The following is a 1,107,591-nucleotide window of genomic DNA, read 5'->3' as shown; positions in this document are numbered from 1 at the left end:
TCGTGTAAAGCCTAATATTTTATTGAGTATTTCAGTAATACGCAGCCGGAAGCTCACTGGCTGTCGGAACTGGAAGTCAAGACGGTATCGCTCTGACGGGAACTAAGTTTCAACTACACGATTAACGTGAAAATTGATTTATAGTTAGTTATTGAGCGAGTTACGACTTTGCTTTGTAAGCTCTTGTTATAAGGGTTAGCTTTGACGCCGAGCTTTTAAGGCTTATGCGATAAAGTTTGTGATTAAATTTGTAGGTAGAGTCTAAATTTTTTATTTTATAAGCTCACATATTCCAAAAACTTTGTATGCAAGCCTTCTATGTTAAATTCGTGGCTAGTGGATACAAAATTCTGAATTTAGAATTTTAAGCTGCGGCACTTTCTTAAACTACAGTATTAAATACGAGGTGGTCGCACCATGTTAATAACCCATATTAATTATTAATCATTGAATTATTGCTGTAGATAAATAACTACTGCAGTGCGGTCTCGGGTTCAATTCCTGGGTCGGGCAAAGTACTGTTGGTTCGGAGATTGGTAACGTGCCCGGTAAATAACGAAAGTTTCACCCCCTCTCATTACATGGAACTACCACTCTTAATATCAAAACATGGGTGTATTACACCTCTATTTACTCCTACAGGTATAACAAGCGATTTATCATATGAACGAAATAATAATGTAAATAGATACAAGAAACATCTTCACATTCGACCTATCCATTACTTTTTATTTACTTCCTCAAAAAACACGATACGAGAGCAACTCCATCAACAAAATTGAATCAAATACGAACCACGGTACACAGAAAAAAAGGCTTTATTAAAAAAAACACACTGATTGATAATGAAACCGGGTTTTCATTAGCAGAATCACATTACCTTCGGAAACGTACGGGCGAAAATAAAATAAAATAAAACTCGCGTGTGAGATGGTCTTATGCAATCAAGGTTCCGTAGTTACTTTGTAAGACTGCATATTTAAAGTATGTCAGTGATTAATTAATGATATCAATAAAAACCTGCATAGTATTATTGCACAGGCATCTAGTTTGTTCTTTGTCACATCGTCATGCTTAAAAACGTCTGTAATATTTCAGGCGTGGGTATTTTAAATACACCCACGTTTTGCGTTCTTTTAGTTTGTAATGTGAGTTTAGTGTTGTATACCGAGCGCGTAATCAAACTCCGAGATTTAAGTATGAATATTTCGACGTTTATACTTAGAATATTTTGTAAGGAATCTAAAAAATCTTCGTTGCACTTTATTCTTATCGATAATACAAAAAAAAAAAACATTTATTTGCCTAATGACAATTTGCCAACATTAGCATTTCACCAAAACATTTCACAGTTATCGTATCAAATGGCTAACCAAATAACAAACTAGACCGCAAAGGGGTTTCTTACTCACCATATTACTAGAGAACCCTAAAAAATGTTACAATGGAGTCAGGGCGCGTGTGGAAAACAAAGCTGGCACAATCAGGATCAAGCCTTATTTACCGAGTCCATCCTAATTGATACAGGTCGGGATGCGCCGGGAAAGATAGACGCGGCGGCCCGGAGGGAAGCGAGATTGATGATTTAATACTCTATGTATGTATGTATGTATGTATGTATGTATGTATGTTTGTATGTATGCTGCTGGTCCTTTGTTTACTATTGGTTAAAATAAAGGGTTGGAAAGGACAATGTTTTTGAAGAGTAGGTGAAAATATGTTTTATTTGACTGATTTTATGTCGGTTAGGTTTTCAGAAGATTTTTATTCATGTGTGGAAATGGGTGTGGGATTTTTATGACTATAAATAATTGATTAAGAAGTTTGACTCAATGCTTTTAACACTTTATCTATCTGTTAAGCTATTTGTTAATGCATAAAAGGCAAAAAATTCAAGATCGTTCAGAAAGTTCGCCTTTGATGTCTCTGGGATAGGTATGTAACATCCCCGTCTTCGTCACACTGCTGGGTAAGAGTCTCGTTCCGTAATGAAGGAGGGGTTAGGCCTTCTGTCCACCACATTGGACAAGTGCAGGTTGTGGGGACTTTGCATATCTTCAACAACTCTTATAATGAACCTTCAGGCATGCAATATGCAATCCAACGTTGTATGAAAAAAATAAAAATAAATGTTTTCGGCAAACGAGAAACTACACAAGTACTTGCTGCAAGCAATCAAGTAACACACAAGACAACAAAAGAACCTTGTTAGCTTCCTAAGTTTCCTAATAAAACCTAACCCAGTTTAAAAGATACAAAGTAAACGTTCCGATCGTTTTGAAACATTGCCAAATTCTAAAGCGTGCCCTTACGAGTGAAATGAAAATTTATCGCCATTTACGTGGCTCCACCCGCCATTACAGTTCGTTAGATCCTATCATATCTATATCACTGTTACCTACACGTTAGGCGTATTCGATCTGACAGTTGACTGTTGTTTGTGTGCTCACAAAGGAAGGAACCAACCAAACACACGAACAAAAAACAATCCTAACCACCAACAAATATGGTTCCCTTTCCTTTGCCCTCCCCAAAGAACTTTTTCCAGAAACGTGTGAGCGAATCGCTAGAAATTATTGCTGTGAATATTTCGCCATGAAATGAGACGTGTGATGCTGCAATAATATAGATTTTTCCAAGAATTTATGACTGATCTCCAAGGAGAATTTTTGTGCCAGATTTTCGTGTTTTTTATAAGGTTTCCTTTTGTTCTTTTTATGTTAGAATATCTTGCGTCGCTGGAAAAATATATCACATATTTCGTAGGTAATTTTAGGTTCGCCTAACCTCCTCTTCATATAAGTCAAAAGTATAAAGCAGTCACGACTGTAAGTTACTTCATTGACGAAAATATTTCAGTCGTAAAGTATAAGAATTGTTATATATTTCTAAACCAAAAAGCGTGAGAAAAATGCTGTAGGAACGTGACCTAATAATATGAATACTGAATAGTAAATGTAACTTGATTTTGTCGTTATACATTACTTTTGAGTTCTAGACGCAAGAATACTTTTCTTAGACGTTTTTTCTATGAATGCAACGCAGGGATGACTTCCGTGAGAAAAAACGCTCTACCATATACTTATATGTCCAATGTAACGCTTCCTTTCCTCCTGCGTCGAATCGGTTGCGTTCTTGGTCCGAGATAATCGTCGGATGCGTATTACAAATAAAAATTATCCCCACGTTAGCGTCTACACAGTGTCCCATTCGATATCAAGTAATAAACGTACGCTCGAATCAACTCCAGCGTAGGAAGAAATAAAGCCTAACTCACATGGTTTTTGAATTTGATGCATATTTGACATACGCGTGCTGTCGCATTCGTTTGGCGAGTTTACCTAGGACAAAAACATACTGCCTTGATGTAGATTTACAAAGTTCATACATGGATACTCATTATTCATCTCTCTCCCTTATCCACCTAATTCAGTATACAAAGTTGCGACCACAGTGAATACAACCACGTGGAAACGTGGAACAAATAGGACCTACAATGTTGCTTGCTTGATACAGAATAATATTACACTATGTACATGGTGGTATAAAACTGTAGTTTGTCGACTTAATAATGAACAGGGATTAGGCATTTCTATATGGTTACTAGATGCTAATAACTCGATTTTTCTTGCGCATTTGTGGCAAATATTCTGCTGCTCTTTTTATAGAGGTAAAAAAGTCTCATCAATATTTTTCCATCTTTAATATTATAAGTATTATATCTGAGGCACATAAATAAGCTAAAAAAAATCATATTTCTGATCAACTTCTTTTTATTATAAATCAATAGAATCACTATATTTCTTTATAAATCGTTGGAAAATTAAAATCATTCAGTAGAAAAAGTTGCCAATATATTCCGAGTTCGTTTTAAACCTTCTAATGCCTTTGGGACAGGCAGATAAAAAAGCCAATAAAGTAGGAAAAGAGCAAAGTTGCCAGATTACCGGTTTTTCCTCAAAATCTGGGGACCTTCGATCCGTTTGGGGATTCTATTGAAGCTCCGTGATCTTTGAAAAAAATGATGGATCTTGGCTCGTATTTTCGAACTCGTTATTTAGGGTGCTCAGCAACTGTGAAGTTGGAATCAATTTTTGTTTAACAATAAAGATTTTTTATCAGTGGCGAAACTAGGAAGGGTTAACAAAAATGTTTTATGTTGATAAGTTATTTTTTCGCCGACAAAAAATGTACAGTTGAGCTTTAAAAAACTTACATACATACTTAAAAAAATTTTTCACGTGGGAGTCAAGTTTTATTATGGTAATGTCTAGCAGTCTACAGTGTTTTAAAATGTTGTATTTCGACCTAAAAGAATGTATTTTTATCCAAAAAAGACTATTCTTATTACATTACAGTGTATCGTGATTTATCGCCCATTTGTTTACGCTACGTATTTTACGCGACAAAATAATGCATTTTCGTTCAAAAATAACAGCGGAAAAATTTCTAAGCCGACATTATTTACAAGAAAAGCTAACAATTTGCATACATCATAAACATTACGCTTATTTCCCCGAAGAACAGCAGAAGTGTTTCATTTCAAAACATACAAGAGTAAACATATTCTCAAGAATAATACTTATAACCCTGGAAATTTGAAATGTTCAGTTTTTATAGAAAGTACTACCACAATGATGTTTGTCTAAATTCCGCCGGTTATGCGACCTCGCGCGAATGTGGGGTAAAGTTTTCTTTATTAAATTTGCATAATTTTACATATGTATCTTTGGTGGTTTTTTTAATACACGAACTTCTATTGAAGCCTTGAATGTATGCTGCAGTAGGCGGAAATATTTTTGTGTTGAATGTATGAATGTGAATGAGGACTAAGTTAGTAGGAGGTTAAACTGAGTGCTTCTTTGTTAGTAACCTACATGCTGAATTGTAATAATATTATGTGTGTATAATCTATATTAAGTTATATGTCAAGAAATTAATGAAAATATATGGATGAGAATTTGATGTAGGGATCGTTGCAATTAACCTTAAAGTAATTTTACATATGTACATTTACTAGTCTTATTGTGTGTATATAATGCTTTGCAATATTAACTCTGGGTTTAATATTCTACACAAGTCAAAATCTATCGAGGAAACAGCCTAGAATTTCTTTCTAGTCACAAACTGAGTTTAATGCTTAAAAAACAAGAACCACTCACAATAACTGGACATAATAATAAAATAAAATCAATATATAAATCGAGTCACAAAGACGAAAACCCGTTTTCACACCTAGAAAACCCTTTCACTAAAACCTAAAACAATACCCACTAACAATTACCCCAATACATAGGAGTCTATGTCTGGCAACACTACGGGACAATAGCCAGAGCACGGCGTCACGTTCCATGTCCGATTTCATTACCGACGCTAACGAACTGGCATCCAGAACAAACTGTGATTGATTTTACAATACGTGTATAGATGTACGTCTTTTGAGGCATTGTGTGTAAGGTCTTTACTACATATACATAGTAGTACGCCTGTTATACCCTAAAGGTGTAGGCATAGATGTAATTATATAGCCATGTTTGCCATTGACAATTATGTTGGTCTCATGTTACCATGGCAGTCCCATGGGAGCAATCCTTAAAAAATATGTTCTTACCATTGGCAATACGTATAAAAAAATATTTAAGTATTATTTTTATTAATTATAAACAAACACATATTGTGACAGGTCTTAAACCTAATGCGATAATGCGCTACAAAATATATATCAAGTTTATTTCAAGTTTATATTTGTCTGTGAATACTACTTTTGTATTAAGAAACAGGTTGCATTCATTCTATTTCATCCACATACCAATTTGTCTATTGTATTGACTCCTGGTTTATATAAAGGTAAAATAGGATTTTACCACTTTAACTGCTGACAATATTTCAAAGTTGTTTTGGAAATATTATTTTAAATTTTAATTTGTATCAAAGTCATGAAAGAACCGTTGAAAGCCTACTGTAAAATTGCCGGGCAATTTCCTCGAACAATCACGGGACATCAACAACTCCCCACAAAGCCAGGTAAATAGTGAGGGGACGACAATCCCGCGATCCAGGATCACGGTCGCTAATTCAATTAGCGGGACGCGGGACGCACTATTACGGGATTGTTACGTCACCGGGATTTATTTGCTACGTTCTATGTGAAATGTTCTTTGGAGCCGAATTGCAGGTAAAGCTGTGTTGATTAGTGTTGGGCTCTTTGTCCGGGAAATGGTGCTGGGAATGTTTTTGGGAGTTTCCTAGAGAGGAAATGGGTGATCTTGAGTTAATGCTATCTTAACCTTTAGCAGCATACGGACTGTAGATTATTTATTCGTGATAGAAATATCTGTAGTATTTTTTTTCTCATCCCCGAAATTTTAATGAAGATTCGTAAGGAGGATATTTTTCTTTACATTCTTATTGCTTCAGATTAAATTTACGAACTGATGATATTTAATTGCGCATGTTCAAAAAATAACAATCATTCTTATATTTTCCTACAGTTACATTATAAATATTTGACTTTTCCCAATAATTACGGGAAGCAGCCAAAATTTCCATATTTGTCCGTGTAAGTAAATTGATTGAATAAGGTTTAAAATAATACAGTAATTAATACGAGGTATTTTATAATGAGCAATTTTGATGAAATAAAATTACTTATTAAGTTTTCCACGAAACATATTTACGTAATTAATGATTGCATGAGGTATTGGTTAATTCAACACTTTATGGAAACTATTTAAATTAAGTACTTACTGAAAGCCGAGTGGTATAAGTTAGTATGTATCTTTCACGTAAGTGGTTGTCAGTTCGAATCCAAGGCAACACACCAATGACTTTTCAAAGTTGTGTGTATTAGAAACATTTATCACTTGTTCCAACGGTGAAGGAAAACTTTGTGAATGCCATCGGGCATGCTTGAGAGTACCTACTTTAGAACAGATCTTGAAGGTATATAAAGTCCTCAACCCACACTTGATCGCCAGGTGGGTTTAAGGCAAAACCCCTATGGCTCGCCTCCTATGGCATGCTTACATTGTATGAGACGAAACGTGGGCATATTTCATACACCTCTACTTAAACCTTTGGGTAAAACATTATGTAAGTAAAAATGCACTTAAATCAAAACCAAATCATTGGTTTACGACGAAAGTTAAGAACACAAACCAGAAACTACCGCAGTACGAATTCGATAACTGTCTGCATAAAACCCGCTCACAAATGTTGTTCAGACAATAATAATTAACTGAATACATCATTAAAAATTCCAACCACACTCTCTGAATAAACAGCTCGGGGCGCAGGAGGCGAAAAAACAACATTTAATTACATCATTCTCTTCATTAAAATGCATGAAAGAAGTAACGGATCCATATTGGTATTTGGATGCATGTGGTTGTGCAGTTTTTGTTCAGAAGCCCGATTTTCTATAGTCGGTACTGTCGAGTATCGAGAGCTTGACATTTAAAATGTACTGCCAAAATAGTTTAAAATTGGTCGATATCTAGCCGGTTGTCGGTAGTCGATAGTAGTAAAGAATCAAGCTACTGCTTTCTGTATTTAGTATTCAGAATTTGTCACATACAATGTACCTACTTAAAATTAGTTCCCGCGTCACCCGCTAGAGGCGCTGATCAGACGTTAACATAAGTGTAACCCGGTGTCTATAGTTAGTAACTTATTAAATCAGCGTTGTTAAACTAGATAAAATAAAATACCGAATTTTACATTTTATAATTTTATTTCCTTCCTTTTTTTTACAGGGACAAGATTTGAGGAAAAATCTTCAGTAGTCCTGATCGTCGTAATAATCTCTATGTCTTGGAGCCGCAGTTCGGTCTGAAAACAGTAAGCAATGATATAATAGTCTTAGTCTTGGTCGGCATTGACGTCCTAGACCAGAATATAGTATTGTATATTACTTAGTAAAACGAAATATTACTCTAAGTGCTGTGAAAATTAGCAACGCAGCAATAGGGCCTTTTGAGAATCTTTTCCTTTACAATAAAATTAAACAAGATTTAAGATATTGGAAATTATCCCAAAATACCTTCAAACAAATCACCGCTCCGCAAGGCAGGTGGATTCCGCTTCTTAGCCGATTTCTTAATATTTTGTTTTATTCTGAAAAAAAAAACATGTTTTATTTTTTAAATAACCATTTATCGATTTTACTCAGTTTCACTCATTAATACGTATAAACGAGCTCTATCTTTGCCTCTATATTGACATAAAATCAAAAAAAATGTGACAGTGACTTGTGTAAGAAACAATAAATTGTTGTGCTATAGGACGTCAAACCTATCATTTTACGCCAATTTAGGTCCCCTACGATCTAATCTTTTCAAAAGATACTTACAACAGTTCCAAAAGGTTCCTCAAAAGCCGTTCTTGCTCAGACCTCAGTCTAGTTTCATCATTGTACTCCTTACTAGGCTTATTACTTTCAGCTAAGTTGCCAAGCAGTGTGTAAACGTAGGCTGTGTCACCAATTCTATTTCCTTCATCACCTTTCAGATTTTTCAGTTTGGAAATTAAATTTTTAGCAGCTCCCAATTTTTTCGACTTTTTTTTTGGACTGAGTAACTTTAAGAGTTTAGATTCAACATTTTGTTGGATTCTTGGGTTGGAATTGAGATCTCGGAGTTCTATACCATTGTTACCGTCTTCGCGGATTTCGAATATCTGTATTTTTGGGTCTACGTGAGCTTCGATTGAGACGAAGACCAGAAACACTGGAATGCCAAAGTGTTAGTTACCATAATCATTCGTTTAATTTGCGTAAAACAGGATGCGTGGCGGTTTTACTACTTGTAAAAAAAAACTTTTCAATCAATAAAATGACAACAAATGTAAGCAACCATCCAGTAGAAAAGGAACAGAATGTGACAGAAAGAATGAGAACAATTCAAACTGCCTAAGAATTTTAGCCATTAGATTGAGCTAAATTTATGATAGATAAATATAAAGAAAATATGTACAATACTAATCCGTCTGTACCTTAGATGTAATCTACTTTATGGACAAATGGCGTAAATATTCAAATAATATTAGCAACATTTACAACATAATACTTACCTAAACCGAATACGAATTTCATGTTACTTTCCTTCCAAAGCCCGGTTAAGAAAGGAACATTAGAAACAATAAAAGTTCAGTTTTTTATGTACATTTTATGTGCAAGCCGACATTTATCTATCTTATTGAATATCGTAAATTTAGAAATTTCATTTATTTTATCGTTTACCGATTGTGTGTTATTACTATGTCGGTTTTATTTCAATTTTATATGTTACTGTTTTGTATGGGTTTCTTTTCACGTGTATGTTTTTATATAGATATAACTATGTAGCTATGTAGTAGCAGCTATGTATATATTTGAGGAAATTGAGTCCTAAATGATTATATCCGCGATACCGTACAATATTTTATTTACCTACTTTTTATATCAACTTTCATTGTCAATATTTATCATATTTCTTAATACTATTTATTTTCAACGTGTTATTAAAATAAAAAAATAAAAAGAATTTATACTTAAGAACGTGTGAAAAAAAATTAAACAACATTTACGTAGCATTTAGCACCGGTTGCATGTTGCAAAAGATTTCAAATAGATAAACAACACGCATTAAAAATGTATTATCAATAACATCATCAATTCCTATTCGCGTCACGCAACACATTCACGACTACTAAAATCCTTATCACTCTCATAACAAATAAATATAATATCATAAATCTACAACCAACTGTATCTGTCGTGGCTCAGTGTTTACGGCTCTCGAGTACCTCCGGGACATAGAAACGCTTTTATCCCCCGATATCTGATATTTTCACTCTATTATATAAGTATTTAATTTATTCCCGGAATAGGGACTTTGACGGTTGAAATGTCTCTTAGAAGTATCGCGTTTCGTAAATGTGGGAGTACATTTGAATAAAGATGGTAATATAGTGTCATAATCTTTTACGTAGGCTTGTTTGAACTTGAATTATTAGCTTTGAAAGCAGCTATAAATAAATTGGCAAAAATAATAACGCAATCCTAGAAGAATCATCATCAGAATTTGCGCCATAGGTCCTATGCGCGGAAAATTGTAAAATTTGTGATACCTTGTTATTACCCGCCGTTTCGATTGAGTTACATTGATAGTGGTCACGACAGACAGACTGATGTAGGGTTGCAGTTCCATATATTAGTATTCCATATATGTACATAAGATTGGTTTCGGGTAGACTCTTGGTTTCCGCTTGATTGGGTTATAAATTGAGCCCCGCGGATGGACACAAACTCTTTTTTTTTATTTAAACTCTCGTAAATATACAACTAGAGTAATGACACTGTGTTTATTGTTACTGTCTGGCAGCAAAATAATGGCAGAACTATCTATACAGAATATTTTTATTAGTTGTAACAAGATTACTACCAATCTTTAGTTCTTGTGAAGGACTTAGGTCCTTTCATGTCGATCCTCTCTCTGTATAAGAGGTTCGAGGGTTTGCTAATGAACTCTTACTACTGGTAATGGTATAATGGCACAAGATATTGAAATGGATCGGCGATCAAAGTAAAAGTAAAGTTAACTTACTACAGTCTCACTGTAATTAGAAATAGGTACTTTTTGAGAAAGGTATGATTAGAACGCTCGGGAGTCGAATTTATATACGAATGATGAATATCTACGAATGAGGGCATGACATTTTTATAATTATCACAGTGTATATCGCGAGGATTTTTACGAACATATAAATTGTCAAGGGTTTTCTATTATACTTTATAGACATTTATCTCTATATTTAGCAAGACAGCTAACGCACTAGATGTAACTTTTGTATCGAAAGACAGACACAAAATACAACCAAACGCAAAAAGTCACATTTAAAAACATATATTGGGGACTGTCTATTTGTACAATACGGCCTTATTATTCGGCTCTTTGAAATTGTATTTCAAAATTAGTGGTGAAGAGTTGAACAACTAAGCTACTCATCTTAACCCATTTTATCATCGTCAGTGGTAATTCTAGGAGCTCGTTCGTATCAAGTGGCTTAACTTTTGCACCGCGGCGACAAAGAGATAATTATTAAACTTAGTCTAACTTGGAGACGGTTTCTACGAGTTAGCACTCTACTGGGATGCGTTTACCTGGAGTTATGTCTTGTAGAAAAATGGCTGCAAGGAAATTATAGTGGTTAAGGTATTTAATATAATTTTATGAAGAAAAGATACATAATAGTTCAATATTGTGTACATGTTGTGTATTATGGTGATAGCCATTACCGGACTCGGTACCAAACTCCGGGTTATTATTGAGAAACGTGCTTATATAAATATGAAAATATTAATAACCAACCTGAAAATCGAATCTGGTACACGAGATCACCACAGGGGCAGTATAGAACATAGAAAACTTTTTAAAATGTGGGTTTTTTAAGCAGAGATGTATTGAAATACACCTACTTTATGCCTTTAACGATGCGCATAATATGCCTCATAATCTATTTTTAACACGTCACAAAGAGCTTTTCCTACTTCGGATTTGAGTTATATCTGGACATATTTTCATTTACGAAATTTTGTTTTGTAGAACGAGAGTAAGTACTGCATTTAAACCAAGGCACCACTTTATCGGCTCGTCACCCTCTTTAGTTCATTTTTAATGAGTACAAATGTACTAGAGACTTGTAAGTTATAGATAAGGTACCCGGGTCAAATATGGGCAGCCGAAAAAATGGCAACAAACACGAAATATAAATGCTATAAACTGTATCCGAACGGCGAATCTTCCAACCCTTCCAGCGCCCTGCTAGTCGCTTAGTGTCGGTTAAAGTTAGACATGCAATAGGTTTAGAATAATGAATAATTTATTTATTTATGTATTATGGTATGTGGCCATATTTTTCGGCTCGCCATATTTGACTTACTGTAAAGTATAAGTACTGCATTTAAACCAAGTCCCCACTTTATCGGCTCGTCACCCTCGTTAGTTCATTTTTAATGAGTACAAATGTACTAGACTCCTTAGTTATAGATATGTATAAAGCAGGTGGATTGAAGGGGAAGTTTCGTATAATTTACATAATCCGATTAACGATCGGCGTATAATTTGTATTAGCATAATACTGGTAACCGCTGCGGGGTAAATGGAAAGTAAGGTTTTAATGAGGATGTATGTATATGTTATATTGTTATAGGTTAGAGAAAACGTGTTTGGAATACGATAACAACGAGTGTTTGACAGGTAAGTGATAGCTTATTGAATAAATGTCAAATATTCGATAACCACCCAACTAGCACACAAGCGCTATAACAAGCTGTACAATGGCCGGTTAAAGGATTTTTATAACGCCTTAGGCTCCTTAGTAAGAAGTATAGTGGTTCTATAAGCGTCTACAGATCTCTTGTAGCGTCAAATAGGCCCATACTGTCCAGCTTATAGCTCGACATTGGATCTACAGTGGTCGTAAATAGTAATTATAATAGTATGTAGTATAGTAGTAATACAGGAGCGCTAAAATAAGATGAAGGTGGTATAATCGCGCTACAAGAGCTTTTTCGCAGCTTCGTGGCGCTTACCAGCTGTTGTACAGAGGTGGTTAGCGCCACGAGCGTTCGAAAAAGCTCTTGCAGCGCGATTATACCACCTTTACCTTATTTTAGCGCTACTGTGTAGCGGTTATAAATGCTAACGCTCTAAATTAGTAATATAGTCGGTTTATTATGGTGTAAACTAAATATATTTTTTTAAAATGAATCATCAGTGACAAATGAGGAGACATTTTATTTTTACGGATTGGATTATTAAAATAACAAGTAGTCTATCGCTTTTATTTCTTTGTGTACGTGATATGAAAGTGCGAGTTCAAGTTTGCTGTCAATATATATGTATATTATCGTCAATATTTTCATGCGCCCTCAAAATATTCAGTTTTAAGTGCAAAAATTATATAGATATGTGGATTTGGAAATTGTATTTTGAACATAAATAAGACTTTGAGGGTTACAGATAATTTAATTAGGGTTATAGGTAATAAAAAATGATTTTAATTATGTTAACGTTACCAGGCTATAGATTTATATGATCTTCAAAAGATCGTAATAACCTCAAAAAATATGTTTACCAAATGCTATAAAATAAATATATAAATAGGAGTGCTTCAATATAACTGTTTTGGTCGCACACCAGCATTTTACTCGTACTTTTAGGGGTCAGTCGTTGAAAATCTTTTTTATTTTATTTTATTTTATTTTATTTTATTTTATTTTATTTTATTTTATTTTATTTTATTTTATTTTATTTTATTTTATTTTATTTTATTTTATTTTATTTTATTTTATTTTATTTTATTTTATTTTATTTTATTTTATTTTATTTTATTTTATTTTATTTTATTTTATTTTATTTTATTTTATTTTATTTTATTTTATTTTATTTTATTTTATTTTATTTTATTTTATTTTATTTTATTTTATTTTATTTTATTTTATTTTATTTTATTTTATTTTATTTTATTTTATTTTATTTTATTTTATTTTATTTTATTTTATTTTATTTTATTTTATTTTATTTTATTTTATTTTATTTTATTTTATTTTATTTTATTTTATTTTTTCTTTAAAAACAGTTGACAGACTGAACCACCACTGCACCTATGTAAATATATTACGATAATAATTTTAAGCTATAGTATAAAGGTATATTACTCGGTTATAGCGCTTTAGGTGCTTAACATAATTCTGTAATCCCCATGGCTGTAAAAATGATTCGAATGATACCTTATACATCTATTTGCCGTACAGAAGCCATATAAATATCTGATATAACGCTCAAGGCGCTATTAAAGACCTACGCAACTCTTTTATAGATGAGTAATACACTAGCCCTAAAAAAATCTGTTATAGAACCTAAGGCATTACAAAAAGCTTATTTACGCTCTTGAGCGCTATAAGCGCAACGCATAACTCCGTTTAAACTCCTTTATCTCCTAAAGTCCCCTTATACAGTTAACGGTGTTATAGAAGATTCCATTAACTCAGTTATACTTCCCTAGGCTGTCTAGCGATGCAATTACATGCTCATATATCACTATAAGTCATTAGTTTCCTACTAAACGGCTACTGTCCCGCCTAGCTGTTAAAGGGTTTTTTAAATAGCTAGTATACAACTTATAGAGAATTGTACAGCATTTGAACGACTCTTATGCAACTATCAGGCTGTATAACGACTGTATAAGCAGCTTGTGTGCTAGTTGGGCAATAGCAGAATATTTGACACGTCAATGGTACAATTGACTATATTAGACAATCAGCTAGGATATTTAGCACGTAGCAACGCCAACGTTTCAAAATTGAATCACTCATATAACATGAACCTCGCAAAATTACATTACAAAACCCAAAGAAAGATATTTTTGGTAAAAATCTCAAGATTGTTTTACATTTAATTGAATTAAGTGTGTGTAAATTTATATGACGTTTCAATTGGTCTCACTTACTCAATACTGAAGCACGAGAGTTAAAACCAACGCATTAGTCCATTCTCTGCCCCGGCTCAATAAATAAGGCAATATCTTTTGAAAGCTTTCCCCTGTACCAAGTATTGTCTGAAATGTTGACAAATGACAAACCACTGGAATAAGAACCATTTGATTCCACCCTCGAACTGGAATTTATTAAATCAAAGTAGTTTGACTTGGCTAATCTAGAGTTGAGTGTTTGTAGACGCGTTCAATCGCAATTGAACGGTTTATTACGATCTTAATCGATGTTTTGTAAAGAGACTTAATATGTAGCCTTCTAATAAGAACCCTAATTTTAAAGGGGTTTTATTTTCGTTTCTTTGTAAGTTTTGGCATGATTTTTGCTTGAAGTCTGAAATACTTTGAGATTTGTTTAGATTTCTTCAAAGTATATTTTCTATTGAGTTAATTACTTAAAGATTTCGAGTCTGAGGTACAAGTTCAAGACTGTAAACTAAATATTTTACAAATCAGGGTTTTTAATTTGTAATAGAAATATTTAAAGTAGGTTATGATTTGATGGTACTGTAAATTAAATATCAATATCTTGAAGTTATACAAAATCCTTAAGACGCATTTCGTAGCACGGTGAGCTTAAGCACTAATTAATTTTGGTTGAAGACCCGCGTTCAACGGGGGTGATAAATTTCATAAAAACTAAGTACATAAACTTAATCAGAACAGATTATAAACAAGCGATATTTAAAACAAAAGCACGTTCTATTATTTTAGCAAAGCCTTACCCGTAGCGTATATAACTTTGTCTACAAAACTTATGTCCAATGTTTGTTTAGGATCGGGGGATTAATTTGTATCAATGTTGAGACTGCACGTTCAACTTAGTTTTTAATTAAACCCATGGGCTGGAATATATTTGGTGATATAAGCTTGGATAATAGGTATTTATTTTAGTTATAAGCTTTGTTAGTTCAAGGAGAAACTTGGCTATATTTCCGGACTTGATAAGTTTCTATTTTAGATATTTGTTAGAGACAATGACTTTTCGAAGATATGTGTTGTTACAATTATCACTTGGATAAAGACCCTTGCCCAGCAGTGAGATAAGTATAAAAAAATTAGCTATTAGTACTATTATTATATTTTGCATACACTAAGATAAGTGTACAATAAGATAGTAATTTAGTAATGACGAGGTTTAGGGTCCCTACAGCCTTCGGTCGGACAAAATGCTAATAATCTTTTTAAAATTATTTTACAACAGTCCATTTGTAGGCCATAAGCTCGCTACTTGTTAAATGGGACTTACTATAACGGCGAAACGTGGAGATTATTTCACAAACCTCTGCCTACATCATTGATGGTTACAGGCGTGATGTCCCATATATTTTTATGTGCATAAGTTTTAAAAATACTAATAAACAGTATACAGATTGGCCTCATCTAAACAAATAGAATAAAACAAAACAAACCCTATCTATAACGGTTTCATGGAAATTGGATGGACCATGGATTTAGGGGGAAATTTGGTAGTGAGATTGATTGTTTTCCAGAGAAAAGCCTGAGCCATTTGTTTTATAACATTTCCACGAAGGCAGATCGCTTCACAAACTCTGATGCTCAATACAATGACGTTTAACGCGAAATAAGCATAGCAATATGTGTATGTAATCGCGTACTTTCTTAGTCAAATGATTTTAGAAAACTGATGAATGAAGTTTCACGGCGTATTATTATTGATTCATTTTATTATTAAAGTAGTAGCTAATGTATAGAAAAGCTAAGTGATTTTTATTAAGAAATGTTTAAACTGTCCATCATTATTGTTTAATTAGTTAATTTACATTTGTATTGGATCGGATATTATGGATGTAGTTAATTTGTGTTAAGTTAACTATAACTTCTTCTTCTAAATATATACAAGTATACGATCTAAATGATTTCAATAAAAATAAAACTGCTAAATACTTATTTAAAAAGCCAACAGATTAAAAACATTCAAATCAAAAAACAAATTGGATGATACAATTGTGATGCAAATTTTAATGAAGTTGAAACAAAAAAGACTTACTAATCCGAAAATTCGTATGTAACCGAGGCGAAATTAAACAAATATTCGAATGGTCCAAAACAAACGATGTTGGGTATAAGCCACCCGAATACCAAGCCTTTCGGATAAGCTTTTAAGCTAAGTACGTTTATAAACAGCGGCCATATTGGATTATAATTTATCGGACGTATACGAAAATATCGGTAATTTAATTTTTGATTCTGGATAGATAAAAATATTGTAAACTAAGTTTTTGCCCGCGACGCTGGTTTAGAGGTTTTCCAAGCCTTTGATAAGCCTGTAGGCCTTCCCGGTGCCTATGTCCCATGTATATTGTATGTGTGTATTTTATTTATTTTTTTCAAATTCAGTAGTTTAGAATGGCTAAACATACAGAATTCCTTTAGTTTTTTGAATATTACGATGAATCGGATTTTCGTCAGTTTAAAATCTCAACCGACATAATTTTGAACAGGTAGTGGTGAAACGTAGTACCTATACTCGAATTACTACACACGAATTTCTTAAAAGTATTTTATAAAAATCACTTCAGTTACTTATCAAGCGTTAAGCGAGTCTAAGATCGTTTCAAAAGAAAAATCAAGAAAATAGCTCAATATATTGACTGAGTTGTTTTTTCCGTCGTAACTTTTATGTTCACGAAATGTGTTTACTAGTGGAATAGCTGTCAATATGATTTAGTGATTCTTTGTACTACTTTAACTGTCTTCATGCCTTTGATTCCAGAAAGAAAATGGTGTTGAATACATATTTTTATAAAAATGTCTTACTATGGAATCATTGCTATGTCAGTTTGACCAATGTTTCTGGCAATTATCTGTATAGCATGTAGACTTTCGCGTTGCATGTTTATTTTATATAAAAATACTTGAATTAAACAATTTATACAAACATGTATTTTACGTTGTCATGTCTGACGTTTCGGTGCAGATTTCAATCGCCGTGGTAGCAGTAATATTAGTCGCAGACTTAGCGATGTCCCGTATAATAACTAACTACTATATAATAATTATAATTTGTTGTTTCTTCTTTTGACTTATATAAAACTTTTAAGTTATGTCATTATGTCAAACTGTTTTTAAATTTTACAGCTGAAAAGTCTCTAAACGGGTGTTTAAACGTGAATTTGGTTTAACGACAACACTTTGGCAGTGTATTTTAGGCTTCGATAAAGCTCGATGTCCCTAAAATTAGTTCCACGAACTTTTGCCTATAAAGTTATTAAACTCTTGGTTCTAGATTGTATAAAAGCCATTCTACCAGAGCCATTTTGCACTGTCGTGTTACGTACAGCCTCCGTAGTACCTATAGGCTAAATTAAAGCAACAAGGCTTGGTAGTTAATAAGTCACTTATTATGAAGCAATACTTCAAAATTTTGGCATAACATACGTGATTTAAATGTTTCAAATTGTAAATTATTACAGATACAAACGGAGTGTTTCTTTTTCCGTCTATTAAATATATTGGAAACAGTTAGAAAAGTATTTTTATTTTGTTTTACGTAATCAGAAAGACGGCAATACATGCAGTTGTAAAGTTACATAACGTCACAGCGTTGCTCATTTTACAGCAAGGCGATGACGTCATTAGCGTCTATTGTCTCACTTCCTAACGTCAATCCTTTATAACTAAGTATTTGATTCATTTATTTGAAAGAGAATAATACATTTTTTTTCCTATGATCTAACTGAAGGATCAATTTTACCCTTTGTTTTGTTACCTTACAATCATTCCTAGTCACGGAGTTGTCCATCTGAAATAGATTTAAAATCGAAGCAATACGTTCGCTCCACGTGGTCGTGTGCATACAATCGTCACCTCGATCTGAAAATGGAGTGCACGTGTAGTGCATTGTAAAAGTGCACGTGAGCTGCCTTACCTTGTACCAATGAAACGCCTGTTTGACGTCCAATAGAGACTGCACCGTGCACATATTTAAAATTCTGTAGTAACATGACTTTGTTTAGAACAAGTGGCCAAGTACGGGTTAGGGACTTTGCATGTCGTCAATATATGTATCAAACAAATTTTGGCGATGCAAGGTTTCATCACGATGATTTCCTTCACCGTTAGAGCAAGTGATAATTATTTCTAATTCACACTTAACTTTGTGTTGCATCGGGTTCGAACCGGCGACCACTTGCGTGGGAGGCGCCAACTTAAACCACTCGACTATCACTGCGTACATTACATTGAATACATAACGCTTGTTTTTCCTAATGGTGTATTGTAAATTGGTACAGTATTTCGACATTGATGACATGATTTATAATAATTTTGGTATAGTTTTTTTAGGCAAACATTCAAAGTACAAAGCAAATGTATTCTGCTCTTGCTAAGTAGTGTACACTACCTTATAGCGCGTAGGCAAACATTACTTGTCTTTAAAGAACTCACAAGTATGTAAGGATTTATCGCCATGTTTTTTTTACAAGCAACTTTGAAAAGTCATTTCTATGTTACTTTGAGCTAGAACCGTACTTGAATACTGCTAATAATGTCTTTATGTTAATACAAATATCAATAGTGAATCGATAAGGAGTCCCTTTATTGAGGATCAAAGTATCACATTTTCCTTGTTCATAAAGACAGCCTACTTTTAAGCGCCCTTATCTGCCGCATTTTACATCTAATGATGCCATCATCCACATACGCACACACACTCTTATAATACATGTGTATATTTATAGATTGTTTATGTAAGTGTGTGTGAAAAACCTTAAGCTATATTTACACTTGCGTGACATTTACTAACTTGTACGGAGAAAGGTGACATAAAAAAAATACAAGATGGTTTGACCGTCTCACCGCCGAATAGAGATCCTTGCAATCTAAATTAGATGTCAGTTCTGACCAGTTATTCTGAAATAGATATACTTAGCTAATCAACGAAACCTACGGCTACTGTCGCATTGTTTTATGTTCATAAAAAAACTGTTGTCTATTGGAAACATAAGACTTGCATACCTAAAACGTGGCTTCAACAAAAAAAACTTTTGTAACTTTAAACTTTTAATCGCTCTTATGACCCGTTACATTATAATAGAACATGAAATGACTAATTATTATTTAATAACGAGACAGAACATAATGTCTAAGCGTCTTTAGGTTCGTGGTGCTATAGTAAGGAACCTAAAAAAACGCCCGAGTGTGTGTCCCTAAATAACTTCAAAGTACGGTTCAATGTGTGCGAATAATTACGTACGACACAAAAATGTTCCAATCATGTCTTGTATGTGTGTATCGAAAGCCAATGGAGGGCCGATAACGAGCCGACATTAGGCCTGCACTTGACATGGTAATGCGCAATCAGGCTTGATCAGCGATAGGTACATGAGGATATCTTTGCTTATGTGGGGCAAGAGAAACGGATTTATGTCCGCTGTTTGTGATAACATTTATGATTAGAGAAACAGGTGAAGTGTTGGTTGTGTCAGTTGTGTGGCCACTACCTCAATACCTCACAGGCGATGAAAGCATTTTACTTGTAGGAGTCATTACCATACAGCGGTTTGTAAAGAGTATTTACAATGGAAAAGACGTAAAAATTATTTCAGCATTACAAGCTGTTAGTTAGTATTTTTGCAGTTAATTTGATATGCCAAACTTTTTGCTCTCAGTAATCGATTCTCTACTACAATCGACTAGTGACAACCGGCTAGCTATCGAGAAATTTTGTATGATAAAATATAATCAGCGACTCTAACGTCGCATCGTAGAAATTGTTTTGGCAGTACATTTTAACCGTTAAACTTTCGACACTCGACAGTACCGATTGAAGAGAATCGCGCTACAGTAGTGCCGGCTGTAACGGTCATCATATGATATCGTCTAAAAGCAAATTAGCTTCAACATTTTTGTTCAAATATACCTTATAATCATTCCTGTTTTCGCTTTCCAAGAAAACATACAACCACCTCTTCTCGCGATGCTAGGGGCCCACCAAAGCTGTCAATCACAGGCCAAACTCCGTAATCCTGTTATCTCGTACAAGATTGACGTACGGAGACGTGACGTGCCGTCGTTATCTTATCCGAATTAGCATCGTCAACGATACGTTTAGTTTACGACCAATCTTGGATTATTTCCGTACTTCATCTTATAGTCCGATGACTTAGTAGAGAGCTTTTACATGTACAATTCATCAAGATTATAATTAATAATAGTGTTGTTGACTACAAATCAGCTACTCTTTAAGAAATGAAAAAAACGTATTTTATTATAGAATTACGACATAGTGACGTCACTAGATCGTATTTTCGTTTGCATCAAATAAGTGCCTCATATAAGGTTTTAGACTGCAATTAATTTCGATGCAACATAAGGTAAATAAAGACATATCTGAACCATACGGCCTTTATACCACCAGCTGCATAGACTTATGGGTCAATGATGACGTATAAATTTTGAATAACGTATACCTCCGCCAATTGCGAACCTTGCACACAAGGCTCTCAACATAGTAATGTTGATGTGCTATAATACGAACCAAATTATACTGACCTGTATCTTTGATAAAAATCTATATAACACATCGGGGTCGATAATGTATTTTGATACACCAAAAAGTATAGATCTCTCATTTCTAGTATTTCGTGTGTAGGGAGAGGTCTGTCATTGTTGGGTATTGTGATACCGGTATTAATAAAGTTAGTCCGCTCAGTTTATCGTGACACGTCCTTTATTAGATAATCATGAAGATGGCTGTTGATTGGTTATTTACTTATTAGCTGATCTTTGTTGGGTTTGCTGGAATATTTCTATGTACGTAGAATAGTAATGTTAGCATTTCTGAAAGCGATTTTCTCTCTCTTTTAAAAGAGTATTTTGGATTTATTGTTGTACGTAAGCAAAAAAACATGCCGCATTTCGTATTTGAAACAAAATTTTTAAAATGCGATGTCGTTAAGTGTGTAATAGTTTATTAATTAAGTCAAATATGTTTAATTTTTTATCTAAATAAGGAATATAACCCATCAAAACAACGATACTAGGTATCAAAAAAATTTAATCGTCTATATAGAAATAAAGCAATTTTTTAAAATTACGTTAATAACTCTTAATTTTTCAAAAATCAATATTTATTTTGTAAAAAAATATAAATGAAATTACACCCTACAGTTAAAATACTGGCAAGAGATGATAATGTTAGGGTAGACTACAACGTGATTTTGATTGATCGTTCTCCCCAAAAACCGGGAACACAGGTGGACCATGAACCCCAACTCGATAATATTTGTGGGTAATATTAAATTTACATCGAGAAGGGTCCGTGCCGTTGCTATGGAATGTACGAACGTTGTAGTAAAGTAACCATTCTTAGATTGGTGGTCGCTTAAAAAGTTACACTCGTATTTATTTGCGATCCGGAGTGCATGTTAAACATAATTATTGTTCATAAATAATTAATTTCAGTATCCTTAACACTCTCAGCGCCATGATGTGGTCCGCCGGTCGCCCATATAATAGAAAATACATATATTATGTATACGCATGGCGCTGAGAGTGTTAAATATGATGAAATAAAAAATACTTAGGTATATATTTAGGGTAATCGAATCCTTTCATTTATAATGTCAAAGATAACAATGAAAGACCGTCAGTTTTTTTAGTGGAGTCAGTGAGAAGAATGAACAAGAAACTCTACCTTTAGTTACTTGTATTAAAATGTTGGCTTACTTCTCTTATACGAAAGCCTTGAATCGATTCTTGAAGCTGACATAGTAATGATTTGAGACTCTTGAATTTTGTTTTTTTTTACTTTATGACATGGTGCCAGTCGCTATCAACATTTTTCTATCAGGCATTTTATTCAAACACGTAGCCAGTAACCATGAACACTTTCTACAATATTTTACCTCTATTTTTAAAACCGAGTATACATTACACCGCACCGTCATCAACTTTTGCTCAAACTTCCACGTCTATGAAGGTATGTTTATTCTTCAGGGGTTCAGTGATGGATTGCTAGTGACGTAAGTTGTGGAACGTGCATGGGGACAGGTTGCCAGACAATTACCTCTATGTCCGACATAATCCATTTTTGATGGCGTTTTGTATGTAGATGTGTACATATGATGCAAAGGAAGTTTTGAATAGTTATGTTTTGGAAAAAATGTAAACGTAAAAATAAATGTATGGATGTTATAGGCAGGGGAAGTTTTAAAGTGAACGTGGCGTTCTTTGGTCTTTGCCTACCCCTATGGGAAAATGGCGTGATATTATGTATGTATGAATGTATCTATGTTAAGATAGACTATAGGTTTGCATAAATTATATACAGGTTTAATAATAGGTTGTGATGTAAAATTTTCATTTGGGTTTTATGCAATGAACTTAATCCGATAATAACTTCAGAACTTTTTTGCTATCTAAGTTAAAACTAAGTTAAGGTGATAGCATATTGATTTTTAATACCTAAAATTAAATATTTATCATAATAACAATAATTCATTTTAGAAAATATAAATAACTGGATTTAATATCAAAACCAATTTGCTACTCAGATTAAAAATCCCAAACTTTTTAAAAATGTTGCCATAAAAAGCTTCGATAAAAATAAATCGATGGCACGTTATTTAATGGGGGTTCGAGTCCCCGGTGTATCCCCCCGACATGTCAAAAGATACTGTCAACTTGTGAAATATATGCCCCTCTCTTTCTAAGTGCGCGCTCAGACTTAAGTGAAAAGTGCGAGTTTTAAATTGAACGCGTTTGAAGTAATGGCATTCGGAATGAATGGGAGAAAAAAGCATTTGTTGAATGTGGTACAATTATTTAAAGGTACTGTAGTTTTTATTTGAATTTGAGTTTTAAATGTAAGTATAGAATAGATGTTATTACAAACGTAATAAATAAAAAGAAACCATTTTCTTACTACTAGGCAATGGCTAGGACGTGAGATTAGTCGTCGAATGAAAAGCATGCAAGCAATTTATTTCAGATATTATAACTACACAGTAACGTTAGTTTAGCAAAGAAACGGTTGCTCTCTTGAGCCCACATAAAACAAAGTTTCTTGATATTTATATAACACTAGCTGACCCGCGCAACTTCGCTTGCGTCACATAAGATAGAATGAGTCAAAATTTACCCCGTTTTTGTAACATTTTTTATTGCTACTCTGCTCCTATTGGTTGTAGCGTGATGATATATAGCCTTTAACCTTCCTCTTTAAGGGGGCTAAAAGAATTTTTCAAATCGGACCTGTAGTTCCTGAGATTAGTGCGTTCAAACAAACAAACAAACAATCAAACAAACAAACTCTTAAGCTTTATAATATTAGTATAGATTCATCTGTAACTGTTTTTGATAATTATCTAAGGAGAATCTGAAGGCAAAGTATTTTTTACTGATATTATTATGCAGAAACTCTACTCTTATACTGAATACAATAATATCGGACTATATGCCAAAAGTAACCTATAACCTAAATAATATCTATCGTTTCAAAGGTATATATGTATAAATAACAATTCTGTACAAAATAAAATCGAACCAGCTGTTATTCTCACCTTTCAATAATACCTAGACAAATCAAATATCTTTCAAATACGTAGCTTCTTTTGTGACAATATATAAAGGCTACATTTTCAATAAATACAGGTCACTCGAGCTCAACAATCACCTTTGAAAGTCACCTCGAAAAAGGTATAACAAAAAGGTCTAACGTATCGTTATTTGCCTCAGAATATCCCGCCCTAGAACCCCTAATCTAGGCCGTACAGGTAATCCATTAATTTCAACGTGAAAACAAACTACGTATCCATCTTACTTTTTACTTAAAGATGAAGATTAATCGTTATTCCGTAGTCTGTACAAGCACACTCCGTTTTTCCTTCAAAATCCAAATTCTTTTCGACAAATAAATCAGTGACAGGTGTCTTTGACATTCGGGCCTCTCACTCTTTTATTCTCTGTCTCACTCTCTCGTTTAATTACAAGATTCAGGCCTTTAAATAGCCTGCGATTAATCTGGAATATTGAAAGGCAATGTAATTAATAGCTTCTATGGAAAAATAATTTATAAGGGTTTCTGTTAGTCTGGAAAGTAGCACTCGCTGTAATTGCCTTTTTAACGTTCAGCAAATTGGATTTTTCGAAGTTTTATACAAGTTTTAATTTCGTTTTCTTTTTATGGATTGCGTTTATTTGATTTCGGGATTAATTAAGTATTTGCGATGTGTAATATATTTTATTATAAAGGGTGCCTTTGCAAACAAGTTTAATAAAAATAGATAACATTTTCTAAGCAATAGCGTCGTTGAGCTAAATAGGTGCTTAAAAAATGCTAAAAACTCAATAATCTCTAAAACAAGCTTTAACAATAATTATTATTTTTAGATAAGTCAATAGAAGGTTTCAGTCCAAAATGGAAATCAAGAACAATCTTAATGCATTACTTACGTCTTATGTACTCATACAATAAAATAAATTCCAGATGATCGAAAGTACTTATCAACCGACTGCCTCCGTGGCGCAGTGGTTTAGGTCGCCACGCCGATACCACTGCAACGGGAGGTCGTGGGTTCGATTCCCACACGGAGCAATTATTTGTGCGATCCACAAATAATTGTTTCGGGTCTGGTTGTGCTTTGTGTCCGTTGTTTGTATGTTTGTAAAAGTCCCCGCGACACAAGAGCAATTCTTAGTGCGGGAGTTGTCTTTTTAAAAGAAAAAAAAAAAAAAAAAAAAAAAAACTGAACGTCAATCGAACAAAGTGAAATCAAAGCTAAGTGAAGAATTATAAACTCCACCGTTATTTCACCTACAGGGTGGTTTAAAATATTCAACAGTCTAAAAGCGTTCCTGTGTTGTTGTCGCGGCCAAAGTCCGAGTTTAGAACGTAATTGGTATCGCGAGTGACGGTCTGTCGTTTGATAATTAGGTTGTGTGGAGATTTGGTGAAAAGTTTGCGGCTGATTGTTTGCTTCTAAAGTTAAGTGTTGTAAAGTGCGAGACTAGCGATAGATAAATTAAAAAATAGATATTTGACAGTCTTTTGCTTGCAAATAATTGTAAATGAATGCTTTGCCTACTTCCTATTCCCATGTTTGTCTGTTATGCGACAGAAAAAATATAAGCTCAATGGGTTATGGGCTTTACTTAACCTATGAAGTATTCTTAAATGTCAATAAGTTAACATTAAGTTCAGTTATGAAAATGCTAACACGCTAGTTGTCTAGAGTAAAACCATCTAGCTTGCATAACCAAGCTAACTATTTGCCACAAACTATGTGCCTTATCCAAACATATTCACTTTATTTATGAGCCTTACTTGTAGTTTGAAATCTACTTTTAGAACTGAATAACATAGTTTCAGTACAAATGCTTGTATTGTCTTAGCAGCTGAAAGGAGTTTGAATAGAATTGTTATCGTACCGATTTATGAATGGAAAGTTTCATACAAAGTACTGGTTTTGGAAGTACGGTTTTAGGGGCTGCTTTAGTTTGTATATATTATGAATTAGTTTGTTTTAGAAGTTAATAGATAAAAGTCGTGCTGTATAGTTAAGTATTTATCGTTTAATAGTTTTAGTTTTATTTTGTCGAGTTATTGAAGAGTGTTTGTCGTGAAAGTGCGCGAAAATGGTAGTGAACCTTGGATTTTTGTAAAAACTGGCAAATATTTGCACTGGTATGTTTTCGAGTTTATTTTAATGCAAATGGTTTTCAGCAAATAAATTAACAACTAATATGTACGTCTGTCAACCTTTTTTATAACCAGATTTCAGAGAAAATACTCATAGGTATTACAATCCATTTTGAAACAAAAAAAGGAAAAAACGTTCACATTTATAACCTCAAAATTGTCGTAAAACTTTCTACAAAAACACAAATTTCAATTCCAAAGAAAAAAGTACACGAAACGAAAACTTGTAGTACATTTTGTTGCAGTCCCATTTGTCGAGTGGGTCATAATAACTGAGTTTTTCATTCGTCGGTGTTAGGGGAAATATCGCCTTTTCACTGCGGCCGCACAAAACTGAGAGTCACCTCCCGAGTAGTTAAGGGCAACTTTACTTTGAGATGGAGGTGCAGTGAGAGAAGAAATGTTGTGAATATGTTTATTATTTCTGTGTTGGTTTCAAAAATGTTCGTAACGTAACGTTTTCGTAGTTAAAAGTTGTTTGAAAATTAACAAAGATTGTTTATGTTCATTATAGTTTAAAGATTCATTGCAATTGTTGAAGTCATTGTCAATGTCATGTTTCCGGTTAAACGTTAAACAATTTTTACAACTAACCTTCGTTATCTATTTACTACTCACACACGATCATTTTATCATTCTAGGCAATAGTCCAACAACTTGACATGCTATTAATGGAGCCCATACTTGCCCATAATAATTGTGTATCCAAGTATAGTTGTTATATTTAATACTAATTTATTTTCATCCGAAATACAACAATTAACCGATTCGTTGCGGATGGCACGACAGGCGTGCCATTCAATTCTTTTATATATGGCGTATGACACGAGAGGCGTGTCTTTTTTAAATATCATATAACTCGCTCAAATTGAGTCATCAACTTCTTTGGCGGTTGGCCCGACAGGCGTATCACGAAATATTTGTTTGCCGCCACAGCTAGAAGTTTACGAAAACGCAAGTCGCAACGAATCGGTTAATTACAAACTAACCCCTGGTTCTGAGGAACTTTAGGCAGTAGTTTATCTATTCAATAGCGTTTAAACTCATATAAAAATAACTGTTTAAATAGATAAATAATAGTGTTTCTACGAATTTTTTCAAGATAATTGCCGCTATTTTGATATAAAGCTTACAAATATTTCTATCCCTCAGTGTGCCTCCAACCATGAGTCAGCGCAACTCTCACTGAAGTAGTGTAGGCGACACTCCGACTTACCAACTGAGAAACCGTCGCGTCACTCCACACGTCGATGTACTGTACACATTGCAATAACTTCTCTGTGGCCTCTTGAGACACGTTTCTATTCAAGTATTTTGAATTTGATTAAGTGTGATAGGTATTAATGATTGTTTATTGATAACTGTTTGATTTCTACCATGATTCGTTCCTTCAAGACTCAGTCGGACAGTCAGACAGTCCAACTCTCATGACTGTTTAACTATCAGAACCGACTTATTGTTTAGGTATAGAGGACACCTGGCTCAGTTCTGACAGTTGAATAAGAACTCAGCTAACGTTAAAGTTCTACTTTTAAATTTCAAAAAATATCTATACTAATATTATAAAGCTGAAGAGTTTGTTTGTTTGAACGCGCTAATCTCAGGGTCCGATTTGAAAAAATATTTCAGTTTTAGATAGCCCATTTAACGAGGAAGGCAATAGGCTATATATCATCACGCTACGACCAATAGGAGAAGAGTAACAGTATTAAATGTTACAAAACGGGGAAATTATGACCCATTCTCTCTATATGACGCAAGTGGAGTTGCGCGAGTCAGCTAGTTTGAAATAATGTAATTAGTTTGTCATTAACATTAACATACGTTGGTTTATGCGGTAGTTTGGAACTTACGAGGTCGATTTGACATAAGCTCAAATCCGACGTGATCGGATTTTAATGCGATTTCTAGAAGCGCGATTATCTATCACTTTTAGAAATTTTGATTGAAAATTTGATCAGTGAATCTAGCGGGCGACGTATTAATTATTTTTCAGTCAATTTTAAATGTCATACTCTCGATACTCGATAGTACTACAGAAAATCGCGTTACTGAATATGTCTTAAGAATTGGGTTAAGAAAAACTACATCTGTAGTTCTTTGTTTAATTTCTAGGTCAGTAGTGTACTGTAATATAAAACATCTTGTAACAATGAACGTTTGATGTTGACCTAATCAAAGTGCGTAGTGTTACAATGTCATAACAGGGATGTAACTGTTATTGTTAAACGTTATTACAATAGATAATAGCGCGTGTTATTCAGATGATAATACAAGGAATACTGTAATGCTTTGGAAAATTGGAAGTAACGAGTTCAACAAGTTTCAATTCAAATATGAGAAAAAAATTGAGCTCTTTCTAAAAGTCTAAAATAAATTCATTACGAATTTATACTTCTTTACTTTTTTAAGCATAATACTTGCAAATTTGCCTTGTAACTAGGCAATAGTGTATACGACCGCTGACTATTTCAAATACGGAGTTTACGAAATAAAGACATTTTTGAATTTGCAATTGAAATTTGATCATGCGGCCTCGGGTTCAATTTCCAGTCGGGCAAAGTATTATTGGTCTTTTCTAATTCTTAGTAGATTATTAACTGTCAATAGTAGTCCGGAGTTTGGCTCACCTACTGTTACCTTCATGGGACTAAAACTGTAAATAACGAAACATGTACTTTCGAATGTTTCTGCGTACAAGAATAGTCTTCGGTATACATGTTTACATTAAGTTCTCAACAATATAATGCAATCTCTCATAACTAAGTATTGTTAGACGTTTATTGTCTCGTCGTTATAAAATACATACACATAGTGCTTTAGTTTCTATGACGATAATATACGTGAAAAATGGAAATATTTTAAAAATTTATAAGTATCTCTTGGCATATAATTTGGCATTGAAAAAATTAGTTGTATTTACGATTATGTGAATGGTTTATTACGACCAGATACAAATATTTATGTTACAATTATCTGCATCGGTAAATAATGTACTTATACGATAAAATACTACGTAACGAGAAACAACAGTGGCCACAGTTTAGTTCATTACATAGAGCGAGTTCTTCTATTCCACCAAGCAGGAGATACATCAACAAATTACTATCTCTTCGTATTTTAATAGCCATGTTTACTATATTATTTTTCCTCAAAAGTGACGAATCTCACTTTAAAAATTACTCTTGAGTCGCAGACTTTTACAAACGTACAAACTATGAACGTAGTCTATTTTTAGAATCAACATAAGTATAGGAACATCTAAAAGACAAAGTATTTAGTTCTTATTTTCCTTTACCACACAGCTCTTATCTTAAAAATTGAGTCCAACACAAAAAGCAAAAGCGATCTATTTTTAAACCGCCGACATCCGTCCATCAAGGAAACTATTAGTATCATCAAACAACTCAATGAATCCCCCGAGAACGACTCAGGATCTCTCAGAAATCAGCGGTATATCTTACATTTCCTTATAACTTGTATGGGCAATATGGAGAGACATCAAAGTGTATGGCAGGATTGGACGTATCTGTTCGGAGAAGGAAAATAGTGTAGGAAAATGGATTATTACCGTAGCAAATTCGAGAAATACTCGCCTAGTCTGTGTTTTTCGTAGAAGTTCACAATTTTATTAAATTCTTATGTAATTTCGAAAAGGATACGGCATAAAACGATTTGTCCGTTTCAAAGTTGCAAAAGTATATTTTCAAAAACAATACTTAGAAAATTGATTTACTGAGGATTCTATGAAATTTGAATCTTTTTACCTTAGCACACTTTTTATGGCAAAACATCATTTTACGCGGTCAAACTAGGCGACAGAAGCTAATACTACACATAACTTCGAAAAGTCATTAGTGTAATAATTGTAGAACATTCTCGCGGTTAATAGAGCAATCTAGAAGAACTACTTCCTTATATTTATTTAAGTATTCACAATCAAATATCATTGTTCTCAGCCGTTTGTTTCGCGACGTTCATTTGAGAGGACGTGAAATGAGGCCTGCGATCGTACTGTGTCTCATAGTACTGTGTTCTGTGCATAAAACCCAAGGAAATTTGGCTGCATTTTTAACCAATCTCCCTTCAGAAGTTGGGGTGAGTTGTTTTCGAGATTTTGGGGGAGTTTCGTGTGAGTTTGAATTTTTTATACTCAGCTGTTGTTAATTAAAATGTCGTGGGAATTTTCGCATCGTTGGTAGTCGATTATTTAGTTTTTACTACAGTTACGTTTTTATATGCTTTGATTGTGTATTATTATTATTGCGTAAAAAAATATGATGTCTAAATTTCTAAATTTAAAAAAAAAATATCCGCGGAAATGTAATTGAAATGCATGCATCGTCTTTAAAAGATGGCAAACGGTGTTCTACTTTTGTTTTGTATTCTAAATATTTCATAAATAATTGTACATAGTTGGTTTTAAATTTTGTATTTAAATAGTAATTTTCTGAGTTGTCTTTTGTTATGGCCAGGAAATAAAACCGAGCGTTATACTGGGTAAGTCTAAATGAAACTTGCAATATGCTTCAATATCTTCTAACATTAGTCAGCAGTATTTTCATTACAGTAAGATCTAGTTAGTTAATACTTTGTATGGAGAAGTTATATAAAATTTTCAGAATTTAACTAGTATTTAGTACTAATAATTTTCTTCTCTTTTATTTATTACTAGCTGACCCGCGCAACTTCGCTTGCGTCACATAATTTTCCACGCTTTTGTAACATTTTTCGTTGCTACTCCACTCCTAATGGCCGTAGCGTAATGTTATATAGCCTATAACCTTCCTCGATAAATGGGCTATCTAACACTGAAAGAATTTTTCAAATCGGATCAGTAGATCCTGAGATTAGCGCGTTCAAACAAACAAACAAACAAACAAACTCTTCAGCTTTATAATATTAGTATAGATAGTATAGATTAACTGGCTTGATTATAACCTTACTATGTTTATTTTGTGTTAAAACCAAAATAATTATTTGAATTCACGGCACTTAATATAAACGGATGTTCTCTCGTAGAACTACATAAGTGGGTTTGTGGGACATAGTTTATGCGATTTTAGTCTGTATTGTAAGTTTTTTAATACACACAGCAATGTATACTAGACTACAAGTTACAAAATAGGCCTAATTTCATTGTATCACTGGGTTTCATAATACGATAACACTTGTTAACAAAACCTTTGTATTACAACATTGTTGATTGACACATACATTGTTTATTTTTAATGTTATACACAATAGAATGACATGGTTTTGTTTTGACTGATTATCCGTTGGCCGAAATAATGTAAAATAATAAGCCAATAACTTATGCAAAAATGACTTACTTAAAAAATATATTTTAGAGAAACAGGTAGGTAAAAAGGAAGTATGTATTTAGTTAATCTTACAAAAATGAAGGCCAGGAGTAATTTAATCAGTTCTATATAGAATCTTTCATAAGTTTATAGGTTAATTGAAATCGTTTGCAAATTTCTCATTCGACTAACTGATATAATTTTCCAATTAGACTTTTATTACATTAGTGTTTTATGTTATTAACGTGATCAAACCAACCAGCTCTTCAACTTTATTATATAACGTAGCGTAGCACGTAAATTTATCGTTCTAAATATAATATAAACTATTTTTAAATAAATACAAGACTATGTTATTTTCAGCATGCTTTCAGTACCGCTTGGCTCTCAGTGACGGATGCAATCAAACAACCAGTTAGACTCAAAAGACTTGGCCGGAGAGGAAGTAAGTACCTTATAGTTTTAAACCTAACTTACGGAGAATGGGTTGCAATACAGGACAATATTAATAACATGAACATTGTTAAATATCTAAAACATGTAAATCAAAAGAAGATACAAAAAAGTTTATAGTTAGTTGAGTCGGATAGCCGCGTAAAGAAAGCGTGAAAAGAAAGTTAGAAATTTGAAGTTGAAACATAAATAGAGAACTGTATAATGAACATGGTGTTAAGTTTTAAACAAAAAGACAAATCATTATGGTTAAAGTAGGTTTTATTCTCATCAAAATCAAATCACTTATCAATTATTTTTTCCTCAGAACGTAAATCAACGAGAGCAACATCAGCAGAAACAATGATAACATCCACGACCACGACAGAGGAAGTGTTGCGTGCGGAGACGCCACTGCCAGCTGGCAAGAAGCTGGAGCTGCCACTGTTACTAGCGCCGAGGTTCAGCAATATTGACAGCTGGAGACATATGCAGAAGCCACAGTTCGCTGTTAACAGACGTAAGAAATTCTTGTTAATTCAATTCTGTAGGCATATAAATCTAAAACGTTACTGCTATGTAAGGGTACCCTCCCAGAATGACGGAAAATAAATAAATAAATATTATTAGACAACTCACACACGGTCATTTGATTCCAAACTAAGGAGAGCTTGTACTATAACCAAATAACTGATAAACTTACTTATATACTTCTAAATACATACTTATATAGATACATTCGATTCGAACCCACTACACGCGGCAAAAGTCAGGGTTGAGTCTATCATGCTAACCCAGTGCGGGTTGTGGACTTAAACGTACTCGATATTTTACCAACAGCGATTCTTAAAGTAATTTGGATATTGACGAGCAATCGAAAATTTAACGACATCCAATCATTGTCATTGCAACGTCCCTGTCATCACATAAACGCATTTCATTCAGGCACAGGATGATCAATAGCAAACAATCTTGTGTTATTAATTTTACAGCATCATTTCCTCTTCATTAAATTTTGTTTATTTTCTCTCCAAGCTTACGTCTTAGTCACATCTTATAAGCAGGTCTTTTAAACACACTATTTTTACGATATTATTGGTACCTTTGACATGAAATCAGCTTCAGAAAATCCACAAATAAATGAAACGTTTGAAGTTCGATCATTAGCCGGATTTGTTTCCAAGATACCACTGAGGACTTAGTCGACCTTTCATCCCGGAAAAATATATGATACCCGAGGGAGCAAGAGGTCGTAAGTTACGCAACAAGATGACAAAGTACCTCCAACTAAGTTTGGCAACGTTCTATTTATATGGCTTCTTGTAGCTTGTGTTTCGTTTTGAAACAAAATGCAATAAATATTATTCACGTGAATTTTTTTCCGGAAATTAGTATGATTTAAAATTAGCTACATTGATGAGAAAGAAATTACGGCAGATTTAAGAAGTGATAAGAGATTATTAAGACATTTAATATTTTTTATCCAGCACCAAATCATTAGCGCGATTTTCTGCATCTATTGACTGACCACCATCTAGCTATCGAAAAACTTTATGTAAAAATATGTATGTATAACGCTTCTAGTGGGTGCCTGGAGGCACTAACTTATAAGAACATTTTAAATGTCTAACTTACGATATTCAATATTACTATCTGTATAAAATCGCGCTACTGGTTTTTTCTCCCATTTCACTACAGGAATGTACTTCTACAGTAAACGACGGAGATCAAAATATATTTTTCTTTCCAGTGTCAACAGAAGCACCTCAGTTAGAAGGTTCAACGACCTTACGCACTCATCTAGCCGACAGCAAGTTCTTCGGACCATTGCTGTTTGTATAAATATGACAGACTATGACACATACAGGAATTGACGCTTATAATACTGGATACGATTTTACATTGTTATTTTTATTTAATAAAATGGTTTGAATTTCAAGTTAAGTTTGTTGTATTTTTATATTAACTTTCATTTATTTTTTACTCCAAAGTTACAGATTTACGCCGGCTTAAAAAATTTAAGATTTCACATTATTGTTAAGTTGCTCATGTCCTTTTCTAGGATTTAGTTTGTCCTCCTGTCAAATTCCAAACAAATCGGCTGAGCTGATAACGGGATAGAGAGACAAAAAAAACAAAACACACTCACAAATTCATCTTTTGGGGCGAACTAAAATGTCGTTAAAAGTTTGTACGGAGGCATGGGAAATTTGGTCTTTGCCTACCCCTATAAGGACGAATAAAAAGGATGATTTTAGGTTTGTATTTATTTGTCAACTATTAATTTTGTAGAATTGTTCTTTGAATCGTAGAATAGTTAAAGGGCCTTTTGTTCAAAGTTTCTGGAACCAAGAAACTAAATATAGAACTACATATAATTACAAGTTTCCATACTATATACAGGGTACTCCTCACGAACTTAGTTAATGCTAGTTCTGTGGTCTGCTGTAGTGGGTTTAGTAGCACTACGTGAGGTTTGAACACGGAACTTACTTCGATGTGGTGGACGTATTTACGTGCTTACCTTAAGACAATTTTGTGGAACTAAAATTCAGTTACTAAAAAAGAAAATATCAATTTTTATTCAAGTGTAAAGTGTATGTTTTTATTTGGTTTTCGGCAATAATCATCAAACTAACAAAAATCTGACAATGTTTTCAAAATGGTCATAGGGTATTTACTGAATTTATTAACAATTAAATACTTTTGTAGATAAATTACTCATCATAAATGCTTCAGCTACGTAATTTTTTTTTTGTAATGTTCAAACTCAAACTCCAAACAAACTCCAAATTATTCTAACAAATTATCACTGAAGAAAACGCTGTACTTGTGACGTCATTATGACAGCATTTATATACTAAAAAAAACGTTTTTGAAAGTTTTGATTAGACTGGTACTTAGTTCAATACTGAATTAAGACATATTTAAAAATGTGCTTTGATAGCTGGCATTAGGTTAAATCTCCTCAACGCTTTGTTTCAAGTCTTCTATATTTCAAAGCAGCAACCAAAGACTTGCCTTTTTTGGGATGTTCTAGGCTTCTTTAAAAGCTTTGATGAGTTTTAATGAGGACAACTGATACTTCATCAAAACTTCCTAAGTGTGTAAAGTTTTGGCCACTGCTCTTTTTTTACTAGACATCTCATTTAATATCTAAAATACTCCGACATTATGCTTAAAAGTGAAAAGACGTAAGTCCTAACCGTTTTATAAAAGTAAAAGACTTTTGTTTATTTGGTCCATCAATAGTGAAGCTAAAGTTGGTACTACTCTATCGCGTTCCTATCGACAATTTGACATATAAAATGACTTAGCGAAAATTAGTTCTTTCAACACCCACTAGGGGCGCTGATTGAGTTTACATTATATTTTCGATAACTCTGACGATCATCCTCTGGGCCTCTTTTGTTACAATGAAGGTTATTATATTATCATTACCGTGGAGATCTCTGCATGTTTTTAAATCGCTCACGTTGTATTACAAATTAATTTTGTTTATAGTTAATTTCCTTTGTGAACACTTTCTCGGGTATAAGTATCTCCATTGAAGAGAGTCTTCTAAACAGATTGGTTGTGTCATGAGCAATGAATTTTTCAACTGATAGTTTGTATTTGATATTTTGCTGTAATATTTATTTAACTTGTGCTCGGAGTGATTTGGACTTGGATTATCCAGGTAAGCTGGAACATTTATTTTATAAAATATCTGTAGTACCTAGTGAAAGTATTTTTTGTGTGACGTTTCCTTCTATGTGTTGTAACCTCCGTTTTTTGGACATATTTTGTAGACTCCATTGTAGACTTTAGATTTCTTCTTCCTATTACGTCCTTCGTTTGCTTTATAACACGTCTGGTATGGCTTATTTTCATATGTGCCCATTCTGAAATGAGTATCAATGTTTTGAGTATAAGTACCGTTTGCCATCTTCTATTTTGTATAAGTAGTATGGGATATTGAAAAATATTTAGGGGAGATAGTTAAGGTGTTTTTTTAATGTCACTCGTATACAAAACTATTTATATAGGGAAATATTACTTACCCTATGTATTTAAAACATACTGTATGATTTTTAGGATGCCTTTGAGCAATCATGGCTAAATATCAAGTCGGCAATACTACTAGGATTGAACATTGTAGGGAACCGGCAGACGAAGAAATTAAAAAAGTACCCATTTAGTAAGTCTCCTGGTAACTCTTCTGCTAGGGTTTGTACTGTACTTTTACTTTATCAAATGTGCTACTAATATGCATGCAATCCTTCAATTTCTTCTTTAAGCACATTCTGTTACTCAAAAGTGAAATTAGTATTGCTTTGGTGCAAATCTGATAGAAGGTTAAAGGTACATTGTGTTTCATATTAGCTGCTCAAGGACGACGCGGCAAGATTGTACTGTTGTGCGATCTAATACTTTGTTTTAATCCAGTTTCTTGCTTTTGTACAATGTTTTGGGCATGTACCAAGTTAAACGCTGTCAACTTGACTCAAAAATATTTTAAAGTCTATCGTCACTAAGCAGCTCATATGAAAAAATACGCTTTATAAATTTTCGTATATTATTATGTCTCTTGTAGCATATTAGTGGCACATTATATTATTATGTTTTTTATTTATAAGAAAATGGACCGATGCAATATCCATCATTTATTTTCATTATCTCCTGAATACTTTTCATTTTTATAAATAATTTAAATCATTTTGAATAGGCAATGAATTAGAAAAATGTTGTGCATTTCTCAATTTTTTAGTTAAATAAGTCATTAAAAATAATTTATAACAATAAGAAGAATCCGAAATACTTTTTACAAATTCTACAGTTCAATGTATGTTTTTAGAATGGCTATCAGTAAAATTGACGACGCCGTACCAAAAATTGAGACCGATGATCATAACGATACCAGTGCTAGTTTCACCACGACCGCTTTATCAAGATATTTGGAGAATGGGACCACTTCTTACTGAAAAGACAGCTGAAAAAATATTACGGAAACCAGGTAAAGTTGATATGTTTTATAAAATTTTGGGGTGTGTGGTTTTCTTTTAAACAGCTTGACAGATTTGCATGATTCTTTTAGTAATGTAGTTGTTTTTATAGTTAACGGTTATATTTTTTGATACTGTTTTGAAATATTATCTCATCCTATAACTTTAATATTTTAATGATCTTAGGTCAACTAATTTTCTCTTTTTTTTTTGTAAGTTCTGTATTTATACATATGCTATTTCCGATGGTACCAGGATACAAATACCAATTACCTAGACACAATTACTATTGATTACCACCCATCAGTGGACTGACCGCGGTAAAGGTTCCTCACTTCAGTAGAAGCCAACTGGTAAGTACAAGTTTAAAGCGCTTATGGTAAAGCTCAATTCATATATAGACCAAGTCGGAGCGTCGCGTCACGGCTATGAATCAAATAGGCGTGCAAAACATTTGTCCAAATAAGATTTTCTTAAACCAAATCAACACGCACTTGGCCAGCGTGGTGGACTCAAAGTCCTTGCTTAGCATTGAGACAACCATGGGTTAGAAGAAGAAACCAAACCCGGCAATCAAACCAAAGTTGCATACACAACCGATGCCCATAAGCGGTTAGTAAAGTTGGCAACTGATTCTCGGTCGGGTAGTTTAGCCCCTAGTTTGTTTGTAATAATATTACGTATTAAAATAAAAACTTAGACGTGACGCTGAAATTCGACTTTCGCCTGATATGAAATGAGCCTTAGAAAATGTCAGACTAACCAAAAAATAATTGATCGTTGCGAACCCATGTTTTCTATAAAAGGTAAGTTAAGTTCATCAGTCCCCTGACACAGCACTTTCAAGTTTCCCCTGTCTTACAGGGAACTGTGTCAAGGCCTTCCAAATTTCCATTATGTTCATAACATTATTATGATGGAAACTAATAAATTGTATGTTCATGTTAGAACTTAATTATGTGAATAAATTGCTTTAGTAAAAAGTATAGATTATGAGATTTTGGCGGCTGATTGAGTTTTTTATTAAAGATTAAAACTACTATTAATAAGGTTTTGTGTTATGCTTTGTTCTTTGTTTTACCTGCTAACTTTATGGCTGTTTTTTTTTCTTTTGCTAAGCGTGGAAGCTAAATGTCCAAAGTTATTATATCATTCTAATAAAGAGTTCTTTCATGAAATCTTGTTTTGTGGTAGAACAATAACGTAAAAGTATTTTGTTATAGAAGTAAACTTTTATCTGACAATATACCGAAAAGGGTTTTTTATTGGTTGAAACCACCGTAGACACTCAATGATTCTGTGTAATATATTAGAATGTAGAAAAATTTAAAGTGACATCACCGGTGGCGCCGTGATTTAATGTTTCTCATTATTTCCCCCTAACAATTTTGTATTTTATAATTAGTCAGACATATAGTTATGCATCCTTGAATAATCTTTAGCAAAAAGTAACAATGAAAAAAATATTTTTCTCACAAACTTTAAACTGTGACATTTAAAACCGTCTTTATATTACAGTAACACCTCTCATAAAGCTACGTTCTTCGAAGACGGAGAAAAACAAGAATCAGACGCGAAACGTGCGTTTTCTACAATATGCTCCGAGCACATCCACAGCACGAAGTAAAAAGAAACGAAGCCCTCTTCACGAGTTCCATATCGATAAATTTGTTATAAGGCTTTTCTATCAATTAAATATATTTTAGAAAAAATGTATAAATTGAATACAATACATATAGTAGCTCAATTCTCTTCTTCTATCAACTACCGACAACCGACCTGTCATCGAGAAATTTTGTATGAAAATCTGATCAACGCCTCTGACGGGCGTCGAAGAAACTTTTTGGCAGTACATTCTAAATGTCAAAATATCGATAGCTAGCCGGTTGTCGCTAGGCGATAGTGGTGGAGAATCGAGGTACAGTATGTAGTATTTAGTCGCTTAATACAGGTTAAAAAGACATATTTAAAAAAAAAATCATTTGATTTATTTTGTAATTTTTCTTGTACACTCTATGTGAAAAAACATAAGGTGACAGGTTTTTTTACCTATTAACTGCAACTTTATCCATTCAATAAGTTATCCGGCACATATCTAGTAGCCATGAAACTGGCCCTGTATTCGCTAAAGCATACAAGCGTCAAAATAAATCATATTATGACAATAGAAAAAGAAACCTCATTAATATTACCTTGTTTCTACCAAAGCTTATTAGATTCTTGTAACACGCAAAGGTTAGTTGGCTTAACGAATCGTAATGCAATAAAGGCTTAAGTGGTGTTACGTTCATGTGTTTTATTACCTTTTACAATTAATGCAACATTTTCTTTAATACAGTGTTATACTTTCAATTATCAGTATGAAATGTTACTTTGGAGTGTTATGACCTTTTTCTATTAAAGATGAAACGTCTTCTTTGGTTCAGAATATATACTTCATCATTATGAGCTTATCTGTTTATTGTGTCTTATGTCTGTAGTCTAAATAATAAGTAATTAGTTTACAAATCAGGTAGAATAATGTGACATTACTTTTACAATATGTAATTGTGACATTATGTCTCTTATCATTTCATGAAAAAAATACGTATTTACCACAACCCACATTAAATCAAGGTAAAGTAAAAAGAAATCTTCTAATTAATAATAGATTAAACCATCATTTTACAGACTTGCATTTTATACTACATACATACTGCACACATGAAAAGACAAAATAGTATTAAACTACCCGTGAAACAAAACACAAAACAACAAACAAAAACATTACCCCTCGATTACATTTCCCAAGTACAGATGAAACCGTCCAAATAATCGCGAAACATTTTTTCTACCATCAAAGGGAAAATAAAAATAAACATGACATTTTGAGTTGACAAGGGTATAAAACTTTGGACATCTGTTTCACCTGAGATGTGTTTTGGTTTAACTTGTGTTCGGAGCGATCGATTGAGCGACGCAGGCAGCGATTGTGGTAATCGCGTACACAGAAATGTTTTACGTTTTTAAATTCGTAAACATTTGTGCCAGTTATTTTTTTAATTAGTTTTGGTTAGTTTATCGACAAGTTAGGTAGACGGTTTGTTTAATTTCTTTGCTGACATTTTACTTATAAAATGGGTTATCCTTCATTTAGCGATAAGTCGTGAACCCTTACCTCTTATTTTGTAGGCCCTAACGAGCAGGTTTTTGGTTCGATAATAAATATAAGCGAATTAATAAATAGAAGCGGTGATAGCCGAGTGGTATAAGTTGACACCTCCCACCCAAGTGGTCGCAGGTTCGAACCCGAGGCAACACACCAATGACTTTTCGAAGTTATGTGTGTATTAGAAATAATTATCACATGCTCCAACGGTGAAGGAAAATATCGTGAGGAAACCTTGCATGCCTAAAATTTGTTTCAAACATTTATTGAGGGCATGCAAAGTCCCCAACCCGCACTTGGCCAGCGTGGTGGACTCAAGGCCTAACCCCTCCCTCATTACGGGAGGAGACCCTTGCCCAGCAGTGGGACATTAATGGGTTACATTTATTTATTAATAAATATAACGAAAAAAAACCAAAGAGTTTATAATATACGAATGTCTGATTGTTCATTAATCCAATTCTGTAGTTTAATGCTAACTAGTTTATGAGGCATTAATGTCAGAAATATTGCAAAATTCGTTTTAATATTCTATAGTAAGGATAAGTAATTGCTGCTTGGGAGCTCGATAACTTACTAAAAAGTAAAATACTAGTCTGAGTTTCATAACATTTTACCAAAATTTCATTGAGTCTGCAAAAACACAATATCTCTTATACAAATCTAAATTGAGTTATGGATTTCATCTTTCTGTAAGTACTTGATCTAGAATTTTTTGTATAAAATAGTAGCAATAAAAAATATAGCTCTCCTTTTTAGCAATAACTTAGTAATAGATTTAAGATTCGTCCTAGACCTAGATATCGAATTTCACTATTATTCCTTTTAGGTACAGTCACGAGCGTAAACTTAGTTTAAACGTATGCTATACACGTTTAAAGTTAGGAGAACGAGATGTCTGGTTTTTTAAAAATATTCGTAAATGAAGATTTAAAATGTAAGATAACAAAAGTTCCTTCGAGACAATATTTAAATTTTTCAGCTGAAATCAAATGCCAATATTTACCTAGAACTCACTAATCCATTTTAAGCTCTAATATCCAAACCAGTAACCACCTTACCCGTGGTTTTTAAGGTACATTACAGGTACAGGTAGTTTATCTGTTCAATAGCATTTAAACTCATATAAAAACGCTATTGAATGAATAAATTACCGTTAAATGTACTCGAAAACCGGGCATCAGACTTAAATAATTTGATCTACTCATAAAAATTACGTGTGAACGTTTAGTCTCAGTGTCAACATTTTATGTCCACGGCTACACGTTATACTTGTGTGATATAACCACTGTCCACTTCAGAGTCCTTGGTATAAATTCACGGATTAAATTCCTGAATATTCCCTGTGGGTTGTCGTAAAACATGATTTTATGCGATTTCTGTAAATGCCCGACGATTTTTATTACAATTGGATGGTATTGGTGAATCCTAGAGTTTTTCAGCCGAATTGTAAATTGAGGTCACTTTTTTAGTTCTTTTGTAGATGATAGCACTATTACAATAATGATATCGCTTTTAAAATGAGTTGTGAATGTGATTTTAGTCGATGTAGAGAAATAACATTGGGGTTTTTTTAAAAGACATAAAATCCATGTTTGATACCTTTTTTTTGTGATAAGTTTTTTATGGGCTAATCAACGCGGCTCGTATACCATTGTATGATTGCATACCAACTTTTATCTTCACTTCAACCTGTCAAGGGCTCCTAAAATGCATTTTAGTTTTATATGGGCAAACCAATGCGACTTTTAGCCTCATCCGAACTTATTAAAAAAAGTATTTTTTTAATCTCTAGTCTTTAACTAAGTTTATGCTCAAAATATTATCAATATTGGTGTGGCGGTTTTGATGTGTAGATGTTGCAAAACATACAAAATTTTACATTTAAATAATGTACATATGCTTTGATCGCTTTGGATTCGAAAACCATAGTCTAATATGTTTATACATATTAGACTATGGTTATGTTATCATAATGCGTCATATTATGTGTATTGTGCTAATATACATGACCAAAGTTCCTAGCCGAGCGTAGTCGCTCGAGTCAGCTAATAAAACCTAAAAATTGAAAATATAATCTTGAAAATATTGAATATCAGTGAAGTATCTGAACCGATGCAAATGTCTGGATAGATTTAAATAATGCCAGTATTCTGGCAAGTAGCTTCGATACTGTATTGAATTTACATTCTGCCCACTTTGCTGGCAATCTGCCAAGCTGTGATGAGTTATGGCATTCATATATTTGTTCCAAGTGTTTTTTTGTACAAGATTTAGAAAGGTTAGGAGGGGAGAGAGGAGAAAATATTATTTGTTTGTAATCTATTGGGCTGTTGAATGCCAATACCTATTATTTGTGGTGTTTATTCGGATAGAGATTTTTTTATATTGAAGAAAGTTGGACTGTTAATTGACTGTGTCGAATTGCGTGACTTTATTTTATCTATAATATTTTCTAGCGATACATATGCTATGACTACAGTGAAAGGGTAAGGATTTATTTGGAATATTTGAAGTTATAATATTTCGAAAAAAAGTTTTTCTTAAGCATTCATTGATAAATATGTACAAATATATGCTCACTACAGCTGTACCCCAACAAAATATCATACAGACATTATAATATCGCGGCTTTTTTTCATTGGAGAAGACAGAGATCAAAGAACGCAACTTAGTACAATCCTTACAAACTTCCCTTGCCTTTCACATCCATACACAAAAAAAACATATTAAGTAATTTATCAACCCATTCTTTACCGTTTATATTATAACCAGTAAAACATAATCCTTTACGATTACACCACCATATAATATTTAACTCTCTCTCAAGGGATACTGATAACATTCAAAGTAATGTTCCCAAACATTAAAGATAATTTTATAGCGAACAGATTTGACAACACATGAAGGCTTTATCTGAAGCCCAATCTCGACTCAAAGCGATATTTCACAAATATTCCTTTTATCTACATTCCTTTCTACATCAAAGATAGGTCAAGATATATTTTGGGTTTGTTATCCACAGTACGCGATGCTTATGAAGTTTACTACTCAACTTAGCAATAAAGTAATCCTGATATTATTTAACATGATTAAAAATATACGTGAATATGACCTTTAAAACTATTTAGTCATAAGAAAAAAGTATTTTGTTATAAGGACGTTATCTGTAAGCGTTCAGAGGAAGAATATGTCATCTATATAGCACGGCTAAGCGTAAATAAAGAGTCGTAAGAAAATAACGCATTGCATTGAATGCAATTTTCACAAAGACAGGACCTAATACAGTCTTCGGTAAATGTACATATAATCTCTGCATGTTTTTTGCCTCATACATCCTTTTCCTCCGATGGTCATAAGCAACCCTTAAATTTTCAGTTTTATATAAGTTTATACGATCCAAAAAACTAAAACGTATACTCTAGTATATTTTCAACAGTGTGCAACAGCCTTAAAAGATTCAACTTATAATGTACCCTAGTTATTATGGGGAACGGATTTCCTTAGGCGAGCTCGGGTTTATTATATTTCTTTGATGTTTTTTTGCTAGTTTCTGAAGACTTTTTATGGGTCCTGATTTTGCGGAAGGAGGTATTTCGAGACGTTCTCTACTTTATGCTTAGATGATTTAGTTGGGATAGCTATGAGTTAGCAGTTTTTGAGGCAAATTAAATAAGTAGGTAGATCGAATTAGATAGATTTTTTTGACTTGATTTTTTTTTTATTATGTTGTAATGAGTTCATCTTTTAAACAATTCTTTAACTTTACCTTCATAGAGGCACTTCTTTATCTAGTCTAAATGTTGTTGAGTTACTACTCTTGCATGGACTAGAGTGTACCAACGACATCGAAATCACTTAAATATAGCTACAAGCCAATTTTGATACAAAGTAACATTTTTCTATTAGAGTATTAGCAATAATTAAATAATATTAAAGTTGTAGAAGTTTCAACCAAGAGTTTGTGGGTTCGAACCTCAAAAACTGAATAAAGCTAACATAGACTTACAGAAAGAATATTTTGCTTTAAACTTTAAGCCGTGGTAATTTAGCAAACTTGTAACTTAAAAAGTAGGTAGTCAATGTCATATGAATACAGCCTTTAGTCATATTGTCCAGCAATCATCGGCTTGCATTGTTTTAAACTATGAATAACTATAAACGTTTCAACCCATAAATTATCACATAAAAGATACTTTTAACAGCATAAAATTCGTATTAATATTCATGAGTATCGTAAATCAACACAATTTATGCACTTTACGAAAGCCAATATGACAAGAATAATCCACTACCATACGACGGTGTTAATACCACAGAATAAATAGATACAGATGCGTCCTTTTCACTCTCTTTTCATGCACAATCAAGCAAAGTCGAACAATGTGACTATCATTTAGAGCGAATTCAAGATTGTAATTACATTGTTATAAATAAATTCTTAGAATTTTTGAATCTTAAGTTAAGATAGTCCAGTGAAATCATCATCATACCTTTTTTAGCTTTTTTCATTTTCGTGTTTCATGAAGTCGTTGTATCAGCCTTTGTACTACAAAAGCAGTCAGATTCATGAATTGATTTACTGAGCGTATGGTAGATTACCAGAAAATATAAGCTATTGATATTTTCACAACATGATCTAAACTTAAAATTGTTGTTTAAATTCTCGGTGTATATAATATGTACCCGATTACTATATCGGGTACATATTATATACACCGAGATAATTCACGATCAAGCTCCTAATTGCCTATCTACAAGTGCACTATAAACGTCAGCATGTGTGCTTGTGTTAACACGCACACTAAAGCGTATTATAATTTGCGTTAACTTGCACCCTGAAAGTAATTACCATAGCTATTAAATTTCATTGGGGTATAAAAATTCAAAGTTAATTAAACTAGTTAAACGTGGAAACAAGCTCGTGCAATCTTGGCTCACGATCCGTGACCAATTTTTTAATTGAAATAACCTTATCGCACCTGTGCGGTGGCTATTCTAGTGATATTCGATATTTTATGCAGTTTATGTTGCGTAGTTTGGCTTTGTTGCTGTATTGTATGATGATATTCATAGCCAGTTGTGTTCACAGGCCGGTAAACGATCTGTGGGGTAAGCAAACGTTGGCGCGGTCATTCTATAGATGGGTGACCGCATAGTGGTATTTGAACTGAGCGTCTCCGTGCTTGCAACACACCAATGACTTTTCGAAGTTATGTGTGTATTAGAAATAATTATCACATGCTCCAACGGTGAAGGAAAACATCGTGAGGAAACCTTGCATGCCTAAAATTTGTTTCATAAATTTATTGAGGGCATGCAAAGTCCCCAACCCGCACTTGGCCAGCGTGGTGGACTTAAGGCCTAACCCCTCCCTCATTACGGGAGGAGACCCTTGCCCAGCAGTGGGACATTAATGGGTTAAATTTTATTTAAGCCATAAAAAAGGAAAGTATGTCTGTGTTTATTTTGTCAGCTTCCTATGCTTTATAATAATACTAGCTGACCCGCGCAGCTCCGCTCACGCTTTCTTCTATAGCTGACCCGACAGACTTCGTACCTACTGCCTCATCGATAAATAAAAGACCTAATCTTTTGTATAAAATGATTTTAAAACAAACAAATCGAATCTGTATTTAATAAAAAAGTATTTATTGAATAAAGCATGCAGTTTTATTATTATTTTCAATACATCATGTTGTTTACTTAGAAAACAGAGTTTTCCTGAAATACTGACTATTTATAAGGTTTAAATTTGATATTAACAGACACACACTGTTAAAAATACAGTCTGTTTACTAATTTAAAGCTTTCTCATAAACTATATTTCACAAACTTCTAACGACTGTCCTTGCGATTTATTTATGGTCATCGCAAAGGCCAGACGTACTGGAAAAAGTAAGCGTTTAAAATCGAATGGTAAGTCCGTTGGAATCATCGGTATCCGCGGGATCAAGACATCCTCTCCTTTGTATTTTCCTTTTATGATTGTCGCCTCAATGACGTTATTCATCAGTCTTTTCACAGCCAGTCTTGTTCTATTGCATAGTCGAGGTTGATTATTGTTACGCAGCATGATGACAACTGATCCTACTTTTAACTGCAAATTGTGAGGTGGTAATCCAGGCAATTCTAGTGAATTTAAGAACTCAGTGGGATAGTTGATTACGTCATCCTCGTTCATTGCGGTGTCGACTGATTTGAAGGAATCCAACTGTCCTGGAAGAAAATTCTGAATGGTTGCATTAAGATCCTCGACATCATTATTTTTCGCTGCTAATATTGCTCGTTCACCCAGCCAATTATGGTTATTGAACTTTTGCGCTATATCTGGGAAAACTCGCTGAATAAGCTCCACTTTTGAGTCTGTGATGTGACAGAAATCTGTAGGTAATGTGATTAATCCGGTCGAGGTGTCCACTGCAACTTTATTATTTCCAATGTCTAACAACTGCTTCGCAAACACATTTGCAGTTTCATCTTGTTGCAAAAATAGTCGCATGTTAGTTGTTAAGTGGAGTGTCTTTACGTACTGCCACAAATTTGATGATTTTAGGCATGCATTTAGTTCATCAGCAACAGTTGATCGGGGAATAACTGGAAGAGTCTGACGAAAATCACCTGACAACAGAATCATGGCCCCACCGAAAATATTTTGGTTGTCACGAAGATCTTTCAACGTTCTGTTCAGTGCCTCCAGTGACCTCTTATGGGCCATTGTGCATTCATCCCATACAATAAATTTGCATACCTGTAGGATCTTGGCCATTGCGCTATTTTTGGCGATGTTGCAAATTGGTGTTTCGGTGATTTGCATGTTTAGTGGTAATTCCAAGGCAGAATGTGCAGTTCGCCCGCCTTCTAGCAGAGTTGCAGCTATTCCAGGTGAAGCCAACGCTAGAGCAACATCATTTCGCGATCTGATCTTCGCCAAAAGCAATGAAATTAAAAACGTTTTTCCGGTTCCTCCGGGAGCATCAAGGAAATAAATTTCACCAGATCCACTGTTCACAGCTTCTCTCAAAGTGTCGTACGCAATTCTTTGTTGTTGATTTAATTGTGGAACATTTGTACGAACTGTTTTGGCCAACGCTTCAATGTCGTACTGATGTTCTCTTTGCAACTCGTGGTTTAATGCATCGTGCATAAGACGATTGGGTGCTGTCATTCCCAAACACGACAATACTTTATTTGCCATCAATAATTACATATCTTCTATCATGATCAATGTGTCATTGTAAATTTCTGCATTCATTTGTATTGTAGGATTCAAAGTTTGACGGCGCACACGATGCAAAACATCCTCAGATATATCATCTCTATACTTAACCCACAAATCTTTTGATTCGAGGGGAAACATGTCGATATGATAATCGCAAACAACGTACGAATTTGATGCGGCGACGAAGATAAATTTACGGAATCACATGATCAGTTGACATGCCTCACGGTAAGTCGCACACAGCTGTCCATCAACTGTTCTCAGTTGTTTAAACGATGTCGGACCACGAACATTCACCAACAACAACCGCAAATAATAACATTCATCGTTATTTGGATGTACTGTGTAGATGCGACCCAGAGCATCTGAAGCAAATACATTTGGATGTCCTTCAACTGGTGTTCCTTGTTTTCGACGCTGAAACGATTTCGATGATGCGTTCCATGTGTAAAAGCGTGGCATGTCAACATACAGCAAAGTGCGAGCAAAATCATCAGTTTGACAGACTGTGAAGAAACTTGTTAATGTTGTCGACGGTGGATGTGCCGCTCTGCCTGCCGCGTTAGATTCATTAAAATAAACTCGTTGACCATTTTCTAAATGGACTGCCAAATGGACTACTGTAGGTTGTCTTTCATGGATCGCAAATGGACGACCTAAGTCAGGTCGTCTTCTCCTCGGCATCGTAAATTGTAATTAATCAAATTGAGAAAATTTCCTGCTCATTTAGCAGTAAAGTGTCACTATCACAAAAAAGAGCACATTACTTGGAATGTCACTATCACAAAGGATCACCAAAGTAAAGAAAGTTCTAGCGCACGTAGCCACAAAGATAGATATAATATTGTAATAATTCTTAAAACTTCATGCTTTATTCAATAAATGCATTTTTATTAAATACAGATTGGATTTGACATATTAGTTGGTTGTTCTATTTTAAAAATATCTATATATTTGTGTTTTTTTTTTTCGTTTTTTATGTACTATGTATTTTGTGACTGAGTTTTAGCGAGACTAACGAACAGCAATTCATTTTTATATATATAGATAACGAAGTCGCGTTATGGCATATCCACCATTAAAACAGTTGCCATGACAACGGAATTTTGTTAATTCAATGTCATTATAAAATTGATTATTCGCGACTTCGTTCGCCACCTTTTTTTTCGGGAAATGCGTCATTTTCCCGGGGTAAAAAGTAGCCTATGTCCATTTCCTGGCTCTAAGCTACCACCCTACCAATTTTCAGCCAAATCTATTCTGCCGTTCTTGAGTTATAAGTGGTGTAACTAACACGACTTTCTTTTATATATATAGATTTAAATATTGTTTGACAAATACGATTCGATATAATTTTAATTAACCCAGAGGTAAGTAGGTATAGTAAGAAGTAACAATTAATCTAGATTTTCTTTACTTTACTATTTTCTTCAACTATAATTTTAAACTGGTACTGGTTGTATAGGTACATAATATTATAGTGCAACGATCCACACACTCACTCAGGTACGTGATTTCAAATAGTACGGCTACCCAGTCTATATATACCAAGAAGTGTGTATCACAGGGAGTAAGAATGCGGAAAAGGGAAAAGAGGTCTGTCTGTGTAGGGGCCGCATTCCAAAACGTTCTGTACTCCAAACTGCGAATTAGATACACCTAAATAAACACAAACCTATGTAATTTTGTGTTTTTTGCACAACTGAGTACTACAGCTAGTCCAAGAATCCATTTAATATGATTTTACCCATAAATATTCACAAATAGTTGTTAGGCACTAAAAACTACTTGTGAATCAAACGAATATGACTTTTATTTGAAAATAATAGTAAAAATAACATTAAGTTAACAATTATTCTTTATACAGTCTATCTAACACAAAGTCATAAATTATTATACTCTTGCGGAAAGCACAAAGCTTAAACGATTTTACTTCCAACGCCGTCTAAAAGGCAGTAAAATATTAATCAATTTTCGATCGTAAACGTGAAGCCAACTAACTTTACACACCACTCAAACTTTCATATTTCATTGACGTTAAATGCACTAGCACTCAAAGTGCAAAGTGCACACAAATTAGCTATCAACCTGTCTGTTTAAGAACCCAAAGCTGTAGCATATGACGACAACTAAAATTCAATATTGAACAATTATTGAACGCTAAAATTGCTTTGGTAATAGCACCCGTTTGAAACATAGGGCTGGCACAGTTTTTAAGTTTCTTATCTTAATTACTTCGAATGTCACTACAGGAAAATGGGTGCCGAAAATAAGGATTGTTTTCTTTTTCCTCGTTCAAATTGTTTAGCGAAAATGTAGGGTACAAAGTGTGTTTAATACGTACTTGATGGAACTAGACACTGTTGATAGGAAAGGTTTACTTTGTTTGATTAATTAGTACCAAAATACTTTAGTGCAGCATGAATGAAACTTTGTGAAAAAACAAGCCCGAAATGTTCGCCAATTTTTTTAAACTAAATAATATAATTTACTAAATTAAGAAAGAAAAACATACATATTTTTTTATAATTACACACAATCATTAACAACTGTGAATTTTGACTTGATATTAAATTTTATTATTGGTTACACTGGAATGCGCGGTCGATTCAAGGCCTAACTCCTCCTTTAATTCCAGAGGAGACCTTTGCCCAGGGACCCCCCTTTGGGACAGTAATGGGTAAAAAAAACTACTAGTACTAAAAACTACTGATACTAACGTTTTAATATTTTTTGTTGCGCTATAGTTCAATTAAATGTGCACGCGAGTGTATTCGCAAACAAAGCTCTGCAAAAACCAAAGCTAATATTGTTATCATAATATTTGAGTTACTATAACATTATGACATCATTAATAAGACAATATGATCATTAATAGAGCCATTCCTAATTAATATACGAGATCACAGTTCGTTAAACACGGCTACTGGATCGGAAAGGCGGTCATTGCAAACAATTACTGTTATTGGTGAACCTGTTCATTAGATTACATTATAGTTGTGATAATAATATGTTAGAAGTATGTTGAGACTAGATTAGGCTTTGTTTGCGCAAAAAATACTATAATTTTTAGTATAAGAGTCTCAAGGATGAAAATACAAATCTGATTTTATTATAATGAATGGTAGTGTACGGGACTGTATCAACATTTAAGTGTCTTTATGTTAACTATTTAGTGTGGAACTATTGCTTAGGGGATGATAAATTAAGAGATAAATTTTGCATAGAAAATTATTATCAACGTTTTATGTTTAGATTATAATAAATATACATTTTTTTCAACAAAAGTTACCTATTTGACTATTATTAACAATAGTAAAATACAGAAGTCCCTATTCTACACTTGGCCAGCTTGGTGGAGTAATAGGTTAAAATAAACAGTGGGACAGTAATAGGTTAAAATAAACTATAGAAAAGTACAGTAACAGATTTCCTTTTCTAAGCTTTATACCTCAAGCGCATGTTTAATAAATGTTCTAACGGTACAGCACAGCCCTGCCCTCGTAATAACAGTTCGTTAGCTGCGCTAATTGAATCAGCGGTCGCACAAGTAGTGGACCTTTGCATCCCGAGTTTTCGTGCATGCTAACCTCGAGGCGCCTCGGTTACTACTTCATTAACACTGTTTGACGTACATTTGGAATGCTGTACAGGTTTCTGCTCTAAATGAGCCGGACTGATGGTAATTAATGCGGGAGCTTTTTGTGGATTTCATTGTTTTATTGGGTTCTATGTAGGTATTGCATTTATTGTATTCGTTTAAAACCAACTCTCATACTCAGGACAGGTCTCATCGCAAATACAAGCAACTAAGGCAAAGTTTGGGTCAAGTGTAGATACAATCGTTTTTGAATCACAGCTTTAGTACATTGACCTTCGGACACAAAGGTCGTCATCACAGTGCGTTACATACGCTCAGAGTCCTTCGAAAACTGTAGTCAGACTTAGCAGAGGTCTTGGCTATCAGGATTTATGTGCATTATAATAATAATTCCATGTATTTCCAAAATAAAATATGTATCAAACATACCACCACATTCGATGATGATGTTCATGATCATTGATATTCTTAATTATGATTTTTGCACGTCTTCCCTGACTGGCTCTTTATCAAGTTGTTCGCCTATAACACTATATTTTAGAATACACTACAATGATTTCCAATAGAATATTTTACAAAAATACTGATACCTTTAATGATGTTGTCCTGTTATTAAAATAAACAAAACTTCTGAATATAAATAAAGACGAAAGCATAAATACTGTAGCGATGTATAAAAAAATGCTTTAACATATCGGCTTGCAGAAATCATTAAAATTACACGGGTGTACAGCTTGATCGCAAAATGTACAAATATTTGTATTTACCGCGCATAGCCCGAATAGTTTTGTGTCTGGATATTTGTATCCGTGAAAATGTATTTGTGGAAAACCGCAATTTACTACATAAACGGTTTTATTTTCTACCTGACATTATAATACCTGCTTGTTAAATTATGTGTTTATTTTTCGTATGTTACTTTATTTATTGTTAGAGTTGCAGGTTAATACAGAAGGCTTATTATTATTGGTCATTTATCTTTCCTGTATTATATTTTTCTGTCTGAAAAAAGACAGTTTAAAGTCAATCTGTATATCGGTTGTTAAGACGACATTAAAATGATGATTAGAGTAAAAAAGACATCAACGCCAGTTAAAATTCTTTGACCTAAAATATTCAGCGAATATTTTTTTTCCTCAGAAATAAACCCGAAAGCTCGAGACAAATAACCACACAGAGTAAACTACAATTTAACAAACTACAGATTCGGCTTTCACTGCTAATGCCCAGTTAACACATTTAGCGGTAGTTTATATATTCAATAGCATTTTTGTATGACTTTATACAGTATTGAATAGATAAACTACCGCTAAATGTACTTCAGAAACCGGCGGCCAGTCCTTTAACCACCTACAACATCACTACTTAGTAACCGATAACCTCAACAAAGTAACTCCTTACTAAAGTAGAGGGCACTCCAGCAAATTTCTAAGTAGTACGTCAATTCATCCATAACTTCGCAATACTTCAAACTACAAAGTTTCTGAAGGAAATATACGTACCTAACTTGCAAAGAGTATGACTTCTATGTAGGGATCAGCCATTAATCATTTCAGATTCATAAACGTGTATGTTATTATTTCGAAAAAAAGTGAAACGGTGCAGCGGTGTGTGGAATTGACTTTCTTGGCACTTGAAATCACCAACACGGGGATATGAACACGTGCATTATTAAAATTCCATGAAATAGATCTACTTTTTGTGTTTAACCGACTATAGTGATCAGCAGTCACAAACACTGTTTAAAACTATTTAGATAAATTTTAGAATATCATAAAATTCACGTCGTAATTTCTTCCGTAAATTCCGAAAGTAGAAGGGTAAAAAGATTACGTAATTAATGGACGCAGCAACTGCATAAAGACCTTTCAGACATCACGGCTGAGTTCTCGACAGGTACATATTTCTTTGAGTTGTGAAATTCTTCACGGTCAGGTGGTTGTGTGAGAGGTCACATTTTCCTTTCGATTTTGTAGTCAGTGGTCGTATAATGAAAGTTTAACTTCAAAGAGTTGAAATGGTTGGTTTTTGTGATCTGGGGGCACGGAAGTGCCCCCGCAAGTCGAGCAAAAAAAAGCGGCACGGCCGTAACATCCTTTTCTCGAAGCAATTCGGGCAATTTTTGACACCCCTATAATTTCGTTGTGGATAAAACAAGAAGCCTGGATTTTCAGCAACTAATCAGTCATTGTATAAACACGGTATATTTAAAATTTCAGCAAATTTGAACCAGTAGTTTAAGAATGACAACTTGTTAAAATTTTGAATTTTGTCACTCACTGATTCACTGACTCACTGACTCACTGACTCACCGATCATCAAAAGTCTAAGGTACTTCTAGCAGACTTAGAAGCTTAAAATTTAGAATACAAATAGGGTTTAGTGTCTTAAACATGGGAAAAATTTAATATTTTCTAATTTCGGTTCAGTTTTCTAAATACACCAACTGCAACAATAACTTTGTAATCCCATATAGATGTATAAGATTACAAGGTTACATTTGCAGTTAATGAATTATTATTACTGTAGAAAATAAAATAAATAGGTGTAAATAGGTACCTACTATATGAGGCATAACGGAAGGGGGTATAGGGTGGGTAAGGGTGTTTAGCCCATGAAACTGAACAACATTCCCATAGGAAAATATGTTGAATTATGAAAAAAAAACCTCTTTCCATACAAATTGGATTTATATTCGCTCTACAAAAAGAAGTGAGATGCCATCAAAAACATTCTGTAAAAACCTCAAGTCTCGCCGTAAAAAGTTGTGAGATCTATATAATACCAAGTCGATTAATCTATTTAGTCTCTACTTAAAGGACCTTCTGTCTTAAGTTATTACGTGTGTTATTATCATGCCAATTTTTAAAAAATACCTTTAAAACAAATAGATCGACTTGGTCATCGCAAGACAACACAAATTCGCCATTAACATTTCAGGAGCATTAACTTCTCGTCGTGCTGTGTAGTGTGATACATACTAATAATCAAATCATGCGATGGCCAGGTCGGTCTATTTGTTTTAAAGGTTTTTTTTTTAAATTGGCATGATAATAACACACGTAATAACTTAAGACAGAAGGTCCTTTAAGTAGAGACTAAATAGATTAATCGACTTTGTATTATATAGATCTCACAACTTTTTACGGCGAGACTTGAGGTTTTTACAGAATGTTTTTGATGGCATATTATTTTCTTATCTACAATAGAAAGGGTTTGCTTTCCCAGTTACTAAGTCTTTAAGTACGCACCTAGCTACGGCTATACTAGTATTATAAATGCGAAAATTTGGATGTTTGACACTTTAGTATGAAACATCCAATCACGCCAACGATACGTATTTTGATGCATAAACAGTAAGTTCATTTTAAATTGACAGCGTAAGTCGTTCACGTTCAAGAAATAACATTTTACATCTTAATTAAATAGTCAAAATTATATTAGAATAAATAAACAAGGCCAAAATAGGACCTGGAAAAACATAAACATGAAATTTCACAAACAAGCAAACGAAAAAAGTAGCTAATACACTAACTCCCGAACCACGAAGCAATTAATTATCGATGACAAATGATAAAAACACTCGACACAGTAATACGTGTGGCACATAAATCAGACGGATCTCCAATGATACGATTACCAAGGTTATATCGAGATATCGAGTATTCGATACCTTTCCTCAAAGTCCCTGATGGATTTTGATTTAGATAATGTTTGTTGATAGAGAGAGAAATGATTTTGCCGATGGGTCTAATAGTGGTTTTATATTGAATTATAGTTATTGAATACTGATGCTTAGTTGTGTAAGTTTCTGTAGGCTTAGAAACAGTAAATATAGTTAAGTACAAGCTCTGCTTATTTTGAAATTAGATGACCGTGTGAGTTGTCCAAAAATATTTTAAAACTTTAAAATAAAATATTTAGATAAGTTTTAACAAAATTAAATCCAAATCATTAATTTTCGTACATTTTTGACACTTATGATAGCAGTAACAAAAGCTGAAACTACCACTAAGTTGTAAAGAGAGAAGAACCTCATAAGAAAAGTGAGATTTAAACTCACTGCTACTCTTTCCAATTACCAAAAGATTTACAATGTGGTTAAAACAAGAATTTATCATGCGAGAAACAGCCAAGAATCAGCTATGTAGAGTATACGTCAAGTATATGATAAAGAAACTGAATATTGTTGTGTATTTCATTAGTCTGTGATCATTATCATCAAATCATAGTTTTGGACACTAGATCGCGCTAACATTAACGAGATGTTACGTTCAATAATGTTTGCAAAAGTTTTAATAAAGCTTTAAGCCAACTGTCAAAACTAATCTTGTTTTTTGAATAGTCTTTCAAGAAGATTACTGAAGAGATCTGTTAAATGTTACTAACAGTTTTTCATAAGCATGTAATAACGTTTATAAAAATCAGTGCAATGATTTTGAAAAAACAAGATTGATTTCTTGAATCTCTCGTCTATAAAGTGATATTAAGGTAAATAGACATAATATATTGTGTGATGGCAATCTATGGCAAAGATTCATTGAATATTTTTTTAAACAAAGCATTACCTGACTGCAGTTAATGCTTTGTTTAAAAGAATATTAAATGAATTATTCATTTAATATTCTTTTAAACTTAAAGTACTAACAAGAAACACATCAACTGTCTTCTTAAATAAACCATACCAATATCAACACAAAACGATCTCTCAACAAATCCCGGCCCAATGAAACAATGCGCAAAGTCCATAAAAGTGACGCAATACATCTTAAACATGGACATTATAGTTACAACACCACTTAAACAAGAAACCGCATCACAAATGACAACATAACAATAACGAAAGATGCGAACATGAAATTTTACGGACGCAGATAGCAAATAAAGTCGACGTTTGCCGAACATTTCTGTTGGAATGTCTTACATACTAGTGAAGGATGTAATAGAATTTGGGATTGAAATATCGATGTTCATATTTGATTTTTAAGTAATACTTGCAGTAGCTCGATTCTCTACCACTATCAACTACCGACAACCCGCTAGCTATCGAGAAATTTTGTATGAGAAACTGATTAGCGCCGCTAGCGGGTGTCGTAGAAACTATTTTGACAGCATAATATTTAAAATGTTTGACTTTCGATACTCGATAGTTCCAATTGTAGAGAATCGTGCTATACTAATCAATCAGTCAATTTTTCTTTACAACTACTGCACTGGATAAACTGAAAATTGAGCCTGAAAAGCAGTCTAAAAGCAACTATAGTTCTACTCCTATATTGTGAAACAAAAAAAATATCATCTGCATACTGCAACGTGCATCTAAATCAGCTCATCACTTTGACTTCGAAAACGGAGCAGGTAGTCTTTCAAATATCTATAGTTTTTGCTTTATAAATACCCATGAGAAAGTGTATACTAACAGTATTATTATGTATATATATACTAATAGTGTATACTAACAGTATGATTGCCTCCGTAGCGCAGTGGTTTAGGTCACCACGTCGCTACCATTGAGTCGGAGGTCGTGGGTTTTTTCCCACACGGGACAATTAATTATGCGATCCACAAATCATTGTTTTGGGTCTGGTTATACTTTGTGTCCGTTGTTTGTATGTTTGTAAAAGTCCCCGCGACACAAGAGCAATTCTAGGTGCGGGAGTTGTCTTTTATAAAAAATAAAAAGAAAAAAGTACCAAGTTTTAGCTTGAACCTTGCTATGTAATCTAGCCCACGGCTAGCTATGTCTCTGCAAAAATTCCTCGAATCCATCGATATATTCTCAGTACAGCTCTAATAAATGCGTAGTGTTTTCCATCAAGAATTATAACAGTGTAAAAATCACGAGCGATCGCGTTCCCTTGTCGAACGTTTGCTTGTATAATTTATAAATCCTCGAGGTTTATAACTTGTTTCAACGCCTAAGGGTATTCATAATATATTTTTATAGTGACGCTAACAAAAATAAGGTCAATGGACCACAGTTTAGCGGAAATTTTGTGACCGTGAATATGACTTCATTGGGTTCTTGGAATCATAAAAGTATGGGACAAAGTATGTTCTATAGAGTTTTGATAGCGTTGATTGACTGTATTATGTTGTTTTAATTATAATTATGCCCTAAATTATTTGCAAGTACCAGTTTGCTATTTTAATGGGTCTTAAGCTGCGATGAGAATTTTAAGGTCACAGTGGTCAGCTCGTGACCATGACTGGTGTAACTCTATAGAAACGTCGGGCAACAAATAAGGTATTGTACCTCAAATTATTAAATTTACACTATGTGGAAAAAAGCGCTTATAATTTGTTTTTAATCGTTTAAAAACTTAGATTCAATAAATTACGTAATAAATTAATATTATTTTCGTATTCAGTATATCGTTAAGACCGTATTTATTATCACTAAACTTTCAAGGCTGCTATCACAAGTTTTTTTCAGTTAATGATAAAGGAATAAGAAGAAGAAAAGTTAAAATAAGTATCGGTCATTTTCTTCTATGGATAAGACATAACAATTGATATTATTATAGATTTGGCATAATTTGTTAATCTGCATTCGTCACACACGTGTGTACCTCAGAACTAAAACGTCCTAACCAACACACTTACATAACAAGAATCGAAACTCCCATTCCGTAATTCCTACGTTTCTTTACAACCAGTTCAGTCAACCCGACTCAATGATTCTTCATAAAATTTTAGTGTTACCAAACGGAGGGCGGGTTGTATAAAAATTTCTTTATGCATCACGTACTAAAATAAGCGGAGGTACTTTGTGAGTCGAGGGTTAATGTGACGAGCTTTGAATCACAGATTTGGAGGTCAGGAAGTCAGGGATACTTTTATAGCAAGTTTACTTTCGATTTTTGGTTTCATGAGAGTGTAGGAAGAAATGTTTGTAAGGATCGTACCAAGTGGTGTTCTCTGGTCTCTGCCTACTCATATTATGGAGAAAACGTAATTTTACGATAAAGTATTTTTTTTTTACTTTTTTATTTGCTGGTAGTATAGAATTACTTTTAACATTTGAATCTACTTACATTCTTTTTAATCCTACCTTTTTTTACTATTATATAAATAAACTATACTAATCCTCTAATAGCGCCTAATACAGATAGCTAAATTTCCAATATATTGTATATTTCGAAAATAAAATTAAAACACGGAACATTGAAGTCCGATTGTAAATTGTGAAAACAATGAAACTGATATATCATATTTTATTTTCCGATTTCTCTTTGATTTAAAGTTATATTGAACATAAAATAAATATCTCAATTACAGATGGAAGCCGTAAACAATAAATCCTTTTTTTCTCGCATGATTTAACGCAAAAAACGATTCGAAAAAGCAGTTATTATTCTTGTTACTTTATATTAACATTGCAAAGGAAAATAACAGAAGAAATTGTATAAAATATCCTCGTTTCAACAAAAAATATTAATTATTATCAGAAGATCATCCGTTTAATATTTTTTTTAAATAGAATACAGATTATATAATATAAGGTCTTGTATGCAAGGTTCGCGGTTTCGCGATATTCGTGAAAATAGCTGCCCGTATTTTAGGGACCTTCCCAGTTGAGAGTGATATGATGAGTATTGCGACATTTAGCAACTGAATTTTCTCAAAATAGTATTATTTCTATATTTTAAATTTTATTTCATACAATTCTATTGTGAGCATTAATTTTATAATAAATAGGGTAAAGCTATCCTGGGTCATTTCCGTAATATAATTTTGACAACGTCCGTGGTCCTTGAGTAGGCACTTCACCGCTACGCGTGGGTGCCATGGTTTCGATTCCCACGCATTACAGTTATTAATGAGATCCGAAAATAGGCTTCCGCTAGATCTGCAGTTTTGGGTTTGTTGTTTGTATAATTTCGCGAGTCAAGATTCTATTTCATACCTCTATATGTTTTACTGACCGTGAACCGCAGCGCGATTCTCTACAACCGAAACCATCGAGTATCGAGAATTTGATATTTAAAATGTACTGCCAAAATAGTTCTTACGGAGCCCGATAGAGGTGCGTAACAGATTTTAGTATTACATTTCTCGATCCGTCAACCAGGTAACCAGTCAAAGAAAAGGAAATTTGGCACAAAACTTCGGTTTATTCTTAAAATGATTTAATTTCATACTTTAATTCGTGAATGAACAAAACCCGATACCGAACTCTATGTGTGCGACATATGATAGTTAATAAACATCGAAATTGTAACGACACTTCAAATTAAAGAGTGTTATAGTGTAGGAAGAATTCAAGCCTAAATCTTATCACAAAAAATCCTCCATACCCAAATTCATTTAAACCGGTGTTTATCCATGTTAATGTATCAGATACACAGACAATGTTTCTCATTTGTATTATTAGTATGGACTGACCAACAAAGCTATCTAGCAAGTGATAGGATTATCCCATTACATATTACCGTCTGCTAATGAAACAAGATTTTCCTTGTACATGACGATAACGAAACGGAACTTAATCAATCATGGATACTGATATCGTTTGGTTAGAATAGGCTTTCAATAAGAACGTTGAAAAATTCCAGTGGAGAACATACTGTCATATTTTAGATGATAGTTTGCGAGGATCACTTGACAGCTATATGCAATCAACTTTACTCAATTTTTTTGGTGTTTGGTTTTGCATTAACTTAGTCATACCAAACATGACCATAAACTTCCAGTCGTTTTCAACGTAACTTGAATAATAACTTTTAATCTCTCGCGTTGCATTATTATATACTATAACTAGATTAAATTATAAACCAAGATTCACCTTACAAATCACTGTATCTTTAAGTGTAAAACAGCGAGAAAATCCATCAAATAGTTTTTAACTCATCATCAATTTATGAAAACCCTGGGGGTTTCTTTTCATTGCTCTCATCTCCATACAACGAAATATTGTGACCAAAATATTGACTAGTAATAAATTTCTTGATGTGTTAAGTAAGCTTATGACTATCATCTTTGACTATCACATTTGTACAAAAAGCTTAAATAAAAAAATAGAAGTTATACACCACATAAAAAGTAAGAAACACAACACTCCCCTTCCCACGGTATTCAGAAAGCGAAAAGCTCAATAGAAACGCAAGTCATTTGCAACATTAAAGTGAGAGCGATACAAACAAACATTAATCTGTTGTACATTTACTAATGTAGGCTTTTGTGGCGAACACTCCGCCGTCACGGAGTGGCGACGAGAATCGATCTGTAAGGGCGAAAGTATAATATTATTTACTGTTTGACTATGATCAAGTTTAAAATTGTATGTAAGTGCATATTGCGTGAAAAGAAAAATATTAATAATCCATTTTTAATCTCGTATTAACTGGTTCGAAATATCAAAATGATGTCACAGTTAAGTTAAGCTTAGAATAAATGTATATGGCATAGGAAGATTTTCTTTTAAAAGAAATTTTTTTATATTAAAGAGCAAGCTATGTGAATTAGGAAATAACGCAATAATGGACACAAAGTATAATCAGACTCTTAAAAACTTGAATGTGGGAATCGAGCTAACGACCTTTCCGCGTAGTAGCGTCCATAGTCATATTTTTAAGTAAGCCAAAAAAATATATAATAAAGTATTTCCAGAACGTACGTCCAACGAGTGGATTTTCCAAATAGTCTAAAAATCTCTAAACCTTTGAAGAAATTTCAAGTCAGTTTAACATAGCCGACCAAAAAAAACCGGCACTCTTAAGTAACTTTACATGCATTCTACTTCAGTAATTTCCAAACACTAATCAAATGACGTCACAAGAACTCCATGGTAACTAATTTGAGTAGAGGGAAAGTGGTCTGGCATCTCCCGTATGAATATTTTAAATGTTAAGCCTGTATGAGTGGTACAGCTTGTCATTTATGCAAAGTGCCGCTTAAGCCGCAAGTTGTGACCTTCGCTGTAGGTATAGAAATAAGGTGAGTTATAGCTAAGAAGGGCTTAGGTCATGGATTCAAGTCCATTTTTTTTGTCTTTTTTTGATTGGATGAACGATGGATGTCGTTTTTTTCTGCTTGCTATACTTCCGATTCGATTGTACATTGTTTTATTGTATGTGATATGTGACCATCAAAGATGTCTTACCCCCGGTTTCTCAGTACATTTAACGGTAGTTTATCTATTCAATAGCGTTTTTTTATATGAGTTTTGACACTATTAACTACTACCGCTAAATGTACCCTAGAAACCGGGGGTTAGTCTTTATCAAATAAACTGTTAGATTCAGTCACGACTATCAAAACGACTATCAAAACTAAATGTTATGAATTAAATTTTGTTTATATTTCACTTGAATACTGTAGCTATATCATCCACTACTGAATACTCTTTTTCTGGAATAGTAAAAAAAACAGCTGCAGCAAAAAAGATATGGCAAGAAATTCAAACTCGCAGTCAAAATTTTAATATAATAATCATAATATAATACTGGTAAAAACAATACGACAGATAAAAATTGCAAGTATAATACACCCATACCCTCCCCTTTTGGGAGGGTAGATACATTTTATTCGATTACATTATAAACAACGAAGTGATACGGGTTGACATAATAGCATTACAAAACAAAAGATACCGTTGCCTTTGCATGGATGACATTAGACAAAAAGAAAAACAAAATAATGAGACGTATGTAAGCTCCTATTATATTAAACTTTGGTTATTAGAAAAAGTATTGTTGCATTAAAACATTCTCGTGTCATAGGATATTTTGCATATAATGTTATTATTATCAAGATGATGAAAGGAATAATGAACAGCAAATTTACAACCAGATATCGATTAAAGTAAAATACAAACAGTTATCTAATAAATAAATAAATTAATATTGTTGGACAACTCACACACGGTCATTTGATTCCAAACTAAGCAGAGCTTTTACTATGGTAACGAAATAACTGATAAACCTACTTATATACTTCTACATACATACTTATATAGATACATTAACATCCAGGCTCAGAACAAATACTTGTGCTCATCACACAAAGATTTGTCCCGGGTGGGATTCGAACCCACCACACACGGCGCTACGATTGTTGCGGCGAGGTGACCACTGCGCCAAACGTTCAGTTATCTATGTATAGTATGTTCTACTTTTCAATAAATTTTCAAACATACAAGACAACACAAATTCAATCATACAATTACTGTGCCCCATATGAGAATAGACTCCACGACTTCCCAGCGCAGACACCTCGATCTCCTAACACATTAGCGGCATAACAACCACTTGATTCGCTGCGCGCTGACGCTTTGTTTGACTTTGATGGTCAAGCATTAGTAGTGTGTTTCTCAAAATCGGTTCAGTAGTATTTGCGTGAAAGAGTAACAAACATCCATACATACATACATTCTCACAAACATTCGCATTTATAGTATTAGTAAGGAAGTAAGGATGGCTGTCATAGTTTGTCAAGATGAGTAATCCAGCGTTGCATCAGCGATACGCCAGTCTTTATAAAAGCAGGGTGCATCCACGTCGTCACGTGTATTCGTTCCTACACGCGCCAGCGACCCAGTTAATGTCAGCGTGCAAAACAGACTCGATAACCTTGAGGTCGACGCCACGGGGACGATGGCACTCCAACGTGATATATATGTTGCAGTTAAAACTCATAACCAGTCAAAACTAATTTTGACCAAACTGATCAGTCAAAAAAAAAATTAATGGTTTTGACTGCGACTTCTACATAATTTTACGTCTGCCATACTCAAATTATATAGTAAAGATTTAAAAGAAACTTTCTTAAATTAAAAGCATGTTTTGAAGTCTACATCAGTTTTGATTAAAATATTGGTTAGTTTTGATGTGCTTTTAAGATATAAAATAAAATCAAAACTATCCGAAAATCCTTTTAGATTTGAATGTTGACATTTACACAATCTTGATAGTCAAAAACAATTAGTTTCTGCCCGCGATTTTGCTGAAGTGTTATTACAGGGTTTAAACTTTTTGAGTGGCGAGTTTTATTAAAAATCTATTAAGTAGATGTTGCAGATAGTTAGATAAATAACAGAAGGGCAAAAAGAAATAAAAAACAATCAATAAAAAAATAAATTAATGTATTGAAACAAGCATACGTATCGGTTCAAAGACTGCGAAAATATTGCATTTTGCTAAAAACTAAAGCATATTTAACCCAAAACTATAAAGAAAATGCAGAACAGACTGAGCATAAAAATAAACTACACATCTTCAGAAATACCTCCCTCTATTTCAATTGAAATCACAAAAATTCTAACACGGGCGTTTTATTGAAGAATCCGCATACAAATGAGTGGAGGCGCAATATTTAATAAAGCCGTCCATAATATGATATTCTGGCCGTCCCTCGGTGCAATGTGAGCGATTTTAAAATGAAAAATTCCTAGCCTATGGATAGCACCGCTGGAATGTGCCGCTTTATACGGCATTGATTCTTTGATATTTTTTGACTAGTGACGTCACAGTCTAAGCAATTAATTTTGACTACAAAATTCCAGCTATGATCAAAATATTCTGCATTTAACCTGATACTGTCCCACTGATGGGTCAAATTATATTTATGTAATACATATAAGCAGTGATAGTGCTTTAAGTTGGTACCTCCCACGCAAGTGGTCGCAGGTTCGAATACGAGGCAACGCACCAATGAGTTTTCGAAGTCATGTGTGTCATAGTGTGTATTAGAAATAATTATCACTTGCTCTAACGGTGAAGGAAAACATCGTGAGGAAACCTTGCATGCCTAACAGTTTAATACATTAATTGAGCATGCCCCTCAATAAATGTATAATCCCCAAACCACACTTGGCCAGCGTGGTGGACTCAAGGCCTAACCCCTCCCCCTCTTTTGGGAGGAGGCCCTTGCCCTGCAGTGACAGTGTGACAGTAATGGGTTATAAAAAACATTAATGTCCCACTGGTGACCTTGGGTTTCCTAATATTCTAGAAAAAAGAAATCGATTCAATGACATTGTGTATTATTATAGTAATGTACAAACTACTATAAGTAAAGCGCTATAGCAAAAGAGACGGGAAACTTACTTTGTGTAAGATTCTTGCGTGGGAGTAAAAGAAACAACATCTGTTTATCAAGTTACTAAAATCTTTTAGTAAATAAAATGTTTTCGTGATAGAAAAACATCCAGTATTACATTTAAATAATAATAAACGTAAAAATAGAAATAATAACTAAACTGATTGCCTAAAGTCCTTTAGTCTTCAAAAAGTAAAAAAAAATATTTTGAACATGATTGATAATAAAATAGTTATCATATTATAAAAGTAATTTTATTATTACGATGATTGTACAAAATCATAAAAACATACAAGTCTCTCACAAACATTTCCACGTAAATGTTGAAGTAAATAAAATATTTGCCAAGTTTTTTTTAATTTAAAACTTTAATATCTTTTTATAAGGATCCGGCAAAACCCGTATTTTCATTTCACGCGGAAGTTTTTTTCGCAAAATGTCTGAACGGGCTTAATATTTTAACATGAAATGCGATTCACTGGGTGTTAATAAAAGGGAGGGTGGATAAAAAAATATTGCAGTTCAACAAAATTTACTCGTTACACCTGATTTTTTACTTCTAAGTAAAATAATAAACAAGCACAAAATACAAACATAAATCAAAGTTGATTAAAAATGAAAGCACGTAGCATATTAAATATATTAGTTAATTGAAAAGAATTTATAAATAGTATAATTTATTCATACATTTATTAGCATCGCACATAAATTGTCATACAAAATCCAACTTCAATATTTTTTAACAAAATCATCTAAAATGCAAAAACTCAAATACAAATAACAACACAATCTATAACATAACGCATTAAATCACCAAAAATAACATTTTAAAGAATCAATAACAGCCGACTCGTAAGCGTGGCCGTAGCGGGCCTCAGTTGTCTGGGCGCCGTAGCGCGGTGCACACGCCTCTACGCGTCCGCTACGACGTAACCGCGTAGCACGTGCCGACAACACGATACAAAAGTGCTCCCGGCTAAAATGTGATACAAAGTACACTTGTGCAAAAAATTGCTCAATTTATTTTTTCTTTTTACTTAAAGTGTTGTGACTAAAATGTGTTTCAAAATGGAGTGGACTTTGATGCTGTTGGTGTGTCTTTTCTACACGGCAGCCGGTAACCCTGCAAAAATGGGTCAGTACTAGTTAATAATTTAGTTTCTGCGCGGTTAGCTTATTGCATAGATTGGCAGTTTGACGGTTAGAACAAAGGAAGGAGTTGGGCGGCTTATAAATTATGGTTGTGATGTTTGTTGGCAATGTATTCTATGTTACAGTTGATTTTGTAATAAGATTAAGTACAAGTCGGAGTTGAATGGAGTTGTTTGTAACTGTGGTTCTTATTCATAAGTGTTTCCCATTTATGTAACAATATTATTTTGGTACGTGGTTTGAAATTACTAAACATTACTGTAGAGTATTTATAACACGATATTAACAGACTTCATTGGATCCTGTATTTTAGTGACATTTTTGAATCATAATTTTGCAAGATTGTGTTTATTTATATTTAAAACAGCAGGTATTAATTTGTCCTATATAACGATAGCATTATCAAGCAGCTATTATGGCCTTTGTTAGCAGTCAGTATTAATAAAAGTTATTCCATAATATGTTATTTAAATCCTGTCCTCCAGGACAATAATTTGTAACTTCGGTTATAGTTTGTGTCAGCAGTAATTCGACTCCCACGCTACTGGTCGAGGGTTCAGACCCAAACACAGCAATGACTTTTGAAAGTTAGATTACAAATAATTATTGCTTTATTCAACTTTGAAGGGAAACGTTATGAGGAAGCCTTGCATTAACAACAGTTTCTGAAGGAATGCAAAGTCCACACCACAATTGCATATTGAGGGAGAATCCAGGGTTACATCTGCTTTATTCGGGGAGGTCACCAATATTAAATAGCGGGTCTGTTATCAAAAAAACATTAGAATTAAGATCTGGAAATTTTTATTCATATAATATTTGATAACTTTGTGACAATAATTAGATCCATAATGTTATAAGTAACGAACGAAAGAATATAACAATATTTTTTTTCTTATCTAAATTGTTGTCAGAATTTTCTTCAAATCGTTCCTCTCTAAGTTCAGGTGAGCGTGTTAATCTTTTTACCTCCGTCTAGTTTCCAGCCTTCTCGGAAACCTCAGAAATAGTTGAGGTATGTCTGTGACTTGTCTCCTAAAAGATTAGTCTGGATTTATAAAGAATTGTAGGAATTTCATAAAAATAAGTGTCATCTTTGTAAAAGGAATACCTACGTAGAAATACGTAAATCCTTGCTAAAATCAAAAAGAAATCAACAGTAACTCTGTACGTATTTGAGTAATTTTGATCACATTATATGTGACATATTTTGTACAAAGATAGTTTGAGATCAGAAAATATGATAGTATTTATCTATATCTAGGAAATCCCAAGGGAACGAGAATTGTATAGATAATAATCCATGTAACTATAGGCTACGTAGACGGAGTTGCGGGTGAGAGCTAGTTACGTATTAAATTTACGGGTCATGATAATAAATCCATGTTGTTTTCCTCGATTATTAGCTTTTTAGTTACAAACTTCTTCTCAATTAGTTCAATAATTCAGTCGTATTTTTCTCACAGTCATTTTTCTTTTGTGTAGTATTAAGAGTTAAATTGCTGTAATTCAGAACATCCACAGTGAAATAGGATATTTCCATTTAAATATTAGACACTAAAATTACAAACTACACACAGAATTGACCACTTCTTCATACACTCTACACTTTATTTACACTACAAATGACACACACGTCTCACAAATTCTTTATACACTGCCCATACACTTTGTTGAGTTGTAAAGTCAATCGAGTTCGTGGCATTATCCACACGTGATCGGCTGTCGTGTCGCTAACCACTTATCAGTTAGCGCATTAACGATGTCATGTGGATGCCCGGTACTTGCAGAGTGTTCAGTTTATACGTGTATAACATTATGTTACTTTATAGCAATTTTTATGTTATTACATAAAAATTGCTATAAAGTAACATCATGTTATACACACAATTTATCTCAAGATTATTTGAGGTGTATTTTTGAAATAGTTGTGATTTTTATAATCACATTAACGCCGTGGGATTCTAGGTATTGTTCAGGCAGTCCTGTTAACCATACTAGCTATTATACTCAAAGTATAAATAAATCATAATGTATACATATAATTAGAATCCAAATCCTCTCACGAACACAAACCCTGTCTCATCCTCAAACTATTAAATTGCACAAAATAAGTGCAATTTAATTTATTAAGGACAAAAGAAATCACTCAAACCCTATTATTCTCCTGTAACAAACATTTCTCATACGATATTCATTTGATATTCGATTTTTCTAAAGAGGTCAACATGACATTGCATTTACAACCCAGGAACCTTTCAGACTTTATTCTAAAATTATCAAATCAATAAAAAAACGTAGAGAATACATTAATAGAATTAGCAACATTCATATTCTCATATGAGAGTAAACAGTCCACAGTGCGGCCGTCGCCCCCCTACCGTGTATTATTATTACATCCTGTGGCTCCCCCTAGCTCACATTTATAGTAATCACGACTGTGTTGTCCCATTTTCGATTAGTGAATTGAAAGGGAGGCGTGATTTACCGGTTTGATTTTTGATTTCAAAATCAATTAATATTTCATTTCTTAATGGTACCTTACTAGTTTTCCGCTCTCAATTTTGTCTGTGTGAAAATTCAACCACTGAGGAATTTTCAAAATCCTGTCTTAGTTCTCCTCAACACCTTCTAACGAATCTTCATACCAAATTACCATACTTTCTTTGCTCAGTAGTTTTGGCTGTGCATTGTCCAAAAGTCAGTCATTCAGTAACGGAAGAGTCTCTTAATTTATGGTCTGTGAGAGCAGTTTTATAACAACAACAATAATTTAAAGCGTCATTTTAATTTGAGTGCTGTTTCAGCATTCGGTCGTAAGTCTCAGCAGCAGTTAGTCAAGTAAATGAAATCAAAAATCCCCAGCGAAATGAAGGCGTAAAGTTATGTAGAAAAGAAATGCTCAAAAGAATTCATAAAAACAAGAGAGCAATGTCCTTCCAAAGCCTTCGTAATAAAGTTTTCTTTTTCTCAGAATTTATTAATTTCATAACCTTGAGTTATTTGCGGTGTTATTTATTTGGAAAATTGAAATGTTTCTCAGAAAACTATGTTCACGAAAATTAAATATGTAATTAATTAAAAGTCCTCGACTTAAATAAGTAGAAAAGTAATTATTCTCCACTAACTTAAATAAAACGTTTTATTCGCACCTATTTATTTAAACGGCGAAATATATTACAGAAACGATTTACTGCACCACTTTGTAGAAATAGCCGAATTCACCTCGCACACCCGCATGAATTACTGCAGCGTCGTTATCGCCGTACATAACATACGACATACACTGCGCTCCTATTTAGACCACCTCTAGAAGCACACAGAACATAAACTGCAATGTACAAGTATTTGTCAGTTATATCGTGCCATTTGCACTGTAGACAGTGCATCGTCTCGAGGGAGCCGTCGGATCTACGATGTCGTTCAAGCTTCGAATTTCGAGTTCAAATTGTGAATTGCTCACATTTATTGAATGTAGAACGTGATGTTTGAATTAGGAAGTTTTGTTCCACCATTTTTGTTTGTGTAAAATGTTTGTTCGAGTTTGTGTCAACTTGGTTTGACGATCAATAGGAATTTGAAACTGTTTTGTCTTTGTTTAGAGCACCTGTGAGCCTCAAGTACTTGTAACAGATGTAAAGTTACGTTTGTTGTTCTTTTCTAGATTTAGACGTTAATTATACATTTATTTTTTTTACTCTTAGTCTGATTCTCTATTGTACTCCGTTAAAATATTAATTTATACTCCATTGAAATATAAAAGTATTCTCTATGTTGTACTGCCGTTGACGTGATTTCTAAAAACAGTTTTTTTTAAGAAATGAATGAAATCTATAATCGGCACTGCGGGGTGCTAAAATCAAGGCTTTAGTTCCACTTCATTCAAAAGGCCTTACACCAACAGAAGCGCAGCATTTGGTTGCATTTATTAATTTATAATAAATGGAATTTACACAATCTCTGTTACCTACAAAACCATCAATTTTCAAGCTTTCTTTCAAATAATCTCTCCCTTTATCATTTCTCATAAGTGCCACAATTTTACAGCACCCTTACAAAGGAGTCCTGACTTTGAAAAACATTTTGGCATCCACCCAGAATCGAAGGCATGACATCTTGCCACTTTATCTGATATTGCACTAGATTCACATCGACGTTTCTCAGCGAACTTTAGCAAAAAGTGCAATGTACTAGACTGACGTAAATTTTCATACAGTTATAAGATATAAATTATATTACTATTGTACATAAAATAAGATTTGTGAAATAAGTTTGACTTTTCTCTTGAAATTTTATTAGTAGATTTGTAATAAAATGGATCTTAAGTTATATTTGTTTAGCTTCTTATTGGAAAGAAAGGCAGATGTTTTTTTTTAAAAAGTCTCCTACGTTGATCAAACTAACGTTTGAATATTTGCGTCCCTTCAAGAAATCTAAGGAATGCATAATTTCCTTACGATGTATTATTCCGTTTTCTAAAAAACTGATAATATACAATACATACATACGTACATAAAATTACTACATTTTCCATAGGGGCAGATGTCAAAGAACGCCAGTGAGTTTATCATTTTTACGAATTAAAAATGCCCTAGGTTTGAATCCTCGATGATATGGGACGCGATATATTAAGTACCACCCATTAGCACTATAAATAATAATATGTAGTCTTAGGTACACCATTACAAAAATATGTAACAAAAGAGTCCATATATTTCAGTGCAGTGTTATTTATTCTAGACTTTTCCACTCCTTTCACAAATGCAGAAACCTGAGTAAATAGCGAGTTATGAATAAGTGAAGGAAACATGTTACCTAGTTTGTACACAAAGATTAATGGTGCGACGTTTTGCGCTGTTTTAATCTTTTAACTCGTGTAGCCGGTGAATAACACTAGTAAGATTGAAATTATGACTAAGTGGAATGTATCTGTGTAGGGATTAAATAGTTTTTTAGTTCAGTAGTGAAACTTATAGTAAATTATATTATTATAGCACAATCGTTATGTATTTAGGTTTGGTGGAGTTTATTTGATTGTAGAAACAATACATTAAACGACTTCTAATAAATTGTACAAGTGTTTTCAATTCGTCATCGAGTCTATTACTGCTACCGTGGCGCAGTGGTTTAGATCACCACGCCGATACCATTGCGTCGGGAGGTCGTGAGTTTCATTCCCACACGGAGCAATTATTTGTGCGATCCACAAATAATTGTTTCGGGTCTGGTTGTGCTTTGTGTTCGTTGTTTGTATGTTTGTGAAAGTTCCCACGACACAAGAGGCATTCTTAATGAGGGAGATGTCTTTTTTTTAAAAAGAGTTTTAGTTCAAAATCATTTTTATTTTTTTTAAGCTCCAGCCTTATGTATAAGTAATGGTATATACCTTTGAAGAACCCAGAAAGTTGTTGAAGACGATATGTGGAAAATCAATGTCACTAGATCAATACATAACCAGGCTTACAAAATTATGCATGGTGTTGGTAAGCCAGCCAATAGAATACCGAAAGTCAGTTCATTAAACGCTCAAACAATACATAGAAATCATTTAAAAAAATCAAAGTTGTCCCAATATAATTTCAACTCTATCCCAATTTGCTACTAAAACAAATAAAATAAAAAACACAGTCGTTCTAGATTTCATAAAATTAGTTTGTAGATAACAATGAGCTAACAGATCTTTATCTTTTATCCATTCAACGTCTGAATGTTGAAGCCAACAATTGAGATTTTTTCTTTCAAACCTGAGACATTCCATTTACAGTTTTTCACTCGAGGGAATCAGTGTCAGGAACTAAAAAAGGTTTTTGTTCAACGTGTTATAAGATATCGTGGGTCTGTTTGGTAAAACTGTAGGATAGTATGTTTGGAGTTAGTTTATATTATAGTGTAGTATTTAATTTGGTATTTCTGTAGATAATGATGTTTGGTGAAACTAGTTTCTAATTAGTAAACTAGTTGCAAACTTATGTTAATTCTAGTATTTGTCGAAAAATTACAGCGATTTATTTAACAATGATGTGTTTTTTTGGAGATTAAGATTGTATGGTTATTACTTAATGCGTCAATTTGTTAATTCGTTTTATACTATTTTCTTTTGAACACAAAACAACCAACAACAACCAACCACAAAACCTAGTATTTTTCAGGTATAATTAACTAGAAGAAGAAAATACCGTACCGTACAGTCAAAATCAAATCAAATAACTTATTTGCTGAAATATGGTGTACATAGATGTCCGAAAATAAAAGAGCGTATATTCTGCCACATGTATATGCCACATACAAAATCTATTTAGATTGCAGTCCTATAAAAACTTCTTCAAAGCAACAGCAATATCCAAATACCAATAACGAAATCTTTCACAAAACAGGATTAGCCGAATCCCAACTAGAAACTAGAAACTATCTAGGTTTTTCAATAAACCCATCGGTTTCAATCAAACAGTTTTCAATTAAATTTCAACTAGTTGCGAGTCCAAACACGTGTTGTTTGTACAAATATTTTTCGATTTAGAATGTGTAGAACAAATTAATTCCCTAGAAAGATGTATTTGATTGGATTCTATTACAATACGGGTATTTTGTTTATGTTTCGATATTGGTTTTACTAACGAATTGTTTGATTGTGTTTTCTAACTTAAATAGTTTTCTAGACTTGTTTTATTATGAAATTGATCTTTGTGGCGACTTCGAAAGTAGGTCGTAAAATAGAATAGCTTTTTTGTATGAAATATAAACACATTAAAAGCCCCTGCTTTTAATGTGTTAAGTAACTTGCCTAGTATGTCCCTACATACTAGGCAAGTTACTTAAGTTTCAGTGTAGGTAAGGAGTAGTCAGATATTTGAATTTATTATTTTTTATTATAGGTCGGTACAAATAACTTTCACCGAACGTAAATAAATATTTTCTTGCAGACATTATTGCAGTGCTCAATTCGTATAACGGTGCAGGCTTAAAACATATTTTAACTATAATAGGACGTATATGGATCAAATCTAATTTTCAACATATCTTCAACAACTTATCTTAAAAACGTAACCCTTCATTTCAGCCAAATCTCTCAAACTTCAAACACCAATTTCATCAAACCTAACTCGTAATCCTAAACAGTAACAAACCCAGTGTTAACACATAACAGTACTGCAGCCTTTCACGCGACAAGCTAACAAATAAGTTAAAGGAACTAACGCTATAAATCTCTCACAACTACTCGGTAAGGACTGTGTTGTACCGCGAACTATAGAAAATGTACAAAATACAGCAGCAATTTATTGATTGTTTATTATATTTTGGATTACATTTTACTTTGGATTATTGATTGTTGTTTGTTAAAATTCTGAAAAAAGATGAGTCGCTTTATAATACATAGATCATGAAACAATATCTAGCATCGTTCGCGTAGACGTATTTTCAGAAATAAGAATGATTTAGAGCGTTAATTTTTGCTATTAACCATCTGTGTGCAAAATTTAATCTAAATCCATTCTTTATTTATTTCATGAATGCAAAAGTCAGCTAATTATAGCTACTTGCCAAGAGGCAATACAGGAAGAAATATTATAAACTTATTGTACTCTAGATAGATTTTGCGATAAACTGTAACGGACATCCATACATTGAGCAACAATCTTTCACGGATATAAAACTACTACGACAGCTAGTTCCATTATGTGTTCGTGGTTTGCATTTTGGCGTATAGGTTAAGAGCTTGCACCACTGCAGCCTTTAACACGTCAAGCTAACAAATAACTTAGAGGAATGTGCTATAAATCTCTCTGTAAGGTCTGTGTTGCACCGCACAAGATGTAAATCATCGCGTCGCAATTATAGCTGCACTCACTAATGGTTTACTCGTAAATCTAGGGTTAAGCTCTGCGTTTGTTCGTGTATTAAGTGTTATGATATATAGTTAGAAAGTTCATACTTATATTAATAAGAGGCTCTAAGGTTTGGCTTTGGTCCCACACACGCCTTCCAAAAGTCTATAATTACTAATGTTACTTTGATGATAATAATATTTGATGCAATATTATAACGTGTAATGTTAAAAACTACAATAATTTGAGATTATCTCTGTCAAATTAAATCTAAATACGAAAATATTTAATTATAAGTCCATTAAAAATATTCCTTTTTCATCTCAATTAGGTTAGTAGTAAATAAATATAAATAGTTTCAAATCAAAACAAAACCAGCATTATTACTTATAGTAAATTGTTCAACAAGAGTTATATACATAAAGACGACAAAGGGTTTAATAATACACATTATAAATAGCGGTAGGTACATCAGAAAGCAATAAACATCCTCTTTATATTAATACATCAGTCGCCAACCCACTATATCTACTACCTACTCCTACGCAGTGAAATAAATAATGTATTATCAAAAGAGTTATTTATGTACAAATCTGTATAAAAATATGATACAATAATGTGAAGATATATATTTATGTGCTTACATATATGTAATATCAAGCCTTTTTCCCATAGGGGTAGACAGAGACCAAAAAACGCCACTTGATACGGTCCTTACAAACTCCTTTTGCCTCACTCACATCCATACATCTTGTCGTACAGGACCGCCGGTTACGCACCTGACCTTTTTTGAAGACTAAATAATTAATTTTTCTTCACCAAATTATAAAGAATTTAGTGCAATTATCTAAAGCCTAAGTCTCGGTGCTCAATGTCACTATTAGCAAGTGAAAGGATCCTTCGAAATCATTACAAGCGCGAAATGTTGGAAACTATGACATGCTGCATCATTCTTATGGATGCCAAGGAGTCCGTTTGCATGCCAAGAGATAGACAAACAAACATATCATAATGCACGATTTTAAGGTCTCGCAATTTATACATTGGGTCGTCACCGCGATAAAAAACTTGAAGGTATCGATTCCTTATTTGCTATCTGCCCGCCTGCCCATGACCATAACCGGGGAAACTTGCTCAAAACAGCTTGTAAGAAATAGGGTATCGTAACCTTTAATTTGACAGTTAAACTCGTGTCAGACCACGAAATTGAAACCTCTAAACGCTACACAAGCATTTTGATCTTACGTTTCATTTTTGTCTCGACATTTCCTAGCCATAACAATATCATCACGTACTAACCGTGTTCCAAATACCGCATCATTTGCGAAGCTTCTAGAAATCCCCAGAAACATTCACATTGTACTCACCATTCGTGCACTATGATATAATAACAATAATTTTAGTAAAATGCTCGCGCTACACCGGCGACGGCCCCAAATCTTACATTAGTGCGATTGTATGGAGAAACATACGTGAATGTAGATGCTGCGGGCTCGTTTAGCTAAATAATATATAAAAGATTCCACTTGCACTGTTAAATCTGGAATAACTATATTTTTTATGATTGCGTGACCGACCTAAGGAAGTCATTCAGGCTGTCTTCAGAATACATATATGTTTTACAACTACGTCATAACATAGTGTATTAGAGATATACTATACGAGATAAATTGATCGAACCGAGCCAGAAATTAAGAGTAATACACAGTTATATTAGTCGTCCTATTTACTGTATAGTCTCATATTTTAAAGTAACACTTACACATTTTATTATAACTTGATCTTAAGCATATATTATCCCAAAAAACCAGCAAATTGATATCTTGGTCAACATTTAGCAAAAAATTTAACTCTATCTCGACGCTAAAACGTAAAATACAAAATTATACTTCTAAAGAAGAAAGAAAGAAAGAACTTCGTCCAAACAATAACATACGAATAGTTTCGTTTAGTACCGTTTTTGGTACAGCATTTAACACCAACCGAGACGTCCCGCCTCAATCTCAGTACCATACATTCCGCATGTTTGCCTTCTATTGTTTGACATCGTGAAATGTTCGCGTGTAATTTGGTATAATAACATTTGCCGACGCGGTTCTGCATAATTGAGTATGTACGTATATTATTAAAGCATTTATTTACATAATGCGTGTACATAAAGTTACTTGAGCTGGCGTGTAAGCCTGTAACATTACCTAGATAAAGATGCTGAAGATTGTCTCATATAAGACTGAGATGATATTCTAGATTTTTTGAGTCATTTGTAGTTAGTCTAAAAATTATAATAACTAGTGATATCAGTTCTCATATAGTAATGCTGTTTAGATACACTGTCTTTTCATAAAAAAATGATAATTTGCATACATAATTATGATGTCTATTACGGCAATAGAATCGCTGTTAAACCTCCAAAGAGCCAGAGAGTTTTAATTAAAGGTCTTGAAGTTTTGAAAAGTCCCAACTCGAACTTAGCAGGACTGATAGTTAAACACATTTTTTTGTGAAATTTGTCAATAATAAAATACAGAATAAAAAATCTTTTGTTGATTGCTTTTCAATAAATCGTCCATTTTCCTGTTCACTCAATGAACAATCGATGGACATAAACCAAAATTATATCCATTACACCAGAATCCTAAAATTTCTAAACATTTTGAACTGAATTACGGACCCTTTTAGCGAGAGCACTTTAAAACGAATTGGAGTGTGCATTAGCTATCCACCATTTTGTTTTATTAATGGCGCCAAAATCCTTTACAACATGACATCTTTGAAACAGATAAATTGAACAACTGTCATTGGAAATTCAATTGTTATTTGAAATGGAATCAATCTGGAACCTTCTGTCAAACGGATATAAGCTTGATCAATAACGTTTATTTTATTACGGGAGGTAGGAAAAATTGAGTTTGATATCAAATTATTTGTCTGGGTAATTTGTTTTAGAATGTCACCCCGTAAGCAGTTGAAATAGGGGATCAAGCTTTGTACGTGAATGCGTCCTTGTACAGTCCTAGTGCTAGGTAACAAAAAACTGCTCTATAGAGCTACATTTAAAACCTCTTTCCTAGGTAAACAGTTTTATAAATAGCAAATTAACGAAAATAAATTCAATGTTAACTTACAAAAATCAAATTAATAATTTCCTCTGAAAAAACAACTGATTACACAAAGAAGTAAACCCACTCCTTTTCATACTCTAATATAATACGAACCTTATCCTTCAGAAAATACGGTAGAATTTCTAAAAACTAATATTCCGAAACAATATTCAAAACAATCAGATTAGCTTATTTTTTCAAACTTTTTCTTTGTACAATTTAAGCAAATCGCGTTCTTTTTTCAAATCAGTTGACATATAACACACTCGTAGCTAGCTTCGTACACATTCTTTGAATCTCGGTAATGAGCCTGTGACTAACTTCATTCTACATTAATGATGCTATTATACGAAATGAGGGCAATTTTTACTTTTTTATTTCATTTATATGGCTCACATGTGGAAAGCCTTGGAGCTTTACAAGATTGTTTGGGACTGCTATTTGAAACAAATTACATAAATAACTGGCTGTATGTAAAGTTATTTGGGTATTGTGTACGTTGAAGAAATAACTTATTTAGAAACTATTTTCACAAAACCTTGATATTGTTGTTAGATTTATTGGATATTTATTTGAAAGTTGACAATAAAAGCGACGTAAACGGGGATCTTACGTATTTTTAAAGCGATTTCATTTTTGTTGTTGAATCTCGTGTTAGCGTGGTTCGAGTTGAAAACAGATTTATTGATTTAATATTGAAATCATTATGCTCTGTGAGTATTTTTTAAAATGAAAACTGCCAAGTAACCCAATGTAGTTATAGCCATTCTTTTTAATCGCCAATTTTTTACGTTTTACACACAATACAGATTTAAAATTAAATATTATTTAGGTACAGTTACTTAGCTATTAGAATGAAATACAAAACCTACAAAATATAAGCTCAACAATAAGACATGTTCATGCAAATATAGTCTCTAAAGCTACAATAAACAAGACTGTTAGAATGAAAATCGTATAACAAAATACATTTATGTTCATCCATTCCTTTCATCGCGGCACTTTTATTAAAATGCAAATAACACGATGTTTCAGTACATTGTATGTTTATTTACTTCTATAAAACGTTATACGATTACTTCTTTCGACATAGTAGTTTATGTTTTAAACTTTATGAATTTGACGGTGTAATGCAGTTTTCGGGGTGCTTACACATTTGGCTGTAATCTAACATGTAGCAAGCGTTCGGCGCTTTGTAGAGCTGTTCAGTCGGTGTTATCGACTACAGAAAGTTTGACATCTATAATGTACTGCAAAAATAGTTCCTGTAGCTCGCTAAAATGATTTTCGATTAGATTTTCACATTAGCTTGCCGGTTTTCTATAGTCAGTAGAGGTAGAGAATCATGCTACTAAACCAATTACCTTATGTAACAGGTAACCAATTTTTAAAGAATCGTTCCAATTGTAAAAAAAAAACGATTAGATTGCCGTAGAATAGATAATGTCAAGTGGTACGGTAAATCTGTCACCACCTCTTACCTTTTGGGGTAAAAATTACAAAATGTTGTGTCAATCACGTCATGTTATAAAAAGCCTTACGAGAATATCGAAATTATTTTATTTGCCTTTGTGTATATTTCGAAATCTGTCACCTAATATAATAAGAATAGCACTCGACGTTGGACCTGTCCAAGCGGTGCTCTATATTCTGTGACCAGTAAAAGCTCAGGTGTGTAGACACCTTTACGAACTTTATGGCAAAATGCATTCTGTTATATAGGTACTAGCTTTACGTTGTAAATTGGAAGCAAGTTTGTAGTCTTAAATTAATATTTTAACTTTATTCACAGCTTTTATGAAAACACGGAACGCAAAGAATTTGTTATTCGAAGTTGACGAATATGAAAAATATTTTTCTCTGCAATTTAACAATAGTGGTTGCGTTTTCTGATTATATTTTATATAATGACGATTTCAAGTAAAAAAAAAATATCTGGAAAAAGCATTTCTGTTATGTAAGAAGAATTAAAGTTTAATGACATGTTCGTTTTTATTAACAAGCCAAAACTTATTTAAAATCATATACTCTTCTCTTACAAATATCACCCACGTGATATTTACCAAATACGGAGTGTTTAAATAGCTGAAAAAAAATCACGCGACATTTTCCAAAAAAGCCTACTTATTTTAATAAAAGCAAAATTCTGCGAACACATCTGAAACATTTCCGTGAATATAAGGAAAACGTTTTCTATTTGATGTTATCAAGCATCAAAGCCTTGCTAACATCAATCTTGTTATTTGTCACAGTGGCAGCAGGAACAAATCAAGGGGACTGTTTATCTGTCAGGCGGTTATATTTTTCACGCGCCCTTTGCTCTGGTAGTGCGTGACCCGAGTAAGGAATTCGCGTAGATTAAGTCGGGTTCAAGAATTTTTGGGTTCGTAGGTAGAATAGTTTTTAAATATTTATAAAAATTTTCATCCAAAAGTATAGGAACTAAAATTGTGTTCGTATATTTTAATGCATTAATGGTGTTTCTAGCTTCCTCTAGGTCTTCCCATTTGTCTTTAATCAGTACCTCGGAATTTCCAAGTATACAAAGGGTGATAGTAGACTCAAACTACAATTATTTGAGTTTTGATAAAATAATTTTAATACGTAATACAACAAATAAAAAAACATAAAACTAAATTATATGACAGCTCCTCAAAAAAATCATTTCAGCAAGCATTTATATAATATTCGTTACATAAATACAATATTTTTGACAGTTACTTGTCTAACCTCAACAATTTCAGCTATTAGTATAAAAATAACAATTTTCAATACTCACATACGTTTTTAAATGTATTTGAAGGGTGTACAATTGAGCGTAAACACATAATAAAATTGGGTGTCAACAGCAAGGTGACGCGGTCAAGTGTGGTCAACGACTCTTTTGATCCTGAGCTATTCTTGCAGGGTCGACTTCCAGACGAATGACCAATTGCTATTGTATTTATAACGTGTACTCGAGGTCACTCGCGGATACTGTTGAATTAGGACCGCTTTTTATGTTTTGTTAGGATTTTTAAACGTACTTAAAGCCATTGTGGATTTTATGCTACATTTAAAAAGAAAAATAATACTTGATACTGTTTTTGAATATTGAAATTGAAGTTTTGTCACTGGGGGTCGAGACGAAAGATAGCTTTGCAATTTTTTTGTTGTTGCTCTATAACAATAGCCTGGCACTCTGCAATTGTTATGAATCGCTAACTAGAATATGAATAACTGAAAACTATGTATTTTGCGATACATCTTTTGATCTATTTTTTGTGGAGTTAGGCGCATTAAATTATGTAATTGCACAGAATTCGAACGACATAATAAATACAGTATTCTTAAAAGTTCGTGAAGATTCACGTGTGTATTTTTCTTACTTTCTCACCCCAAAACTGTTGAATGGATTTTTATGAAACTGGTCAGTGTTGTTGCTTATGCACCATTATCTGTCTGCGAGGACTTCATTTCTATAGCCTATGTGTTGGCTATAGAAATGAAGTCCTCGCGGACCAAGTCACGGCCAAAAGCTTGTGTTAAACGAAGTAAAACATTTTTCTCAAAGAAATGTCATATCTGTATTTAATCTTTGTGCCTTCCGTCAGCTAAAACCTTGTCACTCCACCGTCCGTTCCACACAGTTGTGTACTCGTCGTGAATGTTGATGTCTCCCTAATTTATTTAACTTCTCGCTATGTTTTGTACATAAGTCATTTTGACATGCACAGTGTGGTGAAAAAAGTTCGTTCGTGACGGACTTTTGTTTAATAAAATTATGACATCGCCCGTATTTCTCTTGGGATTGCAGATGTATCACACTTTGTTGAAATTGTGTCAGTTTTTGTTTTTTATAGATCTAATAAATGTCTGGTTATATTGTTGATAGTGTTTGAAATATACACTCATTTTTTGGATTACCCAAAAATACGAGAAAATTAAGAATTATTAATTATATTTAAGAGATTATGAAGTAGTCTTAGTATTTATTTTGCATAAACAAAGATAAACTATACTTCTAGATAGGATTTATATGATCTATATCCTATATCGAGCTCTTTTTTTAAATATTTTTGTTGCAATTTCCTATATGATTTGAAGCATTCAGTTAGTAATAACCAGTATTTAGAGAATTATAGTCCTTTTACAAAAAAAAAGAAACTGACAAGACTAACCTTTAATGTGAAAACAATAAACTTATCAGAAAAGGCGCACATGAAAAAATTACGCAAAAAAATACTTTGTCAATAACGAAAAATTACAATACTTCACGTAACTGCAATAACATCCCATGTCATTAACACACATAGCACTCCATTGGAGCAATCAACGAGAACACCTGGGACTGTTCGTGAGCGTATTCAATGATGATGTTAATCTAGCTAGCTTTAGCTCGCTTTCATTACGGAGCTGCAACGTAATGATATTTGCAGTCATTGGACGCGTTGATTTCCAATTACCGTTTGTGAAGCTAGACGAATTATTGAGTTTTATTTAGACTGGTGATTGTGTAACGAGGAATTCTGTGTGATACAATAAAAGTGTTTTTATAAGGTGTCAAATTAAATAACGATGAAGATAAATCACATATTAGTGATTAGCTAAGAGCTGTATATAAGAGTCTTTCTAATGAGTATTAAGGAAAATTTTAGTACATAGATCATTAAAATTATTTATTAATTATTGTCATTCCACAGAGTAGGGAATTACATGAATTTATTGCACTAATACGGAATATTTGGGTTTTGTTTTACTTCTGCAACAATCAAGTGATGATGAAAAATACCTTGGATTAAAAAATAATCATCATGCAAAGAAGTAATGTTAAATATTCAGTCTAGCCATTTGCAAAATTCGGTATAAGTAGGTAACACTTTTGCGTACAAATCAGCAGCTAGCCCTAAAAGGCACTATTCTCAAAATCAATAGAGACATTACCGCCACGTGATATATATTTATCGTGTACTCGGCACTCAGATCGAGGCGTTATTTACGACTAATAGGCCACGTCAACGATATCGCCACCAGTCTTGCGATATAACTGTATTATGTATCGACCGATATACAGACAGGATTTGGGAAAATTGGTATTTTGGTGATGATTTGTTGGCAAGGCAATTTGATTTAATACGTAGTTTGTGTCGTTTGCTCATATTTTTTTAACTTAGCTAACATACTCTGTGTATCTATCGATCTAAAATTAAGATTGTAGATTTAAGATCATTATTCTTCAGATGTACTCAGAAGAATTTGAAATCAAATAAAGCAATTTGAACAACAATCAAACCTACACCAGACAGATGTATTAATCGAAGCGTTCTCTGAACTTATTATTCACGTAGGTAGCATTAAAGTCAGTGTATACACAGAGATTTCAGTAGCTTTATAAAACCTGCTATGCTACGCAATGCTCTTTATACATCTGTTATAGGACGGAATAAATATAGGCACATAGACACTAGTTTAAGCATAACATATTGGTACATGCTTGTAGCATATTGTACATACATGAAACTGTAGCACGCGGAAGACCAAACAAAAACATATAGCACTATATTATTATGGAGGTACATATCTCGAGGCGCCCATAGCCAGTTGCGCTCACCGGTCTGTAAACGATCTGTGGGTTAAGCAACCGTTGGCGCGATCATTTCATAGATGGGTGACCGCATAGTGGTATTTGAACTAGGCGTCTCCGTGCTTCAGAGGGCACGTAAAAAGTCGGTCACGGCTGTTGCCTACTAAGGTAACAGTCGTTAAGCCACGTCAAAGGTGTTCGGGCGGCCTGAACCACTCTGACACTAGGTTGACCACTAACCATACAATAAGAAGAAGAAGTTCAAAAACGTTACAAAAATTCGTTAAAAGATTTATTCTGAACACTCTAGAGAAATACCAAGAAAATTATAATTCCGAGCATAAACAATCCTATATTTGAATGTCTGTAAATGTATCACGTTGTGTTCAATGCGAGTGTTGTGGCCGCCTCGGGAACAATAAACCGTTGGCGGAGCGACGCTAAAGGGTTCCTGCTTGATACGTTATGGAAATCATTGCGAGGGGTCATTTGAAGTATGGGATTGTATGCTGAGATGCTTGGACGGTGTTGTGGGGAATGATATGGTATAGATAGCCTTGTTATTGCGAGGGTATAGGGAGAAGCGATTTGAACAGTAAAATCAAAAATCGAACGTAATTTTCTTGATATTGTACTGAGTATTTGCTTAATTTTAATTAACTTTTCAATTTATTTGTTATAGGCGCTACTTTAGTAAGCCAAGAACTGTTTTGGCAAAATGAAAACATTATGAAAATACAAAAAAAATATCTAAACGTATTGTATTTTTATTCCGTAAATAGTGGACAACTTGTTTGTTTCTAAGCTAAAATACCACAAACTAAAGCAAACTTTGTTTATGTACGTCCATATTCTAGCTAGTTTTGTACCTGAATCGTTTCAAGTCATAAATTACTACTTACTTTTTCCTATTCTATTTTAAAACTGCTCCATTGCTCTACTTACAAACACTCCACTATTCTCAAAAACCAAAACAAAACACCCCTCGCAAAGACTGGGTAGTACCATATCGTAATTTATCACTGAGAAGACAACGTTGCAAGCCTTTTGGGACAAATAAAACTACTAGTGGAAATAGCCCCGGTATTCCGTGCAAAGTGATATCTTGGAGCAGTGATTCTCAAACTGTAGTCCGCAGGCCACCGGGAGTCCGCAAGTATGTGGCTAGGAGTCCACACCGTCTTACCTATGGACATTTGGATTAATCCATAAATGTCAGTAAGATGAAACCTTGGCATACCCAAAGTTTTTTCGCTTGCAAAGTCCCCAACCCACAATTGGCAAAGGTGGGATATGGTCATCGGTGGGACAGTACTGGGTCAACGTTTTATTATGTTTTTTTGGTGTTGGTCTTTCATATTATGCTCGATTTTCGAGGTCTGCGGACTAAAAAATGTTAAGAATCGCTGTCCCAGAGAATCGCTCTAAAACACTGATAAGGAAATGTTTTATGCCGATTCGAGGGGAAGATGTTTGAACATGTTTCAGCCTAAGGCTGTATTTGTATGTAAAATGAGATTGACACGATTGGTACACTTTATTTTTATTTCTACGTATTTGATCGGTACACACGTTTTTTTTGACAACGTTTTTTTATGTAAAGTGCAGTAGCCTAACTTTCTACTACTATCGACAACCGGCTAGCTATCATAACATTTTACATTAAAATCTGATCAGCGCCTCTAGCGGGCGACGTAAAAACTGTTTTGACAGTACATTTTAAATGTTAAAATGTTATACTCGACGGTTCCAATTGTAGAGAATCCCGAAAAGGTTAGTAAAATCTGATGACCTAGTGTTTCACATAAATATTTTTTTAGTAATGTAGATATTGAAATTTCATAATAATTTGTAAAATTTTTGCAAATCAGCATAAAAAATGTCAATTTCTAGCAGGTGACAGGTATAGAACACAATTTCATAGGGCCAAATTCGATCGATATTCTCCCACCCATTCACTTTTATTACTTAAGAATAATAAATAAAATAAAATCGTATATTACGCTTTTGACAAAAATATAACTGCCAAGAACGTCAAACAATATGTATCTCACGATAGAAACATCGGCCTCAAACCTAATCTAATTTCTAATACAAAACGTACCGCGTTATCAGCTAGAACATTTATCATAGAACAATGCCAATCATAATAATAGCGAGTGTACTGCGGCGTACTATTATTTATCGCGGGTGACAAGTTGGTCTCCAGGGAGCGATGTAAACGGTGAAGAAATCTACGCTATTTAACTATAAGTAGCGTGGTTTATGTACAACTATTGTTTGGAAGGGTTTTATATTGTTTGGAGGGATTTTTTTATTATAAAAGGGTTTTTATTTTAGTTTTTTAGAATTTAGCTTCAAAAATATGCGCTTCAGTAGGTTTCATTATGACTTTTGATTGATTTTCAAAGTTCAAATTACGTTGTAACGACATGGCTATAAAATGGCACACAATTTATCATTTTTAGACGTAATTTTATAACATGTTTAGTTAAACCAGGACCAAGGCAGTTCTGTAAAAGTACCGACCGGACTATTTTGTTTAAAATACAAAACTTCATTCCTTGATGCATGAAACATGCTTATTCATAATGAACGATGTAACAAGCCCTCCTTTACAATGCCTCTACTATCTTACTTAATACTCAAAACAAACACCCTTTATCACAAACGAGACAACATCATATCTCCATCTCACTCGCACACACCCACACACTAAAACATACGCACATATTATTATGTATACCTAGACCCCTATACACATACGCACATATACAACGACCCCAATGCACATACGCGTATAGATCCCCATACACATCTGACAGTAACACATACGTATATTACAACTGGACAACAATTAAAACGGGCAAGTAGCGCCGACGCAGCGTTGCAGACAATTTGTCACGACGACGTTCATGCCCTCGAGACAACTTAAGCCCATCGTCATTTATGTTGTGCATTCAACGTATATCTCGATGTATAGGGTGGATTATATCTATGAACAATGCTTTTAACTACATATAATGTTTGTAGTATTTCTTAACAAGGTATGAATTTAACATAATTAGTTCAGTAATTTCTTCAAAAAAACTCTTTTTATATTTTTTGTTTATATTTGAGCCGCCGCCTGCGCCTGTCTGATTTTGTAGTAAGACGGCAATAGATACAAGAATAAAAAAAAATTCTTGAAGTCGAATCAAAATCTACATTTAAGTCATATGAAGTTTAAATACTCTGTCAAAAATAGCGATTGATATTTTCTAATTAAATATGTAGGTAAATAACAATCTTCTGGCTGTGTCGACTTATTATGAGCATGACATACATACATATCACGCCTTCTTTCCATGCTTGTGAGCATGAACATCTTTAGTAAATCTCTTAAAATACATTATTTAGTTTAAGACTCCGGCCGTGATTTGAAACCTCATATAGTTCAATAAAACAGTCCAAAATTGACTACAGTTGCCGATATAGTGTTTTTTATAAACAATGTGGTTTGTGTATATTTGTGCTTCTGTATTTTTGTTTCGGTTGCGGAACTATGAAAACTATGTTTATTTTGAGGCAGAATTTTTTATTACCTTTTATTTTTCTTTTTCTGAATTTCGCTACTGTTATTGGTCTACGATGCACCAGATTTCATCTCTATAAGTTTGTTCATGATATGTGCTATGAGTAACTTAGTTTTGCGTCGCTGAAAAAACTTAAAAAAAACTGATAGGTAACCACTACGAATTATTGACGTTACAATCATGATCGTTTTATATAATTGTAAAAAAAAATTGCATACTATATTAATTTTGTAACAAAAATATAAATTTAGGAGACAGCAAAGATAAAGTAGCTAAAATACTAACTATTTTTTAGATGAATACCTAAACGTCATTTGAATCGTAATAAATACATTAACCTGTTACCATATCCTTTAACGAAACACAAACAATAATATTTTAACTCGCATTATCCCTTAAAATCGAGTAACTTCTTCGTTATTATTTGTTAAACATAAACACCTTCACCTGACAGTTTCCAACAATTTGGAAAGCCCTTAACAATTATACGTCCTGATGTAGCACATGTTATACGTAGCAAGTGCTACAAATAATTTATCACTTTCACTACAGACAAAGCGCTTGCGACAGTTTAAGCTCCCGACGTTATCCATTTAATACCTTATGTACGTTATTATGTAGTTCAGGTGTTATGTTAGTTGTTTCTTGAAATAACTAGCTTGTAGTTTTCTTTGTTTTACTCTTGTCAGAGTTAAGCATTGTTATAAAATGTGGCAATGCTGCCAGCATTCTGGGAAAGTTCCCGATAGACAGTGATGTAGAGGTGTACTACCACGCGTAACACGTTTATTTTTTTTAATTATATTTGTGAATTATAGATATTTTTGTTTAGTTTTGATAATTTTGTTATAAATATATGTAGACTCTAAATATTCTTTTAGTTGTTATAATATGGTTTTTAGTTAGGGTAAAAACTGATGGCGTGCGACTTGCGGTTCTAAGCGCAAGCAGTCATCCCGTCGCACGCCACATACGCGGAAACGGCAGGCACTCGTGGGGTTTTAGTGGTGTATGCCCGCCCTTCTGGTGGGAGAGTCCCACATAACCCTGCGCTCCACCCAGGGCGAAGGGTATGCGTAACGCATTTCCCCACGAAAAAAAAAAAAAAAAAAAAGGGTAAAAACTGATTCAAGACTCAAATGTTTCGTCATTCGGTGCAGCTTTTTTTTTGATCCAGATAAATGTCAAAGAAAATCAACTGGTTAAAAAAAATGTCATACAAGTCTTACACTATAATTACTTCAATATTTTTTCTAAAGTAGCAAATAAATGACGGGAATTAGAAAGATATAGTTTCCCTTTCAATTTTATGGTCTGATCAATATAATAATATGAAAGTCATAAAATTATTACCTTCAATGCATTACAACAAACAATTCACTAAACACAAAACATACCAAAACAAAACACAGAAACAAATCAAATCAAATCAAACTTTTGAAATGAACTCATTGTAAGAAGTCAGAAGTTGTGTCATTACGAGTGTCCATTTAGCTGACTTGTTATTATAAGAGACAGTGGCTTGGCGCCAGACGTCTCTTCCTTCACTCAATTACTTGGACGTGCGATTTTTTGCTGCTGTTTATGTATAAGGTTTTTTCAGATTTTTCTATGTGTGTTTTATATCACTCCTTAGGTGTTAGGTAATTCAAGTACCTAGATAATACTTAATAACGAGGTCTCAAATTTGATTTCCAATAACACAGTTCAGAGTTTTTCTGTGAGTATTTTATTGAAAAACAATGGTTGCTAACTGAAATGAAGGATAAGGTCAGCTTATTTTTTCTAATTATTTTTTTATAATTCTAATTTCAAATTGAAAACAAGAATTTTACCACCATTGGATTATACACTCAGGCTGCTCACAAAGTGGAATGTTTTTTTTTTTCAAATCATTTACTAATTAAGATCAAATACTATCATCATCATCATCACCTCAGCCGGGAATCGTCCACTGCTGGACAAAGGCCTCCCCCATCGAGCGCCAATAGAACCGGTCCTGGGCCGCCCTCATCCATCGGACTCCGGCAACCCTTACCAGGTCGTCGGTCCATCTTGTGGGGGGCCTGCCAACACTACGTTTCCCGGTTCGTGGTCGCCACTCCAAAACCTTTCTGCCCCAACGGCCGTCGGTTTGCAACCCTTAGGGCTATATCGGTTACTTTGGTTCTCCTGCGGGTCTCCTCATTTCAAATACTATAATTGTGCAAGAATATACGATCACGACATTGCGCCATTCACGAACTAGTCCTTCGGTAGACAACAACATGTAAGACGAATCTCAGCCCTCGTCCTTTTACTTCCTTGCACTTTAAAACACTGTTTATTTTAATAAAATATTCCACTAACAATCACCCACAAAATAACATACAAGCTTAGTTCATAGATTGTTATCACAATTACTGTAAAAAATCAATGAACTGCAACTTTACACCATAACTTTAACAAGTCACTAGCACGACATAACAAAACTATTTCATATTACATTATTAAAACGGTAACCCTTTCAGGTGGGTCGTTGACCTTTACCCTTGACTAAACCTTCAGTATAACATCACCTGTGGGTAAAAACTTTTTATATAACTAAGTAGAGATAGTACACCTTTTGGTCTTAAGTATACGAGCCGTAATACATATCTACTTGAAAACAGTTTCTTTCCTAATATAATGAGAGGACATAGATTTACTTACCCACATAGTATTAGATACACATAATTATATAATACGGGCATTAATTGCGGTCACACAGTTCTCTGCTCAATGTTTATGCGCAAATTACACAAGCCAATTGTGTATGTCATAGGTAGGGATAGAATAGGGAGTCCGTAAAATTTCAAAGTTACGTCATGTTGAGTACCATGATAATATTATGTTTTAGTTTATAAGAAATTGTAATATCCACCCCTCAAAAAGCATTTACGCTACTAAGCCTAACATGACAACATGTAGCTAGTCATTAGAGATTCTCAGTATAAGGTATACATATTTTATGTTCATGGAATAAGGCTTATAACTTAACAAGAACGTCAAACTTCACAAGTCACTAATGAACACTATCAACCATCAACACAGTTACCTAGAATCATACTTGTACAACCCATTACTCGTTCTCGTCCCAACTAATCATGATACCTCCAGCAAAGGCGGCAATGTACACAAGTTGTGGCTAAAAAACATTTTAATAATCAACATATTTAAGCAATCATCGCTCGTTCCCGCCCCAACCAATCAAGATACCACCAACAAAAGCGGCAATGTACACCGGTTGTCGCTAAATATCAACATTTGACATTTAAACTGGGTCGCTATATCAGCTCGAAGTTACCTAGAGTTACCAGACGCGCTGGAAACCCGCCAGGCCCGAATTAGGCCATGCACTTCGTTAAGTAAATTGATAAGGTACAGTTTCTATTTAGGGTTAAGTAACTATAACGCCATCTGCCGGGGAGAATTTAAATTAGTTGTGTGCATCGTATGCTAATGGGTTTTCGGGTTGTTTTCGTGTTAGTTTATCCTTTGTTATGAAGGATAAGATGCATTTACTGAAATAAATTTATATAATATAACGCATCATAAATTCAGCAGCACCATGGAAAGAAAATATTTCGATAGAGAGTTTCAACAATGTATTCCGTTGTTTTTTAATATCTCCTGTTGTTAGTACCTTTATAATGTGAGCTAAAGTTAAATATCCTTAAAAAAATTCTGCAGTTGCCTTAAATAAAATGTTAGGTTGTTATTTTCTTTTATACATCTACATTAATACAACTTAAGCATTACCATTACTATGTAAAACATAAATTAAACGAAGAAACCATATTTCATCTTTTTTTAAGTAAGTATTATCTGAAAGAACGACAATCTAGATTGGTACGCGATTCCAAGTGTCACAATTCTGCATCTCGAGGAGCGAATATTTAATTAACTTTAGAAACGAACTTTTCGAAGTTGATCTTAGCTTCGTTCCTTCCATTAAATGCGTTCTGTCGTTCAAGTCTCAGATAGTATAAGGGTGTTATTATAGAAATAATGATAAAAATGGATTTATTAGTAAAACTGTAGTACAGTTTAATCATGTACTACAGTTTCTTAGGTCTTATTTAGTTGGTTTTGTTTGTTTTGAATGATAATAAGTTAAATTATAATATTACAATTTAGTGGTATTTTGACCTTTATATCTCGAAGAGGATAGTCACTTCATTCCTTATTTCAGGATACTGCAACATTTTATGATCTTCCATTGATTTGTGTATTACATTGCGATTTTTTCTTTTTTCGAAAACATTTCGTACCCGATAACATACGTAGTAAGTTCTATGACTTCTTGGTCAACCTAAATCACAATAAAACAGTAACTAACAGTCCTAACTATCACATATTTCACGTACATACAAAAACTATATTGCAATTTTCTTTCAAACATAAATCTAGCAACTAAAACAAAACTTACCCACTAAAGTCAAGGTCTACATTGTCGTACACTTGTCTATAACTGACGTTTACGAGCTCGAACCTAAGTAGGTCAATGCAGTTTACATGTAGGCACCTTGTCGAACACCGAACAGGAAGTGAGGTTTTATAGTTATAATGTACTGGCTTGCTGGTATGGGTGTAGTGAAAATGTTGTAGAGGATTATAAATGGTTATTGCATTTGGTTAAAATTCAGGGAAATTGAAATGTGTTGGTAAAATGCTGCAGCGCTTTTCTTTTGTTTTCCGGAATTTTATAAAAAAATGCCGATAAAATATATTAAAAATAGTCCACAGAGTGTTTTTAAGTCCAATACTAAATCAAGAATGTAATTTTTTAGGAACAGAGTCCTCTTTGAAAGACGCTATAGAAGTCACTACACCGTGGCTGACGATATTATAGCGTAAAGAGCTGATTAAATATATAGTAATAATTCAATATTCAATAAGGAACCTAACGTTTTAAAGTGTATCTTGTTACAATCATCAAATACTTACCTTTCACTAAAATTTACCAAGATTCGTAATAAAGATGTCTGAAATAATATGCGTCGTAATAAAACGAATATCCATAATAATCATCTGTATCAGTATTAAGCACAAAGCAAACAGTTGACCCAATTGCAGTAAACAGCAATATAAAACTATAAAAAACACCAAATAAGTAACACACAGCAGCCTGTACATAGTAAGTAGTTAACCCAATTAAACTAATATTCTGTATCAAATAGCAGAATTGTTTATTCGCGTCTGATCGCAATAAACTCCCTCACGGGGCGGTTTTACCCTCGTGGGGACAACAAAAAAAAAACCCAATTAAACTAAACTACAATAGAACTATGAAATAAATAGTTGATAACAGCCTCAATAAATCAAACAATACAAAAACAAGGCATTTATAAGAGTGAATACGTCGTCATTATACCACCTCTTCATTCATCTCGAGGGAGGGACAATGAGAAAAATTGCATATTGTTATTATTTGATAAATGGTGGCCATTGTTCTGGACCGAGATAGGAAAGGACAAAAGCTTTTATAAAGAAATAATATGGGTAATTGTGAAATTGTAATGAATATCTCTCGTTTTATTGCCTTTGAAAGGTCGTTGAACTTTTGTTGGTTTTGTTTTGATGTTTTTGTTAACCATTTGGCACTTAAATTGTGGTGAAACAGTTAATATCGTGTTCCAGATAAGTCTTTTGAATTGTTGATTGTAGGAGACTTATGTGGTACTTATTGAAAAATATGTTTAAAAGAAGATTGTGTGACAGTGAATTTTTTCTTAATAATCTAGTCAACAAACACGTTTAGTTTAGAAGACCTGATTATACCACAGATTCTTTTTCTATAGATATATAGATAGATAGTTGACTATAGGAGAAAATCACTCAGTAGTTCAACTAATCATCAAGAAATTTTGTATAAAAAACTGATCAGCGCCTCTAACGGGCGTCGTAGGAACTATTTTGGCAGTGCATTTTAAATGTCAAACTCTCGATACTTAACAGTACCGACTGTAGAGAATCGTGCTACGGATTATTATTTTCTTTCGATAGCTAGACGGTTGTCAATAGTGGTAGTGTATCGTGCTACAGAACGATGCTATTAAAGCATGAAGTTTTAGAAATGAAAAGTATATGGGTAGTAGGTATTAGGTACCAAAATAAAAATAATCAAAAGTATGAACCTATGGCTAACCACTAATTATAGACCTGCCATCATAAATGCATAGCCATACAAGTGATCACCCCTCCCTACATTGTGAGCTAGATAGAAGCTATTCCCTCGTCTCAGTCTATTGATCCCGATGTATTTTTAATCGAGGCCACGTCCATAGCAGACTTCGCACGTAGTAACTGGCACTTGTTTATTATAGTATCGGTGGGTTTTGTGAGTCTAATCAATAATAATGGCCATTGATAGAGAATATGAGAGGCCGAAGCAAAAGTCGGAGGACAAATGTTGCACGTCGCATTTAAAAATTCTACGAACGTACAATAGTCTCTAACTCGAAAAGGAAAACTATTAGGTAATCCACCAAGTAAAAATATTTTAGACTAGTATTTAGCAATTAAAACGTCTCCATTCGGAGTTTATTTACCTGCAAAGATTCAAATACCCAGATTATTTCAAAGTGGAATACCTTTTCCGTATCGCATATAAACTTACCCAAAAAACGTAATGATAGGCAAAAATAAATAAACAATCTAATATTATTTTTTCGTCATTTATACAACTGAATCTATTCCGAAAACAAAAATCAGTACGACAGTGACTAACATTTTCCTCTACAAACTACATGCAACAACATCACCGCTATAACGAAATCAAAACTTCATTAACACAACGATTTGAAATTTCCATTCGAGAATTCCTATTACGTACATGTAGCGATATCTAAAGTCCATTGCATCGCTATCTCAAAGGTTTTATTGGAGCAGCGAGCCTTTTTCCTACAATTTGTGGACACATTGCCTCCACGCAAACGAACCGGCCTCTTTCTTGTGGTCCCATTTTTTCCCGGTATCGCTGGTTATTTCGACATTTTTGTTTTTAGCATGTTGTTTGTGCAAATGTGTGGGAATATGGGTTTTGAGTGGTTTTTGAGATTTTTTGCAAGATTTGGTGTACTGATTTTGATATTAGCTGATGTATTTTATGTAGATCATACTTGAGACCATGTTTTAAGACTGTTTTCGTAATTTTGGTAAGCTATTTTGTGTTTTGTTTTTATTTCAGTAAGTTTATTATCTCAATATATTCAAAAAGCAAAAAAAAATTCTACTAGACTATTGTACTACCTATTTAAAGTTTCTTCCAATTTTCAATGACATTTGAACCATAAAATTTCTTTTTTGTCGATTTACAAAAAGTTAACTACTTTAACATATCTATAAAAAGAAGTACCTTTTATTTTAAACAAAATTTTATTCTAATATTAAAGAGTAAAATCTATACTAATATTATAAAGCTGAAGAGTTTGTTTGTTTGATTGTTTGTTTGTTTGTTTGTTTGTTTGAACGCGCTAATCTCGGGAACTACTGGTCCGATTTGAAAAATTCTTTCAGTGTTAGATAGCCCATTTATCGAGGAAGGCTATAGGCTATATATCATCACGCAATGACCAGTAGGAGCAGAGTACCAGTGAAAAATGTTACAAAAACGGGGAAGATTATGATTTCCTTATGTGACGCAAGCGAAGTTGCGCGGGTCAGCTAGTCTAATATAACTTGGAAAAAACCACGGTTCAACCTTTTTCTAGAGGCCACGAAGGACAGGACAGCTCCCAGAGGACATTGTACTGTACCGGCCTAATACAATATGCGCTTAGTATAATGTTTCCTTACCGCTACACCACAGTTAAGTGGAACAATGTAATCATAAGTAAACTGATTATTTGGAAGTAGTTTGTAGTTGGACATGATATGATGACTAGGTTTGTATTGTTTGCTTTGTAGCGCGATTCTCTACAGATGGTACTTACGAGTATAATTTTACATTTTAAATGTACTGCAAAAGTTGTTTCTACGGCCCGCCAGAGGCGCTGATCAGATATTTATGCAACATTTCTTGATAGCTAGCCGATACTCAGTAGTAGGATACAATCGCGTTACTGAAGAGTCCCTATTTTGCTGAGACGAATCCTTATATAGGTTATTATGCCTTGTTTTTTTAAGCTCAGTGGCATTGTACGATAAATATACCTTTTTTTACCTTCTGTCTTAAACTATTTCAACACTAACTTTGGTTAGCGGTTAATTCATGGCAACATAGGCAGGATAAGTTTTGCATTTAAAATTTCGATTTGTGTGTTTAATTTCAAGTCTTGAACTTTCAATTAATAGGCAACAGCTGCTTTCAGTTCAAAAAACAAGAAAAATATTTACAGTTACAGATTCATCGGGAAAACAACAAAATAATAGAAAAACAAAATAAAGCACAACACAAAACAAAAAAACTCTTCAGGAATGTCTTTCTCGGAAGGTTGTATAACAATGCTGGGCAATTTGCGGGTCCCTACATTCTGTTTGCTCGAGTTATCGAGAGGTTTCGACCCACCCTACCTTATAAAAGCGATATATCACGAATCTCGTTACAGCTAAGCTTGCAAGGACAAATGATTTTACCTTCTGATATCGATATTAGAGATTTTGGATACTGCAGATTTTTTTAAAAGATATTTTGGACATTCGGTTCAAGAATTTAGTTTGTCTATACATAGAAATACGTGAAATAAATGCAGTCTTAATTCGTAATATTAAGTTCGCCTTAGTTTTACTGGGCGCGGTGCCGGTGCACCAGTCGTAGATGCAAGCTAAATAAGCGTTGCTAGGACATTTATTTCTTCTATTTAAGCGATCCGCTCATAGCTTCTAAGTAGAAGTAATATCAAAATAACTATAATCAGGATGATTAACTACTATAATCGCGGTTCGTGTGACGATCTGTTTGAATCTAAAGAAAAAACTATTAATAATATAAGATACCCATAATTCTAATCAGCTTCTTTATTAAACATGTTCTACTAATGTCTACTACATCTTAGGAATTAAATCATTTAACTTGATTTAAAGCCTTACTAAAATCAAAACACAATCAATAAACATTTTCATTACCGTAAATCAAATATTTTAATCTCGGTTTAGTTTGGTCGGAAATCGAGAAACGGGATTATTAATAGCCTATTTAAATTATACGACTTACTCAGTTACGTAAGGTATAAGTTTCGTTAGATATTGTAGTAGGCTTCTATAGCTAAGACAATATCTAAATGTTGGAGGCTTAGACCGTTTGGACTATAATGGCCGATCTCAATAACCTAACAACCGCAGAAGATACATACTACAGTTTAGTAGCCTCGATATACCATTATTGTTTATTAGAATAAATGTAATTGTAAATAGTTCACTTCATTTAATTGTCGTTCGGTCATATTTCATGAAAAACATTTACTACTAGTACTAGGCACGTTATTATATGAGTATCGGTTTTGTGTACCAAAAACATTCTAACTTTTTAACTTAGCTTAAATATAAACAAATATAACGTCCTTTGCGGAACTGGTTAATGAAAACCCGTAACGTATGTATGTACATATACTCACAGGAAAGACAGGCTTTAAAACGTACGTATAGTAGAACTTATTCACGTGAAAAAAATATATTTAAAACATAAAATACATAACAAGATAAAAATATACATTTGTATCTCGTCTTCAGTAATTGTAAAAATATAATAGTACTCAGAATTCAAATATGGCCGTCATATCTCATTTATTTAAATAACTCATACAAAAGTAAACAAGAGGATTTCAGCACGAAATATTTTATAAGCTTTATTGACATCATTCGATGTACAACGAAAGCTTTTAAACTACAGTATGCACCGTGGATAATATTTAATAGTTTTATTTCATCGATTTAAATGTATCTCTATAGTTTCATATTGTAAACTGTATTAAGTATAGCAAGTATTTAATACTAGGTGACCCGCGCAACTTCGCTTGCGTTACATAAGAGAGAATGGGTCAAAATTTTCCCCGTTTTTGTAACATTTGTCACTGTTACCTGTTCCTATTGGTAGTAGTGTGATGATATATAACCTATAACCTTCCTCGATAAATGGACTATCTAACACTGAAACAATTTTTCAAATCGGACCAGTAGTTTCTGAGATTAGCGCGTTCAAACAAACAAACAAACAAACAAACAAATCAAACAAACAAACAATCAAACAAACAAACAAACAAACAAACAAACAAACAAACAAACAAACTCTTCAACTTTATAATATTAGTATAGATTTATTTTATATCTTCTTTGCATTCTTAATTATGATTTGCGTTCATTTCAATATTCAATCATTCTCTGATATCCGTTTACATCTATGGATAGAGGTCATTTTATGTATGTATGTTCAATACTAATTACGTAACACCCCCAAAAAATCTCCTTTTTACATCCTTTAGCTACTATTTTTATTTACATTCTTATACACAAATTCATGTTCAATTTTTATAAAACGAATTATGGCAACACAACATTGATACATGATATAATTGCATTAAAAATAATTATTATTTGCCTGTAATTAAGCTACCAACTGTGTAATGATATAATTCGTAAACTAGTCAATGGTATTATGCCGATGATTTAATATCGCATTGTAATTACATTATTGTATTAAAACAATAACAACAGAACCACAACAATATAGCTTTATTTTCATCAAAAATAAATAATAGAGTTTCTCCATCGGAAAAATACCCACAACACACAAATACTTGCAAACCTGTACACAAAACAGACCTTTTTCTATCAATATGAAAACCCAATCATATCTGAAATACATATTATTTGGCAATTCTAAGCAAACAATGAGCCATCGTCATGAGTAATCCAGTACTCACTGGGGATCCATTATAGGAAACTGATGCCCCAATTACCGTCCCCTTATTGAATTGTAAAAACCGGCCAACTGTGAGCTGGACTCAAGCAAGATGGGTCTGTATCTATTTATCTTTTTTAAAGACAACTCCCGCCTTAAGAATTGCTCGAAACAATTATTTGTGGATAGCACACCCAACCCACGACCTCCCGACGCAATGGTAGCGGCGTGGTTACCTAAACCACTGAGCAACGGAGGAAATATTTTGTAAATATTTCGAGTTTCAACCTCTATTAATTGTCAAGATCGGGAAAACAATACAAAAATATTAAGGTTGTTGTATGGTAAATATCAATTTAATTTGGTAATTGGTATTTGTTGTTACATCGGCAAGAAAAAAACTCTTTCTATGATAATATCAACTACCTCTCACATTTCATGAGAGGAGGAAACAGACATATAGACGGACAGTGGAGTCTGAGTAATAGAGTCCCGTTTTTACCCTTAAGATACGGAACCCTAAAACCGACTGTATTGTAAGAACCGAATCATATTCTGATTTGTGGAGGATATTTTAATATACAGAAAGTATTGGAGGGTCCATTAAAATCGGACGGCCGGAAAAATAAATGTTTAAAAGCCAAAACAGCTTTGGAGATGTTTGCAACAAAAAATGGCTGAAAGGATTTTTTTGTTCGGTTTCGGTATTGAAATGTTTTTTTCTGGTATTTTTTGTTATGTTTAGTAATGCGGTTGAATATTTTAGCTTAAAAATATCTTTGTTTGCTATGTTTGCATGTGATAAGGTATTAAATATGCTCTGCCTATACGAATATGATAGAAATTGATGTACTGTTTACCTTGTAATAAGGGCAGTATGCATGTGAATGAAGTAAGTGAAGTTTTTAAGTATCTCTGGTCAGTAGCTATCTCTGGTCTCCGCCTACTATTATAACTAAATGTATGTATGTATCTTAATGTAATATTTGTGATGCTTATTTGTTAGCGGCGTTCAAATAACATCGACCATTACAACTATAAATGCCAAAACTATATAGGCCAAAATGCATAATTTAGTAACAATTCATTGTTATAAGTAACTACAAACAATAAAATAAACAAATAATTTGTAAAAAATATTAATAATAACTCGAAAAAACTACAAAATAATTTGTACATTTATAATGTGTGTGTATATTTGTAATAATTGTACATGTAACATTTATTTGTAACTTTAAATATCACCATGTCAATTATTAGTACACATATAACATGTAAGTACCAATTAGTACACACGTAAAATCTATCGAGTTGTTTTTATTTTAACGAGAATGCTAGTTTTATTCCTAGTTGTTTCATAGTTTTTATAAAACTGTGGTATTATTTTAAAGTTACCTACAAACTAAGTAGAAATTTGTTGTAAACTAGCTGACCTGCGCGGCTTTACTAATTATTGAGGTGTGGCTATTTTTTGAAAAAATAATTATATTCATATATTACAACGAAGCTATAAAGTAGCAGCAGTCGATCAAAAAACACAATTTAGTATCCACGACAGCTTATTCTAACAGCTTTCACGAAACCTGCGTTCCAGACAAGCAATCATCATTGATCACTCAAAAATCTCAACGAAATCCATATCAGAGTATGTTTTGGAATTGGGGCAGTTGGCATGAAGCCAGGTCATGTCAACCTGAGGAATAATGCATGAGAACTATAAGCGAGTGAGTTGTTACCGAGTTATGAATGAATGATAATATTATTCTAGGACTAGTTTTTGCGTTCCAGAGCGCTGTTTCGAAGGCTGTCTGCTTTTGTTTGACCATTGGAACAGAAAAGGTGAATTAATGATGCCCGGGAATTCTGCTTTGATTATGGATAGTCTTGGTAGTTCTTTGAGTGAAATGTGGTGCGGAAATTGCGATAAAAACTGTTTGAGAAGGTTATAATTGTGACTAGTTTTTCGTTTAGAGCAATAAGTTTTGCTAATAAAACAGCATTGTTCGCGTTTTCGAGGAGTGTCAACAATCAACTTAGTTTATTTACGTGATTTGTTAATACTTGGATGATTTTTTGGCGATAGGGCGATAGTTGAATACATCAGGGAATCGTTTAATTAATCTAAGTGATATATCGCGATAAATTTTATGATAAAACTTGGACGTACAAATTTTAAATAAAACATAAGAGTCAGGATGTGCCCCCACACTTCTATTCTCAAAAGGAAGTCGTCATCTCAACCTCGCAATCAGTATGACCCTTGAATCCTTCAAGCACTCTCCACATGACCCAACAAAAAATCTTCAAAGTCCCCAAACTTTGACCCCCGACTCAAAATCCAGAATTCCGTAACACATCATTAAGAAACACAAAACAATTCACGGCCATCAACCTTCAAAAGTTCCAAAGACCCTTTTATTTTAATGAACACTCCAAAACGAAAAACATAAAAGCTGAGGTGTCTCTCTCTTTCTTACGCTTGGAGATGAAAGGGACGGAAGGAAATGGGGCGAGCTAAGAATGGCTAAGATGAGACGTGTGTTGCGGATTTCAGTGTCGTCAAATATTGAAGGTTTTGACAGTGCTAGACAGCTGTTTGCGATGTTGTATAATGTGGTCCACGATTTTGAGATTCCTTAGTTTATTACGTGTTGTTATTAGTGACAAGTAGTTTCATTTCTGATTATTCTCTAGTACAAAATCATATGGTTTGTGATTGTCAAAGGCAAATTATAAATAGTCTCAAGTAACTATTGGATTCATATGAATCATTTGCCTTTTGTCAAGTCATACCTAAACCCATTAAACTATGTATGTTTCAGCGGGATAACCGGTTACTCGAAGAAGACACAATAAAAAAAAAACATTTGATATACACAGCCTAAACTTAGTTTACATAGCGATATAATTTCGCACAAAACAGTACAATACCACACAAACCCATTAATAACAAACAACCTCATTTCACGTTGGCAGCTCACGATTTACAGCCCAAAACGTCTAATTATGTTAAACGACAAAACCTATCTGCATTATGAAATCAGTTCATGAAACTAAAGAAATTATGGCTCTATTTCGTATTCCACGAATGACACCATTGTCATACAAATCTGTGTAATAAATGATAAAGAGTTGGTAAAAATGGAGCGGTATTTTTCGTTGTTACGTCATTTTGAATGTTCAGTTGACAGGCGTTTTATATTGGTTGTATTATGGCAGGGAAAGTATCATAGATTTTAAAAGGTATATTAAGCAGTGAGAACAGTTGTAGTCTATTCAACATTCAAACATAAAAATGTTACAAATATATTTCAATAAAATAAAAGAGGCAGGGTAGCCAGAGACCAGAGAACACCACTTAGTACGATCTTTACAAACTTCCTTTGCTTTATTCATGTCCATACATATTTTCATGCAGGACCGCCCGTTATGACTTCTACCATAAGTTCTTGTGTAGCACACGATATCTACTTAAGACTGAAACTGATTTTAAGTAAACAAACAGAATAAAGAAAACCCTATAATTGATAGTCAAAAAAAAAATACTAATACTTTCTTCATTGTAACATTTATCGTAAATTTACCAAAAAGCTCCTCAAAGGACAATTCTCATTAAACTAACGTAAAGACTATACAAAACACATTACCTGCTAGCTTTCATCACACTGCTAGCTATTCTCAATATTTATCCATCGTTGATCTAATATTGTGCTATCACAAACCACCCTTAAAACGAAACCGGGTAAGATTCCCCGCTATATATATCGCAGTATATAAATAGCGCAGTTATGAAGGGTGACGTCTGATTCAAGGGTTGATACTCCTAATGATAATTGTGATAGCATCTACTTCACGCTTTTTGCTGCGACAAACATCTCCAGGGACCTTTTAGTAAATATCGCTGTGTATCCCTTAAATTGCCTGAGGGTAGTTTTATTTTTTGCATTTTTGATTTGAATTTGGGTTTCAAATTGGATTGTGTAACAGCTAGGGCTGTGTTTCGGTTTGCATTTTATATGCTACCTTTAGTATTTAATTACGCCTTCTTCGCATATGTGTAGGCAGACCAAAGAACATCACTTGTTAGGATGCCTACCAATTTTCCTTGCATGAAACACAACCTACATCCTGTCATACAGGATCGCCGGTTACGAGTACAAAATTTTAACACTGTGTGATAACGGCGATATTGTATAAAATTAAATAGCATAATAAAAAGTGTACTCTTTTTGGATATAGTAATTTAATTTCCGTATGACTAATATTGATTTTTTTATTTTTTACAGGTAATTAATTAAACCTCTATATAACTTGGTAACGTATAAAAGGACCGCGGAGCAGAAGCCGTAGTTTTGTTAATTTTGATGATTATAACACACTACGTCATCTTCGAAAATCTTACAACGCTATTTTTTGCTAACAGTACCACACTATATGAAAATTGCATAATATACTAGATTACACAACTTACAAGTATAATTATTATAAATCAGCTCTCATTAATTTCCAAGTATACACTCAATAGTAAATATTTACCTATACAGAAATAGACACCAAAATGTTACCTAGATATTCTATTCCTATATACACGGTATATATTCCCCTATGAATAGGCCTAAATTGTTCCTCGATTTTGCGGTCCCCGATCCATTACAATAGCCTACCTTGCGGTTATTAATATCTCCCTACTACTAAATGTATAACATTGTCTAAAGGTTTAACAATTTAGGCCAGGAGCATTTCAATTGAAATCCCATCGATATCATGGGCAATAATTAATTTGTGCTGTTAACTTTGGGGTAACTTTATGGTGAATGTAGATGGTGGATGTTCTATGTCTTTACGATTTGGAATATTGAAGATATTTTCTTGATGTTTATGTTCCAAAGATTTTCGTGTTAAGACTAACGTTTATTATGTACATAAATTGTTACAAATGATTAGCCTAGATTCGAACAAAAGTGCCCTTCTTTGATGTCAACAATTTTATTCGCCGCAGTCTACATCAAAAACTAAATGATCTCCAAATCTGTATTTAAAATACTTATTTCTTGCAGTTTCTGTTAACCTGCAACAGAGCCAGTGCGGAAAAAATACGAATGCGACATTTGTATCTTACGAATAAATTCAGTCTATCTAGTAAGTTTTTGAGTCTAGTAGTATCCAAAACTTTTCATTGTTTTTGGTTGATTTAGTAGCAGATATCCAATAAAATACAATTTTAATGTGTGCAAATCTTCTAAGTCATATTAGCTTGATTGCATCGCAGATACCCGATACAATTACAATATGAACCAATACAGCACCAACTCACTCTCTTTCATTCTTACTTACGAATCATATATTTTAAACTAAAATCTCCTGCCACTTGTACCAGAGCTCAAAATCAAGGTATTCGATCACAGATAGCAGAGATACGTACACGTGAGATCCTTCATTCGCATGCCCTGTGCGAGGCGGGTAAACACCTGGCTAGGGTCAAGGGCAGTGCGCGCACCTTTGTGTACGGTGTAAGTTATGAACTGATGTTACCGGAAGGTAGTTCGTGTATTAAGCTTTGAAACTTCAATTTACAATACTGGACGTAAGAACAAACATTAGATTAAAGTGTTTGGCCCATAATATTGACGTCTGTATGATGTATAAAGATGTGATCTGAGTAGAAACATGAAGAATAGTTTGAGTTGGTTTAAAGATAGTCCGTGTCGGCGTTCTCCTGAATTAAAACCATTTTGAACTCTATTCAAGTAAATGTTACTAGACGATTTGTAATTCATACTTAGTTTCGTCAACATGTCAAAGGTTAACCTCATAAACGTTATATAAATGAAGATAAAAAATTGCATGAATGATTTAAAGTAATCACAACTTATGCATAACATTAAAATCATTATAAACCTAACCTTCAAATCGTACTCTAGACTTAAATTTAAACCAAAATCAATCTTCATTTTTATTTACCCAAGACCCGCTGCTACTTGTAACTTGCACGGTGTCGCACAAGGACCAGTGTTGGTGCCTTCATGTTTCATCTCATGAATATGTAACGATTTCACCCGGGCACGATTTTCGGCTCAGCTGGGATGAAATAACGCATATATATCCGTCCCCCTCTAATACATGGGAAATGTAGAGTACACACCGTGAAAAATAAGCCATAAACGGTTATATATAATGATGTTTGTGTTCAATTGACCTGGATGTATTGTCTACTCTTTATACGGGGAAATGGCTAACGGTTCCCGAGCTGACTGTAAAATATGTGCTTAATGTTCGCCAATTGGTGAAGTTTTCTGTTCGATACAAAATTATTGCTTCTGTGTATAGAAAACAGAACAATTTGTTAAGGATATAATCCTGCTTTTTCCGAGTTCTATACATACATAGAATCACGCTTTGTTCTCATAGGAATAGGTAGAGATCAACTTATTACTTCACTTTCTCTATTCATATCCCTAAATCGTGTCGTACTGGACCACTGGATCGAATACTGTGCACCTGATTTAGATTTTTGAAGGTTTTATTTTTTTCTAAGTTTTCCACTATACTTTAAACTTACAGCTTAGTTTATTAATAGTCATTTGATAATCACATAAAGTAAAAATTGTTGTTGTCTAAGATATAATTACCAAGTAACGATCATCCAATAGAAAAGAACAACGTCTTTTGAAAGAAAAATGTAATTATTTTATGAATGGACAAAAACTTCGAAACAGTTATAGTTTTTCTCATTCGGTTAAAATGATATAAAACAATACCGAAACACCGTTCTAAGTTCTAGGAAAAACGTCAAAAATTTTAATAACTTTTACCTTCGCAGAATGGTACGAACAAATTATGCTAGCGTCATATTTCCATGACATCAGCAAAACTTGCCGATAAAACCAATTCAACTAAAAATAAATGACATATTAGGGTGACTCGACCAAACGTCGGCCATACGATGCCAATTACAGGGTAAGAGGTCTCAAAAGGACTCTCCCGTAGGAGTTTATTATACGCTCCACTCGAAAGGGTGTATCGTTAAGCGATATTACAGAATCGAATTATAGTTTTTCGGTGTATGACTGGCCGACAACTGGGACATTTACCATTTAGGTTATGTAACTTGTGATCAAAGAGATTAAGTGAAGGATTATTGAAACTAAGTTAGGGATCTCGATTTAGTTGTGTTACAAGTATTTTCGAGGGTACGCCTTAATAGATATTAGGAAACTTATTAGGAGTGTCTGATTCTGTGTTAACAAGGCTTATTTTTTAGAATTACACTTTTGATATCATACTCTGTAAAATATATGTTTTTCTTACTACCTTTTATTCGTAATCGCAACTAAGCTGCTTCTTGTATTAAAAGGTTGATTAGTGCTTGAGACTGATGACTTTACATACAGAATATCAATATGTAAGTATCAACTTAACACCAAAATTTTTAAGGCCGGAAATAAATGAATCATATTTTGTTTTGGTATAACATTACAGTAAAAAGGGTTTCTACAATAATGTTCTTAAAATCTCCCAATAAATTTGCAAAGTGTTTTGACATGGTGAAGTAAAGGTAGGTTTTTACGGAAAACAAAAGCACTAGGTCAAATTTAAGGCACAACTACGCTTACCCATCGCGCTTAAACTGTTTAACTATCAAAGCTATGAAACCAAATGTTACGATTATAGGTGCTATTTGGGATCGCAACTATAATCTCAATCTACAAATAGATCGATCTAATCTTTAAATTAAATCTCAGGACGAAAAAATAGATAGTGCGATACTTATCGTAGCTTCTCGTATGGGAAAAGTTTTTTGTGTTTGAGTAGCTGTGTGCTTTTTCTTTTAACAGGATGATTTTCGTTTTGTATTGAGGGTGTAAAACGGTCCGTTGATAAAAGTTGAAATAGGCGTTGGTTAAGTAAAAAAAACAATATACAATTATGCACAATATTTCTGGATCACTGTAAAAATGTGATTATTGTAACAAATAATTTAACCCATACACATACAAATCAATTAAATGGAACGTGCAATTTTCTACGAGCATTAATTAATAATTCGATATTTGAAAACATAACACAATTTAATAAAAACAATCCCATTTCAAAAGTTTAGAAAAACAACACAATTTTCCTCAAAACTTTTTACAAAACATTATTTAAAGTTCATTACGACTACGTCAATACATAGTCCCGTTCGTCTCAGCCGATAATTACCGATGATGACCGATGTAAATAAATCACCCTCACATGAGTGCCGTGCAGGGATGAGTGGACAAATGGGACGAGGTTACAAGGGGCTGATGAAAGCGTCTTGTATGGAGGATCTCAATTTAGAACGGGCTGGGAAAGACAAAGCTCTTTTGCTTTAATAGGTCAAGTCCACAACTGTTCTCTTGTTATAGGTTCTAGATAATAAAATTAAATCTTTATAGCATTATAAATAATAAACTAGGTCAACCGTGTGTACAGTATTTAAAAGTAGCATATGCTTGATCCTAGATTTTAAAGTATCTCCACGCAATTTTTTTATAATATATTATCACCACAATTACTTAGTCTAAATTTAGCATCAAAAGATAAGCAGATAGACAGACATACTTTTCCAATTATAATACTATGGGTATCTCTGTATGCAATATTTCAAGAGGGGTTAAATCTAAGCCTTTGAATCACATAGGGGTGATATAAAACGTGACTATGAACAAATTGAAATCTTTGGATTACATAAATAATATCTGTAATCTCTGTTCCCTTCTGCACAGAAAGCCATCTACCCCTCTCACTTAACACAGTGAAGGTACAAAAATCGATAAAATTTAACAACTCTTATTCCATACCATTTGTTTAAAAGTGATTTACTTTGATTGAAAAAATACTTACCTTTCATCTGCCGTAAAGCAAATAGAGCAAGATAGTGTTATAACCAACTCTAGGTATATTAAACTCCCTTTCACACATAACCCCAACATCGCCTAAGGATAAAGCGAGCAATGGAGCAAATGACTGTTTATGTTCAAATACATATTCATACACAGTTAGTATAAATTCACCACATTTCACATATATACCTATATCTGTATCTATTCTACACCCAGCTTATCCCCCTTTCTCGTAGGATTTCACCTACGTAGTGCAAATGCTCATAATTGCTTTCACACGATCGTATGGGGTTGGAAATTGCCGATAATTATCAATGTCGACGATATAAATAAATTAACCAGGGGTTGAAGTTGGGGAGGGGTGGAATAAGGGTGTATTTGATAAGGGCTCATATGGCATTCGAATCCCTTGCTAAGTCTTAGCTCGCGTGTTAAAAGTTTTCGAGTAAATCATAGTTGTGTAGGAATTTAGGGGCTGTTTTAATGTTTGTGTTATTTTGAAACTGTATACAAACTACTAATATTATTATTATTATAGATATTGTGTGACTGACATTTGACGTTGCTAATGTTACGGCTTGGTTTACTTTTCTTTCAAAACAAAACCACGGCTAAAAGTCAAAATAATTACAGCAAGTTTTGCTGAGCTGCCAGGTGACACCTAATACTGTTTATATAGAAATATAGATATAACAATAAAAACGGGGCATTCTTTTTAACCTTTTATTTAATGTCAACCGGCAGCGTACAATATAAAAACAGGAAAAACCACAATTAATTTTCGCAGAACATTACTATAGTACTAGAGTTACTACAAATTGGAATGCTAAATGCTTTAAGATCTACAAAAGATATACATCAGTTACATATTACTTAGCTCAAGGGACGAGACTTACAAATGCCTTCTGTTAAGCAACCCTACTTAGTGATAATCCTAATTAATTTGGCCGAAGGTTGATAATCAATTGGCTGATCGTGACCCAGACATAACTATACAAGTATACCTGGTATTTCTATTTCCGATAGAAAATACTAGCTTATTTCCCCTGGTCTCACATGTACTTTTTTGTAACTTGGCGACTGTTACCTTCATTATATTTTAATATTGTCGCCTGCTTACTACCACGGCTAGCTAGACCTACGTCAAAACGTCAAGCTAACCAAACCAAAATGTATTATATTAAGGTTTATATTGAGTAGTATTTACCGGGACAAATGTAAAACACATAATCACCAATCTATGTAATATGTCGCAAATGCAGCAAATGTCGCTTAATGTGATCAGTTAAAGAACAGGAAGAACAGCTACCTAAGAGTTTAGCTTGAGATAAGATTAAAAAGATACGTAAATATTCCATTTTTGTCCAAAAAAGTACAACAAACTAAAGCTTCATCTAAAACAAGCGTCATTTCATTAATAACTAGCACAATACATTATGAAACTAGCGACAGTTACGCAGTAGCACTGATAAATTTGCCGCTAACAAAGTTGGATGACAAATTACAACTCTCAATTATAGGAATGTTGTAAATCATAATATTATTGCAGTTTTCGCGTGAATTTCCGACACGATTTATGGCGGGACTAATTATTAAAATGCTTGGGTTTGTTTTGTTTGTGGTGGTCGATACTCCAGTATACACCAACAAGAGAAAACAGCTTTATTAATAAATGAATAGACCAAAATCACTGCGTAGTTCTAAGACCAATTGTAACCAAATGTTTAAGGAACAAACTATCTAACTGCTTCTTTTATCGCATAATTGGAGGCTCATGTAGATGCAACGCCAATTTTATGAAACTCGGTCAATATATTGTTAGGAAACAGATTTTAAAGACTACTTCGCTGTTTAAAATGTAGACATGTACAAAAGTAATTATAACTCTCGGAAATCAAGCGTTTTAACCAAACTTGTGTAACATTTAATCAAATCACCTAAATCCATTTCAAAGGAGAATGCTCAAAAAAAACCCAGGCTGTACACAAAAGTTATGTAACTCAAAAAATTAGTTATACTGTGTAATTGAATTCCCAATGTTTACCTCTATCAAATTCGATGGCTGAACATACTATTTTGCTATAACTTTTCAGTAGGGGTTTTCAATATATTTTTATATTTTCTAATATAGGTATGTAACTGAGTAGTACAAAACTACTACTACTACTACTAAATAAGTTACCTATATAAATGTTTAATCTTTTTTGAGTCACACATTTTTAATATAGGTATGTAACTGAGTTACAAATTAAAAATATTAAAAAATATATTTTTGAAAAATGAGTCATCATCACCAGGTCATATATGTCCCCACCGAGGGGCACGAGCCTCCCCTCTTAACAAAGAGGGGGATCAGGCCTTAGTCCACCACACTGGTCTAATGCGGGTTGGCAGACAATTGGAGGGCTATTATAAGGTAGAAAAGTGTTGTCATGGTGGTAGATTGCTAGCCTATAGCCTATGAAGCACCAAACCCTTTTATCCCTCTACTGACTTTTGCAGTATGCACGGGAAGAAATGCAGCTGGCACCTTCTATGTTTTTTTTTCGCTCTCAATCCAGCATGGGAGCAATGGGAGAAATGAGTGATACTGTGTAATTAATTCCAGATATTTACCTCTATCAAATTCAATGGCTAAACATATTATATTGCTATTACTTTTCAGTAGGGGTTTTTAATGTATTTTCAATATTTTTTATCATGAATATAAAAAAGACATACCCGCCCACACTACTAGCTGGCGCCCGTAGTGCGGTTTCGATACAATTATATTATTCAAAAAATAATCATTGTGATGAATGTTTGAAAAATATTTATTTTTTAAATTCACCTTTTAAATAGCAAAAAATAGTATTTAGCCATCGAATTTGATAGAGGCGAATATCTGGAATTGAATCACTCAGTATCACTAAAATTCTGAGTTACACACCGTTTGTGTACGGCCTGGGTTTTTTTCCCATACATTTTGAGCATTCTCCTTTGAATTCGCAGCACCTTACAAACAGCACTTTCATATCCTCGCATTCAAGATAACAGAACACATGCTTTAAGACTTCTAACATAACAATAAAATCAACCATATCATTTCCAAACTGTCTTTATCTTCCTACAAATTACACATAGACGTCATCGCACTCGAATTCCGAAGTTATAATAGCATCCCTAACAACTGTTTGTTTTAGCCCTGCAAGCTCAATGTTGGTTAAACACCCTTTGTTATCTCACACCGGTATAGTCTAGATTGTGCCGCTTCAAACCAGTTCATACCAGTTACAACCGGCATTGTTCTATAACATGATGTTTGTTCGTGATTGTATGTTATTGTGATAAGCCCTGTAGTTTGAATTACGTATGATAATTTGGATTTGTGTTGTTAGGGCTGCTTTGTAAAATCTACATGTTATTATAGTCGTGTTGGTATTTGCTTAGGTTAGTTTGTAGAGCTCTAAATAAATAGCGGTAATCAAGCGTATCTGTTTTGGGTGTGTTTGGACAGTAAACTGGATAGTTTGGTTAGATAAATATTCTTATTTTCAGGTTAGTGGGTTAAACTGTGTAATTCCAAAAGTTTCTTTTTAATTGGATAGGTTTCACGTTGCCAGAGTTTACTATGAAAAAACAATTGTAGTGATTAATATTTGTGTGTATAAACGAAATATCTATCTCTATATTTTGTGCCCAGTCATTCGTTTACAAAATAAAATGTAAAGAGTAAAACACAAGCAACATTGCAAGTCACGAATTAATTAAAAAAGCCACAACACAATTTTGTAAACAACGAACCTTAAACATTAAACTCAATTTCAAACATCCAGGGTTATTTGTTAAAAGAAGATTACCAACTCATCCTCACAGAGAACACAGTATTATAACGCATTTACTCGTAAATAAAGTGAAAAAAAATGTTCAACATTTGTCTAAACACATTCATTCCCTTAAACAAATTAACTGGGGAAGCGAAAAAAGGTTTTTCTTCGGGAAAAACAATGTTCCAAGGTACACTAACGATGTTACCAAATGAACGAATGAATGAACAAATAGGCCGCAAATGAACGGTTAATGTCCGTTGACAGTGAATGATTCGTTCTGAAACGAAGGGTTCAAAAGGAATGACCGTTCAACCGAATGGTTTGCTGATATTCGAGTTTTAATTTAATGACTTGTTTTGTTGTTCGTCAAATGTTTGAACAACCTTTTGTTATTTACAACCACTGAGCCGTTTGGATGATCATCGGCTTTAATTCTGTGTCACAATGAGTGTGATATTTTAAATCGAAAACAAACAAAAGGTTGATTCGGATTTCATTTGTTATTTATAACACCCACAGTTGATTTTTACATGTCAACTTTACCCATTTCTGTCCCGATTCTCAGTCTTTTAACAGAATGGAGACGAGGTAAAGCCCAAAATTCACTCTGGACAAGTAAAGATGCAGTACTTTCCTTTCAAGATTTTTCATAAAATATTTCTTTTAAGTATCGTTATAAATACGTTATTATAATTTACTAAACCTAGCGGTTTTGCTTGGCAATCATAACTCTCAAATCTGGCACGCAATTTAAAAATATTCGCGTTGTAATGGCAAATATAAATCAGTTTAATCTGCTGAAAAAATATGCTTTATTGTTACTATATCAAGTGCTACGACTTTTAAAATAGCAGTTTTTGAGGTGTAAGCAATAAATATCGTTTTTTCTTTACAATTTACTTCGTGCGAGCTTGGGCATCATAAATCCGAGTTCTTAAGTGTATTATATTTATTTCACACGATCGTGTTAATAGTAGAAATATAAATGGTTCAATTATTTATAATTATACAATTATAATAATTACTTTTATACAAACGATTTGCATAATGATAACATTAATTTTAACTTTGTCATAGCGTGCGTGTGAAATAAACCGGGTTATTGTAAAATTTGAATTTATTTGTCAATTGGCATATAAATTATTTGTAATCCGGTCAGTAGATGGATCTAAATTGGTAGGTATAGGTTCATAGGCTTGGATACTGGCCAATTTTAAAATAAAAATCATCGGACATTATCTTATTTCTAATTGAATAATCATTATTATTATTAGCCGTAAATTTCTTACCGTTTAGTTATTGTGAGCTATCTTTAACTTGTTAACAATAATTTGACTTGCATGATTCAATTCTGATTTATTATTTGTTTGTATATTTATTGGTATGTCAGTATTTAAGTTGTATTTGCGTTTATTACTTACCTTACAGGCTTTATCTCTATACTCTCACAGCTACTACCCTAATATATATGTAGGTACTAGCTAATTTGAAAGCAGCTCTTTAAAGCAATTTTAAAGCGGCCTTTGCGAAAGAACACTAGTAAAATCTCTAAAGTAGTCTACTAAAACAAAGAACCAAATAATACTAAACATTACTTTGTGCCCCAATAAGTTTTTATAAGCTGTGTTCGATGCGAACTAAAAGAGATCATAGAATAAATTTACATAGGAAAAAAGCGAGGCGAAAAGTTCTAGCAATACAAATTCGGGAAGGTAACTTCTATTATTCAGTTGGTGTAGCCAAGACTCATGTTATTGGAGTACTAGACTCCAAAACACGAAGTACTTAGTTTTTACTACTTTCCTAGTACGGCAAAACTTTAAAATTATACAGCGAAAATTGAATTTTTTCACCGAAAATTTTTATTTGTTTGAACGAATTTTCACTGCATTGTTTTAGTTGTGCAGTGGTATTTCGGATATTGTTTTGTTTGTTTAGAATTATATTTTGGATAATTTGAGTTTTAATATAGTTTTGTTTGAATATACGACTGCTAGAATGCAATTAGATACCAGGTATAATCCACGCGCATGGCAGCGCATGGATGCCCGTCTAAAATTTGACTTAAAATTGGGATAACAATAGTAATGTTTCTATACTATCGTTTACAACAATTACATAGATATTGCACTTGATTCGTGACATAGCCACACTACATGCAATGCAATACAATGCACAATTTATGCACTACGTAATGCTGGCTAAGAATTTCTATGTCTTTACTTGTTTTTCTTACACTACATAGGCGCGTATGGTATAGTTTATTGCGTCTAATTAAAGCTTTGTCTGTCTCCTATTTGTCTTTAGAGGATCGTTTTATAGGTTTACTTGAGGTTTCAATTGAAACTTATTCCCAAAAGTGATCTTCATGTTTTATCGCATTTGTTAAATATCTCAACCGCCAATTCTCTGCAATGAAAGGGGAAGGGTGTCTTGAGTGTGTCATGTCAACGCTATATTGCAGGATATCTGACTTGAGACCATTCGTGAGGGGAGTCGTTGCCATGGCAACAATACACGTTAACGTGAATCCATGGTAAGGTATCTATTAGTAATCATTAGTTGTATGAGGTATTTACGGATCATATTTTCAAAAATAGAATATTGTATCTAAGAGCAGTACCTAATACGTTGAAGACGCTGACTGTCAGTTAAGCCAACAGCGGTGTATCCATGGGTACACCCGATTTCATATCCTCACATAAATATTCAATACATTAATGTGTTATATTGTTAATTTAAAGAATACTTTGCCAAGTGGGTTACTTATGAGCTAAAAAATATATGTTATTTTTTCAGTCTAGGGCCAAAGACTTTCCAAAGGGAAAAAATAATTCTAAATCAACCCTGACATAAACGTTTCAAGCGCCACAAAAAGCACACCTATAAAATGACCTGCGAATTACTTGTTAGAACCACGCGTACCACGTGCAATCTTTATAGCGTGTGACACGGCACCGTTGTCAACTTAAAAGCAAGTGACTTGTCGCATTACAGTCTGACGTTGGTTATTATAAATAATTCAACAGCCAACGTAGGAACTCGTAAAATTCTCGCCTGAATTGCGTCGGCAATATTGAGTGGTAAATAAGTGAGGTGCGACGCTGAAACTTAATATGAAAGTGGTTTGAATGAAGCGTTAGATAATGCTTTTGAGAATGATGGGAGTTTTAAGTTAGGTGATAGTGAAAATTGTGGTGGAGATAAAACTTCGGGAGAAGGTAAATTTGCTGCAGCGTTTTTAAAGAAATATAGAGTTAGGTTTAAAAGTAAAGCAAACGTGGGTCATTAATAATGATAGTAATAACAATATGTGGATTGCAATTATATCCGAGACATTAGCTAGCCACAGCCATAGTTAGCCCACAGATGATACACAAATAGATTCGAGAGAGTATGTATGGTTGAGAATTACGTAGTTTTGAATTTATTCGGACTTCATGCCTGTATTTCGTAAACTCGTAAAATCAAACTCGTAAAAGTTAAGCATATTAAAGCGCTGGTTTACGATATGAATAAAGTGTAAAACACTAACCAAGGAAATAATAAAAGGCACAAAATGCACGTGGCAACAACAATACAGTAAATGCAATAGCAAACTTAGAACATTTCTCTACGGACTTTGAAAAAGAAAAAACTTAAACTATGCCAGCTGTTTATCGCCGAGCGCAAATAGCTACCGTTGACTAAGGAAAACAATTTATTACAACGCTAGACCTAGCTTACCTAGTTCTGTGAATAGAAAAATAGATTTTATTTTACTTTGCATTTTGCTTTGAAACACGCATTATATTCATACAATTTCCATACTTTAGGAACTAAAGTTTGCATTTTATCATTAAAATGTGAAGGGTCTTTTAAAAACTTAATAGTTTTTCTTCAACTTCATCTGAATGTGATTTTCTTCTACTATCGGCTATTGACAACCGGTTAGCTGCTGACAATTTTGTTAGAAAACCTAATCAACAGATTCCAAAAGCCGCCATAGAAACAAATTTTCCTGTACATTTTAATTTAAAGTGCTCTATACTCAATACTACTGTAGAATATTGTAGTTCTGGAGCTATTCCCATTTCGGATATAAAAAAAGAAACACAACAAATAAGACGCTGTCTTTTATAGATGGAATGGACGCAGATAGTAGTCATGGATGTTGTCCGTCCAATGTCACAGAAAGCGAGTCTATTGGCAGTCCATTGGAGTATTGCCAATCTCCGAACTGCCTCTGAAAATGTCCAAGCAAAAAGCGCAATAATATTCTCAACTCTGAACTAGTAGCAGAGCCTAGTAGTCAGAAATTTTGCAATTTATCAAAGAAATATGTAATACGCAGCTTTTTAATTCTTAGTTCCAATTAACCCGTTTAAGTCTTTACGAGATATTTAAGATCTCTAAGACGATACCTAGAAGTCTATTTCAGAGTAATTTCTACAACATTCTCATAACTATAAACTTACAACTTTCTTAAATATTTAGTACATCTTTTGAAGCGTCTCAATGAATTTACTTGAAATTCTTAATTCCCATTTAAGGATTCTAAACTGTTAATAGCCATTAAACGTCTATAATAAAATTGGCCTCGGGCAAATTTCAAATTATTCCTTGCAAGTTATCTGTAAGACTCTCAGCGGTCGGTATCACCGTGAACTCGCAATCCAACTCCATCGATGCTGGAGATCTTACTACTTGAACTCATTCAGAAACTTTAAACTTGAAAAATTCTAGATTGGGATTTGAAGACAGAGATTAAAACACTCAAAAAGACTGACGTAGGGGGAATATTTTTACAAAGAAGAAATTAGAAATTAAATCACTAATATTTATTAAAACGTAGATGAACATTAATAATAGTAATACACAAAATATAACAACAATAAAGCACAAAACCACAGTAGAAATAACAACACATCAACGACTGAACAAACAATACAACACTATAAAAACAAAGACAGTTCATTCGATTTAGTCCTAAATAAAATCCAATATCCCAAAGATGTGAATTTAAGTTCGATCGAATAAGCCGTTTATGTGATCCAAGCATTTACCGTTAATAATGCATGACTAGTACGTAAAGTCGTCGCCAATTTTCCGGTGGCAAATCTTGTTTCGTTTGATTTGTCTCGGGCGCGACTCGTGTGGGATTTAAAGATTTAGTGTTGATTCACTTCTTTGGTAGCAAAAACGTTTTGTGTAACATTGTTAGAGCAATTTCGTTTTGTTTTTGCTTCTGATCGGTTAAATAAGTCGTTCTACCATAATATGCAATATAAAATTGTTTAAATCTTTTGCATTATATCTGTGTAAAATTACTGGGTGAAGACACTGATGCTGTAACACCGGTTTAACCTAGCGCAGGGTTTCCAAACAATGATGTAACATACTTTTATGCCAATAAAGATAATTTTGTTATGCTACCATTAGTTCTGCAGATGAGATAGAAAATATGATGAATTCTGTATAGAACAATTTGTATCATCTACAGACAGGTTTTTTGACTTTTTATCTTGCTGTGTCCAAGATTTTTATATTTACAAAGTCCCGCTGGTAAAGATAAACATTATTGCAGGATTTATTTCCTTTGCAGAAGTTTCACAAAGAAAAAAATCTGCCAATTTGTTTTATTTAATCGAGATGAGAATCCTTGGTAGTCGTACGACAGTGCTCCCAACTTCATAATTTCAACTTTGTTAAGACGCTACGAAGTTAATTTAACTAGTTTTTAATTATGCAATTTTTAGTTTTAAGCTGTATAAAGCGAGGAATTTGAGCGCTTTCTTGTTCGCTTTATTAACGGTATTAAGATTCTGAGGTTTTACAGGAATCACCACTTATTTCATTATTTATTTTATGAGTTCATTTTATGCTCCATCTGATTCTCCTTGATAGGCTTAGTAGCGTTTTTAAACGTTACATTTCTACCACGAATAACCTAATCATTTTGAAATAGGTTTAGTATTATCAATAATTATGCCGCATATAGTATAATTATTATTATACTTTACCTGAGAGTTCTTCATGTGAGGTCATATTTAACAGCATGGTAAATTGCTCATATTGGAATAAGGCTTGAGTCCAAAATATAACAAAGTGTTACTTTATAAAGACAAAGTAACAATTTGTAAAGTAAATGCAGTTAATCATAAAGATTAACTGCATTTACATATTCAACGCCCATTCCTAAATAAATTTTACAAAGGTTATCGACATTCAATCTATTTCTAACATTAAATTGTATTTGCAATACACTTTCAGCTATAAATAAGCCATAATATATTATTATCGCGAGCACGATGTTGGTTGGATATAGCTGCGGGCTTTTACCAAATTAAAATGTTAATAACATTTAGTATTATCCGTGCGAGCTTTACTGCTGTACGTTTATTTATGGGCATAACTACGTTTTATGAGATTACTTTGGTTATTGTCATGATTTTGTACCTATAAATTGTATAAACGGATCATTATTATTAGGTTATGTGCTTTTATACTACGATGATGTGATAATTCCTGTTTAGTAGCGGTTTATCTGGTAATGAGACGTCTTGTATATTATTAGTTTTCGACAAAAGAGTATCAGTATTGAGAATCACCAACCCTCGATATTAATTTCACCTAGTAATTGTTCAGTGTAATTATTGAGCGAAAATGTTGCCCATGTTCGTCACTAATTCAAGAACTCGCGGTGATTCTTAGAGCTATTCATTAAATAACAAACTCAACAAATTTAAAACATCCAAATGAATGTCTGCATTGAACAAAAAAACAAAACCACGTCTACTTTTTGGAGACAATGCTCTTACTCAAAAAAGTAAACAAACATTTCTTCACAAGCCTTCCTTCATTGTAGTCTACATACCGTAATACAAAAGTATGTCTGAAATAAGGAGTAACGTTATAGCTATACGATCAGGTAGGTGTGTGGCACTCGACTCCAGCTAGTCCTCAAGCAAACAATACCGACACACTACCAACGCGAAATTGCAGCCAAGTCGTCCGGGCCAAGTGAAAAGAGGACAAAATTATTTATACTCACATAAATTCACATTTGCATGTGAATTACGTATGTATGTATGATAATAGGAGTTTCGGCCAATGCTGTGTCGGCTAGAATTTTTTCATCGTGCTTTTGTTTTGATAGTGATAGTAGATTCTTTTACAAGGAAGAAGAAGTATTTAGAAGATTATCTTGATCATCTTGTATTAGAGTCATATGCATTCTACAGCTTCTGATCTAAGTCTTAATCATGTATAAAGTTTCTTACTTCTTTGATCGGGGCCATTACTGTAAATCTTGCTTTTTTCAAGGTGTTTACTGAATACTTAGTATGTTAAGTGAGTTATTTATAATTTATTTATTAAGGTTCTTTTATAACCCTATTTGTATGATCGTTGTTATTCAGGCTGCCATTGTTTGCAGTAATGGGAGGGTTATCAAAATATGTATCACTAATTATCTCATTAACATTACAGTTCAATATTTTAATAGCTAAATTTATTTTATTACCAATTAGAGCAACTTAATTTCCAATTAGTACATTAAAAACATTATTAGAACGAAGCAAAGATTAGACCACACCGCTATTATATACTCGTACAGTTCGCAAACAAGCGTAAATCAACTTAATTTGATATCCATCAAATGTGCTTTTAATTAGGTTTCGTAATTATATTGCCAATCACGTAATATTTACATAAACATACAAACAAAATTTATACGAGATAATGATAATTTGTTTGCTCATTAAGTCCACAGGGAGTGAACTTTAGACACGTAATTAATGTTAGTTTATAAATTATTATTTATGATATAAGTCTCGTTAAATTGCTTTGAACTTTTATTGATCATTTTTGTCTGGTAATGTTTAGGCATAGAGTAAATAAGTCTCATTTTATTAAACCTACGTGACGTCATGCGATTTTTCTACGAATATTCTATACTACGAGCATTTTATCCTTATTTGTAAGATAAAACGGAACAATTATTTGCTACGCGAATATTTTCTTTACTGAGACAAAAAGATCAAAGCGTGAAAACAATAAATAATTATACTCGCTCTCGCAGTAAACACCTACGTTCATAAAGGTACACGAATTTATATACGAACACTTCAGAAGAGGCTTTCAATGTTGACATCGCTTCATCCCTTCACTCATCCTACACTTAAGTAAGATAGCTAGATTGTTCGATAGAATGTACACAAAATTATGTAGGTACCTGCTACCTACCCCGGCCCGTTTCGTTGCTAGGATAAAGCAGGATTAAGTTTCTACAGTTTATTTTTTTTTCTTCTTTAATATCGTGAACTGTACGCCCGATATCATAATCTTTTAATGCACGCTTGAAAAATCGCTTTATTCCGCCCAAGAAAACAATAACGGGGCTTTGAATTTTTCATGACGCTTATTTAAGTTTTGTTTCAGGTAACAATAGAAATTTTGTTGGAAATTGAGAAATACTAAGATTTGTTTAAACGATTGAAGTGATTGTGGGGAATAAGTAAAATGAAACTCACGCAAACACTAAAACCAAATGTTTGTTGTAACTTGATTCTTTACTCAATGCGTAAGCTTTGTTTTACAGACAACAGCCAACCATATTTTCATTTTTTTATCATTCCTTATTCGTTCCCGGTTCTAAAATTCTTCGCACAACATAAATCACAAAGGATCAAGTGGAGTATATACTACATTTAACACACATTGGTAGACTTCTTAAAAGGGTACTTAATGTTCACAATTAAAACTACAGACGTTTTTTCTTTCAGTGACACACAATTTCACAAACTTCAAAATTACTGGTATTTCGGTCATAGAATTAATTGATAAACAGACTTTAACAGATATAATCAAACACAACAGATAATATCATTTCTAAATCATCAACAATACCCAGTAGTACTACAAAATGTTCCCGATAAAACCACAACGCCGTGCATTAGTCAATACAGTTTCATTATACTGGCTGTAATATATTTCAAATCATTATACCAACCTTTTATATTAAAAGCGCTATTAGTGGAATTAGAACACAAATGCACTGCCGCTACACTGTGTTGCGAACAATGCACGTTTTAGTTCAAATTAAGGTTTAATTTGATTTTATATCATTTGTTTGTGAGAAATATATTAATGGTCGAGTTTTGAATGTTCAAGTTGTATGATAATTTGGATTATGAGTCTGTTAATATTACTAAGACAGGTCTAAAATGCAATGTCTTTACCTTACCTTTTTCTCGATATGTCATTCAGTAGCGCGATTCTCTACAGTCGGTAATGTTGAGTATTAAAGGATTGATATTTAAAGTGTACTGCCAAACTAGTTCCTACGACGGCCGTTACAGGCGTTGAGTTTTCGAGGTCCAGATTCGAGGCAGATTTTCATGCAAATTTTCTTGATAGCCTCTAGCCAGTTGTCGCTAGTCAATAGTGGTAGAGAGTCTTGGTTTTGAGACGAGTAAAAGCTAATATTATAAAAGTATGTGATGTGACTAAATTTGATTTTTGGGAAAAGATTTTTGCAAACACCGCATAGTAACAAGCGAACATAACGCTCTTATTCATTTTGTATCCTTCTAAGTAATTACAATTCAGAGGTGAATTTCCCATCACAGCAATTTGTTTATAACTTCGGTTTAATATTAAAACATGGTCTAAATATAATCTGACCATTAATCAGAGTTTTCAATTTACTTTGGAAAGTTTTGAACGCGACTTATTAAGGACTATCTATCTCCATAAAATTAAGCTCCTTGACTGGTGATTGATCTGGTATTTACTTAAGTAATTGTCAATTAAGACTTCTTTTACTTCACCATTAATCATTGCTTAATTTGTCGGGAGTTTATTTAGATTTATGTTATAAATATTTTTGGTCAAATATTACTAGGCGGGTTTAATTTTCTTTTTTTTTTCAACCTCTCTCACTGATGAGTATTTAAAAAATAGGCAGTACTTTAGTGTGATTTCATACATTCAAGATAAATTGATTAGCGCCCCTGTCATATTTTGGTGAAATTATTTAGTAAGTTACCTAAAATGTTGAGCACTCGATGCAGAGGCAATACAATAATACTTACTGAAAACAAGCAATCATACTAAATATTATACTTTGGAACACATAAAGAAGGAGTTTGCAAGGCATATTAGTATATAACAGTTGGCATTCATAATTCAACCATCCCAATTCAACGAGACTAAAAAACGTTAGCATTTACTTAATTTTATTTTACAATCGTACAAAACTAATGCTCAACTCATATTTCTCCTAATAGTTGTTCAAACTCACGACACTAAATACAGCCGTGATAAATAACCACACAAACCAAAGCGTCAAACAATAAAATTTGATGTTCCATCATGAATTCTAACGCTATTCGTATTCCGTTGCACTGCGTCAGCTAACTGCGCAAATTCAGAGTCCAATCAGATTTCACGTTAGCAGTTCACACGGGGTGCCAATGAGTGACATCCGACAGTGCTGTCATTCGGATCATCTCATTTCCTTCATTGACAATTGGGTGCCTGTTTTCGCAAGAGAATTTTCGTGTATTGTTTTTGTTTGTTATGAATTTGGGTGTATACTATTGATGTGATATTGACTCTAGCAATTGGAGCATATCGCACTCCCGGTGCAAAACTGTCACTTTTGTAAAAAAAAAACAATTCAATAGATATGTTATAAAGTCATTGTTGTGTGAAGTGTCAACGTTTTAAATGCTTCTCCTGAAAAACTACATTTTTGCATAAGTGACAGTATTGCACCGGGGATGCGATATATTTAATACAACATTTATATTCAGACTCTTCTTAACGTTTAATCTTTCTTTTCGTTGTATGTTAATTATGTAAACACGGGAATTAGGTAACACGAAACGGCATTTTACCTTTCAATGCCTGACATTTTAGCACACATTACACTGGCCGTAGTCGCAGGGTGAGTTCTTAGACATTTCACGTTAGATCCAGTATTTTGTTTTCACACACAGATTATTTAGACAAGAAGTCACGTTTTAAACAGAGGAAACGCCCTATATGGCAAGATAAAATGTGTATAAGTATTTATTAAAAATGTTCTTCAACCCACCTTCAAAATTAACTCTCAAGCCAATTTCCAATAATACATAATATTTACTATCGAAAACAATAGACTCAACTGCTTTCCTTTAAATAGTTCCAATAGGGCTATAGGCACGAACTAGGCCACAAGCAGTCTCTTAGCACAAAAACAAACAGCTGCAGACGGTTCATAACAAACATACTGATACGCTGTTATTCTTCCATTTCATGTTTAACATGGTAATGAAGTTCGTATGCTGATTCAGAAATAACAAGGGCAAAAATTTCTGAGTAAATGCGACTCACGGAATAAAGGCGGTGCGGTAATAATAAGTTATATCCGACAGGATAGACGTCGTTATTTTGATCATTTCATTTCCTCTATTGGGCCTTTGGAAATTTGCTGCCATTTCATTTAGGCTGGAGTTGTCTATTAGGTCGTGTTTAGTCGTGTCGGGAAATCAAATAGAAGAAAATAATAATATTATTTGAAAATTGTGTATATTAATTTCCATAGCAGTTCATAAATTATAACGACTATCAATCATATCAACATTTGACCATATTGAAGAAGTTATTGGGTTAAATGGAGCCATTTTCTTTGATATTTTTCGGTTTATCGGTCAAAAAAACAATGATCGAATGATCAATATAACTACCACATATATTATTATTATATTAATAAAATCACACCTTTTTTCCTAAGAAAGCTACCCCTATAACTAGTTTTTATAATCATAATTATGACTGTAATTTTCTATCACAATGTTTCTAAAAGTTCTTTTAACAAAATAGTTTCAAACCAAACATTATCACAGTCCAAATCCTTACTCATTTGAAAAAGTAAATTGGTTGCCAATTTTGTAGCAGAATTTCGAGTTCCAAAAGTGCAACTTTTAATCAACTGTGCTAGGTTAATCTAGTTCGGGGAGATTCGGTAGCTAATCAAATCCGGGTAAAGAGACGGAAGGAAAAGCTTGATTACATTACCAGTGCAGTTCACATGTGTATGTAGAGATATTACAATTCTACGAACAAGATAGTATCATTTTACCATGTCGTTTTTTTTTATTCGTATATGGCTTTTGGAAAGTTCACCGCGTAGAAAAAATACTGATCCTACTTACCTTTGTGAGAATGTATGTATGGATGTTTGTTACTCTTTCACGCAAATGTGACTGAACCGATTACAATGAAATTTGGTATATAGGTAGCTGAAGACCTAGAATAACACATAGGCTACGTTTTAATCCCGAAGTTTACGAGGAATCGGGATTTACACGGGAAAGGTTTCCACGCGGACAAAGTCGCAGGCAGCCTCTAGTTTATAATAATATCCCTCCTCAAACTTGTATTCACTACTGTCGACATATTTTTTTTCAGATCATTTACTAGTTGTGTGTTGTTTTATTTTTGGTTTTTGAGTAATTTTGTATTTTAAGGCTCTGATATAAACTGAATTCTACGACTACCAGCAATAAATACCATCTAATAAATACCTAACTTAGAAATCGTACCTCATACACATAGACACGTTTATCACCAAATATTCCTCTCATATTACAACAATATCCAAAAATCAAGCCAAATAACCAGTATTAATTATTTAGTTTTCTACCAAACTACATACCTAATCACGGATAAAGTTGGTACCAAGTCTTTCACTATAAAAGCGTCACCAACATCGATAGCTCGGAATATTGTCGTGATAGCCATCGTGCATTGTTTAGCTAATTTAATGCCTTCGTTCCATTCGAACGATCCAATCGGAATGGAAATTACTTCATTACTGCAATGAGAATGCAATTGCTTAGTTAGACTGGTTTTCGAAGTTATATTGTAGCGAATTGATTGTTGTAAAGAAACGAATTTTGGTCGCGTGTAGACTTTACTGCAGTTATGTTACAAAGTAATATTACATTTTGTTTGCCTTTAGTTAAAGTAACACAATTTACATGAAGCAAGAGTCAATGATTTAGTGGTTACTTTGGTGGCCCCACTGCGACTACCACGAGTGAGGTGATTGGTTCAATGCACGTACAATTATTTGTTAATTGAGATTAGCCTTGTATTCGGTGTTAGCATGTATCCGAAAGACACTGAGATGTTTTTCTTTGTGCGGGAGTACATGAAAATAAATTCTCAATTTTATTTTATTCATGTTTGTCATGCCATACATGTACTTTGATACACAAATAAACTTTTCATATAATTTACTGTCTATGTACCTAATACGTAAAAGTCAAAACATGCTTTCAGTTTATACATTGTTTCCCGAACGTCCGCCAACCTAGTTTAGTGGCAAACTTCAAACAAAAATAGATTTGGTTACAGAGTAAGCACTCAATCTTCACTACCGCCCGTAAAGTTAGCTTTCAGATCAATCATTCCCCCTTTAAGTTAAGTCGAACTAGTTTCCCTTGATCAATACCAGCAAATAAAACGAATAAACCAAAGAAAGGACCGAAAACTGCTTTCTGAAAAATAACATTACCAAAGCGATAGACATTTTAGTATTACAAGTAATAAATTTATGAATATATGGCGGCTCTATAATATCATATCTCCGAATCAATTTATAAGTACACTATTATAGCCATTTGTTCGACGCAAAAATACCGACGAAATATTGGCAAGTCTGTTTATGACGTGACCATTGCTCACAATAAGAGACCACATAAATTAGGCACGAATAAACAGTACAGTTATTCCGAACGAGGCTCTGGCGACTTATTACCCCGGTTCGAAAGCTTCGAGCGAAAATCACCGTTATACTATAAATCATACGGGTTCATTTGGCCTGTGAGTAGGCCGGAGTAATCCCAATTGACTAATCTGGAAACACTCTGTCCGCCTTTCGCAGATGTCGATCGATTAATCTTACCATCGGAATTATTCGGGCTGTTGACTGGTTACCATGGCAACGGGCTGGGACTGGGGTCCTGGGTTACCCCGGATTTTCTAAGCATTATGATATTGTTTTGTTATATTGTTGGCTGAAAATGGTTTATTTCAAATAACAATTTGGCTCCCCAACATTTATTTATTTAAGAAACAAATGTTATATACGTCACATTGAATGAGACAGTAAAACATTTTTTGTTATTTTGTTTTGTTAAAAGACAACTCCCGCACTAAGAATTGCTCTTGTGTCGCGGGGACTTTTACAAACATACAAACAACGGACACAAAGCACAACCAGACCCGAAACAATTATTTGTGGATCGCACAAATAATTGCTCCGTGTGGGAATCGAACCCACGACCTCCCGATGCAGTGGTATCGGCGTGGTGACCTAAACCACTGCGCCACGGAGGCAGTCGCATGCCTTGAACAAAACGTTTACGTCTTTTTGTAATTCAGTAAAGACTATAAGCGTTCAGTCAGGAGTTAAGGACGGCCATAAAGCAAATCCAGAACTACCTATTTTGAAAGAAAACCAAATAAAACCCAGGAATCTGGTTTAATCTTATCCAAGAAATGTCCTAAACAACTCTTATATCCTTGTTAAAGCTACCCTAACATCCACCGATCCGAAAAGGATACCTACGTTCGCGCACATGCAAATTCCGTAAAATACTTCAGTGCCAACAAAAAACCTTGTCCCTTCGGATATCCGCATAAATCCGGCAATAAAATATCGGGTTGCCGGTTGTTTATACCGCAAGGTTGCCGAGTTATGACCGCAACGGTTGCTAAGTAACGACCACCAGCCCTGAACGAATAATATTTTATTTCGTAACTGTAATGCACTCAAGAAAATTGAGTCCGTATGAACTCGAGTGCCTGAATCAGCGTTTTATTTATTTGTGAAAATTTTACTTGATTCTGCTTGGTTTATAGTGAGCGTTGTAAACCTACGTCACTTGCTTTGGCTTACAGACTTCTGTAGCAAGTTTATTATTGTTAGAGTACTGTTTATTTTTATGGAAAGAAATATCTTGAAATATTTTCAAAAGTTTTCATTATCAGCAAAATAGAGTGACTCTTTTTGTTCACCTGTTTCTTGACTTAATTATAATAATTTAACTGCTACTTCGAAGCAATTAAGCACGTTAGTTCTTTTTTAATAAGCAGTTCTATAAGTAGTTGCAATATCAAACCGTAGATTGCTTTAGTAACTAACCCAGGGTTAATAACTGCATAGGGTTTGTATTCTATATTACAATTTGTACCTACTAACCAGATAACATCCTCAATCCAATAAGCAATCCTTAAATCTTTTAAATATTTCTTTCACGTAGCAACAGAATATACGTTAGTATTGCATTATGCAGAGGATGTATACGAGGGGTCGAGATAAAATGGCAACGATGCACATCGATCAATATGTAGTAGTGATATGTGGGTGGAAGTCGAAGCAGCGGTCTGACCAAGCACGGTTAGGTTACGATCTAAATAATTCAAATAAGATGCATACGATGTATTGGTTTGGGTTGTGGTTGTCGAACAAATTGAGGTATATTAAAATTAAAAAAATAGAAGTTATTTTAACTTGACCTGTTGAAATAAGCAAGCTACAAGCAAAAGACTACGCTTAACTATGGTGAATATTTTATTTTGAAAACCTAACGTTTTGGCGCAGGTTACACTCGCCGTGGTCGCATACTAACGTGAGGTAAAGTAAAATACGTGATCGCGTTAATTCCCGTATCCTGTTAAACATTAAACTTTCAAGGCAAAGGTTTTAAAGTCTTAATCATCATAATTTATTCTAAAAACAACATACCCTCAAACAATTTCAATCAAAACTTTCAAAATCACACTATCATGTCTCTTTATAAAAAAATGACCCTCACCTACATAAAGCAGAATTAAATCCAATATTCAAAAAGGTAAGAGACACAAAACAATTGGCTCCAGGTCCCCAAGCTCGTTACAACCAGTTCATTATCCACTAAACGGTTTTATATCCTGTGGGGCACATTCATCGTAGTTACGTGGACTCAATGTAGGGGCTACGACGTATGGAATTGAATCAGGCTTTTGAATCTATGTGGCATAGCTTTAAAATTGTTTATTGGCTCTTGAGGCCGTAATTTTGTATAAATTTTGTTAGCCAAATTCGATACTCTAAAGTAGGAGTATTTTATAGTCCAATAAATTATAGGAGCAAAATTTTGGATTTACAACATTAGTGACTCGCAGGTTTATCCAGCTGACGGTGGTCTGTTTAATACAGCTACTTTATTTTGGAAGTACACAAAATGACACACATGCCAAACCTCTCTACTAAGTTGTCGGACTATATTTAAATGTAAAAAAAAATATTTAGGTCAACTTTAGAGATAATATGATTGACTCAAAAATCGTCTTAGATCTTTTTTTATGCAATTCTATGCAATAAGACTTCTTCTCAAAATTCTTATTCGGGTTATCTTGTCGGGAATTAAATTATACTGCAAACATGTGCTGGAACTGATAAATAGCATAAACATAGGCAACCGTCGACTTTTACATTACACAACATTTTTTAACTCTAACTGGCCGCAAAGTAGACTTGTAAATTGCTCGACCTATGTTTCGTAGTCTCGACAATTGTCCTGTAATTGTTTGACCCAATGTCAACATTGTATTCGCTGTAGTTGTTGTCGCCACAAATGTTTGACCAAATGTTGGTTCAAATGTTTGTTTAAATGGTTATGCAAATGTTTGCCCAATTCTGGTTCAAATGTTTGACCAAATGTTTGTTCAGATGTTTGACCGAATGTACTCTTGTTATTTTCTTTGTAATGGTCTTTAATGAAAATTGTTGTAGGTTTAATTGTGTGTTGGTCTATTCGTAATGGTTTGATGGTCTGCTAATGAGGTTTAGTATAGTTATAGCGAAATAACTAGGTCTACTTAGAGCTTAGAATTTTGCTGTGTAGCGCTTGTACTGGTTTTATTCTGTTACACTACAAAACCCTTCGAAGTTATGGATTTTTTTATTCAGATTCTTGTTCATATACTTAGTTATTTTTTGCCTTAAATCACTTTTGATATTAACCTAAGATTATAATTTAGTAAACTTATTGTTACTTTGAATCAAGCGTTGATCAGTCGTAGTTTTAAGGATGGATTTACTACGGAGGCACGAACCCACAAAAACTCAATGTCTTTATAAGTAGTATAAATATCGGATACTTTCAATAGGTTTAATCAGTCAACACCTTCGAAAATGAGCACAAAACGGTAATTAAACTGTAATATCATGATAACAATTACTAAAGGCTCATATTCGAGACACAAATGGTTGTGAAAATTGTAAATGATTGAATTAAAAGGTTTAACACCAAATTGTGAAATATTGCCCCGGGCGGGTATGGCGAAAACAGTTTATAATGTGTAATATTCACTATAATTTTGCCAATTACTTTGAACTGAAATTATCGATGCGTTACGCGATGTGTATTTTATGGGTAAATGTTTACTTTGCAGCAGTAATATTTGTCTTACTTTAATAAATGAATGTATAATTTATCGACCAAGCCTTCGGTTTACAATGAAAACATCGTTAAAACGGTTATGTTATGACTGAATTGGGTTTGTCTGAGATATATTGATCTACATTTTATATAGTAATAAAAAATAACTATGGATATTTCGACTTTATGTAATACTTTTTATTCCCGAAGCCGTTGAAGTGCAGAAACGACCCTAGATACCAACTTTAATACAATACTTAGTCCATGATTTTTTGATACTATTATTTTTGACATAAAAACAGTCTTATAAAGCTTATATTAACTTCAAAAAGATCTTTAAAAGCGACAAAAAATACGTTGTTTCTTATCTCAAGGTCATCGGTATCACTAAAACACCACAACACAGCAACCCACGATGGTTAATGAAACCGCATTTCCATAACGACGCTTTCAAACCTATAATCAAATTTTTTTAACAATTTGTACACAAAAAGATACGGCGATTTCAACCTTATAACGTTGACATTAAGACTCATTTGCATATCAAATTAATTCATGGGTCTCTGTTGCGTTGCGAAGACGGTGCTTCCCGCAGTAATATAAAAGATTTAGTTGCCATAATATTCATACTAGGGGTAGCTCCATTAACCCCGCACTTGCTTTATTAGGGTTGCTTCTTAAAAGGGAAATCTTGCGTTTAGATCGTAAACTTGTGCAATAACGTTGGAACGGGAATTCATGATTATTTATCGGTAATATCAGTTGGGCAGTTGAGCAGTGATAGCCGAGTGGTTTAAGTTGGCACCTCCCACGCAAGTGGTCGCAGGTTCGAATCCGAGGCAACACACCAATGACTTTTCGAAGTTATGTGTGTATTAGAAATAATTATCACGTGCTCCAACGGTGAAGGAAAACATCGTGAGGAAACCTTGCATACCTAAAAATTTGTTTAATACATTTATTGAGGGCATGCAAAGTCCCCAACCCGCACTTGGCCAGCGTGGTGGACTCAAGGCCTAACCCCTCCCCCTCGTTTGGGAGGAGACCCTTGCCCTGCAGTGGGACAGATATGGGTTATTAAAAAAAAAAAAATATATATATCAGTTGGAAGTTTCGCTCGTGAGTCGTGTATGCCAAAGAGTATTTGGTCTAAGTTGTTGTGTAAGTTTTAGACGGTTCGTCAAACATGAAGTGCTGGAAAAGAACTCTGCCATTTGTCATGAATCTTGTTATTTATGACATTGATGTACAAATTTTTATTCGTTAATGAAACTGAGAAGCCTTTTCTTATTTGTATATTTACAAAAATAAGGGGATATGATCTTGCTTTTTCTTTTCTTATATCTCTCAAAAATGTATCGTTCCTATACGACATGATCTTCAGAAATATAATTAAAAGCTGTCTTGAAATAAATGCTTTACGTCTCCCTCGCCATTCGAGTGGTAGTACACGCTATACCTCAATAACAAGACGACCTCATCATGTCACCAAAAAGCCCAAATCAGCCGTAAAAAAGTTACAATCCCACCTTCCAGCCCTCAAACATTTACCGCGAACTTAAAACTGAAGAAATATCAAACTAAACGCGCCGACCCTAAACTCTAGCGGCCAAAATTGCTTTAATAAAACACGAAAATATATTTCCTTTTTCAAGACGGGGTTGATATTATAGGCCGACAACTTGGCAAAGAAATTGTTTCAAACGTGCGTGGGTCATATAAAATTTAGAATTTAGATCATTATGTAACCGCACTGATTCTGGGCCGTAGTGTAAACGACTACTGACATGAGGTCTTGGCTTCGATTCCTGGGTCGGTCAAAGTAATATATTAGTTGAATGGGTTTTCATTGCAATGGGTCCAACAATACTGGCGGATGTTTTTATTCACCTCTGCCTCAGGGGTGTATTTACCCTAGGGCTAGAAGGGCTATAGCCCGGGGCGGCAGGCCGCCAGGGGCGGCCCAGGGTCGGCCCAAGGGCGGCCCGCAGGCCGCCCCGACAGCTTTGGTTTGGACATTTAGAAAAGTAAAAAAAAAAATAAGACGTAAGGCTTGAACACGCCTGAGCCACCTTTCCCAAGTATGCAAGCCGCCCCTTGTTCTTTCCTGCACTGGTTGAACCGTGTATTTTTTATCCACCTCGGTTTTGTTATGTCTGAAGCAAGTCAGACGCTAAAAAAAAAAATTTTAGTATATTGCTTACGTCGCCCTGCGCAAAGTAATTTTTAGCAGTTCTAACATGTACTCGTCTATCTAGAAAAATAATAAAGTTATATAGACACCGGGACGGCGAGGCAGTGGAACAGAACAGAATTCATTGTGTGACGGCGCGAAGCTTCTGAAGTGAAGTCAGTCTTTCTTGGACTAGTAATTATCTTGGGTCTATATGTTTCGTAGGCCGGCTCGAGTTTGAGGTAGGCGCGTCGATTTTTCCCCTCGTGGGTCTGCAACTTATCGTGGTGAGGGGGTTAGTAACATTGAGAAGTTGGGAAAACAGCGATCGCGAGGAAGAAAAAATACTATGCGTGTCCCTCTTCTTGCAGAGGACACAGGTGCGGGACATGTGAGCCGTCAGTGGGAGGACGGGCTCGGTGGGCACTCAAGGTGCCCCGAACTGACGAGGAGCCAGGCCGCTGCCGCCCTCGTCAACCGTCCAATATCGTAAACCTACCCATCCTTGGTGGGCCGAACCGAATGAACCCAGGGCCTTGCTCTAACCGATCGCGAGTAGACCACCTCTATTAAAATCCCGAGTAACTCCGGCAGTGGCGCCACCTTTGGGGGCCCTGCGGGGTCAGAGTTCACTCGCTATGCGAGTGAATACCAGTCGCAAGCGGCCCCTGGGGCGCCTCTCGCCCTCCAGTGGTATAAGGGTCTCCGGAGTATGAAGCCTCTACCTCGGTAGAACGATACTTGCTACCACACTCGCGGGAACTGTATGGATAATATAAATTTTAAAACGAACCCAATTGATGTAAGTGGGAGGGACGAAAAGCCCCAATCTGAGGAGATCGGGGGCAATAAGAACAGCAATTTTCACTGCGTAGTTGCAGAGAGTCGGCGCACGCCCAGTTTCGTGTGTCTAGTGTCGATTCCGACACTGGCTCTGACATGAGCGTGGTTTAGGATGCAACTCATCTATGCGAGAGCGGCCGCCTTTGGCGATAGAGACGACCGCGCCCTGAGTCCGAGGAGTCGGATGGGGCGGGGAAGGAAAAGAAAGCGCCGCGAAGCGAGTGTCAGACAATGACCAAGGACAAATTCGCCATCCAGCTGGCGGATACCATCCTCACCAACCACGAGGCAATGGTGGGAGGTGGCTGATAAATCCGGTCACCTCAAAGGGAACTTTATATAATCCCTCAAAGACGCTGCCAGGAACATCAAGCTGGCAGTGTCGGAGTCGAGAAGCGGTATTACTATTCTATTCTATTCTGAGAATCTGGCGCCTCAGGCCAGAAATCGCTCGCTCGGAGCCTCGCATCCGTCTGCCCCTAGTGGCAGAAAAGAAGGCAGGGGCACTTCCCGTGCCCGCCACCAGACCGGTAAAGGCAACGGCACCAATCCCCGCGCTAGAAAAGCCAGGGGCAGCGTTCTCAGCTGCACCGGCTAACGCATCCGCCACGCCACCGCCACAGCACCGCAACTCACAGGTCCCCGGACCAAGGCGAAGCAGGGTCATCAGCCGCAGACTTCTTACAGTGCGGTTTCTTCCAAACCGCTGTCGACTAACACGACGGCAACCAATGAGTGGCAGTTCGTCGGGAAAAACAGCAAGGCAACCAAGGCGCCCAATGCTACGGAAGCCGACTAAAAGGGCAAGAAAAAGAAGGCGCCCAACCTTCGGGCTCCGAAATCGGCTGCAGTGATCATCACGCTGTAGCTGGAAGCGGCAAAAAGCGGTGCGACCGACGTTATTGGGGACGCGAAGGCCAAAATATACCTGGCCTACATTGGAGGAGTTGCGGCTACGGGAGCACGAATATTCGAGCTCCCAGGGGTAGCAGGGGTCGGAAAAGCCGACGCCATGGCCTCTAATTTGAGGGAAGTCATCAGGGAGGACACCGTCCGAGTGTCCAGGCACACGAAGGCCGCGGAACTGGGCATTAAAGGTCTAGACGACTTTGCCTCCCTTAGAGGAGGTGAAGGTCGATTAAAGCCGATTTAATAAATCAGACTGATAAGGACGATGTAAAAAACATTAACGAATTTGTTAAAAGTTAAAAATTTTTAGTTATCTTTCATTCCTTGATGGGGCGGAATGCTACAGGAGCCCGGGGCGCGCCATCTTAAAATACGCCTCTGCTCTGCCTATACCTTTGATTATGAAAGGCGTGATACTATGTAGTATGGTTTATGCAGCAGACGGTTGCTTGTTTGCTCCTACTACTTATATTTATGCACACAACCTCAATATTATTATACTTTAGATAAACCTCCTCAATGCTGACCAACTCTCTACAAAGTTGTATTACTATACCATCAGATACTCCATACATTTGTTGAGATAGTTGAGTTTTTGCTAACGTTTCCACGAAAACTGTACGAGTGTCATTTGCTTTCTGTTTGAGCGTTGCAATAAGCTTCAGTGGAGTAGCGGGCGTGCGTTTACTCTGTGGTATCAAAGTGACGATGCTTTCACGTTTTTATTTGGAACGTTTTACCATGTTTGTTACCGTGAGGAATGTTTTATTGATGTTTTTTGTAGTGTGCTGGTTATATTTTATAGTCCCTTAAAATCTAAGGGCAGTGCCATTCTCTAACACTATCAACTATCGACAAGAGCCGAGCCGACAAGAGAGATCGAGAAATATTGTATGAAAATCGAATCAGCGCTTCTAACTGGTGCCGTAAGAACTATTTTGCAGTACATTTTATGTGTCAAAATCTCGAGACTCGATATTGCCAAAATAAAAAAAATATATATATACTACATTCTTTTTACATATTTCAGTCGATATTAGTTTGATTACTTCATTAGAAAAGTCCAAAGCCTCTGTTCTGCACATTTAAGAATCATCTTGACGATTGTACTGAAAAAAATTCATTCATTACTTGCTTTAAACAATTAAACAGCTCGAATACGAATAAGAGTATCATTAAACAATACTTTTGCTACAAAAAACACAATGGACTTTATGCTACTCGTAATAAAACAGTAACCAATAAAAATGATTTATGTTAAACCCGGAAAATAGTATTAAGTAAAACTATAGCAGATAATCTTAGTTTACCGCCCATTCAGAAGAAATATAACCGACAAAATGAGAATCTGTTAAACAGGATTTGTTGATATTGAAATAGCTATAAAACTTTTACTATCCTTCTTTAGGTAAAGAAAATAGAGCCTTCTTATCAAAATGACGTACAAGACTTCCATTCGTAAATTAGTTCCTTGGGAACCCGTTAGGGGCGCTGATAGCGGTGCTTTTCAAACCACATTTTTCAATAGTCACTCGAAAGTGATTAAAATTATTCGCCTCTCTGAGAAACCATAACAATAATATCTGTTCTTTATGTAAACTGAAGCTACAAAAAATATTCCTTAAATTAAATCAGGTCTTATTAATTACACGACAGTTAATGAGAAAAGTCGTATGTGCACAATATATGTTTGCTTGTTACTTATGCAAAAACTGCTTACGGATGAATCCTGAACGGATTTTAATGAATTGGAATAAAAAGTAATGAATTCGAAAATGGGAGAAATTACAGCCAGAATATTGAAATTGTCGGTGAAAGGTTTATAATATAAAGCACTATCGTAGTTGTACATAGAATTTGATCCTAATAGCTTTTAGCAGGAACTCGAAAACATTATGAAATAGCATTATGGAATGCTCGTATGACATTTCCACGTATTCGTAATTTCAAACATAACTTTAGAATTTGTGATTATTTCAACGAATAATGTTTGTTACTCTTTGTTACTATGTGGTGCACTTGCGCATAATGTAGTCAACGTATAGTATAGTTATACATAGTATCTTTTGTAAGTAATGTTCTCGGTATTTTCGAGCAATAGTTTGAGGGAATAAGAAACTAAATTATTAAGTTATATTAATCCAACAAACACGAAGTTCATAAACTTTTAATCCCGCTATGAATTGGCCTGTGGACTTAGCGACCATTGGAGTGGATATTCTATAGAACGGTTGCAACTTAGTTGACAGTAAAGTACATCAATGGTCTCTAACAAGTTTGATACTACAGTCCAACAACTTAGTACAGAGGTTAGCAAGGTTCGAGGTTGACGCAGGTACGCAAAATTTAGGATTTCGAGCATCAGTGATTCACAGATCTGTGCAACTGACAGTGGCCTGCCTAATGCAACTATTTTATTTAGGAAGTAATTTTGTATACTTCCTTTCTTTATTATAATGTAGATACGTCACGCACGCCAAAGCTCAGTATTCAATTGTCGGACTATATAAGTATATGGACCAGCTGTTTGTAAGATAGAAAAAAACAACGTCTTTGGATTAAATGTCTTTTAAACAGACATAAAGCAACAACAACCAGAAACTTGAGAGACAAAATAATTTAGAAGCAAAAAACAAAACATGGAAATATTCCAGAAGCACCTTGCAGTTGGAAATGAACGGGTGTTTCAAACCGGATTCAATTCTTCGCTATTTTCAATTAACATCTCTCTCTAGAGACTTTTCTTTCGTAACTGAAGTCTTTGTGTCGCGTTGAATACAAGTTCGCTTTGTCTCCTCTGTGAAATGAGGGGAGGGAGTGTCTTTTAAAAATAACCACATGTTACCCCGTTATCGTTTCTTTCAATCTTTATTAGATTGTAGAATTACGTAGTTTTAGTTGGAAACTTTTTTCTTTTCGGAATTTAGCTATTGTCTTGAATTTAGACGTAATATTCTGATGTCGAAGTTATTAAACCCACTTGAATGGTTTTTATATGTATATCTTCAATTATCATAAGACTTAATTGTCATTTAAATTGGTAATATTTCTTGAATAATACGTGAACAACGTTGTAAGCTGCACATTTGTTTAAAATTAATTTTAATATTTTTTATTAAGAAAAAATTGTAACGGTTAATTTTCCCTAAATAAATAAGCGAACCACTGGGACCGACTTTAAGTTTTATATTGAAAACAATAAAACGATTTCATTTAAAGTATCCGTAGAGGCTTCTTGACTAAAACTAGCTTTGAGCACCTCCTTTATTATTATTGTGAATACATGTGTTCTATATTATAAAGACTTGAAAAAACCTTTCCAAATAATCTTCAGTAACATCATTATAATCCAAAACATGAAACTAATACCGACTAGACATAAACGTTCAAAGAGACGACTGGGAGCCATTTTAATCTCGTATAAAGAGAGCATTACGAGATTTGAAGCGAGTTCTAAGAAATTTTCAGTTTTCTTTGTAAAGTGTATAACACACTGCAAGCGGGGGCGTGTCAGCTTTTCAACGTGTGAGTTGCATGTAGCGAAACTGCTGACGCTACATTGTGTAGTCAGGCGCACGCCCGCGGTAGTCCGGCGCGGCATTCGTCTCCGCGCACTCACTTAGTTAGGACATATATTCAGTAATTAATATGTAGTAATGTATTGTTTAACCTGGTACCAGTAAATATATGTATATCGTATATCATGGAAGTAGTTTATTTATCGCCATCTCCCCGCAATCATCTATAAACCTCCACATTGCAATACTACTATTTCTTGTCTTCATACCCAACACGTTCGCGGTTTCAGTGCGTATGTACTAGCTGTGGCATGTGCTACTAATAGGCACTGCTGTTGAAACAGCGCGTGTATTGTGGCGGGCAACGTGTATAGCCTAGCGCATCTTACGAACCGCGCCCGACCCGCACTCGACCCGCAAGTGATTTGTGTGTGTCGTCGTCCATACCACTACTTATAATTACACTCACTGTACTCTCGTTTCGGTCCGCAATCGTCCCGCAACCGCGTCGTGTGTGTAATGCACTTAAGTGAAAAACCTTTTGATTATTGTCTAGCTTTATAAAAGGACTAAAAGAGAAATATAAAATAGAAGATATACTTTTTGAGGGATTAAGATTTTATAGAAAGGACCGAAATGATATAAAACTCGGAGTTTTAAAAGAAATAGTGTTTTTTTATTGAATTTTGAAAGCTTTACAGCCAGTGATCGTGGCGTGGATTGTAATAATTATTTTGTATCAAAGCGCCATAAAATTATAGGATTATTATTTTTTAAAGCACTGTGAAATATCGACTTTATCTGCATAAGTATAAAAATCTTAAGATCATACACTTCGAAAAATAACTAGCATCCACTCCAGTTCTGGCCGAGTTTGTCGAATTAACACAAATATGCTATAACTTACGTCAGCCACAGAAAAAGCACATTTTTCTTGACGATCATTTAAAGTAAGTAACTAACAACTAGTAAAAAATATATCAAATACTTTCAGTGGTTTCAAACAAACAATACATCACACACTCACAAAATCCCATTCTATAATTAACAGCCAACGTTGCAAATTATTCAATACATAAAAACTACGCATAAATTTCAATAGCTTCAGATAAGATGCAGTTATAAGTAGGTCACATATAGTTAACAACTGGACAGAAGTTCTTGTTAGAACTCTTGTGCCGACTATAAAACGAACTCACGGCCCTTCGATCGAAACGTAGAGTTAAGAAAGTAAAGTAAACACATCCTAAGATGTGTTGATATATTGTGCATGAAAAATAAAATAATGACTGGAAAAATTTGCAATGAGAAAGAAAGAGACAGAGCTATGTATAAATTGTAACGGATAATTGAACTCAGTGATTAAAACAAAACAAAAACTACTAATTAACGTACTTTACTTGTTATGCAGGTTAAACTATTTTTCTATCAGAAATATACTTATCTGTAAAAGTATCTATTGGATTTGTGATTGAAATTATTCCTTAACTGATCATGATGTTGAAATCTATAAAAAAATAGTAGTAGTGTACTGTCTAAAATCCACGAAACACGTGTAAATATTGGATACAAAAGTAGCCTAAACTCCTATCCAATTCAGATAACGAAGGAAACTTTATAATCTAATCTGATTCCAATTCCATTACGAAAACAAATGTTGAACCAGTCCATCCAGCACTTAGAAACAAACGACCGAAATAAAAACCTTTACAATCCTTTTTCTTAACACTTTAAGTAACAAATGCCACATCCATGGAAAATGTAGCGGCAATCAACTTTATGACATCCATGTATCTTCGAACTGCACAAATTGCGTTCTTACAGCGTATAAAAGTTGTTCGCAGCAATCAGCTGATTAAAGTGAACGAAACAATCGAATGTACACTCTAAAGTTGAGAAAATAGAGTTGAAATTGGTTTGAGAGGCACATATGTGAAGAAGGCTTTAGTACTATTCAGTAGTAAAGGAAATTAGATAAAATGAGTATTTTGTTAGTTAATCTTGTTATAGAAGTTTTCTTATAGTAATATTAGCTAATGCCGTTTTACTTGCTGTTGTACTTCAAGTTTTAAAATGTAGTTTGTACGGAACATCATTTATCATTCTGCCTAACTATTAAAAAAATAATAAACGCGACATAAAGACAAAATTTTTTATATGTATTACAAAGTAGCATAAGTCCACGGCTTCGCTCGCATTGATCTGTATGTTTCAAATAGAACCCAATGTCCTTAACCAGGTTATACCTAACATAAAACCTATTAACCTAATTACCAAACCAAAATCGATCCAGCAATTGTTGCATAAAAACGGAACAAACACAAATTTTCGATACTTATATACGAATAGTAGACGTTTCTAACTAAATATTGGGTAATTTTCCCAATTGACAGTAAGTTAGGTTAAGTTAAGGCTAATTGGGTACGTGAGTTGACATATTACTGTAAGTGGCGGTTCTTTAGCTACGTTATTTAATTTGGCTCGAATTTGGGACCTTAATAAGTTTTCTGGTTTACTGTTTATTTTCTCTTGCGTTTTCCTTTGGATATTGAATATAAATTTACATTCTTATTAGATTATAAATAGTAGATCGGAATGTTGCTATCTGTATTTAATATTTTACTCTATATACATAGATGTAGAAATGTACCTCTTTAAGTTGCAATTGTTGCTGAAAACAATAATTGTATTTATTTTGAAGCTTTGTGTCTACCAAACGTACTAACGATGTTTTGGTTTGTAGTATGATTACCTACCGCCTGATTGAAGTAGAAAACCCATCATGGCTTTTGATATTAGTTTTAAAAACTCATTAGTTTTACTCCAATTAGTGTTGTTTTAACAGTATAATACATAGCAAACAAGCATGTGTGTATTGAAAGCTCAAAATCATATTTATCATATTAGGTCGGGGAAAAAGTCTCTTCGCATAATAGTATGTATGAACTTGTAATAAAATCTATTCTCTACACAAAAAGATCGATATTTAGGTACCTCACGAGCTTACTGACAGAAACCTAATGAACTGTGTACTCATTTGTGATTCTTGAAGCCAAAGATAATTTATTACAAGTTCATACATTCTATAATGCAAGAAGACTTTTTCCCCGACCTAATATAATATTATTTACTACACCTCAGTAACAGTACTTTTCGAAACATCAAACCTCACACTCTTCCTTAGTAACCATTAAACATTCACGAAAAGGCATCCATAAAAGCTCTCCACACACTTATTCAATACGTTCCCTCTCAAGCGTCACTTTACAAAGTACTTTGTTCTCATTGGCGTTCACATTAACGACGCCATATTCTTTGAACATGTAAATGTCACATTATATTTCTTTCTTTGAAGTAAAGAACTTGTTAACAATGGAAATAGAAGTTTAAAATGCACGTGTCGAGTTCTTAAAGTTGTTTTATTTATGATGAAAGAGTGTTTATTCACTGGTATATACCTTTGTAATTTAATAATTAAGTATAATTCCTTAGATAAATGTTTGCCGAATAAACATATTTTTTATCATCGGTTGCTCAACACTTTTTGACGAAGACGGATCGTCAATAAACCCTAAAAATCTTCAAGGAGGGTAATAAATTCAACCCACAGAGATAGAATACCCAGATTCAAACTTGAAACAATGTGAATCAATCTAACGGGCTGAAATTATTGTGAAATCGTTATTACATAACAATTTTAGCCCACTTATGAGCCACATAGAATTTTTATTTACATGTACTGGCAATAGTTATGTGTCTGTACTACAAAAGTCTTTGTTTGCATCTAAAAATAAATTATCGATCGTAGCGTTTAAGTTTTATTGGAAAGTTACTAATGACGTACGACGAACTGTTTACTAATCAACGTAGAAGTATTTACTTCTAATTGGAGTTTGTCACTAAAAATAATTTTCTCTTACATAAGTAAAGTTACAACGTACTCGCCTGCCAACTCGTCCGATCAATGAATACTCATTTACTGGTGACGTCAACTTGAGTCTGATATTATACTATTTTTCGGTATAAATTTCTCTTAAATAATAACTGCCTCCTAACTTTGTAATCATCACTCAAAATATAAATTAACTAAGATGTTGATGATATCGGTAAATATGTAGGACGGCAATGGATGAGACAAGCGCAGGATCGTAAAAAACGGCGTACTGAGACCCCTCAGGCCTTTACACGACAGGGGTAGAAATTGGCTGAATAGATAGATAGATAGATGTTGATATTCATAGTAACATGAATTTTAACCATCAAGACTCTTCCAACATAAGATAAAATATCCATAAACTAAACAACAAACCATCAAACAAACCCTCCAAAAACTATACAAAGCGAAACCTATACGAAATCTAAACATCAATAAACAGCCCAACCGTTATACCGCGACACAAATTCTCAACAACCAGCCATACGTTCTCACCCCAAACTTACACAGTTACATCACAAATGTGTAAAGTGACACTGAAGTTCTACCACCTGCCCAACTTTCCAGAATACTTAAATGTTTTACTCGAGAACCGTATCTTTGAAGTTTCAAGTTAAGGCTTCAACTATCTTCAATGCGAGGTTAGTGAATGATACTGCGGTATTGAAAAGTTGTAATGTTTTAAGTAGTTAAAAGGAGTTTGATGTTTGGAATTATTTAACGTTGCGGTCTTCAAAGGCTGCTCGAAGTTGTGAAGAGAGGTCAGTGCTCTTCGATTATATGACAAAGGAATAGTAATTTCCAAGAATTGAGCTTCAAAAGAAACGAAAACACACTTTTGAACTAGCTAACTTCAGCCAATACAGTCACTGGAAAAAAACCCTATTTCAACGTGGCGTATGTCACCACACGGTAGAAATCGTCAAAATATGATTGGTAAATATGATTAATTATATTTCTAGAACTCAAGGCCTAACTCCTCCGTCATTACGGGAGGAGACCCTTGCCCAAGAGAGGGACATTAATGGGTTAAATTTATATTTATTTATATTTCTAGAATAAAATTATTCAAATACGTACATTCTTAAAAGAATATTTAGCAGATGGTTAGATAGATATCCAAGTAAAATGATAAAGATGTTAGAATTATATCTCCCAAGTAATTGATATTCTAAACTTGTAGGCAATAAATTAAATTTAGTCTAGACTCCATAAATCAGCCAATCGTGCAGAATCGACAAGATCATGATCTTTACACTTCGATCTGAGATAAATTCGTGAAAGACATTCCGCATTTCAATCGTTCAACCAAATCTCACCATGAAAGCATAAATTTTGAATAACCATCAAAGAGAATTCAAGTAGATCTTCTAAAATCAGTTGAAACAAATCTTTCTATTATAAGAGTCGACGATAAATTGTGGGAAAGCTTCGTTTATCTCATTTAAATATCTGTAGACCGCAGCGTTGCAGTCTCTCTTTTCATATTACCGTTCGGGTCTGATATAATTAGATGAATCTACTGCTTTGAAAGGTACAAGTTTTAAACTGAGACAGTTTTGTATAATTTTCATTTATTTAGTTCCAAGTATTTTTTATTAGACTTAATCTACAAGACGTTAATCTAGTGTACTGTAAATTTGCCATTTACTTTTTTAAGATACGTAAGATTAAAGTGAAGTGAAGTTTCCGGTTTACAGCGTAATTATTTCATTAATGTACTCGTAAATTATACACAAAATTTTAAATGTATTCGATCTCGAATTATAAAGTAAAAACCAATATCGTCTACAGCATCGAAAATTGCAAAATACTGCTCGAAAATAATTCCAATATCAAATTCTAGGAATCCTCGTATTCATAAAGCATAACAATCACGGGGATGAAAATAACTGAATTTTAAAGCAAAAATAATGACATCCGTCTTGCCATCCGCTATCATTTGTACCACAACCCCACAGGCCATTTCCCCAACAAATTCAATTCCTCGAGTATTCGTTAGCAACTCCAGCTTTATTATCAATGGACGCTTTTATACAGATACGCTGCAATTTGTATTGACTAGTGACAAAACGGCTAACGGCCGGAGTGCTCCAGGGCAGTTCATTGGAACCCGTCGACTGTTAAAGGCTTTTCTTAGGAAGCTTAAAGGCGGTAATCGGTGGTGGAATCTGAAATATAATAAGCATTCATAATGCACGTTTCTAGGAACTAGATTTTCATACACCGATTTTGAAATTACGCTGCTGGAAATTTTCGTTCCTCGAAACTTAAAATTCAGCAGTAAGGCAAGCTAACATATCCTTTCCCGTACTAGGTTAATGTCAAGTGGACATTTATAGGCCAATTTTATTTTGATATTACATTTTGAATAATTAGAACTAAAACTAAAATTTAGACATTTTATTTTGCCATAAAATTCTATGAGCATAACACATAACAACATTTAACTGAATGATTTTACTCTAAAATCCAACAAAAATCTAAATGTACTTCGGCATAATACACTAATCTGCAGCCGAAAACGAACTAAGTCCATATGCCGAATCAACAAAAGTGCGATCATACACAGGTATTCCCGACTGACGATTAAAGAGTATTAACGTGTACAAAGCTAAGCACCTGAATCGCTACCAATTTACTAGGATAATGCTGCATTGGGCTTGAATAGAGCATTTGATGGTTTAGCCCTCAAAGGGCATGGAATACCGGCTGACTGTGTATCGGTGACACTGTTTTGTGTTACGGAATAGCAAATATATTGACGGAATGCTACCTGCTTTGTGGAGTTTATGACCAATCCTTTGTGTCACTGTTAGTATTAACAGGCTTGGCCAAGGTAATTTATAGGCCCGAGAATGTTGCTTTAGTGCTCAATTGATGTTTAGGGGAGTATAATAACGTTGTATAAATTATTATTAAGTTCAGTTCTTTGTTTGAAACGAACTTTTCGCTCGGAAAACTTTTAGTTACACAGTTTTTCCCACAAAAAACTAGACGAGACCCCAAATCATTAGCAACATTATTACCAAATGATTATCTCAAAACTTTGTGACCGAACTCGACCATAAACCTCTGAAGTACGTCGAATACTTAATAACAAATTTACTTCAAAAGGATCTTAGTGGGAGATAAAACGAGGTCTCGTTGAAAACTTCATAAAAACCAAGTAAAAGTCCTTTGGCAGTGAGTGTCGTGGAAACTTGGGTTACTTCGCAACTTGGCCGTTTCACGGGCGTACTCCCACTTTTTCCCGATTATAGCGGGCCCCAGATGTTCTAAGATAAGTTTCTGCTGTGTTTGGTATGGTTTCTGTAAGTTGATTTACTTGTCAGTATTGTTGTTGCTTTCTGTCTTTCACGATCACGTACCGTCAGCCGTAGCATTTTTACAGGCGTAATTTCAATTATAGTACTTTTTTTTGCTTGTAAATTTATTTCTCTTAGCAGTTAATTATAGTCTAATTTATGCATTTTTTTATTCTGTTTTAATTTGTGACAAACCGATAATATCAAAGGCTGCAAAAAACAACATACAAATATTAAAGCTAGAAACGCGTTGTACACATTAAGAAAACACGTATAACGAAAATTCATAGAATTTCCACGTAACCAAAACATCGGAACATGTTCGGTATTAACGAAGCTCTCGCAAATCCACCCGTCAAATACCTTCCAGTCATCTCTGAGATTTCGACGTCTGGATATCTTCATATCCGAGACGTCGGTTATTCTGAAACCTGTCTTCGGAAATTTTCATATCCGATGCATTTCGTATCTACGTTTCCTTCTGTATCCAAAACTGTACCGTACATTTCAAATGTTCTGGAAAATACTTCTTTTATATAATTTTGAAGTCTTTTCTAGTATATGTTTAATTTTATCACAGTCTTGGGAACAAAATTTCTAGTCTATATGAAGTTTATTGTGTTACCTTTACACTAAGTATAACTAATGCTCTTTACTTTGAAACACATATTGTATCTGTGCTTTCAATGCATATTTACTTTGTAAACGTTGCAAGATTCCTTTTGTCACACCTTCTTTGTAATATTTTACTAAAATTCTAGTATCACGTTGTTTTTTTTTTGATACCTCTCTGTTATCAAATATTAAACCTGTGGGAATGTTTTACTGACCGGACCTATCGGGATAGGTAATGTCCTCCTAGCCGATATACGGCTACGGCGGTCAGTTTCATTGAAACTGGCCATCTGTGCAGGACTTTAGACGAGGCACGGAGGTCTTCGACCTCAACTTCCCAACTCCGGGCATCTCTAAGAAATTCTCAACAGAAAATCTCAGAAAAGACTTTTTTGGCCCGACCCAGGATTCGAACCCGAGACCTCTCGCACGGCAGCCGCATATACTACCGACCGCGCCACAGAGGCAGTCCGGACCATAGTAATATAATCATTACCTACCCTATTATTCATAAAAATATATGAAGTTATGAAAGGCTTATAAAGTGTTTTGTTTCTTTCAATCCTTAGCGAAATGAAAGAGAGAAAACATACTTTTGTAGTTGTTTAACTAAAATAGGTTTACAGTGTGTTTATATAAAGAGGGTTAGTGTTTAGTTAAAGGCTTAAGTTCAACATAATGCAATTACGAAGATTTACCTTTTGTCCTACTAAAGCATTGCACTCACGAGCTTACTCTTTCGACTTCACCAACACCAAAAAAAGCTAATATAATAAAAGCAGAAACAGCACAAACTATTATTACAATAATGAGGCTCAATAAATTTCCGAACAACCACAATAGATAGTGCCAAGGGTCATCGCACTAAACGAATGCGACCACAACAAAGTGGTCGGTTGCTATGAGCTATCAGTTGCACTCGGCACAAAGACTCCACCGCACTGCGACCGCATCATTTAAAATACGACCTTTATATTTATTGTGTGGCTATCACTGATACCGTTATAATATCGCTGGTTTTAAATTAATATTGTTTTTATTACGGAGCAAAAGATAAAAGAAGTTGAGGTATCTGAGAGGAGTAGGAATGACTGGTGATTTTATGAATAATTTAATTATTATTATCATTCCCTTTTGTAGTTGTGGTCTTAGACGGTCATCATTGGTAATTACATTAGTTTATAAGTAACTAGTGTGTTATAGTTGTTCTTCAGTTATTCCTTAATATTGGTTAATAAAGGACTTGACGTGATTTATACACAAATTAACAAACAACTTTGCTTTATACTTTAAGCGCATAACAATAACCTTTATGCAACATTTACACGAGCTATAAACTAAAAGACAATGCCGTCTTTCAAACTGAAGTTTGAAAGAGAAAAAATTCTTTACCACAACCATATCATGTCTCTCGTTTCCACAGGCTCGATATTGTTATCTTTGCAGAAAAATACATTTCATCTAATATTATTTTCTTCTAACAAAATTCTCACCTGTGAGCATCCCTAAAAAGCGAATGTAACTACCCTCAACGACGATGTATATCCCCACCCTAGGGGCTGAAACTTTGAGCCGGTTGAATCCCTACGGCTGAAACTAGTCGTCGGTAAACAAAAAAATACGCGGTTTTTGTCGTACGAGCGTTGAGACATACGGAGTTTGAGGTTAACCAGCCTGCTTTATAAATGACGAGATTCTTATTCGATTTACTTGTTTGCGTTTTCGAATAAATATTGTGAGGTTTTTGTGGGTTTTACTTGACTTCTGTTGTTTTCATTTCTTATACGGTAGTAAGTAGATACTAAGTAGGGAGTCTAGGCATGCCCGGTGCACCTAGCTTATGGGACTCTCTATCAAGTAGTTGGACTAAATTGGTAGCTTTTCATGATCACAACAACGTACCACCTTACAACAAAAGCATATCCAGCTGACATTGCGACCATGCTGATTTATCTCGAGCACGATAGAAATAAAAAGTATAATACTCATAGTATACGGGTTACTAAGCTTATAATAAAAATAGGTAGTCAGCCAAATTTCAAGCAAAGATACTCCAAACGTCACAATAAATAACAAAACCGATCAAAAGTACAATAAATACTGCGAAATTTCGTTCACCACAACTTAAAACTTCCATAACTCAACGCTAAGTTTCAGTCTAGCTTAAGTTACAGCACTTTGCACGCACCTGATACCTGAATAAGTGACATCTGGGATGAGAGTCCATTAAGTGTAAAGTTAGAAGTGCTTAAAAATTAATACGAGACGCATTGACTTAAGTGCTAAAAGGACTGAGGTATTTTTAGAGACAATTTGTGTTAGTTTTAGTATCTTTTTGATTGTTTGAAAGTAAAGTTGAAGGCTAAGGTTCTAATGAGCTAGAACTAGGTATGTATATGTGAAATTCTGTTCGGAGCATCATACAGAATTTCAAAGTTGTATTTTTTTTTTGGTAACGTTAAAAAGACATTTTTTATAAGATATTATATTATGTTATATTATATTCCTCAAAAGCCACCGGAGAATTATATTATTCAAAACAAACAACAAAATAAAGTAAGATCTATAGTTTTTCCAATTTATACTCAATCACTCAATGTCAGCATAGTAATTTCAACATTACTATTGAATATAAAATTAATTTGGGAATTCTAGGACTCTACATTCTATTCGGTACAGAAGTAAAGATGTTTAAAGTACAGTTAAAGGTTGAAACTAGTTAGAGATATCTTACAATAGCCCAGCCCCCGCCCTAGACGACGTAAACATCTGTCAGAACCAGCTACAGTCAGGTGTCAATCAGAGCCTCTCGATCATTCGAAACATCTCGGCTAAAGCTATATGAAATGTATTCCCGAGAAATACATTTCATATACAACCAAGTCTTCCTTATAGAATATTTCTGCATTTCTTATAGAACTTTTACTTAAAAGGCAGTACTGATATTGATCAACTTTGTTGAGTTATTGATAATATCCAAGAGAACGACATAGTCTTTTAAAAACATGCGCAAAGCGGCAACTAAAATTAGTCTTATTTTATTAAACAACAAGGTGTCCACTTTGTTCTTTCAAAACTGCGCCACAGCTGCAACAGAATTGAAGACCCCAATGCTCTAGAGACGAAAGAAAGAAAGAATCCTATTAACTTCTGGGCTTGACTTCTCAAAAGAAGGTCCGAACGAAATTCCGTCAATAGCTCATAAGACAACTTCTGTAATTCGATTATTGTTCGGTCCGGAGGGATCGTGATCAGATTATCCGGATGTTAATTGATGAGAGGGCACCATTTACCGGCTTTGGGAGGGCCAACAGAAACGATGATTGAATGACTAAAGACTTCTTTGGAAATATTTCATGATAAAATATTTTTTAGATATTTTATGCCAAATTAAACAAAAAAGAGAGTTTATTTTATATTTAAAACTTTTTGTGCCTTACTCAGAATTTTAGGGCTAGCCGATATTGCTATCCTGCATCTCCATCCTTCTCAATTTTTAACGCTCTATAGTTTGTGTCGATCCTTTGTAGCTCATACTACCATCGTTTTTGTGAATTGAAGTGGCACGACCTCGCCATTTTAAATTTAACTTAAATCTAGTAAGAAAGACATCAAATTCAAAGTAAATAGACTCATAGACTTTATAAAAAATGATTCTTAGCGTTCAAATATCAGAGCCAACATTTTACGTACCAATTAAACATTTGGTCCAACACAAGTACCAACAAGTTGGCCAACATTTCTCCCAATGTGTAAAGTTCAATAGTAAAGTTGAGAACTGCAGGGCTTACCACACATGCCATAAGCGTAGCCGAACAAAACTTTTTTTAGTATGTATTATAAGAAAAATAATGGAAAATGTTTGTGTTTTTTACTTACTTTTTTATAGTTCTAAATAAAAAGTTCGAGTCTTTTTGTATTTCGTTTAGCAATTGTTGTCAAGCTCCGTGGGGTAGTCATAAAGGTGGCAACTACGCGGCTCTATGTACTAAGATCTGGTATATTCCCGGTGTCCACCCCCTGCTTGTCCACCCCGGGTGGACAGAGACACAAATCTTTTAAAAAGTTCTCGGTGTCCACCCCTGGGGGACAGTGAGAATTAATTTTAAATTATTCCCGCTGGCCACCCCGGGTGGACAAAGACACGAGTTTCATATTACTACTCTCGATGTTCACCGCCGGTGGACAAAGCCACTGCTTAAATAAACATTCTCAATGTCCACGCTTGCTGGAATTGGGTGTAAATAATTATAACAAAATTAAATAAGTAGGTACATAGTTTAATCATATTATCATGATAATATACTTAATTAAACTATTACTACTACTACTACTAGCAAGCGTGGACATTGAAAATGTTTATTTAAGCAGTGGCTTTGTCCACCGGTGGTGAACATCGAGAGTAGTAATATGAAACTCGTGTCTTTGTCCACCCGGGGTGGCCAGCGGGAATAATTTAAAATTAATTCTCACTGTCCCCCAGGGGTGGACACCGAGAACTTTTTAAAAGATTTGTGTCTCTGTCCACCCGGGGTGGACAAGCAGGGGGTGGACACCGGGAATATACCCTAAGATCTAAGATCTTGGGTTCGATTCCCCCCCGAAACAAATATTTGTGCGTTCCACTGTTGTTTTGGGACTAACTGTATTTCGCGTCAATTTTTATTAAAATTACTAGAGTACATAATTATTTGCAATTATATTACTGTGCTCTTTATTAAAATAATATCAGTTGGCACAATGTTTAATAAACAAACCAGTTAAAACAACAAACTAAAATAGAAAACTTCAATTAAACAATACACTAAATTAATGAGCCATCAAAAATTGCTATTGATATTTCATTCAACAGCAAGTCAACAAATTAATTGTCAGACTAATTAATACGGAGAGAATAATAAAAGCATTATTTAATAAAATTCATAGTGGATTTAATTGTTCACTGAACAACAATCTCTATTTCAACATGATTAAACGTCAGTTAGTTTGTCTGTGTTCACTTCAAAACAGCAAATACGATTTTGATAAAATTTGGCTAGGTGATATTTTTTTTACAAGGAACGATGTAGGTAATTTCAATATGAAAACGTACGCCCTTGGCTAAGCTAGTAATATTTTAAAATGTTACTGTGAAAATGTGTTTTTAAAACAAATGGTAGTGAAGTGAAGATTGAACCTATTCTGATAAAATTTAAGAAACGGATAAATCATATTCCGGGTAAAATCAGCGGCCAAATACAAAACAAGTAAAGCCAGAATATTAAAGTAGTAAAATAGAAAATTCATAATAATCGTTTTAATTGTTTACTGAAAAACAATTTGAAGCGAACAAAATGATACACAATAAAGGGAACTTTATCGCTCTCATTAAACTGTCCGTCTGTCCGTTACTGACGTGGATAGTGCAAGCCAGACACATAATTGGAACCAACACTAATTAACGCCGAATTGTGCCGTAGCTATTTATGTGCTGTGGTAATTGTTTTTTTAAAATTGCATTGTTTAGTCAATATTTTAATAGAAAACTGTAATAATACAGCATTTTACGGCTAGTTTTACAGCCCATGGATCGATTCGCCTCTACTGATAATAGCAACATTATTTATTGGATAGTTTATATTTGTAAGTAATAAAAGTGGCAGCTACTTTTCTCAATTATTTTTGTGACTCAGGATGTCTATTAGTAAATATAGTGTTGAACAATGGATAAAATGTGCAATACTTCAATGTGCTCATTTTGTTTTGGGTTTATTTGACCCTAAATTTTACTCAAACCTATAATCCCGTAAGGTTGTTGCATAAAAATACTTTTCGATTTTAATAATATTTATTTTGCGGTTCACTCAAGTAACAAATGCCACGGAATGTTAAAACGTAGCGTACTAACGCTACTGCGCAAAAACGCAGTTGCACAATAACACAGAAGCGCAGTAGCGCAAAACATTGCAAAACTAGAGTTATTGCATCCAAAGCAATGAGCTACCACCGCCGTCAACTTGAAATACGGTCAGTTTTCTCCAACTTTAAAATTAAATCTATTTTGTTGGGTTAAAGGACTTCAAATATAAGTTTTAATGCAGTTATTTTACTTTGCCCTCCGCTAAGTTGGGAACTTAAATTTATTAAATTTTAATATTTATTGCTAGTCCTACGAATAATATTTTATAGGTATTACGCAAATGCGAATCTCGTACGACAGCTTTTAGGAGTAAAAGCATGGCTTGTAGGATTGATTCCTAAACGGAACACATATGTACATATTTACACTATCCGCAAATAGTTGTTAAAAGTATTTTTGTAAATGTCCCTCGGGCCCAAAACATATATACTAATAAGATTTCATTGTTGAGTATGACGAAGCTAGAGTAACTAAGCATCCGTTACAACCATCTTAGTTTTAAAATAATACATACAATTTTTTTTGCACTGTGGTCTAACTCATAAGGCGCTTATAACCATCGCACAATCTCATTTTGTTTCCAACAGTTTTTTGTCGTCTGCGATTCGTTTTTACCAATCTGCTATCGAACGCAGCAAAAATAGCAGATAGCGTGCTTCGGAACTTTTGTTGTTTTTCTTTAAGCTCTAAACCTTCGACGAGAACAAGGGGAACTTTTAAAACATTGCGCTTGTAAACTTATTTGGCGCGCTACCAAAAATTGTGTTCGTTTTAAAAGTTTAAAGAAAAATTAAGTCTTTTTTCTACTTAAGTCTTTATACCTTAGTATCGATTGGTAGTAAAGAATAATAGCAGTCGTGCCGATTACCAAAAATGTACGAAATATTGTTATTGTTGCTTACCACACTAAAAGTAGATGTGAAAGTGAAAAATTTATGTAAGTATGTACAATTTACAGAAATATTTATTACTTTACTCGCAAATAGGCGTACGATAATAAAATTTAAAACTAGATGCACAATGGGTTTTATGTGCAAAAAATATTTTAAGGTTTACCTTATTTACTGCTCTAAGTTTCGATCGAATTAGATCGATCGTGGTCACTGACTAAGGGTCAGTCCGTGACCACGGTGTGAATCTTAGTATTATGAATACAATCCGGAAAAGTAAAAAAAATATTCAATGAGTCAGTTTTGTCGATTTGACGTAAATTTTATGATCCATCTTCTACTTAGTTTTAAACACGCCTTAAATATTTCGTTTCGTGTTTCATTTTACGAGTACTTTATCCGACATTTTGGTTTAATAACATAATAATAGCCGCAGTAATAAAACGGCTTACAATAGGCTTACCTAAATCATAATGCTTTATGTCCATGTTTAGGTTTAACGGTTGAACGGACTATTTAGAATATGCTGACATTTAATAAATCTGATTACAAAATACGAGTTCTAAATAACGCTTTATGATAGACGTTTTAAAAATAAATATAGTATTTGAATCACCACGATAAATAAATAAATAAATATTATTGGACAACTCACACACGGTCATTTGATTCCAAACTAAGCAGAGCTTGTACTATGGTAACCAAATAACTGATAAACATACATATATACTTCTAAATACATACTTATATAGATAAATTGACAACCAGGCTCAGAACAAATACTCGTGCTCATCACACAAAGATTTGTCCCGGGTAGGATTCGAACCCACCACACGCGGCGCTACGGTTGTTGCGGCGAGGTGACCGCTTAAACCACTGCGCCAAACGTGCTCTAAATTACACTTTAGGTGTAACTATTGGAAATAACTATTTCGATTCATTTTGTTTCGAAAACTGATTTTAGTGATTATTATATTGAAATAATTTATTGACAAACTAGATCAAATGTTTTGTTTGACCCGGTCAGTCAGTAAATTACACACAAACTAATGACTTCAATATCAAAATTAATTTCGTCTGACTATTACGCTATCACAACCACATAACCGAGCTAGTTGAATACTGATTTAGCTAAATAATTCTGCTGACTTCTGAACCAAATATTGTTCTTAATAATTTGGCGTGTCACATTATTAAGTTTTACTTACCCCCGGTTTCTGAGTATCTTTAGCTGTAGTTTATCTATTCGATAGCGTTTTTTATGAGTTTAAGCGCTATTGAATAGATAAACTATCGCTTAATGTACCTCAGAAACCTGGGGTTAGTCTCACATGCTATCATTTATTAAAGCCACATCAATAACCTTGTGAAAATCATAAAAACCTGCAAAACGAGTTTGCAATAATCGTAACACAACAATTTACATTACAACAGAAACTAGATCAAACTAGTAACAATGTGTGTTGTTTCAGACTCGAAACGGGACCATTGTAACAAGACGGTGGAGATCTATGAGGACGTGTCGTCCCCGCCGGTCACCGCCGAGAACTTTGGACGACCCCTCACTTGCACATACAGGTTTGTAGTTTTACTTGCATTTTGTTCAAGTTTCGATTCGTAGATGTAAAGGTGGAAGAATAGTAAAGTTTGGGATTTTTCTTGTTTATTTTTCTGTAAACCTTTTATATGTATATAGTTTCGAATATTTTGTAAAAAGTAGTTTAAATACTTATACATGTAATTTACGTTCATTAAATGTTCATAGATAAGAAAAATTTAATTATTATTACATTTTATTGCAAGTTGCGTACATGTAAAGCAACTTATTCCGCACTTTTTTGAGTTAACTTCATAGGTATATAGCATTCTATTCGACGTAGACATAGTATTTTACACTACATTACAAGTTAGATGGTATTTCATCACGTAATTTTATAAGATTTAGACAATTATTTATTTTGTAGGTGGTATAGCATCATGATTTCCTTGACATAGATTGTGTATACCATTCTTATCATAAGTATATAAATACAATATATGAGGAAAAAAAGCATCTTTATACGAAAATCCGTTTAAAAGATTACTTATCTTATGAAAGCCTGTGTATATTACACGGCTGTTTTCCGGGTAGATTACACAAATGATGTTAGAAAGAAGTTGATCTTCTAAGCTTCACTATCTAAAGAATAAACGCACGTACTTCATACCAAAGCGGTTTGTACAAAGATAAGGAAATCTTGAACAATTTTTTTGGCTAAAGCACTGATGATAGATTGAAATCATTTATAAGAGAACGTATAAAAATATACTCAATTTATCCTGTAAGTTTTCCTTATGAGAAACGTCGGGAACGTAATAATTGCTATGTAAGCAAGATGGTGTAGAAAATATTATTTCGTTATAAAAATAGAGTGTTCGAACGTTGTTGAAGTAGTAGTTTTGTTTGTGACATTTCGAGATTGTAGTGGTATAAGAGATTTTGTAAGGTCATGTCAAGTCTTGTGCTTGCTTTGTTGACAGCCAAGCATCGCAACTGTGGAAATACTTGGCTAAATATATTAATCAATATTGTTTATATGACAAGCAATGTGCCTTTTGAAGTGAAAGTAGGTAATATTTTGATAGAAGGTCCAGTTCTCAAGACCTTGGTGGAATTGCGATCTTCAATGATTTCAATGAGTAAACATTGTTCGCAGATTTCGAGCGTTTCGAGGATCACCAAAAGACTGGATTCTAAGAATCAGATTTAAAAAGTTCAAAGTAGGAACGTTGATCAACGGCACGACGTGTCACAAGGGATACATGCAAGTAAGTCAAATTACCAACAAAAAATATAATTTAACTTGAACCAAGTCTCACGATACCCACAGGGATTAACTTGACGAGATTTCGTGGAAGTTATCATACAAGATTACAAAAAAACAAACAAACATTCTGTAATATTACCAACTTAAGTACTACAAAATTAAAATATTTAGATTTTATGATTTCATTACGTTCTACCCATTTTCATAATCAAGCAAAAAACATTATCGAATTTCCCAAGCCAGACATCTAAAGATAAAAGCGTGCTCTTATTATTTTTTTCTCATTAATAACGTCGGAAGGAAGCGATGAAAAGGGGGAAAAGGCAATCCGAAAAACAAAAAGTTTTCAGTCATAAAGTCGTGAAAATCGGCCGCCATCAGGAGTACTACTAATTGAGTCGGCGTACGCTTTTGCAATTCTGCTAATTAATTTTTGAACTCGCCTGACGGGTGAAAGAACTCAGAACTCCGGCGAGCCAATTTAGGCGCAATTATTGAATCGTTCTACGCTTATAGATTTGTGAGTTTGTAAACTCCAATTTTAGAATTCCAATGATTTTAATTGAAATGTTTTAATGACTGAATATATTAGAACCGTGAGAAAATTGTGAGAGGCACGCATATAAAATTTTATTCACAAATATTATTTTCAAATGTTAATACAGGATAATATTCGCCTTCGCACGCTATTACACTGATTTCATTATAATTAAACGCATTTTCGAAATTTGCCTTAAGGCTATATCAAACATAAATACTTTATATAATTTTAACATCATGTTTTTTAGTACATGTCATTTAACCAGAATAATTAACAAAATATTGAACAACCAACAGATAGTGGACGGCAACGCGAAGACAGATGTCTCGAACAGGAAGGAGCCAGGTCTCTTCTGCGGAGAAATAGAACAGCCACAGACATTCATATCGGAGACAAACTTCGTGAAGATTGTCTTCCACGCGGACAACTTCACTGATCAAACTTACTTCAGTTTTGATTCCAGGTCAGTGCTCGTGTTAAATGGGATATTTAATAAAGACGAATTCGGTAAAGGACCAGTGGAATACTTTACTGTGAATCATTGGAGATAGCGATGAGCTTGAAGGTGTTGAGTTATGTTTGAGTTTAGGGATGATTTATATTTCGTAACGTTACAATTGTTCTAATACTTCTTGTATTAGTGTTATGCTAAAACAAGGAAATATAAGTAATTGCTAAATCAATGCTCTAGATTTCAGACTAGAACTGCATATCAAATATGCATCTAGTAGGAGTCTTAACTGAACTACCTAACTGCTCATTTGAAGTACAGTAACCTCTATCCTAATTTGAATTATGGTCAGTAGTATTTATTTTATTCCTGTGAAGGACTTAACCGATTCGTGGATTTACTAGGAAACAGACGACTACAAGATTATATAAATTATTGCATAAAATCTTTCTTTACAGGGCTGAACAACAATTCGAAGTGTACCTACGTTATGGACAACATCCTGAACTGTATCCAAACAGAAGAGGCGAAGTTGTCGCTGGGTAAGTACTCAAGCAAAATGTACTTTACTTTACTGCGCGTATAAATAAAAATAACAACAGAAACACACAAGATAAAATGCTTAAATCGGCTCAAGCATTTAACATTGTCTACGCATCCAAAACGAAATTTTAAAATATCTCCGTTTGTATAAAATTACGCACCCTGCACACCCCTCACAAACTCAACATATTGAGCTTTAAAATTATTACATTTATGAAAATCAAACAAAGCAGGTAACACAAAACATAAGGGCTGCCACAAGGAGGTATTCTCGGTCCGACTTTATTTAAATTATTTGCCAAATTGCGATGCTGAGTTCAAAGCGAATTCAGATGTACGTGATGAACATTTTAAAGCAAATCGTTTGGAAAAGCTATTCGGTATTGTCTGCGCCGACTTTTGGGTGTGATCGATTCTATGTGTTGAGATCACAAAGGGTGTTTTGAACTGGAAATGGATCACGTATCGTTTATCGAAGAACTAGGTTCTAAATCTTATCTGAAAGAAATAAATGTACGAAATAAAACATGGTTTCAATTAAACTTATCCATTGTATGATACATATATGTTTTATTAATTAATTTTAATAGTCATATTAATATTTAATATCAACATGGATACGTATTGTAACAAAATTGGGGAGTATAATGATACAATTGGAATCAGAAATGAGTATTGAATATTCAGTATCATTAACGAAATATTCTCGAAAAATATGATAACGCCGGTTATAAAAATCGTTTAAAGCTTCGCCGTTAATTCGTGAACCGATACTTTGCTATGAATTCTATTTGAATTAAATTTTATTTTTATTAATTTTTCAACATTTATTTTGTTTATTTTTATATCAGCATAAATAAATATGATAGAGACGACAGTATTTTATTTATATTACTTAACAAATTAATTTAATAAATCAGTTGCTACCCGGCTTTAGCATTATTAAGCTGTATTTAAACTTACAACAATTAATCCTAAGCTGCTAATTATAGAGTTTAGTAGAACTAAATACTTAGAAACCATTAATCTATTACATTGAAATTCAACTAGCATTCAAAATTAACTTGTTACTACAGTAACTACTTTGACATTGTAATCTATATTACAATCGAGCACAGTTCGAAAGCTTAACTCAAATCCGTGACACCAATTTTCATAGCTATAAATCACTAATTCAATATCAAATCATCACTCGAATAAATCAAGTTTCAGTTGCCAATTACTTAAGAGGCTTATCCTGAATGTCGCAAGCGTTTCAGAATCATTCTGACTGGCTCCAAATGGCCACCACTTTGGTGGGTACGTGACCGAAATGGCTTATAAATCGTGTTGAATTGTCGGCTGGGCTCGCTGCCCACCTATTATTGCAGCCACATTGATTTATGCGTTGTAATCAAGTACTCGAATTAAAGTGAGTGAGGTGCGTAGCTGACTTTGGGGTTTCTTTTTAAATTTCGACCTTTTGGATTGCGGGAATAGGTGTTTTTAAGTGTGCTATCTATAAGGAAGTGAGGTTTTTGGTGTACCATAACGTCCGTTTTTTTTAGGGTCTGTTTGAAATATTATAAAAATCAGTGCTTTTTAAGTATTTTTTACTCATATATTTAAGAACATGAAAACATTTTTTGTATAGTTATACTATAAGTATACAAAAAATGTTGTTATCCAAAGATTAAATGCATAGTCTCAATAACATAACAAGATTAAATGACCCAAAAATTTCCAAAAAGAAAAAAATAAAACTTTTCAAAATTAAATCTCATCTTACATTCAATTACACAAAATCTCAAGTAACAATTTCAACTGCTTCAAGCGGCAGCAATTTTAAAGGCAACCTCGAAAAAAAGAATCTGAAGAGCGGCGAAGAATTTTAAAACAGAAATCTCTGCCTAAAAGTGTTGGGGATAATGATTTTCGTCGAGCTTTGTTAGCGAATTAAGTTAATGAACAGGAGCAATTTTTCTCAGGTCGTATTGCGAACGAGTGTTCCGGGATTGCCGGCTACAAACCTGTTATGTACAGTCTGCTGCCTACCCTGGAGTGTATCCAAGAAATCTTCATTGCCGGCAAGTGTATTAACGTATTTTAGTGCACAGCCGTTGGCTGCATCTTCGTTTGGTTTGAAATTGGTTCTAATGTGATTTATGTTTAGTGTAGTTCCAACGAGATTAAACTTGTGGGATACTAACAATGATAGAAGATTTTCACGTGGAAATCGTTAATTTGTATTTCCAATCGTAGGAAGATATCTACAGCTATACCTGTAAAAAAATATTTATTGGTTTAAAAGCTTGTGTAAATTCCAAATAAGTTTAAAGTCACTTTGTTATTTATAGAAAATTAAATGGCTCAAATTAATTTTCAAAGTGTAGGGACATATTAGCATAACTTGGTTTAGGTCTTAGAGGGAAATGAATTAGATCTCCGTAGTATCTTAGAAGGCGTGAGGTATAGCAGAAATTTTGATGAGGGTAGACTTGCCTTGGACAAATGTGTTTGTTTAGGCTCAGCGTTAAGTACTGTTTGTCAACCCTGTTTTCCCCCACAGTTTGAGACAAGTAGTAAGCACTTTGTAGTCTGCGTCAACACCCAACAGTTTCGTTTTTATTATAAAAGATAACATAGCACTCGTAGCGTCAGCCAAAGAGATAGTAAAAAAATAAACGTAACTTAGTTTAAGTGTTTTGATGTTTCGTTTTGATACTTGTGTACTTTGAGACTTTGTCAACATGACATTCGACTCACTCTGATGTTCGCAGCTACCTAACACTTTGTCTAAGAGAAAATAAATATCTTGTTTGGAATGTCCCTATTTTTTCTGAAAGCTAGTCACATTGACAATGTTGACGTACAAAAGCAGAAAATATCTACTTAAACATAAATACATAAGTCTAGAAAAGTTAAAACAAAAATACTAGAAGTAAAATAAAGTAATTATAAATCAGAGTTTCTGGAACAGACTGAATTATATCGTGAACATTATTCAATGTTTTGTTTCTCGTATTGTTTAAAACAAAAGTTTTAGTACCCACGTCAAAGTCTAAACAAGTGCTTATTTAATTATACACTTTCAGATATCACTTGAACACTCGATTACCATACATCAAGCTGTACATAGAGAATGAGGAATTTAATATAGACGGGCAGAGGTGTGAGAACATAATGACTTGTCCCATGAGGCCTATCACTTCTGGTAAGTAAACCGACAATTTATTGAAACCCCAATACGTTATCTACTTAAGAATTGTAGGTAAGATTTTTGTAAATGAAGACAAAAATGTACTACAACTTCAACCATTTATCATCAAGGATTTATCTCTACAGTGCTTCTAAAAGTTTACAAAAAGCCACAAGAAACTTGTAGTTTTACTTTCGCAAAAACTAAAAGAAAAATACTGGTCGGTAGCAAAAAGGAAAAACCTAAAATCCAAAAATAGAACGACCACTACAGAAAATACATCCGTTCGAAATGCCAGACCATACCTAAACTAGCGTTACAGCCAACTTGAATAGGGCACTTTACTAAACGTACAATCGATCGAAGGGGAATCACCAATTCGAACGGCCAATTCTACTAAAAAGGCTATCGAGTCCGGTTGAATGTGTCTATCAGAATAGGCCTGCATCAGCAAACAAGCTTGTCGAGTGGTTGGATAAAAATAAGATGCAATTTATCCGTCTGCTTTGAATTGTCTGGATTGTGAACATGGAAATGGGTTGGGTTATTCGATTTGAGTATTGTATATTCGAATTGGATATTATTCGCTATCATGTTTTGAGTGGAAAGCTCTTTGTTTTAAGCAAACCAAAATTTTGCTTTTGTTATTACAGATACCACTACGTACAATGTAAAACATTTATTTTATAATCATTTTTCCCATGAGGATTGGTATAGACCAAAGGACTTTATAATCCTAACCGAATTTCGCAAGTGTTAATAAGCAAAAATCTTTGCTAACAAGATTATTTTCGCGTCACATTTTTTCCACATTCAACATCAGTTCCACAAATTTATTTCTGTAATCACGTCAGGAACTCATAATATTTTGCACTGCGAATACAAAGACAGCTGCTGCCAAAACACATTGTACTAAATCTACCACCGCTCCCTCTACTCCAATTTTCCTTGCTCCAATATTTTTTACATACAACAGCAAGGTGTTATAAGTTATGATAGCAGTAAATAACAGCCATCCAATAACCAACATTAAATCTGTTCTGGCCTGCAACTTGGCTGATATTAAATTCTTAGATCGCCCGGGGAGTTTCCGATGTTGTAGGGAACTAATAACATATTGAAAAATAGTGTACTCTCTGATTTACCCAGCTTGGGTTTATGAATATAAGATGCGGGACTTGTTTTCTTTAATCTAGTTCAGTTTTATGATACCTGCTTTATAGTAAAACAATATAAAGTTCAAAGGTAATTTGGGCGGTTAATTTGGAATTCTAATCTGCTTGTTCTATCCTAATGGTATTAAAAAACTTTGATGGAAATTTTAAAGTCAATTCAAGTTTTAGGCCTGACAACGGGCGCTTAAATATTTGTACGTCATTAGGATTCTGAACTTTGGAAGCAAAACAATTTTCATTATTCACACTTACTAAATAAACCTTTTAAAATATACACAATAATTTATGGTGGTAGTTAATAATGGTAGTTACTATTCATAAATAAGATGATGAATAGTCAAAAAGTCTATTTACATTTTGAAATTAAAATTACTTTTTCTTTATCCAGGTTCAGAAAATTGTCCATACGACTACATCAAGATATACGACGGCAAAGATGAATCAGCGTCAGTGATCGGAACGTTCTGCGGTATGGGCAAGTTTCCATACTCCATCATAGGAACTTCTCAAGACCTGTTCGTGGAATTTGTCAGCTCTCCTGCAGGTAAAGTAATATTATTATGTTCCTCAATAAACACTTTTATATACTATGCATCCAAAATGATTGCTGATATTTTCGGCTTGCTTCTATGAAACCGGTAAAATTAAAAGGGTTACTTTAAAATGGATAAAACCTTAAATATATGTTCATTACGTGTTTAGGGTCAATGACACTATTTGAAATGTTAATTTCAAAACAATTTTATTCATAGCGATATTTAATAGCAAGAACCGGAAAACTGAACTTATCGCTAGGTTTTTATGCGAGCTATTTACTTATTTCTAACCAAATTTTCCTAAACTTAAAATGGGGTTACATTTTACGGCAGTAAACGATAGTTAAATGTTTAATATATTAAGAAATAAATATATCGATGCTTAACAGTTTTAGTAATGGTTTCTGAATTTACATAATAATATAGTCTTTGTTCTTTAGGAAGTTTTAATCAGTTTTTACCAAAAAGCCACAAAGTACCTGACGAAATAAATAATGATTACACAGCAGTAATTTCATCAAACACAATTTGAACAATATTTCATTGTAGTTGAATTAATTACAGGTACAATTTGAAATACGTACCTAAATTAAATTCTTACTGTTATGAATTATTGCGTACTTAGGTTACCTTTGGTTGTTAGACTTAATTAATGGATTCATTTATTTCAACTTTTGTAGTATTTTTATTACAATAGAATTTCTGACTGCCTCTATGGTCTGGACAATAGAGTAAACGAGTGCTGATCGGACTAAGCGCTATTGGTATCTTTTAATTAATATTCATCTGAATTAAATAGTAGCCTGGATTTTGGTAAAGTATATGGCAATAGGCTCGCCCCCTTTTACAATGATTGTTATTAACTTATTATTAACTTTTAGATGGCAAAAATTGTATATTTATTTCGGGCGTATCAAGCATGATGTTTTTGAACGTTATAATAAAGACAATTTAACAATTAAGAATTAGTACCTAATTAGAAAATATCAAAAGTTTTCAGAATTACATAACAATTTTTTTTTCATGTACAGGTCCTCTACTAAATACCGGCTTCCATTTCAACGTCGGCAACTGGCCTGGTCACGTGGAAGCCCCCGGTTCGAAGGTTGGCACTTGCGACTGGCTGCTCACAGCAGAAACCTTGAAGAAGTCAGGAGACTCTGAAGGCATATTCTTGTCGGTGGCTCACTGGTACCCTCCACATACATCGTGCACGTATCTAATGCAAGGATTCCCGGGCCAAGTTGTGAGACTGTATTTTCCAAGGTGAGACTTTAATATAATGTTGTTCACGTTGCTTTTTACTAGTTTTGGAGCAAGTGTCACTCACGGCTTTTGGATAAGTATCGAATAAACAATTCGCTAAATAAAGTATCGGTAAAGAAATAAAAGTAGTATATTTCATGTGATATCCTAATTAACACTTATTCAAAAGTTGTTAAACTATTACTCCAGTTTTCGTTCATTAAATCATTGTCATCAATATTTCTTCGTCTTTGCCAACAGTTTCCGAATCAACCGAATAGAATCTCCAATCCAACCCTGGACGGGCGACTGTGGAGAATCTCTTACACTGTACGATGCTCCAAGACCTGATGACGCTCGGATCATAAAGACTTTCTGTGATACATTCAGCAGACCGATGGAGAAGCACGACTTTGTGTCCACTGGCAATGCTATGTTTGTGAGATTTGAGAGCAAGACGGGCAGTTATAGTGGGTAAGTGATACATTTACTGTATGATAAAAAATATCACAAAAGGTGAAATTCAAATAATATATTCAAAATTGGGATAGAACCAATTATAACTCAGTTTAAAACATTTTAAGAATGTCGAGATTGAGTCATCCACAGTCTTCTATCATTCTCTTATATTTTCTGTTGATAATTAGCAAGCTACTGACAATATTTAAGTGTATAAAACTGACCGGCACCCCTTAAGGATGCCGTAGCAACTAATTATATTATTAAGTACATTTTAGACGTCAAACTTTTGATATTTGACAGGGCCGAGTGTAGAAAATTGCGCTACTGTTTTTATTACAGTATTATAAAAGAATAAATAGAAACTCTATTCTTAAACCATTTTAATCTAAACCATAAATACAAAACAGAGGTGTATTTTTCTATGAGACAGCATTAAACAGAAAATTTATTGCAACATAAAACGTTCCACGATAAAATTGTCATTAAAACATTAAACCTACATTTTTAAGTAATTAGGTTAAAACACAACTGTGAAAGTGTAAACAAATTTTAAAATAACACTGCAAAATTAAAACCGAAATGAAAACAAGGGAACAATGCGAAACATAATTTATATCTCGCTTTAACTTAATTTTGTGGAATTTTTATGGCTTGAGAGACATTAAGCAGTCCTAATGAGGTAGCTTGTAATAAACAACGTGAATTTCAACGTTTCGCAGAAGATTCTACTCTGCGTTTGTTTGCGTGAAATTTTCCTCAGCAAATAATACCATCAATTAAATCTAAACAAGAAGGGACGAAGCAAATGGACAAACATAGACAGGCGATAGTAAATAATCTTGTTGTTGTTGCCGAAAGACGCAGGATTAACGTAAATATAAGAGATTGGGATTAAGAAAACGCATAATACTTTGAGATTGTTTTGCAAGATAAGATTTAATGAGTGCTGTATCGTGTATATTAAGTGCTCAAAATGCATCAGAGATTGAAATTGATGAATTAGGTAATTCTTATGGAGTAAAAACCTTTTTTTTTCGTTTATAATTCCTGCTTAACGAGAAAAAATTGTGAACGTCATGTATGTTATAATTATGTTATACTAGCTTTTACCCGCGACTTCGTTCGCCACCTGAATTTTCCCATTATTCGTCATTTTCCCGGGGTAAAAGTAGCCTATGTCCTTTCTCGGGTATCAAAATACCTCCATAAAAAATTTCATGCAAATTAGTTCAGTAGTTTAGGCGTGATTGAGTAACAGACGGACAGACAAACAGGCAGAGTTACTTTCGCATTTATAATATTAGTATGTATTCTACTATGGACTATCCTACATATTTTTGAAGTATCTGGTATTGATCATACAGGATTTCAATAAGCATTACTTTACAGATCTTCGCTCTACTACTGGGCGCACTACGATTTCTTCAACAACACACGTTTCGGGGAACCAGTGCCTGGTACAGCATGTGACGAGATCATAGCCTCTTGGAAGCAAAGAGCTGGCAGACTCAGGTCTCCTCTAAACACTCTGGTCTACAAGCAGGCTTCACCGGGCGAAGATGTTCATTGTTTATACAGATTTGTGACAGACAAACGGATTTATGCAAGAGTCATATTGACGATCTTGAGTGTTAATTTTAAGGTAAGCATTTTTCTCATGGGTGTTGTGTTACAAACATTTTAGTGCTTACAGTTCTTTGGTAAACTATAAGTGGGTTAAGCAACGAGGACATTTTATGGATGGGCAGCCACATCTAGTTAATTTGCCAAAGCATTTCTGTGGTTCGGTTGGCACATTATGACTCCATTTCGATCAATTTCGATCGAAATATTAGTTGCCATAATTTTGATGTATAAAAATACCATTGCAAGTATCACATTGATCTTAGAATAAACCAACCATAGTATTCTGATTGTATCAATGATAAAATGATACTGAATTAAGATAAATAATTTTATAAATAAAAGTAGTATTAACATATGCAATACAAAGTAAAATTATCATGTGACAATGCATACATATATTTTGTTTCCACAACTTAACCACTACATTAACATAAGACCACACTAAAAGTAAATACGAAAACTTTCAAAGCGTCTGACATCTTAACCCTCAACGTTCAATAGTTTCGCTGAAAGCATCCGCGTGTAATGTAACAATGCAACGTACGATTGAGACATTACATTACAATACTATACTCGTTTGAGCAGCTCATTGAACAATTCCTAGACATACAAGTGTTGCGAATAGTATTCTCTTTATTTGCAATAGTACAAGCTCTTGAAAAACTTAATGTCTAAACTACAGTATTTTTCTTGTGTTTAAACAAATGTAAATTCTGTTATAAATTCTTACGACTTGTGCACATAATACTATAATGCAACGGGTTTGAAACGCGATTGAATATTAAAGGTTGTGTTTGATAGTGAGACCATGGTCGACGCAATTCGATCGAAACGTCGGATTCACAAATGAGGTATATTTAATTTTCAATCGCGTTTAAGACCCGTTGCATTATATGAGTTCATTAAGCAAGTTGATACCCATTCGTGTCAATGTTTTTTTTTTCTTTACAGTAAGGCATTTCTCAGTCATTTTGATACTAGCTGACCCGCGCAACTTCGCTTGCGTCACCTAAGAGAATGAGTCAAAATTTTCCCCGTTTTTGTAACATTTTTCGTTACTACTCCGCTCCTAATGACCTTAGCGTGATGTTATATAGCCTATAACCTTCCTCGATTAATAAGCTATCTAATACTGATTAATAAGCTATCTAATCGGACCAGAAGTTCCTGAGATTAGCGCGTTCAAACAAACAAACAAAGTCTTCAGCTTTATAATATTAGTATAGATTTTATTGCCTACAAATTTTGCTGTTGTTTAAACAATGTATCCTTAGTATTCACTGATATGATAATCAAATATTTTTTTTTTACAATTGATTGAAAGATTCTGCTATTGATGAGTAACAAATATAAAAACAGTGATTTGAAAACTGTCCAACATTGACATCTCCTTTTATTGACAGTAACTCGTTATTACTAAGTGCTTTGAGTATCTAAAACTTGTCATAACGTGCCAATTTTCTACATTTCTATAGCAGTAATAAACTTATTCTCTCATTCATTCCTTTCATCAATCCTTTAACTCCTGAATTTGTATCTTGACATAAAACATTTTTCGTATTCCGTAAATAAAGTTATCCAATTAGTGTTTGTCCATTTAAATTCTTAAAGTTAAGTATATTTTAATACTGAATAGATAAAGTTTGTTTTAATTTCGTAATTTAATTTTAAAGATAAACGGAACTAACAATATTCCAAGTTAAATTGTTTTCAGTTAGAATTTCGTTTGTAATTAGTTTAACGGAACAATTATTGCTTTTGTTGGTTCTTACGTCTGCGTGCCGTGTGTGTGAAATGTTTAGACATCTTGTTAAAATTACAAAGATTTGGCATTATTTTGAAGATGTTACCGATTTATATTTATTTAAACATAACTTGAATACCTTAAACACCTTTATAAATTGGTAATATTCTTGTATATAATAAAAAATATATTAGAGCATAAAAAATCTTGGATACCATGTTTAGTTTACCGTTAAGTATAAAATATCTTGAGACAATTTATAATCGATCATACGATTGCAAAGTCTAATCCAAACTATGAATAGTCATACGCAGTATCTTAGTTTAGAACTGAAGTTACGAGTATCATACAGACACACATGTTTGTTATACACACATAGATACATATTTTTTTATATCATTCCCTCGTATTGTTGCTTTCAGTCAAATACTACAGTCAGTTTCATACAAGTAAACCAGTCTATTACTAAAATATTAAATACGCTTTAAGAATTAACTTGCACTAAAAATATAAAGCAGCTATCATAGCTCATTTAAATATACGACAGTTACACCAGTCGTTAAGGAAAGATTAGCCATTTATTGTTCTAACACAATGAACCGGCTACAGTTAAGATAAAATTACCAACGATGTTTATAGCACTTGTCAACTTTACACCAGTGCCAAAATTGTCTAAATTCGTTTATAGAAAACTTAGAATTCTCGTACTCGAGCCAGTTGCCACAATCATAAATCGCTGATAGCAGTATATTTCTACCATATATATTCATACCATCTTAAGCGTCCACTGGCGTCAGCCGTATGCGACGAGTCCTTATAAAATATATGAAAACTACATCTAAGTATCTACCGATCCGTGGACATAACCAACGGACTCTTACAGTTGCAATATTTACTAACAATACAATTTCTTTTCTTTATCAAATATCTAACTTTATACTCTCTTACAGGAACACCCATACACACCAGTATCCTGCCAAAACTGTTACGAAGACCGAGCAGACAAGCTTATCATTTGGGAACCTTTCCCCGCTGGGAAGTCACCGAACGTTACATTACCAGGAGTGAGCACCACGCCCCTTCCTCTCCATCTAGCTGTTCAAAGATCACTTGGTTCATGTCTTTGCGCTAAACATGCAAACGCCGTATCGAGAGCAAGACCTTACAGAGTAGTATCTTCAGGAGAAAGTCTTAACCTTCAATTGATTGTGGATAACGCTCATGCTGCAGCGTCATACTTCAAAAATCCTTTGCCTCTTTTCGAAGCTAGATACGAGTTCGTCCACGGACCTTTATGTGGGCCTGCGGTTTTAGCTGCTGCATCAGACGGTGAAATAGTCTACCCACATTTAGAAGCGCTAGGGTACATGGAACCGCCTAAAAGAATACAATGTATTTGGGATTTAGAGATTGAGGAAAAGAGAGATATCTGGTTGCATTTTGAAAGTATCAAGTTTGCTTCAAGACATTGCGAAGATGGTAATATACAAATTTATCTTCCTGGACGATTAGATCCTTATTTATCTGTCTGCGGTGACAATGTTTCTGAGACTGAAAAGATGCCCATTCTGTCAGCTGGTGAGCTAGGATTTGAGGCTTTGGAAGACCCGTTAGTGATTGAGAAAGAAAAGACAAGGTCAATTCGTATAGTATTCATCGGCAGTGCGTCTCCCGCTAGAGCAGCTTTCAAAATTGCATGGACAGGTTTGTACCATCTACCGAAAAATTCTGATGGTACCCTTATGACGTCACGTTTGACTGATGGGGAAATGAAATCTTCTGATTCTGGTCAAGGGTGTGACTTTATATGCCCAGGAGAAGCGCTCTGTATTCCAGCCAGATTGATATGTAATGGAGTCGTCAACTGTCCAAACGTGACATCTGGTGAACGTAAATTCTGGACGGCTGATGAGAAACGAGCTAGAGAGGCGTATTCTGAAGACAGTTTACGCCGTTTAGGATATTTGGACTTGTTAGGGGGTTTGCCGTTGGGACAGTTGCATGATGAGGCTCCCGAGCTCTGTGCAAGAGCGAGGAGCGTTGGAGGAGGGGATTGGACAGCACCGGCTTTAGGAGCTGGGCTGGCTATTGCGATTGGTGTGTGCGCTCTCGGTGCCGCTTGGCGCCTGTGCTGCCGCAAGCGATCCCCGGACGAGGAATCCCTGGATTACTGACACGCGGCCCGCGGTGCGCCTCACGCACCGCCCTCCCTCAACTCTCGATCTACGTCCAGGGACCTCCCCATGGACTGGAGCCTCCATTGACAGACGCTATATTGAGCGCCGGAGCCCTCCTTTGTTGATTACTGAGAACCAAGTTCTTTACCTGTTATTGTTACCCGGTAATATGGTAATATCATAATACCTATTCACATTTCTGTCAATTTTTACTAAGAACTTTTGCTATAAATATCTGTGTATAACGAGGGTTTTGAGCAGTTTGCGTTGCGTGTCGCGGGTGATTTACGCAGTTTACAAAACTTTCAATGGAGCGTAGACTTGTCGTGTTAGTAATTTTATTAATAACGACGGTTGTAAAGAAGAAAATGTTTCCGCAACTGCTCGAAGCTGTCGTTTCATGACTACATTTCTTCAATTCTGAATGTACTTTATGGATGAAACTCGTGTATTTAATGGATTTTTATTTAGGAGGGTAGTTATTCCTGGCGCTCAAGTTGATGATATTGTTTTGTAATTACTGTATATACCCTTATATCTAAATTTAAACCTAACATTACTGATGCTTCAAACGAACGATCATAGGTTAGGGCAAGGTGATAGTAGCCAAACAGTTAAGTCATTATCAATCTAGGTAGTAACTAATAGTCGTAATGTTTTTATAACATGGCGTTATTATTATACATTCCTTGAACACAAACATTGTAAGAGTTCAAACATGTTTTTTTTGTGAATTATTATGAGTTAAAAGAAAAATATGATTATTTTTGAACTCAAAACTTAACGACAACGCCTCACCTCATTTTGTGCTTGTAAAAACGGCCAAGTTCAAATAAGATCCATCCTTTACATGATGCAAACAAAATCTTGCAGAAATAATGACATTTGTAGAAAAAGACACCTAATATTTTTTGTTGAACTTGGCTCTATTTTTACTTGCACTGCCGGCTTCAAAGCGATTTGACTGACTGCGAACATCATGTATCTGTACTCGTTGTAATGTAAATAAATTTGATTAGGTGGTAAGAACGTTACTAGAATAATCAATGGCAGATTTTATTGATTTCTTCGTAATGTTTGTGAAAATAAGGTTAATTGATTGCTCATTTGACTTGTGTAGAATTGAAAAACAGGCGTTTTAGGGAAAAAATCAGCTTTGTTTAAAATGTTGGAAGCATTGTAACCATAGAGAATTTGCAGCTTTGATACAATATATTGTAAATCATTGTGACATGATTTGGCAAAGATACTTTTGAATCGGATGAATGCCAAAACACTGGTTGGCGTAGTGGTCCGACAAAATCGACGAATTATTTCAACACTTGGCTCAATTTTGCAGTTACAATAATTATAATTTAATTTATAAAATCGGCTGATATTTCGACTACGTCAGTTATATATTTCTAGCCGACTTAAAAAAAGAGGAGGTTATCATTTGGACTGTTTTTTTTCTGAATGTCGTCGTAAGTGGCTAAGGAATCGGTGAAGTCTGCCTATAAGTTAAAAAAAAACAAAATGTACACGCACTGCGGTTAGCTATACCATTAGTTGTGTATACAATAATTTAACTATAATATTTATTTAATAAATACATATATTTTGCACTGTTAGCGAATAGGTTGTTTTCACTGCCTTTCATATAAAATGCTTTTGATAACCTTATGTACAATTTGATTATTGTTTAAGTAATGTAAGCGACATTCAAACAAATCGATAATTAATAAAAAAAAATTAAACAAATTGCAGCCAATCTATAATTTTAATCCATTTATGCATCCGTGTAAGGCAAGGTCCTTCTCCCGGTGTGAGCGATGGAAAAACCTTCAGCCCGCCACGCTGGGTAAGCGCGGCGGGTTAGGAAGTTTATATACAAGTAAACATCTGTTCAAGTTTACCCCAGAAACTGACCATTCTTATCTTTGTTCATTTCAAGACAGTCATTAAAAGATTTGTAATGGATGTCGCTTACGACTTTTATTTCGAGACACAGTAACAAATAAAATTAATTAGGTAAAAAAATTGTTTGCAATAATATTTTAAAATGCTTTATTTTGACAGGACATTAGATTTTGTTAGCATTTACCGGTGGGTAATGTTAAAGAAATAAAAATATATTTTGTACAAAACAATACTTTCATTTTCCCTATCATTAAACCTTATTCCTAGAAAGCAGATATTTATGTTTACAAAACTTTGTGCCGAACTTGGTTTAAATGAAGTAGATCAAAAATATCTACCTGATGAATCATTTTCTTTGTGTAAAATTACGTTCCGACGTATTACGCACTGTGAATTTCCTAACAACAGACAAAGAAAAAAAATGCAGTTAAGTTTAGAAACAAATATGGAATAGTAATAGAATACTGTCTCGGGTTCGAATCCCAGTACCTGTTATATGGCGCGCAGTGCTCGTAAAGCCCTTGGTCCTGCGCCAGACCTCTTACCGCCGGCTGATCCGATAACCCGTCCTCGCGTGCTAGGAAACTGACGGAATAGAGACTGTTCCTGTGTATTGTAAACACACTTGGGCACTATAATTTAACTTCGACTCAGAGAAATACCTCCTATAAAACCAGTCATTGTAGAATCATGGCTAAAAGCATTATTGAGTAGATTCGAAAGCAGTGTATAAAACTATTTATTATAGACAACTCACAAACGGTCATTTGAATCGAAACTAAGCAGAGTTTGTACTACTCCTGAACCTTAACCAAATAACTCATAATACTAATATATGTACTTCTAAATAAATACTTGTACAGATACATTAACATCCAGACTCATATATACTCGTGCTTATCCACACAAATATTTGTCACGGGTATAATTTGAACCCGCCACACGGCTGCTTCGGCAATTGCGGCGAGGTGACTACGTTAACCACTGCGCCAAACGTAAAGTCAAAACAATTAAGTTAAAGATTGAAAATATTTTCAATAGAAAATTAAAAACTTCTTAGCAAATTAATTACAACAGAATCTAGATTCTTGGTTAAATATAGTTAATTTTAGAAGGAATTTCATCTTGACTTGAGGAAGAGGGATATTACTGTAAGACAGAAATAGTTCGGTGGACATTCGAGCTGAATACTAAGCCAGTTCTTAATTAAGTCTAGTCGTACCTGGATACAATGAGCAGGAGCTTCCTGTACAAAGCCGCATCTTGCAGCGATAGTAATATGGCGCTTTCCTGTATACATTAGAATAGAATATCTTCTGATTGCACTAAGTATTGATAGTAAAACTAAGTAAATTTAACCCATTATTGTCCCACCGTAGGGCAGTGGTCTCCTTCCGTAATGAAGGGATTAGGCCTTGAGTCCAGCAAGCTGCCCAATTGCGGGTTAGGGACTTTGCATACGTTCAAGAACTGTTCTAAAGAACTCTCAGACATGCAAGGTTGCGTCACGATGTTTTCCTTCACCGTTGAAACAAGTGATAATTATTTCTAATACTCACATAACTTCGAAAAGTCATTGATGTGTTGCCTATATTAGTATTATAAGGTACAATCAATCCTAAGAATAGGAACTAACAGATAACTAAGTAGCTTAGTAATTTGAAACGTATCCTCTGAAAATGTTCTGAACGTAAGAAAGTAAGACGCCCTACGCAATATGCACCTGTGAATATGTTCTTTGTTTCAGATACTAAACGGATTGAAGCGATGACGCTGCCTACGAATAATATTAAAGTATTTCTCTATTATTTTTATACATTACACTATACAGTAAAACAAGGTTTATGTGATAAAATCAACATTTGTAAAAAAACTCATTCTTCTTCTTATCGTATGGTTAGTGGTCAACCTTGTGTCAAAGTTGTTCAAGCCGCCCGAGAGGCCTTTGACGTGGCTTAACGACTGTTATCTTAGTAGATAACAACCGGGACCAAAAAAAAACAACTAAAAACTCATTTATATCACATTTTTTACAAAATAAATCCTTTAAATCACGAACAATAAGCGGCAAAATGACATAGAATCGAGTACATAAAACATAGGTCGTATATTACAAAACGTCACGGTCCACATGCTACGACGATTATTCACAAAATATTATTTATAGCGAACAATATTTCATTGTATCTGTAACGTTCAGGAATACATAAATCGTGTGTACGACAAAGAGCACTTAAAATCTATAATACGATAGCATTTTTCATAGCAACGTTTTACCCCTACTAATGTGCGATTTGGTTTACGATTCGAGTAAACTCCAACATATTTTCTTCTCACTGTACCTCGATTCTGTAGCACTATCGACTACCAACAACCGGCTAGCTACCGAAATTTTGACCGAATTTTTAGAATGTACTGCCAAAATGTTCCTTACGACACCCGTCAGAGGTGCTGATCAGATTTTCATTAAAAATTTCTCGATGACAGATCGGTTGTTGGTAGTCGATAGTAGTAGAGAATCGAGCTTCTGATCCACTTATTGAAACTGCGACATTTCGGATTTCAGCTGTTACTATTATTCGTGCTCGTAGTTTTAAGTAAGTAGTAAAGGTTTTACACGTCGATTATGCAACAGAATTAGATTCAGAATTAGATTCAGAATTGAATATGTAAGGTAAATAGGTTGTTCTTGTTTATTCAAATAACATAAAATAAAACAATCACCAGTAGCGCAAAACTAAAACAATGATAACTAAACTTGCGTTTCTCTACAGTGGGAACTGTCGTAAAACGTGACTTTTACATTTGAAATGTAGTGCCAATTTCTTCCTATGGAGCCCGCTTAAAGCGATGTGTAATTTCTTGATAGCTAACCCGTTGTTCGTAGTCGATAGTGGTAGAGAATCGACCTACGACTCCTGTCGTATTTCGTTACAACTATTTTTTCGAGCTATTTTAAATGTCATATACTGTAGAAAATCAGACTACTGTTTTATTCTGCCTATTGCATACACCTTGAGGACAGTAGTAGGGGCAGTTATTCACATAACGTATCGCTGGACGATGTTGTTTGTAAATATCGGCCCACCTGCCACCGTACTATTTTATTTTACGTCAATTTTATCGCTCGTGTCCCTTCGTTTTTCGATGGCATTGTAATCAGATCGTGGTTCTTGTTTTGAGTTCCACTTTTTCTAGAACACTTTGGTTTGTTTTAACGTCAGAACTATATGTCACTATAAACTGGGAGATAAATAATTAACTATGTTAAGTTCTTGAATTGTATAAATAATATTTGAAATAAATTAAAATATTTATTATAGCTTAGAATTTTATCTTAGAATGCCTGACGTTTCTGTTACTCTGGCCGTAGTTATGATAAGGCCGTAATTATCAGACTTTGGACTTTGAACGTCACGGTAGTAAAAATATATGTAGGAAAATACCAATAGAGTAAGAATACTCTACAAATAACAACACAATGGCTTTACCGACATAAAACCTACAAAATATTTCCTTTATTAAAATTTAATACACTGCGTACTGCAAAGCACACACTGCAATGTACACAAATATTCAATCTCATAAAACAGGTGGCGTCATAAAAGAATCGAATCAAAGCCAGTTTTTGCAAAATACTGAGAGAAAATTGGAAAAATAAAACCGATATGTACCTATCCGAAACAATTTTGAATGGAAAAATAGTTTTGGACGCAAAACAAAGGTATAATCCATATCTGACGGGTTATAAATTGGCACGTAAATGGATTTCGGATTAATTTTGTGACGACCCATTTCCTACGCACAAGATTGAAAAGTAGACAAATTTTTGTCATTTTTGTAAACATACAATATACATGCATCAATCATGCCTTTATCCTATAGGGGTAAGCAAAGACCAAAGAACTTTGGTCGGCATTGTGCATTTAAACTAAACTTGTATCATAATATAAGCAAATTCTGTACGAAATATTAAATTTTGTTACTTGATCCCGCTAGAACTAGACGGTATGCAAAGTAATTCTGTACACACAATGGTTTATAATCCATTCTAAAACACACCACTTTTAGAGTTTGTGGCAGACAATTCTTTGTAAAAAGGTGTATGATTTTTCTTATATTTTTTTCAACGCAATGGTATCGGCGTGGTGACCTAAACTAATTCAATATCTTATTCAAAATCCCATTAAAACTATAACTAACAATCGTAGGGTCATTGTAGTATCTCAATAGACGGCAGATCTATTAAATTTTTCAGTTTTTAATCAACCTGAGTATCGATTTTTTATTTCAATATTTGTGGGCGTTTGCACCGATACAATTGTTGTATTTATTTACTGTCTGAGAGTGCTTTTAGATATTGAAAAGGAACATTTTATTTTTGAGTATTTGTTCAGACTTATTGTACAGAATATGAGAGTCGAAGTTTTGAAACTGACTGGACGATTGACGGGCTATAGTTGCAATATATAGTTTTTGCTTGATAATACAATTGTATAAGTTTTCGACCAGAATTCCTATTAGTTATAATTACTGTTCAGATAGGTCACAATAATATGGATTTTTTTATGGACAAACTTATGAAAAATCATTGTATGTTTTTAACAAAACCGGGATAAAGTTGACTTGAAAAATGTTGACACTAACGGACAACCACTGAAACGTTCCAAAACTTTCGGCAACTCGTAACTACCATGCTATCGTTATCTTCTACGTGTATCATAGGGACAAAAATAAGCATTACCTTCTCTGTTCAGAAACATATCAATACAATTAAAAGATATTAATCGTCTCATTTTGCATTTATCCTTAATACCTTTTCCGTAGCACTCATCCGTAAGTATTAAGCCTTCAATATGACCTCGAAAACTCATCACTCATTATCATCGTGAGTTAATCCTTAAGACTCAACTCAAACAAACGGTACTCATTTAATTAACTTTTCGACCCACGGACCGTTGGCCTTCTGAAAAACTTTTTATTAGTTTTTCTTCCTTTTATATAGATCTTTTAAGTTAATGGAAGAGGACGTGTTACCTGTTTTATGTGAGTGATTAGGGTTTTAGAGAAAATAGGACGGTTTTTTGTGATGTTTTTTTGGTTTTAACATGGAGTAAAGAGATATTTGAAGAATATGGCTCACGATTGCGACTAGTATCACCTTACCGCTATTTTATTTTGCTTCTTAATGGTCCTATCTCTTCCTACACGTTTTGTAGCTGCTGTGTAGTTTCAAGTGGATATGTATACAATTGCTGATCGCAAGTTCTCGATTTCGATACCCGAGTCGGGTAATGCTAGGCAGCTTTTACATTTTCTCAATGTTCTTAATAATAGCCCAGAGCTGAGGTATCCTGCATATAGTAATAGGCTAAGCTCACCAGGAACCGATAATAAGTACAACAGAATCCCGTAATAAATGTAAATTAAAAAAAACACAACTTTACTAGCTTTCAGAGTAATTTAACACAACTATTGCAAACTAAAGTAACAAAGAAATACTCGACAAAGTAGTAGTCTGACGTCACACATTCTCAAGATGGCGGACGAAAAAATATAAGAAACAATCAGCGAGAATTTACAGCGGCTTCAAGTTTAACGGTGCCGATCCGGCGTTGTTATAATGACTCAACGTACTTAGCGGTACAAGTTATAGGAGGTAGCGGAAGCGTGTTTTGCTAGATTTTTTTCCAATTCATACTTTCCCATTGTTAGGTAGAGGTGTCCGCTAAACTGCTCCATTGGTCAGGCTATGCCCCTTCTACTTTGACTACCTCCACTGCAATAAATTTAGGCAGTGCCGACTAACCCCCGGGTTCGGAGTAAATTTAGCGGTATTTTATCTATTCAACAGCTTTTTTTTATACGAGTTTTGACACTATTGAATAGAACTACCGCTAAATGTTCCTCAGAAACTGGGGGTAAGTAGTTTAAGCGTGCCCTTTGCATACAGCCAAGGGTTGCACCCCAAAAACAAAACATTTTTTAATAAAAGAGAAGAATAACATCAAGATGATACCTAGCATGACACAGAGCTTGTCGACGGTCTCCGACCCGCACTTGATCAGCGCGGTGGACTCAAGGCTACCGCGAGTATGACAGTAATGGGTAAAATTTGCTTATTTATGCAGTAATTTGGTAAATTTCGATTTTGTACACATTATACAATTATACAAATATACATGTTTCATTTTTTAAATGTAAAGTACACATAACACGGTTTCCTCATAGTTACTTATTAACTAATAACAGAATAACTTACATTGAAACATTTACAAGTTCACCTCAGTTGGTAAACAAATATGTTTGCGTAACGAGATTAAACGATCAGCGGGAATTTTATCCAAATTGAACTACGTATTAATTGGCGCGGATAACTTTTGGTATTTGATATCAAAGTAAGGTTTAATTACATCGTAATGGGAATATTTAGTGCTCGATTCGAGTGTGTGGTCGATCGTCGTTTCGAGTTCGGTATTCGGTCTTGTGTGTCAAATAAACCGGACTACATTGTGTAAATGTTTGAACATTTTGAAGTATCAACTACATAAGAGTTAGAACTTAAAAACGAATGAACATTTATATAATTGTAATATAAACTGAAGAATCAAAGACATTCATAATTAATTATTACTTTGTACGGTATAAGTTTTTTGTGGAATAAACAAGTACTGAAAAGAATAGACTTAAAATGATGTAACCGTATCGTCCATAGAGATAACTAAACCAAAATTATTTTTACTTTTTAGCCTTAATTTCTTTCAGTACTGACGTCAGCAACATCAGTCGAGAATACATGCCCAATGTTCTACTGGACAGTGCACAGCGATGCTGATGAATGCAGCAGATTCTGCATAGCAGTCAGAAAAGCGTTTTTACGAGTATGTTAAGATTACAAATAGCTTCTAAGTACTTTGATAGGCTAAAACTTAGTTAATAAAAATAAATCATATTGAAATGCACAGAGACAAAAAACTATTTTGTTACCGATATCCACTACAAAATTTCAAGTAAAAACTATCCAAAAAATCGCTCCCGCTACAGCTCATCACTCAAACCGATCTACTTAGCAATACAGGGAGCTCGTAAAAAACGCTCTAAACATCCAACTGGGCCGTAAACGAGAATAAACGCTGCGTTGTAAACGTCGAACAGTAAACCTTGGCCAGGTGTTTGCGATCCAGTGAATATTCACAAGTACAATAAATGTGTTATGTCTTATCGTTTATCTAATACTAATAAACGAACTTGGAACTGAATTTGCGAGTTTAGTGCCCGTTTTGTGAGTGATTTTCGTGATTTAGGACTGAGAAGAATTGCGTTTATGTGGAGTTTTGCTAATTTAAGTTTGCTTATCGTGAATAAATTATAATTGTAGCCAATTACTGCTTGACAAACATTGTCTTTAGAAATAAAAACTAGGTCTTAAATTTATAATGCTGGCCACATGCGGATTGGCTAACTACAGCCAATAAGTCTGTTAGTAACGCTGTCACCACTAAACCGCTTAATTGATGATGACGAAATTGATCATTGAAACACTAAAAAAATATTTTATTTTTTGGGACATCTTTATCTCCCATATATCCCCACTTGAATGCATATGGAATCGCGCAGGTCAGCCAATATTTCACTATGAACAATACCAATACCAACCAATCGAGCAAAAGGTGTGTGGAATAGTGGTCAGCTTTTCAGTAAGTGTCATACCCAAATATCAACACAGCAATAAAAGCTTTAAAACTCTTACAATAACACCTAACAACAATTACCTAAAAACATTCCTTATACACAAAAATATAAACGTAAATCCTTAAACTAAGCGTCCACGTTCTGTAGTAATTAAAACAAATTCGCCTTCTCGCTCTAATCCTACAGGGTGTTTGCTTATTCACATGGTGTTGTAGTTATTTTCAGCTTGTTCCGCTCGGATTAGAGTAAAGCCTCACTAATTGGAGCCGAGCAGATTCTGTGTTAGTGGAAACAGTTATAGCGAATGATAGAAACTATCGTTTTGGAATTAAATTGATATTTTTTGAGAAGTTATTTTTTTATGACTAGTAGCCGCCTGCAACTTTATCTCCGTGAAATTGTATTTCCCGTTTTAAAAAATAATGTTACTGCTCCTCTCCTACAAGTCGTAGTGTGATATACCTAAAACCTTTCCCCAATAAATGAACTATTTAAAATCTATGGATATATTTTACGTTTTCAAGGCTAAAAGGCTGTATAACTTTGATGTTATTTTTTTCAGAAATCAGCGCACACTGTCAAAACTGAGGGCTAAAGCTAGTCTACATAATTAATTAAGATAATAAAAGTATAAGTAAGAAAACTAAACTAAACTAACCTTAGTGTTATACACTAAGATTAGTTAAATAGTTTCATTTAACTACAGGTTTCTGTTCGTAATAAGTATTGAAAAGTGAATTCTACTCTAGTATTAAACCATAGAACAGAAAAAGATAAAATCTTAACGTCCCCTACAACTTAAAACAAGTGAGACAGAAGATTTATGTGCTAGAATTAAATTGACCTACTTTTAAATGGTATATATTCACGGCTCAGTGCTTTAATCGGCTTAAGAGATAATGCAAACACTGAACCTAGGGTTCTTTTGAAACTTACTTTATATAAAAACTTACGCCCGCAAGTTTCTCATGTGGAAAGGTTTAGAAGAATCCACAGCTAAGAGATATAATAACTATATTAATGTGTTTGTTTGTCTTTCTTTTTGAAACTATGCTACTAATTCGTGTGGAAGTTGCTGGATGGCGTCTGTGAAGGTTGAATTTTACTACAAAAATACACGAATTACAGCTTATAGATTCAGTTAAGTATTAGAGAAAAACATTAGCCCCCTTTACATACACACTCTATCGCGCATGAAACATCAATCGCGCGTGAAAGAGCGCGATTGCAAGCCCGCGAAGTAAATCGCGAGCGAAGACCGCGCTGCTTTCCCGCGCGTAATCCTGTACGCTCTCAAGAACGTGCGATAGAGTGTGTGTTATACCTGTAGGTTTAGACAGAGTTGTATAAAATATACTCTCATTTCGCTGTTAACAATGTTTGGCGTGCCTATTGCCATTTACGGCCAATTACCAAACAACTTTTTCTAGACCAGGAAATTGACCCCCAGACGTCATTATGAGCAGTCGGAGACACTACCGACTGCATTCAGCTCTTATTTTGATACTGAAAAATACAAATAAGCAGGAAAAAAATAAGACTTAAGACTATCCAATGCTTACCCGCTATGACTAAGACCATACCATAATCTCACCCCTGTAGTAAGCATTTAGCAGTGTTAATATAATTAAATCTCACGAATTACAAACATTCCCATTTAACATCGACATTACAAATCAATATGAAATTCAAAGCTTTTGTACTCCCATTAGTATGCATTTGTGTTTATAAATAACGCTATATTCCTATTACGAATATTAATAATGTTATAACATTATTGATGTTATTATTCACAATTGGCTTAAATATAAAGTGGATAAATAAAATATATTGATAATAATGACTATCCGAGAGCTTTCGTGTTATAATCCAGGTAACTGCATTGTGGAGGTCCGATGGACAGTCGTTTCATGTACAATACTGGTATTCAACTACATCCAGTAAGATTGAAAGCCTATTCCAACATAGTTAGAAGAAAGGACAGGCTGATGATGATGACAAAAATAATAATGACTATATTTATTGCGTTGACATATCCTATTTCTTTCGCGTGGGCTTTAGTTTGCAACTTCATTGCTAACAGTCATAGCGTAATAATTAATATAGACTATAGCCAACCTCAATGAATGGTCAATTCAATACAAAGGTATTTATTCAGTTGAAACCAGCAGTTGTTACAATTAGCATTTGATTGAACGCAATCAAACCGACTCTTGAGGTATTATATACCTATCATATAGTACATATATAATAGGTATATAACACCTCAAGAGTTGCTTTGATTAACATACAGGATAAATAGTTAGGTTAACTTAATAATAGGTCGTACACACTCGCGGACCCACAGGAATCTACAGACTCGAGTTTAAGAAACACCACAACAAATAAACATCCCCGGACAACTCGCACACCTTTCGATGCCAAACTAAGCAGAGAGCTTGTATTATGGTAACCACATAACTGATAAACATTATATCAAATCATTATCTATACTTAATATTATAAAGCTGAAGAGTTTGTTTGTTTGATTGTTTGTTTGTTTGTTTGTTGGGACGTGCTAATCACAGGAACTACTGGTCCGATTTGAAAAATTCATTATTAGATAGCACATTTATCGAGGGAGGTTATAGGCTATATATCATCACGCTACGACTAATAGGAGCAGAGTAGCAATAAAAAATGTTACAAAAACAGGGAAAATTGTGACCCATTCTCTTTTATGTGATGCAAGCGATGTTGCGCGGGTCAGCTAGTGCTAACAATTTCTTAAATACAATACGCCCTATAACTATCATCAGTTTTAAAATCCCGACCCCACCTCAATTTCCAAATAATCACCCATGAAAGTATCAAAGTTAAACACCAATAACAATAGTACGTTTCATTATCGTCATGCTATACCGTCGTCAGAAAGTCATCATAACACGCAGGTTTTGTACAACTACTGAATAAAAGATGGCAGTAAATCGCCTTTAAATTAGAGCTTTGGTTTTGTAAATATTGAAATGATGTTTTGTTTGTTGATTTTTGGTGATATAATGATTTAGTTTGTTAAGATTTTTTATAAGCAATTAGAACTAGACGTAAGTAACCTCTAAACGCTTTAATCATAATTTGAGGCAGTAGGTTTTAGGACAGTAGGTTATATTTATTTTAATATACCTGCTATAATGTACATAACATCTTTATAAGTAAGTATAAGACACAATAATAATATTAGCTTATAACCAGCGCGGCGTCTGTCCGCGGATCAGTAAAAAAAGGTCTTGTGTTTCAACTTTTAACTCTTTTTTCAAGTACTCACCCTATCCATAAAATATCTACAGCAACTTTTTAAGTATAACAATTTTATCTGCAACAGCTTATTCTTTCTTCAATTCAATTCTTTGCGTTTCTACGATAATAAGAATTTAGGTCAAAACTATGCATATTTTAAAAGTATTCCTCCAACTGTCATCAGTTTCCTCTAAAGTGAATCACATCGTAACAGCAATTCATTCCACATACTCCCACTATCAATATAAACAGATCAGTTACCATAAGCGTTGCAGTTAATTCCGGCAGCAACACGGCGCCATTGATCAAGGGATCGCCGACAGCCAGCCAGGTGCGTCATTAAGCGATATCTATACTAATATTATAAAGCTGAAGAGTTTGTTTGTTTGATTGTTTGTTTGTTTGTTTGAACGCGCTAATCTCGGGAACTACTGGTCCGATTTGAAAAATTCTTTCAGTGTCAGATAGTCCATTTATCGAGGAAGGCTATAGGCTATATAACATCACGCTACGGCCATTAGGAGCGGAGTAGCAACGAAAAATGTTACAAAAACGGGGAAAATTATGACCCATTCTCTTTTCGGTGACGCAAGCGAAGTTGCGCGGGTCAGCTATAAAGAATAATAATTCAGCGCCCGCCAGTGATGGATGTGAGAGCCCGTGACAAATCGCTTTTGGACCTTTTTGCGAAACCTCCCTTGTAGTACAGGTTTGTTTTTGTGATGTTTGGTTTCGCTGTTATCGGGAAACGTGTTACTGTTGAAACAGGAAAATGTGTAGCTTTGTATTATTAACTCGTTATTTAAGGATCTAAATCTACTTCACATAACGTAAAGTTCAGTGGCGCAGTGGTCAAGGGCATACAAAGGTTCGATTCCCACACGTATGTAATAATTATTTTTGCGATTCAGTCCACGCGACACAAGAGCAATTCATAAGTATCTTCAAAGAAAACTCGCGCACTGCTGTTTAAGTCCTCCAAAATAACAGCAAATGCATGAAAAATACCTGTCTATAAGTTAATAGATAAACAATACTTCACCAATTGATCCGACTAGTACGGGTTTTCTAATTTGCGAATTACATTCAGTTGAAACAAAAACTCTCCGTTACTTTAACCGACATTCATCTTTACATTATGAATCGACTAAAACGTAAACCGATACTCATCTCCAGATTATACGCTCGCTAAAATATGCTACAAATAATAAAATGCACCACTTAAAAAGCATAATAAATAATAATATAATCAGCGTCGGCTCACTCGTCGATCACTGATGTCATTACACAGCGCTGATCAAAGCTTGCATCCGATAAAAAACCTTCAGGGAATTCTTTTTAATTAATAATTCCCATTTTGTACTCTTTTTTAAACTAAAGGGGAGAACGGATATTGATAAATCAAAGAGAAATATAAAATTTGCAGCTGTTTATTCGTTAATTAACGCTCTAAATAAGATATAACTCTATTGGGAATCGTGATTTGTATTTTCTTTTTTAGTTGAGTATTTTGTAGAATATCATGTTGCGATTATTATTTTAGAGATCCAAGGGAGTATTGTAATTTTAAGTTTACTTTAATAGACATAGTTTCATACCAAAGATGTTAAGTAGAGTAGCTGTGTATAGAGCTATATTTATGTAGCAAATTACAAGCAGCTCTATTACTGAAAAGGTCAAGCTTTTATTCAGGAAAATATTAAAATAAATCTAATCAGTAACCTATTGCTTGGGTAACCAAAGCATTAGATTAATCAAGAAAAGTTAAGCTTAAGTGGATACATGTAGTTTATTAATGCCTCAGACATTTGCAATAGATGAATACAGGCCAATGGAGATTAATACGAAAGTTTATGTAGCTATATGTTTACTAAATATTTACCTACGGAATTTATTTTATCTGCTTACAAAAAAAAAACAGAAAAAGCAATACACTACAATACCGTCCGTATTTTCGTTAGAATCTCGACGGGGCGCTTCATAAATCGATTAAAATGAAAACTTTCTACTACGTTTATTAGATACTTATTATTTATGGAGCCATAAATCAGGCGAAGCTGGGAAACTCTCATAGTATAAGGGTGTTGATGCGTTCGCTCTTGTTTAACACTGTATAAGTATTTTGGTGAATAAACTTAAGGGTATATTTCTCACATAATTTATGGTAGTAATTTCGCCATGTGGCCATTTAACCAAGATAAAAAGGGAAAATTATGTGCAACCTATAGATTTTTTTATATAGTATAGCCACTTTAGGGAGGTAATCTATAATAAGTCTAAATTTTACCACAATCAGTGCAGTACTTTAAGCGCAAAAGTGAATTACATGATAGAATTGGATTACTTTTCGATTCGACAGTTTGGAGTCAGGACAGATATAGTATTTATACTTTACCAATACACCGTACCCAAAATTATATTTACAACATTTTGCAATAAAACAGTAAACAAAATAAAATATTCATCTCAATTAAAAATAATGACTTCCATCAATCAATGTAGGGCGAGTCGGATTGATCAAACGGATTCGTTTATTAGCTTTATAATTGAAATATGGAGGTGAAATAGTAATATGCTTAATTTACTTACCCTCGCTTTAACAAGGCAGGATAAAACACGCTTGAATAAAATAAAGCTGAACCTGTAGAGTGACTACGCTTAAAACAGAATTTTGGATATTTCTGAATGCCTATGATATTATGTTTCAAAGCATTTCCTAAAAATTACTAATGATGACCAAAGAAAACTGCATGCAAATATGAACAACAGTTTTTAATAAAACTGCTAAGGAGAAGTACAAGTCAAATACAGACATTTGTTTTACTTTTTTGACGACCTATTGACGATCTATTTGTAGTCCTACAGGGACGAAGCGTGTGAAAATGAAGAAGAAGAAAAGAATGAAGAAAAAACATTTAGACTAATAGTAAGTAAGATCTATAGCAAAACACGTTGTGTATATTTCTGGCATTAAGAAAAATCCAACGGTAAATGGTTTTGTTTTCCTAAAATTCTAGAAAACAAAGCACATAGCAATAAAAATCATGACAGAATCAAATAATATCAAAACTAAAATACCAAAGGTAAACCCATTTTCAGCTGAGGCTGGCGAGCCTCATTGTAGCCTTGAAATGACCAGTAAATGTGTGTAAGTATTCAACAGATGGCTTCATTAAGAGGACAATGGGAGGGTGTGTCATAACCATGAAACGTGTTCGGCAGGTGAATTCCCGATCATCTAGTTACTGCAAAATTACTTTGTTAATAGGTTCGTTCCTTTAAATAGGGACGCGTTAAATACGATATGATCATGCAAGTAATCAAAAAGGTAGCGAGAGAATATACGAGCTTTATCTAGAATTTTTTTATGACTGCTTGGTGCAGAGGACATGCAGTGATCGCGAATGCTACACAAACTAAAGTTGTTACCGACCATTTTATTATCCATTATATTTGAGTAAATGCCCGGAAAGAAAAATCACAGACGCGTCATTGTAGGTACCAAGGTGCTTGCTTATTATGAGTTTGATATAATGTGCAATTGTAATTTTCGGGGCAGGTAACAAAACCTGTTTGGACCCAATATTACTATTTTTCCCCGAAATACATACTTTTATAATATACTAGATACTTTCTTAGTTTCTCTACGTAAAATTACTGAAAATTGGAAATACATATTTGCTTGAAGGTCCCACTTAATTTTCGTACCAAGCTGGTCACCCTAAAGCTACCGAGTCGGAGCAAATAGACAAAAAAAGCAACAATAAACCTGGTGCCGGCACTGAATTGGTAAGAGTTTGCTTTGCACGGGAATCGAACCCGGTACACGTACCGGCGGAGAATACAAATTGGCTTTATTTGAGCTCAGTAATTACGTTTTTTGAGTATATCAAATAAAATGTTCTTTTAATTACGAGATCCGCTTATTAAGAGGTTTATGACCTTCTTGGAGCCATTATTTCTGTTAAATAGAGATGTTTTAAGGCTTCTTACTTAGTGAGGTTTTAGTGTGAAGTCAGGAGCCGAATAAACTTTATATTAGACTTTTGAGTCAGACTATCACAATAGGCCGTTGTCAATAGTCAATGGAAGTAGAGAATCGGGCTGGGCATGTCATTGTTTTGGCAGTTTTAAAAAGAGGAAATATATTATAATACTATACTAGAATACTGTGATTTTGTTTCATATTGTTAAAATTGTTTGTCGTATGATGTTTTTCAGCTATGAAATGAGAATTAAAAGTTATGATTTCATTTACTTTTATATCGAATCGCTGGCAATTGGCGGTTTATTTAGCTACAATACAGCCACATCACTACATATGTAAATGAAAAGTAATAACTAACTTCCTTTCTCCAGAGTTTATTTAAGATATTATTGAGTACTTTTTCCTATAAACAAACCTAGTTACAATTCAAATCACGAGTAAAAACAATTCTCAAACAAAAATATAAAAACTTTGGCAAATAAAAGTATAATAAAATTGGAAACATAAATATAAATTTATTACTAAACTTGTAACTTAGTTAGTTTAATAAAACCAAATTGTTGTGTATTGCTTTCGAAATCTAAACCAATGTTATATTGGGTGATAACTTTTTCAAATGTATTTTTTAGTCATATGGTTCAATTTGAAACTAACTGGAGCAATAAATAACGGTTTTTAAAATTGCAGAGATATGTTCATTGTACACACATTTTACAATCACGTCTTTTATGGGAATAGGCAGAAACTAGAGTAGATTTTCTACGATCCTTACCAACTTTTTTTGCTTCATTCATAGATGACACCGGGTTACGAGTACTATATAACTGATTTTTTTAAGGGCATCACTAATATGATCAGTGTATGTCTTATCAGTTTTATGGCTATAGGCTTCTCCGCTAATATAGGACTAATAAGCTAACTTGTAAATGGCAAAATATGATTATATTTCATACTATTCTGCCTACGCCTTTGGCTGTAACAGGCATCATTTCAAAAATGTATGAATCCCCCTTCTACCTCCAGTACATGAAACTTACCACATTTCAACCGCAAACAGTGCATAAATCACGAACACAGGCCCTCAATTTTATAATCCGCTTTTTTCCATTTTATCCCGAACAAAAAGTTTGTAAAGTCCTACAAACCGAGTGGTGGGAGGCAAGTAAAAACATTTAAGCTGTAACCACATAGCAGAACACAGGCCGGTTGGCATTCTGACAAAAACCGGTTGAAAACCAACCGTTTTTCATATAACCGTAGTTTGACCGGGTAAGGACAAAATGGCGCATTGTTGCTTGATGTTTCGTTGTGGTTCATTTCGAAATTATTTTATTTGTTTTATTTGACGGTGCAGATGCATGAGTGAATTGTTTTTGATATTTTGTTATTGTTTCTGGTGTTGTAATAGGGTCTATAAATGAAAATAATTAGACATTAATTGATTATCTATTGACTTGACTGCCTCTTTTGTGCAACGGTTATGAAAGTTATCGCTGAAAGGAAATTAAGAGTTCGATTTCTGGGTCAGGCTGAAAGCGGCTCTTGAGATTTACTATAGATATATGTCCCAGTGTAATGTAACATTGGTAGGTTTTATTGGTAGCTTCTACAAAAATAACACAATTTATTTATAAAGCGGCCTGTTAACCGTTCACTGATAAAAGCGCACTCTGATCCTATTACCTATATAATATTTTAAGTTTTCCAATAGTTGTAAATATTTCTATAGTATTTTTTTCATTGGAACCAGTTAATCTTTTACAATGGATTCCAGTAAAAACGGATAAACTGTTCTATATAAACTAAACAGACGAACGAAACATACTTCCAAATACTAACTGTTGTTTAAAAGTTCCACAAAACCAGGGCCGGGCCAACTTCACCCGACGTAAATAAATCCGCTTAATATTTTCGTAAAAGAACAGAAAAAAGCGATATTTTTTAAAACTCTCACTAACAATTTTTTAGTACGAAACACTCAAAAAACTCTGAAAGTACGCGTTTTGCATACAACAGCGGTAAATTCTCATATAAACTGGTTTGCATATCCGACTTGTACCAGCTTAATCTGGTAAAAACCGGTATTTACCGGTGCGGGCTAGTTGGCCGTGTTTTTGTTTCACTAACAGGTTAATGTACCTTTCGTTTGTGTTTCAGCTTTGCTAAATTATGTTTGCGTAAGCAAAAAGACTGAATTTGTGTGTTGTTACTACGTGATGCAGGTTATATGGAAAATTTTATGTAAAAAATGTACAGAAATTTTAAAAATAGCAGTGATACTTGTATTTTACCAAAATATTGTGTATGTAGAAATGAGTTGTATTTTGTTAACAGCGTTATTGCAAACTTAATATTACGGCCTGATACGATCTATTTTATTGTAGATTTTTAAAACAATCACGGAAGTTCATATATTTTAACACATAAACATTATTCATAACATCCTTTACTTCATTTTTTTTTTTGTAAGACTTAACATAATTTTCCAACCTATTTCCAATTGCTCATATGACTCCTATTACTAAATCAACAATGACTGTAGAATACTATAGATAGATTGAAACCCGCATGATAATTCAAAGCTGACATCTACTACACACTAGAACAGTACACTAGTGACCGAATACTGATATTCTAAATCTTTCACGCCCATCAAGACGATCGTCTGAAACGCTGTACATACCTCAAAACGCTCGAATAGAAACCCGAGTGTCCACATAAATCCCTTCAACCATTCCTTGATAGACTGGTCTAATTTCAAGCCACGGGATCACACGACAAACGCCGAACCAAGAACGTATTTCACGCAACCATAGTCAGTTTAAATTGCTTTATTTGGCCGTGCAAATTAAACCGTACTAATTAAGTACACACCAACCGCAATATAACCCTAGGCGATATTGCCACTACTGAATATAGCCGGGTTATATTTTGTTTAGTTATTTATGGGACCGTTTTGATTATGTGGTTAAAAATGTGATTAGTCAGAGGTAGAGGTATTTTGATAGTCGTTTTTGGGTTTTGTGTAATAGGGTAAGACCACAAGTTAGACATCTTTTACCAAGAGAGGTATGGGGAAAGTTTAAAGCCCGCGCTGATGTCTAAAGTCGGGTGAGTAAATAGTTTTTATTCTACTTTTTTATATTACTCTGCTAGACATTTTTATCTGGAATATAGTGAAAGATGCAGCTAAAAACATTAAGGTTAAGTTTGGCACCCGCTTTCAGAGTTTTCACACGTTAATATGATCTCAGCGGGATCCCAAAATATGGTATCATGCACTAAGATTGGCCGGCTCTTAATAACATGAAAATAAAAAAGTCGCTATGTGGGTGTTATTCACACACACCCCCTCCTGTGGCTGTAATAGGCGTGACGTCATAAAATATATAAAATAGAGTAGGCATTAAAACTACCAGGAAAAAGGAAATCCGCAAACAAAGAAACCATTTCTAGTGCAGTTCCCATCGAAGCCCTTGGGCTTAATGGGACCTCACACTCAATATCTTGGCATCATGGGAAGTTCTCTATCAATTATGGGGAACAAATAAAAAAGATCCCCGCAATAAAACCGAGAGGGGACATGAGAACGCTTTTATGGTGTGCTTTAAAGACGGTTGTGTATATAAAGCTATAGCTGCGAATTGTAGTAACTCCCTCTTGCGGAAGAAAAGCAAAACAGGTACGATATTATACGGTTAGGAAATAAATAGAATGATTACTAGTAGTATTTACGCTTACGCCTTTTCTGCCCACGATTTTGTCCTCTTGGAAATATATCCCGGTTTGGAATTACATCCAGTAATCAAAAGCATTACATTAAAACTCTTCTTTTGAACATCGCCTACTTGTAAAGTACCAATATGTAATTTTTTTTTAAATCTGCTCTGTCATTTTACGTTACAGTAACAAAATTTTGCAAAATAATCTAAACAACCATGTTTAAGATCTTGGAGGATCTATGCAAAGAGAACATTTTTCTAGCTATATAATGCTGGTGAATTTTTTTTTGCATGTTTTATATATCCTCGCTACAAAACTGAGCCATCATCCTTATACGGAAAGGAAACTGAAGTGGATCACAGTAGTCTATTAACATAATATCGACGTGTCCTTGAGCATTATTCCCCGATCATCGCTACCACTGATCGCGTACAGTCTATAAATTATGTCACAGTCAAATATTACGGGTTCTTTGCTTAGTAGCTGATTTATGAGGAACACTTGATTAACTGTGTGGTGATAGAATCGATAATTTGTGTAGTCTTTGATTTAACCATTTATTTGATGAGAGAATCTGCGTATAGGTAGTAAAAAAATCGACATTGTAATAAATGTGAAGAGCTATGTTTTGTTAGTCTTTCGTTTATGTTAAAAAAGAGTGACAGATTGTAGTAAATTTCGCTCCAAGTTTTGAAGCTAGCTGGTCGCAAATCAGTATCTATTTATGAAATAATTTAGGTACGACAGATATAGTACCTATTCTAAGTTCTCACGAGACGTTTTCTTTCATCGTTGGAATAGCGGATATTAATTTCTTAAAATCTGTTATTGTCGTGTTACGTTGTGTTCAAACCCTCGACTACTCGCATAAGTAGCACATACCACTCAGCTTTTACCGCCCAAACTAAAATAAAATACACCTTTTCATAGAACTCTTAAACCAAATCTAAACTATAAATCAAACTAAAATACCATAAGCAGTAACCCACTAATCACAAGAATCGATACATAATTATACCTCAACGAACCAATAACAACCATGCTTGTATAGCAACCGTATGAACATTGAACACTGTATTGAAATTAACGACCTCTGCCGACGGACTTTGCAATTAATTTTTCAAATGGCCCCGCACAGGCTTCAGTTGGATGTATAGAGGGGGCAATTAATATTTATAAAACTTTTCACTGTGGTTTTATTTTTAAATTAAATTAATGAGGCTTTGGTTTGTTTGTTATTTATGAATGTAACGCTTTCTATAAGAATCAGCATAATTACATATATTAACAACTCAAGTACGAAAGTTGCATTTATATAGTTCAGTGGTATTTTATACTTTTGCTCGTGTTTAATTTATTGACTTTTGGGGAGATAGTCTTCATTTTATTATTCATACAAACATATGTATATGTTTGCTATAATACTTTTACTGTTTTCGTTTTAGTAAATATGTGCACAATAAATTTATCATTTTAACCAGCCCTGACTGTTTTAAATAAATATTAAAATTATTTTCAATTCCAATTCTACTATACCTCTTTGATACAACTCTACCCTCACCTACCCATAAAACTGATCACCTATGTAATAAGAGTATTGATATATCAACGTCAAAACCATTCACCCCAAACTACAACCCCTACACCTAAATATACATTCTATGCCAACTGAATAAAGTGGAAATTCCCTTGCATTCTATTCCTGGAATCTTTTTATTAACTTCCACGTCGCCTCTATACATTTTCGCTACAATACCTTACAACTTCGACAATAGGCAATTAATACTACGAACAAAGTTTGCTGTTACATTGAAATTGAAAGAAAGATAAATTCACAAAGTTGGTAGTCGAATTGTTCCATTTCCCTTACAATTTCTTCAGCCAACAATGGCTTATGACTTTTGATTTATAATTATTAGGTTCTGTTGAGCTAACTCAATTTACAATCCAAATTAATCATGTTAACTTTTGTATTGCCCTGATTGTGTTGACGTTTCTTGAAAGATGATATTTTTAAAGTTTTTGTTATTAATAAGATTAAGAGATTTTTCTCTTAACATTATTAGAGGAATAATTTTAAATTTTAGACAGAAAATTTAAAGAAAAACATTTCATTGTGTGTTTTGACAAATTTTAGCATTGCGAAGAAGACCAGCCGAACCTTTAACAATTGTTTAATTTTTAAGGAGCGTTTTTCCATTGAAAGATAATTATGTCCAATAATAAACAATGTCATGTCATAGTTAGTTGAACGCAAGTGTACGATTCAGCTGTTTATATCCAACGAAATAAAACAATAAACCTTTCAGTATTATAAAAAAACATCTAATACTTTGTTACAAAAAGGCATTGATACTTTGACATCAATATCACAAACCTCGAAATCAAAAGATTTGAGATCGTTCACTGACTTTTTCGTTTGTTCCCGTAATCTCTACGTTCTCGCGAAATGCTTTCAGCAAAGTTTCAGAACGCCTGAAGTCTTAAAAGTATTTTACTTACATTTTTATCGCGAACTTTTTGGAAACTCGTCAAGAACATGTCAGTGGTGTGACCTTAAGACAAAAGTAGATCAAACTGGAAGAACAACACTTGATACTTTTGATCCTTAGAAAAAAAAAAGATTACACTATTTTTATTATCTTAAGAAATTATTATCCACGTTTTAAGATTGATAGATGAATAAATAATGTCTCAGACCGATTTTGACCTATTATTATTTTTTTGTGTGTAATTTTACGCTATAACAAAACTGTAGCACGTAAATATTATTATTTTTTTGTGCGAATTTTACGCTATAACAAAACTGTAGCATACGGAATAGGTTATATTAAAACAAATGAAATATCCTCCATCAAAAGGTTATTCATACTATATTGCACAAAACACTACCAATTTCGAAATATCAGTTACTATTGCTGTTGATCACACAAATAATTGATTATAGTGGAAATCCAACCAACGACTGTCATTACCACCGTTGCAGGCGTCTTAGGCACAGCATAAGTATATCCCTACGACCTTCATTTCATAAATAAAATACAGTAAATTGTACCAAAACAAGAAAACATCACAGGCCACATTAAAAGCAGTACCTAAAAAGAATTGTCTTATTCGGAACAAGGCATTAATACAGGTTCTAAGAAAGAAGCAAAACACGTGTGCAGTTTCTGCTGTTTTTAACATCAAAGATACTAGTGCCATCTGGCGTATAGAAATAGAACTAACAAAGGACAGAGATTAATTGAACCTCTAGCTCTGCTAAGCTTAGGTCCACTTTACGAATGATCATCATCACGCCGTTGAAAGCTTAGGCTTTAAGTCTACTTCGCTAACCACGAACAGATAGAACTTTCAGAAACGGTTTTGTAGACTCCCAGTATAACAAATTTGTAACAACAATTTCTTTATCGTTGATGAAGTACTTATTATTATTATTTTTGTTAACTCTTTTCTGTTCCACTGCTGGGCAAAGATCTCCTCCCGGGTCGAGGGAGGGGTTAGGCCTAATAAAAATAAATATTTACTAATGAAAAATAGCTAGAGGTTTTGAACAACAGCCAATAACAACCAAATAAATAACACATGCAAAAAACCTTATCAAACTTTGAATCAGCAAACATATAAAACCGTTATCCGTTACCGTTTAAAATACAACACTAATCCCGGCATCGTATTCCAATCAAACGTAAAACGAACAAACGAACACAATCCCTGTCACTGTAGGCTGTAACCGATAAATAACAGTTTATACAATATTGCGCAAATAAATATCGTTGCCGAGTGCACTGTCAAATGAAATTCTCACTCATTCACTTATTAATTCAGTGCAACGCGAGAAATTAATTACTGTAACTCGATTTTGTAAGGCTGGTTGCACGGAGTAACTAACGATAAATCGGAAACAAAAAAGCTCCGTAGCGTGAATATTTAAATCTATTGTATAGATTATTGTTGAATAGTATTGTATAGACAAATAATTACTTTGGCATCGTAGTTTAAAAAAATTGTTCCTATGCAACACAATAGGGGCGTTTCTCTCTCTCTCTCTCTCTCTCTCTCTCCTCCTCTCTCTCTCTCTCTTCCATGCTATGAATCCCATACGGTAGTGGGTCAGCCTTCCTGATCTTTCTCTTCCACTTCGCTCTGTCCTGGACATCGTCTTCGGAAACCTCACACTTAGTTATGTCTTTTTGCACTACAATTTCCTAATACTATACAATACAATTAGGGGTGTATAGTAAACTCAACTCACTCTTTGTCTACTAGATTGCTATTTATTTACAACTCCCAAGCCAAAAAAATCTTTAACAAAACAATAAATCAAATTGAATTTCTAAATCAGTAAGTGTAAAAGGCGTCGCTCTCGACAAATACAAGTGTTTCAATCATTTGATCTCATCTCGAGCCGAGAGGCTGTGAGCATTCAAAATATCAAGGGTACACTTGATTTGTTACTGCGAATTGTGAGATGAAATGTACGTTTGATTTCGTCGTATTACTGAAAGATCGAAAGAGAGGGAGATTCGTGGGTCGTGAGTTCGATTCCCGTTCGGAACAACTGTTTATGTGATACTATTGGCGCAGTGGTGAGTTTACAAAGTACAAGAGTTCCGTAGGTCTTGGATTTATACATTTATAGTAGTTTCATGTTCTAGTCGTAGTTTGGGTCCATTATATGTAGTGCTATGCATGTAAAAACTACCTAGCCTTTATCATTACAGAAAATGTTTCTAACAAATTACCCGATGACACCCTTGACCAATGACCTAATGTTCTACTGTTATGTAGGTAAGGAGGATTAGCTACAAAAGACTTATATTTGCAAGCATAACTGACTAAATTTCTACTAAGTCTACAGAGCAGCAATTGCTAAATAAATCATGCACTGCAATCTGCATAGTGTAATTTGCAATTTCACCGCTTTTGTATAAAAACCACACACATTCATACTACATTGAAGCCCCCTCAAATCGAAACAGGAGCCTATAAAACACACATATTGATTCGAAATTGAAATTTGAATCTCACCGTTGATTAGAATCGTAACGGGCGGCCGCCGTGACTCGAATACATAATCGATTCAGTATCGAATGATTTAATCGTGTATCGGAATATTGAATTTGTATGAAAATAACGGATTCCACTTGAATACCAAACGCATTTTTATAAGTTGATTCACTATGGTATACGGCTCGAATATTTCGACGAGTCAAAATATTCAAAATATTTTTGGAGCTGTAAATATTTTTTTGAAGTATAACAACTTTTAGACGTAAATTGAACCCACTGCTGGGCAATATTCTCTTCGCACAATGAGAAAAAGGTTAAGTCTTAAGTCATGATATATCGAATATATCGAATAAACAAGTGTGGGTCAGTGACCTCACGTTCTTTCATAAACTTATTTATACGTCTTTCGGGCATATAATCACTAAGTCTACCTCCCCCGTTAAAACCAGTGCTAATTATTTCCAATACACTCTCCAACACAAAGAGATAGTTAGCTATAAAGGCGTGTGTATATTGTACAACGGATACCCTGTATTTCCCAACTAGAGGCTTAATAACACTGGATTATGTATCATTACCGGAGGCTACTCGTTACGCTCTGTAGGGAGTTGTACGTACTGTGTGTACTCGGCTTGTCCATCAAATCATTATCGGTAGTTTGGAATATTATTCAGTATTAGGTATATAGACTCCAAATATATTCATAGTGTGAAGAGGTTAAAATTGGAGCGTCAATGGGTGTTTAATTCGAATTTATGGTTTTAGTCATTATGGTTATTAATCAATATAAATTATATTGCTTCATACCGAAATGTGTCTGAACTGAGTTGTAAGTATTTAGAATTGGGATACCCTTAATAACATTATGTCGGACTGGAAACCAAACCGATCTCAACGAATCACTTAGACGATAGAGGCCATCTTCAGACCATCTATAATAATTAATACTTTACGTGTTAAAAAATTGCACTCAAATGTGTGTGTATACGAATTACAACCTCACAATATATTCTTAAAGATTTCATGATATGAGATCAGCGCGAACGGGGCATTCATTCTTGATGCAGAAATGGGTGTGTCCGCTCAGCTATAATGTAATACTAATGTACCAATATTTAAATATTAAACCAAATCGCAGGTTCTGACATTTGCACAATATATCGAAATTCCAACACAGCAGTAAACTTAATATCTTTATTAAAATCATTATATTTCCCCATTTTATTTGCAGATGTAATTACAAATAATGATATTTAATTATAAATGTACTCGTCCCATGCAATTAACAGAGAAGCAGCAATAATTTCGTTTATTAACTCATTATGTTTTTACGAATCTTGTGAAACAAACCAAATTATGAATAATTCAGTCGACCATATAATTTTAATGCATACAAAATGAAGGCAGTGGTGTTTTTTATTATAACTGAAGCAATGAGTTCGTATTGATTTACTGAGGTTATAAATTTACCGCAGTGTCTGATGTTCTTTCTGATTGAGTATCGAGCTTTGAATCAAGAACTGGGAGTGAATTGAAATACATACATTACGCGCCTCCCCGCGGGAGTAACAGGTCAATGATTTCTTTCGGTACTTTATATGTTCACTCGCTGATACGCATGACTCCGCTTGCAGGAATAACAACATTATATTCTTATTTCATCAATCAGATGACGGAAATATATAGTTATTGCATATATATTTGGTTTTTCCAAACAAACGAAAGGGAGCTTAAAAATGGTTCTTAAAAAAGTAGGAACACATTAAGAGGCGGGGTGTTCATTATGTTGTTTCTTACTGTGGATATGCCACGCTGTGACGTCACGTAACTTTTCTACCTCATATTACCTATATATATCTTTTTGATCGCTTGAAAAAAGCTATTCAGTATATTTTATACTCTACCAGGCGGACCAATAAATAAGGAAACTTTTCCTTTTATCGTGTATTTCTAAGCAATCCTCAAACCAAGTATTTATTCAATTCTAATATATTTCCAAATAACCCATTAGAAATCGGCACGTGTATCACATTTGCACGAGGCAACCTATAATAATAAACTTAAAACGTTACTATAACGAACATGTGAAGGTCGTTCTTGAGAAAACAATCATTTAAATATAATAATATTGACTACTGATATATTATTGAAGGCGAAAATATCTCAGATTTGAAAAATCTGTAGGGGATTCAGACGAGTTACTCTTAAAACCATCGAGGCAGATAGTTACTGTAGCAGTATTTTTAAAGAATCTTATGCATTCATTAACGCGCAAGTGCGCCTTAGAAACTTGAAAATAATGTGAATGGAAAAAATTATATGAAATTAATTGAGCAAGTGCCCAGTATCACTGCCCAATCTACTTACGAAAAGAGACCTTTCCCCAGTAGTGGGAACGAAATAAAAAAATAAATACTTTTATATTATTATAGTAGTATTACTTCAGTCATTTTAATTCTGGTGCTATATAATCAAAGATCTTTATTGGACAAGCAGAGAACGGTCTTCATGCTAAAAATGTGATTAAATAGTCCCCACACAACTGCTATAGTGCACGGAGTAACAAGTTCGAATGCTGCAAAGGACATTTTGTTTCGGGTCTGGTACTTTGTGTCCTTTGTTGGTATTTTTGTATAATTCCACATGAATTATTTATTACGGCGGGAATTCTCCTTATTTTTTTATAGATTGGTGCTGTCTATAGTCTTTTCCAGCAGCAATCCAACATTTTTATTATAATATTCATAACTTACCAAGAATTTCTAGACTAGTATAAAAATCGTCTTCCCTCCGCCGAAAATATATTACAGTACCATTTACGTCACAGTAGGTTTCCATTTTTCATCTAAAATGAACTCCAGAACGGAGATTACGTAACATCTAGCGTAAAAACATACTGTTACATAAATAATTCATGATAAAAAGAACCTCCACTTAGCCTAAGTGCTGTATTATATTACAATATAATTATTTTTAATTCCACTGAGAATATTTATGCTAATAGTAATGTGTTCTTTTTAAAGAATTGTTTCAGAATTGCAATATTTGTGTGATTGCGTAATCCTTTCATATGCCAGTTTAGCAGTATACGTTATATCAAAAAGACTTAAACTAATATTTAAAAAAAAAGTAATAGTCATGTGTTAATGCTACAATGTCTACGTGCTACGACGTGTAGCTACGTAGACGTGCTATGCTGCTACAACCGCCATTGCTACGATGCTACAAAACTATAGATTTTGCAACAACACATTGTAGGTATGATTATTTTTACTGTCTTCTATAGAATGCTTTTTAAACTATTCTCATACAGAATATATTTTTGGTGATATATACATATATATATATATATTTTGTCAATTTAGATAATAGTAGAAACTTGGAAAAAAAAAATACCATAGGTTGTTCTTTCATTAAACCTATCTAACAAGATTGAACAATCTTAAACTCTACAGAACTCAATAACAATTTCATTAGTTGCAATAAGGCTACCTACACGAAATTACGTGACCACATCCGAATCCGCAAACGGAGGTGGAACATAGCAGGATTCAATTAATGTCCTAGTAATGAGCGTGCTGGCTCCCCGCCAGGACTTGACTCTTTAAGACCAGGGTTCTTTTACTCTTATCACTTGTAACACTGTAATCACTTCTTTGTTCTATCAAGCTGAATTTTCGGATGAAAGTGCGCGGAGAATTTTAAGCACTTTTTTGTGTCTGGATTGTGTTGTTAGCTTGATATTGTAATGTAACAGGTCTAAAATGTGTTCTTATTTTGCATCGACCGTATGCGCAGGATGGAATTCGATCTTAACGTCGGGTAAAGAAATAAAGTACCTAACCTTTAATTTATAATCGCGTTTAAGACCCGTTATATTACAATATGATATGTACAAGTCGCGAGAATTGTAAATCGTTCCTTGGTAGCTTGAGGTATTGTTGATTTTCTGTTTGACGCTTAAATTGAGTATGTTGTTATTATTGTTGTATTGTACAAGTAAAATTACAATGTTATATTTCCATAGGACGGTATTTAAAACTTGGTGAAATTGAAACATGATTAATACACCCAGATTTCCAAATACAAAGTTAGTAATAGTTAAAATAAGGTATGCCATCTGACATTCGTAAAGCATACTTTATCTCTATTTCTCATCATAAATTTGACGTCTTTCAGTATTCTTCATAAACTATGCTGTTTAAGTAACCAATCAAAAACAAGCCAAACGATTTTTCGAACCAAATATAGTCCAACCCAGATTAAACACAGCTGTTTCACCAATCTCATACATACATATACAAACACAACATAATATCAAAACCAACTACCATAATACACAAGCAATAATACCTAGATACATAACAGACTCGACCTAATTACATATAAAACAACGTCGCAGTACAAATCGGTGGCGGCTTAATGACACGATAAGCCGCTAATGACAATCCCCTTGTAGCTTGAATTAATCTTGCACCTCTCTTTCTTATGTACGTAGATAGAAAAGGATAGATAGTGTCGGCATTCTTTCGTCGTTTGCATGGAATTTGTAAGTATCGTGATTTATATTTAGTGTTGGATATACTAATGAGTTTTTTTAAACTTGCTTTGCGATGGTAATGTATGCGATTCCGTAGTAGAAAACCGAAGAATCCGGGTAGAAGTAATTTTTTGTAAAAAAATCTTTTGCATCTCTCCACTAACATCGAATATCTTAAATTTTTAGTCATAAATTAGTGAACAAGAAAATGTTTACAGACATCACATACTACCACATTCATTGTTACTTTTTTTTTTTACCAGGTCATTATTCCAAATGTTAGAAAGGCAGACCGTACGGTCAATAATAATAACTAACTATTTACTGTCCCCAACTTTTTATCAATGCAAATCGCAATATCTTATTTCATTAAATAGTTTTAGGTATAGCTTTAAGACATTACTCCACATACATACGAAATAAAGCGATGTTTCCGTTATTAAATCAAAAAAACAACGTTTGACAGCAACGTATCATCAAAATGCCTTGTCAGACCATAGACATAAACAGTAAAGCAATACAGAAAACTGTACAAACCAATAATAACACAATAAAAAGGCCATTGTTGTAAAGTTAAACGGTTCCCATATCGCAGAGCTAACATAATTACAGCACACGTCTACTCACAATAGCTTTCATCTAACTATTCCGAGCAATTACTGTGGTGTCTCCCGTTGCTTTCAAATGGTAGTTACACAGTGCTTGAGAAAGCGAGAATCTATTTTTTTTGTATTTTTTATATTAAAAATATGGTGGAGAGAAAATATATTTGTTTTACTTCCACTTTTCCACAAAAAGATTGTGATGAGGGTATTACACGTGAGGAATCGTTTTATATTTTTGCCTTATATACCTGAGGCAAAGGTGTGTCAAATTAAACCTACTATTTGAAGTAGGGAAAGAACCTATTGACACATACCCGACATAATATCTTTCGACAACTTTTCAATAAAAAATTGAAAATTTTGACTCGGGAATTGAACCCGGGACTTAGTTCACAAATTGAGCATTGAGCTACATAACAAATATTAAATAAAAATTAATATGATTCCTAAGACGAAAAATGTAAAAACATTTTTATCTCTTAGTAATCATCACTTTTGTAAATGCAATTGCATCAAAACAGAAAAACAAGACGTCATATATTTTTCAAATCGCTACTCTCATCACTAAAATCTACATTTTAACGCGACGCAGCTCCGCAGTGTAGCGCGATATGTCTCATTGTTACATCGCGAACAAGCAATGCATATCAAACTACTTGATTCCAACGTAAATACGTGTTACCTTCGAATATGTTCATCACTAACTACTATCATTATTTTAATTGCTATTCGTAATTTAGGTATTGTGTTCCAAATTGATGTATTGTTATGGCAGAATGTTCAGTTTTAATTGAAATTTAAATGTAAAGCTGTTGATTTCATTTTGTTTTTGGTTTTTGCCTATGGTGGTATTCTATTCAAAAATATTTATACAAATCGTTTTTTTTACTGAATTTAAATGTATGCATATATGTATGAAATCACGTCTTTATTATGAGGATAGACGTATTTAAAAGAAGATACATCTGTCAGTATCATTTTAATAACTCAGTTTAAAAATTGTAAACGCGCAAATATAATTAGCCCTAGGTTGGTGGACGCTCTCGTTCTTTAAATAGTTTAAAGACTAACATACGGCCATTATTTTATATTATTTCATTTAGCTGTAGTCATGGTGATACTGTAAATTTCAAAACACTATTTAGACATATTCTATCGAAACATCTTCTTTATCGGAGATTGATTTCTCATTAAATTAATCCAGGGTGTAACTTGAATGATAATACAACTAATTTTCAAGCATACCTAATATTTCTTATACACCAATTAACTGATAACGACACTCTCTAACCCAGTGAACTTAAACAATCCTAATTATTATTCATCTGTACACTTGACACCAAAAAAACATCCCTAAAGGTCGTGAAAACTTTAGAAAAACATGAAAAATATCATTGTTAATTCTAAAGTTCGTGTAATACGCACTTGGGAGCGATAGCATACAAAGTTGAGCTTTATCTTTCAACAGCCGTTAAATGTTACAAGTGATGTGATATAATTTGATGCGAGAGAAGTTTGGTGATAAGAAATTTGTTTTTAGTGCAGGTTTGGGCTTTTGTTATATTTAATGGAATACGTTATTCGATTTCATGTTGTGTTGTTTAGTCTCCTTATAGCACGTAAGTGAAGTCAAAGGAGGGGCCTTTGCTCAGCAGTGAGACACAGAAATAGGCTAATAAAAAATAGTAATAGTAAGTACAGTATTAGTGACCATGATGAACTCGATGCAATGCTATAGAAACGTGGAGTCGAACAGCAAATAAGGTATCGTAAGCCTTAACATTTTCATCCTGTCTCAGAACATTTAGCAATTATGTATTATATATTAGCTTCATCTCTTTATAGTCAACTGTAAATCGATACTCATGTTATGAGTTTGTAAGTATATCAGGCTTTAATAAGCAAAAAGGTATTTTATTAAAGTGAAAACAGGCATCGCGTTTTTACGATATTAGGTCAAACTAGGTATTAAATAGTTTAGTAACTTAATCTAATTGCTTCTATATTATATTATGTAAATTTATGCTGTCTACTTATGCTTATTTATATACTTATTTAAACCTATATAGGTTTATATACACATATAAACTGCTACAATGTATTATACTCATATAGCACATATATTACATAATATATAGGTAATAAGTGTTCAAATTAGCCCGTTCATAACGTTGATCGCTTTGTACCAGCTACTGGCAGAACTCAGGTATAAGTTGTGCAAGTTCTTAAGCACTTCGACGTGTTAGTTAATACGAGCTGGGAAGTTACTTACTATATAGCGAGGTATATAGTATATAAGTTAGTGTTCTTTGTGTTATAATGTGGATTGAATCTCTAAGGGCTAGTTTACGGGCTTATAGTTAAGTTTCTGATAACTTATACGATGGATATATGACAGCAAATGTATCAAAACAGCTGTCAAAATTCCGCTTTTAAAGCTATCTTAATAAAATATCTACTTGATGAAAAGTATGTGTGAGATCTGTCCCTAGCAATATTTTGATATTTGCAAATTGAAATACGACAAAAGACTTTGAAAACTCATGACAAATATTTCATTAACGGTAAATTCACTCTCTAAATCATTGACTATCATAAGTGTCAGCATTCGACCTAAATCTATACTAATATCATAAAGCTGAAGAGTTTGTTTGTTTGTTTGTTTGAACGCGCTAATCTCAGGAACTACTGGTCCGATTTGAAAAATTATTTTAGTGTTAGATAGCCCATTTATCCAGGAAGGCTATAGGCTATATATCATCACGCTACGACCAATAGGAGCAGAGCAGCAGTAAAAAATGTTACAATAACGGGGAAAATTTTGACCCATTCTCTCTTATATGACGCAAGCGAAGTTGCGCGGGTCAGCTAGTGAATAATATAATTAATGATTTGATTTTGATTTCGATTCAAGCAATAAACCGCTGCCCAGAAACAGATAGGTATAAATGGCGGAAAAAGAATTTATCAAATCTTTAAAACACTTCTTAAAGTACTGCAAAAGTTAGAATCCCGCACTAATCCCATTGTTTTGAGACGTGACCCAGCGGAACAATAAGTTTAACATTATAACTTTATTTTCGCATCATAAGACTTTAACCAAAATAAGCGCATGCACTTAACTATAATTCCATTTCCTTATCCACGTACAAAGAAAAATATGTTTCAGTTTAATTGAACAGTTTGGAGTGCGAGGGGCGCGGTAATAATAGAAATAATCAAGGCTTTACTGTCGAAATGTTCTCGCTCTGTATGCAAATAAGCAATCCGCCACGGGCAACAGAGCTCTGACTAATTCGCAGAAAACACCGCGCACTTGATGATGAGTAGGTTACAGATAATAGATGCGGGATTAGGTAGTATTTGACGTTAGGTAAAACAAGTGAAGATGCTTTTTAAAGACCGAGAAAACCAAATAACTGAGAATAATTTTGGCTACGTAAATTGACTTTTTTTTACTAACAATGCACTCGTTTTTACATTGAAGACATTACACAGTCTATTTGAATTCAGTCACAAACAAAATAAAATTTAAACTACAGTTCAAGAACTCAGTACAGAGCTTTGTATATGTATAAGGTTCGCGACCGATGGAAGTGTTTTTTAAATACTGAATTTATTTAAGCATTAGCGATCAGCTGCAGCTTTTGATCACCAAATATAATTTAGCAGATACGTCGGATTGTCGGAATACAGTCATGTTCTATTTTAACTGAATACCTACAAACCAATACAAATGTTATTATTTTGTTTAATAGGATTACAATATCATAAAAAAATTACAACTGACATCAGTATACCTCACAGAGTATAAGTCAACAAAGGCACAAAACTCCCACCTATTCCCTAACACTTTAAAAGAACTCACAATCTTTGTTATTCTCATCGCCTCCGCCGCAAGGTACCCTCCAACAAATAGCCTCGTAATAAAACAACAACTATCACTCGACGTGACACTAATAACAAGTTTGTTTTAAAACTCAAAGACTCTGACCCTTCTGTATTCCTACTCTACTAATTAAAGAATCCTTGGTTATTACTCTCCCGAGGAAAGAATCTTGATATGAATTTAAGTGGGTTTATTAAACGTTTTGTTCAGTTTTTTTGCTGAGTTGATATGGACCAAGATCCCAGAGCTGCCAGACCTACGTCATTTTAGCAAAGCTGAAATTTTGAGGATTGTTAGTATAAAGGGTCTGTTAAGAGGTTTGCATATCCACTACCTTGAAAGTGGGGCCGTTTCTGAGGTAGCGCGGAGTGAAGGTGCGTAAAAAACGACCCAACCTACGTTATAGTAGCAAAGTTGGTTTTCAGATATGTTATTAATGATATTATGTAGAATTAAAATTGACTATTGCCAGACCGTTTCCCGGGGCCATTACTTCTGCCAGACGCCTTAAATGTTATTAAAAAATGAGGTCAACTACGTCATAGTAGCAAGCCTAAATTTTATATATGTTATTAAAGGTACAATTTTAAGACCCCCTGTATGCGGACAGACCATTCCGCAGGGCCCTTCGTCCCCTAGACGCCATTAAACTTTCCCTATGAGTGCGAGAGTAAGAGCATTATTCATACGCATAAATGAAAAACTATTGAATTAAAAAATAAAAATTGAAAAATTATTGAATACTAGCTGACCCGCGCATCTTTGCTTGCGTCACTTAAGAGAGATAGGTCCAAATGTTACATAAACGGGTTATGTAACATTTTTCACTGGTACTCTGCTCCTATTGGTCGTAGCGTGATGATATATAGCTTATAGCTTTTCTCAATAAATAGGCTATCCAACAGTAAAATATTTTTTTATTCGCACCAGTAGTTCCTGAGATTAGCGCGTTCACACAAACAAACTTCTCAGCTTTATAAAATTAGTATAGATTAAAAGTACTTGGAATGTTTAGGAAGATAAGTAACATTATTTTTCCCGGATTAATTGATGTAGATGCTGCACGGCTACAACTTTTCATTAACACGTATACAGTCGGCGATGTGAATGAGAAATTCCACCGGCAAAATGTTAAAAAATTCGACGCAAGTAATTTACCTCCTTGTAAATCTGAATTGCTTCAACAATTTCGACGAGCAAATTATATTGCGGGTGTCTGGAGTAATGCTCATATAAAGCGTCCTAGCATTTTAAGCCCAGCAAATAAAGAGTGGGTTCTAAAGGATAACCATTATCATTTTAAGTGGTTTGATGGTGACCAATTGCCAAGTTTCGTAAGCGAATCACTTGAAAACGAATTAGGTATTTTATTTTAACTACAAATTATTTCAATATACCTACTTGTTACTGTTTTCAACATCATTACCTACATTTTTTTTACAGAGAATTCAAGTAACAATGAAGACGATGGTGGAGATGATTTAAATATTCAATTTGATGAGGGAAGTAAGAGCTCAGATAATGATGATGATGATGAATGACTACAATTTTTTTTTTCATAATTTTTTGAATAGTGTAAACCATATCTATTTTTAAAATAATTCCCAAAATAATGTTACTTATCTTCCTAAACATTCCAAGTACTTTTAATCTATACTAATTTTATAAAGCTGAGAAGTTTGTTTGTTTGTGTGAACGCGCTAATCTCAGGAACTACTGGTGCGAATAAAAAAATATTTTACTGTTGGATAGCCTATTTATTGAGAAAAGCTATAAGCTATATATCATCACGCTACGACCAATAGGAGCACTCTGCTCCTATTGGTCGTAGCGTGAAAAATGAAAAACCAGTGAAAAATGTTACATAACCCGTTTATGTAACATTTGGACCTATCTCTCTTAAGTGACGCAAGCAAAGATGGGCGGGTCAGCTAGTATTCAATAATTTTTCAATTTTTATTTTTTAATTCAATAGTTTTTCATTTATGCGTATGAATAATGCTCTTACTCTCGCACTCATAGGGAAAGTTTAATGGCGTCTAGGGGACGAAGGGCCCTGCGGAATGGTCTGTCCGCATACAGGGGGTCTTAAAATTGTACCTTTAATAACATATATAAAATTTAGGCTTGCTACTATGACGTAGTTGACCTCATTTTTTAATAACATTTAAGGCGTCTGGCAGAAGTAATGGCCCCGGGAAACGGTCTGGCAATAGTCAATTTTAATTCTACATAATATCATTAATAACATATCTGAAAACCAACTTTGCTACTATAACGTAGGTTGGGTCGTTTTTTACGCACCTTCACTCCGCGCTACCTCAGAAACGGCCCCACTTTCAAGGTAGTGGATGTGCAAACCTCTTAACAGACCCTTTATACTAACAATCCTCAAAATTTCAGCTTTGCTAAAATGACGTAGGTCTGGCAGCTCTGGGATCTTACTCTAATAGAAATGTTATTACAGTTTTTCCTATCTCCAAGGAGCGTGAACAGTTTATATTTAATCCCTAATAGTCTTACCGGCACAAAAACCAGCTCAAATAAAACTGCGCACACAAATTATTAATTGGTTATCCATCGGTAAACAGAGATTCCTTGACACCAATAAATTGAGTATGCTTTTTCTAACACAGGCACAACATACATTACAATTATAAGTATGCATTTCTTTCCAAAATCACACATTTTTAATATGTTTTTCAGTTTTAGCCTTTAGACATTTGCAATACTACTTAATGCCGTATACAAGAAATGCTTAATGCCCAATAATCAGCAATTGCAAGACTACTTCAGACGCAATTGCAGTCACCAGACAATACAGTAGCAAACAACGAAGCAAAAACACTAGCAAGTAACTCAGTTCACAAAAACTACCAACTATTTGTTATTAGAACGAGACAAAGGACTTTCTTTAAAAAACAAAAGGAAACAACGTGTTTCGAGAATGTTTTTTATTTATTTTTATTGTTCGAGATCCTTAGCAAGCTGTGAGTTGGGCTTGGACGTTTACTTTTTGTCTAAAGTAACTTTACGTGCTTTCGAATAGAGTGATTGAAGTAATCCGCGTACGTCAAGGTATCATCGTAGGGTATAGTAACTACCACAAAAACTGTCACTATTTCTCCTAGAGTTAGTAAACAGAATAAAAATTGTCTTTCGAGATTCATTGTAACTTGTTGTTGTAATTATCCGTCCTGTAGATATTTACATAAGAAATTGTTAGCAATTATACATTGGTTGTTAAATAAACTGTTATAATAAAACTGTTTCAGATTTTACTTTAAGCGAATAATAGTTTTTCGCATTAACAATCGCATTTCAAATCTAAATTTTAAACAATGAAACTACTAAGAACACGCTTGCAATTTCTTAGAGACCTGTTAAAACCTTCTAATGTATTTACACAGACAATAGTGATGCAAGGAAATCTGTGTTCCTTTGTACTCAAGCATATTCGGAGAATTTTCATAGAACGTAGTAAAATTGATTAACAAGGAGAGGTTCGGAAGTAAATTTTACACACTAAATAACCAAAGAACTGTTTTCATTACTCTTGCGAATGATAATACTAGTATCTTGAAATAACCCTCTAAAAGAAATCGAGTCTTCAAAACCTTTGTAAAGCTTAAAACTTTAGTATCAAATTAAACAAATAAAGAAAAGTTCCAATAAAAAGGCCCATCTAACTCGATCAAAACAAATGTAACAAAAGTGTTAACTAAATCTGTCAGGCCGTCGTGAACAACAAAACGAATCGCTAAAACACTAAAACTAGATAAACAGAGACTTTAAAAAGAGACAGCAATATATAAGAAGGGGATGAAAAACAAAAATGGTGCAAACAAAAGCCGAGGCCGTCTCACATTTACAATTCAAGGATGTTCAAAGTTCCCTAATTGATTGTTTCGGGGGTCCCCTAAGCCTGCTTTTAGTAAAAAACGCTGGAAAAAAATGGCAAAATGCGTAAGACGCGAGTCTAAGGTTCCGTGTTACGAATCAACGGGATGTTTTTCGGAATAGAAAGGGATATTGAGAATAAGACGATTCCTTTTATAAGAACAAGATTTTTTGTATTACGCTTTAAGTGAGGTTGTGAATAAATATGCATGTTCAAGATTAAATGATTCAATGCAGGGGATTGTATTTCGTATTTTTCTTTACTGTTTTCAAAAACCATCGGATTATAAACCATAATAATCAACTAGCATATTAATTCAATATAATGTAATATGTTAAGCGATTTACGCACATTAACATTAGATTAGCAAAAAAACATTATTACCCTGGATTGACACTTTGGCACAGGGTACCTGTCACTACTAATTACGTGGTACATGCCTTTACCATATAAATAAAAGATTCTGCAACTCCTAGGTTTTAGGTTATGACTATGATACATTACATTCAAAAGGCACTTAGCTAAGACTTAGTATTGGCATAGTGTAATACATTTTCTAGCCAAGAAATTCTAACTGGATCCTAGATATTATCTAACATACTTTGGCCAGTGAATCCATTACGGCCACTAGTCAAAAAAACACAGATTAAAATAAATTATTGTAACTACATATTGGGCGTGTACATTCTGTAGCGCTATTTTCCACAGACGGTAATATCGAGTATCAAGAGGTTGACATCTAAAATGTACTGCAAAATTAGTTCCAAAGGCGCCCAAAGAAGCAGTGATATTTTTTTTTACCGATACCTAACTGGTTGTCAATAGTTGATAGTTAAAGGACATCGCCCTTTTGAACTTTTCTCAGACGGTAATATCGAGTATCAATAGTTTGACATTTAAAATGCACTTCTAAAATAATTCCTACAGCGTCCGCTAGAGGCACTGATCAGATTTACATACAAAGATCGATAGCTAACTAGTTGTCAATAGTCAATAGTATTAGAAAATCGCCCCTATGAATAGGTTTCCTCAGACGGTAACATCGAGTATCAATAGTTTGACATCTAAAATGTACTGCAAAATTAGTTCCCACGGCGCCCGCTAGAGGCACTGGCCAAATTTTCATTATAAAAGTTGACAAATAGGCGCTTGTCAATAGTCGATAGTATTAGGAAATCGCTCTTCTGAATGCGTTTGGATTGAGAGTTATCTCCTGTGGTCAGAGTTGGACGGGCCTATGGAATACTGCCCAGTTTATGACGACATAATTAGAGCGTGCCAATTAGTACCGCACGCTATAATAACAGTTAGTTTACAACAGCCGCACGGATCGATCTCTGAGGTTAAGCTACGCTTGCCGAGGTTGTTCCGTGGATGGGTGACCATCTTATACATATCGAGTTCCTCCGTGTTTCGGAAGGCACGTTAAATTGTGGGTCCCGGCTGTCATTTTCGAAGATCTTTGACAGTCGTTAACAGTAGTCAGAAGCTTGAAAGTCTGACAACCAGTCTCACCGAAGGGTATCGTGTTAATACCCAAGTAACTGGGTTGTGGAGGTCAGATAGGCAGTCGCTCCATGTAAAACACTGGTATCCAGCTGCATCCGGTGAGACTGGAAGCCGACTCCAACATAGTTTGGAACAAAGGCTAAGCGAATATATATATATATATATATATATATATATAGTCTGTCCAAACATTAAGCAACATAGTGGGAAAACAAAATTATGTTATCGTGTTGAATAATTATCCATAATATTATAATTATCGGTTGTGTTTGAATTATGTGTAGAACAATAAAAGCCTACATCATTGATTTGGTGCCTCATTTTGTTAACCATACTGTTTTTAAATCGTGACGAACAAACAAGGTTTTGTACAACTTTCCTCAATAGGTCTAAAATGCTTCTTACAAAACCTACACAAAAATGATTGAAAAAGTAATATGCGGCCAATGTTATGATAAATAACCACTTTTAAACACGCAGCTTTCAAAATAAGGTATCTGGGTATTTAAAACACATGGAATTTATTAATTTGAGTTGGCTTTGCTTTCAGTCGATAAGACAAGGACAAACATAAAAACCCTTTTCACATCTGTCAATATGCTTTTTCTATTTCTCACATGTAGAAAGCCTTATTTCTTAAAACCATACCCAGTATATTACAGTTCAGAATTTCAACACCAAAAGCCTAGGCGAAAGCCAGGTAACAAAACACCGAGAGTATCCCAACACAACAAACATTTGCAGGAAAACGGAATTGGAAATGTGAAATGACGTCGGAATACCTGGCATTCTATTGTACCTGTACCTGTGCATTTACCTGTACTGAAAGTTCAAGACTGTATAACAAATAAGTTTGGAATAGATTTTGGAAAAATCTGTTAATTAATGTTTGTTTTGTTATAATATTAGCAAAAAACAGTAGAAATCAATAATTTCCATATGAATACCGAAAAGACAAAAATGCACTTATTAACGTATTTGCATATTATGTGCTGCACTTGCAACGGGTCTGGAGATATAAACAGAAATTTAGAAGTACGTTATTACTGCTTACTGTCTACTTGTATCGACAGCATCCAATAAAAGGTTGATGTCTATTCTTGCTTTATTATTGAGCCAATAAACTTTGACTGTACTCTTATGAACGCCAGTAAAACCGAGTTTATATTAAAATTAACTTACTTCAAAATATTATTAATTTAGATTTTCTGGTTAATTGACTATGGAAGAGAAAACCAATCAGCACTTTAACGAACCTCTACAAAAAATCTCAAAAACAAAAGAATTTCACGGTACCAATTAAGGCACAAAAAACCAAACTCACTATCATTCGCATCGGCAATTTGAAGCGGCTTTAGAAGCCGTTCAGTGCAGATCAAAAGCCACTTAGATCCATTGATCCCCTCCGTCAAATCGACGAACTTTTTCAATCAACCTCGCACTATGTCTTACGGCAATTCGTATTAAGTTAATTTGGAAGGTGATGCCATCGGCTTACTGGTAGCTCTATCCTTTGTTTACTTTACGCGTTTGTGAAGCCGAAGGGTAGATGGGAAAGTTTTTTTTTTCGTTTGGCTTGTGTACACAGTAAATAAAAGAATAGTGAACTAATGAATTTAATATCGGATTATAAAAAAACGACTTTACTCTCAACTAAATATTTGACATTAAGAAATGATCGACTTTTGATGGCATTGTTACAAAATTTTATGATTTTTTAAATACAAAATATTTTATATGTGTCTCTTAAAAGCCAAGAACTAGTAATTTAATTAGACTTGAAACGCTTATTATTGGATGATAAAAATATTTAAATGTGATAATTGAACCTTTTAATTACTGACTATGAGGTAATGATGTGACGATCACCTTTTAATACTGTGATAAACGATCACCTTTAATACGATCATTTCTTTCATACTTTTGTCACATAATCTTTTCATTACTGACTTAGTTATAATGATGTGGCGATCACCTTAACCACTGTAAAATGGCGGCTATAATAACTATTCCTATGTACTTATGTGATTTTAACTCACTGTCTACTCTATGTAAGTACTATTGTTGTACACAGACAATGTGGCATGTGTTATCTCGCAAAGGCTCAAAGGATAAGAACGTGTTGAATCAACCATTGTCGCACTCTTTCTTTCAATTCCAATCGATTTATATTCAGCTTTTCACCGAGTAAACACTGGATAGAAATCTTTACTAGCTTCTGTTTACTGTAGCATTCGCTTGTATATTTTACGTTATATATTATCATATTAACGTAGTGTTGGCAGGCCCCCCACAAGATGGACCGACGACCTGGTAAGGGTTGCCGGAGTCCGATGGATGAGGGCGGCCCAGGACTGGTCCTATTGACGCTCGTTGGGGGAGGCCTTTGTCCAGCAGTGGACGATTCCCGGCTGAGATGATGATGATGATGATGATTATCATATTGTGCTTCAAAATGTGCTAACAGATTATTAATCTAGGTCTAGTCGTGTTTGTAGAATCGTAGACTATGGTAAGTAAATTTTTAATCCTTATTGATGGGAAAGATTATACAAAGTTTCGTATCTCTCGATACGAAAACAAAAGTAACACCTGCCTGATTTGAAAGAATACAGGGTGGGACCACTGCCAATGAAGGACTCAGAAATCTTGGTTTTATAAAATTGGCATACTAACAAACAACATTAAAAATAAGGAACTAATTACTAGATACAAGCAGCCATATAGTTTCTATATTAACGCTATTAACTCACCTTCCTCCACAAGACCCTTTCAACCGTAGATACATACTGTATTCTCAAAACACCCTATCATCATTTCTCAGAAAGCAAAAAACTTCGTAAGAAAAATCAGCAGCTCATTAGTATGCCAAAACAAAGGTAACAATTCTTGTTAAAAAGAACCCCATAAACAAAGGAACAACAAACAAAAACGTCTCAAGATATTTTTATGCTGAATTATTCTGAATAAAATCGCTTTTGCATTTTGTATGTAGAGGATGCAAGATAAATTTGCAATTTGTTGAATATTCTTAGAGTCAAATAACAAGAGTCTATCACTAGCTTTATAAAGCAAAGATCAAAATATTTATCTTGGTTAAAATTCCTTTGCTTTTAAAGATGTTTAGCGTAAGTTACATTGCTAAAATAAAAGTATCTATTATTTGTAGTTTTATAATATTGATGGAAATTTAAAAAAACCTTCGCTTAAAGTTTGTACATTAATTTCATTTTCAAAAACTCAGCAGTACTGTGAATCTTTTACCTCCTAAAAGATGTTGAAAATTTTGTAATAAACTACTTTTGTTTTTAACTATGTAACCAGCCCTCTAACAGACTTTCCTAAAATTGGAAAAAATACTGACAAACGTATGCTCATCTTTTTCTCAATTAGATACCACCTACATTTCGGCTCGGTTTATCTACTATCTCATAAGTGCCAAGTAGTCAGATGGAATTTTTACAGTTGCTTCCATACTGTCACTATATCTAGCAAATAGGTAATCTGAGACATATTTATTAGCTGTGAATATGGATCTTATATTTATTTTTCAACTTACTGCATCCGTGGCCCAGTGATTAAAGTCGCCCCGCTGCAACCATTGCTTTGGGAAGTCGTGGGTTCGATTCCCACACGGGACAATTATATGTACGATTCTCAAATAATTGTTTCGAGTCTGGTTGTGCTTTGCGTCCGTTGTTTGTATGTTTGTAAAAGTCGCCGCAACATAAGCGCAACTCTTAGTGCGGGAGTAGTCTATAAAAAGAAAAAGAAAAGAAAACACACTTCTCGTTTAATCAACACGTCCCTAATACAAAAATATACAAATGAATCTTTTTGTTAAAAAACTCGACTCATGAATACACTATGAAAATGTTGTTCTTTGTCTAATCAAGGAAGAAACTAAAAGAAACAAATGGAATGGTTTTTTCTTCGTTCATTCACTTGGAGTTAATTAACGCTTTGAATGTACAATACGTGTTGAATATTTCTAAAATCGTTTTATGGGATGTATCATGGATAGTCTGTTAGGTTATATTATAATTGTACACAGATTGTGCCTTCGAAAAACTATAACTATACTATTGTGCCTCTGTTTATCAATATCTAAAATCTTGAGCGCCTAACCTCCTAGAGCCCCTCATTTATTCCAGGTCGAAACCTGCGCCTGGTAATGATTAAAATTAAATTATCAAATTTATCGTGATACTCTGAGGGGAGGATTCGTACGTCCTCACGTCTAATTTAAGGTCGATAAAGTGACATAATTTAAGGGCTCAAAAATAAATCACGACATACAACCATTATGGTCAATAGCGTTTACTTATTACACCGATAATAATTAAGGCGCGAGCGAAACCGCGGGTAGCCGTAATTTACAATATCTAGGTCATATTTTGTAAAGAATATTGCCATCAAACAAAATATTTAAAGGCGACTAACTTTTATAATATTCAATTAATGTCCAGACATTTCTAAACACGTATAATTAAACTACCCTCATCAAAGATCTCATTTAAAAACATGAGTAATTAAATAAAAATGTGCCTTTCATAACTTAAATTGCGTCGCAATTAACGGCCCGCCATTACTGTGAAACAAAATGGCGCCGGACAAGATGGCGGCCATTCATTTATACATTAGTTAATTGCTTTTAGAGCACTTTATTTACTTTGACGGTAAACAAAATGTTAGTAAAAAGTGAAGATTATGTTCAAACCCTGAATGTATTAGTTTTGTAAAATTTTAGAGGTTATTTTTCAAAGGTTTTCTTTTCAAAATTCGTAATGAGTTGATGTTTTATTCATAGAATTTACTCTTTATTAATTCATAGAGATAAAAAGGTTGATTTGAAAGGTGACGATTGTCAAATCAATTTACTTTTGAAAGCACAAGTTTGTGTAATATGCGTACCAGTAAAATGAACATAATATTTTGCTTGTTTTTAAAGGTTTTTATTCACTCTAAGTGTTAAGCGGCGACTAAGATAATAATTTACAGCATTATTTGTAAAAAAAAGCGTGATTAGGCATTCTTACACTACCATTACTATTCTTACTCACAAGACTAGTAAGAACTATCAATTACCAAGTTGTTTGTGTCAGAAACTCCAATGTCATAAAGGCACAATTAGCTCAAAATTGCACCAACTCAATCCTATATTCCATTTAGCCATAAACAAAGCAAGATATTATACGCTTGTTGGAACAACGTCCAGACATTGAGCAGGGTTTGTCGATACAATCATGTTCATATTGATCAAACGTAGCACATGTAGCTACGTAGCACACGTAGCACGCGTCTACGCGTCGTAGCTTCAAGGAACTTGCACAAACACGCTCAATGTGTACTTGTGTAGCGTATACTGTGTGTAGAGCTTACGATATCGGCTACGCAGACGTCTACGACGTAGACGATTGAGTGAATTGTTTGAACTAAGCGTTTATTTGACTGCGCAAATGACTGACCAATTTTGCTCAATAACATTTCTATTGCCCTAGGGTCTTTGACCCAATATTACAGCTATTAGTCAATTTGAAATGTTATTACCAGTTAGAGCATCATACATTTTGCACAAGCTCTGCATATATTATTATCAAAATCGTCGCATTAGGAAATACATACGATATTGTTCGCCATTCACGGAACGGTTACGACTGCAATTAAATTCTAATGTGTACATGTAATATTACAGTTACAATGGTAATTGCCTTTGATATACAACATTAATGTAACTTTCTGATTGATTTTGGTCACGTGCTTGAATTTTAGAGATATACGGCCTTCAGAGGTGCCTGAAAATATTAGTAAAATATACTAATAATCACCACTATACTTTCTAAACGTAGTGTCGTATACAATCGAACTAAAAGTCATTCCACACTAATCGACTGATCACCAATCGATGCGTCTAAATGACAATCGTGGGACAATATTTCAATGAGATTGACAATGCCTCAATCATATGTCAATTCATTGTTTATATAGTGTAACTATAAATTGACGTCTATTGACATCCCTTTTACCAGCCGTTGATCAATTCAACAGTCTTATGATACAAAATTACCTCAAAACTATAAGTCCCAGTACACAACACACCTTCTCCAAAAACAAAGCGTTCCATTAATTACCTCACAGAATACCTTCGTGTTCTACAATAGAGATAACTTGTCTCATATGATTAAACCAAATTAATTTGCGTACCATTTGAATGGCTTAACAAACAATTAAACCACGGTTTAATCTTAGTAACGGGGTAAGGCCGTGGCCATGTTGTGACGTCATCGGGTATTGTACGTGTGTGTTACAGACTGTAAAGCATGTAATTTAGGTTGTTTAGTTAATATAAAACGAATATAAATAAAAGATAACTTATTTCCGAATTATGTTTTGGCTTAGCTATGGATCTGCAGATCTATTAGTCTTTTCGCATTATAGTATGTATGAACTTGTCATAATTTTTTTTCTCTTCACAAAAAAGCTCGATATTTGGGTACCTCACGAGCTCACTGAAAGAATCCTAATGAACCGTGTATTCATTTGTGATTCTTGAAGCTAAAGAGATTTAGTTACAAGTTTATACATACTATAATGCGAAAAGACTTTTTACCCAACCTAATATATCTGTATAATGGTCTCGCCGTGGAAGTTCAACAAATAACATAGTTGTTTGACAATTTTATCGTAAACCCGTCGCAAATCCACTGCTGGACAAGTGTCTCTTCCCAAAATAGGGTTAGGCTGGGTGTAAGTTTTCCACCCTGGCTAAGTGCAGATTGGGAATTTATTTATTTATTTATAAAAAAAAATCTAAAGATATTGTTAGGATGTAATTTCTCGTATCAATGAAAAGGATTATGATTTTTGAATCCCAAAAACGTCATATTATAATCTTCATTTAATACAAATAATTAATTACAAAACAAAATTCTGGTAAACCATTAAACATTAAATAAGACTGAAGTATTTGTTAGTTTTATAACTAATTAGTATCCTTGTGTCTGTACCAGCATGTGTAAACCTTTACAATAATCTGAGAAACGTCGGTAGCCGTACGTCCGGACTATTAGTTCTCGGAATAGGCTCGTAACGTCTATGACGCACCGTGCCACTTACACTTAGTTTGATAGTTCTAATAATATACGCACGTATACTAGTATGTATGCCTTTAATTCGTTTTAGGCAATTAATATCGTTAACTTATTGATTATATTATTTATCGAGTCATTATTCGAAATAATCTGTAGCTCATAAAGTATATATAGCTGTAGTTTTATTGTTTGAAGAACTAATCAGCGCCCCTAGCGGATTTTGCAAGAACTAATATTAAAAGTAGTTTTAAATTTAATTGTTTGCAACTCGTTGGTGAAGTATAATACACCTTAGAGTGGATGTTTTAACTGAGATCAGAATATATTTTATACTAGTACTTTTGAGTTGTAATTTTAAATGGTAACTTAAGTAATGTTTATCTTTTTTGGCATTTTGAACTAGCGATAAATTATCTGTGAATAAATAATATTACGCGTCATTATTTAAGCAAGATAGATACAAGAATAATTAGAATTTGAATACCTTAACCTTAAGCTCTAGTCTATATTAATATTTTATTCAAAATAAAACATTCAAATACAAATAATAATTATCCTAACATTCATCATAAACTTGTATAAAATTATTTACTTATTTCATCCACATTGAATATCAAAGTGTTCTGAAAGTCATTCCTTACAGAATGTTAATTATTTTAAAATTAAAGTTTCATTTCACGTCAAAGAAATTGAAAATATTTTGTCTAGAGCCAACCAAGTATAATATTTCAATGCACAAAATTATATTTATATCATTATAAACACTAATATTTTTTGCTACCATTAGCATTGTAAAAAGGTTTAAGATTCTTTGGTTGTTAATTTGCCGAACTTAATCATATTGCGTTTTATAAAATAAGTCAAATAAAAAAGTAACGTGTAAATCTTTCTATTTTATTTACAATAGAAAAGAATGTCCTTTAAATGCCTTTGCTCTACCGATATAAAAATATCATTTTTGGGACCATTTACTACGTCGGAAATTAAAATTAAAAGATGCTGTCATCTAGGCATACGTATCCTTGCAAAATGAATTCATTAACAAAAGATTTAAAAATTACTTGAAATAATATTAGCGTAAGTAATGCAGAACTGTCATATATCAAGGAGTATGAAACAGGAAGTCTAGACGCATGTCGACTGCACCTCATAATTTGCATGGTTAGACCTCAATGAGTGCGACTCCGAGACGCTACCACTCACAGCACAGTGAGGTCCAAATTATAAGACATTCAGGTTTAAATATTTAAAATGAAACTTTTCTGCTTATACAGTTGACTATTATCTACTAGCTGACCCGCGCAACTTCGCTTGCGTCACATAAAAGAAAATGGGTCAAAACTTTCCCCGTTTTTGTAACATTTTATCATTACTTCTCTGCTCCTTATTGTAGCGTGATGATATATAGCCTATAGCCTTCCTCGATAAATGGACTATCTAACACTTAAAGATTTTTTCAAATCGGACCAGTAATTCCTGAGATTAGCGCGTTCAAACAAACAAACAAACAAACTCTTCAGCTTTATAATATTAGTATAGATCAGCTTAGCCTTTCTTCCAAGCTATGTTGGAGTCGGCTTCCAGTCTCACCGGATGCAGCTGAATATCAGTGTTTTACGTGGAGCGACTGCCTATCAGACCTCCGCAACCCAGTTACCTGGGATAACACGATACCCTTCGGTAAGACTGGTTGTCAGACTTTCAAGCTTCTGACTACTGTTAACGACTGTCAAAGATCTTCGAAAATGACAGCCAGGACCCACAATTTAACGTGCCTTCCGAAACACGAAGGAACTCGCTATGTAAAAGATGGTCACCCTATATATCTATCCGACCGATTTCGGCCATGGCGACCACTTCACCTCCTAATTAAGTCGGCGCTGATGCGCACGCAGATGGCTTATATAGCCAATTTTATTAGAAAATTCACGTGTGCAGTGCGGACACGTGAGTTTACCGCTAATATAATTGTAAGCAATGGCAGCAGGTGGGCGAGCCTTTAAATCGTCGCGTTTTGTGTCGAGGTCTTTTTTGCGCCTCTCTTCGAATTCGTGGATCTGTTGTTGTACCAACCCGCGCCATTCAGGCCGCTGTGCTGCCAAACCTTCCCATTGAGAAGGATCAATGTTGCATCTCTTCATATGGCGCTTCTGCACATCTTTATACCGCAGGAGTTGTCCGCCATGCTTGCGCTTACCCTCCACGAGTTCAGAATAAAAGATGCGCTTCGCCACTCTCTCCTCCTTCATTCGTGATACATGACCGCACCACCGAAGTTGTCGACGCATTAAGTAGGCCTCAATGCCTCCGACATTGGCTCGTCTCAATACTTCGGTATTACGCACTCGGTCACCCATCCACAAATCAACCTGGGCAAGCATGGCTTAACCTCAGATATCGATCCGCGCGGCTGTTGTTAACTAAGCCACGAGCTCCTCCGTATAGTAACGTAAATCAGGTTTTTGATAGATTAGTCAGAAAATGATCCTATATGACAAGATGTAATGATTTGCATAAGGCAAGGGAAGTTTGTAACGATCCTATCAAGTGGTGTTTATTAGTCTTGTACGAAGTCAGAGGATTGTTCAACTACCTCTAAATTGCGTGTGATTACTAACAAACGTTGAGACATTCATTGATGAATTATTTCATCATGTCCAAAAACTTATTACATTTCTCCACCTACTTCTATCTCAATAGGTATAATCACTTTGTCTTTACAATCATACAAACAACGAACATAAGATACAAGACCCTAAACAATTAGTTCACAACTTTATAGTCACGTGTTCTTCCCTACATCATTACTAGTACAATCAACACATACTCGCTATAATCTTACACCTCGGCCCTTCGTTGCATAACTCACAACACAAAGCCATCCTTTGTAGCGTAGTTCACGCACTTGTCACTGCGTTTCATTCACCTCGCATTATTTACCTGTCTAGTGATTCACAACCCGTGTTTTATTAATAGTTATGAGAAAGTTTAGCAAAATTATCTTTAAAACAATTTGATTTGAAACCCGTTCAACACTTTCTTTTTAAGTTCTTATTTGGTATGAAGACATAATGTAAAAGCATAATACAAGAATACGCCTATTACTGCCTTATCTTAAATACCATAAACAAGTTTTTTAACACATTACTGTCACACTGATTGGCAAGAGTCTCCTCCCAAATTGTAACCTTCTAAAAACTTCATTGACAGTTTTGAGCATAAAATTAAAAGCGCACTTAATTTTAATTTACACTGAGCAAGTAACTACATTTTCACCAGCTCTTTACACTGTTATCAAAACATCTCACAACGACGTTCTTAAAGTATATAACTTAGCTTTTGAAACTTCAAACCGATATATTATAATAGTAATACGAGGTCAAAGCAGTACTTACTTCCAATCCACTAACGGTCATAGTTAGAGAGCATACTAGCGTTTGATTTTTGAACCGTTATAACGCAATCATACCTACTATTGGCTGCCTAGAACTTTGTGAAATGGAACCTTAGTTCGATAGCACGGTTTAGTTCACTTTCAAGAGTTAGCTAGTTCTGCCCTTTGATTGGCTATCGATTGAGGTTAAGCACCCTTTGAAAGACTGCCTTTAGATGGTTGACCGTATGTTAATTAAGTCCCAATTTTGAAATTAGACCGTTCTATTATCTAAATAATAGATGGATAAGTAATTAATTCAACCTATTGTGGTATATACACATTAAAGTCAATTTCTCCATAAAAAAACTATCTTTAAGATCAAGAAAAAATAGATAGATAAGAAAAAAAAAAAGTCAATTTGTCTATAAAAAAGCTACCTCTAATATAAGTGCGTATAAATGAAATCTATATTTTATGTTTTGTTATTGTCAAATTGCAATAATTTGATACACCAAGATCTAATGTAATGATTTCTGTAACAATTGTAAGTAAGGTGGAATAAAATATTTTTATTTGTAGATAGCTTTCGAATCGGTTGCAACTTGAATCTTACTAAAAAGCTTCAAGAAGCTTTCATCAAGATAAAAGATGCTTAGTCTGGGGATTTTAAAAAACTAAGAAAGTTCTAGCATCAAACTAAGTCAGAACAAAAGTAGTGTGAAAACCTCTAGCCACTTCAACTGTTAAACAACTCAAAGAAACACTAGGAAAGGAAACTAAAACTTAGGAACAAACTTAAGAACATTCAAGACCACTAAGGGGCTTTCAAGTTAAAACGCTCTTAGCATTGATCCACCAGCTATCTAAACAATGTACCTAAAAATGCTTTAAAAGCGAATTTCTATAGAACATTCAGGAATTTTTAACGAGCACAAATATTGTAGCAACGTCGCTGTTCCCAGTGGAGCTTCCTTTATAATTTGCGTGGCTCTGAGTCGTTGATGTTGGAGGTTATGTGGTGTTAAGATGCGAGTGCAATTATGAGAAGTGATTGTGCAGTGTACAAGTCGAATATGACTTTGAAACCTTAGGATACGGAAATTAACGCTAACACGCATTTTGCCTTCAAATGTATGTTGTTATGTACGTTTGAGGTTAAAATGTGTAAAATGTACATGCACATCCAAAAGTCATTAAGTGTCATATCATTGCAGGTTTAAAATTGAGTATGTATGTATTTAATATGTAGTCTTCGAGCATGATTTTTCTACTGATCTTTATTCTTATATGGTGACATTTATATGTTTATAAAACTAGACAAAATAGTGTTCATATAATAGTGGTAAGTTTATAAAACACAAGAAAGAAAAGAATGTAAAATTTTGGTATCTATAATTTTTAACATTTTTCGCCAGAATGCGAGTGCTAAATTGCTTTTATTTGCGTCACTTTCGATTTATGGATAAACAGTGTTTTGTAATACGGCTATTAAACTTTAAATAAATTGTAAATGCTGAGATTTTAGTGCTATTCTAACGATAGATTGCTTACTTTTTCCGTAAATTATCGGTAAAGTCCATTTAAAGCGAATTTATTGAGTCATAAATTTAGTAGCAGTAGTAGGATCAAAGCGATTGCAAACTCATGTTATTTTGTTTTTTTTTACAATAAATATCACAGAAAGTCAACTCAATTTAACTAATAAAATGCCAATTTAGTTATTTTGGATAAACAACAATATTAGTTTACCAAAGGCCGCCTTTTTTTCATCGCAGGATAACTTTAATTAAGTAATTATAAACATAACTTTTTACAACACAATCTTATAAACTGCCGTCACAAAAAAACATTTCAACCCAACAGCACTTCATTAACACAAGCAGATGTACCTCATAGCACTCTCCAACATCAACGCCACTGCAGTGCTTGAAGAGAATGCCTCTTTTATATTTCAGACGTACCGTCAAGAAGCGAATATTCACCGAGTAATGTGGATCCCTTGAAAATGAGCCCAGGACATTTGCGTGACACACTGACGTAAGAGATGAAAAGCTTTGTGCTGGAAGGAGCACGTTCGTTAGCCTAGTTTTTCGGAAGATCAAAAAGGTGGGAATGGTGTCTTTTGTGTGTTTGCTTGCGTGTGTGTTTTAGCTTCGTTTTGTATGTGTGGTTGTTGTGTAAGATGTTATCAGTAGTTTAACTGTGTATGTGTAGGCTGTAGCTGCATGTAAAATGTGTTTTAGGTTTTGTATAGTAAATGGGTTATTCCAATAGTAATTAAATGGGAATTATTTTACTGGTATAAGATATTCTCACAATGCCACTAAATAAGAGTGATCGTGCTTAGACATTATTGAGATGCTTAATAGTAAGAAAAGGGTAATAAGTTTCATAGTAAAATCTTGAGCTAATTTGCAAAAAAAAATCTAAGTGAAGGCGTAAATATAAGTCTCAACTTAATCCTCATCTAAGTACTCTCTTATAAATTACGTTAAATAGACCAATATACGAAATATTATTTTAACTTTCAGTCTATTCATTATTATAATATCGGATAAAGCAAAACTAATTCGCTCGACAGCCCTCAATACACTATGTCCCACACAAAGAACTCCCTCAAGCACGGAGTTTACTTTAATATAATTAGCAGTTCGGCCAACTCGAGCACGTATAAATTATATATGCGTTCAATTATACTCATTCCACTGGGCATTTGTCGACCGTAATCTCTATTCTTTCTGCCTTTATACTAAGAAATGAAGGAATTAATTGAATGGACTTGTCCGTGTACATTTTTCTGGTTTAACACTGGAATGTGGATATAATATCTCGGCCTTTTGTACGTTTTTTGCTCGCTTATTTATGTTTTGTGCTGTTGAAGTATTAATGATTATAGGTAAGTGTTTCTATGTTTTAATTGAATGACTTACAGTTGGTGCTAATTAGTTATCACAAATACCAAAAAAGCAAAGTTTGTCAATAGTTTTGGTATTCATAGTTGAACAACTTTGTAGAGATTCTTATACGCTAGGTTTGCGGATAACGGAGATATACGAAAATTTTGAGCATCCTGTGTAGTGACCTGTAAGCTTATGCAGCTAATAGCGGCCTGTGTGATACTGCAGCTACTTAATTTTGGAAATTCACAGAATTATAAAATGTTGTATTCTATTTCTATTAAACTAGATATAACGTGCATGCTCTCTACTAAATTTTTAGTCAAAAAATCAACGTCTAACAATGGCCAAATAGTTATTACATACACATAGAATGTTACGTGATTAGTGAAATAGTGACAAATACAAATAATATCTTACTTTAGATCATACCACACTTGAAGCACTTCCATAAATTAATTATAATTCTTAAGTTTCCTGACAAGCATGTGGGTATACTTGCCTATTTCATGTAATTACATAATGAGTAAGCAGTTTCAGAAAAGCCTAGAAAACCTCATTATATATTATATTCCTTAGTACTACCAACATATTTATACAAACATGAGACGCAATTAGAGTTTTGACGTGAACTCATTTAATTTTTAATCTCACCCATATATTTTTTACTTGGCAGCGAGACGTCTATATTATGTAAGGTTTAAATTAGCTTTGTAGTTATTTTTCTTCTTATTACTGGAATATAATTTATTACGATTTAAAAGAAAGCCAAAACTACAATGGCAAGGACTAGTCTATAAAAAAACCAAATATTGCATTATAAACTGTCTGTTTCATTCTTTTCTTATAAAAGCGTTTTGAAAAAATATAAATCCTTAATGCAAAATAACTCTTTTAGGGCTTTGTGATACTCCATAAAAAAAAGATTTTGATTTGGTCATAATAATATAACACTGACACTTACCCTCTTATTCATAAAAATATATGGAGTTATGAAAGGCTTATAAAGTGTTTTGTTTCTTTCACTCCTTAGCGAAATGAAAAAGAAAAAACATATTATAGTAGCATTTTAATTAAAATAGGTTTATAGTGTGTTTATGAATGAGAGGGTTAGTGTCTAAGTCGACCTCGTTCTTAATATTGGCCACAACAATAATCGTTTCACCTCAATCCAAATACATAACAAAACATGCTTTAAACAATTCACTTCTATAATAACTTGTAGTACTACCATCTATCAATGCGAAAGTAAACTCATACACATGTAGCACACGTATGAGGTTACTTTCATGTGCGTATTTGTACGCACACAAAACAACTCCGTCTAGAATATTGCAGCCGTTCTTCACGAAGCAATCCCTTCAGGGAAGCCTCCCTTTGTACTTAACAACAATAAGAACACAACGTATCATATACCTTCACAATGCGCTATGAAAAGGGTGGCAGATAATAATTTTGACATGTCTCATATTACGGTATTGAGGCAGCGAAGAACAAGGGGCTGTCGACTTAGCAACTACTAAACTGATCGTTTTTAACGCAAAAAAATACATGATAGTTTTATCTTTAGAATGTTTGATTAAAATGGCGTTACGCTCCCAGAAAAATATTAATTCACATCACTGAAGGCTTTGGGCATTTCACAATGGCGCGCGAACTACTTAAACAACTTTCAGGCATGCTGTGATCATCGCTCGCTGTTTAAGCAAGTGATATTGTTTCTGAAGCACGAGTCTTCATAAAGTAAAGTATAACTTCAATATGTTTCGTGCATTTTAATAACTAAAAAAAATATAAAATATACAGTTTTGTGAAAACCCTGTTGCCTTTTTGTTCCTCACTACAGTCAACAAATATTTTTCCAATGATTGTCATTCTACGCAAACTAGATGGCAGCACAATCATCGTAAAGTTTGGTACATGTTTTATTTTATGGATTGTGTGAGGAGTTGAAGGGTTTTTGACGTTTTATACGTTTTGGATAGGCAACACTCATAAGAACCCATGTTATACTTATTGCTTCATTTGCTATTGTTTTATTCACCCTTCTTTTTAAGGATCGTTTACACAAAAATGACTGTTTATTAAGACAAAGAATTTACTGAGAATCATGCACTATACTCCTCGACTCTATGAAGCAATGTTTACGCCAAGTCGATTTATTACTATGGCCATTCGCTTTATATTAGGTACAACTCTTGCTAGGGTATACCCGCAGCGCTACCTACAGTGCTTTTCATCTTTATTTGACTGACGTAGCTTTCCATCTTTATTTGTTTGACTGGCTGTGGTCGCAATTAATTTATAGAAATTAACACAAATAGCTAAAGTACAAACCTGTTTTTGTCACACCACAATACGACTTAAGAATATTTAAAACATAAAACGTCTAAACTTCAAACCTAGTACCACACAAAGAATTTCTTAATCTCACGAACACATCACATAACAAAACCATATTTCATGCAAATAAACATAATATATTACTGAAAGACTTATTTGTATCCGCCATTTTGTTGCACAGAACATTTGTCGATGGTGTTCAATAGAAACGAACAGATATTGGCAAGCATCTGGACGAAAAACATTACAATGGATCTGGAGAATGTTTAAGTTTTTTTTCTTTTCTTTTTTCACGGAAAGTAGCCGTCAGCCCGCTGTATGCTTCAGTAGAAAACATTCAAAGATGCTGAGAATATTCGTGTTAGGTACGTGTTGCATCGTTGTGTAACGTGCTAGATCGAAAAGAATATCTGTGTTGGCCTTGTATTGTAAGATGTTACCTTTTAGAATTGAGAATTTATAGACGTGTTTGAATTAAAGCAAAGTTAAGACTGATTGATAAGTTATCCTATACTTTTTTTATTGAAATTTTGGCCAAGCCGTAGTACATTATCTAAAGTTTCAGGAGGCCTGACTCATATTAATTTTGTTCCGCCCTTCTTTTTGCTGGCTGAAAATGTCAGTGTCAATAGTAAATTTCTCTTAGCATTTCAGTGATAGTCAGAAATATACTAGTAAAATTAAGTTGTGTCAAGAAGAGCATTCAAAGCCATATGACCTGTATCGAACCAAATAACGCATATATGTATAAGGACATTTTATGCTATATATTTAACAAACTTTATAGAACTATGCTCGGTACCGAAGGCAGAAAAGGTGAGTGAACGTTACGCATCGGTGTGTTCGGACCCTGTCACGGCGCAGCACTTCGATGCAAAGTTGTATTGTAGAGCAGAATGGAATTGTTGGGCTTTGCGCTCCCCTCGCTATACATATTTTTCAATTTTATCATTCTCACTTGCAAAGGTTACAGTGAAATTCATTTTACTTTGTCGCTTCTAGTTCGTAGTGTTTTGAAAAAACTTTAATTTGTAATTTTACAAAGTCATTTTATGTTTATCTTTGTGATAGTTTTAATTATTTTGTAGTTGGAGAATAATTTTGTTTTCTTTATTTGGTACATTTTTTAGCTGTATCTATGGAGTTGGCGAAATTGTTAGTAACTTTTTAATTTTACATACCCAGTAATTTTGTTACTCTGGGTTGTCTTTAGTTTTGGCTCATAATTAATTCCTGCCTTAAAACCAATTATTGAAAATTCCAAAAAACTTCTCTACTTTTTAAATAACTGCTAGAAATAAACGGTTTTACCGATTTCATGATACGACGGCAGTGTTTGTCCCAAGTCGAGCCATCGGCAAAAGACATATTTTAAGGGACCAGAAGATCAAAATATTTAGAAAATAAAATATATTTCACAGTATATAAAATCATACCTTAATTATTTCGTATCTCATTTAAGTATATAATTTTACGCAGAGTTGAATATCTGGAGTAGGTATATTATTTTCAAAATATGAGAGCTACCTACTACATAAATATTTAGGTTGAGTAAACTTTGTGAAGAAAAGTAGAGCGTGCTTATTATGTACTGAATCAATTATAATACGTTTCTGTATATTTAATGTCTGATACTAACAAATTCCTTTAGCAATGAAGGAGTAGGTACTTATAACTTATACCTAGTCGGACTAAATACTCTTCATACTCATTTGAGAAATAAATGTTTTTCTCCGCTGCTTACTGCACGTGGTACTGGAAGAATCATCATTCCCATATAGCTTACCTATGTACAAGTCAGCAGCTTTGACGACGTTACTCTCCCATTAATAATATATTATTATGTGTATTAGGCACTATAGTACACTTTCCTTACCATGGAATTGAGTTTGAAATACAGAATTTATACCAAGTAATTTGGTCTAATTCCACTGAAATGCCAAATTCTATTAGCAGGTATTTTTTTTTTTTTTTTTTTTAATGACAACTCCCGCACTAAGAATTGCTCTTTTTTTTGTTTTTTTTTTATAATCTTTATTTATTGAGGGCTTTTAACTCTATGAGCTTATGTCAGCCCCATCACAACAAAAACAAAAAATCGACACAATTATTTTCTTAAAGCTACAAAATATAAATTTATAAACACATTTCACCTCACTGGCTGGATAAACTAAAAAAAATACTAAACATTCCTATGTCTAAACAATTCAAATTTAAATTATTATAAAACTTTTGCCTCTAAAGAATAACGTTTCAAAATCAACTAATTTAGGCCTCAAACTTTGAGAGTTTTACTGTGAAATATCTAACTTATCCATTAAAAAGATTAAACAACTGTCCACCGACATCTCCACTGTTAAACATACTCCTAAGAAAATATTTACATTCGTCACAAATAACTCTAAATGCCAACTGAATCTTTTCGTCTACAGTTTTTTCTGATATAAAAATATTCTTTAAATTCCAAATCAAATTCAGTAAGTCAAATTTTTTCTGTTTAGTACTACTAGGTTGTTCTCCAGTAATTTTCTCAAATTGTTCAGATTGTACAAAGCTGGGAATGGACTCAAACGAATCCACATTTTCACTCCGACTGCTTTTTGTCCTTGTGCTCTTTTCTTTTCGATTGACGCTGTATTTATGTGGTAATATCGGGGAAGAAGAATGAATGTCTTACTGGCCATCTGAAGAACTATGCACCACAACATTTGCTTGAACAACACTGCTGTATGTCCTATTTCCACTTGGCAGAACATTGCTCAAGTCAATAGGTTTCTTTTTAACTATACTCTGAGGTACTGACTTATCACCTTTATTTTTCAAATACATTTCGAAAGCTTTTTTATAATTGACGCTCTGGTCACTCATAATAAAACGAATCTTCTTCTCTTGCACAAATCGAGGGCAACATTTGTCGAGAGCCATGTGCGATCCCTTACAATTAGGACACTTGAACACAGCAATATCACAGTTAACGTGATCCAAGCCACATTTGGGGCAAACTGTTTTACTGGACGAGCAATATTTCTTTATATGCCCAAACTTCCAACACGCGGAGCACTGTGTAACTGGAAATACATATTTCTCGACGGTAAATTTACACCCGTATGCGTAAATATACACGGGAGGATGTATACTCTTGAAAGATAACCTCAAAGTTTCGCTGTCAACCCATACATGATCTCTGTTCAATCTCTTCAATCTTTTCACAGACAGAATGTCACATGACGCCAAAATATTTTCTAGTAATTCCTTCTCATCAATATCCAGATCAACTCCTCTAATGATACCATAAGACAAATTAATTTCATCAATAAACTGAGCTCGTATTTTCTTTTTAATTAATTTTTCACAGTTGGCGAGCTTTTCTGCTTGAATTTTATTACTGAATCGGACAAATACTTTATATGGGCTTTTATATTTAATTTTAATGATGTTCATAATACCTTGATCACGAATAAGTCGAGCTAAAGCCATCTGCTTTGGTAAAATTTGTACCGATGACAAGGATACTTCATACTCGCCTCCAACTCGCATACTCTCCTCAGCATCCACGAATGTTTCAGACGAATTTATATTATTTTCAGCTGAAAAACTTCTGAACAGCTTCTTCTGCTTTCTCCTACAAACCGTGATATAGCCATCCTCGCTGCTGTCTCCACTATCCCGGGCTCTCTTGTCGCCCTTTTTATTCTTGTTATCGTCATCACTGAGGTCGCCCTCCTCCATAACAAAGTCAATTGTATATTATTATGTATTTACTGCTTATTAAATCCAAAATATTGCGAAAATATAATTTTGGAAATAAAATTGAAAATTTTAGACAACGTTACGTCAACGGCCCATAGACCACAAGAATTGCTCTTGTGTCGCGGGGACTTTTACAAACATACAAACAACGGACACAAAGCACAACCAGACCCGAAACAATTATTTGTGGATCGCACAAATAATTGCTCCGTGTGGGAATCGAACCCACAACCTCCCGATGCAGTGGTATCGGCGTGGTGACCTAAACCACTGCGCCACGGAGGCAGTTTTCATTTAAATTACCCTATAAAGTAATGTAAATCACAATCATTATACATCAATTTCAGTAAACTAGGTATTTAGCTCTTGTCTTTCAAATATAAAACATAAAGACATAATTCTAAAACAGCAACAACATTCAACTTACATTTGACTTCTTCAATTCTCAATGACCTCTGAATCAATAATAATTTAATTTACTGCCTATATTTACTCCCTAAAGGCGAGAGCAGACACGTAAATTCGACGTCGAGACGCGGCGTCCGATCAATTTATCTAGACTATAACTCAAGACCTAGTTAGGTCTCCTAGGTGTACTTTAACTGTGTATGAACTAAACTTTAGAGTCTCGTGTAAGTGGATCATACATGTAAGACGCAGGTGTATTATGTGCCTTAGGACGTTCGTAGATGGTTTTAAGTTTGCTTCAAAGGCTGCTCGGTAAAGTTTTTAATAGTAATATGTACTTTTCTCTGGTGTCTTACTTTAATAATTTAGTTTTTCTAAAGTAGGTTGTCGTCAGGTGCAGTGGTATACATACTAATAGAAGATCAGTCATATACATACATAGCCTTTCACATTAATGACTGGTGTTAAAAGTCTGCGTGCTTCAAGTATTACCTCATAGTTAATTTTACTTCTTCACATTGTTTAATAAATTATATTCATATATCTAGTATAGGTTTTGCCCATAAACTATTCAAAAATTACTAGAACCTCTCACATTAAGCTCAAGTTTCACATAATACATCTCTCAAAATCTAATTTTACCGATAAAAAAATTTATATCATAGACGACTTACTCAATAAAGCGGGCACAATATTGATCCTTGTGGTACTCCAACAGGCAACCAACGTATCTAGCAATCGATGCAAACCATCTCAAAGGCTTAACTAAAATCCAAACACTAAATACATAAAAGCTTAGTTATTAAACGTATACAGCGATACGTACTAATGAAGTAAAACTAAGTACGAGTCACATTGTGAACAAGTTCGACAGATGTCTTGGACAACTGTGTACAACTTTGTACATAGACTGCCTCTGTTTTGGAATTGTATAAGAGCTAGAAATTTTGAAATTCAGTTTAAGAGAATGATAATTAAATTGGAGTGTTATTTTAGTATTTTGAACAAATGTCCCTGTGACCTTTGTGTTTATTCACAAATCTGTTAAGTTTCTTCATCTTAATTAATGACCGCCAAGAAAAACTTAAAGTCATTATAGCTAATAAAATAACAAGTATATTATCTCAGCCAATACACTCAAATATGCAATGATGCTTATTCTAAATCCATTTAAAAATTATGACGCAAATTATCACACAAATAAATAAAAACATATAATTAGTAAACATTTAAACGTCCATTTTTTATGAATTGGGAAAACTCGACCTTAATTATGTAGCATAAATTAATTTATTTTCTAAACTTAATCCAAATCAAAATTTAACTGTTATAATTAAATATTTACAATATATTACAATATAACATCAATTTTATATCACAATCTTATAGAAATAACCAAGTAAACGCATATTAAGAGTATAAACAAATATCAAACAGGTGACAGACCAAACAAATAGTTGCGTCAAGCTCTCGAGCTACCATCTCAAAACGCGAAAGTGCGACGGTCGCCGGCAGTCTTGTATTATGCACATGCCGTGTTCGGGGACCCCCCCTCCTCCAGCCCTCCCCTCACCCCTCCACCCCACCCCCTCTCACGCCCGAGGCGATAAACTGTTCAACACGTCCTACAGTACAAGTTTCGATTGGATATTGGTTTTAGTTTGAATTTCGTATTATTATATTGTAAGTGGCTACTTTAAATTATCTGGTGTTCAGTTATAATGTTGTACTGCGTTCCTGGAACTCTGAAAATTCTTGTTTCCGTGAATAGATGTTTCCACGCGCGAAACTGGTAAGATTTACGTGGAATTCTCAGAGTTGAATTAATCATAAACCTTAAAGTTGCTGTGTAGGATTTTTGCTAATTGTAGATTCGTGGAATGCTGAACAATTTTAGAGAAAGAAGCAAAGTAGGATAAGTAAAGGGGCTTATATTATTTTTCAGCATATTTTTTAACGACAAACAGTTTTTTAACAAATAAAATTGTCAAAAAACGTTTTAAAGTATTCTTAGTTCTATATTTTGTTTCGTAAATATAAGGTATTTTCAGAACACAAATGAAGAAACTATATTAGAACGAAGTATGTGTAGCTTGTTTTAAAATGAAAACTAGTAAAAATAGAGCACTTTTCTAAAGACTAACCTATTCAAAACATTGATAATAATAAGTGAAAAATGGTCTACACATAACACATCAGATTCTAAGTATCAAGAACAGTTTACCCCATCAACATTTACAGCCAATTCAAGCGACAAGCGTCGTAACAGAAGCTGATAAATAATTACAAAGTGTACTCGCTTCGTGCCTTTAATGATAATAATTAACGCCTCAATTACAATTCCTACACGTGTATGTTTGTCGTATCGGAATGTATTGATTTCTGTAACTTTGTGTTTAATACAAATACAAATTAAGCAGTAATATTCGAATGGAGTTTAATAAACGCCATAAAATTTAGGGACTTCAGATTCTGATAGCTCGCTATGTGAATTACCTGTAGCGCAATTCTGTATAATCTGTATTGTAGAGTATCGAGAGTTTGACATTTAGAATGAACTGCCAAAATAGTTTCTACGACGCCCGTCAGAGGCGCTGATCAGATTTTAACATAACATTTTTCGATAGCTAGCTGCGGCGGTTGCCGATACTCGATAGTAGTGAAGAATCGAGCTGCAGGGAGGCTGTCACGCATTTCAGTTGATAATTATTTAAAAGACACTATGTTGTACATTGTTTTATACCTTAGATTAGAATGTTTAACACGTTACATCAAGGCAGCAATGTACTGAAAAGTGACCATCAATCTGACACAAACTAGTTGTCAATTGAGATATATAAGCTAGCTGATAGCTATTGAGATATATAAGATAAGCTGGCTGGAAATTACAGAAACAGAGAACATGATAGTGGAAAAGGCCTAAGGAGAAGAATTAAGGTTGTGCATAGTGATAATAATAATTACGTGCCCGGTATTTTCCTTCATATGAGTGTTCATATAGAATCAAAATCGCCTGAAAATCTTGGCTGAACATTAAACTTATTTAAAATAATTCTGTCACTTTAATCCGTATCTTAACAGCAAAACTGTGATCTAACTTTGATTAACGATAGGTAACGATAGTAATTGATTTGTGGTATGTCTGCGTCTTAAGTTGCATACGTAATAGTTGCTCATTCTTTCGTAATCAGATGGGAACTCGCATAACATGTTATTTGTATCGACAAATCGTTTCAATTAAAACGTCATATCGTACTATCGGTAACTTTTACTTTATTTTTCAATCAATAAAATTGAAAACGTTGGAAAAACGGTCCTAATAGACAGCTATAGGGTAAATATGAAAGTTTCAGTACAGATCCAATATGTGTGTGAGTGAAACATGTTGGGCAAAAAGTTTCATCCATTGACAACTACACGCAACAATCAACAGTGACGGTATTGATGCAGGAGTGAGGTTCCGTAACTCTGTATTTTTTTGGGCAATTTGTTTATTACAAATACAAAAATATTTACTGCTTTATAAATGTACATCATCATCGCTTTTGTTTCGACACTACCATCTATATCTTGTATATAATGATTTTTGCTGTTATTGCTGATTGAACTGTGACTCCACTCGACCATCAAAAAATGTTGTGAATAAGTCAAATATTTAATAATAATAATAAAATTAAAATCTATTGCTAATAGTAAGTAATATTGTACAAAAGTAAGCAACGTCAACTGTCAAATAAAAGGAAAAGTAAAACTAAAAACGCTACAAAGCCTTTTAATTTCAAAAGGATCGTAAAGAATTCCCAGTTTACAGACGACTACTCAAAAAATATTTCCGGTTGACATCTGACGAAACTGAAAAATTGGTAGCCGAAAAACTATTCACATTTTCAGGAACACTCTGTGGAACTTCTCATCAAAAGCGACTCCAATTTTGGACCTTCTGTTCGTGAACACCAAAACTGAACGTGGACTGGAAAATTTTTCATTTCGCCAAATTTTCTAGTGACAAGCCGTTGGTACTCTTGGCGTGACAAATTCAATCAACGGGGTGACAACACGTTTCATATTTCGGGCCCGTCCCCCTGAGGCTTGTTTCATTATCTGACAATTTCATGCACACCGCGCGTAGATGAAATACGTTTTTTAGCCGCGTGTCGCGTGCATATTGAACCAGTGCAATTTTGGAGGATTGTAAAATGTAAATTGTTTGGGGTGCGTTCCATGTGTTACGCAGAGAGATTGAGATGGAAAATTGCGAGTTTGTTGTTTATTTGCCGCGGTGGTTGAACAATAGAAAATATTTTTTCTATGATATTTACTTTGTAGGTGCAACAAGCAATTTACAATACACGCGGTAGATCTAAAAAACTGTTATTTTATCATGAAAATGAGTCACGTAAATGGCGAACTAAAATACACGGAGGCCATACAATTCAGCAGACACTTTGAACCATTTCTTCCAGTAATAAACCGAGCTATTAATCATTCACCATCACAGTACAAACCCATCGCGCACAAAACAGTCTTCAACACTCAAACTTGTATAATCTCAAAAAGTCAAAGGCGTTACCTTTGACCATTACACTAAACCCTTAAAACTTCCATCCCTTAACAACTGAACAATAAACAAACGGCTCCTGGAACCCCATATCCTGTAGCCGTCTGAAGAAAAAAAGGCAACTTTTAACTACACAAGTTTGCGATCCTTTGTTTAAGTTGCGAACTGAACGGCTAACGATTCAAGTTGGTCCAGTTATAGATGTTAGTCGATGTTTGTCCTCCGATGTAGCGGACAAGTTTCGTCGATCACTTGAAGAAAACACGCAGACTTGCGACTGTTCTGTCGCTGGCTGATTAGAACTGAACTATGAGGTAGGTAATATTATTTAAATGTTATTGACTTGCTATATGACATTTCATACCAAATGTAGTAGTCTAGTACTATAATGCTGATAATCTAATGCTCAAGACTGTTTGTTTGTTACGGTTTCATGGCTTAAATAGTTTCGTTTTGAGACCTTTGTTTGAACCAAACCTACCGAAATAGGAATTAAAGACAAGTGTAGCTACGCGTGTGTGATTCTACATAAATCGCATAATCGCATTCAATAGAAGATAATTTGTTAAGTGGTTTTAGGAACATGCACAAGACAGACATTCTCATTCTAAATCATACAAGGCACGACTAAAAGTAGCACATTAGAAGAAAGCCTTAGGATCTTCTTGCGTTAGTTTTTGTTGGCAGTCTCGATTCAAGAGTATAACTTATACTCGTGTTAAGTTTTTTTATAAAACTCCATGCTTGAAATAACTCTGAAGTTACGCCAAGAACAGTTTTGTAAAAAAACTGAGTCGCGTATGACATCTACTTATAAACTCTGTACAAATAAGATAAATGTAAGAAGTGGTATAAGGAAATATCACAATTGAATAATAAGACTTCATATCGCATAGTGAGTCCTGTCATCGCTGAAAGTTGTGTACAACCAGGCGTCTGTAGGTCACTTATGTAAAATGGAGCAAATCACTTCAATTATTTACTTATAATAAAGGCTAACGAAATAAACTGACTAACTGATGAAAAAAATCTTGAATTATGAATTTTAAAGGATGAATGAATGTAATATCACCTCTTTTCAAAATAAAGAAATAAGAGAATAAATAATTTACTTCAGTAACATACATAGTATACTATATAATTAATATATTTTTTTGGGAAAATGGCCAAAAAAAGTTTTTTTTTTATTCACGCGATGTAAATTGTCCCATACATATTAACACTAGTGTGAACCACCCCATAGTTTTACAAAGCATCGTAATAAAACGCGTGGCGAGGACATTCCGTAATCATCACGCTTCGCAGACGATAAAAGGCAGGACCCCACGTTAATGACCCGTGAAAAGGCAATACTTGAACACGCTCCACAAATAGATGTTTAATGTTTTCTCAGTCATGGTTTCCCATGACCCAAAGAAAATATACGAGAGAGTTTTTTATTTGATGTCAATGGAAAAGAAACTCAGGAAAATAGGACAGTTTTTCATGTGCATTTGAAATACTGTAAAAATATAAGTGATCTGATAATTTTCGATCTAGTATTGATTCAATTACATTTTATTACTTTTAAGTAACATTTTGTATCCGCTTTTATTTACAATAACAGGAATACATAGAATTCTAACTTTGGTATGCAGTGTTTGTGATAATAGTAATTAATTAATTAAATCGTTTTATTGCTATAAAATACCATGAATAATATTATGTAATAATTAAAAGTATAAATGCTATATCAATTTGGACCATTTTCACTAAAATACTTCTACGAAATGGATTATTAAATAGACATTTTAGCTCATGACGTACTTAAACATGTTAGTAAATTCTTCCGCGAGAATATAGAACTATTCAAGCAAAATTGGCCTTTAAAACTACCTTCCACAAACCATCAAACGAAATATTTCCTTCTAATAACCAATCAAGCATGCACCATACAATTTCCACTGCAGTTATAACGGTGGGAGCGCAGGCACGTGACGGATGTTTTTCTTTAATACCCGGCGAAGAACAAAGTTCTATGAAATAGAACAAACACCTTCTTGATAAGATTTACCTGTGGTGTCTAAAGCTAGGTGATATTTTTGATGTACAAGAATGTTTTGCAAGAAAATGCAGGATGTTTACTTAGGGACTAGGAACATTTTGAGACATACAATTTTGTGTATTCATTACAACTTCATTTATGACGAATTTTGTTTTGAATATTAATTATATAAGAATATTGGGTATCCGTATGTGATCGATACTGTATTGCATAGAGATCAGTGATTACAAAACATATTGTGCTATATCTAACGCAATTTTAACTGTAATATTTTTTTATATATTAAAGAAACATAACGCAGAATTTAAACAACAAAATATTTTTGAAGATAATGATGACTCTTGTTGACTCTAGTTTACGATGTTTAATTTTCTATAGAACGAAATTACTTACTATACAGGAACTTCTTCAAAGAAAAATATGTATGTGTACAGTCTACAATCAATAACTTTAATGAGTACGTGTCTGAGTCGATTATACATTCATTACCGATCGATCACTGACAAACATTGTCCATTAAACAAAGAAACTTCTTTTATATATACGTAGTTAATGAGGTAATTAGTTTATGAAATGAGCTATGAGCTGACAACGTTATCGTTCATTATACTATCATTAAAATTGCATGGTTGGATATTGTTTCTATATCGTTGGATATTTTTTATGCTACAAGGACAAAAATTTCAATGTAGATTATAATATAATTGTATAATCGTAAGTATTCGTCTTTATCCCACCTTGAGTTAACTCTACTGTCAATATTCCGTCAACACAGATAGCTGCATGGAATACCATCGAAACACGAAGAAACTAGGTATGTATAATATGGTCATCAATCCACTGGCCAACCTCGGCAAGCGTAGCTTAACATGAAAGATCGATCCAAGGGGCTATTGTTATTTAACTGACAACACGCCACGAGCTCCTCTATAATAGCGCCAAAGTCTCAACAAAAAATAACCTAAAAAAACTGTAACATTTAATGCTATGCTGAATTTCATGGACAGCTCCCAACTCTTTTGACTAAAACAAGTTAGTTTTGAGATATTCAGCTGCACTTGAAAGTTGAGAATAACTAGAGCGCACTTAACTTTGATATTACACGACACTGCGTTTAATATAACTTGAAATATACTTCGCATTTATATCTTAATATAATTTTGAGTGCACTCTCAAATGAGAACTAAGATTATTAAGCCATTATTTATAAATGAGTAAGACTGCTGTTTGTGTCGCTTTGCAGGATAGTTTAAAGTTAAGTTTGAGATTTCGTTTCTATGTACAAACTGACACACTCAAAGCTTTTTGAAACTAGAAGTCTTAAAAAACTCTTAGACACTCTTTTTAACATATAAAATCAAAGCCTAACCTCTTCCTCGATTCGGAAGAAGAGGTCCAGCAGTGAGATATTAATGGTTTTGAAAAACAACAAGAATTCTACACTTTAAAAAATCCGAGAGTATTAAACTTGTGTGTTACGTAAATAGTTGTGTACTAATGACTTTTAAGTATACCTTAAAAAATTGCATTACGTATGCAGTCATCTCTAAGTCAAAAAGAGACATAATTTTAATTTCAAAATGAAATGATAAAATACAAAAATTTTCCTCATATGAAGCCAGAAATTTTCAGAAAATAAGTCCTAAAATTGTACAAGTACACATACCAAAACTCTCCAATTCGTAGCTATTACTTTTAATAAAATAATACGCTCCACAATTATCCCCCAAGCATAGTCAAAGTCGTTCTATCAAATCCAGAGCCCACATAGCAAGTTGTGCACAAGTTTTAATTAATTTATGCATTTAGTTTCGTGTGTGCTAATATTCCTATGTGACACCGTTTTGTGCAGTTTATCGTATAGTTTTGTTTGTTAGTTTGTGTGAAATAGTGTTCATTTTGTTATTTAATTGATATGTAGGTTGAACGTTGGTGTTGATTAGTTTTCGCGTCAATAAAGAAACTATATTATTAATCTATACTTACTAATATTATAAAACTGAAGAGTTTGTTTGTTTGTTAGTTTGTTTGAACGCGTTAATCTCAGGAACTACTGGTCCGATTTATCGAGGAAGGTTATAGGCTATATATATCATGACGCTACAACCAATAGGAGCAGAGTAGCAATAAAAAATGTTACAAAAACGGGGAAAATTTTGACCTGACTTATGTGACGCAAGCGAAGTTGCGCGGGTCAGCTAGTTAATTATATAATGATTTAAAAAGCATGGAAACGTATGGGGCGTCAAAAAAAATCATGATGCATTACAGTCGAATTTGTACTATTTTGAAAAGCCCAGTGCGTTAAATTAGTTGTAATTTAACATACCTACAACTAAAGCAGATTTTTTATGGAAATTCTTTTTGTAAACTTAAATAACAATTTGCAAGATGCGTAACCATTCCAGATGTTATTAAGAAATGCAGTAACAAAGAAAGCCACACAGAAGCGGCTTTAAGTTAACTTAATCTTTTGAATGAGAGCGTCTTAACACTGCATGCACTTACTTAATTAAATTTTAATACATTTGCATTCGCCTTCATTGCCAGTTTTTATTTTTTATACAAGGAGCGGCAAAGACTTTAAGCAAAGTAAACATTTTTACAAAAACAAATATCTATTTAAATAAGTATCTTTTCACATTAAAAGCACACATTCCCTCGATAATTATTCCGGCGACACATGTCCCATTATCCCATAATATTATAATTATTTATCGTCATTACGTACATTTACGGAAAGCGTAATGGCCGCCACGGATGCGTCCGATAGCCTCACAAATATTGCCTTTGCCTTTTTACTTTTTAAATTCGACCATGTAAATTGCTCGCGTTTAGGAACGGTTTCTTTTTTTGAAATTTTTTGATGACAGCCAGCAGTTGGTTTTTAATGGCGGGCTTTTAATTTTTATTACACATCATTTTAAATGTAATATTTATTTTGAAATTTTGATAGCTAATTTGGCTTTCTAATTTATGTTATTTTGACGGTTAGGATAAGAAAAAATACTAAAATAGTTATTAAATAAGCAAAATATTATTTATATGAAATACAAAATACATATTAACCAAAAATACTTTATTAATATCTGTACAAGGAAATAATAATATTTATTATGATAATATTTCCCTCTATAATATTAAAATATATTTCAATATCTGGTAAGCAATAATCTTTTCTGGGAACCCAGCGCGTGTGTTCCGATGATTTGACGGCGATGTCGTGGCGGCCGCCATTCACTGGCATAGTTCGTAATACGATGATACCTTGTGTCATATTTGAAGAAAATTCTATAAGGTTATTGAAACGTGGATTTGAACCAATGTAGTTCATGTCAGTGGAAGAGGCAGGTATGTATGAATATTTTTTAATAGAAATTGGGATTGATGGTTTCGTTTCATATTTTTACTTTTAGAGTGTTGATTTTCTAACAGTTTGGAACTAGTAACTGCGTAGCTATAGAGATAACATATATTGAAATATTAATTGATTTCAAGCGTATTTTAAAAGAACTCAAAGACAAGCAATAGCAATGTGTCGTCTATGTTTTCGTATAATTCAATTATTTCATACAACGCTTGTCTCCATGTATCAACGTACAAAAAATAATGTAGAGTGAGGTCACAACAATTTCATTTGGCCACGAAATTTCGTTACGAAGAAGTAGGCTTACAGGGGTGAACAACCTAAAAACTAGACGCGCCAACAGTAAGCAAGAAAGTGATAAATCTTGTAAATCAAAGTGGCGTCTCCTCTGGTCTCGTGTAAGGCTACCACTACACGTTCGACACAATGACGTAATCGTGTCGATTCTAAACGATTGCTCGCACTTTGGGAACGCACCATTTATTTATTTTATTTTTTTTTCCGGAATAGAGAGTGGAGCAGTAATTTCACACCGTGGTGTAAAAATGAATGGCAAAATAAAGGTTGCAGTCACCTGTATGTAAACAATAAGAGAGAACAAAATAATTTAAGTGTGGATTTCCTAACAGTCCCGACTATCGACAACCGAGGACCAAAAGTTGCTTCCGAGAAATGTATAAGTATCAAGCATATTACTAAAGTACTTTTCGCATATAATTTTAAATGACAAACGCTACAAAATAGCATCTAATGAAGGACATCGCGCTATAGTCAATATGTAATTTTAGTAATACAACAGAACCAAACAGTTTACGGCAATTAAGACAATCAAATACTATATTACTTTTAACAATATTCTTTTATAATTAAACACTTTCGTTAAAAGCAACTTATATAGGTAAAAGACTTGTCTCAGTAAAACAAAATGAAGCAGAACTTTAAACAAAAAGCAATTAAGTCTACTTTTGGCAGTACTCAACACAATTACATTATATCATACATTTCAAGTAATATTTACTACAAAGTACAAATAATGTACAGAATAAAACTACTGTTATCCAGCTGTGTTGTGTTGACACCCACGTAACGGCGCCAAATTGGATGTCTGCCCCGATTTACGCGTGACACGGGATTGAGATTGCCAACTTTTAATTCGAAGGCTCCCCGACTTACTATTGGAATGTCAAATCGCGTTTGTTTTGTTTTTATTGCTATTAAATTACCTATGTCAATACATAAACTCACGTCTTTTCACGAAAAACCAAACAAAATTTTGTGTTACGATCCTTACAAACTTTGCCTCATAAATTACTTATTCACTACTAATAATAGCACCTTGTTAAAAAAATACATTTATTAAGATTGAAAATAGTTTGGTCTCAATTTGAAAGATTTGGCGATATCTTTGATTTCGAATAAGTTTAAACCGACAAAAAACTATGACTCGGTTTCATGATCTTCTAACATAAAGGCAGATATTTTTTAAGGTTTCTGTGTTTTTTTTATTTGATTTTATGAGTGGGCGTTTATCAGTTTGCGACAAAACATGCCCCAAATAAACAGTTTGGCGCTTTAATTAGCTTCAAAATATTACATCCTTACAAAATACTTGGAAGTGAATAAAATTAAACATTCTTGTCGCCAAATTCTCTAACAGGCGTTGTTTGACAGAACCTTAATCACTACCCTACCTACTTAAACACGTAATTGGGTTCGACATCTTGTTTTCCACGAAACCAAACAACCATTAATTTAACGAAATTCGTTTCCAAATAACTCCAAAACAAACAAATCAACATTTTTTTCAACACCGACGTCCATGCTTGTTTTATTCCCGTTTTCCTCTTTCGAAATTAATTAACTAACAAAAAAATAAAAACAATTAAACATTATACGTTTTTACTCAACTTCCTGTTGCCATAGAATAAAAAAAATAAGACAAAGGGAAAATAAATTAAATTGTAATTTGAACGTTTCGAAAAAAGAATGTTTCTAACAAACGCCTAACGAGTTTATTCAATAAAAACTTGGACTCTATTACACCGTTGAGAAACATTATTTTTTACAGCCAAAAATTCTAAAATATTATGTATTTTAGACACCAATAGGTAATAAATATAAGCAAGCGAGACCATAATATGTAATTTCGATTATGCACACATTTTACACTATTGCATAATTGAATTAGTTTGTGGTAGTTAGTTATTAATGATCATGAACCACAAATTATTGTGGATTATTTCAATTACCTTTCCTAAAATGAATTTCTAATTTGAGAGATGCAATATGAGAATAAAATACCAAAAAACTGAGCTCTATTACGCAGCAGTGTAACAAAAGCCTTAAGAAAGTTGATCAAATAAAATTATTTTTTCAAAAAGATATAATACGCACAGGCATTCTGTTATAATGCCAGCGTCTAAGAGTGACACCGTATTTACTCCAGAGACAGTCGGATTAAATCAATTTCAATTTGTTTCGCTATATTTATTTTGTTTGGCAACTTTTGTGAGAAATAAAATGGATAACCTGGTCCAAGGTGTTTGATGGAAGGTAAAAATAGAATTCTATCGATATTTTGTTTCATTTTTATTATGTAATATTATGTTTGTATTATTTTTATGTAACTAGCACAGCTGTAGAAGCTGATAACTTTATTTTGGTCTGATATGCGCATTTTTTAATCAAGTGAAAATGACCAAACAGTGAACTACGAGAGGCCTAATAAACGAAAAAATATTGCACGTTAGTAATCAACAAAATGTAAGCCAACACAACCAAATAGTTTTCCAACCTTGTTTCAAAAGTGTCAAAGCAAGCCACTTAAAAAAACTCAGACGCCGTGCATTTGTAACAAAAGAAAAAAACATTCGAAATTCAAAACCAACAGTCATCCGTCATGCAGCGTTTCTCAATTGGCTGCGACATCTCTTTGAAGTCGCACGTATTGAATCAACGCGGCACGTCGCCATGATTTTTTTTCTCCGTGTTTCCCACAAAATTTGCTTGCGAACACGCTACGAGCCGTTTGTCTTACTCCACGGAGCCGTAAATCCGTGACTGAAATAACTTCGCGACAGTTTTCTTGAGGAAAATACCTTATTGAGTTCCGAAATGCCGTTGAGAATATGAACTGTCATACACAGTGGATCCTATCTACTGTTCGCGACTCAAGTGAAAGGATTTTACTTTAGTTTATCTTTATTGCGGGATTTTTGTTCAAAATGTAATGTACTTGATAATGATTGACGGGCTCTTACACAAGGCTTACCGCTTCGTGGAAACAGTAAGGAGATTTTCAAGTAAATTTTACCTCTTTTATCTTGAAACATAATAATAACACTTAATTATCTGTATTTAACGAGCATTTTTAGTACATATCATATTTATAACAACATTTTATTTCAAACACGATTAAAAATGAATTTAACTAAGATGATTGCTGTATAAATAACGCTTTATTTGCTTCTGTAATAGTCTACAATTACTAAACCAATATAAATTATTAGTTTGTCGTTCGTAGAAACGTATCTCGTATTGTCGTAGATAAACAAAATCCGCTTCACAGTAAAAGTATTTATCTAACAAACAAAAGTATTTACACAACAACAATCCTCGTCCTCATTTTCAAAAGCGATTCTTTCGCACACATTTCAACACGACAACATTTTCTTTACATTTCCGTCTGAAAAGAAATAGCGCGCACTCCATAGAACAATGCCGGCAATGAATCTCTACCACAATTGAAAATTCAAACTAAAAAAATTCAATTGTCATGGCCGACATGCGAGGTTTGGAACGTTTCTTTGCACAACGTAAAAAATCTTGCGCCCCTATCTCCTTTTTTCCCCTTTTCCCATTCTCCCGTTTTGAAGGGGAGACAAAAGAAATAGCGCGTGACATGAATAGCCCGACACGGATTGATGTCCGCGGCCTAAGCAGGTTTTTAATAAAAAAATGGCGATAAATAAGGATCTTAGATTTTATAGACTCCGGCCAATGTTTGTTAATAGGCTGCAAAGATGTTTTATAAGCCAATAAGTTTTTTACAAGGTTGTAAATTGGGAAGTATTCATATTTCTTCGCAGTTCATTTTGTACGCACTTTTTTAGTGCGCTCCAATATTTTTTGGAGAAATTTTCTTTATAGTGTACCAATACATGGAAGAGTATTTTTATGTCATTTTTAGCTTCTTTATTCTTTTCTTTGCAGTGTTCAATTTTACGTAATAATATTCTGATTTATGTGTTGGGGACGTCGGACTACTTGACTGGTAGTGAAATCACTTTTTTACCCTATCGTAGGTACTAAGTAACTATTATAACAACATCACAAAACAATGTTATATTTTTTTCCAAAGATGTTTTTGTAGACTCACATATGAACTGTTTATGGCACTACGAGAGTATTTACTAAGGTTTTTCCAACAATATGGTATATACGGTTAGCCTCTATGCCAAGATTTTTCCTGTTTAGAATAACCACATATATTTCATCCCTCGGGTCTCGTGCGCTGTGACTGGTGGAAATTTCTAAAGGACACCTATTTGTGTGCAGATTTTAAACTTCACTTTGAATAATATATCCAAAGGGAATATGAGTAGATAGTAATTTAATTTAAAAATAAATATATGCTATGTCAAAGTTCCCGTAATTTTTATATTCAATCATTGCTCTGGTACTTCAAACAGCTTTTCACTAAAAGATCCATATTTCTATCTTACGACGCTCCTAAATTTGTAAAGAAGCTAATTTATTGTACTTTCTTCGCAGCAAGTCGGAATTCCTGCACTAAATTTTATCAGATCGTCTTCGCATAATATATTAGGTCGGGGAAAAAGTCTTTTCGCATTATAGTATGTATGAACTTGTAATAGAATCTTTTCTCTACACAATAAAACTCGATATTTGGGTACCTCGCGAGCTCACTGAAAGAAACCTTATGAATTGTGTACTCATTTGTGATTCTTGAAGCCAAAGAGATTTTATTACAAGTTCATACATACTATAATGCGAAAATACTTTTTCCCCGACCTAATATTTTGACTAACTGACTAATAAAACTCGTTGTCATAAATTAGTTCTTTGGATACACGCTAGGGGCGCTTATAAATATTTAACGGTTAATGGTAGAAAAATCACACCTCAAGTTAATTAATTTTACTTTCTTTTCGTATTCCTTACCATGAAACAGTCATATTTCTATACCATCACATACTTACGTAATAAACCTATATATTCATACACAGCTCGATCACTGGATTATTAAACACAGCAGCAAACATCCGAAGCACTATTTGAAATTTAATTCGGCGTAAATAAGCCCGGCTTTCAATTATAAACGTACTACGTTGATATTTATTCCGCGTCAAATATTCTCACGATGTTGCCAATTTTCAACGACAAATATGAATAAAATGTTTCAAATATGACTCTGTGGTAACGTTACATTATTTACTGTGGTATTTTATGTAAGGATGCCTGTGTTGTTCGGTAGTCAAGCGACTGCTGTAAAGTCTTGAGTTCAAATTTAAGGCAGTCAAAAAGTTCATTTTTCTTTTTTTTGCCTAGCTATATGTTGTGAGGTTTGGGCATAAATTTAAAACATCTATATTAACTAGTACTGCATTGTAATTTGAAACTTAATGTCAAAATTAATTTATGAATAAATAATATTACTTTACCACTTATTAAAATAAACCAAACTACTCGGAAATCTCCCATTATTTCGTACACACCAAACAGAATTTTTCAACACCTTAACTTTTAAAACCGCTATCATATCGGCGGTATACACACTATAAATCCGTCCAAAAACGCCCTAATTATTTAAGTTTCAAAGATAAACAATACTGCAGTGTGCAGTGTGACCAACGCTTTATACGGTCGCCGCAAACTATTAATTCAATTAAGACTGGGTACCAATGGGACACTGCAGCAAAATTTATCTTTTTAGCTCAACGTATTGTGAATATACTGTGTTATTAAAATAATTAATATATTGGGTACCTCTGGGTCATTAATATAAACTAGCTGACTCGCGCTACTCCGCTTGCGTAAAAAAGGTTTCTGTATCTCAACCGCTTGGGAGTATTGATAGCCACATGTTATAAGCATACACCTCACATTTAATAAATACATTTAACCCGTTCATTTTCCACTGCTGGGTTTCTTCCGGAAGGAGGATGGGATAAAGCCTCGAATCTACCACTTCCAAGTGCAGGGGACTTTGCATGTCTTCAAAAACTGTCTAAGGCATAATTTCGGAGAGCCTTTCCAGTCCGAGGTCGCCTGGGAAACCAAGCATAATTTCAAGGACCCCTGAATTACTTAAAAAAAGGTGATTTCTTACTCAATAAGTCAGCGTTTAAATTTAATTCTTACTTCAAGTGTCCATAGTTAGACAATCTTATGTTAACTGAAATAAAAAATGACCGCTGGCTTAGAAAAACTGATATAAAGGCTAAGAATTTAGGAGATTTTCAGTCATCCATGTTGCATCACGTTTTTTTCCATTACCTTCAAATTAAGCTCTAATTATTTCTTCTAATATACTCAAAACTAAAAACCAATTGATATGCCGCCTCGGGCTTAAACCTTCAATTACTTGTGTGGGAGACTTGATGTTTACACTGTCAATACTCGTATGAACATAATATTTGTAACAAAACCTAATTATCCATTGTAACAATTGTTTAAATAAATAAAACACAAGGCTCTAACATAATATTAATAGCCATCATTAATTTGTTGAGTTAAACAATAATTTAACTAATGAGTTATTGTTTGTCCATCAGGCCAATGTTCTGCACAAGTCATAATATTTAGATAATTATGCAATACAAACAAATTCCCCGTGTTTACTGAACATAGTGGTAATTGTGTCTGTATCGTGTGTAGTCGGTGCCTTTGTTTTTCGTCTCTTTCCATCATTACTCGTTTCAGTTGAGTTAGAAAGAGATATATTTTGTAAAATATGTGACCACGGTTTATCCTACTAATATTATAAATAGCGAAAGTTTGTGAGTATGTATGGATGTTTGTTACTCTTTCACGCAAATACTACTGAACCGATTACGATGAAATTTGGTATGTGGGCAGACTAGGTAGCTGAAGACCTAGATTAACACATGGTACTACTCCATAAAAATGATAGTTGAACAATAGATTCAAGGCTAGACTTATTCCAAAAGGAGACCCTTGCGAGGGTAATAAGTTAAATTTAAAATAGTTGAAGAATATACTTGATACTTATTTAACTTTTGGCTTCTAAGCTTAATACACTTATACCAAAACATTTACCTCCTCATACTCAATTTCCTAACAGAATATTACCACTGCCTCCCGTTTAAAAAGGTCGTAAGTGCACTTAACATAAACTCAGTACTAGACCTAATACACTTTAGTATCTATACCGTACAGCGTTTTGGAATACGCCCAATAAAAATAAGGATTCCCAATAAAAATTCACTTAAACACGAAATTTAAAATTTTCACGTTACGATGTTGTCTGTTTGGGAGCGAAAAGATCACAAGTGGAAACTAACACAGATCGAATTTGAATCTTAAGAAGAAAATAATAGAGTAGATTTTTGTGTGAGTGTTAATAGTATGTATATCTAATGGTGTTGTGTTGTTAGAAATTGGAAGTCACTGTCGGCAAGTAATGGGCGAGCGTGACGCGAATAGCATTTGAATTTCCCGATAGATACACTTTATGTACTGTAGTACGCCGAAAAATTTAACACGGTCCCCCCTTAATTTTCTTTTGTGGGAAAGAAAAACGTGATCGCAATACTTTCACAGTGTTTGCCTTAGGGATTCGCTATTTTTGTACGTTTTTTTTATTTAATTTCGTGAATTGATGACGCTTTTTAGACAGGCTATTCGTGTTAAAACAAGCCCCTAACTTTTATATGGCCGTTAAATTTTATGAGGTTTCGATGTAAAATGTACAAATAAAATTTGAATTGTTTGTAATGAGTGATTGCAGTTAGCTGTTTGATTGGTTGTAAGTTTTAATGTTGTGTTTTTATTGACTTGGTGAATGTTTTGTGAGTGTGTTTTTTCTTTGATGTTTATTTATTAACGTAATTGAGATGATATTAGTAATCATTCATTTGGCGACTTATTATGATCAATGACTTGAATTCCACTACGTCAAAGTCAAAAGCGTCTTCGATTCAAAACATGCCAAATCAAAGCAAAGTTAATACGCCAATTGAATCAAAACACCGCTGTGACTTAATGCAATTTTCAGTCTCCCCTCATTAACTTTTTCGTGCGCTAAAATAAATTCCAATACAGATTATAAACGGATCCGAATTCACAAACAAATGACATCATAAAATAATTCTCTAACGGCAACACACGCACCTTTTTTAATTTTCCCGCCTCGGCTTACGGCTACCAAAAGGCCGCCATATTGAGTTTTTTAGAGGGAAAAAAATCGAATAAAGGACAATAGGAAGGCCGGTCCATGTCATAATCATATTTTTCTCGCACAAAGGAGTTCTTACGTTAATGTGGACTGGTAATAAATGAAAGTCAGGACCATATAAAGCGCGTTTTTTTTTTATTTTCGTCCCCTCGCACTCGGAAGAGATTTTGCGCGGGAATTTTCGCCGCCATTTTTCGACAGCGCGATAAAGGAAACAAATTACATGATAGATTATTTTGTTTGAGGCGTGTTGACCGATGCATTTTAATGGCCATCAATTTTAAATTTCCTTCCAATCTTTTTGTATGAAGAGATTTATTTTTGGTTTTATAGAGGTTCGGAAATATCGTTAAATTTCAGTGCGAGGGTCGTATATTAATTATGGACAAGACATTGATTAATTGCGAAGTAAAATTACATGAAAAATAAAGATAACCGGAGAACTTTTTACGCATTCATTTATAGAGTATACTATTCCTGAGTCTTTTCCCTTTAATCTTTATATATCTAAGCATATGCGTGTACTAAAAATATACTAACCAAGAAGTATCGAAATGAGAAGCAGAGACTTTTATCCGCACATTATTAGATTCTGTCAGATATAACTGAGCCTACGCTACGTAATGGCAACGATTATGGCAAGTACAGACAGTTACCATATAGCGTTATAGCTAAGAATATTACACGGAAAATTAAAACTAGATACAACTGCTTACAAAGCTTATAGGTTTTATTTCAATCACACGACTGAATAAGAATTTATTAATTTTTACCCTACAGTGTAAGCTTGGCCCAAGGTCTTACCCCTTTTTAGTTCGGGAGTAGACCCTTGTCCATCAGTGGTACCTTCATGGGATAAACATTAATGTACACTTAATTACAAAACTAAAATAATGCCATGTTAATATAATTGTCATTACGAAGATGTTATTTATCATAGCAAATTTTAACATCAGAATTCACTGCTTTTAGATAAGCCAGTATAAGTTACCTTTACGAGAAGAATTTCGTAATCTTGATCTGCATTTTGCTATCATCTTATCTTACAAATAGACTATTCACTTGTAAAAATCTGGCTTAATTCTTAACCAATTTGCTAAAATTAACCCTCAATACTGCAACGTTCTATCAGTATTTCACTCAACCAAATGAAATTTACATTTAAAACCTGTGACCTTTTCCCTTCCTTAAATATTTATTACGCCCATCGGATTTGACAGTCGCATTGATTGAATCCAATCACAATATTAGGTATACTCATACACCCTCTAGGCAATGCTCGCGAGATTGCTCCCCCCTTCGACGTCCGATCTAAATTTGAATAAAATTACTTTTTAAGGTTCCTTATTCAATGGGTTAAAACGAGACCCCATTACTAGGACTCAACTTGTTTCGGGTCTGGTGGTACTTCGTGTCCGTTGTTTGTATGTTAGTAAAAGTCCCCGCGACACAAGAACAATTCTTAGTGCGGGAGTTGTATTTTTAACTGTCTTTCTACCTGTGTATCATCAGGCTTTTTATAACTCATAAATCTGTTATTAATCCGTCTAGTTCACTTTTTACGAGTTATTTCTGTTTCCACTATAACAATATGTTTCAATAAAAACAGAATATTAAAGATAGTGCAAAAAACTTGTTATTTAGTCATTTTTGACCAATATGGGTATGGAACCCTCCGTTATTGAGTCAGGCTCGCACTGACAGGTTTTTATATTCCATTTTTTCCGTAGCGCGTCATGTTGCCATGTGTGAGACCTAATGCCGTTTTGAAATGTTTTTTTTACTCTGAAATGTCGGTGCAGGGTTAAGTCGTTTGAAAATGAATTATGAGGTAAAGGGTTGTGTTTTATTTATTTATTCAGACTGCTAGCTAATAGAAATATCGTAAGGAGTCAGAATTCAAAATATATAAGCTTTTATGAGAATCTTTGGTAATGTGACTAACCTATATTTAAAATCAAAGTGGTTTAAGTGTAAGTAAAGATTTTTGTAAATCTTTTACCCAATAACTACAGACTAAGCTTGGCACAAACATAGTTGATGATCAATATACTTAACACGTCAAAATTTGCTGCCTTAACTTTCTGCTAAAGAAATTCTTTTAACGCAGACGAAGTCGCAAGTAGAATTTAGCACAAACAAAAAAATACTGTTTTAAAAAACAAAAAAAAACGGCCTATCCTAACTAGTGAAGGTTGATCAAAGTTTAGATAATGATCGTCAACAGTGAAAGGGTTGACTTCCGTTGCTTTCAACAAAAGAACAATGGTCTCGTACCCAATTAGAGGCCCAATTAATAACATAATTTAGATACCTTTATATTAAATACTACCATATATTTTTATATAGTTTCATTCTTTTCAATTTAATTAACATTTGTTATGAGACTCGTAATTTTAAACATTCAAATAAAATTAATCGTTTTGTGCTAAGTTTTGTTGTTAAAAAGAAGTGAAGTCCACAACCCGAAACTCGCTAGCGTGGTGGATTCGAGGCTTAACCCCTACTCCGGCTTCTTCAGTCCAGAAGGAGGCTCTTGATCGGTGAAGACAAAAATAAGTTAAACGTATTGGGCTTAGGTTTTCTTTACTTCAAACCGTTTTTAAGCAAATATATAAGATTTTAAAACCTACCGTACATTTTCGATATTCGTAAGTCCACCTCCAAAAACAATTTCTTATAAAAACGATTACTCGAATTGTAGCAAAAAAAACAAGCTTTTTTTTCTCTTCTACAGGGCACAACAGTCGTCATTTGGCAGTCACGTCAAGTGCCTTCGTACAGACGGCGCGGGTAGTGCAATCACAAAACAATGTTGCACTAATGATAAAGATCCTAGTTGCTAAGCTCTTACTGTAAAGAACGCTGTACACTGTACACTGAAGATAATGTTTTCATTGCTATTCTAATCTTACGTTCTTATTTCTTAGAAAAAAATATTAACATGTTATATATTCTAAGTACTCATGAAAATTTGTTTCTTCGCTTACGGTAAACAATTTTTCATTTTCTTTTGATTTATAAATAATACTGAAAATTACAGTTAGACCTTCTTAGTAAGTACTTACTTACTAATTAGAAGCTACTTCCTAAGTACTCCTACTTAAGAAGGATACTGCTACTGCTAGGCTTTATTACTTGGTATGTAAAGGTCCAATTTTATTTATTTTACTCCCAAAAGAATATCGTAACCCACACCTTCTTAAGGCCTAACCCCTTCCCTCGTTTGGGAGGAGACCCTTGCTTCGCAGTGAGACAGTGATGAGTTAGAAAAAAAATTTATCATATTTTTGCGTATCGATATTATTACAAATCTCACTTTCTTGAAATCGAACACACACGCTCTTGAATGTGCATTACTATACTGAATGTTTGCAACCGCATCACGACTTATCTCATAAACAAACATCTTCCATAATCCATATCTCAAGTGCACCAGATTCCAATGTTCTGATACAAGCGCAATACCGTATAAATATTACGAATATTTCTTCAGATAACTTTTGAATTTAAACCATTCTATTATTATGGTAAGTTAAAACATACAATCGTATCGTTTCTTTACGATATTGTACTCGTTATATTACAATAACTCTATGATAAATTCATTGTTAGAGTATGTTTATCTTATAACTTCTTTGCTGTGGTGGGATTCTACAGCCGGTACTGAGTACTAATGTGTGAGTGTCGAAAATATTACAGTAAATTGTACTGAGCAATAAGTTCTCACGGCACCCGCTAAGGGCGCTGATCAGGTTTTCATTTCCTCGTTAACTAGGTAAAAAAATTAAATGTAAAGCGTAATAATATTATTATACATAATGCTATATTAGTGCGATTTTCTACAGTCGGTATTATCGGGTATCGAGAGTTTGACATTAAAAATGTACCAACAAATAAGTTTCTACAACATCCGCTAGAGGATCTTATCAGATTTTCATACGAGATTTGTCTTCATTCAGCGGGTCGATAGACGGTAGTTGTAATCACCTCTAGGACTTAAAAATGATATAATGAAACCGCAAGGCATTGTATTTCTTTTTGTAGTGATAATTTTTCACCTACAAATAGCTGTAGGTATATCAGAAACACAAACGGCGTTTGTATAAGAATTATATTGAAAATAGACTAAAATAAAATTGCTCCCATTTTAAACCGATTTTCATTACGATAATGAATACCTACTTAGTAATATGGGTTGTAAGAGTCACAAGCAATTTATCCAAGTTGACCTTTAACAAGGATCAAACCTTTTATCCTAAAAGTAATTTATTTCACTTTTCTCTCATCCCATGTATACTTACAAGCGAAAATATTTAAACACTCACCTTTCTAAAGTTATTATAAAACAGCCATGTATTTTAATATTTTTTTTATTAATTTTCATGTCAAGATTTTACATCTGGGTATGGTATTTCGTACCTTTTCCGTCGAACCTAAAGCGCTAGAAGCGCCCAAATCTTCCTACCATAGCTTTCTTAAGCTAAAGTCTAATTCGCGCTTCTGTAGGAAAAAACGCCGCTAGAAGCGCCAATAACTTTGAACAAAAAACTATATAAACTATTATGATGACAATGATCTATCTAACTGACTTCGGCAACCATTAACAAGTTGCTTACTATACCTAATAATATATTTCCACATAAGAGTACTAAGTTTGAATGTAAAGATATTTTTTCTCGTGACTGTAGGTGTACCTTTACGAAGATTAAAGCGAGCGTTTAAAATGAATACGTAGTTCTCCATTTCTAGTTGGCACCACATTCAGGCTCAGAGGTACACTCGAGTATAAAGTGTTGGGCGTTAATCCTTACATTGTACGTCCTTGTACTGTACCTACGTTTTATTTCAACGCTTAATGGATTTTCAGCATAATTTCATGTAATGTAGTGACGATGTTTTTTGTTCTTTAGTTCGTGAACCTTTTTATTTCTATACAGTGTTGTAATCTTTTTATTATGTTTTTGTGAATAATATATTGCTGTTAGCTTAAAGTTTTATAATTTTTTACTATTTTCAATTGAGTGCTTTTAGCATACTTTAAGTTTTTTTAGACTAATTTAGTTTGTCATGGTCAATTTCGGATATAAATGCTTTGAAACATCTTTATCTGATTTACGGTCTATAATAGTATTTTCTAGCAATTATAACCTTACCTACATCAAATATACATATAATCAAGTAGCTTCTTATCATAGCACCCTAAATTCCTCAGAAATGTATTTCTTGTAATTTGGTGTCATTGTCAAAGGTTTTCTTTAACCCATTAATGTCCCACTAAAGGACAATGGACTCCTCCCATACGAGAGGGACAGGTTAGGCCTTAAGTCCACCACGCTGGCCAAGTGCGAAGTGTCAAAGGTTAGATGAAATAAAAGCACAGCATTGTTCTTAAAATTGTATTAACTAATCTATAATTACTGTTTTTTCTCGGAGTCTTCCTTGAGTAGCTGGAAGATGTATGAGAAGTCCTTCTGTCCGTAGCCGCGGGACTGTACGATGCGGTAGATCTGCGTGCACACGGCGCCCAGCGGGATGGGGGAGCGGATCGCTAGGGCAAGACCACTGGCGAGTTCCAAGTCCTGTGAAGAAGAAAAAATATACATAAGGTATTATATTTTCTCAGTCTTTCGGTTCGAATAGATTGAGAATTTGTAGAATTTTGCAATAGCAGATCATCAAACTCCTGAGTGCAAGAAGAAGGTTAGTACTTTATTTATCAGTATTTTGGGATGAATGATAGTTATAAATGTTTGCAATAGGCGATTAACGGTAACGATTTCGAATCCCGTGTTGAGCATAATACCAATATGTTTTTCATATAACTTTGTTCGAATATTGTCGAAAATAGCCCAGAATTATTTGCCGAGCATAGCATAAACATAATCGCGCCCAATATGAACTCTACCACACACGCGTAACACCCCCAGGTAAAACGAGCGTAGTTTTGTAAATGAAGATAACAATTGATAACAAACGATGCCTTATAACAATTTCTAATAATAAATTGTTCCCTACACAATGTAAATAGCATCATTTCATAAGTAGCAGGTAAATATTGACGTACCTTAACAATAAGTTCATTCTTGAATCCATTCTCGTAGTTTCTGCTGGAAGGCGCGGTTGGGACCAGGCCGGGGACGGGGCAGTACACCTCGGTGGACCATGAGCGTGCTGATGAGTTGTTCAACACGTCCAGGAGCACCTTGGGGTCCAGACCAGCCCTGGAAAAGAAGAGGAGAACGTTAGGTGAGTCTAATACAGTAGTTCGTACATTTTGTATAGAAATCTAATCAGCGCAGCGCCTCTAACGCATGTCTTTGGAACTATTTTGGCAGTAAATTTTAAATACGACCGTATCAAGTGTAGAGAATCGAGGTACAGGGGTGAGTTTTTTAATACCATTTTTGAAGAAATGCGCGTACTCTACTGGTTGGAATGAAGGCCCGGAGGATCAGACATTTTTCACATGAAAATTTATTAACGTGAACGTAATTGCAGACAAAAGTTCATATATTATAATCGAAAACAACATCAAACGTAACCATATTATAAGTACTCGTGTAAGAAAACTATAAACACTGTAAGTTAAAAAAACAATGTTTTCAGTAATAGTTTTACAAACAACAAACACATATTACGCAACTAACATTACTGTTTTTATCTCAAAAGATAAAATATTTGAAAAACAGCAGTACATTAGTTTATTTATCAAAGATTATGTTGTTGACTACATTACCGATTACGTACGAACGTGACACATCACTATGTAGCTGTAAATGTTTATCAGTTAATATACTTTAATTATGTATGACTTAAGACATTAGTATTCTTTTAATTAACTGTTTGAGTAATTTAACTTATTACAAGGCGTTAACATTTCTTAAGAAAAATCCATACAGTTTTCTAAATATTGTGATGTTTGTTAACCTACAATTTACACGTTTTTGACATGAAATAGATCAGCGGGCTTATCACGTATCTCAGTTGACAGCTAGTGTACGTCAAATTGATGGTCACTATTCAGTACATTGCTGCTTTGACGTAGCGTGTTAATCACTCTATTCTAAGAGAGAAAACAATGTACAGCATAGTGGCTTTCAAGTAAATGTCAGTTGAGATACGTGATAGCCCCCCAGACTGTATTTAATTTATTTTGCACCTTCGTTACACATCTTTATCTTATATGCATAATGCAAACCGGTGTACGTGCGCCTTTTAACACCAAAACGGCTAAACCAATTTGGACAGATAATATTGCAGAATAGTCTCGAAAGAAGTAGCCAAAGTCCAAATATTGCCTTTCTTTCAATAAAACATTCTAGTTACGGCAAGAAAAAGGGTCCGTTTCCACGAAAGCGGACCTCGGCACAGCGAGGTAGCGTACCAGGAATTGACCAATCAGTGCTCGAAATCTCCACTCCGAATCAGTGAAAACAAGTTCGTCAATCGATTCGCAATCCACTACACCTCGCTGTAACGAGCTCAGCAAGACAAAAATGCACCCTAAGATAGTCTTATTTAAAATACTAGCTAGCTTAATTTTCCCGAGGTAAAAAGTAGCCTATGTCCTTTCTCGGGTATCAAAATATCTCCATACCAAATTTCATGCAAATTGGTTCAGTAGTTTAGGCGTGATTGAGTAACAGACAGACAGAGTTACTTTCCCATTGATAATATTAGTATGGATGTGGATTATATGTTATAATACATATTATGTACTTACTTAATACCCATATTCATACACTCAGCGGTGGCCATGCCGGTGATGCCCATCAACATGTTGTTAGCCAGCTTGGCGACCTGACCGGAGCCGATGTCTCCGCAGTGGAACTGTTTGGCTCCCATCGCCTTGAGCAGAGGGAGGGACCTGTCGAAGTCCTCCTTGCGACCGCCTGCCATGAAGGCCAGAGTGGCGTTCTGTGCGCCCATTACACCTAGAACACAATACACAATACAATGAAATGTTTGATTTAGTTCGCAATTTACCACATTTTTTGTTTATAAAACGGTGTTTGTGCCTTCTTAATGATAAGCACTAGTTTCTGGTTTCAATAAAAACCCTAACGTAAAAACGGCTTTGGGAGTGGGTTAAGTTGGTGCTTTCGTGGAACCACAACTACGTAATTGATAATTGGGCTACGTTCAATTCAAATGTTATAGATTATTATTACGGACTTTTAGTCTAATCACATTTTTTTTTTATTTTCTTTATAAGCTAGAAATAGTTTAAATGAATCAAAGATGGGCTATACGCATTTTCAATTTAATATTGCATGTATCGCAACATCTCAGAACAGTCTAAAAGTGTATAAAAAGACCTGCATTGTGTTTACACAACTTAATATCCTTCATTGAATTTTCATATTTCAAAACTAATCATTAATTTTCTTTAAACGTGTGCAAAAACAAAATCAGCTGACTTATTTACTAGTTATATCACGATCGTTAATAACGGTGTTATCTTCTGATAACCTTCCCAGGGGTGCCACTATCAAGATGTTCACGTTGCTAGGTATCCATTGTTATCTAATCTTACGTCTTGTATCGTAAATCGTTTTAAAATGTCACCTAAAATAAATATTATGTCAGTTTTAAATGTGCTCTTTTATGATATTTTTTTTTTCAGTTTATCATAATGACTTTTAGATGTGATCATTGCCATTAAATTAAAGTGCTACTATTAAAATACCACGTTTTACACGGGTAGATGGGATGGGCTACAGTTAGGTTTAGGGTACATTGCAATCTCCTATTCGTGTAATATCTTGCTGTTTAGACAAATAAATTAAATATGTTAATGGCCATTACAAGCTCATAAATAATTGTGAATGTGTGAATTGCGAATCAAACAAAGACTGGCTTCGAAGTTCTTTAAAAGTGAACCAGGTTTTTGAAAACTAAAAATTATTAACTGTATTTTAGTTTAAAACAATGAAAAATGTTTTCAAAATAATGCTACAACCACGAAACGCATAATACAATTTTGCTATTGACAGTGACCATGCAACATGACCTTTTACAAATCACAGAACAAGGAATAAACAGTAAACTGCATGAACCGAACCATAGGTTTCAATAACATTGAGATAAACATTTATTATGATGCAACAATATTCGATTAATATAATAAAATCACGTATATCGATAACAGTAAGTAATATTAATTTATCGAATGATTATGAGGTATAATGTGGGTGTTCACGTGAATGATAACCTAGATTTAAAATTATAGGTAATGTAGATTAAGGCTTGGCTTCACACCTAACTACCACAGATTATCACCAGGGATTTTAACAGTTCTTTTTATACATTTATTGTCACTTTATCTTTATCTGGTATTTGAACTGAGCGTCTCCGTGCTTCGGAGGGCACGTTAAAAGTCAGTCCCGGTTGTTGTCTACTAAGATAACAGTCGTTAAGCCACGTCAAAGGCCTCTCGGGCGGCTTGAACAACTTTGACACTAGGTTGACCACTAACCATACGACAAACAAACAAACAAACTTTATCTTGCAATTAGGTTAACAGACACTTACTAATAAAATGTCAAACTGACCATAGCTCTTCAGTGTTTTATCTTACTAATGAACGTTTAGTAATATAATTAAATTTTTATTTTTATTTTTTTATTTTTATTTATATCTGATTAGTTGTACATTATTTTGTCACTTTTACTTAGTTTTGAAACTTTATATGAGTGAGAATGACAAACACTAACTAATAGGAGATTTAGCACGTTTCTCTACATTCTGTACTATTGGATGTCAAAAATTTGACACTTAAAATGTAGCTACACCTGCTAGAGGCGCCGATCAGATTTTCATATTTTTTTTCGATACCTCCCTCTTACATTACGTTTTTAGTAAGACAAATAAATTATTAAACTTAAATTAAAAATTATTAAATCACCGGATGATTTGCACTTTTAATACATTATGTCACAATTTTTTTCATAATTTGACGTCGTGGAGTTCAATCTTTATCTCCGGAATAACTCTATAGGTCACTTATACAATAATTCACTGAATCATCGCGATAGAGCCGATACAAAGTAAGTGGGATCGTCAGCTGGACGTAACAATCGGGAATACGTCACAACAAAAATCTTAAAATCTAAACCTTTGCTTACTGAAAATCTGATGGATGAAGAAAGGCATGTTAAATTGTGGGTTCCGAGTATCATTTTCAAAGATTCAGATTCTTTGGCAGTCGTTACGAGAAGTCAGAAGCCTGAAATTCTGACAACCAGTCATACCCGCAGGTATCGTGTTACTACCCAGGTAACTGGGTTGTGGAGGACAACATAGTTGGAAGAAAGGCTAGGCTGATTAATTTGGTGCTTAAATTCTAAATCAGTTTTCTTGTGTAGTAGTTTTGTTTCAAAATATATGAATTATAACGATAATGTTTACCTCCAGAGACAGGTGCGTCAGCGAAGCCCTTGCCGCTTTCCAGGGCGACGGGCAGAATCTGTCGTGGCACATTGGGGTCCACTGTACTGGAGTCAATAAGCAGAGCTCCTTTGCGGGACTAGAAAGCAAAAAAATTACATACATATCGCATGCGTAAAGTGTGTATGTGGTAGTGAATATTGCTAGTCTCGGGGTCTTTAGTTTAACTCTCGGATCGGATTGAGTGCTATACGACTTTTCTAATTAATTTGAATCTTTTCAATAGTAACCTGAAGTTGGTAACGTGCAATTAGCTCGCCCACTATTACATGAGACTAACACTGTAAATGGCAAAACACGGATGTATCTGCTTATACCTTTGGGCATAACAGGCGTGATGTTATGAGTTTTCATCATTACTTCAAAAGCCTTAATTGCAGCTTATTATAACTGAAGTCTAAACCTTAACAAGTATTTTCTTTATACCAAGTAAAATCTTTCTCGATATTTTTCAGACAGTACGTAATACGCAGAGAATAGAACAAAGGCTAACTTGTTGGTATTCTCATCACGTCTTGATGTATGCACTGTGCATCGCTACTCTCTCACGATGAAGTTATTCGACCTCTGATACTTTTGTACTTCTTTTATGTACTGAACTAGAGGCTAACAATGGGTTTTACGATTACCTATACAAATAGGTTTCATATTCGTATATTATTATAACCGCGTTTGTCTGCATGATATTGCATTATTGTATTAAGTATATTGTGTTCACGTAATTTCATATTCAGTTTTGCAATTATGAAATGCTGCAATTTTGCAAACGAGTTGGTAGAGAAATGTACTAAAGGGCGAAGGTGTTGCCCTAATATTTTGTAAAAAAATCTATTCATAATAATACTAGAACCAACAAAGGCCCATATCAATTTACGACAAAATTTAATTTCTTCTGTCAATACGAAATAGAAAGAAACTAATGACAATTACTTAACTCCATTGAAAAAGGCGTATGTATGCATATTGCATAATGTACTTACATGAGCAACAACACCATCCTTGCCAAGGTAAGCATCAAGAACGACTTTGTTGCTTGGCAGGATGGAGACGACCACGTCGGCGCCGTCGACGGCCTCAGCGATAGACTTGGTGGAGGTGACGCCATTCTTGGCGGCCTCGTTCAGCGCCTCCGTGGAAGGATCGTAGCCACGGACTGTGAAACCCTGGAATAAAGGTAAGCATTGTTGAGCTTCAATATAACGGTAGTTACCACACGCATTGGTTTGTAGTGAATACTTAGGTGCAGCGCAGACGACAGACTATCCGTAACGCACTTTTTAGTCTGTGAAAATAGAACCTATGCAATTTTATGCAGTAACGCACACAACGCGCAAAAAGTCCGGCGCGTAACTCATAAGGAACATTTTACCGTAGGATATCTTTCGAAACTAGCAGAATCTAGTTTTTCATATCGACACAGCCGCTTCTACATATATTACGTACGCTACCGACTGAATTTTTCAGCAATAATTCAAATATTGATCTTTAAGATAGCCGAGGAAAAATCTGTATTTATATAAGAATTATCTTCGTATTCACGTTTTGCGACGGAACAGATTTGTGGTAGTAAAACCTCAATTTCTCTATATTGGCGTAGATAAATAGTAAATCAAAGCAAGTAATTGCTAGTAAATAAAACTATCAAGCCTTATTTACATATGGTTTCAGATTGAAACGTAACACTCCATTAGTCTAAAGCCAGTGAAAATTTTCCTAGAATTAATAAATACACGCTCAAATCATATTGGAATATTTACTGGGTTTCCAATTCTTGGTATTTACATTCACAATAAAGGTAAACACTGTGTGTGAAATATAATTTATTATACATATTGAGGAATATGTACATAGTTAAATGCTCCGAGGATATTCAAAGAACACGTGTATTTTGTATGTATATCTTAGTTGACAACAAGGGTACGACAAATTGATGGTTACTATTCAGTACATTGCTGCTTTGACGTAGCGTGGTAATCACTATAATCAAAGGGAGAAAACAATCTACAGCATAGTAGCTTTAAAATGGTTGCCAACTGAGGTACGTGCTGACCCCCCGAGTATCTCGGTTGACAACTAGTGTACGTCAATTTGAAAACCACTGTGCATTACATTCCAGCTTTTACTCGACATTGTTCACCATCCTTTAAGAAAAGAAACAATGCACAGAATAGTGGCCACGAAACGTTTTCTACTGAGATACACAATAGCCTAAAATTACGTCTAGAAAACTTTCTTGCATTTACAAAAATGTAAAACGAATACTAGTTGCGTTTAAGAATTTTAAACAAATATTGCGGGCACTAATGAAAACCCTTGTAATTTAAAATATCCAATATAAAACTCAATAAGTAATATACTCAGGTCAATAACCTCTGCGACTCAAAGGGAACTTGTTGTAATTATAAGGACCAGTTATCAAAATATAAAGGGCATTGACTCTGTATCGGTTTTTTTTTCTATTTTGAGAGTCCCGTGAAGTATTTAGCCAACTCTGAAATTGAAATACTCATTTCTAATGAAATGCAACGTAAGGAGTTAGTAGAGAGAAAGAGAGAAAGTTCGTTATTTTACCGTCCATACAACACTTGAAAATCATAGTAAAATGTATCTTTTCCTTATTCTATTAGGTACTTGCTATTTAAAACGACGTGAATGAAACAAACAGAAACGCAGTAAATCCTTAAAAACAAACGAGTGATCAGTTGTAATCGGATTACAACCGGTCTCGTACAATCTGACACGAAATTCAGGTGAACGAGAACAGGCTAACACGATTTGTGATAAAAAATAAAAGACCAATCGAGGTCCTAAATCCCTTTCAGAATTAACTGGGCGTGACCTTAAATCGAAGTTGTTGAGAACCCCTCACCCTTAAAATGTTTTACGTAAAAAGCTTCCATCTGCATAACTTAACATAATCTCTGAATCAACTGAAAGGATTTTAATTTTAAATTACTGTAATGTACCATTAACCGCTGGCTGGTGCTGTGAAATTTCGTATCTTTTTTATTTCTACACTTACTTATTGGAAATTCGCTTTATGAGCGTTCGTTTTATTAAGAATTTCAGCAATTTGCTTAATGCGCGCAGGCGGTGTCTCGCGTTCAGATCATTTTATTCTGTCTGTGATTGGAAGGCATGAAATAACGCTCTGATTTGCTCATTACATGAAGTATCTACAAGAAAACGTAAAAAGCTTTTATACCTCGTTATTATTTTTATGCTATAGCTAAGAGTTTGTTCTTAGCAATACTGCTAGGTTAGCGTTTAGACGTAAATTACTGACGTAAAGTTTTCGCATTCGATTCAAAATATTAAAGCGATGCTTTAACCATGTATTGGTAGTTATTTTTATGTTGAACAGTAACTGATTATTTCAACAATAACTTATTACAGAAGTAGTTAAAAGATCAATAATAACGTAACATTTGTACAAAATTAATAAAATGCCACGTGAATGTAAAACAAATGCCACACCAATAGCAAGGCCGTGTGATCTTTTGCGCGTTGGTCCGCTAGCAACTTGTCAAGCAATCGGTCAAGTTCAATGTCAAATTGACTAGAACAAATATTTATCGTTGTCTTTAGCTAGTGTGGGCAAGATAACAATATTAAAGTTTTACTGCACGTGTCATTATCACGTTAATTAATCAATTTTATCTTAAGTAATTAATGTTACGTAATGAAGGTGTGCCTGAAGTAAAAGTGAAATTAACTAACTTAAAATGAAATGATAAATAAGGTTTGGTATTACCAAACCTTATTTATCATTTCATTTTAAAAATAACAACTCCCGCACTAAGAATTGCTCTTGTGTCGCGGGGACTTTTACAAACAACGGACACAATGCACAATCAGGCCCGAAACAATTATTAGTGGATCGCTCCAAACTCACTCAACACTCCAAACAATAGCTCCGTGTGGGAATCGAACCCACGACTTCCCGACACAGTGGTATCGGCGTGGCGACCTAATCCACTGCGCCACGGAGGCAGCCTATTTTGATTAAAATTGGTCAGAATAGGTTTCTTCTACATTTTTGTCAAGTCGTTATTAGTATCTTATAAGTCAGTCAGATGCTATAATATATCATACCAAAATCAATTTTTGCACTTAGAATATAATTTCTGAGTGCAAAAATTTTTTGAATTTAAGATTTGTTCAATACACTTTCAAAAAACGATACAATTTCTCTATTCATATTTGACGCGAAGTGCATAATTATTAAATTAAAAGTAATCATGACTGATTCTTGTTGTCAAGTTAATGTTAACTTTTGTCAAATCATTTAACATAAGCCCCGGTCAATATAATTATGATTAAAACTAATTTACATTCTGAAGCATAATGATGAATAGCAGGTGTGAACGGTAATACCTCGGCCACATAAATTCACATAATATTATTTATTTTAGTATTATGTATTATACATACTAAACACCAATTTAAAAGTAAAAGTAAGTTCAAGGTTACTAAGAATCATGACACCAGTCTCTTCATAATTTTGAATGATACGAGGTGGACCTTTATTGTAAAGTTGTATTAGCCCATTTATTTTTAGCAATAGTTTATCGTATCAAATTTATTCTCCTTAGTTTTACCTGCTTAGACACAAAAGAAAATACTCACGTAATTTTCTAAGATCTTTGAACGATAACTGTCGTTAATATTTTACTCAATTTCAGTCAATGCATTATTTAATTTCGCTGCGGTCTTGGACAATCAGTCGACAATAAATACATGGTAATGAACAATTGCGTAATTGATCACGTTTTTAATACACACCTCCGAAAAATACCACGTTTCTACGATGATTGTTATAAATTGAAATAATTATATTTAATTTTATTTCGTTAAATGATTGAAGAGATTAAAGCCAATTAGTATTAACTAGTAAAGCAATATTCTTCTGTCAAGTAGGTAGTGATTTGAATATGACCCATTTGCAAAATTATTTTATAAATAACTATTATATACCTAAGTAGCTGATACTGAAAACTTAATAATATCGAATAACGTACGTAGGTATAATATAAAAGTGTAATTATCATATTTGTCAAATATTTACATATTCAAAGCAATTTATTTTTATTCATTCTAATTAAATTTATTCTTACAATATTCAACTTTTAACTGTGACAAATCCAAAGGTCGCAAAAAGTAGCTTTTAGATTTCTAAAGGGACTTATAGCCTTATAGGACATCAAAACCTACCTTACTCTCTAACGAAACCTACCTTTTTAGCTAAGTTAGCGGCCATAAACCCGCCCATATTCCCAAGACCGAGGAAGGCGACATTTTTATCAGCACTGGAGCTGTACTTCCTCGCAACTGTCAAAAAGCACTGAGTACCACGAGACGCCATTTTGTGTTTGTGTGCACGTTTGTCCCCTGCGCTAGCGCAACGCAACTGAAACGGGCGTGGGTCGCCGTTGACAGTGGTCCCTTATCAGTACTCTTATCGACATATGGAAATAATGATAATGTAATTATGAACATATGATTGTGGGGCTGTGACGTCATACTTGTTGCTTTTTAATTTTGTTGAGATCGATGGATGTTCTTGTTGTTTTTGGGACACTTGCTCAAACTGAACTTGCTTGCTGTAAGATATGCACTAAATAATATCACAATACAAATTGTCGATGACGTAGTTGCTATGATGATCACTGCGCGTGAGTGTTGTGGGTTTAATTCCCACGTAGGTCATAATATATTTGTTTGTTCCAAAAATTGGCCTAGTCTCATTGTATGTTTCTATCCTTTGATTCTATGTTTATCATATTTCCCGCGACACAAGACTAGTATTTTATGCCTGTGATGCTTTTAGTCAGTATAAAGTTTAATAAAAGTATAATAAAGTTTATCTCACTTGTCCCATTACCACTGAAGTATTATTGGAAATTGTTCCCATGGGACAAGTGACACAATTTTTTTTTACTATTACCACTTGGGGACTATCGAGACTATAATTAAAATCCAGGGTAGAGTTAAATACTGAGCAACCGGAGAAATATACCACGTGGAAAACCCAAACAAAACTGGAACTTTAAACGTAACTGTAACAAAATCTCATAACTTTCTCCTAAGCGGATGTCAAACCCAACAAGAAATATTTTATTACCAATTTATTTTCCATACAAAACATACATAATAATATGTTAAGATAATCGTTCTCGTATCGTACGATTTGATAACACCATTGAGCGTCGCTCGCTGAACGCCGGCCGGCGAACTAAAAATATTTACTCCAATATAATATTTGAAGCAAGGTCAAACTAAAACAGGGATGACACTATCCCGAAAATTGTATCATTCGCCCATGATGACGTCATTATCCTGATCCCGGGTATCATAATAATATGTATTTGCGACTATGGATGAACAAAACTTACGGAAATTGTAGTAGTAATGATTTAAGAGTTCAAAAAGTACTTTTAAATGTATTGTTCCTTACACGTTTGCAGTGTTGATTATTACATGCTTACAATGAAGAAGAATGAAGGTGAAGAATGAGGTTACTAAGTTGCCACTACCCTAATATAAGATCCTTTTGTATATTACTTAGTAAGCAATAAATGATTTGAATTTGAATTTGAAATGTTAACTTTGAGACTTAATTAAAAACGAGTTTCAAGCTTATGAATAAGTTTCAGATAACTTATCAGCTAGATAAAGTGACATCAAATTTATATAAACTACTATCAAAATTATAGAAAAACTGGTGTGTTTATATGTTGCTTGACTCTAGGTGAGTGTCATCGGTCGAATAAACAACAATTTTGAATATCACATTTGGCTTCAAAAGTTATTACTTATTACGACTAAAACTAAAACAGAATTAACTAACATACCAAACTTTATCGCAATATAATATAAATTAATAGTATAGTATTCGGACAAACGAAATACGTAATAGTTACAATCCAAATACTGGGAAACAGGTATTAATTCGATGCAATCCGATTTCAATATGCGAACTATTATTGCTTACAGTGGATGTAATTAGAACATGTCACTCACACACTCATAATACGATTTAATCCTTTTAGAATATTGTGATCATAGCTCTATGCTATTATTTAACACTAAATACGTATATTTTGTTTGTATTATCGCAATAAACTTACTTCTTCGATAGACTGATGCTTTTATTCCACGAAGAGTCCTTAGCCCAAGAGTATCCCACCCGTGTTAAGATCTTCTAGGTAAAAGTAAAGTACCCAGGTAAGAGGTTAAATTATATTTATTTATTGTTTAAAGAAACACGGTGATTTTAAATCCTGAATAGAATAACACTTAACCGTAACAATGTGATATTGCTTTCTCAATTGGTGTGCGGTAGCCCTTAAAATAATTATGTTATGCACTCCGGCGCACACGGAAATTCTTGTATCTCACACTTTCTCTAGAACTCTATTTGTTGTTCTACAAATCTACATGATTATAGATATAGTATCTGTAATGTTATATTTCTAGATACGTACTCGTATTAAATAATTTAGGTCGGATTATAACTGCATGCAAAAAAAAAGTATGTATTATACGTAGGTACATAATAATATAACAATATGCTCAACGTCTTTCTTGGGGCCATTGATGACTACATTTCTTCTTATCCTTTACTATATTTTCAAATTTTATCGAATCCTAAATTTAATAGGTATCTACTTAGTACGGTACTCATACCTATTTAAGTAATTTTTATAAAAAAAATATAAAATGGATACAAGCAACCACATCTGTAGCCGCGTACAACAGCTTGTTAAATGCTAATATCGAAAAAACAAGAGTTATTTATAGTCAAGACACACCTCTCGACGACTGCTGACGTCATAGTTGAGCGAAAAATTATAATTCTCGTATCAAAACAGTTGGACGTTTTAAACTACTGTCGCCAAGCAAACGTTTTTATAATTAGAAAAAGGAGAGATCTGCAAAATCCTTAGATTCCTTTAAATATGCGAATGGTGCGAACCAGTATATACTATAATATAATTTAATATCAATAGCTCAGTAGGAAAATACATAAAAAAAAAACCGATCCTTAGACAATAAAACTACTAATACTTATACAGAAAAATAGTTAATTAGTCCTGATTTCTGATAATCAAGATCGTGTTAAAATTTGTAAATATTATTGAATGTTTTACAACTCTCTAATATACTTTTATTTAAGCTTCAATTGTTCTCAATTTAGACCATTTTATTTTTTTATTTGACAATAGATATCCACACAATCAATTGAGTTAAATCGATTCACATAACGTGATGTTTGGAAGGCGACAACGCTCTCTGATTGGTGTACGAGAGACACACCCGAAATGCGAACGCGCAAACATTCAAGTCGACCGGTTGAACAACATTTCGTTGCTTCATATAAGTGATTATAAGTTAAAGAGACATTATAAGAACCTGTATGCAGTTTTCAACAGGCTTGTCTTATAAGTACGTTGCTTTTGGCGGAGTTAATTAGGTTATTTTGGACACCGTACTCATTGAAAAGTGTAGAAAATTAGTCTGATAAAATAAAATTATTCCGACGTTTGTAATTTAGTGGTTAAAAACTCCATAATTGACTGAAAAGACTGTGTAATACGTGTAAAACAATGTAATTCTTAACAATTTTCCTCATCAAAACCAAACAGTACACGCACTTTAAATACAAAATACTGTTCCCATTAGCATACCTCAAAACAAAGTCTACAATTTACCTTTTTGACGAGATTTGCCGACATATAGCCGCCCATATTCCCAAGGCCGAGGAAGGCGACATTTTTATCAGCACTGGAGCTGTATTTCCTTGCAATATTTAGAAAACACTGTGAGCTTCTGGTAGCCATTTTGTATCTTTATTTAGACGTACGTTCGACACCGGCGCGCGCGCAGTACTGCTGAGCCGGCGTTGACGCCACGTGGGATTATACTCAGTATCATTATGTAATAATGGTAACTCTATTATGGTGGTTGTTACGACATTTTGATAATTTGATGTTTGTTTCATTCTGTACTTAGAGTTCATTGGTAGAGGTCAGTTGACGGGACTAGTGTTATTTGATGTTACAGGTGATCGGGAAACAGGTTTGGATTTATATTTATAAGTACAAAGGTTTTTAATATAAATAACTAATTACAAAGTAAAATGTGACCTGTGTCATATTGTTATGTAGAGTCGAAGAATATACCTACATAATATAAGTCTACCCATTACACAATTTATTTGATTCATGATTGCGTTTGTCTCATGTAAACAGGTTTTTATTCGCAAATATATTTTTGGAATCATTGTCACCCTATAATCTCATACTTTTAGCAATTATCAGCTTAGCGTATAACTGACCATTAAATAATCCCAAAATTATCTCTTTCTGATAAGCCAAAAACCACATCTACCAAAAATGTGCCCCCTAGAAATAAATATACCTATGTCAAAGCATCTTTTATGATTAGAACTTTAAGCCTTGGTAAGGACCAAGGCATGGAATTCATTTAATATGTAACCTTAAAACCAACTGCGGCACTAGCAATACGAAAGTGGAAGCATTCCATAACATTTAACAATCAACTCGCTATCGTTGATAAAGATATTTATTCAAAGATTCGCGACTCAAGGCCAGTGTCGCTTGAAAAACACATTTATATTTATATCTACACACTGCTACGATTGGAATATTTTAACATCGCTACTCATTAAAGAAATAGAGACTTAATAATCGGGTTTTGTTTCTATGTGAATAGGACAAATAAATGAAATGTGCAATATTTTCACATATAAAACTAGCTTCTGATCGCGTAACGACTGATTTCCCGGGGTAAAAAATGTCCTATGTCCCAATCCAGGTTATCGTTTCGTAGTTTTACGTGAAAGAATAACAGACACACACAGGTACATGGTTACATACATTGATCCTCACAAAAACTTTCGAATTAATAATGCTAGGGGGATATAAAATAAAAAGTTCACCCTAAACCATTTATATGGATTAAGTACCTATTTTACAAACATACTTTAGCCACTTTCTTAATAGTCCATATTTCATCATCTGCTATTTAGTTTAATATCAATTGGACCATAGAGATCTTTTCTGCAGTACTAATATTATTAATTGATAAAAGAAATGTAATTTTACGGGTCACTGTTTATCACTAAACATTCGGCATGACTGTGCTTTTTATAATCTTTCGTATTATGTAAGAACATACATTTATAAGGTGTACAAGTTATGTTTTGTCTGGAACATGTTTGAAATATATGTTATGACTTGCATACAGTATAACATATTTAAATAGTAGATATATGTTAAAGTGTATTTTGTTGAAGTTTCTAAACAATTTACTATTTTATAGAAACTGCAACCTATAATTTGATTTATGTTCCCGTATTTTATTGTTTGTTACGAAACTCGTTTACTTAGGGAACCTTTCTCTATTTGTTTTTATTTCAGTCAGTCGCTGTAAAATATACAAAAAACAAAATCCTTGGACTTTGACTCTGAATCTAAGTGTTACAGCTCCTGAAAAACTATTTTGTAAACAACTTTACGCGCCTACAAAAAAATAATAGCAAGCACTAGCAGACGTCAAACTGCATTTGATATTTAAGGCGCCTAATAGAATTCCTTTATCACACTTTAATTGCAATTGCACATTTTTAAATCATTATTGTAACGCATTTTTCATTATTATAATGATAAAATTTCACAGAAAAATATTGTATCGGTACGAGTTCCAAGTAGACAACCATAAAAAACTTAATTTCGACCGAAAACTATCGCAGTATGAAAATGTTATTACATACAACTGGTAAGTACGCCATTTCTGTCACCACAACACAATATAATTTGCATGAAACTACTTTATTAACATTTGTTTTAGGTATTACAGAGCCAGCCAAATGTGAAGAATGTGCCAAATTGACGATATTTGTATATGTACTGCTAGATTTATTGGCTTTATGTTATTTACTTCTACAAAAGAATTATGGTAAAACACTTGCTACTCTCTAATAAATTAAAAGCAATTATCGACTAGACTAACTTACCGACTAGTTATTATAAGTGAAACTTAGTAAAAAGTCCGTCAGTTTGCCGCAGAATGTAAATCACTAGACTTTAGGCACTAAACAAGTACATATCAGGGCGATCCAGCCTTCGTACTTTACTTTATAACTCTTTTCTCTCCCAATAAATTTCAAGGATAAACTTTCAAACCAACTACCTTTGTGGCGCAGTGGTTTAGGTCGCCATGCCGCTACTATTGCGTCAGGAGGTCGAGCGTTCGATTCTCACACGGAACAATTATTTGTGCGATTCACAAATAACTGCCTCGGGTCTGGTTGTACTTTGTGTCCGCTGTTTGTATGTTTGTTAAAGTCCCCGCGACACAAGAGCAATTCCTAGTGCGGGAGTTGTCTTCTTTAAGCAACAAAAATATAATTAAAAGTACGGAATTTAAACATTTAAATCTGTCACCGTTTGGTCAAAAGGGATAGTACCTCGACCAAACTACAATCATTCTGCTTCAATACGCACATGATTTAGATCTTTTAAACAAAGGTATTAGGATCCTTTTCATCACATTTATTGGTCAAAAGCCCACCCTTCGCGCTCGAGCCATTTATACCCTGATTAATGTTATGATTAACATCGAGGTTTTATTATACCGTCGTACGCAGGCATTGTTTGCGTCGATAAATTAACCGGAAGAGCAAGAACAGCATCTGTTTAGTGCATTATTTTGTACAAAATTATGAATTCTGTAGCCAGTTGTGTTGTTTGTTTTATTATTAACGTGATGAGGTTTTTGCGAAATTGTTATTTAACTAGAATAATCTAGGCCCTTACATATAGTAAGAGAACTTTTTCTCATGTCATAAAGTAGAAATGGAATTGTTGATTGCCTTACTGTTTAAACACACCCACTATTTTTAACATTGAGAACCGACATGTGCTATTTAAACACTGACAACAACAAGTTACTTAGTGATATTAATGGTCAGAATTATCGCTTAACTATACGATTTTGATAGCGCCATTCAAGCAGCAAGATGTCTACAATACAGCATATATAAGCATCCACTTTAATTACCTCAATAAATTAGACAGTTCATTACCCAAATCCTCGTTAAATTCTAAATCGTGCACTCCAGAAATAACTATTACTGCAGTGCCGTCGCCGAGACGTTAAACATAGGAACAAACATATAAACACAAAATGGCTGGTCTTCCAAAAAGCTTCTCGTTACTTCACTACTAATAATACAATTAAGCCTTTGGCACGTTTGTCCATTCGCGATAAATTTAAAAATTTCTGAAAAGATTTTCATGCGCTTCTCGGTGGGTTTTCTCCATAGAACGATTCTTAAAAAAGGTTTCAGTGTATTAATCATAAATCGCTTTTAAACCAGGTGAATCCGAGGCGGGCCGCTAGTCCTATTAACATTATATCCTATCCTACTAACATTATAAATGCGAAAGTTTGTGAGGATAAATGTATGAATGTTACTCTTTCACGAAAAAACTGCAGAATGGATTTTAATGAAATTGTATACACAGATAGATTATTATCATTTCCTGTAAAAAACGCATAGAATACTATATTTTTTTTATCACGGGAAATCTTTTAAAGCAGCCGAAGTCAGTTACAGAAGCTAGTCATATAAAACAGTATAAACTACAGCAAGAGTTTCCCAATACTCTCATAGTTGAGGAAGTATACATATTTATTATTATGAGTTGAGAACTAATACAAAGCTGAAACTTAATTGATGTGTTCGCGCCCGAGTAGCCGACCCGTTACTAACTCATATTGATTCCCCAACTTCCCTGGGGGTAATGGAGGTACTTACGTGCTATTATTATTAGATGTTACATTACACGGTTCACCTTAGTAAGTCTTGTATGATAGGCAGTATAGAATATTCTTGTAGTTTTGGCCTAATAGGCTGTTATTTCATAGTGTCCACACATGGTACTTGTGAATGTTTATTTATGTTCCAATTGTTCCTGAAGATGTTACCGGTGTGTACCTAGGATGAAGATAGTGGAAAACGCGGTATCAAACAGAGACTGTCTACTAATCACAGCAAAAAATACCATGTGTTGGAGCTAATCGGGCGAAAAACTGTTATAATAAGTTGGTATAATCTTTTAGCTAGAGACTTTAAATACGTGCGTGGAGTAAGGTATTTCTTTGTATGAGAGAGGTCTTGGATTTTATGTGTATTTGAGGTGGTAGAAATAACATCTCTACAAAAAAAATAAGATGTTAATCGCCAGTAAAAAGGGATTTAAAAAAAACCATCAAAGAAGTGGGCTAGACTTTCGGGCCAACTTTTTTCATCAGCAAAAAGGGGGTGAATTCATTAATTTTAATAGTCAAACCTAATTGTCAAATATTGATTTTTGATTAGGCAAAAAAAAACAAGTGCTTAAAAATCATAATACAATATAATTTTTCCTAAATAAATAACTTAGATTTACATCACAATGGAAGGAACGTGAACACTTAGATATAAAACAACTACATAAGTACACCGTTACATCAGTTATCATCGCAACTCATCTTATCATATCTACAAACATATCTTAACGAGGTAAGGACGGTTCTCTGCAAAACCTACCATAATATAACTAAATATTATACGTATTTTAAAGTTATTTACATATTTATAACACATGACTAAAAATGCAGTAAAATCGCACACAAGTAACTTTTGATTTGCACTGAAAAGTCTCGCGATTGATAAGCTTATAAACGAAGCAAACATCGGTAAGCAAGTAATGACTACAGATGCAGTTTTTAATTGATTTGTTCTGAAGACTAAATCCAATAAAATTTAGCAAAAATCATAGAAATTAAAGGAGCAAAACTTCTTCAATTTCAATGTAAAATATGTTATGAATTACGCTTATGAAGCGCGCGAATCGTAAGCGTAGATTTTCCTAAGGCAAGATAGGGCGGGTCAGTTTTTACCAGTTTTAAACATTACAGATATTGGTGATTATGCTTCTAAATCGCGAAGTTCGTAAGCGTGACTATGTACTGAAACGCATCCGCGTAAAATTCGCGATCTTTTTGATAGTCGCGTGCGATTTTATCGAAAAAATTGACGTGTGCAATTTATCAATTACTTTGATCAATACTACAATCTATTATAAAGATATGATTACAAACTTCCTTGTAGTTATTTGGCGTAATATGTACAATTACTTACTAATACTCGCAATAATTATATTGGTATACAAAAATTGCTTATAAATTTTATATTAATATTGCACTAACCCAGCGATATGAGGTACACTTGAACTATACATAATCTCAAATGAGAGACTTATCTTAAATACTTTGGCACGGATAAGTATGACACAATATTTCAGACATATATCTACATTCTTATTTATCCACATATACACTTATATTCAAATCTAATGTACAAATATTTACAACTATGTACAGTATTATCTAGCGATCTAGTTACTAATCTACTTTTGCCATGGAACAATTTCATCCAATATCTATAAACTCTAAACCAATTTTCTATGATACTAACTTTATTTTCTTAAATCTTTTGTCGGAAACTAGACAAAAAGCGCGCAAGAACAAGTCCTAAAGAGTTTTGTTTGAGGCCCGTATTCTCGTATATGTTACATCGCGAGCCTAAAATATTATAATAATTCATTTGAAAATTTAGGTGTGAACGAAAAGACTTATCATATTTTGTCCGATCACGCTGACAAAACTATACTTAATTTACCAAATTAATTTGACTGTGCTAAACTGACTATCTCGGCCAAACGCCAACTTGACTGTCAACTAAATCGTTTTAATCAGATTCATCTGACCAAAACAGACACTTAATTGGCTAATATTATACACTATCCAACTCTTAGTCTACTTCAATTATAACCTAGTACTTTCTACCAAAGGAAAAGAGGGGTACTTGAGGTCGAGTCCCTTCAGTCTTTCAACGAGGAAGTCCTCAGCTTGCAGCTGCTGTTTCTCATCAAAGTGCGTTCTCCATCCACCAGCTTCCCCCTTCCTCACGAACTGGATTCCTTCGCTATTAGCACTGGTCGTGTTGTTCACGTTTTTGTTTTTACGAAGACTTTCGAAGCTTAAGTGCTCTGCTAGCATTTTGACTTCTGCGTCCGTGTATTCCCGGTTTAGGAAACCACACATTCTGTTGATTTCTTTTGGGAGATCCTGGAAAAGATGAAGAGTCGGTTAGTCTCCATTTGATAAAAGGATATAATAATATAGTGATTAAGATTCTAACAAACAAGAAATGTTAATTGTCAGGTGACAAACATATTTGCTGCTTTTAACTCTACTTGGTGTCATTAAGAATCATAAATAATGTGTCTGTTAATTAAAACTGTTATGGAAATAAGTAATTCTCAAAAATGACAAGTATGAAAATAGTGTGGATTAGAATAAAAGACAACATGTTAAGTTTAGTAGAAAGGCTAGTTACCTTAAGCATATCTTCATAGTAAACAAAATGCATGTTGGGGTGATGCCTCTGCGTCCACGCTTCGTTCGTATGTGCCACGATCGGGGTCCAGGGCACTGCAGACAAAAATTAAGATTAATTAGGAAAACTGTATCAAAAGAATATGCAAAAGAGAAATCTGCAGATTTGGAAGAATTTGTGTCAAAATGTGTAATCTTACTGGTTTTACCGATGATCGTAAGTGCGAATGCATAAAGTTGTCTCTCTATAAATATTCTTAAACTTTACTTTTGAAGTATTTGCATCGATTTTATACATTTAAAGCATAGATAAAACAAAATACACTTACACAAATCCCTTCTAAAAGCTTCCCAGAAGTGGTTGAAGTTGGCTCTCATCAGACTCTTGGCCACCATTTTGTGAAGATAATAGTAAGAAACGGCCACATCTCTCGGGTCCCTGGCTACATACACCACTTTGGCAGTGTTCAGCAGATTTGGAGGTAGCAGGGAGAGTGGGAGGTGGGTCTTAATGAACCTTGGGGAAGGTGCTTCAGCCAAAGACTTCCAACTTGGGACCTTAGCAGCCTCGTATAGTCCTTGGAAGTTGCCCAAGTTCATGAAATTTGCTTTGATAAGTTCAAATGCGATTTCTGGGATCTGTGCTGTAATTCTGTAAAGTAAAAAAAGGGTAGGTTAGATTGGAATTCATCCCATTAGCCGTATAGACTAACCCTATGAAGAGAAAACCAAATTATTTTGATTTCAGTTATTACTTGATCAGCAATTCTTTAACCAAAACTTTAGCTATTTAACAGAAAAAAGGGGAAAATGTTGCTCAATGTGGTATACTAATCTGGCTATTTTAAAAAACTTTGGTACAAGTGATACTTGTATTGGATTTTTTCCGTGTTTAGATAAAATTCTTCGAAGAATCTACTATTTTTGACAATAAGATGACACCTCTTAAATAAATCTCTAAAGATCTATCTCTTGTTATCTGATGATAGTAAAATTGGCCTTAAAAGTGTTAGTGTAAAGTGCGTACAAAAATACGATCGGGCAAGTTTGAAGCATTTGCAAATATTTTGTCAGATACATTTGCTTGGATCTTAGTACAGCGTTTATTAAAAAAACAATCAGCGAATCTTAATTTATAATACATTAACAGAATGTTTCGTTCATGACTTGTAAATGCCAAATTATGATTAAATACGAATTTCTTGACTTAAAGTGACTCTTTGGACAAGCTTTTTTTTGCGTTAATATTATATAGGTACAAATGGTTAAGATACTTACTCAAACATGGGGAATCTTTTGTACAAAGGCTTCGATTTTGCTGTTTTGAAGTCTAAATTATTTTCAACCAGCCAAACTAGTTCTTGGATCCATGTCGTGCCTGTAAATAAGATAAATAGCCATAAGTACAGAGATCCCAAATATAGATTTTTTGGACATCTAAAAATAACTTTATATCATTAGGTATTTTAAATTCTACGTATTTCTGAGACTTTGTTAATTTAGTTTTTTTTTTTATTTACGTATAACATGATCCTGCTGGCATAACAATAACTTTGCATTAATTGCACAATTATTGGTAACTACTGTAAATTGGTAACATTAACACATTTTACGTTTTATACCATTTTAGTTATACGTTAATTTATGAAATTTTGATTTTATTACACAGACATTTCTAGTGAGTCATCCAATAATTTTCCAGTTTACGTAATCGAGTACCTAATCAATATATTGTACTAAAAGTGGGATCTATGATATCAGATGGATTGACTTTATCACGATAACACTATCGATAAATAAAAACTGTCACTAAAATATGAAAAAATATACGTTTTTGGGCCAAGTTTCGGCGTGTTGTTGGCAAGCAAGATTATCATATTGTTCAATAAAAAAGATATTTAAATTGGAGGTTATTTATTGAGGACTGTTTCAGACAAGGTCTCCCAAATAGTCGAAGTAAAAGTAACAATTAATAAAAGAACCGACGTATAACTATGTCTGTTATTTTTTTTATATTTAATAACAGTAAAAATGTAAACGGTATGTATGAAACTTTATCAATCATTATAAGAATAAGATTATTGACTCAAGCCTCCACAAAAACAATTATCAGGTAAAAGATATAAAGATTAATCCTCTTCAGCATTCCTTATTTAGTACGTAGACGAAATCGAGATAAGTTTGTTAGAATATCAAATTAACAATAGATTTGGGTCAAAGTACAATGATCTTTTGAGTGGGTACTTAGCAAATTTTCCGCCGGAACCTTTAATCAGCATTTACAAACACTTTTAGATATTAGAATACAATACCTCGATATTCTACCACTATCGACTACCGACAACCGGCTAGCTATCGAACAATTTGTATGGCAGGTTCAGGGCGGTTCAGGGCCTCTAGCGGGCGTCGCAGATACTATTTTGGAGTACATTTTAAATGTCAACCTCTTGATACTCGATGTTTTGAATTGTAGAGAATCGTGCTACAGTAGCGCAAGAGAGAGATTTTCGTACAAAACTTGTCGATAGTTAACTGGTCGATACTCGATAGTAGCAGAAAATCGGGCTACTGACATTTTAATTTAAATAATAATCGTTTTTTTATAATACTATGGTTAAAAAACAATATGATTTTATTTCTTACGTCACTATGTATACATTTCTTTCCTGTACAATTACAAGGCCAAATATTGATAAGCTGTCTACGAACTTATCAAGGTTTTTTCAGTACATTTGTAGCGGCTTAAACGACACGTTTGTGTGTTATAAAAAAATACAAACAATATAAATTATATGTAACGATGACTTAGTTTATTAATTAATTATAAATCATGTGAAATTGTACAATAAAAAAAATATTATTGAGCCATGATAACATTTTAAACGTAGCCGCTTGTAAGCCTCTGGCTGTAATTTTAAATACGCTGCCCGAAACATGAGCACTTGAAGACACTTAGCTCAAATATTTGTGGCTATCGATATACAAAGTTGGTGGGCGAAATTTAACTTGGGCTCTCTGAATATTATATTAACGAACAAATTTTGGAAAATTTTACTATATGTAAGAGTGGTATAAGTTTATACTTCCCACGCAACTTGTCGCAGGTTCGAACCCGGCAAACCAATAACTTTTCGAAGTTATGGGTGTATGAGAAATAATGATCACTTGCTCTAACGGTAAAAGAAAAATATCGTGATAAAACCATGCAAGAAAAATATCGTGATAAAAGCAGTGATAGCCGAGTGGTTTAAGTTGGCACCTCCCACGCAAGTGGTCGCAGGTTCGAATCCGAGGCAACACCAATGACTTTTGGAAGTTATGTGTGTATTAGAAATAATTATCACTTGCTCTAACGGTGAAGGAAAACATCGTGACAACCTTGCATGCCTAAAATTAGTTTAATACATTTATTTAGAGCATGCAAGGTCACCAACCCGCACTTGGCCAGCGTAGTGGACTCACGGCTTAACCCCTCCCCCGTTTGAGAGGAGACCCTTACCCAGCAGTAGGACAATAATGGGTCAAAAAAAACTACTACACACTACTACATTGAGCTGTTAAACTTACCAGATCTAGGAAAGGTAATGACCCAGATGTCATCAGGTCGTACTTGCATGTTGTATATCTCCTCGGCGTGCTTTCTGAACGCGCCCGGCATCACGTACCCCGTCTTGCCACATCTTACGAACGGCTTTGTGTACCCTGGAAAGTGGATAAGCAACATAAGTTTTTTGAATCACTACAATATTTTCACGAGATCTAGGATATAAGTAGATAGAACACTTTTTCTTGCTCACTGTGTAATTGCCACAATACTGTTGTTTAATAATAATAAACGATATCAGTATAACAATAAACTTATTTTATTCATCGGGAAAATGAAGAAGGTTTATATTTTCGAAAACACGATGTGTAGTATTACCTTTTACATTTTAATTTTTTATTACATGTATCCATTTACAGCGCTTTTATCAAGCCGTTCGAAAGTAAATTATAAGCCCAGCCTTTGATAAAATATATCGTAAAACTCGCAGCCTCTCATCCTATATTAAATAAAAAAGCAATGTAGAGCAGGTGTCGAAAATCTTCACTAGAAATAATTTTGTTACTAAGTAAATTTCGTTAGTATAATATTCTAGAATTTACGATAGACTTTCATTAATCATATTTTGTTTCAGAATTGAAAATTACGAAGCACTTCTTGCAAAAAATATTAGATACTGAAATAATCAAGGCTTTAAAAAATACGGCTTTACTTTTTACTCGAATTAAAACCTAGGGGACATAATAAATACGACCACTTCTCAAATTAGTGTAAAATTACAGAGGGTTAGCCCGGCTTACTGCCATATACTAGGCCCACAACCAAACGTATGATTAATGTTGAGAACATAAAAAAAAGCAAATGTCAATAGCTTTAGTGTGTTTACCAATATAGTAAATACGTTGACTCTTTCATACGGGTAGGTAAAAACAATTTGATTGAAATAAACATAGTCGATGTGAAAGCATTTTCGTGTGATACTTTTATCGATAGTGTATTGAAACAAACGATATATTGGCTAGATGGAAAGCGGGTATTTACACTTGTATGTTTTACTGATAACTCAAATAGTGAAACGGGGAAATTGGTAACGGTAACGGTGCTCAATTTTATTATGGAACTATTTCTTTTTTGTGTATTTGATTTTTCATATTGCTTTTGTGTGTACCAATCTATGTCAATAATATAGCAAAGTGTATTAATAACAACTTGGGCGGAGTCGGATGTCTAACAGGGTGATAGATACGCAAAAAAGTAATAAAATGTTTTGTAGACGATTTTGTAACAAATTCGTATTAAATACAAGACGCGAAACAGTTATATTTTTTCCTTGTGTTAATTAACGAATGAGCTCCCATTTTGCAAATACAAGTAGCGTGACGTACCGACCATTGAAAACATTGCAACTTAATTATAACAAAATTAAGTAGCAACCGGTTTTTAATTACGAAGATATAGTTCGGTTTTTAATAACGACTAGATTTCTTTATATAGCAGAGTTAACTTGAAAATTAGTTTACAATTAGCTGTCCAATTTAATAAAATAATATAAATACTTCAAATTTTTATATAGCAGAGTAAACGTGAAAATTCGTTTACAATTAGCTGTCCAATTTAATAAAATAATATAAATACTTCAACTGGGACAGACCCACAATTAAAAATATCGGCTTACACACTTTTTCGAATGCAAATCGGTCAAAACAACGACCACTTGACAATAGCACTATAGTGCATTCAACAACAATCAATAATAAGCTCAAGTGCTTGTTTACACTGGTATTTATATCAATAACACTTAACTTTGTCAATAGGGAAACTTGTTGGAAAACGTCACACTTCAGTCTAAAAAACTACTGGCTGAAACATCACTCAATTTTAAGTCGCACTATAAAGTCAGTGAGCAGTGATAGCCGAGTGGTATAAGTTGACACCTCCTACGCAAGTGGTCGCAGGTTCGAACCCAAGGCAACACACCAATGACTTTTCGAAGTTATGTGTGTATTAAAAAATAATTGTCACGTGCTGTGAAGGTGGAGCTGGTGAAGGAAAACATCGTGAGGAAACCTTGCATGCCTAAAATTTGTTTAATACATTTATTGAGGGCATGCAAAGTCCCCAACCCGCACTTGGCCAGCGTGGTGGACTCAAGGCCTAACCCCTCCCTCATTACGGGAGGAGACCCTTGCCCAGCAGTGGGACAGTAATGGGTTAAATTTATTTATAAAGTCAAACTGAAAATTCCTTCCAGCTTTTAATAGATACAACTTACGCACTAACAATATATTATTATTCTTATGTTGGGAGAACTTTTACACTATTTGTGACATCCTCATATATTGTTTGACTTGATTGGTTCGATATGAGAATCGGACATGCGAATCATGCGCACAATAATTAGTATAAAATATAGGTAATAATTAGTATAAATATAGATAGAGTAGGAGAGTCTTGCGGGCGATAAGGACGTAACAGGCGTCCATCAGTTCCGACACATGCATTTCTCTCTTACGTCTCTATAAATAAAGATAAATTACACGTGCTATTACTACCGGTAAAACAATATTCTGGAATCAATTCTATTGACGAATTAATAGTGACTAGCAACTATTCTAACAATCCAAAAATTTACGTCAAAAATAACTTTCCACGACACAGTTTTTATCAACATAATATATATTACAAGGAAATATTACTATATCAATAGTAAAGATATTCGCACTTGATAAAACAATAATATTAAGTATTTATTATATCAGGAGGCGGGTAAAAGATTATTTGATATTACTGTCGGTACAATTGAACTTGTTTTTATACCTAAATCAATTGAAATGGCTTAGTTTTGTCATAATTCGCTAACCTTGAATTACTACATTATCGTGAATAAGTAAAAAGTATATGATGTAATGATTTAGCAGCATTTTGATACACGAACTTCTTTTATGTTTAGATATTTAATTAACGAAACTAAAATGAAAAAAATATGCAAATCAGACCAGCAGTTTTCGAGATGTTAGCACAAACAAACAATCTTATGCTTTGGAATTGTAAAGTTTTAGCTCACCAGGGAATAAAACCTGTAACCTCGTGATAGTATTTATCATCAAGTCATCATTTAGAAGGGAGATAAACTAGATGTTCGTTATCAGCGCTATCTTATATAACAGATAAGTCTAACTCTTGTTTAGAGCCTATCTTAATGTCAATACATGGCAATAATGTAGGATGACTCGAAACTATGTCAAATGCTTGTACTAAGCGTTGCTATAGTCTGTTTCTATGAAACTAGTGATTTTATGTTGCCTAGGAATATTATTAAGAGTCAATTTTTTTTAAGTTTCGCGATGAATGGCTTTGGTTAATATTTGCTATTAGGATATAATTATTGTTTCCTTTAGATTGCTTGATAGTTTGCAAACACAGGCCTATATAACCTTTTAGATATATTATTATGTCAAGCATACTAAGATGAATATACAATATTTGCGTAATCGTATTATCCTATTCAATAGATAGTCTAGCATATATTAGAAGTTTAGGTTTATTTTTATTAGTAAATTCAGTAATTTCAGTTATTTCCATCGTTAGAATGTCTTAATTGATTTGGAATACTTAAGTATGTTTACTTTCAAGTATTGGAAAATAATTTGAATTTATCTAATTAATCTAAGAATAAATTTTGTATATTGCCTGATGGTAATTATGCTATTTAATAAAAAATAAATAAACAATAAATAGAAAAATTGATAATAGTATTAACGAATAGAAAATAAAATCTTGAAAAACATACAATATTCCACGAAATCCGTAATCCGCAGAAAATCACACAAAATTAATCTGCATTATAACTATTTACATTTACACGAATGCTGCATTGAAATTAAACTTAAATATTATTCCAGTATGCACATTAAAAAATGAATAAATAAAATATGTACAGATTAAAAATTACCGCGAAAAGTAATCCAAAAATAAGTTTAATTTCATGCAAAGGTAATGCAGTATTCAGCCAATATAAAACACAGCACTACACTGTCACTGACCTAATAGGCATTTTCGTATAATTTTTTCTTCTTCTGCCGTCACATTGGTTATTTCGTAGGGTAATTCCAGCCAAGGTGCCATGATGCTATTTTGTTCGACGTACTATCACACACTGTGGTACAATTGGCAACGACGGGGTTTTTCAATAACACACGATCCATATAATCTAATCAGGTATTGATTAATCTATTGGTATGATAACGTTTCCAGTATGAGTCTTCGAGCTATTTCGGTTTTGGTCAGCTAGAAAATATTGGTCAATGTTTGAAAATAAAATTTCACTGAATTATTATCAAAAATATTTCATTTTTAATAACGTGTGCTTTTCTATCGAATAGGTAATATTATTTAAATCTAATTTTGGGGCTCCAACAAGATTTTTTAATATCGTTTTGTTTTATATTTTTATTACATGTTGCGACTTTCACAGCAATATTATAATTTTAATTAAGGGTTTTTCTGAAACGAGTCAATTCGTTTCGAAAAAATGTCTTAACAAAAATACGCAGTTTATTTTAATAAAAAATAACTAAACAACGTAGTACCGTAACGTATAAACGTAGTAAAAATATTATCATAAGTATTATTTGATAATGTTTGTATTAATCACATTGGAACGTAACTTGTGTGATGAGTCAATGCAACAATGTAGTAATGACCTATATAGACAAGACTATTTTATCAACCTTCAATTTTCATAAAGTTATGAATCACGGAAAAATAAAAAAGAGAAAACTACTTAAAGCAAAGTTAATATTAGAAAAAAAATAGTTTTTAATACCTATAAACTACGAATGTAATTAACAAACAGTTCGAGGATTCGCACTTTCTGTTTTTTTTTGTCAGCCCCCTGTACCTAATGCCGACTTTGTCACATTACTACAAAAAAACATAGGGACCTTCTCACAGATATATAAAAAAAAAACAAAGATTAGGTCATTGTGATGCAACCTTGCATGTCTGAGTGTTTCTTAGACCAGTCTTTGAAGGTATGCAAAGTCCCCACTTGGCCAACGTAGATGGACTTAAGTCCTAACCCTTTCCTCTTTGCGGGAGAAGACTCTAAGTCTTGCCCAGCAGTGGGACATTAATGGATTTTAAGTGATGGTATAAATTATTGATTTAATACTTCTGAGTATAAAATGTACCAATTAAATGAAAAATCCGCCATTAGCTTAATCTTGTTCAATAAATTTGCATACCACCTTTATCTGGCGCAGGTACGGGCTGTAAATTCGATAATTCGGTGCCTACACACTTAATCCGCACTAAGCTGTTTGTTATTCAACGTTTATTTATCTATTAGAAAACAACATTTATACGAGTGCAATTCAACTATATTAATATGAGTGTGATTGAGGAAAATGTCAAAGTTAATTACTTTCTTTCGTATTGATAAAGATAAAGATTTTTATGTCCTCAATATACCTATAATACATATTTGCCTCAAATCTCTTTCTTACAAGTTTATTTATTTAAAACATATTAGATGTACATCAAATTTTAAATTATAGTTAAAAACGGTGAAATGTCGTTAAATATTTGGATACAATTTTTCAAAATTATCTTAATCAAAGATTTTAGGTCACAATCAGTAAATATAAATAAAATTACCCAAATCAAACGCTGGTCAATAATCTTTGTCGACTCTCTATACTTTTTTTTCGAATAATAAGCTTTTAAATCTATAAGCCTTCCAAAATCAATATCTTTCAAACACCGTAACCTCTAAAACAAATTCTAGGCCCTCCAGATTCTTTGAGACCAGATCAATTCATATAGCAGAATATTTAAAAAGCAGTTATTAAAAAAATAACTCGATGACTCACCCCTCAAAATCTCAGGTAAAGATAACTCAGTTGATGATCAATCAGTACAAACACAAATGATTCATAACATTATCAGTTCTGTAATCTGTGTGGCACATGCTAGGCCCTGTCTTAGTTATCATGTCCAGGTGTTAGTCACAGGTGGTAACTTAACTGAGAGAAACATACATACATACATGCTTGATAATATCGAGTGGTTTGTACCGGTGAAAATTTAAATTGGTCTGATCGGATGTACCTATCACGGTGTCTACTCGTTAGTAGTGCCTAAAGATTACTTTCCTGATACGAAGCTAAAATAAACATGTCTTACGTTATTGTGAAATATACAAAATTAAACAAGACAATTTTTGTCTGGTCTGTTAAGTGTCTGATGCTGTCCTGTCTTTAGTAAGTACTACCGAGTACCGAGAGTTTTACATTTACAATGTACCACAATCGTTGATCCACCGTCGGGTTACACCCGATTCGATTTTCATACAAAATATCGCGACACCGGTTGTCGATAGTGGTAGAATCGCGCTAATAGTCAGAGACCAAAATAATCGATTTGTAATCCGTTGCAAACGCAATGTATGGATTTCAATTAATAACCAACCGGCAACGCTGGCAGCGGGAAGGGCGTGGGCGAAGAGACGTAAGCTAGGAACGGAGACTTATAAGCGAGGGAACTGCAATTCGACCACGTTTCGCACCGCGGTTCGTGAGCTTGTCCTGAGGCAAGGCTGTTAGTTTACAATTTCGATTAGCGTGCGTTGCTGCAAAGAGTTTCATACAAGTAACACTGAAAAATTCGAGCTGATACGGTGACCATCCTTTTCCAGGTTATGTGTGTTACGTTCTTTAGAAATCACCCTCGTACAAGCCTCTTAAATATTTACCTAATTTAGAGCTCATCATAAAATTGTAAATAAGTACAACTTTTCATTGAAAGTACACGTGTATTTCATTCATTAATACTTTGATTATGAATAAAAATATCAATATTATAATCGGTCAATTAGTTCAAAGACCAATATTGACCTAATTATAAAAGAAAATCCACGATAATGTATCATGAGTCACCAATATTTATGTTTCAGTGTTACATTGTAACGTTTGATTGTTACTTTGTAATCGGTAAGTATAATACTTATATTATTATACGATGCATGTAGATATAATCCAAGTATGTGCTCAGGTTCCTTCACTCTCATAGCCCGGTGGGACGGATAACAGACACGACCAGCAAGAGGCCGGTCGCAGGACTGTCGGTTTTACGTGCTCTCCAAAAATTACGCTTTTAGCAATCTTTGCTCTATGCAATTTGAAAAGATTGTATCGTATGTGAGATTAACTTTACTTTCTTCTTCATTAATATTATGATATTTTTAAAACTAATTATATGAAAAAAATGGAAATGAAAAACGATGAAGAAACTATAATAAAATAGTACAAAATACAAAAGTTACAGTGAGATATCATACTACTAGATTGTACAGATGAGTTATCCAGATATCCATGTTATATTTAAAACAATAAAAACAAATCTTTACGTTCAGCATCAACATTATCAAATCACATGTTTTAGGTTGCATTAAATAGAAAATAAACAGTTCTGCTAATAATATTTTATCTACTGTCTGAAATTCAGGAGCAATAAATAATACAATATAGGCCCAACAAGTCGAAAACAAAATTACCAATATCTAAACGAATTAGGTAACTGTATTAGTCCTGTCTTTTGTAATAAACTTACTACTTTGAAAACAAAAAACCTCTAGCTTATTTGCGGTCTTGCCTAAACGAAGTTAATAAAACCAGGCTTGTTGACCTTCCTACTGGTAAAAAGCTTTATGAATCTGAGCTCAAGAAGTACTGGTTTCGTTCACTAAGACCACAAGCCCATTGACAGTCTTGACAGGCCAGACAAAAACGAACATCGTTCTAATATTAGACCCTTTGTAGTTTATTGGTAGACTTTACTGGTAATAACCGGTTTTTATTGAACTTATTTTACATATTTTCTTTGGACAGGTTACCTAAACCTAGGGTTTCGCTAAATGTGTGTGAAGCTAAAAGTCTTAAATTTATATGCAAATTGCGTGTTAAACAGGCCTTTTAACAGTAGTTCTGTAGCTGTAATGACAAAATAATGTAGGTAGGTACTAGGTATATTTAAAAAGAAGTTCACTGAAAAGACCTAGGTAGGTCTAAAACGCCATTTTGTTTCGTCTTTTTGAGTCCCGTAATAACTTATACGAACGTTTCATGGTTTCAAAGGGTCGAAAGCATTGTCTTGAGAATTTAACAGTCATATTTAAATTGGCAATATCTGATATATTATCAAACTGCTTTTTCACATTACTTCTTACAATCAGCTATTTTGATAGTTACGTATTGAAATAGCATAATATTGTTTTAAACAATACTCTATTAGTTCCTATTCAATACAGATTGCAATCGTGCATATAAAACGATAACTTTCTATCAAATATAATGTCCTCCTAGCCGATACGGCTACGACGGTCAGTTTCATTGAAACTGGCCATCTGTGCAGGATTTTGTTTATAGTGTCCAAGTGTGTGCACAATACACGGGTACACTCTCTATCCCATCACTCTCATAGTCTCTAATCAATCTCTAAGAAATTCTTAACAGAAAATCTCAGAAAAGACTTTTTGGCCCGACCCAGGATTCGAACCCGAGACCTCTCACACGGCAGCCGCATATACTACCGACCGCGCCACAGAGGCAGTTATCAAATATATGCCAACCTTTAACACTAACACTTGATACAGTAGCGAAAGCCACGAATTGCAGCCAGCAATCAAATCAAATCAAATATTTATCCATGGAAACCTGAAATTGAATCAGAAATTGTACAACAGTCTGTTTCATGTTTAATTTTAGTCCGTACGTTTAGTGAATCGAGAAAGCGGTCGTTTCCACGATTTTATCGGCATATCTAGTTAGGTTATTTGAGACCCGTTTTTCAGGGGACTAGTTCAATTTTGTCCTGAATGTTAATGCTGAATGCGAATTAATAATGACTATCAAAGTTAAAGTCAAATATCTAGACTATCAAAAAAAAACTTTACTATTCCTTGTATTAATCACTGGTGGGTTCTTGAAATACTCTTGATAGTTTTTTCTAAAGTAGGCTTAAGATATCACTATCAGATTAGCCTTTCTTTACAAGTCTGTTAAAGTCGACTTTCAGTCTCGCATGTAGCTATACCATATTTTAGAATACCAGTATTTTACTTGGAGCGACTACCTATCGGACCTCCACAACCTAGTTAACTGAGTTATAACACGATACCCCTCGGTAAGCAGAGCAACTGAGTTTGGCATGTGTAATCCACCTTAAAACACACTAATTTTATACTTGTCCAAAATGTCCAATGGTAGATAGCAACTGCAAAACAATCAAAACATATCACAAAATCTCTACTAACATTAAAACAGCTACGCCATTCAGCTTAACTCGAGCTTATCCCTTTATAAAAATGCGTGTAAAATACGAGTAACATCCAGGTGTGGGATGGACCCACCATATATCTACAGTAAAAATAATACAAAAGCATAAAATACACCTGTTACCGTATAAATGATAATTTATTGTTTTCCAAATATAACTTCCATGTTTTGGTAGCGCTGCTAGTGAAACAGGCTTGTACTGTCAAACTTTTTGCGGAGAATTAATGAAAAAACTGTTTTTGTAAAAGTTACTTGTATTACGTTGTATTTTAGCCTGTTAAAAAAAATCTCATGTAAAACATTGTTATGTATATTTTGTAGTTTTTTTTCTGTTGGATTAATTTATGCTTAGTCACTTTCATACAATTATTAGTTTGTGTAGGTACTTACTCGACATTTATTGAGGTTTTTAAGCGCTAGAAGTCAATTTATTTTAAAAAGCTTTCAATAGTTATTATTTTTATGAACTGTCTTATGCGACCACGGCGAGTGTAACCTGCGAAGATAAATTCCTATTAGCGTTAATTCCCGTATTGTATTATATCAGAAACATACAACGCGAAAGTTTAAAAGTTATGTTTAAGTGGTTCCCCTACTATTAAAGTATCGGTTAGATAATATGACATCACAGGCTATTTTGATTCATTGATACTATGAGTAACATTCCACTCGTCTGTCTGGTGATTCAGTTCATCAATAGCTTTACTAATGACCGCTAACAAATCAATTAAATTTTCACCTAACATTAGCGTTTGATGGATGTTAGTGGATCAAGGCCAGTTAATTCATTAAAGTAAACAGAAAGTGTTAATTTGGTGTTGTACTAATATCTTCGACTGTCGTTGTGTAGCTATTTTGGGACTACTTATCTAAGTGTGAACAGGGTTAATTATTAGAGCCAGAAAAAAATATACTGATTCCACTAATGGTTGGAATATTCTTATAACTCAAAGATTTGTAAAGATCCCAGAATGGTATTGCTACTCTTTGCCCAAGAACTCTATTCGCGAAATATTTCTACAAGTATAAGAAATGCAGTTTTGTTCTAGTCGGACCATATCCTAGGATCAGTGATTAACTAAATTATACATTCCGACAAATATAATGTATTTTGATGCACAATATTACATATTATTATGAAATTGACACCCGAATCTTCCAGATAAATACCCAAATCATCTTGGTACTTGAAGCCAGGCCAAACCTAGTAATATTTCGGGCCACATCAAATAGATTACGGTGTAACGTCGCGTAAAACTCATTTTTATCATTGATAATGATGCAGATACTATTATGATAAGAATAAAGCAATTTTAATATCTTTCACGTCAATATGGGAAGTACTCTTTCCGTACTTACGTATGTAAAATTGGAATGTCGGTTGAGCAGTCCGCTAAAACATTTATTGAGATAAAAACGTTTTATGATAATAGATTGTGTGTGTATAACGCAGACTTGCGCTTAAAAATCCAAATCAATTGCTGTAAGTATTTATGCAACGTTTCCGTCCGGCTTACGATATTTTTGACAATATAAAATTAGTAAAACCACACACATAGTTGTTCGGTCGGGTGTTAGAACTTAACCCAAGCAGCTGGCATCTTAGCACGGTAATGCACAGCTGTAAGTATGATAAAGAACTACGCTAAAGTTAATTAACCCGAATATAATTCGTAAGGGCGTGTAAGATTTCATTTCTATGAACCTGAAAAAAATACAAATCACTGTAGGTATCACATAAATGATATACAAATAGATAGTACTAGATCAGACAATAGCCAGACTCAGTTAGAATCCTGACTCATCCTGTTACCACGCTGTAACGTTCATCTAAATAGTCCAAACTTGAACTCACACTGATGACTGAGTCACAGAACAAACAGCGTTATCGCTTATCGATGTCGATGCAATCATAGTGGATGGTCGAGTGATTATGAATCAGACGGACATACGTGATGCCACTACGTTCTAGCAATGAACCTGTGTAGGCCAGTTCACAGGCAATGTACGGCGAAAGACATTTTGCTGCATCTAATGTAGTCTAACTATTCGGCTATCACTTCGAAACAGTGATAGCCAAGTTGTATAAGTTACTCCTACGCAAGTGATCGACGATTCGAATATATTTGGGTATTAGAAATTATTATCACTTGCTCTAAAAGTTAAGGAAAACATCGTGATGAAACCTTGCATGCCTAAAATTTGTTTACTACATTTACATATTGAAGGCATGCAAAGTTCCCAACCCGCACGTGGCCAGCGTGGTGAACTTATTGCTTAAATCTTTAATTCCGAAGAGAGATCCTTGTCTAGCATGGATGGAACAGCAATAAATAATAATAAATATTTAATTATCGCTCAGACACCTCATATAGAAGATGTTATGCTTAAAAACCGCTTAAAGCCTACTTATGCTTTAACTGTACGTTTGGCGCAGTGGTCTGATAACCTGAGCGCCGAGTGGGGTAAGTTCGAATCCCACCCAGGACAAATGTTTGTGTGAAGAGCACGAGTATCTGTCCTGATCCTCGCCGTCTACCTCTGAAATTCGCCTAGGAACACAATATGTTTTGTTTTAACTATAGCAAATAATTAATATACTATAACTTCCTAACACATACAGTAAACACTCAAGACAACAAGCGTGTTTGTGTTAGAGTATGTGTTTCTTATCAGTAACATCTGTGATAACGTTTACGTCAATACCTGACTGATAACGAGAGATTACGTGCGCGTGTGCGGTTGATGGTTAATCGCTTTAGAAGAACTAAATGCTGTAAACGAACCGATATTTTAATTATCATCTACAACTATAGACAACAGTACCTCGATTCTCTACCACTATCGACTACCGACAACCGATTGTCATCGTGAAATTTTGTATGGAAATCTGATCAGCGCCTCTTACGAGCGTCGTAGGAAATATTTTGACAGTACCTTCTAAATGTCAAAATGTCGATAGCTAGCCGGTTGTCGGTAGTCGATAGTGGTAGAGAATTGAGCTACTGCTATCGAAACATTTTGTGGTCAACAGTATGTAATTGTAACTGGCAAAAGCTCGCTAGTGGATAGTGCCGACTGTAGAAAATCGAACTACAGATGGCATTGAAAAAGATTTTAATGGACAAAATTACTAGGTAATTTATCTAATGCAGCTGGGATTTATGAAACAACAGAGCATTTATTCTATTTCAACCCTTAAGTAATAGAGAAACCCTTAAGAGTAAAGTGAGAATCGAACCCACGCGCCCTTTCTTCCGCGCGCATTTATAGCGATAGCAGCATGTTTACGCCTGACGTCTTTATTTTAACCAATGACAATCTATAAAATCCATACTAATATTATAAATACGAAAGTAACTCTGTCTGTCTGTCTGCTACTCAATCACGCCTAAACTACTGAACCAATTTGCATGAAATGTGGTATGGAGATATTTTGATACGCCAGAAAGGACATAGGCTATATATCATCACGCTATGACCAAAAGGAGCAGAGTACCCAGTAATTAATGTTACAAAAACGGGGGAAAATTTCACCCATTCTCTCTTATTGGACGCAAGCGAAGTTGCGCGGGTCAGCTAGTCTATAAACGAAGATACATGAGGCTCAGAACTGCGTATCTTCAAATTATTTTAGATTTGCGCTAGTGCCGTGAAAAGATAAGATAAAAGTATACCAAAAATATAAACACATTAACTAATAGATTATTTATTGATTCTTAATTAGATTACTAATTGCTTACATCCATACAAACAAAAAGTTTTACTAACAATTAGAAGTTTATATGTATCAATTCATCAAAAAAAATGTGCAAAATACTCGCAACCGACGTGTCTGGTCTTTTCCTGCCCATGAGGAAAGAGGCGAGTTTTTGTATATGTATCAATACAATAATAAATATCCCAAAGAAAAGCACAGCATCTCATAATTTCTCCAATTATAAAAATCGTACACCTAGTTTCTTAAACGTTCATGAATAATATTGAATAAAAAACCTTGCATTTAACAAAGTTCATTAAGTTTTTGCTAGATCAAATGAAACGTTTGAAAACACTAGACTCAGCGTCCTTTTGTAGCAGGACTTTCAGAATACCTACCAGCTGTTACTTATGCTAACTAAACTTCTTACAGTTCTCAGTTTTAATTAAATTCTTACTAAAAATATGGATGTAAATAGGAATTTGTTGAAGCAATTCTAGGGATTTTAACCTTAGTTTGCAGTTTAAAATAGGTATCCTTGTTAAATTAAACTTTTAATATGAGTTTATGGTGAAGGAAAAGATTTTGGGAACTCATTGCATACATGAAAATTCTTTAGAAAGCTTTTGAAGAAACCTCCGAAACCCACAGCCCATATTGGATTTAATGATTTCTCTTATTTCGGGAGGAGACAGTGTATAGGAAAGAAATAATAAAAAAAGTCAAGTCAAGTTTTTTTTATACAATTGGGAGTCAGCATACTTGAGATTTTTAGGGATGTTTCTTATTTAAGTAAAATTATAGGTACCACTTTACCAATTGAATTACATTTTATGTTACAACTAGCTGACCCGCGCAACTTCGCTTGCGTCACTTAAGAGAATTAATCAAAATTTTCCCCGTTTTTGTAACATTTTTCGTTGCTACTCCGCTCCTTATGACTGTAGCGTGATGTTATATAGCCTATAGCCTTCCTCGATAACTGGGCTATCTAACACTGAAATAGTTTTTCAAATCGGACCAGTAGTTCCTGAGATTAGCACGTTCAAACAAACAAACAAACTTTTCAACTTTATAATATTAGTATAGATGAAAAATCTCTGCTCCCATTCTTCCTGGTAAGTTTTTACCATTAGCATAATTTTAAACACTCTTTTCATCACTGCAAACATTCCCGGCACAAACAATTCCACTTGAAAGAATTCAGAGTTGATTCTCAAAGCGGTAATAATGGCTAATTAACCTGAAAATACCAACAAAAACTGCAGCCTTTTTAAAAACTTTGGCCCATTCACACCTTCAAGACTTAAGGGAACAAGGAATAAAATGTTATTTGAAGCAATTTATTTTTATTGGGACATTTAAAACTCGAAGGATTTATACTAAAGACAGCAAAACATTTACTTTAGGGTTCCTTAAGAAAAGGGGTCATTGCTCTCAATGCTCTTGGTATATTTTGCACGTTGTTATTTATGCAAAATGTAAGTAAAATGTTAAAATCTGTTGATCCTTTTAGTTCATGTTTCACTGAAGCGCTACTTAGAAGGAGATGTTTTGTTCTATTCTTAGAATCTGTATGAAACGTGTGATGTTATGCCTTCACAACGCTTGTATTAAAATGGCCTTGAGAACTAGAAACACGGGCCGGGCAAAAAAAATGATTTTGAAATTTTCTGTAAAAAATTCTCAGTGATTGCCCTTAGTTAGGAAGTTGATGTCAAAGACCTCCGTGCCTCGGAGAGCACGTAAAGCCGTTGGTGGTGGGACCGACCTCGTATTGGTCGAGCCATTTATCCGTCGATATTATTATAAAAATGAGTTTGATTTTAATCTAAAGACGAAAATAAATGTTATTTATTATCTGTTTATTTATTTTCACCTATTAAGATCCGTGACTCATGGAATAGTCACTTACACAATCAATGTTTTGATATAGATTATTGGAGTTAATTTTAAATAAATGACTCATTAGTATTTTGCACACGTTTTATGTAAAATTCGGGCTTTTTTCTAACAGTTCTACCTAGTTTACAAGATTTTGTGAACTGTAGTTAAACACGTTGTGAGTAGCAATTCGATCGAAACGTCGCGTCGGGAAGCAAATAATTTCAAAATCTCATCACATGTAAGGCCCGTTAGCAATTTTGCATTACATTGAAAGTAGTAAATTTTTCTGTTCGGAAAATTTTCGTGAGTAGCAAAATCATCCTTTATTTGCCAAAAAAAAGTGCGTTTATATGATTTTTATACGTAAAAATGTACTAAAAAGTTTCCCTAAAGTTTTACCTTAAATGTCTCTATGAAGCTAAGTCTTGGTTTAGTTTTTACTCCTATGACAATACTTCAGAGATAACACAGTTAGTCAGGCAATTAGTCACATTTATTTAAGTACCGGCTTATCTTAGACCTGCATTTATGACTCTATTATTACATCATATACCTTTCTGACTCTCTAACTAGTAACATCATTTTTTTTTTGTACTTGACATATTACACAATGCTAACACGAAGAGTTTTAAGCTATGGCTTCAACGACACAGCCTAATAGCGTGTTTGTTTCACGACAGATACTTATTCCCGTTCAGAATTAAGACACTCTGCACAAATACGACTAAGCAGTCAGCCATCTATGAAAAATCAGCGCCTGAAGTTCTTAACCCATTGATCGATTACCGTCAGGTGATGAGCGACTGCCTTTGCGCGGCTCAGACCAAACAACCTGATACACATTATGCCTGTGATAAGGGAGGCTATAGGCAGAGGTCACCATTTACAGTATTAGTCGATATTACTAAAATATCGAACTACAATCTACATTTAACAAAAACCCTAATATGTTGCAAATTCCTCGCTAATTTAAAATTTGCCGTAACAGACTTAATCTCGTATCCAGTTTTGGCTACAGATCCCTGAAGGGAGGTAATTAGTCATTAAACTTCCTTGGGTTTCCAAGCGACTCCTACTAACATCCAACCAACATAACTTTACATTCTTTATGCACCTTATTTTGTAGGTGATAAAGGTTATTTTCCAATGTAAAATGAGTTGTAAAAGTTTGCAAAAGAGTGCCAAGTTTGAGTGGCCCCAGTTCTGCGTTAAATTAGTTGAACTTCGACTTTTTAAATCGGAATTATGAATACAACCTGACAGGTTTATGCTATTTGCATAGTTTTGTTTTACAAATTACTTCAGTGTAATTAGTTTTGCAAAGCTTACTACTTTTTTGAGGAGTTCTAGTAGACCAACGGGCTTATCACGTATCTCAGTCGACAGCTAGTGTACGTCAAATTTATGGTCACTATTCAGTACATTGCTGCTTTGACGTAACGTGTTAATCACAATATTCTAAGAGAGAAAACAATGTACAGCATAATGGCTTTCAAATGTTTGACAACTCAGATACGTGATAGCCCCCTTGGTGAGTTTGTGTGTGAGTTATTATGATCACAGCTACCAAGGTGATAAGAGGTTTTTTGATTCAGTTGTCTCGGATACAATAAAAACCTTTGTACTTATATGATTCTCTAATAATAGTAAATACAAAGCGTATGTGTGTGGTTTCTGTTATTTTATGCATTTTTCAGATCAGTCAAGTTTTACGCAGTTTCTTTTATAACAACTTAAACATAGTGACTTCGGCGTTCAGCACAAATTAAGTCGAAGTAGCAAATTCAGCCTAAACTACCTACACAACCTACAGAGGAAATATGTTTAGAAATAATATCAATATTCTACAACAGAATTTGATACTTAATTAGTGACTTTTCCACGAGACTGAGCAACCAAACTCTATTCAATCCTTCGCAGACAATAGATGATCAATATTTAGAATATACTCGTACAAGGACGTATCGTATATAATATTCTCATATATGAAGATACCGTGAATAGGAAAAGCTATATAATTTATACACAACGCAAACCATTTGTAAGAGGTAACACAGTTTGTGAAGAGACTTAGATGTGTAAGCATTTGGATGTGGCACGCATTTCTTATAATAAATACACCATTTTTTTTTCAGCTTCGAAGGTTACAGCGTTTTTATTAATTTTTCATACATATAATCTAATTTTTGTTAGCTAGCTACGCGTTTCCGCTAATGAAAAAGATAGCAGATTCCTTTTTATTATAATATGTTTTACATTTAATCAGGTATCTTCTTTAAAGCAAGTTATGAGGCAATTCTGAAAACATCATTAGTGCCAAACTGTCAAACAAGCCATGATATAGTTGATCTCGATTATTCCTCGCACAATAGAGACAATACCAACCAGAGTAAACAGTGCCCAAACATCAAGCAAATCAAGACGCAATCCTTGTGTAGGTATTATTAGAAAAGTTGTCTTTTTTAAAACAAAACAAAAAAATGAAATATAAATTGCCTTCTCAAATATTTCCAAGTCCCGGTACATAAGCAGTCAGGTTACACATGTTTAGTGATAAATGGTGTAACAATGGGACTTCATTAGCGTCCCGAGACACATTAATTAATTTCGCGTCATGGATTCTCCTCACGACGGTGTAGCGCGGTTCTGTGTGAGTTTCTCAATATGTATATTATTGTATATTGTTATGATGTTACTGTTTACTTCTCGTATTTACTAACACTATTTTGTAATTCTAAAGGAAAGCTTATACTAGGTTGTAGGCGGTTAAGAAAAGTACTTTTAGATACACTTTGTACCTAAATAAAGAAAGGTACCTACTCTTAAATATGGTTTCTATTTTCACGCGACAGATAATAGTCAATGATATTTTTACATTTCCATCCGTAAAATTCTACTTGGACTAGGTATAAATCTTAACATATTATTATTATACGTTATTTTCGAAGAAAACGTATGTGCATATCGTATCGGCTAAGAATTTATTTTGATGGGTATAAGTAATAATTTCTTATTCAAGTCGACTACCAAAACATTCAGTAATAACTAATTTTCTTTAACAAAATAAATAACTTCTTCAAATCGTTTCATCGTAGCGTCTATATAAAGGTCCACTCACAGCAAAACTTAAAACTAACTTATAACAAGACGGAATAACTTTACAACACGAATATTACAATTTTAATTCACTCCTCAAAACGTTGAGCAGAACTTTAATTAAGAAATAATTCTAAAGACAAAAGTGGCGACCATCCCGCCATCTGCCCGCGACTGTATTATGATCCAATGTTTTAATATTACTTAGAAATTTAATTAAATATTTCATTTACAGTTGCTTTTGTACAGGTCGATAAATTCTTGGTGCAGGATTTTAATCCGCTGGGAGAGGGAATTATTGTCGGCGTCTTTAAAGCTCTTAAATGATTTGAAATCTATGATTGCGTAGGTAATAAAGAAGACTTTGAATAACCCACTGTTAAAACTATAAAAGGCAACAATTATATGAAGAGATAGATATGTACGCACTATTACTATATAGAGAAAGCTAGACTTATACTTCTTTCGTTTATACAAATAACTACTATTCACACATCCCTATTAATAAGACTGGATAGAAAAAAAAGAACTAATCCCATTTTAAAATAAAGTTAACTAACACTTGAAATGTCACAATTTTCTTTTTAGAAAAGATACAGCCGGAGACAAGAACTAAGGTGAATGAACACACAGAAAAACAAGCTAAATATTTTATTTTATACCAAAATTAGTGCCTCCATTACCTATACGACCTGTCATAAATTATGTGATACGGTGACTCACTGTTCAATAAAGCTACATACACACATAGTCTCGTGCGCACTCCGTCACGTATATACCAAGGCTTATCAACGCATTACTCATTTCGCTTTCAAGTTGACCGATTACATGATAAGGAAACTTTCATGACGCATACTTTACATGAAATGTTACAACTAATAACTTTTAGATTTTTGCGTGGTCATTTACTATTATTGCGTGGAGACTAACAGGTGTGTTGAAATGTCAAGCTAAATCAAGGTAAATGCGTTTTATTGCGTAATCCTCGGTATAATGATATGATAATCACTAATTTCCCAACCCGCACTTGGCAAGCGTGGTGGACTCAAGGCCTAACCCCTCTCTTGTTCGCGAGGAGACCCTTGCCCAGCAGTGGGACAACAACGGGTTCAAAAAAAGATTATTTAAGCCTTTTTCAGGATGAACACTAAAAAACGTTTGAAATTGAACATAATATGCAAATAGTGACAAAATGGCAAACATACGAAAATTAAATGAATATCACTACGGATCCTATTCCATGCAAATTTAAGACTACAGTCTGTCATTTAAAGCAAACCCACCAACTGTTACCAAATAATTAAAAAACATTTTCTTCTATAAAAAAGATTTAACCAGTACTAATAATTACCCAGTCTAATATAAAGATACAGAAGTTTCACAACCCCCAAACTTTTAAAATCTAAATCCCACACACAAAGCAATCTCCACAAAACTCAATAATAAATCAATAACACAATTATGCGCATAATCTTACTTTAATACTTAATATCGAGTCTATAAATCAACAGGGAAGCTTTTTAACTCATTCAAATAAATTCAATTGGGACTTACTTGACTGACTAACACGGCAAGTCAGTTACAATAAAAACCATATCTACCATGCACTTGTACAATGAAAAAAGCACTTTATATCTATGATGATACGGTTGGTTAAAGCTGCAAGGGTATCGTGGTAGAATTTATCCATGGATTAAAGTCGAAATGGCTAAAGGAAGCGCGCGCCCAAATGGAAAGTATTAGATTATAGGCGAATCAATAAGGGGTAAATTTGCTCACTGGTTTTACAGTTAGACAGGCTTCAGGCTTGAATTAACGCCTAACGTAGTGATTAGAAGCAACGACGCTTTTGTCGACGTTTTTAGACGTGAAGGGTGCGTGCGGGAATTAGGGATGTTTATTTTAGGTGATTTGCGTTGGGGATAATACGTGAACTGGTAAACTGCAAAGGCTTTTTTTTTATGCTGACTACTTTTTGGATACTGTTGCTAACCGAAGACAGTATTATCAACATAGGCGCGATACTGTGGCCAAGCTATGGGATATTTTTATGATAAAATTAATTGCGAATGATCATTAAGATTTAGTTTTTTATTTTTTTCTTGTAGTTAACTAGCATATGCTAGTTCTGTGTATGTACTAGTCTTTCTTTCTTTCTTACCGTATGGTTAAGTAGTTGTCAACCTAATTTCAAAGTTGTTCAAGCCGCCCAAAACGTAGTGCCGTTTCAGAACCAATTTGGGGGTTTAATTTCCCTCTTTACATGAATAATATAGATACATATATCATCTATATAATACATAGTATACCAATGTCTTCTTGTTCTACACACAGAGAGACAATCGCACCAGACTCCTTTGTTCGCACACAATACAGTACACGCTGAAAGCGAAAACGTTAGTTTGCAAGACAATCAGAATTTCAGTTGAAACCAACTTTGTGCCGGCACCTAAACTATTGTTCAAAACAAATTTAATAAACGCATTTTAGTCCGAGTTGCGCCAAAATGCAACAAAGAAAGTCCGACTTAACAAAATCCTGTTTTGAAAGAAGTTAGTGCAAGTGACAAGCGAAAAGTGGGAGTGTATTTTATTTTGTTATAGGTACTGTTTATTTTTAAAATATTTATATCTGTCAGACTGTCTGCGTAACGTTTTCTGTAAATAAGATTTGAACCGAAATTGAGCACGTTTATAGTTTGATTCAACATAAGCAATTTTTTTTTATAAATCGTCTTTCTAAACATGTGAAATTTTAAATTGCACGAGTTAAGTAATTATTTACCATGCAAATGACAAACTTAATCATTTCATTACTGAGAACGTGTGTCCATTTTGTAATAAAAGGGATTAAAGGGATTAAACCTCTATGTAGCATTACGTGTAGTAGAAATTAAAGACTATTTACATTAGAAACTTAAAATACAATCCAATCTTCAAAATTAGGAGTTTGAACATTACTTCAAATAATAGTTATTTTAAAGGCCACTAGAGGGCGCTGTCAAATACATACAATAACAAATATTGCACCAGCGATAGCTAATGTCCTTTCGTACTTCAAAACCAAACAAATGATTTAAAAACCAACAAGGACTGTCAGACAAGATTACAACACTGTAAACAAAAATAACATTGTAAATAATATAAGTTTATCATCTAAATATATTCGTAGCAGACTTACATCGGGTCGGGTGAAAACCGGTTGTTTTTTTATACTTATTTAACGCATAATATTTGGTGTGGACGATCGAATTTAAGCCTGTGAGGCGGTTAGAAGTTTAAATATTTTGTCCGGTACAGTGTGTGTTCTTGTTGATTAGTTGTGGTGAAACTTAATTGAAACAATTGGGTAAGTAGGTACGATGTGTATATTGTGTATAAATATCTTTAGTTTGCTAAACCTTTGCTTTTCTATATGTAAAGTACACTCAGTGCTTTATTAATTATGTTGCTCTAATGTAGGACGAAAAATTGCCAAATACTGGCCAAAGACACCTTACCAAACTTTGTTTCTGTTGAGAATATTTACCCAGGAACGAGAATCGCATAATCGATTAAATATATTTAAGTATATTGAAATTGTGTTATTCTTCTTACTGTTTCTTTATTACATTTCCTTTGTTAGTTAAGAATTAAGGGTTTTTTATTATAAAACTGATTGTTTTTATTTGATAAAAGTGCCGATGTTTTGATTACCTAGCTGTTTTATCTAAAACATTTCGAACGGAGATCGAGGGGCTTAATCCGTGTTACAGAAATAGGTAATGACCAATGATCGATGACTGACTAGGATTAACTGATAATTCGCTATCACACGATTGTTGTTAAACAATAAAACTAATAGGTAACTGAGGGGGTGTAGATAATTCTATAGCCATTATTAGTAGTCAATAATAATGTCCTACGGCCCATATTAGCCAACGGCGGCCAGTTTGTGCATACGCCATTTATGGCGTGGATACAGTCAAATACTAATATAAAAAAACTAATATTTCTAGCACCAATTCTTTTCACAATCCTAATTTTAGGCGGATCAAGTTCAATCAAGATAATTATAAATTCAACCGTCGGGCAGTGTTTTGAATAAATTAATTAACAAGAAGCTATATCAGTATACAAATACTACCTGAACAACCTCTAAATATAGCCGAAGTATTTTTTATAATACTACTTACTTATGATTGATTCTATTCATGTTATAGAGAAAGGATAGCGGTTTAAAAATCAATTATAATTTACTATTTTTCCTCCGCAAACTACGTCCGCGTGGAATTTCCCGGGGTAAAATTATTCAATGTTTTAATCCAACTATATGCGTACTAAATTAATATAATAGCATAAAGAAACGGCCAGAACGGCACGGATCGGACAAATCATTGTTAAAAATATAAAAAACCAAAACATTATTATTATGTCAATCACTTACATAAGACCTCAACGTTACCTCAACTTCGTACTCAAACGGTTAATACCTAATAGGGTTCTATAGTCCTCAAAGCCGCTTAGCGCTTATTCCTTGAAGCTCGTCTACGAAAGTTAGCGGAAAGATTTAAAGTATTCATTATACGGGCGGCTGGCGGTGCTGATAGTTTCCACCAACTCTGCCGACCCTTCTCGCGTTAACAGACTAATAGCGACGCTAAACGTTACCTTATCTAACTTTTATAAGAAAAACTACCGCTAATTAAACTGTAGATTAGCGTTTTAACTTGAGTTTAGATTTAGTTTCTAGCGACTATTTGAGATAATTGCTGTTGAAAATAGTTTCAATCTTGCTGTGGTATTTAACTCTATGCACATTACATCATTACGCCTGTAATACGCTGAAGGCATAAGCACGTTTCGCTATTAATATTCTTGGTGCCATATAATAAAGGGCGTAGAGTCTACGGTACTGAGCATTTTGAAAAATATCGATCTTATTGAATAATATTCTTATAGAAATTATAAAATTTCGATAACACTGCCCAACCCGAGGTTAGAACACGAGGCCTCACGATCAGCGGTTGCAAAGTAAGAGGAAAAACAATCTAAGAGTTTTCTTTTCACACTTTCATCATCCGACCTATGTCCATTCTAGTCACTTCTGATTACACATGCCCGATAACATATCACTACCTGATACAGTTCAAAAACAATTTGTTCAAGCATTCATAAAATTTCCGGCGCTGATGTTATTGTAACAACCTTGCCTTACAAATACTGATTAATTAATGGATTAATTCATTTAAGGGCATCTAGTACCTTCTTAGTGCTTCATATGTTAAGTGCACGTGCACTAATGTGACTCCATTTTGATTATCTCGTATTAACTTATGACAGCTGTAATAAATTTTGTATTGTAATTATGTATCAAAATTATTATTTTATCGTTGCCTGCTTTAGGTAGTATAAGTACTGGGGGTACTAACATAACTTTTAACGTGTTCAAATTTTTTTTCCTAATGTCAAAGTTGTGACAATGTTTCTTAGAACTCTACCTCAAACTGCTAAACGATAACTGCCTCTATGGTCTGGTATTGTAGTGTGTCTGTTTATCACAAAAGTGTGGCCACAGGTCTGGTTCTGGCGAATCGATCCACACCAAAGACTTTTAGAAGTTATGTGTGTATTAAAAATAATTATCACTTGTTCCAACGGTGAAGGAAAACATCGTGATGCAACCTTGCATGCCTGAAAGCTCTTTAGAACAGTTCTGGAAGGTATGCAAAGTCCCCAACTCGCAATTGACCAACGTAGTGGACTCAAGGCCTGACCTTTCCCTCATTAAGGGAGGAGACCCTTGCCCGGCAGTGGGACATTAATGGGTTAAATTTATTATTATTAGTTATTAAAGTTTATAAGTACCTACTTACTAAAGTTTGTTCGGTGTTCAGTGCTTGTGCCCTTCAATGACTTGATTTGATTTTATCAGCATGTTAAGAACGGATTTGGAAAGCATAATAAACATGATTACAGATCTATGTAATAATAATAATGTGTTAATCATATTTTATTACAAGTTAGGACAAAGTGCAAGTTTTATTATAGTAATTGCGTCTACAGAAGATGAATTGCGAAATAAGCCGACATAACATCGCGTAAGAATATGTTAGAATTTGTTAGATTGAAGCCTAATTTTATTCTCATACTAGCTGACCCGCGCAACTTCGCTTGCGTCACACAAAAGAGAATGGGTCAAAATTTTCCCCGTTTTTTTTACATTTGTTACTGGTACTCTGCTCCTATTGGTCGAAGCGTGATCATATGTATAAGGCCTATAGCCTTCCTCAATACATAGGCTATCTAACACTGAAAGATTTTTTCTAATCGGACCAGTGGTTCCTGAGATTAGCGCGTTCAAACAAACAAACTCTTCAGCTTTATAATATTAGTATAGATGATACAAAAATTTGATTCTTAATTCTCGCATGGTTTTTGAGAATGACGATTTGCTAAAACGTTTCTCTTTGCACTTTTTGTTTTTTTTAAACCGTTACTGTCCTACAGCTGGGCAAGGTTATCCTCCCGAACGAGAAGGTTGCGCTTAAGGATAGAATTTTCTTATAGACGTACAATCTTTTATTTTATAGTAAGCATTTAAGACGAACTATGGACTACACACACGAATCTATAACACGTATTTAATATAAAACAATTAGCATTATATCTGTAGGTACAGGATTTAACTGTAAAATAATAAAAATATAGATAAATGATATTATTATTTATGATACACATCACATAAAATGAATAAGTGGTTGTACCTATCATCATTATGATAATACAAATCGGAAGTCAGCCGCATAACTTTCATTTGAAAACGTCGTGATAACGACGCAAGTTTACTTCTAAAAATGATTGTAAGATAATTGGTTGTTATTCACAGCAATTTAAGAACGATTATTTTCCGTGACGAATATTTAGTAATTTAATAGTATTTTAATAATGGTATAAAAGATAAAATGAGATAAAATACAAATATGCAAACAACAGACTCAAATTATAACAAACTCGAATTGACTATTGGTGGTTCGCACTATAATTTGTTCCGTGCGAATATCGACTTTCCGACGCAGTAATAGTGAATACCAATAACCACTGCGCTATGGAGGACGCCAGAGATTTTAAAACGGCTTAGCTTTCGATGTTTACAGAAAATATCATAACACCCTAAGCTCGATTCTCTACTACTATCGACTATCGACAACCGACTTGTCATCGAGAAATTTTGTATGAAAATCTGATCAGCGCCTCTGACGGGCGTCATAGGAACTATTTTGGCAGTACATTCTAAATGTCAAACTTTCGATACTTGATAGTACCGGCTGTACAGTAGCTCGATTCTCTATTACTATCGACTACTTACCGACAACCGACTTGTCATCGAGAAACTTTGTATGAAAATCTGATCTCTGACGGGCGTCGTAGGAACTATTCTGGCAGTACATTCTAAATGTAAAATTTTCGATACTCGACAGTACCGACTGTACAGAATCGCCCTAACTTTCTGTCTAAGAAGACGACAGTTACAGAATACAGAGACAAATGTGTGGCGGGCCCAAAAGCCATAGCTCATAGAAACCTGATTAGCAGCGCCACCTGTCGGTGAGCACATATAACTCATCTCGTAGTTTATTGTCTACCGTGCCTTACGATATTTCTCTGGTTGACGTGTTTTCGTTGAGAAATGACTGTCGTATGTTATTATGATACGTTGGTTTCGACAAGAATAGTGTAGGTAATGTAGGTATTCATATGAATACATAGTTTTGGTCAATATTGTCTGAGAAACGGTACAAGTTCTATTCGTCACCAGCTACTAATAACAAAATAGATACTTATTGGTTTAAGATCGTCTCACATGGCGTTCTTTGGTCTCTGCCTACCCCTATGGGAAAAATGCGTGAAGATTTTGAAATGCAATGAAAACTAATCTCTGTTACTACAAATGCGAAATGCAGAGTATAAGTACGCCTGATCGGATTACGATAAAATTTAGCAGGATGACAGATTTCATAGATTCCACTGTTATCGCCTTAAACATCCTCTTGGTTTCCGTTTAGTAAAATAAAACAAACTTGTATTTTTGTATGTTCTACGTGTAACTATGCTGTGACCATTAACAATTAATAAATAAAATACTTACCCTAAAAATTCTTTCTTATTTTTCTTTAAAAAAAGACAACTCCCGCACTAAGAACTGCCCTTGTGTCGCGGGGACTTTACAAATACACAAACAACAAACACAAGGTATAACCAGACCCAAAAAGCCTATTTGTGATTATTTGTGAATCGCACAAATAGTTGTTCCTTGTGGGAATCGAACCCGATTGACTTTCCGACGCAATGATAGCGTCGTGGTGACCTTAACTACTGCGTCACTGATGCCCGGCTTCTGAGTACATTTTGCGGCTGTTTATCTATTCAATAGCGGTTTTTTTTGTACGAGTTTAAACGCTATTGAATAGATAAACTACCGCTAAATGTACCTCAGAAACCGGGCAGTTCAAATGAAATACTATTTTCTTTTATTCATTTTATTTTTGATATTTAAAATGTACTGCCAAAATAGTTCTTACCAAGCCCGGTAGTAGCGCTAAACAGTTTTGTGATTTTTTTTATATCTAGCCAATTGACAATAGTCGATAGTAGTAGAGAATCAAGCCACAATATTTAAGACCTTGTGCCTAACCAACTATGCTGGGAAACAAATACTTGAAACTTGACACTTGGATAATCTCCTAACCGCAGGAGCATCAAGTTACTTAGTAAACCTTAGTTCGAATAAAACAAGAGTTCATTGAACTCAATATCCTGTCCTGATCTGTCCCTTCGGCATTTGTTGTGGTTTCAACAACCAGTGCAAACGTGTTATTTGTGTGACTGTTGAGTAAGTTTTAATTTTATTTTTCGTGATTATAATCGGGTACTTGACTATTGACTACTACGCCAAATCGGCTATTCGCTATGAAATGCTAAAAATACACTTAAGTACCTATAGAAATACGGTGTAGTGATGTCACAGTTTCTTATTTTTGTTGGTATCAAATGAGTATCAAGTAAAATGATTTAGTCTGTAACAATTACCATTTCAACATTATTTACGAATCTTTTACGAGTACCTACCTACAAGCTTATAAAATTTTCGTTAAACCATTTTCGGAGATTGTAGTACGAAGTATATGATAATATATACCTAATAGTTTACATCGTATTCTGTGCGTATTACTTAAATACAAAAGTCGGTCTGAAATGTTTTCACAGCCAAACTGAAAGACCAATTTGATGTAATTTTGCATTACGATAATTAAAGACCAGGACTTTCTAAAACAAAAATACTATTTATTTAATTCTTCATCGTTTTTTTATAAATCCAGCCATTTTTGAATCAGCATTCAGCAAGAAAACATTAACAAGGCTTTCTCTTGCTTTCGTAAAGGAAAACGGTGCCAAAACTAAATTCACAAATTCGCAGAGCTTGTTGAGATTAGAGGCAAAACCACTTGACATGTGCCGTTTGAAGACATGCCAACGTTTCATTATTCCGAGGACATGTTAGAACCTGTGTTAACTAGCGTTCAAGTACATCTTTAGGATTATAAATCGTTCTTGTCTATTGGATACAAGTATAGCTGCTTTGGACACGTTTGAGACGCATACAAAGTTTGATACTAATCATAAAGTTTAATATTTGTACAGCATAAGAGATTACTGCCCCTTATTTTTTTTTCGATTTACCAAATTTTAATTCCTTTTCGATAAATGGTTTGCATCTATTACTGTACGCTTTTAAAGACAAAAGGAAAGAAGCAACTCTATCTGCTGCATAAACCACATAGTTGCGTATATTCCTGAAACGTTAGATATTCCCTAACAAGCGTGAAAACCGTATCTCTATTACCAGAAAATGGCCGAAACCCTCCCCTAACTGCGCAACTTAGCTTTTAACCTATCATTACGTACCACACGTAATTATTAGGCATAGAGCCCACTTTAATGAAAAGGCAATAATCAGTCAAAGGCGCACCGTCGAGCAATTAAATGTACGTGTCGATAAAGACGAGTTTCCCTTGCGTATAACCGCCGCCACCCCTCCTCACCGCTCGTTAGCCGGTGTGACACTTCAAAGCAATCTCACCTTTGTTGCTCATCCACTTTGATCTCGACACGGATCGATTTAATTTTAGCTTTCTTGTAATTAAAATTGAGCAACCTCGGAATATTTCATTTCATTGCGCGCTGTCGGACAGAATTACGTGAGGACGTTTTCAAAATTAAGTTTAAAAAGCTTTCATCAAATTTAATTGGACACTGATGAGATGAGCTATAAGCAATATTCATTTAGCAATACAGCAGTCAGGGACTTTTCAGCGGCAGTTTTGGACATTATAATGATCAAAAAGATTTTAAAACAAACATTTTGTTAAAATGTTTTGAATTTGATCAACATAATATGTTTTCGTGTCATTAAAGTCACAGTACACATCACAAATCATAATTATGTCTTTTTTGTTACCGTCTTGCTTGCTATCTTCTACTTTACTAATCGGAAACCTGATATCCGCTGGCTACAGGACGTAAAGGATTATTTCCATCATTATCCTCGCTATAGATATACTGACTGATAAATTTCTCTTTCAGCCCGTAGCACAAATACAAGGAAATATTGAAACTACATACTTAAACTTGAATCACTCAAACTATATACCTAAAATTCCTTAATTAATCATGACTACTCATTATTGTTATGATAAATGTGCACTCAGTCACGTGTTACAAACGCCTTACACTCATCGTTGCTCTTGAACTGAACGACTTGTACTAAGCACTTGATTAGAGACAATTTAAGTGCATGTGTACTTACTGGACCGCTGTAAGGCCTGTGTACACGTGCTTTCGTATAATAGTGAATGCCACGTACAATAGCACGAGGTAAGTGTTGTTCGATAAAAAAGCAATACTTTAGAACATTAATATTAAAACATTATTTTTATGTACCAAACCATTCGGACTAAAGCTAAAAAATCGAGACCTGCAATTTCTGCCAGGCGGAATTTAATACCTTTGATTGCAGTCTAGCGAATCTTTAATGATATCATTGACGATAGTTCAATTTCTTTTCCAGCACCTTAACACTAGCTATGGTCATAGCATCGGTAGCCCTCCACACCTCTGTTGTACCAGTTATCGCCGGTCAGACCATCATATTCATTGAGACGGTATTCATACAGATTAACGCACCAAAATACCTGCCTCCAAGGCGCAGTGGTTTAGGTCGTCACGCCGCTACCATTGCGTCGGAAGATCGTGGGTTCGATCCCCACACCGGACAATTATTATTTGTGCGATCCACAAAAAATAATTATCAGGTCTGGTTGTACTTTGTGTCCGTTTTTTGTATGTTTGTAAATGTCCCCGCAACAGAAAAAAAACAGCAATTCTTAGTACAGGAGTTGTCTTTTAAAAAGAATGAACGAAAAAAACCTGATGTTACAATTTCTAAACAAAAAAAGCCCTAAAATATTCTTCGTCATAGTTAATTTGCACAAACAGTTAATATCGCCAAAACCATATCCATTCATATATATATATTCGCTTAGCCTTTGTTCCAAACTATGTTGGAGTCGGCTTCCAGTCTCACCGGATGCAGCTGGATACCAGTGTTTTACATGGAGCGACTGCCTATCTGACCTCCACAACCCAGTTACTTGGGTATTAACACGATACCCTTCGGTAAGACTGGTTGTCAGACTTTCAAGCTTCTGACTACTGTTAACGACTGTCAAAGATCTTCGAAAATGACAGCCGGGACCCACAATTTAACGTGCCTTCCGAAACACGGAGGAACTCGATATGTATAAGATGGTCACCCATCCACGGAACAACCTCGGCAAGCGTAGCTTAACCTCAGAGATCGATCCGTGCGGCTGTTGTAAACTAAGCCACGAGCTCCTATCCATTCATGATGACTGAAATTCGTTAATATATTCAAAGGCTCGTATTACAGTGGCAATGATTTCCGTCCGTCAGTCGGTCTGTCACCGATTCATAATTACTCAGCATTTATTACGATTGCCATTCGAACCTCATTTTGATAGGATATGAACTGATTCCGGTTGTTTATTTATGAAAATTATTACCTTTGATGTTGTAACGTTTGATGGAAGCTTCAAATGATTTGGATATCGATTTCAATCAATATCTTGACTTCAAAAGGATTTAAGGATATTCTACTAATATTATTAATGCGAAGGATTCTGAATTTGTTTGAATTTCTTACGTATAGCTTTCGTAAGTTTCGCTTACACAAAAGCTACCGAACATGACTGTAATGAATTCAAATATTAGAATTACCATTGGGAAGTAGTTACTATTTCACGGAAAATTAATAAGTTGAATCCTAACTTATTGCTTTTTTCTCATATAAAATCGATCAACTTTACAGAGAAAGAGAAGATTTTGAGAAATATTACATTAACGAATCCAAGTATTCTGATATTTGTACCCATAGTCTTGTAATGTATTCCGTAACCTACCCTATTTATTTCTGCCCATACAAACACAACCTTTGTCCTTGTCCTGTAGAGGCACAACAATCAGTTCTATTTATATGAAGACTATATTATTATAACATTGTATTTCCAGGAAAATATGGCCTCACTAAAGTTCCCGTACGAAATAAAAACCGTGACGGAAGAGGAGGACAAAGTTATAAAGAAGTATTATAAAGGTAAGGTTTAAACGTAAGCCCATCCCTAAACTATCCTTGTTTGTGATTATCTTACTTGATAACGGTGAATAAAGTGCGAAATACGAATACAAAAAGAAACAATACAGAAGTTGCTTCCGGTCACCTTTACATATTAGGTCGGAGAAAAAGTCTTTTCGCATTATAGTATGTATGAACTTGTAATAAAATCTTTTCTCTACACAAAAAGCTCGATATTTGGGTACTTCACGAGTTCACTGAAAGAAACCAAATAAACCGTGTACGAGATTTGTGATTCTTGAAGCCAAAGAGATTTTATTACAAGTTCATACATATTAAGTTCATGCATACATACATATAATGCGAAAAGATTTTTTCCCCGACCTAATATTTCAGTTAAACTGTTTCTGTTTGCTATAGTTATTGTACGATACAGCACAGGGCACAGAGGTCTTTAAAAAAACGGTATTCTTTTCGTATACCCTACAAATTCTTAGTAAATATTTTTTCAATTGAATCTTTAATCCTCCTTAATGTAATTCTACTTTTGTTTGTTCTATGGTACTTTGTCCACAGACTATGTGAAGCCGTTCATCCGCGTCGGACCTTCAGGGCACATCTCCATGGCAGGGTACGGAGACGACGCCGCTGCGATATACAACCTGGAGGTCAGACCTGATGATGTCTGGGTCACTAGCTACTCTAGATCTGGTAAGACTATCAACTTACATGCAGTATTCGCAAGAAGAAAAAATAAATGTTTAGTAATACATAATTGAAAAAGTGTTCCATATCCATTAAGAATGAAATTCCTGAATCTAGGATTTAATTCGGCATCGTATGTGTATGGCTACAGGCCACTTAACATTACTTGGAAAAAAATAGGTCCCGCCTGTTTGAATGCCTGGCAATGAACCTTTGCAAAGTTATAAAATAAATGTTGTTTTTCAGGAACCACTTGGATCCAAGAACTGGTGTGGCTGGTTTCCAACAACTTGGATTTTGAAACTGCGCGATCAGTCTCCATCGTGAAAAGATTCGCTTATATTGAGTAAGTGTTCTTTGATTCTCCTGTATCTTACTTACTTACTAGCCTCCTAGCACAGGTATATGTTTTACTTAAAAGGAGGCTCTAATGTAAGATTCACTGTAAAAGCTGTACCAGTTTCTGAAATAAACATTTTTAATTTTTTAATTTTAATTAACTTACTTACTTACAGACCCATTGCTGGACACAGATATAGACTAGGAAAGAGAGAGAGATTAGGAGTCATACCTTAACGCAGATACTTTGACCATTGTTGATATATTATTATGCCATCACCCTCTCCTTCAACAAACGCAAGGGCGGAAACTGCGAGACTTGAGGCACAACTCTTTCAGTTCCAGAACTCGCGGCTTACGATATCTCGACCTCACTTAGAGCATATTAATGTAGACTTCGAAAAGGGGTCTGTAACGTTTTTGTGTAAATAACTTTTAACAATCTTGTAAGATATCTTGAAAATCATTTTCCACCGATAAAATAAAACAATCGCAATTTGATTTGTTATTTTCTGAAATACTGAATAACTCGGACAAAAATAGTTCTTCTATCTACATATATTATTGTAGGCATTTTATTCATATCTAACACTTAACACCATTTTATCTTTCACATTTACACCAGTCGTTAAAATTACTTCCTACATTTTTAGTGTTAAAGTACATCTCGTGATAGATGTAGGTACACGATAACATTTACATTGATACCATAAACAATAAACGTAGCAAAAACATGATAACGAAAATTCATAGAATTTTCATGCGTTGTAATTTTTGTATGAATTAAATTGTATGTGATTGTGCACCTTAGAAACTATATTTAATTAATATCTTTAATTATTTATTATCACGTGAAATGAATCGGAATATTCATTCAATGCTTTTAACCTTTACTTTTTTTTGTTTAATACATAGAGACTGAGCGGTATTATATGCGATTTATGAACACGATATCTCGGGTTCAGTGGATATTATTATTTCTTTTGGGTTATTATATTTCTAAGTAGTGGTCTCGAATTCGGCAACGTGTCTATTATTTTATGGCAATAAGCTCCCAAAAACAAAAGAGCAATACCTTGAATTGTGGAAAAAGTGTGTAATTTCATTTCACAGCATGTAAAAGTAGCGTGATGTCATAAAAAAACATGATATTTATCAATATAGGTATTAAGTATCTATAATCAACTATCGTCATAGCTAAATCTCCGTCTATAAAATAATGAGGGAATGAAAATCGAGTGATTAACACATTACTTGACTATCAACACATTGATATCTTGCAGATAATTTATACAGATATTAAGATAGTCCAGTACATGTGTACTAAATGTATTTTGATCGTTATGTAACGAGTTTGTTTGTACTTAAAATTAAACTAATTTGTATTGAAATTTACTTAAATAATGTAAGGATTATGTTGTTAGACAATTAATTCGATGACAATAACTTATTGGGCGAATTTAACCCTCTCCATTGCGAGCCTATCAAAACATAAAAATGCACTTCGATTACTTAAACCTAATAAATTTATTCGACATTATTTACGAAAAAGAATTTTAAAAGCTAATTTAAGTAATTATTATTTTTAAAATTACATTAAGTAATTATTTTTTTATAAATTATTTAAAGAAATTTGGTAACTGAAAAACAGAATCTCCGGTTTTGGAATTGTACGTATAAAGGTAATTAAATAACGTCGATTGTAGCATCAATTTCAGATCATATCATTTAGAATTATGAGATTTAGCGTGAAATTACTCACGCACAATAAATTCTTTCATATTTTTCCTGAAGAATATTTTTTACAAAATATTATAATGGCCTGTCAAAAGGGTACAAGATAGATGACTCGTTAAAGACCCAAATAAATGTCGTAAGAAAGAGTTTTGTTTGAACAAAAAGGTTGTATATTGTTTCTGATTATTAAAGGCTATTTTTAAACACATCAATTTTGAAACAAAGAGGTGACACATGTCCTGCTTTTCATAGATAGGAATGACTAAAATGCTTTCCAAAATTAAACTAATCTTATTGGGTTTGTTTAAATTTCTTTGCATTCAGTTAATTTCAAACTAACTGAATGCTCGTTACTAATACGTCGTTGTAATTTATCAAGGTTCCATCCGAAAGAGATGCTGCAATCCCTTTACACAATAGAGTGTGCATCAAAATTTGTAATAGTTATGCAGCTTATCAGTATCTTTTGAACATAACTTTACCAGCTTTACACATTTTTTTCTCTGCACCTATAGGAACAGCCAGATGTCAGTCCCAACTTTATATATTTAGATACAATTGGATACAATCATATACATATCAATCAAAGTGTTTTTTGTATAACCTACAATCCGCTAATCCGTGTAATTAATCATTATAATTAATTCTTATGTCCTTATTATGTTAAATATCATTGTTATTGTTTGTCCAAGCATTATCTCTGATGTACTGACCGCGATACGTCTGTCGTTGCCGAGTGCCGATGACATCTCATTTGTGCTCCTTGAATAACTCCTTGTGTCACGTAGGCACGATTTTGACTTAACGCTTGAAACTACTTATAGAAATTAAAGAAATTAGAAAAATATTAGAAAGCCTTGACACTCACTGTTTATCTGGTGTAACAAATAATAATTCTGTGTATTTCCAAAATAAAATTGCTGCATCATACATGCCACAATCAGAGAACTTACCGATTTACAAAATTCTGAATTTTGTTTTACTCCACCAACCGCAAACCTAGTACACAAGGCTCGCTACTAAATAATTGGACTTTAGAGTAAGAATAGGTTATATCTCAAATTAGTTGCTCAATTAAAAAGTCGCGAGACAATGATCAAATGTCATTTTACTTGGGCATTAAGCCGTAATAATCGTGGGTTTAATTTTTACGGATAAAAACAATTTTTAAAATGGGTTTTAAATATTAATTTTACCCGATCACCTTTTAAGGACAATATGTAAGAGGGTCCACTATGGTGCAGGCTAGTTGATGGACTTTCCATGGACAGTTTTATGACTTCCCATAGGTACCTATTTCTTGCCCACAATATTTTCCCTCACGCATTGCTATCTTAGTAAGTTATAACGGAAGGCACAGGCTTTAAACTTTTAACTTAAATAAAAGACTGGCCGTCATATTTTTATTGATTCTTCATAAATGCAGCATTCAATTACCGATATGAGCAACTACGTAAGTCTGAGTATAGCTCAAGTAGCAAACAAGATTGCAAGTCATTACGACCAACACAATACTTTTTATCTAATAAATGGATTACTCAGAGTAAAACTTTGACATATTTTCCTACAGTATATTTCCTTATCTATGGGATCTTTGATATTGACACATATTTGTATGTAATGCAATTTTTGCACTCGTAAAAAAAGATACATATGTCTTCAAAAACATTGTATATTCTTAGGACGAAACATTTTATTTTTGTTGTCTCCGTCGCCACAATAGGACTTAAAAACCATTGGAAATGAACAATACAACTGATGCTTAGGGCAAATTTACTAAACTAGGGCGAAGTACTAGTCTGGAGGTTCCACTTCTGATTTATTAATCCCGTAAATATACCTAAAATTATTGAATACAAAGTCCACTTTAAAAAACCATGTTATAATTTCCTTATATCGAAGCAATATAAAATCGATTTATAGATCAGTGATAATAAAACACTATCTTTTATCACGACATCTTGACGTAAGACACACAATAATTATTGACGTAGACTGTATTACAACATGTTAATTCTAATGACCTATAATTTTATTATCAATGTTTGATGTTAGTGATAATTTTGAAGGATCTCTACCAAAAATCTGGGCATTATGATATATCGAAAGATTAGATTTAGACAGTTTTTAGTCTAGACTAGTTTTTGTTAGCAAACATAAATTCGTACTGATTTTTAAAACTTTCTTTTAATAAATAAGCATCTTAGGAAGAAAATAAATAGTGAAATCTAGTTTTAAATCGTTGCTTTTATCTCCAAACATCGTTCTAAACGTAAACTTCCATTTTAAAATCCTGCTTAACTTTACAAAGGGCGAAGCACTATGAACTTTATTAGATAATCCTTATCGCTAAAGTTCAGTCTATAACTTGTCATAGGTACCCGACGCAAAAGCCAGAGATAAGGGAAGACGGGCATGGAGCGACGTTCGAAGACTTCCGAACTTTGCCGAATGTGACGTCACCGCGTTATGTCAAATCACATCTGCCGCTGTCACTTCTCCCGCCAAAATTACTTGATACAGCCAAAGTGAGTGAATCCCTAACTTTATTATTCGGATAAAGGAATTGTTCGTGCATCCCTAAAATTTTAAGGCCCTTCCTTTATTCTAATATACCGACTAAGTAGTGGTACTTATTTTGTTAATTTATGCCTATTTTTTTCCCCCTGAAGACTGGTGTAGTTGGTAGTGTATGCTCTACAGAGGATTCAGGCTCGAAACCCGGATCGGGTAGTCTTTTCATAATTATATTAGAACATTTCTCAATACAAGCCCGACATTTGGCGGAATTTTGCCGGCGAAACATGGGTGTATTTCATACATTCTAATTCGGGCATAAGGCAAGACGTATTTATGTTTTTTTTTTAAATCTTTTTTAATTTCTAGGTGTTCTACATAGCCCGTGATCCTCGGGATGTGGCCGTATCTCATTTCTTTGCACACAAACTTTTCCGATATTTCGACGACAATGTCCAGTTCAAGGAATTCTGGGACCTCTTTAGAAAAGACTTAAGTGAGTGACCATTGACTGATCTTTATTACAATTTTATAACGATAAAAATAATACATTTTCACTTTGTTTTTAACCTGTAATTCCCCAAAAAAATAAATATTGAAAATAATAAAAAAAATACTTTAATTATTGTTTTCATTTAATATTCTTTTAGAGTAGCTCAATAAGATAAAATTATGCATTAAAGCAATCGGTAAATAATTAATTAGTAGGTATATCGGTACAATGTCAATGTTTTTCCGCTTGTGATGTTTTGACGATGAGATTTTTTTAGGTTTTCTTTAGGTAATTCTGTATGTTAGAGCTGCATACAATATAGTTACCTTATTTGTTTTAATATTTATGTTTCAGTCCTACACACACCAATTTTCCCTCATGTTAAGGAAGCTTGGGATAAGCGCGAAAACCCCAACCTCATGTTTCTGTTCTACGAAGAAATGCAAAATGTGAGTACTTAACTTACCTGCTGTATTAAAAAAAATATTGCAGATACGTTACCAAATAATATTTTTAAATAATTTCAGGACTTACGTGCTGTAATAGACCGAGTGTGCAAGTTTCTAAACAAGGAGTACACAGACGAACAAAAACAACAATTAGCTGAATACCTGAATTTCAATAACATGAAGAAGAAACCCATGATCGAAACTAAACAAGAAGATAAGGAGATTACTTTCTTTAGGAAAGGTGAGGACTAGAGCCATAGTCTAAGCTATCTTGGCAAAGGAAGACTTTGACTCACTTGAGCCAACTTAATAACTAGAGGAGTTACTTAAAAAGTAGAGGAATAGAATTTCTTTTTAGTGGAATAGACATTCTTCTTATAATTGCTTCAGTCCAACTTAATGTCCACTTATTCTTTCAGGAAAGTCAGGCAACTGGGTGCAATACTTCGATGAAGAGATGACGAAACAGGCAGAAGAATTCATGGAGAAGAACTTAAAAGAAACGGACATGCGCTTCCCTGAAGTAGGCTCCAAATAAAAACTTGTGTCCAATAAAAATAATCCAATAAAAAATAAAAATATTTTTAGTTCCACAACACTGGCATTATTATAATGCCAATAATAAGTAAGCTTTATATAAACATGTTTAATTTTTTTTGTCTACTCCGATTTTTTTTTATTTTTACCTACCTCTTTAATAAGAGGAGCTAACGGTAAAAAAATCTTCAAAACTATTCCTATTTTAAAATCGCAGCTCATTATCGTTCCAAAGCCTAGTATTAAAACGAAGGCTTTGGAACGGCTTCATACAATAGTACAAACAAGAGCACTTATCGAATGCATTGTCGCGCAAATTGCTACTCAAGCGACTGCGAAGCGCATAGAGACAACAATTATTTGCTAATAGCTCTATACAGGCTTTGTACTGGCTCTATGCGACGATGTGGCGGGAAACGAAAATGGCGGAATATAAAGCTGGCTGTAAAACAAGTTAATTAGGTATCTAATTATTGTTTTGTGATATGCATGCGTCTCTTTTTGAAGAAAGAAGAAGATTTATTGTAGAACGGCGAAACCCTCATTGATGTATTTATTTATAAAATTTGTATTGCTTTCCATACCATTTTTGATCTAAAAATTTTTGTTCAGCAACGGGACACAGACTCAGACCAATTAAAAAAAACTGAATGTCACCACTTATTTAATTTATTCTCGTGCTGATACTGATTGTAATTCATCATTAATTTTAATTGGTTTCTATGGAATTGACGTCGTCAATTTAATAAAAGGCTTAAAATAACACGAAACATTGTATTTAATTGTAAGTTGCAGACAGCTCATTCTATTTAAAAAGTAAACATTGCAAATCGAAAGAAAACTTGTGAATATTTGAACGAGACAAGATTAACTTTTCGGCTACACACTACACGGACGGAGTTTAAATAAACATTCGAAAAAGGTTGCATCGTTTGTATTTATCTACCGAGACTTTATCGAGAAGTATTGTTACTTAATAGAATTTTAAAAAATGGCTAAACTATACCGATCTGTGATTTAAGTAGTTTAACGCAGAAAATGCTTTAATATAAATATAACTTAAAAAATATCTAAGTTAGTTACAAAATTACCTACTTGGTTTTTAGAAGAATAACATAGGATTTATGCGTGACTTTTTTTTAACCTGCTAGTTCGATGGTTTAAAAAAAAACATTTCAAATTTAGAATAGACGAAAAAAAGAAAGTCGAGGCCGTGCTAGTGCTACATAATTATTTCAAATTTAATTTAATTTACGGTGATGTGTTACGAAATGTTATTATTTTGTCAAGAGGCTGTTAAATAGGGATAATTATTACTGTACTTAGGTAAGTTACTGCCATACATTTTTAGATTTTATCTGTTCTTGTTCATTAAAATAAATACTATTGCCACATGGACCGCTTCCGTAGATATTTGGTTCGATCTCCACATGGAACTAATACATATTTGTATATATTATTCCGACTTCCTACTTTAATAAGCTAGGACGATCCATTGTATTATTGCTATTTTCCATTTTGACAACATAGATAGTTACAGAATAACAATGTATTTTATCAAATTAAAGTAACCCTGGTAGGTAATACGTAAGACATTGACATAGGCGTAACCATATAATTTGAACGCAAGTAGGTAGGTGTTTAAGGAAGCAAACTTAAGATAGACCCTATGCAAAGGACGGTCATTTGACTGTTTCTTCAATCGGGCGATCGGAACGCCATAATCTTCCTTGTCGTGTCTTGCAATTGTTTCCTTACGAACAATTCATTATGGTGTAACAAAATTGTACAAGTTACTTGGTGTTATCCATACAACTGACTAAATCTCCACATCACCACACGTAGGCCAACTAGTTCGCTGACGAAGTGTTTTGCCCATCGATTCGATAGATATATTATTATGGCTTTTTATTTAACACAATTCTGCAATAGGCTTTATTCTTGTTGGTACCTAAATTAAGAATGCATAGAGGTATGAAGAAAGGTTTCATAAAAATAAAACTGTTATATGTAATTTTTAATCCATTTATTATTTTCATTGTAAACTCATACACTTGTTCTATCATCAACCGTTTATAATTTACGTTATACACGTCATACATCACGAGATGAGACTTAAACACTAACATACTTTTCACTTTGCAAGAGATGTCCACCATTTTGAAATATGACATAAAATATAATTGTACTAACTGTTGCTAAAGAAATAATGGGAAGTTAGAAAGCTAAGGTAGATATAGAGATCCTAAAGACTTTATTTTTAAGTAAGTAAATACTTATACTAGTATTACTTAAATAATTGAATATTAAGATTCCTTGCCTCGGTTCTAAGGTACATTTAGCGGAAGTTTATCTATTCAACAGTGTTTAAGTTTAAAGAAACATGACAGTTTGAATAAATAGACTACCGCTACATGTATCTCAGAAACCGGGCATAAGAAATTTCTTTAATATTGAGTAGACTTTGTATGACGACTACTACGTGTTTGACGTTTAAAATAAGTTATTTGATATACTTACTTAAAAATACAGTATATAGAAATGGTTCTTTAAAACATCTAATTAAACGTGTAAAGCTATAATGAAAAAGTTAAGATAACAATACGTAACGCGTAACATCATGAAAGAAAATTAAAAAAGTGGAAAGTTATAAATCATAGATATGGTATAGATACGTAACAGAGAATTAAAATGGTGGGTTATCTCTTACAACGCACAAAGCACCAAATGCATTTACTTTAAGTTTAACATACTCGGGCGCACCATAATTGACTTGAAAAAGCAAAACAATCGATAAAGCGAGAACAAAAAAATATCTCAAACAAAAACATGTAACTCTTCAATATATTTAAAAAGGCTGCGATCAGAAAATTTTCAAAATAATCACTCAAGTTATAATTAACAACATAAATTATGGCACTTCTTAATAAAGGAAACATTGAAACCGTCCAAGTGTTAGAAATTTTCACAAATATATGAGAAAATACATGTTAATAAATCGAAATTTTGAATTCTTTTTTAGTAGACACATTACATTATCTACTACGAAAATGCAAAATAAATATCTAATCTTATATTATAACTGATGTTCAATTTGACAATATCTCGAATAATCAGAAATAAATGGATAAATATTCGAATTTGTATTAAATATTTGCAATAAATTTCTTATAAGATAAATATAATTACCACGCTAAGGTAACTTGATTGTGTTGAAGGCAAATGAAATGCAAGCGCATCACAACATTCACAACTTGAGAACATAACTGAGGCAACATCGACGCTGAAACTAAACCGAGACAAGTAAAGAGTGCTAATCATTCGTTCGGATACACTGCCCGGTAAGAAATGACCTCGTAAAACCGTTTAAACATATTTTACAAACTGTCTAAGTGTTATTATTTACGATTATAAATAGTGTGCAGTAATTACATTGAAAAATTGTGTATTCTTACAATGTAGAGATAGTATAGTTTCGTTATTGCATATTATTTATTTCAATTCGTTTGAAATACACACTATAGCGAGCCACGATTACGACACCACAATTTTATCGTCGTAAAAAAGAGATATAAAAATTCCGTAGTCTCAAAAGTGACCGTATAGCATACGCGTTGTTGTCGTTCAGATGCCAGCGACATACAGGCATCCTTCTTCACTTCGATCCCAATAATACGATAATAATCCCAAAAGCTATTGTTTACCTAATGGCCGAGATAAATTAATGAGTTATTTTGAGCCTACTGGGACCGAACAAAGATATCTATGATACCGACGATTGAGTAACTGCCATTACTGTACAATTAGAATCTTACAACTAGCTAGACCTTATAACATACTTAAGTTAAATTATGCATTATCTTTGGCGAATACACTGCTTATGGTACCTTGAAACTTGAGAAACTTAAAAATACATTGATCATAAAAAACCGTACGAACGTCGTTGTAAAGTCTCACAAAATTCCCTATTTAATACTGAGATACAAAACTGTTCGCTTTATAGAATAAAAATGGTACCATTCTTACTTACACTACATAATTTAATACATACAGCTAATAAGATTACTTACATACATTGTTCAAAATAATGTCGGGCTTCCAATCTTATTTAACGTAGATACGACTTGAAAATCTACTAATGTAGTTTCTCGAATTAAAAATACTGCTAAACGTTCGATAAATTCCTTAACTATATTATTAATATTGACCTGACCTCATTATTAAGTAAGACACGACATTATTTTCAACAATATATTCGTTCATTAAACCATTAATAGTTACATTTTGTGGTGTTATAGCGAGAGCAGTACTTTTCCTTTAATATTAATAACTACAGTTTACAATCGAACTTGCAGATTACTTTTGTTCATGGCAGTTATCATTTGCACCTTATTTACAAATAATTAATACATTTGTTCAATGTTGATTGTTTCCTACCAATTCCACTTTTACTAGTTCACACACAATGGAATGCTTAATTTTTATTATTTTATTTACAATTAACAAATTAGCTGTAAATAAAATAAGAATATTTACGAATTAAAATTAAATAGCGCTAACTTATATTTACATTAGGTCCACGCAATTCAAATCAGTTAAATTTTGAGCGATAATTACGAATCAAAACAATCATATCGGCATTCCTTATAGAGATTCTTGATTAGATTATTAGTCCAACAAAAACGATTACTGTACTGAATTCTTTCAACTGGTATATAAGAAATATACATAAAACAATATACCATTGTATCTACTGTTATATATACAGGCTTATATTATTATAGAGATATACAATGCAATAAAATGTCTACATTCTGGCTCCGAGCCGTACCTACACTTTAAATATGAGACATGCCAAAAGAATATTTTCCCGATAGTTTGGCAGTAATTTCCCCTAAAGATATCGCTAACAAGCGTCAATGAACTTCAACTCTAACAGTTAGAAAGTTAGACCATAGCCGGTTTTTACTTAAAACTATATTGAGCTAAAACCCGAGTCCAAAAACATAGTCTTTGATGATACAGCAGTCGTCACTATACACTTTAACGAGAAGTTATCAACAAAATTGTTATAAAATATTGGTCATAAACTTTTGCTAACACAGCCTTATTAGACTTTTATAATACACAGATAAAGAAACACATACATAAGCAGCCACAATCACTGGTACAAATAATTGTTGAATCTTTTACATCTTTATGCAGATTATTGCCGATCGAAACTGTTCTATTATTGTAAACAATCCAAAATCAATAGGCCTCAAATACATCATTTTAGTAATTTGTCAAATTTATAATTAACATCACCTAAATATTTGTGCTAAATTGATACACTACAAAAATTCGAGACAGCAAAAATAACGTGTCAAAATATTTTACGACGTAATCATTAGACCAGTATTCACAATAATTACAAAGATTTTGAGCAATCACGCATCAGGTAGAAATCATTCGTTCAGTTTGACTCGGACCACCGGAATATTTTCATGAGAAAACATATTTTCCCAATGAAACGGCTAATATTATGGTCAGTCGCATCGGTATAATACCATGAATGTACATTTTACTAACATTAGAAGGTACTCATGGAGCTCACGCACGGTTCATACGTACGATAGTAGTTTAGCTGTAGTTTTTCTCATAAAATACTCCGGCGACACTGACATTACACGGTGGACGTTCGCGGGCGAGAACATCAGAGGTCACATATTTATACTAGTAATCAATAGAGTCGATCGAGTGTCACCACCACTCACCCGCTACGTCGCAGGTAGCGGGCGCTCGAGGGTCGCGCGCGTTCGCGGCGGGTTTCGTACAAAAACATCGAGGGAACACAGTCGAGTCGGCTACAGTTCGGTGACGGCGTACAGATCGCGCGTGTCGGGGTGCGTGCGCTCCAGGCGCTCGGCGCGCTCACGTTCCGCGCGTTCGGCGCGGTCCCCGCGGTCGCCGCGGTCCGGCCGCTCCGGCCGCTCGCCGCGCTCGGGGCGCTCCGGGCGGTCTGGGCGCTCCGCGCGCTCAGGGCGGTCGGGGCGGTCGCCGCGGTCGGGGCGGTCGGGACGCTCGGCGCGGCGGCGGTGCGTCGTGGCGGTGCCGGGCGGCGCGGCGCGGCGCGGGCGCTGCAGCGAGCGGTACTCGAGCGCGGCGGCGGACAGCGGCTGCGGCTCGGCGCGGCGCGGCGGCCGCACGGTGGCGTACTTGTCGGGCGGCGGCGCGCCGAACGTGCCCAGCGACACGCCGGGCGGGCGCGGGCGCGGCGCGCGGGGCCCGAACGACGCGTACTTGGGGTCGAAGCGATTGAGGCCCACGGCGCGGGCGCCCGCCCCGGGCTCGAGCGCGCCGCCGCCGGGCCGGTCTCAGTAGAAGTCGCTGCTCTCCAGCGTCTTGCACTGCTTGCTGAGCGTGGCGTACTTGCCGTTGTGCGGCGCGCGGCCCAGCGTGTGCGCGCCGCCCAGCGCCGCGCCCGCGCCGCCGCCGCCCGCGCCGCGGCCCAGCGTGGCGCTGCCCGACATGCGGGACCTGCGCCGAGGAACGAGGTCAGTCACCGCCTCGCGTCACACGAAATACAATGAAAAGTGTGTAAAATGTATAATGATTATAATGGTCGTCAATGAAAGCATGATACACTTTACGCCCGAGTGCTTTAGCTACTTTTTTTATAAAAGCACACGAGTCCGCTTTCCAATAAAAAAGTACTCAAATAGGCGACGGTCGTATTTAAAATAAAACAAAAAGTAGTTAAGGCAGCCGGGGCGGGTGATGAGTGGTAGAACTTACGGCAGGTCCTCGCCGGTATATGTGTAAGTAAAGGTGTGAGTATACCGTGGCCTCTCCAGGTCCATGAGCTGCACGGCGGCGCCGTAGGAGGGCGGCTTGCCGTTGGGGAAGGGCGCGGGGCGCGGCAGCGTGCGGGACGCGGCGCTGCTGCCGCCCGACGACAGGAACGGCGCCTGCTCCTCGCCGCCGCCCGACCGTCTGCGCACACGCCTTGTTAGACACACTCACACTGTTACTTTGTAGTGTATCGGTACAACATTATCTTAAGATTAGCAACAATGTTGCACAAAGTAGCAGTTTATCGAAACTTTGGCGCCATCGTGTCTGAGGGAATAGCTAGCTAACGTGCAGTAACAATAAGTTATACGTACTTAGTATTGATGTAAATCCACGCGTGTGAGTCGACGAGTACGATAGCGGTGAACAAGAAGCCGGCCACCACGGCCGCCAGCAGCTGGAGCGACAGCGCCTGTAATAAGATTAGTTTAATTAATAAGAATCTCGTTACGACATTCTCGAGTTACGTAAGGACGATTAGATTTTGACGCACAAGGTCGCATTTCTCTACACACACAGACACATCATTCAATTTTACACGCTACAAAAAAACTATTTTTTCGCTTCGATCGATGAGACAAAGACAGTAAGTATGCCGTCGAGAGACGTATACACGTCGGCTGCAGAGCTGTCACAGTGACGTCATACCTGCAGGCCGGCGTCGCAGGCGGCGCGCGCGGCGGCCACGAAGTAGGCGCGCGCCATGCGGCACTCCAGCGCGCCGCTCAGCGCCACGAGCGCGCGCTCCGCCTCGCCCGTGCCCGCGCCCAGCGCGCCCAGCGCCGGCTGCAGGCCTGCCAGAGTGACACGATACACATAAGTTCTGTCATGCGAATGTTCACCTCACTGCAGCGAGATTCTCTACAACCATACAGCATCGACGACCGGTTAGCTATCGAGTAACTTTGTATGAAATATTAACAAACGCACTCTGGTGTATTTTTGCACAAACTGTTTTTATAGATGTATGTGTAATAAACTCATACCTGGATCATTGAAAAGTTGTGGCGCCCCTCGGCTCAGTACGGCGAGCGCTTGTCTCACTGCGACGACGGCACGTTGAGCGTTGCGCAGTTCAGCTGTTAGGACGTTCTCACGAGACACCTTGCACGATAGGTAGTAGTGCACCATCTAGGATTAGTATAAAATAGTATTATTGACTATTATTGCGATTTTAAATCGACTTCCCCGATTTCTTATCATATAGTCCATTGAAATGTTACATGAGATTTACATTTATTAGAGGACGCAATATTATTTTTGGAACATGTAGGGGGGGTCAATAGAAGCTTAACTTGAAGTTTGTGGGGTCGCCACCCTTGTCCCCCGGCCGCCATCTTGGAAAAGGGGGTGGAAACACTTTTTTCGCTATAACTCGGAAACTATGCGTCGTACAATAAAATTGTGAAAGTATAATTTGTAGCAAATTTTTTTGTCTACAAATATGTTTTAGAACTTTTTGCCCTAAATTAACAATTAAAGAAGTTATAAGCAAAAAAGTGCAATTTTTTTAATAATTATTTTCTTTATTGCTCTATAACTTTTTTTAGCGACAGCGGCGCGGATGGATCTCTGGGGTTAAGCCACGCATGCCGAAGTTGTTTTGTGGATGGGTGACCATCTTACACATATGGAGTTCCTCCCTGTTTCGGAAGGCACGTTTAATTGTGGGTCCCGGCTGTCATTTTCGAAGATATGTGACAGTCGTTAACAGTACTCAGAAGCTTGAAAGTCTGACAACTAGTCTTAACCAGGGGTATCGTTTTATATACCAGGTAAATGGGTTGTGGAGTTTAGATAGGCAGTGGCTCCATGTAAAACACTGGTATTCAGCTGCATCTGGTGAGACTAGAAGCCGTCTCCAACATAGTTTGGAAAAAAGGCTAAGCTGATATGAATAAATAAAAAAAAAATAACTCAGACCAATCTTGTAGAGTATTTTTCGAGGAAAAATTGGTCCTATATATTTTGTTTTATTTCATTAATTAGAAACTCCGTAACAGCGCTCCGAAATAGACCGGATTCGGAAATAAAATTTTTGTAAATAAATTTTCACTATTTTGCTTATAACTTCTTTAATTGTTAATTAAGGACAAACAGTTATGAGACATATTTGTATGCAAAACAATTTGCTACAAATTATGCTTTTACAATTTTATTGTAAGACGCATAGTTTCCGAGATATAGCGAAAAAAGTGTTTCTACCCCCTTTTCCAAGATGGCGGCCGGGGTACAAGTGTGGCGACCCCACAAACTTCAAGTTATGCTTCTATTGACCCCCCCTACATGTTCCAAAAATAAAATTGCGTCCTCTAAGAAATGCAATATTCGGCCCTCAAATTGTAACATTTCAATGGACTACATAAGGTGGTACTTAATATAAAGAAAAACCGTCACAAGTAGGATGTAATAACCACGGCTTTTTGACCATTTTGAAACCATTTGATTCGGCGATCGTTCGGTTGAGCATTATTTATCGAAAAACAAAACCGAATCGAAGCAATAATTGCACTCGTTCGGCTTGTGCCGATCGAGTAGTTCCTGCGGTTCGGTTTAAACATTCAGGCGTGAAGATGTCAGGCGGCGTTTCTTCCGAACGTTTTTCCGTATATATGCGGATTCACCGCCTCGCTGATTTGTTGAACGTCGTACCGATATGAGGTATAGTAAGTAGTAGAGTATTGTGAAGTATAAAGGTGTGTACGTACGTCGACGGGCAGGCCGTGCGGCGCGTGGTGCGCCAGCGCGGCGGCCGGCTCCTGGCACGCGTCGGCCGCCGCCACCGCGCCCGCCGCCAGCACCGCGCCCGCCAGCCAGCACACCACCAGCGCGCCCAGCGCTCCCACCTGCACGCACAACACGCTGCGTTACTACACAGTACGTAGTGTACGTACGTTTTAAATCATAGGTAAAAAGATGTATTCAAATCTCATGAGAGCGAGTTAGATCGAATCTCTCGAATCTCATGAGAGGTTGTTGAATACGACTTAACATGCTCTAATGAGATATGTGTATGACGTGCTTCTTCGGTTTTATATATCGCGCACACAACCAAATGTCAACGTAAAATATCAATTGTAGGCGTTACAACGAATATCGAAATCTTTGCGTGTAGTCAAATTACTTAAAACCGCAAAACAAATAAAAAAGGAAAATAACTGTCCAAAAACTGTAAAACTGGAATAGTTCAGAACAAGCATTAATTTCGTATTAAGTAGCAAAATAAATATAGCAATGTTTGTTTCAATGCATAATTATTTAAGTAAGTAAACAAAAGAGGTAGCGTCAGTAGCAGGTAAGTAGGTACAAAGTGTAAGTACACTGACACAGAGCAGCAGCAGCGCGCGGCGCGAGCGGCGCGCGGCGGCCGCCAGCAGCGCCACGCACACGGCGCCGCCGCAGCACCAGCCCGCCATGCCGCCCGCCCAGCGCGCCGCCTCCCACACCCACGCCTTCTGCGGAGGGGAACGGCACACGGTCAAGTATACAATGTTACAAACAAAACATTTTTTCTGCATACAACAAAAATTATAAACATATTTTGTGAACCACATTCGAATTATATTCAATACGAGAGCACGAGCTCTTGTATTTGTAAACAGTTTTTCTATCACTAGAGTCGCAAAAGTAGCGAATGCGATCGCTGCGATTTAACTGTCTTTAAAAAATCTTGCCCCAAGTTTTCGTCTCAAAATTTTCATACTGGCTATAGTATTTGACGTCTATACAAAATCAATAACTCCAAACCTTCATAAACGCATCGAGGTTGAGTTTAGCGAGTGGTTGTCGTAGATTGTCTGCGGCGGAAGCGGCAGCACTGGCGTTGTTCCTGAGCGCAGAGAGAGCTCGCAACAATGTTCCGAGCGCGGTCTGGTTGGCGACGGGCGCGTCGAGCGCGTCCGCCAGGCGGGCGAGCGGGGCACGAGCGCGGGAACCCATCGCCTCTTCTAGGATGCTCGACTGTAATACAACGATCAGGTGATTAGAAATATATAGCTAAAATAATCTTTGAACATAATTGGATATGAAATAATTCGGACAAAAGTCAGCCTTCTTTCAATTTCGTAAAAAATCACAATAGAAATCAGATCTCCATGTGACTTAAAACATACAAATAAGCTTGAATTTCAGTACCTAGACGCCAATTTTTACATTTTCAAGTAAGTGTGATTAAAGAATAACTTCTACTGACGTTATAAAGTCAGCACTCAAACTATAATAAAGTAGTGTCATAGTCATAGTGTCGATCAAAAATTAACTCACAAGACAATTTATTTCTTAAGAAAATCTTACTCTCAACGGGGTATATCATGAAAACATTACAGAACATAATACGTACCTGATTTTTCACAGTATTAACGAGCGCGGCGAGCTGGTTACCAGCCTGGATGCTCTGCAGCATGGCGTTGTGCAGGTCGTCGTTGCCGAACAGACCCACGCCGATCGCGCCACAACATAGCACCGACAGGATCATTAGAGTTATCTGAAATATAATACGACAGGTAAGATTTATTATATGTTCTAAAAAGTAAAACTAAAAAACTAGCCCTTAGTAGTTCATAGTAAAATAACCCGATTGGTTATATACTTTTTATATACGTTTTATACTAGAACAATTATTTTGACATTAAGAGAAAATCTTTAAACAAATGCACTTAAAGAAGATCAAGTGTAACAAACTTACAACAATATTTTTTTGCGTTTTAATAAAAGCAACAACCCCTTGAAAAATCTTTTCGCATGTATCAAATAAGTTCCTCATAATAATTCTCGGTACTTGTAAAATAAAAGCGTATTCTTTTATGTAGATATCAAAGAGGAAATGCTCTGATTTGTATACACTTTACTACAAACTCGGCGAGATGTTCATAAATAAAAAATATTTATGTTAACATCATCAAAGAGATCAAAGCACTAAAGTTCACTGTTCTGATTCAACTGGATAACATACTTCTATTAAAAGATTTTACTTTAAAATTCTAGATAGTAAACAATATTCTTTTTAATAAAAAACCACAATTTTTCCTCGTGAATCAATTTGTCCATTGATGAAAATGCCATGAAAATTCCTTCAAAAAGTTTAACTTGCGGAAACAAACTAACAAACGCAGCAAGAGACATTTTTATGTTCGTGACATAGTGATACTTTTTACTTGTACCTAATAACAATGTTTTAGTTTATAACCGTGAACTAGACATGCCTTCCCAATTATAAACCATATCAATATCAAAAATAACAGCCAGACAGACGTTCATTAACCCTATTTCTTTACATCGTTATAGACTTAATATGAAAAACACATTTGATACAGTTAACACATTGTACACATGTGAGAATAATTTTGATTGTTCGCAGCTATATTTAGTATACGATACCCTTTAGCAGTTGATGAGTTTATCGTAATGTCTGTTTGAAAATGTCTTGAGTCCTAGACTATGTGGCGTTGGTAGTAACTGTTATCTAGTTGTGTAGTGCAATTTGTTTGTGAATTCTTGAAGTCGATAGGTCAAAGATAGTCTTAAGATAATTTTACTGAATTATTGTGTAATCATGCACTTAAGAACAGACGAATGCTGTTTGTTTATTATTTTAGCAGTATTAAATATTTAGTGATAGTTGATAAAGCGTAATAAATTGATCATTACTTAATAGTTATTAAGGCGGGATTTAAACATCATAACAGTTACATGAACAAATACCAAAAGCTCTACGCCACATTATTAAACATCAGGCGTACTATAGTCTTTTCATTTTCGATCAGTGATTGTCAAATATTGTGTTAATTTCTCTCGATCTGTTTTCCAACACTATCGTAATGGGTGGGTGTGATAACGCCATTATTTGCGTAAACAATATTACCTTCAAAGCAGTGATACTCCTGGGCGGACGTTGCTTCCTGTCGCAGCATCTCGTGAGCAGGTATATGAGCAGCACCGTCAGTGTGAGGATCAGCCACGCTCCCGGTATAGACCCGAGGATACCCAAGCTCTGGAACATTATACACACATCATTATTACATGCAGAAAAACACATTTATAGCGTGAAATTTTCACGTTCACATTCTTTTCACGGTGAAGGGGATGTACTTCACAATGCCATTGTATTCAAAATTTCATCCCTCATAACAAAGTCTTATTGTAATGTAATGTAATTGCTCCCCTAAACTGTAGTAAGTTTTCTAACCCCCGGTTTCTGAGGTACATATTGTGGCAGTTTTTCCATTAAATAGCGTTTAAACTCATATAAAAAAACGCTATTGAATATATAAACTACCGCTAAGTGTACTCAGAAACCGGGCATAAGTAAATTAAAAGTTAAACAGAATCTAAGAACCTATAGGGTAACTGCCGGAACAAGGGTCGCTTATAATATCCAAGATATGCAAAACTTAGACCGGACATCGTGTTTGACTTGCTTATCCGGTTGAATATCGATATTTCCTTGAATCTGTCACCAACAAGCATCCGCAACACATTTAACTGCGATCTAAAATTAAACGGTGTAGCAAAAGCATGAAAATATGGACGTCTAGTCTCTAACAAAATAGACACATTTCATTGTCAAAGATCTTTAAAATGCCTCCATGGCGCAGTGGTTTAGGTCGCTACGCTGCTGCCATTGCGTTGGCAGGTTGTGGGTTCGATTCCTACACGGAACAATTATTTGTGCGATCCGCAAATAAATGTTTAGGGTCTGGTTGTACTTTGTGTCCGTTGTTTGTAAGTCCCCCACGACACAAAAGCAATTCAAAGTGCGGGAGAAGTCTTTTTAAAAAATGTTGCATGTTTTGTATTTATTCAGTAACAGTAGACCACAGCATCCAAAAGATATATATTTTTATAACATCAAGAGTCAAAGATCTCTCATTCGACCGCAGTAACGTTATGTGACCGCGCCGAATCGTATCGGCGCCAAAACATAGTCTGCTCATTGTATAGCTAAAACAATACATGTCATCGAAAGTGATGTACAGGGCTTAGAGCCAATGAATCGGTTAATACACTCACAGTTCAACGTACGGCTACAAGCTATGGAGTACTTAGTTATGGCTGGTAGGGACTTGTTTTGATTGATTAACTAAACAATAGAGTCAAGGCTGTGGAGAGACAGACGATAATGTTATAATGCGTAATAAATATGGGTAGGACAACTAAGGTGAACTTGATTGAAATGATAACGCAATTTAACTTGAGTATACTTGTATCATTATTTAGAACATGAGAAGGATTTTATTACTAGCAACATAAACATCTTGAAAACCTCCGTGGCGCAGTGGTTAAGGTGGTCGCCATTACCATTGTGTCGGGACGTAGCACGTTCGATCCCACACGGAACAATTATTTGTGCGATCCACAAATAGTTGTTTCGGGCTGGTAGTACATTGTGTGTGTTGTTTGTATGTTTGTAAAACTCCCCGCAACACAATTGTAATTCTTAGTTCGGGAGTTGTCTTTAATTACAAAATGTCTTAATTCCAAATTATAACTTCAGTAGTTTTTTACCGGTTAAAAATACTAATAAAAACCTCTCATCTGTGACTAAATATTACTTGCGATATCGCCTATTGTATGTATAACGTAGTTTCTCCTAGCTATAGTCTTCATTATCCCAGACATCGGAATAAATAGTCAATACATCATCATCCCTCGAGACTAACCCAAGATTCATAATTGGGTTTGGCCTATTTGCTGAAATATGACCGCGCTATCTACGTATCGAACTGTAGGTATAAGTTTGTGAGCAATGAGTGGTACCATTGGGACTGGCAAAGTTAAGGACAGACATGAGGCTTTCATCGTGAAGATAAACTAATGCCGGCGAGACATTCCCTAAAGACAATGCTTAAACTTTTTTACTTCATCGTTTGTGCTAGACTTTTAGTCAATGACGGGAGGAGTCCTTTCGTTTGTAAAAACACTGATGAGGGGAACTCGAAGAGTTAAATATTTGGAAGCTTAACACAAGTCTGCACGAAATGATAAATTCTAATATACGTGTTTATTAAGTTGGGCAGTGTGTTATTAGGTTTTTGTATACGTAAAACCTAAGTAACCACTTTAAAGTCAATAGGTTTGCTCTATATTAAGTAGTGAAAGGTGTTCTTCCGGCCCTTTGCTAATCCTTACGTCACACTTCCTTAGACATAAAGCATATTGCATTGCATATTGGCCTCAACTTGATAACTTCCTGCAGTCCTTAGTTCTAACTAGTTTTGAATTAAAACCATCATATTGACATAAGTTGGTTTATAACTATGTGTTTACGATTTGCAGTATCGTCCTTCAAGTGTCGATTTGCAGAACAATAGTGTGAAACTGTCAGTTGGTTCTATCGATTGTTCTACAAACCCCCGGTTTCTGAGGTACATTTATCTATTCAATAGCGTTTAAACTCATATAAAAAACGTTGAAAGCGGGAATAAGTGCAGTAGGTTAAATTACTTTCTAGACTTAAACGTATTGATAATTTAGTTCACTTCAGGCGATTGTTTCAAAAACCAGATTATTCGATCATTGTATTGGAACTACGGTATTATTTAATACAGATTGTGTAATATTGCGGAAGTTTTGACCGCAGCTATTGTGTCGTAACTTTGAAATCTGTTCCGTTAAACTTAGATAAGTCTAAAACCTTGTCTTTTATAACATCTGTAGTACGATTTCCTACACTTGCTCCAATAGAGTAGCAAGCATTTTCCATTAAAAATTACTTGTAACAAAAAGCTCCTTCGGAAAACGCTAGGAGCTATATCTGTTTATCACGCCATTTTCGAAAGCTACCCCGTGGCCTTTAGCATATTGGTAGGAAATTTGAGTCGCTAAAATGGACAATTTCTTAATCAACAGTTCTTATAATTTTTACTCTGAAACTCTTGTATGTGTTACCTCTAAGTAGACCGGTGAGTTAGGCGCGAAGGTATCGTTGACGCGGTGCAGCGTCACGTTGATGTGCGGCAGCGAGTGCAGCAGCCGCGAGAGACGCGGCGGCGTGTACTCGTCCGAGACGGCCGGCGCGCCCATCGCGACTTCACACGATCACACCTAGAAAACAAACCGCAGACACATTAACATTATATTTGTGCACGATACAATGACTTGGCTCTGACCGCAGGTGACAGTTATCATTAGCAAATGTAAATTAATAATACATCTACTGCGCTTATACGTGAAGCAACTAGGCTGAAGTTTAAGTAATCTCCTATTTCGGGACCGAATGCATTGGGAATTTTAATAGTAAATATATTCAAAGGCCTAGAATTATTCGTAAATTATAAGTCTTTGTCTAGGTCCCTAAATCTATGTATGTATAATTAAGAGACCAAACGCAATCGTTTCAGTCAAAACAAGATTTACAGCCTACGACCAGTGTGTACGAAAAACAATAGAGATTGTATTATGTCTCGTTAGGCAGACCCTAATGAAAATATATGGAACATAGTGCAGTAGTAGTCATAACAACACCTGTAAGATATCACTGGAGAACTCGTGTATTATTAACTGAAAGTTATGAACACTTAACGCCACCATTATCCGTGAATGACTGACATGGTAGAGCAAATAAAATATATTCTGAAATAGAAACCTGAATGATGTAGATCGGACACTATGTCTTTAGCGCACTAATCAGAATAATTAAATTGACCACAAACCATAAATGACAAATACCTATTTTTTTCAATACAAAGCATATAAAATACTACACATATATGTATTGTGATACATAGTAGGAACCGAGTAAACGTACGTAATATATCGTAAAAGCTATCTTGCAACTGTACTCCTAAGTGACCAATTATTTTACAGTCCATTTCCATTTCACACTATCTAATCACCAAACGCCTAACGAACGAAACGTCAATGAATCTACACATTCGTGTTTCAACAAATAGCGCTAATTACGAACTAAAATTAGCTTTACAGCGCAAATGTGGAGCATGTGGTGTGAAAGCTCACACGCTGACACAAACAAACTTTATCATTACTCATCGACTTGAGTGTACTCGAGCGTCGAAGAGCCATCGAACGTGCGAGTGAATGTCTATACAATATAGGTTTTTAGGATGCGGTATTTAACTTTGCTCTTGACATCGGAGTTTTGCATGTTTCGTGTGGAACATAAAGTGTTTAGAACGACGAAAATGACATTCATAATGTAACGTATTGTCATCTCTCATGTTGAACTCTAAAATTAATGATATGTAGTTTTGTTGAGGTTTTTCGTTTTGTCATCTCCCATGTTGAACTCTAAAATGATTTCAAAGTAAAGTTTCTTATTTCAAATTTAGATTTTTACTATAAAATAGAGTGAATATTGGAAAATATTTGCGTCAGTAAATAACATTACCTAGGCGTAGTTCGATCGAAAACTTTTATAACATAATCTGCTACGCCCACGCCAAAAGAACCCTAATCTTTTGCAAAATAGAGTCGATTCTAGTCTGTACTATGTAAACTACAGTCTGTCTTCCCGATGTCTCCCGCGTGGATTACATATAGCCATCATATGCTAGTACATACATAGACAATTGTAATGGCCATCAAATGTACACATTGCAAATGGCCTGACTCGGGATAGGCGGTTCAAGGACCGAAAATTAATGGACAAATGGGGTAAACGTCGCTTCAGAAAATGACCGCGTTTCCTTATCATTTGTAATTCTTTCTTAGCTCTACATTACGATATATGTACATGACAAAACAGCATAAAATACCAATAGACATTAGTTTAAATTACAATTAATGAATCTACCGACGGTCGTCATTTGTAAAATAAATCTTTACTAATATTATAAAGCTGAAGAGTTTGTTTGTTTGAACGCGCTAATCTCAGGAACTACTGGTCCGATTTGAAAAATTCTTTCAGTGTTAGATAGCCTATTTATCGAGGAAGGCTATAGGCTATATAACATCACGCTACGGTTATTAGGAGCGGAGTAGCAACGAAAAATGTTACGAAAACGGGGAAAATTTTGACCCATTCTCTTCAGTGGCGCAAGCGAAGTTGCGCGGGTCAGCTAGTAAATTATAAATTAAACCCACTAATGTCCCACTGTTGGGCAAGCGCCTCCTCCCGCAATGAATCTTAAAGCCTTGAGTACACCACGCTGACCGAGTGCGGGTTGGGGACAAGAGGGAAATCGTATTAAAGATTAAAAAGTATTACATATACTTCATATCCTTATCCCAATAAGCAGAACTGACAGAAAATCCGAAGAAATTAATAATTATCTTACGAGAGGTAACATATCATATCGATAACAACATAAGTATTGTCGAAGTTTTGTGATATATTTCTATGTTTTCACTTAAAGGTGTCGATATCATCACATCTTACTAATCTTTATAACCTGTAGCCCGATTCTCTACTACTATAGAGTATCAACATCCAGCTAGCTATCGAGAAATTTTGTATGAGAATCTGATCAGCGCCTTTAGCGGACGTCGAAAAAACTATTTTGGCAGTACATTTTAAATGACAAACTCTCGATATGGTTTCAATTGTAGAGAATCGTGCTACTGTAGGAAATGTGACAATAACGATGTGATATTATTTGGTGTAGGTACTTACCGCAACAAATGGACGAAAGCTGTGCCTACGACGCCATGGCTGCGTAGACCGATTGTAGCGTACTTTCACCGCGAGGACATCTGTGGACAATACAACATGGCAATTAAAATATCATGCCGTTATAACTTATACAAGAGTGCGCAAATACTTTTAGATTAGTCTATTTTTACTAGAAGCTAATGTAGTCTTAAAAATTGTTTCTAATACCATAATCTTATAGAATATTTAGCACGGATATAGAATAAATCCTAGCTGCTAATTCCAGTACGTTTAACTGACAAGGATAAAGTGAACCTGAGTATATGACAAAATATTTATAATAACTGAAAGCGTGCAATCATAAATTTATTTTTTCAATAGGTATCTAGGCGTACTGCAACCTTTATAACAAAAAAAACTTTCTTATAAGTCAATTTACAACACGTAACAAGATTTGTACCACACGTACAAGTAAATCTAAATCAAAGCTTGCAATAAAACAAGTCTAACATAACACCAAACTCGTGTTACTTGTCAAAACATGCCAGTAAAATCAACACCATCAATCTAAACGTAGCATCATCAATTAGCCTCCCGGCTTCCACCGAAACGCCTTCACATTACTTTTCTTCCGTAACAAGAAACGTACGTACACCTCAAAGCTCCTCCTCGTACATGGTAAACAATCAGAATGAAATACGGAGTTACAAATCGTTCGCGGCTGTACAGCGGTTCAAAGAGACCACACACACTCCAGGGTTCCCATTAAATGCGCCAACTACGGCTGTTGAACGAACATTGTGGTGTTATCGCTACCATTAAAATTATCTCGAATGCATTCGCTCGCATTTCTCAGATAACTAGACACTGTATAAACTAGGAATAAACACGAATGTACTAGGATAATATTACGAAACCAGACGCGTTGTTTTGTGGAACAAATCATTTTTATCTTAATTATTTTCATCTAGCATCACCCGCCCACGGAATTCGTGGAATTCAGTTCAGTCCTCTTCCTCAAACATTGAATTTAGAGCGTGCTGAGATTAAACAAACCAAGCGACGTGAATCCAATCAGATGTCTTAGACACGGGATTCTACTATTGACATTAAGCTTCTAGTAGAAACGGTTTTGATTAAAGGGCGACAAGAAAACCTTCGAACTTAGATTTGAGAAACTGAACTATAATGCTTCAGAGACTAACTTACTAGAACTTCAATTGTATTATTGATAATTAAGTTATATAATAAAAGGTCTAAAGGACACAATAAAATTCCAATATTCAATTTATTTTATCGATACAAACATTACACCAAAGTAATCTGCAGTTGACAGCGTCCACATATCTTCTATTTAACTTAAACCGGGAGATGAGATGATTTCATCACACGATCCCCTCAATCTTGCAACAAGCAGGAACATAAGTAAACGCACAACACTTATAATAAAGCATAACGATGAATGTAGTCGTGTCACGGAACAAATTAGTGACAATTGAGACGAGAGCGCGGCGCCATTGTCGTGTTTGCGCGGGAGCAGCTTTTAATTGTAATCTAATGTAGCGTGCGAATGCATTAACCTCCTTGAATTGCTCCTAAGGGCTGATGGAGATATTAAGATTCTGATCTACGGCTTTGTGGGTGAATATATTAAATTAATGAATTGTATCGTCAAATACACAAATTCGAAGGGGGATGTAAAGCCCTTCGGTTATTTGAAAAGAATAAGCATAATTGCAGAAATAATTGTTTTAAATTGTTATCCTTGAGCCTTAAGATGGCGATCTGAGGTGTACAAAGAAGCCTTCATATTAAAAATGGAAAACGATTGTGACTGACAAAGCTACAGATGCCTAGATGGCTACTTTTTCCTTATACAAGTCCGATGACTAACCGAAAATAAAATCCATCAACACTCAATTCTTATTACAACATTGAAATGAACACACGAATCAGTCGAATCATTTCAAAAATACGACCGCGTATTTACTGTTTATCGACCTAAAGAGGATGAAATAAAAACATGGCAACGTGCTAGACTGTGTCGAAAGCTTTCGATGAGTCAGCGGGTGTTTCACAAGGCGGTGCAACGAGGTTTCCTTTTTTATATCACTTGAACTTGTTCCACATTGCCTTTAAGAGTGTTGCAATCTCGACTAGATACCTGGAATACCTCGTTCATCTCTCGGTAAATTAATGTGAGAACTATAAACAAGTATCGAAAGAAACTAGTTCGGCCTGTTGTAAAGATAATTGATTTGATTGTTGCGAGTTCTGAGAAATGTTGGGGGGTAGGATGTGCCGTCTGTACGACAGCGGATGTTTGGGACGTGAAAGCGCCTGATTTTTGGTTTGATATGAATTTGTTTTTATTCGTATATGTAACAATGCGTCACTATTAATTTATACCTATACTTTTAAATTGTTAATAAAATAAGTAGAAAAACATTTTGTACGATTGGAATGAACCACGTAATCCTATTTCCAATTTGTACTTGGCTGGAAGCCTAAGTATATTCTTCAAGAAGAAATTGCTTTTCGCCACAAAATCCTGCAAATTTGCTTAAAGATCGATAAAGGCATCGGTCTAGTCGCGTGTGCACGGCCTCGTAAAGTTTTACTGCAGACAGAAGGACAGACGGCGAGCATCGACATACGATGGTGACGTAGATAGTTCGGGATACTTTTGCAAATTTTATCGGCTTCGTACGTAAAATTTATGAGGGCACTGGCCCGATTTTTGTCTGTACGGCGAAGAAAAAGAAAGAGTACTGGATCAAAGGTGATCCAGCAGAAGAACGGTTCGGAAATAGAATATACCTATAAGTTATCTTCTATGATACAACTATAATAAATATTCTTGGTCTTTTAAAAAGACCTTTTGCTTCTCAAAATAACCCTACAAACACACACAGCGTTGGAAGAAACGACGCAAAATAAAAAAAACGAATATGAGTATTAGTCATATAAGCCACTTACGTTCCTCATAAAAAGACACACTCGCAATGGTACAATATACATAATACAATCTAAGTAATATAGTTTGGATACAAATGATCAATAAACTAGACATTAAACACCAAGTATTTCTTTATAAGCGTATCAGATTGTCCGTGAGTGCAAGTGTCGCTACAGTGGTGTTTTGTTCGAATAAAACAATAACTGTTTATTATCCAATCGATGGTGACCTATAAGGAGTCACGAAGTCACGACTACGCAGTAATAATGTTATCATGGAGTCGATACATTGTTGCTAATTCTGGTCGATGGACAGGAAATGTGCTTTGTTCCCTTTTGTTGCACGTTTGGTACAAACTAGATAGGCATTAGAGCCTACGGGCAAGTGGAAGTGTGTACTTGATAGTGGGTAGACTTGTGGTGAAATAGTAATAATGGTTTACGATCGAGTTATCAGATCTTCCAGACAATAAATTCAATTGGAAAGCGTCAAAAATATTTATTAGTGACATGTAGCACCGTGATAATCTCCTCCGGAAATTTTCAGCAATATATTTTATTTCAAACTTCACCAAATTAAATTTACTGACATTAAAATAAATGAACGTAAAAAGTTTTAATGGTACATGTTATTAGATACAGCGTAATTTTGTGTGTCATATCCGCTAATTAGAATTAAAATATGTCTTATAATAAGAACCAGACGTATTTTGAATAGACGTTTAGATTTATTTTTCCGTTTCTTGTCTGCATTTTACTTTATATTTCTGTAATATGGTATCCGCAGCCGTCAGCTAGCAATAACAAAGGAATTGGAGTGAGGGTGTAAACAGACATGATGCGTTAGCGGTTGGGATGCACCTCAAATGCAATAACAGCTCATCTCTCATTATGGAACAAATCAACGTGTTCCACTTTCATAAGCATTGCTCGTGTTAGAATTTCATTTCCCGTTTTCGTTAATGTATAAACTGATTGAAAATGATTTGGAAAACGGTTTTCGCAATTTTGTGAGGCCAGGAATGGATACAGAGACTGTTATATCTAACAGTATTGAATAATAATATTTGCTGTTATCAGATCCTTTCTCTATCTTATTTCTAACTTCTTCTATTATCATTAAGTTGCTAATTTATCTGCAGCCATTAATGCTCTTTTCATTATAATTATAATAAGCACAAGAAAGAACATTAAAGGACTCAGCCTGCATTCCAATTATCTTTATACACTATATCGATAAACTTCACTCGCGTATCTCCAAAAAACATCTCCAAGCTTTTGTGAGGTACACGAAACGTGACCTCGTATTTTATCTCACAATCCAAAACGGAACATGAAACGAGTGCAAGTGGTAGGAGCGCACCAAATATAGCATAGCATGGGATATTGCACCATCGTTCATACGTACCGTTACACAGGCAATGCACGCCTTTGTGATGGCCAAGTGCCCGCTCTGATCTATAGTTCAAGTGTAAAGTTTTGTTTACTAGCGCTTTTGTAGTTTTAGAGAGGCGTATTTTAGCTAAAACCTGTATTTTCAGCAAGAATTTTGAGAACACATAGCGAAAAACTCATAAGTTAAATATCGGTAGGCGCACCATATCGATTCTGAACCAATTGGACTAATAATAGGGCTCAATCAGGGATACTCCGTAATTACTGCACGGATATACAAAAAATCAAAGTGATAGCAAACATCCCTTAATTTTACCAAGTTAATAAAATACGCTGACAATAACCTGAAACGGGATCCAGTGGAACGGAGCCAAAATATAAAATAGACAGGCAAAAATTATGTCTCCTGACTGAGAAATATGAAGCGTTTAGCTTTTATATAGAATTTAATATGAGCGAACTTGAGTCTCGTTCAGACGAGCTACGACACTTCAGAATTTCACCACCTAAAAATAAGAATATATGAATAAACAGAGATCGGAATATAAAATATAGGTTATTATATCACTAATAAACGCATATGATATAAGCAAATCAGCCAAATACTATAGTGTCCCCGTTCAAAGAAGGATTCCAACTTCGGAGGACTACCAGGCAACTGACATACAATTTTCTACTGTTCCTGAGTTTAGTTGTAAAGGTAATCACAAGCCGCCGAGGTTGTACTTATGCCAGTAACTTTTGAATAACTGCATTGATTTAGTATCTTACTAAATAACTAGAAACTCAATTACCGTCGGATAGATTTACTGCTTCTTTACTTCCTCAACTAAACACAGAAGCCGTAAGTCATTTCAAATTAGTTTTATGATTTTTCCAAACAAAGAGTCCATTTACATCATCTATAGAGGCAATCAAGCGAACTTATCCATTGTGTAAATAATTACGAGTATTAGAAGCCATTGTTTTGTAACTTTCTACTTCACTGGACAATGATTGAGTGTGACTGATGAGACAAAGATTACACGTTACGTTAATTTATTCTTTGGGTCGCTTTCGGCCAAAGTTTATCCAAGTATTGCAACGTAAACAATTGATAAATTAACACTATTTACTTATAAATCCTGTATCTTAGGAGAAAACTTTGGCAATTAGGCTGATATTAATTCTAGCAATTTCTTAATTTGGCTTTTGTTTACTCCACTTACTACCACCACCACTAGTCTTTAATTTCTCATAACTATGATGGACCATCGATCTTGTAATACATGTATGTATGTTTAGACCTTGGTCCACCTCGCTATTTGAATTCGACAAAACAATTTGTTATATCCATCAAGCTCATAAATAATACATTTTTGTTCCATGTCGTGAGCTTTCGATGACATCCGACTTGATTCATAGCAGATAACAAAAGGGGGCGCTGCGCACGATAATAAATCATTCAATACTCCAGTATACTTACAGTTACAGCCAACAGCTATAAAGTGCCAGCGATGCAAATTACTGTTACCTCGTAAACTAAAAGGACTATCACCGTCCGAGTCCATAAAAGCCGCAGTATGCAGCAAATTCTGTAGAGACATATTGCACAAACTGTCTTATAAAGTGTGAGAATTTAGTCGACACAGTTGGCAGCGTGGCCCACCGTTGGGACTGGGCCAACTCTGCCAAATGAAACGGTATCAAAACACCTACCGTGGCACTGACAATGACGCATATTGAAATCACCTACTTGCAGTTAGTTTGGCTGACTTAGTTCTGCGACATTAATATTGCTACGTCTTGCTCTAGTAGTGTACTCGGAATGAAGATTCCTTTTACTTTTCACTTTATTTGACAAATGTGGTGAACATTACTGCAGCTTAAAGCTTTAAGGCGGCTCAATATTTCGTATTTTAATTGACTTTTGTTCTACTTGTCACGCGAACCCACTGATAGCTAGTTCGAGTACCTCAGATTTATTTGAAAGACATCATCAATGTCATCAGCTAAGGCGTGGTTAACTCCCGATAAAAAAAAAACTGTTTGTCTGATAATCACAGTTCGTCGACTGTTGCATAGCACAAAGTGCCGTATGTCAGTTGCATCGCAAATAGTTTGAGGTGTACACAATGACGAGAGATCGTACACAAAGCTATCAGGGTAACACGGTAGACCGCAGGACGCCCATTGTGGGACCATTGTCGTTGTATGACTATTGTGGCTCTGCACACGTGTGTAATAAAGTATGTGGCAATCATGTAATAAAGTAATGGATAAGATGTGCTACTGTAGGCCAAATGCCGTCCATTGATGTAAGCGCTCTTGTATAAGTTCTTTAGAATTAAAACCAAGAAATAGTAAGCAGTTCACTTAGCACCGTACTTCTGTCTGGGGTTTTGTAATGTGCCTTATAATGCATTGCTGCTTATTCTTCCCCATAGCAATAATTTATGGAAGAATTAAAAATATAATTAATGTCCAAATAGTTATTAGGAGACTGATTCTGATGAGCACACATAAAATAACTTCTTCATCAAAACTAAGCAACATACAACACAATTCTCAACAGTAACGTAACACTAGTCATTAGGAACAGACAGTACTAAGGATGTTACGTTTAAAGAGCTGCTTAGAAATTCCACTTTATTCCAGTTTACGATCCTGCAGTTATTTGTGTAGCAGACGTACAGTTTCAGTAGCAATAGAGAATTATAACAAACGAGTGAGATGATTCATGGCGTAGCGGGACTTTCCACGTTGTTTTCAGCCGGTCGATGGTGCGTGACAAACGGTATGCAGCACAAAGGATTAAGATAACAAATCTTTTTAACCTTGTTTTTCTTTGTGAATATGTTTCTTTAATGATGTTGTACTATATTTGCAAATTGCTCTTATTATCTTGATGTAGCCAGTCAATTACTATTAGCGAACCAAAATTATTGAACACTGAAACGACTCGGTGACAGAATTACAAAATAAATACAGCTACAAGCCATTCTTCTACTTGAATACGTAATGTAATGCAAAATAATATAAAGGACAATATAGTTTCAAAACAACATCCCAGCAGGACCAAACTCATCCAACTAAAATACTAGTTAATGGATTAAAGTAGAATTAACAGAGAGTTTGCGGTAGACAGATGACGGACAGCCGGCAGATAACGCCGGCTCGATACCCGGCCCGCGTCCGTCGCGCGTCCGGCTCGTATCCGGCAAACGGACGTGCCGGACTTCGTCCGTCTGGAAATCGGGAACCTACCTAGTTTCGGCAACTGTTTTCTTAATAGATTAGCAGAAAGGGTAAGTGTATTTCCGCAGTCACCTGGAAGATAATTGTGGGGAAGTAGCGAGAAAGGAACCAGTGGAGGATGATGGTTTCTTTGATGTGAAAGTATAGAGTGATTTTGTTGTCGTATTTACAGTATATTTATTTTGAGTTAAGATCAATAAGCTACGGGCATCAACAGATTAGTAAGTCCATTTTGTCAGTAGACTACGTAGACTACTGTTCTTAGCAGATATAGTGAGATCGGTAAACACCGATGAGAGAGACGAGGCTTTAGTTTGATAGCACATATTCAAAACTTATAATACGTATTACATATAACTAAAAGAGGAGAATTCCACGGAAATGTAATCGAGTATCCCTATTTAACTAAACTAAGCCGGCCGTAGAAACATTACGTAAGCCCGCAAACTTTAACAATATGTAAAGTACATGAAGCCGTGGGTCGGCTCGCCCGTGCAAAATTAAACGTACAACAACGCGAATATTCATAGAAACGCTCCGACGGGACCCGCACAAAAATACAAACTCATTTTACAACTCGATTTGTTCATAAAACATGATATTTATACCAGCATAAAGAAACAAGATGCTTAAAATAAATATAAAACCTTTTTGCTCGGTAACGGTGAAAGCGTCTTGGTATTTCTGCACCCGATCTCTTTCCGCTCTGAAGGAGTTTATATTTTTATTAAACTTCTTTTCGAGACGCGATACCCTTCGCTCCGTTCGAGCGATGTTACAAATTGATGTTATTTCCACATCCGTCTGCCATTATTTCAGCATAACTGTAGAATTGAAAATTACATAGCTCATTCGATATTGATTCGAAATAAATCAATGAAGTATTGTGCACAGGATCCTGACTTAACGTAAAACTTCTATCAAATTTTAAAGACCCTCGAATAACATACATAAACTTGTACCATACGTTTCAAATTCAACGTAACGTCTTTAACGTTATAATAGCACACGTAAAACATTATCCCAATTTAATAGAATCTTAGCAGAGGTTTCGAACGCTCGGAATAGTTCCTTACAAGACGTTAAGACGTAGAGAGGCGAGCGTACCCTCGAAGGGAATCGCAACGCACCGCCAACAATCTAATTATAAATCAATTGTCTTGTTAGAGGAGCCGCCAATCCGGCGGGCCTAAGAGCTCAATTTGTAAGTACGCCCAGCAACTGCTCGCTCTAACCTAGTTTAGCCGGCGAGGAAGTTTCCAATCAAATTTTAATGTGTAGCCAAGGCGATCTAATTGAATTACCTGACCAGATTCTGTCTCGTCTGGAAAACAAACTAGCTAAATGAACCCATTAAAGTATTAAGGCTCTTTAAAAAATCATGAATGTTCATCAGGCACGTTTAATATTCATGGTCTTTGAATATTGCAGGCAGTTTTCGTGGACTGACCTGGTTCACGGTTTGGCCTTTACAAACGATCTGGAGCGAGTGTGTTTTTAAAATATTTAGAGCCGTAGACCTTTAACACAACACATATGAACACGAACAATGTGGAAAGGGGTATAAAATATCCTAAAGGCTTATACAAATAGGCGTAACAACTCGATAAACAACAGATGACAACATCAAAGGGATTAATTAAAGTTCTGTACGTGATGTGACAACCATATCTGATAACGGGTTACCTTCACGAGATAATGCCATAATGTTTTTATACCTACTACAGCGCCAATTAACTCATCAGAAAATTGATGGAACAGTAAATACGTTATTTAGCAACAGCCTCAGGTGTGTATTTGGTTGGTCGTCAAAGTATAAGCCGCAATTTGAATAAAGGATATGCAGTTAAAGCTCAATTGTTTCCATGATCAGAATCATTATAATATCCCAGTAGAACGAGCCGTTAATACCAGCCCTGAAAAGTAAAGTCCGTAGCTGCAATTAAGAAACGCTGCTAATATTTTATCAAGGGCCGTGAAAATTAATGGTTCTTGCCTTTTTAAGGCCCGCGCGCATGCGTACATATTACTAGATATCACACAATAATACAGTTAAAAATCTCATTATATTTTAATAGGCGCATATATTTTAAAATTAAAACTGTGGCCTTTATAACGAGCTATATAATTTTCCTATTAACGAAGATTTTAATAGATAAATTATGCAATACAGCCCATCCTTTCAGTTTCAATTAAGGCTCCAGGTTTGGGCGCCATTAATACATAATCGGTGCTGGCGCCCAAAGTGGGGCGGAATCGCTCAATTTTTATATAAACTGCGGCATAGATTTATGCGCCTATATTGTCGGGAATGTGTCCCTCGATGACGTCGTTTAGAGGAATTTATTAATGGCCTATATTGAATTTCGTAACTCACAAATTAACATACAAATACAGAACACCGGTGGCGAAACGAATTTTGTTAAACAAACATATCAGCAGAAGCGGTAGTGAGTGAAATCTCGCCGTACTTTCATTGTACGCCAGACGCAAACAATAGGGCAAAAAAAAACTATTTATATTTCTACTACGGCCTATTTTACCGATACTATGGTCGAACACACGTGGTACTCTGGTGGTGTACCGGTGAATGAAGCACGTGGGGTGCGGGCGCGGCCGCTCGATACAGCGGAGGCTGCGCGCTGAGCCCCGGCCCGGCTTTACCTTTACACCAACCGATACAATACGGCCTCTCTTTCCTCCCCCGCAGAAGACACAGCCGAGTCAAAGCGGAGACATTTACCACAGCGCCAGAGCTCAACGTAAAACGGTCGAGAAATTACATAACCATTCAAATTTGAGCTACGTAACAGTTACAATGCCATAACAGTGGGAGTTCTTATTAGTTGGCTGTATAATTAGATATGGATGTATGGTTTCGAGCGTTTAATTGACGTGCCCTTATTAAACTGTGGATTGAAACGGGCCCATTGTCAAGTTATCGTCTAGAAGTTAGTAGTGCTTAGTTGCACCTATTGTTCCTTCGTCTCAATAGTAATGGAAAATTTAAACGACCCCGCAACTGTTTGATCAGCTGAATAGTTTCGGTACAGTTACAATAGATGTCCTACAAACGTCTTATTTAAGTGACTGTATAACAGCTGTCATGTCGGGGACATGCTAAGATGACGAGTTTTTGTACATTGAATACAAATGACATACCTGCAATAATTTTACTTTCTACTTTTTTTGTTTTTTTTTTTTGTTTTTTTAAAGACAACTCCCGCACTAAGAATTGCTCTTGTGTCGCGGGGACTTTTACAAACATATAAACAACGGACACAAAGCACAACCAGACCCGAAACAATTATTTGTGGATCGCACAAATAATTGCTCCGTGTGGGAATCGAACCCACGACCTCCCGACGTAGTGGTGCTGGCGTGGTGACCTAAACCACTGCGCCACAGAGGCAGTCGCTACCTAATTGTTTTTATAAAATCTATCTTAATATTAAAATGTACTCATATTATTATTTTTTTTCGTAAAATATACACTAATAATTGATTAGGTATAGTTACCCTCGCAATTCGTTTAGGATTTCGAGTAAACAAAAATATATTCATATACAAATGATTTATTGGCTTTAAAACACCAAAAATATATTAAATCGAAAAAACATCAAGGTCGGTAATCACATCTGTAACAAACATCTGTCATCCTATTAAACTATCATAAATCATAGATCAATAACAAAAATATTAACGTCACACTACATGGAACATTGTCCACCCACAGATAGGCTTACCATTTATAATATTGTAATATGACATGTAGAAAACAAGCGTTTATTGAATCGATAACATTAACGTTTCGGAGCACAATGAATTAATTCTAACGATGTCACCTGCTTTGCATCTCATCACCCACGCAAAGTTTTACCGATACTGCGTTTAAAAAATTACTTTAATTATAATAAAGTGCACTGCTATAAAAGGTAATTTATCTATAATGTTATAGCATGTTCGTCTGGACAAACGACATGTTAAGCACAGAGGCGTCTAATAAACCCACTTGTTTATTACCCGGCCCGGGGCTCGAAGCCTGTACCGTAGATGAGATAAGACGAAGTATGTTTTGTTATGTTTATGTGAAGACAAATGACGGCGTGTAATATAATTTGTGATGAGTTCTCGCTTCGTCCAGTTCGAAGAATTGCGATGCAAAAAATTTCATACTTTTCTGAGAACTGGTTGTCAGATAGTAAAGTCTACTAAGTTTCTGCTTCGTCTTCACTGAAATTCGATATGTTTTTCAAATACGATCTGTTGTAGCCGAGGCTGTACGTTTTACAGTATTTCTAATAAAACTATTTGCTAATCCATTGCTCCTTGTATTATCTAATTTCTACGCAAAAGGCGGATTCCTAGTCAAAACGAGATAAGCTCCACAAATCTAAAGATCTGGATCCAGTAGCGCGATTCTCTACGGTCGGTACCATCGAGTACCGAGAGTTGAAATTTAAATTCTACTACAAAAATAGTTCTTACGGCGCCCGCTAGAGGCGCTAATCAAATCTTCATACGATATGTCTCAATAGCTACCTGGTCGTCAGTAGTCAATAGTGGTACGGAATTACGCTGTAGCGCTGTTATTTACTACATAAATATCAAAACCACCCGTATCCATAGAGCGATCCATAGTACCAACATGGCGCTACACAAAAAGGCTCCACCGTATGTTTACACTCGACAGCACTACGCCACTTAAAGATTAGAACATTGATTTGTTTGCGCGCCGACCGCTTACACACTTGTTTGATATTTGCTTACAATAATATGCTAACTTAAGTACTGTTTGTTTTAGTCTCGTATGCACTTACTTATTAAGTTGTGAGAATAGAGAACATAGATACTCAGACCTACAAATGCTTGTCGGAATGCAAAATGAAACTACATATTTCAAATATTCGTTTAGAGTAGAAGTTATTTTTATGTTTTAACTTTTTTTTTTAATCGTTTAGTGAACTTTAGTGTCTACGTAAGTTATCTACATATACATTTTTATAGTCGCATGAACAAAAGTGTGACAATTTCTTCTCTTTATAATCCTATGTATGTTTATTATATAGTGCAATAGAAAGATAAATTTTAAGAATTACTTGGGTGGTATACATCTGGGATTTAATAAAATATTGGATTACAGTTAATTTGAAACAAAAGTGTAATTCCATTCTTTAGCTATACTTTATGTTTCCCAAAGAACATTTGGGCGGAAAGATCGTTAATATAGACTTTTTACAATGCTAGAGGTCATAAAAAGTATTGTGTCCGCTATTACAGCTCCTACGCAAATCGTAAAATTTCAAATAAGCATAAATAACTAGATTAATGGATTTAAGGGTCACGCACAAGAAGATTTAAAAATAGTAAAATTTTAATTATTTAAACTTAATCCGTAGCCGTGAATCCAACGAGGGAATGAGGAATAGAATGAGGGGATTTTCGTTTCTTTATTTCATTTTAACGACAGCAGAAAAAATAAATTAACTGGACAGTTCTAAACTTTAGATTAGGAATAACATCTTCAACCAATAAGATATCATAATATCCTACTTAAAAATATTTATTTGGTGATGAGACAGGAATCTAAAATGTTTTTGTGTAAAATACGTCTAAACAAGCTGTACGCGGTTGAAAACCTCTCTATTATTTCGTATGAACTATTCGCTTCGAAGGACCAGACTCCCTATTTTATTTACGACCGTGATTTATAAGCAATAACCGAAAAAGAGAAATCCCTCGGGTATGCGAATATTTCGTTAACACTGGAATTTTATTAACATTAGGGAACTTGTCGATTCCCCTAGTCGATGTCGTTATTTCATTTTTATGTCAATTTAATTTGATTACATGTAACGCTTTCTGCAATTTGTTTGCGTCGTAAATTGCAAAAAGTACGCCAATTGCACTGATGCAAGTGGATTTTACGCCGTATTAAGTGAAAAATTGACCGAAGTACGAGGTAAACCCCAGTTTTATTCCATTACAGAAAGTACATACTTATATTTCGTTACATTACTTCAACCATTACCTTACTTAAACCTCATTTAACTCTTTAGGTTATCATGAGAGGTCACGTTTATAGTTCATGAAGATACACTATATTTATTTTACGAAATTCATAGTGGCACGACTAAATATCGCGAAAACGTCAGCCACATTTCAACATTTACAACACGGTTTGCAAATATCCATCTCCATTGACAGTATATGCAACAAATCTTTTTCGCTGTCATCACAAATTGTTACGGGTTATGAAAGCTACACCTGACCTGTTAAAAGGATACTATCAATCATCAATGTAGGTCGATATAGGGCGTTTGTTTTGTTCATATCCGCATTGTAGATCTTTCTGTCAATACCTATTGAATATTTCACTCACAGTCATCCTTTAGCTTTCTCATATCATGAATAAGTGCTTAAAAATATCGACCATTGAAAGAATCTAATGTAATCCCATTTGTCGGTTCGAGAGTCAATTCCTTTAACCAAGTCGGACCGTAATTTGTAAATTAAATCTACATACAGCTGAGATTGCGCCGTCAAATTCAATTTAACATAATGCCGTTATCCGGCTTTCTATCAAAATTTCTTGGTTACCACAGGTACGATTCGTGAAATATATTAATTAGCTGACTGACATTTTGAAAGCTTTTCAAATCTATTGTAATGTCAAATCATTTGATATTATATTATTATGCACATTATAATTTAAAGTCAATATCTATGAATTTAGAATAAGCGAGTGGAAACGTTTATGGCCAGCTATTTACTGGATCGTCGCGAAATAGTCGAGTACTACAACTATCGACTATTTGACTACTACTATTCGTAATAATACTCGACGTTAAACGCGAATTATGTCAAACTAGCAAGTTATTTAGTAGTAAATAGCTGTTTGGTACTTGTTTATTATATGTTCAAGTATTTAATTTGCATATCGATGTTATAAATTTATACCAATAGTTCACATAATACTTTAATATTAAGATGTTCATTAACATAAATATGTTTCAACACAAAGCACTGTTTTTAAAAAAATACCAAATAAACAAGAGGCAAATAAATAATTCTCATTAATACTTTGATCTAAAAATTGGCTGTATTAAATACAGGTCACTTACGATATGATTATTTTTGCTCAACCTTTTGTCATAATGACGATGACCTGTATAATTTTAATATTATCAAAATCTTTACCAAGAAAAATAGGACTTCTTGAATAACCTCTTATTTAATGATTTTGTTCAAAATCAAGGTTTTTGCACCCATAATATTTTTAATTCAAAGTCGAACTTGTATAAGAACACGATACATCATCAAAACATCGATCTCGTGTGGAAGTATGTCCGGAACGTGACAGTGAACATATTCTCGTCACGTAACAACTTTTATTGCCGACGCAGACGACACGGGACCAAAACAATCAAACAAACCTACCTTATTATAAAACAACACTGACATTTACTTTTCACAATAAAATTTGTACACAGCAATATTTTTTGCAATGTTTTAAATCTGCAGTAATTATGTTTTAAACAAAAAGCAAATAAAACTGTGGAAAATCCCTACAATGTATATTTTTAAATCTCATTCGCAGAACCAGAGTGTGAAAAAAAACATCGAGTCTTTGCGCATTTAAACAACACAATAATTTTTAAATTCTCTTTATTCGATACCGGAGACACGAAGTGATTAAAAAAAGGAAAATATCAATAACGTATATTTTAGCCATCGAAAGCCATAAATTTAAATCTGTCCAACTTAACTCATGAGTCCTTTGAGTCACCGGATGACTCACTGATCAAGAACATATAGCCTTAAGAGAAAAAAAGTCGTTTTATTTATCGCTTCGAGTCTCAAGGTGCAACACAATACAATGACTTTAGCTATTAACACGTTCTTAAGTTGAAATATAGGTATCAAATGTCGATACAAAGGAGAGTTTGTTTGTGGTAATTCCGGGACTGAATTGAATCGATTTTGAATGGTACATAGGTAAGTAAATTTCAAAAAACGGATCGGAGTATTGGGTTGTAGCATAAATTTAAATGATTGGGGGTGCGCGACGAATTCTTGTTTTTATAAAACATACGATGTGTCTACATCTACTACGATTGAAAAACTAAGGACTCTTAATTACAAATTCCGTTAAACTGCTCTACTGGAGATGGTTAATTTTGCAAAAACGCAGATGTATGCAGCGCTAATATAACCAAATAACCGACTATTGTTAAAAGAAAATTTACTACTTACTACAAAAAAAAACGTTAAACTTACTATAAACGTAAAGTTTGGTACAATATTTGTCAAAGAGCCATGTTAAATTCACGAGTGGTGCAGTCGTATATTTGTGTAACCCTACGACTTCCGAGGGTGGTCGAACAGGGCTTTGTCCGCAGGCCTTTTGCAAGCCACGCCTAATGAACCACTAGAGATAACGAATTCGTAACGAACCTCAATGGTGACAGTACGCCTAAATCGTCACAATTCAACGTTGAGTTACCTTTATACAATTGTGCCAGCTTTTTGGGAGAAATAACTAGATAACATTGAAGGTGTTAAGTTATACCGGTTTTTAGTTTGGGTTTTCTAGAGTAATTTCCGCGCTTTAATTTGTATAATAATATGGCAGAATTCAAGCCAGCGAGGGGAGGATTATTTCATTATCTCATTACTATTAATAAATGCAAAATCAAGTGTGCCAGAATGCATGTTTGATAGCTTTCAAGCAAAAAATACCGAATTATTATGATGAAACTTTGAATCCTGTATTATCGCATAAGATGGCTTTTTAACCCGAAGAAACTTTCAACGAATGAAATTGCTAGTCCACACATAAATCGGAATTGCATTTTTAAATTACGGTATAGATATTGTATATGGTTTCAATCAACCCTATGAAAGATTTAATCTTACCCCACTCAATAGGTATTAACTGAACGCAATCGAGACAGGCCTTACACTATACGCATACAACGCATATGAAAAGCTTTAGAGTTAATAAAGTCGTATAAAGGACATCGTTTCAATCTGATGTTGTCATATAAAATAGAATTACGTTCATAATAAGTGCTTATTGGAATATATTTCCGAGTAAATCATATATACAATAAACTAAGAACTAATATCCATAAACCATGCATGTATGCAGAAAAGTCTGACTTCAGCTAGCGTCTAACGTTTTCATATCCAACACAGTAACACAAAACTTAAATCGAGATTATTTGACGTAAAAAATGCTTGATGTTTAAACGTACGTGTTTTTACAGAGCCTTGGAAGCAAGCAGACGCCCAGATATCAAATACCACTATGCGGTCACCTATCTCTGGAATAACCGCGCCAAAGCTAGCTTTCCCCACAGATCGTATACGGACCAGTGAGCGCAATGGCCACCTCAATATGCATAAAAATGTTAAACACTCAATGTCAATGACACACATTTTTTCACACATTTTTTTATTGAAACGAAGGTGATCATCACCTATTACCGAAGGAACAATGGAACTCCACCCCACGGCGAGCTTTTTTGAAACACGTCATTCTCCTCGCCATTTGACATACTGCATATTTCGAAGAAACGAAATATATCCGCATACCGCATGCTTAAGTGTGACCAGTCATTCGTACCTGCATGTTTCGACGAAATTTTGGCGAGTTCAGTTAATACCAGAATAACAAGACGAATAATTAAGGTATAGCAACATATTAAACGCGTTCTGAAAAACATCCGTGATACTTATTTCAAGTCGCTAAATCTGAAAGCTCTTCCGTATTTTTCATTCTAATCACGCTAACTATCTCCTAGAGATAGGCAGCCATTAAATCCCACCTAATATTTCCAAACAGTACTAAAACGTTTATACGACTGATAATAAATCACTCTCATCTTTAATGTATAGGGATATTTACGATAATATAGGTTTTCACTGTACACTTACATCATTTATTATGGTATAGATAGACTGAGGTGAAGGTCGAAGATATAGAGCTCTGTTTTAGTATAGCAGTGCAATAAAGACGTAAGTAGTAATTTATAATAGGCTCTTATTACCTTATACTACTGTAATGCAATAGTATTGTGTAATTTTAAGATATCCCCTTAATTGTATTACTATGCTGATCTAAAAATAAAAAAACAATATTTGTAGATCGGTCATAGGCTTAAATTCTGCATTCATAAAGCTACCTACCACCGACGTCAAATGTTTCAGTCATATATATTTTTAAAGATAAAACAAATATTAGTAACTACTAGTTCATAAAATTTCATTCGTTAAAAACCATATTCAAAGACTAGAAACAACTATCAAACCTCCACACCTTAAACACCGTTCCCAAAATGCTTACGACATTATCACATTCAAAGCCTTGTGTTGTCCACAAACTTACAAGTTCGTCTCTCACAATGTAGTGAAGACAGGACAAACTGTTCAACAAACTTGCTTGTTGGTGTTGTACTTGAAATTTCTCAGGCTTCACTTGTTTACCAATAAATAGAACCGTGACAGTCCCTACTGAGTCAACAAAAGACCGTAAGTACTTGCCGAGATAATCACACACACGCCAACTAAAATACAACTTATCTAGGTATAATAATATATTATTACGTTAGTTTTTCCATTGGTTCAAAACTATGAAGCAATTTACTTAGGTTTGTGTAAAAATTACTATGCACAAAAAAAAGTAAGTAGTAATATTAGTACCTATTTATAGTCTTGTTAATATAAATTATGAACAAGACTCTAAATATTCAAGAATTCTCTATGAATTCAAGTTATTGCAAAATCATGCTTCGATGTTAATCAGAAGTCCCGATTTCAAGTTGCGTATCAAGTAGCTGCTTATCACTCATCAAACATTACAATACAATGCATTTTTTTAAAATGAATTCCATAAATTACGCCCACGGGGTAAGGACACCTTCAGAATTAACAAATACTTCTTACCAACCATAGAAAATACGCAAAGTCGACATCTATACTCCGATAACCTGGATAGCCCAGACTCTAAAAGACTGAATATAGAATCAATCACTCAGGGTTTGGGCAATGAGACAGGCCGTAAGGTGAATCAGTCAAGCGACTTATGACTATACTTCTTTCAGTTCAATACACGACTGAAAGACTTACAGGAGAATTAAGAATTCCCCTTATTTTGAAGATGGATAAGAAAATCAACGACTTTACTGAATATAAAAGCACTTCATCAACAAACCAAATCTAAATCTTTGCCGTCAGATTCCCTCACAGCCCACCGAATAACCGACAAGCCGTAATGGATAACAACCGCATACAAACACATTCAACCACATCTCCCTCCCACAAGACTTTCAAACAACACCACCCACCATCTCCCTTCTTTAAAGGGCATGAAAGAGTTCCATTAGGGCTTTAGATTACAACACATTAACAGATAGACACATGTCAATGTCGGGGAGAAAGTGCTTTACTGACGTGCGTGTAGGCGATTTAATTATAAATGTATATGTATTTGTAGTTAGGAAGCTTTGTATGATAAATAGTTGTTCTACGATTCGGCTATGAAATCCTTTGAGTTTTTGAATGTTGAAAGATTGAAGAAAAATTGTGTTGACAACTTAACGCCATACTCTTACGCAATATGTATTAAAGGAGCATACTGCATACAAGATAAAATTTTGACACCACTTCCTTGAGTGTTGAAGGTTTAGTTTTGACTTCGAACAAACTTTTCAACGTATTATTAATTATAGTAGTTTTTCCTACTCGTACTCGTACTCGTAAGTATAAAATAAATATTAGGAAGGAATTTCAATATAGCTTGATAGGTTCACCTCCATACAAAACTTGAGTACTAAACAAAACAATAGGTGTCTATGCAGTTGTAATAGGCGCCAGGAATATTGATTAAGCCGTAATTATTTACCAGCCAGTGATTGTTAAGTGCTTAATAATGGTCGGACAATATAGCGGCACACGCGATGTGATCAAGGTTCTATGGAACAAAAATGTTTAATACACTATCTTTTATCGTAGGAATGATAATGACAATAGACAAGGCATAGCCATTTATTGCTTTTCAGCAGACTATTCCATATTAAAAATCTGAAAACGTGCTGCAGCTACAAAGCCGTTAAGGCGTTTCCTCTTATACTTTTATGCCATTAACACGCTTTGATGACAAAAATCTGCAATAATTCTCTAGTACTTTTAAAAACATTGCATACAGAATTTCAAGTTTACCTAAGCTTTTTTATCCGGTTATTATATGAGAGAAAACATAATCATACAAAATTTCCTCCCTCATTTCCCTTAAATGAATGGAGAACTATAAGTACCGCTATCTGAAACGACGCAATGGAATATCCATTTATGTAATCTGAACCATAAAATTCAATCATAAAATCGTATTTAAATGTCCTCAAAATGTACCTATCAAAGTCAATACCTTGCATTACATCACTCTAATTTAAGACCGAAACCAAAATCGATTCAGGAATAGCCTGTATATCTAAGTTTCGATTTATTCCTACTTTCACCGAGTATCGAATAGTGAAGTTACGACGCCACGGTAGTAGGGCCGTGGGCGTTATATTTATGTTCGAAAACGCGTCTCTGCGATGTGTGCGTTTATCCAATAGATAACGACTATCTGGTAAGGGTTAGTTACGGCTAGCTTGAAACGATTTCCCTTTAGTTATATGGCTTATTGCTTTCACATGGGTGGCAGCCGATTAAGATTTACACTGAATGGTCCGTGGAGATATTTTAAGGGCCGGTTTTCATCGAGCGCAAATAGACAGACATGGGTCGATTGGTGAATAGAAATTATGAACGTAACATTCATACAGTCATGTGTGACTGTGTGTGTATTTTGATCTAATGGGAAACGAACTTATGACCCAGGGAGGGTTCCCATTTTTAGTCTAGAGGTAGACAGGTGACTTCCAATTAAAAACGTTAAGTCTTTCTATTAGATGAAGTGAAAAATGCTCTATCATAACACACATCTTGAATCCTTTTATAAAAGCAAAGGGTGGAGAAACCGGTCCGTGTAAAGATATATATAAAACTTGACACGATTATAATTCCTTGACGTCATTAACGTAAGAATCTGTATAATTTATCTAAAAGCGTAATAATTACACAAATCAAACGTATAATTAATTAACACGTCTTCACGCAATCACATAAATATTCAAATTGTTTTGATATTTGATACGCAATGTTCATTAAAAGGCCGCCTTTATGATGTTTGACACGATGTCGGTGGTATTTAGTGTCTCATTAGAAACTGAAGATACAAAATTGTATTAAACCCTTGAAGAGTTAAGTAGGTCACCTACTTTATAGATAATAGGTATTGTGGAGAAGTATACGTTATAGAAATTGAAGACACTTTTAACTGTCGTCGTGGCAAAATTAAGGCTAGTATCCGTTACTTTGTTTCAAGTTATTGATTACACATACCACTAAAATCTCTACAAATTAAATTAGCCAAACCAATAAAACAGCGACACCATAAAATTCGCATATTGGAACCCAGCCCTAAAGTTCGGTCCCAAAAAATATATCACGAAAAAGCTCGTCCCTTCGGTATCAGTTGGATCTGGTTTATCGTCCCACTCCCAAGTACAATCACAGCGAGTGTTTAATTGCGATCGTAAAACATGTCGTTCTGCACGAATATGTCCAAACTGAAGTACGAACGAGTGCAAACTTAACGGCTTTTCCACCACACCATAAAATGTATAATATCGCCCGCGATTTGAGCTCGTATCAAATATTTCGCGGATTTTAATGTTTAATAACTTTTGTCCCGTTGGGGCATTAAAACATACCATGTATAATGTATAACTCAATTATATTATCTACAAAGAGATCATAAAAATATTTCAAGATGAGAAACCCTTCATGTTCACGCATGAACAAAGAATAGTGCCGTCAAAAGCACTGGTAATTTGTTACGTTCAAAGCTATAAAATGTAGCACAAGCCAGCTATAAGATTTTGAAGCTCAACTCGAGCAGGCAATTTCAGAACCACAGTCAAAAATACTAAACTATAAAACGACCTTTTCAGAGGTTTTCAGTTCAAATAATATATCAAAGGCTCTCTGAAAATCCTTTGGAAATCCAAACAGATATTTCATCCGAAATAGTAAGACATCCAGCGAAATACGACTCTTTAAATCCACACAACAGCAAAGTACAGCCATATGCTATCAAAACTCCAGACTAGACGGTGAGAAGCTGCAAGTAAAAGCTCTAAGCAGACGGAGTAACAGCTGTTCGCACGTGGGCTATCTATTTGTGGGCGGGTCGATGACCGGCGACCTTGCGGACTGACCGTCAATACGATGCTGATCAAGCGACACAAGGCCGGTACTGTTTACACCTTTTACAGAGTTTACAGCCTTCAGATTTATAAGCTCTTGAAGTCATTTTGCATAACATTATGTTTTTTATTACCGATAGGTACACGGATGTTTCAACAGGCTTTTTTTTCACTTTTATGCATCAGTATAAATTGTATAGCAAGCTTATATTTTCAAGGAATATATGACGATTCTTCTTGATGCTTAGAATTAGTTTTATTAGGCAATATCGAATCTTAACTATCAATTTAAGAAGCAAGTTAATGATAGTTATTGTCGATCGTATAGATTCGATTTAAGCAAACTTGAATGTGTTTGAATTCAAAAAATAATCAGATCGATATTCGTGACAGGTTTCATTCCAAGGAAAGAAACCTTTGCGAAATGCTAAAGGAACTCGGGAACACTTTTCCGATACCGTACAAATTATTATTGAGGGGAACTTTACAAATAAAGGCAATAAACATTTCCCGTATAATTTTAGGAAACAACCAATCAACGAACGTTTAAAAGTTTTCCATACTTAATATTATAAATGCGAAAGTAACTGTCTGTCTGTCTGTTACTCAATCACGCCTAAACTACTGAACCAATTTGCATGAAATTTGTTATGGGGATATTTTGATACCCGAGAAAGGGACATAGGCTGCTTTTTACCCCGGGAAAATGACGCATTTCCATGGGAAAATTCAGGTAGCGGACGAAGTCGCGGGTAAAAGCTAGTGATATATACAGGAGGTAGTTCATCTAAAGCACCTGTTCGAATAGCACCTAGACTAGTCCATAGAGAGCACCCATCAATATAATAATATGTATTTGGCAGGTGCTATCCGATAGACTGCTCTAGATGGACTACCTCATATGCAGATACTGGTAGCTACAAAACATGCAAACTTCATCATGTATAGCCACTATAGCCAGTAAGTTAATAAAATGAGTTGTAGTTAGAAATAGAACAAGTCAAACTGGAGCGGACATGTTCGTATAGTTTGTACTATGTAAAGTTAATCGAAACTTTGTATGTTTCTACTCTACTCAATGTTGGACGTCGTATCCACATATCGTGAAGTTTGTATAAATAGATAGGTAAGTTTTGGTGGTGAATAGACGCAAAGGCTTGTACAAAAGCTTTCTAGTTAACTTCAACTTTTGTAGGTATATAAATGTCTTTTGACAGCTCATACACGTTCATCTGATTCCAAACTACGTAGAATCTATACTATGGTAACTATACCATAAGAGCACTAGGTACTACTGGCGATAGTGAGGTGACCATATTGACCATTGTGTCAAATTCGCAGTTAAAGTTCATGTATGGAAAAATTAAAAGAATATAAGTTTATTCAGACCAACCGTACTAAGTGACCTACAAACTGTCCCATAATCGGGATCTAAAAACAAGAGTTTGTCAAGTTTCTTAGTTAGTTATAAATAATATTTGACCTGTGGTGTTAATTTACCCTCAATAAAAGCTTAAAATTACCTATATAATATAATGTCAGCTTCAAATTACAGCTTTGCATACCTGAAACAACACAAACATACATTAATTACTAATTATTCCAACTCAATACATTAAACAAGCCGAGTATCAATACAATTTTATTACATATACATAAACATATCAACTTGTTCCCTATGGAAGTAGGGAACAAGTTGATATGTTTATGTGTATGTAATAAAATTGAGAGAGTACTTAACAAATTATTATCTAATCAGTCGAGTCGAGCGATGTAAAAAAATGCTTATTACACATATTTTTAAAGGCTCTGCAAAAGCCTTATGTATTCTTTACTTTGAAATAATAATGTTTTCCCTTCTTTGCTTATTTTCGATTATTTATTTCCTTGATGTAAGTACCTATATTATATATCTGTCAACATTATAATACAATGATTTCAGATCCTACAAGTTAAAAAAGCGCTTCAAGTCCATCATAAAGTTTAAGAAGCTTCAACTTCAAACTTTCGATTTCTTCAAGTTATTATTAGACCAATTTGCAGACCCCGACTTCAACACTGAACAACAAGGTTAACCACACGAAAGAAAGGAGAAAATAGGTCAGTTTAGATAGTACAAGTTGTAACAAGTTGATAGCAAACAATGTATCGTCGACCTTAGGCCATTGACCTCGCGGACTGAACTGCGAACGTAGGGATGATTAAATTATATAATGACTTGTTTGTATTGGGCATACATACTGTGGTCAATCATTCGCTATAAGACAATTGAAGGTTTTTATAACTTTAGGGTAGTGGCGTTGAAATAATCTGTGGAAAATTGGTTAAGTAAAGAAAAGCGAGACATTATGATCTGTAGCTGCCATGAGGTCTCCAAATTTTTACCACTTAACTCTTTATGTCTTATGAATGCAATAAAAAAGCCTTTGATATTACAAATATTTAAGCGTATTATACGCCACAAAATGTTTGTACAGTACAAAAAGATCCTGAAACATTGATTAGGAAGGTCGGCAGTTTGTTTTTATGAAAATATTCAATTCGTTGCCCCCGGGGCCTTGGGCCGAGGCAAAATAATGAGAGCCACTGAATGTACGAGTAGATAATTTATATTTTAACAGAGGACGTTGGACTGTATTATTTATTGACTTGGCGTACCTACTTTACTGTTTGTTTGGTTTATATCAGTAAATTATGTAGAGTATGTATCTGTATTATAAGGCGGTAAATTAAAATGAAATTTATAAAGAAATTACTGCGGTTAATGAACACACGAATCGAATCGATGACATCCTTTCACAACGACAGATGCGTTGTACATCTTGCGTTTGGTTGGTGCGTATGAAAAGATCCGTACATATATAACAACATGTGTACGAAACAAAACAAAAAAGAAGAAATAGTACACTTTCTCTAGAAAGAAAAAGAAAATTATAAATCAGTATTGTGTATTTTATTCTCAAATTTCAGGCACTCTTAGTATTCATATTCATAATCTCACGTAACCCACGCATGTCCATAACATAACTTAAAGAATCTGCCGACATTACTACTGCAGTGAGAAATTCCTACCGCACAAAGCCTTATAGTAAATAAACGGTGATAAATTCAACACTTCATATTTTACTGCATCGGAATGTAGCATTGAATATAATTACTGAGTACTATTGACGTTTGTAGTTAGTAACGATGGTCCACAAAAAGTTGAAGCTAAAGTCTTGAGTTTTTGTACAAAAATATCTTGTGAAATATTGCAGCATACAGAATTAGCTAATTTGAAATATTACAGACTTGATTCAAATAAATCGCTAAAACCGTTTCATGTATAAATGAACGAGGATTTAGAAAATGTCTATTTATCAAGTCCTAGCGTTACCGAAATGGTTAGAAGAGCAAAGAGCCAATGAGATGACGTAGCCTTACTGGAAACATTTGATCAGCAGAAATCAGTCACACACATTGTCATATTGCTTCATCTGATTTATACGCAATAACATCCTCGGTTCCCCTACCGAATCGCCGTGGACAAGTGCCAACACATAATAAAACCATGGTTAGATCCTCAAGGGCGACGTAGTTCGTACACTCCGTACTAGTTCATAGCAAGGTTGTATCAATGTTTAACGAGACTGCAGTCCGACATCGATTCCATATCGATTACGTGGTTGCGGTGCTCCTTCTCGGAATGACCCACCACAATGGCTCCGACGAGTTAATACGAGCCTTTGTTACGTACGCCATTCATTGCGTTTTTACAATAGACCACTCGGTGAAACTTTCCAGAATTACGCGCAAGGGAAAATGACAACGTTTCATTCACGTACGCCACGGTATTGTGAATGAAATGATGGTCATTTGCTTGAGTTATTTCAGGATTTAATGCTTGGCACAATCGGCAAATTGCTGTTCGTAATAATACAGAGAATCCGTACTTTGAAATTGCACACATAATGCATCGACTCAACATCAACACAAGTGAGTATTTGTGGTTAATAATAAAATCGTATGGCTTAAACCGACAATACACTTATATTGAAGTCTTACAGACGTGTTCTCAATTCAGGTTTTCTGATAACACTTCCGTCCGCAAACAACCAGAATCAGAAATCATCGGAGCGATCAAAACTTTTTGCAGGAACACCTGGTTATATGCGACCGTTAACTTCAGTTATCTTTTTTACAGTTTTTCCGACAATTGTTAGGACAAAGAATGTCAACAGGGCGGAACGGGGGCGACAACCCGTGAAATCTGTTTGAACGAAACGGTATATAACGCTAACTAGGATGAACCAGGGCTACAGAATGTACACTTACAGTCTTATGTATTTATAAACATATAGCTTTAGTATCATTTCACGCCTAACTTTATTATTGACGACGCGAAAAAAACCTTAAGAATATAGCCTATACTTTAACGTCAATTCGCCAATCACAGGAATGAATTGGATTTTTATCAGTGTTTAGATATTTATACTCACAACTGTACTAGGCAAAGGCTTTGGAGGCAGATGCAACCTATCACGTCTGTGCTACGTGGCTTGCACAAACTAATACGTGTGGAAAACTTTGTACCGCTATGAATTTATACAACTGAAATAAATAAGGTAACCGGCACTGAAAACTCACAGGTATTGTGCCAATTACCTAGTTGTATAATGGTAATAAAACTTTAAATGAAATGAATAAACAAGATTTAGGATCTTGGATCTCGATGTTTTTATCCTGAAACTTGTAGGACCGATTTCTCAAACAGTACAAAACAATTTTTTTTACAATTTTTTTTTCGATTCTGAAATAGATTCCACGTAGTTTTATACAATCAGCTTTCTTTAACGAAGAGTTAAACGTAGAGCCAACTACTTATCAAAACATTGTCCCAAACAACTAACTACCTTATACGACGAAAATTAAGACTCACTTAAACGTAACTCGGCTCATAACTCCACAAAATACCTCAAACATTGGAGAACACACGAATATGTAAAACTATTCCGAATGCATTTCCGCCAAAACTTATTACCTTTGACATTAAACGAGGGAGTAATTGAAATTCAACCTTAGTTTCAAAGCAAGATCGGTAAGTTCACCGTTTGGCGTTTAGTGAGCAAACCGAAATTAGTGGCGGGACCAAACTCAATTAGCTGCTTTACAGTCGTTGAAATAATTCACAACCGCGAGTTTGTTACTCACTTGACTTTTGGAGTAAGTAAATCATTGTATTGTTTTGTTAGACTAAAGACCTAATGGATGCCTTGATGTTTGAATAATGATTTATATTAGACAACGTCCAGTCTAATATGGGACACATTTAAAATGTTAGGGTGTTATCACACTAATCGATTCATGGTATCATAAATAAATTAATCGACATTAGTCGATAGTTGCCAATAAGTTAAACGATTAACGATCGAAGTCAGGCGATGATCGATCGATTGATGTGAAATGATGTGGTAAGGTAATATCCTTGGTACATAAGTACTATTTCTTATGCAGGTAATATAATAACGTTCATAACATTTATTAGTATGTGGGTTTCTTTCTGGAAATTATCTTTTACTTATTTCATGCCTACCCGAAATTAATAACATAAAATAACGGTAGATAGGGTACATTTAAGCGACATTAGTTCATTTACTCATCATTTGATAGCACCTATCATTTGGTTGCTATATTGGAACTCAAACAAACATTTGTATAAAGGATTCATGCTACAGTCTCCCCAAGCTCCAGCCAGACACAGGCCGGACAAGTCTCTGTCTCAAATAAATCATCCTATTTACAAACGGACATTAGCGACTTGAAGACGTATGGCATAAGATTAGTTGCGTGCTAATGATATGCATCGTGTTGTGGTTTCATATGCAATGTATTACATGATGCTATCTTGGGCTTCCGCGCTATCTCGTGGATTTTATGAATATTGAAACATTGAAAAGGATGTCTACTTTACACTTTTAACGAGATAAATGAATATAGCCAGCCTTTTAAATTTGTCGTAACTAGGTAAATAGATTGGATACAATGAGACATTGCTTTTACACATGAGAGATCGTAGACTGTAAAATAATATGGTTTTAGTATGTAACCGCCTTTCTATTTAAACTGCTTTTGGCGTTGAGGCTGTACAGAAAACAATCAATGTCAACGACTTTACAATCCCTTTCACAATCATTTGCATTGTCCACTTCAATTAAACAATTTCCACATCCCATAAAAGTAACAGCACTTAATAACACGTTCTAAACCTTGGGCGTGTAGTAAAAATAAAGAAAAACAATCAATATTATGTAAAAATAATAGGCGTGCGTAAAGCTAGCCGTAGTTGTTTATGGGTGAGGTTGTGAGGTAGAACGAGCAAGCGCGATCGCGTGACACACGGGCGCCGCCGACGGCAACGGTAATCAATTACAGGACCGTGTTACACCGGTGCCTGGGTTCGTTAGTGTACTTCGATAGTAATTTCGTTAAGTTTGATATTTCCTGAGTATTAGAATTGCACTTCGAAGTAAATAAAGATTAAAAGATATGAGATCCTGCCGATGAGTGTTATTAGAAAACTAAATATATGATCAGATCGGTCTAGTAGCTGAATTTCTACGTAAAAGAGAAAAGATACAATTCTCGGGACCAGTTTTCAATGGCCTCGGTAATTGTCTCTCTTCAAAATATAATTGCTCACGAATGACAGTAAAATCACAGCGTTAAGAAAACCTCTACTGAACCCTAGAACCAACTACTAAAACTTACTGAAATATTAATGTACTCGGATTATAATTTAAACCGCATTGACATTTTCTAACAGCAGCTGCCAATACACTTTATTCAAGCAATAAATACATCAATAACTTCGAAAAACAAGTATTTTACTAACAACTTTGAAAGACGGTTAATAAAATCACCTGTTACTAAACAATTTACGATGTAAATAATGTTTTTCAACAATCGACTTGGGAGGTCCATCACATGTCAAACAATGATCAATTATGGATTTATGATGCATTTATAATGAACATAACTGTATTATAATCTGTAGGAGTATGTTATAATCGCTTTCTGAGATTTTTTGATATGAACTTTAATGGACGGTGGACCAACGCCCTGTTAAGAGTAGGAGTTTGTACTTACTTTGACAGTATATTTACAAAAAAATAACACAAGATAGAGAAAACAAGTGGGAATACATGAAATGCACCTAAATCCATTTTTAGTAACATAAAAGGCAGCTCTCCAAAATACATCCAAAAAATCAAGACTAATTGGGAAGACTTTATTTTTGAAAACCACGAAATCGGTCATTATACAAGAAGAGGAAGAGCGATGGAAAAATGATATAAACCTATGCCATTTTCCCCTTTTCATTTCATCGTTTTCATTCCGCTAATCATTGAACACAGCAGAATGTTTAAGCCGTAGAAAGAAGCTTGTAATGCCTACGTTGGTGGCAATCAACAAAACGATTTGCAAGTCATATACCTGTGTATGTTCTGTTCGCATTTAAGCCCGATAATGCTCAAATACCCACAAACCTTGTGTCTAATAAGAAAGTAAAAAGAGTAATACGAAAACGCGTATTTTCTCTTAATACCTACGCCATTCAATAGCAACAACAACGAAGCGATCACAATGGCTGTTTTGTTAAATATAATATACATACTTAACTAAGTATGTACCTGGTAACATTCGCCCATTGTACACGGAACAATAATATTTGGGTGCTATTGTGTTACTAACAAACTTAAGCCGCGTATCCAGCAGGCTAACTTTATAAGGCAAGTGATGTGTGTCAGCTCGATGTCAAGACATGCAACAGTGTAAGTTGTTGACTAAAGTTGTCATAAGTAAAAACATCTGTAGAAATCCAGACATAGCTTGGATTAAATTGAGCTTTCCACGAACTATTTTTGGCAAAAAATACGTTAAAAATGACTCTATAGTCTATTTTACTATATCGATATACATCTTTAGTAGCTTTATGTTGTTCTCATAACAATATGCTATTATAAACCATCAGCATACATCGATAAACGACGAACTTCAAAAGGTTTGTTTCCCGAGATCAAGCCCTTAGGTCCCACCTTACACATGTAAGAAGCTAGACGTCTAAGCGTGGGTACATGTTCATGTGTTAGATATTGCGATAAGTCATGATAGCACTTAGTACTCAGCGCGTAATGGAAAGAACGTGTAAGTCATGCAACGAGGGAATACAACATTGTAACAAAAGAGCCTCTTTCAAGTTTATTATATTTTATTGTTGGTGCTGAGTTGCTAACACGACGGCTGGTTTGATTCAATTAAATTTAAGCCAAGATTTTCGTTGCTATTGAGCAAGAAATAAAACGTGGCAGAACCGAAATAATACATTTTTATCAGACCTTACGAGAAAATACGAACAGCAGACCAACTCAATCAAAATTGTAACCATTATTTTTAGATCACGAACTAGTACATCAAAGAAAGAATAGGGAAAAACTTTTAATTTAATTTACAATAGGAGGAAAGTATTACACAAAGAAGCACTGCGCTTACAGCAAAAAATCTGACTGCTGACAAAAGTGGCGCCAAAAGATTTTGTAATAGCAAAAAATCTAGATTAATCGTGAGAGAAACTCACTGCATGCAACCGCAGGAGAGCTTTTTGCACCTCCGAGAGCAAAGGATGCAAAAAATCTGACTTGAACACGTGCTAAAATTGGTTAATAAATTAACCTGCTTAATGCTTTGTCCTTTTAACTTAAGTTATATGACTAGACGCATAGTAAGAATTCCCAAATTAAACAAAATATAACCAGATTTCAAGCAATGTTGATCTATTTCTATATTCCACATTGATCGATCAGGATGAGAGGGGTCACATACAGCTGATACAATCGAAAAAGTTCCGTTTTGTAAAGGAAGAGGAATTAACAAAGAAGTCCTTCAAAAGCATGCTACACAATAGTTGGCACGGTCCTACAACTATTTCTGAAAATGGCGTTAAGGAAATCGTTTCTTTAAAAGGTTACGACGCATTACACGAATAAAAATATGCCATTATTCATACGAAATGTCAAGTAACGTCGAGGTTCGGTCTTCATACGAGCTTCCAACAAAAGGAATACGCACGTGAGCATTTCGACAACTCCTACCGAAGTATTCCAACAAAGAATTGTACAAACAGCGCAAAATAAACTTTCTTGCCGGGGAGTTAAGTTCCCTTTCGTATTCAGCAGACGTCATACCCTCCAAAAAAAGAACGTGTCGCCATTTGGAGTCAAAGTTCAGACTTTAGTGCAACGTGTACCGTAGTCTATATTTGACTTTTGAGCCTTATGTTTTAATAGTAAAGTTCAAATTCGTGGAGAAAGTTTAGGTTACCTTATGGGGTGTTTTTTTCCGCGGTCGTGTGCCATATTGTGCCGCAGCCGGTGACGGAGGGTTTGTTCGGAACAAAATGCATGGCTTGTTTATAGGTGACGAGGTTTTGCCTTGCGGTGCGATGGGTCGCTATTGTTACAGTTTTCGCTGACTAACACACGCCAGCCTGCAGTTTTGTAAAGGCTTACTCTTGCTGTAAAATATGGCGTGGCACCAAAAACGTGTCTATTTAAGGGATATTGTTTTCAGTTTGTAATGAGTAGAGGATCGTATTACGGTACTGTCTTACTATGTTATGGTATAAAAAAGGTCGACAGCGTAATGTGCTATGATGACCTTTTTACCCCAACGTACCCTTCTATACACTATGCGAATGATAAAATTGTTTTATTGGTTAATAAATTCATATCTTATGAAAGGGTCTACGTAGAGAACGTGCGAAGGAAGACGTTTACCTATTGGTCTATTTGATCAGAGAAGAACTCTATACGAATGCATTGAACGATATCCTCTAAGTAAAACAAACAAGTCGGACCAAATTCACACAACATGAGATCTATTTACACCCCACACCACGATCGCGGCCCTTCGTTAAACTGATTAAAAGTCGGGAATTCTTGGACGGAACAAAGTTTGATTCGGTAGGAGCAGTTAACCGAAACTTTCTTGTCGTTCCGGACTATTTTGCAAGTTGGGGCTTGTGCCAAGGACGCCTATTGCCTAATTAAGATGTTAGTACAGTTCTGGGCTGAAGCCAGCTTATTCGTTATCTTCTGTAACAGATTGTTAACGGTCTGCTTGTGGGGAAGGCTAAGGGAGAAACTTTTTAGAACTATCCTTCTTACTTATTCAATCGGATCGCTTCGTTATAGTTTAACCTGCATATTTCTCGTAGTATCGTTATAAATATAATAGTGTCAATAAACAATACAAATTGTTCACTTAACCGCGTGGTTAGTCACATGCAACGATCCTAAGAAAATGGTCACGCGCGAACCAAACTAGACGATACCTCTGAGTTTGCAGCAACTAAACATAGGCAGCATCGTATATTGCTTATTAATAAGTATTGTTCATAACAGGAGTTACGTCCGTGAGTCGAATACCGACGAATTGTACGTATCTCGTGCGATCAATTGTCAACTATGAATATTGTGACATGCTGTCATCGAAGTGGAGACATATCTATATTTCATGCCCTAAATGGGCACTTTATGCACATACATATCGTCATTTATTATACCAACAATTATAATACTCAGAACGTGAAAATGGGCATAAGTACATGTGTAAAAAAGAACCAGCTCATGGTGTTAACTTTAAAATCAATTTAATTAATTGGCAGTTTAGTGAAAGGGCCACGTAAAGCTAAATCAAAGTACTGCATATTCTTTTTTTTTTTGGGTAAAATCCCATGAAAACCGAATGCATTAAAAACGTCCTAGCAGATAAATGTAAACTTCCGTTGATAATGACGCATCAACCGCAACAAATTAATAACCATTCATGCCTATTGCCTACTCGGTGTGAGTAATTTGATTAGACGTCCTCGGTAATTCATAGTAAAATACATTGAATAATCATTTATTTAATTATATTATTGTTCAATAGGAATATTGTGAGGTAATTGAGGTAAACTCTGATTGTTTATAAGAGGAATCATTCAAAAATCTGATTCTATTCTAAGACTTTTTTCATAATTCACTAATTAACATAAACTACTCAGGTACCAAGGAATACTGTAAGTATATGAAAAATATACAAGTCTGTATGAAATACGTTACTACACTTTGTATCTGTGCAACAAATTTTTACCCCAAAGAAAACATTAAATGTATACTTAAAAAAGTTTTTACGTGAAAAGGTCGCGTGAGATCGTTACAAATGAATGATTTTTTTTTAATTTTATTTTGCCTACTGTTCCCCTAATTATTTGTTCTTTTTTGCACACACAAAGGACTTGCTATCAAAATCATTATCACCTACCGTATTTTCCTTATAAGGCGATCGATATACCATATGAATTAGGTACCTATTTTTGTACTATTACATTAATAATTATTTCGATGAATTATTTTCAAGCTAAAAACAAGATTTATATTCTCTTCCTATCTAATATACCTTTAGTTCCGTCACAAAAGATTCTAGAACATACCAACACATTGATGTTTCTATAATGTCTTATTTGTAAATGAAAGCCAAGCCTTGAACCGTTTAAATATTTAAAAGAGATCCTCTCAAAGATGTTAAACGGTCGGAGGCCGGCCTATATACATAATAAATTATATTTACGACTAACTTTATTGTTTTGGGTTAGGTAATAAAATGTTTTCTACGTGTACATGGTTTATTAGAAAACGTAAACTGAACGTAATGTGTTAAATAATCGATGCGACTTGCTTTGATTCTGTTTGAGAACTAGGAGGTGACAGTTTGAACTGAAGTAGATGAAAGTGGACGTATTGTCGATTGTAATTACGTTATTTATGTTGGTGTTGCATGTTGCCAAAGTCATTACTACAAGGTTTTGTATTTCACTTAATTATAACGCTGTAGTTGAAAGTCTAGTTTATTATTTCCGCTGTTACGTTAGTTTTGAGGGAATGCAGCTAGTTTTATAGTTAAAATTAAAAGTCAATGTTAGAAGTCGGCTCTAAAATGTGCTAACAGGAAAATAATACTGACTACGAAGACGCAGACTTTAATAATAATCCCAAATTATTCAGGCGTGTATATTAAAAAAAACATTTAACACCGAAAATAACACACACATCAAATTCCATCACAACACGTCCAGCGGTTCCCGAGCTCGGCACAGACAAACGTACATGTTAATTACATAAGCGACAGTGAAATAATTAAAAATACCACGCATCTCCCCGCGGACATTCCTCGGGCGGTTCTGTTCCAAACTGGTTTCGTCTTTGTATTAATGTTACTGTAAAAGCCCGAACTGTGGTATATCCTAAGATTTTCCGGTAAAACCTAAGATTTACCAACTCTCAATGGTAAAAGTCCGAACGTTCTTTTATTTCGAACTTTTACCACCATTTAATTGGCAAATCTTAGGATTTACATAACGACACGGTAAAAGTTGATTATCATGTGTTTGAGCCGTAATATAATGATATTGCTAGGGATATAATTATATGCCGTAATATAGTTATAATGAGAGTTTGAAGATGTCGCCGGAGCCCCGCTTCGCGGGGCTCCTCCTTCTGGGTGGTTTAAAAAAAAATAACCACGAAGGCTGAGGTGGGAGCTTCGCTTCGCTCGCTCCCACCTCAGCCTTCTAACCTAACCTACCCATGTCGGTTTGCCCAAAACTCCTTCTTTATAACTATAAAATTATTTTATATTAGCCACATTTACCTGCTCTTGAGGTATATCCTAAGATTTACCAAGTGAATAGGGGTAAAAGTTCGAAATAAAAGAATTGTTCGGACTTTTACCATTGAGAGTTGGTAAATCTTAAGATATACCGGAAAATCTTAGGATTTACCACAGTCCGGGCTTTTACAGTAACATTAACATAACATATGCCAGTATTGGGTTTTTAGGAGTCAGTAGCATGGTTTTGGATGGTGATTAAATACTGATGGGTGCTTCACATTTGACCTCCTTGATGTTATTGAAAAAGCGCAGTGTTTTTATTTTTTCTCTTCTTGTTGTGTTGTGTCTCGTTTTATTAACGTGTTGACAGATGATATTGGCCGCGGAATTTATTTTGTACAAAACATCTTGAGTTGCGTAATGTCCGTATGAATTCAACACATAATATTACCGTTAAGTTTTGTTTTTGAATGTCATAATATATTTTCCTAGCATTTAATCACGTGCCTGTAAAAACCACATATTCTATAGGTAAAGATCTATTTATTACGTGCTTATATAATATAACTGAAAACCGCAATATTGAAAAAAATACACCTTCGTTCCTTGAATATCCTTTACTGGCCTGGTATAAAAAGAAGCCTAAATAACATCAATCAAACTATTAGATTATCCGGCGTATATAATACATCTAACATGCACTTGACCACGTTGAAGCACAAACTAGTTCTATTAAAATAACGTTTAAAATTCAATTAACCTTGCTTTTATTTTCTTTAGGCAAATGACCTACATCAGAACACTTAAGATTTTTTTATTTAAATAATATTTTGTTACATTCGTCGTCTATTTAGGGTTGTAACAAGCGGTGGTTGGGACCAGTAACGTGCTTGATAAATGAGTTGGTTGCCACCCCTTGTAACGTTAGATGTTGAACGTATACATTTAGCGTTCGTATGCGGGCCGTAACTTGACATGTGTTATGATAATTTAGAAAAATGTTTACTAAGTGGCAATGTTAAAAAGCATAATATTTGTAACGATTTGGCCATTAAATCTTTGGTGTTAAAGGTTTCTTTCTAAATATACCAATTTGTTCAAATATGCAGTTGCGACATGAACAATAGAAATAATATTTGAGATGACTAAGATGAGATATCTATACAGTTACTCCGCAATCTACAATCAAACCTTCTATTTTCATAAACATGACGAAACATAAATTCCAATGTCACGAACCGATCAAAATTCCGCTACGCAAAGACCAAGACAGACATAAAATGTAAAAGAAAACCTATTCTAACACAATAAAAAGCTGAATTCAATCCAAACGAAATCAGCATAAGAAAAGGGAAGAACTCCCGTAGGCGTGAGTTCAACGACCCGTCTTATCTCGGACACCAACTTTTATCTATCTATCCGCATCTCTTCACGCGACCTAATCGATTTTTCAATACTAAGATATGGACCTTATCTCCTAACAATAAGGCATATTCAAGCCTAAATAGGGATAAATCAGCTGCATAGGAATATATGACTTATTCATATGGAGTTAAGGTCGTCAATTTAGTGTGGAGTCTGCGCCAAAATTCGCGATGTGCTTTGCCAATATTTGTCTAGATTAGATAAAAGATTTTGGGTCCGGCTGTGCAAACTCACTGTATTGAATCGCTTTCCGGTTTAGTGTAGCGCGATCGGAAATAGATTTAAATGTGTTTGCAGTGGCAGTTTATGATTTAATCAAAACCATTCCAAACATTGGATATTTCGCGAAATTGGAGAGCGTAAATATTGGATGCTGGGAGCTAATAATATTGTTTTAACAGTGAAGTTTGTCGATCCGTTTATATTGCGAAGATCGAATAAGTTTATTCAGTTTACATTCTGAAGCGAGAAGTTGAATAAGCATTGCTTGATTAAACGATTTGCTTGTATTAAAAAGTAAATTGCGAAAACAGAGTGAGAATGTGGTTAATTGTCTTCAAAACAAACAAAAGCACTATGTCCATTAAATACTACTAAAAAACAAAAACAAAACAGCGTCATCGGAAAAAACAAGCCACTTCAAAATGCACGTTCAAAATTCACGTACATTTGTTAGGCAGCACAAAGCTTATAAAGCACTAACAAAAACGGGGTTACATTCAGAAATACGAGTGAAATGCCCGACGTAAATGGAAGAAGACCCTCGCATCCGTTGCTGGATCCTTTATAATATATTCATCGGCTTCCCGGCGGAAGAACTGAACTAGTATCAAAAGGTTAATACGGACGAGCGTATGCTTTGTGGCAAAATGTATTTATCAACTAGTGCCTAACATACAAGTTAAAATGAATAGGTTTCATCATGTTATTTTGTTTTCTTGCTTGCTTGAATGCTCATTGCGACTAGATTGATAAAAAAAGGATAAAGGCCACAATTTCCTCAAATACATGCAAAACAAACAAAGTCTTATTTACGAAAAGTAATGTTTCATCTAGATTTGCTAGCCGAGTTAAGACTTAAATCGTCAAAATAGAGCAATCGATGTGCAACAAACTGTCAGTGTGATACATACCTGGCTTTAAATTCTGCCTTAGTGCGTAGAACAAACAACAAGTAGTTATGCTAACAGTATAACGAGGCTTCCCCCTACAAACACTTCCCTAGCGAGGCGACCTAAAAATAATCGTCCGTCGTTGAGACACAACTATGAGGAACATTCGTTATAGACCGGATGGGATCTCCTGTTATGGACTAACATAAAACGTCACATAACGCGTTTATTGGACAGATAAGTGGAGTATTTAAACTATGATGTTGCTAGTTATTATGTTCAACCTTATACTAAAAGGTAAAGCATTTTCATGAAATTTAGAGGATAGTTGAAGGTTTCCACGAGTCTACGTACAATAATTTACTTGCAGTTTTTCAGAAACTAACTAAATCTTTACATCTAGGAAGCGATATAACGATATTTTTTTCAAAGAAATAAAGAAGCAATCCTTTTATTTTTAAAAGATGATGCTGGTTTATGGTGTCTTACAATATGGAACCAGATAGTCATGTACAGGGACAATACAAAAAATAAACTCATCATGAATAAGACAAGCTTAACGACAAACAAATAGTAAAATAAGACACCGAATAACGATGACTATTCTAACGTTAATCGATAAAATATTTTAACTACAAAACAATATAGCTGCATCGAATAGATATTAAAAACTCATTATCGAGTGCGGAGCAAGGAGGAATGACCTATTTACGTCAGCACACGCTTCGTGTGGGAACTGGAAGGCGAAACGTTCAACTAGTTTATTTTCTCTTCGTTCAAATATATGAGAAATAACGTTGTCATATCACTAGATAGTCGAAGTTCTGTTTAGTTTGTAAATTAGTTTGCTAGATTATATAAAGCTTTAGACGGCTCTGGTAGACTGAAGATAGGATTTTACATATTATAATACGATTTTATAACAAAATGTACAAACATTGTACATGTAAGTTGAAGTAGGAATATTGTTTTTTTATTTTACCTATATTGATGCTAACATCGTATCCATCAATTACCAATGTAATTTAAATTTTCTATGTTAAGGGAGATTAACAAATCCTTAATTAATTTCGACTTCTGTTTTCATCTCTGCTTTTCTCTTTCGGAATGAAAGCTTTTGATGTTTTACTGATTTTGAGGTCCGATTCATAATGCAAATACACCGGATGTGGTTCCGGGAATTAATTTAAATCCGCATACATTTTTAATTTGTATCCGTCAATAAATAATACATAAATGCTCCAATATTAAAATAACCGACCAAGTGGCATATAAAATTACAGGTTGTACTATATTTTCACACGTCATCTTATGAATAAACCAATACCTCATCTCGCTATAAATCATTCAGCACGCCTTAATTACAGAGCACCGTGAACTTTATTCTTATCGAGAATAACATCGGTACGTGAATATACACTTCAGATATTATAAATACGATATCGTACAAAGCTTATCGTAAATCACAACAGTGTCATTAGGTGCGATCCTCGTACGCTCGTACCGGGAATCTTTAATATCAACACGTCTGACTAACTTAGAGCTGCGTTGTTTAAACTATTGTATGTGGAGATAGGTCTAGCGTTACTGGTAAGTGTGGAACCGGCCAGATTAGCGAGAGCTCTGGTTTTCGGTGGATCTACCCCTCGATTGTTGGTCAGTGAAGTGTGAGAGGGTGTCGGGGGAGGTCACGGTGTGATGGTTGGCGGCGAGGCTGTTCCGGGCGCGAGCTCAGCGCGCAGCCTCCGCTGTATCGAGCGGCCGCGCCCGCACCCCACGTGCTTCATTCACCGGTACCACCACGTGTGAACTGTCTTAAGATAAAAATTATCGATGCGTTTGTGATTTACCGCCGACGATAAAGAATGTATTTTAAATGTATCGGATGTTCCTATCTGGGTCTATAAAAATGAAATGTTTGTAAACATGGCGCCCAACGCGGCTTACATTAAGATTTATAATAGAACACTGCGTAGGTTTTCCTTAATATACGATGATATTACCTTTCTTAGACAGAGTATAGCCCGCATTTAATGCAGGGAGGTAGTGCATTTGAAGTGTCTTTCACTTTTAGACGACAGTCATGAAATGCAGCGTGAACCTTCTAAATACGGAAAATAATCCGAGTGGCATGCTTTTACAAGCTTCTTGGCACATGGATTAAATCTAAGCCTATAAATTACCTGTTATCGCAAGTTGAATCATAGTTATGATCGCACCAATAAACTATTAGCACTGAATGAAATCAACAGGCCGGTACTATAAACCAGTATAATTTCTCGACAGCTCACAGCTCGAATTGAAGTCGGAAATATCACTGACGCCACGCATCCTATCCTGATATTAAGGCGAGCCCACATACAACTGCACGCTTGATTTACTTGCATCTACAAAATATTTGTGAAACACGTCTACAAATAATACATTCCGTAGTTATGAAAATAAGAGTATTAGCATGTAGAATAATATTTGATGAAAATCTTACTGTATGTTCAGTCAATCTTGCGCGAAATCGACCTACTAACTCATTTGTACGGTTGATGCATTGCAAACGTAATCTCCTGTTTCGCGTGCAAACGACTTGATCCTTAATCTCTATCCACTGGTAGATTTACTTATGTATTCTATATATTTATTCCTTGTTTACATTTAACATGTTTAACCATACCCGACAAGGCTTCATTGTGAGTTTAGTTATATGTCAGGTTAATGCAATCACATGAAGTACAGAGTTAATTATTGTTGTTTTATAGATGCATGCGTTACATTACAGTTTCCTTACCGACTTTAACGTTAAGTCGACAGCATCGACGAGCATTTGATCGTGAATATCGATGTTTTAGAGTTGTGGCGCTACCTTTATCTAGAATGTAGGGCAGGCATCGCTTAATGAACGGGTGTCGCGGCGTATCGAATTAGCCTTTATACCAGATGCTACAGCTGATCTGCATGCTGATTGAACATGTCAGCGCATTAGGAACCATTATTAGCTTAGATTTTCCTTTTGTTTACAACGTTTAAGTCGCTTTTCTATTTAGAGAAAAGGAAACTCTATTTCGTAATTTCAGGTCCTGAAGGTAGACAGTTGGAATAGAGGAACAGCTTGTGAGAAGGTTACCATCAATTACAAGACAATATGGCTTCTTAACGTGTGGATGGTCGGATAGAAGGTAGACCAGGGCAGTGGCCGACTGGTGACTATGAAACAGCCGAAGATTGCAGTAAAACTCACAAAATGTCTTTTGACCAGCGCAGACAGCAGACACAGGACCAAAAGTGGGTATTATAACTTGGATAGAGAGAGCGTTTGAGTTCTAACCTAATGGCTCAATTAATTTAAATATAATGTCAATGCGTAACGTTTATTTTCTGAATATTCGATGAGAATATTCAAATTGTCTTTTCACACAAAAATTAATCATCAAATTCCTAAGTCAATATCCATTAAATTGATTCGAGCGTTCTAAAATCGATTAAAATTGATAACATTGTAATGAAAATCCAATTTTCTGGCCATCACGGAATGGAAACTCTGAACCTTGGCTTTAAAGTAATTGTAATGATTAATTTCCCTTTAAATAAATATTTAGTTGTACACCTTGTGTTTGCTCGTGACAACAAACAAACACACTTTATATTTTATTTATTTGTATAGACTTTTACTTATTGAGCTTAAGGGCTACTCAATAAAAACATAGGTTAAATCTTTAACCATGTTCCAAAGGTCATGGCAGTAGTACTATGGAAGACGAATCCTGCTGACTCCCGATGAGCAAATCCTATATCTCATGACCTTAGTTCTTCTTCGCTTTAAAGAGTTAGTCCAATTCTATTCGCTTAGAGAAGCTATCATTTAACCATTTCAAATATTAATAAAGTATTTGAATGCTGGATGCGGTTACGATATTATCTATTGTAAAACAAATGATTTACAGCTAATTGTTATTTTGTAAGGGGGTCGAGGCCGGCCTCATTGCGACTGATATGCTGTCAGTGACTTTTTTCTAGCCTTTGACCTACATGTACACACTAGTTTTGCGTACGATTACATATAATTAAATGCCTAGTAATAGATAATTAATAGTTTGGAATAGGCATATTTAGCAACGGTATTGTCTTGCTCCTTTACAAAAACCTTCAAATAGTCTGTCGATGTTGGCTGTCTCTACATCTTAATCTGAAGGTACAAGGTATACTAAAACTGGACATATTAAAAGTTTAACCCCCGGTTTCTGAGGTACATTTAGCGGTTTATCTATTCAATAGCGTTTAAACTCATACAAAAAAAACGCATTTGAATAGATAAACTACCGCTAAATGTTTTCAGAAACCGGGGGTTTGAAAAATAAAGTAATAACCTATATTTTTCTATGCTGTTTCGTTTCTCGGTATGTTCATTATAAATATTAACCGATAAATAACCAGTCTTTAATCAATAATTCGGATTATTTGTATCCCGAATTGAAATCCGGATAATACACAATGCGGTATAAGAACCAGTGACACGATCATAACACTATGATAATATTATCACAACCTGCGGCGAAATTGACCCACTAATTATATTAATTAGATTCAATTAGCCGACGCAATGAGCTGAATTATAACCGCATTTAAATAGCCGTGAATGGTTGGCAAATGTTGATAACAACTGTTTACTATTCATGTATCGTAACCTTGTGTTTATCCCTTTTAAGGTTTAAAAGACTGTGCTATTAGAAAATTTTGAACTTCTTAGGTACATGGTGTCAAATAAGTGAGCAGATCTCTTATACATTAGGTGTTTACTACACAATGGATGGCTGATAGATTGGTGCAATAATACGCCACTACTAAAACTACGTACTTACCTAGGTTTTACTTGACAAAATTTGCGTGTACTAACAATTTTAATTATATACCTTAAATACCTTTGGATGTTTCAACCTTATGACACAAATATCATGTAAGGAAAATAGTCTACACTTAGCAAATGTTGTTGTTGTTGCAGTTTATACCAACAAAGTAAGATACAGCATACAAGCAAGGAGAACATACCCCTATATCAATCAATCTGGTCCCGTAAAGTGAAATTCAAAGCCCCTCAGTACCCCTACACCGTGGTTGTCGTTAGAAACATGACGGGAATACACCGAGTGGTGCAGGAAACCACCACAATTATTCCGTCCACACTCCCTGCACTAATTAACTTCGTATCGCACTTCCCAACACGTTGTCTTAACGAGGGATGCTGTATTCTTGCAACACCGCTATAGATTTTGGTGAGCCGAATATCAAATGGGTTGGGTTAAGCTTTAACGAACACAAACGTAAATTATTCAAGCTTTGACATGTCTTAACAGTATTTGAATCATACAATATTTCAGTTCACAAAATAAACACACAAAAACAATCATATGAGCTGTTGGTACCTAATAGTATAAGTACATATTTTTCCTCTTAGGTGTAACGCGAATAACGACTTCGACATTAGAAGATTAAGTATCAAATGTTTTCTGTAGTTGCTATATTCTCTCTCTCTCCTCATTTCTCTGTAGAAACAGAATTCAGTGACTTTGAAATGAGGTACCTAAAGCCTCGTTTCAGAAATGCAACTTTTTAAATCGATCTCTTATTAAATTGATAAACTGATGAAATAAAATATTCGTCAATTCACACACTATAAGCTTGACAAAAATAGACAGTGTACGGTGAAATGCAGAGTACTGTGTCACTTGTAACAGAATTACCGGCGACGAGCCTTGACAACCTCGTCAAAGTATCAATTTGCATACCAATGCGATCAACTGGTAAATATTTATAGCACACACATTTTACTAAATAAGTCGCGATACTTAAACCGGAACAATTGAGAGTTCATATGGGCTATATACATTCTTTGACGGAAGTTTATCTTCTTCTTACCGCTATAAGAAAAGAATTTTAAAAAGTTCCTAAAAAACTAAGAATTAAAAGAACGGATTACCAGATTATGATTAAATCTTGTATCAATAAATTCAAATTTTCAACACGCACTTGAATGGTTTTTGTGTTAAATCACTCGAAATCTTTTATAAACTGAGACAATATTAACAAAACGAATGTATAGTTTGTTCCGTTTCATCTTTTTATAAAAAAAAACCACCGAACATAAAACGGCCAGCGAAACAGGTGGCACTTTAGTAAAGTAGCTTATTTACGATCGCCAATAATAAATATAAATATTCGTAACTCTAGGATTATACGCGGCAATAAATTCACACTATTAACACAAATAACCAATCGGATAATAGTATTAATACAAGGATATCATCTTTAACGCAATATACTATTATATTAGCCAATACCTTTGACGGTCTAGGGCAGGGTTAACACATCATTAAAAAATATAACAATTTACATTGTATATTTTTTCAACTTTAAGTCAAAAAACCCATAAGTCATTTGAGCAGTTCATAAAAATAGTTTCAACTAAACTTTACACGAGGAAACAAACTCACCTTTTACAACTATCAGCGTAATTAATGTACCTTCAATCAAATAAAAGTAATTAACAACAACAACCGTTGCGTCATTAAGTGTAAAATCAATTAGCTACAAGAAACCGTATGCGCGACAGCCCTAACTGAGACTATGACCTTAAAGCGAACACATTCGTCATAGAACTGAGAGATTAAATCATAAAGTGATGTCAATAAATAAAAATAATACAAAATTAGCTCATCGACGACCTCGCCAGTGTTATCTCAATACAGCTAAATAAAACTCAAATATTACGACCTTATGTTGAAACCTTTTCAAACAGAGAGTGATTATTCTATAGATTATTATATTTGAATATTTATTGAATGAAAATATTGACATAAGAATGTTTTAAGATCCCCATTTTTTACTATCCATGTCAGTAAAAAAAAATAGGCCATGTTCCCTACGTAATCGGGAATCGTTACCGACTAATAGTGATGATGACTATTTTTAACTTTAATGCTTTTTAACTAAGATACTTGTTATTGTTCTTTGATGAAAAAAAAATCGCGAATAATATTTTTTACAATCTACCAAACAGACAAAAGTACTGAAAATAATCTTCATCTCTATTCTATTACCTCAATGCTCTGAAGAGTACTATAACTTTTTCAAGGAGTTAGCTATTAATTTGAATATTTATCAAGTAGTGCTTACAAGTCGACGTTCCCTAAAACCTACAATCAGACGACATTAAACAATTATCGGTCGTTCAACTTCAGCCAGTACATAGCGAATCCAGAAATAACTACTACTTAAATAAATTATAACCACGTCCAATGAGCACATCATCATAATATAACGCTGGTCTATAAACGCGGAATTAGAACCTGACACCTCGTATTAGAGATGTTTTCTTGTGATATTGATATGTGAACACGTGTGTTTTACATCAATGGTATCCGTTGCGGGGATTATATGGTGTAATGATACGGTGGAAAGATTTATAATAGCAGTCTCGGGCTACTTCTTGAATAAATCTAATAATGTTTAAGATAGCGGCCAAAGTCAGTAACCAGTGGTGTTTTTGGTGATCATTCGCTTTACGAAAAAAAAACCTCTATAAAGTACTTCATCGCTTGAAAAGGAATTATAATGGCTTCGAGTGAGGAAATAAAACTACCTAATTGTTAATTAACTGAAGTCGTAAAAACAGATCTCTCTCTCTCGCTATGGTTCTCAGTTGCTACTCGAATTAAATTAATTAAATATATTTATAAATAAAAAAAAACTTTCAGGCGAGTTCAGCCAGTATACACCTAGCAACAACAAAAAGAGTATTTTTTTTAAATTTTATTATGTAATAAAGAAATCGTGGTCATCCAAGCGCTAATATAATGTCAGGTAAATGACACGCGTCCTGAAGAAAAATAAGAATATTTCGAGCACTTTTATCCAATCTTTTGCATATTTCTTCTGAATACTAGTATCCATACACCATTAAGTTAACTGTATCATACTCGTTGTGGCGAAAGAATCTTCCCTTAAAAGCAGATAGTATGTAAGCAGATTATAATATATGAATATACACAAAACAAGCTTATATGAGTAATAGAAAGGCATAGTACAGTCAGCTTCTTATATAAAGTGACAGATAACATATCCAGTTATAAAGGGACTCCTAAAGTGATCAATAATAATAATACAACCAAAGTCATCTAATTATGTAAGTCATTAATCTTGCACAATGATATCGGAACATGGACATTGTCAAATATATGAGTTCGTTCAAAGTGCCATAATCATAGTAACAAACACGGCGCCAATGGTTTCTAAGCATCCAAAGTATTCAAAAATATGGAACAAACATTAGGTACATGAAAATGAACTATGTCACTATGCATGTCTGATTGGTGTCTGGGCATTAGAGTGTCCGCCGTACGTAAGGTCACCGGGTCGTATCCCGGGAATCTTACTTGTTTAATAAGTATTTTTTTTAATGTCTATTTGACTTAAAAGCTAAATTATGCTCGCCAATTACCCACGATCCTAAAATAAGAGATGAGACCTAAACAACCTTCTAAAAATGTACCTAAGTGATTTGAACTCTTCCTGCACTCTACGTATCAATCACATAATTCGATTCGATGAGACCTAAACAGCCTTCTTCTAAATGTATGTGATTTAAACTCTTCCTGCATTCTACGTATCATCACATAATTCCAGGTCAAAATAATAACTCGTAAAATAACAAGGTTTTACTTCAATTGAAATGGTTGTTTATTATCTTAAAATATATAACAAAAAAATATCAAAAACGTGTTTATCCACCTTCAGCAATAATAACATCGCTAAGTCGCTGACGCATGGATTGCACTTCGTTAAAACAAAATCTGTCTCCCCTTAACGACTCCCATACATTTTCAATGTGTCTCCTCAAGTTTTCCGTACTTCTTATCGTAGTATTATCCCATAGTTGAATCATTTTACCCCACAAGTTTTCTATTGGGTTTAAGTCAGGACTACGTGCAGGAAAAATTATTCGTTCCAAATCTCTTGTTTCATTTAAATAATTTGATACTACCCTGGAATTATGAACAGAACTGTTGTCCTGTATGAAACGGATTCTTTCGTTTGGATAAAATACTCGGGCCGTGGGCAACAAAACATCATTAAGGATATCTTTATATCTTTGGCCATTAAGTCTGCCGCCAACCTCGACTAATTCTCCCGGACCGCTTTGGGACATCCAACCCCAGAATCCGAGTGTGATACGTCCACTCCTGTTACCAGGTAACACATTTCTTTCTTCGTATCTGGTGTTGTTTAACCTCCATAAAGATAGACGACCACGAGCAGTAGAACAAAATACTTTTTCGTCTACAAAAACGACATTTTCAAAATTAAAATCTAAATAACGTCGTGCGAACTCTAATCTTTGTGCTTTGTGCCTCGGCGGAAGTGCAGGTTTCTTGGCGGGTATTCTATTATGTAAACCTTTCTCGTGTAATCGTCTCCTTATTGTGGTCTGTGCTACTTGAAACTCAAATGCCAAATTACGCGTGTTTAAAAAACGATCGCTTCGAGCTTTTTGCACTATTCGCGTATCTTGATCAGTGTTTGTCCGGCGTGGACGACCAGTTGTTACATGGTAACGGAGAATACCCTCTGTATTCCATCTATCCGTCCATCGATAAACTGTGTTCCTCTGTAAGAAAGAAACTGAATTATTATAACATGAAAGAATTTATGCAGTACAAAATACAAAAAAATAAAATAACATACAATGTAAAGAGAAGTCAACTTACGGATATTCCAAGTTCGTTCGCAATGTCTGTTACAGAAACACCTTCTTGTTGCAAGTGAATGATTTTGTGTTTCATTCCATCATTAATTCGAAATGAGGCCATGTTTTTCCAATTGAATTGTAATAATTACTTTATTATATTAATTTATTTGCATTTATATGAATGACACATGACATTGATATGTAAACAATGATGTACATTATCTATGAAATCTTTCGAGTATTTATGCAAATTAGTATTAATTACTCTTTGATATCTAACGCGAATTATAAATCATGAAAATATGATAAAATTGAGGATAGAATAAACAAAACACATGCCAATGACGTCACGTTCATAATGAAAGGAACAACCAATGCTTTATCTCATTCATTTTGTTTTTAAATTTCAAAAGGTACCTTAAATATTCAGCGATAGAGTTCATTTTCATGTAGTGTTCCATATTTTTGAATACTTTGGATGCTTAGAAACCATTGGCGCCGTGTTTGTTACTATGATTATGGCACTTTGAACGAACTCATATATTTGACGATGTCCATGTTCCGATATCATTGTGCAAGATTAATGACTTACATAATTAGATGACTTTGGTTGTATTATTATTATTGATCACTTTAGGAGTCCCTTTATAACTGGATATGTTATCTGTCACTTTATATAAGAAGCTGACTGTACATACGATCACATTCTCAATAGTCGCCCTCGAGTACTCTTAGTAGGCTTACCTTCAGACTTGACACGGTTTCACGTGCGCACTATTCATGAATACTGAAACAAGACACATCGAATGTCTGCCGCGAGGGTATTATGTTTGTCAAGTTGCTTTAGCGTTATACCGATGTTTTAGCAGGTACAAGGTAATAACTAAGGATATAGGACCTATTACCTAATAAAAGATGATGAATAACGTAGCATTGTTACTAACTGTAACATTACTAAAGAATCGTTAGCTTTTATTCTTTGTAAAGAATCCCTCGTTTATATTTCTTTTATTTTTTTATAAACAGTGTACTCACGATTACAAAAAGAGGATGCCAGAATTATTGCGAATATGAGCCTACTGTTCTTTAATTAATGCAGCCTATATTAAGAAACAACAATATTACCAGTAATGTTTTATTACAGGGTTCCTTTTCTAGCATTTCCAGAATTCTGATCAGACTTCAGCCTAAGAATTATGAGGACCAATTTCAACATACCATAGAACAGCCCACTCAATCATTCCGCCATAGACCATTTAAAAACTAACTAATAAACATAATGGCGCAACAAAAAGCTGGCATTGCGCCACTCGTGCGTATAGCCGTTGTTTTTATCATATAACACGCGTATCGCTAATTTATTGGTAAGTGTTACATTTAAAACTGTATGACATAGAACTAGAATCGTATTTGTTGGAAACAGTGCATGAACTGGGAGTATTTTCATTCATTTTCACTCATTGAAAGTTTTAAATGTTCTTCCTTACGTATTTTATAGTTCAAAGATACAATTTTAGAGTATATTAGCATGTTTTATACCTGGGAGCATCATTTACGCTTCAAATTTTATTGTTCGCTTCAAAAAACAACATCACTTTATTAACATGCATCTTTTTCTTACACGTTTCTTCAATCTCCCTGATACTTTACTAGCAAGATAAAGAAATGTCATTCTGTATAACGGTTCATAAATTGAAGACCGAAAACAGCGTGTTCAAATTGCTTCATAAAAATAACATTTCGACGCAAGCTGTGAAAGTCCACTTATGGGCAGTTACGGGTCGTTCAATAGTGTTCGTGACTGTACCGTGGCAATTCAATGCACTGTAGTAATCTTTAAAGCATTTTTAATAACCATTCATAAGAGCCACTAGCGCTGTTTTATTGCGCTAGAAATGTGAAGCCTGCATTCTTTCTGGAGAGAAATATGAAACGAGCTTATGGTAAAATGTTTATTGTATTGGGATTGTTGATAAAATATTTATTATGACTTAAAGTGTGCCATTAAATAATTACTATTTATATTACCTGTTTTTTTTTGGCGACAAATGTCCCTTAGTTCAAAATTAATCAGTTCAAGACCAACGTAAATCTACTCAAAATATTGTCTAAATTACAAACTAAACTAAACTAAATTAAAGAGTAAAGCAAACAGTGAATTTATCAAAAGTTTTTCATCTCTTAAGTTGACCGCTCACGTAACACCATTTCAGAGGCGAACTTCCTTATCTAGAACATGCACCGTGGAACAAAACTGGCTACTTAAAGTTTTTTCTCTTTATGCTAAGGAACGAGCTAAGCTCAAATCACCGGGGAAGTGTTCAGTGGCGCGATGGCAAGAACTTCGCATACGAACAAGTGGAAAAGTTGAACGACAATTCACACGGAACGAGTTCCCAAACAACGCTTTTAGCGCAACACTGAACATGTTTTGGAAGCTCACAAGATGTTTGGCGATCCTGTGTATGTTGAGATAGCTTTGTAAAGATTAATAAAGGATGTCAAAAGCAATATTGACGGATATTGTTACGTTGAACGTCCAATACAGAAGGACCTAACTGCAATTTCAGTCAACTGCATATTGATTTTCATAGGCTATTTGCTTGCAGTATATTCTTACCGTTAGTTAAAAAAGAAATCGTATTTCATAGCAGCAGACAAAAGCATAGTCGAAAATAAAATGACAATATATCATGTTTGCACAATACCCACTTTACGTTTAGTAAATATTTAACAAAGGCGCCTCTTAATGATACTGCGCTGAACGGTGCCAAAAATTCATTAATCACCGACACACAGCCGCGCTCACGATAAACTCATATAACAGTGTACGAGACGGTTTGAATTCTAATGAAATTTCGCTTTGCATACATGAACCAAGTTGCCAAGCTAAGTAAAGGCATTTTGCCACCCGACCGACTTAATAATTCTGTAAAACACTTTGTTACGTGTCAGACATAACTAAGACTGTAGAAGAAAACTACTGCAAATTCATTTAGGCAACTGCTAACTGAATTTAATTGTTTTAGGTTATAATTGTTATGTCACGTATCAGTGAACCATAAACAACCTACGGCAGAAAATCTTGCGAAAATCCACTGCTACTTATGATCTGTCTGGTGAGTACACGGCTTTAAATCTCCGAGTGAAGTAAGAACTTACTTGATATCATATCCGATGCATCTCGAATGATATATGGGTTCGCTTGGAGCCCCTCGTGCATAGTATTAAGGCTGCCTGAAAACATTCTGCTTCCAATCTGACATAAATAAAAGGATTGGCTTCACAATATTATACGGGATTTGGAAAGTTGAATAGCAATTCGTATTTGGGTCGTAGTGGGAGAACGGAAAACTTTTGCGGCAAATTGAAATCCGAAAATGTTTTCATTCAATTAGACCCTTCATTTGAAACGTCAAAAGCTAGTTCAGAATATTGATTGCGTTGCGAAAGTTCGACCTACGCTGCAACTTTATAAAACGTTTTGGTCCTCCAGCCAGTTCCTCTCTCTTTCTAACTTCTCAGACACTCTCGGTTCTCTCCCTCACACATGAGACGTCGATCTGAGTTATTCTTATCTTTATAGCGATAATATATCACAAGCTTTTAACTTCACTTGTTTGTTTAGTAAGTAGAGTGCAAGATTCAACCCACTTGTCCATGTGCGATTGAGCCAAGATTTTACATACGTGTGTGATTCAAAGAACAATGGACACTTGAACGAGCTTTAACGTTATAAAACTCTTTAACAGCTTAGAAAACATGTGTTTATGACTGTTTTTATAGTGTTTATTTTAAACAGAAAGCGATTGTCATCATCGGGACTGATAATAAAAAGCTCGGTATAAAAATATATTTGTTTTATTTTTCAGTGCAGTTCGCTTCCCACGGACGTGACGCGACGTCGCATCGATGGATTACATTTGATTCACGCTATTAAGTTTCTATTTCTCATTAAACAATAAAACGTGCAATTCCATATCTATTTTGCTAGCATTGCTACTCTAATTAAATTGTCTGTTTCTACAATATCAAATAGTCAATTGTTTTATCTTCAACCTAGTTTCTTCAATTAATTTAATTCTTATTTCATGTTCATATACGAATACATTCAGCAAATGTATTCGCACCAATTTATGAATTCAGCCTATCCGTCTCCATATAAAAACCATTATGATACTCAAATCAATTGCTGGATATCATCCAGTTTATTCCGAAACGATTGGCTTTTGCAAACTGTTAGTGAAATTCCAACTCTAACATTCAGAGATGAGGGTAGAAATTTGAAGATTGGTAAAGTAAAAATGTGAAAAATTGAAATCGTCGATTTGTTCTGAAGACGACACGAATCAATTAATTAAATTAGTCAGTTGAGTCGGATCGGCGAGTAGCCGCCAGCTCCGGTCGCTCCGTGAAGAGTATTCGAGGCGTTATAAAGATATTAATTTTGCTCTTTTCAAAGTGACAATTGGATCTTTTTTGTCGTCCGTCGTGGTCTTTATTTCTTTTATGAATAGCTCGCTAAATTATACTTAAGCTTGGCTCTAATCATCTTCATTTTGTTGATTGCGAGATCGACTTTCTCTGGGCATACTCATAGGTTGAACCTATAATCAGCACTTTCTAGTCATGCTTTAACCTGATTAGGTCCATACGGTAATACATGAACACTTACTGCTTGTTGCTGTCAACGTCTCTTAACGATAGAAAGTTCTGATATCTTAATACGTATATTCAGTAACTAATTTTTGATTTCAACAGGTTCTAATAGATATTAATATACTATTTACTCAAGCATCTTAGGGCTTATAAGGTTTAAGGATGTTTAATTTGGAGAACTTTCTAGGTTTTGTTTTATGTTGAAATGCACATTATCTGATTTATAATAGCCGCTACAAGTGTAGTATTTGTATATTTGCTATTAAAAAAAGTATTTAACATGCACTAGGTACTGAAAAAGTAGTTAATGGTAGTGTGGGAACAGTGTGCTATTTCTGTTTACAAACGTTCATACACTAGTGCATTAAACTGGTACCTAGTTATTAAAGACTATGTAGCTAGTATTTTATGACTAAATGTTTACAGCATAGTATAACTGGTATATAGCATCACCGGATGACGTTTCCTCGTATTTTATACCCGTTTAATTGTTCCCAGAACGACCGGAATCGTAAATCTGAAATAAACCTACATATTAATATAGTGCTTTAGGAAATATTTGATTGTCGTAAGGGCTATAATATACACTATACTCTCAGCTTTGAAGAAAGCCGACAGCGTATTTCTGTGTCGTGTTTAGACGGCATGCAGCGCCGTTTAGGCATCGAAATATAGTTATCAACTGCAGGAACTGAATGAAATGAATTAATGCATTACAGTAGATGTATTTTCAGTATAGGATATTACTGAAATTAGGGTTGCATCAAGCTCATACAAACTTTTAGATTACCCATATTACACTTAAGGCATATCTCTTCACAATTTAAGGTTATAAGTAGGCATAGAACAATCAATAATGTGACAGATTTCCATTGTGTTCAAAGTCCGCAGTCACACTATCGCTCACTGTCTAAATTCTTGCTAAGTAACCTTCAATGTCATGTAACGGAAGGGCGGCCCGCGCCGGATTCGATAAAGATAAGCTATCCTGAATACAACAGGACAACACAAACAAACATAAACAAACATTTTGTTACAATATTACAACCGTTTCCGGGAACAGAGCAAACGTTATCTTATAAATTAAAATAATCAAGTAGCTATGTTCTATTGATATGGGGCATAAATTGGAAGCTTAAGGAAAATATTTGACGTATTATTCACACATTTGTTGCAGGTTAAAACTCGTGTAGCGATATTGTGATACCATATATTAAGTTGACAAAAGTATAAAACGAAGGCGGGAATAAGGTCCTATGAAATCGACGTATTCCGTCAAAGAAAAAACAGGTTAGTAAGGACATCATATGTGGGAAAATATAACTTATTCTTATGAGTGCTTTAAGAATGGAAATGTCTACATGAGACCAAGTAAATAGCATTCACTCACAATGACTAAGTATTATGAATATTAATGAGGTAATAGAGCTGCATTACGTTTCGCGGTGCATCTAAACTATCGTGAGAAAAACTCATCATACTATTAAAACTGAAAACAATTTTATTAACAAAACATTCACGTATAATAAACGTGCGTTGTATTCCATTAGAAGTTATAGTGAACCACTTTTCCGAATAATGAAATATTCATGACGACACAAAAGCTTTATTTGATTAAACACAGCGCGCCCGCGTCCGCGCACTCCATGAAAAATTAAATTCACAATCCATGGTATAACGAATATGATTCAATATTCTATATTTACTGGCAAAGCTTTTATGCTAGATTTACATAACAATCTCACTATATTTTAACAATAAAGTACTTCGTATTTATTTCATTTGTGTTGTTTTACGACCGCTAAGCCATTTGCAAGCTATCGACTTGATATACCGTGAACTTTCATGTAAAATACACGAACATAATGAGAAACTAGATAACTAATACAATAAAATAATTGTCTAAGCTGAACACAGGATGTTTTCTTGTAAGCTATCGATTACAAAAACAACGACTCCAACATTCTTTTTTATACGTTACTCAATGGAATAAAAAAATATTTCATTATCCGTTACTGCAGGCGATTACAAGTATTTTTTGCACGACGAATCTGAATTTCATGATCGTTTACCTCGATGATTTCTTCATAAAAACTACACGTATATGTTGTAACCTAACAATAGCTAATAGGCTAATAGCTACCGACAATGTACTGAACTTGGTAATTACAGCTGTTGTTTAAAAGTGATGAAAACCGGATTAAGTTTTCAATTTGGTATTTTTACACACAGTATTGTGAACTGGAGGTATATTACAGACAAAAAACGATTAATAATATAATCTATTTATTACGCCAGGCAAGTTCTAGTTAGAGTTCTCACTTTGTTCTTGGGAGAGACCCGCTAGCACGAATTTTTCCGCTACTACCTCAATACTTTTTCACATCCTGCCAGTCCCGATTCGTGGCTCTGATCTTTGAGCGGAAAACGCATCAAGAGTGTATTCTTGATGCGTTTGCTACAGAGAAACTATGTTCTAAGTTATTCTCTCACAGAACTACGAAGCACCTATAATATCAAAAGTCATTAATAAACCCATTTCCACTTCGCACATCTAGCTAATTTATCACCGTGGGAACAGTCGCGTATTCTCATATCGCTCGTAACGTCCCATCGAACACGACACCTAATTACGACTATCAATATTCATTGCTTTCAAACTTCCTTGTACGGAGGCAATTTTCAATGATATAGAATCTCATTTGTACGTGACCTTGAACTTAAGATAATGACCTTGGAATGTAACATGCTGTTATGTTTCGACCGGTTGTTTTTTGTTCATATTTTTATGAATGTCCGAACAGAAGCTTGTGTAATAAAATATGATTGGCTGGTTCGTTACTAGATGATATAGCAAAAAGACAAAAATAAATATTCTTATCATCCAAATTTAACTAACCAAAGAATGTATTGTAATTCTATACTGTTCTATTAAGCGCAACAAAACAATTTGTATTGTGCAGAATACAAATCCACACATCTCTGACACACAAATCTGAGCAGAAACAGTAAAAAACAATACGACTCATTGCCCTTATGATGTTTTATCAAAACCACAAAATTGTGTCATCCACTGTTTGTTACTAACAGCCGCCCACACTTAGTAGTAGTTCTCATGCTTCAACCTACAGTGATCTTCTGAAACGCTCAAAATATGTAAAATTGGGCGATATCTATCCTCTCATTGATTCGTCAATACCTGGAGGCAAGACATTTGCACATAGTTTGCGAAATTTGGCAAGTGTTAATAGCTAAGCTAATTTGTCATCCTACCAGTTTTAAAATCATATTCATACAGCAATATCAAAAATAACACCAAGTAGAGACCTCTAGGAATTTGTTATTATAATTGACTCTTATGGAGTTTTTGGATGTCTTTTATAGGTAGGTAGTCTACTACCAGCAGCAGCTAGACATCAGAAACCTTCCATAAGATAAGTTGTATTGTCTGAAATGTTTTGTCTTTGTTTTCCGTAACAACAACTTATTTGTACAAACATCAACCCTATCTTTTCAATAGGCAGTTAAAAAATAAACATACAATTTCTATATTTAATGTATAATAGCAGTATGGCACCCAATCATCCGCTTATCGTCATGGCTCAGTGGAGACGAATCGAAACGGAATTAATCATATTTACATACCGACTTATAAAGGAAAAGGTTTATTTATTTATGCCGAACGATTTATAGAAAAAGCTCCTTCAATATTTTCCATTTGACGACATTTTTGGAAACATGTCAAAACTCCTACCGTGGATATTTTCATAAACTATTTTGCTTGCAGTATTTTTAAAGTTACTCGTTAAGTTAACCGATAAAATAATGTGATAATGTGATGCTGATTCAGGTTTGTTAAAAATAAATAAACCGGGACATTACCCGATTACTTCAACGATGCCCGATAAAAAAATCAATGTACAAACATCGCAGAATTTCGCATCGCCAATCGATAACATCGTTGATAAATGCAAACTGGAATTTAACTACAAAAATGTAAAAACTTGAAACACTTTAGCGAGATATTTAAAGTATTTAAGTATGACAACAAACACGCTTAAATATCAAACAGGTCGCATTGAAAAAAGTTGAGTTTAAAGACCGCATTAACGTTCAAGCATTGATGAGGCTGTTCCCTTGCACTACACCTCCAATATTGTACATAAGCGTCCCTTATAATGCCGCGGTACTTTAACTCGTTGCCGTGGAAGGATCGGCTGGACGGCACTTTTACTAATGCCCACGTTATCCAAGTAGTATAAATATTCAAGTAACGTATTATAAGTAAGTATTTAAGGTGCGCGCCGGGTAGTTTCCGATATGTTTGAGCTGTCAGCACCCGACTTATTTGGGCAGGTCCGCTTAGAACCCGGGAAGTGTTGATTCAATGCACTCCCACATCCGGCTGGGTTACTATTGTCTTAGATGGTTTACTTAAAGCTTCCTGTTTAATTTCGTTATGAGTTCTGATAATCTATTCCGCATTCTTGAGTGGTAGAGTTGAATAAACGAGCTTTTTCAGATGTTATTATTGTTGGCTGCTGGAAGACTAACTAAAGCATTTACATGAACGATTTGAATGATATTCGATTTACGTAATATTATGTATGATAAACATATAATATTATTTGAAAAGCTAAAAGATTAATGAGTCCATAAAATATTCTTTCAGTTCTATATAGAAAAATAATATACAGTAAATAGCGCTAATAGTCTCCAAAGTGCCATTAAAATAATGTGCTTCATATAAACATAATAATTATACTGTATTTACAGAGAGAGGTTGTATGTGGACATTTTATCGTTGGTAGGGTAATTCCCCAAGCGTCGCTTTGGGGCTGCATAAATTAATTATGCATCGTATTCAAAGAATATTAACAACTCCCTCCGCGCTGCCTGTACTGACTGATCAATATTGAATTTTACTGAATAACTCGTTTTGGTAAGGCTTCTCCTATGTAAAGAAACGAAAGGTTAAAAGCGTCTGTCGATATTAAACTTCATAACTGCTGGAGCGATTCCAAAAATATTTCATTAAAGTAGCTTGGTAAAGTTAGATAAAGTTGAAAATGGAAAGCACTGCATAACTACAAGGATCACAATGTTGCCAAAGCTTGTATCTCCTATATTCGTATTTTATTGAATGAAGTAAATATTTCTTTAAGGGTTAGAACAGGGAACAGACCCATAATGTCTCTATACGACTCCAAAAACTAAACGCTTCTATAAGACCCTGCAGCAACTCTCTTTTAAAATATAATTGACAACTTTTACGGCACTCTAAGCACACAATCCAACTGCAATAAGTTTAAGTTCAAATCGATCGAGTAGAAGCGGACATACATTTGAATGCTAGCACGCGAACGCGACTTTTAAACGCATAAAATGTTATTTAACGAGCCGAGCAAGTGCCTGCCCGATATCTGCTCGTGCTCAATTACGTCATGCGAATATAACCAAGTGATATCATGGGAAATGTAATTAGCACTTAATCATATAAACTATTTATTTGTAACTAGATATTTATAACATTTCACTGTTTTGATTGAAAGTTAGAAGGGAATTCATAAACATTATGGGTCAGTCGATATTTCATTTGTAAATAGTAAAGAGAATACTTTTATAGCAAAATATAGTGTAATATGGTAATGCTAAGCGAATACCAAAAATAATTATTGTTTGAAGATTGATCAAGAACAACAATTAAGATCGATGAAAGCTTAGATTCATTTATAAAACTCGTCCCTTTTTTAATCACTAAAACTGAGGTCGAAGCATTCTTGCTGTCTTCACTCCTTGTCATAGCAGTTCTATGCAAGTCAACGCACTATAACGAGCATGAACGAGGTGTTTATACCAATGATAATAACTTAATCAAACAGCGTAACACATTATGGTTAAGCTGAATAAAACAAATTTACAGTTCCGCTCACTTGCGCACGCGCCGCTTCAAGTATGACGTATTTGTTGCACCGCGAGAATTAATGTTCACCATTTGTGGAATTATTTATTTATTATATAAATTGCTTTGATATTATGATAAGTAGATTGATGGTACTAGATTGTTGAATATATATGACTCAAAAAAACATACAACAAAATAATGTATAATAGAATTTTTTTTTCTATTATACATTAAACATGCAACGCGAGAGTTTAAAAGTTATGATACAACAAAATAATCTTTTGGATCATGTGTAAACAAATCCAAATACGTACCTACATAGTTTAAAATTTGTATCGTTGCCGCCGTTTCTTGCGTGGATAACACCCGGATCTAAAGATTTCCCTTAAATTGTTTGAACTTACAAGGCATTTGACTGTGACATCTAATTAAAAATAAGGTCTCTAAATTTCTCCGAAGATAATAAAAGACCGCCAATGGAATTACCAAATCAATTAAACGAAATATCTGTCATTTTCATTATCGTAATGAACACTGATTCACAGAATGAAAAGCGTCGAAGCGTCAAATCGTTGCAACTTTACACCGCTCTGCACTGAAGCGATTACTTAAGTAATTAAACCGTACGTGTTAATGTAAAACGATCACTGAATCAAACTACTTAGTGATTTCATTGAGTAATTGCTGTTCATTGAAATTGAATTAAATACACCTTTAGTACTTTATATGTAGGTAGGTAGGTATGTCGGAAATAATCATATGGGTTTTTTGACAATTTTGTGCCATTTCGCAGTACCTGAAACAATTATACAGTCCGTCAAGTTAGTAGAATCTTGGCATGCACGATTTTTATAGATTATTAATTAATTAATTAATAAGTAATCATTCTGTGGATTTCCATATAAAAAAGGTAGAAAAGGGTGTATCAAACAGGCCATCGTCAACTGAATGAGAGTCACCGATGTTCTGATTTCAGGACTTTGTATATCTCATTAATAATAGCCGTAACCCTCGGATAGAGTCTTTACTAAGTTTTTAACTATAACTAATTTGTTTATAAAGCTTTATAAAAAAAAGCGACAGCCTGCTTGAACTGCATATACGTACCTATTTGTCCTTAACTTACGTCAATCGCGTTAAAGATCTATTTGAAGTGGATTACGTATCTATGACACCATAGACTCTAATTACTATAGCGATACTTAGTTATTATTATAATTGCTGTAATATCGGGTCCAGTACAGAATAGGCACGGAAAAACAACACTAATGCCCATGATTTGATGAATCTCTATAGGTACCTAAATTTTGTTGATATGACGAACAAAAGGATTGTGGTTAGGAACTATAAATGTGTTTTATATGGCAATAATAATGTTATTTTATAATACTCTTAATCATGCCTACAGCCATTATTTCTCTTCGGATATAAAAGCCAAACAAAGGACTGAACTGAGTAATGGCTTGAAATAAAAATAGAAAAATTTAAGAACTTAGGTTACCACGACAATTAAATGTTATCAAAAGTACATAAGTACTTACCTATTATCAGCAGAAAGCAGGTATTATAAAAGCAGGTTTACTTTTAAAATTAAATAATTATGAGGAATACATTTCATTACTTAAGACCTATTTACTTACAGATCAGGTTATCAAAAGAACTAAACAATATAACTGGACCTCGAGCCAGTACAAGTAGGTAAGTATAATACCGAAAAATGTATGAAAATTTCCGTTAACAAAAACACAATTGATAAATTTGTTTCAAACATTAAACAACATAAAAGGCTGGATACATTTTTAATTATAATATGATATCATTTTAAAACATTAGTAAAAACTATAAAATGACATCATACATCATGAGTTTGACTCATACATAACTCATGCGCTTCCTACAGGAACATATTTCATCATAATTATCAACAGTGCTTTATTAAATTATAATATCAGAACGGGGTTGCGATGGCCACTGGACACCAACGCGAACTGATAACGCGCTGATAACGAATTGCAACCGATTGCAACTATGTTCCCACAGAATTTAACTGCAATAGGAATGAACGGATATTTGTTGTGATTTTCGTAGAAATTCTGATAATATTTTACTGTGAAAAGTTAACATACAGTGAATTTATCGATTTTATAAATACCTACGGACGTTTATAGTACAATTTTATATATCTGTCATAGGTTACACTTAAAATTTTATAATTTAGATACCTATTGGGAAATTGTAAGTCGAATATTTCCAGGAAGTTACTATGGATTCGAGAGTAATTTGGTATTTGTATCCACGTATCTCTGACTTAACAACATCTTATTGTTTAACCTAAATTACCTAGGTACTTGCCTATAAAATTAACTTAAGACACAAATGCCGTATCAAGACTTTTATTTGAACGAAAAATTTGCGTTTTAACTTGAAATTAGCCAGTGAGGTTGGCAGTTCTGACAGATGTCAGTCTTAATTGTAGGTCCCTTTTCATGACTAATTATAAAATTGATTAAAACTTTTTTAATGCGACCTTCGAAGTTCCACATGGCAACACCGGACATCTCTGGCATTCCACAACCTGATTTCAAAATTCGAACATGATCAACAACAAATTTGTATTTTTTTATTCAAGTGCTGTGTTTAGTCGATTTATTGTCGATATTCTCGCATGACTGAAGTAAGCTTTAAAATGGCTTCACCACAACAGATCGACTTCGTAAAGTATCGTGACTTGAACCCATGCCCTTTCTATCGCTAGCCGTTGAACTATTAATGCTATTATGGACTTATTCTCACAAATATCGAGCATTTATTATTTATCACTTGTGGTTTCATATTAAACGAAATGACGTAACATTTAAAGGCATAACCTTTTGAGCCGAGGTCAGTTCTACGATGGCTCTAATCATCACATCAAATATTTAGACATTGAAATTAATTTCCTGATAACGGTTAATTATTAATTGAATACATTATTCCAAGCTACGTAATTATTAATAATAAGGGGCTGCTAACCAAATCTAAAATCAAACCATGGTTATATTAAGTTTACTTTTCTTCTATCTCTTTTCGTTCCCATCGTGTTCGTTTTTTTGTGCAAAAAATTTACTCTATTGCAGGGTAATAGTCTCTATCTAAACCCAGACTTTAGAAATGTAATTTATAGATGAAATAGAATCACAAAAACTTCTTTCCTACGCAACATCTTAAAAAAAACTTGGCCAATAAAAAAGTTATTTCATTTTACAATACATTGAACATCTTACAGGAGTGTCGGTGCATTTAAAACTGTCAAGAGCAGCAATAGTAATAAATTTGATGACGCATTCCATCGGGCGGCTCAGGGGAACGGCGACTTGATTGGATTCCCACCCTCTCTGTACTGTAACGACATTAGTAGTGGAAATAACCCCTGGACTCCATTGTGATAGTATAGAAGAGTATTTTCCCGTAAAATTATTTTAGTAATTGGTTTTTGGATGACCTCAAGTGATTCACAGCTTAGCTGAGTCATATTTGCAGCTTATGTCAAAGCAAATTTGTCTCTGAACGATTTTTGCATTTTATTTCTCTCTCTATATCTACAGGAACGGATTTTCTAGCACTATTCTATAATATCCAGACACTTAAAAAAAACAACTCTAAGAATACCTTAAGCTTTCATTGTCAAATACTAACCAAACACAGATAATCCACTGTTATTTTTAGGACGTAAACTACCTAAGATAATCTTTACAATACCTAGTTAGTAATGTTTTTGCACAAATTCACAAAAGACATGACCTTTGACCACGCTCGGCGCATCAAGCCGAAACGTCGGAGCACTAGTCATTTTACCTGAAATTAAACAACAGACTGGCAATTTAAAACTTGTTTTTGTGAAACAAATGCAAAACAATTCATGTAACTTATTCACGTTACTAAAATACTAACGAGTTAATGATACTGCCAAGGATTTGACATTTGAGAGATTTATTTAATAGTAAAATTATGCAAAACGTGAGAATATGGCATGAAACTAAATCTAGTAACAGTTGAATAATATTTGGATAGATTAACTAGAATCACGAAAGCTATGAAAAGGTAATACGTACTCTAATATTTAAACGAAAGGAAACAATAATTTTGCAGTTTTGACACAATCCCATTTACATACACCGTCCGATTTGGTATTTTAAGAATAGTTAAGCCTCGTATCCACTAGGCAACATTTGACGCGCGACATGTTGCTCAACATGTTTCGCAACTTGTTGAATGTTGACGCGGAACATTTGTTTAACAACGTTGTCTGTCCACACATTCTTCAGTCGTCGACAACATGTCGCCAGAGGAACTTGTGTTGATTTCAGCGGCAGTGGTTATAATTTTATCGAAATCAAAAAGAAGATTGTTGTGCGTCACGTCTCCACTCGACAACAATTGATGCTCAACTAACGATGCACTTTAAACAAACAACAAGCCGCGCGTCACGTTGCGCGGTAGCTGGCAACGTCGCGCGCTGTTGTGCAGCGTTGCCGTACATGTTGAGATTCACGTGTCGCGCGCCAAATGTTGCCTAGTGGATACGAGGCTTTAATTCATATTTCTAGCATAGCATACAAGCATAGAGATCCAGTAATCCCGCGCTGCACTACAAACTAGCGCCATATTTCCTAACAAAGTAAAACAATGTATTATCCGTGACAGATGTAGTTTTGCAAAAAGAGACATTAACCCAATTCGCGTCGGGTCGTTAGTATCTCCAGTCTCGGAGTCTGCTTATCTTAAGAGTCATCTGCGCGGTCGGTCACCGCGTCGCTTACGTACTTCGGGGACTTAAGCCATTTACTTCGGTGTATTTTTAAAGATATTTATTATCACGGCCACTGTTAATGATTACGGAAACTTTGTCGTTGTCATCGTACCCTCGCCGGGCGCGCGCTACAATTAATGATCTTTCGCCAATTATTTTTTGTTAAGACCTTAATGTTTACAAAGAAATAATGGCGGATTGAAAAGGAAAATTAAATGGGAAGCTTTTAATAGGGACGAATTGATTTCCGTCGGGAGAAGACTGTGCCGAGAGAAAAGGACCTCCGCTTTCTTTAAATTAAGAAAAAGAATGATCAGTAGTTTGTCTACAGAAGCACTTAACAAATCGGTTGTTTAAAACAATAAAACAGTATTAGTGATCATGTGTCGATCAAGTAAGTAAGAGAAGACTTTGTACAATCATTTATTGCAAATAGAAGACACTTTATAACCTCCGAAAAGCACTCCAGAATACCACCCAAGTAAACCAATTCCTAATACAAAGTCAGCTAGCGTGCATAACACATTGTACATCTGTTCCCCCCTCCCCCTCCCCCGCGGCGCACCGCTGCTGCAATCATTATGATTTATGGCACACAACTTAGCGCGCGCGTTCCCTTGCCGAATGACTAAACGAACAGTTCCGTTGCACTGTTCTTTGGTAGAGCTTCCTGGTGTCTATTCAAACTTCCTGAATATTTATTATGTTAAGTAGGTACTACTTTGATGTTTAGTTTAAAAGCAGATTTAGTTTGCTAACTAATATATAAAAGCTTATCAAGTACCGGTCAACAGTTAAGGACTTTCTTTTTACTTATTATGTCAGTCTTTCAAGGAAATCAGGGATACAAATTGCAGTAGGTAGCCAACTAAGTAGGAATCCTAATGAAATGTAAATTTATATTCCAAGATTTTAATTTAACATTACATCGTTAATTTGTAAATTATAAAAGAAACCTTGCAATCACTTCAAAAGAGCAGTCAATCCACCCTTCTTCAAACGCGCGCTAGGCTTTTTCTTCGTTTACGTTCTTGATATCACATTTCAAAGAAATTGCTGCCCGCCAAACCACTGTGACACAGTGGGGACATGATTAAGCAAAGTTATGGACACTGGTCTTAAAATAGGTTAAAGCGTTGAGGCCCTAGTTGGTAACATACATACCCACATACTCACATCCGCATTCATATACAACTCATGATACAAAAGGATGTATGCGACATGATTTTGACATCAAATGTACATGAGATGAATGTTACGTAAGTGCCCTTGCTTGATTGCCATTGACGTACAAAATCTCACATTAACAAACTATTGTTTGTTAATTCAACTGTTTGGAAATAAATTGAAAACAATTGACAATCATATTGTCTGCCACTCAACGCCGTTTGAATTTATCATTAGTACATAGGGACAAAAACATATAGCAACAGTCATTTATCAATCTGGTCAGCCGGCCATATGTCCAGTCTAGCGATCGAAGCTCCGCGGCTTCCGGCCACGTGTGCACGGAATTCCATCTATAGATGTGGTTTGCTAGCAAAATCATAAATTTTAAAGAAAATATTCGACATTTTGTTCACAACTTTTGTTTTAACGTAGCAAAATTATGAACTCCAGAATGACTCGTAAAGAATGCTATGCTTTAACGACTGTTTAAGAAAAACAAAGTTTTGAATGGCCCTTAATACGACACTTTAAAGAACCGTGTCAAGTGGAAAGTTTAGCAAAAACACAATGAAAGGGGACCATAATAGAAACACCGGGCAGCATCGAGCACGGACTACGGTGGTGGGATCTTAGCTCGACCTCATTATAAAAATCCTACAGCACCGTGAGTAATTATGCAAAAGAGTTTTTCAAGCGATTACGTTGCAGTTTCATAACGTTGGCATTTAGTTTTTACGCAACCGAGTGCTCCGAGGTTGATCTCGAGTGTTTCACGGGGATTTAAACTCCATCAGACGATTTGGAAATTAATCGTTTGATTTATCGGTTGAAAAGTCGGTTAACGCCGTTCGAATTGATATCGCGTGCTAGTGGCGTAGTAAAATGGGTTTATTGATCTCTTTTTTATGAAGGAAAAGCTCGTTTTCAATGGCCATGGTGCAGGTTTCTATCCGCTCGCTATATATGCATCGTTATCGGTTGCATGCTATTAGAAAAGCCCTTTGCTCCATTTAGTATTACAGATGCGATCGTTTGTTGCATTCCCATTAAAGGTTAAGTGGATTGAGGCAATGCGAGGTTTCGTTACATGTCATAAAATACAGCCATTAAATAGTGTTAGAATGGAACTTACATTTGTAAGTATAATTCTTAGGTTAGTAGGTATACAATAAACAACAGTGGGAGAAAGGTGTTTAAGTAGAAGTACCTGCTTAGTTTCCTTGATGTTTAATACTATATTTTACTTTACTAAGGCATTCTGCAACTACGTAGCAATCAGTTATATTTTAGCTGTCATCGAAGTAGCTGTGATATTAATGCTGAACATTTAAATAAAGCCATCTAATAACGTACCGACAGTTATTACTACACGGGAGCTTTCCAAATAAACTTAATAAGAGCTTACAGCACGGAATCACAATTTCGGAAAGCCTGCATAAAATATGACGCGATATAATCCACCACGGCGTGACTCGCAGGGGTTGAACAGAGTAATAAGTCCACCCCTAAAACTGAGCGGGACCTTGGGACCCTAACCAATTAAATCTAACCGGGTACTGTGTATTTTTGGCCCCGGAGAGATAAAATTTAGAGTCTCATGATCTTTGTAATGTTATACTTCGCATTTGGTAAAGCTGTTCTATTTCAACGAGGTTTTTGGTTTAAGTAAGTAAGATGGATTTGTAGGGGATCGCTTGTAGATAATCAAAAATAGTTTCGATGTAATACTAGTACAGTCAAAATAAACACCAAATTAAAAATGCTATCGTTATTATTTAAATAAACAAAATGTAAATTAGTGCTACAAGATAAGTTCGTCAAACATATTTTAACATAATAATGTAAATAATATAGTTCAGAGTACAAAGTAGGGCGTTAATCAAGCCATGTTTATATTCTCTAACACGCCTATGAGATACGAGGCCGGCGGCATCATATTATGTCAAAGTTCATGTTATCAGAACAGTGAACTTTTTACTTACGATTAGAATCAAGCCTTACCTATGACACTGACATTTCTGCTATATAACATTCTGCTTTCTTCTTAATGACAACTATAACATTAAGATCTTTTTCTTTTTTTTTAAAGACCGCACTAAATATTGCTCTTGTGTCGCGGGGACTTTTACAATCATACAAACAACGGACACAAAGAACAACCTGACCCGAAACAACTATTTGTGGATAGCACAAATAATTGTCCCGTGTGGGAATCGAACCCAAGACCTCTCGACGCAATGGTATCAGCGTGGCGACCTTAACCACTGCGCCACGAAACCAGTCGCAACCGCATATCGAAAGCTTGCAAACATACTTGATATGTAGGAGGCTAGGAGCATAAGTCCCTTCCTTTTGCGTTAAAGGTTAAAAATACAACGAAAACGTAAGTATGAGGATCAGAACCATTGGTGTAAGTCTATTTTAAACTGGAGCAAAGGTGGTTTAATTATTACACCACAAGTATTGCTACATTGATACATCTGGTAGAATTCTCTTGAGACTTCATTGAATACGTAGGCACGCGCAGGGTGAGTCACCCCCGGCCGTCGACCGCGATTGGGGTCACAATAGTGGCCTTCCTAGCGAACGGCATTGTTCCTATTACTTCAGTCTTTGTTTGGATCAACATCAGTTTACTTGGGTTACTTACCGATGTATCAAGTTTACGAACGTTTATAAGTTTTGATTGATTTCTGTTTTGGAAACTTTCTAATGATGAGGAAGTATGATGTTTATCAAACTGCATTTGCTTTCGCAAAAACGATTGTATGAGAGCTTATAGCTTACAAGCATGAATCACTAGAAGTCCAAGCCACAGATATATTAACCCATGCAAGAGGCAAAGATACATGGAAAGGAAAATTCACATAACTCTAGACTTCCTATCCAATTCTTGGTATTTGTAGTTATAACAAGCTATTAAGGGTACCGTTGCGTTTCCACTGTTACAAAGTTCACTGTAATATTTATTTTTTGGCTGCTCTATAGTTGCGGGGATCTCCCGTTCCACGTTAATACAATACGAAATATCGTCAGTCGTCACAGACGTTCTCTAGGCATAATAATAAAATGCCTTTTGCTTCTATATCCGGAATTTCCTTTGACAGACAATATGGGAATATTTTTCCTTGAAGGAATGTACTTTTCTAGGAATAAAACGTCGAAATCGTGTTTCTAGTATAAGTAGGATCGTTGTATTCTAGGCAGACTAAGATCTTAGATAGGGAAACCAGTAGTCGTGGTAACGCATCTAATTAGGCAGCTAGGTAAATACTAGCTTTAGCGGTACTTAGCTTTTTTCTAAGTAAAAGATTACAAGAGTTAATTAATAGCTTAAAGTTAACCAGCTTGTATGATGAAAGAGTTAATTTATTCCTTCGCAAGTAATGATGGCAGATTTGTGTTCTTTGGAAGAGGAACTGAAATGGTGCATTTTTATTATTCACTCTTTAGGTACCTCAGTAAGTAGTTATTTTTATTCATGAAGAGTAAATTTTACAGGCGTTAACAATTAAAAAGATATTAAATTTTATTTTTAGATTCAATCAGACACTTGAGCAAACAAGTTTGATAGACTAATTTGATAATATCATATTATCTGTTTATATTTAATCGTGTTGCACTTAACCTGTAATTAGGTATCTAGATCATTGGGAGGTGTGGCATTCGTACCACATTCGTGAAAAGTGAAGAAATAAAAATACTTAACTGTCTTTGAGTGCCTTTATTCAATATCGATTTCACACTTGGTCCAAAGAAGGGTTTTCATTTTACGTAGGTAATGTCGACATTAGTACCTAGTTAATTCCCGTAAAAACTCAAAAAACAGTGACATTTCCCCTAAAATCGTTATCTTATCATAACGAAAAGTAATTTTCCGGTAAATCCTTGTTTTTGTAACACCTTATCTAACTATCCATTGCAAATAAAGCATTATGATTATTGAGTCGATGTGTAGTTCTAATAAATCTCTTACAGATCTAAAATAGTGTCGTTTGCGGTCTGCGGTTGTGGTTCGCAGTCAGTCGGACGTCATAAAATTGTTATGTTACGGTTATAGGCTAGTTATAACTATCAATAAATAAGTATCTATTGTAGCTCTTATTTCGGTACTTCAAGCAAATGTGACTGCGTAATTTATAAGGTGATTCGTGAACATGTTTCTTCAAAGTGAGTTTCCTAGTGACAATAAGCGATGCCTTGGATATTAAACTACAAATTATCTTACTTTTAGTTCTGCGGCAGGCAGTACGTGCGTCAGTTACAATACTTTTAGTTTCCACAAACAAATGGTGAAGTAACCGCAAGATAACGTTATTCACAATCAAGTTGAAGGCCACTGATCGTTATTCTGAACTTGTAAAATGCAAAACGTTCACATTTGGCATACAAAGTGATTCAGCGGACATTTATATGGACGTTGTGTAGGCGTAACTGTTAGATGTTATCAGTCACCGCGGATAATGTTTTGTAAATACGTTTATTCGGTGATATTCGTAAAGGACAGGTGCTTAGTACCTACTTGGAAACAAACATCTGCCGCAAGATTTATGAGGATAAAACAAAAGGCATAACTTTAACTTTCGTGCAGCTTGCTTGTACGGGGAAATAACCATCCATACGGAGGCAAACTTCGTTTGTATGCTTGGGGAAGGTAATCTGAATGAAAAATGAAAACTTTCGGTGTTTTTCGGTAATAGACCATTCTCTATATATTTTAAGTCTTAATATACGGTGCTAGCGGGTTCTGAAAATCTCCTCGTCATGAGACTATTCCAGATTAAAACCTGATCGAAGCTTTATCAATTGAATGGATGATCGCGTAATATCCCCGTCAGAAATATAATGCGCAAAATAACTAGATACCTATATAAATATCGTGATAAATGGTGTTCTACGTACTTCTATGACAAAGCGTGGCTATGTATTAAACATTAGTACGACTAATGAGCATAAGCAGATGCGCTAACGGCAGCTGTTTAAAGCGCCTCCCTGTTTCAAATATCTCTTTTTTATTAGTTTTATAGACAGGTGAAATAGAATTGAAAGGTCAGACCTTTATAAAATTAAGGGAGTCTATAAAACTAATAAATTGTTCAATGATGAATTGCACTATCGTTTGACACGCAAGGGCAATACGCTGATGAGTTTCGGTAACTGGTGCACGGTAGGGAGCACAATCACGAGATCACATAAATTTGCGATACTTAGTTTCACAATTTTGGCACCTACATCTCGCGAAATAAGCTTTTTGATCTCGTGTGATCCCGACTTGCTATCTGCCTGTCCGTTTATACCTAGGTATATGTGCATATTTATTCATAGTAGGTAGGTAGATCTCTAGTTATGGAAATGAAACATATTGAAAGTTTAATTTGGTGAATTACAATTATTTGGTTAAAAAATAACACAGAAATTAATCAACTAACTAGGTAGGTACTAACTTTTGCAGTGGATGGATAAATGCCCCAAATGATGATGATGATGATGATGATTGATCTCAGTATAATGCTAGTAAATCAATCCTAAAATTTAATTAACCCATCCATTATCTTCATAACTTCATAATAGTCATATAAATTTTAACTCAGAATGGCAACACAAAATGAGTCAGCTCTCAGGCCCAGTGTTAATTACCACCACTTGAGGTCACACTCAAAGGTTACAATGAGATTAGCCAAATTATAAGCGAGATTGTTTTGCGAAAATTTTAAGATAGAGGTGTTACTTATAATAAAAGGTATATTTTTACTTATGATTTATTATTATAACAGAATCTGCAATATCAGAAGAGGACATATACATCTTATAGGTATCTAGTTCTAAAATGCATGATATTACTAGAGTATGTACCTACTACTGATGCATTTATGCATTCCATTAATTGCATGCATAATTAGTAAAAGACTTTTCTTTTTTATTACTGATGTTACTCTAAAATAGTGTGATATTTTAGGGAATCATGCAGACATAAATAAAGTATTTTAAATTATTTACATTTTTTTTTATTATTTAGTACCTACTTACTTACTTATAGCATAGGTACAGTTCATAAATATATATTTTTTAGAAAGAACCTAGATACAAACCTTCTTTAATGTATTCAGTAATTCAAGAACATCTGTTCCAATTAGTTTTGTCAAGTTATAATGAATGCTAAACAAACAAGGACTTGTTTTACATATTTAACTTAATTTTAAATATATTTGAATAAATAATAAGGGTGTATCATTATTAATTCAGGTTGTCCTAACAGCTATGTTGAATATGTATATAATTTAAGAAATGACCACATTTTTTTATGAGCCTAGTAAAAATTGAGTTTAATGTTACACATTAATGTTACATAATAAATAAGTAAATTAATTTTGGGGATATTGTATTACAAATCAATGCTATATATTCAAATAATAAATACTCCACCTAAAGCTCATATTGTTATATCGATTTTTAAAAATAATCCTTCCTGTGTAAATACTCTCTACCTATCTGATTAAAATGCTACTTTCGAAAGGAAATCCCAGATCCTCGGAGTCAATAAATCTTAATATTTAAACCACGAGTCATATTATTAGTTCGCCGATCCCCGGCTTAGCTCAGGGGTGGGACGAATGATAAATGCCCGCATCGTAAAAATTTATTAAACACACCGCACGAACCTCGCCGTGTTTACGCGTCCTGACATAAAACATCCAAAATATAAATTAAATTCTTATTCTCCATATTAGTAAATTCTCATAAATACCTCATAAGCCCCAGAGAATGCAGATCAAGGCAGCAAATCAAGAGTCGATGGGACAAATCCTTGCACAACCACTAAACTGAAATTATACGAAAATAAAACACACTAACACAAGGCGTTCACTACTTATGTTAAAGCAAATCAACACAGTGAACTATATCACGAAATAATTGTGTCATAAAACATCCAATAAACGTATATAAAATATGAAAACTGTAGCATTTCCTATTTTATGTACACCGGCAAACGATCTACACAACCACCGCTACAAAAATCTTTACAAAACTGAAAAAACATCAACTATGGTGTCGCTACTGTCGTCGATTAGCGCAAGCGCTGTCAAACGCATAAAAGCTAGTTTACACGGAATGAGAAATGAACAGCTAGGTACAATAAATTAAAATGAGACTGTTTAAGCTTTGATGGTACTTGAAAACCTTGTGCTTTTTACTTTTCGTGGCGTTTGAGCACGTAATAATATTATTGCTACATTTGCTACCAATCATATTTCTAAATATGGGTTCTTTTTAGTAACCACAAGTAGAGTGAAGTGTGAACTCTATTAATGACAGTTAAAACTGAACGACTTATGTCTTTACTGTCATCGTGACATTCAATGAATACTTTTGTATTGTTTTACAAACTTTTTGTATTGCAATAATAAGAAATAACTATGTTAGACTACGTTAAGCGAGTGATACTAGTACTTTCTGGGAAAGGTGGTGTTGGAAAGTCTACAGTGAGCACACAGTTGGCGCTAACTTTAAAAGAAAGAGGTTATAAGGTACTGCGATCATACGTATTTGAAACTTGTTGATACAATTGTTTAATACTTTGATACCCTGAATATATTCACAAATATTACAATACTGTTTTATGCCTATATTACTTTCAGGTTGGTTTACTAGACATAGACTTATGCGGTCCGAGTGTTCCGTACTTACTGAACTTGGAAAACCAAAGTGTTCACCAAGGGCCCGAAGGATGGGTCCCAGTGTACTTGGACAATGAACAGAGACTCGGTGTCATGTCAATAGGGTTCTTGTTAAGCTCTCGCAATGACGCGGTTGTGTGGAGAGGGCCGAAGAAAACATCAATGATCAAGCAGTTCCTTGAAGATGTGTGCTGGCAAGATCTTGACTATCTTATCATTGATACACCTCCTGGTAAAGTATAGATTTGATAATATTCCATTTTCACCTGATATTTGTAATTATTGTATCATGCATTGTATATGGTATAGTGTTATAACCCAGGTAACCAGGTTGTAAAGGTATGATGGGCAGGAATTTCATGTGAAATATAGATACTCAGCTGCATTCAGTGAGACTGGAAGCGGATAAACTAACACAGTTCAAAGTTAAGCTAGGCTGATGATGATAGTATTGATTGTAATAAAGTACCAACAAGCAGCAAATACCTAAATGGTTATAATAAGTTTATGTTATCAGACTGTGGAGGTTGTGGTTTGACATGTTTAGATAATGCTGTGATAACATTGTTATATTACTATGTTTAAGTTTCTAAAGTTAATTGTCATGCCTATGTTTAACATTTATTTTTGCTTATGATAACTTAGCAAATAATATTATTTCATGTGAAGTACTTATGTATAAGAAATAAAAGAAAGTTCTAAGAAAAAGTTTTAAACAGGAACAATTATGAGACATGTCAATACTTATTATTTCCAGGCACTTCAGATGAACACATAACAGTGATGGAGAACTTACGTCATGTGCCTCAATGTGGGGCAATCCTGGTAACTACTCCACAAGAGGTGGCCATTGAAGATGTGCGTAAGGAGATCACTTTCTGCAGGAAAACTGGTATACCTATACTTGGTATTATTGAAAATATGAGTGGGTGAGATAAATTGCAATTTGTCTAAATACTTAATGAAAAATATGTTTAAAAAAAATGAAATTATTCACTAAATAAAATGAAAATGGCACAAAGAATTGAAAAACATTGTTACATGAGCTAAGCCTGAATAATTTTGTGGCACCTGAGAAATTCTTTTAAGAAGTTATGTTAAGATTTTCTAGAAGACAATATGATATGAGTTTAAATTTGGTTTCTCTGGGCTAGTCTTTTTTCACTGTTATTTTCATTTTCAGATATGAATGTCCAACATGCAGTGAATGTACAAACATATTCTCCAGTGGTGGAGGTAAATCTTTGGCAGAAATATCCAAAATCCCCTTCATGGGCAGTGTGCCAATAGACCCACGAGTTGGCAAACTTGCTGGTCAAGGAGTGGCAGCAGTAAAAGAACTACCAGATTCAACCACTAGTAGAGTTTTTACTGAAGTAGTGAATCAGTTGTCTGATTCTACTAATGGCGTTTAAAAACGGTTAATTTCCACTTATCCAATCCAATATTTTTATGAAATTTGTTTCAATAGTTTAACAGAAATTTCAGTTAATTTTTTTAATGTATATCATGCAATAGTATACAAAATTGGTTTGGTAGTCTTTTTTATAATTGTGTTTTTTTTCTGAAATACAGAATATGGAGTAATGATGTAATAATGATAAAACCTAAACATACTATAATTGCTCATTGTTTACTATTTAATTTTAAGCAAAAATGTTATCATTCCTATGAATTGAGATGTAAATAAAATACGTTTTGTTATTAAGAGTCCATTTATTTATATCCATAAAATACATAAAACACTTTCTAAAAATGCATTGTTTTTGGTCATACATGTAAAATTTTATGTAAATACGGGCATTTGGTAAATATTACCCTGATTTGAAACAAATTATTTGTATTACTTTAAAAAATTCTTACAATCGATAAATATTATAAATTTTCTCCCGCACAGAAACCAATCAGTCATCTTTTTTAGCTGCGTAATAAACGCATTAAACTTTTGTTTTCTTTATAGATATGAACGCGAAATATCCAAAATTATCACTTAAAGACTAGATTGCGTATAATTTACGCATAGTGGAACTTGGTGTCATAAAAATCATTATCTTAATACTATTTTAAACTTGTTGGTAAACAAACTTAACTGAGAATAAAATTTATTTCAATCAAAACAAAAAATAAACATTTCATAGTCCAAGGAAAAAATTATACTTTTTATATTTGGCACAGTAATTTGTATTATTCAGCACCTACAAAATAAATTCGATTCCTACGTATTTTATTAATCCCGCTTAATTTTTGACGTCCTCACTATCACTGATATCTTTTCAGTCCCATTTAAGAGTTTCCAATAAAAATCACATTCTATATCACTTTGCTAAAATAATTATCATTCAACTTACTACTTAACACTGATTTGATTCTAAACGTTTAGTCGATTTATATTAGACACCTACGCATCTAACATTTATTTTCTCTATGCTCATATTTTGGCGGCAAATTACGTCTAACTTTTTAGATCCCTAGGCGCCAGCGGGCCCTAACATTTGGTTAACTGTAAACAGATCCATAAAAATATTCTAATTCTTAACAAATGTTATGATATTAAAGGAAAAACAACGATAATAAGAAGCACTACAAGGGCAGTCAGCCATATTTTTTAATACTGGACTTCTTTTCATTAACTGTCATCTACTTTCTGAACGTGAATAAAGTGCCACTTATTACCGTAGCTCCTTTACAGACATTGCACTTAATTTTAAGCTTTATCCCTAAAAAATAGAGTTGGTTTCAGCGTTTTACTCATTCAGCCACATGAACTGCCGGATCTCTTCTTCTGACGACGGGCAGCAGTGAGGTGGCGCCTTTTGTAGGATATGACGTAGTTCCTGAGAGAAGTAAAAATATGATTTTAAGAAAAATGTTACATTTTTATTTGGATGTTTCTGGGTGGGTTTATATTACACCATACCGGAAGGAGTCCAAGACATACCAAATTATACTTAGTCAATCTTCAATAAACCCAAAATTTACGAAGCAATTATCTTTGTGCAAAAACATTAAGTAGGTATTTACTTTGAAAATCAAATAAAATCATGGAGACTGTCAGCTCTAACATGATCACGCATCTTTTATTTACATTTAGGTACCTACTGATGAGTTGAACTGCTTATGTGTGGCCAACAAGAAATCGCAATTTATATAGGTAAGTAGGTAGGTACCTATCTAGCCCATGACAATAAATAATATAATATCAGCAATTTCCCGGTACGGTGTAAGATAAACAATCGCATACATAATATAGATACGTGACATTGTTCATCCGTGGCTCGTGCGGGGCGCGGCCCCGGCCCGTGTCCGGGTCGGTCCCGGCACGCCGCCACACATATCATCCCTTATTGCGAAGAAAACAAAATAAAGAAATAATAAATACCATGAATAAAGCATCGCGAGCATAGTCGTGAGTTCTAGTGAAATAAACGTGCAAATGTTTACTAAACTATTAAGTGGCATCATTCTGTACTAACTCATTACACTATTCTTTCTAAAATGTATATAAAGTATTCTTAATTTCAGTACAAATATCCACTCATATTATTAAAGAGTATTTTTGGTTAAAGAAATTTTGTTTTCATCTTATTCCTCAAATATAAATTATGTATTGAACAATTTATTTTGGATGTCAAGCCTTCTCTGGAAAGCAAACAGTCTGACAATAAGCAATATAGTATTGTGAGGATAGAGCTGAATAGAGAAGCTATATTTGTTATTTTTCAGCACATTCCAAAGGCATACAAAAGAAAATAAATAATTATAATCAACAGGCAGTGAAGACACTATTTTATTATTCAAATTCTTCACAAACTAGTGGCAAACTTCCCAGTAACTTAATTTGTCAGTACAGAATGATGTAAAAGAGCGTCGTAGAAGGGGTTATAGTGTAAATGTGTACGAACCCCGACTATATTGAGCCACCTGTCCTTATCCAGTCGGCCGGTAACACTGCGGCTCAACTTCTGCGGGCCAACGACACATGGACTGAACTCGCGTGCCTTCTACAATTGCTTCTACTGATTCTATGTGTGTACTTTATAATAATTTAGATATAATGCTCGGGTGAGTTTGTAACTACGTATGAAATACTGTAAGAGGAACTGCCAGACGATTTCCTATCCTGTAATTAAGTTCTTAACTTCTACGCGACACGTTTAGAATATGCTTTTTATGGTATATTTTCGCATTTACGACCCGCGGTTGTGCTGTATGGCGCCTATTATCCTTATAACATACACATAGGTATGCTGATAGTAAATATATTTTTCAATATCTGTATGAAATATATAAAGTTTAATTTAAGTGAATCCAACACGTAACTAGGTACATTATATTTGAATGTAAAATAAAATACCTTATTTTATACAGTGATCACTGAAATATACAAAATGTTAATACATAAATGAATACATAGTTTATTATATGTTAAGTATGACGTAAATTTACACACATATCGACGAAGCGATTGTACAAGGCATGGTGACTTCATGTTATAGATAATTATGGATAAAATATACATACAATATGATAAATGAAACAAACAAATCATGATTTCAAAATCTCAAACATTTTAGTAAGACACTGTAAAGCCACGATTGTTGAAGAAATTATGATCATTAGTAAAACACAAGCTATCAGATTGAGCAACTAATCTTTGTGGGTAAAATTATTGCAAAAGACAAGAATAAATATCACATAATTTCTAATATTTTGTGAACGGTTATCGAGCCATACAAGACAGACGGTCTTAATAACACTAAAAAACCATTATAATGATTATTCAAAAGTAGTTCTTAATATTATAAAATTTAATACCTTTCTTTAAATTCCCTCACAACACGTTTTTGAAAAAGAAAACATGCTTAATATGGTCTAAGGAACCATAGGACAAAGAAGATATTTTTTTTATATAATTTCCGGTAATATAATCCGAATAATATATTATGTTCACCGTACCGGTTAACACTATAGTCTATTCTTTTTTCTATCTACCCACAAAGGTTACTTGCCCTCGGTACATATCATAGTCAGTAGAAGCCCTACCTTCATAGCGTTTCTGTTCCTCTGTGCGGCGACGAGGTGGTTCACGACGGGCGCGGGGTACTCCTTGCCGATGATACAGTTGGCACGCTCTTGTACGTCGATAGGGGCTTTCCAGGGTTCGTAACTGGGGAATTGATTTATTAAATCTATTAAAAAATGGTATAATTCATCGCAAAGGTTAAAGTGCTTGGTCTCGTTGAACTTTAATTCATCTTGCAATTACATCGAATTTAAAAATACGTAGTTATGTAAACAAGTTCCCAACAATAATTTATAAACCTTTCGGTGACGACGATCTCAAGTAAGAAAAAAACATATCACTACATACATAGACAAAATGTCTGTGAGAAAAAACCATGTCCTGTGATGATTAACGTTCATCCCGTAAAAAAAATAATTTGAATAGTAGGAAAACACAGACACAGGCACATGTAAACGTGATTAGAGTGTAAAATTTACTACACTCACATGTACTCGACAGGCATCCGCGCCAGTTCAGGCACATATCTCCTTACATACTCCCCGCTGGGGTCGAGGCGCTGGCCGAGCCGCACCGGACACGCGCACTCGCCCGAGTCCAACAACGCTTCAAACGCTGATGATGATACCCACATCCAGTTGCCAGCACACACCGACCTGGAGGAACAAAAACACGTTATTTTAATTCAAATAAATTTAAAAGGCCTCATTGCTTTATGCAAGTATTTCAAAAAATAGAAGAACGCCACCTATCGACGGTAGAGGCAAAAGGTATCAGTAGATTCAGTAGTAATTCAGGAATGACAAGGTTAAAATTAAATAATCTCAATTATTAAACGAAAAACGTATTTACAGTTCAGATTTCATAATAAAGCAGGCAGTCTTGAAAGCTTGCATCGGTAGGGAATTCGCCTTAGTGAAATTTGAAATCATGGTAATTATTTCTCTACATTTTATTCTATTTACATTATTATGTCCGATACCTTTTTCAATTTTCTCTCAACCAACATCTGTCATTGTTGGCAATTTTGCAAAAAAAACTCACCATCGAAAAATCAATCTTAAATAACTATAGTCTCCTACTAACCAGTCCGCATCGAGCAGGTACTTGAGGAAGTGGTTCAGTCCGTGCTCCCACGAGAGCCACAGCGTGCCGCGCGTGAGGAACGAGGCCACGGTGTTCCTGGCGGCGTGGTGCAGCCAGCCCTCCGAGCGCAGCTGGCGCATGGCCGCGTCCACGAACGGGAAACCTGTCTTACCTTCCATCCATCTGGAATATACAGAACATGACTACTTTTTTAGCTCTTATTCAAATGTTAAAAGGTATTGTCATGTATAAGTCGAGTCAAAGGTGAACACAAATGAGAAACTGTTAGTCTGGGAAGTGTATTTAAAATCATAGGAATTTAGCAGAGCTTACATTCTTTGAACTCAACCTTCATAGAAATGTAAGTTTTAATATTATAAGAAATGTATATGTATATGTTGATATAAGAGTTAATGTTCAGAGATGATAAGAGACCACATAGTTTCACAATTATTTTGTTAAAATAACTAATATTATACATACCTTTGTAGCTCGTCTCCCTCAGGGTTCTTCCACGGAATATCAAGACAGATAGGGTTGTTGGCCATCTGACCGTAATTAGGATTGTTCACACTCATTGTGTAGAAATATTCACGCCATATTAGCTGCCCTGAAAATTATTAACAAAACAATAAGTATAATTATATTCATTGCCAATTCAATAAGTGTATTATTTAAAGACTATTTTTGATATTTGTATTGATTTAAAAAACTGTAGAAAACAAAGAATTTGCTAATAAGGTGGAGCTTTCTCAAATGGTATTTGTCACTTTATCAATTAAAAATTCTAAAACGACAGTGGTGAAATCGCCCATAAATATATGAGTTTTAATTTACCTGTTATAAAGTGTGTTGCAGACAACCTTCCCTGATGTACTTGACGGTACAAATCTTGTACAGACCAGTAGAAACTAAAATTGGAAAATATTGTAACACAACATACGCAAAGGTGTTTCCAACAATACGCTGACAAGCTATTTAAAAACACCTTTACTTATATAAATATAGAAGTAATTGAGAAATTAACGGCTTTTTTGTTTGATTATGAAATGGTTGAGAACAAACTTACCTCCTTACTGAGAGGCAGCCGAAACGTAGCGCAGGACTCAATGATATCGGTGGTCCGAGTAAATCGGGATTACCGTGCGTTGGCAAATATGAGCCCCTGGAAATGTTAAAATTAAATTTAATGCTTGCAGTTATCGTAGTTTCATCCCTAATTAAAAAGTTCATATACGACCCACATATGCCCAAAACTTATTTATTACCGATTTTTGTAATTTTACATTATGTCACGTGCTGCGTGCGTATAAGTGCATAATTTTGGTCATTTTCGACACTATGGGCAAATATAGGTTAAGTAACCTACTAAACCACCACATAAGTTTGGTAACATTTTACATTGTAATTATTCTTAAAAAGCATTGAACAACTTGAACGACGACCATGAACAACATCAACACTAGGTTGTTCACTAACCATATGTTAAATAAATACACAATGTACGCGTGTAGCGTACACCTACGTGCACGTATACGTAACACACATTGATAATGCACAGTGCTTCACATGGTTAATTATTATAATATTACCTGCAGAACGTCTCATATTCAACGGCAAGACGTTGTTGCATCTGCTTCAACGCCATGGTCTCGCCGCCCACCCAGCGGATCATACGAATGTCCTCGTTCTCCAAGAACACGCCCAAGTCTTCTGGCTTTGGGGTCTAAAGGAATAATATTGTGTGTTAAAATAAAAGTATATTTTTTAGTATTCAAAACAAGTGTTCTAAAATAAGTAGAAGGAAAAAGTATACAACGTGTTACTATAGAAAGAAGAGAAAAAATACTAAAATGTATTTTCTTTTTATCGTTAAAAAAAAACAAATAACGAAACAAGTTCCCAATATGAATATCTATTACAATTTCCATTTACAGTCGATCTCGTTCAAAAAATACTCGCAATTAGCCAAAGTTGATAAAACGAAAAAGTCTTGTTTCCATAAGAATCTACTCGTTTGTAGAGACGAAATAGCATTATAGAGCTAGAATGAGTAAAACAGAACAGTTTTCCAACAATACTGTTTATTGTCTAACAATCAATAAGTATTGGCCGTGAGCACCATTGAACTTGAAGAGATTATAACTGACATTGCCACGACGATAGATATCTACGTAACTAGTAGATCTTAGCTTTATGAAATGATTATACAATGACTTTCTGAGCATTAGTAGGTATGATGTAATATTTCGGCTAGATTGAGGTAGGACACTTTTTTCTTTTAGCTTATTTTATTTTTTCTTTAATCGGCTAGCTTGCTCAGAATTGTACTTATGCCAGCAATATGTTATGTCCACAAAATAAGTATCAACATTTGGATATGTTTCAAATTATTTTTATTTTCATTTTAGACTTGTAATATTAGGTTGTACCGAGCGCCGCGCTCTCTGTCTGACAGATTAGCGCGGCGCGCTCTTTCGTTTGTTGTTTCACGCGCGAAAGAGCGTGTGTGTAAAGGCACCTATTGTTTATCTACGAGTATCTATCTTTTCAGCCCATTTCTATCCACTGTTGAGTATAGGTCTTCCCTTAGTGTGCCATTTTTTAAGATCCTGCGCTTGTCTCTTCATCTCTCTAACAGTGTGAGTTAGTAATTCAAATAGAAGATGTAAGTAAAGTATTACCTTATCAAAAACAGTGAATTCTTGGTAGAAGCTCTCGGGCAGCGTGCCAAACTTGACGCCTTTCAGGTTGACTTCTGGAACGGGACGTGGCGGGTCTCCGATGGTGGTTACCGTGTGCTATAACAAAAAAAAAATCCTTTTTAATTACCAATCATTTCAATGGCAGGAGCTGCTGTGTACAAGTTAGAAAATAAACGCAGCCCAAAATTATTCTTGCAAACCATTACAGGGTTTAGTTTGATTGTACGATTTGCGGTCGAGTCACGTTTGTTGTTTATTTCAGACTAAAGGAATGCAGATAAAAGGGCATGTAATATACATACATAGATATACATATAAATTAGCCTATAGCACTATATTCCGTCATTAAAAGACTTAATTGTTCTCCTTTATAATTTAAACACGTACTTCATTTCATCTCTGTATCACCCCAAGGTAGACTGGAAGAAAATTTGACATTAAGCCGCCTTTATACAAATTTTGTATAAGAAGTTTAAGTGAACGAATAGTTACTACTCTTACCAAGAACATCTGATAAGTAAGCGGCGGTATTCCCCCGTTAGCCTTGATGACGGTGTCGGGCTCCCACAGCGTGTGCGACACATGCTCGCGGCACACGACGCCGATCTCCCGGCACGCCGCCTTCACGCTGTCGTCGCGGGCGCGCCACACCGGCTCACAGTCCTGCTCGAAACATAACTTGCGGATACCTGGACATTGAAGAAAAAGCATCATCAGAACACTTAAGAAGGCTGTCCTTCTTTTCAAGTTGTTTAATAATAGGTATTGAAGTGTTTTTCTCCATCGTAAAATTACGCAAAATGGAAGTAATCTTAATGAAAACGAGTGAAACTCCAGATCATAGTTAGTTAAAATATAGGTTCGAGGTATCGTGAACACCTGTGGTTTCGGCAGACAGGATTTATTTTAAATCTTTTATTCCATTCCATGGGGGTAAAAAAGGCCTATTTTAGCTAAAAGGAAACTATGAGTCTCTCATTAATCGAAAAGTTCACATAATATTTCGTACAGGTTTACAAATTATCGATATTTTGACTGGTCACGACTTTTACGAGCTGATATTTACACGAATTAAAATGTATCTCTGGATAACAACAACAGTTTTCTTCACTCACCGAACTCCTCCCAAAGTCTCCTAAACACGACATTAGGCTTCCCCTTGATCATGATGAGTCTGCCGCCATACTTCTTCAGTTGATTGTCGATGTCTTCTAAAGCCTCAAGCAGGTAGCGCATACGGTTGTAGCCTACGACTTTTGTACCTGGTGGAACGAATAAAAGAGCATTAAAAAGCCGGAGAAAATATAGTAGAATGGAATGCCTAAAATATATTGTGGAAAGCTGTAAACAGGAAAACCCAATTATACATATTTTTCTTGACCCTGAAGTCCAGACTAACCCGACGAATCTTCTTTTAAAGAACTACAGAGATTTTGTAATTAACAATATAACATGCCGCAATTTACGTTTGTAGTACCAAACGCAACGGATTCTGGATACATATTATACTTTTTTTTTGTCTTATGCAAAGAGTAGTAGTCAAAATGGAAAGTCCATTATGCCACCATAAATAGAATACTCAAATACAATATTATAACACATCATTATCTATTGACGACGTAGATAATATCAAGTATTACGACCTAGGCATTGCATCGACGGCCTTGCGAGCTCGTACCACGCGGAAGAATGCAATTTTACTGAACAACTGAACTAATGGCTTGCCTATAAAACGTGGGAATTCTTCTAGGCCTTTAAAGATGCTAAACTCGTTTTTGAAGCGATGTGCAAGGATATTAAATTAAGAACCTTATGGCTTCTAATTGAATGCAAGCTGGAGCCTATTCGTAAATCTTTGATCAGAATATTTGAGCATTAATTTCTGAGGTCAAATAAACCAAGCTATTTCTATTTACGTTCAGTCTTACGTCGGTTGCAATATGATAAATAGTTTACACACAGTCCTACGTTTTCCAATCTTAGTAGTAGTGGTATTAAAATACAAAACAAATAACAGTACAAAGTGCTTCAACAGTCACTAACTGCCAACCAGATCACTTCAATACATATCGATGACTACCGTGGCTAGTATTATCATTGATTTGAAGCCTTTACCTGCTGTTTCTCCATCAAAGATGAACATGGGGAAGAAAGGTGCCTTCCTGTCTTCCACAGCACTGTGCAGCGCCGGGTTGTCGTGCAGACGCAGTCCGTGGCGGAACCATAGTACGCTTCCACCTAACATTTTGGTGCTAGTGTTTTAAGTCCTGGGAACAAAAACTTACGGTTTAGCTATAACTTGTAGACTATTGATAAAATTAAAATAATAAATACGTGTGACTGGATATTTTAATTCTGCGACCGGTGCTTTTGTTTAAAATTACCTGTCATAAGAATAAACAGACCGATAGAGAGTCTTTTGGGCCTAAGCAACTATCACTGCATGTATTTATGATTTCTTGCTGCTACTTGTTTCATGCCAATATACATACAGAAAGTAACTAACTACAAGAACTATCATTATAAAACCCCTCAAGAAGGACAACTAAAGTACTTATTAAACAGTCCGCAATAATTGACAATCATTGATCGATATCCCATTGTCAAAGGCAAGTCGTAACCGAGACGACACGACGTAATTAAGGACGTTCCAATCACACGATTGGAAACTACACACGTGATTCAACATTAGTATAAGTTTACAAGTAAGATTGCAGACGGGAATATTGGCCAACTCTTACGAGAAGCCTTACAAAAAGGCCTTTTCTTCAAAACATTACTGGGTAAGTAAGTTAGCCGACAGTTGAGCAATTTTCCTCCCGAAATAGATGCGGAACAAATGGTCGTCTGGAACTTTTGGTTATGTAAGAAAAAAATAAGTAAATGGTGGCTAAAATGAACACCTTAATACAAAAAAAAACACATTCTTTTAATCTTCACCCGGGAGGAGAAGAATTCTTCTTGAGATAGTATTTTAAAGAATAAGAACAATTTTAAAACATTATTTTCAGGCAATCCACTAATGTTGACTAAACTGCTTTTAATTTTTATGTTTAGGATCTTCAGGTATCAGGACTATTTCCTTAATTTGACACAGACAAAACTTACTATTGCGTATCATGACAATCGGGTTCAAGGTGACCTCTGGATCACGGAAAGGTTCGTCTCGGTTCACCGATAATACTTATTCCCTGTTACGAATGGGTTGTAAACAAATGTCCTTATTATGGTACTAATCATTAATTTAAAGGTGAAGGAAAATCTAATCACTAACGCATATAGAAATAGTACATAGTTTGTACCGAGTGCAGTCGGCAACGACCTTCAGTTGCAGCCTGCTTCGATGACATAATACCGATAACAATTGTATAACAAGCGTAAACTTATATTAGTATAAACAAACGGTGGAAAACAGGGAAACTTGATATGAATAGTATTTAGTATGCATCGACATATTTGCGATTAGATTTTGTAATATTTGCACGACTATTTATTTTCCGTTTTCCGCTGGTATCATATTTTGATGAGTATGGTATCCATACATGTAGTAGATGTTTCGAGACGAAAGCAAGCATTTTAAAAGTACTTGGTATGTACTCGTATGTTTTTTTAAGTCTTTAGGAATATAAAATTGTTATTTAGGATACAAAAGTTGTATCTGTAAGCAGTATTTTGGGGCAAAGTTACCGGCTGACAAAACAGTTTCCAAATATATGTCCCATCAAGTATACTGAGTTCAAAAAGAGGACTAGGCTTCAGAATTGTGTTAATAAATTACGGTTCACACTAAGCAAATACAACATCCGACAGCATACAAAAAAAACCATCGATAATCTAAATATTACAATACAACAACCACGTGATTTCGCGATAGCTACGATACAGCCAAGAAATGTGCTCTATAGATACCAATAAAATAAACTATTGTATTAAAATTAAAGTTTTGCATGAGGAAGGTAAGTTTCTGCACTCCAGTCTACTCTATCAGTCTAGCAAGGTCTGAGTTTCTTTGCAGTAAGTTTTTCTCGAATCCAATCTAACCACCGTTTCAATTACAAGTGAAACCTAACTAGGGTAGGTCGTTCGAAGGCTTTGCTATCGGCTCGTTAGTGATTTAATTAGGTCACCCGTGTTATGATAACATAGCTGTTAAGGGCATGTTGATAACTAATAACAAATTATGTGTTAGATATAGAATATAAATCCTTCTTAGTCGTACTGACTTTGAATGTTTGCAAAAATTCAAATTAATTTCTTCTAAATTTTCAAATAATTCTTGAAGTTCAGTGGTGTATTTGTCTTATAGTAGTGTATGTAATAGGAAATGATGTATCTGTTTTATTTTTTTACTACTTTTATTAATGGGTTACACCAGGTGCATTATACAAAATTCTCGTGGTTGTTTAAATCGTATATTAAAATGTTTTTAGTTTTCTTGTCTTTCTTTACGTGAAAATTGCGAATATGAGTAAATATGATACGCAAGGAAGAAAACATAAAATATACTTGCGACTTTTACACATAAAAATTATAGACAAAAAGACAATATCCTCTTTCTTAAAGATCTACTCGTAATAAGTTATTCTCATCCGTAGCAAACGAGTTGTAGCTGGCGTGTAATCAAGCAGAATTAGTAAACGCACCCAAGGTTCTACGATATGACGACTATACTAACATCAGATGCAACATTTTCAGGAATAAAATACGATAGGAATGTAAACAAATAGAGAAAAAATTTGCACCACCATAAAATAAAAAAAAAAGTGGAAATCTCTGGAGCCATTATAATATTTTTAAGTAAAACCAAACGTAACACAAATTCATCGACGGAAAACAAAAAAAGCAAAATTAATTAACTTGGAAATCCTTCCGAAAATCCGTATAAATCTGTCTGATCCCTCGACATCATTAAGCAGAGATAATCCTAGACGCGGCCCGGTTTGTTTACAATATCGAGATCACGCGAATATAATCCGACAATCCGGCCAAATGAGCCGACCGCAACTGCATCTCTATAAAATGCATACGCAAAAGGCACAATATAATGGCGCGCCATTATATCGATCATCATTAAATAAAAAAAAATAAACACAGGTAATAAAAAAACCATAAACAATAAACACTCACTCGATAGGCACAATTTGAAAAAGGAATCCCCTTCCGCACGTGCCTCTGTACCGCGAGACGAATGCGCACTGAGGGCGTCACTCAACTAAGCAGCAAATAAAATCGTACCTTCTAGAACATTCTACGTTTCCGATATCGCACAATAAGCAGCCTATGAAAGTCAAGCGACCACTGAAACTTGAGCTGTGAAAATTGTATTAACATCACTTTTCGCCGCAAGTTTCTTTAGTTTTAAAAAGGGGTAGGTAGGTCAAGGTGTTCTGGTTAAATTAAACTTCATGCTTGCCGGCTGTAGTAGAAGGTTTAGATATTGATAAGTTCTACAATAGTTCTAGTTTCCAACGAGGGTGTTGAAATTGAATGATTAAACATGCGAGGTACTTGTGGCTACTCGAGTGCTATGAATGTGCGAACGACCCGGCCGTCATTTGCAATTTAACTGCATTGGTTCGACAATTGAGGTCGATAAGCGAATCCTATTGTTATCACATCGAACCTTCGGGATAATATTCGAGGATACAAACTGTATTATAAGTATGTTGACATCTACTGACAGTTTCAGCAGAAAACATTATAAATGAAGTCTTTCAAGGACTTCGTATCGTTATCTACATTACACAGTATTGTCATCGAAGAGAAGTATCTTTTCTGGAATACTTGAATTAAATCGGCTATCAAATAAACAAATCTATGTACCTAATACTGTATTTACTAAAACGAGTGTAAACTGTACAGGCAAACGCGTTAAATCTTGAAACGTGTTTACAAATAAACATTAATTTAACCTATTACTGTACGACTGCTGGGCAAGGTTCTCCTGTAATGAGGGAGGGGTTAAGCCTAGATAAGTGCAGCTTTAGGACTAACAAGAACCACTATCACCATAAACTTACTATTATTTTACCCAACAAAAATAGGTACATAATATTATGAATTCCATGAAACAGTGCGTTGAACAAGCGTGTCGATGACAGCTCTCAGGCTCTCCCTAGGCACCGCCTACGTCTTGCCTGCGTCCCACACTTCTGAGTACAGGGCTAGACGTTAAATGACGTACAAACAAACAGACAAACCTTCTCATAATCTTCAATAGAAAATGCTGTTTTAAATTAAAAAGTGCAATAGCTAACTGTATAATTCCTACTGCGCTGGTACTGGAACTAATTGCCCCGTCTATATAAGAGAAAAGTCCAAAGCGCTTATCTTACAGCCAAAACCAAGATCATTGTTCAATTTGTTATAGGCTTTCCAATATAGTCTCCTTACACAATTAAACAGTTTATTTATTTTACTTAAAATTAATTTTATTCTGCATACAAAATAGGGAGCTGCTTTTACGAAATTTCACCACTAAGTTAAGTAAGATTACCAACCGTTTTATCCCGATTTTCTCCTGCCCAAAACCACTATCAGAAAACGCAATTATTACATTAGATTTCAATGTTATCTCACTATCAGTCTAGTAATATGTTACAGTAATATCACAGATAACATGACGTACTAGTAAACAAACAACATCGTTGTATTGAATCACTTTATCGGCTTTATGTCCGGCGCAGTTCCGACTAGTTTGATTGGCTTAGTTCATGCAGATAACATGTAGTAACTAACTAACTATGCCTATGTAGGTCAGGTTTTGTGTAGGAAGACATATACATATAGCTTAGGGACAGAAAATTGTTATAGCACGTTTACTAATTACACCTATAATGTACTAAAGGCCGCCCGTGACTTCGTCCGCGTGGAAACCCTTCTCGTATAAATCCCGATCCCTCAGGAACTCCGGGATAAATAGCCTATATGTTATTCTGGGTCTTCAGCTACCACCAAATTTCACCGTAATCGATTCAGAAGTATTTGCGTGAAAGGGTAACAAACATCCATACATATGTACATATCACAAACTTTCGCATTAATAATATTAGTATGATTTCTAAATGACGTGCTGTACTGACGGACCTGCCGACACCAATAATTGCAGAATTAACCTCAAGAAGATTGATGCTGACCAAAATGTAAATACTTAATATAACAGTAATAAGTAAGCAAGTAGTCAGTAGTTTTTTGGGAAATCAATTAAATAACTGTGTTATAAAGATGTTTCATAAATAAATAAATACCCCATTTAAAAAGCCACAGGACATTTACCATAAGCTTTTATTCAAAGTGGTAAATGCTTTCAGGCTAAAGTGGAGATGGCAGATTGAATTGGATGCTTGCCAGATTTCCTGGAGATTGCGAATATTGGAAAGACAGTTTAGTCCATCAGGTCGACTTTTATTATTAAAAACTGAATCCCTTAAAAAGAACTCCATAGGTACCTAGCAATTTTATAGGTACTTAAGCTATTTCTTGATATTTCGCTTCGGTAAAAGCAGTATAAGTATATAAAATACTTAAGAATCAAAATAAATCATTGCTTATGTAAGAAAAGTAATACTTTATCACTTATAATGTTAGTTCATGCATAGATTCAGGAGCACGTCACACAACAAGCCAGGCAACATATACCTACTGTTTTGAGGTCACAGTATAATGTTTACAAATAAAAGCGAACAGTTCACGAGATACAGCTGCGATTTGCAATTTACCAACACATACTTAATGTATGTCATGAAACTGTAGTAGAGATGTTTTTCAGGATAAATCGACTTTTCTAATAGGTCTAACATTTGCAACTGAATGCTGCGTAATTTAGGAACGCTGGTTTTGCCTAGGCTTTCGAGCTGGATAAATGTTTCGTAGACAGAAGGCTGTTGACTTTCTGTCCAAAACTTAAAAGAGTGATGTAATAAATGATGAAAGCAAAGATTTCATATCTACCCGAAAACGGAGACATAAATAAACTTACTTTAGAAAATGATTACATCAACCAGCCAAAGCTTGGTAAAGACTTGATTAGCTTTTGGAAGCAGTCTCTAAAAATATTGAGATTTCATTGCAAAATACAGTAACTGAAGTGTTTTGCAATCAAATTACAATATTAATATTTGGTATCGATTTTGCGAAATAATAAATTATTCAGATTGACCTCAGATTAAGTGTGAGATGCAACGTATAAATGCATTACAAATTGTTTATCACGATGGAAAACATGCAAAAACTTTTCCGTGATGCATTCTACATTCACAATAATATATTCGTACGAATACAAATGCCCTGAAAATATATTAACTCTGCTTATTTCGAGTGCAAAACAATCTTTTGTAAGAAAACTCGGAGTAATGTTTTGCGAATGTCGAGTGAAAGTCGTATGAAAAAGTCTGAAGAATAAAACCTAAGTATGGCTTCTTATAACTTTGTTAATTGAATCAACTTCTACAGAGTTGACGAGCATAAATAATTTCATTTTGTTATGAAAAATGTTTTCATTTACTTCAGATTCTAAGGCTTTCTATTATACATGCGATACATAAAGAAATATTTTCTTAACATCTGTACGGTTACATGTTATCGAACGGAACTGAATAGAAGTATAGTTTAGAGTTGAGGTAGGTTTAGAAACCGCTTAGAATGATCATATACCTACCCAACCTTTCTATTTCAGACATACTGCGACATATTTACATACAGACATATTTACTTCGGACATATTGCGACTGCATCGTTGGTGCAGTGCGCTTCAAAACACAACAACTCACATTTGTTACACAAAAAGTAACAAACCCGCTTAGTTACTTTAACCTCTCCCAAGGATATCCCTTTTTTTCACGCAAAGACTATGCAATTTGCCGGAAAAACTGTTTTATTTGGCAGATCCACCCCTCCAAAACCCTAAAGTCAATTTTATTCACCAGAAAGACAAACAGGAACCTAGTTATCCGTCCAGTTGTCGTTAGTGATATGTGCTCGACACAAATCCTTTACGACAGTGTCATAAACAGTTAGTGCCGGCAAATAGTTATTATGTCACACACGTGAGCACGTAGAGTATACTATAGGTAGCTAATATTATATGCATCAGTTGAAACACGATCATTCAATCTTCTATGAATACCGCTGATGAACTGATTTACTTTAATAACATTATTACGTAATATTTCTATGCTTTTGTTGCGAGTTATTTTTAAATATATTTATGTAACGTTCATAAAGATTCTTTACAAAATAGTCCTTGTAGAAATAAAAGCAAGTTTTACTTTGATTGCGTAAGGGCTAATGAGAATTTAAATTATAAATCACTGGAATATTTTGATAAACTACCTCAATAAGTAATAACATTTAGGGAAAGACTATCCGATAGGTAAAGTAACCAACAGACAAAAATTATGCAGAACAAATAAAGATCTTGAATAGAGTTGATAAAGAGGTTGTGATCAGGATATAACTTTGAAAGCAAAGGTCTTGCAATCATTGCCAGATTTTTTATATCGTTTCATCGACATCTTTTAGACTTGAAAGCTTAGTTAAAAGAAAACCAATGTGGAAAATGGGAAAGCTATAGTAGGGCAAAAGGTGCCAGGAGCCATTTTGGCTCAAAGTAACATTAGTTGTATGCAGAAAGGATTAACGATTGACTGTCTGAGCGGCAGTGTAGTTTTTAAAACTGCTGCTTCTGTTCATAATGTCACCCTTTATTATATGACACTGGCGTTGGAAAAGGCGAATCGTGGAAACGTAGGCACTAATTTTACAGTGTAGGTACCTACACCTTGCGGTATAAAAGGCGTTATGAATAGAACTTTTAGCTTGCTTTTGAAACGAATGTTTTTAACGTATATCATAATCATCACCTTACATAATTAAACTAGGTATTACAGTTCTATAAATAACTATATTTTCAATTACTCGTCACATAATTTCTACAGTCTTCAGATATCCGATCGCCTTCAGCAATAAACGACCTAGATCCGACCTATTGTGCAATTTGCACTCAACTGTGTACTAAGCAAAACTTCTTTACAGTAAATTAGCCTTTAAAACAATAACTTAAGGTTGATTTTTGTATATTTATGTCTGAAGAAATGTCTGGATCTTTAGTGCAAATGTCTTTTAGTATTATGCTGAGCTGTTTATAGGTAATATTTCGTTACGTAACGGTTCCGATAGGTATCTTATGTCTGTAATTGATATTCAAACGGTATTTTCTTTGATGAACAATTGTGGTCATTATATCCAGGTACACCAAAGTCAATATGGTATGTGTGTATAGTAAAAGGAATTTTATTATTGTTATAACTTTAGATTACGATACTCCGAGTTGTATTCCAGAAAAAGGTAGCGTTTGCTTTTTTTAAAATAATGTTATACACCTAACTCTTTCATAAAATAAATATTTTGAATCTCATAAAATTACTATAAAGATGTAAAGTATAGCAAGTTAATTGCAGTAACAACAGATTCTATAAATAACAGAAAATTATCATGAGTAGCCATTTGATTCACGTGACAATGGCCGTCTTATTAATTGGATGCTTAGTGACTTTGCTATGCAATTTATGCATGTTTAAATACATTCTTTTTCCTCTACCTGTTTGAATGTCCCACTGCTGGGAAAAGGCCTCTCACCTTTTCTACTTAATCACTATATTGGTGGCAAGTAGTTGGAAAATAATATTAAATTGTGTACAGATAATATAAAAGTGGATCGCAAAAATAAAAATTCAGATTAATTAAATTTGATATCAAAGATTGGGCGAAGTTATATTCCCTGATTCTGTTAATATTAATATTTATTTGCTCTTTATGAAAGGGTCTGTATGCCGTATACACCCCTAATTATTAGTAATTATAGATTAACTAATTATTTTTTAATGTACAAACAGCAGTAGACAACAATTATATTATTTCCAACTTGCTTAAACCTGAAATACTGTTTAATTTATCTCCTGACAACCATTTGTAATAGATGAGAGACAAGAATCATAAAATTTATCTATAGATATGTTGTTTTGTTATCTAGGTCAAGGCTGAGCCCCCAATTTGTATCTCACATGTCGGACAAAACAAATGTTTTAACTATTGTAGATAACTTCAACCAATACAAAAAATAGTAAAATAGTTCACAACTTTTCTGATTAAGTTTCTGAGCTAGATTTCTGAGCTAATTCATACTAGATTAACATGACATTTACATTTCTATAGCAGGAAAATATATATTTCAAGCATATAATAGGTAAATTTCAACTGATTGTCTGTTATAGGATAATAGATTTCTTCTTTTATTTATCTTACATTAAAAAGTAAGTATTTGTTTTACTTTTATTTATTGCATTCTGGTTGTAATAGTTTTTTCTCATAGACGAATTTAAAAAAAATGTAAAAACAGAAAATTACCAACATTACTAAATAATTATAGATTAACGTACCTACTCATCCACAACAATGTTAATATAACAGGCCTAGAGATGGACACAGCATATTAGAAATAAAAAATAAAGAAACAAAATAAACACTCACCTTGATGATAAAAGCAAAACAGCTGATTGAAGGATTTCTGGCCTATATAAATAAACTTCAGTGGCGATGTTCTATAATTTATTTAAAGATTGTTATGATATTAGTTTTGTTATTATTTGTTTAACACTCATTGCGACGTAACTAGGAAGTTATTGAGTTAATAATTCTTGCTTGACGACACACATTATTTTGCTTCGGCTAGAAACAGTGTGGCCCACGTGCAAACCATGCGTTTCGCAATAAAAACGGGAGTTTTAACATAGTTATTCGCAATCGTATAGTAGTAAAGTTTCTCTTTCCTGTGACAAAAATATCCAGAAGTGTATTTTACAAGGTATTTAAAAAAACCTACACTATTGATTGAATAGTTCTCGTTATGTGTAATTCATATTATATGCAAAATCTCAATGTTTATAAGTATTACAGTAAATTTAAAAAGTTGGGGTGGTATCCCTAATCTTAACTTATCACAACTGTCAAATTGTTGTCAATTGTCAATCAACTTCAACTGTCATCATTACCTTTAGGGTTGCCCAACCTCCAGCTCGACTAAATAACTTAATTAGCGACACGCGACAAAATATTAGGAATAATTTCTATACTTGTTTGATCTACAATGTAAAAACGAATTGGTTTTGGGTCCGCAGTTAGCCATCAAAACCGAACTACTCCATGTATAGCGGTTTTTAGGCAATCTAATGTAGTAGTATAATTTTTTGCTTCACCAACTTTTCACTATTATTCTACTAGACTTTATGATCAAGTCCAACCCTAGTAGAACAAACTGTCAAATAAATATTGTCTATTGTTCTGAATAACCTAAAAATAATTTTGGGATTTTGATTTATTCTCCAGTATAATATAATAAAAAAGTTACAATAATGAATGGCATTAGGATCGTTAGGAACCTTCCTTTGCAATGGCGCTCATTCTCACGATGGTAAGAACATCAAGTATCTGTATCATAAATATAGTTATGTGAATAAGGTTATCTTTTGCAAGAGTATCTAAAATCTCTTAATTTCTTAGTATTTATAATAAATGTAACGCATTTACACGATAGAAGTTTGCAATATTTGAGTGTGTATAAACTTTTTTATTTACAAGATCCTGTATCATTTTCAGTGCTATCCTTCGTCAAGAGGTGGCCCAAGCAGCGACTCCTCTCACCATTCCCGTACCAGAGGGTGTAGAGAAACCAGTCTCACCAAAAATAGAGAAGATTGTCTCTGAAATCACTAACTTAAATCTTCTTGAAGTGTCAGAACTTAGCAAAGTGCTAAAAACCAGGCTAAACTTGCCCGATGCTCCTGTTATGCCGATGGGTGGCTTCGTTGCCGCTGCACCAGCCGCACAGGATGAGGAAGAAGCTACGCCCAAAGCTGTGAAGACTAGCTTCACTGTAAGATATTTTATGACCTAGATTCTTTAGTGGTTACCAAGTTCTATAAGCATTTGTAAAGCAAATCTTTCTGTCAATACAGTGGACATTGTGTAGGGGTCAAAGCAGATTAGAGATCTCTGGTTTTCTATTGATTTACCTGGCACACTTTGTTACTCAATGGCCAATATCATTTACCTAATGTGTCATGGCATATAAAACATTTTTTGTTTACATGGTTTTCAACCTCCATCTTGTATTTTTGGGAACAAGTCAAGATCGGCCCTAAATTGTTATTTTTAATATGAATCTGTAAAATATATTCTTATTTTTCAGGTCAAACTCACCAAATTTGATGACAAACAAAAGGTGGCACTCATCAAAGAAGTCAAGAATCTTCTAGAAGGCTTCAACTTGGTACAAGCCAAGAAATTCGTAGAAAGTGTACCCACAGTAGTCAAGGCTGATATCTCCAAGGATGAAGCGGAAAAACTCAAGGAAGCCCTAACCAAAGTCGGAGCAATTGTAGAAATAGAATAGAATTATTAGTTTTAGTTTAAGTGTTAGTATGTAAATTATTTAGAGTTGCTATGTACTGTTCCATTGCTAAGTTCACATTGTTTCCTGTGTCTGACTTAGCAGCTGAAAAAAAAAACAATAAAAAAATTGAAAAACCTAAAAAATTGTCTATGGAATTTATTTTGTACCCAATCTGTTCTATTCAATACTTTTTTTTATACCGGTTTTCACTTTGCCAACAAAGTTTGCAGGCCTGGAAATGTTTAGCTCCAATTATTATAATAGTATTACACAGTACCTATTTTATAATTGTAGGACAGATGTATACATAGGTAGACATTTGGAACTTAATATTCTTAATGCTTATACTTTTTAATTTTGTTACGCAGCATATGCAAAAGCGTATAATTTTGTCCCCTAGTTAGACTTTGTAAAGGCAATCTTATCATGGCGCCAACCCGAACATGCCGAGTGAAAAGTGCTTAATCACCACTCCAACAGTTATCTCTTCGATTACTGAGGGGGCGTTTCCTAGGTTACGAACTTGATTAGAGGTTCATTCTGAAGTAAACATACAATTTATACTGTCATTCAACTTAAAAACTCGTGACTATAACAGTAGACAAAACACAAGCTATCAAGCTGTAAATAGTTTTTTTGTATCGAAATACATGCTTAATTATTTTTTAGTATTTAAAAGCAAAATTTTGCGGAATTAACGTAAGGTATCAACAAAGTTCGTTACCATGGCAACAACGATTACTGCGCGGGCCGCGGCACCGTACAAGTGCACTTTCACACTGCGAGGCGATTTCTGCACGATTCAAAATCGCAAGCGACTTTTCATGGTAAGGAGCATGATCAATAAATCTAGCTGACATATTTTTATCAACACATAAGCATCTAAAATCTTTTACATGATATTATGGCTAATGGCTAATATGCTTAGATTAGTAGCATACGTGATAAGTAGTAGGAATTAGTAGTCGCGATTTCACACGAATTGAAAGGTTTATTTTTGAGACCCGTATTTCAGATTTAAATCGGTGTTTATTGAAGATCCTATTCAGAAAAATATTTTTTGTTTGTATGTGTTGTTTTACTAGAGAAAATCTACGTTATAAGCAAGTAACACAGGTTAATTAATGCCTCTGAATCTACGGTACATTGAGTTTTAATTATTCTTCGTGTGAAGTCGGAACTAAGTACATAAATTCGGGTGAAACTAAAACTGGGAGCTAATGCTTGGTTAATACACAGATTAATAAATAGTTACCGAAGTAATCCAGCTGGTTGATAAGACTATGTCTGCCTAATAATTCTTAAAAAGATGCGTTATTCGCGTTCTTTTAAACCACTATGTTGGTTGACGGTATTCATTTAAACTGGTCTAAGTTATAGAGTGAAATATCGAGCTAGTCAACTGAAATACTAGGTACTGCATAGATCGTCAGAAAAGTCTAGAAAAAATGGCGGTGCTAATAATTAATGTTAAAGTCATATTATAAATATCACTGTTATGAACAGTTATTAGTAAGCACCTACGGAAGTTATGTATTAATCCATGTTTAATATAATATATTATGTAGGTACATCTATTCTAAACTCTTAATTTTTTTTATTTCATTTTCATTTTACATTATTGTATCTATAATAATAATTATACATAAATACTTACTCGACATAAACAGAAGTTTGTAACAACCCAATGAAGCATTGAACTCAGATGACCAACATACTTGAGTCATGTGGGTTCGCTATCAATGCCCGGTCTCGGGTCACATTCATGATTATTTTGTCGCAACAATGAGTTCTGATAGTTACAGTATGTAGGGGATATCCTAAAATGTATCATCCAGTGACATAGCTATAAATTTGAAACTAAACAGCAATAATTTTAAATAAAAAGAGGGTAACACTGCATGCTGTAGATGCATTTCTATAACAGGGTTGCCATCCGTTCGACTTTTGTCGGATTTGTCCTAGATTATAGGACGCCGGACGACTCTCGCTTGTAGCTCGGATTCGGACGACAATTCGGCACAGTATAGTGAAGATCTATAAAACAGCATTTAAACGGAATTGAAGGAATTTACTCATACTCACTTATTTAAAGTATAAAAGCCGATATTTTACTTGCTGGTCTTCTAAAATGTGATCTCCAAAAACCCGGCTTGCTCCGTGTTTAAAGATGGCTGAAACTCTTCAAGTCTACACACGCGAGTAGCCATAATCACTCAAAAATAGTTTAAAGACGTCATGTCTTCCTTATACCCATAGTCAGGCACATTCCAGGATGCAAGTGTAGCCACCGATGTGGTCACACCGACCGGCGCCACCCGTCAAACATTTGCATATTATATTTTACTGCGTGAATCTGCGTGATTCTAGATTGGCAGATAAAATATGGCAACCCTATTGCAGTTATTGATTTTCATCAGGGTTTAAAAGACCCCCAAACAAGCAGTTTTAATAACAAGATAAATACCCAATAACTAGGTGGGTGATACTAAACCGGTTTGAGGTAAACTATTAACATATCTATCGAACTACGTTCGATACGGTTGCTTAAGCGCATTCCTACATACTTTGTTAGTCTTTTAGAAACACGAGCGGGAACCTGTACCGGACTGCTCAAGAACCACAAATACGAGTGCAAAATATTTATTCGACCCAACTGCTGTAAGTAGGTTAACATTAACGATAGACCGGCAAAATGAAGTAAAAAACCTCATGTTTTATCAGAAGTCGCACCTATGTACTCTGATCTAATTCTGAAAAATATTTGGTTCGTTCGTTCACACTTATTCAGCAGTTCTACGGATTGGTCGCGCGAGTGATAAACCAGACAAAAACAAACAATAAAAATTCTATCTCGACGCTGAGGTTCCTATTTACATACATTATTGCGTTAATACGTTGGCCAATAGCAAAATTCTGTCGTAGTAAAATAACCGGATAAACGAGATTCTTATAAATATTCTAATTCTCTGCTTAATTAGGAAATGAGACGATTTTATTAAACGTATTTTTTCATTTTAGAGGCAGTAATACGTACCCATGGAGGCAGTGAAGTGGTGTAATCGTAGTGACGCGAAGCTTCGATAACATTAACTTTCTGATAAAAACAAGAAGTGAATCGTCAGTGTGTCAGATAACTACGAAAAATGGAAGTGAACAACAATTTGGAGAAATTTAAATTACTTTTGCAATATGTGATTGAAGGGAAACTTGTGATTAATGAAATTGACGCGGAGAAGTTACTTCATTTTTTGGATGATCGCAGTGAAAACGGTATGTTATTTATATTTTTTTTATTTGTATAACGGTTCTCTTATCTTGTTGTACGGAGCGAATAGATTTACATGCTATGGAATGCGAGAGTGGGCGTTAGTTTTGTTATAAAGTTTCACATCTCATTACACCAAGTTTTACATGGTCGTAGGTCTTGTATTTTAGGCGCGAACTTTGGTCTTTGTTAACTAAAAATTGCGCGTATTTATGTTCGTTAATAATCATGTGTGTGTAAACAATATGACGCTAGAGCGACGCAGTGCCGGCACAATGTGAGGGCGTGACAACATGTCACATGGGCTCGTAGAAACCAAGGTAAAGGCCACAAGATTAATCGAGGTCCTACAAAGTAAGTAGATGCGAATGGACACCTGTTTTTCTTAACTTTATCTTTAAGATGGCCATAATTCTGATTTAGATCTTTTAAAAAAATATGTAATGAAAAAAAAAACGTGTCGCGTCCACTAGACCAAATAATGAAGTATGAAGGATATTCTCTCGGCAGGAGCGACGCATATGACCTTTACTTAGAGGCCGGACCACTAGTCGTAACAACTTTGACAGTGCGAGATTTTATTATTTGTTTTAAAATTAGTACCTATGCGTATGACAAGTCGCCAAATACATTTGGAGTCTGTTCTAATTGATAGGATCAAAACATCCGCAAAATCCAAAAGGACTCCAATTTCACAGTTGGAATTATCAGATTACCTATCTGCTAAATAAAGTGACAGCAAATACATAACCGCCAAAATTCTATCTGAAAATCTACCTGATAGAAATTTAGAAGACTGAAAAATCGGGCGTAAATGTAATAAAATATTTTTAACGTGTACCTATAGGTACCTTACTCAATAGTGTTTATTGCTTTATATTCCAACACGTTAACAAACTCGGTCTTACGTTGATTTTAGAGAGGAAGATGGTATCACGTTATCTTATCAGTATAGATAACTTCTTAAAACATTATATAAATTACTTCACAGAACAACGACCGCAATAAACTAGCTGGCAGGTGCTAAAAAGTATGAAAATGTATTGTCATGTTCACGATAAAAAATGGATGCATAGTCCTGCGGTTGCATTATTTCAATTTTGCTATAGGTCAGCATGATGCGATTTAAAACTCAGATATCATGACAAGTTGACCACATTATTGCTAAATAATTCGACACCTGAGTTTATACTTAGATAGCCGTAGGTAGATTATATTATTAAGCTGATACGTCACTTAGAAACATTTGCAAAAATCAATAATATTGTTTAAAAGAAAAACCCAATTCCGAATACCTACATCCTTGATTGTCTGATTATAATTACGAAACAATGATAACAATTAACAAGCCGTGCCTTCGACTTCCGAATCAAGAAATTTGATAAAGTAATCAAGGACCCACCCCCTAGCCGTATCACGGCAGACAGTCAAATATTTGTGCATTTATCTCTCTTGCGTAGTTAACAATTAGCATAGATATGATAGTTAGGGTGATTTGCATTTTCGCACCTCAAACAAACTCTTCGAAAAGTCACAATCACTATTATCATCACTACGTAAGCGTAATAATAAGCAAGTATTATGAAGCACAAACCATGAAACATATACTGTGCGAATGTGATGCTTTAGGAAGGAAAAGAATGGATATTCTAGGATGCGGTTACCCCAAGCCATAAGACTACAGGCTACAACCGATGAGTTGCATAACAACTCTGCCCCCCAACTTTTAGAGTAGCAAAGGAGGGGGTGACACAAAGGATTGAGAGTGGTCGAAGTGTCAGCCGGTCATTAACGGCACCCCTAAGATAAGATATAAGATAAGATTAGGTACAAAGTCCCCTCGCCGCGCCTGTATGTTTTGCATTTTCATGTGGTTTTCATCAGCACAGAAAGAGAGTGGGTTTTGAGGAAGGTTTTAGTTTATATTTTGTTAAGATTTACTTGTTGTTACGAAGCCGGTGCGAACCGCTAGCATTAAAAATAGTATTGAAGTCTTTATTATGTGGTCCACGAAATAGTGTCTCTGCTGTCTCTCCCTATTCCGTGAGGTGGACTCACATAAAAAATATTAATTACCTAAAGCATATACCTAGACACAGGTACGTACTAAAATGAAAGATGGGAAGGAAAGCCTTTGCCCTGCAGTGATACACTCCCGGCTTTAAATAAAAACCTACATAGGTTAGTCCTGAAACATTCCATCTGGGATATAATATTATATTACGACTGCTTTAAACAAAAAAATATATTATAGAGTTTTAAATAAACAGAAATTAGTTTTCCTTATTATTAAAAAAAGTACTTATTGCCTTTACATATTGCTTACACAAGAAATCACGAAAAGACTCCTCTCTAGGACAGGATAAAAGTAATATTCGTTTTTCAATTTGGCTTACTGTAGGTACATAAGCCGCGTCAGGGGCATTGAAAAGGCTGCTAATTAAAAAGTATAAAAAAAGCAATCCATGAGGCATGGCTCCGGTGACACAATGCACGCTAAAAACCTGATACTTTTTTATTCGAGTTCAAATAACTTTGGACACGGTATAAATGAACAAGCGAGCAGCACAGCCTGTTGCGCTTGACTGAGCATCAGCTCAAAATAAACTTATGGAACTACTTATCTAGATGTATTTAAAGAAAAAATTGCGTAGACTATTTATTTACAGAGGCACACGATTGTCCAATGGCTACTTTCCTAAAAACTTTTTCAGTTTATATTCTTTAAAAAGATGTAAAAGTATGTAAAAATGCTTAATTAATCCACCGGGTCTCATACAAAATAGCTCAATATTAAGACTTTTAAGTATCATATCTCCGAAACGATGAGTCGTAATTTAAGTTGAATAGTACCAATATGTCGGCAGCAGCCAGGTGGCTATATCGATTAGACAACCACCCTGTATATTATCAAGAAATGATTTTAATTAAGTAGAAAAATACATAATTAAACAAGAAAATCAAATTTCACTCATTCTTTTCCAGGTCCAGGAAAACTCATACTAGACTCACCGAGCTTCTCCGGTTTTATCTATCATGCACTGGAATACATCAACAATGCCAGTATCCAAGCTAAAGTATTCTTCATCGAAATTGTCACGATCCTCATCAAACATGGAATACCCATGCAAATGCCAGACATGCAAGATTTCCCAGCCTTGTCTCTCAAGTACTGCGTTCTCGATAACTTGAATAATGTACCTCCATTGAAACTGCACGTAGCATGTATCAAGTTAGCTACAGTACATATTTCTCACTGCCCCGGATTGAAAATAATCATGGAACAAGAGTTGTGGAAGCACATATACCATCCAACAATTCATCACAAACCTAAGCAAGTATCGAAAGCAGCATACAGCTTCATGGCTAAATTAGTATGGAAGCTCAACGAATACAATTTAGAGTCGGAACTAATGGAAGTACTCGGGTATCTCATTGAACCAATCCTGGCCAGCGATTACCTAAATGTGCAAGTCATCGACGTGGAAACTGATAAAGTACTTTGCGACAAAATTTACGCTCACATTAGCGCGTTACTTGCTGTTTTAAGCGAAACAGAGAACTATGTGACTGTCAACAGAGTTATATCTTTACTCAGGGATTACTATATAATTGATCAAAGATTATTCGACATTTACAATGCGACAAGAAACCCTTGTTTGTTGAAGCTATTAAACGTGTGCATATTCCGGTATTTTTTCGTGGCATTAGCAAATCTTATGTTCAGTAAGAGGACAGATGAATTCTGTAAAAAGATGGCTGCTTTTTACCGCAACTATATAGTGAAGGCGATACAAAAACGAGATGCATTTGTGATTATAGACTTTGTAATACAAGCTAATATATTTTGGTCGAAATTTGAGAAATCGCACGCGAAAGAATTGAATTTTCCCCTAACGTTTGAGAGGAATGGCTACAACTTTGAGTTTTCTCTGCAAATAATCACTTATTTGTTGGTGCCGTTGACTAAATACGCTGCACTGCATAAGTTTTCTAAGATGAAGATGTTTAAGATGACGGACATTATAGAACAGTTTATGGTGAAGATGGGGAGGACTGTCACCGATCATATATACTCCAGTGGTTATATGTTCGGGATGTTGTTAGAAGAAGGTGGGGAGACGCTCAGGAACAAAGTGACGACTCACACTTTAAAAGGCTTGCTAAGATTACGTGGTCATATTAATGCGACTCAAGCAGGGCCTATATTCCAAAGCTTGTTTTATTTGCTGGAAATATTCATTCTATGCGATGGTAAAGGGGCCCTGGTAGTGAATGAGAACCTCATGGCCCAGGATGACTTGAGGATGCTGTCGTACTTGCTGGATGCTATGAAGATGCTACTAAAAGAACATGATATACCATGGTATGATAATCTGGAAATCATCAGTCTTCAAGCAGATCTCATGAATTTATTGAAGCATAATTTTTTGACGACTAAGGTAAACAGCTGATCGTATTTCAATATTTTCAACAAAATTAATGTTTATTTTTCAATGACACTAGTTCTCACTATCAAAAATGCTAAACAAATATTATTCGGATTACACCTTGACAAGTCTTTCAAAGTATTCAATTTTCAAAATAGATTTTATCTAGATACAATTAGAGTTCAATATGCAATGCCCGTAGTTCTATTTCTTTAATAGACTGTCAGTCTGACTAAACCACTGAACCTAATTGGGTTTAGGCGCATTAGGGCTAATTCTCATTATGGCAACCGACTCGCTAATGGACTACTTCTCATTATGGCCACTTCTCATTTTGGCTACTTCTGAATACGGCTACTTCTCACTTGGGCTACTTCTCATTATGGCTACTTCTCACTTGGGCTACTTCTCAATAGGGCAACTTCTCACTTGGGCTACTTCTCGTTAGGGCTACTTCTCAAAATTGGGGAATGTTTATTGAAATAAATGCTGTCTTTATGTACATATAATATAACATGTTTATTCATTCATAAGAGATTAATGATATTATTATAAGAATAAATCAACATTAATTGAACCAATGTAATTGGTAAGTATACAATGTTATAAGATTACATCTTGTAATTACTTTAGTCTGGTTTGAAACTAACATTTATTTATAACATACACAAATCAATAGTTAAAGGATATGTAAACATTACTAGGTGTCACTTCCTTTAATTACTTGAATTTCAATAAAATCAACATAAATCCACACAATAATCGACAAACAATATTAATTAGGTATATATTTATAGAAGCATAAATCAACACAATAATTAACAATCAGTAGATTCCTTTATGTAAGAAGCTGGTAATAAGTCATTTTCTTTAAAAATGTAAGAACTGTTATTTGACCATTTTTTAGTTTCGTAAGTACTTTTTATACCTTTTGTCGAAATTAATGTACTTGTTTCAAACCAGACTAAAGTAATTACAAGAAGTAATACTTATAACATTGTATACTTACCTATTACATTGGTTCAATTAATGTTGATTTATTCTTATAATAATGTCATTAATCTCTTATGAATGAATAAACATGTTATATTATATGTACATAAAGACAGCATTTATTTCAATAAACATTCCCCAATTTTGAGAAGTAGCCCTAACGAGAAGTAGCCCAAGTGAGAAGTTGCCCTATTGAGAAGTAGCCCAAGTGAGAAGTAGCCATAATGAGAAGTAGCCCAAGTGAGAAGTAGCCGTATTCAGAAGTAGCCAAAATGAGAAGTGGCCATAATGAGAAGTAGTCCATTAGCGAGTCGGTTGCCATAATGAGAATTAGCCCTAATGCGCCTAAACCCCTAATTGCAGTGGCTATTGAATTAATTCGATTCAATATAATCTCGGGTACCTATATTAATTTATTTATTAAACATCTTTATAACAGTTATTTAGTAAATGTCCCACTAAACTACTGATAATATAATGTTAATGTTACTAATGTTCTACTAATATGAGGTAAGTGTATCTATACCATGCATCGATGTTTCCCTGCCGTGTGATTTAATACAATACTGTTTAAATAAATGTTCAATCTTTAGTTGATGACAAAGGCGCTAATCGCCTTTTTTTACCTTAAGAGTGGCCTTGCTGGACTCTAAAAGTTTCCCGTCTAGATATTTTATATATTAATAGATTAGTAAGTTTGAGGCAAAATTTACAAAGTAATATTTTAAACCCTTTGAATTTTCTAATTCAACACATACCTACATGTATAATTTCTAAAAGTACCCACCTTTATTGCAGCAAGTGGCGCAAGTCCTAGATCTAGTGGACATTTGCGTGAAGAAGTTCCTTTCACCGAACATGTCACTTCTCGTGGAGTCTAAGTGCACGCAAGACAGCACGTTGAACGAGATCGGCGGAGTGATCAAGTTGTACACCCAGCACGAAGACTGGGAGGTGCGGGACTCTGCGCTTAACCTACTTAATAGCTGCACGGAAATATCCTTTATTAGTAAGTGGTTTTACTTTATAAAGCTTAGCACACACTAGTGGTGTTGTGGCAAAGATATCAAATTGAAATAAATATATTTACAATAAACCTTACCTTATAGGTATCTATTACATATTATTATTGTTATTCTCACTATGTAGGTATATGTTACGTATTTTAACCTTTACAGAACATCAGAACACATTCCTTTTTTTTCTTGAGTCTGGTCGGTAGTGTATACGACTGCTGACCACGTGGGACCCGAGCTCGATTCCCCGGTCGGACTGCTATTCTACGTCCTTTCCAATTTATAATAGAATCTTTCTTAATAATAGTTTGTGTACGTTTGGTAATTTGGCTATGTATGGTATTGGCCAATCTATTGCCATATACTATATGGCACTATGGTCGTCCAATACTACGATTGAAACTAACATTGTTAACGGCAAAACGAGTGTATTTCATTCTGCCTACACTTTCGAGTATAATATGCATGATAATATTATAAATGTATGTAAAACATTTAACTAATACTACAATAATATAATTTCAGAATACATGCCACTACAGCGAGTGATAAAAGAGCACTGCCTCATGATCCTCGCGGCTAGGGCTGGCCTGACCGACCCGGAGTACTACGCGCAGTGCGCCGCGCTCAAGTGTCTCGCCGCTGCCACCAAGATCGACAGCATATGGCAAGAAGTACTCGTTGACAACCCTGATATTTACGTAAGTATACTTCACTACACATTTAAAAAGTCCCCTCGCTGCTTATGTCAGTTCGAGAATCAGAATCTACTTATTTTTTCATGCGGTTTTCACTGAGCGATAAAGCGATCCTCGGAAAGTTAAAATGTATAGGTTTATGCCAAGGTTTTGTGTCAAATTCAAGCCGGGACGGGCCGCGTACTTTTTATACTAGGCTCTCTACTAAGGTTTCGGACTATTAAATTAATTAGCATCTTATAATTGTAATAGCTTATGTCTTTGGTACGATTTCTATGACTGCATTTATTTTACTCGAAGTAGTTAATAACATTAAGATCAACAACTTACCGTAGTCCTGAGATTCTTGTACGTCACTGCTACGGACACCCACTTCTGATGTTATTTTTATAATTATTCACTGTGAAGATGTGTTTTAGTTTCACACAAAACTTAAATATCTATAACTAATGTTTGTTCGACTTTTAAATATAAATTATTGTTATCCTCCCTTGCTATTACCTACTTCTCAATTTTTCAGACGATTTACATGCAAACGCTTATGTAGGATACAATCTCTTTTAGTAGAAATTTATTTAAAATAATATCCTAATATTAGATTACTAACAAAATGTTTTACTAATTTCAGTCACAACTATTCTTCATCCTACGCAACGACACTGAAGGCATGGTGCGAAAGGAGGCGTTAAACGTTCTAACAAGAATATACGTCAATCAGAAACTACCCACAAGTTTCCTACACGCGTTATACGAGATCATGATCAGTGCGGCGTTAGACGACTTACATTGGGAAGTGCAACTCGCCGCATTAAACTTCTGGAAGAAAGCAATACACACACACCTCACTAACCGAGGAATGCTTGACGGCAAATTCCCCGCAGTAACATTCTCTAAAGAAAAACGAAAAATTATCATTCTCAATGAGAAAGAAATACAACGACAACTGACAGGAATAATGAATGATTTATCAAATATAGGATGTTTGACAGTACTTTTTCAATGTATGGACGATATTCATCATGTACAAGTTATGGAACAAGCTAACGGTATAGCGAAAGATTTAATACAGTTATTGGATAAGTATGACTTTGTAGATCCTGTTGAAACTACGAAGCCTAAAGCGATTGTACAACAAAAACGTATGGACGAAGATGTCAATGTACCTATGGATCTATCTTTCGCTAAACGTGAAGCGAAGAGGAACAAAGTGTTAGACAGTATTTTGAACGAACCGCGAAGTGAATTGATATTCAATCTTCATGATAATTATAGTCAAATGAAGTCCGAAGCGATGGATGTCGATACAACGTACTTACCTCGCAGAGAATTTGTGTTACCGAGTCAATTCTTAGCGAATTTTCGTAAAAATAATTATGATGTTATAATTAATGATAAGAAGAGTTTCAACACAGATTGTATTAGTAGTTTAGACGGATTGTTAGATGAAATATTACACTTGTAAGATTATATCTAAGATATAAATTATGTTAGTTTGTTGTGTATTTTAATATATCTTGATGTTGTTTGCTGTTACTTTCATTTATGACGATCCATAATGACATTCATTCGTAACGGTAATTATAGAAAATGTTGCATGTAAGAAAGTTCTTAAGGTTTATTTTAAGAATTTAAGGAGGGAGGTATAGTAAAACTGAGTAAGTAAACTATAAGAAAAGTATAATCTCAAGATTACAGCAACGTTACAAAATACTAGATTTAAATCGCTTCCTGATTTGTCGATGTTGTATCTGTTTTGTACCAATTAGACTTACAGAGCTCCTTTTATATTAATTTATAATTAAAAGGACAACTCTTGCTAGTGTCTTGGTCACCGTAGCAATCGAATCATACAAATATTTGTGTTCCTTTGTGGGAGACAATTCAAAATACCACGTTATACGTACTCCCATCTAACGAGTGCGTCATAACGGCAGACACTGCACCGACAAATCTTGAAACAGAAAACAATTTCACATTAGGCATACTTTATGATACGTTTACGATATGGTACCAACGTATACACACAAATATGAGATCTACATATTTTAACCGGAACTTATGCACATCTTAAACGGTCGAGGTCGGAGAAAATTATAACGCGTCAATAAATATGCCTTTAGTAAAACCGTTTGTATAAAATACTCAGTAACAATCTAATGAATTAACTTCATCGTTCACTTCGTACAGACCGAGCATATCGTCTAACAACGAAGACATGCTCCTTATACCATCGTTCCACTTCCTCTTCTCTTCAATAACAGCTTTAAAGTCCGTATTTTTAAGATAACTTATAAATAAGTATGGCGAGGCGAATTTCAGCAGTTTAATCTTTGGTTTGAGAGGCGCTTCGCCTTTATTCCCTTGTATTGTCATGTGCCTTTCGTAAATATTCGCTAGTAAGTTTACATCATCGGCGTTTAATATGTCTTCGATAACGTGTTCCGGGCTTTGAGCGTCAGGCATTTCTTCATTGTCGTCCGCATCTTCCGGCTCTTCTTTGATATGACAAGTTAATTCCTCCACGCTCCTCAATTCTCCAGACTTAGGTCTCGCACATTCATGCACTTTGTACTGTACAAGTATATCGTAAAGTTCTTGCGCGGTGGATAAAGTGACATCCATAATTTGCACTTCAGTGTCATCATGAAGTAACTTTACGAACACAGTAAGACAACCAACAGCGGCTAATTCATCTAGAATCTTTAGCAGTCTTTTTTGTATCTCCGTTTCGTTCAAAGTGACGATTTTTCTAGTTTCTTTTGAAAAAGTTACGGGTGGGAATTGTCCGTCTAACATACCTTGGTTCGTGAGGAAAGACTGGTAGACGATTTTCCAGAATTTGAGTGCACTAACTTGGACCTCCCAGTGGAAGTCTGTGAGAGCAGATGATACCATGTGTTCGTATAGCGTCTGTTTGAAGGCGGGAGTCAGCTTTATGTTCTGGTACAGGTCGCAGAGCAAGTTGCAAGCTTCTTTGCGAACTATGCCTTCTTCGTTGTATCGGAGGATGTAGAGCAGGCGGTCCTGAAACGTTATGAAGCAGTATTAAATAACAATAGAATGATAGCGTGTACATAATGATCAGAGTCGTAAATATGTGTTCAGTAAATTATACTTAAAGTAAACCTATAGTTTAGCAGTATAAGGTCCGGTTTGACTGCCTCTGTAGCTCAGTGGTTTAGGTCGACACGCCGCAACCGGAGGTCGTGTTCGATTCCCACAGGGAACAATAATTTGTGTGATCTACAAATAATTGATTCGGGTCTAGTTGTCTACTTTGTGTCCGTCGTTGTATGTTTGTTAAAGTCCACGAGACGAAAGGGTTATTCTTAAAGCGCGACTTGCCTTTATAAGAAAAAGAAACAAATGGATCACCTTAATCGTGGTAGTTATGAACTTCAAATATTCTTGCTAACACGTTCTCAATACCAAAACGTCCTAACTACATTCACTCTCAAGGCACATCCGTCACATCGTACCTGTATATCAGGGTACTCTGCGACCAGCTTGTCCCACAGCACACTGATGCGGCTGGCGGCGCCGATGCACTTGAGCGCAGACACTTGCACGTACGACTCGTAATCGTTGAACGCTATCGTCGCGGCCACGTTGATCAGGTTGTGCTCTAAGATCTGCTTCTGGAACGGTGGGAACTCTGAAAACGTATAACGGAATATATTAGAATAATTAAGATAAGATGCAATAGGATATGGGAATTAAAAGTTTATAGTACTTAAGCTGCACCGAAACGTCAGGCATTCTAAAGTAAGATGATTGTGTTAATATTATTTACTAGCTGACCCGCGCAACTTCGCTTGCGTCACATAAAAGAGAATGGGTCAAAATATTCCCTGTTTTTGTAACATTTTTCACTGGTACTCTGTTCCTATTGGTAGTAGCGTGATGATATATAGCCTATAACCTTCCTCGATAAATGGACTATCTAACACTGAAAGAACTTTTCAAATCGGACCAGTAGTTCCTGAGATTAGCGCGTTCAAACAAACAAACAAACAAACAAACTCTTCAGCTTTATAATATTAGTATAGATAGTATAGATTATACAACACGAAATAATAAAAGTTAGGCAGTTGAGATTACTTATGATTCTTAAGTTAAGTTTCTTTTCTACATTTATTTGATATCACGAGTTGAGATGAGTTTGTTTTTTTTAAACATTTGTTAAATTTCAGGGTTTCAAGTAGTTGCGTGTAATAAAATTGGTTACTTTATATTTTAGGAACTCTTTGAATGGGTAGGCGTGTTATACATATTTGATCCAGTTTATTTCAGTCCCACATAATATATAGTTAAGATATTGCTATTTACTAAAGACATTCTATCGAACTGTTGCCTTAAAATACTGACTAACTAAAATTATACACAGCTCAGACTCCAGACAACGTGATCACCAGTCACATGTAAGTTAGACCTCCCAGAGATAGCTCAGAACTATTTATCTCTATATTTTCCTTAAAAATCGTCAGTTACTATAAATAATTTTACAAAAGTTATGGGTCATTTGAGCTTGATAAACGATGTGCTGCGAAGGCCGGTAACTACTGCGCTATCGGTGTATTTGTACACCGTTGGTAATATATATTGAATGTTAAGTTATTGCCTTATTGGTCAGGTCCGCAAAGTAAATCAGGATTTTTTTCGAAATAGGAAAATAATTATGAACGCAAAAAAAGATTAATAATGCACGAGCTAAGTAGAAAAATAATGTGTTCCAGTATAAAAAAAAACTATACTTAAGTACGATTAAGATTATGTATGAATAAGATTATGATAACCCACCCGATTTTGACATTAGGACTTTCATTTTGATACAAAGCCCATTCTAAATGAAGTTACGCAGGTGGATCTGGTTTTTTTAAAACTATAATGACCCAATTTTTCTATATTTTTATTTTTCCTGTCATCTACTTTGTAGGTTGTACCATGATCACACTAACTTTTTATTCTTAAAATGTGTGTGTATGTTTGTCCTTTCTCACTTTAATTAACCAGGACCTAAACAAATTTTCTATTCCCTTTGGTGTGAAAGAACAAACTGTGTAATTCATTAAAAAAATCAAAAAGAAACCGCGATTGTTTAAAAGCCTTAACTGAACCAATTTTGTCGTGATCATATCTATCACTAAGAAAGACAGACCACTACTTTTAACGAAATATAATGAGAGCCGCAGGCATAAGTTACTGTCAGTGTCTGCATATATAAAAGGTAAAACTTACTAATAAAAGAGATTTCAGTGCACACATGCAGCAGTTCGAGCGCCGTGTCCCTGATCTCCCAGTGCATGTCGTGCATCTTCATGTAGATCAGGTTGCCCAGGTCGTGGATGGCCGAGCCTGGCTTCGAGTCCATCAGCAAAGAGAGGTTCGGCTGCAGGAACTTCTTCACCGTTAGCGTTATCACGTTCAGGGACTTCACCACGAACTGAAAATAGTAAAACCAAGTTTAATACCCCTGTGGTTTAAACGGTAGTGTACGATAGTTGCAATTTTGTTATCGGGGAAAAGCTAATGTCCGGTTTCTGAGGTACATTTAGCGGTAGTTTATCTATTCAAACTGTCATGTTGATATGAGCTTAAACGCTATTGAATAGATAAGCTACCGCTAAATGTACCTCAGAAACCGGGAGTTAGGGTTTTACTAATATCTGTTGAAATATTCACGATAGTAGTTTGAAGTTTAGAGCCGGTATATGACTGAAGACCTCTCCCCTATAACATGGAACCAACAATGTTGATGACACATATTACATTGTTTGTTAGTTGTTTTAACTCTGCCTACACCTCTAGGTATAACAGGTTTGTTATCATAAAATAAGAGAAATATAACTTAAGCACTGAACGGGTAAAATTGTGACCTTAATGTAAAATAGAATACGGGAATTAACGCGAACACGCATTTTACCTTAAAATGCCTAACGTTTCGGCGCAGGTTGCACTCGCCGTGGTCCCAGGCTGACTGGCTGTCAGCCAGCCTGGGACCACAATTCAAACAATTCGATTACCATTATACATTAAACATGCAACGCGAGAGTTTAAAAGTTATAATTGTGACCTTAATATCAAACTATTGATTTTGCACTTTATTGACACATACGTCGGACTGCAGCTGTTGATTGGCAAAAGGTGACTGAACTCACTTAATTTACAATATATCCTTATTTATTTATATGTACATTTTTTTCGAGACAATCCTTATTCTACACTTGATTTTAGCGGGAGACCTAAACGTCTTGATGGCTACGACATACGTGCCGTAAAACATTCAAACGCAATATTTTTATCGATCTGAAAAAACTTGCAGTACTGAACAGTACTAAGATATTCATAAGCGGGCGGTAACAATCGTTCTTTGAGCGAAGTTTTCACAGCTACGACTTTGCAATAAAAATATTTTAAGTACTTACGTAGTTAACACTCACCTTGCAACTTAAGTTCGGCCTCTTCAGAATATTACAAACGACGTTGTACAAACATATAATTTCTAAGCTCTCGTGCCAGTTTATATTGCGTTGAGAGACCAGCGACAACACACTGTCCATCACATACATCATCACGAGATCCTTCTGCTCACTATCTTCAAACGACTCTTGCAACTTGAGATCTCCATATATATCAACAGGGTTGTACTCCTGAAGAACATAGAATAGAGCTTGGAAGACTAAGTTGGCTTGCTCGTCGTTCAAATGCTCCTTTAAATGTATAATCTTCTTCACACTTTGGAGAATCACTGACAACGTGTCCAGCTCACAAGTAAGGTCCCTTAACGCGTAAGCTGCTTTCGCCGTGTACTCACACGACGCGTTCAACAACCTCGATATGTAATCACTAATTCTTATATCACTCACTTCCGACTGCAGCTTCCCGTACATCACAAACACCAGAATTGGCACTAAACTTATAAACAACAACTGATTTCTCATCTGTATCTTCGTGTTCGCACCTGGCAGCCACATTTGAGGCTCGTAATCCTTACATATCGTGTTCAGAATGATATTGCATGCGCAACAATAGTCTATCACTAATGACACGCTCCGACGCTGTATTAAATATTGGACAGTGTTGAAGTTTGAGGCCGCTGCCTCCAGGAACTCTTCGCCGGTGAACTGAACTCCTTGCACTAAAGGTTTTACAAGAAAAACCTTACCGAGATTAAGCCAAAATATTAATTTTATCATCAACAACGCAGGTTCTTCAGACCTGATAAAATCACAGGCTATATACAAATGCGAGGTTAATCTGTATTCTTTCGTCAACACAGTCATAAGTAAAGTTTTATTCTGTATTCTATTTTCCGTACTAACAATGCTATATAATATTTGTAAGGAAGGATCTATTTCTTTACATATTATTTCTTCCTGTTCACTGGTCAACGACTGAACATTTAAGAAGTCCACTTTGCTAATGGGATCTGTGAAATTATCTAATAGTAGTCTAACGCTTGCTACGTCGGCTAGATCATTTAATTTCCATATGAAATCGGCCATGAATTTGTATGTTTGCCGAGCGATAAACACCGTTGCTTTTTCATTGCATAGTTTAAGAATTTCTTTCCAGACACCGGTTTCAAGGAGCCACGATACACCTGAACTGTGATTGACTATAGCTAGGGCTACTTCCATGTGCGCCACTTTAATGCTGGGGTTAACATTAGGTTTGCATATTTCTTTAAATCCAGCTAGTATTTTGTCACCCTGTTTCATGAATATTTTGGCAAAATGTAGTTCTTTTTGTGCTGCGATAGCGAGCACCCTCGTGAGAAACACTTTGACCGTATTGTGAGCACGTTCCGTGTGTTGTAGGGCTTCGATGATTAAATCGGACATCAATGGTACTTTTTCGATGCATTCTGTCTCTGAAACAAAGACAGTATTTTTTGATTAGGCTAATCAAAATCTAGTTAAGTCTATTCAAACGAAAAATGAGCTCAAGTTCAATGTTATGGTCCAGTCCATAGCATAATTCTTTCGCTGTAACGAGTTTATACACGTATTTTTTATCATCCATATCAACGCCCGATAGCGTTCAATGTACAAAACGTACAGTCTTAACAGTCCAGATAATCTAAGTAATCAAAATAATAATATAAGTAATGATCAAAACCGGTTAGTAAGAATCAACAGATGCAATGAAAAACTACGCGGCAACTGAAGACAACCAATTTTATCTTACATAGAAACAAAACTAAAGAAATAATACGAATAATACATGTTTATATTGACGGGCTATTAACAACAGTTATGTCTACATAAAAATGCGAAATCAGGCAGTTTAATTCCGGCAGTTTACTTATTAACAGTCATTGAAACTGCGATTTGTCGTAAATTGCAAGTCATGCGTGTAACTTGCCGTGGCGTTTCGGGAGTCGCTCATATACATATCTCTTTATCAAATTTTATTCTGAACTTCGACTCGATTACTCACAAGATACGAGGCGTGACGTGACGATGCGAAACCGCCGCGTCATTACAACCAAGTTCGTGCAAGCTTTCGCACTGATAAGCTACTTTTTATATTTGTGATAACAACCAGCACTATTTCTGTTTGTCTTGTGACTGTCTGTTGAATGTTTTGCGATGTGGAAAACGCCGAAAGAATGATGTAAATTATGCCGTAAATGACGGAATGTGACGCAATGGTTTGAAAATGGTTGCTAAGCCATTATGATGAAATTTTTAGGCTTTTATTTTAATTATTTTGTGGATCCCACAGGCATTGTTTGGGGTTTGGAGAAACTATTAGTTCCTTGTAGAAATTCAAAGCGTCATAACGTTTACTATATCCTAATTCAGGACTTATCTTTCAGCCTTTCAGCGAGTGTTGTGATGTGGTTCATAAAAAAGCGTGGCAGTGAGTTAATTTTACCGTCGCGCAGTTTTGTCCGATGTTGTTGACATTTCCAAACCAAAGGTAGATTTAGCAACAATTTTAGATAACACCTAATTCTTTCTATCTTTGCTAATTGATTTGTGAGGTTCCAAGTTTTATCCGATAATAACCTAATCGAGAACTTGATAAATTCTCCTTACGTGAACTATCAATACGCTAAAGTAATACATCAAAAATGAAGTTTATAAGATTCCGTTATCACAATTGTTTTGGTTATTAAATAGGAGTGGACATAGATTTAGTATCGGATAACAATATCTTAAATTCTATATTTGTATTACATCACGTAGTCACACCATACGGTATGAAGTCATAGCCGTTTATATCGATAAGCAGATCATTGCACAGCAGTTTCTAATCGCGAAAACCGTTTATCGTTTTCAAGGGACTTACAAGGTTTTTTTAGCTTTCGTTACTTGATACACATTATGTAAAGAAAAGATATAACGGGAATGTAACGATGTATTATTTTTTTGCAACAGTTTTGAAAATATAATTATAGGCCTCGGTTATGTTCAAGTTGGGGCCAAGCCGTCCTGTAATCAAGGTTGGCGTCGTTCTTCTTCGTCTAGAGCACTCAGCACAGGTTCCTAAAGTGGGCGATACTGCCTCCTAGTGGGCGTTAAAGCATTTCGTGAGGGACAGTGAATGAGTCCAAAGACAAAAAAGATAACAAAAACATAAAATCTATGTAAATATCGAGTAAAGGAGCAATTAAGTAAGTAAGGAGTCGTTGAAAGTTTCATTAGTATACTTTGCAGGTTCTTTAGGTCCGACGTCCATTGTCGGGATCGGCAAGGAAAAGGCTCGCTCGGCAGCCTGACATGCAAGCAAACACTATAGCAAACTCAGTTCTTACATGCTTAAAGACTTGTCAATTCCCCTTCTAGGCGTTGCAGTATGCCAAAGCATAGTTCCCGACAATGTGCGCTTGCATGTAGAAATGCTAAAGGATCCTTTTCTTTGCCGATGCCGATAATGAGCGCCGGGCCTTAATATACCTGCATGAAAAATGCCAGAATTCTATAATTCTGCTCAGTTTTATAGACATGAAACACCGAGTTTGAAACAGTACAAGGGTAAAACAGGGTGTATGAACTGAGCATGCTAATGTGGAATTGATATTTGCCGCCAAAATCGACAGACAAAATGGCAATTCGACTAGGTTATTAATCGGCCTAGCCGGGAGGCAAAACTGAATATGTCTAGATGAACCCGATCAGCACAAGTTTCGGTAAATATTATCGGACCGAATATGTGTGTAGCACGGCATTTTTTTTTCGTCATGAAAATGCATTACTGCATGTCCTGCTCCAGGGAGGAAGCGGGGATCTGTCGGGCTCTCCCGCCGGCTAGGCGTTCCGGCTTTTAACTTTGGGCATACCAACTAAATACCTGACGGTGTTCCTTCAACAGTCACTATAAAGTGGCCAGGACGCGGTACCTCTAATTGGATACTCCGCGTCCCAGTGTAGCACGGCCTAGGCAACTAAATGCTAGAATCGTTAGCGAAACGATTCCTGAAGCTACTAGCCGGGGAAAAGTAACCCGTGTTAATCCCTCTAATCTATGGGCAGTCTAAGTGGATAGCGAATTTTATCTTTCCAATACATAACGATTTTAAAAGATAATCTATGAACTCATTTGTTGTTGTAATATTATAGGTATTCTAAGCACAAGTAGGTATACTACAGGTGACAAAATACGATTACTTGTAGATAAAGCGAAAAACCTTCGATAAAGTGATAAGTTACTATAAATCTAATCTTTTGGTTAGGGAAGTGTTTATTTTTTCATAACAATCAAATATTTCAGTTATTTGTTAACTTTATTTTTATCACTCGTTTTATTTTATCTAAAGGCGAGGGCTCACTTAAGACTTATGACGTAACCAGGCAGTAGTAGTGATTAAGTCATTATCTGATGTTATATCCAAATACTCTGTCACCTCGTTGAAGCACCGGCCTGTCCGATTTTTTTTTTATGCAAATTCACCTATAATAAGGCGTAATTTGTTTAAGCTACCTCATCTTTTTTCTTATCTTTTACGTAATAACGATTAAGAAAAACTAGCTCTCCACAGCATAAGGACGCCCTTCTCTCAAATAGGTAAGGACCTATTTTGATTGCATTTAATTTCATTGCAATTACCATTTTATAATCTGGCAACGTCAAACTTGATGATTAAGTACAACACCAATCGAAAGTAGCAACCAGAATGATAAATAAACTATCCACTTCACAAAAACTTAACATTTTTGTAACGTCAGCTCGCTAGTGTGTACCAGCCTCAAATCGTACAGTACAACCATACATTAAGAGATTAGAAAACATACATAATTTCCATACACATACATCATAAGCTACAGATAAGGACGAGGGTGTGTACACTATGTACATAGCTAATATGGCGTCTGGCAATTATTACATTTTGTTATGAAATGTGACACTAAAATCAACAGTCTGAGATAACTTTTTCCTTATTTAATCAACAATCTGAATCAAATGGTCTATTTATTTGGGTCAAATGAACTTAAGTAACAATAATTGAGTATAGAAATACTTTAAGGGGTACGGCGACATGTTTTTTTGGACAGATAGAAAGTGTTTACCATGTATATTTTGCACTTTAAAGCTTTTTAAAGCCATAACTTGAGTTTCGCGGAAAAAATTACAACATTTTTTTTACTTGTTGTTATTGTGAGTCTACTGTCATTTGCTTGCGGAATCTTCTCTATCATTACAAGTTCATACATACTATAATGCGAAAAGACTTTTTCTCCGACCTTAATATTCTTATTATTTCGAATACACACAGGTATTTCTACTGCATCTTGAGGAAAATTGTACATGTTTCTATTGTGTATGCAAACAGGCTAAGCTTGTAAACGCAGTTGAGGTATTCATTCACCTGTAGTGGGTAATAAAACCTGCGTAATGTTTTACCTGTAAGCTAATGAAAAATGTGTAAAACACGATTAGATTTTGAACATTGTATTCAACTACTGCGCTTGCTCGACGAACTGACATACGGCCGTTTTAAATTTTCTGTCAAAGGTTACAGATAGCTATCTTCGACTAAAGTGATCTATCTTTGACTGTTCCGGTTGCAATTGCTATCCATGAGCGGTCATAAAGAGCGAAGTATAAACTTATAAGTGTCTGTATTTAGTAATTAATCTGTGGAACAGATAGAGAATAGAAACTGACCATAATGAGTCATGCATGTTGTATATAAAAGGCATAATAATTATACAAATACAAGAGTGACCAGTAAAAAAAAACAAAGAACAGCGATGACACGCCAGATTGTAGGAAATTCTGAACTCATCACTGGCGAATTGATTCAATTTGCGACGGTTGAAAGACACCAACCATGAAAGGAAGTTCGGAGAGGCACTTAATATCAAAACAGTAGCAAGTTCATCATGAAACAATACTTAGCAAGCGTTGCGAATTCGATGATTGGTTGTATTCTGTTTGAAGCCATAATAATGAATAAAATGTGTAGTTGGCGTTGATGTAGCTGTACGCTCAACGAATATTATTCAAAACAAGAAAACGTTTTTCTTTTGTTCATTTTCTGTTTTGCGATTATTTAAACAACATGGGTTTTTCAAAGTTCATCGACCTATTGTAACAATATGCTCGTGCAACCAAAAAACATGGGTATTTTTAGTTTTTTACAATAACTATGCGAACAGTCGCGATGCAAAAGTCTTGGTGATTATCTCATATAAAGATACATCGATTATAAGTATACAGGTACAAATAATACTAGTATTACCGACTGTTCTTCTATAACAGGTAATTAAACTACACTTAGTTTCATTTCTGTCATGTAGGTCGCTATTTTACTATTGCAAATAAGGTAAACGTGATGGAAAAATACTTTCCGTTGAATGAATGTTAAAATTGCTCTGAAGTATGTGTGACCAGGTGTTAAGGAAATTAAAATGCATTCTTAATTTTTCACTGAAACAATATAGATTTTATTTGACTATCTGTTGCCAGCTTACTTTTCTATTTATATTTTCTCTGTGGTGGACACTATTTCAATCTCTAATTTTGAAATTTAGAAATTAAGACGCTACTTAAATTGTGTAACATAATGAGTAAATATTCGTATTTGGTAAATGCAATGTTTTAAACGGCTTCTAAAGCAATATGTTATTGTGTTTTCTGTTTCTATTTATACTCAATACGTCACGTTATTTTTGGCAGCTTAAGCATTGCAATGTAATCTTTTTCTATCCATATTCAATAAATAACTCCATTTATATGCAATATTAGTGAGTTATTACAGCTTCATTTAAGTTTAATTAATTACTGAGACTGCCCCCAAAGGCATAGCTTGCAATCTGTACGAAATGCAGCATACAGGCGGCGGAGAAATACATTATTAGCAACTAAATACTTATAGAATTGGCCAATACGGTTCCATAGTTATAAAATCTGAACGTTCAACTAAAACAATCCACCTTTGTTATGGCGGATAAGCTGGTTTCAGGTACCAGTGAGAAACGAATATTTTTATGTGCTTACAAGGTGTTTTATTAGATTTACTTCATCAACATACTGATGGGAAAACCTATTCTTACTTTTTCCTTAATTGTGTTAGCTTTAATTGTTATTTACTTTACTTATGCAACTCTTATTATTCTAAATCGCTTATATACATAGCACAAATATGACTGACTGACTGATGGACAACGCACAGCCGGAACTACTGAGGAGCGAGTGTAGAGGAGCAATAAGAAAGGATTTTTTTATATTCCCTCACGAAAGGGGTGGAATTCCAAGCGGATGAAATTGCGAAAAGATAGGTTATTTATATTATATTTTCGCTACCTTTGAAAAATGGATGGCTAGGGTAATAATAAGCCGGTACAAAGAAAAAATGGTTTATGTTTGCCCTTGAGCTCTTTTTTGTTTAAATCTAACGGAAAACGAGTTCATGTTAGTTTTTCTAAAGTACAATGGTCAATATGCCAAGTCTTCGTCCCACATAATACCTCTATGTGCGCGAACTTATGGCTTATTCTTTTCAACTAATCATATCAATGAAGGTCAAGTAATTTCAAAGCAATACCGGTATTTAATTGTAGAAAAACATTATTTTTTTCAAATAATAATATTATCCACGTGCTGGTTTTTATCAATTGACATATTAGTTTATGCGATAATGCATTGATTAACCACCACTTCAAAATAAATATTGTTTCACGATCAATAATATCGTTAATCTTTAATAAAGATTAAGTATTATGTCTTATTATATACTGCACATTAAATAAGTGTGTTGATTGCTTGTGATGATATTATGTCATAAATATAACTGTTTGTGATTGTATGTATTGAGATTTGTGTAAATACTTAATAAAGACAAGGCTATTTCTGTATTAAAACGGTATTATAAATACTAATAAATTCGTACTTAACCCGCAGATCTGGCAACTATCGGCCCAGCCGAATTCAGAACAACTTTAGTGACAATTTTGTCTTTATATTTACTCAGCTGGTATCATCAATCAGTTAAGAAGACGTAAGCTTTTCCCATAGATCATAATATCATTCCATAATACCGATGACATTCTGTTACGTTGTTTTGTGATTTACCTAAGTTTAGACATAGAGGCATGTGGTCGAGGGACTTTTAAAAATTATTAAATTTCCTTAAACCGTTGAAAACATTTCGCAGCGGTCTGCATTCTATGTTTAAAGTTCATAGTTTGACGTTGAACGCCGCGGTCTGACCGCTTATGTTTGTAAAGTATTCTAAGAATTAATAGATTACAGAAAATGCGAATTCTGAACTTGGAACCCTGACCACTAGACCGCGTGAAGTGTGACTGGCGCCAAACTATTCATATTATTGTATTGATTGTGGCATATTTATCTATCAGGCACCCAATACGCGGCTAACGACGGCGGTGTTATAGAAAAAACTACTGTACATATGATATAAAAAACCGACCTTGGTATTATTATTTCGATTCTCTATAATTATGTGCACGAAGCAGCTTTACTATACACATAAGTACTCGTTTAATACAAAACTATTGGAAAAGGTTTTAGTACAAAAGCAATTATGTACGAAACGACTTTTCCAATTGTTGCTTAAACCTTGAAAGTTGTCAACCCTTCACTTTTACTTTACGAAGAGTAACAAAACAGATAAATATTGACGATTGAGAGAACAAGGTGCATATTAATTGTACATCGTCATAGAGCAGTTGTTTATATACTTATAATAAATTGTATTGACTTTTTCACGGTATTTTATTTTTTATTTGCACATACGTCAATACAGACTGTGAAAATAGGCTTTTTAATTTTATGCGGAAAATATTGCGCATTATTTATAGCGGTTTTATGAGAAACGAGGTATGTATGATATTTAATTTGACATTTCAGGAATAAAGAATAGAATTACGCTTAAGCTACGAGTTCACTAGGTTGGAATCGGAGCGTACGGACCGTGAGGATATGTTAATTCGCTTTAATTTCTATGGTTCTTAGTACTACTAAATGCACCTCGATCGGTCTAAATCAAAACAAGTAATCCTCCGTCCGTACTCTCAAATTCTGACCCAGTGAATGCGTAGCTTTATTAGTTTCTGAGTTGTTTTTCTTGAACTTAAACTGTTGTTGAGTTTTTAATTCTTTGTTTGTGAATTTCAGGACAATGCGATCCAGAAACATCGACTTAAACTTTATTTTTTAAATAAGTAATCAGTATATTTTAGTAACATTATATGTGGCTTACACAGTGTATAAAAGAGTATGTCACAATAAAATTGACACGGAACTAAGACTGGAACAAGCCGCAGTGCGCCACGTAAAGGAATCATTTCTATGTAATACATAAGTAATTAAATAAGATAAATATTGTCGTAGTGTCAAGAAAAATCTTTAAACAAATTTTGGATATAGTCTGTCTGTGTAATTTATTTATTTTTCGTTATCAGTATGAGAATGTCCAGGTGTTCATTGCATGCTTCCTTTTTTTTACTAGGCTCATTAGTGATTGTCAATGCCAGCCTTTTGGAATGGATAAATAAATAAAACCTTTATATTTATGGTCTACATTTTTATAGACTTTAACAATCATTTATTGTGCCAGCCAGTTTAACTTAGTAAATTGAAATGTTGACTTTTTTTATTTATATTCAGATTGTTGTTTACTTTTTAGGCTTATTTTTTATATTGTTAATACAAAATAAATTGGTATTCTGAATAAAATAAACTTTTTTTTCAAATCTAATAAATTACATACTTACTTAATTATTATATTTTAAGTTAGAGAGAATATCTAACATAATATATTATTTATTATGGTACCCAAGATTTGTTTTTTATCAGTGTTATCAACCAAAATAATGTCATAATAATAATCTTATACATAAGGTTCCTGTTTACAATAATAGTTCAAAAACTTCCTTGTTTGATTAGTTATTTATTTTTTGGTACTTTAGTTTGTAGTTTTTTGATTTTTATTAGATAAAAAAGATGGTTCCAAAGGTATTTTTCATTTTGTCTATTATGTTGTAATCTCAGTGATTACACTTTATTTTTTCCTACTTAGATATGTATAAAAATTCTATTATTAAAAATACCTTTTACCTTCAGGGGGCTATTGTGTATCTCAGTTGACAACATTTTGAAAGCTACTATGCTGTACATTGTTTTCTCTCTTACATTATGGTGATTAACACATAACATACAGTATAACGACTATTAATTTGACATGAACTCGTTGTCAATTAGGGTGTCAATTATGCATTACATAGTATATTGACTATTAATTTGACAGGCACTCATTGTCAATTGAGGTAGTCACACAATATGCATGCCAACCCTTCCATTACTGGTTGTTCCTGATTATATTCATAATAAGACATGAAGAGCATAACATTAGAATTTTTCTCGATAAATAGAGTTTAGTACTTGCTTGGTAAATGGCAATAGTCTCGCCTCTTATTACATAGGATTAACATTGTTAATTGCGAAAAGTTGGTCATACACCTAAGCCTACATTTTCAGGTATCATCATCATCATTGGCCTGTGTCCATCTATTGCAGATGATTCAGGTGGCGTCAGATAGAGGAATATTTGTTACAAAGTAACATCTTCGTTCGTGGCTTAAAAGACCTATGCGGGAGTGACAGCCGCGACCGCAGTTTTGGCAGATGAAAGAGGCTGGGGTCGATGGGGGATTTGAAGCGCGTAAATGTAATTTCAGGTATAACATCCATGATATTATGTATGTACGTAAAATGTGTAAATAACCAACTTGAAACATGGTTGGTTACAATCTACTTAATCTTATTTATTATCCACAACACAATATGTGTGGTCTAATAAAAATAAAAGATTATTGGTAATTAATTGGTTGTCAGTTTAGTCATTTGATGAGATTACAAGATGACTCTTACATTCTATAAATATAAATTGCATCAGAAGTAAAATAAAATAATTGATCACAGTAAGCATGACAATACAAAACTGACAGAATTATTATATGAATACTGATATATGTCCATATTTATGCAAAAAGGAACCACACAGCAAATACGTACTTTTGAGATATCAAAGGTTTTACAAAAACATGTGCAGCTCTATCAGTTGTAGTTGGTTCTGTTCTGCTTTTAATAAACCTTATTTCTGAGGCGAAAATCGCGTCGTTCTTTTTTGTATAAGGTTTTAGACCATTTTTATATTAGTATTCCGCTAAAAAATAAAAATTGAAAAATTGTCGTGTGGTTCCATTTTGCATAAATACGGACATATAATCTTGAAAGTCTTTGAAAATATTGCTTTATTTTCAAAGTCGATATTAAACTAGTTGTAAGTTATAGAATCAAATTGACTCGCATTGTACATTTTTTAATAAATCTCACTAACTTAATAAACAGGTAAGAAGTTCTACATAGTAATTCTCATTTAATAAGTTTCTACAGTTATGATAAAGAACCCTTCACTCCCTTCTGACCTTGAAACCGCAGTTGTATAACCGTCAATACAGATAACATATAAAATACAAATTATTAACATAACACATGTTTCAGTAACTACATAACTTATTATTTGATTAAGTTATTTAACATGAGAAACAAACACTACATAATATTTTTTGTTGTCAAGTAGGCTTTCTGGAAGACAAAAAGTTTTGCACACTAAGTTTTTTTTTACTTATAATAATTTAAAGTGAGGAATATATGAGTGTGGAATGGAACCTTGTAACCAGACAATATTTTTATATGCTGTCAATGGAAAAGAGTTTTATAAAAATGTACTTAGCATAGGTACAAGCATACCTTCTATTATGTACTTAATCCTTTACTTGTTAATTTGTACTAAACAGGTTAGCAGTATCATGAGTAATGACTTTAGGAACTTTGCTGCAACATTCTAGTGAATTTTACAAGGAAAATGTGAGAATATTCTGCAAAGTAAACATGTGCACACTATATAACTTAGCAAGAGAGTGTTTGCTTACATAAAGCATTGTACGCACTAATTGCAAGTACTATTTGTATATTACTGATTATATGGACAGATACCAATGTTTATTTATAATCATTGACAGAGTTGTTATCTTAAAATGCGAAGTAATTAACAGTTGTGAAATACTTACCGGGATCTGAGAAGTTAGATAGTTTGTTGATAAGCCCGTCCACGTAATAATTGTCCATAACATAATTAGGTTCAGCAAGTTTTTCAAACAAAAGTTTTAACTTATTTTGTATTTTAGCACATTCCATTTTGACCGTGTTGTTGTTGCACTTATCATGAAAACATTCTATTATAACACACGCGGTTAGAACTTCCTAATGTATATACGTAGGCACGTTGTAATTGTATTATAAATTTATTCAAGGCACACCAAACATTCCTCATTAATTGAAGATGTTCAGAACTCAAATGAATACAAAAAAGTTTGTCGGTTCTCCGGCTACCGCTGCTGAGGTGCGCCGCAAATCCACAAATGAAATCAAAAACGAAATGACAGTTATTGTCAATGTGACAGAATGTCAAAATAATACCACAGATTGTAGATATAAGTACTTGTAAAATGCACTCCGGTTTTGTTTATATTCCTCCTTTTTATTTATAAACCCTTCAGTCTTTTCAACTCTGCATTTTACGCCATATAATACAAAAAATCAATACAAAGACATGTATGCACGTTTAAGTATAATAATTTGTCTTTGATTCGAGAAAAAGAAATAATAAAAATGACGTATAATGACAGAAGCAAATTCTCGTTCAGAAATTTAATGTAAGCCTTTTGGAAGTTTTAAATTAAAACAATTTGAACTATGTATAAACATGTCTAAAACGCTCCTTTTATCGCGGTCCCGCTCACAAACTTCTTATTTTACTAAATAAGTTGCCCGCATTTCTCATAATTTTAAAGCAAAGTGATCTTATGAATTTACGATATTTTTTTAGTTATTTTATGCTCTATGGTCGATGAGTGATTGTTCTAGAATTGTTAGCGCTTCTGTCAATTTTATCTGCAATCTGCAAGACAAGTTGCTGTACGGCTGTTGAGTTCAACTGAGATACCGAGTGAGGACTGTGTGTGAACCCAGTGTTTCTACTGATTTAAACGCAAAGTGATAAAGTTTTGTGTTAATTCTATTGGTGCGTGAGATGCCTTTGAGAGGAAGAAGTTTTGTAAGTGTACATGTTATATGATATCTTATTTCCTTCCGATGTATGTGGATGTCGATGTCGATGATGTCGTGCGCAACATTGCTATATCGCATGTATCTAACAGTAGTCCTATCCGGTGTCCGGATTCCTAGATCCGCCCTTGACAGTAGTGAGCAGCCATCTGCATTATTGACATACTAACCCAATAATACAAGATATTCATGTGTAAAGTGGTATGACGATTGCATAGATGAGTTTCAGTTTTGCTTGCTTACAGTTGCAGCACATTTTTGGCGCACATCCAAGTGTAGTATCCTTGACTGTGTAATAACTAACACAATAATTAACATAATTTTTGGGTATGAGATGAGGTCTGATTTGGTGGTCTTTCACAGGACAGTTGATGCGTGCCTGCTATAACACAAGTGTTCCCGAGTGCCTCCTAACAGCCTGCTTTTGAGGTTAGTCACCATTCTGTTGTTTCTATGTATGTAGATGAACCAATATTTGAACTTATTTGGTCACACATTTGTGAAGTTTGGTATTTGTTTTATTGTTTGATTTTGATGTGATATCCTAACAATTTTGCTTGGTAATGCATAGTCAAGGTATTTCATGATAAATACTTTTTGTATGATTAAGTCCTTAAGTGATTATTCATGATTAATTTGGAAAAGAGAAAAAAAATACCACATGACTTTAAATATTGATACATCTACTTATTTATGTATTGATTGTGCTGGGTTATGTGTATGGTGTCAGTTATTTGTAGCACATAATTATTGTAAAAAAAAATGTAGATAGGTACCTATGTATTGATAATACCTTTTGCTAATATCCTAAGTGAAAAATATACCATGCTTCTAGTATATGGTGGAGGTCATATTATTGTGTTAGATTTATTGCAATTGTTTAGCAAAACAGTAGTATTATAGTGAATAGGATAGATTTTGTTAGGAATGTACATGGTATTCATTTTTATTCATATAAAAGAGAACAGGAAAAACCTGCATTACATATTGCTATTTACAAGTCACTAGTGCAATATAATATTTCAAACATTACATAATAAAGTAAACAAAACTATTTGAAAGTAAAAGTTTGAATCAAAAAATAAGAGCTTATTTTGAGTCAAGTGTGTAAATAATGTTCATGAGGCACAAAATTGAGCACAGGTATATTAGCACTATTCCTAACTTCACACTTCTTTATTAAGGAGGTACTATATGCAACTAGAAAGTCTACTGTTCAAACACAAGTTATATTTTTAAAAAGAGAAAGTATTGTCACAAAACTGAATAAACATTTTTATTATTTACAACATTGTAAAAGTTATTAGTGAAATTCTTTTGGTGTCTGGCCAAAATCGTTAACCTCATAAAAAAAAACATTCTTTTGTCTATTGCAAATATTACATAGACTACAGAGTCTCGTAATTTGTAAATATTGTTTTTAGAACACTGAATTTACAAACAGTATTGGCGATTAGATTGTATTTACAAGCTGTTAGTGCCAAGTTTTGGCTAGTAAACATTATTGATCAGCTGTATTGCTCCTAAGAGTTCCCTATTTGCTACTTCTTGTTACTGGTTTCCTTTTGTCCAAATTCTCATAGTTTTAAGGCAGCAAATACTTCGTAAAACATGCTTTGTAATTGCTTAAAACAATCCCGCCTTACGATTTATATCCCTTTCGACCCCAATCTAAAGTTCAAAGACATTTTTTCATGACTACTTACTGTTTCTCAATGGTATTTAAATTGTAGACTCACTCGAAACTATCGAACCGCATCCAAACTACGTTTAGGGAGAGAGGTCATTTACCTCTCCTTCTAAACATCGCCGTGTTCACGAAAGCTACTTCGTTACACGCTCATCCTTCCTGGAATTTCTTTTGTGAATGTTTTAAATAGAAAAACAAAGCCAAAGGTTTTTAAACTCAGACCCAAAATTCTCATCTTTGAGCCGCATCCTTAACTACCTAGGTAATTATTTTTTAAAATGATCATAATTACTTAAAGACGGACTCGTATAGAGCAATGCACAGGATGCCATAAGTTCGGTCGTGACGTGAATCAAAGAATTTGTTTGATTGCGTATTCTACAGACAGTTTTTTAAAGCTAAACGTAAGCACGTTCGTAAAATCATCGTTAAGAGAATTCACTCCTAGCACGAGTTATCTCGTAAAAAATCTACAAACCAGTTGCTCGAGCATGTCACTGATGTCATTCAATCATTTATTATATCAAACCAGCTACATGACAGTACTAATTGGCTTGTTTCTAGAAAAACCTGGTTCTATAGCTATTCTATTTCTTTGTAGTATTGTGCCCATTGTAGAGTAACAACAGACTTATGGGATACATCAGGTCTGGGTTCGGCCCGCCCAGCTGTATTTATACTGTGACTAAACTGATTGACATTTATTGCTTCCTACACGAGTTATCTACTAATAATACATTTTGTTGCCAGTGACGCCCATGTGCTATAACGTGACTCGCTGCAACGGGATTCTATAGGCGATATTTTTGACAAATTATGATGTTAAATCGTCGTAATTGACGTACCGGTTCTCTGTTGCATATATGGACAAGATACTTTGTTATAAAACCGTTATGCTACCGAGTTAGATGTCTTTATTTCCACTGTAACGAAATTATAACATTAGTAACTAGTTGTCTATTGATATGAGCCAAAAGTCTGCCTTGAATTAGTACCGAATTATGTATACAGGAGTAAATGCGTGAGGGTTCTCCAAAATCCTTCAGATAATGCGTGGGATATCTGCCAACACTTTCTTGGCCGGCTACGTACACTTCTATGACCTGACCTATATTATAATAGGACAATTATGATCTAATATGACTTGCGGTCTTGCGAGAGATTATTGATGAAACAGCACTTCTCGAACTTCAGTAAGGTTCGTGATCAATAAAGTTCCTAACTACCTTATGGGAATAATGCCGAATCAAAGGGGCCACATAAAGCAAAATTTCGCTGGAAATTGTATTCCAAATATTAAATTTTCACCCGGAAAAAGCCTTGTAAAAATGATGTGTTAACCAACAATATTTCACTCTTCCCACTAACATGCCTGAAATTGGGTTGGGCTAACATTTCCAGGCGTAGTCGATTAACTGTTATTAGTATATTTACATACGCGTTACACGAACATTGTTTCACACGCGAACTAGCATGTAAGCCAGTCTGATTATCAACTCTCGTAAAATACAGGGAACTGAGTGGACCAATTTTCTTCTTATCTTATCCGCAAGACCCCAGTTTATAATAACTAATCGATTGAGAATGGGACCAATTTTGCTTATCTTATCTCGAGGCATGTTTTAAAAGTAACCTATTGTTTTTTTTGCAAGGAATAATGTTTAAAGCAAGAAATTGTCTGACAAAAAACAGAACAGTGTTACGTGTGATTCACTCAATATTCTCGTAATAAAAAAATACTTGCTATATTCTAAGAAATAATATTAAACTAGTGCCTAAAAAAGCTAGCAGAGGTTATGGAAGAACCAAAGGGGCCGTAAAACCAAAAAAGGCTTGAATTAGTAAAATATTACGCCTAGGTAATAGCACTTCATCACGCTATGAACTAAAATACCTGAGTTTTCATGTTGATAATGACGTGTAGTTGTAATACATGTGTACTGTGACGTCACAATAGTGGGTGTTGCTGTTGCTACAGTCATTATGTACAGATAATTACGTTATAATTCATGTGTTTCGTGTCCATTTTATCTAGATGAGCTACTTCATAATTCAGTACATTGTCTCACCCGAAAATACACATCGCATGTTAGAAATTTGATCAACCGTGGACTTTTTTATGTCAAGTGATAATTCATCTTTGAAAGTTAATCTCACACCCAGTTTCCTATTACGAAATGCTTTATTTTCATGTCGTAACATAGACAAAATCAATTAAGATACAACTAATTTGTATAAATAGATTTATCATCATTTCATTACGTAATGTGACGTCGATGCCCAAAAACGCACGAACGAAACGTAGGAGTTGAAATACTTTCAATACCCGTTCTTTCCGTGTTCTAAAGACATGAATAAATGACAGAAATTATTATTGTCCTTATATTTTTTTATTTAAGTAATATCCCGCTGGGTTTCATGATTTTAGTATTATTTATTGTAACTCTAATTAGTACATGATAATATGTAAATGTCAACCATTTTGTCGTGCAAGGTAATATTGAAATGGTAACACTGTCATCGTAAATATAGAAAAATAAAATCGAAACTTACCACAAAGTTCATATATTAATTTAAAAAATTATGCTTAATCTCGGCTGTGAAATTGTTCAATTAATCGCAGTAATAAAGGACAAGGGATCAGTGAAGTAATAATCGTAATATTAATTACATATTGCGCTTCACTTGAGTACTTAATGGAATTAATTCCACTCAGACGACTTTAATTATATTCATTTAGCTCCATATCGATGCGTAATGTGCAAGGATAACGGTTTTATAGCTACTGTATTATTATAGATATTAACTTTGCTTGCAAGCGATTATAGTCTTTCAAGTCCACATTTGGGCATGAAATTAGCATAGAGAATAATAACAGGTCATATTTTTTTAATCAATTCTGATCGTGCCTTCAGGCTTAAAAGATTTTTTTATGAACATGTCGAGATGAATTTCACACCTTGATTTTTAGAATTTGTTTAATCTGTTTAAAAACATACATCATAAGGTTTGCTTCTTCAGTAGTATTGTATTCAGTTTCAGTAATGGGCGGATTTTCCAGATATTAAAATCTGGTGATCTTGATCTTCAGCATTGAAGAAACACTTCTGGTCGCGTAGGATGTACCGAGGCTACTTAAACTCAAACAATAAAGCCTTCTGTTTCTCGTAATTTCTATACAACAGACCACATGGTTAGTTCTCTATACGTTTCCAAGCCATCAATCACATACACGTTCTCATTACGATTTATTTGTTAACGCGACAGCAACTGATTCGCGCCATTATACACTCATACTTATCTCACCTTGAAGTCTTGTGTTTCTAAGAAACGCTCAGGTGCTTCTGTCATACAAATTCCTCGCATTTTGTTTGTTTAGCTCGTGTACTTGGTTTATTTTGCAACAGCTTAATGTGTTTTGTTATACATATTTATTGTTGTGAGTTTATTTATGACTTGACACACTGCATTTTTCCCGCAATCGTCGTACGATTGATTCTGCATTGGTTTTATGAATTGGCAAAGCGAACTAATCCATAGACTTGTTCTGTAATGATTAACCACATTTTTTCTTTCCCGAGAAATTACGTTGTTGCCATTATTGATGTCCATACTTGCGCTGTAATATCCGTATGTCTTTAATAACTGTCATTACATTGTATGTTGAAAAGCTGAAAAATGGTTAATAATTTTGTTCATTTTATTAATAATCAATGTACACACTGCTCGCCTGGACATTTAATGAATATGTATTTTCATTACACTATGAGTAATCGTCACCGCCCCCCAGAAGTGAGACAAAGTACAACACTGTCCATGAAATATTTTTTTTTAGCTTCAGAATGGTCGTAGGCGTGCTTGTAGGTGTTGTATTCAGCCAGCCATACATCAGTGTGGCAATCTTTTATTACTTGCTTTGTTTGAACAAACACTGAAACCTCAGACGTATTTGGTTCGTAGACTTGGTGCTATCGTAAATTCGTTTGGACGCTAATAAGTCGTAAATCCGACCTATATCATCCTCTATAAAATTTATAGACGTCCAAATATTGTCTGTTGCTGCTTAGTTTATAGCGAATGTACTTTTGATTTTTAATAAAAAATGTACGCGTATGGTGTATGTATTGGTAAATATATCTGGCATTTCAAGGACTGAAATCGGTACATTGTTTACATTTGATATATTGTCGTTTGCTATGAAGAGTGCTGTTCTTTTTTGTCTTTATTGTCTTGTTCGTAAGTAAAATTTTGTAGGTTCTCATATTGTCCATATCGTCTCTCTACCTTCAGCTATCATGGCGCCTTCTTAAACCGATTCTATAATCTCTGACGCCTTTAGTACGAAGCCATTTCGGTCGTTACCGGATGACGTCACCTGATTATATTTACTTACTTTGATGGCTTCAATGAAAATGCTTATTTACCTAGTCCACTGTTTAATGTTTGCACATAAACATTATGTTTTGTTCTAAAGTTCTCAGAAATGGCATTAAGATCCCTTCAAACAAATAGATGTTTCGAGCACCAGGTTTCAATTCGAAAAGCTTCCCGAAATGTAAGCAATGAACCGTAATAAACCTGCTACCTGAATTCGAGGCTTATACTCCACAAAACTAGTTCACAGGTAGATTATAGGAACATTTCGTTGGCAGTTAACTCCACAGCGTGTCATTGAGTGAGGTTAATTTGATCTAATTTGTGTTGTTCCGAAACAATCGCCTAATGGATTTGTAAGGCAACTATCCAATGTTTTACTACTCGACTAAATTGCAGTGAGCATTTGAAGTTTCAGCGCAAAGCTGTAAATAAATTTCCTTTGCCTTACTTTAAATTCATAAAGTGCATTTGCGCGGCTGCATGCAAACCGCTCGTAACATGTAAATTTCATTTTGCAATCTAAATACAAATCGATTTTGCTTTAACTGACTTTTACTGGTACTGAAACAAAATAAATAACAAATGTTTGTTATCAACATTGTTATTTGTTCTTTGGTCTTTGGGTATTACAAACTTCAAAAGGATTCCTGTAAGTTTATCTTCCTCAGAAACGATTCTCGTTCAGGTTTAGTTGTGGAAATGTTATTTGTATAACAAAATACTCTGATTGTTAAAACACACGTTTCCAGACATTGCCTTGTTTGAATTATAGTCGTAATCAATTAAATGATTAATCGCGTGTTGAGTCACACTTAGTACATCGACATATTGTTTTAATTTCATTGTAATTAGTGTGCTGAATCGTGAATGTTTTAATTATGAGTTGTCGCCAGATTGATGACCATGTGGTTATGAAATCATTTATTTGGAATATTTGTCCCCTGATTTCAAAAGCACATTTTGTCGTTTCCTTTGAAGTTAGCGCATTTAAAATGAATTCATTTTAAATAAGTAAGTACGACGTCAGTAGCTTTTTATTAAGCAGAATAATTTCATATCCTTTGTGCAAAATATCGATTTTTATGTATAAAAGCTTTGACCTTGTCTACCAACCATTAAATGCCTAATGACCTTTTAAGGTCATAGGCCATTCTTGTTTTTTTCTGTGTTTTACCATTGCTTCTCTTATGTTTTGGCTGGAATTAAATAAAATTGATATTTACTAACACTTGGCTGTTGATACGACATTAATTAATGATTTTATTGAAATTTGTCGACCATATTGTCCACTGGAAGATTTCCCACAAGTACCTACTGCGTAAAATAGGACTTGGCACACCTCATGTTATTAGTCATACTTACCTGAGCTGTCCATTCAGAACACCTTATTTACGAAATGAACGATGCTAATAGTTAATCAACAGATTCCTGAATCACTTAATTTTAATGTCAACGGGTAGTATTGGAATATCAGAAACCAGTCTTGAGATACACGTGCCAGAGTTTCACTCCACAAACCATTGTCAAAAATCACGAAAATGAATTCAGACCAGATTTGGGAAAAGAGGCATAGCTCATAATAAGTGGGCACTCCATCGTTATTATGTCGAATTTTTAATGTTGCAGTACCCAACTGGATGTAGGTCTTACAAAGATCGGTCTTCTGCTCAATGCTCTCTGCTCATGCTACATCATGTGTTTCATGTACTCGCATTTTTTCGTTTACGGTCCATTTACTTGCTACTTTCGGGGGCCCAAGCCCAGTGCCTCCCCGTTCTTCAAACCTCAGTAGGAATAATCAGAGTGAGTCATTTTGTTAGTGTTTACAAACTTTGTGGTGGTTTGCCGGCGTTTGTTTTTGTATACTTTATCTGGCGCCAGAGCAAGTTGTCTTTATGTCTTTCATAAAGCGAAGCGAATTTACTCAGACTACTTGAGGGTCGACAACCCCTTTGTGATATAATATATCTGTCTAGTTTCGAAGCTGCAGTCTAATATCGAAAACGACATTTTATTTAATAGAACTTGTCTGCTATGCGGACTTAGATAAAGAACGAAAATCTATTTAAGTAGGTACTCTTTATGCATTCGGTCTTTCCACATTTTTCGTGGTTTGGGTCTAAATATATTAAAATTTTCAAGGTCTTCACTTGGAATGTCGGCTGGCGTTCGATTGGGACGTCCCTCCCGAAATTCCTGATGCCAGTCTTCATTAAATAGACAATACCCAATACGTACGCATAATTGTCCATTCAGTATTTCAGTATCGGTCGATGAATCAGTTGTAGGAAATTTGCACACATTTTATTATTATATTGTATTGTATAGATGTGCAATATTTAGAACAATGAGGTGGTTTGCCGGAGCGTGAAGCGTGACGTCTCACTCGTCTCCTGTCCTGACATAAGAAAACAACTATTGTGTTACTCATGTGTGCAATGAGAAGACATTTACAGAAACCACGTTGTTTTACGCTGAAAACTTTTCTTTTCAATAACGTGCGTCAGTCCTTATTTTCCTCTAAGTATCCGCTTTAGAAGGATACAATACTTTATTTGTTTTATGCTATTGATTCTGTTTGCCTTCGATGTGGTGTGATATGAGTAAAAATTTTTCATCATTATCTTCGTGATGGGCCGTGGGATGTATTGTATTGTACAGTGTGTTATGAGGTGTAAAGTGTTAGGTTTTTTTGGAAAGCAAGATGACAATCTTTATTAACAGACAGGTCTTTCACATATTCTGCCAATAATTAGAGATCCTAAACCAGGTTTATCCAATGAATCCTGTTAAAAATGAAATGACCACTCAAAAAATAAGCCATTGCATTTGGCAGAATTTTATTTGAAGGTAACAATAATGATAGAGAAATGACAGAAGCCAACACTACAAGAGCTTGATTCTGTATAATAAACTGTCCAAAAAAACATAATTTGTGTCTCGTAACACAACCGAAGAAGTCTCAACGAGGTCAAGATAAAGATTCGTATTATATCCGGTCATATCGTGACTATGTGTGGTTACATAAAACGTGCTAATAATAACACGTAACTATATGTAACTGATATCGTACGAGATGAACAAATTTGTTTAAGTCGCTCTACAGTACTCTGTAGATAATTCCATGAATTTTCTTACTGCTTTTCTAGGAAATTATTATAGTAATGAGAAAAGGGTTTCAGGTAAGGTTTTTCTATGAAGACATTCTTAGTAGCGTTCGATAATAGTGAAGCTCAATAAGTTAGCATGTTATTCTAAGGTTACAATTGGTTACAAATAAATCAAGGTGTGACGAAATCTTACAGGAACTTTTTGGAAGTGTATCTGAAATTAAAACATAATTATTATCTTTGTTTATTTGAACAATATTTCTGAAATTTTATTTCGATAGGTCAGTTTCGTGATACTTTGTAGAATGTTAACAATTATGATATTTTTCTAAGAAACTCCCCGGAAGCATTTAATTAAAAAAAATCTTCTACCAAGCGCTGAATCTTTTACAAAACATCCATAATTACTCACAATCTATTATCAAATGAATTAGTCTCATCTAATTCTTAAGTTCAAGGTTAATAAAGGACAATTACACAAGTGGTGATCGTGATCGTTCGCGTCGGATCGATTCGGCACGGTTCGAATTATTCCAACGATTTCACGCTCACTACTAATGAGTATTTGATTGGATAACTATTGGCGGAGAGCACTAATCTAATGTGGTTTTTCATTCATTAAGTAACAGGTTTTGCATTGTTAGTTGACCCTCTTACAAAAAAACTTCTGGTTACCTATATGGTTTCTATGTTTGTTTCACTACGCAAGTATGATGTGCTCAATGGTCTCGTAAATTCGATTTTTTAATTAAATCCTTACGTCTTACTCTCAAATAATTTAATCCTGCAATAAAAATGTCTTCGTTGATGTTCTGTGTTAAATAGGGTTGTTATAAATCTGGATTACTTTCGGTAAAACATAACCACGTGTACATATTATTGTTATAATATTCTAGTTTAAACTGCACTTTATACACCTGCTATTATTTCCCTCTCATTTGATTCATAATGCATTACAAGGAAAGTCCCATAACCATTTTCCTTTAAACATGACAAATTTATCGTACGATACGCACACCAACGTACTGAACAAACCCCACGAAGGAATGTGATGCGTAACATCATATCAGCGCGTGCGCACTTTATCCAAAACATTTGACAGATCTGGAGTACATAAAAATTATTTTCACATTGGCCCACCGAGACCTGGATTGTATTTGGGTCAGACCAGTGTCATGAAGTCGATTTAAATTGTGCCACTCGATCGGTTAATGTAGTACAAGATTTCAATTCGAATGAATACAATAACAAAATAAACAGTTTCTATGAAACCCGCGTGACTGTACGCAGAAGTCGGTTTGATTAGTACTTTGTTTTTATTAATATATTTGACTAACTTAGGACTTTGCCTGCACCTGAAAAAACATGGTAAAAACGTGAGATTTTAAATTGTTTTTGACCTATCATTATTCGCAAATGAACCTTTTTCATTAGACAACAATATCGTGATTTTACACGTATTAGAAAAGATTTTGTTCTTCTTATTTTCATTCTAAGAAATTAATGAGTGCTAAGTTCATTGTTTTAGTTTTATTGATTCATTAATAAAATAACACGCGGTAAATGTACGTTCTAGTGACATCAATAGCGCGATTTCGCAAATAAAAATAAATTGTGTGACATAGGTACAGAAATAATAGAGCAAGGTCGTCCAAGTAAATGATGTTGGGTCCTAGAATATCCAATGAATTGTGGTACCACGTAGCTCCTAAATCATGACGCTTGTTCAGCGATGACGGGGTAAATGCTCTTAGATCTCTTTGATGACTTGCGAAATTTAAATACGTTGGTGCAGAAAATGCGCTACATTACGCAGGTGGTATTAGAATAAATTCTGTAGTAAAGAATTTTAAAAGTTTTATTGCATAAAAGTTTTGGCTTCCTTGCGCAAAATAGTAGGTTTTGAACTATTTTTATGACGTTAGTCGTGACGTATGTGTCAGTATACGTGACGATACTAAATCATTAGTAGTGATTAAAAACTGGCTTCGAAACTTTCTGTTTTTTTTTTGCTGCAATTAGTTTCCTTCCTCGGAAGAGAGAGAGAGAAAGAACTGAGGCATCAGGGAATGATCAACGTGCACGAATATGGGTTGAGTTTTGATCTTTTCCTTTTTATTACAACTCTATCAGTTATACAAATTTAATGTCGAACTTTAGTACAAAAATGTAAGGCATGCTTATCCGATACTGCTAACTCTGTGTCAAAAAATAAGGTTGTTCAGAAAGTCATTTCTATTCCTGAAAAAAAAATCCGAACAACGTATTTGAATAGAGAAAGGTCATAAATGAACACTTTCAATATTTTAGGAATTTTCATTTTCATGAATATAGTCATCATAGTAGGTCCTCAGGTCCAGATTTCGCAACCAAAAAAAAAGCCAACCAAATCACCGTTTTGATATTATTAACTATCATAGTATGTAAACATAGTTAAAAATAGCACCGACTAATATCGGTCAGCTGCTAGATTAGATTTTCCTTATAGAGCATAGGAAATACAACACCTAGTTTGTAATGGAAGCCGAGACAATGATACAAGACGTGCGGAATAAAAGAGACAACATATCGAGTCATTTATCATCATTAACTAGTTGCAATGCAGGGTTGGTACATATCACACCTTTATAAAGCTAGAGTCTTTCGCTGCATCTGCGCACGATAATTTGAAACAAATTGCATATAGTCATGACTTATTTGGACAGATTTTTTGGGGCGAAAAGTTCCTTATGCAATCTAGGGTATGAATTACATGTGTCTGTATAAGTTTCATATTTCTTTAGGGCCATACTTTTCTTACGTGTTTTGGTTTTATAGAATTACTTGATGCCTCTGCATCAGCGCGCTTAATAATTAATTATTATTGAACAGATATCTACATCTTCAAAAGAACTAGACTGAAGTTTGAAGATGCATGATTAATGAGTTCTTAGTGATTCTATTAATGATAAGTATTTAACCTGTCATGACTCCAGCAAGGTTCTGACCTCAGCGTTATCCTTGGTAACCAGAGACGCCATGCATGAACTGTAGATACCTTGTGCAATATCAGGTGCAATCCGAAAACAATTCTATACCTACATTACCTCATTGCAGAACTAACTTAGTATAGTATGATAGTTTATTTATATGGTTCCTATTGTCTAATCTTAGGAAGCAACAAGTGCTTTCAATTTGTCTGCACTACATAAAGGCATTAAAATTTTAACCGTGCACGAAATTCGAGTATAAAAGGAGCAAGCCTATTTCGGGCTGTTGGGCACTGTTCCAGATATTTTCTGGGTTATTTAACTAAATTGCCTGATACGGGAATTAATTTTTAGGCATCTGCAGAGCAGCCGAGCTGACTATTAAAAGATTAAAATGGTTTTCAAATTGCGTCGTTCAATTAGTTGCTGTTATAAATTATTTGCAGTGTAAAAATTAACAGGTTGGCCATAATTGTCACAACAAGCGTCGCAATATGCAAGTGTGAGTAACATCTCGAACATGATAAACAGAAACCAATTATTTCTGACTTCATACGTAGTGAACCCTAACCGCAAATCACTCGCAATGTTGCAGCGGTATTCTATCGAGAAATAACATGCAATTTGTATCGCGTGGGTGATAATGAATCAGTACACCGGTGGGTTGTTCAAGGACTTCCCTTTTACTGCATCTACGGAGGAAGAGATTCAAATCCGAGCACGTGCACAGTTGCGTGATCACATCGTAGTAACGACCTTTGTAATGTCACTAGAAATGCAACAAGCGTATTTCTAAAGTCATCTCCAATGAAATCTACATTGTAGCCAAATCCTGTAACCGCTAAATTGTCGAGTCAACTTTCAATAACATCCTCAACGAAATTAGATCTTTCGGTAACTACAATATTGCGTGCACCATTTTCCAATACACCAAATATTCAGATCAGACGCGAGGTTAGGTATAAGCAATGTGCTGAACTATTTGGAATCTTCTGGTGACCTAGTTCCGATGATTTGCTTAGTTTACTTCAGTATTACACAGAATACATCACTGTCTGCTTTCAGTAAATATATTACGTATATCTCAAACAGTTAGGCGAACAACTATATTTTCGGGAAATATTTATGATCCCAAACATGTTGTACCTTCTATCCCAATTTTCGCGAGTTAAACTTTATAACCGTTATCGACCGATCGTCGTCTGCTTCTGCGGACAATTGCGTGCGACGATAAATTAATGTTATGTCTAGTTCTGGGTTGATAAATAGACAAAATTGCGACAACCAGCGTTTATGCTGTGTCTACACGTACGCTCTTGATCTTCATCTCGTCAGGCGTTACCGGTGACGCAAGGAATATAATTTGTGTAGTGTTATTCCAAAAGTTCTATTTCGGTGATTCGCGGCACCCACCCACAGCACATGCAAAACGACGCGCAGACGTGAACGAGTGAGTGGTGCTGAGACGGATATATAAAATTCAGTGTCGATTTCCACATATAAATGTTAAAAAACCAGTTAAAAAATATAATAACGTGAGATAATTCTGCGACAGTACAATATGAAGCGAAACGTGAGTACACGACCATTGGTATTGGAGCTGTGGCACATTCATACGCATTATAAATAGCTTTCAAATATTGTACTTGTTGGTAACGCTGATCACACGGCGCTGCCAACGATACAATGTTTTGTTTACACGCTTTAATTTAACGATTTGGTTTCTATCGTCATTTCAAAACGATTATGCACTTTCGTAATGTCGTATAGTATCATCTCCATGACATTGCATCCGCGTTACGAGGTGTTTATCTGAGTGTTATTCGTTTTTTTTCTACTTCGTCCTCAACACCGTCTCGAGGGGTCGAATTGTTGTCCCATTGCACAATATTAAAATCAAAATCGTTTGGTATTTGGAGCGAGTTGTCCTCCTACGTGTACAGGCGTCCCACTTCGATGTTTATAGTATTCGATTTAACCCTGAATTATTTCCAGTTAGACGTTCACAGTAAACACGTTCACTAGAAGATATTCAATTTGTCTTAACTGCTCGGTCTGCATAGTGCATACCTTCTTATTCATGCATCTACCTAATTAGATTCTCAAAATTATTCGACCGTGAAGAGGTAGTGCAATTAAAAATACATTTGCAATTAGTCCAAATCATGAGTGCGCAATGTGAACTATCAGTCACTGCTTCCTGTAAGAAACTTGACATTACCGACGGTAAAAATAACCGCTTTGCTGCATACCTTTTGAATTAGTGGCGCTTGTAAAAACGTGCGTCTCGATACGTTTGTTTCTCGTCAAACATTTCTTGCTCATACGCAAATAAGCTTAATATAAAACAGCTAACAAAACCAAACTCCCTTTCCTTTGTTTGATTATATTCGTGTAAGCTTAGTTGTCAATTCTTGTAGTAGGATTGTTTCACTATCTATAGGTGTTAAAACTGAATGAATGAGCTTTATTATTCTACCTGCGTCCTCAACACCATGTGTGTTTCAATGGTCGGTCATTGACCATGCACCGATTGCCAAATAGCACTCAGCTGTTAAACAATCCGTTATCTAACGTAAGGGAATTAACGAATACTCCACTGGCACTTTGTATTGTTTTACGTATGTTTTAAGGAATAAACGACTAAAATTCTCTTTTATTCGCCTAACAATTTGATCATTTTAGCGTCCAACGCGCAAGGTCTGACGAATTTCCTTTCGTTCTTCTTCTATTTCGGTACTTTATCTGTCTTTTTCTTCCAAAGTCATCGCGATGACGTTTGTGATGTTATTTGCGCCTTGAACAGTACGCCTCTGCCGTCTGGAGCGTATTGAAGACGTATTTATTGAATCGCGAAATAAAACAAATATGTGTGGAACACGAGGATTTTATTAAATAACACCACTTGCCTGCCGCGTCAATGAAATTATGTAAACAAATACTGAGAGTTTTTGTATCAGATGCTCAATTTATTGCTGCAGTAAATTCGTTGTTTATCTCTATTTTCATTCCAATTCCTAATTATTTTTGCAACTAATTAAAGTTGTAGCTACGAGGATATATTGAGCGTTTCCTGAAAATCTTTAATTGTTATTCTCACTAGGAAACTCCTAGTTAATTAAGATTATAAACGTTTTATTTCACTGCGACAAATTACCATTTTCTACTACGCTTCTTTGTTTGTACATGACCACAAAAAGGATTCACGATCTGATATTTTTAAACAGTCTTATTTCACAAGACGTTACGTATTGATTCACAAGTCGATGTTTTGTCTTCCTACTTATCAAAATTATATAATACGTGTCCATAAATAGATTTCTGTTAATCACAATGAGTAATACCAGCCTTGTATACGTTTGGCCCAAGATTGTCGCGCAAATGTATGCATAATCGAATAATGATTAATATTCTCACTACCTTTGAATAAATATAATTAGATGAAACTATTTATAAAAAATCTTGTCACATGTTTTTTTATTGTCATATGATTTTTCCGGAAGTTTCTGGGACGTTCCCATTGCGTATTGTTCGAAATTGACCAGTGATATTATCGGGGCTCCATTCGTATAATATAATAGAATGTTTTTGGTATAACTCCTGTTTTCTTTACTTTTTGTATTCCCCCATTATTTAGACACGTGTACGCTTCTACAATTTTACCTGGACTTACCCTCTTTTATATTAAATAAGAAACTTCTCGCACAAAGATCTTTCATCTATAGAAGTTCCTCAACTGTGTAATGTTGTTGGTAAACAATTTAAGAATAACATGTCCGTGGTTAAACTGTGGTAAGAATGTTGAAATAGTTAATAGAGCTCACAAAAACACATAATATAACAAAGCAGATAATAGCATTAAATATGTTTAGGTAGAAAATTACTATTGGAGTATTTTCAAATGTCATAAAATATCTGAAATTTCATGATTAATTACCAATTTTCCTAAAATAGCTTTTCATTGGGTCAAACAGGCACCATTATTTTGTCAACTTGCCATGTTCACCATCTCCGAAATTGTCTGCGTCCTTGTCAGAAATTGACATCATGTCAAAGTCCTTCGCCGTCAACGTTCGTTAAAGGACAATTGAAAAGCGAATTAATGTGCGGACGTTGCATAAATACAGCATCCAAACAATTAATCAGATGTTTTATAAGGCACGGCGAGGGCAAAAATTTAATAAATTCATACAAGTGGTTATTGCCATTGTGGTGTCCGTTATTGTCCACAATGATTCACACTGATGCCCTGAAAATATTAATGTTGCTTGTTTTATTCGATATTTACTGCATACAAAGTTAATAATGTAAGCGGCACTTGCCCACTACTACTTCATTCCTATGTACAAAAAGCGTGGGCATTAACTTTATCGAATGTTCTCGTATTTATTTCGAGACGGTGCCAGGCGGCAGTCAACGATTTTGCACCCGTCCTTTACACCCCATAATGCATTCAACTACCCCTTGAAACTTCCAGACGGCTTTGACGCAGGCGCCCTGTGTAGCACGGGAAACTCGACTCTATCGCTCTTTGTAGTCAATATTTACATTGCTGCTTCTATACAAAAGCTCAACGTTCGCGTAGGGCCGGACGCACACATGTACAGCGTCAAATGAAATAATACGGTCGAGTGTTTTTGTTGTCTGCGTGAGTACGCGGCGCCGCGCTGTAGCTGTAGAGTGTGGTAGAGTCGTTCTCGAATGGTCCGGGCGGTTCGCGAACTTGCGGCGCCGCGCTCCCACACGCCGTATAAATACAATCGTAGAGCGACCACGGCCGCAGTACAAATCGAGACAAGGTGACGAACGTTACTCCAAATACAGTCTTTACTTTCGCGATATTTACTTGTGAAGTGCTTAGTGAAACATTCCAGTGTTTTGAATATAGGAAATGGAATCACCAGTTGTAGTGGATAAACCTCCGGAATACCATGGCAGTGAAGTAAGTTTCCTGAAACTTTCTTTATTTTTTAAGGAAATAAGAAAGAATTTAATAAATTAAAAATTCGAGGGGCTGTAGCAATTTAACTTTATTCTTTAGCACTACTTCTGTAATAGTTAAAATTATAGTTTCATTCATATTTTCACTAATTCTGTCAAGTTTTTTTTCATGTTTAATGCAGATGCACTTGGTATCTGCACTATGCAATTTTGAGTGGTTGCCTGAATTAAACCTCGTGAAAAGCACGCGATGCTTTTAGGCTATCATACAAATTTTCCGTATACCATAAATGAAAACCCCTTCGAACTTCTCTTATACATCTAATTCTTTAGATCATTTTTACTCGATTGCGGTGACATTAAAACAGTCTACTTGAATTTAAATCGATGACGACAACTTGATAACATTCAAAGAGTATTTAAATCTCGATGATCTAACGAATGGACAATTAGAGAAAGCCGAATGACCCGCAGATCGTTTCCTTGTTCGCATTAGTATTTGGCCAGTGGCCAGGTGGTGGCATGGTCAAAGACTTGTCTGGAATACAGGTGTTACCTTCGCTCAAATTTTACTAATACCATATGAATGTCTCGGACACATATTTTCGTTTTCTGCAGTCTCAATATTCTCTATTTTGTCTTGTACAGTCTCTCTTATCAAGGGGTATAAAAAATCCTTTAAATAAGCACTTATTGATTTTCATTTGCGTGTAAATTTTTACTTTTCTCCTTGTTTAATACTCACATTAAACATGTAACATTTAATTTGAATGTCGGTTACAATAACATAATGGCATTTGCAAGGAATTCAAAATTACGGAACTTGCCTTGACTGATAATTTCGCCGCCTTTGTGCGACCTTCTCGGGCGAAATTTCTTTTTACAATCCATTTTTGTTTAAACAGTAGGCGTCTTCATTTGCTTTAAGAGGCAGAGCTAACACGAGATCTCTGTATACATTCGTACGTCACGAGTCAAATCTCGTGAGTCAGTGGCTACATATTTATCGAAACTCAAACTCCATTTATAGCCATTGCTTACGAAAAGTAATTTCTTCACCCAGTTAAAAACCACACAATTATGGAGCTGAGTTCGACTTCCATTTAAATCTGCGGTTTCACTTTGAAAATGGATATTTTAAGTAAACAAATGTTCGCTTGTTATTCAAAATAATCCATCGATGTCTTGTACTGAAGCTGAAAGCTGTACAAACGATTAGTCAAATCATCTGGTGTATTAATTTAGTACTAAAATACATATTCGGTCATCGCGTTCGATCAGCGTTATATTGAGCGATCCCTCAAAGTTCACTTACCTTTGCCGCTGTTGATACTAAACCCCTTCTGCTTTGTTTATCTGTAAGTGCACGCTTGCTCTAAATACGATCCAATAATGGATCACTTAGTGATATTATCCCAACAGTGTTCCGCCTCAAAATTATGCCATGATTCTAAGTAATACTTGTATATTACGACATCACTTTCATGTTCGCCGCCACGTGACGTTTGTATTATAAACAAAATATTTCCAGCTGTGACTCGCTATTTGTATACGTGATATCATTATTATCATTCTACGTCCTTGCGAAAAAGCTCTAAACATACAGAATTTCGGACTATAACTTTCAATTTTTATAATTTTTTTTTTTATTTTGTGGACTCCTTTGCTCATATTTGTCAATTAAACAAATATTGAATGCTCTTCGATAGCAAACAGTCTTGTATATTGAGATTTACACAAGTTCACGGATAACCTGTTTGCTAACTATTAAATGATCTTTGTAAATATTGAGCTAAATCAAGATGATGATGTCAGGGTGTTTATCTTAGTAGGTAAAATGTATCGTTAACGTACATAAGCGGACCTAACTTTGTACCGTCACAGTGCGTCACAGCCACCATTCGCCTACGAGGATTAAGCTATGCAAATAAGGTTTATATCGAAATCAGCACGATCTTTATTAGTAAGGTAATAATTACCGGATATTTTGAATAATACCTTAAGAAGACATGCAGTGGTTATAACCGTTTTCATCCCACGCACTGATTCATGTATCTCGTTAAGGAAATTATCTGGGTCATCGTGCGATTACCGATTTATCGCTTTATTAGTTGAGTTTATTTCGTAAACAATTATTACCAGTCTCTCAAGCCCATGCTGAACAACACAAACTTAGTGTTTACGAATCGTTCTTGCCACTTGAAATCTAGCAAAATTACATTTATTCGAGCAAAACTAGACATCATACAAAACTTTTATTTATCCCGTCTTATGCAAGAAGTTGATTAATTTTTTTGCAGAAGAATATTTTTTATTAGCCTGTAACTGTAGTGGATCGTGCTATGACAGCAGATCGTTAGGTGTTTGAGGGTCAATGACTTGCTTTGCGTCACCCGCCTCCGTGATTAGCTCTGAAAATATTATTGAGCATTTGTTCTTAGCTGCCTAGGTTATACTAATGGGACATATCATTTATTAAAGACTACAACCAAACTGTTAGACGATGATGCCAAAACTCTTAATTAAAATTGATAAGCGAAATATAAGATTATTTAGATATTTTCAGAAGTTATTTAAATATTTTTTTGCAATATTCCTAGTGGAACATTTTAAACAGGTGGCTCTATAATCTACTGAGCAGCCAAGATCAAAAGGTCAAATCGTAAATAATGCTGCTTGTCTTGAAAACAAATAACATACTTTATCAAGGCGCCGAAGAATTGCAATAATTGTAGTCGGTAGCCTTTATATAAAATCATTAGTGGTGTTAATTTATGTGCCACGTGTGTTTGAGTGCTCACTGAATTACTGTAATTGTTCATAAACATATTCACGAGATGGGGCACGTGTCGTCCGTCTGCCGCGCACACCTCGGCTTCGTTTTCCACTAAACGTCCACAATCGCATGACGCAACGCTGTTGATCGGTTTTTGTTCACTGCCCACACGGTGATGTCACCTAGCACAATCATCTCGACGCTTTTGTACATGAAAGTGGTGTTTTTGTACGTCTTTTCCGTACCTACCAGTCGTATCTTCAAACAATATTTACTGAGTTTGGTTAAAACTCCGATAATGATATGTCGTTAAAGCAATGGTACCTTTTGTTTTTCCACTTCTTGACGTCTTTCGCTTTATTGTAATAACTCGGTATTCTAGATTTAACAAATGTAGTTTTCGGTCAAACGATTCTTCCTAATTGGCTATCTTGACAAAAATAAGCGTTTATAATGATTTGTTATGGTCATTATGTTACAAACAATTCGTTCCCATTTCGTTTTTTCAATGAAAGAATTTCGGTTGCTATAGATCACTGAATAGTGTGCCAGTGTCACAGTACCACCTGTTTCAGCTTCTAGAATACTCCCGCATCTTGACATTTCCAGAAACGATTTAAAGTCGGTCGCCGAATAAAATAAATTAATAGATTGCGGAATTCGAATTGTTAAGGCCTCACGAGTAATTACTGAAGAAAGGTTATTCCGATAACGATCGAAGTAAATATATTTGACGTTCAACAAGCCGGGGGAAGATCAACGCGCCCGCATATATTTCTTGTTAATTTTCGTGTAGTAATAAAACAACAACAATAAAGTTATGTTAATTGGTCAGTTTTTGTGTCGAACAAGCTATAAGCGTGTACTTATCGGGATTATAAATATTTATTCGCGCTATGTAAATCGTCTGAATGTTGTCCGTGTCATGATACCGTAGTATCAAAATACGAAAGTCTCGACTGTAAGGCCACTTCCTCGGCCGTCCTTGCCTTATATGGTTGTATCTGGCGACGCAAATGTGACTACTATGTACCTTTTCTGTTTTGACGTGAGTTGTTCCGTCTCTGTCGCACGCCATGCCGCCGACACTGTACTGCTCCTCAGTAAGGTGGAATGTATTGTGGGGTGGTTGCACTTGTCGTTGCTTTACATATTTATTGTTGAGCCATCCGGATACTTGCGAAACCGGTGATAAATGCTCTTCCTGTATTGGGTTTTTTTAAAACAACAATTCAGGTTTCGATTACATTGACAATGTATTTTTAAACATTTAATTGGTGAGAATTATCTGTTAACCATCTTTGTCAGATGAATGATGAAGATAAAGAGTATTGCAACATATTTGTGTGAATAGTGCTCTAGACGATCAACGTTGTCAGGTGACTATATAGTACCGGCTAGCCGTGTCACTTCTCATAATGCGCACAATTATAGAATTACACTTAGCTGACACATGCTTAGCAGCCCACGCGATAATATGGACAAATAGAAGGAAAAACAAAGAAAATACTTAGTTCGAAGGCGAACGCGGAAATCATGGTCTTTTTGCTACACATATGGAAATCTTTGCTCATCAGAATTCATTAAAATAAGGGTATTCCAAGTTCAGTTGTTTAGTTTGACCATGCAGAACGCAGATGCCGTTAGACAACATAATATATCTACAACGCAAACAGATCTCGTGCCAAAACTCCAATTACACCTTAATCATATTATCAGTTGTTGACACCTCATGTACCGTGCCAGTTTTTGCTTTTTACTTGACGTTATCGTGAACATTTCCGTTTTTATATTTGAATAAGGCTTGATAATTAACCGGTTGTTTGTTTTTTGTGCAGCGCGGGTTCCCGTTTGATGAGGACGAGGGCTCGGGCGCGTGGAGTGAGCTCGCGGCGCGGCACCCCGACATAGCGGCGCGGCTGCGGCAGCGCCCCGCCACCTGGGCCAGGAAGCGGCGACCGTCCAGCCAGGACGCCACTGACGGTACGTTCAATTTATACATTCTATTCGATTATACATTAACCTTCATCAAGTCCAATATTCATTCCATCCATTTACTTTTAAAACTGGCTATATGTAAGACAAGATTCACTAAATTTGGATCTTGCTCTTTACAGGTTTTCTTAAAAAACGTTTCGTAATTGCAGATTTTGGCGACGGTTTCGGCGGCTTCGACAGATTCCCCTTCGACGACATCCCACCAGAGTTTAGAGAACACTTCCCGTCACATTGGAACCGCAGATTCGGAGCTCGCGACGAGCCTCCGCATCCAGAAGCACACCCGCAACAGACACAAGCCGCGCCGCAGTCGCCGCCGGCGCACCAACAGACCACAGCTACACAGACTGAGCAAGAACCTGGTCCACAGGAACACGAACAACCTACACATTTACCACCACAGTACGGCTTAAGGAACACAGTCTCACACGATCTCGGCCAGAAGAGTGCCGCCGACCCTAGCCTGGTCGATGCGGACGACAGAAACCAGAGGTCTATGTCAGCGCCTCCAGACAGCAGCGCACCCCCTAACCAAAGTTTCAAAATGAGCGGACAGAACCATCAGGAGCATCCTCACGCTGAGCAGCACTCCAATGTGCGACACATACCTATCTTCGTGGAGGGCAGAGATGAACCCGTGATCAATAAATCTGTCGATCACGGAACACACTTTGGTGACACCAAACCCGCATATCAGTCTCCCCCACAGCAACAGCCGCACATTGACAGAGATCAGTATTTCGCTGACGACGGACCCGTCGGCTTCCATCATCCACCGAACTTCTCCAGAGCTTTCGGTACACCGTTCAACAAAGGCTTCCGACAGGGTCCTCAGCCTTTTGTTCAACAAAAAGTGTACCCGCAGGCGGCGTACACCCGCGGCGCTTCTCCGCACAGATCTCAGTCGCCTAAACCACAAACGCCTGATGAGCATTATGTGAAGGTGCCAGTACATCACGATCACAATGCAGCTAAGACTGAACCTCCGTCCAGACCTCAGCAGAGGCAAGCGCCGCCGCAGCAGCACCAGCCGCCTCCGCAACCTCAGCCGAAGCAGCCGCCGCCACCACAACAACAACAGAGGCAACCTTCCCCGCAGCAGCAGGCCCCACAGCGGGAGCAGACTCCTCCACAACCCAAACAACAACCTTCCGCTAACGATCCCATCACATTGATCCTCAGCATTCAAACTGACGTCTTAAACCTAATGACAGAAGTCGAAAACTTCAAAGGTACCAAAAAAGATAAAAAGTACCTGTTCTTAGATGAGATGCTTACGAGGAATCTCATTAAATTAGACAATATCGAAACGGACGGTAAAGAAAATATTCGACAGGCGCGGAAGGAGGCTATTAAGTGCATCCAAAAATGTATAGCTGTATTAGAAGCCAAAGCCGATAGTAACGCTAATGTCCAGAGTCAACCTCAGGCCGATGTAGAAATGAAGGAAAACGTAGAGGCACAGGCAGCCGAACCGGTCACTGAGAACGGCGAGGTTGAGATGAACGAGGCGACCAAAGAGCAGGGACAGGGCGAGCCACAACCGGAGCAACCTGCGGAGGTGGCGACACAGGAGGTGAAGACTGAGCCGCAGCCGCAGGAACCGGCCACCGACGCCAAGGTTGAAGACAAACCTGAGCCGCCCGTCGACAACAAAGAAGCTACACAAACACAAGCGGCCGACACGCGACCCGACGACAAAGCTCCCGAACAACAAACAAAAGATACAGAGCAGAAGGACGAAGAGAAAAGCCCTAAATCTAAAATAGTGAAAAAGGTGGACAAAAGCAAAGATAAGAAAGATAAAGATGAATGTAATGATAGTAGTAAGCAAGACAAGGAGGATAGCAATAAGGAACAGAAGCAAGTGGAGGAGAAGAGCGCCGTAGATATAATGCAAGTAGACGATAAGGTTGATAAGACGGAGGCGCAGGTGATGGAAGTAGATGGTGCTGCTAGTCAATAAAGTTAGTTCGCGTTAGTGAATTGTCGCGTTAGATACACAGTGGTAACCGCGCACGGGGCCCGAGTGCTGCCTCTCTTAATCTTCGTGTTTATTTGTGCATAAATAACACAGGTGTTGACATTGTATTGTTTATGTTTGTACATTTTACGTTTTTAATATTAAACAAATGTGTAAAGATATTTGTTGTCCTCTAGGATTTGAACGGTCTCCTCTCATCCTAATATTTAATAATTTATTGTTTATCATTACTTGATAACACAATTTTCTCAATAAATAATGAATCCATTCGAAGTGTTTATTTTATTTATTATCCATTCATTTTACAATATAAACTTTATATTACTTTTCTTAACTTATGATAAGTATTTAATAAAATGGAACTGAACGAAAATCCATGATGCTAAAATAATATTATCACAGAAAATATACAGAATACATGGCGTTTTATACATCTAGCATAATAATGTAATTTAATATTATCAGTTCATTTATGTATAGTAACACTGAACATAGCCTTCGTAGTATAAAATTTAACGAATGCAATTATTTGATCACAAATAAGGCATACAAGGTCTCTAGACCGACGCTAAACATACAACATTGTCTTTTATATACCATTTACACATACATACTATAAAATTATAATTTATACATAAAGCAAGGCTATTTACTATAAAGATACATTGTCTTTCTACTTTGACTGATTATGAGCAACGAAATATTGAAAGAAACACATGACAGCAAATTATTCGGACTGCTTTACTACAGAGTGCTTTGATGTTAAAAAGTTAAAAATCCCTTTTATACTATGCTGAAAACCGAATCAAAATTGGTTCAACCAAACGCGAGATGATCGCGCTCTAACAAACATACGTACGGTTCGAACTGAGAACCTCCTTTCTTTGAAGTTGGTTATAAAAAACCTAGCAACTAGGGACTGCCGACAGTTTAGTACCCATACTGTTTCATTCTCTTATAGTCTGTATAAACGGGTATTTCTTTCTATAGAACATACTTTCTTACTCCTCACTTCTTAAATTTACTCCCACTCCTTCATAACCCTATCCCAGTCTTCATCAGAGATGAACGGTTTATCAATACACTGTATCATGTGTTCCCCACAGAATATGCACTCCTTGGCCACGATGTCGTCGATCTTGTTCCTCAGGTCCTCTCGTAGCGGGAGGCCGCTGGAGGTGACGGAGGACAGCTCTATGTTAGAGAGGACGGTGAGCTGGCGCTGCTGGTCGGTCAGTTCGTTACGACGAGTAGGACCTGTAAAAAAGAGTAATTGGTAAAGTATAGGAACCATTTTCAAGAGAAATTGAGTAAAAATTAATTATATTATTAGTTTTTTATATCTATAAAGATAATTCTCAGGCCAAATGTATGTCTCTTTTTTTGACCACTTTAATAGATGAAAAATAAAGTTGAATGCATGTGCATTGAAATAAAGTTAAGTCCAGATAACTTCACTTCATTTTAGGATTATTGCTCTCAGTTTAGTGGCTATAGAAATCTTGAAGAAAGGCTTTCACTTCGATAGCTTATGTCCTCAGAAAAGCAAAAGAATAACAATGCATAAAAAAAATCATGCGTTGTGTAGGCAGACACTAAAGAACGCAAAAAAATATGTAATACATACTAAGTATTGGCATCGTCTCGGACATGAGACAGTCGCTATGAAACTTGTGTCCGCAGGGGAACAAGTAGAAGGGCCGCAGTAACAACGCGATGTCACACAGACAACACAGGTCACTGACCCGCACTGTCACGCTGCGGTTACGGAACGACTGGATCTCGGCACGAACCTGTCAAAAATATAAAATTACTAGCTGACCCGGCAAACGTTGCATTGCCATATAAGTTAAAAAAAAAAAGTGTCACTGAGGGGTATGAAAAATAGATGTTGGCCGATTCTCTGACCTACTCAATATGCTCACAAAATTTCATCAAAATCGATCAAGCCGTTTCGGAGGAGTATGGCAACGTAAACTGTGACGTGAGAATTTTATATATTAGATTTAAAAAGAAAGAAAACGACTTTATTGGACACAGAATTAATAACATAATACATGACGATTAAGCTAAATACAATACAATTGTCAGTATACAAAATGTGCTTATGCTATTCAAAATGAGCCCAAAAGGCGGCACTGTGCAATATGCCACTGTTCACTGGGTGACTGCAGCGCTGATTTTTAGCTGAAGCCTATTTGAGTTCCTTAAACATTTAGAACCATGTGACTTTGTCTCCATAAATACATTTCTCGAGGTAAAAAGTATCCTATGCATTAATTTAGTAACAGTTTCTAATAGATCAATATTTCATAAAAGTTGTTCACTCACATGATCTGCTGAGGTAGTGGCTTCCTCCATTTCAGCTTTCATCATTTCTATTTCTTGATTATACTCCTGTAAATAACCAAAATACATTTGAGAAGAACAAAATATATTTTTTTAAACTGGTGGACCGGGAAACAGCTCTTAAGGAACAATTATATTCTTTACATAAATCTGACGGACCCGTCAGTTGCTGTTTAGTTCAAAATAGAGTGTGATGTGGTACCATTAGTAGCGCAACCTACCGATTCCAATTGTAAGGAACCAATTACACACCCAAATCACATAAATCAGTCCAGCCGTTTAAAAAGGAATAGTGTGACACAGTATTTCTGTACGCTACGTGTGTTGTTAATCTAGTACATTAACAATCTTTGTGAACTTTGGCGTGATTGAGTAACATACATGGGTATCTCTATGTATCTGACTAGGCCGTGGTGACCACTGCTCCCTAATCAAATCAAATTTTCGCTGATGCGCACCGAGATGGTTTATATAGCCAATTTGAGCAGTGAGGGCATGTGAGTTTACCACTAATTAACAATGGCAGTAGGATAGTTGGACATGAACTCTTTACCTTCAAAGACTCGCAGATAGGTTGTCTGAAGTGGTCGATGGTGACGACATCACTGAAGAACGGCAGAATATCCTCGATCTTGATGAGTTGACACTCTTCTAGGAAGTTCATCGCTTCCTTCATGTCCTGGTTCTTTGTTATCACACTCTCAGCTGAAAATAAAGTTAAGTTAATTAGCAACTAATACTACTAACATTTTTGACATAACCGACCTATAATTAAATCGGTTTGTATATAAATTCACGTTATAAACTTCATCCTAAAGGAGAAGACAGAGGTGAAGGCATCAGTAATTCCCATTCAATGTTATCGCAAAACCCATATTTTATCAAGATTGGTTTATTGAACAATTGCTTTTTTGAACAATGCCTAACACAAGGCAAGATTTTCTTTACTCATACACAAAAGAGAAAATGTATCCAGTTGAACAATACGTAATTCCGATTTATAAATAGTCCATTTAAATAACAAATAAATAAATACGCGGCATTTAACTCTAGCTTATAATGGTCACCAATCTTCTACAAAGGCATAATAAATTAACCGACACATAATTATTTATACATGAGTCCATAGATCTCAATTAAATAAATATCAAGAACATCCATTAATTATCATAAGTCATCAATTAAGATGCGTAGTATTGTGCTCTTAGTGCGTTACAATCATTGCAGTGCACTTGTGTACTGAATCACAATATATTGTAATATTGTTATATAATGTTGAAACTATATTGTATGCAGGCTAAAGCTGGTTTAATTGCATGTTTGTTTAATGGTTGTGTTTGTTTAATAGAGTATTTGAAATTGTAATTATTCTTGTTAGCTATCTCGTTATGTTCAATCAAACTGATAATAAGTTTTGATGGCAATACGATTTGAAGGAAGAAAAAGCTTTATTACATTACATTTACGAATACGGTTCTATTAACTTAATGACAATTAAAGATACAATTTCAGTTTAAGACCACTGCAATTTCGAGCGCCATTGATTTTGATATAGCTCTGTGCATTGTCACAATGATAATGATGCCATATTTTTACCCGACTTCGCAAAAACAGTAAGGATTATTAAATCTGAATCAGTAGTATCTGAATGTTCACCGTTCTCGAGTAACGCAAGCTGATAGTGATACTTAAGTTTTTCGCAAGCTCGGGGGCCTGACTGACGAATGATAATGATGACTGAAAATAAAGTAAAGTAAGTCTCACCAATATTAAGCCACAGTTGTCTCTGCAGCTCTGTATCCTCGGGCATGCCGGCGATGTTCTTGGCGAGCTGCAGGTCCACTTGCAGCGCCAGCTCTACCGCCGACTCCCACAGACCGAGCAATGCTGATAGATTCACACACGCCGCTGATAGGTCCTTCTCACGACAAAGTCTAGAAAAAATAGATATTTGGTTATAAATATGGGCCTGCGTAGTAATCGTAATAGGCGGTGCTCCTGTAAGATAGGTGTTTGAAGAAATCATCACGAATCGCGTTCTTAGTTCTCAACATCATGGAGCAAAGGCGTGATTTTACGTATTTGAAAATATGGGCATGTTGCTTATTACAATACAATAAAAATCTGACCTTGCTCTTAGGAGTAATTTTCATGTATCGATAACGAGTAATATAAACGTCAAGCGTGCACGTGCGTATACGTAGATATTCGTATCGTTTGACATGTGTCGTCCGAGATAGTAAAACACTCTAATATAATGAATCCTAGTTTAAAAGACGTTCTAACGAGCTAATATTTCGAAACAAATTAATGTTTACTCCAAAGCCTAAATCTTGAATTCTGACTGCTCTATTTGCGAAAATTGTTTGTTACATTTACAACTACATCTTATGACACTTACCTCAAAGCATAATGCACATCATAATTGACCACAGCGATATCAGTTCCTTGTCTCGCTAGATACCTCGTCAACGCGTCTTGATCATGCTCCACGTACAACGTCAACAAATAATTATGTATCGCTTTATCCCTCACATTGAAGTTCAGCATGAATTCCAAGTACCTAATAATTTCTGATACATGTTCCTCATCACTCTGGCAAGAGAGGAACGCTGGGAGGAGCTTCGAGGGACTAAGTCTATCCCCTTGAGCGATCAGAGCAGTCACCGTATGCTTAGGACACTTGTCTATAAGCGAAGGAGCAAATTGATAGAACAACTCAGGCCTTTTTAACGTCTGCAAAGTCTGTATAGCATCTAAATAAGACTTCTTATAAATATACTGAGCGACAACGTTCTCATAATCTTCATTTATTATCATCAATTTAATCAAATTTTGCTTATCTCCGTGAGACGCCATCAAATCGTATACAACGGATTTCACATGCTGCATACATTTTGTTACTTTTGGATGTAGTAAGAACACTTCGAAATCACTTTGAATTTGTTGATATTCATTTGTTTCCTGCTTTTCTGTTCTACGGAGTAAGCCTAGTTGTGATAAATACAACTCCGTCATCCAAATAACAAGCATCGATATTAAAGTCTTATCGTCATCTTTCAACGAATCAAGTCTTTTACTCAAATACACTTTCAAAGCATTTGGCTTTTCTAGTTCCAAAAACTTCAGACAGATTGTTTCAAAACTGCTTTGTGTCTCGGCAAATATCTCCGCGCTCCTTTCATATTCGCCTTTACTGAACAACAATTCTGCTTGTTTCACATTAACAATATCAATAAAAGCGGGATTGTTAAAACAATAGTCTTTAGCGAGATCGAACTCTTCTTTATCGCAATAAATTCTCCATAGATTCCTCTCTTCTCTTATAACTTTGTATCTGAAAACTGATTTGTCTGTGATAGCCCATATTCTATTTTTCTTACAATCTCGGACAATATTTTTAAGTTTTCCATGAGCTTCTGTATACATATCTTCGTAAATCAACTCTTGGCTGATCAAAGAGACTATTTTCACTCTGTCGGAGTACATGAGTAGTGCATGAAACTCGGTGAGCACGAATGAAAGAGGTGCTACCTCTTTTTCTGTGCCTCCTGTAGGGTAACTGATTAGAGAGCTTTGACTGATCAGTGAGTTTGAATTCTGTTGAGATATTGGATCCAGCTGCGAAGTAAGAAGGTCACGGCGTTAGAAATATATAAAAACTGTTCTACAATTGGGTAGTTGGCTGGGTTAACGAATAAAGACATTTTATTAGAGACTCGTTTATTACGAAAATACGATATTAGGGACGTCATTACCCGTATTTCTATACTAAAATGTGTTTTTAACATTTTATAAAAAGTAGCTGATTGGACTGGTAGTCAACTACAATATTTTAAAGAAATAACAAAAGCATTGCCTGTTAATGTACAAGCAAGGGCAATCTTAAGAATTTTTTTACATGTTCGTAAGCAGCGTCTAGAATCATTTTATAGAGCAGCTATAAATCGCTTTAAATAGTTGCTTCATATTGCGAATCTATTCCACTAAGTTATATACTATTTAAGGAAACTAAGTGTTATGACCATGAAACAGTACACAGCACATTATTTATTTAATGAGATTTGCTACTAGCATTATCACCACACTACAATCAGTGTGAGTATCAAAATGAGGAAAAAGGTTTAAATACTAACAAAATATACCAGTAACTTACTTGGCCATAAAATATTCCGCGTCCCGTCAACCACGCAAAGGTCTTTGGCGCATCTGCTTTATCGAAAAAGAACTGCATTTTCGAATATTTTAAATTCGAATGTATATCTTGGAAACCAGTCTCTGGTATAGTCAAATACATGTAGAATATTGACTGCAAGGATGGTTTGTCATCTTTCATCACAGCTTGGCCGGTAAACTGGTACAATCTGGTTGCTGTAGTAATAAATATGAAATATTTGCTTGTCTTATTTACTCTGTGGAACTGTATTCCTGTTATCGGCATCTCAGAGCCTTTGCCGATGTCGAAAATCTGTGGAACATTGTAGTCTTAGTACATATTAGGGTTTTACAATTTGTTATAAAGTATTGTGCTGATTGCAAGCTTTACTTGATGGTGGAAGGAAAATTAGTCTAGGAATGTTTTCTATGATATGTGCAGAAAAATATTATGTCAGAAACATGAAGCAAAATATTTGTATGTTTTATTCTGTATCAACTTTTATTTAATAATCACTTTTAATTATTATTTAATTTTCTAAATTCCATTTTAAAAATCACCCACCTGCTTTAACTATCTATTGTACATTAAACTAAACTTTTCAACAAAATATTCTTACTATCTATTGTACATTATACTAAACTTTTTAACAAGATATTCTTTACTGTACAATATTGAGTTCCCATTAAACTGTAATACTTATATCATATCATCTAGCACTCATACAACACTCAGAATAGAAAGCATAAGAAAAACAGTAAATTTACCAAACCCTCAACTTCCTTGTTTCCATACAGAGGAAGATAGTTAGGCAGCTTGTGTAGGAAATACACATCATTATAATGAGGACAACACAAATTATAACCAAAAAGAAGACAGATTATATTTTTTATTATTTTTTATATTAGGTGATTGAAATACATGTGATAAGACATTTCTTAAATGAGACAATAGTAATTTTACAAGCAGTTTTGTGTTGAAGAAAGTTAGTGATATTCTAAGAACTGTAACTACAAAAATTTATTAAATTGTGATATTAAAATGTGTAAAGTATAAGACAATGTGTAGTTGCATCATCTAGGATCAAAAAGGTGCCAATCAGATCATATTTTATTGTTTGTGTTTCAGTACTTGGCTTAAGTAAACATAGAAAGAATCAAATAACATGGTGATAAAAGAAAACCATTAATCTTATTTACCTCTCTCCAATACTGATTGCCAGCAGTAAACATCCGGTCACTATCAGCTTCAAATTCAGTCTCAAACAGATGCCCTTGAGAAGTCCCCAGCAGAATAGGCCCAGTAGTATTCTCAGAGGTATTCTCCCAATTCCATCCCACTTCTGTCACTTCATAACTCTTGGACTTACTCACTTGTTTTACTTTAAAACTCTTCTGATGTAAGTATAATAGTTCAGGATACCCCATGCCATCTTTGCTTCGAGGAGCAAATGCCATGAGAAGGTGACAACCAAGTGGGTCAAGAAATATGGAATTCAGTTTGGAATTTTGTTGAACAAATTTTGAGTAGTCAATCTCTGAAATAGTAAATTGAAGGTAATTTAAGTAACTTTATTGTGAAGTTTAGTAATGTTTAGGTCACAGAGAAGGCCTCCAACTAGATGGCTAGATGAGATCATACCTTACTGTGTAGGGCTGCAATTGATAAGACAAGCACAGGACTGTATCTAGTGGTATAGGGGGAGGTATACTCAACAGTGGGGGGTAACATGTTGAATAGACTTTAATAAGAAATTAGTAACGTAATTAATCACTTTGCAGTACACAAAACTGAAAGGTTCTAGGTGAGTTTAACATACCTTCACCACAGTCCCCTTTCTTCTTCAAATCGAGACGAAATAACTTCCTTCCATCGTCTTCTTTAGACATGGCCAGTACCAGAGAGTCATTCGACACCGCTGCATGAGTTATTACACCAGTGATATTGTTCAGTATCATTTTCTTCTTCGTAAACATTGGACTATAGTCTTCGAGTTCCATGTTTATATAGCCGGAGGACACCATTGGTTCAGACATAGGTTTCGGCCGCTGTGAACTCTGCGACGCCTGCTCGTACTGATCAAAAATTGAAGTCATGTTCACTGAAAATGGGTGTTGCTCGAAATTACACTATAATACTGGAACTTTTATAGTAGACAGTCTTTGTTCTCAACTGCTATCTAGCAAGCCGTCTGACTGGTCGTTTCGTGCATTATATTAACTATTTCCACACCAATACCGTATTGCCGATAAATTATAGAATTCAATACAAAAGGAAAATGTTTTCGTTTGCAATGACAGTTTCCTATGACATTGACAATATATTATTCTGTCAAACGTTTCCAACAATTACGTTCCGATTCATTCATACTATGCTTTGTATCACAAAATGATAAGATTATGAACGAAATATATTATGCCAGAATTCTTATCACTTGTCAATGTTGACAAACAGAACAGATGACAGTTATAAGCTTTGGTCTTATTTCAATGGAATAAGGTTCAAAATTCCATCACTGTAAATATTTAGTTATTTTGGGAAATATTGGGCCTAATCCCAAGAAAACTAAATTATAAACTCTAAATATTCTTTAAATACTAGTCTTATTTAGGCGGTATATCAAATAATATACACTGCCGCTGCTGGGTAGTCACAAATTATTAATTTGTACTTTTAGTGCAATTTGCACAAATTATAACGAGGAGTGTGACACGTTTTTGGAGACCGGTTTTGGAAGTATGTTTGTGTGACCTTGTTGTTTGGTTTATCATTATCGTTTATATCGTAATTCGAGTGTCAAGTGTGTTCGTGTGTTTTACTGTTTTCGGTGATATAACATCAGTTGTTATCTGCATTAAAATGGCTACGGGCGCACTTCTTAGGTCTTCCAAATTGAGTGGTAAGTAAATTATTAAAATGTAAATTTTCGGAATAATGTGTTCGTCCATTGTTTGTAGATAAGCCTGTGATTATGTTAACGACGGTTTTAGGCATACAAGGTCCACTGTTTTACCTGTTTATACCAAACTCGTAATATTCTGTGACTTACTATATCTTTTAAAACTCACACTAATTGGTAAATTTTTTGTTTGCTCATGTTTTAATTCCCCATAATAATGTAAAATTTATAAACAGTATTTCTACATTTTTCATTAATAGCCAATTTCAGCATAACTAGCCATGACCAACCACACTGCCTAAACTTTTTATCAAAAGTATTAATTTATCTAATAATAAAACCTCTTTTCAGTATACTCATTACAATGTATGAAGACATTGTCCGTCCAAAGTCGTGCCTTCTCATGCAAGCTGACAGAACAGCAGGCCGCTATACAGGAGCTGGCTAGGAACTTTGCTAATGAACACCTGAAGCCTAATGCAGCCAGGCTCGATACTGAGGGACGCTTCCCATTTGAATATGTAAGTAGACATACATTTCATCCAGATCACTAGATGAGGCATTAAAGAATATTTTATTAAACACATTGTCTGCCGAAGGGTCCTCTATCTATCCCTTGTTTAAGAAGTACTTTTAATTCTATCTACATGTATGTTAATATGCTACTCCTATGCAATATTGTGAAGAACTATTAACAACTTTATCGCATTTCTTGTCTTTTAGTATTTTAAAACAGTAGATAACTTACTAAAGTTTGAATTGCATCAACTCAACCCTTAAAGTCTTATTTTATTGTCCCACAATTTGCATGACTATATTTGGAAAGTTGACCACAGTCACTTTGTAAACAACTTTCATATTCGGCATGCATATTGTTCACTTTTTGTACATTCATTATGCAAATTATGTAACGTCACAGCAGTGACAATTTACGTTGAGTCAATCACACCCACCCATTGTTAAACAAATGTAACAAAAGATTGTAAATAATTTAGTTATACATACATAATAAATAAAATAATGCCTTTTGCCCATAGGGTAGTTGTACCTAAGAATGCTACTTGGTATGATCTTTACAAACTTCCCTTGCCTCATTCACATCCATACACAATTTTATCATGTTACTAACATTCTGACCGTTTACTTAATCACTTAAGTAATTAAGACAAGCGTTAAAATGTTTAAAAAATAAAAAATATAAAAATATAAAGATTATGCAATAATGTAGTGTTTTAAAAACATGTCTACTTTTTGAATTTTCAATTGTATATGTATGTCAACTGCATGCATTGTGTGTATAAAAAGGTTGCCTGCAAGTAGGTATTAACATATTATGTGGTGGTCTCTCTATAGTATTAACTTTTTTTATAAAAGATTTGCTCTGATCTCTGATCCTGGCCTGTGACTCACTTTACCTGTGTAGAAATGTTTTCTTTCTTTAATGCTATACCACATTTCTTTCTAGATTTCCTAGTATTGAGTGCTCTATACTTTAAAAATTATTAACTTAAATAAAAAATATCAGTTATCTAACTTAATAAAATATAATTTATTTTCCCAGTAATTTCTTAGTAATTAAATAAATGATGTCTTTACATTGTTATTAGATAAGTTTCTTAAAATACTTATTGATTATTTAATTCAAGATTATTTTGCTTAATATTTAACCTAATGTATAATATAAAAAACACAGATATAACATAACAGTATTTTGTTATCATTATCATAATATAGGTAAGGTTAATATCAAGTATAATGTTGTCTTGATAGTAAACTTGAATGTTTTTTCCTGTTTTAGTTATTAATCTTTGACTTACATTTACCTAGACTTTGAGGCTAGGCTATAGACTTTTATTTTTTTCGTTTCAAAAGATGAAATTATTTTGCAAATAGATACTGGCAACTTGGGCTGTTTTCATAGAATTTTATAAAGTTAGTTTTAAAAAATACTGGTTTTGTAATGCCATCGCATCGGAAGTCCCTTTAGTGAACCCAATGAGTGGCCCATACATAAATCTTATCAGTGACGTCCTTCAAAGAGGTCATGTGCGTAGTATTTACAATCGGCAAGCGTTTAATACGATAGGATGAATATTTAAATCTTGTGTGACGAAATGTATTACTGTAAAAGCAGAATAAACATTCTATTCTTAGTATGTAAATAGTAGACGCAGTTTACATTTCATTAAAAGCAAGCTACCATCTGATTCCCGATTGTCCTATATCAAATTTATTATGGCCTAAGTTCTGTTCAAGAAACGGATCCTCTAGGCGATATATTATGAAGACAATAGAAAATCTTCAAATTATTTGTTAATGTTTTACGTGATTTCATTATTTTCTTACACAATAATTCGTCGACGAATGAGGACTACAATTAACTCTAGAGGCTTCATGAAATGTAACGAAACGCTGCAGTCTTCTTAAATTTCTGGTCGGCTATCGGCATTTATAAAAATAACATTTAATGTGTTATAGTCTAACGACTTAGTAGGTAGCCTTGGCATGCACAATTAATCAAGATTGTAATTAAAAACTCGATGTACCAAACAGACCACCGTCAGCCGCATCAGCCTACGAGCTACCGATATTCTTAATTTGTATGCCTCCGCAGCCGCGAACCTGAAATATACGGCTGTCTATTGTTGGACTTTATTACTACCACCTATTGCTGTAGATGATAACGCAATACAAGCTAAAGCAATTAGTACTTATTAGTGGATTATAATAGCAGACATTGGTCAAATAGCCCACTTATCTCTAACTTATCAATACTATCCGTAAACAAGGCAACTTAGTACCAGATTTATTCCTAACTAAACCAAGTTTCTATTTGTTCTCAAAAATGCAGAATCATGCTGAGTTATGAAAAACACTAACTACAAATAGATTTTTTCACTCTTCTGTCCACATGTTGATCTTTATGATGTCATAGAACTGATTAGCTTAAGGTTTTTGGTATCGGTGATAAAATATTCAACCTTGTGATGCAGTTGCGATGCAAAAGATCATAACAAAATTTGACAGGACATGAGAGTACTGGTGATACGACTTTGATCTTGCACTTAATGCACCCATTATCTTTTCTTATGATTGGTGTCTGACGTTTACTGACTTAAAGTTCTGACTCTTTGGTTACGCCTGATACTTTTGAAAACTCTGATACTGCAGGTTGCCATTTAGCCCCCGCCCAGATGTTATAGATTATACCTATAGTGTATCTGTTAGAAAACCTAGTTTCCTCTTTACATCTTAGAGCAAACTTTGTAGCTTGATTGTTACTAAGTCAAATACCGCTGTGGTTGAACATTTTGTGTATATCATTTTGAATTACGAGTAACACGAGTTTCTAGGTTTAATTTCTAGGTTAAATAAAAAGTTACTATGTTACTCAGTAGTCGATGGGTTTATAAGACTTGAAATAAAATACGGATGTTCTAGTCCGTTTCGTAAATAAATCTTCCTTCATACTTACATGTATAAAACAAGTTCACTTTAAAATCTTCCTTCATCACTTTCAGATAAAGAAACTGACAGACCTCGGTCTTATGGGAGCATGCGTTGCCAAGGAGCATGGCGGTTTGGAACTCGACTACCTATCTCTCGCGTTAGCTGTGGAAGAGATCTCCCGCGGCTGTGCCAGTACGGGCATGATACTGTCGATTCATAACTTCTTGTACGCCAACCTCGTGAACGAGAAGGGCTCAGAAGAACAGAAGAAATTGTTCCTGGATAGCTTTACTAAAGGATCTATTGGGTGCTTCGCTTTGAGTGAACCAGGTAACTTAATTATTACTTCATAAAGTACTAGCAATAGTTAAAGTATTTAAAGAACAGCAGATATTCCTTTTCATAACATTTCGATTTGAAAATATGATAATGAAAAATAGGCTTTACTTTCTGATAACTAAGGCCGAGTATTAAGGTCGTGTAATGTACACAACTTATGCCCAGTTTCTGAGGCACATTTGGCGGTAGTTTATGTATTCAAACTGTTTTTTAATTATGAGTTTAAATGGTATTGAATAGATGAACTACCGCTAAATGTACCTCAGAAACCGGGGGTTAGAAATAATTTTGTTAATATGACTGCACATAGCGCCTGATTCGCGTCTACATGCATTATGCAGAAACCACTATACAATTTTCGCGGTGCCGCTTCCCCTAAACACTGCTGACTGCGGCAATAGATTTAGTTACTTACGCCTTACATAATAAGAGTGAGACTTATGTTCTGTCGCATAAACATATTATTTATCTTATCAGCCCGCATTGAGTCCACTATCTGTATTCAAGTATTTCGGTCTTTCGTTACTGTAGGTAACGTTGCACCATGAATGTAAGTTATGGTGTTTCAAGGACAGGTGTAGGATTAATTTTATGGGGTGTTTTGGGCACACGACCTCCTCGTTCTAAGATAAGAGTTTTATCATAATACTCGTAGTATTTGTGTTTAGTAGGCATGAGTCAGTAAAATACAATATTTGATTTGATGGTCACGGGTATAAAATAAGATAAATTCAGTTAAGTCATTTGATGCCCGAAAAAAGCAACAATACAAACTAAACACTGAAATTTCAATAACCTTCTTTAACATGCAAAGTACCAAAGATCAATTTCAAGAGGGCTTTGAATATGCAACTGATCTTTACGACCATAGATAACTGAAATCGCAAAAAACGCAGCATGACCACGATTCATAGGTACCTACTTATTCTATATTTATAAACAACTTTGGTTTCTAAAGTTATACGGGCAGAAATACTATTAAAAAAAAAAGAAAATCAAATGTCATTTCTAACGTTTTTTCTTCTTATTTTTAGGCGCAGGTACCGATGTGGCCGGTATCAGAACCCGCGCAGTATTAGACGGTGATCATTATGTACTTAGTGGCAAGAAGAGCTGGGTTACTTCGGCCATCGAAGGCTCGGCCATGGCTGTGTTCGCGACCGTCGACCCTGAGCTCAAACATAAAGGATTGGCTTGTAAGTTTTGTTATAATAACGCGATTTTTATTCTGGTCATGCTTTTCCTCGTATAAACAACTACTTAAAAATGGTTTTTATATCTACGTCGCCTCTGAATACTTTTTTAAAAACATAGTATCTTAAAAACTCGGCGCTTTATTAGCCATGCCATTATACTCTGGTAAAGATATCTTGGTTTTGATTTCAAATGGATTTCATTCATAGAGAGTTGTTAAGAGTTTGGACTTTGCTTGCATAACTGACATATAAAGTGTTTTTATGAACATCTCGTGTGCTATTTATTATTTATTGACCGCCTTGTTGAATTTTTAATGCTTGAATTGAGAAAGAAGACTTGTTCATAGATAATAGAAATTAGGTACAAGGCTATTATTTGGCCAGCAAAGTAGACTAAAGCGCCTCTTAATATTTATACGAGACCCATGACCAAACATTAAGACACTAACATACAAAATACTAACGTATTTCATCTCGTTTCCAGGTTTCCTAGTACCAATAGAATCGGACGGTCTATTCCGCGGCAAAAAGGAGAAGATCATGAGCGTAAGGTAGGTGTCGTTCTCTATATTATGTTGTAACACATTAACACTGCATGCGTGGTAACATAGCTGCCTATAGCTGGTTGAATGAAAAAGAGTATTGACCTCAAAGTTCAACAGATTTTGGAAAGCTTGCAACTAAAGTATTGGTGAATTGTGTACTTATTCATTTCCTTTGCTTGACATTTCTACACATACTCGACATAAATTCGGAATCTATCCGGCTCACTCTCTGGGTGTATTTCACCACCATATTATATTCTATAAATGGTACATATTGGTAAATGTGAAAAACGTAGAATTGTAGTCCAAAGTATATTTTTTTGATGATGATATCAAATTGTGGGTATCGTGATTCAGTAGTAGTGCGTCAATGAAATAAAATATAAGATTATTTCAAGTTTCAAGTGCTGATACGGACCTATTTTATAATCTGGTGATGCGTAAGTTATCAGTTCTAAGATTGTAAATTATTGGATAAAAGATTAGCTGTATTGACGTAAATCGGAAACAACCAGTATGGCTTAACAATAAGAATACTAAGCATTTAAATAAACTCATGGGTGGGATAAGAAAAGATTTAGATAGTTTAAAATTGTTCTACTAACAAATTATTGAATGTTATAACACCATGACTACTTTACACATGTTTTGTATTTCCTCTGAAAAATATTTTTCAAAAAAATACACTTAAAAAGAACTTACAAAATAGCTGTTGTTGTTAACTGCTTTTCTGACTAGATTGCTATAAAACAGCGATCGTAACATGAAGATACTGAAATTAAATTTCCGGATACAATTTGTGCTTTTTACTCGTTTTCATGCATGGCAATGGCATGGTAACTGGTGTAAGTGCGTGAGCGCACGTATACGCTTATAACAAGATGTGTCTATAAAATCGATTGTATTTTAAGCTCATTTAAATTCATTTACACCCGGTTTCTGAGTACATTTAGCGGTAGTTCATCTATTCGATAGCGTTTTTTATATGAGTTTAAGCGCTATTGAATAGTAAAACTATCGCTAAATGTAACCGAGGGTTAGTAGAACTTTGGGTACATTAGGTACACAAACACAAAAAATACAACCAATACAATTTATCCAGTGAACAAAAGGGGCTTATAAAATAGAATTGAAGCTTGTCCCCCAGGGCGGCGACCGCGTGCAACGTGACGTTGGACGAGGTGCGCATCCCCGCCAGCTACATGATCGGCAGGGAGGGCCAGGGCTTCAAGATCGCTATGGGACAGCTCGATCAGGCCAGGATTGGTATTGCTGCTCATGCCGTAGGTATGTGTGTGAACTTTTTGATTTAATAGCTAGTGTAATTGATTTCCAAGTTTAACTAAATGTGTAGCCAATAACAGTTCTACTGTACTTAAAAGGCCTTAAGCATTTATGCATCCCCATTAGATCTGCATAGTATGCTCTTGAGATGCCTCTTATGATTGCAATACTATCATTGTGTAGGTAGATGCTCCCAGCATGCTTCCAATACACTTGTTATCGTGCTTACTAGCACCTTAATATTATATTGATTTAATTTCATTTATCTTATGATCAAAGTGTTTTCGGTGGTGTTGGTAGCAGCTCCTTACATAATCAATGATTTATACCAGACATAATTATATTGTTAAAACCATTTGGCGATTAAAAAGAGTGGCCAAGAGTTTCTTGCCAGCTCTTCTCATTGGCCGTACCTTCCGAACTGGCGGTAAATTCACTCTTTGTATCATTGACTATCATAAGTGTCAGCATTTGACCTATATGAATAAATGATTTGATTTTGATTTTGATTTTGCATAATGATTTCTTTTGATAAATTTTTTTTGCTCTATGCTTTAATTTGAAACTTATTTTTTTTATCTATATGAAAGGATTTCTTAATCAAGCTAAATTCAGTGCTGCTCGTGCTTAACTTAACAGTAAAATTACTTCGACTTTCAACAATGAAGAAGCATGTGCTAATTCTATAACTATAATTCCTTTCTTTGTATCTCACAGGTATTGCCCAGAGTGCTTTAGACACGGCTATCAACTATGCTAAGGAAAGAGTTGCGTTCGGCAAGTCACTCGCCAGGTTACCGTCCGTCAAGGTAAGCTCTCCTCATTCATATACCTACCTATTATAAAAATATTAGAACATAAATAAAGACACGTTAATGGATTTTCATAAATTTTCTGCCTTTATCGTGTTGTTTACCCAGATTTTTTAACAAACTGAAACCAGCCTAATAGAAAACAACGAATTTTTGAGGAATACGATGCAATTTCGGCCAAAAAAAATACTTAACTAACTAGACACCCATCTCCAATTACGTTTTCGGTTTGACTTATCTTTTTTTTATTAGCTCTTTATATGTCCCATTGCTGGGCAACGGCCTCCCTTTTTTCCTGTCCTGTGACATGCTTATCTTAATTAACATTATTGTTCTTTCAACAGGATCGTCTAACAGACATGTGCATCCTAGTGGAGACGGCTCGTATGGCCACGTACCGCGCGGCCACAGACCTCAGCACTAAGAACAGCGCGATGGCCAAGTACCTCGCGGGCAGGAACGCCGCCGCCGTCGCCGACCACTGCGTGCAAATACTCGGCGGCAGGGGACTGTCTACCGACTACGATGCTGAAAGACATTACAGGTAATTTGACTGTATTTTTTGGGAATATCTACACTTAATATTATAAATGCGATAGTTTGTCTATCTGTCATGTCTATGTGTATGGCTTAAGCGGTCAAAAGATTTATCAAGTCATGAAATTTGCTATGAGGAATAGAGATAGTTGAATGCAAACATGGATTTATAAGCCTAAGTCGCCAAATTATAAGCTAGCGGAGCAGCGTAGTTCAGTTAGTTTAAAGTAATAAAAAATCATCCATTTATATTTCGCGTATCAAAACTGATTGCAGTTTTTCACTAGATGGCGTTAGTAGTCTTAACTGTGAGTGATCAGAACGTAAAAATAGATTAAGTTGTAGCATAAAATCAAAGCCATAAGTCACTGCTTCAAACTTCTTTTATGTTTTTTCGTAATATTAAAAGGAGTAAATCAAAGTTGAAGAAGAAGTCGTTTGAAGCAGAAATCGTAATTGGTTCATCACCTAGCATCGACTAACAACTTTATTATTTAAAACCGTAATGTTTGATGTCGAGACTCACTCTTCTTAGTAAATATCCTTCCACCCCATATGATAGTAAGCCAGCCTATCAGAATTTTCATCTATTCTAGCTACTAATTGTTTTATAATTTCTCAGGGACGCCAGAGGCACACAGATCTACGGCGGCGTAACCGACATTCAGAAGCGTCTCGTCGGACACTACCTGTTGAAGGACCACGACGCCCTCTGATAGACAACGCCGGGAACTATACTAGTCTAGTCTTGTACGTAAGCCATCTTTGATTTAACCTCTATGCTGAACAGTACGATATTGTAAAAAAGATTGTTGATTTTAGTACTTAAATTGATTTTTTGTGATTGAAACCAAAATGTGCGTGCGGTTAAATATTTTGCGTTAATATAGCAATATCAGCTAGTTAATTGTAATTTGAAAGAATAAAATCTATGGAACTATAATAAATGCATATTAAATAAATCGAATAGATGAAGTAAAAATATTCCAGAAAAGGGAAAATAATTGTGAGGTTTTCCATTCAATGGATTGTCTACCCCCAAGTGACATGTTTACTGCATATAAAGAGACATATATATATATATATATATATATATATATATATATATATATATATATATATATACAATATTCGCCTAAATCTATTTCTGGCGTTGGATTAATAACAAATAATATAAGAAATCGGCTTGCATTATTACCTATACATATTTGTGTCTCCTGAAGTCTAAAAGACTGATTAGGATTCCGTAATATAGTCGATCGTCAGCTCTTTTCTATTCATTTGATATTTTAAGATCAGTGCCTTTATTTATTGCGGTATATGCATTTTCTCGTCGAAAGTATATCGAAAGATGAAACTTTATTGAATCGAGAGTGATATACAAAAATATGTTTATGTGTATTTTGTTTCGACCATATTGATGGTAACATTTATAAAGTTACCTTTTAAAGTTCTTGATGGCTTGCTATTGTTATTGTACAGTCGTAAGCATAAATATTATATTGTATTTACACGTGACTGTACATTATTTATTGTATATTACTATGTATCTAGTTATAAGAGCAACGCATTTAACTAAATCGTAAGACAATACTTTTGTGTACTTATTTTTGTGGAACATTCCAAGTTTTGATCATTTTTTTTCTAAAAATTCGGTTTCAGAAACCTTTTTGCCAAAACAGGGTGCCATTGGGATTGAAAATTATTATTTTTGGCGGATACACATTTGCGAGTAGTAAATAGTTCAATGTAATTAATTTTATATTTTAAAACCAAAATTACGTTTTCCTAAAACTCAAGTTTTGAAACTTACTCACTAGATGGCATTACTTTACCTATTAAATGGAATTTCAGTGCACAACTGACTGATTGCTTTTTCAATAAAAGACTGCTTTAACCTCTATGGTATTGCAAGCACAAAATATTATTAACTAATGCCTAATTTCATCGAAACGGCTTCATGCATAGGTATTTGTCATATTTTATCGTGGCTTCTTCAAGTCTTAAATTTAGACTAAGACGAGGAGTATTGGAGAAATTGGGCATAAGTAATTGTTTTCATATCAAACTCAATTTAATGACTGTTAATTGTTAAATAATTAAACTGGTTCACAAAATAAATATATAAAATACGTAACGAAATGCTAAAACAAAATGTAGTACTAAGAATATTGTTATACACTATTGATACTGTTATATTGTATTAAAAATATATTTTCGTAACACGAGTTCTTTTTTTTATCAAAACGTCCCTGTATTAAAAAAAGCAATTCTTAAAAATGTTTTTAGGGCTCTTTCACATAGGTTCCTAACCTTTAACAGAATGCCCCCTTTACAAGGAGAAAATATTTCCATACTTAGTTATATGAATAGGACCGCCACCTACCATGAAAATGCATGTAACAAAGGTCCAAATCGAGGCCGTATTCTTCATACCCGGAAACCTTCGATTTAGAATCCCACTGTCTGGAAGCGCTTGTTATCTAGCATTTTTTTACTTATTTGAAAAAAAAATTGTAATATTTTCAAATAGGTTTAGTTTTGGTACGAACATTATTGTATCTGTCCGCTCCACGGGACCACTTCGTCTATCAAGAAAACATTAAGTCACAGCCGACAAGATAACGGATACATTTTTTTTCCATTTCCAATAATTGCGTTTCTTTTTCTATAATCACAAGTCGCATAATGTACGTCAGGCTGGCCCGGCCCCTTGGAATTTAATAATGAGATTGTTATCAATCCAATGTACCCGGGTATACTAATATATGTAACACCTTCATTTTCAATGTAACTCTTTTTAAAAGAAATTACGTGCACTTCTTAGTGGCCGGGCCAGCCTGACGTTTTCAGCCCGGCCACCTTGTTTCCCACTAATCTACAAAAAATACTGGCAATATTGTGCTACAGATGAAATGTACCCTATAATTTATGCATATGTAACACAAAATCGAATCCTAAAATGCAATAGCATACGAAATATTAGCGGTTGCAGGTGGCCGGGCTGAAATTATTTCGTTAATATAAAACAGTAAAACTGCAACACCTACCAAAAACTAATACCAGTACATAATGAGATATAGAGATATAGAATACATGTAACGCTTTCATTTTAAATTATAATACATATTTAGAAAGAATAATCACTTGAAATTATATTTCAGCCCGGCCACCTAAAAGCGGTAATATTCCCTAAAATCTTATGCCAATTTGTACAGTAAAACCTGATACAGCTATGAAATGAAAGTTACATTCGTTTCGTTTTAGTCGTATACCTTTAAGCCTTCTGTTTGACTAGATTATCAAAATCCTATCCAAAACCAAATGTCCTGAAATTAGTTAATAAATGATAGTCACTCTTCGGCAAGTTTCTCAGATTTTGATAATCTAGTCAAACAGAAGGCTTAAAGGTATACGACTAAAACGAAACGAATGTAACTTTCATTTCATAGCTGTATCAGGTTTTACTGTACAAATTGGCATAAGATTTTAGGGAATATTACCGCTTTTAGGTGGCCGGGCTGAAATATAATTTCAAGTGATTATTCTTTCTAAATATGTATTATAATTTAAAATGAAAGCGTTACATGTATTCTATATCTCTATATCTCATTATGTACTGGTATTAGTTTTTGGTAGGTGTTGCAGTTTTACTGTTTTATATTAACGAAATAATTTCAGCCCGGCCACCTGCAACCGCTAATATTTCGTATGCTATTGCATTTTAGGATTCGATTTTGTGTTACATATGCATAAATTATAGGGTACATTTCATCTGTAGCACAATATTGCCAGTATTTTTTGTAGATTAGTGGGAAACAAGGTGGCCGGGCTGAAAACGTCAGGCTGGCCCGGCCACTAAGAAGTGCACGTAATTTCTTTTAAAAAGAGTTACATTGAAAATGAAGGTGTTACATATATTAGTATACCCGGGTACATTGGATTGATAACAATCTCATTATTAAATTCCAAGGGGCCGGGCCAGCCTGACGTACATGTCGCATAGTAGGTACTTTATCTACATCTCTTTACACATTGGATATTACTTTTGATTACTGTATTAGATAATTTTTGTATTTAGTTATGTTTTAATCTGCGTTTCATGAAGAAGTATCCAAGTGACATCAATCAGTAAATTATGAGTCAAGTCTATTTACTAAGAGATTATCAGGTTTGGGATATTAGAAGCTAGGGGATAAAGAGCATTTCTATGAACATAAGTATTTAAGATAACATAGACTAATAGTACAACAATTGGACAGTAGTGATCACCAATCTTAAACCGGACTGCGATAACGTTGCTTATCTTAAGTATCCATTTCACATACTTTTCATTCACTAATAGGCACCTACATAACATGAACTTAAAGTAATTAACTGATCAAATACGACTGACACAAGTTGACAACTCTACAACGCACATCTTAACTTAACAATTTGTTTTCTGTTACCCATCGTTTTCCAAACCCCGATGACATTGCTTAACCTTAATCAATTTAAATATTAATTTCGTCACGGGCAATACAGTATCACAGTTAATAAAGGAGTTTGTCGCATGCAATCTTTCCACACGATTTGCGGTTTACGAGTCTCGCGTTACTGCCTACTCGTCTCATATTATTCTATCAAACGCTACATGCATTACCTCACAATCTAAGCGCATTGTCGATCAGTTGTTTTAGTATTTGTTCTACAAGACATTGTGTTTTGTGTTTCTTTATAATGTTGCTTTTGTATTGTTTTGTTGATAGATAATGAGAGTAATTAGTGGATTAGTGAAATGTGATTACTGCTTGAAATGGTTTGGTGTTGGTGCGAAAACAGTTAAGTAAATAAATGCTGGTTGTAATTTAATCATAGTTATTTGGTTTGCATTTAGATATTCTTAAACTAAGTGATTTTGTTTTACTCTTAAGTCTTTAAACAAATTATCTGCTATCAAATATTATTTACTTTTAGTTATAAAGAATTCAATATAAAAATTATTTCAGTTTAATTTATTATTCACATTAATTCAAGGTGCCTTACCTTATTCCTAGATTCACCATTTATTATTAAAAATATGAATCACATTAACTTCTTATTAATCTTCTATTATCATGGTGTGCGTCATTTTTCAGCACACACACACATACACAGCAGCGATGGCGATAAGACAACGATAGGGCAACTTATCATTCCACCGCGATTGTCGGGCTGAACGCAAAGATACGCCCGTGTCATCGTTTATAAAAAAAAATGCGGGCGCTATATTTGACGTTTATATTTTTTTTAATTCAAAATGGATTCGGTCAAGATGTTATTGAAGATATTACAGACCAAGAAGTTTTAAAATTAATAAAATTATGTGATGTGTGCACGTGCAGTGAAATACCCGAAATCGATGGGACTCATATAGTGTTGTATATTCAGTGCTCGGAGTTTGATAGGATAGAGAATGTTGCCGATTTGGACAAGATTGCGTGGCCGTTGAATCCAAATGGGTTGAAGATATCAGCTACGTTCGATGGCCTGGGGCTGTCGACACTTGGCAAGTAAGTGGGATCATTTAATAAAAATTTACTTCATTTATAAGTTGTTGGGTAATTAATTACCCACTCATAGTAACACATAAAAAGTGTAGGTACTGATTACGCTCTATCTAGAGATTACTAGTGTAAACATAGAGTCCGCAACTAAATCTGAATCATTTACCAACATTCATTTATTATCAAGAGCCTCAATTGCCATTAGAATGTATTATCATTCTTCAATATTAATATAATTATTTTCTAGTATTTATTTGATTGTCACGTCCATAAACAAGAACAACTAGCGCGCGTAGTAAGGTTCGATTCCTGTCTTGTTACATGCATAGTTACTTTGTTTATTAAACTCCTTCTTCAAGGTTTACGATACCCTTAAGCTGATGTTTGAAACAATCTCATTGCCACACCCATGATAGCAGTCATATAAAATCGCTAAATTACTTTAAAAACGCGGAAATATTTGCACATCACGCGAATAAAAGCATCAGTTTATTCAAATCTCTAATCTAAATACTTAAATTAAACATTTTTTGTTAATTACTTCAAGATTTTAGTTAGATGCTTTATAACGTCGTCACCTTGACTGCTTATCTCCACGTAATTATATAGGCATACAACATTTTTAAAGGGCATTGAAAGTTTGTGTGCACAGATCGTAATCTCTGTTGAACGAGTAGGGAAAACCATTTTTTGATAGCGTTTCTAATGGAAAATGTTACAGATTTAACCGTAGGTAACGCAGAAAAACTTCAAGGAAATTAAAACACAATAAAAACGGTTATTATAGAACAATAAATATTGTTTCTAGTGCTAATTGTTTATGTACACTTCCTCATGTTTTCTTGATTGATTTTTACAGAGTCTATTTTCCGCGAATGTCATAAATATTAAAACAAAATAGCATCGTTTATCGCTCGCGTTATGTGCTCTACTTTCTGACTAACGTGTCACTTTGTTATGCACTGATGACTAATACTGGCAAATATTCAATTTTAAGTAAAAATCTCTAATCGGCACCTCTTTAAAATACTTCACCAACCATTGAGACAAAGTGGTTAATACTGATCGTTTTTTTTATGGAATTGCCAACCTACACTTGGCCAGCGTGCTGGACTCAAGACTGCCTAGCAGTGGGACATTAATGGGTTACATTTTTACGGAAATTAACGCGAACTTCCATTTAAAATTACATTCCTTGACGTTTCGGCAAAGATAAAACTGGCCGTAGTCGCAAGCTGACCTGAAAGTTAAAAGTTTTACTTAGTTAGAGACTGTTTCCGCATTTACCTTTATAAATGAGACCCTGGAGCGCGCTACAAGCTGACCTCTGTAGAAAGTGGGACTCTAGGCTCTCGGGCCTCATAAACGAAATGCAGTGTTGATGTATATGCTATAAAAAATAGTCTCTAGAAAAAAAACCTTTTATATACCAGTACCTACTTACCTTTGAGAACACAAATGTCTTTATATTTTAAAAAAGGCGACTCCCGCTCTACCAATTGCTCTTGTGCCGCGGGGAGTTTACAAACATACAAACATCGGACACAAAGTTGAACCTGTCCTGAAACAACCATTTGTATTCGCACAAATATTTGCACCGTATGGGAATCGTACCAACGACCTTCCAACGCAATGGTAACGGAGCCCCGCGGTGGCAGTGAAATGCGCGTGAAATAAAATTAATATGAAAATGTTATCTAAACTTTTTACCGACAAGTGTGCCCGGTTTAAACACTCATAATAACTTTTTAATAGTAGCCATATAATATCGATTGAGCACCGATAAGTGTAACAATTTTCACAATTAATACTAACTGCGGTCCGTTATCGATAAATTGTATGATTGCATTGTTATTTATTGAGAAGTGCTCCGATATCTCCTGATACCGATGACAGTGAGCGTAAACGTTTGTGATTCATTTCCAAACAAGGCTTGGCTGCATTGTTATTGTCTTTGCCAAAGAATATAAGAATGTTATGAAAGGCGGGATTAGGTAGGGATAGGAAGCCTGTTATTTTCTTTATGAAATATTTTTGAGACATGCGTTAGATACTTTTTAGAGTTTGAAAGCCCAGCTTCGCGTAAGAGTAGCTTATGATTGTTATTGCCAAAATGTATCTAAATAGGTTTAATCATGAAGGCTTGATAGACGAATAGCTATACAGACATAATAACTGACTTTTAAAAAGACCTTAGCCTTAGAGTCTTGGTCTTGCCTAGATCTCGGTGGTCTAAACGGGTCTAGAAATCAATCCAGTCTTAATCAATTTTCGTAGGTATTTGTTGATATTTTGACGTATAATGTTAGCTCTTAGTAAACAATTGTATATTATTATAACTGCAATCATATGACATGTCAACATGAAAAACCGCATAATGTCAGTATTATTTCGTGTTTACCGTCTGGTTATGTTATCGCATTTTGACTGTCTTCAACAAGCTGTAAAATTAGCTTTCCGTAATCGGTCAAAGTAATATGATTAGAAATTTACATATTTTTAAACACATAAAGGAGATATAGGTTAAATTCTTTAGTCATATTATTTACTAGATCCTAGCGTAAGACTATCAAAAGTTTCGCATATAAAGTGATTAATAAAATCGCAGTAAGATCATTTCTTTCGAGTATTTCAATACACAAATAAAGTAATTTGTTTCAACATGTGTGTTTTCCAATAAGGAGGCCTAAAATTCACATCCTGTATTAAGCAGTTACCATAGGTTATGTTTTACATTCTATAAACAGTTACAGCCCTTAAAACACCTAAGGGTTGACATTTCACGTGTTTATAGACCCTTAAACTACCGAGCCGTGTCTTGAAGTGGTCCGAAGTGCCCTAGAAGTATAAAATAAGCCCACTAACCCAATTCAAAAGGGATCCTGACATTTGAATTAGGGTAGGATCAGTTGATGATTTACAGACCCTTTTCCTAATAAAATATGACAGACTTTAAATCTTTTTAGTACCTACCTAAGGTTTCTAAACCTATAAAAAATAGCATTTTATCTGAGGATTAGGGCTTCTTTTTACAGTCTCGCATGATTTAAAATCGGGTCACTAACTCGCTAATTGTTTTCGCAGTAATCACACACAATTGTGTTCATTCAATGACTGTATAAGGCATGAACTAAATTTTTGGTATGTAAGTACCTAACTCGAACTTCAAAATATTTTCGTGTCACTAACTTATTAATATAATACTTATTAGACTGTCATCAATAAAGAAGGGGTCGTTTTGACTCTACCGCTGCGCTATGTTTTGTGTTCTTTTCCCATAAAATTGTTGTTCCTTACCCTCACATGGTTCGGGTACTTGTTGTACCTTTTGTTCCCAATTTCGATGATTGTCGAGTCCTTCGCAACATACCTAAGATTCCTCCTTGATTAGGAAACTGTCCTTAATTAAATAATGACTATTAACTGCTCTCTTAACTCTTTTAGCGAAGCATTGTCGTTCGGCAACAGCTAGCAACAATACTGATGACCAGACATTAAAGAAAATCAATAAATAATATAATGAGGGGTCTTTATTTTATCAAGAAGCCAAAACAATTGTATTTAGGTACTATTTTTGCTTGTCACTCTGGATGTTTGTACGCACATCACACTAAATAAAAATCGCAATTTAAATGTTGATTTTCAAAGTTGAGTAGCCGAAACTCTATTACAAAACACTTATCGACATGCTAGATATTGCATAGCAGCCCTTTTAAACATTTTTATTAAAAAGTAATATTTAAAAACCACCTAACTTATAGGCATTTTTTCCTTGGCTTTAGTATCTTCTATCATAAAACACAATTAAGAGTATCTATCCTTTGTTTCTAAGTGTAGATAAAAGGTCATTATCCAGTCTGTGTGTCCCATCAATCAAGCTGAATCAAGCGCGTAAACCGTGTCAGTTTACATAGCAAATCGTCTCGACACTCGCAGTGCGACGAGGCGAGGAAGTGACCGACTTGCGAACAAATTATGCGATAGTCTAGTTTACCTACTAAATATTATTATGCAGGAAAATCTTATTACATGTATGAAGAAAAACTAAGTTTTTTGAACCTTAAAGTTTATTTTGATGGCTTTATATTTTGTAAATAATATTTTTTTGTGGCCAATCATCCGCTATGCAATTATTTTTAGTTTTTGGTAATAAAGGTCGTCAATCCTCTTCTGCCAGAAATTGCATACAGAGTTTTTTGTAGGCGTTTGTTACTCAAAAGGCTTCGGCAATAACTAATTAGTTTGTATATTTTAGTATAATCAACTTCATAACGAAACAATTCACTACATAATAGGTACAATTATTTAGAATTGGGCTAGACCAGATTTAAATATTTTTCAGGTTTCTCTCTGCTAACATCGTTTGTAGATTAACTTTTCAAAGACAATCAGGACAATAGGCATTAAGAATTACGAAGCCATTTTAAATGGCATATTTAAACTCTGTTTTTTTTTGTATTTATTGTTGATTTGTTTCAAGGACTGCAATTATTTGAAAGAAAGGTTTTTAAACTTTCTATTATCGTGTTTATCTACAAGTTTGCGGCAAATTGAGTTTACATTTTTATATTTGCAAAACACGGGCTCTAACTCCTAACTAAACATTATGTGTTAGATAAAAATACACATTATGTAAGTCTGTTTGGTTTTTACCTGAATGTACACGTATGCTAGGCCTACCGACGTAGGTTGTATGAGATTTTGTTCACGAATTTTAGCTATCTTGATGTTAATGATGAAAATTCTCGAGCGAGCAATTCTCTTTCTTGTGATGTCATAATTTAATTTATTATAGGCATTGCAACTTCATCAACCTTAATGCTATTCTGAGTTTAACGACCGATAGATGTTTCTAAGACTGGTGGCTATTCAATGCATAAAGTGCATTTTCATGCACAGTTAACATTTTAAAGATTTGGATTACCTTTTTGGTAAAACTTAATTAAAGATTCGTTTGTTTGTGTACGAGTACCATCCGGCTGTTTTTTTTGGCATATTTGAATAACAAATTAAACTTAAAACATTTTCTACCTTTCAGATTACCACCAAACTCTCAAGTGGAGACTTTAAGGTTTACAAACAACGCAATAAAAGCATACTGGCCAGACCCATTCAGCGATGTGCCAAATCTAAAAGTCCTCTCATTTTCTCACAACGAACTCGCAGAGATCACTCCAGACCTGTTCACGAAGGTCGACCTTCTCGAAGACCTGGACTTATCATACAATAAACTATCAAGCTTCACAAAACTAGACTTCAAACATTTACGACATATTAAGAAGTTAAACCTCCAAAGTAATAATTTAAAGAAGATTCCCCTAGATGCCTTGCAGCCGATGAAATTGCTTGAAGACTTAGATTTGAGCAAGAACGGCATCTTTGATGTGGTGCTCCAAAGGAATGGTTTGATGAACTTAGCTCGTTTGAAGCGGTTGAGTTTGAACGAGAATAGAATACGGTCTATCGTGAAGGAGACTTTTTCTTTGAATAATAGCTTGTAAGTATCATATTTTTTCTAATTTTTTACGAAAACCTCATCGTGCATATACTTATTCATGATCATGTGTTGCAGATTTGGTCATCTTATTTATGAAAATTTTAATTGATTTGGGTGAATTTGTCCACTCATAGTACATATTTTCATCATCAAATTCTATTATTGTAAAGACTGATGATCACTACATTCTTTTCTAATAGGTACTTAGTACATATACATATATCCCTCTCCCTCGGTTCCAAAATCTTAACTGTATTTGCGAAAAAAGTCCTAGCAATTGCGGATCAGCTGAATGGACGGGTTTCAATTATTGTCCTCACAAGAAAACAACTTACTATTCAAAGAACTTCCTCCACCGAATGGAATAATACACGATTTGTCAAGTTCCCAAGCAAATGATGATTGATTGAATCCGTAAATAGCGTGCGATGTAATACATGACATATATTATGTACCTATGTACATGTCGTGTAACCGGGATCATAGTACGCCTACGTTAATATAACTGTCGTTACTGGCCCGTCAGTCAGGTAACTCAAGGTTCATACTGTATTACTGAAGATTATTACTATGATCTGTTCATGAGTAGTAAAAGTTAATGAGTTAGTCACAATATGAGAAGACGAAAGATGGTCTATTATAAGAGGTATCTGAAAACTGTTCACCTCTTTGCTGGTTAGCTAGATTATAGGGCGACTGATTCTTTCAAAGCTAAAGTAGAGGCTTATACGTATTTATCGGTTTTGATTGTTTGAAATATTATTATGTTCGAAAATACAATTTAAAACATGTTTTAATTTTGGCATTTACTTCTTCTATCGATACTCTCATACTGTCTTAGTTGTAGTTTTCAACTGTTAATAAATAGTCTTGTCTTACATAATTAAATAAGTTAGTTAACGTGCTCTATCATAACGCACAATATTCTACTACTTCTAGGAAACTAGTTCTTAAGATAGGCTTGTTTTTAAACAAAAATATCATTGGAATATTGTAGAAGAGCACGCTTTGTTTTTATCAAAGTCCGTAGATAAGGTTTATTGATTAAGCCCTGCTGTAGAGTTTTCGAAATAGCTACAATTTTTTACTGATTATGCATACCTACCTCTGTAGCTAATTACAAAGAACGAAATAGAAATATAATGACATATCTACTCACCCAGGTAAATTGTACTCATATGTTTTTCAAACATGACATAATTTGGAATCGGTAAAGAATTTTTTGCGGTACGAACATCGTTTATTTTGATGCCTACATACTTTTTGACTATCTCACTTCTAGAAATGTTTCACGACCTGAGTAGGTACATGTACCTACTCCGTATCATCACACCACTTCAGCGTTTTGTCCAAGTGTATACAGGCAAGCTCCCGTACCCGACCCTCCTTTTATATTTGAGCCAAATACTATTTTTTAAACGTAATTACTTTTTAACGTTATAACTATTTTTTTTCCAGAGAATTCATAGATCTATCAAACAACATGATAGAAATAATAGAAGACACAGCGTTTCTCTCCTGCACGAATTTAAGAGAATTGAACCTTGCGCAGAACAACATAACGTTTGTTTTCGCACTGCCGCCGTCGTTGCAGATCGCAATTCTGAAGTTTAATACTTTGTACCACTGGCCCAAGTTCCCTGATGGCATCAAGTACATTGACGTGTCTTATAACAGACTATCTGCTCTGTATGATGAGGGTACTACTAACTTTGATAGTTTAGAGGTAAGTTCAAAACATTAAAGACTTAAATTCTCTAGCTTTTCTTTTTGATAACTTTATATTTGCGAAGCTTGCAAGAAGATAAGAACCATAATAAAATTCAAAAAGTTACCCAACTGAAACATTTTAGGCTAGCTTCAGCTTCGTCTAATATAGTAACCATTAAAATATCTTATTTTTGTGGCTACATAGATATGCAGAAAATTAGACAATACATAATTGGGATTGAGCTTCATAATCGGCTCATAGAACGACGTAATAATGAATTTAGTTACGGTGGTAAAGTAAATCCCGTACACATACGAACCTACTTACTTTGAGTAGGTATATTTCAGCTACTAATGATGTAGGTACAAACATTATTAACTCTGGACTACATCCTACTCATAATTTCCAGGAAAATAATTTGTAACAGTCATCCATTCATAACAAACAATAACATTGAAATTACAGGTTTTAATCATGGGAGGAAACCAAATAAAGGAACTCAACATAGAGAAGAAATTACCCAGCTTATACATTCTAGATACATCTTATAATTTAATGGCTGAAATACCGAAGACTATAAGCACTCAGAATTTCCCCAATTTAGAGGAATTACACTTTGATGGCAACCCCATCGAGATGGTTTATTTTAAAAATATAATAGCAGTAAAAAGTTTGTATATGAATGATATAAAAACGTTGAGTGTGGTGGAAGATAAAGCTTTCAGTAATGTGGTGGGGAGAGCTGATGATGCTGAAAATACGTTGAATTGCTTCTCTTTGTATTTGAGTAACTGTCCTTTGTTGAGTAAGATTAACTCTGGAGCGTTTGATGGGACATCTCTGTGCATGGTGAGTTATTATCAGTATTTCAATTAGCAATATTTATGAGGTCATTGACCTTTACATTTAGTATATTATGAACTATAGTTTAGTCTCCAATAATCTTAAAGTGCCTACCTAATCCTTCAATAGTATTGCGGTATAACAAACTCAGATTAAGTTTCAAATCGTGAGGTAAACGATCGAGACAATAGATTAAATGACTTTTCATATTTATAATTAATTTATAATAGAAAATGAATGGATGGGGGTACGATCTACGGTTAAATACTTGCTACGATCCCTACAAAATCATTTTACTTCATTCACATTTAAACATCTTGTCATGTAGAACCATTGATTACGAGTATTATGAACCAATACATATTTAAAATATCCTTTATTTCGAGCAATATATAGGCATGCCTGCCCATTTTAGTATTTCTACACACTCAAACTTATTTACGTTTCAATTTCAGCTGGACATAAGCCACAACAACCTGACACATTTACCGAGGAACTTGCTAGACTGGTCGGTAGCAAGCGAGGGAGTGAACCTGCAGTACAATCCGTGGAACTGTTCCTGTGATATGCAGTGGGTCGTCAGAGATCTGTTGCCGCAGATGTATGCTAATAGGAACTCTAGGCTGCTGGCTGAGTTGAGGTAAATGGCTATTTCCTTAGGGAATGCAATGGGGACTCAGAAGCATTGGGATGTGTATAATAATTTAAGAAATCCTAAATACTTTAGTGGTTGGAGCGATCTAACATACAGCGACGGGGCGACGAACTCTTAGGGTCATTCAAATTGTTTTTTTTTGTATTGTTCGAGTATGCATAATCCCGGGATTTCAGTATTGCTAATTATGCAATAGAGTTTTACTTGGAATGGTACTAACATTATATCTAAATGGAAATATATGGGTGTGGTTTTTTCACTTCTGCCTTGTGTTAATTTACCTTAAAATTCCATCACCCTTCGACCTAAATAATAAAAAGTTTATATTACAGTAGTGACGATGAATGATTTTCTTTTCAGGTGTGGTTCACCTCGCGCGTTCGAAGGTCTTCGGCTGGTGCACTGGTACAACTGGACTGAAGACGCGATGTGCAGTGACATGTTCTCTAGAAGCGGCATGCATGGCAATTACATGGTGAGTTCGTTAACTGGCTTATAGTCCACAAAAGAGTAAATAATTTCTTTAAACTAGCTTCATTTTACGACTGATTAAGAGCAGAAGAATTTCTTAACAAGCTCGGTTCATATTATTGAAAGTAAATACAGTCAAAATCAGTTATTTATATGTATGGATATTATTTTAATTTATATATTTTGTCACATAATTTACTTTTTCCCAAAACCATCGACCTAATGGGCTTACTTTTCAACTTATACTACGCAAAAATATCCTTAACCAGTGCAAGAAATAAAGGTTACTATTACTAAAAGTATGTTTGCTCTCTCCAATAAATTTTATTTCTTTTCAGCTGGAATCTTCAACAGAAAACGGTCCACGCGTGACGAACCTCACACTAATCTTAGGCGGTTGTATCATAGTATCTCTTCTCATAGCTATCGCCCTCTCAGTGTACCTGGTGAAGACTCGCAAGAAATACAACATACGCCAGGCGGCCATGAAGAGGAAACGACAGAGCGCCGCTGACCTCAACAACGGGAATAAGGAACAGTTCTCTACGCTTAATAAAGTTTGAGATTTTTTACTTGTTCTGTACACTTAGTGCGAGTTTTTGTGTAGATACTTTAAAGAACTTGTTAAATGTATCGAATTCATTGGTAAATTGAACGGGAGAGGGGAAATATGATTCATTTTCGTTCTGTCTTAGAATTGGATTAAGTTTAAATTAGACGTATATATTCAAACTAATATGTTAAGACTTCTCTACATCTGACGTCAAAAAATAACTGGCTTCCCTATATACTGGCGCCCAACGTGGGACGCCCATGGGAAGAAGGCTATAGGAAATCCATAGGATATATAGGACGGATAGGATCCGTCATCTGGCGAACCTAGGTCCTGAATTCAAAGAGCGACAGTTAGTATATCAGTTTTTCGTTTCTAATTTGTTCCAAAAGGGGCTGATGGACATTATTACCATTTCTATAAAGTAAAATAAAAACTCGTTCTTTCGGTACAGAGGCAAATAGATTTGTAAAAGTTATGTGAATGTTGTAGATATGATAAATGATGGTGATTTTTAGCAATGAATAATTACTTACTTGTATAAAAACGTACATTTAAGTGCAGCTTTTAAGTCACATTCGGTATTTTACGCTTGCAGTGTTAAAATTAAGTGCAATATAGTACATTATTTACTATCTTACAAAAAAGCGTCATGTAAACTTTGATAAGTTAAACATTGTTTTGTCTTTTTAACTCATATACTTACAGCTTCAAAATTAATTGAAAGTGACAAAATAATGTGTTCTAATCAGAAGTTACATATGATGTTTATCAGAAAGGCAGTAAGTTAGAATTCTGTGTATATTTCAATTTCATTTGCGAAGTCACTTTTAGGTTTTAACATGCACTTTTTTAACGTCAACATTTTATGAACAGAACATTTACATATAAGATCGAATCAAGGACTTCCACCTTTTTAGAAGATGGTTAAAATAAAATAGTTTTTTAGATATTCCACTTAGGCTTGCTACACACATATTCGATTCGGCTTTATTAAACAACAAAGCCGCCTCTACTAACTTGTTCGGCTAGTGCCGATCGGTTCACATTTTCGGTTCGATCGCTCGGCTAGACGGATTAATGCCGAACCGAATACGAGTGTAGGATGCTTTACAAAAATATTTTGTATGTATTTTTCATTATGTCGTTCTGTATTAAGTGCCTATAGATCTAATATGGGTATAGGTTAGATAATCATTTAGTTTTAAGTAGTTACCCCAGTACGGGACAGTCATTTTTTATATTTTTACCAAATGTAACACCAAATTGAACAGCCTAGAGAATATAATTTTAGAAAATAGTCATGTACACAATACGTAGTGTTAGTTAAGTACAATTTTATGTATATCAGTATTGTTTTATATGAATTAAGATTATCTATAAGTATAATTTAAAATTACGTTAAAAGGAGTATCATTTTCGTCATCAGTATTTAAGAAACTAAGTAATTTTGCTGTAATGGAACTCAAAGTCAATATAATTATTATGAAATTAAACAATTACATAATGAAACAGCAATATTACAGTACTGACCCCGTTATTTCAAATAACTTAGACTCTGTAATTAAAATTATGATAATATTATTATCCTAAAGGTATTTACAATTAAATATAACGCAGTCAAGATATCTTTAGGGATACCACAGCGACATCGAAAAATTTTTTCGAACACAAATTAAAGTCAATCGACCTTCGATCAATTTGTACTATAGATATTCGATAGATTAATGTGGTCACACCTTTAAATTGGTCATTATTATTGGGCTAAAATGAAAGAAAAGATTTCAAAATTACAGAAGGATTTATTTAACTCAGTCTTACTCGATGAATATAACATTAAATTAAATATTTAACAAACAAAGTTATCTGTTGAGAGGGTTTATAATTCTTCGTATAGTCCCGGGGCCATTGAACTTGCCTTTGATCAGATATCTCCAATATATCAGCGGCATCACGCTCGTAAACGCTCGGTAGAACATACGACGCTCCTGAGTCTGAACAAATAAACCATTTTGAAATTAATATCTATGTTTCATTTCCCGGCATCAGAAAAGGAATTTTCTCATCACTGTCCCACTGTAGGGCTCGATTCACCTCCGGGAATGAGGGAGGCGAGAGGGATTGGGTCTTGAGTCCACCACTCTGGCTTAGTGCGGGTTAGGGACTTTACATTCCTTCAAAAACCGTGTTAAAAAACTGTCAGGCATGTAAGATTGATCATGATATTTTCCGTGAATGAAAGCACTGTTTAAAATAAGTAACTAATTAATTATTACTTCCTGGAATTAAATAGACGTAAAATATCGAGGTATACATATTATTATTCAGGTCATTCTAGAGTTCTAGATTAAATTCTATAGACAGGAAAATACTATAATATTATATTCTAGGGAATGACCTAAGTCATAGTCATATTTAGACTTCTAATACGCAATAAACATATAACATTGCAGGTATTCGCGGATATGACGTCTTAACAAGATTCAGTAACAAATTAGATTTTCCTTTTTCATTATTTTTTCCTGTAACCTCAAAATAACACACGAACTAGCTTCTATCCACGACTAACTTTGCGAAGATCTCTGAGTTAAATTCTATGTAGTCTTGTTAAACCACTTTATAAACTACATGTATGCAAAATTTGACTGCCTCCGTGGCGCAGTGGTTTAGGTCGCGGGTTCGATTCCCACACGGGAGTAGTTATTTGCGCGATTCACAAATAATTGTTTCGTGTCTGGTTGTGCTTTGTGTCCGTTGTTTGTAAAAGCCCCCGCGACACAAGAGCAATTCTTAGTGCGGGAATCGTCTTTTTTACAACAACAAACAAAATTTCATTGAATACATTCATTAATTTTTGTGAAAAATAAACCAACAAACTTTCGCATTCATATTTTGAGCAGGACAAGATAAAATCAGATTAAGTACCTACCTGATCAAACGGGAACGTTTCAACAGCCTTGTTGTTATATGCGTATTCAGCCAGTAGACCTCTGTTGTATGACGTGAGCAGGGCACAGGCTCCGTAGCCGTTGTACTTTGACTTCAACTGCTTGCCGTTCATGACGCTCACTAGGTTACGTTCTACCACGTAGCTTTGAGGTCCTGAAGAAGAAGAATGATTGTCAGACTAACTATTCGAGCTAGGGCAAGTTTTGAGGTTGATACTATTTTGCTCTACCCAAAGTTTCGTAATTTTTATCCAGCTAATAGGGTTAAAATATCATAATTTCATTTCAGAATCCAGATAAGACAAATAACAACAATTAACGTCTACACTCTGAAGTTTGTTCCATTCGTTCAGTACTTTGACGCTCAGGTCCTTAGCAAATGCAAGTAGTAACTGTCTTGTAGAGTAATAGTCATCGTTAGCATTGTCTACTTGATATTTTTATTACATTATCGTGTAAGACAGAAACTTTCCTTCCTCGCTCCTTGCCCCTTGTTATTCAATCAGAAATAATACTTTCTAACCAGGTAGAGGTATCTCTAACAGATTCTCCACTTACCTATAGCAGCTGCAGTCTTACTATTAGGTGTTCCAAGACAGTCTCCTAAACCGAAGATATTGCAGTAATGCTTGTGCTGCAGCGTGTACATGTCTACGTTGAGGAAGCCTTCATCGTTGACCAGCGCCGAGGAACAGGTGAGGCACTCCGGCGTCGTCATGTAGGGAGTTACGTGTAGTAAGTTGTACGGGAAACTGATCAGCTGAAGAAATGGAATATGGATAGTGGATGAAGTTTATAGAAGAAATTGTGAAATATGTATTTCAATTTCTACCTAACGTTAGAAACTTGTTATCTCTTAAGACATATCTTCTCAACCTGAAGGTGTAGGCCTAGGCAGAGACGTATGAAATACACCAACGTGTCTATGTAATTTCCATGTAATAGGGAGCGAGTTTATTGCCTTATACAGGACACATTATCAAACTCCGGCTAACAATAGAGAAATCTTGTAACATAAATTAGAACAAACTACTTAATATATAATATATACTGCCTCTATAATACATAATACTTTGCGTGACTCGGGAATTGAACCGTAGACCTAGTGCAGTCGATTACAACACTACCTACATTACAGAGACAATCTTGTTAACTCTTCCTGCTAATTTCGGATAGAAATAAAAAGTGGAATTTAGAGACAAAAGTATCCAATCTTCTAACCTCTCCATTAGGTCCAGCGAACAACGCCCCATTAGGCGTCACCTCCACAAGATCAGCGCAATAATTGATGACAATATTCCGGTTCAACGCGAGCATGGTCAGCGCCCGGGAGTACTTCGCCACGCCAAACGTCGCCGGCCTGGCCGTGTTGTACGTCACACTTGTTTGACAACGGATCTTGTGCTGTTTTATAAATATTCGCAATTAGTGTTAGCACGAGCTGTTTGAGAAATGATTGAGTTTCATGCTTGAAAAACATGGTGTCATGTCGTCGGGAATATTTTGGCTGGTTGAGAATGTTATGCTTAATTTTCTTCCGTCTGGGACAGGTCTACTTAATTTTTGTTGTGGGAAAATTAAGTGCTTGACCTCTTGTTCACTAAGGATCCTTTTATTCCACCCGATGTTCTACCCTGAATGTCGGCTTATTTTACCACCCAAACCGTACTTAAAGTAGCTATCCGAAATTACAATACTGCAATGCTGAAATCTCGATAATGTAGAGTCTTGTTGAGCCTTCTCGTTTAGGCTCCCAGCATTCTAAATTCTTTCATCTTGCATTGTATCCAAAAAAAGCTTTAATAATATTCATTTAACATCTTCGTATAATCGAATCGTTCGCAATAAATACCTATTTGTTTGCGGTTTGCGGTAAACAATGATGAAACAAATACCTATGAATGAAATAACAATGTGTGTGTATGTGTTGTTACCGTGGGTGTGTCTCTACATTAAATCATAACCAAAAGAATTGAATGACTGGCTAAGGTCGACTTTGTGCTCTACTATGCGTCACGTAGGTACTTTTTCCCGGTTATTGCACATATATTTTCATTGTTGTATGGGTTTTACTAAGTAACGATGTAACAGGTAATATATTATGTTTACGTTAGTTCGGAACTACTGAGAACAATAAATTATTTGGGTTAATATTGGTTGTTAGGTACGCTTTTGAGTTTTGTTGTTAAGAGGGAATTCTACAAACAGTTGTTCGTATAATTGACATTTTGTAACACCTGGTAACAATAGGACTTCGTGTCATAGGTATATTTAGCAGGTAAATCTGTAACTGTTTTGTTCAGATGTTGCTGTAAATATCATTTTTTAAACAGTGGCAGGCAGAGGGATGGATTGACGGAAATCTCTTTCAGGTGGAACCTCTACCGTTTCAATAGCATGCCGATGAAGAAAATATTCATATATTTATCACCTTTAAGCTTTTGGTGAGATTTGAAAGTGACTGAGGTCAGCTGATCGATGTAGAGGGTAAACCAAAATTCACCTTCATCACTACACAAGTAAGATAATCAAACTTTTGTGCAATGTCTCCATTATGACTGACCTCTGCGTCTAGCAGACTCCAAAGACTAACTTAAACTACATTTTATACAGATTGCTATAACATTACCACTAACCTTTCTCCAATAATCCTCAGCGAGGTACAAGATCTTGAGCGCAGCCCCAGGGCACTTGCCTCCAACGCCAGGGAACGTGAACACGGCGTGTCCGCCTTTAAACTGCTTGATATCGTTCCAGGTCTTTGTGCAGTATTGTGGAGAGTAGATCGTTGAGACGCGGCTGTTGGGGTCCGTGAGAGCTTGCTTTAAACCCTTGACCTGAAGGAGACAATTGCTTAAAATTTTATGTAGGTGCAAGTGTATGGTACATTTTATGGTCTTTTAGTTTATAAATCCACTATTGTAATCATCCGATTTGCACTTGTAAGCCAACAGAAAAGTTTTAAGCATGACATGGATTTAATGCATGAAATTAGATGTCCTATATTAATCTTGACATTTAAAATCACCATTAATAAACGGTATAAATTAAATATAATTATCTTAGTCCTTATATTTGGTATTGATTATTTCAATTCGAAAAATATCTTTCAATTTTACTTCAATTCATCGGCTTTCATTTCCTTTTACTCATTTGTTTTCATAATGGGTAAGACTTTCTAAGTACCTACCTCTGAAACTGGTAGGTAATAGTAGGTATTTGGTAAAGTATGTAGGTAAGGGTATAAAATACCTATGAGTGTTTACTGAGAAAGTACGGACTCAGTAAGTAACAGTAAACATGTTTACTGCTTATTTTCCTTAGCAATATTTTCCATATCCTGATTTGTGGTTATAAGGATATATCGTTATGGGAACTAACTGCCTTGAACTTGAGGAGTTATACCTAAACTGGATGTGGTACTGGGTTACTTCTACTTTCTTTTTATTTTCCTTACAAAAGACAACTCCCGTACTAAGAATCATAACGATCTTGTGATGCGGGTTGATGGAAACACAACTGTCGCTATTTGAAGATCACAAATGTCTGTTTCATGTGGGTACGGAAACTATTTAACTCCCAAGAGCACTCCAGAACCTTTGAAAACAAGGAACCTACCTACAGTAAACTGAAATATACCCCTGAAATAGGGTCTCTTTTTATTTTGTAGATTTTGTACCCGTGTAAAACAAATACCGTTTTTGTATTCTTCTTTTAAGTGAATAAGTAGCAAACCCAAATGTTCATTCGTGACCTGAAATATCCTGGTATACCTAAGATTTCATTTGAGTCTAGTGTCTATGTGAAATAAACTTCTCTTTACCTTGTCATAGTCATTCTGTAAACCAACAGCAACCACCATGCAATCATACACGATCTTCTCCCCGCCTCGTGTGTAGGCGATGCTGTTGCATGGATCGAATTCCACTGCCGTGTCCCGAAGCAATGTGATGCCGGGCGGCAGGAGAGGAGGCAATGGTTTTTGAACTTGGCTTATGTCTCTAATGCCAGCTCCTACTAACGTGAATCCTGGTTGGTAGTAGTGGATCTAGAAGAATTTTGTTAATCTTCAAGTATTTTCCATAAGTAGGTAGGTATAATCTATATTAAACTATAACCACATTCATTGATCGATGCCACCTACGACGATATTGGTGTAGGACGGTAGTAAAAACTATAGAAAACTGTTGACATCCTAGGCAACGACTGATAACGTGAACTATACAGGCTGTTAGCTTAACTACACAATGCGGTGCTAAAATAACGCGGTTGCATAGTGACACAAACAGTAGGTACGGTACAGTAGTTGCTGGAGACAATAGAATTAACATATTCAGTATTCGATGGACTTCTCTACTTCTCTACTGTATGTGTGCAACGTATCAAATGAACCTTTTTTAAGAGTGTAAATAAAAGCTGATACCTATTATTATGTGTCGAGATATTATTATGTAAGGTACCCGCGGGTATTAAGGCCTAGCTAAGGGAGATTTGTAATAAAATGAAGAATATCCAATATAATCAACCAGTTTTTATAATAATGAGTCATGTACTTATATTACTACCGAGTTTAAACAAAAAATAGCATCTAAAGCTTAAAACTAAAACATTATAACACTTTTAAAAAAACGCTGTCTTTAGGCCTTATTATAATAGGGTAAGGTAAAAAGGCCTATACTATAAACTATTGAAAAATCAACTTAAACTAAGTAAATTAGTATTCTTGACATCAATAATCATTAACATAAGGCAATAGAAAGCATAGTAGTCTTAATAAATTAAATAAATTGTCCTTATTCGCATCCATCAGGACATTGAAAATCATCAGTATATTCTGCAGTCAAACCGACACATTCTTCGTGGTACCACTTGAAGCATCGCGAACATTGCCTCATTGCATCATCCATTCTATCTTCTTTGCAGGCATGACAGTACCGATATTTTTTTTTTTGTGATTTATTTTTGTCAGATCGCCTTCTGACTACAATGCTCGTTTGGGAGGCATCGTGACTGTAAGCACTGAAAACAATAATAAATAAATTGAAAATATAAACTACGTATATACTACCCACTAACAAACATTTTAAAAACACGCTCCTACTTATATAGCAGTTAAAAAAATAGGAGTATAATAAGGCCTATTGTAAAATTTTATAGGCCTTAATATCCGCCAACCACCTATTTACAGAAAATAATAATAATATAATTTTTATAACTACAAGTCTCTTAAAACGGTAATCTAAGGACAAGCATACGTTAATTAATAAGCGGACAGTCAATACAGGTTTGTGAATATGATATTTTCTAAACAACTTACGTTTTACTGGACTCAATTTTTATAATTCGTGATGCTGAACCGCACTTCTGAATGATTTCGATGACATTTCCGGGGGGAGAGGTGCAAGAGTGTGTCCGCCACTTTGCAGCGACTCGTATACGCTCTGAGCTTGTGTGACTGTAATCTTGATCGTCTACTACTGTATTTCGTACGTTTTTTGTTATTTAGGCCTTATTACCCGACAGGCCTTAATACCCGCAGGTACCTTACTTTCCACTCCCCTCTGGTTTAGCTACAGAATATATTATTATGAAAATTATGTTCTATGTGGTAATATTATCATCATACATCACATGGCTCCAGCACTATGATGTCTTTCTCTTTAAGCCGGCGAGAGAAGCGCCACGCTATGTTGCAGCCGCCAGTGCCGCCGCCGACCACCAGCAGTTTACAACTGTTACAGCAACACATATTTAGAAAGATACTGGAACTTTATTGTGCCGTATAGCTGAGCCGTCTATCTATCTATCTATCGTATAGTCAGTGGTCAACCTAGTGTTAAAGTTCTTAAAGCCGCCCGAAAGGCCTTTAACAAAGCTTAACGACTGTTATTTTAATCGACAACAACCGGGACCGACTTTTTACGTGCCCTCCGAAGCACGGAGACGCTCAGTTCAAATACCACTGTGCAGTCACCCATCTGTGGAATGACCGCGCCAACGGTTGCTTCACCCAGAGATCGTTTACCGACCGGTTTGCGCAACTGGCATCATAAAGCTATTAGTTCAGTCCGGATTTTCTTGAAGGTATAAGTACAATTCATACGTAAATACCATATCCTTCACATTTTTAATTTAGTTCCATGCAGAACACTGAATGGACAATCTAAATACCCTTCAACGTGAACATTTTACAGGGATGTCAACTTACGTGTAGTTCGTCCTAATGCCACCATGTCTCCACGCAACATGCTGTGTGAACGCCGGAACGCGTTTGAGACCAATATTCATTTGTCACATCTGAATTTAGCTTAGTAAAAATAATTTTGAAATTACATTAATTTTAGTTTCATTTAGACATTTTCACTGCATGGTTTGAAGCCAACTAGATTTATACAATAATGTGACAGGAGCTCTCTACCCAGAGCTTACACAAATTATCTACAAGGTTTTGTTCATACTTAACGAAATGTCCGCTGCCTACTGATTTATAGTGTATCGCACTTTTTGGCGAATTGTCGGCCGAGTCTGAACGATCTCGGTTTAAAGCTTGGAACATTTGTTGCTCTGGTAGGTAGTAGTAGGTACTCTGCGCTAGTACAATGTTATGATACGGATAGTATAGGGATGGGTGACCTCATATTGAAGAAAGTACAGGTTGTATGTCACAATGAAACGAAAAATATAAAATTTAATCATTATTATATTTGATAACATTCAAAAATATAACTGGTGTATAAAGTTAAATTGTATTTACATAAATATTTCTATTATCTGTTAGATAAATAAACAATGTCCAACTTAAATATACACAGTCACTATACTTACTAATAAACATCCATCAAAGTTGCCAGAATTAAATAATCCAAAAATAAAAACATTTGAAAACAATCAATTTACAATACACATGTTATTATTCTACAAATTTTAGAATTATAACGAAAATTTGTAGAATAAAAATAGAACATAGATTTTGATAAAGTTACAAATAAAAAATAAAAGTTAAAAAAAATTGCCTTTAAAGTTGCCAAGATAAAAAAATAAATAGTCACGACTATACAAAAAATACAAAATAGAATCTTTGCTTTCTATACTGGTTTAATCATGAGACATTTACAAAAAAAAAAGACCAGTTAAAATTATTTTCTGACACTAAATGTATGAGAACAACTGTCAACATTTTATCAGATTTACTATCCTACTTATCTGAATAAGTGGATATGGTGAAACCGCGCAAAGAAATAACAATTTGATCAAAAATCCTGGCTGTTTTCAGTAATGGCCGAAGTTATACTTCATTCAATATTTTCTATCGCTACAACAAACAATAAGAGCGACAGAGAAAGAACGATACATCATTTTCAAACATTGAATGACAGCTAAAGTTTCACAATCCCAATCCTGGGTCCAACATTGGCACAAACATTTGTGAACGCAACTACCAACATATAATACAAATAATATTATAGTGCATCGCGTATTCACATAATCACTTAGCGTAGTTATAAAATTGAGAACTAACCAATCGTCATACGTATCCAATATACTACCTTTAAACGACAATTAATATTTTAATAAGTATTATTTCGACTCACAAAGTGAAATATGACGGAGTATATTTAACATTAATATACAAATTCATTGGGTTAAGCAACCCTTGCCCAGGCCTGTTTATAGATGGGTGGCCGCTGTGTTGGATTTGAGCTGAACGTTTAAAATCGGCACAATATCAATTCTGACATTAGTTGTCAAAATTCTATGAGCGGCTTGAAATACTTTGATACTAGGTGAAAAATTAACTATCTATCAGCTTAACTATTGAAAACAAAATAACACCTTTAGAATTGGAGGTTAAATACTGAATAGCCTCGGAGTTAACGACTTTAAATACAAGAAAATTAATATACTCTCATACTTTAACAGATGAAATAAAAAGGTAAATAAACAAAAAACAGTGACGTCATACTCCTTGTAAAATAATACAAATTGCCAGTTACATGTCATAATATCATAAAGGAGTATCTACTAGCCAACTGGTTAGTTCCAACTTTACCATAAACTAGAACATCTAGAACCATAGAGTAACAGTGTTGCCAACATCACGTGTGGTGTTACCAGCCGAAGGGATTGACGATTTTCCTGACCATTTCCGGTCCGTGGTAGTATCCTTTGAGCATCACGTGCCAGTAGATGAATGGGAATAAGTGCTTCTTCATGTAGAAGGCGAGTACGCTTTCCTTGGACTGAAACAAGATGAAGTTATTGTAAAAAATTGTTTTTGGTGGCTTGTGACGTCATATTGTTTAAATGAAACAAAATGATGCCGCCTAAACGGAACGAATTTATTTGTAACTGAGTGTTTTTAGACTTTACATGTCTTTTTATAAACATTCTCAAATTTGTTGAAATTTACTATTTAATCTCGTTAAAACTGGGAGTCAAAACATACAAGCTGAATACGAAACTCTGGGTTCTGTTATTTTTTAGGTTTTTTTTACAGATTACGGCTCATTTCTATCCCAATACCAAATGCAACATTTTTTAACATAAACTAATACATTAAAATCTACACCCTCCTTTAGCCTTCAAGTTACCCGTGTCATTGAAAATAAACAAATTTCTCCCATTACTGGCACTGCTAGTCATAGTTCCTTCCAACATCAGGTCTGAGGTCTTAGACCCTTTACAGTTGTAACATACCTGGTCGAAGGGGAAGGTCTCGTGGACGACCCCGCCGTACAGGAACTCGGCCAGTATGCACGTGTTGTACGACGTGAGCAGCGGACACGCGCCGTACCCGTCGTACTTCTCCTTGGGACTGTCGTTCTTCATTGTGCTAAGAAGATTGTGTTCTAGCACGTAGCATTGTTTCGCTAAAAAGACAAAATTTTGTTAGTCGGTCTCTAGAAAAGAATAAAAATATCGTAGACTTGAGTTTGTAGTTAAGGACTCTTATACGGTGAATTCGGGCCGTCTGTCTTCAAAATATGCTCTACCAATGTTTTAAATCATCAGAAGATAATCAAAATCAAATCATTTATTAATTTAGGTCAAACATCTATGATAGTCATTACAATTACTGAATCTACCACTAGCTTGTAAAGGGGGTAGTATTTTACGAGAAGAGCTAGCAAGAAACTCAAGGCTACTCTTTTCCTTTAAGCTGAAAAAGTTTTCTATAATCATAACGTGCTGTAATTAATCGAATTGTCTGGCGATTAATTTACTATAGTTTGATAAAGTTTCGCTGTCGTATTATTTAGAGAGTTATCCTTTGATTGTCTCTAGTCTAGTTAATCAATTAGAATCAAAAAGGTACATTAGTTAAAAGGCTAAATACAACAATCATACTTTATATTTAATAAAAACAACTTTTCCCACTCACCAACAGCAGCTCCAGTCTTGCTATTAGGCGTGTTAGTACAATCGCCGATGCCATAAACGTTAGGAAACTTGGTGTGTTGCAGCGTGAACTTGTCCACGTCGAGGTAGCCGTCCTTGTCGCGCAGTTGTTCGTTGCAGCGGATCACGCTTGGCGTGCACATGTGTGGGACAACGTGGAGTAAGTCGTAGGGACGGGTTGTTGTCTAAACAAATAAAATAAAGTATAAATAATTATTTATACTTTTTGTGCCTCTTTGACATCGTCACTCCTGAACTAATAGCCCGTTTATGAAACCGTTTCTATTAATTAAAAACCTACATCATTGAGATTACATTGTAATCATCTCAATTAGTAAGTGTAAAATATAAATAATTATTTATACTTTACACTTACTAACCTACATCATTGAGATGATTAAAGAGGCACAGAGACATGTCAAACTTATAGCATCTCTCTTTTTGCTTTGGGGGCTGTCATAATAAAATCAAATTATACGTTATGGGTGACTTTGATCATATTTGGTGATTCATGGCCGAAATGTCAAGATTACCAAGATAAATATCGTTAAACAAATACCAAATACAAATAGTGGTGGTTAAAACGTACAAACCACTTGTATTATTTAGCAGCTAAAAAGCATAGACAGACACAAAGTCTAAATATTAAAATAAATGTCAGGCCTTAGACACACCCATAAACATACATAGGTCAATGATCTGTACTGTATGTTTTACTACATAGGTCTTTAACCTGTGTTTTTTTAACATCCTAAACCTGTACTTTTACGCCTCATTATTGTAATCTTGTATTTTAAATTCTCAAAAAGTCAGTTTTTGTTTTACCAACTACATACGTAATACGTTGTGATTGTGATCTATTCCTATGCATGACATAACCTAACCTTGGGCGTCGCATCAGTTACAATGGTCACAAATTCGCGTACAAATTGCACACACACTATTATTGGTGTAAAGTGTTGGCTATCACACAATTAACTATAATAGAAAGATAGGTTCGTCGTATGTATTAAGTTGATTTTGAATTATATTTAAGCACAAAATTACAAATCACTACAGTGTGACATTCGCTTGCAGCTCGTCTGCATCTTACTAAGAAACAATTTGGTCAAAACGTTGAGTAAACAAATAAGGTTAAAGGTATCCAAACCTTTCATTTTTAATAGCGTTTCGGACCTGTTGCATTATACCTAATATTAAATAATAAAATTAAAATAAATGTACATATGCCTAAATCTTTTTAACAGGTTTAAAACATCTTTGCCATGCTGTATCTCTTGCATTTACCTAAGGGCCTATAACCCATCACAACTTGTTTTACTCCGTTTGTGTCCTATATTTATTCCAATCGGTCTAGTTGTTTTCACGTTAAAGAACGACAAGCAGAAAAACATATTTTAACGTTCATATTAGTACGGATAAATTGCTCATCGAGTTATCTCATAATAGGTAATTTAAACTTACATTATCTTCATCATCGCACAGATGGAACACGGCCTCCTTGGTGTCATGTTTGATCTCCTTGAGCACAGTCTTGCAGTGCACGTCGATGTTCTTGCGCGCGGCCACCTTCTCCAGCGCGTCCGAGTACTTCTTCACGCCGAAGATAGCTGGCGTACAGGTCGTGTAGGTTATGTGCGTTTTGGAACGGACGTTTGACTGTTGGGGAAAGAAAATTGTTAATGTGGGAAAATTGGAGTAATATCAACCGTGGTAAAGGATAAATACGTTTGTTTGTATTTGTAAGTCGTAATTTATTTGGTGCATTTTGTGAGAGTATCTAAGGGTGATTCCACATGACGCACACGTCCCAGACACGCGCACGCCTAATGTGAGGGAGGCCTTATAAAGAAGACCTCTTCTAAAATCAATGAAACAGGTGTTTAAGTCGCCTAATATTTTGTACCCACAACGATAGATGATTAACGCGCCCTTAGATAGCATCTTTTACAACGATAGTAATTAATAGCTTTGACTAAACTCAACAAAAATACACTATTCAAGGGAAAATTGCAACTTAAAACATTTAATTTTGACTGGCTCATAAATGTAGCCTCGAAACTTTGTGAGTAGCGCATAACCGCACACAATATAGATATATTATACAATATAGATATACAATATAGATACTTATTACCCCCACGTACTTAATTTTTTGTGGTCACAAATTACATACCACAAAAAACTACAAGGATAATCTACCTCAAATTATACAATGCCATCAAAAACATTCTGTAAAAACCTCAAGTCTCGCCGTAAAAAGTTGTGAGATCGATATAATACCAAGTCGATTAATCTATTTAGTCTCTACTTAAAGGACCTTCTGTCTTAAGTTATTACGTATGTTATTATCATGCCAATTTAAAAAAAATACCTTTAAAACAAATAGACCGACCTGGCCATCGCAGTAATACATTTCATTGACAAATATAACAGGATAACATATTCTATGAATGGACAAGGAAAACATATTCATAGAAACAATTTACTACGAATATAACCACGTTACCCGTTCTAACGGTAAATGATTCATCTATTGAATGATTGCCAACTGTAGTAAGTACTTATGTAATTGAAATGGGGAATACCTATTACATGTCTAGTGGATTGGAACGTATTTGGGTGTTGCGATTTCGAGCAGGTGATGATATTTTGCACATGGAATTACGTACCCCTGGTTTATAAGTACATTTAGCGGTAGTTTATCTATTCAATAGCGTTACCGTTAAATGTATTTAGAAACCGGGCACTAGTTGTTCTTTAGAAAATGCAAAGTAGTTGTCTGTTTTTGATCGTTCATGTTGCAAAATTAGCAACAATATAGATAGTCATGTATATTCACTGTAATATGTAACTTATATTCAAAGATCTACCGATTTTAAAAGAAAAAAAAACTATAAAAAACAAATTTCAATTAGACACATAAATTTTTTTACGCAAGTTATTCTCACCTAATCTTCTCTACTAAAATTCATATCCAGCACGATGATTTTGTTAATGTTTCAAAAACATCTTCAACTAACAAAATAATGTAGGTCAAAAAAGTTTAATTTGAAACAATGCTTTGTTGCAAAAAATATTGTCAAGACTTAAGATTAATTTATCGTTACTTATATCCAAAGATACGGTGACTCCGTATTACGTAAGTTTGTATTAATTACTCCAAATCTTATGACGTCGTATGCAATAACAATGTGTAGTAAATATTATCAATAATTACTGATAAATATTGTATTCAAAATGAAGTGTATGTGTCAAAAAGCATTATCTCACAAGGTCACTAAAGACGATATAAGGAAATCATAATTTCCATATAAAAATATCTAATGGATTATAAGACAGATTTTCCATAATTTCCATAGTTATGGATTTCCCGCAACTTTTACAATTTCCCCCGTACAATTTCATTTGGAAAGTGTCACTATATTTTCTTATTTTATCCTGGAAAGTGTACAATGGAAAATGTTAAGAATCTACGAAAAAAATTAAGAAGTCTGAAGAAGAAAATATGGGATCCGTGACAGAAAATGTATGAAACCTGTCACAATTCCACCTAGTGAAACTGGGGCTAAATGTCATATTTTCGATACGAAAGTGATATGACAGTGCAAAAAGAAAAAATCAAAGACATAGCCCTTCCGAATCTTTCCAAAAAAAGCTGAGAAAATATTTACCTTAGTGAAATACGAGTCGGCCAAGTACGCAATCTTTTGTGGCGCGCCGGGACACTTGATAGTGCACTTGGGGAAGGTGAAGAGTGCCTCCCCGCCCTTGAAGTCGCGGATGTCTGACCAGGTCTTCTCGCAGTGCGCCGTCGTGTATATTGAGGACACGCCGCTGTTCTTGTCTTCTAGAGCTTCCCACATGCCGGGCACCTGTGCAATGGAGGATTTTTAGGAAACTTTGGAAATGGTTGACAGGTTGAGTGGAATCAGTTTGTTTGTGTTTGTCGTATGGTTAGTAGTCAACCTAGTGTCAAAGTTGTTCAAGCCGCCCGAGAGGCCTTTGACATGGCTTAACGACTGTAGACAACCGGGACCGACCTTTTACGTGCCCTCCGAAGTTACAAAATGAGATTAGGTAAATTGTTATCTAAAGTTTATAGTGAAGCTAATTTTTACTTGCCAACAACTAAAAAGAATAGTACAGGGAAAGGGTATCTAGAATGCCTACGGAAGATACGTCTTTATGCATCATTGTTCAATGCATTTAGACATTCTCAATCTCAGATTGTGAGAAACAAAAACGTGAGAAGTTATTTTGAAAAGTTAATTTCTGGACCCGCAACTGTCTCGTTTATGATAGGTACTATAAAGATAGATAGAGAAAAATAAAGCAGTAACTAAGGTAAAAAGAGTACAGTTATAATAAATATATGATGTAATTTATTATTATTTCATGACTTGCAAGTTGCAACATCATTTACTAAGAAATGTAGTGAGAAAATAAGTAAAGCAAATAGGTTAATTGTACCGGTAAATCGAAGGAAATGTGCACTTAGGTAATGAGTTATGAGTTAGAAACCCATCTATAATTTATTATAACTATACCATAACACCTGACTATGAGTAATTTATAGGTACCTACTTAAAATAATGTTAGTAATGCGAAAGTCTGTGGGTTAAGTCGGGCTTTTACTTGAAGACTACTATTATTGAAAATAGGCATTAATTTTCAAAATTTATCCGATTTAATAGACGAACAATCTTGAAAGCGTGCAGAGCCGCGAGGATTAGCTAGTTATAAATTACATTAGGTATTTAGACACACTAAACGAATCATAGCCTAACAATAACTACGAGTATTATGTTTGGGTTAAACCAAATAGTTTTACTATTTGGGATAAACCCATTAAGTTTTGGTAACAGGAAATAAAAATGAACAGAAAGCCCTGCGTCATAGTTCATGCTCTACATATTCTATACTGCGATAAAATAAAAACCGTGTCATAAAAAACCCTGCTTAGCTACTTGTAGGCCTGTTTTCATCGACGAAGGAAACTAGAAAGATATACACAGTGATGATCTATAATTAATCTGCAATTCTACATGTATGACGTAGCTCTTATAATTTTCCGTGGCGCAATGGTTTAAGTCACCACGCCTTTACCATTGCATCGGTCGAGGGTTGGATTCCCACACGGGGCAATTATTAGTGCGATCCACAAATAATTGTTTCGGGTCTGATTGTAATTTGTGTCCGTTGTTTGTATATTTGTAAAAGTCCCCGCGACACAAGAGCAAGCTTAGTGCAAGAATTATCGCTTTAAAAAAAAGGACACTAAGTATTAGTGAGCTTAGTTATTAGCTTTTAGTCTAGGGGAGAGGCCTTTGCTCAACAGTGGGACACAGAATTAGGCTAGATAAAAAAAAAGTATTAGTGAGGAACACTGTCGTCTCTGCCCCCCACAGGAAAAGGGGTAAAATGAGCGTGTAGTTACCTGATTATAATCCATGACTAAACCAGTAGCGATGACAACATACTCGTAGTTGATGACATGGCCGTCGTTAGTGTGCACGCAGTTGGCTTCCGGGTCTATCTTGCAGGCCGAGTCCTGTATCCACTTAGCGCGAGTCGGGAGTACTGCTCTCGCGTCCCGGCGAGTCGACTCCAGGCTCACTGCGCCCGCGCCGACTAGCGTGAATAGAGGCTGGTAGTAGTGGTCCTGGGAACAAGAAGAGATTATTTACCCCCGGTTTCTGAGGCACATTTAGCGGTAGTTTATCTATTCAATAGCGTTAAAACTCATATAAAAATAACGCTATTGAATTGCGGGGGTTAGTGGTTTTCTAATTTGCAGAAATTTCGAAAGGTGTATGTTTTGCCCTGCAGAAGACGATACTGATTTGAAGCTGTATCCTAATCAGTGGTTTAAGATACACCTAGACAAGTACTCGTTAGATGATTTTGTTGGGAATGGCAATTTAAATGTTGAGTTTCAGTTGAGGTACATAGTGAAGAACTGTTACAAGTACAAGTGTGCAAGTCGATAAAGTTCATTTCTAGATTAACGGTCACTGTTTACAAATATCGCACACAGTACATAGGTAATTTGACTTTTGTGTGAAATCAAAGAGTAATCATTAACTCTGCTATTTTTGTTTATTAAACGGTAACTATCGGTGCATAATATATCAAGATAATAAATAGAAATTAAATAAAATCTGGATGCTTATACGGTCAAATATATTATGTATATAGCAGGGGCAGAAACAAGTTCCGAGGTCGAAAATACTGATTTTACTGACCAAAAATTCAAAAATACTGACCAAATACAGACCATTTCTAAACCGTTTTTCAGGTGAATGGTGTGAAATAACAAAAAATACAGTCGAATTGAGACGTCAAAATCCTTTTTTTAAGACTGTTAAAAAGCTTATTTTCGGTTATTGGTCTCCACCATCCCCGTAGTCAACCAGCATCGCTTTTTAGTGTGTTAAAAAGCTTTGTTAATAAAGTTTTCAATCAGGTCTTACGAATTTTCAATCAGGTCTTACGAGATTTCAATCAGGTCTTACGAGTTTTCAATCAGGTCTTACGAGTTTTCAATCAGCTCTTACGAGTTTTCAATCAGGTCTTACGAGTTTTCAATCAGGTCTTACGAGTTTTCAATCAGGTCTTACGAGTTTTCAATCAGGTCTTACGAGTTTTCAATCAGGTCTTACGAGTTTTCAATCAGGTCTTACGAGTTTTCAATCAGGTCTTACGAGTTTTCAATCAGCTCTTACGAGTTTTCAATCAGGTCTTAAGAATTTTCAATCAGGTCTTACGAAATTTCAATCAGGTCTTACGAGTTTTCAATCAGCTCTTACGAGTTTTCAATCAGGTCTTACGAGTTTTCAATCAGCTCTTACGAGTTTTCAATCAGGTCTTAAGAATTTTCAATCAGGTCTTACGAAATTTCAATCAGGTCTTACGAGTTTTCAATCAGCTCTTACGAGTTTTCAATCAGGTCTTACGAGTTTTCAATCAGGTCTTAAGAATTTTCAATCAGGTCTTACGAATTTTCAATCAGGTCTTAAGAATTTTCAATCAGGTCTTACGAATTTTCAATCAGGTCTTACGAGTTTTCAATCAGCTCTTACGAGTTTTCAATCAGGTCTTAAGAATTTTCAATCAGGTCTTACGAAATTTCAGTCAGGTCTTACGAGTTTTCAATCAGGTCTTACGAGTTTTCAATCAGGTCTTAAGAATTTTCAATCAGGTCTTACGAATTTTCAATCAGGTCTTACGAAATTTCAATCAGGTCTTACGAAGTAGCGCAAAAGTGCGCAACGGCGCTAAAGAATTTTCACTTCAAAAATATTGATTTCAAAAAAATAGTAAATTTTAATTTGCTGTTCTATTGAAGTCATGTGATGCTTCAATACATGTATATGTTACTGTAAAAGCCCGAACTGTGGTAAATCCTAAGATTTTCCAGTATAACCTAAGATTTGCCAACTCTCAATGGTAAAAGTCCGATCAATTCTTTTATTTCGAACTTTTACCTCTATTCACTTGATGATGTCGATATGTCGCCGGAGCCCCGCTTCGCGGGGTGCTTTCCTACGTTGCATTGCATTCCTGCTGGGTGGTTTAAAAAAAAATAACGACAAAGGCTAAGGTGGGAGCGAGCGAAGCGAAGCTCCCACCTCAGCCTTCTAACCTAACTTACCCATGTCGCTTTGCCCAAAACTCCTTCTTTATAACTATGTTACGGTTTATAATTATACCGTTACATAGTTATGAAGAAGGAGTTTTGTATATACTGTATATGTTACAGTTTTTAAACTCCGGCTTGTTCGGACTTTTACCATTGAGAGTTGGTAAATCTTAGGTTTTACCTTAAAATCGTAGGATTTACCACTGTTCGGGCTTTTACAGTAACATATATATTACGCAGATCATCAACATAATATCGAGCATCCAAAGCAGCCCTCTGATATCATTACTGGGCAAATCGAGAATGTAAGATTGGCCAACAGCAAAGGAAAACCAAAAAAAAACGTGTGTGAGTTTGGAAAAATACTGACAATACTGACCGATTTTGAAAAATACTGACTTTTACTGACCAGGTCCAAAAATACTGACTTTTACTGACTTTACTGACCTGTTTCGGCCCCTGATATAGATTATTACTATATTTTTAGAGCAGCCAATTTTAATCGATTATCTCCATAAGAAATTCGACTCAGCGGTCTAGTTTAGATATAATACGCATTTAAATTATCAGAAAGTATGGATTCGCTGAAAGACCGTTTGACCACAACTCAATCAGCAGTTAGTTATCGGTTTCTTATTAATTTAGTTACTTGGTACAACCCACACATTACACACCCAGAAAGTTGACGAATAATTTCTGAATGAATGACGCAGACAGTTGTGTACGAAGAAATGGTCTAATTTGATTCATACGAAAGTGTCGTATGCGACATTCTACAAGCTGTCTATAAGTATGTGAATTATGAGTCTATGCCAACGATGTTTATGTTCACGTAGATATTAATTGTATTGCTATTAATATTGCAACTCTCATATATTATGTTTTCTATGAATGTAATCAGTATACAGTTCTTATAGTCTAGTATCAATAATGTTTGTAGTGCCAAACATGTACGAATAGTTCATGCCGTTTACAAATAATGCCGAATAACATATGAAATTATTTATATGCCGAGGTAATATCGAGAGTCCGACATTTTAGCGCGGTTTAAACTGCGAATCACTAGGGCAATAGATCTACTTTCCAATTGTAAAGTATTTGTAGTTTTCCAACGTCTTTGCCAGCTTTTAACAAAATGCAGTAAGTACTTAGGTATAGGTACAAAACGTATAACATAGTAGAGGAGTAATTAATTTGCTATCATTATATGACTAGATTGCTTTAAGATAACATACTTAATAGATGTAAGAGGTCATGGGGTCATGTAATCAATTACAGAGAGCACAACTCTTTGATTTTAACCCATTAAGTACAGAAACAAATAATAACCTGCACTTATAAAAATGATTGGTTTTAGTTTTGTAAACTACTACTACGAGGTACTAATCGTATGGTTAGTGGTCAACCTAGTGTCAAAGTTGATCCAGCCGCCCGAAAGGCCTTTGACGTGGCTTAACGACTGTAATCTTAATTGACAACAACCGGGACCGAATTTTTACGTGCTCTCTCTAGCACGGAGACTTCAAATACCACTATGCGGTCACCCATCTATGGAATGACCGCGCCAAGGTTTGCTTAACCCACAGATCGTTTACCGACCAGTGAGCGCAACTGGCTACGGGCGCCAGTTTTGTAAAGACTCGTCAGGCTCGTCTTGTGGTCGGAATAGACAGTGTAACAAAATTATCATCGGTTTCATAACAACTTGGAATTAGCGTGTTCATGCGGTTGTAATGAGGAAAACCACTAGTTGAGAAAATAAACAATTAAACTATGGGATTAATATTGATCACTTCATTATGAAAGGAATTTGACCTGAAATTTTATTTTAGGGGAGAGCAGGTAAAGTATTTGATATGGTAATGATGACAAGATTATTTAGACCTCCGTGCTTCGGAGAGCACGTAAAGCCGTCGGTCTTGCGCCTGACCCCTCACTGGTCGTGTCGGTTATCCGTCCCACGGGGCTATGAGAGTGAAGGAATAGAGAGTGTTCCCGTGTATTATGCACACACTTGGACACTAGAAACAAAATCCTGCACAGATGGCCATTTTCAATTAAACTGACCACCCTAGCCGCATACCAGCAGGAGGACATTATGATAATCTAGATATACATGAAGCTGCAGTTAAACCACTGAGACCTACATTAACATGCGTTCCGATGACTGTATGGTGTCACCACTTAGATTTTAATGTTCTTTCGGGATAAACAATAGGAAAAATACAGCTCATTTTCCAATTTACATTAGCTCATGGTTATTTTTGAGCTCCACATGAATGGATTTAATGGCTACCAATGAGCATTTTATTTTAAAAAATGGAATGATAAAGAAAAGAAGTACAGAGTGCATCTCTATACTGTAAGTGAAGTAAGTATTGTTCTGCCTACACTCATCAGAACAAAATGTTTGCATGTGCACAATAATGATACAACTCTATGATGTTATACAGTGATCAAACACATTTACTGTATGAGTTTACAAATAAATACAATATGTTTATCTATCAGCCATTGTTTGCATTGCCATTCTTATAGATTAACAGCTCAACTACTGAGAATGTGTGATTTTATTTTATTTCAAAATAAATCAATTCATAGCATATTATAAAAACTACTTTGTGCTTTCACTTACAGAGGAAGGTGTGATGATGTATATAGGTAGGTATAATAGAAAGAATCAACTAGTTAAGGTGAAAATTAACAGTGACACATTATAACAGGTAAATGATTTTTTTAAACTGCCACTTTTGAGCCTATCTGAACAAGAGCAACTTTAGTATCTTGCAGTACATTACACTTGTATAAACCAATAAAATAAAGGTCCTTGTACTACACACAATACAACAATAAACAATCTTTATCACTGACTCTAGAAACTGTAAACTGGTGCATTATTTACAACTTGTAAATAAAGTAGGTACTAAAATAAATATAAATGGGGACTTACCTTGCTAGGTTCCAACACTATCACAGAGTCTTTGGCTTTCAACCTCCTTGCAAACTTAGCTGCAACTGTACATCCTCCTGAACCTCCCCCTATCACCAGTAGTTTACACCTGTGGAAAGATGATTTATTTAAAAAAGCTTGAAATAATTAATATACTGGCATATTGAAGGTAAAATAAACAGTAACTGGTTATTACATATGCATTTTTTTATTTCTATTAGGTAGTTAGCAGTGCCACAAAATATGGCTAATGAAAAAGAAAAAAAAAAGTGGTATGTTCTAAATATGAATTTATGTCATAGGTCAGTGTTTTTTTTTTTTCAAAAATATGAAAGGGAATCTAAGTGGGTCCAAATGCCATAATATTTATTATCTACATCATTTAATAGACTAGTGGACCATACTCTTTTTTTATCAAATAAATAATCAGTACTTGATTGCATTTAAAAGTCTGATGAATAAATATTATAATGTTCTGTAATAACAAATATTGATTCAATACATTTTTATCACAACAGCATATAAATTTTAAATTGTGTGCAAACCATATATGAACTGTAATATAATGGAATTCCCATAAATGTATACAAAAGAATATTAGTATAATAAAAATTGTTAAACAGTAAACTAAATGAAGTTACCATAGGACCAACAATTACATATTGATTGAAATATAGTTCCTATTAAAAATCCCTGATGAATAAGTAAGAATTAACAGTTATTTAAGATTTATTTTAACAATATGCACAATACATATTTTTTTTTATACATAGATTCTTCTATAGCATGCTTAGATTCTATAGAATACCTTTATTATTAATGTGGATACCACAATTTAGTCTTGTAAAGAAAATTGTATTTTTCAATGAGCATATTATGTTATATAGTTACAATTTCCATATTCATTTTAGACAAATTAAGCGCAAAACACCTTGGAAGAATTCCTGCATAGTTACATATATTTCGATAAACAAAAATGAACAGCCGGTTGGTGATTAGATAGCGGTAAAAAATATAACTTTCGTAACATTTGTACTCACGAGTGTGTCGCACTATTTGCAGCGGATACCGAAAAACTTCTGCAGAAGTTACTACTAGTCACAGCGGTTATTTTTCGAATTATATTCATGTTTAGGCTGAACGGTTTCTCGTTTAGAACATTGAAGATTTAGATGTTCTTCGATTAGTTAAGTAACAACGATCGGTTACGACTGTGCAGTCGCCGTACGCGATAATTTGTTTTGTTTGAAGATGAGGATAAACTGTCAGTTCGACGTCTTCCTCATCTTGACCGTCTTGACAGTTGACAAGAGTACACGTCAAATGTCACTATGGCATATCAACAGGTTTAAAAAATTCAACTTTTCTCTTTGAATTGTTATTAAATTTATTTAATTATCAAATTAATTAAATATTTTATAGTTAACATATCAGTAATTAAATAGCCATTAAATATCAACCTATAATATCTATGAAAAAATAAATAGCAGTGATAAAAAAGGCAGTAGATAAAATTAATGATCCATCGACAGCATCATTTTTTATTAATATTTTCGAGTCAAAAATGACAAACCCAAATCAAAACATCAAAAAATGGCGGACGACGACGAGATTGACATTTTAGGAGATTTCTCTTTTAATTCTTGTTTTGCTCAGAATAATCAAGGAATGTGAGTAAATCTAACGATAAATAAAACAACAGTGTACTTTAATTTGTAAAAAATCATTTTCATTGATTACGCAACAGTTACGCGGTTATGTTTACAGTGTTTTGTTGACACCAATTCTTCTTTCAAAACAATGGTTTTATACCTAAATATTTCGGGCAAGATTTCGTTGTTCAACTTATACGGCAATCCATGAAGTGGTATCCATCACACATATAAGCCACTTAAACACAGCTAGAGTCCTAAAAGACCAAAAAGTTATCTTCTGTTTTTTTTCGTCATTTCATATAATTTTTATTTTAAAACGTTTGAAAATATCTATCTTCAGACCTTCGTGTTCCAGTCGCGAAGACACGGTGCACCCGCAGTGGCTTCTTGACTCCACAGAAACGAATTGGTATGACAAACAAAGTAACAGGTCAGTTTGTGAACACTTAAATTCATCAGTTGCGAGGATGGCTTTATTAACACTGACTAATATGCTCTCGGCCTAATTAATCCATTACATACTAAAACATACTTCTTCGCATATTCACCAACTTCCTCATTTCTAATAAACATTCTCAACTTAGTAATAAAACTGAAATCTTTCAACTTCAATTTACGCAGTGCTGCTCAATCAATCTCAGGTTATCTATTAACTTTTAATGTTATGCGCAATCTTATAACAATGCTTTTAATTTGAATGCTCCATGATTGTCTGATCCATATTTGGATACTTCTGATCCATTGAAGTAGCCTTTTATGTTTTTACTTTTGTTTGATAAGGGGATAAGATTTATTGATTATTTGTTGTCCTTTTTTATTAATATCTTTAATTTTCATTACTAAATTTTAATTTACATCCAACATATCCCGCAATGAAACACAAAACCTCCTATTTTTTTTGTTTTTTATCTTATGTAAAGAACCATATAAAATTAGAATATACCGTTGTTTATGCTCCAGCAGGGTCAAAGAAGGTTCACCAAAGAAGCTGTACGGCAACAACTCATCAGACAAGTACAGCAATGAGGTGTCCTCTCACACCACTTGGAGCCAGGCTGAAAGAGAAATACTGGTTAGAGAAATGGTAAGTTAAATACTTCAATACTAGGACAAAACATAATATACATATTACACTAATAAAACAATAGTGTAGTAACTCAAAATAGCAATAGCAATTAAAAACTTAATTTATTTTACATGTAGATGAAAAAGTCAGCCAATTATACTATAATTTAGAATATCATAATCAAGAGTTCCTATGTAGTTGCAATAAAATAAACTTCAAATCTTAATATTATCTAATGCATAATGTAAAAGTTAATTTCCCAATTTTTCCTGAATGAGCATGATATTATGCATCTTTGATAGCAAAAATGATGATGTTTCATTGAAATATAGTACAAAACTGTGTTTATAAATAAATACATGTGTTAATACAGTTGTTATCATATTACAAAGTGTGCTAACATGGTCAAGGACAACAACAGTTTTATCTGATAGTATTGTCTATAGTCATTTTATTTTTATTAATCCACTAGTACAAAAACCTACTACAATACATACTACAATCTACATCAACAATTAAAATTTCGTGTTTAGTATGTTTGGTCTCTGCTTACCCCTATGGGACAAGGGTGTGGTATTATGTACATATGTATGTATGTATGAATAAATGTATGTATGTAGTGCTCCATTGTTGAACAAGGGCCATTGGGAATTTTCACTTAATTCACTTATTTATTTTGTAGGCAAAATATGGAAGAAATGTACGAAAAATATCACAATCTTTGAAAACGAAGACTGAGGCAGAGATACAAGCATTAATAGAAGCTGAATATGGAGTGCACTTGGATACACCGTCATTTGGCCTCGACAAGCCCGAAGACCACGAGGACGTGCCCGCAGTAGGCCAGGAAGAAATAGTCACAGATGACGTTACAACAATGAATAATGTACTAAATATGGTCTCGACTGGAGCACCAACAATTACTCTCCCAAAAAAACCATTCAGAAAGAAAAATACTAACACAAAGAGCTTATTAAAACCTAACATTTTACTTGAGAACAAGTCTGAATTACTAGCTATAAATCCTGCTGAAATATTGTACGAAGATGATCTTATAATAGGCTCGACTGAATCCATCGGTTCTGATTTAGATGTTACAGATATTGTATCGAAGAATATAGTTAAATATCAAGCGAAAGTCAAGGCTGAGAAGAAAATAGGGAATCATAGGAGAAAAGTGTCAAGGAATTATGATAAAGGTAGAACGAGGAATAGGAGTAAGGAATTGATCAAGTCGCCTCAAGGCAGGCAGAGGAAGGATTCAAGTTTGTCTGAGGATAGTTTGAAGAGTCCTAAAATGCAGATTGTTTTGGGGTCTGGACAAGCATTGCCGGTGTCTGAAGGGGAACAAGTGGTAAGTAACTTTTACAATCTTAAAAGTTAACTCTCTTAATTATTGTCCTAGTAATTGGATTTAAATATTGCTGACACAATTACTTCTGCTAGGCGAAAAGCTATAAAAACTGTCGCACTATTAAAAGTAAGTCTTTGGAAATGTCTGACATCAAAGAAAAGACTGGCAAACCTTGTAACCTGTAGACACTTTAAAAGAAACCATTTTATGTAAATTTTATTTGACATCTTATAAATGCTTTCCCTCTAGCAACAATGTGAACATAACATATTATTATATTCCTATGTTCATGCATACCCTCGCTTTCGCCGCCTAAGTCAGGCCTATGATGATAATGATTATAAAGCAATAATCAATCAGATCTTAAATAAACTGTTTCCTTTCTAGATTAAAATAGAGAAGAAGAAAGACTCGGACCCGGAGAGCGACATAGAGATAGACGTGGACAGTGATACCGACAACATGTCTAACAAGAGTACGCCCAAGAAGGACCATAGTGTAAGAGCTACCAGTGAGGAGGCACCTATAGCTGTACCGCTCAGCAGGTTCGAACCTATGCCGAAACGACAGAAGAAAATCAACCTGGTAAGTATATTCCGTTTTTAATTTTAGTTATTTGTGTAATAGTAATGTACAAAATAAAGGTTGGGCCATCCTCACGTAACGTGGGATAAGGACAAGACAAGAAAGCGTAGTAGTAAGTACAAAATGGTGACATAAAAGTTTGGGTTTTTTTTATGACTGACATGATTGACTTGAAACCACTGGGCTGTAGCAAAATAAATTCCTAACTAAGCAGACCTTAAAACTATCAATTATTTCATTTATGGTACCACTCTCCAAGCTTCACTATGATTTGTCTTCTCAAATAAACTATGAATATTTAAAACTATCATATTTTTTTCAGCATTTCTGGATTAACATTTATTTTTCGCATTAAAAATAATCATGCAATATTATCTTATAGGTATGAAACAGGATCACACATTTTATATAAGTATAGTCGTTTGTACTGAATGTTTTGATCTCAGGATGGCGGGGGTGGCTATACGATAATGCACACGGAGTCAGGCGATCTGTTCGCGGTAGGCAATGAGCCGCGCAAGGAGCGAGCACCCAAGAAACAACACGTACAGCTGTTACATTGCAGAGTGTATAATGCTGAGAAGCCGGTAAGTTTAAAAAAAAAAGTGATTAAAAAAAGGGCATATCGATTTTATGCTGATATTTTCAAACTATAACACATAAACACGTTCTTTGTTGGCCCAGCAAGGTATTTGACAAAATCTAAACAAATTTCAGCAAATATCTATATTAATCTATACTAATATTATAAAGCTGAAGAGTTTGTTTGTTTGTTTGTTTGAACGCGCTAATCTCAGGAACTACTGGTCCGATTTGAAAAATTCTTTCAGTGTTAGATAGCCCATTTATCGAGGCAGGCTATAGGCTATATATCATCACGCTACGACCAATAGGAGCAGAGAACCAGTAAATAATGTTACAAAAACGGGGAAAAAACCCATTCTCTCTTATGTTACGGAAGCGAAGTGGCGCAGGTCAGCTAGTTTGTCAAATATGCAACAGTTTTGAACAAAATTCCTGTGCCACAATAATGCCTTATGATTGTCCACCTCAAAAATGATCACTCAACTAATATTTAATGTTTCAGGCACCTTTCGAAGTGCGAGTGCACGTATCAACTCTGCTCCTAATGGACGCGCACGCGCACTCGTCCCGCGCGGAAGTGATGGGTCTGCTGGGCGGGGCCGTGAGCGAGCGTGACGTCACGGGGGGCGGGGCGCGCCTCGTGCTCACTGTTACTGCGTACCGGACTGCTGCTGCCGCGGCTGGTAGCACGCATTGTGATATGGACCCTGGTGGGTACAAAGCATTAACTTTCACGTATGACCCGTTAATACTGTCCAAGTTTCAAATCTATCTGAGTACCTAAATCTCGGTCTTTCAAGACATTCCTGCAGCTTATTAACTGCTTTTCCTATTAGTTTATATTTTCTCCAAAGTATTTTATGAAAACTGTATTTCCGTCGTAAGGTATACTTGATTTGCAAAATTGCTTTGAGGCTTTTGACAGCAAGTATATGACTAAGCTGTGAAAGACATTTAAAATCTATCATCGAATGAAGTAGTCTGGTTGCAGAAAAATAAGAGCTTAATCTGCTTATGTATCACAACCTAACACTACCCTGTATTATTATTAAAAATACTAATTATAGAACCATCTCCACAGTATCTCAATCGCTGGCAGCGGAGTCTCTCCGCGCCTCGCACATAGTATGCGGCTGGCACCACTCGCACCCGCAGTTCCCGGCGGCGCCGTCAGCTCAGGACCTGGTGTCGCAGCGCGGCCTGCAGCGGGCGCTGGAGTGGCGCCTGCCCTTCCTGGGGTTCATCACCTCGCAGCACTGGCCCACTGGCAGGACAGCTTCGCAATACCGGTAATAATTACTACAAGACGATATTTATAAATAGTTATTTCAAAATTAATCTTATGTATAGGCTTTTTATGTTACGAACGAAGATGTTCCCTCATTATAAATATTCCTCTATCTGACGCCACCTGAATCATCTGCAATAGATGGCACAGGCCAATGAAAGAGAAACTTGTGTATCCGTAGTTTAATCTATCACTTAGTATATGATCATTCATGTTTTGAAATCCTGTATTACTTAACTCATAGTTAACTAAACATGCGCGTACTTGTACGTACACTCTTGTAAACGTGCGCTTTACAACGCTATTTACTTTTACGATCTATTCCCATGATCAAAGAGCAATAATTCTACTGCACTTACCCCCGGTTTCTGAGGTACATTAAGCGGTAGTTTATCTATTCAATAGCGTTTAAGCTCATATAAACATGACAGTTTGAATAGATAAACTACCGCTAAATGTGCCTCAGAAACCGGGCATGACAGATCCACTTTCTTAAAAGTATATTGGCTCCTTTTTAAGAAAAATAAAAAAAATATACTTCTAATCAAAAAAACTATTCCTATTTAAGCAATTTCAAAATAGCCATAAAATAAAAGACCAATTTTATACCTATTCAATTTTCGTTCCAGTTGTATCCGCGTCGAAGACATCGACGACGCGGAAGTGCCGATCGGCTACCAATTCAGTGTGAAGTTACTGCCGGACCTGACGCCCGACTCTCTGCCCTCGTTCTTGAGAGAACTGCGCTCCGTCATGATATGTGACAACAACAGGAATGAGTACAGTGTCGACATGGTGCGTGATAAGTGTCCGCAGGCGGGAATCACTTATTTAGAAAAGGTACCATTTAAAATATATTACTAGTTGACTGTAGACGGGCCATTTCAAACGTGCAAATTAAGTTATGTCATTTTATTGGAGTTTCGATCGCTATTACGCACGCACATGTCACATTCGTATGATTATTTTTATTATGACGTAGTTCGCACGTTTGTAACGGCCTTATTAGAGCTCTGCTCGCGTCTAATGGTTTTAGTTTTTTACTTGTTCCTCCTAATTTTTGAGTATTTTATTACAAATATTATAACATTAAGATGTTCGCAATGGATCCAGCGGTTCTCGAGTTTTGTCGATACTAACAAACGAGTTATTGTGAACTTTTTAAATTAATTACATTTAACTGAACTACCATTGCATCAGGAGGTCGTGGGTTCGATTCCCACAGGGAACAAACATTTGTGCGATGCACAAATAGTGGTTTCGGGTCTGGTTGTACTTTCTGTCCGTTGTTTGTAAGTTTGTAAAAGTCTCCGCGACACATATCTTAGTGCGAGAAAACTGAACAATATTTTTACTCAGAAAAAGACACCCCTTTAATTTGCAATCAAAAGTTAGAATCAAACAATTAATTTTACATTCCTGATACATGTATTTAATAGTTACTTTCTTCCACAGTGCATATCGAGTGCATCCCACCACATGCGGTCAGCGGGCTACGCGGACGACGACCCCCTAGTTAAGAACCTCATACAAGGCATCAGAGATGTGTTCAGATAGCACACACTACACAATGTACTGGTAAAAACCATGCATTGAACTGAAAGGATTTGAATGACAATATTAATGTAACTGGGAACACTTGGTTATAGATAGTTTTACTCGCTGAGCAAGGCAGTGTATGTCTGTTTGGTAACTAGCTGTTAAACGAGGCTTCGCCGGCGATAAACGTTAATGGTGAAGATAACTATACGTTATGGCAATGAATATCCTCTTTTAAGTGGTAATAAGATAACTTTCCATGTTACAGTGCACCTAATGAGCCTAAACTGCTCTCTAAACTACCTGTTTCAATAAAAATCACGCCAATTCCTTGCTGTTTAACATGACAGAAGGACAGACGAACGAACACATACTACATTAAAGTTAATTGTATAATTTAGAACCTTTGTGTGTGTGTATTGATCGGTGATTATCGACAATGCGTAAAAGCTGTAAGTTGGATGTTGGATGAAAGGACTGATAGTATACATACATGTTAAGAGAATGAGTGTTATAAGAAAAAGGTGCTGTTGTACAAAAGGAAGGGATACTAACAAGCCGATATGAAAATAATATAAAATTGAAGCATCCCTATAGATCCTCTACTAGACATGAAAGGAGAATTTTTATGTTAGACCCATAATCAACACTTGCGTACGAATGTACTGAAAGATATGAAACGTGACAATGGTGATCGTTATTAAATTGTCATTTTAGTACAATTTGTACTAAATTACCGTGTATAGTTATGAAACTTAGTAAAAGTGTTTATTTTCAAACGCGTGTGCTTTAAGTTTTAGTGTTACCTACTATTTGTGCCAATGTGTTATAGGAATTGTATATCCCAAGCGATTTGACTCTTTGTTAAACTTACCTGTGCTACTGAGCGGTTGTATAATATAATACAAGTAGTAGTTAGTATTTCTATTATTCTGGAAGATATTGCTGCTCATTGTAGTTTTATTCATAGTATGATATTGATGTTTGAGCTTAATACACGAAAAAAACCTTCTTATAATAAGTTATTTTAATAGGAGCAGCCTTACTCGCTCTCTACTACCTTTCTATAAAAATATATGTTTTGCAAAACAAAATGCAGAAGTTACCACATCACGATTATCTTTTACTTTATTTATGTCAATTAATTGTATTAAAGTAATTGGCCTTGATGAAAGTGATGATGACAATACATTTTAAGTTGTTTTATAATTTGGGCTGTTGTTTAAAAATGCTGTTAGTTTCGATAAAAATACGCACTTATACTAAAGTATACCTACAATATTACTTTGTAAAAGTGCACTGTGATTATTAGGGGGTTTGAAAGTAGCTTCAAATATTTCTTGAAACTATACACATGGTGCTGTTCGTCAGTTTTCTTTGAACCGTAAACTTATTTAAATTTGTCATCTTCAACAAATTAATTTGCAATATCGCTGCCCAAATGTTTAAATGTAAGATATCTGTGTATGAGCTAAACATTGTTACTTGAAACAAAATGTATTCTTAAAGTAATGTAGGATTACATGTTGGTCAGTATTGGTTATGTAAGTTGTTAAATAGAGCTCTTTACTTTGTGTAAAATAGAGCTCATTTATTTATGTTACGAGAGCTCTATGGATGATTCTACCTTTTCAAATATTTTGGTTATTTTAAAATTGTAATGTTAGAAATGATTAGCAGATATTCCAATAGTTTTATGGTTCTAAATTATTGTTTGTAATACATACTTTTCAATTGGTCTCTAAAGTTAATATAAATGAAATATGAAATTATCTTGACTTTTATTTCTGATCTATGTAGTTACACTGCACATATTTTGCATGTATAAACATATCTAATAACAATCCCTCTGCAGGGTAAGAGTCACTTCCCAGTATGGAAAAGGGGATAGGCTCTTAGTCTAGTACGGATTACGGGGTATATTGTGATGTATTTGTGTTTATAAGGATAGTGAAATCAAAGTCATATTATGGCACAGTTCCAGTTTATTCTTTTAAATGTTACATGTGCTAGATAAAAAAATAATACAGTCCGATTAGTGAAATTCTTTTTACTATTTATCAGCGGCCGTCGATGAACGACCGTGAGTCGTTGCTGAAATTAATACTTAGTTTAACAAATCGTTTACTTCCACATTCGTACACTCTAAATTGGAAAACATTATATTTTTTTACAATTTTAACAAGCTTTTTAACCGACATACTTTGAGCCCATGGCTTGTTGTACGTATCGACTGAATACATAGACTTAAGTTATTTTGTATTTATGCATATATGATCGTTCTATGTATTGACGTCGACACGCAAAGCGTTGCCTCTGTTGGACCTTTTTGGTAGTACAAAGGTACTTTCACATCGCAAGTGCCTTGTATAATATAATTTAAAAACGATATAGTAATTTATCTATTTATACAGTCATATTGTCGAGTGGCCGGGCGTCGCGCGGTCACTGTTCACTTGCCGTTATAAAAATGTACTGCGGCTCAAACACAAAATATCGCGATCGTATAAAAGTTTCACTGGCGTTAAGTATATTGAGCATACATAATATAGTTAAACACGAATTGGCAAGTTTCTAAACTTACAAATAAATGGAAAACACACTGGCAGTGATTAAACTAGGTCATGTTCAAACATTCGATCAACAAGTTGTAACCAAATAGCAGAAGCACACTAGCTCGTCTTTAGTAAAAGCTAGCTAGGTAGAATATGAGTATGCATTGCAATGAATGAATCTTTTGATTTATAGGAAGACAGTTGAATTTTAAAGTTAATGCCAGATGGCTGTTTTTAGCACTTTTTTGCTTATTGTTACTTGGTTTTATTTGTTAATCGAATGTTTGAAATAAACGCATAAATCTAAGTTTGAGCGACATCTAGATGCTTTGAAGATTTTTGGTCAATTTGTACGAAGATGCTTTCTACAAAAAATATATAAAATATAAAGCATCTCAAACAATAGTTAGAGTATCGCAATATTTTGTGTTCGAACATCCGCGCCACAACGCAACCTTAGGCAATAAATAAAAAAATGATTTGTTTTAATTAAATTAATAAAAAATAAAGAGTTCGAAACGATCGTAGCGTTACGTCTATATTTACAATGTGTTAACTTACAACTAATTAGAAGCATCAACTATGAAAAATTTTATCAACATTGAAGGCACATGATTCCGCACCCGATTCTCGTCATAAACGTGCATAACATTAGGTGCACTCTTCGCTGGCAACATTCCTCTGTACTTTTTATTTTACATGGCAACACTGCAAATTATATCGTCTGTCAAAACTACGATAACATGAAAGCAATGAACATAAAAAAACCGTTACAAAAATCCGTAAAACATTTAAGACACATATGTGTATATAATTTTCTTAATTTTAGAGACAGCAAGTTTTGACAAATAATACAAAATGTAATGTTGGTACATTATGGACCGGACATGACATTGACATGCTAACTTACACAATATTATACAATATGCGAAATAAGTACTGGTATGAAACTGTCCGAGTTGCATCACACTTATTATGAACAATTACTTAGAAGGTTGGCTGATGAAAATGTTTGTCAATTTCAGTGATAAATGTAATGCAACGCGAAAGTAGACTAGTTAATATTTGAAGTTGACTTAGGGAAACTCAGTCTGGCAATGACATTATAGCAAAGTTGTTCGGCTCAGTCCGATGTATAGGAGAACTTGATAAAAGAAGCAATAAACAGAAACTTTAATCTTTTCAGCGAGAGTTGGTAGTATAATATCGTTATTCGAATAAAGGTTATTTTCACAGCTTATGAATAACTCTAAAATAATTTATCTGCGAAATAAAATGACAGAAAATGTATGAAATCAACTGTCAATATTACCTACCGGATAAATTATCGAATAGATATTTAGAAGCAGTGAAATCGAACTTCATCGGAATCGGAAACAGCGAGCGTTATCGTAAATGACATCGCTCGCGTTTCGTGGTACTGGGAAGTTCGAATTTAAGTTCAAAAAGATTACTTCAGTCACACAACTCTAGTTGAAAAGATTTTACAAGAGCAAGAATCAAGTTATAAGAAAAGAATTCATTATATTTTTACACTGACAGTACTATCAAATTCGTCCATACATCGTACTAAGCGCAGGCTAAGACCGGTCGCAATACAGAATAAACAAATTATTCTTACAAACTATTTCGCTAATTAGTTCTATTCACAGCTGCGGAACGGAAATTATTTATATAAAAAATTGTCTCCCACTAAATAATTAGTGTATTTAGTTCATTACACTGATATTTGTATGAGATCCCGTCGTGCGATTTGTAATTTTGAATTGAGCTGCACACTGGTGTAAAACATGCTGGTTATTGGGTAATTATAATAATATTATAATATGAAATTAAGAACAAAAAATACCTCATAATTTTAGGATCTTTAGTACATTTTTCATGTACTAACAATTCTAAAATCGAGCTGAGAGCTGCCAAGAGGTGAATTTGACAGGATAATGTTAATTTAAAAGAATTGTACTTCGTATAATACATAATACAAATAGAGTGTATTATGTACTTTTGTTAATCCAATTTATCAGAAAAGAAGCCACAAATATAAGCGAGTGTCGCCAATAACCAGCATGTCCCACATCAGAATGGTAATTTCATATTTCCGTTACAAATTACGAATTTCCAATTTCAACGAAACTATATTTTATATTTAAACAGAACACGTCATTTTACATCTAAAATATTAATTTAAAAATATACAAACTAAGCAGTCATTCATGTAACACTAGGAATATTAAAAAAATGTTTGCATACCGTCATTCTGCGATTTAAAAAAATATCGTACAATAGTAAGCGTACTCAACTAGCTCGTAGTAAAAAAATAATTAAAATTAATTTAAAAAAAGCTTAAAGAGTCAATGAGGAACAGAATTTATACAATGTCGCGCAGTTATACCTATTACGATTACACTTATCGTAATGTATTTAAAATAAATAATTTATTTAATCTATCGCCGCCCCGTGCTGTACATGTTATAGGAAACTGTATCTTATGTTCATAAGAATAATAATGATATATCAGCTGTCACTGGAGTGATCGTGGGACAGGGCGACTTGTAAGACACACTGCAGTCAGCTCGCATGCGACAACGATGATTTACTTCAAAATATCAGTCATTATTGAACTTAAAAACGTTATATATTTTCTACAAATATACACTTTTAATTTTAAGGGCTATACATGTCCGATGGATATGAAACTTCGGCAGTTAAAATTTACCTTTTACCAATAATGCCGTTTACGTATAGCTCGCTTAAAAATCCAAAACACAAAAACTATCGTATCTTTTCGTACATTCTATATAAATATTGTCCTACAATTAGTAGTAATAGTTGAGTCGTCGCATGCTTGCTGCAGTGTGTTCAACACCACAGGGAAGTGTTTGGGATATATTTGATGATCGACTGGATGATACAGCGCTGGTTCGCTGGATTTACATCACTGGTTGACCAAATAGCTGGTTGAGGTTCACTGACTGGTTATATGATAATTGCAGCAAGGATAAACCACCGGTAGTATTGCATAAAACGCTTGTTGAATCGTGATGTTTCACTGGTTTCGGTAGTACAAGTGACATATTGCTGGTACTGTCTAACTAACAACTGATACTGCGCTGGAAATGCAAGACATTTGCTGTTACATTGCTGGATTTCTCCAATTTAAACACGTATATTGTCCAACAATAATGCCCGTAGCTGCTAATATAACACAGAACCAGTTATTTGATGATACACCGCTGGTTTAATCCTGCAAGTAATACAACACTAGTATATTTCAGCGTTGATACAATTCAGCGACTGATACAACACTAGTATATTCCAGCAGGTGATACAAACGCTGGTATAACACAGCAAGTGATACAGCACTTGATTTTTCAACAGGTGATACAAATGCTGGTAAAGTCCATCAAATGATACATATCTGGTACTCCGCCGCTGGTCTAGTCGATGCTCTTGACGCGCGCCATGACTTTGCCCTCGAACATCGGCAGCGTGTCGGAGTCGCTGCTCACCTCCTCCTGGATCACGGTGTCCAGGTCCGCGCAGTTGGTTTTGAAGAAGTATCTACAATTATAGGTTGTGTTGAAGTAAGTTTGATACTTATTGTCCAGTAATCTATACTTATAATAAATTTATTATAATCAATGTACGTAAGAATGTATTAATTTAAAGTCAACAGTATTTTTTTCCAATACGCAACTAATTTTTTAATCACATATTCAAATTAAACAAATTAATTGTAAAATAAGAAACTCCTCAACCTTCAATTTAAAAGCTAGATAGATTGTTAATATCATATTCTTGATTAAAATATTTCAGCATTACTAAAATACCATAGTCTTTAAGACAAAAATAGTTGCTTTGTTTAAAATGAGGCATATTTTAGACTATGTTACTTCTTGACAAATATATAATACTACTATTGTTAACTTATTAAGTACAACTCTATATGGAAGCTATAATGATGATGCATAATAGTAGTTTAGTACATACCTGTAGTTCCCCTTCCTAGGCAGGTAATCCTTGAAGAGCTTGAGTGTGAGCGGCGAGGCGGGCACCTTGAACCGGTACGGCACGTTCTCGTCCAGGAACGTCACCACCACCACCGTGTGGTCAGTTGTACAACCACCGCTGGCGCTGCTCGACTTGCTGCCACTACCACTGTACGAAAAACACGATTAGATTAAGTCATTTTTATATGCCATGGTAAAAGTCACAATTCTAAGTCACAAAGTATGTGTATTGAAGCGCAAATTGGCCTCTATTTCCTCATTAAAGTCTATATTAGCACCAAAAGCATCAGTTACTACTGTTACTACTACTACTGTTACTACTGTTAACTTCGTAACTAAATAGTCGTCTATTACGACACTGTTAGCTACAAAATTGACTCTTATGTATATAAACAGGCCTGCGTATTTAGCCGTTGAAAAAAAACACTTTGTTCGCTGAGATAGCAGGACGTACGAGCACGTATATTTTTTCGAGAGGACGTACGATTGTTTATAAATCACTTGAGTCCTTGAGTGTTATATAACGCATATAAAAGGTTATTTTTGGTCTCGGCTTTCATCATCAACAACCTATGTGTTACAATTTATGAGCGTCATATTGAACTTCAATATAAAGATGTAAAGTATTTTCGTATTCTACTTTATAAATGTTTGGTATGATATTTTTATTGATGTAAGTCGAGAGTTTACAAGCGACATACCGTGGGCGCGGTTGCTTGTCCTTGCGGCGCAGCTCGTCGCGGTCGGCGGACGAGGCGCGCGACGACAGGTCCCGGGCGCGCCGCTCGCCGCGCTCCAGGCGCTCGCCCTCCGCCATCCACAGCAGGATGCGCGGCTCCACGCCGCCCTCGCTCACCACCGACACGCCGCTGTCCGTCAGCTCCGTCACCGTCTTTTTTGAGAATGACCTGGAATTACAAATATAGTTGAAGGATATGTAGGAGTAACTGTTTTCTCACTTTATAGGTTGACAAGCTCTCCGCCCGCAGGATAGGAGGCTTCTACATTTGTTAAGAAATTTTCATACCAAATTCCAACGACAACGCACAGCTGAAGCAACTTAACATTCTATGTTAAGTTGCTTCAGCTGTGCGTTGTCTATCAGTCAGTAACGGAAGAGTTTTATACATATTGATAGTCGAATGTATTAAATTTTTTGACGCTATAATAATACACGAGAAAGTGATAAAGACAGATTGACACATAGGGCTTGGTCAAGGAACGTTACAGCAGTCTACAGCAAATTATTAACGATAACGAGGTCGTTTGACAGGGTATGTTGGATTCCGGTAGTTGACAAATCAAGCAAACTTCAAAACAGTATTCATGTTCAGGACCTCTGAAATGTTGCTTAAAACCAAACTATTATCTTATTTCTTGTATGTATGATTTGTTGAGATGTATAGTAAAGTAAACATACCTGCGCGTAAGCGAGTGAGGATGATGTAACGAGTCAGGCGGCGCATCATAGTGTCCGGAGTCAGCGGACAGCGCGGACGGAGCCCGTCGTGCGGCGTGCGCGTGTGCGTGCGCATGCGCGGGGTGTGGCGCGTGCGCGGGGTGCGGGGCGCGGGCCCGCGCGCGCCGCCCGCCCGGCGGGGACGCGCCCGGCGTGCGCTCCGACCACACGCGCGACACGTGCTGGTCTGTGACACATGACATATGTTATAATACAATTGCAATACTACTCCTTGGTAATCCTTTCTTAGAAATACAGAGAAAGGCAATCGAAACTTAAAATTCGAAAATGACACTAAAATGGAAGTAAAAGTGGATTTCATTCAAAACTTATAACCATTTAAGTCACAGTAAATTTTACAGCCTGCAAATGAAATAGATTATGAAATTATCCCGTACATTTATCAAAAACAATTCTTCTTATAATTAAAACAAAAACATTTCTCTTATTCCTAAATAACACGTTATAATGTAAAAATACAGTAATAAACAATAAATATAATAAAAGCTTACCTAATATATCCTGATCGTTGTCGTCATCGAGCTGCAGTTTCTCTCGTATCGCGGCCGCCACTAGCTGCGGTGGTAACGCCTGACTCGACGCCTCCTCGCCATCTCCCTGGTAGTCAACACAATGTTTTTTATCAAGTGTACTTTACCTACCTTTTGGCAATAATTTACGTTTTTTAACTAGGACTACTGCTACACATATAATTGGCGGCAGCAAAACCTAATGTATGTAGATGAACCCGATCATCACAAACTGAAGAAGTAAGTCGAGTCGGTTATGTTGTTCATGTGTGAAATGTGTGTAGCAACCTCACACACATCAAGATATATGTAAATGAATCAAAAGTAAGTGATACCTCAGCGAGTCGCCTCTCGAGTCGTTCCTTGGCCTCCTGGTCGCGGCGCACTCGCTCCAGCTTCTCTATGAGCAGCGGCGCGAACTCCGCCGGCGGCAGCACGCGCAGTTGCTCCGACTGCACGCGCTGGGTGCGCGGGATCATCTGTACCATACATGACAATAATTTGAAATAGTCGGTAAAAAGTGAAGTAAACATTTTGCACTTTTGTGCAGCAGAATCACAAAATCATATCTCATGACAGTCAATCAACAGTAGATTTATGGCCAAAACTTCTAAGCTTTTTTTCATTTCATTATTTACCAGAATACCAAGAAAAACCAGAAAATCTAAACGTTATATTAATTAAAACTTATCTTGACTGGTACTGCTATAATTTATCACTTAAGAGAATTTTCAAGACCATAAAAGAGAATTTTTTTTTTATACATAAGGTAAAAAAAGGCTATTTACTGTTATATTAAGCACTTCGAACACTAGGTACAAAGAACAAATTATTATAAGGTATATCCTCACCATAGCGGTATCTTGCTCCTTGTTGATGACAGCGTGTCGGTCGAGCCCGTGCAGCCGCGGCCGGTGTCTGCTCTCGCGAGACTCGCGGACACCGCGCACTGACATACCGTCACTACACACCAAACAATTACAACTATATTAATTACAGACTTAGAAAATGTATATTTCATAGAAGATAGAAGTCCATTTTATTGGAATTTAGGGATACAATTTTGATATTGATATTGTTTAGCAAGGTAAAGCTTATATCCAAACAATTGAGACTGATTTGTTTTATAAATTTTGAATAAATGTTCCAATTTTATTAAAGAAATATAGCAACACTTTTTGAAGTTAAGATTTGTGTTGCCAGTATGTACATATAATATTGATGTTAAAACATCAAAATAGTACATCGGTATTTAATTCAAATATAAAGTTAGTTATTTGCATACATTTGTTTGATGCAAGTTAATAAGGATCATATTATGGAGTAATTAAATAAAATGATGAATTAGTTATTGCTATAAAACTAAGCGAATTAAGCTTGGAAAATAAAAGTTTGCTCAAATTATAAAAATGACAGCCTAAATAATAAAAATTGTAGTAAATTCTTACCGTTTTACAAACCTCTTTAGCTAGTAATGTCAGCATTCTTGTTTATAGGTGTATTACTGAAATTAGGTACTTTGTACAACATAGCTTTGGATACTTATTTAAGGAATGATTTTTTTCAGACCAAACACACTTTGGGCCGAAGTTATGACATTATTTTTATTCCGCGTTTGTATTATTGAAAATCTTCTCAAAAACGTACCTATACGCTTTTGACGTATTCGTTGATACGAGAATTGATTGAGAATGCTTACGTACAAACTATTAAGCACTCATAAAATGCCCAGTGTGTTGCGTACTAAAAAAGATCTTGTAAAAGTTTGAATTTATTATAGTCTTGATAGTGACCCGAAAATAGAGAAAATGAACATATAAAATCGCATACTATAAGTCGCGCAACGCCAGAACAGACAAATGTATAGAAAAACACTTGACCGTTCACACACAACCGATGATGCGTCGTTGCGAATCCCATACTGGCTGGGCTACGCCCGACGCATTTTCGGTCAGATGTGAACCGTCCCTAAGTATCCCTTACTATGTTATACAAAGTACTTCAAAAATGTTATCTAATGTATACTTACACACTACTACCGGAGAGCGAGACCGCATCGCTATCGGTCCGGCCGGAGCTGAGCGAGGCGCGCTCGGAGTCCTGCCGCGAGGCGGGGCAGTAGCCGCCGTACGACACGTGCGCGCTGTACACTGACCGCTTGCGGTGTCTGCACACCATGGTGTAGGAAACGGTGGGGGCGATGGACACGGAATGTTTTGGGTGAAGGAGTTTGATCGATTTGAAATTTAAGGTATTTTTGAGTGAACATTTTTTTAGATTAACAAGTATTTTTAGTAGTTTTTATACCAATGATGTTTTTAATAATTTGTTTTTTAGGAAAAAAGAAACGGTATATTGCAATTTGTATTTTTCATTTGTTGCAAATTTTCACCAATTGGTTTTAGATAGTCAATAATTTGACAGCAAGGGTGAAGTTACATATTTATAAAATTCAAACAAGAAATTATTTTTTTGCAATTATTGAATATAGCAACATTTACGTAGATTTATGGATTGGAAGGTATGTATAATATAAGGAATGGGTATAAAGGTATTGCATAGTAAACAGGTGTAGCGTCAGCGTAATGCGTGTAACGGCGAGGGCAGCGAGCATGCAGCGGACACAAACATGGGGGCAAACAATACACGGCCGTCAGACAAGCTGCAGGGAGCGACGTTATGGTTCACGGACACGCGTTTTAATAACAACGTCATCAATGTACTACAAATATGAAGATACAGATTTCTGTACTGATTATAATAATGGTAATTAGTTATCTTATTAAAAGATATTGTAAAAACCATTAAGCTATAAAGGTAAGGTTTACAAAAAATAAACTCAATAATTTTCTTATCCATTTAAGGGGTATATCATAACATGAAAATTATAAGTATTTTTATAGTATCAATTATCTTGGATACTGAGGTAGCATTACAATAAATATTGCAAATATCTTCAAATTACAATAAGACAATATTTCATAACCTCTTCTTAAAGTTTAATTACAATTATAATTGCCAGATCATTTAATTGTTAGAGAACCTATCTGCTAAAGAAATTGACCCTTAAGCTTTTCAAGGGACATGAGGTTGTAAAGGGTATTAATCAATAATAATATTAAGTTAAATAAGTTATGTTTGACGTTGGCATTAAAACGGTTAATAGGCATGGGGTTCGCTCATGCAATGCTGGGTCACACTTCATGAACTCTATAAACTCTATTACACATATCGATACGTCAGTATTACAAAAAAAAATATATAAATTTCCAAAATTTTGACGTACGTGTATCTAAAATAAGGCCAAAAGTGATAATAAATAATAAAAAATGTACTCATAACTAATTTCTAAAACTATAAGTGACAACATTTATAAAAATACTACTTTTAAAACGGCTAGAGTACAATACTAACAACTTACATTGCATTTTCGACCTTAAGTTATGATACAGAGAGTTGAAAATACAATGTGTTTGTTGTGTATGTTTAACTATGTGACTGACATATCTAAGGACTATTCACAACACTTTTACTTCTATACATATAGTTTCTATATGGTTTGAGTTGAGAAAATAGTGAGGAAATAACTAACAGTTTTACTGATGAAATTATTATATTCTAATAGTGGAAACGCGTGGACTACTGAATGAAATCTTTAAAGTTTATTTTTTGTACCAGGGGGGTTTCAATTATACTGGTGGTTTGTGTTTTTATATATGTTGAGTACTATTCAATAGTAGTTTAGTACTCAATGAATTAGCTACTAATTTATTAATGAAATAAAAAAATAGTCCTTCAAACAATTTTACAGTTGTTTTCAGTGTTATAATAGTTTTTCATTTACCTCTTTATTTTTTATACGTTTTTTAATACAGTCCAAATCTTACTAAACTTCTTAAAAATTCTATACCAAACTTTACAGTCATTACCCTACTAAATTCTCAACTCGAAGCCAAACTAAACATATTAAAAGGTATAATATAAGTGAGTATACTGACGGCGCGACGTCGGAGTGCAGTCGGCGCGACTGCGTGGCGAGCAGCGCGTCGTGCGTGAGGCGCGGCGCGCCGCCCAGCAGCTCCTGCCCCTCGTGCAGCGTGGCCAGCCCGCCCACCGACAACTGCGCGGGGAACTTTACACAGTTAACGTGGGTTAAACGATATGTACAGAATAATATGTTCTTTTGCTTAATTGCACAGGGAACTTTTCATGTTAAGCAGGTGTTAAAGTAGTTGCACATACAAAAATGTTATTTTGCCTACTTTGTGTATTAAAGAAATTTTCACGAAGTAGAGTTTGTTTTGACCAAAGTCAGGTAATAAAAAATATTGTTTTAGTAACTAGACAACATGTGGTTCAATCCATAGCCAATATAGAATAGGAATAGGAAAATTTTAGTTTTCAAGCATTTTGGTGGATCATGTTATCAGCCTAGATTAGCCTTTCTAAGTCTCTATTATTAGGCACTTATTTATTTGACTCTATCAAAATAAGTGAATAGTAGCACAATAATAGTCGGTACCAACGAGTATCGACTTTGACATTAAAAATGTACTGCCAAAATAGTTCAGATTTCCGTGCTAAATTTCTCGATAGGTTGTCGGTAGTCGATAGTAGTAGAGAATCTACAGGTAACGATGCTCAAAGTTGTTTCTTTAAAATAATCTATTTTATTTCCTGAACCAGTATAAAATAAATCATAAATAGTTAGTATATACCTCTCGCACGGGGTGTGTAGGTTCGGCGTCGGGCGAGGAGAGCGGTTGCGTGGCGGCGCTCACGTACGACACGTACGCGTCCGAGCGAAGGAACGACTGGTATGTCGTCTCCGTTATAGCACGCGTCACCTTATAACAAAAACAATAACTTATTAAACAATAACAACATTTTATTCTTTGCTTTATATCCAACAAAGAGAACCTAGTTGTTATAAACTCGTTAAAATGAAAACGCTATCTTTAAGGTACTAAGAACTTAATAATAAATTTATAAAATAAATTTAACCCATTTTAACTTTAAACCCGAGGACTCGAGGTCTAACCTCTTTCCCTCATTACGGGAAGAGACGTTTGCCCAGCAGTGGGACAGCCACGGCCTAAATAAAATGTATACTAAAGTAATGGAATGTTAGTGTGTATACCTCCATTTCCATGTTGTCAAATATAGTCTTCTCAATGTTGGAGCCGTCTTTGAGGCTCTGCTTCACCTGCGCCTTCAGCTCCTCCGGCATCGCTAGCTGAGACTTGCGCAGGAATCTGCACAAACGTACATAACATGATACATTTTGGGCTGACTTAAGCTCGTAGAGTTAAAAGCCCTTATTAAATAAAGATTAAAAAAAAATACATTTTACCACGGCTAGTCACCAATAGAGAGCAGTACTTAAAACATTTTGTATAGACGACGTTGAAGTTAATCTATTCATTAATATTTCTGATATAAAGAATAGGTACCCCTTTTCTTAACTGCTAGGTGCAATACGAATCTTTAAATTTAAGCGCTCTTATGACCCACTATAAGCTCGTGAACAGTGAACGCAGTGCAATCAAGAAACTCAAAGTCGAATTATTTTTTTTTGATTGGAAGCTAAGGATTATTAATTCATTATTTTTATGACTTCAAATAAAAAATAATATCTATCACTTATATTTAAAATGTTATATCTGAAAAAGACAAATACCTAGGTCGAATAGTAAATAAAATGGTAAAGTAAAGGTACACTCACTTGTAAATAGCGGAGACGACCTGCCGTATCTTGGAGGGGTCGCTCTCCTGGCGCAGGCCCTGCACGGCGAAGTAGAAGTTGAGTCGGTCCACGTGCAGCCCGCCCGCGCCGCCCACGTACTTGCGGAACAGCCGCACTCCTTCCGCGTCCTACATCACCAACATTTATCATTAACATAACGAATTATTTTAATACTTTGTCAACCATTCAATAGCCTAGTCTTTCTTCCAATCTATGTTGGAGTCGGCTGCCAGTCTCACCGGATGCAGCTGAATATCAGTATTTTACATGGAGCGACTGCCTATCTCCAAAACCCAGTTACCTGGGTTATAACACGATACCCTTCGGTAAGACTGGTTGTCAGACTTTCAAGCTTCTGACTACTGTTAACGACTGTCAAAGATCTTTGAAAATGACATTTCTTCTTTCTTAACGAATGGTTAGCAATACAGTGCTATGGGCTTGAAACAAGAAGGAAAGTAAGTAACTATACTAACTATTAAGCTATCGCTATTGACACAGTAGAATCTAGGCTACAGTTAAGAATTCAAATGCACGTATTGATCGACGTGGTTAAAGCTAAAAATATCTACGGGTACTAATTTGTGTCTTAGAAATGACGCTTCGTTCCTTATTGCAGGTAATATACAATACAATAATGTTAATATCAATATTTCGACAGACAACCAAATTAGCAAACTCCTAAAACTAGATCTGCTAATATAAGAGTCACTACTGGTCGTATCTCGAGTTTTATTTCCAAAAAGATCTTCAGAAGGAAATTAGTAGTTCATACTTAACTATATATTAGATGTAGAAATATTAATAAAATTAAATGCTAGTGTAACGTACCTCGAGTAGTTCGTGAAGACTTCTGGCCCAGCGCATGTACGGCGGCGAGGCGGGCGAGCGCGCCGAGCTGCCCGACGAACCTTCCGTCTGCTCGCGCCACGCCATGCTGACTCTGTCAACAATACATTACTTCATCAACACAATTCTTATTCTAGGTATTTGTATGCTGGATCTTTCATAACTCCTGTAAAAGCTATTGAGTGTTTTATGGAGACATGGAATTGTATGCATAGAGCTGTTATCTTTCAAGCTCCTAATACAATGCTGAAATAAAGCGATTTCATTGCTGCTTGATTCCTAATATTGTTATAGTCAGTAGTCAACGTATCGTAAGACGCCTAAAAGAAGAACTACACATCACTGAAGAATTATTTGACCAGATTCTAGCCGCCTTATTGGGTAGAAATAATAAAAATATTATCTGTAAAAAGAATAAATTTGAAGTGCAATGTGAACAGAAGAATATAAAACTTGTGAAACAATGACTTACTTGGACAGATGTGGTTGTGTGAACACATGTTTGGACTGAGATTTGCTCTTCTCCTCCCCTGAAGCTGGCGGCAGCGACGACCTGTCAGCAAGCTTGTGCTCCCAACCTATACCACAAATAACCACTTAACTAATATGTTGTAACTAATGTAAGAGAAACATCTTTGACAGGAATGTATAGTGAAAAGACACATAAATAATTGCACTGTCATGTTTGATTCCTAAGTAATTTTAACTGCTAAATAGTTCCACTACTGAAAACAGCACTGTAATTTCTTAGGATACCTATTTCCAACTTCATGGTTAGATGTCAGAAAAACAAGGTTCATGTCTAAATAATAAAAATACGGTTTCACCATAAGCATTCCTTTATAAAATAGACAAACGTGATTTTTACCTTGCGGGTGGCCGCCTATAGGAGTGTGGCTCATGGCGCACAGGCCCTTCTCCCACCCGCGCGCTGCATGGCGAGACACCACCTGCACAAAAACATTTATAAATCTTTAAGAATCCATCTTTTAGTAATAAGTTGTATGAACACACTGCCTATAAATATTCTTAAATAGTATCTTAATGCAGATAACCCTTTATTCATATCCAGAAAGCACATCTCTGAGTCTCATCTTATATTCTATTATTCCATTGATCACAATTTTTGCCCGGACAAAACCATATTTCTTAAAAAAATTACATTAAGTATGGATTTTTTAATTCCTGATAGAAAAAACATATCACATTACCATCAAACTGGATCACTAACACCACTTGAACACAACAAAGCCAATAATTCAGAAAAAACTGCAATGAATATATGCTGCCGTACCGAGTTATTATATCAAAACATTGGTTACGCAACAAGACCGGAGCCCCAAGCCACATAAAAAATCAATATGCCAAACAATAAGGATCATATCCAGTGTATTTGATTTGTATGAGTTGGAAAGGGATGGAAAACAAAATGAGACAGCGTGCCAAAGTCAAGAGTCTCCGGCATCGATCGGTGTTGAGAAGGAAACATCACAGCGGAGCGTGCCTTTCTATACAAATCTATTGTGAAATCCATACCATCACAAATTAATCTACTTAAAATGAGGAATATAATATCATATTTCATAACTCTCAATTGAAAAAAAGGCATTGCCCAAATATTAGCACAAAAAAAGAATATAAAATTTATATTTCTACTCCAACATTTCTTAATATTGCTTAAAAAAGGGATAGATCATAATAAGAACATGTCTAAACAAATTAAAATCATAACTTCATGGTTCAATAAGCAAGTTATGATGAAAAAATTATAATAGAAGGGCACAAAAAATCATAAAAGGGCCTTACCATGTTCATTGTGCTTACACAAACAATACACTTCTGCACTAAACCAGTTTATAGAATTATTGCTGAATATTATAACTTGATATTAATAATCTTTTGTTATAAAAAACAGTTTTTTATAGAATGGCACGTCTGCGCAACGCAGCAACGGTGGTCCGAGTGAAAGCTCCTCGGATGCTGACTGTTGAACACAATAGGGTACGGACTAATCTCTGTACCCTCATATATTGTATAGCAGTTGTACTTATGATAGGGTTTGCTATGAATATGAAATCAATAACTGACTACAAAAAAGTTTGGCAATGTTAGGGTGAATAAAAGTTTGTTAAAGTTTTATTTCTTAATAATCAGTGTGCTTAGTAACTTTTGTGCACATTATAGACAACCTAAACGCACTTTTTAAAAGACTAATGTTTATAGTTTGATATTGTGCTGTGACTTACTAAATGAGGTTGGTATTAAAAATATAAAAGAAAAGAGAACAAGCACCTTTTTAAGTATCGTGATGCAATCCAGTTATGAAGTATTGTAGTGTACCAAATTCAACAATTTTTCATTGAAGATGACGATCATAAACACAGGAAACAAGTTGTAAACAAAGGCACAGCTCGTAAAACTAACGACGCGGCAACAATCACAACGTGTAAAATTATCAATACACTATTGAAACAACACGAGACCTTCAGTTTTATTTAATAGCGGATCATCACAGACACTATTGACGGCAATAAATGCTATTTATGCCGAAATACCATGCCGAAACCCGGAAGGGCCGTATTTTTAGAATGATATGAGTGAAACCTTACATGAAAGCGGGAGATCGTATTTATCACAGCAGTATTGAAGGCCGCTCCGAAGAATAGCTGAACACATAAATTGAAAACTTTCTTCGAAATAAATAATAAATTAGCTTGGATCGGATTTGTATACAACAGCGAGTTTGACGTTTGTTTGACAACCAGCCATGACAGAAAAGACAGCTGTAGACTGACGCCATCTGTCGCCGACGCCACGAAACGGGCCAAAAGCGCGCGAAGCAGTCATTTGCATATCATAAAACATACTAGATGTCACTACTAGTACCGAATTTTATACACAGGCGGGAAAACGAACTATTTTAAAACAGGCACTAACGTAACTTTTTACGAATGGAGAATATAGGATCCGAAAGCAAATAAAAATATAAAAGTTTAACAATAATTACCTGTGTAGCAGCTTAACGCCGCTGCATGATTGTATTTTGTGTCTGTTTTCTTATTTTCGTCTTATCTGTAACAAAAAAAAAACATCTTTATAACCAGGCATTCAATAAAAGTAGTAAAGAAGATGGGCAATAATATTTAAAGATACAACTGAATACAAATTATCTTTTGTATATGACATGCTTACAAAGTAAAACATGTAGATTGTAGACACCTAAATAGGTGTACCAATCGCGGCGCGGCGTCAAGGTATTCACCTTTTGAAGGCAAATTAATTTGGGGAATCCAACTCGATTTACAGATGAAATGAATAGATAGATATCAAAGACGTTTCTCTGAGTGTAGGTCTGATATTTGATTTCGCGAAGATCAGACGGCAAAATTGATTTGTCAAAATCTTGTATGGTATTGTGATTTGGCTGTTGCTAGGGATCTCAAGTTTATTGGCATCGCATAATTATACTTTGACTAGAATTTTGTACGCAGATCTGCCAGCGAGGGTTTAAAAAAGGGTTAAAAAGTAACTATATCAATTGGCCATCCCCGGGATGGGTATAACGTGTGCCGTGGCAAAGTAAAAGTGTACCTTAACATATTCATTAGTTTTACCGTAATAAGTATTATACAGACAGACAGATTAGATTACAATGCATTTTAGTTGAAGTTTAATATGTGGGAGTTTAGCGCAAAGAATTTCGATTAAAAGTAGAAACAGTGTTTTTGAAACTATTCACCTAACTCGATTCGTTGGTTGCACGTCTAAAATCAGATTATCGACAAGGGACTGCAAGGACGGACATAGGTACGTACCTAATGTACTAATTTTATGAAAAACTTATTATTTATGTAGGTACCTTTATTAAGTTACACTTAACTTATAAAAGCTCTTCATTCAGATACTCGATTATGAACAAAAAGGGGTCTATAATCAGAATTTCATTGAAGTTTGCAACTCCGATCAACATCTCTTCAAACGTTTTCGATAAAACGCGTATCGATACTGGCGAAGGCACTTCCCAGTAACGTCATTAGCTGTAGCGATTAATCGACTATCGATATCGATAAAGGCACGCCCCCAAAGCATCATTAGCCGAGAGCACGCACTAAGCGACTCTTTGATGTACGCAAACTTTTCGTTTCCCTTTGATTGGCATAATGGAACTGTGCGTTGTTATTACACTAATTGAATTTTCGCAAAGTCCGAGCCGTGGGTATTTCTGAAATGGATTTTGGAACAGTTTGTACCTGTGTACCTACGGGCTTTTAATTCGTTTGAAGTTCAATAATGTATGATAAGTTTGACTATTGTGTTTCAATTTGCTTTATTGTTTTCACGTCTATATTGTCTTGCCGGGTGGTCTGTCAATTAAATTATGGACCAATAAGAAAAATACCGATAAATTGCTGTTTATTACTTTAAGGGCGTTTAAAATGTTTCGTATTGCATACCTGTGGGCTATAATTGGGACTTATTAATATTATATTTATTATAACTATAAAACAAAACGCAGAAAGTAGGTATATTATTTAATATCTAACCACACTGTAAATAAACTGTAAAGACTTATAACCAAATTTAACTACTGTATCCATGAGTAAAGACAAAATTCTCTATGAAGTGAAGTTAAAAGGGAAAATACGACTGTATGATTGGTTTTACAAGTCAGCAAGATCAAAGGCTCAGTAGTCCTTTCATTTTGGGCCGCCATTCGCGGATTACATTAAAAAAAGAGAGAAAGAAAATGTAAAAAGTTAATTACAGGTATTTAAGTGAAACAGTCACAGATAAAAGAATCACTGATTACAGACTAAAGCCTAAATAAATCCTTTGAAGAGGTTTTGCTTTGATAGGTCGTTGGCACGCGGCTTACGTTTTAATAGGACTTATACAAAATTACTTACACGCGCAAACAAATTGCTTTTCGTTACAACTTCTTTTTAAGTCAACTTTGCTTTCATACATTTTTCTAATACTCTGTGCTTTGAATAAAGATAATTGAGAATAGCTTTTGGACGTTCCGCGAAATTTATACAAATTCACTTACAGTTTCGGTTTTTCTAGATATTTTTATTTTCAACAAACAGTTATCGAAGAAAACTCAATGATTCTGCTATCAATCTTCGGGTTGGTTGTAGTTCTTTTCAGTCTGTTCAACTCTGATGAACATTTTGAACAGGATAATAAGAAGTAGCATAGATGTGTTACACATGTTCAGGAATATGACTAGATTCGTAGAAGCTCCGAGGCCGCAGACTCAAAAGAATCAATTAACTTCGTCTACTTCATTACTTCAGTCTCCGACAACACTTAAAAAACATTGGCAAGGATCTCGTATACAAACGTCCCGATACACCGCCAATAATTGTAACCGCCGGTAACAAGAGATCAAAATGATAAGGGTTTCGATTCATCGTATTAACGTTCACTCATCAAAGGGAGATCGGCCACTTTGATCGGGCCGTTTCCTGAGAAATTCCTTTGGCACTAAACAACACACTAATCAATCGGGAGGGGTACACCGTATACCCAATCGGAAAAGGCATTAAGGGCAATAGTTCCAGCTTGCGGTAAACTGTTTGCGAGTGAGGAGGTTCGGTGGAGGTTGGGCGCTGAGGGGGGGATGTTCTCGCCGTACATCAAAGGCGGGCCGAGACAAAGCTTGAGGAGCCTTTTAACTTTATTTAGCGGAGTGGTAAGTTTAGCCGGTCGCGAATCGCGCAGGTTAAAGAGTAACACACTCACTTTGAGCCCGGCCGTGGGAGGCTGCTAGGGCTGGCTGGACCTTCCACTCTATTTGTTGTTATCAGAACACTAATCTTCATGTCCGTATCCATATAATAGTTGCGAATTTTGGCATATTTTATGTACCGGTTTAAAACTCAAGAGCTTAATTTTAGCATTTTGCAAAAAGCTCTTTAATCTCTAACAATAACCATTAATAGAGCAATAAAATGATTCACCAAGGAAACCGGCAATCACAAAGCAATCTCAACAAAGCCTGATCTTCACTGTTAAGTACTGAACTAACGAACCGATACACCACTAAACTAATCCATCACGCCATTTAAAAAGTAATTAAAGTATATTCATGTCTTGCGACCAGTTTGTCGTAGGTCGCGGTCGTTGTCAACCCTGCGCAAGGGTGGGGGTATCAAACGGGCCGCTAATGCCGCCCGCACCGCGCCGCGGCGACGCTTTGTCGGCGCCCTTTGACTTGCCGATGATACCGCGCACCACCTAAACCTACAACTCTTTGGATACGACAACGCAATTTTCGAGTGACGATTTGTCGCACTTTTTGTCGTTTTGTGTCGTTACGCGTTTAATTAATACTGTAAGGGTAGATTATTACATAGCGTACATAAATAATGATCTAGAATTGCTGATACGTAATAATGTTTACGTTTAGAGGCCCTATTGCCACCTAATAATAAAGAACTTTATAAATGATTGATATTGTAAGCCATTTTTCTCTTATGCAAACACGAATTTACTCTCAACTACCTAGGTCATCACCCTACGAAATCCTAAATTCCCGCAATCCGTTATTTCAAAACACAGTATTGTGAAGATATCTTCAATTACAATACGGTCCATTAACATCAGTTCCACACACGATCTCAACATTTACAATATTGATTTTATCATCATTCTCGTAGCTCTCCGCTCTGAAGCCTAGTCAATTAAGTTTATAACTAAAACGTGCTCATACAGAATATTAATACAGCTCGCAATTAATTTTCAAAAGCAAATACCTACATATAGGAGTTTCTGAGAATGTGATGACTAACTGTTTTAGATAGATATAGTGATTACGTCAACGTTTTTGCAGCAAAACTTTGATTATAATTCACCCATAGACTCTTCAACATTACTAGAATTTAACGCAAAATGGTTTACATATTTCTCTATTATTTTTCTTTTTATAACAGTAATAGTATAGAGTTGGGGACGATGGAAATTGAGAGACCCAATATGCACTGCTTTATCGATTAGAGAAATATAGTGCGTCAAAGGCTTTTCTGGAATTGGTGTTTATCCAATCATGTGCTCCTACAACTAAACCGTTGTGTTACCATGTGAGATAGAGCAAAGCAGATTCTATGAATTTTTAACCCTACAACTTAAAAATGCTCTCCCTTTTTCTTTGGTTTTTGGATCTTCGCTCGCTACTCATATAGAGCTCGCATCTAGTCTGAAAAACATCACCAGAAAACCCTTTCAGAACGGAAAGAAACAAAAAAAAAACAAAGCTAAATACCTTCACGATAGTTACACAACACGTTCGAAGATCAAAGGCAGTTACTTGTGATCCATCAAGGAGACACGTAAGCCGGGAACAATAGATTCATTGGCGATGCATATCTCGGCGGGCCCGGGACAAACGGCCCGGCGATGGAGGGCGAGGCATTTGTCGCGATCACGCGTGATTTATGCGAGCCACAACGCGTTTACAATGTTATGATGTGTGTAGATATACTTCGCTCTACCCTGCAGTGGGCGGGCTGTAACTAGATGTGAAGACATATGTAGCAAATACATCACTACATATTATAGTCTATATTGACTAATAGTAACTTAGAATAAGCCACGTCAAAGGCCTTCGGGCGGCTTGAACAACTTTGACACTAGGTCGATCACTAACCATACGATTAGAAGAAAAATAGTAACTTAAATTGGTGCAGTGCTTGGATTTATTTTCCGTAACTAATCCCAACCACCTCTTGGGCAAGGTGCCTATCCTCATTATTGTAGATCTATGCCATTAAAGAGATATGTATGAGTTACAAATTATTAACTACTGACGGGTTGGCCCAACTTTATCTGGGAATAGTAAAAGAAGAAGAAGTCCCGTTTTCCGTCACCATGGAAATTTTGATCCCATCGATCCATACAAACCTTATATACCAACAATTACAAACATATTAAAAATAATTGTTCAATATGGTTTAGTTTTTAAAAAGCTATGCGCGTTCATTTCGGTGATTTATTTTTATTTTTAGAGATTGAAACCTGCTTCTGCTGTCACCGTCTTTATTCCATCCGGGACAGATTCATAATGTCCTGTTCAGCAAGAAAATACTTCAAAATTAAGTTGTTAAAATTGTTCATTGATGCACATTAGCATTCACAAAGCATGTTCAGCTCATAAATATAATTAAAACATATTGGCAAACTTAGCATACAGTTAATAAATCCGATCATTAAATGCAGAGAATGGCACAGAGAGGCGGCCACAACGCCTACGTTGATTACCATAAGCCGGCACAAAGCGACGCTCGCGCCCTTTGACGAATTAGCTCCCACTAACATTACCTATGTCCGTGCACTGTCGCGGCCGCGAGCTTTGTGACTCCACATCTAAATTAGCATTCGATTTTTAAAAGATTTCAAATAAACCGTGAACGAAAATCAGCTCTAATTGGCTTTTGTTGTTGCACATTCTGTGCAGCCAGTAAAGCCACTAACTCGCATTGTATGATTATAATCATTGTCATTTGAGGATGTAAGTAATTCAAACTTTTTGTATCAAGTTGTATCAAACTACATTGTTAAGTTCTTCTCCAGAACGAATCATGGAAAACGGAATCAATAACCATCTATGTTAAAGTGATCTCTGTATACTGCAAACAAAGAATCATTAATTTCATCATGAATTTTCTTCTCGTAAGAGTCCCCCATAACTTTCAATACCAACATAATAAGACTATCTTGCTTGTAAATAGTTTCCTTCCCTTGCGATAATATTAAATAGATTCGAGTCACGCGAAGTGAATCAGCTCGGGGGCGTAACACCATTACCGATAGGCACCACATAATGAGACTAGTATTTTGTGTACGCGACGTGCATGCCAACTTAATTATATTAGTTAATTAAGTATCTCTATACAAAGACGCAGGTAAACGTAGAGGCTCTATAAGGGAACTTAGTTTTCAACTGTGATACAACGTTGCACTAGTAAGATGTATATCATAAAAGGTTACCAATAAAAGACACAACCCTTCCCCCAATTCGGGAGGAGACCTTTACCCAGCAGTGGGGCAATGGGCTGTAAAATCTCTTTTTTTTAACAGTAATAAGTTAAAAATAATGTTTCTACAGCTATGTCCATTATTATGATGTTGTTTTGCAGTATTTTGTTTCTATCAAACTTTAAACCAGTTAAAAGTCCGAACACCCAGGCACGCAAAACCATCCGCACGAATTCAGACTACCCACATAACACAGATACGTCGAAGTATCCGATACAATCCTGGAAAATCATTGTAGCTCAGATATGAATGACAATAATGCAGTACATTGATGCATAACGTGGAAATATTACGGCGAGGCGAGTGACGTGGATTCCTGCGAGCAGAGCGCACTCGACCGCAACCGGTCTTGCGTCGTAACGGATATGTCGCGGTACACCAACCGAAAGTTTGCTATGTGCGTTTTCCGGCGCACACAGACTAGATACCTCACGTACATGAAAAATATAAGATTTTGCAATATTTGTAGACTACGTAAGTTCGTAAAGCCTCAATTGTTTACTCAGTTTTCGTTGTCTTACTGGCACTCGGTTTAGGGGAGGAAATTTGATATGAATATTAAACAACTCAGAGTGAAAAAGCACAAAACACCAGCATTTTTTTTGCCTCAGGTAGGTTTACATCAGAATGATAGCCAATATGCACAAACCCTTATCCGGACAGTGGGGTTGCTACATCGGGCATCGATATAATAAATTCTATTTTCGTAAATATTCCGCATATTCCGACCAACCGAATATTTGGCAGTATCTCGGCATTCTGGAAATTCGGCATGCGGTTTTTTTTAATGTTTTATTATTCAGCATTTAGACAAAACAACGGTAAATTAGTGAAAGTGATAAATTTTGTTTACGCAACCTGTCTGATTCTGTCTTCGCTTGAAAAATTTCTTTTGATCCCAATTTGGACCTTGTAGGAGTTAATTTGAAAATAACAAGTGTCATCAAAGCGTTTAAAGTGCAATATATTATTCGTCTCGGTATTTTTTATTGCGCAAAGCATTGTTGTTCCGACGGAGAATGCATATTAAATCGAAGTCATTAAAATATCATTCAGTTATAGACTTGTTTACGCCAGACTGCAAAAAATAACAAGGAAACGCAGAGTTACTAATTGACCTTTTCCAACTTTTACAAGTCAAAGCATCCAATCGGAGGTATTCAAGTGTCAACAGCATCCCTCGCCTTTAACGCCATCAATTTCTACATTTACCTACATCGTACAGGAAATTGACCGGTAGCGTAACGAATCTTGATAAATAAAACGAAAGAAGAATTGGACTCTGTTAGTAGAAATATAAGATTCAAATTCTCTAAGCGCAAGTATACAAATGAAGAAGAAAGTCACGTGTCACGCAGCAGGTACAGTCCAATTCGATAGAGAACTATCCGTGCGAAATGTCTTATGAAATGAAGGATAAATTGTCGCGAGGGAATTGAATAAAGCTGTTACAGGGACGGGACTAGGAGTGGGAATCGTTAAAGACGTTTATCCTCTCATGTAAATGTTACAAACCAACTACTGTAATCGGCTTGTTTAGAATCAATTGTATGAGTGTATTTAAGTATTCAGACATCTCATTACGAAAAGCCAACAAAACCGATTATTCGAACGACAAAGCAACGCAATCACAAGAGGTTGAGATCAGACAAAAACTCCTGACATTTGTTTTGTGTTCACTCTTTTAAGTACCCCACTCAATCAAGCCATTTCTCGTTCTCATCACTATTACTCATGCAAAAAGCACGTCGGGACAAGATTCGTAGGTAATTTAGGGAACAGATTGGTTTGTCGGGGTGCGCGACAAAAGGTCCGCCCGGGACGATACCTCTACTCAATAGCATTGTTTTTCCGATTACAGGCCTGATTAAACTGTCTGAATCGTCTCAGGTGCGTCGGCGATATTGTCAGGGATAGAATGGGTTGAAATAAACAGTGCACCGCTTGGAGAAACTCGTTTATAAAGACAATAGGTATTTGTTTATTTGGAAAGACAAAATAAATTGAGTACGTTTATACAATACTGGCTGCCATACAGTTCCTAAAATCATTACGGTAATGTTTAATTACATTTATATGCATCAAAATTGTTACATTACAATAAGCAGCATATTTGTTTTTAGAAAGCAATTGTTTTCTGATCCCTCTTTACTGCCCTATAAGAGAAATTTATTTACGCCCCACCCGGTAATAGCTAACCGTTTCAGACTATATGTATAGCTAGAAGATACCCGCCTCCAAAAATAAGAGTCGCTTCGGAAAATCGGGGCATCTGCCGACGCGAGCAGGCTCTGCAATCATCCGTGGAATAGGGTGTCCCATTCCTCAGGCTTCTTGCATAATGGACGTGCCCCCGCCTTAATCTCGTGTGAACAATAGTGGCGTCTGGCCGCGACGTTTTGCATACAATGACTAGTCGCGGAACGACGGGCCCGGGAAAATGCACCTGTCTCCAACGGCGAAAGAGGATTTTTTCAGACGAGGGACAGAGCCTTTAATTTGAATTTCAACGTCAATTACCTGAGTATCGGTCTGTTCCCTTTAAAGATAAAACGCAAAATTATAGACTCTCGAACATAAATTCAATTTTAAAGTAGAGCTTAAAACATTAAAGGTTTCTACGAAGAATTGTACCTGCTTAACCAAATATTTTCAGTAAATTAAAACCGACTAATCTGAAATCGAAATCCTCTTGCTTTTTGTATTCGTTTTAGCGTAGGCAAAACTTTGAAGCGTTAATGGACATCTGTCGGCTCTCCTCTCCGTCGTCAAAAACACACGGTTAAATTTCCAATTTCGTCAAAAACTATCGAACTACGATAAAACTGCGGTCAGTCAAAGGACAGGTTATCTGACAGAGTCGACAGTATATCGTACAATACATTTTTTGCGACCACAACGTTGATTCAGTTTTTATCAGCACGTCAGTGAAATGGACATGTTCGATGGATGAGCCGCAACCGTGGGACAAGCGGTCAGGCCGCCTCTCGCTGCGGTTGCATATGTATTGAAAATTGGATGACATGACATACAGAGCGACGGCTAACGACTTGCTGATCTACGCTACACAAACTAAAACACATAACTCTTAATAATATAGAAGCCATTACTTCTCATCGGTTGATGTTAATAATTAAATTATGAGTCATCTCTTTGACAATCACACAAAGAGAACATTTTCCTTTTCAAAGTAAAGCATCGATCCATTTAATAAATATATTTTTTCGTTCAAACATTCATAGCAATCATTGCATCGAGCACATCATTAATGTATCAAACAGCACATTAAATCATACTTTTAAACAGAAATTAAAGCCGCCATCCAGATTCAAAAATGTTTGCCAAATGGAATGAAAACAGTGGTTAACTAAGGCAATTTTGTGGTCTAATTGTAAATTTGGAATTGTCTGTCTCATTCAAGTATGGTGAAATTAACATAAGTAAGAAAGGGAAAGAAAAAGCGAGCCAGATTTCTTATTTCGATAGTCCCCGACGCCTGTGAACAGCCCTCAGCGGTATGGATGATTGGATTGATGAATAAAAGATTCGTCAATTTGTGTAATAGCCCGTGGTGTATTATGCAGTAGTCAATTTAATTGTTTCGCTTGAGTGGGAAGCGATGTGTTTTCACTTAATATTTTTTTAATTACTTAACAAAATTGAATTTGGTGTTTGTCGGTCTGTACATAGATTATTGAAGAAAATAATGATTTAGCTAGTATACGTTCTTTTCCCTTCGTTATGCAATAAATCCACTGTGATAAGCCTAATTTAAAAAGCTTAGATTAATTTAAAATTGCTGTTTATTTCACTTCAACTTATTCCTAGAAAAAATGACGTGCTTTGACGAATAAAAAAGTGTGAATGAATGTTGCTGTCAACAAAAATAACAGAGAAAAAGCTTTTTCGCGGCTTGAAAAACTTGCCAATAGCCGTCAACAAAACAAATTTCAAGTATTAAAAAAGGAGGAATGTTCAAGCAGAGCTAAACAAGCACCAAACAAATCCGAGAGTATCTGAAGTACAACGGTAGTATCAATCGAGTCCCATGCAACAATAGTCATTGAATTAAATGAAAAAGCGATACACAAAAAGCTTTAGGTACGCAATATGCAGATACATAACTAAACAGATTGGACATACCACGCGTCGACTGCGCGCGGCGTCTGTCTGACGCAATGAAAAGGGGTGAGTTGTACCTGTCCAAACAAAAGTAATCGACCGCACTGAATAATCACTGCGTGTAAAACAAATTGCTTTGGATTTGTTTGTTCTAAGTACTGGTTAGAACGTTTGTCTCGTATCGATCGCAGTTTCGTGTTTAGATAAATTAACTCAAACATTTTACTATACCGTAAATTAAATACTGGGATAAAGGAGGAAAAGGGAGAATGGGATAAACACATAATCTCGCCTTCTTCGCCAAAAGCACTGGCGAGACCAAAGATCGCCACTTAAGTTCTACGATGCCTATAAACTTCCCATGCTTCAATTCATTGTGAATAATGAAATATTGAAGATAAAATTGTTTTTTATTAAGTTAAGGCCGATAAATCGAAGGTTAAAGCTAGAACGAATTAACCTGCTCCGACGCAGTAGATCTGAGCTCCTAAAGACATTTAACAGACTTTAGCTCCGACAGGATGTAAGCGCCAACAAGCTAACTTCGTTTGCAAATACCGAGGACAGTGGTTTCATCGCGGCCGCAAACTATCCTAACTGATTTTATACAACATCCTCGCAATGTTTTAAAACGTTTTAGCTATTACTATCGCTAAAGCGACTCCCCAACTTTCTCACTGGTTATAGTTAAATATTAGATTTCGCTGGAAGTCTAATCGCATTCGCAGGAAGCCTAACTAAATATTGCTAGTTTATTTCGTGTTTCTATGGAACTGATGTGATTTGTCCAGTTTCAAAAACATGACAGACTACCTGTCCACAGCAAAACTTTGTAAAAAACCACATCATCACAATTTACAAAAAGCGATGCTCAATAAAACCACTAGCCGATTTCCATAAGCATGAGTTTAAACAAAAACACTAAATAAAATCACATAACCAGCAAGTTTATTCATATTTAATGTTGGTGCGTAGTGGTATGAGTGGTATCTACTTGAGCGCTCGGTCCGGCCACCCGGCGCGCGGCTGACAGCTCTGCGGATGACATTAATGACATTCACCGCTAGGGGACGCTCATTGTCAAACACATTGACTCCATTGATGTAACTGCGATACGTTTTGAATAGCATCGGTTTATTTGTAGATACAACAGGAATGTTGTTGATTAAATATTTTGTTAATTAAAACTACCCGATGTTGCTACGCAAAGGGACAATCAAAGTTTGGAACAATGATGGGGAAACTCACGCACGGCGGTCACTCCGAGCGAGGAAGGACAGAATCGCCGAATTGAATATGCGAAAATTGACTGCACGTTTGATGCTTTGCGAAAGTTTCTGTTTGATAAAAAAGTGCGTGATTCACAAATAGTTGCTTTGAGTCTGGCCCGTCCGGATTCCGATGATTCGTTTTTATAAAACTCATATTCGTGTGTACATTTATCTAGAAAGTAAACATTCAAACTGGTAGAATAAAAACTGTGAAGCAATTTCGTAAAGAGAAACATAAAAATTATTTGCCAATTACTCGATACAATTTGCAGAAGTAATTTTCCTCTTCATAGAAAGTTGGCAAGTTAATCTAGCACAATAGCGGCTGGCCTGTGCACCGCGACGTGGCAGATTACTTGACTATTGTTGCAGGAGGAGGGAATGGACGCAACTCTTTTATGACAGGAAAATTGCTATTATGTAATCCTATTAAATTGATATAACGGTCCTCTAGCCGAGTGGGGGAACTATTAGGATCCCGTTGGCTCAGGGCTCTCGATATACTAACTCAAGTACCTACTTATCTAATAGCGGTTAATTTGTAAGCTATCGTGAGGGTCTTGACGCTTCGTGTGTTGTCTTGTTGCTAACTGAGAATCTTGTATAGGGATTTCGAACCATCGTTAAAGAATTGTTTCCTATTCCTATGCAGATCAGCAACTTTTAATTGCGGTTAATCGTATAAAATATTGTGTTTTAACGATCCTTTATACAATTTAAGACCAAACACAAACTACTATAAAAGAAAATACTTTTATAAAGTAAAATCCTGAAAAGATGTGGACAGAATTTGAAAATGTGGTAGCGGTAATTTTAAAAAGAAGGCTTTTCGAGACGGTTATTTTGCCAAACAGAACCAATTGTCGTTATACTATAAATAAGTACGTTAAAACCTTTGAAATAATTATATTAGATAACAAACTAGTTGTCGGTACTATGTATACTCCAAAACCTTTAAAATAATTGAATTAAAGGGTAAATATCCCTTAACATTTTTAAAAGAAGATTAAGAAATAAAGAACAGCGGTATTAACAGTACATCTCGGTTAATCTCACTCGCATATTATTTTAAAATGGACATAACTGTTTGTATCAACTAATCCGTTTACAAAAACTATTGTTCCTTGGATCATTTGTTCTAGTTTCTTAAGCTTTAGTTTTAAATATGAAAGTAGTAGCCGCTATATTGACGTTGGATTTTCGAAGATAATTCATTGTAATCCATCCGATTTTCATTGTTTGCATGAAAAAATTGCCAAAGTTTTGCGGCGGACAACTTTGACTTCAGGGTGACCGTCAAACATAATACTCTAATTAAGCTATAATAATTTAAAGAAATACTGTTGAAGATGTATTCCTGTCGGCAAAAACAAGGTTTGGATTAAATAACGAAGAATTAATATTTTCTAGCGCGTCTACGATAACAAGCGTTTTTTTTTTTATTGAAAGCGTGATTATGTGTGTCAAAATGAAAATCAAATCATTGATTCAGTCAGGGTAAATTTTGACACTTATGATAGTCGTTACAATTACTGAATCTACCACTAGCTCGGAAAGGGGGTAGAGCTAGCAAGAAACACACAATAGTCTATTTTCTAGTCCTTTTACTTTAACTAACACACTCAACGTCTGAAAATCTGCACCTTAGCTTCAACGCCTTCAACTAGCTATCATCTTCCAAAATGGCTACATAGAAACAAAAGACGATCAATTAAGTGTTTAATTGGTGATCATTTATAGTTTCTATTAAAGATAAAACTGTATGTGATAGATCGTAAGATTGACTCCAATCACAGGCAGTTGATCTGTGATTGGGGTCAGTCATACATAGTCATACCTATTTGGACAATTTTGAGACGATTTTGTAATAGACTGCTATCAAATTTTCTTTTTTAGAAATAATACGATAGGTAAACTGAAGTCTAAAGTATTGCTAAAGAAATCTGACAAAGACGCAACGTCATGAAGAGATTTTTTCCTAAGGCAATGAAATGACAGGGAAAAAAGTCAAAATCTTTGGTTTAGTATAAAACATTTGAAGAAGAAAAGGAACCCAAAGATGTCGAGGCTTTCCATAAGACGCATACGGTTTTATTTTAAAATCTATATATTTCCAAACTACTATTTTTCAAAGACGTATTTCTGTCGATGCGTTTTTCTAGACACGTAAACCTTAACCACAAAAAAACAAGTAATTCCTATAAAAAAGCCTTCGCTAAATAATGTATATCTCACGACAAGTTCTCATAGTTGAAAAACCTTATAACTTAACTCTCTACTTTCGAGATAGGTACATCGCAATACATCTCGTACATTATAGTGTCTGTATTCTAATAAAGTAGACGTAAGAATAAGAAAAATGCATTTCAGCATTTCCATATCGGCTCAATGTGATTATGTGTCGTGATTGCGTTTCCGTCGGAGTGCGCTCCGAGCCTAGAACGGATTTGTTATGAATTGGATTCAACCACTATATTTTCTCTGATAATGTAAATAAAATTACACTGTATTTCCCCGATTCTAGGTACAGCGGGAGTAATATGACATTTATTTGGAAGTACCTTTTAGTGCCTTTTATTTCTCGAAACTCATTTGTCATTGTATGCATAGTTCTGAATTGAGAGAAACTGGAATAACTTTAATATTCCTAACGAATACCTCTACATAACTTATGGAATAAACCTTTTACTAATGAATTTCAATATGTTGTTTAATGAAGCTGTATTTCGAGTTTTCTTTTACTAATAAATACAAGCACAAAAGGAACTAATAAAACTGTGAACGATACCGATTTCAATGAGCTTTGCCAACAAATACTTATGCGATTTTAAATCCAGAGTTTATCTTTACGCTGCCTTCGGTGCCGTCTCAAAAATAATTAATTTTTATACATTTATTTCATACCTTTGAAGTCAGTTACTTTTAAAACTGTTCCGCATATAACTCCTGTTTTAAATATAAATATGAAGTTCATATTAAAAATTAACTCAGTTGAAAAGCTAAGTGGAATGTGAGTAGGTTTTATTTGACGAATGTTTTTCGTATCATTATTATAAACATTGAATGGGTTTTAATGAAACAAGGTAAAGCATTGCTTTTTAATTGACGCCCACTGGTTTTGTGTGGGACTTACTCAAGTAATAAATGATAACTGTTTAGGTATGAACACATTCTTAATGCAATATATTAACAGAAGTTGATTTATATTTTGTGTAAAAGAAAGACTAAGAAAAACAGACCTGAGTTAACATGACGTCAAAGAGAAGTGGAAGTAAAAACATTCAAAACAAGCAAATAACACGACTAAAACATTTTTCATACAAAAGACTAAATGAATGTGTACACAAAAGTGACAAGTAAATCCGACACTGCACTAAAAATCTCGTATTAAAACTATAAAAAGTCTCGCGACGCATTACCGGCCCATTCAATAACAATAAAAGTCTTGCGGCGGGAAGAAATCTATGGTCTCTCCACTCGATACGTTTTTTATCTGAAACATTTATTTATAGCGTAATTAATGCGTCGCCGGGCGCCAGTGCTAAATACGATGCTATTTGTAGAGACAATACGTTTAGGGACGCCACATGGCAGAAACGCCTGTCTCGCACTTTGGCTAATAACTCCGTCAGCAAATGTAAAGTTCCTTTTTGTGCGCGAAACTTCTAAGCGGTCTTAGGTTAAGTACGAATTTAAACGTTGTTTGTTAGCAATAAAAGTTTCTTGCATATCTCAGGTAGGTACCTAGTAGTCGACTGTGTTCTCGCGTTTTAGTTTGCCTTTGATCTCAAGTCGTCGCATCTAATGAAGAAAACGTATTTACATTTTTTTAACACTTACATATCGTCGCCTATGTATCTAAGTTCTATCACCACGCAAATAATTTTTAGCAACTTTTCAGGAGAGACAAATTTCAATTTCAAATGGAATCAAAGCTGCCAAAAAATTACTTACTGGTGATACAACTTAAACGACGATATTATTGCCAGTCAATTTGGAACCTTGTGATCAACTCATCAAAATATTCGAAATCCCAATTGATATTTTGCTCTATGTCTATCTAAAACTTTGATTTTGTATACGTGGAAAGTGGTAGCCCTAAATTCACACGTCAGTTTTGAGACAGAGACAAAAATTTCAAGTCAGTCGGCTTAAATATATCGCTAGTTACCAACATTACTCGCGTTGCAAACGAAACGTTAAATAAACCAACTACTTAACTTACAGGACAAATTAGTATTTTACACTGATTAATAAATTAGTCTACTTTAGCTTTGGATCTGTTGTATGTTTTGTTACAATTTATGAACAACTCCATCGAAACATCGGAGCTGAACGTTTGAGGTTTGCTAATTTTGAATCTTCTGGAGTAGGTTTTAAAGTGCATAAAATTGGCAAGGTATGAATTTGGTAATTCGAAAATTATTGATGTTGGGACTTTTATACTGAACATTATGAAAATTAGTAATGTTTTCTTATTTGAGTATCAACTTGAGGTCAATCAAATTCCGTATATTTCATTTCACATATTAATTCAGCAATATTTTAAAAATCGAGACACTTCACAAAGATCTTTGAAAAACTAATCAAACAAGATACGGACTAGTTGTCAAAGGTTTCATAACTAACAATTTAGATATTTAATGTGCCATTGCTAAGGCTTCGTTCAAGTGATATTAGAGAAAATGAAAAGAAATGAGAACGAAATGAAATGAGGAGCAATTCATAAAACGTTTGAAATAAGTCGTCGTGCCGCAGCTGTCGATCGGTTAGAAATGTTGATGAAAAAATGTAATTCTGTTACCGACGCGACGATTTCAATTGTTTCCCAATTGGATGAAAATTCGACACGAAAATTGCAACAATTTGTATGGACATTTAATACATTTTGTTGAGATTCTAAATCAATAGGGTTTTATCTTTTATCGCGTTAAAGAATTGAGAAGAGATACTTCTGCAAACCAGCTCTTCTCAATGTAACAGACGGTGCCTAGATGCTTATATATGTGTTCCTTTTGAACAAGCATCCTTCACTTGCACAACGTTTATCAAAAGTTAACTCAGCGGAGAGCCTACACTATTCAAAATAAGTATAATTTGCAACGGCAAGGAAAACTCATTGACATTTCTTAAGTATTGAAAAGCACAATCGCCAACAAAGCGCCGTTGAGGAGCGGCCGCTGCATTTAAAGCGGCTGCAATATTTTCCAGAGCTTAATCGGCATCCAGGTGGTGAACGTCTGTTGGCGCACTCCACGGACTAGCGTACCGTTGCACAACAGCACTCCGCTTTCACGTCTCCCTTCCACGGGCATTATGCCTCTAATGTCACTTAATTTGCCGTCTAGGGCCTCCTCACGTGAATGCAGCCTACGAGAGCCGGTTTAATATAAAAATTCGCTTTTTTACTGCTTCGAAGCGAGATTTAACGTTAAACTGTTGCCTCTTTTGAGAGTAAACGCGTAGAAGTAATGGGATTACGAGATCGGTAGTTTTGGAGTCGAAAAGGTAATTAAATTATTGTATGTAAAAATATTGGGTTCACGAGTGCTTGTTGCTCGCTAGTTCCGATGGTTGATGGGATTTTAAAATCGAGAGGTGCTTCACTTCAATCGAAGTCTTAATATAATTGCGTATTCATATACCTATTGCTTTAAATTTTATAATTGTAGTAAAGTGCTCTCTTAAGGCTAAGTGAACTGAAAATATCTCCCCCTTTTGCGAACCCTTCAAGGGGGGAAACTTTGTTTAGCAGTGCAAAGCACTTGTCGCTAAAGAAAAATGAAATAATAAAAATAAGTGAAATCAATAACTCATTACAAAAATAACGACTTTACTATTGTACCCTATGGCGCCGAGTCAGCAGCACACGGTGATTTTGCTATACGTCCGTGTACCTTACCACCTTCGATATAATGTTGAAAATACATCGTACACCGGTCCACGACTGTGCTTTCAGCACAAAAACGAAATAACTCGTTATTATGTCGTTAACGAAATAAATCCGTAGTGTAACAGATTGTCGACGCGACGGATTACTTGTGGGATGTATGAAATAAATTGGTTACAGGCGATATACCTATAACATAGTTAAGGATAAGTACTGACGTTTTTTATCAAACGTACATACATCGTAGGTATTTTTATAACAAATATGGACCTCTTTAAAAATATGGTAAGATAATTATCGCAAAGAAATAATTATTTTAACGTGGAAACTGTTAATTGAGATGAAACAATTAGCAAAAATCAGAGTTAAATGTTAAAACATTTGCAGAGCACTAAACTGTACGGTAGATTTTGATGGTAATCATCATCAACATAAACTTTAATCGGCAATCAGCTAATGGTTGATTCACGCAGTACATTTCTTTACGGTCTAGTGCACTCCAATATACCATTACTCATTCTCTTTATAAACAATAAATTAATTACCCAAACTGAAAACGTAAGTAGTTTGTATTATCGATTCATAGATACAAATATATTTATTAACTTTTAAATAAAAACCAGAAATACGCAACATACCGTAATGAACTTGGGAGATAAACTAGACATGACTTTTACGTCCACTTTATTTTGGAAAAAATTAAAGTTCTAATATTCTGTTGTTAAATAAATTTAACCAATTAATGTCCCACTGCTGGGCAAGGGTCTCATCCGTAATGAGGGAGGGTTTAGGCCTTGAGTCCACCAAGCTGGCCCATTTGGGTGGGGACTTTGCACACCTACAAGAACTGTTCTAAAGAACATTTGCATCACGACATCTGTTGTAAGTTGTAATATAATAATAATGATCTTACCTTTAAATCTTAGCTGAATGGTGCCGTATATGAGGAGAATATCATCCTGAAACAAATGAAAGAATCTATAAGTTAAGTAACTCATAAAACATGACTAATTTAGAAGTTACAGAAAATACCTATATACTACATTTAAATACACAATACAAAGCCAGAATCCTTGCATCTATCAAAAATGAAATAAAGTAACTTACAATAGGTACTAATTTTGCTTAAGAAGAAACAATAATCCGTACTACAAATAAAACACAATCTCTCTTTCTAGGAGGCTTTGAATAAAAGCGTATTAATTTGGTTTGTAATGCACTATAAGCAGGGAAGAGCGACAATCAGCTAATGGTAGGAGATAATCTTGTTTGTTATGCCCTTAAGTCGCGTGCGGCTACCCAGCAATCCTACACTGACTCTGCACTAATGCAATTTGCCCGTACATTATGGATTGTTCAAATTCGTTTGACTTTCAATTACTCGAAATTGATAGCTATTAGGTGTATCAAAAATATGTGCACATCGACGATTTTTAATTATCACTATTTTTCAATATTTTTTTCTACATTTTCCAGTAGGTCCATATTATTAGACTGGTGTCAGCTTGGAAGTAAGGTATCAATAACTTATTTTATTATGTCAAAATGGTGATTAAGACCGGGCTTCCCAGTCAATCACGGTCTATAAAGATGGGCCTACGGGAATACGACTACTTACGTTTTTTTTTGTTTAAGCAATAATTATTTTGTTGTTTAATTTAGGTATTAGCTACCGCCTTCTGTTATTGGCTGTAATAGATTATTTTACGCGCTTAAATAACTGGGTGTGACTATTTGCGATATATCATCCATTTAGTATTAATTGATCTACGCTGATTAATTGTTCCCACGAGCTAGAGGACACAACTTAAGGGCCGAGCGTTAGACAAATTGGTTTGCCTTAACTATAAATGAAATCACGTGAGCAAAATGATCGGTATATTCTTAGTAGTCACCTTTAGAACTGTCCCCCAGTTACTGGGAAGCGGGAATTTTCTTCCCAATTGCGATCCGGGACAATTTTTTTTAACTCATCCCTTCCGATTCGTACCAAAAGGAGAAATGGTAACTTATCTTCTCAATTAAACCCATTACATCGGTGAAAGGAATACGAACTGTTGAAGCTCATCATCAGCCAAGCCTTTCTTCCAACTATGTTGGAGTCGGCTTCCAGTCTCACCAGATGCGTCTGGATATCAGAATTTTACGAACTGTTGAAGCTAATTTCACAAATAAACAGAAATAAGGGAAATCAGCATGTGTTGTCAGTGAGCAGTGACATTTCGAAGCAGTTAAAACGCATACCTGCGCGTAAAATTTAATATCCATGACCAAGTGTAAACGGGCTGACAAACAAAACGTACACAATCGGCGTGTTGTCAACCTCACACGTGGTCGCAACGGTCATAAACTTACAGCGGAACAAGCACTGTGGCCAAACGATTTACGTTGTCCAATATGTTTAACTCTCCTGGTGGGAAGAACATGTCACTAAAACTTGGGAAGGGAACGAATTTATAATTGAAGGTGAAACAAAGCTAACGCCGCGTTGTAGGGATGTTTTGGTGTCGGCTGAATGACACTGTTTGTCACAATTGGAGCTCATGAAACGTTAGAGTCCCAGGTTTGTGTCGGAGACCGATTAATTGAGTTGAAGAGTACGGAAAACCTACACAAAATGCTTCTTTCTACAAAAAAAATGTAGCGAATACGCTACGCTTTTGAACTGAGAAAAAAGGTGCGAGTGTGTCTTCCTCTACCTATTTCGCTTCCCCACTGCTGGGAAATGAAACAACAATCTTTCTTAACTTATGAAGTAGTAGTTTATTAAAGAAGAATGACAATACGCTTATTCAAAATCCGCTCGCAAACACTCTTAGGTCATAATATTCAGAGACAACATTTTAAAAATATAGTTGGTTTATAAAAAGTTACAATCAGCTAATGGTGGATGATCTAGCATTGTTTGCAGTGCTGTTGAGGTGCCGACAGCCAACAGCCCTCGGCGCACGCTCTGAAACCGCGCCATTCCTTTTATGGTTATTCTAAACAGTACACAACTACACATTCACTGGAGAACTGAGGTAAAGTGAAATTTAAGACTTAGATCTCGTCTTATTCAATTTCGTGTAATAAATTGAATAGTAGAAAGTTTAGGCTTTAATCTTTGCTTCGATTTATCATCTTCCACCAATTGTCAGAAAATTTAAGGAAAAGAAAGCAGTGCTTTGCAATTTATCACTCCTTAGATTGATTGTGAATGAGGCAAGGGAAGTTTGTTAGGATCAAACCAAGTGGAGGGTCTATGGTCTCTGCTTACCAATATGGGAGAAAAGCGTGATATTATGGATATATGTATCCATGTAGATTAATTGTTAACGTATTCAAATTATATTTATATTTTTCCTATCAATATCGTCTTAATTAGCCAAAATAGGAAATTCCTACTACTGTCGATACCGCGTTTGCCATTTATAGTAGATAAGAATTTTATATTCGTAATCCATCAAAGATCGCAGAACAACATCGTAAATATAAATATCTTTCCGTGAGCCGACCACCGGCTATGAACGTTTAACATTCATGCAAATTATATCAATATTTTTGCTACAAATCATAGGCCTTTCAAGATTTTGTTATTAAAACGTGATGTAAAGCGTCCTTGAAGATGCTGTTCTAAAAAAACCTCCAAAGGATATAGCGTAAAGGTTTGTATTTACCAACAAACGCAGGCTTTTTGAGAAAGACTTTATAAAAAAATTTAGAGTCGTTACAAAATTGCTTCAGGGCTTAAGGTTAAATACTGATAAACAACTTCACGTTTTAAACCACACGACATTGACGTTTGTCTTGTAAAGTTTATGCTTATTTTGCGGTATTTTTCGTTAAAATCCCTTTAGCTTTGAGTCATCGTTACAAGGGTTTAAGCAAGGTAACAAGCATAAGCATAAAATGACATCAAATATTTGCAACGTGTCGTTTATCAGCCATCAAACGTAAAGGCGGGAAGCGGCGTTGGCGCCGGCGGGCCGAGCGACGGACCGCGTGGGCTGAGCGCACGCAGCCAAAGCAAAAAGCCGCCCGGACACTGCGCTGCGGCATTCCTTATCCAAACCGGTCCTCGTTCAATGGAAGCCGATGGTTCAATAACACGCAAACCAAAACAAACCTTAACTGAACTAATATTAACGTTATATTTGATTGCGCAATAATAACAGTATAGCAGATGCGAGAAAATTATAATCATATTACAGGAGTAATAGAGGACAAAAAGTTGAATGATGGCACAGACGCAGAATATCAAATGGAGGTTGTAGCTCGACGTCTTAAATCACAGTAAGCTTGATGGATGTATCGTAAATGAAAGGGAGAACGGTGATGAATGCGAAATTGTTGAAACTGTGAATATCCAAGGACTTTGAGACAACTATGACTTTTAACAACTTTAATGAAAAGCTTACGACATTCGCAGATATTGTTGAAATATCGCAATTTTCATCTTCCCTATCAGAAGTTGTCGCAGAATATTAAAAGGCAAATTGGTTTGAATAGTAATGAAAATTGAAAGAACAACTAAATAGTAACCTGTTCTTTTTTTACGAAATCAAATCAGAAATATCCTACAAAGACTTCCTAAAGACTCATGAGCACACATTAAAAAAGAAGACACAAAAGCGACGACGAGGGTTTATCATTAATGCACACACAGATTTCTAAAACAACGAGGCAGATTAAATAACGAAGACTAAACAATACACTATAGTTCAATTAAAGGGGAGCCAGGGCAAACATGGAGACGAGTGACGTCATAAAGGGACAGCGCTTAGGTAGGCGGCGGCGGCGGCGCAGGCGCACTCGACCCACTTCGTGGAACTCAGAGACGGCATCATAAACTCCTGCGCACAATGCCAACACCCCTTGTGCCTTGAGCCCTCCGATAACTTGTGTTGGATTTCAAAATTCCAAACTGTAGTTTTTTTGTGCTTGTTAATAAACGCTTTGCCGACGAGTTATCGACTTTGTAAGACAGTGTTAAGGATTAAGGCCTTTTTTATCACAGCCTGCGACGGGGTTTACTGATTTTAAAAGTCAAATAAGAATTATGGATTCTTGTCTTTGATATCACTTTTTTATCCAGTCCTTTGTGGAACGTCAAATGTTCTGAACAATTGACAAAATTAAAAGTATTAAAATCTAAATCAATATTTTAAGATCTTTATTTTTTTAGAGAATAATGTGTGGGCAATATCAACAGTACGTCCGCAGCAAAACTTTGCGGTACATTAAAAAGGCAATTTCTAAGAAATATGTATACAATGCCAGCTTTGTACCAAGAAATTCGAGTATAGTCCGAGTTTAAACTGTTTTTAAGGCTTCAGAACCGAGAAACCTACCCAGTGCTCTTTCATTTCATAATCTTAATTTAAGTTTAGCCATGCAAATTTCACTGCTGTTAAACACATTGCTGTTTTTCTCAAAGGCGAAAATTCTGAACTGCTAGTTAATTATAAATAAGTACTCAGTAATGTATCTCAATGAATTGTTTGTATCTAAAGTGATTACAATCTTGCCAAGCACTTATGAGTCCTTTAATTTGTGAAGTCCATCAACGAAACTTGATGTCTTTAATTAAAGGGATTGACAACACGGGCGGTGTACATACAAGTACGAACGTACAAACATACCCATGCGATTAAAGTTTCCTTACAGTTGAGCCGCGTAAGTGTGTGCCAGCCTTGCGGGAGTTACAACTTGATAGGACATTCCGTATTAATTAACTAAATAAGTCTGGTAAAGCGGAGTGAGTTTGAAACAGTCGGCGGCGTTGGTGACTTGCGAGTTGTCAGTCGCGTGTCAATAAGACAGCGAGAGACACGGCGGATTTAAGTATGGGGCCGGGGGCGGAGGGCGGCGCCACCCCAGTGTGTGGTTTCCTTTTGATGTCATCTTCGCGCAAACTTTGCTACGGATCGGCTTTGAGATAGAGAGACGGAGAGTGACTAATTTGGCCCAGCATTTGATCTCGAGAACTCCAATGTGTGCGTCCCGCTCGCACCCGCCTCCTGCCGCCGCCGGGAAGCTCTTTGCAAAATTTCGCTTTGATCGCAAAGTTAAATTATATGGGAATTGAGCATTAAATGGATACACATGTGAGGCGTAGACGCGACCGCGCGAGCTGAACGCTTCGCTCGTGTCGGAAGAGCGGCGAGCGGCCGTGCCGGGAGCGCCGGCGAGCGCCGGACCTCGCCGGACGCGCGCCGCACGGCGATATTGTCGAAATAAAACACCCGCCGTCGTTTGACGATTACGGCGACTTACATAAATAATGAGCGACGAGTCACTTTCAAAGTTATACATTTGTGAGAGCGGCGCTTGTATTTAACTCCGCCTAATTTGCCGCGAGTACGCAGTACCTTTGAGAGCTCCGTTTTTACTAGTTTACGAAACAGATATTTGCGCCCGCCTTTCCTTTGATACGGCACTTTGTAGAGCATTTTACACGAGTTTCTTTTGAGGCCATTCAGACGGTGAGTAACGAAAGGCTGTCTTTGATAAACACGTGCGAGGACTCTTCAGTACTTATTAGGGGTGCTCTCTTTGAAAGTGCTTCTTGTGAAATCTATTTGAAACGTTCACAATATCAAAGCGGCCCCGATGAAAGCTGCGCTAATTAAACTGTCACTAATAAAATTATGCGAAAAATTGAATCTACGAGTGTTTTGTTCGCGATAAAAGGCCCGTGTAATTTTCATATTTTATTAGTTCGTTTTACTGAGATAGATGTATACTTAGTAAAGTCATTGATTAAAGTGTTGACTGGGACAAAATTAGTAAAGCGATGCTCGCTTTGAACGTGGCTTTGTGTTTTACAATAAACTTGTTACGTGACGAGACGTAATCTTATATCAATTCAGCGCAGTGTGGATAGAGACTGGTGAGTCTGGTGAGCACGGAGAGCTATTAGTAGGTTATTAATGTTGGGTCACACACTCCTGTGAGTCAAAGACGAGTCCGCAAAGTGGCGCCTTTGTGAGCGTCGGCGGCGCGGCGCGGCGGCGGTGTCGGGAAACGCTCCGTGTTTCAACTCGCTCCGCGCGACAACTCTTTGTGTTACGATGCCTTTACAATACACGCGCCGGGAACAACAAGCGCACACAGTTTACAAACATCATTATTTGAACATTATCCCACACGTACACAACAGCTACTTAGACGAACGAATTTTATGTAAACCCCATTATTTATTACTATCACAACCAGTTTTATAATTTATACGGTCAATAATATCAAAACGTATACTTCAAAAACATCGATGTATAAAGTTGAATCACAAAATAAAAATAACAAGCGTATGACACTGAATTTCCTTACATCAATGACCCGATTTACATCAAAGACGTTCGATGGACTTTGATGTTTAAATCGAGAAATGTCTTTAACTAGTGCCCTTGTCATGTTAATGTATGGGTGGTACGCTTTAGTTAGAGGCAACTTTGTGCCGGCCTCTTAACGCGACGGAACTTGGGACAAAGGACGTGGATGCAACCCGGAGCTCCAAAACAACTGATGAAAAACTAACAGGCCGACAAACAAGCCCACTAATCAACTTGTTCATTTATCAAACAACGTTTTAATCAACATTTTGCATATTTAAATAGACGAGTCTCAATACTCGTCACTAATGAGGTTTTAAGTTAAAAACGAGTATCTGATAACCCAGATCCCTTTGAGATTAAATAAAGTTAAGGAGTGGCAGAGACAACTTTAAATACATTATACGTTTGAAATTGCCTCTAAGCCATTACACGATTATTAAGTTGGCAAACACAAAGGTCGAGAGCGATATTTATTAGACAGGTATGTAAGCGCTAGATATTAAAGGTTCCACAAATATCAAAGGAATAGTACAAAAGGAAAAAATATAATCAAATCTCGAAATATAAGCGCTTCTAAGAAACACTCGAAATCAAAGAGACACCTAATTTATAAATTGCAATTACACCGGCAGTCGGCGGAGTTCGGCGGAGAGAGGAAAAAATTAGAGAGAACAGATTACGAACACTAAATTTAATTACAAAAGCGAACTCGAATATAACAAATTGGAGAGGATAAACGCGACAAAGTAAAAGAGAAAACACACCCAAAAGGAAACTCGTAGCATTGATATAAACGAAATTTAAATTAAGTACAAAGGGAAAGAAGATGAAAAAAAATCCTTTCATTGAAAGCTCTCACCCCCGGAGTCAGAGGGCCGGGCGGCTACATCAAAGACACCTACCTCCCGTCTCTAGCCTTATCTGTGCGAAACCGAGTTTGGAAATTAGCACACAGCGATCCTTTTTCTGTGAGTCTCGTCTGTGGCTCAGAGACGCCGCCCGCGCGCCGCGTGCGCACCCTTTCAGCCGCTTTTAGCATTACGCTTTCATGAAGGGTTTTTGTATAATTTGTCGTCGGACAGACGGTAACGCGATAATGTAGCTAATGACATATTTTATTCAAGTTTAAAGCGCTGTCTACGCTTTATTCGCAGGTGAGTTAATGTCGCCATCCCGCCGCCGTAATGACATGCCGAGTGTTGTTTCAATGAACTCTCTCATACTAACGCTCCCATTTCATTCTGTGAATTACCATGTATTCATTTATGAAGGATCGTATTATCGTATCTTTTTATATTTACTCTTTCATTATGTTTTTAAAAGTTGTTTTCTTTGAGTTAGCAGTGAATTAGCTTGAGTGCGAACTGTTAGCAAATCTTTTTTACTTATGGCTATTTTAAGAAGACCGTCTTTAATTTTCTGAATCCGTTTTATTAAGTTTCTATAAAATATATTGTAGGGAGCAGAGTAGCGGTCTTGAGTTAGGTTGAGTAAAAAAACTTGACAAGAGTATAACCATAATTTATTTACAAAATGATCGTATATATATCTTACAAACTAAGCTTAGAAGTAGTGGGTGTTGTGCACCGCATCGCGGCGCTAGTGTAGCGCGGGCGCGGCGCGAGTCACTGTCGCGCAGGCGCGCCCCGCGTTTCGCGGTTCGGTATAAATATGGCGTCTTCCGCGCGGGCGCACTCATTTTGATCGGCGGCGCAGCGCGGTGTGGACGTCTTGGAAGATTGCGGCGAGTCGGCGACGATACGAGTTATTCGTGAAGAATTGCTGATTCTGCTGTGTATCCTCGAAGCTCCTTATTGTTTCTATTGTCCTTTTCAGGACAGCCAACAGGAAAGTCATTTCTGTTTCTGTAGTCCTTGTTAGGACGTAAACATAAAAGTCGAACTTGTTTCTGAAGTCCTTGTCAGGACGTAAACATCAAAGTCAATCCTGTTTCTGGTGAAAGTCAAACTTGTTTCTGTGGTCCTTGTCAGGACGTAAACATGAAAGTCAACTGCTCTTGTTTGAATAAAGGTTTCTTCTGGTTTGTCTATTATTTATGGTAATGGCTTGACCTGGAGGTAATGTAAGGTGTGGTATTCTGGTATTTTGGTACTGGTGGTAATGTATGGTAAGTACGCTACAGTACTCCCTCCCTAGCGAAGCGTACGTTTGGCTTGACGGTTCGGCCGGCCCTCGTAATGTATCGTTCGTTCGGTGGCGGTTGCGGCGCGGCTGGCGGCGTAGGCATCAAGAGTGTTGACCTCACAGCTGTAGCGGGCGACGAAAACATGTTCGATGAAGTAGTTTCCTTGAATATATGTGCGGGTTTAAGTCTGTCGATTGAGACTGTCGTAGTACGTAGTGGCAGCTGTATTTTGAACGTTTTGAGGTTGCGTTCTAGGACTTCATACGGCCCGTCGTAAGGTGGGGTTAACGGGCTTCGTACTGTGTCGTTGCGAAGAAACACGTGGCTGCAAGTTGCGAGGTCCTTGTACACGAACGTGTTTTTCTCCGACGCGCGAGACTTTTGCACTGGTGAGTGTGTTGCCATTGTTTCAGTAAGTTGTCGCACAAATTCGCAATCGTCGATATTTGATTTGGCGGGCATAATAAAATCGGATGGTAGGCGCAATGTCGCTCCGTACGTCATTAGTGCGGGGCTAACTTTTGAATCTTCGTGCAGAGCGGTGCGTAATCCTAGCAACACGGTTGGTAATTCTTTGCTCCAGTTTGCATTTGCGCTTCTCGCCATCAGCGCTGCCTTTAAAGATCGGTGCCATCTTTCGACTTGACCGTTGGCTTGTGGGTGAAAGGGTGTAGTGCGCAGTCTTGTTATTCCCAGTTTCTTAGTGAGCTCTTTAAATAACGATGACTCGAATTGACGTCCTTGATCCGTGGTTAAGCGAAGCGGGCAACCGAATCTTGAAATCCACCCATCGTAGAGCGCGTTTGCCACGGTTTCCGCGGTTATGTCTTGCGTAGGTATTGCTTCCGGCCATTTAGTACAGCGGTCAATCATTGTGACAATATACCTATAATCGTTTGATGTGGGCAGCGGTCCGACAATGTCGATGTGTATGTGTTCGAATCGTTGAGAAGCGGGAAACTCGCCGAGAGGACTCACGACGTGCCGATGTACTTTTGCGCGCTGACAACCGATGCACGCTCTAGTCCATATTCCGACGTCCTTGTTCATCGCAGGCCAGAAGAACTTCGATGTTATTACTTTCCTAGTAGTTCTCACTCCGGGATGACTAAGTTCATGTTGCGCTTTGAACGTAGCCACGCGATAGTCGCGCGGTAGGTACGGACGAATCTTGCCGGTCGATGTTTCGCACGTTATCGGTCGCTGATAACCCGGCAGTGAGATTGTCGTGAAATTTAAATTCGGCTTTGTTCGTAGTGCTGTCAGCTCGGCGTCGTGTTCTTGATCTTCGGCCAATTTGTCGTAATCGATGTTGTTTGGGCACTCTATTGCATGGATTCTAGATAATGCATCGGCTACTTGGTTTTGTTCTCCGCGCAGGTGCTTGATATTGTTACAAAACTGACTAATGTAGTGAAGTTGGCGCTCTCGTCGCGGTGTGTCGGTGCTGTTTGGACCACGTGTTAGTGCATACGTTAGGGGTTTATGATCCGTGCATATTGTTAAGTCGTTACCCTCTATTAGTCTTCGTAGGTGTTTAACAGCTGTGTACATCGCTAATAGTTCGCGGTCGTACACACTGTAGCGGCGCTGTGTCTCACTCATAGTTTTTGAATAAAAGGCGAGCGGTTTCCATATATTGTTGACTTTCTGTTGTAGCACGGCACCTATGCTGGTATCCGAGGCGTCGGTGAGTAAGCACAGAGGCGCGTTGTGCACGGGATGAGTGAGTGTTGTCGCTTTGAGAATGCTTTGGCGGCAATTTTCAAAAGCGCGTTCGGATTGCGGCGTCCATGTTATTTGCGATTTGTCGTGTTTCTTTGTATTATGCAAATATTTGTTTAGCTCGTGCTGATGATCGGCTTGATGAGGTAAACAACTGCGGTAAAAATTTATCATACCGAGGAATCTTCGTAGTTCTTGCACGTTTCGGGGCTTCGGATAATTTGCAATTGCTTTGATTCTATCTTCGGTTGGTTTGATGCCGTGTTGGGAAACTTCATAGCCGAGGAACTCTACTTGTTCTTCTCCGAATTTACACTTGTCGATGTTTAGTGTGACTCCGTAGGTGTTGAGACGTTGAAGAACGAGATCGAGGTGGTGTTTATGTTTTTCCTGGTTTTCCGAGCTAATTAGTAAATCGTCGATAAAACAGAACACAAAATCATCGAAGCCTCTTAACACTTCGTGCATGAATCGTTGAAATGTTTGTCCGGAATTGCGTAAACCAAACGTCATGCAATTAAATTCGAATAACCCGAACGGTGTTGTTATTGCAGTCTTCGGTGCGTCTTGTTTTGCAGTAGGTATCCAAAAGTAAGCACTTTTTATATCAAGTTTTGAAAATATCCTCTTGCCGTGTAGTTGATATGTGAAATCTTGAATGCGGGGTATAGGATATCGATCGGGAATAGTTACCGCGTTTAGTCTTCTGTAATCGCCGCATACACGTAGTGAGCCATCCTTTTTCTTAACGACGTGTAACGGGCTTGCCCAGGGACTGTTAGACGGTTGACATATTCCCATCTCCATCATGCGCTCGAACTCGAGTTTTGCAGCTTTATATTTATCGGGTGGAAGTGGGCGTGGTCTTGCATATAACGGTGGTCCGGTTGTTTCGATGTGGTGCGTTACGTTGTGTTTTGCAGGAGTCTTGAGTGACATTGGCCGTAGGACGTCTGGGTAGCGTTTTAATATATCGAGGTAAGCGTGGTTCTGATTAACCAGATAAATGCTTGATTCGTTGCTTCGTATTCGCACTGCGTTGATAGTGATATCTGTTACGCTGTCTACCAATTTCCTCCGGTGTAAGTCGACGAGAAGTTTGTAGTTACGTAGAAAATCAGCGCCCAATATTGATGTTTTTACGTCGGCGACGACAAAAGTCCATTTGAAACTTCGACGTAAACCTATGTTGAGCTCGAGTGTGCGCTCTCCGTAGGTACGTATCGGCGTGTTGTTTGCGGCGTATAGTTTGTAGTCGCGTGTAGAAGAGCTGCGGTTTTGATTTCTTGAGCGAGATGCGAGCACGGAGATGTCGGCGCCGGTGTCCACGAGGAAGCGCTCTCCTGTTCTTTTGTCGACGACGCATAGGCGGTGGTTTGAGATGGGTACATCGACGCCCGCCACATTCGATGTATTATTCAGTTTTTTGACGTGTAGGTGCATGGCGGTTCACAACGACGTGCTCTGGCCCCAAATTTTGCGTGGTAAAAACATAACCCGTTGCGAAAGCTTCTAACTGGTGTTGGTGATCGAGAGCGTGGTTTGAAATTATATGCAGGAGGGGTTCGGCGGTAGTCTTGACGTCGTTGCTGACGAAGTTCGGCGATTTCGATTGACATTTTCTCGAGTTGTGTAGTCAGGCGCTCGAATTCTTGGTTGTTACTTGCGGCGGGGGTCGATGTGACTGCGGCGATACTGTTACTTGTGTGCTGAATCATTTTATCCGCCTTAAATGCCAGCGAGTCGAGCGATGATTCGGCGTCAATTGACAGTGTGGCGCGGATTTGAATTGGCAGCTGGTTCATCCACAGGACTTTCAATGCTTGTTCGCCGAGTAGAGTGCCGCCAGACTCTCGCATTCGCCGTAATAATTGTGATGGCTTTTGATCACCGAGGTCAATTCCAGCCAGCAATTTTTGCAGCTGGTGTTCGTCAGATTCCTCGTACACACTTATGAGACGAGTTTTGAGGGCTTCGTATCTTCCGGTGGAGGGCGGGTTTCTTACAATATCAGCTGCCTGCTCTATGTCGCGTCGTTCTAACATAGTGATGGCTATGTTGTATTTATGTTGTTCGCTGATTTTCTGTGCGGCGACGGCGGCTTCAAATTGTATGAACCAGAGGCTGGGGTTTTCGCGCCAAAATTTGGGTATGCGAGCTTGCAGAGCGATGGTGGAGATTTCTTCTTTGTGTTGGGCTTCATGTTGTTCTTCCATTGTGGCTGGAGCTGGAGGACGGCTTGCTAGTGTTTTGATGGTTCTTCGGGGTCACCAATGTAGGGAGCAGAGTAGCGGTCTTGAGTTAGGTTGAGTAAAAAAACTTGACAAGAGTATAACCATAATTTATTTACAAAATGATCGTATATATATCTTACAAACTAAGCTTAGAAGTAGTGGGTGTTGTGCACCGCATCGCGGCGCTAGTGTAGCGCGGGCGCGGCGCGAGTCACTGTCGCGCAGGCGCGCCCCGCGTTTCGCGGTTCGGTATAAATATGGCGTCTTCCGCGCGGGCGCACTCATTTTGATCGGCGGCGCAGCGCGGTGTGGACGTCTTGGAAGATTGCGGCGAGTCGGCGACGATACGAGTTATTCGTGAAGAATTGCTGATTCTGCTGTGTATCCTCGAAGCTCCTTATTGTTTCTATTGTCCTTTTCAGGACAGCCAACAGGAAAGTCATTTCTGTTTCTGTAGTCCTTGTTAGGACGTAAACATAAAAGTCGAACTTGTTTCTGAAGTCCTTGTCAGGACGTAAACATCAAAGTCAATCCTGTTTCTGGTGAAAGTCAAACTTGTTTCTGTGGTCCTTGTCAGGACGTAAACATGAAAGTCAACTGCTCTTGTTTGAATAAAGGTTTCTTCTGGTTTGTCTATTATTTATGGTAATGGCTTGACCTGGAGGTAATGTAAGGTGTGGTATTCTGGTATTTTGGTACTGGTGGTAATGTATGGTAAGTACGCTACAATATTATAACAATAAAATACTATATGCGTACTCTCGAAGACAAATAAATTTATTTACATACGACGTGCCCAATAAGTCTTTTGGCACAAATATTTATGAAAAGACATGAAAATGTTATCGTCAACACTATCACAACGTGGGTTTAAACACATGTTAGATAAAATTTATAGCCACATTCAGTCCTCGGTATCTATAGTATCAGTAAGATCACGAATTTATACCCCGCGTCGTTCAAGACGCGTTGATGTCTTTTCTTTAAGATCGTGCCCTTGCATCATTCACTCGCGATAAAAACAACGTCTACATCTTTTCTACATAATTTATACAACATATGTGCACTATACGCGTACACAAGTAAAATTACAATGCAACTACTGCCTTCATATAATCGTATAATTAGTTTTAACAAATAATTGTAAAGATTAAAGTGCTTTCGGCGCGACTACTCGTAAGAAATAAAACAATAATAAACTTAAAACAATACAAATAAATAAACAAAGCTTTAAAAGTGCCACTATAGCGAGAGCAACTATAATAAATCCTTACAACATGGAGTAACAAAACAATATTGTCGGAACGACTACAGCCGAACGTACGAAAACAATGGGTGCATTCAAATAAATGTTTAAAATAACGACTCGGAGCAATGACAAAAAACTTGCCCACCACCGTCCCGAGGGATGCCGCCACCGACAACTTGACGTAGAATCTCTGTTAGTTCCCCGAACAAACTGATATTTATTAGTTCATAAATACTTCAAATTACTACCTGTACTTAAGTAAGTTAAAATCCAATTTATCTATCGAATAATCCAATTATGCTTAGGGATAACACTGACACTTAATACACACTTTATATACTATACTAGTTTTATAATTACTGTTAACACTGATACTGGATTAAAGACAAGCGATATAATTTGATTAAGTTAATATTAAAACACTACACGGATATTATGATTTAAAAGTTTATACAGTTTACAAGTATCGCGATCGTAGCGCGGAAAATGTGGAAAGCCGGCGGAACGTTGCGTCGCCAGCGGCAGCCGATAAGCAACTGTCAGAATTTAGCACGGCATGGTGCGCGCGCCGCACGTGGCTTTAAAAGTGGGCGGAGCTAGGCCAATGTGAGCCCTGTGATTGGGCCGGCGAAGCCTTTGATCAGCCGCCGGCAACTAACTACATCGCTCTGCGCCTTAATCTCGGTAGTAACGTCCTTTTAAAACAGGTAATTTTATTACAAAAATGTGGATACTTTTTATGGTCAGTCGAGCAAGCGCTGTGGGATGGCAAAGGACCCCTCGGCTGGGGCCGGATGATATTTTCCACATGCATGCCACGGCGGGCGCTGAATGCAATCCCAATAATACATTAGCGGCTCAGTTACGGTCAAAGGATGAAAGCTCTACGAGTTTTTTTCAGATGAACTAAAGCGTTTTGTAACTTCTACTAGTTCTCTTTGAAAAACTGACACATCAAAGATGTTGCAAAAGCAACTATAAACTATACAAACGACAGTTTACATAACGAATGATCTGATTGAACACGAGACTTGCTTTACATGTTCAAAAGAATTACCCATTTTTATAAACCACAAGCATTCTAGGAAGATTGAAGACAGTATGTTTTGAAGTAATTTTATTTGGTTTTGTTCATCATCAAAGTTCGAGCGTGGGAAGCCTGTTTTTGTGCAATTATAAATACTTCTTTTTAAACATTTCAACCATTACAATATGGAATAAATGTCATTGCGGGGCCTTTATTAATCCCATTTTGCGATGATTATTTCAGGAAGTGATTAAGTTGTGTCTGTGTGCGAGTTGACACAACGCAGCGCATCGGAGGCTCATAAAGCGCCGCGGGCCGCGGATGGTGCGGCGGCGGCAGATCCGCGGCTGCGGCTGCCGAACACCGCGACGCAATAGTTTGTCGACGCGCTGCGATCGCTGATATTAATAAACCGCGCGCGTGTGTGCTCGGCCCGCGTTGCACCCGCCGGCGCCGGCTCGTCTCGCCCTGCATTATTACTCAGCTCCCGCCACACTCGCTCGCTCGCACACCGACACGCACGCACACAGGCGCACACTCGCCAGCGCGCCCCACATATAATGTCAAAGGGTGAGCGCCGCCTCACAAAGCGTAAGTGCAACCACTAAAAGCCAATCCTAAGTTTTATTGATACACATTGTATTGCGACAAAGTCTCCGTCGGCGACGGCCCCACTCACCCCACGCGCCGCACAAAGACAATATCGCGACGTCAAAGGAGCGGGCGTCCCGCGGGCGGGTGGCGCGCGCCGCCCGCCGCCCGCCGCCGCCTAAAGGAAATGAAAAATTAAATTGTCAACACATTTAATATCTGCGAAAACGTGCACGGCGTTGCCTTTGAACGCGCCTCCTTTGCGGAACCTCCGCGGCTCCGGCTTTAAGTATTAAAATTTCAGTCGTAAAATTGAAATTCTGTTTAAGTTTAATTAGACGTCGCTGGCGAAGTTCGAAGTCGCATTAGATCAGTAGCGCTAATGAGGCCCGCGGTGAGCACACGTCACAGGTGCGAGCGCGCGGAGGAGGGGAGCGGGCGGCGGCGACGCGGGGGTGGGAGAGCACCCCCTCGCGTTTGATCGGCGCCGCCGCTTTGACAATTATTAAAATTTGCCTCGTACCTCTCGGGCCTCATCTTTTTCCGTCGCCTCGATTACGCCACGGGTTTGTCTCATTAGGGCTTTTGTATGGTATCGCGAGCTCCCCTTTGATGTGAGGCGCGGAGGCGCGGGGCGGCCGCGGTCCACCTGCACTTTTATTGTTCCCGCCCGACCTCGAATTTGCACGCTCCACTTTGAGTTGTCTCTTTGCGATTAAACCGCGCGCCGCTCTTTGACCTCTGAACATTGGAACGATAACATGTCAGGTGGTGGGCTGCGCGCCGGAACTAGCCTGGCCGGCGAGTCGCGTGTGCGTTACGTGTGCCTGTTTGTATGTAAATTGTCGAGTAACGAGTTTTAAGTAAAATGCACATGACATTTTGTCAGGTCAACCGTAAAGTTGCTGATGTATGTATGGCGAGTCAGCGCGGCGCAGTATCGCTCGCTGTTTGTTGGGGCGGGTCGGGGTTGTGCCGCTTGTGAACACTCGACACCCCTTTATTACTTCTGTTCTCTTTGTACGCGCGCTATCATCATCAAGCATACGGTTCGAATTAAAGCTTCATACAATGACAATTTGTCGCCTTTGTACGTTTTATTGGCGCCCAACGTGGGACTCAAAGGTTAAATGTAGACTGTTTTTAATGAAAAATAAATAGTTCCAGCTCATTAAATGATAAAACGCATTTAAAAGCGATCTTTAAAACGTTATTGAGCTTTGGCATAATATACGTAAAAACTTAAATGTAACTAGTTACTGCTGTTATGAAGCGTAGTTAACAATGACTGAAATGGGTTAATAGGGATCGGATGGTAGTTTAAATATATCAACATAAATTAGCAGTTACATATCCCAAAACCGCTTTTTCCAATTCAATTATAGGCCGCAGAAGTCATGAACGAAAACTATTCCGTGTCAACCAATTATCCTGCACCATCGTTTGCGGTAAGATATGCAGAATGATGCAAACATATGCATAAAGCAGTGCGTGTAAATCGTCCAGTCACAGTCGTCGGTGGCTTCGAACCACGAGTCAAACTTAACGCGAAGGGTGAGAGGAGACAAAGCGCTTTGTTGTGCCGAACACAGGCTCACAGCCTTTCATCTTGTGCCGTCCTTCAGCGGCCGAATTGACACCGCAGGGCTGTCGACAACCGGACACGCCTTTTTATTGCTCCTAATAGAGTAATAACGCAGTATTCAAATCGTGATTTGAATGGAAATGTTTGTTGTTTTATGTTCAATTCTATTGTTAGTTAACGTTTGTATGAAGTATGGATAAGGAATACAAAGGTGGAATAAAGATTTAAGTAGTTTTTATCCATTTATGTCTAATGCCTGTAAATTGTTAACATAATAATATCTGTGATTCACCGCCCCTGTATTATAAAGGTAACTCGAATCATAAAACCTAAGCATTCAATATACGTAAATGCAAACAATGTAGTAAGGTATTTACAAAATTAGTATATACAAAATAAATTTTGCATCAAAATTCATTTATATGCATGGTTAATTCAATTAAATCACCCTACTTGACGTATAGCTTTTTATTACGTCGCCTAATAAACTGACAGGTACCGTTTATCGGTGCTTTTCCCCTAGTATAATAGCAGTACAAATAAATTTGTTTAAAGCTAATAAAAATCCCCTAACGTAAACAAAGATTAGCTAATAGAGGATTATTAACGGTGACTGCTTAGCTTCTACTTGTAGGGGCGGCAATAACCAAGAAATGAGAATGGAGAAAAGAAAAGAAAAATGTTGCTGTCAGCCCTGCCGTTAGTGCATTCCGTTTGATGTAAAAGAGTATCCTTTAGGCGAGACGCTTTTCTTATTATCAACTTGTCCGTAAATTTAATATAGATATCTTGTTGCTCTCGTAAATTCGCAGTTATCAAACGTTATTTCATAACAATGTTATGAGAATTCATCAAAGCAAAAACTATTAGGGAACAGAGTTGTAATTAGAGGCACTCACAGTTATTTATAAGAGCTGAGTGGGTTTAAGACTGCTATCTCTTATTTATGTTTTAAACTAAAAGGCGAATTATTACAAATCTTTGCCTTTTACTTTCATCGGCAAATCTTGAGAAAGGAAACATTTTACATTACGTAGGTAAGTATATCTAAGAAAAAAGCTTTCATCGTTACCTGAACCATACTACGATTCTAGACTAGATTTTTTTTCTGTAAAGATGAACTGTCAGAAAAGTAGACGCTAATGAGTCACACCAGCACATCAAAATATGACTATTAAACATACTGCATTTAATTTGTGTACTTATGCTGATAATAAAAGTTTTTGTTTTATCAAAATCGGATCAAAATTACCGAAGTTACAGCGTAATAAAGTTTCACTGCCTTTTTAAATTTGCGTTGCTTCGCGCGCTATGCGCTGACGTCACGACGCAACAGACACGCTTGTTCGACTGCGGGTGATGCGGAGTTTTGATTTGAAAAGTGATTTGCATTTAATATTTAAAGAGTCTGAGTATGTGTATGTGTTATAAATTTAATCATCGTGTTTTTTGTAAAATAAGATATCCTCGATCTCGATCGCCACGCACACAATCATCAACTAGACCCAGGTAAAGAAAGTTGAACTCGTATACTACTAGTAATATTTTTGTGTGTAGTTAACAATAAAATTGAAAGTTTGTTAGAACTGGCATTACAAATAATGAGTGTTACGTACCTACCAAGTGTAGATTTGGAAAACATAGTTTTAAAATAATATTATAAAAAAACAAAGTTGTCACCCCTGCCTCTGACTTTAGTCGGGTTGATGGCTATCATATGAACGCATGAATCTACTCTGTAGGTAGGTAGTCTTATATGATTGGGTGTGTAATGAGAACTTTTAAACTAACATTTTAATTTTGATATTATAAGATTTAATAAACATGGGTTCTTTTTTCAAAACAAAAAACCAACGCCAACTCAACCGCCGCGCTCGGCTCGCCGCCGCCTGTGAGGTCATTGAACTGCTTATTAAATAGTATCAACTGTTAGGTAAAAGTTCATTGCTAGGTATGTATGAACATGATATGGCATCTTGATCTTGAGGAAGTGTTCAAAAGGCAATAAACTTCTATTTAACATTTGCGCTTGACAGTATCTGAACCGGGCTTTAAGTTTTAGATTAGGTGTCTTTTGCAAAAATATAAAACAGTTTACATGGTACAGAAAAAAACAATTTTTGGGGTGTTTTTTCACTGGAGTTAGTACACATAGGAACAATACAATATTTTCTAACCATTTTGTTTGTCCCCTATAAGCAAAACAAATTATTTAAAGCGAAACCGCGAGAGCACAACGAGCCTATGTAGGTATCGGCAAGTACTGACGAAATAGCAGTGTCGTGAGATGACGTCACACGGCCGTGCGGCCGCTTCGCCGGAGTTTAGCGCGAAGGCCATACTTTGACGTTTAATATCTCGGTCATTTTTGAAGACACGAAAAAAATAAAAACAGATTTTTTATCCTTGAAGTACCTAGTTTTTAAATATGCTCATAACAAAAATCATTGGTGTGACTCATTTCGGGTACATTACGTCAATGGAATCTTAACAGTTAAACAATGCCATAAAATGAACCAGAGGATATAGAAAACTGAATGATCTGCAATACGATAGTTTGAAAAGCACAAAAACAGAAGATGCATCAAACGTTGCATAAAACAAATATGGATTCTAAAGATAGATTTCTCGCAAAAGGCTTGTGGTAAGTACAAAACTTCCATCAATGCACTAAAGAGTGCACATGAGATAAATAAAATATATAAAGTTTTCCGAAACAAATAAAACATAAAGAGCTTTCCTCACTTGAACTTTACAAGTGCGTGGGAAGCGAAGCAAGAGTCGCACTTTATTTCCTCTATTTACATAGAAATAAATATAAGTTATACGTGTTTATTCCAGGAAAAGAGAACCGAGCTTTACTTTGTACAAATGAGAGAATAATGAAGTCGTTGTTCGTTTATTTTTAAGTTCGTTTAGCTTAGTAATTCGTAAAGATTACGTGATTGTTACGTCAAGTGGGGATAGAAGTGTTTGAAACATCGACAACCCTTTATGAGTGAACGTTTTTTTGTATATTACAGGAAATATTTCTGCCGACTTCTACCGCGACAGCAGGTGTCATGGTTCTTGCGAATATTTCCCGAGATTAGATGCTAATCACGACTATAATATGCCAATCACTTTATTTACGTAACCTCTACACAAATACAAAAAATAGTCTCTCCAATAAAAGTTATCAGTCCAATCGTAGTAAGTTTTTACTATTGCTTTCGTAGGTTTCCACACTTTTCAACGATATCGTAAAAAACGGTTATTTTTAAAAATAGTTCATAATATTAAAACCTTGAGAAATAATATAACAAACAACTGCAATATAGAATATTGTCGTCATATTCTTCGCAGTCGCGTCTTTGAAAGACGCAGGTAGATTGAAATAGTAATTCGGGCGAGCCGTACTTGGCGCAACTAAGTAAATTCAAGCAAGAATGTGATCGCGCCGATACAAGCAACTTGCGAGCAACAATATGGGAGAATAGTTGCTTGAGTTTCTACTGATTCTTGTTTTATGAAATATAGTTGTGCATTTCATTGACTCAAACACAATGATGAACATAAAATATATGATCAAACAGTACAAAATAATAATAGCACTTGAGGAGTGTTATTTAATTTTGGAGATAAACATGCATTAAAATGTTTCATTCCATTTTTCAATATCTGAAAATGCATTTTTTCATGAATGCAACAATTATACTAAATAGTCAAATTGGTAATACAGTCATAGATGATTAATCATTTTACATAATACAGAATTAACACCAAATTAACAATAACTAAATTCTACTTTGTTCATTATAATTACTGTCCAATATAGACAGAACCAGTACCTTTTGTAAAAATAGTCAACCGGTAAAGATACCTAGATGAGTTTAAGTAGATTGTGTGGGCTCATTCCACAATGTTTCTTTTTTTAGTCAAGAAATCAACCTTTTAAACAATTTTTTTATGATTAGCACAAAATAACTTTTTCAATTCACTGTGGCTTATACCTACATACATAATTACTTAAATTAAATACTATTTAAACTAAATGTAAAAAAAATATTCAAAAAAGAACTTACCTGTAATTGAGTAGATATTAATTTTTAAATGCTTTAGAATGAAGAAATTTTATTATAAGCAATCAAAAAAATTAAGTAACTGAATATTTGAAGAGAAAACTAATTAAACCTTTTTTTACTAAAAGGTAATATAAATTAGAGGAGAAATACCTAGAAGCTAATAAAACGTGAGCTGAATCACAAGCTATTTTTATTTTATAACCTAGATTAACCCATACACTTATATGATAAGAAGTAAGATTTACCTGCTTTACTAAGAAGGAGATAAGCAAGTTATGATAACGAATTGTGATGTTAATTGCCCATTAACTTCATGAGAATTTAATAATAATTAATACTGTATAGGTACTTACAAGTCAATGAAGAGAAAAATAATCTGCGCGAAAATCAGTCACTATCTTCAGTTACAAAACTTTCAACTTGATAATTAAAAAATTATGTTTTCACGAATTACACTTTTTAACTTTTAAAAATAGTAACGTGCATCCCGCCAACGAGTCAACTGAATTGACGATTTGACAAGTATTGTTGACAATGACATAACTTTGTTTTGTAAACAATGTCGGTTCAGTAATCTTCCTTTCACATATTTTTTATACCTAGGGTATATATTTTACAATAACTGGATAGAAGTACCGCTAAATATTTTTTTCAAATATAACTTCACAATTTTAAAGTAATTAATTTACCTATTTTATGATTACTGAAAAATTATTGCCATGATACAAAACATAATATCCAAAATGTTACCATTTTGACAATGGATTTGAGTGATCTAGTTTGGCGCCGATATTGGCTCTCTTGTGGGCTGTGGCTCCCTCTGCTGGCTTTTGATTGATTGTTTTAAGGTACAGGTTTGTAAGTAATATCTTTCTATATTATAATGTATCTCTTTGAATATAATTTCAGTCGCTGAAGTGGAAAACAATATTTATTGCGCTTACAGTACATGCAAACGTCCGAGTCGTTTGAAACTGATAAATACGCCCTGAAAATAATTTTATTTATTTCTAGTTAGATTTATCAGACCTAATGAAGCTCTATGATCGTAGGAAATAGGAGAAAGTTATATTTGACGTAGATAGACTAAGCAATAGCACAGAATAAGTAATAGTAGCAATAGCCAATGTCTTTAGCTGCAGCTAACTCAATTTGCTGATTGTAAGTATGAAAAAGGAGCACATATGTTGTTGAAGACTAGTTTACTATGCAATCACCAATGTTTCAATCATCATCACCCGTTGGACCCAGTTCAGTACATTAAAGTTAGGTTAGATGTTAATCACTTCTAAATGTATCTATCTATCATTCTATATCAACATCAATTACTTATTATTATACATTTTCATGCAGGAAAGTAGTAATGGAAGCAAACACTGACAAATACGAAACTATAAACCTGGTGTCTTCAGATGCTGAAAGTGTTGACAAAGAAAGTTATGTGATTGTTAAAGAAGAAGGAACTAACGAAATTGTTGATATTTATTTTATAGAAGATGAGGTAAGTAAATAAGACTGATTTTACTACTAATTACTACTACTTACCTACCTTAGGTTTCAAATTCCTCTATCTGAGAAGCCAACCTTGTTTTACTACATAGTGTATTGAATAATGACTTTTATGTCTATAAAGTAGTGGGTTGTTAGTGTTATATTGACTTTGTCTATTTTATATGCCATATACTATTTCAAGAATGAATCACCAACTATTCAAACTGTCATTTTTATAAGAACTTAAATATTGAATACATAAACTACTGCTAAATGTACCTCAGAATCTGGGGGTAAAAGTTTATTAAAAAGATTTAAGATGAGATTATCACTAAAAAATACAAGATAAAGACTTATCTCTAGATGTTCAAAACCAAGCATTGATTGACTATTTCTTTTATGATTATATTATGAACTAGTTTGATTTACTACTCAAATTATCATCATGGTATTAGTAGTCAACACATGTTTCCTTTCTGCATTCATCTCTATCCCCCTTTGTGCCTATGTCCTCTTAAACACAATCCATGTAGATTTTGAGAATTTTATATAAAGAAGTGTTAACATAATTATCTGCTTCTCTCAGGATGAACCAGGCAATGAAGAAGAGTATGAAAAGAAGATTGGGAGCAAAGATCAACAGAATTCTAAGAAAAGAGGTCGCAAACCTAAGCTTCTTGGGCATGTTAAACATCATTTGAAATGTTCTATATGCTCTTATTCCACTCAAAAGAGGTTAGTTAAGCTGCTTAAAATATTTTCTATACTTCTCTCACATTCTATGCCCAGGTCTGTGGGACAGAAAAGGGTTAAATTAAAAGAAGATTAACTATATTATTGTTGGGTATTTCTGTGTATGTAAAACTTTATTCATATTTTACAGCATATTATAAATCAGCTAAAGGCTAGGTATAATTCCTTTTTCGCTGCGAACAAATAAGTGTACAGACTGCAACACTTGCTAACATAGATAGTTTTTATATCAAAAAATGAATCTATCTTTATCTTTAGTGGTTAAGATGGTTTCTATGCCACTACCCCTGCATTTGGAGTTTCCTACTTACAACTATTATCTGAGAGATCCACAAATAGCTCTACCAGGTTTGTTTCTTATTTGAGTCTGTTAAAGTTGAAATGATTGTCTTTTTCTGTCCAGGTATCTTCTACTCCGTCATTTGAAAACTCATAACTTGGACAATACATACAAGTGTTCAATATGTGAGAGAGGTTTCAAGACAGTCTATTCTTTGAAGAACCATCTGAACATGCACACTGGTGCTAGGCCATTCAAGTGCAGACACTGTGACAAGAGATTTAATAGCAGTGGTAAGCTTTTTCTATTTATCATTTCTAGTTTTAAGGTCTGTGGGTTGCAAACGGGTTCAGAATGCTGTCGACCCACTTTAGTGGTTTAAGTAGAGAATATTGGTTTGCTTTCCGGCACGTTATAGTCATGGTATGCTACGGGATAGTGGGCACAGACGGTTTTACTGACGATAGTCATATATTATGAGTGCTTATAGGCTATAGTACGCTCCAAAAACTTTGTGGTTTGGAACATTGTCATAAGCTATTTGCGATAAAATAATCAAAGAGACATGCTGCAGGGCAAGCGAAGGTTTGTCTTTTGTCTCGTATAGTTGTGGGCAGGTGGAATGAGGCTGTATCGTTTAACTTATTGTTTATTAACCTGTGATCAATGAAGCCTTGGGGGTCCGCGAGCGTGTCTAGGGCCCGCGAACTTACAATGATAGTTGTAAAATATATTTTTTGAGTAAGTCTTATCAAGGAGGCGTTCATAGCCAGTTGGAGTTTGAGCTTGGCGTCTCCTGCTTCGGAGAGCACGTAAAATGTCTGTCCCGGGTGTTGTCTACTAAGATAACAGTCGTGCAGCCATGTCAAAGGCCTTTCGGGCGGCTTGAACAACTTTGACACTAGGTTGACACACTAATAAAAAGATTTAAGAAACTGAAATTAAAGATAGATTGTATAACTATGTTTCTATGTACCTGTATATTTGCAGGTCAGTTAATTCCTCACGTACGCTACATGCACAGTAAAGAGAAGCCGTATGCATGTGCGCAGTGCGACTACAAGGCTGTGGAGTGCAGCAAACTGCGCAGACATAACCGCGTGCATACCGGGGAGAGACCTTATCAGGTGATAACGACATACATCATTATCAAGATAATTAATGTCCTTCTAGCCGATACACGGCTACGGCGGCAGTTTCATTGACTAACCAACTGTGCAAGACTTCATACAAACTTTTAGTCCTTTTTTATCTATTAGAATCTATGTAGAATTGAACAAACTTCTTTCTTAGCGGATACGTCATAACATCTACCTGAATGCAAAATTTCAGCCGAACCCGTCCAGTAGTTTGGGCTGTGCGTAGATAGATCACTCAGTCAGTCACTCATGTTTTCGAAATTTTCAGGTTTGTCAAAATATTTAATCATGACTGATTCAGGTGGTTATTCCGTGGATTCAATGTATCTGTGATCATCATTTCTTTTTTAAGATTTCACACTATCCTAACGCATTTGTTTGTTGCTCGCAGTGTCCCCACTGCACATACTCATCGCCGGATAACTTCAAGCTAAAGCGCCACCTCCGCACGCACACCGGCGAGAAGCCGTACAAATGTGAGCAGTGTAAACGATGCTTTACACAATCTAACTCGCTCAAAACGCACAGATATACACATAATGGCAAGTATACCTACTAAGAATATTTTCAGATGAAAAATCTCTTCAATAGTGCATTTAACCTAATTTAACTGCAAGAAACTACGTTGTCCCTAACAGGTTTTTTTTTTTTTCTAGTTTTCAATAAATCAATTACTAAAATTAACGATTTTAAACTCTCGCGATTTGTACATAATATTGTAATGCAACGGGTCTTAAACGCGATTGAAAATTAAAGGTACTTTATTTGTTTACCCAACTACGAATTTCATCGACCGTGGTCACGAGCTGACTGATGTAGGTACTAAGCGTGGTCTCCTTGTGGCGCGAGTTTCTACGCCTACCCTCACTTGGTTTCCACTGAGTTTATATTGTTCGAAATGGTCGGTACTTCGAAAAGCATTTATCTTAACATCTTCGTAAAGTGAGATAAGGCCTTTTTAAAACTTACATATTTATTTGTTATGCATTTATGTTAGTATCGGAGCGGCCGGTGTTTCCATGCGAGCTGTGTCCTATGACGTATGGCCGCAAGTGGGACCTGCGTCGGCACATACAGACACAACACACTACCAACATGCTGTACAGGTGTACAACATGTGGCAATATCTTCAAAGATAAATACTCCTTGAGAGTACATTCTAAGGTACAACTTTAATCAATTATATTCTAGTTACTTGGATAGAAATTGCGTAATTTTGTGTTATGTATTTTTTACTGACAGATTGTTTGAAACTTAAGTGATAGTGGCAAAATAAAGGTAAATTTATTGGGAAGAGAGTATGAGGGACTTTGTTTCAAAACAAAAAACAAAGATACTATGCGTGAAAAAATATATCTGTAATGTTAATACCACCTATGATTTGTACTGTCTTTGCTAAAGCTAAGCTTAGCAGGACATGCAATACCAAAGCATACGCCGAGAAGACAACGCATAAAATAAAAAAAATAACCTACTTGGCGATTAAAAAGGATCCTTACCCCCGGTTTGTGAGTACATCTACTCAATAGCGTTTTTTTATGACTTTTAACGCTATTGAATAGATAAACTACCGCTAAATGTACCTCAGACATCGAGGGTAAGTGATCAAAAAGACAGGCCTTAAGTTTTATACCAGCTCCTTCTACCATATTTTGAATTGTAGAAATCATAAGTGTTTGTGTAATTGTTTTGATTGTATTTCTATCAACAGACGCATAAAGGAGAGAAGACGTTTAAGTGTGAGATGTGTCCTTACGCAGCTAGATACCGGCGTTTCCTCGAGGCACATACACTCGTGCACACTGGCGAAAAACCCTTCACTTGCGACCACTGCAAGATGAGGTTCAGGTATTTATTATATTTTCATAATAATTAAATATTATATTCGGCAGATATGGTTCGGTAAAATAGAGTTTAGTTATTCGTAATATATTTGAGCACCGCAAATGAATAACATTGGCACGCTAAAGATCTAGTTAAGTGAAATCTAATTGGTCATCTCTCATCACTCTATTTTTAGTAAATATTAAGTGAACAAAAATGGCCAAATTGACAGTAATAACATATTGACTCTTCAACAGCTTTATACATCTTTATCGATATTTCGACATTTGAATATAAAGAAACGACCACCACTAGCGCGGTACAACACTACAACTACAAAGCGCACGGCGCGACGCCGCCAAAAGATCGGCTCTATTTGTCGGTGTTTATGCTGTTGAATTTCGCCCTTTGTCGGTATGATTTAATATGCAATGTTTAAAAAAAAAATGTCTTAAATCAGCCAGTCGGTAAAAATTCATAGTTCGTGTGAACGGGTGTCGTAAGACCAAATGCTTAATCCCGATCAGTCAGTGTCAATTAGTAAATTAAGGGAGCTTTTATCAGTATGTGTTTAGTGTAGGATGGTTGTCTGTTCGATGCATCTGTAGTCAAAATCGCGATACGCTACGTTGTATAGGTAATTAATTAAAAAAAGTACTTTAATTGGATATCTACGTTAATTGAGTAGTTGCTAAAATCAAAATCAAAATCAAATCATTTATTCATTTAGGTCAAGTGCTGACACTTATGATAGTCAATGATACAGAGAGTGAATTTACCGCCAGTTCGGAAGGTAGGGCCAATGAGAAGAGCTGGCAAGAAACTCCTGGCCACTCTTTTTAATCGCCAAATGATTTTAACAATATTTATGCTGGTATAAAACATTGATGATGTAAGTAGCTGCTACCTACCAACACTACCGAACACACTTTGGTCATAACATAAATTAAATTAAATCAATATATTAAGGTGCTAAAAAAACAAGATATAAATAGTATTGGAAGCATGATGGGAGCATCTACCCACATAGTAATATAAGTAATGAAATCATAAGAGGCATTTCAAGAGCATGCTGTGGTAAAGGAAGTACAGTTATTGAAACGTAGTTACTTTAAAATTATGGCAGTCACCACACCCAGGACGACCAGTCACCCCAAGCAGCACCCGTTCACGAGTATGACGCGTGGACCAGCCATCACCCCCTTCGCACATATTAGAGGGAAGGGGGTGACCCGGCAGACGACGCCGCCGCAAGCAATGACATTTTAGTGAGCATGACGAACCTTAGCATGGGAGCCCACCATTTCAATGAAAAAAAAGATAATGAATACCACTGAGACTCGTGCAATACCTCTCTGTTACAGAGTTGAAATGACTGATTAATGTTTATACAATGCAAAGATGTATGTATAAATATATAGATATTTAATCTTGATTTGTGTAGAACGCGTAACTAACTAATCCCATGTTTTCTTATCCATTAAGTAATCGTCAACCTTATAATAACCCCTTTTAATAAGATGATCTTTAACAACTGCTTTGAATTTTTGTTGGGGAAGATCCATAACACTGCCAGGGAGTTTGTTATACAACCGAACACCAAGACCTGCAAATGAGTTATGTACTTTTTGCAATCTATTGCAGGGACCTACTAATTTGTGCTTATTTCTGGTATTAATGTTATGCATGTCACTATTCTTAGCAAACGAATTGATGTTTTGTTTGATGAACATCAAATTCGCAAAAATATACTGTGATGCCACCGTCAGTATACCTATTTTCCCAAATACCTCCCGCAGAGAGTCCCGCGCTCCTAAGCCGTAAATAGCGCGAATTGCTCTTTTTTGAATTACGAAAATTGTGTCTATATCAGCCGCCTTGCCCCAAAGTAGAATACCGTAGGACAAAACGCTGTGAAAATACCCAAAGTAAACCAGTCTTGCCGCATCTACACCAGCAAACTGTCTTACTTTTCTTATTGCATAGGCTGCGGAGCTGAGCCTGCCCGCGAGCTTTGTTATTTGGGTGCCCCATTGAAGCTTATTATCTAAATCTACACCTAGGAAGGTTGCGGAATTGACCATGTCTAATACCTCACCATTTAGAACTACGTTCGTACCTAGATTCCTAGCGTTGGGCATGGTAAATCTAATGCATTTGGTTTTCCTTGAATTTAACAACAAATTGTTGGCTGTAAACCAATTGAGAACCTGTGTAAGAGCACCATTTACATCGTCAAAATCAGTTTTCTTACGATCTACTTTAAATATAAGCGACGTATCATCAGCAAATAGTACGATATCACACAGATCCTGTACCTGATGTGGCAAATCATTAATATAAACCAGAAAAAGGAACGGACCAAGGATGGAGCCCTGTGGTACCCCGAGACTAACCGCAGATCCAGTGGATCTTGACCCATTTATGTCTGTATAATGCACTCTCTCGGACAAGTAGGATGCAAGTAAGACAAGTGCCACATCCCCAATTCCGTAGTACTTAAGTTTATATAAAAGAGTATTGTGGTCAACACAATCGAATGCTTTGGAGAGATCGCAAAATACCCCAATAGCATCCTGCGACATCTCCCAAGCATCGAAAATATGTCTAATAAGTGTGACCCCTGCATCGATGGTAGATCGACCCTTTGTAAAGCCAAACTGTTTGCTGTGGAGTAAATTATACAAACTGAAATGGCTTTCTAGTTGCTCTAATATAGCCCTTTCAAATATTTTGCTAATAGCAGGCAAGATGGATATTGGCCTAAAGTTACTGGGCTCAGTTTTACATCCGTTTTTAAACAGAGGAATTAACTTACTGTGCTTCATTAAATTAGGAAACACACCTACATCTACACATCGATTAAAAGTTGCAGCTAAATGAGGTGCTATTTCAGCGATAATACTCTCAAGTAACTTTACAGAAATACCCCACAAGTCCGCAGTATTTTTGGAATTAAGCGACTTGAATACTCTGATTACGTCAGAGGGGTTTATATACTTAAAATAAAATGAGACATTGCACTGACTCACATTGCTCCTAAGTAATGATCCTGCTTTAGCGGTAGAGGAATTTAAGGAACTAGTCGTAATGACTGGTATGTCGGAAAAATAATTATTAAATGTTTGAGCTACGCCTAGGCTATCTGTAATAACCCGATTGTTAACATTTAACTCGAAGTCGTGATCGGGTGGTGTTGATCGTCCTGTTTCATTATTGATAATATTCCAAGTTGTTTTTATTGTGTTGTTGGAATTTTTAATCTTGTTGCTTAAATACAAAGACTTAGCAGCGGCACAAGATTTTTTAAAGATTTTTGAATAATTCCTAACATATTCAAGAAAACCTGGATTGAAATTGTATTGTTTCATGGCATACAGCTCATACATCCTAGCTCTACTTTTGTAAATTCCTACAGTCGCCCAATCGCAAAATTTCAGTTTTGTATTTTCCTTAGCGATCGTTTTTTCTTTAAAAATCGTATTAAACTGAGATTCAATAACGCTAAACAAAGATTTATAGAGATCATCTGGGTCATTCTGAGTAATATCAATGTTGGAAATCTTGGCGGCTACCTCAAGATTAAACAATGTCAAGCGGTTGTGTGTAATAGGTCTAAAAGTTATCGTGTTAGATTTGATAACGTTCTTCCTAGAGAAGACGGCGTTCAGCCCACAGTGGTCTGACGTTAAATCGTTAACTATGACCCTGTCTAGACAAACGCAGTTGCTAAACATATTATCCAAGCATGTGGCCGAATGTTCGGTAATTCTAGTTGGATTATTAAAAAGATGTTTAAGATCAAATGATTTGAAAAGAGTAATCAGTCTGGTGGTAGTGATGGACTGCTCCAATATGTTAACATTAAAATCACCACAGGCAACCACATACTTGCTACTAACACTTAAACGCTTTAATATATCTTCCACTATAGTTTCAAACAAACTGAAGTCACTCATTGGTGGACGGTATATGCATACTATAACATGCTGCTCGAGTTCTACACAAGATACTTCGGCAGTGCGTTCTACTGACAAGCTAACTATATCCTTACGTTCTTTGCATTTTATGTCGTTGCTAACTAAGATCATTGACCCTCCATGTATTGCCTTCTTCCTACTGAATGCACTTGTCATAGAATAATATTGATTATTAAATATCAAGCTAGCTAGTCCAAGGCTGAAGGTATTATGTGAAATCAGTATCAACTTGCATTAACTATTATTACTAAGTCAGACCCCGCGTGAGGTCATTGCTCGCCGCGCCGCCATCGCCGATAGCGCGCGGTCGCGTAGCTACGAGTCGCTTGAATGTGTGCGTGAGTGACTATAACTACGGAAATGCAAAAAAAGTTGTTAAAAGATTTTTTTTTTTTTTTTTTTGCGGAATCGTGATCAGATGAAGACTGTATAGACTCAACTAAGACCTCCGTGCCTCGGAGAGCACGTAAAACCGTAGGTCCTGCGCCTGGACGCGGGGGCCCTCGCGTCACTTTATACATGGCGCGAGGAGGCCCGAGGCGGAGGCTCACTGCCAGCGCCTCAAGAAATCGAGGCGCGGAGAGCAGAGCTCCGCCAAGATGTCCTGGCGGCGTGGAAGCGACGATTGGAAGACCCCAGCGCCGGCCTCGTCACTATCCGTCCCACGGGGTTATGAGAGTTAAGGAATAGAGAGTGTACCTGTGTATTGTCCGCACACTTGGACACTATAAACAAAGTCCGCACAGATGACCAGTTTCAATGAAACTGACCGCCGTAGCCGGATATCGGCTAGGAGGACTACTACTATAAATTATCTAATTTACAGGAGAAAATCGTTGCTCTGTCGACACATCAACCTATATCACAACCCGGGCTACGTGCCCCCTAAGCCTAGGGAAAGGACCCACGAATGTCATCACTGTGGAAGGAGATACGCCAAAAAGGGCAACTTGGTCAAACACGTGGCGATACATGAAACTAAGACTGTCAGGAAACAAGAGGAAGTTACTAAGAAGATTTGTGAGAAATATGTTGTGAAAGAGAAGGTAAGATATTGATATCTCATTTGTTTAAAAAACTGGATGGCAAGCTATCTTTGACGCGGTCGGTTCACTGAAGGGTGGCCAATGGCCATGTTGCATTTACAAGAGAGCATTTTTAGGAACAATTATTTCTTTGCGCCAGTTTCTAGACTCGCGCATACGTTGGATTAGACCTTTTTTTGTTACATCCAGTCACAGGTGTACGCGCCTTGAAACTTGTTAAAAAGATTTTCGTATAGGTCAAATTACACTGGGTTTTTAGAAGGAATTCAAAAAAATTAACTAAACTAATGTTATATAGCTATTAATAATATACTAACTGATTTATTAAATAAACGTCGTGTAAACTATGTACATAAGTATACATTAAGTTATCTTTTTCACGCATATAAGGTTTCAAAATTGATTAAAAGTAGAAAAAGAAAAACCTTTTATAACTAATCACATCTTACACATTAAAAAGTATGATAGTTAATCAACAACTAGCATCACTATTTCGCAGGAAATAAGCAATGGCGAGTTTATAAAGCAAGCCGAGGCACCGCCAACTGACACGGTGACATACGACGAGATCGTCACTGTTGAGGACGGCAAGCACTACGTCGTGATGCAAATCGTAGACTTGGAACAGAGCGAACCAGGTAAGAAATGCATTCACTACATATTATACGTTGCTTTAAAACAAAAGGGCCACAAATCAACATTTGAAAAAAAAGCATTATATATTTTTTCATTGGTCTTGTGTCGCGAGAACTTTTACAAACATACATACATCGGACACAAAGCACAACCAAACCCGAAACAATTACTTATTTGTGAATCGCAGAAATAATTATCCCATGTGGTAATCGAACCCACGACCTCCTGACGCATTGGTAGCGGCGTGTTGACCTAAACCACTGCGCCACGGAGGCAGGCAAATTAGATATTTCATGATTGTATTCATTGATGATAACAAAACATTTATGCAACAAGTTCAGGCAGAACAATGCCGGGTCCTATGAATACTATAATTTATGGTATTTCATAAAGTGGCATAAGTTAAACTGTGTTGTATTTTTTATTAAAGACAAGAAGAACAAGGACATGGTGGAAGTTGATTTGTCGGACGAAGTGTCGAGCGAGTGCAGTAAATCTCTGGCTAAAGATATTAGGACGTTCTTTGATTTTGATGTGAGTATCTCCATTTAAAAAGTTTAAAGATGGCCCAAACGGTCGTTAACTCAATCCATAATAACCTAAGCTTAACCCTGACCAGTAATAGTGGTATAAACAATTGGCCAACGTTATAATTACCTTATTAATAGTAGTTAGTTGTCAGTCGATAAGTTTTTAACAATAATCAATCGATTAGTGTGGTGACAGACTAACATTACCCCGTAATTGTGCAATGAGGAAAAGTTTTCCCTTGAGAAGTTAGTTTGACATTTGACATTGGATCTTACCTGAAACAATGGAAATATTTTTTTTGTAAATAAATGATCACTTTTCAAAAATTTTGTTGGTAATATTTGTCAGCAAACTATTATTTACGATAAGATTAAGAACTTCACAGATTCCCATTCAAACAAACAGCCATTTTTGTTGTACTATAAAGAGTAATTAAAGTCTGACATAATTTAATTCTACAAAGATACTAAGTGCAGTGGTACAAAGAAAATATCTGCTTTGATAGTGTTTCATCTATTTCAGGAGGAGAACGAGAGCGATGACGGTAAATATTACTAAGAAATAAAGATTAGTACTTTGTAGTTGTACATTGAGAAGCGCACTGGAAAGAGCTACAAGAAATTCTTAGTATTCATTCATCTCATACTGCAACATCATTTATACGGCAATAGATAAAGTGCTCTCAATTTCCTTCGCTATATCACTATCTACGTAGTGTTAGTACTTTAGTTTTAGAATTTATTGAAAACTAATTGCATCGGTGTAACGAAATGTGTAGTATTTACTCGTTAATTGAAATTGTTTTGAAACATGTAAGTCAGTACATGTTTGATTATTTAAGATATTCCATTGCTGGTCATCTTTTTTTAAAATTAGTTAAGAATATGTCAACCTCCAAGACCTCTTGTAAAGAAGTCTACCACAGTCCACAGGCTACCGAAATTAAATTAAGCGTAAGTAACTATCAGGTAATTTTAAATAATACGTAAGTTATTATGTAAAATGTAACACTCTGAAACCGCTGCATACCACGTCGAAAAACTAACAGTCGTCATTCTCGTGGCCATTCTACAGATAATGATTACAATTCAAGGTCTGTTTACATATAAACAAATACAAGCCTAGTGAAAAGCCTTTGAGCAGCTTGAACATAATATTTTAAAAAGTAGCCTTTTTCTAAAATATTGCAATTTCCATTGACACAAAAGTGAATTTGTTCTTTGTGGTATAACCACTGTTAGGGTCGTAGAGATCACTCGGCAGTATCGTGTAAGCTACTCTAGTAATAAGAAGTTTCCGGCTCGTTCGTTTAGACGATCGCGATGATACACTTGATTCTATCGACATCCTGCTCTAGTCTAATAAACAATTGTTTATAAAAGATTTTTGCTAAGTATACGATAATACTCTAATTAGTACATATTACGAAGAAACTTTGATGAAACCGACATTATAACGTATTGAGTAGGTACAGTGATTGTTAAGACCGATTTAAGGTGATTTTTTTAGTATTTTTTTCCTGTTTAAGAAATATTCTTCAGCACAGTCATGTGATGGAAGATCTTAGTAGACCATCGTGTATGCTGTTAGTTGCCTATAAAATAATTATAGTAAAGTACTTATTGCTTGGTCTTATGTATAAATCGTCAGGGATAGTGCAAATCCATTGGATAATCGTATCGCGTATCTGCGTTTGATCTGATTCTACACGAGGAAGTCAAAACTTTTTAATTTCCTTATTTTATAGGCATAAGTCGGCATAACATTTATATAAAAAGTATCAATTATTTATCCCTAGAAAAATTAAACCCAATTACACATTAAAAGTAAAAAAAAAAGAATATATAGTAGAATATAAAAAATCTGGTAAAAATACGTGGATTTGCACTATCCCCGACGATATGGTTTTCGTAAAGAATTCGCTGATTGTATTATTAATGTTTTGTGATTATTATTACTTGTGATTATCTTTATAAATAAGGTTAATAATATGCTTTTATAAAAGAGATTACTTTCGAATAATTTACCTAGTTTAGATTAAGTAAAACAACTATCTGGTCATTGATTTCGCATTAAAGAAGTTACTTCTGAAACCAAGTCTCACTTTCTTGCAAAAAACGCTCTTCCCTACCACAGACAATACATTCAAAAACAGCCAATATTTTTATTTTATTCAGAGTTATTTGGAAATAGCACAAAATAAAGTAATAACTATTACATAATTTCTAAATAACAAAAGTTAGTGCATTTTCACCAAAATAAGACAGGCACTTTTCAATCCAATCCACAAGCACATCAAAATAAAACTTTATACAAAATGTTATTCAACAAAACCCATTTAAATAAAAATACATTTGTGGCAGTACATTTTTATCCATCAGGCAGATGTTACCGGGAGATTGAATAGGCAATGCTCGATGTGATAAACTCAGTTTGGAGACGGCTCGGCGGCCGCGCTACAATCTACATAATGCAGCAGGCGGGCCGGTAGACATCCACGCCTAAATTGCATTGTTGTGTTCGTACCGTGATTTCAAGTGCTTCGCGATATACGTCTTCAAGAACTGGTTAAAAATTTTACATTTTGAGGGTACTTTTGCTCTACCTATATACCCAATAGTGACGTTAGAACAAAATAGAGATATTTTACTTTCAGTGTTCAAAAGTGCAAAGGGCACATAAGCATATTAACTTCTAAAATATTTTGCTTCAAACAAACGTTGTCGGCGTATTGATTGGCGAAGCTAAAAATATAAACGAATATTGACTTCATAATTAATTGACTTTCATCAAGAAAAATGTCCCACATTTCATGGCGACAATTTCCTAGAAAAGGAACACTGTTTACCGAAACATTTACTTGGAAACGCCTCAAGACGTTTGATGAATCAAAATATGCATATGAGTCAAAGAGCTTATTATGTGTAGAGTGACGATTCTCCAGTGGATATTATCAAAGTTATTGAACATAAGCTTGAGTGCTGGCAGCACGATGAGCCGAAACTAATCCAACTTTGTCTAGTTAAACGCCAGGTGGGCGTAATCAACTGGGAGATACAGATACCTAACATTATACGTTTACAAACGATTGGGAAATTACTGCTATAGTTTTTCATACAACTGGAAGCAATATAATGATAAATGAAAATAGATTCTGCAACGTGTCATGGCTAAAATGACGAAACGCAAACAACCATTCACACGGACGTGGTGAACTAGATCTTATTTGCTCATTTGATTTTATGCAGTAAACCAATAATTGACGGTTACAACAGCACTATTAAGTATTCTCGTTAAAAAATAAACGTAAAAACCTACAGTCGCTGCATAAATAATTCAATAACCACATAAAGAGAATAAGTAATCAAAAGCTTTTGTAACAAATCAAAAAGAGGGAAACTACGATTACCTTTGTACGACAGACTTCATAAACCGTCATGGTCTGTCATTAGCTTGTAAGACGGTTGTTTATTTAAAGAAAAATACTTCTTTGACTCGGTCATTCTTGGCGAATGGGGAATCCCACTTACAGAATTACTTGATGAAGGCGCTTTGTGTTGTGTATAGAAGCACCTTGCTGCAGAGATATTCAGAGATCTCAAGTGACAAGGCAAACTCCTAATGGATTGATATCTTTGCAAGACAACCTGGCCTTTCCTAGTTGAAGTCAAGTTGCACACTGTAATACGAGGTACCTACTATTTACATGTGTTGAATTTCTCTTTGTTTTCATTTAATGGTAATCTATACTTATAATAAATCTGTAGAGAGGTCAATTCTGTACATTGAATATATTTAAAAAAAAACCAATGGGGGATGTTTAGTAACGGATACTGATACCGAATCTGCAATTTATAATTTTCTTTTCTGTCTGTCTGTCTGTCTGTCTGTCTGTCTGTCTGTCTGTCCTCCGTCTGTATGTGTCGCTATCACGTAAAAACTACCGGATAGAATGCACTGAAATTTGGTATATGCATAGAATAAGTAGTGGAGCAATTTCTAGGATACTTTTTATCGCATAAAATTGTTTAATTTTCTAGAAAATTGCAAATATGTAGTAAAAATCGTACACAGGTAACATAAAAATATAGGCGATAATTTTGACACGTTTATTAAGTGTTGCTGTGGCGCATTGGTTTATTGTTCCGCTAACAATCATTTTGGTGTGGGATCGAACCTCATCGGAGACTATACTTTTTGTGACTGTTTTACGTTTCAAAGTACTTTTTAAACATTTTCTATGGATTTTGTTTAGATTTTTGTGGAAATTGATATAAATTTTATTTCATAGTGCATTATTTTATTTGGGATCAAACCTCATCGGATACAATGACTTTTTGTGACTGTTTTACGATTCAAAATACTTTTTTAGTATTTTTTAAACATTTTGGGTAGATTTTTGTATAAGTTAATATTAATTTTATTTCATAGTGCATTATTTTATTTGGGATCAAACCTCATCGGATACAATGACTTTTTGTGACTGTTTTACGATTCAAAATACTTTTTTAGTATTTTTTAAACATTTTTGTATAAGTTAATATTAATTTTATTTCATAGTGCATTATTTCATATGAACCTGAGTTTACATATAGGTACACATAATAGATGGCGTTGCAATCCATTTTATTTCAAACTGCATTATTTCATGAATATGAACCTGAGTTTACACATACACGTCATAGATGGCGTTGCAATCCATTTTACAACATGCACCAAACTTATTTGTTTTTGTTTTATTTTTTTTTTAAATTATGTCAATCATAAATTTTATGCATTATGTATCATATGACGACAGGTAAAATTAAATTACTTACAATGTCTTATGAACATAAAATTATGGTTAACGCGGCGCTCGCGCCGGCCGCATCTTCGTAGATACCTACATGATTTTTCGCGGGTGAAGAACTTTAGCGCGGTTCCATACGCGTACGCTACATAGCAGGTAGGTACGCGGGCGCCGACAGGAACATGAGAGAAGACGGGTACGGACAGAAGGATAGGTCAAAGCGAAAAAGTTGTTAAAGCATTTTCATGTAGGTAGGTATATTATTTTGAAAGTATCTAGGTCTAAGTGAGCTGCAACGAATGCAACAGCACGACATTCACGCGCGCGGAGCCGCACGGGTCAGCTAGTCGGAAATAGATGTCTTGATAAAATGCAAGTTATTACAAAAATGCCGTATGTTTAAAGTTTGTAGACTCTGTTTCAAAATTATTTTGTTTGATACATAATCTAATTAGCGTTAACGAGTAACATTCTATGAGCGTATCGTACTATTTTTGTATTTTCAGTACATTAAACATGATATAAGATGATAATTCATTGATATTAAAAAGCATATAAAGAGGAAGCCGACACCATTTCCTCATACCACTTCCACTCCATAGACGGGGCGAGTCAAAAGGCTCACTTAACCTTAGCGAAACTCAATAACTTTCACTTTAAATAATAAATTCCTCTTTGAAGCACGCCGACGCCGAACAACTGATTCAGGGTTGCCATAATTTCGTGAGCTTAATTGGATTATAATCGTAAACGTGTAATTACTCTGAATTATTATAGGAAAAAGTTATTTTTAGAAACATTATAATGTGTTACGTCTCAGAGAATACACTTCACTCGGGCCATCAATAAAACACGCTCTACTCTTTCAAACAAATTATCTTGTACGGGTCTACAAATTTAATTAGAATCAACAACGATTGACTGTTGAATAGCCGTAAAGCGTAGGACTTGGTCGCATTAGGACGATTAGCATCTCATAGATGGGTACAATAAAGCTATCGCCAACCTGCCGTCACTGGCGCTAATCGATATCTGACCGCTCATTGAAGCCACCCACGGGAGAGGTATCACAATTGCCCAGTATGGGACGGTAACTAACGGACAATTGACGTTATTTACTGATCCAGTAAACATCTAAATCCAAAAATCTATTTCTATCTATCTATTTGGGTTCGAATCCCACCCGGGACAAATCTTTGTGTGATGAGCACGAGTATTTGTTCTGAGCCTGGATGTTAATGTATCTATATAAGTATGTATTTAGAAGTAGGTATATAAGTATGTTTATCAGTTATTTGGTTACCATAGTACAAGCTCTGCTTAGTTTGGAATCAAATAACCGTGTGTGAGTTGTCCAATAATATTTATTTATTTATTTATTTCAATAATGCGACGAGTATTATTTAGTCTCAACAAAGTCAGAATTTAAATAAAATTTGAATTACGTACTAGTGAGATGATTAAAGCGCAAAGAATTGTGTTTCAAACGAAGACAAAGCGGCATTAAGCCTTTATTAATTTCTTCGTTTCTGTCGCTCACAAGAGTATTTTGTTTTAACTTAACGTTAAGAATACGTTTTCATTGGCGAGCCTTTGAGAATAAAGCTTTCATATTCTGGAATAAACGATGCACTTTTATCCGTGTGTGGGCCGGGAGACAAAACGTATTTTCAACGTACAAGTTTTAAGTCGTCAAAGACAACTCATTAGGCACTCTACACACCATACGGCGGAGGCATCTATAAAAAATTCAGCAGGTCCTTACATAAAGGAGTGAACATTCTCATTTATATCTCCCTTTGAACTTGAGGCTTTTTCTTTAAGGTACACATACACAACGGCTTTAGAGAAAATTCCAAGAAAATAAATATTACAAATTGGGAGACCAAATAAAATTCGTATAAATATAATGAAACGTTTTGTAAAGTGTCTACCGTAAAGCGCTTTAAATGTTAATTAAACACTAGTTCAATGAAACTAAAAAAATGGCACAGAATAATACGCCGTCGCAACTGAAGTCCTTTAATATAATTCGTTACTGTTAGACTATGAACACTAGAGATTATACACTATATATTTTTATGATGTGTTTCTACCTCATTACGTATACAGGGACCTTTACAATATCTTCGTGTGCGCGCCGTGTCGTGGAATAGAGAGAGGATCGTGTTGCGACTTTGTAATTAAATCATTCCTTCGTATTAAATCGGCCTCCTTTGATACCTATCGCCTGTATTGAGCCGTCGAGTGCCCTCCAACCGTGACGCTCCGACCTCGGCTTTCATCATTTTTTTATTAAAAACTCCTTACAGGAAGGGGTTGAGGGAGGGAGGACGCCTTTTAAAATCCCATTCCGATAGCTCAAGTTTGACAAACAATTTGAAAAACATTTACGAGTGTATTATTTCACACGGAATTCCATTTGTGTTCTAATTTTCACACGCGACTGATACCTAAGCTGGAAAATTGATATACACTCGATCAAAACATGGTAGGTACCAAAAGTACAGATGAGCTTAAGAATATTAAATGATACCACTATTTTTATACTTTGCTATGTACAATGTACGTAGTATTATATAAGAATATTTAGTTGGGCTAATGGAGTGGAACACTTAATTTGTGTTGTGGCTTGGTCGGTTTGTTCATAATTAGTTTAATATTCGACGGACGCTGGTCGGAGCCGGTCGCCGGAGCCTCCGCGGTCGGTGCTCAGCGCTCCCCGCTCGCGCCCAAATATCGAATTAACTAAAATTGCATTGTCAATACGAAACGTTCAGAGATTTTGCTAAATCGTGTTTAAGCGAGTTTATAGCATTCTGAGGTACTCCAAGAGTGCACCTATTAGTAAATGTTCCTTAAGAAATATAGAAAACGATAACTAGAATCATAGAAATTATCTAAAATGGTAAATCCTGTAAGGTTTCTATATTTCGTCCATCGGTCTGCACCTATCTAAAGTAATGTATCAAACTGCAAGTAGAAGAAAATAACAACTCATTTGTATGCAGCGCAAGTATTTTTTCCGTTTTGTATATTGCAAATATTAAAGTAGAGTAGAAGAGATGGCGACAATCAAAACTATAGAAGAGCAAATGGATGTTACGCATCGGTTCAAGCTTCGGCGTCTCATTCTGATCTTGTGGCAAACAAAGAGTGGCGTCAAAGGCTCTGTGTGAAAAGGAATCCAGTGATAGAGGCAGTCAACAATGGGCCAGATAACGGCAGGCGCCGAGTGACGAGCTGAAGCGGATGTTCAGATAACACGCTACCGATAACACGGATAACGAGATATAGTAATTAGGCAGTAGGTATTAAAAACCAAATATTTCTTATAAATTGTAATCTTAATGCAGATTCTCTTAATCCTTTTAACGTTATATCTGGTAGCGGTCATTGATAATTAACCTACCTAAACTAACTGTTATTTTGCAAGCAAAAAATATTTCATTAAATTGCTTTCAGTGATTCAGTCAGGCAAGTTTTGAAATAGGTTTGAATGTATATAAAACACCTCTCCTTCCCGTGAAGGTAGTAATTGACCTAATTAATTGGGTTTACATAGTAGGATATTAGATTGGTGACATGTCGCGGTCGCGCGTCGCTCGCACCGGGTCGTGTTGTCGCGCGCGCGGCGAGGTGGGCTTCCGGCGTCGCTTTGTGCCGCATTGATACAGCGCCGCCGATAAATATTGTGGCGAGCTTTGAGCGATGCGCACAGACAACCCTTTATGTGTATTACTATATTGCTACCTAAATCTTAATACAATATCATATTATTGAGAAATGTATGTCTATTATGTCTTTGCTAAGATTAACATACATTTCTCGTTGGTCCTCGACGTCTGATGTTAAATCTTGGGGAACAGCTTAATTTGTACGTAACAAAAGAAACAGAAGTCTTGTTAATTTTGACGTTAGTCATCAAAATGCTCTTATGATAGGCAAAGAGAACCATTGAAATGACCTAGTCAAAGATATTCCGTAGTTTGGTCTAGGGTTTCAACTCCTGTACTACACAGGTCGATTTCCGGGAAACTTACATCTTACAAGAAACCTATTTCACAGAACCCTATATCGCCGGGAACAGGAACGAGTTTCCTAGAAAACAAATCATTGAGAGATCAAAATAAAAAAACTAGTAATTTGTCATTTGAGACGCAAGACTTAAACTTAAAATCGTTCGAGCATGAGTAATATTCTTTCTAGAGTTTCATCCAATGGTATTGAACAGATGTCAATATTTTCAATCAACTGTATTTCTACGAACATAAAAGTTTATTACTCTTATTTTTCTATCTGTTCCAGTCCGTTAAAACTTCCACGTCTAATTGGCGAGCAACAATCGATTCATCTTTTGATTTCGTAGAGTCGTTTCATGAGCCGTTTCCAATTTCCAATAAAGATGTGTTTCATGTACGTTCAGTATCGAGAGTAGAGGAAGTTGTATGATTGTGGCGACTCCTCGGCCCGACCCCAACTCAAATATCATAAGTCTCGCGTCTGTGGGTCGCTTTGCCTGCGCTCTGCAAACATCTGTCGACAATCGTGATCTAGTACGGAGCCTTTGACGATCCCCACACGAACGCAGTGCGGTGACGAACTTCGTTTATCACGTAAACTCATTTTTATTCTAATATCTGTTTGTATTTTACTTTGTACGTCTGTGATAAACTTTGTTTGCTTTGTTGCAAGGTTAATCTTCTGGGTTTGTATTTCGTTTGAGCATGTAATTTACTTTGCTGGGATTAGAATTTTGACTTGTTGCCTTGTGTATTGCAGCTTGTTTAAATTTTACTGAAAAATAAGGAGGGCGAGTCTGTCTTTGGTTGTAGGATAACAGTTAAGTCCTTGGTAATGTTCAAGGGAGACGCTAACACAAATAAGTACCTATTTGTCATCGTTAAACAGATGTTAGATTTTGTAGAGCACGTTACAAGTAAAATTAATGAAAAGCATTAAAAGACAAAAGGTGTGAGGAGCAAAAGGAGCACGGGTCCCACACGAGTTCTTGAGCACATGTTGATTAGTTGGCACGTGCAATCGCATAGCGGGTAAGGTCAGCAGAATGTGTTCGTTCAGGGCTGCCAGCCATCACCGTATTTTTTTCTAACACCTACGCCATGATTAATCAAGGTAAGATTTTTAAAAAAAATCGTTTAATGCTTCACTGTAATTTGTATATTGTAAATTAATGAGAAATTCTATTATCTAAGCCACGGTATACCGTAGATAAAATAGATACAAATTACGATTCATGAAAATACTTGTACTTTCTTACGTACAACATACTTATATTAACTTATAATCTTTTGGCATACTGGACGATATACATACTCTGTTACGGTTGTATTCATAAATCACCATAAATTAGCACACACTTCAACGTTTTACGTGAATCTGATAAATATTTGTTCCACAAAACCACTCACAGAGAACGTGTGGCGGTATTTCAAAATGAACGAATGGTAACCCTGTGTGGAGTGGCCGCCGGTTGGCGCTGCCGACCGTACCGCGGCGCCTTTGTGTCTCTCGCTTTGATCTCGTGCGCGACGCCGCCTTACACCAGCTTTGATTGATTTCACGTTTTGTTAATTACATTAACACCGGGCGTAAATAGTGACATATATTTTGCAAAAGAGGCGGTCTGGAAGTAATTAGTTTCAGAAATCTCATCATTTGTAAAGCCGCAGACCGCATATTCGGAAATGCATTCGTTACACAATTTCAATGGCGTACAGCTTTTATCTGTCCTAAATTATGTATGGTTCAGTCATAAAATTTAAAATTCCTGCCCTCGCACACTCAAAGGAACAAAAAATCTTTATCACACAATTCTCCGCAACAAAGTCAACAGCACAAAGCTTGTCTGAGGCAGTAAGCAGCATTTAATCATATTACTAGAGTATGACAAAAAGTAGTGTATGTCGCGTAGTCGCGCGAGGTCGCGGCTGGCGGCGCGGTGTCGCGCTCAAACACGACGCGCTAATGAGTTCGCCATCCTGCGCTCACCGCAAGTGCCGACAGAGGCACGTGCCGCCGCTGGATTTTTTGGCACTCACGTATGTGATGCAGGGCTGATACTTTTTTAGATCTTTGAAGATAAACACACTGTGCCTAAGAGAAGCCGGACGAATCACGTGGAATATTTTTTCCTAGTATTACCAACATCTATAGCTTAATCTTAAAAAGAACAAGATGGTTCATTACTAAATACAAAACTGTGTCTAAACAGCAAAAATATGTAATTTTAAACAGTATTTAATTTATATTAAAGCGTACGCAAATCGTGCAAGAAGTTTTACTCATAAAGCTGATCAAATAAATAACTATTACACAACTCTGTCGAAAAGTTAAATTAAAATGCACCAGTTGCCACCCCTGACGTCGGGTAATTTTTGGTATGTTATTTTCAATTTAATTCACAGCATCCCCGACTTTGAGTTCGTCTAGAATTCGTTAATTTTTGGCGGTTAGTTATTCCCACTAAGTATGCAAATGAAAAATGTTTGCACGTTATTAAATGCACGTTAATGTGTCCATAATTAAAAAGTAATTATCTCTTGAACCATCAAGATGTTTAACTTTAAACTGAAGCCTTCATTGCAACTAGTTTGAAGAATGTAATATACCCTAAGCAAAAACCTGCACCTACTTACAAAAAGAGAGAATTCGTTAAAGTATCTGTATTGAGATGGGAGCGAAGTGTCAATATAATGGGTGCGAGCGCATCGGTCACGCGGTGAGGTGCGAAACGTCATGTACCCGTGAAATTGTACAAATAAATAGCGGTAAAGATAATAAATTACAGGGAAATTGCTAATGATGAGCGGCGCGGGGGCCGCGGGCGGTGCATTAAGCCGGCGGCAAACATCAAAGGGCCCTTTGACCGAGCCGACACTCCCACACCCTCCCCGCCCCACGACTTTCACGAGAGCTACGAACCACATTTCAAATAATCTGCAGTAAATTAATTTGCTTTTAAAAGTTTCTGTTTTAATTAAGCAAATGTACACGTTTGTAATAAAAAAACACATTTAACGCGATTTTCATTAAAATCGCACACTAATTAGTACAAAGGTAAAATGTAAACACGTTAAGAATGAACCATGGCGCCTCAGTGACTCTCGCTTGTATTTAATAACGAAGTAATTGATAAAGAAGCCCGCAAGAACTAAATATAATAAGTACAGGAAGATTTTAACCGAGTATTGAGGAGCGGAATAGAAAAAATATTTTGTTAAATAATGAACAAAAATTAGAGACATTTTATGTAAACCAGTGAAGTTTCATATATGCATTCCACACCAAAAAAAATTTCATTACATCACTGTAGGTAAATCAACGAACTAATTATAATTGTCTCTAAAAATATCTAAGCGCAAAGCTAAGTAAAGTGATCCTACTGCGTCTGTCTTGTGGCTTGCCCGCGGCCCACGAGACACTAGGAGCTACTAACGTTAGACGCGACGCTGCTACTGTTATCAATTAATCAAACTATACATTCGTCTCACTACTGTTTTTAGAACACTTCCGTTGATCCGCCTTCGAACGTTTTTTGGTAATGTTTTTAACTATTTTTACTATAAAAAGGACTACAGCGAGTGCCTTGCTTTATCCTAAAATGGTTTTATTTTACCTTTTCCCATTTAAACACAATTTTGCAGTAATAATTTACCAAAATTATGTGTGCACCTGTGAAAATATTAATGTCTTATATATAGTCTCTGTTATGTAGTATACAAATGCCACATTAACATCATCAATACGTATCTAACGATAGGAACATGTAGTGTCACAAATAGAACAAATACCTGTGTGACCCATTGATGTTTCGGCCTGGCTGTTTACCTCCCTTGTTTGTATTCACTGTTCCTTTAGGCGTGAATTTGCATTTCCATAGTCCTCTATGAACTATTTCTGAAACAATCGCTCTTGGGAACTACAGTTATATGCATTTCCCGTCATATAACTCCTAGTAATTTAGCTTACAAACCATTCCATTTAACAGCACATAAAAGTCAATTAAACAATGTTCCGTTATATTATAATACGCCGTGAAAATGATGAGTACACCTCCATTAGATGACAGGACGTAGCTCTCCGTGCGGCAATGGGCGGCGTGCCTCGCATCAATGCCAACTTGTGAACTTCAAACTTCAGAACGTGTGAAGTGTCGATTTATCTTCCTTTCCACGAGTTTTGTGACATTTCTCAAGCTCTCATTAATAGATACCGAGTTTCTATCAAAGGCGTTTCGCATTGCGTCATACCAAATATTCTTGCCAACTTATAAAATAATAAATGTAGGTGTACAAGTTTGTTACTTTGATTCATCATGTTTATTGCTAACGGATTCTTTATCAACGTTATTTTTGTGGATAATTCGGAGTATAGTAAGCGTGGTCATAAATTAAACGTATACGAGGATTTTTCATTCTGAGAACTTTTCGATATTCATTATGTCTGAGTTTTTGTCGGTGGACAAAATATTATATTATGATGCTTGGAAATCTGAAGAACCGTGACAGATTCTCAGTAAAATAATTAGGTTCAATGCAAAAAATGCTATTACAAAAACGAAACGAATTCTCTCAGCTGTACGCAAAACAAGCATGCACAAACTTATTTGCAGAAGTCTGTTATGGAGTGATGGTGTTACACTTTGCCACGGCGAGGCGTGTAGTGGAGGTGTCGGTAACTACGTTGGCACGGTCACCGGCACTCCAGGGTATCGTTACGCGGTGTCAGGGCCCATACACGGCTACACGAGAGTGCGATAACGAGCCACTCCACGCCCGCGGCTCTACGCTAAGCGCACTGATTCCAACTGCACCGCCAGTCATGACACACGCCCACCGCACCGCTTTTACTTTTCAAACGACTGTGACCGTAAGCTGGTAATGAATCTGATATCTTCTGTGAACGAGATTTTGACAGAACCCACACTTTTTTCCAACATTTTTCCGATAAAGAAAGTAATTTAACGAATACTTATAATAAACGTCTAGCTTCGCCTTTAGCGCAATATAAAAAGTAACTACTTGTTGATTTATCAACTACTCTCGGCAAACTCAAAGAAAACTTCATCGTAATAGGAAGAGATACAGAAAACATTGCTTAATCTTCACAGTAATCCATTCAAAGGCTTCAATTCAAAGTAAATCTTGAAAACGGAATTCAAATAAATGTAGCTATTAGGTACATTACGTTATTCGCAGAGTAGGTACGAGTGTGTCTAGCTATCATAAATTTTAATTCCTTGATTGCTACCGCTACTTAAAACCTCTGATCTGAAAACCCGATCCATTAATTCAATTAGATTAACAAAGGAATGTTCAAAGGACTAAACTTTTGACTTTGATCGTCCATTGCAGCTAATTGGGAAATGTTATTTGTCAAAGCTGATGTGGTTAATGAGGCGTCGTGTAACTGAGTGCTCTATCTCTCTGTCACTATGGGTTTGGTGCGCTCTTCTCATAGCTTTGTCCCTACTCAAATAAGTGTGCGACTGCGTTGAGTGGATTTTCATGTACAACGGTTTACAATCAACGACGTATGTAGAATTGCATTGTAAAAAGGAAACTCATTGGAGTAAACATTAGTACCTAGCTTATAACTACTACTGTTTACTAAACTGTGAATTTAGGAATTTCTTTCGAAATAGTACGTAATTAGTTACTATGTATATTTATTTTGTTCCATTGGTCTATTCTTTACCACATTATTTGATTCTTATGAATGCACATACAACATTCAACTCACTAATATGGCACAGTTTTCATAATGTAATAAGTATAATATATAAATCATTCAATACTCGTCGCGTAATGCTCAAACGAGACCCAGAAGAACGATTCTCTTTACTCAGCTTCAATGAGATTACATTTGCATGTGTTTAGTGAAAGACGTCGTAAAATAGTAAACTGCAAACGATATGAGTCATTACGTGCCATACATTTGTAGCGGTGTTATAATGTGGATAATAATTCACTCCCACTGTTTCTTATAAACAATTAAACTTCTAAGACTTTAAACAGCGCTTACTGCGTGTATACTACTAAAATAAATATGTTACTCACTGTTCGTCACTTTATTTTTTTATAGTTTAATGTAGGCCAAAAGTTTGGCTCGTATATTTACTTCAATATTCATAATGTTCAAAATGATATCTATTAATAAACGTGTTGAACTTTAATAAGGTTGGCAGACGTAAATACGTGTTTAGATATTATGTTTGAAAAAAACGTCGCCGTCTCGCTTAGGATCATTAAATCAAAAGAACTATACGTGTTATAAATCGCAAACAACACAGTTAAATTATAATTCAGCAGTGTATTACTCTCTTTTAAACTAAATTCAAGTGCACAAACTCTCCAGCGAGAGAGATATTTTTAATTCGCAATTGTCGACAACAATGGCACGTAGGCACGCAAGGCCTCCTTATTGGGCCACAGATACAAACGTCCTCGAGCTTCTAATTCCGTGTAATTGGCGTGTTCTGTTGCACAAGACAAGACGTGCACTGTTTAGAACACTCCAGCCGAGGGCTATCGGCCACCGAACGCCCATTGTCGTGCAATTACTGCGCATTGCACAGATTTTAAAAGGATTCGACTGTCTTCGGTATTTCTAGGTAAAATTTTCTAAAAATAAGAAAGGATCGAGCGCTCTTGCACATACGGATGAAAATATACGGATAATTTCTTAATATTCTTTCATTAAAACTATTTTATTCCTTTTCTTTAGCGTAAATAAGTTCGTTTGTATTTTCTCATTTAAGTACAAACATACTTAAATGATTTACTAAATTAATGCTTTGACACTATCAACTCGGACATACTCGTGTTGTTAGTTACATCAAAATCAATGTCCAGTGCCTGTATAATTGGAGACTAAGATAGCTACATGTTCACAACAAACGATGCGTTGAATGGACGTCTCAGTTCAATATCAACAGTACACAAGCGGAGCAGAGGGCTGTCTGTCGACGCAACGGTCTACGCCTCAAGTGACACTAGACATCGGCAGCTCAAAGGCGAGTGTTTGCCCCTTTGTCTTACCGGGCAATTAGTGCAGTCCGTTCATTTAATTCTATCGGTCGATTAGCAACGGAGCCAGGTGGCCATTAATTGTTCGCCGCCAATTTGCGTACGGTCCCTGGTTGGGCGCCAGTCACGGCGACGCACAAAGTGGACTAGATAGCGCGGCTATTCGATTTGATATTACGTGCACATAGCGAGATGAATATTACCTATGTATGACATCTCTAGAGCGGATGCCATTCACGTTTAATTTGCTCTAACATGTGATTGCGCTTCAAAGCAGTAATGTGGTTTGGATTTGCTATTGTTGATTGTCATTATAATGTATAGATTAGATTTACATATATACGATCTATAGCCTTAAATTAATTCATTCTTGAGATTAGCTTAATACCACAGGCTAAATATCGCTTCGTAATCATTATTTTATGATTCAGCGTAATGCTGTAAGACGTTTTATTATTATTGGAATTATAAAATCTAGACATGTGGTTTTAAATTTTCACGATTATCTTTTAAAATAAATACTGAGCAATCTTATCACTTTTTAAGTGCAGAAACCAGCTTCCGAATCACAGTTCAGCCTCGATATTTATCTTAGCCATCATAAAAGTTGGAAACTTATTGGATCAAGCTGGGTGCCCGCATGCAGACATCTTACCAACTTTTATGTTACAAGATTGGAGGAAATCATTGGATTGGACACCGATTGCTCAAACTTATTCTTGCCGGTATACAGGCTGGGTATGGAGTGTTTTTCCCCTTTGACGGTCAGTCTAATTTTATTTGCATTTCCTTTGCAGTTACAGTTTGTTTATTCGCTGTTTGTTTGTTAAAGTGATTTTAAAGGGTTATGCCACTTGACTCCAAATCCATTGTTCTCTAAACTTTAACATCCCATACATTATTTCCACTTTGACTCCAAAGCAATAAAAAAAAATAATTTACAGATAGAAATATTTCCCTACATCAATTCCACTTAACTCCAAAAGAGTTTTTGTAGAGTCAGCAGCAAAAATTATATCTTGACGACATTTTGGTGTAAGCCCATATACCAAACGTCCTGGCAATTTTTCACAAACCAGTAATTTTGATTTAAGTTATTATAATTAGGTTAGTCAGTTCATCGTCCTCAAAAACGAACACCGTAGGATCAAAAGTGCTATCCTGGTGAAAAGATTGAAAGTCAAGGACGGGATTAAGCTGTTATATTAGAATAAAGTTCTAAATAAAAATTAAATTTCTTACTTAGCTAAGTTAACATAAAATAAAAAGTGCAGGTTTTAATGTATAAGATATAAGTTTTTTAGATATAAGTTGTCGGAGTACACGCGCTGTTCGCTTCGATGTTCTTATAATTTTAGATTTTTTTTTTGATTTTTCAAGTGATGTTTACTACGTAATAAGATTGGATGTTCAATATTATAATTATTCAGGGCCTGACCATGCCTGCGCGTAGTGCAGCGACTCGAACTGCTCCCTCTGCATCCATGTCATCCGTATGGCTAAATATTTTATGCTGCTGACTCTACTTCTGCTGATTTCTTGGAGTTAAAGTGGAATGAATTATATTTAAATAAAATATTTATTAAAACTGTTTTGGAGTTAAAGTGGAACGTTTTTTTGGAGTTAAGTGGAATAACCCATTTTAAAAGGTGATTAAGACTAACTCGTTTCTCTTATCCCTATAAAACTAGTTAATATTAAACAAAGTTTTATAACTCGGAAAGGCCGTTTGCAAAACCAGTCATATTACTGTCGACATCAAAAGTAATAAAAAGTAAAAAGCATAATTTCAAACAGAACCTAGAGAATGCCTCGTCGAGAGCTCAGACAACCAAAAAAGACCTTTTAAATACTTCCTACTTACTTTGAGTCCACTACTCCTCGTTGATAAGTCAGTAAAGGACAGTAAGTCTCACTTCTGCAACAAAGCTATGAATCGTCCCCTTTAGCGATCTCACTCGATTCTACCAATTACTGAAACGTCGCAAGTGCCGCTTTCTATTGCCGACTTACGTCAAATAAAATGTATGTTTTAATTTATTTACAGTGAATTCTTTGTGTATTATTCATTTTCCGTGTACTGCTGTTTGATACGATTCCCTTTTACGACTCGTTCTAGATTAGTTTGTTTCAAAGAAATCCTTTATTATTTACCGACTTTACAAAGTGAATGTAGCGCAAAATGAGCAAGTACGGACGGTAAGTCAGAAAAGCGAAATAAAGATATCACGACTTAAATTGTGTAATTAAATTTAAATGCTTTTTAGCAGAGAATTATGTCTTGCGATTATCGTGGCAATAATAATACATTAAAGCTTACACGGTTAATATTTCTGCTTTGCTGTACTTAAACTGAATTTGAGTAAATTCAGATAAAAATATCAAACAAATATTTTTGTTAGTATCCACGTGGGCAATTAAAAAAACATGATTTATATGGCAGATAATTTCGGTAGAGTTAAATTAAGGGGAGATAAAAATCTACTAAATCATAATATAATATTTTGGTGCAGGAGAGCATCAAAGCGGCGGTTGCGTCGTTGTTCCGCGCGACGCCGGTATTAGCGCACTGTCGCATCTTCAGAGGGCGGCGAGATCAAAGGATAGGTACACAGTAACCGCTCCCATTGATGTCGCGCACAAAGGGAATTGATTGTTGCAAACCTGCTTTTTTAAAAAAAGGAGACGTATTGATGACACATGCTGTTTTTTTTTGTTTTCGCTCTTGTTTAGGACGTACGTTATTGCGTGTTTTATTGATGTAGGGAAATGAGAGCTTTAATTTTTTCTGTTCTATTTTCGTCTTTGGTAGCCATGTTGGTTTGTGATTCATATTTCATTCATGAATGATACGAAATATCTACTACATGTAACAATTTGTAGCAATTATCACAAACATTATGACCTGACCTAGTTATCTAATGAACTATTGCCCACTAGACATTCATTCATGTAATGAGATTCAGAATTATTTATGTCCTCTACACTACTATGACAACTATCTACTAAATAAAACATTTAATACTGTTGGAATATATTTTACTCAGTTCATGAAATTGAAGATTATTATTTCTTCTTTATAATCTGTAGACTTCATTCTTCAGGGCTTTTGTGTGAAATAACAATATATCTTGTATCATCAATTTTGATATTGATTTTGTTTCAATGGGTGAAAGTATACATTACATTATTATGCAATTTTGATACATATTTGTTTTTGGCTAATTTAAAATAAAATAAATACACCTTCTCAAAATGGAACAAAAATATTTCAGTCATAAAACAATGATCACAACTGACTATTAGTTCACAATGAATTACCTATTTGATAATTAAAATAATTAACTATGTTAAATCATGAAAATAGGCTTTAGGGCTAATAGAAAGATCATCTGAACCAATTCAAGTAACAAAATACATCAGTACATGTAATCATAATAGTTTATTAAAAAAAAAAAACAAAGTTTAGAAAAAGTTTCCACAACACCCCTGTCCTCAAATGAAATTATTATGTTTGTGTTCCTCATAATAAAAATTAAACACTGCAAATGTACTTTTAAAACTTATTCAAATACAGTAAATGAGTTGACAACTAATTAGTAATTCACTAACATAGCCTATAATGAAGTGATGTGTGTTTATATAAATAGAGTTATACCTCTCTGGAACCTTTTAACTACATATGAAAAAAATATGAGGTCACTAGGTAAGTAGGTGGGTACAACACAAGTTTGTAAACAAAAACTTTTTGTAAGCATCGCCCGGCTACCAAATAATCATATTCGTGCGGTATTACAGTTACAATAACAAAACTTGTACAAACGTCTTGAATACAACCTAAGACAAGATCCTAACCTTACAGTGAATTATTTATAACTATTACCTACCTGTGAGTACTTGATATTGTAACGAATACCGCATATTCGGCTAATTGTGAGGGACAGGGGCGCAGAAACTCACATCAGCGTTGAAAATGTTAATTTTAGAAGTCATAATGTTGGAATAAGCATCAGTTTCTTACCTCGTTGACACCTGAACTCCAAAGTGATCCGAGAGTTCGTTACAACTTCACACACAAAACTTGCAACTTTTGACGAACAGTATTTACACTAGACAATACGAACACACTTCGAGTTTGTTTATTTCGAGTCTTTCAACTTACAAACGAGCGAAAAACAACATTTTCACGTAGAAAACAAAAATTTATTCACACGCTTGACATCGCTTTCGCCATGGTGTTGATGCACATTAGCGCGCTCTCGTGGTTTGTTTTTGAACTAGTGGGTAGTTGCGTTCCGTGTCACGCATACATACTTAACAATAAACACCGCCAAAAGTTAAATATTTCTTTAAAAATAAAATTATTATATTAACCTTGATTATTTATTAAACTTATAATTTGCCTTATGTAGTATTGTTTTTAAATTTATAACATGGTCCAAATACTTGTAAATCACAAAAAATGACTAAAAATCTTTTCCTTAATCGTGTTGAGATGGAAATATATCAACAGTTTACAAAAACTCATTTGATAACGTTAAAGCTTGTTCCTTTCACGCCGCTTACTCAGGATATCCCAACTGGGATCGTGTATGCAGCGGAAAAAGTTAAGATGAGTTCTACAGTGTCACCATTAACCGTTACTGTCCATTAATAGTGCATGCTTAGCTTATTATGATGTATCAAATGAAATGTGTTCGCAATATCTCATGTCCAATTTCACTTTATAACTCTAATTTATTATAAATAGGCTCATCACGTCATCGTCTGTGGGTATGAAATATATACCGGTTAGAGGTATTATTTGGTTGCTAAGCAACCATTGCTTTGGCGGATAGCACGGAGACGTCTAGTTTGGGACTACCTAGTTTGTGTTTTATTACAACTTTAAAAAATGTGTGTTACCAGTTACAAACCCACCCCTATGTGAGAACATTCTATTCCAATTCTGCGTCTATTATGCCGTAAACTCTGAAGCTACTCAAGTAAGTACATAATAAAATTACTTTCATGAACAGCGCAAACGTTCCTAGGAGAGGTTAAAATAAACACGAGAATATTAAAAAATGCTTTATTTTTCATCTAGACAAGTAGACAAACATAGATTTAATTACATCAATTTGTGATATTGCCAAACATCACACCAAAATAATTTATGTCGACATTCATTTACGGATACAGTGACATAGACATCACATGTCGTACTTTTCACAATAATATTTCCACAAAAATTAAAATGTTTCCGCAATTACAAACTGCGTCATCAACACACTCACTGTCGGTATACATTACAGCACAAGTTAACACTGAAAATGCATTTTGCAATGAAACAGCAATGTATGCTGTTGTTTTTAAAAAGCAGGTACAAAACAACAAACAAATTCATTCAAACTAAATTAAAACGTGTCAGCGCCGCTGCGCTTTACTAAATCTACAAAAATGACTAAAGCAGCATGACTGTTCCTTATAATGCTACAATAATAAATAAACTATGCAATCGTAGAGAAATCAAGTCAATGAGGTAATTACTTGGGCTTGGTATATACATATTCGGCTCGGCATAAACGGCCTAGACGGGCGGCAAAACCTTATATGTGTAAATGAACCCGATCGGCATAAGCCGAACAAGTGAGTCGAGTCGATTTTGTTGTTCGGTAATTTTACCGAACCTAATATGTGTATAGCAAGCCTTACACAAGGAACCTTACATTTGAAAGTAGCTAATAGAATCACATTATTACGTAAGTATTTACGAGTAGATAAATATACTATTTGAAGTAAGCACGGGTGATGCAAATAACAATAGCTGTTACATCTAAAATTAATTTGGCTTGGTCACCTAATTAACAAGTAGTCATATATTATATCTGTTCTAACTAGTTAATGTTATCGATTCAATGTCAAGCAATGGTTAGTACTACAACAATATTTTAATGAAATCATTCCTTTCTCTCAGACAATCTAGAATCTGGGTTAAGTGTTATTTTAAAACATTAGTGATACTCAGTGGTCAATATTACTGTAAATTCAGATAAGTCAGATTTTTTATTATAACAGAATCTTTTATCAATAAATATAATTAATTTACCTATGAACAGTGTTTGCATTTGTAAACAGTTTCATATAAAGCTTAGTGTAATTGAAATCTTATATAATAATAGGTTAGTCACTGATATTTCAACAATCAACAGTAAATAAGTGTGTATATTGTAAAAATGTGTGCGTTTAGATATAATACGATAGAGCTTACATGTACTACGCTATTGTAATTGACAGGTTTAATAGAAGCACAAAGTGCATTAGCAATAACATACGTTATCCGCCGTCAAACCGTGCGCGAAAGCAGTTATTCGAAAACGCTCATAATATCTAGATAATGTGATGAACATTGATAGTGAACCTATTGTCTAACACTACACGTCTATGAGGCTTGTACACACATATTCGGTACGGCATAAATCGGTTCTTTGTTATTTTAAAGACATCTTCCGTACTAATAAATTGCTCGTGTGCCCCGGAAACTTTTACAAACGTACAAACAAAAGACGCAAAGCACAACCAGACCCGAAACAATTATTTGTGGATCGCACAATATCCACTGCGCCATAACCATAAGTAGATGAACACGATCGGCATAAGGCGAACAAGTGAGTCGAATTGATTTTGTAGTTCGATCAATATTGCCGAACCGAATAGTAGTAGCAAGCCTAAGAAACACAAGATTCATAGAATATTCACTAAGGCAACTCTCTAAAGCTGTCCGTGTGTCCTACATCTAACACATAACTACTAGAATGGGTCAGCCTCTTCAAACTTAGCGACCTACCTCCAAAGCGAACTGTATGATGTAATAAATAAGGTACAAATTCGTTTGAACTTTGAAGGAAGGTCGTCGTTAACTCAGTACATTGTACAAACCTACATTGTAAAATCAATTTGGTTATCCAAAATCGTACTCAATATACTAACATTTATAAAGCAAAACATCTACACGCTACATTCATTACTTTATCAAGATAAAGTACTCACTTGTTGAATACATTACTTAAAATTTGGCCACACATACATTAATACCTCCTAAGTATACTGAGTCATCTAACAAATTTATTTATTTTATTATTTTTCTATAAACGTACATAATAAACCGTGGTCTAAATGTTAGTGTTATTTTTAACAGAACAATAATTACCGTGTAATAATACCAAAAATCAGCAAAATCATTTCATACCAAAGGAAGAGCTTAAAATCTTTATGCAAAATGTTCAAATTCGATTGTTTTCGTTAAATTATGAACAATTTAATTTGCCTTCAAATCGCTCTCCTGTGAGATTACTTTATGAGCCCTGCCTCACTAGAAATGTCGCCTTGACACACCGTCGCCACGTGAGTTGGGTAACGTACATTTCAATATTAACTGCTCGGATACGTAGCCAGCGACGCCGCCATGGCGTCCTAGTTTGGTAGGGCTTTAATGTCAGTTGACTCATTATACTTAAGATTTATCGGTATGATCGACTACAAAAGTCTACAACTTGTTTTACGCGCTCATTTTGTTCAGTCCTTTAATAAAGTTGGTCATGTCGTATTCCTCTTCGTACTGCTTGTCGTCCCACAGGTCGGGTAGTGTCTCGAGCACAGACTTGATGCCCGAAGTGCCGGCTTGTTGCTGTTGCTGTGGGCCCGCACTGTTACTACTGGACAGATTGAACAAGTCGAGTAACTGGTCCGTGCCCATCGTTTCCATGGCCGCGTTTTCACTGCTTATGACTGTGTTCGCTGTTAGTAGCTTGAACTTTTGCAATCTGTAAAATACAACCACACATTTTTTACTTGATCTAGAATGCAACTTTCTCGTTCAAATTCAAAAACATTAATCAAAGATTTATCGAGTAATTTGTTGCATTTTTTTTTTCATATCGATATACTTTTATTTCAAGTATTTACACAAGAATGAAAAAAATATTTACTAAATTACATATTGTAATATATTCAAAATATAAATAAAAAAAGAAAGGGAGAGTGTGCTATGCGTCGAAGTATTTACTCGTAATGAGATGTATGTAAATTGTCTGTAATACAAGATGTTCACAAAAATATCCTGTCTGTAGTCGCTTATTCAGATCTTTTAACATACTACAGTAACCATAACTAAATTAAAAGTTAGTCAATCTCATAAACGTACCCCATAATCTTCTCCTCGAGCGTATCTCTAGTGATGAGCCGGTACACGTTGACGACTTTCTTCTGTCCGATACGATGCGCTCGGTCCATGGCCTGCAGGTCCTTCATAGGGTTCCAGTCGTGCTCCACGAATATCACCGTGTCTGCGCCCGTTAAGTTCAGACCTAGACCACCAACCTGTGAAGACGAATTTGGGTTGATTATTGTTGATGCATGTATGAAAAGGAAATGTATCATACGCTCTATGTTATCTATACTAATATAATAAAGCTGAAGAGTTTGTTTGTTTGAACGCGCTAATCTTATGAACTACTGGTCCGATTTGAAAAATTCTTTCAGTGTTAGATAGCCCATTTATCGAGGAAGTCTATAGGCTATATATCATCACGCTACGACCAATAGGAGCAGAGTACCAGTGAAAAATGTTACAAAAACGGGGAAAATTATGATTCTCTTATGTAACGCAAGCGAAGTTGCGCGGGCCAGCTAGTTATTATTAAAAGTAATTGCAAAAAGTTTTAAAAAGGAGCCATCTTGTGTTTGCAAACACAGCTACAAATAGCTATGGTTCTAGTAAAAATATTGATATACATGTATATTTGAAAGTGCAATTGAGTAGTTGACTGGATTAACGAAAAATGGTTAAACTTGTGCTCGTAAAAGTAATTTTGAAATTGTTATAATTATAGACTGAAACATTTTATTAGGCACTTATTTGATACCGACGAAAATACACAATAGTAACATCACTATACCGTGTTTCTATACTAAAATATGTTTTTGGCAATTCATTAAAAGTAGCTGATTTGGCTGGTAGTTAACTGGTATTAGGAGAATGGAGCAGAAAACTAGCCTAAAAAAATCTATAAATTATCCAGCAGTAGTTCGTATTTTAGGAATGCAAAAACGTATTCTTACCGCAGTAGTAAGCAGCAACAAATCAATGGACACGTCGTTGTTGAACCGCGTGACGATGGCATGTCTCTGGTGCGGCGGCACGCTGCCGTCGAGCCGCAGGTACGTGACGGCCGGCAGGTGGCGCTTCAGCAGGTCCTGTTCCACAATGTCCAGCATCTTCTTCAACTGACAGAACACTAGGGCGCGGTGCTGTGATACTATCGCCTCAGGCTCTACTTCGGATGCTGTTGTGCCGATACCGCAGTCCAATAGTAGTTGTCTGTTGGATGAAAAATTGTATAAGTTATTATTTAGTCATGACTAAAATGTCCCACAAATTATGATTTATCTATATATTTTTTAATAATATAATCGCAAGCTGAAATTTTTAACGAAAGGAGTGAAACTTAGAGCATTTAAAAGTTCATGCAAAAAAAAAACATTTGACCCATGAATGGCCATAGCACTATGATATTAAAGTAGACGGTTCTTGAGAATATACTGTAAGTTACTGACGAATTTCAACGAGAACTTAAATATATCGTGACTGTGGGTGATCTTATCTTGGTTTTAATGTGGCACTTTATAAATAATGTTTATGTTTATTGTGAACAGATTAGTCTTCGCTTTCAGTAACTTACTTGAGTGCCGGCAGTTTGGCAGAGTGTTCGATGTCATTGAGGGTGGAATGTTGCGTGTGGAGCTGTTGTGCGATGGCGCTCGCCTCGGGGTGCTCCGGCGTCAGCACCAGCTTGGGGTGGTTGCACACGTTCTGCAGGTAGTGGAGGGCCTGGACGGAACGAAACAGAAAATATTTATGAATTAAATCAGCGAAAATGTTTATTATTATATTACAATATTATGAAAAGACAGGGTGCAAGTATGGGCATAGTATATAATATAATTTTATTTTATTAAAAAAAAACTATTACGCATCCTTTCCATTGGGGTAGGTAGAGACTAGAGAACGCCACTTGGGCACATCCTTACAAACTCCCTTGTTTTATTCACATTCACATATCTTGTAATTAATAAAGACAGTAACGGTGCTTTAAAATTTAAATTGCTAGGTAACCTCTGCTTTGACAATAATTATTAAATCCAGTTTTTATAAGAAACTAGCTGACCCAACTCCGCTCGCGAATTTTCCTTTATTTTTTCTCTCCATAAAAATCTTTTCCGTGTTTAGACAATTTTATAGAAAAAAGTCAAATTGGTTGAGCCGTTCTTGAATTTTGTGTTTAGCAATACATATGGCGATTAATTTTTATATGTAAGATGAGGTCGTTTACCTGGAAGACATGTGTATGCTGCGAGTTGATGTCCTGCGGCATGTGTTCCCTGGAGAAGTCCTCGTACAGTCTGCGCTGCAGCGGGCTCAGCTCGCAGTAGTAGTCCTGCGTTATCTTCGGCGGCAGTTCCTTCAGCACGTCCTCCTTCACTCGCCGGAGTAGGAATGGTAGCACCTGGATGAACATAATTTATTGTTAGTATATATTTTATGTTTTGCTTTCAGTTTTTAATTATCTTCGGGTACGGAGTATTAAAAACTCTCACTAGGTTTTTAGTAAAAGTGCTGTTTTACGTGAATGACAAACATTTTCCAAAACGATGCGTTGCGATGCTGCTGATCGTGACGAAACAAGAATTCTATCTTGTATACTCGTGTTTTCAAAGATGTCAGCAAGGAAATGCAGCGGCTTTTTTGCATTTTGACATAGCACATGTTACGTACGTACGTTGTTTATGCAGGACAACGTGTAAGGTGCAAGGGCCAGCGTGGCCAGCAGCCCCGGCATCAACATGTGGAGCAGCTCGCACAGCTCCAGTTGTTCTACACACAATGTGTTGTACCTGTCGGTGCAGCGCCTCGCAGGCCAGCGCGCCGGCCTGCAGCAGGTGCGGGGTGGCGCGCGGGTCCCGGGCGGCCAGGATGGGCCGCGAGTAGCGCGCCGTGAACTGCCGCTCCGTGCCCAGCAGCCCCGGCATCAGGAAGTCGAACAGCGACCACAGCTCCAGCACGTTGTTCTGCGGACCACAAACCACTTTATGAACCCCACTATAATCTGCGGATGTGTGCCTAAAAGCGTTCCCACGGCCTCGGCACTAAGCGGAGAGGAGGCTACACCTTGGTGGTTTGGTTGGTAGGCCTAGCACTTCTGGTTAGGAGAGCTCCAAATACCTCTGCACTTCCCCGGGCATAGGGGATGCAATTTCATGCTTTTCCCAAGCAAAAAAAAGGTATCAACTGCAATGTTCAAAAATGCATAACAAAATCAACTCTAACAAAATGATTGACAGTTTAAAGGACTCCCACATAATTTCGCACAAATGGCACGGTTGCGCGTGTCAACATTGCAAAATAGTGATACTCTTGATAGCTTAAAAAGATTCTTTTGTCGTTACACTTCAATAGAAAAGGGTAAGAATGGCCAAAATAGAGTAATTTAAGACTTCAAAAAAATAAATTTTAATTAAAATACAGTGCTTGAATAAAACCTAATACACAAAATCCATAAAAAAAATTTACCTGTATCGGCGTCCCAGATAAAATCAGTCTATGATTAGCAACAAGCTGTTTGATAGCTTTAAACACTTTAGTCTTGCCGTTCTTGATCACATGTCCTTCGTCCAGTATGCAGTAGTTCCACTTGATGCTGCTGAAGAAGTCGATATCTTTGCGTACGATGTCGTACGAGGCGACGATGAAGTTGTGGTGTTTCACTTGATGACGTAATCGTTCCCGTTCGTACGGAATACCCACGTATTGTAACGGTCTTAGGAACTTTGATGGAATAAATTTGTTCACTTCGAACACCCAGTGACCTGGAATAAAAAATATTTTTTTAGTGAATTGTGTTCAGGAATGTTACTTCACCATTTTATGAGATCTTTTTATTTTTTTTTCACTTACCCTCAGTTTCAATAGTGTTTCCACTCATGTATACACGACAGTTTGAATAGATAAACTACCGCTAAACGTGCCTCAGACAACGGGCATTAATTATGCATTACATTTGATTAAGTTTTTTTTTTTTTCGTTTCATTTTGATTGCTAGATTTTGCAAGATGATTTTCAGTGTGAAATAAGAGGATACCGTGGATCAGTGTAAGTTTTTCAGTGTGTAGATATATTGTTCATTCGTTTTGACACAAGTTGTCATGCATGTTAGCATAAACTCGAGTGGAACAAAGACAAAAAAGTCTTGTTGTAGGTAGTATATAGTATATAGTATATAGTATATAGTATATAGTATATACATACCGGTGAGCGTGGGCGGGCACACGACGAGCGAGGGCAGGGCGGGCGCCAGGCGGCGGGCGCGCTCCCAGTGGCTGGCGGCCACCACGGCCAGCGACTGCAGCGTCTTGTTGTAGGTAGTATATAGTATATAGTATATAGTATATACATACCGGTGAGCGTGGGCGGGCACACGACGAGCGAGGGCAGGGCGGGCGCCAGGCGGCGGGCGCGCTCCCAGTGGCTGGCGGCCACCACGGCCAGCGACTGCAGCGTCTTGTTGTAGGTAGTATATAGTATATAGTATATAGTATATACATACCGGTGAGCGTGGGCGGGCACACGACGAGCGAGGGCAGGGCGGGCGCCAGGCGGCGGGCGCGCTCCCAGTGGCTGGCGGCCACCACGGCCAGCGACTGCAGCGTCTTGTTGTAGGTAGTATATAGTATATAGTATATAGTATATACATACCGGTGAGCGTGGGCGGGCACACGACGAGCGAGGGCAGGGCGGGCGCCAGGCGGCGGGCGCGCTCCCAGTGGCTGGCGGCCACCACGGCCAGCGACTGCAGCGTCTTGTTGTAGGTAGTATATAGTATATAGTATATAGTATATAGTATATACATACCGGTGAGCGTGGGCGGGCACACGACGAGCGAGGGCAGGGCGGGCGCCAGGCGGCGGGCGCGCTCCCAGTGGCTGGCGGCCACCACGGCCAGCGACTGCAGCGTCTTGTTGTAGGTAGTATATAGTATATAGTATATAGTATATACATACCGGTGAGCGTGGGCGGGCACACGACGAGCGAGGGCAGGGCGGGCGCCAGGCGGCGGGCGCGCTCCCAGTGGCTGGCGGCCACCACGGCCAGCGACTGCAGCGTCTTGTTGTAGGTAGTATATAGTATATAGTATATAGTATATACATACCGGTGAGCGTGGGCGGGCACACGACGAGCGAGGGCAGGGCGGGCGCCAGGCGGCGGGCGCGCTCCCAGTGGCTGGCGGCCACCACGGCCAGCGACTGCAGCGTCTTGTTGTAGGTAGTATATAGTATATAGTATATAGTATATACATACCGGTGAGCGTGGGCGGGCACACGACGAGCGAGGGCAGGGCGGGCGCCAGGCGGCGGGCGCGCTCCCAGTGGCTGGCGGCCACCACGGCCAGCGACTGCAGCGTCTTGTTGTAGGTAGTATATAGTATATAGTATATAGTATATACATACCGGTGAGCGTGGGCGGGCACACGACGAGCGAGGGCAGGGCGGGCGCCAGGCGGCGGGCGCGCTCCCAGTGGCTGGCGGCCACCACGGCCAGCGACTGCAGCGTCTTGTTGTAGGTAGTATATAGTATATAGTATATAGTATATACATACCGGTGAGCGTGGGCGGGCACACGACGAGCGAGGGCAGGGCGGGCGCCAGGCGGCGGGCGCGCTCCCAGTGGCTGGCGGCCACCACGGCCAGCGACTGCAGCGTCTTGTTGTAGGTAGTATATAGTATATAGTATATAGTATATACATACCGGTGAGCGTGGGCGGGCACACGACGAGCGAGGGCAGGGCGGGCGCCAGGCGGCGGGCGCGCTCCCAGTGGCTGGCGGCCACCACGGCCAGCGACTGCAGCGTCTTGTTGTAGGTAGTATATAGTATATAGTATATAGTATATACATACCGGTGAGCGTGGGCGGGCACACGACGAGCGAGGGCAGGGCGGGCGCCAGGCGGCGGGCGCGCTCCCAGTGGCTGGCGGCCACCACGGCCAGCGACTGCAGCGTCTTGTTGTAGGTAGTATATAGTATATAGTATATAGTATATACATACCGGTGAGCGTGGGCGGGCACACGACGAGCGAGGGCAGGGCGGGCGCCAGGCGGCGGGCGCGCTCCCAGTGGCTGGCGGCCACCACGGCCAGCGACTGCAGCGTCTTGCCCAGCCCCATGTCGTCGCACAGCACCCCGTGCAGCTTGTACTCGTACAGAAAGCGCAGCCAGTTCACGCCCGCCTACCACGTACAAACATTACTTTAATATACCTATATTTTATAAAATAACAGAGGACTGAGGTATATTCCATAGGATTCAACAACAGACAGAAGAAAACATAAGCAAGCAATCAGTCAGTCAAAAGTTCAAACTTGAGCTGCGATATTAAATGGATCGATCACTATTATAACGCCTATCTTATTTTTGAAATTACCTAAACATAAATGTTTCAAACTCCCAGCAATTCGGAATACTTACAAACTTAGTTATTATTTTCGAGTGATATAAGATCATTCTTACGTCATCATTTTATTTATTTATTTTAAACTTTATATACAAAGCTATAAAAAGGCAGAATGAATGCCAGGGCACAGAATAATAAGTACTAAAGTACAGAACACGCACTTCCCGTAACAATTTATAGAAATAACGACTCTTGCAGCTAAGCAATAAAGTCTAATTCAGCTCGTGTAAGCGCTCCGTACCTAACGACATTTTCACCTAAGTATTCCCGCTCTCTTTTAACGCGTAACTCTGTCACTGTCTGGCGTAGAGTAACGCGTTACCTATGACGCTAGGGTTGTCGGCTCGCCGCATCGTTGCTACCTGTTTTGGTTTGTTTACATTTTTACTATTTTATATTCTTCATATGTCCTAAACCTGTGAACCGATTTATATTATTCAAACGGATAAAATAGTTTTAGTCTTAGACCTTTCATTTGATACCAAAATCGTTGAAATATCTCCATAAACAAAAAGTCACATTTGCAAGTTGCTCGCGTAATTATAAAGTATCAAAATCCTTAATAATTCAGACATGAGTCCATATTATTGTTAGTATCAACAAAGTAACTAATTATAGTTAGTACTATTATTTTGTGGTAGGTAGGTACTGTAAAGTTTTATAGTTTTTAAATGAATTTGAACTTAGCTTTCCTCATCAGTAGGTAATGAAAAAAATGACAATCCCTCGTCCTTCTTTTTCAACAAACATCCATCAAATGAGCAATGCTTTAAACCTGCCATTCTATTTTAAACGTTTTTAATAATATTACTCATAAAACTTCTAATAAACGCACGCACGAGCTCTACGCGTGAGCGTTGACACTCGACTCCCGGACTGGCGCCGACGCCACTCGAATTTGTAGGCACTTATCGCTACAGGTACGGCCGAGTGACGGGGGCCTGGCCAGGGGCATTTTCAACCAGTCTACCTTTAGAGATTGTTGTGACGAATGCAAATCAATGCAAAGTAGAAACATTACAATGAAAAAGCATTTTACCTGTTGATAACTCCTAAGTTCAGCAGACACAGGCACTGGTATCTTATAATCTTTTATGCTCTTGGGATTGAACAGCTGGTCTAAGAAGTTCTTATCCTGTAGCCTGCGAGCTCGCAGCTCGGGCGTGAGGTCGGGCGGCTCGGCGATACTGCCGTCTAGTGGCATCAGTTGGATGAGCGACGCGAAACAACGAGTCGACATCACGCGGACTGCCTCGCAGTGGTCACTCATACGACCTGCGGAATGAGAAATATTGATTTAGTATATAGATGCCTTTATTTTTCTAATAATAATTTGTATATTTTGGTAAAGTGATCATTTAACTTGTTGTTGCTTTACTGAGTTTAGCAGTTAAAGGTTGTCAAAAAACATGGATAATGATATAAGTTTTTCTTGAAATATATTTCTTTTTTTGCTATAAATATTTACAGATTATTTCTATGAATTTAATCATGTATTGTGTTATCAGGTAATAGGCAGTATATGAGTTTGGCTGCATACCTAATAATGGCACAACGAGCAATACGATGTAGGGTACAATCTGTAACTGGAGTGCGTCTACAATCCGTGCTAACGCTTCCGCCGCTCCACATCGTACTGAATCACTTCGGACGTCACTGAGTGCTGGGATCAACTGAAAATAATAAAGTTTTGTTAATTACGTAAATAAGGATGTAAAATTTAATATAAATTTAGGCAGAACATTAATAAAATAAAATTTATATTATGTTTGGTATGAACGGCTGATATTATTGTAGAAACATCAGTTTTGTCATGGTCATCTTACAGTGTCAGAAGGCACATAGGTGATAGAATGTAGGTAATTGATAGCAAATGATAAGATCTTTTTTTGATCAACTTTTAGCAATCGAAGGATAAAGCTGACTATGATGTAGAAATTAAAAACATGGATATTTAGATGTACTATCTTGTCGTACCTCTTTGACGACAGTGTGCATGACATTGGGGTACTGCGCGCGGCACATGGCGGCGAGCGCCCGCGCGGCCATGTGGCGCAGCGCCGTGTAGCGCGCGCGGGTCAGCGCGGCGGCGGCGGCGGCGCGGCGCGCCCCGCGGCGACGAGCCTTCAGGGCAGAGCACACCGCCTCGAACACTTGCAGGTGGGACACCATCTCTTCTGCTTCTGATACTTCTTGAGCCTCCAATTCTGGAAGCAAGTTAAACTTAAACATAATGCTTATGACACAATGCTACTGATACAAAAATAAAGACATCAAAATGTTTTTTAAAAGTGTAATTTTTCATGGATAAAATAGGAACAATATTTAGCTTTCGAATAACAACACAATCATAGAAACGTTCCTACGATTCTGCAGTCACCCTAATCTCATTTCAATCAAAAAATATATAATTGAACAGAATAACCACACGAATTTCTTTAGCTTAATGTTATTTCTTTCTATGAATAAAAACCTGTATCACTAAATAAATACATACCAGCATCAGTCATTATATTCTCAAAGGGCTCAGTGATGAACTCCCACAATTTAGGCAACTTCTCCGGCAACTCTTCACCGAAATAAGTAGCGAGACTCGTTAAAGCTAACGTCGCACCTCGCCTTTGAATACGTAACAGTTTACGTGCCTAAAACAAAAATAAAAGTAAAACAAACAAAATCCTTCGCCTTACAAAAAATTCATCGTTAAACTTAGATTACTCTACCTGCCCACCGTTGTAGTAAAGAAACTCTAATGGAAGACTTGGACAAGCAAGAGACTTATAAGCACGTAAAGAAAATCCCAGAGGTTTTAATTCTCGTGAAAGTTATTTAACATGGTGACTAAAATACATCTCCTGCCATTATATTCTGCTGGACACACATTATAACGGGTCAAATCCGTCAGGGTTTGTCACTCGTTTGCTCAGGTCCTAAGTCGTATAAGAAAATTTATTATAGTTTTAGATTGTGTTACGTACTTCATCTTCATGTGGTAATAATTGGTCGAGTGCTAAGGCAGTAGCGGCGGCGGGTGGTCGACCCCGCCTCGGCGCCACGCGCTCCGCACATCGCTGCTGCTCCCATAGTGTTAGGATACCCTTGTATTTATCCACTGCAAAAAAAAAGGTAAATTAATAAATGATAGTATGATGATCTTGATAATGAAGAATTGTGATATGATTTTTGAATATGAAAATGTTGCCTTGAGAAGTTTACTAGCGAATTAAGAACATCTTTTGTCCGGTTTCTGAGGCACATTTAGAGGTAATTTTTCTATTCAAATTATCGTGTTTAATAGATAAATTACCGCTAAATGTATCTTAAAAACCGGACAAAAGAGGTTCTTAATTCGCTAGTAAACTTCTCAAGGCAATATTTTCATTCAGGGCATTAACGATTTTCCTATATAACTAACCTTTCTCACTACTCCCCAAGTTTATCAAAATTCACAAAAATAATCTTTGTTACTATGCTTCTAAGAATACATACATGCAGGCGCCTGAGTGGTTTGTTCGCTCTTGCCCTCGGGCCCGCTGTCGCCGCTGCCTGAGTCACCGTTCTCCTCCGTGCTCTCTAACGATATACGAGGCGTGAACTCTGGATCACATCTGTGAAAAACATTAATAATTCAATTAACGATGTTGATTCCAAATAAATTAAGTGTACTAATAGATCGTGGCGGAGTTTGGCACAGGACAGACGGGTTTGAAAGAAGAGAGGGGAGGTCTTTGCCCAGCAGTGGGACACAGAGTTTATAAAAGAGAATAGATTAAAAATTTCTAGCGTTAGGACTACTTGAAATGCAATTTTATCCCATGTTCTACTTGGCACTAACATTGAACCAAGACTTTTTGATTTGTGTGTAAGTCTACTTACAATCAGCAGTTGCGCAACAGAATCTAGTCTAAATTTAAATGCAACTAAATTGCACATTATAATATTTCTTACCTAAGAAAAGCCTTCAAATTGACTAGCACTTTATTATTGGGACACGGGTCCCTATTGACGAGCTGCGACAGTAGCACCGCGAGTGTGTCGGCGGAGTTCTGCTGCAGCTCCTCGGAAGGTTCCTTCTTGATGCTGTCCATGAGCGGACGGACCACCGGGTTCAGCTTCTCTGGGAGGATGTGGAGGTTCGCGCATGCTCCTGCCAATGCTGCTTGGACACTGAAAGACAAATTGTTACGTAAATAAAAGGTGCACATTTGTTTGTATGTTCTCAGCTATGTTTCAGATTCAAAGCATATGTTATCATAAACCAATCGTTTACAATGGATCGGTTTCCAGATAAATGTGGTATTTCAGGGTGATATTCGGCAAACGACGGCACACTGCCGACTGCAGGGGCATGTCTGTGCTTCATGAGCCTTTACACATACGCTGTCAAGCCCGCGAACGTTTTCTTCGCGGTCTTGACAGATAAGCGCGGCGCACGCCGTTTTTCCGTTGTTGTTGCACGCGCGAAAGAGCGTGTGTGTAAAGGCACCCATATTGTCCGTGGTAGCCAGCATTTGCTTGATGATCCGTGGCAAGTCATGAATGAATTGGTCTTACCCCCGGTTTTTCGACGCATATTTAACGGTAGTTTATCTATTCAATAGCGTTTAAGCTCTTATAAACATGAGTTTGAATAGATAAATTTGCCAAACCGGGCATCGTTTTTTAAACCGGGCTTAAAAGTGGTAAATGTATGTAAGTTTAAATACTCACGAGACATTCAAGGAGCTCTGTTCAATAGTGCACAAGTTGACCGCAGTCTGCAGGTTCTTGCGGCGCTCCTCGAGGGTCTGCGCGGGCCGCTTGGTCTTCATGGCGGCCACGAGCGGCTGCGACACGGCCGTGAGGTGCGCCACCTGCTCCAGGCGCACGATGTTGCTGAGCTCCTCGCCGTCCACCGCCAGCTTGTAGTGCTTCATCATCGCGTGGAGGTCGCGAGCTTCTTGGAGTATCCTGCAATGATTACACATATATTATCACGTCTATTATGCCCAAACGTGCAAGCAAAGGTGTAATAAATACACTTGTGTTTTATGTAACTTTAAAAAAAATTGCTACGATGGCACTGTATCAACTATTATAAAAATCTGAAAAGTAATATCAGTTTCTAAGAGCAATATATTAGTAAGCTCTTTACATAACTATTATTTATATACTAACATTATCGTCCGTACACTATCTACAAGTGAGTGCTCAATCAGTATACGCAATAATTTTATGCCTGTGCTGTTATTCATATGCTGGACACTCTCCATGTCTGTCGATATGAATCAAGCAAAAGTAAAAACAAATTGACGAATCTACGAGTGAAGATACCTGCTTTATACGCAGCCACAGATCGATGCATAGCAACGCCAAGAAATAAAAAACATCAATAAGTTTCAAAGGTCATAAAATCATCCTACTATTATTATAAATGCGAAAGTTTGTGAGTGTGTATGTACATATGTTTGGATGTTTGTTACTTTTTCACGCAAATACTATTGAACCGATTACGATGAAATTTGGTATGTAGGTAGCTGAAGACCCAGAATAACACATAAGCTACTTTTTTTTATCCCGGAGTTCCCGAGGGATCGGGATTTACACGGGAAGGGTTTCCACGCGGACGAAGTCGCCGTCGGTCTCTAGTTCCTAATAGCATTATGTAATGAAATTGTCACCTGTTACAGTTGAGCGCGACCTCGTCGTAGTAGAGAGCTTGGTTGAGCGCCGTGAGCAACGTGCTTGATAGCAGCGGAGGCGCCAGTGAGTCTATAGGCTTGGGTTCTTCTGTGCTTGTGTTGTTCTCCTTGTTGTTTTCTTTGTCTTCTTCCTCTTCCTATAATGAATAATTATGTTGTAAGAAAATAATACATATGGTATTTGTGATGTACGATCAAGTCTGAAAATAACGCCACCATTTCACCTAATAAACAAAACATATGAATGAAGGTAAATCTTCAATTCTTAAAATATCTATCTATCTATTCAGTCTATTTTTGAGTACACAACGCAAATCCTCTTCTAAAATATGTGTTCACTAAACTGATAACTTACTCCAAAGGAGAATAGAAAAGGCGTATAAAAATAAAATCATATAACATTATGTTTTTTTGTCCAATATGAAAGCTAATATAATGAATGTACATACACATAACAGACTGCAGCGTCTACATTAATAAGTTACCTTATGTTCAGCGTCGCCATTAGTCTTTTTATCATTGTTGGCAGAGTGTATGCTCTGCGGGAACATGTTGTGTGTGACCGTGTGGCGCGCCCACGACGATATCACCAGGCTCGCCACCAGTCGCTGTAGCGCGCTGCCCGATCGGAGGTATACTATCATCACCTGGAATATGGAATAAATACTATTAAGACTGCTAGGTATCTTATTATTTATAAAATTTATTTCATACTTTACTCTGAAAGTATATGGCTGCAAAACATTTTGACAGATAATCTATCCACGAAGTCGTCAAACTAGCATTTAGTTTCATAGTGAAACGAAATCTACAATTAATGATTGAGATTTTTTAAATCTCAATATTATTTGTTATCGATGTGCTTATTCCAATCATAATCATTAAAAATGTTTTTTTAAAAACGTTGGATGTGAAAGTAGTTCAAATATAATGATATGTACCTTAACATAACAGTCTATAGGGCTCTCATCTTCAGCTTTGTACTCTATACCAGGTGCCGGTTGGACCAGGTAACATGACAGGTAACCTGCAAAATAACAACAGTTATAAAAATTGTGGAAATAACTAAATTTGTTTACATATTTACTTTTACGTCGCGTTAGTAGCTCCTTCCAAATTCTAATTAAAAAGCCAGAAAAGGATTGATATTTACACGTCTTGCGAAAGGCTTCTTCACAGTCATGCAAAGTAAAAAAAAAACCTTTGTATGATTATATTACCATTAGTATTTTAAGTACATGTTAAACAAGCCTTGGTAAATATGCATTATCTCGGTAAACACCTTAGTAAATATGTAAAATATCGGATGTTATCTACCTAAAATATCAGCAGCGAGACACCGGGCGCGGGTGACATTCCGGTCGCGCGTGTTGATCTGCTGCGAGTCGGAGCCGCCCACGTACCACTTCTGACTGGGCCGCAGCTCTGCTGGCACCGTTAGGTTGTCCAGCGACTGGGAGCTTGTGCGGGTGCGACGCTCCTGGAATACAAAATAATCATAAATAAAAAGACGGCATTTTAACAGCACTCTTTAAAAACTCTCGTGATAGCAATAGCCATAATACACAACAGATATTGGGCCGGCGTTCATAGCCTTGTGTTGGTAAGGAACGTAGTTTTATCAAGACAAACCAATAGATCTACGTTAACTGAAGAAAAATATAGAATATGGCCGTTAATTATCTTGTTTAAAACTAAGCCAAATATCATTTAAACATACTAATAATTATTAAGTCTTACCTTAGGCGGCGGATGTAAGAGAAGTGCGGGGTCTACCGCAAGTCTCGCGGGCTGCATGGCGAGGCACAACCACGTGGCTAGTAAAGGACACGCTGCCAGCAATATAACGCCTAGAGATGCGTGCTTCAAGAAATTCTCCCACACCTGACAACAAAACAGATAAGAAATAAAATACATAACATATATTACGATATGAAATGTGAAGGAACATTTAAAATTGTTCTTGCTGCTTAACAATTGTGTGAAGTTATCGACTTTAAACTTAATACTACTCTGTTGGGTCTCACTGAAAGCTGTGTTAAATGCGAAAACTAAAAAAAGCAAGTACAATATTATGACTCTTTGGCTTACTGCCATGAAGATTGTAGATATTGCAGATTGCAGTATTCCTTATTTTATCCATCAACCCGAAAGTTCGAAAGGGTGAATAAATGTAAGAAGACCTCTCTATAAAAATCTTAATAAGCCAATAAATAAAAAACATATGTATAAATTACCTGTACAGCGATATCCTGTATCTCATGCACATGTTCAAACAGCACTCTCTGGTAGATATGTCTCATCGCCTCCTGCAGTAACTCCGGCGTCCAGTCCAAGTACTGCGTGTTATCCATGTTACTGTTCACCTCGGTGTTGCCGTTACTGTCTGTCTGTCCGTTGTTCTTTGTCACTAGAGGCCGGGTTAATGTGCGTAGTGTTTGTAGGGTCGCTTTACGAACTGAACTTGTGGAGTGATCGAGGTATGGCCATAGGCGTGGGAGGACGTCTGCTAGGTCGATTGGGCTGTGGACAAAACAGTCATATTATAGTTTTGATATTTTTTTTGTATACATGAGATTACATGTCTCATAGTACTCGTCAATCGCGAGTATAAATATGGCGATAAAGATGCTCAAAAAGCAAGGCATTAAAAGTAGCTTTTATACAAATCGTAGGGTGCATAGTGACGTTTTGTAATCTTCATTTACACCAAATAACGAGGTAAGTAAAAGTCAGATTCAACTAAGAAAACCACTAAGGAACCATTTAAATTGACTATCACTTATCATACCACTATCTTGCACTTCACACTACACCATTATAAAAAGTTCACAACTCACTGCAGCAAACTAGCAGGTTCGGGCAAGGCCATGAGCGCGGCCAACAGCGCCATGTAGGAGTTGGCGGGCGCGGCGAGCTCGTCCTGGTCCCGCAGCAGGCGCCACAGGCGCGCCACCACGTCCCGCACGCAGCCCGCCCGCGCCCGCGCCAGCGCCGCCGCCGCGGGGGCCAGCGCGCCTGCTGCTACTGCTGAGACATCCTCTGCCACGTCCCCCAGGCCACCCATTAGGTGTTCCAGTGCTCCACTTTCGCAGGCAACTTCCTGTAATTGTATATTGTTTCATTGGTAAATTGTGAATTCTGAATCTGTCTACTACCAGGGAATTAGTGCATGAAAGGAATGAAGACAGATATAAAGCGAATTTGCAACGCAGGAAACTGAAGCACGAATTTACGCTTCAAAATTCTTTTGAGTAATTGCTGGAGCTTTCAAAACCCAAAGACATCTCAACTATATATGACGCGAACAAAAAAAACAAGTGAACACAATACTGTCCCACCGCTGGGCAAGGGTGTTCCCCCTCGAAAGGGGCAGGTTTAAGACTTTGAATCTTCTGTGCTGGTTAAGTGAACATTAGAGAATTAATTCACATACTATGACTATTATATAGCCTACACTACTTTTTGTACTACAAAATGATTAAACGATCCCGAAACATGCATAAGATGAAATAAATTTCAATAGCATACCTGTCTAGCGGCGAGTAGATATTTGAATCCGAGCAGTGCTCCGTGCCGCGCCTCCCACTGCGGGTGCGCGGACAGCGAGGCGAGCAGCTCCGCCACCTTGCGTACTCGCGCCGTGTCCAGCTGCGCCAGCGCCACGCCTAGCGTTTGAGCACACGTTTCACGAACCGGCGCTACTACCTAGAACAACGGAACATGTAAAGTAGTACTTTATTTTCTACCTTTTTAAACAGATTTGTAGGTATTGATATTTAGCAACTTATTTGGAAGTTAAAACACCCATTTATTTTCAAAAATAGCCTTTAGAGATTGATATAGAAAAAATACTGTTCTACGATTTCATTTTGTAAATCATTAGCTTGTAGCTCTGATTAAATAGGTTCCCTGGAACCTATTCAGTAGATAAAGTGACAGCAAATGGGTCAAAAAATCTGTCAATAATCTACCTAATAAAATAACTGTTACTTATTCAAAAGTGGTGAAACCGGCCATAAGTTTCGTTTATTAACTTGAAAATATAAAAAATAATGTTTCAAAACATAGTGTATTACCTGATCGGACACGAAGTCTCCAAAGCGGTCCAAAGCTAAAACACATAAAAGCCGGAGCGCCATGTCTTCTAACCACTCCTGATGAGCTTGTTCCATCTGTCAACAAAACAACTAGATAAATAAAAATATATCTACATCGACCTAATAACATACTTTAAATTTATATTTAGATAAAGTAGCATCTAGATTTTGTAAGTGAATCATAAGATAAAAATATTTTTCCTGTGTCATGATTTTATCTAAATCTAATTTAAGACATGTTATTTTGGCCATTTTAAAGCTTGGTAATAAGATATCTGACTCTATCTCTTATGTATCGACACTATTGCAGTCCCTAGGTATGCGACTGCTGAGTAAAGGTACAAACCCTGGTCGGACGAAGATACATTATTTTTAAAATTTTCTGTGATTTCCCGGAAACTGGAAATTGAAGTAGCAGACCTTTATACCTCGAAAAGCAACCTTTATTGTCCACCCACTTGACCACACGTCAATATAAAGAAACTCCTGCGCATTTGACTAGTTTCAATTAACCTGTCCTCTGTACGTACTATAAATAAATTAAATATAATACCCCTTATTTAAAATATAGTACTCTCCACAAAGTACAGGGTATTTAATACTATATAGTTTCAATTACAGAATATAACCCAAGAGAACATGATTATGATACATCATACATACTAATATTATAAATGCGAAAGTAACTCTGTCTGTCTGTCTGTTACTCAATCACGCCTAAACTACTGAACCAATTTGCATGAAATTTGGCATGGAGATATTTTGATACCCGAGAAAGGACATAGGGTACTTTTTATATCGGGAAAATGACGCATAATGGGAAAATTAAGGTGATGGACGAAGCCGCGGGTAAAAGCTAGTCTTAAATATAGTACCTCTTGTAAAGTCATGGTGGCATCATGTCCCGCCGAGCTGACGATCTTAGCCCGCAGCAGTTCTCGCAGCGCGCTGGCGGCTCCATGCCTGGCCTCCCATGCGGCGCTGAACAGTTGCGTCTGTAGCGCCCCCACCCATGGTTCTAAAGGCCATCTGGTGCACTCCCCCCACGAGCCTGAACAGTCGGGCACGGGTGCTGATATCTCGACTGTAATAAAACAAGCATTCTTTTAAATAACCTTGTCTTTTTAGGGTAGCTGAGACTTCATAATATATCTCTCCGCGCATTTTTTCTTAGTAACCAGGAAATCAGTCTTGGAATAAAGAGTGGCCAATAGAAAAATGGCTCCCCTGCAAAAGCTTCTGAAGCTTTAATTTTGTTCTTACACATAAAACACAGAGCGCTTTTTAGGATCAACAGGAAACATCTAAAATCTGTACATAAAATGATGTAAACTTCGCTATTTTTAGCAATCCATATTTAATCCGTTAAGACACTTTAAAACTTGAGCAATATTCAAGTAAACCCTATGAACCCACGGTACATTACGACATAATAATAATACCTTTGACAGATTGTCGTCAATCATCATTAACCTATACCTACCTACGTCTTATTGAAAAATTAACCAACTTTGTAAACCTTTAATACAGCTTCATAACCACATAATTCACAAGAATGTTCTAGAAAACTCACAATAGTACGACAAATAGGAGTACTAAGTAGTTGTTCTAAATAAATTGAGTAGGCGTGCCTTGGAAACTGGGCCGGCATCACGCGATCAATTTAAGGTCCATTTAGACCTCGTCGCGTGACTAATAAAAGAGGAATAAACAGACGAATGCATAAGCATATGTACATGCATAATATCACGCTTGATATACCCGAAGATTTAAGCAAAAGTGTGTAATTAATATACCCACGTTTTGTCTGTTGGTCCCATACGTGTGTTAGTATTTTGAATAATGGCGCAATCCTAGTGCCATATAATGGAAACGATAACCGAAGTCCGGATTATTGTTGAGAAATACTCTTACAAAAATTAAAGAAGTCCAATAGTACTTTGCTGAACCTCAGTAGTCGGATGGATACACTAACCACGCCACACGCCTCTTTCATAAATACATAAGCAGACTTTATATAGATATAGACATATTGAACTGAATTAGATGCGCATAAGTAATAAAGTCTGGTTTTGGACAGCATTGGCTAATTTATTGCACTTTTTCAAGCGCACATTACATTAATTAAATATTATTATTTTAACTATGCTATTTACGACCCAGAAACTAGATGAACAGCGGATTGTCTAATTCGCAGTTTTTTTTCCGCTTAAAATAAAATAGTCGGGCCATCCTGCTTCCACAGTTTATAAAGAAAACGGTGATCATCTTTGCAACAACAAATAAGTATAAATCTAGTTATATTCTCGAGTAATTAACCTTATATATCCGGATGGTACTCGTACCAGGTGTCGTTCCTTTTTCTGTGCCTAACCTTATGGGAAAAAATGTTAAATTTGATGTATGTGTTTTTATATATATTCTAGTCAGAGATGCAAAAAAACGGATATGTCTTGAAAGACACCGGACAATGTCTGCACAAAAACGTATTTAACATCAAACATTCATACATTTTTTTCACGATACCCGTCTGTCTGGAATCCGGTTTGTTCGCTAGTTTTACGACCTAGGTCAAGAATCCGTCAGCGTCAATCAACAAGTCATTCATATTTGATTCACTCCCACGTGTCCGCGTCGTATCTCACTTTATCTTTTATTATCGTATTAACATTCCGCTAATAGCTTAAAACTGTAATTCTTTGAAGGTTGCAATATTTAAATATCATCCATTTAATAAAATAATATAGTTTTTTTTAAATTTCCAAATCGACAACTCCCGCACTAAGATTTGCTATTGTGTCGCGGGGACTTATACCATCAAACATACAAACAAGGACTATTTTTGGATCGCACAAATGCTTGTTCCGTGTGGGAATCGAAGCCTTTCGATGCAGTCACGGAGGCAGTCAAATATTCAAATAATAGTTTTTAAATCCAACATAAATTTTCTAACAAATTTCGATTCAATATTTTGAAACAGTATTAGTAAAAATGGTTGTGAAAAGTGCGAACAACATGATAATATTTACATTAGGTTGCACGCGAGCGACGAGCTTCAGGCGTGCACTAATAGCCCAATAAACTTGGCACACGCAATATCATTTGTCTTACAAAACAAACAGCTATATATTTATGATCAAAGGCGTGGTGCTACTAATTATGGTACAAGTGAGCTTTTCCATTACTTAATTGGCCACTCCCGTTACTTGTTTGCAAGTGGAACGTTCTAGAAATATTTGATGTTACGCTCGGTGTACACACCTTCAAGATTTAGAAAGTAATGTTGGTCCTATAAACAATTTTTTGGGCGCGGTGGCCCTAAACCTGCCTTATTTTATGGCTTTTGCTACTGCAGAAAATTTCTTTAGGCAATAAATCTTTACCCAGGTACTTCACTTGAATTTCAAATAATCTTTTTTATCAATACAATCAAAGAAAAACGAATGGTTCCTTATTATATGTATAGTGTATACCAAACTTGCAAGTCATTGCTAGACTAATAAAAATATTTTTATCTACGCTAAGACTAATACAGTAGCGACGGTGCCAATTTTTTATGCTCCCTACAATGATATTCAAAGGACACTGGCAATGGTTTATGTAAAAATAGATCACTTTCCTACAAAGCTATTTTTGATACAGCCAGACTAAATACCTACCTAATAAGGACTCGCTGTATAGAAACTGATCACACTATGACTTTAGAACTTCGAAGAATAATACAGCCATTTCTAATATCACATTGTATTGTCATTGAGTAATTTAAAAAATCGGACATATCCCCAGTAATATTAATTGAGATAACCGTATTATATGGCATGGGATTATATGACATGGGACTACACTGTAAACGGCGAAACGCTAGTATTTCAAAGACCTTCGAGTACAACAAGTGTTCTGCTATAAGAATGAAATATAAAACAAAGGTCATTAATCCTATTATTTCTGTTATCTAATTATATCCTAATTTCAGCATGTACAAATCTTTTCTGTTCTAACCACGTACAACGATTGATAACTATAATCCTAGCTTTGAAATATTCAGCTGATTTAAAGGTAACTAAAAATCATTAATTAATCAGTCAGTGACATTAATGATATACAATCCAAGTAAATGGTTCAGATGAAACGTTATCAGTTATCGTTTTGTATGTAACCGAAGACGTATCGGTCGTCATACTTCAGTCTGGGTGCATTTGACAACAGATACATAGAGTACTTTTGCTATTCGTCTCGTAAGTGACCGGACGATGTATCTTCAATTAGCACCGAACAAATTAGAGTGTCATTTTCAATTAGTCGTTCAAGTACAAATGCACTGAAATCGTGATTATTCATTAGCCGCAGTTACACACACACTCTATCGCACGTTCTTAGGAGCGTACAGGATTACGCGCGGGAAAGCAGCGCGGTCTTCACTCGCGATTTTCTTCGCGGGCTTGACAGATGAGCGCGGCGCGTGGTCTTTCCTTTCCCCTTTCACGCGCGATTGTTGTTTTATGCGCGATAGATTGTGTGTGTAAAGGGGGCTAATTACTTCGTGGTATTTTTTTCGGTTAGAGAAATTTCTGTAATCTATTCTAAAAATAGGAAATATTTTTTAAACATTCGTATCTATGATTGTCAATTAAATATCTATTTTTAGTATCATGTCACCGAAGCGTAAAATGTATGCGTATTTCATGATATATTTTTTAACATAATTATACTATAATTTGGGCAATTCAACATAATTTCGAATGTATGCTGTTATTTATAGCTGCCAACAGTGAATCGTTGAAACCGTTATTGTGTTTAACTAAAAATAGAACGAAATTGTCCCTATTATAAATAGATATTCTGTGAAATTTGGGATTTATGAAATAGTCATTAAATATTAAATACGATCGCGTTTGATCAGTTTGCTGTATTTTATTATGAAATATAATGTTTTCAGAAAATTTTTACACGACAATAAGTCATTAAACATAATGAGTCACACCAATGATTTTTGTTATGAGTATATTTAAAAACTAGGTACTTCAAGGATAAAAAATCTGTTTTTATTTTTTTCGTATCTTCAAAAATGACCGAGATATTAAACGTCAAAGTATGGCCTTCGCGCCAAACTCCGGCGAAGCGGCCGCACGGACGTGTGACGTCATCTCACGACACTGCTATTTCGTCAGTACTTGCCGATACCTACATAGGCTCGTTGTGCTCTCGCGGTTTTGCTTTAAATAATTTGTTTTGCTTATAGGGGACAAACAAAATGGTTAGAAAATATTGTATTGTTCCTATGTGTACTAACTCCAGTGAAAAAACACCCTAAAAATTGTTTTTTTCTGTACCATGTAAACTGTTTTATATTTTTGCAAAAGACACCTAATCTAAAACTTAAAGCCCGGTTCTGATACTGTCAAGCGCAAATGTTAAATAGAAGTTTATTGCCTTTTGAACACTTCCTCAAGATGAAGATGCCATATCATGTTCATACATACCTAGCAATGAACTTCTACCTAACAGTTGATACTATTTAATAAGCAGTTCAATGACCTCATAGGCGGCGGCGAGCCGAGCGCGGCGGTTGAGTTGGCGTTGGTTTTTTGTTTTGAAAAAAGAACCCATGTTTATTAAATCTAATAATATCAAAATTAAAATGTTAGTTTAAAAGTTCTCATTACACACCCAATCATATAAGAGTTATAAGACTACCTACCTACAGAGTAGATTCATGCGTTCATATGATAGCCATCAACCTGACTAAAGTCAGAGGCAGGGGTGACAACTTTTTTTTTATAATATTATTTTAAAACTATGTTTTCCAAATTTACACTTGGTAGGTACGTAACACTCATTATTTGTAATGCCAGTTCTAACAAACTTTCAATTTTATTGTTAACTACACACAAAAATATTATTACTAGTATACGAGTTCAACTTTCTTTACCTGGGTCTAGTTGATGATTGTGTGCGTGGCGATCGAGATCGAGGATATCTTATTTTACAAAAAACACGATGATTAAATTTATAACACATACACATACTCAGACTCTTTAAATATTAAATGCAAATCACTTTTCAAATCAAAACTCCGCATCACCCGCAGTCGAACAAGCGTGTCTGTAGCGTCGTGACGTCAGCGCATAGCGCGCGAAGCAACGCAAATTTAAAAAAGCAGTGAAACTTTATAACGCTGTAACTTCGGTAATTTTGATCCGATTTTGATAAAACAAAAACTATTATTATCAGCATAAGTACACAAATTAAATGCAGTATGTTTAATAGTCATATTTTGATGTGCTGGTGTGACTCATTATTTATGCAGTTATTAAGAAAATAGACTGCCTCCGTGGCGCAGTGGTTTAGGTCGCCACGCCGATACCACTGCAACGGGAGGTCGTGGGTTCGATTCCCACACGGAGCAATTATTTGTGCGATCCACAAATAATTGCTTCGGGTCTGGTTGTGCTTTGTGTCCGTTGTTTGTATGTTTGTAAAAGTCCCCGCGACACAAGAGCAATTCTTAGTGCGGGAGTTGTCTTTTTTTTTTTTTTTTTTTTACCAAGGTACCAAGGAGAAATGCAATTTGTATTTAGCATATCACTTAAAGGATCTGAAGATAAGCTGAAATTGGTAAACAAATCCTTGCAGTAAATACCTACTTATGTAATTATCAATTTGATAAGAAATCGTTTTGTAAACATAACATTAACTTGCGGAAATTACTAAAATATTATTCACGGAATAAGAATGATACAGTCAATTAGCGGATATGGGAAATACTAAGTTATTTTGAAAATACACTTTATGATAAATTTATACCTAAGTTGTTCTGTTTCTGGAATGGCTATGAAAGTAAATTAGAAAGTATAATGAATACGCAAACACGAATATTCCTGTTTAAAACAATGTCGGACGGAATCGGACGAATAATCAAATGTATCTATTTGATAGAGGTGTCTCCACATATTCAATGAAATCATAGGTTTGGTGGAGATTGTTATTTTTCATTAGTTTATTATTTGTGCATGTAAGGCATAATATCCTAATGTGTAAATTTTATATCATAGTTATTAAATTCGCTTTTACCAACATACAACTTACCTTATTTTAAGATCAAGTATGCATCAAATTTTTAAGTAGACAGATTTAATCCATACTAATATTATAAATGCGAAAGTAACTCTGTCTGTCTACCTACTTAATCACGCCTAAACTACTGAACCAATTCGCATGAAATTTTGTATGGAGATATTTTGATACCCGAGAAAGGACATAGGCTATATATCATCACGCTACGACCAAAAGGAGCAGAGTACCAGTAATTAATGTTACAAAAACGGGGAAAGATTTTACCCATGCTCTCTTATTGGACGCAAGCGAAGTTGCGCGGGTCAACCAGTAATACATAATGATTTGAATGGTGATATATGCTCTTGGTTTTACATCTCATAAATAAACAATAAAGTGTGATAAGACACTCACAGGTGAACTCCTCAGGCAGTTCGAGCTTGATCTTCTTTCTATCAGGTTCGACTGGTGTGGTGGGCGTGGGGGGCGCCGAGGGGCCGTCTTCGCTGCAGTCGCGCGACTTCTGCTTGCTGAACGCCAGGCGAGCCTTCCGCTTGGCTAAGTTCATCTCCCGCGAGCTTAGCGGTTTTGAGGTTATTACTATTTCTTGTACCGGCCTCTGTGTAGAGCATAAAATACTCATTAGTTACATGTATATTTTACTAGCTTTTGCCCGCGATTATGACCGCGTGAAAAGATTTACCGGGGTAAAAAATATCCTACGTGTTGATCCAAGTTATAAACTATAAGTGTAGTGTTTACTAAATATTTTTGAAATCTGTCCATTAAATTTTTCGTCAAACAGTAACTTTTAAAACTAAGCGTATGGATATTTTGGTTTCAATGGTTTTGTTTTAATCTAGCGGTAGCGTTAACATTATTAATTACTGTAACTTTAGTACCCTAAAGACACGATGTTCTTTATTCAACCTAAGATATATTAAGTATCACTTAATTTTGTCTTGTTTATTATGGGAAAATAATAAATCGTGGGGGACCGTAAAGTGGGCGTACCACTAATCCGTACACATCCGCAAGGAATATACAGAACTGTGACTTATTCTTAAGTTATCCCAAACGTTAACTAATGTCTTCAATCGGGTGAAATCTGTAACGTTCATTAAGTGACTCACCCTGACCGGTTCAGTCTTATTAATGGTAGGTTTGACGGGGCACAGGTCCTCATTGGTGTACATGGAGGTGAGATCGACGCCGAGGTTCGCGGCCACGTCCAGCCCGAGCCGCGCGTTCAACTGCTGACGTTGTTTTGCTAGACGCTCTTTTGAATCTACAACAAGAATATACGAAATTTCTTTTTCTTTTTTTCTTTTTTTAAAAGACAACTCCCGCACTAAGAATTGCTCTTGTGTCGCGGGGACTTTTACAAACATACAAACAACGGACACAAAGCACAACCAGACCCGAAACAATTATTTGTGGATCGCACAAATAATTGTCCCGTGTGGGAATCGAACCCACGACCTCCCGTTGCAGTGGTATCGGCGTGGCGACCTAAACCACTGCGCCACGGAGGCAGTCAAATCAAAGTCAGAAATTAGAAATGCCTTCTCAAAATGTACATACTAAAATGGACATCTATCTTAACCAGCTTGAAGATAGGCAATAATAGGAATAAAAGGAATAATAAGAACAATTGCGCAGATGTAACGTCACTATTTAGTTGAAAAAAATGTCATCTACGCAGCTGAAGATAGCGTGTGTTTCATTTTTATACTTGTTTCGGAACTAAAAAAGTCCTCTTCAAAAAGCTCTTCGCATCTTCTGTGCAAAAAGCTGCGGTTCCTGGGTTGATTATGCTACTACCTTAATAGAAGATTCCTACTGGTGCTAGCAGCAAGCGAAAGATCGCATTTTAAGATTGGGTACGAGATCAGCCCGTGACACACATATTGCATCCCGACATCTTCAACTCAATTACTCGTAAAGAAACAGACGTCATTCCCGGAGGAAATTCTTTCTATGTCAATAAAATCTATTCGAAAATGTACTCTATTTAAAAAGAAATCCATTCTCTCATCATAATAATATAAAAATAACTCATTCGTATTAAACGTCTTGAATAAAGTCAGTTATTTTCCTTCCACTGACGTCACTATAATAAACGGAATAGGCATGATTGAATATTATAAATTTGATACGTGTAAGCGTAAAAACATTACTTCTTAAGTGTTTGTGATAACTACCTACCTAACATTTATATTTTAGTACAGTTACGTATTTTATAAGTCATCTGACGTAGTAAGTATTTAGGTAATGTAACTCAAGTGGTGTAATTCATATTTAGTATTAAATTACCGTTTGCTTTTAGTGCTAAGTGTATCGTTTTCGCACTGTCAGCGTGTATGTAAGTACAGCCATTTTGTGTTCGTGTGTAAGGCAATACCTATAAAATGCTAGGTCAACGTCAGTTACGTAGACCCCATATGTACCGTCCAACTGCAAGATTTTTTTTTAAATACATATGTCAATCCCATGATAACCAACAATTTTATTCCTTTCCAGAACCACTAAACTAACTAACGTAACTGAAATAAATCTGTCGTCGTTAGAAAGTATGCATATCAGCGGTCTAACAATACTCTTCTCCTCTGCCTATGATACTTATTTAACGAGCATAGATTGATACCCCCTAATTCATAAAAATATATGAGGTTATGAAAGGCTTATAAAGTGTTTTGTTTCTTTCACTCCTTAGGCGAAATGAAAAAGAGAAAACATATTATAGTAGCTTTTTAACTAAAATAGGTTTATAGTGTAGTTTATAGTGTCTATTGCTGTGTGATCAACACAAATACATGCAAGATATTTACCGTTGGCGTTGAGTGCCTCCTCGTCGAGGTCGTACTCGTTCCCCTCGGAGCCCATGAGGTGTGCGCCGTGCTGCAGCACGCGCTCGATGTCGAACGTCTCGCATCTCAGCCGACCACTGTCCTCCGGCTCTGACTTCTCCTCTGTACAAGCAAAACAAATGGTTGTTAAAAACTACGGTGTAGAGAGCTGCCAGTGCGCAGGGCAGAATCCCTTATTTATTTTGCGGTATTATAAAAGTCAAACATTAAGTTCAACGCACGTTTTGCTGCCGCTGGACACCAAAATATAATAAGACCGTAACTGATTTGTTGTATGTTCTTTACTAAAGACTCTTCTGCTCTACATCACGAACAGACCGACTTTCATAATCATAACTACGTGCATGCAATAAGCATAAAGATCTTTTTTAACCCATAACTGTCCCACTGCTGGGCAAGGATCACCTCCTAAACTAGGGGTTTGCTCAAGGCCTAGGCCTTGAGCAAACATAAAGAATTTACCCACTTAAAAATAGTACATGTTTCTGAAATCTTTGCTTTGTCTGTATATTGAAAAAAATACGCGGGTTCGTTTAGTTTCGCACGAGATACGGGCTACCGGATGATGTTAGTCTGGCGACATTTCCTTTACCATGAAACTCGTGAGCCTAGCGATAACAAACGTTGTTGCCATGACGATATTATTGTTTAATTCATATCGCTTATCGTTTCTAGCTCAGCAACCTTTAAACACATTTCCGTTATGTCAAATTAAGAACTAAAGTTGTCATTTGTAATAAACACTTTAATATAAAAAAAGTTTTATTAATTTCCTTTCGTTTAAATCAAACAAAATTCAACGTGTAAAAACATCATAGTAATTAAAAAATACTTAATTAAGTACAGTATTTTCTATATCCAACAATTCTTACATACAGCTATTTCATGGCTTAGCGTCATGCAAATCGATTGAAACGGATCGATTTTTACGATGTTGACCTAAATGTACGTACAAAGCGAATTAACACAAGTCTTATCGTACGGTAGGCAACAGGCTAATTGTTACACCACCCTTCGGTCGTAAAATAGCAAATATTCAATTATATACATCGATACAGCGATAAGAAATTAATTGTATAACAGTACACAGAAATACGATAATTCTTTAGGTGTACAATAAATATTGTGTATATTTTCACGTAAAATATTGTTGGAGGCATTTAAACATTGAAATGTTATAAAGCTGTAATTGGACAAGTTTTTGTCTAGAATCTCTCTCGCTTTCTTCCATGCTATGACTCCCATATGGTAGTGGGGTCAGCCTTATTAATCTTTTTCCCCCGCTTCGCTCTATCCTGGACATCATTTTCGAAAACCTCACACTCATTCATGTCTTTTATCACTACAGTCTCCCATCTTGTTTTGGGCTCAACTTTTGACTATAATAAGGCTAGGGAAACTAACATCGCAGATAATATGATGACACAATACATGGCCTATCACATAATGAATATCACAATTGGGAAAAACCATTCGCAAGCAAAATAAATTGTGAGTAATATAACTATAATTCCGATTAATCGATATGTATTTTTAACGCGTTTAAGTTATCTAAGGTCACACAGGTCACACATAACAATTATCAAATTTGGCTAAAAATGTAGACATCTGATTATGTCACTTATTTTACGACAGTCAATGGGACGAAAATAAAACCTCCATGTTTTAACCACAAAATAATAACTAATTTAATCTAAACAAGTTCTTCTTTGCCACGAAAACGCTGTATATTTATATCTAAAAAGTCTAAAAAGATAAATTAAAGGCTACAAAATTCACTAATTAACCTCCACATGTTTAAAAATAAACTAAAAGTAGGTTTGTATGTGAAATTAGCATACAATGTTGAGGTTTGATATTATTACGAGTATGTTATGTTATCGGAGTACCTCGCTCTGCAAGGATAACACCAGCTCGGAGGAACGAGGAAGCCAAGTAAACTTTTACTCGGAAGTACAATGTCAAATACACTACCAACCGGTTTTCCTGTGGTTTGTTTTGTTAAAAATACAACAAAAGCATTTTGAAAAACTTTTGTAATGTGTTTTTGGGTAAATATAATAAATTCAGAATTATAACATTCTTACACATTTTTTTGGACCTAGTTGTTAATTTTAATTAGAATTTTCAAGTTCAATTCTTAGTCAAACACCGATATTACAGTCTTCAGTATTGGCTTTGATAGAGTCCTGGTTTATGTGAACATTTATCGAAAACATTTTAATACTGTGTTTATAATTAAAACAAATAAAAGAAAGTTAGCAATTCAGGTATCTTCAATATTATTAATCTCTCCATAGGCCGTGATATTTTCTACCCTAATAACTTGAAAAACAAAGCATACATTTAATTATGCACTGTTATCAACATCGGAAGTCTGTTGAAGCCGATAGCAAATGTTTGTTATGGTGCAAATAACGGCTGTTCCTTTTTCCATACATTTTTCCTGTTAGGATTAAATTGTACGCGACAGAATGAGTTTCAAAACGGTGTTTCTTGTCAATTCTTTGAATTACAACCGAAATAAATATACCTATGACAGTGATAAAAGTGATAAGTATAATTACTTATAATTTCCTACTTCCTACTGATATTCAAAATGCGAATGTGTGTATGTTTGTTACTTTTACAGGCTACTCAATTTGATGAAATGTGACATGGATAGTTTATAAGCTGTTTTCATCTCGGAAAATCTAGCTGCACGGCACGAAATCGCGGAAAGAAATACTATTCGTATAAGCTTTAAGTTTAGACTTTACAATTCAATTATATAGCCAGTATACACTTACCCTCTTATTCATAAACACACTATAAACCTATTTAAAAACACTACAAAAATATGTTTTCTCTTTTTAATATCGCTAAGGAGTGAAAGAAACAAAACTCTTTATAAGCCTTTTATAACTTCATATTATTATATTATTATGAATAAGAGGGTTAAGCTTTAGTTATAGCACTGAATTATCAACTAAAATAAATATATTGTAATAAAGAGCATATGTATAACAAATTCATAACAAGACCTCAATCCAATGAAATAACTTTAAATGATTACATGAAACAGCATCAAAGCGGCCGCCAGAGATGGCACTAAGCGATAGAGATAGAGAACAATGTTGTATCTGTGCCACGAGATTCACTCGGTAAATAATACACGTCTAATTGATGATAGCCGACTGAATAGATCATTGTAGATGAGGTCGTTTGTCAAATCAATTGATATGTTTCAAAGAGGTATCAAGTACCCGCAATCAACATGATAATGATACGTTGTTTTACTTCTACTTTATTTGTAGTGCAGAGTTTATCAGGTGTCCGAGACTTTCCACACCAAATGGTTGGCTAAAGGGGTGGTTTTTTAGTGGAAATACACCAGATAACCCAACATTTCTCCCTTAAGAAAGTTGGGCATCCGAAGGGATCTTTCCCCCCGTTAAAAGAAATGCTTGGATTTATTGTCGCGTTGAGGGTTATGATCAGCTTTTTGAATGAAACACATGAGAAATAATGAGGTACAAACGAAAATACACTACAATATTTTTTTTAAACATTGACAATAGCCACACCGGGTGTCGCTTTGTGGTAGAAGCTTTCAAAGACTTTCAGCTTTAAAAGTTTCAAAACAGTTTTCTAAGTACGTTTTCTTCCACCGTTATAGCAAGTGAGAATTAATGTCTACACTAAAAGATAATCGCGTCTTAAAACCTCCTGCATCCGACGATTATAATAATGGCCAGTAAGAATTAAAATCCTTTTTACTATTACAAAGATTTATAATTAAACCTAGAAAAGAAATCGTAATTGCGCGTGTAACAACTACAAATATGTGTTTCCGATGGTTATAATTATCTAAAAAATATATATTTTCGTCTTATTAGGTGTTTATTGTTTAGACGGAAGATGAGGTAAATTTGCATGTCACTTATGTATAAATTTATTATTTTTGTTGCGTAGTATAGTTATTTATAAATATCTCAATAATCAATGAGTTGGGTATAGTGAGTCATAGTTTGGTAGGTCATGGTAGTCATGGATATGGGTATAACACATATATTTGCTAATCTGTAGACTAACAATAAAAAGGTTACCGTAAGAAAATTATATCCGTCTTTAGCACAGTGAAGATATAAATGAATAAAAGAAAGCCTAAGGACGACTTTTAGATACTATTCTGAAATATTATGTTGATCTAGCTCAAATCAGAAATACCCAATTTCAATTCAATCGGTAAAGGCTTTTTGTGTTCAGATATTTTGGATACTTAACAGGTTTCGATCCTGACGTAGAAGTAAGAGGTCTTAAATATACCTAATAAAATAAACACCTTTAGTAAGAGCAAACAATTGAATCGAGAGGGCATTTCCTTCGTAACATCCTGTATTCAAATACAATCTGCGTCGTATGAGTGATGACCGTTAAGGAGCGCACGCGCATGCGCAGTACCAAGTATTTCGATCGAGAACCAACTGCGGAATATTCACTTGCATGACATCAGAATATTAGATTAGTTTGTGTATAAAGTTGACGGGAACAAAGGGACATTATGCGTCAACTCTTTATAGAGTGGCACTCAGTGATAGCCGACTGGTATAAGCTGATACGAAAGTGGTGTCAGATTCAAACCCGAGGAACACACCATTTCACACCACTTTTCGCAGTTTTGTGGGATTACAAATAATGATCACTTGTTCCAACGGTGAAGGAAATCGTGATGCAACCTTGCACGCCTGAGAGTTCTTTAGAATAGTTCTTGAAGGTATGCAAAGTGGTGGACTTAAGACCTAACCCCTCGCTCATTACGGGAGGAGACCCTTGCCCAGCAGTGGGACATTAAAGGTCAATAAGATAAGACAAAGTACTTTGTTCAAACTTAGAAATTTGTTTAATTTTTCTTGAAACGTAAATATTTGTAAGACTTCTCAAAAGCTGTTCGACGCCATAACTTGTGTACCTGTCTCTGTTTATATTTAAACGGGTAATGATCGCTAAATCAATTCAATTGACCTTTGTTTTATCATTTGTTGACGGAATTTGTCAATTTGGAGGACATGATTCCGAAATCCATTGGTGTTATTATATTATATTATGACCTTCGCATTATGCAGATAAATTGACTTCGACAACCGTTTTGCGTTAATATCTAACTTCAAATAACTTGCAATCAAGCTGTTCTCAATCTTGACGAGAGAATTCAGTGCCTAAACAGTCAAAACCAAACGCTGCCCCTGAATTATCACATCACTAGTTTTACTTTTCAGTTATCAAAAATAACTAGTACATACTCAAATGTCCTTTCCTATCCTACAAGTCAGCACTAATAGTCACGAATTCACGACACATTCACAAAATAAATATGACGTAGAATACATTTTCAAGATAATTTTCAGTCGACTTCATCATTACTGCACCCTGATAACCAAACACGTCGTGACACGTATATAGTCTTCAACTTAGTATAGATCCCTAGCATGAATGACTTACCTTAATTTAACTTAATAATTGGTTGTAGTTGACTGTTAACGAAAAATTATATTATTAAACTTGTACTCGTAATAAGTTCATCTAAAATGCTCTGGCTAATGCAATGTTTAAATTGTAATTATTAAAGACCGAAACATTTTATTAGGCACTCATCTAATACCCACGGAAATACGAAACTCACTACATCGTATTTCTATACTAAAATGTGTATTTAACATTTCATAAAGAGTAGTTGATTTGACTGGTAGTAAGTATCCTATTGTTTGTCTTTCCAAAATAACCAGGGTACCGTTAGCTGCATACATAAATCCACGGGTAGCTGAGGTTCTAAATTCTGTATTTCGTGTACATTCGCCGGTCGTGAACCTTGCATACTTGTTGGACTACATGAACAGTGTAATAGGCAAGTACTTGCATAACATTTGATCACATTACATCTTCACGAGTGCGTCATTTTGTCTATGACGTCAGTTTCAATTATTCCAGCAGATTATATTAATTTAGCAGCCGACTGTGTCTATACGATCTCAGACTTTGCACTGCGCTAATAAAATGTTCCCAATATGAGTTACTTTGCCATATTGGGGTAGGACCATAAACACGCTTAGTTTTAGCATAAATGACTTGGTTAACGGTTGTATGACAACTACAATTTTGAGTCTGTCGAAAATATGAGTGTCTTGACTTGCTAGCGTTCGGTAATCAATAACATTTTTAAGTAGTCTTCTTGAAGCTTTTCTTCAGAAATATTCATAGTTAAGCATTAACAAATATTATTTAAGCAACTATTACGTTTACTACACCAATCCTGTAGTAATAAAGGTGACTCCCGGGTCAACGCGAGCCGTAAACAAAAGTAATACGCAACGAAATGCGCCCACGGTACTAGCTGATAACCCAGGGGCAGTAGGATCATGCCCTTACTATAAAGTTTTCACAAGTCGCATCGTTGTAAGATATATTATCTACGCAATTAGTAATGGACGGCTAAATGCATTATTATTCTTAATTACTGACCTTTCTTGCCCGTGAACGGAGTCGGATGCCATTCCGGTACGTTAGCGAGAATCGCCTCCACCGCCTGCGGACAAACACAAACGTTACAATATGTTCACAATACAAACTTATTATCTAAGCTGACCCGCGCAACTTCGCTTGCGTCACATAAGAGAATGGGTCAAAATTTTCCCCGTTTTTGTAACATTTTTTATTGCTACTCTGCTCCTATTGGTCGTAGCGTGATGATATATAGCCTATAGCCTTCCTCCATAAATGGTCTATCGAACACTGAAATAATTTTTCAAATCGGACCAGTAGTTCCTGAGATTAGCGCGTTCAAAACAAACAAACAAACTTTTCAGCTTTATAATATTAGTATAGATACAATACTAAAGCTATTATATTGAATTGAGTGTTGGACGTCATCGGCAGCATCGAGACGTTGTAATAGATTAATTACAGTATTGAAAAACCTGCGAGTTCAGAGTACAATTTGCAATAGTAAAATATTTCAAGACCTATTTGATGTGGTCAAACAAATACAGCTAGAAATATAAGAACAAATTCTCGCCTGCCTACATACTTTATAACACCTAATACTTGGAATATTACCAAAGGAATTCCGTATTATCTTGAGGGAAAACCTGATGAGCGGCACAAACATGATGATATTTAACTTTATGTTTGTGAACTTGCAAGTAACTGCTGTTACGCTTAACATTGAAAATAGAAAGGCTACGTATGGACGATGCATATAATATTTCATAGCTACTTTCTAAACATGAGGAAGCTACGTCGATAGCAAATCATTGCGCTCTTTAACTCAACAGTGAGCGGCTAAAACATGGACGTCGTTCTATCTATACTAATATTATAAAGCTGAAGAGTTTGTTTGTTTGTTTGAACGCGCTAATCTCAGGAACTACTGATCCGATTTGAAAAATTCTTTGTTAGATAGCCTATTAATTGAGGAAGGCTATGGGCTATATATCATCACGCTACGACCAACAGGAGCGGAGTAGCAACGAGAACTGTTACAAAAACGGGGAAAATTATGACGCATTCTCTCTTATGTGACGCAAGCGAAGTTGCGCGGGTCAGCTAGTTTCGCTATAAAAATACATATTGTAGTACAAAATTAGTGAGGCCTAATGACAAAATAATAGATTGTAGTAATGGTCATGTTCTATAAACCCTTTTCATGTTGCCTGATTATTTATTCATACGTTATAATTTGTGCTGTCGTGCGGAAACTAACCTGCTATCATTGTATGTAATAAAAAATTGTCAACCGTTGCCTACGTACAAGCATCACTTTATTTTTTATTGTTTAGCCAATCATCGTTTTCACATTGAAATCGATCGTTTTCATACCATTGTTCTTTATTTATACGCCGTGAAGGTTCACATGTTGAATAAAAACAGCTAAGTATTATAGAAAAATTGCGTTTTCAGGGGCCGAAACAAGTTCACTGATCGAAAATACTGATTTTACTGACCAAAAATTCAAAAATACTGACCAAATACTGACCATTTCCAAACCGTTTTTTGGGTGAATGGTGTGAAATATAACGCTTATTTTCAGTTATTGGCCTCCACCATCCCCATAGACAACCAGCACCGCCTTTTTATTGTGTTAAATGTCCAATAGACTCCAAAAAACTCAAATAAACCCTAAAAACGCCAATTAACTCCAAAAATTCTAATAAACTCTATTAAACTCCAATAAATACCAAAAACTCTAAAAAACTTCCCGTCTTACGAATTTTCGTTGAGGTCCTAAGCCGGGTACACATTGGTGCAATGTAACATGTAATGCAACATGCAATGCAAGAATTTGACGTCCACATTGCTGCAATGTATCATGTAAAGTAACAGAATTCCCATAGTGTAGACGCCTTGCGCGCACGAACCGCGTCTACTACGCGCACGAACAGATTGTTGCAACTCTTGCGCGTAGCGACCCGAAATTTGTCGGTTTTTTCCCCGAACACAAAGAGGCGCGCGGTATGCGCGGAGCGTCAGTGTGGACAGGTTGTGTGGTGTGTACGGCTAGACGCGCGCGAACATGGAACAAGACAATGAGAACAATGCCTGTTCTTTTGCAGACTGAGCGATCCGTTCGCGCGCATCTCGGAAACAGATGTGAGTAGGTACATGCGCGGTTCGTGCGCACGTTGTGCGCGCCCCGCGTCTACACTGATGCAATGCTCGTTTCGTGTTGCATTGCATGTTGCGTTGCAGCAGTCTGTACCCGCCTTTACGAATTTTCGTTGAGGTCTTACGAATTTTCGTTGAGGTCTTACGAATTTTCAATCAGGTCTAAGGAATTTACGATGAGGTCTTAAGAATTTTTTGCAAGTTGAGAAGCTTTTACCCATTCCATAAAAGTGCGTAACGCCGCTAAACAAGTTTTCACTCCAAAAATATTGATTTCAAAAAGATGCTATTTTTTGAGGTCATGTGATGCTTCAATATATGTGTACGTAGATCATCCACATACACAGAGTATCCAAAGCAGCCCTCAGATACCATCACGGGACAAATCGAGAATGTAAGATTGACCAACAGCAGAGGAAAACCAAAAATATAAATTGATTTGAAAAAATACTGACAATACTGACCGATTTTCGAAAATACTGACTTTTACTGACCAAGTCCAAAAATACTGACTTTTACTGACTTTACTGACCTGTTTCGGCCCCTGCGTTTTTCTCCCGCGCTTAGAGATAACGTGACCTGTTACATTCATATTACTTTTTATTCTTTTTCTGATTCTGCAAAAAAAGGTCTTTTGTCTCTAATGTGTCCTTTCATTGTAATTTTCTCAAGCGTAAAGTGTTAGCTATCGTAACTTAATTCTTATTGATATGTGTTCAGTGAAGCTATTATTAAACCCTTTGTGTGGTGTTCGTGGAATCCGATTGAATTAGTCGTTCAGTTTCCTAAACAGAATGTACAATGGGTAGTTAGTTGCATATTTGCGTACAACAACAAGTAACGGTCACCTGAAGGTGGCTGAATAAGCCATCGATGATCCAAACAATTGATATCATGTAAAGGATTTTGACTAAAGTCAAACAGTGACAGTATTTCTATATAGTGCTATACAGAGCTACATTAAACTTAAGAGTATTTTTTCGACGGAATAAGTCTTCAATGCAACATGGCCGTAATGGATTGAGGACCTAATCTTAATTTCTGTCTCATACTTGAAGAAACTCTATAGGACAGCAATGGATCAAAAAACTATATACTATTTTGTAACCACAATATTCATGCGTTTTCCTGTATTTTAATGTGCAATTCATTACAATTGTACCATCATAGTAACAGGCTGACTTGTAAACTACTACTGTCATTAGAAACCTGACACGAACAGGAGACAGGCAAAAGTGCTGAAACAATCTATACTCATATTACAAATGCGTTTTTTCACGTATGTGAATAGCTTTTTGTTACTCAATCACATTAAAACTACTGAACAGATTTTAACAAAACTTGGCTGTATTGAAGCCTATGTACAGAACAACACATAGGCTAAAAACCTAGCTTTAGCTCGTGGTTTCATCCGTGACATAACCAACCCGATACAACTATAATCCATGCGGATGGAGTTGCGGGCAAAAATACTATTTTTCAGCCCTCTTTTGTGTCCCACTGTTGAGCAAACAAAGGCCTGCCCTTTTTAGTTCAACCAATTTGCATGAAATTTGGTATGGAGATATTTTGACACCCGAGAAAGGACATATGCTATAATCATCACGCTACGACCAAAAGGAGCAGAGTACCAGTAAAAAATGTTACAAAAACGGGGAAAAATTTCACCCATTCTCTCTTATTGGACGCAAGCAAAGTTGCGCGGGTCAGCTAGTAAATAAATAAAATATTGATAATAATAAAAGCCAGACAAGCTGTCAACGCATCATATTTACTTCCAATAGATAAAGTTCAACATTCACTTGACTCTACTTGACACAATTCTGTTTCATTCTTATCTCGACACCAGTAAATAGTAATATCGAAAGGTGAATAAATTCCTTCGAAAACTTCCGTGCATCTTGATACGGTGGCATTTATCATTAAATATTACTGCTCAGTGCTCTAATAACATCATGATTTATAATGGCACAAATGGGTTTATTAGGGAACAATGAATTTTAAGATGACTTCTCTCGAGACTCCAGATATTTCGAAAACTTTAAAGAGTCTATCAAAGTACTTTTTTCTAACTATCTTTAAAAGACAACTCGCGCACTAAGAATTGCTCTTGTGTCGCGGAGACTTTTACAATCAACGGACACAAAGTACAACCAGACCCGACTTTGCATTGTATAAGTGTACATAACGGAAAATATTGGGTTCTCATGTATCAATTTTTTGTAATATTTTTAAATTTATTGTAAATGTTGTTTCTTGGACTTAGAAGAGTCGAGCTTTGAGTCCGAAACGATATTGAAGTGTGGTTTAGAGACACAAACGTACACTATTATATGAATAAATTATCTATGCTAATACCGCTTGAATAATACAAACTTATTTCTATAAAACTGCACTATTACGTAAGCGTCTTTTCCAATGTTTATAAAGAACATTATAATTATTTAAATTAAACTAAATAACTTGGTCATATTTCATTCTCGCTTTCACCATAGATGATGACGTGTAATGGCGCTCTTGAATGAAATTATAATTAGGAAAATCAACATCCATTCTTACTTTGTACTAGCAAACAAAATGAAACAATTTTCCATTACTATCATTATTAGAATTTAACCAGTTACTGTCGCACTGCAGTGCAAGATTCTCCTGAAGACTCTTCCCGAAAAAAAGTAAGGGTTATGGTTATACCTTAAATGCACCACGCTGGTTTGGATTGTGGGGTTTTTTTTTTCGTTTTAACCCCCTCCCCCTTGGTGATATATGCTGAGGTTTAAAACTATCCCCCACCCATAAACACACGTGATATATTACTACTGCACTTCAGTATTGATATGGTTGTCATTTCAATCATGGACTTACTAGCCTAAAGCCCTCCTTTCATTTTAAAAGGAAACCTGCACTCAGCAGCCCAGTTATGGAGGAAAAAAATACTATCAACACGCCTACATTTAAGCCTATAACACAGTTATAGTCTACTAAACATTTGTGAATAAACGACGCAAATATATTTGACCTCTAATGAGGAAACATGATACTCCCTGGTTCCGTTGTTTTGTATAAAATACACTCATTATTAGTTTGTACTCGTCCCGCGTCCGTTTGACGCTTGTTGAACAACTATTCACAACACAATACTGTACAATTAAAATGAGGGATTCCAATCTAAAGTACCACCTATACTATAAGTTCAAATACGTATGTATTTTTTCGAAGATGCGTATTCGCATTATGAGTTCAGGTGGCCCATCCAGCTACTGAATGACAATAACTGGGACGTCGTAAAATATTTATACTTGAAAAGATCGGAAAGGCCTTTAAACATTCATTAAAATATGGCAATTAGCAGCCGGGGAGACAAGAGAACCAGGAAATCTATGGGACAAGCCATTGCCCTGAGTCTTCTTCTTATCGTATGGTTAGTGGTCAACCTAGTGTCAAAGTTGTTCAAGCCGACCGAAGTATAATAGAATATAGTACCTAATACATAAAAACCACTATACGAATTCTGCTTTCCTGCTGCACTTGGTGTTTATTATTTGTATGCGTTAAGGTTATTTCTCAGTAAGAAATAATTTTAATTTAAAAAATCTACGTACTATTTAACACACGATGCTCTAAAATGACGATCGTACTAAAGTAGTACGCTGTACACAGTTCACAGTACTCATTGTATGAGCAACGCGCTTTTATCTAGTGTTTACAATGTATGAAGCGGTTCAAGGCACCGTTGATAATGCACGCATGACTAAAACCAAACGCCTTTATGTCCAACTGTCTCTATGCAAACTACGTTTAAAATGCAATTTAATTTCAGTAATATTTCATCTACGGTGTAATGAAAATACAGGAGGTATACTGGAGGTACAGCCGGTTCCTATAATGTATCTTCGGTTACAGATAGAACTATCTAAGAGAGTCATTACAGATATTGCCTGCCGCCTGGTAGCCTAACAATTTAATTTATATCCCTATCTGAGAATATGTTGTTGTAACTGAGTATAAATCATTACGAAAACTATCAATGACAACTTTATAAGCAAAATTATTTGTTAAAAAAAGATATTTATAACAAAGATTTTCATCTCTTCGTAAACATTTTGAAGCCTTTGTCATCTGAATATTCATTTATTTACTGCAATAACGTTCATAGCCACTTGTGCTTCACGGTTGGTTAACGATGTATGGGTTAGGCAACCCTTGACGCGGTCATTCCATAGATGGATCACCACATAATAGGCATTTTTACACTGCGTTCACCACTAACCATACGATAAAATTAATAAATAACTGAAATTCAAAGAAAAATATGAACATAACAATATAAAAACAATTTTAATTCAATAATATACTGTAATAAATTGTAACCAGTTCGCTATTTGACCTTATTTTTTATTTCATATATTCATACTGATTAAACATTAACCGTTATGTTTACTTAACACGTAGTTAAGTAGGCATTTCATTAATGAATTATGAGTTAAAAATATTAGTTTAAAACTTTATTGTCTCAACTGGCTTCATACGTCTAGAGGTTATTGGGTTTATTTTACTATTAAGAGCCTTTCATAAGTTGTTTAAAGAATCGACGATTTTACACACTACGACTCGAGAAATCACATAATTACAATATCTAAAGAATTCAACCATTAACTAAGCATAACATATATAATAATTTTATAAAATAAGGAAAGAGGGCAGATGGGTATTGTCTTTAATCATGCGCCCTTCCCCAAAATGTATTCTGGAACCGCTATTATCCGTTTCCGTTTGAATTTAGATGAAGAAAAGGCTTTCAGTACTTAACCAACATTCGTCACTTAAAAACCGTTAAATACGAAAGAACAATATGCATATTTGCATGTAAACTTGCATACAATCAACAAATTAATTCGTAACATCATCGACATAGTTCATGCATCGGTGCGCACACGCACGCACACACACGCACACACACACACACACACACGCTACTCGTAGATTAATTTCTCAATCATTTGAAACAATGTAGTCAATTACGCGACAACAATACTCCTGGCCGTCAAACAAAACATGACAGCTATCATCTGTAAATAATGCGTGTGTGCATTGACTGCGAACAGAATACAAATCGGGCGTTACACCAAATTGTACATGTGTCAAAACATGTCTGTTGTATGGGAGACCCATTAAATATTTATTTACCTAATTCTGGTTTTTTGTATGTATTATTGCAGCGGCAATATAAATATACGGGTCTATCCCACTAGTCCCGTTGAGTTGTCCCGTGACGGGACAACTGGCACTATTTTGTCCCAGTTGTCCCGTGGCGGGACAAGTGACACTGTTTTGGTGCCAGTTGTCCCGTTGCAGAAAAATCACGGGACTAATGGGACAGACGGAAGGGTCAAAACAACTGGTTCCATTGAGTTGTTGTGTGACAACAGGTACTTGGTACTTACTTTGGTAAGATAGCAGATGATGAATTGTACGCTACTCTATGTAAACTTTAAATTCACAAGAAGTTTTTTTTTACCATTTGGGCTTTTCACTTTATAATTAAATTGACAAGAGTGTCTATATCTATGACCTTCCATACCATAAATGTAAAATGCTTATCCGAAATTCCCTACTTCAAAAAACATAATGTAAGGAAACTAAAAATATATTGTTAACAGGCCCCTAAAGCAGCTGAAACACTCAAGTCAATTCAATATGTACCTAATGTGATTTCAACTTATCTACTAGAAATCAAGTAAAAATGTACTACAACACAACGTATAACGTCTGCCAACTTACCAAAGTCCTGTACCTGTTGTCACGCAACAACTCAATGGAACCAGTTGTTTTGACCCTTCCGTCTGTCCCATTAGTCCCGTGATTTTTCTGCAACGGGACAACTGGCACCAAAATAGTGTCACTTGTCCCGCCACGGGACAACTGGGACAAAAAAGTGCCAGTTGTCCCGTCACGGGACAACTCAACGGGACTAGTGGGATAGACCCAAATATACAATCTGTGAAAATTTCAACTGTCTAACTTTCACGGTTCTTGAGATACAAGCCTGGTGACAAGCAGACAAACAGACAGACAGAGAAATCTTAGAAGTTCCTGGTTTAAATTTTGGGTACAGAGCACTAAAAAGACTTAAAAATAATAGGGTTTTAAAAAAATCCGGTGAACACAGCCTTAAAAGTACGTGACTGTAAAATATAAAGCCGTTTATTAAACAAAAATGTGCTAATTCCTAATTTATATGAGACAAACGTATCGAACAGTGCAAGAGTCATGTGAATTCAATCAAAACAGAACACATTCCATTTTGTTAATAGGTATAAAAGACATGAATGAATTTGAAGCTAATGAACGAATACAATAAGGTAGAACCGATCCACGTGTTGATAACAAAGGATTTAAGTATCATTCAATGCTATCTAAGAGATCTTTGTATGGCTTAAAAAGGAGATGTTTTTCACAAACAATATCGTATAATTACTTAAGTGCGTTACATAAAGTACTTTGTATTCGATGACACATGAGACTCTTAGAAGTAGGACAGCATATAGTCTTGTATAAGTTATACAGGTAACAAAAAAAATAAAAATAGATGGATTACGATTAAAGCGCGTATTTTAAAAAACATATGATCTGTTACTTTCATGGTTCAAGTTTTATCAATTGAAACTATTCGTGTATTTATTTTCTTTATATTTTTGCCAGGTAATGTCTAAACAGAGTAATAAAAGTTGTAGTTACCCGTCACTCAATATTGAAATAAGTCTTTGGTAGACTATACTATAGCTACATTTGTATAATAGGTAATATAGGTATACAATATACATGGACGAATGGACTAATTAGTGTTAAGCCGCGTCCACACTAGGCGAGCAGCTTCGCGAGCCAATTATCAAATTAATAAATCTCGGTCTCGCTCATTTCGATTTTAAAGAAAAGAGACTGAGATATTGCCTCGCGAGGCTGCACGCTTAGTCTGGACCCGGCTTTAGAGTCCGCAAGTGTTTGTGCAACACCACCTAAGAAACAGGGATTACTTTATAGAAAGTGATTTACGATGAGTCAGTAATTATTTGTTTATTTTTACTTTAATTAGAACAACACACTAATTACGGCAGTTACGTAGAACAGACTGTTGCTTAATTACTGCGGAAATATGGACTAATTTATGTACCAACTAGCAGATATAAATCAATATAAATGTTCATTATAAGAAGTGATTATATTAGGACAAGAATTGGCTTGAAGACAAAAGAAATTCATGCAAAATCAAAGACGAGCCAAAGACTAACGTAATGACAACTTTTAACACTTGTAAATAAATAAATAAATATACTTAGACATCCCACACACGGCAATTTGATTCCAAACTAAGCAGAGCTTGTTCTATGGCAACCAAATAACTGATAAATATACTCATATACTTCTAAATACATTCTAATATAGATAAATTAACAGCCTGGCTCAGAACAAATACTCGTGCCCATCACACCAAGATTTGTCCCGAGTGATGATGGAATGATGAGCACTCTTTGTTATTAATGAAAGTCTATCAAATTATTCCACATAATTTATTTCTACTGTCGTATAGTGTCACGTCTGGTAATTGGGTGACGTATGGTAATTATTATTAATTAAATACTTCCCGGGGTTAATAATATTAACCCGTTAACTGTCATGTCACGGTGTTTGGGATTATGGTGGTAATTATAATATTCCTTAAGCTCTGAACTCAATGACCGCCCGAGCAATAATCTAAAAAAATTACTCTCAATAACACTTCTCTTTACAGCTTATGTATTTTTGTCGATAACTACTAAGATTGGGAAGTCATAATAAGTGGCTTATAATTGTAAGACACGCATCTAGATAAACTAAAGGAACTTGTGTTTCCAGATTTGTATACATCCAAAACAACTTCGAAAGCATCTGAGCCCTCAACAAAATCAAATTAACAATACCGCATACTAACATAAACAAAATATCTATTTACCTGGGCAGCAGCCACTCTGGTCTCCCACGCAGGCGAGCGCAGATGTGTCATGAGCCTGCCGAGCAGCTTGTGCAGCTCCTCGGGGTGCGCCTTCTGCACCTCGCCCAGCTGCCTGGCGGCGGCGCGTCTGGTCGCTGGACCCGCTCCCGCTTCCAGCAACACGAACAGACGGTCTAACCTGGTATAACACTTCTTAATTACTATTTGTTATCTGAAAATCGTGTATCCTATGATTGACGACCTAAATGATAGAAGCAGATCTTAAATATAAAAGCCCTTTATATAAATGTGAAAGTGCACTAATTCTACGCCACCTTTATCATCTGCGGTAGACGAATGCAGGCCGTATGCTGTTTATGATTAGGAACTACTATGTAGCTAAATATAACTGCCTCTGTGGTGCGGTCGGTAGTATATGCGACTGCGGTGCGAGAGGTCTCGGGTTCGAATCCTGGGTCGGGCCAAAAAGTCTTTTCTGAGATTTTCTGTTAAGAATTTCTTAGAGATTGCCCGGAGTTAGGAAGTTGAGGTCGAAGACCTCCGTGCCTCGGAGAGCACGTAAAGCCGTCGGTCCTGCGCCTGACCTCTCACTGGTCGTGTCGGTTATCCGTCCCACCAAACTATGAGAGTGATGGAATAGAGAGTGTACCTGTGTATTGTGCACACACTTGGACATTATAAACAAAGTCCTGCACAGATGGCCAGTTTCAATGAAACTGACCGCCGTAGCCGTATATCGGCTAGGAGGACATTAGCAAAATATTATGGGTAATCTTTTAAAGCGGGCAATAGTGTCTGAAGCATACTAGTGTAGGGTTTTCTATGTATTGTGTATAGCAGTCGGATAGTCTCTACTTAATGGTGTGACAATAGAAAATACGATTGCTGACCAATCAAAACGTATTAGGTTTTACCATCACAAATGGTTGTTCATTATAACCGTGTAGAACTTAATTTGTGGTTATACATTGCCTACGTCAAGGCGTAAAATACGTGATATACGAGTATTTTAGCGTAAATTAACGTTGTGAATATCTTCTGTTAATATTAACTTATTATTTTATTTATTGTTGGTCTTTGTTATTGTCACATGTACCAAAAAATACCAAATTTTTGAACACGTGATGGATTTACGGTGCTACGTAATTAAACTGGTTTTAGTATTGTATTGTGTCGTTTGGTTCGATACGACAAGGTCACAATATCGGCCCACAATGGCAGTCATTTAGTTATCTACAAGGAAACTGAGTAACAGCTCAGGGTTTGGCAATTTGCCCGATAGATGACAAGATGTTCACCTCTTTAAAGTAACCTACATAGGGATTACGAGATGCAATCGAAATGAGGGCCAAAAGGTATCCTACACCTACCACTAGATCTAATTAACAGATAGAGAGATAATCCCTTCCTTGCCGAAGCCGCAGCTGCAGCCCTTACAAAATCCGGGACATGAGCTTAATTTTACTTAACCTCTTATTCATAAACACACTATAAACCTATTTTAGTTAAAAAACTACTATAATATGTTTTCTCTTTTTCATTTAGCTAAGGAGTGAAAGAAACAAAACTCTTTATATGCCTTTTATAACTTCATATATTATATTTTTATGAATAAGAGGGTTAGTCTACAGAGGGCACCAAAGGAGAATGAGAGTGAGAGAGAACGAGAAGCCAAAATAACAATATCCAGAATTCCATTTAACAATCCTACTGCTCAACTGACTGTTTTTATTATTTCATGCATAACATATTGAATCAAAAACATATAAAATAAAAATTCTTTTCTGATCTTTATATTTCGCTACGGCTGACGACAGCGTAAAAATTTATGATTGAATCAATAATCAGTTATTGAATTCTTATTAAAGATTCCATCAAACTCAATCATTGTTTTTTCACTGTATTAGTATTTCACTACATATAAAACTCTTCCGACCGAGTGACTGACTGATGGACAACGCACAGCCGAAACTACTGAGCGTAGGAAGATGAAATTTGGTATAAAGATTCCTTAAGAAATGTAGAGGAGTACTAAGAGAGGATTTTTGGAAATTCCACCCTAAAGAGAGTGTAGTTCCAGGCGGGCGAAGCCGTGGGCGGAAAGCTAGTTTTTTAATATTTTTCTTTGAGTACTTTGTAAAATGCATTCTCATTATGACATGAAGGACGATCGTATTAACTACTGTCAACAAAAACTATAATTTTTTGCTTGTTAGCAATCTATTCTTAGCTTAATCACTATGCTTTAATAATACTTAATTGAAATCTATTTTAGTCAGCATTTTATTTCCTGAAACATCAGTTACAATTGATTTTACACGGAAATACTACGAGCTACGAAACACTATGCCTACGTGTCAATATTTAATGTTATAAACCATCGTAATAATAATAAGTTAAGACGAATACTTAATTTATAACAAAAAAGTTATGAAAAACATAAATGCCAAACGGTGAACTTTTCAACGCCAAATGTTTTTTTTAAACCGGCCAAGTGCGAGTCGGGTTATCGCACGAAGGGTTCAGTATCAAAAAAATACGAAGAAACACGTTTATTGTATGGGGACCCCTTAATACTTTATTTTATTATTCGTATTTATTGTTATAGCGGCAACGGAAATACATAATTTGTGAACATTTCAGCTTCCTAAATATAACGGTTTATGAGATACAGCCTGGTGACAGACGGACAAACGCACAAACAGCGGAGGCTTAGTAATAGGGTTCCGTTTTTACTTTCTGGGTACAAAACCCTAAAAAGAAGCGTCCTCCACGTCAGCGTAGGCTGTTGACCCACGTCTCACGGCCAACACAGCACCACAGACAATACTGAAATATTATTTTCAGTGTAGAACAAACACTTGGTTGTTATACAGGCATTGTTCTTAGAACAAACATCCTACAATACGTTGCCATCTGTCCTAATATTGCATTCGAGAACGATTTATCACAACATACTGTTAAACAGTCTGTCTGTACGTCTGGGCACGAACTGCAAAACTACTGAACGTATTTTCATGCTATTTTCCTCAGTATACAAAATCGTACCAAAAGCATTAACGTAGATTTAGACCCATATTTGGTAGATGACTTCATCAACAAAATCGTTGTTATCAAAATGGGTGCCGAGTTTAACGGATAGTCCTGAATTAATTTACTCCAAATAGATAACTTACCCCCGGTTCCTGAGGTACATTTAGCGGTAGTTTATTTGGTTAATAGCGTTAGAACTGGTATAAAAAAAAACACAATTGAATAGATAAACTACCGCTAAATGTACTCAGAAACCGGAGGTGAGGAAACTTTGAAGCCTAAGGGTTTGAGTAGCTTTAGACAGAACGGAGCTTCGAATACAGGTCCCAAAAAGGCAGGGAAATGTCTGTCTACACCCCTAGTATCACAATTATATTCTTTTGTATCGGCAATGTAAATTCAATATATTATTGTATAATGTTATTATATTTTGTTAACACGTGGCCAAATAGAAAGCTACCGTTTTGAAATTACGTCAAGACTGTTTTAAAATGTGTTTCTATAATACCTACTGTACCTATTTGTCGCTATGCAGTTGCAAAAATACCTACGTTCTCAATTTTTCTTATTTATTTTCCTCTTCGAAATGATGATACATATTTAAGTAAGTTTGTGTAGTAACTATCAAGAGCAGATCAGCTGTTTTACAAAAGTTCAGACTATTTACATGCAATACAAACCGTGTTTCAGTAATATTTAATCAAAGCAAACAGATCTTTCGGAACGGGTTTTCCTTATTTGTTTTACTATAGCTTAATTATTTAACAGTTCCTTCATTACCTAAAACTTTATTAAACAACAACCTCCTGTCGCAACGGTAGCGGCGCCGCGGCGTGGCGACTTTACCACGGCGCTAGGGAGTTTAAAAGAATCTAGGAAATAAAAAGCAGTATTCATTACAATCTAGAACATAGGTTCCCAAAATGGGCGATACCGCCCTCTAGTGGGTGCCGAAGCATTTCGTGTGGCGGGTGCAAAGACGTGTGATAAATAACCAAAACACATAAAATTTATATAAATATCGAGTAAAAGGAGACGCTGAAATATTTTTTTCCAAACGGGACGGTAGTAAAGTACATGCCAAGGCTCTTTAATAGGTGACCTGACTATAGTTTATTTATAAAGCAGTTTTATTTGTTCTACGCGTATAGCGACAAGAGTAATATCGTAAAACATGTAATTGCGTAAGAAATAGTCCGGTTACATACAATAACTAGTAGCGATGTTTATGCAATGTGTAACGTGTACCACTACCGCGTAGCGAGACCGGCTTGAGAACACTCACGTGTACACCCTACAACTAGATACTGAGTTTTATTAAAGAAGATCATATAACAGAAAAAAGTTCGAGAAGACCTATAACATCTTCCCAGTGAAAAAGGAAATATTTGAGCTGCTGGTAGCACAATCAGACTGCAATTTAGTAATTTGAAAGCCCTGTAAAAACTTTCAAAAAGTAAGAACTGGGTCAACCCATGAGTTTCTAGCTGATCCTTGTTTTCGTTTAAGCTTTTTATAGATAAGGGAGATTGTACCAAATAGTTGTGTGTGAATTGTAAAAACATTTATTTTTAAGTAGGTAGCTATCTTAAATGTATTTACTTATTTCTAAGCAATGGTCAACAGAGGTACCTGACTGAACATGTAAATCTTCAAAATGTTTGAGCAATTTGATACACAAGAAGATGAAAAAACTTACCAACGAACCACATAAGAAAATGCAAAACCACTGTGATCCTCAGTAATGAGGGTAAGAGAATAATAAAATCAAAAGGAAAATAATAACTGAAACAGATCATATCTATGAAGAAAAACAAGTGACTAAAAGGGTAGGTATAGGTACCTATCACAGACTGATGAATTTTTATGGTGGCCCTAACCTTCGCACACTTGACCTCCAGACAAATGACATGCAAATATAAGAATGTGTTGTTCATGCACACACAAATACATACATGGCAAAAATAAACCATAAGATAAAAAAGTCCTGTGACGTCATTGTAATGTAAATGGAGAGTTCCATTTACATTACAATGACATTTAATATAAATATGAAGGATTTAGAAGAAACCTTTAAATGTAAAATATATGTCTATGTAAAAGCATTTTTTATAATCCTTGACGCCTAAAGATCAAGAGGTCAAATGAATGATGAACACTTTCGATTTAAAATTAAATTATATCCGAGAATGATGCAGTCTGAATCGATTCAGGTCAATTTGAAAGGCAAAAAAGCGTAAACAAATGGTAATATGTTGAAGCAAGGAGCAGAGGACAAAGCTGACTTATAAGAAGGTGACACGACGGTGTCTGTGCAATGCGCATACAACCTCATTTGTATAAATAAGTCAACGTTAACCTTCGCAAAGAGAGCCTTCTCGCAAAAAAAACAACAGAATCAAATACTAGCAAGTAAACTTTCTGTGCAATTAGCAATAAATGTTTAATGTTTATATTTAAAAATGAATCGCAATATGTGTTGTTAGGCGCAAAACTCAACGGCTCAACGAATTCGACTTATTGTTTTTGTAAAATTGTCTAGTATAAGACACGGGAAAGGTGTGCAGAAAGGGGTACAGGTGGAGAGAAAAAACAAAAAAAATGTAGAAATTTGTAAGCTACGCTGCGCGGGTCAGCTAGTATTAAAATAATTTAATTATGCTTTATATCTGTAACGAAGTAATGCAAGCAAACGTGTTATTATTTCGGAATGGTAACATTGTAGAGATAACTAAACGGAACCGTTAGTTATCGCGCCCACGCCTACTAAACTACTTTGAATGCATTTACTTTATAATACTAATAATATTATAACCAAAATAGCAGTTAGTTAATTTCAACATATCCTTAAAAAGTAAAAATAAAGAATGGCAGACTTACCGGGACGTCATGTCGTATGTCGGATCAACTCAATTTAAAAATCCACTTCTGAAACAAAACAAAACGTCGTGTTAACATAAAAAATAAAACATTGTCAGCTCGCTGTGAGCAATGTTTACTCCATTCAATAACCTAGACACCAGTGAGCATGCACGCTTGATATATGACCTAATTGCGCAGGCCACGGGGCGCGGGAACATGCTCGAATCAATACAGCATTCTATTATAAAAATAGAAGGCTTAGACTAAGTAACATGTCTTTTTATCGAAACGAAATCGAAGTTTGTTATCGTCTTTGAGACGAGTCATTTATTCGTAAAAAAAATACAGTCGAATTGAGAACCTCCTCCTTTTTTGAAGTCGGGTAAAAAATCTAAATATCGTCTATGGAACCGAAAATTTTGCTGTCAATGACAATCAATAATAATCGTTACTAATTATATTTTTAAGTGATTACAAATTGTAACATTGTCTACCAACTTTGGATAACGAAGACGATTGACCACTTGGATTAGCGCAGTTTATGTCAATACTAAACATTTACTTGTTTTCGAGCTTCGCCATCGCTTTTTAAATTTTTAGTCTGTCTAAGGCCCCAGATCTCCTATCATCTACGTGTCAGCCAGACGCTGACAACTTTCTTGTGCAATTTAAATAAAGACATTATACATGTATTTTGGTATTTTAGATTTAATCTAATTTACCACATAATAAATGCAAATTCAAATAGGTAGTCACTCTTATCTTTAGTTGCTGACATTTTTTTTGTCTAAAATACGTATTCTGACAATTTAACAAGCTGTACACCAATGGTAGACCTGATAAATACTGACAACATAATTATTTATACCTAAACGTGTTCAGGAAAGTGTATTCTTATAAAATAAATTACTTTTTATTTCTTTATTATCTACTAGCTGACCCGCGCAACTTCGCTTGCGTCACATAAAAAAGAATGGGTCAGAATATTCCAAGTTCTTGTAACACTTTTTTACTGTTACTCTGCTCCTATTGGTCGTAGCGTGATGATATAAAATATGCTTTTGTTTCACGAAAAATATTCTTAACATTATTTATATCTCTTAATATAACGAAGTCGCGCTAAGGCATATCCGCCATTAAAACAGTTGCCATGACAACGGAATTTTGTTTATTTAATGTCATTATAATATTGATTATGCGCGACTTCGTTCGCCACCTGAATTTTCCCGGGAAATGCGTCATTTTCCCGGGAAATGCGTCATTTTCCCGGGGTAAAAAGTAGCCTATGTCCTTTCTCGGGTATCAAAGTATCTCCATACCAAATTTCATGCAAATTGGTTCAGTAGTTTAGGCGTGATTGAGTAGCAGACAGACAGACAGACAGACAGACAGACAGACAGACAGAGTTACTTTCGCATTTATAATATTAGTATGGATAGTATGGAAGTATGGATTGATCAAAATTTTCTAAAGACTTTCTCATTTGTTCTTATTAATTAAGAAATTCTGCTAACACTGTAATAAATCATTTGCTCACTTCACAGTGCGTAAGAAATTACGTCTGTTGCACTGAAGCAACAATGTTACCAGCGCCTTTCCCCATTATGAGATCATTAAGATAAATGTAAAATATATTGCGATGTGCATTTGACAATCTCTTCTCTGCATTGCGAGTGTATCATCTTGCGGTAACAGATGCTATCTTTACAGTCAGACTGTGTGTGACAACCTCCTTTCTACATAATATTGTCTATTTATATCTGGGGATAATCCTATTCGCTTATTCACTATCTACATTATACTGTCAACCGGAAAGCCCTGTCTTTTAAATAGAAGCTGATGATTTGTCTAATCTCTTGATATGTGTCACCAGAGAAATGAAGCGTTCATAGTTACGTTCATTTGTTAGTAAACGATCAAAAGTGTTAAGTAACTTTAGCGCGGGCATTCCATAGATGGATAGCCGCGTAGTGGTATTTGAGCTGAGCGTCTCTGTGCTTCGGAGAATGCGTAAAATCATCATAAAGTCAGTTCTGGTTGTTGTTAATTAAGTTAAACAGTCGTTATCATTAAGCCATAATGCCAAAGCCAATAAAGCTTTCGGTTTGAACAACATTAACACTAGGTTTACAATAATGATGAATGAACCAGATAAATATAAAAGGAAAATGATAACAAAATTCAGTAAAACTGTAAAGAGATAGAATAGCATATAAAAAGATTTCTCTGAGATAATCAGTTCCTAAAATGTCAACAGAAGTTTTGGGGTCATCGTGTTATCAGCGTCTGTAACATTGCCTGCCCCACTTAACTTTTTCAGCTATTTATCAGTGCACTTATCTTTTTGTATTGGAAATAAAGCAATATTTTCATTGATGACTGACTTTTTGATTTAGATTTAATGCCGAGACTCGTACACTGACAGTCTGACCCACTCATTCACAAATGTTGCTGTGTTTTGTGTACGTCTTGAATACGTTAGAATGGAAAGAACTTATGTCCAAATGACTGTTATTATGCACTTATGAATAAAGCTATTAAGTTTGCGGCAAGGACATGATGGCACAAAAACTTTGTTGCGGTAAACTTTGTTAATACAGCGGCAAAAGAACTTGTTTAGGTCATTTCAGTGTATCGATTAATGGATATAAAAAAGATGAGCGATAAATATGTTAATAAGTACTGAAATTAAGACTTTCTCTAGGTATAGTAACTACTGCTGGTACTCGTAACCGGCCGCCCTGTATGACAAAATGTATGGATATGAATGAGGCAAGGGAAGTTTGTAAGAATCGTACCAAGCAGCGTTCTTTAGTCTCTGTCTACCCCGATGGGAAAAGGGCTTGATGTTGTGTATGTACGTATGCAAATAATTTAATTATGATGTATAACCAATTGATGTTTGGCTATTTTCATCAAATTTTTCGCACAATTTATGAATACCCACTTCGTAATCTACAATAGATTTGCAATTATTTTGGATAGATTGAATTACAGGTTATAGACTAATCGAATCACAGTTACAGTTAGAAACAACAGTTATATCTCGAATAAAAGAAAATCTAATTGATGATATTTATCAGCAAATAAACAACAACAAAACCTATTAAGAATAACAATCAAGAAGTTTTGTTGTAAACAGCTCGTTTTCCATACAACAAAATATTCATAACCTAGTTGCAGTACGAACAATAGTTCATTTGTAATTACAATACTAAACAACTGTTAAGTCAACAAAATAACTTAAAATCGACATAATATTTAAGTACCTAAATTAAACTTCCATTAGGAAACTGTATAAAGAGCAGCTTAGCCACAGAATAAAGGTCAACTCGATTATCGAATAACGTAAAAGTTTTGTGGAGATTGAAATGGGAAAATATTTTATAGGATTTAAGGCTTCATACTAATCTTATAAACACGCAATATTTGTCAGCAGTTATTAAACTCATTTAACGAAATATTACTGAATACGATTTGATTAAATTAAGCCCTTGTATAAAGGACAGATCCACCAAAGGGATGACTCGTCTTAGAACTATTTTATCTTACAGTCTAAATTACGTCTGACATTTTTAAATACAGGTGGATCTCGAAAACCCGATCATTGTTAAGTTAGTTATACAGGTAGCTATCTAGATGTGGGTAGAAAAATAAAACTAGTTACTAGACAGGACAATATGGCCAGTTTTTATAATCTTCAACAATGTCACTGTACAGTGAATATTAATCACAAATTAAATCGTAACTTTGATACTAATTATACACACAAATATTATGCAATTAGTAAAAATTATTGCTCATTGTCTCTTATTTTTCATAAAGTTATTTTTGGCTTAAAATTATTATGATAACGGTAACATGGCCTTCGAAGGGGGCAAGGACACTACGAAAAAATATTTACGAACTGAGACAAAAATTATTGTGTTACAGTGAAACCTGTTTTATAAAAAACATTTAATAGTAAATTGCATTCAATTAAAAGTTGATGTCATTGATTGGTTTCTTAGTCCCTTCTTATTATGTCAAAGATCGGTGCCCGTACTTTCGTTCTCAAATTATTTAGTTCGCTCTACAATCACGCACGAGGAGTTTTTCTTTTAAGCAGTATTGACCTACTTGAGCTTAATATATTGCGAGTGAGTTCATATCAAACTTAGTAATATTTTATAGTCTGACAACACGCAAACATTTGAAGAAACCTGAAGCTGCAACGGTTTCTAGACAGCAACACTAAATCTATGGAACACAACACAAAAATGCACTTGAGAAAAACTAAGTGAAATGAATAAAAGCGGCATTTATTACTGCATGGCAGTGAGTTCCAATAATCTATTATTTTCTTACTGAAGTTGTCGTGTGCCATGAAAGTCCGCAGTACAAGTGGGTCGGAAATAGACGCCTTGACCCAGCCGGAGACCCCGAAGTGACCTGCCGCGTAATGGCTTATGTACGAACAAACACGACGAGGGAAGAGAAATAAATGAGCTTGTTCATAACTGCCCTACTTAAAAGCCTGCGTGTCGCAGGTCGAACTTTAAGTGCAATGACTCATGAGGCGCCAAAAATTGTTGGAGGGAGATATACAACATTGAAATGTCATCGTAACGTGGCTGATGACAGCGCCGAATGTTCGGTGACGTCGGATACTGACCCATCACAACATACTAGATATGTATGACGTGTCATTTTCCTTGCTAAACAAAACAGTGACTGCGTTAAACTGACTGTGATTTAGAGGAAAATAACCAGTGTAAGCTATGTCGTAAGGTACAGGATAAGATAACTCTGACGACAGAATTTTACCACGATGGCTGTCATTTCTGTCAGCCATCAGTCATGTGCAATAGTCACATGTGCCGCTTCACGTAGAAACACCGATAAATCATATCAACTCAACGTAAAAGGACGTGGAACTAATGGAGGTCACGACTAAATACAGTCTTGTGCTTGTTCAAACGAAACAAATACTTGTTAGACTGCTCTATTTAGATTCTTGACAACTTTTAGCTTTTCCGCTTACCGCTTTATAAAGCTGTTAACGTGGCTTGTTTATAACATTTATGATGGCATATTATTTCTTATTTTAGTTGATGTTACTGACAAGCACAAAGCTGCGAAACGAATTTCGGTGATTTGTAAACACGAAAGTCGTGACCGAAGAGCCGGTTAGAACAAATATCCCGCTATCTAATATTTGCGGTCATGCTTGCTTTGTAAATCTTTGTGTTAGACAAGCATTTGCACTTTGGTTTGTAACTCGCTTTTCCGGGACTTTGTCTGTGAACAACATTATTTTTAGCGCTTGAAGCAAGTACATTTATGACGTGTGTCCATCTTACTGTACGCTTATATTGCACCAGGTCTGGACTATAGATCATAATTTTATCAAACACACACACCTATTTTACGAAGGATTTTTTTCATTTCATTTACCTGTTAAGTATGTCTCGCCTTATTACTCCTAAATTAAACCTAAGTAGATAGGTAATTAAGCACTGTCATAACTTCATATTGTATTGTGGCGTTAATGAGCAAAGTATGAAATAAGTTATGTCTTAACAAGTGCAATTAGTAGCAAAATTATACACTGAAATAGAAGTACACTAAAGCCGCCCGCGACTTCGTCCGCGTGGAAACCCTTCCCGTGTAAATCCTTATCCATCGGGAACTCCGGGATAAAAAGCCTATGTGTTATTCTGGGTCTGCAGTTACCTATATAACAAATTTCATCGTAATCGGTTCAGGAGTATGTATTTGCAAACTTTCGCATTTATAATATTAGTAGGATAATACTGCCTTACTAAACTATTGTACAACATGTCTCGAATGTTCAATAGATCTAGAGCTAGGTATTCTAACGGCGGGCGGGACCAGTCGACGCTCCCTTAGATTGCCCTTGAGCCGCTTGTCCCCTGCCACCGACTAGACACGTCCCCTTTCGCCCGACTGCGCTTAGCACAGAGGTCGTTTATAAAACAAGTAGGTGTATGTGATTCTATTTTTATAGAAAATTGTGTTTTAGATTAATTAGAATGTAGAAAATATCTATTTAACTTATTATACTAATATTCATGTACAATAAAAGATAAAATTACTGACTGATAAAAAAACGACGCCCATCTAAAATGGGCAATTCTCAGATTACATCATAGCACACTGTAGCTAAAATAAAATTAATTATTGTTTTAAAAATAAACACTATATTTATCTAAAAAGATAATGAACAAGTAACTAATTACCTAATTATTTTTCCTGTGTAGTGATATTAACATAGTTTTTTGCACTAAGATTCTGAATAACTGATAACGAGTTATAAATAAAATGTATTACTGCACAAGCCTTAAGGACACACCCTATAAATAAACTATAGACATCAGTAGATAAGGAAAAAAATGTAACAAAAAATGTTATCCATTCGCTTCAGTCAATCTTGTCAAGATTTTTTACTGTGTCAACTTATGATATCATTTTGTTTTGATACTGGCTATTTAGAGCATGTAGCTGGGTTATAATAGGAAACAAATGGCAAGATTTATATATGTAAATATTCTTGTATCTAGGTCAATGGTTCCCACCAGTGGTCCACTGGTGGTCCGCAGAACTCAAAATGTGGTCCGCGAATCTCTTTGAAATTTTCACATTTTACACTTTATCTTTAATATACTAACATAGTGGTCCCTGCTAACAAGAATAATATAAAAGTGGTCCCGTACTAAGAAAAGGTTGGGAACCCCTGATTTAGGTACTTAGTACTTTTTAATATAAAAAAGGTGTGTAATAATTTATGAACATCAATGAAACGAAAGAAGTTTATAAGAAGTAATAGTAGAAGTAAAGTAATAATAGGAATTGTATCTGCTGCTCTTTGGCTCAGGCCACCTGCATGATAGAAATGGCATGGTTATGATTTTCTGTATGTAGGTAAAAGTATATTATACAAAAATACTACAATAAATCAGTAATCAGGAAAGTAAGTAAAGTGGACTCAAGGCCTAACCCCTCCCTCATTACCGGAGGAGACCCTTGCCCAGTAGTGGGAGATTAACGGGTTAAATTATTTAAATCAGTAATCAAGAATGAAATGTTAAAATAAAAATTTATTGTTGCAGCAACATCGACATAGAAACATACAGAATTGCCTAGATTGGTGACATTGTTTATGATATTATTGTTTTACGATAGCAATATGCAAAATGATCTTTATAGTCAGAAGATAATTCTAGTAAGTAGGTAATGCATTTTCTTGTCATATTGAAAATATTGTAAAGCATGATTTGCAAATGAAATAATCAGTACTAATGTTATGTCACAAATATTTTATATGTATCATTGTACTATGTTATTTTATGATAAGCTGTGCTATTATCTCATTTAGTCAATTATGAAAGATAAAGTCAATAGTATGTAATAATGTGTTTATTCAATGATACAATAGATAAATAAATAAGGTATAACTTTGCACTAAACTGTATTTTTGAGTACCTAAGCACTCATTTAAACCTATCTTACATGGGTATAAACCTAAGGACTTTCTATATAATTTAAATGTAAAAATAGCAGTCTTAAATCTCTGTTTATAAAGATTTATCTATACTAACATGTTAAAAAACATCAAAAAAGAACATATAGATAAGCAAATACCTAACAAATATTAACACAAAAAGATAAGTAATAATAATTAATCATTGTTGCCTAAACAATTAATCATGATTACAATTTTAACATAAAAATGAGATTAACCTAACAATTACAAGCAAAATAATAGAGTTATTCTTATCAACAGCATAATCTACTCATTTTAGATGTCTGAACTCTTGTGATAAGCCTTAATACACTGATATTTACCATGGACACCATAACAGGTACAAAACATCTTGAAAACACCCATATTATCAACATAACATACTTTGTTTATCACATCTTCAATTCAGTCTCATTACTATCTTCTATTTAGGCACTCTACAACACAACACAAATTGCAAACATATGCCATTATATTATCCTAGTCTTGTACAAAAACACAATCAACAAATGGACTCATTGGGCATAATGTCACCCACTCTCCAGTGGGAGGGAGGCGAGTGGGTGTATAAAAATCAATACCATTTCAATATGAAACGTTAAATATGCACGCATGCAGACGATTCGCTATGTCATCGATAGCCTCCTCGTAAATGTCAGAGAATACCTACCAACTTTCCCTATCGCTGGCATACAAATTCCACGTTCGAGTGTAATCAGACGAACGATCGTGTTGATCAAAACATTGACGAGAACGGTAACGGTACGTATGAAACACTATCCTTTCACGCATGTTAACATATGGCCGTGGTAACACAATCATATTGATTACTCCAATTAATGCACTCGCGTTCACATTTTAAGACCTCCGAAAGTGACCTTGAATTACCCAAATTAAATCGTGACGAAAGCCTCATACGTAGCTAGTTCCCGATTGATTTTTCTGTGCCACAATTTTTACTCAGCTCGCTATGGAATCGTACGGATATTACTTTACTAAAATACACTCTAATCACTTATTTCAACACTCACCTTGCGTAACAAGGTAGATATCAGGTCACTGCACCCGAAGGTTTCCATATTTTATGCCACACAAAATCACACACGATATCATTTTCGTCAAATTGCACAAACAAAAAAAACCAACGTGACGAGAGGAAGCGCATCGTTCAAGCTTCAAATTTATACTGACAGCCATGCTGCTGATGAGTCCGTCTTTATTGTGGACTTGTGCGCTGATTGGTCGAAACGCAGCTGATAAAAAACTCTAATTGCGCAGTTTCACCAATCACATGCCAGGATTTCAAAAATTCTTGATTGTTTGCCAAAAAATCTATGATAAACACTGTCGTTCGGGTGTTTTATTTTGTTTTATTTGAATATTATCCAAATGAAATTTTATTGGCATAAATGATAAAGAATAATAACTTTACGCCCTAATTATGTCTAAGGACTGGTTTAATACTAAGCTGGGGTATCCTGTACCTAGCCTACCTACCTATTGATTTGTAGTTCATTAATTTGTGATGCAGAATTCAATCAAATAACATAATATGATCTAATTAATAAAATAAGAATGTGTTTACAATAAGTTACATAGACGTCATTTAAAATATTAATCAGTTTTGCTAAACCCCATCAATTTCATTTGACGTCAAACATTTATTGAAGTAGATAACTGTCTAAAGTTAGGTAAGAAGTAAGAACGGATTATGTAGGTACAGAACATTATATCCTTTTTCAGAAATTGTATTTTTAAACGGTGATTAAACTTTAAAAAGGTATGACTTAAGAAGAAGATTATCGCTCGGATTATATTCGTTTAAGTCCATCGTACATTATCAAAGAAAACTACGTGAAGTTAAGGTTCCTATGACGAATTATTGTTTACATAAGTATTAAAGAATTATTCCATACTCATAAGGAATATTTGTCGTGGGGGAACTAAACGCAATTACTACAACGTCAATGTCAGTTAGACAACTCGTGTCAAGTCAAATGAAATTGAGGTTATGTTATACTTGAAGCGCGTGAATCTTGAATAGAAAAATAAATAAAACACAGGAAAATGGCTAAAAAGAAAAATAAGAATAACGACAGAAAGAAGAAAATCAACTTAGTGTTCGATGAAACTAAGCGGAAGTAATTATAATACACTGTACATCTACAAAATACAACAATAATATCAATGTGTGGTGTATTTTATTGAGAAATGTTTTTGTTTGCTATTTCAGAGATTTCCTATGTGGTTTTCGTAAACGAAAATTGGAAAGGAAGAAGAAAGCTCAAGAAGAAATGAAACGTATGTTAAAAGAAGAGAAAAAGCGTATAAAACAGGAGGTAGTTATCCAGTGCTATTTTATTTTGTCGAATTAAATAATTTATAATAGAGACGATCATACGAAGTGAGGGTCCGTGGCCGTGGTTATTTTCTACCTATAGATAAGTCAGAAGTATTTCTCTGGCTGTCTCAGTTCAATTCTGACTTGGAGCTCCTATAGAATCCGAGTCCGATTTGCAGTTTCGCTATTGAACATGAAGTTTTAATAATAATCCCTAATTCTAGGATTTTGATCAAAAGTAATATCAATACTATGTAGTTGTGGTCACAGAATGTATTAAAAAAATATTTCTTACCTGTTCTCATTAATTTATTTTGTTTCCTTACTTTTAGAACAAAGAATCATACAAAAAGCTAGTAGTATCCAGCAGACCTATACCTGATATAGAACAACTCCTTCAAGAAGAATATGAAGATGAGGATGTCAATGTCAAAATAGTGGAACTCTCATCAGACACTTTACAGAAGAAAGACTTGGTTATAGGTGAGAATAAACCTAAAGAAAAGGTAAAAAAGACTATAGAGAAACCTAAAAAAAAGGATAATCAAACTACAAAAGCTATCACTGGCATGGGATCAGATGAAGAAAGTGCTCAGGAGGAAGAATCTGAACAAGAGGATGATGATAATAAAATAAAAACCAAAAAGGAAATAAAACAAATGCTAAAGAAACAGGCCACTAAGAAAATACAGAAAAGTAAAGTGTTCCAAATGAAGAGTAAACTGGACAGAATTCAAAATAAGAAGAAATCATTGCAAAAGAAAGGCCGCATGGCAAAAGCTAAAGCTGATACAAGAAAAGACAAATCAAAGAAAAAAGTAGGCAGACGAAAACATTAGGTTTAATATGATCATCTTTATTTGGTAAAAAATATATATTGTAATGATACTTAATCAGATTTTTATTTCACATTATTACAAATCAACAGATAGATCAGATCTTTCATCAAATAGGCACTTAAGAAAATTAAACATGAATGTTAAAAATCACTTACAAAATTGGCACTTTACATTGATAGCTAATATTAAACCATACTGTGTAACAGCCTTAAAAACATAGTTATCACATAGGAATGATATCACAGGGCATGAAAATAATACGAATCACCCTCTTTAAAAACAACATTCAAAGACTAAGTCCCCTATGGACTAGCGATGGCGGCTATAGAGAGGATAGCCGCCCGGTTACAATTTAGTGTGTAACTGCCTAACATTTGCATTGCAGTTACATACTAAACTGAAACCATTCCCGTGGTTAACCACTAGTGCATAAGGGGGCTAAAAAAACAGATATCTCTAGACGGAACCCGTAAACAATAATACACCTTATAGGCCTTAATAAAGCGGAAAATAAAAAGAATTGCTCATTTCTTAGAAGCTCTTGTTCTTTTCTGCACATTATCACTGGCATCATCATCTTTTACAACTTTGTTTCTTGGTGACCTCTTCTGCGCTGGAGATTTCTTCATTTTACCATTATTTTCAGTTCCTTCATTTGTTTCTAAAGTTGCATTTGTTTCAGCTTTTCTTTTATTTTTTACAGCTTTTGGTTGTACAAAATCTGCATCTTCACTATTACTTTCTGAATTATTCTTGACATTCCTTTTATTGTTAATCTTATCTTGACTGTCATCAACTTCTGCATCATTTTCATCAGATTTGAGTTTCTTATTACCTTTGTTTGGTGTAGGTTTCTTCCTAGTTTTAGGTTGTACTGCAAGATTTTCACTTTTCACTTCAAAATCGTCCATATCTTCATCATTGCTTTCTGATTTAAGTTCCTTTTTAGGGGTTACCTTACGCTTTCTAACTGTTTTCTTAGAATCATTATCTGTTACACCTAATTCCTCATTATTTGTTTCAGAGTCTTCAATTGAATTATTATTAGGTACTTCTTTCTCAGGAGTAACTTTTTTATTCCTTGGAGATTTCTTAGCATTCTTAACATCTAAATGTTCACTTTTAACTTCAACATCTTTCATTTCCGTATCTGTATTACCTTCATTCAATTCTTTTCTAGGAGTCACTTTCTTACCCTTACCTAGTTTCTCATTCTCATCATCAGATTTTTCAACTTTGACCTCCTGTTTCACATTTTTCATTGGAGACTTCCTTCCTTTACCACTGGAGGGACATATGTCTTTGTTCAAACATTCATGGCACATAGGGCCAATAGGTAGGCATATAGTTTGTCCAAAACCTACAAGGAGGTGGTTGACCTCCTTCCATAGGTCAAATGGGAGCCAAGTTTCTAATGCTTTTCTTGTATCTTCTGGAGTACTTGTTGGTTTTTTGACCCATCCTATTCTGTTGCTTATTCTGTGGACATGGGTATCTACTCCTGCAAGAGAGATAAATAAGATTTAGTTAATTTGGTCAACTGTACCAGTAGACTGCATGCAGCAGATAAAAAAGCACTTATCAGGATTGACTGAGACTGGTGGTAATGTTAAGAGACATTCCTGTGCTTTACACTTTTCAGAAGAAGACTGCCATAGACAGTTAAACTAGAATTTTAAAGCACAGTTACTATATAAGCAGAGATGACATTAGCAATTCTATTACACTTGTCCTACAAAAAAATATTTCAAATAGAAAAGTGTCAACAATCATTAACTCTCATAATGGTTTTCTTTTAGGAAAGATGTTTCTTACCAATGCCAGTAACTTTGTCCCAGGCTACCAGCATACAAATGTGTGCCATTTTGGGTCCAACTCCTCTCAGCTTGCACAGTTTCTCCACCGAGTCTGGTATGTCGCCCTTGTATTGTTCCTTCAGTGTCTGGGTGGTTTTCTTTATGTATTGCACTTTGGTCTGAAATAACAGAAAACATATAAAAATAAGGGAGTGTATATGAAGGAATGTTAACTACTTTGTAGCTTATTCTCTGACACATCAATGATTTGTGAAATTAAAACTGAATATAATTTCTATTTTCTGATATGAGGGAAGAATGAGGCTGCAGAATATGATAAAATTCAGGTAATGTACTTAGTCAATATAGTTAAGTACCACTTAAAATCTCATGAATCCTTAAAATCCTACTAATTTAAAACATAACTAATTATACTATTTCAAATCTATTGTATATAGTTTTAAATCCCAAACAACCTGCTTTACTTATTTTAAAATGAATAATTACCTTCCAAAATCCCACAGGGTAAATCAACTTGCCAAGTTCTTCATCACTCATGCTCAGAACATTGTCTACAGTCAAACCTCTAGCCCTCAGTCTCTCCATAGCCCCAAATGTGACCTGGTCTTTAGTTTGACTGGACAACATTAGAGATATCAAGCATTGGTATCTGTAGGTCTGTAAAATAAGAATTTAAACAGTTAACTTTACACTTTCATTAATTTTATTTCATATTAAAAGTACAACAAGTGAGAACTGCTCTTGGTTCCAATGCCACAGAGGCTTTTAGAGAAAAACAATGGATGAACCAATCTAAAATAATTATTTTATTTTAAGGATTGCACAAATATTTGTTCTATGTGGAACTCAAACTCATGATTTCTTGACACACAGATAGTGGAGTGGCAAAGATCTAAACCACTGCACCCTAGATGTCATCTCATCCTACACAATAGTACAGTTACAAGGTTGCATATCATCTGTATGGTTTGTGTTACACACTTTGTGATTCTAGTGATATTGGTTTTTGAGATACTTATCTATCTAAGATATTTATATGTGATGTAAAACATGTTACACATGATTTGTATAGATTAGTTGTAAATAGGTATGGTACTGAACTTTTTAAAATAGACATTAGTGATTACAATATCTTTGTAATCACTAATGTCTATTTTAAAAAGGTTTTAAAAGTTTAACAATTTTCAAGAGTTAGAGCAACAAAATGTACCTAGTACTTTTATTTTTTTACTTACTTCTGGTGTAGCTTTGGGATCCATGTTCATATGACAGCCCATGGTATCAACAGGAGCATCATGGTTTGATCTCATTATTCTCAGGTTTACCAGGAATTCCTGCCAGTTTGCAGGCTCCCATAAACCTTTTACTTCCTGTAATAAAAGACTTATTTTAAAAAGCTTCTTCATCATTCAATCTTCATAAAGCTAAAATTACTAGTACTAGTTCTTGTTTAGTAAGATCTAAAAATAGTATTACAAAACATAATTAATAACACCAAAAATTACCTCTTTTACAGGAGAATCTTTCTCAAATTCAATTTTAATATGAGGTTTCTTCTCAAATTTAAACTGGCTCAAGTCTATTTTACTTGGACTTGGCTTTTCTTCTGGTAATTCGGGCGGTTCGGTTTTAATAACGATGTCCTTAAAATCCGCAGTTTCATTCACATTATCCTTGTTTTGACCAAAACTGTTTTCATCGCTATTGCCCTCCAGTTTTTTGCCGGCCCCGCTCGTACTGCCAGTCTTTGTTTTTGCACGTGGCATTTTTCTTAATAAAGTAAGTATTCTGTGAATTCTGATTGAATGACTTGTTGAATGTTAATGTGTATTTTAAATGGAATTAGTTAAAACAATTTACAAACAATATTACAACTTGCACCATGCACAACAACAACCTCGCTTTGACGAGATGATTTTTTAAACTTCTATGACGTTTGCACGTTTAGCCATCACTGATTGTTAACTTTTAGTAAAGAATTAATTAAAACTTTTCAGCAGTATGAATTGGTAAAAGTAATATAGTAATCTCAGTAAGTAATTAAAAAGTAGTGAAATAATTATTTATAGTTTTAAGCAAGTTAATGTTAGGCCATGAGGCCATCTACGTTTAATTTTTACAAATAATTTGGTAGGGCTCGGCTTCTTTATCTGAGTGACATATGTCAACTGATTTGACTTGTCATGTCAGCGATCCCTTCATTTTGTACAATTAATTCTGTAGTTTATAAATGAAATAGAATTACTTTCAGGCCTATTATCAGCTTCTCACGATGGCTGAATTGCTACTAGATCCGAAGATTAGGCTATGGGTGTTCCTTCCCATTGTTATCATTACTTTCTTAGTTGGTATTGTGAGGCACTATGTATCGATTATTTTATCTTCTCAAAAAAAGATTGAGCTTCTGCAAGTGCAGGACAGGTACGTAACTAACACATTGTATCTATTTTACTGGCTGAACTGTACTAATTATCAACTGGGTAAAGTTGAGTAAATTCTTGATTGCATTATAACCTAATTTTTATTGATACTCTTGACTTCCTTTAATAAATTACTTCCTGTCCAATTTAACTATTTCAATAACTATGTGCGTTAATTCGTTATCACAGTTATATTTTGATGTTTTAAGTCATCGGTAGATAGCAGACAAATACACAAATACACACTACATATATTTAATTTTCAACCCATTTTCCTTATAGTCAAGTGATGATTCGCGCTCGTCTTCTTCGTGAGAATGGCAAGTATCTGCCTAAGCAGTCGTTTGCGATGCGCCGACACTGGTTCAACAATGAGGAGACTGGGTACTTTAAGGTGCAGAAGAGAGCTGCAACATCACAGGTGAGGCGACAATAACACCACTTTGTAAGATTCCTATAAGAAAAAAGGTACTAAGGGTTGAGCTTATAATCCTAGCTGGAAATCTTTCCAAGAGTAGAAAAGTTCATTCCTGCTGAGTTGAGTAGCTGAATAAATGATAAAGAATTATGTTACTACTACTATAAAATCTAGCATATTAATAATTTTACCTCAGGATTAATGCAAGTTGCACTAAATGAGGTATAATAGAAGATAATAGAAAATGTTAAAGTTACTGACAGTAAATAATAACCCAACAACATTTTCAGAACCCCATGACTGACCCAGGAATGATGACAGACATGTTGAAAGGCAATGTGACTAATGTTCTGCCTATGATTGTCATTGGAGGATGGATCAATTGGATGTTTAGCGGTTTCCTCACCAGTAAGTAACACATTGAATGTTTTTTAACAAATACCATATATGCGAAATCATTAAGTATTAGATCTGATAAAAGTCTTTTAGCATTATAGCATGTATGAACTTGTAATAAAATCTTTTATCTACACAAAAAAGCTCATTATTTGGGTACCTCATGAAACAACTCCTCACAGAAAGAAACCTTATCAACTGTGTACTCATTTGTGATTCTTGAAGCCAAAGAGATTTTATTACAAGTTCATAAATACTTTAATGCGAAAAGACTTTTTCCCCAATATGTCATATCGAGGAGCCTACACTCAACAATGGGTAGAAGTGAGCCAAATGGATAGATTGCTTCTGCTCTTTCTCTATGTCTAAAAACAGCCAAAGATTTCAGACCAAGGTTTTATATTGTTACTGTTCTTGTTCCACAGCCAAGGTGCCTTTCCCTCTGACCCTTCGCTTCAAGCCCATGTTACAGCGCGGCGTCGAACTCGCGTACTTAGACGCGTCATGGGTGTCCAGTGCCTCATGGTACTTCCTCAACGTGTTTGGTCTGCGCACCATCTATGCACTTGTGTTGGGAGAGAACAATGGTGAGTTGGATATTGCTAGAGCATTTTATTTATGAAGTTTGTGGGAATGGTGTATCTGTACTGTAATGTAATGTACGCAAAACTACAGCTCTATTTAGCACAACTGCATTATCTATATGTTAGTGTTTTCAGCCAGTGTACTAGGAACCCTTGTCTAATTATAATATTTTTGTGAGCAATAGTTCTGCAAACGGGCAATGCTTTCTGTAGTTTGCCAAATTGCAGTGACTTTGTAGAAACAATTTCGTTTATTATATTTTCAGTAAAGTTTGTTCATCAACAAGGCAATATCCAAAATTCTACTGATTAATGTAATTCAGTACATTTTTTCTTAAATAATGCTTTTCTTTTATCCACAGCTGCCGATCAATCGAAAATCATGCAAGAACAAATGTCCGGAGCTGCAATGGCGATGCCTCCAGACCCAAAGGCTGCCTTCAAAGCTGAATGGGAAGCCCTAGAGATCACCGAGCACAGATGGGCGGTCGCGAACGCAGAGGCTGACGTGCTCAACCTAGCTATAGGCGACGACAGGTCTTAAATACTATGTATTGTATCTAGTATAATTTGGTGTAAGATGAAGTGGTGTTAGTCAATGTGGGATGTAATAAATGACTATCTATTTATTGACCACTATTGTGTTTTGTTTTATTGTTGCAATCCTTTGTACAGGACACTTTCATAAAGGATTACGGCGAGGTGAAAGAAGATAATAATATGGTGACGATCCGTTTCCGATTTTGTTACTTATGTCTACTATAGCCATTAGGAAATATGACTAGATTTAAGTAGACCTCTAAATGTTGATATAACTTTTGCTGTCATTATTACTTATTTTAATTCGAGATTATCAATTTCGGCTCTTTCAGAGGCTTCAGAGGATTCGACAGAGCGCTATAGTAAAAAGATACAACTAGTCCGAACGGACTAGAGCTTTAGTCTTTTTTTAATAAGAGAGATTATACTAGCGAGGGAATTTCGAAATAAAAACCAAACATGCATTTAAAAAAGTATTTAATTTCAATGCAAAAGTATAATGAGTATATACAATATGACCTTTTCCTATATAAAACGCATTAAATAACAATTGTTTATTGCTTCTGTGATTTGTATGGTTCACGATGTATGGTAGTTGATAGGCACTACAGCAATTAAAAGAAAAAGATACACCGTTATAACTCGGCTTTAGTCAACGAAATAATAACACAAATAAAAAATAAACATAACTTAGAACCAGCCTGACAGACCTCACTTCTTTCTTAATTTTGGGTATTAGTTAAACTGTCTCCACGTTTTGATGTATTACAATATTCAAGTAGAGAAATGGAAATAATCCAAAAAGTGCCATTAGTTAGACTTGAGGAGGATTTACACGGGTCGTGCGGCTAGTCGCTTCATGTCTTGAGTAGCTTTCGACCAAATGTGGCTTTAGCCACCCGTGTTCATCCCACATTATATAGGTACAATCTTTTCTACTCTCACTTCCGTAGCCAGCCAGTGTCATTCCAGAGGCTTGTTCCTTCAAAATGTTCTGAAATTATCATGACAACTAAAATAAATACGTACATATTCAAAATTACCTTAGTTATGTAATTATGTAAGAATCTGAAACAGTTTAGGAGATATTTTTTTGGAAGTCACGAATGTGTATCTACCCATAATACAAAATTGGTAGTGGTGTGTCAGCCCGTGGCCACGGTCGATGCAATTCGATCGAAACGTAGGGCTGCAAATAAGGTAACGAAAACCTTAGAATTCTCATCGTGTAAGACCCGTTAGCAATTTTGTATTATCTGTACAAACCGCAGTAATTTAAAAACTTTGTATCTACCGTTTGGAAATCATCAACAACTTTTTTATTCAATTAGCTAATATAATGAAATGTTATATATCTCTTTGCGACACTAATACATAAGTATAATATATAAATACATATATTTCGAAGCACATTCGTGATTATTTTGTATTTTTTAGGTACATAACATGAGTTGAACATTTTTATCAGTCGTCGCATAAAGACTTCCTTTTAGAACAATTAACGTAATGGATAAACTAGCTAGTTTCAATAGTACATCATATATATTAGATAGTCTTCAAATACGTTTGAAATGTACTGAGTATTGTGTGTCACTTATAAACAAACCACAAATGTAGACAAACTGACTTTTTAGACGAAATAAAGAAGACCCTTATACTGTTGGTAAGTAAAGGATCACAGTACTGTCTTGGGATTAATAAATAACAACATCATTTTATAACGTCAGCTTTGTTCAAGACAAAATTGCTGAAATTTTGAATTTGATCTCTAACTGTTTAACTGCCCAACAAGAGTATAAAAAATCGTTACAAGTGAACCAATTACTCAGTACATCTAAAACTTCAAGCAATGGAACATTCTGGAGTGGCGTCGTCACGTTTATTTCTTGATGAGTTGCACGACGTCTTCGTCGAGGACAGTGTGCGAGAGGCCGACGCGTTGCGGCGAGTACTTGGTGCTGGTGCCCCACACTAGCGCGTACTTCAACTGCGCTACTAGCGAGCGATGGATCGCGTGGCATACATGCTCGATCGTCACTCCCTGGAGAACGAAATTCAATATTTATTGGTCACATTCCGATTGCTATTGTTGTCATTAGTTTTGTATGATTTGCAATATAATTAAAATAGATTGGACTAGGTTATGTAAAAAATTTAAAAAAGTGAAATGAGAGCTTTTCTAATATCATTTCACTGTCTAATATCTTAATAAGTTATTACTAAGAGGGATGAATCAATGTTATTTCTTTTTGAATTAAGTAAAGCTTATACAGTTTTAATGGTTATGCTACTTATAAAACATGGCATGTATTTTGTTGCATCTGCAAATAAACACGCAAGTTGTGAACTATGTTACATACCCTCCTTAGAATAAGTCCGTCATCAAAGTCTGGGGGCTGACCAGGCTTCTTGGTGTACACTCGGATAAGTGACAAGTACTCCCACAGGGTCTCCAATAGAAAATCTAAGTTCAACTTCATGTTACAACTGAAACAGAAAGACATGATTAATATAGTAGGTATATTAAAATATTATATTGATTAAAAATAATCATGTAATAGCATGCCCATGATTTGGTTGTTTCCCTTATATAATCGCAAAAATTTGTGCAAATGAAATGTAATATATTAAACCAAAACAAAGTATTGTGAAAGCTATTATAAAACCAATTCTGACTATGACTATTATATTACTATGAGTATTAATAATAATCCGCAAGAATCCATCTAAACCAACATATTTTTTTTCCATAATAATGGAAGTAACCTGGACTATATAACACAGCAAAAGTTTAACCTCTTCTTTATTAACAGCTAGGTGTATTTATTTACCTCACAACAACAGAGTGTGGTTGCCTCGCTATCCTGTCGACCTCCTGTATGGAGATCTGATCTATCTTGTTGTACACGTACAGACACGGCAAGTACACACGGTTCGCTAAGATCACGTCGATCAGGTCGTCGGCAGTCGCGTCTTCGCGGAATAGCACCTGAAATATTGGAATAATAAATATAGCTAACCAGTTACATTTTGGTTTATGGCTAGTTTTATTTCTTAATGTAGTGAGATCAGCCTGTTCCCTTACTGAATAATTCAAATGAAAATCTTGAAATTTTATTCCCTTACAAAACTTTGACTTTAGGAGAACTGAAAGTGAAACAGTGTATGATGTTTTTATTTAGGTTTAAATGTAAAATGTATAAATACCTCAGCGTTAAATATCTTGTATTCATGTAGGATCATCTGCACCATTTTCTCGTCAACTTTAGTGAGTTGACACGTCGAGTTGAAAGAGAGACCGCCGCCCTTCTTCACCTGCAGAACAAAACCAAGTCATGTCATCAATAAACCAGCAATAATATCATATTACAACCCTGTCTCTCTCCTAAAGCTACCTGCCATACATCCCACGAGACATTGGTCATGTAGCTCTGGCTCGCAGGGTGATTGATATGCTGGAAAAGCGTTTAGTATATTTGACAAGGTACATTTCAGCTGACACACATTGTACAGTTTAGTAACCGGTACACTACTGATAGTTTAAGAGTTAAGTAGTTGTGAGTGCGCAAGTGAAAGAAACTTCTTCCCGTAGTAATTTATTATTCTAGTTACGTAAATACAGTTTTAGAGTTGAAAGGTGACTCTCACACACGTGCGGACGCTCGTTTGTTAAAATGCACACTAAATATAAATTAATTATAATTACAAAACAATCAGCCGATTTGTGTAAGATCAGCGGAATATCAACTAAGTGTACGTAAACCGTACATATTCCCAACCCGGAAGTAATAACAAAAAAAGTATTTATTAATTAATGAATGAGAATCACCCGTACAAAGAAGAAATTGTTGAAATGTATAAACTAAAAATTCATAACAAAAACATTGGTTAATAAGTTTAGGTATCTAAAATTTAAATTGGATATCCGAGGCAGACTTCGAACAGGCACATTCAGCATCGACCGACGCCTCCGCTCGCGGCTTTGGATGCGGGCGTATGCTCCTCGAACGGGAACCGAACAACGTCTTTATCCCAGTAGTTGGTGTTACAGTCTGCACTTCGATGTCCTCGGTTGTACCCGTAGGGTTACTGATGTCACACGTATTGCGGTTGCAGTAACCATGTTTACTCGCCACCCATACGGCTATCGCCAATCCTACGATAGCCAGTAGTATATAGGAAATGGCATAATGGTGTATATCGTGCGTTGTTAACGTCGTCGGTGCAGGGAGTTGTTCATTGTTCTTTAGGGATCGTAGACGATTTTCGACCACAGCGATGTCTTCGATGTGTGTCGGTTTCAGCAGCGAAGTAGGATGTGTGTCAACTATGGCATTTATCGTTTTATCCAGCGACGGAATTTGGATGTCGTAGTCCTGCTTAACATTGCTGTAATATTGGTTGTGAGAATGTATTTTTAAGTCTCTTGTTTGGAGAATACATCCTTCTTTCAGAGATACAATCGATGACCCGTTGATGACGTGCACTCTGACTTCACCATTACACACGGTACGTATATTGCACTCGTCACAGCACGTCACTAGCCACGTGTTCGTGTTGTGTAACTCGACCCAAGCCGTGTCGCATTCTAATTTCTTTGTATTGCAGGTTGATGTTGATTGATGTCCTAATAATTTGGCTTCACAGGGAGCATTGATGTTTTGTAAATTGAAGATTGGCAAGTTCAACATGCAGATGAAATTATCCCTTCGCCGTTGAATGCAGCGACTTAGTTCCTTTTCGCTAAATCTGACGTAAGTATTCTTCTCCAAGTTTACAGCGATGTATTTGGATGACACGGAAACCACTACTGTATCGTTTGATTCATATAAATTCTTCATAGGCAAAGGATAGATTTGGTAAACAACGAAGTCTTCATCGCTCGCCAGTGGAATGTGCAGCTCATACATAAAATAGGTATCCGTAACTCGAGCCTTGACGTAAATCAATTCATATATATCTTTTAATTCGTCTTGGATGTTCACTATGGGTAAAGTCAATGTCTTGGGCAACTGGCCAGAGATAGTAGTGAGCTGTTGGATCAAGTTGGCTGGAGTAAGCAGGTGAATGTCGATCCGACCTTTATAAGTATCCATTAGTGTGCTAAAAAGAGTTTCTTGAATGGTTTTTAAGTTAGATAATAGTAAATGTGCAGCAAGTGAAGCTGAAGTAAAGTAGGAGGTTGCCATAGCCACTTCGATTGCCGATTCGATCTTCGCCAGCTTAAAGTCAGTTTCGTTCATGAAGGTGTCGATGAGTGTAAACTGGTTGTTCATGTTTTGCTCGTTTTTCTTCAAAATGTCATTCTGAATTTCGACAATAGAGGTTTGGTTTCGCACAAGTTCTAGTAGATGGTTGTCGTTGTTCTGAATAGTTTGAATATCCTTCTGATATTGTTGAACAAATCTCTGATCTAGAATTCCAAAGAGACTGTTCGCGACGTAACCGACTCCGTCAATCAACCCCCGTTTGTTGCGACCCGACAAATGTTTGTGTGGGGCCAGTAGTATGTTGTTGTAATGCTGTAGAAGGTCCAATTCGTGTGATAGTTGACGTATTGTTGTTTCACAATATCTTGGCTCCAAACTTTGACAAAAGTGTAAAATATCCTGTAAATAGTTTTCAAACTTTTGAACTCCGTTCCAGTAGGTAGATAAGTTGTAATACATAAGCAGTCTCCACTCGTTATGGATCAATTGTGCTTTTCCAATAGTGTCGTAGTATATAGGACGATCCCTGCCCAAACTTGCGATTTGAACACTTGAGGTGGCAACTCCCAATAGTTGGGTGCGACCAGTTGCGGAAGCAATCAGAAGAAGTACGGTTGTTAACATCTTCTCAATTGTTTTAGGCTCGTAGATGTAGACTGTGTATTGCTTAACTTGTGCGATAATAATGAATTTATTATTATATTGTTTGTAGGTTATTGCGTAGTTTCAAGTGGTAGCAGCGACAGTTTCGTAATCGGGCGCTTCAATATGCTAGCTTGCGTTTTTACAGTTGCAACTCGCACGTGTCCGTCGCTACCAGAATGGACTTCGATCACGCGCCCTAGAGCCCACTTTCCTGGCGGAAGGTTATTGTCCTTGACTAAGGCGATATCATTGATTTTGATGTTATGTGTGGGTTTTAACCACTTGCTTCGGGCTTGTAACGTTGTTAGGTATTCCGAAGACCAGTGTTTCCAAAACTGATGAAACATGTTTTCGGTTAGCTGCCATCGTCTGCGTAAATTGAGATGGCGGTCATCGTTGTAGTCTCCTAGTGGCAGCGTCATGGTTGGACTACCTGTCAGAAAGTGTCCGGGCGTCAAATAGTAGTAGAATTCGTCTGGGTCTTCTGAAAGTGGGCAAAGCGGCCGTGAGTTCATGCACGCTTCTATTTGACACAACAAGGTTGAAAACTCCTCAAAAGTAAGCTTTTGTTCGCCAAGTACGCGCCGCAAGTGGTATTTCATGGAACGCACCGCTGCCTCCCAAATCCCACCACCAGTTGGCCAAGCCGGGGCATTGAAGTGCCACTCTACTTTCATTTTGCTTATTTCATTGAAAAAGTCAGGAGACAGTGTAGTTTTAAATATTTCGTATTCGTGATTTAACATTTTCGATGCCCCAATAAAGTTTGTCCCACAATCTGAGTAAACATGGCCAGGTGTTCCACGTCTGGCACACATTCTTTGGAAAGCACTGATAAAAGTTTCAGTACTCAAATCAGAAACTAGTTCTATGTGCACGGCTTTTGTTGCCAAACAAACAAAGATCGCAATATATCCCTTGGACGTCTTAATCCCTCTTCCTTTGTTTAATTTGACATCCACGTGACCCGTGAAGTCGACCCCCGTGTGCGTAAACGGGCGCGAAGGTGTCACGCGCGGTGAAGGAAGATCAGCCATTAGTTGATAGGTTTCGTTAGGTTTAAATCGATGGCAGCGTACACACCGTCGTAGTTGTGTTTTAACAGCTCTGTTGCCCCCTACTATCCAATATTGTTGACGGATGTAGACGAGCGTAAGTCGGGCACCCCCGTGTAAAGTTGCCGCATGAGCTTGGTTTATTATCAACTCGGTTAATCTGCTAGTCCTAGGAACAATTGCGGGGTTTTTCATGCCAGGTGGTAGGTTCGTTTTATTTAAGCGTCCGCCCACACGCATAATGCCCTCTTGGTCCAAATAGGGATATAGTTTGCGTATAGAACTTTTGATAGTTACAGGTTGACCTTTGAGTAATAGATCGTATTCTAAATTGAATTCAAGTCGTTGAATATTTCTTGTTATTATAGTCATTGCGTTCTCAAGTTCCAATTTTGTTAAACAATTATTGTGAAGCGTGTGCCGAGCAGCGTCAAATTTCTTGTTTGTTGTAATGTTATTCAGTGCATTTGTACTGAATCGTGTTATCCAAGCAATAATCCGCGTAACGTGACTCAACGTACTATGTTTATTTATCAAATCACTTACAATATTATTATTTTGTTGGGTTAAGGTTGAGACTTCACGTTTTTCGTCTTCCGTTGTTGTAAATACACAACGCAGTTTTTCGGGTTTGCTCGTAAATGTTTTTAGCATTTCAGGACCTGACCACCATAACTCAGTATTCACGAGTTGTTTAGGATATAAGCCTCTAGTTGCACAATCCGCGGGATTCCTTTTTGATTCTATGTAAAGCCAGTTGGATGCGGGTATAACCTGAGTTATTTTCACGACGCGGTTTTCCACATATTTTTCGTATTTGGACGCCTTTCCCTGTAGCCAAGCCAGGACCACTTTTGAGTCACACCAAGCCCACACAGTTATATTGTACCCCGAAAGGGATTCAGTTACCTTGTTAACCAATTGTGTTAATAGCAAGGCACCGCTCAGTTCAAGTCTCGGCAGCGATAATTTTTGTGCCAGTGGGGCAACCCTAGTTTTCGCTACCAGCAAGCTTACCACCGGCTGTCCGTGTTGATTAATTGTCCGTGTATAAATTACGCTTGAATAAGCTTTTTCACTTGCGTCGCTGAATGCTAATAATTCTATGTTGTTCTGAATGCTTCCAATCCAACGACTTATTTTCACAATTCTTAGTTCTTCAAGTTGATCTTTCGTTTTCAGCCACTCGTCTTGTATGTCTTTAGGCAATGCCTCATCCCAAGCAAGTTTTTTCGTCCAAACGCGTTGGAAAATAAGCTTAGCTTTTACAGTGACAGGGGAGAACCAGCCAAGGGGATCGTATAGTTGTGAAATTTCCGACAGTAGTGCGCGTTTAGTAAGTATTTTCTTTGAGTTTGGTTTTAAGTTCCAGCTAAATGTGAATATGTCTGATTTGGGATTCCAACCGAGGCCAAGTGTTTTCATTGAATCGTCTTGTTTGAAGTCGAACTTTGTTTGTGAAATTTGATCTTCGGTCAATTGTTCTAGTAGCTCGGTAGCATTACTTGACCACTTTCTTAGGTTCATACCCCCGCATTTTAATAATTTTATCAGATCTATTTGTAGTTTTTTAGCAGTTTCTAAACAGTTATTTCCGCTTATTAGATCGTCGACGTAGAAATCATGACGTAATAGGTTGGCTGCCTCGGGGTATAAGTGACCGTGGTCAGTTGCCAACTGTTGTAAAGTTCGCATTGCCAACCATGGCGCGCTTTTCGTACCATAAGTTACAGTACATAGCGCGTACTCGCTTAATTGATCGGTAGGCGAGTTTCTCCATATGATCTTTTGGAGCGATTTCTGCTCGTCTGCAATCCACAAGAAACGGTACATTTTTTCTATGTCAGCAGTAAATGCGTAACGGTACGTCCTCCACTTTAAAATGAGTGCTTGTATATCCTTTTGGAGATTGGGGCCTTTCTCCATCAGACCGTTCAAACTTCTGCCACTAGAAGTTTTTTGTGACGCGTTGAAGACAACCCTTAATTTTGTGGTGGTGGATTCTTCACGTAAGACGCCGTGGTGCGGTAAATAATATTCAGGTTGGTTAGATGTTATCTGAGTCGCCGGCTCCATATGTTTTAACGTCAAGTATTCATTCATAAAGTTTCTGTACATAGTCAACAGAGGTTTGTTTTTATGTAATCGTTTTTCTAGTTTGAGAAATTGTGCAATCGCAGTAGATTTCGAATGTCCAAGGTGTTGTTCATAACCCTGGATCATAGGCATTTTTACAATATATTGGCCTTCAGAACTTCTTTTTGTTGTTTGTTGGTAATAAGTTTCACATTGATCGTCTCGATGTATGTCTTGAGAGCTTGGTATAATATCTTCAATTTCCCAATACTTCGACAAATCAGATGTGATAGCTAAAGTTAGATGACAGTTAAAGATTCTTAGTTTCCCGCATAAGATCCACCCCAAACGAGTTTGCTGGGCGATGGGTGAATGCTGATCACCTTTCAACACTCCGTCCAAGATGATATCCGCGTAAACATCAGCTCCCAGAAGAAAATCTATTGAGCCAGACACATTATAGTTCGGATCGGCGAGTTTCAAGTTTTGAAGATGTGTCCAACCTGTGCTTTGGAAAGTGCTGCCAGGCAACTTATTGGTTAAGTTAGTCAGTATCAAAGCTTGTACATTGAATGTAAAATCTGAGTGTATCGACTTGCAGTGGAGCTGGAGAAGGCCCTTGCAGTTGCGTGACGTAGAACCAATGCCGGTTATAGCAGCGTCAAATTTGCTTCGAGGTAAGCGTAGCAGTTGCGCCGCATTTTCAGATATTAAGTTTGTCTGTGACCCTTGATCTAGGAGGCCTCGCAAAGTGACATAGTTTCCGTCGGCAGATTGCACCTTGATCTGAATGGTAGTTAATAAGACTTCTGTGCCATCGGTCGCTAAGTGGTGAGCGCCAGGTGTAGTTGATGTTGAAGGTCCTGGATTCGAATTCCGATCTTGATCCCTTCTAACATTTGAGTCATTATAGACAGGTTTATTGAAATGTAATAATGTATGATGTTTCAAATTACATTCGCGGCACGTTTTCTTCGAACTGCACGCGACATTGCCGTGGCTGTATAAGCAATTTTTGCAAACTTTGAGTTTTGCAACAGTTTTATTCCGTTGCGCAATGTCCATGTCGATGAACTTATCACACTGCATCAACACGTGATCTTTATAGCAAAGAGGACATTGTCCGTACGATGCATGAAAAATTTTAGAGTAGCCTAATTTTTTCATGTCTTGCTGCTTGTTAGGAAAATTATTGGGCTTATAGTTATTGTTCCATCCTCTATTGTTAGGCCTATGAATTTTGTTTTCAATGGTCTCTTTAGAGCACCCCTTTGCAGTTTCGTAAGCGAGAAATTTGAGTTCTAGGAAACCGAGGAATTCCTCCAAATTCGGCAATTCTCTGTTGTTTTGAGTTTCTTTTGTGTATTCGTTAAGAGTAATCGAATCTAATTTTTGTGACATGTTGTAAACAATCATTGGTCCCCAATTTGACACCTCAACTCCCATGTTGCCAAGGCCATTCATACACTCTGTAATTACATCGTGCATGCGTTTCATGTTGTTGGCGTTAGGGTGTTGGATAGCTGGTATATTCTGCATGGTACTCATGAAAGATGTGAACTGTAGTCGACGGTTGTCATATCTGTGCGATAATATCTCCCAACATGAATCGTAATTATCCCCACTAATAGATAAGTGTTGGACGAGGCGCTCTGCTTCACCCTTAAGTTTTGTCTTCAAGTACTGCATTTTTTGTGCCTTAGAGATACTGGGGTTGTTGTGGATGGTTTCCATGAAGATGTCCTTGAACGTAATCCAGTGAACATAATTTCCAGAAAATTCCGGGATGTCGATTTTTGGTGCGGACCGCTGATAATGTACACTAGACCACATTTTACTATTTAAAGCCCGTTTTATGTTGTCATATTTCTGTTCAAGAGCTTCGTACTTTTGACTGTAGTCCATAATCAAATTGGACCCTTTTAGTTCGTCTTCCAACTCCCAATGAGTTTTGTCAATCAGCTCCCATTTTGACTTTAAAATGGTAATATGTTCTTCGAACTCCCACTTCTCAGTTATGCAATCAAGGTCAATCTTCGACATAGCTCTGTATAACGCCTTAAAATTTCGTTCTTGTTGTATGATTAGTTTTTGTTTTCCGTCGTCCATAGCGACGTCGTCCATCAGTCCGCTTAAGTCAAAATTCACGTTTATTTGTTGTTTTCGTTGAAAGGAAAGTAAATCCACCATATTCTTCTTAGTTGAGTCGTACAAAGTCTTAGTTTTCCCGTAAATATCGTCAGTGAAATATCCAATATTTTTATTTTCGACACCTTTCACTAATATCTGATGCTGTTGTTCAAAGTTTACCCATAGTTTTTCTAAGTTCTCCAAACGTTTTTCTAGATAGTCGATAGTTTTTCGAGAACTGCTGTCTTTCTTGTAATTGGTACATAAGGTTTTGATATCTTCAAAGATGCCGCCTTGTTTGGTTAGTTGTTGCTCCATGGTACCTTAAGTTAAGTTGTAGGTTCCAGGAAAGTTGTGTCCAGGATACGAAGAAGACTGTAGGTTCCGTAGTTCTACTGGTCTTCAATTTCCAGTGTTTCTTCGTAACTCGTCTTGTTCGCGAACCTCGTTGAAAGTTGAATGTTATTGATGCTAAGTTAATCTGCGTCCTTGTGATGACACACGACTCTCAATTTGGACCGGTGAGACCCGCTTGTGGGAGGCCGACCAAACCGATTCGCTATCACAGTTTATGAGACACAGAGATCCTCAGCATCCGGCTCGAAGGACCATTTAATGTACAGTTTAGTAACCGGTACACTACTGATAGTTTAAGAGTTAAGTAGTTGTGAGTGCGCAAGTGAAAGAAACTTCTTCCCGTAGTAATTTATTATTCTAGTTACGTAAATACAGTTTTAGAGTTGAAAGGTGACTCTCACACACGTGCGGACGCTCGTTTGTTAAAATGCACACTAAATATAAATTAATTATAATTACAAAACAATCAGCCGATTTGTGTAAGATCAGCGGAATATCAACTAAGTGTACGTAAACCGTACACACATATACAGTAGCTTATTTGTTGTAAGCGGCATGACTAAAGCCTCAATAAAAACTGGATTCTTACACAAGAATGGTAACAAAAATAGCCCCTATTAATTACTGTCGCACTCTGCTGGGCTAGGGTCTCCTCTCATACGGGAGAGGGGTAAGACTTTGAATCCACCACACTAGCCAAGTGCAGTCTGGGGACACTGCATCAATAAATTTATCAAACAAATGTATGAATGTTACCTTAAAATAAATATTAGGTTTGTTCTTATTGAGCCTGATGCCGACACTCTCCAACTCTTTCTCCAGCAGTTGTCTGTGCACATAAGGCTTGGTGGCGTCCAACATCATCAACACCAGATCCGCTGTTCTAGCTACAGCTATGACCTGGAACATTATAAAACATTACTGGGTAAAAAAATTATGATTTCATCTTTAAACAAGGCAGCCTAGGCAATAATTACTGACAATTTAAGCAACTTTTTTCAAACATAGCTTCATTTTTGTAGCCAGAGACTTGAATTTCCATATCCTTTTGTGTTTCTGTGGTCAATTATAAGGGATCTATTAAAGGCAACTATTCATCTTGGTAGTTTTATACCCAATTACAGACAGCATACTTTTTATTCAATTTAATCCTCTGCCAGACAATGCTGATTTATTTTTTACATAACATATTATTTATCATATCCATTGATAACACATTATTGCAATTGGTAACCTACAGAACAGTATTTATAGGAATTATTTATTACCTGTCTTCCTCTACCCTTGCCTTGGGCAGCACCTTCAATGATACCAGGCAAGTCGAGCAGCTGTATGTTGGCTCCACGGTACTCTATCACTCCAGGGATGCATGTCAGTGTTGTGAACTCATAGCTGGCGGCCTCTGAGTGTGTGTGGGTCAGTGTTGATAGAAGAGTTGACTGGAAGGATGAAAATTAAATGTAATGATTACAATTTATTGACTACAAGAACATAAGGCTGAATATAAACATCTTTATGAATGTTAAATTTAATTAAATACTTGTGTACTGATGTGATAACTATGCCTTTGCTTGCTGACTAGACTTTGGTGTTATTTTTAGTTATGGTAAAAGCAAATTACTATCAAATTAATATAACTTTTACTGTAATTCAATGATAAGGAACTTTTACAATAAAAAACAAAAAAATCTATTTTGTACATACCTTACCCACTGAAGGGAAACCAATAAGAGCTACTCTAGCATCACCAGACTTGAGTACATCAAACCCTTCTCCTTTATCACCTCCTTTCTTAGAAGGCTCCAGCAACTGCGACCGGTACTTTGCTAATTTTGCCTTCAGTAACCCCAAGTGATATTCAGTAGCTGATGAAAATACATTTTACCATATTAAAATTTGATATCGAAGCAAATTATTGTTATAAAATATTGTTTATTGGAACTCTGATGGCCTTTGAGACTTATTTATGAACAGGAATAAGACTTTACAATGAAAAAATATATGTGTCAAAACAACACGAATAACTTATCGTTTTTTGATGGTATTAAGATTACACAGTCGCACAGATATGGCTTGGTCTGAAAAGAAGCAATAAGTTACCTTTATTCTTCTGAGTCCTCGCGATTTCTTTCTCGATCTCAGATATTTTCTCTAAAATACCCATGTTCCTTTGACTTCTGACGACAACAAAACTCTACCACGTAACCAATGAAAAACTAATATATAACTTATTAATTATCGTAAGGAACTAAAAACTAAAACACATCTCGGACTAAGATTGGTATCTAGTTGAATTATTTATTCTTAATTTATAGTTCTTATTATTTTACAAAAGGCCACAATTATATGAGGTTAGGTTAGCCGCGTTCCAGCGACTTGACATTACCAAATTGACTTTTTTGACATTATGATGTCTTGTTGATTGGCAGTGTCAAAATATTGCAAAAAGGTGAAAATTGCGAATAATTATTTAGATTTTATTGTGAATTACTAGGTGGGTAGTAAAAAGTATTTAATTAAATTCAACTCTCATATTTTATATAATTTAATTTATTAGTTAAGCTCATCATTGAAATATTGGGCACATGATTGACTTGCTTGAAAAGAATTTTGTTACCTACTTGTACATTTTGTACCTAACCATAGTGAAGTCTTTCTTTATTTTTTTTCAGAAATACTTATAGAAATAGATTTAGTACCTACATTATACAATGCCACAAAAAGGTAATTAAAGCAACAATACACCAGCTCAGCGTGCTCACAAGCATCATGGTGGACTATGAAAATGACTGGTTAGATCGGATCCGACTTTGTTTTTTTAGAGTTTAGGGATTAGACATGCATTTATTAGACTTTGCCCAACCCAACCTACTCGATTATGTGGGAATCAAAAGATAAATATAGACAATTCTTACAGAGCTCTTTCAAAGTAGTTACGTTTAAATAGAATTGTATAATTGCATGCATATATAAAAAATGTTTATTCTGTACATTTGTCTACTAATAAACAGGTACCTACAAAGTTACAATTATTATTATCAACATCGAACGATTTATAGGATAATTAATGAATAAACTTAATCCTAACGTATTTCCAAAAAACTGGGATTAAGAAGTGTGACAATGCATTACTAAATTCTAAGGATATTTTCAAGTCCGTTGAGATTCTACTCGCCCTGTCTAGTTTAAATTAGAAAATTGACTATTACCCATGACATATTGCCTGCTAGCTCTTATATTACCTAGTACTTTAACGGCTAATAATATGAATGTAAAATTCGCATTTGTTATTCAAACCCGCGAAACCCCATTTGAAATAATTGCTTAAATATGTTCTAGTTGCTATTCAAACGATTCTGAAGACGAAATAGTAGGTGAAGCTACTCGAACTATAGATGAATTGATTAAACAATATGAGGACGACAAAAATTCTATGATTGCGATACCTGATATGAAAGGTTTGCTGTTTCTAAATAATGATGAAGACAGTTTTAAAATAACTTGCATTATTTTGTAGTTGGTAGTATTTAACTGCTACTGTGGTAGTGTAGTCGTTAGTATATGCAACTGCCGCTAACAGGTCTTGGTTACGGATCCCGGGTTGGGCCAAAAATTTGCCGTGAGTTTCTTTGTCAAGAAATGTGTAGCTTAACTACAAGTTGAAGATTATGTAACTCTGCCTCGGAGAGCATTTGAAGCCGTCGGTGTTGCGCCTGGTCTACGAGAGTGAGATAATAGAGAATGACCCCTGAAAAAATATATTTCGTATTTTTAGATGATGTGCATTTGTATGACGACTTCTATGATGAATTCGACAATAGGCCAAGAGTGGAACAATCTATGAATATGATCTTCTTTGGACCTACGAGTTCTTTCCTTCGAATCGATCCCGAGTCGTTATTGCATATACTGACCAGTACAAAAAATCACTTGGTTCCTATGAGCAGAGCTCTACTTGCGTGGGATATGCTAACGGGTACGTTACTCTGGGAAACAATCTCATCATAATTCACCAATACCTTTTAAAATCCCAATAATCTTAGCTAACTGACCAATGTTCTCAAGTTCGAGCTTTACTTATTTCGTTTATTTTTCTGCAAATGCAATAACTAAGTAGTATTTTTTATTACAGATGGAAAAACAGCAGCTTTTCTGCAAGGACGCGAATATTTAGCATTAGGAACTCTCTTAAATGTTGTACCTGAGGAAGACTTGTATTATGTTAATTTTGGCGACCCTTCGGTTCTTAAGTATTTCTCTCATTACTATGCCAACTTACTTCCTCGAAAGGTCAGATTTTCTTTAACAATAAGATAGACATAATGAACGAATAATAAAAAATACATCTTTCTCTTCAGTATGGCGTTTTAGCGGCTTCATATAGACGTTATTATGGCGAATTATGGTACCAAAATAGTACGAGCATAAATGAAATGGGTTATCTATTATGTGGATTCCCAGCTACGGCTTTTGCTAAAATATCCCCGAGCACTTTCAAAGAAATCAGTCCCATTACGCTTAAGAGGGCAGGGAAATGCAGCATCAATCAAACTAGAGTAAGTTAACACAACAGAAAAGGTGTATACCTACCTGTTCCGTAATTTCGACCGCAGGTTAAATGATTAAATCATTGTAATATTTCAGACCCTTTATAATATCGCCAAACATCGCGACGCTTATGGAGAACCGTACAAATGGTCATCTCACGAAGTCAACCGCCTCAGCATGATATTTGCTCGTAAGAATTATATCATTATTTACATGACTACATTGCCATGTGATTGCTGCAAGTCAGGAAAGTCTAAATTTTAATTCGTACATTTATTTCAGGTATCCCAGCCAATGATATAGGCTCAGTTGGTCTTGATGCAATAACAGCCATTTCTTCGGATGTTATGCACGCAATGCCTCAGGATAAACTATTGCATTTTACTAAAGCGCAAATACTGAGTATGAACCCTAAAACTCGACGGCTATACTTGATTAGGATGCAATTACGAACAAGTTACGATACGAATGAATTATCAAGACGACAACGTGGAGTTGTTGCTAGTCCTTCTGTCTTTTGGATTTCCTTGTTGATTGTCACCCTACTTGTTTTTAATTTGTAGATCATAGATTACTATATTATAGATTAACGTAAAAAATATAATGCGATGTTTATTGTTATAAATAATAATTGATTATAAAGAAACCTCAATCCCAAGTGAAGACTATACGTGTAACCAAACTAACAGAATAAAAGCATCTCAGCAGACGATATTACGAAAGACATTAGGTACCCCAAGCAACACGTCATCCTTTTTCTAATGAGGCTACAACCTATAAGTACGCTGAATGGTCGCTATTGTAAAATAATAAATTATTATAGCTAGTTTCATAATAGGATAAAATAATATTTTACAATATTATTATTTATACTTTATTTTAAAATATCTATTTCCGGTAGAGAGCTTTTGTACTCATAGTAACGGAAATGAAACCAATACAATCACAATAATGCATAAAAATAATAATAAGCTAATAAAAAGGATTAATTCTGATTTTTTTACATAAAACTATGATATTTAAATTTATTTACTACAATTTTTATTTAATTGTGTGTGTTGAATAATTACTAGGATTTTTTTGCAATAATGACTGAACGGGATCCTTTGTTTCTATATTTGAAATTGACTAGTACTATTTTTCCTGTTCAAATTACCATTTTAATAATGTATTCAATTAATTATTTGATTGATTTATATAATTCAGGGAGAATAGGACATATTACATATCATTTATATAATTATAATTATTTTTACTTAATGATTTAATTAAAAAACAGCATTGTATGATTATAAAAGTAATAAATTGACCTATTTTGGGATCAGTCTCAAGGCCATTTCGAAGCTTCCATTTTGATGACCGTAGCGCCATTTTCTTTTTTGTGAAAAAGAAATTTGCTTCTCCGATTGTTTCTTTTATTGGGAAATCACGGAGAGCGCGTACGCGTCGTAATATTTTCGTAAATACTATTGTAAGAAGTAATATATATATTTATAGGCGGAAATGCCTCCTGTTAAGCATTATTCATCTAGTGAAGTGAATCAGTATGAATTATCATCAAGATTATTATCTCTTACTGAAAATAATACATCGTATACTCTAACTCAAATAAATGGGCAGAGGATTTATAGAAAGGCGCCTCATGCATGGAGTGGCCCAGAGCCTTCAAGAAATTGTGAGGTGAGTAGATTTTGTTTACGAAGTGCTAAGGTTTGAATTCAAGTCTGCCGGCTAGCAGGTGTTCAGCAGGCGATAAGTAGGTATATCAATATTGAGATTCGGATTTTGCTATGATAACTACATCAATAATGTTGCTGTTTTTATCAGTGGTGTTAGTTATTTGGTATGAAGTTGAAATTTTAGTAATTAGTCTTCCTTTGTAACTCTTGTTGTATGTATTCATGTTTCCGCGCCAAAACTACAATGTATGCCTACACGCACACCTTCTAGGGTCTTCGTTGTACCTACCTGTGTTATTAGGTATTTAAGTGTGACGTATAGCATTTAGTTTGAAAGATGCACCTAGGTTTTGTACTGCTGCTAACCATTCATGGCTTGAAAGTTGTAACGGATTTCTTATTTGATTTCAAAAAATTGATAATTCAATTTGCTTGAAAGTTTTTTTATACACCTAGGATAAATAGATGGTCCTTGTTAATGACTAGTCAGGAACATTACCTACATAAATATACACACGCGGCTAAAACTGCGGTGTCTCGCACTGCTTTAATAATATGTAAAACTAGATAGAATAAACAATATTGTCAGTTGAGTGTCGACTTTGGCAAAATTTCTGTAAACAATATTGAATGAAGCAGCACACGACATGTTTGATATTATTTAGAGAAGCTAATTTAGAATTTAGTTAGCATTTGTATAAAATCTATACCAATTAGGTACCTACCTAACGTAGTTTTTACCTGGTCCGGGTGGTAGGGTAAAGCACCCAGTAGTCAGCCCCCAACCAGTAGTCAGCCTTTACATTTACAGGCTTTATATCCATATAATTAGTGTCGAAAATAGTAAAGACCGATAAAATAATCATTAATCGAATCTGTATAATCTTATTGACTAATATGCACAATTACGATTCGATAGCATGGCAGGTTAACGTGTTACACTCATTCTTATGAACTGCCATCACAGACATGGCCAAAAATGTCGCCATTGCTATTTTTTTGTTAAGGATTCGTGTTTTAGTTTTTGGCATGTTTTTAAATGAATTTGATGCAATATGGAACGAATTGATATTTTATGCTAGTATTTAATAGTTTATCTTCGATAAAATCATGCATTGCAGGCGTTTTATTTGTCTTTTGTATTATAAATTAACGTGGCCGACTATTGGGTTTCCAAATTATGAGGTTGATCCAGTAATCGGCCATGAGTGGCTGATTACTGGTTTTTTTGCAATTCTCATATATGTGGTTGAAATTAACAGGGCGAATAGTTCTCAATTTAACTATTGCGTTGAGCTAAACTCTTCTAAGACAGAAATAGTATTTTACCAGTAGTCGGCCGCATATAAAGTCAGTGAATTTCATGAGGCCGACCATTAGACCTACATATCCCATAGTCGGCCGTCAGTTTTGCTAAATGAAATTGGGTCTTAAATCCTTTCATTAAGGTTCTTTGTGGACGGCTATGTTGGCACAAAACTTAGTTACTTGTTTTCGAATAGTATCATATCAAAAAGACCAAACGATCTGTATAAAGAGGAATAATTGTCATGTGCTATGGTGGCGATCAAAAATGTTATGAAAATCATGGAAACGAGTCGAGTACTTGGCATTTCACACATTATTATGACACTACAAGTCCGAAATCGTTTAATAGTCGCACAAATGCCCCGTATGGTACGGGGCATTTGTAAGCTAGACTAAGTGCACTCCCAAAAACCAATGACTGCCCTAAGAAACTGGTCACGATATGCTGGAATCAGCTTCTAGTTTCACCGGATGCAGCTGAATACCAGTGTTTTACATGGAGCAACTGCCTATATGACCTCCACAACCCAGTTACCTGGGCTATACCACGACTACCATAAGACTGGTTATCAGATTTTCAAGCTTCTGACTAATGGCAACGATTGCCAGAGATCCTTAAATGCCCGCCGGGACCTACAATTTACCATGCCTTCCGAAACACGAAGGAATTTTGGGAAATGAGAAAAGAAAGGAATGATACCAGTTACTTCTATCATCTACCTTCTATTTCCTATCCTACCATTGACTTATGTATCAACACATCAAGAAAGCTAAAATAGTTTTATAGAAGAGAGCATCTTTTGTAGAGTGGGGAGAGTTGAGAAACAGAAGGAATAAAGGAACAGAAAATAAACTTTTATCGCTGTTAACCGTGTGCAGAAAGATTGACTAGAAAACAATTAGAAATCAATTACCTAAGTGCTAATAACTATAAATTTAAATCTTGAAAACCCCCGATTTCACAATATATTTTTTTATTTCATACTTTTCATGGGTTGGTGGTTAGGTTAAGCCTTTCCCACCGCCAGCTTTCTCAGCATGCGAAGCCATTTGAGAGTCCGTCCGAGTAAATTTGCAGACATTCGGTTAATCTCCCCACTTTAACCCACTACAACTTTTAAACGGCTTTACCGATTTTCATCAAACATGTCAAAAAACACTCGCACATATGTCACCTTTAATTAAAAAAAACTAAATTGAAATCACTGCATCCTTTCGGGAGTTATGATGCCATAGACAGACAGACACACAGACAGACACGTCGAACCTTATAACACCTCTCTTTTTGCGTCGGGGATTAAAAATTAATGGATGTATAAATTGTACTGCATGGTATTATTGCAAATGTGCTTTATTTCCTGGAGATTTCAATAAAAATATATTTAAAATAGAACATTTGTATTGAGTAAGTAAGAGGCTGACTACTGGGTAAGACATGGCTGACTACTGGCGAAATGGGGCTGACTACTGGTAAAAAGTGCCATATTATTTTTGTTTAATGTGGATTTTTTTCATAATAATCTTATGAATATGATATTTTGTTATTTTTTTCTTAAAGTTTAATAAATTACCTTTCATACAATGACTAATGATTTTACATCTAGTTGTAAATGTTAAAAATATGGCTAAATCAAATTGACATTTTCACTAAAAGGCTGACTACTGGGTGGTTTACCCTACCTACCTACCTACCCTGCGTGCTTGACTCCGCGCTAAAATGCGACCGACCTATGCTTTGGCGCGCTTTCGTCGCTTTCATAGATACCTACCTACTTACACATACTTACGGAGTTCTTAATTAGTACTATCGTAGATTGTCTATTACGGCGTTCACAAGTCGTTGCACAACCTGACAGATTTTAACTCAAGTCAAATACTAATATGATACAATATTTCGTAGGTATTCATTGGAAGAATCCCTCATGACTGTTTTGAAGATACTCTGGTGCCGTTGTTTCGCCAAGCCGGAGAGCTGTTCGAGTTTCGTCTCATGATCAACTTTTCGGGTTGGAACAGAGGGTAAGAATTGGTCTATCGTACCCCTCTTATTACTAATCGAAATCTGTATCGATTTCTAAACATGATTCGTGTGAATAGCACATGGTTAGTTAAAGATAAAATATTTTCAGCTATGCTTTCGCGATGTATACGACGGATGCCGAAGCGAGCAACGCTATTCGGATGTTCAACAACTACATGATTAGACCTTCGTGGCAGCTTGGTACGTACTTGTTGCATATTACTTTTTTGGACTCTGACTGTAATATTTGACTTTAACCTACCTATATTCATTTTACAGGTGTGTGCCCGTCTATCAACAACTGCCGCATTTTTATCTCGCGTATACCTCCAACTACTCCATCCGCGGAGATAGTCCGCCTGCTGTATGCTTTGACGGACGAAGTGCAAGAGATTCGCATTCGTCGGTCGATCGCGTCTTGTGCTGCGATCGTGGAGTACAAGTCTCACCGCGGCGCTGCGATGGCTCGCAAGGCACTGGTGGCTGCTGCCGCCGCTGCCTGGGGATGCGGCGCTCGTCCTGCGGTGGACTGGTCTCTGCCACAGTCGCCACAGTTGCTCAAGCAATACAGAGAGGTTTTACACTTATTAACTAACAACGATATTCTAGTTTCGGAAGAGGTTTCTTGTTACGTATCTGCTTGACAGTGCACTTCTAAAACTGTCAAGTGTTATGACGAATATTAGTAAATTTTAATTTGCGTGTTCTTTGCTTTGTTTCTTTAAATTAAACATTGATAATTTGTTTGTTTAGGTTGGACGTTGGACTCCTGAGCGTGGAGTGGAGCTCACTCGGGCTCCCGAGGAGCCTGCAGCCACTTCGCCGCCGCCGGCTGCACCGTCTTACACTCTGGAGCCGTGGTCGCAGGCTCGCCGTCTACGCATGATACACGAGGCTCAGCGAAGCGCCGCGGCCGCTGCTGAGTCAGTACTAACACAATTCTTGTGATACCATCATAACAATGATGATTTACATTTTAATTTGACTTTACCTGTTTAGATGGTCAAACCGTATAAACAACGGCATGGAGTCGTTGGTGTCGTCGATGACGTCGCTGGGGTTCGGCGGCGGGCTGGGGCTGCAGGCGGGCGAGGCGGGCGTGTGGGCGCCGCCGGGCGCGGGGCTGATGGGCGCGGCGCCGCGCCTGCCGCCGCCGTCGCAGCCGCGTGACTTCAACCCGTGGACTGCGCGTCACCCGCTGCAGGAGTTCATCACTCCGGGAAAAGACGTCCAGTGAGTGCGGCAACTTCTTTGTTTGTTAACGAGACAATTTTGCAGCTGCATTGAAACCTGAAAGTAAGGAATCCTTGCTTACTGAAATCTCATTTCAGATGTATCAAATTTTAAATAGTTATCATGAATATTAGCGAGCTATCTGTCAGCAGCTTTTTGTCTTCGATGCGCGTTGCTGCGAAGCTGTCTCGTCACTTTGTTTAATTTTTGTTGATTAATTTATTGCATGACTAAGGAATATTTGTTAAGTGTGCACCGCGTGATTGCGCTGTCGGTGCGAGGTTTTGGTTGGTTGTGGGAGATTGAAAAGTTCACGACACTTACCAAATTTTGTGCATGCTTTTTTCACGAAGCAAATTTTCTTTACTATTAACCAGAGGTACTCAATACCGTAGGGTGATGTCATGTTATGATGATGAGATTGTTTTTACTTTAAAAGGTCTTGCACATATAAACTTGGTGAACCCGTAATTCCTGTCAGGTTGAGCACCTCTAGTTTTAACGAATCACAATAATTCGTAAGATTAAAAATCGATTAGTAAGGATTATTAATATTTCATATTACTATAACATTTGAAAATATCAACTGACTGTCGCTTTGGTTTAGATAACGCATTTGTCTTGGGTTCGCTGTTTGCTTTGCTCTGAAAGTTTCAATTTGGGCTTGCAGTGTTAAAATTGGCTACTGCTTACTGAACGTGAACCATAGCAAATTAAAATTCGTACAATTAGTCATACAGTTGAGCGAGATAATCGTTCGAATTAACAATAACAGCCATGTGCATTGTAACCTACTACAATCCGAATTTAATCGCGATAAATGTTATTTAACGAACCTTTCTTATTTACAATGTTAAATCACAAACAAACCAAACCTTTTTAGTTACGGCGGCATTTTGAGAATCATGTTCGTGCTTAACCAGTAGCCATTTTTTTAAGTTTGCGAATCTTGTGTTTTACCATCGTCAGTAGCTTTTACTTGTTAAATGTTAGTTTATTTTTCATTTGTATGATGACTAGTGAACGCGAACTTTCTCTTGCACTCCTTGTAAGGCATAAGAGAGGTAAATTTTAATTTTAGACATTATTTTAATTTAATCCTAAATGTATTTTAATTAAGAATCCAATTGAATGGCGTCATTATTTATGTATTAAATTTGAAGCTTTTTTAAGGCAGCATCGATATATTTTAAGCATGAGTCTACAATATTGTTTTAATGTTATAGATAATATGAATTAAGGGCAACTGTGGGCCGCTCTGTGCGGCCGCGTTAGGATTATTGCACTACTGGCAATCTGCATTTTTTGATGTTTTTTCAACGAAATATTCATGTTATTGTACTTTACTATTTCTGTGTATGAATAAGTCTTATTTAAAATCAGGTTTTAAGTAAATCAATTTGGAACTGTTTTCTCAGCGATGAATAAACTCAGCATTATGAAATTATCTACATGCAATTAACAAAATCTGAACAATTTTGTAGCGAGACCAGATGAATTTATCTCTCGATGTTTTATGAGATTTTTAAATAATATTGCATGCCAGTATTGATTAATAAATTTAAGTATAATGGTTTAAATGTCCTCGCTGTTTTATTTGTTTGCACAGCTTGCCACCTGTTTGTTTAACACAGCTTTATAATGTTGGATTGACCGCACGCATTCTACCTAGTGATGAAATAATTATAAGTTATCAAATAACCAGTTCCTTGCAGCGAGCAGCTGATATGAGCGTCACTATCGGCAATATCGAGTTAAGCTGCAGTCGAGCCTTGAATGAGTCGGCCGCAGCTCGCCCACACCGAAGCGCCTCAGGTTTTCCTTCAATGTCACTCTAACGCACCGTGAAAATGGTCGTTTGCCTCAAACAAAACACGGCGGCCGCGTCGCGCGGATGTCTCAGCTTGTAAACTATGTGTTATGTCATCGCGTAACTCTCGATAGTATCAGTGTAGTACGTGGTGTGTGTATCGGCGAGCTACCGGCCGCGCCATGGCGCTCTGCGACAAGTGGGTCGCCCTCAAGATAGTGGAGTTTGTGAGTAACTTAACATATTGCAACATATCAACACACGGCTGGTGATGCAAACACTTTGATTTGGTAACGTGGTATTTATTGGTCATTGCTTCTTGGAATGGTATTGGATTGGCGGATTAATTTGTTGGTAAACTTTCAAAGTAGATTATGTTAACTATCGCCGGTTTTTTTTATACCCTGTTATTATTTGTGCACTTTAGTTATTGTTTTGTACATAATACTTGACCAATTTATAACTTACGGATAGGATTCGAACCTAAACCTTTGATATGACAGCTGTAGTGCGCCTATCTTTGCTTTAACTTAATAAAAGTAACTAAGACATAGTTTTGCTGTCTAGTTGCGACTAATTCTCTAAAATGCGTAGATAATGGCTATAAAATGTCTCCTAAATCTCATGTCGTACTGACATCGTCGTTTACCAGTAAGGTGATACTAAATAAACAAACCATTATTCGGGTCAGTGAAAATTCTTGTTGCATAAGATGCATTAGCGAACTTGTACATGCTAATGAAAGATGATCAACAAATCACACAGCAGGTTATCGTAGGGTTTGGTACCTTATGTAATATGGTATAAAACCTATAGGGCAGTCGACGTAATTTTACAATATTGGTTTTATCCCGAGACTATCGTTGAACTTAGAGCTTGTTAGACTGCGCAAGTTCTCTTGCATAAATGTATCATATTTTTATTTGCGTTTTTCAATAGAGGCACGACAGAAATTAAGTTACATATTAATAAATAATATGTATTAGGACGAATTAGCCCATTGAAATGTCACATATTTGGCTTGCATTTCCGAGGACGCAAACAAATATAATTGCGTCCTTTGAGAAATGCAAGCCCAAAAGTAACTTGTCAATAGACTAAGTAGTAGCAAAATTATGCCGAACGTGATTGTATATTCGCCAGTCTGAAAAAAAAACGTTTAAAGTGTCAGTGACGTCTTGCATAGTTAACTTAAAAATTATAATTTAATGTAGTAGATGTAGAATTTGTCGTTCCATGTTTGCATACAGGTAATTAAACAACCGTTGCGAATATAAAAGGCAAACAATACATAGCAAATTAGCTACCTTTCAGTTTTAATGAGGAGAGCCAAAACTGCAGGGTCACTTGACCTTTCAAGAGCTTTTGTCACTTGCTAATTGGAAATCCATTTTCGTATGCATTGTCATTTTCATCTAAAACATGACGAATGGTCAACATTGACGAGGTTTATTATTTTAGGATTTGTTTTAGAAATAATTAAAGACATGTTGATATTATCGACCACCGTTTAATTTAGGCACTGACTCAGGTCTGCTAAATATACGAATATACTTCGTATACTGCTTCTTCATCTTACATCCTAACGGAATCGGGACTATAGAACTAGCGAACGTTTTTCTTTGACCCGGTTAGACTACGGATAAAACTAATTACTCGTGGAAAGGCTAATAAGATATAATAGCTCAGAGGTATAAGACTGAGTTATTTACCACAGAGTTAAATCAGATTTAATATAAACAGTTTCTCCGGATTGATATTTCATTCCTTCTTCAAATCTACTTTCTGCAATCTGTCATTAACATCTGATCCAGATTTTCCCCGTAATTTAAGCTGACGCCCAAGTATTAGCTGTGCCTAAGGCTTGAAGCTTGTAGTTCAGACTTCCTTCCAAACCTGTTAGTGGGTAATGGTATGTTAATGTGCATTCCCCAGTGACAAACATTAACTGACATTCATGTTGCTATATTTAGACCCCATTTTCACACTTTTGAATAAATATTAGGTAGCTTAACAGCCGGGGTATTGACAGATGTTTTCATACACTGCCGTCACTATACCTACTTATTCCACTAGACTAGATTATCCTGCTACTAGATTGAACTGGTGTATTCCCACTTGTCCCCTCTAAACTCTATATGTCACCCTGGGGTGACAACTGGGAATTTTCTTCTTCTTTTATTCCCAGTTGTCAACCAGGGGGAACAGTCTTACAGGGGACAACTGGGAATATACCATTAATCTAACCGCTAGTTTTTATTTTAGATATGTTATATTCTCTTTGCTTTGTACAAATGATAAGTCATTTTTTTACAAGTTTAAACCTAACATCGTATCATTCTATAATATCGATTATTCTTCCTCAATTTAGTTGCATACCTTAGTGCAGTGAATCAGCTGTAACCATGATATGGTGTTGCGTAATAACTATAATTACTCGTAACGCCTCACTGCATCATAACGATACATATTATACAAATAGTTTCACACATTGTTTTATAGATTGTCAACTAAACGTCGAATTCCAGTTTCAATAATTAAAAAAAAAAAATTATGATGATTTGATGACGGCTGTAGATTCCGATTCACTGCACCCGAGAGTTGTACAATAAACATTTCTGTCTGGACAAAGTGGCAGTCGTTGTCAACAATTCAAGCTGTTTATGCAGTCTTAATGTGCCCGTGACATTAATTAATAATTAGATTAATTAGGGTTAGCGTGTGAATCTGTTAAAATACAACAATTTTATCTTTAGTTTGTCCTCATTGTAATTGTTTATGGATGTAGATGAGATCGGCGCTAATTATATAAATGTACGTCAAAGTAAGATTTTGAAAACCTGAAAATTGTGTGTGTTTCAATCTCAATACTAAGGTTTAACTGACATTTAAAACATCACTAAAAACAACTGAATACAAAAAACTTTGGGAATGAAAATGGTATTTTATTTTTATTACTAACTCAATTGAGGGGTGGGAACATTTTATAATAGAATAAGAAAAACATATAATTACTTAGTCACCGACTAGTTAAACATCACTAGTGTAAAAAAATGCTTTATGACTAATACACAGAAAACGAAGGAAAATGTAGATTTGCTTGTCTTTTCTATGCATAGTCTATGTTAAGTACTTAAAGGCATTTCTTAAACTCAATTTGTTCTTACTAATAGAAACTAGATCAAATCTCAGGATAAGAAGTTATGCTGATGTACTCCACAATCCTCCTATTATATTTTAATCGTCTATAACAATTTGTCGAAGTCATCGATCGTCTGGAGATCCTGGGCAGATACCATAAGTTTAACCTTTAAAGCTTGGGGGTCTATGTACGCTATTAGACAGTTGGCGATCAACTTTTTCATCTATTTGTTTAAGTATATTCATTTCAGGCTTTTGCTACACTTACCAAAATCATCTTCATTTGGCAACCTCTCCCTCGTACTCTGACCGTCGCGTCGAGGGGACAGCCATAGGATATGTTGAACTTGTTTTACGATCCATTAACATTTCATGGACCATCTAAATCCAATAAATAGACTATTTATAATAAGTTGGTTCCTCAGCCCAACTTCGAAGATCGAGTGTGGATGATTGCTTCCATTACAAGCCTGATTTTACAATGATCAAAACACTATTCAGAAAACAAAACAAATACTTGGTAAAAAACGTTATTTAACAGATTTTCCTCCTTTCGTTGTTCATTGTGATTCTGTATTTATCAATGCAGTAAGTAGTCAGTACTATTTGTATTTTTTTCCTCTATTCAAGAGTCGTTTGCTGTTATCAATGCATCTTATTTACCAGTATTTACTTATTGTATAGGTAATTTGAAGTTATCTGATTTCAGCTGCATCTCTAGCATTGACGGATTTAGGGCACAATCTACTATTTCAAATCGCAGATAAATCTTGATTATCAGTTATCAAACTAAACGCTCTATTCGTTTGATAAATCTTACTACTATTATAAACTTCACTCTTTCACACAAATATTACTGAAGATTTAGGATGAAATTTGGTATGTAGGTAGCTGAAGACCCAAAATAACACATAGGCCACTTTTTAGGAGTTTCCGGAGTATCGAGGTTTACACGGGAAGGGTTTCCACGCGGACGTAGTCGCGGGTGGCTCTAGTAACACAATAACCATGAAACTTATCGACTTTAGCGTTTATAAAAAGACAATTTGCGACACACGACAATAATTTACGAGCATATAGTTCCGTAAACTTACATGTAGGTAAGTATATTATGTAGTTATAATAATTAAGTGCGGGTGCAGCGTCGCCGCTTGTCAATGTCGGTCCCACGGTGGACAATGACGTCACAGTTTCATTCGCGACAATCGCCTCGTCGAAGGACCGACGATGTCTATTGTTATGCCACAATGGCGATATTTCCTTTTGGGATGTGCTTTACGTGTGCCGTAGACAAGGTCTTATGTTTTTATTCAGTAGCGTCGTTGTTTGTATGGTTATGAACTGTTTATGGTTTTGTTTAAACAGGTAGTTTTGTATTATGTAGGTCAGGTTTTAGTTTGATTAATATTATATCAGCAGTTATAAGGCATTGTTGCAGGTATAAGTAGTATTTTATTTAGGTTAAGTATATAAATAGGAGTAGAAGTGTTGGTGATACGAATAGAGATTCCCTAGAGAGGTCTCATGAATTTATTCAACTTGGGGAATGACACCTATAAATGGCAAACTGCTAGCTGCTTATAATAACTATGCTATCATAATAAATTACATATCGAGTTCTGGGAATTGATATCTGAAAATACGACTAGGTAAACATTTTCAAGTAATATTAAATTTAACCATCAAGTTAAAGAGTAGTAAAAAGCCGGTATTTGACGTTAAAGTAGTGTTTACTCGCAGGATATGACTAGGCAGGATATAGCGCACTGCAGTAACCAGTAACTTGTACCACTTCCCGTGGCTTGTCTTTATCGTCTGTCACATAAAGTTAACATGCATTTCTGAAATAGTCATATTTTTTAAACGCTAATAACTTTTGGGCTCCCACTGAGAAAAACAGAAATCTCTGTCTGTACTTAACTAAGGATTTATCTGGGAATACTTAGAACCAAAACTGGCACTCCCAATTGTCATTATTTTGCTGGGGTAACGTACCGTTTATAGCATTTAAATTTTGAAAGCACTAAGTATTCAGACTTCAGATTAAAACGTCTCTAATAACTAACATATTTAGTTCTTAACAATTCTACAAGTATTTGTGAAGCAAAATAAATAGTAAAGACTAGAAAACAGTAATGTAGAGTATACTAGAGTAGAGATATCTTTAGTTACAATTTAGAACCTTTACATGGAATTAAATTAACTTCATATTCGTAATAATGGTGTTTTCTCTTAACAGTTGATGTGCGTAGCGTGCCTGGTGACAAAGCGCGTGTCTCAAGACGATGAGGTCCGGTTGTCGCTGCTGCTGCAGAAGTTGTCGCGAGAGTGGTCGCTACTCACCTCCGTCACGTGGGACACGGTCGGCGGGGCCTTCGCTGATGCTGTCTATGGAGGTAAGAAGCAGAAGTAATATACAGATATTCCAGGTAGAAAAAATATATGTTGCCTAGCCTATCCTTGCAATTTAGGCCTGTCCTTATTTTGAGGAGTCGTTTTGTATTTAGTCGATTTTTTAAGCGCGTACAATTGGTAACAATGTAATTGGAGGATTGGAGGAGTATAAATATATTTGATAGCTACTGTTCGATGTAAAAGACCTACGAATTATTTACTTATCATAATATAAACATTTTGGTCATGAACCTAACTTCATTACTCAATGCACTTATTAACGAGAGTTAATTGTTATCTGTGTTAGTAAAAGGCATCTAAGGGTCAATTGTCTAAATGGAACTAGAAATTTTGATTACAATAGAGCCCAAACGACCCAACATAACAACCCGCATTATATGGATGGATGTTATTTATTATACAAGCCTAAATTTAAGACAACTGCCAATTTTTTCTTCTTAGTATCTTTCGCTAATTTATTCAAAAAAAAATTAGGTAATTAACTTTAGAAGTAGATTTTTTTTAGCTTAATCGATTTGTTAATCTGCACTCGTCAATTCATTGGATAATCCAATCACAGAATCAACGTAACCGCTATAACTAGCTATAGCTTTAAGACTTATACCTTATCAATTACGTAACATATAAAACTAGTATGTCAGGTCCTACGCGCTTAGATATTCTCATACCGTATTATAAAATGTAAGTATGTATGTGTGCTTGTTACTCTAACGCAAAAACTACTGGACGGGCTTGATTGAAATACGATATAAGGATAGTTTATAACCTACATTAACACATAGGATATTTTTTACATGAGAAATCTTTTCAAGCGGACGAAGCAGCGGTTAGAGACAAGTATTTCTAAGCCGAACTGCCAGCTAATCTAAGATTCGGTCGAATCGAGTGGGATAAGTTAAACTCGCAAATTGGAGCTATATTTTCCGATAGTTTTTTCAACTTAGCATGGCTTGCATGGACGGCAATGTATTAACAATCTGGCACAACGATGCAAGCTGCACTAAGCAAACTTATTTTAATCACTGTCGGTGGACGTTCAGCTTTATAACAACACATAGAGTTTATATTTACCCATGGGCTCGGCGGTTACGCAACGGTCCACGCTTGTACGAGGTCGCACTTTATGGTGTTTGTAAATCTGTCGCAGGGAGGGACATGACACCGTGGCGTGTTAATTACATATTATATTTGCGCTAAATCCGCCCTTATGATTAAATATGACATGCGAAATAAAATTGTAGAAAGTTTTATTTTAACTTTACCATAGAGTCTGGTTGTTTATAAGGGAAGTGGTATTTGACACGTAAGCATTAGCACATATTCTGACTAATTAAATTCAGAGTGCTTATAGCAAAAATGTAGCACGCTAGGATAGTCCTACCCAGAGCAAAACTATCTATAACATTATTTAAAATTTCATCCAATTCGGATCACCCAGTTGTGAAAGCGATACCCGGGTTATTCTCGCATTGTTGTTGCTAGTATGAATTAGTTAAATTGAGTAGTAAAGGTACTAAGCAGTAAATACGGATCATAATGAAACTACATCAAGACACACTTGAAAATGTTACTAGAATTTGAGAAGAGAAACAGGTTCTGCTATCCAGATTTGCAGATCAAGGAACTCAAACTTAGACTAATAAATAAAAACAACCTGCTTTACAACATATTTTATTTTGTACATCCAAAAATACGGGCACGCGACATAAAGTCACGATATTTGGGAGTTCAACATGTTTAATAGAAAGTTATTATTAATATAGAAAACTGGGACGAAACTACACGCCTTATAAATGTTGCGTCACTAGGGTAAATGATATTTAACTTGTACGTAATAAAAATAATGTTTGTATGATCGATTGATTTTTAATTTACTGATTGCTTTGCTACTTAGAAAAATTATTTTCCTGTATATGCTATTATAGCATTAACTATCGTGACCCGGAGATAGCAAGCTTAGCTTATTTTTCTGTATAGTTTTGTAATTGAAAATGCAAATTATTGAATTATAAGTAGTAATAAATTATATATTATTTCTTTTGGACTATAGTAAAAGTGCTGTAATCTCCTTTGTTGAGTTTCATATTGTTTGACGTCTGGTCATTATCATTCAATACAGCGGGAATCTCTAGAAAATACGACCAAGCTTTGATGATCAACAATCTCTGCGTATCTCCATAGTAATCATCGTGACTCGTCGCCCCATCAAAAAATCTAGTATTTAAAACAAAGTTTGCATAAATAAAACTTACCTTTTTTACTACACGAAGACTTTGGAATTCCGCTTCCATATCGTCGAGGAAAAACAGTAATCAATACATAACTTGCGTAGTTATTAACTTTTTGCTATGTTTATTTATAAGTTGTAAGGTCCTTTGTTACAAGATAATAATATAATGTATGCAAATAAAGCTTAAGAAGTTTGTAGGGACCTTAACAAAAGACTTTCCTTTTCTACCTACTCTTCTGGTAAAATGGCGTGATTTTATGTCCTGTATGTATGTATTTATAATTTAATTTTGTTCACAGGTTATACGATAATCACATTCGGATTGATCATAGGGAGGATCTTTCAAGAGATACCGAAAGGACGACGCATTCTGGAGGGCTATTTTCTAGGATTTGGTATGCTGTTCTTCCTGATTTTAGGTGAGTATTGACAATTAAAATAAACCTTTTACTATTAACTGAACACTCATAAAACAATTTGTATTTGTTCCTTTGGTTAGAAACTCATCACTTAACTTATAATTTGATAGATGTTTTTACCTATTTAATTCTATACGTGAACCTGTAATTTGTTGTTTTTAGTTTCAATTTTATTCTAGTAATCTTCTGCGTTGGTTCTTTCTTATATATAAAATACGTCTAAACAATTTAGATTAACAAACAATACACAAGTTAAACTGTTCGTGTGAGAGTAGTTTAAAGGAAGGTACTAACAAATGAATTCCGATTTGATGACTAATAATCAAATTCAAATATGGTCTTAGAATACGTTAAAACTGTTTTGTTTATTAAAAGTCTCGTGAAATCTACTAAACAGGTTTGACCGCTTTAAGCACGTGGCGTTGTAAACTTATTAATACTTTGATGAATTCTATGATATCGATTGAATAGCAAAACATACGCAGTTCCTACGCTCTTCGCAAATTGGTCGTTGATATTTTATGAAATGGCAACTTATGGTACATTTTCCTTTCTACCAGGTGGTCTAGAACTGGCAGCCTTAGACTCCGTGCCTAGAAACCTGGTTGTAAACGCATCAGTCCTCGGCAGCTTCTCCCTCATAGTAGCTGCCCTCTTCCTCCTAGACCTCATGGCTCCCAGGATATACACAGCCACCAGCCACTCGCAAACAGACCCTCTCTCATCACCCATGGCTCAGAAGAAGGTCTCCATTATCTCATCACCAAATATGAACGGTCATTTACCAGCAGAGAAGACCAACGGTGCCAATGGACACGTTCCCGAAAGACCCAAAGATTTAGACTTAGAGAAGAATGTACACGATAAGGATACTACGAATGAAGAAATCACGATACTAGAGCAGTCCAAAACTGGCTACCCCAGGTTTGACGACACACTCGAAAAAGACGAACTACAAAAATCCAAATTCGGATCCCTACGTAATGGTATGGAGACAGGCAACTACGTACGACTATCAGATCCATTATCCATCCCTGATAGATTCCACTACGAACAAGAATTAGCTAAATTCAACGAAAAATACCTTAGAGACTATTTAGACAACTTTGCCGGAAAATTATCCGTGCGGGAAGACTATTTACCTGAACCACAAACGCCTGTGTTCGCTAAAGTGAAGACAGGACGACTGAAAGGCTTGTATGATGAAATGTCGCCGAGTTACGAACAAAAGCGGTCGAAGTCTCCGACGCCTCCGAACAAAGCGAAGACAGTGCCGTCACCGACCTTGCAACAACTCGAGGATTATTTACGAGGGTCGACAAGGTCGAAGAGGGCGGACACACCGGCGCTGTTCCCCATGGAACCTATAGAGGAGAAGGACAATGCTGATACGGAAGGAAGAGCGTCTGGAACACCCACTGACCCTGGTTATGTGCAGTACACAGCGGGCAGGTGGTCTGACAAGGGACAAAGGGATCTCCGAACACCACGACATAGCCCCACGAAGTAGCAAGAACCAAACAATATTGTGATAAATGACCTGCCAGGCGGCAGTCAAACCAATTGTCATGTCCTAAGTGTACATTGCCACGACGAACATTGACTGACGAACTTTAAAATCCACCTTTAGTGCGAGTGTATGTAAGATTAATTTAATTTAGTGAATAAGAATACTAATAAAGTTTTTGCATATATTTCGTCATAACATTATCTCTCATGTATTTTAATTAGATACCCAAATTCAATTATATCTTATTTTCTCACATCAAAATTGCTAAGTTGTTTGAAAATTTAAAACAAAGGAATTAACGCCGTTGCAAGGTAAAGACGTAATTTCACGGCACCTATTGACTTGTAGGAAGTTCGTTGTGCGGCTACTTAAGTGGAAGATTAGAGTTAATTTAAAAATAATGATGTAGTGACACATGCAACACATAGTTTACTTGTATATTAAATGTTTAGATACGTTCCTTTGCTTGCTCGGTCTAATTACAGTTATCTGAGGACACGGAGGTACATTTGAGTCATTCTTTTCGTTGTAAACTCAAAGCATCGTATTAATAACTGTCAACTGAGACATAATTGCAGTCATAGATATTATTCTCTTGAAAACTCAGCTCTATGATTAAGAGTCGGTCTTAGTTGTAAAGTTTGTGACTTGTTTTAATAGCTGACTTCTATGAAACTTAATTACATTAAGGTACATCGGCCTGATGTGGCAAATCTGGAAACGTTTCCGTTCTTTTATCTATATAAAGTAATGATTGAATGTCGTTTTGGACCTGTTCGTAAGTAGCAAGTTCATTTGGTAAATTACTTTACAATTTGGGTCAGATAAAATGCATTTGTTAATTGATGGTTAAAATGGCGTATGAATGAACTGTGGAGAATTCTATCTTAATAGTTTTTTAATTATATTTCTAGAAAATAACAGATATTTAAGGTGAAAAGATAATATGCTGCTACTATTTTTAATAAATTGTTATTAGTGATTTATATTTTTTATTCCTCTGAATAATTAGGTAGGAATTCTTGGCCTAGGTCTTCTATATAAACAATATAAATAGCGGGGAGCGTCCTAGTAAGCTGAAGTTCCTCTGTGAAGCCGCTAAGAATAGCTTTACTCAATTCTCACGGCAGACACTGGCAGTCGTTAAAATGACAAAGAGCTCTTATTAAAACTAATAGTCTGAAGCCTAGGTGTATGACCTGTGTTTTTCGAAGCAGTTTTTAACCAATGACCATTAAATTAACTAAGTGTAAACATTTGAGAGGAATAAGGGTCATATATTACTTGAAAACCAGAGTATCTATGTTACAAACATATGGGGAGGGATACTTTTCCTTTTTTTTTTCATACGATTGTCTCACTCCTGGGCTAGGATCTCCTCCTGAAATCAAGAAAGGTATACTAATTACTATTTGACATATAGTCAACTATCGTAAACCCGCGACTGCCGCCCGCCCTTGCTGAACACAAACCATTCTTAAATTTTTATTAAATAATCGTTCAGCAAAAAAGTAACTTAAAATTAAACCGTTAATTAAAGTTAAGTAAAACGTGTTACTTTTGAAGCAAACTAAAGAATGTTGAAAGATTTGTTAAGCATCGATATTTCGTAATACACTAAAATCTGTATCACAGTAGTAGCTACAAAAAGTACATATTAACTTACTTGTACACAACCTTGGGGTATTCTAAGCACTGACCATTTTGACGTCTTCATTCATCCGTCGTATTTCGCAACGCATCAGTTGGCTTGCTAAATGAATTGTCTTCAGGCAGGCGTGTTAATAGCAGGGACCTTACGCTACTACGGTTCAATGGCTGCCTGTGGCGACTGTGGCAATCAATTAGATCTCTTAGCGAATGTCAAGATCAGCTGTTTACTATTCGGAAGTAGGTAGTTTTGTGTATCAAGGTTTGGTTAACATGCCTACGGCTTTTTAGTGCAGTTTTAAAGAACTGATCCAGAAGCGTAATGCTCTACAGTTGCTACTATCAATTATTATAGGAAATTTCACGTATTGGAAAATGTATCGCAAAAATAGTTCCTACGGCGTCTGCTAAAGGTGCTGATCAGATTTTTTGTTTTCGGTAGCTTACTGGTTGTCGATAGTCAATACTGATAGAGAATCGCGTTTTTACTTTATGCGTTATCGCATATAAAACGACCCAATTTTTTAAATTTATGGAAATATTGTCTTATAGATTCTAAACATTTAAGAAATGGAACTCGGGACCATCTCACAGCGCCGCAGACATCATCAGGGGTCAAATGAAGGTGTATTATGTATAGGGTAGTTGACCAGGTTAAGGAAAAAATATTAAACTTTACTCGTAAAAGGTTATCTAAAATAGTATCTAAATGCTAGTGCTAAGTATTTTTTTTTGTTAATAACGTCGAAATCAAATTATTATGGACTGAAACATCGTATTGGACGCTCATTCGATGTTAAAGAAGCTGAATTGACTACAAGTAATTAATCAACTACTTACCCTATTATACAATAAAAAAAAAGTCCTACAAAGGGGAAAAAGAATGTAGGCTCGTGAAAAGGTACCCACATTAGTCTACAAGTGACTATGAAATACTAAGTGCTTAGTTTTCTAGTGTTTTTTTTTATTGCGAGTTAATACAAATAGTTATAGCGATTTTTTCGTATAAACATTATGTTTGTTAGTTTAATTATCTAAGCCTGTGCTTGATTGATGTATTATAGTGTAGTGAGACAATGCCGGACAATAGGTAACAAATGCTCGTTAGCAAAGATTACTTGTGCACGTTGTTAAGTTTATATCATAATTCTAGATAATCTAGGTCAATAACGATTACCTAGATACTTATGACAAGTATTTCGTAAGGAATAATCCAGTCAGCAGGTAAGTCTTGAAGAGATAATTTTAAAATCCTAGCAAGTAGGTATCTATGGATGCTGTAGGTGCCTATTTATTTCATAAAAAAGTAATGATGGTCCGTTGATTAAACAGCATGAGATTCAAAAATAACAAAGCAATGTTAGCATTCTTTATAACGGAACGGAACGGTCACATTGTGTTATAATTAGTCTTATTATTAAGATGCTTAGCAAGCCTTGTTGAATTTTATAACTCTTTTACAATTTTCCGTGTCAACGACACCATGCGAAAATATTCTTGTAATCCCCACCTTGAATCAAACAGGAATTACTTTGAAACGAATAATTATGGTCGTTAATGATTTGTTTTTGTTTATGTCACTTGTAAAGTCGGGTGATTCATGTAATGTATTGTTACGCTCATAAAATGCAAATTAAATATTATTATGGATCACTTTATTGCCCCTACAATGGTTATTTCTCACGAGCTTCGACCTCGGAATAGAACTTCACTAAAGTTTTATCTTTTTATTAAATGTTTCTTAGAGCTAGTGATAATTATCTATGTTTTTGGTAATTACCAAATGAGGTAGACACAGGATGAGGCTCTCATATAAATATGCATTAATTACGTGCCTAAAATAAAAAAAAAAATGCTACAAGTATAAAGCAGGTGTACTCAATCTTTAACATAGTCCTCAATATGTACTTTTGAATGGATAGGTAGTTAAATACTGGACAATTTCATTTTCCAAGAACTTGGATAGTCAACAACAAATTTGTTGATTTCCCAAACGCTTGATTTTCTTTTGCACGAACTATTCTAATCTTTAAGAAGCAAGTTATTGCACATAGTCATTCATGCTTACTAACTTAACACTAAGTAAGTACTTAAATAACTAACGTTTCGTGCAGCACTCGTTAAGCAACATCCAATAGGCTTGCTTGTTTATCTTCAGAGTTTATTATCAGTAACCTAGTTTCATCAGCTCTATGACTTACGTTGAAAGAATGCAATATTGTGCTGCATGTAACTTAGAGCGACAAACACGTTGAATATTTATCAAGGCGTGTGCTACCAGTAGGTAGGAAGGTAACTAGTGTTATGCGTTAAGACTAGCCGCGGTATTATTCCTATTTAAATAGCTACATAGATACCTATGTATAGTTGGTCATTTTAATAGTATCTACCTACCTAGCTAGGTAATTTTATGACAATCGTATGCAATAAATATATCTATAAGTACAAATACGTATGTCTTAGTGGTGATCTCTACATAAAATTATTTGCAAATCAAGTTAGGAACTTATGATCAAGATTCAGACACGGTAGGTATATGTGATTCGCATAATCTCCCTCTGAAAACATTGCTTATTGGAAAATAATTTTCGCACTAATAGGTAGGATACTAGTTTAAATAAGTAGTATTAAGTATGATAATCTGGATGGCGTGACAGTGAACCATTTAATGTTGTATGAAATTTTCTAATAGAGTCACATAAGTCACATAGGTCACACGACAGTGTTTTTATCAATAAATCTCAATCTATCACGGTTTCTTATATGTGACGTAGACTGATATTCATTATTTTAATTAAATTAAGCTTACACGTCGTACAAAATTGTTTAATTGAACAATCAATCACTGTCCATTCTTGTTTGTAACGCGTCCGGTTCTGTGATTTTAATTATGCAACATCTATAGATATTCATCGAAATACGTGTACTTAGTTTTAAAAACTTTAGTTTAACTTACCTACCTACCTTATCAATTGAGTAATAGAAACCTAATCGAGCTTTGCTTTATAGTTTTTAAAGAACTACTGGTTTACGTCCTTTCCAGGTATAATCCTTTGCAGTTCCAAGTATCCAAAGCAGTTGACCACGTTTACAAGTGACAGATGTACAAAAAACAAGTGAGTACAATTTCATATTTATAATATTTGAATAGTATGGGGTAGCTTGGAGTTTTCATTAAGTACTTTATCATCAAGGTGTTGCGAAAGCTTTCTTCCCCATCGTAGTTCGTCAGCGCGGACGATGCACGAAGGTTGCGCCTGCGCCGGTTCCCACGCGTCGCCAGTAAGAAGTGTCCTTTGTGTACGCGCCCGCCAAGGCCCGTGATTAACATGTGACCCCGAATGCGTGAAAAATTACTAAACAACTGTTTACTTATGTGTAAATTGTTGTGAACTAGGAAGAAAGATAAATAGAACGTTGTTTTTGTTCTTGGTTAGTGGACAATTTCGTTAATTTGCGTGGGTGTTCTTTGTACAACTTGAAAAAGAACCCGTCAGTTCTCAACAGTTCATGCCTATGCCTTAACTATTTTTTGAAAACAATTTGATAGGCGTGGGTGGATTTAGATTGAGTAATTTCTTTTAAAATCTAGCATCCCTTTTTTAGTCGGATTTCAGGACATAAATAAAGTCTACAAAAAGTATGAAAACAGTAACAGTAGCGTATTCGATCAATATTATTAAGAGCTCTAAGTGAGTGACCATTTGCTCCCATGTAAAACTATCCGTAGCATTTCATAATTCATGGAAATTTCAATTAATATTACGCAATGATTGTAAATCAAATATTTCTTTACGCGGAAATGACATTTAGTTGAACATTTCTCTCAATTTACATACTAAATGTTATTAGCTGTGTTTTAAATCAATTTAGTGTTGTAAGTTCGCAATGCTTGCTCTTTATTAGTTTACGTAAACAAGAAATGTGTGAGTTCATCGTTATTTTCATCTCTAGTTTGTAATAATATAATTAGTTAGTAAACTGGTTTTATTATGTGTTTTTGTGCGGTGTCATGACCGCATATGAACGAAGATTTACTTTAGCATAATATTAAACTAACTTTACAGCACTACCTTCGTGTAGGTATCGACATAAAATTACGTACCTTTCCCAAGAGAGCAGGTAGATAATAGTTATTAAGTATTCTGTACCTACACAGCAAAATTGCGTCAATGGTGTAATTGTTAAAGTGGTCGCCTGCTACTGTCACTGCGTTACAAAGTCAAAGGTTCGATTTCTTTTCGGAATAATATTTGTGTGATCTACAAATAGTTTACATGTTTGTTGTGGTACATACTAGTTATGATAGTTACTAGCTACGAGTAATAACTTAGTTAAAACGTCATTGCTCGATGAAGTGTGTGTGTGTGTATATGAATGAGTAAATTATACTTGAACGTCGTTGTTTTGTATGATGTGTGTGGCTGTGTATGTAGATATAACACTTATCTCTGTATTCTAAATGCGTACCGGTAGTAGACCTGGTTAACGTGTTTGTAATACGTTAACTAAGCTACAGGAAGCTAGGATCTTTCTATTTTTATCTCAGATAGTGATTTACTTACCTGTAATTAATTATGATAGAGCAATAACGATTTCTGCAATTCGGTGTCATAATCGACTATCAATTTCAATAAATATGCTCAACTTCTTCTCCCAAATTATAAATAGGTATTCAGTGGCATATCTACTACCACTTTGTCAGATATTATCATAATCGTTTCAGCAGTTTAGTGGTGAAAGCATAAGACAGGATACTATTAGAGTTACAGAACTTTATGTCAGTCTAATGCTGGCTTTAATTTTACGTACATACTCAATACTCTTTCAAAGAGGTTTCCCAATTATAATAGCCCTTCAACCTGACATTTAAATCATGAGTACTTTGGTACTTCTAATCGTACCAGTTCTTGCAATAACAACGAGAGTACGTAACAATACACAATGAATGCAACCTTTGATCAATTTAAGATCAAATACCTTCCAATGATAACCTGTTTAGTTACTCTTATAGATTAATGAGGCCCATTGATCTGGTAAAAAGTAGAACGATAATTTGGCCTCTGACCTGAGAAGTTTCTGACTGCCACCGTGGTGCAATGGTTAGGATCACCACGCTGCTACCGTTGCAGGAGGTGGTGGGTTCGATTCCCACACGGAACAAATATTTGTGCGATCCACAGTTTCTTTTTCGGGTCTGTGCTTTGTGTCCGTTGTTTATATGTTTGTAAAAGTCCCCGCGACACAAGAGCAATTCCAAGTGCGGGAGTTGTCTTTAAAAAACTAAGTTTGGATCATAATAATCACTTGTAAGGTGACAGTGTGACAGACTTTTCTTGTGAGACATTGCGTAACACACGTGCTTAGATGTTTGCTTTGAATGTAGGTCATTGGATACATGTGTCTTTGTTTAGGTCGATTTAACAGGTTCCCTGTCCCATGAATCATATGTGATTCATGGGACATATTTTGTAACAAGGATTGTACGTTCATGAATCACATATGATCAAATTTAGAGCCAACTTAATGCCCCTTTTTTAAATGGACGTAGCAGGTTAATGCACATTTTTAGTATTGGGACGTATGGAGTACATCCTCTTGATTAGCAAATCAAATAAAACCACAGTGATTTATCAAATTATTTTAACAATTTAGTACAAAAAAAGAGTGGGACATATACGATAGAAAAAAGTGGATTGTATGGGGACAGGGAAACTGTTAAGTCTGTTATTAATCTCCAGCCTAAGCGGAAGTAGACGTGACTAGAATAGAAAAGAAAACAAAGAAATGATGACACAGAATTCGGAAGACGCAAAAAGAGCAGTGGTTAAGAAGACTATTATGCCAATACAACAGCTCGCAGGCCTAGTCTTGAGATCGATTTTTGCTATGAAACAACGGCTTTACTACGGCTTGACAAAAACGAAAATTCTTTGAAATTTCGTCCATTTCTTATCACAATTCTATCCTTTATTAAATCCCAGTTAAAATGTCCATAGTAAAAGGCTTTACAGCATGTTTATCCGATACTGCCTACAGTGCCTACTCTATGTCGAAACAAAATATAGAAAGATCATGTAAAAACACCTTCAATATTTAACGAAATTTCATTTTCGTTAACCATAGCAGGCTCTCGGGTCAAAATCTGCTCTTGGATAGTCATTTCTAATACAACATTAAAGTTACCCAAGAAAAAAAAAATATCTTAATTAAGACATTACGTGTTTAATATTGTTGTTTATACAAATAGAAATAAACGCAGACAATTTTTGCAAAAGCAGTGTTCAATTGTATTTCCTACCGTTTGTTCTGAAATATATTTTAATTTAGTCATTACAAGCACATAATACATAGGTACTGCATAATGAGAAACCGCGGATTTATTTTATTCTCTCTGATAAGATCTTTGCATAGAATGTATAAGTGGATCCGTGTTTATTGTAGTTAAGTAGGTAGGTACCTAGATAATAATTTTATTTTAGATTTTTGATAGTAAACATAATGTTAGCAGTAGTAATTGCATGTTTAGATAGGTTTTTCTTTGATGCTGTGTTGTTCGTTTATTGGTGTCTTGCCAGTTGATACCTTGCTTTCTTAAAAAAGAGGAAATTGGTACTTTTACTTGAATGAAAACAAGCATTTTGAAAATATAACTTTTATTTATTATCTACAATATATTCTCATACATCGAATTCTTTAAATATTTTACATTATAACAAAATATATCAGTAAATACATTAAACATGACTCCGACCTGTCGGTCTTTGGATAATTTCATAAACACTTCGTATTAAAAATATTATTCAATTTTATATTAGTACATATAACTTTAAGGTAAAATAGCACCTTTTTTGTTAGAATTTGAGGAAATATAAGGCACATAGGAATGTTAATAAAAAAAATAAAATTAGTAGATATCAATTTTGTCTATGGAAATAACGATACTATAGAAAACATAATACGAATTCCATTACTAACAAAATAATCGATTTATCTACATACTAATTTATAAAAATAATATAATGTACTACCATTTCATATATATCTTGACAACTTTCAATGTAATTCTAAATTAAAAAAATATATTTCGATGTAGCAATACCAAGAGTCAGGCCGAGACAATAGTAATTTTAATGCCATAAACAAAGTAAAAAAATAAGGTCTTGCTACTTTTAGTTGTCAAGTTTGAGCAATACCGTCTAAAATTTTGTTTGTAGAACTTTTCAAGTTTATGATATTCAAAATAATTGTAATTGACTATCTACCCTTCAACTGTGTAATGAAAATAATGGCTTCTCGTGTCATTCGTGTTTAAAATTAATCAGTTTGAAGAGTCCTACGTTTCGTGATTACTCGCCATTCGAAAGCTAAAACTATCGATATTTTGGTAAATAATTTATATTTTGAGCAATACATAATAATATTATAGTAATTCATAACTGTTATATTTAATTGTAACGACTTCTTGCCGGGAGATTTTAAAATGGATGAAATCTTTTATATTTTTGGTGGGAAACAAATGACCCGCGATTCTATATCCGCTTCGATATGTTGCATTGTATAAAAAGTATGCATAAACATTATAATAGAACGTATAAAATATATTTTTCATACTTTTTGGTGGTTAAAAGTATTGGAATGTATATAGGTTTAACTAGTTATCTTAATACTAGCTTATATAAATATTAAACGATGACTAAAATGAAAATAGAAGTACATATCGACTACAGCGCGTGAGCGCTAACAATTTGTGCCCTAAAATCCTATTATCATTTCAATCAAATGTTTCTAACCTTAAATACTAGACGAATTAGTACGAAGCCGATTGACTTCGGGAAACTTCGGGATCTACAATTATTTGACTTGTTCGAGTGTTGGTATTTCCGAAGATAGCCGAAGATTCCCGAGGCTGGTCAGTCCGTTGATTCGGATCTGTATTGGACGGATACGATAGCGTTGAGGTAAGTACGTGAACTGCGGGTGACTGCTACGGTTACACATGCTTCATATAATACACTGCACACTCATACCAGTCTGTCAAATTATCCCAATCGCTTTTCAATTGTTGAAAGCTGAAACAAAAAAGTATGATCATAATGCATGTTAAAATAAATAACATTTTTAATATAGCGACTCTGGCTTGTTTGACAATCTATACTTATTCCATTAAGTTAAGCTTTTTACTTCTTTGTCTTAACAATTAGAATTTTACAGATTTTGATAGTGTTAATTGGCAGTTAATTTAATTATTTTTTAACTCTGGCATCTATTTTTTTGATAACAATCTCATGGGGACAAAGAGTGAAGTTTTCTAAAGCCACACTAATGCGAAGTGTCACGGTACAGTGTACATACCTGGCGAGTGCCTCTGGTCCCGCTGCAGCGCGATGTACTGTCGCACGAGCCTGGCCACCTCGTGCGCCTGCTCCGCCTGCAGCCGCGTCACGCGCTGCTGCAGCAGCGAGCCGCACTTCACGTCCAGGAATAGCGTGCCGTCTTCGGAACGGACCTGCGGAACAAAATAAGTGTTTTAGGTTTAGTTTTGGTAAGCTAGTTTTGTGATGGTTGGTGGAAGGAGCGGAGCATGTATTTCTCCTGTCCCCGGCTCGAAACCACCAATAGAACCACTTTTCAGCCTCCTTGTAACGACTGTATAATATGTCCTAGGTTACCTGTTCAGTTGAAGTATTTTCTTTTTTACTTTGCAGATGGACGTGATGGGACAACAATTTGAATCGCTGTATGGTGCAGTGTAAGTATATGAGGCTATAGAGTCGATTCTCGAATACAGCAAAAAACAATTTTTATTAGTTTATTTTCAATAAAAGCCGAGAATTTGACAATAATGACAGCGAGGGCTTATTTCGGTACACCTCTCTCTAAATATCTTCAAGTATAACATGCGAGAAGTAATTCAAAACATCTTAGTAGTAAGTACGTACCTTCCTGGTGGAGATAAGTTCGGCGTAGGGCCAGTGCGTGTCAGTCTCGTGCGTGGCGGGGTGCAGCAGGTGCACGCCGCGCCGGTTGAGCGCCAGCACGTGCTCGCGCCACTCGCTGCCGCCCGACACGCGCCGCACCGCGAAGAACGACGACCCGAATAGCGGCCATCTTGATAACACCTGCGGGAGAAAGTCAAGTTTTGAATATTTTTAGTGGGAATAGTTAGCTGTGTATTTTGGCGGTTGAGTGTAAACTGTGTCGAAACGTCAAGCTAATTAATAATGGTGAAAATGCGTAGTCGCGATAAATATAAGGCGGTGGTCCATTCATAGCTACTATAAGCAAGGTACAAATGTAATAAAACCAGCAAATAAGAAAATGAAGGTCAATTTGGTCTGATTCAAATTTAAGAATAGTGAAACAGTTTTTTAAATATTAATAAATTACGATGTTGAATTATTTAATTTTATAGTAAATATGCATAATTACTTTGATGTCGTGTGTTGACATACCTGTAGCACATTAGCTTTAGCGGCAGCAGGCGAGAGAGCCCGCACATGTTGCCACTCCTGCGCCAACCACGCCGCCCACTTGTTAGGGCGGGGCTCTCGGAGCGCCAGCAGGGGCTTCGGCAGCAAGAACTTGAGGTCCCGCGCCGCAGCACCCTCGGCCAGCCCGGCGGCGCGGTGCAGCAGGGCTGCGACCAGCGCCACGTCACGGAGCACTGGGGCTGGAGGCGCTCCGCCCCCTGGGAGCACGAGGAGCAAACCTTCTAGGTAGTCTGGGGCCACCTGCAAGTAAGAAAGGTAATGTTAGTTACTTTATGTTTAGTGCTGTAGTAAAATTCGTTTAAAAACGTTTACGTGAATTTAATTTTAATGTAATTATTTCAGAATGTAACATATTCTACGTTGTCATCTTGTCATATTTAAACGTATGAATATTTGCGCGTTTTTTAAATGCCAAACGGGACGTCTATTTTTATTTTCTCTATAACCCGGACCAAAATGGTCACTATAAACGAATTACGATGTCTACTATCTACTAATTAATGAGTTCCGTTGAAATTGTCCACATTTTCATAATCAGTCAGGAAGATACTACATACCTGGTTGAACAAGACTTCAGTGTACAACGGCGGCGCATCGTTCCGGAGCGGGTGGTGCCACACGGAGCGGCAGAAGATGAGGTAGAAGGGGTGGTGCGCGCGCTGCAGCTCCGTGGTCACGTCCAGCACGTACTCGTCGGCCGCCAGCGGCATGGTGAGCGCGTCGCCCGCCACGATGCAGTACAGGGAGAACTCCGCGCGCTCTGCTTCGCTCGTCACACCGATCTGGTACATCAAATTAATATTAGAATTTCAAGCCTTAATGACATTTGTTAGATTGTAAGGGATTGATGGAAAAGGGTGAGAATTTGTGAGTATGGGTGATGCACGTTGTTGCGTACACGTACGTATACGGTTACCTATTATGTGCATGACATGTCTCTTGTATAGCTGGCTTAATTTGCATTTTTTACTCTAATAATAAAATCTGTGTCTTTTATAGCTACCTATTTACGCCAGTAAGAAATAGAAGTACAAAATCTTGATGTAACAATGAGGGGACAGCTATGCTTTTTTACGCTTTGGTGTAAGCAGCAAGACACAATTAAGTACTTATCTAAAGGAGTAGGTGTACTCACAAGTTCACACAGTTCGTTGACGATGTCCTGCACGACGGTGGCGCAGCGCGTGTTGACGACCCGCTCGGCGCCGCCCGGCAGCCGGTACAGCTGGCGCCGCGCCGACCTGCCTGCTGACACCGCCGTCACCTGCACATACACAGGATTATCATATATTAGTAACAATTAAATTACAGGGTCAACTTGAAGGACTTCAGAAAAAAAATTACGTCATTTTTGAAAAATGGTTGCAGATTGCTATTAGCTTAGTAATTGAATTTTCACACTGCACCATTTTCTCCGGCTTCCATTTTTCATGCGTTATACGAAGTAGATTGCATTAAATTGTTATTAGGAAATCGGATAAATCACTTGAGCCTTTTCGATAGTAGGAAATGCCATCTTCTATTGGACATTGCTGTGAAAATTACTGTAGAAATTTGCATATATTCAGTTCAAAAGTCTCTTACCTCCTCAACACTGGGCACGTTCTTCCTGCCGCCACAGCGCAGCGTCTTCCTGAGGTTGGCGAGGCACACGGCGGCCGTGCCCTGACACGGACGACGTCTGTCTGCCGCCGCCGCTGACAGGTACTCCACCAGGAACGGCCTGATAACGTAGAAGATATGTTAAGCAAAAGAGAAGTGGAAGATTGGTGGAATATTAATGAGATAGGTTTGAAAGTTCCATGAGGTTAATAAAATGAAGAACATGGGCTTGGCATTTTTTAAATTCGTAATATATATGGTACCTACGTACCAGGTAGCATTTTTGCTTAGTTGCTTGTGATTAAAGGCGGTCGAAATGTCAGGAATAATACATATTTATTATTTAACGTTTCTTACTTGAAGACAACCAAACTATGAATTTTAATAAAGTCGAATTAACCAACAATTGTAGCAAGTTTAACATAGTAATCGATGTCTTGGTCACCAAGTATCGTAGTGAAAGTCTTATCACTTTTCAACGGTAGATCAAAGTGTAAAATAAATCGCTAATTTGTCTAAAACATCTAGTTTATTACGGTACCTGAGCGTGTCCGAGCAGGTGAAGTAGGCAGCAAGTATGGACATGAGCCTCCAGGCGCGCTGGCACGAGTCCGCGGCGGGAGAGCGGTTGGACGTGGTCTGCTTCATCAGCTGACAGTACACCTCGTCGCGCAGCTCCGGTACTGAGTGACAGTGCTGCGGAACAACAGGTTATTGTAGTCTAGTTTATAAGGAGACATTGCGTTGGTACACATTAGAAGGACAATCGTCTTGGAGTCGGCTTCCAGTCTCACTGAATTCAGCTGGATATACCAGTGTTTTACCTTGGTAAGCCTCGGTTATAACACGATACCCTTAGGTAAGACTGGTTGTCAGACTTTTAAGCTTTCTGACTACTGTTAACGACAGCCATAGATCTTTTCAAAAAGGCAGCCGGAATCCACTTTTTAGCGCGGCTTCCGAAACACGGAGGAACTCGATATGTATTAGATGGTCACCCATCTATAGAACAACCTCGCCATTGTAGCTTAACCTCAGAGATCGACCCGATTGGCTGTTGTTAATTAAGACTACTTGTGATTTTGGGCCTCAAGGCGAAATACTTTTAGGACGTCATCATAGCTGCCAAAACATATGATTATGTAATTAACAATGAGTACTTACCATAAGCACAGTATAAACACATTTAACTTCAGTCAGATCTTGGTGCATGGCTCGTTCGTTAGGCTGTAGGTCCCCGCAGTAGGCGCGCACGCAGGTGAAGCACTCGAGCGCGGGCGGCGCCAGCGCGGCGGGCAGGCGCAGCAGTGGCGCGCGCAGCGGCCCCGCCTGCCACTTCACCACGTCCGTCTGCGCCTTCCATGTCCATTCGTTGCGCTTCGCTTTGCTTTTCAGCGATGAATCCGCTTTTAAGATTTCTAGTCTGTGGAACAAATGTTTTAAAGTTAATAACATGTTTCTTAAGTTTATGTAAATTATTTTTTGTTTATATTTCCCTAACTAAGATAGAAGCTTCTGTTAAATCCACTATCGACGTACGAAGTACAGATCAGCGCCCTAGCGTATGAAATAACTATAATTATTCTTTACGTATTTTTAAGAGTTAAAAAAATCGCACTACTTATATCGCAAAACGAACGAGTGTAGTAAAAGATTTAACAAATAATATAATACATATTTTTTTTATGCTTGTTATGATTAGCAACCTAGTTTTTAATATGTTTATAGATTTAATTAACAACTTATAAAACTTTAATCATCAACAAATCAATCTTACATAACAAATAAACTCCGAATCCATTTTGCTAACAATTTATAGCCTCGATTATAAATAACTTTTACAAAGTACATAATATAATTTGCATACGAATAAACGCTATAATTATGTATAACTTGAGATTGTGACCCACAACCATGGGCACCATGATTAAATAAATAGAAAGGAAGATTCAATTAAACTATTCTAAGAAGTGCTTTCCAATGAATTTGCCGCGTCATACGTATTGGTGGGACATACAAATTATAAGGGAATAGAAAATAATTGATGATTGATTTATAATTGGTTCGTTACGAGTAGAGAAATTATCTTTTTTGTGTGGAATACCGTTGGACGGTTAAACGCTTATGAAAAGTGCGTAGTTATTGCATTGCCTTTTTTAATTTTAGCAATAGTACAAAAATTGTGTTCACCTTCGCTTAGATTTTTTTTATAGAGGATATTAAAATTTAAAGAAAACTATAGGGTGCATATAATTATGACGTTGGCATGTGTAACAAGTGGGCGGTGGGTATCTTTTTTTTGGTTTACACGGCATGTGTGAATCAAACGATAATAGTTAGGTACAGTCTATTTAATATCAGGAATGATCAAATGATTTATTTTGAACAGATTTTCAATTATGGCAGAGATTATGACTTATCTACGATCCAGCATTCTGAGTATTAAAACTAATATTTTACCAAATATGTCGAACCACTTTCGCCGAAATGAGTCTAGCCTTAACAAGCTAGACTCATTTCCATTTTCAAAAGTCACCTCAGAGTGAAAAGAGTCAACAAAACGCGATTTCTTTTTATTGTGCGTTGTAGACAATTTAGAATAATTTAATTTATAATGTGGCAACATTATACAAAAGGTGACATAGTTAACAAGCCTCCTTTGATATCTTTTAAAATGTCAGTCACTTGTGCAACTGTTTGTGTGCATAATTATTCAGTTTATTACGTAATTATTGTGCATATAACATACTTTTTCGTATTTGACATTAATAAACAAATTTTCTATGTAAATATGTGTTTTTCTAAGTCTTCCTACTCTTTAACACGAAGTAAACGAATGACAAAATAACTTCAAGAATCATGTTTCACGGCTTAAACATACATTTATGCGGCGAATATAAAAAAAAACACGTCAAAATGAGAATCACCTCCCTTTTTTAAACTCGATTACATGAAATAAAACAACTGTAAAATTCTTGCAGATAAACTAACCGACTCTTATTCAGAAGTCGTGAAAACTGGGCTAAGTATACTAATTTTCCTGGCATTAAATAATTAGTTTACAAAGATAAGATTACACTTTGCTTTCTGCGTGCTTAAATAAGACTTAAATACGACTGCAAACTTATTTTGCTTCATTTACATTAGTTAAGTGAAAAAAGTGAGCCGTGTAGAAGCATTTCCGCGATGCTTTAATTATTTACACTCCCACGAACTGTCAAGCTTTTTAGATGCCACAATACAATGTAGGCAACAAAACTTTAGATTGTATGAAGCTTTTATTATAATGAGTAATGACGCTAATGAATGAGCGAGCATGAACGTTGAACTAAATTAAACCATAAAGAAAATCGTTGATAGTGATTTACTGTAAGTCATAGGACATGAACAATATAATTTACGTCTGTAGCTCTGCTTTAAGTGTAATAACTATATAGGCTACAGTTTAGTATCTATATTTACCTAGATAGGTAGGTATTTTTAACGATGGTAATGGCATAGATATTACAACTAGTAAACCGTGCTACGAGTAGCAACATCTAACTAACGTTTTCCGACTTTTCCGCTACATAACGAGGTGCTATTAACGCATTTCCTAAACACAGGAAGTGGCAGTTTGCATTCGATGCAAATGAGCGCGCGTCGTCTACCCATAGACAATAGGCATAGATTATAGAGCGCGCCACAGAGACGGAGGCGCGCTGGTCGTCGGCCACCGTGACCGAGCCCTACCCGCTCTCACTGTTATAATTGCAGGAAATGTACTTAAAACTGTTTATTGTGGATTTTATCACTGTCATTTGAAATAACGAGAAATACTTTGACATTGTTGCACTGAAAATTATTACTTGGAACTTTGAAAACTCGCACGCAATTGAAGTTCACGAACCTTGAAATTCAATTTAACCAACATCATGCAATGACAACCGATTATTTTGTGTTATAAGTTCTAAATTCTTAGGAGTGAATATGAATTAGGTACTTAACTGACTTGAGATAGTGAATAAAAATAACACTTAATTGAAATACTTATCAGAATTTTAAAGCATTCAAGTACTCGTAATAAACGAAGTTAATATGTAGTTGGGCATAATTTCCACAAATATGCGTGTGAATAAGGAGTATTAAATTTTACAGGTACCGTTTGCTACTGTTTATGGGAACACAAGCACTGAACAAATACAATCAAACATACAAAAGTATTTCAATCTCAGCTTAGATTTTATCAACAACTAACAACGTTCAGTCGTGTTCAAAGTGAATTCCTTCCGATTGTATTACAGAGATAGACGAGAATACAAAGATTTAAATCTTTTCTGTAATAATATTTAAGAGAGGAAACTTTAGCGAAAAGTTGCAAGTTAGAAGCAAAAACACAAACGAACGAAGCATTAATAGTTTATCAGCATTAGAAGGATTTTTATTTCTAATGTTATTTTATAATGCGAAATAATTGAAATGATAATAGAAAAAACTATACAAAGGGAACTTCAGCCATCCTAAAAAAACAAAACTTATTCTATTCACGTTTCAATGGTTCTAAAGTCAAATTATTGGCGGCAAAAGTGAAAAAAAAAATACGGTCCGTTCGGATACACACGTTATAAATCGTAAAACACTTACCCCGGAATAGATTTCATAGTCATGTCTACATTTATCTCTGGTATTGTTGAAAGGGCGGCACGTATTGACATTCTGTTCAGCTATGTTCAATGCTTACACAAGTAACTAAACCGATCGCGTAAACTTGTTAGGTAATATCGAAAGTGCATCGTATTTCAAATGCCAGTTTTTGCATAGAAAATTTCGTATTTTAATGTATTCATTGCCACATTTGGAAAAAAAAATACTGTGACAGATTATTTATGCGCGTGAATTTTTAATTTAAAAATTCAGTTTGCTTCGTGTCTATCGTTCTAGATTTTAAGTGCTACTGGGACATATAATAGATACTAGAAAAAAGATGATTTGATAACACTACCACAAAAGTAGTTTCATAACCTAAAACTTGGATGCTAATTTACATATTAAATAACCAAAAACTAACAGAAAATTAAGACCATAATGCTATAAGCATAGACAAAATCATACTTAATTAAATGCATTTTATAAAAGTGATCAGTCAAAGTCACGATCGAAATCCAGTAGCTCAAAACAATTTTCGAAAGCATTTATCAGAACAGGTTTTTTGATTTGCAAGTGAATAATAGTCTAGTAGAAACACTAATTGCAAGATATTAGCATATAAATATCATAACTCTTAAGTAATTCGTATTTATACACCGTTTTAATGAACAAGACGACTTTCCATGTCACTTATTGGTTAATCGTTTGATCTAGTGGTCTGCAATCAATTAATACACGAACTTATGCAATATTGAAAGCGATACTTAGGAAGCCGGCGCGTTAATTTGTCAGGATTTCCCCGATTACGTTTAATTAAAGATTTCAAAAATACATGGTTTCGTTTTATATCAAGTTCGTTTTCACATCCTTGCAGGTGCCATAATTCATGTTGCTAGGTACATAACTAGATAATTACTTCAAGCATTAGGAAATTGCAACAAAAAGAGTTCTTAAAGCTATCAATATCGATACAGACCTTTTCATCATATTATTCTTTGGTCTATTTGAATACTACATAACATACATATTTTAATTTCCCATCTGCCTATTACGACAGCAATAATTAACATAATTAAATAACAATAATTAACATGGGAACACATTTAGATACTTAAGCAAGCAAATAATAGCATAATTATAACTTCAAATCAATTATGCACTTACATCCATACCAGATTTTTTTGCTCCTTACTCAAACATAAGGAAATGAGATATTATTTCCCATCTATTCTTAAAGAACCGTGTAACTAACAGCAATCATAACATCGCAATATTAACAAATAATTACATCCATAAACATTTGAGATAACAATCATCGAAAATATAAAATTCTTTCGTTACTGAGTGACTGACTGATGGACAACGTACAGCCGAAACTATTGAACTTAGAACGTTATAACTTGGTATTAAGATACCTTAGGAAGTTAAGAGGAGCACTAAGAGAGGGTTTTTGGAAATTCCGCCCCGAAGGGAGTAAAATTCTAAGCGGGCGAAGCCGCGGGCGGAAGGTGACATCTATAAACATTTTAATTAACATATGAAATACAATTACAATATAAAAGAATTGTACTAATTTCTCAGTTCAATGTTCACACGTCTCAATTCACTCGTACCCGGACATTGGATTAAAAAAAATACGATTATTTATGAATCTGTGCGAATGTGATCAAAATGAACGAATCAGAAAGTCGTAACACTTTTATTGTGTCGGTTCATATGTAAATAATAAAGAAGAATATTTTTTGTCACTAAACGAAAACGTTTTGGATTATGAGTTGCGAAATAATTCATGATGTCACTAAGTGAAAAGATTATTTATTTCTTTTGTAAAAATCCTTTGTACGCAATAAATTCTTATGACTTCTAAAACAAAGCTTGAATACATGACCTGCCTTAAATTGATCATTCTATCCGACAACATATTACTGTTTTTCATCAAATTTGGTACCTACACTGATAATTTATAACCTGGTTTAACACATAGGATACCGTTTTCCCCGGGAAATCTTTTTACGCGGGCGAAGTTGCAAGCAGCAGTTTGTCCATCGTAATTAAAAAGAAAGTTTCATAACTTCGTTCGTAAATTGATTCTTTATTTAAACCTGCGTTGTGTAGTGTAAACAACCAGAAAAAATTGCCGCCAAAAAAAGTAATAAAAAAAGTGTAGCGCGTTTTAAGATGGATGACGCATCATCTTGTCAAGTTAACATGATGATTTGTTTAGCGTCATGCCTCGTTTAATTTACTGCTTATTTGATATCTACTTTTATTTAAATAGATTTATTACGAAAAATAATTTGATTGATAGTTTGTCAGATTGTAGTAGCAAACTTATAAGATCGTTATTAATGAATGCTAATGCATTTAATTACGAGTAACTAATCATATGTGCATGTATTTTTTAATGTTAGCTTGTAGCGTCCACAGACTAAGCAAAATATTTTATGTTTTGTTAACCACTAAAATAAAAAGGCGCTATATATATGGAAATGAAATTAATTCATATCCGGCAGATTCTAATAAATGACAACATTCCAAAATCGATATCAGAAAGTGAATTTAAAGAGAGAAATTAAGACGCATTTTTATCCAACCAGAAAGCCAGACTTAACAATGTTTCGAACAACAAATCAAATCAATTAACACAGCGGCATTGTCATTAATTAACGTGACAGTTGAATGACGTTTCACCAAAACAAAAAACAAAACCATAAACAAGCACAGTTTTTCACTAAAGCACGTCACAGAGGAAAATGATCTCACAGGAGGTTCATGTTCTCATCGTCTCCAGAGAGAAGAGGCTCGTCGTCGCCGGAGGACAGGCTGTCCTCGGACATGTCGGTGCCCGGGCTGCTGTCCCCGAGCGATTCGATCGACATCGTGCGGCGGCTGATCACTGACTAAACTCACTATCGGGGAAAGCGCGAGCGCCGAGGAAGTCAATTTTGAATAATTTAACGATTCATTTCGGCTTTCAAAACGTTCCTCGTGTTTACGTATTCGCAGATTATGTCTGTGTTACGCGATTTTTACTCTTTCCTCCATCTATAAGTTGGTCACTGTTCATTAGATCTGAACTATGTTCAGATCTAATGAACAGTGACAATGTTGTCATTACGTTTAATGTTTTAGCTAATATTTATGCAGATTAACACTTTAGTTATAGACCTGCGGTCGTATTTCGTAATTTAGTGAATTGTAAGACACAAACAAGTCTAATAACACAAAATATATTTGAATTAATGTAAGAATTACACAGTTACATAAAAACTAATTCGGTATTATTCGCGGTACGCGTAAAAACATCTGTGAGGAAACGACGTCCGACGGAAACACAAACACACACTTAATAGCAGTAATTATTGTAATGAAATATCACTATTACACATGTTAATAAATTGCACTGTTGATAAATTGTACGTCGCGATTAGCTCACTGTCGAATTGAGCGTGAATAGAAATGTTTGGTGTTGTAATTAGAGAGGATTGAATGATAGATGTGAACAATGGTGATACTTGCACTCGGTGTTTGATCCGTGCTGCGAGGGCACACGGCATGACCGGAGGTTACACTTGCTCTGCGACGATGTCCCGACCTCTCGGTCCTCAGTGCGTCCCGCGCGAACGATGCTCATCAACTAACTAGGGCTGCTCCACTTTTCACCAAGTAGTTTTTATGGCGCATTGTTTTTTTAAAATTGCATCTGACAAAGGTGTTGCTTAATAACGAAAATTCGTTACGAAAAAGCTTTTGTTTTGTTTTCTGGGTCGTGCAGGTCAAATATAATACATGCAAGTGTAGAATTAACGCGTCATATTGATATAATGTACAAGTGAAGTTATTTTAAAGGATTCTGTACCATGTGATGTGTTGTAATACTGGTAGATGTTCACAGGGAAGTTATTAATAAAATATTTGCCATTTTAGTAAAGTATGAAGTGATATAACTAAACAATCTATCATCGTGAACGTCAGCCATTGTTCTGTGGAAAACAGAACGAACTTATTGCAAATTTATGTTTGGCAAGGAGTTCAGATTTGTGGAAGATTATGAATGACCTAGGTATCTATCTGATTTGTATAATTTTAAACTATTAACTGCTATTAAATTCATTACATCTATATTTTTTCCTAGAATCAGTTTTAGAATGTTTTTTTTAATGTAAGGAACTTTTGAATTATTGATACCTATATATGATTTCGGCAAATACGTCGCTATCAAACGCAAATCGAATACCGAAAAGCATCTTCGTGGTAGCTGAAATAAAATGCGTTTTGAAGACAACACACATAATAGGTACTTAGGTAGGATAATACAAAATTACATAATCATGAAAAACTCCTTTGGTTTCCAGTTACTGCAAGTCGTGCTTGCAAAGTTTGATTACAGTACTTTAGGACAATATTTCAAAGCAGACCGTCAGACAATATTGCCAGGAGTTAAATTAAGGATCATTGTGCTTTATAACTGTTCATCTTTTACTAATAAAATTGAACTGAAATGGGCTTCCAAGATTCTGTTGTGATTTTATGCAAGTCCTAAATCAATTTGTGAGCACTATGAATTGTACTGTCTCACACGGCAGAGTGGTTCTTTTTCTGTATTTTTTTTAGTTTATACATTTACTAAATGTATAATATCTATGCCATATTTGAAATCCGTTTATTAAGAAAGTTGGCAGAAAAGGTGTCATTATAAAAAATCATTGTGTGTACCACAGCTAAGATGGTGTTGTTACGACTTTTATTGCTCATTTTTAGAGCAAGAAACCAACACGGAAATGAAAACGTGGGCCTGAAAACTAATCACTGAAGCAGTGTACAGTTAGACTTGAAACAGTACTGTAAATTATCGTGATAGTATCATTGTTCTTATGCGTAAGTTTAATGTAATATGAAAATATGAAGACGATTTATAAATAATGAAAAATAATATATAATGCATCTAATTATTGATTGACCCTCTAGTAGACAAGGCTTTCCTACTAATGTATGCAAGACAGAAAAAGAAAAATAGTGAAGACGAGCACTTCATAACGACCAAGCACTTTTTAAGAAAACCAAATCAATTTTGAATATCTCGTGAAAATAATATTAACAAATAAAAAATATTTTAGTGTCATTTTTAGAAATTCCTATTTAAGCTATAGGTTTGCTTGGGTTTGGGTAATTTTGCTTCTCCACAGATTCATTTTAATAGACTAAAATACTAGAATATAGTTTCTCGTTATTTCTATCTAACTACAACCCTACACAAACAACAAAACGGGTAAAAAGCCTAGCAAGAACGTTATCTGGCGCCGGGAACATAAGAATCCTTCACGTCGATTCAACGCTGCGTTTACCCACGTTTTTAGACCCCATTGTACAATGCGCATAGACAACTACACAGTTAAACAAAATAACACGTTTGTGTTTAATTAAGACCAATAACGATAGGCTTGTTGGCTTCCTACAGTAATACCTCGGAGTTACGATAACGTAAAACGAAAACGCGTAAGTCGTGGTACCTATATTTTTTGCACATATATATAACATACACGTATAAGCGAAAAATATACGGCCCAAACGCCTGCTTGAGCCGAAAGTATAGACATATACCCACGTTTCGCTATTAACTAATTTAGTCTCATGTAATAGTAGGCAAGCCCATTGATGTTTTCCAGGCACGTTATCAAGCTCCGTAGATTAAGAAATATTCTTAAACCAGTATTATTTACTCGAAGAGGTGTATATATAGATAAAATAAAAAAAATAGTATGTGATATAAAAACAACAACATTATCATACCATGCAATGACAAAACCCCCATAAATAGCATAATAGAAAAAGCGTTTAAAAGGTAGGACAGCAATATTTAGTAATCACTTATTTGTATTTGTGTATTCGCGTTAGTGAGTAAGTATAACGTAAGTTGGTATAGCGTTAGTCGGGACGGGACGGCGTATGTTGAAGATGTAACTCGAGTAATAAAATAAATCGTAACGATTTTATTAACTGTTATTTAATTGGTTAGTGTTTGGTTATAAAATAGTTACGTAGTCTGACCTCCTTAGAGCATCATTGTTTTCACGTTACTGCTCTACTGGACATAGGTTTTTGTTAAGGTTGACAAAACCAAAGATCGCTACGAGGCCGAATCTTCGAAGGTTTATTAATCTAAGTCTGCCGTCTATAGAAAGAATTAAAGATAGGGTTTATTCATCTTCTTTTAAACGATAATAATAACAACGTTAAAATAACTGGTAAATAAAACGTAATAATATATAAACAACAACAAAAAAGTCCAAATAAAAAGTTACGGCATTATTTTAGTCAGTACGTCGGAAAACCATTTTCGACAGAGCGCGTTGAACTCTTTTCCTTTACGCCATTTAGTACAAAAGTAAGTGAAAATTAATTATGTTTCAATTTATAAATATATATTGCGTGCATGATATGCTTTCACACTTGAATGTGTATGTAGGAAATTAAATTATATTAGGAACACTAAAGTCTGTAAAGAACTCAATTTTATACGATATTATTTATACGCGAGTAGTTTAGTTACTTAAGTAGTTTTACAAAATGTGATGAAATTATTGGAATAAGATAAAAAATTACCTTATACGAATAATAATAATTTTATAGTCGATAAAATAGGACGTTCTGTATTTAGTATTTAGGTTTTGAGATATTGATGTTCTAGTTTTTTAGTAAGTACCGTATCTGTCGTATTTAATTAAAATTATGTTTACTAGAAAGCCACAGTATCTTGATAATTCATTTTGTAAAGTTTGTTTGTATTCAAACCTTTTGTATTAAACCTGTTATCAACATAATCACATTAATTATCAAAAAAACGATAAAGAGATATAAAAAGTAGCAACAATATTTCAGTACATAGTTGTAACATTTGCATGCAAGTTAAAGGTGGTTAATGCATAATTATCAGAGCGGCCACGTGTACTCACTAGTCACTGCTAGTGTTAGGTAACCTGCATAATGTGAGCACATCGTAACTCTTACTTGTTGTACTATGAAAAAACATGAAGTTTTGTAAGAACTGTATTTAATTAATTATTTAATTTATTGTAATAGTTATCTTGTTTTGAATTTATTTGTAGTTTAATTTTAAAAATTTTTATTTACCAGCTGTAAATAAAAATGTGTTTACAAAAGCGAATTCAGTGTGTTGAATGACAAATGTTTATTTATTTTAGTAAAACTCAACAAATAGAGTTATTTTTTAGCGTTAGTAGAATTTTACATTCCGGGAACTCGAATTTCTGTTGGTCTATGCATTTCTTCGAGAGGTTTCAAGTTTGGGTGTAAAGTTTCCTTGGGTTGTTTTCCTTAACCAAGTAAAGACAACTTGTAATAATTCTAGAAAAGATTTCAGTGCAATATATAATTGTCGCAGGCTGAAGAGTCAACCACGGCGAGTGCAACCTGCGCCGAAACGTTAGGCATTTTAAGGTAAAATGCGTGTTCGCGTTAATTCCCGTATCCTTTTCAATCCTATCTATTAAACATGACGCGAGAGTTTAAGAGTTATTTTAGTTCATAAAGGATAAATATCAAACAAGCATATACTTTGTCATAAACTTTCAACTACAAAGTATGAGAAATGAATTATATATACTACTTAACTATCTCTCGTTTAAACACAATGATAAATGGTCACCTAGACAGTGATGAATTAAAAAATATCCTACAATAACATAAAGGAACGTACAGTCAGCTCCAAAGCTCCAAGTAGCTGATCATACTCAATCTTAACTGCACGTTTGGCGCAGTGGTTTAAGCGGTCACCTCGCCGCGACAATCGTAGCGCCGCGTGTGGTGGGTTCGAATCCCACCCGGGACATATCTTTGTGTGATGAGCACGAGTATATGTTCTGAGCTTGGTTGTGAATTTATCTATATAAGTATGTATTTAGAAGTATATAAGTATGTTTATCAGTTATTTGGTTACCATAGTACAAGCTCTGCTTAGTTTGGAATCAAATGACCGTGTGTGAAAAAAAAAGAAAAATAATCTTTTGAAACACCATATTATACTGAAGTGTGCACATTATGCCATGGAAAAACATTAGCCTTTGATTGAAATGTTTAATTTTAAGTCATTCTACCTGATTTTGTTGGGTTTCAAAAGATTGAGTATGATCAGCTACTTTTGGAGCTGACTGTACACGCATAATTAACAAAGCTATGATTTATTTTTTAAGTCACAATGACAACTTGTCATCACTTTCCAGCCAGTAATTAAGTACTATGACGTCACGTTACATGTATGTGTTCATGTCAGTCGTGACTCGTGAGCAACGAACACGGAATCAATGGACATGAAGCGTTTTGTATTCTGTACTGTGTGGTGTAGGTACTAGTACTGATCTGATTGCTAATTGATTGTATTGATTAGGTAATCTTTGTTTATTCTAAAAATACTATTACGAAGATAAAAAAAACGAAATGGAAAATAATGCCTTTGTGGTCTAGGCGGTAGTGTATATGACTGCTGATCATGAAGTCCCAAGTTCGATTCCTCGGTCAGACAAAGCGATTGTGGCCTCTTCTAGTTTAGACTATTTTTCAATAGGACCTGGTATATGGCAACAGGTTCGCCCCTGTTACATAGTAAATAGGGAAACGTGGGTGTATTTCATAGACCTCTTCGTACATGTATGTATGTAGGAAAAGCTAGCTTTAATGATATTATACACAGTGAGTGTAGTACGCGTGTGTCCTACACGGAACAATTGTTATTTGTGTGATAGACAGGTAGTTTTTGCTTGTAAAATCTTTCCAGTAACGAAAACAAACAAAATTTGTCTTTCCGCCTGTTTGCGATATACTCAAAATCTACTACTACTGATTATTTTTATTTTTACCTATAGAGAGAGTGACTTCTAGGAAGGCTCTAGTAATTGTTAAAATTGAGGATATACAACTTTTTACTTACACAAGCAAGGATGTAGAAAATATGTATTTTCTAATTTATTACTATTGCCAACCACAAATCAAAATTCGGATTGCAATTAAAAATGTTCTAACAGGATATTTCAATCAATCACTCGGTTGCCCTTAAAACGCATGTTTTCGAAATAAATTGTTATTTATCATACATGGGAAGGCGATGCAATATAGCCAGTACTCGAACAATTATTTTCTAACATTACACGTACACAACGACAACAGAACAAATGTTGTAAATGCGTCGCGAATGTGTGATTGGACATCAATTTATGATCATAACTCTCTATTATTCGTACGTAAAGAAACTATTTCTTAAGGCATTGTGAAGTTCTCTACTGTACGTGGTGTAAGTTTGGAGTAGGTAATTTGTGTTTTGCCCTCTAATATATTTTCCACCACGGCCATTATTACTAATATTATAATATTAACCATGACTAATATTTACGAGATTATTCTACTAATATTAAAATGCGAAAGTTTATGGTGATGGATGCATGAAAAGACTTGGGGGACGGAGCTGAATGAAATTTTGTACACAGTTTATAACACTCGCGCGTTTATAACACTCGCAGGATACTTTTTTCCCGGGAAAAATTGTCACGCGGACGAAGTCGCAAGCGGGAGCTAGTATTTCATAGTTAAGATCGGACTATAGATCCAGAGCCACCGGAGCACTCAAATAGTTTTCAATCGTTGTTTTCATTAACTATAGTGCGATTTTCTACTTCTATATACTATTGGTAACCGGCTAAATGTCGAGAAATGTTGTATGTCAATCTGATCAGAGACACGAGCAGGCGCCTTAAGAATTATTTATAGGTACAGCACATTTTAAATGACAATCTCTCGATACTTGATAGTATCGACTGTAAATAATCGCCCTACTGTATTGTACATACTCAAACAATAAAACATACATTTAAAACGTCATCAAGGTGAGATTTCCCGCAATATTTTAATAAGCTACAATCTCACGGCCTTATTTTTCTTTTACCAGGCCACCCACAAAAGGTTGATGGGTTCACGGTTCAGTACCTACGACTTGTGATAATAACTTGCATAAACGAGACATTTCATGTGTAATTCACACGAAGATTGTTTTCAAAAGGTAATGAAATGTGACAGAAATAAATTGTGTGCATATTGTGTGTGACTTATTGAAGAAATTATTAATTCAAAAGTGGCTAATTAAGTAATACCGAGCACGCATTTACAAATAATATGCGACATACGTATAGTGAATTCTACTAAGTTTACTTATAAATGCGAAAGTTTGTGATGCCGTTTGTTACGTCTTCATGTAAAAACTATTGAACAGATTCAGGCTAAGCTTTATAGTCGTTTATGCTAGGCGTCTGAATAGCACATGGGCTTTTGTATATATTTTATGTTTCTTAAATTTCACGCAAGTGGAGCCGAGTTAATTAGAATCTGTATCAAATGTACTTACTCAGGACTCTGTCTGAAGTGATCGACCGCAAACTGCAGCAGTGGATGTCTGCCATCATGTTGCGGTGTGGACTGGTCCCTCCTCTCATCTCGCATCTCCCTCTCACGTTCGCGATCCCTATCTCTCTCCCTTTCCCTCTCTCTTTCTCTCGGTATCGGCGAGGCAGGAGCTCTCCTCTCCACGTGATCGGTCTCTTCTCTCGAGTCCCTGGATTCTCTCATTTCTCTTATTTCCCTAGAGTCTCTTGTCTCTCTCGACTCTCTCGTCTCTCTCACGTCCCTGACTTCTCTCGTGTCTCTGACTTCTCTGTTGTCTCTCGTGTCTCTGCTTTCGCGTTCAGAGACGCGTTCCTTTGTTACTCCATTGGTAGTTGGCTTTGGTTGAACCTGGAACAAGTGATATGATTGGTTAAAGATTTTTGTTTAGTTTATTTACAGTACAGCTCTATATTTTACATCTATATTTATGTCTTTCAAAACATAATATAAGGCTGGTTTTACTATTATCTTTTAAATAAGTACAGGCCGCCCATGACAGCAGTGACAGAAAACAACTTTATGTATCGCCTAACTATTGTGCACATCTTATTTACTAGGCTAGTCATTTGTAGGGATTTATATCTAGGCATCATTCACAGGCACTCGTAAAAGCCTGTTTCTCATACACATGATACACCAATCTATAGAAAATAATGAGAGTTGGAACCAGACAACAATAACATCGTTCATAAAATGTTACGACAATTGGCAGTTTAATTAATTCGGAACGTAATTGATAGACCTACTATCATTAAAAGATTTTCTGTGATTTTAAAACTATTTTCTAAGATTTAAACAACGTTATCAGCTTTCAAATAATGTAGGAAAAATGCGTTTAAAAACAGCTACAAAATGACTAACCGATAGATGGAAACAATCAAAATTTGTACGAGCTCTAATTTAAAAAAGTGAAGCTGAATACCGAAATAGTCTTGCCTACTTAATTGATCTATTAGACAGTTTTATTTCACCGACTAATTTTACTAAGTAGAGCGTTACAAACATGTAATTTGAACAATCCATACTTGATTGACTTTCACGAAAAACTGTCTAATTAGTGGCTTATAAAGTAATGTTTGAGATTAGTGAGGAATGTTGAGATAGTCGTACAGTACGGTGGACGGTAGATACATCGTTGGCGATCAGGAAAGCGTGAATGTCCGCCGCTCGGCGCGTGCGCACGATACAGATAAATAAATCACCTTTATTGCGGACAAACCGTTGTGCGTACTATTTTGTCTACGTTTTAATTTGATATAATTTTTTGTTGATTTATTTTTTGCGATATGATTTTAGAAATTGTTTTTAATTGATGATTGACGACTATTTATCATGAATGGGTTTAATTTGGAATTTAACAGTATTATATTATTTAAAAATCAAAGTTAACTTATTTGATTTGACATGTACAAAGTTAGATGCTTCTTAAAGTAATAATAAAAAAAATTAAATGTCTAAGATATGACACAGATAAAAACTGAAATTAAAATGCAATAAAAAAATAAACTAATAATTATTAAATAAATGATTGAGGCGAATTGCAATAATCGTCTAATTAAATTACCTTTGGTTTTCGTTTCAAAGTTTTCCTACTCAGCGTTCTGATAACATCGTAAAAATTCTCCATTTTCATTAATTTTCCGAACACCAGTACACATTAAACAATAAACACAATATTTATTTTCGTTATAAACACAAACGTTAATTTTCGAAACTCGAACTACGCGACTCAATGTTGCCACTTTCACGACACAAAAAAACCGAGTATACAATTTCTATTGTTTTTTTTTTCGATAGTGCAATTTCCGCACTGCATTCGCGAAGTGCAGCGGCGGTATGCGCGCGGTGCCCGTGCCTCAGTCCCGCCACTATCTTTATAAATATTGATGCAATGTATGTGTTCGCTCCGATTAATCGCTAATTTCTTTCGTAACTTAAATTCTTTCAGACTTCAATTAAATTAAATCATAGTGATTGACGTCGAAGGCTGGTTGCGGATTGCGCCGGTCGTAAATATTTGGGAATGTTTAATTATTTTTATAATAAAACTTTAGATTTATTATTGTGATCGTAGTTTTGTCTACACCGCGGTTCTATGACCAAAAATTTAATGACTCTCTAAAATGCTCTTAATCCCAATTAACGTATTATTGTTCTAAGTACCAATGAAAATCGAGTGGATTTTCCGTAGTCAGCGTTATTCTCTTAGCCAGGTATAAATAACTGGTTAATTGAAACAGTAAAAGTCGTATGATTTAAGTTGCCGTTGCAATACTAACTTGGCCACCATACCATCATGCGTTAATGATGTCAACTGAATACATACTAATTAAAAAACTAACAATTCAAGTTAGTGTATGGCATCCTTTAGCAGTGGTGTGATACATTGTGAACCATAAATTAACTTCCCGCATTTGAATTAAACAAAACATGAACTGACGTAACTCGTTAACGCATCGATCGGCAACCGTAAAACCTACATAAATCGGGCCTACATCAATATTTATTTATGGAAATATAATGATTTAGAAAAGAAATCTGTATTTATTAGTTTACGCGAAAACTTAAACTTTTTCCGGATTCGAACCGATTTCCATTACCAGTTTGTATTAAAGCGACATCTGTCAAATGTAGCGTGAAACCGTAGGCGTCGTTGGTGTTGCGCTCTCAACATAGATGGCGGTAGCTCATTCAACATACGACGTACTCTACATTTCTCTACATTCTACGTTTTAAGGTTTACGCAAAAATTTAATTGTTGCATATTTTCTTTATGTCATCGAAATGACTCTATATATTTTTCTAATATTAAATTTTAATAAAATAGTAATTAAATCAAAAACGTATTCGATGTTGTGAAAGGAACAAAATTAACAAAATAATAAACAGAAAAGAAGAAACAAAGCTGAAGCAATTAAGTCATAAATGTTGTATTAACAGTTGTAATTTGTACTTGTAAACGTATTATTACAATTATTATATAAGAGTTGCGCAATAATAATTACTATTCTTCATTATTTTGCATTATTTTTTATAAACTAGTCGTGAACTAGGAACGTGTGTGATTTAATAAAATAATTGTTAAACGTTTTACTGGATATATTCGTTTATGAGTTTCCGTCGTATCAGCAAGAGGAACTCTAACATTTAAATAGAACTCTACATCATAATATATTATTACAGCGGTTAAGTTTTAAATAAAAATCATTGCAGTTATATTATTATATTTTTAAAAATTGCATCATATGACCTAAGCAACAGTAAACCAGTGAAAAATTTCGACAACAATATTTTACATGATCTTTGTACAATCAATTTACACAAGCTCTCAGGCCTCTACAAAAAATCAATGCCCACAAAAACCAATAGTTTTTCTTTAATACAAATGAGAGTATAAAGTAATACATCAAGATAGTAACTAGACGAGTGGCCAGACGCGTATTCAGTTCAATAGCGCGGATGTGTCAGTAGCGACCTCTCTCCGCTCCGAGAATTACGGCTCGCTCTCCGGGAAGCGCGGGCGCAGGTTTTTGCAACCTATTAGATACGTGAGTTCCGTTTGTATTGATTGAAATTGTAAGTTTTACGTCGTTGGGGCAAAATGATCGAGAATATTCTGTATAGCGACTAGCGGTCCCTTGGTTTCTCTCGAGTAAATCTTTAATTATACTCCAAAATTTTTTTTGAGGAATACCTATCTATCAGTAAAAACTTCATTATAAGTTTATCGCAAACAGACAGTCGCGGCGGAAGGCTGTTTTATAATATGTAGTGATAGATTATGTTCAAATTGTGTTATTGAGTTAGGTTTTTAAAACATTATTATATGCGCTCCTAAATTTAAGAAGACAAATATTTTTTTGTACCTCGAGTTAGTGCGGTATCTGCCTATCCTATGTCTGAATAATCTGCCTTGAAAACAAAGCCTAGCTCTGCGTAAATTTTATTTACAACCAATTACAGAAGCTTAGTGCCAGTAGACAGAAGCTATTATTATATTTACGACTAAGTATTTAGGTAAAGTTTATTTAAAGATACTTATTTAACAGCATTTACTAGTTATTTAATAGCATTGTTTTACGATTGTAAACAATACAACATAACTGCAAACGTTATCGTTAACTAAGTAATAACACGAAAGGCAACATTGTTGGTGTAACTTCATTTCCTTTACGGAAAAGTTTCAAAGCTATTAAACAATCGATATTTTTTAGTTCAGTTACTTTTATGACTTACAAAAGAAGATATCTTAACTGTAGATTAATCAAAGCATTTTGTAAATAAGCAGACTAGTAAGGTGTCAACAGGGAGAAGAATAATACTCGAGTTGGATAAAAGGCATTTCCAAGATACACGGAAAACTTTAAAAGATGATACTAATACTCTTTGTGTCTAATATTGGTACTAGTATTGCAAAAACATATTGTATTTCTAGACAGAAGAAAAATGTATTATATGACTTTTACTCTAAGTCCGAACAAGATTGTCAAAGACAAGTTAAATAATTAGCTCCACTCGTTCATTGCACCTACACAACCACTTTTTAGATAACATCGATTAAGTCCACGTCCAATACCCGTTCAATGGAGCGCAAATTGATTGTACACACACATAAGCGTCGATGTACGTAATTATGGGTGAAGTAGCCGTCGTGAAAGTGGAAGATTTCCCTTCGATCGATTAATGAATGCATTTCCCTGGATATAATGGTGTGTGGTATTTCTATTGTATGGTTTTGACGTCAACTGGGCTTCAGGACAGGGGAAAGTGATGTGTAAATTATGGCCTGTTTATAAATACGATAGTTTGCTATAAATATTGATATTAAATGTTGAATTAGTTTATTGGTGGTAGTTAGATTGATATTAATTACAGTTTATAGCAGTTTACCTGGCAGTTGGCACTAAGGTGACGAAATGGAAATCGATGTATCAATTCTAGCAGTGGAATAGAATAATTACATGCCAAAGGAGTTTCAGAAATGTGTATTTCGACAGTCACAGTGAAATATAAATGTAGGCTTTACTGCCTAAAGCGACAAATCATTGAAAAATCACCGAATCTACTTCAAAGGTCTCCTGGTACTAAGATATATAGCAACTAGAGAGTCCACATTATATTTAAACGTTCCTTAAGATAGACTGACCTTTCCTTACTATTAAAGAAGCCTTACACTTGTAGTATGTTACATTGGTTCTAATTTGCATGTTCTGTTAACAAGTATGACCGTGTGGTGAATGAGAGCAGCGCGGCCTACAACACTTGGTTATCACATTATCACTTTGGTGACACACTTGCTGCTAAAGAGATGACAGGTGACATCTCTGTGGATAATGTGAACGTATTGCAAGAGGCCAATTCACGTAAAATATGAACAGAATATGTGCGTCTTTTAATCTCGTTTCTGTCAAAAAATGTAGGTGTAAAGATCATAAGTATTGGTCCTTTAATGTCTCGAACATTGCTTTGCATCAGCTTCTTTATAAAGTTTAATTAAGGTAGAGCTGGGTAATGTCGGTCAGGCGCAGCAGTTAGGTTTATTTTATGTCTTAACCGACACAAAATAACTGAAACTGTAAATACGTATTCATTAGGGTAAGTCTAAGAATCAAACGTATTCGTACTTTAAAGACAATAGTTAACATAGCTTGGTGACTTTGTGGTATTTAATAGAAGGTTCTATTTCTATTTGTATTGTATGTACAAGGCATATTGGTTTATGCAACACAAAAACGTACACAAATGCCTACCTTCTAAAGAATCGAAATCAAAATTTCTAGCAAGATCAACAATCAAGTCTCAGCAAAGTTCACTCACGATCACGATCATGTTCTAACGCGGAACTACCACGCGAGTTTTTCTGTTCCCAACCTGTTTGTCAATGTTAGGCACCTTCACTTTTCCCAGAGAGGTGGTGTGAGGCTTGTGGCCAGGTGTCTGCGCCCACTTTCCATGCTTATTAATGTACTATACAGTGATTAAGCATACACATCGATCAGTAATGCAGCCTCTGATAACGGAGAGCAATTTGCGCGGTTGAAATGTGCTATTTTTGGAGAATTTTCGCAAGACAATTTAATTCTTTTTACAATTGATCGAGATGTTTTTTTATTCATGATTTGAGTTAAGAACTTTTGAAGGTTTAAGCATCTCCCGTCATATTGTTAACTGATTGTTCTAGTTGTAAAAATTGATTGCGAAATTGCTTGATTAATGGAATTAATGTTATGATACAGAAGTTAAATTAAAAATAACAGCATAATATACGCTTATTTAAAAAATGACACGTACGTAAATTCGTTTAGATATCATATTACATGTTCATTTAAATTATCGAAGAAACAAAATGGTTGTTTGTTTTTAAAAGTGTTATATCAGCAATGAACTAATTTGATTATGTGCTGTTATGATTATTGTTTGTAAGGATAGCTAATAAGTCTAATAAGTCTCTCTCCCTTTGTTACTGTAACAATAACATTCCAAAGCGATTGTTTTCTGCTTATATCTTGATGACAATAAGTCAAGGATGATGAACTAACACCTACCTGCAAACCATAGATAAAATGACTCAAGCCATCCCGATTTAATAGAATTCGGAACTACGCGATATAAAAATCGATTTAATATATTTTGTTGAACTTTTTGTTTATTGTTACCTATTTTAATTATACAGCATGTGTAATGCATGGTATAATTACGGTATCGAATTTGTTTCAAATATAAAATTATTGGTATTTATTGCCGCATTTTAGAATGCTTTGTGAAACTTATAGCGTATAAAGCGAAAGATTTGAAAAAAAGGACCTATAGTGTTTACCCAGAAGTGGAATCACTCAAACAGGCTATAAAAAGGGAAATTATTTATAACCTAACAAACGAAAACCCGTCTTGTAGTACCAGTCATATTTCAGCTCTTTTTGAGTGTTACTGTGTATGATAAGGTTAAGCAATAGAAAACGATGTTACATCCAATAACAAATTGCCGTCTTAACAAATATACAATTAAAGTTTTCGTAACTTCAGAAATCCGTTTCACTATTTATTGCTTGTGCATTATTGGTAAAAAACCTTCATTAATTGCTTGGGTGATGGCAGCAATGAGAAGACGATTTGCAGTTTTTTTGTAACAACAGATTAAGCGTGGATAATTGGAAATGAGATGACATTCAGTCTACGTGGATGCGGTCTATTGCCTGTTGCTAGGGGCTTTAAAAAATATTTTCTTTTTATTATATGTCTTAGTAGCAGGTTGTCTTCGGTAATCCGAATTAAAGTAAGGATATAGTCTTGACAACTTTTTGCTGTTGCAATAAATAATAAGCTAGTTAACAATTTTTTTAATATAGTGCCTTGTACGAATATTAATAAAAAGTAAGCTATTATTTTCTTTCTGAATAGATCTTCACTACGAAAAGTTGAAAAGCGTGGTGATAAATTACTTATTATAAAAACTATGAGTTTACAATAATTAATTATAATCTGTCAACTTCGTAGAGAGCCTTGAGAGGTTTGCAGAGGTATAGAAAATTCACAACTTAGAATATCAGTGACGCTCAGGCTTACTTTACCTTGAAAATACACAGTGGTATTCATTAAAATCTAGATACATCGTAAATGCCACGTCCCTGTAGTAAGTTGTCAGACCATAATTGACCTGCGATCTCGTATTTTCTACTGCATACTTTTAATAATACAATTCTTGCATATGGTTAGTACAAGAATAGATTGTTTCAAATCGTCCGAAATAGTAACTTTCATCAGTGAAAGTGTGAGTCATACAGCTATCTGCAATCACACACAAAGCGTGAAATAACAATGAGACGAACTACTGTAAGACACGACTATGATCAACATAATATTGAAAGACTACGTAGAAAGACTCTGCATCAAAGTAATTACGATAGATTTACTACTAAACGATGTTTTTCAAGTTCGAGTTTTGCGTTTAGCGAAGCTTGATGCTTATTTTGTTTTACATGTATAAATCTGGTAAGATTGTTAATAACGCAGAACACGTGTGTCGTGGTATTTCCTACATAGTTAGTAATAAGCAATAACTTGTAACTTCCCAGTTCCCGGGGCATGTGAAGTTTTGTTTTCTAAAAGCGGTTCGAGAGATAACAACTTCAAGATTGCAATTATTCAGATACTTTACTTTAATTTAAAAAGCAAATGAAACAGGAAATCAATAGGTTCATCGTTTATTTGAATGGCTAATTAGATTAAACAACATCTAACAAATGATACCTTAATTATGCACGTAACTCATTGCCGATTTGTTTCAACGAAAGATGGACTCTTCATCAACAAATCACGCAATGCATTCGACACAGAGGTGATTGCCGCTGAATATGTAGCAATTTAGTCGATGGTACTAATGACACAGTATCGATGTCACGTTTCCATACGCTGGTGTTTCCCAGAAGATGGAGTAACGTGTTGGTAAACTACGTGCAGGTATTATACGTTTGTGCAATTAACTTACGAGTTCTATGGTGTGTGAAGAATGTATGGTGTTTAGAATAACAACACATTTTATATGGATGGTAAATCTGTAAGTTAATATGAGCTAATTGGAAGTTAATTGTTGATGCTACTGCTTATATTGGTGGTAGCTACTTACGTAATTTGTTAGTAACTAGTAGAAAAATAACAAAAAGACGTTTGGCGATTGAAAAGAGTGGCCAGAAGTTTCTTCTAATTGGCCAAAAATTCTAAACCGGGTTCGTCAGGTCTGTTAAAAGGGTATCCAGGGCGATCAAAGTGATACGGGATTGGTAAAAAGGCTACGTTCATAGAATATTCTTTAGAAGCATGTCTGAATTCATTATTCCTATTGATACTACTAAGGCTTTTTCTTAGCTGTTTGGAAGACCCGGTCATTTCTACGTTTTTACGTGCCGCTTATGGGCTCCGGTAACGAAGCCATCAGAATATGTGCGGTGCTAAAACATTGTCTCACACAAATAAACCCTAATAATCAAGAGCCGTAATTGAATACTAGTCATATCATTCTGTATTTAATTCCGTACGAGAATTTACGTTATTCTAACAGAAAACTGCATAGAGATATATAATTGCAGTTATTTATTGCTTTAACTATTAAACGCATCTGTAATTTCTAAGCATTAGTGTAACTTAGCTCCGTTACGAACTGTTGTTGAGGAGTAGAGTCAAGGCGAGCCGGTTGAATAACGCGGGTCTTACGGGAAAGGTCGCGGCTCACTGTTTCTTACTTCATTATTCTTTAATTTAACATAAATATAAGGTCGGGGAAAAGTCTTTTCGCATTATAGTATGTATGAACTTGTATGAAAATCTCTTTGGTTTCAAGAATCACAAATGAGTACACGGTACATTAGGTTTCTTTCAGTGAGCTCGTGAGGTACCCAAATATCGAGCTTTATTGTGTAGAGAAAAGATTTTATTACAAGTTCATACATACTATAATGCGAAAAGACTTTTTCCCTGACCTAACATGTAAATTTCAATAATAATAATGGATTTTTTGTGAACTATAGTAATGTAAGTAAAGAGATTTCTGTTTACACGTATCGTGGATTTGAGGAGATATTGTTGCTGTATTTATGAGAGAAATAGGTTATGCTATGACCTACGGGGTCAGACTAATCACCATAAACCCGAGAGAAACAAAATACTCAGCATAAATTATGTACAAAACGACTAATTCCCGGCTTCTGAGTACATTTAGCGGTAGTTTATCTATTCTATAGCGTTTCTTTTTTTATATGAATTTAAACACTATTGAATAGCTAAACTACCTCTCAATGTACCTCAGAAACCGGGGGTTAGTCAAGAAATAAGACAAATTAATTTTGTTATCAGCCTTATTGCTTTCAGATTTTCCCGTCTGCAATATTTTTATTTGAATGAGGCATCACAAACAGTGATATATTTATTACAATAAAATATATTTTGAACTTCAAGTATAAAATATTAAAGCACGTAAACGAGAGGCTTATTTTATGAATGTAATTATCTGATTAGTAATCTGCTTAGTAAGTAAGCTGTGATTATCGTACCACCGTTAAGTAGACCGTTCATCCTAGCGGTCTTTGATGCCATAAACCAGGTGCATATGCAAATAAGTAGCATTAATATGAACTCACTTTGGTCAAGTGCAACATAGATACTTATCCTCGATACTCAATTATTGTAGTTAATTACCTAACAATATATGTATATTAAAATCTATCTTGTAAATATCAAGAAAACAGAATCAGTAGTACAAGGCTTTGATTCGCGTCTGAATGGTCTGCTTCGCGAGAATTGATTAAGTCATAATATTTTTATGCCTTGTTCCGACTTCTGTTATGTTGTCTGATAGCCGTTGAAGTATGTTTGACTATATTCTTTTCGTCAGGTCTGCGTCTTAGGAATACTTCGTTGACAGCTATTAGACACTTCTAAACACATTAGGTATCTTAACATTTAATCTGCTCTACATTCATTTATTTACATAAACTCCAACTTTAGCATATAAGATTTTAACCGTTATTAACATGAATCTAATGTTCATTATACACAGGAACCTTGAACTTTACAATGATGAACAGGCTACAGTCGCATGATGGACAACAATCTGTGACGTTTCACTGCAATTTGTTGTAATTTACGACTTCCTATCGTTTACCTTAATTATATACTAACTAGTTGATCGGCGCTGCTCTGCTCGCGAATCACGTACTAAGTTTAACCGCCTGAATCAGCTAAGATACTGGCTTTTAAACTATTTTGTTAGGAAATCCATTTACAAGATGCGTTAGGCAACACTTGAATACAGCCTTCCTTAGTTATCAGTAAGTTTTCTACCATCTCTGTAATCATAACTTTTAAACTTTCGCGTTGCATTTTTAATATGTAATAGGATAAGAGAATTAACGCGAACACGCATTTTACTTTAAAATGTCTAACGTTTCGGCCCTCGCCGCGGTCTCTATATATTTATTATAAAAATTGGTTAAGCGTTTAAGCGCAACAGACCAACTGACAGTAGTTTTATAGTGTTAGTATAGATGTTTTGTATTCACGGTTTTTAATATAGTGTATAACTGTGTACTCTGAATAACCTTGGTGGAATGTTCTAGAATTTAGAGCACATTGTTAACAGTCTAGGGTATCATTTTAGATGTAGTGTCATTCACAAAGGTTGTAATTTTATAAAACCTGTTTACATAATAATACATATTTAAAATTTTGAAATTATCTCCACATTTATCGTACATGAACCTAACCTGTACGGTAGTAATAGATAAAATTTTGGAAAATTTTCAAACGTTTTACTAAAAATTACAATTGCTGTACAGTTAGCAAAATGTTTAACAAATGTAAAACGCTTTGTGATCTTTATCGCTGTGACTAGAGTTTATTTTCAGTGTCTTCTATTATAATTAGTACAGTTACTTATGTACTTTAATTGTTTCTGTGCTTTCTTCCGTACGTAATTAGCAACTAAAACAATACACAAATAGAATAAGGAAGGAAAACATTTCCTTATAACAAAGTTAACAATCGGAAAAATAAATAAAAGTATACGTTTATCAATGAAAGAGCTCGTTTAAACCGTAATTTTGGTTACATGATCCGCCCTAAAGGCTAGTTTAGTACGAAATATGTTTTATGATACTTACGTGAGGAAAGCGAGAGAGTTTATAGTCACGCTCTCTTAAAACTGAAGGCAATTAGTCGGCTTGATATTGTCAATTACAGGTACCCGTGCCTACGTATGCATATAGTATTTTGAACTTAATGAATTTTCTTTCCTTTTCAAAGTGAAACGTGATACTTTTCTATATAATTAGTGACCATAACGAACTAGTTAACCACGTGTTTGTTATTAAGATGTTTATCAAACTTATGTGTAGGAAATATACGGATTCAATTGCAATGTTAGATTACGATCGAGTTACGTTCATTCATGATGAAGTGGGTTGTTGTTGAATTATTTAAGTAAAGTAGACCGTTGTAATGAGATGAATGTTGTGCTGCAGTGGTTGGAAATCTAATTTAGCTGCAGTAGGTACGTACTATATATTTTTCATGCCTTTATAAGTATGATTTTCATTTAAGTATGTGGAATCCATGATTATACTGAAATCAAGATTCATCCATATGCGAATGTTTTTTTCATAAATAATCTCGAGTCTTTGCTAATTTGTAGTATCTAGTCTAGTCGGCAAAAGCAGAAAAAAAGCAGCGTTATTAGGTCATAAAATTTTCCAAGACTGATATCCACACTTGATCTTATTTAACCTTTTTATTTTAGAAAACGTATAATCTAGCCTTCTCAACGTAATAAAGTAATAACCAACTTTAAATCTAACCCTTTCTACAACAACTTGACCACATAACACATGACATAATGATATCTTTTCTACAATCATGAATGGTGATGAGCGTGACTTAAGTATACAATTTCTGACGGTTGCTGTCAACCTGTCACCGAAACCAACTGTGGTTAACGGACAGGAAGTATGGACTAGTGGTTACTACCCCTACTTATTACTAAAACAGGTGGAATATATTGCTATAGGAATTCCAACCTTATAGTTAAGATATTAACGTGTGTATTAAGACCTGAAGTGGTGTCAAAAAGATGCGTTCTTATAGCAGGTGGACAATTTTGCTATAGGAATTTTAACCTTATACCTAAGACACATTAAAGTGTATATTAAGTCTTGAAGTGTTGTCGATAAAGAACGCATCTTTAGTGAACCGATGTGCTTCTATATTTCGTGGGGTTAAGTTTTGTTTCTTTGTTTATTGTTGTTTAATCATGAGAACTTTTCTTGTCTTTTGTGTGTACGTGGAATATTTCCGTTTGAACTATTAATGACTATGGCTGGTTTTATTATGCGATGTTGTATACAAGAGGTAGTTTAGTTGTCTTTGTTAACTGTTGAGTTTCAGTTTGGATAATTAGGATAAGCCTAAAACTTCTTAATTTAGGAGCCAGAATAACATCAAATCGAAACACTCGTTTATAAAGGACGTATTTAGTTTCCTGGTTAAAATGCTGATCTTATTACGATGTGAACATAATTACATAATAACACAAAATAAGGGCTGAAATTGGTGCCCAAAGAAAAATACCTAAACTATCACGTGTCCATCCACAAAACACAAGCAAACCGGTAAAGGGGAACATGCTCAATTGTTATTTTTTGTTTCATTCATGTGCCTTCCCTACTCGCAAAATCCTACAGCACTTCACTCAATTGGAAATCTAACCATGATAAGCTCTCGCATACAAAACTACTCGGACAACAAAGGCAATTTAAAAATATCTTCTATAAATAAAACCTGCAAACAAATTACTGCATTGTCCATTTAAAAACACGTATTAAACATTAGAAAAAACCCATGGTAAACGGATGCCTGATCGTATTGAATGGCGCACATAATCACGGAGTTTCCTGCACTGATCGCATCTAAGATTACAATACACTACAGCTGATTGAATCCAAGAACTCAGGAAGCCATGCCATTATCATTTGTTCGTTTGATTTCAAGTAATCTCGGAAATTATTCGAATGGATTGGGTTTCGTAGAATTTTATAATGATGCGAAAGTTTAGGATGTTGCGATGGGTACTGTTTAACAATTTAAAGGATTTTATGAAACCAAGGCACTATCATACTCCTTTAAACGGGGCTTATACATATGCGATTAATATTCTAAGGTTTACGGTACCATTATGTGTCAAGGCGTGATAGTTTAAAATCGTCTGCTACTTTAGCTAGTCACATAGATAGTTTTTAACTGATGTTTGCATCATAGCAAGGAGCGTTCTTTTGTCTTTGAAGACTATAATTTTTGTTTAACCATGGTTTACCGCACAGATACACACATTAGTACGTTCATCAGTGTACTCAATAAATAGAAATCGTAATTTGCTATGACATTACCAGTAAATTAAGTCTAATTCAAAGCTCATTAGCGTTGAAACTTTTATTGCTTCTTCTACACCACTAACAAAAATATATTACTACTAGCGGACCCGACAGACGTTGTCCTGTCTACACACAGGTCTTTAATTTGAAAATTTTAAACTTTTTTTAATAATCTAAACCATTCTTAGATCCCCTTGAACACACAAAAAATTTCATCAAAATCGGTTCAGTCGTTTAAAAGAAGTTCAGTGACATACACACTTACAGAAGAATTATATAGGTACTTATATAAAGATAGACAAAAAGTGATTTGTAATCAAACAAAATAATGATAAAAACAAAGAAATATAGTGTTTATAGACGTCGCCAAGTAATGCAGATCGCGCCGTTATATCGATTAGGAACGATAACGATGAATCGATTTAGTTTCGATTCTCGATATCTCAGTATGTGTGACGGGTATTCGTGTCAGTATAATACAAATATTTTAATAGAACACGTATCGCGTGTGTTGGTGGACAATTTCCATGAGTTTAGATGTAATGAGTTTTAGGAAAAATATCCCTCGAGAGAAATACTAGATAATGGAATGGTAATTATAATTATAGTTTCAGTTTCTTTACAAAAACGAAATAATTTAGTACTTTTTACCGATTATAAGAATAGTTAAATAGCAATAAGATTGGTTTTTCTAAAGCTAGTAGTTTCACTGAAGTAGAGAACTCTTCACTGAGATACACAATCTATTAATAAAGAAGAAAAAATAGCTTAATTTTTGTAAACTTTTAGACTAAGTAATGATGACCAACTGTAGCAACCTTTAGTTTCTACCATATAGAAACAGACGTTGTCAGGCTTCATTATGAATTGAATCTTCGAAGGAAAAGAGTAGATACTAATACACAGCTGCATCTTTTTGAAGATAGGGTATCCACTGTCGAACATATTCAACAATTTCACCACATCTAACCTTTTGACCACAACAAACTGAACAAAGACATATCATACACATATCCAGTATACAAATGTGAATAATTCACACGGCATCGCTAATTCGTCGCTAAAACCGTGTCATGTCGGAAACGGCACTACGGTCCGATTGGCACGCCGAGCCGATTGTTAACGATTGTAACCGATTGTCAACAGACCTCGCTACAATTCGCTATTCGTATTGTGTATTATGATTAGCCATGTCTGGATAAGTTTTATAATAATGTATTTTGATTTTAGTGTGGATTTCTGACCAGTAGTTTGCTAAAATTTGGATATGCAGGGATAATATGGTCACAATTCCTGAGGGAGGATCGCAGCCCTCGCTAACACGATACATACAATTGATGTTTTAACTTTAGTTCCTCAATAATAACACCTGTTGTTTAAAACGTATAGTCTCTTATTAATTAACGTCGTGTAAGCTCGGATTAATTAGATTTTAATGTTTTGTTACTTTCAAACAATTTTAAAGCTTTATGCGAGTGAAATAGGCAAAACATTGTATAACTAATCAGAAGCTATAAGTATGACGTTTAGTAAGACAAATTGAAAGTATATTATGGATATTCAACAGCTTAAAATATAGTTTTAGAGGACGATATCAGAGTCTATTTTTCATTCGCTCCCGTTTTTTTTTGCCTTTGCCCCCGTTTCTGTTAAGGTTAAGTGAGTTCATTCAATAAATAATACTTCTTAGGTAAACAAAAAGTACATAATAATATACTTAAAAGAAACAACATCATCCGTTACGAGATCCAATGATGCAATTAACACAACAATTGTATTAAACATCTATAGAAAAATAAACAATTATATAATAGGAAACAATGGCGTCAACAGCTGTCATGGCGTACAAAGAGAGCTTATATCAAAACACACGGTATAAATAAAAACATGTAACAATTGTATTGACAATCGTATGTGCATATGATAAACTTTCCCCGCGCGCGCGCACTGTGACGTGTTTCACTTTTAATACAGCCATTAATGTATTTGCAGTAGTCCATACTAATATTATAAATGCGAAAGCAACTCTGTCTGTCTGTCTGTTACTCAATCACGCCTAAACTACTGAACCAATTTGCATGAAATTTGGTATGGAGATATTTTGATATCCGAGAAAGGACATAGGCTTATTTTTACCCCGGGAAAATGACGCATTTCTATGGTAAAATTCAGGTGTCGGACGAAGTCGTGGGTAAAAGCTAGTTTACTATATGGTAGGAATGGACAATGACGTATTGTGGACGCGTTTATGACAACATTTCACGGTTTAAGTTATTATACTTTATGGTAGAGTGCATATTACGCATGTCGGTACGGTAACTAAGCAATTATAAGCTCCTAAGCAATATGGATGTTTGGATATGAGGGAAAAGTTTTGGTAATAATTTACAACTGAAACTCTATTAAGTAATACGTAAACGCAAATGACGTTGAATAGGAGTTAAAAGCGTTGCAAGTTTTGGACATTCACTTATACTGGAAATATTATACCATACACTCTTTTTTCAGTGGTCTAAAATCTTGAAAATCAGTGATATTAAAGTCACTATGCCACGCACGCACAGTACAACTACTTTTCTTTTCATTAGCTTTTAAGTACTAAAAGTGGTTTCTTTTGGAAACCATTTCGCTACGTAAACCTGATGAATTTTAATATAGTGCTAGCACAAAAGTTACGGCTATTTAACATTTTAATTGACAAAAATAAGCAAGTTAGTCTATTACAGATGGTGTACCAACGTCACTTATCACGGCAGAAAAGCTCTGTGGCATAATGATGATAAGCATAAAGTTAAATCAGGGTTTCATTGTGAAAGTCAAAAGATAATTAATTTGATATCACCACGTAGTTTTATGCCTCTGTTATGAATGCGCGCGTTATGACAAAGCGGCCAAAATTAATGACCCGGGTTTACTCGACCACGACACAGATTATACAAAAAAAGAAGTAAAAAAGAAGTGTTAAAATTATATCAGACGATTAATTCTTAAGTATATTATCTGGATTCTTAAATAAATTACTTGTTTGGTTAAACGATTACAACAGACAATTTTATTTTTTAATAAAAATGAGTTTTAAATTTCGAAATCGTACTGGCCATAAGTAAAGTGAGTGTTCGAAAAAGTATCGTTTACGAGCGATGTTTTTAATTAAACCTGTGTTGTTGATTCGGCTCAGTGATTCGGAACCGGGACCTAACCAACAATACACCATAGAATCCGTAGATTAGAAAATGTTTTTGCACGTTCAACGCTGACCGGATGAGCTTCTACATTATATTTTATGTTAGAAACTCAAGGGCGCACCCAAATTCATATAAAAACTAAATTAAAAATATATTTGTGTAATAAACCTTTTAGAATGGTCTAGACTACAAGTATTGCTTTCATGAACGTTAGAGCAAGTTGTTTTGCTCTGTACCTATTACAAAAGTATTTATTCTAATTGAAATACGACTTGACAGAAACAGACAGGCGTAGTTCAGTTCGTGACAACATGACGCGATAGATAGGTTGGTTCGACCTCCGAAATATGTAACATTTGTGGCTCTTACATATAATTTTCTTTAATGTATGCTAGGGCTTTGCAAGCCCTATTGCGTAGTTAGTGGGTGTTGTTCAAAAACTACTGGGTGTTGGCAGTAGAGTGCCAAATGTATCCATAGTTCACAATAACTAGTATTTATCTAGTCGCTAGTATACTGCCTTGCCTTGAATGTTTGTGAAGGGTCATGTCCACAGTTCTAATACCTGTCGCGTAAACTAATCGCTTAATATAATTGTTAGATAATTTCACATTTACCAACCTACTTGCGCAACTCACGCCAATGCTTTGAATACCAATAGTTATTCGAAAGGTCACCAATGATTTGCAACAATTTAAGCTTTTATACAAATTAAAACGGCTGTCGATCAGTGCAAATAGAAAATCTATTATGAAATACACATAGATAGGAATTAGGACGTGAATTAGATTGTATAACTCGCGTTGTGTATGGTGTACCTTTATTTAATATCGCTTCGGTTACTTTTTGCTCTCATTACAACATGCTTACAAAAAACAGATTGTGCAGGAAGTTTGTATTACATGATGACGAGCCAATTATGTATTTTATACTTGTACATCACATACTAGGTTGAAATATTTACATTTTTATGATAGTTTTATTTTCCTTACGGTATAGTTCAAGCAAATGTATGTATTTTCTTTAATGTTATACAGAATAGATACAATAAATTGCAATTAAAAATGAAAAGTGAACGCTAATTGCTTATTTAAAGCGCTTACGATGCCTAATTAAATATCAACATTGTCACGAGATGTTCGACACAAAGACTCGCAAAAAACAACACAAGTAACGTTGCATCGCATTGAACCTCATGAATAGATCGATTACTCAGCGAGATCATCGCTGCTGATTGGAAAGCGTTAGTGCACGATGCCACCGACGAAAAAAATAAATAATGGATCCATAATCGTCTTTTCAACACAATCTGTGACAGTACACTCGTTTTGAAACCTCCATTACGTACAATATCAGAGACAAACGTTGACTAAACTAATTTTGTAACGGCACGTTGTGAAATGTTTGTTTTCAAACAGCTGATTAAGGAAATCGGTGGAAACGCTCACAGTCAGCGTTTTGACACAAGTGGAGCACGAACAGTTATAATAAGTGATACTCTCAAACCTGCTCACCCCGTTTACATCCAGAACACTACACACAAACACTGTCATTACCTGCGTATCAGTTTTTTCAGTAAGATTCTCGAACCGGGCGAGAATCTCCTTCACAGACACTTTTGGTTCCGTAGTCTCTTCATGTATCGTCTCCATGTGGCCGCTGGACGATGATGAGAAACTTTGCGGGCATTTCTTTGTTATTCTGTCCGGGTTGGAGTGAGTTTTCCTCCGCGGCGGGTCTGGGTCGGCGCGAGTGTCGGCGCCGGAGTCGGAGTCCTCGGGGGCGGAGGCATCGGCGCTGGAGGCGGCTCCTTCGGAGGAGTTGATGAGGGAGTCGAGGGAGGGCGCCCGTCGCGGGGGTGAGGTGTCGTCACAGTCGAGGTCCAGGCCGTAGAGGCGCTGCAGGTGGCGCCAGTTGTCGCGCATCGCGAGCGAGAGGCGCGGCCGCTGCATGGTGCGCGCGTGTGCGCGGCTACGAGCGGACTGCGCGCGCGCCACGCACCCATGTACTGTCGCTGTCATCTCGGGTTGAGGTCGATGGTGACTTATGGTGGACGCTTTTTATCACTATTGTTGTATTGCATATTTATTGTATAAAATGATTGACAACACCGAGCAGTGTCATTGATTGACCTTGTTTGTTTGAATGAATATAGATACGTGAGAAAAATCAGAACGTGACGATATAATTTCGTAAATTTCGTTGTATATGCGTAAAATGTAAATAGCAACATCGTTAGCCGTTTATTTGTAATCTTAGCTCTATGAAAATGGATATGATTTAACTATATGTTATAATTGATTTGTTTTTGAATAACTGATTAGTTAATCAATTATTTCGTAAAATCTCTAAGAAAGAATTAAGCAATAAGTAATTGCTGTTGAATAATATGATATCATAGATTTTTGGAATGTTAAGGACGGGTGCAATTAGACCATATTTGGAGTTTTAGGATAGCTAGATTATCTAATAGGTATGACCTATAACGACCCACATAACCGAAGGGGCTGGCATTTCTCGTGACAAAGCTTGATGTAAAAGATTGACGATGATGACTATGATGAAACTATCATTTGCACATGTACGTAATGGACATAACAAATGCAGTGATCATCGGGTGGAAATCTGCCAATTTACATTCGCTTTTCACGCACGCTGGATGCGCAGGCGCCGCTCACTCCGCCTTTCACGATGAGTAAGGAAACTGCGGATGTATGCGCTGTGCATAATCTATGGTTGTGCATTTGTGGTTCTTTTTAATCTATGGCAGTTGAAATTCAAATGAATTCATGCTGGCCGTTTGTAATTGAGTTTGTAGGGCCAGTAATACCGTAATAAAGTCATGGTTACTGGAGAAAGTTATAAAAATCATGATGACACCGTAGTGAATTGTTTTGTAACGAAAAGGGTTTAATTAGGTCTGTGTTTGTAAGTTTTTTATACTTGCTTCATCAAAGATTCGACTATTGGTATTATGACCTGAAAACCATCTTCGTGGGAAAAATACGTGTATGTATGGATAGTATTAAAACTATGTGTTATTAATTGATCGATCTATGTAAGGTATGTTTACTTAATCTAAATGCTGCCCGCTGCGAGGGACGGGCATGTATTAATCAAACTTATGTAGCGACTTCTTTAAGAGACGGTTGTAGGAACTATAACCTACTGAGCTCAATAATAACAAATGGGAAAACATGATTAAAACGTAAAAACATCATTTGAATACTTAATCGAAAAATACATTTGTCATACACATTTGGTTTTGTATAAAACTCATTTAATGGTGAATTAAAGAAGAATGAGGAATATAAATAGATAGAATTTGAACAATGTTGATTAGTCTCTCTTTATGTGACAAAACTGAAACAATGGAGGCATTCTTTTGAATATTTCACACCCGAAAATAGTTTGACATAAACATAATAGCATTATAATAATTCAAAATGGCGGATTTATACCTTAAATACCTTCGCAAGGTACTTGATGTATTATTGAATAAAATTAAATCATATAAATTGTTTTAATTATATTTTTATGTTTTCGTTAGTGCGTATTATGTTTAGTAGATACTAAATACATGTTGTTGATCATGCTAAGTAGCATAAGGATCAGTATAATAATATTTTCTTGGAAAATGCTTCTACATAAATTATCAAGTCACGATCTTACCAAGGACTTCTATTGCAAGTGATTTACGAAATATGCAAATATACCTATATTGTTACTTCAATATAAGTATTTACAATATCCGCTTAAGAAACTTTAACATTAAAATGTAGTTATTAAACTTCTTATAACCATAAACAAGGATCAAAGTGCAACCTTCTTCCTATCACATAATTTTCACTCAACATAGCTTCGCGGTAGTCTTACAAACTTCGTACTATAACGTAGTGAGTGTCCAGCCTTACATTCCATGAGGCTGCAGTGTAGGCGGTACATCCACCGTCATTTATCAAGACAGGCGTATGTAGCGGAACCTGCGGGCAACATCTACGCGGTCAGCGTAACGGACCCATTTAACGGGAGCCGGTGTTGCTTACTTGAACGCAAACACATACTACGGGGATACTAATTAGGCTGTATGGTTTCTTACCTTTGCCATTATATCTATATTTTTTTAAGAATGCATTTATTTTATTTTTATTTTTTTGTATTTCTATTTTTTTTTAATATATTTTAAAGGAATTAAATTTTAGTTACCAGTTGTAAAAAAAGTAAAGTAGAAATCATTTTGAATGCATTTGCACTAAAATATATACAATGTTAAACATGTTAATGTATTTTGGATTATTAAATAATACGGTAATATTTTACGAGTTTATTAAAATGCAGCTTTATAAAATTCATAACAGACTGCAATAAAATGATATAATTCAATTGATTATTTCAAATAATCAAAGGTATTGGATGTTAAATTAGAAATTATAGAAATCTGAATTATGAATAATAATAACGTGTTATGAATGAATTGAAGATTACAGTCAATGGGGAGCTCGCAAGTATTGAATATTAAGAACGTAAAGAAAACGGCTGCAATGATTATGGATGCACTCATAATCAGTTTACCAAGATTGAATAAGAGTTACGTATATCACTTACTTTGATATTACTCAATTAACCTATCATGCGTGAAAAATAATGAAATAAATATAAGAATTCACATAAATCTAGGTATTTAGGGTTAATTAAAAAACTATAAATCCTTTGCATGCATATAATTGCACGTTTAGAGTCTAAAAACGTTAATGTGCAATTTTAATGTAATTTAACAGTAAAATAATTACGTGTGTGGAAGAAAAACTGCTAATATTATTTTTATTAACGGTAATTATTAGTAACTTATTAAGAAAGCTCATTGAATTGCTAATGTATGCCATAATATTAGGGCTATCTACATAACTTTAGATTAAGGTTGAGGTTAATGTGGGAAAAGTTATGATTTTCAAGATAAGTCATCAAGATAGTTAAAAGCGTATTTATTTGAATAATAAAAGTCGTTTACACGCACTATTTACCAACAGTTAAGCAGTTGGAGAATATAATGCACATAAAACACATTGAAGAATAATAAAAAACCGGTATGTTTTGAAATGCTGGCTGAATGCAAATTAAAAGTTTTTTTTTATCTCTATTTTTTTTTGGCGCCAAGATAAAAAAAAAATGTCCGTCAGATTAGATTTCTTAATTGTTTTAATTTTGATATTTTCTAAACGTAGAAACTCGTACTAACCATCAAAGTTATTTGTTTATTGTGATGTTTTATATTTCTGCAACCGGAGATAGTAAAGTAAAGAAAATAAAATTTACAGATGTTGTTTCCAGCAGCAAGTTACTTTACAGCAGGTTCCATTAAGTTGCGTAAGTACAAATAATATTTAGTCGTTAATTTTATGTTGTTGTTTCCATTTTATCACCAGATATTAATGATATGTTTGTATAAGTTATGTGATGTTACGAGATATGAACACGAGTGCAGTTCTCAATTCATATTAATTTTGGTCGTGAATTCGTGGTTATTGCTTTATTGCAAGTTTTGTTTGCGTTTGGTCAGCAGATTCCATTTTACGTGTTGAAATTTAATTCTTTGAAATATAATGTAGGTATTGTTTGTTGCAAACTTGTTTATTTAGGTAATTTACATACATACATAAATATATTACGCCTTAAATTGTTGTGCTTAGTTGTATTTTTTTAAATAAGTAATTAGATTGTTTAACGTGTATGTGTTTTTAATTTTAACATTTTATTACTAACGAAACGTGTTTGTCTATTTCAAGAACGGCCGACAATACAAATAGTATCGTACACTTATCGATAATTAACTTCTATTTTTCATTAATTAATTTCCGTGCTTCGGAGAGAACGCAGAACCGTCGGTCCTGCGCCTGACCTCTCACTGGTCGTGTCGATTTAGCCGTTCCACCGGGCTACGAGAATAAGGGAATAGAAACCTGTGTATTGCGTACACACTTGGACACACTAAACAAAGTCCAGCACAGTTGGTCTGGTTTCTATAAAACTGGCTGCCGTAGCCGAATATCGGCCATGAATTATTAACTATTTTTCTTTCTGAATATTTTTTTATCAATATAAATATACAAGTAATAAAATCTTTCCTATTCTAAAGAGATATCCATCTGAATATTTTATCTATGAGTAGCATGATCTTTACCGTTAGAACACTTGCGAATGCGGTATATGTCATCAGGAAATTCCTACCGGTTGCAGTCTCCTCGCATATTTCAATTATGCAACATCGACGTTGAGCAATTCGGAAGTGATCGCCTTGTATTACTATATAAGATTGTTATAATATACTAGCTGACCCGCGCAACGTTGCTTGGTCACATATTGACACTTATGATAGTCGTTACAATTACTGAATCTACCACTAGCTCGGAAAGGGGGTAGAGGTAGTAGGTACTTAGGTAGAGAAACTCACGGCCACTCTTTTCAATCGACAAAAGATTTGCAATGTGGTTGATACAATAATTGATCATGCGAGGAGTTCCCAACAATCAGCGATATACGACTAGACCAACTTGCGTCACATAAGAGAATGGGTCATAATTTTCTCCCTTTTTGTAACATTTTTTCTGGTACCCTGCTCCTTTTGGTCGTGGCGTGATGTTATATAGCCTATATATAGCCTTCCTCGATAACTAGGCTATCCAACACTAAAATAATTTTACAATTCGCACCAGCAGTTCCTGAGATTAGCGCGTTCAACCAAACAAACAAACTCTACGATTTTATAATATTAGTATGGAAGTATAAATTATGTATAGTCATGTTATAAAATATTATATAACAGCTTTACTTTACTGTTTCATTATTTACATATTGTTGATTACAAACATATTTTATTTAACTTAAATAATTATATGCACGATGCAAGTCATTACGAGCTATTTAAATACTAATGTAATTTAAATGGTAATACTCTAAATGCATATAAAGATTTAAATAAAACCTGTTTTATTAAATAAGCGATACATATTGTATTTTTATTTGGTATTATCTATTGTGAATTGGAATTTTCAATTAATATTAAAGTTTATTGACACCAGAACTAATAGTAAAACTAACGTCTGCTATTGGTAATAAATATTTATTTTTAAAACGATGATTAATTGATGAAAGTCGTGTTAATTTACGAAAACTCATAAATAATTTTACGACTAGAGTTAGTTTTCGGTGGTTTATTACGTCATGTCTGGTATTTTTGCATGTATTAGTGATGAGGTCATCAAGTTGACTGTTAAAATCGATCATTGATGCGTCGAAATGTCAATTTATAATGTAGTTTAGTTCCGCTTATATGTTTTACTATTCTACCACTTAAAGAAGAAATCATACCGTACTATTTTGAGACTTAAAACGTACAAATATCCTAAACTAGCTGACCCGCGCAACTTCGCTTGCGTCACATAAGAGAATCATAATTTTCCCCGTTTTTGTAACATTTTTCACTGTTACTCTGCTCATATTGGTAGTAGCTTGATGATATATAGCCTATAGCGATAAATGGGCTATCTAACACTGAAATAATTTTTCAAATCGGACCAGTAGTTACCGAGATTAGCGCGTTCAAACAAACAAACAAACAAACAATCAAACAAACAAACTCTTCAGCTTTATAATATTAGTATAGATAAACATCCCATTTTTAACTTATAAAAAAAAACTAATAATGGTTTTTGGTATCACCTAGAAAAATCGAGTATAAATTTACTGCACCGTAGCGGGAAATTGTACTACGCGAGCAACAGTTCACAGCCTAATGAAGTCTTTAACACCATAGTCTATACCTATAGTATACTCTTTTCTCTCATAGGTTTATTTCTGCATTATTATCATGTCTATGTCTATCAACATACCTGTGAATACTGTAGCGCGTATTCGGCAATGAGCGAGTGCGCATGATGAGCGAGCGGGACATGCAACGTGACCGGAGGATCACGGGCGCTTGACAGCTGCAGTGAGTGAGGAGCTGATGATGAAGCCCGGAGACCACTGAGGGATAGAGTCCGACGGATTGTCAGGCCTGCTGGACCTGGGCAATAGAACAATAGTTAGTAAGACGCTTTTCGACAGCAAAATCAAAGGTACCGTAGACACAAAAAGGTTTACAGTCTATGTTTTACGATAGTTTAAAATTGTTTAGATTTTTTTATAAAATTTTATAAAAATGAAAAGTTTTATAGCTTAAAGGCGGTGCATTATTCAAATATAAAAATGTCATATTACAATTACGTCATATTTAACAGGGAAAATACGACTTGTACGGTAAAGACATTGCTATCAATAAACTGCATTTCTCTTGAAGATGATCTTTATGTGATTGTATAACATTTACAAAAATACTAGATATAAAACTCCTTGACCTAGTTGATCTGCTATCGACAAGTTTTATGCAACTTACTATGAAAACCAGAACATATTATCATTGCTACATAACACAATGTTCTCACAAAACGTTTACCTTTAACTCCTATAGTAACAGCATTATGTGAAACAGCAAGTATAGCATTTTCTCCCGGCGGGACTCGTGCTGCGAATAATCTAGCGAAGTAGAAGGGCCATGATCGTGCCATTTCGACGGCTTGACGTTTGGTGTGAGCTCGTGGTGGAGTGTTGCCTTGTGAACGAAGCCAGGCCTGGCCGGCGCGACGCTCACTCGTACTGATGCGAAGGGACGGAGTTGAGGAGTTTATGTCGTGGACGATCTACGAAGGAAAATAAGGTTAGTTAATGTTCAAACGTATTTATAATGTAAAGTGTGTTAAGTTTACAGTACTTTGCGATGTTAGTTCCATCTTGTACAGGATAAATTATCTACCGCGTATTGCTTATGTGTGATTGTTAATAGTCTCCGGGTTACCATAGATAATAAAAAAAAATATGTAATAAAAATGTTAACTTACTTGAGCATAAAGCAGGTCTAATATGGCTGGATCGTTGTAAGTTTCTAAAGGTGTGAACACTTCCTTGCGTACGCGTAGTTTCCATGGAACTCTGCTGTATGTGAGGAATGAACGGTCTGATGGTAGCAACGCTGCCGGTGCTGGCACATCGCCTGTAAATAAAATCATGAATTTAATAATTATACTGCACATAAAAAAAATGTCCTACATAACGGAAGATTTGTATGCCTACTTACGTTCTATATGTTCTGTCCTGTCTGTAACGTGAGTTGAAACAGAGTGACGTCTCTCCGCCTCCTTCTGTCTATCCTTCTCTTTCTGCATCATATGAGTTTTGAATGTTGCTCTCTCAGTCGTTCTTTTCCCCGCGTCGTTAGGCTCTTGCGGGAACAAGATATTGTCTGATCGCGGACTGTCTCTCGCTCGGCCAACTAACATATCCCGCGAGTTCTTTCTACCGTCAAATCTTTCGAAATCGTCATAGAAAGGTGAACGTTTGCGTTCGAACGTGTCCTCGATCCCATTCTCCTCCTTTCTACGCTCGGTTCTTGTCGTGTGAACTTCGTAAATTTCCGACGCCTCACGTCCCGAGTAGTTGTCTCTATCGCGGCGGCCGGTGGTGTCGTGTCCTGATTCCGAATCCCATTCATCCCGTCCTTGCTGCATTCGGTCTTCGCTGTATGTTCGGTCGTGAATTTCGGATTCATCGCCCCACTCATTTACGGCACGTCGTTCGCGACGGTCGGATGTGAGGAAGCGAGTTGCAAGGTCATCACGTGGAGGTTCCGAGTCTTCTCTACGTCTTGAGTTCCAGTTAGCTAAGAAAGCGTGACGATCGTCTGCTTCTCTGTTTTGGTGAACGCCGAAAGTGTCTCTATCACGGCGTAACTGAGCAAAAGTGGATGATTGGTCATGATGATTGGAGATCGGAGCGGGTGGAGGTGGCGCTGGACCATCGGGTGGAGTTGGCGGTGACTTTGGTGGTGGAGGCGCAGGTCCTGGTGGTGCAGGAGGCAGTGGCGGCGGCGGAGCGTCCCACCTAGTACCACCTCCTCCTCCTAACTGACGCTCCAACATTAGCTTCCTGGTATCCTCTAACTTGTTTATGGTTCGTGGTGTTTCTGCTGCAGACGATGAGCTGCGCACTGAATGATTAGCAGTCACTCTCTCTAATCTCTGTCTCATCTCAGAACTTAGTTTCAACTTTCCAACACTACCGGGTGACGGACGTTGAGCCCCGATTTCAAAGCTTCGTCTCGCTGTACGCTGGTTTGGCGGTTCCCTGCTCGGTGATACTACAGGACCGTCAACTTCGAATTCTTCCCATTCAATTCCGGGTGATGTTTCTGATTTCGATCGTCCACGTGGTGGTTCATGTTCGAGGCCATTCGATTGAGCCTGCGGTGTGTGTCTTCTTTGGATTTGTCGTAACTTAAATTTGGTAAAGTCCTGAGTAGGGTCGGCGCCTACAGCATCTTTTGGCGGGGGCCATCTCCACTTGCCAATACGTACTGTTTTAGCACGGCCATAAGGGTCAATGAACCCTGTTATTACTGAAGGGTCAGTGGAGTGTAGTGGCGGAGGCATGGGTGGAGGGGGCGGTGGGGGAGCTCCCGCTGACATACTTTCGTTAGACTCACGCCTCATTTTAACAGAACTCCTCGGTGGCGAGTGAACTTGAGCGTGGACTTGAGCATGAACTACTGACGAAGAACGTACTGGTGATGTCGGCTCCGATTCTGACGGTTCAACGACCTGACCAGCTAACAATGTTTGCAAAGCCTGATTTTGAGCTAGCAGTTGCTGCTGAATTTGAAGATTCTGTGCCATAGCACTCTGTAAGAATGCTCGTTGTAAATTCTGGTGATACGCGTTTATATCAACTGTACCCGGTGGAGGTAGATGTAGTCCTAATGCCGCTGCCAAAGCTTCTGGCGTTGCAGGCATTGTTGGCGGTAACGGCAAAGCACCAAAACTCAAAGATGTATTAGCCGAAGCAGCCCTAGGCGTCGCGCCACCGCCTTTTATGGCACCGGACAGCCCTTCCCCATCAGTCAGACGCTTTAAACTGTCATTCATGAAAATTGGGTCAAATAGATTCGTTATGTAATCATCGACAGAGTCCACACTGGACTCCTTGCGACTCGTTCTTCCCTTTTCTTTGTCCTCTTTCCCCCCGCCTTTGATAAGACTTGCCATCTCATTTACATTGTTTAGTACGTCAATTTGTTCGTTGTATTCGCAGTTGAGGACGCTGTCAATGAAATCGCTGTAGCCCTTGCCTCCCTTGATGCTGGCGGCTAAAGAACGGGCATCAGACAGTTCGTCTATGTTAGGGTCTAGTACGGGAGAGAATAGATCGTCTAAGAACTGGTCGACGTCGGAAGCCTGGCTCGGAACGCGGACTCGACGCACGTGCGACGCGAGACTTGGAGCTTCAGATGTGTCTGACATTGCTGATGACCTATGGCAAAGAGAGAACATTTATTTATATATAAATCAAGTTTAAAAGCAATTATGGTAAGACTAAAAATTTAGGTAGACTGAAGCTTTTTTGTTCTTACCTGACACCTCCAAACTCCGAGCTCTTCTCGATGTAAGCGCGACTAGACTGCGAACCCGCAGGCGCGCGTTTACCAGCATACTGTGACTTTATGTACCTGGAAGGCAGCACTCGAGATCCAGTACCATACTCCATCTCCATAGCTCCCTTACTACTCGCCACACTAGGCGCCCCATGTAATCTCTCCACGGAATGATAACGGTCGTTCAACCGGGATTGTGACAGGCCTAAGTCAGCTAACTTATTCGGTTGTGGTACAGGATTGTCACCTAACAAATTATCCAAAGATCTGCTTCGGACTTTATCAGAAGTTTGTTCAAAGTATCTCTCGTTAAGTGCTGATTCTCTAGACAGGACATCGTGGGAAGTCTTTCTAGAATATTCGTTGGTGTGTTTCGTTGTGTGCATTTCTTCACGTTGCTCCATTCTGGAGCTGCTCCAGTTGTACTCTGAACCGTCTTCGTCGATGATTGAGTCTTGCAGCATTCGAGGAATGCTTGGTGAACGAGATTTTGGTGGTTCCGGAGGTGGAATCTGAAACAAATATGAATAAGTTAGTATTGAGAACGATCTCTCTCAATGGCCGCCTAAGAATGAACTCGCGGTGTAACTAAGGCTATAGAAACATCAAGACGTATTGATGTTTTTCTAATAAACTACCCATTTCTGCTTGCAATTCTTTAAATATGTTTTACTTACACCTGAGTCTTTATTTTTATGTATGACATTATTCGTATCAAGGTATACCTACATTGTTATGATGCCATTTATAGCTATAAAAATGTTTTAATGTTTGTTACCTGTGGTCTAGAAGACTTGTCAGTATCAACAGAGGAAGCACGTGGCGGCGGTGCGGGCGGCGTGTGCCGGGCGGCCGCGGCTCTCAGTGGCTCGGCGCGGGACGATGGCAGCGCTGCCCACGTCTCGATCTCGCCCACCGCGTCCAGCACGTACTCGCAACCCGCCCATTCTGTACCACACGAAGATTAGATTATGATTAGACAACATTATAGTAGGTTTAAATTTCCAAAACTATCTGGGGTCGTAAATTACTGAAGTGATTATATTATTCATTGGCAATTTACTAATACATTTACAGATATAAAATACAGCATAATAATATGATAAAATTACAGCAAATTTGTGAAAATGAAAATAGCCAGGCCAAGTTAAATGATCCTTAATACTTAGAGATCATGAAACGATTTATTATTTTATGTTGTGATAGGCAAAGGCAAATATCACCAAGTTTGTTGAGACCATCTTATTTTGTTTTTATAAAGTTTAAAAAGTCATTATAGGTAGGTGTGTTACCAGTAAGTTGTCCATTATGTTCCATGGTGAGAGACCAGCCGCTAGCGTTATGTGCTACACCGGCGGCCGCCAGTGCTGCGGACGCGGCCCGCTCGCAAGACGTCCACGAGTCTACGCTAACGTGCTGCACCGAATCTAAGGAAGGAAGCAAAAGTGAATAACAAACTGATTATAATTTGAGTATGTTATCTATTTTTTTTACTTCTTTTTACAATTTGTTATTATAGTCAATTTTAAAAGGTGTTAAATATATGATATAGTGTAATTTTAAAACAAAATTAGTTACAAGAAAGAATACCGCAACAAGCAGGTAAATAATTTAATTTTGCCTCCACGACTTTTCGAAACACAAAAGAACATTGATTAAATGTCATGAATGAAATCAATAGTCTTACCATCGTACAAGCGTAGTGGTAGTGCAGGTTTGGAGTCAGTCCTAGCAGCTCTCCATTCCAACAGCGTGGGCGGGGTCCTCCGCGCCACGCCGGCGGTACGCGCCGCACCCGCACCGCTCTCGCACAGCAGCCGCAGCAACACCGCACGCCACGTGGCTGGAGCTCTCTCCGATACGAAGCGCACAAGGTACCTAAAAGAAAACAACAAAATTATAATTACCTACTTTTAGTTACCTACGTCAGTACTACCATCTTCCAAAGTTTACGAAAACAGCCTGATAGGCTTAAGCAACAGTTTATTTACCTTCTCTTTCTTTAGTTATCTTTTTTGTATTTTGAAACGTGTATTAAACGTAATTATCCTTCATATACATAAAAAATAGCTACACGTCTTTCAAAACACTAAACCTTATTCAGTATTCGTTAAATGGATTATCAGAGTATTTACAGACAGGTTCCTCTACACTTACTAGCGAAGACCTACATTTTAAGTAATTGTACAAACTAATTTTAGCATATTTATAGGCAAACGCGCCACTAATTTAATAATTAACGTTAGTAGCAACAATGAGATTGCTAATGTTGAAATGTAATTAATTAGTCCTACTAATATTATAAATGCGAACATTTGTGAGTATGTATGGATGTTTGTTACTCTTTCACGCATATGCTACTGAATCGATTACGATGAAATTTGGTATGTAGGAAGCTGAAGACTCAGAACACATAGGCTAATTCTTTTTATCCCAGAGTTCCCGAGGGATCGGGATTTACACGGGAAGGGTTTCCAGGCGGACGGAGTCGCGGGTGGCCTCTAGTATTATCTAAACTTACTTGTGTAGAGGTGGTCCAGGTTGGAAGGCAGCGAGACAATGCGCCATTAGCTGCCATACGCGATCAGCAGAGTTGTCCCCACTGGCTTGGTTACACACTTGTACCAGTACTTCGTCGCGAAGACCTCGAGAGGATAAGCCACGGGAAGCTATGTAGTCGGCCAGGACCTGAAGACAAGACAAGTTCACATTTTAAAATGAACATTTTACACGTTGATACTTTACCGCCAATATATAGAGCGTGGAAAATATGAGCATTTAGCAATAATAATCTTTTAATGTAACCTGCCAATTATTTTATAAATACCTACATGTTTTCTATTAGTGAATTCCACTCTGTTTATTATTCATTCAAGAAGACTTCAATCGCAAATTGTAATTATTTTTGAATATGTACGTCGCTTTTCTTTATATTTTTATGATCATCTCTTTTATTTATTCGTAAGTGAATAATACATACCTTTTGCCGAGCCTCGTTTCCAGCTGCGGTTTCATCGCACCATCTCAATATCAATTTGAAAGTCGCTACAGCGTCGTTGAAATCTTGATCTCTGTAAACAAACATTATTTAAGACTACAGTTTCTTTATAAGCCTTAGTATTATTTATCTATGGGTTATACTTTCACTACGTACCTAACGGCAGCTTTAGCTAAGAACGGTCTAGTGATGGGATGTTTCTTAGGGCTAAGATGTCCTCCGTCCGCGAAGTACACAGAGCTGAACTTGGAGAATGCAAACTGATGCAGATCACGAGGTAATTGCACGCGCTCTTCTTCTGCGTATACGTCACCTGACACCTGTAACGCAAATGTAAAGTGAGTTAGACACAATTTTTTGAAAAATTTTGTGTTTGTTAGGTTATCTTTTAAAAAAAGGTACCTAGGTCAGATCTAGGGGACTCATCGGTTAAACCATTTAAAAAAACAAACCGACTGTTGCATCTATAATTTTTCACCAAACCAAATGGTACCTTTTTTTCGATAATAACTTCATTTACTGTTTTTAGTTGCATAAAAAGTATTACCTTAGCCAAATTCCTCTCAGTGTGTGGTGGTTGCCATTCATCAAGTTTAGACAGTATGAAAGCGAGTTCAGCGGGAACTTCCAGTACTTGTAAACTCTCTGCCTTCGCCTTCTGTGCTGCTTTCTGTTCAGCAGCGCGACGTCTATAAACAAAAGCAAATTATTGTGAGTATCTATCGAGTTTTGACTTTCGCATTCTTGTACACCGCACATTTAAAGCATCACGCTATAACGTAGATTTTTTATCTCATAACCTTTTATACTGGCTGTATTTATAAAGCATTTTAGTTTTGAGTTTCGAAGTATTACAGGGTGATAAACCAGGCAAATGTTACGAATTTTCAGGTAAAGAAAGTCGCCGACGCTACAAATTTGATACCTCCATGAAAAATTATCACAAAATACAAGCAGTACATACTTAGCAGCGGCTTGCTGTGCTTCAGCGCGCCTACGATGTTGCTCCTTCAGCGCAGCGAGCCTCTTCCTAGCTCTCCGGCCGCGCACCAGCGCCTGTGCCCGCACCACGCCGCGCCGAGCTGTGACGAAGCGTCGCCGAGCTCGCACGCCGCGCCACCATGACTGGACTTTGACTGTCGAATGACGAAGCTGACCGTAGCGCTTCCTGGAAGGTAAAGGATTCTGGTTATAATATTGATCTAATGTGCAGAATTTACTTGGTCAATGGTAGTATTTAGGTATATTATCTTTTTGGATAGATCGATTGAAACTGACAACGATTTCCACATTGCTAATGACGACTGATGATTTCTTCACGTTATGCCGGTAGTAACAGAGGAAGATAGTACTTAATTATTTTTGCACAGACAAACAATGCATGCAAGTCAAAAATTATTTTAAAAAATCCATACCAAACCAGTCCACAAGTTAAGGTTACCAAAAAACTATCACATTATTTTACTAAGTAACATTAGTTTGTAATCGTACCTAGCAAGATATCCTCTAAAGTGTGCCTGCAACTTCGTAGCTGCAGCTCGTAGCTTGTCAGCGCGCGATCTCTCCAACGCTCTATGTAGCGCCTCGCGAATGAACACACGCGCCGCTCCCAACTGGTAGTCAGCACCGACTGGAAAAACACAATACAAAATAATAATTTACTTTAATATTCATTAAAAAATCTTTTACAAAAGGCAAACTTGTATTTAAATACGAAAAAAAATTTTATTTCACTAGAAATAGGTACATAATTGTTAACGCTTTTACTAATTTCGTTAAACTTTTTAAGTTGAGAACTAGTAATTTTGTTATATAAAAAGTCTACACTTAAATATAGCCGTAAAAACTCACACAACACCATAGCTTCTAATGTAAACCCTCGTTTTTTGACCCTCTTCCATATTTTCGTTATTTTGACCATGATCACTTTACACTACATACACTACACTATAACATCACAGAATAAAATGACCCTATCGTATTAACTGTTCACTGTGACCACAGATCTTTTAGATAACGATAAATAACCACAAAGTGATGAAAGTATTGATAGACTAATTAGTTCGGCTATTAACAATGATTGTGCAGATTCCTAGTGTATATTAATAAAACCATTTGCCTTGTGTAAACGTTCATACAGTTCTTTCTCTATTATTTAATTTGGGTAGATTGATTTTTCTAGACCTTTTATTAAGGTTTTTTTATTCGTTGCATTTCTTGTTCAGTCCTTACTATCTCAGGAAACTATCTATTGTTTAATAACCTATTGATATAGACAAATAAGACAATTATTTAATCATGCCAACTTTTCTTAACGTTATACAGACTTTTCAATATTTTTTGTTGCATTTCCAATAACATACGGAGTTTGTGCTATATAATCTTTGTATCGGTATAAAGAAGGTAATACAATAAAGTGACTATACAATATACATACCGGCACCAGTAGGAGGCATCTCAGCAAGTATGGAGTTGCAGATCTCCCTGTACGGCGTGGAGCGTGATGGCGTTGATGTCAGCAGGTACCTGTGTACGTGACTTGTGTTAATACATGTCGTTAAAACAGAAGAACATGTCGTTGTGTAGTGCATTCGAGGTAGGGTTTAGTGAAATAAAATTGTTGTATTTGTCTAAGTTTGATTTATGGAGCACCCATTACTACATAGGTACCAAGTTTTAATTAAAGAAAATCAAATCGTGTTTAAAATGAGTTTTTGTAATCGGAAATTATGGATTCCTCCAGAAAATTTAGATAATATTACTTTGTTAGGTTCAGCTAAATAAGATATTATAATGTTATTGCTCTAAGCGAGAAACAAACTTTTACGACATACGATATAAATTGGTGGAGGCACTAAATAGTAGTAAATCGTGTATTGTTTAGGCCTGCGGTGTGATGTACGCTAATACTGTCGTGAGTCGTGACGCGTGAAGTCGTGCTCACAAACATGTCTTAATTCCAAGTAACACACATTCCTGGGGCTAAGTAGATGATTTACGAGTGGCAATTTAAACATGTCATGAGGATGAACACGCACATCTATGTTTACATCAGGGTTTAGCCATATCCCACTGCCCACTCATGACTGATTGTAATTGTGTATTTGAGCAGAAAGGTTTGCCAACGATTATCGTTACTGGTTTGCGCAGGCAATAGGTAAATGGATAAGTGCTGAGTGTATACTTTGTGTCTAGGTAGATGCTGTACAGACCAGAGCTTTAGCGATACATGGGTGAATAATAAAATCGATCCGTTTGGTCGAGAACCACTTTACGAGCCTAGCCTTTCTTCCAAACTATGTTTGAGTCAGGTTTCACTTAAGGAACAATAATACAGCGATAACTTGTTCTAGTTCTATACAGTCTCGGCCCAATTTGGGGAAGAATCACCGCTCTAACGAAGTGTGGGGACATTGTCTTTCTAGCTGTTTAAAAATAAAGAAAATAAAATATCTTCTCACCTGTATCTATCAACGAAGTTCTGGAAGGGTATTCTGATAGGATACCCGGTTTGTCTGATCTTGATGGTGTCTAACATGCCCGTGTACCGCAGTTGTGCGAGCACGCACGGCATGTCGAACTTCATGGGAGACTTGTCAGTGTTCGGCTTGATACAGCGCACGAACCACGGGTTACAGCGAGACATGGATTCTAAGAGCTGATGGAGACTGTCCGAGAATCTGGAAGGTAAGGATAGAAAGTTAAGTGTAGCAGAAAAAATATCGTTATTTAGCTTCTATCTTTTGGCTGTATTTTGAAGTTCGATCACGGCAACCAAGTAATTTTTTAACACATAACTTTCCCACTGCTGGGCAAGGGTCTCCTCCTAAACGGGAGAGGGGTTAGGCCTTGAGTCCACCACTCTGGCCAAGTGAGGGTTGAGGACTTTGCATGCCATCTAGAAATGTATTAAGCAATTTTTAAACATTCTATATTTTTGGACAGATGCCTTAATAGCTCTGCACGAAAATGTTGTGTTCTACTGTTTTTTATTATTATGCATTTTGTAAAAACTACCCACAGATCATAGGTTTTCAATTACATCTATGATTTGGTTGTAATACCTTGCAGCAACAGTAGGAGTCCTCGGTTTCATAGTAACAAATCGTCCATTAGCTCCTCTAGGTAAGGTCTTGTTGGCATCGTGCTGTGCCCTCAGCTGCGTCGACATCTCAGCCACGAGGGGCACTTCACTACTGCACAGCAACTCTAGGACATCAGCCCGAAGAGCATCGCGATTCTTGTCGAGAAAACCTTCTACGTTGTACCATACTTGTCCTGCGTAGTGTTTGATCTGAAAATAGGATTAAAATAGTGTTTTAGTTATAGAACTAATTAAATTTGTTACTTTTCATATCATGAGACATTAATCTATAGTACCTAATATTTTAAGTGCAAAAATCTGTCTATTACTGCTTTCACGGCCAAACCGCTGAACCGATTTTCATGCAATTTGGCATGACGATAGTTGAATGTTTTCGCATTTTAGTAAATGTATGATATTTATTGTTGTATGCTTATTGCTTCTACCAGTTATTTCAATAGATTTATTCACCCACTGTTAGGTGTAGGTTTTTCCTAAAGATAATATTATATTTATAAAAAAAACATCACATGGGTCGGTGTTATGTACACACATGATTGTAGTTATAAATAATTAAATTATCATAAATATGACGTTTGTTTATTAATCAATAAGTGTTGCAATGAACCGGCCTTGTAACATCCTCCCTTTGTGAATCCCACACAAGCGACAACATTCATAATTCATTAAGATCTCCTGTCAATGACCATGTAAGAGAACGTATTGTGACGAAACATTAGTCATCAAACGATCACCTTGAACTATCACGATTATCAATATTTTTATAGAATGAATCTATAAATTATATTATTATACATTCATTCAACAAATACATACATACATAAAATCACGCGTTATTCCCATAGGGGTAGGCAGAGACCAGAGAACGTCACTTACGGTCCTTACAGAGTTCCTGTGCTTCATTCAAATCCATACATCTTGTCATATAGAACCACCGGTTACGAGTACCTACTACGCACCTGATCTTTTTCCAAGACATCACCGATATGATCTGCGTATGTATTTCTAGGGAGTCCCCTCCTCGTTCAAAAAATGTTTGTTTAATCACTTACCCCGAATTCGCTCGCTCCTAGTCTCGGTCTTGAATAAAGCTCGTTCAAGGCGTGATTATAATGGCACTTCTCTAAGAAAGAGGCATCAGAAGCCCGCGGGAAGTTGCTCTCGTCGTCCAAAAGATGCAGGATCCCCACAGGCTTTTTACTCAGCAACTGTATTACTGTAAAATACAAATAATATTAGACTTTATGACTAACAACTTAAATCATATTTATTCGAGAGTATGAGTTCAACATACCCGGAGAGTTATCGTTCCAAGTCAAATTTGACCATTCCAAGCGCTCCTTTTGGTATTCCTGTTGCTCTAATTTAAATATGTGTTTATTGAAATAATGCTGAAGCGTTTCGTTGGCATAGTTTATGCAAAGCTGCTCAAAAGAATTCTCTTCCAAGTCTTCAAAACCAAAGATGTCCAGGAGAGATATTCTGTGAGCGTCGTGTAAGCCAGCACGATGGACTATCGAGTTGATTCGTAAAACTAGCCAGTTAAATAAAGACGAATATAGTGCTTTGGCGAATGCGTCTCTCGCGTCGAGAGCTTGATCGATTGGCAGTGGTGACCTCATACGCTCTGCTCTCGCGGCCGTGACACGAGTGGTGAGAGCCCTAGCCAGGGCTTCCGCAGGGACCTTCAGTAAGTGAGCCGCCCAGCGCACCTCAGCGCCCCCTCCCAACTGTACACCTTCTTGTCCGTGTCGCAGCTGTCTTCTATGAAAATATACATTTCCCAAGTGTAATACGGCGGCTAAAACTCTTATTATGTCCTCTCGTTCTGCGTCTCCAATCCCGAGGACTTGCATGGCGCCACATAATGCGGACCAGTCGGCTCCAGCGCCAGCGCCACCAGAGTCGCCTCCTTGATTTAAATAGAAATAATGTTCGGCTGAGAGAAGGCCTCTAGATCTTCTCTGTTCTTCATCTAAGCCAGCTAATAACTCGTAGAATACGTGATAGTTTCTCTCTCCGGGAGACTGTGTCACTATTCGAGATTTCTCTAACAGGTAATGTGCGACTCTTGCCCCCGCGAGGGAGCCATCTTTGAAGTACAATTCTAAGAGTTTTCCAAAGCGACTAGAATTGTGGTTTTTTGGTGTCCTTGCATTTCCGAAGGCTTCTAACAGGGGAGCTGCTTCTAAAATTTGTTCAGAGACAGGTGCTCTGCCGGGCGGCGCGGGAGCGACCGCGGCTAAGAATTGGACAGCTAGTTTGGTGGATTCAGTTTTGCCAGCGCCGGATTCGCCTGAGATGAGTATGGCCTGAGGCTGTGGAAGTGCCGCGCGCGCAGCGGCCGCTATGGCAAACAAATGTGGTGGGAGATCGCCAAGCGCCTCTGCTGCGTGGTACCTGCGAAAGTACATAATTTTAGTAAACAAACACTTATTATTTATCCCTTAAACCCAAAAGAGGTTCGTGTTATTACCTCCTCGCAGTCTGCAGTCCATACAATGCGTCAACAGGTCTGTAGGGGTTCACAGCCACCAATATAGATCCCGCGTACGTGTATATCAGTCCTTGTTCGTATCTGAGCTTGAGGTTCCATAGTAACGCCGCCTCGTGTAGGTCGTGGAGCCGGGTCATGTCATCCACGCCAGTCGGGCCCAGCTCCTCGCGAGGCCATACTGGATCCCCTTCATCTTCGCCATTGCCCATTTGAAGGGCAAAGGTTTGTGGCTGTGGAAAATAACATACAATTAGAACTACTTTCCTTAAAGGTACTTAAGTATGCACGTGCCGGAAACTTCTTAACATTTTAAACTCATATCAGCAGATTTTAGAAAATTGAGCAACTCAAACATTCACTTACACAATTGCTATAATTACCGGCATTCTAATTCCTGAATCAAATCAAAAAAGAAATAACGAAACGTCAGCAGCACGGAAAATTATAAAGTGCAGAGCAAGAGCCGTAACTGTGACATAATCTAATGACTGCTCACAATTGTATCAGGCCATCTTTCGCGACCTGCTCTACTGAGATCTTTTCGCTATCGAGATCATTCAAATTCGATACAATACACCGCTTGCACTCTTCACGCATTTATTTATCTTTACTTTAACTGGCAAGTAATGGAGTGTTAATAGATTTGATTGAGTCGTTAAAGCGGTAGTATCGTAGTGAAAGATGGCACGAAATTTGCATAGAGTGGCATTTTACATTACGCAGTCGTCGCGCTCGAGTAAACATCATTAGCGATCAAGTCGGCTGATTAACACGATACTGTTAACTGACCCGTATTTATCTATCCAAGCCATACATTAGACTATAAAAAGAGCTGGATGCATTACTGATGGCATATCATTACAGGCACTGGTTTGCATTATGAATACAGGACAAGTGTTGACATGCCAATTGCTGCAAGTAATGCATTATGCTGAATATTCAATGAGTTTTACTTTAATATTCGACGTTTAACCGGTTTCAATATAGCTGATTTAAAGCGGATGCATCAATCGTAAAATACAATCAATTTCATGCAGTGTCGAATATAAATTAGGTGCAATTTTATTCAAACTTATTGAAGTTAAATTACCGTGACTAAACGAGAATAAATGGTTCGTTATTTCTGATTTTTTGATGACAAGTTTTGTAATAACTTTATTGAGGAGCGTTACACTATAATATTATAGTACAAAACTAAATTACATTGTTGATTAAGACGTCTAGACAAATATCTTTCAAAGACTGCACAGACGATGGCCTCCATCGTTTCGTGGATCTATTGGAATTTGTGAATTTCACGCTCAGCGACCTTGGCAAAGATGGCATTTTCTTCATAATAGACTTGAGTGTGTTTGGCTCGCAGCTGGTCTGTCGTCTAGACACTAAACGGTATTTACATGAAGAATCACAAGAACTGTACGACACGCAAGACTTCAGCGATTCTGGGGAACTGTGCGGGGTGGGCGCGAAGCGGACACGCATCGGCCGACAGGAATTTATATCACGATTACAACATTCCGCATTAATCTAGACTTCAAATCTTCTAAACACGTGTTAGTCGTCGCTATCTTAATTCGATCTTTATGAAGTCCATAGCTTTTATTACTACGCAAATTCGACATTGAGCGTAATTTATATGTGATATTATCGCAGCCTCCATATGTTACGTTCATTTCACGTTCTGTCACTTGTAATAACCACGTTTATAATCACAGTTATATCATTTAACGCCATGGCTTCGGTTGCCTGGTATCGTGTCGGTTTTCACAGAAATCTAGCCGAGAACCGCAAAACGTTCTGTAAAATTAAACGTATTCCGCAAAAGTGCGTAGCGTAGTGGTTGGCTAGCCGCGGCTAACTGATTGTACCACATACCACCAGGCTGAACAGAACTGTTATGGTGCTCTTAGGATAACGGCTTGGACAACTCCGAGATTGAGTAATACAAAGTTAAGATTACTGCTTTCTATTACAATGATTGACGGCAACGATTTAATCGTAGTGTCAGTCTATGTAAATACAGGTATTTGTGATAACGGCAAGTTTGTAATAAGCTTTTCAATTATAATTTGTATCGCATCTTTTCATCAAGATAAGCATAACTAATTTAAAAGTGATGCAGCCGTACTCGTGCCGCGTGCATCCGTAATGAGAGATGATTACTATCTGGATTACACACTCGTACAAGTTGAAAGTTTTGTCTATTGATTTACACAAACGGTAAATCATGAGCTGATTAGTACGTGCGCTCAGCATATGATATATTAATGTTTAAATGTTGATTAATGATTTATACGATAAAATCATGCAATGATGCTTAATTTGGAATGACTTTATGCCATTTTTTTAATCAAACGTAGGTAATTAACGATAGTTAACGAGAATACCTCTGTGTTGATACAGAAAACACGAGAAATTCGTTTTATAGATGCGTAATATAAAAACGCCTACACCTGACGAACAGGAATTTTAATAGGATAGCACATTGTGCTTACCCAACTCTACAGAGGAGATGGTAACGTATATAACGAGTATTTATTAATTACGATTAATGCAGAAGGGAAGACAGAAAATTTGTAAAACCTGCATTCCGATTTACAATGAACGGATACGTCTACGAAGCAAACAAAGTAATACTTAGTATTATCTAACATACGTAACCTTATAATTACTGCTTTCAAACCAGTTCCTGTGTTACAAGCCCGGGAAGTGGTTAATTGTTTAGAAAATGAACCGTTTATAATCGCCGACGAGGTCCAATAGACATGTTCAATGTACATTAGACATGCTAATTAATATCGAGACCAAGAGCATTCGTACTGCGTTCTACGACCGGTGAAATAACACCTTTGAGCTTTACGTGATGCCGAAAGAGTGACCTATGAATTTAGTCCCGTTATGTAAAAAAAACTAGACTAGAGTCTAGACAACCATACTTTTTGTACCTAATTGACTTTTATGTTTTACAAGTTTCACACATAAATCAATTTTATAACCTCCCCAGACGAAAATAAATAAAACTGCTATCATTTTACATTTAGAAAAGTCGAAATCAAAGTACTAGGCGAGCATAAATTAACAAGAAGCTGCGCTGAGTCAACTCTCTATCAACATTCCATCGACGGCCTTGCGATCAGCCGAATAGCTTTTCTCGCCAATCACATTGCAACAATGTTCCCCTCCTGTCTTTGTATTTGCTTTTGTACTCAAGAATAATAGAGCGAGATTTCCGTCGTTTGACTTGGGCAAAATGTCGGAAATAAGGTGCAATAAAATGCACGGAGGTCGTCTCGCCGTGACCTCTGAGCGGTCAGGTTGCACCGAGCGCACCGACTGTGCTATGTAAAGAATACAAACAGTTGTATTATGTGGAAAAGAAAAAACCTGCCTTGGCCTTGTATCGTGAATACCTAGAGATTTATAAAATACATCGTGGATGTACAGATATTGCCGTCAAGGTGTTGCAAATATTATTTACAATTTGTAAGTAAGTTTTAATAATTAATTAATAGGTAGGTACATAACCCTGATTGTGATTACAAATATTATAAATATTTGATTGACAAACAAACATTTTAAGACAATTGAACTTCAAATCAAAAATATTATCTTGTAAACTATTGAAGTTATATTGAAATAATTTAATTTCAGACAAAAGATCAACAGTTTTTTTAAAGTTACGATGCTATTGGCTTTGACATTACGTTATTGTTTTCGTTCATAAAGTTTCATAAATCACTTTTTGTGAACGACCGTCTGAAAAGACAAGATGGCTGTTGTAAGTTGTTTCAAAACTTCTTCATTAATCTTTATGCAGTCGACAATAGAAATAAAGTATTAAAATATATTATAATAGTTTTATTATTGAGCTGCGTGTCTCGTACGTGACTACCTACCTATATTTTTCTTGTTATAGAATGACATAACAATTTCGTATTCGCGATAATGGAGGCAGTGTCTCAATCAGTATTATAATATTTCAATACAACATTCCGATTGAATATCTATTACTTTAATGTCAACGGAATTCCAATGAAACGGTAAATATAGTGACTATTAAACCTTTTATATTTTTTATCTTTATTAAGAATACACAAAGCACCTTTGTTGAAAGAAAATGTCGCATATTCAATCAATAAATACCTACCTGGCATTTCTTGCCTGGCAAATGTTTTGACAAATATAAATTGGCAGACTTCATAAACCTTTAAGATCTGCGTCATATTATTTACTTAACTAAGTTTTTTGCATGCTAATATGGTTAAGATAATAGAATGATGTACCGTCTTAATGGCAAAGTGCTGTAACTAACTACAGAAACGATGGGTGAACGATAACACAACATAAACACTTCTATAAACCTTTTTAACTAGCCTCTTTCATGGTTGCTTTATTGGCCTATTTGAAAATGAAACAAAATGAATAAAGACCCGAAATCCGACGCGATTTTCTATGCCTATTGTCGTATTGCCTTCGCATCGAGTATTTGCTTACTTGCTCGAAATTACTCGTTTGCTGGAAATTACTAGCTTCAAATTCATTTCAAATTCATTTATTTATTATGCTGTATGGCGCTCACCTGTCCATTGACTTGTGCGGAGACGAGTAGCACCCGGGCGGCGCGGTGCACCTCGACCAGTTCGCCGGGCAGCGGCGCGGGCGCACCGGCCGGTTGGAACCACACGCAGGCGCCCTCGTTCCACTCCGACAACCCCCCGGAGCCCGCCATGCTGTAACACAATAAATATAACTTATAATTACAATCTATCATCTCCTATTTTTAGATTTATTGAGGATTTATGCAGTCTGAAGAAAATTGCATAAGTTAGTTACATGGATAATGTTTAAAACTGCTGTTGCAATGTTCAAACTAGGAACGTAGACACAATTTTATGATGTGTAAAATACATAAAGGTATTTTTATATATGTAGAGTACATACTTAGAGTATGCGATTGTTAGGTAATGGTTTCTCAATCAAAGAAAAATAAAATAAATAGCTAGTCATTGAATTTCCGACACGATCATGATGACATAAAGGAATGCAATGTTTTTCAATTTATTATTTCTATGAATATTGGCGTTTAACAAACAATGGTCGATTGGACACGTTTTACTATGATAAACTTTACATTTATTGCGGTATTCGCATCGCAGTTTATTGCTACTGTTGCAGTTTATAGTGAAGCGGCTGCTACTGCACTGGACAAGGTTTTATCGTTCATCTTAAACTAATAAAACATTCCTTTGTGTTCCTTTGATGTATGACGGTATGTGATACGTTTCTGACAATATTTTCCATTCGTTGAAAATGTCATGTATAGAGGTAGAGAATAAAACAAAAGACATATTAAATAAATGCACATTTATTAAACTCGAGTCGTTGGGTCCTTAAAAATAACAATAAGATTACATACGGTTACATAATATACAATCGGCACGTAGCCGCATAACAAATATATTGTGATAACTAGTTAACGAATAAACTCTATCCGAACTGTCACAAGTAGATCGGCGACGGAGAGCATCCACAGCTGCATGCAGGCCCTGACTGGAAGCAGATGGGAGATGGTGGCGGGGGTTGAACACAGAAAGGTTCTAAGGGAGGAGGTTGGATCATCATTGGGGGTGGTTGTGGAGGCTGGACACATACTGGCGGGAATGGAGGTGGTTGTACGCTGATGGGAGCCGGGGGAGGAGGTTGGACACAAAGTGGAGGCGGGCACGGAGGCTGTACGCTGATGGGCGCCGGTGGAGGTATTTCGATAACCATTGGAGGTGGTGAAGGTGGTTGTACCATCATTGGCGGCGGTGGCGGCGGCTGCACCGGCATCGGTGGTAGTGGCGGTGGCTGAATCATCACCTGACCCAGAGGCGGTGGCTGGACAACGATCGGCGGAGGAGCAGGCAGCTCTATCACGATCGGAGGCGGCAGCGGCAGGTCAAGAATAATTGCAGGAGGTGTTGGAGGATTCACGTACATTGGTGGCGGAGCAGGCGGCGTCACACACATCGGAGGTAGAGGCGGAGGGGTCACACAGATCGGGGGAATTGCTGGCGGAGTTACCGTCATAGGAGGAAGGGGGGGAGGATTGACTACCAACGGCGGAGATGGCGGCGGAGTGACCGTGATCGGAGGCAACAGGGGTAACTCCAGCATGATGGGCGGTAGAGGAGGAGGTGTGACGCATAGTGGTGGTTGAGGAGGCAACGTGACGTAGACCGGGCAGGCAGGCGGCGCGGGGATGTTCAGCGGCTGAGAGCAGCAGGTGCACGGCGGTGAGGCCGATATGTACGGACTGGTTGGTGCCATGGCCAGGGCCGAGGATGACCCGTACGGATCATATACGTAGTACTGGGCGTTGGCTCCATACTGGAATACAAAAAATGCGTCTTTATACTTTTTGATTCGTAAAATTAATGGTTATTTTTGTAAAGTTATGAGGAAAAATGGAACCAAAACTTAGTAATTAATTAATTATTAGTAAAAAAAGATGGTTATTTACCTGAGCTATAGCCACTAACAAAAGGACGATGTGTGCCACCGCCATTGGTGACCGATGATCTTGAACTTGCCTGAACTTCACACCACCCACGTTTTATACGCCGTATTCGTTATTACTCCAGAATTTTGAGCAACATCGATACAAAGTATGCAATCAGATTAACTAATACATTGCAGGTTGTTATCGAATGTGTAATCTAGCCGCGTAAACAAACGAGAAATGGATAAGTCACGTCGGGGAAGTAGATAAGGTTTCAATTGTAATTTCCGTTGTTCAGGAACAGTTTGTTTGTTCAACAGGCAAGTCGAGTCTCTTTATGCACCCCACAGTTGCCAGCGACAAAGTTTTAAGACAGTGTAAGGTGTTCGCTTGAAGCATTGTCAAAATACTGACTACAGTACACTGAGTTCCCTGGAATTATTTCGTTGCATAAATTCTGCTGATCTGCATTTCATTGTTCATTGACAAATTGTAAGTTGATACGTTGTAACTTATTGATCTCTTTAGTTGACACGATGTCATATCGTCTTGGAAAATCGATAGTGTTGTTTTTATCAACCATGGAACAACTGGCCAACAAAACCATTTCCATAACATGCATTTTAATATTCGCAAAAGTCAGCCTGCGACCACGGCGAGTGCAACCTGCGCCGAAACGTTAGGCATTTTAAGGTAAAATGCGAGTTCACGTTAATTCCCGTATTTTATTATAAACATGCAACGCGAGAGTAAAGTTTTGTCTTTATTCTACATATAAGCAAGTATATGCTACACACTACGCGTGAGATACGTAGGTATGATAGTATTTCACTCGGAAAGGAAGCAAAAGAAACATAGAAATATTGCAAATTTATATAATAGATACTGCTACATATTAATAATATAAACTTATTAAAAAGCAAATGACAAGTTACAACTATCACATTAATTACTAAACAAATAATTAATTTATGGTCGAAACTGGCTGCTTTCAAAACCTGATCGTTCTTGAAGACATGCGTCTTCATAAAGAGCATCGACAAGATGATGTAAAGACAGGTAATAAAGAGAAAACCGAGCTCTCTTATGTCATTGTAAATCTTAGAATGTGTAATTGAATCGATCGTTCCAAAGATTTATGGTCGATCGAAGATAAATCGTAACAAAGTCGTTTTTGCATTCGACAGGCTGATGTAAACATAATCGTTTTACACCATGCGTTTTTAACAGTTCATAAATCCACTTTTCATTATTTTTTTAACCCATTACTGTCCCACTCCTGGGCAAGGGTCTCCTCCCAAACGAAGGAAGGCTCTTAAGTCCATCACGCTAGCCATGTGCGGGTTGGGGACTTTGTATTAAACCAATTAAAGACGACGTTTTCATTCAAATATTTGACTGCAATTTGTCGTTTTTGTACATTCTCTCTGAATGTTAATGTATTAACTTTCCTGATAATAGCTCGTTTTATAAATATGGATTATTCACTCATTTCTCTTTGTGATTACACACGGCTGCCGGACAAAAAGTAACAGATATCTCCCGAGTATACTTGATTAATATTGTAATAAATTCCTTTACATACTCTAATTTAAGTAGTACAACCGTACCTGAAGATTTTCAAATTAAAAAAGAGCTACTCGTACACGGGTAATTTTGCAAGGAGGAAACATTTTCAGTAAAACTACGTCCCCTTGCAACTTTCTAGTAAACTAATTCATAATTTAATAGCAATAAGTTATGCTAGCAAATTAACTTACGCAACTGTTCGGCAAACATAAATCATCAAACGAAGCCTAATGAATGAAACCGATCAAGTTTTTCGAAATCGTAAAACAACTAATTAGAAAAAAATAGAAATCTTAGAAGACTGGCGGCGCAGGTCCAGTACATCATAACGGAAACGGTTTCACTTTCCGTACCTACGTCACACATCCACGCGTAAAGTACGTATTATCACCATATATGAGCTTGAAAAGAAATCTAGAAATCAGTTTGCGTGATGAAAATTGTTCAAAAGGGTTCCCACTCATTACGGCACAAAGGGAAGGAAGAAATTGAATAAGCATCATGTTACTTAACTGCTGTTATTTTATGAGAGGTTGATGCTCCTACTCAGAGGTCATTTGCTATTACTTAAAGCCATGAGGTAATGTTATATTCTACTTACTTATCATTACGTAAAATTGAATTCATTGGTCATGATTGTTTGGTCGTGCACAATTTTAGAATGAAATAGACAACGTTGTAATTGCCGGAGAAATGAAAGATGAATATGGATTTGTCAACATTATCAAATCAGATTTAGACCAGCTAATTCGTGGACTACCGAATGCCAACATTTCGTAATATTTAAACTTTCACTGCTATTCTCATAGAATCTTCGACCCAACATAAACACGGACTTAACGTCATGTACATCTCACTAATATAAACAAATGGTTGTTCATATCGCAATAAACTTTCTATGTTTATTGCATCGACGAAGCAAACACCATCATCATTTAAAACACCAAAAATTCCACTTGACACTCTCTCTTCTCGTTCTGTAACCCATTTCACAAACCAGACGTTGAGACAGCTGATCCAACATATTTGCATAACGACCATTTCTAATGTTATTCTTGTCAGCATCAAATAATCCAACGCACCCATAACGACCTAAAAAAAGTTCATTGGATCCGGGAAACAATAGACTGAGAGTCACTTCCGTCTACCAAAGACGAACCGAACCCACCTGATGCATACCAATGGACACAGCATATGTGTACTATAACACTGACAAATAGAAAACGTCTGTAACTCTACGTGACGCCTGTACATTGTACAGTGTTTGAAATCGGTCGGGTTGTCTCACAGTTGTGTATTCTGACTTCGCAGCGACCTCAAGAGTGGGGCTTTCTACCGGCACGTTCGCCGCTTCCATAATTTGATCTGAGTGTCAGCAAATAATTAATTGTGGACTCAATACAACTTAAATATGAGGATATTCGAGAAAGTAACTAAAGACTGAACTTTTGTCCGTCTTTGAAGTAACTAAGCCTATGACATTAGGCTTACACGAAAAATATGTCTTCAGTTTAATGTCCAGACGCACTGATAGTCAAATAATACAGTCTCCTTTATTTTAGACGCCCTATACGACCTCAAGAATCTACACAAGCGGCCTTTAAAAGGCAATCGTAAAGCAGTTATTTATTCTATCAATTTAGTACGTCCAAGTAAATAATAGTCAGTGATTGGTAAACACGGACTGGATCGAAATAACAAACTACATGCATGATTCATGTCACGTTTTATGAATGTTTACAAGTTTCAAACAGACGATACCACTAACATTATGAATTGTACAGAAAACAAGAAAAGAGACCGCTCTTCAAATGAAACAAAGGAACACGACGAATGAATAAATCTACTTTACGTAGCTCGGTTTTAAAAACATTACTTTTAAATACTTTTTCAACTTTTAATGCTGGACACGAGTAAAGTCGGCTATAGATAATATTGGAGGCACTACAAAGACAAAAATGATTCACATTTTTTAGATAATACTTTAAGCTCCTCCAAAACTCAAGAGGTAGCAAAATATTTTGTTATCTAAACAGAGGAAAACAGAGTTTCTCGTCAGCTCTTTTCGGGTCTACCTTCTAAACTTGAACGTTAATTCATCAACCAAAACGCAACTTTTGTAATTCTCGACTATTTAAATATGTCTAATAGATCAAAGACGTGTTTGAACGGGAGAAATTGCACTATTCCCGCTAAAACAAAGTAGACACCGTAGAGAAATTACAAACAAATAAAGGCCCTAGAAGCTATGTGCATCATCAGTAAGTCATAACGGAAAGTAGAAAGTTGTAGCTATCTGATTGTGCGTGGACAAACGTAAGTATAATCTACGAGTTTTCGCAAAGGGCTGGCCGCTACTGGCTCGGCTCATTACAGTAGCCATAAATTGTGAAACTTTTAGTACTAAAGTTGCCAATAACGTTGAACACTTCGCGGATATTGAGAGATACAAGACTTTGTAACGTGTAGCAACGTAAGTGCTTTTAGTGCGGAAACTAAGATAGATGTTTATTCTACAATTTCAAAACACAGAATAATATATTAGGTAGATGGTCGTTGTAGATGTGACGAAAAGAGGAATAATCATTATCATTAGAGAATTCTTCATTTTATAGGGAGACTAGCGCGAACAGTAAGTGCGAAGTCCGATGAAAAACAATAAAATAATGAGACACAATTTTCTAAAAAATAAACGTTAAATCAAGAGTAGGCTAGTTTCTGGCATTTATTGTATTAGTTGATCATGTAACAATATTAAAAATAACCGTAAAACGGGGTGAATAGAAACGATTTTCAACTTTGTCCTAAAAATTTGTAGCGAATAACTTGTTATTTTTATCGTCGGGTTATTTTATATCATGTCCGGCGCCATGAAGAAAGAGTTAAAACCATATTTGTCCAAAAATAAGCATGATTTTACGATATTTCATTAAAAAATGGTCAATTTCTATTCACCCAGCGATAGGGGTGAATCGAAACGACCAAAGGGGTGAATGGAAAAATTGTGTTTTAAAACGTTTTTTCAGTTAACAATATTGTATCTTTATAGATAAATATACACCTCAAGAGATAAACACTTCAAACAACTCATTAGAAAAGAAATCCCACTTTAAATCCAAAGTTTTGAAAAAATTGTATGGACCATTAAGGCATTCGAGGACGGTTGACTTTGAAGCAATTTTTTGGGTATAAATATCAATTTAAACATTTAAACAATTATGACACCGCAGAGAAGTAATATCGACGTGTAATCATTTCAAATTTGAACAAAATTCTTAAACGAGGAGTACTCAAATATTGGGCTTGAAAACTTTCCTGATTTTTTTTCTATTCACCCCGCGAATTCTATTCACCCCGTTTTACGGAACTCTACTATGAACTATTATACCACTATAACGCGAAATTGAACGTCAGTGTAGGTCACTTGCGTTCATTACATATTTCACAAATTATGATATAATAAAATTACCGTATTACCATCATTACGACGTAATTAAACATGCAATTACTTAGGTAATGAAACTTAATTTGTATGAGATATAAATATGTCATTGATTTGTAAGACCATAACATTTTTAATGCAAAAAACGAGGCTGCAAAGACAATAAGCAAATGAAATCGTGTCAATGTTAGAAAAAAAAAACTAGACCAAAGAGTCGAATATAAGAATCATAGAACGCATTCGCACGCTGGATTATTTTTTTTAATCTTTTGTTTTTTAACAAGAGCAATGTAAAGTGTTACAACATACTTTGGATTCAATTATTATTTATTTTACTTGTAGTAAAAAAATAATTAAATTTCGAAATTGACATTGAATAAATTATAACAAGATTTCTATCAGATTAAGTTTTCCTTCCAAGCAAATGTCTTTTTAATATGGTTCATTAGTATCTATAATTATGTGCATAAAAAGTCTCTATATTGCATTTCTTACTTTCATCACTTTCGTTAACAATGACTGTGGTCAAAGACAATTTTCTCAATGTATTTTTTCAAATATTGTGAATGAAGCAAGCGGTGAATTGAACGTCATAAACAAGTTTTGGCCTCAAGCAATGGTCCCGTTACGGTGGGCTTGAATTGTGACACGTCTCGAGGCTATAGTTTTGACCGTTTTAATTCTTTTTTTATGCTTGAAACACAGCTATAATTTTTTATTCCAGTTTCTTTATCTATTCTAGCAGAATAATTACTATCTGTTATGGGATCATCGTTAATCAAGATCAAATTTTAACTGATCAGATGTATATTTTTATTTTTTAAAGTATCAAAGCAAATAAATAAGTTTTAAGCTGTCGTAAAATTAAGTTTAGTGTTATGACTAAACTAACGGCGGAAAAAACATAAAACCACTCTACTTTTAAAAATATTTACTATAAAAACTTTTATTATACTGTTATTTCTAATCTAGTTACTGGCCAGTAAGAGACACGATCACATAAAGCCAGTTGTGTGAAAAAAGAAGAATCATTTTAATTCTAAAGAGTTACTCAACGAAGCTGTAATTAGTGGCTGTTAAAGCATAATTGAAGTGAAGAATTACAACGATTTTTGCATTTCATTACGTCAGTAACAAGCCATTCATTGCCGTTTACATAAATGCTGAACTTTGTTAGAAAACGCGCGAATGACACATAAAATGTCAAATTGCAAACGTGATATGTCAAAGTTGAGACCAGAGACAATGAAGACCCACTTAAAACCTTTGATATCACTTGATTTATATCGCTTTCAAATGCACATTGTTTTAGAAATCTATTTTACTCATCAGTGCGAAGCTTGTGGCATTATAGAACATGGCTTATAGAACCGAGAAAGAAAGATTAAAATGTTTAAATTGTTATTACTCATAGTTACTAAAACCAGCTTTTATCAACTCGTGTTCCAACTAGTTTATTTTTGAGATTAATATCAAAACATGTATCGAATTGCCAATGATCACGGGCTAATGATAACGATTTGTTGACAAGTCAACAATATTGCTTTTATAACGAGCACTATTAATTTAGATAAGAACATGTAACCTTTCTTATGAGGCTGATTTGTACATCATGGATTCCATTTATTTGAGGAATAACATTGACACGAGAGCAGAGATAGCCGTGTGGTATAAGTTGGCACCTCCCACTCAAGTGGTCGTTGGTTTGAACCCGACGCAACATATTAATGACTTTTCGAAGTAGTCCCCGACCCGCACTTGGCCAGCGTGGTGAACTGAATGCCGAACCCAGACTCTTGCCCAGCAGTGGGACAGTAACGGGACATTGACATATTATCTGTCAAACGCGTAAAAAGTTTGTAAAAGCAAAAACGTAACAGAAAAAAAATTGTTCACAAAACAATGTTTTTACTTGACTGCGATTATTTCCGCGGGTATTTGGTGACATAATCGATCGACCTTCACCTTCAGACTCGCGAGGAATTCTCTATGGTCGCATGACTATTGGTACAGCACTAGAATAATGTATTAGAATTAAATCACCTTTAATTACATACGCACGTGTGATCACACGACTTCTAATTTGAAAGGAATTTTTGTGGTTTATGGAGGTAACTGAGTCTGGGTTAATTTATCTATACAATATAAGTATGTCTTTAGAAGTATTTATTTATGTTTATCAGTCATTTGGATACCATAGTACCAGTTCTGTTTAGTTAAAATAACCGAATGTGAGTTGTCCAATGATATTTATTTACAACTTAGAATCAAGAAAATAATAAATAGCCTTGTACACAACTAACACAACACACAACTAATTGGCTGTATCAATATAATTCCAAAGCATTATGTCAATTTCATAGCAAAACAGAAAAATATTTCTCATTTTTTTCTCTCAACCGAAATTTGCAAATTCCATTTTAAGTAATTAAGCTCATTAGTAAAGATTCGTGATCAAGAAATCCCTTGAATATTTAAATAAGTAAAACGTGTTTACTTCTGGTATGAGGTACTGGCTGCAGATGTATCATTAGCCTCGATCTGACGCGATCATTGATAGTCATTCCTGGTAATATCGCTATTTAAATAAGCAGCAAGAGACATGTAGCGGTTACACACATATTAACACTACATAAACTACCATTTTACCTAATAGTAATTTCAACGTGGGCCTGAATTTTGAAACTGAGCGTTTAAAGCATCCATACTTAGTATTTGAAACAAAGGCATTTAATGAGTATGGTTTTCTAAAAAGTCAACTCACTTTTTAGAAAACCATACTCAAGCTTTGTGCTCTAGTGAATCTTTCTTACGAAAACTTTGCAATGGTTACAAAAGTGTAACCCAATATCTCGATTTGGGCTCCCTACGAATATGACATGCATCGGTTAATTCGGTAGCATGCGGGAATTTGCAATAATGCCAATACGACATGGAAATTAATGGATAGGCAATTGGATACTGCTAACTACGAATAAATCGTGCCTATTTAATATTCAAGTCGACGTGTAGATGCGACACACCTCCGCTTAACCTTTGAAAGCGTATAACTTCGCAGACACGAGCGCCTCACAAACGAGTTCATTTATCTCAATAACAGACGTAAATAGGTCTTTATTTCGTGGGTAAACCGTTATATAATTCGAAAATACATTTTTTGCAAGAAATAATTAAAGAAGTGCAAGATAATTCATTGTTAAACGTGGCATATCTGATTTTATTTGGTTGCATAAGCGATGGTTCGTGGGATCGGGGGCAGCGACAGAGGTGCGCAGGCGCAACCGTGTCAGTGGAACAATGCTACATACTACATACACACGGAGTGGGGGAAGCAGGAAGTGTCAATTAATAGAAAATAACTAGGGTTTTGTATTTGCCGTTTATGGTAATTCGATTACGTGCGGAAAATTTAATGGCATCGCTTTTGGCAAAGCTGCAATGATACGACGCAGAATGTCCCTAAATGCGTTGTGAAAGATGAGGGTTTGGAAACACAGTAACTTTACCATATCGTAACAATCTATAAATTACAACTATCATCAGTTGTTGAGGGGTCAAACGTCCTACGGGTATCAAAGCGAGGGAATCGCTTTCCCAAGCCACCCGACCGTGCTATCAAACATTTATCTGACATAGCAATCAAATTCATAACTTAAAGACCACACATGCAGACCGTAAAGCTTTTCAATTACGAAGATAATATTAAAAACCTGTCAGTACACCTGACAACCTACTCTACATCTGCTAAAAACTTGATCCGAAACTGCAGTGCGTGCAATGTAATGTAATTTATTATATCACAGCTCCAAATATACGTAATCAATGTGAAGTAAAAGTCGTGAATTGCAACAATAAAATCACAAGTGCTTAACCTTGAATGTACCATTTTCAAAATAAACCAATTTGTCAGTTTTGTAATTAAATAATTTTTGTATGTCGACAACAGTAGGCTGAAGCGTGAAAACGTTGCGTTATGGAGTATACACACCAAAGACGTCGACTGTCTAGTGTCTACGACTTGATGTCGACTTTGCTTTTACAAATCACCGAGATATGATTCTTCATCACTATCACTACATAAATACGTACATAAAACCAAGCCTTCTTCCCATAGAGGACAGCAGAGACCAGAGACCACCACTGCTTATCACAAAGAAGTCCTCTCACCAAGTATCTCTGTCGTGAAATAAACTCAAAATGTACAGAGCAAATTTTCATTCCTTTGTTACCAATAGATAAAATGATTTTCGAGGTACGTTTTACGTACGTTTACGATTACAGCGGTGTTACCCGCTAGTTTGTAATAAATAGTTGCCGTCATCAAATCATCATCATATTTTAGTGGGTCGGCGACTTATGTATGTCTCCATTAAGAAAGGTATGACAAGGAACTGTTACGAATGCCTGCAAGACTTTTGTAGCGTGCACCTGTGCAAATGTTTGGTTAGCAAGTCATTCATTAGGGTCAGCTTCCTACAGTGCTCGATGCGACTGATTGCTAGTCTGGGCTGATGCCTGTGTAATCAGGTATTGGCAATCGTATTGAATACATACCGGCAATTTACGGATACATTTGCTTAGTAGCTTTAGCTTAAAGCTTAGCCTTAACGAAAATGGTTGAATTGTTTCGTGATTGTTAGTAGAAATTCCATTGTTTCGAAACAAAGAATTGGGGAAACTAAAAACTTACTTTCGGTAGTTCTTTTTTCCTTAGGCCTACTCCGAGTTTCAATGGCAAAGTATTTAACTAATGATTGATTTGAACGGACAATGAAAGTGAACCAAACAAGGACAATTATATCGATCAAATCGTTCGCCGGCGACTAATTTCATAACTTTCAAGTTACTCCGGTTAAAGCTAATGTGATCAGACCGGTCGTCGGTAACACTGCATCTACTTATTGCGAAATAACCGCTTGTGAAACAGACGTAATTCTAATGAGCCTTATAATTACGTTTATTATAGAATCAGCTGAGTTTTTAATGTGCAGGAATTTCACAAATCGGATTAGGCACGGTTGCATGCCATTGGACCGGCGGAATTCCGGCGACGACACGCTCCACGTGCCATTGATTTCAAGATTAATGGATAATTACTTATTTATGTACGTTTTTCGTATTACCTGTGGAATTTTAGAGGTTCGTTAGCTTTTGTATATGTATTTGTTGATAAGAATAGTATACGAGGGAATGCTCACACATTACTGTAGTGTAGACAAATAAAAACATAATTTAAAGTAACGTCTTCTGCATCTTTCATTGAATGAGCATCAGAAAACAGTTACGCCACACCCGCATAGTTTTAAGTACAGTTAAAACTATTCTAACCGGGCATACTACAAGTAAATATTGTAGACTGCCACGTTCAGTCGTTTTGCCATTCTTTGCGTAACTTGTCCAAGACATTAATTAACTATTTAATAGTGAAGGTTTGTGAAAGGGTCGAGTAACAAATTAATTGTGTAATTTCGCGCATGCGCCGCGTGGGTGTAAATAAATATGTATACGACAAAACAATAGGCTGTGGGATGAACACATACGATTACTTTAACCCCGACCAACAACAATGGCACATTAAGAGTCAGATGTCGTACGAACAAACTGCACGGCAAAAACTGTAAACAACAAAAATAAACTTAAATACAGGAATAATAAGGTTCTTGTAACAGCTGTAAAACAACCAACATAACGAGAGCCACAATAAGTAATTGAATACTTCTATTGAAATGTTGGAGGTGAGACGTGACAATGAGCGAGGAAGGTCAAGTTAAAGTGGACGATCAAGTTTAGAAGTCAACGGAGTCGAGACAATGAGTAATTGGCGACTTCACATAAAGACGTTTTGAAGCATCGACGGGTTCTATAAAAACATCGATTGAAATTGTAGGGACGTGCTTTTTGTATGTATGCATTTGATAGAAGATAGATCTTTGTTTATTGTTCAAATATGACGATCATTGTGATAATTAGTGTTAAATGGGGCCTGAGAAATGTTTGCATGATATGTTAGCATCGGGGAATATGCAAGAAAGACCATCAAGGCGTACATGGTGTGCCGTGTTTGTTAGATGGCCACATAATGAAGTGTAATCCGTTGCGAGTGCTTTGATTGAATTGTTGATGTTGTTATGCACTGATTGGTACATTATACGTCCATTATTCGTGTAAATTGAAACAATAGTCGTATTAAAAAATGAGACAAGACGTTGAAAAACGTCTTAAGTAAACTGATTAAGTAATTGGTCAATTTCTCCTGTGTTATTTTGAGGAGATGATCATTGAAGGTATAGTAATGTATGGAATAAATATGATAGACAGTTTTTTTTTTGTACACAGATCAATAATGTTGAGCATAATCAGCGTTTTAAGACAGGGGGAAATGTAGCACATGCTCTTTCATGTGCTGTTCATAAAATTTATTTGTGAGATAAGTTTATCTCGCCTCCCGCCTGCAGTTGGAAGGAGTTAAGACGTATTGTTATTTTCAAGATTTGAATCGAGAGAATTGAACATCAAAATAGGAAGTATAGGAACAGTCTTGTCAAATGAGTTGACAAAATAAGTAATAGTGAATTATAATTCTTACTTAAACTTATAACTTTTTCTTGTCAAAATTGTGAGTATGAAATGTTGAAATTATGCAAGACAAACAGTCTGTTCAAACGCCTGGAACCCATACGAAAGTTGCTCAACATTTTAGCACATTTAGCAGTTATCATAGCAAAATGCACAATAAATACGCAAGTTTTTAAGCTTTAAACAGGACAGGGTCAATTTCAAGTGTGAGAATGAATCAACAAAATAAGAAAATGCCGAAAGATAATCTTTTTCTCAACAATAGCTTGTAACAATAAACCTATCTGATAAATTATAGTAATAAAATAACGAATTAGTGACTAACGAGTGAGAATTGTTTATGGTCTTAAAATAAAACCATAAACAATATCTGTTTGAACTCTGATCAACTACATCTATACTAATATTATAAAGCTGAAGAGTTTGTTTGTTTGTTTGTTTGTTTGAACGCGCTAATCTCAGGAACTACTGGTCCGATTTGAAAAATACTAATATTATAAAGCTGAAGAGTTTGTTTGTTTGTTTGTTTGAACGCGCTAATCTCAGGAACTACTGGTCCGATTTGAAAAATTCTTTCAGTGTTAGATAGCCCATTTATCGAGGAAGGCTATAGGCTATATAACATCACGCTACGGTCATAAGGAGCGGAGTAGCAACGAAAAATGTTACAAAAACGGGGAAAATTTTGAACATTCTCTTAGGTGACGCAAGCGAAGTTGCGCGGGTCAGCTAGTACATTATATATAGCATCACGCCTGTTTAACCTGCAGGCGTAGACAGGGAGTATGGAATACCCTTTCGCCGATACCAATGTTATAGAGGGCGAGCTTATTGCCGTATACCAGAAACGTTATCAAACTCCAGATTGCCAATGAGAAAGTCCAACAGCACTCTGGCGGAACTGGGAATTGAACCCGACATCACGTGCTTAGCAGTCATATAGAATAGCACGACGACTACAGGCAGTCTGATAAACTATTACTGAATTATCGTGTGCGTAATTTCTAATAACAAATGCTTAATACGCGCTTAATACTGTAGGCCTCGCTTATTACGGGAGGAGACCCTTGCCTCTTAAGAGCAGTAAGACATTAACGGGTTAAATTTATTTAATTTATTTTTAAACGATTATGAATTTATGAAATATTGTGAATCTCGATAATTAATTAACTTAAAATTAATTTTAAACTAACTCTTCTAAGCTTCTTGTACTTGCTATGAGACATTTACAACATGTAATCGTCGGAAGTGATTACGCGAGCTCACAGCTATTCCTTATTGCACATTGTTCTTATATTAATAACAGTCGAGTAAAAGGGACCGTTCACATACACTTGCGCGTTAGCTTTTGACGATAAGTACATGTAAATACTTTAGATGTACTAATTTTCTACTCAGATATTGTGGATAATCTATTTTTGTACATATTTTTATCAGCTGATTGTTTCAGGCTCATGGGTAAAAAGCTAATTTTTGACATATAATTCTTCCCAATAAAAAACGACTTCAGTCGCCTACATTATCATATCGTCCATGAATAACTACAAAGTTATACATTTTAACATATACAACAAAATCTACTCATCAGATTTAAATAGGTGATTTAAATCCTTGTGCAAAAAATATACAAAATCGAAAGATGAAGTATCAAAATTGGTCTTCTCAAAAAAATCCATGAAGAAACAAACATATAAAAATACAGACAACTTGAGAACCTCCTTATTTTTTCGTTGTCGGTTAAAAATGTTCTACATTCTCTTCTTCAGCTTATAAGAACATATATTATGTACCTCACAAGTTTACGCAACAATAGCAAATCGATGACAAGTGAACATCGGATTAAATGACTCAGCATCCAATCGCAGCACGTTTTATTTCTTAACCTGATTTACTTACTTTATATTCATAAGCTATTGATTATGTTAGATATCTATTAATGTTCGATAAGAAAATCAATTTATATACACATCTAATTATGAGGTGTAATTCTTTACGGACCTAATAGAGTATCTATTAAACGAGGATGAAAGATAGCTAAAAAATTACCTGCTTGGACATTTTATTTTGAAAAAAAATCTTGTATTAACCTTTAACTAGTAAAAGCTGAGAATTAAATGTAATGCCTTGAGACGGAATTAAAAAGGAACCTATTGCTATGGCTTTCTTAAATAAAAACACTTACAATTTAACGTAAACATAGCAACTTGAGTGTCGCAATACTAAAACTGCACACTAACTTGTTATGTGTTAGTGCTACACATAACAAATACAATCGACATTCTCATACAATGTCTAGTAGCTAGTGTATTGCTCATCACATCCGTATACTTTCTTCCACTTCCGTGAAGCGAGTGCGACGTGTGGATGAGCGATGAAAGCCGCCAGCGCCGCCGGTGCCGCGCCCTGCAGTACCGTTATATGTAGGGCTGCCAGATCCAAGCTGAAGCTGGACATTTTTGGGGCCACAAACTCCGGTCCGAGACTAATAATGTCCTCCTAGCCGATATACGGCTACGGCGGTCAGTTTCATTGAAACTGGTCATCTGTGCTGGACTTTGTTTATAGTGTCCAAGTGTGTGCACAATACACAGGTACACTCTCTATTCCATCACTCTCATAGTCCGGTGGGACGGATAACCGACACGACCAGAGAGAGGTCAGGCGCAGGACCGACGGCTTTACGTGCTCTCCGAGGCACGGAGGTCTTCGACCTCAACTTCCCAACTCCGGGCAATCTCTAAGAAATTCTTAACAGAAAATCTCAGAAAAGACTTTTTGGCCCGACCCAGGATTCGAACCCGAGACCTCTCGCACGGCAGTAACATACACTACCGACCGCGCCACAGAGGCAGTTAAGGTCCGAGACTACACTAAGTAGGAATGACGAAAAGGAAATTAACTAGAACTATAGGTTCATGAAAAAAAATGGATTTTAGTTTGAATTTTACAGACATAGTATCTATTATGTCTACAGAATTATATCTATATAGTTACTTCGTAAAATACTAGCATTTTTTCGTGCCTACACGCAGAATTCCGGGATAATCGCAGAAATCCCGGCCATCTGACAACCCTAGTTACATGACAGCATTGACAGATTGCTTCACAAACACCACCTTTATTGAGTAACTGACCTTTACACTCGCTTTTTTCTTGATACACATGCCATGACATGTTTTTGTATGGAGAAATCTGTTGAAAGGTTGCGGAAACTTGCTCGTTATGGCTTTAAAGGGCCCCGCTGTCGATATTACACGCCCGAATTCTTTGGTTATGCTTTATGATAGATTTATTAAATGTCAGATAACTTTATTTGAATTTTTTAATTGAATTTTCTTTGATGCTTTGATAGGTAGTGTAATCTACTATCAGCGTACTAGCGTGGTTTTTAGTTTTCAGCTGTACTCCTTTATGGCATAGTCTGATGTTATATTATCTACACATACCCTACTTCTATAAATGGACAATTTAACACGCAAATATTCTTCAATTCAAACCAGAAGTTGCTGAAATTTGCGGGTTTTCGCAAACAAACAAACAACTCTCTTCAGCTTAACACTATTAGTAAAGATATTCTATCTGTTAAAACTCTACACTTTTTGTGAAACATTGGCATGTATAAAACAAAACTAAACGAAATGATACTACAATCATGAAGAGGCAAAATTAGAGCGAAATTGAGACGCAAAGGTACAAAAAAGTAACAAAAACAGAATTAGAAAATTACGCCAAATGTTCATGAGACTTTCTAACGGACGGTCGCCATCTGCGTAGCCATTTTCCTATTATATTATAACGACATTACGTGCAGTGCAGACAGACGGGTAATCGGCGAATTACGAACGATTGATGCAATGAGCCACCATTGAAGGATACGACGATAAAATTAAATGGATTCCGACATGTGATTAATGTCTTGATGGCAGATTCTTTAGATGTTATGTCACTAAGATCTTGGGCATTGCAGAATTTATAAAGAAAAACATATTTCTGGCCCTAAATAGATGCAATTTTTAAATAGAATATGTGAACTCATTGTAAATTCACATATTCAAGATTAACTAGTGTAATAAAAAAATTTATCACTCAACGCGAGACGTCTTGTACTTTAGTTCCATTCTAAGCGTCAGTTGAGATTAGGTCTGAAAACCTGACTGACAAAAGCAAATAATACCTATTATGTTTTATTGAGTATAACAAATGATTCATCTTTACAAAAAAAAAAAAATTCTCTTTGAGCAAAATCAACCAACTGGTTTACTAACAAAAGACATATTGGTTTATTCAATGTAATTGCAGACAGTTTTGAAGACGAGAAAGATGCGGAGATCGCGTACAAATATTGGTCTGCGTTATTCGAAGCACGCGAGGTGTGGCACCTGCCGCCCGCCACTTTCGACTGTTTCGGAGTAACGCGCTTCATTCAACTTTTTCCTTTACACGATGCCCGTGTTTATATCCAGCCAGTGTTTTTTTTATGCCCTCTTTTATTTATTACGTTCGTTTTATTTTTTTATTAACGTTTTAATTGTCTCTGTTAATTGAGAACAGATTGGATTTTAGGTGGAATTTAATGTCAAATTAATAACTAAGATGGAATTTTTTAAATCTCAATTTGGCAGCTGGGTTTTAAGACGAGGTTTTATGCGATGCATTTTAGTAATTAAAATCAAAACGTCGATCATTTGGCGATACGTGATTCGGAAACACAGCTGATGAATCATGTTAGCACATACTTAAATATAGTGCCTGGTAATGATATCTACTTAGTATGATACCAGTGGCACACATAGTTGGTTAATAACCCCATAGATTCGTTGTCAACCGAACCACAAAGTTTTTCACCAGACCTTAACTACGTAACAGTATCGCTGACATAATTTGCTACCAGTTCTACAAGTACCGTCAACAAAATTACCATACGAAGTTTAAAATAAATGATAAAAATTCCAATGATATTTTATCCGCCATATTGGTTCGCGATGACCAAAAAACGTAATAAAAAAGTATAATATATGAACGCTAACAGGTTATATTTCGCGGAAGATGAACGATTTATTTAAGTTGCCACTCGCTGAGCCTAAGGGCCTTCACATTTATTACTCGAATATTTTACTTATTTATTCGTAAACTCCAACTACCTAGGTAATTTAGAATTTAAGAAAAAATACCTTATTTATAGCTAAACTAAAAAGTATTCTTTTTGTGGTTGACAAGTGCCGGAAGCCAGAGTGTTGACAAAAATGAACAAGAACTTATTCAGATAAGTTTCAGTCCGCTTAAATTGCTGTGATAATTATGACGAATGCCAAGAAATATTGGTTAAACATTTGAAACACTGTAGATATAGATTATACAGTGTTTACACACGAAAAGATCATCTTCCTCTTTAACAGTGAATGAAAGCGGAAGAAATACAGGCAGTGCGAATATCAACATCGCTTGGAAAGAAACTGTTTTTCCAAACGACAAACGATTGTCAATATTTTTTCAAGGTAAACTGTCAATAGGCCTAGTTTTCTTTTCAGACAGTACGTAAAAATAATAACAGATTACAAAGCTTGTAATGTTTTGAAACAGTGAAGTGTGACGTAGTGGATAACGGTCAATGGACAGCGTTGTGAATTTTGAGACATGTTTTTTGCTTGCCAGTTAGTCATACCGTTTGTTTTTCTAGCTTTGATTGTACGTGCCGTTCGTTAACTTTTGATTTAGGCCTTTACACGTGTTAAAGCTTTTCTTTGCCTGTATCGACCCAGCTATCAAAGATTTCAAAATTGATCAGCGTCTCTTTTGAAGACTTAAAATAGCTTGACAAATTTTGAAAATTTCGTGCTATACCTACACTCAATATAATACGTAGTCGATACAAATTACGCAAATTAGGCATTTCTAACACTATAACCAACAAAATGGGAAAAAAACTGGAGCCGAAGTACCTTGTCTTGGTTTTGAAACTATCAGCTATCTAGTTTCATCTTAATCTCGTCTTAAGCAAGTATGTTCTTATAGCACTTTGATATAGGTAGTTATACTTTGATTAGATGTGGCCTAAAATCCGCTATTTTATAATGTCAGGTTTAGTCAACCGCAAAGAATTTTACTGCGCAGCCCGTGGTCATGACCCTTGAAACTATAATAAACATATAAAACCTCAATTATTTTGTTTAACATTTTATTTTTTTAATAAAGTCAACTTTAAAGTAGGATCTATGTGAATACAAATAACTAGACTCATATAAAATGTGCAACATAATATTCCAAGTGAACTTTAAATGAATTCCGTGTGACCATAGAGGGATTCTAGAACCAGTTTTTATTACCATTTTCAAGTGAGTCAAGAAAAAAGGAAGATTCACTCATCGGGAACGCTATGGTTTTAAAAGTGGGTGCGAGTGGCAAGAAATATTCATGGGTCTCCTTTATAGTTATAAAGGAGTCTGGTCATGGGGCGACTGAATATTAAGCTTATTACGGTAAACATGGAATTTAGTGATAAATAATTTGCAGCAGATTAATTAGTTCTGCAATTTCACCCTTATTATAAACACCATAAAAATTTTCCTTTGTCGGGATTTCTCGTTCAGAAAATTTTATTTAACCATTTTCAACTCAACACAAACGCCCTTCACCTTTCTGAAAGTCTAATATAGTCTATAAATCAGTTGGGATTTTCACAGCTGATTTCATTGCTGTCACTTTATTTATTGACCTTTATTTATAGAAGGAATTGGCCCTACGAATGCCCTTCGAAAATTCAGTCTTAAAACAAAAGGAGGTCCTACGTTTCAAGTGTGCGCGAGCGAATGGTCACAGTGCATGGTCACCTTGACCGCGGCAGGCCGGTCAACTGGGACCTAGAGCTGAGCCGTTTCGAATCACTGCCCACCGCAAGTGTTACGTGTGATGTGGATTCACCCATCATCACGGGTTCGCGACCAATGCACTTAGAAAGTTTATTATTGTCTATGGTATGAATTAAAAATGGCGACTTAAAAAAGAAATACAGTTGGGGACAGTACAGTTAATGAATCCAGAGCGGTGGTGTATTTTTGAGTCTTCATAAACCTTTAGGTAATTTATAGTTAAAATAATTAAATGCATTATTTAATTATGAGGTTTTGTGGGACGCTGATAAATGTTATGTATAACTGAATGTGTATAATAATAATAAATAAATAAAATAATAAATAAGATGAATGCCATATTAAGCTGATGGTAGCCTATTACAAATACAGGAGCCCAGTAATATGACAATAATGGTATCAATTTCAATTTAATTTAATTGTACGTTTGCTTCAAGACTCTTATATAAGATACATACACTACTATAACAGTCGCAAAGCTTTTCTAAATATCGTCCGAGTTCCGGATACGAAAGAGGAAATTGAAAGAAAATAAGTAAACGAGGGCGAAATTGAGAATGGAAGCTGCGTACGAGAAAGCCACTGCGTTCAGCCACACACGGTCACTGTTTCATTTGACATTTCATCAGCACGCCAACTGCCAACACGCGTCGGCATGCGATCTACGAAATTGGAACAAGAATTTGTGCCTCCAAACAATAGAAATTCGCGAACACCGAATTCATAATGGCCGCTGATTTTGTATTTGGAATCGATAGACATTTAAAAAATAAGTTTTTGAATTTCGGAATCGACTTAAAATTAGTGTTGGGCTTTTTGCCTGATTAATGTTGTGTTATAATATTAAAAAAATAAATATTTTGTCCAAAATTTTAATTAATTTTAATAGCCTAAAATAACGTAGGCAATTAAAATCAGGACTAAATTACTAAAATTATCTATGCTAAGCTTTATAATACTAATGACTTCCGCCAGATGTTATTTGATTCGCAAATCAAGACACCCACGGCTATTTTTAATTAAATAAATCATAGAAATTCGTATCATTTATCATTTTAAATCCTTAAAAAATATATAATATACAGTTTTAATTAACATCATCGAAAACTGAAAACCTGCTTGTTTGAGATACTAAGAATTAACTAAGCTTTCTGTAAAGCGTAACTTTATTAAGCATATTATATTGGAAATAGATATGCATTTTATTACGGAGTGGTGACCCGTACCCAACATTAGAGCAGTAATAGATATAGGTGAAATATGATAATAATATTAATTTACATTTTATATTTTGCTTTCATAGATAAATACACATATTTTACAAGTCTAAATCTACGTGTTATGTTGTCTATGGGTAATACAGTGCAAGACTCGTTATAACGAATTGCCATAGACGATACAGCTGCTATTGTCTGTTGCTAGTGACTCCTTAGGTACAGTCATGTTCAACAAGATGTCGACTTCAAAATTCTTCATAGGACTGCAGAATACCTCTGTTGCGCGACCGGTAGTGTCGAATGCAGTTGTATGACTGCTGAACTCGGTTAAACCTGAGTTTAGGGGTTGATTCCCGGTTAGGGAAAAAGTACCATTAGCCTTTTCAAATTATGTAAGAATATTTTTCTATAGTAGCTGGAAGCTTTGATAAAATCAAATTATAATAATCGAGGTCAATAAATTCTTGTTTTACAAATAAACAGTAAGAATTCAATATGGTAGTTCCATTCCACACAATAACTTTGAACAATTTATTCGACTGTCGCAATTCATTTGCTTGTGCACACAATTTATTACCTAAAACCTAGTAGCGAACTAGTTTATCTAGTATGACTCATTTAGAATAACATCTAACTATTACAATTAAGTATGTATAGTAAAACGATATTGCAATAATGAATTGGCAATTTAGCTACGGCTACATTTTCTACCAGCTATTCCTTCATTGAGATAAAATTAAATGAAATATTTACGTTCCTAATGGAATATTGTATGGTTTATGTAGGTTCGGAGACCTATGCTTCTGTTGTTAGATAACTTTTTTTTTGTAAGTGCATATACAGGGTGTCCCAAAACTCAACGATAATCCAAGACAGGATGAAAGGCCAAGTCATACCGGTTCTAGGAAAAATAAAAAAAAAATTCTATATCACTTGGTTCAGCAATAATAGACACTTTTCAAAAAAGTTGAAATTCCACACCCTTGGTCGCATTTTCAAGTCCTGTGATCACCAATGTCTCAATTTCGCTGTGTTTTTTTCAATTTCGTGATCTTCAATAAATATGCTATTAATCGTAAAACAAATGAATGCACAAAACATTGTTAATTTAATAAAAAAAGTTAAGTTTTAGTGAGTCATGGTTCACAAAAATATCGTTAGTTAACTTTGACGCTTCATATTGAAAAAAAAATGTACTACACTACCCTTGGCAAGCTATTTCAAAAGTTGGCGCATTTAATCAAGATTTCAAAATGGTGCAACACTTGCCACTTTTCTTGCCATTAAAAATGTTATTTTTATTTGAACGACGAGTGTCCCCGTTAATGGATCGGACGGAGCGGTACAATTGTATGGCCTCCTCGTTCCCCCGATCTAAATCCAGTAGATATTTTTTAATGGGAATGCATAAAAGAAAAAGTCTATTCAAAATCTATCAGAACTTCGCCAGAAAATTGACACAGCGTCAGAAGAAATAAATGCAAGGAATTTTGCTTGACTGGTAAAAAGATCTTTTGTACGCCGTTGCAGAGCCTGTATTCGTGCCAGAAGAAAGCAATTATTTTTAGTAAAGATGTAATTGAGTCAGTCCATAACCAATATTTAATGTAATAAACACAATAGGTTATAATAATTAAAAAAAAATCAATGAACGAACCATCGATCTTATTTAATTATTCTCCTTAAACTAATGTAATTCCGAATTGTTTTCCTCTGGCACGAATACAGGCTCTGCAACGCCTTACAAAAGACCTTTGCACCAGTCAAGCAAAATTCTTTGCATTTATTTCTTCTAACGCTGTGTCAATTTTCTGGCGAAGTTTTGATAGATTTTGTATTGATTTCGAATAGACTTTTTCTTTTATGCATTCCTAGTAAAAAATATCTACTGGATTTAGATCGGGGGAACGAGGAGGCAAAATACAATTGTACCACTCCGTCCGATCCATTTTCGGGGACACTCGTCGTTCAAATAAAAATAACATTTTTGATGGCAAGAAAAGTGGCAAGTGTTGCACCATTTTGAAATCTTGATTAAATGCGCCAACTTTTGAAATAACTTGCCAAGGGTAGTGTAGTACATTTTTTTTTCAATATGAAGCGTCAAAGTTAACTAACGATATTTTTGTGAACCATGACTCACTAAAACTTAACTTTTTTTATTAAATTAACAATGTTTTGTGCATTCATTTGTTTTACGATTAATAGCATATTTATTGAAGATCACGAAATTGAAAAAAACACAGCGAAATTGAGACACTGGTGATCACAGGACTTGAAAATGCGACCAAGGGTGTGGAATTTCAACTTTTTTGAAAAGTGTCTATTATTGCTGAACCAAGTGATATAGAATTTTTTTTTTATTTTTCCTAGAACCGGTATGACTTGGCCTTTCATCCTGTCTCGGATTATCGTTGAGTTTTGGGACACCCTGTATATGCAGCAAGTGATAATTATTTCTAATACACACATAACTTCGAAAAGTCATTAGTGTGTTGCCTCGGGTTCGAACCTGCGACCACTTGCGTGGGAGGTGTCAACTTATACCACTCGGCTATCACACATAACTTTATACTTTTAATAAATCAAAATAAATTACTTGCCAAAATTATTTCTCGCTTATAACTATTATGCAGGTAAAGCTTTTGTGGTTGAGTGTACTTGCCATGTTCGGCGTGCAAACGGCCCACGTATTTCCGATGTGTGGAGCTAGTCCCTTGTACATAGCACCTACTTATTATTATACCTATCTAGTGCCTACTTATTGTTCAATTGAAGGTTAGAACTCCCTAGCGGCTACCGTAGCTCGTGGGCCAACATCATTATCAAGATTAGATGCTAGATACTATCTGAGTTTTCAATCAAGTAGGTAAGTACTTTGATGCCTTCGCTTCTATGCAAATTGTCCATTTGGTAATAAATGACCTAAGGTTTCAATACCTTCAAACAATTCTAAACATTTCCGTCCAATCTGACCGCAATCTACAACTTTATTTGTGTACCAACTTGCAAAATGCACCCTTGCTCTAAATTCAACCTGCCCAATTTGTCATTACTTTAACGCTAAAAGATTCTATTCGAGGATTATAAGGAGTGGCGCATACTTGCGTAGTAAATCATAGTATGTAGCTGGATTAGGCAAACACGTCGACGACTGTGCGTGCGGCAGAATGTCTGCATTCCTTTGCTTCATGTCCCTAATGCGAGTCCGTTCGTATGCAGTGGCGCAACACTAGTGCACCATAGAGCAAGCCATGAGTTTTCCGGACATAACCTAGTTTCACTGCAGGCTCATAGGCTTTTCAGACGCCAGATTAGGTGATGACTAATACACTTTTACTTTTGAACACATTTTACTTATTGGTAAAATACCTAGCTAGTTTCGTTAGCCTTTTGTTTCTCTTAACTTCTTGTTTCGAAATAATTTAGCACGTAAAACATCAGTCTCTTTTTTGCAGTGACCCGAATCCTTATCCATTGCTGAAATTTTACGATTGATGAAACTAGGTGTCGATGTCGTGAAGAATTTTTAGCACATATTATATTGTACAACGCTCATGCATGTCTAACTGCTTGTATTTATGAAATAGTGAGCGTCTTTAAGTCTAAATTCATACAAGTAGGTATGTAATATTGCGAAACTAGTCAGACTGGCATTTATTTCATACACTATGAAGAAATTCAACAAACATTGACTTTTCAAGTTTATTTTATAATATTTTCTAAAGCTTTCGAATTTCTATTTTAGAATTCAAAATTCTAAGAATAAATTAGCGTGTTATAAAACGTGTAGCCATAAAATTACTTGTAGTATTTGGCGACTTAACCAGTATTGGTGTTTTACGAAATATATGCGGAGTCATCACCTTGTGCACTAACGACCTCTCGCATTACTGCTTCAACTAACATTACGTCTTCGGGAGGAGGTAATTTGCGTAATCGCTACTTGCATAATAATCTCTGATATTCATTAGATTATTACACGGAGTGTGTTTTATACGTTTTAGGTCAAGAGTCGGCGGGTCATTGTCATAAATAATAAAGCAATTCAAACACCATTTAGCTAAGCATTTTATAATATCACTTAATTGTCAATGGGTTATCACATCCTGTTTTAGAACAACAAACAAAATGGAAGATGACATCATGATGTGTAATTTACCTCCAGAACTTGCTCAGTTCGCTCGCGAACAAAAAGCTCAAAGAAGTTTTTGTGAGGTCAGAGCTCCATTTATCAGCTAACTTGCTTCTCATTCATGATATCATTTATGAACTGAACGGCAAAACTAATTACCTGCCTGCCTTTTCGGTTCTTACGTGTCTTGTCTTTGAAACACGTCGTGTAAGATGTAAAAAAATTGTTTTTGATTGTAGGTTGGTAATTAACAACTAATTATAGGATTTGTTTGTAAAAATCTTAGTTTATTATCAAAAGTAGAGTGTCGCATGTCGTGACGGAACAATCTATAAACCCACTTGCCGGTAAATCACTTGTGAAAAGTGAATTACGCCAACAAACAAATGTGCATTGTGCGTGATCGTATTATTTTGTTAATTGGTTGTAAAGGAATATAATTATAGCATGACAATACCTTATATTTATAGCGGTATTTTAATGTCTTATTCTTTAAAAATATTTTAAATTGAGCAGCGCACGGTGGATCGAAAATCGGCTGTAGAAGACATAGGATCTCGATGTCGTGAATGTTATTTTTTTTGCTGGAAATGACTTCTGCTGATCATTACTGTTATAAAAAATGACATATGAAGTAATTATATGCACAAATGGAAGAGTTATAATTTTTTTAAGAAAAATTTGTATGGAGCTGACATGAAAAATGAGAATATCTCTGAAATCGCAAGGTTGGCCGTTATATCCTCGCACACTGATATAGTACTATTTATTTGTGAATTTTTGACATACTTTATATCGCGGCATCACTTGCGATTTTTTTTCTAAAAATCGGCAAAATTTTCAAAAAAAATATTTTATTTATGATTCATTTTAATGCTTAAATGCGACTATAATAAGTGTAATTTACAATATTTTTTATGCTTAGACCAAAACATTCTAAGAAATCACACAATCGTATTACTCCTCCTCGAATGGTGCTCTCTGAACCTCGTATAATCTTTGTTTCGGGCCTCTGAAGTTTCTTCCGGAAGACTTCCAATTGTTACAATAGCATTAACTGCAATTATGTCCCCTCAGTTAATCAACAATTGTGGACGGTTAAAGACATGCAGTAGGTACCCATCGTACAATTCCAAGTATTTTTCAGTGGTTGTTCTAGCGTATTCTTTAAATTTCTGCACGTATTTAAACTCTCCAGATGTGATAGCTCTAAGAATCACAGCAAATCTGCGAATTACGTTTAAGACCAGTTTGGTTCCAATAAAGTTGATAGCTGACGATGGTACCGTATGGGTGAATCCAAAACCCTGCTCACCACCTATGTATTGCCGTCCAGTCCAGTTTAGTATTGCGAAATAATCCAGAGAAAGAAACTCCGTTTATCAACAATTTGTGGACGGTTGATGACATGCAGTACCCATCGTACAGTTCCAACTACTTTTCAGCGGTTGTTATTAGGTCTTCATATAATCCAAATACTGAACTTGTAACGACAAGATAAACAATTAATATTAATATCAAAGTGGGGATTTGATGGTGCATCTAATCAAAGTAGATATAAGCAAAACATAAAGAGTGGTCAAGATGATTCCAGCATATTTATGACCTGTTTGGTTCCATTAAAGTTGATAGCTGACGGTGATACCGTATGGGTGAATCCAAAACCCTGCTCACCGCCTTTGTATTGCCTTCCAGTCTAGTTTAGTTTTGCGAAATAATCCAAAGAGGTTGTCATAAATGAAAAAACTGCAGTGGATAACAAAATTGAAGCTCTCGTTCCCTTAATATGTCGATGTTGAATTAGTCCACCAATTGGTGATGACAATGATTGATGTCAAAATTTGTACATATTTGTCTAAAGCGAAGCCAAATGCGGCCTGCTACCTGTGTTTGGCTAAGCCCACAAGTTAGATGACTTAGATGCCATTGCGTCAAAAACCGTTTCTTCTGGCGTGTTCGGATAAACATCACTTCGTGCCCGCATTAATGTGATGAAATGTTTTGATTTGATTCTACACATAGCGCATCGTCTCGACTTCAAAAAGTGGTCTGCAAGAGGAGAAGGCCATCAAGAGTTATTGCATCCAAGAAAAAAGCTCATCCAAGATTGATTCAAAGATGATCTCAACCTTTGATTGATCTTGGATGAGTTTTTGGTCGACTAATTTCATGTCTTCGACATTGAGAGGGAACGAGAGCTTCAATTTTGTTATCCACTACAGTTTTTTCATTTATGACAACTTCTCTGGATTATTTCGCAATACTAAACTGGACTGGACGGCAATACATAGGTGGTGAGCAGGGTTTTGGATTCACCCATACGGTACCACCGTCAGCTATCAACTTTATTGGAACCAAACTGGTCTTAAACGTAATTCGCAGATTTGCTGTGATTCTTAGAGCTATCACATCTGGAGAGTTTAAATACGTGCAGAAATTTAAAGAATACGCTAGAACAACCACTGAAAAATACTTGGAATTGTACGATGGGTACCTACTGCATGTCTTTAACCGTCCACAATTGTTGATTAACTGAGGGGACATAATTGCAGTTAATGCTATTGTAACAATTGGAAGTCTTCCGGAAGAAACTTCAGAGGCCCGAAACAAAGATTATACGAGGTTCAGAGAGCACCATTCGAGGAGGAGTAATACGATTGTGTGATTTCTTAGAATGTTTTGGTCTAAGCATAAAAAATATTGTAAATTACACTTATTATAGTCGCATTTAAGCATTAAAATGAATCATAAATAAAATATTTTTTTTGAAAATTTTGCCGATTTTTAGAAAAAAAATCGCAAGTGATGCCGCGATATAAAGTATGTCAAAAATTCACAAATAAATAGTACTATATCAGTGTGCGAGGATATAACGGCCAACCTTGCGATTTCAGAGATATTCTCATTTTTCATGTCAGCTCCATACAAATTTTTCTTAAAAAAATTATAACTCTTCCATTTGTGCATATAATTACTTCATATGTCATTTTTTATAACAGTAATGATCAGCAGAAGTCATTTCCAGCAAAAAAAATAACATTCACGACATCGAGATCCTATGTCTTCTACAGCCGATTTTCGATCCACCGTGCAGCGCTAGCGTGCGTGCGTCTAATTCAGGAGATGTGAGCACATCAGATCAACTGAACGTATTGGAGAAATCCGTTAGAATCGTCTAACGTCTATCATCATCAACAGCGCTTTCTCTATCAAATTGTTCAGCTCCACAGATCACATCCGAATTACTTAACAATTATGCTCTCGACGACTTCACTTGATAACACTTTACAACATTGTTGTTTGTTAGGAATGTGAAACTATTGATTAAACTCCAAGGTACAAACAACTTTTGGTTTGCCGAATTCCAAGTCGATAAGAACCAAATTGATGTTTCAAGACAATGAAAATAATCGAGTGCTAACAACAGAAAGTGGAAACAATAATAGTGATGAAATTTCTCGTAAAAAATAATAGTTTCAACGTGCCAAATGATTTAACAATACGCCGTTTTACGACTTGAAAGTTCAGGATGGTATTGTCATGGCTACACTTTGATGTGCCGTGTATGGCGCGCATAAATATGAGCTGAGTAATTACTCATCAGTCAGTGTGGGCCTGTCTGTATTTAAACGAAACCTTCAAGTCGTGTAACACCGCAGGCGATTCTCAACATACTCGTATATTATACATAGATACTTCTTGCGCGTTTAGCATTGAATAGATTGTTAGTTCAATAATTGCGACATGTCGCGCCATTTTAACATACTTATGAATAGATATTTTTTAAGTTTATTATAACGCAAAAAAGGCGATCTGTTTGTCTTCACTTGAATCGCCTGAGATTGCGTGCAAGGTCTAAACAACTGATTACTTTGGTTGCAGTTTTTGTACACTGCAGGACATTTATTATATTTAATTGAGACTGAGGTTAGCAAACTTTTTGACAATGACAAGGGAAGCAAGGGCGCACGGGCGGTCTTTTTCTGCGTTTCTGCAACCGCACGACTTACGACCAGGGAAACGTGAATGAATTGGAAAACGTGACTTGACGTCATTTTGTCTATGCCTGTGTTGATTGTGCAGCCAATGATTCAGTCACAAGTTTGTGCAAAAAGTAATAAACTTATCTCTGGCTAATGGTAAGATCAAAATCGTGATCAGTCGTGATCTTTGGCTAGTTCACAGGTTTATATAAAGTTTAAGACCTTATTTAATTAAAGTTTTGTAGGTACGTTTAATAGCGAACTAAGTCTTTAAAAAAGTATGTACATTCCAAGTTAGATTTATTAAACTTAGACGGACTAACAGTGACGTTAATTCCATTTCGTTAAACAGCGACAAGTTATAAACACGTTGAAATTCATTTACAGGAATGGTTGATAGCGATAAGTGATGGTTGCCATTGGTGATGGTTCATTGATGAGGTAATGATTCAATTACCTTTCGTCAACAATAGCAAACTATTTCTTTTTATAAATATTTTATTATTATACCTACCTACCTAGTTGAGTTTTCCTGATCATACATAGTTACCTACTAGGTATAGAGAACCTACTATAGAGTAGCTTAACATCGTAACATAGACTATTGCTGGAGCTTTTAGTATCTTTTTCTGTGAATATTAAGTACCTACCTACCTACATAAAGTGTACTGTTGCCTAGGTACCTACATAACATTAAATGATTAGATATAGCAATGAATTGGAGAGACTGGTCGTAAAGCTTTCGCATCGCAAAAATAGTTAAAACTACTAAATTAGATAATAAAGTGCAGGTAGGGTAAACCACCCAGTAGTCAGCCTTTTAGTGAAAATGTCAATTTGATTTAGCCATATTTTTAACATTTACAACTAGATGTAAAATCGGTAGTCATTGTATGAAAGGTAATTTATTAAACTTTAAGAAAAAAATAACAAAATATCATATTCATAAGATTATTATGGGAAAAATCCACATTAAACAAAATATGGCACTTTTTACCAGTAGTCAGCCCCATTTCGCCACTAGTCAGCCATGTCTTACCCAGTAGTCAGCCTCTTACTTACTCAATACAAATGTTCTATTTTAAATATATTTTTATTGAAATCTCCAGGAAATAAAGCACATTTGCAATAATACCATGCAGTACAATTTATACATCCATTAATTTTTAACCCCCGGCGCAAAAAGAGGGGTGTTATAAGGTTCGACGTGTCTGTCTGTGTGTCTGTCTATCTATGGCATCATAACTCCCGAAAGGATGCAGTGATTTCAATTTAGTTTTTTTAAAATTAAAGGTGACATATGTGCGAGTGTTTTTAGACATGTTTGATGAAAATCGGTGCAGCCGTTTAAAAGTTGTAGTGGGTTAAAGTGGGGAGATTAACCGAATGTCTGCAAATTTACTCGGACGGGGTCTCAAATGGCTTCGCATGCTGAGAAAGCTGGTGGTGGGAAAGTCAGAATGGCTTAACCTAACCACCAACCTATAAAAAGTATGAAATCAAAAAATATATTGTGAAATCGGGGGTTTTCAAGATTTAAATTTATAGTTATTGATTTCTAAATGTTTTCTAGTCAATCTTTCTTCACACGGTTCACAGCGATAAAAGTTTATTTTCTGTTCCTTTATTCCTTCTGTTTCTCAACTCTCCCCAATCTACAAAAGATGCTCTCATCTATAAAACTATTTTAGCTTTCTTGATGTGTTGAAACATAAGTCAATGGTAGGCTAGGAAATAGAAGGTAGATGATAGAAGTAACTGGTATCATTCCTTTCTTTTCTCATTTCCCAAAATTCCTTCGTGTTTCGGAAGGCATGGTAAATTGTAGGTCCCGGCGGGCATTCAAGGATCTCTGGCAATCGTTGCCATTAGTCAGAAGCTTGAAAATCTGATAACCAGTCTTATGGTAGTCGTGGTATAGCCCAGGTAACTGGGTTGTGGAGGTCATATAGGCAGTTGCTCCATGTAAAACACTGGTATTCAACTGCATCCGGTGAAACTGGAAGCTGATTCCAGCATATCGTGACCAGTTTCTTAGGGCAGTCATTTGTTTTTGAGAGTGCACTTAGTCTAGCTTAATGGTACGAGGCATTTGTGCGACTATTAAACGATTTCGGACTTGTAGTGTCATAATAATGTGTGAAATGCCAAGTACTCGACTCGTTACCATGATTTTCATAACATTTTTGATCGCCACCATAGCACATGACAATTATTCCTCTTTATACAGATCGTTTGGTCTTTTTGATATGATACTATTCGAAAACAAGTAACTAAGTTTTGTGCCAATATAGCCGTCCACAAATTTGAACCTTAATGAAAGGATTTAAGACCCAATTTCATTTAGCAAAACTGACGGCCGACTATGGGATACGTAGGTCCAATGGTCGGCCTCATGAAATTCACTGACTTTATATGCGGCCGACTACTGGTAAAATACTATTTTTGTCTTAGAAGAGTTTAGCTCAACGCAATAGTTATGTTGAGAAGTATTCGCCCTGTTAATTTCAACCACATATATGAGAATTGCAAAAAAACCAGTAGTCAGCCACCCATGGCCGACTACTGGATCAACCTCATATTTTGCAAACCCAATAGTCGGCCACGTTAATTTATAATACAAAAGACAAATAAAACGCCTGCAATGCATGATTTTATCGAAGATAAACTATTAAATACTAGCATAAAATATCAATTCGTTCCATATTGCATCAAATTCATTTAAAAACATGCCAAAAACTAAAACACGAATCCTTAACAAAAAAATAGCAATGGCGACGTTTTAGGCCATGTCTTTGATGGCAGTTCATAAGAATGAGTGTAACACGTCAACCTGCCATGCTATCAAATCGTAATTGTGCATATTAGTCAATAAGATTATACAGATTCGATTAATGATTATTTTATTGGTCTTTACTATTTTCTACACTAATTATATGGATATAAAGCCTGTAAAGGCTGACTACTGGTTGGGGGCTGACTACTGGGTGCTTTACCCTACCTAGTTTCATTGAATAAGGACATGATTGGACATTAACTTTATAGGAGATAGTTCTACGCTACTATTGGTTAATATGATTTTATTCGACTTTAAGTAGGTACCTATGTAACTATGTTACAACTAGTTTTATGCCACTAATAAGATATTTCTACATCTTTATGGTTGGTTTGGATAATCGTAATCGACTAATTAGGTAGCTAGGCAGTTTACGTAGCTTGCCTGTTCCGTAGTGTTTATGTTCGTAATGTTGCAATTGTTGAAAGAATGCGCGCTGGTAGGTACCTACCTACTTAATTGATTTATTGTATTGAGCAAGTAACTAATCTACGTAAGGCTTGAATCGAAACGAAAAGCAAAGTCGATTTTGAGAAAGTCCTACATAGTAAAACTATTGGCATAGGTAGGTAGGTACAAATCGATACTAATAAATTTACTTACCTACCTATACTTAAGTACCAACATAGGTTTTATTTTAATCTAGGTAGTTTATGTTGATGACTAATAATAATTGACGTTCAGGTACGATTCCCACCAGAGGTCAAACCGTCATCAAAGTTGACCTGCGTAATTACGTCATCGAAAGCTTTCCTTCAAAATCTTATCTCGGTTTCAAGGTCAACGACCTGGGATAGCAAGGTGCGCGGGGTCAAAGCTCAAAGTGCTTGTTTTAAGGTAATTTTGTAATTCACGATTACCGAAAAAACTTTCTCGTAGATCAATAATCTAATCACCAAATTAAGCTTATTGAGTAACCAAATTAGATAATGAGCGGTTAATTGCAGATAATTTCGCTTCCGGCAAATATTTCAGACGTCCTAGAAATCGGGACAAATCCGCAGTCACTGTACAACTGCTTACTCAAATGTTAAATGCTAATAAGTCAGAAGTGGGCAATCTAAATAGGTACCTATATCGAAAATACCTATTCAATAAATCAACACAAGGAAGGTAGTTAAAAAGTACGAAGGTGATATAAAAGTTCGTAAAACTATTTATAAACATTGTGTCTACGTATAGTTTGAAATAAATACGTAGTAGAAGGCTATAACGCGAAATCCAACGTCACCCAGACACGTATACCTTTAGAAGTTGACTTACAGGTAAATAAGCGACGAGACACCCGAGTTCCTTGAAAACCTCCGTCAACTTTCACTCAACTTCATAACACAAATGTTGTACACAACTGTCACAATATTATTCACTCATAGATAACAGGGAAACACTCGGATAACGGCAATTTTCACACATATTTTGGTTACACGTTAAGTTTTTAAGTGATACCTGCCCGTGGCCACCACAACGCTCTCGGGGGCGAATGAAATGACTGGTCCGGAGTTTGCTTGCTTGCGCGAACGCAACACCGCATTCCACGAGTGCTAATCGAGGTTATACTTTTCCCTCTCTGGCAAACCAACTATACGTTAGCGCGATGGAGACAACGACATGCGGCAATACAACCGACTTGTATAGGTAGGTAGCCCCGTTATTCATACACAGGTAAGCGCGGTATTAATAAAATAATAATTGCGCTGATGATTCTCGCTACAAAAAATAATTGGATCAATAAATTAATCTAATAATTACGAAATCATAATCCATATTGGTTGACTGTATAATTTAATGTATGTAAGTACATGCTACACAAATCTTTCGCGAAACAACGTAAGTAGAGCGGAATCTCGCACAATATATTTTTTGCAAACAATTTAATGATAGACGTAAAATTAAAAACATCTGGCTAAGATTTAGAAATTGTGAATGTTTGCTTTTAAAAGTGAAAGCATACGAAACTTATTTTTATCGTGTGGAACAATAACACGAAGATAATTGTTACATTATATAATACCGTTACTATGTTAATGAAGGTACTAGTAGATAATAAAAAAGATTTAACTCTATTAGGTATTTTTAACCGAAGTTATTGTCAATTTAGAGCGATGTTTAGTGAAAGTATTCCCTCGAATTACACCAAATGAACATGAAGTCAGTCATCAGTTACATAAATCTTGAATACATTATTTTCTCCACACATTAATATTACAATTTTGTTATGATAATCATACACTTGTCTTCTTTGAACTCCCGCCGAAATGTAGATTTTTATGCAAAGCGCCTTGTGCGTTAATATTAGCAATAATTAACGCAACTCACTATTTAAGTTTTCTTCAACTTTATCAGAACTAAACATATGCAATGCTGCTATTTATATAATGTATGGCTGTGTTATAGCAAAAAAAAGATTGTGGGGTTTAAACAATGAAAGGATGAACTTTTGGTACTTGTTAATTTTTACATACCTATTTACCTGTTACTTTTATATTCTTTGGTAGCATCTTGACTATCTTGTGCCGAGTTGTGCCCAATCAATCAAAGGTGTTCGCGTTAACATCTACTTTATAATTATTTAAATTAATCATCTACTAGAAATTACTTATTTATAACAAAGCGTCGGCCAAGCTATAAAGAAATGTAGGTGTTTAAAAATTCTCGTTACAAAATTGAGTTAAACTAACACATAATACACATAAAGCTAATATACTTACTAGAAACGTTCCGGGAGGATACGGAATCTATATAGGAGCATACCTACCTGGGTCAAGTAAGACGTCGTGTTGCATTTCGTAGGTATTATTTGAAGTCAATATTGAACATAGGTACCCAGACTGCTGTTGCTGATATTTGGAATATTTCAACGTTAATCAGAATGACTTTTCACGACGTTTCCACCGTTACATTCACCGCATCAAATTCTGCAATGGCAAAACGATATATTTTGATTTTATTCATATTAATAATTAATAATATTACGGTCCTATCTATTTAGAAAATATGAACTGAGCCGCCGAAAGTAGGCATGGGAAAAATACTAATTAGTCGATAAATCAACTAGATTCAGATTATCAACCACAAACATCATGTTCCGTTTGTAGCCTGATAAATATTTACAATGTGATTTTCGGCAAAAGATACTAACAAAGAGCTAAATACTTTGTCACGAATAAAAACTCTATTTCCGTAATCGACTAAAAGTAACTCTTAGTTTATTATTCCATCAATAGTACTAAAGTGCGCAGCACTATAAACGTCACTGACTGTCAAATTGGCTATTGTCTGTCACCATTTGTGTAAACGCTGACAGATTTTGTTGTGATTCCTGTGATTGTATATTCTCTATAACTTTCATAAAACTGCATAATGCCGAAAGTCCGTCGCAGTCGGAAATCACCACCGGAAGGATGGGAACTGATCGAACCAACTTTGGAAGAGTTGGAACAAAAGATGCGAGAAGGTACACTAACCTACAACACTAGGGATTAAACACTTTTTAAAATTCTATTTACACGCTTTATTTCACTATGTATTAGTATTTTGTAGAGAGATTACAATCTACTCATGAATGTCTGTCTAATTTTTCAGCTGAAACTGAGCCGCATGAGGGAAAACGTAAACAAGAATCTTTGTGGCCTATATTCAAGATCCATCATCAGAAATCACGATACATCTACGATTTGTACTACAGACGCAAGGCTATAAGCAGGGAGCTATATCAGTACTGTTTAGATGAGAAGATTGCTGATGCTAACCTTATTGCGAAGTGGAAGAAAACTGGTTATGAAAACTTATGTTGTTTGCGTTGCATTCAGACGAGAGACACCAACTTTGCTACCAATTGCATATGCAGAGTACCAAAGAGCAAATTGGAAGAGGGTAGGATTGTAGAATGTGTGCATTGTGGTTGCCGAGGTTGTTCTGGATAAATTTAAGACTTAGTTAATTCAAAATTAGTTTTAATTTAGGATTGTATGTCTCTGATGTCTTCATTGTAAACTATTTTTAATAACTTCACACTCAAATACATTGTCATAACAAATAGTAGTTCTAATTGTTAAATTTTGAACCTCAATCCTTACCTACAAATATTGTAGACAGATTCTTGTTATAAGTAATGAATACTATTTTCCTGTCTGTTATGAATTAGGCTAAGTGACTTTTGATGTAACAAGTTCTAGAAGTATAGAATTTAGTTATTTTTGGAAACAGGTATAACATTAATATTATGTGTAATGATTTTTTTAAGTCAGTAAATTTGATGACTTTGCAAGGTAATTGTCTAGTATCATTGTTTTAAAAAGATAGGAATACCTACTGTATTTTTAATATTTCTACTATGTTAGGTTTTTTAAAATTGGTTATTTCGAATTTCTCACATTCAAACCATATCTTAAACAAAAAGATTGTAACCATCTATGTAATATATATAGTACAATAACTAGTGTCCAACGTAAATAAATAGAAGATAATATACATTTTTACATATTTTATTAATCAACTTATACTATAAGATCACTTGAAACTAGAAAATCAAAGCTATCTTACAATATTAAAAAAATAACAAATTTTAACAAAAAAAAAACAGCAAACTTCTTTCTTTTTCATGAATTAATTTCTCTATGTATTGTCAAATAGTTTTTACAAATTTATTAACAAAAAATATGAAAGCAAAACTAAAGAACTCGCCGAGTAGAATCTATTTTTAGAAAGAAATGTTGATAAAACTTAAAGTTGTATCTCTTAATGAAGAACTTATAGCAAATTCAAAGTAACTATAAATAATAAAAGGATATCTTTCATTTAGAAAGATTTTTATAATTTTATTCTAGTAACTAATCAACAAGATCTAAAAATAAGTTATTTACTTATTGTACTGTCAATATAATCAGTCTTTACCAATATTATGCTTAAAACATATTGTTTTTGAGTACTAGATTTAGGAACTATGATTCACAACCATTTTATATAATGATAAATAGCAAACATCAATTATTTTTCAAAGATTTTACATGAACTGCTTTGTTGTAAAATCTATAAACAATCTGGTTGCTTTACAAAAATACAGAAATATTAAACAGTTAAGGTTCTCTGATCTACCTCTTTTGATAGTTCCACCATCAAATCTTTGTAAATGAGAGGATTCATATTCTTGCCCAGCAAATACAGAATGAACCAGTCTCCATAGCTAAAGTGTTTCACAACACGGTAAATAACACTTTTCTTCATATATCTTAGTTGGCCAGCTATCATCACAGTTCGAAGGTGACGAGACGAGAGAACGAGAATACGAAAGAGAACTGCTAAAGTTGACACAAGAGTTAAAATGATAAGCCAAAACCAAAGAATGACGAATATCTTTTCATTGACTATATTTAAGGGTAGGACGCAAAGACGATCTTTGAACTGCATGGTGCCAGAAGGTCCATAGCTTCTCAGCCAGCACTTGGTCACTTTGGGGAAGAACTGGTCCATTGGGCTGGAAACTAAGTTAGTCATATCAGCAGAAATGCGAGGCATATGCGAGAATGTTGCGACTGCTGCACCATAATTGCGAAATGCACCACCGAGGAATATGTCCAGAATAAATATTTGGCCAACCTGTAAATAATACTCTGTTATCTATTGTTTTTTAAATTAATCACAATATATTTGCTACTAGCTGACCCGCGCAACTTCGCTTGCGTCACATAAGATAGAATGGGTCAGAATTTTCCATGTTTTTGTAACACTTTTTACTGTTACCTACTCTGCTCCTATTGGTCGTAGTGTGATGATATAAAATATGCTTTTTTTCACCAAAAATATTCTCAAAATTATTTATATCTCTTAGTATAACGAAGTCGCGCTAAGACATATCCGCCATTAAAACAGTTGCCATGGCAACGGAATATTGTTAATTCAATGTCATTATAATATTGATCATTCGCGACTTCGTTGAATTTTCTGAATTTTCCCGGGAAATGCGTCATTTTCCCGGCGTAAAAAGTAGCCTATGTCCTTTCTCGGGTATCAAAATATCTCCATACCGAATTTCATGCAAATTGGTTCAGTAGTTTAGACGTGATTGAGTAGCAGACAGACAGACAGACAGACAGAGTTACTTTCGCATTTATAATTATATTATTATATTATGGATATTATGGATGATATTTATACATACTTACATAAACTCACACCTTCCCATAGGGATAGGTGAGACCAGATAATAACATATTAACAGATATTATGTTCACTACCAATTTGTATAAGAATAACATAAAAATAAGCTTATTGTTTTTTTTTGTCTTAATGCATCATCAAGATTGAACATTCTACTCACCACATTGAGAAGGTTGAGTATCTCACAGAAGGCATATCTCAGTGCATACATATTATGTGTGTGAATGTTTGTGGTGCTCAGGTAAGAGACCAGCTCCCCGCGCCGAAACTCTGACCAGTCTTTAGTCACTACTGGACTGCCTGGAAGATAAGAAGCATTATAAAAATATAGTTTGATTCAAAACCCTTGGCTTTTACTTTGCTACATAATATAATCAGTATGAGGTTCCCAAAATGGGATTTTAAATGGTCTGAGTGTGGTGTCATGTAGCCAAAGGTCATGTTACCATCTTACCATCAGGTGGATCATGTGAATGTTTCTGCCATCAGAGTGGGAAAAAAGTAGCAAAGATTAAATAGAAATCCCATATTTAGAAGTACCACTTCCAAAGTTCAATGAAAAGGTAGGCAGTAGAGTAAAAATATATTGTTAATAATACCTAGTTCAGCAGCCAAAGCCTTAAGTCGTCCTCCCTCCCAGATCTTCCACAGGTATCTTGGTGTGTAGAACATGACAGATTGTGCGAGCAGTACAAAACAAACCCACTGATAGTAAGTGTGTTTGATCTGTTCATCATCATCGTGCTTATTTGGACCCACTCCTGGGTATGCCATGTGCTTTCCTTCAATACCTGAAACATGCAGTTTGGGGTAGTTATGTTAATGGAAGTGGGTAGCTCATTGAAGAGCTTGGTGTCAAGTTTTTGATGTGGTCCAGGCTAAAATAATTGTGGTGGAATAGATTTCAGGAACATTAATTATTCTGTCTGTTGGAATGGTGGCCAGAGGGTTTTACAAAAAAAATGTAACCACTTCTCTGGTCTCTGCCTATACCTATGGGAAGAAGGCGTGATCTTAAGCATGTAACCACTAACCATAAGATACGATAAAACAACATGTCTGCGACTATCTAACTCACAAAGATTTATTGTTAGTAGGCAGCACTTATGATGCAGATAGTAAGAATAAGCTGCATATTCACCAATAAGCCTACTCTTGAGCGTGTAGGTCCCGTAGATCCAGCAGTAGTTGTTGATGGCATCCTTATCATGGTCTTTCTCGCCATCGCCCATGCAATGAATTGGCTCGCCGAAGAACTGCTTCGAGGACACCAACAACGTGAACACCAACAGCATTATCACCGTCATTTTATAGTGCATTCGAAATACATTGTTATCCGTACACACATTTTCAAATTTCAGAAATGCCCGAAAGGGCATAAAAAGATCAATCATCTTTTATTCTTCCTGCCACGCTCCTAACTAAATCTTATGATTGAACAGAAAGAAATTAAGTTAGATATTAGTTATATCTACCCGCAAAAGAGAAAAATCATAAATTACACGCGCCACAAACAGTAATGACAGGTAAACAACAAAGCAGAAAAGAAAAGGAAAATTCTAAACAGGAAGTAGTAAACGAATTATTTATTAATTTATTTAATTTACCGGAAGTAGACTTAATAGTATGAATAAGCAGTACCAAAAATAAACGACAGTGTAATACTGTTTGCAGTAGAAGATCTGTCGAAATATTAGTATCTTGCCATTTATTTAATAACAGTCGGGTGCTACTTTATATTTGTATTCTGTATAATTATAGCTTTAACGCATAAAATTTTGAGTATTTAAAAATGCTTATGCTTTTTGTGTACCCATATTCTTGTGTATAGAAACGGCGGAGATGCATAATTTTATTATAATTTGTCGATTTTGCTCGTGAACGCCTGATTAAAAATGTTCTGATTGGTTTTCAATTAGAATTTCGGGAATTTAAAGCGTACATAGAAAAATAAAAGAAAATAATTTTGGTAATATCAACTTTATTAGCATTTTCAATTACCCTCACTTATGTACAAGACAAACACGTTCCTAATTTATCACAAACACCACACTTATAGCTTATTAAATAATAACAAATAGATTGAAAACTCAAGGGAATGTAAAATAAATAAAGATTTTTGCAGTATTTTAAACAATGTCACATCCATATTAACTAATATTGAGCAATTTTATAACAGTATCTCAGGGCTAACAGAATTTTACACTTTTGAGTTATTACTGTGCCATTTATGACAATAAGTTTAACCCCATTATTCATTACTGTCATGAATTAAATTGTTACACAATAATCGATCTACGTGTAAATTAAAATATTCTCAGTTTAAGATGAAAATGACTTGGTGTTAGATTAAACGACTAAATAGAGGAGATTTAGTGCTTTCTCAAATATCATTACAATAATTTGCAACTTGCTATGATATTTTTTAAAGGAGAATTGAAAATATTTGAAACAATTTGTGATTAGAGTTAACTTGTGGTTTGCACAGAACATGGCGAGGTTATCTTGCCGGTACAGTAGCACGCCTAATTTTATTATATTAATTACTCTCTGATTATTATGTATTACACGTTCTGGCAAATTCTTTGGCTAATTTATAACATTTTTATTTCTATACATTTTAAAATATAAATTGGTGCTTAAATTATGCTGAAGTAACATATCAAACCAGGTAACTAGCCACAAAATATTCTAAAAATTATTGGAAATATTGGTCAGGTATTCAGCAACGATTTTGGTACAACTGAAATTAGTTAAATGTCATCTACAGAGTTATTGCATATTGTAAGATAGTCTCTTAACTCACAACAAATTGTGTCCCTTCTCACACGGTTCCAAGTATCCATCAAGTATTGCTTTCAAAAGGCACTGTTTGGAAACTAAATTTACAACAAATCAAACTTAATAAGTACTTAATTAATCAACAAACTGCATTACAAACTGACACCCGCAGTGTTTAACTTACTTGCATAGAATGAATTTAAGATCTTTTACATAACCTCTTAATATTATCTATCATCATATACTATTGTAGGATCTTGATTTGAACACATAGTTTTCTACTGTCATAGTATTATATGTGATTATTACTTACAGAACTGTATTTTTAACAACCGTAATATGTAATTTAGAGCGTCAAGATAGTCATGTAGAAATAAAATCCGCCCGCAGGCACTGTGTTTTATAAGCAAGTGCACAACTTGAAATAGTATTAAACGTTCCATTCCTAGCGTTACTCTACGTACACCTAAACTTTAATCAATCATTGGAAAAATATAAAAGCAGTCTGCATAATTATGCTCTAAGTTTACAAAATATAAAAAATTGCGTGACGAAGCAGTATTATCGTTATAATGTTTCACGATTTACTATCGAGAGCTGCAGACTTTGACAGAACGTACGGAATGAAAGCGTAGATTAGGCTAGTTTTGCTTTCAGTTTCTGCTAAAGCAGTGCCAGATCTTGATAACTGGACTGAAAAACAAGGTCTCATTGATCATCAATCAATCACCAAACACAGTTCTCCTTAGGTCGAATTTGAACTTTCTTATTTGTTGTTAATATTTACAAAGATGTTACTTATAATTTTAACTTATAATTTACTTTTGACTGTCGTGTTTTCGTTGCTCTGTTCATCAAACGCCATGTTTCCTAGGGCGAATATGTTGTCGGGGTCCAACGCTTTCTTGGCAGCCAGTAGTAATTGTCTGCCAGGCTCGCTCACTGTGTCCTTGTACCATTTCTTACGAAGTTTACCCACTCCATGGTGATGTGATATTGAACCTACGAACATAAAAAGGTTTCATTCTCAATAGATATAATTAAAGTTTCAAGTAAAAGTCAATGATGAGAGAACTCTTACGAAACAGTCATAACAAAATTATATATTATTTTAAATAACAGTATTACTAAATCGTTTACAGGTCATAGTCAAAGACAAAGTTAGGCATAATTTGAGACAGTCAATTGACTACTTTTTTGAATAGTGTTCCAATCAATGATACCAATATAACAATTAAAATAAAAAGCTTACCCCCGCAGGCAATGATTTCGTCACGTGCAGCCTCTTCGATTTCTTCGTACACCGTCACAGGATCGGAGAACTGCGCGGTGCTATGGCCGAAGTAGAAGTAGATGCAACACCCAGCGTCGTATCTAAAATAAATAAAAAAATATACAATATTATTTTTTATGTCATTGTAATTCTCGATATTATTTTTTTCATCACATTATTTTATTTAGACCGGCATTTGGGTTTGAAAAAGGAATGAAACGATCAGTCGCTTAGTTCTTGCCAGGACTTCAAACAGTTGAATCATTTTTTTTTACATTTTATTTAGCGAAGGCTTGTATGTCTTTGGCTTCTTTATTTATCATAAAAATATAGTAAACACTAATACTAACGTCTGTGTGAGCCTGTAAGACAGCAGGAACTTGTCGATGCCTCTCTTGGCGCACTCGTCTTGTATCCGTTTCTTGACGTTGGCGCAGAGCGCGAGCGTGCGGTCCCACGGCACTGACGTCTCGAATGACTCTGCCACGACGTCGTACTCCATCGCCACGTCCTAGAGAATATTATTTCATTGTTATAATGGATTGATCATTAATATCATAATATTATTATTAAATGCTTTATTTAGAAAATTATAATTGTAAATGTGAGTTCGTTTTCATTGTTCTTTCCTTAGCTACCGTTAAAACGGCTGGACCGATTTGGTCAAAGTTTGGCAGAAAAATAGATTTCATCAAAGACATAGGTATATTATTTTATTTTTTTAAAAGAGATGCTTCTTTTTCTACACCTATAAATTGAATCCAGCATGACACTCAGAAGGCAATGTGCCTGCCATGTTAGCCAAGTGAGAGACTGCAAACCTTCACAAACTTTGAGATCAGCAGTCTTATACAATGTCGCATCAACAAAAACAGTGAAAAGATTAACTTTATTTATTTAAGACTTACCCTAAGATAAGCAATAACGAAAGTCAGCGTGTATCCATTCTCTCCATTAGTTGCTCCAGCCGGTATCCCTCCATACTGCGCCGCGATGGCATTCAGTTTCTTCTCCCTATCGTCCACCTGTTCCGCGGTACCTTCTATCAGGAGCGTCACTACACACAACTTGGCTGGATCGAAACCCTTTATTTTTGAAATGTAGAAACGCTTTATACCGTCCAGAAGCACTCCCCCCCAACTGTTCTCCGTTTTTAGGGCTTGCCCGAAACGGAACTGTAATGAGAAATTAAGTAATTAGTATTTTGACTTGACTGACGGCTTGCTGACTTGCTCATGACGGGAGGAGACCGTTTCCTAGCGGTGGGGAATTATTGAATTTAATAAGTATGAAAGGAAAATTATTAAAAGGTTAATTAGGGTATTTGTCTTTTATTTAATGATTAATCAATTTCTTTACAGATTATTATTACGGCGCGATTCAGTATTCTTAGTTCATGAATCCAGGTACTAGAAGGCGTCACTGTTATACCTTGCAATCCTGTGCAAATATTACTACAAATATTTTAATTCGTAGTTTCATACTTTCCTTTTTTCAAACAAAGATAAGTCTCGATAATACAGTAAAATTACACTAGTTAATAGGTACCTGTTCATTATCCATGAGTCGTATACTAGAGGGTTGTAGTCGTTGCCTGGCCACTTCGCGCTCGAACCAGAAGCCTGACTCGAAGTCCGGGAACACGAGCGACCCGTAGCGGACCACCGGAGGCAATGGACGGATTTTTATTACCACCTAAAATCCATACTAATATTATAAATGCGAAAGTAACTCTATCTGTCTGTCTGTCTGTCTGCTACTCAATCACGTCTAAACTACTGAACCAATTTGCATGAAATTTGGTATGGAGATATTATGATACCCGAGAAAGGACAAAGGCTACTTTTTACCCCGGGAAAATTACGCATTTCCCGGGAAAATTCAACGAAGTCGCGAAAAATCAATATTATAATGACATTGAATTAACAAAATTCCGTTGCCATGGCAACTGTTTTAATGGCGGATATGTCTTAGCGCGACTTCGTTATACTAAGAGATATAAATAATTTGGGGAATATTTTTCGCGAAAAAAAAGCATATTTTATATCATCACGCTACGACCCATAGGAGCAGAGTAGGTAGCAGTAAAAAGTGTTACAAAAACATGTAAAATTCTGACCCATTCTCTCTTATGTGACGCAAGCGAAGTTGCGCGGGTCAGCTAGTTGGTAATAAATGTTATGAAATATAATCTTGTCATACGCATGTTAGGAAACTTGGGGCTATAGTTAAGAATACTACGACATAAAATTGGATAACTCTATAGCACTTCAGGAATCGAACCCAAGACATCTTTATCTGCAGTTGAATACTAGAAAACAAAGCAAGAAAGATAGTCTGCTTGAAAAGTAGTTTTTGGTTGTCTACCTTAGCATACAAAGTCAGCTCTTTCGCTCTTTGTCCTATTTCAAAACATAACTATGGTCCTTTTTTGAAAAGTAGACAGGTAAGGCTAAGATAACCTTATAGTGAGTAAATATATAAAGCTGTATATTACCTCAGTGACAACTCCGAAGCATCCCTCAGAGCCCATGATGACGTGCTCCCACTCAGGACCGCAAGAGATGCGCGGCACACAACAACTCTTCTCCAACACGCCGCGCGGTGTCACCACCTGCAATACATACAGAATTTAATTATACTAGTCTTAGAAAAAAGGAAATAAGGAAGGATTTGAACCCACCGTCCCACTAGCATCGATCTTCTAACGTGATGGTAGCACCGTCTATTGTCTATACTTATTCACGAAAATAAACATCATTGTATGAATTGTCTAGATGACTTTCCAGCTGCATCAGATAACCTTACGATGTTTTCAATTATTTTCTCTACAGTTTAAGCATGTGTCAATAGGGCATACGTAGCCTAACTTCAAATTGAAAAACCAGTGTGTATCTTAATCTGAATTTGTTATAGAAAAATTCGAAAAATGTTACCCTTTACAAAGTCCTATTAACCTGGCTTTTCATATCATCAGAAACAAAAGCGTTTACAAACCTTAGTCTGAACAATAAGGTCCTCAATATTGCCGTAGGTGTTCTTCTTCATGCCGCTGGCCCTGGTGGCCACCCAGCCGCCCAGCGTGGAGAACTCGTACGAGTCAGGCTCGTGGCCCACAGTGAAGCCGCGGGAACGCATCTCTCGCTCCAGATCTTGTCCTATGATACCCGCCTGAAATATGACAGTGACTTGTTAGCGCTATAGGTAATCTATAGGTGGTCAGATGATGGTATTGAAATTGCCAATTTTAAAGTAGCGGTGTCTCTTTGGTTAAGTCATTAGGATTCGAGAGGTCTTGAATTCGTATTACACATATTGCGCTACTAAAATGAAACTACCATTTCAAGTTAACATGATTGTTGTAATAGACTTAAAGAACTACTTACCTAATTGGGTGTCCAGGTATCTTAGACAAGAAAACATTTGTTTTTTGAGATGACTGAGTTGGTTATTAGAACGAAACTTGTGTTACTAAAATCACTTATCTAGTATACTCAGACACATTTCAAAAGCACTAAGCTAATTATCCTTGGATCGCACGAGTTCTTCTTGTGCAGGAATCCCCAAATATATTCAGTACAGCATCATCAGCATAGCACGGCGTAGAGACCTTCAATCATACGACCAACTCAAAATATGCCATTTTTTAAACTTACCTGAACTCTAGCCAGTAGCTGTTCCTTGTCCAACCACAGTATGGAGTTCATCTCACTAGTGTCGAGCACCACAATAGGCCGGGGTTCATTGACCGGGCATGTGATGGACCCGGAGACTGAAGTACCACCGCCAAACGGAATGATCACGAAGTGATGGCGGGATGCGCACGCCACTATTTTTTCCACCTGAAATTATAAATACACCTTTAGTCAAATAATTCTGACATACATTTTAGCCCATTACTATCCTGCTACTGTACTGCTGGGCAAGGGTCTCCCCCCAAAATGAGAGAGGGGCTTGAGGGCTCTTGAGTTCATTACACTGGTTCAGTGCGGTTTGGGGAGTTTGTATACTTTCAAAAACTGTTTTAAAGACCTTTTAGCCATGTAAAGTTTCATCTAGAAGTTTTCCTTTAATAAAAAAGCGATAATTTGTGAAATTTATGAACTCCTTTGCCTAAAAGCTAATATTTTAGCATAGATAACTAAACAATTAAAGTACATTCTACAGTCACCTCATAAGTAGTGCTACATTTATTTACGTTCGGCAAATTCCTCTAATCCACGTTTTAATGTGATTCCTTGTTTGATAACGCACTTATGACAAAATACATTAACAATATCATACTAATCGTCATTGACAGACTCTAAATACCTAGTTTGATTAGCACCTCTTTGGACAGACAGCTCTGACTAGCACTTGTATACAAATCTAGTACTAATGTAGTCTTTATATGGTACGTACAGGAGTTTTTTTCTATCTACTCAGTGTTATTGAGTAATGAGAATTTGACATTCAAATGTACTGCAAAAATTGTTTCTACGGCGGCGCTTGCTTAAATCGTTGATCAGATTTTTATAGATGCCATATGCGTATCTGTATATGAAACGCAAACTTTTGAACTTATATACGTAATAATAATAATATATAGATATAATATATGCCTGTTATATCCGAAGGTGTAGGCAGAAGTGCATGATATACTATTGCCATTCACTGGGCACTACGACCCAGGAATCGCATCCGAGATCTCATGGTTTGCAGTCGGATAAACTATCGCCCGTGCCATAGAGGAACTTAATTAATTCTAAACTTTGTCCTTAACATTGATAGTGTTACTAAACATGTAAATTGCCATTAACGTTTTGCGAAATATCATTAAAATATTGATAACAACAAGGTCTTACAATTTGACTCAGATTAAAATAGCATATTTTGACCATGAATTTTCGAAATTTGTGCAGACAAGTAATTAATTTTTATGTAAACCGGGCTCCGGGCTATTTGTAGTCAATGAAACCATGATGTCAGTAATATTTAAAATCAATATTTATTGTTTAAATTTTAATATAACTAATTTGTGTCCGACGTTCAAGTGCGGGTTGGGGACTTTGCATACCTTCAAGAACCACATAACTTCGAATAGTCATTGGTGTGTTGGCTCGGGTTCGAACCTGCAATTACTTGCGTGGGAGGTAACACCTTATACCACTCGGCTATCACCAACTAATTACTGACTTTATCAACCCAAGTCCTTAAATTTAATCAATTGACGAAAACATCAGGTTTTAAAACTCTACATTTCAGCTCACCTGTTCATGACTCTCGGGCCATATGATAGCATCAGGGATCCTCGGGAAGCTGTTGGTCCTCAACTGGGTCATGTCTTTCAGTGTTTGTCCATGAGCCCTGATGAGTCTGTCCATGCCTTCCTTGCTGACCAACGCGATCTCCTCCAGTTCGGCTTTTACCTCATCCGGGAGTATACTTTCGGGAAAGTTCGTAGGCGGCTCGGGAATCTTCGGCTGTCTTGCGGGGTCGATTCCCAAGTTGTCTATAGCCCATTGCGGCAGAAATGGTAGGGATTGCCCACATATAGAGTATCTGGAACAAATATGAAATATTTAAAGTTGCGTACTACATCTTAAGTACATCATCAGCCTAGCCTTTCTTCCAACTATGTTGGACTCGGCTTCCAGTCTCACCGGATGCAGCTGGATACAAGTATTTTACATAGAGTGACTGCCTATGGGCCCTTCACAACCCAGTTACCTTGGTCATAACACAATACTCTGGTAAAACTAGCTGTCAGACTTTCAAACTTCTGACTACTGTTACCGACTGTCAAATCTTCGAAAATGACAGCCGGGACCCACAATTTAATATGCCTTCCGAAGCACGAAGGAATTCGATAAGTAAAAGATGGTCATCCATCCACAGAACAACCTCGGCAAGCGTAGCTTAACCTTAGAGATCTGTTGTTAATACGGGGTACTAAAGTTATTGTTTTTTTGTCTCATTATTTTCTACAAGTCATACAGATGATTACTTGCAATTATTTAATGCTAATTATTTTTCATTGTATGCGAATGCCGAATTGATATCATTTACACGTGGGCAACATCGCGCTGGGTCACCTAGTTTCTAATAAAGTTTTACAAATTTTTGTATGACTTACGTATTTGTTTCTATTTCCGTAAATGTTAGCATAATGTTATTGTGTAACAAAGAAATATATTTGCACAAATCCATTTATAATTACATAAAAATGTATTTAAAGGATGCATGCTCTAAGGGTTAAATATTCAGTCACTTAATATGTATAGACACGCAATTTTTGAAAACTATTTTCGCAATACTTTTTCAGCAAATATAGTGAAACTTTTTTTATTAATTGCATATTTTAGTATTTAATTTTGTAAAGTGACTTAATATCTGAAAATCCCTCTCGCCAAAGTGTAAAATACACCTGCGTTTGCCATTCAAAATGTTAGTCCCATGTAATAGTCAAATATCATATCTTGGGAACGTTATTATCTTCTATCATATATATTAAGATCAAGACTATCTCCTGCCCGCGGGGTATAAAGTATTCTATGTGTTAGTCCAAGTAATAGTCTATCAATGTACAAAGGCGAACGGTAGGTTTGTATAAAGAATTCATACAGCTTATAAAATGTCATGTTTAGCTTTATTGTTTGTTTTAATTGGTAGCTAATATGATAAACAAGCTTATTTTAAAATTATTATATTTTTAAAAGTTGGGAGGTAAAAGTTATGTCCATTTTAAGAAGCCCCGATAGTTCGCTAAATTGCTCAGATGCAGTCAAAACCACAATCCAAAACAACAGCAAATTAGCGGATGCGTAGACGTCAGACTAGCACTGACGTCTCATGAGATTTTTTTTTTTTTTAGTTGTCAGCAAATACAAGCCATAGGCCAAAAAATATTATTTAATTAATCAAATCTTTCTACCTTAATTATTAATTAATCCGGACTTCTAAAAATAAAACTCCCAAATAAAAATAAGTGACTTAGCCCCCTTAATAAGTGGTACAAATTCTGTAACGAAACAACACCAACTTTACGCTGTACGAAATCTGCCGATCTCCTTTCATTACTCATGCTCATCACACAAAAATATTTGTCTCGGGAGGGATTCAAACACATCACACACGGTGCTACGGTTATCGCGGCGAGGTGACCACATTAACCACTGCGCCAAACGTGCAATTAATTAATATTTAACTTCAGGGATTGTCGCGAAGTATCTAAGATGAAGCTAAACAAAACAAATATTGTTTCATTGATACAAGCAAACAACATTGTGTGTTGTAGTCATTGGTCATGAATGACAAACAAGCAATACGTGAATATTTGTACAGGCGTTATGTACGCACTGGAATAAGGATTTAATCTTTCATCATTTGGATCAGAGTGTAATAGAATAGGGAACGTTAATGGCGTTGAACGAAAACACCGCGAGGAAACCTTGAATAACGCTTTTGAAAATTATGAAAAATCATGTAACCGTAAAAATGATAACGTAATCCATACGAATAGACGTGATGTGAATGTCTGTCTGTAATTTTATTTAAGTCAAAATTCGGCAGGTTGATTTAGTATACTCTGCGGAAGAACTATTGTCGGCTAGAATGCTGGCATAGCTGTGGTCATGAGCTGGTAATCTTAAAAACACTTTGTACCACATTGAGATACGTCAATAATCCTACTAATATTATCAATGCGGAAGTTTGTGAGGATGGATTAAAGGACGTATGTATGTTTGTTAATTCTTTCACAAATAAATAAACTACCGGATGAATGAATTTTAATGTAATTTAGTACAATGATAGCTCATAACCTAGATTAACACGTTCCCAGCGACACTGTTTTTGCTATACTTTTGATTGACTGTGATACGAGGCGTTTTTGAACCATTTCCTAAACCAGCGTTTCTTTCCTTACCACACTGCAAGTGCGACATAGAATAGGTGTTATAGGCCCTGTTCTGCACTCAACGTGTTAACACGTAGAATACTTTTTACCCCGGAAAATCTTTTCACGTGGTCACAGTCACAAGCAGAAGTTATTCCATTATATTTTTAGAGCATGATAGTATCATGAAACAGTACAAATATGGTAGGCAAATTGATATTTTAAGACGCAAGTAACAAGGTTTTTATATGGCTACAGTTAATATTGACTTGAGACATTCGTGTCCATTAGTGTACGGTGTCACTGTTTAGTTGGCGGGCTAGTGCGATGTTTGTAGGGAGGGGTCTCTCAACTACGCATTATTACTACCAGTTTGTAATTATTCGTATCAACTGTTTTATGATGTTTGGATGTGAATGAGGCAAAGGGAAGTTTGTAAGGACGATCCTTAAGTGGCGTTCTTTGTTCTCTACCTACCTACCTACCTACCTACTGGAAAAAGGTATAATGTATGTATTGTTTACCTGGATAAGATTATCACAGGATCGGGAAGCGTGTCGTGGAAAAAGAGGTACATTAGGTCAAACTTTGGAGTCACTGGCAATCTTAGTCGCCCATTGAAACTCAAACCGATCGCATTACCTACTTATGTATTGTTTCGAAAAATATGGAAACATAAGTGAATTTTCTTACCATTTAAAGGTAGCGTTTCATTTTAAAAGAGCTATATTTTATTTAGACAGATTACTAGTAGTATTTTACAGGACCGCGAAAATGTATTTTACCTTGGAATACTTGACGTTTCAGCGGAGTCGCAAGCTAAAATGCAACACGAAAATGTAAAAATAATAGGCGCAATTCATAAACAATAAAACTACGCCACAGACCCTTTAATTTTCAAACCACAAAGATCTCAGTCTATGATTTATTTGCTTTTCACAATGGCGACGAGTTTCAAGTCATTCATAGTATGTGCAATGTTTGCTTAAAGTTCAATATTGACTTAGCCACCATAATTGACATCTTGCGATGATTGCAATATCGTTTCAACTAACCTATTATTTACCGTACGTTTAACTATACAAGTTTTATTACTGTGTCATAATTATTAACTGAAGTTGAGGCCCGTTCGTCTTGTGCGTCGCTTTGTCTTCTCATTGTGCGTACTTCATCTACGATGGGTAATAAACATAGATTTTATTGCAAACCATTCTAAGAAATTAACAGTTACTGTTTAAATACAGTCGCAGTAATTGACAATTACCTATTTTAGAAACCTTGTTCAGCTTCCGAATCAATCAGTTTTCAGTGAGTATGTTCTGCAGAGCATTAAGAAGAATAGGGCCTCAGCATGATTACAGGAATGATAGCTGACTGGTCTAAGAATACACCTCCCACCCAAGTGGTCGATGATTCGAACCCGAGGCAACACACCAATGATTTTTCGGTGTTATGTTTGAAAAAATCGTGATGCAACCTTGCATGTCTGAGAGTTCTATAACACAGTTCTTGAAGGAATGCAAAATCCCCAAACCGCACTTGGCCAGCGTGGTAAACTCAAGGCCCCTAATTTACGAGAGGAGACACTTGCCCAACAGTGGGACAGGAAAGGGTTAAATTTATTTATTTCTTTTATTATTCATCAGTGGATATCGCCTCTAATTCTACAAGCCATAGTATAGTGTATTGATTCGCTATTCGTAAGTTTGACGCTTACTTGCCCTCAATAAATTTCAGCTTAGGTACAGTCAAAAGCATTCTGGTAAAACTACAATACGGCGGCAAAAGTCGAAATTTCTGCACAAAATTATTTCTACACCGCCATTCAATTTCGTATTTCCTTAGTCATGATCGAAATCACCCACTGTTAGTCACTATGCTAATTTCTTAGCATTGTATAACAAATAGTTTAACTAAAACGTTGTTACTATGCGTATAGTTTTATAATATAATCTTCATTAAGCGATTGTTCATCGCTGCGAATGACACGTGCGACGAATTAACGGGAAGTGCCAATTTACCGCCGCCCACAATCCAGCCGAGTTTTAGACTGGACTAGTCATAGCTTGTTTAGCTACTTTCTTTGTGCCTAACGTCTAGAATCTAGACAATGATAAGAGACCTAAATATAAGGAAGAAACTCATAGAACAAATCGCGAAAGGACTAGATGGTGTTAAATTTTTCTGCGTGTTTTCTGTGAGGGGCCTCTGGGAAAGCTTAATTTTATAGTTTTTAATATACTGATTGGGCTAGATTGAGACTTAAAACCTACTCTATACGTACAATGCTTTCAATGATAGCAAATAGTCATCTATTTTTTTTAGACAATTGATCAAGTCAATGATTTTAAACTCTCAGTCAAGTCAGCCCGTGACCATGATCGATGTAACTCGATCAAATCGTCGAACAAACGGGAACATAAGACTCGTTGCATTATATTATCAAGTAGTCAACTTCGAAGTATAGTACGATATACTTAAATCCCACTTAAGATATACCAACACATTAAATATCAATGTTTATCCAAAAATAAATCTTCCTTCATTGAATCAACATAACTAATTTTGTAAGTATTACCGTTCATTACAGTTTTCAGATACAAATTCATACGCAATGTTATATTCTAACATGTTTAAAATGTAGATCTAATCGGTGGTGACTGTAGTGACTTGTGAGTATCGTGTGACGAACATTTGCTAAAGTCATTATGATATTATGTGTGGACTGTGTGGAGTTGTAAACTGAGTAACTTGTCATGTACCTAACAAAAATGTGATATAACGCTTATTTTGGTACCAAATACTTGTTAAGGAGTAGCCCGTATATTAGCTTTAAAACAGAATCTATACTAATATTATAAAGCTAAAGAGTTTGTTTGTTTGTTTGAACGCGCTAATCACATGAACTACTGGTCCGATTTGAAGAAATATTTCAGTGTTAGATAGCCCATTTGTTGAGGAAGCCTATAGACTATGTATAATCACGCTACGACCTATAGGAGCAGAGTACCAGTAAAAAATGTTACAAAAACGGGGAAAAATCTCTCTTATGTGACGCAAGCGAAGTTGTGCGAGTCAGCTAGTTAAGAATAAAAATTCTCATCTACTACGTCTAGCTTAACTATTTCAGAAGGAAGGCTAGCACATATGCATGAAACGGTAATGGATTTAAAATTATGAAAAAAGACAAAATAATTTAACAAAATGATACCTTCAATTTAATTACAATTTAATATTCATCTTTAAAGGCTTGTCTTAAAAGTTGTTTACAAGTTAAAGCTTATGTCATTTATAAGTATTCTTAATTAAGTTTTGCAAGTTTATAGTCGATTTATTTCGCGATTGTGTAAAACGTAATACTTATTTGGTATAACAAAAACATCATAATAATTCCGTCAATTTACGTCCTATTGTTGCTTAAATAAGGTATTGCCTATGTGGTTTGCTTTACACCTTTTAGCAAAGTAGTAAAAATCATATTATAGTTTGACGTCATCGATTTTTAGTACTATTTTACACAGGCATTATTTCCGTATTAAAATTATAAAAGTCTCTCTGCTTAAAACGCTTTCGCAGCTAAACCGTATAGCCGATTTCCTTGAATGTATTCAGAAGTTGATAGTTTAAGATCTCGATACAGCAATTTTTATTAATTTCCATTGTCTCATTTTTTTTATCGCATTAATCGTGATCGAAGCCGCTTGGGTCAGCTGGTACTAAACGGCGCGGGCGTAGGGAATCCTTTAGAGATCTTCGAGTTAACGATAGGATTAGCGCATTCGGACAAATGCAGTATCGTCCTGTTCAAAACTCTGTGGCTAGAACAGACACCGTGATTCTCGATTGTAGATTTATTCGAAATGATAATGCAATACATCCTCCGGATTTTCAGGGACGGTCGGGAAATATGGAGAGATTCTTCTCTATCGTCTAGTCTACTAAGAAATTGTCCGGGAGGCGGATGTACGGCATTTCGACGACAATAATTATACCAAAAGCGGTTTTCAAAGTACTTTACGGTAGAGAAGAGAAGCTGACCAGGAACGTATTATATACAAAAGCGATTTTTAAATGGTTCACTCGAGATGCTCGTTGGTAGCGTTCAAAGTCCCTTAAGGTACCTAATGAAACAGGAATTATCCTCACACCTGCTCCTATTTAATATACAATGATTTATGATCTTAGCCGAGTTTATGTAATAAGTATAGTGTTTTATAATAAAGTAACCTCATATGTGAGGGTCAGGAACATCGTGTTTTAGTCTCTAGGTCGACTTGTGTAATAGTCGCCTGCGGCTTTGATTAGTTAAAACTTTACAAATGTGGACTTTTTAGCTTGCCTAAATTGCTCGCCCCACTGGCTTGTGTGTCCAGTATCGTTATAAGGGTTCTCCTGTTCTATCGAACATTCTTTGCGTCTAGTCAATAATTAGGAACGCGTCAAAGTCATCCGGTCATCTCCGTTTGGGCCAATCCCGTTTACCAATCTGGGGTTTATTCCCTCACCTAATATTATCACTATTTCGGTATCCTTCCAATTCCAGAAGCTAAATAAAAAATAAGCTAAATAAGAAAGCTAAATATCAGTGGATCTTATTGAATCAAAAAGGAATATAAATGATTATTTAATCAATATCTACAGTTTATGCCTTACCTATTCAAGGCTAATAAACATCTTGTAGTTTTAGATAGGTTCAACGGACAGTTAACTAAAGGTTAATCGTTAATTAAGTCTGTAGTAAATCAATGATTTATGTTCTAAGTTCTTACAGAACAACTGTTACTTGGAGTTCGCGACTTGTAGCATTATAAAACGCATGTAATGTTTCGAGCAAAAATACGTACACATCGGTGCATCATTGTTTGTAATTTTTTATATGAAAATATCAATTTAATTATTGATTTTAATAAAAAATTACAATTAAACAATATACACAGTGATTGTAGAATTACTAAGAAGGTTATTCAGCATTCATTTTGGTATTTTCATTGAAGATACTGCTTTTGAAAATGTGACGTAGTATACATACTTTTGCTTTTGGTTCTACTAAAAGAATTCTCGAAGGTCTTCCATTTCGACCTTTGTCAGTGACCCAACAAATGTCGTTTAATAAAATTAGCAGTTGACTAGCGCTAATCACGGTTATATCATAATGTACAGACTACAGAGTACTGTCAATATGAATGTTTATACAGTATCAGGCGCGAATCCACAAGCGTATACAAAAAAACGTGCTTCATCACACGTGGTTATTTAGCACATCGCAGTGGTGAGACTACAACCCGGATTAGGATTCTTCTACTCATAGCCAGTTGCGGCAACTGGTAAACGATCTGTGGGTTCAGCAACCCTTGGCGCGGTCATTATATGGATGGGTGACCGCTTAGAGGTATTTAAGATGAGCGTTTCAGTGTTTCGGAAGGCAAGTAAAAAGCCTTGCTGTTTTCTGTTAAGATGACAGTCGTCTGCTTTTATTGGCTTTGAGTACCTTTGCATTTAAATTAATGTTTTTATTACAAAGACATGATTTTTTTATTTTTCTCCTTTGTTTTCATAATTTTACAATTCAAAATTGCTAAAAGAAAATATTTTCTTTTTTTTTCAGGGGGTCATGTAGGTGATCTATTGTATTGTCTTTTTATAAGAAAAAATGCATAAAGTAGCAATTTAGTATCAATAACTCGTCAGAAAATATTTTTTGTGATAATTCATTATCTTATTTAACAATTTTTAAACCAAGTGATATTTTTTTATCGTAGTGTGTTTGTGAAGTTAGGGTTACCATCTAAATTAAATCTACACTAATTACGTTGAAATATTTGAAAAAAGCCTGGAAATTCGGGTACTAGAAAAAAAACATCGAAATTAAAAAAAAAATCAAACGCTTCATTGAACTATAAAAGTGGACCAACAAAAAAAAATGATAAGTGTTTATGTTGCTTACTTCAGTATGTTCCAACAGTAAATATTTTAATAGATACTTGTACATATTTCAATTGACCCCCGAGGGTCAAGAATCAAGACCTAAATAGCGTAATCGATATATATTTAAGAATTAAAATACAATTTGCAAACACTAATCCATTGTTCTTTTTGCTGCTACGTCAATTTAAACCATTAATAATACCTACAATACATTCTATTTACATGCATGCATATGCATAAAAATAATTAAGTACAAAAAATTAAACATTTTTTTAATTCGCGTGGAATTTGTTTTTATGGCGGCTCCACATTATTGCCGTGAATTCACGCGCGTATTCTCGCCGTGAATTCACGGACCGACTCCATGCCCTCCACATTCACGGAATGCTCACAATAGTTCGAAGCCCTCCGCGAAATGGACGTAGAAGCTGCTGCTGCGATAACTTTATTTGCTGTGTCCCTATACCACTATATAGATGTCAAAAACAAGAAAGTTGTTGTTCCTCACACCATTTTTCTATAATCTGAAAAGCTGAGCGCATTATACGGTCCGTACCCCTTTATAGTCCAGAGTAAACTGCGCCGGGGCCGTGAATGTGTATGTGTATGCGTGAACGCCGCGCGAACCCTTTGTCACGGGACTTTAATACCGACTCTGATCGGGGAACAGGCGTGAACGCGCGTGGACCCCGTGAAAACCGTCCACATTCACGTTCGCGTCTGTTCACGGAGCTTCACGGCAATAATGTGGAGCCGGCATTACAAATAAGTATTTGCATGCGTGGAATTTCTTTTTACAAATATGTATTTGCTTAGTCACTTTCAGGAATATAAATATTATTTATCAGACGACTAAATTTGTCAAAATACTTTAAATATCAGTTCAGTAGTTTAGGTGCGAAGGCAAAGCAGCCAGACCTCATTATTTTTGCATATAAGAAGTAAATAAATAAATATGTTTTCTCTCTTCCTTAACACGCGTTTATAAGCGTGGTGGATGTATTCAGGCAGACTTTTGCCCAGGAGTGTAAAGTGTATTTTCATGTATTGTGATATAGACAAACATAGACATGTTATGTACTCACCTGTTGCCAGTAAAACTTGCGGTATTTCCTTCTAATTTGAACATAGAGTCTTTGTAGCCCCAGCCGTACCATTTCAGAAGGTCTTGTCTGAAACAAAATAAAATAAATGATCAGTAGACAAATAGTTATTACAAATTATGTGTGATATACGTAGGTACATAAAATTTTATGTTTTAAGCAGGTAAATGTTATAAATATACTAACTCCTACATAATTAGACTGGATTATCCAAATTGATTATTAATTATCATCGAGCAAGGACAATAATACATATAAATTGATAAATACAGATAAAGTCATCTTGTTATTTACTAATTTCAACACAATTAGTGACTGTTGTTAATTTTGATACTATTTGACTACATGAATGTAGTATATAATATTCAGTTGCTAAAACCATACATACATAGATATGTAAAATCATACTTTTTCCCATAGGGTAGGCAGAGACCAAAGACTTCTTATATTAGGCGAAACATTTTCGGACAACATGTTTATTATAACCCTTGATAAACACTAATCAATATAAATAAAAATGAATCACCTCAATGTATGTACGCACATACATTTTGGCCAATTAAACTAAATTGTTTTTTTTTAATACGTTTGTAATTGTTGGGACAAGGTTTGTATGGGATTGATGGATCAAAAATCCCACGGGAATGGAATTATTGGGATGAAATTGTACTAAACCCGGTAGAAATCGGGCCAGTCCACTTGTAGCTCATGATTTCTATAGACGCTTAAGTATTATGCAGTCTATGTACCTTCGGAAATAAAGTTTTTTTTTGGCATTGAATAAGTACCTTGTTTGGAGTAGCATTTTAGTATTCAACCGTAAGTTTATCTTTGCAAATATTTCTACGGATTGATAAGAACCGAATATCGGTCAGTGCGCTATCTTATCATATTATTATTATTATCATTCACAATCAACGCTTAACCTGTTTCTTAAATAACCTCGTAGAACGAAAGTTGATTTTGGAAAATACATCAAAGGTACAGGTAAATATATATTTACCTATTTATGCAAGTGGGAAAAAATCCCTGTCACCCCGGGGACAGTGCTAGAGGTTATTTTTTTTGTTTAAAAGACAACTCCCACACTAAAAATTTATATTGTGTCGTGGGGACATTTAAAAACAACAGACCAACCAGACCCAAAACAATTATTTGTGGATCGCACAAATAATTGTTCTCTGTAGGAATCGACCCCACGACCTCCCGACGCAATGGTAGCGGCCTGGCGACCTAAACCACTGCGCCACGGAGACAGTCATTTCTGGGAATAACCCCGTAAGTTTGGTTATGATGTCTCTTGGTTATCTTATTTTGGAATTGGTTATTTTCGGTGATAAACTAATGAACTAATAATAAAAATTTAAGAAATCGTCTAGAGTATAATGTTTTGTGAATAATCATACGATTCCCGTATCTTTCGTTCCGTTCGATACCTATCAGGAGAATACCAGTGACTCATAATCATAACATTTTACATAATATCTTTAAACTTAGAGATAAAAATACGTTGGTGTGTACATTCTGTAAATTGTTTGATAAAAATAACGCGATTACCTACTATGTTTATTAAATTATTCTGTTATTTCTCAATGCTAAGATGGCTTTTTATCGTCCGAGGTTTTACCAATTGGGTTTATATTGAAGAAGAAGAGCGGTTTTCACCGAGCCTAAATAAACACGTCTTAACACGGGTGTCTTGCCTCAGGGAAAGCTTTATAGGTAGAAGATATATCGTACAATAACTATAAATTATGAAGTTTATATAATTAGTTTTTTTTCCTAACATATTACACCATTATTATCTGTCATTTGTTAACACATATTTGAACACATTAAATATCATTAAATATCATTTAGGGACTGTTCCTATGAGTGTTTTTTCAAAAATATTCCATAAAAGTGGATTCATATTTCTCAAAAATTTCGAGAGTATATTTTTATTATGAATCAATATAATCTGGTCATTGCCACTCAGTGTAGCAAATTCTTCTGTAGTCAATCGGCCGGCATGGAGGTCAGTCGGTCTAAACTCGTTGGTACAATACGATACACATTTATGCAACATATCGATGGCTCAGGTTACCGCTTTATATCGTTGTTTAAGCTCTATCACCACGTAAGTCATTTTCACCAACTTTTCAGGAGAAACAATTTTCTATTTCGCCTTTCGAATCTCTAGCCAATGACATTAAAAAGTCTTAACTGCAAAAAAAATACTCACATGGTGATAAAACTTCAACGATGATATATGAAAATGCGTAGAAAACGCTGCGTAAAAAAGAATTGCAATATAAATAACAATATTTTAAAAACAATGACTCGCAAAGTGCATCTTTAACATAATAGACATTAGAATGTATAAATCAATATCAACAGGTAGAAATAGGCAAACTTTTAGCCACGCACTTGACCAGTCGTCAAAAGGGACTAAAATACACAAACATTTTTATGTTATTTTGTATTACGTTGCGTGGTAACTACGACTTTCAGTAATAAAACAAAACTGAAAAACAGTGCGTGCTAGTTGTCTGCAAGCACCTACTTAGCGTCGACAGTATTTTTTACTCGAGCGTAGGCGGGAAGATCGTATGTTTGTACAAATTATACTCAAATAGTTAGAATTGCGAGATATTGTATACATTTCGTGGCAACAATATGACTTATAGAAATCTAATTTAACTTTATAATGTTTTTAATAATTGTAGACCTGTGGGTTTATCACGTATCTCAGTTGACAACTAGTGTACGTCAAATTGACAGCCACTATGCAATACATTGCTTCTTCGACGTTACGTGTTTATCAGTACTATCTAAGGGAGAAAACAATGTACAATGTCGCTTTCAAATAGTTGTCAACTGAAATTCATGATAGCCCCCTGTTTTTGTTTGGAAATAAATCGGCCCCGCAACTGTTATTATTGGCAAAAGCGTAGTACACAAACAAAGTTACATAAGTATTTTTTATTTATATACGGATCCATAGACAACATTTGTTACACATGGATCGTGCATAAAACCTGTTTGCCGTGGACCTCACCGAATTTCGTTCATATTTCATTGCCAAATAATTCGGTCAAGGTGATACCAATCTAAATTATAATCAATCTTAACAAAACATACTATTGTACACACCCTTTTCTAAAAAAATTGAATGGAATGTGGATTTGGCAATAGCGAATAAACATGATGACTTGTCAGTCATAGTTTCTGATAAAAATTGATTGTTTGGGTCCATTAGGTAAGCATTTTCAGTGATTCGATTCTTGTAGGGCCTTTAAAACAGGAAACAAAGTAAAATTTCTCAGTATGGATGCATGGATGGATGTTAACTTACTTAATCACGTCAAAACTACTGAACGGATTCTGATGATGTTAAGTTTATAACCTGGGTTAACAATTAAGCAATTGATATCACGGGTAGAAGCTAGTCTTAATAATGTTTGATGTATAATGTTGCTGTAAAAGCCCGAACTGTGGCAAATCCTAAGATTTTCCGGTAAAACCTAAGATTTACCAACTCTCAATGGTAAAAGTCCGAACAAGCCGGAGTTTAAAAACTATGTTACGGTATATAAAAAAATCCTCCTTCATAACTATGTTTATAACTATTTCACGGTATAATTACATACTGTGACATAGTTATAAAGAAGGAGTTTTGGGCACAGCGACATGGGTAGGTTAGGTTAGAAGGCTAAGGTGGGAGCGAGCGAAGCGAAGCTCCCACCTTAGCCTTCGTGGTTATTTTTTTTAACCACCCAGAAGGAGGAGCCCCGCGAAGCGGGGCTCCGGCGACATCTCGACATCATCAAGTGAATATAGGTAAAAGTTCGAAATAAAAGAATTGTTCGGACTTTTACCATTGCGAGTTGGTAAATCTTAGGTTATACCGGAAAATCTTAGGATTTACCACCGTTCGGGCTTTTACAGTAACATATATAAGAATAGTAATCAAGATACATAATAATAGCGGTGTAACAAAGATGTAATTCAATGCGTCATACGAACTTTTACGTATAAAGTAAGGCTTACAAAGTAGATTATTTATAAATAGTTTACTAGTATCTATTTATAATTTGAATAAATATTTGAATTTTTAATCATAAACGGCCTTAATTATTCTAAGGTCAACAGGTATCATTTTTGCATGATATGCGATAAATGTAAATAAATAATGAATACATTATTGAATTATAATAGAAAAAAGAAATTACGATGTTTGAATTAATAATGATATTGAATACACACAAACATAACACGCGTTTTAAACTCGAAGCAAAGGTGTATGGAATACACCCATGTTTCGCCATTAACAATGTTAGTCCCATGTAATAGAGGGCGAGACTATTGCCGGCACGCTACCAAACACCGGACTACTATTGAGAAATATTCTAATTTAAATAAGAAAAGCCCAATAGTATATTGATATTGAATACAACACAGGATTATATAGGAAAGGTGTAGATATAGCTAATTGGTGGAACTACCTAGTTTTAACAGAGGGGTTAAACTATGAGGGTTTAAAGTAACTTTAAATCTTTCGATGAAAAATGGAGCGATACACGTTAAGCCCAATAACGCTTTTTCATTCTCTTATCTTCTCTATTTCACGATATAACGTAAATTTCTTTTGCGTAAACAATTATACAAGCCTCCTTGGCAATCAAGATAATTGTCGCCAATTCACTCGATAACTTAAACATTAGATTGATAAAGATATCGGTACTTTATCGATTGACTTATAAACCGTTTAAAGTGTGTGAAGTTACCGCACGTAGTGTTTGTACTAGGAAGCAATTGTTGGTGTAAAAATACAATAGGACTACAATGGTCGTAGCGCGTAGGACATTTTGCGTAGGCTCGTAGCAGGCCTACACGTTATGAAAACTATTGTTCTGTGATTTGAGGTCATTGACACTTTTATTTTGGTTAATTTAAGTGTTAAGAACAATAACTAGACTGTTTTGATTTTCGATATATAAGGTGTAAAAAAACAAGGTATATTTTACTAATAAACTGAAATTATAGACGAAGCTCTAGTCACAATATACTACAATAAAGACGATTATCAAGTAGACGGTGTGTCATTTGAAGTTTACTAGGAAATCTAATTCTTTGATAACTTTGGAGTACTATTACTATATACTATATATAATACTGTACATATAGATAGTACAGACAGAGTACTAAACTATTGATTATTATAGTGTAGAGGATTTTGCTCTACATTCATGATAATACAATGTATACGGTAACTAATTCGTTCACGTTGATTTACATAATACATTGTTATGTGCACAAAGTTGCTCTATACTTGACATCAATGCATGTTGTCAGTACCACAGAACTTTAGTACTTAAATAAAATATTTCTATAGATTTTCGAGGTTTGCTAAGTTCGAGTTTGAAAACGTACCTGCAAAATAATGGCAGAAGATTTAGCTATACATATAGCATAATATTATGGCTGGGTCTCATAGGCGTAGGGAAAGTATATTGATGGTGTTTGTTTTATTTAACTACAAACTTACATCTATTTAAAGATATTACTAAAGTCTACCAATGCCACTCTAGAAGATTCTCTTATTTCGTATTTTTTTCTAAGAGTACTTATAATCGGCATTAGGTATTAGTAGGAAAAATAATTTTGAGTTTGCCTATGTATTTGGTGAAGGTGCAGACACAGGAAACTTTCACGTCAATGCAAATAAATAGCGCAGTTCAGATGCTAATATCAAATAAGTAATTAGCAAGTGTCAAGGTATAACGAGTGCATATCCGCATGCATATGATTACTGTACTAAGTACATACATATAAATTGCCTAGTAGCAGAGGTACTTAACAAGGCGACATCAGTGTCTAACAGCCGATTGATGGCATTGATCATTTCAACCGAGGATCGATCGATACATTTCAGTTGTATAAACAATTGATTGAAAGGTGTGAGAGGACATTGATAGATCAGAAGACAGTTTCGATGAGTGAAATCAATACTCTTATCCGCCTCCCAGCGATCGCTTCAGAGTTGAACTAATGATGGAATTGAATTGCGATTTATGTTAGTTAACTTTTTAAAAAACATCGAAATAGCATTCTTAACATATTTTAATAAGTATTTGTATGTGAACACGTCAAAAGAACAAAGGTTGTAAATCCTGAGACCTTCAAGCTTTTCAAGTTTGACATAAAGTAGGTCACTCACATGGAAGAAAGGAAAGTGACAATGAGAGCGATCTGTTAGTCAATTTATGAATGAACTGTTCTCGTGGCAGCTGTCCACAGTATAGTATAGGTAAGTATAGTAAAACAACGTGTAACTTTATGTGTAGAGGATTATCTTTAAAACTATAATAACTGTACATACTAGCAATATTAATTTGTAAGGGTTGACAAAAGAAAACACCGTGAGCAAACCTGGCATGAATGAATCCCTCAAGAAGGTCGTACACTTGACCGATGGGGCTCTGGTTACAAGGCATAGTCCCTCTGATTTTGGGAGGAGACCTGTGCCCGTTACAAGGATAGTAATGGGACTTGTAGTTTGAAAATCACGGGATATTTTGGCACATTGCGGGACAGAACTACTGGCATTTTTAATTATGGTAATGGTCAGGAGACCAAGCTTTGCCATTGATATGTAAAAGCCCATAAATGTTCAGGGTAAAATTGCAGTTAAAATACAAAAATAGAACATGTAAATAAGCACAAGTATTGCGTAAGTGCCACGTAATCTCAATTAAACGAGGTCTGTGTCACAGTTAATGAACTCAATAGACTGCACATAGTGCACATACAAGTGCGGGTCCACGTGGGTGACATAATACATTCATACATTCACCTCTGAATATTTCCCGTGCGAGGAGTTTCATGCGTTTGACCTATTTGAGGTTCTGACCTGTAAAGGGTGATTAAATTTTCAATAATCTTTACTCGGGTTGTATATTGGTAGTTGGCTTCCAGCCCCGGTAATCACACAATTGAACAGTCGGCAATTTTCAGTATTGAATAGATCTGTAAACATGTTTATTGTACAGTTTTCTTGAATTGGAATAACATACAGTTTTGAAGACGAATGGAAGTAAGTTAATTCGTATCTTGGCCAACCTAATGTTCTACACCCAGAGCTTTCTTTGGAAACAGATACAATATTTTTTTTATTACATCAACAAAAGACATGTGGTGGCTAGAATTTATTGCGATAACATTACGCAGAAAATGTAGTTAAGCTAATTATTCAAAAAATTCGCAGTGTCAAAATGCAATATATTTTGACTTAATTTTTCAGGAATATAAGAAATTTCTCTTGGGCTATATTTTCAATTCTACAATGTTTTCCAACTAATATTACACGAGCGATACTCAATCACGCCAAAAATTCTACGCAGAATTGAAGAGTACGCACATAATTTATAACCTGGAAAAACCAAAATGAACACAAGTTACTTTTTTTCATTTAACCCGTAACCGTCCTACTGCTGGGCAAGGGTGTCCACCCGAACTTTTTACCTCGGAAAATTTCTTTATACTCTCAAAGTTACGGGCAGAAGCTGGTCTAACCACTAGATTTATAAATATGTTTAATCGGTAGTTTTCAGCAGTACCTCATAAAATGTTATAAACGTTAGAATAACGATCTCTCACGTCGTAAAGAGATGAGCCTCAGTAAACAGTCGTGATGTAAATGTTTCCATCTGATTGTAACGTCAACTAGTTATGGAAATATGCGTAACATTGACATGTATATCATTTCTACACGTTGTTCAAGGTTTGCACTTAATTTTGTGAAGGAATTTTGTTTATTTTGGATTCATGTTGATTGGATCGGTGAGATAAGTAGTATAATTGAGGCAATCCGAAGTATTGTTACTTGTAGTTATTTATTATTATTATATGACATTGCGTAATACTCTTATGTCAAGATTTATGGATATGAATGAGGCAAGGAAAGTACTTTGTAAGAATCGTACTGAGTTACGTTCTTTGGTCTCTGCCTACCACTATGGGAAAAAGGCGTGATTTTATGTATGCATGTAACTATCAATGGCATTAGATACGTTAAAGAATTAGGTCAGAATAGTTACACTTTACTTTGGGAAAGTAAAATATCATTCGATATTAATTTTTCAAACAAATACTACTGCAATGTAAAGCAAAGGCATAATTTTATGATCTGGTTTTAGATTGCCAAATTACCCTGTTCGAAATGCTGAACCTGCCTTTGGTAGTTTAGTGAAACCCGCGAAAGGGATATTATCTAAAACATCTTCGGATTTGTATTTCAGGACTTATGGGCACTTTTTTAAAATTTTATGCTGTTAAATATTTTACGTTCATGTGTTTTATTGATATTAAAAAATCCATGACTGAGAGCAAAAATTGATAAAATATAATATTTTTTATAAGAATTGAAATGGGAATGTGGTCATAATTAGGTACAGCTTAAGTATAAATAAGTGCGGTTAAGAGGAAAAACCAAGGTCTTCAGGGATAAAAGTATTATTTTTTCCTGGTGTAAGAGTTGATAACAGCTATGAATAAGTGTTTTTCTCATAAAATGTGTCACATATTATCGGCATATTGACTTCGCCACCGGCTCCATTGCACTAATTTATAAGAAGTTAAAATACGATATGGATATTGACTGAATAATATTTGTTATCACGGCTTTATCACTAACATTTAGACACTATTCCGTCTTATCTGATAAAGTTAAACGGTGAACTTGTATGCAACGTTCGGCACTTGGCACCATACACCATTACCATTGCATTACCACGTTGAGTATTAAAAAAAATAAGTTTGGCGGGAAATTAAATAACACAAGCTTTCGTTCTGAAACTATACAATTGCAATCTATTTGTATTTCCAGATATTTTTAGATCGCCGCTAGTCAATTATATCTGGAAACTGGAGCACATTGGCGTTTCCATGTTCCTAATTAGAATGCTTTCATACGTTAAGTTTTACTTATTATATTTTATAAAAAATATTTAATAACTGGGTCACTGTAATTATTGAGTTATTATCCTTAAAACTATTTAAATAGAAGCCGATAAATAAATAATAACTTACCTTCGTCTGGGAATTACACTTTTTACTTTGATAATCGTGTTGTTCCCGTTCGCGTTAGATTCGCTCTTTTTATTTTTATCACCCAAACTTTTCTTTTTAACACTGTCAACTGTCCTTTCATTACTATTATCTTTATTCATTTTACTATCGGAGCTGCTCGCGAATGCAGCTGACATTTTTACAATGGGCGACGATTATGGATTTGTGTTGGATACCATTTGGAACGATTTTTATAAATCGCGCAGGCTGCCGCGCATCTGGTGACATACCTGTCGGTAAAACAGCTACGATTTTTCGAAAGTAACGCCATCTAGTTTTAGATTTCACAACTTAAGCCTCGCTTGATGTGTAGCATAGTGTACGCTTTCTTAGTTCATGTATAAAAGTAGAGATGTCGCTTAATTCAATTTTTAATTATTGTTAAATTATTGCTGAATAAGATATTTTTTTCTTTCAAAAAACTAATCTCTTTCCTACCCGTCCCGCAACTTTGCTGTTTTTTTATTTCATGAAGTTTACTCTAATGTTTATTGTATAAGTTAATAAGTATAAGTTTTACGTCACCTGCAAGTATAATTAAATGACCCCAAATACTCTATAGACTTGATTTATTTTATATTATTGTTACCGTTGACTTGTGTGTGGGAATCGAACCCGCTTTCAGGTGCTGCTGTTACTTCAGTTTAGCATTTGGTCAAAATAAAACGTTTCAAAATAATTTAATAAAATATTTATTGTTCTAGTTTACATTACGTAGGTATGTTGTACAAAATAAGCTTACATCTAATATAACAACTTAAATTACACGGTTAAAGCAATGGCTTCGCCTCGGCCTAATTATTTATAATTATTTACTTTCAAGTCTTCGATACAGTACAACTATGTGCGTATTAATAGCATAGGCTTTACATAGAAAAGTGCTACTCGTACATTGTTTACAATATTATAATAATATTTCAAATAAAATCATACACAATTTTCTTCAAACGGAAGAAATATTACTCGATGTTTTTGTAGCCATACTATAACAACTATACAAAGCTAGATTTCGTAAAGTTTCTCGTATAACATTTTTCAAAGAAGTAAAAAGTTTTAGTTCCCTAACTTTCCGATAGGGGCGCTGACAAACATTTCTACTCGTGTTTTGAAACTCACAAGTATTCTTTCCGAAAACTATTTTTGTTCAGTGTGTGACCACTTGTAGATGCCTTAATGATCATATAGTTTGAAAATATATAGTGAGAGTATTAGTTAATAGTTACTAACAAATAAATGCACAGAAGAATCTTACGCAATTAATGATCGGCGTCAGTATTATTTATTGAGTACGTACACATTGAAAATACTCTCATATTTATGTAGCCCTAGTGCTTTTTAATGAATTTCTGCAAGTAGATAGAAATAGAAGAAATACTTTACAGAATTTTTTTAATCAGCAGAAAACATTGTTCTATTTCATATTTTCACGTTTTTATACAAACATTTTCTGTTATAATGTCGTACTAAAGTCATCTGGCGATTCATAAATAGTTTTTCTACAAATAGTGATATAAAATACAATATTTCAGAGTCACATAAGCACTTATTTCAAATTTATATAAGCACTAAAGCACTTTTTTCTGTGTACGTACATAAAAAATGCTACTTTATCACTAAGATAATTAAGTATATTTTAGCTGTATCGTATTCTATATCTAAATAATAATTTAAATTCGTGACACAGTCTTCCTATAATAACTAAGCACCTATAGATTATTACATTATTTACTCTTATTATTTACGCAAAAGCATAATTTATTTACAACGCGAGTTATGTTACTATGATTACATGAGATATGTTGACTGCTAATTAGCCTCGAAATATTTCATACAAAAAATGACGGGATACCGTCAAAATAAATAAATATTTAATCTTATTTTCTATGAAAATGTAAAGAATTTATGCTTTTTAGCCGTTAGAAAGCTAAATTCTTTAATTTTTTATAGATTGCAGTGATTGTCGTGTATTAATGTCACTTAATCGGATATTAAAATTAATCACTGCTAGTTTAATTCTTAAAATGCAGTAAAATAAATATTTGTCGAAAAACAAGAAAGTTATCTTAAGTTTTGTTTTAGAACAGTCTAGATTTCTTTATGTTTTTTTAAATAGTTGAAGCTTTAAAGGAGGTTATTTTTGTGCTTCAATCAAATTTGCGTTCGGAATTGTTTAAAGGGGACAGTTATTAAGTTTCCAGACACATGCACGTATTACGATAATACAGCGCGGTGTCTTAATAAATGTTCCGTCACCATTTGAACATAAGATAATTGATCGTCTCAATTAACTATGTCGAGCGACTTACGATTGCCTTTAGCATATATTTATACTATTTTTTTTTATTTACGGACTCAAAGATTCTCATTCCTTTAAAGAATAGTTTTACTTATATTTTAGGTTAAGTTTTACAATTCATAGATAAGTGTTGAATAGTTTATTCCATAGATAAACTGAAACAGCAAATGTATGAAAACCGCTGTCATAATTCCACCTGATAAGTCTTCTAATTGTGTAAATTGACTGCCTGTTATTATAAAAAAATAAATTAGAATAAATAAAATACTTAGCACTCATTTGTTCAGTAATCGACTCGAGGCACAGACTTATTCGAATTGTTCGTAAATCGTTAAAAAACACATTAAAATTACGGCAGCAGTTTGTGGTACTCAGCAGACTTCTTATTCTTCTCGATAACGTAGAAGGATTTAGGCTTTCCATTACCGGAGAAATATTTTCTAAAAGACGTCTTCTTCGCCGGCACGTAGTATGCCAAAGCGTCAAGTGAATTCGGGTGGTTGTTTACTTTCGGCCATGTTGGCGTGCTTTCGACATCAACAATATCGTCATCAAACCTCGCTTGAGGACGGTTTTTGGCGAACTTTTGTAGAACAGGAATGTTCCAATGATACACTCTTGCTGGTTTGCCGTTACTAGTCATCTGAAGAGGTAATGTCCTTGCTGCAGCCGGCGCGGGGTCCGCATGACTGTAGTAACTCGTATTAGGCGGCAGTTTTATCACATACATCCTCGAGTCTCCAGTAGCATGCCTCCTGCCTTGTTCCGCTAGTCGTTTCCTATGGTGTGCGGCCGGTATCCGCAGTTTCTTGAGGCCGAGAGAGCTGAGAAGTTCGTGTGTAGTCGGTTCTTTCTTCTCCAGGTCATTGTCAGAAGTTGCTGATGACGCTGGTGATGGTGCTGCTATTGTTGTCGCGATGTACAGCAAGATAACCGATGATCTGTAACAAGAGATAATATAACATAAGTATAATGTTAATAAAAATACAATTTTTTGGGATCTAGGGTATTTAAAGAATATCTGAGCTCAAATTATCCGTCTTCCTTATTTATAGTCTCTTCTAAAAATGGAAAACACAACTTGAGGCTACAACACTATAAACAGAATAAACGTCCAAGTAAGATTGTGTATTCATTTAAATAGAATCCTCTCCGGCATCGCCTTTAGCATAAATTCTTAAACGTCATTAAGTGTTTTATGAAAAGAAACACCCGCCTATTTTCCATTTATACGTCTGTCTACAACATTCCGCGAGTGCTAGCGACGAAAGCGTCCGCCGCCATCAAATTGTTTACAGTCTTACAAGATGGAACTCGAGAAGACAAATAAAAGCAAAGGCATGAAGCTATACAGCCAGTTGTCTGATATTTCAAAAGCAATTAGCATAGGAACGGTAGTTAGGTATTATTTACATTGAGAAAGCTTTCAACTAATAACCTCCCTTTTGACGTTTCATATTTTGTCTGGCTGTCTGTCGAGTTTACGATTTGTGGAAAGGGTCTGTTCAGTGTTTGTTCTATAGAAATATTACTGGTATATTACTGCTTTATTACTGCTACTATGTTAACAATCTTGTGTTTATACCGTTATTTATTTGAGAATTTCTATTAGACATTTGAGTAAAGTTTTGCAACAAAATGTTCGTTTAAGGAACATGTTAGGTAATAAACGTCTTTACAGAGACGCTGTACATCGTGTGATTCATTGTGATTATGTTGGACAATGTACTGTTAGGTTTAAAAGCCTATAGTTAACTAAAGAATAGAAAATAATTTAAAGGAAAAGAGGGAAATTGAATTTAACAGCAAGAAAGCAACAATTTTCCTTTATTGGCAAAATTCACTGTAATTTGGACAAAATAGATAATAAATCATTTTGAAGTAAGTAATAAAGAGTTTTTAAGTAGAAATGAAAGGATCAGTACGTCACGAACGAATCGATTGTGCACTTTTTCACAAATACTGCGTTCAGGTCATGAACCCGTAACTTGGTACAATATTCTAACAGTTTACTGTACAGTGTATTATTACTGATTGTATGGCTGAAACGGAAGTCCTAGATTTAAACTAAACAGCTATGAGATCAGGTTATTAATATAATAAATCACTTTGTGCTATCAAAGTAAGTTAACGGATAGACGGATTGGCAAACTGTAAAAGATAATAACACTAATTATGTAATTACATGTTATTTTCAAAGCCAGTAGTCTTTTTCTTAAGTATTTTTTGGGGGTCTGTCCTTTCTTGGATATGTCAACCTATAGTAAGAATCCTAAATATACACTTTCCTCCAGTTATCTTTTATACTTTATGCCAAAACAGTGTAAACAAAATAGATTCTTGATGATGTAAATTGATAAATTACAAACTTAAAGAAAAACAAACTTTGTTTCATTGAAATAATTGCGTAGAAAATAAAAACTACTTTTAAATGTCTTCCAAATAAATCGTAAAGCAAGTCATCCGTTTGTTTATAAGTTGACAACCAAAACAGGCTTCACATAATATGTACAAACGTCATGCAAAATTCAGTTAGTGTAGCCGTTTCCTTAGATTCACGACTCGCGTGTACAGCGTTGTCATAACTGAATAACTTAACGAGTTTTACATCAACTCGATGTTTGTTCAGAACAATGCATCGTCAAAGATATACGACCTCTGTGGCTGTGTGCTTATGGTCGGTGTAAGCGACACTGACGTTGGCAGCATTGGGTTTTGTATTTTTTTATTTGGCTATAGTTCGGAATATGAAATATAAATGGCCGATTTGACAGTTTTTAATTTCAGCTGTCATTTTATCATTCCGATAGGTTTTCTTACAAAGCAGAGGTAGACTAGAGTGGGGTCACTAATGTTCTTTGTTATATTGTATAAAGATTAATTTATATGTTAGTAATCATACTAAGATTTCTTCTTATTGATTGTGAGTGTAGATTGTCAAGTACCAATTTTCAGAGTCAAAATTACGGGAAATAAAAAACAGGTTCCTGCTCTACTCGGATAAATGTTACAGCAGTAATAAACTAAATTTAGAAAGGAATAAAATGTAATAAGAGCCAGCTATTTTTGTTTATCTTGTAGTTTAGCGAGGCCTGCCAAGTAGCGGGTAGCCCAGTGCTCTATTTGGCGGCGCACCCGAGCTGCGCGCGCGCATCCGACCGATGGGCTACATACAAACGTGATTTGTGTGTCGTCTCACTAACTGTTCATTAGATAAATGTTTATTTATTTTGTACAACTAGTTAACTAGTACTTTGGCGCGGGATCTATAACCCTGTCTCGCACCCGGACTGTTGTGTTGCTCTTTATAACCCGGTTAGTAATTGCTACTGAATTCTAGTCCAGAGTGAAATATTAGCCTTGTTTTATTACGGAAACTTTATTTTAAAGTAAAATTCACAATAAATGATAGCAGTGGATTACGGATAGACTTATTTGGAATAGACATAAACTGTCATCCTACACTAGTCTTAATACAAAAAGGTCTGAATTTATATGCATATAATGCATGAAGAATCTGTCAATAGAGGTATGTAGGTAGTAGAAAAAAAAAATCTTTTATCCAATTAATGAACGCGCATAAGCAGCTGAATTTCCATTTTTGCAACTTTGTTCAACGGCTTAAAAAACCTTATAAATTAAGTCAAATTTCCATTTTCAAAACAATTCACTTTTCTTTATGGTCTATTAAAACATGCGTGCGTGCTCAAATTAAGAACATAACTAGTGTCAATGACAAGAAAGAGGAATGTTCCACATTCAGACTGGCTGGTATAATGATGTTCTAGGAACACGCGCGGAACGTCAATAAAATTAAGTGAATTAAGTAACTGCGTTCCCGGAGAACTGAGAACTGTTTTGTGTCAGTGGCTACGAGTTCGTGTGTGTAATTAAAGTAATGAGTTAAATAGATATGTAGGTTTCTAGAGCTGAAATTGTTTACAGCGACGCTTAGATATCTTATTTTATAAGTACTTCCATAGGTGAAGATTGTAAGGAAATAGAGAATTCTGCAAATTTTCAAGATTTTCCTGAGGTCTATATTCTACATAGAGTATTCGGAATCTTTGGTTTTCAAAAATTATTTCAATAAATATTGGAACTTTAACAAAGAATTGCGTTATAAATAGGCTCTATAAAGTACTATGTGTTGTCCTTTTCGCATAGAAAATTCAACAATGTGACTATTCAGTTCGCATAACAAGTGCTTGAGTAAAACCAGGCCTATTGCTGGAGTTGCTCTAGTTATTTATTAATTTAACTAGTCCATTGCTACCGTCGGTAAACGAATACCGCAATAACTAACAAGTCGTGTGCGATCGTTACTCAATTACAAGTCATAGACAAATAACACGTTGGCATAGACAACTCGCGCTTCTGTCTGACGCGGGAAACTGCCAACAGAGTAAGAAGGTGTAATGTTAGATTTCCGTAATTCAGCCATGTACCAGCGACAATGTGTGGTTATAAAATATTACGGTTATTGCTGAAATCGTAATACTGCTATTGGTGCTGTTTGCGAAGGTTTCAATTGACTGTTTGTAAGACATATTAGCTATACTGTTGTTCAACAACTCAGTAAGGCTTTGTATGTTAAGTTCGCATATTAGAACATCAGTGACCCCATGAGTGACCTCAAAGGATTGTGCAGGTGATGGTGGCCTGTTTGATACTGCTACGAAATCTGGAAGTATTAAGAATTATTAAGGCTCTCTACTAAGTTGTCGGCTATAGGAACTTGAGACGTTTTGTAGTAAACTCTGAATTTGAATTGTAGGGACAGAGAGAGAAGTCTTATTTAATGATAGCTCAAAATAAGTTTCAACGAGCTGTTTAAAACAATTAGAAATTGTGAATTTTAAGACCATCAAGGGTTGTGTGTAAAAATCCTTATTTCAGCTTAATATAGCCTTTCAAGGGAAATCAATTATTTAAACGATATTCCTTAAGTAATATTGCGTAATTAATAAGTCTGATGGATAAATGTAGAAATCGTGTTCTAAACTATGCCTGCAAGACGTGATACCAAAAAGGTAACGGAACAATTCAAATTAATCATCACAAGCAAATACAGATAGCAATAACCGATAAACTTTATCTATAGATGTTCAAATGCACAGAGTAACTGTTAATAATGCAGTTATGACTCGGGGGTAACGTCTGCGCCATTTATACGACTAGCACTTAAGGTACGATTGTTCAAGTCTGTTGTACGGTGGTCCTAGACCCTACGCGGTATTTATGGCCGGTGCCCGCAGCAAAAACGAGGTTATTAAATAAAATACTGACGCTGAAACTTCCCTGTAGCGATTGTTGTTATCTTGATGCGGAGAAACGGAAGCTGTCTTAAATTATTATGTTAACAGTTTAAGTACACTGTTGTTAAAACAAGGAGTTATTATTTGTAGGATTTGTATTTAAACTTCTTGGGGAATTCGATTGACAATAATACTGGCCATTTAATGTAAAAAATATGTAAAGCACAATATTTTTTCATTAGTTATGGTTTTCAAGTCTGTGATTTTCTTTAAAAAAATTGTTGTTCCAATAAGATATAATAAATAAAATAAAAATAAATGTTTTTTTAAGGGATACAGTAAATTTGTGATTCCCGATGTAAATCTAATGAGCCTAATAAACAAACTACGCCTAGGCAATTCAATTCGTTAGTGTTTCGTGTGACTGACTAAAATAAAAACAATAAGAAATAATCAAATAAATAATAATATAATTCGCTCCTTCACGCTGATAAGCGCAACATATCTCAATTTAACGTTTGGTAACGCACGGTGAACTAGCAGATATTTCCTTTTCAATTGCAAAAAGCAAGGCATTTTGTTTTACACAGCAATCAGCAATAAATAAATCGCTGTCTTAGATCTGTTGACAGAAGAATGACAGCTAGTAACAAATTATCGAAAGCTTAAAAATGGCTGAAACGTCAAATTTGCGCGGTAATTACGATGTTGACTGCGCATGCGTATCACAGTGCATCATCATAGTTGCGTTTATTCGCGTGACGGACATCTTTTAAAATGCAATTATCCGTCCGGTAGATGGCGCCGGGCCATATTTAAGATTAATACGCTTTAATAATCGATTAAAATGTTCCGCGTATTAGTCCTGCGACTTTATTGATTACTTTTTTAATATTCCATTGGCTGTAATCGTTTTATGATCCTGAACTGACTAGTAATGAGAAAGTTACGCCTTGAAAGAGCCTGGGGACGTTTTATAAATCGAGCGAATATTCAATTAAAGCTTTGTTTTTTGTTTAATTGAAATATTTTTTAAATGCATCACCATATTCATATTGCAAGACCACCTGCTATATTAATTAAAAAAAAGGATATCTACTATCTAGGTGATAATAAACGAAAGTTATAAGAAATTTTGTACAAAGACATTTTGAGTCCCGAGAAAGGTCATAGCACAGCTTGTCTACGCGAATAGGGTCACGGGAAACAGCTAGTAAAAGATAAATAGATACCTAAGTCATCTCCCATATTAAGGAGATTCAAGTACACCTAATATCAAGTCAATAAATGCCAGTCATTTACACATAAATCCAATAATATCTATATATTTTATACTTAACATAAACCTACTTGAAGTTCTCGTGCCACATTGGTGACGATTGTGACAAGGTCCAAGTCTCGTATGTAGTTGTTAGAGGCTAGTCACACGTGTCCGCCCAGTGTCATACGATTACAATCGGCCACGGACCGGACAACCGTCTCCAATAATATAACGCTGAAGTAATTTGCTATAAACTATATATATATACTAATAGTTAATATATTCTTATCTAAGAAGTATATCTTTATAGACTGCCTGACCTCTACCTAATTCCGAGAGTAGACCCTTGTCAGTGGGACGCTAGTTGAAGTTGTTTTTAAATATATTTATAAACATTTTCTAACTTCTTTCTAATCGTTAAATACCCGTTTCTATATAGAGAAATACACTATTGGATTCAAAGTTAGATCGTTCATTCTAGGCTTTTTTTATGAATTAATAAGCATTGATGTTTTGATTACAAGAAGGTAGAGATAGACTTAAAGACAAGAGTATAACAAAATAACCGCACCTTAAGTAGTTGTGCGAAAACTGAAGCCATATTACAAACCAATCAAACTTAATGGCACGCATAAAATTGTTCAATCTACACAAATATTTCAACGTTAAAGTCCCGTATTCCTTAGTTCCCACAATAAGTCAGGCTGGATCCGCGCGCGTAGCTCGCCGGAGGCTATCGGCAGCTTAGTGTAGGCGTGCCCTAACACCGGTGACCGCTTGACCTCGACTCCCGGGTCACTCCCGCGGTCAACGTACCGACGCCGCGTGCGCAATGCATTGTCGCCTCGCCTGCACTTTCGTAAGCTTGACGGAATGCCATTTTGAAATTTTCAGGAATGCAGCACTTCGTGCGTTTATCGCGTCCTAAACTGTGTAACGAATGTGGAATGCTTGCTATGCGTTTATTTTGCTATTTGCCTTTACAGCCAGTATTTGTTGGTGTCGTTAAACATTACTGTATAAGCCGTAACTAGTGGTTACGAACTTGCCCTCCATGTTGACAACCGTAATGCGGTAAGACGAGTTAGGATAGGTCTTGTTTAATAAATACATAATAATAAAACTAAGAAGTAGTAATTTAATTGGCATTTAATTTTCAGCATTGCAAACAGCATTTATTATTTTAAAACGTGGTAATTACTACTCAAGTTACAAGTTACTTATTGAATCAAAATAGACATATATTTTATCATAATAATTATCAGACAAATGATTTAGGCTAATGATGACTAGATATTTAACTTTAAACATAGCAGTAATGTGTACGCAGACCGTTGGTGGCTAAGTCAGAGGTCCTGGGTTCAAAGCCAACGTGTGAATTACACAGTTACACTGTTACAAGCCACGATAATGTGCAAATTAGAAATTGTTTAACTCTACATAATGTTTACATTTGAAAACGCAGCTGCAGGCTTAGATTACAATCTGTAGGTGCTTTGGTAAAGTGGTGAAATTAATATTGCATAACTAAAGTTTAATTTGTTGATATTGGCTATAATAAAATTTTATATTTTCATACGATAACATATTATTACGACTAGACTAGATTACACTCATTTTATTATCCGATTCTGAAATATGCATGTTCTGGTGAATTTTCTAGAAGGATGAGGAAAAGACTACTGATAATGAATGCGACTAATCTCAGTATTTACCAAATAACAAAATAAATATGTTAATCTTTTGGGCTATCGTTAAAAAGGAAATTTTTGGACGTAATACCAAAATTACCAGTGTTAATGTTGGTTAAAGAAACTTATATATTATCTTAAGAAATAATTGCAAAAATATCTTTACCCAAATATTTGCCAGAAAACATCACAAGTGATTATCGTTTCTTAAAAATTATTCAGTGGTTTCGGTTGTGCATTGTCTGGCCGTCTCTCAACAACGGAAGAGTTTATATAACATAGATTACAATAAATAAGTGCTGAATGTTACGATCATATTATCATTATTACTGATAATAAAAGTACAGTTAATGTTAATGACTCTATAAAATACGATTACACATACTTATCGATATTAAATACGTGTTATATCGAACACTAAGCGCATGTTTTATGAGTATTTAACAGCATATATATTTAATGATACTGGTTATATTTGAAGCGATTAGTATAATTATTATTCCGTGAAGATATAATTCTCACTAGTTCTAACGGTGAGAGGAATCATCGTAATAAAGTCTAGTACGTCTGACAATATTTAAATAATGACTGCCTCCGTGGCGCAGTGGTTTAGGTCGCCACGTCGATACCACTGCAACGGGAGGTCGTGGGTTCGATTCCCACACGGCACAATTATTTGTGCGATCCACAAATAATTGTTTCGGGTCTGGTTGTGCTTTGTGTCCGTTGTTTTTTATGTTTGTAAAAGTCCCCGCGACACAAGAGCAATTCTTAGTGCGGGAGTGGTCTTTAAAAAAAAAAAAAAACAGTTTATGAAGGGATACAAAGGTCTGAATCCGCACTTGGTGGTGGACTCAAGACCTTACTTCTCGATTCGTTAGGAGGTCTTTGCCCAACAGTAGGGCAGTAATGAGTTAGATTTATAATTAACTTTGAGCTGGTCTTATTCATCGTAGTAGATTTAAGCCTGTCTTTATAAATAAGATATCGAACTTTAGTCTTTTCAGTAGCAAATAATGAGTATTTAAATATTCCCTTTAATAATTAAATTATGTACGTAATTATTTTAACATCAGAAAATTATATTTATTTATTTCTAAGAATAGTAATTATTCACAATATTATCCCGCATTTTTCACTACACGTACACACAGTGTTGGTTAACCGCACGGGAATTCTTTATAGTAAGTATAATGTTATGTAGTAATACACAAAAAGTATAGTGTTTTTCAATTAAGTAAGATAAGTTCATTATATTGAAGTCCTTAATCTATCAACACGAAATCCAGTAAAATCTAGTTGGCAGTTAAAATTCAGTTTTAAAACTTCGTCTTACAAAATCCTGCAAAACGGCTTAACGAATTTAGATATAAAATATCGAAATATCAGTGGAACTACTACTTACTTTACTACAGCAGTACTTAAATGAAATTAATGATTTTCTTTCCATTTTCATGGATTCCTTAATAAATGAAGTGTGTATACAAAGCCTTTTTCCAATAGGGATAGGCAGAGATCAAAGAACGACACTTGGTACGATTCCTACAAACTTTTTTTGCTTCATTCACCTCCGTACACCGTTTCTTTAGTGTATATCCCTTATATTTAAGAGAAAAAAAGAAAAATGTCGCAAACAATGTTTGTGGTTAGAAGATATTGCAGGTATATTAAAAAAGTTTTATTTCATTACATTACACTTGCATTTTGTCGCTAACCACATCGCCGGTCAACGTCTCGTGCGACCACAACTTAATGTACTTTGTTTTTATCTCCATCACCATTATCCCTACTAATAAACAACTCAAGTACAACTTACTCTTTTAAATTAATGAAATTAAACCTGTAGAGCGATTTTCTATAGCTGGTACTATGGAAAATTTAGGTGTTCCAAGGTTAAATGCGTGTTCGCGTTAATTCCCGTATCCTATTTATTAAACATGCGAAAATCGAGAGTATGGTATTTCAAATGTGCTTTATAATTTGGTCCAAGCACACCTAAGGGCGCTTATCAATAGCGCAATTCTCTTCAGACTTCAATATCGAGTTTCGTGGGTTTGACATTAAAAATATACTGCAATAATAGTTTCTATGGCGCCCGCTGGAGGCGCTGATCAGATTTTCAAACAACATTAGTCGATACTTAGACGTCGATAGTTTGTCAACAGGCATTTAACACGCACAATTTTTTACTTAAAAATAATGACTTCTTTAAAAGTCCCATAGATTTTTTCATACAGAATAAATCAGGGATTAGTATTATAATCTATAAATGCATCTCGGCTTAACTCGTATTTTTATAGGACGCGTAGGTACTAATATACATAATGCATATAATCTCATTTAAAATATCACTGTGATTTGTACAATTCTTAATGATATTATGAATTATGATGTTGTAACAGGTCCTATTTACAAGGAATCAGAAGTGCTTATTACTTAAGTGGATAAATATCGGAGATAAATTTTATATTTAACACGTCTTGTTTCATTTGAACAGCCATTTTTATAAGAAAAGCTGTTTTTTTTATTATAGGTATTTAGCGTATAGCGTCTAGGATTTTAATAAATTGTAAAACTTATTCCTTTCAAAAATGGTTTCGGGTTTTAAATATTTTTAATTGGTATCGGACTGTTCACATTGAACTTACTGGTCGAATCGACAAGCTAAATGATTTGTCTATTCATCAGCCTTTCAGAAAAGAGTTTGGAGCAAAATAAATAATCTCATTGGTCTTATTTAATACTAATAGACCTCATAGAGCTCAGATAAGTTACTCTTAGTTCTGTTCCTTCAAACTTATTCAGTTTACGGACTTTTCACGTTTGTTTTTAATTTTTAATGGCAGCAATTCTGTTGTGTGTTTTTACGACTTCAAATAATTCTCTTTCACAAAATCATTTGAAGCATCTAGGATGAATCGTGAGCATGCAACTTTTCTCTTTTCTTAGTTTTTGTGTTCAAAATGTTAAACACGTGTGTGCACGGAGACATTGTTTTTAAGCCTCTTAGTGACGGCTCGCCGGGCACCAATAAGATGGCATGCGATAGTTGTACTGCAAACTGCAAGTGCGTGCTATTGACTGCTACTGTTCTCTTATTAGCTTGATATTTAGAGCATAATAATGTTAGAGGATTAGGGTCACGGAACATGTTGTTGAAGTGTTTAGGAAATTGTTTTTTGGTTTGTTTTACCGGTTCAGTGACATGCTGGTTGAATTTCCAAATGTCAAATCTGTGCCGTATCTTGTCTAGTAAATACGAGACAAAATGTACAGTGAATATTTAACTTGTTTAATTAAGTACGTAATGGTGATTAATGTTTACATACATAAAATCACGCCCTTTTTCCATAGAGGTAGGCAGAGACTAAAGAACGGCACTTAACAAACTTCCCTTGTATCAATCGCATCCATACATCTTATCACATGGGACCATTATTCTGATAAAAAAGTTCTAAAACTAGCTATTTTACTTTCAAGTGTATCATCTGAAACGTCTCCTAATTCCGATCCTATCAATTAGTCAGTGTAATTATAGTTTTGTTCGCGTGTCATCTCTATGCGCATAATTATATTTATCTTGAACATCACACATGGCACTCAACGACACTTTACTTTAAAATATTCGTATTCAGACGTATTAAGTAGGTAATAAACTACGTTGCAATTATCCACAATTAGACGAAAACTCAATAATTTTTGTAAGACGTTCTTAAATCTGGTCGAAGTGGGTATGACTAAAGCCCGGTTTCTGAGTACATGTAGCAGTAGTTTATCTATTCAATAGCGTTTTTTTTATATGAGTTTTGGCACTTTTGAATAGATAAACTACCGCTAAATATACCTCAGATACCGGGGGTAAATTAACTTTTAGTGAGTACTTACAATTATATAGCTCCTGTAATGTTGTAACTATTGTAGTGGTTGAACGTTGATGCCACTACAATTTTACAAGAACGAAACGTACCATTTAAAATGTGCCATTTGCACTAAAAAAACTTTGAGTAAATGTGTAAAAATCGATAATTTAGCCTCGTCTTTAACATATCGCCGAAACATTGAGTCCTAATTTAGGTTGGATGGTACGAACGTGACGACAGCAGTCCAGACGTTTTGACAACCAATTGCCTAACACCCTGTATTTTCTTGTATTCCTTCACAGATCTTCACGTATTTGAACTGGTTAGAATTCTCATACACAACATAACTAGAATATGTATAATGCATACAGGTAAAGAAAATTAGCATTTTTTAACGATAAAATCAAGTAGTACTGAAGCCAGGATTAAACCACTTATAGGAATATTATGCTTTTATCTTTTAATACAATCTAGGGAATATTCTTTCTTGACAACTTAAACTTTCGCCATGCATAATTATATAATATTATACGGGAATTAACAAGCGTTTTATCGAAGGTACTAGCCGTGTAAGGATGAAATGATATGGAAATGCGTCTTCGAGTTAGTTCCGGTTTAATATTAGATTAATTATCTTAAATCATATTTAATGCATGGTCCGTTACCTGAGGCCTGTAATTTCATTTACACGTATTACACCTATTTTACGGATTTTATATTATTTTAACCCATTAGTGTTTCACTGCTGGGCAAAGGTCTTATTTTAATTTCCTCCTTTTTTATAATTATTTCAAAAATATATTAAAGATATGTTATATAAAAAAAATCTTAGTATTTAAGAATCTTATTTAGATAACGCGTTTATAAGGCTAAATACTAATAAAAACGGATAAATATTTAGACATTTACATAACAAAAGCAAAAACTAGCGCCATTTTAACCCGCATTCTAAACTTTTTTTAAACTATATTAATGTTGCCAGCGTACAATAAACATTATTCGAGTAATGCTAACTAGGTGCGAAGAGGTGTAAAAGCGGCCAGTATCTGACCACCGTCAGGCGCCCCAGTCAATTAAACATTTCACACTTTTATAAGAAGAACGACATAAAATACGCGTCTAAAACAGTCGCTTACGGCATTCTTCCATTGAGTATACGATTTATCTTCGTACAGCGTTCGCGCCATACCCGACAACAAGAAACGATGGAATGAAGCTTTTTCCTATTTTAACTTTGCTGTTTAATACAGCTATTTTAAATGATGATACTTCGAATACTTATGTTTTTGTGGGGATTTTAATTTTCCGGACGTGATTTTATGGTTATTAAGTTATTACGCTTTGTGCGTGGGTATGTGCGCTAACATTCTTCACGCCTAGAGCTAAATCTTAAGTGTTCTTGAAGAATTTGTTAGAAAAAGTAAGTAAAAAACGCTTCAATTTAGTTTTTTTGTAGTTATTTTCTAAAGGAGATCATCCATTTTGGGCCTTTTTTCAAAGTGCCGGCCAACAAAAAAAAGTGGCATGTATCGATAGAGCTAGCCATTTGAAGCAATAGTTAGTATGGCACAAAACCGGTAGGATTGCTTTGAACCGAGTTATACAGGTTTGAAGATTCATAATATTCAAACATTAATTCATTTCTGAAAGTGCTGTGAAACGTAAAATAATGATTGATTTTGCTAGAATTAACTATCTAAAGCAAACGACCACTCTGAAGTTGATTTAAGGTCGTAAGCACACGTATCAACTCGGAAACGGGTCGTCACCGTATCAACTCGAGCTCATCAGTATTACTTGTATGTAATTCCCTACTGTAACACACTTATCGGAATCGTTATGTGATCGCCCCGGCTCACGACCATAGGAGTGGTTCGTATGCGCATTATGCATACACCAGCACCCACGGTGGAGTGCGGGGCTATGTGCAAATTCCGATAGATTTGTGGGCATACCTTCTAAACCGCAACATGGTTCCCTATAACAAGGGCCCTCATCACAAATCGTGCCCGAAGCACAAAATATTGTTCCACATGCCAATGAGTCGGACATAACAACCCAACGGCAACGCTCTAGATGACCTCTTACCTAGACGATGGTTTGTTAGTTGCACACAACCGAAGGTGCGGCCCCTTAGGTGCGAGTTTGATTCCCCCGGCGCCTCAATGCGTCGCAACTGGACTGGTCACTGGCGACTAGCGCAAGGTCAGCGCATCCTCCCTTAGCGAACCCAAGGGGCCGCACCCTCGATTGTGTGCAACTAACAAACCATCGTCTAGGTAAGAGGTCACCTAGAGTGCTGCCGTTGGGTTGTTATGTCCGACTCATCGGCATGTGGAACAATATTTTGTGCTTCGGGCACGATTTGTGATGAGGGCCCTTGTTATAGGGAACCATGTTGCGGTTTAGAAGGTATGCCCACAAATCTATCGGAATTTGCACATAGCCCCGCACTCCACCGTGGGTGCTGGTGTATGCATAATGCGCATACGAACCACTCCTATGGTCGTGAGCCGGGGCGATCACATAACGATTCCGATAAGTGTGTTACAGTATGGAATTACATACAAGTAATACTGATGAGCTCGAGTTGATACGGTGACGACCCGTTTCCGAGTCGATACGTGTGCTTACGACCTTAAATCAACTTCAGAGTGGTCGTTTGCTTTAGATAGTTAATTCTAGCAAAATCAATCATTATTTTATGTTTCACAGCACTTTCAGAAATGAATTAATGTTTGAATATTATGAATCTTCAAACCTGTATAACTCGGTTCAAAGCGATCCTACCGGTTTTGTGCCATACTAACTATTGCTTCAAATGGCTAGCTCTATCGATACATGCCACTTTTTTTTGTTGGCCGGCACTTTGAAAAAAGGCCCAAAAATGTATGGAGCGTGGATGATCTCCTTTAAGTCAGCATCTAAGTAATTGTAGTAATTACAAACGTTTATTCTACCTTAGAACGTTACCTTACTTTGTCTTTTGCGTCATTAATGTAAACTCACGAACGAAGATATGAATACATTGAGACATTTATAAAACGCACTTTTTTGTAGGAATCAGTTTAAATATATCTAACCAACAATAGTAATTGTAAATATACTTAAGAGTAAATAAAACATAGTCAATTTTAAATTTTCGTCGATATAAACGAATTTATACAATGCTGTTAAAAAGGTTGTAAATTAAAAGACAGTGGATTCATATTGCTTCTGACTGTAGTTAGAGAAACTTTTCCAAAAGTTAAGCCCGTTGCCAAAGCCTTAGCTATGCAAGCCTTCTGTGCAGCATTGCTTTATTGCCAAGCGTCGAACAAGTCCCCTCATTTACGTTCGGAATCCTGCTAATTTAATTCAGTAGTTAGTTTTACAAAGTTCGTTCGGAAACTGCTGCCGATTGACTTGTCGTTACTTGAAATATTATTTTTAAACATACCTTAAACGGATCTTGTAAAGAAATGTGTTAGTTACGTTTTTTGTTTGAGTAAAATTATTTTATTGTCGCTTATTTAAGTTCAATGCAATATTATTTATATTTGAAGTCATATATTTGAAGCATCACGGTTTGATACCTAAAAAAACACCGGGATCAGTAAATCAGTCAGCATTTAACATAAATTATCTGAATAATGAGCTCTGATTAGTTGCACAGGCTTACGTCGTGTAATTTACTTACGCAGTGTTATGTCACTTTAAATCAAATTTAAAACTGTTAATTAGTTGAAAAGATAAAACATTGTATAACTAATCAGTTTACACGATGTTTTTAAGAAAACTTTGCGTTAATGAACATGTTTTATTAGTGATAAATTTACTTTTCTTTTCATTATATCAAACACACAATTTAGTCGTAAATTGATTTTTACATTCTTTAATCAGCCATTTTGTAAATTAAGCGTTAGAAACTCATAACATTTGCGTGACAATACACTGTTTGTATAACATTTTTTTTTATATAATTGTATTTTTTAACTAATTAAATACTGTATTGGTCGATAACACTATACAATAGCATGTCTGATGATTGAGTTATCTTAGTCCAATTATAATGATGATTTTTCTGACTGAAATTGTAGTATCAGGACTATCAAAAATAGGAGACACGAGTCTTGTTCTAATAAAACAACAATATTTAATGATAATTGAATTTTATTTAGTTAAAGAAAACTTTGTTTGATTTTATTTTTGAAGCTGTAAAAAAGCAAGCAATCAATAACAATGATTTTTTAACAAAAGTCCTTGTGAACATTGTCACAAATTAAATGAGGATATATTCAGTATCAGATTTGTAAACATAAAACTCAATCATCAAAAGTTGTAATTTTGCACTCCAGTGTAATAAAAAGAAATTAATTCTGTGATTATACGCGGGAAAATTAAACCTGTCATTAGTGTCAAAGTCTGATGACGTTTAGTTATTCGATGCAACACCATTTATACGGAACAACGAACAATGCATTAATTTGTCAAACACCATTGCGTTTTGTTCTATAAAAAAATAGCTTAGAGTACCTATTTAATTCGCTTCAGCGAATATTTTTCATTGAACAGAAGTTGATCAGATAAAAATATTCTTTTTTAATCGATGTCTTACTGCTGGGTAAGGTTCCGCTCCCGAACGAGGGAAAGGTTAGGTCCTAAGTTCAACACATTGTTTATTAAATGTGAAAATATATCAGTCTGTTACGCTTTCACGATTAATCATGCTTGCTTTAATGAACATTTGTGATGAAATTTAACTTCATCAATTAAAATTTTAAACCATCAAATTGCGTAAATTATTACACAAAAAAGCTAGCTATGGCTTATTAACGGTAATAAATAGATCAAAGAGACATTTTAATTGGATTACATGCAAAGTTACTTAAGACATTTTTTTATAACTAATTTATTAGCGAAGATTAACTGTATAGTGATTTAAAAGCCCAGTGGCATAGAAACGTAATCCTCACATTAATTACTTTACTTTGGCTAGTTTCACTGTTTATATTTAAGTGCCAGGTTAAAGTGAAAAATGTAAGAAAATTACCGTAAAATTTCAATTCTGTTAGTCAGCCTGACTGGTGTCCACTGTCCAGTAGTGCTAAAACTAAACGCGGTTTAGATTTTATAAACAGTTTGACAATTTATACATATTTAAGTGCCAGATAACCCATCAGTTTAATAAAGTGACAGCAAAAGAAAAGCAATGTAAGGATTTCACATGATAGGCTAAGGCTTTCTTGAAATTGGGTTTTTCTTGGGACTGTTTTACAGTTACAGAGAACTCTCGGGATAGGGCAGATAACCTATATGCAAAATAAAGTGACAGTAACTGTATGTAAATCTACTGTCGAAATTCCACCAGATATACTATCTCATAGTTATTTAGAAGCAGTCAAACCGGATTCTAATTATACCAAACCTCCATTGAAACCATTTCACGGGGACAAATAAGGAGAATCGTTATCATTTCTTAATTGTCGCCGCCGTAACAGCCAGTTATCTAACTTGCGTTTCTTATTTATTACCCGAGAGTGTAATTTGCATAAAAATGCCATAGAGTAAAACCTCTTTGGCTGATATTCGATCTATGGGTAGAGGACAAGTTGCAATTAGCACTCAATCTTGCCACCTACGCACTGTTGCGAGTAAAAATACTTTGTGAGAACAAAATGAATTACTCTGGGTGTTTTTTTTTATATTAATTAAAATAGTCCCTGCGATTTAAATGTAGTTTAATGACTGCCTCCGTGGCGCAGTGGTTTAAGTCGCCACGCCTTTGCGTCGGGAGGTCGTGGCGGTTCGATTCCTACACGAAACAATTATTTGTGCGATCCACAAAAAAATATGTCTTGTTGTACTTTTTGTCTGCTGTTTGTATGTTTATAAAAGTCCCCGCAACACAAGAGCAATTGTAAGTGCGGGAGTTGTCTTGTTTTTTAAACGCAGTTAAAAAAAGATCGCATAATTATCTATGCAAAGTGTGACATCTTCTTACAATCTAATTATTATGCAATTTACTTGTATCTTTATTCTATTACCCTAAATTATTCAAGAAACAGTATTATTAAGTTAACCGTAAAAAATAATTACGCATCACTTCAAATTACTCTTTAGTGCTTTTAAAATGGCGCCTAGTGTCTTCAGTCGCACCCACCGCCCTACCGCCTACACGGTACTAAGAATAGTTTTATATACCTTTAAACTGGTTACTTCATGTTAATTACTGGCCTCGTACATTTAAATATATTTATTCACATTTAATTGCCTATACGGCGTCGCCGAAGTCTATCACTTACTTCGTAAATGCCATTCCGTGCCCAAGTTCCAGACATTCCTAATTTAAATGGGAATGACGTATCTTTTTTTTTATTTAGATTGAGTTCTGATTGGTAGGTTATGTGATGATAGCCAACCATAGACTTATTATTATCATTGCAATCTTATCTTGATTCAAAGTAATATGGTCTTAGTAAACTCTAGGTCTACTTAGGTCTAAATGAGACATGAAATAATAATATAAGATGAGCATTAGGCTACAATTATATTTGTAAATATTTGCTTTTTAAGGACAATAGAAAAACAATGTGGCCATACTGTATAAAAAGATAGAATAGTCAGTGTTTTAACGCAAACCTTGAATTGTCAAAGGGGATTGAAACATAGCTAATACTATGTACTTAAAAAACTCATTATTATTGAATACGTCTACTGTATTACGTCTAGAATGTCGATTAACACAGCTTGATGCGAAAGCTATATTTATTATTATCTAGATAGTTTTAATACGATAAAATAAAAAAATGTCTAGTCTATGATACCACTTAATTGACAGCTCAATAGATATCAGCAATGGCCGCTCAGTTTTATGCAAAATAAGATATGCACATATTTTAATGAGACACTTGATATATTATCATGAAACAGTAAATACACTGTTACGGTTTTAGCAAACATTTTTTGTCAGACTCGCTTATTATGAGACATTTTATATTCATATTTTAAATTGACTTTAGGCATAATTAAATATTCTTAAACCAGTTAATGCAGGCATAAATTGAATAAATAATGTCCAGATCTACATTTAAATAACCGGCCAAGTGCGAGCTAGTTTCGCCTACGAAGGGTTACGCACCATTATTTATAAAAATGGCAAAAAAATCATAACAGGAATAAATCAAAAATCTGTAAAAAATTCAATTAACTATCACGGTTCATAAGATACAGCCTGATGACAGCTAGACAATGACATCTCAGTAACAAGAAAGAACACACAGATCTTATTATTTTTAAATCGAAGATTCGTTTTAAAACACGCTAAAATTACTACGCGGCGTTCGGTATTGTAAAAATTCGATGTGAAAATCTTCACTTTCTTTATCGATTAGAGTCGATTGTATTTAATTTAAGTGAACAATTGCTGGCGAGTTTCCTCTAACTGTTGAATGATTCATTGAATCGATAAGATCAATGTTACGAATCGTTTGATTCGATGCAGACAAACGCTTACGTCGGCTCAATGCTACGTGCCCATGTTTGAGACGAATGCAAGTCACATCTCACATGGTGACGCACAATTTAGAAAATTGCTGCCATTATTTCTACTCGGTTGGGAGATTTTTAGTCTAGCTACGAAAAGTACTTAAATATAAAGAATTTTTTGAAGACGTAAAAATGTCGTGAAAGGTTATACTAAGTTTTACAAAATACTTCTGAATTCTTTTTTTAACTTACATTTTTTCAGCGCCGCCATTTTATACAGATTAAATTAATCAATAAATAAAGTATCGTTGTAGTAATACAAGTTTATGTAGTTATAGTAAAGCAGTTTCCTTCTTAAAAGTTGTGGAATTCAATATGTTACCGATTCACTGCGCTTCGTTCAAAAACTTCTCAACCAGTTTGTGATTTTGACAATTTATTTTAAACTTAACAGGTTCTTATACCGGTTAAAATATAGGTCACCGAACCACCGGGTAACGGGACAAACAAACAAAATAACTAATCTTATCATGAACATTAAAACAAACGGTTTTTATTGATAAATACTGCATTCTTGAAACTCAATATGGCTAACCTCAAAGAATGAGAGATATAAATATTCATATGCCACCTTTGACAGCGGCAAATAAATGGTTATTCTTAATTCTTTAAGTTTTATATTGACAGAGAGTAATGAATATTAATTTTAGAAGAATTGAAAAGTGCATATTATAAAATAGCATCCTCATTCATTCCTCACTTTCATATAAAGCTACAATTATATGAAAATGCGGAATGTATTAAAATTGGAAGATTTAGGTGATTCGATGCGACATGCAATTGAAATTACTAATAGCGTATTGTTTTTTATTTTTTCTTCTTCTCAAAGTTTTTTTTTTTAAATGCAATGATCGACCTCATCTACAAGGCCAGTACCTTGATATATTTTATTGCAAAATAAAAACAAAAGCTTGTTTGAGGTTTAATACTGTAATTAATTTTAGTCAAGACGCCTAGAGCTCGGTACTGAAACATTAAAGTCATTAGGAATAAACAAAACGTAGAAAAAACTGTTTTATAATTCACATTCGCATACTTAATTCTTAATTATGCCTCTAATTTGGACTTGTGGTCAACGACCTGCTAGTTTTTTTGTTATTTTTTAAATTACTGTCATTATACCACAAAAAATGGCTGTAGGATAACAAAAGCGGTATTCTTGCTTTGTTGAAATTATGGACTGTATTATATTTGTTTCAAAGTTCCAAATAGTCAATTAATGGACCGGTTATTACGCACGCGATGCTTATTCTTTTAATTTTTTATTCTTCACAAAATGGAATAGACTGAAGATTTTACTAGATTGTTTACAATAGCAAATCAAATGCTTATTTATTGCGTACATTTCACGTTCAAGTGCTAAATTCTGAGCAGTATTTGACTGCAAACAGTATAGTAATACTATTATATTTTAATAATCGCGACGAGCTTTTAGCGCCTAGAGTTGTAACTCAAATGGATTTAAGTCAAAGTTATAAGTCTTGAAATGCCCTTAGCGTTTTCGAAGCTAATTTAGTTGCAGAGCCGACCAAACGACGTCACAAGTAAAGGACTTAAATTCTCCGAAATATTTATTTTTTTCCAAAAACTTTTCGTGTTAAATGTTTATTATCCTTAAGGATAAGTAAATACATTGAAAAGTATTTGAATGTGTGACAAGATGTGGTGTGGTGTAAGGATAGTACCAAGTGGTGTTCTTTGGTCTCTGCCTATCCCTATGGTAAAATGATTTCATGTACATCTATACTAATATTATAAAGCTGAAGAGTTTGTTTGTTTGAACGCGCTAATCTCAGGTACTACTGGTCCGATTTGAAAAATTCTTTCCGTTTAGATAGCCCATTTATTGAGGAAGGCACTATATCATCACGCTCCGATCAATAGGTGCAGAGTACCATTAAAAAAAGTTACAGAAACGCTGTGCTCTAATGTGACGCAAGCGAAGTTGCGCGGGTCAGCTAGTCTGTAATAAATATCTTGTTATAATAACCGATACTTATCCGGAGGTAGTAGCCGTAAGTCTTTAACTGAGGAATGTTACTAAGACTCGTAGCTACATGTTGCTCTTTACAAAGTAGTATTGTAATGTTTCTCTCGTGCTTAATCTACGAGTACAAGCCGCAGGTATTTGGGACAGTTTCATTAGCTAAATGCTAATCTTAGGTGTTATGTTCCCTTACATTTACATACAAAGACCACACTATCGAGGGGCCCATAGCCAGTTGCGCTCACCGGTCGGTAAACGATCTGTGGATTAAGCAACCCTTGGCGCGGTCACTCCATAGATGGGTGTCCGCATAGTGGTATTTGAACTGGGCGTCTCCGTGTTTCGGAGGGCATGTTAAAAGTCGGTCCCGGTTATAATCTACTATGATAACAGTCGTTAAGCCATGTCAAAGGCCTTCGGGCGGCTTGAACAACTTTGACACTAGGTTGACCACTAACCATACGATAAGAAGAAGACCACACTATGATAGTATACTAGAGAACATTTCACAAATACAGTGTATTAGACAGACGGCTCTCAATAGACATTGGAATGAGTTAGTAAGAGATGAGGAGAAATATAAAGAGTAATACGAATTATGAATGAAAGGACGAAATGACGAGTATGGAATTTAAAAAACGGGAAAATATACTTTTTTACAGAATATAAGAGCCTTGATTTTATTACCAGTCTATATAACTGCGCTTTGTTTATTACCAGTTAATCTAACGTTAAAACTAAAGTGACAAACTGTCACACATAACTACATAGCAATTGATTGATAGCTTCGACTTGAACGTAGAGTTAAAGAAAGATAGCACAATAATTTGTCGTCAAACCGTAAATTGATTACAATTTGCAATAAGTCCTGTTATGTTTGATGGATAAATAATAATAACAAATATTTTTAACCATGGTAAGCAAACTGATAAAAATACTTATATACTTACTTCTAAATACATTTTTATACAGATAACTCAACAACCAGTTTCAGAACAGATCCTCGATTTTCATACTACGTTCATACACTTCATACATACATAAAATAACTGGTCTTTATTTATTCTAACGTTAAAACTGGTGACGATCTGTCAAACATAATTATATATCAATTGATTGATCACTTTGAGTTACAGTATAAAGAGAGATAGCAGAATATTTTATCGTTAAACAGTAAATTGATTACAATTTACAATGAGTCCTACTTATATCTGATGGATGTGTTTATCAGCAGGTTGTTTTTGTGTTGGTGACAGGACTAAGTGAAGGTCGTTGACCTATAGCGGGTACGAACATACGAGCATACGCAGCCACTTAGCGCGTGCGCGTATACATACGACACCCAATACTAGCTTATTATCGTGAATTACTGAGGATGTTTTGAACTTGACTACCTATTAGTCTAAGGTGTTTAATGTTGAATTTGAAGTTAATTATAAATGTGTCCAATTATAGCTTCCTGTAATTTTAATTTTATAGGACTAAGGACATGATTCACAAGAACTATGCGGTTTTTATCGAAAATAGTTCAATCTTTTAGAGTAACTAATAAACATTTAGTTATTCAGTTAGTGTCGTTTTATTTGCTGAAACAATTCATCTCAGTATTATAAGATTTCTAAAAAAAAGAGGTCATAAAAATCATTAGACATCAACGCGCGCCGTGCGTTTTTGTCATCGATATCGTTATACTAAACATTGGCATAGAGAACTACCGCTCTTGGTTCTAAATTTATACTAAATCATAAATTATGTTTTAGTTTCGAAAGTAGTAATAAAGTGAAAATATTCGATGTATCCACATATTAGTAATATGAGTCATCAAAGGAGCAGGGGCCGGCGGGCGATTCCGATCGTTTCCGGCAAATTTCACATGAATCATATCGGTTATCAGGCCTTACGTCTTACGGTAAAGCCTACCGCCACCATTTATTTTATGTGGCAACAGAATTTTGGATATTTTACTTTGTTTTTAGGAATTTTATACATTTGTGTGTTGGATGTAATCTTAATCGAAATTACGGGACCAATTTGAAAGAGTTTTTCTATATGAAGACTAAACTATTAAAACAACGCAAGCTATTTTTGTCAGGAAAAAGTGGTTGGATCGTAGAAAATCTTTAATGGAAAAGAAGTCGCGGAAGTTTTACATAAAAAGAGAGAAAAGGTCGAACCGCAACTAATTAACACTGCTCTTAAGGTGGAGAAAATTTTAACAAATAAAGCTTAATGAATTAGGATTGTTAAACAAATAATAGCTTCCATACATTCTCCACTAAGCTTTTAGGATTCATTTTTTAAATCACCGATAACGAAAAACATAAAGTCCCGACATACCACAATAACTGATGAATAATTTTCAAAATATCTGTTTAAACGTCAAAATTTACATCTACAATACACGTGTTATACCCGAAGGTGTAAGCAGATGTGTATTACATGAAAAATTTATCGTACAAATAAGAAAAGTAATTCGATACTTGAAAAACCAGGTGTATGAAAGTCCATTCCACAAATAAGTAAAGTTATCCGATACTTGAAAGTCCTTAATCAAAAGACAATAACAGTCGTTTAAATGGCATTGGATCGTGGTTTGTTGGGGGTCTGATGGTAATAGTGGTGGACGCGCGTGCGCATACCGATTGCGTTTAATCACGCGCGGACCGCAGCCCGCGGTGTGACTGTGTGACCCCGCCGGTATATGAGCTTGTGTTATGTACTTACTTAATGTAAGTCTACGTTCATTTTGCACTAGAGGCCGCCCGCGACTTCGTCCACGTAGATTGTCACTTAGGACAGAATTTTGATGTAAACTTTCATCCCCTATTTTATCTCCTTGGGAGTAGAATTAATCAAAATTCTACGTGATAACATCTAGCTGCATGCCAAATTTCAGCCCGATCCGCCCAGTGGTTACGGTTATGCGTTGTGTATCAGTCAGTCACCTTTGAGTTAGTAGCCAAATCTGCGAGAGTTCGAAGTGATTTAATTATCATGAAAATCATGAGGTTTTTGGTTGAGATAAGATTTTTTTTAATTTCAAAGATATTTATTTAATTTTGATGAGATGAATGAATACCATATAGCTCGCGAAAAGAAACAAAACAACCAAGAAATCTCAGCGCCATAAACACTCATACAACTTAGAAAAACAATATACCTTAACGAAGTCGATATTTTTCCACAAGCGACTCTGATTAGCTTGCCCGTAGTGATTTCTACACAGGTCCTCATTATAAGTCTGTCAACACGTTGGCCGACCTGTCTGGCAACTAGTCCACCGATCTGATGGACCCTGGTTTCTTAGTTTTATAAGTAAAGTCTAGTTGAACTTGCCGTTGTATTGGAAATCAGTTCGCTTATATTTATTGCGTCCAACAAGACTTAAAGTGATATTATTATTTAAATGAACACTAAATATGGGAATAGGTTTGCCATTTTACATGGGAATAGTGTCTATAACTAAGCCAATCTACACTTTCTAAGCTCCAGTTCGAAAATGTTGATAAAACTATAAATATCTTGAGCTGTTTTTAAAATAGATACAGATATCTTGCAAAGAAATAACGTCTACCAGATGTCAAATACCTATTAGTACCTATACGTAAGTGGGTAAAAAAAAGTCGTAAAGGGAATCTCTCCACGCGGATGAAAGGCAAAACCTTGAGAAGAAACAATGTTGTTGTAACTCCAAAATTAGATACACATAAACAGATAGTTAATAACCAGGATTAACACACTGAATACATTTTAACCCGGGAAACCTCGTCACGCGGAGGCACTTACCGGCAGAAGCCGCTAAACAATAATAGTATAATATTTATACTTATTCTAAGATGTTCACACTTCATTAAGAAGGAAGTAATATTAACGTTACAACGACATATTAAGTAATAAATGATTATATTTATGCAATAACCACGTAAGTCATATCCGTTTGGTTTAAATTTATTGCAATAATAAACTGCTTTTTTAGAGGAGCTCGTGGCTTAGTTAACAACAGCCGCGCAGATCGATCTCTGAGGTTAAGCTACGCTTGCCGAGGTTGTTCTGTGGATGGGTGACCATCTTATACATATCGAGTTTCTCCGTGTTTCGGAAGGCACGTTAAATTGTGGGTCCCGGCTGTCATTTTCGAAGATCTTTGACAGTCGTTAACAGTAGTCAGAAGCTTGAAAGTCTGACCACCAGTCTTACCGAAGGGTATCGTGTTATAACCCAGGTATTGGGTTGTGGAGGTCAGATAGGCAGTCGCTCCATGTAAAACAATGGTATCCAGCTGCATCCGGTGAGACTGGAAGCCGACTCCAACATAGTTTGGAACAAAGGCTAAGCCAATATATATATATAATAAACTGCTTTTACAACTTTATTCTAAGTATTTACACAATTAGCCTAACTAATTCTGTAAGTATGAAAAACTATCTGTGTGTATGTCTGTTATACTCTTACGGCTAAACCGCTTCAGGGTCAATAATAAAGGCTACTTAACTTTTCCAATATCAACTCTAAATAGGGTAAGACCGTAAGTGTAGTCGCTCGATTTGTAGACCCCACTGAGTTTAATACATTAAAATTTATTATTGTTTTAAGTAGACTAAGAAATAAATCTAGGAATACCTTTCAAGCGGTTATACTGCAGCAAACTTACTGCATCGTAATTTTTTGCGTTATATTTAAATATAAAAATAAATGTTACTTCGGTGTGACTAACCTATGTTCTATGAAATGTAACCACGAAATCTACGTCATAAGAAATGAAAGAAAACCAAAAATTTCTTACGAATTTTTCAACCGAATATAATTGCACATGAATTACGAACAATTTGTTGTTCTAATTTAGCAAATGAATTCGATGTGTAGCGAGATAACGTGTATTTATGAAGTCTAGCATTGTTATTGTAGATACCACGTCTAGATAACGCCATTGTTCAGTGTTTTATGTGTCTGCTTAAGCTATTACTGTCATATTCGTATTTTAAGGCGCCTTGTGCATTATTTATTTCATTACAGCCTTTTGTAACTGAAACAATGGAAAGTATTTAGCTTAAGGAGCAAGAAGAAATGTATTTAAAACTAAGTTCGTCGTAGAATTGAAAGATTATTCAGTCTAAGGAGTATCTTATGCGTTCATCCGGAAAATAAGTTATCTGTGTGCCAAACTTCACCGAAATCCAATTAGCCGTTTTTGACTGGAAGAATTAAAAACATATCCATTAAAATACACTCAAAAACTTTCGTGTTTATAAGTACTTCAAATATATCGCTGTACAAATCATCTACAAATTTTATATACCTACTTAGATATGATCAACATACTAATAACTTTATTAAGTACAACCAAGTTCATCAGGTCTTAATCTAAAAAGATAAAGCGCAGATCTAAATGAAAATCAAAATCGCTCTAATTAGAATAGTGAGAGGCAATACCTACTAATGGTGCACGTAAAACCCAGAATTAATTTACACATTATATTTTATGCGTCCATAAATTAATATCGGTAATGATACATACTAAGTGTCAGTCTAGCCAGTAGTGTATAATCTGTGGCATTTAGACCAATGAGAAAGCAGTTAAACATAACCTTTCGTGCGTAATTCGAATGCAATTTGAATTACTTCATTAGTCCATGTGTTCGTTTACAAACGGACATAGGACCGGTCTGGATACAATTAAACGTTCTGAAACTAGATCAACTCGTTCGGTAGCTGGATAGCTTTCGCTGCGGATTGTGATGCGATTATAGGTATCGATTGTATCGAATCTTGATACTGATTGTAATCGATTCATTCTGTTTGGATGATTGAGATAGCTACCGTTGTTACATGCTAATGCCTAATGAGGTGGTATGCATGTCATGTTCAGTAAAAAGTAACGAGATCAAATGCTGATTAAGATCGCACTTTTGAACGTTTATTATTTTTTAACACGCGATTTTTTTGTTCATTTATTGAAACATGAACAGTGTACTTTAGTGTAGATTAATTTTCATGTTAAATATGGTAGGTATGTACCATATTGAACATGTAAGTTTTACCTTTTTATTAAGTGCATTTTCCTGGTATATTTTTCTTTTCAAACACAATCTACAACGAAAACTAGCTGTAAACAACAAGCATTTATTACGTAACGTACTAGACTACTATTCATTAAGTGCAAAAGAGTGTTTTATCACAAAATCCGCAAAAAATCACAAGAGAAATTGGTATCGGTGAAAAGCGTCAAAATGAAGCCGTTTTACGATGTCTATTCTAATTCTGAAAAAAGTATAAACGTGATAATGTTGTCGCATAAAATCGACGCTTCTTCACACTATTACGAGTATTTAAAATGACGATTTATCATTGTTGACAATTCATTGCTTTAAAAAAATAAAAGCACGTTAATAGATTTGGCTTTAAATCGGAGATGGACACGGAACAATTTAGTTTAGTCGGTGATAATAGGAATGCAGTGACAATCTTACGTAACATGATAGACTGAATCACTTTCTCAAGTGAAAGGCTTAATCTGTAGATAAAGATCCATAAAATTATGATAACAAGTGCAGCGATGCATTCCGTTGCACTCGAGCTGGTTAAAAATAAAGAGTTAAATGTTCGACAAGAAAAAAAACTATTAGGAATAATATAGCGGTGATTCTTACAATAAAAGGTTTTAAATGAAGATTGCAGGATAGAAAATTATTTTCAAAACGATTTTCTAAAATGTCGTGTTTGATTTTTTTTTATATTTTTCCTTACTCTATCATGTAATAAAAAATTACGTCACTTTGATACGTTTTTTACGTTTTCTTATTTAATTATTAATTACTCAATACTATAAAATCATATTACTCAATAATAAAATTTCAAAAATGTTAAGTACAAAAAATGATTCTTCCCATCAACATTATTATTTTTAAGAAACAAATTAATACGTAATAATAAAACGAATAATTACGAGACGCACGCAACGCAAACTAACTCAGATCGTTTGAAGAAAATGCATGTTATAACGAATCCCCGCATTTCAAGCCGAACAAGTAATGCTAAGTAATTCTAATGTAAACTTGCTGTCATTAATTAATTAGTAGCCTGTGGCTGCAACCACAGTTCGTTGACCTCGATGACAGAGAGCATCCGTTTTAAAACGCATTTGCCTCTTTTGTATAAAAATGTGTAGAAAATATTCGTACCGAATCCGGGAAGCGAGTGCTCATCTTACATTTTTATGGTGAAGGAAATCCTTGTTCTGACATTAAACATGCTTGAAACTTGGTTAAAGTAGGAATACGAATTAGGACATGCTTGACATAAAGCTCAAGACGGTGTGTCGTATCAAATTATAGTAAGAGTTTCTGAAGACCATGAGAGTTATGCTCAGAGTCGGATCCGCTAACCACAATCACATAATATTTATTTTTAGCTTTACATGGTGTCCCACTGTTGGGCAAAGGCCTCCTTAAATAGTAATATAATTAAACTCTTGCATGTCTTAAAGTCCCTAACCTGAGCTTGCCCGGTGTAGTTGACTTAAGGCCTAACCCCTTTCCGGTTCGGGAGGAGACCCTTGACCAGCAGTAGGATAGTCATGGGTTAAAAAACTCTTGCTTATATCCCTTTCAACCGAACAATTACTTTATTTTCACAACTCCTATATTTAATTAGATAACAGTATTTCTATACACATTCTTCTTCATTCGTAAGTATAAGTTAACTTTCAAACCCCGTTTTAACTTATTACCAGCCGTTAAACTATTGTTATAGTGCACTTTAATACCTCTTTACGTCATTATTCACCTAAATAAGCTTGTCAATTTGAAAATAGGTACTTTATCATACAGTCCATAAACATTTTAACTTATTATAGTATTTGTAAATTAACAATCAGTGTAAATATCAGCATTTACTGGTTATTTTAGTATGACAATAGAATTGAGTTATTGACTGCTTTTATGTTCAGCAGTAGTTCATACCTACGTTTGACGTTTATTCGATTAAGATTTGATTAGGTTTAGAAAAGTGCTGTTAGGTTCTCATTTTTGTATTTAAATATGCTTAAAGCCTACATTATGATAATGTGCTCCTTATATTCTATTTACGTATTTATATTTAAGTGTTTTAACTTTTAATTACAAGGCTAATAGTGCTATGTTTAATAAGGTCCTGAACAAAAATATTTTGCATTTACAACTACTGATATCGTCTCAATCAATTATACCTATGACATTTACGGTATTTTATTGACATGCTCAAGAACATTGACACATCAGTTAAAAATAGATTCCTCTTACCTTTGTAGTAGTATTTTGAAAGGTAAACAAATATTGATATGTATTCACAATAATAGTGGTTGATGTAAACGGTAACACCCGGGTCGCCCACACACAACAGGCGCTGCCCTCGTGTGGTCACTCAACTTTGTTTTTCTACTTAGACCAGGCACAGACAACACTCCATTCTGCCTCGGTGGGTTTCTCAAGGGGTTCGGTTTACGTACAAGTTTAAAAATCATACAATACTCCTTTGTTGCGCTATATAGTAGCTTTTGCAAGAAGTCTATCGTATCGCGTGCATCTGTATTCATCAAACAGAATTTATTGGTATTTCTCACAATATTATCGTGTTACTAATAGAATCAAATCATTTATTCATTAGGTCTATTAATGACACTTTTGATTACTGAAATCATCACTAATTTCAGCACTTGGTTAAATAAATACAGGTAAACAGACAGAAGAACAAGCTTTAAATTAATTTATGCCTTTTCTTTAAACACCAAATTCTCTCATCAATACGATTTCCTAGGATAAAAACTTTTTCTTAGGTTAACCTAGGTTATAAATTACTGATATTATCGTTAAAGAGAAACACAGCTAAACAAACATTGGAGATTATAACAGGATGTATGTAAATATCTAATAGAGTTTTGATTTATTGCATTTTTATAAACAGATAAAGCAAAGCAATCAAATAACAGTTCAGAAACTACAGTAATACGAAGAAAAAACATTACTTTATTTTAGATTTCTTTTCTCTACTTCTATCGAGTATCAAAATTGTTGTATGAAAATCTGATCAGCGCCTCTAGCGGACGTCGCGTCGTAGGAACTATTTTGGCAGTACATTTTAAATGTCAAACTCTCGATACTCGGCGGTTCCAAAACTACAAGAACTACTACAGTTTCATGTATTGACTCACGTCAATATAAGTGTCATCTTGTTGAACAATCGCAAAGAAAACATTATTTATTTGAGCTGTGTTCAAGTAGCAAGAAACATTTCAAGTGTGAGAACTAGATGTGAAACTAATTTGAACTAGAATGGTACTTGTTAGATAGAGTGTCGATCAGCAAACACTTAGGAAACATCGAAAATAAGGTTTTATTACTGCGCATAGAGTTAGTGCAATTTCGTATACTTAGATACTAGCCGACCCGGCAAACGTTGTTTTGCCATGTAAATTAAAAAATAAATATATTGTCACTTAGGGGTATGAAAATAGATGTTGGCCGATTCCCACAACTACTCTATAGATATGCTCACAAAATTTCATGAGAATCGGTCAAGCCGTTTCGGAGGAGTATGGCAACGAAAACTGTGACGCGAGAATTTTTTTTTTTGTGAATCTAAACCATTCTCAGATCCCCTTGAATACACACAAAAAAATCATCAAAATCGGTCCAGTCGTTTAAGAGATGTTCAGTGAGAAGGATTATAGTATACATATGTCCTATATGTCCTAAAGGACGTCTGCCTGATACGTGTTCACGACTAAGCCGCGGAACCAATTTCGATGAGATTACTCAGGATATTATGCTTGAAGACCAGAAGGTTAAACATATACTTTTTTCGTGTTACAAATCAACCTTTAAAAGGCTGAAATAGCTTATATTTTGTGAGGTGTATATATGTTTGTTATGGTTTCCCTCAAAAAATACTGTATAGATTTTGAAGAAATTTCCTACACAGATCTTTATTATCTTCATTAACACCTAAGATCTATACTAATATTATAAAGCTGAAGAGTTTGTTTGTTTGATTGTTTGTTTGTTTGTTTGTTTGAACGCGCTTATCTCAGGAACTACTGTCCGATTTGAAAAATTCTTTAAGTGTTAGACAGCCCATTTATCGAGGAAGGCTATAGGCTATATATCGTCACGCTACGACTAATAGGAGACAGAGTTACAAAAACTTATATACGGGATACCTTATCACGCGGAGTAAAAGCTAATATTCTAAATCGAAAGAACAATATGATGTCTATATGTTCTGAATAGTGTTCAATCAAACACTTATAAGTGCGTGCACGGAAGTCGCCTACATAAATCTGTTGCGTATATTATGCGTGTACGCAACGCTATGCAACATTAAGCACTTGACGGCGGCGACGCGGCGCCTACGCCCCTTTGAAACTAACATAATGCTTGTTAATGGTGGATGGTTTTTATAAGGATTTATATCTAATTAATTGAGCACGAGCATCTAACTTGAGCCAATTAATTTATCTTTATGTAAGAAGTATATAAGTATGTTTATCAATCATTTGGTTACCATAGTACAAGCTCTACTTAGTTTGGAATCAAATGACCGTGTGTGATTTGTCGGATGATATTTATTTATTTCAAGTTATGTAATTGAAATATTGATCTTCAGAAAGAGACTTTTCAGCGTACTGATCTTTGATATTAAAACAGTCACTATGACGGTAATCAAAGGTGTAAAAAATGGATAATTATAATAACTTTCTGAGTGTAATGGAACTGTGATTTTTTTATGAGTACTTTTCCTAACTTTACATACCAATAACGGATGTTAGATACTGATAAACTGCATATATATTTTTTAGTATTTTGTGAAAAACTATCATATTTTATTCCATAAAGACTGTCTACTCACTCATTCGCTTCTGTTTCCAATAGTTTACGGGTCCTCTTCAATCAGTTCCAAGTAATCACGAAAGGATAAACAAACATTTTGTTAGCGCCGGGTATGTCAACTCGCGACTCTCCGTTACACAAACTCAGTTCGACACTAAAAGAATATTGACACTTTCTCTGCTAATTTGGAAAGAAAACTAACTGACAGGTGTTGAACATCTCAAGAAGTAAGTAACAAACGCGATTCTACATCGACGAACGAGTTGATTTTTGATTTATAATCATTAAAAATTGTATGTTTTGTTGTTTTAGTAGCAATAATTAAGTTACGTAATAAGGAGTAATAAAGATGGATTCGCAAAGCCAAAGTTCTAAATTCCAAAATCAAATTCAGTAATCTTTTTTTTTAAGTCATTCCCAATTTCGAAATGCCGACGTTCCGATACACGCACAAAACGATAAAGCACTCCGTCGAACTAGACGTCAGTCAAGTTGTAGTTTCAAGGAATTTGCCATTGTTATGTCCAAGAAGGTATGTGAGGCGGCTCCTCTATAAATCCTCACATTTCACTATACGTTGCTATGTGCGAATTGATTCTTAAAAAGGGCATTACGATTCGTATCAAGCTGCGATCAATGGCGAAACATACAAATGAGCTGTATTCAACTAGTATTTAATAAAAAAAAACCATTTTACGTACTTTTAATGTACCGTTGAAGGCAAGATTTATGTTTATAGTCAATTTGCGATGTTTTACATTCAACAAGATACTTCAAGGCACGTCAGGCGGTCTGGTAATATATTTCTGATGTTACCAAGATGTTCTCACGGTACTATTAAGATCACTCAACGAGATAATCATATAGATATATAAGTAAGGTGGGCAGGATGTGTTGCGTGCGAAGTTACTAAAGCATAGGTTTTAATGACAAATTGTGCGTTTAACTACACGTCTTAACGTCTCAGAAACCAATTACCATGCAAATTAGTAAAAAACGGGTGAAAAAGCTCAAAAAGTATTTTTTTTGAGGAAAATACTGAATAGGTCCCAAATTCGCTATAGTTTGCGTCCTGTACATTTTAAAAATCATTATTTCCGTTACAATAATTGCTTCTGAATGATGAGACAAACGAGGTGACAATGCGTAGACAAAAAAATAACAAAAAACCAGCCTGAGTCACTGTCAACAAAACTTCGTAAGAAAAACGTTTTAGAAGAAAAAACTAATTACGTGAGAATTTGAAAACAGAATTTACCTTCATCACACGGAAGGTTACTTAAAGAGAATATTTTGCAGCTTCAAATATTCTTACAGCCGTTTGAAAACACATTTAAGTATCAAATACATAAATAAACTTGTTAAACTGTACTCTTTACGTGATACTATTTAATATCAAGCCGTGAAAACACTACTGTTGTTGTGACATCATTCGTCATTGACAAAAAGTTCGGAATCATTTGTCCGTGTGATATGACCGCATACCAGTCCGGTCAATGCATTCAAACACGGTGCTTATAAAAATACAATACAACACTTAACCTTTTTTGCAGATATTTGACTATCTGCCTCAGTGACAATGCAATCTAAAGTTTTTTATTCACGCATAAGCACGGATAAAAGCAAAGTCAAATACTGTGGGAAAACACAAAGCGAAATTCTAATCAAATATTTTAAACAAGCGTTCATAGAATTAAGTTAATAGAATAACTAACACAAGAGGAAAGGACATGTCATACGATTTCATTGAAGGGGGCTGTCCGAGCTATATTCATTGAAATGGCTGTCGCCAATTTCAGCCGATGACATTTAACGCACATTTAAAATTATGAAAAGGGATAAACTACTATTATAAATTAAAATGACCAGCCATATTTCAATGTTATTAGAGTCGTATTTTGCACTAATACTTTGTGCTTTATGTCAGAATTCTATCTACGTGCTTTTAATGCCATCCACATCTCCACCATCAAGTTTGGTTTGTACTAGGGTAGGTTTAGCTACACATACTCCATATGGCACGCGCCACGCCCACATGCCCCTTCCTCTTGTATTAGTTATACCGTGGCAAATACTGTGGGAAAATACAAAGCGAAATTCTAATCAAACATTTTAAACAAGCGTTCATAGAAATCAATCGGTTGTGTGCATAAAATGACTTGCCATTGATTCGGTCATTAGCTTCTTGACATAGATATATCACTCAAAGCAATTTTCAGTTCGGTGACAAAAAAAACGATTTGAATAGTGATTGACGCTACATGCAAGAAATCGTTTCGTACAAGCGACGCGCGATGTTCGGAAGTTCGACTAAGTAAACATCATACATTGATGTGCATCTCGCGTGGCTGATAATTACCCATTTGTTCTGTTAACGATACAGACAGACATTTCACGATCTACTTAATTCCCAACTACCGTCAGAACGAATCGATTTTCTGTTTCAATCGATCATTGACGCCCCACAAACCTCTGCACTATTGACTTTTTGCTCTGCATTCGATGCAACAGCAATTATGAATTATAATATTTTCTGTTTTGTTGGGAAAGTTTACCTGTTTACTATTTTTTTATAGACGAAGCCACTTTTTGCTTCAGGCTTGTGTTCTCTTTTAACTACATAATTATATCAATGACATTTTTTAACCAGCATGCCGGTGTTATTATCGTAATTTTCTTTAGTAAAAAAGTTAATTCAAGTATTTATCTGCTTTTTACACTTGACTACCCACGTCAAAACAACGTGAAGGTAAAATTACATACGTTAAAGTCCAGAAAAGGTTACCGAAAATCACACCTCGCTCAAATTGTTTGGGCGTGTGGCATTCAGTCCGGACACGCCTATACTCAATGTCTCACAACTAAAAAGAAAATTGTAAGCAAAACTGATCGTTAGCGACAACGGAACACGTTGATTACTTAAAAACAACGGTGAACGTCAATCTTACGTACGCACGTATTTTAGGCTCACGCGCACCGGCCGGGCGGCCCACTAATCGTTCAGTCCGCGTCGTTCGTCAGCGGGATGGCCGGACTAATGGAGCGATTAAGCTAACAGCCAATTTACCATAGTGTAATCTATAGTAGATGATAGTGTACCACGACCCGACTGAGTAGCTAACATGTTGCCGACAGACGGAACGTGAAAAGGAAAGCGGAGCGGGAAAGCCTCATAAATCTGTAATATAGCACGGGCCCATGAAAGGACAATCAGCTTTTTATCGTGTTACCGTTATGTCGGAGATGGTACCTGATCACCTGAGGCGACCGGTCGGACATTTGCATCGCTCCTGCATTTCAAGGTCGTGATGTTTTTGCGTTGCGTAACGGAATCAAATGTTTAGAACTGGTTTTAACCGATAGTTGATGTAAGGGCCGGCACCGCGACCCAATAAATCCAGATGACAGCTAGTCGCTGGTCACTGTAATATGATAATGAATGTCGAAGAAAAAGCGTTTGAATTACAGTTTACATATCTATATTTGACAGCTCGTCAGTGTGTAGAGAAACTACACCTACTGCGTTGATGCGATCCTTTTTTGTCAAGTCGTCATTTGTCACATACGTTATAATTGAATATATTTTATTTCAATACTTTAATAAATTATAAAGATTACGGTCATGAAAATAAAATGATAATTCAAGAAAAAACATTACTTATCTTTTTCAATTTATTGATTTTATAATAATTACTATAATTTATACAGTCAAACTGTCGCGGTAACATTAAATAGCAAAAAAAGTATCGTATGATCGATGGCTGCAAGTAAATTATTAGTAATTTTCCAATTAGAGTCATGTTACCGATGCAATCTATGCTGTCATTATTGTATTAGAGTTCGAATAATAAGGCTTATACCATTCATTTACTGATTCTGATACACGATAAACATTTATAGAATCTTTTGAAACGTATGATTTATTAGGTAAAAACAGTAGCCATATTAGTGTAATAAATTTTTGCTAACGACTGTGTCCGCGTGAATAGATTTCCCGGACAAAAATGCTATATGTTAACCCCTTTACAAACTATCTTAAATTCGTAGTAATTTTGTCTCAAAAAGTATCGAACATAAAAGAACGAAAATACATATAATTAATCCATTTTCAAACATATTACCACAACTAACACTCTCTCCGTCAAAAATAAGATATAAGCAAAGTATTACAAACTAAGTATGGTATTAAGTCCATCTTGTGCAATGTATATGCAGAAAAGTATATATTCGCCTAGCCTTTTGTTCCAAACTATGTTGGAGTCGGCTTCCAGTCCCACCGGATGCAGCTGGATACCAGTGTTTTACATGGAGCGACTGCCTATCTGACCTCCACAACCCAGTTACTTGGGTATTAACACGATACCCTTCGGTAAGACTGGTTGTCAGGCTTTCAAGCTTCTGACTACTGTTAACGACTGTCAAAGATCTTCGAAAATTACAGCCGGGACCCACAATTTAACGTGCCTTCCGAAACACGGAGGAACTCGATATGTATAAGATGGTCACCCATCCACGGAACAACCTCGGCAAGCGTAGCTTAACCTCAGAGATCGATCCGTGCGGCTGTTGTAAACTAAGTCACGAGCTCCTCCGTATGCAGAAAAGTATTTTTTTTTAATTTTCTTTTTATAACCATCAAAGTGGACAGCGGCACTTCGACATTAAATTCTTTAACGCACATAGGGGAACAAGAAAAAGGTATCTATAAATTTGTTTTAAACCCGGAGCATAAATCACGTTTAGTCTTCGACCACCAAGCATCCAAGTTGTAAAACTTTTATTGCGAATCAAGAACACTGCGATACTGTTCATGGTCCTATAAGTATCAAATAAAATGGCATGGAATGTGTACCTAATATTTCATTTTGTCATAGGGTTAATATTATGGTATCTACCTATCTATTCAGCCCACTTTTACCTACTATTAGAGACCTCTCGGTACGCCATTTTTTACGATCTTGCGTTTGTCTCATCCATAGCAGTCCTACACATTATTTTGGTACAGGTTCCACCAAACTAATTGAAAATCTTCATAATTAACGATTTTTAGATCCGCTTGGAAATAATTGCTGAGCTCGATTGAGAGTCTTTTGTACCAGGTAATGCCGGGTATACGATCAATTTGCCTTCTAAAACAACCACTTGTATTCAGAGTGTCATAGAGGTATGGACTTCAAAACTTATTTCTTTATTAACCTTATGACTCATCCAGAACAAAGGCCTTCCCTTTATCCCTCGATGCATAACACGTTATTATAAACTGTCTTGACTATAACTTTAATTGGGCACGTTTATTAATCACGTAATTTTAACTGTAACTAATGAATTTTCCGAACCCCTCGTTTTTTCAACCGTTGCGTGATTAATTGGCTCCTTATGAATCAGTGTACATTAAATCAGTGCTCATTTAAACAATGTAAACTTGTCTTGTTCACAAGATGTTTACAAGAAATAAAACGGCAGTAACGAGCCAGTGTTACCAGTTACTGTTTCAATTCATAACCAATGTTGCCACGCCAATCAAAAGAAAAATAAAAAGTGGCGCCAAGAAATTAGAAAAGCAATTATCCGGACAGTCAGTGTACTTCCTTACGTAGAACTAGTCTATGTACACGGATCTATATGAGAAAAGAACATGCATTCCGAACATCGTAAAGAGTTTCTATCTTGTAAAGCATGGAAGAGTTATGAGGTACAAGTTTAATTTCTCTTAATTAGCCAATTAGCAGTTCAGTCATTGAAAACGTTGATTTCTTACCATTTGTTACAATTTCTATAATTTTTCACCTTTCCATGCCGCGACGATAATGACGAAAGTGTTCTACTGCAAAGTTTTCAAATTAGCACATTTTCTTACATAACTGGCTTTGTGCGTGCATATACTGCCAGTAAAAAAAAACGATTCTATATTTAAAATATGAGTAAAAAAAATAGCATTACTTTTAATGGAATCGTTCGGAAACCTTAAGAAGTAATTGTAATGGGAGAACGGAATAAAATGTGGGCGTGAGAATTGGTTGTAGACGTTGTAGTGCCCGCCATTCGTTACGGACTAATCAAGCGCTTTGCCTAGCTCTACACCGTTTAATCAAATACTCGTACTTGAGAAGACGATTTTGGCGCCAGTTTTTTGTGCTAATCGATATACGTTTTTTTATCATAGTACTAATATTATAAATTCAAAAGCCTGTCCGTCTATATTTTACGCTTTGAGAATTAGTCTCTGTATCGATTTAGATTGAGCTAACAAGCGTAGAGATATTTTGCAACCTAAAAGGGGGTAAAAGTGTACTCGAAAGAAACCGTATATTTACACAGTATATAAGTATAATGTACAAACGTAAATGAGGGAGTTTTTCTCACCCGTTGTTACCTATGGCATATATAACACTCGTAATACGAAACTACTAGAAAAAGGTAAACCAATACCCATAGGCTATAGTTACTGAGCCCGTATTGTTATTAAACAAGTTATCTATGAAATATTCATAACATGTCCTGAGAAAAACACATTGTTCCCGTACTTTTTCTATGGGAATTAACTTGTCATATTGCAATAGGAAGACTGTATTCAGTATTGAGATTTGCTTCAAGCATCCCGGAACTAATATCGACTACAATACCAAGTAATTAGTGCGTATGCAAATGTTGCCATAAAATTATATGTATTTATTACTGTTTATTGTACAGAAGGGCACTTTCCTATAATATCTTGTTTGGTTCGATACCTTCAAGTTTTTGCTAGGTTTACGTGTTCAAGTTGTGTTACAAGAGACTAGTGTTTCACTTCTAATTAATGTCTATCAAAAAACTCATTAGACGAAATTCTGACAGTTGTTGTCATGTATTTATTTAGCAGATAGGTTATCTGACAATTTAATATGTGCCGTGACTGTCCGTAAAATTCCGAATCACACTTTTAAATAAATATTGTTTAGGTTTTAAAGTGGAGTTTTAACAGGACTTTTCATAAATTTGCCGTCATTTTATCTATCAGTTCACTGTGTCAGCGTATCACCGTAAATTATGTACATTTTTATGTTATTCTAAATAGCAACATATTGCAAAATTGTTTTAAGTAATGAATCTCCTTTAAGAAATATTATTTTTTACATGTAACAAAATTCCAAATCATCTAATGACAGTATATCAGTCTAAACACAAAATAGTAGTTTAGTAAACATCCCATGATTTAGTTCCCAAAACTGTGTTACGGTGATTCATTATTTCCCACAATTTGTGAGCACCGTTACTCTCGTCACTATTTGTACTACAGATGCGTTATGTGTGTCACATAATACGTTACCGGTTTTATTCACCGACACTCATTCTAGCTGTAGAATAGGCTAGTTGACTATCAGTCAAATCAACTACTCTTTGTGAAATGTCGAAAATACATCTAATATATAAAATTCTCGCGTCACAGTTTTCGTTACCGTACTCCTCCGAAACGGCTTGACCGATTCTCATGAAACTTTGTGAGCATATTGAGTAGGTCTGAGAATCGGCCAACATCTATCTTTTTTTTAATTTTTATGGCAAAACAACGTTTGTCGGGTCAGCTAGGTTTAGTATAGAATTACGGTGAAGTGAAGTGTTTTTTGTTATCTTAGTCAACTACCAATTTAACTATATATGTCCTACTAGCCTTCCGTCCGTGGCTTTTTTTTGCCAGACGTTTCGATCGAGTTACACAGATCATAGTCCCAGCCGGAGACGGCCGGTCAGCGTAACCTTAAAATTATCATTGCATATAAGATCCGTTTAGCAATTAAGCACTATGCATACAAATAGTTTGAAATCTTTAATAGCTAGTCGGTTGTCAGTTTTAGTCTTCTTACATGGATGAATGTTTGTATTCGTAATGCACCAATAAGGAAGATGCAATAAGCCAGCTCCCACGCTCGCGACTCGCCATGGGTCATTCCTAGTTTATGGGTCAAGCAGATTCAATCGTGAATGAAATTGAATGAACAGTTTGACACGAACGCCATCAAAGTGAACGCGACGTCGTTCACCATTCAAATCGTTCCTCTAATTACCGCCATTTGCATAATTCGAATTTCGAATGAGAAATTACGAGTCTACTAAAGAGTTCTTGTTGGTTAATTATTTCTGTGTTTAATGTTTTTAATTTCTTTATTAGTATTCTAGATAATTATAAAACGGCAGAAATAAAAAAAATGCTATTTACCGTCCATAATTTTCAAATACTCTAATTTCAAACATGAAATTTTAAATAATTTTTACTATAAAATTCGTAATTAACTTTTCAAAATGCAAAGAATTGTTCAGAAATAAATAATAAGTTAAGTTATGTTTAGCGAGCAAGTCTAGTTATCAATTTCATTCAGTTGTTAATAGAAATAATGAATATTTTATCAGACGAGCACAGGCGTCTGAGAGTTGAACTTGAAGATGTCTGCAAATGCACACACATTAACACAATAGAAGTGTTTGTTTTCAATTTGTGGATTTATTTAGCGGGTCTCTTAAGATTAGGAAAACATTCCATACTAATTTTAAAGTAAAGAAACTCTACATTCAAAACATTCCTTATTTTGGTTTCATTCACCAGAGAGCAATATTACAAGGCATTATTTTTCTAATAATTTTCCAAGCCTTTCATATACGTTACAATTAACTTATTTAAACAGAACATAATCAGAATATTAGCTTCGTACCTGAATCTCCGATCTCTCCTCAGAACACAACAATATTTAAACTTTTTTTGCAAACTACACGAGTACAAATCCCCATAGACAATTAAAGAAATAAATTCAAGCACTCGACTAGTTATGGTTTAATAAGGTCGGGTATAAAGTAACACAGTATTAATGTAATTGCCCTCTCGAGGGTAATTTCATAGCCGGGGTAGATTAGCCACAACTATTATGAACTTTTGAATTTATTGCTCGCTCGTTTCATTTGTGGCTGGGACATGAGTGTTGCCAGTTATTTTATTAGCTACTCGCAGACGGTTGATGTTATCAAGATGTTACAGTTTATGATTTTAGTTGGATTTTTAAAAACCATATTTTTTTACCGTATTCTTTTCTGCTGACTATTCAGTATTTTGTTTCTCTCTTTAGGCTGAGTAGCCATACGAACTAAGTTGTAAATAGATGACTCTTCTTTCGTTTACTGAATCTACATACATACATAAAATCATCCCTTCTTCCCATAGTGATGGCTAATTACCAAAGAACTTCTGTTAAATATATAAATTACTATGTGATTGCAAAAATGTAGAGTCAATGTGTATAATTTTGACTTACCACACACGAAAGGATAAAACAGTTTAATTGCATTATTTATTCTATAGTAAATCAATAATTCAATACTTAAAAATTACTAAGTATAAACCCAACAATTAGTCTTTTAAAAGCAGTTAGTTAACAAATGACAGGCGATTGTGTACAGTTGCTCAATAATATTCAGTATTAAAGCATCAGATACCTCATTGTTCCGTCAGAGACGACATTCTTCTAAGAATCACTTGCTACATAAATACATGCATTATTTGTGTGCGCCACACTACACTGACTCTCTACGACGGTAACCGAGCACCGAGCCCATCTATGTTCCTACCTTGTAGAAACTGCTTGCCAATTATATTTCCCCTTTTGGTTTGTTAAAAACTAGAGTTTTTTGTCGTTTCTTCTCACGAACTGCAGCTTTTACCAAGCGGTGCTAGGTTTAAAATACTATTTCAAATACTTGTTAAAAGTTTATGAAATAAAACAAATTTGACTTTGACTTTGAAATTCATCAACTTATGAACTTTTTTCCAGCAGATTGAAATCAATGTAGAATTTCCTCGTCGCTATTAAAACACTTCTCAAATTCACTCTCGTTAGCAATGATATCGGTAAAACTTAATGACTGTACTACACTACATACATATTTTATCTTCTGACATTTGACAAGTTTTGGGATTAGCCTACATAACAGCTGCAGTCGCCGGTCGCACGTAGATTAATCGATTAAAGTTTTAAATTGGTTTCGTACACTCGGTGTGATAAACAACACCATTCATCAAGTCTACGTCAAGTTTGAGCGAAGCACCTGCTCAGTTGATGTGCGTTTGTAAATCGACGCATGCGCACCGCAAAACGTTAGATTTAAATTCATTACCAAGCAACGGTCCACTCGAGTCTTCACTCCACTCGCCCAACTGTAACCTACTTCTATCAACATTTACGGCTGCGATAAGTGCAGCGAGCTTAAATCTATCAATCGAGATATAAAGGCGGTGCGTTGAGACTAGTTGAGACTAATCTGAACCGCATCCCGCCGATAATTAATAAGATATAGATATTATCAGCTGCCATCCGTTCCGATGGATCACACAGATACGCCACGAGAGCTGCATTATGTCGAGATAACCGAGGGAACGCCAACAATACTGGTGTTTGCTAATGCACCACAATTTGCTTACCGTTAATTGTAACGATCGTGTCATGTGGGACGAGAACTCGGGAAATCTCTGAAAGCTGTCTTTGTTAACGGATATAAAGACATTTCTATCTCTAATTAACTTAATGGCTACTTATATGCGTAATTACAGGAATCGTAAAATAAATCAAGACCTCTCGGCCTACTAGCACACATGAGTAGCTCGACGAACTTTAGTTTGCACTTTCGAGAACATTTGCAAATAACACTGAAACTTTCTCAACACCTAACGATGATTTTCCACAACCTTTTGAATTGTAAATTTAAGAAATATGAATATGCGAATAGATTTTTAAACTTAAAATATTGATTTATTGCAATATTCGCATGCATGATAGATACTTTACATGTACGAAATTTTCACGAAACTATGTTGCGACATTGCTTGAAGAGATCGCGTGGGACACACTACACACAGTTGCATGGCGGATCCGCACGAGATGTTTGTGAAAACTGTCCATATTGATATACATGCACATGAATTGTCATAATTACGGCATAGTATTGAGATTAGCTCATTTTTTTAGCTTCCTCGTCTATTATATTGGCTGTGGTATCTTTCTCCGGCCGCGTAATACGACGTCTTCGCACGTGATTTCTAGACATTTTAATGGGCTGTGTGAATTTATGGGTGTTCGCGCCAATCACACATTTTTTCATAACAAATATTTTGTTTTCTTACAGACACTATTTACACGAACGATGTAGACGTTTGAGATAACGATCGTTTGCTTTTTATTACTTAAATTCAACGCGTTATTTACGGCTTTCAGTTATAATTTTTACAAAATTTTAACATACCTAGTAAATGGAAATAAGTAGTCTTAAGTAGATAAATGATTAGAAGCACATTAAGTATAATACTTCCGTAACATTACCGACGCATTATCGGCTCAACTATCATTTAAATGCTTCATGTAACACGAGTACAGTTAAACGTTTACACAATTTCAATTATTTAGTCGACCAGTGCAATATTGTTGGCGCAAATGATCAGACACACGCAAGAGATGTATCCTAGAAAATGTTACAGACCGCTATTCAAACGTCTCGATGCAACCGAGGAATCCGCGTCACGACCGTCCATCTGTCTGTCAGTCACTGACAACACATACATCTCGATACTAAAAAGGAAGGTGTTCTGTTTATCCACCAATTTATAGTAATCTGTTGGTGACAGCCGGCCTCGATCACCTACGTTTATGTCGTTTATTCCGCTTCGTATTATTGCTTTTTATAAATACGTTGGTAATGGTTAAACGTTCCCAAGATTAGTGTTGAACTCTCGAGTACGGTGTAGCGCACTTTGTAGTTGAATTTATTCGACCGTTACACTAAGTTACGGTTTACAGTTTATGTGTAAAATACAATATTTATCACATGATAGGACACTTCTGCCACTTCCCTGGTAACATAAACATAGACTATATTGAATAACGTGGCTGTCTAACGGTATAGAAACCATAAAGCAGTCTATTATTGGAAGAAGGCTTGAATGCTTCCAATTTTCTTTAACAAAACTTGAAAGGAAGATGTCGCACACAGTCAAGGATATGAAATACGGACACCAAACTTTAAACTTATTTATCTTCGTAGTGAATATTTTCTTGGACTCCTTTTCTCCAGGAAATCATATTTCATAAAGTCATGTCTCATTGTTAAACGAAAATAGACTTATGCTAGTTCGTGGGAAACTATTGATAGAAGGTTTATGCGACAGCCTGTCCATAATTCACCGAGTTCACGATACAGAACCGGAATACAACCTTTTAGAGTGATATTCTATATTGATGAACCATAATACTATCTATTTAATGTCATTAAATGGACTAATAGATATTAATTACATAACCGGCTTATAGATTAATGTAATTAAATCAATATCGTGGCTGCTGGCTGCGAACATACATTATGTTTAACTCATCCTGTCTTACTTTATCGCTCATTGAACAAAGCGCTAGTAATTTGTTCCCAACATTAATCAGAAACTTAATATGGCTGACATGATTGCAATCAATTATCTTTGCATCATTAGAGGCTCCAAATATAGTTTTGCAACGTCTTCAGCGCGTCGGGAAGTTTAGTGTGCAATTAGTGACAGTTGACATATGTCCCGTTTTTCTCTCACGCGACTAATCCCGGATTTCGTGGAATCCCGGGCCCACACGCAACCCTGGTCTCCACAAACAATTGTAGAGTAAATAAAAAACGTTGTTGACACGATATTTTCGTGCGCGTCTCGTGACGGGCGGCTACATCAAAGTGTTGTGTATTTTGACAGTTATATTGGCTGAATAGATTTTTTTTTCTTTTTCGTTTACTATTTATAGTAGTGGTCAATATTGAGTGGTTTTAGACAGTTTGCTCAAACGGTTCTATTGTTTTTAGTTTTTCACAAATGGATATTAAGTTAGAGTTATTGACTATTGTTTTGATTCAAATATTTAATTTGCACAATTGTTTCCAATACAATGGGAAACAAAGAGGCGTTAAATATTTGGTAAAGCGTTGTGTAATTTGAGGCGTGATTGAGGAAATGAAATTAAAAGTACTTGTACAAATGGTATCATTCGTTAATAGCATGCTCCTTACCTTTAAATGTTAGTTAAAGGTTTCTGTTTCTGTGTTCATAACACATATGGCCGAATACTCAAATGCTCAATTTAAGTGATGCTCAAAAGTGATCAAGAACTGTTCGATACAAGTATAAGAGATAAAGACAACAAAATGCCTAAGTGCAACTTAGAATTAAATATTCGGCCATTACCGTCTCAGAGGTTTCGGTCAGAGATATGGTAAACTCTTTCTAAATTAACTTACATGCCATATAAAAGTTGTAATATGTATTTTAACATACATGTATTTATATTATATCCTTGAAACGATAACGCATACAAAAGTAAAGGTAAAGTCAAAAGTAAAGGCGTTCCATGACAAATGCGTACCATAAATCTTAAGAAAAGAACCCCATGCAAAATATCGTTATATTTTCATATGACAGTTTGAAAGAAGAAGTTGATAAAATCCGGTAAAAGCATTGTGTTATTTATTGAAATCAGATAGTGAGCCTGTCGTTCTTTATAACGTTTGTAAGAAAGACTGGAAGTTTGTTTTGTTTTAAAGTTGAATCTTGAATGAGTTCGCAGTCTCCAGACGTTTTGTCCTGTACTGCACGTGACAGGATTTAAAATGTTTACTATTTTTTTATGAAGAAGATAGTTTTTTAGACTTCAGAAAAGGAGGTGGTTCACAATACGTTACGAAATTAATCCTAAAGTGGAGTGGTCGGGATTTAATGATATGGGAATTCGGAGAAAATTGGATCGTCTATTAGTGTTTTTTTACTTTTCTTTTTAAATTACTATAAAAATTATTGTATTTGCATTGCCTATGCCGTGTTCTTTAAAAACGTGATGTCCTATATAAAGCTAAATTGTGAAAGAAAAGTAGCAAAACGTTAATACGAGAAGGTACAGAATTATTAAATGCCAAAGGTATTTTCTGCCATTTGGGTCAATAATTGGCTAAAGATATAAGTAAATAAGCAGTAATAGAGTAGTAAGTGAAATAAACATACAAGTATATGTCATTAAGCCTCCTGTTTTTAATAGAACTCAAGTCATTTGCTTAAGTTCAAACATAACATGATCGTTAGGAGAAATATCTTAGAACACATTCTGATTTTAGTGGCATACTGACATCGTGTGTATAATTTGAGATGGCTATCAGTTCGTGTAATATTGTCGTCAGCAACGTCAACGAGGCTTGGTTGACGATAGCGTCTTATCAACAAATATACAACTCAAAGGCGACTAACTGACATAGTGATCTATCAACGCAGAGCCGCAGCCACTGGACGGATAGACCTGAAATTTGGCATGCAGGTGATGTTATAACATAGGCATCCGCTAAGAAAGGATTATTATCAATTCTACCTGTAAGGGGATAAAATAGGGGATGAAAGTTTGTATGAAAATTCTGTCCTAAGTCATAAACCACGTGGACGAGTCGTGGGCAATTGCTAGTCGTGTAAATAATAATTTGAGATGGCTATCAGTTCGTGTAATATTGTCGTCAGCAAAGTCAACGAGGCTTGGTTGGCGATAGCGTCTAATAGTGCATATGATTGCAATCTACCGAGATATAGGTCACTTACATGGTGCTTGTAACTGGCTGATTATACTGTAACTAGACTGCTGACTGCACCAATTATACTATAGTTAGATATCGTAATATAAGCTACTAGTAAAATGGAAAAAATGCGTACTTCTTTGCACTGAAAGAGGCTTAAATATGACACAGACAGACAGACAGACAAATCACTTAACAGTAGTTTAATAATTTAAAAACACTCACAGATTTTTTCTTATTTCTATTTTATTTGTGACTTTATTTTGTTATTTTATGTTTGATAATCTATTTTATTTTTATGACGATATTCTCATGTCATAGCCATCAGTAATTACATGACTTCGGTTACATTTAATTAATTATCATTGAATACAATTTGAACATAAAAATAAAAAAAATCGGAAGTAGGCAATGTTATTATCTGCAGCCTCGCCATAGTTTCTGTGTAATAATAACAACAATTAATGTAATAAACGTATTTAACACTGAAAGTGAAAAACATCTACAATATGAAATAGGTGACGCTAACATGCAAATGCATAGATAATAAATAATCCGACGTCCAACGATAACTATCTCTATCCATAGATCAAACGCTTCACTTCTTTTTAAGAAAAAGAATCGTATCTCTATTTGATTTAAATCAGTGTAACTCAGCATTCACTTTTGAAAAACGGCAACGAAGCGAATAACGTGTAATTAATACGATTCTAATTGACTGGTATTTTATTCAATCTCGTATTCTTTCTTTCATTCATTTGTACTTTCCTTAATTTATTTCTTTGCACTAGTGAGTAATTGAAAATGTCAGTAATTCTCAGTTTTTCGTCTTATTGTGAGTTTCTAACGCATTTCTCTTATAATCTGAATTTAGTTGAGTTCCTCGGCATACACGATTTATTTATTTATAATCAAGAATTATATATGTAGCTTGCATACTTTATTTTTAATAAAGTATGCAAGGTTTACGGTCGCATCCATGTCTTTTAATTTGTCGGACTATAAATATTTTTACAGGTAAACTATGTCATGTATTTTTATGTCATAACTTCGAAACGGGATTGAGTTTTCGTTGCACTTATGTATACCCTATTGGCTACAAACGTATAAGGTCTAATTGACTCATTAACTGTGCTTCTTGTCCACAAAGCTGTAAATAATACGAAAACATATAATTATTTAGTCGCATGTGTAAAGATCATCTATCAAAATAGGTTAGTTAGTTTAATTAGGCAATTTACTGAAATCTTAAGTTGTTACATGATAAAATCTTACATAGCGAAAATTGTGAGAACACAATCATACCACGAGTTAAGAAAAACACTTCCGTTAATTGCAGAAACTATCTCAGGCTTTAGTATCTTACTTCTTTAACTACCAATACCTCTTACATGTAAAATGAACTTAATAACCGGCTATAAACATAAAGAACATATTAAAAACCGTAAAACCGAAAGTGATGTTTAAAGTATTAAAGAGTTTGCAAAGTAATAATCGTAATTATCGAAAATGCGTGTGAAATTATTTTCTAATTGCGGAGCACGCGTGCGAGTTTTTAAATTAGAGTTGCACCAAAGGGTCTTGGCGATAAAATCTTTTAGTCGAGTGAAGTTAGGGGGCCGGCACGCTCGGAATTAATATTTCATTATTCGCGATGATTACGGTCCAGCATGTATTACGGTGCTAGTTAGTAAATCAACTGGACGCGTAATTATTGCTGTGCACTTTGATAAATGGAAAACCGTCTGCGCCTCGCAAAACCGTCTAAACTTTACATTTTTAAACAGATTTATTTGCTATGTTAATTATGAGTTATGATTCTAATCGAATATGCGATTTTTTGCATTTTAATATCTAAGACTAGGATTACCAGTTTAGAACTGGAGCTGACTTAACCTGCTTGGACCTGCGGGTCGTTCATTCTAATTGAGACGTAGGAAACCTAGGTAAATAAGATCAGCACCTAACGATATAAAATACGCTCCCGTGCCTTATTTATTGATCATGTTCCACAGATATATAAAGGACATATTCCTAATTTCATCAACAATTCAAATCTTTACTATTTATCTTCGTACCATGCCTTCACACGGTTTAACGAAGCTACTTGCTTGAGCCGTGACACTTAGCGCCAAGTAATGTATATGAGCGGTGTGGATAACATATTTCAAAGCGTATTTACGTCATTACCTTACACTTTTCATCGTGCCACGGCTTGCTGTATATTTGTATAAGTGTATACTGCGGGATTCAAGGTGCAAAGTATTTCAAATCAGTTTATATAAATCTTTTCTTGTAACGTCATTTTATTATTTAATTTTGTTTGGTCCCTAAATCTCTTTCTTTTTCGAAATTTACCAATCTCTACAGCACTGTCTTGGACTTGAAAACTTAGGCAGCTGTATAAATACATGCACTAAATCTTAAAACATAGAATTATAATAAGAAGAAGATTAGAATTTATAATTACTAATGTTATAGATTGATTCGATTTTAATGACTTTTAACATTTTATCAAGGTATGTTTTGTGAACTTTTGTGTCAAGTTAAAATAATAGGCTTTAATAAAAAAAATCTCCTGTGCTACTTAGCACAACCTCTTATCTGCTGAACTTTTGTAAAAAATATGGTATATAATAATTGGTCGTATAATGTAAGGAATGCAAGGAACATTTTCACTTTCACACATTAAGTTATTCCAACTTGTTTTTCTCCCGTGCGTTAACCCGGTCTAGTCAAGGGACCGCATCATAAAAATAATTGATATCGCCACATTCACGATTACTTCCATTCCTAGAAAACGAACCGTTTGTAAGGACTCTATAAATGCAATATTTCCATATTCTACTTCCACGTTTAATGAACTAACATGTTCATATCTTGATTGTATAAATGTCCTTGTATAGTTATCTTTAGTTAAGACGTTTCAGAGAATTAAAAACAATCTCGATTAATCATTTCGTGACGTGGTAAAAAAAAATACAGTTAACAGAATTGGTTTGTTGTTTTTATAACAAATGTAAATGACATTTTAGGATAAATAATAATTAAAAACTTTAGAATCCATTTACATAAATAAAAATAGTATTAACTTTCATAGCAATAAATAAATAAATCCTTAACTCTACAATTCGAATTGACTTCATAAATAATATTCGACTTTATTTAATAGCGTATATTTGCACATAATGTTTTATCCTTCTCAATTTCGCGATCATTTTATGTTCGAACATAAAGTACTATCCTGGTGCACTATTACTAACTTTATTACTTTCTCCATCGATAAAACATTTTGCTTAAATAATCCATCATTACAGTGCGAGTGTTTATTACGTGCTCCTCACAGGCATTTTTATCACCGTGTGAAATCTCATGCATTCCATTGTTTTTGTATGGGGTGGCCAAACCAGCCCGAGACCAGACTTTAATATCTTTGAAACGTTAATGATTATAATTTGCGAAAATATTCAAGGAAATTAATAAAATAATGACTATTGCAAAATGTTTGCGGCACTCAAATAACACGTTGTAAACACCAGTGATCACTTTGAGTCATCTTCCGTCAATACTCGACAACGAACTCCGTGCAAAAGGGAGTCTTTATCCTCACTCAAGCCACCAATTAACACATGCATAAATATTATTGCAGATTATTATTTTAAACTCGGATCGTGGAGTGCGATAGCCGGCTGTAACCCCGCGAGGGTATATTATCATAAATCGACTAATAACTGGGTAACTTACCTTACAAAGTTCCGCATCGTTGGTTCACGTGAAAAAAAATGCACTTTGATATTTTCTACCGGGGTATATTTTACAACACTCGTGCGTATCGCGTTGCGCCACTGGTCGCGACTGGCGTTCGTGCGCTCTTTACGAAAGCTGCGGCGTTTCTGGCGGCCGACGAGTCGCGTGCCTGCTCTTGAACTTGCGACTTGACAGCAGGTTGCATCGCCTTGCACATCACTGCATTTTCGACAATACATTTAGCCTCACCTCCGTAGTGCTGTCTCGACCCTCTTGCCACCTGTCACTCAACTCACTCGCATCGCTCGCTCGGGGGAGGAAGCATCTCTGTGTTTGTGCATCTGAGAAAAGCCTGTGCATTTTCAATAGACGATTCACAGCGCCGCACGGTGGATCGAAAATCGGCTGTAGAAGACATAGGATCTCGATGTCGTGAATGTTATTTTTTTCGCTGGAAATGACTTCTGCTGATCATTACTATTATAAAAAATGACATATGAAGTAATTGTATGCACAAATGGAAGAGTTATAATTTTTTTAAGAAAAATTTGTATGGAGCTGACATGAAAAATGAGAATATCTCTGGAATCGCAAGGTTGGCCGTTATATCCTCGCACACTGATATAGTACTATTTATTTGTGAATTTTTGACATACTTTATATCGCGGCATCACTTGCGATTTTTTTTCTAAAAATCGGCAAAATTTTCAAAAAAAAATTTTTGTTTATGATACATTTTAATGCTTAAATGCGACTATAATAAGTGTAATTTACTATATTTTTTATGCTTAGACCAAAACATTCTAAGAAATCACACAATCGTATTACTCCTCCTCGAATGTTGCTCTCTGAACCTCGTATAATCTTTGTTTCGGGCCTCTGAAGCTTCTTCCGAAAGACTTCCAATTGTTACAATAGCATTAACTGCAATTATGTCCCCTCGGTTAATCAACAATTTGTGGACGGTTGAAGACATGCAGTAGGTACCCATCGTACAATTCCAAGTATTTTTCAGCGGTTGTTCTAGCGTATTCTTTAAATTTCTGCACGTATTTAAACTCTCCAGATGTGATAGCTCTCAGAATCACAGCAAATCTGCGAATTACGTTTATGACCGGTTTGGTTCCATTAAAGTTGATAGCTGACGGTGATACCGTACGGGTGAATCCAAAACCCTGCTCACCGCCTCTGTATTGCCTTCCAGCCTAGTTTAGTTTTGCGAAATAATCCAAAGAAGTTGTCATAAATGAAAAAACTGCAGTGGATGACAAAATTGAAGCTCTCGTTCCCTCACAATGTCGAAGACATGAAATTAATCGACCAAAAACTCATCCAAGATCGATCAAAGGTTGAGATCATCTTTGAATCAATCTTGGATGAGCTTCTTTCTTGGATGCAATAACTCTTGATGGCCTTCTCCTCTTGCAGACCACTTTTTAAAGTCGAGACGAAGCGCTATGTGTAGAAGACATTTCATCACATTAATGCGGGCACGAAGTGATGTTTATCCGAACACGCCAGAAGAAACGGTTTTTGACGCAATGGCATCTAAGTCATCTTACTTATTCATTTATGTGGGCTCAGCCAAACACAGGTAGCAGGCCGCATTTGACTTCGCTTCAGACAGATATGTACAAAGGAGATCATCCACGCTCCATACATTTTTGGGCCTTCTTTCAAAGTGCCGGCCAACAAAAAAAAGTGGCATGTATCGATAGAGCTAGCCATTTGAAGCAATAGTTAGTATGGCACGAAACCGGTAGGATCGCTTTGAACCGAGTTATACAGGTTTGAAGATTCATAATATTCAAACATTTATTCATTTCTGAAAGTACTGTGAAACATAAAATAATGATTGATTTTGCTAGAATTAACTATATAAAGCAAACGACCACCCTGAAGTTGATTTAAGGTCGTAAGCACACGTATCAACTCGGAAACGGGTCGTCACTGTATCAACTCGAGCTCATCAGTATTATTTGTATGTAATTCCCTACTGTAACACACTTATCGGAATCGTTATGTGATCGCCCCGGCTCACGACGATGGGAGTGGTGCGTATGCGCATTATGCATACACCAGCACCCAGGGTGGAGTGCGGGACTATGTGCAAATTCCGATAGAAGGGCGGGCATACCTTCTAAACCGCAACATGTGTCCTCATAACAAGGGCCCTCATCACAAATGGTGCCCGAAGCACAAAATATTGTTCTACATGCCGATGAGTCGGACATAACAACCCAACGGCAACACTCTAGATGACCTCTTACCTAGACGATGGTTTGATAGTTGCACACAATCGAGGGTGCGGCCCCTTGGGTTCGCTAAGGGAGGATGCGCTGACCTTGCGCTAGTCGCCAGTGACCAGTCCAGTGGCGAAGCATTGAGGCGCCGGGGGAATCAAACTCGCACCTAAGTTGTTGGAACTAGGTTGTAGGAACTAAAATAGTTGGAACTGTACGATGGGTACTGCATGTCATCAACAGTCCACAAATTGTTGATAAACGGAGTAAATGCTATTGTACCATTTGGAAGTCTTTCGGAAGAAGCTTCAGAGGCCCGAAACAAAGATTATACGAGGTTCAGAGAGCACCATTCGAGGAGGAGTAATACGATTGTGTAATTTCTTAGAATGTTTTGGTCTAAGCATAAAAAATATAGTAAATTACACTTATTATAGTCGCATTTAAGCATTAAAATGTATCATAAACAAAAATTTTTTTTTGAAAATTTTGCCGATTTTTAGAAAAAAAATCGCAAGTGATGCCGCGATATAAAGTATGTCAAAAATTCACAAATAAATAGTACTATATCAGTGTGCGAGGATATAACGGCCAACCTTGCGATTCCAGAGATATTCTCATTTTTCATGTCAGCTCCATACAAATTTTTCTTAAAAAAATTATAACTCTTCCATTTGTGCATACAATTACTTCATATGTCATTTTTTATAATAGTAATGATCAGCAGAAGTCATTTCCAGCGAAAAAAATAACATTCACGACATCGAGATCCTATGTCTTCTACAGCCGATTTTCGATCCACCGTGCGCCGTTGGTCTATTTGCAATTAAGCCTAGATAATTAGTGTACAAACCTAAATTACGAGCAATTAATTGGAGTGCTCAAGTAAATGGAGATTTATTTACGTTTCCTAAACGATCACCTGTTGCGTGTGTGTACCGTTATTCTTACATTACATTAATATAATATGTAATTTTAGGTCGAAAACGGCACACGTCTTTTTGTTCCCATCAGCATCATTGTTCTCTGAATCTGAATGAATGTTTATTGTATATTAACACATTTTATTTGTCTTTGTCTTGTTGTGAATGTTGTTTAACGGATTACATTTTAATGTTTCTTGTCGTAAAACTAGAAGCTTTTTACTACGAATAAAAACTAACGAAATACGGTAAACTATGATTGTTGAATATTCATACCATAATTTACCTTAATTGAAAAATAAAAACAAATATTAGTCGTAGCCTTGACTTTAGCATATTCATCATCAAAGCAATTTTAGCCTAAAGTGTTAAAAATAACAGGTGCTATTAGGGGTTACAGCAATTTATTCGAATTATACCAAATTATAAGTGCTCATAAATAGTAATAGCACTATTCCAAACGTTATGATTACACCATTATAAGTGCATTAACATACATTCTATAGACTTTTACGAACGCCCATTTTAACAGGGAAAGTGCACGTTTACTTTTATTCTCAAAATCACTGCAATGTAATACAATTTATTATACGTCTTATGAAAATTCTTTTAATTTAGTAGATGGTGCTTAAGAATTACGTGTAGTTAATGAGTGAATTAACTTATAAGATGTAAGTTAAAATTGGCAAGTCATTATTTTTAAAGCTGCCGTTTCTGTGCTCTGTGGTATTATTTTAATAAAATTATGATAGACAGTCAGTTTTTTTTTACAGTTCTTACTTATTTCGTACTTGTGTGCTTGTGAAAGAAGGAAAACTTAGGTTAAAAATATGTTCAATAAGATCACATAAGAGCTTTTACACAGAAGGTAAAAAGTCAATGTTCTGTATGTCTTAAATTCAACGGAGGTTTTTTGTTTTATTTGGCTGGATGGCGAATCGTAATGTACCTCGATTATTCAAATTCTTAAACTACTATTTTTGTTAAAAATCTAAAAGATTGTCCAGTCATTGTTGTAAGTTCACTTCGGAATGCGTATACCCAGCTGTAAGTCTGTAAATCATTCTAATAAAATTTTAAATGACTGGGCTACTATAAAAAAAATACTATTTTCTTTCTAAAAGAAAAAGTTTACTACATATTCTACGAAGTTAGACGTAACTTAAAGTAAATCTGTGTATTTCGGGATTTACAATTAACCTTTGTCTCAACTTCTGCATTATGTCTACCTAACTCGATCTCTGGCTAAATCTGTCTGGTCAACTCCGGTCTAGCTTTTAAGGTAAAAACACGTAAGGTGGATCACTCAAACGATACTCAATTTTAGGTTACTCTTAAAACTCATGTTGTTGCTTACTTTAATATGAGTATCACTTAAAATTAAGTGTCGTTTGAGTTTTCGGTCGCAAGACACATGAAGTTGATTGGTAAGTTCTATATGAATTCACGTTATTGTTAGAAACAATTACGTATTAAATATTCCTTTAGAACACGATCGATTGAAATACGCATGCAGTTCATGTCACGCGTTTAATAAACAAGGAAAATTTACTTTCGGGTGGATGAACCGTAGGATTCATACTTTCTCATTTGATAAGTATATCATACATATTATAATTATTATAATTAACTAGCTGACCCGCGCAACTTCGCTTGCGTCACATAAGAGAGAATGGATCAGAATTTTCCCCGTTTTTGTAACACTTTTTGCTGTTACTCTGCTCCTATTGGTCGTAGCGTGATGATATATAGCCTAAAGCCTTCCTCGATAAATGGGCTATCTAACACTGATTTCAAATCGGACCAGTAGTTCCTGAGATTAGCGCGTTCAAACAAACAATCAAACAAACAAACTCTTCAGCTTAATAAAATTATAGATTATAGATAAAAAATAAAAAAAAAAACATTTATTACCAGTCCAGTATTACAAAATAATGCTTATAACTACGACAACCCCACTAGGCGCAGCCTGTATCGGGGTTATCAATATTATGAACAATTGCCTGATCAGACTAGTTAACTTAAACTTAAACTTATTATATCTGCTGACTGTTTAAGTCGCCACGCCAATATCATTGCGTCGGGAGGTCGTGATGTAATTCCCACATGCAGCAATAATTTGTGCGATTCACAAAAAATTGCTTCGGGTCTGGTCGTACTTTGTGTCCGTTGTTTGTATGTTTGTAAAAGTCCCTAAAACACATGGAACAAGTCTTAACACGGGAGTTGTCTTTTAAAAACAGAAACAAGAACAACAGAAAATAAAGGGTGAGCCTATTGCCATTTTCGACAGCAAACCGGTTAAATAATTTTTAATTTAAGATTTGAGTGAAAAATCGTTTCCTGGTTAAGTAAACAAATTATTTTTGAGAAACAGGTGTGCCTGTCACAGTATTATGCTTATTTATGAACATTATGTTCATTATTATTGCTTTATTAGTTTATAATAAAACAAAACATAAAATCCTATGTATTATTAATTTCAAAGTCATTCAATATTATAATTCGCCATTTTATTAACCCTTTAATGGCAGAATAGCATGTAACTTTGCGTGTGTCGCATATAAAGAAGCTATTACATTTTTATTTATAAATTAGTATTTAATATGGCCGATGATCTAATTTAAGATTATATTTTCTGTCAATCTCTTTGTTAGATATTCAGAATTACAATACTTTACATGTTTATAGAGAATCAAAAAAAATCCAGCAAGTGAAAAAGTGTCCTTTTACTGGGACTTGCGTGACAATAATATGATTTGCTTGTTATTATATTAAATTAAAGATAAGTATATGCACCTATATTGTATGCAGCTATGCTAGCTACATACATATTTGGATCGGCAGGTTCGTTCCGGCATTATTTTTCACACAACAAAACCGACTCGACTCTCTTGTTCGGCTTGTGCCGATCGGGTTCATCAACACATATTCGGTTTTACCGCCCGGCTATGTCGATTAATGCCGAAACTAATATGAGTGCAGCAAGCACATAACATTCTTTTAAACGAATAGAGCAAAGTTCGTTTGGCAAGTTCCAAGTATTTTTAGTTGAATAATAATAAAAAAATAACAAGTTTATGTATGTTATGTAACTTTCAATTCCCATCCTAAAAACTAGTATGTGACTATCTCCTAGAGTAATTAGATATATGTAATAAATCACTTTCTCAAGTCATTATAATATTTAGTTAATTAAAGTTTGCAGTTGATTGAAACTGTCTCATAAAATATCTGAACCTGAGAGTCTATTAAAAAAAACATAGTATTATTCAATTTATTTTAAGACCTGATCAGTAAAATTGCGTAATACACAACATTATTAATTTTAATAGAATTTTTTGAGCAAAAAAATCTTCTGGCTTTTGACCGCAACAGCCATCGATACATAATTTATGCGCTTTGAAGATACAAGAGTCTTCAAATAATATCTATACACGAAAAGATTAACAAAATTTGATGAAAATAAATATAATATGTTATTATAACATTCTATAAATCAACATTATTCTACACAGCAAAATTAATAAATAGTCTGTGCTTATTGATTATGATTTCATTAGCTCTATCCCATTCACAAGATTTTTTAGCTTCTTCGACAACATTCTGTACTCACACTGCCAATCATAAAGAAAGCCCTTGGTAATTAAAAAGCACGTTATCCAACTCATTTAGCCTACATTATCACACTATCAGTTGACAGTTTGAAAGCGGGCCAACGCACAGATGACAGCTGATCATCTCGACCAGTGGTGCCCAACCTGAGGCGATAGTAAGGATATAAAAATACTTTAAAATGCTACGTACTGTATATAAGTGGATAAAGATCCGTCGTTAGCTCTAAACGCTTGCTACTGTCCTTCGTGGCATTAATATTGAAGTACAGGATATTATTATGTTCACAGAAGCAGTGTATAGCAGGACAGAAAGTGTCATACTCTATTTTAAGTATTAATACTATAATTTGTTTGCCATCGACACGCTAAGAAGAAGAAGAAGAAACAGATCCAGATGGAGCTGTCTTAGAAACATTGAAAGCCTCTGGTCCTTTAACTTAAAGCATCTGTATTCATCATTTCATCACGGTGTGATAGAAAGCCCAAAGCATTAAAATTTTAGAAATAGTTTATCATTGTCAGCAAATAAAATCCTGGTTTCGTTATTATCTGCTAGCAATACTTATCACAAATTAAGTGTTTCATAAAAGGTTGAGAGCTCCTGAACGAAGGGCACAAATTAGTATCTCAACAACTAATTAAAAGCAATTACTGTAACACCAAGAAAGTTGTGATCATGAGGAGAATTTTAACAAACGCTTTCATGATTGATATCTCAAATGTTTCAGTGTTAGATTGAGATGCTGATAATTGTGTTTTCATGCCTGACTGGTTGTTATCAAGCGATATTTAGTTATTTAAAAGATTTAGATCTAGTGCAATATAATTGTGGGTTTGTAAAAGTAGATTTACCCGCCTAGTAAATTTCCTTTTAGCACGTTTTTACTACTAAATTGTAACTAAGAAGTATTAATTAGCGGTTTCTCCGGATGTTTTACTATAAATTACCCAAAAGACTGCACGAATAACTCGCATCCGTAACAAAACATTACACTCACGTTTGCTAACTTAATTCATATAAAATATTTACGATTCCAGACGCATTGAAATTGAGTCCGCATTGTACATAAGTAAACCATACAAATTGTCTTAGTTATGCATTTTCTAAAACATTCCCACGCTCCGAAATTCGACAACAAGTAAGACGCTGTGAAATGTTGATGCAGTAGCCGCAGCTGCACGCCTCCTGGCACTGTGCCAGCCTCGCCAGCCTGCCACCCAGCGCCAGACAAGCCTTTAGAAATGCATTGCCAGTTGCCAATGCAGTACAACTTGCCAACTGATGCCTAATTAACGTTCAATATAACATCTCGCACAGATTGGCACAATTCCCGTTATCAAGAAAACTATGCAAATCTCACAAGATACACGACAACACACTACATTAATATAAACTTTCAATTTTTAATTATAAAAAATAAAACAAATAGAAATTTCGCGAAATTCTCCGAATCCGGATCTTTACATAAATACACTAATGAATGAAATCTTTCTATTTCAACGTCTAAAACATTAATTTAATATTGTCCGCTGAACTTCTCCGTTGTAATTTTAACTTTCACTGCAAAATGAACAAATGTACCGATATGAAATCGTAAAATGTGGAATAACGTTGATTCATCTGATGTGATTCACCGCGCACATTGTAATGAAATTGTAAGTGAACTTGTCTTTTCGTAATACCATTTAATAATTTGTTATTTATCTTGTTTTTTTTAAAGCCAACTCCCGCATTATGAATTTTATTACTCTTGTGTCACGAGGACTTTTATAAACATACAAACAACGGGCAAAAAGTACAACCAGGCCCGAACCAATTTAATTTGTGAGTCATAAGAATTGTTATTCCGTGTAGGAAACCACGACCTCCCGACGCAAAAGTACCGGCATGGCGACATAAACCACTGCGCCACGGAAGCTGTCAAATTATCAATTGTGAAGTCAAGGATGATGGTTCACCCTTGTTTGGTATAACAACGTTTTGTCGAAAATCGCTCCGGCGAATTTTAGTTACAATAAAGTCATTACGTATAATTATTCATTTGACCGAATAATTAATTGGCAGATTTTTATTTAGCATATTTATTTCTTTGAAATAATGTCATTTGACCGAATTTTCAAAAGTACTAGTTTTATTTAAACGAATGTTTTACTCAACTAATAATGATTTAGTCGAAAGATCGTATCGAATATTAAGTTCATTATTAATTCGTTTCCTTTCATCTATAATATAAAAATAAGTCGGGTTTTCCTTCCTGACGCTATAACTCCAGAACGCACGAACCGATTGCCACGGTTGTTGAAAGGAAAATACAGTGTATTTTAAATGGAGAACCTAGTGCAAAACAGAAAAAGATTTGTACTAAGAGGGATGTCAACATTGAGACCATATTACGTAATTTTGAAACTTACACAGAATTAGATTTACTTAAAGCGATCGCATTTAATTTAAGATTAGTCTAAGTGTTTTCTTTTTCAAAATAAATATTTTGCAAATATTTACAATGTTTTATTTTCTGCATTACATTACACCAATTGAATATTCGATAAAATACATGTTATACCACCTGAACATTACATCAAATGAACATTATACCTTTTGATCAATAGCGCAAATGTTGTTATCGCAAATAAATATTCGATGAAATGAAAATTATGTTAATCGATATTATACAAATTGATTATTTTCTTAAACGTTGTTCGAATTAGTAACATTACATCAAAAGTTGTTATACCAAACAAGGGTGAACCAAGGATGATATCCTGAAATGAAAATCTTCGAACGACAGTGGATACTCCTTCCATGTGCATAAGCATCAGAAGCGCATAAAATTGTGTGTGAATCATAATAATCTATCTCACCACGAATATACGTTATGTAAATACAAGCGGGATCACAAGCACGTTTTCTATAAATGGCTCATAAGAAGTCGACCGGAGGTCGCCGCAAGTGCTACATTAAACGGCTAAGAAAATCTGGTGCGGACTTCCATTGCACTCATTATTTATACTAATCTATACTAATATTATAAAGCTGAAAAGTTTGTTTCATTGTTTGTATGTTTGTTTGAACTCGCTAATCTCAGGAATGACTGGTCTGATTTGAAAAATTCTTTCAGTCTTAGATAGTCCATTTATCGAGGAAGGCTATAGACTATATCATCACGCTACGACCAATAGGAGCAGAAAACGAGTGAAAAATGTTACAAAAACGGGGAAAATTACGACTCATTCTCTCTTATGTGACGCAAGCGAAGTGGCGCGGGTCAGCTAGTTAATTATATTCACCCGGCTTTTAAACAACGGTACATTAACATCATCACATCACAGCTTCATTTAAACTTAACCATAAACGAGACGCCTAAAGCCAGTTGCGCTCACCGGTCGGTACACGATCTGTGGGTAAGCAACCATTAGCGCGGTCATTCCATAGATGTGTGACCGCTTAGTGGTATTTGAACTGGGCGTCCGTGCTTCGGAGGGCACGTAAAATGTCGGTCCCGGTTGTTGTCAGTTAAGATAAAGGTCGTTAGGCCATGTCAAAGGCCTCCGGGCGGCTTGAACAACTCTGACACTAGGTTCTAACCATACGACAATCAAACAACAACAACCTTATAAAACATCGTGTCTGAAAATAACTTTTCTAAATAAGTTCTCTAGGAACTGAATAAGTATTCCGCCATCAAAATGTGATGCGCGTATTGCTGCGGTCGGCTCCGTTCAATCGGCTCTGCCCTGCGACGATCAGTGGGCAATAAATTTGCCATGTTCACATTCCGGTCGGGGAATCAAAGAATACATGATCTTTTCTTCAGCTATTTCTTCGAGAAAGCCTTAAAAGATGAATTGAGGAAGCATTTTACGGAGGCTCTACTGCAAACTGCTATTTATTACGCTGCAGAAATAGTGTCGTTTATAAGGATTATCAATACGCTATGTCTGTTTGTACACAATTCATTTCTAAGTGAAGTCACATACTTTAGTGGTCAATAGATAAATTATGGTTTTCTGAAAATTGGCTTGCAGTTACTTAATAAAAATGTTTGAAGACGAAGATCAATATACATTTTTGCGTTCTTTGAAGCGTGGACAATGGACAACTTATACCACCGATTATTGATTAGCTAAACAAACAAAGCCAAGGGACGGCCGGCAACTAATACCACCGGCTCCTGAGGACCCAAACATATGTATAAGAACGGTGCGTTTGCAATCAAACAGGATGTAAAAAACTAGAGAAACCGCGAGCCCAAGCTAGCTTAACACAATCCTTCATATTTAATCAGTACATCTGTACATTAGCGCGCTATGTGAGAAGTGTGAACAAAAACAAATGACAGCACTTTCTAGGTTAGGAATGAAAGCACGTAAGCTACATTCGTACACATTTTCTTAAAGTACCGGGTACATTATAACTATATACAGTATACACATATTAATTCATCAAAAAGAAATTGAATTCAAGGAAACGTATTATTAGAAACATAGATACGCATTATTCTGGATATTTCAAAAACTACTCGTCTTCCCTGGACTCCTTAGCAGCACCTTATAAACAAAACAAAAACCATCAATATCGTTCCACCCAGTAAAAAGATATCAAACATAAACACAATTAATAAACCGAACCAGCAGCCTTGAAGGCGTGACCGCGATCTATACCACCCCACAACGCTTGTGTCTCAGTCAGGACCTAGCTATTGAATTAAAAACCTCTTCCTTTTGTTGAAGACAGTTTAAAAGCAGGCGATACGTGGAGCAGAGTTGATCGCAGAACGCAGGCCGCTGAGGAAATGTGTTCGGCGCCTAAGCCTTCCCAACTAGCACACAAGCTGCTTATACAGTCGTTATACAGCCTGATAGTTGCATAAGAGTCGTTCAAATGCTGTACAATTCTCTATAAGTTGTATACTAGCTATTTAAAAAACCCTTTAACAGCTAGGCGGGACAGTAGCCGTTTAGTAGGAAACTAATGACTTATAGTGATATATGAGCATGTAATTGCATCGCTAGACAGCCTAGGGAAGTATAACTGAGTTAATGGAATCTTCTATAACACCGTTAACTGTATAAGGGGACTTTAGGAGATAAAGGAGTTTAAACGGAGTTATGCGTTGCGCTTATAGCGCTCAAGAGCGTAAATAAGCTTTTTGTAATGCCTTAGGTTCTATAACAGATTTTTTTAGGGCTAGTGTATTACTCATCTATAAAAGAGTTGCGTAGGTCTTTAATAGCGCCTTGAGCGTTATATCAGATATTTATATGCCTTCTGTACGCCAAATAGATGTATAAGGTATCATTCGAAACATTTTTACAGCCATGGGGATTACAGAATTATGTTAAGCACCTAAAGCGCTATAACCGAGTAATATACCTTTATACTAAAGCTTAAAATTATTATCATAATATATTTACATAGGTGCAGTGGTGGTTCAGTCTGTCAACTGTTTTTAAAGAATAAATAAAATAAAATAAATAAAATAAATAAAATAAATAAAATAAATAAAATAAATAAAATAAATAAAATAAATAAAATAAATAAAATAAATAAAATAAATAAAATAAATAAAATAAATAAAATAAATAAAATAAATAAAATAAATAAAATAAATAAAATAAATAAAATAAATAAAATAAATAAAATAAATAAAATAAATAAAATAAATAAAATAAATAAAATAAATAAAATAAATAAAATAAATAAAATAAATAAAATAAATAAAATAAATAAAATAAATAAAATAAATAAAATAAATAAAATAAATAAAATAAATAAAATAAATAAAATAAATAAAATAAATAAAATAAATAAAATAAATAAAATAAATAAAATAAATAAAATAAATAAAATAAATAAAATAAATAAAATAAATAAAATAAATAAAATAAATAAAATAAATAAAATAAATAAAATAAATAAAATAAATAAAATAAATAAAATAAATAAAATAAATAAAATAAATAAAATAAATAAAATAAATAAAATAAATAAAATAAATAAAATAAATAAAATAAATAAAATAAATAAAATAAATAAAATAAATAAAATAGATAAAATAAATAAAATAAATAAAATAAATAAAATAAATAAAATAAATAAAATAAAAAAAAAAAATAAATAAAATAAAAAAAAAAATAAATAAAATAAATAAAATAAATAAAATAAATAAAATAAATAAAATAAATAAAATAATTAAAATAAATAAAATAAATAAAATAAATAAAATAAATAAAATAAATAAAATAAATAAAATAAATAAAATAAATAAAATAAATAAAATAAATAAAATAAACAAAATAAATAAAATAAATAAAATAAATAAAATAAATAAAATAAATAAAATAAATAAAATAAATAAAATAACTAATGAAAATAAAATAAAAAAAAAATGATTTTCATACTATTTTAATATTCAACGACTGACCCCTAAAAGTACGAGTAAAATGCTGGTGTGCGACCAAAACAATTATATTGAAGCACTCCTATGCCACAACTGCAGAACCTAGAGGTCTACAACAGCAAACACTAGAGCCTTTGTACAGCTTAAGCCGCTAGAGCAGATGTAACCAACTCTGAGAGGTGCTTGATCGAGACGCCATTACAGCATTTGGTAAACATATTTTTTGAGGTTATTACGATCTTTTGAAGATCATATAAATCTATAGCCTGGTAACGTTAACATAATTAAAATATTTTTTTATTACCTATAACCCTAATTAAACTATCTGTAACCCTCAAAGTCTTATTTATGTTCAAAATACAATTTCCAAATCCACATATCTATATAATTTTTGCATTTAAAACTGAATATTTTGAGGGCGCATGAAAATATTGACGATAATATACATATATATTGACAGCAAACTGGCACTCGCATTTTCATATCACGTACACAAAGAAATAAAAGCGATAGACTACTTGTTATTTTCATAATCCAATCCGTAAAAATAAAATGTCTCCTCATTTGTCACTGATGATTCATTTTAATACAATAAATTTAGTTTACACCATAATAAACCGACCATATTACTAATTTAGAGCGTTAGCATTTATAACCGTTACACAGTAGCGCTAAAATAAGGTAAAGGTGGTATAATCGCGCTGCAAGAGCTTTTTCGAACGCTCGTGGCGCTAACCACCTCTGTACAACAGCTGGTAAGCGCCACGAAGCTGCGAAAAAGCTCTTGTAGCGCGATTATACCACCTTCATCTTATTTTAGCGCTCCTGTATTACTACTATACTACGTACTATTATAATTACTATTTACGACCACTGTAGATCCAATTTAGAGCTATAAGCTGGACAGTATGGGCCTATTTGACGCTACAAGAGATCTGTAGCCGCTTATAGAACCACTATACTTCTTACTAAGGAGCCTAAGGCGTTATAAAAATCCTTTAACCGGCCATTGTGCAGCTTGTTATAGCGCTTGTGTGCTAGTTGGGTTACTAGTTGAAAAGCAATCATAAAGGAAAACGTTCGCGGTTTCCACTGCACTCAGTTCAAATACTTCGACGTTTATAGAGCAAGGATTCTTGAAAATACATTATGTTTTAGTATAATACGTGACTCGATTTAGTAGTGATATTTTACTTCATAGTTACTTAAAGGTTTTGAAATTCTTTACTCGGTTTAGTATTTTTGGAATGGGTAGACTGAGATGTCAAATCTTTTGCTGCACGACTTTTAAAGTTTTCTGGCAATTTTTTGTTTGCTTTGGAAAAGCGATGTCAATGATAGAGCGAACGAGAAAGATTAGGAAGGCTGACGTGGTTAATACAATTGTCAGATATCATACGTCTCATCTCAAGTGCTCTAAAATAGTTTCTCTTTTCTTCTTGCTAGGCGTCGTGGGAACTATTTTGGCAGTACATTCGAAATGTCAAACTTTCGATACTCGACAGTACTGGCTGTACAGAATCGCGCTATAGCTTAACTCAATTAAATTAAAACAAAATACAACCTAAATCAAGTGAACCGCACTAGTCGCAATCTAGATAACATCCAATGTTATATCGTTAATCAAGTAACCTCCACTGGATGTCAGCTCTCATTACAATTCAACGTTTAACGTAAACAAAGCGATGCTAATAAAATCAACAAGTCTGATGTTAAAGTATTTATAGATGGGTAATAGAGGGCGTTGCTGTCGCCTGCTTGTCATTCGTGACTCACTCTTCTATGTCGGTGGTCCAAGCTGTTTATAGCTATCACAAAAGTGGTGATTGCATTACAATTAGATGAAGAGACACACCTGCCGAACGTTCAAGGAAAACTTTGAGGTCCGTTGATTTGACCGTCACCCGAGCAGCCTTACATTAGCTACCCACGGAAAATACATATGAGTATTTGCAAGAACTCTAAAAGATAAAAAATAATATAAAATCAAAGAATGAACTGGATTTTGACGGAAAATACAACATGATGTGGAATAAAACTAAAAGAATTATAAAAACCATGAAGGGTTTCGTACAATCTGAGTAAAAAAAAAAACACGTTTGTCTTAAGGGGAACTATTAACATTTTTTGTTTTTACATAATTTGTGAAAATTTCAGCTTCCTAGCTGTGACGGTTTATGAGATACAGCCTGGTGACAGACGGTCAGACTGACTGACGAGCAGGCAGATTACGGAGGCTTAGTTATAGGGTTCCGTTTTTACCTTATTGATATTGAACCCTAAAAAGTCATCATAAATGTTAATTTGTATCGTTTAAGAAGTACGATTGGATTGCGTGTTGATCTTAGTAAATAGCCACAAGTAAATCATAATGTTTTCTCATCCGCAGGTACTAACAACATGGATAAACTTTCAACGGATATGAGCTTTTTGCACGTACACCAATCATAGCGTGTATCACTTTATCTAATTGTATTGTACAGCCACGAGCATCATTATGAATACATTTTCTTATATACATTTATGAAAAAGAATTGCGGAGATTCGTATCTGCAAATGTAGAGCGAGTCTGACTATTCAGACGACTTTGTCGCAATTTGCTAGCTAGCACAGAATAACAATATATCGGAAAAATATAAATAAACATTTTACCCAACTCCGGGCCCAGATCCCAGACAGAATCACACACATAAGTGTAGTAATAAGATAACGCTTGTTTGTCCTTAGTTTATTGTGACAGTTAAAATGATCAGTAGAAAAAGCACTACACTTGTCCTGAAAACAAACTAAAAATCTCTTTATCGCTTCCTAACATTATAATACAAAACTTTGTGAGGATGGATGTGTGTTTGTTACTCTTTCACAACAAAACTACTGAACGGAATTTAATGAAATTTGATACACAAACAGTTTATAATCTAGATTAACACATAGGATACTTTTTTCCAAGGGGAACCTTTTTAACGGAAGCATGTGTTACATAAAGAAGACATTATAATAGGATGCAATTAGCGGTCCTCGAATACGTTCAAAATAAAACAGTCTACGCTTTTAATTCTCTTGAATGTAGCAATAAGTATGGGTGTATAAACAATATTTATCATTTAATTTTCACAAGTTATCAACTACATTGAAGACTGATTGTATGAAAGTTGTGCAGGGTGAAAGATTACTAACACGTACAATTACATCCCTATGTAATGAGGCCAATTTCACACTTCACCGGGGTATTTATCTATCAAGCTTGTTGTAAGTACTAAGCTATCTTGTTAGGAGATCTGACATGATTAGTGCTAAATGATTAATACCTAGAACTATATAATAGTCTAACAACTTAGTAGAATACTTACTTGGTTTCGCGGTTGTCGAAGGTATACAAAATTCAGAATTTAACATCAGTGACCTGTAGGCTTATGCAGCTAACAGTGGTCTATTCGATAAAGCTTCATTATATTGTAAATATAAACAAATGAAACGAATATTTACCGGGGTAGAGCAGTAACCTGGTTATGTACTATCTGTGTTTTATTCTTTATCAAAACTAGCTAATCCCTGAAACTTATTATTTAAACGGCTGAAACAACTTAATTAACTTCAGATATAAATATTATCTATGTGCTTTTTAACTGAATAAAACAATTCTCTTTTGTGTAAAGCCCTTGCACTAACCTCGAATTATCGACTGAGCAACAGAGTCGCTTCCATTTGAGATCCGAAGTCGACAATTAAGCTATTCATCATCATTACTACAAAGTCTACAAACTAATCGCGGAGAAAATCTAGATGTCTCAATTGCAGATGGCATAAGTGAAACTTGACCATCAACAGACAATCGTTGTGGAAACACATTTACCTCGATCTATACGGAAAGAAGAGTCTACATATTTTCCCAGTTTTCCCTATCATTATTATGATAGTGGCAACATTACAACATTTTAGATATTTAATTTAGAAAATGTACTTAAACGACTATTGTTGTGGTAAAGGTTTACACTTAAAACTTCTTTGATGTGTTAAGCCAATAATTCCTAAGTAGTTATTTTATAGAAGCTAAAGTTTCTTTGTGCGTGCTCCTAACACAAGTAAGAATTAAAGATTCATCAGAAGGATCAAGGAGTCATCGGAGTTTTAGCAACACTTTTATAAAATACATTAAAAAATCACTTATTTTTTGCGTCATGCAATTTCGCAATGCTACAACAAATCATTGGAATAAAATTTAGAATTTATCTTTACAACTCATCATTGCTAAGTAAGGGTAGCCGTCTTGGCAGATTTGGAAACTTAATCTATACCCACAATTATTCCAGAACATTCGTATAAGGTAATGAAGTATTAACACAATACATAGCAACATCAAAGTCTGATGGGGCGTCGCACTGGCTGAGGGCTCCAAGTTTCCACCCCTTGTTATCTTTCATGGTCGGCTAACTCCGCTCAATACGGCTCTATCATTATTACTAATACGTACTGACGTTCGCAAAATGCAGATATGAGAGAATAAATCGTTATTTAAACAAGTGTCTTTTTTACTTTAATATTTAAATTAAGGTATTTTTTTTCATCACTTATTCCAACGGTGAAGGAAAACATCGTGATGCAATCTCGCATGCCTGAAAGTTCTTTAAGATATGCAAAATCCCCAATCCGCACTTGGCCAGCGTGGTGGACTCAAGGCCTAACCCCTCCCTCATTACGGGAGGAGGATACCCTTGCCCAGCAGTGGGACATTAATGGGTTTAATTTATTTATTATTATTATTATGATAAATTATTTTAGATGAAAATAAAATATACCTATACATACATAAGCCTTCCTCAGGAGTCGCTCTATCTATAAGTGAATTCCAAGTGAAAACCTGTTCAGTATATTTTGAGTTTATTGCAAACAAGCAGACAGACAGAGAGGGTAGAGAGGACTTCGTTTTATAATGCGAAGTGAACACAATCAGTAAGTGTTAAAACATCTCTTTTTCACTTTTCCATGCCTTTGAGGTGTATAACAAGGTGTAAGTAAGAATTTAATAGATAATGCATTACTTTGTAGCAGATATCATTGGTTTAATCGGATGAATAGCTTTCAGTGATTTCTGCATTTGTGGTTATTTGTGGTTATACGCTTCGCTATCAATTGCGGTTTACAATAAACAATCATTTGTACTTACAATGTATTATTTAAATTATATAAAAAACTTGTATTCTTATGCTTACTTTTATTATTTTATTATTTATTCATATTAGGTTCAAACAACGATCCATTTAAACTATTCAAAATGACGACATTTTCGACAATATGTAAATTGACATTCGGTTAATAAGTGAAACTCTTTTAGACCAATGTTTGGCGTAAAATCTAGATTTCACTAAAATGTAGCACTCAACGAAGCCTTCTAATGCTATATATATGCTTCGAATGCCTACTAGTATTATAAATGCGAAAGTCACTCTAGTCGGTCTCTCTGTTCTTCACGCCTCAACCACTGATCCGACTTGGAACATTTTTTTTTTAAAGACTGTATTTTTTTAAATGCCATGCAGGTAATAAGCCCTATACTTAGCTATTATTATAGGACACGAGGACGGAATCACGGGTAAGACCTAATACAATACAGCCGTCATGAACATCTTTGAAATGTAAGTGTATTTTCAAATACCTTCTTACAATTTAAATATAGCTTTTCGACTCGATTAAACTCGCCATGCAAGGTATATCTAATGTATTACTGGCATAAACGAGCAAATGCACTTTACTCATTCATAGAGCATGATTACATCAATAAAAATTATACTCAATGTCACAACATCATTCATGTGCGTACAACGCCATCTATCTTCCGCACCTTAATAACTATTGCACTATGTAGGTTAGTCTTGTCGACACACTATGTTATGTATCTTTATAGCTGCAGTGCTAGGGTTTTCTGGAGTTACCGTAACTGAAACTGTCGGATATCCGAAAAAATATATCCGTAACCGTATGCAATGTAAATCGGATATCCGAATATTTTTTTTGTAACCGTATCCCATGTAAAAGTTTCGGATTTCTTCGGGTAACCTACAAAGTGTACTTTCACAATTTCTTCTAAATCTTATATTCGTAATCGAAACTATACGAAAATAACAGATAATCTAAAATGATTTCAGTATCGATATCTAAATCCGCTAAAATATTATCAATATTCACATATCCGCATCCGAAACTTAACATACATAACATGTCTATTTTATAGACCCTTTAAATTATTTCACAGTTTATACAGAGCATTCAGTTAATCTATCAGTGCTTACTTTGTAGATACAAGACAAATTATCAGTCTCAAGAGTAAACAATGTAAAAACGTGGTTTCAATTGTAACAAATCGCTTATTGAATGTACAAACGGAACACGCACGAATTCCTTAACATTTCAGCTGGTATTTTCCGATAATAATCAGGACATATTACACTCTCTACTGCTGAAAAACGGCTTCATTGTCGGCTTAATCGTGCAGAAAAAACGATATTTCATTTCTCAATACTTCTTCAGTAGAGTCACGAGCAAAGATATGCTTACTATCTATCATTTCTAAACGGTGTTAAAAAACAATTTACCTATCTAAGTCGCCCTATAATTATTTTACTATGATTAATGGTCCTTGCTTCGATCTAATAAAAACTGTTTCACATAAAACATGAACAAATTTTACACTTAAACCTTCCTCAAGAATCGCTATATCTATTAGACATAGTCTCAGAGTAGAAAATCTCACGTAGGCTATAAAATACATTTGTCATTACAATTACTACTACTACACATACACATACAATTACTACTAATAGGTATATTTCGGTGAAAACCGCACGAAAAATAAACCAAAAGATTTCTAGTTCATTTCTTAAATGTAAGTACCTAAGTAAGTACCTTGTAAGATAGTTTTCGAATCAACAGACCGCAAAAGTTTTGCTTCGTTGACAAACATTACATTGAAAATGTGACAGTGCATTTACTCGTGATAAAATGACTAAGTACAAAAAGCCACGGTCTATTACAAAGCCGCGCTGACAACTTAATAGTGGTTTGTTGAGCCGTGACAGTAATAAGCTATTATTGGTATTACTACAAACAAATGAGTCTAGGATCAGCCATTTATCGGCACCGCAAATGTTTGTGCGGGGCAATCGTCCGTCATTACTTGCTATTACTGAAGTAACTACACATACGGAATTGTAGAAACATGTCCTGATTTTGTTAGAAATAGAAATATACAGTATCTTCCGTAGCGTGATTTTCTACACTCGGTACTGTCGAGTATCGAGAATTTGACATTTTAAAATAAATGTACTAAACAATAAATTAATTTCACGGCGCCTGTTAGGGGCGTTGATAAGCTATTCCGCGTTAGTTTAATTTGTTTCTTTATATAATTAGTTGAGAGATCGTATGAAAATCCGTTTAGGACGTTCGTTCTTCGACATTCGTTTATTTTTACTTAACAAATGTCGATTTAGAACATATTTGTGTAGGTCGTCTTGGTAGACACAGGATTATTACCAAGTGGTAGTAGACCCTAAAAAGATTTTTTGATATGCCTTTTAACTCAAAACATTTATATTCCTAACAGGATCCGGTGACTGACTTAATGATTCGTAAATAAAAACTTAGTTGTTATTATTTCTAAACTTTAGTTTGATAAAAACCCACTTTTAATGAGCATACTATTAAATTATTCCACTTACTTATCTTCGGCTAATTACGAATTCATTATAGTTTATTGTACTTCATTTAATGTCAAAAAAGGGGACGGATTTATTCAGAATTTCTTAGAAAAAAATCTAGATTTCCTTGTTGTTTGTAAACGGATATAATATTTAAGCTTGGGAAAACCCCGAACCGTGGGGGAGGGATATATCTGGGCTAGTAATTCTCCAAGAAATTCTTTACTTTATGGGCCTGAACCGTAATCCGTATACCTATTATAGGTATAATATAATATCTAACGAAGTAAGGCATAGGAAACTCATTTTTGCTTTCAATTCAAATCTGTACAGAAAAATTACGGAATAGTTGAAATATTTACTTAAAAAGAAAATAACCAATTGATGCCCCACTACTGGGCAAGAGTCTCCTAGAATGAGTCCAGTTAGGCCTTGAGTCCACCACGCCGGCCAATTGCGGGTTGACAACACTATAAATTAAAATATAATAAATAAATCAACAAACAAAAAAAAGTTAAACATTTTAAACTCTCGCAGCGATCGACGGGTAAACAAATAAAGTATCCTAACCTTCAATTTTCAACCGCGTTTAATACCCGTTACATTATAATATTATAACAAAAAAAACTATTAGAAACACTGTTGTTATTATTATTCTCCAATGTACTAAGCTTTTTGAATACTTACCTTAAAACTATGGTTGCCCTAGCCTTCCTATTGCATTACAAAGTAGCAGCAAAAAGTTCAATGCGCATCCCTCGACTCCGTGCTCTAATGCAATACATTGAACTTACGTAATAAGTACTTTTCATTAACTACACTGTGCCCGCTGGGTATTGAACAAGGGACCAAATGGATACGTACAAGATTTCTCTGACTAATCATTATTTTCTTTACCCTATTCTTAAACGTGTCACACCTGTTTTAGATGCAGTAAAAGACTTGACAAGTTACCATTTAGAACTCAAATGAAGTTAGTGTTTAAGATTAAACCTAGCTCTTATTTTCACTTAGTTATACGAGAACTTAGCTATACAACTATTAAATAGATTTTAGATATTTTTTTGGCAAATAAATAAGAAAGAAATTTGTCTAAAAACATCCATATTTATTTTTAAAGATAGGTACAGTTAAGTTTAAATCGACCCATAAACAATAACCATAGACAACAGAGGAAACTCTAACCAAGTCTATGGTCTGAAAAAAATGGCGCAAGTGCACTATGAAATCACATAAACAGCCTATTTACAGTGTTCTCTCATCTTCTACCCGCTACTATTATTCTGCACTCGCTAAACTCGTAATTATCTCGTTAGAACGCTACTAACAAAGCCAAAAGCTTTGCCAAATTGCGGTGTAGGCGTGACGCCAAGTCAATAAACCCTGTTATCTGCCAGGGAATGAAACTAATTGGACGCAACCTAACTTGGGTATAGCTGTAAAGACATGTTGATTTTACGACTAAATCATTTAGACTTAATAACGCTATAATTTTATAATTTCACATCCAAAGGTTTAAATTCGCTAAAATGTATTAATGATTCTCTGTTCTTGGAATTAGCTGGGAAGGGTTAGTTAACTTACGTTTTTTTTATTATAAAAAGGAGTTTTAGTAAAATAAATGCGCTCGCAGTGCAGAGACCCGCACTCATATTATTTTTGTGCCTTTTGTTCTTTTTCTCTCCAATTACGTAATTAGATTTAGTTAATCTTCTTAGATGTTTCATAAGGGACATAAATAGATTCAATTTCATTTATACAGATTTCGATTTCGTCTTAGAAGTTAGATTTTAAACGTAAAAAATTGCTCTCACGGTATGAAATTTATCAGTTAAACGAAGAAACGAAAAACATTCTTCTGAGAACAATGCACAGTATGAACATTATACAGTTATGCCATCTATTAGCTGACGAGCGAAACTATGCGCAAGTTTGATTGCATTCAAACATGAATTCTACATTTCTTCAACTCGTTTGCTTAGTTTGATACAGATCGCTTTAAATACTATTAAAGGTCAATAGCCTAAGCAAGCAACCATATTTTGGAAAGTTATAAAGTCAAATTAAGTATGTAAAACGAATGTTATACTTATAGAAAAACAGTGAATGGAGTGAAGAACCACAATCGCCACGCCTGAAAACTTTACACGACATGTTAGAGTAATATACGAACTTTGACAGAATACATAGGTATAACTTATTTAAGTAGGTCGAAATATAGGTATGTAAAGTAAGTGTGCCGCTGCGAAAGCAGAAAAGCTGAAAAATAATAAGCGATAGATATAAGTTCAGGCTTGATAGACAGTGGACACACAACAACGACGACGTCATTCCGTCCTGTCACCTGCAATGATTTTGGTTCCTGCAAGGGCTCGCTGCTATATTTAGACACATAAAATTATTAGACTCCTCAGGTGCGTATACCTGTGACCTTATTCCTATTTCACTCACAACTTAGAAACGGCATCATCATATTCCTACTTGATTAGTCAGCTCAAATTATAGTCATGAAATCTACCAGATATGATCTCAGTCTCTAATAACTAACCATAGTACCCGTTAGCCGTATGTTACGTACCTAAGTTAGCAATCCCGACGCTAATTTGATAGTAATGAACGAACCAAATGAATGAACGAGAACCTATGATTGAATGCATTTCGCAATTTATGATGACCGCGAAATGTAGAGGAAAGTTTTTAATTTCCTTTTCTGTTATCTTAATGGAAAAGTCTAGATTATGATTGAGATTATAACCGTCAGATGAAGGATATGAACGGTATTTCGGTCGTATCTGAAAATCTGTCCATAATTTGTTGACCGGTACTTTGACAGCCCGTAACAAAAAAGTTTCCAAAAACATACGGTAAGTTTGGTGGCATTTTCCCGGAAATTAACTTTTCTTTCACGATATTCGACAACATTTTGTAGATACGAACAGTTTATCGAATGAAAATATAATAGCCATAAACTCATTAACTACGTGTTTGCTCAGGAAAACAGTCACCAATACTCTCCTGTCATTTAGTGACTGACTGAGTGATGGACAGCCAAGAGCCGAAAGGTGACATTTTGTATAAAGATTCCTTAGGAAGTGTAGAAAAAAAGGGCGAAAAACTTTTATTACGACAGATCAGCAATGAAAATGTTGTAAAAATGGGAATAGGTACCATAGTCCACGCAGACGAAGTCTAGGGCGGCCGCTAGTCTTGAAATAAACGTATTCGTAACTATCAAATTACACGAAAATACCCGTAGGTAGGTATATACTTTTCTTAACCATGTTTTTGTCGAACAACAACATGTCGTTTGTTAACAAGAAGGCACAGCACGAAGTGAAGGTGTTATACCTACACACTACACATACAACAATCGGCCGACTGTTCTGAATCTCGCACGGTATTAATTAGCGGCTACATCCAAATGTCTGACAAATTACTAGCATGTACAGTTAGTACCAGTAGTTCGAGGCCGAGCTACGAGTATTTTTACTACTTTATATACTTACAATGAGACACTAGCAAAAGTATGTATTTATATACCTAATACATATTATTTTGCCACTTCCTTTTTCAGTCCTTAATTTTCTACTGTTTACTATCTAAATATATTAATTGCACATTAATTATTTTAATCACTTTACAGCAATATCTTGAAAAAAATAATTTGCTCCATTTTTCAGTCTTTATCTTTGAATTTTGTTACTATTTTACGGTAACAATAATAAATTAACCTAAAACCTAAGTAAATTCAAAGTCGAATTTAATATCAGTGCGCAAGACATAAAACTTATTTAAACCACTCATGAACGTTAAAATCAAACCTAATTTAATCCTCACTTGTCGACACTTCGAAAGTAATGCAATAAGGAAACTACTCAATGCACACTCGACACTCGTCATAAATACCAGCAACTAACTAGTCTAAAAACGTCTTGTCACTTACAGATTAGTTCTCAAACAAAAATACTTCATCTATAAAAGGAAGCAGCGACCCACTGAGCTTCTACATCAGTCTATTTCCAAGTAATCAGGCCCAGTTCTCACTACAAGTAGTCTCGTGTCGCACTCAAGTACGCTAATTATACATCTCTTGTAAGATGTTATTATAAACGCGTTTAATGTTGTTTAATCATTATAATTTCACTGGCTTTAGTACTTCATATTCATGTGAAATACTTATAAAATTAATATAGGACTGAGATTAATTTCTATTTATATGGCGGGACTACCACGCTATAATTATGCGTCTATAAAATAGTATAGTATAGTAATAGACTACCTGATGATCTAAGGAAGATTTGTTTTATATTATAGTTTTATATTTTAGGGTTCCGTACCCAAAGAGTAAAAACGAAACCCTATTACTAAACCTCCGCTATCTGTCTGTCTGTATCTCATAAACCGTAATACCTAGGTGCCTGAAATTTACACTAATTACTTGTTTCCGTTGCCGCTTTAACAACAAATAGATTTGTTTTAATTGAGTGAGGTCCCCATACAATCAATATATTTACTTTCGTTTTTTCTTTTTACATTTAACAATAAATATATAGCCATTGCCAAAGCCAAATATAATATTGAAGTCAAAATACAGTTGCAATTTTACCATTTACATTGATAAAAATGCTCTTGGGACTTGACATAGCTGATAATATTTCCAAGATTGTGATTTCAGAGACGCATGAACATTGCAATCCTTTGTAAAGTTATGTACCTAAATAAGTACCTAGTCTTTGTTTGTACCAAGATCCAGTATAGAAAATATTCCTCGACTATTTACTTTACAATTTTCAAGGAAATTCAATTAAGTAAGTAAATAACGATGAATAAATAGCAGGGTGTTCGTGTTACAGCTTACATCTAACGAGATCATAACAAGGCACTTCCCGCCACTTAGGACACACACTGACATTATATTTAATCACTTAGCAAATATTCATTGATACATCACGCTTTGAAATAACCATAATTTCTCGCAGTAATGGTAACTCTGATATCTCCCATGGAATTATGTACAATTAAGTTTCTAATAAACTTACCTGCACGGGATACAGATTTCGCTAAACGTTATGGAAAGCAAGCTCAATGAATGTCAATTTTCCGATATTATCGACAAAATTGTGGGTCAATCGAGACCACACATGATGACGCGGAGTAAATACAAAATGCATAGGATTCAATCAAACTAAGATTTACATGAAATGCTAACGAGATAGATTTTGCAGAATACAAGGACATTCTTCTAATACAGATGTGCCATAGAACTTTTTTCTGGGCTACATAGGAGTAAAAAACTAAAGAAAGTGCCATTTTAGACAGATTTCTGACACCTTAGCTTGTTTGAAAGCTTGAAAACGCCTTATTGTTAGTCTAGGGAGAACTGTAGAATGTACATTTTTTAACAAATCTGAACCATAAAAAAATGGCGACGACTCCGAGCCAATAGTAGCGGAAAGTGTGAAATCGAAACTTTTTCTATAACATGCAAATGTGGTGCAACATCTGCTGTTATAAGCCTGCCCCGAAGACTGGACAGCTTTCAATCACGTCACAAATTGGCGCGTAAACGTAAGCATCATGGCGGCAATGTCACATATTAACCTAATTACACGCCACGTCATATTAGCCGTTGACATTGATCATTATAAACTCTCTCTTTAGTTTATGGAGCTGTTTCTCACTGAGTTACTATTACGAACTGGATTAGAACTATAAAATTGTACATGAAATATTGTTTTATAGGGTCCAGTTAGCGAAGCTTAACTGGTGAAAAATAAATACAAGGGACCTGGGATTAAACTGGCCAACGGTGCAGGATTTATGGTGTCCAAGTGTGTGCATAATACACAAGTAGTTACACTCTCTATTACTTAACTAGCATAGCCCAGTAAGACGGATAACCGACATGACCAGAGAGGGGTTAGGTGCAGGACCGACGGCTTTACGGGCTCTCCGAGGCACGGAGGACTATGACCTCATCTTCTTGACTCCGAATAACCTATGAAAAATTCTTAACAGATAATTTCAGGAAAGACTTTTTGGACAGACCCAGGATTCGAACCCGAGACCTTTTGCGTGGCAGTCGCATACACTATATTTTCTGCAGGTGTGGGGAAGGAGTTGGCGAAATCTGCAGGTCTCCAGAAACTCGATAGCTCGGTTCTATGATCGGACAATTCCATTGGTAGAGACATCCCTGACCTTGCTACATTATTTTCACTAAATACTTATGAGCATGACTGTACAAATAATAGAAACAGTAATTAAGATAGCAGCCGTTATTACATGGAATTGCTTTTTGTTAAAGACAATGAGAAAAGTCATTAATGAAATACAATTCTATATTATAAAGTAAACTCTATGTACCGAAATGGAATTAATGCAGTTTAGTTAAGAGCCGGTTTATGGAAAGCCCGCTTTTTTTTCATGATCGCTAGTAATCGTAAGAAATGGTCGTTATTGTTGCTCTCATGTATTTTTCTAATTAAGTTAACAAGCGACGATATTGTTAAAAATGTTGTAGTCTATTTCTATCTTCGTATAGAATCTGCGTTGATAAAGTTACAATTCACAAGAGCAAATCACGTCAATATCTATATCTGTTAAAGCCTTGATAATGTAAGGTACAAACAGGATATCTCAGCATAAAATAGCCCTTATGCCATGTTATGATGCCCCGCTGAGTGCAACACTTCTGCTTCGGTGGGAAAACGTCAAGTTTAGTCATCATTAGCACATCCTGCGATCCTCATATTATTCCTAACATACAATCACGTACCATAACTTTTTTCTATAATCTATGTTTTTGCTATTTACATCACTAGCATTCGAATAAAATGGATTAAAATTAAATAAAGAATGACTCCATGTGTGGTCGTGTTTGAAATGCTATAAAATATTGTCCCTGTTATTATACACTTTATCAAATTATGTAAATCGTTTGAGAAAATTGAATTTATATTTACATAGTAATTTCGCTAGTTTATTGCCCATATAAGTAAATGTTGTTTTATAGATAGGACACGGTAAAAGATAAGATTGCTTACAGAAAACGTGTCTTAATTTATTATTAATCCGATGCAGAAACACCAGAACCGTACAGTTAAGTGTGCATATTGGATAATCATATTTATACATCACATAGACGAATAAAAAGGCACCAATGATGTTTTCCACCCTCAGATAAACTTTATTTGTTTTGAAGAGTAGTTTCTCTCCATGACCCATTTTTTTCCCACACCCTACCATAAATCCCACAACACTATGTTATTTAGTAGATATACTCGTACACTACTAAATGACATAGTTATTTTGTGTGTACTTATACTAAATGACATTTAATTTTAACGAAAGTTATCATAAAAACGAGTATAAAAAATCCCAAATTCCTAAAGGCTCATTAAAATATTCAAATTAAGAACCTTAGGGCTTACCCTACGCAATTCTTACTAAATATAAATAAACTATTAATAAAATGCGTTAATACTCGGAAATGTATTTGGAAAACACAATGACAAAGATCATTAGTGGTCACCAGTTATTGATATAAAATGAAAACGATTAGAATTATCACACACTTTGTTGAACAACGTCAAAATGAGCGTGTTACGATCGGTAAGTTTATTTTATATCAATAAATTTGGTAAAAAAAAAATGATACAATGAAGAATTTTTTATAATCAATTATTTTTTAGATAATTTTGCGATATTTGAGATGTATATTTATATTTTTATTGTGTGTTTAGATCGTCTTCCGAACTTAACACTTAAAAATCTCTTTTCTAGATCGTGGTGCTAGCCCTAGTAGCCGTTGCATACGGTATCCCGATGCCACAGTCTCAGCCCAGCGGCCAGAACTTAGTCCCGGGAGTCTTCATACCGGCCGATGCCTTCAAGAACCTGCAGGACAGAGCCAACGCCAACGACAGGATCAATCAACAACCGAGCTCCAGCCAAGTGTACCAACCGAGCACAAATCCCCAACAAGTCTACCAACCGAGTACGAACCCGCAGCCAACCTACCAACCTGCTACCAACCCGCAGCCAACCTACCAACCTGCTACCAACCCGCAACCAACCTACCAACCTGTTACCAACCCACAGCCGACATACCAACCAGTCGCCAACCAACCACAGTACAACAATATCCAATATCAGCAACCAACAGTCAGTACCCAACAAGTAGTGCCAGTTCAACCTTCAAACTTAAACAACCAACCGGTTCTGACGAATCAGCCTGTCGTAACCAACCAAGCACAACCACTAGTTGCCGATCGTATTGGCGAGCAGAATGGTAACCAGCCGACTGTAGTGCTGACCAACCAACCAAACCCACAGCCCAATCAAGTTATTTACGTGCAGCAACCCATGCCAAGCCAGCAAACCATCTATGTGCCTCAGAATCAACCTCAGCAACCGAGTCAAGGTGTGGTCTTGCAAAACGGCCAGGTTGGTCAACCAACCAACGTAATCATTGCCAACCCTTCAAGCGGGAATCAACCCCAGGGCCAGAATCCCGGAACTGTGTACACATTAATACCTCTCAATGGACAGAATTCCAACTCTAATGGAGGTTCTTATTTGATACAGTCGGGAAACTCTAACCCGATCGTTCTAAGCACTGGCAAATAAACCAACAGATTTTAATAAATCCCAAAATTATTTAGAAAATGTGTTTTTATTTGAAAATATACCGAAAACATGTATAGACCCACTTTTGGTTCTGTTACCTACATAAAATTCTTATTTTCTGTGACAAACAACGACATCTGCTGTGTGAAATGTGAAACTATTTGGGAAAGGTAAGAAGATTTAAGTATTAACGTTTACCAATATTTTATGGTATAAGCAGTTGAATGTTAAACTAGTTTGGGAATCATCAGTTTTATTAAATTTCTTTCAATCTAAAATAACGATTATCAACTAACGCCATTCGTACATTTTTGGTCACCATTCGGTGATATAGTGAGGCGAGTTTCGATAAAAATACAGAAATATTACAATAATAATATGATTTTAGAAATACTATAACAGAAAACCGGAATTGTAACGTGGCAAAATTTTATACAATATAGTAAAGATAATTATATATAAGATTCAATATAAGATTCAATATAAGAATCGACTAAAAGCAACTGTCATTGTGCTAAACTTTTGTACATCACTAGTGTATAAGCCAACATGGTGGCTGCGGCGCGATTTGTCACATCCATAGAAAATACGATTGTTTAGATCAATAAAGCCTTACAAGTCCGTAAAAATGTCGTCTACCGAGCCGTCCCAGAATAAAACATGGGAGCTTTCCCTTTACGAGCTCCATCGTACTCCGCAGGAAGTGATAACGGACGCTACAGAGATCGCAGTGTCCCCCCGCAGCTTGCATAGTGAATTGATGTGTCCTATATGTTTAGATATGCTCAAGAAGACTATGACGACAAAGGAATGCCTTCACAGGTTCTGCAATGACTGTATTATTACTGCTCTACGATCAGGCAACAAAGAATGTCCCACATGCCGTAAGAAGTTAGTATCAAAGCGCTCTCTGAGGCCAGATCCTAACTTTGACCTATTGATATCTAAGATTTACCCCAGCAGAGATGAGTACGAAGCTCATCAGGAGCGAGTGTTAGCTAAACTGAGCATGTCGCACTCTCAGGCTTCTCTTGTGAATTCGATCACGGAGGGAATAAAGTTGCAATCTCAGAATAGGCCGCAGAGGTCGCGGAAAAACCATGAGGAGAATAGTAATACGTCTAATTCTAATGGTACTGCGGAGACTCCTGTACAGAACGGCAGTAGTGCTGCACCTACTCCCAAAGATGGTTCTTCAACGACAGGATACCCGACACCTTCTGGTCAGTCCACGTCGAACCCGGCGTCAGTGCGGAGTACTCCGTCACCGGTGCCGTCCAACTTAAGTTCAGTGTCAAAGAACACAAGCACCACTAAAAGGGCCAAGTCTATTTTAACTTCAGAGAGGAGTGAGGAGAGTGAATCTAGTGACGGCAGGTATGTTATGATTTGCATTATTTATTTTCAAGCTTTATATTAGTATTTTATAGATTTATTGTTTTGGCTTCCTAAATAAGATTAATCTAGCAATAACATTTAAAAAATCTGTAAATGTTATGCCATGAGTGTGATCAGAATAATGAAGATTTAGTTTTTGGTTATTATGTAGGTATATGTTTTGGGCTTATATATTTGTATTAGTATTAAACCTTATTTGATAACATATATTTTCCTTGGTCATTAGTAATAGCTAGCTTACATACAGATAACACTAGGTAATTTTTCCTGTTCAAGAATTTATTGTAAATCTATTTAAAGTAACATGTACATACAAAAGTACCCCTAAAACGAAATACACTACACATGAAGCAAAACAAAAAAACACAATATTACAATATTCAGGAATATCACAAACATACTTAAACATACATAAAATCATGCCTTCTTCCCATAGGGGTAGGCAGAGACCAAATAACACCACTTGGTACGATCCTCACAAACTTCCTTAGCTTCATTTAAGACATGTTATAGGTACTATTTTACTTCTTGGAAAATATTTAAAAGAGTTGATGTGATTTCAGAACAGAAGGCGAAAACTCAATGGACACAGAAGGTGAGGGGGAGCCCCTGAACCCCAACGAGATAGAACTGGTGTTCAAGCCGCACCCCACCGAGATGACGGGCGACAACCAGCTCATGAGGGCCCTCAGAGACAGCTCCGTCAGATATCTCAAGACAACTGCCAATGCCTCTGGTAAATATAATTTTTTCTACACTACTTTTCCTATTATTACGGTAACAAAAAGCTTCTTGATTCTATGTCTCATGTCATTTTTATACTCATTTTTTTTCATACAAAGTTTTATTATAATTGGTATCATGGTTTATTTGTAAAAACATGACAGGCAGACTTATGCATTTTTTATATAAATATGGATAGACTAGATAAATCTGATTTGATTTTACATAGCTACTTTTCTATTTAAATAACTAAAGCCTAAGATCATTGCTCAGTATTGAGTACAGCCTTGTATCAACACTTATAAAATTTACCTTGAAAAGTAATCCTATACTTAGGTCACTACTTATATTTTGAGCCTTGACGAATCTGATTGTTTTAGACCCCATTTGGTGTTTTCATCGTAAAGTTTGACCTTTTTGACTACTACATTCCTAATAAAGTTTTGAAATCTGCGCTGAAAATATTTTCAATATCGTCCATCGAAAATTGTAAGTGTGCGGGAAAATGGCATTAGGATGTAAACATTTTCGTGCAAATATTTTTTACGACTTACGACGTGACTTATAGAAACAGTCGTGTCTATATCGACTTATTTATTATTTTGGTGATAAAGTCTGATCCTTTGAAAATTTTAAACGCCAATAAATAGAGTTCTATCATTATTATTTTTCCATCACCAATGAAATTCCTGAAGGTCGTCCAAGGTCACCAGTTGTCTCTGGAAAAATTGATGCTGTGCGAAAATTAATTATGCATTTTAGTTTCCTGATACAAGAAAAGAATGACACAATCCTAAACATTATTTCCACTCTTAGATATAAAATATTAGGGAACAACATTTCCGATTAGAAGATTTTTTCTAAATGAACCAATTTTTTTTTTACTACAGTTCGATAAGGTCCTCGCGCCGATTAGTGCAAACAAATGCTTGAAAAGTCCATCGTTTGGCTTCAAAATACGTGTATCAAATTGTGATAAAACAGGGATCTAGGATATAATGCGCATGAGCCCAAAAATAAACACCAGTCGACTTTATGGAAACTTTAAGATGAACCAAATCCAGAAAAAAATATTCGCGCTTGAAGCACTTCGGAACAAGTAGTCCCATGATTTTTTATAAAAACTGTGTTACGGTGAAAAGTGCCTTTAGAAAAATGCAGAATGGTTAATTCTTATTGATTTATTACCAAAAATTTACCTAAAGACTGGTTTAAAATAAGGAAAAATCACAAAATCCTACAGGTCGAGCTAAATAAAAACAATGCCGGCCGTAACGCATCTCGCTTAACAACCGGCTTTTATGTGCACGAAAATAATCGAAATAATTAGTTTCTCGCCATACACTACAGTTTGATATCAAATGACTTTATTTAGTTCCAAAACGTCAAGAATAAATAGCATTAACCTTGATATTTCATCGGCACAAGAAACAGGTTATGCTTTTAAACACCCTGTTTTTAAGGGGTCTTCGCGAAAGAAAAAAAAATATTAAAAAAATATTTCGATCAGATAAAAATCTATCTAGATCACGCATAAGAATACCCGAGAACACGATAAAGTAGTTTTCACTCACATATTTACAGTTTTTCATAGTAAGGCTCAAAATATAAGTAGTGGCCCACGTATAAGTAGTAAGTATTATTTTTTTACATTGTATCAGGTTTCACATACTTGCATCTTCAAGCACTATTTCATGTAGATTGTGTAATTCTATTCTTTTGCTAGAAAAGCAAAATTATTCTTATTATCAATATAGCTACTAATTGAAACATGCATATCATATTTTGTGATACTTGTTAGTTGTTGTTAATGAGAGTGTGAGTGCCCAAAATGAAAACATTAAACATGGCTTTGGTTAGCGGTCTATCTAGTCTCAGTTAAATCTACCTGAAAGCCATAATTAGCCATTATTGGTCATAAAGCCATGTTACATGGCTTAATGACAAATAATATCAATTGATAACGACTGGAACTGACCTTTTACTTGATCTCAGAGACTCATCTCAAATACCAATATCTGGCCACCATTTGTATTGGAATGTCTGTGTTAAAGTTGCTTAACCCATCTTTTTTACCGGCCAGTAAACACAAGTAGCTCGAGAATTACACTAATGAAATTAAACCTTGAAATTATAATGAATAGAGTAATAGAATCATTCTCATGTTACGTATATGTTACTGTAAAAGCCCGAACGGTGGTAAATCCTAAGATTTTCCGGTATAACCTAAGATTTACCAACTGGCAATGGTAAAAGTCCGAACAATTATTTTATTTCGAACTTTTACCTATATTCACTTGATGATGTCGAGATGTCGCCGGAGCCCCGCTTCGCGGGGCTCCTCCTTCTGGGTGGTTAAAAAAAAATAACCACGAAGGCTAAGGTGGGAGCTTCGCTCGCTCCCACCTTAGCCTTCTAACCTATCCTACCCATGTCGCTTTGCCCAAAACTCCTTCTTTATAACCATGTCACAGTGTATAATTATACCGTGAAATAGTTATAAACATAGTTATGAAGGAGGATTTTTTTATATATCGTAACATAGTTTTTAAACTCTGGCTTGTTCGGACTTATACCATTGAGAGTTGGTAAATCTTAGGTTTTACCGGAAAATCTTAGGATTTACCACAGTTCGGGCTTTTACAGTAACATATATAAAAATCACACCTAATATTACCTGTGTGGTGTTATTCACAAGAGTGTGATTAACATACATTATATAAATGACACTTACTTGCAAATTGTAACATCATGCCTCTTGTAACATGCCTAACCTGAGCTAGACTGAAGTTATAATTGTAGCTAGATTTCATAAAAAACGGAATCTCCAAAAAATTGAAAATACTAGCATCTATTTAACTATTACTGACATCAGTATTACTCTATTTTATCATTATATTAGAAATATTTAAGTATTCAATACCTATATTTAGTTTTAAAAAGACCACCCCTGCACTAAGAATTGTGTCGCGAGGACTATTACAAACATACAAACAACTATTGTGGAGCGCACAAATAATTATTCAAAATGGGAATCGAAACCACGGCTTCTCGACGCAATGGGCGGCGTGGCGACCTAAACCACTGCGCTACGGAGGATGTCAATAATTAATTACCTTTATGAACAAATCATAATGTTACTATTACAGTGGACCACCTGAGCAAGTACTTAGCCATGCGGCTGACCCTGGACCTGGACGCGGAGTTGCCGGAGGCTTACCGTCTCCTCAACTTCTGCATCTACGTCGCGCCCGCGCCCGGCCAGTTCGTGCCCCTAGCCGGCTCGCAGACCCTGCGCCAGATTAATGATAAGTTCTGGAAGGTAATATACTTACTTGATTCTTCCTTATTAAATGCAACTTTAGAATACTTTTTGTGAAATATATGTGACTGACTGACATAGTAGATTACAACGCACAGCCCAAACCACTGGGCGGATCGGACTGAAATTGGTATATTCCCGTTGTCCACCCCCTGCTTGTCCACCCCGGGTGGACAGTGACACAAATCTTTTAAAAAGTTCTCGGTGTCCACCCCTGGGGGACAGTGAGAATTAATTTTAAATTATTCCCACTGGCCACCCCGGGTGGACAAAGACACGAGTTTCATATTACTACTCTCGATGTTCACCACCGGTGGACAAAGCCACTGCTTAAATAAACATTCTCAATGTCCACGCTTGATGGAATTGGGTGTAAAAAAATAAGTAGGTCTAAAGTTTAATCATATTATCAACATCTTTTACTTTTGCAATCTACACAAATAATTATCACAATAGGTATTAATGAAAGTCACAGAAAAATCTTTACATCCTCATCCTTTCTAGAAATAAATCAATATTGAAGTCCCCTTTGACAAGTCCCATTCGCATGTTGTGAATAAAATGATCACTTTAAATATATTTTTTTTTACGTTTATTGTTATAACTTATACCTTGGTTTAATAAGTGCCGCAACTTAGCGTCAATCAACATTATATGGGAAAACACACAATAGATAGTGTAATTACTTCTATTTACCCTAAAGATGTTGATAATATGATTAAACTATGTACCTACTTAATTAATTTTGTTATAATTATTTACACCAATTTCTAGCAAGCGTGGACATTGAGAATGTTTATTTAAGCAGTGGCTTTGTCCACCGGTGGTGAACATCGAGAGTAGTAATATGAAACTCGTGTCTTGGTCCACCCGGGGTGGCCAGTGGGAATAATTTAAAATTAATTCTCACTGTCCCCCAGGAGTGGACACCGAGAACTTTTTAAAAGATTTGTGTCACTGTCCACCCGGGGTGGACAAGCAGGGGGTGGACAACGGGAATATACCCTGAAATTTGGCATACAGGTAGATGATATGACGTTGACATCCGTTAAGTACGACTTTCGACCAATTCTAATACATTTATCAGTTGAAAATGCTTTTATACTATCGGAACTAAAACATTAATGTTATTGTTCTGTACTGAACTGTATTTTTTAATACACTCAAAATTAATATGTAACCTTTCTTTTTTTCAGGTTAACAAACCACTAGAGATGTATTACTCCTGGAAAAAGACCTAGAAGTAATAAACAGTTTAGTTATGTGAAATAACTAAAGTGGAAAAGTGCAGTGATAAAATATTTATAAGTATTTTTATTGAATCTAAATGTAAACATTGTTTTAACAGCCGAGACATGGACTCCAATGTGATACAATATCAATGGAATTTATTTCAGAATATAAAATTTTATCGTAAGTTATATTTTAGTTGTAAGTGATCCGTTTTATTTTTTAATAATTGAATAACAATATTGTAATTAATTTGGGATGCGAGATTCTATTGGTCGAAATTTCGGTCCTAGTCAAAGATTTTATTTTATGAATTGTGTTACGTGAAAGTAACTATTGTAATCTATAATGTATAGGACATGTCTTGAATATGTGACTTACGCTTTCATCTTTCATAAACTTAACAAGCCTTAATCACAGTAACACAAATTTTCTCCTACAAATTGGTCAAAAAAAACACAGTTAAGGCCTATTAAGTGTTACGCGTAATACACAACAGGAACAGCAAAATATAAGATTTGTCGCAAAACTTAAATTGTATTTAAATATATGTATAGATTGTGCAAAGCAATCAGTTCAAGAATTTTACCTACAGTAATGAAATAACAGTATTATGTCCGATCGACCGAAATTTCGAACAAAACAATGTCCAATATGATTTTAATTGGAACAATTATTCAGCTGGAACATTTTATTTTTATTGCGAATCTGTATATTCAGGTACTAATGAGTACATTTGAGATGTAGCCGCCACATGTACGGCGGAATACTCAAACAACACACAATTTTAATGATTAATTTTGTATCTATCAGTACGACGCGTCAAAGTAAGCAACGCTTAAGTTTAACTTTACGGTAGTGGTTCGCAAGAGAGACAGAGACAGGGCACCGAGACATGAGACCGCGATACTACTTAATAATCCATACTTCCATACTTAACATTATAAATGCGAAAGTAACTCTGTCTGTTACTCAAACACGCCTAAACTACTGGACCAATTTGCATGAAATTTGGTATGGAGATATTCTGATACCCGAGAAAGGACATAGGCTACTTTTTACCCCGGGAAAATGGCGGACGAAGTCGCGGGTAAAAGCTAGTATACTATAATTACGGTCTGTCTCCTGTTTCCATCTCACTTGCAAACTGTTTCATATGCTTTACCTAAAGTCAAGTAAGTGGTTGCAGTCTCTGTTGGTTGCGGCGCGAACCTCCACCTCACATAATAATATGTTGAGTGTTGTTTGAGTATTCGGCCAATAGTTAAGTAAAGCAGCTATACATAATATACTGTAATAATAAGTATGTAGGTGACAGATATTTCAGGCACTAGCCATAGAGCTTTGCAAATTGAATACAGTTTTAATGTAATGTACAATTATTGTGCAATTTTATTAAATGACGGATGAGAATAGATTTCTTGCCTTTTTTTGTAATACCCCGCGCCTTCGCGTGAAATTGACATAAGTTGTGGTGGCGCTCTGTAGAAACGATGACTGATATATAATCGTTATAAGGTAAATTAAATATAGATACGAGTATGTATAATGCGTTATTAAAAGCCCGTTATTCCGACCTAAATCCTTAATTTGTTATGTACTACAACATCTATCGATCTATCTAATCAGCCCGTATCCACCCACTGTTGAGTTTAGGCCTCCCCCTCAGCACGCCACTTTACACGGTCGTACTACAACATAGTTCTTTTTTAAAGTGTTTCTTTTTTGTAAAGTGAAACTATGTTTTGGCTCTACACAGTATTGCTAGCTTCGAATTTGTAGCCCTGACTACCACTAGTCACGAAACAAGGGTCTCAGGCTATAAATAAAAAGTGAACAGATACTGAAGTGACATTTCACATTAAATACAAATTCGGATTTTTGTCATGATTCAGATATTTAAAATGTCTAGTAAAAAACATTATCGCATTATGACGTCGTCATAGTAATTACCGATCTGTCTTAGCCATGGTATTGCCATAAAAAAAAACTGAATACTCATTTACGGAAACTGGCGACAGCAAGATAATTAATGTGTAGGCCATAATAAAACAATGGACCGCGAAGAATGTTCGAGAATAAATTATTCAATGGAAACTCATAAAAGCAATCAAAGCTTTGGTACACAACTCGACCTTTATTCCAGCACATTATTTAAATAAAGCGCATAGAAATCTATATAGGTAACAAGAATATGCAGACTTGATTTGAACTTTGGAACCCGCTAACAACATGCCAGGGACTTTCTCAATTGATCATAAAATAACAAATTTCTCACTTGTTGCCAATCTTATATTAGAATAAAAACAATTGCTTGAATTGATTTGAATTGATATTTTTCGACTACCTCAACTCTCAAGCGAGAATAGTAAGTACCTACCTTTCAAGCAAAGTTAGGCCGCCATTGTGGTAAGTATAATAAGTAATTATTGGATGGAAATGAATACAACATATGAATAAATAATGAACTTTAATCGGGTCTCGCATATATACAGAATACAGTGACAATAAGGACGGACAAAATAATAAATTATTAATTAACATAAGTAACAAAAACACAGATTTTTCTATAATTCAATGTAAGTAAGTACCTACCACTACTTACTTTCCTTCTAAATGCTAAAATCATGTGCAAATTTCAATCACAGGTTAGTTTCATTCATACAAGTGACATTTGTATTATATATTTTTTATTATAGCCGCGAAACGCAATTCAAATCTAGCCTCAAAGTTATGATAACTGACTTTTAGTGAGTAATTAAAACTAATTTTGGAAATTCCAATGTGCTTTAACGCTTATCTTGAAAATTAAACGATACCTATTCTCCTAATTTCCACCATCTATCACTATTCGTTCATGATTCGCTTGCTTCTTTTCTAAGCGACTGCTTGAAATATACTGGCTAAATGTTGCTCAAAGCACTAGTTTCCGACCGGAGAGCGCAGCAGGTTGGGTGTAATGCGGGCACTAAAAATTGACTGCTACACAATATTATCCTCGTCACATTGAAATATATATATCAGTTTTCCCGCCTATTGAGTGTACCTACTTCCTCAAAAACTGGTGTTATTACCTATATAATTTATTCGCAATAGGTACCTCATCGTTGCAGCAACCTGAGTTTCGCGGCATTAAAGCTCGACAGCCCTGATTTCTTTTATCCAGTTTACATATTCTTATAAATATCAGTAACAAATAAATATAAAACAGTAGTAGGTATTTAATTCATGAAGCTCTTAAAATACCAGCTACAATATTATGAAAGTGACAATATTTAAAATATTTGTACTTGTATTGGTACCAAAATCTTCGAAACAAAATAAGGTAACTTCTTATTACAAAAAACCAGGCACAGTGTGCTTTCAAAGCAGTTTTATTAGCTAGCAGGTACAAAACGTTCTCTAAATTTATTGTATTCTCTTCGGAGTGCTTTCGTTGCTACCTGTTTTATTATTTTCAATGCCTCGGTAATATCTTCTCTAATCATTGAATCCCGCGCGATGGTTAGCCGCTCCACTGCAGCGAAGTCTATCTCATCTACCCTATCTGCATCATCAATCAAACGATCTACGTCTCTGAGGTAGGATGGATATGATAAACTTTCAGAATTTCCATTATATCCTATCAATCTTTCAGTATGTTCCCAGAAATCCAGTATGCGACGTCCAGCATGCATCTTGGATGTGTACATGAAATTTCTGAAGAGACGTCTACCTTTTTCATCATTGAGAACATTTTCTATACAGTCAGTAAAACGATCCAAGTCAGATTGAGTTATTCCTTCGTAGTTGTCACAGCCGCAGGCGGCGATACAATTATCCATCTTAGTGACATTTGAGAGACACTTTTAATGTTTACACTATTCGCCACAAATATCGATTATATTTACGTTCACTATTTCATACATTTCTATTAAGTAGAAACTTGTTGGATGCACTACACGTTCACAGATTGATTAATTCTCATAACAGTAATAATAATAACACCAATAGACTGTGAAGCTATCCACTTAACTCGCTATGGTGATTCACTTGCTGTTAAATCGAAGTGAGGTTAACTACAAAAATAGGATTTATACGCTGAGGCACGCACTGACAGTTTCCGTGCACGGCGTAAATAAACTGAGTTGTTGTGCGCCTGTGCGGCGGCCAATCGTGCATTGTACGAGAAGTCACGAAGTTCACGATGACGGCGTAGAAGACTGATAACACTACGCGCATGATCCACTTTCTTAACTTTTGTAAATTACCGCCACAATTTTCAACAAAACGCAATGACTCGTAGACAACGAGTTCCTATGTACAAAACAAAGGTGAGAATGTGACTTGTATGAAAAACTCAACGCATTACATCACGTAAGGTAAAAAATTTGCGTGACCTCGGCCAATCGTCGACGTTCGTTCATGGGAAATAATATCAACAAGGTGGAGCGAAGACAATAGTCTTGAGCTCATTCACTGCCGCTCCCCTAAGTACAACACCGGTTCGTTTACCTACATGTGCCCCTTGTGTCTGTCTACGTTGACTTCTGACAAATTCTCTGGATTCGTCTGGTTTTGAACTATAATCGTAGGTAATTGAAATCCTATATTCTGGATTGATAGAACTAGGTATATTTAATTGTTTTTAAATGAAATTCTGTTCGTTAAATTTGTTGGTTTATAACAATTAGAGTCATCTCTGTGAGAATCACGCCCTATGTGAAAACTCTATTAAACTAAGCCACACCGGCTTAGTTAAATAGAGTTTTTACAGCCAGTTTTAGCCGCTCCAATAAGTATTCGATCGGCTGTCGCTTCTAAAAGCCGAATAGCAAATCAACCCCTTGATGAAATTCTATAGCGTAAAAACTGGTAGGTACCTTAATGGTGACCACATTTCAAAACTTTTAAGGACGAGAAATACTACAAAATCATGATGTAGAGGCGGTCGTTACTCAGCTGTTCAATCCCGTAAAATGATTGTCATTACTGTATCAACTATTTTAAAGATAATAATTATTAATAATAAGCAATATTTTGTGATCAGAGTGTAAGACGATAAATAAATATGATTATGATGAATAAATTGATTTATTACATTGTTTCACTGGAAGATACTCAGGTAAATCGCGGATAGTAAATTTACCTACATTAAATACATACATGTAAAAATAGCAGGCAGTTTTCACAACTAAGTCATAATTAAGCACGGTTATACCTAGGTCGTCTACATTTCAAATTGTTTCCTGTATTGAATAAGCGTGCGACTATTTAATGAAATAGGTCGTTTTTTTTAACTGGACAGTATTATTAAGATCAAAAGTTTTGTTTCTCCTTAATCGTTACGTACCTGTTCATAAGTGTTTTTGCTCCGACCGAGAATCAAACCCGAGACTAGACGTAGGTCGGTACGTAACGATAACATTACGTTGTTTACAAATTATGGACGAAACAAAGGATTTAAAGTATGATATCTATACTAATATTATAAAGCTGAAGAGTTTGTTTATTTGTTTGTTTGAACGCGCTAATCTCAGATACTCGTGGTCCTACGCGGAGTATCCAATCGGAGGTACCGCGTCCTGGCCAGTTTATGGTGACAGTTGAAGGAACACCGTCAGGTTTTTAGTCGGTATGCCCAAATTTAAAAGCCGGAACGCCTAGCCGGCGGGAGAGCCCGACAGACCCCCGCTACCTCCCTGGAGCGGGACATGCAGTAATGCATTTTCCTGACGAAAAAAAAAGATACTAGTGGTCCTATTTGAAAAAATCTTTCAGTGTTAGGTAGCCCATTTATCGAGGACGGCTATAGGCTATATAATATCATCACGACCAATAGGAGCAGAGTACCAGTAAAAAATGTTACAAAAACGGGGAAAACTTTGACCCATTCTCTCTTATGTGACGCAAGCGATGTTGCGCGGGCCAGCTAGTCGAAAATAGTATTATTTTCTAAATATATTATCGTTAGATAAATTTCTAATAAGTACCTATAATAATAACCAGTTTCCTGTAACGTTGCACAGTGCTTTAAAGACTGTGTAGAATGACTTCAAGTTATATAGCGATAAAACTTTTTTTACGTTCTAAGTTTGTTATTGTCTTATTTGTTTGATCCTCCACAACTAAATTAGGGTGTAGACTAACGTAAACTAAAAAAAAACTAAAAAAACTAGTGTAACTATATTAGATTAAAATTAATTATCCGAATTTTGGGCGTTTCTATTCCGGAAATCCAGATCCTGTAATCCGTATTCGTTTGCAGGGTTGGTAATAATAGTAAAAGCGTAGTGATGTCCATGTGAAAGCTTAATAATAATATTGTGATGATGTAATGATCATTTTAATCACTTGACTTGATTCAATGTGATATAAAGTGAGAATTTTATTTTATTCTATACGACTGATGATCCATCTAAAAAAATGCTTATCTTGTAATACATCAAAAAGTCAAAAGTTTAACTCCGTGACAATAACATTCTCTTAAGTAACCCGTGGTTACGATATCTGAGCTATTCCTAACATATTTTTAATTCTGGCAAGAACGAGCAGAACGGCCAACTTCACTAAAATTTGACGTTTATGTCGGCCATTTTGCAGTTTTTACGGTAACTGCTATACACGTGTTCGGTAGGTTATTCGATTAAATATTACTAAAATAATAGAAAAGAAGCCGTAACTGAGTGTTTAAAATAACGTGCAACTATTCCAGGTTGCCGAGATGGCAGTAACAAAGAAGCCAGCGCCTAAAAAAGGCCAATTGCACCAGAAGACTGGTAAGAAGGGAGTCAAAGGTGGCAAAATCCGCGGTAAAGGCATCAAGCGGAAGATCAACCTGAAGTTCATGATCGACTGCACGCACCCCACTGAGGATAGCATCTTGGACGTTGGCAACTTCGAGAAATACCTGAAGGAGCGCGTCAAAGTTGAGGGCAAAACAAATAACCTCGGCAATCACGTTGTCATCGCTAGGGACAAGACGAAAATCACCATCAACGCAGGTAATTGCTTGATCATTGTTATACATGAGCATTAAAGTCGTTTAAAAGCATGTTTGTCGCGTATGTTAGCATCCAGTAATGTACGATTTGTATAACATGTTGTCTAGCGGAACTCTGCCGATTCATTTTGATAAAGCACCGTTTTCATATTTTATCATGTTTTTTCGGGCTAATCCGCAGATTTTATGAAAAAAGCATGGCAGTAACATATCTCTTTGATTTCATTTTCTGATAAAAGCTCAGGGGATAACATAAATATTTGAACACTAATTTTTTTAGGTTATAATGTTTTTATTGAGCTCTCATTTAACAGAACTTGCATCATAGGTAAATAAAAAAATAAATTACCAGTCAGGCTACCAGTGTTGAGAGCAAACTGCTAAAACTTGACGTTTTTAATTTCTTTTTAATGCTATCAATACCAGATAATACTTACTTTTTTAAACTTACAAATTTTTGTGAGTGTTTCAAATTTATTAGACACAAGATATCGTCCTTCTACAAAAATGTAATCTTCAGTTCTTTTGCAAGCAATTATCAGGTTACAGGTAACTCAAATTACTAAGGTGCTCAGTATTATTTTTAGTCCAATACTCTATTATTTTATTGCAAATCTACAGTTACTATTATGACTCGCTCATTACTGACTGACTAATGGAAAATGCACAACTCAAACAACTGAACATAGAAAGTTGAAATTGGGTATGACGATTCCATAGGAAGTGTAGCGTGCACTTAGACAGGATTTTTGGAAATTCCCTCCCGAAAGCGAGTGAAATTCCACATGTTAAGTTGTATTATATGCTATTGATATGTGAAGGTTCTTCAAATTAGATACTGTAAACGAAATCTGTACAAGTGATACACACAATTTGACAGATTTACACATCATACTAAAAGACATTCACATGTAATGCTGTAAATTATGTAGTTCAGCATGTGTGGCTTCTATTTATATTATAGCACAGACTATTGGAGACTAGTTTTAATCTGCCGGTCTGTCTGCAGCAAAGCAACCTGTTTATTTCCAAATTCTTATTTGTTGTTTTTGTCAAGAGAAAGACAAATATCAAGTAAAGGTGCTGATCTTAACCTTCACTTGTCTCAATATAAACAAGGTGAATGTTTACTGATACCTGTCTGTATTACAAACTCAGACCCATTAAAAATAGACATCTAAAGCAATTATTAATAAAAACTGCATATATCTTTCTAACCCATTGCTTAAAAGGTGCCTATCTCTTAGTTCTACTGTACTACTGGTCTGCTATACTGTCTAGTGCCCATGGTATTTATATAATATATCAAATTCTAGTTTTAATAAACTGATTATTAAAGAATGAGAACAGTGCAGATGTATTTAGAATATTCTGTAATGTCTACACTAGAAATAATATTTGTGAGTTTGTATGATTCATACTTATACTGATCTACAATTTCTTTGATTTCAGACATTCCCTTCTCAAAGAGGTATCTGAAGTACCTGACCAAGCGTTACCTCAAGAAGAACAACCTCCGTGACTGGTTGAGAGTGGTGGCGTCCGCGCACGACTCGTACGAGCTCCGTTACTTCAACATCAACGCTGACAGCGACAATGAAGACAATGAGGATTAAGCTGTTGCCACAATAAATTAGTTTTACACTATATTTTGTTTTACTTATAGTCTAATAACCAATCATTTTGTTTCGGTTTATATTAGCACATATGTGACCACTGCTTAGTACTGATTCAGCAAAGGGTTTCGTGAGAATAACCTTTCCTACATCCAAGGAGTTCGATGGGCATCAGTCCTGATAAGTGACAACCTTTCAGGTTACTCTGGATTTCTATCTATTTTGAGTTGTGTACAACAACTCAAACTACACTTCCAATAAGTGACGAGTTACGTTAATTTGTGAATATCATAAATATCTGTTGGTGAATAAATAGTTCGCATTCGGTAAAATATTACCGAATGCGATCAAAAACCAAATCCCAGGTTTTAAGCTGTATTCTGGGCTTCAACGCTAGATGGCGTCACTGTACTCGCTTGATTTTTTTGTAGCGATAACTACAATTAATCGACTCGACTTGTTTGAGCTAAAATGTCATTTTATATGTTATGGTAATTATTTTGGCCAACGCGACAGGGTAATGGAGAATGTTACTAGGTATGCCAAATCGCTTGAAATTTTGACACAGTATAGCCTGTATGTATACATATAAACTAGTTTTTGTTTTAGTCAAAAATACCAAATAGTTTTGATTTTATAAGCATTCAAAGTTTCGAAAAATATCGAGTCCCGCTAACAGCCGCGTGAGCGGCTGTGACGTCATACTACTTCACCGCGCCGCGCGGGCCGCGTCCCGCTTAGTATTAAGTCGCCAATCGCTGTTGTAGGTGTAATAGCTTGCGTAGTATTTTGTTGTGTTTTCGTCCGCTTATGTATAAAATAACTTATAATAATAGTAAATACTATTCGATTAATAAAATGGATAAAGGATTTTAAAAAGGGCAATCGGATAATCTACCTAAAATAAATGGAATAATGGTTGCAAATTATTTGTGGAACAAATAGAGGTTTTGTTGCTTCCGAAATCCTACTTAATATTATAAATTTGAAAGTTTGTGAGAATGTACATATGTACATACATAAGTACATAAGTAATACATAGAATGACATACATATGTTTATACATATGTATGTATGTACGTATGTGTGTAGGTATGTGTGTACGTACGTACGTATGTATGTATGTATGTATGTATGTAAGTAAGTATGTAGGTATGTAAGTATGTATGGATGTTTGTTACTCTTTCACGCAAATTTGACTGAACCGATTACGATGAAATTTGATATATAGCTGAAGACCCATAATAAGACTACTTTTTATCCTCGAGTTGCCGAAGGATCGGGATTTACGCGGGAAGGGTTTCCATGCGGACGAAGTCATATATTATACATAGGTATAAGTATTATGTTAGATATTTACGATCACTGCATATTATAATGAAACAGTTTTTAACCGAAATAATCGCATACTTATCGATTTTACATTTTTCCTGCCACAGTAAAATCAAAAAATTCGCAATCAATCCGGTTAGAAATTGTTTCATTATAAGATGAAGTTATTTATTATTACTTATGTACTTACCTACATAATATTAAATTACATTTAGGCACAACATATGATTTCCTAGTATTTGAATTGAACATTTTTAAAAGTATTTAGGAATAATTTCAACGCACCGAGCGCGCGACCTCAAGCGGACTGTGTGAGCCACACTGAGCAAGTGTAGAGTGACGTCACACCGTCACCGAGAGCTAGCGTCGTGCATTTACAACTTGTTTTACTTATAAATCGAAAACTAATTGACGTATCGAAGTAATTCTTTCACCAGTATTTTTTATTTTTAAACGAGAATATGGAGTGCTAAAAATCAAAATTAGGTAACATTCTCCATTGTCTAGATTGTGGTAACAGTGAACTGGGCCATCAGTTTTGTCAAGAATAGACAATCGTCAGATCCTATTTCTTAGTATTTCTCAGTCTGGGCACAATTCCAGATGTTGGTAAGTTGCCTACGTAATAGATATTTTGCCAGAGAAAACTGGTGTAACTTTTGTTTGAAGGTACAACATACAAAATATATTTTTTCCTATCAAAACATTTAATATTTAGCACCAGCTAATGGAGTAACAAATTGGGCCTGGCATCAAAAAGTAAATCAACTTATACAGTTTTGTAAGTCTTCCTTTTGCAGTATATTCTGAGGTCTAGATAGATGTATATGAAAAGAAGACTGCTCGCATAATAATGAGTATTAAACTTGTGCCGGGAAATGTTTCCACTGTACAAAAAGTATATTCAACGAATAAACTGTAATGTGTTTAGAGGAATAAATAAAATAACATGATATGTATAACGTAAGATTTTTATTTTTCAAGTTTGGTAAATATTTACATAAATTAATATAAAATCATTTTGACTCGACGATTGATTGAAGGAAAAAATAGTGTTGCAACTTATTCACTAACTTCATCTAAGTTTTGTACTACAACTAAGTTCGAATTACGATTAAGATTCATCACCGTCGTATTGTCTGAATAATGAGAAATGCGCTAGAAGTTATATAATTGAACTACATGGTAACAGCTTGCTTGCACCGGGCTTAAAGGCAATAGTGATAACCTTAATATTAAATAATATATCAATAATAATCTGAGTCAATATTTGATCATACTTTCTCATCTCATCATACTTCATTATTGATACGATCTTTTTGTATTTACATACTTTATAGTTGGTACTCGCTACCGAAACACGCAGTTACCACGGCGCGTTTATTTTTTTTAATTTGGCTCAGTGTTGCTACACTAATATTACCCTACGTTTGGGGGTAAAGGCGTCCAGTGCAAGTACATTATGAGCTAGGGGGTGCGGCGATGGTCGTTCACTTGCCGGCGGCGATCTCCTTCATCCTGTTGAGCGCGGAGCCAGCCTTGAACCATGCGATCTGTTGCTCGTTCAGTGAGTGGTTCAACTTGATCTTGTCTACCTTGCCGTCTTTGTGCTTGATCTCGCAATCTACTTGCTGCAATACAATTAAATAATAGATTTAGATAGATATTTAGTTTTACTAAGATACTCCACCTACTATAACTTGGGCTAAAATTGTAAATGTCAACAAAGTGTACCAAAGAAAAAATCTTATTGCAAAACGAGTTTTACTGGTTTGTTATAAGGTATACATTACCTTGCCGGGCGCGAGGTCCTTGAGTCCGCAGAGGGTGATCTTGTCGGTAGGCTGGATCTTGTCGTAGTCGGCGGGGTTGGCGAAAGTCATCGGGAGCAGACCCTGCTTCTTCAAGTTGGTCTCGTGAATCCTGGGTTACAAAAACAATGAAGTATCGATTTAGAAGAGTTCTAATAATAAGAGCACCCGTGTTTAATAGAAGTTTAAGATTTCTTACTTTGATACAGGAAATCATTCATAACGCTAGATTTTTACGTAGTTTCGTTGTCGTATCGAGCGTTAGATATTAAAGATCTATGAGATTTTCTTTTTTAAACCTAGTTAATAGCATCTCGATAGCAGTGGTATGACTGGCTCAGTGCCGTTAATCTATTTAAAAGTTAGTCAATATCGATAGCAGTGGTTACAGAGGAGCTCTAGATGCCGTTAACCAATGATTAACTGAGTCAATAAGGCGTGTTATATACCTGGCGAAGGACTTGACGATGATGGCCCGTCCGCCCAGGTGTCGCGGCTCGAGCGCGGCGTGCTCGCGCGAGGATCCCTCGCCGTAGTTCTCGTCGCCCACCACGCACCAGCGCACGCCCGCCGCCTTGTAGGCGCGCGCCGTGGCCGGCACCGCGCCCCACTCGCCCGTCACCTGGTTCTTCACTTTGTTCAACTCGCCGTTCTCCGCGTTTGTCGCGCTGTGGATGTAGCACGTGAGATTAGACTTGTGATACCGTAGTTGAATTATGGAGCATAAGACAACAAAACTTTGGAGACGTTATAAATGGGCTACTGCTCGAAAAAATAATCTTTTGATATTTTTGTTGTTTAGTGTCCAACTGACAATATTCCATACTGAGGCATAATTTTTTAAAAAGACATCATATTTTAACTATTACACTATCAGATTTCTCCGAAGTTTTAAACTGATTAAAGAATGTTCAATAGCATTCACAAGCTTTTCCCAATAAAACGCAAACTATCAAAATATTTTTTTGTGGATCACACAAATGGGTGGGAATCGAACCCGTGACCTTTCGCCGCAATGGTAGCGGCGTGGCGAACTACACAACTGCATGGAAGCAGTTAAGTCATTAAACCATCAGAATTAATATTATTGAAATGTGACTCACGTGATGAACATGTTGTTGGAGATGTTGTCGAGATGTCCGCGGTACTTGAGCCAGGGCCCGGCGGCGGAGATGTGGTCGGTGGTGCACTTGCCCTTCACCTTGATGAGGATCGTCATGTCCGACAGGTCCTTGCCGTCCCACTTGTCGAACGGCGCCAGCAGTTGCAGACGGTCCGAGGAAGGAGACACGTCCACTTTCACGCCTGAAGCAATAGCATTTTTCATTAATTATATCAGAAAAAAGCTAATATTATTCATTTATTATTTCTGCCCCCGATAGTTGAAAAGACGCATTATTTTTTTTGTCGAAACCGTTATATTATATTACCGGAATCAGCAGCATATTTTTCTATGTCGCTCCGTTATAGTTTTTTAAAGCGCTTTTGTATGCGTTTTTTAAATTTTTGGAAGATAAAAATATTCTTATCTCCGTTTCTACTTCTTGTTAGATGCGTCTTTTCAACCATGGGGGCAGATTTCTTATGTTTGTTGATATATGCTGGGTTCAATGCAACAAAAATAAACTCGCGATTTGTCTATCCAGTATTCGATGAAGCAAAGCAAAATGGCTGCGGCTGAAGCGTAATTTAGAAAATAGTAGCATATTATATTATTATATTAGGGGCAGCGCAGACGGCACACTTTTTGTGTGCGATCGAGTCTGCAGACTATCATGATAGACATTTTAAAAGAAAAATGTGGGATGAAGTGTGCTGTATTGTTTATTCCGCTCCTGTTTGGACATGTATGAGTCTAAAGAAAAAACAAAATACGGTAAGTTTAAGTTTTTAATAGACTTTACCACATTAGTACACAGACTCGATCGCACAAAAAGTGTGCCGTCTGCGCTGCGCCTAACCCTGACCAATTGTATCCAATAAAGCAACCTTTTTGAGTCAAAGAAGGACAAGCAATATGGATTGTTTCTTCATTGTCTTCCAAATGCCAAAAAAATATATACTATTGTTTCAAAGTTCGTGTTGTACTTACTCTTGCCGTCAGCAGGGGGGTGCTGGTATGTGTCCTGGCCGGGGTCGAAGCCCTTGGCGGGCAGCTCGTCCGCGAACGGGTCCGACAGCTTGAACTTCTTGCCGTCGGTGCCGGTCAACTCGTCGGTCAACGGGTTGAAGTCCAGACGTCCTGGGGAAACATTCATATTTTATTTATTACATGTTATCTTTTTGTACAGTGGCATATCCTTTTTTTAAGAACTTAAGGCAACACTTGTCAAAAACAACATTGTCGCCAAACGCCTAAGACTATGGAAGCCATCAGTTTCATTAGAATTTAACGAAAATTTTCATAATACCAATTTGCGGTTATATGTTGTCAACTAGAAATCAATACTTTTTTGTTATTTCTATAAAGTTTTCATGAAATTATTAATATAGATGTTCTTTTTTAACATGTGTACGTGTAATATTCACTTACCAGCGAGTGAGAGGGCGGTGACAAGCTCAGGGCTGGTGACGAAGCAGTGTGTGGCGGGGTTGGCGTCGTTACGTCCCGTGAAGTTCCTGTTGTATGACGTCACGATCGTGTTCTTCTCGCCCTTCTTCACGTCCTTGCGGTCCCACTGGCCGATGCACGGACCACACGCGTTGGCCAGCACCTGTACGAAAACATCAACATTATAAGAATATTCGGTTGTTCAGTTAAAATGTGCAAGTTCATCACTATCACAGTATCTTGTAAATGAAAATTTGATAAAAATAACAATAATTCATGTGCAGTATGTGCACCCTTAAGAACATTATTATTTTGATCAATCCATGAGATACCTTTCGGTTTGATAGGTAACTCCTCGAAACCAGGTAAAATTATAAAGGTTTAACATTTTTGTAACTAGATGTCTCTGTAGTCAATTTAGATGCCGATCTACACACGAGTGTGTCTTTCAATCACCAGTTACTTGTAATCAAAAATATAACCAGAAGAATGAAACTTATAATCAAGAATGTAACCAGAGACTTAGATTCAAAAGTAGTCATGATATAGATAAATAAATAGTATGTACTCACAGTGCCGCCGAACTCGCGGAGTGTCTGCGCGATGCCGTCACGCTCGATGGTGGCGCGCACCTGCTCTGATCCGGGGGTCACGTTGAACGGGATCTTGGACTTTACGCCGTGCTTCAACGCCTGGAGAACAAACCTCAATATAAATATATGTATATTTCGACTGTTTGAACTGAAATTAACCTAGATTCACAGATAGGATACTTTTCACTAAAAGAAACCTTTTAGCGCGGACGAAGTCGCGTACTAGTATATGTTAGTCACCTTTGAGTTATAATATACTCAAAGGTGACTAACTGACATAGTGATCTATCAACGTACAGCCCGAACTACTGGACGGATCGGGCTGAAATTAAGCATGCAGGTAGATGTTATGACGTAGGCATCCACTAAAAAGGATTTTGATCAATTTTACCCTCAAGGGGATGAAATAGAGAGTGAAATGTTGTATAAAATTCTATCCTAAGTCACACAACGCGGACAAAATCACGTACTAGTCCTTGAGTCCAACTTGCTGGCCAAGCGCAGGTTTGGGATTTTGTATATACAATACTACTATGGGCTCTTTAGATTATAGTTAGCTTTATGCTTATTTAATCACTAGACACGATAATAGAAAAAGTTCGACAGCCTATTATTATAATGCCTTAAATAGGTACTATACTCGTAATATTTCTAACGTGCGAACTAAGTCATGTCATTTTATCGGAGTCTCTCGCTCGCACTTACACATAGTCACATTCCTATGATTCTTTTGATTATGACGTAGTTCGCACGTTTGTAACGGCAACGTTTGTTAACAAATTCTCCATCTTCTCTATTCAGGTTAGAAGTCATGTTAATCACATTATTGCTGTGACATTGTATTAATAATTGCTTTTTTATCTATTTGTAAACAAAAGTCTTATTTTTATTGTTTTATCACGAAACCAGTTAGTATTCTAAAAGATACATAACTTTGTTTTTTGTCGATTATCGGCTGAACAACTATATGCTTGCAATACACATTTTGCATTTTATATGTAATATTTTATTGACATAAACTTTAAACATTAATAGAGCTAGAATTTCAGCTTGAAGAGGCTTGTAACTTTTGAGCTTAAACCGGAGTTTTACCTGGGAAATTATTTTTTTAGCAAACCATTTAATAGTTCAATATATTCATAAATTTAGATAATACGTAGGTTTTATTACCAAGAAGAAAAACAAAAACATCAGTCAAATTTCAGAGCATATTTGTGAGAGAAAACTCATTACCCTCTTTTGCGTCTCACAGTCAGATCAAAAGACTAACCTCCTTGACAATACTGGCGCAGCGGCCCATATCTTCGTAGGACGAGTTGGTGCAGGATCCGATGAGACCGACGCGGATGTCCACGGGCCAGTCGTTCTTCTTGGCCACGTCGCCCAGCTTCGAGATCGGGTTGGCGAGGTCGGGCGTGAAGGGACCGTTCACGTGAGGCTCCAGGGTCGACAGGTCGATCTCTACCAGCTGTTGGACAAATGGTATATTTAAAGATGAGATATAAAGTACTAGCTGACCCGCGCAACTTCGCTTGCGTCACATGAGAGAGAATGGGTCATAACTTTCCCCGTTTTTGTAACAATTTTCGTTGCTAATCTGCTCCTATTGGCCGAAGCGTGATGTTATATAGCTTATAGCCTTCCTCGTTAAATGGTCAACACAAAAATATTTTTTCAATTCGAGCCAGTAGTTCCTGAGATTAGCGCGTTCAAACTAACTCAGCTTTATAATATTTGTATAGATAAGAGAACCTCGTAGCTAAGTAACAACCGCGTGCATTCATCTCTAAGGTTAAGCTACGCTTGCTGAGGTTGTTCCGTGGATGGGTGACCATATACTATAATATAATACTCATAACTACTTAAAAGAATACACAATTAAACTAACACGAAATTCTACCAAATACCACTAAATGGGTATAATATTAATATTAAATACGAAAATAATGTACCTAATTAAAACTACTTAAAAGAATATACAAACAAATTTATTATAACTAACACGAAATATTTTGTGGAAACTATTTCAAACTAATATCAATTCGAAAGAGTATAACCTCAACTGATTAGAATAACGTAAGTAGCATAATAATCAAATTTCGGTTAAAAATCTCCAAAGCGTAGGCTTACCCAGCTAAGACATAAAACGTAATGATAGTGCGATTTAATATTGCCAGTAGCGCCATCTAGTGAAAGCGCCAGTGCAACCGCAAAGCGGTGGAGGGGTTTCTTCTGATTGTCGCTGTTTTCCGTGAGAATGAGATATTTCCCGGAGTAAAAAGTAGCTAATGTCCTTTCTCGGATATCAAAGTATCTCCATACCAAATTTCACGCAAATTGGTTCAGTAGTTTAGGCGTGATTGAGTAGCAGGCAGACAGACAGACAGACAGACAGAGTTACTTTCGCATTTATAATATTAGTATGGATTTTTATGATCTTTTTGGACATAAATTTTTTTGTATCTGTGCTTTTTAAAGCTAAGGCTAGATCTTCTTCTTCTTAGCGTGTCGATGACAAACAAATTATAAGGCTAGATGAGAGCTAGTAATTGAATTCATTAGAAAAATCTTTAACGGTTTTTGATCAGCTTAGTTATAAATCACTATTTGGGAATGCGCAATGTCTTCAACTATCTAACTGTCATGAGTTCGAACATTTAGCTTCGTATAATTTGGCTAATAGTAGGTACTGTTAAATGTACAATATAGCTTTCTATTTGCTCTTTACTATGCGGGACCATCAAATTTTCTAGGTCAAAGATAACAAAAGTGCATTGACAATGACGTCGAAGTAGAATGAGTATCTTTGTTTTTTATTATTATCACAGTTATTTTAGTGATATTTGTGTAAACTATTGAACTGTACGATAAGTTTAATGTTTACGAGGTCGTTTGTACGCAAATGTACTTAAAATTATAATTTACAGGCATAAGTTGTTTACCATTCTTTACTCAGAAAAATCAATGCTATACATTCTATTAGTCTTAGTAGTACAGTGAATTTCTTAATACAGTCTTTTCGGCGCCTAGAAGTAGTAAATGAATTAAAAAACCTACAAACTTTCCGTCACTAGTTACTTTCACTTCAGCGAAAGAAATACAAAAATGTGAAATAAATCAAATTGTTTACTACTTTTTGTACTGTTACGTGAGAATTTTTTGTATTAACGAAAGTCAAGATTGACGACGTAAAGTCTATATTTTACATTAACAATAGAAATAATTGTTTACGCGTGAACTGCGCCGCCATAAAAGCAGCAACCGAGAAAAGAATTATTTAAAAATGCTGAGTTACCATAGCGTTATGTCAAATCGTTGCATTCTGTACATACCAATTTATAGTTGCCGCCAAATAACTTGAACAATTTCGCTATATCATAGGGTACGATGTCTAGGTCCGCTTTGAAAGTATAGCAGAGCGCGAAAGGGCTATAGCGCTTCGATCACTTGTTTGGTAGAACAGTCAACCGAGAGTCCTCTGCACTGGGTCTACGTTTAGTTTGCTTTCTAAAATAACTTCTTGTGTTCAAGTTGTTTGGCGTCACCTATACTAACGTATTTTTTTACCTATTTGTTAGTATACAGGAATAGTGTAGATTTAGCTTATTTTGAATATTGTAAATAATATATATTGTAAACATTCTTTCAGTAAAATAAAAATACTACAAGCAATTGGAACCTGTATGTTTCTTCGCACTCAAAACCATTGTTACCTGATCGTAAGGTGCCTTGGAGTCGGGAGTGAGGAGGTGCTTGTAGCTGTTGGCGGCGGCGGCGATGTCGTGGCGGCCGGTGGACTTGAGGTACGCCTCCATGCGAGAGTTGTACGGGAACACCTGTTCACACATGCTTGTTTAAATACATGTAATCGTTATGTTGTTAGATGCAAGTGTAAATTTGTGTTTACTTATGTGGTGAATTTAAGAATAATATGCGTCTAGTTCTGTCGTAGTTACCAATAAAAAAATCCTATGCTGACTAATACTATGGATTTTACTGGTAGGCAAATTTTTATGTCTCTTTATTTCATTTTCACCCGATTTCTAGCTGCATGTCGTGTCGAGCGAAGGAGAAAATATTAAAACCCAAATAAGTATATGTAATGGATAGAGATGATAAGAAAAGAACGGAGAAGAATTATTTTATAACAGGGGTAAGTTTGCGTGAAGCAGATAACAATCTCCGTCACTGACAAAACTGTTCTAGTTATTTTAATTAAAATCGTCCTTATATTTTTTTTTCACAAAACATTTGTAGTATACTCACACTAGTAGTAGCTCCGATCTCAGCGCCCATGTTGCAGATGGTAGCCATACCGGTGCAGGAGATGGAGTCGACGCCAGGGCCGTGGTACTCCACGATGGCGCCGGTGCCTCCCTTCACCGTGAGGATGCCGGCCACCTTCAGGATCACGTCCTTGGGGCTAGTCCAGCCGCTCAACTTGCCTGAAGAACAAGTTACAAACTGAATATTGTACACATAATATTATAATGCAACGGGTCTTAAACGCGATTGAAAATTAGGATACCTTATTTGTTCACCCGACGTTTCGATCGAATTACATCGACCGTGGTCATAGTACTATTACTTATTCTGTGCCGTGGTCACGGGCTGATATTATTTATTGTATATTTGGAACCAAATAAAAAGTTTCCGTTTTTGCTGTTTGTTTTTTAAGGTACTTTTTTGTATGAGTTATTATGGAATCTCCCAAGCCATTGGTCGAGGATTCGTACCCGAGGTAATACACCAATGACTTTTCAAAGGTATGTGTGTATTACTGGTTCCAACAGTGAAGGGAAACATCGTGATGCTACCTTACATGCTTGAGAGTTCTTTAGAAGAGTTCTCGAAGGTATGCAGTCCCCAACCCACAGTTGGTCAGCGTGGTAGACTCAAGACCTATCCCCACCCTTATTACGGGAGCAGAGCCTTGCCCAGCAGTGGGACATTAAAGAGTTAAATTTATTTATGTAATTTTATTAATGAAATCACATTTCTTCACGGTTCTCATTCATGTTTTTAGCTTTACGACAGCAACGGAATATGATATCATGATTCAGATTAGCAAATAAAAACATCTGCAGTGTACTTAACATTTCTAAGACGTCATTGTAGTATACGTCAGTAGACGTTAGTCGGTAACGTAGTTTTTTATCTAGATTGATGAGTTTAATCATAGTTAGGTACTTGACTGGGTTAACGAAAAATTATATTAAACTTGCACTCCTAAAAGGTTCATCTTAAATGCTCAGGCTACGTAATGTTGAAATTGTAATTATTACAGACTGAAACATTTTATTAGGCACTCATTTGACACCAACGAAAATACGAAACTATGACGTCACTACATCGTATTCCTATACTAAAAATGTGTTTTAGACATTTCATAAAGAGTAACTGATTTGAATGTAGTACTCAATTACGTAATTACTACGCCTAGTCTGTTTTAAGTTTTTAAATCTGTGCTGGAATGTGCATACTTATTGTTATCACTCCTTATCAGGAATTATTGTGTAATTTTAATCAGTAAATCTGATCTCAAGTGGATTAGGTATTTTATTTGTAAGAAATCGTATGTATCATATACATAACATGACACCTGTTATATTCGAAGCATATAAGCAGGGTTGCGTAAGAAAGGGACTATGAATACACTAATATTTCGCCAATTTCAACTGTAGTCTCTGGTAATAGATGGCATGTTTATTGCCAGATTGCCACACACTGGGCATTGTACGCATTTCATATTAGGTATTTCGTTAGTAGATGTATTTTTAACTTGCTTTTTTACTAAACGAGTGTGTTAAAACTTTCGAATAAGTATACTGGAATTTGAAGTTCTCTAATAAAAAGAAATTGAATTCCGAGTTACATTCATTTCCTTCAAACTCAAAATCGTGAAATGATAATAACCTACAGCTATTATCTAAAGTATCTAAAGATACAAATAAATATTTTCAATACATGTAAAGAATATCGCTAAGTATTATATTTACTTAGTACTAGTGGGTACCTAATACCTGTTACGTGTACAATTGTTTGTTCCAGTGTCACCTTGACATCTTTACATTCGTTTTAAATGAATACTTTACTAATTGCTATATACTTTACTTTTAAATAAGCAAGGCGAAATTACTATTCACCTACTACATCTTGTATTTAAATAATAAAAAGAAAATAGTATGGCAAGATTGTTTTCCCATTTTTTTTATCTTTTAAAGACTATATTCGCATTAAGACTTGCTCTTGTGTCGCAAGGACTTTAACAAACACACAAACAACGAACACAAATCTTAACTAGGCCTGAAACAATTATGTGTCGATCGTATATTTATTTGGTGTGGGAATTGAGCTTACAACCCCCAAAAACACCGGTAGTGGCGTGGCACCTTAACCAATGCGACACAGATGCCGTCACGATAAAAGCTGAGTAATTTTCAGACCAATAGTTTGAGCAATTCAGAGTACTATACTTATATTTATTATATATAGATAAATAGATAAAATTAAGTCTATAGTCTAGAATTCTAGATAATTTATAGCTATTTTATCGATATATTTTGACCTAATGAGATACAATTCTAACATCACGTAGTCGGGGAGTATCCGTTTGATTTCACGTGACTGGCTGTATTCAGTGATAGGTATGAGTAATATTCTTATCAGTGGTTATCAAATATGCACGTATCTATTAATTAGATGTGTTGCGTCAAATATTCACATAATCTCTTGAGATAAAACAAACACGAGTTCGTTTGCTTTGTGGTTCAGTTGGTATTTGTAACTGTATTTTTAGACGACTTTTTAGAAAAGGTTTTGTCTACTGAATACGAAAGGAACCCAGGTACTTATTTAGCAAAAGTTACAATAAATATGTATATATCAATTGACGACAACTTAGTAGAGCCCTGGCATTCACGATTAATCTTCTATCTTCTAATCTAACAATTGTTTGTATGTTCAAAATATAATTATAAAATAGTAGCTGTATCAAATTGCCTACCATCAGCTGCTATAAGCCAATGAATGGGTCACCGATACCTCCGCTAACCGCGAACCTTTCATACATCAAGTTGTCAGACTTCAACATAAGACATTAATTTTATTAATGGATTCTTTGTATATTTCTTAAATCATAGTCCTCTACTACTAAGTTGTTAGACAACGACACAGGACATTTCTTAATGAATTCATAGTATCTATACTAATATTATAAAGCTGAAGAGTTTGTTTGTTTGTTTGTTTGTTTGTTTGAACGCGCTAATCTCAGGAACTACTGGTCCGATTTGAAAAATTCTTTCAGTGTTAGATAGACCATTTATCGAGGAAGGCTTTAGGCTATACAACATCACGCTACGGCCATTAGGAGCGGAGTAGCAACGAAAAATGTTACAAAAACGAGGAATTTTTTTTGTGTAATTGTTTAATGTGACGCAAGCGAAGTTGCGCGGGTCAGCTATATTACATACAAATTATATAAAAACATGTATCTTCTTTATCACTTTCAACATGTTTCATGCCTACATCAAGATACACCTAAAGATCGCTAACTAGATATGTGATAACGCAAAAACTACGCATGTATACCTACTTGTCATTTACCGAGGTCAACGACCAAGGACAGTGACATAACCGGAAAACGTGTGAAAAACTAAATGGAAAAAGACAAGCTTGAAAATTACGTTACAGTATGGAAAATTCAGTTTACGTAATTTTAGAATATTAACATTATAAATGCAAAAGTTTAGATTTTTTGGATGTATGTTTGTTACTTATCAGTTGTGTAGTATTCTACACAACTGATACCAATCAACTTTCATACTTAGTAAGTTTATAACCTTGACTAACACATAGGATATTTTTTACTCCGGGAATTTTATTCACGCGGACGAAGTCGCGGACAGAAGATACTTTGCTATGAGAGAATGCAATAAAGAAATTACCTAGTTGCAATGAAAGAAACAGGCAAAACCGTTCCATTTAAAACGCGTTTGGAGTCTTAACTTCTTAAGTACGACATTTTAGTCATTTTATTCATTGAAATTAAATCTGTTAGACAAAAAGTAGACAGTTACTACTGCCTACATTAAAAAAGGTCCTTGATACTTTTATAGTGCGATCAATAAACTTGACTTTACTATCATTTAACGATCTAAATTTGCATATGCGTAGAAGAAACACAACGCTGCTCAACGTGTGACGTTGTGACGTTCCACACAAATTATATTCAATGAATGCGAGATGCGCAGTTTGTCTAGGAACGCAAAAAGTCTTTATTTTGAAGTTATCAGGTATAACATTTATGCTTAAAAATAGTATCAAATAACTTAATAAACGACATCAGTCGTAAAGTTAGAGACTTGTGCCTGAGACCTGAACAATCTGACTGGACTGGACAAATATCAGTGTTAGTTTAAAGATAATTATAAATCATTATCAGTCTCATATGTTTTTGGCTCTATTTTAGCTTCCTTGTACTAATATACTTATCTAGTCTGTAGTATAACTGGTACTATACCATTATGGTATGATACCAGTACCTACCAATATGGTACCAATAGCCCATTAAAAGTACAACTACAGAAAAGCACTGGCCAATCACAGGATAGTGGTTTATTGTTTTTGTTACATAATATTTTGTTCTATAAAGACAAGGAAACAGAAGCCCTACGACTACTCGTGTGAAGTAAACGATGATTAGTTATCACGTGCTGTCTGGGACGCTAATCGTAGTTCATACTACGGGTCATAGCATTAATAACAACGGACATACACACGCCACGTAATTATTTATACCCTTTTGAGCAGTTAAAGTTTATTTTTACTTTTTTAGTGTTTAGTTAAGTCTCCAACCAGCACTTAGCCAGCGCGGTGGACTCAAGGCCTAGCCGCTCCCTCGTTCGGAAGGATACCCTTGCCCAGCAGTGGGACAGCAATTTGTTAAAAAAGTGTTAATTTAGAATATATTTTTGCTTGTACTCGTTTTGACTCCGACAGGTCGTATTTGTTAACGAAGTGTAGACAAACAATGAAAATTCAGATTATCATAGTTACAAATTATCTAACAAAGATTTGAAGGAGATTACCGAGTTGTATATTGCGGTACCGGATATCCTAGTTAAGTATATTTACAAACATAGCTTATCTTTGATACAAGAGTTTAAGCTCAGACATTGCCTATTTAATTCGAATACTGAAATGTACTAACTACAATACTCATGCCCTAATAAACCTCATCAGGCCTAGTTATTTATGCTCTGCTTGCAACTGCATACCAATGTCAATCATATTCTCTACAATATAAGGTTTAATTTCAACTGACACTAAATTAGCAGCTACAGTTGCAGCTCTTATGTAACCAAGAGCTCTTTCATTAACTTTTCAATGGCTTCAATAATTTACGTCGCAGACAAATTGCTTGGTAGCCCGCTAGACGCTTATGTAGTTGTCTTTCTGTCCCATATACGTCTACTATGTATGGTAACGAAAGTGGCTGAATAGAATTGTATATTGTTGCCAACTATTTGACTGCATGTCGCGTTGATATATTTATGACTTACAATTTAGGGATGGCTTGCAGTTAGTTAGTTTTGAAAAGACTTCTGTATTGAGCGAGGGTAAGCGAGATACGTTAAAGCTGTAGAGACAACAGTTATAGAGAAAAGACAAAGAGTGTAAAATGTTCTGGATGCTGTTCGAATGGATAGCTAGCTTTAGCCACACGCGGAGCATGCAGGATTGGGTAGCCCAGTGTTCAGAGCAGTGAGTGGCTTTGTACAGCTACTCTATCCAGTTCTTTGGAGCGTCCAAGATTGCGTTCCCGGGCAGGGTTCAGAACGATAAACGTGTGATCTTCACGGGATATAGTGACTGTACAAGCAGATAATGGCTTCACCAAAGTAATTTTCACTGTTACCAGCGACTGCTAGAGTATTGTCATATTTAACGACCAGTTAGGCAATGATTAATGATATGGGGTTCCTTAGTAAAGCAGCTGTTGCTTTTTATGACACTAAAATTTAGTATGGAGATAATTTTCGGGCCTTATTAGCCTGCAATTCAAAATTCAAAATTGCTACCTATATTTTCTTTAGTTTATGAAGTCAAGGTTATTCATATCAATTGAGTACAATAAGCTACAATGTTGCAATATATTCATAAATAGCGGCAATAAACGCATTGATAAATTACTATACCAGTGATGACGCGGTACTGAATTCAAGAATTTTATAAACAACACTACACGCCCACGCTTTCAGGCGAAACTTTAAAAATGTGGAGCGAGATTCCGTACATCAAAACGACGCCATTTTTTTAACAAAGCGAAAGAGAAAATTGAGCAGCTGATATATGGGTTCCGCAAACGTACTTTTTTGTCACCTTTTTGTACCTAGCAATAAATATTTGAATGAGAATAGTTTAATCGCTTTGTAGTTATTTTATCAGGAGAATCTATGTAAGTATATTACATTGATACAACTAAAAGATCTATTCATGATTAAATATTGCGACATCATCAGCCTACATTTTGTCGGTCACGCGACAATGTAACTAGAAAAATAAGCCCTGTAGAAGATAAGAGAAATTGAACTACTACTATCATTATATCACGCCTTTTGTACCATTAGGTTTAGGCAGAGGTGTACAAAATACACCCACGTTTCACTAGTAATGTTAGTACTACTGTTAGTACCATGAACGCATGTAATAAGAGGCGAACTAGCAGCCAAATCATTTTTTCAGTGCCTGGCAAACGTTTTATTATCTGAATATAACGGGGACGAATAATACTGAAATGCTAAAGACTCTCACTCACTCGGACTGAGTCCGCTCGCGACCAAGGCCTATGTAATTTGTAATTTGGTCGCAGCGTCGGGTAACAAATCTTTAAAATTCTCATCGCGTTTAAAACCCTTTATACTTTTAGTATTTACAGTTCAGAACTCGATAGTTTAAACACTTTACTAACAGGCTTGGTTTTATATAAAGTGTTAGGGATTGCTAAAACGTTTCTACGCCTACTCATATTGACATTGGTCGGTTGGCGCCTCGCCACGCGAACTCCGCGCTATTTTTACTGCACACAAACATCACATAATATATATCTATACCACTATGCATTTATCTATATAGTGCACTTTCAATTTAATTGATAGGCTACAACTATAAGCTAGTATCTATAGTAAATGAATGTATTTTCTCGTAATTAATGGAAAGTTTGTGTGTTTAGGTCTATTTCTAGACTGTACTTTGAACTTTCGTGCTAGTTTAATCGTGAATGAAAAGCGTGTCTTGTTATTGTGTTATGTAAAAAGGAAGATACGTTTCGTACTATGTTATGTATTCAGTCTACAGATAAGTATTGTTTATCTTCAAATTACAGGTACTTAACAGTTTTTTGTGTTTTAATTTTTAACGCAAGTTTCCAAGTTTCTTATTTCCTTCAATTTACTTATACAAAAGTATTGAAACAGGGCCTTATAATACAAAATTATTTAATGAAATTTGCTGAGACTGTCTGAAAGCCATGTGATTTAATTAAACACATGATTTTTTGTAAAATAATAAGGGTTTATAATCACTTAACTAAAATAAGCAGTTACTCATTATTGAAAATGCATAAAGAACAGATAGACAATTAAAACATTAGTTTTGCATATAAACTTCACCATTTGCATTGTACTGACAACATAATGACATAATATACACTAGTACATAATACATAAGCGTAAATAATGTAATAGCTGTATATTAGCCGTGGTAACTAAATGGGGCTCTAAGCTATTAGGTTTCGTTTTAATGGAGCGTTTAAATGTAAAGTGTTATGTATTGTATGTCTGAGTGAACGCTCGTTACTTTGGTTTTACTAGACTGTTTTAGATAAAATGCAGTTGAATGGAGTTTTGTGGTAGAGTAGTTTATTTTCGAAATTTTAGATGGCGCTACATCAGCCTAAGGCCTAAATAATGAAAATGTTTCTTTTACGTACTGAGGATTAGTTTGTAAGGATCGTACCAAGTTCTTTGGCTGCTGTCTATCCCTTTGGGAAAAAGGCGTGATGTTGCGTATGTACATACTTTCTTTTATGTAGTTAAAAGATATTATTATTTGTTATAATAGGGATAAATTAAATGTGTATCTTTTGTATCGATAAGATAATCTTAATTACAGAGTAATTTGATGACAAGGTCAAATACCGGAATTCCCTATTGCATAAAAATAAAGTACTCAAAGATATAAATTCTGCATTGATTTGTTTTTATCTCATAAATCGACACTTAAGGTTTAAGTATCAAAACACTCGTGTTTTCTACAATATAAATAACTAAGGGCTTTATACAACAGGGTTATTTGAATAGGTTAAGGATAAGGTTTTTAGGCATTTAAAAAGAGTGACCAGGAGTTTCTTGCCAGCTCTTCTCATTGGCCCTATCTTCCGAACTGGCGGTAATTTCACTCTCTGTATGATTAACTATCATGAGTGTCAGCATTAGACTTAAATGAATAATGCACGATTTCTGAGGTACATTTAGCGGTAGTTTATCAATTCGTATATTTATATGAGTTTAAACGCTATTGAATAGATAAACTACCGCTAAATGTACCTCAGAAACTGGGGTTATGTTACATAACTGGGTTATTTGAATAGGTTAACTTACCGGTAAGCTTGACACCAATGACCTTAGGGCACTTCAGTTCCCAGGGGATGTCAGCCATTACGTCCACGGCGTCGGCACCACCAACACCTATACAGAGAAAGATAAACATATTACCGACAGGTTTTCAGTACTTCTGGAGTTAAAAGTTTTCTAAAGTATAGTCTTCAGCTGTTATAGAGTTTTGTTGTCTCTTTCCTTTTAATGCAAATAAAAGCAAGGGAAGTATGTTGACTTTATTAATTAGTATTCGTAACAGACTATACAATGTTTGGGTGTAATAGTTAGTTATAGACTGAACGATGCCCTAAGCATCTAGTCTGATGAAGAATTAAGCCATTTTATATTTAAAATGTCTAGTTTTATCTTCAAATAAGTAGGTTTATATTAAATTTGTTTATTGTGCATCTACCCTAGTTAGAAAGTAATACATAGCTATGAGAATGTCTATAGTAATTTATGTAGTAGTCATATTTGGCACACAACATGTTTATTTCATGCCAGTATTTTGAAAGTAAACAATATGTAGGATGTATTATTATCTATTGTGTTTATTTATCAATCAGCCTTGAACTTTTACCCAAGAGAAATGGTATCGCTGAAGGTATTATAAACAACATTTTCCAACATTACTATTAAATTTGTTATACGCAACTTTTCAAATTCGCGCGGGATCTTTCAATTTTAATATACAATTTTGAGCTGGCTACGAGTTTCTTACTAGCTCTTCTCATAAGGCTCTATCCCATTTTCAAGCTAGTGGTAGATTTAGTAGTTGTAATAAATTAATGGTTTAATTTTGTTTTAGCTGTAGAAGACATTTTTCAAATCTGTTACATAAATTTGATTGATGTAAAACATAAATAGGGAAAATAATTATGTTTTTCTACTTACCAATGCAAAGACCACCAAGACCGCCTCCATTGGGTGTGTGGGAGTCAGTACCGATCATGAGGAGACCAGGGAAAGCGTAGTTCTCGAGGATGATCTGATGGATGATACCAGAGCCTGGCTTCCAGAAACCGACGCCGTATTTAGCTCCAGCGGTCTCCAAGAACTTGTATACTTCTTTGTTGATGTCCTAAGGAGAAAAGTTAACATCATGAAGATGGGTTTATATAAATGACTACTTTAATGTTATCCAGGAATGTACGGTATATTCATTGGTGTATTCAGATATTTGGTTAATAGTATTGGAGAATCATGGTTCCTGCTTGGAGTTTAACCCAGAATAGTGTGATGCTTTTTGATTCAAGTAGCAAAACTGATTTAGTTTGTCATGGTTAAGGTAATAATTATTTATTACATCAATTAAAAAATCGACACAAGAATGGTTTGAAAGGAATTTTTTGTTTAAATTTTCCTTAATTTATTCTAGAATAACTTGCTACAAAGTAATCAGGTGCATACAAAATGCAATATACTTGGGAACTTCTTATTTAAATACCTACATATTCATTTATTTGGAGTATGTGAAGGCACTTGTTACTCATACAATCAGTAGTCAAAGTGAAGTGCCTATAGTTATATGAACTTGCTAATGGAGAATGTTACTAGGTATGCCAAATCGCTTTAAATTTTGACACAGTATAGCCTGTGTGTATACATATAAACTAGTTTTTGTTTCAGTCAAAAATACCGAATAGTTTTGATTTTATAAGCATTCAAAGTTTCGAAAAATATCTAGTCCCGCTAACGGCCGCATGAGTGGTTGTGACGTCATACAACACTTGCGCCGCGCGGGCCGCGTCCCGCTTAGTATTAAGTTGCCAGCCGTTGTTCTTGGTGTAATAACTTGCGCAGTATTTTGTTGTGTTTGCGTCCGCTTATTACATTTATAGTGTAGTAATAGTAAATATTATTCAATTAATAAAAAGGATGAAGGATTTGAAAAAGGGCAATCGGAGAAACTACCTAAAATAGATGAAAATAATGGTTTCGCATTATTTATCAACAAATAGAGATTTTGTTGCCTCCGAAATCCTTTTTATTATTATAAAGGCGAAAGTTTGTGAGAATGTATGCATGTATGTATGTATGTACCATTTATTTATTTGTACTATTTACTGCGTACGTTTGGCGCAGTGGTTTAAGCGGTAACCTCGCCGCAATAACCGTAGCGCCGCGTATGGAGGTTTTGAATCCCACCCGGGACAAATCTTTGTGTGATGAGCACGAGTAATTGTTCTGGTTGTCAATTTATCTATATATTGAGAAGTATATGAGTATGTTTATCAGTTATTTGGTTACCATTGTACAAGCTCTGCTTAGTTTGGAATCAAATGACCGTGTGTGAGTTGTCCAGCAATATTTAATATTTAATGAAATATTTAATGTATGTATATAGGTATGTATGTATATATGTATGTATGTATGTATGGATGTTTGTATGTATGTATGGATGTTTGTTACTCTTTCACGCAAATGTGACTGAACCGATTACGATGACATTTGGTATATAGGTAGCTGAAGGCCCAGAATAACACATAGGCTACTTTTTATCCCAGAGTTCCCCAGGGATCGGGATTTACACGGGAAGGGTTTCCATGGAGACGAAGTCACGGGCGGCCTCTAGTATATTATACATATTTGTAATATCTATACTAGAATATTAGAAAGCTGAAGAGTTTGTTTGTTTGAAGGCGCTAATCTCAGGAACTATTGGTCCAATTTAAAAAAAAACTTTCACTGTTAGATAGTCCATTTATCGAGGAAGGCTATAGGCTATATATCATCACGCTACAACCAATAGGAGCAGAGTACCAATAAAAAATGTTACAAAAACGGGGAAAATTTTGACCCATTCTCTCTTATGTGACGCAAGCGAAGTTGCGCGAGTCAGCTATGTTATATATTTACGATCACGCATATTATAAAGAAACAATTTTTAATCGAAATAATCGCGTACTTATTGATTTTACATTTTTCCTGCCACTGTAAAATCAATAAATTCGCGATCAATCCGGTTAGAAATTGTTTCATTATAAGATAAAGTTAATTATTATTACTTATATACTTACCTACATAAAATTTAATTACATTTAGGCACAACATATGATTTCCTAATATTTGAATTGAACATTTTTAAAAGTATTTGGGTATAATTTCAACGCACCGAGCGCGCGACCGCAAGCGGATTGTGTGAGCCAGACTGAGCGTAGTGTAGAGTGACGTCACACCGTCCCCGAGAGCAAGCGTCGTGCGGTTACAACTTGTTTTACTTATAAATCGGAAACTAATTGAGATATCGAAGTAATTCTTTCACTAGTATTTTTTATTTTTTACAAAGAATAAGGAGTGCTAAAAATCAAAATTTGTTAACATTCTCCATTGTGATAAATGATACTTTATCAGACAGTATTTTGTCAACATTGTGCTTGTATAGTAAATACTATGTACACAACACAGATAACTTATTAAGAAGTTCAATAATAATATTTTTTTCTATGTATTTTAGATCAGTTTGCAAATCCTTTGGAAACTTTTGTGGAATTTTTTATGAACAATACATTACATACCTTACATTTACACATTATTTAAGCTATGCTTTCTTAAAATTGTGCATAACATATGAAATCTATGATATTTATGGTTACACCTAGACAGTGTAATAAGAAACAATACCATGTTTTCCTGCTGTCATAATAGAATAGAAAATAGCAAGATATAACAAAAAAATACATAAACAAGTTGCTAGTGCTAAGTTACTATATTAAACAGTTTACTAAACTAGATAGGGTAGTAAGTACTAACCTTAGCTCTCGCCAGATCCTTGTCACCACCGATCTGAGCCTCAATCAAGTGATCACAGTGGATGGTGGAAGGTACAGCGACGCGGGGGAGTCCAGAGGAGATGAACTGCAACATGGCCATCTGGGCAGTGGCATCCTGCATAGCAACCCTGTCGGGCCGCAGGCGCAGGTAGCTGGTGCCACGCTCAATTTCCTAAAGGGAAAAATATTGTCATAAAAAAGATATTTCTAAATAAGGAGTTTTTTATTTAGAGTGGCCAGTCTTTTCAGTCAATTAAAGTAAAAACACTCTCTATGGTGTTCAAGTCTTTTGTTCTTGCCAGTATTTTAGATGTAACCTTCCTAAAAAAGGGCAATATAATTTGAAAAAGTATAAACTTGGTTTTATTTTTAATTTTAGTTTTTTTTTTGTTATTTCAAATACAAATGCATTTCTTTGTATTTTGATTAAGATCAAGTTTAAGATGTGATAATTACAGACCCATAAAGTTTTACAAGTAAAGTTTTTTCAAGTTCAGTAATATAGATCTGTCAATATGTATATAACTTATCATGAATTATTAAAATTCATGATAAGTTATATACATAAAGGTATTTGTATATAAAAATAACAGATAATTTAGTCTATGATAAGCTTTATTTTCCCTAAGTAGCATTGTTTGTTTACAAAACATTTTCAAAGCCCTTTGACAGATATTACACAAAAAATGCAGTTTTAAAGAAAAATATTGTTTGATGTTTAGAATTACATTTTGCATTAAGACTTAGGCACAGTATCTGAGAAGAATAAAAAACATTTAATTTTTCCTGATAACAACAGGTTGGTATCCTTGTACAAGGTCAAACATCTATACAATGTAAACTTCTTTCAATGGAACTTTTATGGAACCAACAATAAAATGTTATATAACCACATACCTGTTCTTTAGGGTTGTCCAAGTGCGAGTACAGCACTTTTTCAGACAAGGTCATGTCACGACCTAACCTCTTCTTCACAACCTCCAAGTTCTTGGTCAACTTCTCGTACGGCAGCGGGTTCTTGTCGAACTTCGACATAGCGACCTAAAACACATCGTACAACACTTAAAACACGAACCGACAGCTCCAACACTGAATTTTCGCAGTTACACTGATTACATAACAATGTCTTATTATCACTGAAAACACTGAAAATATCACTTTTTTGCTGTTTCTACTCACCTGGGCCGCCGCGGCGGTGAGTGGGGACACGCTGAAGCATCTTTGCTGGATCTCCAAGAGCACCGTCCTAGTCCTGCTACCCTAAAAACGTAATCCTGTGTCAATATACTACCACGATATATACGATAGATTATGTCACACCTGCCTACAACATAGTTGCAAATAACCAAGATCTGGATAAATGCGCCGATCGTAACCCCACTTGACCCGATATGGTTTATTTTACAAGATGACCTGACCTATCCATTCATAATCGTTTATCGCGAATTCATAATCGTCTGCGATTACGATAGTGTAGTAAACAAACTTCAATTAATAGCAGATAGGCAAACTATTGAATAACTATTATTGGGATATATGAATGAAAACGTGGAATTAATTTAGGAACTTACCTGGCCATGCAAAACTCTCATACAGTGAGCCATGGTTGCTGGACTTCACAGAATCAATAAGGGAATGAAACAATAATATTAAATAAATTAAATTACGGCACCATGGATTTACAATTAAAAGTGCCCTTTTAATTGATCTTTCTTACAAGCCGAATTAAACGTTACGGACCGCACTTGCCACCACTGAATCTGCGGGATTTGGCAGGCAATTTCAAGATTCGTAGAATTTTGACGTTATCACAACGGTTGCCATATAATATTATTATTTTCATTCAAAGCTGTTATAAAATTGCATTGAATACATTTTTATTATCATTTAACTCATTATTGGCCAATGGGAATATAACCAAACCATTTTATGAAAATTTTAAAGATAAATTCTTATTTTTCTAACGATAATAGTTAAATCACGGGTTAAATGAAAAATAGGTCTAGGACAAAGGACTTTAGACTTTATCTATCAAGCAACTTTTATTAGACGTTTCATTCTACGTTTGTTGTATTATAATAAAGTCCTTCTAATATCTCTCAAGACAATAAACCACTATTTTATTTTAAATGCAATTTCTTACTGTATTCATTTTCTAAACAGTCTGAAATAGACGAATGTCAAAATTATTTTACTATTGTTTATAATTGTCTAAACTCTAACGGAACGTAATAGTCAATGTCATTGTCAAATGTCAAATCGAAAACCTAACAATAAAAATAATTTTATTTTAGGAATAATTTGGTAAACTAGAGTAATTTATCATATTTTCTTAAAGTGAAATTCTTGCTTTCATGAACAATACATATGAGCATACGGAGTAACTACCACTAAAGCGATTAATAACGATGACGAACGCCACGATACAGGTAGACACCCACTTTCAGTTTCTCTGCAATTTATTGCTTTTGCTCATTTATTTAGCTCTCACTTTGAGCAATACGATTATTGTCACTCTTATACGTTGGTATTAATGAAATTGTACATGCTGATAGGAAATGCTATGTATTTATATTTGCAGGAAATCGAAGGAATAGACGACTACTGGGGCCCGGCATTCCGTTCCATATATGAAGGCGAAGGGCACGAAGCGTTTGTACATCAACTTGACGAGCGTATAAAACAACATGACAAAGAAATTGAGAAACTTTGTAATTTTCATTATCAGGTAAAATTAACAAAAAATAAGTATTTTTCCACGCATCAACATTTTGTTGAGATAAAATGTTTTGAATTCAATACCTAGATAGTCATACTCACACTCTATTTACTCGTAAGGGTAGACAGAGACCAAAGAACAAAAATAAGAAGTTGTTTGAATTTTGATACATTACTTTAGTCAAATGAAAATCTTTAACAATTTTTTATTGATGTGGCTTATAATTTCAGGGTTTCATAGACTCGATCCGTGAGCTACTGCAAGTGAGGTCACATGCTGAAGAACTGCATGCAGATATATCCAATGTTGATGCTAATGTCAAAGAGACCACAGAAAGTAAGTATTGAAATATGTAACTATTTACAATAATTTCAACAATCTGCCAAAAATTCATAATGGTGTATGATTTGAATCTTTAAAGGTTTTCATTAGCAAGTGGTCTAGATAAAAAAAAGTAGGTACTTTTTACTGCTTACTATTTGACCTTAAAGAATTTAGGTGTGGAAAGGAGAATGGAAATCCAAATCACATGTATCCAAATAGTTTTTTTGCATTTATTGTGATTTAAAAGTTATGTTTAATTGTGATATGATACATAGGTAAAAAGATTAATAATAAATGACTCAGGTATGAGATGAATCAATAATATTTTTCTTGTAGATCTGTGTGTGAAAGCAGAAGAGTTGATCAGAGCCCGTCGAGTGGAGCTCAATATTGCTGCTACTATTGAGAAGATGGAACTCTGTCTGCCATTGCTTACTACTTACTCCAAGCTCAAGTCACAGGTTGAAGCTAAGAGGTGAATGTTTTGTGTATATTTTGCTGTTATCTGTGCATTTGCAATAATATTATTGGTTCCAGCACCTAAGGTTTCTTGGATTTAGCAATTAAGGTTCTACAAATCTCTCAGTAAATTCTTAGTATTACTGTAAGAATGATAATTATTGTTGGCACAATGCTCAGGAGGCAATTCCGAGCATCATTACTTACTGAACAGCTGATTAATAATTGGCTATTGAAATTGAAAATGCTTGAAATTGACTATTGAAATAATCTAGCAGTTATTTGCATTTATTTATTCATCACAAAATAAATGAATGATGTTATTCTGACATAACATGAGACATTATGGTAGAATTTAAAACTAATGATCACTAATAACTAACTGTGGAGTCAGTGTGGTCATCGCATGTTTCTTGTATGGAGGTAAAATTTTAATGTCATCAATTTTGATTAACTTATATTTTAAATTGTTATACAGGTATTACCCAGCACTGAAGACCTTAGAACAGTTGGAACATGTGTTGTTGCCGCGCGTGGGTCCTTACAAGTGGTGCGCTCAGATCTCCGCAGACATCCCGCGACTGCGCCAGGCGATACAAGACGCCTCTATGGCAGACCTTAGGGACTTCCTCGAGAATATACGCAAGCTTAGTCCACAGGTAAGAGAAGTATAAGCTAATGTCATACTTTAATTTTGTTATTTTTTGATGGAAGCAATATAGAACCAAAAAGTTTTTAATTTGATGTACTTTTTACTTACTTAAGAGAATTAATAGTCTAATTCAAAGCCTAGAAAAATAAGACATTAATTTCAGTATGTTAAGTTAGTAAATTGGTAAAGTCCTAAAGCATTTGAAAAGCATCTTATGTAGAAGCGAATTATTTTAACATATTAAAATGGCTTACACATTGTTTCAGGTTGGCGCAATGGCTTTGAAACAAACACAAGAAATGCTTGGCAGAAACCTGGCCAGTATTGTCAAAAATAAAAAAGGTAAGTTAAAGAGAAAGTGAAGAATTTTTTGTGGATAGAATAATCAGGTCATTATGCCATCAACCCATGAGTAGTTCTAACAAGATATTATTACATATTTATTTTATTTGTTTCTAGATATGGCAGTTCTTGGTATATCAGCGAAAGAAAACACAGGTCCTCAGTGTCCTCATGAGTTGGTAGACTTCAGTCCATTGCACAGATGTCTCCATATTCACAGTGTGTTGGGTGCTAAGAATGATTTCATTGATTACTACAGGTGACTGCTTTTATCTCATTTTAACGACTATTCTGACTAAAATTATCAATTGTAACACCTGTCGCCTTCAAATAGTTGTTTCAATACCTAGAATGAAAATTTTACAATTTTATAATAGTCGAATAACCTTTAACAAACATCTAGGGTTCTACTCCAACCATATAGAATTCTTAGTAGGCTCAATAGACTTACTCCCGGTTTCTGTGGTACATTTAGCGATAGTTTATCTATTCAATAATGTTTAAGCTCATATAAAAATGTTAGCTTGAATAGATAAACTACCGTTAAATGGTACTCGGAAACCGAACATTAATGGCTTATTGCTTGAAATATTTATGTTTAACATATTTCTAAAAAATAATCAAATCATTCTTCGTACCTACAGATCTCAACGCAAACAGCAAGCGCGTCTCGTCCTGATACCCGCATCAACAAACTTACACGACTCTATCCAAGGCGTAAAGAACTACCTCAACGCGGTTCTCGGCTTCTTCATCCTCGAGGAGCACTTGCTCAGTGCGGGCGCCGGCCTGGTCTCCAAAGACTGGCTGCTAGACATGTGGGGCATGTCTGTGACCAAAGTAGCCTCCACGCTCAGGACTAACACGTCGCTTATCACTGACCCTACTCTCATGTTGAGCATTAAACACCAGATTATGCTGTTTATTAATACTTTGAAGTGAGTATTTGTTTTGTAATGACGTATCTATCAGATTTACTATTTGATACTTATCCATAAGTCGTGCAACAGGCCTTAAGTCTATTAACCACTAATTAAAGTTGTATGTCACACTAGATTTTGAGTCAGTAAGTTAGTAAATGTTAGACCAACTGGTCAACCAATACCACGTTCGTAGCCGAGTACGTATAGATTACGTGTACGTGTACGTGCACGTACTTGCTGTAACATATAAAATTGTATATGGTGCTATGTATTTATAGCACTATATACAATTATTGTATATGGTTTATACCACTGCTAGTTATCTTTACAATTTAAAATGTTTTCATTGTTCGAATGTCTTATTTTTACTTAAACTAGTATATAACATCAGTATAGATTGTGTCGTGTTGATACTAAAATAATATGTGTTCTTGTACAGATGTTACGGTCTCCCGACGGACCCGCTACCATTATTACTGCAAGAGATGGCGGAACATTACACAGAAGTGTTGATGCAACGATGGGTCGTCGTATTCAGAGATATACTGGACAATGCCTCCTTCCTGCCTATCGAGGTAAACATCTCTTATTATAATTATTTATAACTTAATTTTTCTTTTGGAATGCCACAGAACTAACGCTTCATGAAAAATAGTCGTGTTAGACTCCTAAGTATTTTGTAAAATTAATAGATGATACGTAAATTTACTATTGTTGGCAGGTGGAGACTCAAGATCAGTTCGATGGAGTAATGGACACGTTCCCGTACGACAACGATGAACTAGAAACGCAACCTTTTCCGAGAAAGTAAGTAATTTATGACTGTCATCATAGACTTTATTTAGTATTATAATCTGAGTATTATCCTGCGTACACGTTCGTATACGAATCTGTTAATACAGCGTTTAACGGGCCCAGATGAGAATAACGTGTAATGTAATCTATCATGTAATGTTACATGAATTCGATGTGTGGACGGCACTGACAAATTACAAGCGTTACAAGAAACGTTCGTAGCGTCGCCGACAAGTAGAATTTTATTTGTTGTGGGGCTTTGGCCACAATACGCTTAATAGATGAACAATGTGAAACTGTATACAACCAACCATAACATGGCTTTGTAAACCACTGGTACACGCAACGATTGCGGCATGATTAATTAATTATAATTTAATTTGTAGTTATTATTCCAAAGTACCTATTTTTCTAATAACATGCAACTCCTGCAGGTTCCCATTCTCATCAATAGTACCGGCAGTATACGTGCAAGTGAAGGAGTTCATCTACGCGTGGCTCAAGTACTCGGCTGGCTTGGGGCTGGGCGGCGGGCGGAGGGCCGCGGCCGCCAGGCACTCCGCCTCGCTGCTACTGAGCAGGTCTTTTACTGGGTGTCTGTCTGCGCTGTTTAGAAGACCACTACCGTTGATGCAGTTAGTACAGGTAAAGTCGAGTGAAATAGTTATATCATACCATGGGTCAGGTTTTGTGGGTGTGTCGTTCGTGCATGTAAAATTCTGTCATTGCATGCCAGCCCTGTGTTTTGTTTACCATCTATAAAGTTTTACTGATTGTCTAGTACATAGATAAAGGTCCCTTAGCGATTAATAAACATTGATCGATCTCTCTTTTGTTTATATAAAGAGTTTTAACTGTAGCGACATTATCTTGTTTTAATGACATAATATCTTGCCTCCAATTGAATATAACTGAGACTATTCAATTATCCTATTTTCAAATGCGTTTTTCAATAATTTAATTTAAGGAAATACTTAATAATAAATTACCTTGTTACAGATAATAGTCGACACGCAGTACTTAGAAGATGCAACACTGTGTCTATACGAGTTTATCAGCAATATCACTGGCTCAGAACTTGTCACCACTCAGGTAAAACATTATTACACTCTCCTTTAAATATATAGCTATCGGCTATCTAACACTGAAAGAATTTTTCAAATCGGACCAATAGTTCCTGAGATTGGCGCGTTCAAACAAACAAACAAACAAATTCTTTAGCTTTATAATATTAGTATAGATAAGTCTTGTACTCGTACATAAGTTGTCGCCCTTCCAATTATAGGTATTAAGTAGTAAAACTAATGTATTGTTTTTTGTACAGACGGCCGGGAGTATGTTCCAAGCGGCCCGTGATGACGCAGAACAACAGATCTGCGACAAACTGGAGAAGAAAGTCGATGAATTCTTGGATTTGGAGAACTATGACTGGTTGTTAGGTAAATACAATAATATTAAGACCTTTAGCTGACTTTAATTTTTGTATCAATACATAATATGATACAAAATAATATGGACTCAAGGCCTAACCCCTCCCCCTTGTTTGGGAGGAGAGTGAGTGAGGAGACCCTTGCCCTGCAGTGAGAAATTATTAAAAAAAAACATATTATCGGTGAATAAATAATAATTATTACATTGCTATTTTATTGTTGTTTGTAAATTTTAGTGGAGCCAACGGGTCAAGCGTCAGCATTCGTGACGGACATGCTGAGCTACCTGTCTGGAGTACTCACATCATTAGAACAACTGCCAGAACGAGCACGGTAAGAGAGTTCTCATATCGCTTGTATATTTGACAACCATGTGACATGTAGTGCTAACGTGCGCGTCTTTGTACGTGGACGTTAAAACTAGCAGATGCACGTTATCGCACTTTAACTATTGTGCTACATAACTCTTCATACCAATAGTCTTGGCTTTTTACTGTCTGGCTGTTATTTAGAATTCTATCAAGCAAAGCAATTTTTATGTACCTACTAGCTGACTCGCGCAACTTCGTTTGCGTCACATAAGAGAGAATGCGTCAAAATTTTCTTTACTCGTACTCTGCTCCTATTGGTCGTAGCGTGATGATGATGCATGATATATAGCCTATAGGCTTCCTCGATAAATGGGCTATCTAACACTGAAAGAAGTTTTTTTAAACGTTTTTTTTAAACGGACCAGTAGTGCCTGAGATTAGCGCGTTCAAACAAACAAACAAACTCTTCAGCTTTATAAAATTAGTATAGATGTAAATTTCTTATCATTGTTCTTTAAAAGCTCATCTTTATGAGCTGTCCAGTGTCCATTCCCATTCACTTATTAAGAATAATCTGTGGATAACCCTACAGTGTTACATAATATGTTTCATGTACAAAAAAAAATCTTCAAAATATGGTATTTTAGACCCACTCTTTTATCCCCAGTGTGGCAGCCGTCCGTGCAGCAACAAACCGCATAGCGACCCGTCTCCGTAACTTACTACTAGACCCGGCGGTGAAGCAGATATCATCGGGAGCGCTGGATCAGCTCAACTTGGACGTTATACAGTGCGAACAGTTCGCGGCCGGGGAGCCCGTGCCCGGGTTAAAGGAGGGAGAGCTGCTTGAACATTTCGCTAGCCTTAGGTAAGATAGAACTATAGACTTGAAGTAGGTGTGCACGTCATTCGGCTGTACGTGTACGTGAAACGTATACGTGCACAGTTTTCGCAAAGTTGATTTCCTTAAGTCTAATCTTTCGTCTGCGGTCTGCTCGCTATGATGAGCGGGAATAAAAAGGCAACTATTTGTTATTTCAGCATAGGAACTAAAATCTGTGTACCATTTTTATCGTAACAGAGTGATATGGCGTGTTTTGTAGGGCTTAAATATTATTATGTTTCCTTCTCTCTTTTAACTTGTGGATAACACTACTTCTTCTTTTTGAAGTCCGTACATTTTTCAGCCAATCCCCCTTTATTTTTGCTAGCAAGACGATCAAAACAGTCAATAGTAGCTTATGTCAGCAACTTTTTCATTAGCCTATTTGTCGTGCCACATTCCATGACAAGTATTTTCAATCGTACATCTTTTCTATAGACAACTCCTCGACCTCATCACCGGCTGGGACTGGTCATCATACCTCCACGACGTGGGCATCGAAGGTGGTAAGTACGCGCTAGTGACTCCGCGCGACGCCGCCACACTGCTCGAGAAACTCAAGGAAGCTGAGCAGAAGTCTTCTGTCTTCTCCGTCCTTAAGAAGAATGAAAGAGACAGGAGGAAGTTGCTTGATACCGTCTTGAAACAATTGAAGCAACTGCAAAACCAAGATGGATCGTGAATTGGAGTTTAAAGGTATTATATTAACGTCTTAGTCAGTTTTTTTGTTTGTAAAAGACATTATTGAAATATTTGGAAGTTGGTACAGTAAAAAAATTATTATAATATTTTGTCTGAGTAAGATTCATTATGGTGTAAAAATCATTAAAAATGTATTTGGTTTTAAAAAGTACTGATTAATAACCTAAAATTTGGATTGTATTGGTTCAAGTTCAATTTGGTATTTTCTTTGTTATTCGCAATTTAATATAGTTTTAGTTGAAATCTGATAACAGAAATCTGTAGTTTGATGTGTATACTGTATAGGATTCAGAATCGATGAGTAAACCCATTAAGTTTTCAGTTTTATTGTCAGTATATTATTTGTAAGAAAGTTAATAAGAAAAATAATGACATTATTTTAAATAATGAGGTATTAAAGATGGCCTTAAGAGTTAAAGGGAAAGTTAAATATAGGAAAGGGTTAGAAATAGTCGGTTGGGTGACACTCATAAATACCCGCCGGTGTTTTATAGTGAGACTTTACTTGGATATTTGTGTTTGCGTATTTAGTCCGCTCAAAAAAGCAAGTGTAGAGTGCGTGAGAGGGATCCTAAGAAATTTCTTCAGAAATTGGTTCAGGATGCTTAGAGAATAAACATACCAAAAATCCCCGCCTCTAGGGGGGGCGCCGGAGTGGGGGGAGGGGGTTAAAGTTCCCATTTTTTAGTTTTTCACTAATATCTTTAAAACGGTTCGTCGTAGAGAAAAAGTGTCTTCTACATAATGAAAGATGATAAAATTGTCTACAACTTTTGTTATACACACTTTATCGAAATTCTCATCAGTTTTCGAGCATCGCGCTCCGAAATAGTTAAAATGAATGTTTTTGATCCTGAGTAAGTGTCATAAATGCGAAACTTTGCTTTTGCTTAACTTCGGAACTAAATGACCTACAGACTTGAAATTATGGATTTTAATTATGTGGTTATCGCTTACTGGACAACTAAATTTTCAGCGTTCTGGTCTCATTTACTCTCATGAAGAATTAAAGAGACAAAACTGCTTTTTGTAAACAAGATAACAGTGCCACCTAGCAGTCACGGTTGAGACTAGGTACCTGTATTTTTTTAGTTGACTAGTTTCAATGAAACTGGCCGCTGTATATCGGCTAGGAAGACATTATTATCTTTTGGTAATTAGTTCTTTTGACAAAATGATTTATGTCTTGATGTTTAGTAATTTGTTATATGACAGTCCCGCCCCTATTTTGCATTACGCATTATACATACATAAAATCACGCTTTATTCCCATAGGGGTAGGCAGAGACCAGACAAAACAAACTAATACGCAAACTCAAGTATATAAATGAAGTCTCACATTTATGTTAGTCTTTGTAAATAGTTTTAACATGTTATAATGTATTGTAGAAGTAATATTGTACAATATGCCTTATCAGCGTAGTGATAGAAGCATTTATATTAGACTAGAAGTATGAAATGTTTATTGATTTGAATAAATTATTTATTGTATAATTTTGTTTTTTTACTTGTGAATCGTAACCATTTGATTGTTGTATTTCGTACTCGTGATCAGCATTATAACTTTAGGTTTAGTCTTTCGTTTATCAATATAGGTCTCTACTCTCTTCATAAAACACTGTGCATTTATTTAAATACATACATACTATCACGCCATTTTCCTATATTATGTATATAAAAATACATGTTGTCGAATATTTGGACGATTATACTTACTATTCTCTATAGGTGGTGTAGGTACGGCTTGTTTTCTAATAAGCGTACGCGCCCGTATACCTACGCACGTATACGTTTTATACCAATATCTAAATTAAATCTTGTATCAAATTCGCAAACAAGATACGTAATCCACATCGAATAAAATAAAAAGTAAACGCATTTTTTATAAACACCTAAAGGCGCTTAAATAAAAACTTTTTATACGAAAAACATGACGCAAGATATGATATAATCGTCTAATTAGAACAACAAATGGTTTACAAGCTAACAATAAAAGTAGACAGATTGCGCCACGGTACAATATCTAGATCGTTGATCGTATCGGGCGCCGGAGTCGATCTGCGGTGCGCTCGCAAGGTCCCCAATATAAGGACCTTCGCCACGGGTCACATACACATACCTCTCGTATTAGCAATGATCTTATAAATAGATTTAAGGTCTGTTAGTTTGACATGTATTTATAGACATTAAGAAATTATTTTACTTTTATTTTCGGAGAACTTTAAAACAGGCTTTCATTTTTCCACGTTTACTCACTTAAGGATATGATGTGGTCGGAAAATTCGGACGTCAAATTCGATACTTACTAATGAGAATACTATACATACACCAGTTCTCTATACTTAACCAATGGGACAGTCCACAGAGCAGGGATCGGCATCTGAAAGAATGACTGATATAATCGAGCGCTCTTGAATTTCCCAAAGGAAAAGCAGCCCTCCACATTAGTCCACATTTGCTTGTTGCGTGTAGTCGTAGCTCAAAACCACCCATGAAACGTCACTCACGTCACATTCTACAACTTGTATCATGTCAACCAAGACAGTTAGGTTCTAAAGTTATTCAAAGTATTCAAGGCTATACATATGTTTATCTAAATCTTAACATTTGAACTTAACCCACACATGTTAGCTTGACAAATGACGCCTCAAATGGCGAAACGTTATCAGATAGCCGCCTTGACTGATCGTGACTGTGAGACTCGCCCACTGCACATGGTTACTGCACGTTGATCCGTTTACTGGTTTAGAATTTAGATGTAGTGCAAAAATGTGCTTTGTATCGCACTGATAAAAGAAATGTTACTGGATGTAATGCATTTAGTTTTTCTTGAATGCGACCACTGAAAGTAAGATTAATAAAAAGTGAAAATTGTAGATCATTTATTTTAATACTTTCGTATTAAAGTGTAGGTGTACTTAGGCTTTTCATTTCATTTTCTGATCATTTTATTACTTTTGTATAAAAATGTACTTAGGTTCTTCATTTCATTTACTTGTCATTTCTTTTATTAGGTGTTATCGTACAAAAAAGTGCTTAGGCTTTTCATTGGATATCATTAATTAAGTTATAAAATAGCAAGCATTCGTATTCGTAAAGCAAAAGTACGCTTCAGTAAATACATTTAGAAATTCTCTTGCACTTTAGTACCTAATTCCCGCAAACTTAGCATTAAGGTAGCCAAGCGAATTTTATTAGGCACAATACAAGGTTAAGTATAGTAAACTAAGTTTTACAGTTACAGTACTGCACAAAGATTATAAATGGTCATGTCTAAAATGTGTATCAGATATGTTGGCCTTGCAAGTTCGTGACCTGCCCCCGACTGGTAACAGCACGGTGAAATTAAACACTGTCTCAGAATAACTCTTAAGACTGACATGGAGATGTTAACCTTCTAATAAAAGTATGGGGGTCTGTTAGACGTAAATAAAAAATATTATTTTTTCGTACTATGCCGGAAGGAAAAAGAACCCAACCCGCACTTGGCCAGCGTGGTGGACTCAGGTCTACCCCTCCCTCATTACGGGAGCAGACCCGTGCCCAGCAGTGAGACATTAATGGGTTAAATTTATTTTATTTATGCGGGAATTAACGCAAACGCATTTTACTTTGTATTATTTGACATTTCGGTGTTTACTGTAATAAGTAGGTATGCAACGTAAACCATAAGCTATTTTACCTACAATATCAAGCTTGAGTGTGAACCAAATACGTTATTTTGTAGATAGATGTATGCTCTACCTAATATACTGCAAGAATTCCATAACCGCTGGCTTCCGTTCCACAAAAACCATAAGTTATTTAAGTGCGGCAAACACATTTGTGTTTGGATGGTTTAGCACAAGTGCGGTCGGCAGACGTTAAACGAGTAAGCAAAATGTAGTTTTTCTTATGATCTATCTTAATTTGTTATGTAACGACGACTTTGTCATCTTTATTTAAGCTTCAGTACATAGTTATACAAACGATCCGCTATCTATCCCTATGCACGCTTAGATCTTTAAAACTATGCATAGGATTTTAATGCCGTTTTATTAAAAGACAGAGTGTTTTGAGTGGAAGCGTTCAAGTGTATAAATTGTAAAGGCTTCTTTGTAAAATAACTTTAAAAAATCGGGCGGGCCGCTAGTTTTAAATACAGTACGTACAGTACAGTACAGTTAGATACATTTGGGTCCAACAGACCCAATATTTTACAATATGTCCAACCATTTCGTCACGGCAATCGTCAGGTTAAACAAATGGCATGTCTGATAGGATAAGCGTTATGAAGTAGTCATGTAATGAACTGAAAGGCAAGCTGGTTGCAGGTTCATTGTGACGGCTAGACTTAGCCTGACGGGTGTCACGAACTAAGACAAATACACTACTGTTGTCGATGCCGGCGTTTGACGATGTCTGCTGCCCTAATTACATTAGTGTGCGCGAATGATCGGCCAATTAATGTGAATTTTGATTCCGATAGTTGCGAGTGACTTTAATCATGCATGAGTGAAATGCGAGTCTGTCTATTTTGCTTTTACGACAAACAGATTTTGGGAATTTTCTTGGAGATACAAGAAATGACGAACATTATGTCGGTTACTTTTTACCCGACTGTTCGTCGCAAATGAAGGGTCATGTGTTCCTACATTAATAAAACGGGCGGAGCCGTGAACATAAGGTAGTTACAAATAAATGATTAATTTAAGCAGGCTCTCTCTACATAAATATCTATATAATTTTTTACTTAACCAAATTGATTTCAATTTGCGCCGCATTTTGATAAGAACTAGATGAAAAGTATTTGAAACGAAAATGAAAGGATTACTTTATCTACTTAAAAATCAGCCGTCATAAATAAACGTTATCATTACACGTTATACAGTTAATATTCTGTATGACTCAAAATAAATTCCTGAACAATGACTAAAGTTTCAGAAATTTATCTTTTGGTACCATTAAAATGATTGAACGCTTAATCATCATTTCTCATAAACTACCTCTACTTAAATCAGGGTCACAATTAAATACAGGTTATCAAAACAGATCATTGTTTCTTCTAATGATATATTGTAAACCAATTAAGTAACACATGACCCTCTAAAGCAGAGGCTCCCAACCTTTTGTAACTAACGACCCATATTTTTTTTCTATATCGCAATATGTAGGTCACCAAACTTTGCCATGGCTGGATACTGTATTTTGAATAGCGGTTTCCTGCACTTGGTACTTTCAAGTACAGCGAGTGCTTGACATTTAAAACTTAAAAAAATAGTTAGGTATACGCTAGGGGCGCTGATCAGATTTTCACAAAAAAAATCTCTATGGTTACTCGTACCTATATATCAATAGCCGATAATAAATTCCCTCTCTTCCTTTTCAATGCTATTTATTACAATTTTACTCAAAGGTAAATAAAGGATCTTTCACAGGCACCATATATTATAGTGTGTATATAACTGCGGTTGGTAACCTCTATCTCTATAGAAAAATCTAATAAGTATTTCTTTGGCCGCCACACGACGCCCACTCAGCATTCTATGAGATTAAAATATATGATCTTATCTCACACCTTGTGCAGTCATTGTTACTGTCAGTCGTACAAGCAAGCGATTTGCAAATTATAATTAACTATTTGTGTTGTCAAAATATAACAACTGTTTGTGGGAACAATGATATGTACTTAGTTATTATCGTTATGTCATAAGTTTGGACGCCCATACTTGATATAATATCTATTCTTATGTTTATAGTTTGTTTTTAAAGTTTGGTTTTGCTAGCCTTCAAAGAGCTCATGCTAGGCAACAAACATAGTCCCGGTCGCTATCGTCGAATACGGTAAAGAGGACTTTACTATACTTATGTTTATAGTATTAATATGCCATATCATTGGATACATCGCCAAAGTGCTCGGTTACTCTGTCTGCCCTGTAGCAGGACAGTGGTGGGTTATCTAATTATAATTATCACGGCCACTTGATAAAGATCTGTTAAAATCTCTGGATGCATAAATTCACGTTAATCAATAAAAGTTTCAACTTAACAATGGTACTGCGCATCACTATTTGACGCGTTGATGTCTTTGCTTAGCGAAATAACTGACAAAATGTAGTTTAGTTTATAATAGATTATAAAAATGATGCTGACGAAATTATAGAACATTTCTAATAGCAAAAGAACTATCAGCAAACTGAAATAATATTTACATAATATCATTAACACCGCAATTAGTAATTAAGAACAACAAACTAAGATCAGTAACATGTCTGAGTCAAAACAGAACAATTTGTACAACAGTACTAACTGATCACTGATATGATCTAACTGAATTACACTGGTAAATAACTTTCTATTCAGTCAGCCTGCTGAATCATGGTAAACGTTTGTTTCGAACTGGTTCCGTCTATATGCAATTTTACTAAGTTAGGTCATATTTTTCTTAAGGAATTTTTAATTGGGAGGTTCATAATAATTTCCACAAAGTAAGGCATTTTCTAAAAAAAGTGTATTGTGGCAAAGACGCAAAGATTCTTTAGAAGTTTTTGAGGAATTCCTTTGTATATTTCAGTGTGATGCTTTATATTCTACCAATTTTTCTTTCGTATCCTTAGGAAATTGAAACGGTCAGAATAACATTATTATAGAAGATAGAATCATTACATCGGATAGAAGTAGTATGTACGCAATTTTAATTAACTCGATGCAATTATAACGAACGCCTGATGATACTATCACATCACATATATGGAAAATAATTTGACATTTGATTGACAATTGAAGGTCAGGATTATGATGTACAGAGTTTTATAAATATTTACCTACTTCCTTGAGAAGACCCTTCGCTAAGATGACTGTATGCACTGACATTTAAAATCATTTTCTATAATTCACTTGGCTTTACCCACGTGGAACATCGATCCCCTTCGTGGGAGAATTTCCAATAATCCTCTCTTAATACTCCTCTAAACTTCCTAAGGAAACTTCATACCAAATTTCAACTTTCTGCGCTCAGTAGTTTCGGTTGTGCGTTGTCAGTCAGTCAGTCACTTAGGAACGGAAGAGTTATACATAAATACTGATGAATAAAGAACAATCATTAAAAATATCGTGAAACATCGATTTGTTCCCGGATCCTTATGACGTCAATGCGCATGAGTGCTTTTCATTTCTGTTACATATTTCGCCAAGGCCTTCCGCCCACATCCGTTCTGTCGTGGGAACAGAACCTACTACATGGTATGTATGTATGTATGTATGTATGTATGTATGCATGGTATGTGCTATGTATGTATCGTGTAGGTTATATGTAAATGTAATATGAGATGTAAAGACGGGTAGCTGATCGCTTGATAGCGTTTCGCAATGATGTATTGTATTATTTTTGTTCTGAAGGCTTAAGTTTTTGTGGTTTATAAAGTATCTGGTTACGGGTTTGTGGAACAGTTTAGAGGTCAAGTTACACGGAATAAGGTATAGGATTTATTTACGCATGCGTGTTAGCGTAAGGTTTCCTGCATAAAACAATTTAAAATGGTTATCCTGTTAAGAATCTAGAGCACTAATTAGTCATAGTAATAATGTATGTATGTGTTCAAAATAATAGTTTGTGTATTTAATTATATCTGTCTTCTTCTTTTTCAATCAATGGATTCTTTATGAGTCAGTGATTTCTCAGTACTTAAAAAAGTTCATTCAATTTAAACCATATTTTCCTTTTCTACCACAATCAGGGGCAGTTCGTAAACAAGTTTATTAAGTCATAACAATTTAAACAACATTTCTGTTTTATATTAAACGATCTGGTTTAAAGTAGGCGTCGTTATTATTTTGTATTGAAGGCTGGACACAAAACCGAGACGAACTTGCGATTACTTGCTTGCAAGGTGGGTCACTCAATATATTACGTACGAATCGATCTAATATGATAAGTTTATGTACCTAAGTGTAATAATCTAGTGTTTGTTATGGCCTGTACTGCTGATTAAACTAGATTCTTATTGAAATTGAGATATAGAATGATAGGATAAATCCTTAGTTATAAAGAAATGTAAATGAGTTGCAATACAGGTCTTAAACAAAAAATAGATCTATTAAAAACTTAATACTTAACTCCAGAGTATGGTATTTGGTTTTGTCCGAAATAGAAGTTGCAGTTTCGCTAAGACTAGGGTTTAAGACTAGGGTTTAGGACAAGAGCAATAAACTCAGTTAGCATGCCCTGTTTTTAAACTTCTCTCCACTATAAAGAGGCCATAGACTTTTAACACGACTTGGCTTTTAGACCCTAAAATTATGGATGTAGGGACTTTCAAACTTTAAGACGATTTTTGGGATTTCTTCGTTAAGTATTACACCATGTGATGTAAAATCAGCTGTGATACATAGGTTACTGTGTTACTCACAGAAATCCTTACTCATTCTGATCTTTCCATTCATAAAACAAAGTGCCACCTGTTTTCAGCCAGTGATAATTACTCCTCGTGACCTTACAAAGTCACATTTCCTGAATGTCATTCCGCCATTTTGATTCGCCTGTCATTTATTTACGTAGCATGAAATATGTGACTTTTATACCCATAATAAGTGTAGCATTGTATGTTAAAAATGCAGGTCAAAAGGCGCCATTATTTTGATAAAGGTTGATTTGTTGACATGTAAGGTTTATTGAGCAAGTCGGATATATTGTATCGAGAGCGTGAGTCATGGAGTAAAAACTGTATGTTTGTGAACTTAAGGGTCCGAGGATAACTAGTTTTTGTAATTAAGATTGAATTTTATGTTTAGAATGATAAGTTGGATAACAAATATGCCGTAGCAGACTGATAATTGATTAATAAATAGGTATCGTTTTGCTGTTTTCGTAGTTTTTGAAGGCTAAAAAATCTATTTAATAGAGAAAATTGTATCCCTTCTGAAAGTCGAAATCAATTACGATTCCTGGTATCTCTTAAATTATTTTAGCTGTACCTACTAAATTCTAACAAAATAAAAAACAAATTTTATCCCATACCTTTCTAAAATATTTCTAAAATAAGTTGTTCACCGTCTGACTGATATCTAGCTAATTGGAAGTTTAGTAAATTGCTTAAATCAGTGTGCTTTGGCCATGTACTCAGTAGTAGTACTCACTAATAGTAGTGTCTTATTGAATGCGCCAATACCTCATACCGTTTACCATATATTATAGACATATCATGTAACACGGCACACCCGTCAAAACACTTAAAACAAAGGTGTCTAGCTCATCGACCTTGCAGCGATGGTCTAATCGCCGCTCTAATTATCACTGCTTACTCTTTAACTCGGATTAAATTAATCTTTAGATCGGCTTAAGTAGGTAACTTAATGCTATTGCAATTTTATGTTGAAAATTAACGTTATAAAGTTTTCTTGAAAATTTCTAAAAATAAATAGTAAAGCTAAAGAACAAAATAGCTAGTTGACATTCTATTTTGTTTATGAGGCAATTAAATCATATGTCATCTGAGCCAAATTGTTTTACGTCGTGTCGTGTTGCCTAATCTTTTTCTAATTCAGTATTTTGCTCCACTTGCAATAGAAGGATATCCCTTAACTAAACAACAATACGAAATAATGTCATATTTGTACAGCAACTAATTATGAATCTGTAATCAATTGACCTTGACAAACGAGCAGACACATTTGTAAACCTAAACTAGAATCTAAATATCTAATTGTCAATCTTACGCTATCTCTTCAAATCTGCGCCACACAACACAAACCGGCTGGGCCACAGCACACCTGCTTTTTGCAACACTCTGTGCTACTTATGTGACAAGATCGCTCAAAGAAACGCTATCTATTTGAGAAATTCATAACATGTGCACTGTTGCGACATCAAACGAACCTTTTATGTACCGAAATGTTGGTCTGAGGTTATTCGTGTCGTGTGTAGTAGCTAAATACAATGATGTATAATGCTGTTTAATTGTTAGTGTCTAGTGCGAAGGTTTGAGAAAGGTTGGGCTAAGTTTGTTTATCTCTGAACTGTTAGATTAAGAACGGTGTGCGGTCTATTGTAGGATATCAGATATTCTTTTTATGTAGTTATGTTACAAAAAGAAACAAAATTGAAGAAATTGTCTGAAAGTACAAATTTCAGGATTTACTACTTTATTTTTATACTAATAGGAAGTTGATTTATCCTCGTGTGGTATTAAGGAGATTCCAGATATTTTGAGCTAACATCTTAAAAATATGTTTTTTTTATATTATATATGATAGGCATGGCTTTTTCGCGTTATTTAATACCTTGAATGCATACCTAATTTGCATCAAATCCCGTGTAATTCTAAATCGAGTAAAAAATCCATTTTCATACATTGTTGACGTCTCACTACTACCTGTTTACGCACTAGGTAGTACATTTGAAGTACATTTGTCCCACCACAATAGTGGTCTAAGTTAATTAGTTAAACATTTTGCTAAGGTAAAATAGAGCCTTGGTTAAAATACAATAAGTTTAAATGCTGTTAATTTTGTCTTTTCAGGTCAAGTCTTAAAAAGGTTCACTTCACATATCTATACTAATATTATAAAGCTGAATAGTTTGTTTGTTTGTTTGAACGCACTAATCTCAGGAACTTCTTTGCCGATTTGAAAAATTATTTCAGTGTTAGAAAGCACATTTATCGAGGAAGGCTGGCTATATATCATCACGCTACGACCAAAAGGAGCAGAGAACCAGTAAGAATGTTACAAAAACGGGAAAAAATTTGACCCATTCTCTCTTATGTGACACAAGTGAAGTCGCGCGGGTTAGCTAGTACAATCTATACATACTTGTCTGAATACAATCTCAATTAAACTCGCATGCAAATCAGTTCAGACAATTTACAAGTTGCCTTATTTATCCTTGCTTAAAGAACCTCTTGTCAAGTCTACATACTTGTATTTTATATTATGTAATTATAACATAAGAAATAATAAGTATTGAATAAGATAACTGTGTGCTATATCAACCACTGAGACGTTAATATCTTTGAATGATTCTACGGGATAGATTAATTAATGACCAGCACTTATTTGCAACAACTGGATATTATGCATTTTTATTATGATTTGGCTTGGCTTGACGTTTTACACTAGTTTCGGTCACAATGCTGTTATCAAAATATACAATTCTGTTCTTATTCTATCGTCTTAATTATTAAAATATTAGTGACTAATTCCAATAGTGATTTAATTATCACTTGCTCTAACGGTGAAGGAAAACATCGTGATGAAACCTTGCATGCCTAAAATATGTTTTTAATACATTTATTGAGGGCATGCAAAGTCCCCAACCCACATTTGGCCAGCGTGGCGGACTCAAAACCTGACCCCTCCCTGGTTTAGGTGGAGACCCTTGCCCTGCAGTGGGACAGCATTGGGTTAAAAAATATAATACAATAGTTACTATGGAAAGAATTAAAATACATTTGCTTCTGACACCTTGATCTAGATTTCAAGATGTAAATATTCACTCAAACGTTTATAAACATATTTCACGCACACAGTAATTATACTATTACCTTATTAACCAACTAATGAACATTTAACCCTATGACGTCATACTACTATCTCCTTCGGTTATGCTCTACAAACGCGTTGTATTTCTCATACTCTACATAAAAGATTTTATCTTGGGCTGATTTATAACCTGTTTTTTTAATCTGATAAAGCAATTAGTGATTATTGTTTATTACCCACAGCTTAGCCAGTAGCGCAATTCTCTACAATCGATACTGACGAGAATCGAGAGTTTGACATTTAGAATGTACTGTCAAAATAGTTCTTACGGAGCCCGGTAGAGGCGCTTAACAGATTTTCGTGTAAAATTTCTCGATAACTAGCCGGTTATCGGTAGTTGATAATAGTAGAGCATTGAGCTACAGATCGGGGGGGCTGTCACGTATCTCAGTTGACAACTGTTTGAAAACCACTATGCTGTACATTGTTTTCTCCCTTAGATTATAGTGATTAACACGTTACGTCAAAGTAGCAATGTACTGAATAGTGACTATCAATTTGACGTATACTAGTTGTCAACTGATACGGCATACGCATACGGAGCACTAGACCAACAGTGAGATTATTTACTCAAAGGATTAATTGCTATAAGCAATTAGTGTGTGGTCTTGACATTAAGATCGTCACATCCCCCTTTTACTTATCAATATTTCCTGATCATGACGATTGCATGACATTTTGGCATTTCGAGCTACATAACTAAGCATTATTCTCACGGATTAGAGAGATCATACTGAAGCGAAAAGTTTCATTTATACACAAATTATATAATACAGACTCCTTGCTCTTGTCATGTTTAAAATTTTAAAAGAGAACTAAATAGATACACGTACCATGTATTTTTGTTGTAATATTGTTTATCTTTCTATTTTCACTTTGCTACTTTTGCAACGGCATCTTCGTGACGGTAAATTTGTGCGCCAAGACACGTAGTTTCAATTATAGGAAAGTCCAAGTTATGACACAAAAACTACACTCATTGAGTCACTTCAGGGCGTTCCAGGAACCACAACGAGAGCGAATGACGTAACCAGCTCCCATTTGCTAATTACCATATTTCCAATATGACGAAACTAAGTACAAGTACAGTGGCGTGTAAGACCTTTCGTAACAACGGAAGATCTTTCGAGAGAGAATAGAAGTGTCAACATATCTTATTGTTCGAAATTTTAAAGTAAATTGAGCAGTTTCTTTGTTTTTCGTACAATATTGGTTATTTTATTGTTTGTATTTCGTAAGAAGGCGTGAATTGAATTTACTGATGACAGTAGGTGTTGATGTCGCAGAATATTGTATTCTTTATTATAAATCTCGTTGTGTAAAACATTCTGTGAGGTCCAGATTGTCCTTCGAACGGCCCACTAGGAGTAATTTTACCACAAAAAATAAGGCATGTTTATTATTAACTAGCTGACTCGCGCAGCTCCGCTCCCGCTTTCTTGTTTTGATTTAATTCCGAGCATTTTCATTTTTATTCACCTTTACACCTTCTCTGGACTTCCACAAATAATTCAAGACCAAAATTAGCCATATCAATCCAGCCGCTTTCGAGTTTTAGCGAGACTAACGAACAGCAATTAATTTTTATATGTATAGATTTCTATAAGCATCAGTTGATAATATAATATTACGTAACTGTTTTCTTTGAAGGGCCAATTTATACCTTTCGTGGAAGAGTATGACTAGTCTATACTTATATTATAAGAAATCTGTAGAGAGGTCAATTTTGTACATTGAATATATTTAAAAAAAACCAATGGGGGATGTTTATTAACGGATACTGATACCGAATCTGCAATTTATAATTTTCTTTTCTGTCTGTCTGTCTGTCTGTCTGTCTGTCCTCCGTCTGTATGTGTCGCTATCACGTAAAAACTACCGGATAGAATGCACTCAAATTTGGTATATGCATAGAATAAGTAGTGGAGCAATTTCTAGGATACTTTTTATAGTATAAAATTTCAAAGATTTTTAGAAAATTGAAAAAAATACGTAGAAATCGTTTGAACCTGCGTTTCCCTATAGAGACCATAGATGGCGTGAAATGGATTGCATTTCACAACATTCGCATAGTTTAGGCCCAGCGCAGACAGACCGGAATAATCCTCGCGCGGTCTCGAGCATTTTCTTTACGGCTCGCGGATGCTCGAGCATGCTCGCGACTGCTCGAGCCTGCGCGAGGAAAACTTTCTAGGTTACCATTCTTCATTAAACAGGCCAGTTTTCGTGAAAATTCGTCAACGATGGTAGACTGGGCCATGATTATAATTGCTCTTTTGACTGAAGAAGAATAAAAATGACGTTCTCTCTCTTTAAACTCAGTAACAACATTGAAATTTTTCGTATGATGCTCGCGCGTCCTCGAGTATGCGCGGGGATACCCGCGCATCCTCGAGGACGCGCGAGCATTTTTTGTCAGGTTCAAGCAATTATGCACTTTATTTTAATTAATTTAAAGTTGATTTTCAAGTGCGTTAAAAAAATCCTCTCCGCTGCGCTCCTCTTGGTCTGCGCTGACCCTAACGCGGCGCCTGCCGTATCGATACCTGTTGTTCGCACCAACCAAAAGATGGCGTTATAAACCGCAACAAAGCATGTTTTTTCTAATTAATTTATTTTGATGGCTTTAAATATTGTAAAAAAATACCTTTGAAACATGCTATACATCTATAAGATTTTTAAACATAAATGTTGTATGATATATTACACAAAAATGTTGGTTTACGTGGGTCCGGTGCGATCGGGATATCCTAGATGGCAAACCGAGTAATTTCGTTTGTTGTCGTTGTTCGCCGCAACTGACAGATGGCGTTGTTGTTCGAATCACATAATATTTATAACCAAATTAATTGGTTGCATTAAGGAAATAAATTGGATAGCTATGAAACAGACTATGTGATAAGTTTTAAAAAATAAACAACGGATAATATAAGTATAAAAAATAATAACGGGTTACGCGGTTTCGGACGTATCATCGCAAGTATATATTATTACGCGTCTGAAGAGCTCCGGCGCAGATAGGACCTATAATAATATTCTGAATCCAGACGGGTCAGTCTATTATAAGGTATTATATTTTACACTGTAAACTGCTACGGATACAGACGAGAGCGGAAAAGAAGGTAACCACAGGAAATCAGGCCTGCCTGAGCCTGTGTCACATTGTGTGCCTTTCGGGTCCCTTTCGTAAATAACCATTAGATGACAAAAGAGTTACATTTTTATGTGTAGGTGTATCGAGTGCTTCGCAATTCGCGTGCTCAAACGAATAAGCAACAGTACGAAATTCACGCGAGCGGAGCCGCACGGGTCAGCTAGTATGAAATAAAGATCTTTAAATGTCAGCGTCTTATTTATCATGCTGGACTGGTTTTCATCTAGACGTTTATAAATTCAGACTTAAGGAATTGTTCTATGATTACTAGGAAGTGTTACTGTATATAATTGCACGTTATAAATCTAAAGTATAGGTAGTTTAGGTACATAGACAGTAAATACCTCAACGAAATAACTCATTTACCTATTCATTATTTTGTGCCTTAACTTGAGACCGGCTTTAAATTTTACCGGATGCAGCTGGATACAACATTTTGAATGGAGCGACTGCATATCTGACGTCCCAAATCCAGTTATTACGTGGTAATACAATTCCTTTTGCTGAGACAATTTGCTAAGTCAAATATAATATGTTTTTCAAAAAACATATTAAAAGTTAGTTTATTTAAAAATATAATATGTTTTTGAAAAACTTTAGCTACAACTATTGCGCCTAACCTGTACCCTTTATTACGTCGTATGAAGCTGTTGGAAAACCCTCGTTCAAGGCGAAAAATTCTGCAACAAAGTAGTTCTCATCTCACTTCGATCCCGGTGTGTCATTCGTAATTAAATGCCCCTAAAGCCTACTAAATTGTAGTGTAAAATCTTCATACCAGGATATGCCAACATAAACTGTATTATTTTGCTCTTAAATGTGATTTTCGCTTGCATCATTCCATTAAAAGCTGCAATGTTATTAAGTTAACCTTTTGTAAGAAGCTTATAAGATATTATTATGGAAATGAGAAGATTTCAGAATATTAAGAGGTAACTGGTGACTAAATGGGTGCTGTTTTATTGGCGTGAGTATATTTTGTGGGCAAAGATTTTGTCCACCGAAGCATGTATTTTATATCTACTAAGTTTGGTAAGCGTAATCTTACAGACTTTACGTATTACTTAAACGACGGTTTTAAACGAATTTGTTATAAAAAAAGTCTCACCATCGCATGAGTCCAATTCTAAAATCGTAACAGGACTGTTCATATCTAAATAAGTAGTTATGGCATGGTTTAATCTGATAAAATGTTTTCAAGAACTAGATCTATTTATCTACCTATAAACCCTAAGACCATATTACCAAACCCTTCAAGGAAGTAAAGGCTCAACGTCATGTCAAACACAGCAGTACCGAGTGCAATTTTAATGCGTTGCACACACAACACGTGTGGCCATTTATCTCCCAGTTATCTTACACATAAATACGAGAGCGTGCGATTGCGACCAATGTGTTTTATTACTGGAGTTTTGGGCTTGATTTGTGTGTCAATACGGTTAAGATTTATTGAGAGGTTCGTTATAAACTGTTAATATTGAATCAGGTCGTTTAGCAATGGATGTGATTGCTCGTCTTCGCGTGCTGGAAATGTTGATTTATTTTCCTTGATGTTGGGCGGTTTAGCAATTATTTCAAATTGAAATTTTCAAATCAAAATGTCCTTTGTTGTTCGTTTCGGAAATGCTAATGAAACGCATCAAAATGTATAGTGTAAGGTGTTCTAAGACTTACAAACATTTAGTAAATAAGATGTTTTAAGGTGGTTTCCTCAGTGATCGGTTTTCACTGCTTTTGAAAGTGAATAAAATATCGCAAATGATTTATATTACACTCTCGAATATTTTGGCGGTTCTTTGCATGAGCTTGTGGTCCTAAATGCATCAGCAACTTGTCAGTATTTGAGACTTAATTACCTTGATATAAAAAGTTCAAGAGGTAAACATATTAGTATACGACTATGTTATTACTTCATATGACTTTGAAAATTGCCCACTTCCGAATACCCAAATTGGTTTATGGGTAATTAGTGGTCTCCGAGCAGTTGGTCCTTTATTTAGTCAAAACTACAATCCTTTTGTAGACACGTTACTATGTGGGAGTAGTGGTTTGTTCCACATTAATGGAACCAGAAGCTTTTAACATGACAAATATAATAACGCTATGTTATTGAATTGCACAAAGTACAAATCTTTATATCACTTACGTAGATCAGGAAAACTAAAAATTATCATAAAGCCATTTGAAATGAAAAACTTGAAACTAGTTTAAACAATGAAAAATTTCAGACACATAATATGCCTAATTACTGCCAAAACGAGACATTGCATAAAATATTAGAGCTCTCAATTTCGAAAAAGCCCTATAAATCTTGTAAGAGCCGTGCTTGCCTTGCTTTTTTCAAACCTCGCGTACCATGTATAAGAAACAGAGCATTTACTAAAAATATTGCTAAAATATAGTATATGGGCCTACACTATAGTTAAAGTTCACTTCATCAAGGACAGACATAATTGACCGTTCAAAACAAGAGTTACGCCCAAATACTGTAGGCGTAGTTCTAGGAAAATGTATGATTCATGTTCTGATGACATAAGGGTGAATTAATCATAGCTCTACTATTATTTACACCAAGACCGCACAATGTGCTGTTAATGGTAGAATGCCTCAGGGCTAACTATTAAGGTGGCAACTATAGTCCCACAACTTAGTAGTGAACTTTGCAAGATGTAACTAGATTACAATTAATAATTCTGTGTATTTTCGAAACAAAATAACTATCAAATCGGCCACTGTCAACGGCTTAAGTCTGCGGGTTATTGATTATCTAATCTCTGGATTTTGTATACTTCTACCTCGTTCAAACAAATAAAATTACTGTGGTATTAAAAATGTCACATACTATAAAGATGAAATAATTATGAAGAACAAAATTGCAAAATCAGGATTGAAAATCTCCATGGTCAGTGTCCGCATTTTGAAACGGTATTCCGAAAACTCGAACAAACGGCGTCCTTGAGAACCTGTTCAGATAAACCTTAAGCATTGGATGATGTTGCGTTATATCATCTCATTACTTGTTCACTGCCTACTGTGTGTAATATCAACTCGCTATAGGTCCACCGGTCTACATGATACAGGCCACTTGCACCTTTACTCAAAGTAAATCAAGTCGATATGTTTTGTAACATTTCACACGTAAACTCGTTTCTTTTAATTGAATTTGTACATCGATGATTTATTCTTAGGTATGTTGATTAAATAATTATTTGATGACTTGTTCGGCGCCTGGAAATATAAAGACGTTGTAAAGACTAGCAACTGGGGACGAAAATAGATTTAAAAAACACGCAAATAAAATAATGTCAAAGATATGGAATCTATTAAAGGTATCGTAATTACAGCAGATTTATATAGTACAATATGACTTGTGTTACTGGTTTTTGTTACACATTTTTATTAAATATAATTAGTTTAATGAGTTACGGTTAATTAATACTGTGTGCGTTAATCGAGTGACGATTTGTAAATTACATTAAGTATGCACAAGTGTTTTGACACAATGTGCGAGACATAATAAAAGCATAATTAAATTAACCAAATCATAATTAAATTCGCTTTATTAGCATACAGTTTAACCTCCGGCTAACATGAAATTTGTTTAAAAATAATATCAAAGTAGACGTATTGGTTTACATTGCGTTCAGAAATTTGGGTCACCACGTTTTCGAAAGTAGTCCATCCAGATGCCGAGAAAAAAATAAAGGCCACAGTGGCCTGGCGTAACCTCCTTGAGTTCCTCATAGGATGGCCGGTGGTCGATCACGTAACGACTTAAACTGGGAATACCTGTGCTTGTTACATAAAAAAAATATAAATGTCAATGTCAGGAGTGCAAGACGCGCGGGAAACCGCCATTTTGTTTTCTTTTTTTTATTTGGGAGGACGTTTTGCAACTTTGTTATTTGGGTTACGATGCTTTTGTACGGGTGTATTATCACGTAGCCATAAATATGGGAAAGAAAGATTATCAGGATTGACATTTAAGTTTATACTTTTATTTATTGTACAATTACAAGACAGGCCGTTTATGATTAACGGCTCCAATCACAATCATTATCTGCAATACTTTAAAAACCTTTTTTCATTTTTTTTAAATTTCATTTGATTAGAAATCAACACTTTTGTAATCCAAAGGTATTTTAAAAAGGTCTGTATGCTGACATATGCGATATAATACATGTAATTGCAAATGCCTATCTTGCCTTAGGGTTAAGTTATGTTTAACGTACGCGTGTAATGATCTATAATTAATAGTTTAACAAATTTATTGACTAATAAACTAATTAATGTGGTCATGCGTGTACAAATATGCAAATTGAGTGTAATGTCGGCGTATGCTACTATGTTTCGTTTAGTTTCTTATGTAGTGTAAATGCATCTTTCATGTATTACAGCCAATAAATAAAGGACATCCACGAAGGGCAGATGCTGACTTAAGTATTTCTAGCCCACGGTTCTGAAAGGCTACTAATTCCTTAGATCCGACTGAAGATAAGTTAGTGGTAATTTTTAATATGCCGATCTAATGAATTTTCTTTTACATAATTGAGAACGACTTTTTCCGTAATTTATTACAAAAGGTTGATTTATTAAAAAAATATTCCCAGCAAAAAGATCTTTAAAGCACACCAAGAAACAAACACGACCACGTCATCAATATAGCCACGCCGAAGCCACGTATTTTTAAGAATATCTCAAAAATAACTCGTCAAATCTGGAACAAAAGGGAAGCAGTACATTTCAAACAAAAAAAAGAATAGCCAACAAACATTGAAAACCACCTCTTTTACTGAAATTGTTTAAACAACTTTTATTTATTTCGTACTAGCTGACCCGTGCGGCTCCGCTCGCGTGAATGATTTTTTTTTAATAATACAAAGCTTAATTATTCCTAAACAACAAAATATGCTTTTTTTCACGAAAAATATTCTCAAGATTATTTATATCTCATATAACTCGCGCTAAAGCATATCCGCCATTAAAACTGTTGCCATGACAACGGAATTTTGTTAATTCAATGTCATGATCTTGATTATTCGCGACTTCGGTGGCGAAACTTGAATTTTCCCGGGAAATGCGTGATTTTCCCAGGGTAAAAAGTAGCCTATGTCCTTTCTCGGGTATCAAACTATCTCCATACCAAATTTCATGCAAATTGGTTCGGTAGTTTAGGCGTGATTGAGTAGCAGACAGACAGACAGACAGACAGACAGACAGAGTTACTTTCGCATTTATAATATTAGTATGGATGATGAATACGCGATGATACGCGATGAATGATGTTCTTTCTTATCATTTTCCTCAATCCAGCTTTCTCACTAACCCGCCACGTTGTCGCCAATCTCATCCTCACGAGTTATTTGGTCAAGGGGCGCCCTTGCCTGAAGCCGTGGCACTGCGACAAGCCGGATCAACAATTACGTCTGAATCAACCATGGTCATTGCCAATTCAGTTCGCTGTAATGCGACCTCTTGCCAGTTTCCTGATTTATGGAGGTAAACTATTAATCAGAGCCATGATATAATAACACATTGCCATGACTTGAATGCTTGACTTTTTTGATTATTATATAAATTTTTCTTTCTATAACATTTAATTTGTCACCATTCGATAAGATCAGTTTTGATAATTCGTTTTGAGTGAATTTCTCGTTAAGAAAATCTTGTAGGAAAAATTTACTTCGGTGTTCCATTTACCACTATCAATAGTTGTAACTTTAAACAAGCATAAATTTGCTGCAAGATCTCCAAAGACTATATCCATTAGAGTTTTGGAATAAACTTTAGGGTATAGTCTTTTGCATATCTTACTTCATTGTTAAAGCAGCAACCAAGCTTTAAAAATATTAAGCCTTTTTGTAAGTACTCACTATTACGTATAAAGCTGTCACTCGTCTTATCAAAAAACAATTCATAATTCTTTTTATCTCACTCGTACATTTTTCATAGCGCGACAGATGTTGATGAGGCAACAGTGATGACGAAACAGCCAGTAATCCGGATTACTTTGAACGACATTGATGCAATTGTTCATTTAGCTTTGAATCACATTTAAGGGCTTAGCCGCTTTCGCTTAGTTATGTGATAGGAGAAAACTAAGCGAGTGATCTAGTTGAACATGTGTTAATTATGTAAAAGAAAAACTTTAAACCTTTTTGTGTTCACGTGGAATGGAGACGCAAATAGGTAATTTCCTGAGGTTTTTGCTTACACGTAACTTATGCAAAGTGATACTGTAATAGATACTGTCTAAGAAATGCGCTTGTTTTTAATTGAAAGTAAAATGAATATTCGTATATGAGGAACCGGTAACGTGAATGCTCTGATTTGGCAACCAGCTGTTTTCATAAAATCATCAGAAAAGAATTCTTATCTACAGAGTCCTTGTCTGACTAACGATGTTGTTATTTGGAGAATTAAACTAAGGACAGATTATTGAAAACGGGCATTGGTAATCTACAACCCAATCTTGGGACTTATACCATCAGGACTCGTTCGACAGAGCGCATTACTGAAATAGTAATGACTTGATTAAGATTTTACGATGATATTTCTATCACAACTGGTTTTTAATAGTCTCTTTGAGCAACACATCGAAATCGCTGCATACTACAGCTAGATTACGAGTTCCTTAGACCATATGCGAAAACACACCTTAATATTAAATACTCAATATAAATTCACACAAATAATCATGTCAAGTGGACATTATCATAAATCAGGTACAGGAACATATGGATGTGGTTCACGCGAGCCCTTACACGTTAATAACTAAGTTGGAATATAACATTTCGACATTAAAACGTGTCTGTAGGCGACAAGTTATGCATTACGTTAAAATCACTTGCATATCGTATGCAGAACGTTGTGCAATTTGATCGTATCGGGAGCGTGCATGTGTTTGCTTGACGTGTGTTCACATACGGACGCTGAATTTGAGATTTTTGGTATAACTTTTGGCCCATTATACTTGAAAATATAGGCAAGGATGTTTGAAATACTCGTTACGTACATCGTTTGTAGCGCGATTCTCTATAGTCCGTACTATCGAGTATCGAAAGATTGACAATTCAAAAATGTGACAAATGTAGTGTGATTAGTACTTGTACTTTCTTTCAGAATTTCTTGATAACTAGCCGATTGTTGGTAGTTGATAGAGGTAGAGAATCTTACTGCTAGTTCCATATAATAAATAAACTGTGTCTGAAATCGATAAAGATACATATTGATCAGCAGTTGTATGCATACACTACCACTCAAATAGACGGGTCAGTCAGGACGTACTTTTGTTAATACTTTTCAACATCATCCCAAAGCTACTGTACAAGAAACAGTAGGTTTTTAAAGCCGAAAAGTTAATAGATCCATATTCATTATTTTCAATAATTTTATTCATTAATCGTTATGGTGGTTTGTTCTACAACGCACTATAAAGCAGGCCTTACGAATTGTAGCGTGTGTCAGCACTCCTACGAAACTGTAACTTAAACTTCATTAGTATTAACATACTATGTGATTTCAGTCCCAAGTGGAACTAGTTTAAATATATCAAGATTTTCGACCAATATGTCCCTCGATCAGTAGGTGTGGTACAGGCGATTGTTTTAAATGGACTATTTGGTGTATTTTAGCATAAGTATTGAATGCATATGCTTTGAACTGTGACTTTATATACGTATGAAACTGGAAAATTATAGCTTTAGAATGTAACATGCGTGTTTGTTTATAGGTCATAGCAACACATATACACGTAAGTACGCTACTTAGCCGACTGTAGCTGTTAGCATTTTTGTTGTTTTGCCAAAGCTAGATGCATGATACTGTATCAAAACAGGGTATGTATGGCCCCAAATAAAGGATGCTTCGTACTGCCTAATAAACACAGTAAAATGTAATCTTGAAGGAATGTTTTAATTGCGATATTTCGTCTCAAAGCTAAATATGTATAGTTGAAGAATGCTATCTCACAAATAAGGGAAACTTTAAGACAGACTACTATAGAAGCGCGCTTCGCGCGTCTCTATATTCCGAATTAGGTCTTAATTTTTATACAACTCTATTGAATAAAATTTCAAACATAACTAGCGAATCTATTGCCTTTTTATAACGTATTAAAGTCGAACATTCCATTCTAACTTTATTTGAAAAGAATCCCCTTACAGATGGTCACAGACATAGCGTCTCAAGAATCAGCTTTTGCAAGTATAATAAAGCTTCGTCTATATCAACATTGGCAAAAAATAAGCTCTGTTCGTTTGTACATCTACAAAAAACTGGGTCAATGTTTTAGTATAGTTCGTCGGGAAGGACTGTGACTGGGGCAAAATTGGTACAAATCAGGAATAGCCGTAAATGGGAAGAAACATAAGTACCTGTACTGTGTAGCAAAAAAAAATGTGTGTGATGATGATGAAGACGTAAGACACATACTATGTGAAAGACCAATACGAGATTATTTCGCAGACTAAGTCGCGGACATACTAGTAAGTTAGTTTATAATAAGTAATGTCTGTTATCTGCGCGACCGTTACGTTTAGTAGACGGTACAAACGAGCGCTTGTCATTGTCCGATAAGGTTAATGCCATGATTATGAGATCGCGTATTACACATTACTGACGAAGTAGGGTTACCATACTTTAATGGTAACGTTAGCTTTAAAGTTAAATATTTGGACAACACAATTATAATCTATTAATTTAGAATTTCGGTTCGGTGCAGGAGATTCTATTCTGTAAAATATGTATAAAAACAGTTGTATTTCTACTGTGACTGTTTACATTGACAAAGTGAAGATTTTGGAGTAAAAAATGAAGCAATTTTTGCAACAAACGACTTCTGATGCGCAAAGCCTTTATAGAGCTTTTCATCTAAATATGAAGATCGTTTTCATTACCAAGCATTTCACCTTCTTACACAAGTACCGTCCAATAATCATCCCTAAGTTACTTGATATCCTTAATAAGTCTACATGTTTTATTCTACAGTTACATGGTTTAAATATCAGCCCTATAGTGTGTCTTGTGGCCCGAGGCGCGGCATGCGTTCATTAAGACTGACATCGCACTGCGACTGTGCGACTGACCACAAAAGGCGAAGCTGGTGAAGTCGTGACCCACATTCGTCAATTCGTTACAGAACTAACATTCATTGTTTCAAGTGCTTTGAAGTTTTATTTCATGATTCATTGTTCTAATTCAGACTAAAGCTTTTTACAATTAATTACTAACAAACACGATTGGTAAATTAGATAGATACTTTACAGGTCGGCTTTGTCAACGACTCTTTGCTCTATGTTTGTTTTTGATATTTTCTCAGTTAGCCAACGTTAGCTGTGTACATCTCCTGTATATATGTATACAATCTACCTCTCTGATCATAACGTTGGGTTATATTCTACTTTTACTCCTTTTATTCAACTCAAGGAGTAATATACCATTTATTTCTAAACCTGCAGTTCTCTCTTTGCGTGTTCCACAGTGTAATCAGAATTCTGATGACTGACTTTAATGTCCACAGTGATGCGTTCTAGGTGGCTTGATCTTGATAATTCATATGACAATCACTTTACAGAAATCGTCAGTACAACTTTATTTCAATCTCTGCGAACTTCACAGATCATTAGCGTAGCAACATAATGCTAGAACATTTAAATATTATATTTCGTAGTAGGGTAATACGGTGAGCTATTGTTCCAGATGCACCAGATAACTGGTAGAACAATGGCAGGGGGCGTGCGTGTGCCGACTGACAGTGTGAGGTAATTATGATAATGTATGTGCTTACTATGTTTCTAACTTATGAGTGTTGTGCTTGTGTAAGGCATGCATTAAAGGCGTTACTTGCACCCTGATGTACTAGGAATATTGTTGATAGTTGCAACAGGATTTTTTTTATTTTTTTTGTAAACGTGGTTAAAACATTTTTTTTAACCCATTACTGTTTCACTGCAGGGCAAGGGTCTCCTCCCAAACGAGGGGGAGTGGTTAGGCCTTGAGACCAACACGCTGGCCAAGTGCGACTTTGCATGCCCTCAATAAATGAAAAAAAAATATACTTCCTGTTTTTTAAGTTTAAGATACTATGCATTTATCCTTGCTTTAAAACCATTGAGGTGTACGACGATGTTTTTAAGCTGAATTGTCGAAAAGATACGCATTTCATATTTCCAAAATACGAAATTGAGCTACAAAATAGGTCTTTTATTATCTCTTTATGTCCCGCCGTTGGATAAGACTCGGCTCCCCGGCCTAGGGAGGGGTAAGGCTTTGAGTCCACTACGCTGCCAAAGTGTGGGTTAGGGACTTTGCATGTTTACAAAATGAAATTGTAAAACGTATTTTTCAGGTCTAACCTAGCTAAGGTACTTAGCATAAGTAAAATAATAGCGCTGTTAGGAAAATCTGTTTATTTTGTATATTTATGTTTTCTTCATTTATAAGTTTATTACTTCAATATTTACAACAATAATGGTCATTAATTATACACGTGTTATTTTTGGCTATCTTAATATCAGCTTATATACCTAATGTTTGAATATAAGATTACATATTTACTGATAAGTAGGTGATTAGTGAATAATAATGATTAATAAATAATTTTGTGAATATCGTTATGTCATCATTTGTTGCTTCTTATTCCGCCAACTCGTAATATATTTTTGCTTCTATATCAGTGCCGTCCATTCTGATAGTCTGGAAATAAAGAAAAGTATGTAGTTAATATTAATTATTACATATTATACACGCTATCTCTTCCGAAAACAATTCTTATACGATTGTTATCATTTCATTACCAAATATAACTCAATCGAAAAATCTTTGATTCGAATCGTTACCTAATTAAGATCGTAGCAAAATTAAAAAGTGATTTTCATTTTCCTTAAAAAAAAACTTTTCAGAAGCAGCCCGAAGTTTAACAGTAAAATGAATACCAATAGATTTGACCTTTATTATATTATGAGCCTAAAGAACTAATCAAATAAATGAATATTATTATGATATTAAGTTAACTTGGTATCAGTACTTATTAAACTTCACAAATCTCAAAATACAATTGAAAGCACGGGTTTTCGATTTATATTTAAGTGTCAGATAATCTTTCAGCTACATGAAGCGATAGCAAATGTATAAAAACAACTGTCACAATAACATCAGATAAATTATCTGATAGATATTTAGAAGTGGCAAAACTGGACCAAAATCTTTAATTAATAATGTTCCTCTACTAAAAATATTCCCAAAAATGATGTCATCCTAAATCCGTATTACCTATGCAAGTGATACAATTAAGATTACACATTAAATTAGTATGTAATGTATGTATCTAGTTATCAAGTTAATTAAAGTGAGCGAATAATTGCAGACAGTTACGAATACCTCTCGGCAATCATCGTATGACACGTAATCATTTTATAATATGTAACGTATGATCAGCTGTTTCTTTTTGTTTTTTAATCTAGTTCGATTTGTGAATGCTTTCTGAATGAAAGGGGTAATTTTGAATGAATGCGGATATCGAGATGTTGGCCAAACGGATGAAGGTGTAGATAAGAAGGCTTCTCGCCATCAAACGTCAAAATTTGGCGAGTTTACTTGCAATGAACACGAAGGCCGGCTCCACATGTTGGTCCCAACGCCCGTACCAACGTTGGACTGCAAACTCGGTGAGGCGTACACACGTTGGCTAATAAACCAGTTCTGTCCTGTCAGATCGCGAGCGTTGGCGCAGATTCCTTTGATGAAACCGATACGAGTCGGCCAACTACCAACGCTCGCCCCAACGTTGGGACCAGTGCCATTTTCTAGATCCACACGTTGGACGAACAACGTTGGTTACTGGGGTCAACGTGTGGAGCCGGCTCAGCCGGCTTAACGGTAATGTGCATTTTGTTTTGTTACTTAAGGCTTCACACACACCCCGACGGTATGGCCGCCGTGGTATTCAGTTGCATTCGGTGAGACTGGAAGCCGACTCCAACATAGATGGAAAAAAACCTGATGATTCTTACCATTGTCGTTTCCTTATCTCCGAAGACTCTTCGGAAGTAGGACTGCTTGCCGTCAGGTTGTCTGATCACTTGTGACAATACGTTCTCGCTCTCCAGAGTGTATGTCACCATCACCTTCAATTAAAAACATTACAATTAATTTTTCGTTTCATTGTCGAACTTTGGATCCGATTTTGGCAAAAAATTATGTGACTATTTTAATAGGAACACTGTAATTTATCACATTAATGATAATTATAATTTGCATTTTGGCATTGATTTTCACTTTCATAATTTTTTGGCATTGTTTTTTTTAGAACACTTGATACTATGGTATGTACCTACTTCTTTCATTTTTACATTACTAGAAAACTTTTCTACAACCATCAACATGCCTCAAGTCCACCTTGTAGAAATTTCTTTAATATATCTAACAACGAATTTGGACGTCATATACCTTGGAGCCGTCTCTCCTCGCGACCTCATGTTCCTCTCCCAGCTTGAAGTCGTGCGTGTTGACTCTGCCGTTAGACTCTAAGCAGTAGTTGTAAGTGCTGCCATCTATTTGTGTGAAACAGAACGTTGGCGTACTGCTGTTCAGCATTTGGAGAATATTTTCGCTCATATCTGGGAACAAACAAAGAGTTATTTAACACAAATTTATATTATTAAACTTGATGCAGTATTATTCCCTAACAACATAATATGTCTCCTCTATGGCGCGGTCGGCAGTGTATTCGACTGCTGATTATGAGGTCTTCGTATCTTTTCCAAGATTCGGCAAAATACATAGGACTAACATTGTAAATGATGAAACGCCCACTTTTGGTATGACAGATGGGATATTATGTATGTATCTACCGTAATTTTTGCTTATGGGAGTTATTCTACTGAGCATGAACATTTTCAAACTACGCAAATGTATATCTAAATAAACTTGAGTCCGCGACTACGCTTGTATCTTTTTCTGCTGAAAATATTTATTCACTTATTATTTATTTATTAATCAATTAGAAACTTTCAGCATGTCCTTATGCGTAATGCTTTTTGGGGTATAATCTACGGCAAGTAGAGCCTTCAAGTGACCGTCGTTAGTGCTTAGTGTGTTATGTCCATAAGCGTATGACTATAGCATAATTACGTATGTGCAATGATGAGTCACAACTGGATTCATAAAAACGAGAGTGGAAGGAAAACCACCCGGTTTTGATCTCTTTAATAATGACTTTGTAAGTAGGTCGTGTTAGTCACTACACAATATACGAAATTACCGATACAGCTACCTCTTATCAATACTTAATCAAAAAATTATGGGATACTAGAGGCCGCCTGCGACTTGGTCCGCGTGGGTACCCCGAGTAAATCCCGATTCCTCGGGAACTCCGGGATAAAAAGTCTAGCCTTTGTGTTATTCTGGGTCTTCAGCTACCTACATACCAAATTTCATCGTAATCGATTCAGTAGTATTTGCGTGAAGGTGTAACAAACATCCATACATACTCACAAACTTTCACTTTTATAATATTAGCAGGATTTAAACTTATAATTTGTCAAAAAAAAAATTATTTAGTTGTAGTATGGACATAGTGATAGAGATAGATAATATTTTTATATTCCAAAATATTCAAAAAAGACAAGTTTGCAAGATACGGGTGTACCTTGCCCGAAGTCTACTTGCATTGTATATGTCGATAACGTAATCATAAGTTTGATTAAAGGTTTTAAGAGAACTGACGTTCTTATTTCTTGAGTGCTTATATTTTACAGAGAAATATAAATACATTTTAACACATCATTATGACAATGTAAAATTCTCAATTAGTGTCAAAATAATATATATAAATACGTTTTGATACGAATTTTAATCAATTATCAGATAGTACGATGTTTTGAGTACTAGATAATCGAATTATTGCCTTGATTTAATCACGTATCATAAGTTTGTGAACCAATTGATATAGGTAGGATAAAGGATAGAATAATGTAATGTCCTCCTAGCCGATATACGGCCACGGCGGTCAGTTTCATTGAAACTGGCCATCTGTGCTGGACTTTGTTTATAGTGTCCAAGTGTGTGCACAATACACAGGTACACTCTCTATTCCATCACTCTCATAGTTTGGTGGGACGGATAACCGACACGACCAGTGAGAGGTCAGGCGCAGGACCGACGGCTTTACGTGCTCTCCGAGGCACGGAGGTCTTCGACCTCAACTTCCCAACTCCGGGCAATTTCTAAGAAATTCTTGACAGAAAATCTCAGAAAAGACTTTTTGGCCCGACCCAGGATTCGAACCCGAGACCTCTCGCACGGCAGTCGCATACACTACCGACCGCGCCACAGAGGCAGTTAGGTTAGGTTAGGTTATAGGATAGAATACATTACTCACTAATGCCCGGTTTCTGAGTACATTTAACGATAGTTCATCTATTCAATAGCGTTTAAACTCATATAAAATATTGCTATTGAATAGATATACTACCGCTAAATGTACCTCAGAAACCGGGGGTAAGCGTCTTCTAACTAAGCCTCCGTGTCTTGTAATTTTATGCACAATTATTTATTGACTATCTAGATTTATTTGATGAGACAACTTCTATATATTATAAGTAAGTAAATTAGGCTAATATACTTACTTAAATTTGGTGATAAACCTTTGTCTATGTGTATTATCAAGCCGGATCTAATGAGTCTAAATAAAGTCCAGATCATGTTTTTTGATGTTACTCAACTATCATCCTCAGTCACTATTTGTCGTATACGAAACTCACATCACTAGATGCATGTGCATAAACTTATTGACAAAAATATGATGCAAATATTTAAAATATTACTCACTCGCGACTCTTCCTAAATCTTCAATATTTTCGGACCGCACTCTTCGGAACTTTTTACCTGAGAACGACATTTTTAAAACGATATTTTTTATTTACTTATTTATTAAATTTTGCTATATTTTAGGTGCGTGTTGCTTTTGGCACACAATGTGTTTTTATGTTCGAACTCTTTTAGATAACGAAGTCTTATCAATAATATTATCGAATCTTAACATTCTATTAGATACGCGCGGCTTCGCTCGTTGGAAATTTGTATTAAAGTCCGATAAATTAATAATTAGCCTGCTTAAATATGTGCCTTTATTTACTAAATAACTTTTAATATTATTCCGTTTCTTAGATAGGGATTATTATTTTTACTTTGCGCTGTAAAGTTACTAGTTAGTCATTTCAAATATTATATGCCCGGTTTGACTAGAGTTCAGACGACTCTACTCACAGCGTTGAGTTTTAATAATTAAGCAATAAATATATTTTTTGTAGGTACACATTTCCCGTTGGATATCAATATTATCGGTTGGTAAAAGTTCGTAACAGTATGGTTCGAATTTTTACAAATAGTACGTACTAGAACCTGTCAACTCGATTTTAAGTATACAGTAAGTAATCTATACTTATAATAAATCTGTAGAGAGGTCAATTCTGTACATTAAATATATTTAAAAAAAAACCAATTGGGGATGTTTAGTAACGGATACTGATACCGAATCTGCAATTTATAATTTTCTTTTCTGTCTGTCTGTCTGTCCTCCGTCTGTATGTGTCACTATCACGTAAAAACTACCGGATAGAATGCACTGAAATTTGGTATATGCATAGAATAAGTAGTGGAGCAACTTTTAGGATACTTTTTATCGCATAAAATTTCGTAGATTTTTAGAAAATTGAAAAAAATACGTAGAAATCGTTTGAACCTGCGTTTTCTCTAAAGAGACCATAGATGGCGTTGCAATCCATTTAACAACATTCGCATATAGTTAACGCGGCGCCCGCCGTATCGATACCTGTTGTTCGCACCAACCAATAGATGGCGTTATAGTCCGCAACACAACATGTTTTTCCTAATTAATTTATTTTGATTGCTTTATTGTAAAAAAATACTTTTGAAACAGGTTATACATTTATAAGATTTTCAAACATAAATGTTGTATGATATATTACACAAAAATGTTGGTTTACTTGGTTCCGGTGCGGTCGGGATATCCTAGATGGCAAATCGAGTAATTTCGTTTGTTGTCGTTGTTCGCCGCAACTAACAGATGGCGTTGTAGTTCGTAACACATAACCAAATTAATTGGTTGCATTAAGGAAATAAATTGGATGGCTATGAAACAGACTCTGTGGTAAGTTTTAAAAAATAAACAGGTAAAAAAAAATAATAATTACGGTTTACGCGGTTTCGGACGTATCATCGCAAGTATACCTACATTATTACGTGTGTGAAGAGCTCCGGCGCAGAAAGGTCTGTCTGTACCTATAATAATATTCTGAATCCATACGGGTAAACAATGGTCAGTCTATAATAAGGTATTATATTTTACACTGTAAACTGGTACGGATACAGACGAGAGCGGAAAAGAAGGTAACCACAGGAAATCAGGCCTGCCTGAGCCTGTGTCACATTGTGTGCTCTTCGGGTCCCTTTCGTAAATAACCATTAGATGACAAAAAAGTTGTTAGCATTTTTATGTGTAGGTGTATCGAGTGCTTCGCAATTCGCGTGCTCAAACGAACAAGCAACAGTACGAAATTCACGCGAGCAGAGCCGCACGGGTCAGCTAGTAAACGTTAATAAATAAATAAATTTAACCCATTAATGTCCCACTGCTGGGCAAGGGTCTCCTCCCGAATTGAGGGAGGGGGTTAGGCCTTGAGTCCACCACGCCGGCCAAGTGTGGGTTGGGGACTTTGCATGCCCTCAATAAATGTATTAAACAAATTTCAGGCATGCAAGGTTTCCTCACGATGTTTTCCTTCACCGTTGGAGCATGTGATAATTATTTCTAATACACACATAACTTCGAAAAGTCATTGGTGTGTTGCCTCGGGTTCGAACTTGCGATCACTTGAGTGGGAGGTGTCAACTTATACCACTCGGCTATCACTGCTTGAAACGTTAATCAGAGAAAATAAAACATTATTAATTTCCTATCATTAAGACAATTACTTCTTTTGCAGTTAGCATAGTAATTAATTACTATGACAATAATTAGATACGAATTAAGTTTCGCTGCGTCGGCTGTGGACGCGCGTCCACAGCCGACGCAGCGAAACGTTGATCCAGTGGAAGCAGTACCATAGAAATTACTATAAACAAGTAACTTACGAATTACAATAATTTCGAATTAAGTTGTGTGTCCATAGCCGACGCAGTGCTTTGTATTAATTTCTATGGTACTGCGTTCACTAGATCGGCATTTCAGCGCCACAGAAATTAATACAAGGTGACAAATTCTTACGATCAGACGCAGTGGACGCGCATCTTTATGCCGCATCATCATTATTCATCAGCAGACACTGTTATGTCATCTCGTTATTGTTAGTAATGACAGTGTAACTTCCAATACTTGGCTAATATTTCATGTAAATGAGATGTAAATATTGCTATTATGTACAAGCGCAGTTTTTATTGTTTGTATTGTTATTTGTTACAGAAAAAAGGAAGCAATACGGATGTTGTGACTGGTATCCGTAACACTCGGGTTTTGTTTGGTGTTTTCAAAATGTAACTTTTTTTATTTCTCAGCAAGTATTACACGTTTGCTGAATTACTTTTAAAAACATCCTTAAAATCACGCCTTTTTCCTAAGTATGTAGGCAGAGACCAACCCTTCTTGTTCCTGCTACGCTCCCAACAAACTATTTAATTTTGTTACAATACATTGAAAATATTTATTTAAATATATACACGATAGCCACTAAGATTCGATTGTATTTCGATAGTTCATTGAAATCGTTACATATTACATGGTTTTAAATTAGATTATTAGCTTTTCGTAAAAAGCTAACTTTTTACTTTTAAATAAAGGTTACATAAACAAAAGAGAGCCCAGTTTTCCCTTACTCTATACTCACTATTGTATAGTTTTCCTCAGGAAATTATAATTTAAAATGTTACAGGTACGGACGTCACAAGTGCAAGTTGTCACACTGACCACGTGTATACGCCAGTTTGTAGTAAAAGTGAGCGCATGTTACATAACGCGAAGTAACATTGAAATGGAACATGCGTACAGCGTACACCTAGGTGTGTTTACCTTCAAGCAGATAGTTGTTGAATATATCTGCTGATTACAGATGATTCAGTGTTATCTTCAGTTTGACAAGTATACAATTTAAAGAAAAAATACTAATGGTTTTCTTTCCGTGAGTTGGCGCATCTTCAATATTTATAGTTTCAGTTTACAATTATGGCTTATCATTTCAAAGGGTAAACCGGGAACTTTATTACTAAGACTTCGCTGTCTGTCTGTCGGCATGCTGTATCTCATGAACCGTGAAAGTAAGTTTTAAAAGACGATGTATATCTATCGCCTCTTCAACTAATAAAAACCAAAATAATAATGTCCTCTTTAATAAAATAAAGAATTAAATATAATTAGTAATTTTATAAAACATAATATTTTCTGACTTCGATAACATTTTAAATATATGTCGATTACTTAGTCAAATGTCCTATGAAAATGAAAATCTTCTGGTAGGGCAAACACTTATAGCGTCTATCAGGATATTTGTTCATGATTAAAAACAAACTGTGATGAAAATAAGAATAATTGGCATTGATTACAAATATGCTTTAAGGAGAAGGGTTAAAAAATAATTCATTCCTTATAACAATGGCAAATCACAGGAGATTCTTCAACGGTGTGCTCTTTACAAATTATGACATAAGATTATATAAGATATCTTCTGAAAATACCAGTTTATTAAGGATTCATACGTGTAATAAAAGAAACGTTGATGTTCCCGATGTGATATTAAACATGAAAGTCTGTGTGTTGATGATGTGAGAAGACATTCATCTTGATCAAGTATTAAGTTCATGCGTTGTAGTTAGGGCTGGTGGATTTACAAACTAGGGACAGATTGGGCAGTGTTTTATTTGGTATTTTGAGTATTGGTAAAGATATGGTTTAGTGGTAAGATGGTTGCATTGCGAATATTGTTGCACTGGTTAATCCATTGAACAGCGCAAGAAGTGCAGTGGTAAGATGGTTACCTTGGCATTACTATTGCACCATTTCATGCCATTTCAATTTCTAAATGTGACGTTTATTTCTGTGATCAACGTCATTGTTGTTTCATTAACTGGCTATTCCTTATTCCCATTTCTCGTAAGTTCGTAATAATTTACGTTTCTCAATATTAATTCTAAGTAAAGAAAACTTGTCTAAAATCGTGTGATCTAAAAGTAGTAGTAAACCTTTTAACCAATTCATTATTTAACAAGCAGGTTTATTTGTGAAAAATAGACTAAAAAATACCTGTAAGTATATTGTTCAGCTCTATACTCTTGCGTGTTAACCCTACCACAGAGTACAGGCGAGGTGCCAACACGACGACATCTGACGTCGCAATAGGCTTACCTGCTGATTTAATGTTTTGGAACATGTCTTATGATACACAAGTACCTACTTAGTATAAGGTAGGTATCGATTACCTATTCTACTACAGTTGGTGATTGACCTACTGAAGCTGAGGACGACCTAGATAGATCTCTTGTATGTTACGAATTATACTGTTGGAAAAGCAGGTTCTTAGACAGTCAAAAATGTTTATTCGCAGAAAAATCGTTTGTTTTATTCTTTAAAAATATAGGTTTTATAAAATATACGACATTTGGCGCCGCGTGTGGTGGGTTCGAATCCCACCCGGGGCAAATCTTTGTGTGATGAGCACGAGTATTTGTTCTGAGCCTGGATGTTAATGTATCTATATAAGTATGTATTTAGAAGTATATAAGTATGTTTATCAGTTATTTGGTTACCATAGTACAAGCTCTGCTTAGTTTGGAATCAAATGACCGTGTGTGAGTTGTCCAATAATATTTTTTTATTTTTTTTTTATTTCCTAAGCTTTGATTATACTAGTTGTTATTCGTCACTTTCTTTTACCATTACAAAACTGGTTTAAATTTCAAAAAGGCTAATTCTGTTCATCGAGAATCGCGTCGAGATCCGTAGGTATCGTGTGATGAGTCAGTAATAAGTGATTAAAAAAAATGTACGATTATTGTACAATAGACGTTATATTTAGGCTTATGACCAAATGACAATAAAAACTGAACAATAACAAATGACTAATCCAGTTACAGGATAAAGCCTTAAGTGAAGTATGAACATCAAAGTTTTTGCTAATTCCCGATAAGAACAGGACTTTAGCCTCTGAATAGTTTGAACACTAGAGTAACGTCCTACTAAAACGTATGTTTTGTTAGTATGTATGTATGTTTGTAAGTCTTTCACAACTTTATAATGAAAAAAAACGGGACGAATTTTAATTAAATACAGTTATAGGTTGTAAAAGTATGTACATATCTGTGTACATTTAGTACATAAATAACATACACTATCACACTATCCTATACATAACACATCCTGCATTATATCTTTCCTGTCATTTTTTTCAGTCAGCTTGCGACCACGGCCAGTAAAACCTGCGCCGAAACGTCAGGTATTCGAAAGTAAAATGCGTGTTCGCGTTAATTTCCATATTCCATTGTATAGTTCTAGTTATTTATTATAGATTTACGTATAGGATACTTATAAATATAATATCACGCCAGTGGATCCCGAAGGTGAAAGCAGAGGTCAATAAGATCCACCCGCTTTTAACCATTAACAATGTTAGTCCTATAAAAAAAATTGCGGATATCCCGAGAAATGTTTTTGCAGACAAAGTCGCGGGTATTAGCTAGTTACCTACAATAGTAGTGTATCGGCGTTATTGTGGAACATTATCACATTGCTCGGTGTAATGTCAAGGTCCTCGAGGACTGTACAGCGGAACCAATGCCGTTAGGGATCAGCATCGAGATATTACCTACGATAACAAATTGAATGTGTTGCGGACTTGCGGAACTAGTGATTATAGGTAAGCTGAACTTTAGTGTTGTTATTTTATGTACGTGCTCTAGTTGTTATGTTGTAATGATCTATGTCAATTTTTTTAAAATTATTTGTGGACATTCTCAAGTTAAACGGTGTTTTAGTAAAGTTCACCTTATTGATAGATTTGTGGAGTATGGAAAGTTATCAAATATGACAAATTATTTTTCGAAGAAATGTCGACAGCATATAAAAAAAAATGGCTTTGTGTAATTTAAGTTTTTAGTGCATATATTATATATTATTTATTTGTAATTCAAAAATACAAGATCTTTATCAATTATACGTTATGTTTACGAGTACACTTTTTATGTGCAGCGATACGGACTCTACATAAACTGAGAACGACTCACAATTGACCAAACGCATTGTTAATTAGTGTACTTAAAATACGATATAATAACAAAACATAGGTCAGATTTAGTGTAGAGATAACATAAAGGTACGTCACGTTGAACAATAGCCCACTATGTACGAAAATCAAACATTCCCAAGTTATAAGGAACTGATGAAAAAGACAATAGATGCGTATGTTATTCTCCCGTGAATATGCTATTATTTAACATAGTACGTGTAGATCATGGTTACGGTCATGTACGGGCCCATCGCATAGTGATTTATTAGGGCTAAGCGTTCTTTGTTTATTGAAATACTTGTGATCCATCTTTAAGAGTAGATGTGAATTATTTTTTTGCAAGTTTCGCTTTCGAACTTGAATTTAAGTGTAAGATAAAATTCTATATTTCTGTCTCGTATCAGCATATTAAATACACTTTATCACCGACTAATGCATATCAAAGACAACAACGTCAAAACGGTCAATCAAGCGGAACGAAATGCCATTATAGATAGTTATAACAGGCGCTTAAGTTAAAAGCCTCCATCAGTCATTGTCACATACACCGCATACACGAGACATACGAGTAACCGGTGACGAATGAAATGTAAGAGCATTTCTGAGACAAGCTCGGCACGGCGGGCGGTGAGCGCGCGACCTTGCGCCGGCCACCACGCCAGGGCGGGGGCGCCTATGAGTGCGGCCGGCCACCGCTGCACCGCCACTCGTACTGTGCTAACCAAACGACCAACGCGCTTCCAACCTATAAACCAAAAATTCGAATTTTCAAAACTCGACGCGTTCGGAATGACAGTTTGATTAAATATATCTTGTAACATGTGGGTTTGGTTGTTGTTCGCCGCGGGCGCGCTGGTGGCGCCGGCCCGCAGCGCCGGCGCAGGCGCCGCCCGCCTCGTCTGTTACGTGGAAAGCGCGCGCGCGACCGAAGCCTTTTCCGAGTGCACACATCTCGTTTACGCCGGCGACGCGAGAGGAGACAAACTCGACACTCTGCTCAAGGACTACAAAAAGAACAACCCCAGACTCAAAGTTATTTTGAGAATCTCCGAAGTTGATAAGGTAAGACACGTAAATTAACCATTTTATAGACCTCAATTTAAGTTTACTTTTCTACCCCATGAAACACTTTTCGCATAATAATATTTACAAAGAGGCAACACCTGTTTCATTTTCTCAAACATCTTTACTCTTGCTTTTCATAATATTGTGTAAATGTAATGGTAATGTTCATTATTACTATAACAACAAAGGCATAAATAATTTAGATTTGTAGAGATAAATCTCTACGGTTTTACTTTTATTATTTAAATTAGACTTACATGTTGACCTGTTGTTACCTCTTGGCTTGACAAACTGCGACGCGATCGAAACGCACAGTAAAAGTTACGTAAAAACTAATCACTAAAGTTTTTCCAACCGTTGAATAACATCGGAGCGTTCCCGCCCATATAGATGAGTTGTATTGTTTTGTTAACGAGTGTATCTGTACAAGAAAGTAAGAGCCGGTACTAATTGAGTCGGTCCGAGTGCTCATTGTGTTGTAATAGCATGCTAATTGTGGGACGTGCTAACTACAGTATGGGAAGTAGACCGTGCTTTATATGTAGATCGGATATCGTTGTGTTTCGTGAGGACAACACCTGTTACATTGACGGAAGAGTTTCCCCTAATTAGAGGCATTTTAACATGCTTCCGATGTTTGTTTGGAACTGTAACTACTTAGTTCAATACCCCTTACAAGAATTTCTATAGAAATCTGTAATTAGGTGAAATCTTACCCTGTAATCAGAGTATAGGCTGCGTTCAATAGGGCAAATAAGGGTTTAAATTTGACATCTTAATTAGGATAATTTGGTCTTTAGAAGAGGAATAAACGATCTGAGAAATCCAAAAAGACGAAGAAAGGTAAAGAAGGTATTTAACCCACGTTTTATATTAAGTTCATAATTAAGTTCAATCAATGCCAAACTCAAATTACTTAAAAATTTTCTCTTGGTAACCTACAACTAAATCTAGGCATCTTTTAAATTTGAATACGAAAAAACACTAGCTAAAAAAGTAAAAACTAACTCCTTTTTATGGCGTAAACTAGTTACGTACAGCATCGCTACGAAATCTCGTAGAGGAAAACCGCAAAAAACCAGTTAGAAGGAAAAACTAAAAAGGTTTTATTGCTCTAGTAAAGGTGTGGCGGCTTAAAAATAAACTGACAGGTTCCCACGGCCAATTTATTGTACTGGTAATAAATATGGATTATGGAACGTCATTCATTGTCACGTTATTGAATAAAATTATTAGTTTAAATACTATTCTATGTATCGTATGATTCATGTTTACCTACTATTAGTATTTCTCAAGACATGTTTTGAAATATGTATATTATGTGTTTAAATAAAACAAAAGGCTGAATGAAAATTTGCATGCGAATGGCAAGTTCCCGCGTGAAGTTGACAGCAATGCGTTTGTTTAAATTTCAAAGAGAATAGAAGAGGTGCTTTCGTAATACTTTTTGGAAATTATGTATTTTAAAGTTTAACTTTAAAAAAAGACAACTCCTGCATTAAGAATTTCTCTTGTGTCGCGGGCACCTTTACAAACATACAAACAACGGACACAAAGCACAACCGAACCCGAATCAATTATTTGTGGACCGCACAATCGAACCTACGACCTCCCAACGCAATGGTATTGGCGTGGCAACCTGAACCACTGCGCCACTGAGGCAGTCAAAATTATTTGTAGTATTTAATTTTAATAAATAGGAGCACGAACTGACTACTGAATTAATATTTTATGCTTGCTATATAACTAACTTGTACGTGAAAGTTGAGAAAGGATATGATTTATTATCTGTGGATTAGTTTCAGGAACTAAAAGTAAAACAATTGATTATGTTCAATGTTTTTTTTATTCAATTTCACTTGAATTTCCGAATAAGTGCACGCGAAGAAATAGCGTATTTTCTATGTATTTAGGAAACTAGCGGACTTGTCCGTCCTCGTCCGGGTATAGTACAATTGTATCCCGTTGATTCCAATCCCATGGGAATTCTCCAATCACGTAAAAATATAGAATTTTTCCAATATAGTTTAGATGTTCTAAATTGACATTCATTTTGGCGATTCATTTTTATTTAAGAAGACGTTTTAATTTTACTTTTTATTAAAAATGTAGAAGTATATTCGTTTCGCTTTGACGAAAAAATAGCTGAACCAGTTTGGATAAAACTTGACATAATGATAGATTGTATCCTGGACAAGGACTTAGGTGCAAGTAATCATATGTGAGATATAAAATTGATTAAATTGCATGTAACTGGAGCATGTCGATAAGCAATATATTAATTTGATACATCCGTTAATAAAACATAATGTTCGGTTCACTTAGTAAGTGATTGATGATTGTAATTCTCTAATTGCAATATACATTTAACACTTAATTATAAATATATCTTTAATGGTTTACTTAGTATTGAGTTGCTTGTGATTCAACTTAACATAAAGATATGCAAGTATTGTGCAATCACAATATTTCGCTTTATCAGCTTCCAGTCTCACCGGGTGCAGCTGGATACCAGATTTTTACATAAAGCTACTACTTATCGGATCATATACCATATGGTCACCATTCCAGAGACCAACCTAGGCAAGCGTAGCTTAACTGCAGATATCGATCCGCACGGCTGTAGTTATTAAGCCACAAGCTCTTCTCTGGTTTATGTTAGCTGACGATTCAAAATATATTATATCTTTAGTACACCTGTTCTCTTAAAGTCCAAGTTACTTATCTCTTGTAATGCAACCGTTTCAATTTATAACCTCTGGGGTGCCCCAAGGCTCACACCTTGGTCCTCTACTTTTCATCATGTTTATTAACGATTTGATACAGCATATCACTTGTCCTTGCCTACTGTATGCTGACGACCTTAAAATTTACTGCGTTGTACAAAATATCAGAGACTGTTTGAATCTTCAAGAAGACCTATCACGTGTGGCTGAGTGGTGTGCACTAAATCACATGGAATTAAATATAAATAAGTGCTTCATCATTTCATTTACGACCAAAAAACAAAAAATTGAATTTTCATATTCTCTCTCCGGTTCTTTGTTACAGCGTAAAACTGTGATAAAGGATCTAGGGGTTTTCTTCGACGAAAAACTTACGTTTCGCCCTCATTATGATCATCTCATACTTAAATGCACACAACTCGTTGGCTTTATAACACGATCCACAAAAGACTTTAAGAACCAGCACACTCTAATTCTCTTGTACTACTCTTTAGTCAGAAGCGTTTTAGAATACGGGTCGATTATCTGGTCACCCTATTACGAAACTCACAGTTCGCGCATTGAGAGGGTTCAGAAGAGATTCGTAAATACTCTCTGTTTCAGATCCAATTTAGGCCGTACCTTTCGCTCATACACTAAACGGCTAGCAAAATTCAATATCCCACGTCTTTCGGACCGCCGTAAATGTAGCGAATTATATAATCTATACAAAATAGTCCATTCTCATCTCGATAGCCCTACACTATTATCACGTATCAAAATCATCACCCGGTACAAGGCCCGCAACCCGTCAAATCGATTATTTTCACTTCAGGTCTACAACAATAACACTTCATTCTTTAACCCTATAACCAGAATGTGTCGGTTATATAACGATACGGTGTGGGAACACTCTTCATTGGATATTTTCCACAACAATTTCTCTACGTTTAAAAGGGATGTTAGACATATTTTTTGCAGTCACACTATTATTAACTCTCAAGTCAAGCCTAATTAAACTTCAATTTCATTTAAAAATGTAATTTCATGTTCTTCACTCACAATACTAACAAATTAGCTAGTAAGTTATTAAAAATAAGTTTTTAAAATATTTAGTATACTCACACACTAACTAAAATATAAGTTTATTATCTGGATGTATCTGTGCTTACATATTTAGAGGTGCAGTCTAGCTCTTAAACATTAGTCTTAGATCAACACTGTATCGACTGTAACTTGTTTTGTGAGCCAAATAAATAAATAAATAAATAAATAAATAAATTTGTCAGAGTCCGTTAATTTCATTATTATGCAACTTATAAGCTCATGTAGAGCTCGTTTGTCGTCCGTTGAGAAACCGAACCAGGCTACACCTTTGGGCCCTGTTATATTGCAACATAAATACTCGTTACACACGCGATATGTCCACCATAATCAAGTAAAATTATTTATTACTTCATGATGTAATTATTGCAGATTTTGAGCGAAAACCTTTTTACCTTTGCGCCAAAAATAACATGATTGACCTGTGTTAATAATATGGCCGACTTTTAAGATATATTTGACCTTTCGCAAGACGCTGACTGCCTTTGTAGTCTGTTGTGATCTTATAGATAAAATTTCCATGGCACAATGTTAGTTACCGTACTCCTCCGAAGCGGCTGGACCGATTCTCATGAAATTTTGTGAGCATATTGAGTAGGTTTGAGTGTGACATTTTTTTTTTATTTATATGGCATACAACGTTTGCCGGGTCAGCTAGTAGCTACATATAGCTAATATTTCTCGATAGTAGCCCGGAGTGGATTCACGTGCTTGGTATATAGCAATACATAGAAGAGATTCAGCCTCTAATTCATGGGTCTAGATGGAACATTAAACGTCATTATACTCATCTCTACCTTAACCTTCGGATATACCAGGTATGGTATAATGTACATATGTATGCAAGACGTTTTCAGTAATTTCAGTGAAATTACTGTTGCATTTGTTACGAGAGTATTGCCAGTCGTTCCGTACAAAACAGGTTGTTTAAGGTGACATCTGACTAACGCGACAATGAGAGTAGCTGCTGCAGGTGTGATTTACTTGGAAGTGCTGCTTGAAGATTTAAAGAATGTTGCAAGGTTGTAAAGGATGTGTGAGGAAAATTGTGTTAGTATTTAGGACGAAGTAATATAATGCGTGAGAACTAGATTTAGTTAAATGGTGTCTAGGTGTCTAGGTAGGTACTTTACAAAGCTTCTATCTTGCATTGATTTTAAATTAGGTTATGTGTTTTTTCATATAAAAATAGTAATGATACCTTTCAATTACAAAAAAAAAAAATGCCGCAAAACTTTATGCATCGATTGCGTTTAAAACCCATTTACAGTAAAATTATGTAAAGAATAAGTCCAGCTATACATAGAGTAATAAATTATAATCCGCGATCAACATATAACATTCCTGAAGGTATACATATAGTATGGTCATTGAGCATCACAAAAAAATCTTGTCAAATACAAAAGTAATTATTACTCAACAATACGCAATTGGCAGTGCACCATCGATTTCTCCGTTTTAATCACTGTCGTATCAAACGATACCTTAACCCTTTGCGCATGCGCGTGTACTGATGACGTCACTTGCCTTGCATGAGTTCTCACGTTGTCACCGGCCTCGCTGCGTGCACCGGTGTGTACGTGCATTAAGAACAACACCACCGAAATTATCGTAATTGTAGACCGGGCTTCATGCATTATTAATAATGACAAGCATAAAAAAACAAGGAGAAAAAAGCTCTAGTTGTATAATGTTTCTTAAACGCAATATAAACCCACTGAGTTGATATTTTTTATAACTCATTTTTGTTCCTCTACTGGATAAGGGTCCTTAATTGAGAGAGGGAACAGGCCTTGAGATCGTCATACTGGCCAAGTGGGTTTGATATTAGTGTTTAAAAAAGATTTGTTTGGATATAATCGGGTGATAGTATTAACAGAAACGATGGGGCTTACGCGTAACTGACCGGTACAAAACCAGAGCATTATTTTATTAAAATCATTTAAGTATACAAGTATGTACTTAACCTACTTATTTATACTTAATACACGTTTTATCTAAAGGGTCTCCGAGATTAAAACTCGTGATACTACTTGTTATGTAAAGGAGTAATGGCTTCCAACGTTTTATAGCTTTTACGTAACTCAAGTTCAAGTTCTCAATGAATATATAATGGCGAAATCTTCCTTACAACTGACATTAATTTGAATTTGTTGCTGTTTTATTGATGTTATATTTATAAAAGACAGCGTGTTAAAATGTTAGATAGTTTATTATCGATTTGGAAATGAATGCAATTATGAAATGCAGGTTTATTTCTTGAGGATCTAGGTGCAGTTTTAAGAGGACGTTATTTTTATTACAGATCTGCTTTGGTTGTATTTATGTGTGCTTATCCCTGAATAAGATTGCTTGTATTAAACTAGTCATATTCGGAGAGAAAACAAAGATCATATTAGTGGGTGACGAAAAAATAAGTGTCACATTATCGCGGGTTCTAGTACTGTTAGTAGTAGTAACAACTTTTAATTTAATAAAGGAGTTTCCACTTTTTCCGTTTGTTTGAACGCGCTAATCTCGGGAACTACTGGTCCGATTTGAAAAATTCTTTCAATGTTAGATAGCCCATTTATCGAGGAAGGCTATAGGCTATATATCATCACGCTACGACCAATAGGAGCAGAGTACCAGTGAAAAATGTTACAAAAATGGGGAAAATTATGATTCTCTTATGTGACGCAAGCGAAGTTGCGCGGGTCAGCTAGTTAAATAATATTTTGTACATCTCAAAGACTTTTTTAAACCTTAATTCCTCTCCATTAACTTAATTACGTTTCTCCGTTCTTAATTATGATCCCCAAAACGGGAACGTATTGCAATTTCACTGATTATAAGCGTGTATACTTTTTGGATCAACTCAAAGGTTATGTTCCGAAGAAGGCGAAGCATTTCCTTTAAAATGTGACTGGTGTAAAGTTCAGGGGAATCCAGTTGGACTGACCGACTGAGCGATCTGTTTGTAATGTGAGTGAAGTTATTTTCTCTTACGTGAACTTAAGAATCTTCCATGTACGGAGATGATAAGTAGTTTAACCAAAATTGTTATTTACGAAAGCTTTGATAAATGTCCGAAAGTTTTTCTGATTGGTGTTTCTTTATAGAGTAAAGTAGATTTATATCTTGCCAAAGAGCAATTGAAAGTAAGAAACAATAAGGATTAGATTATATTGTGATGTGTATGTATACAAAGTTAGACCAACAACAAAACAGTCTCAAACTCAAATAAAAATCAAAATTTTCCAATTTACTCACTTCAAAAGCAAAATACAGTGCAGTTTTTGCACGAAATTAGTCAGACTAAAGTACTAAAAATGTCGATGTACTGAAATCTTTTTCAATTGTGACCTCAGGCACATGATCTTGAATTAACATCTTTATTATTCATGATTTAAGCACTTTATAATATTATTACTGCTTATAATTACATGTTACCGAGAAGTCAACTCACGTCGGAAATTCACTAAGGTCATGGACCATTAAGGCTATAAATCGATGAAATTATTCGACTAGACCTATTAATTCAGTTCAGTTGTTCAAAGTTATGTAATTTTATTACAGGATGTACTTGAAATGTATACATTGGTTAATTGATATTTTTTGCTCTTGACTTTTGAATTCTGAATAATTAAACTTCGCTGCACTACACTTTTGCCAACATTTTAAATACATCACTAAAAAGTAGAGTTTTAATTGTGCTTCCTATAATATGAATATGTAACATTGAATTCAGTCTTTGCGTAGTACTTCTTAAACGTTAATCATTGAGTTAATTTAGCAAGCCTCAAAAATGAAAATAGCAACATGTTTTTTACATGAGTGAATAAAATATGTATTCGAAAAAAAGTAGAGCACTAAGTGATCTCTTATTACGTACATAGGAGGTACATAATATCAATTCTTATTACCATAAGATACTTAGTACGATCCACACAAACTGTAATCTTTAATGTCTTCGCTTTTGTGTACGGAATACGTAACAAAAAGCCATAATAAGTAGTAAATACATAAGATATAATCATATCAGATAACTCCTTTCAACGCCTCGTACGCCTTTCGCTTGGATTACGATCAGTCTCGCTTTCATTAGACAATTATGATTTTGTAGAGTATTGTATAAGGAACTATTTTTTTTTGTCTTTTTATTATCTGTTTACTATAACATTCTTTGGCTTATTAACTTAGCTTCTATTTGGTATGTATAGGTTTTGATTGATTTTTCGCGAAGTCGCTATACAAATTAATCCCTAGTAGGTTCTAAGTGGTCCCTACAGAAAACACGAGTATTTTTGTCATTCATTTTTCCTAACCTATGCTGTCCAATTGTTGGGCAAAGGTCTACCCTAAAGCAATCCATTGGTGTCGATTCTCGGCCATTTCTGGCCAATCATCCAGATAGTTGTCCACATAGCCACGCCACCTTTTCTAATATAATAAATAGACATTTTGGATAACATCGAGTTCTCAAAGCTTTGTAAACTTTAGTTTTCTTACGGACTTTTAAAAGTGTTTATAATTATGATTGACATGAATTCACTCATGTCCATTGCTGCACATGCGGTGGGCGTTCCAGTTCGTTGGTCAACGTCACATTGGCGCCAACGCCTAGCTTTACTCGCCCACTGACTTAAACCACTTACTTATCCTGTTATTGACGAAATATTTATAAAGCATTGATAGTTTTCTTGCCATATCTCGAATGACAAAATCAACTAGCCTAGCCTTTTGTTCCGAACCATATTGGAGTCGGCTTCCAGTCGCACCGAAACTGAATACCAGTGTACCTATTACATGGAGCGACTGCCGCTACCGATAGCCTGCGGTAAGACTAGTTGTCAGACTTTTAAGCTTCTGACTACTGTTAACGACTGTCGAAGATATTTGAAAATGACATCCGGGACCCACAATTTAACGTGCCTTCCGAAACGGAGGAACTCGATATGTATAGGGTAGTCACCCATCCATAGGACAACCTCGGCAAGCGTAGCTTAACCTCAGAGATCAATCCGCGTTGCTGTAGTTAACTTAGCCACGAGCTCCTAAGCTATATCCCGAATAATACAATCCCAATAATGCAATACTCTAAATTTAAATAAATAGTTAGAGCACATGTGTGTTATCATGATTAGATCAACAACACAATACACAGTTATCACGCGAGCAAGCCTACGATCTCATTCGGTCATTCATTCGTGAATGTCAGAATGAATCATTGAGGTAGGCCGTATGTTCTTGACCTTGGTTTGACAGATCATGTCAAGGTCGTCAATTGTTATTGACTATTGTCAATTTTGACAGCTCTGTCAAGTTTTAAGTTTGGAATGCAAAAAGCGCGGGACATGTATTTAATCTCATTCCTTGCATGATTTGCAGATTTGATACATAGTTTTGCAACATACTTGTGTGACAAGATGCTTGCTATTGTTATTTTAATGTTACGTTATTGGAATAACAATGGCGGCTATTTCTTTGTTTGGGTTTACTGTTTGTTCTACTGACATCTTTAATTAGTATGGAAATGTGTAATAATGTGTGTCAATATTTGATGAATAATTTTCTTATAATAGCATAAATATAAATATGTATTATGATATTCTTTTTCTTCCACGGTACCTAATTCTTCATGAAACGTAGTTTTTCTTTACCATTTTTCTCATATCTTCGTTGAGTAGTCAAATATTTTTCTTTTAACTTGTGTAGATTGAGTAGAATATACTGATAGATGATATCATAATAGTATGGGCACCAGATGTAGTGTGTAGTGGAGTCATGAAACAACCTCGTACATACAAATGAACTCCACAACGTCATGACACCCATCATTCCTCCCTATAATGTTACTTAACAATATTTTATTAATAAGTTTATGTTAAAAATCAGTACAGTTATTATATTGTTATGGCATATAAAAGTTAAATTATATGCCATAACAACGCAAATATCTCCGTTTGCATTTATTTTTGTTTGCACCGTTGAAAACGACGCCTTATTACAAAGTCGAATCTAAATTAATATTTTTCAAGCACGAAGACACTCAAATACTACTTAGTTAATCATTCGTTGCGCTAAAATACACATGTCTTAACTGAGCCAACATTACAGAGCTAAGCTATTTTTAGTAAACATATTATGTTTCCTTAAACCCCAAAGAAATGTCCTTCTGGAGGATCAAATACCAAATTCTGCGGCCAATACTATCTTACTGTACCATTATTCGACATTTCGGATGACCTCTTACAAGCTACCACGTAATGTTAATGTTACTCAACAACTGTAATACTTAACCGATTCTAAAACCTTTACTTACTGGCACAATGTAAATGAGCTATTACATGGCTTTTGTTTTAAAAAGAAAGTTACATGTCCCCTCCTTTTACGTCCATTTACATAAGTGCGACTTTAACATTTAACTGAATTTTGTAATGTTTCCACAAAACATGCCTGTTTAATTTTAAAGAACAATGGTACAAATTGAATAAACATTTTTTTTGTATTTCTCTCAATCTATTTACTTACAAACACATATTTTAGTCTTAAAAATCTTCCGTTACTGAGTGAGTGATTTACTAATAGACGCGTTGTCTAGTCCAGCCGTTGATTGTAGAAAGTGGAAATTTGGTATGAAGATTCCTTAGGAAGTGTAGAGGAGCGCTAAGAGAGGGATTTTTTTTAAAGATCACTAAGATCAGCAAAAAAACGGTGTAAAAGCGGAAAATAAAAGTTCACGTGCGCGAAAGCGCTATGATAATAAAACTAAAGTTATGGTTTTCTAGTCGTTTAACAGGTAGTTTGATAATTTGTTTTACTAACAGACAAGTAATTAAGCAACTAGCACGATCACAAAGTCGTGATCAGAGCCTTCAAAAACATCAGTAGTCTCGTGAACACTCGTGATTGTTTCACTAACTTGTTGATGGAAGCTTCATTACATCACCTGTCATATTAGAAAATACTGTTATTAATTCATTAATTACAATAGCATATTAAGAAGCTCCTCCTTTTGAAGTCGGTTAAAAAATTATCTTTCCCGCGATCAAGAAGTTGGGTTGCCCTGTAGTGGGATAATCATGAGAATTTTTTTCAACATTCGGTAAATAGCATTTTCTTATTTCTATTTAGTACATTTTATTGTTATACTGTTAAGCAAAATTTATTGTTTTTCTTTATTGCAACTTGTAAGTTGTTTAAAATTCTTTATGACGTACATAAAAGCAATATTTTTTAAATAATTAATTGCTTGCACGGCTATCCAAGTAGCTCCAATCTTATTAATCATACCATAAACAAACTAATTACTTTACTATATGCAAATCATGTGCAGATAAACTAAATTTTAATGCAAGGATCAGTGAAAGGTTGCCTTATTAAACCGGTCACGATCGGCATCCATTAGTATCAACACTCTGACGACGACATTGAAACATTTGCTTATCTAGTTCATTTGTGGGCCGATTTTATTAGCCAACGACCTTTATCACCTGCTGTGGGGTTGCCATATATTTTATAGTACAGTAACTATAGTTTATTGCAAGCTTTAAGTGTGAATAGACCGCTTTATAATGCATGGATGAATAAAGAAACAAAACTCATTAAGGCTGAACGAATTTTATACCTTTGCCTCCCTAGGTTATTTTTTTTATTGCGCTCCCGCTAAAATATGACAGCCACTGAAAATTATTTTTTTAATATGATTTGTACGTTTTAAAAACAAATTGTAAGATTCCATTACATAATAAATAAAGAACGAGTAGGTACTTTGCGCAAAACTGTAAAGAACTTGTAAAACCAGTGAGTCTGAATTTTAATTAATTTATCTATTGTGTAAAAATGTTCAAAAGTTATTTTATTTCACAAAAGCACCGATGTTATTGCACCATTTAAGCTTGACAGTTATAGAGCGGGTAAAGTCCGATATAATCGTTTATTTTACTACTAGTGTTGTGTAACGCGACATAGTGATCTCGATATCGATTCGAAGGACGATATTTTTTTATTTAACTTTTATGGGGAATGATGTAATACATATGGAGCAAAAATATCGCAATATATGCCTTAGTTTTGATAGAAAACTTGTTGCTACCTAATATCTATTAGTATCAGGTTGCGAATTTGTTACGAAAATCAACTTTGGGCTATATTTCGACATTGCGTCTAGGTATTTTTAGGAAACGCATAATTTATGTGTCATTATAATTTAAGATGAGAACCTAGCTAAAGTTGGACTTTGAAATACATAAGCAGAGCTCTTTAAGTAGGTGTTAGGTTTATAAAGTAGGTAATGTATGTGTATGCAGTAAGTTTATTTCTCTTTTTTTTTAAGACAACTCCGGCATTAAGAATTGCTATCGCAGGGACTTTTACAAACATACAAACAATGGACACAAAGCACAACCAGACCCGAAACAATTATTTGTGGATCGCACAAATAATTGCTCCGTGTGGGAATCGAACCTACGACCTCCCGACGCAATGGTATTGGCGTGGTGACCTGAACCACTGCGCCACGGAGGCAGTCGAGTAATGTGTCAGTGGTATTTTAGATTGCTGTCGGTGTTATTTCTGTGATCAAACCATTCAACTATTTAGCCTAATACGTGTTCTACGTAACATATTTCAATCAATTCATATGACATGTAATATCTCAAGCTGAAAAGCCTCCATATATTACAACAATGCATATTCATACGTGCATAAATCACAGATAAAATAACAATATGTCGCCGAGTACAGTCGCCGACGTATACCTACCTTACTATTGGTTCACAACACAATCGATTTCTCTCAAAAACGTATGCACTGTGTACATAAGTTATTAACTTAAACGTTTACTGTGTTCTTAGAAGTAATTTGGATTCATTGCAAATGGTTTGTAACTTTTCAATTACTCTTGAATGTATTCGTATTCTTGAGCTTCCCTGAATATTCTTTACGAAAAATGTAGCCTACGTATTTCCTGACACCTCATACGCTGTTGGGCTGCCAATTTTCACCAATCTTTTGCTCGTTTAGCCGTCGAAACAAAGCTCATAACAAGAAAGATAGAGTTACTGTTGAATTCAGAATTATTTGAATAAAAACGTAATTTAAAAGTTGATTCAGTGATTTCTGTTAAACCATGTGCAATGTGCATGCTTTGGTGTGCGACTGTACTCACTTGCACAGTACTCTTATGCAGTACAATGCGTAATAACCGCGCCCTGTGCAAGTGCCCTTTTGATATGTAGAGCTGTTGTATAATATCCTAGAGGTTACTTTGATTTACTAGCTGTTTCACCTGTTGCTAACACGCTTACAAGATATAATACCTAATTAACTTAGTTATCCAAAACTGTATATCGTAGAAAATTACCTGTAAAAATTGAGTCGACTTTTTTCTTCTTATGTATGTGTTGTGTGAATATGTTTTGTAGTAATACTTAAAATAAAATTATAATAACCTATAGTCTAGACGGGAAACTGGGCATTTTTTTTTTAACTTTTGACGGACGGCACCTTTACAAATCACCTCTAAGTGTAAACAATGATTAAAAAAAAGGAAAATACGATCTTTTAACTCTATGTCCTCACCATCTGTCCACGTCAAATAATAATCATCAAACTTTTTACAGCCGTATGCATAAAACGGCCGTATTCAGCTATTATATTGTGTATTAACACGCCAGGTCTGTAAAACCTTTATTAAATAGTTACATTTTATACAAATTAATACTATGTAGGTAATTAAATGGTCCTTTGCAAGTGATAGGCAGTTTGTTACCAAGACCTGAGAGTAAATAACACCTGACACTATTATCACATCCGTTCATAAACACTGCTTATAATATACGTGATTGAACTGGATTCTGATAATTTTATGTATTATGGAATATTGTATAAGGATTTTATATTGAATACTCCAGTTTCATACATACACGCACGGTTAATAGTGCAATCTGGGTCGGAAATCAAGATTAACTTGTGGTTAGTATAAAGTATGCAACTTGTACTTTACTACTAAGAAGTAGGATTTGTTGTTGTTGAAAAGTTGATGTTAATATACCGTTTATAAGCTTAACAGTAGTTCATAAGTTTAGTTAGTATAGGCATTTAACCAATAGCAGTTACCCCATAGCCAGTTGTGCTCACAGACCGGTGAACATCTATCGGTTAAGCGTCGCTTGTCGCGGTCATTCTACAGATGGGTGACCGCGTAGTAGTATTTGAATTGGGCGTCTCCGTGCTTGGGAGGGCACGTAAAATGGCGCTACCAGTCGTTGCCTTTTAGGATAACGATCGTTAAACCACGCCAAAGGCCTTCGGGAGGCTTGAACAACTTTGACACTAGTTTGACTATTAACCATACAATAAATAAATAAGTAAGTTAAGTTAAAATGTATTAATAAGAACAACCATGTTAAATAGATCTTAAATCTCATAAGACTTCAATAAACAAGACATATGATAATGACAGAACCAGAATCGTACTAATGTCAGTATGCACATAATTTACCACTCAACACTATACACCGTAACTGTATCCAAATAAGGGCTATTTTACTTTAAATTTAAGGTGTCAAAGGCCCATATTACCCTTTCACAGTGATTATACGAAGCAATTAGTAGCAATGTCATTTGTGTTTGTGCATTAGTAAGTAATGTTAAGGTAATTGTGTGTGACAAATATGTTCTAGTGTTTATGATTATGATCGGTGATCAAGTTAAAGCTAAATAATAAAAGGTTAATAATGAGTGTTGAGATTTAATTCGTAATGGTTGTACGCATAGAGAATTGATTAGGACTCGTGCGGTTTGATTGACGAATGAAAGGCTTTATTTCTTCTTGCAACAAATATTTTCTAAAATATATAGGGTTTATGTTTAGGGACCAACATTGATTAAAAATATTTCTTTTTGTAGCAGAGTTTAAAACATTTTTTTGGGTAAAGTTAGGAAAAGAGCTTTAGGAAATACAGATTTACATTTAAAACTAGATGTTACGGCCTTATAACAAAAGTTTTCAGAACATTTGCGTTAAGACAAATTATGGAAGCTTTTGAAGGCATATATTACCACATCAGTCTTCAGTCTTACCTTTTATCTGTACTATTTAACTACATATTAAAATGTTAATTAAAAACCCTTCCCACGCAATTTAGTAGCTAAAACTAATTCCACGACCTAGTTTTCAACTGACAGATTAATATAAATTTGTTAATCGATCACACCTGCAAAGTGCTACACATTACTTAATATAAAACACTAGCTGACCCGCGCAATTTCGCTTGCGTCACGAGAGAATGGGTCGAAATTTTCCCCGTTTTTGTGACATTTTTTACTGGTACTCTGCTCCTATTGGTCGTAGCGTGATGATATATAGCCTATAGCCTTCCTCGATAAATGGGCTATCTAACACTGAAAGAATTTTCAAATTAGACCAGTAGTTCCTGAGATTAGCGCGTTCAAACAAACAAACAAACTCTTCAGCTTTATAATATTAGTATAGATTTACATTTAGATAAAACTAAATGTCAACTACCTACCGTTGATCAACCGTTGATCAATCATTGATCAATTCGTTGCAAGTTTAGGCTCGTTAATTGATTGATCAATAGTTCTAAAACTGGTCCAGATATATCATTCTATCATTTTGCACGGGTTGCGAAATTTTTGACGTGAATTTTAATTTTATGTGTTTTCTATTTGGCTCGTGGATAAGTAATAAGAGCCGTATGGATCGATCTCTGAGGTTAAGCTACGCTTGCCGAGTTCGTTCTGTGGATGGGTAACCATAATATATGTACATACCAATTAATCCGTGTTTTTGAACGCACGTTAGATTCTAGGTCCCGGCTGTCATTTTCGAAGATCTTTGATAGTCGTTACCAGAAGCCAGCAACTTGTTAGTCTGACAACCAGTCTTACCGACGGATATGTGCGCGTTCAAACAAACAAACAAACTCTTCAATTTTATAAAACTAGTATAGATTAGATTAAGTTTTTACTATGTAGTTATTAACTTTGTAAAACACGTCAGCATTCATAGAGAAGTAGATTACAACATCAGTAAAAACAAAAGCTAAATGACTCAATGTCACAGTACCTCTAATGAGTCTGGTGAATCAAAAGAGGATCATCCATAAAGGTTGACCGCAACTGATGGATGGCGTCCATCTTGTGACGTCATCATGTAACGCGGTAATTACAGCCTTTGTTTTAACACTGTTGGTGATTGTGTGCATTGTAACACGGGAACTTTGAATGCATACGATACGACATTCGTGCTTTAAAGTTGAGTAAGAAGATGGACGTTGTGCTAAAGTTGGATTGGATAGTAATATATTAAGTAAGAAGATATTACAATTAGTTGTATAGTATTAAAGTTGGAGAATAGCGTAGTTGTCAACTATTTCAATATTTGAAAGTTGGTGGGGTTACCTATAAAATCGGGGTTGAATACTCTGTGGATCGGATTGAAATGCGTGCTTGGCAGAAGGTACTTTCTGCAATTTTGCCTTTAACGAAACATATATAAAGAAAAGACAAAAGAGGTTCAGCGTGAAATAACTGTTTAGTTTTTACATATATCTTCTTGCAGGTGAAAGTAACACCTAATTTTCAAGACGGAACAAAGTTTTCTTTAGTGGTATTAAATACTACAACATGTATTATACCTATCTTAAAAGACTTCCCAATTTGAAAAAAACCGCACTCAGCAGTAAGTGCAGTAACAGAGCATCAAAAAGTAGAAGGAAAAAAGCGTACCTTAAAACAATGGATCCGTACATCCTAACCAACGTTATTCATACTCCTCTTAAACCAAGATAAACTCATTAATCGTATTGTGATGTCACCTGCATCCTTGTATTGAAACATATTAGAATACAAAACAACGGAAATACCGCGCACCGTGTACAAGGCTGCTTTTGTTAGACGCGGTGATGACAGGCTACTCTATTAACACGCAATGGAACATGGAAGAGGCGTTACTATGATGAAGGACCACCTTGAGATGTTTGCAGGTCGTTCACACGGTATTAATAGAATACCATAGTTATTGATGGGGTATTGTTAATATGTATATCAAAGTTTGTTTCTAGCTCTAGCTCAAGTTCCCAATTTTCGTCTTTGATTGCTTACCGTAGAATTAAATAAAATGACCTGTTTTTAATTACAGTGGGTATCTATCCAGTTGAGTCATACGAAAATTAATCCTTTCCGACAATGTTTAAGAAATGTCTACAAAATCAATTAAATATTGGTCCATAATATGATAAATAATTTACTTTGAACTGAGATAAAACGCAGAGGAAGTGGACAATTCCACAACAGCCGGACGGAAAAGTCTACAATTTGTCTAGAGATTCTATGAATAATTAGGCAAAATAATTGTGTAATATCCTGCCGAAATATCCGGCTATCTGACTCATTTATAATACCTTTAAATAGAACCTATTGCTTGTAACCTAGTCTGATTGTTACACTTTTTATTTTCTATCGTACTTGTACTACAACTTTTATTACGGAAGATTTACACATCGTATCGTATAAGTTAAGATCTATAAATTTAGAGATCCGTCAAAAATTCTATGAATTCTGAAATTACTTAAATTCAAATAAACCGATGGCCCACTAAATAGTTACATTTAACGCAATAATCGAACCTGGGACCCGGAGATCTGCGGTCGCATACACTTGTCCCCTATGCTGAACTGCGATATCAAAGAGTAAATAAAAAACTGCGCAAAATAAAGAAAAATGATACTAACCATGAAATGTAGGTTAGGCAATCTGCACATAAAGATAACATAACAAGTTATGACTTTATAGTACTAGTTGTATAAAAGTACCGATGTTGGCAAGTGGTTTTGTAAAGCAGACATGAACAGAAAATATTTTTATGGAATTCTTTTACGTTATCAGAATATTAAATAAGATCTTGTGAATTGAGGTCAGGTGAATTTAATAGATGGTATAGAGGTAGAGTGTAGTTGTAGAGTATATTTTAGGTGGATAAATGTCTAAAAATACTTTTTTAGATCAAGGTTGGATTTGTTTTGAATAAATTAGGTTTCTAAATACTCTCCCAGGCACTTTTGTACGAAATATCACTTGCTCTATTGATAAAATTCGTGACATGGGTTCACACAAATTTAATGGATGTATGGATGTGAATGAGGTTAGGGAGGGTTTATAAGGATCGTACCAAGAAAGCCAAACCATAGAAAGCCATTTGGTCTCTGCCTACCCCCATGGAAAAAGACGTGATATTATGTATGTACGCTTTATTCAACTATAGACTCAAATCATCTTAAATAAAATCGTGGGAATTACACATGAGTCTATCTTGCGGCGTTTTCCTTATGAGTTTAATACAACACATTTCATACCAAAACGCTAGTGTACAATATAAATGCAGGCAATAGCTGGTCCACTCCTAATATGTATAGGAATGGAGGCCGTGTATCATTCGGTACATTAAACAGCTACAGTAAGACAACTAACTAGAGATCCTTAGCAAGCACGATTTACTCAGATTATATTTAAGAATTGTTCGTTTTTACAAAATTAAGTACTTAATTCTTAAAGTAGCTGTGTCAAACTGACCAAGCGTGAGTGAGTGAGCGGGCAAGCCGTGAGTTTCTTGCCGATTTTTCTCACGAGCAACAGTTTTTCCGAAACGGTGGTAGATAAAAAATTACGATTTTGAATACTTGTGTACCTACCTAAGTTTATGAAATAAAGCATATTTGACTTTGACCACCGTCAGCTGCGTAAGTCTGCGGATCACCGATGTTGTACATTCTGAATTTTGTATAGTTTCCCCAGCCGTGAACCTTACATACACAAGACTCTTTACTAGGTTGTTGGACTACCAGTAGCCAGGTAGCCGCTGTTTGTTTTAGTTAGCTAGTCACTTACTCAACCAGTTGACTAATTCTATCGTAAATCTTGCTACTTGCAATATTGGCTAGGTTTAGGTATTTGAAAGTAGAAATTATTAGGCACGTTAGTTTCGGCTGCATCTTGCGTTGTCTTAGATTAATGTTCAAGATGATTCTATGGATATCTTATAACACAATTGGTCTTTGTTCTTATAACACAATTTTAGAAATTACTATTCAAAACAAACAGAAAGCATTTGTTTTGCTTTAGCAAGATATGCTTTCAGAAATGTGTGAAATTGATTTCTAAGTACATTTAGCGGTAGTTTAGCATTCATTAGCGTTTGTTTAATATATAACTTTAAACACTATTGAATAGATAAACTACCGCTACATGTACTCAAAAACCAGGGATGAAATACCTTCAAATACTATGCATCAGTAAAAATGTATTTAAAACAGAACACCATTCTTGTCTACATATAAAACCTGTACATTGCAACGTCTCAGTCCATTTCTCACGTTCGATCAACAAAAGCTTGTCTTAAATCTAGATAACATATGTACAGTACGGAATGCGCGATAGACACGCTCCCATACCTTCGTCCTTGCTCACTATCCATCATCTAAATTAACTACTTATTAACTAGTGGACCCAATATTAATTACACACACCTGTTAATTGTACTGTTTTGTAAATAGTCTACCATTTTATTGTGTGTTATAAAAATCTAAAGATGTACAGAACGATTATGAAATAAATAAGATTGATTGCTCCATAAATACTTTTTTTATTAATGTAATGTTAATCGACTAAATTAGCAGCCGCTGTTAATATACCATTTACGGAAAAAACTGATCTTCAGTTAAATTCTGACACATTTTGTATGGCAGATCTTTCAACATTCAACTTAAGAAAAGCAAATCAGAATCAGAAGAAGTCACTTTCTTCTGGTTGTAAAGGGTCATTAGCAATAATAATAAAAAAATAGGTTGGTAAAATTCTGTAATAAGTTATCTTACTAAACTAAAAGATAGCTAGTTATCACAGAATCTTAGTACTCTAATAACTACTTTGTTTAATACTCTTATTGCAATCATGCAAATGTGTCAATGTGGGCGAAATCATAGACCTTAAATAACTAGTTTAATACATGCTTATGACATAGTCTTAGATTGAAATTACACGCATGATTGCCGATTTGCACGCACAAAATGATTTATGAGAGTACCTACTATGATACAACTTTGTTAGTTCGATTGTCGGCTTTGAACGTAAATCAATCATTTATAACTATGACGCGAGTTGTCATTATATCGTGTTATTTAATTGACTGTTTTTCTTGTTGTCCTTTGAAGTGAGGAGGTTGGAATGTGATTTTAGTCTACTTTTAAGGCAGTTTTAGTCTTTATGTAGAGCGTTTTGTTAGTGATAATAATATGTTATTATTCGGTAAGATATTTATTGGAGAGTAGAACCTATAACTATTTATATAGGATGCAGGAGTTTCGATACAAACCGGGAGCATGCAGGTGTATTAAAATTTAGTCATTACTTAAACAGCTACGCATAATTATACCGAATCGACTCACGCGTGTTTTTTTGCCATTTGTTAAAAGGGGCATAGGGTTTGCGAACATAGTCTTTTTTTGCCTCATATTGCAACCATTAACTTCCAATATTTAGTTTGTAGTGACTCATTGTAGACATTTATTTACACGATTAAAATCACAGTGCAGGCAGTTTCATTGATACATTTTGACCTAAATTCAAGGCGTATGAAACCTAATAAGTTGTTTATATTTTTTGCACTAGATTATATCAAAACAAGTCTATCAATCAATGGTCATAAAGCGCACTTAAAATCTTGATCACAATAACACACAAAAAATATTTCGTAACCAAATAAATAGGCTCTATTAAATTTGAGACTACACCTTTGAAACTCGTTACTTATGACTTGACAGATTAAAATCAAGTTTGGATTATTAAATATATATGTATGTTTTACAACATGAAATATTTGGGTTAGTAGTTTATGTCAGTAGTTAAATATTATTATGTACGAAGATGCTTCTGAAGTTACTCTATACGAGTATATTCTTTCTTATTTATCATCTTGAATAATCTTGATGCATATTATAGGACCTACATATATACATACATACAATACCTGCCATATCTGGTATAGTAAGACTGCTCTAAGACTTCGTTAATCGATTTTTGAAAGCATCAATAGGCTATCAATATGGTTTTAAGATGGTTACTCTTATGGTAACCTGCGAACTATGTCATGCCACATAATCGGGCTCTCCCGCTCGCACTTACACACTGTCCTATTCCTGTCATTCTTTAAATTATGTCATAGTTTGCACGTTTGTAATGGCCCAACTATAGTAGGTATCTTTTGTACAACATTAGCCGTGTTTTTATATACCCTATTAATTCCTAGCTAATTATTTCAATATCAATCTCATAATTGCAACTGCAAGTATTGAACAAACTGCTCCACTCTATAATAAACTAATATCAGATAATATACAATAGTAACACGTATGATCGTTTATAGTTAAGATAAGGACACGCCACTTGCTACTGATAGCCACTCCTGTATTACGACATTACACTCAATATATCGAACCTTTTTGTACTATGACTCATATGTTAGTAAATAACGGCCATTTGAAACTAGATTGTGAGGTTAATTATAGTAATGTACTGTAACGGGAATATTTTCTTTAAATGAATAGTAAGAGAAGGGATAAAGTCTGTTGTGATGAAGCAATCATCTTATTTTGGTAGAGACCCTTATGTGCAGAATCGCGAAGAAAATACTTGGGATCTTAGAACTTAGGGCTGCTCCCAGAGTCCTTTTCAGGTGTTAATTAGGACCAATTGCTCTACATAAACTACACATACCACTTACTTACCCATTTCTATGAAAAGAGAACTAAAAAGAAAATCATACAATCGCATTTATTTCTTTCCATTTTCATACAAACTGTGTTGCTATGTGCCAAGCATTTTTAAAACAATTCATCCTAGAGTTCTGTTCATCCAATACAGATAAAATCAGCGGCGTGATCATAGACTAGAAGCTAGTTGTCAAATAGAGCTACCGGCACGCGCAGATGTTACATCGTTTAGATAAAATACAGACTAGACGTGGTCTGACCTTGTGACAGTCTTATGACCCATAGAACATGTCGCTTTATAGGCCTAAAGTCTATCTGTCTGTTACGTTTCGCGTCAAAACTGTTGAATCGGTTTGGATGAGATCTAGAATGAAGATAGACTCTAATCTCTACCGCTAGCCACATGGAATTATTTTTGCCAAAAGTCTGCCTCTTCAAGGATCTAATAAAAGGAAGAGGGAAGGAGAGGAGCAGGCGGTGAAATTTTAATCGAAATGAGTCGAAACGGAGCGAAGTATTTCAAACTAGTTGATTTGAAATGCTTCTCATAATTTGGGACACTTGTCTAACTAGTTTGAAACAAATGAGTAGGCAGGTTGTATTACTAATTGTAGAGAATATCGAAAAAAAGTGTGATTACGTATGTCAAATAAATCATATCGTTTATGGCAATCTTAACCGATTTGCTGATCGTAAAATGATTATTTTAATTGGAACCATGTTACTTATACAACAAAAGGACACTGCTGTAATTTAAAAAGTTTAATATAATTACGTAATCATTTATTTTTAAAAATTGATATCTGGTGTAAAGTTAAATTTTTACAATAATATCCCTGAGTCATTTAATCTCAATGTACAAATAAGAAAGAAAACAATAAATTGTAAACTGATTTGTATCTGAAAAGATATAAATACATAATTGAAAGTTACTTTTTAAAATCAAGGATTATGTCAACCAAGTGCCATATAATATTAAAAATAAATCAGCCCAGTACAAGAAACTTGAACCAATCAACACTACTTCAAAGTTTTTTAAGGACTAAAAAAATGATTACATTTTCCTGTTTAAAGTAGATTTCGCAACAGTTTAGCTGCCTTTATTAGTGGTTTCCTCCACATAAATCAATATGTACGCATTAGTTTAACCGCACACGCTAACTAAAATCTCGTAAATCTATTAATACTTAGGTACAAAATATAAGGTTAATTTGTAGGCTGTTATCAGGATATAAGTCTAAATGGGAACGAAACTAACTCAGTGTACTACCAAATGGTATTTAACAACAGGATATCATGAGTTTTATGTGGCTTTGACACGACATATACGGCCTTTTAACATTACATTAGGTTTTTAAATTCAACATTTTTTAAGTTTCATGGTTGACGTTCTAAGTTTAAAAATTGGAGAGATATTAAAAGAAAAACTAAATGCATTTGTCATTTGTTTTAAGTAGTTCATGTTCTTTTACGGGATTGATTTTGTGATATTTAAAAAAATAGTTTTGTTAAAGAGAATCTAAACATAAACAACTTTTATTAGTAAGACAGAAAGTCCTTTTATTACTGCACAGTGTTTTGTCGTTTTCAGTCAAATTCCAATATTGATTGAAAATGACAAAACTCTGTATAGGTAATAATCCGAATCAACACGACATAAATAAAATAGATTTGCAATATTATCACAAATTAAACTAACCCATATTTTTTTTCCACAGGACATGCGCACCCTTCTAAAATCGAAACACGTGCAAGGTCTGGAAATCTACGATGCACATAAATCTCTCAACAAGACGAAGGTATCCGCGACGGTCGAGGCTGCTCGATCTGCCATCACCTCGTCTGGCGGAGGCCCTCTGTTCCTGGCCTTACCTTCCCACCCTGAACTCCTGGCCAAGTACTACGACCTCAGGACCTTGGTGAAGAAAGTGGACCTCATGATGGTGCAGACACATAATCTTGGTGTGGTGAAGAAGATGACTTATCACCCCAGCAGATTGAGCGGCATGTGGGATATGATGAATACTGTAAGTACCGTAATATATTTTTGTAGCGCGAGTCTGTATTATCGGTATTGTCGAATATCGAAAGTTTAACATTTATTAATGTACTGCCAAAAACTGCTTATTTGCGACCATTCATCAAGGTTGTTATCAATTATATAGGTAGTTACTAAGTTTAAGCGTGGGCTTAAATTTTAACGCAACGAGAATTATAGAGCAGTTATTTATGGATGTCAATTAATAGATTTAGCAGGACATGATCATTTTAAATAACGTTTCAATTCGATTTCATTCCTTGTCTCTCCTCCCTTCTAACTGAGTACCAATTACCGTAGTCAATGATTTGATAAATAAATACTTACGTACTCCAATATTTATTAACTTGAGACTTCATTTTCAATTTGTAAACTTGGTACTCCCACAACAAGTTTCAATAAATCAGCAGCGTATTTGTACATTAAATGATGATTATCTAAAATTACGGTAAAATATATGCATATTCGGTTTGTAAACAAGAAGGTTTCACTTAATCGCTTTACTTCGATCATTTCCCATTAAAATGAGGCCGAAAACGTTTACTCAATATCCGTATAAATGTACCTATTTATTACATAACGTCGTATTTCCCCGTAGGGCTAAATAAAGGTAAGGCTTAATAGAATCGATGACAGCTTTTCTGATCGTTTCTCTATTTCTTAATCGATTATTATTAACTTTAGATTGGAAAACATGATCCTATTTTGTAATCTACGTGAAAAGTCTCTTGCTACTTCTCAATAATACCTATATACTTCAATGAAATAAAAAAAAATCTTCTCAATATGTATAGAGTAGCTCATCAGATAGAATATGACAGATTTGCATACATTTGCAGTCAATTTATCTACTGAAGTATCCGTTACTAACACATAAGTCGTAAAAAAGGCCATCTTAATATATTTGAATGATAAGCCTTAAATTGCGTAAACGCACTTGTCACTTAAATAAAAGAAAAGAATGTGTTACGTATAACTTGGTAATAGCTTTTTTGTTTCATAAAAAAGAAAAAACTATTGTTTAACCAATTCTCTAACAAGCACAAACAATGTACCTACAGTTAAACAAAATAAACAAAACTAAGCATTAACACGTGAGCAAGTCATAGGAAAGTAATGTGATACTGGTAACTGATACAGAGCGCGTGAACGTCTTATATAAAATAGTTGAAGAACTACTACTTACTTATTGTTGGGTAATACAGATTGGGGTAACGGATTAACACTGATTAATTGCTGTAGATTGTATCTAAAGACATCTGGCGAAAGTAAAGGGGCGATAAGTTAGCTCTATCGACTATGGACTAGCGAATAACTATTGAGAAGTATGCAGAATCGATCAGCGCCCTTAGCGGATTTCGCGTGAACAATTAAACCTATAAAAACGCTTTTAGAAGGTTTAAGTTTCGATCGAAGAATTAGAAATCTATTTTTTTTAATTAAATATAAACATTTAAAGGATTTGTATTAGGAAGCAGATTTCATCTTTCTTGTTTGTACAATAAAGAACCATAAAATAAAAAATACATCAACTAAAAACGCAAATATGTAAGTAAGCAGTGCAGACTTCAACTGCAATTAGCTTTAAATGATAAATGAATAGAACTAACTCTAAAGATAATTATATTTTGGCGTTTAAAATCTTAAACCAGTTCCCAAGTAATTACCCACACGTCTAGTAAAGTTATTTCAATAATTAGGAATCAATCATTGGTATAAAACAACATTTATAATCCGTCATCCGTATTTCGGTCACGCATTCATTGCGTCTCAGTTGAAGGCAAACTGCAACGAGAGAAAAATCAATTATACAATCGAAACATACCGTTCACATGTACCGTATTACCATTGAATTAAGGTTTAAATTCCAGTGGTCAGATCGAGTATTTACGTTGGTAATAATGTATACAATTTAGGGTATGTAGGCCAGTTATTGGCAGGTGCATCACAATTGGCCTAACTTTGAAGGTTAATCGTGAATGGATGACACTTAATTAGTGTTTTTTTTTAAGATTTATTGCAAGTGATCTTGGCTGATAAATGGTGTTCGCAAATAGTGTAAAGGCCATCTAGCGGTTACTTGTTACTAGTTTGGTTTAAATGTAAATTAAGTTGACTAATTACTGTTTGCTATTTTATAATGTAACGATGGTTTAGGTAATTACATTTGTTTAGGTAATAAACAGATTTCAATAAACTAATATCCCAAAAAGTGCCTAAGTAGTCAAAATTGGTCGACATAGCCGGAAAAGCCTAAGACAATATTTAGGAAAAATATATTGTGTCTGGTCTAAACTAGGTTTGTATTCACTTACAATTTTGAAATAATTCAATTTCCAAAACACTCGAACACAAATTGGTTTAGTGGAAAGTGAACGGAACGTAGATGCACTGCAAAGGACTCGGTCGGCCCATTTACCAATCGAGCGATCGATGCGCACCAGCCCTCGACGTCGCGTCCTGCACTTTTATGCAAGGGGACTTAAAAATCTGCAGTCTACATTCTGTAAAATAATACTATAGTTACCTAATGCTAGAAAAATAAGACCCAATTTCTGATATTTAGTGTTCCTGATGTACCTAGATTCAATTTAATTTCATAGGTGCATTAAAGGACGAGTGTTCCCGTAAACTAGCTATAAACGTCAGGTGGCACTGACATTTCAATGCAATCGATAATTAAAATTGGTCTCCTGCTTCCATTTTATGCAGACGTAGATCATAAAAATTATATTCTCATCTCTACAAATGACGTAATTGAAATGGTAACGAAATAAACGTTGATACTGTTGGATTTGTTGTTAGTGTTTAAAGACCTTGCTGACGATTACTAGAGTACCTACCTGCATTGCAATGTGCCCCAAAAATGGCTGACTTCAAAAGAAATGCAATACGAATATTTGTCTGATTTATGATTAAATCTCAGTTCGAATACATATAAAAAGTTTAATTGAGTTAAAAAAAATAGTTCAAGGATAAGTTACTGAAACCTTTAAACATTAACTCAGTGACGCCCAATGAAACTTATATAACACATGCTAATTAACATAAATTATTTCAGGACTCAGTAGTAGACCTAGTTGTGGGTCTCGGCGTGCCTTCCTCGAAGGTAGTCATCAGTCTTCCTGCCACGGCTCACCAGTTCACTTTAGCTAACGAGACGCTCAGTACTCCCGGCAGTCCGACATTAGACGATGACCCCAAGGAGATCGATCAAGCGGAACTGTGCTTGTACCTCAAGGATGGACGATGGACTCTGGAGAGAGATCAAGATTTGTCCGCGCCTTACGCTTTTAAGTAAGTGTTGCGGTTTTGTTACTTGCGGAATGAATTTTGGTAGGCGTTTCTGTGTTTTAATATGATAGGCGTGTCTTGGAGATTACATTTAATAGTAAATGAAAGTTTTTATCGTGTTATTATTCGTTGAAAATAAGTTTTTATTTCGACTTATAAATTTTCGACGCCCGTCTTTAGTTTAAAAAACACAGATATGTGTTTTTTTAATAGACTCACAAGATACTTACAAATAAAATTTCCTCCTCCTCAGTTAAATTTATGTCACGTAATATAACTGTATTATGACGTTATGCACCGCAAAGCTAGATTTGGATCACAAACAAACACACCTACAATATATCCACCACATTCACATCAATTTCTTATTTTAACATATAATTTCGTCTTAGGGATAAAACATGGATCTCCTTCGAGGACGCATCGTCAGTGGACGTGAAAGGCAAGTACGCTCGTGTCCGTGGACTGGCGGGTCTGGCGCTGCACGGCTGCGAGCATGACGTCACCACCTCGTGCGGCCCCACGCTCCGAGCCTCGCTGCAGAAGGTGCTCAACCAGCAGAGCCGAGCGCCTCGAGCTGCTGTACTTAGGTAAGCTTGATAATTATAATAATTAATTATAATAATTGATCTTATGGCTGCTACACAAGCCGCGCAGATTTGTCAAATGCTCAAATGTTTGGAACAAAGTAAGCCGCGTCACCCGCCGGCACCCGCAGCGGCCATGCCGCCGGGTGTAGCAGCCCTAAGGGTGTTTTAATTCAACTTAGCATACAATATAACTCTAGCAAGTCTTTTGCAATAAAGAAACTAGGTTTTTTTAATAATGCCGAACTACTCGTTCTTCTGTTAAGAGTAGCTTTATTAGTATTTTATTTAATTGATGAGCAACCTAGGCAATGTGGAGCCACAAATGGGTGTATAAATTTGGAAATTTTGGTACAAAGACATAATTATTTTATTCTAAAGAATGCTTGAGTAATTATTTTTCGAATCATTTACCTACCTGATTAAGCCCTTGTTATTTTCAGATCATTGGAACACGAGATCCTGTCAGCTCCCGGAGCCATCCGCGCTCTGAACGCGTTGCAAGTATCTCCCTACCGTATCACGCAAGTGGTCGACTCCGATGGCGTCATTCACTCTATCAGAGAGGTGAGGACTTTCCTAGTATCTGTTTACAAAAGTTAATTCCTTTATTTTTCCCTTACTGCTGGGGAAAGGTCGAAACGGGAATGGGTTAGGCCTTGAGTCTACCACGCTGTCCAAGTACTGGTTGGAGACTTTGCATGCTGCTAAATTCCTTCGTCGTTCAAAATACCTTTCCAATTTTTTCCGAGAGGCCGTGAAATCTTATTTATTATTTATTCCTTTTTTTGTCGGCCTTGATATAAATATGGGCAATTAGCAGAAGCACACGTTTTAATTTAATTTTACTGGTTCCACGTACTTTCTGTTTTAAAAGCAATTCGTGATACAATTTGACATGTTGACTGATATTTCCGATGATTTACTTAGGTATCGTGACTTCCGTACTTTAACTAGTGTTAAATTAAAATTAACTCACGAATTGGAACCGTTTTCCTATTTGATATTAATTACTGGGAAGACGAAACAAATAATGCAAACACAAATTCTTCTGTCTGTTACACTTTCACAGTATAAGCGCTAATTTATCGATTTTTCATTCAAATTGATGATCGGATGAACGGACGTGAGATATTTGGCTAAAAAAATAAGATTTAAGTATAACTAACTAATAGTCTCTGTGGGCTGGGCGGTAAACAATACAAACGGGAATATAGAAAGGGTTAAGGGCAAAGTACACGGTAATAGGTGGTATATAACTTTATAGGCTTTACATAGAACCACCTATTACAAAGGACAAGCAAAATTAATGGTAACTTTTTTTTTCACCTTTCCTCATTCTTCATACACCTATGCCTACACCTTATCTTAAAGGTATTATGTATGTAAAAGCCAATGTAGTAAATATTTATGTATTGTTTCCAGGACACTCGAACTGAGTTCTCATGCTCTCGTCAAGGTTATTTCGTACATCCTCGCTCTTGCGCCCGCTTCTACAGATGTGTCAAGTTTGATCAACTCTCACCTGAATATACGGTAAGTTAACAATACAAGTGCACTATTGTTACTTCTTTCATAATTAAAATCGTTAAATATAAAAAAAAGTCCGGTTTTTTACGAATGTGAAAAAAATTGTTTTCTGAGAAGAAAAGCGTTGAAACTCATATAAAAAAACGCTATTGAATAGATAAACTACTGCTAAATGTACTCAGAAACCAAACCGGTTTGGTTACAACAAAGGTGTAGGTTTGAAAACAAAGGTGTAGGAATAATAATATGAACAGGATAATGCTGTACATACCAAAATATATATTTCTCATAAAAAAAAAACACTAAATAATCCTATCACACACGACAAACACTAACATTAAAAGGTACATAATAATATTTTACAAAACAATACCTTTTCTGTCAAGAAAATACAGACTTTTCTCAACAAACAAGTGCTGGTTGTCATAGCAATTTTTTTGTTTTCGTTGCTGTGGTTTCAGTAAAAGTTTTATCAATTTAAGTCAATGATTCTTTAAAGTACTAAAATATTGGTGGTTTTCAATTGATCATGAATGCATTATTGACTCTTATCTCTACCGTTCATTATACAATTGAGACATTTGTGTTAAAATCAGACTATCTGAAATATTCGTGTCTAATTGGAGGAGGGTATTGATTGTAATATGTAAATAATGTTTCAAAACCTAGTTTTTGTGTTTGTGATCTAATATGTATGTAAGTTTCCTGGTATATAAATTATTTAAGCAAATAAATATAGTAATAAGCTACTAAACATATAATATTTAAATTCGCTATCCGATTTACCCCCGGTTTCTGAGTATATTTAGCAGTAGTTTATCTATTCAATAGTGTTTAAACTCATACAAACAAACGCTATTGAATAAATAAACTACCGCTAAATTTACTCAGAAACCGGGCATTAGAAGAGTCCATATAGCCTCTTAATTCCACTTCAAACAATAATACTCTTTAAAGTGAAGTTTATTGATTCGCTTTTGGTTTGAAAAGCCTGTGAAATCTAAGCATCTATAGCAGCTACACTACCTTACCTACTAAGGTATAAAATGTAGGGTAGGTAACCATATATTATAGCTGCTCTTAGACTTCAGGGGTTCATATCATAAGTGTTAATGTCCTAGGTGTTCGAGTTTGACTGTCCCGCGGGTCTGGCGTTCGACTCCCGCTACGAAGTATGTGTATGGCCCGGCAGTCTGCCCCACTCTCAAGCTTGCCCCGGATCTTCTGAGATCGCTCCTGTGCCCAAGACTAGGTTCATCTGTCCAGAACATGAAGGTAAGGGACACATACATTTTCATACTTTATTTTAAAGACCTTTTGAGGTTAGGCTCAAAATTAACCATTAAACTTTGACTAGGCTTTTCTAAAAAGTCTATTGGTTATGAGTTTTCTTCCGCTTTTTTACTATAGAAATATAACTTAACTTAAAATTTTGATACCACCTAATCCTGATAAAGGTTTGTTGACTTAATATTAGTTTTTTCCCTTAACCTACTCTTGTTCTGTACCCGCATTATTATATTACCTTAAATTTTTCTTTCCTTTCTTTTGCCATAAATGAGCCGAAAATAGTTAACGAAACAATTTTGCTTTCATATACTAATAAAGATGAACTTTCTTGGAGGTTACTACGCCGACCCCGAGAACTGTCGTTGGTTCTTCGCCTGCCTGGACCACGGTACCTCCCCTCTCACCGCCTACGAGTTCCGCTGTCCGTTCGGTCTCGGCTTCGATGCCCAGCGCCTCAAGTGCGACTGGCCCTGGCTCGTGCCCAATTGTGGGAACATCGGCAGATACGAGGCTGAAGCACATGGCTTCTCTGGTGCTATACTTACTGGTAAGAAACTTAATTTTAAGGTATTTAAATGATAACTTGGATATTGATGTCTAACTCGGTATGCAGGTATCTGGCAACTGTATAAAATAAAACATAGTAACGACAACCTCACTACTATTATTACGATTTATATTATGAGACGTTCAAATCTAGTGCTTCAATTGTATTTTCAAGACCTAGTTACTCAAGATTTATGAATGTCGTTAAATATTATTTTAAAATAGACAAAACTTCCAATTTACATTCTCAACTGTTTCTCATCAAATCCTGTACGTTAATCACTATATATTTACATTGCAGGTGCAGCAGGCTTCCACGGCCAGACTGCTGATGCCGTCAACGTCGCAGCTCACCAGAGCCTGGTCTCTGGCGCTTCTCTCGACAATCTCGTCGGCATTCAAGGCGGCTACCTCACTCAGGGCGATGCCCTCGACACCAACTTCATTGCTTCTCAAGAACTGGCCAACGCTGGACAAACATTGGACATTGGCCATCCTGCTAATGGTGAAGTAGCTTACCATGTTGGTGATGCTGCTGTTGGTTTGGTCCAACCAACACAATACAACAACCCAGCGAAATACTCAAGCGGCTCTTTGATTTTGGATGACTATAGGCTTCCTACTGATGCTGAATTGGCCCACAAAGGTGTTCATGCTGGAACCCAAACCCATGATCAATCTGCTCAACTGCATGGTCAATCTGCTCAAGGCCATGGTGTTTCAAGCCAGACTGCTCAAACTGGAGGGTACACCGCAGGTTACAATGGCTACGCAACTGGACAAGGCGCTGGTTACAACGGCTACTCAGGCTCGACCTACTCAGTTCACGGTAAACAGTCAGCTCAGTACCAAAGCTCGAATTACGATGATGAATCTGGTGCATACGTGCATGATCCTTCGGGAGATTACGCCGAACCTTACAAACATGTAGACTCTCCTGTAGCACCATACGTTCATGATGATTCTGCCTACAAACACTCCAGCGACTATTACGACTATGGAAGATACTCCGGTTCTTCGCAAGCTACTTCTGGAGGACAATATACAGACGATAACAGTGGACGATATGTTCATGACAATTCTGGATCATACGTTGAAACGAACTCAGGATCAACTGGCTACCAGGGAGGCTACACTAGCGGCCATACTGCTGATTATTCAGGCGCCTACAATCACGACGACTCGGGTAAATATAACGCAGGAGTGTACAGAGCTGATGGTCACATCGGAGAAGGAAAGTCTACCAGCTCTTCAAACTTCCAACAATACCACGGATACAGCGCTGCTAACGCCGGTAACTATATAAACGATGGTAAGGCTTACACTGGCTCTTCACACACTTTGACAGCTGGTGCTATCAATGTAGGTTTGGTTGGAAAGACCACGTTAGTTGATGCTAACTATTATGACCAGAGTAACTACCATGGGTCTAATGGACAACACACTCAGTCCTACAGCCATTCCACTCAGACTCTGCACCCAGCTCATGTCGTATCTCACGTGTCGCAGCCAGCAGTGTCCATAAGCCACGTAGGAACTGACAACCATAACCTCGACGGTTATAGTTTCGTCACTACTCCTACATCATCAGGCATTCCTACGACAGCTACACCTTTCGCTGTCACCACATCTTTGCCAGTCGTTACTACTTACAAGACTACCTTCGTCCCTGAAGCTCCTAAAACAAGTATTAAACAAGTTTTCGGTGTTTCACAACCTGCAGTCACTTACGTCCAACCGACGGTCATTCCTATACAACATGTCACTCCTCAAGTCCACGTGACTGATCATAATCAAGGAGTCAGCTATGAAACTAAGGACTATTCTGCAGGAAACTACAATGCTGGTGAAGCTAAAGTCGAAATTGGTTATGACTACTCAAAACCCAGTATTAAGTTTGAAGATGGTCTTTCTTATACAACTGCCGCTCCAGCTATTACTGTCTCCAAGTTTAAGCCTCAAGGATTCAGCCACAATCAAGAAACTTATCACGGATCTGTTGGCTATCAATACACTACCCCAACACCAGTTTATGAAGAACCTTTCAAGAAGGTAGTTGCTTACACGACAGGACCTTCAGTAGCGACTTATTCACAGCCTACTGAAGCCACCTACACACCACAGTCTTTTAGCCATCAAACAATCCACAACGTAGAATCAAGCAAAACTTACGAAGCTAATCCCCAAGTTGTGTATCAACAGCCTACTGTGGTTCAATACACGACGCCACAACCGACTGTTGCCGTCCAACCAGCGGTTTCCTACCAACCACAGATAGTAAGTCACGAGACTGTACATCAAGTAGACGCCAGCAGAGTTAATACTCATAATGGACAATCAGGATATAACTATGAGAAACCTTCAGTTCAGTTCGAAGAAGGCAAGTCTGTATATTCGACACCAGCTCCTATCGTGACTTCGACTTATGAACCTCAAACTTACAGTCACCAGACTTACCACAAGGTTGATACACAGCATTACGTGCCAGTTTCTACTACACCTAAATACGAAGTCAGTTACCAATCAACTCCAGTGACTGTTTACGAAAACCCTATTCTAAAATATACGCAGAATGTTACTCCGGTCTCTTACGTTGAGCCTACATACAAATCACAGTCTTTCGGTCACCAGACCATTCATAAGTTAGAAGACTCTAAGGTTTACAAACCCTTGTTTGTGGACACTGCAAACTACCAACCAAGTGTTCAAGATACTAAGGTTTACTCCGGCCAGCATGTGGAAACAGGATACGAATACAGTAAACCTGCAGCCTATCAACCTCAAAGTGTTCAGTACACAACTGTTCAACCTGCTGTTGTTTCAACTTACGAGCCTCAGGTGTACAGCCACCAAACCTTACACAAAGTGGATGCTAGTCAAGTCAATGCTCATTCCCAAGTATCTGGAGGCTACAATTACCAACAGGCTGCTGTCAAATTCGAGGAAGCTCCTAAGGTCGCATTTGAATACTCAACTCCTGCTCCCATTGTTACTACTACATATCAACCGCAAGTGTTCAGTCAGCAGACATTACATAATGTAGACGCTAGTCAAGTCCATACTTATTCTCAGGATGGTTATGATTATAAACAACCTTCTGTCAAATACGTGGAACAGCCAAAGACTGTCTATGAGTATTCCACTGCTACCCCGATAGTTTCATCGACCTACCAGCCACAGACATACAGTCATCAAACTGTACACCATGTTGACTCACACAAGTACAATCCCGTTTCTTCCACGCCTGCTCCCGCGGTCGATATCTCTTACCAGACGGCGACGACGGCTTATGAAAATCCTATCCTCAAATATACCCAAAATGTAACTCCAGTATCGTATGTTCAACCTACTGCTGCAGTGTACACACAAACTTACAAGCCCGTGATTCAACAACACGAAGTCAAGCACATCGTGAGCCAGCCCGCACAATATGAGCATGTGCAACAGGAAGGTTATTCCTACAGTCAGCCTGAAATCCAAAGGAATGTTGAAACTAGCGGTGCGAAGACTTATTCTGATGCAAGTGTTGTATCTCACCAGTACTACCACCAGAATAATGTAAACCACGGTTACAATACTGGTAAAGTGACTGTGTCTACTTCACCAGCGAATCTTATTTACGAAGAGCATTATTCGGAATATGAAGCACCGAAGGTTGAATACAAGGCTCCTGAATACGTGCCACCTAGGAATGACTACAAATCTTATTCAACTGTATCCACAGCTTCCACGCCTGTGGCTCACCAGAGCTCTGTGGTTCATCAAGCTCAAGAATATGTCGCTCCTCAAACTTACTCCGTATCTACTGCATCAACTCCCATCGTTCAACAAAGCTTCATTGTTGGACAGTCTCAAGGACATGACCAAGGCAATTACGGATACAAGTCTGAGGGTTATTCGCAGCAATACGAAACCCAAAATACTGGAAATGTAGTGCAACATTCCTTTAGTACTTCGCATGTAGCGCAGCCCCAAAAGGTGGAATCTATTCACTTCTCTTACCCCAGTACCACCGCAAGGACCCAATACCAACAAGCTGAATACCACGCACCTGAAATCCAAGTAGAGTACAAAGCAGAGGAATATCTACCACCAGTAGTTTCCACAGTGGCTCCCGTAGTCAGTTCTACGTACAAACCTAGAACTTATTCTACTGTTTCTACCACTCGGGAATATTTGCCTCCTATCGAACCTAAGAACGAATATCTGCCGCCTTCTACTACAGCCAGACCAGCTGTCAGAGTGACCACACCTGCGTACAGAACTGAGTCTACGACCGCATACCAAGCACAGGAATACTTGCCTCCGATAGAAAGTAGTGGAGCTAGAGTGGTAAGCTATGAAAGCTTCGGATATAATGACGCTTCTAAAGTACAGTATAACCCTCATGATCAAATCACAGTGACTCATGACTCCGTCCCTGTACACAAACATAACCTCGTTGTTGAAACAGCTAAGTCTCATCTACTCGGATTTGGCACAGTTGGCCCTGACGCTGGATTAGTATCGGAATCTTACACAACTGCCGCCCCACTCGTGTCCTCTACTTACGAACCTAGAGTACAATCTACAACACCTTCCTACAGATACAAATCTACCACAGAGTACCAGGATCTTCAAGACCTAGAACATTCCCGCCATAGGGTCGAGCAAAACTCTCAACAATATAACTCCTATGTTGTGAACAATCCCTACCAGGAAGCTACTGTAGCATCCACTGCAGCGCCATTGCACAGAAAACAAAACATCGTCGTCGAAACAGCAAAGTCTCAATTACTTGGTTACGGAACTACTGGACCTGTATCGTACACCACCGCCGCACCTGTATCAAGCTCCGTGTCATACTCAGTCAATCCTCAAGTTGTTACTTCCACATACGCTCCCGTCGAGCAAGGTCTATACGAAGTGACACCATCCACCGTTCCCATAAGAACAACCAAACCTAAAGTAGCGGTTGTAACCAAGATAAATGATTTCAATCCCTTCCTTGTACGCAAACTTGGAGCTGTCTGCAGTTGTCAATCACCTGTCCTTGTTCTCAAAGGAAGGAAACCTACCCAGCCTCCTCAAGATATAAGCCAGTACAATGATTACGATGATGCGGGTCGTGGAGATATTAGCGCCGGAGATTACGCTCAAAGATACACCAAAGCACAAGCATCTAGTGCGAACTATGTGGCTACTCCTGCACCTGCTGTTGCGTCCACATTCAATCCCATCATAGTACCTGAAGACTCTTACTATCAAGATTTACAGGATCAAAGCGGCTACGATGTAAATGTGACTCCCAAACATTACGAAACCTACGTATCCAGTACACCCGCTGCAGTCTCTACGACTCAAAGACCCGCTAGAATCCGATCTCGAGTTAAGACTGTTACCGTTGCTCCTACATACAAAACTGTTCTATTGAATCAAGAAGTAGCGCCCACTGCCGCAGTTAATGATGGAGCAGCGACTGCTATTGATTCTCAAGCGTTCGACCGGTACGGCCCCGGCGGCTGGAGGAGCAGAGATGAGACTTTGCAGGGATCTGTGGACTGTCAGAGGGCCGGTCTTTTCAGACACCCCAAGGAATGTAACAAGTTCTACGCTTGCAGATGGGACTGCACAAAGAACAGATTCACCCTCCACGTATTCAACTGCCCCGTTCAACTCAGCTTCGACCCCAGCATAGGAGCGTGCAACTGGCCCAGTCAAGGCCCAGCCTGCCAGGGAGACACTCTGCTCACTAACGTTCTATAAGTTTAATATAGATGCCAATCTCGTCGTGCCATCGAAATTGTGATAAAATTGTGATCACGAATAACTTCTAACTCTTTGTTCTTGATGCAGTTGACGATTTGTCTCTCTCATTTGTTTAAGTTGCTTATTTATTTGTTCAATTTTGTTAATGTTATGTCATAGTTATTTATTACATTTTTGTCTTTTTTCAGCTTAAATCTTTCTAAGCATTATGAATTTTCATTATTGGAATTAGAGTCATCATTATCTAGTTCATATTATTGTAAAATAGTGAAGTCATCTCTTTGTATTTGTATAAATTATTAATATAGAAATAATACGCTGTAATTTGTAAATATATCATTTATTCAATGAACATTGCATTTTCATTTATGTGCTTAATATTATTTAATACATGTCAACATATAACAAAGCATTTAAATTGGGTAGCAACGTTTAGATATTCAAAGTAACCGGCTTGGCCATACTGGCAAGAGAATCTGTATATTTAGCCAATACAGGCTTTACTTCTTCCTCGATGAATTCTGAGACTTGTTCGGGGGCTCTACCAATAAACGTAGAGGCATCCAAGATCTTATCCAGCTGAGAAATAATAGGAGCAAAGTAGGTATCATTTTTCACACGAGCGATCAAATCATTATCTTTTCCGTGTTGCTTCACTTGAGCCCCAGCCTCGTGGGACAACACTCTTATTTTCTCGTGACACACCTGGCGATCTCCACCGGCTTGTACCATGGCCATGATAATGTTCTCTGTGGCCATGAAAGGCAGTTCCTGGTCAATGTGACGAGCGATTACTTTTGGGTACACCACAAGACCTTGGCAAATGTTAAGCAATGTCAACAACGTGGCATCTGCTGTCAGGAAACTTTCAGCAAGAGTGATACGACGGTTAGCAGAGTCGTCTAAAGTACGCTCTAACCACTGCACCGCGTGTGTGTTAGCTGCATTGGAGTGCAATGTGATCAGATGACGAGCGAGCGCGCAGCAACGTTCAGATCTCATAGGGTTCCTTTTATAGGGCATAGCACTGGAACCTATCTGGGATGCTTCAAACGGTTCTTCGATTTCCTTGCGAGAAGCCAAGATACGGATATCCGAGCACATTTTGTGCACTGTCGCTCCGAGTCCAGCTAAGGCAGAAATTACTTCTACGTCCACCTTTCTGGAGTAAGTTTGTCCGGTGACGATGAAGCTGCTCTTAAACCCAGCCAGTTCGGAGACTCTCTTGTCAAGAGCGCGGACTTTAGCGCTGTCTCCTTTGAAGAGTTGAAGGAACGAGGCTTGGGTACCTGTGGTTCCCTTGACGCCACGGAAGCGGAGGTCGTCTCTTGCTCTGGTGAGGGCACGCTCGTCCATCAGCAAGTCGCAAAGCCAGAGAGATGCTCGCTTTCCAACAGTCGTAAGTTGCGCAGGCTGCATATGAGTGAACCCCAAAATTGGAAGCGACCTGAAAAAGTTATTTTAAACACATTAGTTGGAACGATATGAACATTTGTTATTACTCTGCACAGTATGAGGAAACATTATTTTACGATACGAAGGTTTGTCCAAATCGTACACATCTTTGATTTGTCGGGTAGTTCATACATAATAAACTGCAGTAGTAACGATTATTGCGTATTGTTCTCTGGTTATTATTATTGTATGCTAAGCAGATCTGCCGGTTATAGGCTCAAGATACTTGATTGAGTTCTTCAAGTTATCTGCAATTTGCGTGCTTGTTGGACCGTAACTTCTGGACAATATCATTATACAAATTGATATTTATGCAGGAAGACATTAGTGCTATTGGAACACTTCAATCTCGGTGGTCAGCTACTTTCTAATCAAATATGATAAAAAAAGTGTTATAAGGAACTACCTCAATAATCTAAATATTGAAAATATTATGTCTGTTTAAAATAACCTTCAATTAAATTTTCATTTCACTTTAATAAATTGCAGTTACATAAACAACAAAAGCGTTTAATAAAAGAAATATGACTGCAGAGTCTCTCTTTCCCGTCTATAATTTTAAAATAACGGCCATTCCTAGCTAGGATTCAATTATATTATTAAACAATTTAATAATTAAAATACTAACTTGTACTCATCAGCAAACTTGGACAACTGGCTGATAATCGCAGCCAGTCGTGGCAGCAGGATATCCAGACCATTTCTCAGTACGATCAGGTCAGTATTATCTCCAACGTAACACGAGGTAGCTCCCAAGTGGATGATGGGGGCTGCGTTGGGGCACTTTTGTGCGAGGGTGTGGACATGGGCCATGACGTCATGACGGACTTTCTTCTCGTGTTCTGCTGCGAGCTCAAAGTCGATGTCGTGGATGGACGCTTCCAGTTCTTGGATTTGGGCATCGGTGATGTCGAGTCCCAACTCCTGGAAATTAAAAGAACAGATGGTGAATAAGTGTACTCTGTTGTATATCAAAATGTAAGGGAAAAAGAGTTTTGGTTTCTTAAATTCTGAATAGCGTGCTGACCAAAATGAAGCTATTTGGCTGGTTCAATTCTAACAGTTTGCTGATTTTATTCTAACGTTCGAAATTACATTATAATAAGATTAGTTTAAGGGTTAAATTACCTAAGTTAATAGTTTCATGATAACGTATTGTATCTAGATTATTTTTAAAAAGTTTGAATTGTTTCCAATACAATATTCTTGGTAATAAAATACTATAAGGATCCTGCAAGCGGACATCACTTCAAAGTGTTACAAATATGCACTTTGCTAAATAAACATTGAACACAATTATTTAGGTATAGACAATTACTTATAACTGGCGCCTCAGAAAAATGAGTTCATTTGTTTTTATGAGCATAACATCATAATCTTTGTGTGTGGTCGTATTAGTAATGGTCATTATTCATTGAAGGAGATGATCCTATTAACATTACAGGCTAACACTAGTAGTCACGTGCGAAATACTACCACGTGACAATCGACGCTTATATTTCTGCTTATACCAATCCGATTTCCATTTATAATATACCAAAATTTTGGTAAATTTTTAGACTATCGTACAATGAAGGTTTTATCATCAATTTTGTTTTATAATTTTTGAGTTATAACTAAATAAACAAACAGTAAAATTTACCTACAGCTTTGCTATAGTATAACTAAAGTTGATCTAATTCCTAGAAAATCTTACTTCATTCATAAAACAGTGTTGGCGTTGCGGCTTTGTGGTCAAATTAAGGCAATGGCTTACTTTTAATTTTCAGAAATACAATTTTAGTAACGTATAAAGCCTACAGCCTCGTTGCTTCATCGCCTATTTCAGGATATTACAATAACAAAATGTTGTTAAAAATAAGTTTAATTGGAACTTTATTTTTGTATTACAGATGTTGTTGTAAATTTTTCAGAAAATCAGACTGGCGCGGCAGATTTAACATATGACAGTCTTTTATCCCCCATTTTACCCACTTAGGCAGTGAAGTTTAGCTAATTACACTGTGCGCTGACCGATCAGTGAGTAATTGCTCATTTTACATGACTGTGAAGATTAGGCTTATTGTCATTACTGTCAAATACAAGTAACAAAAAAGTTAGAACAATTTTTACTACGTCTTAAACCTCTTTATGACTTCCGGAGCCCATTTACAAAACACTTAAGAAAAGTCCCTTTGCTTGAGCAATATTTCTCTTTGTAACAAATCTGGTTAAGTTTTTGTCTAATAGAAAGTTAGCATTCAGGACATTGTCTTTATAAACGTAGACGAAGCAAGACCTTCGATCTGACACGCTAGTTGTAAATGTTGGCGCAATTAATTATTTCTAGATTTTCTTGCAATCAGCGTTGCGCATGATTCGTGAGTTTACAGGATGAACGCGTTTAGTTTACTGGTAATAAATTATTATATCGGAAACACGGTTTTAGCATATTAGCTATTTGGTTTAATCACTTCATTAGACCTTAATAGTCTTTTTAAGTACGCTATAACAAAGGAGATAATGCTCTCATAAAAAGTTAAGTAAACTCAATCATTAGACTTTATGAGAAGGTAATTCGAAATTTTGTCAGTTCAGTCCCGAACTGATTTGATCTTCAGAGCATGTCTTATTTAAACCTTAAATTCAAAACCTTGCTACTCTTTCGTTTAATTATCGATTATCATAATCGTTTCAATTGCGAAAACATTACAAGTACCTACTTCTGCAAGGCAAGTCCGTTTATTAGGTAATTTCACTAGTTATACTGACATTTCCTTCAAACTTTTTCAAACGATCATGCATTCAACACCTGTTAATTTTCACGCGTTAATTGTAAAATCGATAACAACTGTAGTCGAACACAAATTGTTCATATTCTATCAGTCGATCGTGTTATTATGAACTTTCTATTAAATTATAATCTATTCATACAAGTCGTGCCGCCGATGGTGGTTGTACAGGATACAAGAATAAGAAAGTGAATATTATAAATAATTTATAGAATTGAAATATTAAGTAAAATATGTAAGGAATATCAATCAATACCTATGTATAAAACTCTTCCGTTACTGAGTGATAGACTGACTGATGGACAACGCATAGCCGAAACTACGGCTCGTAGAAAGTTGAAAATTTGGTATAAAGATATTTTAGGAAGTGTGGAGGAGGACTAAGAGAGGATTTTTGGGAAATCCAGCCCGAAGGGGGTATAATTACACGCGGGCGACGCCACGGACGGAAAGCTAGTTTATTATGAAAGTAAAACATATTTCCGATAAATTATAAAGATGATATTAAGAATTTAATACGGGAAAAAGGATCAAAGTAATCAATGACATTTGTTTTGAAAGAATTAAAGAAGGCTTATGACCTAATAACAAAGCAGGTAACCGTAAATTCCATTCATACTACACTAAGGTATATAAAATCGATTCAAGAGCAAGTGACTCAACCAAAATTAAATAGAATAGTAACCTAAAACAGAGATAACATTTTAGATCCACAGCTAAAAACAAAAGGCAACAACAAAATAACCTTTATACCTATAAAAATAGGGTTTATTATCGTAATATTTGGTAAAAAGCCGTAAAATAAAGGTACAGTGCAACCTGCCCTACTAATTCGCTGAAACAGATAAGATTATGAGGCTCGAATGTGCTGATAAAGACATACAAACTGATAAACACACGTACAGTGACGAACAACAGGTTGGCGAAAACGGACATTGAGACAAAAGAAGTGTTTTTTTTATAAGTGTTAAGTGCTTGTGATCATGGTGTCCGTGCAAACTATCGCGACTATTGTCGTGAAGACATTCAAAATTGTAAGTAGATATTTATTTTTTGAATTAACGCATTATGAAGGGCTTTGGAGAACCTTTTTATTGGAGATATAGATTTATAATCATGTGGCGAAAAGATAGTGTGTAATGTTAGGTAGGCGTAGCCACGAAATTGTCAAGAAAAATATCTCGTTTTTTAATACATGCATATGACGCCTATTATACCCTAAGGTGTAGGCAGAGGTGTATAAAATAATAGAAATATGTATATTATTGTATATGTTTCGCCATTAACAATTAGAGTCCCGGTGGGGTGAGATTATTGCCAATTTTTATTGCAACATAATCTTAAAGTAGGAAAGCATAGTTTCCGATAATTCTAAGTTATAAGATAATGACATTACATTTTTCCTGTAGGCATTTCATTGCTCACAATGTATCAGTAGGATCAATTAAACCACAAACATGTGCAGCATTGTATCAATACCTATATAGAAAGTACATGAGAAACAAGTGGTCGGAACAAAAATGTTAGCTATGTTCTTATCTCTCCTCGAACTAGATGAGTCAACTGAACTAATAATAAAATGGTGTCATATTTGATAGCATAGTTTAATTTATAAAAAGGATCATCTATAGTCTTTTAATTACTTAAAGATATTACAGTATCCATCAATAGCAATTTAAGTAAAAAAGTTGCAATAAAAGCAAATTAAGAGAATACTACCTTTTGCCCGCGACATGTCCGCGTGATAAGATTTCCTTAGGTGAAAAGTATGATAAGTGATTATCTAGGGTATAAACTAACTGTGTACCAAATGTTGCTAAAATCCGTTCCATTGTTTTTGCGTGAAAGAGCCACAAACTTTCGCATTTATGATACTAGTAGGGTAGGATTATTTAATACTTCAAACTTCCGAATGCCATGCAACGTATATTTGACTGTTAAATTTATGTCCGGTGAATGGCAATAGGCTAGTTTCCGATACTATCTAGGTAAGGCGTTTTTAATTAACTTCAAACTTAGCGTAACTACCGTCATAAACTTTGAAACAGTAACATCTACAACTCTATAATTTAGAGTATCTAAGAGTACATACTCTTTAATGTGTGTAAATATATTAACAGTGCTTTCCTGTTCAAAGCCCAAATTTTGTGATGATGGAATTTCAAGCGATATAGGAATATCTGTTAATATACAGCCAGATAGATTAGATTGCTAAAAAACTGGTTAAACTGATTATCCTTTCACATCGCATTTCTTATTTCTACAGTAACATAGGATGGACAGTAGGTAGACACTAAAGGAAAGCCTAGCAACCTTTCAGCTTCAATAATCAGCAATGACAAAGCATTTATAAATAAACGATTAATTGCTCAATAATATTGCAGATTAACTTGAAACAAATGATTCATAACAAAGTATATTAGTTTAAATAAATAACAATGAAACTGAAACTTGTCTCATCTTGTATGTATGATGTCATTCTGATAAATAATATAAAGTACTGCGATGCAACTTCGATGGAAATAGACATTTGTCAATAACAATAGCGATAAAACAGCGTTAAAATATTCTATAGCTAACATAATTAAGGACGATCAAAGTTCTGTTGCAGATAATGAAAAGTTCACAACTTTGTGTTCATAATTACTAAACACAGCCTGTGAACGCTCCCTCTATAAGAGGGACTTCCCTCTTAATCTAAGAAGAGTTTTGGAATGTTAGTCAGTTGAAGGCCTTGTCATAAAAGAATACTATTTATAATTATTTAATAATTATTTTTACCATATTTGATACTGTTGTTATAGCTCAATACACTTTTAAGTTATATCCGAAGGTAGAAGAAGGTGGCATAGGCTGAAAAACTCCCTTTTCCCTAACCAAAAGTTTAACCCGATACCTCATCAACAGTAGTCGTTCTGCCCAGACCACACGGAGAAGGTTTAAAAATGTAAAAAGTAATCAAAAAGCATGGCTGTCAAAATGTCATGAGTCTAACTAATAAGGCATGATATATTTTTTCTTAAACACATGGAGTGTAAAGAATATATAAAAACTCTTAATTTATATGACAAAGTACACACACAGGTATCTGATGGTAAGGTTAATCGGCCCTGCGGCCTCATTCCCTATCACACTGATAACACGCCACACCTACTTGATACTTGCCAACGACATATTTGTACAATTAACGCATTTTTGTTTCACTATCAATGGCCAGAGAATATTTGCAGGAATAAAATATACAAATATATACACGAAATTATATATCTTTAAGTACACTTAAATTTGTGAGTACATTTAGCGGTAGTTTATTCTATTCAATAGCGTTTTTTATATTATTTTAAACGCTATTGAATGGATAAACTGCCGCTAAATATACCTCAGAAACCGTTGGTAAGTTAATTATTAACTAGAGAATAAATAAGGTCAAAGTGAACTAATTATCATCACTGGAATTGATTGTAAATTTGTATTTTATTTCTATTAGCTAATAAAAGATTACACAGAATTATACCCAGTTCTGAAAATTCACAGTTAGCATGTTAAGGTATGAACATTTTCAGGAATCGCTAAAGCTTTGCCTATCTATAGAATTTTATTTATTTCATTGTTCACGGATCTACTACGGTTAATGAACCCTAACTATATATTAAAAATAAGTACATAATCTGGTGAAAGAAAGACTCACCCCGGTTTCTAAGGTACATTTAGCGGTAGTTTATCTATTCAATAGCGTTTAAGCTCATATAAAAAGGACAGTTTGAAAAGATAAAATACCGCTATATCTGCCTCTGAAACCGGGCAATAGAAAGGTTAACAACAACATAATTATTGCAAGCATGATATGCAATACACAGCAGTTGATTTCACAATACTTTTACTGACCGCAAACATAATAATTACACCAATAGGGAAAACCTACTGATACTTTTTCCTACAAGAATAACTTCAGTAGGCAGCTATCAACCTTTCATTATAAAAACAATATGAATCGTTGTTTTGTAATAAGAAATAATCGACGACTGTCATTTTCAGCGATTAAATATTTAGAAATGTTAATTTATATTATGCCCGAGTTATTGCATCGAAATTTGAAAATAAAAATCAAATTCGGGAATCAATTTATTGTAGGTCGTAAATCAGTAACTGTTATTTTTTTTTACGTAACTAGATTATCTTAGGGTAGGTCCCTACCACAGTAAATCAATGTTACCTACAGTAGTCTATTGAAAATGGCCGTATTTAGACCATTCTTACTAAAGTGTACACGATTCTTTTTACAGAAACTATCTTTATTAATAGTCAAATCTTAACCTATGCTACTAATATTATAATGCGAAAGTTGATAAAGATGTATGTTTGTCAATCTCGCAATTTGATGTAATACAACCTGGATTTAACACATAGGACACGTTATACCCTGGGAAATCATTTCACGCGGGCGAAGTAGCAGAAGCCAGTAGGCACATCATTCATTAAGTAAAATAATTGTTTGTTTCTTTATTATGAGCTCCCTAGTGGCATGGTGTTCATCTTTGCGGTTAGACGCAGACGTTGCAAAACAATACAGCAAACAGTTTTATCTGATACGAGGTTACTCATAGCGAAGTACAATGGGTACTGAGTAATGTAATGAGTAAGCTTATGGCGAATGAATAAAGCCAGGATGTAAAGGAATGTGTACAAATAGTTTTACTATCTAAATAATTACTTCGTACTGGTTTTTTTTGTATTAAGATGGCATTTTGACAATTGTTTCCATTCCTTTACTGTCGCTTTATCGACACTTATTCATAAACTAGTCCTTATTATATTCTGTAGATTTCAGTAAACATACTTAAAAGATTCATTACGTTTTTAGATACATTTAGTTTTTAAAACAGCATCATGATTCATCACACACATAGAGTAACCATTGATTGCAGTAATGAACGTAAAAGGCGTTTAAGTATTCATACCGTAGTTATGCGACCAAGTCAAAATTAAATAATAATACTACCTTAATTTTATCCTAAAGCATAACACAATTTTACATTTTACCGAATAGAATATGTCTGAAATAGTCATCAATCCATAATTAGTTTGAATTCCGTCTAAAGACGACTGTTCAAAAATCAGTAAAACCTAGATCTTCAGACTTTTACATTAACGTAGCTTTGTACAAACAGTCCTTTTACATTGAGTCCAAAGCCGTACTCCAGTTTTTAAAATGCTAAACAATATCTTAATCCCATGACAGATGCTTGTCTTCGATACTCTCAATAGTACGCTACAGCTCAGAGGAGCGCGTGCGTCGGTACAATAGCAATCAGTCCCAAGCGTGGTGGACAATCGAATTGTATGACTATTTACCTTGAATATACCTATTATGTGCCGTTTATGTACGTGATCGATTTGCTTTGTTGTACCTTTGGGACTAAGGTATTGAAGCGTTTTGTTCAGCTGTTGAAAGATAAATTCTTCCTAGTTCGTTCTAAGAATTAGTTGGTCTTATAAAAGTGCTGGGGAGCAATGCCATGAAAGAACAATCCTCGAACTATTTTTTCGTCTTAATACATCTTTTACAAGCGCAAGTGCTGTACACATTGTTCATTTTTTCGCGATTCAGGGGTTCAGGACAAAAGTCATTTATCTGCAAAGCCTTTAAAAGACAATTGTATTTGATGCTTTGCTGATTCTTGCCTATCTAAACTGCATATTAGGAGTGTTTTTTAAATTAGGTAATTGTTAACTGTAGTTTTTACTAATGTTATCAAGATGTAAAACGTTAAAATAAAAACGCTTTTAGAGCTATTGCACAATTCCATTAAGTTTTAATTGATTGCCACTATTAACTGTTTTTTGTATCCTGCAACTAATTGCACAACAAATTGTCTTAATTTACCAACTAAGTACCTAGGTACAACAATGTAGAATAGAAATCAAAACTTAAAGAAATCAGTATTAATTAATTCATCAAATCAGCGGCACATCGTCACATTAGCGCAGGAAGTCGATGATATTTGTTTAAATCCTGCCTTCCTGTAGTCGACAATTAAGACGGTAATGGCATAATTGTCAGCTGCGCGTGCGCCGGCCGCCACAGAGGAGGGAAAGTCGAGAGACTACTGCGGATGTAACGTGTGCTAGGTTAGGGTTATCGTGACCATTTGACACGGCACATGTTACGGTTATTATATGTTAGTTATACACGATGTTATCATACCTTTAGGTAGTAAAAAGACCAGTTTGATGTTAAGAATGTACGAAAGTTATTAAATTGGTCGTTTCACTTTTGCTAGATAAAGATTTTTTGCACTTTGTAGATTATTTTAATTGGTTGTTGTTAATCTATTGATCTTGTTTTGATAAAAACACAGAAACAATATATTACATTATCAACTCAAACCAAGTTATATTTTTTACTGATTTCATACAAGTTTTCTTATACTTTGAGCCCTCTTTATTTCACTTTGTGAGTATGACAATTGTACCAAATCGGTTTTATAATGTTCAAACTACAACATATTTTTACATGCTTTCTTTCTGCACTTAAAAGGCAATTTATACCACTTATTCAGTCCCTCATTACACTGTACGATCCATCCCGAGTGAGGGATCTGTCAGTTGACTCCTGACCCCTCAGGGATGACTAACGAGAGCCGGGGAGCAAGAGTATCAAGTAATTGTCGCTTTCACAACCTTCGGTCCTCGCTAGGGATGATCGATATTAAGAAAACATCGATGTTGACATCGATGTTAACATCGAACCAAAAGTATCGATGTACGATAAACATCGAACCAAAAACATCGATATTTGTAAAACATCGATGTTTTTTTAAAAATAAAATGAAAGCGTCTATTATATTTATGAAAATGATGTATTCTTATTGCAATAACAAAAGTTAAACAAAAATATTAACAATCCCAGTATCTTTTGTCGACTGCGACTGAGACTGACGCGAACATTGAATTGACGCAGACCTGACACTTACAGTATTTTTTTTTATCGGTCAAGAAATGTAATGAAATAACTATTCATACGGCATCATCCGATTTTATTGACAATTAGTGTCACTCATGTAATGTAGTGCATCCGAAATACGCTAGATGACGCCCAATTTTTTCTTTATATTATTTTTTTATGAATATAAAACATCGATGTTTTATAATCATAAAACATCGATGTGTCGATAATATTGAAGTCATAACATCGATGTTAAAACATCGATGTTTTCCAGCTAAACATCGATGTTTATTCAACATCGATATATATCGATCATCCCTAGTCCTCGCATATTAAATGAGATGGATCGTTGCAGTAGACACGTATGTGTTATGCAGCTGCTAACATTAATTAATAAGATGCAGTTCTGATTCAAATCTAATTAATGTTGAATTTTGACACTTATTAATAATTAATTTACGCCTAAGGCCTATCAGAACATTAATATATTCTGTTACCTTAATTGCAGACTCTTAACTTAATTTCATATTTTTTTTATGGAGTTGAGTTGAATACGGATCCGTACTAATTACTATTACCTAAAATCTTTCTGTCGATTATTTTGTTATAGCTAACAAACCGAATCGATTTTCATGACATTTAGCATGCAGATATTTAAAGACCACACGAGCGCAGATGCGGTTATTAGTTAGTTATACATAATATAATTTGACTACAATGTACTTAGCAATTATACAACCGAATTAATTATTTATTATAGTAGTTAATTGCAACTAAGTAAGTACAAGCTATTATTTATGATTTATTTCCAACTTTAAATTTAACGAGCACACTTTCAAGTTATTATCCAAATTAAGAAAAAAGCAGGATGAATGAAAACATTAAATATTATGTAGTTCTAATCATACAAATTATGAGAGAGTTTCAAAAGTTCACGCAACAATGTTGAAAATGCCTTTACCAAATTGTAAGTAGGTAAGTATGTTTTAGATAACAACTAGAATCTTCAAAGCACATTGTAAAGGATTAATACAAAATGTAGTCAGTACATTAAACGTTTGTTCGTCCACAGATAAGAAAGATTGCGTGTGGTCTACAGACTATAAGAGCGATGGGTTATCGGCCGCATGCCAATCTTTTACGTGCACAAACGAACTTATAGTAAACTTAGAAAATTATAATGAGTTACTTTGTTTCTATTGAATATGATATATTGTATTGAACTGCAATTACTAACTAAATCATCATCTATGAGCTATATTTAGAAATAGAGTAGCGTTATTATTTGTTAAAAAATAATCTCTAGGTATTTTTAAGGAAAGGACGGATATAAAGGTTTTCATGCTGAAAATTTTAAATAACTGTGGAGTGTGGATACGTTGCAAGCCTTGTTCGACCACTGAATAACAATAACATATAGTACTACACCGATTTAATAAAACTTGCTATTTTTTTTAATTAATAGTTAAACAGTATTCGGTTCTGGATTAAAAATAAAACCTAATTTAACGTTTTATAGACAGAACATAATACTCGCTAAAATAAGCTGAAATCGTTTCAGATATCAGAAAAATACAGAATAATACAAAATACTTTTTGCTACAGTAACCACGTTTTTTGCCATGACGTAACAATAAGCAATGTCAAATAAACGTACGATTATCGATAATGTTTGTAAGAATAACTTTTTATCTATATTGTTTGGTGTCCGGTTAAATACTTGGTTCGTTTCGTCATACTTATTTACTGAAGGCACTTTACGTATATGATGCAAGATAAGTTATGATTCTTTGCAAAATTAGTATACAAGAAAAAATAGATGACTACAAAATTACTCTAAACATGTTAATTGTTAAGAGCTATGTAAAGTAAAGAGTGGTAATGTTTGGGTGATATTTATAATGGCCTTGAAATAGAGCCCTACAAAATATCTTTTTAGAAATTGCATCGTACTCATTTTCAAATTAAAAATGACTAAATAACATTAGCATTTTAGAACTCGCGAAAGGTGTAATGTAAATCTGTAATCTCGTTTTTGACCATGGTACGACATGAGACGCTACACGCTCCCGGGAGTATATTATTTGCATAGAAAATCGACAGCCTACTAAAATTACGAATAAAACTTCCCAAGATTCTTCTTGTAAAAATCATAAAAGTTATTTGCAAATACACACAAACATACATAGGTACATAACATTACGACCTTTTCTCATAGAAATATATAGTTTTCCATGGCGTCCTCTCCCGGCGTTTACATTTATGTCTTTTCATTTCTATTCTCATTTATTTGCAATTACTTAACGCTATTTATTCTCAGAATCAAACATAATATAGAATGTTATTGAAACAATGAGTAACATGAAACTTGTCGATTATCACGAATTCCTTATCGATAAGCTATCTTATCGATTACTGACACACAACGTAGACAGGTTAATGCTAACTTTGAGGTTCCGGATGTACAGGTATTTTTGCAATCATTGTTTATGAGTGAAAGTTTTTACAGGACATTGCAACAAATAATTTTTATTTTTTTCTTTAGCTATTACTGTCCCATTTCTGTACAAGGGTCTCCTCCCAAATTTGAGTTTGATTTTATTGTTTAATCATTATTATTTTGAAATTTGATTAGACTGAGATTTCTCCTGTATGACAAAGTGTATGGATGCTAATGAAACAAAAGAAGTTTATAGGTATCGTAGCGAACGTTATTTGGTTTCAGTCTACCCCTATGGAATGAATGGCGTGATTTTCTGTATGTGTGTATTTAATTCGACAATTTCGTTCTTATACTTTTAATCAAAATTAGATAGGAAACTAGAGTTATTATTCAGACAAAAATATATATTCTATCTCTATCTTTCCCATGAGAGTTGTCAGAAATTGCAGAACATTTCCATTAAAACCTTTCATAATCTTTAGTTTAATCCGCATTTAAACATTTTATCATCCCTAACATTCTTATTGCGATTTAACACAAAAGTATTACACAAATATTTTTGCTTACTACAACGGTAGATAACTACATATCAATACTAGTCATCGTACCCGGATTTCTCTACATTTTTCTCAATAAAGTTATCAGTGATTCACGCTCGGTGGCACCCAATGATTAGGCTCCTCGGAAGTGATAAAGAGTGAACAACAGGAAGCGTCGACTATACAGACTAGTGACTATACCTGTTAATTAATTAGATTGTTTGTCCCGAGATAATGCACTCGGAAAACATTATTTTTAAAGCAGTTTAACGCATGCATGGTTTAACGGTCACTGCCATATTGACAGTACGGCCAAGTCTTGCAACTCAATATGTTTTTATTAGTTTAGTTGGCTTATTGTTAGGATTATATCTTCCGCGTTACATGTTTAAAATGTAATAGAATACGGGAATCAATGCGAACGGGCATTTTACTTTAAAATACCTTACGCAGGTTACACCGGCAATGGTTGCAAGCTGATTCATGACCGCCAAAAATTGTAAGGATTTTATTTGAAATCGTTTATGTAAAGTCGTTTTGACTGGTGTTTACATTTACAAGACTCAGTCTTTAAATACCTTTTATTTCATAAGCAGACATAGTCGTACATTGATTAAGATGATGTGATTAATAAAAAAGTTTCTCCGCTTTTCACCGATCAATAGCAATATCGGTTGATTTCAAATCATGAAACACGGTGATTAAAATTACTTCTTTCGAAAATAGTAACTTAGAGAGCTGAATACCTAACTTAGTTAGTACGATGGAAACTTAGATAGTCTCATTAGAGATTAAGATTTAATTTATAGGATGACTGTAAAATAATTACGTGCTTCCGTTATTCAGCAGGCTTCAAAGATGAACTATAAGATCCAAGATTATCCTACTGATATTAATATAATTTATATTCAGTTAATATAACATTTAATTAGTTATTAAAATACCCACAATTCAAGTGAAAATCATTAACGAGCGAATAGACTATTTAGCTTAAACTATATAATTCAGAATGAATACGGCTACGATACGATTATCAGTATTAAGAATCCATTTTTCATTCTAAATTCTTCTTGAAATGTATAAAATCTATCTTTAATAACGTTCGTAGAAATCTTTTATGTGTTTTTCAACTCCAACATTGCACATTTAAATAATAGTTTATAAAATCTATGGAATGTCAAAAATGCTTTTTTTAATGGAAATACTTGCATACAGTAAAATTAGCTTGTTGGGCTCAAAGGAGTCATCTCGTATTTTTTTACAGATAAATTCAGCATTTAGGACATACCTTTGTCCTATCCATTACGTAAATAGGTTATTATATTTACATACGAAATTCCTCTTGCAAAGTTCTTTTAAATCTGTCAACTGAATAATTTTACTTATTGTATTCACTTGCTTCCAGGTCTTAAACATAATAATCCTGGTGCTATACCGCACGGGGTACAACGGCGAGTTCCTCGGAGTGGGCGGCACATGGAACCTGAACGAGGAGAAGAACCCGGACGCCGAGATCGTGGCGTCCGGCGTCATCGTGGGTTACCTGATATACACCCTCGTGCAGTGCGTCACTTATCTGTTCGGAACTACTGAGCATAAGAGGTCGGTACAAGTACTGAAAAGTGCTTTTGAATATACTTTGATTGTCTTATATGTAAAAATGGCTTGATACTATTGCCAATTGCTGCAAATCAGGTTTACTTTAGTTATATTTGTTATAGTAGCTTAAAGTTATCGATTAAGACTCCTCAAATGCCCTAGTTAGCTAAAGAAAATTTTAAGACTACCTAAATTTGACGTGGCTTAACGACTGTTATCTTGATTGAAAACCACCGGGACGACATTTTACGTGCCCTCCGAAGCACGAAGACGCCCAACTCAAATACCACTATGCGGTCACCCATCTATGGAATGACCGCGCCAAGGTTTGCTTAACCCACAGATCTAACTATATTGTCGTGTTAACATTTCAGGGCCATGTCAGAGATAGTGATGAACTTCGTGGGTGTATTCATGTGGATCGCGGTGGGAGCCGTGGCGCTGCACTACTGGGGAGGATACCAGGGAGAACACCAGTACCAGTTCGTCTTCGCTGAGAAACAGGTAATATAACCCTTCACTATATTTTACTAGCTAGCGAATAAGGCATCAATAGAATGGATAAACTCAACAGAAATGCTTCAAAGTTTCTTTGAATTCAACAGTGAAAAGAAAAATTGTGATGAAAATTGTATTATAGGTCAAAGTTGCCATTTCTTAGCATTAAGTACGGTTATCGAATGAATGGGCCTACAGCCTAAGCCAATTATGCGAGCAACTATCGAATGAAAGGCCTATAATGCAGCCTAATCTAAAAGTATAGTGTAGGAGAGGATGACTTTGCGCTCTTTTTAGATCCCTATCCTTTACTATTTGATTTTCTTCACAACATTTATAAGGCTTTAGTATCTAGTAAATTATATTTTTATAAATATTTTCAGGTGGGTCTGGCAGTTGGTGCCTTATGCGTGATCAACGGAGCAGTCTATCTGCTAGACACAGCGCTCGCCGTCATACACTTCACGAAGGAGATGTAATAACTAAACATAATTATACTTAACATTATTTAGTTATAAGTACATCTAAGTGTTTACATACAATTGTATTATTAACGTCCTTCCGAAATTCATGTTTATTTGACCCTGAAATGTTTTAGATCTGGGAATCAAATTAAACTTACAACTATTTTTTCGACCAGTTACTTTTTACGCAAAGAAAATGTAAAAACGACCGTTTATTATAACTTTAGGTAGAATATTAACCTCAATATTGTGTAATTATAATTATTCATTGTCAAACATACGTAATAAATAAATAAATTAAACCTACTACTGTCCCACTGCTGGGCAAGGTTCTCCCGAAATTAAGCAGGGGTTAGGCTTTGAGTCCACCACGCGGGCCAAGTGCCGGTTGGAAACTTTGCATGTCTTCAAGAACTGCCTTAAAGAAATAGCATAATAGGCATTTTGTTTATTCCATATGTAGGTAACTATACTTATTTTCTTCATAAACAGGATAATAATAATCCCCGACATGACAGTCATGAAACATTGTTCTTTTCCCACCTTCTTTCATATAATATAGTTAATTTAGAACAAGTTTTATAAGTCAGTTTCGATTTTGTAATGTAATTATTATTTTGAAATATATTACTATGTAATAATGTGTGTTTCATTTATACTTTCTTAATCATCCCTATACTTTTTAGCTTGTAACTACAGCCAGTGTAACTTGAACAGAAACGTCAAACAAGGCATGGTGTCTGTTCGAGTTAAATCACGTAAAAATTAGATATAATTAAATTGTTTAATTATTAGATATAAAAAAATGAAATAGACATAATTAAAGTTAAATTTGATTAATAATTGATATAAGAGCTATATAGTTGATAGATATAATAATTATGTATATAGTAGAATTTACTGCAAAGTAAAAAAGTATTTTTAGTGTTTACTTATAAGGTCTATCTAAACTCTTCATACAAGTAAATATGACATTATTTTATTCCCTAGTCTGTGTAAATAATCTATGTGTCTATTATGGGAATATCAACATTTCTTAGAACAAAATCAACGCACAAACACATGCGTAAAATTTACACGAAATGCGTAATTATTTCTTCAATGTATAATTCGACTTACGTATTTAAGTTGGGTGTGTCTAACACAATCATCTCATTGAACTACTTAGTTTAATTGATTCATCGGTTTACCGGGATTCTGTAGCTGGCTACTGAGTAATGAGTAATGGTTTATTGTCTGTCACGGTACAAAGTACGACATTGTCACTTTACATTGACACACAATAATTACTATTATTTGTCTTTTATGCATTTATTATATCAGAGTAATATAATTATGAAATAAAGGAAATGTAATTGTTAGTGAAAAGAAAATGTGAAATCCTTGCTACAGTTAGTCCATTAGGGTAGGGTAAGTCCACACGAGGGTTAAGTCCCAATAATTAAAAAAAAATTCAAATGCTGAAACAGTTTGTTCCCGTTGAGATTATGTTTCTTACTGTTTTCATCTTTAGCATCTGTAGCATATAACTCTGGGACAAGAATTCTATTAGAGCTTATATCAACTTATACCTTGTCCGGACTTACCCCAATGCACCTTTAAGGACTGAGATGTGCGGTGCGTGTAGCACGTAAAATTACAGCTAATTTGAAGTTTATTTATTGCTACAAATTTATAAGACATGCTGTCTTACTTTTACGAATATATCATCTTCGTATGCTGTTCATACACTGAATGATTTATACAACACGCATTAAGGATTGTAATTTGTAAAATCTTTGACTATAGATACTTCATTCAACAACTGTTTATTGGCTATTTGTCAGGTTTATAGGGATAGTTCTCCAGTACCCGTTTCACCCTAATTAATGCAAATACGATTTTATTTATTCATTCATATTCAATCTTATATAGGTACATAGGTCTTTTAAACTCTGATGAAACAATATATTAATATATAAGCTGGCTCTGACCGCTTGTAAATAAAATTCAAAACCGTCAAATATACCGTACAGGATATATGACAAAGTTACTTTAGGTACAGTATTTAATATTGAATTCGAATACATTTGCGAGTTTTCCCTCTTCCCCGCATTATCACCGACGTCACTATTTTACGTCACAACATGGTACGTACGAGTCTATCGTATCCTTATTTGTATGTTTACACTTTACTATCTGTTGGGTTTGTCCTGAAAGGTCAAGTTTTCCTATTGTAATGTTGGACGATGTGATGGAACAAACTTAGTGCGATTGAGGTATACAATTAAGATTCTTTAACAGTTTGACGTTTACACTTTCTATTTCTGAGACAATTAAAAAAGTAAGTCTAATTTAAGTTTGACCACATTTATTCGAGAGCATTTCATCTACAATTATATAACATTCCAAAATTATGATAATTTAAATTCTGTTGTTTCATGCTTTATATGAAATCTACTTGCAATCAGTGAATCCTTATGTATAAGGAGATTAATGCTTCGAATAATTAATTATTCCTAAACAGGAACAGGACATAGGCTAGTTAAGTCAGGTAATGACGAACATGGGATAACAACCAAGGGTCAATGCAGTCAAATTAGACAAGTCACTGGGGGCAGGGGTTAAGTGCGATCCGTCGTGTGACCATTCGACTGCCACCAACGAGTCTGGATTAGTCTATTATATTTCGTACTACGAACTTCACGACCTGGCTGAATACGTAACACCCGTGTGTAAAAAAATAATCTGTTCGAAATTTAAAAAAGGAGCGCTGTCATTCGATTATTGGTTTCAAATTTTAAAAAGCGTGTCTATATTCTTTTGTTTTGATTTTAATTTATCGTAAAATAATAAAAATAAATAATAGAAAAGTATTATATTATTGAAAGTGGATTGTTTGTACGCAAATCTCGTCACAATTGCTCCCGACTCTAGAGAGTTTTTGTGTGACGTCGTCTTGGAAACCGCCAAAATTGCTCCACTAACGGAAACCGTAAGTAAACAGTTTTCTAAAAAACAAATAAAAAATCGTTTAACCTCTTTTATTTCAACGCTTTTCTTTCATATAATAGAAGCGTAAAGCGTTAATAATCTCAAAAACAGTAGCTGTAGTGCAAAAAAGTTCTGAAATTATCAAAACTAATGTTAACTCTTAAAATCAGCATCAATTTTTTAAATGTTGAAGTAACAACCCATTAATGCATCGTTACATAAGTACCTGTTTACCATAATATGACGTCATACTCATATTCAGTATTCAAAGACAGTCGTTAAATATTTTATATCGCAAGTACCAACACCACATGAAACGTGTACAAACATAAGCTTAAACGAACTAAATCCACTGACCTAAAACAATTATCAATACGACAAACAACAATAATTTTATAACCATTGCTGGTTTTACACGTGAAAGGTAACAAGTGTTTCTGTTGTAAGAGGTAATGGAAGTGGAAGTGAGTTAAAAGTCGTGCTGTGTATGGAGTAAAAATCGAGGTGTGTCACGCATTAGCCGCGTCAACGCACTCGCTCTATGGTGCATTGTTGAGTTGCACCAAATAAATATAAAATAGTGATGCAACTACATCGTATAACATCGATTTAGAAATAATAACATTTATATTCATCATTGTTTTGGTGATAGTTCTAAATTCTCCCCATTTTGAACTTCATTCAGGTATATTGATCTATGGCTTCGCGAGTTGTTACCACATGACATAATTAATAGCCCGTGCATAGTGTTTAAAAACTCTAGAAATTTTAGTTTATCTTATATTCGCTTTTCCAGGCCGTTTACTTAGGTTGAACTCCTAGAATAAAGATAAAAATATGATTTGAGTCCAAGCTTCCTAAGATATTTTAACAATGACATAGCAGGATTTGACTAAAAACTAAATTATAATAGTAGAGCATTGTTGTAAAATACTTTAAAGAACGTAACAGACAGCAAAAGTTAATCCTTAGATCTTAGTAGAAGGGGTTAGCAAACGGTTAACAGGATTACTAATACTGTATTCTACACGCTATCTTTACAAAGTGTAAAATAATTTTAATTTTCATGGATTAAATTAAAAAAAAAAATTACCTTTAATTCAGAAAACCTAGTGTCAAGTCAAGTTATTTAGCAACCCTTATATCAGATATTAATACCATGAAAATTTCAATATACACATACACTTTAGAAATCGATAAAAATTTTACTATGTACTTCAAATCCCGTCACTAGAAAGTCGTGCACATACAAACATATAGCTATATACTATATGGTTATAGTAAGTGGGCACGATTACGGTGTATGATGTGTATAACCAGTTGATTAATCAGGTGCACTTATAGAATAAAAAACGGAACCTAGATTTTATAATGGAATAGTATAATTTATCGATATTACTCCCTATTGTATTATTTGCGATAAGAGAGTAAAAAATGAGAATTATTGAGGTCTTGTTTTGCTTATTGGCTTAGCTATACTACTTTGGTAAAAACTATAGGTATGCAATTATGCAAGTCACTTGAAAAAATAATGGTACAAATTATAAGTTATTTCAATCAGTCTGTAAATTTTTCGACTTAAACATTGACAGACTGAGTAAATTATCTTTCCTTCTCTTTACATGTTATCATGGATAGAATAATGTTATTTCTTACCTATGTTTTTAATTGTTGGCATATCAAAATGAACTCTTATTTGTCTAGGTTACAGAATTAATTCGATGAAATGTGGTCAATAAACAAAAAGTTGTATTTTACATTAAAATCCACACTTGTTTGACCGCGTGGCTCGTCCGGATCATGTAATGATTGACTACTAGTTTCCGTCCGCGACTCACTTTACTTCCGTAAAATCTTATGTTAATCAATAATATAAATTATGTGTACCAAATTTCATGAAAATCCGTTCAGTAGTTTATGCGTGAAAGAGTAACATGGCATTATTCTAGAGTTCTTGTCAAATGTCATATTTACATACGTTTTAGGTACTTTTTACTCATTATTATTATTTACTACAAATTGAATGATGCGCAAAGTCACGTAGGTGAGGTAAACCCAATTAAACTATGTACGCGTGATGACAATAAATTATTTATTTTCCTTTTAGGTCATAGCAGTACAATAGTCGTAATTCCCTGTAGGTAGCTTACAATCACATTTCGCCGGAAGCATTTAAACATATAAAAAACAATAATATATTAAGTTATTAAGACTGATTTATTTATATTACTTTTTGACGGCTAAAAATGTGCGTCTTAGTCACCGATTAAGCTACCTTTGTTGTCAATGGCAACAAAAAAGTTTTTTTTAATCTGTACTAAGTTCTCACGCTACATTATGGTGACTCAAGTTTAGAACAAAACAATCATATCATACAAAAAATATACAATGACAATATCAAGTAATATTCAAATTAGATCAATCGATCATACGAATTGGGCACTTGACAACAGTCAAATCAGCTACTCTTTATGAAATGTTAAAAAACTCATTTTAGCATAGAAATATAGGATAGTGACGTCACGGTACCGTATTTTCGTTGGAATCAAATGAGTGTCTGATTAATGGTTTCAATCTGTAATAATTACAATTTTCAACATTATTTACGAATCGTTGCCGGTCATTTTGGATAAACCTTTACGAGCGCAAGTTTAATAATTTTTCGTTTACCCAGTCAAGTACCCAATTACTTAAGCCATTTTTGGCTTACACAGTCACTATTCAACCTACATCTAACAATTCAACTCGTGCACAGTAACTTTGCCGGTGACACCTCTCCCTTTCATCTAATTTGTAGTTATTTACCAACGTGACGTCATAGTACCATCGGCAAACGTTTTTGGAACGAGATATAACAGTAGTTGACATTACCGACGCACGCCGTACTCCGGCTAACTGTAGCCTAGTAAAGGGACAGCCATTAGTATTGAAAGTAGGTAGCTGTTTATGCTTATCTTTTGTTAAGTTAACTCGTAGATTATGCAGCCTGTATTTTCACTTGACGGCATTGTGTGTTATGTTTATGTCACATATTTCTTTAGAAGACTCAAACCTTTATTTTCATTGCACAGTTTCAGAGAAAGTCGAATCATTCTCAACTATGTATTCTCTTTTCTTGCATTTTGTTTGCAATTCGTAAATCTATTATACGGATTCTAAGCGCTCTTGAACTAATACTTAACTTTACACACTACTATCCTACTATTAACAAAGGGTATAGTTCCCGAACTGAGGAAAGAGTTAGGCTCTGAGTCCATCACCCTGCCCAATTGCAAGTGCCTCTAAAGATAATCAAAATATTTCTCCCTGAATAATAAGCTCGTAATATGCTTAAAAATGTCGTAGTTTACCATTATAACTGTCAAAACTGCTCCCTACTATAGTGCGTGTTTATGATACAGTTATAATACCACGCATACGTCTATTGTTGTTTACATAATTACATGTGAGCAGCACTGGCTTGTACTACTGAGTAACAAAGTAGTATTTAAAACAATACTTACTAAGTTACTAACCATAACATCATACATACATAATATCACCACTTTTTCTCATGGACAGAGGAAAAATAAAGAGCCTCGTGCTATCTCTACATACATATTTATTTTGCTATTTATTTAGATTTCGACTACTGTAACGTCGCGATTTTGACTGAATTTGAATTTTCAATCCTTTTTCCTATGTCTCGCATGAGACAATTTATGTAATTCTGTCTCACTTTACGCGGATTAGGTTCAATATTCTGCCTCCGATAGTATAATAGTAAAAAGACACATAAAGCGCTTTATATGCGCGTTTACACTTTTTGAAGATTAAAATATCTTTTTCTCCGCTTCTACTTTTGGTTTGATGCGTCTTTTTAACTATCGGGGCAGTATTAGCCACAAATAACCGAAATCTATGAACATAGTATTAAATATACTAAGTTACCTAAAGATTTGCACTCCTTTCAAAGACTCCCGTTTTACAAAACATCAATTAATCTTGCTTTAACGGCTTACAAACATATCCACCGGTTATAAGTACTACGCAATAACAACTTTAAGCATAATAGCAAACACGTAACACAATAACACAATATTTTTATGTCTTACTGACATAAGAACAAGGCTAGGTCAGATATAGGTCAGACAATAGGTTTTGCCAAGCACAATGCCCTATTTCTGGGGTTATGGGGCTTCTTGGCCGCATTTTGCCATAACCCATATACGATTGCCAATTTTAATATAGACCAGCTTTACTTTAATATGGGAAGTTTTGCAGCTTCAAAACAATGTACTTTGATAATAATTTTCTTCATATAAAAATGCTCTAAGATGTCTGAGATATTAGAATGTTTTGATGGTTGAAGCATCGTCTGCAAGTGCTAATTGTATTATGTATTGCTTCCCGTATTATACTGGAATAAATTAACATATTATTTATGTTGCAACTAAGGTTGGAATTATAGCAAGATATTTCGTTATAAAACTAACATAACATATGTACGTATGAACGCACTATGCTGTTTCTGGAGAAAACGGACAAACGTTCCAGCATTTTCCCACTTTTACTGCTACCGAAAACCAGACTGATTTATCAACAATTACATACTTTTAGACTTTTACGTCAATAATTTGCCATAAAAACCTTCAGGTAATAAAAGTTAAACTAGCAGTAGATTATATTGATTTAGGTAAATAATAACAAAATATTGTTAACTAGTCATTTAGCATAAAGCATATACCTACTACACGAAGCAGGTAGGCATATTTCAATACAACAGATTTTGAAATCCAGCAGCAACAATATGCATAACAAAACATAACCTGCACGATGCAACAGAACAAACAGTCATAACGTTCGTGTCTTAGCAAATTTACTTAACCCGTTTATACACCGGCCATTATGAGGAGCCCTGTCTATACACATTAGTGTTACAATCTTGTAATAAAAGCAGGTCGTGTCATTCAACAAATAGGTCAGAGTAGTAACAGGCTGAGCGGCGAACGCACCCCGTGACGCAGGCAGGTTGGCGCCAAAACTCGCGACAAAATGGCGCCGAGACGCCCAGTTGGCGGGACTTTGCGTTTAGTTATATTAACAACGGAGATAATATTGTGCTTTATATGTGTATTTCGAATGCAATGATAACAATTGAGTTGACGAAAACAAAGAATGTCAAAGAACTTCTTAAGTTAAAGTAATTTATAGAAAAACATTAAAAATGAAAATGCAGCTAAAGCGGAAAGGATTTTCTTAAGATCTCTAAGTATTTTCATGGACACTTAAGTTAACTTTTCTTTTTACTTAAAAATATGCATTTGAAATACGTCAAAATATTCTCAATATGGTCTGTCGCGTATTGGTAAGTAATTGGCACAAAACAATGGCCCATACTGGCCGCGTCTAACAACACAAGCCCGAGAACTCATTGTTTGTATCACACACGTTCTGCCCTCACCAGTAAACTCTCGGTTATGGTCTAATATTTCATTTATATGCACCGTACGAGACTTTGCTATAAAAATAATTTATTTTAGGTTAACTTGAGCTCTTGTTTTCATATTGAGTTGTTAAAGTCAAGGATTCTGTTGTAAACAAGATTTAACTTTATTTACCTATATTATAATAACTTCTGTTCACGAGTTCGCTAAACAAAATAACCCCGAGTAATAAGTGTACTACGTGTTAATACAGATAATAAACTATCTGTGTAGTAAATTTTATCGAAATTCATTCAGTAGTTTGATTGAAAGTGTAAGAAACAAAAGAATATATACATCTATCCGCACAAACTTTCGCAATTATTATATTAGTCGGATTTACCAACTACCTACTATGTTGAAGGGATTTTTCGGTTTATTCCCGCAGTAATTATTAAGTTAATTATATAATTAGGTTCTTATTGTAATAACCCGTTAATCCCCGCATAATATTAGACAATAGGTATGCATTTCAATTATATAATTTAAATAATATGGCATATAAAAGAAGCTTCTAGAATATGTAACAATAATGCGTATAGCTATTGTTTATTAACAATTCTACGCAACGCAATAACATATTATGGATACTAAAATAACTGATCAATACAATGATACTGATCTATATACGAGTAAAATATTACATCATGGTATAAACCTACATACATGTATGTTATTTATATGTAGGTACAAAAAAAATCTTTAAGTGTATTATGAAATATCTTTATTTTACATTTTAAGCTGATTGTGTATGATTTTCTCTAACCTATGGACTAACTTTTAATAAACTTTTTGGGTACTAGATTAAGTTGATGGTTCGACACCTTTCAGAATGTCGATGGGCATCTCAAAATTCCTGGACTTTCAGCTTTAATAAAAATGTAGTTTGATCTTCAATTGTGGTCAATCAATGCTTTCTACGAAAAGGATCTAAGATACAGCCATATATCACGCGGAAGACATTACAGGCAAAATCTAGTTGGAAATATACACAATATAGAGCAGCAAAACGTCAGGTATTATGAATATGAGTCACAAATGATTTTCCCGTTTACCAACAGGTGTAGTACGACGTAATTGTTACTCAGTACTGGCCTTGTATATTATATCATGGCCATCATCAAGGTCGAATATGAAAAAAAAAATATTGTCGTTGATTTAAATGACACCTCCATAGGTTTTATTAATTAGTTTTTATTTTATGTCACGACATAAAAAGGTTCTTATATAGTTTCAATAGACTTAATGAATGAATCTTTTCTATCAAACAGTTGGAGTGACGTTAAGTGAGTAAACTCTTTAGTAAAGTAAGCAACCTTTAGCACGAATGTTAAACGGATGGGTGACAGCTTTGTGCACAAGATCTGACGTCCGTTTCTTAGCGTAAAAAAATCGTTTTAGACAGCATTGTTGCTTTATTCACCAACGCGACCGAAGTGTGGTTGGTTCATTTAGCAAGTGCCGTCCTTTTCACCTATAGGGAAACTTTAGATAGCGTCCTGCGGTACCAAAGTTACCCTGATTAATGCCGGTGGTTGCAATCGAGGATGGTTTTAGTCAGTAGAAATACAACATAACTCGATTTCTAGCTCCTGTGAGAAGCGGGTAAATATAAGAAGATCTCCGCCTTGTTAAAAAAAGACGTATATTTTTTTAACGGGACGTAAAAAGTCAGTTCCGGTTGTAACAGTTACTACTTGAACTACTTAAATAATAAACACAACGAAAAGGAGACATCAAAATTAATTTAAATAATTAAAATGACTAATAAAGTCATGTGTCATACTGTCAAAGTTATATTTTTAGTAAATCAAACATATTTGCTTTACTCATTAATTTTATTTAATGGTTTAGAAACACAATAGAATAGCATTACATTGATTGATATAGATATTTGTACAGTTAACATGAATTAATCAATGATAAAATCAGTTATAGCCTCTGGTTACACAAATACCGTTTCTATAAGAAGCTTGGACAATTAAACAACGAACTATCGGTATACTTCAATTTCGAAAAGGGCATATCTCACTTTATTAGACCTAATAATATGCCCTTTTCGAACTATACTCTCTATTTGAAGAGCCCTTGAGAAGTGTTAAGCTCGCCCTCTAAGAAAGAGTATCGTAACGTGGATTTCTATTAATAGGGGTCTTATCCAGATAGCTGTTCGTAAAATCTTACTGTTTATGATCAGAGAATTAGTAAAATATCAAAACAAACATTAATAGCCACTTATTTGCCGAAAATTGAGAATTAAATCTAAGCCAATATGTTTACGTATTGGTGAATACGTAAGAAAATCTATCGCATTGATAAAGAGTTCTAAATTGGTTACCATATCAGAAAACCTTAACCGAATTTAATTTCTTAGTACTTTATTTCACTTGAATGTTTCAAAGTGCGTCCCATAAAAACAATTCTTGTACAACATGACTCATGGCGGCTGAAACCATTGTTTTACAGTAATTACTCATATATTCTGACGACACAATCAATTACATATAATTCAGCTGTAAACAGACGCCATCTTGGATATTGACGTCTGAAATACAGGAAAATTTCAAGGGATTTTACTTATATTGCTCATTGTAACAAGTAACTCATGATAAAGGAGGTATAGCGACGATGTCTTAGGTATCTATTGTTTAAAAAATTACGGATTTTTTCTGTCCTGCCTTTTCTCCTGCAAGACTTTTTGTTGAATTCATTATTAGCCTATATTCTTCTCTGGGATAAAATTTTATTCTGAAATATTCAGCCATACTGACGCAAAAGACATCTTTACTAATATTGAAGATATAATTATATCAAGCTATAAAATTTACAATACTAAGAATGGTTTTAACTCAACGCTTGACAAATTTTACGTCGACGAAAGCATAAAACACAAACAACTCAATTACCTAATAAATAACAAAACACTAAAGTGTCAAATAAAGATCTCAAAATACCATATGTAATGTGTAGTATAGTTATAATTGTGCATAGTTATCGGTGGTGATCGCGATGCGTGCGAGCTCGCGCATGTGTGCAGTTATGCGCTCGCTTCTAGACCGGAAAACGCTAGAAAGTGGCTTTTCAATTTACGAATAGCTACATAATAAATACGTTTGAGCCAATCCAACGCGCACGTTGATGTTAAATCACATTTATGTTCCACTCTGATTTATATCCTGTTTCTAAATCCATTATTTTGAGAAAATGTTTGTTATAACTGCTGCATGCTGAGTTTTATTGAGACGCGACGGATTAACTTCAATTTTCTTATGTCATCTTTAGTAAGTCTGGTTAACTAAAGATGATTATGGATAGAATTTTGACTAGGCTTCGCATTGACACTCTGTTTCCATTACTTTGTCTAGTGACGAGACTAACCACTAAGTTTAGAAATTAAACAAAGGCGAAAACATTTTTGCGTACACATGTTGAATTGTTAAATTTTAAGTATGGAAAAATACTTTTAAATGTCTTATTGAATAGCTAGGAAATTATATGTAAGTATAAACGCATTTTCTACAGTGAATTAAACTAAAAAATATCAAATAAATAATGCAGTACAAGTGTTTAATGATTATTCATGTATATTTGATACGTATTGTGCGTATCAATCGTTTTTCACCGATTGACAGTTGCATACGATCATGCGTTTCTATAGTTTCTAGAAATACTTTATATTTAGTAAGCACCGTTTTAACAATACGACAATTTGAAATTTATAAAAGTAGTATAAGAAATAAAATGGTGTTTGTTTTGTAGAGCATGATCTTCGAATCTACCGGATCGATCGAAAAAATGTTTCACCATTAGAAATCTTAACTAAGTTAGTTGATTGATTCAGTTCAATGTACAGTCGCGGAATTTAATCACGGAAAATCATTCTAGTTATTATTCGTTAAATAAAAATATAATATTTGTCCCTAGCTAGTCCTATTTAGCATTGTCTAGTCTTAGGGAACTCCCTAGTATTTAGTCTTAGGTAATTCAAGTACTTATACAATTCAAATATAAGTATTAATATATTATGGTAATAAAAAATAACTGTTTAAAGAATCAAGTAGACCATAATACAACGGTAAAATAACGTTTAAATCAATAGACCGTCTTTACAGGATTTATTTGTAAAACTTGAGACGTCAGCCGTAAAATATGAAAGAAAACAGTTCCCTACAATAACAGTACAAATAACTCAGTGTTATTATTTAATAGATTATCATTATTTCGCAGTCGCACCGGTTAAAATAGTTATGATGTTCGTTGATTGTACGTGCACCAAAATAGAATTATCTTAAAAGCTTTAAGGGAACTATTTCGTAATGATATTTTGACGTTACAAGCTGAAAGGGTTATTGCATCACAACATTTTAACCTACAATATATAATTATGCAATTCGATTATTGTGTCTGCTCTTAAGATTTTCTTTTGTAGATATAGAAATTATATTGTGAAATACTAAAATCAATCGTCCTCAAAAATATTTATTTGTAGCGCTTGTAAAAAGTAGAGTAGACAAAGAAAAGTTGCAAGCAAAATAAAGTATCTTCAAGTTAACATTATCTATTTGCAATCATGTTTCCAAGAAATTAAACGGTAAAGTAAGATTTAGATATACAAACAGCTTCACAAATGAATGAAAGCTGTTTACTCATATGCTACGCATTACTACGCCACGGGTTCTACGGCCCAGTGGCCACTACACGTAGATCTCCCATGGCTCCCCCATCGCACGTACGAAGGGCGACTTAAGGAAAAATAGAAGGACAGTCAGAGATCATTAGTTTATTTTCAAATGAAGCATAGAGGAGCGCCGATTGTCGAACGAGCGGTAGTCGCTCCGCGCCATACGTTGAACGCACTCGTGCCTGCACCGAGCTTAGTAAACACCGCGACATCGAAAGCGTCCACAATCTCGAAAATCGAAGTGCAAGTGATTAAAAAAATTGTGCGTTCATAAACCAAGGAGTTTTTAATTCCTGTTCTTGGTAAGAGGTTGTTTTATTTTATTTTTCGTTCGTGTTAACTGTTGAGTACAATTGTTAATTGCATTTAATGTTAGCTTATAGGTACCGGTTCCTGCTATAATTGTTACTAATCAGATTTTCTTTGTTGTAAATGCTTTTCCCGTTGACTGAATTTTGCAACAGGGGTTTAATAAGTCCATGTAAATATGTACAATTCAGTTATCTTATTACAGTTACAGGAATTACTAACCACATTTCCATAATCTTTTGTTAGGATCGTATCATTTTTGGACATTTCAACTTTTTTATTTTCAATTAATATTACAATTAATATGACATTAAAAATAATATTTTTATTTATATCATTTATACAGAAATAAGGCTTCAATAAATAGAATAATTACCGAAATACCCTAAAAGCGCGTAGCTGAAAGAAACAAAAAGGCTCTACTATTATATTTTCTATTTGTTTCTGTATAACAATTAGCATAAATTCCAACTACACAATAATTTTATTCTAGTGCGTTCTTAATTGTCGTGTTGGTAAAAAAATATTTGGTTTGAAAGCATAACGCGAGTTGCGTTCCGTTTCAGCGATTGGCATTCAGCTTGTTTATGATTTATGCATTGTCGTTGGCTGTACAACAACTTTTCTAATATTTAACGACACGTAATGCAACTCGTTGGTAATCATTGAATTAATTAACTTAATTTATGGCTCCAATTGAATGATTAACGTCATGATATTGTTAGGTGTTATTTACCGCTTATTATAAATTACAGTTATTTGTCTAAACACGCCATATTTATGTGAAAAGTAAAAATGGTATTATTAAATAGATGGAAAGTAAAGTATCCATTAATTCCATAACGATTTATTTTTATGTAAGTATTTACTAGGCCTTTCGTTAGCGTGTATACGTCTTTTTGAATACTTCACATTATTTGTAGTTACAGTTTTTTTTTAATAAAATGAGTCACAATTTTGAACTAGGTGTGCTTGAGGATAAAATATGTGATACAATAATAGTAAAATGTCAGTATCACGCGAACTATAACGACGTAATTATGGTCATTACATGGTGTAATGCATATAATACTAAATTATCAAACCATATAAACACCTGATATTGCCGTAAAGCAAAGCTTCCGCGTGCCATAAGCGTAGTTCTAATTACCCTGACTCATAATTTTGGCAAATTTTGTATAGAACTTACATAATTTACTTTTTAATGTATATATTTACCTATAAAATTATACTCTACATTTTCTTTTAGTTTTGGTAACTGGGAAACCTACGTATATACAACGTGAACTGTTTTTATTTCTTTGGAAATTAACATAAAAAATATATCACGATATTGTTTTTTGCTTGTCAAGACATTGTTAGCGATCATAAAAAGTTAAATAAGATATCTATGAGTTGTATGAATAGAAATAGAACAGTAATTTGAAATCCGAAAAAATAGAGCTTATACTGCCAGTCCTTTTTAATGTCTATACAATTTTTGAACTGGTAATATTTTTAAAGAAAATCAAAATTATATTTTTTAACGTGTTCTATTAGGTTTCGGAGTACGGGGGTGGCGCTCGAGTAGTGTGGGCCATGTCGGCGGGCGACCGAGAGGCTGAGGCGCAGGCCAAGAAGGGCGATGAGGCTGCCTCTAACGACAGGGACAGCAGGGCCGCGGCTGCTCTCAAGCAGTACTGGTGCGTGGGACTTAGAGCCCTTGAGCTGGTAAGTTATATTTGAAGATAAGGGTTTAAATAAGGCAACTTTTGGGGTTCAAAGTATCCCTCCATTTTGGATTGCTGGATTAGTCTAGACTGGTGATTGGTAGTTGTATTGTTTCATAATACGATGTACATAGAATTTAAGATACGAATGTGGAGCCCGCTACAGTATATTGCTTGATGAACGTTTAGCAAGTAAATAAGTCAAACAGGATTTTCAAAATAATTTTGTATTAAGCCCGGAGCAGAATATTGGACTGTGAATATTTAGCAAGTAATCAAATCAAACAGGATTTTGTAAAATAACTCCAGAATTAACATTACATTAGAGCTCAGAAATGCAAAAAGACTATCTAACACTATAAAGATATTAAACATCAAAATAAATACATAACGACGCAAAGCAAACGCAACAAATCAATTAACCAACTATTCTGGAAGTTAGAAATAATCGTAAAATCAATAGAAACGGAGTCGATAATCGCGAAGCACGATGGTAATTACTTGCAATAGCGTATGGCTAGTATGGGAACTGAGCATGCGATCAAACTAAGACATGTTAATTTGTACCATGATGTACACGGCCTTGGAGTCAAAGAGCTCCTTGTATCCTGTAATGAAACATTAAGGACACGTCAGCGTGATTATTGACGATTACATGATGAAATTAGTACATTACTTTGTGAATTAGGTACATACCAAAACGGATTGAAAAGCGAATTTGAAAAAAAATCTTTGAAGAAAAAGTTATGTCAAGTCAAAAGCTAGCTGCTGAACTAGAAAACCTTACGGAAAATGGTAATATCCTGAACTACAGAAAACTAATTACAGTTTACTTGACAAAAATAAATAACATATTTTGTCTATTGGAATCGATTTATATACCTATATAAGTAGGTATTTATGGGTCCTTACCCAGGAGTTTACTAAGGAATTTATATCAGAAAGGTCGAATGGTATCGACTAAAAGTACCTGTAAATAAAATATTTATAAACAAAGTGACAAGATCTACAGGACAGAAATAAAGTTAGATCCAAAATTCTAGATAAAACAAAGTAATGATACTATATGGACGTATTGGTAAAGCAAACAAGTATGAAAGAATGTAAGCAATCGTAACAAACAATACACAGGAATTGTTTAGCGGAATTCATTGAACAATTTTGTTGTTTATGATCAAGCCGGGATTCTCAAAACACATACATCCGCACAAACGAACGACAAATAAAAACCTAAGTTTAGCAATTTAATAATTGCCGGATACCAGACGTTATCCTTCATATTATTATCTAACTTAAAAGAACAAAAGTTAATATCATTAACGTCTAAAGTAGCAAAGTTTTCTATTTCAATCATGAAATCAATCACCTAACCAATGTCATCTAAATAACAAGCAGAATAAAGCATAATAAAAATGATGGCCACGTTTTATAAAATTATAAATCATATAACGGTTGAGGCTAACCAAACGATGCGTGAAAGTGTAAACTTGGTAATAATAGTTTTACGAAGACGCCTGTGGTATTGGAAAAGCATCGCTTGTGGTATTCAAGAATAACCAAAAGGAGAAAACACAATACTAACTACCTACGGACACTTTCACTCAAACACTTGTCTAAATGCTCTGAAGTTTTTATTCAGCTACGTGAGCTTCATTACTAATGTACGGAATGCTAAAAAATGATTAAATTCGCAATTTGTAATACTAAACAAGAAGAGGAAAACGATAGGAATAGAAAAAAGTATCGCGTGTTTCGACGACTGATGCCTATATCGAAAGATACTTTCATTTCATCTAAGAATCTTACGTTTTGTACCTGCACGGTACTAATAAGGTTCTAATAAGACAACAGTACAGTTTAGAATGTTCCATTCCATTTGAATTCTAGAACAGACCGGATATCCATAAACGTTTCCATCAACCGCCATTTTATTTACAGATAATAGCAGTGATCGCTATCGGCCTAATTGTGGGTGCCCTCTATTCCCCTCAAGTAGTGCAGTCGGACCATAGACACATTGCTGTCATCTATTCAGCATACTCCAGTAAGTAACAACACTACCTTCTACGTTTAAACTATCAACCGTTTAAAAATTCAATCGGAACTAAACAACTTTTTTTAGAATGCTCTTTATGACAAACAAAATATGCCTCTACGCAATGGTGCGTTACTGAATGAAACACTTTTTTAGACATTGTATTGTGTTGTAACCATTCTTCCGTATTACATGCCTTCTTTGCTAGTTTTTTGGGTAACCACCAAATATTATGACAAAAAGACTTGCAGCTAAAACCATGACCCGATTCGTCTCAATGGAATTTGTTCTAATCTTTCAATTTAACAATTGCCGCTGAATCGATTGTTACATTTCATGGCCGATCAGCTAACAAATCTACAAGCTGTGACAATTAAATAATTAGCTAAATGATGTATGCGATGGAATCGCTATCGTACAGATAAAATCTTTCTTTGTGGGACTCGATTGAAACTAGTACAAAGATTTTTAACAAACTATTGACAGTGTTACTTCATACTAAGGTTCAAGGTTTCCGATTTCTCATTAACTTGACCTGCTGTTAAGTTTTTAGAACATTGTTAATTATTTTTTTTTAATTAGATGCGTGGTAAATCACATTATTAACCCCCAAAGTTTACGTTTTGAATGTTAGTGGTAGTCATTTTCCACTTGGACGAGTCTGTTCTATTGTCGTTTTAGTGTCAATGCTCGTTTTTAACCAAATGGCCTTCGTAAAGTTATTGTAACACAATTTTAGACGAAAATAATAGATTGATGAACAGAAAAAGTGCTAAAAAAAGTGAATTTGTCGTAACTTTAATGCGACCGTAAAAAAAATTGTTATAATTTTCT

At 35.3% G+C, this 1,107,591-nt stretch overlaps 44 protein-coding genes and 1 long non-coding RNA gene across 79 annotated transcripts in view; 24 read left to right on the top strand and 21 right to left on the bottom strand.

The window, feature by feature from the left end:
* Positions 1 to 7,710: 7,710 nt before the first annotated feature.
* On the bottom strand, positions 7,711 to 8,722 carry LOC142974953 (uncharacterized). The gene is made up of 3 exons (XR_012959587.1): positions 8,351 to 8,722; positions 8,042 to 8,115; positions 7,711 to 7,830 (listed from the first exon to the last, which is right to left on the bottom strand). It is a non-coding gene; the product is annotated as an uncharacterized LOC142974953 (long non-coding RNA).
* Positions 8,723 to 30,169: 21,447 nt separating this feature from the next.
* LOC142975019 (uncharacterized) lies at positions 30,170 to 39,180 on the top strand. Of its 2 annotated transcripts, none has more exons than XM_076117644.1 (4): positions 30,170 to 30,295; positions 31,864 to 31,945; positions 32,261 to 32,452; positions 33,683 to 33,818. In XM_076117644.1, the coding sequence occupies exons 1-4, from the start codon at positions 30,194 to 30,196 to the stop codon at positions 33,772 to 33,774; spliced, it is 468 nt and encodes a 155-aa protein (XP_075973759.1). In that variant the 5' UTR covers positions 30,170 to 30,193; the 3' UTR covers positions 33,775 to 33,818. The 2 variants fall into 2 exon arrangements, with proteins under 2 accessions (XP_075973759.1, XP_075973758.1); XM_076117643.1 differs by lacking the exons at positions 31,864 to 31,945; positions 32,261 to 32,452; positions 33,683 to 33,818 and adding exons at positions 36,010 to 36,112; positions 36,770 to 36,928; positions 38,436 to 39,180 and having other exon boundaries at positions 30,174 to 30,295.
* A 25,632-nt stretch (positions 39,181 to 64,812) lies between these two features.
* On the top strand, positions 64,813 to 166,922 carry LOC142975110 (uncharacterized). Its single transcript, XM_076117797.1, has 12 exons — positions 64,813 to 65,064; positions 149,701 to 149,806; positions 150,925 to 151,036; positions 151,873 to 152,039; positions 152,486 to 152,569; positions 154,538 to 154,636; positions 155,645 to 155,763; positions 157,312 to 157,467; positions 158,491 to 158,725; positions 158,966 to 159,178; positions 160,556 to 160,808; positions 163,487 to 166,922. Exons 1-12 carry the CDS (start codon positions 64,986 to 64,988, stop codon positions 164,708 to 164,710), a joined length of 2,847 nt encoding a protein of 948 aa, XP_075973912.1. The 5' UTR covers positions 64,813 to 64,985; the 3' UTR covers positions 164,711 to 166,922.
* An 81,485-nt stretch (positions 166,923 to 248,407) lies between these two features.
* On the bottom strand, positions 248,408 to 262,372 carry LOC142975109 (putative 3-hydroxyisobutyrate dehydrogenase, mitochondrial). 2 transcript variants are annotated; one of them, XM_076117796.1, is made up of 6 exons: positions 262,189 to 262,372; positions 254,455 to 254,637; positions 253,436 to 253,553; positions 250,749 to 250,959; positions 249,090 to 249,246; positions 248,408 to 248,604 (listed from the first exon to the last, which is right to left on the bottom strand). In XM_076117796.1, the coding sequence occupies exons 1-6, from the start codon at positions 262,315 to 262,317 to the stop codon at positions 248,440 to 248,442; spliced, it is 963 nt and encodes a 320-aa protein (XP_075973911.1). In that variant the 5' UTR covers positions 262,318 to 262,372; the 3' UTR covers positions 248,408 to 248,439. The 2 variants fall into 2 exon arrangements, with proteins under 2 accessions (XP_075973911.1, XP_075973910.1); XM_076117795.1 differs by lacking the exon at positions 262,189 to 262,372 and adding an exon at positions 258,711 to 258,898.
* A 4,567-nt stretch (positions 262,373 to 266,939) lies between these two features.
* Positions 266,940 to 276,676, bottom strand: LOC142975108 (sulfotransferase 1B1-like). Its single transcript, XM_076117794.1, has 6 exons — positions 276,536 to 276,676; positions 272,516 to 272,650; positions 270,227 to 270,326; positions 269,278 to 269,600; positions 268,950 to 269,044; positions 266,940 to 268,678 (listed from the first exon to the last, which is right to left on the bottom strand). The coding sequence occupies exons 1-6, from the start codon at positions 276,615 to 276,617 to the stop codon at positions 268,376 to 268,378; spliced, it is 1,038 nt and encodes a 345-aa protein (XP_075973909.1). The 5' UTR covers positions 276,618 to 276,676; the 3' UTR covers positions 266,940 to 268,375.
* Positions 276,677 to 293,706: 17,030 nt separating this feature from the next.
* On the top strand, positions 293,707 to 310,021 carry LOC142974584 (sulfotransferase 1 family member D1-like). Of its 2 annotated transcripts, none has more exons than XM_076117001.1 (9): positions 293,707 to 293,858; positions 303,137 to 303,221; positions 303,777 to 303,911; positions 304,152 to 304,251; positions 308,359 to 308,509; positions 308,868 to 308,994; positions 309,346 to 309,440; positions 309,519 to 309,681; positions 309,860 to 310,021. In XM_076117001.1, the coding sequence occupies exons 2-9, from the start codon at positions 303,143 to 303,145 to the stop codon at positions 309,976 to 309,978; spliced, it is 969 nt and encodes a 322-aa protein (XP_075973116.1). In that variant the 5' UTR covers positions 293,707 to 293,858; positions 303,137 to 303,142; the 3' UTR covers positions 309,979 to 310,021. The 2 variants fall into 2 exon arrangements, with proteins under 2 accessions (XP_075973116.1, XP_075973117.1); XM_076117002.1 differs by lacking the exon at positions 293,707 to 293,858 and adding an exon at positions 299,338 to 299,381.
* Positions 310,022 to 316,242: 6,221 nt separating this feature from the next.
* Positions 316,243 to 398,773, bottom strand: LOC142975107 (protein tweety-like). 5 transcript variants are annotated; one of them, XM_076117788.1, is made up of 13 exons: positions 398,496 to 398,773; positions 328,381 to 328,460; positions 325,698 to 325,853; positions 322,672 to 322,800; positions 321,151 to 321,294; positions 320,559 to 320,771; positions 320,132 to 320,266; positions 319,520 to 319,657; positions 317,798 to 317,942; positions 317,460 to 317,605; positions 317,126 to 317,223; positions 316,755 to 316,964; positions 316,243 to 316,496 (listed from the first exon to the last, which is right to left on the bottom strand). In XM_076117788.1, the coding sequence occupies exons 3-13, from the start codon at positions 325,830 to 325,832 to the stop codon at positions 316,334 to 316,336; spliced, it is 1,656 nt and encodes a 551-aa protein (XP_075973903.1). In that variant the 5' UTR covers positions 325,833 to 325,853; positions 328,381 to 328,460; positions 398,496 to 398,773; the 3' UTR covers positions 316,243 to 316,333. The 5 variants fall into 5 exon arrangements, with proteins under 5 accessions (XP_075973903.1, XP_075973908.1, XP_075973906.1 ...); XM_076117793.1 differs by having other exon boundaries at positions 316,800 to 316,964; XM_076117791.1 differs by having other exon boundaries at positions 316,755 to 316,952.
* A 316-nt stretch (positions 398,774 to 399,089) lies between these two features.
* Positions 399,090 to 401,134, top strand: Nubp2 (NUBP iron-sulfur cluster assembly factor 2). Its single transcript, XM_076117786.1, has 4 exons — positions 399,090 to 399,276; positions 399,388 to 399,658; positions 400,184 to 400,355; positions 400,610 to 401,134. Exons 1-4 carry the CDS (start codon positions 399,166 to 399,168, stop codon positions 400,839 to 400,841), a joined length of 786 nt encoding a protein of 261 aa, XP_075973901.1. The 5' UTR covers positions 399,090 to 399,165; the 3' UTR covers positions 400,842 to 401,134.
* Positions 401,123 to 419,986, bottom strand: cry (circadian regulator cryptochrome). 3 transcript variants are annotated; one of them, XM_076117784.1, is made up of 14 exons: positions 419,767 to 419,986; positions 410,356 to 410,507; positions 409,356 to 409,502; positions 408,742 to 408,929; positions 408,220 to 408,336; positions 407,128 to 407,261; positions 406,605 to 406,700; positions 406,373 to 406,446; positions 406,019 to 406,145; positions 405,536 to 405,718; positions 404,938 to 405,105; positions 404,470 to 404,593; positions 403,329 to 403,388; positions 401,123 to 402,260 (listed from the first exon to the last, which is right to left on the bottom strand). In XM_076117784.1, the coding sequence occupies exons 2-14, from the start codon at positions 410,483 to 410,485 to the stop codon at positions 402,171 to 402,173; spliced, it is 1,638 nt and encodes a 545-aa protein (XP_075973899.1). In that variant the 5' UTR covers positions 410,486 to 410,507; positions 419,767 to 419,986; the 3' UTR covers positions 401,123 to 402,170. The 3 variants fall into 3 exon arrangements, with proteins under 3 accessions (XP_075973899.1, XP_075973898.1, XP_075973900.1); XM_076117783.1 differs by lacking the exon at positions 419,767 to 419,986 and adding an exon at positions 413,368 to 413,525; XM_076117785.1 differs by lacking the exons at positions 403,329 to 403,388; positions 419,767 to 419,986 and adding an exon at positions 413,368 to 413,524.
* A 560-nt stretch (positions 419,987 to 420,546) lies between these two features.
* Positions 420,547 to 421,830, top strand: mRpL12 (mitochondrial ribosomal protein L12). Its single transcript, XM_076116999.1, has 3 exons — positions 420,547 to 420,706; positions 420,892 to 421,168; positions 421,484 to 421,830. Exons 1-3 carry the CDS (start codon positions 420,648 to 420,650, stop codon positions 421,685 to 421,687), a joined length of 540 nt encoding a protein of 179 aa, XP_075973114.1. The 5' UTR covers positions 420,547 to 420,647; the 3' UTR covers positions 421,688 to 421,830.
* A 2,230-nt stretch (positions 421,831 to 424,060) lies between these two features.
* LOC142975102 (integrator complex assembly factor Brat1-like) lies at positions 424,061 to 433,619 on the top strand. Of its 6 annotated transcripts, none has more exons than XM_076117777.1 (7): positions 424,133 to 424,165; positions 424,271 to 424,348; positions 424,709 to 424,960; positions 427,941 to 429,397; positions 431,177 to 431,387; positions 431,920 to 432,095; positions 432,721 to 433,619. In XM_076117777.1, the coding sequence occupies exons 3-7, from the start codon at positions 424,834 to 424,836 to the stop codon at positions 433,552 to 433,554; spliced, it is 2,805 nt and encodes a 934-aa protein (XP_075973892.1). In that variant the 5' UTR covers positions 424,133 to 424,165; positions 424,271 to 424,348; positions 424,709 to 424,833; the 3' UTR covers positions 433,555 to 433,619. The 6 variants fall into 6 exon arrangements, with proteins under 6 accessions (XP_075973896.1, XP_075973894.1, XP_075973892.1 ...); XM_076117778.1 differs by having other exon boundaries at positions 424,137 to 424,190; XM_076117781.1 differs by lacking the exon at positions 424,271 to 424,348 and having other exon boundaries at positions 424,061 to 424,165.
* Positions 433,620 to 433,752: 133 nt separating this feature from the next.
* On the bottom strand, positions 433,753 to 451,012 carry LOC142975101 (integrator complex assembly factor Brat1-like). The gene is made up of 5 exons (XM_076117775.1): positions 450,641 to 451,012; positions 438,533 to 439,965; positions 437,331 to 437,535; positions 435,572 to 435,747; positions 433,753 to 435,116 (listed from the first exon to the last, which is right to left on the bottom strand). The coding sequence occupies exons 1-5, from the start codon at positions 450,765 to 450,767 to the stop codon at positions 434,235 to 434,237; spliced, it is 2,823 nt and encodes a 940-aa protein (XP_075973890.1). The 5' UTR covers positions 450,768 to 451,012; the 3' UTR covers positions 433,753 to 434,234.
* A 502-nt stretch (positions 451,013 to 451,514) lies between these two features.
* stv (BAG domain-containing protein starvin) lies at positions 451,515 to 475,815 on the top strand. Of its 3 annotated transcripts, none has more exons than XM_076117773.1 (3): positions 451,515 to 451,686; positions 473,399 to 473,543; positions 473,708 to 475,815. In XM_076117773.1, the coding sequence occupies exons 1-3, from the start codon at positions 451,663 to 451,665 to the stop codon at positions 475,522 to 475,524; spliced, it is 1,986 nt and encodes a 661-aa protein (XP_075973888.1). In that variant the 5' UTR covers positions 451,515 to 451,662; the 3' UTR covers positions 475,525 to 475,815. The 3 variants fall into 3 exon arrangements, with proteins under 3 accessions (XP_075973888.1, XP_075973889.1, XP_075973887.1); XM_076117774.1 differs by lacking the exon at positions 451,515 to 451,686 and adding an exon at positions 465,261 to 465,416; XM_076117772.1 differs by lacking the exon at positions 451,515 to 451,686 and adding an exon at positions 468,613 to 468,785.
* On the bottom strand, positions 475,806 to 484,355 carry dor (vacuolar protein sorting-associated protein 18 dor). 2 transcript variants are annotated; one of them, XM_076117770.1, is made up of 10 exons: positions 483,867 to 484,355; positions 483,247 to 483,584; positions 482,815 to 482,862; positions 482,048 to 482,359; positions 480,293 to 481,512; positions 479,656 to 479,825; positions 478,445 to 478,596; positions 477,874 to 477,939; positions 477,170 to 477,335; positions 475,806 to 476,799 (listed from the first exon to the last, which is right to left on the bottom strand). In XM_076117770.1, the coding sequence occupies exons 1-10, from the start codon at positions 484,141 to 484,143 to the stop codon at positions 476,564 to 476,566; spliced, it is 2,985 nt and encodes a 994-aa protein (XP_075973885.1). In that variant the 5' UTR covers positions 484,144 to 484,355; the 3' UTR covers positions 475,806 to 476,563. The 2 variants fall into 2 exon arrangements, with proteins under 2 accessions (XP_075973885.1, XP_075973886.1); XM_076117771.1 differs by lacking the exon at positions 482,815 to 482,862.
* Positions 484,356 to 484,567: 212 nt separating this feature from the next.
* Positions 484,568 to 494,179, top strand: LOC142975098 (short-chain specific acyl-CoA dehydrogenase, mitochondrial-like). Of its 2 annotated transcripts, none has more exons than XM_076117767.1 (9): positions 484,568 to 484,946; positions 485,298 to 485,467; positions 488,468 to 488,726; positions 489,770 to 489,931; positions 490,416 to 490,482; positions 491,612 to 491,763; positions 492,478 to 492,569; positions 492,917 to 493,116; positions 493,732 to 494,179. In XM_076117767.1, the coding sequence occupies exons 1-9, from the start codon at positions 484,907 to 484,909 to the stop codon at positions 493,823 to 493,825; spliced, it is 1,236 nt and encodes a 411-aa protein (XP_075973882.1). In that variant the 5' UTR covers positions 484,568 to 484,906; the 3' UTR covers positions 493,826 to 494,179. The 2 variants fall into 2 exon arrangements, with proteins under 2 accessions (XP_075973882.1, XP_075973884.1); XM_076117769.1 differs by having other exon boundaries at positions 484,569 to 484,946; positions 491,624 to 491,763.
* Positions 494,180 to 497,711: 3,532 nt separating this feature from the next.
* LOC142975097 (uncharacterized) lies at positions 497,712 to 510,389 on the top strand. The gene is made up of 8 exons (XM_076117766.1): positions 497,712 to 497,932; positions 498,230 to 498,643; positions 503,676 to 504,134; positions 505,593 to 505,860; positions 506,311 to 506,694; positions 507,144 to 507,328; positions 507,704 to 507,818; positions 508,153 to 510,389. Exons 2-8 carry the CDS (start codon positions 498,348 to 498,350, stop codon positions 508,375 to 508,377), a joined length of 1,932 nt encoding a protein of 643 aa, XP_075973881.1. The 5' UTR covers positions 497,712 to 497,932; positions 498,230 to 498,347; the 3' UTR covers positions 508,378 to 510,389.
* Sqor (Sulfide quinone oxidoreductase) lies at positions 510,213 to 532,610 on the bottom strand. The gene is made up of 17 exons (XM_076117483.1): positions 532,350 to 532,610; positions 531,310 to 531,418; positions 526,155 to 526,379; positions 524,389 to 524,589; positions 522,179 to 522,373; positions 520,698 to 520,899; positions 520,013 to 520,185; positions 519,428 to 519,555; positions 519,220 to 519,226; positions 517,524 to 517,564; positions 516,942 to 517,047; positions 515,139 to 515,363; positions 513,952 to 514,152; positions 512,537 to 512,719; positions 511,874 to 512,075; positions 511,297 to 511,469; positions 510,213 to 510,361 (listed from the first exon to the last, which is right to left on the bottom strand). The coding sequence occupies exons 1-17, from the start codon at positions 532,436 to 532,438 to the stop codon at positions 510,230 to 510,232; spliced, it is 2,592 nt and encodes an 863-aa protein (XP_075973598.1). The 5' UTR covers positions 532,439 to 532,610; the 3' UTR covers positions 510,213 to 510,229.
* A 217-nt stretch (positions 532,611 to 532,827) lies between these two features.
* Positions 532,828 to 541,153, top strand: LOC142975096 (uncharacterized). Of its 8 annotated transcripts, none has more exons than XM_076117763.1 (10): positions 532,828 to 532,979; positions 533,305 to 533,373; positions 533,928 to 534,048; positions 534,713 to 535,384; positions 535,772 to 535,969; positions 536,416 to 536,556; positions 537,057 to 537,264; positions 537,636 to 537,843; positions 538,472 to 538,682; positions 539,298 to 541,153. In XM_076117763.1, exons 1-10 carry the CDS (start codon positions 532,903 to 532,905, stop codon positions 539,397 to 539,399), a joined length of 2,007 nt encoding a protein of 668 aa, XP_075973878.1. In that variant the 5' UTR covers positions 532,828 to 532,902; the 3' UTR covers positions 539,400 to 541,153. The 8 variants fall into 8 exon arrangements, with proteins under 8 accessions (XP_075973878.1, XP_075973877.1, XP_075973874.1 ...); XM_076117762.1 differs by having other exon boundaries at positions 533,925 to 534,048; XM_076117759.1 differs by having other exon boundaries at positions 533,305 to 533,394.
* Positions 541,154 to 541,348: 195 nt separating this feature from the next.
* On the bottom strand, positions 541,349 to 628,555 carry LOC142975095 (axin-like). 6 transcript variants are annotated; one of them, XM_076117753.1, is made up of 18 exons: positions 628,331 to 628,555; positions 575,766 to 575,811; positions 557,538 to 557,602; positions 555,399 to 555,480; positions 555,003 to 555,108; positions 554,513 to 554,624; positions 553,661 to 553,809; positions 553,076 to 553,190; positions 552,654 to 552,782; positions 551,934 to 552,067; positions 549,965 to 550,102; positions 548,787 to 548,898; positions 548,271 to 548,414; positions 547,918 to 548,023; positions 547,367 to 547,592; positions 546,648 to 546,854; positions 545,927 to 546,094; positions 541,349 to 545,497 (listed from the first exon to the last, which is right to left on the bottom strand). In XM_076117753.1, exons 4-18 carry the CDS (start codon positions 555,430 to 555,432, stop codon positions 545,374 to 545,376), a joined length of 2,004 nt encoding a protein of 667 aa, XP_075973868.1. In that variant the 5' UTR covers positions 555,433 to 555,480; positions 557,538 to 557,602; positions 575,766 to 575,811; positions 628,331 to 628,555; the 3' UTR covers positions 541,349 to 545,373. The 6 variants fall into 6 exon arrangements, with proteins under 6 accessions (XP_075973868.1, XP_075973869.1, XP_075973871.1 ...); XM_076117754.1 differs by lacking the exon at positions 628,331 to 628,555 and adding an exon at positions 589,771 to 590,024; XM_076117756.1 differs by lacking the exons at positions 557,538 to 557,602; positions 575,766 to 575,811; positions 628,331 to 628,555 and adding an exon at positions 557,140 to 557,193.
* LOC142974911 (uncharacterized) lies at positions 590,079 to 609,959 on the top strand. Its single transcript, XM_076117482.1, has 12 exons — positions 590,079 to 590,128; positions 598,143 to 598,290; positions 598,867 to 599,015; positions 599,437 to 599,606; positions 600,304 to 600,440; positions 600,844 to 600,994; positions 601,450 to 601,616; positions 602,164 to 602,300; positions 607,083 to 607,302; positions 607,802 to 607,940; positions 608,369 to 608,472; positions 608,992 to 609,959. Exons 1-12 carry the CDS (start codon positions 590,079 to 590,081, stop codon positions 609,025 to 609,027), a joined length of 1,608 nt encoding a protein of 535 aa, XP_075973597.1. The 3' UTR covers positions 609,028 to 609,959.
* Positions 628,556 to 629,366: 811 nt separating the features above from the next.
* On the bottom strand, positions 629,367 to 689,798 carry Hel89B (histone acetyltransferase 1). 3 transcript variants are annotated; one of them, XM_076117750.1, is made up of 33 exons: positions 689,635 to 689,795; positions 681,097 to 681,144; positions 675,184 to 675,361; positions 665,055 to 665,118; positions 658,518 to 658,658; positions 656,820 to 656,974; positions 656,101 to 656,305; positions 649,509 to 649,717; positions 648,613 to 648,708; positions 648,065 to 648,241; positions 647,374 to 647,636; positions 646,771 to 647,056; positions 646,274 to 646,417; positions 645,851 to 646,013; positions 645,475 to 645,560; positions 645,019 to 645,180; positions 644,513 to 644,670; positions 643,563 to 643,802; positions 642,801 to 643,019; positions 642,342 to 642,460; positions 641,831 to 641,964; positions 641,350 to 641,497; positions 640,830 to 641,059; positions 640,393 to 640,525; positions 639,892 to 640,127; positions 638,448 to 638,628; positions 635,918 to 636,213; positions 635,242 to 635,415; positions 634,680 to 634,853; positions 634,029 to 634,177; positions 633,409 to 633,667; positions 632,492 to 632,667; positions 629,367 to 632,111 (listed from the first exon to the last, which is right to left on the bottom strand). In XM_076117750.1, the coding sequence occupies exons 2-33, from the start codon at positions 681,105 to 681,107 to the stop codon at positions 631,847 to 631,849; spliced, it is 5,631 nt and encodes a 1,876-aa protein (XP_075973865.1). In that variant the 5' UTR covers positions 681,108 to 681,144; positions 689,635 to 689,795; the 3' UTR covers positions 629,367 to 631,846. The 3 variants fall into 3 exon arrangements, 1 of the variants encoding a protein (XP_075973865.1); XR_012959593.1 differs by lacking the exons at positions 629,367 to 632,111; positions 632,492 to 632,667; positions 633,409 to 633,667; positions 634,029 to 634,177; positions 634,680 to 634,853 and having other exon boundaries at positions 635,277 to 635,415; positions 636,653 to 638,628; positions 689,635 to 689,798; XR_012959594.1 differs by lacking the exons at positions 629,367 to 632,111; positions 632,492 to 632,667; positions 633,409 to 633,667; positions 634,029 to 634,177; positions 634,680 to 634,853 and having other exon boundaries at positions 635,277 to 635,415; positions 636,653 to 638,628; positions 681,097 to 681,141; positions 689,635 to 689,798.
* Positions 689,799 to 690,581: 783 nt separating this feature from the next.
* On the top strand, positions 690,582 to 691,837 carry LOC142975093 (uncharacterized). Its single transcript, XM_076117748.1, has 3 exons — positions 690,582 to 690,744; positions 690,837 to 690,942; positions 691,277 to 691,837. Exons 1-3 carry the CDS (start codon positions 690,671 to 690,673, stop codon positions 691,781 to 691,783), a joined length of 687 nt encoding a protein of 228 aa, XP_075973863.1. The 5' UTR covers positions 690,582 to 690,670; the 3' UTR covers positions 691,784 to 691,837.
* Positions 691,828 to 695,510, bottom strand: Nthl1 (Nth-like DNA glycosylase 1). Its single transcript, XM_076117747.1, has 5 exons — positions 695,106 to 695,510; positions 694,836 to 694,970; positions 694,087 to 694,257; positions 693,599 to 693,758; positions 691,828 to 693,284 (listed from the first exon to the last, which is right to left on the bottom strand). The coding sequence occupies exons 1-5, from the start codon at positions 695,364 to 695,366 to the stop codon at positions 692,308 to 692,310; spliced, it is 1,704 nt and encodes a 567-aa protein (XP_075973862.1). The 5' UTR covers positions 695,367 to 695,510; the 3' UTR covers positions 691,828 to 692,307.
* Positions 695,511 to 695,768: 258 nt separating this feature from the next.
* EMC3 (ER membrane protein complex subunit 3) lies at positions 695,769 to 698,054 on the top strand. The gene is made up of 5 exons (XM_076116991.1): positions 695,769 to 696,021; positions 696,303 to 696,441; positions 696,729 to 696,846; positions 697,260 to 697,421; positions 697,781 to 698,054. The coding sequence occupies exons 1-5, from the start codon at positions 695,873 to 695,875 to the stop codon at positions 697,960 to 697,962; spliced, it is 750 nt and encodes a 249-aa protein (XP_075973106.1). The 5' UTR covers positions 695,769 to 695,872; the 3' UTR covers positions 697,963 to 698,054.
* Positions 698,055 to 698,418: 364 nt separating this feature from the next.
* LOC142975090 (developmentally-regulated GTP-binding protein 2) lies at positions 698,419 to 711,828 on the bottom strand. The gene is made up of 8 exons (XM_076117746.1): positions 711,532 to 711,828; positions 711,136 to 711,296; positions 710,700 to 710,870; positions 710,188 to 710,331; positions 701,166 to 701,273; positions 700,790 to 700,947; positions 700,319 to 700,445; positions 698,419 to 699,999 (listed from the first exon to the last, which is right to left on the bottom strand). The coding sequence occupies exons 1-8, from the start codon at positions 711,593 to 711,595 to the stop codon at positions 699,838 to 699,840; spliced, it is 1,095 nt and encodes a 364-aa protein (XP_075973861.1). The 5' UTR covers positions 711,596 to 711,828; the 3' UTR covers positions 698,419 to 699,837.
* Positions 711,829 to 712,294: 466 nt separating this feature from the next.
* LOC142974910 (uncharacterized) lies at positions 712,295 to 714,542 on the top strand. The gene is made up of 7 exons (XM_076117481.1): positions 712,295 to 712,442; positions 712,771 to 712,889; positions 713,207 to 713,407; positions 713,564 to 713,721; positions 713,790 to 713,987; positions 714,076 to 714,169; positions 714,262 to 714,542. The coding sequence occupies exons 1-7, from the start codon at positions 712,408 to 712,410 to the stop codon at positions 714,540 to 714,542; spliced, it is 1,086 nt and encodes a 361-aa protein (XP_075973596.1). The 5' UTR covers positions 712,295 to 712,407.
* Positions 714,543 to 715,360: 818 nt separating this feature from the next.
* On the top strand, positions 715,361 to 722,223 carry LOC142975089 (putative RNA-binding protein 46). Its single transcript, XM_076117745.1, has 6 exons — positions 715,361 to 715,659; positions 718,867 to 718,985; positions 719,096 to 719,187; positions 719,266 to 719,561; positions 719,740 to 719,909; positions 719,986 to 722,223. The coding sequence occupies exons 1-6, from the start codon at positions 715,483 to 715,485 to the stop codon at positions 720,221 to 720,223; spliced, it is 1,092 nt and encodes a 363-aa protein (XP_075973860.1). The 5' UTR covers positions 715,361 to 715,482; the 3' UTR covers positions 720,224 to 722,223.
* On the top strand, positions 721,993 to 731,944 carry LOC142975088 (uncharacterized). Its single transcript, XM_076117744.1, has 4 exons — positions 721,993 to 722,256; positions 727,410 to 727,566; positions 730,115 to 730,234; positions 730,795 to 731,944. The coding sequence occupies exons 1-4, from the start codon at positions 722,212 to 722,214 to the stop codon at positions 731,742 to 731,744; spliced, it is 1,272 nt and encodes a 423-aa protein (XP_075973859.1). The 5' UTR covers positions 721,993 to 722,211; the 3' UTR covers positions 731,745 to 731,944.
* Positions 731,945 to 740,033: 8,089 nt separating this feature from the next.
* On the bottom strand, positions 740,034 to 836,387 carry Myo10A (unconventional myosin 10A). Its single transcript, XM_076117743.1, has 32 exons — positions 836,150 to 836,387; positions 802,358 to 802,508; positions 797,758 to 798,008; positions 796,576 to 797,681; positions 796,334 to 796,497; positions 795,241 to 795,470; positions 794,638 to 794,856; positions 793,614 to 793,702; positions 792,668 to 792,806; positions 792,141 to 792,344; positions 791,724 to 791,865; positions 791,333 to 791,496; positions 791,159 to 791,249; positions 790,700 to 790,866; positions 789,866 to 790,056; positions 789,471 to 789,605; positions 788,957 to 789,126; positions 788,158 to 788,690; positions 785,830 to 788,057; positions 785,594 to 785,745; positions 785,152 to 785,395; positions 784,547 to 784,722; positions 759,525 to 759,910; positions 745,655 to 745,913; positions 745,032 to 745,186; positions 744,473 to 744,611; positions 744,024 to 744,152; positions 743,446 to 743,670; positions 742,850 to 743,128; positions 742,337 to 742,516; positions 741,750 to 741,903; positions 740,034 to 741,466 (listed from the first exon to the last, which is right to left on the bottom strand). Exons 2-32 carry the CDS (start codon positions 802,505 to 802,507, stop codon positions 741,453 to 741,455), a joined length of 8,865 nt encoding a protein of 2,954 aa, XP_075973858.1. The 5' UTR covers position 802,508; positions 836,150 to 836,387; the 3' UTR covers positions 740,034 to 741,452.
* LOC142974649 (uncharacterized) lies at positions 803,126 to 804,621 on the bottom strand. Its single transcript, XM_076117098.1, has 2 exons — positions 804,284 to 804,621; positions 803,126 to 804,150 (listed from the first exon to the last, which is right to left on the bottom strand). Exons 1-2 carry the CDS (start codon positions 804,326 to 804,328, stop codon positions 803,278 to 803,280), a joined length of 918 nt encoding a protein of 305 aa, XP_075973213.1. The 5' UTR covers positions 804,329 to 804,621; the 3' UTR covers positions 803,126 to 803,277.
* Positions 836,388 to 838,147: 1,760 nt separating the features above from the next.
* On the top strand, positions 838,148 to 839,358 carry l(1)10Bb (BUD31-like protein). The gene is made up of 2 exons (XM_076117742.1): positions 838,148 to 838,340; positions 838,469 to 839,358. Exons 1-2 carry the CDS (start codon positions 838,247 to 838,249, stop codon positions 838,807 to 838,809), a joined length of 435 nt encoding a protein of 144 aa, XP_075973857.1. The 5' UTR covers positions 838,148 to 838,246; the 3' UTR covers positions 838,810 to 839,358.
* A 131-nt stretch (positions 839,359 to 839,489) lies between these two features.
* LOC142975085 (innexin inx2-like) lies at positions 839,490 to 842,656 on the bottom strand. The gene is made up of 4 exons (XM_076117741.1): positions 842,184 to 842,656; positions 841,642 to 841,833; positions 841,203 to 841,342; positions 839,490 to 840,481 (listed from the first exon to the last, which is right to left on the bottom strand). Exons 1-4 carry the CDS (start codon positions 842,434 to 842,436, stop codon positions 839,954 to 839,956), a joined length of 1,113 nt encoding a protein of 370 aa, XP_075973856.1. The 5' UTR covers positions 842,437 to 842,656; the 3' UTR covers positions 839,490 to 839,953.
* Positions 842,657 to 842,841: 185 nt separating this feature from the next.
* Agps (alkyldihydroxyacetonephosphate synthase) lies at positions 842,842 to 869,319 on the bottom strand. The gene is made up of 11 exons (XM_076117740.1): positions 869,073 to 869,319; positions 859,983 to 860,069; positions 850,346 to 850,637; positions 848,753 to 848,938; positions 848,094 to 848,267; positions 847,594 to 847,710; positions 846,645 to 846,791; positions 846,005 to 846,271; positions 845,447 to 845,607; positions 845,076 to 845,197; positions 842,842 to 844,825 (listed from the first exon to the last, which is right to left on the bottom strand). Exons 1-11 carry the CDS (start codon positions 869,246 to 869,248, stop codon positions 844,635 to 844,637), a joined length of 1,920 nt encoding a protein of 639 aa, XP_075973855.1. The 5' UTR covers positions 869,249 to 869,319; the 3' UTR covers positions 842,842 to 844,634.
* A 468-nt stretch (positions 869,320 to 869,787) lies between these two features.
* LOC142975083 (uncharacterized) lies at positions 869,788 to 922,381 on the bottom strand. The gene is made up of 2 exons (XM_076117737.1): positions 922,187 to 922,381; positions 869,788 to 872,348 (listed from the first exon to the last, which is right to left on the bottom strand). Exons 1-2 carry the CDS (start codon positions 922,201 to 922,203, stop codon positions 871,757 to 871,759), a joined length of 609 nt encoding a protein of 202 aa, XP_075973852.1. The 5' UTR covers positions 922,204 to 922,381; the 3' UTR covers positions 869,788 to 871,756.
* A 28,263-nt stretch (positions 922,382 to 950,644) lies between these two features.
* LOC142974644 (uncharacterized) lies at positions 950,645 to 951,737 on the top strand. The gene is made up of 2 exons (XM_076117092.1): positions 950,645 to 950,681; positions 950,853 to 951,737. The coding sequence occupies exons 1-2, from the start codon at positions 950,664 to 950,666 to the stop codon at positions 951,696 to 951,698; spliced, it is 864 nt and encodes a 287-aa protein (XP_075973207.1). The 5' UTR covers positions 950,645 to 950,663; the 3' UTR covers positions 951,699 to 951,737.
* A 486-nt stretch (positions 951,738 to 952,223) lies between these two features.
* Positions 952,224 to 959,788, top strand: Sce (E3 ubiquitin-protein ligase Sce). The gene is made up of 4 exons (XM_076117736.1): positions 952,224 to 953,075; positions 953,660 to 953,832; positions 956,969 to 957,141; positions 958,338 to 959,788. Exons 1-4 carry the CDS (start codon positions 952,327 to 952,329, stop codon positions 958,380 to 958,382), a joined length of 1,140 nt encoding a protein of 379 aa, XP_075973851.1. The 5' UTR covers positions 952,224 to 952,326; the 3' UTR covers positions 958,383 to 959,788.
* Positions 959,789 to 960,824: 1,036 nt separating this feature from the next.
* On the bottom strand, positions 960,825 to 962,781 carry LOC142975081 (uncharacterized). Its single transcript, XM_076117735.1, has one exon. The coding sequence runs from the start codon at positions 962,193 to 962,195 to the stop codon at positions 961,749 to 961,751; it is 447 nt and encodes a 148-aa protein (XP_075973850.1). The 5' UTR covers positions 962,196 to 962,781; the 3' UTR covers positions 960,825 to 961,748.
* Positions 962,782 to 964,867: 2,086 nt separating this feature from the next.
* Positions 964,868 to 967,000, top strand: LOC142975080 (large ribosomal subunit protein eL22-like). The gene is made up of 3 exons (XM_076117734.1): positions 964,868 to 964,983; positions 965,066 to 965,354; positions 966,806 to 967,000. The coding sequence occupies exons 2-3, from the start codon at positions 965,075 to 965,077 to the stop codon at positions 966,967 to 966,969; spliced, it is 444 nt and encodes a 147-aa protein (XP_075973849.1). The 5' UTR covers positions 964,868 to 964,983; positions 965,066 to 965,074; the 3' UTR covers positions 966,970 to 967,000.
* Positions 967,001 to 969,254: 2,254 nt separating this feature from the next.
* LOC142975078 (putative aconitate hydratase, mitochondrial) lies at positions 969,255 to 991,470 on the bottom strand. The gene is made up of 16 exons (XM_076117732.1): positions 991,260 to 991,470; positions 990,868 to 990,948; positions 990,586 to 990,729; positions 989,669 to 989,860; positions 986,810 to 986,996; positions 985,919 to 986,005; positions 977,523 to 977,701; positions 976,970 to 977,092; positions 974,527 to 974,724; positions 973,236 to 973,355; positions 972,646 to 972,826; positions 972,205 to 972,354; positions 971,216 to 971,417; positions 970,562 to 970,780; positions 970,095 to 970,224; positions 969,255 to 969,932 (listed from the first exon to the last, which is right to left on the bottom strand). Exons 1-16 carry the CDS (start codon positions 991,290 to 991,292, stop codon positions 969,792 to 969,794), a joined length of 2,367 nt encoding a protein of 788 aa, XP_075973847.1. The 5' UTR covers positions 991,293 to 991,470; the 3' UTR covers positions 969,255 to 969,791.
* A 470-nt stretch (positions 991,471 to 991,940) lies between these two features.
* Sec15 (exocyst complex component Sec15) lies at positions 991,941 to 1,000,722 on the top strand. Its single transcript, XM_076117733.1, has 16 exons — positions 991,941 to 992,117; positions 992,270 to 992,416; positions 992,638 to 992,743; positions 993,068 to 993,206; positions 993,669 to 993,849; positions 994,109 to 994,184; positions 994,302 to 994,443; positions 994,829 to 995,122; positions 995,547 to 995,682; positions 995,829 to 995,914; positions 996,337 to 996,547; positions 996,902 to 996,994; positions 997,227 to 997,341; positions 997,569 to 997,665; positions 998,311 to 998,511; positions 998,965 to 1,000,722. The coding sequence occupies exons 1-16, from the start codon at positions 992,097 to 992,099 to the stop codon at positions 999,206 to 999,208; spliced, it is 2,289 nt and encodes a 762-aa protein (XP_075973848.1). The 5' UTR covers positions 991,941 to 992,096; the 3' UTR covers positions 999,209 to 1,000,722.
* Positions 1,000,723 to 1,024,291: 23,569 nt separating this feature from the next.
* Positions 1,024,292 to 1,036,626, bottom strand: LOC142975076 (fatty acid-binding protein Fh15-like). Of its 3 annotated transcripts, none has more exons than XM_076117729.1 (4): positions 1,036,512 to 1,036,626; positions 1,026,347 to 1,026,516; positions 1,025,911 to 1,026,024; positions 1,024,292 to 1,024,594 (listed from the first exon to the last, which is right to left on the bottom strand). In XM_076117729.1, exons 2-4 carry the CDS (start codon positions 1,026,512 to 1,026,514, stop codon positions 1,024,535 to 1,024,537), a joined length of 342 nt encoding a protein of 113 aa, XP_075973844.1. In that variant the 5' UTR covers positions 1,026,515 to 1,026,516; positions 1,036,512 to 1,036,626; the 3' UTR covers positions 1,024,292 to 1,024,534. The 3 variants fall into 3 exon arrangements, with proteins under 3 accessions (XP_075973844.1, XP_075973843.1, XP_075973842.1); XM_076117728.1 differs by lacking the exon at positions 1,036,512 to 1,036,626 and adding an exon at positions 1,028,729 to 1,028,885; XM_076117727.1 differs by lacking the exon at positions 1,036,512 to 1,036,626 and adding an exon at positions 1,028,527 to 1,028,660.
* LOC142975077 (uncharacterized) lies at positions 1,035,880 to 1,073,222 on the top strand. The gene is made up of 10 exons (XM_076117731.1): positions 1,035,880 to 1,036,251; positions 1,059,556 to 1,059,864; positions 1,062,937 to 1,063,172; positions 1,063,562 to 1,063,759; positions 1,064,200 to 1,064,323; positions 1,065,182 to 1,065,292; positions 1,066,408 to 1,066,561; positions 1,066,911 to 1,067,123; positions 1,067,424 to 1,067,758; positions 1,067,852 to 1,073,222. The coding sequence occupies exons 1-10, from the start codon at positions 1,036,009 to 1,036,011 to the stop codon at positions 1,072,865 to 1,072,867; spliced, it is 6,939 nt and encodes a 2,312-aa protein (XP_075973846.1). The 5' UTR covers positions 1,035,880 to 1,036,008; the 3' UTR covers positions 1,072,868 to 1,073,222.
* The window catches only part of Adsl (adenylosuccinate lyase), a 40,878-nt gene continuing 6,481 nt past the window's right edge, over positions 1,073,195 to 1,107,591 (bottom strand). Inside the window, exons 2-3 of the mRNA XM_076117726.1 lie at positions 1,074,954 to 1,075,249; positions 1,073,195 to 1,074,317 (exon numbers count right to left, since the gene is read on the bottom strand). Coding sequence (XP_075973841.1) covers positions 1,073,303 to 1,074,317; positions 1,074,954 to 1,075,249 — 1,311 coding nt within the window. The 3' untranslated portion in view covers positions 1,073,195 to 1,073,302. The remainder of the gene's footprint in view (positions 1,074,318 to 1,074,953; positions 1,075,250 to 1,107,591) is intronic.
* Positions 1,077,974 to 1,090,226, top strand: Ssk (smooth septate junction protein snakeskin). The gene is made up of 4 exons (XM_076117725.1): positions 1,077,974 to 1,078,130; positions 1,088,430 to 1,088,626; positions 1,088,998 to 1,089,127; positions 1,089,505 to 1,090,226. Exons 1-4 carry the CDS (start codon positions 1,078,080 to 1,078,082, stop codon positions 1,089,598 to 1,089,600), a joined length of 474 nt encoding a protein of 157 aa, XP_075973840.1. The 5' UTR covers positions 1,077,974 to 1,078,079; the 3' UTR covers positions 1,089,601 to 1,090,226.
* Positions 1,102,842 to 1,107,591, top strand: part of LOC142975072 (uncharacterized) — a 10,102-nt gene continuing 5,352 nt past the window's right edge. The window contains exons 1-3 of the mRNA XM_076117724.1: positions 1,102,842 to 1,103,006; positions 1,104,553 to 1,104,723; positions 1,106,661 to 1,106,766. Coding sequence (XP_075973839.1) covers positions 1,104,592 to 1,104,723; positions 1,106,661 to 1,106,766 — 238 coding nt within the window. The 5' untranslated portion in view covers positions 1,102,842 to 1,103,006; positions 1,104,553 to 1,104,591. The remainder of the gene's footprint in view (positions 1,103,007 to 1,104,552; positions 1,104,724 to 1,106,660; positions 1,106,767 to 1,107,591) is intronic.

Source organism: Anticarsia gemmatalis, chromosome 8, assembly GCF_050436995.1.
Source record: "Anticarsia gemmatalis isolate Benzon Research Colony breed Stoneville strain chromosome 8, ilAntGemm2 primary, whole genome shotgun sequence".
NCBI classification, from domain to species: Eukaryota; Metazoa; Arthropoda; class Insecta; order Lepidoptera; family Erebidae; genus Anticarsia; species Anticarsia gemmatalis.
Note: the sequence above shows the minus strand (reverse complement) of the source record. Positions and strands in the feature narration are given on the sequence as shown.

Excerpts from the sequence above, each read along its gene's own strand:
- EMC3 (XM_076116991.1), top strand. The coding sequence starts at position 695,873 with ATGGCTGAATTGCTACTAGATCCGAAGATTAGGCTATGGGTGTTCCTT. Across the intron at positions 696,442-696,728 it reads AGAGAGCTGCAACATCACAG|AACCCCATGACTGACCCAGG; the intron begins GTGAGGCGACAA and ends CAACATTTTCAG. Across the intron at positions 697,422-697,780 it reads TGTGTTGGGAGAGAACAATG|CTGCCGATCAATCGAAAATC; the intron begins GTGAGTTGGATA and ends TTTTATCCACAG.
- LOC142975102 (XM_076117781.1), top strand. The coding sequence starts at position 424,834 with ATGGAAGTGAACAACAATTTGGAGAAATTTAAATTACTTTTGCAATAT. Across the intron at positions 424,961-427,940 it reads GGATGATCGCAGTGAAAACG|GTCCAGGAAAACTCATACTA; the intron begins GTATGTTATTTA and ends ATTCTTTTCCAG. Across the intron at positions 432,096-432,720 it reads TTGACAACCCTGATATTTAC|TCACAACTATTCTTCATCCT; the intron begins GTAAGTATACTT and ends TACTAATTTCAG.
- LOC142975078 (XM_076117732.1), bottom strand. The coding sequence starts at position 991,292 with ATGGCTCACTGTATGAGAGTTTTGCATGGCCAG. Across the intron at positions 989,861-990,585 it reads TGGACAACCCTAAAGAACAG|GAAATTGAGCGTGGCACCAG; the intron begins GTATGTGGTTAT and ends TTTTCCCTTTAG. Across the intron at positions 977,702-985,918 it reads CATTGGTGTCAAGCTTACCG|GCAAGTTGAGCGGCTGGACT; the intron begins GTAAGTTAACCT and ends CTTGTTCTTCAG.
- LOC142975109 (XM_076117796.1), bottom strand. The coding sequence starts at position 262,317 with ATGGCTACCAGAAGCTCACAGTGTTTTCTAAATATTGCAAGGAAATAC. Across the intron at positions 253,554-254,454 it reads AGGATGGTGTTGTTGCTCAT|TCCCGCAAAGGAGCTCTGCT; the intron begins GTAAGTACATTA and ends TTTGCTTTCTAG. Across the intron at positions 249,247-250,748 it reads TGTATGAATATGGGTATTAA|GGCTGGTCTGGACCCCAAGG; the intron begins GTAAGTACATAA and ends CTTCTTTTCCAG.
- LOC142975110 (XM_076117797.1), top strand. The coding sequence starts at position 64,986 with ATGTGTTTCAAAATGGAGTGGACTTTGATGCTGTTGGTGTGTCTTTTC. Across the intron at positions 154,637-155,644 it reads CCAAGAAATCTTCATTGCCG|ATATCACTTGAACACTCGAT; the intron begins GCAAGTGTATTA and ends ATACACTTTCAG. Across the intron at positions 158,726-158,965 it reads GTGAGACTGTATTTTCCAAG|TTTCCGAATCAACCGAATAG; the intron begins GTGAGACTTTAA and ends CTTTGCCAACAG.
- cry (XM_076117784.1), bottom strand. The coding sequence starts at position 410,485 with ATGTTAGGTGGAAGCGTACTATGGTTCCGCCACGGACTGCGTCTGCAC. Across the intron at positions 408,930-409,355 it reads GAGACTTTGGGAGGAGTTCG|GTATCCGCAAGTTATGTTTC; the intron begins GTGAGTGAAGAA and ends TTCAATGTCCAG. Across the intron at positions 407,262-408,219 it reads AATTCACTGTTTTTGATAAG|ACCCCAAAGCCAGAAGACTT; the intron begins GTAATACTTTAC and ends TTATTCCTTTAG.
- Nthl1 (XM_076117747.1), bottom strand. The coding sequence starts at position 695,366 with ATGCCACGTGCAAAAACAAAGACTGGCAGTACGAGCGGGGCCGGCAAA. Across the intron at positions 694,971-695,105 it reads AAGATTCTCCTGTAAAAGAG|GAAGTAAAAGGTTTATGGGA; the intron begins GTAATTTTTGGT and ends CTTTTATTACAG. Across the intron at positions 694,258-694,835 it reads ATCCCAAAGCTACACCAGAA|ACCTACAGATACCAATGCTT; the intron begins GTAAGTAAAAAA and ends CTTATTTTACAG.
- stv (XM_076117772.1), top strand. The coding sequence starts at position 468,735 with ATGGAATCACCAGTTGTAGTGGATAAACCTCCGGAATACCATGGCAGT. Across the intron at positions 468,786-473,398 it reads CGGAATACCATGGCAGTGAA|CGCGGGTTCCCGTTTGATGA; the intron begins GTAAGTTTCCTG and ends TTTTTTGTGCAG. Across the intron at positions 473,544-473,707 it reads CAGCCAGGACGCCACTGACG|ATTTTGGCGACGGTTTCGGC; the intron begins GTACGTTCAATT and ends TCGTAATTGCAG.
- LOC142974910 (XM_076117481.1), top strand. The coding sequence starts at position 712,408 with ATGTTTATTCTGTACATTTGTCTACTAATAAACAG. Across the intron at positions 713,722-713,789 it reads CCAACTTACTTCCTCGAAAG|TATGGCGTTTTAGCGGCTTC; the intron begins GTCAGATTTTCT and ends CTTTCTCTTCAG. Across the intron at positions 713,988-714,075 it reads GCAGCATCAATCAAACTAGA|ACCCTTTATAATATCGCCAA; the intron begins GTAAGTTAACAC and ends GTAATATTTCAG.
- LOC142974911 (XM_076117482.1), top strand. The coding sequence starts at position 590,079 with ATGGTGCGCGCGCCGCACGTGGCTTTAAAAGTGGGCGGAGCTAGGCCA. Across the intron at positions 598,291-598,866 it reads TTTATTTTATAGAAGATGAG|GATGAACCAGGCAATGAAGA; the intron begins GTAAGTAAATAA and ends TGCTTCTCTCAG. Across the intron at positions 607,303-607,801 it reads AATATGTTGTGAAAGAGAAG|GAAATAAGCAATGGCGAGTT; the intron begins GTAAGATATTGA and ends ACTATTTCGCAG.
- LOC142975077 (XM_076117731.1), top strand. The coding sequence starts at position 1,036,009 with ATGTGGGTTTGGTTGTTGTTCGCCGCGGGCGCGCTGGTGGCGCCGGCC. Across the intron at positions 1,064,324-1,065,181 it reads TCATTCACTCTATCAGAGAG|GACACTCGAACTGAGTTCTC; the intron begins GTGAGGACTTTC and ends TATTGTTTCCAG. Across the intron at positions 1,065,293-1,066,407 it reads AACTCTCACCTGAATATACG|GTGTTCGAGTTTGACTGTCC; the intron begins GTAAGTTAACAA and ends TTAATGTCCTAG.
- mRpL12 (XM_076116999.1), top strand. The coding sequence starts at position 420,648 with ATGAATGGCATTAGGATCGTTAGGAACCTTCCTTTGCAATGGCGCTCA. Across the intron at positions 420,707-420,891 it reads TGGCGCTCATTCTCACGATG|TGCTATCCTTCGTCAAGAGG; the intron begins GTAAGAACATCA and ends TATCATTTTCAG. Across the intron at positions 421,169-421,483 it reads CTGTGAAGACTAGCTTCACT|GTCAAACTCACCAAATTTGA; the intron begins GTAAGATATTTT and ends CTTATTTTTCAG.
- LOC142975101 (XM_076117775.1), bottom strand. The coding sequence starts at position 450,767 with ATGGAATGTGCTAAAATACAAAATAAGTTAAAACTTTTGTTTGAAAAA. Across the intron at positions 439,966-450,640 it reads ATCTAACTTCTCAGATCCCG|AGACAGAATGCATCGAAAAA; the intron begins GTAAGTATTTCA and ends TCTTTGTTTCAG. Across the intron at positions 437,536-438,532 it reads GGCCGAACTTAAGTTGCAAG|TTCGTGGTGAAGTCCCTGAA; the intron begins GTGAGTGTTAAC and ends TACTATTTTCAG.
- LOC142975090 (XM_076117746.1), bottom strand. The coding sequence starts at position 711,595 with ATGGGTATTTTAGAGAAAATATCTGAGATCGAGAAAGAAATCGCGAGG. Across the intron at positions 711,297-711,531 it reads GAGGACTCAGAAGAATAAAG|CTACTGAATATCACTTGGGG; the intron begins GTAACTTATTGC and ends TATTTTCATCAG. Across the intron at positions 700,000-700,318 it reads ACGGACTTATTCTAAGGAGG|GGAGTGACGATCGAGCATGT; the intron begins GTATGTAACATA and ends TTCGTTCTCCAG.
- LOC142975019 (XM_076117643.1), top strand. The coding sequence starts at position 30,194 with ATGAGGCCTGCGATCGTACTGTGTCTCATAGTACTGTGTTCTGTGCAT. Across the intron at positions 30,296-36,009 it reads ATCTCCCTTCAGAAGTTGGG|GATGCCTTTGAGCAATCATG; the intron begins GTGAGTTGTTTT and ends TATGATTTTTAG. Across the intron at positions 36,929-38,435 it reads AAAAATATTACGGAAACCAG|TAACACCTCTCATAAAGCTA; the intron begins GTAAAGTTGATA and ends TTTATATTACAG.
- Nubp2 (XM_076117786.1), top strand. The coding sequence starts at position 399,166 with ATGTTAGACTACGTTAAGCGAGTGATACTAGTACTTTCTGGGAAAGGT. Across the intron at positions 399,277-399,387 it reads TAAAAGAAAGAGGTTATAAG|GTTGGTTTACTAGACATAGA; the intron begins GTACTGCGATCA and ends TATTACTTTCAG. Across the intron at positions 399,659-400,183 it reads TATCATTGATACACCTCCTG|GCACTTCAGATGAACACATA; the intron begins GTAAAGTATAGA and ends TATTATTTCCAG.
- LOC142975097 (XM_076117766.1), top strand. The coding sequence starts at position 498,348 with ATGCGGGCGCTATATTTGACGTTTATATTTTTTTTAATTCAAAATGGA. Across the intron at positions 498,644-503,675 it reads GGGCTGTCGACACTTGGCAA|ATTACCACCAAACTCTCAAG; the intron begins GTAAGTGGGATC and ends TCTACCTTTCAG. Across the intron at positions 507,819-508,152 it reads GCATGCATGGCAATTACATG|CTGGAATCTTCAACAGAAAA; the intron begins GTGAGTTCGTTA and ends ATTTCTTTTCAG.
- Myo10A (XM_076117743.1), bottom strand. The coding sequence starts at position 802,507 with ATGGCGGGCTCCGGGGGGTTGTCGGAGTGGAACGAGGGCGCCTGCGTG. Across the intron at positions 796,498-796,575 it reads TTGGAACGATAACTCTCCGG|TAATACAGTTGCTGAGTAAA; the intron begins GTATGTTGAACT and ends TGTATTTTACAG. Across the intron at positions 743,671-744,023 it reads TCAACGAACTGTGTGAACTT|ATCGGTGTGACGAGCGAAGC; the intron begins GTGAGTACACCT and ends TTGATGTACCAG.
- LOC142975108 (XM_076117794.1), bottom strand. The coding sequence starts at position 276,617 with ATGGCACCTTGGCTGGAATTACCCTACGAAATAACCAATGTGACGGCA. Across the intron at positions 272,651-276,535 it reads TATACGAAAATGCCTATTAG|GGTACACAAAGCCGTTCGTA; the intron begins GTCAGTGACAGT and ends TCCACTTTCCAG. Across the intron at positions 269,601-270,226 it reads AAAAGATTCCCCATGTTTGA|AATTACAGCACAGATCCCAG; the intron begins GTAAGTATCTTA and ends TTTACTTTACAG.
- LOC142975098 (XM_076117767.1), top strand. The coding sequence starts at position 484,907 with ATGGCTACGGGCGCACTTCTTAGGTCTTCCAAATTGAGTG. Across the intron at positions 492,570-492,916 it reads CCAGGTTACCGTCCGTCAAG|GATCGTCTAACAGACATGTG; the intron begins GTAAGCTCTCCT and ends TTCTTTCAACAG. Across the intron at positions 493,117-493,731 it reads GATGCTGAAAGACATTACAG|GGACGCCAGAGGCACACAGA; the intron begins GTAATTTGACTG and ends ATAATTTCTCAG.
- LOC142975088 (XM_076117744.1), top strand. The coding sequence starts at position 722,212 with ATGGCGCTCTGCGACAAGTGGGTCGCCCTCAAGATAGTGGAGTTT. Across the intron at positions 722,257-727,409 it reads CCCTCAAGATAGTGGAGTTT|TTGATGTGCGTAGCGTGCCT; the intron begins GTGAGTAACTTA and ends TTCTCTTAACAG. Across the intron at positions 727,567-730,114 it reads CGCTGATGCTGTCTATGGAG|GTTATACGATAATCACATTC; the intron begins GTAAGAAGCAGA and ends TTTTGTTCACAG.
- LOC142975085 (XM_076117741.1), bottom strand. The coding sequence starts at position 842,436 with ATGATTGATCTTTTTATGCCCTTTCGGGCATTTCTGAAATTTGAAAAT. Across the intron at positions 841,343-841,641 it reads GGCTTTGGCTGCTGAACTAG|GCAGTCCAGTAGTGACTAAA; the intron begins GTATTATTAACA and ends CTTATCTTCCAG. Across the intron at positions 840,482-841,202 it reads TACTCAACCTTCTCAATGTG|GTTGGCCAAATATTTATTCT; the intron begins GTGAGTAGAATG and ends TATTATTTACAG.
- LOC142975089 (XM_076117745.1), top strand. The coding sequence starts at position 715,483 with ATGCCTCCTGTTAAGCATTATTCATCTAGTGAAGTGAATCAGTATGAA. Across the intron at positions 715,660-718,866 it reads AGCCTTCAAGAAATTGTGAG|GTATTCATTGGAAGAATCCC; the intron begins GTGAGTAGATTT and ends AATATTTCGTAG. Across the intron at positions 718,986-719,095 it reads TTTTCGGGTTGGAACAGAGG|CTATGCTTTCGCGATGTATA; the intron begins GTAAGAATTGGT and ends AAATATTTTCAG.
- Agps (XM_076117740.1), bottom strand. The coding sequence starts at position 869,248 with ATGTCAGCTGCATTCGCGAGCAGCTCCGATAGTAAAATGAATAAAGAT. Across the intron at positions 847,711-848,093 it reads ACCTTATTGTTCAGACTAAG|GTGGTGACACCGCGCGGCGT; the intron begins GTTTGTAAACGC and ends TATGTATTGCAG. Across the intron at positions 845,608-846,004 it reads TCGTTATTGCTTATCTTAGG|GACGTGGCGATGGAGTACGA; the intron begins GTAAGTCTTAAA and ends AATATTCTCTAG.
- LOC142975076 (XM_076117727.1), bottom strand. The coding sequence starts at position 1,028,602 with ATGATCTGGACTTTATTTAGACTCATTAGATCCGGCTTGATAATACAC. Across the intron at positions 1,026,025-1,026,346 it reads CGAGGAGAGACGGCTCCAAG|GTGATGGTGACATACACTCT; the intron begins GTATATGACGTC and ends TTTTAATTGAAG. Across the intron at positions 1,024,595-1,025,910 it reads GAGATAAGGAAACGACAATG|ACTATCAGAATGGACGGCAC; the intron begins GTAAGAATCATC and ends CTTTATTTCCAG.
- Sqor (XM_076117483.1), bottom strand. The coding sequence starts at position 532,438 with ATGAATATAATTCGAAAAATAACCGCTGTGACTAGTAGTAACTTCTGC. Across the intron at positions 531,419-532,349 it reads GCAAATAGTGCGACACACTC|GTGTAAACTACTGGTGATAG; the intron begins GTGAGTACAAAT and ends ATCTTTCCACAG. Across the intron at positions 511,470-511,873 it reads TAAGACTGCAGCTGCTATAG|GACCTCAAAGCTACGTGGTA; the intron begins GTAAGTGGAGAA and ends CTTCTTCTTCAG.
- LOC142975107 (XM_076117788.1), bottom strand. The coding sequence starts at position 325,832 with ATGGGCGCGCCGGCCGTCTCGGACGAGTACACGCCGCCGCGTCTCTCG. Across the intron at positions 322,801-325,697 it reads ACTCACCGGTCTACTTAGAG|AGCTTGGGTATCCTCGGGTC; the intron begins GTAACACATACA and ends ATAATGTTCCAG. Across the intron at positions 320,267-320,558 it reads ACCTCGATGCGTTTATGAAG|AAGGCGTGGGTGTGGGAGGC; the intron begins GTTTGGAGTTAT and ends TCCCCTCCGCAG.
- LOC142975093 (XM_076117748.1), top strand. The coding sequence starts at position 690,671 with ATGGCTAAAAAGAAAAATAAGAATAACGACAGAAAGAAGAAAATCAAC. Across the intron at positions 690,745-690,836 it reads TTCGATGAAACTAAGCGGAA|AGATTTCCTATGTGGTTTTC; the intron begins GTAATTATAATA and ends TTGCTATTTCAG. Across the intron at positions 690,943-691,276 it reads AAAAGCGTATAAAACAGGAG|AACAAAGAATCATACAAAAA; the intron begins GTAGTTATCCAG and ends CCTTACTTTTAG.
- LOC142974584 (XM_076117001.1), top strand. The coding sequence starts at position 303,143 with ATGGCCTCACTAAAGTTCCCGTACGAAATAAAAACCGTGACGGAAGAG. Across the intron at positions 303,912-304,151 it reads CACTAGCTACTCTAGATCTG|GAACCACTTGGATCCAAGAA; the intron begins GTAAGACTATCA and ends GTTGTTTTTCAG. Across the intron at positions 308,995-309,345 it reads CCTCTTTAGAAAAGACTTAA|TCCTACACACACCAATTTTC; the intron begins GTGAGTGACCAT and ends TTTATGTTTCAG.
- dor (XM_076117770.1), bottom strand. The coding sequence starts at position 484,143 with ATGACTTCAATTTTTGATCAGTACGAGCAGGCGTCGCAGAGTTCACAG. Across the intron at positions 482,863-483,246 it reads GCAATCAGTATTGGAGAGAG|CTGCCTAACTATCTTCCTCT; the intron begins GTAAATAAGATT and ends TTCCTACACAAG. Across the intron at positions 482,360-482,814 it reads ACAAGGAAGTTGAGGGTTTG|ATTTTCGACATCGGCAAAGG; the intron begins GTAAATTTACTG and ends AATGTTCCACAG.
- LOC142975096 (XM_076117757.1), top strand. The coding sequence starts at position 532,903 with ATGGCGGACGACGACGAGATTGACATTTTAGGAGATTTCTCTTTTAAT. Across the intron at positions 533,395-533,924 it reads TATGACAAACAAAGTAACAG|CAGGGTCAAAGAAGGTTCAC; the intron begins GTCAGTTTGTGA and ends TTTATGCTCCAG. Across the intron at positions 537,844-538,471 it reads AGGACAGCTTCGCAATACCG|TTGTATCCGCGTCGAAGACA; the intron begins GTAATAATTACT and ends TTTTCGTTCCAG.
- Ssk (XM_076117725.1), top strand. The coding sequence starts at position 1,078,080 with ATGGTGTCCGTGCAAACTATCGCGACTATTGTCGTGAAGACATTCAAA. Across the intron at positions 1,078,131-1,088,429 it reads TCGTGAAGACATTCAAAATT|GTCTTAAACATAATAATCCT; the intron begins GTAAGTAGATAT and ends ACTTGCTTCCAG. Across the intron at positions 1,088,627-1,088,997 it reads GGAACTACTGAGCATAAGAG|GGCCATGTCAGAGATAGTGA; the intron begins GTCGGTACAAGT and ends TTAACATTTCAG.
- LOC142975095 (XM_076117751.1), bottom strand. Across the intron at positions 554,625-555,002 it reads ACACAACCACATCTGTCCAA|AGTCAGCATGGCGTGGCGCG; the intron begins GTAAGTCATTGT and ends TATTGTTGACAG. Across the intron at positions 548,899-549,964 it reads TCGCTCTCCGGTAGTAGTGT|TGACGGTATGTCAGTGCGCG; the intron begins GTAAGTATACAT and ends TTTGGTGTGTAG.
- LOC142975081 (XM_076117735.1), bottom strand. The coding sequence starts at position 962,195 with ATGGATAATTGTATCGCCGCCTGCGGCTGTGACAACTACGAAGGAATA.
- LOC142974649 (XM_076117098.1), bottom strand. The coding sequence starts at position 804,328 with ATGGCGGTGGCACACATCGTCCTTTTGTTAGTGGCTATAGCTCAG. Across the intron at positions 804,151-804,283 it reads TGTTAGTGGCTATAGCTCAG|TATGGAGCCAACGCCCAGTA; the intron begins GTAAATAACCAT and ends TTTGTATTCCAG.
- Hel89B (XM_076117750.1), bottom strand. Across the intron at positions 641,965-642,341 it reads AACCACTCAGGCGCCTGCAT|TGGATAAATACAAGGGTATC; the intron begins GTATGTATTCTT and ends TTTTTTTTGCAG. Across the intron at positions 638,629-639,891 it reads AACTTAGGAGTTATCAACAG|GCGGGCGTGAACTGGCTGCG; the intron begins GTAAAATGCTTT and ends TGTACGTGGTAG.
- Sec15 (XM_076117733.1), top strand. The coding sequence starts at position 992,097 with ATGACGAACGCCACGATACAG. Across the intron at positions 993,850-994,108 it reads TACGCAAGCTTAGTCCACAG|GTTGGCGCAATGGCTTTGAA; the intron begins GTAAGAGAAGTA and ends ACATTGTTTCAG. Across the intron at positions 994,444-994,828 it reads GATTTCATTGATTACTACAG|ATCTCAACGCAAACAGCAAG; the intron begins GTGACTGCTTTT and ends TCGTACCTACAG.
- Sce (XM_076117736.1), top strand. The coding sequence starts at position 952,327 with ATGTCGTCTACCGAGCCGTCCCAGAATAAAACATGGGAGCTTTCCCTT. Across the intron at positions 953,076-953,659 it reads AGTGAATCTAGTGACGGCAG|AACAGAAGGCGAAAACTCAA; the intron begins GTATGTTATGAT and ends ATGTGATTTCAG. Across the intron at positions 953,833-956,968 it reads GACAACTGCCAATGCCTCTG|TGGACCACCTGAGCAAGTAC; the intron begins GTAAATATAATT and ends TTACTATTACAG.
- LOC142975080 (XM_076117734.1), top strand. The coding sequence starts at position 965,075 with ATGGCAGTAACAAAGAAGCCAGCGCCTAAAAAAGGCCAATTGCACCAG. Across the intron at positions 965,355-966,805 it reads GAAAATCACCATCAACGCAG|ACATTCCCTTCTCAAAGAGG; the intron begins GTAATTGCTTGA and ends CTTTGATTTCAG.